Source organism: Stomoxys calcitrans, chromosome 1 (assembly GCF_963082655.1).
Source record: "Stomoxys calcitrans chromosome 1, idStoCalc2.1, whole genome shotgun sequence".
NCBI lineage: Eukaryota > Metazoa > Arthropoda > Insecta > Diptera > Muscidae > Stomoxys > Stomoxys calcitrans.
Genome location: NC_081552.1, coordinates 154,013,289 through 155,099,296, shown reverse-complemented (window position 1 = coordinate 155,099,296; position 1,086,008 = coordinate 154,013,289). Strand labels below are relative to the sequence as shown.

Sequence of the window (1,086,008 nt, the reverse complement as noted above, 5' to 3'; positions counted from 1 at the left end):
ATTTGCAATTTGCATTAGTTATGTCCAAGATTGTGTCGTTCGTGTTCAAAGAGACTCGAATCCTTAGCTGCAGGTAGCATATCAATGGCTCCCATTGTTGTTGAAGTTTGTTGATTTTCTGTCTTGACCACAATCGTTTGATTGGAAACCTTAAGGCCCTCGTTTCACTTACTACTGCTTATTCACACATTCTTGGTATCATCCTCCCTCAATCCTAATCCAGTGGACATAAACAGTTAGCACATCAAATATTTTTATTTACAACAAAGTTTTTCGAAAGCAGTGCAAATTTTTGAAATGTTTGGTAAAATACCATAGTTTTGGTCAAACTTTTTAAATGAACAACAATTATTTCTGATGTAATTGTTTTGCCAAATCAATTAATTTCCACCCGATGCGCATAACCCCGTTATGTATCCCCAAAAAAACCTATAGAATTATATGTATGTATTGGGAATATTTTAGTATTCCGAAGTATACTTTTAAAAACAAGCAGTCACCGGAACGTTGGAATTAATCTACTATTTACCATAACCGGATATAATAATAACAATTTTAAGTTAATCAAGTAAACAAACTACGTTCTCCAAAATATAAATTCAAACAAATGATATGCAGGTGTAAATTGCATACGCGAGTTCTTCTATGTGTCGTCTATTGATTGCATTCAACAATTGAACATCGTCATACAGTTTTAGATGTATTTTAATACCTATAATCAAACTGTGGACAATTTTTAATTATTTGCGATATGAGCGAAATGCGGTTATTAACGAATTGTCACTTGACTACGAGTTTAAGTATTGGAATGCAATCCTCCAAACAGGCCTTATCTGCTTGCCAGAATGTATTGGAAAAAGTGATACCAGAAGAACGAAATAATTTGGATACCTGGCACGGGGAGACTATGAGCACCTCACGGATTGGAACTTCGAGGTCCAATTTGTGTGGTGTCCATCGTCATCACGAGAAGCTCATATATATATATATATATATATATATATATATATATATATATATATATATATATATATATATATATATATATATATATATATATATATATATATATATATATATATATATATACATATATATATATATATATATATATATATATATATATATATACATATATATATATATATATATATATATATATATATATATATATATATATATATATATATATATATATATATAACAGCCTAAAGGCCTTGAGAAAAATTAAAACGGAAATCTTGTTTGTAAATTGTTCACCAAAAGTTTTTGCGTAGCCTTTTGCAACCAATTGTCGCCCATTTGCCTCCAATTGTTTTCTTACCACGGGGGTATTCATCAAAATTTTTCCTTTTTTTTTTTTTTCTTTTAACTCAAAAGCTTTTCTTTAACCAATCCATAAATTTCTTGCTGCATCTTCTCAGGCATTTGATGGTGCTTCTCGCTCATCTGTCACATTTTTGGCTAAACTCGTATGTTTATAAAAGCTAGTTTAAGAAGTTCGGATCGTCGAATACTTGCATTACTTTGGTCTACTGCTCCCATGATACCTTCATTTATATGATCTTCGACATCCTCTTCAGCTGATTCAAAATTCAAGCCTTCGTCCATATTAGTATTTTGATCCACGCTTGCAATTTCTCGTGGAATCAAACGTTCTTCACAACTTTGTTTTTTACCTTGGTTAAAAACATTTTCATCAAATCGTACGTCTTTGCTGATATTTAATTCATTACTTACACTTTTCAAAATTCCAGATCTTTTGGTATTTTTGGAATAACTAACCAATATTCCTTCGATTGCGACATTATCAAGCTTCTTTCGTTTACATTTCGGTACTTGCACAAGAGCTCTTGATGCATATAGTTTAATATAACTGAAGTAAGGGTTACTACCAAACCATTTCTCATATGGAGTTCTATCAATAGTTTTCGATGGTAACGTGTTGTTGAATTTTTGTTTGTTTCTCTTTCGAGACGAGCTCAATGATCGGAGATGTAAATGGAAAAGGAAAGCCAAAGATAGCAACACACGCCAACCACTATGGGCTCGTTTCGTCTTTGGTTAGAAGACTTTTCAACCATATTAGGTGTGATGACTTCAAGGGCAGTGCGTTGGTATGTTGTATTTGAATCGTATTAATAGCGAAAACGCATCTTTGATACAATTACCACATTAACCACGCTCGACAACCCTGTCTATTAGCTGTACTTTTCCCAATGCATGTATTGTTGTGTAATGACAGACATTCTTTCTGTGACAAATTACACTTCTTCCGTACTACACATGATTTTGTGCATCTGTTGGAAGTTGTATTGATGGCTTCCAACGCTAAGGCAATGGCTCTCGCCGTAGCTCCGTGTGCCCAGGTTCGAATCCTGGCCGGGCTCTGGCGAATTTTTAATTTTTCAAGTTTTTTGCCTGTTAGGGCGAAGATCATTAAATTTTACAATTTTTGTTTGTTTCTCTTTCGTTTTGTATATAATTGGCAGCCATAACGAATTATGCAAATAAATTCTTTAAAAGCTTGGCTCTTACCATTTCCACAAGAGTACAATTCTTGCGTTCCGCCACTCTGTTCTGTTCCGGACAATAAGGAGCCGTTTGCAAAATTATGCCGGCTTTCTTCAAAAATGGTTTTAGTTCACTAATTATAAAATGACCATCAATCCATATGGCAAGTAATTTTAATTTTTTTTAACTAAAGTGGTTTTCTACTCATTAGAAAATAATAAAAACAAATATCAAAGTATTCTGTGGTTTTTTTACTTGTTATTGGTCCCATTGGAAACAATGCGCTAAACCAATTAAAAATGTAATTTACGCATCAATAACTTTTTGACCTTAAAACGAATTTACAAACACCTCAACATCAGGGTATTACAATGTGTAGAATTAAAACTAGATCAAACCCTAAAAATAAACGAAATCTTATTTGAATCCAATCCTATATCCCTTTGAAGGCCAAGAGCTAAAATCTACAGAAGGAAGAGAAATAGACCCATTGACAAGTATACCGATTGACTCAGAATTACTTTTTGGTTCGGTTTAGCTATGTCCGTCTATCCATGTTCATTTGTGTACAATCTACAGGCCGCAATTTTCATGCGATCGTCTTCAAATTTGGCACATGCATTTTTTTGGCGTAGAGACAAAGCCTCTTGAAATTGGAAAAAATCGGTTAAGATTTGGATATAAGTCCCATAAATATATATGTTCGTCCGATTTGCAACAATATTGTAATAAAATGGTCATTTGTTGACCAATTCTCTCGACAGGAAGGATATCCTCTTGACTCTCGACGTTACTGGTGAATTTCATAGAAATCGATTCAGATTTAGAATAACTGCCATATACCGATACTACCGATTCCCTCGAAATTTAGCAGGAAGAATTTTCTTATCACTCTTAGTATGCTGGTGAATTTCATAGAAATCGGTTCAGATTTACATATATCGCCCGATTTTCAACTCTCGAGCCACTGCAACCAATCTTGCCAAAATTTTGTTCAACGCTTTCCTCGACGACTACCACAATATCTAAGAAGTTTCCTCGAAATCGGTTCAGATTTATATATAGCTACCATATATATGTTCGTCCGATTTTGAGAAATATTGCAACAAAGTGCTCATTTGTTAACCGATCCTCTCGAAATTTGGCAGGAAGGATTTTCTTATAACTCCTTATATTGCTGGTGAATTTCACAAAAAATATATATAGCTCCCACCTTGTACTTATAGGGTAGGTGTAGGATATTATAAAGTCGGCACTGCCCGACTTTTGCCTTTCTTTATTGGTTTCCCATAAAGTATTAAAACCAAGAAAAATTGTAAGTTTTTTTATTTATTTCTTAACATAGTATAATAAATACATGTCCGTCCAAGCAAAACATTAAAGAAAAAATTTTTAACATCATTTTAGTCATATGACACTGAACGCCTGGGTTCGAATACTGGTGAGACATCAGCCATGTAAAAAATCTCTACTAAGCGGTGTCGCTCGGCGTCCCTTCGTTCCAAATCGGCTACAAAAAAAGTTCCCTTACACAAAAAAAAAAACTTAAATCCCTTTCTGTTCCTGAGCTAGTTTGCATTTTAGCTACAACGTTTTTATCGTTTTTTATAAGTCGAATATCAAAAACATGGCATATTATTTGTTTTACATATAGAAATTAATCACAATGCAAGATAAAAAAACACATTGTGAAAGATTCTCAATTTGATTTTTATGCGACAAAATCTACATGATCGTATTTTGCTACGATCAAAAAAGTCTATAGCACACAAACTGTTTAATGTTTCTTTTCAATATAGACCAAAACAAGTTGTATGCCTTATAACTACAAACGTGGATAACAGCATTGGGAGCAACTTTTTTAGCCGCAATATTTTTTTATTCTCACTAATGAAAGTCAATAACACTTTGGCCTACAGAAATGAATGCCCAAAAAACGCTGCAATTAAAATTTGACAAGCCTGCAATTTACTTTATAAAACACAAAAGTCTTAAATAATAATGATTATTTGAAATGTTTGGTTAGCTTATACTTTTGAAGGTGAATATGTATGTGTGAACATTCGTATGTACACGTGTGTTCGTTTTAAATATAAGTGAAAGCAGTTATGCGATTCAGATCTACATGTATACATGTGTATGTCGTCGTGCATTTATCTCTTAACCAAGTGTACGTACAAAGTCATTGATTAGTGTGTTACCATTGTTCTATTTTGTCTTAATACGGAACTAACTCCCGCCAAAGCTGCGTATAATACTTGAGCTTAGATTAATGTTATTAGTCATATTTGTAATTTCCGTAATGTTATGTATTTCGTATGAATTTATTTTTCCCCAAAGTATTTTGAATGTCTCAAACCTAAATTAGAATTAAGTATGTTAACATGAGTGTTATTACATAGATGCTAATTGCATTAACATCCAGTTTAACATCTGTTGCAAGTTGTATCGACACTGATGATGAATGTTTCAAGTACGCGAGGGAAAAGTACGAATGCTCTTATACTTGGCCAGTATAGGATTTGATTATGTGGATATGATGGTGCTGTCATTTGAATATAGGCCTACTTGAATTATTGGCTTTCAAAGAAACTCGATAATTATTACCTTTTGCGAAGACACACAGCTGGCGAAACACATTATTGCTGTCGACATTATTGCGTGCAGTAAATGCATTGGTCGCATATGTATTCTCAAGTGAATTTATATAGGCAGATATATTTTTAAAGCATGTGAATGCATTAACTTCCTTAAAAACCCCACAATTCTCATAATTCAGTTTGCCGAAAGCTATACAACAAAGTAAGAGGTTATAAATATAAATATATTTTTTCATTTATAAAGTAATCCCTATGTCAGAGCCATGTTCCATGGTACTAAATCGTTTTTTATAAACAATCCCAAGTAAATGTGATTTTTAAAGAAATATATGCTGTATTTTTATTACTTCTACAAATCACTATGAATAGGTCATTACTATCTCTTATCGCATGATACCGATAACTTTCCAGGACAATTTTGCACTGCAATTCTATCCAGAACATCTAACTTGTACTGGATAGGATTAAAATAAATATTTAAATATTGCTATAAGAAGGAGGTATTTTAATGTTAGCAAACAAAAGCTGCTAAGTTCGAAGATGCAGTGGCTAAATAGAAAATTTGCACATTTTTCCCATGAACATTCCACTAAGAAACAGGGGCAAACTTCTCACATATCAATGAGTGCATTCCGATTCAAGTTTTCAGGCTTAATGATAAGGGGCCTCCTTTCTATAGCCGAGTCCGAACGGCGTGCCGCAGTGCGACACTTCTTTGGAGACAAGTTTTACATGGCAAAGTACCTCACAAATGATGCCAGCATTAGGAGGGAAAAACCACCGTTGAAAATTTTTTCTGATGGTCTCGTCATAGGCGTACCTGCTAACCTATGCGCTACGGTGGACTCGTTGCTAAAAAGCATTATTTATTATATCCTCCACCAAAGGATGCGAAGTATACTAATTTCGTCATTCCGTTTGTAACACATCGAAATATTGATCTGAGACTCAACAAAGTATATACGAGTATATCCTTGATCGCCTTCACATTCTAAGTCGATTAAACCTTGTCTGCCCGTCTGTCGAAAGCACGGTAATTTTCGAAGGAAAAGAGCTGGGCACTTTAAATTTTCCTTGAATACTTCCTATTTGTGTAGGTTGGCTGGGATTGTAAAAGGGCTATATCGGTTTATGTTTTGATATAGCTGCCATATAAACCGAACCTGGATCTTGATTTCTTGAGCCTCTATAAGGCGCAATTCTTATCCGATTTGGCACTAAGTCTTCTATTCGAACTTCAAATAACTGTGCCACGTATGGTCCAAATCGGTTCATAATATGATATAGCTTCCATATAAACCGATCACGGATGTTAGCTTCTTGAGCCGCTAGAGGTCGCATTTATTATCCGATTTGGCTGAAATTTTGCATGAAGTGTTTTGTTTTAACTTGCAACAACTTGCCATGTATGGCCTAAATCGTATCATAATCTGATATAGCTCCCATTTGAACCATTATATTGTACTTCCTGAGCCTCTAGACGGCTCAATTTTTATGCAAAGTGACTAAAATTTCAATCAACGACTTCTTCTATGGCCTTAAACATACGCGTTAAATATGGTCCGTATTCAGAGCGCACAACAAGCCGATTACAGGCTTGGGTATATGTTCATAGTGGCATGGGGCGGTTTAATATCTGCACCCTCTTTTCAACCTAACCCAAAGTACGAATCTAAACTTTAAAGTTGCGTCTAAGAGCCTTGGGCGCCATCCCATCGCCTCTACACCCCAAACGGTTCTGTATCCCTTTCATGGCAATATGGGTCGCCCGAAAGTTGGCAAGCGTGCTCAGATAACGAGTACGGTGGTCGTAAGTTCGATTCCCATCAGAGTCTTCGTTTGTCCAAGTTTGTCTGTTCAGAAGTAGACTACCACTCTTATCGAACAATGAGAAAATGGAGATTTACAGAAGGTATTGAAAAGTAGAGTATGAATCGATCATTTAGATTTGGTTCCTGCAATCTAGGGGACCGTCCCATCCTTCAACCCCAACAGACATTAAATTGTGACCCACAACCAAAAACATCAAAACTGATAAATATACCGATCATGACAATATGGATCTCATATGAAAGATGTTGAAGAGACGAATACGAATCCAACAATTATTTGTGGGTTTAAAAGTCTTGGGAGCTGGCCACCAACAAAAATTTTAAAAAATATATGTGTATTAAAGGTGTGCACGTTAAGCTATATGTTCTTGTTTTTTGACGTCTCTTTTTATGTATCCTGCCTCCCCCTGCCAGCCCTTGTGGCTACGTCCCTGGCCTACATGCCACCCCCTCGTGCCTCTCTCTCTTGTCACCCCCTCGTGCCTCCCCCTAATTATGTGTGTCAGAATTGTCAATTTACATACGACTCATCATTATTTCTATCACACTAGTATATGTTCTTTTTTGGCGTTGCTTTCATCCGATTGACAACAAAAACAGCTGTTTTCTTTAGGTTTTTGTCAGAAGAAATAGAGCATCGCTCTTATCGAAGAAATATCATGTGAAATGTGATTGTCTAATGTTAATTTAATTTGTATCTCACTATGTGTGCTACTTTAACAATAGCAAAATTTGACATGTTATAAGACAAGAACATATAGTGTGATAGAAACTTTTCGTGAGTGAGATTCAAATCCAATCACGTGGTGGTGGTTAGGCTAGGTTTAAGTGGCAGTCTGCCATTAGACTCACTTAGACGTCCATTGTGATACCACAGGAACAGAAGAAGGAAGATGCCTTCTAATTCCTACCGTTGAACCATCCAGATCACTTTAAAAAGCCCAATAACTTGCGAATGTTCACATCCGCTAAATCAGACAGGTTCTCAAAGAAATGAGAATCTAAAATGAAACTCCTTCTAACTGCTACAGCTGCAGCTTCTGCAAAAGTCATTGCTGGTAACCTTCAGTTTCAGCATTTTTTCCGATTAGACAGTGACCTGTCAATTCTAGGCAATGACAGCAAAGCAGTAGACCTCTTCAAGTCTAGATGAGGCCACATAGTTTTGAAATGCTCACAGCCCCCTCTTTGTGAACATCTATCATTCGTTGGCCTTCAGGCCTGGTCCTGAAAACTTCGCTTACATGTCGCTAGAGGCATACCCACAGAATTCAGTGTCCCTGGAGTGTGTAAGGTAGTTCCTAGTCACGCAAGCTCGTCTGCTTTAGAATTCCCTGGGATATCTCTGTGGCCCGGCACCCAGTAAGGTGAATTTTGAACTTTTCGTTGAGAAATCTGCGACAGTCGAGGGCGGTTTTTGTGTTCAGAAATACGTTCTCCATGGATTTAATGGCTGCCTTGCTGTCTGAGAAGATATTTATTCCAATCGTCGTTATGACATTATATCTTAGCCATTCCATAACTTCCTTAATAGCAAAGATCTCTGCTTCATAAACACTGCAGTGGTCGGGCAACCTCTTCGATATGACCAGTTCTGAATCTTTAGAGTACACCCCAAAGCCCACCTGGTCGTTTAGTTTGGAACCCTCCGTATAGAAGTCTATGTAACTTCTGTTACTAGGGATATCGTAGTTCTAATCGGTTCTTTCAGGAATAGTGGTACAGTAATTTTTATCAAAAATCATGGTCATGATTGAATTAAAATTCTTCGTGAGCGATACTAATCACAGCTCTCGAGACACTCGTAACTCACGAGACACGCACGACCCATAAGAAAATAAAGACTAAAATAGGGTATTAAAACAAAAGGTTTTGGCACTAGTTCAATGAAAGATATTAAAAAAAATAATTTACTCAGGAATATTACATATCTTGTTCTGCACAAAAGCTTTTTTCAGTGGGACATAATATGCAATGAAATGTAAAACTGAATTAACTGACATTTTGACGCTCGATTCGTCCGCCAATTCATCGGAACCGGCTGGTGTGATAAAGGGAAAAACTGATTTAGATAATAGGCGAACGATTCGAGTGACAAAATATTAATGATATAGGCAGTAAAACCCCGTATACACTACTCTTTAAATCCGGATTAAATGGCCGATTATGTTTTCCCTTTATAAAATCAGCTGACGAGAGCCTTAAATCCGGTTTTAATGGGCAGTGTAAACGGGGCTTAAGCCTAGTTGATTAATTAAATTAATCCTTCACAGATTTAGAAATTTTCCCATGAACATTCTATTAAGTAACAGGAGCAAACTTTTCACATATCAATGAGTGCTGTCCGATTCAAGTATAAGCTCAAAGATGTTCTCGCCAGGATTCGAACTCAGGCGTTCAGCGTTATTTCTGGACATGCACTGTATGCCACCCTTTGCAAATTTTGACTTCTATTTTTTTCAGCAAAATTTAATGAAGTGTAAAGAGTATTTTTGATACCCCAGTAGACGGGCCCGGTCCACTCCACTAAAATAGTATATACACATATAGTTGCATATGGAGCTTAGCTAAAAATAATGTACAATCATTATATTTACAAACATTCAAATAAAATTTAAAAACTGAAATTAAATATTGAATAATAGGCATTCAATAGGTTTGGATTTTATTTGAAAAACTCGCAGTTTAGTATTAGATATATGGAATTCATATAAAACTGGCTCTCATTTACCAGGCTTTGCCATTTAAAAAGTTAACTCTCTGCTTTACTTGACTTAACGTTGACTTAACCCGACATTGTTGGCAAATTGTCTAAAAAAGTTCTTGCTCATTTTATTTTTGAAAAGAAAAAGTTTATTTATTGTTGTTTATACAAAAATATTTCTCAATATTATCATAAAATGACTTTGAAGTTTTATTAAAATTTTATTTATTTCTAAAATTTTTTAAAGTATTCTCTTTTGGATATAATAAATCTTTGCCAGCGGCGCTTCCAATCCTTTAAGCAACTCTCCTCGCATAATGCCGTTTTGAATTGTGCCACAATCTTGAACATAACTTCAAGATAATACTCCCTCTAACTGCATGGCAATGTTCCAAACATTTATGATGCATTACATGTCGGGGTTATGTTCCTAATTTCGCAATTTTGCAACGAACTTCGTTGCCATACATTCTGTGGCCAAAATTTGTCCGTAACTTCGCTAAAAGTCATTCGTGGATTCTCCATATCAAATTTATTCACTTTTACAACGTGTTCATCAGTTTTTGCATTAGGTCGAGCATCGTATTCAAATCTTCTATACCTTCTTTGAGTATATTGTACTACTTTCCCGAAAGTACAATCATCGTATGCCACTGTACAACTTAAATGTTATGCTTCTCGTAAAAACAAACTCTAATCGAATGCTCGTACTTAGCAAATTGCACATTTTTTGTATACCTGTGTTATCGTACAACGTTTTGTGTGATTGAAATGTGTTTACTTTTGTTGAAGAATATTCAATATTGCAAATTATTTGTAAATACGAAAGTTTTGAAACATACTATTAGCTACGGGTTTCTAACAACAGCGCCAATCATTCCATTTCCTTCTGTCATTGAGCATTTCACCTGGTAGTGTTTTCCCATAAAACTTTGCACATCCTTCCTATATAGATTACATTTAGGTAAAAATCATTTAGTATTTGTTAACATGTAAACAAGTGGTTTTCACCTAGCTACACACATACACATATATATGCCAACAATATTTTTAATTCGCTCTTATCGTTGGAATGCCTACGCGGGGATTTCCCTGACTGCGATCTTGGACATTCTCGGTCGAGAACAACCATCACCTTGCTCGGACAGATTTTTTTTTTGTATTTTTTTTAACAACAATGAAGATTTTAGGGATGACTACCAAGAGATTGCCTCGAAAAAATCTAGTATTAAACAAAATATATTTCAAACATTTCTGATGATTAACAAACATTGCAGACCGCAAAGGCCGCACTTGTCAGATTTAGAAGAAAACCGAAGTTTGGCCAAAATTTTGGCTATATGTAGGTCAAACTATTAATAAAACTCATATATATATAATAGTACTACTATTATATATATATAAAAAATAGAGTTGAGTATTTTTAATATTAACTGTCGTGAATTTGTCGAGCATTTAGTTAAGGCGGAGGAGGAATATGCGTTCACAAAAAATGTAATAATTTAGTGTTCCGAGAAATAAGATAGTGATTAATAATGCAAGCCCTATTTGTTATCATCCAATAATAATGAAATTGGAATTTAGAATTGCATTTAATATATATTCATTAAAAAATAGCTACTATAACGAAAGCTGATAAAAATTTTATAACATTGGCCTTAAAGTCGTTTCTTCATTGGTATTAAATATTAAAAAAGCGTGCTAAGTTAGGCCGGGCCGAATCTTATATACCCTCCACCATGGATCGCATTTGTCGAGTTCTTTTCCCGGCATCTCTTCTTAGGCAAAACGGGATATAAGAAAAGATTTGCTCTGCTATTAGAGCGATATCAAGATATGGTCCGGTTTGGACCACAATTAAATTATATGTTGGAGACCTGTGTAAAATGTCAGCCAATTCGAATAAGAATTGCGCCCTTTGTGGGCTCAAGAAGTAAAATAGAGAGATCAATTTATATGGGAGCTGTATCGGCCTATAGACCAATTCAGACCATAATAAACACGTATGTTAATGGTCATGAGAGAATCCGTCGTACAAAATTTCAGCAAATCGGATAATAATTGCGACCTCTAGAGGCTCAAGAAGTCAAGATCCCAGATCGGTTTATATGGCAGCTATATCGGGTTATGAACCGACATGTACTTTATTTGACATAGTTGTTGAAAGTAACAATAAAAAACGTCTTGCGAAATTTCAGCCAAATCGGATAGAAATTGAGCCCTCTAGAAGCTCAAGAAGTCAAGTCCCCAGATCTGTTTATATGACAGCTATATCAGGTTATGAACCGATTTGAACCATATTTGGAACAGTTGTTGGATATCACAACAAAATACTACGTGCCAAAATTTATTCAAATTGGATAAGAATTGCGCCCTCTAGAGGGTCAAGAAGTCAAGACCCAAGATCGGTTTATATGACAGCTATATAAGGTTATGGACCTATTTGAACCATACTCGGCACAGTTGTTGGATATCATAACAAAACACGTCGTGCAAAATTTCATCCCAATCGGATAAGAATTGCGCACTCTAGAGGCTCAAGAAGTCAAGACCCCAGATCGGTTTATATGGCAGCTATATCAGGTTATGAACCGATTTGAACCATACTTGGCACAGTTGTTGGATATCATAACAAAGCACGTCGTGCAAAATTTCATTCGAATCGGATAAGAATTGCGCACTTTAGAGGCTCAAGAAGTCAATACCCAATATCGGTTTATATGGCAGCTATATCAAAACATGGACCGATATGGCCCATTTACAATACCAACCGACCTACACTAATAAGAAGTATTTGTGCAAAATTTCAAGCGGTTAGCTTTACTCCTTCGGAAGTTAGCGTGCTTTCGACAGACAGACGGACGGACGGACAGACGGACGGACGGACAGACGGACGGACGGACATGGCTAGATCGACATAAAATTTCACGACGATCAAGAATATATATACTTTATGGGGTCTCAGACGAATATTTCGAGTAGTTACAATCAGAATGACGAAATTAGTATACCCCCCATCTTATGGTGGAGGGTATAAAAATGCTTATATGTAGTCATTACGAATTTAACCAATCTTATATATGTATGTAAAAAATAAAAGCCCATTAAGCTCAAATCTAATATACTCCACCATGAATCGCATTGGCAAGTTTTTTGGACTATTTTTTCTATATATGTAGATCTGTTTTTATGGAATTATGCTAGATTATGGGCTAATTTGTACAATGTTTGGCATGGTTATCTGTTGTAAGTCATAACATAACACCACGTGCATAGTTTTAGCAAAATGGAATAATAATTGTACCGTCTTCGAGCTCAAGAAGTCAAAGTCAAATCCGGAGATAAGTTTGTACAGGAGCCATATCAGATTAAAACACATAAAAACACCATGTTCAAAATGTTATCCGAATAAAATAATAATTGCGGAACAAGAAGTTAAATCAAGAGATCAAGAGATGTTGGGTAATTCTGGAAGTGACTGGTGCAGATGGAATATGTAATTTTCGTTCTCCGAAACGACTTCACCGATTTGCAATCGGATTCATTCGTTTGAAATCCAATAATAATATCTACAATTCCATACATGTTTTGTCTAACTTACACTTACAGTTTCCGAGATATAGGATAATTTAATGTTGGGTCATTCTGGAAGTGACTGGTGCAAATGGAATATGTAATTTTCGTGTTTCTTGGTAACGATTCGGTTAATATGAAACCTATATAATATTAATGTACCGATAAATGAATAGATTTTGGAAGTCATAACAAAGCACCATATGCAAACTTTCATCCAAATCGGATGATAACTGTACTCTCTAAAGTCTCATGAAGTCATAGGGAAATCGCTTTATATGGGACGAATATCTTAACATGAACCGATTTGTCTACTTTAATATACAAAGCGATCTACATTTAACCTAATGTAAAGAAATTTTTTAGTAAAAGATGCCAAAAATGTTTGCTGTAACAACAGAAAATCTGCTGAAAATTAGTGTTTGCCGCTCCATAAGAAGATATTAGATCCGTTGTGTCCACCCCAGAAAAAAGTGAAAGAAGAATAAAAAGAAGAGAACTAAAGCAAATAAAGATACACCATAGTTAGGTGTAAAACAGAAGAAACGATATGTGCAAAAGTTTCTAGCACCCAGATTTACTCCTTCGAACGTTAGCGTGCTTTTGACAGACATATGGACCGGCAATCACTAGGCCGATTTGAAATGCTTTAATAATGAATAATATACAGTCGGACCTCGATTATACGGGAACCTCCATTATCCGGGATAGAAAAGATTTGTTTGCCTGTTTTTCATTGAAATGAAATTCACAAGCATAAGACTTAGGGTTGGTATTCTATTCTGCATTCGGAATAGTTACTGAAACAAAAGAAGCTTTTTATCTGCACTTAAGGTTTAATATATTTTTCGCAAATAAATAAAATAACAAAATGAAAACGAAACGAATCATTGAAACCAATAAAACAAACAAAAATGATGCCGACAATGGTTTCTAGCAGTGCCACTATTTTTTTTTTTTTTGAATTTTCCTTACTATAAGCAGAGTACTACTTTTACGCCTATTTTTCTCCTACGTTTCGACGGCATTTTTTATATGGAGTTGACAGCATTCCACTTGAAAAGCTGAACAGAATATCCTGCTTAAAGGAGAAAAATCCTCAGCAGACTATATAGCTGCCACAATGTTTGAGGAAAATTGATTAATATATTTCAAGGGAAAAACTAAGCAATGAGAGTGGACGTGCTTGCAATATAACAAGTGCAAATGCAAGACGTTAGTTATTGGAAAAAGTTTTCGATCAAGAACCTTAAAGAAATTAACAAACTTCCCGTTATTTATAAAGCCAAAAAAAGACTGGTAAATAACATTAGTCTTTTTCTTTCCAAGGACTAATACTTGTATAAAGGTATAACGTTCTGCCCCGTAATTTTATAAGGAAATAACCTCAGTTGAAAAATCCCTTAGGAGGTGTCTAAAAATCTAGTAGGCTGGCCTCGTATTTTGTGACTTGCAAAGACAATAGGTAAGGTTAGGTTGAAAAGAGGGTGTAGATTTAAACCGCCCCATGCCAATATGGACATACACCTAAGCCAGTAATAGGCTTGTTGTGCGCTCTAAAAACTATAAAGTAATCTCTAAAAAGAAAATGTTAAGTTAGGAATTACGTACCCCTAGGTTGATTCATATCTGATATTGTGTCTCCACCTAAGTGCCGGTATCTGTTCGACGCGAAAGCCGGGCAATGATAAAGGAAATGCTCCAACGTCTCATCATCTTCCCCGCATGCCCTACACATGATATCACTTGCCGCACCGATTTTACATAAGTGAGCTCGTAGTCCTATGTGTCCCGTTATGATACCAATTCCTTTCAGTAATAGCATCGTCTTCTCAAGCTCTGGATCCCCCATTGGATTTTCGACATCCTACCGACCGTTTCGCTGTTCCACAATGTTGCATGCGCATTCGTCGTCCACTCCCTTAACTCGGACTGCGTCGATCCTTTTTACACTGCAAGACTGTTCGTGACCTTACCGTCCTGGTTTTAATTGCCCTTATGGAAATTTAAAGATGTTCACACACGATGTCATTAGCACCACAACACTTCAAGCATTACGCCCGGGTCTCCAGGACCGTATTATGGTCAGACTGTCTTAAACAGATCTCAGTCCCTGGGTTCTCAATGTAGAACCCCAAGGCCCACTCTTACCCCTAGCTTTGATCCATCCGTGTAACATGATCTTCCAGATGGCAATACTAGGGTTCCATCAATCCAAGACTGTGCCGATTACAGCAGTGCCTCGCACTCGACTTCAAAGGTTCATCTCAGGTATCTGATTGGAAACCTCTTCCCTTCCTTCCAGGTTTCCTATCGTCGCCTCGATTATATTGCGATGGTATGAGCAGCTCACATCCTCAATCCATTCTCCCATCGCCTTAAAAACTATAAAGTCTCATAGCCGCAGTGGCTGCCTCACACTTGATATCTAGAATAGTCTCCGATAGTAAACCAATTTTTAACCTTTATACGGATTCGGATTGCTTAAGGTACGTTCAGATTTATCAAATATTTGACCCAGCTTGTTTTATCATTTTCGCCCAAAATATATCAAATTCGTACATTCTTGATTTTGTATTCACATTAGGCATATTTATTTGACACATTTTGTTTGTCCAACATCAAATCAAATAGCGTTAACCTTTAGATCAAAAAGGCTTTTTATTTGTCCTACATTCTATTGCATGTAAAATGTGTGTTTCCTTGTTTGATATTATGATTTTTTTGTTCAATCACACAAGGAAACACAAATTTTAAAAGCAATCTAATGTTGGGCAAATGAAAAGCCTTTTTTGATCTTATGGTTAACGCCTCCTATAAAAAGGAGGTCCCTTCTCAATGAGCTTAAACTTAAATCGGTCATTCAATGTGAGAAGTCTGCCCCTGTTCTTAACTGGAATGTCCATTGGCAATTTACAATTTTACAAACGGAATGAAAAAGTTAATATCAATAATCAATATGTCTGATTTGTTTGTGTGTTGAACCAATGATTCACCAATGTTCACAGATGGTTTGGAATAGTTTCATGGTAAAAAAATGGTTCTTCATTTCCTCTTCATCATCATCAACGATTAGTAAAGCGATATAGGCGAATTTTTGTTAAGGCCGTCACCCAAAACCTCGAATGGATATAAAAGCCGATCATGACAATATGGGACACAAATGAGAGGTATGTGTATGAGGAGAAGAGAAAGAAAGTTAGTTTCATATTGTTGTACTGTTGGCGTCACTCAATAGAATGGCGTCTTATTTTATTTCATCTTTTTCTTCTCTATTCACATTTAAGATGAAATTGAAAATCGTATACTTGGTTGTGTTATTCGACAGTGATGCTAACAAAACAATTCTACTACAGTTCGGCCAACCTTACGGCCGTGACCATCCCGGACACCAGATCACTACTTAAATACTAATATATACAATATGTTATAATGATGGCGAAAGCACTCCTACCGATTTCTAAAGCCTGATGTTGCAGGCTTCAATAACCCCGTTATATAGTTTTTGTGTAATTTGACTGTTCACAGTATCCGTCACTACAGAGCGGTCATTCGGTAGCATCTTCTTAACCACGACTGTAGTGTCCACGTCCGGATCTCACCACTACACTAAACTAGTTTACAGCACCCCTTTTGCCTCTTGCCCCTTGTTTACTGTATTCTTGCAACCACGCATTACAAATTTCAGCATTATCTTTTATTTCTTAAACGCCCCTTTTCGACATGGCCATTCGCCTGAGGAGAGTGCACTGCTACCTTCAAGTGGTCAATGTTTTTTTTTTTTTTTTTTTTGATAATAACTCTGAAAACTCCTTGGAAGTAAAACAACTCCCACGATTTGTTATACATCTTACTAGCCGATTGGAATAATGAAATATTTTAATGCCGCCTTAACTTTCTCAGTGCTCGTCGTAAGAACGGGGTATAATCTGACCAATTTCGTAAATGAATCTATAATTACCAAAATATGATTTCTTTAAGTCTGAAGTGTGGTAGTGATCCCAAATGAATTGTGTGAAATCGCCTAGGCTCCTTTGGAATGCCATGAAAATTCCTCTTTTTAGATCTGTGCGGGGCTGAATACATAACGGTTTCTCATATTAAGATAACAGTTATCCACCATTTATCCATCTAAATGCCCGGTTTTCTCGTGAATATTGTGTATCACCTCTGTCTCTATCCCTGTTGGAACATAAAACCGCAATTCGTCCTTCGCCCTCCAACACCATTCACCATTTCAAAATCCTCCACTCTCTCTCCGAATTCGCTTTCAAATCGCATATCTCCTTGTTCCGAAGTCGAATGCCCATTAAATAATCAGCGGTGGTTTCCCTTCATAATGCTGGCGACATTTGTGAGGTACTGTACCATTTGGTATGGCAGCCATGTAAAAACTTCTCCCCAAAGAGGTGTTGCACGTGGCTTTAAAAAAAAGCTTAAAGAACTTGAATCAGCACTCATTGATATGTGAGAATTTTGCCCTTTTCCTTAGTGGAATGTTCATGGGTAAATTTGCATATCTTAGCTATCACCGAGAATCCTTTTACAAAGCTTCTTCTGCAACTCTCTTACATTCCTTGGTTCAAGATATTTCGTTATCGCCTTCAAATTTTTCATCTGAGACACCTTACATCCTAAGTATTCTAGCTCTGATTATGCAAATTTGCATTTCTGAAACTTAGCCTCAAACTGTATTTAGTCAAACGCTCAAAATTCTTCCTTAAAGCAACTTATGCTCGTCCAAAGTGCTCGAGCTAATTACCAGATCATGCATATAGATAACTATCCCGTTATGATCCAAAATTCCTTAAATATGCCTGCAATAAAACGCTTGAATAAAGCCGGTCCATTCTTCAGTCCGAAATGTAGCCATTCGAAACCACGAACTAGTTTTATTTCACAGAGTCTTTTTCCAATCTGATCTGGTAAAACTTCCCTTCGAGATGTTCCAAGCAGTCCTCTATTAATGGGATTGGATATCACTATGATCTTATTCAAAGCACAATCATCTTAAACTTGGTTATTCAAAGCCCAATAGTCAATGCACATTCTAATCTCGCCACTATTTTTCCTTGTCGAGACTAGGTTATGCTAGGCTTGAAGAGAGGGTGCGGATATTAATCCGCCCCATGCCACTATAGACATACTCCTTAGCCAGTAATCGGCTTGTTGTGCGCTCTAAATACTAAAAAAGTAACCTCAAAAAAGAAAATCTATGTTAGGAATTTCGTGCTACTTACAAAATCCTTAATTGTTTTCCACGCCAACCCCCTAAGTTAGTTCATTTTTGGTATTGTGTCCCCACCTAAGTCCAGGTATCTGTTATCTCTGGACTTATCTATCTGTCTCTGCGAATGACAGTCTTCAATGTGTGTACTAAGTCGTATTCCCTGAGTTCGCTAAAATCTTCGGTCTAAAATCTGATGACTCAGGATTTTCTTGAAAAAAAATTGAAAATAATTCTCCCTAACAACTTTCCTTATCTGATCCCTTTCCTGAAGCTTGAGTTCACGATTAACGTCTTACTTCTTCACAGTCTCTTCTCCTTCACTTCCCCAGTGCTCTACGAGCAGAAATCTTACACAGGGTCACATGTTTCACTATTTGTTATTAACGACCCGGATTTAATTCCTGATTTCGCTCCGTTCAAACAAAATATACATAGAAAAATCATTGCCGTTAATCTTCAATTTACTGGGATCCGGGTTCCTTTTTTCAAACACAAGACAATTGAGAACAACAACATAAAATCTCTTCCAAGTACTAAGTCGAAAGCGCATTATCAACTATAATGTGTAAATTCAATTTTCTTCTTTTCTTATCAAATTCTCCAGACGTTTCCCATCTAATCCTCTAAATTCTGACAGACTCTACTTCTCTATTTCCAATCCTGGACACGCAGTACGGCGGTATGGTACATCATGTCTTCAGACGTTTCTCATTTATTCTTCTAAATTCGGACAGACTCTCCGCTATTTCCATTCCAGGACACAAAAGACCGGGCAACAGCTTTCCTCACGAAACTACATGGGCTACCGGTATCAAAAAGAAAATAAATAAATCGGAAGCTAGTCTCTAATATGCTGTAAGCTAGAGCTACTCTAACCTTTATATTAGAAAAAGGGTTTTGATTCAGAATTGTTGCTACAGTCTTGGTGGGCAATGGGATTTCAGATGCCCCATCTGTCCACATTTAAAACAAGATCCAATAGGTCTCTTCTCCTTTTGACAATTAGTAGCATAATAGCAAAACTAGGAACAGCTAAAGCAACGTATATCTGGGAATTGGACAACTGGCCGCAAAGCACTCTACTCGTTCCGCCCTTATTTTGGTATGTTCTATTTAAATTCTGCGAACCTAATATTATATAAAAGGTGATTTTGTAGCTTTTATCTTTTTGGCAACACTGGTTTAAACAGCTCATGCACGTTTCGTGTTTTGTTTCACCGTCAAACATCTTCAGTTTGGTCCATAATTTAACCATGAATCGTCTTACAAACGAACAACGCTTGCAAATTATTGAATTTTATTATCAAAATGCGTGCTCTGTTAAGAAAGTTCATCACGCGCTTATTCCATTGAGCGACGGAGTGAAGATCAGCCAGAAGCATTGCAAGAGCCAGAAAAGTCACAGTTTGGTGCGGTTTATGGGCTGGTGGCAACATTGAACCGTACTTCTTCAAATATGATGCGAATCGTAACGTAAATGCGATTTGTGAGCGCTTAGATGATATCCAACCCTTTTATCCCAAAATGCAAGAGCTTGACTTCCATGACATGTGGTTTCAACAAGACGGTGCTCCATGTCACACAGCACGCGTAAGAATGGACTTATTGAGAGGCGAGTTTGGTGGACATTTTTTTCTCGTTCGGGACCGGTCAATTGGCCGTCTTGATTGTGCGATGTAACGCCTTTAGACAATTTTTTTGTGAGGCTATGTTGAAGCTCATGTTTATACAGACAAGCCCGCAACATTGAAGCATTTATTCGTAAGATATCTGCTCTCAATGGCATGCAGTTTGCGTCGTTTGGATTTTCTAAATATGCATTATTTCCTTTCCCGAGAAGGAAATCTATGGCGTAATCCACGTATATAGGGTTTCCGCAGTTGTAGCTTTCAATACATGTATGTTTCTTTCTTATACTTCTTGCTTTGAAGAAAAATAAAATAATTGCCGACAGCTATCAGCTTGACATTTGCTGTAAAATTTTTGGGAGCACAAAAATGTCCCTGTTATTTCAATCCTCTTTGCTAACCTATACACCAATGTTGCCATATGCATAAAACCACAAAAGCAGAAACTAATTGTACGATTTCCTAATTCTTTTTCAATTCCGTCAAAACTAGTTTTTTGGCTAGGTTTTTGACGTATGTATTATATGTTGAAAATGTATGTCATATAAGTCGGAGTTTCCGACAAAACATCTCTGATTAACACAGACCCAAATATTGTAAACCAATAAAAATCAAATATTTGTACAATTGCATGAAATATATAACATTGCAGAAGAAAAACAATTTTACAATAATAAATCCTAAAAGTGAAAGGGAAATTTTGTTGTTGTTGTTGTTGTAGCAGTTTATTGAGTTCTATCTTTCGTCTGCTTGATTCTGTTGAGTGTCAAGACCCAGGATGTCCTCAAATAATTTGGCATGGCTGACCGTGTCGAATGTCTTCGATAGATCCAGTACCACGAGGACAATCCTATCACATGGCCTGGGCTGATTGAAGCCACGGCAAATGTGTGCGGTGATGGATGCAAAGTTGTTGTTGTGCTACACAGCCTTCGAAATCCATGTTGATGCTGATGCGAAATCCATGTTGAGGAGTAATGCCTTAAGCGTCTTTGCCACTGGTGAGAGAAGGGGATCGGTCTGTACGACTCCTCCTCCCAAACTCGGGGCTTTCCCAGGTTTCAGTAGCGGGATCACTCTGCCCATTTTTCAGACATCGGGAACTATAAGAGTGTTCAATGACAGGTTGAGGACAGTAGTAAGGTACTCAACTCCAGGTGAATCCAGATTCTTCAACATCAATGTAGAGATTCCGTCGTGGCCCAACGCCTTAGATGATTTGGCGCCACGGATGACATTCGTAACTTCGCCCACGGTAAATTGTGATGGCTGTTCGTCGGCTCGGAGACCACGAATACGGCGAATGGCTCTCCTGCTTGCCCTGTCACTCTCGGGATGCACAATAAATTGACGGTTGAACAACCTGGCGCATCTCTTCGGACCAGTCTCGGTTACTTCGCCAAAAGTGACTGAGGTCCTTGTCATCCCGTCTACCGGGAGAGCGACTTAACAGTAGACCACAGTTTGCCTACACCGGTACCTAAGTTACATTGCTCAAAGTGTTCCAGCCACAAATTCCGCTTATGTTCGTTGACTACCCTGTTTATTTCCAGATTCAGCTCGCCGATTCTGGGGTTAGTAGGGTCCATACCACGAATCCCATCACGCTCGTCTGAGCGCACCACTGATTGCGCGGGGAAATTGGGCCGCACTTGGGTATTTTACCGGCTGGCTGCGTTAATGATGTCTCGGAATTTCCTCTCGGCCACAAGCACATCCGAAGGTGATGGCAATTCACTGAAGCGGCGATTGGTATACTCTCTGAAGCCAGCCCAAACGGCCTTCTTATGATTGATAAACGTCCGGCGCTCAGAGGTTATGGTCGGTCGATGGTGAGAATTATGGGGAGGTGGTCTGGAGGGATCAGGGGATGCAATGGAGATGTCTGCTGCACCTCCTCGTAATAGTGGGGGCATCCTCATTTACCGTGCAAAACGTGGAGCTTTCAATCTGCTCTGCCACGCTGGTTAACTCGGGGAGAATGCAATGAAGTGTGATGCGCATTAAGATCCCCTAGAACCAGACGATTATGGCCAGATAGTAACCTATTTATGTCGGGGTCGTAAGCTTGGCCATTAATCGGGACACAGCTACCAACCGGCGGTATGTACATGTAGCTCTATTTCGGCAGTACCGGAACTGACTGCTATCCCCATGCACTCCATGTAGGGGTCACTAGCGCCATGCGCAGGCGAGATAGGTCTATATTCCACGGAATGGTGTATCACGAAGGCCAATCCCCCACCTCGATTCCTTGAGCGATCCGTACATAGCACATTGTATCAGTGACAACTGTACAAGCTACAGGTGTTGCTACAGCTTTACAGCTACAGCTTTGTATCCTGGATCGCTGTGAACAATATGCTCTTCCGACTCATGAAGTCCACAATCTCATCGATCTTGCCGCGGAGTCCGTTGCAGTATAACTGCAAAAACGATACACTTCCCGGCACTGTCCTGGCAATATTTGGGCTGGGAAGCAGCCGTCGCGTAAATTTCCGTACAGGAGAGGTCGGGGGGGTCACATAGTCCGACAAGGAGGACGCTTGTGACCCACTGCTGGCTATAATCGCACAGCCCCTTTCGACATAACCAGTATGACTATACTTCCGTAGTGAAGTGAGGCCAGAGCAAGATCGAAAATGTACCCACTCCATGCACCGGTTACACCTCACCGACACCGACCGATGATGGAGGCGGTTCTGGCAAACCGAACAGAACCAGGGTCCGGGATTCTTTTCAATCCCGTCACGGACCAGAAACGTGCGGAGAAGGCACTCCGGGTTGCGCCTCTCCAATGACGAAAAAAGACGAACACGCCTCAGTCTACGTGTTCGTCTTTTTTCGTCTTGCCGATGTGGGTTCCATCGGGTCAATCCGGTGCGTACAACCGGCTGCCAAGGGAAATTTTGTAAATTAATTTTGCAAACATCTCAACTACTTTAAATGGTTCAGATAAAATTTCAATAACGAAAAATATTCATACCCCTAAACGAACTTAAATACAGACAATACATCAAAATTTAACTCTAACATTTTTTTTTTACTTTATTAAAAAATTTATTTATTTTAGTATTCAACATAATTGACTTTAATTCCTCTTGATTAAATTTCAATTTGCCAATTGGATATCTAAATTGCAAACAGAAAAGTAAACTTGATGCGGAGCCTAAGGGGAGCCAATAATTCCAATCAGTAGATCGAGAAAAGAGACGGACTTAATTAAAAACTACTACATTCAAAAAGTGTAGCCGAAGGAAATACATAAATAGATATACAATTGTGAGATCAAATGGGATAACTTTTTTAATAAACTTTTTGTCTGTTAGCGCGAAGATCACATTTTCATGATTCATTTCTCTTTCGAGTTGTCTTTGATGATCGAACTAAGTTTTTTGGAATTGTGTTTGATTGACATTACAAAGAGAACAAATTTTTAGTAAATTTTACCATAGGACAAAGGTATGCATTATTATTGCGACTCGGCAAACAGCAAGGAAACTTTTCTCATATACATTACTATTTCATACATACATATTTATATCATAGATATGTATATGTTCCGTATACAATCAAAAACGGCTGGACTGACGCCAAATTTACATATGGACAAATTATGACAATATGGTACTCAAATGCAAGGTATATGAGAGTAGAAAACGTGGAGTCAAGTGTTTAGGGGTCGCTCCACCACCAACACACCCCCAAAATCAGACATATATACTGACCATGGCAGTATGGGCCTTAAATGAAAGCTATTTAGGAGTAGAACACGAAAGTGATACCCACTTTCGGGACCAAGTCTCAAACCGGACAAAAAAAATGGGGCCCATTTTTGGGAGTAGAGCTCGAATTTCATTTCCACATGTGGAGTGAAATGCCTGAATGCAATTCCACCCCAAAAATACACCCATGAAGGACTAATCTACCGACAATGACAATATAGTGCTCAAATAAAAGGTATTGCAGAAATGAAAGAAGGCGAAGCGGGCGGGCTCGGTTCAGTTAGTATAGCATAGTATACGTATAACATGGCATAAAGAACATCAGAATTCTGAACATAATCTATTAAGTAAAAAAGATTGGCTCAGTTCTTTAAACCCTACTACATTTAAAGAAATTAACCACCATTTGATCGTTTACCACTTTGTATATAAATTTTTAAAACCCATGACTAATGGCTTTGATTAATTGTTGTACACTGAATCGATTTTATTATTTGTCTCATGTGATTGATAAGAGAAAAAAATGGTGTCACACGTTTTTTTACGCTTAATAAATCTGATATTTATTACGTATTATATTACATAAGTCACACATTTTATATGTAATTCAGTTATATTTCAAAAGTACAGACCAAAATCGAATATACAAATCCTTTTTGAATATGCTTTAGACTCATATTTGAATATTTTCTTTTCATTTTTATTAATGTAATAAAGAAGACCAATTATTAAATATTTCAAACATTATGCAAAATGTAGTAACGGCAAAGTTACTCAATGTTATAGAAATAGCAAGTAAAAAAGCGTTACCCACCACCTCGGGTATATATGTAAACCACCTTTTGTCATAATCCGGTGAAAAATTCATAATTTATGCCCCCATATCTACTTTATCTAAATATGGTCCGATTTGGACCACATTCGACATGGATATTGCGATGTCTTTTTGGTAGCCATATCCAAATATAGACCGATCTGAACCATATACGATACGGATGTCGAAAAGCCTAACACAACTCACTGTCCCAAATTACGGTGAAATCGAATGGATATTTCGATGTGTTGCAAACGGAATCCATCGGTGGGTTTAAAAAAGGCCAATTTTAGTAGGTCTGTATTCCCACTTACCAATTCGTAGATTGAATGCATCAATTTCCCCGACTTGACTTTTTGAAGCGTTAAAAGGCATTTTACATGTGAATTACACTTGTGATCCCTAACACTCTGTAAATGCGGTCCCCAATGTTCCACAAGTAAATATAGCCACCATAAAACCGATGCGATTTGATTTATTGAGCCCTCAAAAAGCTGGATATTTAGACTTAGATTTATTTATTCAAACATGTACCTTCTTGTTGATATACGCAGTCTCGAAGGACCCCTAAAAAGATATAGTGCCTATACAAGCAGATTGAACGATTTGACTTATTGACCCCATAAAAACCTCACGGTTTCGCCAATTTGCTTTCTTCAAAACAATTCACATAAACATAAAGTTAATGCATGGGAACATTGTGCAATGGAATAAAAACATCAGTTACAGATTGTAGTTTTATTTTAAAACAAAAATTCAAAGTTTATGTTAAGAACTTTTCTTTTTGTGTAAATATCAACATCTGTCATTACCAACGGCCAATCCAATTTAGATAGCACATGTCAAATTAACTTAACCACTACGTCAAATAAATCACTATGATAAGGTCACCCACGTTTTTTATAATAAACAAATGATGGTTATCTACAAAATTATCAAATACGTGTATTGAAGAATGTACGAGTACAATCATTAATTAACGCACATACAAATAGTGAAACTTCAGTTTTCTTTTGCCAAACCGACCAAGAGAATATTAGAATTTTTTACTATTTACTATTTTGTTTTTTTTTTTTTTTTGCAAGAAAACTTCAACCAAATGTCCCACAAAGGTGAAATCAATCCCATGGCAACCAGTTTTATGTCGCGGATTGACCCAATGTACTTGTTTAGTCCTAGGATAGGTATATCTAGAAGTGTCTGTTCTGATGCTTTTGATGACAATTGCAATGGTATGCGAAACAACATTGATGCATTCATAGATTAATTACTCGGAAAGGGATTATACTTTAAATGGTCAGTATAGCTTCCGGTTTCATAATGGGGCACATAGGACTACGAGCTCACTTATGCAAAATCGGTGCGGCAAGTGATAGCATGTGGAGGGCATATGAGGAAGTTGATGAGACGAGCATTTCCCATGTCATTGCCTGCCTTTCGCGGCTAACAGACACCGGTACTTAACTGTTATAGAAAACAATTAAGGACTTTGAAAGTAGCACGGAATTTCTATCTTATATTACTTTATAGTATTTAGGGCGCACAACAAGCCGAATACAGGATTACCCTCTTTTTCAACCTTACTTAATTGGCTATGAGAGAACATTTGTTCTATTAGCAGGACGTAGAATAGCGTTCTAATCGCCTCGATCTTCTGCGCTCCTTCTAAAATCTCTGGCATCAAGTTTCGAGGTGTCTCTCACCACTTGAAAGTTCATTGTGCTTTTGGCCTTCCCGTGATCGCCTTCAAAAGTCTTCGCTGGAGCTTCGTCATTCATTTTGAAAACATGACCTAGCCAACACAACCGTTGTATTTTGATACGTTTAATTATGCTAACGTCGTCATACAGCTTATACAGTTCGTGGTTCATGCGACCCGTCACTCTCTACCAATGCAAACTGGTCCATAAATTTTACGAAGAATCTTTCTTTCTCACACATTAAAAGCATTGCCTCTTTCACAAGTACCCGTGCCTCGGAACCATATAACAACACGGGAAGCATCCACATGAAAATGTGGCTACAACAAAAACAACGGGAAGTATCAGTGTCGAGAGGTCCCTTGTTTCTCAACTGCTTGCTTAAACCAAAGAAGCATCTGTCTCCAGTAATATTCTTTGTTTAATTTCAAAACTGGTATCATTCGTTTCGGTTACAGCGGTGCCGAGATAAAAAGTTGCTGACTATCTCAAAGTTGTTGGTGGTTCCCAACTTTCTCCTTTTTCTTTATCTGCTCGGATGTACAAGGCGTTTTGGGAGTAGATACTTTCCACTTTTTCTTATCTCCATTTACTACGACACCCATTTTCACTTATTCACTTTCGATTCTATCAAGGGCTGCAGTTACTAATTCCAACGATCAAGTTGGTCACCGGAAGGCCTGCACAAGACCATTCAAAACCAGAGTATTTCTAGAACTGAACTCTTCGTTTAAAAATACAAAATTGTATGAGACCATTGAGAACTGAGTTAAACAGATAACTAGACACAAAGGCAACTAGATGAGTGGATGCAAAAAGAGCCCCTCAGCCCAATACGAAATTCGTACGAAGGCAACGTGGTTGATTTGACAAAAGCATGGTTTTATGAGAAAATAAAAAGTTTGCAAACGATTTGTGTGATAAGTTAATCTTTTAAATATGAGAGCGAGACGCTTTCATGTGACTCAGTGTGCAACGAGTAACTTATCATATCTCTCTGTAGCAGCGATGAATTCGAGATAAAAATACTCCCTAGCACTGAATGTTGTTTGTTTTTCAAAATTATCTCTACAATCTCAATTTGTTCGTTTTACTCTATCTTCAGTAGTTTTGAAATACAAACCCATGTGGGTTCAGCGTTCACGAGTTCAGCAAAAACCAATGAATGGTTTTGTGCAGGCCTTTGTGACCAACCCATGATATCGATGTCGTCCGCACAGGCAAGTACCATGTGTTCTCTTGTGAGTAGTGTGCCATATTTATTCACATTCACATCTCGTTTGATCCTCTCCGGCAGGATATTAAAGAGATCGCACGATAAGCTGTCTCCTTGTCGCAAACCTCGTTTGGTATTTAATGGTTCGGAGAGATTCTTTCCTATTCTTACTGAGAAACGTGTATCAGCAAGTGCCATCCTGCACAGTCTTATTAATTTGGAAAGAATACCAAACTCAGACATGATTTGAAATACCATTGAACCCTCCTTGGGTCCTTTCCACGATTTGGCGCAGTGTGAATTTCTAATCTGTGGTGGATTTACCATGTCTAAAGCCGCATTGATAGGGCCCAATTATCTCGTTGACTTTAGGTTTTAATCTTTCACACAGTACGCTCCAGAGTATCTTGTATGCGATGGGGAGGAGACTTATTCCTCTGTCTTGTCTCCTTTCTTGTGTACGGGACATAGTATGCTGAGGTTCCAATCATCGGGTATGCGTTCTTCTAACCAGATTGCGCAGACGAGCTGACGAGTACGCCTTATTAGCGTGTCGCCTCCGGTCTTAAATAGTTCAACTGTTAACCCATCGACTCTTGCTGCCTTGTTGTTTTTCAGTCGGCCCACAGCTATTTCGACCTCATTCCGACTGGGAGGTAAACATTCTATACCATCGTCAGGGATTGGTTCTGCGTTATCCTCTTCGCTGCCATCGTCAGACACTAGCAGCTGGGTATATTTCCATATCCTCAGCACACTATCTGTATCAGTTACCAGATTTTCTTCTTTGTCTCTGCAGGAGGATGTGCTTGTAACATCGGTTTGATGTTTGATTCTTAGGTAAAATCTCGGGATTTCAATTCTCACCTTCTGCCGCAGTTGAGAGTTGAACCAAAGACCTGCTATTTACCCCATCACTGTTGTTTGAATCTGATAGTATTTTCCCCTTTCAATATTTTCTAGCAACACAAAAGCAAAACCTTTTCGAACTCAATTTCATCAAAAATGTTCCTCTTTTTTGTTTGCGTGTGGCATGTTCTATTTTAAGACACAATGGCTCACCATTACAATTTAGTTTATTAAATTGTTCTTAGTTCGAGCATGTATTTGTGAACTCAAGAAATGGAAATTAAAATTAACGTTTTAGTTATATTGAACTAAAAATACGAGTATAAATTTGTTAAAGTAGTTTATTCAGTAATAAATTTCATCCAAGCTTTTATCCACGTTTAGTAAAGTTCCCGCTTATTTTAAAAATAATCGTTTAAGTAAAATTACTTAATCCAGCCGAGTTGTAAACTATTTCATCTATACTCATGGGAAGTTAGTTTTATTTGTACAAAGTTAATTTTCTAATTCTTTAAGAATTTTTAACTAATAGTGGATAAATATCATGAACTAACTTGTATTATGTTATTATCTCATAGTTACGATAAGAATTTTTCTGAGTGTGTATGTCGCATTCTTGGCTTCAGTAACATCTCGACACTCTTGATCGTACCATGGGTTTTTTGGGGAGGCTTCCGAAACCCAAGTACGGATTTCCGGAACTCAAGTACGGATTGCCACTGCGCCGTTATATCATCGGGACAAGGAGTGCATCAAGTGCATTAGTCGAGTGGAAATGGTCACTATAAACCTGGAAAAAAGCTGAACGACACGCGCAGGAAGAATGACACAGTTGTCATGGGTACAAAGTGTCACCTAAAGAACGCTCACGCAGTGCAGTTGGTGATAGATCACTTGAAGCATTGCAACTTCAGTTAATCAACTTAATCAAATTAATATGAAACCTTTCTAATTGTATTACAAAGTAATCTATTACATACAAATTAAAGTGTTACGCTTAGTTTTTTTGTTAGTTTGTTTGTATGTTACCAATAAACTCAAAATCGGCTGAACCAATTTTCAAGAAATTTTCTCAGATGGTAGAGTTTGACCCCCCGATGGATATAGGGTACCCCATTTTTTAATGTTCGAAGGGCGGTCCCTCTCCCTTACCCGAATTTTCAAAAACGCCAGATCTCGGAGATTTGTGGACCGATTTTAGCGAAATTTTGTTTACACGCTTATGGTAACCCGAAAGCACGAAATTGGTATACAATTTTAGGGTCAAATAATATGGGGGAAGGCCCCACCCCAACGGACATATTTACCGATTGGGACAATATGGGTATCAAATGAAAGGTATTTAAGGGTAGAGTACGAACTCGATATAAAAATGTGACCCCAAGTGTCGGGGGGACCCGCCCCAACCCCAAAACAGCCCAAATATGACATGTTTACCGAGTGGGGCAATATAGGTATCAAATGAATGGTAATTGGAAATAATGTACACAACTTGTATACATATTTGGGGTCAAGTCTCAAGGGAGCGGCACCAAACGAACATGTAAGCCGATCGCGTGGAATGGAGGATAGGTAGAGGATAAACAGTGCTGGAGATATCACCCCGCCTTGTTTCACTCTACAGTGTTTCGATTTTTATCCCTAAATTCTACAAATGCTCATGCTCTGCTCATCTTCCAAACATCGGGTACTATAAGAGTGTTCAAAGACAGGTTGAGGACATTTGTAAGGTACTCGACTCCAGGTAGATCCAGATTCTTCATCATCATTGTAGAGATTCCTTCGGGGCCCAACGCCACGGATGGCATTCGTAACTTCATCCACGATAAATTGTGATGGCTGTCCTTCTGCTCGGAGATCACGGATACGACGAATGACTCTCCTCCTAGCCTCAGTCACAGTTACGTCACCAAAAGTGACTGAGGTCTTGTCGTCTATCTACTGGGGTCGGAGAGCGACTTAAGTAGGCACAGCATGCCTAAACCGGCTCTTGTCGTCCCGTCTGCCGGCTTAGGCACAGCTTGCCTAAACCGGCTTGCTAGTTGCCAAGAGGAAACCCCGAGGATAGGTTTATGTGGCAGACTCACTTAGACGTTTTCGTCCATTGTGATAACACAGGAACAGAAAAATGTAGATGCCGTTGAACCATCCAGTTCGCTTAAAAAACACAAGAACTTGCGAATGTTCACTTCCGCTAAATCAAATTAGTTCTCAAAGAAATGAGAACCTAAAGGTGAACTCCTTTTGACTGCCAGCGCGGGACACACACGCAGCAGATGTTCTATAGTCTCTTCTTCCTCGACTGTCAGGACTGCAGAAGTGCTTACTTGCAACCTTCAATCTGTCAACATGTTTTCCGATTAGACAGTGACCTGCCATGACGGGCACAATGACTGAGACGTTTGTTCCAGCCAGCGTCAGCAAAGGGGTAGACCTCTTTAAGCTCTACCTCTAGGTAAGGCCACATAATTTTGGAGTGTTGTTGTTGTTGCAGCCACATTTGGATGTGAAGGTGGCGATCCTCGTCAAGCTCCTATAGGTGAGCAAGCTCGTTCTGGTCCAGAAGACCTTTCGCCGCGGGAACGTGATAGCCATTGGTTATTTAAAGGCGCCAATAACTCGCCTTTTGTTGTATCGGGCATCATTGGCACTTCACTGAGACTCCCCACTCGATATCGCTGATTGTTCGGGACAGCAATTGCTGTTACTCCGGATGGAGCATTCCACTATCCGGAACCTGTGGTAACTCCCAGCTAAACTGCTCGTGGTAACGTTGAACACCATACAGATCGGAGCTCAAAGATCCAGCCCGCTTGGCGCTCATGGTCATCCCGTGCCGGAGTGCACACCACTTTATGACCATCTGTCATTAGTTGCACTTCAGCCCTGAGTACTTAGTTTACGTGTCGCTTAGCTTACATGTCGCTAGTTTACATTCTCCTAGAATGTGTAAGTTTGTACCTAGTCTCCAAAGCTTATCTGTTTGAATTCAGAAATATATTCCCCAGAGATTTAAAGGTTGCCTGGCTACCTGAGAATATATGTATCCCAGTCGTCTTTATGACATACACACTAAAGTGGTCGGCTAACCTTCTCAATATGACCACTCTTAATTCTTCAGAGAACACCCTACTGGTCGTCTAGTTGGAACCATCCGTATTGAAGTCTATGTAACTTCTATTACCAGATATACGTATTTCCAATCGGCTCTTTTAGAAATAGTGGTACAGCACATTTTATCAAAAAGTTATCCACACTGCCTGGACCATCGGGCATAGTGTCAGGGATAATACAGTGTCCGTAGCCGCCGCATGACCAAAGAGAAGCTCCCTCAGCCTCACAGCAGTGGTCGCACCAATTTGTCTAGCCGTAATATCCAGAGGCATTAGGTGTAGAATTAAATTCAATGCATCAGATGGTGTAGTGCAGTGCGGCTGTGATGCACAAATAAGGCATCCTTGGATCCGGCTGAGTATTGAACAGTAGGGGAAATTTTTGAGGCGCTGTCCACCAGACTGCAACATTATTTGAAGTTCAATTTTCTATACTGTAAAACACTATTGTACTTTGCGCTTTCAGTAAGTGGGACATAAACAAATTTATTATTTTTCTTACATTGACATTCACTTTCCCAGTTGAATGTCAAGGTACGCCCACACATATATATAAACATATATTGCACCATATCTACAAACGAAGCGTGTTTTTATTTTTATTTTGTTCTCTCTGTGTATTTTTCAGATTATGCTGTAACCGCAAAAACCAAAATAATCTTTTACGATGAGCATTGGAGAGAGGTTACATCGTCCGCTCACCAATTTGATTATCTATCGGCCATTGCTTTCGATGAGACAGAAGAAATTGTTTATTTTGCGGATCGGCTTCACAACAATGGCAGTATATTTTCACTGAAACTACCTCGCGGTGGCTCAACAGACGACACTCACATCATTGAAACTATTGTCCACCGCACACAAAACGAAACAATATCTAGCATTGCCTATGATCCGTTGGATCGAAATGTTTACTGGGTGGATCAAAGAAGCAAAAAGATCTACATAGCATCAATTGGTAGAAAGGAAACGGAAAGTCCAAAAGTTTTCATGGATTTTGCAAAAGAAGAAACTTTGCCCGACGGCATTGGCATAGATTTTTGCCGTCGAAAGCTTTATTGGACAAATTCGAATTTTACTAATGCCACTATTGAACGCATTGATCTGAGTGGTCATAATCGCAAAGTGATAGTCAGTACTGATTTGTATTTACCACATGGCATTGTGGTAGATCAACTATCGGATCGCATATACTGGGTAGTCGACCAACAAGGTGCACATTTCACAGTGGAGAGTGCCAACCTGGATGGCACTGACCGTCGCATAGTGGTTAAAGGTATAAACAGTACACCATTTAATTTGGCTGTGACAAAGGACTTGATTTATTGGACTGATCAAAGGCACAACGCCGTCTTTACTCACACAAAAGTGGCCAGCGAAAAAAAAAATCAAACTGAAGAAGGCGCTAAGGAGGCAACAAACCCCCATATTATATTCAAGCTACAGGAGAAACCAAGCGGCATTATAGGCCGTTCTCGTTATATGACCACCTTAAAGCAGGACGACCATTGCAGTGGAGTAGTGAATAAGATTAAAAGGCGACTCTTGGACTCTAACATTGTTTCTAGCATAAATAACAATCCCTCAAATATGACCCTTTTGCATCGTGATTATTGTCTTAACGACGGTGAATATATTGCACAAAGCGGCATCTGCATTTGTAAAGTAGGATATGTGGGAGCTCGTTGTGAAACCAATGAATGCCACAATTATTGCATGCATGGCACTTGCACCATGTCTTCCACAGGACAGCAAAAATGTTCTTGTCAACATGGTTTCTATGGAAAACGATGTCAATCATCCAAATGTTCGGGATACTGTTTGAACGAGGGTGAATGCAAAATCGATAATAATGGCGATCCTATGTGTGAGTGTACTGACAATTTTAGTGGACAACGATGCGATCAAAATTCAACGGAGATTTGCTCCCTATTCTGCAGGATATTGAAGTATGACTCAGACACATATGTACCCTTTGGATGTCATGACATGTAAGTTGGTTTGTATTTTTATATTTATTTAGTTATTATTTGCAACTTATTATAAATATATGCTCGAATGAAGAAACAGATAAAGCAATAGCCATCAGCTATAACAATTGCAAAAAAATGTAATAACAGGAATTACAAATATAGATGTACAATTTGCCCTTTTATACCCATCACCGAAGGGTATAAAAGGGCAAATCATTTTGTCATTCCGTTTGCAACACATCGAAATATCCATTTCCGACCATATAAAGTATATATATTCTTGATCAGCGTAAAAATCTAAGACGATCTAGACATGTCTGTCCGTCTGTCTGTTGAAATCACGCTACAGTCTTTAAAAATAGAGATGTTGAGCTAAAACTTTGCACAGATTCTTTTTTTTATCCATAAGCAGGTTAAGTTCGAAGATGGACTATATCGGACTATATCTTTATAAAGCCCCCACATAGACCGATTTGCCGATTTAGGGTCTTAGGACCACAAAAGCCACATTTATTATCCGATTTCGCTGAAATTTGGGACAGTGAGTTGTGTTAGGCCCGTCAACATCCTTCATCAATATGGCTCAGATCGGTCCAGATTTGGATAACGCTGCCATATAGACCGATCCTCTGATTTAGGGTCTTAGGCCCATAAAAGCCACACTTATTATCAGATTTTGCTAAAATTTAGGATAGTGAGTTGTCTTGGGCCCTTCGACGTCTTTTTTCAATTTGGCCCTGATCGGATCAGATTTGAATATAGCTGCCATATACACCGGTCCCTCGATTTAAGGTTTTCGACCCATAAAAGACGCATTTATTGTCCGATATCGCCGAAATTTGGCAGAGAAAGTTAAGTTACGCCCCTTCACATACTTCTGCAATATGGCACAGATCGGTCCAGATTTGTATATAGCTGCCATATACACCGATCTCTCGGTTTAAGGTTTGGGCCCATAAAAGGCGCATTTATTGTCCAATGTTGCCGAAAACCATACTTGCTTCAGCTGACAGATTTTGACTTGCCTTAGATTTGAATGCGTCCAATGGTATTCTAATGAACTTTGCGAATTTGGACATGAACATTCCATAAGCCCATTTTAGACAGACTTTACATTTCCGCATCAGTGACTTGGCGAACATTTATATGTGTGTATTGGATGTATGTTACTAACTTATATTGAAGAAACAATTTTTACGGATTGCTCTGGCTCTACAGAATAGTATAGAAATAATATTTATTTCAAAAATTTGCCTGTGGTATTTTTATTACAACTTTTCATTAAAAAAGCCAAAAAAAAATTATTTTTGAAAAAATTTTAAAAATTTCACTTTTTTACAATCTATATATTTTGATGGAAAAAGAGAAATATGTCACATTATTAATTTAAGTACATTTCCAAGAAGAACTAGAAGATAGGAAAAGTGAACTGTATTACATAAAAACACAAAGACCCCGGCACGGGATAATTATGAGCATCGCACAGAATGGAAGCTCCAATCTTTGTGGTGTTCTTCGTTATCGCGAGAAGCTTAGCTGGGGCTACTGGACGCGCCCACAGTTTGCGGAATAGCTGCAACTGCAGTCGCGCAAAATCAGCGGTATCGAGTGGAGAGTCTTAGGGAGAGGCCGGGCGTCACCGGCTCTTGCTTAAATACTGAGTGCCTATGATGCCCGCTACGACAAGGCGAGATATTGGGGCCTTTAAATAACCAATGGTCATCATGTTCCCGCGGCTATCGTTCGTTTGGACAGGAACGAGCTTGCTCGCCTATAAGAGCTTCACAAGGATCGCCACCTTCACATGCAAATGTGGCTACAACAACAATAAAACACCGAGTGTACATTTATCTGTCAAGACACTGAAAGCTTCTTATATGTAATGTTTCAAAGCGATTGGACAACAAAAGAAAGGCAGAGGTCTTAAATGGGTTAGGGAACAGCGGAAAACTTCTCACATATCAATGAGTGCTGGTCCGATTCAAATTTTAGCTCAATGATAAGGGATCTCCGAACAGTGAATCTAGTTTGTCTTTTTTTGCGCCTTGAAGACTTAAAAAGTTCTTAAAGAGGATGTTGATATTGATCCGCTTCATGCCACCATAGTCATACAACTAATCCAGTGATCGGCTCGTTGTGCGCTCTAAATACTTAAAAGTAAATTCGAGAAAAATCTATCTATCAGTCTACTCACAGAATCCTAGATTGTACTCCATTTCATGCCCCTGACTACATAGGTTCAAATCTGATATTGTGTCCCCATCTAAGTGCCGGTGTCTGTTAACCGCAAAAGCCCGGCAATGATATAGAAAATGCTCCAACATCTCATCATCTTTCCCACATGCCCTACACCTACTATTATTAGCCGCACCCATTCTGCATAAGTGCGCTCATGGTCCTATGTCCGCCGGTTATGGTTGGAATCCGAAAGTTATACTGATTTTCTTCTTAGTCCCTTTCAGTAATACAATAGTAGTAATCTTTTCATGATCCCTATCTCCCCATAGAATTGTTACACAAGCCATGATAATCTGGATGCAAATTTTCACTTATAGCCTAGATGCGTTAACCAAAGTATTCTTTTCAGCTTTCGCGAAACAGCAAATAGCGAAAAAATTTAATAAAATATCATAATTTTTTTAATATAATTACATTAATGTTTTAACACCGGCAAAAATTTTACTCCCGCACGACTCACGACACACACGACTCAGGAGACAGTCGCGACTCACAAGATACTAACGAGACACTCACGAGATACTCAGAAGTCACGGGATACAACTCACGGCTGAAAATATGTTTTATGCTCCACCATAGGATGAGGGGTATACTAATTTCGTCATTTCGTTTGTAACACCTCGAAATATGCGTCTAAGACCCCATACATATAAAGGGTGATTTTTTTGAGGTTAGGATTTTCATGCATTAGTATTTGACAGATCACGTGGGATTTCAGACATGGTATCAAAGAGAAAGATGCTCAGTATGCTTTGACATTTCATAATGAATAGACTTACTAACGAGCAACGCTTGCAAATCATTGAATTTTATTACCAAAGTCAGTGTTCGGTTCGAAATGTGTTCATTCACCGTAACGTTGCGTCCAACAGCATCTTTTTCAAAGATCTTTCTCTTTGACACCATGTCTGAAATCCCACGTGATCTGTCAAATACTAATGCATGAAAATCCTAACCTCAAAAAAATCACCCTTTATATATATATATATTCTTGGTCGTCCTGACATTTAAAGTCGATCTAGTCATGTCCGTCCGTCCGTCTGCCGAAAGCACGCTAACTTTCGAAGGAGTTAAGCTAGGCGCTAGAAAATTTTCACAAAAACTTCTTATTAGTGTAGGTCGATTGGGATTGTAAATGGGCCAAATCGGTCCATGTTTTAATAAAGCTGTCATATAAACGGATCTTGGGTCTTGACTTCTTGAGCTTCTAGAGGGCGCAATTCTTATCCGATTTGGGCGAAATTTTCCATGAAGTGTTTTATTTTGATTTCCATCAACTGTGTCAAGTATGGTCTAAATCCGTCCATATCCTGATATAGCCACCATATAAACCGATCTCCCGATTAGACTCTTTGGACTTCTAGAGGGCGCAATTCTTACCCAACATGGTTGAAATTTTGCATGACGTTTTAGTATGACTTCCAACAACTGGTCCAAGTATGGTCTAAATTAGGATATAACTTGATATAGCTGTCATATAAACCGATCTCCCTGTTGTTTTTTTTCCCCGGTGGTGTTTTTCTATGACTGGTGTTTTTCTATTTGAAAATGTCATTCAAAGAACTTTACAAATGCGATCCATGGTGTAGGGTATATAAGATTCGGCCCGGCCGAAATTAGTAAGCTTTTACTTGTTGCGGTATTTAAACGTACGTATCGGTGTTGCCAGTTATGGAGGGATTTCTCCCCAAATTGGGGATTTATTTTCGAAAATGGGGACTACATTTTTGAATTTGATGGGGATTCAAAAAAAATTTGGGGATTTTTTGGGGAGACATTTTCTGTTCAAAAATTTGTTTTTACCTTTACTATTATTTATAAGTATTTAGATAACATAAATTTGTACGATTTACACTAGAGGTGCTATTACACGTCATGTAGATGTCTTATGAAATGTCACTTTTTGTATTCACATGTAATTGAAAATGTTTGTCAAAATTGTCAATACGATTCATTATTTTTACTATCGCACCTGCATGTTATGCAAAAGTTGATTTTTTTATGCGTAAAATTTGTGCAAACAATTTAATTTGGGTGGCTTTCATTCGACTGACAACAAAAACAGCCGATTTCTTTATGATTTTGTCAGAACGAATAGAGTACGCTCTAGTCGAAAAAAATTACATGTGTTATTTTGAAAAGTGATTTTCATATGTTAGTTTCGTTTGTATCACACGGCATGTACAACTCAACATGTACTTATTTTCAGATGTCATAAGACAACTACATGCCGTATAAAATAGAGCCTTAAGTTGTAATTGCTGTGTTTTATTTCAGCACTACATAGTGCAAATCACAATTACCTGGTTATTATTTAAGATAATAATCACATGGTAACTATCCAGGACATCTTTGCACTGAAATTCTACCCAGAACATATGACCTGCACTTGACAATAAAAAAATAAAAAAAACCAACTGGGCAATGGTTATCTTTATCTTTCCTCCTTGCCTTCACGTGACATACATCCTTAATTGTTTTGGCCGTCAGTAAAAAATATTTGTTGTCCAATAAATGAATTCTTAACCTTTTTGTTATAAAAACGCTTTTAAAATTATTTGGGAATATGCACTTGATACTCAATCCCATGGCAGCCGGTTGTATGTATCGGATTGACCCGATGGAGTCCTTCATCGGCAAGGGCTGCCGCCTCAGTGTACAACACACGGCTACAACAACAACCACTTGATATTTGTTTTTTTTTCTACTTCTTACATACTTTTCCAATAGCGACGCATGCAAACAATTGTGTTTTTCGATATTTTTTAACGGTTAGTCGTGAGTGTCTCTTGAGTCGTGATTTTCTCGTGAATCGTGATCAGGATTTCACTCACTCACGTACGAAGAATTTTAATTCAATCACGGTCACTCACGATTACGTGAGTTGATCTAGATCTCTCTCACTATAACGATAACTCACGTGCACACCTCTACCTGGAGTGTTTGAGAGACAGATTCTTCGTAAAATGTATGGACCAGTTTGCACCACCAACTATATGAGCTGTATAACGACAGAGAAGCGCAGAAGATCGAGACGCTTGTAGCGCTACTCTAAGTTCGGCTTATGGGACTGATGTATTGTAATAGGCAATTAAAGTAAAGTAAATAACGCGAATGATAATTCAAAACGTTTTAAGTCAGACTACTTGCCAGAAATTTGTTAATTTTTTGCCTGCCCCTTAGTTACAATTGACCTTTGCGTATACGTTTAAGTGGTTTAGACCGACTTTCATTGGCTCTTCATTGTAGAATTTATTACATACTGTCATCATTTCTAACTATATAGTTTTTGTGTATTACGGCTGGGGGCCCATTTTGCTACTTGTAAATTTTTTGTTTTAATTTTTTATTTTCTACTGTTTTCATGTTGTATAGATAATTATACTCAGGTAGCTTGCCTTGTAGCACAGCAATGTGGCCGTGAGGCTTTTTGTATTATATTGAAATAAATAATAAAAAAAAAATAAATAATCTATAATTTTAACTCTTTTTTTTACTATTTATTATAGATGCGAAGAACTGGCATCGGCCAATGAGGAAACAGCTCGTCTATACGCTATACCGACGTATAAACATCTGGAGGTGTGCAAGGATCAGGTGACATGGACAAATACAATCATAATTGCACTTGTAGCAGGTGTGGTGTCATGTCTGTGTTTGGTCCTTCTAATTGTCCATGGTGTACGACGTTTCTACAAGCCTGCAAGGCCAAGGATAAAGAAAACTTTTGTGGTACGCAGACAACCAGCTGCCTCTTCCGATACACCCTTAACAAATCGGCCAATTGCTACGGAGCAATGTGAAATTACAATTGAAAATTGTTGTAATATGAATTATTGTGATACGGTAAGAAGTTGTAAACTCGCTTTTTGGTTAAATGCATGAATTATAAATTCTTCATTTTTTTCTAATTCTAATAGCCTTGCTTTGATCCCAAAATGGTACAACAAACACTTTCCAGGGACAACAATGCCAAAGAAGACAAAAAGATTCTAATACACAACATGGAGGATGATCTTTACTAAGGTGGGTCACTAACCTATTTCCACGAAACGGGCGCTTTAAACTCACGTCGCCCCACAAAAGAGGCCTTATAACATAGAATCATTGCCATTTATCTTGAAAAAGAGTAGCTAAGATGTACTTAAACATTTGTCCATACAAGAAAATCTTCCAGAAAAGCATCTCAAAACTGGTTTGGTTATAATTAAATTTACAAAGAACACGAAAATATGTACACAGATGTGACTAGACTGGACCGAACATATTTTGTGTGTAATGATTGAAGATTATGAAAAGCTTTCCAAAGACACTTTAATTGTAAATAATAGTATTGGTTTATAAAGTAAATTTGCATCAGGCCGACTTCTTTGTGTTCTTAACTTTCTATAGGAAATTTGTTTTTATTTTTCAAAAACTATTTTTTGCTGACATTACACGCATCTATTTTTCCTTTTTACTGACAGACAATCAGTTTGTCCGTTATGCCACGGGTTTACTTAATTTAGTTCAATTATTATTCTTATGACTGATGTTAAAAAAAATATTTATAATAAATATCATATATTTGCATACATGTAGCATAAATGTATACTGAAAAAAGAAAAAAAAAATTTGCACAAATTTTTGCAAGTAAAACCAAAAACAAAAAAATGTCTGCTTAAAGCAATAAATCTACAAATTACATTAGAAAAGACATACATACATGGTGTTCTATGTACATTGGACATGCGTACACTGCACAATTACTTTCATCATTGAATTCAAAAGTCTTTCTTTTAATACAAGTAGCGCTAAACGGGATTGGAAAAACAGAGGTTTGTTTATTTTATTGGTTTTTAAAACGTTTTTCAATCGAAATAAAAGAACAATGAAAAAAAAAGACGAAAGTTCAGCTCAAACGAAACTAACCCATGTCAAGCAAAGAAAGGGAAATTTTCAAACGACCATTTCTTACATTACTGGCAGCTAACAGATCAATGAAACTCCCACTGCAACTAAACTAAACCTCTTCTATTTCCATTCTCTTAGTAATGCTCTATTTGTTTAAGTTATAATTTGTTTAAAATGTGATTTGAATTACTTAATGGAAATACATATGTACATAATTACTAAAAGGAATACACTGGATTGCAATAGAGAAGCAACAGACTTTGTTTATGAATTCAACAGTCACCATAAGCTGACTAAATGTAAATACATACTCTTTACTTTAAAAAAAAGTTCCTTTTCTTAATTATCGACACATCGACACTATGTCCCAATATCTGCAATTAGTATACATCTTGTTTATGTTCCCTATTAATTTTGTATCTGAAAATTGAATTTTTTATCCTGCAATTATGTTTTGTGATTTAATGAGTTGTTACTGCCGCAGCAATTTTGAAAAATAGTTTATTTTACCTGTCTATGGTCATACTTTTGCCATTAACTACATATAGACAACAGAATGATGTCACATACTAACTAGTATCATAGTCATTTATATTAAGGATGGAGTAGCTATAGATTAGTTTTACATTTAGTTACGTTTTAAGAACAATAAATTGAAGTTAAAAACAAATCATATGTGTAACTTATTTTTTTCTAGGCAAGATTTCATAAATTTTCATCGAAAGATTTCTTAAAAGCAAAAAAAGAAAAATCTTTTTACCGCTAGAAATTTGTTTTTCTTAACAATATTTATTTATTTTATTTTTTGTGATAAGGCAGCATCAAAAGCCATGTTGGTAGCGCTGGATGTAGAAACTCAAACTATATCGTAGATAAACGGCAACGAGCCACAGAAGTGGCTCCGTAGTAAAGCGACTGTGGCCCAAAGTAGAGAAAGCTTCTTCTTGGGCCTGGTGTGAGTGGTAGCGCCTTGAGTTTGTAGACATAGAATCTAGAGACGAAAAATAAAATGCAGACCGATCGGCGATCGGTCCTTTGGACCGCAACGAGCTTGCTCACCTACAGGAGCTTGACGAGAATCGCCACCTTCACATGAAAATGTGGTTACAACAACAAAACCAGAGTAGCTGGTTAAAAAAAAACAGTCATACATATATAGGCTGACTTCCAAAATGTTAGTTGCTTTGTGTTCAAACAATGTATAGCGTTTCCAAATGCTGCGGTACTAAATGTTTACATTGTATACCAGAGAACGGTTTGAATGCCATTTTCATTGCCTATGAATCCAATGAATTCGTGAAAATAATGCATATTGTCGTCACCCCACATCATTTCAAAACAACAGCATTCAACACTATTCATAGAAATAGAATATGACGAAAGCCGTGCATTGCAGTTCTGTTGTACCCACCACCATAGAATGGGGAAGGTATTGGGGTAGAGAATGCCAAAAGAATTTCGGGTCCAAGTGTCTGGGTGGGTACATATAGGCCAATGCTAGATTTAAATAAAAGGGATTTAGGAGCAGGTGTTTAAATTTGTTTCTTCAGTATGGACTCAAAAACGTCTAAACCCTCGAACCCTCCTCCTTACCCCAAAAGAAACACCCAAAAATAGAAGTGTGCCGATCGGGACAACCATTTAAAAACAGGCATACAGACCAGGCACACAATATGAGACCCAAATGAAAGGTATTTGAAAGTAGACCACGAAACTGATATCTATTTCTAGAATCAAGTGTCTGGGTCCGCTGCACTCCCAAAACATCTCACAAGCCGGTCATATTTATCGATCTTGGGCTCCCAGACTCTTGGCACCAGAGTTGGATACCAAATCCGTGTTCTTCCGTCTACTTCCAAATATCTTTCATTTGAGTCCCGTATTGGCATAATCTTCCAAAAGGCCTATTTGGGGCGGCTTTAGGTTTGGGGCAGTTTTGGGCTTGAACTCAATTTTTAATAGAATATTCGTACACTACTCTCAAATACCTCTCATTTGAGTTCCATATTGCCTCTATCGGTCCACTTTCGATTGTGGTTTTTGGTGCTGGTGGGGTAAGGGAGTTTTAATTTTTTCTAAAATTTCTAACTCCATGTTTTAGTGTGCCAGCTTTCATTTCGTTGCTTGTGGTGTAACGGCAATATAAAGAACTTAATAAAAAAAAAAACAATCAATAAATGAATGCATTTTAAAGCAACAGCATCACTTGCTATTGTTGAATGAAGGCGAGTAAAAAGCAACGAATATATCGTCCCCTAACCGACGATATTTAATAAATCAAATCATATCTTAAATTGAGATATGATTTTTACATATCTATCACATCGTTGGCTGATGCATATGGTGATAAACAATTGATCACTGTACTATAAAAAAACTTTAAATTTGAGTCCAATATTGTCCCGGTCGGCCAATATATATCCCTTTGGGGGTTTGCTCGAGGGTGGGGCGCCCCTCAGATACTTAGCCCTACTTTTAAACAGCGGATTCGTACTCTACTTCCAAATATAAAGCATTTCATTATGAAAACTTACATATTGAGCGTGTGTCGAATGTAGCAATCTCCTATGGTGAGATGTAAAGAATACGTAGGGGTTGTTTTTTACTCTGGTGAGAAAAAAAATCATTTTGCTATGCCAATCGGCAATTTCTTCATCCCATGGCAGCCGGTTGTACGCACCGGATTGACCCGAAGGAACTCTTCATCGTCAAGGGCCACCTCAGTTTACGTGTTCGTCTTTTTTCGTCAAGGGAGAGGCACATCCCGGAGTGCCTTCTCTGCACGCTTCTGGTCCGTGCCGGGATTGAAAAGGACCCTGGTTCTGTGTGGTTTGCCAGAACCGCCTCCATCATCGGTCGGTGTCGGTGAGGTGTAACCGGTGCAGGGAGTGACAAACGTCGTCGTCATCGCCTTCTGCGTCCTCGTCGTTGGACTATGTGACCACACCGACCTCTCCAGTACGGCAATATACGCAACAGCAGCATCCCAGCCCCAATATTGCCAGCTCAGTTCCGGAAAGAGTATCATTTTTGCAACTAAACTGCAATAGTCTCCGTGGTAAGATCGATGAGATTGTGGATTTTATGAGACAAAGCTGACAATCACCTGCAGCTTGCTGTGTAAGAATCGCTCAAGGAATCGAGGTGGGGGATTGACCTTCGTGATACACCATTCCGTGGAATATAAACCCTTCTCGCCTGCGCCTGGCGACCCCTACATGGAATGCATGGGGATAGCAGTAAGGTCTGGTACTGCCGAGATACAACCTGTACATACCGCCGGTTGGTAGCTGTGTCCCAATTAATGGCCAAGCTTACAACCCCGACATAAGTGGGTTACTATCTGGCAATAATCGTCTGGTTCTAGGGGACTTTAATGCGCATCACATTTCATGGCATTCTCCCCTAGGTAACGACCAGCGTGGCATGGCTTTGGCAGAGAAAATTGAAGGCTCCACGTTTTGCACGGTAAATGAGAATGCCCCCAGTAGGATTACGAGCAGGCGCAGCAGCTCGCCAGACATTTCCATTGCATCCCCTCATCTCCTGTATGACGTATCCTGGCAAGCCGTCATCTCTTTGGGGTCAGACCACCTCCCCATAATTCTCACCATCGACCGACTACCCGATTTCATAACCTCTGAGCGCCGGACGTTAATCAACAAGAAGAAGGCATATTGGGCTGGCTTCAGAGAGTATATCAATTGCCGCTAGGAAATTCCGAGATTTCACCAGCCGGTCGAATACCCCAAAGTGCGGCCCAATTTCCCGGCGCAGAGAATGGTACTCGCAGACGAGTGTGATGGGACCCCACTTACCCACACTTACTTGGAATCAGCGAGCTGAATCTGGAAATAAACAGGGTAGTCAACGAACATAGGCGGAATTTTTGGCTGGAACACTTGAAGCAATGTAACTAAGGCAAGCTGTGGTCTACTGTTAAGTCACTCTCTGACCCCGGTAGACGGGATGACAGGACCTCAGACACTTTTGGCGAAGTAACCGAGACTGGTCCGAAGAGATGCGCCAGGTTGTTCAACCGTCAATTTATAGTGCATCCCGAGAGTGACAGGGCACGGAGGAGATCCATTCACGGTATCCGTGGCCTCCGAGCCGATGAACAGCCTTCACAATTTATCGTGGGCGAAGTTACGAATGTCATCCGTGGCGCCAAAACATCTAAGGCGTTGGGCCCCGACGGAATCTCTACATTGATGTTGAACAATCTGGATTTACCTGGAGTTGAGTACCTTACCACTGTCCTTAACCTGTCATTGAACACTCTTATAGTACCCGATGTCTGGAAAATGGGCAGAGTGATCCCGCTACTGAAGCCTGGAAAGGACCCGAGTTTGGGGGAGTCGTACAGACCGATCTCCCTTCTCTCACCAGTAGCAAAGATGCTTGAGGCATTATTCCTCGCGAGCCTCGCAGTAGAATTTCCATTCGCCGAGCATCAACATGGATTTCGAAGACTGCATAGCAGAACAACTGCTTTGCATGCCATCACCGCACACATTTGCCGTGGCTTCAATCAGCCCAGGCCACGTTATAGGACGGTCCTCGTGGCATTGGACCTATCGAAGGCCTGGCTGGCCAGCACCGTAGAGTGAAACAGGGAGTTCCTCAAGGTGGGGTGATATCTCCGGCATTGTTTAACTTCTACCTATCCTCCATTCCACCCCCTCCAGACAGCATAGAGATCGTATCATATGCGGACGATTGTACGATCATGGCATCAGGCCCCCACCCATTTTTGACATCTGCGATAGGTTGAACGTTTACGACAACGAACTTGCCTCATATTTCATATTGCTGACTGTGATGATCAATGGAGAAATTATTCGGATCTTTACTGACAGCGAGGGCGACTCTGCGATAGTTTTTGATGACATCAACTGTACGGTGGGTAGCTATCGCCAGTGGGAATCTGAATTTGTGCAAATGGTCGGTGGGGTAAAATGTTCTTGGCTAGCAACTTTTATAGGTTTAGAGTCGACTTGGAGCCCTATCTTAGGTATAAGGATACGGTGCTACTACTTGCGAATAGTTATCCGCTCATCCTAGTTCTAGCCGCTATAAGAACCTCCCCGATGTGGTTCTCGATAATGACCTAGCATTCGCTTTGTCATGAAAATCGCCTTCGTGGGCAGTTGCTCAGCGAATGGCAGACTTTTAATGACGTCGGTGTGTTAAAGATGCCGAGCATTTACTGCTTACCAGTTTAGATGAGGGTTTGTGACTAATAGGGTTCAAGTGACCATAATCCATTTGAGATTATGGTCACTTCCGGGGATCGACAAACTCGGGCTACTACTGTACGGTCTATGTGCTGGAAAGATCGAAACGTGAACTGAGACCTTTATGTGGACAGTATTAGGGAGACTGCATCAGCACTGTCTTTAGATGACTTCAGGGCACTGACTATTGATGACCAAATTGCTAAGATAGACGAATGGATGAGCACGGTGGTGCTCGTTGGCAGACGTCGAAAGGCGAAACCAAGTAAAGTCAAGAGGCGGACCCATGAGCTTGAAATTAAGCGGCGGAACGTCAGGCGTCTGCGATTTCAAAGAGCCCACAAATTCCAATGCTGAGGATCTTGTCTCACGCCGAAACGACTACCTTAGCAATTTGAGAACGTACAAGAAACTGTTGATGAGGAGCAAGGAAGATCAAATTATACGTGTTTGAACCGTTGAGTGGAGCGGACGTTTTGTAATTTTACTCCGCAATTATTTTCCTGTATTTCGTAATAGGTCATTATTTTTGGAAGAAAAATTTAAGTCACTCAAGGATAGCTGCGATAGAGGTATCCAATAGGCGGTTGATGATCTGCGTCTGTTTCCAGTGGAGCGGCAGATCTAGAACCCGGGAGTAGGCTTAGAATGGACTCCAAAGACCCAACAGCTGCGGTGGTAGTATCAGGCCGTAGCATATTGTCTGCTACCCAAACCTCGACTGGTGAAGCGGCTACTCCAGGCTCCACTAACCAGCGGACGACTATTCAGCAGGGGCTTTTGACGAAGACACCTGGTTCTAGTTTTAAGGACAAGGCCGAACCTATTCTTTCTTCGCATGCCTATAATTTGCCTGGGCCATCGGCCTTCCCCGGCAAACCAACACGCTTTTTAAGAGGTTGGAATAATAGAAGACGCATTGCTCTCAGGTTTATTGAGAGGCTTGGTGCGAATTATCCTGAGACTCTCACTAATAGGGAGAGAGACTCCCTAAATGGGGCTCGGGAATTTGCTGCACAGGCTACGCCAAAAGACTACACGTCTAGATTCGGAAAATGGACCGCAGTCAGCCAAAAGGAAGATTGGTAGATTGGATGAGGCTGATGGTGCCCGGAGATTTGTAGTATTCGTACTAAACTCCGACTGTCTCGCAGACCTCAACGAGTCTGAAGGGGTTATATCCAACATATTCAACAAGTTGAAACTGAAGGTCTATAGAAGCGGTAGGGTTGGGGAATCAGAAGACGATACAGCAGTTGTTGCTGAACACTTGCCTGAGGAACTATCGACCACATCGCTAAAGTCTGGCGGATTGCAGGAGACAGAAAATCCCCTCCCACAATTGAGACAGGAGGGGATGGCATCGAAACGGAACCCGACAAGCCCTGTGTGGGTGGGTCACAAAATTGGACTGGGCTCAAGGTGTGCGCCTGCGGGAATGCACGGAACTCAAAATCTACTTCGACAGCAGCAATTAGTGAAGAATCTAAGGAGAAATCGTCCACGCCGCAAGTTCCCAGTGTCTTGAGGAAGAGAGATTCCACAGCTTTCTCACCTGCCCCTGGATGCGTACGGAAGCTCATCATGACAAGTTCTAACGAATCTTTTGAGGTTAAACTCCTGGTGGAATCAGAAGACGAGGCTAACACAACAGTAGTGGAAGTTTTGAACCCTGACTATGATCCGGTTTTTACTGAAAAATCTTCACCACCGTAAGGCCGCTTCGGCGGCACTAAAGGTCCTTCCGCGGTCCTAAAGGTCCTCAAGCGCTAAGTTGCTGGTTGAAGCCGCTTCTGCAGATATGGGGAAGTTCGAATGTCAACGAAAGGGATGAGCTGCTTATTGAATATATTATAAGTTGCAATCTGGCGATTTGTAATAAAGGGATATACCGACCTTTATTACCAGGAATATGCAGAAGGTACTAGTTACTACCTTTGTATCGGAAGACACAAGCGCAAGAATATGCAACTGGGTAGTGTTGGATGAATACAGCTTCTCTGATCATCGTTATTTTAGTTTCAGCCTTGGAGAAAATATGTAGAAGTGGTCCCTCGGCTAAACAGAAGAAAGGCGGATTGGGATAAATGTCGGCACAAATTCCGCACCTCTTTCCCTTCTAGACTAGAAAAGGAAGTGGCAACCGCGCTGCAGTAGACATAATGGTCAAGCGGATCACGAAGGCCCTAAATGACCCGCTTGTGTCAGCAAGTCCTAGTGCCAAGCCAAGGGGTAAACCGCGACCGCAATGGTGGACCCCAAAGCTGGTTAGTCTAAGGAAGGACTGCAGAAAACACTTCAGAGCGAAAGGCACAAGAGCATCACAAGGTTGGGACATCCGGTTGAATTACAAGCTGTGTCTGATAGACTGGTTCCCTGGCTTAGGTAGATATACCGCGCTTGTATCAAAATGTCATATATACCTGTGGAATGGAGGGACACGAAGGTAATTTTCATTCCGAAAGCAGGAAAACCCTACCACACGAAGGCGAAAGGTTTTCGTCCTATTAGTCTGTCATCCTTTATGCTAAAGACTCTTGAGCGGTGGATAGAAACATATCTTAGGCATTACGGGAGGCTTGGGATCTGTGGATCTAAAAAGGTGGGTCAGAAGAGGAACACCTCCTTGAGGTGTACTGTCTTCTCTACTTTGGAATATAGCCATTAACAATATTTAATTGTCCCTGGAAGAAAAAGGCGTATATCTCTAAGAGATATACTTCAGGAAAATCTACATGGGCTACCGAAAGTGGTCTATGTATAAATCCGTGCAATACAGAAGTAGTTCTTTTCAGCAGGAGATACAAGTTGCCTAAAGTGGAACCTGTCTCCTTGGGTGGAGAGAATGTTTCATTTACAGAAAGCGCAAAATACCTGGGTGTTTTGCTGGACAGGAAACTGAACTTCAAATCCAACATTTTGGTAAGAGCAAGAAAGGCCACTCTTGCCCTATACACCTGCAAGAGAGCCATTGGTAAAAGTTGGGACCGCGTGTCATGCATTGGATATATACTGCAGTTTTCAGACCTATTATGCTATATGGTGTTGTGGTCTGGTGGACGGCGCTTCAAAAATCCACCTACTGCTCAATACTTAACCGGATCCAAAGGATAGCTTGTTTGTGCATCACAGCCGCACTGAGGACGACACCATCTGATGCACTAAATTTAATGCTACACCATATGCCTCTGGACATTGTGGCTACCCAAATTGCAGCGCCCACTGCCGTGAGGTTAAGGGAGCATTCTCTTTGGTCATGTGGCGGCTACGGACACTGTTATCCTTCATACAATGTCCGTAATCCTTGATACAATATCCGATGTTCCAGGCAGTGTGGATTACACCCTACCTGAGCCGCTTTTTGATAAAAATTACTGTACCACTATTCCTGATAGAACCGATTGGAACTACGACATCCCTGGTAACAGAAGTTACATTGACTTCTACACGAATAGTTCCAAACTAAACGAGCAGGTGGGCTTTGGGGTGTACTCTAAAGATCTAGAACTGGTCATCCTGACCACTGCAGTGTGTATCAAGCGAAGATCCTTGCAAGGAACTGGTGGCTAAGATATAATGTCATTACGACGATTGGCATAAATATCTTCTCAGACAGCCAGGCAGCCATGAAATCCCTGGAGAACGTATTTCTGAACACAAAAACTGAAGTAGATCTCTCAACGAGATGACTGAATAGTTCAAAATTCACCTGTTCTGGGTGCCGGGCCACAGACATATCCCAGGGAACTGTAAAGCGGACGAGCTCGCGAGACTAGGAACTACCCTACACATTACACAGATACTGGAATCTGTGGGTATGCCTCTAGCGACATCTAAGCCAAGTTTTTAGGACCATGTCCGAAGGACAACGAATGAGAGATGGTCACAAAGAGGGTGCGGTGAGCATTCCAAAAGTATGTGACCTAATCTAGACTTGAAGAGGTCTACTTCTTTGCTGTCATTGGCTAGAACAGACGTCAAAGCCTTTGTGTTCGTCATGACAGGTCACTGTCTAATCGGAAAACATGCTGACAGATTGAAGGTTGCCAGCAATGACTTTTGCAGAAGCTGTTAAGACATCGAGGAAGAAGAGACTAAAGAGCATCTGTATGTCCCGCACTGACAGTCAGAAGGAGTTCCACTTTAGGTTCTCATTTCTTTGAGAACCTGTCTGATTTAGCGGATGTGAACATTCGCAAGTTATTGGGCTTTTTAAAGCGATCTGGATGGTTCGACGGTAGGAACTAGAAGGCATCTTCCTTCTTACAATGGACGAAAACGTCTAAGTGAGTCTGATAGCAGACTGCCACTTAAACCTAGCCTAAGATCAAATTAGGAGATTTATAAAGGACATCAGAGATGATCCATGGGGCAAGGTATACCGGGTGTGATAGCGCGGTGCGCAACAGGGTTCTAGTCAGGGTGACCAGGGCGGTTTTAGAGTGGGGGACAATGTATTGACTTCTTGGAAGGTCTATGCTAGGGTGTTAATGGGAACGTTCTTTTCTGATACGGATGAGCACGAATAGAATCCCAGTGTGGAGATGATCGTGCCTCCTCAAAGAAAGGGAAAGGGTCGAGATAGCGGACAGTGTCTACCGGCTTGGGAACGGTTAACTCGACAGATGTGTAAAAGCATTTGGAAGGCTATACCTGACCATGTCGAGTTGATGCTTCTACGATTTGTTGAAGTAGGATATTTCCCTCGTACGTGGAAATGTGCTCGGGTGGCAGTCCTTCTAAAATCGCCCGATCGATGGAGGAGCAATCCAAGATCATATCGGGGCACCAGTCTCCTCCCCGAGCTTGTAAAGGTATTGGAGAGGATAATGGTGACAAGATTTAGGGAGGGCTACGAAGAGGTTATTTCTCCGTACCAATTGGGCTTTCGGGAGGAAAACAGTGGATGTCTGGATCCATGTGCAGAACTGTGTGAGGCAGTCGAGCGCCAAATATGTCATTGGCATATTTGTCGATTTTAAAGTCTCGTTTGATTATCTTTCATGGTGTAGTGTACTCATGAGTTTAGGCGAAATAGGTAGACGGGAACCTTCTCTCTGGCTTAGTTACTTCTGTGATAGAAGAGCTTGCGTGGTTGGTGCTAGCGATACAGTTTGGAAGGATATTCAGCGTGGCTGCCCTCAGGGGTTCATTTGTCCTCCATATATATGGAACCTTATGTTGCATCCCCTGTTGGGTCGTCTCGCTGAGGCCTTCAAAATCAGTGTATATGCGGATGATCTCCTCAGTTGAAGAAGTTTCCAGACTTGTTTCGATAGATGCACTACAGGTATTACTTGGCACGCAGCTGCTTGATTTACTCGTGAGTTACATGGCTGTTTGTATAGTGTGAAAAAGAGAATTCCATTAATGCGTGAGGATTGGCTCAATGTTAATGAGCTGGCAGATGGGGATGTTAGGCGGCTCAAGGCACTTCGACCAGGTGACTTACGAATTTATTCGTGACGTGACGTTCATACGAGACCCCCCGTACTTTGGGTCGGCCTAAGTCTGGGGTTTATACTGATGGGACATGGCGTCTGTAATGCGTTTTTGCATTAGAGAAACTTGTCGGCGACTGATCTGTGCGACTGTGAGAGACCTGAGAACTGGAGGCATGTACTGACGGAATGCTCGTATTATGCACACATAAGAGATTTAGGCGCGATGGGGATTAGCGAGGCGGTGTGGGATTTCAGTAGGGTCCTTGAAGCCTAGACGACTATTGCAAAGCTGGCCACCCTTTCCCGGGAAATATTTATTAGGAGACGGACAAGACTAAGTGGAGGCATGAATACACGCTAGTTATTCATAACGAGGTATTGCTGTACTGGCGCGACAGATTGATTTGGTGCTGCGCATGATATGGCCTGGCACCTGCCTTGCCCATGTTGATGCTGCGGTTTTTGTCCATCGTTGTTTCCCGTTGCTTCTGTTGTTGTGATCGGTCATCTGTGAGCGTGGCAGCGTTGATTGAAGTCAGAAGTAGTTTCACCTTAGGTTCTCATTTCTTTGAGAACTTGTCTGATTCAGCGGATGTGGACATTCGTAAGTTGTTGGGCTTTTTTTCCTTCCTCTTCCCTAACTCATCATTATGTAGGAATTTATTCGAGGGGATGTAGTCTTCAAAGGTGAGTTTTTATAGGGTCACCCCTATAGCCATCACCTTTATCTTTGCAGGCTCATCACACTTTAAGTCTTTAATTTTGGCAATAAAATACAGACCACTTTTTATTTTCTTGTTATTAATATTATCCACCTCTGACGTATCAACAAGAATTATCATCCCTTTTCCTGGTAATTCTCACGGTGTTAACCGACTCAGCACTGTTTCTATCATCCACAGCCATAGAACTCTCACCACTATCCATAGACATGGGACTATTCACTCCATTGCCCATATTGTTATTAGAACACACACCGCCATCATTCATAAAACCACTCATGCCATTTGATCTCACATTATTTTCCATAAAGGAAAGGCGTGTTATGCGCATACCATGTATATTTGACACCCCTTTCATGTCCTTCATTTTGGATGCCTTCTATAACTTCTTCTTTAAGTCCAATTAATTAGTTTAATAAGTTGTTTTAATTCTTAATTTTATCAGCAGCCTAAAGAATAATTCTTAGCCGATACCGCTAGGTTAGGTTAGGTTGAAAAAAGTGTGCAGATATTAATCCGCCCCATGCCACTATGGACATACACCTAAGCCTCTAATCGGCTTGTTGTGCGCTCTAAAAACTATAAAGTAACCTCTAAAAAGAAAAATTTAAGTTAGGAATTCCGTACTACCTACAAAATCCTTAATTGTTTTCAATACCACTCCCCTATGTTGGTTCATGTCTGATATTGTGTCTCCACCTAAGTACTGGTATCTGTTGGACGCGAAAGCCGGGCAATGACAAAGGAAATGCTCCAAAGTCTCATCCTCTTCCCCGCATGCCCTACACATGCTATCACTTGCCGCACCGATTTTACATAAGTGAGCTCGTAGTCCTATGTGGCCCGTTATGATACCAATAGCTATACTGACCTCCTTCTTGCTTCCTTTCAGTAATAGCCTCGTCTTCTCACGATCTGGATCCCCCATAGGATTTTCGCTGTCTTACCGACCGTTTCGCTGTTCCACAATATTGCATGCGCATTCGTCGCCCACTCCCTCAACTCGGACTGCGTCGACCCGAAAGGCTTCGGGTTAACCAAGTTTTTGACTGCAGTCCTCTGGCCTTCACCGCCAAATCGTCTGCCCTTTCATTTTCCCTTACTCCGGTATGGGCCGGCACCCAAACGATGCGAATTTTGCCATCCTCAGAGAAGGCGACCTGGTTGTTATTGCCCTTATGGCATTTTTACTGTCGGTAAAGATGTTCAGACTCGACGTCCTCGCGTTAGCACCACACCACTTCACGCATTCCGTGATCGCCCAGGTCTCCATCGCAGGACCGTATTATGGTCAGGCAGTCTAAAACAGATCTTAGTCCCTATGTTCTCAATGTAAACCCCCTGGTCCACTCTGTCCTCTAGCTTTGATCCATCCGTATAACATGATCTTCCAGACGATAATACTAGGGTTTCGACAATACAAGACTGTGCCGATGGCAGCAGTGCCCCGCACTCGACTTCAAGGATCATCTCAGGTATCCGATCGGAAATCTCTTCCCTTCCTTCCAGGTTTCCTATCGTCGCCTCGATTATATCGCGATGGTATGAGCAGCTCCCATCCTCATTCCATTCTCCCATCGCCTTAAGTCTCATAGCCGCAGTGGCTGCCTCAAACTTAATCTGTATGTCAATGGGTCGGATATCTAGAATAGTCTCCAGTGCTCTAGTGGGCCTATGCCAAGACAACATGTTCTCTGAACCTGTTGTATGGTCCTTATGTTGCACTTTTTCTCCACAGCAGTCCGATACCGCCAACTTCAAGGGCCCTCCAATAGGCTTCGTATTCTAAAGACCCAATCACTGCATACAATCTGAGGGAACATTTCCCATGGCAACCGGTTGTACTTACGGGATTGACCCGTTGGAGTCATTTAGCAGCAATGGCTGCCGCCTCAGTGTACAAAACAATACTACAACAACAAAAACTTTTAGCTCTATCCTGACTTAGCTGGCTATCACAGAACGTTCGCTCCACTAGCCCAACTCAGAATTGATTTCCATGTGCATCGTTCCTTCTCCAATTTCTGACACCTAGTTTCGAGAGACCTCTTACCAAAAACGGAAAACACTACGCAGAGAACAAAAACTCTTACCGATGAGAGTATGGTCCAAAACGGGCCTCTATGGACCTTCAGAACGACAAGAGGACTAAATCCTGGATTCCATGCACGGAAAAAATTGATCCGGAATATCCATAACTGTTTTCAGATATAGGACTTACAATTTTTTTTTAAATTTTTGTCAAGACGATTCCTTGACTTAAATATTCAAATAGTAGCATTTCTTGTTAGTCGATTGCAATTTTGCATACTCACTGGAAAACACTCCAATAGTGACTATGTTAAATTTAGAATTATTTCCAAGATTTTACGTTTTGTAATAACCAGTCAGGACTCCAAAAATAAGCGACGCCGCCACCCTGCAGCCCACGCCCCATCTACGTGGTTATCGTATAAAGCGCCCACCTTACCAAGAAGCTCGCATAGGGGATAGATAGCTCACTAACTCCGTGCACGATCCATTTCTGGCTAGCTCGTCGGCCATGCGTTACCCGCGAGCTCTTGTTGGCCCGAGACTCAGCAGAGCCTGACAGCCTTCCGCATTGTTCGAAGAAACTCCTTACATCTTCTAACCAATCCCGACTTCATGTTGCCCTACGCTTAAGCTTTCATCGCCGCCATAAAAATCCATTGCACCGCCCCTGGCTTAAAACCCTAACTTCTTCTTATCATGTTGCGACAGGAAAAGAGCACATTTTGTCATACCAGCTTTTCTTAAGTATATTTTATTTGTTGTAAAAATAAGATTTACATTATTAATAATCGAAGGGTTCAATATAATTTTTTATTTTCCTTACCGACCGTTCTGCCGGTCTTATGCATAGATGTTTCCCAAATATCGTAAAGTTCATATTACCGAATTTCATACTAAAAACACATTCGCTTTTTGGGACTGTCCTCAGACGATTATCTTTCCCCAATATCTTCAACACATTCTTTGTATCCATGACTACGATACCAGAGATTCCCACTAAAGTCGAACATTTCGATTGCAGCACAGACATATTCGATCCGTGTAAATCGGTCTTTACTAGCATCTTACTAAAGGCATCATAACCTGCTTCATATACTTGTGGTATCCGATCGCCTTCGCTAAGGCCCAAATGTTCTTTCATATAACCCTTCCACAGCCGATGCAACGGGAGCACCTCTGTATATTTCATTTGTAGTGTAGGCAGAGTATGTAGACCAAGTTTCGAATATTCACGCCTTGTTAGCGAGGAGGATTTTGTAGACTTCTTTTTGCGGCTTAATTGCTTTTTGCTTTTGGTACCATGTAACATTGTAATGTGCTCGGAGTTGAGCTCAACGGAAGTCCGTTTATCAGGTACCACCATGTTAGTTAAGAATTCTTGTAATGGTTGTATGCTATTATCCATTATAAACGTAACTGAAAAAAAAACTAAATTCATTCATTTTTAATTTATTTGTTAATTTTCTAATTTATTAATTCGTCGACTGTAAGGTTTTGAAATTAAGAAATTTACCTTTTTTATATGGTGGAACAGCGATAATAAACAAAGAGAATAACATATGTTTTAAACTCGTGTGAAGGTTATAGCCCATTATCCACACACGCTTAACCAACAGCTAAAGCCTTGTACTGAGTTACGTATCACTCGCAGCACTAATGTGTACCTATGCGGTGAAAATTCAACTCTGCAAACAAATGTCAAAAAACAACTGGTAAAAGTTAAACAACATTTACTCATAAACACTACTTCACGTGTGGCAGCATAGAATGACGATCCCTTTGAATCGCCAAAGTTGAAATTTTTACATTTCCTGGTTGCTTTTGTGAGACTTGTATGCAGAGTTGCATTTCTGCAATGCGGCGCCCGAAAACAAAGCTCAACGCGCCCATTCTGTTTTCTTCTTAATAGTTGGTACTCCATTCGGCTTTTCACTTGAATAAAAGCCGGTACTGTATTTGGTTATCGCGTTGAAACTCCAAATAAAAAAAATAAACGAAAAAAATTGCCGAAATGTGTTCGTTTCGTCGTAACTTGTTTTTCGTCTAGGGAAAATTTACATTTCGGTACGCCCATTGAGAGTACAAACACAGTCGCTGTGCAACAAGTCATTTTCTTATGCAAAATAAACGCGGTCGTCAAACTTCTAATTGTAACTGGGTGTTTGTTTGTGTTAGTAATGTTGCTCACATGTACTTTGGTTGGAAAAAAATAAAGTGTTTGTGGATGCATAAATAAGAAAGTATATTTTAAATATAAATAAATAATACGAAAGTAAAAACAAATTAAGATTTGTGAAAGAATGTTTCGACAAAAGTGGAAGATGCTGACGTTTCGTCGTAACTTGTTTTTCGTCTAGGAAAAATTTACATTTCGGTACGCCCATTGAGAGTACAAACACAGTCGCTGTGCAACAAGTCATTTTCTTATGCAAAATAAACGCGGTCGTCAAACTTCTAATTGTAACTGGGTGTTTGTTTGTGTTAGTAATGTTGCTCACATGTACTTTGGTTGGAAAAAAATAAAGTGTTTGTGGATGCATAAATAAGAAAGTATATTTTAAATATAAATAAATAATACGAAAGTAAAAACAAAATAAGATTTGTGAAAGAATGTTTCGACAAAAAAAGACGGCTTCTAAAAAAAAGATGGGCTTATTTTACTTATAACAGTGAAAATACAATACTAGAAAATCTAATTATTTTTACAAATAAATGCTGCATTTGTCTCTTATTATATTGTTTTGTGTTTCATTATTTATTAATTACGAAGGGGTTGGTTTTGGTTGAAATTGCAACAACATAAATGCATTTTAGTACGACCCACACACTAACTTTTGTGTGTACACATGTACGTAAGCAGCTGATAAATTGCTTGATGCCACATTAATTTTTATTTGTAATGGCAACATTTTGGCCAAAGAAACCCAAAAAATCAACCTTGTCAAACCACCGAAAGAACGATTTTCGAAAATTGTTCCGTAAAAAAGAACGTAGTACCAGCCTTAACTGTCAAACTCCATATAAAAAAACGTATGAGCTAAAAACATGTACAATAAATTCCTATTTTAAGCTATTGGCTTAAAAGGAGGACTTACAAAAAAATATCCTAGTGTAATATGAATGTAAGATTGAGTTAGTACAAAAAATGTCATGGAATTATATTTGAAAAAATGTGATATTTTGTTAAATTTTTTCGCAATAATTCCGAAAGCTGAACAGAATATTCAGCTTATGATCTTAAAACTATGTTTTATTTAATCCAATATTACACACATAAGCAACTAAACAGTGTTATAATGATGAAAATACAACTTTAAAACACATTTGAAGAAGATGCATTTATAACAACCTCTTTGTGCACAGAGACTTTGACTTGGGTGTTTATCCTAAATCATAGCCTTTGTTAAGCGGATCCGGTACTTGGGTGTTGGTTGCGGCTCAGCTCGCCGGATGGGGAGGTTCTTTTTCGCTAACGGCTGTACATTTAAATTTGTACCGGTTTTTCAAAAATGAACGTTGAAAAAAATGGTCAAATACACTGATAAAAAAATCTGATTAGTGATAATTGCCTGTGGTCCGTTTGTTTAAATCTGATATGGTTTACATCTTTTGATGGGAGAGTTTAGATGTTATTTTCTCCCTGGCTGTCCACCCCATATGACTTATTGTCATCCATGGTATTTTCTGTGCGATTTTATGGCACATGGTATTTGAAAATACCCCAAAATTGACCAATCCATTTCTAACTCACATATCCGTTACTTTTCAGACTGTTTGAAATTTAGAACATAATTATTAAAATTTTTTTAACAAACAAAATTCACATTTTATAATTAGGATTTTAGCAAATTATAATATTTGAGCAAAATAGTAAAAATTAATAGAAAAATTTAACAATATGTAATAATAGAAATATTCAACAAATAATCAGTTAAATTTTAAAGAATTTCGGTCTTTATATATACAAAATTGTTTTTGTATCTTAGAACTAAAAATTATATAATAATTAATCGTTTCTTTTTTCATTTATAATTTTAAGAAAAAATTTTTTTCTTGTTGATATTTTTTGTTATGTTTTTTTTGCTTTCTTGTTTTTATTTCTTGCTTCTATTTCAAAACAAAACAACAAAAAACACTTTAAAGAGTCTCAACATTTGTGGTATGTTAAATGTATCAAGGGGCGGGCTGCAATGATCGCGATTTCGGCCTTTGCCAGGGGCCTCGTCAGACTGCTATGTATGCACCGTTATGATTCAGAAACTAAGAAATGTTGTATTGGGTTGCCCAAAAAGTAATTGCGGATTTTTTAAAAGAAAGTAAATGCATTTTTAATAAAACTTAGAATGAACTTTAATCAAATATACTTTTTTTACACTTTTTTTCTAAAGCAAGCTAAAAGTAACAGCTGATAACTGACAGAAGAAAGAATGCAATTACAGAGTCACAAGCTGTGAAAAAATTTGTCAACGCCGATATATGAAAAATCCGCAATTACTTTTTGGGCAACCCAATATATTTATATATTTTTATATTTTGGGTTGCCCAAAAAGTAATTGCGGATTTTTTTAAAAGAAAGTATTGGGTTGCCCAAAAAGTAATTGCGGATTTTTTAAAAGAAAGTAAATGCATTTTTAATAAAACTTAGAATGAACTTTAATCAAATATACTTTTTTACACTTTTTTTCTAACGCAAGCTAAAATTAACAGCTGATAACTGACAGACGAAAGAATGCAATTACAGAGTCACAAGCTGTGAAAAAATTTGTCAACGCCGACTATATGAAAAATCCGCAATAACTTTTTGGGCAACCCAATATATGTATGCATTATTATTTCTATTTTTCCTTTCCAAATCTTGTATGTAGTGCAATTTATAGCTGTGATAGTACTTTTTGTTTTCATTTTACTTTTAGTTTAGTTTTGTAAGTTAGGTTAAGGTTAAGTAGTTTTAATATACTTTGGTTTTAGCATGTTATATATCTGTTGGTGTTAGTGGATATTTTATAGGTTATTTAGTTGACACGCGTCGTTCCAGACTTACAAATTCAAGCCAATTCTTCAATTGGATTTTTTCTTTTAAATTTTCCAAAGTGCCTATATTCGACCGAACACCAAAGCAATACAAAAACAGGGGTGTTGCGTGGCACATGCAGCAATATCTGCAACGCAACCCTGAGGTCTCCTTCTTTCTGTGTTAAGTCCACTACGTGTGGGTAATCTCAAATAATGTGTTCGTGCACCCACAGATGGCTCCGTTGCACGGTGGTCCCTAATAAAAGTTCCAAAATTAAACGGATGTTGCACATTGTCGAAAATATCAATTCATTTTAAAATAGTGAACATTAAAACATGCTATGAGGTAGCTTGGAGTACACTATTTGTCACCCATTAAATTAAACTGATTGTACTTATTATTTTCCATTAGGTAAAAACACGTTTCTCATTTGTCTCATATAAAACTATTCGTAATTCCGCACAAATATAATTGAGGTAGAAAACTTAAAATGTTACATTTTTTACAACTGGGGATTTCCAATAAGAATCTTCAGCCAAAAAAATCAATCACAACTACAACTTTACTCTTCTGGCAGTAATTAAGCAATGATGACAGGTCGGTTTCAAGATTTAGAAAGAACGTTCATCGACAAAGTCTGTAAAAAGAATGTGCTTAAGTCCTACGCCGGTAAAGTTGTTACGTCGTTACGACTATACAACCCTGCGTCTGCGGTTGTACGTCCTACGTACTGCATCCTACGTATAGGCTGTGCCACTGAAAATCACCATTGTGAATGACCATAAAATAGAAAATGTCAAAAGAGAATAGAAAGGACACACGAAATGACAACATAACAGCCGCCAAATAAATAAAAATATACAAAGGTATTTATAGATATAGTGGTCGTTACAAATTGTAAAACAACGTTTATTTCTAAAACCACATTAAAATTTATTTGCGACATTTGTCAATCAAAGTAGTTTCCATGGCAAAACAATTAAAGTGGTCTCATTTGTACAACAAACACAAATCATATGGTGCAATCCGCCATATTTTCATCAAGCTGATTGACGTTTTGCCAACACGCACAAAGAATTTTGGTGCGTGAGTGTTACGTGTGAGTACATGAGCAGAGAATGTGAGAAAGAAGATAACAGCAAAGAGAATGCAAACAAAAATCTGCCATCTTAATACTGTCAAACCTGGCCGGCTGTTAACAGCTGTTCGCGTGAGACCACCTTATTAAATCCGGCTTGAATAGTTTCGTTGTGGGTAGCTCTTTGTTGTTGTGCTAATGACACTACCTCTTAATTGTACCATAAATGTAATTGTTAGGAAATGAATGAAATTACAGTGAATGAATTTTCAACTTTATATTAAATTTCAGCATTATTTTGAAATTTCCAACTTTATATTATGGTAAAAAATGGCAGATGAACCAAAAGACTATAAAGAATACAATTTGGAGGCTGATTCAGAGCTGCGTTTCGAAATCGAAGACAAAGATGCTAAAGTGCAAGTGATGGTAATATTTCTGTTAAAAATTAATAAATGTAAATGTGTTTCTACTATCTTTTCCTTAGTTATTTTCAGGATTTGCTGAAACGTTTGGCACTGAGTTGGTAAAAAAGAAAAAGTATATGTTTGGAGTGGGCGCCAAAGTAGCTATATTCACATACCAGGGCTGTGTGTTACATGTGACGGGCAAAACTGATGTTATTTACATTTCCAAAGAGACACCCATGGTACAGTATTTAAATTGTCATGCTGCATTGGAACAATTACGGGAGCAGGCAGAAGAAAAGGACGAACGTGGTCCAGTAGCGATGGTTGTTGGGCCGATGGATGTTGGAAAAAGTACATTGTGCAGAATTCTACTAAATTATGCAGTGCGTTTAGGAAGACGACCGTTGTATGCAGATACTGATGTGGGCCAAGGGGCTTTGTCGATACCTGGAACGATTGGAACAATTTTGGTTGAAAGGCCAGCTAGTATTGAAGAGGGTCTTTCAATGACGGCACCACTGGTTTATCATTTTGGTTATAAGACGCCTTCCGGAAACAATACCTTATATAGAGCTGTTGTCAGCAAAATGGCTGAAGTTACTTTGGAGTCGATGAACGTAAATAAGAAAAGTATGTATTGCTGTCATTTTAATGAGATGGATAATGTATCAGAAAACAGGTGGAATACTTAAAAATTGCGACTGTTTTGCTATTAAAATTTAAACTGTTTTAGCAAAACACTCGGGAATTATAATAAATACCTGTGGCTGGGTAAAAGGCGGTGGCTATGCTATATTAGCCCACACAGCTCAAGCATTTGAAGTAAATGCCGTGTTTGTCTTGGATCAGGAACGGCTGTATAATGAACTTCTACGTGATATGCCATCATTTGTGCGCGTTGTTTTGCTTCCAAAAAGCGGAGGTGTTGTTGAACGCAGCAAGGAACAGCGAGCAGAAGCAAGGGATCAACGAATTAAGGAATATTTTTATGGCTGCAAAACACCATTCTACCCATTTTCGTTCGAAGTCAAATTTTCGGATTTGAAGTTGTATAAAATAGGTGCCCCACCTCTTCCAGATTCGTGTATGCCAATAGGAATGAAGGTAAATTTAGAAAAATAAACGTATTATTCATTTTATTTATTTATTCATATGGATACTTCATTATCAAAAGCAATATGTATGTATATCGGCCAAAACCTAAGCACCCCCTCAGAAATTGTTCATGGGTGTGGCGGTCCCCAGGTACGTAATCCCAGTTTTTGTTTTTAGAATTCTATAAGGTTTCAATTTTCGCTGAATTTCGTTCTTATCATCACATATTAATGGAAGGAAGCACAACATGTGTTTGGTCATTTTAAGGGCCAGGAGTTTAAGCACATGTAGTGAGTACAATCCCATGGCAGCCTGTTGTAGTACCGGATTGACCCGATGAAGCCCTTCATCGGCTTGGGCTGTCGCCTCAGTGTACAATACACTGCTACAACAAAAACAGCAAGCAAGCCATAGGCGAGCAAGCTCGTTCCGGTTCAAAGCCCGATCGACGCGGGAAATTTATGGTCATTTCATTTATTTTATTTAGTGATACATAAGCCTCCTCGGCCAAAAAAACGTATTACAACGATATATACTCCTAAATAAAGATTAACAAATTAAATACTTCACAGTTACAAAAAGATGTAAGATTCATAGCTTAATTCAGTTTAATTGGCTCCCCAGCCATAAGATAATGCAAAAATTTAAACTGTTGCATTTTTTAACAAGTCCCATGTTAGCAATACAAAAAGATTCAAGCAACAACACTATGTTTGATCTGTAGAATAGAAGTTAAAAAGTTTTAAGCAAAAAACATTATTCAAGTGTGAAAATATTCTTAACATGGCGGGCAATACATTCCAACACCTGGTCACACCAATAAAGAATGATCTTTCGAAAACAGGCCTAAATATACGGGGCAAGTTTATCTGAGTAATCCTACTCGAGCGAGAAAAATTGAAGTGTTTACGCAGTATTACCGGTGTTCCACTTTTTATAACTATGTAAAAGAATAAAATATTTCGTAGATCAATAAAACGGTCAAAAGAAGTTCCCAAAAAGGTTTTGACATAGCCCGAAATGTGGCCACGAACGCGTACATTATATACAAACCTAGCTACTGCATTCATCACCCGTTTCAGTTTTAGAAGATTATAGTCAAACGTTCTTGACGTTATTTAAAAGCGCCAATATCTCGCTTGTCATATAGAGTATCGTAGGCAGTCAGTATTTAAGTAAGAGCCGGTGAAGGGCGGCCTATCGCTGAGACTCTCCACTCGATATCGCTGATTTTCAGCGGATGCAGCTGCAACTTCTCCGTATATGGAGCATCCCACTATCCAGCCACATGCCAGGTAGCTCCCAGCAGAGCTTCTCTTGATAAAGCTGAACACCACATAAATTGAAGCATGAAGTTCCTACACGTGTAGTGAGTGTAGTGTATTCCGAATAGTCATGTTCAATGTAGTGTGTATCGGTAGCGAAGGGTTTTTAGTTGTAAGCTGTCCTGTAAAATCAACGCAGTTGCTAACTAGTAATAATACCATTATTAATTAATTACAGCTAAATAAAATACTAAAACCACAATTTTGGGGCTCAAGAAGTCATATCGGTTAACCGGTATATGTGGGAGCGATATCCAAATATGACTTTATATGAGCCTACATTCAGAAGTATCTGTGCAAAATTTTAAGCCAATTGTTTGTAATATATTCATTGGTTGGTGTTGTTGTAGCAGTTTGTTTTGTTCTATCTTTCGTCGCCGTAATTCTGTTGAGTGTCAAGACCCAGGAACTCTGCGACTTAGTTGGGGTGCTTCCACAGGGATCTGGGAGAGTAGTTCTGGCCCAATTACATTCCGGCAGATGCAGCCTTCGAGTTACAATTGGGGCAATGTATGTCCCAATTGTAACCAGGGACCGCACGATACACCTCACCAGTTTAACTGCCCAGCCAGACCCACTCGACATCGCAGATGTCATCAATGGGTGGGGGGCCTGATGCCAAGATCGTACAGTCGTCCGCATATGATACGATCTCTATGCCGTCTGGAGGAGGTGGGATGGAGGATAGGTAGAGGTTAAACAGAGCCGGAGATATCACCCCGCCTTGGGGAACTCCCTGTTTCACTCTACGGTGTTTTGACTTCTTATCCCTAAATTCCACAAATGACTGGCGGCCACACAGATAATTCGCGACCCAACGTTTAAGGCCTGGCTGGAGGGACGTGTTGGCGATGTCCTCAAATAATTTGGCATGGCTGACCGTGTCGAATGCCTTCGATAGGTCCAATGCCACGAGGACCGTCCTATCACATGGCCTGGGTTGATTGAAGCCACGGCAAATGTGTGTGGTGATGGCATGCAAAGCTGTTGTTGTGCTGTGCAATTCTCCTACGAGGCTCGGGAGGAGTAATGCCTCAAGCGTCTTAGCCACTGGTGAGAGAAGGGAGATCGGTCTGTACGACTCCCCCAAACTCGGGTCTTTACCAGGCTTCAGTAGCGGGATCACTCTGCCCATTTTCCAGACATCGGGAACTATAAGAGTGTTCAATGACAGGTTAAGGACAGTGGTAAGGTACTCAACACCAGGTAAATCCAGATTCTTCAGCATCAATGTAGAGATTCCGTCGGGGCCCAACGCCTTGGAAGATTTGGCGCCACGGATGACATTCGTAACTTCGCCCACGGTAAATTGTGATGGCTGTTCATCGGCTCGGAGACCACGAATACGGCGAATGGCTCTCCTCCTTGCCCTGTCTCTCTCGGGATGCACGATAAATTGACGGTTGAACAACCTGGCGCATCTCTTCGGATCAGTCACGGTTAACTCGCCAAAAGTGACTGAGGTCCTGGGGTTCGAGAGAGACTTAACAGTGGCCCACAATTTGCCTGCACCGGTGCCTAAGTTACATTGCTCCAAGTGTTCCAGCCACAAATTCCGCTTATGTTCGTTGACTACCCTGTTTATTTCCAGATTCAGCTCGCTGATTCTGGGGTTAGCGGGGTCCATAGCACGAATCCCATCACGCTCGTCTGCGAGTACCACTGCTTGCGCCGGGAAATTGGGTCGCACTTGCGGTATTCGACCGGCTGGTATAAAGCGAGCGGCTGCTGCGTTGATGATGTCTCGGAATTTCCTCTCGGCCACAAGCACATCAGAGGGGGGTGGCAGTTCATTGAAGCGGCGATTGGTATACTCTCTGAAGCCAGTCCAATTGGCCTTCTTGTAGTTGATGAACGTTCGGCGCTCAGAGGTTATGAAGTCGGGTGGTCGGTCGATGGTGAGGATTATGGGGAGGTGGTCTGACCCCAAAGAGATGACGGCTTGCCAGGATACGTCACTCAGGAGATCAGGGGATGCGATTGAGATGTCTGGCGAGCTGCTGCACCTCCTCGTAATCCTAGTGGGGGCATCCTCATTCACCGTGCAAAACGTGGAGCTATCTATCTGCTCTGCCAAAGCTATGCCACGCTGGTCGTTGCCTAGGGGAAATGCCATGACGAGTGATGTGCATTGAAATCCCCCAGAACCAGACGACTATGGCCAGATAGCAACCCACTTATGTCGGGGCTGTAGGCCTGGCCATTAATCGGGACACAGCTGCCAACCGGCGGTATATACACGTTGTATATCTCTATATCGGCAGTACCAGACCTGACTGCTACCCCCATACATTCCATGTATGGGTCACTAGCGTCAAGCGCAGGCGAGATAGGTCTATACTGCACGGAATGGTGTATAACGAAGGCCAATCCCCCACCTCCATTCCTTGAGCGATCCTTACGTAGCACATTGTAGCCGTGACAACTGTGCAAGCTGCAGGTGTTAGTCAGCTTTGTCTCCTGGATCGCTGCGACCGATATGCTCTTCCGACTCATAAAATCTACAATCTCATCAATCTTGCCTCGCAGTCCATTGCAGTTTAACTGCAGGAACGATACATTTCCCGACACTGGCCTGGCAAAAGTAGGGCTAGGGTGCTGTCTTTGCATAAATTGCCGTACGGGAGAGGTCGGGGGGGTCACATAGTCCGACGACGAGGACGCCAAAGGCGACGACGGCGACGCTTGTGACCCACTGCTGGCTATGTTCGCACAGCACCTAGCGACATAGCCAGTATGACTATACTCCCGTAGCGAAGTTAGGCCAGAGCAAGAACGGAAATGTACCCACTCCAAGCACCTGTTACACCTCACCGACACTGACCGATGATGAAGGCGGTTCTGGCAAACGGAACAGAACCAGGGTCCGGGGTTCTTTTCAATCCCGGCACGGACCAAAAGCATACGGAGAAGGCACTCCGGGATGTGCCTCTCCCATGACGAAAAAAGACGAACACGTACACTGAGGCGGCAGCCCTTGCCGATGAAGATTCCATCGGGTCAATCCGGTGCGTACAACCGGCTGCCATGGGATTGGGATATAGTACTTTTTCGTTGCGTCGACTTCATTGATTACCAATGCCCTCTCAGGAGGATATTTTACTACAGACAAGTCAACTTACCTATATTCTCGAAACTAGTATATTTGTACTTCACAGATTTATAGAATAGAAATATAAGAAAACAAATTAATTTAATTATTTGGCTGGACTGAGTTTGTTACGTTATTTTGTGTTTTTTTTACAATCGAGATGCAAAAATGGTATACGTCTCTAACAGAACCAAAAAACTTCTATTTTCGAATGGAATTAAACTGACCCATAATCTTATGTTGTTGTTGTGGCGATCCTGTTCAAGCTCCTGTAGGTGAGCAAGCTCGTTTCGGTCCAAAGGATCGATCGCCGCGGGAACAGGTTGGCCATCGCCAATAACTCGCCTTGTCATATCGAGCATCATAGGCACTCAGTATTTGTGCAAGAGCCGGTGCCGCCCGGCCTCTCTCCGCTCGATAGCGCCGATTGTTCGCGACCGCCGTTGCAGCTACTCCTTATGGAGCATTCCACTATCCGCAACCTGCGAACGCGCCAGGTAGATCGCACGAAGCTTTCTGTGTTTCACTTTCACTTATCGCGTAATAATAATCGGTTTAACGAGGCCAAAAGAAAGGTATAACCTAGAGGATTCAAATTGTAAATGTAAGTGCTATTCCGTATCCAAATTTGTCGGTAACTACCGATTTTTACAAATCCGTTGTGGTTAACCTGGCCCTCAGAAATTAGAGAAATTAGAAATTAGAGCAAAACGCACTGCTCCCACACACACGTGGGATTCTCGTTCGTTGACATTTTTATTAACTTAAATCTCTTAAAAATACTTCTTGTGAACAGGCTGAAGACAACAAAACAAAGCTGGTTGCTGTGACACCATCTTCATCTCTTTTACATCATATTTTGGCAGTAAGTTTCGCTGAGACCAATGAAGATGATGTTATTGGAACTAATGTAGCTGGATTTGTCTGTGTGTAAGTAGTGCTTTAAATAATTCAAAACAAAATTATTTTATTTTTACCTTTTTTAGCACGGATGTTGATATGGAACGGCAGGCTATTATGATTTTATCACCACAACCCCGCCCTTTGCCAAATACCCTTTTGTTGCTCTCCGATTTACAATTCATGGATAGTCATGCATAATGATGATCAGTCTGTCTATTTATTAACATAGTATATAAAAATTATATCTTCTAAGCATTCGATGTTTTTTGTACTTTGGCCAATTCGGTTTTAAATTTGGCAATTGTTTCGCGGGCCAACTTTAATTTATCTTTGAGTGTGTTAATCTCATTTTTCACCTTTTGTTTGACATCAAGAATATTTTCCAATGTTCTTTGCTTCTTTGTTTCGACTGAAAATGAATAAATACTTTATTTGCATTAAAAGCAACAGATTCCTTTGCATCTAGAACTTACAATCAGTATCATGAGTATAAGGCCCGGCGGTCAGGGGTTGGACATTCATTAGAAAGTGTTGCATTAGCTGAGTGGGCTCTTGGAAAACTATTTCCTCGTAAGATTCAGAGACTAAACCTTTTTTTGGATCCATAGTAGCCGTGGAAAGTTCGCCGTCAACAATTGGTGATTGAAAAAGTTTTAAAATATGATAGCACGTAACTGGTCGTTCAGTGGGGTCATGGAAGTATATTTTGATAACAACCTCAAATTCACCCCATCCCGTTTCTGTGATTTCATAAGGCGGCTTCGTAACAATACGATTAGGATTAGCGTAACTCTCGTGGAGTTTAAAGTGAACTTTCTTTACATAAACCGACATGTCTTCATTATGGTAAGGCTTCACATACACCTTCCACTGATGAGTGTGTCCATCTTCCTCACGTTTCTTGCCAAATGAACGAGCTATATTGCCATAGACAATAGGCTTTAAAATGGTTAAACCCTTAACTCTGCCACCCGAATCTGGGCCAAAATCCGTGGGTATGTTTAAACTATTCATGGTGTGTAGTTATGTCGAAATTCCAATTCTGACAAGTTTTTTTTAACAATTGTAAAGTGCAATTTGTAAACAAAGTAGACACTATAAGCCAATTTTCGACTAATCGATTATTCGACTTTTTGCGCGTAGTTAAATCGAGTACTCGATTAAAACATCGGGCTGTCGACTATCTCTTTTGCGAAGTTAACATGACACATTGTGATCAAAGAGTGTAAGAAAGAATAAGAGATGGCGTTAGAGCGTAATACGGGATGACGAGTGACAAACTTTAAAGACACAACATGTTTGAATTGCTTACGATATTTCGTTTTTCCTTTATTCCAACTTTCGGTTGCAAAGAAACAAAGCAAAATACGAAAAAATGTTCGAAGGAAAGCCCGAATCAAAAAAGAATAACCCGAAAATGTTGCAACCCTCAATGGGAATCCAATTGGAATACAATAAAAATGTTGTGCCTTTAACGCGAGTTATTTTACGGTACGGGGAAGACAAAGCAGAAGCCCTCTCTTGTATTAGATATTATGCTCTTTGATAAGTGCATCCTGACTTGCCACGTTTACAATTAACTGAATCGAAATTTATACTGACGCAGTGGTTACCGTTACACCCATGACATAATTACCAGGTAGTGTACCGTTAACAGCTGCGTACAATTTTTTTTCGCGAAGTGCACTATCTGTCAACTAGATTTGGGTGGGTGTGTTTATTATAGTCAAGAACCATAACAGACAAACAACAACAAATGGCGCGAACTAGTTACATACTCAAAATCAGAGTTGCACTAACACCGATTTTGACAGATATTGCACTCAATATTTTGTTGTTGGGCAACTGCCACTACCTGTAAATGAATATATCTTGGCTACACACAAAGGCGGTCAGATGCAAAGAGAATAAGATCTATTCAAGAGAGGGTTTCTGCTTTGTCTTCCCCGTACCGTAAAATAACTCACGTTAAAGACACAACATTTTTATTGTATTCCAATTGGATTCACATTGAGGGTTGCAACATTGTCGGGTTATTCTGTTTTGATTCGGGCATTCGTTCGAACATTTTTTCGTATTTTGCTTTGTTTCTTTGCAACCGAAAGTTGGAATAAAGGAAAAACGAAATATCGTAAGCAATTCAAATATGTTGTGTCTTTAAGTTTTGTCACTCGTCATCCCGTATTGCCCTCTAACGGGCAGCTCTTGTTCTTTCTTACGCTCTTTGGTCAGATGTCTGATTTTTGTTTGCATTCTCTTTGTTGTCATCTTCTCGCATATTCTCTGCTCATGTATGCACACGTATACACACTCGAACACTAATTTCTTTTCGTGTGTTGATAAAACGTCGATCAGCTTGGTGCCGAAATGGCGGATTGCACGATATGATTTATGGTTGTTGTACAATGAGACCACCTTTAATTGTCTCGCCATGGCTACACAAAGATAAAAGTTGATACCCATGGCACAATTATAAGTGCATCCTGGTTTATAGCAAACGTTTCAGTACGATGCGGTGTTGTATGGTAACAAAGCAATACCACATGGTATCGGCTGGTGCTAGCCTTGTTACCGAACTACAATAGTATTAGTCTTACTCTGCGGCAACCCTGAACTTGATGACTTCTGAGAGTAAACAAGATGGCAACCCTTCAGCTGCCAGACGAAGACAAAAGCAATTGGTAGATGCTCATGAGTTGTTTAGTCTTCAGCTGTAGGCTTTCGTAAAATTTAATCGAATTGATTGTCGCACAATTTTATATTAAATAAAGATAGATTTAAATAGTTGTTAAGTTAATCTTGAGTCTTTTATTGCTAACAACTATACTACCAATCTGTTACTTGTTTTAGTACCAATCTGTCATTGGTTTTAGTATCACACCGACTGGTTTTCTAGATCCCGAATTCGTTTGGCACCACACCAAACTCATCGATAGGATCTACAATGCTATTATTATTTTAATAACCATGCATAATGATGTGCCATGTAAACTACGCATTAATGCTAACCGATTGCTAAATAGTCGATAGTTGTGTTTAACTACCGATAAATATATCAGGTCTCTGTCATCACTATTTTCCAGTTTCATTTTTATTCTTATTTTACGTTTCCTAGTAAGCAGGAGGAGGTTTCGGAAAAATTTCGTTTTCTCGCGTTTCCCCGTGGCCGCCTACCACCCCGTTAATTAATTAATTTCATTTTCTATAGCAAAAGAAAAAGGGAATATAGAAATCATATTGATTGATTGAACATTGCAAATAAAAGGATCTTCCACCAACTATTAACATTTCGACATAGGTCTCTACGCGGTGATTGTGTGTGTACGCATCATTTTGCTTGGAAGAAAAAATATAAAAAAAATTGTGTGAAATGTGTTATTTATAGCGCTTCAAAGCAACAATAAGAACGTTTTTAAACAAATGTATATTTAAAAAATAATAATAATCGTGTTTATGTGAACCACTGAAAGTGAGTGTAGCGATTTGATACATAATCTATTAGAAAAAAGGTGGAAAATAGTGTGTGCGTGTGGATACGGGGCACTATCAAATATGCGGAACTTTTTCCTAGCACTGCTGCTTTCCTTTGACCTCTATTTATTTTCTTCTTTGAAAAGTGTTGTTGCTGGTAAGTTAATTTTGTCTTAAAAAAGGAACATTGTTTTAAATGTGATGAAGTTTATTTCCAATTCTGGGCGTGTTCCCCATGACTGTTTATTCACTGCTACCAATTGTCAAAGTTGTGTTTGTTACTTTGACACTTGTTTTTATTGAGAGAATATAATAGAGAATTTAATTTAACTGATCTTGGGAAAGAGAGATTTTAGAGAGAGGGGGAGTCTAAGAGCAGTTCATATCATAGACGAATATTCAATATTCCAAGATATTCGTGTATGATTGAAACCACCTACAGTTTTGTTGTAGCTGATCTTATTTTGGAGCACAGAAAAAATTTGGAGCTTAGAAAATTTGCTATCTGTGGTTTGGTGTTTTCCAACCACTGAAAATGGGATGGGACATTTTATTAATACATAAATTAAACAAAGTAGAGTATAAGTTCAAACCTTTTTATTCCTTCTGGCGTTAACTTTCATATTATTGATAATAGCAAATAAATAAATTCTAAAAGAATTTCCGTTTGTTTTTATATTTTTGATAATAGCAAATAAATAAATTTTAAAAGAATTTCCGTTTGCTTTTAATCTCAAAATTCGAAATTTTATGAGAATTTGTTTTTCTAAGAGATGAAAACCTTTATTTTTATCTCTTCGTAGTGCCAAGCAGAGTTGTCAGATTAGAGGAAATTTCCCCAAATCGGGAATATTTTTTTGCGATTGGGGAAAAATTCATATTTGTCATGTTTATTTGTAAATAACGGTTATAATTTGTCTTTGACTCTTTCATATTGTATTTTTATTATTATTGTACTTTATTGTGTTAAGCTGTTATAGGTAATTATACCGTATAATCCGTATTTCTGGCCGAGTAGGTTTAGAATTACTGAGATTTATACGAATAATTGTTGTGAAAAAAAGTAAAAATTGGGTATTTTCTAGTGAAAATTCCATCAGCAAAGATAGCTTCGAAATAAATGTTCTTGGGAATTTTGCTTACGTCTAGTCTGGCCGAAACCATTGGATTGGGTGTGATTTAATAGAAAGCATTTTCACTACACTGTTGTTTACTGACGAAACGTATGCATAGGCTTTTTCGTACTAAAGCTGGAAATGTTTCCAACTTAAAATCGGCTAAGAATGCAAAACTAAAATAATCGGGTATGAGTCTGGTTCGTTTCGCAGGCTAATGTGAAATATTTGTGAAATGTGGTGACCCGTATGATAGATTTCACTAAAAAAAAAACTGAAACCATTTCACTAAAAATTTTATGGTGAAAGCAATGTGAATTCCTCCTTATACTGAAAATACACCTTAAACTCACAAAACAACTGTTGAATAACCACTTTTGGGTTGTTTTTTTATTTTTGTCATTAAAAAATCACTTCAGTGTGCGCTAAATTGAGAATTAAAAAAAAATCTACAATTTGGTCTCAACAAGAAAGCAGCAGGCATTTCGACATTTCCAAAATTTTTAAAACAAATTATAAGTCCAAGGTTTTGTTCCTCTTTCTATCCTTTGTTTCTGCAATAATTATTTCGTGTGAACTGGCAGTCACCTAAATATTTATTTGGTGAAACGAATGTGAAAAGGGAAAACCATTTTTGGCGAAACCAAGGTCACACCGGAATATTTTATACCAACCTCCATAGGTTGGGGTGTATACTAAAACAATCATTTCGTTCGTAACACTTCAAAATAATAGTGTGCTTCCCCATAAGGTGTATATGTGCATATTTTCTTAATGGTAATTACATTCTAGGTTGATCTATCCATTGCCGTCCGTCTGCCGAAATCACGATAGTGGTCGAATGAATGAAGCCATCTCTCTGAAATGTTAGGCTATTTGCAAATGAGCTCCCATATAAAGTGGTCTTTCGACTTGACAACTAACCCCCTAGAAACTGCAATATTTATCCGATTGGTCTGAATTGTACGAATTATTCTGTTACGACTTCTAACAATCGCGGTTTATTACCCGATGTATTAGATCCCATATAAAACGAATAAAACTGTCTTGTCGGCTGAAATTTTTATAACTTGCAATCCTTAATTTTTTATATATTAAAAAAACTTGAGTCAGTATATTTTTTCTTAAGCGGAATATCTTAGGCGAAATACATTTAAATCTGGCAACCGTGGTGTTAAGTTGATATTCCTCTAGCTCCCTTTTAAGATTTTCTCATGTTAAACAATATATGGGATACACGAAAATTTTTAACAAAACAAAATCCGAAAAACAACGCCTAAGATGAGTTCTTGGGTCGTGTTAAGCCATACAATTTGGTTGGCCAAACATAACATAACACGATAAATTAAAATGTAATGTAACAATCGTGTCTGTGTATAGGTATGGGTAAATGTAAATAACATATTGGTATTTCTGTATTTGACAATGCTATAATGATTCATTCTCAATTTTTGTTTTTGATTTACTCAAAAAGTTTTTTTGTAATTCTCTTTTTATTTCTCTTTTGAGGCGAACTTAAAGATCGAAAAATTTTTGTGAGCCGACTTTTACATAGACTCACTAAGAGTGAGTCTATGGATTTTCAAACTTTGCCATATCGATCTTTTGTTGATAAAAGTTTGGTAATGCTTCAAATTTACTGCAAACTAAATTGTCGGCAATAAAAATGTGCATCAGTGGTAAAGGCTCAATTACACCTCATGTATTTGTCTTATGACGTGTAAAATGTAGCACATGTTCAGTTGTACATGAAGATCACTTTTCAAAATAGCACATGCAATTTTTTTCGATTAGCGTGCTCTATTCCTTCTGGCAAAAACATAGAGAAATCAGCTGTTTTTCATGTTAGTCGAATGAAAGCAACCCCAAATCAAATTGTTTACAAAAATTTGTGATTTAACCAGCTTTCTCACAACTTTAACAATTTGTACGCATAAAAATATCAGATTTTGCAAACATTTTTAGGTTATGTCATACGAAAATAATATACAGGTGTGATAGCAAAAATAATGAAGAGTATGTAAATTGACAATTTTGACAAACATTATCAATTACATGTGAATACAAAAAGTGACATGTCATAAGACATCTATTGGGTTGCCCAAAAAGTAATTGCAGATTTTTCATATAGTCGGCGTTGACAAATTTTTTCACAGCTTGTGACTCTGTAATTGCATTCTTTCTTCTGTCAGTTATCAGCTGTTACTTTTAGCTTGCTTTAGAAAAAAAGTGTAAAAAAAGTATATTTGATTAAAGTTCATTCTAAGTTTTATTAAAAATGGATTTACTTTCTTTTAAAAAATCCGCAATTACTTTTTGGGCAACCCAATACATGCCGTGTTATAGCGCCAACCGGCTGCCATGGGATTGGTTGTTGTTATTGTAGCCCCACACTTAAATATGGAGGTAGCTATTATCAATCAATCAAACTCCGTAGTGGAGCAAGCTCGTTCCGGTCCATATAACCGATTTCCGCAGGAACGGTATGGTAATTTTTTATTTAAAGACGCTTAAAACTCGCCTTGTCAAATCGAGTATTACTTGACATACTTTTTACTTATTTGGCTATTACAAAACATTTGTTCCATTAGCCGAACTTAGAATACACTGTTCGTCCCGATTTGCATGTACCTTGCCTGCTTTCAGAAGTACCCACGTTTTAGATTTTTTTGAGGTTAGGATTTTCATGCATTAGTATTTGACAGATCACGTGGGATTTCAGACATGGTGTCAAAGAGAAAGATGCTCAGTATGCTTTGACATTTCATCATAAATAGACTTACTAACGAGCAACGCTTGCAAATCATTGAATTTTATTACCAAAATCGGTGTTCGGTTCGAAATGTGTTCATTCACCGTAACGTTGCGTCCGACAGCATCTTTGAAAAAATACGGTCCAATGATTCCACCAGCGTACAAACCACACCAAACAGTGCATTTTTCGGGATGCATGGGCAGTTCTTGAACGGCTTCTGGTTGCTCTTCACTCCAAATGCGGCAATTTTGCTTATTTACGTAGCCATTCAACCAGAAATGAGCCTCATCGCTGAACAAAATTTGTCAAAATTTGAACACATTTCGAACCGAACACTGATTTTGGTAATAAAATTCAATGATTTGCAAGCGTTGCTCGTTAGTAAGTCTATTCATGATGAAATGTCAAAGCATACTGAGCATCTTTCTCTTTGACACCATGTCTGAAATCCCACGTGATCTGTCAAATACTAATGCATGAAAATCCTAACCTCAAAAAAATCACCCTTTATAACAACACGGGTAGTTGTTGTTGTAGATGTTGTAACCACATTTTCATGTGGAGGTGGCTATCCTCGTCAAGCTCCTGCAGGTGAGCAAGCTGGCACAGCGAGTTGTGTTACCCCTCCCTCTACACCTTTATGTCGAACATCGTCCAGATCGGCAGCTATATCCAAATATGGTCCGATCTGTACGATATTCAACAAAAATGTTAAGAGGGGTACCAGAACTCGCTGTGCCAAATTTCATCGAAATAGGATGAAAAATGCTCCTCTTATAGGCTCATTACACTATATCGGAAGATCGGTCTATATGGTAGCTATATCCAAATATGGTCCGATCTGAACGATATTTAACAGAAAGATTTAGAGGGCAGCAGAATCGCTTTGCCAAATTTCATCGAAATAGGATAAAAATGATCCTTTCATAGGCTCATTGCACTACATCGGGAGATCGGTCTATATGGCTGCTTTATTCAAATATGGTACGATCTGGACCACATTTGATAGGATTGGGAAGAGGTCTACCAGACCACACTGTACCAAATTTCATCGAATTTGGTTAATAAATGGATCTTTTATGGCCTCACTACCCTATATCGGGAGATCGGGCGGTTGGTCTTTAGGGCAGCTATATCCAAATATAGTCCAATCTGAACCACACTTCTTGGAAATGGGTAGGGGTCAACCAGAACTCACTGTGCCAAATTTAATCGAAATCGGATGAAAAATTACCAATTTATTGCCTCAAGACTTTAAGTCTGGAGATCGGTCTAAATAGCGGCTCTATAAAACTAAAATCCGATTTTATGAGATCAGAAGGTAAGGTTTACATACCAAAATGCGAAATCATCAAAAAATGTTTTTATACCCAAGATATCTGCAAAATTATAAATACCCAACTTTTGGATATAAATGGGTAAATACCCGGGCATTTACCCATCGCCCATCTCTAGACATAAGCAAAACGAGTTTATGTAGGCATAGTATTAGTATTGCGCAGATATGAATAAATAAAATAAATGATAAAAATGTAAACTTTTTTAGTTATACGTGCTTTCAAAGTTACATGGCTTGGTCATGCTTTCTTGATGAGGCGTTCAGACCAAAGCTTTTAGAGCAAACGAATCGTTATCCCTTAATAATGCATTGAAAACTATTTTAGAAAGAATAAAGACCACAGAATAGCTGTGAGCACCACACAGGCTGGAACATTGAGGTCCGATCTGTGTGGTGTTCATTGTTGTCACGAGAAGCTTAGCTGCGAGCTACCGGGTGGAATGCCTTATACGGAGTAGCTGCAATTGCGGACATTCGGCGGTATCGAGCGGAGAGTCTAAGTGAGAGGTCGGGCGGCACCGGTTCTTTTACAAATATTGAGTGATCCTATGATGCTCGATATGACAAGGCGCGTTATTGACGTCTTTAAATAACCAATGGCCAACCTGTTCCCGGTCCTTTGGACCTTGCTCACCTACAGTGACTGGACGAGGATCGCCACCTCCACATGAAAATGTGGCCACAACAACAACAACATAAGGGCCAAACGACTTATTTTCCACAAAAACGTGCCATTCAAGGCATGTGAACTCAAATAAATGCCTAAATTGTGCTAAATAAACACAGCCCTAAAAAATGTCAAATAATAAGGTTAAAATAGTTTGCAAGAAAAAAAATAAAGGAAAATTTAGGGAATGTTGGCGGAGAAAATAAATCTCAACAATAATTGACATACAAAATTGTGTTGAGAATCCGGGATAGTCCGTGGTCAATTTGATTCATATTCAATATCATTAAAAGAAAAAAATCCTTGGATTATAAGGGAATTTGCAAGGCGTATTTCATAATGTGGCCGCATCTGCGAATTGCTACAAGAAAGCATCTTTTTTGGGAACTTGATATGTCAAAATTTGTAAACAGGGCGGAGAAAATTCAATTCGCCCTGACATTTAGAATTTTTGACAAATTTGTTTTAACCAATCAGAGCAAGAAGAAAAAATTTATTAATTTTTGGGTGTCAAGAAAACACTTTGAAAATGTTCAAAATACCAATTAGCCCCAGAGGCTTTACCCCACAAAAAAGGCTGGAACATTGAAGTCCAATCTGTGTGGTGCTCAGTGCGGCCACGACAAGCTGAGCTGCGAGTTACCGTACAGAGTAGCTGCTCCATACAGAGTAGCTTGGGAATTTGTTTATGTAGGTAGGAAAAAGATACTGACAATAAAGTTATATTAGTAATTATAAACGATTATATAATGGACAGATTTGATGTTCCGCCATCGCTGTATTTAGAAAAAAGTTGAGAGAAATAAATGCAAATATATACAATTGAAATTTCCTTAGTGTTCCTCAATCGTTAAGAAAATATTATGATTTGAGATTTGTTATATGTCTCATTTTCCCACACGAGATTGTAAGCTGAATTACAAGAATTGTCCTCCTTGACAAAATGTCTATCCTTCTGTTGTAGCCGTCTGACTGACCATATAATTTTTGAGCCAACATTTCCATAATGTTTCACCCAAGCATCGCGGTAACTATGTAGTAATTTTGTCGAACAGTGAAAAATAAAATTCACAGCTTCAGTCAAAGTATCTGTTACACAACACAAACCATTTTGACTTTATGTGCGATGCGGTTATGGAGATAAGGATACTTAAACAACCCTTTGAATATGCAATGGGGATATGGTGCTGGTGGTGACATAAAGTACAATATTTACATGCTGCATTCAGATGTTAGAAAACAAAGGGCAAAAGAGAACACGTGCTTTTAAAGCATACGTTTTTTGTTGCAAATATTGCGTGTTGGACGCATGCGCTGATAAAAAGATGCTGTTTAAAATACCCCGTAGCTGGACACATATATGGAGACATACATACATGCATTCAATTATGCCCCATTAAACAAATAGGCAATGATATAGAAACTACGCCATAAAATATTACTACCTAAACATACCCAACTACAAACCCCAATAGGAAATCTTCACCAATCGAACTCCAACATTTTTAATATGTTTATTTTTTTAACAGAGTCCATACTTCATGTCCCATGTCCCTTTCGTTTACAAAAATTTCACTGTTTTCATGACACTTGGTACGTCTTTGTCTTTCATTTTATTTTTGACCCAGGGATTTTGCCCCAAAAACGAACTTCGGATTCGTGTTCCTAGGATCAACCCACATCTACACACCAAATTTCAGCGAATTCAGAGGAGCCCTCTATAAAGGGCAGTTTTGCCCAAATTGTAGACTCGTTAGAACAAAAGCGTGGTCGGATATATTGGATTTCGTCCGGGTATAAAAGACCATAGAGCCTGGCACGTGATAACTGTGAGCACCACACAAGCTGGGACATTGAGGTCCAATCTGTGTGGTGTTCATTGTTGTCCCGAGAATCTTAGCTGCAATCTACCGGGCTCTTCTACAGGTTGCGGATAGTGGAATGCTCCATACATAGAGATGGGCGATGCAGATATCTTGGGTATCAAAACATTTTTTGAACAATATTTGATGATTTTGCATTCCTTGTATATGAACCTGACCTTGTGATCTCATAAAATGAGATTTTAGTTATGTATAGCCGCTATATAGATAGATCTCCAGACTTAAAGTCTTGAGACAATAAATTGGTAATTTTTCATCCGATTTCGATAAAATTTGGCACAGTAAGTTTTGTTATACCCCTACCCATTCTTTTCAAATGTGGTCCAGATCGGACCATATTTGGATATAGCTGCCATACAGACAGATCTCCCGATATTGTGTAATGAGCCTATAAAAGGAGATTTTTTTTCCTATTTCGATGAAATTTGGCACAGCTTATTCTGGTACCCCTCTAAACCTTTCTGTTGAATATCGTCCAGATTAGACCATGAAAAATGCTCCTTTTGAGGGCTCATTACAATATATAGGGCGATCGGTCTATACGTCAACTATATCCAAATATGGTTCGATCTGGACTATGTTCGACCCAAAGTGTAGAGGGGTACCAGAACTCGCTGTGCCGAATTTCATCGAAATAAGATGGAAAATGCGCCTTTTATAGGCTCATTACACAATATGGGGAGATCGGTCTATATGGTAGCTATATCCAAATATGGGCCGATCTGGACCACATTTGACAGAAATGGGTAGGGGTCTACCAGAACACACTGTGCCAAATTTCATCGAATTTGGGTAATAAATGGATCTTTTAAGGCCTGACAACCCAATATCGGATAATCGGGCGGTCGGTCAATATAGGGCAGCTATATCCAAATATAGTCCGATCTGAACCACACGTCACAGAATTGGGTAGGGGTCTACCAGAATTTAATCGAAATGGGATGAAAAATTACCACTTTATTGCTTCAAGATTTTAAGTCTGTAGATCGTTCTATATAGCGGCTATATAAAACTAAAATCCTATTTTATGAGGTCAGAAGGTCAGGCTTATATAAAAAGAATACCAAATCATCAAAAATTATTTGGAAAGTGTTTTTATATCCAAGATATCTGCCAAATTATAAATACCCAAAAAAATACCCGTTGGTATTTACCCGGTATAAACCCACCTCTACTTATGTCGTTTTGAAAAACATTTGAACCGTTCACACTAGTTGAGATGTTTATGTATCACACTACAACATAAATGTTATGGTGCACTATTGTTAAGATTTATTTTTTCTTGTTTCATCTGTAAAATTTTGTTGATTTTATTAATTATTTTTTTTTTGGAAAAAAATATTTTTTTTTACGTTATTCAATGCTGTGCTTATTTACTATAATTTGGGATCACATTATAAATTGTAAAGGAAAAACGAGTCGTTTTCAGAACATTATAAAGGGAAAACGAGTCGTTTGCTCAAAACAGCTTTGGTCTGAACATTGTATAATGCCATGTCTACATTGACTCGTTTTGCTTATGTCGTTTTGGAAACGTCTCAACCGTTCACACTACTTGAGATGTTTTGGAAATTGCATTTTTCATCACTTCAACACAAATGTTGTAATGCATTATTGTCTGTTGCTTCTGCTGCAAAATGTTGTTTCTTTTACAATTTTTTTTTATGAAAAATTGATGGGCATTATTAACACTGGCCGATACAGCTGCGATATTTTCTTCAGTTCGCACTTTACCTAAGTGTGTTGGCGGTTTAATGCCCAACAATGTAAATTTGATGCGAAATTTAGTCACAATAGCCCGAATAGCCGCTTCAGTGGGTCGATTAAAGGGACCATAAAATGGAAGAAGCGCGCAATGAACTTTCTTAACAGAGCACGCATTTTGATAATAAAAGTCAATAATTTGCAAACGCTGTTCGTTTGTAAGACGATTCATGCTTAAATTTTAGACCAAACTGAAGATGTTTGACAGTGAAAAAAAAAAAACACGTAACGTGCGTGAACTGTTCAAAGCAGTGTTGTCAAAAATGTAATGGCTTTTGAATACAAATCGAACAATGAATTGAATACAAATAGGATTGACCCGATGGAGTTCTTCATCAGTTCTTACTCCAGTACCTGACTGGAATGGATTAAAACTACTAGCAATTTATGCCACCGAGAAACATTAAAAGCCGCCTGCACAGATCGAGCTTGTAACCCGGTACTACAAAATAGTGTCAAAAAAGTCGACCTAAGATGAAAGTATACCAGACTATATATACATATATAGATATACATATATATATTTATATATTTATATATATATTTATATTGATACTGAAGGGGAAGCTTTGGCTACTAGAGTCATTAGCTGTATAATAATACTTTATGAAATGTTTAAGTTATTGTTTTTGAGTTTGTCATTAAATTTTAAAATGTCTATATTCTGTGCTGTAGTGATTTTGGAATATTTATTCCTTTACGGTTGAGAACTGTTGTTGCTGTTGTAACCACATTTTCATGTGGATGTGGCGATGCTCGTCAAGCTCCTGTAGGTGAGCAAGTTCGTTTCGGTTCAAAGAACCGATCGCTGTGGGAACAGTGTGCCCATTGGTTATTTAAAGGCGTTAATAACTCGCCTTGTCATATCGAGTATCGTAGGCACTCAGTATTTGTGCAAGAGCCGGTGCCACCTGATCTCTGAACTGAGACTCTCCACTTGATACCGCTGATTGTCCACGATTGCAGCTACAGCTACTCCGGATGGAGCATTCCACTTTCCGCAACCTGTGGACGCGCCCGGTAGCTCGCAGCTAAGCTTCTCGTGACAGCAATGAACACCACACAGATCGGACCCCAATGTTCCAGCTTGTGTGGTGCTCACAGCTATCCCGTGCCGGGGGTTGAAAACTGTCCTTTGTATCGGTGTAAGGATCCAATCTGAACTAAGTTCGGGCGTTAAACTTTCGAAAATTAAAACTTTTAGTGTCTTACGTAATTTTTGCGGGTTGTTAGGGTCAATATGTTTCAAAATGCAAATAAAGCAAGTTTATTTCATCCTTTTCTCGACGTTGCGTCGGCTTTTTTCCGACTTTTTCAAGAGTTTATTTAGTAAAATCTATTAAAAAGAGGCGAATTTTAAATATTTTGTTCTGTTTTGTTACGTTTCTAGTTTTTACTTACATATGTTTACATTTGCATTATTCTCTTAATTTATTAAAAAACTGGACATCACGACACATTTATAATAAATAAAAAAAAAAATAAATGAAATGTAAAATATTGCAGCGAAAAATTAAAAACTTATATCACAAAACTATGTTTACACTCTAAACTATTGCAACGGAATACTATAGCTTTGTATTATCTTTTTCCTCTTTCGTGTTCATCGGCGTCTCTATCCTCTGTTGTATACGTAAACTTGCAAGAGTATACCTCTTATTTTCATTCCTCTCCCTGTCAAGAATTCTGACAGCTTTTAAGTCAATGTTGTGTCCCGTCTCTTTAATGTGTTGTGTCTGCCTTTTCTGTCATTCGTATCTTCAGTTTTCGTCGAGTGCGGCCCACATAACACATATTGCATTGTTCCCCTTATTTGCCATTGCACGTCAATTCGTAAACTACATTGTCTAGTTGGAGTTTGTCTGCTTTGGTAGTTGTTGTTGTGAACAGCTTTTGTAGTGTGTGGTTTGATTTGTATGCGATTGTTGTTTTTTTCATTTTCTCTGTTTGGTGCCCAAGCATTGTTCTCTGTTAATTTGGGAATATGTGGTACACTGTGAATTTTCCGATGATTTTTCATATTTGTATTGTTTGGGGTGAATAACATTCACAATTAGAGTCTTTATAAGTGAAGGTGGAAAATTGTTGAATTCTAACATGTTTTCTATTTTTGCTATATTGCGTGTAATATATTGCTCGTCACTAAGGTCTATAACTTTTTTGATAAAGTTAGTTGCCATATTTGTCTTCATCCTTTTAGGTTGTGTTGAGTTCTAGTTCATCATTCGTCCAGATGCCGTTGCCTTAGTGTACCAGTCTGTAACTATTTTGTTCTCCTGTCTTATAATCTTCATATCGAAGAATGGTATTTCGCCATCTACTTCTCTTTCCAATGTAAATTGAATATTTGTGTGATATGTGTTAAGTAACCTTAGTATTTCCTGCTCGTCTAGTTTTTTGATTATTCTTAGTCCACGTAATTCGTTAAAAACTTTGGTTCTATATTTCGGCTCCTTAGTTCCGCCAACACTTCGTCCAAAAGTGTGTCTAACACAATGTTAGCTATAGTCGGTGAGAGGGGGTTGTCCATTGGCATACCATATGTTTGATGGTAAATCTGCTCCTTGCATTTAAAATAGTTGTTATCTATGAGACAGAATTGCAAGATATTTAAGAACATCTGTTAATGTAAAATTACTGAATAAAGAGAAAATATTGGAAAAGCTTTGAAACGCAAAGAGAATTCGAACTGGGGCCTTTTTTTTAATTTTCGAAAATGTATTAATGAGAATATTCCGACCTTGCTTTCTACAGTTCAATGTGCATCGTGCAAAGTTTTCCAAATAACAGTCATACAATTTTTTGAAACTTTTAGAAATAATTCAAATCGACTATCCATGTTGCCATTAGATACCTATCAATAGTTTCTGCAACATAAATAAATGTTTTTGGGGAATGAACGCTGCGGATGTTAGTCGTTCTTTGCTTTCTGGGCATTATTTGCTGAAAATTGACGGCAGACAGACATTTGTTGTTGTCTGCAATGGGTCGCATTGCAGGAGGAGAAATTTGGAGGACACACTCTTATACATATGTATGTAGGTAGGTAAGCGTATAGAAATGAAATCTAGAGGACTGTAAATGTACCCGCTGCTGCAGTACACATCAACCCTTATGTTGAGGGCTACAAGGAACATTGGAGTCTTTGGTATGTAGACGGAAACACTTGCATGCTTGATCTACTGAAAAAAGGTAATGAGAGTTTGTTGGCTAACTTACTTGGCTGAACAAACAAAACATGCATATGTATAAATCAACAATGCGGGTGAGATGACGGAAACCCCAGACCTACCACCCTTTTGTGTTTTTGTTGTTGTTTTTCCTGGAATCCTCCAAAGAAGGTTTTGCAAACACATTTTGTAATCATCCAACAAATTCCTTATTTTCCCTATAAAGCTTCCATGTCCATGCTGTCGATAAATCGAAATTGTTTATATGAACATTTGAACGAACTGTTGTCAGGAGTGATTTTTCTATTTGGCTATTTACAACAAAACCATTTCAGATCTAGAGCAAAAGTTCAAACATTCAAGGAAGTTTGCTCTTATCGTCCTGATTCCTATTTTGTGTATCAAATAGTATAAATGTACATCGGCACGTACATATGTTACAGTCTGGGGTGCTTGTCACGGAAGCATGTCATGTCTAGAGAGAAGCACGCACAACTCTTAGTGAATTTTATGTGGGACGCTATTCGTATAAAATATATAGAAAATTAGCTGTGTATGTGTGTGAGTTTGAATAAAATTCAAAATAGGAAAGTTCCACATTTACCTACATATATGCAATTAAGGATAAATTGACGCTGTTTTATTTTAACACAAAACCGTGCAAATTACTGGAAATCAAGCGATATCCGATAATACCTTTAATTTGTACTGCATAGTAAAAAAAAATAAAACGTTCAGTTTTCTTACATTGTTTCCAATATTTTTAATTTACATGTCCATTGGGGCGACAGTTGTTGTTGTTGTAGCAGTGTGTTATACACTGAGGCGGAAGCCCTTGCTGCCGATGGAGAACTCCATCGGGTCAATCCGGTACGTACAACCGGCTGTCATGGGATTGGGGCGACAGTTGTTGTTGTTGTTGTTGTAGCAGTTTATTGTGTACTATCTTTCGTCTACTTGATTCTGTTGAGTGTCAAGACCCAGGAACTCCGCGACTAAGATGGGGTGCGTCCACAGGGATCTGGGTCTGAGTCGAGTGGGTCTGGCCGGGCAGTTAAACAGGTGACGTGTATCGTGCGGTCCCTGGTTACAGTCGGGACATACATCTTGCACGTCGGCATCAATCCTAGCTCTGTGGGAATTGAGGCGGCTGCATCTGCCGGAACGTAATTGAGCCAGAATCACTCTGGTTTGCCGGGGGAGGTCGATTTCTTCGGGTGCAATGGGTGGCGGTCGTTCTCCAAGGACTACATTCACTCGGTAGCCAGTTAACGCGTCTGCTACCGTGTCTGCATGAATGTTGTTCAGACCCGCTTGATATGCCGCTTGATCTAGAGGTTCTCTCTTGTAGCGCTGGACCTCACGCTCTAGATCATGTAGATCTACCTTAAGGCTTCTGGGCGGTGGGTATCTATCCACAAGATGATGATTTGGATGATTTCTGCGATAACAGCCCAAAAGGTATTGCTTAGACAGCATGTAGTTATGTCTTCGCACTGGTAGGATCTTTGTCTCCTGGTGGAGGTGGTCCACATGAGAACTAAGGAGGCAGCCCGTCGCAGTTCGGAGGGCGGCATTCTGACAGATCTGAATATTATTCCACTGCGTGTCACAAAGCTGACGTGACCACACTGGCGCTGCATAACTTACCACAGACCGGCCAATTGCTTTGTACGTGGTCAACAAGGTTTCTTTGTCTGCACCCCAAGTGCTGCCAGCGAGTGACTTGAGGACCTTGTTTCTACTTTTGACTTTATTGCAGATTGCTGTGGCATGTGGGGAGAAAGTGTAGGAGCTGTCAAATGTGACGCCAAGTATTTTGGGACACTTGATGGTCGGAATCAATTCTCCATCGACCATCACAGTCAGCTCAGAATTCACCTCACGCGTATTTGTAGTGAACAGTGTGGCTGAAGATTTGGTGGCGGATATCTTCAGATTTCTTGCAGCGAAATATGAGGCAAGCTCGTTGAGGTAGACGTTCAACCTATCGCAGATGTCATCAATGGGTGGGGGGCCTGATGCCAAGATCGTACAGTCGTCCGCATATGATACGATCTCTATGCCGTCTGGAGGAGGTGGGATGGAGGATAGGTAGAGGTTAAACAGAGCCGGAGATATCACCCCGCCTTGGGGAACTCCCTGTTTCACTCTACGGTGTTTTGACTTCTTATCCCTAAATTCCACAAATGACTGGCGGCCACACAGATAATTCGCGACCCAACGTTTAAGGCCTGGCTGGAGGGACGTGTTGGCGATGTCCTCAAATAATTTGGCATGGCTGACCGTGTCGAATGCCTTCGATAGGTCCAATGCCACGAGGACCGTCCTATCACATGGCCTGGGTTGATTGAAGCCACGGCAAATGTGTGTGGTGATGGCATGCAAAGCTGTTGTTGTGCTGTGCAGTCTCCGAAATCCGTGTTGATGCTCGGCGAATGGAAATTCTCCTACGAGGCTCGGGAGGAGTAATGCCTCAAGCGTCTTAGCCACTGGTGAGAGAAGGGAGATCGGTCTGTACGACTCCCCCAAACTCGGGTCTTTACCAGGCTTCAGTAGCGGGATCACTCTGCCCATTTTCCAGACATCGGGAACTATAAGAGTGTTCAATGACAGGTTAAGGACAGTGGTAAGGTACTCAACTCCAGGTAAATCCAGATTCTTCAGCATCAATGTAGAGATTCCGTCGGGGCCCAACGCCTTGGAAGATTTGGCGCCACGGATGACATTCGTAACTTCGCCCACGGTAAATTGTGATGGCTGTTCATCGGCTCGGAGACCACGAATACGGCGAATGGCTCTCCTCCTTGCCCTGTCTCTCTCGGGATGCACGATAAATTGACGGTTGAACAACCTGGCGCATCTCTTCGGATCAGTCACGGTTAACTCGCCAAAAGTGACTGAGGTCCTGTCGTCCCGTCTACCGGGGTTCGAGAGAGACTTAACAGTGGCCCACAATTTGCCTGCACCGGTGCCTAAGTTACATTGCTCCAAGTGTTCCAGCCACAAATTCCGCTTATGTTCGTTGACTACCCTGTTTATTTCCAGATTCAGCTCGCTGATTCTGGGGTTAGCGGGGTCCATAGCACGAATCCCATCACGCTCGTCTGCGAGTACCACTGCTTGCGCCGGGAAATTGGGTCGCACTTGCGGTATTCGACCGGCTGGTATAAAGCGAGCGGCTGCTGCGTTGATGATGTCTCGGAATTTCCTCTCGGCCACAAGCACATCAGAGGGGGGTGGCAGTTCATTGAAGCGGCGATTGGTATACTCTCTGAAGCCAGTCCAATTGGCCTTCTTATAGTTGATGAACGTTCGGCGCTCAGAGGTTATGAAGTCGGGTGGTCGGTCGATGGTGAGGATTATGGGGAGGTGGTCTGACCCCAAAGAGATGACGGCTTGCCAGGATACGTCACTCAGGAGATCAGGGGATGCGATTGAGATGTCTGGCGAGCTGCTGCACCTCCTCGTAATCCTAGTGGGGGCATCCTCATTCACCGTGCAAAACGTGGAGCTATCTATCTGCTCTGCCAAAGCTATGCCACGCTGGTCGTTGCCTAGGGGAGAATGCCATGACGAGTGATGTGCATTGAAATCCCCCAGAACCAGACGACTATGGCCAGATAGCAACCCACTTATGTCGGGGCTGTAGGCCTGGCCATTAATCGGGACACAGCTGCCAACCGGCGGTATATACACGTTGTATATCTCTATCTCGGCAGTACCAGACTTGACTGCTACCCCCATACATTCCATGTATGGGTCACTAGCGTCAAGCGCAGGCGAGATAGGTCTATACTGCACGGAATGGTGTATAACGAAGGCCAATCCCCCACCTCCATTCCTTGAGCGATCCTTACGTAGCACATTGTAGCCGTGACAACTGTGCAAGCTGCAGGTGTTAGTCAGCTTTGTCTCCTGGATCGCTGCGACCGATATGCTCTTCCGACTCATAAAATCCACAATCTCATCAATCTTGCCTCGCAGTCCATTGCAGTTTAACTGCAGGAACGATACATTTCCCGACACTGGCCTGGCAATAGTAGGGCTAGGGTGCTGTCTTTGCATAAATTGCCGTACGGGAGAGGTCGGGGGGGTCACATAGTCCGACGACGAGGACGCCGAAGGCGACGACGGCGACGCTTGTGACCAACTGCTGGCTATGTTCGCACAGCACCTAGCGACATAGCCAGTATGACTATACTCCCGTAGCGAAGTTAGGCCAGAGCAAGAACGGAAATGTACCCACTCCAAGCACCTGTTACACCTCACCGACACTGACCGATGATGAAGGCGGTTCTGGCAAACGGAACAGAACCAGGGTCCGGGGTTCTTTTCAATCCCGGCACGGACCAAAAGCATACGGAGAAGGCACTCCGGGATGTGCCTCTCCCATGACGAAAAAAGACGAACACGTACACTGAGGCGGCAGCCCTTGCCGATGAAGATTCCATCGGGTCAATCCGGTACGTACAACCGGCTGCCATGGGATAGAAGTCATTGTGTAAAATTACAGCCAATTCGGATAAGAATTGCGCCCTCTAGGGGCTCAAGAAGTAAAATCGGCAGAGCGGTTTATATGGAAGCCGTATCATGCTATAGACCGATTCAGGCCATATGTGACGCGTGTCATGGGGAAAGCTATTGTACAAAATCTCAGCCAAATCGCAAAAGAATTGCGCCCTCTAGAGGCTTAAGAAGTATAATCGAGAGATCAGGTTATGAACCGATTTAGACCATACTTGGCATATTTGCGAGACAAAGCAATCCGCCCTCTAGTGGCTCAAAAAGTCAAGATCCAAGATTGGTTTATATGAATCAAGAATTTGTGTACTTTAAGGGGTCTTAGACGAATATTTCGTGGTGTTATAAACGGAATGACGAAATTATTATACCCCCATTCTATGGTGGAGGGTATAATAAAAATATGAATACATTTTCTTTGTGACTTTGTTAACTTTCTTTCTAATAATGTACGTACAATGCACTGGCGATAATATGAAACATTAAAAACCAAGCCAGTTCACTTTTGTAAGATTTTTCATATTTGTAAATCGCATCTAAAATCCCTAAAAATATAAGTTGCTCATGCTAGAATCAATCTAAAGGTGTCGTCATTAGCGTAGGCGATTAAATATTGAGGAACTTCAGAGTAGTATCGTCCCCAAGGTTGCTACAACAAAGCGTGTTTTTTTGGGAACTTGATATGTCAACATTTGTAAACCGGGCGAAGAAAATTCTGTTCGCCCTGACATTTACAATTTTCAGCAAATTTGCTTCGACCAATTAGAGAAAGAAGAAAGAAGTTTATTAATTTTTGAGTGTCACATTTTTAAAAATGTTCTTAATTCTAATTAGCTCCCGAGGCTTTACCCACCAAACTAGCTGGAACATTGAGGTACGTTCTGTGTGGTGTTCATTGCTGTCACGAAAAAATTACCGTCCACAGGTTGTGGATAGTGGAATACTTCATACGGAGTAGCTACAACGGCAGTCACGGACAATCAAGGTATCGACAGGAGAGTCTCAGTAAGTGGCCGGGCGGAACCGACTCGATATGATAAGGCGGGTTAGTGACGCCTTTTAATAACCAATGACTATCTTGTTCGTGCGGCGATCGTTCATTTGGACCGGAACGAGCTTGCTCACCTATAGGAGACTGACGAGGATCGCCACCTCCACATGAATATGTGGCTAAAACAACAACCCTGCCAAGATGGCAGGTTCAAATAGTTTTCATAAGGTTATTATAGCCGTAGATAGCTACCAAGTGAATGCTAACAAATGGCTCAAATAGGAAAATTGTGATTAAAGCTCAATCACCACAAGGAGGGGTGGTGTACCCCTTATTGCTTTTGAATATCTGTCGGATTTTCAGGTCATTTGAAAAGGACAGTTAAATTTTTTTTGGCTACGAGGATAAAATTGTCATCATGGTGTGTGCCCGTTCAGAGTGCATATAGTATGCTGCCAAAATACAAGGTGACTTGTTATTGGGTTGCCCAAAAAGTAATTGCGGATTTTTTAAAAAAAAATTAAATGCATTTTTAATAAAACTTAGAATGAACTTTAATCAAATATATAATTGCCATTTTGTTCGATAACCTTTTGCCATCTTCCTGGCAAATTTAGTATTCCACGCTCATAGAACTTCTGGCCTTTATCTGCAAAAAAATTGAACCAAGTGCGATTTTATAGCCTCATCATTGCCGAAAGTTTTACCATTTAGGGAGTTCTGCAACGATCGAAATAAATGGTAGTCTGATGGTGCAAGGTCAGGGCTATATGGTGGATGCATCAAAAGTTCCCAGCCAAGCTCACTCAGTTTTTGGCGAGTGACCAAAGATGTGTGCGGTCTAGCGTTGTCCTGGTGGAATATGACACCTTTCCGATTGACCAATTCTGGTCGCTTCTCCTTGATGGCTGTATTCAATTTGTCCAATTGTTGACAGTAAACATCCTAATTAATCGTTTGGTTCCTTGGAAGCAGCTCAAAATATACCACACCCTTCCAATCCCACCAAACAGACAGCATAACCTTCTTTTGGTGGATATCAGCCTTTGAAGTGGTTTGAGTTGGTTCACCATGCTTGGACCATGATCGTTTTCGACTAACGTTGTTGTAAACAATCCATTTTTCATCTCCAGTTATGATTCGTTTTAAAAACGGATCGAATTCATTGCGTTTAAGGTGCAAATCACAAGCGTTGATTCGGTTTGTTAAATAAATTTCTTTTAATACATGTGGGCTCCATATTAAAATTGACGCCAAACAAACAAATGTAAACAAAATTTCGCGCACTTTTTTTCTAAAGCAAGCTAAAAGTAACAGCTGATAACTGACAGAAGAAAGAATGCAATTACAGAGTTACAAGCCGTTGAAAAAATTTGTCAACGCCGACTATATTACTACTATATTACCGACAATTACTTTTTGGGCAACCCAATATTTTCAAGGGACCTCTTTTAGATGTGATGGAGCTGCTGCTCTCATTACTGAATGTCGTGAAAAGCCATTGCAATGTCAGGACTTTGACATTGCAATGGACACATGGCGGACTTAAGCTTGATTTGTGGGGATGAAGAGGAGTCATAGACGGTTGAGCACCTATTGTGAGACTCCTCTGAAATGGCGGGAATAGATGCAGGATTATGGCTACACAAAAACCTATTTTCCTGCCAAAATTATCTTCATGCAATAGTCCTTTCGCCATCTTGACTACTATAGCTTTAAATAGCATATTGGAGGGAGCCTCTCCAGACCGCCTTATTTTCATGTCTGGCATTGTGCTGACGTAATTTTTAGTTCTTCTGCGCTTTTTGAATATTTCGGGATCGACACAATAGACCTAAGTTCGCTGAGTGAAAAATATAGTGAATAAGGTTGCTAGAAGCCCGCCATTATATACCCTACGTTTAAAAACCATAATAGCAGCAAACATAATTTATAAAATATTTATTTTTAAGTTTATATTTTTGTACGGCGAATTAAAAAACGAGTTGACATATCAAATTCTCTCAGCTGGGTTGATGCGACCACCTGATAAATACGCCTTGATCGTCCCAAATAAATTACATATTAATGACAAATGGTAACTTCAAATTTATAATTTAAATTGAACACATTTGGAGAATTAAAAAAAAAGAACCAAAGTATTGTGGTTCAAATTGTTTTCATCTTAAAAAAAATGCAGACTGTCGAAAGGAGGATAAGCCGTTTTCCTCAATCTCCATAGTTGCCCCGATAGCGTTATCCATCGTTTTGTATGAAAACTCAGTCCCTATGGAATTTTCGTTGTCCCTCCGACAGTTTTTGCTGCTTCGCTGGGCTACATGCTTATAAGTCGCCTTCGATCTTAACTATAGCGTGTGAGGGAAAAGAGAAACATTTTCCGCTGGCTGTTTTTCTTCAAGGAATATTGTCACAACACATTTTGTATTCAATAACAGGAAATTTAACTAATTTTGAATTTACATAGAAACAGCAACTTTTCGATATTTCTATGTGTGTTAACATTTGCTTTGACAAGTTAGTGGTAGAGATTTGACCATGATAGAATCATATACAAGGTATGGTCAGATGCCCAACAACAAAAAATCTGGATACAACTCTGTTCCACTAACATGTCAAAGCAAATGTAGACACACATAGAAATGTTAAACAGTTGTCATTTCTAGGCAAATTCAAAATTAATTAGTAATTGTCGAATACAAAATGTGTTGTGTTGTGTGATAATAAGGCAAATAGTTCTAATAAAGACAACCAACGGCAAATTTAGCATTTGAAGTGTGTAACTTGATTATTTCAGCCATTCTTGTCTAAATTACACATGCTTTAAGCGACTTATCCTTAAGTTGTTTCATGTCTGGTATTGTGTCCCCACCTACAGCGGTCAAAAAAAGTATTCATCATTCAATGTTTTTTTTTTAATAAGTCTACAAAAGACAATTGGAATAAAAACATATTAAACTAATGATGCAGTAGTGCTTGTGTGATATATATGTACACAATTTCATTGTTTTTAAAGAAAAAAATAGTATTTATTGGAACAAAAAGGGCCATTTTACAGCTGAACACAAAAAATTAAACAAAAAAAGTATTCATCATTGCAAAAAAACAAAAAAATAAATAACATAATTTAAAAAAAATAATACTTTGTTATTCGACCACCGCGTCTTATAACTTCTTTTAAACGGTTTGACATCGATTGGACTAATTTAGCGGTTATATTTTGGTCTATATTAGTCCATTCCTCCATTATCACCTGTTGCATTTGACTCTTGCTCGAAAAATTGCGTGTTCTCAATTTGCGTTCGAGATGTTCCCAAAGATGTTCAATTGGGTTCAAGTCGGGACTTTGAGGAGGAGTTTTAATGACTTTGGGGCAGTTATACAGCATCCACATCTTGGTATTTAAAGCAGAATGTTTGGGGTCATTATCTTGATAATATTAAAAGTTATTACCAAGCCCAAGTTTTACAGCACTATCTTTTAAATTCCTCTTTAAAATGTCAATGTAATACTTATGATCCATTACTCCATTAATAATTTCAAGATTTCCCGCTCCTGAAGCCGCCATACACCCCCAAACCATTAAACCATCTCCACCATGTTTTACAGTAGCAACTGTGTTTCGTTCTTCAAGCTCTGTATTTGGTTTTCTGTACACTATGACCTTTCCATCGCACCCAAAAAGATTAAACTTGCTCTCGTCTGCAAAAATGACTGTTTTCCAAAATGATTCGGGCTGTTTTACATACATTTTTGCGAAGTTTAGCCTTTTCACTCGGTTTATTTTATTTATAAAGGGCTTCTTACGTGCAGTTCTTCCTCTGTAACTATGCCTTTTGAGTGTATTTCGAATTGTTTGTGTAGTAACTTCCTTCCCTAAATATTCCATAGTGTTTTTACGAAGAATGGTCGCATTTGTCTTCGGAGTTTTCTGAACTTGCCGCACTAGCCAACGCACATCTCCAACTGAAAGTGCTTTTGGTCGACCAGATCTTGGTTTATTGTCAGCAGTTTTCGTTTCTGTCCACTTTCTGATGATGGATTGTATAGTAGATCGTGGTCTATTTAATATTTCACTGATAGTTTTTTGAGTTAAACCATTCCTGTGGTGTTTTATTATCAAAACTTTTACCTCATCAGAAACCTCGTTTTGCTTACGACCCATTTTGACAAAAACTATATTTTCAATGAAATTAAATATTTGCTGTCAAGGGCAAAGCCTCCTTTACTAAATAAAACAGAAAAGGGGGATTCCCAAATAATATTTGAATTTGACTTTGATGATAGCACATCAATGATGAATACTTTTTTTGTTCTGTTTTTGGTGTTATTATATAAAATTGCATTTTTTGCGCTAATTAAATTTATTTTTTGAATTTATTTTAAAACATATTACGAAAAATAAACTATTGCATAAAACTGCATTATTTGTTTACTTTAAATTTTCTTCAATTACCCAAAATAAGTGAATTTATTATCAATTTTGCTAATGATGAATACTTTTTTTGACCGCTGTAAGTGCCGGCGTCTGTTAGCCTCGAAAGCCGGACAATGACATAGGAAACGTTGCAACTTCTCATCATTTTCCCCACATGCTTTCACTTGCTATACCGATTTTCCATTAATGAGCTCGTAGTCCTATGAGACCTTGCTAACCTACTTACTATTCGGATCTCCACATGGGATTTTTGACTTATCGGCCGTCTCGCTGTTCTCTAGTGCTACGAAAGGCTCCGGATTAACCAAGTTTACTGATGACAGTCCTCTGGCCTACATAGCCAAATCATCTGCTCTGTCATTTCCCCGTACTCCGCTATGGCTCGGCACCCAAACAATGCGGATCGTGGCATCCTCAGAGAAGGCGTTTATCTCTTTCTTACACGCCACGACTGTTCGTGACCTTACCTTCCTGGTTGTTATTGCCCTGATGTCCAGTTCACTCTCCGTAAAAATGTTCACACTCGCAGTCCTCCTTTGAAGTTAAATCGGAGGATATGTTTATATGACTGTTATATCCAACTAGAAGATGGCGCAAAAGTGAGCATGGCCGTATAAAACATTGGATGATTGGGTTGGCCTGGATTTGGCAAAGGTGGTGCCTTTCTTGAGCTAGAACTTGAATCAAAAAATAAGCTGCACTTATTGATATTTAATCAATTATTATATTTTATTTATATATTTCAATACTTAACTACAAGTTTGGATTTTATTACATATATAGAAAAAGGTATAATGCATGATGATGTCCACATATGACATCACGCACACGTTCACCGACAGTTGACGCCTTGCTTCGTCCTTGGGGATAGAAAAAAACGTCCCATCCTCCTTTCGGCAAATTCTGCATGTGCGCATTTCTTGTTTTTTTTTTTTTTGTTGGAAATTTTCCCTTTTTTTTAGATAAAAACCATTTTAACCACAAAAGGCCACCGTAGAGCAGAGGTTGGCATGTCCGCCTATGGTGCTGAACGCCTGGGTTCGAATCCTGGTCGAAAAATTTTCAGTGGTGGCTTTCGCCTCCTAATGCTGGCAACATTTGTGAGGTACTATGCCATGTAAAACTTCTTTCCAAAGAGGTGTCGTACTGCGGCACGCCGTTCGCACTCGGCTATAAAAAGGAGGTCCTTTGTCATTGGGTTTAAACTTGAATCGGGACTGCACTCATTGATATGAGAGAAGTTTGCCCCTGTTCCTTAGTGGAATGCTCACAAAACCTTTGTGTTTGAAATTTTTCAAATGGGTTTTTGAATTTGAGTTTTAAATTTGGAATTGCCATTTGTCATTTAGATGTCATTTGTTTGAAATGTGTACGATAATTCAGTGGGACGATACAACTCTGAAATTCCTCAATATTTAATCAGCTGGGCTAGTGACGCTACCTTTTATTTTGATTCTACCATGAATTTTATCTTAAGTTTATATGATTGCACCATTCAGTGAGTTTATCATGTTAAATTTTTGTTCCATTTCGTTATTGGATTTATTTAAAACCCTTTTTAAAAAAGTTTTATGCAAAATGTGGTTGCGCTAGCATGCTACAGAGATTGCGATTTTGAATCTAACTCCACCATCAGTCTGCTTTGCCCCGAAACGGTTACATGCTTCCACCACTCACAAATCAGTGTGATGTGCAATGGTAGAAGCATGCCTTCTTGGGATGAACATTGGATCATATCACGGCACCTTTCTTCAAGCGCAGTAAGAAAGGTAAACCACCAACCGCCAATATCTCCAACTCAAAAAAACATTAAGCAGCAGCAACACACACAATGCCAAAAACCTGTTACCCAGCAATCTTAGTCTGTCAAAAAGTAACTGTTTAATGTGTGTATACACATTTATCGGCGTACTTCCCGTTCATTCATCTCTTTTTGCTCTACTTTATCCTGGTTGTTTCATTTCGTTGTTGGATTTATTTGTCCAGCTGAAACCAATATAGCTATTTTTTTTTTTAGTTTATTGGATTTTAATAAATTTGAAAAAAAAGTTATTCACTTGCAACATTTTTTGAATGTTCTAAAATTTCTGATTTCTTTTTGGAATTTAAAAACGTATGTTTTTTGTATGCATATTTAAGAACTTTTCACTTTAAATTTGTATACTACAAAGTATTATGGCATTTTAGCTAATTGTGAGCACTGATTAAGGCTTGCATGTAAGAAATTTTGATTGAGAGGAGAAGACAAGAAGAAAGAAGAAACAAGGGCAACAACTACCCTGTATGTTTAGATTTCAACACTGTGTAGATAGATAAAATCCGTTAAAAAAAAACCAAAAAAGTAAGCTGTTCATACTTTCCAAATTTGCCATTGAACATTCCAAACTTCTCACAAATCAATGAGTGCTATCCGATTCAAGTTTAAGTTCAGTGATAAGGGTCCCGAACGGCGTGCCTCAGTGTGATACCTCTTTGAGGAGAATTTTTTACATGGCAATATACCTGGCAAATGTCGTCAGCATTAGGAGGGGGAAATCACCGTTGAAAAAATTTGGCCTCCTTCATACTGTAAAGCTTCATATTTTAAAGTATTCAATGGAAGAAAAAATTGTTCATATTTTGGGTTGCTCATCTAGTATGTATTGTAGTACATTTAGATAAAATAGTCAAAATGCGTGGAAATAATAAAAGCAACTCTAACCCACAGAAATACGTAATGATTTTGTAATATGGGAACTAATTTTTCAAGCACTGTTTTAGTTTTTTGTTAAAGTGGTCAGTGCCGGTTTTCGATAAAACTGTATGAACTGTACATATTACCGTGCATATTATTCATAAAAAAGTACCTACTTTGGTGTCGTGCCAAAATTATATCAATGTTTGTAATCATTACAACAAATTGAAAAATGACCTAATATTTCATGTTTTTGGCGCCTATTATTGGTAGCCATTCAAAATAACTCGAGAAAAATGACACGTCTGAAAAGGAATCTTTCTTAAGAATAATAAAAGCAAATAATGGTGATAGATTTCTGCTAAAATGAAAATAAGGAAACTTTCAACACACACATATTTTTGTATTTATTAGGGTAGTTCGATATAGGTTATGCTGTATTTTTTGTACAAAAGCCCGCATAACAAGACAAAAAATTTGGCATATACATTTTTTACATCCTATAGTTCCTAGGACTGATAAAATTGATGCTACCAGGTTGCAAGTTTGATAATAGATTGTCAAAGTACACACGCAAAAAAATAAAACGTTTGGGACAGTTTTACAACAAACAAAATATTTTTTTACGAAGTTTTTCTTTTTACTGTAACTGTGTAGCGTTTCGCTTCAAAATATCAAACATAAGCTATAAACGTAGCATTATTGAACGTAACTTATTTTGTTTACGTTAACCGGAAAAAATGACCTTCTTTTTAGTATAACCAAGAGCTTAGTGGCAAAAGTGTTTCGATAGCCGCAGACGATTATTAGTTTGCCGAACCAATAATTATTTTCTTGTGTCTCTTCTACTAGAAAGAAAGGGTGAGTATTTGAGCGTATAGACCATTGATGTGTACGAAAAAAAAATATCACGAACATTAATTGAATCAATCATTTTTAATTAAATCCGGATTTTTTTTCACCCGGAGGTGCTTTGTTTCTAAAGAGTGATCACGGACCCTAACATAAACCTCAAATTCGTGTACCATGTTGCATCGAAATCGAGGGAGCGCCACATACAGCGCGCTTTTCGCAAAAGTTTTCATATAACATTGAATATTTCAATTAAATTAAAAATTCAATCATTTTTTTAATTGGATTAATTAAAAAAAAATTAAAATTTTGAAAAAAATCAACGGTTAATTGGATCAGTTAAAAAAAATATTGGAAATTTCAATAATTTTTTAATTGAATATGCAAGTTTTTTAATTGAAAATGTGATTCTGTGATTCTCATTATCATTTTCGTGATTGAAGCAATTTAATTAATTGGATCAATTTATTTTGTGATTGAAACCGATTTTTATTTTTTTCTGTGTACAAAAGAATTTAATTCCAAGCATGTCCATGGTCTTGCTTATAATTGCAATTGTGTGCTCGCCAATGGTTTAGACACAATCTAATACATACAGTTTTTTCCGGTTTTTGGCTGAGCAAAGACCAGTCAGTATGTTAAGCAGCTCGGTCGAGTGCGGATGGTAAACTCGGAAAATGAAAATTTGTAAAGTTTCGTTTTAGATACAAAAATGCTGTTATGTCCTATGACAAAAATCATTAGAGGAACAATAATTTCTAAGGGACATACATACATTGTTTGGTAACATTTACACGATGTAGAAATATCCATCCCAAAGTAGGTCTGTATTTAAATGAGCGAAAACAACAACTCCCATAAACGAATTACCTTGTTTCATGTACTGGAATTATATTGGGTTGCCCAAAAAGTAATTGCGGATTTTTTAAAAGAAAGTAAATGCATTTTTAATAAAACTTAGAATGAACTTTAATCAAATATACTTTTTTTACACTTTTTTTCTAAAGCAAGCTAAAAGTAACAGCTGATTACTGACAGAAGAAAGAATGCAATTACAGAGTCACAAGCTGTGAAAAAATTTGTCGACGCCAACTATATGAAAAATCCGCAATTACTTTTTGGGCAACCCAATAATTTGTTAGCTCATCCCACATTTCCCTCCTGGCGCGGGACTCTAATTTTGCATGAATACATTTGAAATATATTTGAGAAAAAATATCGAGATGTCTTTCACCACTTTCATTCCATGTACGTTTTGGTCATCTCAGTTTGTGTGTACCACAAGATCGCTGTCAAAGACTTTTTCGCTGGAGCTTCTTCAATTATTCTGATCATAATTTTTGCTGTGTCCAGGTTGCTCTTTTGATAATTTTATGGATCTTAGATGTATCTATATTTCTGTATTGTAAAATTCAACCTATCCCAATATCACTTTTATTCAATACGTTTTTAAGCACTACTAGAAATACATCAGCGCTTCTGGAACAATTTTCTCACCTTGTACTTGTGCGGTCATATTCGGTTCGTGTTTTCAAGTAAAGAAACTCTTTGCCTCACTACCTCAAAAACTTCTCTGTAAACCCATGTATTTTGATCATTCAATTATTTCGCTTTGTTAAAGCAAGCTTAGATTTTCTTTTTCGGGGTTACTTTTTAGTATTTAGAGCGCACAACAAGCCGATTACTGGCTTAGGTGTATGTTCATAGTGACATGGGGCGGATAAATATCCGTAACCTCTTTTCAACCTAACCTAACCTAGAGCAAGCTCCTTAGGTTAGGTTAGGTTTAAGTGGCAGTCTGCCATCAGACTCAGACGTTTTCGTCCATTGTGATATCACAGGAGCAGAAGAAGGAAGATGCTTTTTAGTTCCTACCGTTGAACCATCCAAATCGCTTTAAAAAGCAAAATAACTTGCGAAGAAATGAGTACGTAATGTGGAACTCCTCTGTCTACTAGTGCGGGACACACACACAGAAGGTGTTCTATAGTCTCTTCTTCTTCTATGTCCTCACAGCTTCTGCAAAAGGCAACCTCTAGTCTGTCAGCATATTATATCTTGGCTATTCCACCACTTCCTTAATTGGTAGGATCTCCGCTTGATACGGACTGCAGTGGTCGGGTAACCTTTTCGATATGACCTGTTCTATATATTTAGAGTACATCCCAAAGCCCATCTGGTCGTTTAGTTTGGAACCGTCTGCTTTTTAACAAACTATAATTATATATTGCTGGAAATTTTTCCACCTTTAACTTATTTTTCATTTAAAATGTTTCCTTCCATTTTAAAGATTGTGCGTTGGGTTTTAAGTTCGAATTGTTTAAAATGTGATTTCTTTATTCTTTTTTTTAATTCTATCAACCTTTTGCACAGAAAGGCTTTGGTTGATTATTAAATGAAATAAATAAATAAACATTGTATTTTGATGAGATGAGTCGTCATTAAGCTCATGCAGTCCTGGTCATAAATCTCATCTTATTTAGGGGGTAATTAACGCATAGGATGACTTCTTAATTATTAATTTGTTGCATCCTATACCTACCGCGGTATTGTAACTTCAACCGATATGTAAAAGCACGTTTACATTGGCCATTAAAATATCTGTTTCAGGTTCCAAAAACATGTTGTCTTAGCATAGGCGGAGCAATGAGGACCACGCCCACTAGGACACACGAGACTATTCTAGATATCCGACCCATTGACATACAGATTAAGTGTGAGGCAACCACTACGGCTATGAGACTTAATGCGATGGGAGAATGGAGTGAGGATGGGAGCAGCTCATACCATCGCGGTATAATCGAGGCGACGATAAGAAACCTGGAAGGAAGGGAAGAGGTTTCCGATCGGATACCTGAGATGAACCTTGAAGTCGAGTGCGAGGGACTGCTGCCATCGGCACAGTCTTGGATTGACGGAACCCTAGTATTGCCATCTGGAAGATCATGTTACACGGATGGATCAAAGCTAGAGGACAGAGTGGGCAATGGAGAACCCACGGACTGAGATTTGTTTAAGACTGCCTGGCCATAATACGGTCCTGCAGGCGGAGATCCGGGCGATCACGGAATGCGTGAAGTGGTGTGGTGCTAATGCGAGGATGTCGAGTGTGAACATCTTTACCGAAAGTAAAATTGCCATAAGGGCAATAACAACCAGGACGGTAAGGTCACGAACAGTCCTGCTGTGTAAGAAGGAGATTAACGCTTTCTCTGAGGGTGGGAAAATCCGCATCGTTTGGGTGCCGGGCCATAACGGAGTAAGGGGAAAAAAGGGCAGACGATTTGGCGGTGAAGGCCAGAGGACTGCCGTCAATAAAGTCTTTCGGGTCGACGCAGTCTGAGTAAAGGGAGTGGGCGACGAATGCGCATGCGACATTGTGTAACAGGGAAACGGTCGGTAGGACGGCGAAAATCCTATGGGGGGATCCAGATCGTGAGAAGACGAGTCTATTACTGAAAGGAAGTAGAAGGAGGTAATAATAGCTATTAGTATCATAACGGGACACATAGGACTACGAGCTCACTTATGTTAAAAAGGTGCGGCAAGTGATAGCATGAATAGGACATGCGGGGAAGATGATGAGACGTTGGAGCATTTCCTTTGTCATTGCCCGGCTTTCGCGTCTAACAGATACCGGTACTTAGGTGTTGACACGATATCAGATATGAACCAACTCAGGGGAGTGGTATTGAAAACAGTTAAGGATTTTGTAAGTAGCATAGAATTCCTAACTTAAAATTTTCTTTTTAGAGGTTACTTTATAGTTTTTGGAGCGCACAACAAGCCGATTACTGGCTAAGGTGTATGTCCATAGTGGCATGGGGCGGATTAATATCTGCACCCTCTTTTCAACCTAACCTATAAAACTTCTTGAAAGCCTGCAAGAAAATTTTTATATCCTACTTCTATATTTAGTTTGCAGAAAGTGTTTTTTTCTAAAATAACCGTTTATAAAAGAATAATGAACTTCATTTACACCAAAACAGGTAATGGAAGGCAGTGTCGTTCACACAAAAAGAAAAATGCATTTTACTGCGAACGTTTTTTACAACTTTTGACATGGATTATCACGGCGAGTGTGCATTGATGACTTAAAACTTTTTATTTCGATGAAGTCTGGGCTACGCTTGCTAAAGTCAAATTCCGTGAAGTTCATCCAAAAACGGCGGTTATAACAGAGAATATTAATGCCGTGCCTGAACTTACCGTTATTTTAATTTTTTCACAAAATTATTTATTTATTCATCAATAACTAGCTTGTCCCCCTGAAAGTAATACCTTTCAAATTTTTTTTTTGTTTTTTCCAATTTTTTTTTTCGTTTTTTTTTCCAATCCTCGAAGCACTTTTGAAACGAAACCCATGGCCGGTTGTACGTATCGGATTGGCCCGATGGAGTCCTTCATCGACAAGGGCTGTCGCCTCAGTGTAAAACACACTGCTACAACAACGACAAAACTTAATACAGTTCCTATGATCTATTTTTTCGCTTTGTAAAAAAAATCGAAGAGCACACTAAAAAACGACTAACCTTTTAAGACTGACAATCCAAAATGGCTGATATTATCAACATACATACATACCAAACGGCTGATATTGTAACAGATATGTGAACCAACATTACAGAACAAATACGAAATCGTCATGTGCCATACCGTGAGGTAGAGGCAACGAAAGTTGTTCGTGGGAGAAGCACTTCGGAGCAAATGGTTGCCTGTTTCTTTGGCAAAACTGGTCATGTGGTGCCTGCTTCGCTTGAGGAACGTAGGACGGTCAATTCTCAGTAGTTCTTCTCAATTTGATCGCCTTAAGTCTTTGGAGAAATTCGAAATACGAACAAGTGCAAGAGGTGTCTCAATCGAAGTGGAAAAAGTGCTTCGACAATTGGTTTGAGCGCATGCTGGAGGATACTTTGAAACACAATAAAATCATTTTGGATGATTTATCTTTTAGGCCAGAAATTTATATAGCCGCCCTCGTATGCACTTGGCATAGTATTACATAAGAATTTTTTATTCGGTGATTTATTAAAACACATCCGCCCTAATGTCCATCCATCCACAAACCGTATATACATATGTACAGCGGTCAAAAAAAGTATTCATCATTAGCAAAATTGATAATAAATTCACTTATTTTGGGTAATTGAAGAAAATTTAAAGTAAACAAATAATGCAGTTTTATGCAATAGTTTATTTTTCGTAATATGTTTTAAAATAAATTCAAAAAATAAATTTAATTAGCGCAAAAAATGCAATTTTATATAATAACACCAAAAACAGAACAAAAAAAGTATTCATCATTGATGTGCTATCATCAAAGTCAAATTCAAATATTATTTGGGAATCCCCCTTTTCTGTTTTATTTAGTAAAGGAGGCTTTGCCCTTGACAGCAAATATTTAATTTCATTGAAAATATAGTTTTTGTCAAAATGGGTCGTAAGCAAAACGAGGTTTCTGATGAGGTAAAAGTTTTGATAATAAAACACCACAGGAATGGTTTAACTCAAAAAACTATCAGTGAAATATTAAATAGACCACGATCTACTATACAATCCATCATCAGAAAGTGGACAGAAACGAAAACTGTTGACAATAAACCAAGATCTGGTCGACCAAAAGCACTTTCAGTTGGAGATGTGCGTTGGCTAGTGCGGCAAGTTCAGAAAACTCCGAAGACAAATGCGACCATTCTTCGTAAAAACACTATGGAATATTTAGGGAAGGAAGTTACTACACAAACAATTCGAAATACACTCAAAAGGCATAGTTACAGAGGAAGAACTGCACGTAAGAAGCCCTTTATAAATAAAATAAACCGAGTGAAAAGGCTAAAGGCTTTCGCAAAAATGTATGTAAAACAGCCCGAATCATTTTGGAAAACAGTCATTTTTGCAGACGAGAGCAAGTTTAATCTTTTTGGGTGCGATGGAAAGGTCATAGTGTACAGAAAACCAAATACAGAGCTTGAAGAACGAAACACGGTTGCTACTGTAAAACATGGTGGAGGTGGTTTAATGGTTTGGGGGTGTATGGCGGCTTCAGGAGCGGGAAATCTTGAAATTATTAATGGAGTAATGGATCATAAGTATTACATTGACATTTTAAAGAGGAATTTAAAAGATAGTGCTGTAAAACTTGTGCTAGGTAATAACTTTCAATATTATCAAGATAATGACCCCAAACATTCTGCTTTAAATACCAAGATGTGGATGCTGTATAACTGCCCCAAAGCCATTAAAACTCCTCCTCAAAGTCCCAACTTGAACCCAATTGAACATCTTTGGGAACATCTCGAACGCAAATTGAGAACGCGCAATTTTTCGAGCAAGAGTCAAATGCAACAGGTGATAATGGAGGAATGGACTAATATAGACCAAAATATAACCGCTAAATTAGTCCAATCGATGTCAAACCGTTTAAAAGAAGTTATAAGACGCGGTGGTCGAATAACAAAGTATTAATTTTTTTAAATTATGTTATTTATTTTTTTGTTTTTTTGCAATGATGAATACTTTTTTTGTTTAATTTTTTGTGTTCAGCTGTAAAATGACCCTTTTTGTTCCAATAAATACTATTTTTTTCTTTAAAAACAATGAAATTGTGTACATATATATCACACAAGCACTACTGCATCATTAGTTTAATATGTTTTTATTCCAATTGGCTTTTGTAGACTTATTAAAAAAAAAAAACATTGAATGATGAATACTTTTTTTGACCGCTGTATATTGACAATAATTCTTTACTGGAGGATGTGCACAATGATTTACACGAATGAAGGCGGCGATGACGTCTGAACTATTGCTAAAAATGAGTCTGATGGGTATGACGACATACATATTGGTTTTGTGGAATCATGAAAACTTGCAAACATACGTATTTCTCAAATTATACAAAATGTGTTTTAAGACTCGACAATAAAAAAAATGACTTCACATTTTTTAAATTTATTTTCACCTAGATCTTGAGGGAACGATAAACGGTACTCATTTTTCTAAAAATTACTATTAAAAATATACATTCTTTTACTAAATTGAATAAATTCAAAAAAAAAAATAGAAAAGTCATAACTACAATAAAATTTCTTGTATTTCTTTTTCCCTCTCTTTTTGGCATGCAAATGAATGTCCTCAAATAAAGATTCATACAGCGACTACTTTTCCGATTATGAGTGCAATACACCGCTAATGGAAAAGGCCATTTTATCGGCCACTTCAGCATTGAATGACCGAGGACCGGAGAAGGCTCGACTAAATGGTAAGTCAATTATTTTTCTTCATTTTATTATAAACACATTAACGTACGATTAGATTGGCTTATTTTTTAGCGTTTGACATTGCATTACATTCTACTTTATTTTGCTTAAAAGCGTTCATGTACGACTGTATTCTCACTTCTGCCCTATTACAATTTATAATTTCTCAGATTTTTGTTTTAGTATTATTATATTTGTAGGAATATACTTACATGTATAATTGTTTAATAGAAAACTAAAAATATAGTATTTTGTCCACAAGGTATAAGCCAATAAATAATTTATAAAGGATATCTAAGATACTACTTCATTTGCCTGAGATGTCGCCTCCATGCCCTCAACAAACTGCTTCGTTTGGTATTCTTGTATAAACATAATCTTATATACTTACTTTAATTGGCTATGACAGAATATTTGTTCCACTAGCCGAACGTAGAATAGCGTTCCAAGCGCCTCGATCTTCTGCGCTCATTCTTAAATCTCTGACACCAAGTTTCGAGGTGTCTCCCACCACTTGATCTTTCCATCGGGCTTTTGGTCTTCCCGGTTTGCCTTCAAAAGACTTCTTTGCTGGAGCTTCTTCATCCATTGTGACAACATGACATAGCCAACGCAGCCGTTGTATTTTGATGCGTGTAACTATGCTATCGTCGTCATACAGCTCATTCAGCTCGTGGTTCATACGTCGCCTGGTCTGGTCAAACTGGTTCATATATTTTACGAAGAATCTTTCTCTCAAATACTCCAAGCACTGCCTCATCTGCTTTAACAAGTACCCATGCTTCAGAACCATATAACATCACGGGTAGTATTAGTGTCTTGTATAGTGTAAGCTTCGTCGGTCGAGCATTGGCCTTGTTTCTAAACTGCTTACTTAATCCAAAGTAGCATCTATTTGCCAGTATTATTCTTCGCTTAATCTCAAAACTGGTGTCATTCGTTTCGGTTATGGCGGTACCGAGGTAGATAAAGTTACTGACTATCTCAAAGTTGTGGTTCCCAACTTTCTCCATTTTCTTTATCTGCTCGATTGTGCAATGCTTTTTGGGCGTGGAAACCATCCATTTCGTCTTATCTCCATTTACTGCCAGACCCATTTGACTCTTTGACTCTCTTTCGATTCTTTCAAAGGCTGCAGTTACTACTTCCGGTGACCGACCTATGATATCGATATCGTCGGCATAGGCGAGTAGCATGTGCTCTCTTGTGATTAGTGTGTCATATCTATTCACATCTGCATCTCGTATAATCCTCTCCAGCAGGATATTAAAGAGATCACACGAGAGGCTGTCTCCTTGTCTGAAACCTCGTTTGGTATTAAATGGTTCGGAGAGATTCTTTCTTATTCTTATTAAGGAACGCGTATCAGCAAGTGTCATCCTGCAGAGTCTTATTAATTTTGCAGGGATACCAAACTCAGACATGGCTTGAAATACCTTTGAACGTAAAGGAGTATCGAAGGCGTCTTTGTAGTCAACAAAGAGATGGTAGGTTTTGATTTGTCCTTCTCGGGTCTTTTCCAGGATTTGGCATAGTGTGAAAATCTGGTCCAGGGTGGATTTACCAGGTCTAAAGCCGCATTGATAGGGCCCAATTATCTCATTGACTTTAGGTTTTAAACTTTCACACAGTACGCTCGAGAGTATCTTGTATGCGATGGGGAGGAGACTTATTCCTCTGTAGTTAGCACATTCCATTTTGTCTCGTTCTTCTAGCTAGATTGCGCAGATAAGCTGATGCATACGGCTTATCAGCGTGTCGCCTCCGGTCTTAAATAGTTCAGCGGGTAACCCATCTGTGTCAGTTACCAGATTTCCTTCTTTGTCTCTGCAGGAGGATGTGCCTGCACCAAAGCCATCGGTTGGATCGGTTTAATTCTTTGATAAAATTTTCGACTACATTCTGACTCCTGTACATCTCAATTCGCTCACACTCAGGTCTTTCCATTTCCTTTTTTTTCTGCGGAATAGACGTTTCTCCTTTTCTCCCGATACCTCTCCTTCATCTGGCGCGTTGCTACTGATTTCAGGGTTGCTCTATATGCCGCATTCTTGGCTTCAGTAGCATCTCGACACCCTTGGGTTTCTTGGAGGAGGCTTCCGGTACCCAAGCACTGATTTCGCGGCATTTTCCATAGAGTGGCCAATAGTTTGCCACTGCGCCATTATATAATCGGAACAAAGAGTGCTTTTATCGAGCAGTTGGGTCAGTCGAGTGGAGTATGCCGCTGCCATTTGTTGTGTTTGCAGCTTTTCAATGTCCAGCTTCCGTGCAGTGTCAGATCGTACTTTTCTCGCCATGTTCAAACGGGTGCGAACCTTTGCTGCAACAAGGTAATGATCCGAATCTATATTCCATGTTTATATATATACCATGTTTTTTGCCGCGGCGAAATCTATCAGCCTCAACCCATTACTGGACGTTATCTCGTGGAGGCTAAACTTTCTGACTGTTGGACCAAAAATGTCTTCCTTCCCTATCTTTGCATTAAAATCTCCCAAAACGATTTTAATATCACGGTCAGGGCAGCGGTCATATTCTCTCTCTAGGCGCTCCTAGAAAATATTTTTACTATTCCTTTGTTTCTCATAGTAGTTCTCATAGTTTTCTGGGGGCGGGTTTTCGCATGGGTTTCCGCATGGGTTTTGTGGGATTGCACATGTTTCCCTCGTTGTGGCGAGCCGCTTGCTCCAAGGTCCGACGCTCGCCTCCAGCCGCCCCTAACCAATAACTCGCCTTGTCATCTCGATTACCATTGGCACTCAGTATTTAATTAAGAGCCAGTGCCACCTGACTCCTCACTGAGACTCTCTTCTCGCAAATCGGTGACTGCCCGCGGACGCATTTGCAGCTACCCCGCATAAAAACGGAGCTATCCACCATCCGCAACCTGTGGACGCGCCCGGTAGCTTTCAGCTAAGCTTCCCGTGATAACAATGAACACCACACAAGTCGGAGCTCAAAGTTCCAGCCTGTGTGGTGCTCATAGTTATCCCGTATCGACCGGGCATAATCTTATATATAAAAATCAATTTGTGTTTATTTGTTTGTGTGTTCCGATTTTCTTGAAATTTTCACAGATGGTGCATAATGATCCCGTGGTGAAAATAAGGTACTACATTTTTTGATATCTGAAGTGGGGACGTACCCTCCCCCTTACCCTAATTTTCAGAATTTATGTGCTCTCATATAGTAACCTAAAAATAAAAATTTGATATCCCAATTTCGGATGGTGTACTTAGGGGGGCCGCCCAAGGGACCAAGGGACCAAGTGGGCCAAGGGGCCGTCATTCTCCAAAAACACCCCCAAAAGGGACAAATTTACGACCATAGCAATAAGCACGAATCTGCTATCAATATTCTGGAAAAGTGTCTATGGGGCCACCCCACCCAAATAGGAAGTATTTGCTGACTATTGCAATATGAGGCTCAAATAAGAGGGTTTTTAGAGTAGAACACGAATCCGATATATATTTTCAAGGCCAACTCACTGAGTGGCCTCCCATCCCCCAAAACACGCCTCCAACCGGACATGTTTGCCGACTATGAAAATGTGGGGCTCAAAAGAAGGGTATTTGGTAGTAGATCATGAATCAGATATCAACATTCGGGACCAACTGTCTAGAGGACGTTCCACCACCATAGCAACCCCCAATAGTACGGATTTGCTCACCAAGACAATTTGGGTATTAAAGAGAGTGGAACTAAATATTTATAGTTGTTAGGGCCAATACCCCAAACCGGAAATATTTACTGACTTTTGCAATAAGGAGTTTAAATGAGATTTTAAAACGAATTTGCTATCTAATTTTGATGCCAATGGCAATGTGGGGTTAAAATAAATGATATGTATGTATATGAGAATAGAGCACGTTGCTGATATATTTTTCCGGGTTTAGTGATTGGGGGACCATCCCAATCCCCAAAAAACCTCTAAATCGGGCATATTTACCGACCACGTCAATGTGGAGCTTAAATGAAAGATATTGGGGGGTAGAGCAAGAATTGATACCCACATTCGGGACCAATTTTCTAGGGGTCTACCCCATTCCCAAAATACCCTACAAACGGCCATCGCAATATTTACTGACCATCGCAATATTTGGCTCAAATAAAGATATTTGGGAGTTGAGTACGAATTTGATATCCAAATGTAGGACCATGTATTTAGGGCATCACCCCTTCCCCAAACTGACCCAAATGGTAAAAATTTTTCGACCATGCCAATATGTGGCTCATATGAAAGGTATTTAGATTAGAAAACGAATTTGATAACCAATTTTGGGACCATGTGTTAGGGGGACGCCTTATCCTGTAAACTCCCCTCAAATCCAATGGTAATATGGGGTTTAAATAAATGGTATTTGAGAGAAGAGCACGATGCTGATATTTTTTTAGGGCCAAGTGTCTGGGGGACCACCTCCCCCCGAAGACACCCCTAAATCAGATATGAGGATATCGGGCTGAAGTAAAGTATTTTAAGAATGGAGTACACCTTGCATCCAAACTTAAATTTGTAGACCAATAAAGATCATATGGGATTCAGATAAAAGCACTTATATTGTTAAACTGTTTGTCAAGCGAAATACTATTTTCGTAGCATGGTATTTCACTCAAAGCTCTTTAATTGTCGAAAATAAATATTTCAAGGAAACTTTTGTTCCATATAAAGTAAAAGAAGGTGCAGCGGAGCGGGCCCGGTCCAGCTAGTCTTATATATAAAATTCAATTTGTGTTTGTTTGTCGGTTTGTTTGTTTGTTTGTGTGTTTCTTATGGGCTCAAAAACGGCTAAACCGATTTTCTTGAAATTTTCACAGGTGGTGCATAATGATCGCGTGATGAAAAAAGGTTACTACATTTTTTGATATCTGAGGGTGGGGCGGACCCTCCCCCTTACCCTAATTTTCAGAAACGCCAGATCTCGGAAATGGGTGGTGCGATTTAAGCGAAATTTTGTGTGCTCTCTTAAAGTAACATAGAAATAAAAATTTTGTATCCAAATTTCGGATGGGGTACCTAGGGGGGCTGCCCCAATCCCAAAACTTACCAAATATTTATATAGACCAATCATGACAATATGGGACTCAAATGAAAGGTATTTAGGATAAGAAAACGTGTCTGCTATCCAATTGTCGGACTAAGTGTTTAGGCGACCACCCAAACCCCCTAAACACCTAAATCGGACATATTTACCGACCTTGGCAATATTAGACTCAAATGAGAGGTATATGCGAGTAGAATACGAATTTGGTATCCAAATGTGGGACGAAGTTTCTGGGGGTGCACTGCTTCCGCAAAACACCTCCCAAACAGAACTTATTTACTGATCATGGTAATATAGGGCTCAAATAAAAAATATTTAAGTGTAGAATATGAATCTGATATCCAAATGTTAGACCAAGTGTTTGGGGGGCCGCCCCCTCCAAAACGGACAAATTTACTACAATATCAATATGGGGTTCAAGTGAAAGGTCTTTGGGAGTAAAGCACGAATCTGATATCAATATTCGGGAAAAGTGTGTATGGGGTCACCCCACCCCCACAACACCACCCATATAGGACGTATTTGCTGACCATTCCAATATGGGGCTGTGATAAGAAGTATTTTAGAGTAGAACACGATTCTGATATATATTTTCAGGGCCAAGTCACTGAACGGCCGCCCAAAAGTCTAAGAAACCACCTCACGCCCGAAAACACCCCTAAACCGGACATCATGACAATATCGAGCTGAAATAAAGACTTTTAATAATGGAGCAAATCTAATTTGTGTTTGTTTGCTTGTCGGTTTGTTTGTTTGTTTCGTATAGACTCAAAAACGGTTGAACCGATTGCCTTGAAATTTTCACATATTGTGTAGGTTGGTCTGGAAGGAAACGTAGGCTATATAATTTTTTGATATCGGGAGGGGCGGAAACTCCCTGTTACCCAAAAGTACTACACAAACATAAAAGTGGACCGATCGGGACAATATGGAATTCAAATGAAAGGTATTAAAGAGGAGAATACAAATTTCATAACAAAAGTTGGGTCCAAGTACCGCCCAGCCCCAAAACCCCTTAAAATAGGTTTATTTGAATATCATGACAATATGACAACAAAGAACAAAAAAGAAATTCTAGAGAAAATTAGGAACAATGCGAACGATCCCATGGCAGCCGGTTGTACGTACCGGATTGACCCGATGGAATCTTCATCGGCAAGGGCTGCCGCCTCAGTGTACGTGTTCGTCTTTTTTCGTCATGGGAGAGGCACATCCCGGAGTGCCTTCTCCGTATGCTTTTGGTCCGTGCCGGGATTGAAAAGAACCCCGGACCCTGGTTCTGTTCCGTTTGCCAGAACCGCCTTCATCATCGGTCAGTGTCGGTGAGGTGTAACAGGTGCTTGGAGTGGGTACATTTCCGTTCTTGCTCTGGCCTAACTTCGCTACGGGAGTATAGTCATACTGGCTATGTCGCTAGGTGCTGTGCGAACTCAGCCAGCAGTGGGTCACAAGCGTCGCCGTCGTCGCCTTCGGCGTCCTCGTCGTCGGACTATGTGACCCCCCCGACCTCTCCCGTACGGCAATTTTTGCAAAGACAGCACCCTAGCCCTACTATTGCCAGGCCAGTGTCGGGAAATGTATCGTTCCTGCAGTTAAACTGCAATGGACTGCGAGGCAAGATTGATGAGATTGTGGATTTTATGAGTCGGAAGAGCATATCGGTCGCAGCGATCCAGGAGACAAAGCTGACTAACACCTGCAGCTTGCACAGTTGTCACGGCTACAATGTGCTACGTAAAGATCGCTCAAGGAATGGAGGTGGGGGATTGGCCTTCGTTATACACCATTCCGTGCAGTATAGACCTATCTCGCCTGCGCTTGACGCTAGTGACCCATACATGGAATGTATGGGGGTAGCAGTCAAGTCTGGTACTGCCGAGATAGAGATATACAACGTGTATATACCGCCGGTTGGCAGCTGTGTCCCGATTAATGGCCAGGCCTACAGCCCCGACATAAGTGGGTTGCTATCTGGCCATAGTCGTCTGGTTCTGGGGGATTTCAATGCACATCACTCGTCATGGCATTCTCCCCTAGGCAACGACCAGCGTGGCATAGCTTTGGCAGACCAGATAGATAGCTCCACGTTTTGCACGGTGAATGAGGATGCCCCCACTAGGATTACGAGGAGGTGCAGCAGCTCGCCAGACATCTCAATCGCATCCCCTGATCTCCTGAGTGACGTATCCTGGCAAGCCGTCATCTCTTTGGGGTCAGACCACCTCCCCATAATTCTCACCATCGACCGACCACCCGACTTCATAACCTCTGAGCGCCGAACGTTCATCAACTATAAGAAGGCCAATTGGACTGGCTTCAGAGAGTATACCAATCGCCGCTTCAATGAACTGCCACCCCCCTCTGATGTGCTTGTGGCCGAGAGGAAATTCCGAGACATCATCAACGCAGCAGCCGCTCGCTTTATACCAGCCGGTCGAATACCGCAAGTGCGACCCAATTTCCCGGCGCAAGCAGTGGTACTCGCAGACGAGCGTGATGGGATTCGTGCTATGGACCCCGCTAACCCCAGAATCAGCGAGCTGAATCTGGAAATAAACAGGGTAGTCAACGAACATAAGCGGAATTTGTGGCTGGAACACTTGGAGCAATGTAACTTAGGCACCGGTGCAGGCAAATTGTGGGCCACTGTTAAGTCTCTCTCGAACCCCGGTAGACGGGACGACAGGACCTCAGTCACTTTTGGCGAGTTAACCGTGACTGATCCGAAGAGATGCGCCAGGTTGTTCAACCGTCAATTTATCGTGCATCCCGAGAGAGACAGGGCAAGGAGGAGAGCCATTCGCCGTATTCGTGGTCTCCGAGCCGATGAACAGCCATCACAATTTACCGTGGGCGAAGTTACGAATGTCATCCGTGGCGCCAAATCTTCCAAGGCGTTGGGCCCCGACGGAATCTCTACATTGATGCTGAAGAATCTGGATTTACCTGGTGTTGAGTACCTTACCACTGTCCTTAACCTGTCATTGAACACTCTTATAGTTCCCGATGTCTGGAAAATGGGCAGAGTGATCCCGCTACTGAAGCCTGGTAAAGACCCGAGTTTGGGGGAGTCGTACAGACCGATCTCCCTTCTCTCACCAGTGGCTAAGACGCTTGAGGCATTACTCCTCCCGAGCCTCGTAGGAGAATTTCCATTCGCCGAGCATCAACACGGATTTCGGAGACTGCACAGCACAACAACAGCTTTGCATGCCATCACCACACACATTTGCCGTGGCTTCAATCAACCCAGGCCATGTGATAGGACGGTCCTCGTGGCATTGGACCTATCGAAGGCATTCGACACGGTCAGCCATGCCAAATTATTTGAGGACATCGCCAACACGTCCCTCCAGCCAGGCCTTAAACGTTGGGTCGCGAATTATCTGTGTGGCCGCCAGTCATTTGTGGAATTTAGGGATAAGAAGTCAAAACACCGTAGAGTGAAACAGGGAGTTCCCCAAGGCGGGGTGATATCTCCGGCTCTGTTTAACCTCTACCTATCCTCCATCCCACCTCCTCCAGACGGCATAGAGATCGTATCATATGCGGACGACTGTACGATCTTGGCATCAGGCCCCCCACCCATTGATGACATCTGCGATAGGTTGAACGTCTACCTCAACGAGCTTGCCTCATATTTCGCTGCAAGAAATCTGAAGATATCCGCCACCAAATCTTCAGCCACACTGTTCACTACAAATACGCGTGAGGTGAATTCTGAGCTGACTGTGATGGTCGATGGAGAATTGATTCCGACCATCAAGTGTCCCAAAATACTTGGCGTCACATTTGACAGCTCCTACACTTTCTCCCCACATGCCACAGCAATCTGCAATAAAGTCAAAAGTAGAAACAAGGTCCTCAAGTCACTCGCTGGCAGCACTTGGGGTGCAGACAAAGAAACCTTGTTGACCACGTACAAAGCAATTGGCCGGTCTGTGGTAAGTTATGCAGCGCCAGTGTGGTCACGTCAGCTTTGTGACACGCAGTGGAATAATATTCAGATCTGTCAGAATGCCGCCCTCCGAACTGCGACGGACTGCCTCCTTAGTTCTCATGTGGACCACCTCCACCAGGAGACAAAGATCCTACCAGTGCGAAGACATAACTACATGCTGTCTAAGCAATACCTTTTGGGCTGTTATCGCAGAAATCATCCAAATCATCATCTTGTGGATAGATACCCACCGCCCAGAAGCCTTAAGGTAGATCTACATGATCTAGAGCGTGAGGTCCAGCGCTACAAGAGAGAACCTCTAGATCAAGCGGCATATCAAGCGGGTCTGAACAACATTCATGCAGACACGGTAGCAGACGCGTTAACTGGCTACCGGGTGAATGTAGTCCTTGGAGTACGACCGCCACCTATTGCACCCGAAGAAATCGACCTCCCCCGGCAAACCAGAGTGATTCTGGCTCAATTACGTTCCGGCAGATGCAGCCGCCTCAATTCCCACAGAGCTAGGATTGATGCCGACGTGCAAGATGTATGTCCCGACTGTAACCAGGGACCGCACGATACACGTCACCTGTTTAACTGCCCGGCCAGACCCACTCGACTCAGACCCAGATCCCTGTGGACGCACCCCATCTTAGTCGCGGAGTTCCTGGGTCTTGACACTCAACAGAATCAAGCAGACGAAAGATAGTACACAATAAACTGCTACAACAACAACAACAATGCGTGATGACCATAGCGGTCGTTATAATTTGAATTTTACTAATAACGGAAATTAAACTAAAGGGACCTCAAACTTATAAAACCCAATTGTAACAGTTTTTAGGTTAGTTAGTTTAAAGTGGCAGTCTGCCATCAGATCCACTTAGAGGTTTTTGTACATTGCGATACCACAGGGTAAGTAGAAGGAAGATACCTTCTAGTTCCTAACGTTGACCCTTCCAGATCGCTTCAAAAGCACAACAACTTGTGAATGTTTACATCCAATAAATCAGATAAATCCTCAAAATAGTAATGTAAGAGTATGTAGCTCAACCCAAATAACGCATGTGGGCGCATAAGTGCTGTGCGTGACATGTTACTTCAGCTATGTATATTGCAGACTGTCACTTAAGCTAAACTTATCCTAACGTAAGGTGCACTTTTAATTAGTGTCAAATCTCCTCGCAGTGAAAACATAATTACGACAAATGAACTTTTTCACACATTTGTTTTACTATTTTTTTATATGGATCTGAATTTAGTATCCAATTGAAACCATTAACGCCTGAACCTCGATTCGCATGTCTGATTTGGTTGAAATTCCATATATTCATTATTTGTGAATTTTTCTTTAATTTTAGACAAAATTTTCAAAATTTTGGTAGAAAGATCATTTTGTCGTTGTTTTCTAAGCCAGTATGTAAGTTTATATCCATTACAAATGTATCTTCGTCGTGTTTCGTCAAATTAAAAATGTTGCGATACTTGTTTGCGCTTTGACTAACTAACCAAGCTTTTATATTTTGTTGAGATTTTCATGTTGGCACCACTGCCGCTGTCATTTCATATTCTATTTTTCTCTTTGTTTAATCTGACAACCGACAATCCATTGCTAACAATGAGATAAACACACAGCAAGCAAATTATTTTGTTAAATAGAAAAACATGTCTATTGAAGCCAGATATTAAATTTGCGACCGCCAGCAAGAAACTCATATTCGCAAAAGGCCTCTTAGATGAACATACAATGTCCACAAAACTACAAACAACCAGATGGGCCTTTGACTTGAGCACTTGGTCACCCAATGTGGCACAATTAGCTCAGGCCATTGCTGCTGTACAGACCGAGGAAAGACTCCGTCTAATAAAATTTTATTTTATTAATGATTTTCTTGCTTCATTGGTGGGACGATTGCTAATGCGTAAATATGTGAGTCAGTGTGGACAGTTGCCCTATCATGAAGTAAAGTTCTCCCGGGATGCCAGAGGGAAACCTTATTGGTTGACCCATCCCGACGGACAACAAACCTCTGAGCACCGCCAATTGAGTTTCAATGTTTCGCATCAAGGTAGTTTTGTTATTTTGGCGGGTGTACATGGTGTGGGCCATGAAGAAGACATTGGTATCGGTTGTGATGTCATGAAGTTGGAATACTCCGGCGGAAAGGACCTAAAAGAATTTTTTCGAATTATGCACCGAAAATTTGCCGATTCGGAATGGCGCTACATAACTAGGTCAAATTTCAATCATCAGCAACAGCTGAAAGCTTTTATGCGTCACTGGTGTCTAAAGGAAGCTTACGTGAAAGAATTGGGTGTTGGAATTACAGTTGATTTACAAAAAATAGCCTTCTCAGTGGACAATGATAACGAGCTGGATGTTGATTCGTCACCGTTGCAAGGCACCACATTGAAATGCAACGATGTTTCCATGAACAATTGGTATTTTGAAGAACACATGCTACATCCAAAGTATTGTGCTGCCATAGCATTTAGAAATTATAAACCAGAAATTGCGGAAAAATTTGTCTTTTTAAAAGTTGAAGATATACTGGAACCAAGTGAACTGGCGGATAACTCAGAAATTATAGAATATTGCCGAGAAGTGCTAAGGAAACAACGGAAATGATATGAAAACTTACGAATATTTAAACATAAATCGAAGCATTTCCTCGAAGGTGCAAATATAAATTTATTTTACTTAGTTTGTTATTTCTTTTTATTTGTCTCGGTCGTATACACCTGGTATGCATTTTTTAAAACCATTTATTTTGTAATATTAACAAATATAACTCCAAAGCGAGTTCGAGCTTGGCATACTACTCACAACTATCACTATAGCAATGGGATTTGTTTACTATGTAATTTATCGTCATTATGAACCACAGAGCAATAAAATTGTAATAAAAACTATGCAAATATAGTGGCAACCCCTTATGTTTCATTGATATTGGCATAAAAATAAGAATAGGTATAATGGAGCAAGTGCAATTTACGGGCCCCTCGCCAAATGCGGTAATTTTTTTCAGGTGATAGAGTTTAATGTGCTGAATGAAACTGTACAAAAATATAGTCTTTAAAGTTCAAAGTGCAAATGCTTATAATTTTTTTATATTTAAAAAGTATTTTAATTAAAACTCTCTTTGCCATCCAAAGCCGGACAAATTTTAAGATTTTCTCCTCCTCCATATGTCTAACAGTGGGAAAAAGACAAAAGTATTTTGTTATTCAATAGTTTTGACTGACACTTTCGCGGCCAATTTCTCAAGACCCAGGTCCGTCCCCTAGGAATTTTCGTTGGAATCAGCTCGCCAAGCTGTACAATATATGTCATTTTCAGAGGAATCGATGAGGGGCCAGTAAACTGCACTTGGGCCAAATGCAAATTTGTCCATGAACATTGCAGAACAGAGCCGAATTTCTCACATCAATGAGTGCTGTCCGATTCAAGTTTAAGCTCAATGATAAGGGGTAGATAGAGTTCCAAGCGCCTCGATCTTCTGCGCTCATTCTAAAATCTCTGACACCAAGTTTCGAGGTGTCTCCCACAACTTGATCTTTCCATCGGGCTTTTGTTCTTCCCGGTTTGCGTGTACCACCGTGTTTGCCTTCGAAAGACTTCTTTGCTGGAGCTTCTTCATCCATTTTGACAACATGACCTAGCCAACGCAGCCGTTGTATTTTGATGCGTGTAACTTTGGTATCGTCGTCATACAGCTCATACAGCTCGTGGTTCATACGTTGCCTATATTCTCCGTTAACGCAAACTGGTCCATATATTTTACGAAGAATCTTTCTCTCAAATACTCCAAGCACTCATCTGCTTTCATAAGTACCCATGCTTCAGAACCATATAACAGCACGGGTAGTATCAGTGTCTTGTAAAGTGTCGTCTGTCGAAAAGTAGCATCTGTTTGCCAGTATTATTTTTCGCTTTATCTCAAAACTGGTGTCATTCGTTTCGGTTACGGCGGTACCGAGGTAGATAAAGTTACTGACTATCTCAAAGTTGTGGTTCCCAACTTTCTTTATGTTCTTTATCTGCTCGGTTGTACAAGGCTTTTTGGGAGTGGAAACCATCCATTTCGTCTTATCTCCATTTACTGCCAGACCCATTTGACTCTCTTTCGATTCTTTCAAAGGCTGCAGTTACTACTTCCGGTGACCGACCTATGATATCGATATCGTCGGCATAGGCGAGTAGCATGTGCTCTCTTGTGATTAGTGTGCCATATCTATTCACATCTGTATCTCGTATAATCTTCTCCAGCAGGATATTAAAGAGATCACACGAGAGGCTGTCTCCTTGTCTGAAACCTCGTTTGGTATCGGAGAGATTCTTTCCTATTCTTACTAGGGAACGCGTATCAGGAAGTGTCATCCTGCAGAGTCTTATTAATTTTGCAGGGATACCAAACTCAGACATGGCTTGAAATACCTTTGAACGTAAAGGAGTATCGAAGGCGGCTTTGTAGTCAACAAAGAGGTGGTAGTTGTTGATTTGTCCTTCTCGGGTCTTTTCCAGGATTTGGCGCAGTGTGAATATCTGGTCTTGCTGCAACAAGGTAATGATCCGAATCTATATTCGTTCCACGGATCGATCGTACATCTAACACGCTGTATGAATGCCTTCCATCTATCACAACGTGACCGATTTGGTTTCTCGTGTTTTGATCGGGTGACAGCCATGTGGCTTTGTGGATATTTTTATGTTGAAATTTGGTGCTACTAACTACCATGTTTTTTGCTGCGGCGAAATCTATCAGCCTCAACCCATTACTGGATGTTATCTCGTGGAGGCTAAACTTTCCGACTGTTGGACCAAAAATGTCTTCCTTCCCTATTTTCGCATTAAAATTTCCCAGAACGATTTTAATATCGTGGGCGGGGCAGCGGTCATATTCTCTCTCTAGGCGCTTGTAGAAAATATCCTTGGTCTGCTCGTCTTTGTCTTCCGTCGGGGCATGGGCACAAATAAGACTGATGTTGAAGAATTTGGCTTTTATGCGGATTGTGGCTAGCCTCTCATCCACCTTCCACTAACCACAAATCCGCAGCCAAATTCATGCCTTGTGTTATGGCAGCTATAGTATAGTTCGTCACCGTTTGGTGTTGTAGTGACGCCATTCCCAGTCCATCACACTTCCTGTAAGGCGGTTATATCTGCCTTGCACTTCTCTAATACATCCGCCAGCGCGTATACTGCACCTTCTCTATAAAGAGTGCGGACATTCCAGGTGCAGATCCGCAAATCATGGTCCTTTTTTCGTTTGCGTGGATCGTCAACGTTGGGGGGGTCCGCTTTTACTATTCCTTTGTTTTTCATAGTAGTTCTATGTTTTCCGGGGCGGGTTACTGGCCCAGCGCCCCAACCGCATGGGTTTGTGGGATTGCATGTATCCCTCATTGTGGCGAGCCGCTTGCTCCAAGATCCGACGCTCGCCGCCAGCCGCCCCTAACCTGGGAACAGACGCTGATGCTGGCCATTGGTTATTTGAAGGCGCCAATAACTCGCCTTGTCATCTCGAGTATCAGTGGCACTCAGTATTTAATTAAGAGCCAGTGCCACCTGACTCCTCACTGAGATTCTCCTCTCGAAAATCGCTGACTGCCCGCGGCCGCATTTGAAGCTACTCCGCATAAAAACGGAGCTTTCCACCATCTGCAACCTGTGGACGCGCCCGGTAGCTTTCAGCTAAGCTTCCCGTGATAACGATGGGCACCACACAAGTCAAAGCTCAAAGTTCCAGCCTGTGTGGTGCTCATAGTCATCCCGTATCGGCCGGGACCCGTAATAAATACGACACGAATAAATCCACAGATAGAGTTAGCTGCCATATCAGCACATATTCCAATTCCCAATTGGCTGAAATTTTTTATTCAAGTAACGTTGATGCCTTCCAATACCCAAACCAAAAAAGGCTCTGATGGCTTTATAATTAAATATCGCTGCCATACGAGCGAATATCCGTCTTTGCTTTTAAAGACCATAAACTACTTTGAAAATTTATAAAATTCATATATAATTAAATATTAATTCGTAAATAGATCTAAGAGCATAAAATCTATTTAACGTTTAACGCGATTCTGTTAAAATAAATACAACTCTTTTTCATTTATAAGCTAGTGGGAAAAATGCAGCGTTCGTCACTCTAGGTTCACGGCTCTAGACAAAAAATTCTAAAAGTTTTGGGTTTTTTTCTTTTTCTTTAAATCATAGAATGTCATTTTTTTAACTACGCAAAATTCGCTTGAAATAACCAAAACTTTATGACCATTTTTTTCAATAATGAGATTTTTTCAAGTCCCTTAAGTAGATTGAAAAAAAATCATACATTTTAATCGAAAACTGCGTAAATATGTTGCGTTCGTCACGCAGGATTCACCCATATGTGTACGTATTGAGGCATAGTGGCAAAGTTTTGTTTTTGTCTACCTAATAGTTTGGCTATAACAGGACGTTTTCTATTCTATTCTCCAAGCACACTCTTTTTGGACTATTTTAGTCCATTGTGATTCCATAGTAGTGACAGATCAGGCCTTTGTTGAGAATTAAACCCGTTACATCCGCAGTTGTTGTTGTTGTTGCAGCAGTGTGCTGTGTTATATCTTTCGTCTGCTTGATTCTATCGAAGATGTAGGAACTCTGCGACTAAGGTGGGGTGTCCAACGGGATCTGGGTCAGAGACTAGTGGGTCTGGCTGGGCAGTTAAACAGTTGAGGTGTGTCGTGCGGTCCTAGGTCACAATCGGGACACACATCCAGCACGTTGGCATCAATTCTTGTTCCGTAGAAGTTGAGGGGGCTGCATCTGCCGGATCGTAACTGAGGCAGAAGTACTCTGGTTTGCAAGGGGTGGTCAGTTTCTTCAGGTGCAATGAGAGTCGGTCGTTCTCTTCTCTGAATGTGATTTCCCGGTAGCTGTTCACCGCATCTGCTATCATGTCTGCATAAATGTTATCTAGATCCGCTTGATATGCCGCTTGATCTAGAGGTTCTCTCTTGTAGCGCTAAAGCTCACGCTCTAGATCATGTAAAGAGTGATTTTTCAAGAGCTTTAGAAAAGTTTTTCAAAATCAAAAAACACACAAAGTTCAGAAAAATGCATGAAATCTTTATTGAATCGATAGTACGATTCAGATAATTTTATGTTTGAAGGTTATTTCACGCAAATGTTGACCGTGACTGCGTCTCAATCTGTCCATCCACTTAGTCCAATGTCGGCATACTCTTTCCAACATTTCGGCCGGTATGTCACGAATAAATGCTTCAATGTTGTATTCCAGTGCGTGCGGTACGATCTAGGCGGTCAATTGAGCTGTCCTGAACGTGAAATCAAATGTTCACCGAATTCGAATGTGGCACCGTCTTGTTGAAACCACATGTCATGCAAGTCAAGCTCTTGCATTTTGGGCAAAAAAAAGTTGGATATCACCACACCGCACCAAACTGTGACCATCAGTGTAAAACACTGCTACAACAACAACAACTTTTTCTGGATGCATTGATAGCTTTTGCTATGCTTCTGGCTGATTTTCACTCCAAAATCGACAATTCTGTTTATTTGCAAACTCATTGAGCCAAAAATGAGCTTCGTCGCTAAACACAAGAAGTGCGCGATGAACTTTCTTAACAGAGCACTCATTTTGATAATAAAATTCAATAATTTGCAAGTATTGTTCTCATGTAAGACGATTCATGGTTCAATTATAGACCAAACTGAAGATGTTTGACAGTGAAACAAAACACGAAAGGTGTGTGAGCTGTTTAAACCAGTGTTGCCAAAAAGATAATAGCTAAAAAATCACCCTATAGATCCACCTTGAGGCTTCTGGGCAGTAGATACCTACCCACAAGATGTTGATTTGGATGATCCCTGCGATAACAGCCCAGAAGGTATTGCTTAGACATAATGTAGTTATGTCTTCGCACGGGTAAGATATTTGTCTCCTGATGGAGGTGTTCCGCGTGAGAACTGAGGAGACAGTCCATCGCATTTTGTAGAGCGCCATTCTGACAGATCTGAATATTGTTCCACTGCGTGTCACATAGCAGACGAGACCACACCGGCCAATTGTTTGTACGTGGTCAACAAGGTTTCAGCACCCCAGGTACTTGAGGACCTTGTTTCTACTTTTGACTTTATCGCAAATTGCTGTGGCATGTGGAGAGAATGTGTAGGAGCTGTCAAATGTGACACCAAGTATTTTCAATCCCATGGCAGCCGGTTGTACGTACCGGATTGACCCGATGGAATCTTCATCGGCAAGGGCTGCCGCCTCAATGTACGTGTTCGTCTTTTTTCGTCATGGGAGAGGCACATCCCGGAGTGCCTTCTCCGTATGCTTTTGGTCCGTGCCGGGATTGAAAAGAACCCCGGACCCTGGTTCTGTTCCGTTTGCCAGAACCGCCTTCATCATCGGTCAGTGTCGGTGAGGTGTAACAGGTGCTTGGAGTGGGTACATTTCCGTTCTTGCTCTGGCCTAACTTCGCTACGGGAGTATAGTCATACTGGCTATGTCGCTAGGTGCTGTGCGAACATAGCCAGCAGTGGGTCACAAGCGTCGCCGTCGTCGCCTTCGGCGTCCTCGTCGTCGGACTATGTGACCCCCCCGACCTCTCCCGTACGGCAATTTATGCAAAGACAGCACCCTAGCCCTACTATTGCCAGGCCAGTGTCGGAAAATGTATCGTTCCTGCAGTTAAACTGCAATGGACTGCGAGGCAAGATTGATGAGATTGTAGATTTTATGAGTCGGAAGAGCATATCGGTCGCAGCGATCCAGGAGACAAAGCTGACTAACACCTGCAGCTTGCACAGTTGTCACGGCTACAATGTGCTACGTAAGGATCGCTCAAGGAATGGAGGTGGGGGATTGGCCTTCGTTATACACCATTCCGTGCAGTATAGACCTATCTCGCCTGCGCTTGACGCTAGTGACCCATACATGGAATGTATGGGGGTAGCAGTCAGGTCTGGTACTGCCGAGATAGAGATATACAACGTGTATATACCGCCGGTTGGCAGCTGTGCCCCGATTAATGGCCAGGCCTACAGCCCCGACATAAGTGGGTTGCTATCTGGCCATGGTCGTCTGGTTCTGGGGGATTTCAATGCACATCACTCGTCATGGCATTCTCCCCTAGGCAACGACCAGCGTGGCATAGCTTTGGCAGAGCAGATAGATAGCTCCACGTTTTGCACGGTGAATGAGGATGCCCCCACTAGGATTACGAGGAGGTGCAGCAGCTCGCCAGACATCTCAATCGCATCCCCTGATCTCCTGAGTGACGTATCCTGGCAAGCCGTCATCTCTTTGGGGTCAGACCACCTCCCCATAATCCTCACCATCGACCGACCACCCGACTTCATAACCTCTGAGCGCCGAACGTTCATCAACTACAAGAAGGCCAATTGGACTGGCTTCAGAGAGTATACCAATCGCCGCTTCAATGAACTGCCACCCCCCTCTGATGTGCTTGTGGCCGAGAGGAAATTCCGAGACATCATCAACGCAGCAGCCGCTCGCTTTATACCAGCCGGTCGAATACCGCAAGTGCGACCCAATTTCCCGGCGCAAGCAGTGGTACTCGCAGACGAGCGTGATGGGATTCGTGCTATGGACCCCGCTAACCCCAGAATCAGCGAGCTGAATCTGGAAATAAACAGGGTAGTCAACGAACATAAGCGGAATTTGTGGCTGGAACACTTGGAGCAATGTAACTTAGGCACCGGTGCAGGCAAATTGTGGGCCACTGTTAAGTCTCTCTCGAACCCCGGTACACGGGACGACAGGACCTCAGTCACTTTTGGTGAGTTAACCGTGACTGATCCGAAGAGATGCGCCAGGTTGTTCAACCGTCAATTTATCGTGCATCCCGAGAGAGACAGGGCAAGGAGGAGAGCCATTCGCCGTATTCGTGGTCTCCGAGCCGATGAACAGCCATCACAATTTACCGTGGGCGAAGTTACGAATGTCATCCGTGGCGCCAAATCTTCCAAGGCGTTGGGCCCCGACGGAATCTCTACATTGATGCTGAAGAATCTGGATTTACCTGGAGTTGAGTACCTTACCACTGTCCTTAACCTGTCATTGAACACTCTTATAGTTCCCGATGTCTGGAAAATGGGCAGAGTGATCCCGCTACTGAAGCCTGGTAAAGACCCGAGTTTGGGGGAGTCGTACAGACCGATCTCCCTTCTCTCACCAGTGGCTAAGACGCTTGAGGCATTACTCCTCCCGAGCCTCGTAGGAGAATTTCCATTCGCCGAGCATCAACACGGATTTCGGAGACTGCACAGCACAACAACAGCTTTGCATGCCATCACCACACACATTTGCCGTGGCTTCAATCAACCCAGGCCATGTGATAGGACGGTCCTCGTGGCATTGGACCTATCGAAGGCATTCGACACGGTCAGCCATGCCAAATTATTTGAGGACATCGCCAACACGTCCCTCCAGCCAGGCCTTAAACGTTGGGTCGCGAATTATCTGTGTGGCCGCCAGTCATTTGTGGAATTTAGGGATAAGAAGTCGAAACACCGTAGAGTGAAAGAGGGAGTTCCCCAAGGTGGGGTGATATCTCCGGCTCTGTTTAACCTCTACCTATCCTCCATCCCACCTCCTCCAGACGGCATAGAGATCGTATCATATGCGGACGACTGTACGATCTTGGCATCAGGCCCCCCACCCATTGATGACATCTGAGATAGGTTGAACGTCTACCTCAACGAGCTTGCCTCATATTTCGCTGCAAGAAATCTGAAGATATCCGCCACCAAATCTTCAGCCACACTGTTCACTACAAATACGCGTGAGGTGAATTCTGAGCTGACTGTGATGGTCGATGGAGAATTGATTCCGACCATCAAGTGTCCCAAAATACTTGGCGTCACATTTGACAGCTCCTACACTTTCTCCCCACATGCCACAGCAATCTGCAATAAAGTCAAAAGTAGAAACAAGGTCCTCAAGTCACTCGCTGGCAGCACTTGGGGTGCAGACAAAGAAACCTTGTTGACCACGTACAAAGCAATTGGCCGGTCTGTGGTAAGTTATGCAGCGCCAGTGTGGTCACGTCAGCTTTGTGACACGCAGTGGAATAATATTCAGATCTGTCAGAATGCCGCCCTCCGAACTGCGACGGGCTGCCTCCTTAGTTCTCATGTGGACCACCTCCACCAGGAGACAAAGATCCTACCAGTGCGAAGACATAACTACATGCTGTCTAAGCAATACCTTTTGGGCTGTTATCGCAGAAATCATCCAAATCATCATCTTGTGGATAGATACCCACCGCCCAGAAGCCTTAAGGTAGATCTACATGATCTAGAGCGTGAGGTCCAGCGCTACAAGAGAGAACCTCTAGATCAAGCGGGTCTGAACAACATTCATGCAGACACGGTAGCAGACGCGTTAACTGGCTACCGAGTGAATGTAGTCCTTGGAGAACGACCGCCACCCATTGCACCCGAAGAAATCGACCTCCCCCGGCAAACCAGAGTGATTCTGGCTCAATTACGTTCCGGCAGATGCAGCCGCCTCAATTCCCACAGAGCTAGGATTGAGGCCGACGTGCAAGATGTATGTCCCGACTGTAACCAGGGACCGCACGATACACGTCACCTGTTTAACTGCCCGGCCAGACCCACTCGACTCAGACCTAGATCCCTGTGGACGCACCCCATCTTAGTCGCGGAGTTCCTGGGTCTTGACACTCAACAGAATCAAGCAGACGAAAGATAGTACACAATAAACTGCTACAACAACACCAAGTATTTTGGAATACTTGATGGTCAGAACCGTTTTTCCATCGACTATCATATACATCTCAATATTCACCTCACGCGTATCTGTAGTGAATAATGTGGCTGAAGTGAACAATGTGGCGTATCTGTAGTGAACAATGTTGCCGCACTATTTGTTGTTGTTGTTGTTGTTGTAGCTATAATTTTAAGTGGAGGTGGCGATTCTCGTCAAGCTCCTGTAGGTGACCAAGCTTGTTCCGGTCCTAAGGACCGATCGTCGCAGAAAAAAGGTGGCCATTGGTTGTTTAAAGGCGCCTATAACCAGCCTTGCCATATCGAGCATCATAGACACTCAGTATTTGTTCAAGAGCCGGTGCCACCCGGCCTCTCACTGATACTCCGCTCGATACCGCTGATTGTCCGCGACTGCCGTTGCAGCTACTCCGTATGAAGCATGCCACTATCCGCAACCTGTGGCTTACAGATTGCTTCTCGTGACAGCAATGAACACCACACAGATCGGACCTCAATGTTCCAGTCTGTGTGGTGCTCACAACTATTCCGTGCCGGGTTGCCGCACTGGTAATAGGAGCACGCTACCAATTCGGCTACCGAGGTGACCATCCATTAACCTAACTCAAAATAGATTTTTATGCGCCTCGACCTTCTGCGTTTCCCCCGTTCTGCGTTTAGAGGCCTTTTTACTCTTATGCTCGAGCCACGGGATCATCAAAATGATAGGAAACTAGTTATTTCTAGGGCTTTAATCTCTAGGGCTTTAATCTGCAATGCAAAATAAACAAGTAAAAGGCCGTGCCGAACTTTGGATACCCACCACCACTACCATATTCATAGTTATACGAGGATCATATTATATTCAGGTCCCGAGAACTCTTATGCAAGTAACAGTTTCAGCCAAATCATGCAATAAATCCGCTTTTTGTGGGATTAAGACCCTAAATCGCAACATCGGTCTATATGGCAACTAAATCTATATAGTCTGATCTGGATCATATTTGGATCGGATGTCGATAGGCTTAAAACAACTCACTATTTCAAATTTCAACGAAATCGGGTGATAAATAAAGCTTTTATGGGCTTCAGACCCTCAACCGGCAGATTGGTCTATATGGCAGATATATCTAAATATAGTCAGATCTTAATCATATTTGGTTCAAATTGCGGGAGGCCTTAAAAAAACTCTCTGATTAGAATTTGAGCAAAGTCGGGTAATAAATAAAGCTTTTATGGGTTTCAGACCCTTAATCGGCAGATCGGTCTATATGATAGCTATATCCAAATGTAGCCCGATCTGAACCATATTTGAGTCGAATGTCAGGAGGCTTAAAACAACTCACTGTTTCAAATTTCCGCGAAATCGGGTAATAAATGCAGCTTTTGTGGGCTTCAGACCCTCAACCAGCAGATCGGTCTATATGGCAGCTATATCTAAATATGATCCGATCTGAACCATATTTGAGTTGGATGTCGGGAAGCGTAGAATCACTCGTTGTTTGAAATTTCAGCGAAATCGGCTAATAAATAATGCTTTTATAAGCTTCAGACCCTCAACCGGCAGATCGGTCTATATGGCAGCTATATCTTAATATATCTCAACAATATTTGAGCTGGGTGTTGGGAGGCGTAAAATAATTGACTGTTTTACATTTCAACGAAATCGGGTAATAAATGCAGCTTTTGTGCGCTATAGATCCTTTATCGGCAGATCGGTCTATATGGCAGCTATATCCAAATATGGTAGTATTTGGTCCGTTCAACTTACTTAACTGCATGCAGCAAAAAGACGTGCCTGTGCAAAATGTCAGCTCATATCTCAATTTAAGGCTGTAGAGTGAATACAGCAGACGGACGAACAGACCCACGGACGTCGTTAAATCGCCTTAGACGACGATCTGAAACATATATACATTGTAGGGTCAGAAATATATATTTCGATGTGTTGCAAATGGAATGACTAAATGAATATACCCCCCATGGAATTATCTAAGTGAATCTGTTTGACAGAATTCTTCTATAACACACCTAGCATCCAAAATATACATTTTCATTTAGCCACTCTTTGCATGCTGCAATATGGCGAGTAACTTATTGACAACTACTCGCACTGGTCAACACAGCCTCTCACCCTTTAGATTCAAATGTGTGTCCGATTTAGAAATACCACTTTTTGGACCGCGACATAAGTGAAAAATTCAAATGCATTAAAACTGCCAGAACACCAAACGCCACCAAGCTCCTTAGGTTAACACAACAGGCGCTTTGTTCTTAAAAGGCTTCAAGTAAAACATGTTCATGCTTCATTAGTTTCTACCTAGTGTGCATTGTTGTTTACCGCATATGCTTACCGATTTGTTTTGTTTCTTAGCAATGACATTTCAACCCGTTTACTTATAACATCAAATGGTTTTTGTATTGTGTTTGTTTGTTGAAATATGTACGCACGTCGTCAATATTACTCTGATATTGGAAATACAATACCACCTTTTATATATGCACTACTCGTCTATACTTGGTTGGGATTTTGAATACATTTAGCTGCTCAAACGTTTTGTGTACGAGTAAAAGTTCCCTTTTCGTTTGTGGCCACTTTTCTTTCACACCACCCCTTTAACAACAATTATAAGTGGATCACCCCAAATTGTTGGCAATAAAAAATGGTCATGTTTGCGAGGGTCTGATAAAAATGTAGGTATCAAATGGTATTGATTTAGAGAATTTCAACACTTGTCAGTGAGGGTTCCCTAAACTGGGCACCATACAGTAGACCATGCTGTCAAAATAACAAAATGATTGAAGCGTATTTAGACGTTAAAGAGTGTTTACCAATTACCTGGACTCCTTTTCCGACAGGACATTGGCACAAAACCTTGCAAAAGTCCACCTCTTCCCCGCATCAAGTGCGATGTTAGTGATCATAATATTACAATGGCCAATTATTTTATTTATTAATTTTGTTTGCTCCAACATCTTATTTGCCCAATGGACTACATTAAAGTTTGACATATTTTAAAGTTTTACGTAAAACGCAAAACGAACTAAAAAAACAGAAATTAGTTGATGAATGATTGACACACGATCAGTAGCCAAAGCTGTTTTAAGCAAGTGAATCATTTTCCTTTTGTAATGCAACAAAAACAACAAATCAAGAAAACCGAAATACGTGCCGACTATCCTCCAAATTGGACCACAGCCATACAGACCGAACTCACGGTTTGCGTTGATTATTTTTTTTATCCGATTTCGCTGATGTTAAAAAAAGTGTTGTATTGGACCTCGAAGTCCATGCTGAATATGGTTCAGACCAAATTGAGCAAGTTTTGAGTCACATTTTCCGAACAATACAGAACCATACATCAGTGTTGTAGTTAAGTTTGGTATAGAGTCCTAAGCATTCCAAATATTTTTCCTGTCGTTGCGATGACGTGATCCTACCATGTTAAAGTACTATTTATTATTATACCTAAATGTTTAGCTTTGTGGACTTGCTCAATTTGCTCAAAATTTGAAGACGCCAATCACCCGCCTTGTTAGGTCGAGCATCATAGGCACTCAGTATTTGTGCAAGAGCCGGTAACGCTCGGCCTCTCACTGAGGCTCTCCGCACTGATTGTCCGCGACTCCCGTTGCAGCTACTTCGTATGGAGCATTCCACTATCCGCAACGCGGTAGCTGGCAGCTAAGCTTCTCGTGACAGCAATAAACACCACACTGATCGGACCTCAATGTTATTGACCCCGGTTCTGACAGGCTAAATTTTCCAGGTTTATTAGGCAAGCTGATCGTTGTTGTTGTACACTAGGTTGGCCGCTCTTGCCGATGAAGGACTTCATCTTGTGGCCAATGGTTATTTAAAGGCGCCAATAACCCGCCTTGTCATTCCGAGCATCATAGGCACCCAGTATTTATGCAAGAATCAGTGCCGCCGGCCTCTCACTGAGACTCTCCGTTCGCTGATTGTCCGCGACTGCCATATTCCATACGGAGTAGCTGCAAGCTGTGAACGCGCCCGGTGGCTCGCAGCCAAGCTTCTCGTGACAGCAATGAACACTACACAGACACCAATCTATGTGGTGCTCGCAGCTATCGCATTAGGACGTCAAATAAAACATTTCATACAAAATTTTGTAAAGATCGGATTAAAACTGTGGCTTCTACAGCCTTAAAGACCGTTTCGGCCATATAAATATGGGAGATGTATCTTAATCTGAACCGATTTAAAGATATATATGGGAGCTATATCTGAATCTGAATCGATCTGAAATCAATAGCGATCGTTCAAAAAAATCACATGTGCAAAATTGTGTGACAATCGGACAATAAAATACATTGATCACAAGAATACATGGACAGACGGACGGACATAGACATATTGATGGGTCTCGTCTCTTCGCATTCTTAGCGTTGTAAATAAATGTACATAGTTATAATACCCTGTGCCACAGTGGTGGTGTAGGGTAGAATGATACCGTACTCATTATACGTCCCCTTGTCTAAACCAGAAATTACCTTAAGCCAAACAAACAGCTGTCCCATTCGCAAACGAGACGACGAACATGTTGACGAGTTTTATTCATTTGTAGTGCAGTTTGTTTCCTCAATTCACAATTACCACGAGCCTTTGTTTCAGATTTAAGTATTTGTTGAGTTTGGTGGTCTTTGGTCTTTGAGAGAACTAACATAATTGCCGTTCGATGTGCAATGTACAACAAGAGGGTTGTTTGGACGTCCTTTACAAGTTTGTATGCTTTCAGCAAGATTTTGCAGCCTGCGAGTTTTCACTGAGGCACTTATGTTACACCCCAGGGTGGCAATCCATCTACGACAGCATTACAGTACTTCTTTATATGGTTAAAAGGATGCTGTCATCCCAATAAATACATACAGAGTTGAAACCCAAGATAAGTGGATTGCAATATGTTGTAAATTTTATGGTTATAAAATTTAGAACTGTCTATTTTAATACGATGACAATAATACATTTTAAATTGGTCACTTTACCGTGTGTCTACAGATAAATGATGTCCTGCCTTCGCTGGCGAGTGTTTGTTGTTTAGTCACGTTTTATTACGGACTATAATCGTAGTATTGTATTGCCTATTAGCGACAACGTTTGTGGACACAGGCACCCACTGATAAATTTCAATTAGCAGGGCAGATTCTCTACTTGTAAGTTGTTATTTATGTCTTTGCATTGAATTGGCCAGGACTTGTTAGCTTAGGTGTGTTGTGTTAGCGTTACTCGCTCCCATCCCACTTATTTTGGATATGGGAAGGGGGGCACTACGATTGATTAACTGACATCATTTTAGAAATTAGGGATAGTATTGGTGGTTTTTGGCCCCAAAAAGGGGCAAATAAGTTAATTTCATCAGTTATGGATTATTGCGCATATTCATAACTCGATGCAGCTTTAAAGTAGGTTTATAGAACTGTCAAATAACCCTACTTTTAAGGCGCATTAAGTTTTGTGTATGCCGGTGTATAACTGCTAAACAGGTACATATGTGAATATTTAATTTCATTTGTTGTGATTTAAAATCTTACAATTATAGTATGTAATTAGTATAGTCATTATAACAAAGAGAACTAACTAACAAAGTAAATTAGGAAGAATAGGAAAAACAAAGGAAAACGATATAAACAAATCATTGATTGACTTTGAGAGCATTTTAAAAGATGTTTTTTAAACTTTTTTGCGTTGCCGATAAGCTGTGTAGATGATGGTAGGGAGTTCCATAGACGGACGGGTTGCACTGAAGAGAAATTCGCCACTCTGATACCAGCAATTAATGTCGCATTGGTACAATCAGTATTCTTCTATGGGTTTTAGCAGATTGGTACATATTTGTGTAAAAGTACCAGTGCTTTGATGTTTAAGACATTTGCAAAATCCACTTCATACAAAATTTTGCAGAAATGCAGAAATACTTTCGAATCGTCTCAGTCCATAGACCTATTGGGTTGCCCAAAAAGTAATTGTCGGTAATATAGTAGTAATATAGTCGGCGTTGACAAATTTTTTCAACGCCTCGTGACTTTGTAATTGCATTCTTTCTTCTGTCAGTTATCAGCTGTTACTTTTAGCTTGCTTTAGAAAAAAAGTGCGCGAAATTTTGTTTACATTTGTTTGTTTGGCGTCAATTTTAATATGGGTACCACATGTATTGAAAGAAATTCATTTAAAAAACCGAATCAACGCTTGTGATATGCACCTTAAACGCAATGAATTCGATCCGTTTTTAAAACGAATCATAACTGGAGATGAAAAATGGATTGTTTACAACAACGTTAGTCGAAAACGATCATGGTCCAAGCATGGTGAACCAGCTCAAACCACTTCAAAGGCTGATATCCACCAAAAGAAGATTATGCTGTCTGTTTGGTGGGATTGGAAGGGTGTGGTATATTTTGAGCTGCTTCCAAGGAACCAAACGATGAATTCGCATGTTTACTGTCAACAATTGGACAAATTGAATACAACCATCAAGGAGAAGCGACCAGAATTGGTCAATCGGAAAGGTGTCATATTCCACCAGGACAACGCTAGACCGCACACATCTTTGGTCACTCGCCAAAAACTGAGTGAGCTTGGCTGGGAACTTTTGATGCATCCACCATATAGCCCTGACCTTGCACCATCAGACTACCATTTATTTTGATCTTAGCAGAACTCCTTAAATGGTAAAACTTTCGGCAATGATGAGGCTATAAAATCGCACTTGGTTCAGTTTTTTGCAGATAAAGGCCAGAAGTTCTATGAGCGTGGAATACTAAATTTGCCAGGAAGATGGCAAAAGGTTATCGAACAAAATGGCAATTATATATTTGATTAAAGTTCATTTTAAGTTTTATTAAAAATGCATTTACTTTCTTTTAAAAAATCCGCAATTACTTTTTAGACAACCCAATATCTTAGGATAGATTTATACGCTACTTCGAGTCGATGCTTGCTTCTTGAATCACAGTTTGTAAACAATCCGCTTCCATAGATTAATACCGGCATAAAAAAGGATTTGACCAAAAGTGTGCCAATGTGAATGGGTGTAAACGTTCTCAGCATGCCAAAGACTTTACCCGTAGCAGCAATAACTTGGTCACTTCATGTTAGTGATCGATTAAACAAAACACCCAAAATTGCCTTAGAGACTTGGGAAATACTTTGATATACCATTCTTTGCCAATTTCTCGCACGTTATTGTATTGGTTCGGCTATTTATCGGTAAGAAGTTGGATTTTTTTAAGAGTTAATGCTAAGATGGTTTGCTGTGGCCCAGACTTGTAGATCCGTATTAAGCTTGTCTACATCATCCGATATATGAGATTTGGGGCAGCTGAAACATATATTTCCATCATCTGCGTATATATGAATTTTAGTGTGTTTCAGAATGCTCCGTAATGCATTAATATTCAAGCAAAATAAAAGCGGCCCTAAAATAGATCCTTGAGGTATGTCAGCTTTTACCCGCAACGGTTTGAAAGTAGCTCTTTTTATACCCTCCACCATAGGATGGGGGGTATACTAATTTCGTCATTCTATTTGTAACTCCTCGAAATATTCGTCTCAGACCCCATCAAGTATATATATTCTTGATCGTCATGACATTTTATTGTCATTGACTATTTTATTTGCTCGTGGAATCTGCTGCAGTATGTACAAGAACTTACTATCCCTACAAAAATCTACTCCGATCATATGCCTGTATGCTTAGGGATGAGGATTCCAAGTATTGGGGCAGTTGGGAATGCAATAAGCCCATGGCGTAGAATGTATTGGGATGATAGATATTGCGCTAAATACAATATTAATCTCCGAAATTCGGTTGAGAGGCAACATCCGGACAATTCAAGTCCGATAAATGAGGGAGTCTTGTCGTTGACGAATATGATAAGGTCTGCTCGTCCAGATGTGGAGAATAGGAGAGTTTTCGAACCTACGCAGAGGTGGTTTGATTGGGCGTGTTATCGGCAAAGGAAACTTGTGCGCAAGTACTTTAGGAGGTATAAAGAGAGTCACAACGAGGAGAATAGGAGAATTTATTACTCTTCAAGGGCGAAATTTCGAAGACTGTGCGCGAGAAAGAAACTAGAGTACCACAATGACAATCTTGGACGCCTGGATAACGTTTCGAACTCCAAGGAATGGTGGGACTTGTCTAATTCCTTGCGAAAGCGCAACCCTGCCCCGCGAGGAAACCTGACCGCGGACGAGTTCCTAGTCCACTTTAGTGCGGCGTTTCGGGCACACTGTGAAACGGAGGCAATAAGTTGGTGTATGCCATACTTTATTAACCCTTTACTTGATTCCCCGTTCGAATTCTGCGAGCTTAATGCTGTAGTCGCGAATTTGAAGGACAACAAGACTCCAGGATTTGATGGTGTACCCTACGAGTTTTATAAACATGCACCCTACTGTTTTCTAGATCGCATGCTTGGACTTTTCAATAAGATTTTTATAACGGAGAGTATTCCTACTGCCTTTAGAACGTCAATTTTGTTACCGATACATAAAAAGGGAGACCCGAATACACCAGCAAACTACCGAGGCTTGTCGCTGATAAACTCTATGAGTAAGATTTTTTGCAATATTCTACTGAATCGACTTTCCGACTGGCTTGACTACAACAGTATATTAAATGAATTCCAGGCAGGATTCAGAAGGAACTATTCCACGGTGGATAACATATTTAACCTCGCCAACATTGTCCATATAAACAGGTTGAATAAGAAAACCACTTACGCTTTTTTTGTGGATTTTTCGACTGCGTTCGACACTATCCCTAGAAATAGTTTATTTTATAAACTGTCCTGTATGGGGATATCATCCAAGATAGTAAGGATTCTACGACTGTTATACGAAGGTACCGACAGCAAGATATGGGACGGTACGTATATGTCTGAGAGTTTCGTTATGGAAACTGGAGTGAAACAGGGGTGCGTACTAAGTCCTGTCCTATTTTCGCTTTACCTGAACGATCTGCCAGAAGTCCTACCTGGGGGTGTGAGAGTAGCGGGAACTACCATCAGAATATTGTTATATGCCGATGACATCGTTTTGCTATCAGATTGCCCAGATGGATTGCAAGGGATGATTGATACTTTGGAAGGGTATTGTGCTACATGGGGTCTAAGTGTTAATTTGCTTAAATCCAAGGTATTAGTATTTCGTAAATGTGCGAGAATTGCATCAGGCCTGAAGTGGATTTACCGGGGACAGGATATTGAGATTGTTAATAGTTATACGTATCTTGGACTAGAGATGACGTATAATTTATCGTTTAGGAAACACCTGGGGAAAAGACTAGCATCATCTAAGATAGCAGTTGCTTCTACTTGGTCAACTTATATAAGCAACCCACGTATTACTAGAGAGAACAAACTGAAAATATTTGAGGCTTGTTGCAGGTCGATAATGTTTTACGCCGCCCAAGTCTGGGGCTTCGTCCGGTACGATGATGTTGAGAAATTATTGCGATTCTATGTCAAGAAACTGTTTTATTTGCCCAGCAACACACCCAATTATATGATCCATCTGGAGACTGGGATAAAGTCGATGTATGTTTCGACTCTGCAGATGCATCTCAAATACGTCGACAGGGTATTAAGACTAGGTCCCAATAGACTACCACGTATATTGGCGGAGGAGGTAATAAGATCAGGTACGTACTGGGCGGAGGAATGGACTACTTTATGTGATCACCTACGTTTCCATCCCTCAACGGTCAATGGACCTCTATGTAGGCACTGGCGGGAAATCACCAGACTTTTAGAGACATGTGAGAGATATGAATTTGAAAGTGGCGCGCATAGCTCTCAATTTCATGACCTGTACCCGAAATTAAATTACGATGGAAGTCTTTTGATGATGGGTGACCTTTCCACACGTGCAGTAGGCCTGATTATAAGGGCGAGAGGGGGCCTACTGGACCTAAATGCTAGGTGCTTCAAGAATCACACTGATGGAATTTGCACTATATGTAATTTGGATGCACCAGAAAACACCCTACATTTTATTGGGTGTTGTCCCATTTATAATGAATTTAGAACGATGTATTTTGGCAAAAGCTCACTAACAGAAATTGATGTATTACAAATATTAAACGGCACGAACTATTCTTTATTATATAACTTTTTAGAAACCTGTATTAAATATAGAAATATGTTACTGAATGAATTTAATTAGATATACACTCCACCAGCACAAAGTGTTGTATCGGAATGAATAATAGATGTATGTAAATATTAAGATTCAGAAATAACGGTTACAGCATTCACGCTAAACCAAATATAGATTAAAGTAGTATATACCGCATAAACATAATGTATAGACTATACTAAATAAAATCTATTAAAATAATAAAAAATAAATAAACATTTTATGTCGATCTAGCCATATCCGTCCGTCTGTCTGTCGAAAGCACGCTAACTTTGGAAAAAGTAAAGCTAGACGCTTGAAATTTTGCACAAATACTTTTTATGGGTGTAGGTCAGTTGGGATTGTAAATGGGCCATATCGGTCCATGTTTTGATATAGCTGCTATATAAGCCGATCTTGGATCTTGACTTCTTGAGCCACTAGAGGGCGCAATTTTATCCGATTTGGCTGAACTTTTGCATGATGTAATGCATTAAAATACAAGCAAAAGAAAAGTGGCCCAAAAGTCGATCATTGAGGGACGCCAGCTTTTACCCGCAACGGTTTGAAAGTAGCTCTTTTTATACCCTCCACCATAGGAAGGTGGTATACTAATTTCGTCATTCTGTTTGTAACTCCTCGAAATATTAGTCTCAGACCCCATAAAGAATATTTATTCTTGATCGTCATGACATTTTATGTCGATCTGGCAATGTCCGTCCCTCCGTCTGTCTGTCGAAAGCACGTTAACTTTCGAAGAAGTAAAGCTAGCCGCTTGAAATTTTGCTCAAATACTTTTTATGGGTGTAGGTCGGTTGGGATTGTAAATGGGCCATATCGGTCCATGTTTTGATATAGCTGCTATATAAACCGATCTTGGATCTTGATTTTTTGGCTTTCAACAACTGTTCCAAGTATGGTTCAATCGCATGACGTGTTTCGTTGTGACTTCCAACAACTGTGCAAAGTATGGTTCAAATCGGTCCATAACCTGATATAGCTGCCACATAAACCGATCTGGGATCTTGCGCCTCTATAGGGCGCAATTATTTATCTGATTTGGGTGAAATTTTGTACAACGGCTTCGCCAATGACCTTCAACATACGTGTCAAATATGGTCTGAATCGTCCTATAAAAGGATCTCACCATTTCACTTTTTGATCATTTTACTCTGTGACTTCTACTATGGTCGCCTTGACTAACTTGATATAGCTCCAATACCATAGCAATTCTTTTCTTTTATACTTTTCTTTACTTTGTTTGTCTAAAAAGAGACACCGGAAAAATAACTTGACAAACGCTGTTTGACTATGCAATACAATTTCCTTTGATGAATTGCCATTTGCTCTTCGAGTCCATCGCTGTACGGAATCTGTTCTCTTGGTATGCTTTTTTTTTTTTTTGTATTGCTTTGTTAACATCCATTCTAACGGTTCGGAAATCATGGTGTTTTAAACATTTTCCAACGTTTGTATATCATATCTCTTTTCCAGCAGCTTTCATCGGTCTTTCTGGTTATTGTTTTTTTTTTTTAAGCGGCACCGAACATTGTAGATTGCATTGCAGTCAATATTGGATAGTTCATCTGATAGTGTTAGTTAAAATTAGTTTTGGAAATATGTAATATCGTTGTTGCTCAACCTCTGGTTGTGAATACGAGTCATAGGTCATAAAGATTTGGTGATGTCTTGAAAAACATGGCACGCTTAACTGATCATAATGTAAGACTTTGCGAGGACTATCTACCAGCAAAATGTTTGAAGAGGTTGAAAAGTGTGTGGGAGTAGTGGTGTTACGGCATGAAGCCCAATTGATTTAAGGGAATCCGTCAATCTGGTATCGTTAAGTATGTTGCAGTTCAAATCGCTGGCTATGAATATGTCGATAAAATTTACAGTTATGTCCATTTCGTCAGTATTAAGCGAATTGTAGGGGATCAGACAATTCGCTCTATAGATACAGCCAATTAGTGTTTTTCGTTGGTGGTGTCTCTGATTCCATGAGAAGGTATTCTATTTTTATATCTTCTGCATACTTTCCAACAACTGCAGAAGATAACGCTACGCCTTTCATTTCTTATGGAATTGTACAATAGTTGAAAGCATCGATTTATTTGTCTATTACGGAGGTACATGTTTCAGGTAAGCAAATTACATCCACTACTCAAAAATATACCGGAATTCAACTTTGTGCGTTAATATGGCAAATGTTTAGATCCTTATTCTGCTTGCAGAATATATTTATTAAACTTCTTACACCGTCAATTGAACTTGATTTGCTACTTGTGACGGACATCTAATTGGATAAGTGGCAACGCAAGATAAGCTATGAATAATTTTTTATTCAGAATTAGTTTTGATTTTAACTCATTATCATATCATGTCATTGATAATCATTTGAGCTTTAAGCCCTTAACATATTGGGTTGCCCAAAAAGTAATTGCGGATTTTTTAAAAGAAAGTAAATGCATTTTTAATAAAACTTAGAATGAACTTTAATCAAATATACTTTTTTTACACTTTTTTTCTTAAGCAAGCTAAAAGTAACAGCTGATAACTGACAGAAGAAAGAATGCAATTACAGAGTCACAAGCTGTGAAAAAATTTGTCAACGCCGACTATATGAAAAATCCGCAATTACTTTTTGGGCAACCCAATAATTTTGGTTAATGTTAAATGTGATACTTAAGTCAAATGGCACTTTTCAATAGTATGCTTATACATATGTATGCTTTCATCAACCGGTTTAGATAAACATGTACGGTAGTACTCACAAAACGAAATGAAGCCTTAAAATAGGTTTATTTGACAGATCTACAAAAAGGATCTCTGTCAAATAAACCTATTTAAAATCTACCTTAAGTTTGTATGTGAATACCGGCGATATTTTCTGCAGCTGGCTACAATAAAAAATGCACCTTACATTTACTGATAGTGAATTTCATTATCAGAACATAGGTATCCATCATATTTTTTTCACTATATGGCTATTAAAACAAAACTTAAGGCCATTCGAGCTAAAAATTGTTTAGTAGGGATATCTTCCCACTAAGTCAATGTTTTTTTGTTTAATTTATTTTATGTTTAGCTTTATTTCTATTTACAATTTTATTTTTCTTTATTATTTAATTTTTTTTTGTTTTCATATAAACATTGATTTAGCTGGAACATCCTGGTCTGCGAAAAATTCGGATTTTGATCAACGTTTAATTATCGATTTGGGTTATGTCAAAAACGTTACGCACATTGCCCTGCAGGGACGTCCGCATAGCAATGAATTTGTAACTGAATATGCCATCAGTTATGGCATAACTGACTTAGAGTTTGCCGACTATAAAGAGCCTGGTGGCAACATTAAGGTAAGATGACAAAATAAAAAAAAAAACTGAAAATACATAAAAAGGTGAAGGATTCTGCACAGGCCAAAGGAACTGTGGGAAACACAATTTAAGCCGAAATGTAAAAGGGATGCACCAACTTTATATTGTTCTTTTTAAATACACTAATATTGGCTTTAGCTTTGAAGTAGCTATGTAATATTTAATTTCTTTTGATTTTTTCTGCTTTTCTTCGCTTATACCACCAACTATCATTTTTGCACTATAATCTAACGCTACGTAATTAACCAAATATAAAAATGGATCATTTTTCATAATTTTCCCTTTATTAACAATCTACCTAACATAAACATACTGTTAACATTTCTACCTCAAACCATCCACTCCCATTGAACACCAACACCATTCCATCAAACCCCTATCAACACAAAAGGTAATTCGGCATGGACTCCAGTTGAAAATACCTACAATCACTTCCTAACCATTGATTTGGGCTATAAAAGCACTGTTCGTAAAATCGCTTCTATGGGACGGCCATTTACTAATGAATTCGTTACCGAATATATTGTCCAATATTCTGATGATGGGGAATATTGGCGCTCGTACGTCAATCCATCTAGTGAACCACAGGTAATTGTAAAAATGCGATCATTTTGTATCTTTGTATTTGTCCTTATGTAACTAAGAACTGGAAAAATATTGGAGAGGTTAATTTTTGTTGATTTTCTTTTTTTGAAAAAGAGGGGCCAAAATTAAAATGTCCAAACACTGAAGTTTAGTTCCAACCAACTAAATGAAATATTAGGCTTATGGAATCGAAAAAATGAATGTATATAGGATTTTTGACTTAATTTTGTGTTTTTTTTTTTTGCTAAATCAGTAAAGAACTAAGTAAACAATTTGACGGTTATATGCGAACGTCGTGGCTTCTGGTCCGTGCCGGGATTGAAAAGAACCCCGGACCCTGGTTCTGTTCGGTTTGCCAGAACCGCCTTCATCGTCGGTCGGTGTAGGTGAGGTGTAACCGGTGCCTGGAGTGGGTACATTTCCGTTCTTGCTCTGGCCTAACTTCGCTACGGGAGTACAGTCATACTGGCTATGTCGCTAGGTGCTGTGCGAACATAGCCAGCAGTGGGTCACAAGCGTCGCCGTCGTCGCCTTTGGCGTCCTCGTCGTCGGACTATGTGACCCCACCGATCTCTCCCGTACGGCAATTTATGCAACGACAGCACCTTAGCCCTACTATTGCCAGGCCAGTGCCGGGAAGTGTATCGTTCTTGCAGTTAAACTGCAACGGACTGCGTGGCAAGATTGATGAGATCGTAGATTTTATGAGTCGGAAGAGCATATCGGTCGCTGCGATCTAGGAGACAAAGCTGACCAACACCTGCAGCTTGCACAGTTGTCACGGTTACAATGTGCTACCTAAGGATCGCTCAAGGAATGGAGGTGGGGGATTGGCCTTCGTTATACACCATTCTGTGCAGTATAGACCTATCTCGCCTGCGCTTGACGCTAGTGACCCATACATGGAATGTATGGGGGTAGCAGTCAGGGCTGGTACTGCCGAGATAGAGATATACAACGTGTATATACCGCCGGTTGGTAGCTGTGTCCCGATTAATGGCCAGGCTTACAACCCCGACATAAGTGGGTTGCTATCTGGCCATAGTCGTATGGTTCTGGGGGATTTTAATGCACATCACACGTCATGGCATTCTCCCCTAGGTAACGACCAGCGTGGCATAGCTTTGGCAGAGCAGATAGATAGCTCCACGTTTTGCACGGTGAATCAGGATGCCCCCACTAGGATTACGAGGAGGTGCAGCAGCTCGCCAGACATCTCAATTGCTTCCCCTGATCTCCTGAGTGACGTATCCTGGCAAGCCGTCATCTCTTTGGGGTCAGACCACCTCCCCATAATTCTCACCATCGACCGACCACCCGACTTCATAACCTCTGAGCGCCGGACGTTCATCAATTATAAGAAGGCCGATTGGACTGGCTTCAGAGAGTATACCAATCGCCGCTTCAATGAACTGCCACCCCCCTCTGATGTGCTTGTGGCCGAGAGGAAATTCCGAGACATCATCAACGCAGCAGCCGCTCGCTTTATACCAGCCGGTCGAATACCACAAGTGCGACCCAATTTCCCGGAGCAAGCAGTGGTACTCGCAGACGAGCGTGATGGGATTCGTGCTATGGACCCCGCTAACCCCAGAATCAGCGAGCTGAATCTGGAAATAAACAGGGTAGTCAACGAACATAAGCGGAATTTGTGGCTGGAACACTTGGAGCAATGTAACTTAGGCACCGGTGCAGGCAAACTGTGGGCCTCTGTTAAGTCTCTCTCGAACCCCGGTAGACGGGACGACAGGACCTCAGTCACTTTTGGCGAGATAACCGTGACTGATCCGAAGAGATGCGCCAGGTTGTTCAACCGTCAATTTATTGTGCATCCAGGGAGCGACAGGGCAAGGATGAACAGCCATCACAATTTACAGTGGGCGAAGTTACGAATGTCATCCGTGGCGCCAAATCTTCCAAGGCGTTGGGCCCCGACGGAATCTCTACATTGATGCTGAAGAATCTGGATTCACCTGGAGTTGAGTACCTTACCACTGTCCTTAACCTGTCATTCAACACTCTTATAGTTCCCGATGTCTGGAAAATGGGCAGAGTGATCCCGCTACTGAAGCCTGGTAAAGACCCGAGTTTGGGGGAGTCGTACAGACCGATCTCCCTTCTCTCACCAGTGGCAAAGACGCTTGAGGCATTACTCCTCCCGAGCCTCGTAGGAGAATTTCCATTCGCCGAGCATCAACATGGATTTCGGATACTGCACAGCACTACAACAGCTTTGCATGCCATCACCACACACATTTGCCGTGGCTTCAATCAACCCAGGCCATGTGATAGGACGGTCCTCGTGGCACTGGACCTATCGAAGGCATTCGACACGGTCAGCCATGCCAAATTATTTGAGGACATCGCCAACACGTCCCTCCAGCCAGGCCTAAAACGTTGGGTCGCGAATTATCTGTGTGGCCGCCAGTCATTTGTGGAATTTAGGGATAAGAAGTCGAAACACCGTAGAGTGAAAGAGGGAGTTCCCCAAGGTGGGGTGATATCTCCGGCTCTGTTTAACCTCTACCTATTCTCCATCCCACCCCCTCCAGACGGCATAGAGATCGTATCATATGCGGACGATTGTACGATCATGGCATCAGGCCCCCCACCCATTGATGACATCTGCGATAGGTTGAACGTCTACCTCAACGAGCTTGCCTCATATTTTGCTGCAAGAAATCTGAAGATATCCGCCACCAAATCTTCAGCCACACTGTTTACTACAAATACGCGTGAGGTGAATACTGAGCTGACTGTGATGGTCGATGGAGAAATGATTCCGACCATCAAGTGTCCCAAACTACTTGGCGTCACATTTGACAGCTCCTACACTTTCTCCCCACATGCCACAGCAATCTGCAATAAAGTCAAAAGTAGAAATAAGGTCCTCAAATCACTCGCTGGCAGCACTTGGGGTGCAGACAAAGAAACCTTGTTGACCACGTACAAAGCAATTGGCCGGTCTGTGGTAAGTTATGCAGCGCCAGTGTGGAATAATATTCGGATCTGTCAGAATGCCGCCCTCCGAACTGCGACGGGCTGTCTCCTCAGTTCTCATGTGGACCACCTCCATCAGGAGACAAAGATCCTACCAGTGCGAAGTAATAACTACATGCTGTCTAAGCAATACCTTTTGGGCTGTTATCGCAGAAATCATCCAAATCATCATCTTGTGGATAGTTACCCACCGCCCAGAAGCGCCTACACGATCTAGAGCGTGAGGTTCAGCGCTACAAGAGAGAACCTCTAGATCAAGCGGCATATCAAGCGGGTCTGAACAACATTTATGCAGACACGGTAGCAGACGCGTTAATTGGCTACCGGGTGAATGTAGTCCTTGGAGAACGACCGCCACCCATTGCACCCGAAGAAATCGACCTCCCCCGGCAAACCAGAGTAGTTCTGGCTCAATTACGTTCCGGCAGATGCAGCCGCCTCAATTCCCACAGAGCTAGGATTGATGTCGACGTGCAAGATGTATGTCCCGATTGTAACCAGGGACCGCACGATACACGTCACCTGTTTAACTGCCTGGCCAGACCCACTCGACTCAGACCCAGATCCCAGTGGACGCACCCCATCTTAGTCGCGGAGTTCCTGGGTCTTGACACTCAACAGAATCAAGCAGACGAAAGATAGAACACAATAAACTGCTACAACAATAACAATCAATCCCATGGCAGCCGGTTGTACTTATGAGATTGACCCGATGGAGTACTTCATCGGCAAGGGCTGCCGCCTCAATGTACGTGTTCGTCTTTTTTTATTCATGGGAGAGGCACATTCCGGAGTGCTTTCTTCGCACTCTTCTGGTCCGTGTCGGGATCGAAAAGAACCCCAGACTCTGGTTCTGTCTGGTTTGCCAGACCCGCCTCCATCATCGGTCGGTGTCGTGTAACCGGTACATAGAGTGGGTGCATTTTCGATCTTGCCCTGGCCTTTCGTCACTACGGTAGTATAGTCGCACTGCGTCGGAATAGATTTGGCCGAGCAGGTAGAAGGCTCCATGTTTTGCAAGGTGAATAAGGTTGCCTAACTAGGATGAGGAGGAGGTGCAGCAGCTCGCCAGACATTTCCATTACATCCCCTGATCTCCTGTGTGACATATCCAGGCAAGCCGCTATTTCTTTGGTATCAGACCACCTCCCCATAATACCTGTGAACGCCGGACGTTTATCGGCTCGACTTCAGAGAGTACACCAATCACCGCTTCAGTGATCTGACACCCACCCTCATATGCACAAGTTGCTGAGGGGAAATTCCGAGACATAATTTACGCAGCAGCCCCTCGCTTTATGCCAGCCGATCGAATACCCCTTATGCGGCCCAATTTCTCCGCACAGGTAGCGGTACTCGCAGACGAGCGTTGCATGGACCCCACTAACCTCAGAATCAACGATCTGAATCTGAAAATAAACAGGGTAGTCAACGAACCGGTGTAAGTATGCTGTGGTCTACCGTTAAGTCACTCTCGAATTCCGGATGACAGGACCTCAGTCACTTTTGGCGACGTAACTGTGACTGATCCAAAGAGATGGGCCGGGTTGTTCAACCGTCAATTTATCGTTGTATCCGTGATCTGGACTGCCATACCCGTGGATGAAGTTACAAATGTCATCCGTGGCGGCAAGTCATCCAAGGTGTGGGCCCCGACGGAAGACCCTGGATCTACCTGTAGTCAAGTTCCTTACAACTGTCCACAACCTATCTTTGAACACTCTTATAGTATCCGATGTCTGGAAGATGGGCAGAGTGATCCCGCTACTGAAGCCTGGTAAGGATTCGAGTAACGGAGAGTCGTACATACCGGTCTCCCTTCTCTCACCAGTAGCCAAAACGCTTGAGAGACTACTCCTCCCGAGCTTTGTTGGAGAATTTCCATTCGTCAAGCATCAACAAGTATTCGAAGACTGCACAGCACAACTACTGATTCGCATGGCATCGCCGCATACATTTGCGTGGTTTCAATCAGCTCAGGCCATGTGATAGGACGGTTCTCGTGGCATTAAACCTTTCGAAATCATCCGACATTCGACCCAGTCAAGCGCTTGGTCGCGAATTATCTGTATGGGCGCCATCCATTTGTGCAATTCAGGGATAAGATGTCGAAACACCGTTGAGTGAAACAGGGGGTCCCCAAGGCGGGCTGATATCTCCGTCACTGTTTAACCTCAAGTATCCTCCATTCCATTTGCTCCAGACGGCAAAGAGATCGTATCATATGCGGACGATTGTATGATCATGGAATCAGACCCCCAAATCATTGTTGACATGTGCGATAGGTTAAACTTCTACCTCAACGAACTTGCCGCTTATTTCGCTGCAAGAGATTTGAAGATATCTGCCACCAAATCTTCAGCCACATTGTTCACTACAAAGACGCCCGAAGTGAATAATGAGCTGAATGTAAAAGTCGATGGAGAAACGTTTAAGTGTCCCAATATACTTGGTCCCCCATTTGACAGTTCAATCACATTCTCCCCCCATGCCATAGGCGTTTTCGATAAGGTCAAAAGTAGGAATAAGGTCCTCAAGACACTTGCCGGCAGCACTCAGGGTGCTGACAAAGAAATCTCTGTTCTCACGTGGACCACCTCCATCAGGAGACAAAAATCCTACACATAACTATAATCAATAACTTCTGGGCTTTTATCGCAGGAACCATCCTGGAACTCTGGTTTGCCATGGGAGGTCAATTTCTTCAGGTGCAATGGAAGGCGGTCGTTTTCTAAGGACTACATTCACCCGCTAGCTATTTACTGCATCTGCTATCGTGTCTGACCACCTCCATCAGGAGACAAAGATCCTACCAGTGAAAAGACATAACTACATGCTATCTAAACAATACCTTTTGGGCTGTTATCGCAGAGACTATCCAAATCATCATCTTGTGGATAGATATCCACCGCCCATTAGCCTTAAGGTGGATCTACATGATCTAGAGCGAGAGATTCAGCGCTACAAGAAAGAACGTCTAGATCAAGCGGCATATCATGCGGGTCTAGACAACATTCATGCATATACGGTAACAGATACGGTGAAGAGAAACTGGGTGACTACATTCAGAGTAGAGAACGGCCGCCTCCCATTGCACCCGAAAGAAATTTACCTCCCCCGGCAAGTCAGAGTAGTTCTAGCTCAATAACAATCCAGCGGATGCAGCCGCCTCAACTCCTGCAGAGCAATTGCAATTGATGCCAACGTGCAGTCACTTTTTTAACTGCCCAACGGAACCAAGCAGACGAATGATAGAAGAAAGAACACAACACACTGGTACAACAACAACCACAAAACAACATAGCGATTTACCAACTATTGGGTTGCCCAAAAAGTAATTGCGCATTTTTTAAAAGAAAGTAAATGCATTTTTAATAAAACTTAGAATGAACTTTAATCAAATATACTTTTTTTACACTTTTTATCTAAAGCAAACTAAAAAGCAAACATCTGATAACTGACAGAAGAAAGAATGCAATTACAGAGTCACAAGCTGTGAAAAAATTTGTCAACGCCGACTATATGAAAAATCCGCAATTACTTTTTGGGCAACCCAATAAATGGCGAGTTGCCTTTTATTGTTTTCATAGTTTCATAATTACTTGCTCTAAAACAACTGCAAAGCAAATGCTGCGAGTATTAGGTGGGGTTAACCACTGCTGACATTTTTTTGAAGCTCTCGCCGGGATTCGAATCCAGGTGTTTAGCGTCATAGACGGACATGCTAACCTCTGTGCTGCGGTGGCCTTCTAAGACAACTATTTTTAGAAAATAGAAAATTCTTTAACAACATATTTCATATTTATGGAATTGTTAAGAAGACGCTGTAAAAAACGTCTAAAATCTTCAATGGAATTAGGGTATCGCGTACTGTCCGATTCAAGTCTTAAGGTCATTTCATTATACATAGAATCTTAGCTTAAAGTGAGGGGATGATAACCGCTGCTGACAAATTTGTGATATTTTATATTGCATAGGCCGCACATGCTAGCCTACCAGCGGCCCCCCATACGTATTGTTGATAGCTTTTAGTTTAGATGTTTACATCTTTGGTTTGGAATAGTAGTGTTCAATTATGTTTTTAGAGGACGAATTTATAACAGGAATATATTTTTTTTATTTATTTATTTATTAATTTCAAATTATGCGAACCAAAACGAGAAGGGGTGAAGGCAAAACTACTAAATGTATGCATTAATTCTATGTGATAGTGAATGTTATCGTTTGTTTTATTTGAATTATTCTCTTGAGATGATCAAAACATCCATTTTATTCTTTTCAAACCTTCGTGTAGATGTTCAAAGGCAACTCGGATGGCAATTCAATTCATTACAACGTTTTTGAAGTCCCCATTATTGCCCAATGGATACGGATAAATCCCACACGCTGGCATGATCGAATCTCGATGCGTGTTGAACTTTATGGTTGTGACTATGGTAGGCCTCCACTCCAAAATTTATTGGGTTATTGATAATGATGTTTTTTTTTTTCTTTACAGTGGCAGAGAATCTGTACTTTAACGGCACTGGGATGGTTCGTTATAACTTATTGCAGGAACCTATAGCTTCGACTCGAGAATCAATTCGTTTCCGTTTCAAGACGGCTAATGCCAATGGCATTATGATGTATTCCCGCGGCACACAAGGCGATTATTTCGCCCTGCAACTAATGGAGAATAAGATGATGTTGAATCTTGATTTGGGCGGAGGCATTATGACGTCTTTATCTGTGGGCAGTCTACTGGATGATAATGTTTGGCACGATGTAGTCATTTCCCGCAATCGTCGTGACATTATATTTTCGGTGGATCGTGTTATCGTCCGTGGTCGTATTAAGGGTGAATTTAGTCGTCTGAATTTGAATCGTGAATTGTATTTGGGCGGCGTACCTAACATACAGGAGGGCATATATGTTACACAAAATTACAGTGGTTGCATGGAGAATATTTTTTTCAATTCCACCAACTTCATACGAGAGATGAAAGACAGCTACGAGAGAGGAGAATCATATCGATTCAATAAATTCAACACAGTCTACGCTTGTCCATCACCACCCATTTATCCGGTGACATTTACAACGCGCGGATCATTTGTTCGTCTAAAGGGCTATGAGGGGCAAAAATCCTTGAATGTTTCCTTTTATTTCCGTACCTACGAGAACGATGGTATGATGCTGCACCATGATTTTGCCAATGGTGGTTACGTTCGAGTCTTTCTGGAAAAGGGAAAGGTTAAAGTTGACTTGAAACTATCCGACAAACCCCGCATTATTTTGGATAACTATGATGAGAGGTTTAACGATGGCAAATGGCATGCCTTCATCTTGGCCATACAACGCAATCGCCTTGTACTGGACATTGATCAACGTCCCATGGCCACCACAAAGAATATTCAAATTTCAACTGGTCGTATTTACTATATTGCGGGTGGCATGGAAAAGAATAATGGTTTTGTGGGCTGTATGCGTTTGATTTTGGTAGATGGCAATTATAAGCTTCCTAAGGATTGGGTTCAGGGCGAGGAGGTTTGTTGTGGTGATGAAGTAGTGGTGGATGCTTGCCAAATGATTGATCGCTGCAATCCAAATCCTTGTCAGCACAATGGTAATTGTCACCAGGATTCAACTGATTTCTTTTGTGATTGTGACCAAACCGGTTATGCTGGAGCTGTTTGCCACACCTGTAAGTATTACCAATATAATTGCAATTGTGGTCTTACAGCAACATGGATTTTGTTGCCTTTCCATTGCAGCTAATAATCCATTATCGTGTCAAGCCCTCAAGAATGTACAGCATGTACAATCTCGCGTTACTACAAAAATTGATGTTGATGGCAGCGGACCCTTAAAGCCATTCCCAGTAACCTGTGAATTTTACAGTAAGTCAAGAAAAAATGTGATTTATCAACATTTAGATTATTTATTGCACTAGATTATGGCGAGTCTTCTTGCAATCAGTGCAGGGCCAATTATAGACGGTAATTTAGAAGGACGATCCAATAAAACATTTTTTCCCTTTTTTTATTTTTAATATTACAAGAACGCATCTTCAGTGAGTTCTTTTCTTGGAAAAAGTTCAATTATTTAATAATTTGTTCTCTGTGTATCTGTTGGATACCATATACAACACAAATAAAAAACATTTGTTTATTCGGTCGGTTATTCGGTCAGTTATTCGGTCAGTTATTCGGTCGGTTATTCGGTTTTGAAATAAACCATACAATCGGATATTGTCCGACTGCAGACCATTTACATTATAATTAACTCTCTTTCTCTCTCCCTCTCTCTCCATTTCTCTTTGTTAGCTGATGGCCGTGTTATAACTACATTAAGTCACAGCCAGGAACATACGACGACAGTGGATGGTTTCCAAGAGCCAGGATCTTTTGAACAAAATATTCTCTATGATGCTGATATGCAGCAAATTGAAGCTTTGTTGAACCGTTCACATAGCTGTTGGCAACGACTAAGTTATTCTTGCAGATCGTCACGCCTTTTCAATTCTCCTTGTAAGTCTACTCCCAAAAGTTATATCCAGCTTTCTCGTTCTCCTTTACAAACCCACTTCTATTTTTTTTTAGCTGAAATAACTAATTTCAGACCCTTCTCTTGGTGGGTGTCTCGACACAATCAACCAATGGACTATTGGGCGGGAGCTCTGCCAGGTTCTCGTAAATGTGAATGCGGTATATTGGGCAAATGCCAGGACCCTACGAAATGGTGTAATTGTGATTCAAACAGCCTGGAGTGGGCCGAAGATGGTGGTGACATCCGCGAAAAGGAATACTTACCGGTAAAGGCTGTCAAGTTTGGAGACACTGGCACCCCATTAGATGAAAAGCAAGGTCGCTACACATTGGGGCCTTTACGTTGTGAAGGAGATGACTTGTTTAGTAATGTGGTAACATTCCGTATTGCTGATGCGACAATCAATTTGCCACCATTTGATATGGGGCATTCGGGTGACATCTATTTGGAATTTAAGACAACTGTTGAAAATGCCGTCATTTTCCATGCCACTGGGCCAACAGATTACATTAAATTGACCATAATTGGTGGCAACAAATTGCAATTCCAATATCAAGCCGGTAGTGGACCATTAGGTGTTAATATCGGTACCAGCTATCATTTGAATGACAATGAGTGGCACACGGTTAGTGTGGAACGTAATAGGTAAGTCTCATCACTGAAAAAGAAAATTCATTCCAACTAATTTGATATGCAATTTAATAGGAAAGAAGCCCGCCTAGTTGTAGATGGTTCAATAAAGGCCGAAGTGCGTGAACCACCTGGTCCAGTCCGTGCTTTACATTTGACATCGGATTTGGTGATTGGAGCCACAACCGAGTACCGTGATGGATATGTGGGCTGTATACGAGCTTTATTGTTAAATGGAAAAATGGTTGATCTGAAACAACATGCCGAACGTGGCATGTACGGTATTTCATCGGGATGTGTAGGTCGCTGTGAGTCTAGTCCATGCTTAAACAATGGTACTTGTATCGAACGGTATGATGGCTATGGCTGCGACTGTCGCTGGAGCGCCTTTAAGGGGCCCATATGTGCTGACGGTAAATAAAAATTGAAGTATTTTTCGTTTTAATGCTTTTCTATAAACTCCATGTTTTCTTCTTGTCAATCGTCTAGAAATTGGTGTTAATTTGCGCAGTAACTCTATTATACGCTACGAATTTGTTGAATCATTCCGTTCGACAATAGCTGAAAACATTCGTGTTGGTTTTACCACTACTATACCAAAAGGTTTCCTATTGGGATTCTCGTCGAACATTACTGGAGAATATTTAACCATACAAATTTCCAATTCAGGTACAACTTTGAAAAAAATTAAATTTATTCGATTTTTTTACTATTAATTCTTGAACCTAAATTTAAGGTCATTTGCGTTGCGTTTTCGATTTTGGTTTCGAGCGTCAAGAAATCATCTTTCCCAAAAAACATTTTGGTCTTGGACAGTATCACGATGTAAGATTTTCACGAAAGAATAGTGGATCCACAGTTGTTTTAAAGGTGGACAATTATGAACCTGTGGAATACAATTTCGATATTAAAGCGTCCGCTGACGCCCAGTTTAACAATATACAATACATGTATATTGGCAAAAATCTTTCAATGACCGATGGCTTTGTTGGGTGCGTGTCCCGAGTGCAATTCGATGATATTTATCCTCTGAAACTGTTGTTCCAACAAAATCCACCATCTAACGTTAAATCATTGGGATGTAAGTTTAAACGATTTCAAACCACGGCAGTGACATCCTCTAAAGAATTGCAATTTTATTTTTAGCTCAACTTACCGAAGATTTTTGTGGCGTTGAACCGGTTACCCACCCACCTACTGAAGTAGAAACTAGGCCACCACCTCTGGTCGATGAAGAGAAACTACGTAAGGCTTATAACGAAGTGGACACAGCACTTTTGGCAAGTAAGTATTGCATATGGTTTCATCCATAGAAAAAAAAAATAGATTTCAGTTACGAAAATAATTGATCCCATCAATTCATCAATTGTTTAATTGATTTAATGGGGAAATCAATCGAAAATAATAAAAAAATTGTATGTTAGTTTAATTTAATACAATAATAATACATTTTCTGAGATTAGTTAAGATTAATACGACTAAATGCTGGGCTAATATTGGAGTTATTATACCTGTACCACAGCAGTGGTGCAGCGTATTATAAATTAGTGAATTTGTTTGTAACCCATTGATAAGTACAATATATCGGTCGACTCAGAATCATTCTGAATCTGATTCGATTTAGCTATGTCCGTTTGTCTGTGCATGTTAATCTGTGAACAAAGTTCAGATTGCAATTTTCATCCAATTGTTTTCAAATTTGGCACAGGGATCTTTTTTGGCCAAGAGACGAAGCCTATTGAAATTGGAAGAACTCGGTTCAGATTTGGATATAGCTCCCATATATATGTTCGTCCGATTTGGACTAATACTGGAATAATATCGTCATTATCGTGAAATTTGGTGCAAAAGGATTCCATTATGACTGCCGACATTGCTGTTGAATTTTAGAAATAGGTTCATATACAGATATAACGCTCATATATATGTATCACCCAATTTTCACTTTTAGAGCCTTTACCGCCGTCTTTTTCGTTGATCCTCACAAAATTTGTCGCTAAGGTATCTCTTATGACATTTCTTATCACTGGTTAATTTCATAGAAAAGTGTTCAGATTTAGATATATTTAGCTCCCATATACATGTTTTCATCCGATTTTTCAGTTTTAAGGCCTTCGCTAACGCATTTATTAACATATCTTATCAAAAATTTGCACTACGATGTTTTCTATAACTCCCACAATATGTCCCGATTTTGGTCGTAATTCTATATTTCAAATTAGTTTTGATGACTTAACCTCCCTAGCCCATGTGGTGTAGGGTATCAAAATGTCGGCTTCTCCCGACTTTAGGCCTTCCTTACTTGTTTTTTTGTTTCATCTTGCATGCGGACTGTTTCAACGTTAAGTTATATATATTGTGGACAAATTTTATCACATTGAGAGATTGTCTGTTTTGTATATACAAGGACCCTTTTGAGCCGCATTTATTTATGACCAGCATCCCGGTGGTCCGCTTCGCTAGTCCCGTTTTTGATACCCCTTTCTAGTGTAGGACTTCCCAAAACCTAGGTAGTCGCTCAGTTTATAAGAGTATGAAGTTTTGTAATAATTGCGTATAAAATTTTAGAAATCTGTCCCCTTCTGTAAAGAAAGTACCAAATGGTACCTAGGATAACAATACATCGGAAAAATCCTTAAGTCGCCCGATATATATTGTCAAGGTATAAATGAATCCCAATTTTGAGCGTTTTAACTCGCGCATTCGTAAAGAAAGTACAAATTTGTATGGCTTAGTACGGAAATGTACGATGTTGAAAAAAATCTTCTGGTCGCCCAAAATGTATCTGTATGCCAAATTTCAGACCTCTAGCTCCACCTGTAAAGAATGTACTAAATAGAAACAATTTTAGTACCAAAATGTATGAATTTTCATTTAGTCACCTATCATATATTTCTTAGTTGTACCTACATGCCAAATTTCAGACCTCTAGCTCCATCTATGAAGAAAGTACCAATTTTGGTACCAAAGTGTGCGAATGGTGAATAGATCATTTAGACACCAAACATATATTTCTTAGTTGTACCAAATGCCAAATTTCAGACCTCTAGTTCCATCTGAACAGAAAGTACCAAATGGTACCAAAATGTACCAATTTATAAAGAAAATTTGGTCACCCATCATAAGATTCTTAGTTGTACCTTCATGCAGAACAAAATGCTATCAATTTTGGTACCAAAAAGTACGAAATTTGAATATATCATATATATATCCATCATTTATTTTTTTGTTATACGTGCATGCCAAATTTCGGACCTCTAGCTCCAACTATAAAAGAAAGTACCAAATAGTACCAATTTTGGTACCAAAATGTTCGATTTGTGAAATAATCATTTGTCATCCACCATATATTTTTAAGTTTTACCTACATGCCAAATTTTGGACATTTAGCTCCGTTTGCACAGAAAGTACCAAATTGTACCAATATTGGTACCATCATATTTTTCCTAGTGTTGTTGTTGTAGCAGTGTGTTGTACACTGAGAGAGCAGCCCTTGCCGATGAAGAACTCCATCGGGTCAATCCGGTACGTACAACCGACTGCCATGGGATTGCTATTTTGTTTCCTAGTTGTAACTGCATGCCATATTTCAGACCTCTAGCTTCATCTGTAAAGAAAGTACCAAATGGTACATATTTTGGTACCAAAATGTACGAATTTTGAATAGATTATTAAGTCATCCATCATATATTTTCTAGTAGTACCTACATGCAAAATTTCAGAACTCTAGATCCATCTGTAAAGAAAGTACCACATTGCGGTACTAAACGTACTTTTTCCCGTTACCAGTACTATTTTTCCATTTTTTCTTTTCACCCTCATCCTTTTACATCAGATGTCTTTTAAGTCCAATTTCAAAATTTTACCTCTATCCATCTGCCCTGTGCAAAGTTTATCCATTTCGTACCTTGTTGGTACTTTTTTTTAGTACCTAAATGCAAAAATTTCCAAAAACTCATAGTCACCCAATTAAGGTTGCCATAATGTACCTAAATTCCAAAGTTCTATTGCAATTTACAAAGAAAGTACCAAATAGTACCAATTGCGGTACTGAACAACTTTCCATTTTTTTTTAACCAAACCTTATTTTATTTTTAAGCCCAAGAACATAGTTCTACCCAAATATGTACCATTTCGTACTTTTTAGTGCTTAAACGTACGAATATCACCAAATCCAGCCTAATCCCGTGCTTATGACCCAAGACCAACATTCGTGCAAAATTTCATGATTCTTGCTCTAGCCGTTTGGGCTGGACAATGATCAGTCAGTCAGTCAATAAGCAATCAGTTAGTCACGCAACTCTTTCGTATATAGATATTTAATGGCATGTATGAACTTTAGATTACAAATCTAAAATTTGGTTGCCAATTGTTAAAAATTAAGCAATGCAAATTGCAAATTTGCCCATGAACATTCCATTGAGGAACAGGGGCACACACACAAGTATAAGCTCAATGATAAGGGCCTCCTTTTTATAGCCGAGTCCGAACGGCGTGCCGCAGTGCGTCACATCTTTGTGGAGAAGTTTTTACATGGCTCTTATACCAAACGGTACATTATCTAACAAATGTCGCCAGCATTATGAGGGGAAAACCACCGCTGAAAATGTTTTCGGATGTACTCACAGGATTTCAACCCAGGCGTTCAGCGTCATAGGCGGATATGCTAAAAATTAAGCACTTTTGGTCCCCACTTCTTTTAGAGTGTTTGTGCAATTTATTTGGCAGATTGACGGATATGGCCACCACCACCCAAATATTAAGAAGACACTCAAGAATGATAGATTGGATTTTGAGGTTTTGCAAAAGGATTTTTTAGGATTTGCAGTGGATTATTTGAGATTTTAATTGAATCGTTAAAAACTTGATTGAATAAATTAAAACATCTTAGAAAAAAAAACTTCGGGAGAAATTTGAGATCAAATTGTATTCAGTTGTCTCTAATTAGATCTAATTATATTCGATAACTGATTAAATTAGAGCTGGTCAGATTAAAGTTTTTGCTCGGGATGATGAAAATGTTAATCATATTTCAATTTTTAATAAAAGAAAATAATAATAATAATAATAATACGGTTGGTTCAAAGTTCCACCTTCAAAACTGTTGCCTAAAATAAAATGACCGACACCATAGAATTTGGTGGTTTGAATACTAATTATGTCACACAGTTTATATATTTTCTAGTTGAGATACAAAATTTAAGACGATTTAGCAATGTCCGTGTGCATGCCCGTCCGTCATTGAAAATAAAGCTATTGAGCTGAAAACTGATCTTCTTGTCTTAAGGCATGGTAAGTAAGACGGGTCCATTCAAATTGCTATATGACTTCTTGAGGGCACAGAATACACATACATACATATATAATCCGATAAAGACGAAATTTAGCATTTATACAATGGATATATTTATATAATGAATAATATATTAGAAAAATTTTCAAATTGTGCCCAAATACACTGCTTATAGTTCCAATTTTCGATATAGTCCAGTATAAAATGATCTGTCTATGATTCTTGGGGGAGCACAAAAGACGGATTTTTTATCTGATTTAAATGAAATTTGTAGCATTTTGTTTTATTGCTTTGCTGGCAACATTTCTGAGGTACTATGCCATGTAAAAACTTCTCTCCTAATAGGTGTCGCACTGCGGCACGTCATTTGGATTCGGCTATAATGAGGATGTCCATTATCATTGAGTTAAAACTTGAATCGGACTGCACTCATTGATTTGCGAGAAGTTTGCCTCTGCCCTCAATTGCCATAATTTGAAATTTGCTTTGGAATCTCCTGCCCATCTGATGTAGATAGATTAAATTAATTTTTACAACGCTTAAGAAAAATCAAAATATTTGTATGATTCTTTCGACACTTCGAATATAGACTAATTGCCCCAATCCCATGGTAGCCGGTTGTACGTACCGGATTGACCCGATCGAGCCTTTCATCGGCAAGGGCTGCCACCTCAGTGTACGAGGGTAGCCTTTTATATTTCGGGATTGGACAACTCTTGTGCTGCAATCTGCCAAATAACAGCTCTATTGTAAAGCTTGACATTTTTGCGGTTATACGTACACAGAACGTTTTGGCATACGAGGGCTATTGGTGTTGTATACAGTAACTTAAAAAATTCACCTCCCCCAAAAAATGGAATTAAATCGTGAACATTTTCGTGCAATTATTTTTACAACTTTCGACGTGGATTAACTCAACAACAGTGTATCGATGGTATGGTGAATTCAACCGAGGTCGTAGTGAAGGTCGTTAAAAATCAGTTGTTGTTCCAAAAACCATTGATGCTTTGCGCCAACTGATATGAGATGATGAGACAACCTTAGGCATTAGTGGGACCAGCATACATTCAATATTGCATGAACATTTGACCGTCGAAAGAATTTGTTCGCGTTGGATCCCACACAATTTGTCAATCGCTTAAAAAAGGCTCGTGTCGATTGGTCGAAAGAAATGCTGTGCTTCGAAATATGTCTATGACATCGCGACAGGTGATGGATCGTGGATTTACGCGTATGAGCCCGAAAGTAAACAGCAGTCGACTGTATGGGTGTTTCAACATGAGCAAAATCCAACAAAAGTTGCTCCCGCACGAAGCACTTCCAAGAAAACGATCGCCTGTTTTTTTTTTTTTTTTTTTGAGAAAAACTGGACATGTCGCAATCGTACCACTAGAACAACGCAGAACAGTCAATTTTGAGCGGCACACAACCATTTGTTTGCCAGTTGTCTTCCAAGAAATCAGGAAAGCCAACCGCCAAAGACGGATCACTCTTCACGACGACAATGCAAGCTCTGACATATCGGCTCAAACAAATGCATTTTTGATCACTCAAAACATCAATTTGATGAGTCATCCGCCGTATAGTCCTGACTTGGCAGCGAATGGCTTATTTTTATTCCCGTACGTAAAAAATAAAATGAGAGGTCAACGTTTTTCGACACCTGAAGAAGCGGTTGATGCGTTCAGAATGCATGTTTTGGCGATACCTCAATCAAAGAGTGGCAAAAGTGCTTCGACAATTAGTTCAAACGCATGCAAAAGTGTATAGATCTTAATGGGGAATATTTTGAAAAACGATAAAGCGATTTTCGATGGTTGATATTTGTTTTTGTGTTCTCAAATCTTGAAATATAAAAGGCAACCCTCAACACTGCTACAACAACGAATCGGATTGACCCGGAGTCCTTCATCGGCAAAGGCTGCGGCCTGAGTGTACAACACACTGCTACCACACCAACAACAGACAGGAAACACTGCTACAACAACGAATCGGATTGACCCGGAGTCCTTCATCGGCAAAGGCTGCGGCCAGAGTGTACAACACACTGCTACCACAACAACAACAGACAGGAAAATATCTTGCATATTCTTTATGCTGTTCAAGAGCAATTCCAATTGCCAAAAAGGAAGGGTACTGAATGGCGTGCCCCTTGGCTTGGCAATTGTAAGGAGATAAAAGAGGTTAGAGTGACAGTTGTTGTTGTAGCCACAATTTCATGTGGAGATGGCGATTTTCGTCAACCTCCTGTAGGCGACCGATCGCCGCGGGAACAGGGTGGACATTGGTTATTTAAAGGCGACAATAACTCGCCTTGTCTTATCGAACATCACAGGCACTCAGTATTTGTACAAGAGTCGGTGCCGCCTGGCCTCTCACTGAGACTCTCCGTTCGATACCGCTGATTGTCCGCGACTTCCGTTGCAGCTACTCCGCATTCAACTATCCGCAACCTTCTCGTGACAGCAATGAACACCACACAGATCGAACCTCAATGTTCCAGCTCACAGCTATCCCGTTGTAATACCACTGTAGCGACAGATCACAGAATCAAGCCCACAGCCTCCGCACTGGTTATCCAAGCACGCTACAAACTCGGCTACCGGTGCACTCAATTAAGGGGACAACCAGATATTCTGATATTCTCACCAAAAATTTGATACCAGACATCATTCATTCGTCTGAAATTTGGTGTATAGCCCAAATTCTCTACCACCCTCTCCATATACGATTAAGACAGGGACGCCAGGGATGCGTTATGACCATTGGTTATTCAAAGGCGCCAATAACTCGCCTTGTCATATCGATTATCATAGGAACTCAGTATTTAAGGAAGCCTAGGTCTGTATACTAAGCATTAAACTATCCGTGGAAGCTTTAGCTTCTCGTGATGACGATGAACATCACGCAAAAAGAAGTTAAGGGTTCCAACTCGGGTGGTGTTCATATTCATCCGGTTAAATTCTTGACTCCAACTTCCACTTTATTTGTAACAAATCTATCAAAACAATTTTAACAAGTTTAAATTTTAATTTCGTTTCAGTTCTTCTTATCATACTATTCCTACTGCTGATTTTAATGATCTTCCTTATCGGCCGTTACTTGCACAGACATAAAGGCGACTACTTAACTCATGAGGATCAAGGTGCGGATGGCGCCGATGACCCGGACGATGCTGTGGTCCATTCTACAACTGGCCATCAAGTGACCAAACGAAAAGAGTGGTTCATATAGTTCGAAATGCCACATGTGGATGAGTGGTCAACGTAGTAGTAGTAGTAGTAGAAGAAGCACTCTACTCAGATTTGACAAACAACGCAAACACCAATTTTTCGCATTCAAAAAGAAATTTAAAACTGAAAAACATTGAACACTTTTCAAATTACTGTTATTGAGCAAAGACTTTATAATGGGATAGATAGACAGACGCGACGCGACGCGACAAAGAAAACGATCATGCCCTCCCACTCCCCCCTATCTCTCTCTCTCTCTCTCTCTCTCTCTCTCTCTGTCTTTCTCACCATAACTAAACAACAAAGCTGGCCTTATAACAACGTTGAAATGAAAAACAAATTAAGTCTTCGACACTGCCAATTATTTTGCAGAAAACTATAAACTACGTATGCAGCTTACATGATTATTTTTTTTTTCATTCATTCATTTAGTTTTGGATTTGAAAGCATAATTAATTTTGTCACAAAAAACAAAAACGAATTCTCTCTAAAACTTAACTTTACTTTTTTCGAAAAACAAAATAGATTTTTAAGTTCTTTAATACCGTCCATTATTTGTATTTTAGTTTTTATGCATTATTTTTAAGTTCTCTTAGTTTGTTTTTTTTTTGTCTTTTCTTTTTTGTATTTTATGATCATCCAAACAGAAGATGTGCTCAGTGCTAATGCGGAATTTATGATACGCACCCGTACTTGCAGGTTCATTCATCGAATGAAAAGAAACTTAACATCGTTTCCATGTTTTGTAAATAAGAAGAGAACAAAATCGCCATTGCACAGCTTTAGACATTATGATGTAGAATTGTTCACAATAACATCCTACTGTGGTTGTTTCAAACCAACCTGTATACACACTCTCCAACATCTCGCCTTATTCGTAATGTGAATGACCGGCGTTTACGATTCTCTTTTGTACGAAAACAACGTGTGAAACTACATTCCATTAATTAATCGTATATATTGTATTGTGTTAAAAGCATAATTTTAAATATTTTTTATGTAGAAATTAGTTTTGTTACAATTAAAACGAAAATAAAACAAAAAACAATTGGATATTTGCATTGAAATTTTACAAAGTAATAACAATAAGTTAATAAAAAAGAAAACATTGATTGATTAAATGCTGAAATACCATAAGCAAGTGTAACGCAATTTGATACTTCGCATCCCGATTCATAAAAAAACAAAAACAAAAAAAAAAATGAGAATAGGTACATTTTTATTGTGTGCATATAAATACTATGGACAACATTTTGTTGTTGTTGGCGACAGAATAAAAATAGGTATTTTAATAATGGTAAACGAAGAAAAAAATCAAATTATATTAATATACAATAGAAATAAAGAGAACAATAAATTTCAATATGTACATCAGCAAATAAAGTTTTTAGTTTTTTTGTTTTTAATGGCCTTGAATATTGTATACACAACATATGTCAAAATTTGGCGATTTTAACAACGGTAATCCCACATAATAAAGAGCTATAGGAAGGTTTTGTCAAAAAAAAAAAAAAAAAACACATAAAATTCAGAAAATTGCAAGAAATCTTTATTTGAACCGATAGTACGTTTCATTTAATTTAATGTTTTGACCTCTAGCTGTCCTAGAGAGTGGACGTGTTCCTTAAAGCTCGCATCAAAAACGCAACTTTTCATAGTTTCAGTTGTGATTACTACGAATAACAATAAAAACACGATTTTGAATCGATCTGGTGACACATTTCCTGTGTTTAATATATTGGAAATACATAAAAAATCAAAAAACAAATGTGAAGATAAAGTATTTGCAAAGTTTGAAAAAGAAGACACAAACAAAACAATAACACCAATCTCATGGCAGCCGGTCGTACGCACCGGATTGACTGCCGCCTCGATGTACGTGTTCGTTTTTTTCGTCACGGAGTGCCTTCTCCGCACTATTCTGGTCCGGGATTGAAAAGAACCCCGGACCCTGGTTCTGTTCGGTTTGCCAGAACCGCCTCCATCGTCGGTCGGTGACGGTGAGGTGTAACCGGTGCATGGAGTGGGTACATTTCCGATCTTGCTCTGGTCTCACTTTACTGCAGCAGTATAATCATACTGGATATGTCGCAAGGTGCTGTGCGAACATAGCCAACAGTGGGTCACAAGCGTCGTCGCCGTCGGACTATGTGACCCCCTGACCTCTCCCGTACGGCAATATACGCAACGGCGGCATCCCAGCCCAAATATTGCCAGGTAAGTGCCGGGAAATGTATCGTTTTTGCAACTAAACTGCAACGGCAAGACCGATGAGATTGTGGGTTTCATGAGTCGGAAAGATATATTGGTCGCAGCGATCCAGGAGGCAAAGCTGACCAACACCTGCAGCTTGCACAGTTGTCACGGATGCAATGCGCTACGTAAGGATCGTTCATGGAATGGAGGTGGGGGATTGGCCTCCGAGGTACACCATTCCGTGCAACATAGACCCATCTCGCCTGCGCCTGGCGCTAGTGACCCATACATGGAGTGCATGGGGATAGCAGTCATCTCCAGTACTGCCGAGATAGAGCTGTACAACGTGTACATACCGCCGGTTGGTAGATGTGTCCCGATTAATGGCCAAGCTTACAACCCCGACATAAGTGGGTTACTATCTGGCCATAATCGTCTGGTTCTAGGGGATTTTAATGTGCATCCTGTTTCATGGCATTCTCCCCTAGGTAATGAACAGCGTGGCATGTCTTCAGAGCATGGCAGAGCAGATTGAAGGCTCCACGTTTTGCACGGAGAATGAGGATGCCCCCACTAGGATTACGAGGAGGTGTAGAAGTTCGCCAGACATTTCCAATGCATCCACTGATATCCTGAGTGACATATTCTGGTAAGTCGTCATCTCTTTGTGGTCAGACCACCTGCCCATAATTCTCACTATCGACCGACCACCCGACTTCATAACCTCTGAGCGTCGGACGTTTATCAATCAGAAAAAGGCCGATTGGGCTGGTTTCAGAGAGTATACCAATCGCCGCTTCAGTGAACTGCCACCCCCCTCGGATGTGCTGGTTGCCGAGAGGAAATTTGGAGACATCAATAACGCAGCAGCCGCTCGCTTCAAACCAGTCGGTCGAATACCCCAAGTGCGGCCCAATTTCCCCGCGCAGGCAGTGGTACTCGCAGACGAGCGTGATGGGATTCATGGTATGGGCCCCACAAACCTCAGAATCAGTAAGCTGAATCTGGAAATAAACAGGGTAGTCAACGAACATAAGCGGAATTTGTGGTTGGAACACTTGGAGGAATGTAACTTAGGCACCGGTTTAGGCAAGCTGTGGCCCACTGTTAAGTAGCTCTCCAACCCCGATAGACGGGATGACGGGACCTCAGTCACTTTTGGCAAAATAACCGTGACTGATACGAAGAGATGCGCTAGGTTGTTTAACAGTCAATTTATTGTGCACCCCGAGAGTGACAGGGCAATTCGCCGTATCTGTGCTCTCTGAGCCGATGAACAGCCATCACAATTTATCATGGGCGAAGTTATGAATGTCATCCGTGGCGCCAAATCATCTAAGGCGTCGGGCCCCGACGGAATCTCTATATTGATGTTGAAGAATCTGGATTCATCTGTAGTTGAGTACCTCACTACTGTCCTCAACATGTCTTTGAACACTCTTATAGTTCCCGATGTCTGGACAATGGGCAGTGTAATCCCGCTACTGAAGCCTGGAATGGACCCGAGTTTAGGGGAGTCGTACAGACCGATCTCCCTTCTCCCACCAGTGGCAAAGACGCTTGAGGCATTACTCCCCCCGAGCCTCGTAGGAGAATGTCGATTCGCCGAGCATCAACATGGATTTCGAAGACTGCATAGCACAACAACAACTTTGCATGCCATCACCGCACACATTTGCCGTGGCTTCAATCAGCCCAGGCCATGTGATAGAAAGGTTGTCATGGCACTGGACCTATCGAAGGCATTCGACACGGTCAGCAATGCCAAATTATTTGAGGACATCGCCAACACGTCCCTCCAGGCTGGCTTGAAACGCTGGGTCGTGAATTATCTGTGTGGTCGCCCCAGTCATTTGTGGAATTAAGGGATAAGAAGTCGAAGCACCGTAGAGTGAAACGGGGAGTTCCCCAAGGTGGGGTGATATCTCCGGCACTGTTTAACCTCTACCTATCCTCCATTCCGCCCCTTCAGACGGCATAGAGATCGTATCATATGCGGACGATTGTACGATCATGGCTCAGACCCCATCTATTGTTGACATCTGCGATAGGTTGAACGTCTACCTCAACGAACTTGCCTCATATTTCGCTGCAAGAAATCTGAAGATATCTGCCATCAAATCTTCAGCCACACTGTTCACTACAAATACGCGTGAGGTGAATACTGAACTGACAGTGATGGTCGATGGAGAAATTATTCCGACCATCAAGTGTTCCAAAATACTTGGCGTCACGTTTGACAGCTCTTACACATTTTCCCCACATGCCACAGCAATTTGCGATAAGGTCAAAAGTAGAAACAAGGTCCTCAAATCACTTGCTGGCAGCACTTGGGGTGCAGACAAAGAAACCTTGTTGACTACGTACAAAGCAATTGGCCGGTCTGTTGTAAGTTATGCAGCGCCAGTGTGGTCACGTCAACTTTGTGACACGCAGTGGAATAATATTCAGATCTGTCAGAATGCCGCCCTCCGAACTGTGACGGGCTGTCTCCTCAGTTCTCATGTGGACCACCTCCATCAGGAGACTAAGATCCTACCAGTGCGAAGACATAACTACATGCTGTCTAAGCAATACCTTTTGGGCTGTTATCGCTGAAATCATCCAAATCATCATCTTGTGGATAGATACTCACAGCCCAGAAGCCTTAAGGTAGATCTACATGATATAGAGCGTGAGGTTCAGCGCTACAAGAGACAACCTCTAGATCAAGCGGCATATCAAGCAGGTCTAGACAACATGCGTGCAGACACGGTAGCGGTAAATGGCTACCGGGTGAATGTAGTCCTTGGAAAATGACCGCCTCCCATTGCACCTGAAGAAATTTACCTCCCCCGGCAAACCAGAGTAGTTCTGGCTCAATTACGTTCCGGCAGATGCAGCCGCCTCAATTCCTACAGAGCACGGATTGATGCCGACGTGAAGATGTATGTCCCGATTGTAACCAGGGACCGCACGATACACGTCACCTGTTTAACTGCCAGGCCAGACCCACTCGACTCAGACCCAGATCCCTGTGGACGCATCCCATCTCAGTCGCAGAGTTTATGGGTCTTGACACTCAACATAATCAAGCAGACGAAAGATAGAACACAACAAGCTGCTAAAACAACAACAACAAACAAAAGAGTGTCTAGTGAAACTGCAGTAATTCTCTCACAAATAAATAGAGAGTTTCCTTGTTGTAATTTCAATCAGTAGAGCTTTTCAATAAACATTTATTGTGGCCCAAACCAATTGCGACCATCTATCCCTAAAACTATACTTCACTTTTTAACATTAATTGAAATTAAAGTGTATCCCAATAAGATCATTTGTCCACTATTTATCTTAACATGATCAGTGCGAAATCGAAATGTCCAATTAAAAAAAATCGAAAAACCTATGGTATCCAAAGAGCGTAAGAAAGAAAAAGAGCTGGCGTTAGAGCGTAATACGGGATGACGAGTGACAAATTTTAAAGACACAACATGTTTGAATTGCTAACGATATTTCGTTTTTCCTTTATTTCAACTTTCGTTTGCAAAGAAACAAAGCAAAATACGAAAAAAAGTTCGAAGGAATGCCCGAATCAAAACAGAATAACCCGAAAATGTTGCAACCCTCAATGTGAATCCAATTGGAATACAATTAAAAATGTTGCGTCTTTAACGCGAGTTATTTTACGGTACAGGGAAGACAAAGCAGAAACCCTCTCTTGTATTAGATCTTATGCTCTTTGGTAACTACGGCCATTTAAGTACAAATTGGGCGATACATATATATGGAAGCTATTTCTAAATCTGATCCGATTTTGATGAAATTTGCAAATCTGAACCGATTTTGATAAGATTTTGCAAATACGTTAAGATCAGCAAGAAAACAATCTCTGCCAAATCTTGTGCAGATCGGTTGAAAATTTTAGTAACTACGGTGATTTAGGTGCAAATCGGGCGATACTGCTTTGTCTTCCCCGTACCGTAAAATAACTCGTGTTAAAGACACAACATTTTTATTGTATTCCAATTGGATTCACATTGAGGGTTGCATCAGTTATGGGTTATTCTGTTTTGATTCGGGCATTCCTTCGGGCATTTCTTCGGGCATCCCTTCGAACATTTTTTCGTATTTTGCTTTGTTTCTTTGCAACCGAAAGTTGGAATAAAGGAAAAACGAAATATCGTAAGCAATTTAAACATATTGTGTCTTTAAAATTTGTCACTCGTCATCCCGTATTACCCTCTAACGCCAGCTCTGGCTGTTAATAAAAGAAGAAAAAAAGGAATCTCAGGCCGTCGGCCACCGCCCGTAGTTTTTGCGTATTCCCATTATAAGGGCGGTTGCAGATTTATTGCTAATTAACTTGAATACCAATCCAGTATCTTAAGTGTTGAAAAATATTGAATTTGGAGCAGCTTAAGAAAATCATTGAGAAGAGCAGCAATCGGCGAAATAAAATTTTCTTTTACACGTTAATAAATAAAAAGATAGTTCAATAGTGCTTTAAATTCAGAATAAAATGTGTATTCATTGTATTTCACAGCTTCTAGCATTTTTTGCGGTGGTTTAATTATTTGTTTACACATTTCTTGCTGCGGGATTGCCCAAACACTGTTACCGGCATTAATTGACAAAAGTTGCTATCCATAATCCAACTGAATGTTGCCATCCATAATCGCCCCATAAATGTTACGGAAACTATATCTAAATCTGATTTGTGCCAAATTTCAGCAATATCGGATAAAAAATTTTCCTTTTATGACTGTACATCGGGAGATCGCTCTATCTATAATCTGAATCAACATTCATCTCGATAGCTTCATATTTTAAAAATAGAAGGATTACAACCGTCAGGTATACGGACATCGCTAAATAGTCCATCAAGAATATTTGTGTTTTATAGGGCCGACGGAATTGTTGTTGTAGCCACATATTTGCCTGTGGAGGTAGCAATCCTCATCAAGCTTCTATAGGTGAGCAACCTCGTTCCAGTCCGTATGACTGATCGCCGAGGGAACATGAGGGCACAACACGCATATTAATAACAAACGAGAACCTTTAGTTCTAACTCTCAACATGTTTTTTGTTTTGATGGGTTCGAATTTTTTTAAATTTTCGGTTATAATGGTTGTTGTTGTAGCAGTGTGTTATATATATTTCTAGCTGGACCGGGCCCGCTCCGCTGCGCCTTCTTTTACTTTATATGGAACAAAATTTTCCTTGGAATATTTATTTTCGACAATGAAAGAGCTTTTAGTGTTTGGGTTGCCCAAAAAGTAATTGCGGATTTTTTAAAAGAAAGTAAATGCATTTTTAATAAAACTTAGAATGAACTTTAATCAAATATACTTTTTTACGCTTTTTTTCTAAAGCAAGCTAAAAGTAACAGCTGATAACTGACAGAAGAAAGAATGCAATAACAGAGTCACAAGCTGTGAAAAAATTTGTCAACGCCGACTATATGAAAAATCCGCGATTACTTTTTGGGCAACCCAATATATCGCTTGACAAACAGTTTAACAATATAATTATCTGAATCGCATATGATCTTTATAGGTCTACGAATCTAAGTTTGAATGTGAGGTGGGGAGGAGGGGGGGGGGGGGGGGGGGGAAGCAAATACCTTTCATTTGAGTCCCATTTTGCCATAGTCGGTAAATATGTTCGATTTTAGGGTGTTGGGGTGGTCCCTCTAACACTTGGTCCGACAATTGGATGTCATATACGATTCCCATATTGTCGTGATTGGTCTAAATATATGTTTGGTAGGTTTTAGGGTGGGGCGGCCCTCCTAGGTACCCCATCCGAAATTTGGATACCAAATTTTTATTTTTAGGGTACTATATGAGAGCACACAAAATTTCGCTTAAATTGCACCACCCATCTCCGAGATCTGGCGTTTCTGAAAATTAGGGTAAGGGGGAGGGTCCGCTCCCCTTCAGATATCAAAAAATTTAGTACCCTATTTTCACCACGGGATCATTATGCGAAAATCGGTTCAGCCGTTTTTGAGTCTATAAGGAACACACAAACAAACAAACACAAATTGAATTTTATATATAAGATATGTGTGTTATTATGGTTCTATTACTAATGTGTCGAAGGCAATTAGTTTACAAATACCACGAAATGTGAAAATCACCTTTGACCACGACTACTGTCTAATTTTCGCCTTCGGCAATAGGAAAACTTGGTGTCAGACATTTTAGAATGAGCGCAAAAGATCGAGGCGCTTGGAACGCTATTCTACGTTGGGCTAGTGGAACAAATGTTCTGTCATAGCCAATTAAAGTAAGTAAGTAATTGTGATTGCTTCCAATATGCTTATGATTGTAGTCAGAGGTCCCTCATCATGGAAACAGCAAAAGAGTTAGCTATTTTTGCTGAAAAATATGACTTTTATTTTAGCAAACTTTTCGATCTGCTGTTCGTTTGGGCCGAATCGTATATACCCTCCACCATAGATCGCATTTGTCGAGTTCTTTCCCGATATCCATTTTTAGGCAAACAAAGGATAAAAGAAAAGAATTGCTATAATTTTTAGCTATATCAAATTATGGTCCGATTCGGAACATAACTGAATTGAACATTGGAGACCATAGTAGAAGTCATTGTGTAAAATTTTAGAGAATATGAGTGAGAATTGCGCCCTTTAGCGGCTCAAGAAGTGAAATAGGGAGATCGGTTTATATGGGAGCTGTATCAGGCTATAGACCGATTCGGACCATATTTGACACGTATGTTGAAGGTCCTGGGAGAAGCCGTTGTACAAAATTTCAGCCTAATATGATAATAATTACGCCCTCTAGAGGCTCAAGAAGTCAAGATCCCAGTTCGGTTTATATGGTTATGGTTCGATTTGAACCAAATTTGCTATAGTTGTTAGAAGTCATAACAAATTACGTCATTCAGCCAAATCGGACCAGAGGCTCAAAAAGTCAAGATTCAGGATCGGCTTATATGGCGTTCATATCAGGTAATGGACCGATTTAAACCATACTAACCACAGATACTACCCGTGTTCTTTACAAGACACCGATACTACCCGTGCTGTTATATGGTTCTGAAGCATGGGTACTTGTAAAAGCTGATGAGGCAGTGCTTGGAGTATTTGAGAGAAAGATTCTTCGTAAAATATATGGACCAGTTTGCGTTAACGGAGAATATAGGCGACGTATGAACCACGAGCTGTATGAGCTGTATGACGACGATAGCATAGTTACACGCATCAAAATACAACGGCTGCGATGGCTAGGTCATGTTGTCAGAATGGATGAAGAAGCTCCAGCAAAGAAGTCTTTTGAAGGCAAACACGGTGGTACACGCAAACCGGGAAGACCAAAAGCCCGATGGAAAGATAAAGTTGTGGGAGACACCTCGAAACTTGGTGTCAGAGTGGAAGAAATATTCTGTCATAGCCAGTTAAAGTAATTAAAGTACGCACAGTTGTTGGTAATCATAACATATAACCATATAACTTCGGCCAAATCCGATCAGAAATGCGTCCTCTAGGCGCTCAAGAAGTCAAGACCTAGATAGGTTTGTATGACAGCTATATCAGGTTATGGACCGATTTCAACCATACTCAACACAGTTGTTGGTAGTGGTAATAAAACACCTCATGCAAAATTTCAGGCAAATCGGACAAGAATTGTGCCATCTAGTGGCTCAAAAACTCATATATATATATATATATATATATATATATATATATATATATATATATATATATATATATATATATATATTAAATTTCACCCAAATCGGACAAGAATTGGGCCATCTATATCAAAACATGGATCGATATAGCCCATTTTCAATCCCAACCGACCTACACTAATAGGAAGTGTCGAAAGTTAGCGTGCTTTCGACAGACAGACGGACGGACGGACGGACATGGCTAAGTCAACTTAAAATCTCATGACGATCAAGAATATATTTACTTTGTGGGGTCTTGGACGAATATTTCGAAGAGTTACAAACAGAATGACGAAATTAGTATACCCCCATCCTATGATGGAGGGTGTAGAAATGTTGAGTGGTGGTTTTCCCCTCCTAATATATATATATATATATACACCCTCCACCCTTCATCCTACATATATATATTCCCCCTTATTGCCGTTGACAAAGCCGAAAATCGACAGCAGTCGTAGTCGAAGGCAAATTTTATATTTCATGGTATTCTGTTACTTATTGGCCTTCGACAGTTTGATAATAGAACAAGTAAGAAGGCGTTAAGTTCGGCCGGGCCGAACTTTGGATACCCACCACCTCGGGTATATATGTGAACCACATTTCGTCAAAATCCAGTGAAAAATGCATACCTTAAGCCCCATAGCAGCTCTATAGATATCATCCGATTTAGACCAAATGCTTACAAGTACATGTCATTGTTCAACCGAGAGATCGGTCTATAAGGCAGCTATATCCAAATCTGGACCGATCTGAGCCAAATTGAAGACAAATATCGAAGGGCCCAACACAAGTCATTGTCGCAAATTTCGGCGACATCGGACAATAAATGCGCTTTTTATGAGCCCAAAACTTTAAATCGAGAGATCGGTCTATATGGCAGCTATATCCAAATCTGAACCGATCAGGGCCAAATAGAAGAAAGATATCGAAGGGCCTAAGGCAAATCACTGTCCCAAATTTCAGCAAAATCGGATAATAAATTTGGCTTTTATGGGCCTAAGACCATAAATCGGAGGATCGGTCTATATGGCAGCTATATCTAAATTTGGACCGATCTTGGCCAAATTGACGAAGAATGTCGAAGGGCTCAACGCAACTCACTGTCCCAAATTTCAGCAAAATCTGATAATAAATGTGGCTTTTATGGGCGTAAGACCATAAATCGGAGGATTGGTCTATATGGCAGCTATATCCAAATTTAGTCCGATCTGGGCCAAATTGACGAAGGATGTCGAAGGGCTCAACGCATCTCACTGTCCAAAATTTCAGCGAAATCGGATAATAAATGTGGCTTTTATGGGCGTAAGACCATAAATCGGAGGATCGGTCTATATGGCAGCTATGTCCAAATTTAGACCGATCTGGGCCAAATTGACGAAGGATGTCGAAGGGCTCAACTCAACTCACTGTCCTAAATTTCAGCAAAATCGGATAATAAATGTGGCTTTTATGAGCCTAGGACCCTAAATCGGAGGATCGGTCTATATGGCAGCTATATCCAAATCTGAAGCGATCTGGACCAAATTGACGAAGGATGTTGGAGGGCTCAATGCAACTCACTGTCCCAAATTTCAGCAAAATCGGATAATAAATGTGGCTTTTATGGGCCTAAGACCCTAAATCGGAGGATCGGTCTATATGGCAGCTATATCCAAATTTGGACCGATCTGAGCCAAATTGACGAAGGATGTCGAAGGGCCCAACGCAACTCACTGTCCCAAATTTCAGCAAAATCGGATAATAAATGTGGCTTTTATGGGCCTAAGACCCTAAATCGGCGGATCGGTCTATATGGGGGCTATATCAAGATATAGTCCGATATAGCCCATCTTCGAACTTAACCTGCTTATGGACAAAAAAAGAATCTGTGCAAAATTTCAGCTCAATATCTCTATTTTTAAAGACTGTAGCGTGATTTCAACAGACAGACGGACAGACGGACGGACATGGCTAGATCGTCTTAGATTTTTACGCTGATCAAGAATATATATACTTTATAGGGTCGGAAATGGATATTTCGATGTGTTGCAAACGGAATGACAAAAAAAAAATGAATATACCCCCATCCTTCGGTGGTGGGTATAAAAATATTGCGGTAAATAAAAAAAAAACAATATAAAGGTAGGTTGTATACTCTTTCAATGAACAGGTTCGGTGTAGTTTAGAATGAAATAAAATTATATATTGATCGTTTTCGTCAAATTTGACAGCCGAATTTGACTCATGTGATACCAAAAATGCTAACGAATTTTCGTCTTCGACGATCATAATACCATTTTGTAAAAATTTGGACATCGGCAACCGGAATAGGGGCGATTGTTTACACAATTTAATGATATTACAAAAGCTTTTCGACTTATGTTTTGATTTTACTACAATTCAGCACGGGAAGTAAGGAAGATGAAAGAAAGATTTTTAGTGAATATCAAAAAAATCTTCTCATATCTTGGATATATATATATATATATATATATATATATATATATACGAAATTTGTCTCAGATTTCAAGAAAATCGGTGGAGATTTGCATATGGTTCCGATATATATTGCTTTTGGTGATACAACATCAATATTTAACAGTATTTGATTGTTTCATTGATTTAATATTAATTGGAACCGACAAGAGCTACATTAGAGACTCTAAAATAATAAAAAGATTTACGAAAAAATTTCAATCAAAACGTCTAGTATTTTATAGGGTAGTGTTTAAAGATATCGCTGAATATGAATTTATACATATAGCAACAAAGATTAAGAAAATAGAACTGCATAAAATCTCAGATCACTTATTCAAGCTTTAATAATCTTTATTTGAAATATGTGCCCAAGAAGTTGGACACAAATTGGCATAAGAGCAATACAAACAGAATAATACACAAAATATGAGTTTTATTTTCAGTATGGTTTTATTTATTTAAAGCTGCACAAATCCAATCCAAATGGGACAAAAACGGGCAAAACTTTTTTGAACATATGTATATTCGAGGATGCCCTGAATTAGAAACACTAAAATTCGAAGCTTGATACATTTGATTGATCAACTTAATCTCCATACATTAAAATACAAATTTTCATAGTCGTCAGAAATTTATTATTTTACGATACGTTAGGTTAGGTTAGATTGAAAAGAGGGTGCAGAAATTAATCCGCCCCGTGCCACAATGGACATACACCTAAGCCAGTAATCGGCTTGTTGTGCGCTCTAAAAACTATAAAGTAACCCCTAAAAAGAAAATTTTATGTTACGAATTCCATGCTACTTACAAAATCCTAAATTGTTTTCAATACCACTCCCTTAAGTTGCTTCATGTCTGGTATTGTGTCTCCACCTAAGTGCAGGTATCTGTTAGACGCGAAAGCCGGGCAATGACAAAGGACATGCTTCAACGTCTCATCATCTTCCCCGCATGCCCTATTCATGCTATCACTTGCCGCATCGATTTTACATAAGTGAGCTCGTAGTCCTATGTGTCCCGTTATTATACCAATAGCTATACTGACCTCCTTCTTACTTCCTTTCAGTAATAGCCTCGTCTTCTCACGATCTGGATCCCCCCATAGGATTTTTGCCGTCTTACCGACCGTTTCGCTGTTCCACAATGTTGCATGCACATTCGTTGCCCACTCCCTTAACTCGGACTGCATTGACCCGAAAGGCTTCGGGTTAACCAAGTTTATTGACGGCAGTCCTCTGGCCTTCACCGCCAAATCGTCTGCTCTTTCATTTCCCCTTACTCCATTATGGCCTGGCACCCAAACGATGCGGATTTTGCCATCCTCGGAGAAGGCGTTAATCTCCTTCTTACACTGCAGGACTGTTCGTGACCTTACCGTCCTGGTTGTTATTGGCCTTATGGCAATTTTACTGTCGGTAAAGATGTTCACAATCGACGTCCTCGCGTTACCATCATACCACTTCACCCATTCCATGATCGCCCGGATCGCAGGACCGTATTATGGTCAGGCAGTCGAAAACAGATTTCAGTCCCTGGGTTCTCAATGTAAAACCGCAGACCCACTCTGTCCTCTAGCTTTGATACATCTGTGTAACATGATCTTCCAGATGGCAATACTAGGGTTCCGTCAATCCAAGACTGTGCCGATGGCAGCAGTGCCTCGCACTCGACTTCAAGGTTCATCTCAGGTATCCGATCGGAAACATCTTCCCTTCCTTTCAGGTTTCCTATCGTCGCCTCGATTATACCGCGATGGTAGCTCATACCATCGCGGTATAATAGAGGCGACGATAGGAAACCTGAAAGGAAGGGAAGATGTTTCCCTCCCATCTTCAATCCATTCTCACATCGCCTTAAGTCTCATAGCCACAGTGGCTGCCTCACACTTAATCTGTATGTCAATGGGTCGGATATCTAGAATAGTCTCCATAGCCCTAATGGGCGTGTTTCTCATCGCTCCGCCTATGCCAAGACAACATGTTCTCTGAACCTGTTGTATGGTCCTTATGTTCCACTTTTTCCTCATAGCAGTCCTCCAAACTACTGTGGCGTAAGTAAGTATTGGTCTAATCACGCTCCTGTAGAGCCAGTTTACTATCCTCGGGTGCAGGCCTCATATTGAGCCTACGGCCAGTCTACATAGTGTCCAGCATCTGTGAGCCTTACCGGTACGCTCCTGAATGTGACACTTCCAATTCAGTTTCATGTTCAAGATCACTTCTAAGTAGTTGACCTTGTCAGATATCGAAATCGTTTCGTTAAGGAAACGTGCTGCGTCAAATTCACCCTTCGTGATGTCAATGCATACCGCTAGTGTGTACGTTTTGGCATCGAAGGATTCTTCTATTTCTATTTAATGATAAGTAAATTTTTAATTTCTACTGGAGCAAAATTTGTAAAATAAGTTTAACGCCTATAACAAAGAGGTTTAAAGTTTCAAGGTCATATGACTTAGTTTTTCCGAAAAAACTCGTACAAAAATTATACGTAATCATGTTAAATGGAAAAACCAATAAAGCGCATGCTTATGAAAGTATTACAACTAGGTTATAAAGCCTAAGGCAGTATTTTTTCCGGAAAATTAAAGATTTAAAATATTTAATTACATCTTGAAATTTCAATTTTGATGTCAAATTCCCCATAGTGTGCCGTTCGGACTCGGATATAAAAAGGAGGCCTCCTATCATTGAGCTTAAATTTGAATCGGGCTGCACTCATTGGTATGTGAGAAGTTTGCCCCTGTTCCTTAATGGACTGCCATGATAGGGTACACTAGCGCTAAGATTTTATTTAAGTACTTCATCATGTTTGAGTCAGCATAATCGATCAACTATGTCCATAGTCGTGAGAATGAGGCACATATTTCAAATAACATCGTTATCTGATTTTTTTGAATAGTGTTCTTATAATACCAAAGTAAAACGAGCAGCAGCCATTACTAGTGAACTACAGAAGACATTAAATGTGTTCGCCTACTCAAAATTGTTACTGGAAGTCGTTCGCGTACTTTATTTACCAGCAGCGGAGAGCGGGAGAGTGCGTAAGAGCCCCCCTGCATGAAAAAACTTCCGATAATGCATCAAGGCTACTAGACTTCGCGGCAGTAAAGAACATGGTACTTAGCAGCATCAGATTACAACATCGAAGGATTCACATGGCCATATGGCTGTCACTCGATCAAAACACGAGAAACCAAATAGATCATGTTGTGATAGATAGATAGAAGGCATTCAAGCAGCGTGTTGGATGTACGATTAATCCGAGGTGCAAACATCGATTCGGCTAATTACCTTGTTCCAGCAAAGGTTCGCATGCGCCTTAGTGTGGCGAGAAACGTACGATTTGACACTGAACGGAATGCTGGATATCGGAAAGCTGCAAACACAACAGGTGGCAATGGCATACTCCACTCGTCTGACCCAATTGCTTGAAGAAAGCACTCCATGTCCCGTTAGTATAGCAGCGCAATGGCAAACCATCGTCTATTCCATGAAAAGAGCCGCAATATCCGTACTTGGGCACTTAAAAGCCGCCCTCAAGGAATCCATGGTACGACCAGGAGTGCCAAAAAGCCTTAACTGAACCAAGAATGCGGCATACAGGGCAACATTTGCAGTCAGTAGTAATGCGTCAGGCGAAGGAGAGTTTTCGGATGAAAAGGAGAGAGGAGAAACGTCTCTTCCACAGGAAGAACAAGGAAATAAAAAGACATGAGTGCGACCGAATCGAAATGTTCAAGAGCCAGAATGAAGTTCGGAATTTCTACCAAAAAATTAAACATCAAACCGATGGCTTGGAAAAGGCACATCCGACTGCAGAGACAAAGAAGGAAGGGTGAATAGTGCGCTGAGGATATGAAAATAATACTTTTCCCAGCTGATGATATCCAATGATGGTGGGCATGAGTATACCACATAACCAACACTAGATTATGGTATAAAATAGAACTAGGTCCACGCAGCAGTTACCCGGCTAAAAAAAAAATAAGGCAGCAGGAGCCGATGGCCGGCTGAACTGTTTAAGACCGGAGACGACACGCTGATAAGGCGTATGCATCAGCTGGTCTGCTCAATTTGGAATAGAAGAACGCATACCCAATGATTGGAACCTTGGCATACTATATCCCATACAAAAGAAAGGGGGCAAAACTGTATGTGCAACTACAGAGGAATAAGTCTCCCCCTTGTCGCATACAAGATGCTTTCGAGCGTACTGTGTGAAAGATTAAAATCTAAAGTAAGCCAAATAATTGGACGTTATCAGTGTGGCTACGACCAGTACGCTCGATAGTATCGTATACAAGATACTCTCGAGCGTACTATACTAAAGATTGAAGTCTAAAGTCATCGAAATAATTGTGCCCAATCAGTGTGGCTTTAGACCTGGAAAATCCACTGTGTCAAATCCTGGAAAAGGACCGAGAAAGACAAATCAAAACCTACCATCATTTCGTTGACTACAAAGCAGCCGTCGACAGCCCTATACGTTCAAAGGTATTTCAAGCCATGTCTGAGTTTGGTTTTCGTGCAAAACTCATACGACTTTGCGGGATGACGCTTGATGATACACGCTCGTCACTTAAAATAGGAAAGAACCTCTCCGAACAGTTTAATACCAAACGAAGGAGACAGCCTATCGTGCGTTCACTTTAATATCCTGCAGGAGAAGATTATTAGAGATGCAGGTGTGAATAGGCATGGCACACTACTTACAAGAGAACATTTGCTACTCGCCTATTCCAGCGACATCGATATTATGGTCGGTCACCGGAAGAAGCAATTGCAGCCTTTGAAAGAATCGACGAAAATGGGCTTGGCTGTAATTGGAGATAAGACAAAGTGGATGGTATCAACTCCCACAAAACTCTGTACATCTGAGCAGATAAAGCGAACTACAACTTTGAGATAGACAGCAAGTTTTTCGGCACCGCCGTGTTTCAATTCATCTTAGTCTTTTCATCAATCCCACATTTAAGGTATTTCTTCAGTTCATTCTTAATATTTTCCTTCATTTCACCCTAAGTATTATCATAAATTTCACACGAAAGGTCTTTCTTAATTTCATTCTTAGTCTTATCATCAATTTCACACATAGGGTCTTTCTTCAGTTTATTCATTATTTTTTCATTTATTTCATTCTTAGTCTTATCATCAATTGCATATTTAAACTGTTGAGGGGGTACTTGGAGTGTTTGAGAGAAAAATCCGTCGTAAAATATTTGGAACAGTTTGCGGTAATGGAGAATATAGGCGTCGTATGCACCACGAGCTGTATGACGACGATAGCATAGTTAACGTATCAAAATACAACGGTTGTATTGGGTAGGTCATGTTGTTAGAATGGATGAAGAAGCTCCAGCGAGGAAGTCTTTGGAAGGTGCCCATCATTGCACAGACAAAAGGGGAAGACCAAAACTCCAATGGAGTGACCAAGTGGAGGGAGATATTTCGAAATTGGATGACCGAAATAGGAGAAGAAGCGCAAAAGATCGAGGATGAAAGCTATTCTACGTTCGGCTAGAGGAATTAATTGTTTGTAATGGCCAACTGAAGTAAAGTAAATTTTGGTTCTCAGTTTTACTCACGATGCAATTTACAGCGCCTAGAAACAGGTCAGAGTCCAAATGACGAAGGATGACGTTGGTGTACACAAAAAGGATGACTTTCCAAGGTTTAGATATTTTTACGTCATTAGCACAAGCCATGTGTTACTCATAATGTATGCCAGAAATGCGTGGTATATCTACGGTTATGGACCATTGGGAAAAATAGGTGCCATTTGGCTCTCTTAGAGTACGGTCGTGTTCAAAATAGCTCCAAATAAATATTAATTAAACTGATTGTTTTATTATATAAATTCCACTTGTTTGTGGTTATTTATTAATAAAAATTACTGTTGTGCAGTGTATACTAGATATTGTTGGAATATTCATCTGGTTTGTGAACAAAACAAAAAACAAAAACGAAAGAAATTTTAACCAAGCAAAGTAAAACAGATAAAAGCTAAATACCATACAACAACAACAAGGTAATAGAAATATTGATCATGTCTGAAATGCCGCTCATAACCATTACAACTGAAAACAACAACAATGCATCTCCTCAAGAGATGTTGTTGATGGCGCCAAAAAGAATGAGAGAGGGAGTAAGCATAAATGAGGGTAACCTCAACAAAACTCCGCGACTCTCCCAATACGATTCCCTTCAGCGCATAATTCATCTGATTGACAAGAGATTTGAGAAACAAACAGAGCTTCTTAAATCTCTGTTAAAAGAAAGTGAATCTCGTCTCTTAAGTGTCATTGATAAGAGTATGGTTGACATAAAAGAAGAGATTGGTAAACTGAATGAAAAATATGTCAAACTGGATGACAGGGTTCAAAAGCTTGAGACACTGGCGGATAAAATTGAACATAAGCAAAGTGAAATTACTGATCTGCGTAATGAGATGTATGCAATGAAGGCTAATCAGCAAAAATTTGAGAATCAACAGGTAGCGTGCGACCTGCGGATAAATGGTATACCGTATGATAACGGTGAAAACCTTTATCAAATTTTTGCAAATATATGTGATACAATAAATATTTCTATTCCTACGATAAAGGCGATGTATCGTATGAATAATATTCGTAACCAAAATAGTGCGGCAGATCCTGTGATTATTGTGAATCTAACTACTCCGTCTGACAAAAATTTTGTCCTGAAAAACATTGCACGTTTTAGAAAATCGAATAATTCGAAACTGATTTTAACTCATGCCGGTTTTGATTCAAATAAACCATTTTATGTAAATGAAAATCTTACGAGTCACAACTACAAGATTTTTCAAAATGCATTGAAATTGAAACGACAGAAGCACTTGGAGTCCGTTTTTTCACTTCGTGGATTTGTTTATGTTAAACGTACTGGAACAGATCCTCCTACTCTAATAGAGAATAACGAGCAGTTAACACAACTTTTTCGAGAAACACCAGATCGCACCATCAACGATAACTGAAATGAATCTTGCAATATCTTATAATAAGTCCCAATTAGTTTTGTTAATTTTATGTTTCTTCTTGTTATTAAGAATTTTTTATTATACTCAAAAATTTTATATGTGTTGTACAACTATATTTATTAATGCTAACTTTAATAGAGCTCATAACTACGAAGAACAAATATATACATTACCAGCATTGCTTATCCAATTGACTTGTGATGCCAAGTAATACTGCTTATGGTTCCAGAGATAATCTAAACTGTATGATTAGAATTCTTAAAAACCAGAAATCAGGATTAACGATTGTCCACATCAATGCCCAAAGTCTAAATAATAAATTAGATGAACTTCGTGATATATTTGTTAACTCTGATATAGATATAATATGTATATCCGAAACCTGGTTCCATCCTGAAATATCTGACAATTTGTACTCTTTACCGGGATATAAAGTTTTGAGAGCTGATAGGCACTCCCATGCTGGTGGAGTTGCAATATATTTAAAAAACTGTATCCACGGTACTATAAAACTGAAGTCTGAGCAAGGCAACTGTATTGAATACCTCTTTGTTGAAATAACTGGCATTTCTAACTCGTCAATGCTTATTGGATGTGTATATAGGCCCAACAGCAGCACACCGTTTGACATGCTAATATCATGCCTTGAAAGAATATCATTACGATATAATGATATTGTTATTGCGGGAGATTTTAACAGCAATATTTTAATTGAAACGCAATTTTCTGATGCAATGGAACTTCTTGATCTGGTACCTACTAACCGCTCTGTTCCAACCCATTTTACTAATCATTCGTCTACTCTTTTGGACATTTTCTTTGTGAACTGTGAGTCAAAGGTTCTTTTATATGACCAAATTGCTGCACCGGCTTTTTCTAAACATGACTTGATATTTCTTGTGTATGACTATCACATAAATCAACAAGACGAGACAATTACATTCCGTGATTTTAAAAAACTGAACTATAATCTTCTTAATAGCCTTACTGATAATGTCGAATGGGATTCTATATATCAGTTAAATTCTGTAGATGACCAAACAGCATTTTTGCAGCATTATATTAGCTTAATATATAGTCAATGTGTTCCTGAAAAAACCATTACCATAAAAAAATCAGCAACCCCCATGGTTTAATGAACAGTTACGTGCACTAATCGATGAAAGAAATATTGCATACAAACGATGGAAACGATACAGAACAACACAACTGCATGAGCGCTTTAAGTGTGCCAGGCGAAATGTTGGGAAAAGCATAAACGAGGCCAAAACGCTATTCTTTCGGAAAAAATTTCTGAATGCTGTTAACAGCAGATCTAAATGGAAGGAAATTCGTAAAATTGGCATAGGAGCGAAAACCAACACCAACTTTCCGCCCAATCTAAACATCAATGAACTGAATGAGCATTTTGTATCTGTTTGCTCTATATGTCCCCATGAAAATATATATGAAAATATGAACACTGTACAAGTGGAAAATCCATTTTCCTTTTGCTGTGTAGACCAAACTGACGTTTTGAACAGCATACTCTCAATAAAATCTGATGCAACTGGAACTGACGGAATAAATCCAAGATTTATCAAAATTATCATGCCAAAATTGCTGCCATATGTAACATATATTTTCAATACTGTTCTGACCAAGTCCACCTTTCCGCATGAATGGAAGCTCGCTAAAATCATACCGACTAGAAAATCGAATAATGAATACCGCCCCATTGCAATCTTACCGTTCTTATCCAAAACGCTAGAATGCATAATGGCGAATCAAATCGAACAATTCCTGTGCACTCAAAATCTATTATCAGAATGGCAATCTGGTTTTAGAAAAAAGAGAAGTTGCACATCTGTCTTAATAGACGTTGTTGAAAATATTAGACAAAATATGGACAACAAGATGGTATCTTTTCTCCTTCTATTGGATCACAGTAAAGCATTTGATACTGTAAACCATCAAATTCTTGTAGTCAAGCTCTCAAAACTATTTAATTTTTCCCGAACTGCCTGTCAACTGATATCATCGTACCTGTCTCAAAGATCTCAGTCCGTATATTGTAATGATATCTGGTCAAATACGCTTCATGTTCCAAATGGTGTGCCCCAAGGCTCAATCTTGGGCCCATTGTTATTCACCATGTACATTAATGATCTGCCCGATGTACCTTTAACATGTAAGATACAAATGTATGCTGATGACGTTCAACTGTATACCTGCACGAAACTGAATGACTTTCAAACATGTATTTCTAATGTAAATAATGATTTGAATTTAATATATTGTTGGGCTGTTAATAATGCCTTACGTTTAAATCCTACCAAATCTAAGCTGATCATCATACACAAAAGAAGTGTAACAATCCCTGACCAAGTTGAAGTAAAGATTGAGAACACGATTGTAAACCGTGTTCAAGCAGCAACAAACTTGGGTTTAACATTCAACTCTACCTTAACTTGGACGAATCATATAAATGCAGCTGTGGGAAAAGTTCGTGGTATGCCGCGGAATATGTGGGCAGCTCGTCTGTCAACTCCTTTCGAAATTCGTATGCTTCTTGCTAAATCTTACTTAATCCCAACTCTTCTATATAATTGTGAATTATTTGCAAGTTGCAGTGCTGATGACAATAGGAAAATCAAAGTTGCCTACAATGATATTGCACGATATGTATACAACAGACCACGGTATGACCACATATCACAATTTGCTTATCAGATTTTTGATCTTTCAGTTGAAAATTTACTAAATGTTAAATGCTTGCAATTACTACATAAGGTTATTTATAACAAAGAACCTGAATATCTTTACAAACACCTACAATTTGCTAGATCAAATCGAGGGCGCAAACTGATTCAACCTAGATTTGAATCTCAAATCACTGAAAGGCAATTTATTGTAAACAGTATTCGTCTCTGGAACACCCTCCCATCATATATACAACTCATAAGCAATGCTATTGAATTCAAAAAGGAGCTACATGATTATTATAAGTAGAAATTGTATGTAGTCTAGTAGTATAAGTTATAATTAAATTATTTATTTATTTTTTTATAAGTTATAGTTTATAATGGAATTAATTGATGAAACTGCACTGTTGTGAACCAGCACAGTAAAATATAAGATATAATCTTGTTGTGCTTGGTGTTAAATAAATGAAATGAAATGTGAAAAAAGATTTGATTAGGCGAAAACCTCTGACGCAGCACAAACAATTTAAGGTCATTTCTATAAATTTAGGTTTTTTTGGGCATGAGTGTGTATGATTTTTGTCGGTGTCACATATACCACACATCATACGCCACCTTGGCCCATGTGAAAATACATGATACATTACATTATTGGTAAATCCAATCCCAAAATAATGGATGCTAAGACTTTAGAGCATCACATTTTTCACTGCACCATAACCACGCATTGCATATTGCAAATTAGCCCATTAACATTCCATCAAGGAACTGGGGCATGCCACTCGTTTCTGACAGATAATATGAGGAATACATGGTTTGTCCTTATGACGTAATTGTACTTTAAAGTATTGCTAATACGCCATTTTGACAAAGTTCGATATGGGGTTTTATATTTTTCAAATATCGGGTTCACCACATTAGATTGGTATCTTCATTCTTTCCATAAAATTTTGGTTATAATTCAAACTACAATTAAGTTTTACAATTCAGTTCAATTTTCGATTCCAATAAAATGAACATAATTTCAAAGATGATGCTATTTATGACAAAAACGTTTGTTTTGTCTGTTAAAACCACGCTAAATTTTCACTATTTATTCTGGTGCAAGTCTTTTCGATTTTCGTTTTAAAATTGTTCATCGATACTGCATTTTCTGTACTTCAAAACGAAATGAATATAATCATATAATCTGTTTCACCCATTTTTGAAATCCCCATTTAAATTTATTATTAATTTAGATTTTTCTAGATATAGTTTTCCTAAATGTCGGACCAGGGATTCAGAGGGGGGCGGAGTGAAGCAAACCTATTCGGATTCGAACCTGGGTTTGCAAAAAAGGAAGTAAAACTGAGATGTTTAATCACAAAACTAAAAGTAGTATTATCAATATTAATAAAAGTAAAGCAATTTTTTCTTAAAAATTAAATAATATATATAATCTTAACCATGTTTTGAAACAACAACACAAAAAAAAAAACAAGTAAAAGCGTGCCAAGTTCGGCCGGCCCGAATCTTATATACCCTCCACCATGGATTGCATTTGTCGAGTTCTTTTCCCGGCATCTCTTCTTAGGCAAAAAAGGATATAAGAAAAGATTTGCTCTGCCATTATCATGATAGGGCGATATCATGATAGGGTCCGGTTTGGACCACAATTAAATTGTTGTATGTTGAAGACTTGTGTAAAATGTCAGCCAATTCGAATAAGAATTGCGCCCTTTGGGGGCTCAAGAAGTAAAATAGAGAGATCGATTTATATGGGAGCTGTATCGGGCTATAGACCATAATAAACACGTATGTTGATGGTCAAGAGAGGATCAGTCGTACAAAATTTCAGGCAAATCGAACAATAATTGCGACCTCTAGAGGCTCAAGAAGTCAAGACCCCAGATCGGTTTATATGGCAGCTATATCAGGTTATGAACTGATTTAAACTTTATTTGACACAGTTGTTGAAAGAAAAAATAAAAAACGTCATGCAAAATTTCAGCCAAATCGGATTGAAATTGCCCCTTCTAGAAGCTCAAGAAGTCAAGTCCCCAGATCTGTTTATATATGACAGCTATATCAGGTTATGAACCGATTTGAACCATACTTGACGCAGTTGTTGGATATCATAACAAAATACTTCGTGCAAAAATTCATTCAAATCGGATAAGAATTGCGCCCTCTAGAGATCCAAGAAGTCAAGACCCAAGATCGGTTTATATGACAGCTATATCAGGTTATCAACCGATTTGAACCATACTTGGCACAGTGGTTGTATATCATAACAAAACATGTCGTGCAAAATTTTATTCCAATCGGATAGGAATTGCGCACTCTAGAGGCTCAAGAAGTCAAGACCCAAGATCGGTTTATATGGCAGCTATATCAAAACATGGACCGATATGGCCCATTTACAATACCAACCGACCTACGCTAATAAGAAGTATTTGTGCAAAATTTCAAGAGCCTTCCTTCGGAAGTTAGCGTGCTTTCGACAGACAGACGGACGGACGGAGAGACGGAAGGACATGGCTAGATCGACATAAAATGTCACGACGATCAAGAATATATATACTTTATGGGGTCTCAGACGAATATTTCGAGTAGTTACAAACAGAATGATGGAGGGTATAATAAATATGGCAAACGACGACTATATTTTTTGCTTAAATTTTTACTATTTTCTGAAATTTCGTTGTTGTTGTAGCAGTGTGTTGTACACTGAGGCGGTAGCACTTGCCGATGAAGGATTTCATCGGGTCAATCCGGTACGTACAACCGGCTGCCTTGGAATTTCGTGGGTTGTTGTTGTTTTAAATTGCAATAAATATTGTTACCACAACCATGGCTTTGTCGCGACAACAACAATAATCTACAAACTGAACATATGAAATCTTTTCTCTGCGTGCATAGCGTCATAGGCCATAGCAGTCGTAATTATTACCCGATTTATTATCCGAATTATTTGAAATTGGAAACAGTGAGTTGTACCTCCCGACATCCAAAACGAATATGGTCGCTGTCATTTAGACATGTCTGCAAATTTAGGGTTTTAAGTCTATAACAAGCGCTTTTGATACCCGATTTCGCTGAAGTTTGAAAATGGGACATGTATACAGCTTCTTCACATCTAAACCGAATATAATCCAAATCGGTCAATATTTGGATATAGCTGTGAGTCATAATAAAATAGGATAATACATTTTTCCATGGTGGCGGGCATCCAAATTAAGATTAATAAATGAACAATGAACGAAATAACTTTTATTAAATCGTTATCGAAAACGTATGAAAGAACCATTTTTTATTAAAGTCAATACAAGTACCATCCACCATTAATCGCTTTTGTCAAGTTCTTTGCACGGTTTCTCTTCATAGACAATAACTAAAAAGGATGAAGCAATAAACTTCAGTGATTTTTTTTTAATGGATTTGGTTACGCATTGCATCCGGTATATGCGTAAGTAGTAAAACCGCATGATCCGTTTTTATATGGGAGCAATATCAGGTTAGAGACGGATTCCGACCATACTTGGCACATACATTAGAGATTATAGGAGACAACATTAGGCAAAATTTCAGTCAAATCGAATAAGAATTGTGCCCTCTAGAGGCTTAGGATGTCAAATCAGGAGGCCGGATTATATGTATCTGTATCTGTATCAGGTTATAGACAGGCTCTGACCATACTTGGCAAAAATGTTGGCTGTCGTAGGAGAAATTATGCAAAATTTCAGCCTAATCGGATAATAATTGCCCCTCAAGGGGATCAAGAAGTACAATCGAGAGGTAGGTTTATATAGGAGCTATATACGCTTATGAACCGATTGAGACTATACTTGAGAAGAATGTTGGAGGTCAGAAAAGAAACAGATTTTCAAAGTTTTAGCCAATTCGGATGAGAATCGCACCCTCTAATCGGCTTAAGAAGTCAATTCGGAAGAAGCTGTTAAAAATAAATAGTCAGTTTAATTGTAAAGGAGCGGGAGCGAAGTGAAAACAAATTACCAGAGCGGAGCGGAAAATTATTGCCGAAGCTGTAAGAAGGTACCCGCTCCGGTCCCTTTGTCTAACCCTTAACTCTCTGAGGTTAGGTTGAAAAGAGGGTGCGGATATTAATTCGCCCCATGCCACTATGGGCATACAACTAAGCCAGTATTCGGCTTGTTTTGCGCTCTAAAAATTAAAAAGTAGCCTCGAAAAAGAAAATTTTAAGTTAGGAACTCCGTGCAACTTACAAAATTCTGAATTGTTTTCCATACCTCTCCCCTAAGTTGGTTCATGTCTGGTATTGTGTCCCCACCTAAATAGCGGTGTCTGTTAGCCGCGAAAGCCGGGCAATGACATAGGAAATGCTCCAAAGTCTCATCGTCTTCCCCACATGCCCTACACATGCTATCACTCGCCGCACCGATTTTACATAAGTAAGCTCGAATTCCAGTAATGATACCAAAAGCTATACTGACCTCCTTCTTACTTCCTTTCAGTAATACCCTCGTCCTTTCACAATCCGGATCAACCCAAAGAATTTTCGCCGTCGTACATACTGTTTCGCTGTTCCACAGCGTTACGTTCGTTCGTCGCCCACGCCCTTAACTCGGACTGCGTCGTCCCGAAAGGCTTCAGGTTAAGCAAGTTTATTGACGGCAGTCCTCTGGCTTTCATCGCCAAATCGTCTGCCTTTTCATTCCCCTTTACTTCGTTATGGCCCGGGACCTAAACGAGACCCAAATGAGACGACCTAAAATGTCGTCTAAGGTATCCGATCGGAAATCTCTCTCTTCTCCAGATTTCCTATCTTCCTTCCAGATTTCCTATCGTTGTCTCGATTATACCGCGATGGTATGAGCTGCTCCCATCCTTAGTCCATTCTCACATCGCCTTAACTCTCAAAGCCACAGTGGCTTCCTCACACTTAACTGGAATGGTCTCCTGTGCCATATCATCATCGCTCCGCTTATGCCAAGACAACATGTTCTCTGAACCTGTTGTGTGGTCCTTATGTTGCACTTTTTCTCCATAGCAGTCCACCAAACTACTGAGGCGTAAGTAAGCATTGGTCTTAACACGCTCCTGTAGAGCCAGTGGACAATCCCCGGATTCAGGCCTCATATTGATCCTACGGCTCATCTACATAGTGCCCAAAATCTGTGAGCCTTACCGGTACGCTCCTGAATGTGACACTTCCAATTCAGTTTCATGTTCAAGATCACTCCTAAGTAGTTGACCTTGTCAGATATCGAAATCGTTTCGTTGAGGAAACGTGGTGCGTCAAATTGTCCCTTCGTCTTCCCCGTTAATAGGCATATTTCAGTCTTCTCTGGGTTAACATTGAGACCCCTGGGTTTAACCCATTCCGATGCCATCTGCAACACCCTTTCGGCCCTTCTGCAAAGCTGGTTCGGATCCTTACCCCTAGGAAGTACTCTAATATCGTCTGCATAGCAGACGGGTTCAAATCCCTCCTTAGTCAGCATCCGTAATAGGTTATCTACAGTGGTCACCCAAAGGAGTGGCGATAAAATGCCCCCTGTTGCGTGCCCTATTCCACTTTCTCCCTTGTATTTATGCCATGGGACACACAATTTATCCACCTGTTGCTTCGCATATGGTTTATCCAGTCTCTAAGGACCGGGTCCGCCCGGTACTGGTCTGTGTCTCGGAGAGTCGAAAGACAGATAAAGTGATGCCAGGTATGCTCCGCCGTCTTCCTGTTGACAACTCTGGGGAAAATGTAAGAGCATCATTCGTTCCAAATTTCTGAAAAATGGCCACATTTTTGCCATATTAGTTCAAATGAGACGAACATACGTATATATGAAAGTTATATCCACATGTGGACGGATTATTTTTTAATTTCAATAGGTCTATGGCAAATTTATAGATGACCGGATGAAAATCTGGACTTGTACTTTGTACACAAATTAATATGGACAGACAGACGGGCAGAAGGTAATAGCTAAATTGAATCAGAGAGTGATTCTGTTTTAATCCGTACGTATACGTATCAATGCGGCCCTATCTTCCTTGTAGGTGTTCAAACAAAGGCACATTAGTGGAATAGGGTATAAAACCAAAAAATCAGAGGAAACAGGCAACATTTTTCATTTTGTTGACCAGTGTTATTAATCGCCTTGACAATTGTTTGAGGTTGATATGATAGTTTTCTCTTGACATAAAATATTGTATCATGTTTTTATACCCACCACCGAAGGATGGGGGTTTATTCTGTTGTCATTCCGTTTACAACACATCGAAATATCCATTTCCGACCCTATAAAGTATGCATATTCTTGATCGTCGTAAAAATCTAAGACGATCCAACCATGTCCGTCCGTCCGTATGTCTGTTGAAATCACGCTACAGTCTTTAAAAATAGAGACGTTGAGCTGAAACTTTGCACAGATTCTTTTTTTATCCCAAGGCAGGTTAAGTTCGAAGATGGGCTATATCTTGATATAGCCCCCATATAGGCCAAACTGTCGATTTAAGGTCTTAGGTCCATAAAACACACATTTTTTATCCAATTTTGCTAAAATTTGAGATAGTGAGTTGTGTTAGGCCAATCGCCATCCTTCTTCAGTTTGGCCCAGATCGGTACAGATTTGGATATACATAGCTGCCATATAGACCGATCTCTCGATTTAAGGTCTTGGGCCTACAAAAGCTGCATTTATTGTCCGATTTCGCTGAAATTCGGGACAGTGAGTTGTGTTAGGCCCTTTGACATTTTTTTTTTTATTTGGATATAGCTGCCATATAGTCCGATCTCTCGATTTAAAGCCTTGGGTCCATAAAAGTCGCATTTTTTTGTCCGATTACGCTGAAATTTAGATCAGTGAGTTGTGTTAGGCCTCTCGATACCCTTCTTGAAGATGGCCCAGATCGGTCTATATTTGGATATAGCTGCCATATAGTCCTATCTCTCGATTTAAAAGCTTGGTCCCACAAAAAGTGCATTTATTGTCCGATTTCGCTGGAATTTGAGACAGTGAGTTGTGTTAGGCCCTTTGACAAATATATAGCTGCCACATAGTCCGATCTCCCGATTTAAGGCCTTGGGCCCATAAAGGTCGCATTTTTGTCCGATTTCGCTGAAATTTAGGTCAGTGAGTTGTGTGAGGTCCCTCGATACCCTTCTTGAAGATGGCCCAGAACGGTCCAGATTAGGATATAGCTGCCATATAGATCGGTATCTCGATTTAAGGTCCTAGCCACATAAAAGTGGCATTTATTATCCGATTTCGCTGAAATTTGACACAGTGACTTATGTTAGACTATTCGACATCCGTGTCCTATATGGTTCTGATCGGTCGATATTTGCATATAGCTGACAAAAATACCAATATTGAAACAAAATTGAACAGTGACTTTTATTTATTGGAGCACTCAAGGCCCGCGCCGAATAAACAATGCATTTTTTAAAGCTTATGGTGATTTCGATTGTGAAAAAAAGTGCAGCATTTTTTCGATATGTTGCACTGAGATCGAAATTTTGTGTTCGATTCTCCAAAAAAGTGTAACCCCACCACCGGGTAAATGTTCGTTTGTAATGGTGTTGCGCACTGAAAGTGAAAAAATGCTGCATTTTCTACACCGTGGCCAGGCTAGGATGGAGAATGCCGCACTTTAAATCAGCTGCTATCATCTCATGTGCATGCCACCGTTCAAGCAAATTTTGGTTGAAAAGAAGAAGAAGAAAACAATTTGTAGAATGTTTGGCAAAATATTAAAAAGAAATACATAAAAAAAGGAAAAAGTAATCGCGTTTTATTTAGCTAACGGCATATTAGATGCATTGCTACATTTTACAGCATTATTTGGTTGAAATTACAATATACGGGCATATTAACATGTTCGATTGAAAATGTAAAAAGTGTAAAACTATGAGAGGGATAAGGCAGCATTCCCAAAATGTTGTCCCGTATAAGTGCAACATTAGTGTAACATTTTTTTTCAGAATCGAAATCACCATTAGACTTTAATCGGACTGCACTCATTGATATGAGAGAAGTATCCCCAGTTCCTTAAAAGAATGTTCATGGGAAATTTAGCAGTGGTAGTAGTTATGACGAAAGGTGATTCACATATATACCCGAGGTGGTGGGTATCCAAAGATCGGCCCGGCCGAACTTCTTGCCTTTTTACATGTTTTTATTTGTGTTTTGGCCATGCTTTCACTTAAATTTGCTTGAGCCCACTTTTTGAGGCTTCAACGGTAGAAAGTGGCGAAGAGAACAGTTTAAGGCAATAAATAATTTCACACTTTGTATCTATTACAACAATTTACTAAATATTTTTATTTGTTCTCCAAACAAAATGTATAATCGATTGAAAACAAAATAATTGCGATATAACAAATTTGTAATACTACAATATTATCCATGGAGTATTATTCTAAATGCTAAACGTTAATGATACTTTTGATATGCACTATTTGCACTAAGTGTCTCTAGATCTATCGTTGGATCGATTCATACAAATCTACATAAATGTAGTCAAAACACTAAGGACTAGACTAAAGTTAATTGTCTGATAGTACTTAGTAGATAAAAATGCACAATTATCGTGCACCTGTACATTGCAAATGCCGGGTAGGAGGACTTCGTTGAGGAGTACTCACTCGTAATCAAGTGTTGTTGCTGTCTGTGAGAGAGCGAGGACAATGGTCATCCTCCATGCAAAGTTAGTGATCTATTGTAAAATTTATTGACATCACACGCATTGTGAGCGATTTTATCATGTTTGTTTTTTTCTGTTTTGAAAGTTTCGACCTTGTTTGGGAAATACTCGATGACGAATACATACGACACCAAGAGAGCTATTGTGACTCGTCGATTATATATCTTCTGTTGACTTGTGTACGCTTCACTCAAGGTGATCGGCATTATCGTTGTCATCAATATCAGCATCGCGTTCAGCATTTGGTAGCAGTCTTACATCGTTGGGTCCTTTTATGGTCGCGTAACTTATGCCAAACCATTCGTAAAGCTCCTCTCACAAAATTGTGCAAATGGCGAAAAGTGCTATCACGAAGAACACCATGGCCACAATGTCCTTGTGCAGATTGCGGTCCCGATGGAATGGCCGTGTGCTATACGACTCCTTTCGAATGCGATTCAGAAGCCACAGTGGTATCACCAATTGCATTATGTCAGGCACCATGAAGCCAATATCACGCACAATTTGATGGGCATAACCTTCGCCGCGAACAACATTTAAGAAGAACTGATCAAAACTGCTGGCCACAATGTGCAGTATCGCTATGCCCACGATGCAAAATATTTTCTTGCTTGTGACCTGATTTGTGGTGTCCGCCAAATGCATAACCATGACTGATGCAAATATTTCAGTTATCTGAAAAAAAAAATTAAAAAAGTATTTTTCAGAAAATCCAGATACGTTGTAGTTTTTTAAATGTATTTTTGCCATAGCTATTTTTGTTTTGTTTTTAAGTACAATGCTAATTTTAGCTGTAATTCAGAAATTCCATTTGTAATTCAAATATTTCATTGGAAATTCAGAATATTTCCTAATATGACCTTAGTTTTTTCTAGGATTACAGAGGTTGTAACAATTATGCAATGAAATGACAAACAAATTGAGCAAAATTTTAACAATTAACAACGAGAAGTTAAATTTGCAATAAGATATTAAAAAGGAGAAACTGTCTAAGGTTCGAGAGTGAGATCCAAATCTAATCACTTGATCGTACGTGACCGTGCTTGAATTAAAATTCTGCGAGAAAATCACGACTCACAAGTCACTCACGATTCAGGATGCACTCACGAAACATTCACGACTCACGAAACAAAACGAAAAAAAAATTATTCGCAAGCTACGGTATTTAAACGTACGAATTTGTCTACAGATGCAAACCGTGACTCGTGAGTGCCTCGAGAGTCGTGATTGTTTCGTGAGTGTCTCGTGAGTAGTGATTTTCACGTGAGTCGTGCGTGAGTAAATGTTTTGTCTCGTGAGCGTGCGTGAACGTTAGTCGACATAAAGATACGCGTAATTGAGCGTGCGTGAGTAAATTTTTTTTCTCGTGTGCGTGAAATATCACGCGCACATCTCTAAACGAAATTATTAATTTTTTTTTTGAAAATTTATGACACTTCATATTATTTTGTTTATATTGTACTGATGTTTGTTTATATTGTACATGATTTTAGTAATCCTGTAAAAAAGTTGCAAAATTTTCGTTTTGTTGTACAGGAACTAATGAAATAAATTGAAATTTCAATACGGAGCAAGGTTGGCTATACACGATTGACATAACAATTAATCACAGTGTGCAGTCCGATTAAATAATTATTTTTAGCTCAATGATAAGGAGCCTTTTTTATGCCGAGTCCGAACGGTGTGCCACATAGCGACACCAATTCATTGAGATGGATACCTCACAAATGTGGACCACACTACGTCTATCCTTTCTAGACCAGAAAAGGAAATGGAAACTGTGGAGGGTATGGACATAGTGGTCAAGCTGATCACGAAGGCCCTGAATGTCTCGCTTGTGTTAGCATGTCCTAGTGCCAAGCCAAAGGACAAACAGAGAGGGACATGGTGAACCCCAGAGCTGGTTAGTCTGAGGAAGGACTGTAGAAAACTTTTGAACAAGGCGAAAGCCACAAGAGCACCATATGATTGGAACATCTATAAGGCTGGGCTAAGAAAGGCTCAGAACAAATCCTGGATGGAATTCGGCAGCTCCGTGGAGGATACACCTGAGGCCTCTATATTAAGGAAGATTCTGTCCTCGAGACCTATTACAGTGGGGTATACTTATTTCATTTCATGTAATGCGAAGCCATCAGGCCTTTAGACAATCACAGTATGCATAAGACGTACTTTTCTAACATAAGTTAAAAAACTACTCAAAAGTCGGAGAATGTATGGACAATGTCTTGTGAGGAAACACGCGTTGATACACATTTCCTAGGAAATTCTCCTACGGACCACGTGTCGAAAATCCTTTGGGCGAAAAGAAGTTTCGACTCCTTTAAGTTGCAAGGCCCTGATGATGTATCATCGGTTGAATTACAAGCTGTATCTGATAGACTGGTTCCTTGGCTTAGGTATATATACTCTGCTTGTATCAACATGCCATATATACCTGTGGGTTGGAGGGACACAAAGTTTATTTTCATTCGAAAGGCAGGAAAACCTTACCACACGAAGGCGAAAGATTTTCGTCCTATAAGTCTGTCATACTTTATGATGAAATTTCTTGAGAGATCGATAGAAACATATCTTAGGGCAAAGATCGCCACTCTCGGCAACAGCATGCATATAGTAAGGGTAAGTCCACTGAAATAGTCCTTCACGACCTTGTCGCCTACATAGGGGGTTCTCTCGCAGTCAAGGAATACGCCTTGATGATGATGCTTTCAATAATGTGTCTAGGCATCAACACCACCCTAAGAAAGTTTATTAATAACTTACTTACTAAAATATGCATTACGGCAGCCTTGGGATCTGTGGATCTACAAAGATGGGTCAGCAGAAGACCACCTCAAAGAGGTGTTCTGTCTCCTATACTTTGGAATATAGCCATTAACAAGGAACTTTTGTCAGTGGAAGAAAAAAAGTGTAAAAGTGGTCGGGTATGCTAATATCGTGGCAGTTAGGGGAAGATTCCCAACACTCTTAGAGATATACTTCAGCAAGCTATACGTGCGACAGCGAAATGGGCTATCAAAAGTGGTCTTTGCGTAAATCCATGCAAGACAGAAGTAGTTCTTTTCAGCAGAAGATACAAGTTTCCTACAGCGGAACCTGTCTCTTTGGGAGGAGAGAATATTCCATTTACTGAAAGCGCAAAATACTAGGGTGTTTTGCTGGACAGGAAATTGAACTTCAAATCCAACATTTGGGAGAAGTCAAGAAAGACAACTCTAGCAAAACTTGGGGAACTAGGCCGCGGGTCATGCACTGGGTATATACTGCAGTTGTCAGACCTATAATGCTTTATATTCACCTAATGTTCAATAATCACCCGAATACAAAGGATGGCTTGTGTATGCATCACACCCGCACTGAGGACGACACCATCTGATGTACTAAATTTAATGTTACATTAGCTTCTGGACATTCTGGCTAGACAAATTGCAGCGACCACTGCCGTGAAGTTCGACAGGTTTCTCTTTGGTCATGTGGCGGCTACGGACACTGTGTTATTCGTGATACAATATCCGATGTTCCAGGCAGTGTGGATTACACCCTACCTGAGCCGCTTTTTGATAAAAATTACTGTACCACTATTCCTGATAGAGCCGATTAGTACTACGATGTCCCTGGTAACAGAAGTTACATAGACATCTATACGGATGGTTGCAAACTAAACAACCAGGCGGGCTTTGGGTTTGTACTCTAAAGATCTAGAACTGGTCATATCGAAGAGGTTACCCGACCACTGCAGTGTGTATCAAGCAGAGATCCGTGCAATTAAGGAAGTGGTGGATTGGCTACGATATAATGTCATAACGACGATTGGCATCAATATCTTCTCAGACAGCCAGGCAGTCATTAAATCCCTGGAGAGTGTACTTCTGAACACAAAAACCGCCCTCGACTGCCGCAGATCTCTTAACGAGATGGCTGAACAGTTCAGAATTCACCTGCTCTGGGTGCAGGGCCACAGAGATATCCTAGGGAATTGTAAAGCGGACGAGCTTGCGAGACTAGGAACTACCCTACACATTCGTGGATACTGGAATTTGTGGGTATGCCTCTAGCGACCTGTAGGCTAAGTTTTCAGGATCAGGCCCGAAGGACAACGAATAGTGAATGGTCACAAAGAGGGGGCTGTGAGCATTCCAAAACTATGTGGCCTAATCTAGATTTGAAGTGGTCTACCGCTTTGCTGTCATTGGCTAGAACACACGTCTCAAATATTGTGTTCGTCATGACAGTTCACTGTCTAATCGGAAAACATGCTGACAGACTGAAGGCTGCCAGCAACGACTTTTGCAGAAGCCGTGAGGATATCGAAGAAGAAGAGTCTATAGAAGAGACTTCTGTGTGTGTGACCCGCACTAGCAGTCAGAAGGAGTTCCACTATAGGTTCCCATTTTTTGAGAACCTGTCTGATTTAGCAGATGTGAACATTCGCAAGTTATTGGGCTTTTAAAAGCGACCTGGATGGTTCAACGATAGGAACTAGACGTCATCTTCCTCCTTCTCTTCTGTTCTCTTCTGTGGTATCACAATGGACGAAAACGTCTAAGTGAGTCTGATTGCAGACTGCCACTTAAATCTTATCTAACCTAATGAGGCGATGAACAATTCTGATAAAATTGTCTGGTTTTCTCGACGGGATTTGAAGCCGGCATCATAGGCGGACATTCGAACCTCTGCGCCACGGTAGCCTCTATATTTACTATTCATGCTGTTATAGCTAATTTATTCACATTTTTAGAATAGCAAGCTGATTGCTGAATACTTTGTCGTTGGCTCAAAATGAATGCTGCTTTATTTGTTAAGAAACTATTAGAAGGCATGTTTAAATACTGTTTGCTAAATTTGATGCAACTCAGATATCGATGTTAGTTACATTTTTCGCACTATTTTACCGATTCTACGACTATGCTCTGTTATTTTAACTACTGAGAGTTCAAATTAAAATGCACAAAATATATTTTGATTTGAACTCTCGGTAGTTAAAATAACAGAGCAAAGAGTTTGCTAAAACAACATTAACACAGCAGGCATGTCTGTTTCTCATTTTTAGCATGTAAATGCCGCTATATTAGCAAACTTTTTTGCTATTTTGAATAACAGTTTTCGTTGTGTAAATTGTTGAGAATTTAAAAAAAATTTAGGCTGCAATTTTTAAGGTTTTTATGTTGCTCTTTTAATACACGCAGAGAAAAAAATATGGTTGACGTAACCATACTTGGGCAGCATAATATATTTATATTGTACGTATATAGTCACTTTTTATCATATAATATGAAATATTCTACAATATATTTGGGCAAACTGCAGCGCTAATTAATTAAATAATATTGTCAAATTTAAGCAGAGTATTTTAATTTTTTTTGACAATAAACTTGACCATGTTACTGTGGAAACTTAAACAAGGTGTGTTTTGTCAGTCACCATTTGTTCGTTATTTTTGTACCCAACACCACCGGAGGTATATAGAGATATTGGACTGAAACTTTGCACAGAATCCTTTTTGTCCATAAGCATATTAAGTTCGAAGATGGGCTATATCGGACTATATCTTCGTATAGCCCCCATATAAACCGATCCGCCGATTTAGTGTTTTAGGCCCATAAAATCCACATTTATTATCCGATTTTGCTGAAATTTGGGACAGTGAGTGGTGTTACGCTCTTCGACATTCTTCCTCAGTTTGGCTCTAATCGGTCCAAATTTGCATATAGCTGCCATATAGACCGATCTCTCGATATAAGGTTTTGGACCCATAAGAGGCGCATTTATTGTCTGATGTCGTCGAAATTTGGGAGTGAGTTGTGTTGGGCCCATCGACATTCTTCCTCAATTCTTTGTTATACACAATTGAACAATGACTTGTACTTATAAGTATTTGGTCCAAATCGGAACATATTTTGATATAGCTGCTATGGGCATAAGATATGCATTTTTCGCCGGATTTTGACGAAAGGTGGTTTACATATATACCCGAGGTGGTGGGTATCGAACGCCTTTGTACTTGCTTTTTGCTTGCTTTGCTGCCCTCCTAGAGAACTCTACTTGAATAACTTTATTAGTTTTATCTATCGGTGGTTGAGGAGATTTGAACTCATGATCACATGTTTGGGAGTCTTGCACGTAACATCTAGCCTATCGACATCAATTTCTTAATGACGAAATAACGCAATAAGCAATACTGCACACCAATAATTTTGTCGATTAAATTAAATTAAAAAAGTGCAGAAAACACTTAAAAAAAAGTTTTATAAGATAAAATTTCTAAAAATAATTTAAAGAAAAAAATTATAAAAATTGGCCCGTTGCGGGATTCGATACTGGGTTTGTAAAAAAATAAGTAAAAGTGAGATATATCATACATATATAATATCAATATCAATAATAGTTTAGTAATTTTTTCGTTTAAAATAATATTTTAAATCTTTACCATATTTTGAAACATAATAAAAAAAATAAATGTGGAAAACAATAACTGTATTATTTTTTAAATTTTTGCCATATTCTGAAATTTCGTTGGTTGTTGTTCTGTATGTTTAAAACTTGATTTATATTATACAAACTAGCCGAACCGGGCCCGCTTCGCTGCGCCTTCTTTAACTCTCTAATATCTTTTTAGGGTGGGGACACTTCGCCCTGAATGCGAATATCGAATTCGTGTCATTGTAGCTAATGACGCTGAACGCGTTCGAATCCTGGCGGGAACATCGGACAATGCAGTGTTTATCCCCTCTTAATTATGGCGAAATTTGCGAGGTACAATGCCATGCATGGTCATTTAAAAAATTTTCCCCAAAGAGGTGTCGCACTGCGGGACGCCGTTCGAACTCGGCTATAAAAAAGGTCCCTTATCATTGAGTTTAAACTTGAATTGGAAAGCACTCATTGAGTGTGAGAATTTGCCCCTTCTCGGTTCCTGATGGTAACGTTCATCCTTAGGGTAATGTGTTCATTAGGGGGGGATGGCACCTCAGACATTTCGACTCAAATATGGATATCAAATTCGTGCTGCACTTCCAAATCCCTTTCATTTGAACCCCATATTGCCATGGCCGGTAAATATGAACCGATTAGAGGATGTTTTGGGGCTGGGGTGGCCACCAGCACTTTGCACTGAAAATATATATCAAATTCGTTCTTTATTCCCAACGGAAATGAAGTTCAGTTTAGGGGGTGCTTTAGGGCGTACTCAAAACACTTGGCTCCAAAATTGGATATAAAATTCGTTTTCCACTCTCAAATATCTTTCATTTGGGTCAAATAACCCATTTGACGTATCGTCAGAGGGAAAAACGCCACCTAGACTTGAACGCAAATTTTAATGTCGTACTCGTTATCTACTCCCAAATACCTTTCATTTAAGTCCGATATAGCCACGGTCGGCTCAATATGCCCATTGGGCGACCTCCCATTACTTGGACCTAATGTTTTATGCCATGTTTGTAATCTACTGGCTAATACTTTTCATTTGAGTCCCATATTGACATGAACTTCGAATACATCTGTTTAGAGGAGTTTTGGGGTTGGGTGGCCCGCTGGGTAGTTGGACCCAAATTTTAATACCATATTCGTTTTCTGGTCTCCAATACCTTTCATTTGATACCCTTATTGTTCCCATCGGACTCCTTTCGGATATAGGTGGCGTTTTTGGGGTAAGGGGCAGGGTCCGCCTCCACCCGATATCTATAAATTATATAGCCTATGTTTCCTTCCAGACAAACGTACACAATCTATGAAAATTTTAAGAAAATCGGTTCAGCTATTTATCATATAGTCATAATGGATCTAATGGCGTTTTTGAGGGGTGGCGTGACCCCCAATACTTCGATTTGATTTTGTATGCCAGATCCGAAATCTACTCCAGAATACCTTTCATTTGAGTCCCATATTGAAATGAACGTCCAATATGTCTGTTTGGGGGAGTTTTGGGGTTGAGGCGACCCGACGGGTACTTAGACTCAAATTTTAATACCATATTCGTATTCTACTCTCCAATACCTTTCATTTGATATTGCAATATATATTGCTAACACAATCATGGCGTTGTCCCGACAACACTAATATGCTAAAAACTGACCATATAAAATCATATCTTTTCTCTGCGTGTATTTCACCATATGAGACATCAGAACATGTTTGCGGTTTTTGCAAAACATTACCGGTTTCCCATTTTCCGGAGTATATTTGTTGTAATGTTAAACATTTTTACAAACAAATTTCTTTGGATGAAGTTGAAGTTCAGCTGACATGTCAGAAAAAGGGAGACTTGTTGAATTATAGTTACTGATGTCAACTTTTTGGAGTACCGATCATTTTCAGCAAACAACAGATTTTAGAGTAGCGAGACTGCTGTTCTAAAAAATTCATACATTTTACTATAAAAGCAATAATACTGTTGTAATAACAGAAATATTAACATCAAACAATCGGCAGACATTGTAATTGTCGACCATATACACCAATAAGAAGTACCTTCGCAATATTTAAAGACAATAGCTTTACACCCAGAGAAATAAGTTAGCTGATTGTAAATTAAAATGGTTCAACTTTAAAAAAAGAAACCCCAATATCTAATTTTTTTAATTTCCAAATAATAATCGAAACATTTGCTATATAGAGGGTGATTTTTTAAGAGCTATAGGAAAGTTAAAAAAAAGCACACATAAAATTCAGAAATATGCATAAAATCTCTATTTGAATCAATAGTACGGTCCATATACTTTAATGTTTGAAGATTATTTCATGCAAATGTTGGCCGTGACTGCGCCTCAGATGGTCCATCCGCTTAGTCCAATTTTGGCATACTCATTCCAACATTTCGGCCAGTATCTCACGAATAAATGCTTCTATGTTGTCTTCCAATGCGTCAATTGAAGCGGGCTTGTCTGTATAGACATGAGCTTTAACATAGCCCCACAAAAATAGTCTAAAGGCGTTAAATCGCACGATCTAGAGGGCCAATTGACCGGTCCCAAACGTGAAATAAAATGTTCACCCAACTCGCCTCTTAATAAGTCTATTGTTACGCGTGCTGTGTGGCATGTGACACCGTCTTGTTAAAACCACATGACATGCTAGTCAAACTCTTGCATTTTGGGTAAAAAAAAGTTGGATATAATCTCACGGTAGCGCTCACCATTCACAGTTACGTTACGGTTCACATTATAATTGAAGAAGTACGGTCCAATGATGCCACCAGCCCATAAACCGCACCAAACTGTGATTTTTTCTGGATGCATTGGTTGCTCTTGCAATGCTTCTGGCTGATCTTCACTCCAAAATTGACAATTCTGCCTATTGACGTAGCTAATGAGGTTCGTCCATAAAATGGAAGAAGCGCGCAGAGCACACATTCAATAATTAGCAAGCGTTGTTCGTTTGTAAGACGATTCATGGTTAAATTATAGACCAAAGTGATCACGTGTGTGAGCTGTTTAAATCAGTGTTGCCAAAAAAATAATAGCTAAGAAATCACCCTTTATAAATAAAAATTTTTGGCAATTTAAGGCTTAAATTTTTTAATAGAAGCATGAATATGATGTTTGCAGTTATTTGTTTGCTGTTTATTTAAAATCGTTTAAAATATGATCAAATTATAGAAAATTTATGAAAATGGATCCGAACAGCCAATGAACATCACACATTTGCCAAACTTTTTATAAGTTGTTTGCTAGGCTTGCGAAAATCATAATCTGCATATGTCTAAAATAAAAGAGGCCGCCGTGGCGAATAGTTTAGCATGTCCGTCCATGAGGCCTGGATTCAAATTCCGGCGTAAACATGGGCATAAAAAAGTAGGCCCCGTATCATTGAACTTAAACTTTAAGAGGACTGCACTCATCGATATGAGAAAAGTATCGCTTGTTCCTTAATGGAGTGGATTGTTCATGGGAAATTTAGTAGTTGTTAAAATAAAAAACCATATACAAATTTTTTAAATTGTTTCAGTATTTTACCATCTCACGCCACAGGGGAGCATTTTATGGCCACTCCTATGGGTGACCACTATAAATGACCTATTACGGATGCTGACTAAGGAGGGATTTGAACCAATGTTATAATACTTCGAACGAGCTATGCAGAAGGGCCGAAAGGGTCTTGCATATGGCATATGACTGAGTTAGACCCAGAGGTTTCAATGTTAACCCAGAGAAGACTGAAGAATGGCTGTTCACGAGGAAGAAGAAAGTGGGCCAATTGAACGCACCGATTTCGATATCTGACAAGGTCAAATACTTAGGTGTGATCTTGGACAGGAAACTGAATTGGAAGTGTCACATTCATGAGCGTACTGAGAAGGCTCACAGATGATGGGCACTAGGCTCGAAATGGGGCCTGAATGCGAGGATAATCCACTGCCTCTATAGGAGCGTGATTAGACCAATACTTACTCACGTCTCAGTAGTTTGGTGGACTGCTACGGAAAAAAGTGTAACGCAAGGATAATACAACTGGTTCGGAGAACATGTTGTTTTAGTATAGGCGGAGCGATGAGGACCACGCCCACTAGAGCACTGGAGTCTATTCTAGATATCCGACCCATTGACATACAGATTAAGTGTGAGGCAGCCACTGCGGCTATAAGACTTAAGGCGATGGGAGAATGGATTGAAGATGGGATCAGCTCATACCATTGTGGTATAATCGAGGCGACGATAGGAAACCTGGAAGGAAGGGAAGAGGTTTCCGATCGGATACCTGAGATGAACCTTGAAGTCGAGTGCGAGGCACTGCTGCCATCGGCACAGTCTTGTACTTACGGAACCCTAGTATTGCCGCCTGGAAGATCATGTTACACGGATGGATCAAAGCTAGAGGACAGAGTGGGCCTGGGGTCTACACTGAGAACCCCTGGACTGAGATGTGTTTTAGACTGCCTGACCATAATATGGTCCTGCAGGTGGAGATCCGGGCCATCATGCAATGCGTGAAGTGGTGTGATGCTAACGCGAGGACGTCAAGTGTGAACATCTTTACCGACAGTAAAATTGCTATAAGGGCAATAACAACCAGGACAGTAAGGTCATGAACGTCAGTTTAAGAAAGAGATTAACGCCTTCTTTGAGGATGGCGAATTCCGCATCGTTTAGGTGCCGGGCCATAACGGAGTAAGGGGAAATGAAAGAGCAGACGATTTGGCGGTGAAGGCCAGAGGACTGCCGCCAATAAACTTGGTTAACCAAAAGACTTTCTGGTCGATGCAGTCCAAGTTAAGGGAGTGTGCGACGAATGCGCATGCAACATTGTGGATCAGCGAAACGGTCGGCAGAACGGCGAAAATCCTATGGGGGATCCAGATCGTGAGAAGACGAGGATTTTACTGAAAGGAAGTAAGAAGGAGGTCAGTTTAGCTATTGCTAGGTGCGGTAAGTGCTCGGCTTTCGTGGCGATCAGACACCGCTACTAAGGTGGGGACACAATACCAGACATGAACCAACTCAGGGGAGAGGCATGGAAAACAATTAAGGATTTTGTAAGTAGCACGAAGTTCCTAACTTAAAATTTTCTTTTTCAAGGCTACTTTTTAGTTTTTAGAGCGCACAACAAGCCGATTACTGGCTTAGGTGTATGTCCATAGTGGCATGGGGAGGATTAATATCTGCACCCTCTTTTGAACCTAACCTAACTTACCACCTCAAAAATCAACAGAAATTGTTAGCTGTTTAGGCAAAAAATTTCTACTGTCCCATTTTCAGCAGATTTTCTGTTGTTTAAGCAAACATGTTTGCTGTTTTTGGTAACTTATTTCTCTGGTTGTACTCGTTTTTACGCTACGCTTTAACTGATGATGAACAAGATCGGCTTTGAATGAAAATACGTTTCTACTGTTTTGGTATTAAAGAAAAATTTCCCAACGGATTGATAAAATGAATATACCACTGTTTTGAAAAAACCAATGAATTGATCAAATTTTTTTATACTTTTTAAGAATTTGGCTAAAGTGATATGGCGTCGCAGTATTTAACCATTAAACACTTAACAAATCGTCAAAATGTCTTCACTCACCGTAAAGAATAACTGATGATTCCATTGTTGGTAATAGTCGTCGTTGTAGTAGTTCATGTACGCCCACCACGCATAGTAGTGGGAAAATATGGATAGGCTGAACAGTACCAACATGGAGTAGCGTAAGCGTTGTTGCAGGATAAGCACTATCAGCCGCTTAATGCATTCGTACAACCCAATGACGGCGAACACCGTGAGGAGCCACATTTTAAATGTGTTCTGTGTGGCATTGAAGTACATGTGTTTGTAGGCAGCCACCCCAGACTCATATGGGCCCTTGAAGACTGTATCCCAACACGAGCAGGTACAAAAGTGTTTGTCCACGTAGCGGGCATAATTCTCCCAAAAGAACCAGAGAATGGCCATGTGAGCGGGGGGTATAAGGGCGGGAGCTAAACTACCACAAGCAGCGGGAAGCCATTTCGTATCAAACATATTTGGTAAGTGCATTTCGCTGTGACCAGGCTTTGTTTTGTAAATTCCTTTGGCTGCCTATATGTGTAAGAGTATGTATGGGAGCAGCGATGGCTTCAAATCCAGCTTTACCAACTCGACTAAAGTGTAAATCACAGCAAGTCCATAAACATTCTGCAATAAAGAAAATACCTCATTGAAAAACTTTAATGATAGTGAAGTAATAAGGGTTCAAAGGGAAGCGTTTTTTATATATTATGGGGAGATAACTTTACATATTAACTTGATAGAGTTAAATCATATAGAATAGAAAAACTTTGTTCAAATACTTTTCATTTTCAGTTACGTAGTTTCTCAATATCTGGAGACGATGTGTTTAAATTTGACTCTTCGATTATTGTGATAAACAGATCTCCTATGAACCGATCATTCGATTTGACATCTAGAGCACCTAGACGGCAGAATAATAATTCTATAATCCAGCCCGAGACACCTTAAGCTTGTGTTCAATGTATGAAATATTGGGTTGCCCAAAAAGGAATTGCGGATTTTTTAAAAGAAAGTAAATGCATTTTTAATAAAACTTAGAATGAACTTTAATCAAATAAATTTTTTTTTAAACTTTTTTTCTAAAGCAAGCTAAAAGTAACAGCTGATAACTGACAGAAGAAAGAATGCAATTACAGAGTCACAAGCTGTGAAAAAATTTGTCAACGCCGACTATATGAAAAATCCGCAATTACTTTTTGGGCAACCCAATAGTTCCTAACACTTAAACATGGTTCACTTATCGCCGAAGGAAATAAAGAAATTTGTAACATGTTTGCAAACTTTTTCGCCTCGACTTATTCTGATAAAATGTATAATATGAACTCGGAATATCTGTACGAGATTCTTCAATCCTCTTTAATAAGTATGCCTTGAATAACTAATTATACCGTTTCTAAAACCTTGAAATCTCTAAAATGCTCTTTTAAACCAGGCCCTGATGGGGTACGCGCTAGTGTATTTAACTTTTGCCCTGGTCACCTTAAATTTGCTTTAACCGTGATTTTCAATAGATCTATAAAATTAGGCCTTGAACCTAAATGGAAGAAATGCTATATTATAGAGGCATTGCAAAGTTAAGTTAAGATTATAACTGATAACATCTCCCATCAAGTTTCTTCAATTTATTCAGATGAGCAACATGGGTTTCGTAAAGCTCGATCAACTGTTACAAATGTTTTACAGTTAGTAGCTCTTGTCAATGATGGATTTAGGCAGAGGAAACAGACTGATGCTATATATATCGACTTTAGTAAGGCGTTCGATAAAGTCAATCAGGGCCTACTTTTGTTTAAGCTCAGTAAACTCGGGTCGGGTCCTCCTGTATTATAAAAGTGGGTTAGTTCTTATTTATCTGGACGTGTTCAGAATGTACAGTTCGGCGATTCTTATTCTAAGTCAATTATTGTGAAATCCGGTGTTCCACAGGGCAGTCATCTGGGTCCAATTCTTTTTAATCTGTTTATAAATGATTTACCTTCTGTTATTAAAAATTCTTCAATCTTGATGTATGCTGATGACGTCAAAATTTGCCAATCGCTCTGTGTCCCTTCTGAGCAGGATTTGTTACAACTCGATCTTGATAACTTTTGTTTGTGGTGTAATGTAAATTTAATGGAACTAATATCTCGAAATGTAAATCAATGTTTTTCTATAGAACGCAACACTTGCCAAAAAGTTATCATCTTAACGGTCGTTAAATTGACATAGAAGAAACGTTTCTAGATCTTGGCATCCTCTTAGATCGTAAATTAAATTTTAGACAACATATTTCTATAAGGGTGAATAAATCTTTTAGTTCTCTTGGATTTATGAAAATATCGAGTAAATAATTTAATGATCCTTCAGTTACTAAAACTTATATATTTCTCTTGTCCCAAGTACACTTGAATATGGAACCGTTATTTGGGATCTGGTTTACACTATTCACAGAAATAAAATTGAGTTAATACAGAAACAATTTCTGCTATTTACCTTCGTAATCGTGGTTGGAATTATCAAACACTTCCTTCCTATACGTTTAGATTAAATAAAGCTCCCTACTCTCAGTAGTCACAGGAAAATGTTAAACATCACTTTCATCTCAAATGTTTTACACGGGAATTTGAAGTCTGAATGTTTGTTGCGCCTGCTTAATATTAACGTTCCTTCAAGACCAACGAGAAAATTTCAACTTCTTAATATTCAATATCATAAAAACGATTTTGCAAATAATGATCATGTGGTATAACAATAGACTTAAAATTGTCTAAGTGAGTCTGTAAAGGACTGCCACTCTTACCTAAACCTATCATCTTTTTGATTTTACTGAGGATATATACTCATTAAAAAAAAATGTAATATACTTAAATCCTAGTTAAATATTAATGTTGTTTGTACATATGTATATTTAAATTAGTCTGTAAGGATATATGTAGCTATAGACTTAAGAATAAAAAAAAACAAGTAAAAAGGCGTTAAGTACGGCCGGGCCGAACTTTGGATACCCACCACCTCGGGTATATATGTAAACCACCTTTCATCAAAATCCAGCGAAAATTGCATACCTTATGTCCCATAGCAGTTACATCGAAATATGATCCTACTTGGACCAAATACTAATGAGTACAAGTCAATGTTCAATTATGTATAACAAAATATTGATCTTTTTAGTAGCTATATCTAAATTTAAACCGATCTGAAAAATATATGGATGTCGATGTGTCAAATTTCAGTTAAATCGGATTATAAATGCGCCTTTTTGGGGCCAAGACTTTAAATCGAGATATCGGTCTATATGGCAGTTATATGCAAATCTTGATCGATCTAGACCAAATTGCAGAAATATGTGGGGGGGCTTAACTTAACTCTCTGTCCCAAATTTCGGCATCATCGGACAATAAATGCGCCTTTTATGGGCCCAAAATATTAAATCGAGAGATCGGTCTATATGACAGCTATATCCAAATCTGGACCGACCTGAGTGAAATTGAAGAAGGATATCGAAGGGCCCAACACAACTCACTGTCCCAAATTGCCGCGACATCGGACAATAAATGCGCTTTTTCTGGCCCCAAAACCCAAAACCGAGAGATCGGTCTATATGGCAGATATATCTAAATCTTCACCGATCTGTGCCATAATGCAGAACTATGTCAAGGGGTTTAACTTAACTCAATGTCCCAAATTTCGGCGAAATCTGACAATAAATGCGCCTTTTATTGGCCTAAGACCCTTAATCGGAGGATCGGTCTATATGACAGCTGTATCCAAATCTGTACCGAAATGAGACAAATTGACGAAGGATGTCGAAGGGTCAAACACAACTCACTGTCCCAAGTTTCGGCAAAATCGGATAATAAATGTGGCTTTTATGGGCCTAAAACCCTAAATCGGAGGATCGGTCTATATGGCAGCTATATCCAAATCTGGACCGATCTAGGTCAAATTGACGAAGGCTGTCGAGGGGCATAACACAACTCACTGTCCCAAATTTCAGCAACGTCGGATAATAAATGTGGCTTTTATTCTCCTAAGACCCTAAATCGGCGGATCGGTCTATATGGGGGCTATATCAAGATATAGTCCGATATAGCCCATCTTAACCTGCTTATGGACAGAAAAAAAATCTGTGCAACATTTCAGCTCAATATTTCTATTTTTGAAGACTGTAGCGTGATTTCAACAAACAGACGGACAGACGGACGGACATTTCCACATCGTCTTAGATTTTTACGCTGATTTTTTTTTAACAAGAATATATGTACTTTATAGGGTCGGAAATGGATATTTCGATGTGTTGCAAACGGAATGACAAAATGAATATACCCCCATCCTTCGGTGGTGGGTATAAAAATAGGGAAGAATAAAACATAACAATTTTATTCGATTAGGCAGAAACTTCGCACGAATGGGGTCTTTGGTGTGAGTTTCATTATCCATCACAAGGCAAGGACAAATCCACAGATACAGACCTTCATGCCATAGTCGTCTACATAGAAGGCTCTGTCGCTGTCAAGAAATAATATATATTTTTTTTTTGAAATTATAGACGTACAATTTTTGTTTAAATGCGTATGTCGGTATTTTGTCTGCTGTCATTTGAAATCCTCTGAAAATTATAAAATTTTAAAAAATTAGAAAAAATTTAAGCTATTTACATTTAATATTAAGAGATAAGCTTAAATATAACGGCTTTTAAGCATTGCAGGATTTTTAGGTCATATTCCTTTTTTTGCCATCTGAAAACATTTTTGCTGTCCTATTTTCATTTAAAATTTATTGCTATTACAGTAAACACATAAGCTGTTCTAACTAACAAATTTCTTTGAGTTTAGGCTTTTTAAAGATATTTTGTTCTTATCCTCCTGTGATTTCCCAATGAACCGACATATCTAAGCAAGTCTGACTTCAAATTGTCTCTTTAAACTAACATAACCTATCCGAAAATTTATGCGAATATAAATCCACCTCAAGCTAGCGGACTGTTGTGTACTCCAAATACTAAAAAGTAACCTAAAAAAATCCAAGTCAGGAATTCCACCACCAAGACGGTTCATGCCCATCTAAGTGCCGGTGTCTGTCAGCCGGGAAATGGCATAATAAATGCTCCACCGCACATTGGGATAGAACCGAAAAAACTACTAAAAAATATGATGTGTGCGAACGGGTAAAGATATCTTTTTGAAATTTGGAACAGCTAGAGCTGAGGTGTTAACGAGATCGTGTGCAAAATATTAAGGCCCTTGGTTGTCCAAGCTGAAAATCGAACAACAAATGCCTTTGTAAATTGCAAAATACGAAGCAGATCTTGGTCAAAGTGCAAAAAAATTAAAAGTCGAATATCCCCGAAACAAGACGAGATATTGTAGAACTCAAGCGGACTTTGTAGGGATTTTTGACACTATCCAGCAAAACCAAAAATTCTGAAAATTGAACGTAAACAAAGATTTGACAACCCCAAAAATTTTTCGAAATACTGAGGCAACCAAATTTAGGAGCCTGCCAAAGCCTCCCGGGCAACTTAGAGCCGATTTCCCAAATACCATTCTAAATTTCAAAGAGATATCTCTACCGGTTCTCACACGGCATATTTTTTACTAGTTTTTTCGGTTCTGTCCCACTGTGAAACGTCTCATTATCTTTTCCACATGCCCTGCAAACGCTATTACTTGCTGCATGAACCCGTTATGATACCGAAAGCTTTGCTGATCTCCTTCTAACTTCCTTTTAGTAGTAACGATCCGGATCTTCCCATAGGATTTGCGTCGTCTTACTAGCTGTTTTGCTTTTTCACGGTGTTGTCGACCACGTACTTAACTCCGACTGCGTCGCCCCGAAAGACTTTGGATTAAGCAAGTTTATTTACGGCAGTCCTCTGGCCTTCACTGCCAAGTCTGTTCTTGCAGATCGTGACTTCCTCAGAGACGGCGTTCATAACCTTCTTACACTGCAAGACTGTTCATGACCTTACCGTCCTGGTTGTTATTGCCCTGATGCCAAGTTTCCATCCGTATAGCATGAATCCAAGAATTTGCCGCTGGCAGCAATGCCTCACACTCGACTTCGAGTGTCGTCTCAGGTATCTGATTGAAAATCTCTTTCATTCATTCCAGTTTTCCTATCGTCGCCTCGATTATACCGCGATGGTGTGACCTGCTTCCATCCTCTATCCATTCGCCCATAGTCTTAATCCTCATAGCCTCACACTTCATCTGTATATCTTTGGGTCCGATGTCTAGACTAGACTAGACAGCAACAGGAGAGGGAAGACGCCTTCTAGTTCCTACCATTGAACCATCCAGATCGCTTTAGAAAGCTCAACAACTTGCGAATGTTCATATCCACTAAATCAGACAGGTTCTCAAATAAATGTGAACCTAAAGTGGAACTCCTGTGTAGGACACACAATGACCGTCAGTGTGTGACAAACATACAGACAGCCCATTAGTCTCTTCTTCCTCGATGTCCTCACAGCTTCTGCAAAAGACGTTACTGGCAAACTTCAGTCTGTCAACATGTTTTCCGATCAGACAGTGACGTGTCATGATGGACACAATGATTGAGACGTCTGTTCTAGCCAGTGACAGCAAAGCGGTAGATCTTTTTAAGTCTAGATATCCTGACTTATAGTCGGCGTTGACAAATTTTTTTCACAGCTTGTGACTCTGTAATTGCATTCTTTCTTCCGTCAGTTATCAGCTGTTACTTTTAGCTTGCTTTAGAAAAAATGTGTAAAAAAAGTATATTTGATTAAAGTTCATTCTAAGTTTTATTAAAAATGCATTTACTTTCTTTTAAAAAATCCGCAATTACTTTTTGGGCAATATCTTCTTTTTAGTGTGGATCGTGGTTCTAGCAATATTCTGGAGATGAATATTAATGCTTCTATAGGTCGAATCTTGTTTTGGTCTAGTCTTAACTCGCTTTCTATCCACCCTTCAAAAACTAAGGCATTACCTTTTGGATCCCAGTCGCAAGCTGGGTTTGATATTTTTGTGGGGAATTCTAGAGTAAATTTTGTTAATAGGATTAAATGTTTGGGGATAGTGATTGATAAAGACCTTAATTTCGGTTGTCATATTGACTTTCTCTATTCTCGAGTTTATGGTATTTTGCGTCGGTTGTATTCGGCAGGTATTTATTTTCCTTCGTGGGTGAAAATCAGACTTGTTCACGCTCTGTTAATGCCTTGGAGATAACGTCAGGAACGTTTGACTATAATCTTCTACAACTGAAACGGGTGATGAATGCAGTAGCTAGGTTTGTATATAATCTACGTGTTTGTGACCACATTTCAGAGTATGTCAAAACCTTTTTGGGAACTTCTTTTGCCCGTTTTATTGATCTACGAAATATTTTATTCTTTTACAAAGTTATAAAAAGTGGAACACCAGTAACACTGCGTAGATACTTCAATTTTTCTCGCTCGAGTAGGAGTACTCAGATAAACTTGCCCCGTATATTTAGGTCTGTTTTCGATAGATCATTCTGTAATCGTGTGACCAGGTGTTGGAATGTATTGCCCGCCGAGTTAAGAATCTGTTCACACTCGAATAATGTTTTTCGCTTAAAACTTATTAACTTCTATTGTACAGATCAAACTTAGTGTTGTTGCTTGAATCTTTTTGTATTGCTAACATGGGACTTGTTCAAAAATCCAACAGTTTAAGTTGTCGCATAATCTTGTTATGGCTAAGGAGCCAATTAAAATGAATTAGCCTAAGAATCTTATATCTTTTCGTAACTGTGAAGTATTTAACTTTTTAGTGTTTATTTATGAGTATACATATATTGTTGTAATACGTTTTTTTTGATCGAGGAGACTTATGTATTACTATTAAGAAAAAAATAAATAACAAACAAATTTATAGTGCGAAGTGCCTGAGATATCGAGCATTGTATCAAGGATAACACAGTATCCGTAGGCACCGCATGACTAAAGAGAAAGCTCCCTTAGCCTAACAGCAGCGGTCACAGCAATTTGTCTAGCCACGATGTCGAGAGGCATTGGGTTAAATTAGGTTGGAAAGAGGGTGCAGATATTAATTCGCCCCATGCCACTATAGACATACACCTAAGCCAGTAATCGACTTGTTGCGCGCTCTAAAAACTTAAAGTAACCTCGAAAAAGAAAATTTCAAGTTAGGAATTCTGTGCTACTTACAAAATCCTTAATTGTTTTTCATACCGATCCCCTAAGTTGATTCATATCTGGCATCGTATGCCCACCTAAGTATCGGTGTCTGTTAGCCGCAAAAGTCGGGCAATGACATACGAAATGCTCCAACGTCTCATCATCTTCCCCACATTGGAGGCATTAGGTGTAGCATTAAATTCAGTGCATCAGATGGTGCCGTCCTCAATGCTGCTGTAATGCACAAACAACCCATCCCTTGGATCCGGCTGAAAATTGAACAGAAGGTGTAGTTTTGAAGCGCCGTCCACCAGACCACAACACCATATAGCATTATAGGTTTGACAAGCGCAGTAAATACCCAATGCATGACACGTATAGGGCAAGAGTTGCCTTTATTGCCCTTTCCAAAATGTTGGATTTGTAGTTCAATTTTCTGTCCAGCAAAACATTCAGGTATTTTGCACTTTCTGTAAATGGAACATTTTGTCCACCCAAGCAGACAGGTTCCACTGTAGGCAACTTGTATCTCCTGCTGAAAAGAACTACTTCTATCTTGCACGGATTTATACCTAGACCAATTTCGGTATCCCACTTTGCTGTTGCGCGTAGAGCTTCCTGAAGTATATCTCTTAGAGTGCTGGGAATCTTTTCCCTAACCACAATTGCCACGTCATCAGCATACGCGACCACTTTTACGCCTTTTTCTTCCAGAGACAATAATATATTGTTAATGGATATATTCCAAAGTAGAGGGGGTGTCTCCGTTCACCACCAGCTCCATCCAATCTACAAATCTTCCAGTTCAATCTACTAAGTCTTTCAAGTATCGATTCAGGATCTGAGGGAACCCTTGGTATCCAAGCATGTGCCATTGGTCGAGAAGGAACATCTTCCTTCTTGACTAAATCTAGTGCTGCACCTGGCCAGATCTCACCAATCTTTTTTACCGCACAACGATACATTTCAATTGAGCGTTGATCCCCGAAGGCAATTAGTATGTATGGGACACGATACCAGCCTGCATCGTCACAAACTGGAGGAGACCCAGGAAATTCCGCAAGGACATCGGAGTATACTGATGACAATCCATGGACTATCCCACTCCAATTATTCCTAGGTATGCAGCCCTGTTCTTCTCCCTTGTCGACAGCTGCCATCACTAAACTGTCCCTAGGGACATTAGCAAAGGTTCTTGGACCCATTTTACTGTTGTTCGCCCTGACTGTTTTAGGCATGGGATGCCCTCCAGGTGCAGTTTCCGAATCTAGACATGTAGTCTTTGGGGTAGCATTTGCAGCGAATTCCCGAGCCCAATTGTGAGAGTATTAGGATCATTCGCACCAAGCCTCTCAATAAACCTGAGAGCGATGCGTCTTCTATTATGACAACCTCTCAAAGAGCGTATTGGTTTGCCGGGGAAGGCCAATGGCCTAGGAAAATTATAGGCATGCGAAGAAAGAATAGCTTCGGCCTTGTTCCTAAGTCTCGAACCAGGTGTCTTCGTCAAAAGCCCCTGCTGACCAGTCGTCTGTCGGCTAGTGGAGCCGGGAGCAGACAACATGCTGCGGCCTGATACCACCACCGCAGCTGTTGGGTCTTTGGAGTCCATTCTAAGCCTACTCCCAGGCCCTAGATCTGCCGCTCCACTGGAAACAGACGCAGATCATCAACCGCCTAATGGATACCTCTATCGCAGCTATCCTTGAGTGACTTAAATTTTTCTTTCAAAAATAGTGACCTATTACGATTTACAGGAAAATTCTTGCGGAGTGAAATAATAATACGTCCACTCCACTTAAGGGTTCAAAATATTTTCTACTACTTTATTAATTAACACAAATTTTAATAAAAATTTTACAAAATTTTGCAAAAACGTCTACTGCAGATAATCGAAAGAATTTGAAACGGACGCGTATACATGTTTTGAAACATGTCCATGAAAGTCCCAAATAAACAAAAGCAAAAATAAACATTTTGTAATTGGTTGTTCGGTGTGAATCAGCTGATTGCAAATCTATTGGAACACATTGAATTCATTAAAAAAGCATTAAACGAGATAAAGGCGTTGTTCTAAAGTTACGCTGGCTATAATTCATTGCAATTTGAGATGTTCCGATGGCTATTTGTGCAAATTTTGTGATTTTGCTCAGTGATGCAAACTAAAAAAAATAAACTCAACACCCGACGCTGCACCGGTAAAAAAAAATTTTTTTTTAAGTGTTTTAAACTGGATGCTTTTATATCCCACTTGCTTGTGATAAGAAAAACTGCATATGTTCTTAGTGAACTGCAGCTTTTTTTTTAATTATTGTTAGACAAATAAGTATGATAATTTCTGGAACCGATTGTCACAAAACCGAAGCAATAACAATTTTCTTCTGCACTATCACCTAATTGGCATAGGGTTGCCAAAGTTAAATAAATAATCGAACTTTAGTTATTGGGCTGCAACTGAGATTTTTGAATATGAAATGTTAAAGTGGGTTTATTGTACAATAACCATTCATAAGTAAATGTTTGTGCCACACCATATAAAAGTTTTGTATATGGTGTAATATGTTTTCGTCTTTGCAGACCATAAACATATCTGACCACATTATTAAAAGCCACCATCAATTTGTCGTTATAATCTGTCTGCAACTAGAAAATATTTTGCAGGCATACAACAACGCAAAGCGGGAGAAAATTGAAAAAAAAAACTAGTAAAAAATACGCTGCGTGAGAACGGTGTTTTCTGGATAGTGCTCGAAAATTCCTACAAAAAGTCCGCTTGAGGTCTACAATATCGCCACTGGTTTCGGAGATATTCGACTTTAATTTTTTTGTGCAATTTTGACCGAGATCTGCTTTGTATTTTGCAATTTCCGAAGAATTGTGGTTCGATTTTTAAGCATGATTTGAATTCGTGACAAAATTTACAATGATTTTGCCCCGATAAGTGTCCACATATGATTATTCAGTTAATGTTATACAGTTTGGAAGTCAAAAAATGTGAAAAAGTGTATTTTTTACATTATTTTGCCGAACAAAGTATTTTCATTAATTAGTCATTATTGAAAAAACTTGCTTAAATACCTTCATTTTTTCTTTTTCGTTTGTGAAGAGATACATAAGATACATTGCGTCTATAGAGGACGCAATTTTCATCCGATTGGGCTTAAGTTATATACAATGATTTCTCTCATGACTTCCAACTGACTTTATTAAATTTGGTTTAATTCGGTCTGTGCATTTTTTTATACCCACCCCCGAAGAATGAGGGTACATTCATTTTGTCATTCCGTTTGCAACACATCCAAAATATCCATTTCCGACCCTATTAAGTATATATATTCTTGATCAGCTTACAAATCCAAGACGATCTAGCCATGTCAGTCCGCTTGTCTGTTGCTTCAGTCTTTAAAAATAGAGATATTGAGCTGAAACTTTGCACAGATTCTTTTTTGTCTATAAGCGGGTTAAGTTCGAAGATTGCCTATCTCGGACTATATCTTGATATAGCCCCCATATAGACCGATCCGCCGATTTAGGGTCTTAGGCCCATAAAAGCCACATTTGTTATCCGATTTTGCCGAAATTTGGGGCAGTGGGTTGTGTTAGGCCCTTTATCACCTTTCTTCAATTTGGCCCCGATCGGTCTAGATTTGGATATAGCTGTCATATAGACCGATCTCTCGATTAAAGGCTTTGGGCACATAAAAGGCCCATTTATTGTCGGATGTCGCCGAAATTTGGGACAGTGAGTTGTGTAAGGTCCTTCGACATCCTTCTTAAATTTGGCCCAGATCGGTTCAGATTTGGATATAGCTGCTATATGGACCGATCTCTAGATTAAAGGCTTTGGGCACATAAAAGGCCCATTTATTGTACGATGTCGCCGAAATTTGGGACAGTCAGTTTAATTAAGCCCCTCGATATACTTCTGCAATATGGCACAGATCGGTTGAGATTTGGATATAGCCGCCAAATAGACCGATTTATCGATTTAAGGTTTTGAGCCCATAAAAGGCGCATTTATTGTCCGATGTGACCGAAATTTGTGACAGTGAGTTATGTTAGGCCCCTCGATATCTTCCTGGAATATGGCCCAGATCGGTCCAGATTTGGATATAGTTGTCATATAGACCGATCTCTCGATTAAGATTTGGGGCAGTGAATTGTGCTAGTCTCTTCGACATTTTTCTGAAATTTGTCTTGGCCCCATAAAAGGCGCATTTATAATCCGATTTCACTGAAATTTGACACAGTGACTTATGTTAGGCTTTTCGACATCCGTGTCGTATATGGTTCAGATCAATTTATTTTTAGATATAGCAACTAAAAAGGTCAATATTTTGTTACACACAATTGAACAATGACTTCTACTTATTAGTATTTGGTCCGAATCGGAACATATTTCGATATAGCTCCTATACGGCATAAGGTATGAATTCCGACCGAACTTAACATCTTTTTACTTGTTACTTCTCATTTTCGTTTGAAAAATAGGTGATGGAAAATGAACGGTAGTATAAATATTTATTATTAGAAATATCAAAAATATCGAATGTCGATAGTTTTCCAGCTCTCCCCTGTACTGAGAGTAAGTATTGGACTTATTACGCTCCTGTAAAGGCAGACCATTTTCGAGCTTACGGCCCATTTACATGGCGCCCAACATCTGGTACGCTCACAAATGTGTAACTTCCAGTTACGTTACTTCCTAGAGAATTTGACCTTGTTAGATATCGAAATCGTTATGTTGATGACACGTGGAGCGTCAAATTGGTACCACCTTCCTCGTAATCAGGCAAGTAGGTCGTATGCCATATCCAATAGTCAGGTCGTATGCCATCTCCAATATACTTTCGTCCTTCCTACGAAGCTGATTCGAATCCCTACCCCTGAGAAGTATTATAACATCGTCTGCGTGGCAAACGAGTTCAAATCCCTCCTCTGTCAGGATCCGTATAGGAGTAGCTATCAACCATATGAGTTGCTATCAAATGTCCCCCTGTGGCGTACCCTATGTCACTTTCTTCTTTATTTTGATGTCATGCGACTCAAAACGTAACGGCCTCTTCCCTAGCATATGATTTATCCAGTCTCTAAAGAACCGGTCCACCCGGTACTGCTATAAAGATTCGACCAGTGTGGGTCCTCACATTGTTAAAAGTCCCCTCGATGTCAATACATACCGCCAATTTGTACTTCTTGGCATTAAGTTTCTTTTATTTTATGCACAACCTTGTGCAGGGCAGTCTCAACCGACCACCCTTGACTCCTGCCAGTCTTTCGGTGTATATGAAAGGCAATGGCATGCAAATCCTTTCAGAACTGATTGTTGAAACTACAAAAAAATATTTTTAATTGAAAAGATTTCTTAAATAATAATAAAGAAACTATTAGATGGTCGATTAGCAAATCACCATATTATAACAGTATTAGCCAAAATCGGACAAAGACATATATGGAAGCTATATCTAAAACAGAACCGATTCCGATGTAAATCCATACATATTGCGGTAGTAGTAGGAGAAAGCGTCGTGCAAAATTTTGAGAAGATCGTTGGATAAATGTGCTTGCAGAGACCCTAAAAGCGAAAATCGGCCGATAAATATATATGGAAGCTGTACCTAAATCTGAAGCGATTGCTAACAAATGACCACATAGTTGCATTATTAGACCAAATCGAACGAACGTGTATATGGGAGCTACATCCAAATATAAATCAATTTTTTCCAGATTTAATTCGCGTTTGCGGAGTCGAGTAAAAATTGCTCGACTCGACTCCGGGAAGATTGCTAGTCTTTGACTTCGGAGACGAATCCATCACTTAAATTTTTAAAATTTTTTTAAAAATTTTTTTTTAAATTTTTAAAATTAAAAAAAGAAACCTTTTTATTTGCTAAGCCAATAAGCTTTTATTACAAAGAAAATAGTTTGCTTAATATTTTATGGCCATTACATTGACATAAAACCGCACCTGCTTTCTAAAGTAGTAAGCTTAACGTCCTTTATTTATTTGTTTAATATATAGAAACCATCAAATACAACAAGGCTCTAAAATGATTTACAAAAATCTCACTGCTTAAAATTTAGAGAAAATTTTTTGTCTAAGTTCGTCCGGACCGAATCTGCTAAAAATTTATACGAAACAAATTTAGATGAAGGGCATAATTTTATTCTACATACCAAACTTCTGTCAAAGAAGAAAACATTTGAGAGACCGGTTTACATGGGGGCTATATCAGGTTTTAGACCGATTTGAACCGTACTTGGCATAGTTGTTGGAAGTCACAACAGAACACTATATGCAACATTTCAGCCAAATCGGACAAAAGTTGCGGCTTGTAAAGGCTCAAGAAGTCAAATCGTGAGATACGTTGATATAGGAGCTATATCAGGTTATAGACCGGTTCAAACCGTACTTGTCACAGTTGTTGGAAGTCACAACAGAACATTACGTGCAAACTTTCAGCCAAATCGGACGAAAATTGCGACTCCCAGTGGCTCAAGAAGTCAAATCGGGATATCGGTTTATATGGGAGCTATATTAGGTTATAGACCGAGTTGGACCGTACTTAGCACATTTGTTTGAAGTCAGAACAGAACACTACATACATGAGATCGGTTTCTAAATCTGAACCGATTTGGCCTATTTACACCACCTACATCAAAATTAAATATATGTGAAAAATTTCAAGCAGCTAGCTCTACGCGTTCGACATCTATCGTGATTTCGACAGACGGACGGACATAACTAGATCGATTCAGAACGTCGAGACGATCAAGAATATATATACTTTATGGGGTCTTAGACGAATATTTCGAGGTGTTACAAACGGAATGACTAGATTCCAACAAAACATGACCTAACATGACGAGAATTTTATTTTTCATTCGCCTACACATATTCAAATTTCATTAGATTACCTCTTTAATAACTCGAACTAGAATTTCTAAGACAGTTCTCTTCTTGGGTATTTTCTACCCATTCATCGTTAATATGTTAAATCAGAATAGCCACATTCGTGCATCCGTTCAACAGATAGCCGAAATCACGATAGCGTTCGAATGAATGAGGCCAGCCGCATGAAAAATTTCATAGCTACTTCTTATTGATGTGGGTCGTTGGCCATTGCAAATGGGTCATTGGGTCCAGATTGATTTTAGTTTATACTACTAAACACTTAAAAATTGTTTCGTACTACGTTACTGAGTATGGACTTTCAAACTGTTCGAAAACTGAGCTTGTTTGAAAATCGGGTGCAAGTTTTTAGTATTTTTATACCCTACACCACTACTGTGGTACAAGGAAGAGATAAACACCTCTTAACAATCATACCGATCGGCTCAGAATTTCTTTCAGATTCGATTTAGCTATGTCCGTCTGTCTGTCTTTCTGTCCATTTTAATTTGTGTACAAATTTATTACTGGCATCATTTTTGGCCTAGAGACGAAGCATATTGAAATTAGAAGAAATCGATTCGGGTTTGAATAAACGTAGCTCCCATATACGTAGTCTGACCAAAATATAATCGTTATATAAACTTTTTTTACAAAAAGTATTTATTTATTCACCTATAACTATCTTGTCTCCTTCAAAGTAATTCCCTTAGATATTTTTCCAATTTTTTACTTTTTTCCAATCCTTGAAACACTTTTGAAACGCGTTTTTGCAAATTTTTCCCATGCACTAAGGAACAGGGGCAAACTTCTCACACATCAATGAGTGCAGTCCTATTCAAGTTTAAGCTCAATAATAAGGGGGCTCCTTTTTATAGCCGAGTCCGAATAGCGTGCCACAATGCCACACCTCTTTGTAGAGAAGTTTTTACATGGCATAACACCTCACAAATATTGCCAGTATTAGGAGAGGAAAACCGCCGGTGAAATTTTTTTTCTGATGGTCTCTCCAGGATTCGAACCCAGGCATTCAGCGTCATAGGCGGACATGCTAACCTCTGCGCTACGGTAGCTTCCAAATACGCGCTTTTTGGTTACACAAAACTTATTACAGTTTCGCTGAAGCATTTTCTCGAATAGTCAAAAATCGAAGAGCACACCAAAACACGACTTACCTTTTTATACGTCAAAAAAAAAATCTCAATAGAAAATGGCTGATACTAACAACATATATAACAGACATGTATACAAACATCACAGAAAAACAAATGTGAAAATCGAACATACGTAACTCACGAAATTTGAAAATAACGTTTATTTTTGATCAGATCTCGTATACGTTCGTCCGATTTCGACTAATACTGCAATAATATCGTCATTTGGCAATTGAGAGTTTCAGAATTCGGTTCAGATTTCGATATAGCTCCCATGTATGTGTGTCGCCCGATTTTCACTCCCAAAGCTTTTGCAAGCGCATTTATCAACTGATCTTCTCAAAATTTTGCACAACTATTTCCTCTATGACTTTTAAAATATGTATGGATTTTGGTGGAAATTCTACATACATTCATTGAAATTTTGTCTGTAAAAATTGCATTGAAATTTTTTAAAGCATAACTTTTTAAAGATATTTTTTTCTAAAACATAAAATTTTTTTGAGTTTTTTTTTCAAACGCAGTGAAAAAAATTTTTGTGAATTGTTTTCTAAAGAATTTTTCAATTGAAATCCTTTTTAAAAACTAATTTTTGATGAACAATTTTCTAAACACAAAATTTCAAGAACATATTTTAAGATAATATTTCAGAGAAATTTTTAAAGACAATAGATAGTTTTAATGACGCGTGTTAAAGATAAAATCTAATGAAATTATTTCTTACGATAGAAATTAAAAAAAACAAGTAAAAGCGTGCTAAGTTCGGCCGGGCCGAATCTTACATACCCTCTACCATGGATCGCATTTGCCAAGTTCTTCTCCCGGCATCTCTTCTTAGGCAAAAAAGGATATAAGAAAAGATTTGCTCTGCTATTATTATATTATTACATGTTGGAGACCTGTGTAAAATGTCAGCCAATTCCAATGAGAATTGAGCCCTTTGGGGGCTCAAGAAGTAAAATAGAGAGATCGATTTATATGGGAGCTGTATCGGGCTATAGACCGAAACATAATTTCAAGCAAATCGGATAATAATTGCGACCTCTAGAGGCTCAAGAAGTCAAGATCCCAGATCGGTTTACATGTCAGCTATATCAGGTTATCAACCGATTTGAACCATACTTGGCACATTTATTGGATATCATAACAAAACACGTCGTGCAAAATTTCATTCCAATCGGATAAGAATTGCGACCTCTAGAGGCTCAAGAAGTCAAGACCCAAGATCGGTTTATATGGCAGCTATATCAAAACATGGACCGATTTGAACCATACTTGGCAAAGCTGTTGGATATCATAACAAAACACGTCGTGCAAAATTTCATTCCAATCGGATAAGAATTGCGCACTCTAGAGGCTCAAGAAGTCAAAACCCAAGATCGGTTTATATGGCAGCTATATCAAAACATGGACCGATATGGCCCATTTACAATACCAACCGACCTACACTAATAAGAAGTATTTGTGCAAAATTTCAAGCGGCTAGCTTTACTCCTTCGGAAGTAAGCGTGCTTTCGACCGACAGACGGACGGACGGACATGGCTAGATCGATATAAAATGTCGCGACGATCAAGAATATATACACTTTATGGGGTCTCAGACGAATATTTCGAGTAGTTACAAACAGAATGACGAAATTAGTATACCCCCCATCTTATGGTGGAGGGTATAAAAATCCTTAAGACAAAATATTAATGAAATTTTTTCTTAAGACAAAATTTTAATTAAATTTTTTATTTTTTTTTTTAATTTCAATGACATAAGTGTGAAAAAATTATTGAAAGTTTCTTTGAAGACACATCACACATCAAAAACATTTTCTCTAAAAACAATATTTCGATAAAAGTTTCTCTAAGAAAAATTTCCTTGCGATTTTATTTTGCGGTTTTTCAATTCAAGTTCGGGGTTTGGTGTTTTTATAACCTACAATACTACTGTAGTACAGGGTATAATAACTTAGTGCATTTGTTTGTTACGCCCAAAAGGAAGAAAGATAGACCCATTGATAAGTATACCGATCGACTCAGAATCACTTTCTGATTCGATTTAGCCGCCCGTCTGTCTGTATGTCCGTTTGCCTGTTCGTCTGTCTGTTCGTCTGTCCATGTTAATTTGTGTACAAACTACAGGTCGCGATTTTCATCCGATCGTCTTAAAATTTGGTATGGGAATGTTTTTCGGCCTTGATACAAAGCCTATTGAAATTGGAAAAAATCGTTTCAGATTTGGATATAGCTCCCATATATATGTTTGTCCGATTTGCAGTAATACTGCAATAAAATGGTCATTGTTATCTGATTCTCTCGAAATTTGGCACGAAAGATTTTCTCGTGACTCTCGACATTACTGGTGAATTTCATAGAAATCGGTCCAGATTTAGATATAGCTCTCATATATATCGCCCGATTTTCACTCTCAGACCCACTGCAAGCGCATTTATTTACCAATCTTCCCAAAATTTTGTACAACGCTTTCCTCGACGACTTCCACAATATCCATAATGTTTGGTCGACATCGTTTCAGATTTAGATATAGCTCCCATGTATATGTCCGATTTTGAGAAATATTGCAATAAAGTGCTAATTTGTTGACCGATTCTCTCGAAATTCCGCACGAAGGATTTTCTTATGGCTCTTAATATTACTGGTGAATTTCATAGAAATTGTATCAGCTTTAGATATATTAGCTGTCATATATGTATTTATATCGCCAATATTTGTATATGAGCAATCTTACCGAAATTGTGCACAACGCTTTCCTCAATGACTACCACAATATCTAAGAAGTTTGGTCAAAATCGATTTAGATTTTGATGTAGCTCCCATATATATGTTCGTCAGATTTTGGATAATTTGTTGCCATTTGTCAACCGTAGTTATTACATTTGGAACATATTTGCTTTGCTCGAAATTTGATACAGGAATGTTCATAACCCATTTGAAAACATCCGCCGAGGTCCATCAAAATTGGTTCAGTATTAGATATAGCCCCCCTTTTGTACTTATAGGGTAGGTGTAGGGTATTATAAAGTCGGCACCGCTCGACTTTTGCCTTTCCTTGCTGGTTTTATTTACTGTATTTAGAAATATTTCAATGGAATGGAACAAAACACGAACATCGATAAATAATTTAAATAAAAAACAAAAAGACCTCGAGCTTGAAAATAAAGACAACAAAATGCAATACAACTGTCTACTATAGAAATAACAATATTTTATTTTTTATTCGAAACAATTTTTTATTACTTTGTCCGGAGTCGAGAAAATTATCTCGATATCCAGTACAATTTTGCACGATAACACGAACTGTTTATATACGGTTTAGTGCAACATTCATTTCAATATGTTTTATAAATTTGTGGATTCATTACAATACAATATTTGGTTACTAGCTTCAAAACAACAGCTGGTTTCATCAAAAAAAAATACTACTTATTTTAATAATGATATAAATTAAAAAAAAAAGAAAAAAAAAGAAAACAAGCATAAATTGTTGGATGCAATGTGTGTGCAATGGGGGTTTCTTTATTTTTTGTTTTTTTTTAATAGAATTTTATCCGAATCACAAAATTTGTCTTTGAAAGTAGGTACATTTCAAATAAGTTTTGTCACAGCTGTGGCCTGGGTCTAGTAAAAATTTTACGTATATTGCTACAAATAAGCCTCCGTCTTTAAACGGAGTGTGGAAAGAATAACTGAACTGAACTTTATTTAAAGGCCATTATACCTATTCTAATTAAGCCTAACCAGCATGTTGGGTTGCTCCACTGAATATGCAACGACAAAAAAGCCGGATAATATGAAAAATCCAACTACACTCATTTCTTTTTTTACGCGGTAGATACGTTCCTCAGAAATCCGTGTAAAAAAAACCCGTGGGAAAGAAGAGGCGTTTCCTATAGTAAAATGGTGGATACGTTTCATGTTTTCTGACAATCGTGTAAGATGAAACAAAGAACTACAATATATTTACCTCTAAAAACCGTGTAAAAAATGTAGAACAATATAAAATTTCAGATATGGATACGTATTGTATGGCCATTAGGCATTTGATGGAGAATTAAAACTTAAAATATATAATTCATGCAGGTGGAAAAATGGTAGTGCAAGCAAAAAAAAAAAATAAGTTAATCCCGAATTAAGAAGAAAAAAATTGGAATAGAAATAAAGAAAAAATATTTACACAGCTACATTATTATTAGTCACTACTTGATAATGAGCTCAATTGTTTGCGACGAACTGGACTAAAGTCAGTATCATCACTGGAGATATCCATTTAATTATCCAATGATGGTAATAAAGTTTTGAACTGTCGGACTACTTTCGGAAAGGTCTTGCGCTGTCGATATTTTTGTTAAGAAATCTTTTATAGAAAGTTGAACTTTCGTCCTTTTAAGTTCTTTATACACCTCTTTTTAACCCAGCAATACATTTATTAATATCTCGTTCGAATTTCTGGGCACGTTCCATATTAGAATCATTTTTTAAGAAACGATTCACCATACTTTTACCAAATGTTAGACAGTCATCAATTAAACTAGCAGTTAGTTGACATATTTCGGTCTCCCCGTCGTTATCGCTATTATGGTCCTCAGTTTTGTCGTCATCTGTTATAAATTCGATCAGACAATCATCATCTAGAGGTTTATCTATCATTAATTCGTCGACATCTTAAATTTGTAGGTCGTCAAATCCGTCTCCTCCGATTTCGTGCGCCAAGGCTATAATTTCAGAAGTCTCCATAGATGCTTGGGGCACTGCGGTACCACACTTGACCCATTCTGGCCAAAGTACTTTCCAGCAGCAATTTAATGCTGATACCCATAACTTTTCTTTGGCCATTGAAGCATATGTAATGCAATCCAAAATAGAATAGAATAGTCACCAATAATAAAAATGTTACACGATCTTTTGCAGCTTTAAAAACACTATCATTTTTTTTCGAATTTTGCTATAAAAGTTCTGGAAGGCATTTTTTTCCAGAACCCGTTTCATCGGCACTGAAGATTTGATCGGGGACATAAGCCCCATCTTCAATTATTTTTGCATGGTACTGCTGAAAGGGTTTCGGCTGCTTTTTCATGTGCAGATGCGATTTATCCTTTAATTTATAAATTATGAAATGCGTTTCTTTTAAGAAACCCTGTAAGCCATCCTTCACTAGCCTTCACTATTCCTTTCTCTTATCTTGATGACTTGTTGATGGCTACCATATCTGCAGTTTCTTATAAATTCGTAATGACTTTTGCTTTATAATATTTCCATCTTCAGGTATTCTCTTTTGCCATAAATCCTCAATCCAAAACTCTAAACATTTTTTTCAATTTTTACTAACACTTCATCTCTAATATATGACGATGTGTTGGAACTATGTTTTGATGAACTGATGACAGATTTTCATATTTTATTGTCATTTTTTTAATGGTCCTGATAGAAGCTTCGTTTACGCCAAAATCCTTGCCCACAGAAATTGAACCTTCACCTCTTGTCAGAGAGTCCAAAATTTTTAATTTTACTTCCCAGTAAACGGCTTGCCTTTAACGAATCTTTGAAATTTTAGACATTTTGTTAACTAAAATGTCATAGATAAAATAAAAATGTTCAAATTTAATTGTTAACACGAATAATTGATAAAATACAGCGGGCTAATAAACTTAAAACGCCTGAAGTATGCAAAATTTTATGTAAATATAATGCGAACAAAATGTGTAGGCATACATAAGTTATCGAATAAGGGGATTTCCCAGTTATTACTATGTATGTTCATTTCAGCAATATTGCAAGTTTTTTGTGCTCAATCGCGTAACTTCAAATCCGGGTAAAAAAATAGTTGATTGTATTGGGTTGCCCAAAAAGTAATTGCGGATTTTTCATATAGTCGGCGTTGACAATTTTTTTCACAATTGCATTTTTTCTTCTGTCAGTTATCAGCTGTTACTTTTAGCTTGCTTTAGAAAAAAAGTGTAGAAAAGTAGATTTGATTAAAGTTCATTCTAAGTTGTATTAAAAATGCATTTACTTTCTTTTAAAAAATCCGCAATTACTTTTTGGGCAACCCAATATTTTAAATTTCACAAGTCTCCAAATGTCATCCACCATATATAATTGAGGCTAATATCTTGAACACTTTAAAATATTTCACTTTTTGTGATTGCTATAACTGCAATGCGATCTAAGTAGTACCAGATACAAATTGATACAACTTAATGCAGGAAAACCACGAGAAATTAAGATGATATAACCCGGCATATTCGTACATATTTCTCTTGAATTTGCATTCAATTATCCTATATAATATCTGTACACACGCTCACACACACACACACACACATTTCTGGAAAAATCAGTTGGCATTGTTCTCACCCAATCTCGGCAGCAACTTGTTGCGTATACGTACCCTCCGCCTGTGCATGTCAAGAACAATCATACGCCACTACTTCCCCCACAACTGTTGGCTCTTTTTAGTTTGCTGCATTTTTCTTTTTTATTTAAATTTCAGTTCGAGTATTAAGTTAAGAAAACAAAAGACTTTAGTTTTGATGCCAGTGTCGACTAGAATCCGTACAAATTACCAAAGCCATTGGCAAAGAGTGACGCGCACGCAGCACATTTGCACCGAGAGAGTTCCAGTTTTACTTCTGAATACCCGTTGCTTAGGTGCTGTTTTGAAAATAAACACTGAAACGAACAAGACGACATGTAAACACTTGCATTAGTGTCTGTAGACATTTGTACACACACTCATATGCATGTACATACAGTCAAACAAATAATTTTACATACACATCGTTTATTCAACAAAAAAAACCAGCTAAAAATGCTCATGGTGTGGAATTTCTTAATATGACTCTTTCTACTTTACCGAATCACATATTTCTCTAGCAAAAAAATATAGCTTAAGTTCAAATATCACTTTTATTTGAGCCCTCATATCTATGGAAAAGAAAAAGCCAGAACAATAAATGAAAATAGTTTACGTACACAACCCTCATCTCTATACGTTTTTGCTATTTTGCGGGACTTTTCAGGAATTATATAACACTCGACATTGGCCGTATATATTATAGTAGATGTTAGGACCATTCCAAACTTTGTTCCTCAAATTCGATTTATAGTACCGAGATTTAGCTCAAAAGAAATTTCTTTGTAAATGAGGAAATTAATAATAATATTCTATATTTATAAAATATATCCTTAAGTGATTAATTGAAAAAAAAAATCAAAAAACCACATCCATGCGTACAGAGAGTCATAAATAATTATATAAACAGTAACACTTTTGTCGTAAAGTCGAGACCAGGAAGACCTCATATGTTATCGTTCAGAGAAAGATGCTCCATTTTGTCCCAAAATGCACAAATTTCGGGAGTTAAGTTGACACTATATGTGTACGAATGTAGTAATAAAAAAACAAGTAAAAGCGTGCTAAGTTCGGCCGGGCCGAATCTTATATACCCTCCACCATGGAGGGGTATGGCATGGCATATCTTCTTAGGCAAAACAGGGTATAAAAAAAGATTTGCTCTGCTATTAGAGCGATATCAAGATATGGTCCGGTTTGGACCACAATTAAATTATATGTTGGAGACCTTTGTAAAATGTCAGCCAATTCGAATAAGAATTGCGCCCTTTGGGGGCTCAAGAAGTAAAATAGAGAGATCGATTTATATGGGAGCTGTATCGGGCTATAGACCGATTCAGACCAGAATAAACACGTTTGTTGATGATCATGAGAGAATCCGTCGTACAAAATTTCAGGCAAATCGGATAATAATTGCGACCTCTATAGGCTCATGAAGTCAAGAACCCAGATCGGTTTATATGACAGCTATATCAGGTTATGAACCGATTTGAACCATACTTGGCACAGTTGTTGGATATCATAACAAAACACGTCGTGCCAAAATTCATTTAAATCGGATAAGAATTGCGCCCTCTAGAGGCTCAAGAAGTCAAGACCCAAGATCGGTTTATATGGCAGCTATATCAGGTTATAGACCGATTAAAACCATACTTGGCACAGTTGTTGGATTTCATAACAAAACACGTCGTGCAAAATTTCATTCCAATCGGATAAGAATTGCGCACTCTAGAGGCTCAAGAAGTCAAGACCCAAGATCGGTTTATATGGCAGCTATATCAAAACATGGACCGATATGGCCCATTTACAATACCAACCGACCTACACTAATAAGAAGCATTTGTGCAAAATTTCAAGCAGCTAGCTTTACTCCTTCGGAAGTTAGCGTGCCGTCGACAGACAGACGGACGGACATGGCTAGATCGACATAAAATGTCACGACGATCAAGAATATATATACTTTATGGAATCTCAGACAAATATTTCGAGTAGTTACAAACAGAATGACGAAATTAGTAAACCCCCCATCCTATGGTGGAGGGTATAATAAATCCTCTTATTGTTCAAAAGCAATACTGAGAATTGGAGTTTGGGGTTGGGGTTGGACACACAACACTTAGGGCTGTCGACATTACATTACTTAAAATTGGCTATAACAGAACATTTGTTCCACTAGCCGAACGTAGAATAGCATTCCAAGCGCCACGATCTTCTGCGCTCGTTATACAATCTCTGACGCCAAGTTTCGAGGTGTCTCCCACCACTTTATCATTCCATCGGGCTTTTGGTCGTCCCGGTTTACGTGTACCACCGTGTTTGTCTTCAAAAGACTTCTTTGCTGGACCTTCTTCATCCATTCTGACAACATGACCTAGCCAACGCAGCCGTTGTATTTTGATACGTGTAACTATGCTATCGTCGTCATACAGCTTTACAGCTCGTGGTTCATACGACGCCTATGTTCTCCATTAACGCAAACTGGTCCATATATTTTACGAGCACTGTCTCACCTGCTTTCACAAGTACCCATGCCTCAGAACCATATAACAACACGGGTAGTATCAGTGTCTTGTATAGTGTAATCTTCGTCTGTCGAAAGGTGGCCTTGTTTCTAAACTGCTTACTTAGTCTAAAGTAGCATTTGTTTGCCAGTATTATTCTTCGCTTAATCTCAAAACTGGTGTCATTCGTTTCGGTTACGGCGGTGTCGAGCTAGATAAAGTTGCTGACTATCTCAAACTTGTGGCTCCTAACATTCTCCATTTTCTTTATCTGATCGGTTGTACAAAGTGTTTTGGGAGTTGAAACCATCCATTTCGTCTTATCTCCATTTACTGCCAGACCCATTTTCACTGACTCTCTTTCGATTCTTTCAAAGGCTGCAGTTACTACTTCCAGCGACCGACCTATGATGTCGACGTTGTCGGCATAGGCGAGTAGCATGTGTTCTCTTGTAATTAGTGTACCATATCTATTCACATCTGCATCTCGTATAATCTTCTCCAGCAGGATATTAAAGAAATCATACGATAGGCTGTCTCCTAGTCTGAAACCTCGTTTGGTATTAAATGGTTCGGAGAAATTCTTTCCAATTCTTACTGAGGAACGCGTATCAGCAAGTGTCATCCTGCAGAGTCTTATTATTTTGCAGGGATACCAAACTCAGACATGGCTTGAAATGCCTTTAAACATATAGGGGTATCGAATCGGCTTTGTAGTCAACAAAGAGATGGTAAGAGCTGACCTGTCGTTCTCTAATTTTTTTTCAGGATTTAGCGCAGTGCGAATATCTGATCTAGGGTGGATTTACCAGGTCTAAGGCCGCATTGATAGGGCCCATTTATCTCATTGACTTTAGGTTTTAATCTTGCACACAGTACGCTCGAGAGTATATTTTGTTCTATGGGCAAGAGACTTATACCTCTGTAGTTGGCACATTCCATCTTGTCTATTTTGTGTACGGGACATAGAATGCTGAGGTTCCAATCATCGAATATGCGTTCTTCTAACCAGATTGCGCAGATAAGCTGATGCATACGCCTTATCAGCCTCCGGCCTTAAATATTTCAGCGAGTAACCCGTCGGCTCTTGCTGCCATGTAGTTCTTCAGTCACTGCTACTTGTACCTCATTCTGACTAGGAGGTAAACATTCTATACCATCATCAGGGATTGGTTTTGCGGTATCCTCTTTGCCGCCAACGTCGCACACTAGCAGTTGGGTAAAATTTCTTTCAAAATCCTCAGCATGCTATCTGTGTCAGTTAACAGATTTCCTTCTTTGTCTCTGCAGGTGTGCTAAGTATGGTTCAAATCGATTCATAACCTGATATAGCTGCCATACAAACCGATCTTGGATCTTGACTTCTTGAGCCTCTAGAGGTCGCAATTGTTATCCGATTTGCCTGAAATTTTGTACGACGGATCGTCTCATCAACATACGTGTTTATTATGGTCTAAATCGGTCTATAGCCCGATACAGCTCCCATATAAATCGATCTCTCTATTTTACTTTTTGAGCCCCCAAAGGGCGCAATTCTTATTCGAATTGGCTGACATTTTACAAAGGTCTCCAACATATAATTTAATTGTGGTCCAAACCGGACCATATCTTCACATCGTTCTAATAGCAGAGCAAATCTTTTCTTATATCCTTTTTTGCCTAAGAAGAGATGCCGGGAAAAGAACTTGACAAATGCGATCCATGGTGGAGGGTATATAAGATTCGGCCCGGTCGAACTTTGCACGCTTTTACTTGTTCTTTCTGCGGAATAGACGTTTCTCCTTTTCTCCCGATACCTCTCCTTTATCTGGCGGGTTGCTACTGATTGCAGGGTTGCTCTGTAAGCCGCATTCTTGGAGTGAAACAAAACACGAAACGTGCGTGAGCTGTTTAAACCAGTGTTGCCAAAAAGATAAGGACTAAAAAATCAAGCTTTATAAAATTTTAACTGATCCACATTTTTAGAACTTCGCTTCAAGTGCAACAACACAACAATAAAATTTTTGGAGACATTTTAAGAGCTTCACTTCTAATCGATTAAACGTAATTCCACGATATTCCTATTATTTTTTTTTAAAATAATTCAATAAAACAATTCTGAGCGAAATGAATTATCAAAAGCCTGTTGAATAAAATCGAAACGTGTTGCTAACGACTGAACAAGCCTGCTCTAAATTTGCACACTTTTTAACAAATATGGGTGGGTACTCTATTCGGCTTTTCACGTGAACAACTGTCAAACTCCATATAAAAACAAGTAAAAGCGCGCTAAGTTCGGCCGGCCCTCCACCATGGATCGTATTTGTCCAGTTCTTTGAATGACATTTTCAAATAGAAAAAACACCAGTCACAGAAAAACACCACCTCCAAAATTTCAGGCAAATCGAGTAAAAATTGCGCCAAATCGAATAGGAATTGCGCCCTCTAGAGACTCAAGAAGTCTAATCGGGAGATCGGTTTATACGGCGGCTATATCATTTTATGGACTGATTAAGACTATACTCGGCGCAGTTGTTGGGAGTCACTTACACTTAATGCAAAGAATTGCGCCCTCTGGAAGCATTATCAACCGATCTAGACCATATCTGGCACAGTTATTGGAAGTGATGCCAAAACACCACGTGCAAAATTTCAGCCAAATCGGATAAGAATTGCGCCTTCTAGAAGCTCAAGAAGTCAAGACTCAACATTGGTTTATATGGCAGCTATATCAAAACATGGACCGATTTGGCCCATTTACAATCCCAACTGACCTACACTCATAAGAAGTATTTGTGCAAAATTTCAAGGGCCTAGCTTTACTCCTTCGAAAGTTAGCGTGCTTTCGACAGACGAACGGACAGACGGACGGGCATGGCTAGATCGAATTAAAATGTCATGGCGATCAGGAATATATATATACTTTATGGGGTCTTAGACGCATATATCATGGTGTCCTCTGGTGGAGGGTATAAAAACGTACAAGCTAAAAACACGCGAAATGCATTTTTTATGCTAATGGCTTAAACGGAACACTTAAAAACAATTAATCCGGGTGTAATATGAATGTAAGTTTGAGTTTGTACAAAAAATGTCACGTAATTATGTTAACAAAATTGTGATATTTTGTTAAGGTTTTCGCAAGAATTCCGAAAGCTGAATATATTACTCTGCTTATATCTTCATACCTAGACCTATTTCAAAGACCAGCAAGAAGAAAGACGTGGTATGGGTAGAAGGGAATCCTTTTGGATAAAAAAAGTCCCATGCATGAATGTATACCGTAATGAATCCTATTAGCTGAAAAAGAAGGAAACCAATGCTATCTGCATAAAATAAGATAAGTATTAATGGATAATTGAAACATAATTGTACGATGATTGAACATCCCAATTAAATTTATGTAAACAAATGAAAAAGATGTTTGCACTTTCAAGTCGTATGCCACTTGAAGAGATAGTTTGTCTCACCTTGACGAACTACTTCGCCAAATTGTTGTTGTTGTAGCCACATTTGCATGTGGAGGTGGTGATCCTCGCCAAAAAGACCCATCGCCACAAGAACGTGATAGCCATTGGTAATTTAAGCTCGTCCCAAAAGAGAAATAAACTACAATTATGAATGAAATCATCTTCGCCCTAACAGGCAAAAAAACTTGAAAATAAAAATCCGACAGAGCCGTGTCGGGATTCAAATCTGGTCACAAGGAGCACCAGCTAGAGCCGTTTTCGTTATCTAGAGTTCGAAGACATCAGTACAAGTTCCAAAAGATGTTTGCTGTTTTGGCAACAAATTACTGCTGTCCCATTTTCAGCAGACCTTTTGCCGTTACAGCAAACATTTTTAATCATTTTGCATTTTGTATTAATGTTTTATTTTTTACGTTTTATTTTTGTCGGTAATAAAAATGTATGCTTCAAATTAAAAATTAAAATGTAACATTCGAATTTTTAAAAAAATTGTGGCTTCTTTAGACTACGGTCACTCTTTTACCATCGAAAACAGCAGGTTATGCTTGCTGTTTGTGCAAAAAATTGCTGCTCAGGGGTAAGTTGTCTATTAAGATAGACAAATTGCTCAGGGGTTAGTTGTCTATTAAGATTGTAGCGTTTTTCATTGTTTAATAAAACTAAATTTTATTAAAGTGAATAATTTTTATTTTTTCTCTGTTTTATGTGCTTGTCTTAAACGTCAATTATTCATGAAAGTATTGGGTTGCCCAAAAAGTAATTGTCGGTAATATAGTAGTAATATAGTCGGTGTTGACAAATTTTTTCAACGGCTTGTGACTCTGTAATTGCATTCTCTCTTCTGTCAGTTATCAGCTGTTACTTTTAGCTTGCTTTAGAAAAAAAGTGCGAGAAATTTTGTTTACATTTGTTTGTTTGGCGTCAATTTTAATATGGGTACCACATGTATTGAAAGAAACTCATTTAACAAACCGAATCAACGCTTGTGATATGCACCTTAAACGCAATGAATTCGATCCGTTTTTAAAACGAATCATAACTGGAGATGAAAAATGGATTGTTTACAACAACGTTAGTCGAAAACGATCATGGTCCAAGCATGGTGAACCAGCTCAAACCACTTCAAAGGCTGATATCCACCAAAAGAAGATTATGCTGTCTGTTTGGTGGGATTGGAAGGGTGTGGTATATTTTGAGCTGCTTCCAAGGAACCAAACGATTAATTCGGATGTTTACTGTCAACAATTGGACAAATTGAATACAGCCATCAAGGAGAAGCGACCAGAATTGGTAAATCGTAAAGGTGTCATATTCCACCAGGACAACGCTAGACCGCACACATCTTTGGTCACTCGCCACAAAACTGAGTGAGCTTGGCTGGGAACTTTTGATGCCCTGACCTTGCACCATCAGACTACCATTTATTTCGATCTTTGCAGAACTCCTTAAATGGTAAAACTTTCGGCAATGATGAGGCTATAAAATCGCACTTGGTTCAGTTTTTTGCAGATAAAGGCCAGAAGTTCTATGAGCGTGGAATACTAAATTTGCCAGGAAGATGGCAAAAGGTTATCGAACAAAATGGCAATTATATATTTGATTAAAGTTCATTCTAAGTTTTATTAAAAATGCATTTACTTTCTTTTAAAAAAATCCGCAATTACTTTTTAGGCAACCCAATAGTGGTAATACTTTTTTTACGTCATATGCCACGTTGGCATAGAAAGGTATTAAGCATAACTCTGGGAGTGGTAAATGTGTCACCCCTAACATTTATCACACATTCATTTTCCTAACATTTTGTTGGCCAATATCCACTAATCTACCAATTGGCTGTGTACCTGAACATTGGGGCTTGTTCAATGAATGCACCATGGAGATGCCAACAAACGACTTTGGTTACCAAATTCACATCTGTATATAGGAACGCTCTCAAAGCTTTAAATAGGCTCCCCCATACAGGGCTCATGTACATACATATGTACAATGCGAGCAATTATATGAGTCTCTCCAGACGTCTTTTCCCAATGTTTGGTTAACACTAAACTAAATATCTTGCGAAAAATCGAAAATAGATTTTTAAGATAATAGTTGCTAAGGCTGAAAATAGTTGTTAACGGCTGGAAGATAAATGTCATATGCACCTTGCCACCAAATTTCAAGTGGTTACAATTGTAAATAACAGTTTTGTAGGTCAGGTTTAAGTGGCCGTCTGCCAACAAACTCACATAGACGTTTTCGTCCATTGTGATGCCACAGAAACTGGAAAAGGAAGATGCCTTCTAGTTCCTGCCGTTGAACCATCCAGATCGCTTTAAAAAGCCCATCAACTTGCGAATATTCACAACCGCTTAATTAGACAGGTTCTCAAAGAAACGAGAGCCTAAAGTGGAACTCCTTCAGACTGCCAATGCGGGACACACACAGCAGATGTTCCATAGTCTCTTCTTCCTCGCCGTCCTCACAGCTTCGGCAAAAGTCGTTATTGGCAACCTTCAGTCTGTCAGCATGTTTTCCGATCAGACTGTGACCTGTCAAGACGGACACAATGACTGAGACATTTGTTCTAGACAGCGACAGCAAAGCGGTAGACCTCTTGAAGTCTAGATTAGGCCACATAATTTTGGAATCCCACAACCACCCCTTTGTGACCATCTATCATTCGTTGTCCTTCGGGCCTGGTCCGGAAAACTCATGTCGCCAGAGGCATACCCGTAGATTCCAGTTTCCCTGGAATGTGTAAGGTAGTTCCTAGTCTCGCAAGCTCGCCCGCTCTACAATTCCCTGTGATATTTCTATGGCCCGGCACCCAGAATAGTTAAATTTTGAACTGTTCAGCCATCTCTTTGAGAGATCTGTGACAGTCGAGGACGTTTTTTGAATTCAGAAATACATTCTCCAGGGATGTAATGGCTGTCTGAGTAGATATTTATGCCAATCGTCATTGTGACAAAAAGTGGCTTATGGATGGCAGGTGGATTTTTGAAGCGCCGTCTGACAACTGCAGTATAAACCCAGTGCATGATGCGCCATTTAAACCCCCAACTTTGCCAATAGCTCTCTTGCAGGTTTATAGGGCAAGAGTTGCCTTCCTTGCTCTTTCCAAAATGTTGGATTTAAAGTTCAATTTCCTGTCCAGCAAAACACCCAGGTATTTTGCGCTTTCTGTAAATGGAACATTTTCTCCTTCCGAGGAGACAGGTTCCACTGTAAACAACTTGTATCTCCTGCTGAAAAGAACTACTTCTGTCTTGCACGAATTTATACCTAGACCACTTTCGGTTGCTGTTGCACGTAGAGCTTCCTGAAGTATATTTCTAAGATTGTTGGGAAATTTCCCGCAACCGTCATAGTCACGTCATCAGCATACGCGACCACTTTCACACCTTTTTCTTCCAGAGACAATAATATATTGTAAATGGCTGTATTCCAAAGTAAAGGAGGCAGTACACCCCATTGAGGCGTTCCTCTGCTGACCCATTTAGTTAGATCTACAGATCCCAGGCCTGCCTGCATCTTTTAGTTAGTAAGTTATTAATAAACTTTCTTACGCTTGTGTTGAAGCTTAGAACCTCATGATTGACGTCGGTTGTACATTATTGAAGGCATCTTCAATGTCAAGCAATGCTACCATTGTATATTACTTGATAGCGAGAGAACCCTCTATATAGGCGACAAGGTCATGAAGGGCTGCGTCAGTGGACTTGCCCTTACTATATGTATGCCGTTACCGAGACAGGCGATCTTCTCCCTAACATATGTTTCTATCAACCTCTCTAGAGTCTTCAGCATAATGGATGGTAAATTAATGGACGAAATCTTTCGTCTTCGTGTGGTAAGGTTTTTCTGTTTTTGGAATGAAAATGACCTTTGTGACCCTCCTTCCCATAGGTATATACGACAAGCAGAGTATATATCCCTAAGCCAGGGAACCAGCCTATCGGACACAGCTTGTAATTTAACCGGTGATACATCATCAGGACTTGGCGACTTAAAGGAGTTGAAGCTTTAAATCGTCCAAAGGATTTTCGACTCAGACACAATTTCCCCAAATAACCTCTAGTGTTTCCTTACTAGACATAGTCCATACATTCTTTAATTTTTTAATATATACCACCGTAATAGGTTTCGAGGATAGGATCTACCATTGCCTAGAGGCCTCAGATGTAATCTCCACGGAGCTGCAGAATTCCACCCAGGATCACAGCCTTTCTCAGCTAGTCCTTGTATTTGCTTAGCTCAGCCTTATAGGCGTCCCGATCATGTAGTGTCCTTGTGGCTTTCGCCCTGTTGAAGAGTTTTCTGCATTCTTTCCTTAGACCAACCAGTTCTGGGGTCCACTATGGGGTCGCTGTTTTCCCCTTGGCTTAGCACTAGGTCTGACTGACACAAGCGAGTCATTCGGGGACTTCGTGATCTGATAGACCATTATGTCTATCTGCTACGCAGTTCCCACTTCTTTTTCTGATCAAAAAGGGATAGTAGTGCAGAATATGTGCCTAAGTTTATCCCAATCCGCCTTTCTTCTGTTTAACCGAGGGATCACATCTCTAAATGGTGTGCCATGTATAGGGAAGCTGGCTAATATAGATTACTCATAGCAAGAATACAGGCTCTGTGTCTCCCATTCCCCACACTTTTGAGTAGCTTAAATCCAGGAATATTTAGTCTACGAAGCAGAAGTACCTTTTGAGTTACGTCTTCCCCCCTGTCGCACACCTTGAGCCCAATCCAACCGGAAGACCCACCCACGCAGGGTTTGTCGGGTCTCGTTGCGACGCCTTCCCCTCCTGTTTTGATCGGTAGATAGTTCGTACTCAGCAACAGCTGCTGAGTCGTCTCCTGATTCCCCAACCCCACCGCTTCTATACATCTTCAACAGTTTCAACTTGTTGAATCCATAGGATACAACTCCTAAAGCCTCCGAGACAGACCATCAACCTCATCTAATCTTCCAGTCGGTCTCCCAAGTATGGATTCGAGATCCGAGGGAATCCTTGGTACCCATGCGTGTGCCAATGGACGAGAAGAAATATCTTCCTCCTTGACGAAATCCAGTGCTGCGCCTGCCCAGATCTCACCAATTTTTTTTAGATTCAGCTGTATTCATTTTCATAAAATTTTTTCTCGCGAAGTGCACTATCTGTCAACTTGTTTTGGTTGTGTGTGTATTATAGTTTAGAACCATGCACACACAAACAAAGAAAAATGGCGCGAACTACAAACATACACAAAATTAGTTACACTAATCACTGATGTGGACATATAGTGCACTCAATATTTTGTTGTTGGGCAACTGCCATTACCTGTAAATGAATATACCTTGATCTTTATGTATTGCATGTCTGTGATATATACACAAATATTACAGAATTTCTGCTTATTTCTTCTCATAAGTGTTGGCAATATAAGACCTAAATTCCAGCACATCGGTTGCTAAATGTTGGTGTTATAGCACTCAGAAAATATTTCGCTTCATTGTTCATTCAATAAAATAAAGAATAAAATCAAACATCACACAAATTCAAAACTGGTGGCAAAAATTATATACAACCAAGCTAGCGTTTCCAAACTTAGTAAATTAGTGTGTCCTATCAAAAAAAAAAGGGTTACAAATGATTTTGGAAAACATCGGTTCAGATTTAGGTATAGCTCCCATATATATCTTTTACCCGATATTTACTATTATGGCTCTAGAAGCCATATTTCTGTTTAAAATTTCGCACGAGACATTCTATTTGATAAAGAAGCGCCTGTGCAAAATTTCATTCAAATTGGATCAGATTTAGCCATAGTTTCCATATATTTCTTGCCAGATTTGCCCTTTTTGGCTGTGATAGCCACAATTTTGGTCAGATTATAACAAAATTTGGTACGAGGATGATGTCTTAATACGTGTGTCAAATTTTAAAAAAATTGGTTCAGATTAAGATATAGCTCCCACATATATAGTTCCTCCAATATGCCCTTTTTGGCCGGCCATTAAATAACATTAAGTAATTTAAAAATGTGTAGGCAAATTTGACACCACGTAAAACTAGACACTCACACGAACAATTAACAATGTGAAATATCAGTAACAAATGTCAAGATTTCTTGTTATACTCCAAATAAAATGGACATCACAGTATAAACCCCAAACACAACTATCAAAACAAAAAAATATATTGAGAATGTATACCACATTTTTAAAGTACTCACCTCTACCACAGGATTCACTAATAGAAGGTTAGGTCACATGCAAAACACAAAGTGGATAGGCCCCATAAACATCATTAAGGATGTCAAATCTGACGATTGAAAATGTCATCATATAGGAGAAAACGTAAACAAAGAATGAATGTAAAAAGAGAACAAGTTGACATCCTCAATGCCAAGTACTGCCAAATATTAAAAAAAAAGTATATCGGCTGATCGCTTGGCTTAACCTTATTCAGTGAATCCTGCCTCTACCATTAGAATCCATACAAAAAATTATTGAAATTCAAACTCCTTAAAAGAATATATAACCAACGAAAAACTTGAAATTTCAGCTCTGCTTGTTGCTAATCGTTTGTTTAAATTTTGTAAACATTATCAGCTGTTTGCTAATAATCAGTGTTGCCAAATTTTATAATTACTTGTAATTCTTACTCTCCAGGGTGTTCTAAGCAAATTCAATTAGAACATTTAAAAAATCTCATCTTGAAAAATAGATTATTTGCCGCTGTTTTTCGATTTTAGCCCATAGTGCATCGTAGCGCAGAGGTTAGCATTTTCGTCAATGATGCTGAACGCCTGGGTTCAAATTCAGAAAAATATTTTCAGTGGTGGTTATCCCCTCCTCTTCTCAAAAAGGCGTCGCACTGCGGCACTCCGTTCGGACTAGGCTCTAAAAAGGAAGAACCTTATTATTGAGCTCAAACTTGATTTGGGCAACACTCATTAATATGTATGAAGCTTGCCCCTGTCCTTAATTGAATGTTCATGGGAAATTTGCATTTGCAAAATCTATCTATGGAAAATTGAACATCTTCTGATATTCAATACAAGATTGAAGGTTAAAGAGATTTTATTTAAATACAATAGTAGTTTAATTGATTTTTAACTATGGGTTTTATGATTAAAAACAAAAATATTTCATTTTTGCTATCACACTTGTATATTTTGTTTTCGTATACCATAAATTTAAAATGTAAACAAAAGCTGATTTTTTAATCCACTCAAATTGTTAAAGCTGTGAGAAATCTGGTTAAATCATAGAGTTGTAAAAAAAACAAGTTAATTTGGGGTTGCCTTCATTCGACTGACGAAAAAAACAGCTCATTCCGTTATGTTTTTTGAAAATTATTTTGAAATGTGATTGTTACGTGTTAGCTTAATTCGTATTACACTATGACCTTTTTCATTATTATTTTTAAGTCTTTAGATAAAAATCCTTACAGACTAATATACAATACAAATTTAAAAATTTGATTGATGGCTAATTATTAATTACAACATTTAAATGCAAAATAATCTTATGATTTAGCAAACTTTTATTTACAGATATATCAAAGATATGATAGTACTTATTGAAATCGCAACAAAGACGACGAACAGGATCATTTTAGAATAGCCTGAATAAAAAGCAACAAGCAACCTTGTTGATCTAATAGGAACGTTTAGATATATACGGCTCATAATAAACTCGGAAGAAATATTGCCATGTTAAACTTAATAATTAAGAAATGTGATGTTCAACATTTTTCTGCGACTACTCAGTGTCGGTAACTTAATGAAATTAAGACTATCTTTATAGGAAAGTAATGTGCGATAATTCCAGCCATTTCGTCGTTAACAGAAAAGAAATTGTTTCTGCACAAATTCAAATTCGGCAGAATATATATTGAAAACAGGGACCCATAGTACGGAACCGTATTCCAGTGTACTTCGTACTAAAGAAATATTTAAACTTTTTGTGACAGAGACATCATCAAGTTCCTTACTACATCTCTTCATAAACCCAAGTGAAAAATATTAAGCCATAAGCTTTATTAAGCATACTTGATATATGTCCCTTCAAATTCATTTTGTTAACCAAGAGAATGTCAAGTTCCAAGAATGTTTTTCTATCCGTTGAAGTCCACGTCCAAAAAGGAAATAATTTGTATCCGAATGTCTAGCTCGCTTAAAGACATTTGTAAAAATTTTCTCATACTGAACTGCATATGATTTACATCACACCAATTACTAAAATTATCAAGGTCAGCCTGTAAAAAGCGTTGGTTAAATGTATCGGTAATTGAACGAAATATTTTGACATCATCAGTGTACATTAGGACATGAGAATGGTTTATTACTTGGGGTAAGTCATTGATAAATAAAGTGAATAGAATTGGACCAAGATGATTGCCTTGTGGAACACCAGACGTTACAGATATTTGTTTAGAAAGCACTTCCCCGAATTCCCCTTTCTGGCTCCGATCTGACAACTATGGATTGATTCCATTTCAGTGACAGTGGACAAAATCCTATTTCCTTCTCAAAGGCTTTGCTGACATCGGTATATATCGAATATGTCTGTTTCCTTGTTCTAAAACCGTCATTAACCAGTGTAGTCGATCTAGACTTTCGAAACCCGTGCTGACAATCTGATAAGGTGGAAAAAATCTGATGCGATATCACATCAGTCAACATCTTTTCAAACAGTTTAGGAATAGCACACAACTTTGCAATCCCTCTATAATTGAAGACATCGTATCTATTGGCAGATTTAAATAACGGTATGATGTAAGACTGCTCCCATATTCTTGGCACGTATGTCTGAGAAATTGATTTGTTAAAAATTTTTGTCAATGGGAATCTGAAAGAGGTGGCACAATGCCTTAGTATGGTGGAAGGAATTCCGTCTGGCCCAGGACTACAACAATCTTTAAGTGATTTCAGAATATCAAAAACACTCTCAGTCGATAAAGGTGTGATATTTACAATTGATGTCTCATTGATTTTAAATTGATACTTTGTATTAAGATCGTAGTATTCATTCGAATAAGTTGAGGCAAGAAAATTTGCAAACATATTGCTGATTTCCTTTTGACTATAAGCGACGGTTGATCCTGACCTAAGGGAGTTAGGCAATGTGTTAGTACTCCGCTTAGAATTTACAAATTTATAAAAGATGCGTCTTCTTTCACTTTCTTATGTTATCTGAGACCCATACTGGCACAGTCAGGAAAGTCCTGTTTGGGGGTACTGGTACGGCCTTTCAGATATTTCGTCACAATGTGGATATCATATTGGTGCTCTATTCCCAAATGCCTTTCAGTTGGTTTGTTTTATTACTAGAGCTATTATAAGCAAACTAAATTTTAAATTGCCCCCACCCACCTCCGAGATCTGTAGCTTTTGAAAATAAGTTAATGGGGGAGTACGCCCATTATAGTTTGGATGTTAGATCTACTTCATTCTCTTGGTTTTGGGGTTGAATTGGAGTAGCCAAACGCTTTGCTCTGAAAGTGGATATCAGATTCATACTACATTCACATTTGAGATACATATTGCTAAAGTCGGTGTATATGTGTGGTTTAGGGGAAGTTTAGGTGAGGCGTCCCTGAAACACATAGCCATAAAACATTTATCAGATTTGAGCCCCTTATATCTTATACCTTATCTGCATTCAAAATCATATTTCAGAGCTTTCACTTGGGATAACACATTTTTAAAGATCCGTTGGCCCTCCTGTCTCTCTCCCAATTTGAGGGTAAAAAGTGTACTCTACCGATTATCTCTTGAGGGTACTCTACTACGAAAGACCTTTTATTGCTGTTAATTCCATTTTTTGGGTAGTTCGTCCTACATGACAGTTTGGTGTTATTCGCTATTCGATGGTCGCCCCCCTCGACCCAAGAGATAATTTATTTCAGTCCTTTATTGTCGCGATATAGATGTCCTGTTGAATGACAGGACGGCTGGACGTGACCCAGATTCTTGAATCTTTATATCAAGTGGTTGGGCCGGACCCAGGCTCTATCCCAAATATGTATGCCAGATTCGTAGACAACTTCCAAAGACCTTTCATTTGTGACTCATTTTATGACATTGGACATCCATGCCCAATAAAGGGGCTATTAGGGTTGGGGAGGCCCCGTAGATCACCAAAGAGTTCTGTTTGGGGGTTTTCGGGGGTGAGGGACCCCCTCGAACATTTTGGGCGAAATTTGTATATCAAGTTCGTACTCTACTCTTATATACCTTTCGTTTGATACCCATATTCTCCCAATCGATGAACATGTCCGTGCGGTCCAAATTCGTATTCTACTCTTAAATACCTTTCATTTGATACCCTTATTGTCCCAATCGTTAAACACGTCCGGGTGGGTTTTGGGATGGGGCGTCCCCCTTGGTTATCTGACCCAAAAATTTTATACCAATTTCGTGTTTTTGGGGTACCATAAGGTAGTATACAATATTTCGCTTAAATCGGTGCACGCATCTCCGAGATCTGGCGTTTTTAAAAATTGGGGTATGAGGAAAATGGGAAAATTGGTCAGGGTCCGCTTTTCAAAATATAAGTCATCTGTGAATTGGTCGGATATTGAAACAAAATGTCGTGACTGTTTGCGACATAAACTAAAGGCAGCACAAAATCGTTACCGAAATTGCTCGATCGACGCCGAAAACTTTTATTATTTGTATTTTTTTTTTTGTGTAAAAGAAAACTATCGGAAGAAAAAATATAAAATTTTCTTTGGACTCGAAAATTGCAACAGGACATCAAAGAACAGACCCATATATCGTTATTTGAGGAAGAGATTGCTCATATATGTACCAATATACACATTCACATTACCAACAAAAAAAGCATACATCTACGTATGAATTTTAATGCATTTTCCGAGTGTAAACAAAGAACGCCACCATGGCAACTCAATTTTTCTTCATTACTCATGTTCATGTAAGCATAAAATTTGTTTTTACAGCAAACTCCAATATATACATACAAGGCGTATTTATAAGGTGGACGCATCGGCGAATTGCTACAACAAAGCATCTTTTTTGGAAACTTGATTGAAAATTTGTAAAAAAAGCGAAGACAATTCAATTTGATTTGACATTTAAATCATTTTCGGCAAATTTGCTTCGACCAACCATAGCAAGAAGTTTGTTTATTTTTGAATGTCAAGTAAGAAAAAACTAATTTAAAATGCACAAAATTCCAATTAGCTCCAAAGGCTTAACACACAAAACGACCAAGATGACAGGATTATTGAACCAAGTGAATGCTGATATGATAGGCAGAATAATTAGCGTACCTCTAGCAAAGGGCTCAAATAGGAAAATTGTGAATAGGTCACCACAAGGAGGGGATTTTACGACTTTTTGAACCTCTGTTGGATTTTCAGGTCAACTGTCGAAAAGGAGGGTTCCAGTTTGTTGGCTACGAGAATGACGTTGTCATCATAGTGTTTGGCCGTGTGCCAACGGGCTTGACGTAAACCCCTGAACGGAAAATTTGGTACTATTCACCAATATGAGGTAATTTCGTGTGTTGGGGGGATCACTACTGAGAGTCCTGTCAAGCCATTGCAATGTCAGGACTTTGACGTCGTTTGATTTGTGACTTTGAGGTGGAATTATTGACGGTTGAGCAACTACTCTGGCATTGCCCTGACACTGCGGGGGTAGGTGCGGGATTGTGGCTGGACACTTTTTTCTGTTCTAAATTATCTTCACACACATGGTCCTTTCTCCATTCTTGACTACTATGGCTTTAAATTGCAGATTGGAGGAGACTCTCCAGCCCACCTGGCCGCCGTATTGTCACGGATGTTGGCTCCTTGTGCATTTGAAAGTCTAACGGGCCGTGCGTTGGTATGTTGTATTTGAATCGTATTAATAGCGAAAACGCATCTATGACAACCCTGTCTATTAGCTGTACTTTTCCCAATGCATTTATTTTTGTGTAATGACAGACATTCTTTCTGTGACAAATTACACTTCTTCCGTACTACACATGATTTTGTTCGAAATTGTTCTGATGGCTCTCGCTGCTGCACCGTGTGCCCAGCTTCGAATCCTGGCCGAGCTCTGCCGATATTTTCATTTTTCAAGTTTTTTGCCTGTTAGGGCGAATATCATTAAATTTTACACTTTTTTTTTGTTTGTTTCTCTTTTTAGACGAGCTCAATGATCGGAGATGCAAATGGAAAAGGAAAGCCAAAGATATCAAAGATGGCTTTAAGGGCCATGCGTTGGTAAAAAACTTGAAAAAAAAAATCGGCAGAGCCCGGCCAGGATTCGAAACTGGGCACGCGGAGCAACAACGAGAGCCATTTCCGTTGTCTTAGCGTTCGAAGCCATCAATACAACTTCCAACAGATGCACAAAATCATGTGTAGTACGGAGATGTGTAATTTGTCACAGAAAAAATGTCTGTCATTACACAAAAATAAATGCATTGGGAAAAGTACAGCTAATAGACAGGGTTGGCGAGTGTGGTTAATGTGGTAATTGTATCATAGACGCGTTTTTGCTATTAATACGATTCAAATATAACATACCAACGCTCGGCCGTTGAAGCCATCACACCTAATATGATTGAAAAGTCTTCTAACCAAAGACGAAACGGGTCCCATAGTGGTTGGTGTGTTTTGCTATCTTTGGCTTTCCTTTTCCATTTACATCTCCGATCATTGAGCTCGTCTCGAAAGAGAAACAAACAAAAAAATATTTAAAAATTATATATTTTAAAGTTTATATTATTGTAAGGCGAATTCAAGAGGCCAGAAGAGGTTGTCTGAGCCGAAAATCCTTTGGGCGATAAGAAGTTTCGACTCCTTTAAGTCGTCAGGCCCTGATGATGTATCACCGATTGAATTACAAGCTGTGTCTGAAAGACTGGTTCCCTGGCTTTGGAATATATACTCTGCTTGTATCAGAATGTAGGATTGAGAGACACGAAGGTCATTTTCATTCCGAAAACAGGAAAAGCCTACCACACGAAGGCGAAAGATTTTCGTCCTTTTATGCTGAAGACTCTTGAGAGGTTGATAGAAACATATCTTAGGGCTAAGATCCCTGGAGATCGCCTGTCGCGGCAGCACCATGCATATAGTAAAGGCAAATCCACTGAAACAGCCCTTCACGACCTAGTCGGCTACATAGAGCGTTCTCTCGCTGTCAAGGAATATGCAATGGTAGCATTTCTTGACATTGATGGTGGTTTCAATAATGTAAAACCGACGTCAATTATGAAGGAGTTGGAGTTTCTAGGCATCAACTCTACCGTAAGAAAGTTTATTAATAACTTACTTATTAAAAGATGCATTACGACAGGCTTGGGATCTGTGGATCTAGAAAGATGGGTCAGCAGAGGAACACCTCAACGAGGTGTACTGTCTCTTCTACTTTGGAATATAGCCATTAACAATATATTGTATTATTGTCTCTGGAAGAAAGAGGCGTAAAAGAGGCGTATGCTGATGACGTGGCAATTGCGGTTAGGGTAATGTTTTCCAGCACTCTAAGAGATATACTTCAGGAAGCTCTACGTGCAACAGCAAAGTGGACTACCGAAAGGGGTCTGGGTATAAAGTATATCTTTTCAGCAGGAGATACAAGTTACCTACAGTGGAATCTGTCTGCTTGGGTGGACAGAATGTTCCATTTTCAGAAAGCGCAAAATACCTGGGTGTTTTGCTGGACAGGAAATTTAACTTCAAATCCAACATTTTGGGAAGGGCAAGAAAGGCCCCTCTTACCTTATTCACCTGCAAGAGAGCCATTGGCAAAAGTTGGGGATTTAGACCGCGTGTCAAGCATTGCCACTGCAGTTGTCAGACCTATAATGCTATATGGTGTTGTGGTCTGGTGGATGGCGCTTCAAAAATCCACCAACTTCTCAATACTTAACCATATCCAAAGCATGGCTTGTATGTGCATCACAGCTGCACTGACGACTAGGCGGGCTTTGGGTTTGTACTCTAAAGATCTAGAACTGGTCATATCGAAGAGGTGACCCGACTACTGCAGCGTGTATCAAGCAGAAATCCTTGCAATTAAGGAAGTGGTGGAATGGCTACGATATAATGTCACGACGACGATTAGCATCAATATCTTCTCAGACAACCAGGCAGCCATTAAAACCCTGGAGAATGTATTTCTGAACACAAATACCGCCCTCAACAGTCGCAGATCTCTGAACGAGATGGCTGAACAGTTACACAGAGATATCTCAGGGAATTCTAAAGCAGACGAGCTTGCGAGACTAGAAACTACCCTACACACTCCAGGGACACTGGAATCTGTGGGTATGCCTCTAGCGACATGTAAGCTAAGTTTTCAGGACTAGGCCCGAAGGGCAACGAATGATAGATGATCACAAAGAGGGGGCTGTGAGAATTCCAAAACAATGCGGCCTACTCTAGACTTGAAAAGGTCTACTGCTCTGCTGTCATTGTGCCCGTCATGACAGGTCACTGTCTAGTCGGAAAACATGCTGACAGACTGAAGGTTGCCAGCAACGACTTTTGCAGAAGCTGTGAGGACATCGATTATTGGGCTTTTAAAAGCGATCTGGATATTTCAACGGTGGGCATCTTCCTTTTTCTGTTCTGTTCTGACGCAATTCCAATTGCGATGAGGGTTGTTGTTTGGTGGACATGAGGATTCCTCCCGAATTGAGTTCATACTATTTTAATGGGCAGGATAATTGGCGTACAACTAGCAAAGGCCTCGAATAGGAATATTGTGATTAGAGCTCGACAAGGACGGGATTTGTACTTTGGGGTTCAATTTTGTTGGCTACGAGGATGACGCTTCAATCTTGGTGTGTGGCCGTTCAGAGTGCATATAGTTTGCTGCCAAGATTGGCCAATGGGCTTGACATAAACCCCCAAAAGATATGCAAAGCACAAGTCTTTGCAGTGTCGGGACTTTGACGTCGCGCTGGACACATGGCGGAGTGACACATGATTTGTGGGGATGAGTAGGGATGAATTTGCGGGGGTAGGGGCAGCATTATGGCTAAACGACCACCTTTTTTCCTGCCTAAATTATTTCCAGGCACATAGTTCTTTCGCCATTCTTGACTACAGCCAGCCCTCCTGGCCCACATTATTGTCACGCATGTTGGCTCCTTATCTACTTCATTCTAATGTCTGGCATTGTAATGCCGTAAAATTTGTCTATCTCCTCCAGCGCTTTTTTGAATCTTTTTCGGGGGCAACACAATGAAACTAAGTTCCCTGAGTGAAGCTGATAGCGATTGAGGTTGTTATATAATGGTACATAACCTAAGTTTAAGAACCATAACAGCAGCAAACGCAAAAATCAATTTATAAAATATATCATTTGAAGTTTATATTTTCATAAGGCGATCTCGAAAATGAATTGACATTACCAAGTTCCACTTTCAACAAATTATTTAGTTAAGGTAATTGCAACAAGTAAAAGTGTGCTAAGTTCGGCCGGGCCGAATCTTATATACCCTCCACCATGGATCGCATTTGTCGAGTTCTTTTCCCGGCATCTCTTCTTAGGCAAAACAGCATATAAGAAAAGATTTGCTCTGCTATTAGAGTGATATCAAGATGTGGTCCGGTTTGGACCACAATTAAATTATATGTTGGAGACCTGTGTAATATGTCAGCCAATTCGAATAAGAATTGCGCCCTTTGGGGGCTCAAGAAATAAAATAGAGAGATCGATTTATATGGGAGCTGTATCGGGCTATAGACCGATTCAGACCATAATAAACACGTATGTTGATGGTCATGAGAGAATCCGTCGTACAAAATTTCAGGCAAATCGGATAATAATTGCGACCTCTTCAGGCTCAAGAAGTCAAGATCCCAGATCGGTTTATATGACAGCTATATCAGGTTATGAAACGATTTGAACATTATTTAACACAGTAATTGAAAGTAAGAATCAAACACGTCATGTAAAATTTCAGCCAAATCGGATAGGAATTGCGCCCTCTAGAAGCTCAAGAAGTCCCCATATCTGTTTATATGACAGCTATATTAGGTTATCAACCGATTTGAACCATACTTGGCACAGTTGTTGGATATCATAACAAAATACTACGTGCAAATTTGCAAATTCATTCAAATCGGATAAGAATTGCGCCCTCTAGAGGCTCAAGAAGTCAAAACCCAAGATCGGTTTATATAACAGATATATCAGGTTATGGACCGATTTGAGCCATACTTGGCACCGTTGTTAAGTATCATAACAAAACACGTCGTGCAAAATTTCATTCCAATCGGAAAAAAATGAGCACTCTAGAGGCTCAAGACGTCTAGACCCAAGGTCGGTTTATATGGCAGCTATATCAAAACATGGACCGATATGGCCCATTTACAATACCAACCGATCTACACTAATAAGAAGTATTTGTGCAAAATTTCAAGCGGCTAGCTTTATTCCTTCGGAAGTTAGCGTGCTTTCGACAGACAGACGGACGGACGGACATGGCTAGATCGACATAAAATGTCACGACGATCAAGAATATATATATTTTATGGGGTCTCAGACGAATATTTCGAGTAGTTACATAAAAATAGGCGTACTGCCATGTAGAGCCCAAAACTCCCATGCCATTCATGATTTGACCTGTTCGAGTCCCCCACTTATTACTGTGAAGCAGTACTTAGTGATGTGTTTCATCATCAACAAAATTATGTGGGCAGGCTAGAGTATGCGTGCAAGACTACCAAACATGAAATCATGAGTTCCAATACTCTGCGGCACCAAAATTATTAAAAATTGCTTTTAAGGGTAATAATAGAGAGTGAAAACCCGAGAGCAGCAGTAAAACTAACGAGACAAAGCAGCGCGAGCCGAACAAAGAAAACAAAAACACCACAACCCGAAGCAAAACACATGCTTTTGCAGAAGACAAAGGTGGGCAATTAGCCGCACCATCTAGTATGCCATCTGGAAGATCATGTTACACGGAGGGATCAAAGCTAGAGAACAAAGTGGGCCTGGGAGTCAACATTGAGAACCCAGGGACTGAGATCTGTTTTCGACTGCCTGATTATAATACGATCCTGCAGGTAGAGATCCAGGCGATCACGAAATGCGTGAGGTGGTGTGGTGTTCACGCGAAGTGTAAACATTTTTACGAACAGTAAACTGACCTTTAGAGTAACAACAACAAAAAGAGATTAACGCCTTCTCTGAAGATGGCACGATCCGCATCGTTTGGGTGCCGGGACATTGCGGAGTAAGGAGGAATGAAAGAGCAGACGATTTGGGAGTGAAGTCCTCTACTGCTGTCAATAAACTTGGTTAATCAGAAGCCTGTCGGGTCGACGCAGTCCGAGTTACCAGCGTGGGCGATGAACTGGCATGTAACACTGTGGTACAGGGAAATGGTCGGTAATATTACGAAAAACCTATGGGGAGATTCGGATCGTTAGAAGAAGAAGTTATTAAAGATGATGAGACAAAAAATTCAATGGATATTTTGTAGATGTTATGAGATTTTCTCGATGTGGTTGTTATTGCATAAGAAAAGTCGGGCTCAGTGATATAGTTATTTTTATGTGAAATGTCACAATATCCAATCCCAAAATTTGGATTTTGAAACATTCATTTGGGCTTTCCGATACTTAAAAAATCTGGCGCCCAAGCGATGACACCCTAGTTACTAAAGAGTAAGTCAGAAGAGTCTTGAAAGATCTTAGAATCGCTCAAGAATTGTGTGGACGAGTAACAACTAAGTGTTTCAAAAGAGTTATGAAATGCTCTTGGGAGAGTTGCGCACTACTCTCCTGGGAGAGTAACAAATAAGTGTTTTGGAATAAAGTGTTATTCGGTTGGAAGATCTAAAAATGTATATCAAGATGAGTTGTTCATCAAAAACGTAACAATTACGAAAAAAAATTAAATTTTTTTTTGTATTAGTCATCATATTAAGTACCAATCGTCATATAAACCAAGTGAGAATTCTGTTTTGTGGAAGATGTTCACTCAAAATAAAACATCGAATAACATAATTCAATACAAGTCCTAAATACACCAGACATCAAAATAAAAACAATCGCGAAAGGTTAACTCCGGCGATTTATAAACAAAACATTGCTAAAACATCCGCACACGCAATAGATTGTTCAATGACATCGTAAAATAGTGTTTCGCAACTCTTACGGAAGAACAGAAGATTGTTTTTTTTTTATCGCGGGAATGAAAGCTCTTCCACAATTATGAAAAATGTTTGTACGGCATGTACATATGAATGTTTGTATCTGTGTATGATAATTTGACATAGTATGCCATTTTGTCACCAGTCATGGCCAACAACTTGTATGCGTTCACATGAGTTTATTTGATGGCGGCTTATTGTGCCTAATTCGATTACATTAAGAGCAACAAGTTGCATGCAAATCAAAGAACAATTGTCCTGTACTCTCTTGGCTCTCTCGCACTCTATTCTCAGCAGACAGACGCTCTCAAACCGCATTCCTTTTCGAAGAAGGGTCGGATTTGATATATGCAATTTTACAGAATTTCTTATCTGACTGAAACGGGATTAAACGCGCAAATTGTCGATGTATTGGCATCTCTTAGTGTGCCGAGTACGAGTAAATGGAAGTAAACAAACAACATAACGGACGGTGTGAAAGTTTCAAACCATAAAAACAACAACACAACACACACAAAATGAGGTTAGCAACCGAGATGCCGGTGAGTATACACAGATGCGTGTGTATGTACATTTCTTCTCCTATTTTCACACAGAGCCAGCCATAAAGATTCGCAATTGTGGCAGATTTATTTTGGTTTTTACTTAAATTTATAATTATGAAATCATTTGCATAACACCAATACTTCATACATACATGAATAGTTTTGTACTTTTATTTCTGTTGTTGCTATTTTTGTGTATACCGAGAAATATGAATTATCGAAATGATTTCCTACGAAAATGGATTCAAAGTGTAAACTCTCGAAGTGAAAGACTTTGGTCGAACAGCAGCTCGCACAGCACCCAGCATCCCCATTGGCACAAACATACAAGCAAACGAATCAACTTCACTCGCAACATAAAAAAAATATACACACACGGTAGGTACACCAACACAAAAGAATTTTAGCTACTTGGAGCACACGTTCGGGTTAGTTAAACAGTTGTTTAAAAATTTCACATTTTATTTGTTGTAAATTGTATTGCTGTTAACCTTATGATTAATTATTTGCGTTATGCCGACAATTTTAAATTTTGAAAATTATTTGGCCGCAGACCAATTCGCGTATCGACCAAGCAAGAATGCAAGAACGACTGAATTTTGAGTATTTTGTATTGTATTGTGTCGTATACACTTTACTCTTCCGTCTAATTCTTCTTCATCACCCTTGCAGTGGTTGTGTGTGTGTATGTGAATTTTTCACCACTTATTGTGGGGCTATAACAATATCCATCAGTGACATAGTTTACCGTTACAATGAAACGTAAGTAACGGTCATTTCAACAATATGAAAACCAATTTAGGAAAAACGCCAACAGTCTGGTTACCAATTTAAGTCAAGACTCAAAAACTAAATTGATGGTGTTTTGGGGGTCAGATGGGGTCATGGTGGCAGCCTGGAATCTGACTCAAACATTTTAGAGCATCGTGAAGCCAGATGCCTCCCATTTACTTCCGTACGTTCCGATTTGAACTCATGACGTCATGTTTAATAGTCTTTCACGCATCCTCTAGCCTGCTGACATCATTTTCTTAGTGATGATACAGGTCAATAAACATTACTGTACAGTAATAAGTTTCTCAATTAAATTAAAATTAAATAAATAAAAAAAAATAGAAACCAATATTTAAAAAAAATGTGTAATAAGAAATACATACTTTTTAAGCCAAATTTTCTTAAAAAAGTTTAAAGAAAAAATAATAAAAAAAAAATTCTGCCGGTCGGGGGACTCGAACCACGGTTTCAGAATTCTTCAGTGGTATGTGAAGATTTTATATGTAGTAATAACTGCCGGAAGAATAGTTAGCACAACTACCGGAAAGGGATTAGTACAACTCCGGTAGGGTAACTAGTAAATCTACCGTAAGGGTGTTGTGCTAACTCATTGGTAGTACTGCAGAAAATAAAACGTTGATACAATTGGCAAAATCAAATTTATTTTTTATGGAAATGATTGATGGAACTGATATATAGGTAAGTAACATCTTCTTTTAATCCTATTTAATGTATCGTGGTTAAAATAGCAACTGAACTATGAAAATAACTAAACTGTGGTTCAAACAATTGAAATTGTTTTGACATTATTATCTTTTTGTTCTTATAATAGAAATCCAACCAATGATTTTTCTGGGTGTATCAATCATGTCGAATTTCTAACTAAAATTGACAGCACGAATATTTTTTACAGAATTTTTATGAAAAATTCTCAGGTTGGTGAAAAGAGCTTTCTACGTAGTCTATGTAGGACATTAATCGCATAGAGGATTGAGGCCTTGAGGGGCAAAAATAAAATGCAAAACTTTCCAGTGCAAGTCTGTTTGTTTGCCATGAGATGGTAACGCCATTTGCTAACCTTTTAAAACAATACGAAGAAGAAAGTGAAAATATTTGTAATATTTATAAATAAAATTTGCAAAACATGTGTGGGGATAGAAGTCAGATAATTTTGTAAATATGTAGTTGGTTTTAATTTTATTTTGCCATTGAGAATAGAGGTAATTCTGCAGGCCACACTTATTTGTGAAAAACACATCATGGCAATCCTGATGACAGATGTTCTTCATAAGCCTGCACTGGTGATTTATACAGAACTTTGTTGCGCTGGATAGTTGTCATTTTGCTAAAACAAATATAAAGCAATAAAGTCATCGAAAGTTAAATTCATTAACAGAACGAGTAGCGGTAGTTGAGTTTAACAGTTATCAGGAAGCAGATGATGTGTTCCGAAATGTCAGAAAGTTGATTGGCTCACACATATACGTAGAAAGCAATCTTATACCACCAAAACAAAAGATTGAGAAAGTTACACTGCTTCTAAAATATAAAATAGTGGAAATTGGCAAACAACATCGAATCATCGTACAGAAGGACAGACTTAATATTAAAGATAGTAGGTTTCATTACAATAGAGATACAAAATATTGACCGAAAAAAACGTTGCAAAACAGGAACCTGAAAACCCCTATGGAGATTGTGTTGCTAATCGAATTAAATTCGAGAAACTAATTAAACCAAAAAAAGTGTCAATCAATAAACGTTCAATTGTAGCATTTAAGTGCATGTATACATCTTTTTTAACTTTGTATGCAAACACGATGTCATTTTATTAACCGAAACACATTTAATGGAAAATAAATTTGATAATATAACAAAGTATGTTCCAGTGTTTGAGTTGCATTTTGTACATGACGCCAGAGTTTTAACTTAAGAACAAATATTTCAAATTATTCTTCAGTACTGGAGACTGGCGCAGTAGAAAAATGGGCTTATACAAATATCCTCAACTATTTGAAGAAATAGAACTTACAATACCGACTCTTATGGGAGTTATCTTAGGCTAGGCTGAAAAGTGGGTGCGGATTAATAGCCCATGCAATTAAGGACATACACCTAAGCCAGTAATCAGCTTGTTGTTCGGTCTTAATAATAAAAAGTAACCTCGAAAAAGAAATCTTAGACAGGAATTCCGTGTTACTTACAAAATCCCTAATTGTTTTCCATACCTCGCCTCTAAGACGGTTCCGTTGTCGGTGTCTGTTAGTAGCAAAAGCCGGGCAATGATATAGGAAATGCCCCACAGCTCATCATCTTCCCCACAAGCCCTACACTTGCTATCCCTTGTCGCACCGATGTTGCATAAGTGAGCCCGTAGTCCAGTGTGTCCCGTTACTATTACGAAAGCTATACTGACCTCCTTCTTACGTCCTTTTTGTAATAACCTCTTCTTCTCACGATCCGGATATCCCCATAGGATTTTCGTCATCGCCCCCGCCCTTAACTCGGACTGCATCGATTTGAAAGTCTTCGGATTAACAAAGTTTATTGACGGCATCCTCTGGCTTTTACAGTCAAATCGCCTCCTATTTCTATGTACACACTCCACGTCCTCGCGTTAACACCACACCACCTCACGCATTCCGTGATAGCCCTGATCACCGCCTGTAGAACCGTAATATGGTCAGACAGTCTAAAACAGATCTCAGTTCGTGAGTTCTCAATGTAGACTCCTAGGGCACCCAGTCCTCTAGCTTTGATATCATCCGTATAATATGACCTTCCAGATGGTTATACCAAAGTTCCGTCAATTCAAGACTGTGCCGCTGGTAACAGTGCCTCGCACTCCATCACAAGTGTCGCCTCAGGTATCCGATCGGAAACCACTTCTAATTCATCTGGGCTTCCTATCGTCGCCTCTATTGTACCGCGATGTAATGACCTGGTCCTGTCCTCTATCCATTCTCCCATCGCCGTAAGTCTCATACCCGCAGTAGCTGTCAAACACTTAGTCTGCATGTCTATGGGTCGGATATCTAGAATAGTCTCCAGTGCCCCAGTGGTCGTGGTCCTTATCGCTCCGCCTATGCCAAGACAACATGTTCTCTGAACCTGTTTTATTATTCTTGCAATTGCATATTTGCCCATGAATACTCCACTAAGGAACAGGGGAACAGTTGTATTAACCTTGCGTTAAATTTTTTCCATCTCAGTCCACCAAACTTCTGAAACGCAAGTAAGTATTGGTTTAATCACGCTCCTGTAGAGCTCCTCGTATTCTATCAATACGAGGAGCAACATCTATGAGCCTTCTCGGTACGCTCCTTCTTCCTCATGAACTGGCAGATTTCAGTCTTCTCTGGGTTAGCATTGAGACTCCTAGGTCTAGCCTATTCGTATGCCATCTGCAAGACTCTTTCGGCTCTTCTGAATAGCTGATTCGGATATTAGAACTATTATAACATCGTCTGCGTTGCAGACGGGTTCAAATCCCTCCTCAGCCAGCATCAGTAATAGGTTATTTATGGTTGTCACCCATAGGAATGACGATAAAATGCCTCCCTGTGGCGCTCCTGTGCCACTTTCTCCCTTATATTTATGTCATGGGACCCACAATTTATCCACCTGTTCCTTAGCAAATGGTTTATCTAGTCTCTAAGGACACGATCCATCTGGTACTGATTGATGTTGTGCTCTTTAAAAAGTCTGCGGACCTCTTTCTCAATGCTGCGAATCTCCCCGGTCATCCAGGATTTCACTTGGGCTGATTTCCTTTCTCGAAGAGGAAAACTATCTTCGAAAGACACCACTATTGCAGTCGTAATCCTGTAGACATTTTTGGTCAATGTCTTCTATGTTTGGACAATTCAAAGTATAGTGCCCAAGTCTTCCCCTGAGTAGAATTCCGAATTTGGTCCAGTTGGTTTTAACGGAAGCTGGTCGTGCTCGGCGTTGGCCGTGCTATTCTAAACCTAATGTAGCGATAGTCAGAGGAGGAATGCTCCTTGGAGACCCTCCAATTCTGAATCTCATGGATTAGATTTTTCGAACATATTGTCACAAAAGAAGAAGATCTAGTTTTGATCGAGAGCGCAATACCGAGCACTCTGAAATCTAGGAAACTTGATGCAAAGTATGGAGGCCCATATATGGTCGAGAAAGCTTTTGATTAGACAGATACGTCACTGAATACATCGAGGGAGCACCGCGAAATTAACATAAATTTACCATGAAGATGGTCATCAGGAAGAATGATGATGGCTACCCTTATGAATTACAAATAACGACAACTCTGGACAGCTGTCAAATGCGAAGAAGTTGAATGCAGCAGGCAGTCAAGATATATTCATTTACAGATTGTGGCAGTTGCCCAACAACAAAATATTGAGTGCATTATCTGTCAAAATCAGTGATTAATGCAACTCTGATTTTGTGTATGCTACTAGTTTGCGCCATTTTTCGTTGTTTGTGTGTGTTATGGGTCTTAACTATAATACACACACAACCAAAACTCGTGAACAGATAGTGCACTTCGTGAGAAAAAATTGTACTCAGCTGCAGGCAGTCTTGTTCACGACAGGATTTGAATTGAGGCGTTCGACGTCATACCAGATTCATAATTTTTGCTATCACATCTTTATGTTAATTTCGAATGACATAACCTAAAATTGTAAGCAAATCTGATTTTTTATGAGTAAAAATTGGTAAAGTTGTAAGAAAGGTGGGTAAATCATAAATTTGTTAAAAATACTGTCAGAACGCTTTATAAAAATGGCGACGGAGATAATGCGAACACATTCCGTAGAAGTGTACTGAGTTCTATGAGCAAAATAGTAGCGACTGTTGTGTGTGTGCATAATAGTTAAGAACCATGGTTGAATTAAAAAGGTTAACTCACTTGCCCATCTAATGGAATTCTTCAACTCCCGAGTTTTATCCAAATCCCCCTAGAACGTCAAATGCTTGGTTTGGATTTTAAAATTTTTTCGCATTTTCTTCCTTTTTTATTTAATTTATAATTTACACGTTTATAATCATAAATCGTTTGATCTTGTGACTTCTACACATGATAATCCAAATAAAAACTAGAATGTCAATTAGGGAGTGTCCAGAAATTTTAGTCTAGTGTGATTTGCGCCACCATCGCCACAGGTTTGTTTCGTTGATTTCGACAATGAAAAATGGCGCGAACTAGTAACATACCCACAAAATCTGAGCGGTACAAAACAACGATTTTGACAGATAGTATGCTCGCTCGGATTATTATTGTTGGACAACTGCTCCTACCTGTAAATAAATATGTCTTGGTCAGTACTAGGCTTAATGTGTTTTGTTTCGTATGATACAACGAAAAGGTAGCATATAGCAAACAACGGAATAAAATTTTTCTCGCATTGTGCACTATCTGTCAACGAGTTTTTATTACGTACATTCACCCGGTAGTAAAATTTTTTCCAAAATCTTTAAAAGATGTTCTATTTGATCCGATATTCCACACATAAGCAACAAAACAGTGTCATAATGATGAAAATACTAATAAAAAATACATTTGTAGAAGATAAGTTGTAAAATAAAGTTTAGAAGATAAGTTGTAAAACAAAGAAAACCACTTTGGCATTTAAATTTACGGCATTTCCCACTCAAGGTAGTTTCGTTGGGGGTTGATTTTTCTTGTTGTGCTAATGACCCTACCTCTTAATTGTACCATGCAATGTTGTCTAGACCCGCTTGGCATGCTGCTTGATCTAGAGGTTCTCTCTTTTAGAGCTGAATCTTACGCTCTAGATCATGTAGATCTACCTTAAGGCTTCTGGGCGGTGGATATCTATCCACAAGATGATGATGATGATTTGAATGGCCTCTGCGATAACAGCCCAAAAGGTATTGCTTTGACAGCATGGAGGTGGTCTACATGAGAACTGAGGAGACAGCCCGTCGCAGTTCGGAGGGCGGCATTCTGATAGATCTGAATATTCCACTGCGTGTCACAGAGCTGACGAGACCACACTGGAGCTGCATAACTTACCACAGGCCGGCCAATTGCTTTAAACGTGGTCAACAAGGTTTCTTTGTCTGCACCCCAAGTGCTGCTGGCAAGTGACTTGCTGTAGCATGTGGGAAGAATGTGTAAGAGCTGTCAAATGTAACGCCAAGTATTTTGGGATACTTGATGGTCGTGATAATTTCTTCATCGACTATCGCAGTTAGCTCGGCATTCACCTGACGCGTATTTGTAGTGAACAATGTGGCTGAAGATTTGGTGGCAGATATCTTAAGATTTCTTGCAGCGAAATATGAGGTAAGTTCGTTGAGGTAGACGTTCAACCTATCGCAGATGTCAACAATGGGTGGGGGCCTGTTACCAATTAAAGGTGGCCTCATTTGTACAACAACCACAAATTATGTGGCGCAATCTTCCATCTTGTCATCAAGCTGATCACACTTTTGCCAACACACACAAAGAAATTTGTGTGCGTGTGTCTATACGTGTGTATAGATGAGCGGAGAATATGCGAGAAAGAAGATGGCAACAAAGAGAATGCAAACAAAAATCTGACACTTGGCCGGCTGTTACCAGCTGTTCGCGTGAGACCACCTTTTTAAATCCGCCTTGAATATACACTCAAAAAGGTTGTGGAAAGCGACATACCATTTTTTAAACCTTTGGCAGTGATTGCCGTTGAGGATGTCAACTTGTCCCGAATGATATTTCATCTCATATATAATCGTTGTAATAACATTTTATACACCTGTAAAAATTCGTTCTTTTTTACGGAACAATTTCCGAAAATCGTTCATTCGGTGGTTTGACAAGGTTGATTTTTTTTTGGATTTCTTTGGCCAAAATGTTGCCTATTACAAATAAAAATTAATATGGCATCAAACAATTTATCAGCTGCTTACGTGCATGTGTACACACAAATTTGAGTGTGTGGCTCGAACTAAAATTCATATATGTTGTTGTAATTTCAACCAAAACCCACCCCTTCCTAATTAATAAATATTGAAACACAAAACAATTTAAAAAGAGACAAGTGCAGCATTTATTTGTAAAAATAATTAGATTTTGTAGAATTTTCACTGTTATAAGTAAAATAAGCACTTTCCAAAAGCCTTTGTCAGCATCTTCCACTTTTATCCAAATATTGTTGTTGTAATTGCAAGACCAAAAGCACAACACATTCTATTACAATCCCTATTATTTCGTACTGATTGATTGAGTTGCTTGTTGTGAAAGAAACATTTATTTTTCTTTCGAGTATATTTATTTATATTTAAAAAATACTTTCTTTTTTATGCATCCACAAACACTTTATTTTTTTCCATCCATGTGAACATTATCACTAACACTAACAAACACTCAGTTATAACTAGAAGATTGGCGTTTATTTTGCGTAAGAAAAAGACTTGTTGCACAGTGACTGTGGTTGTGCTCTCAATGGGCGTCCCGAAATGTAAATTTTCCCTAGATAAAAAAACAAGTTATGACGAAACAAACACATTTCGGCAAATTTTCAGTTTATTTTTTTTATATGGAGTTTCAACGCGAAAACCGAATATAGTACCGGCCTTATGGTCGGAAATTCTCTCCAATAAACAAAGTCTTCAGGTGTAGGGTTATTTGGCCCCTGTTCTTTCAATGGAAATTTTGGCTTATTTTTGGACTTTATAACTCTCTTATCCTTGGAGCGATGCCCCCAAAATAATAAATTAACTACGTGCTCAAACATTTGTGCAATTTATAATTTCGAGTAGATGTTTTATGGAAACAAATGGGTTAATCAAACAATTAACGAAAGCAAATAAGGACTCATGATGAAAGAATTAAAGGTGGTCTCATTTGTACAGCAACCACAAATCATGTGGAGTAATCCGCCATCTAGTCATCAAGCTGATCGAGGTTTTGCCAACACACACAAAAAAATTTGTGTGGGTGAATGTATACGTGTGCGTATATGAGCTGATCATACACGAGAAATAAGATAACAAAAAAAAATGCAAACAAAAATCTGACATCTTGATACCGTCATACCTGGTCGGCGGTTAACAGCTGTTCGCGTGAGACCACCTTTTTAAATCCGCCTCGATAAAGACTGTTCCTGCCTTTATTTAAATTTTTACATAAAAAGTACGCGAAATACATTACAGTCGAACAGCTGTGTACTGTATAAGAGATATTTATACTTGTTATTCTATAACAACTATTTATACAGTACGAAAGTACATTTTTAGCATTCTGGCAGAAGTGATAACAGATTCATATAAGTTATCATTTTATCTTACAAAACAAAACAAACCTGAAAGTCAGAAATCGGAACCTTATATTGATCGGCATAAGGAACGACCCATTAAGTTTTGCTCTGGGGTAGAGGTATTTCGAGAGGTAGGTAGAGGTGTCAACAACAAGAGGAGCCTAATCTCAGGTTTAAACCTTAGAGTGTTGGTGGTCCTTATTGCCGTGTCAACTGAAAAAATCCGAGCAGCAAGGAGCCCAAAACCTTAGGCTTCTGTCCTGTGTGGGTTGGTATGATTAAGTCTGGATTTTGAAAATTAAGTTTTTTTTGCGTTACAGGTTTAATCGTAGAACGTGAAATTTGAGATGGATGAAACCTTGGCTGATGTTGTATTCCTGGTAGAGGGCACATCCGCGAATGGAGCCTACATCAACGAACTGAAAACGAATTACATTGTGCCAACCTTAGAACACTTTAGCCAGGGTCCTATAGAAGATCGAGAATATTTGATATCGGACCAGCGATATTCAACACAATATTGTGTCGTCGTTTACCGTACAACAGCTAATTTATTGGAGCCGGTATGCACTACATATGGGCCATATGCGTCGCCACAAAAAGTGCTCGATTTATTTGAAAGATTGCCTTTGATTGGCGGAAGCATGGAGTCTTGCGCAAATTTAGCTGAGGGCTTTGCAACAGCACACGTTTGCTTCGAAGACATGAAGGAACATCGTACTGGTATGAGTATGGATCTTAATTTGAACTCCCAGAAGCACTGTATACTGATGTGTAACAGTCCTCCGTATTCCATGCCAGTTATGGATTGTTGGAAGTATTCGGGAAAAACAGGTCAGTCACTATCACTGGACTTTGGTAAAACTTTTTCTTAGTACGGACTCTGTTACCAATGATTTTATGAAAATACAACATTTAGATGAATTACAATTGGCAGATAGATATTTCCTCATTTAGCTTGTCTTCACCCGAAATTTATGATTATAAATTAATGCATTGATTCTTATTATCCGGCCACATTTTTTAATATATTTATATAGTAGATTCTCTGTGCCTAGTGATAGTAAGGCCTTATTTCACGCATGCATCTCCTACACCTATACACATATATATTTTATTAATCGTTTAGACATTCATAGTTATTGTAGCGATGTGCATCCATCCGTCCGTTTGTCAGAAATTCGAATGCGAACGAATTAAGCAATCAAAAGAACAATTTCTACACAAACTTATTGATATAGATTCACATACAAACTTCACTTCCGATTTCACTTCTTGCCTTAATTGTAACCCTATTTAGCTGAAAAAATTGCCATCCAACAAGCATAGCAATCAATTAAGAGATGAATCAGTTTGACATCTTGTGTTACCATAGCTATTACCTTTTATTCTACCGGCACGGGATATTCAAGAGCACCACACGGGCTGGATCTTTGAGCTCCAATATGTGTGGTTTTCGTCGTTAACACGAAAAGCTCAGTTGGAAGCTACCAGACGCGTCCACAGGTTGCGGATTGTGAAATGCTTTATTCGGCGTAACTCTAATTGCTGTCGCGGAAAATCAGCGGTATCGAGTGGAGAGTCTCAGAGAGAGATCGGGCGGCACCGGCTCTTGCCTTAATATTGAGTGCTTATGATACTCGATGTGACAAGGCGAGTTATTGGCGCCTTTGGGGAAGTCACAGGGGATTGGTAAATTTATTCATGAAGCTGCCTGGACCAAACTTTATAAAATAACTGCGAATGAGGCAATTCTATTAAAAGGCTTAAACAAGTCATATCGGAGATCATTTGAAAACTCCAACGACCTTTATTATTTCCAGGTATTTGTGAAAAATTACTTTTTCCATTCCAACGTTATAGTGCAACAACTAAATCCAGCAAAACCAATCTTTCAATATCCTATACCATGAATGTAACCAAGTAATAATGAAACTGATGTCATGTGTTGTTGTTGAGCCTCTAACTGAGACTCCACTCGATACAATCCCATGGCAGCCGGTTGTACGTACCGAATTGACCGATGGAGTCCTTCATCGGCAAGGACTGTCACCTCAGTGTACAACTCACTGCTACAACAACAAAACGATACCGCTGATTGTCCTCGACTGCTGTTGCAGCTACTCGGTATGGAGCAGTCCACTATCCGAAACCTGAGGACGCGCCCGGTAGCACGCAACTAAGCTTGTCGTGATAACTACATATGACCACCACAAAGATCGGAGCTCAAAGTTCCAGCCTGTGTGGTGTTCGCAGTTATCCCGTGCTGGGAGAAGGTTTTTTGTATTACTGGTTTGTGAGAGGTCGGGCGGCACCGGCTCTTGCACAAATACTGAGTGCCTATGATGCTCGATACGACAAGGGGTGTTATTGGCACCTTTAAATAACCAATGGCCGCCCTGTTCTTGCGGCGATCGGCCCTTTGGATCGGAACGAGGTTGCTCAACTACAGGAGCTTGACGAGGATCGCCACCTCCACATGAATATGTGGCTACAACAACAAAAAACACCCAGGGCCAAAATAATCATGTTGTTGTTGTAGCAGTTTATTGTGTTCTATCTTTCGTCTGCTTGATTCTGTTGAGTGTCAAGACCCACGAACTCTGCGACTAAGATGGGGTGCATCCACAGGGATCTGGGTCTGAGTCGAGTGGGTCTGGCTAGGCAGTTAAACAGGTTACGGGTATTGGGACATACATCTTGCACGTCGGCATCAATCCTAGCTCTGTAGGAATTGAGGCGGCTGCATCTGCCGGAACGTAATTGAGCCAGAACCACTCTGGTTTGCCGGGGAAGGTCGATTTCTTCGGGTGCAATGGGTGGCGGTCGTTCTCCAAGGACTACATTCACCCGGTAGCCAATTAGCCAAAATAATCATATTACCTAGGAATAAACCTGAGCATGAATCTTATGAATTACTTACGCTAAATGTAAAAGAAAATAGAAAAACAATAATCGGCGAGGTTCCTTTTAAATTTTTTTATTTGTAATTCAGATGTTCTATATTCGATATGACCGTGTTCGGTCCTATGGACCGGAACAAGAATGTTCGACTATTGGAACTTGGCGAGGATCGCTACCTCCACATGCAAACAGCTTTCATTATCGCTTTTAAATATTGCGTTGCACTTCACTTTGGGATTTCGTTGGTGACCGATTGGTGTGGAGTTCTCGTCGTTATTGCGTTCGTTTAGTGTTGTTACAATTACACATAACTGTATTTTCGTTTAACTGGATATTGTCTTGTATTTTTGTTTAGGCGCTACATGCATAGTTCCAAAAACAAAAAAATTACATTTAAATCTGTTCTTTTCAGTTGAGCAATTGGCTGGATTGTTTAATGAAAGAAAAATAAATCTTTCAATTGTCGCTCCACGAAAGATTCCTGTACTATTTAAAATTTTCATGAAAGCAGACGGCGACCAGCCGCTAGCTGCTAAAAACTATGCAAAGAATATAAGGCACCTGGTATTACTTAAAGGTTATCATCTTAAGGAAAGGCCACAAAGTCCAAATAGTGCAGCTATGGCAAATCAGACCAATCAAGTTGGTATGCCCAACCAAGTTGTGCAACAGCAACAGCAGCAACAACAACCTCAAACAAACGTTCAGCAGCAGCAAAATCAACAAAACGCGGGCATGCCTATGGATAATAGTTCTCATGCGCCGACGCAACAACAACAGCAGCAACAGCAGCAAAGTATGCAGCAACAGGTTGCTCAAATGGGTGGCCTTAATCCCAATCAACAGCCGGGCAATCCCCTTAATCAACAAATGTTGCAGCAGCAACAATTCAATCAAAACGCCAATTTCCAAGGCCAAGGTAATCGTTGGGTCTTTAATCCCAATCAACAACAGCAACAACAACAGCAGCAACCTCAGACACGACCTCAATTTATTGGTGGACCAAATGTTCCCGGAGGACCCATGGTTAGTCCCATGGGAGGAGTTAACCAAGGAATGCCTGGCCAGAATTCTGCTTTAATATCACAGCTCAGTGCACCGCCAAATCAGAATGTCAATCCGATGTTGCAACAGCAGCAACAGCAAATACGCATGCAATTGTTGAGTCAACAACAGCAACAAATGCAAATGCAACAACAACAGCAGCAGCAACAACAGCAGCAAAATGTAATGAACCCCAATATGAGTGTTGGTGGCCCAGGTCCCAATCCTCAACAGCAACAAATGTCTGTGCCCAACAATCAACCGAATACCTCCATGGGAAATCAACAAAATCAAGTGCAAAAGCCTCCCGATCAAGCGGTAATGCGAGACACCATTTGGTCCGGCACATTGGAATGGGTTGAGAAAAGTAAACCAGATCAACAGAAAATCACACGAACTCTGAAGTGCATAGTTACAGCAAACATTAAAGACGGGGAGCCCGAGATCAAAGCAGTCAACTGGCCATCAAAATTGCTCATGCAATTGATGCCCAAACATTTGGTCGGCAACATTGGGGGACAATTTCTCAAAGACTCGAAAATGGTCGTGTTCAAACCACAGCCCAGTGAAGCGCTGGACGCCTTGGCTAAAAATATGACTACTGTTTTTGCTGGTTGTGTGCATTTCACAACACCCGCAAACACCCCACCATGTGAAATAAAAGTTTTGATACTTTTGTATACAGCTGAGAAGAATGCCTACTTGGGCTTTATACCCAACAATCAATCCATGTTTGTTGAACGTTTACGCAAAGCGATTCAGCAGAAACAGTCAATGGGTATGCAGCAGACTGCTGCCGGTGGTGGTCCTCCAAATAACATGCAACAACAACAACAACAACAACAGCAGCAGCAGCAGCAACAACAACAGCAACAATCAAACCATGTAAGTGTATTCAAAATTTTATTTCTTTATTAGTTTTTGTATAGAGTTGTTAAAAAAAAATATATAAAATATGTAGGCTTAACTTTGTTTCCATTGACTGAATTAATATACAGTGCTGCTCAAGACATTCACCAATTTCTGTGATGAAATTGCAAGTCCTGTATAAGAGATATCGCCACACATAAAGAAATTCTTTTGCAGGATTTTGCAAGTCTAATCAAACAGGGAAACTGATTGAAAAACGAACCACAAATGTGTCTTTCACTGCCCCCACAAATTTTGTGGGAGTCAATTTGTTTTAGTTGCAAATCTTGGGACTTGTGATTTCTTGGTTGTGTTAAGTAAAATTAAAATAAAATATGTGCCATGAAATTGAAATAATTGATTTTTTTTAAGCACTGCCAAGTTTGTTTTTTACTTTTTTTAAATTACACAATAAATTAAACAAAATAAACTCATATTTATACCCTTCACCACTACCGTGGTACAGGGTATTATAACCTAGTGCATATGTTTGCAACACAAAAGGAAGAGAGATAGACCCATTGATAAGTATACCGATCGACTCAGAATCATTTTCTGATTCGATTTAGCTATGTCCGTCTGTCCATGTTAATTTGTGTACAAAGTTCAGGTCCCAATTTTCATCCGAATGTTTTAAAATTTGGTATAGAATTTTTTTGGCCTATTCGGCTACTGTCTAGTCTACTGAAATTGGAAAAAAATAGGTTCAGATTTGAAGATAGCTCCCATATATATTTTCCTCCGATTTTGACTAATATTGCAATAGTATCGTCATTTGTCGATTGTCACGAAATTTTGCATAAGGGATTTCCTTATAAGTGTTGTTGTTGTTGTTGTTCTAGCAGTGTGTTGTAGACTGAGGCGGAGACTCCATAGGGTTCAGATTTAGATATACCTGCCATATATATTTTTTTGCGCGATTTTCATTTATACAGGCTTTGCGAGCGCATATATCACCCTATCTTCTCAAAGCTTTGCACTACGCTTTCTTCTGTGACTACCACAAAACCCATGTACTTTCAGGCGCAATTTATTAAATTATTTCGCCCTATTAGAGTGAGCTGCTTAACGAACTTTAATTTGAAATTTAAGCTTTTAAGAAACTTAAAATTGTATGCTGCTGACAATTTTTACATTCTATAACTTATTATATCCAGCACCATAGCATAGTCATTCTATTTGCAACACATCGAAATATCCATTTCCGACCCTACAAAGTATATATTTCTGATCGTCGTAAAATTCTAAGACTATTTAACGATGTTCGTGTGTCTGTCCATCTGTCCCTCAGTTGTAATCACGCTACAGTCTTTAAAATTTAAGATATTAAGCAGATATATTGCACAGACTCGTATTTCTTCCATATGGAGATTACGTTCTTGAATGGGCCAAATCGGACTTTATTTGAATATAGCTCCCGTATAGACCGAGCGTTTTGGGTCTTAAGTAAAGCCGTAAAAGCCACAGCTTTTGTACGATTACGCTGAAATTTGAAAGTTGTACTAGGGGCCTCGATATACCAACCGAATATGACTCATATCGGACCATATTTACATATAGCTGCCTTATATACCGATATGCCGGTTTAGGGTCCTAAACCCGCAACAGGCGCATTTATAGTCCGATTACGCTGAAATTTGAAAGTTGTACTAGGGGCCTCGATATACCAACCGAATATGACTCATATCGGACCATATTTACATATAGCTGCCTTATATACCGATATGCCGGTTTAGGGTCCTAAACCCGCAACAGGCGCATTTATAGTCCGATTTTGCTGAAATTAGAAACAGTGAGTTGTTTTAAGTCTATATTTTGATATAGCTGCCATATAGACCGATCTGCCGACTTAGGGTCTTAAGCCCATAAGAGCCGCAATTATTACCCAATTTCGCTGAAATTTGAAATGGTGAGTTGTTATAAGCCTCCCGACATCCGATCCAAATATGGTTCAGATTAGACTATATTTAGTTATTGCTGCCACATAGACTGATCTGCAGATTTAGGGTCTTAAGCACACAAAAGCCGCAATTATTACCCAATTTCGCTGAAATGGTGATTTATTAAGCCTCCCGACATCTGACCCAAATATGGTTCAGATCGAACTATATTTAGACATAGCTGCCATATAGATCCACTTTCCAATTTAGGGTTTTTAGCCCATAAAAAGCGGATTTGTTGCCCGATTCCCTGGAACTGTGACTTGTATTAGAGCCCTCGGGACCTTAATCAAATTGCATATCACAATGGATATGGTAGTGGAGTTGTTATAAAAGAGGATGATTCATTTGTCCATGGTGGTGGATATCCAAAGTTCGGCGCGGACGAACTTAATACGTTTTTACTTTTTTCATTTAAATTGTTTCCTTCAGTTTTAAAGATTGTGCGTTAGGTTTTTAGTTGACAAGTATATTTGTATTGTTTAAAATTTGATTTATTATTATTATTTTTTTTTTAATTCTATCAATGTGTTACCCAGAAGGGCACTGGTTGATAAATAAATAAATTTGGCAAAAAAGATTCCTTTATGACTCTCGGAATTGCTGTTCATTGCCTTTCATAGAAATCGGTTCAGATTTATAAATATATAGCTCCCATATACAGTTGCGATCAAATTACTGGCAGTACAGCAAAATATAAATACGTATTGATTTTAACGCGGACTTTCTTGCAATTCGACTGCCTTATTTGTCTTTGTTGTACGTCAGTAAAAAACTATTGTATATAAGCTATAATATTGGTACATTTGTTGAACGTGTTAAAGTTATTATGACATAGTAATAGCAGTGAATAATAAAGTAAGGACAATCAATTTAAAATGAATTAAAACATTTAGAGAGTAACTCGCGGGTTTTTTTGATTAATAATATTCCCATAGTTTTTTCAAAACTTTGTAATGGGGCCACCCATCTGATGAATAAACAAACTTATAGAAAAAGTTAAAATTTTACTGAATTTAATGAAACGAAACACATTATTACAATAAACCAAGGTTAAAACAAGAGATGAGAGAGGCGGTCCCCCAAACACTTGGTCCCATATTTGTATGTTTGTGTGTTCCTTATAGACTAATGACGCCGTGGTGAAAATAGGGTACCACATTTTTTGATATCTGAAGGGGGCGGACCCTCCCCCTTACCCTAATTTTCAGAAACGCCAGATCTTGGAGATGTGTGGTGCGATTTAAGCGAAATTTTATGTACTCTCATATAGTACCCTAAAAATAAAAATTTGGTATCCAAATTTAGGATGGGGTACCTAGGGCGCTGCCCCACCCTAAAACCTACCAAACATATCATTAGACCAATCACGACAATATGGGACTCAAATGAAAGGTATTTAGGATAAGAAAACGTATCTGATATCCAAGTGCTAGGGGGACCACCCCAAGCCCCAAAACACCCCTAAATCGGACATATTTAACGACCATGGCAATATGGGACTCAAATGAAAGGTATTTGCAAGTAGAACACGAATCTGATATCCAAATGTGGGACCACGTTTCTGGGGGTCCACCCCTTCCCCAAGACACCCCCAAACTGGACTTATTTACTGACCATGGGAATATGGAGCTTAAATAAAAGGTATTTTAATGTAGAATACGAATCTGACCAAATATGGGACCAAGTGTTTGGGGGGCCGCCATTCACCAAAACCATCCCCCAAAGGGGACAAATTTACGACCATAGCAATATGGGGCTCAAATGAAATGTCTTTGGGAGTAAAGCACGAATTTGATATCAATATTCGGGAAAAGTGTCTATGGGGCCACCCCACCACCACAACAGAAATCATTGAAGTATTTTCTGACTATTGCAACATGGGGCTCAAGTAAGAGGTGTTTTAAAGTGGAATACGAATCCGATATATATTTTCAAGGCCAACGCACTGAGTGGCCGCCAATCCTACAAAACACCCCCCAAGCCGGTCATGCTTGCCGACTATGGAAATATGGGGCTCAAATTAAAGGTATGTGGGCGTAGACCACGTATCTGATTTCAGTATTAGGGGCCAACTGTCTAGCGGACGTCTACCATAACAACCCCCAAATAAGACGTATTTCCTCACCAAGACAATTTTGGTCTTAGTTCATAGTTTTTAGGGCCAATACCCCAAACCGGACATATTTGCTGACTTTTGCAATAAGGAGTTTAACTGAGGTTCGAAAACGAATTTGATATCCAATTTTGAGGCCAATGGCAATATGGGGTTCAAATAAATGATATATAGATATATGAGAATAGAGCACGTTGCTGATATATTTTCCGGGCTTAGTGTTTGGGGGACCAACCCAATCCCCAAAACACCCCTTAATCGGGCATATTTACCATTACCATTACCATTTTCGGGACCAATTTTCTGGAGGTCTACCCCTTTCCCAAAATATCCCACAAACAGCAATCTTTTAGTGACCATCGCAATATGGGGCTCAAATAAAGGTATTTGGGAATAGAATACGAATTTGATATCCAAATGTAGGACCATGTATTTAGGGTATCACCCCTTTCCCAAAACACCCCCAAAGGGAAAAAATTTTTCGACCATGCCAATATGTGGCTCAAATGAAAGGTATTTGATATTAGAAAACGAATTTGATAACCTATTTTGGGGCCATGTGTTTGGGGTACGCCTCATCCTGTAAACTTCTCTTAAGCCAATGGCAATATGGGGTTTCAATAAATGGTATTTGAGAGAAGAGCACGATGCTGATATTTTTCAGGGACAAGTATCTGGGGAACCACCTCTCCCCCGAAAATACTACTAAACCAGACATCTTGAGAATATCGGGCTGAAATGAAGTATTTTAAGAATGGAGTACACCTTACATCCAAACTTAAATTCGTAGACCAATAAAGATCATGTGGGATTCAGATAAAGGCACTTATATTGTTAAACTGTTAGTCAAGTTAGCATGGTATTTCACTAAAAGATCTTTAATTGTCGAAAATAAATATTCCAAGGAAACTTTTGTTCCATATAAAGTAAAAGAAGGCGCAGCGGAGCGGGCCCGGGTCAGCTAGTATATATATATATAAATAAATATATCAATATAAATATATGTTCGCTGACTACGTGATTTTTTCACAAATTGTACATTTTGGTACCAAAAAGTACTAAATACTACAATAGTACTTTTGCACTGAACGGAGACGGGAAAAATTAAATAATTTGATAAAATTGATCGTAGTCTTGACACAAATGCGATAAGATGTGTCAAATACGAAATGCTGAAATCGTACCAGGAGTGGAAGAAAACGTACTTAAGTACTGTTATTGGTAATATTTGGTCCATTTTTTTTACATTGAGCTACACAGCTCTGAAATATGGGATACAGGTACATCTTGATAGTATATATCGGGCGACTAGAAGATTTTTTGATATTCGAACATTTCGGTACTGTAAAGTACAAAATGGTACTTTCTCACCGGGTACCGGGTGACTAGAAAATTTTTCTTTTGAAATTTGTACATTTTGGTTTTGAAAAATACAAAATGGTACCTTCTTTATGAATTGAACTATAGCTCTGAAATTTGGAATACAGTTTCATCTGTCACTATGTACCGGGTGACTAAAAGATATTTTTGATATTGGTTCATTTTGGTACCAAAACATACAAAATGGCACCTTCTTTACAGACTGGCCTAGAGGTTTGAAATTAAGGTTACAGTTACACCTTGACAGTATATATAGAAGATTTGTTTGATGTTTGTACATTTTGGTACTAAAACGTACAAAATAGTACTTTCTTTACAGACTAAGCTACAGCTCCGAAATTTGGAATACAGGTAAATCTTGGCAGTAAATGAAAATTTTGCCCATGAACATTCCACTAAGGAACAGGGGCAGTATGTACCGGAATCTTGGCAGTATGTACCGGATATCTAGAAGATTTTTTGAAATTGTTACATTTAGGTATTAAAACGTACAAAATGGTACTTCATTTACGGATTGAGTTTATGACATCAAAATTGCGATATGAATAATTAAAACCAAGCCACTTCACTTTTGTAAGATTGTTCATACTTACGTTGCTCAAAATTTAGAGAAAATCTGTTGTAGAATACCATGAGAAAGGCCCTACAAGCGAAGATCGGGTGATACATATACAGTTGAGGTCAAAAAACAATAGCAGCGTAGTAATTGTAAAATCTTTTAACGGATAAAAAATTATATTTTTTTTGGAAGCGTATAATATTTTGTAGTTTTAAGCCTTTATTAAAAGTAAAAAGTTTAACGTGTTTTCAAAAAGGCCTTAAATGTCTTTATTTGAACCTTTTTTGTACGAATATCTAAAAAATACATTGCAAATGCAAATTTTGCCCATGAACATTCCGTTAAGGAACAGGGGCACTCACTTATCAATGGGTACTGTCTTATTCAAGTTTAAGCTCAATGATAAGGGACCTCCATTTTATATATATATATATATATATGTATATATATATATATATATATATATATATATATATATATATATATATATATATATATATATATATATATATATATATATATATATATATATATATATATATATATATACTATCATACCCCCGATGCTACACCCAATGTGTCACTGTATCCCAATGTCACTGTATCCCAATCTTAAGAGCTTTTGCCTAATCCGTCAAGAAGTACCATTTTGAACGTGTACCATTTCCAAAAACAAAAATTTTTGACCGGTATATACTGCCAAGGTGCAACTGTATCCCACTTTTGTGACCTTTAGCGCTATCTATAAAACAAGCAACGTTTTGTAAGTTTTAGTTCCTAAATGTACGGATTTTAAAAAACTCTTCCAGTCACCAAATATATAATCTCAAGATTTACCTGTATCCCACATTACGGAGCTTTAACTTAGTTTGTGAAGAAAATACAATTTTGTGCAATTTGTACCTAAATGTACTAATTTCTAAAAATCTTCTACACCACTACTGTGGTACAGGGTATTATACAGAGTGTTGGCGCCTTTAAATAACCAATGGCCACCCTGTTCCCACGGCGATCGGTCCTTTGGACCGGAACACGTTGCTCACCTACAAGAGCTTCACGAGAATCGCCACATCCACATGAAAATGTGGCTACAACAACAATAACAGGGTATTATAACTTAGTCCATTGGTTTGTAACACCTAGAAGGAACAGAGCTAGACTCAAGGATAAGTATACCGATCGACTCAGAATCTCTTTCTTATTAAATTTAGCCCGTCGGTCTGTCCATTTTAATTTGTGTACAAAGTACAGGTCTCAATTTTCGTCCGATCGTCTTCAAACCTGATACAGGCATGTTTTTCGCCCTAGAGACAAAGCCTATTGAAATTGAAAAAAATCGTTTCAGATTTGGATATAGCTCCCACATATATTTTAGGCCGATTTGACTAATATTGCATTAATTTGGTCATTTATTAACCGATTCTCGCGAAATTTGACAGGAAGGATTTTCTATAGACATTTATGGTGATTTGCATGGAAATCGGCTCATATTTAGATAAGAAATCATATATATATATATCCCCCGATTTTCACTCCTAGAGCCTCTGCAAGCGCATTTATTGACCAATCTTCCCAAAATTTAGCACAACGACTTTCCTGGACGACTACCACAATATCTAAGAAGTTTGCTTGAAATCGGTTCAGATTTAGATATAGCTCCCATATACATATATGTTCGTCCGATATATACATATATATATATATATATATATATATATATATATATATATATATATATATATATATATATATATATATATATATATATATATATATATGATTTTTTACCTAAATATATAAACGGATTTTCACTTCTAGAGCCAATGCAAGCGTATTTATTCACCAAATTTTTGTCCAACGCTTTCCTCGACGACTTCTAAAATATCTAGAATTTGGTTGCAATCGGTTCATATTTAGATATGCAAATTGCAAATTTTGCCCATGAACATTCCACTAAGGAACAGGGACAAACTACTCACATATCAATGAGTGCAGTCCGATTCAAGTTTAAGCTCAATGATAAGGGGCCTCCTTTTTATAGCCGAGTCCAAACGGCGTGCCGCAGTGCGACATCTCTTTGAAGAGAAGTTTTATATGGCATAGTACCTCACAAATGTTGCCAGCATTAGGAGGGGAAAACCACCGCTGAAATTTTTTCTGATTGTCTCGCCAGGATTCGAACCCAGGCGTTCAGCGTCATAAGCGGACATGCTAACCTCTGCGCTACGGTGACCTCCAATATAGCTATCATATTCGTCCGATTTTGGGTAATTTGCAATGTTGTTGCCATTTATCAACCGTAGTTATTACAGTTTGAACATATTTGCTCGAAATTTGATACAGATTGCTAAATAACCCATCCGAAAACATACCCCAAGCTCCATCAAAATTGGATTAGAATTAGATATAGCTCCCACTATGTACTTCTACGCCTATATGCCTTTCCTTACTAGTTATACCCACCACCATAGGATGGGGTATACTAATCTAGTCATTCCGTTTATAAAACCTCGAAATATTCGTCAAAGACCCCATAAAGTAAATATATTCTTGATCGTCTCGTCGATCTGAATCGATCCGATGTCCGTCTGTCGAAATTACGATAGAGGTTGAACGCGTAACGCTTGCCGCTTGAAACCTTGCACAGAAACTTAATATCGATATAGATCGTTGGGGATTGCAAATGGGTCATATCGGTTCAGATTTAGATATAGCTCCCATGTAAACCGATCTCCCGATTTGACTTCTTGAGCCCCTGGAAGCCGAAATTTTCATCCGATTTGGCTGAAATTTTGCATGTAGTGTTCCGTTATGACTTCCAACAACTGTAATAAGTACGGTCCAAATCGGTCTATAACCTAATATAGCTCCTATATAAAGCGATCTCCACATTTTACTTCTTGAGCCCCTGGAAGCCGCAATTTTTGTCCGATTTGGCTGAACTGTGTCAACTACGGTCCAAATCGGTCTATAACCTGATATAGCTTCCATATAAATCCATCTCATGATTTGACTTCTTGAGCCCCTAAAAGCCGCAATTTTCCGATCTGGCTGAAATTTTGCACTTGGTGTTCTTTTATGGCTTCCAACAACTGTGTCAAGTACGGTCGAAATCGGTCTATAACCTGGTATAGCTCCCATGCAAACCGTTGGCCCGATTTGACTCTTGAGCCCTTACAAGCCACAATTTTTGTCCGATTTGGCTGAATTTTTGCATGTACTGTGTAAGTAAACCGGTCTCGATTATCCTTGTTCGGTTCCTAGAAGCTTTAATTTTTGCTGGGTTGACAGAAGTTTGGCATGTAGAATAAAATTATGCCCTACAACTTATTTTATTTGGGGACAATTTTTGCAGCATCCATGCTGGTGGGTTCCCAAGATTTGGCCCGGCCGAATTTTGCACGCCCTTACTTGTTTTTATTTTCTTTTAATTTCTGTGGTGGTTGCAAATGTTTTGAGCAGCACAGTAAGTAAAATAAAAACAAGTAAAAGCGTGCTATGTTTGGCCGGGCCGAATCTTACATACCCTCCACCATAGATAGCATTTGATAAGTTTTTAGCCCGATATCTCTACAAAGGCAAACAAAGGATAATGGATAAGAATAGCTATGCTATTAGAGCTATACCAAGTTATAAATTGATTGGGCTTACACTTGGTTTGGCTGTTGGAGACCAAAGTGGAAGTCATTGTGCGAAATTTCGGCAAAATCGAATAAGAATTGCGCCCACTTTATAGGCTCAAGAAGTATAATCGGGAGACGATTATAAGGGTGATATAGCTCCCTTAGACCACACTTGGCAGTTGTTGGAAGTTAAAACAAATCTGGTAATAATTGCGCCCTTTTGCGGCTCAAGAAGTCAAGATGTGAGATTAGTTTATATGGGAGCTGTATCAGGTTATAAACAGATTTGAACCATACTTGGTACAGTTGTTGAAAGTTAAAACAAAACACATCTAGCAATATTTCAGCCAAATCGGATAAGAATTGCGCCCTCTAGCGGAAGTCAAGATCCAAGACCGATTTATATGGCAGCTATATCAAAACATGGACCGATATGGCCCATTTACAATCCTTACCAACCTATACTAATAAGAAGTATTCGTGCAAAATTTCAAGCGCTTTGCTCCTTCGAAAGTTAGTGTGCTTTCGATAGATAGACGAACGGACATGGCGAGATCGACTTAAAATGTCATGACGATCAAGAATATATATATATATATTTTATGGGGTCTTAGACGAATATTTCGAGATGGTACAAACGGAGTGACGAATTTAGTATACAAGGTGTGTTAACTTCTAACAACTGTGACAAGCATAGTCTAAATCGGTTCATAAATTACGATCGCTGCCATATGTACCGATCTTTAGATTTGACTTCTTGAGCCTGTAGAAGGCGTAACTACCACCCGATTTGGTTGACAATTTGCATATAAAGTGTAACTATGGCTAATATAGCTCTCATATAAACCGATCGCCCGACTTGACTTCTTGGGTGTCTAGGGTGAGCAATTATTTGCCTGAAATTTTAAACGTGTTATATTATTATGTGTCCATCTGTATCTCCTATATAATCGAAAAAGTCATTTAAAGAACTCTCTTAAATGCGACCCATGGTGGAGGGTATCTAAGATTTGACCAGGCCGAATTTTAGCGCGTTTTAACTTGTTAAATTTACGGTCTTCATTTATTAACAATAGTTTTTTTTTCGCCATCAATAAATCGTTGCTCTTTGCATGGAGGGGCGTAACAATTCGAGTTAGGCGGAGATTTCTTAAATAATTTCAATAATTACCTAGGTGTTGTGTGTTTCTTTTTCTTCTTTTAGGGTCTGCAGCAGCAACAACAACAGCAGCAACAACAAAACCAACAGCAAATGCAAATGGGAAATCCAATGAATGCCATGGGCCCAAACACAATGAATCCGCAACAGCAACAAGATCCTAGCCAACAACAACATCAATTTAACCAATACAATCCACAACAACAACAAATGAGCATGCAAATGGCCGGCGGTCCCATGAACCAACAAATGATGCCAGGCCCTCCGATGGCTGGAGGGCCAGACCAAATGGTTGGCAACAATCCCATGCAGCAGCAAATGTCAATGATGCAACATCAGCAACGTATGCCAATGATGCCCGGTGGTAATCCCAACAATCCACAACAGCAGCAAATGCGAATGGTGCGTCCAATGATGAGCAATAATTCTGGTTTGCGCCATTTACTCCAGCAACAAACCACTCCAGGTCAACAGTTTCGTCCACAAATGGGTGGTGGTGGTGGACCAGGTGTTGTACCGGGCATGGGTGGCGGAATGCCCAATCCCGGTCAAATGACAGGAGGTCCGGGTGGTCCCAACAGACCTTTTGATGACAACAATTTTGACTTTATGTAAAAACTCTAAAATATTTTTTTTTAACTTTTACAAACCACACATTCGTACTCTTACAAGAAAATAAAAATATAATAAAAAAGTTTAAGACTTGTTCAAACTACTTCTGTTTATTTTCAATTATTTTTTTATTTCTTTTTAAAACGTTTATATTTTACAGTCTATTATATGATCTTGTTCCGAGAAGACTCAAAAAGGGCTGAAGGCTGAGTTTGGCCCCCAGTGTGATATTTTCAAAAACTCTCAGATCTCGGCGATAAGTACATCGATTTCAGTAAAATTTTGTATGCCCCTTTTGGTAATCGAAGAGAGTTTAGTGCGCACAACAAGCCGATTACTGGCTTAGGTGTATGTTCATAATGGCATGGGGTGGATTAATATCCGCACCCTCTCTTCAACCTAACGTAACCCAAAACACACAACATTTATATAAAACTTTGGGTTCAAATAACCGGTGGGGGACGCCCTACCTCAAAACCCACCCACACAGATATGTTTATCAAAATATGACATTGTCGCGTGCACCTTATTGTCCCCAAAAGCGACACCTAGCGGGCAATTGCCGAACAAAATCAGTTGCTTAGGCATGAACCCCGACCCCTGCCTGATTGACAGTAGGACAGTTGGTGTTGTGTTGTCATTTGGCCCATCAGAGGAAGTTCGGTCTGGGAAGAGCGCCATGATGAACAAAATGACAACATAGGCCACTGTCCTAGGAAAGGAAATCTTTCTTTTTGATTTGGACTGTGCAGCAAGCCGGAGGTGAGCCGAGAAGACAACTGGAAGTGAGCTTAACGAGCAAGAAAAAAAAAAAGAATTAAAAAAAAAGTGCAGCCGCGGTCGTGTAGTGTTGGTGTTGTTGTGTTGCATTGCTACAAAGACTGCATAGCAAGTGGATGATGACACAAAACCGAACAATCCAAAGAGGGATGAAACCTCTAAAAGCCTAACATTGAAAAAGGCACTTTTATTTTAAATGATGAACAAGAAAATGATCTGAATTCTAAAAGGAAAAAAAAAAACAGACCAAAGCAAAATCATTCGATTCCTTTATTGCAAAAAAAAAAAGAAAAGAGAAAAAAAAACAAAAGCTTCTGATAGCTAAACAGGAAAAAAGAAACATCTTACAAACTGAATTAACAAACAACCTTAAAAATTACCTTAAAAACTATCCTTGAAACTACCTTAATACCTAGCTCTAAAGAGTGAAAAAAAAAAAGAAACTGAATTAAAACCACTTATTGAAAAATAAATTCCAACTAAAAAAAAGAAACTTAATTATAAACTTAATCAAAAAGAAAACAACTTAATCATTACGCTAAAGCTTAAACTAATTAAAAGTAAAACAAAAAAAAACGCTGCTCACCAACGGCTCATCTCTGCACCAGCGTGGGACTTCCTTCAAAAGCACTCGCAGACCGCAGTGCTCCAGGTGACGGCTTACAAAGACCCTTAACATAATACTTAAAACTAAACCTTCGGACGGACGGACGTACATATTACCTAAAAATAAAAGAAAAAAAAGGAAATTAGTTTTTTTTTGAAAAGGCAGGCATTTTTTTTCTAGGGTACTCATCTTTGATTATACCGTCAACCGTACTACATGGTATTTACCCTTCCCCAATAGATAGAGCTCTTTCTAGGCAGGTAGGAAGTCTCCATAGGAATCCTTGTTCCAAATTAGTACCTAGAAGAGGCCGTCCTTTCGGGCGTGGTAAAGGCCTAAAAAGAAGAAGAAAAGAAATCAGATATGAGATAAAAAAAATCTAATTCCAAATACCCCTTTTATTTTTATATAATACCCCTTTTACTTACCTTTAACCTTACACTATTCGGACGGACATAGACGGACAGACGGAGTAAGCTGCCATTGTGGGCACGGCCTAACTTGCTCAGCGGCAGAAGCCCCGAAGGAAGAGAAGAGATGCCATTAGATCTGTTCGAAGCTAGCATACCCACCTACATATGATTCTTTTATACTGTCTTTAAATTTATTTTTTTTTTTTGCTAAGCTAATGTAGAAAAGTTGAGATAAGAAGTTAAAGCCATAATGTTTCGAGTTTTTCCTTTTTTTATTATGAATTTTGGATGATGCCTCTTGTTTTTGTTCTGAATTTTTCATGTGGTCATCATAAATTAACCATCTTTTATAAATAAAGAGACTACCTGGAATGTTTGTAACGTTTACGAAGAGACAATGAATTTTATTGAGATCATGTAGATCTTAGGGAGGAGGAGATAGGAAGGGGGTGATAAGATGAAGAGGTAGGTACGGGGCAACTGACTTGAAAGTTGCTATGGTGGAGCTCCGACTCCAGAGGGAGGGCATTATCCTCGCCAGAACACCAGGCGAGAAGGCTTCCAACAGGTAGGTGTGGTGCTTGCCCTTTTTATTTAGCCATATTAGATTAGTACGTTTCTTTTTCGGGTCAAACATACCTTTTTCTTTTACCTTATCAGTCTGGCATGTAAATTTTCTTTTGTTCCTGATACGTTTGATTCGCTTGCGCAAAGAACCACCCCATCCGGCGAGCACTAGCCGCGCATACGCCATCATGCCAGCAGGCGACAAGCGGTCATCGAAAACATTAAAACGATTATTGAACCAGGACAGGACAAAATGGCGCCCAACGTGGGGCCCGAAAAAGAAACATAGGTTTAGTTTAGCAATACGATTTGGATTTTAGGTCACGTAGAGTTAATCTCGAGAGTCCTCTGCGTTTGCCAATACGCTAAATTGTGCCATTAGGGAGGCAAACGAATTCGCATTTAGTCTAGGACCCAATCGGAAGTCGTTAGACAGATTAAGATTGGTAGCCATAGGTTAGATTAGAGTTAGTGTTTGTTACAATTGCAATAGTTTGAATTAATTAGAAATAGTAAGTGTTTGCTAGGAGAATTCCAGGCGAAACATCAGGAATTTTCGGTCCCGGCAAAGGTTCCAAGGAATTGGTCCGCGTAGCCGTCAACTCTCTTGGTATTTGAGCGGGAGGCTCCTAGCTAACATGCCTTTTGTTAGTCTGCCCTAATTTATAGTCTTAGTTTAGTTGGTAGCACACTAGGTAACTAATAGCTTAAATTTAGGGTTAGTTAGCAAAACCATCCATATAGATTTGTTAGCAATAGACCAAGAATAGCTTACCTAGGTCCGACCGAGGGGGTTGTTTGTGATCCTAGTCACCTGTCCCAGACTCCGGCTAGTGTCCACCAGTCATCGCTTCGGTCATGGTCTGCGTGAGATATTCCTTTCCATTAGTTTAGATTTCATCCGAAGCACCCACAAACCTGTAAGGAATCAAGAAAGTTTTAGTAAGGCTGGCATTTGTCAGTTTTATTGGAATATATACCCTACTTTTCATCTTATCGTCCCCTGAAAACCCTATCTCTAAATAGTTACACATTTCAAGGACGTTTTTATATCACGCTTTATACGATACGATTGAGTTCGATTTTAGCGCAATTACTTCTAGGATTAGGTTAATAGTTTGGGACCTGAATTTTGAATTTAGTTTACCGTCTGAATCTCAGGGAGAGAGTTAGGCGACGGGTTTATTATAAATTGGGTTTGAATTTAGTCATTTACATACGCTTGAATTTATTTACCATTTTATTTAGATTTGTTTTTGGAATTTTTATTTTTATTATTTTTTTTTATATGGAATTCTATACGCTTTGAATATACCTTGTTTTCACATTGTGTGCGACATATTTTATGGTGAGGGGGGTGTGTGTTAATTTACGCTTTCGTTTAATTTGCTACTTATATAGGCAATGGTATTGACCAGGCAAGGAAGTAGGCAACAGTCGGAGATGGAGAACGACGTTCCAGTTTCCACATCGGGAGCAGACACTCGTCCGATGGCAGAAAACACCGCTGTGACCGCTTCGACCGCAATCCATAGCAGCGCCGCTCTAACCACCACGACAACATCGTCTATAGCACCACATGTATCAAGTGACGTGTCATTTAATTCTGATGTCCTAAACAATACAGTGATTTCACCCGCCTTCGCTAGCCAGACAGCGCAAGGCATACGCAGAGACTTCCGAAGAGAGAACATGGAGTTCCAGATGGAACCAGGATATGGTGATGGCATACACGAAATGATCGCATCCGTTGGCGTAGCTCAAGCGCAGTTGATGAGGAGCGTGGAGGAAATAATGCAATTGGGGAGTGCATTAAACCAGCGAATGGATAGTGTAAGGCACAGTATTCCGCCCATAGCGGCACTTCAGCCTCCTCCGAGTATGCCTAGACCAGATGTTCACGTCAGAGCAGAGCACCAAGGTATGCCGCCACCACCAAGATTTGACCAAGCTAGGGAGTCCGGCCAGTGGCCAGGTTTCCGCAATCCACCACCTTTGACGGGGCCAGGAACAGCAAATAGGCCAGCACCCAACAACAATGCTTATATACATGAGCGCTTCAATCGCGATGTAACGCAACCACCGGAAGCTTTTTACTGGCAGTCTTCACAAAATACGCCTTATTCATATATACCATCCCCAGGTCCAAGAATGGATTTGCAGAAATGGGGAATAAAGTTTGACGGCAGCGGCAAAACGATGGATGCCGAAGACTTCGTGTTCCGAGTAGAATCAATGAGGCAGGATTATGTATATCCTTTCGAAGCGTTGGTTAAGAATTTTCCACAACTGCTAGATGGAACCGCTTTAGATTGGTACTGGCAGCAGCGAAGAATTGCGCCTTTCCAAAGCTGGGATGATCTGAAAAATGCCTTTTTGTGCCAATTTAGACGATTCGAGAGCGAATTTCAGATTCAAAAAAGAATTATGGACCGCCGTCAACAACCACAAGAATCTTTTGAAGATTTCTTCAATGCTGTTGTGAAACTTAGGAATCAGCAGAGATTTCCGTATTCTGAACGTGACCTAGTGGAGATAATGAAAGGCAATTTGAAATCTGCCTTGGCAGCTCTGATTTTTCCCATAAAACTCCGTGGCTTGAACCACTTCAGACAGGAAGTAAAGCGTGCAGAAAGCATGTTAGCTAACCAGCGGCAAGCCTACCAACAAAGGTCTTTTCAAGCTCCAAGAGTGCATGAGCTCTACTACGAAGAAGCAAATATGGAGACGGTGCATGAAGCGGTGAACCTAGAGGTGGACGCCTTGAAAGACACTACCAAATACACCTGCTGGAATTGTCGGAAGTCGGGTCACAGCTACATAGAGTGTCCTGTACCCATGGGTCGAGTTTTCTGCTTTCGATGTGGTAAAGAGGGAGTTGTTACGCCAAAGTGTCCTAAGTGTCAGGGAAACTTGACACGGAGCGCGCCTCGTACTGCGGAAGCGCGTTCCACACAGACAGAGATCCCGCAGCAGTAAGAGAGGATTCTGAAGAAACACCTGACATTTCCAATACAACTCCAATTACAATTCTGGTTAATCCAGAAGCGAAAACCTTGAAGATAGAGAGCCAGGTTAGAGAGTTGAAACCCTTGCATGTGCGTGTGAAGGAATATGAAGAGGCTAGAGCAAGAATTTTTGGTCAGGTTTCTACAAAAGTTAAAAGAGCGCGAGAACGTTATAAGCGCAGGAAACAGATCCGTCACGCTATTGCTTCTGCGTCTTTGTATGAAGGTGACGATGCGAGGCTTTACACGAAAATTCGAATCCAGGGCGCTGATATAGAGGGTTTGCTTGATAGTGGTGCCACCGTTTGTTGCCTAGGTAAGGACTGCATTGAATTTACAAAGAGAGTTGGCATTGAAGTCCAGAATTTCTATTCTTTCATTAGCACTGCTGATGAGACCCCACACAGGATGGTTGGCAAATTTAGCGTTCCAATTACCTTCAATAACCGAACCCGGGAGATCACTTTCTACCTTGTACCCACTTTGAAGAAAGAACTATTCCTCGGAGTAGATTTCATGAAGGCCTTCGGCTTGTTCGCATCGGTGGAAAGCCTTACTACCAACAGTGTTAGCTTATGTGATGAAGCGGATGGTGGGGCTGATGATGACAAAAAGATGCATAGCCTATCTGATCTACAACGGCAACGTTTGGAGATGATAATGGCCAAATTCCCCTGCCATACCAAGAAGGGCTTGGGTAAAACAAAGTCTGAAGTCCACACCATCGATACCGGCGACGCAGTACCTGTGAAGAGTAAGCATTACCCAGTTTCACCGGCAGTGCAAAAGTTGATGTACGCGGAGCTGGATAGGATGTTGGCCATGGGAGTCATTGAGCCTAGTGAAAGCGCATGGAGTCACCCGGTAACTCTTGTCCGCAAGGGGGAGAAGAACCGGCTATGCTTGGACGCACGGAAGCTCAATGCCCTGACGACCAAAGACGCTTATCCGCTCCCGCACATTGAAGGGTTGCTGAGCCGGCTGGGTGATACATACTACATCTCGAGTGTCGACTTGAAGGACGCATTCTGGCAGATACCATTGGATCATTCAAGTAGAGAAAAGACAGCGTTCACCGTGCCGGGGAGACCACTTTACCATTTCACGGTAATGCCTTTTGGGTTGTGCAACGCAGCTCAAAGGTTGTGCCGTTTAATGGATAAAGTGATCCCTTCAGCAATACGTGATCGTGTATTTGTCTACTTGGATGATCTGCTGATTGTTTCGCCAGACTTCGACACCCACATGGTACTGCTCGAGCGCGTAGCAAAGTTATTAGACGAAGCCGGGTTGACAATTAACGTGGCTAAGTCTAAATTTTGCTTTAAGGAGCTTCGTTACCTAGGCTACATTGTTGGTGGAGGAGAGCTCAAACCGGATCCAAGCAAGGTGGATACCATAACTCGGTTCAGTTATCCGAAGACGGCCAAACAGGTCCGTAGCTTTATGGGCGCAACTGGTTGGTATAGACGATTTATACCCAATTATGCCACCATTGCGGCACCAATTTTCGACACTTTAAAGAAGTGCAAACATTTCGTTTTTACCGATGAGGCTAAGTCAGCGTTTGATAATTTGAAAAATGCCCTTGTCACAAGTCCTATTTTGACACATCCCAATTTTGAGAAACATTTCTTTGTACAGTGTGATGCCTCCGACCTTGGAATTGGAGCTGTCCTTTTTCAGAAGGACGAAGAAGGCGCAGAGCATCCAATAGCGTACTTCTCCCAGAAGTTGACGTCTGCTCAGCGGAATTATTCCGTAACGGAAAGAGAATGCTTGGCCGTGGTAATGGCGGTGAAGAAGTTTCGCCCCTATCTCGAATTAATGCCTTTCACCATTATCACGGACCATAGTAGTTTGAAGTGGCTAATGTCGCATAAGGACCTTAGCGGACGCTTAGCTAGGTGGAGTCTGCATCTCCAGTCGTTTTCTTTTAAGGTGGAGCACCGGCAGGGTTCCCAAAATGTAGTGCCAGATACCCTGTCCAGATATGGCATGGAGGAGTTGTCGACTGATCTCGAATCTCTGATAGATTTGTCCGCGGAGGTTTTTAAGTCGGATGATTATAGTGAACTCATTTCCACTGTGTTGAAGAATGCTGACAGTTTGCCAGATATTAAAGTTGTAGACGGGTATGTCTACAAAAGGACCCAGCACTACGATGGCGTGCCTATTCACGAAGATTTTTCGTGGAAGCTATGGGTTCCCCAGGAATTGACCGCCGGTATCATTGAGAAATCTCACTGTCCGCCGCAGGCTTCACATGGCGGCTTTCACAAAACTTTGAGAAGGATAAGGGGGTATTTCTATTGGCCCAACATGACCACACAGGTTAGGGAGTTTGTGCAAGGTTGCGAAATGTGTAAGTCTACAAAACCGGCAAATACTACTCTTCGTCCTCCTATGGGAAAAGAGGCCATAGTTGAGAGACCCTTTCAACGAATATATATAGATTTCTTAGGCCCATACCCTCGCTCGAAGAATGGGAACTCTTTTATTTTTATCGTGTTGGACCATCTAAGCAAATACGTTTTGTTGAAGGCAATGACAAAGGCGAGCTCTAAGAATGTGATAAAGTTCCTGGTTTCTGAGGTCTTCCATAAATTTGGTACGCCCGAGACAATTGTGTCCGATAACGGGCAGCAGTTCGTTAGTAAGGAATTTCAGGAGTTGATGAGGAATTTCGGAATTAACCACCTTAGAACGGCTACGCACTCTCCCCAAGCGAATGCTTCGGAGAGAGTTAATCAGTCCATCTTGGCGGCTATACGGTCGTATTTGAAAGAGAGCCATCAGGATTGGGATAAATATCTGTCCGAAATAGAATGCTCATTGCGTTCCTCTACACATTCGTCCATCGGGGTTACACCTTATTTCGCACTATTTGGAATGAATATGATCAGTCATGGTAGCGTCTACGCCCTAGCCAGGAAGTTGCAGCTCCTGAATGACCCTGAGAGTGAGATAATTCCAAAATCGACTAAACTGGAGATTATACGTAAAGGTATCAAGGAGAGCCTTCATAAAGCCTATTTGGGCAATGAAAAGAAATACAATATGCGCAGTAGAATTGTCAAGTTCATACCAGGACAGGAAGTATACCGTAGAAGCTTCCAACAAAGTGATTTCAAGAATCAGTTTAACGCGAAATTCGGTTTGAAGTTTCACAAATGCCGGATAGTAAGACCGGTTGGTAACTGTCTCTATGAGGTCGAAGATTTAAAAGGCAAGCCTCTGGGTGTTTATCACATGAAGGACTTGAAGCAATGAGATATCTGTGATAACTCCATTCAGTGTATGATATTTTCTTTATTTTTGTCTCTGGGATTGAACCAGGCGACTTCTAATGAGGAGTCAATTTTTTCGGCGGCGATTGAGGAGGAGATATAGTTTCGACTATTGTATCATTGATACGGTGTCGTTTTGGCAGCTAGAATATGGCTGGAAATTTTTATTCTTTCACAGTACGTGGAGTTTCTTTTGCAACAGTGGTTTGAATCGAAAGGCTTCAAACTCTGTTTTTTTTTCGGTGGCGTTTAGAGGGAAGTGGAAAGTACCAGCTCTTTGGTGAGGTCCATAGGATCTTTGCAGTTCGAGTGCAATTGGTTTTTTACTTTATGGGTCAGACGATTCCAGACCCAGATTTTTCGGTGGTGATAGAGAGGAGATACTATATACTCAGATAGTACAGGCAAGACGATCGGTTTATTTTCTTTACAAAGGCCTGAAGACCGTACCAGTTTTGGCTATAGGCCTCAGGGCACGACAAACTACTACGGCAACAACCACAACCTGAGCTGTGGTATTTCACTTAATAGTTGTTTCTTATTGGTTTTTGTTCGAACTCCCCCCAGGGTGGAAAGAAATATTGTCCTAGTTCCTACGCTATACCTACTGTATACAGGGATGAGACACTTACCGTTTTTGCTGTCTGGGTAGGCTATTCCTTTTTTGATGAGTAACAGAGGATGATGGCATTTGTTGGTGAATGGACTGTCCAAATGCTTTGGAGTTAGCCTGTAATTAGGAAGAGGAAATGCATTGATGGTTGCAAATAGAAGTAGGTGTGGATATATTTAATACCTTACTTTAGGTGAACTTACAGTCGTCTAAGGTCTGATGCTGAAAATATAAGAGACAATGCAAATAGGATATGGTTTGTTTGGTTAGTGGTGAGATATAGAGCTTTACACAGGCGTTTGAATTGCTTATACACAAATGCAAGAGATGTCGGTATGGCGGTTTTTAATGGTGTTATACTTCTATTGCATTACCACCAGATACAAAGGGCCCAGGCCAGCTGGGACGTCTTCCCTCCACATGTAGCTTACAGACCAAAAGGTCGGCGATGAACCATCTACACCAGGCATCGGAGATGAGCGCTAGAGTTCTCGTAACCAGAGTACCGCTAAAGCTTTCCTCAAGTGGGGATTCCAACGTGAGCTAACGTTTCCGGGCGGCCAACTTGTGACATGTCATAGCCCTCCGGAGCCTACCCCCTGTGCCCCACTGAAACTATGACATTAGGCTGCACATCGTAGTAAGGGAGAAAGACGGTGAGGACTATGAGCTGCCAGAGAACAATTACAGCGGTTGGAGTCCCAGTGTGAGGAAAGGCACGAGGCAAATTCACTCAGGTGAATGGACCGAAACCACAGTATCCGGTGACGGTGACTCTAGTACTCAGCCCCAGGCTAGTGGTCAGGAGCACCACGAATGTCTTTGGACGTGTGAACGGTCTGGAGAGGAAGATGGCCTACCTGGATCGATTGGCACGTGCATGCACATTGATGAGCCAGTGTCCCGTGGCTTTCTTGGTCGACATCCTTAGACACGATGGGACAATATGGTGTCATCAACACATTAGGGTTAGCACTCTATTCTGCTAGCGAACTAGCCGCTAACTTTCTAATTGTTCCGCGAGCGGAATTTGACTGTAATCAAATAGTTTTGTTTCCATACCAAAACACCTTTTTTTTTATTATCTGCACTTATTATTTTTCTATTTAATTTATTTTGCACAACTGAATAATGCAAAACGAGTCATTAAGACCGATGAGGCATAGAAGAATGATGCCGGCAAAGTTTTCAAGTGTTGCTGCTTTAGCTTTTTTTCGCCACTTTCCGCACCATAAACCGAGTACTACTTTTCGGCCAGTTTTCAGTTTACACTTGGTCGATGTTTTTTTATATGGAGCTTGACAGCTTTCCGCTCGAAAAGCTGAGCAGAATACTCAGCGGTACACGGTGCTGCTCGTGTGAGCTTTGCCCTTTATTACAGCTCTTTTTCTATTTCGCTTACATTTCTCAAGTACGCCACACAAACCAGAATCGGAAGAGGAAATGCACTTACCTTGTTGGTCATAAATGGCTGGCGGGAGATTTGTTGTTGGTACCTGGAAAGACAGGAGGTTATTTCTTTGGAGGACAATACCTTTTTTACCTACCTCACACACTCTCCATCCATGGAAGTTCCCCTCTTTTGGTGGCACCAGTTAGGTGTATCAATCCACTTGGATTTCGTCTCCCATGGAATCTGAAAAGATAGAAAACGAGATTGGGAAATTACATTGTTTGAAATGAAAGGTACGAAGATCAATAAATGTTATATCAGGGTGGATTTTCGAGCCGGTTGGGTTTTTTTATACGATTGTAGTTGATTATATACGCGAGAAGGAAAGAGGAAAAGAAAAGATTTTGTGAGATTTCCCACTTCATTTTAATTTTATTCTACAGTGGGATTCTACACGTAAATTTTTTCACTTGAACTTTGCAATTTTGAGTTTTTGTTTTTCTCTTTGATGTTATTCAATTTAGCGTTTTTCTATAGTTTGCGTTTCATAATTTTTCAGATTTTTGTTTTTATTTTTCTTGGAATTTTGCAATTTTTTTTAATCGACTTGCGTTCATTTAATTTTTAAAGTGTGAATTATTTTGATTTATTTTTGGGTTTTTATGTAGAGAGAGTGTTTTGGATTTTTATTTTTTCCGTTTTTAGTGTTTTGGTTATACTTTATTTTTGGGGTTTTTATTAGTTTTTTCTTGCCAATTTTCTTTTTAGAACTTCATAATTCTTTTATTTTTTTTTCTTTTGCACAATTCTCCAATAACTTTAATTTTTTACATTATTTTCACTTTAACTTTCTAACAACACTTTCACTTTTCAGTTCACTGAACTTTAAATTAATTCACAATAGCACACCTTTTCACATTTCGTTTTGTTTGGTTTGGTCTTTTGGATCACCAGGAAGAAGACGATTTTTTTTTTTTATTTTGTCAACTTCTTTTATATGCACTTGGTTCTTCATTTACCTTCAAACTCATGAACACGCAGATAATTGGGCAAATCAATTTTTTTTGCTTCTGTCTTCACATCACTTTTCATAAAGTACTGTTTTTCTTTGGACACAGAGTTTGGTTTGAGTACCCCCACCTCCATTCATAGCGTGAGTGGGTAGGAGTACCGCAATAACATACTATTACACTACGCACACTTGTTGACACATAGCTACAGCCGCCTACTCACGTGATAGTAACCGGTCTCCATCAAATGGTTTCTACATTTTGGAACTTTGATTTTTTTCACACACCATTACAGAACATATAAGTATGTATGTATATATATGGTGATACATATATGACACGTTTTTTTTGAACCATCATATCGTTGGTTAAATTTTAAGCTGTCTGCATGTACAGTGTTCGCAAGTCATGTTGCGGAATATATATATATTTTTTTTTATGGCTATCATTATCCCAAATGGGGTTCACACATACACACAATATGTTTTTTTAATTTTAATCACGCATGTGTTACATTTTTAGGCATTTATTCATATGCCAGAATAATTGAGTGGTCGAAGGCTGTGTTTTTGTGACCGGTTATATGGTACCGGCATTTATTTCAATCGCACGGGAAGACCTTTAATATATTTTTGTATTAATTCAACATGCGTGCTAACCAACAGATTCAATTTTTATCACATAAATATATTTTTTGTTTTTTTTTGCACGCTTTAGAATGGCGATGTTTTTTTTCATTCATTTAATGAATCTTCATTTATGCACACACACACACACACACACGCACGTAATTCTTTTGCGAATGGTTTTTTGTCACGGAATTTTCGCGAGATCACTTTAAAAATCACACGGATCGCGGGAACGACACATACACATAATTTTTAATAGATTTGTTTTTTTTATACTTACCAATTAATAAATTTTCAGCATCATGGCCGGTCCGCAATGCTGCTTCTTTTCTTTAATTAACTATGAATGACAGTGTCGGTTCGTTGATTTGAACGGCGTTAAAGCGCACATATGAGGTGCCGAACCTATTTCAGTGATGAAACATGTACGGCTGTCATTTATAATTACCATCCAATTTATCGTTCTTAAGGGACGTACACATTATGAGATGCGTTATTTTGGCAGGAAGGAAAAAAAAGGAGTATGATTAAATCCATTATTAATTTGGGTTTTACATCCCGTGGAAGTTAAGATAATAAATCGCAAGTCAGTTTGTACACCCTTCGCCAGATAGCGAGGGTCTTATATATAATTCAGATGAACGATATGTCGTGCAGATATGCTATTCTCAATGGTATAATAATGTTAGGTAGTGCTCGAATAATGTAGGGATTGCAGTGCAGATAAATTTTAGGAATTGCCGCTCGGATTTTTCCGATTATGGAACTAAAGATGTCCGAGGAATTTGCACCTTTTTCCCTCCCATCCTTTGACAGTGATGTTCGAAGGATGGTTGGGTTTGTCGCGTGCACCTTATTGTCCCCAAAAGCGACACCTAGCGGGCAATTGCCGAACAAAATCAGTTGCTTAGGCATGAACCCCGACCCCTGCCTGATTGACAGTAGGACAGTTGGTGTTGTGTTGTCATTTGGCCCATCAGAGGAAGTTCGGTCTGGGAAGAGCGCCATGATGAACAAAATGACAACATAGGCCACTGTCCTAGGAAAGGAAATCTTTCTTTTTGATTTGGACTGTGCAGCAAGCCGGAGGTGAGCCGAGAAGACAACTGGAAGTGAGCTTAACGAGCAAGAAAAAAAAAAAGAATTAAAAAAAAAGTGCAGCCGCGGTCGTGTAGTGTTGGTGTTGTTGTGTTGCATTGCTACAAAGACTGCATAGCAAGTGGATGATGACACAAAACCGAACAATCCAAAGAGGGATGAAACCTCTAAAAGCCTAACATTGAAAAAGGCACTTTTATTTTAAATGATGATCAAGAAAATGATCTGAATTCTAAAAGGAAAAAAAAAAACAGACCAAAGCAAAATCATTCGATTCCTTTATTGCAAAAAAAAAAGAAAAGAGAAAAAAAAACAAAAGCTTCTGATAGCTAAACAGGAAAAAAGAAACATCTTACAAACTGAATTAACAAACAACCTTAAAAATTACCTTAAAAACTATCCTTGAAACTACCTTAATACCTAGCTCTAAAGAGTGAAAAAAAAAAGAAACTGAATTAAAACCACTTATTGAAAAATAAATTCCAACTAAAAAAAAGAAACTTAATTATAAACTTAATCAAAAAGAAAACAACTTAATCATTACGCTAAAGCTTAAACTAATTAAAAGTAAAACAAAAAAACGCTGCTCACCAACGGCTCATCTCTGCACCAGCGTGGGACTTCCTTCAAAAGCACTCGCAGACCGCAGTGCTCCAGGTGACGGCTTACAAAGACCCTTAACATAATACTTAAAACTAAACCTTCGGACGGACGGACGTACATATTACCTAAAAATAAAAGAAAAAAAAGGAAATTAGTTTTTTTTTGAAAAGGCAGGCATTTTTTTTCTAGGGTACTCATCTTTGATTATACCGTCAACCGTACTACATGGTATTTACCCTTCCCCAATAGATAGAGCTCTTTCTAGGCAGGTAGGAAGTCTCCATAGGAATCCTTGTTCCAAATTAGTACCTAGAAGAGGCCGTCCTTTCGGGCGTGGTAAAGGCCTAAAAAGAAGAAGAAAAGAAATCAGATATGAGATAAAAAAAATCTAATTCCAAATACCCCTTTTATTTTTATATAATACCCCTTTTACTTACCTTTAACCTTACACTATTCGGACGGACATAGACGGACAGACGGAGTAAGCTGCCATTGTGGGCACGGCCTAACTTGCTCAGCGGCAGAAGCCCCGAAGGAAGAGAAGAGATGCCATTAGATCTGTTCGAAGCTAGCATACCCACCTACATATGATTCTTTTATACTGTCTTTAAATTTATTTTTTTTTTTTGCTAAGCTAATGTAGAAAAGTTGAGATAAGAAGTTAAAGCCATAATGTTTCGAGTTTTTCCTTTTTTTATTATGAATTTTGGATGATGCCTCTTGTTTTTGTTCTGAATTTTTCATGTGGTCATCATAAATTAACCATCTTTTATAAATAAAGAGACTACCTGGAATGTTTGTAACGTTTACGAAGAGACAATGAATTTTATTGAGATCATGTAGATCTTAGGGAGGAGGAGATAGGAAGGGGGTGATAAGATGAAGAGGTAGGTACGGGGCAACTGACTTGAAAGTTGCTATGGTGGAGCTCCGACTCCAGAGGGAGGGCATTATCCTCGCCAGAACACCAGGCGAGAAGGCTTCCAACAGGTAGGTGTGGTGCTTGCCCTTTTTATTTAGCCATATTAGATTAGTACGTTTCTTTTTCGGGTCAAACATACCTTTTTCTTTTACCTTATCAGTCTGGCATGTAAATTTTCTTTTGTTCCTGATACGTTTGATTCGCTTGCGCAAAGAACCACCCCATCCGGCGAGCACTAGCCGCGCATACGCCATCATGCCAGCAGGCGACAAGCGGTCATCGAAAACATTAAAACGATTATTGAACCAGGACAGGACAACATGTTGACCGATTTGGGCAATATTGGTATTAAATGAAAGATAATTGGAAGTAGAATAGGAAACCTATACAAAAATTTGGAGTCAAGTCCCATTGGGGCCACCCCACCCAAAATCTGCCGCTCAACGGATATGTAGTACAGCTGGCAAACCATCGATAATCCCAACATTCGATATTTCCAATCGATAGTAACGATACTATCGATACTATCGATAAAATAAAAATAAAATGAGAAGTAAAATCAGGAGATCGATTTATGAAGAAGCAATGTCAATACACAGACCGAATATAACCAATTTTAATAAAGTCAGTTGCAAGTTATCAGAAAAATCATTGTCAACTACTGCACTTTCTAACCGCGCAATGTCGGATCGCTTATTTTTGTTCAATTGTGCAAAAAATTCAACTCTGCCGATAGTACCGATAGGAAATATGTCAACCGATATTCACACAAAAAATAAAATATCGATAGTGCCATCGCTATTTTGCCAGCCCTAACATGTAGGCCGATAGGGACAAAATGGGATTCAAGCGAAAGGTACATACTTGAGAGTAGAATAGGAAACTTACATACAAATTTGGGGTCTTTCCCCAGGAAGATCGCCCCACCCCAAAATGATGCCCCAAATGGACATATACACCGAACTGAACAACCGAACTCAAAAACCTTTCAAACGAAAAGTATTTGAGTGTAGAGTTCGAAACTTATTTACAAATTTGGGTCAATTCCTGGAGGTCACTCCACTCCTTGATTATACCCCAAATGGACATGTATACCGAACGGGACAATATGGGATTTTAATGAATGATATTTGAGAGTTAAAGCTGGTATTTTCGCGATATCTTTCGTCGATTACTCTTTTGATATAATAGATTTTAAAGCAAACAAACTTGCTTATTTCATTCATAAATTTCTTATTCTACCACCTGTCATTTGTGTAGTGTTTCAAAAAAGCAAACGCAACAAACAAGGGTTTTCAACAGTGGAACAAGAACATAGTACCAGCCATTAAAACATGACTATAAATTTATTTTCAAAATTGAGCCTTATCAAAAGGTGCCACAAACACTTAAGGGTGGAGCGAAGCACACCGGGCCAGCTAGTACTACATTACCAGATATATAGTAACCTTTGAGTGGAGCGGGCGTGTTGTCATTTCGCTCCTTGAAGAAAAAATAAATCTGTATCTCCGAATAGGTATCTATTACGAAAAATGTTAAAGCCTTTCAGGAGTGGGCTCAAAATGGACCTCAAAGACCCAACAGACCGTAGCATGTTGTCCTACCCTCCTAAAGGTGTGGGTCCCTTAGCACCTGTAGTCGTCAGACTAATTAATGAGGAAGAGACGGATAAAACAGAGGGATGCACAGTTCGTCCCCAGTCTTTAAGTAAAGGTGGTGTTTCCGACTCGGATTCAGACACCGACGGTGTCAATGAAACAGTCATCTCAGCCGAATCGAGAGATGAGTCCAGCTGGATGACGGGAGAAGTGAGCGATGGCTTTGCTAAGCTCACAAGCAGACTCAGAAAGCGGTCCAGTGCACGACGAAGTAGACAGAGGAGTATGTACCGGCAGCGTAATCGGGTGAAAGTGCAAGATGCTGGAAGGGTTAGAACTGACATTGCAAGCACTTCTACGGAAGCTGGAAAAAAAAAACAGATCTCCCGAAGAGCATAACACTGCTAAAATACTGAAGAAGAAAAAGAGCTCCCCGCTTTCAAGTTCTCTGGGAAAACCAAACCAGCCATCCCGCAATGGAGACTCCAGACAGTATCCTGCCGAGGGAGACAATGTCGGAACACGAACGAAGGAAGCGTGCACGGCCCCTGAGCCTTCTCGAAAGACTGTGACTTGCAAAAGGATGCCACAGCCATCACAGAAGGCGAAGATGGCCGCTGAGAAAGGTAAGGAGCCGTCCTCTTATGCCGGAGTGGCAAGGAAGCACAACAGAGATGAGACGACTTATGCAGTCACTGTAGGATTCGGGTTTATCGAACATGTGTTGAACTCTCAATACTGGAAAGACTAGGATAAGCAAAGACCCTAATACTAAAATATCAGGCAGTGCAGGGACGGTAGACTCAATACAGCCTAACGAACAGGGACCCGACGATGGAACCATTACCGACTTTCTCAAGATTGGAAAGACTAGGATATGCAAAAATCCTAATATTAAAACATCAGGCAGTGCAGTGACGGGAAACTCAATGCAGCCTAAAGAACAGGGAGCAGACGATTAGGCTATCACCCACTCCCAAGAAGCGCATCTAATGGAGGACCAATGATTGAAGTCATCCAGGTAAATCTCCACCGGAGCGAGACCGCTACTCACGCTCTGATGGATGAAATCAGCAAGGGCAAGGGCATTTTATCTTAATTCAGGAGCCATGGAAGACCTGGAACAAATTTTATGGACTGAACCATATCAACTACCAATTATTTTATGCTAACACTGGTACTTGGCCGAGGACCTGCGTTATTTGTCATAAAAATGTATGTTACGTATTTTCCCGTCAACGTCGGATGCAACAGTGATGAGACAGGGAGACTGTGGAGCATACCTGGCATCAATTTATCTGCCTTTCGACACTCCGACACCGCCACCTACGTCGGAGCTACAACGGTTGGTGAGGAAAGCAAAGCTTACAGGAAATCAGGTTCTAATTGAGTGCGATGCGAACTCTCGCCACATTTCGTGGGTTAGTACCAAGCGGGGTCAAGCCCTGGCAGAATAATTGAATACTAAAGGTCTAATAACACTTAATATTGGTAAAATCGCTATCTTTGTTAATAGGATTAGAGAAGAGGTTTTAGATGTGACAATATGTTCGGAAAATCTAATCAATGAGGTTCAGGTTTGGAGGGTCTCCATGGGGCACTCCTTCTCAGACCATCGCTACATTAGGTTTAGAATAGCATGGCCAGCGCCAAATCCGATAAACTTCCGGAATAAGTTGAAAACCAACTCGCGAAAATTCGGAAGACTACTCAGAAGAAGACTTGGACAAGATAATTTTGATTGTCCAAGCATACAAGACATTGACGACAATGTCAACAAGATTACGACTGCAATAGTGGAGTCTTTCGAAGATTGTTGTCCTCCTCGAGAAAGGAAATCAGCGCATGAGGTTGATCGAAGGTTTATCATAACGGAATTTATGGTCAAGGAAGCCTTGGGATAATGGATTGAGGATGGGAGCAGCTCATACTATGGCGGTATAATCGAAGCGACGATAAGACACCTGGAAGGAAGGGAAGAGGTTTCCGATCGGATACCATCGGATACCTGAGACGACACTTGAGGTCGAGTGCGAGGCACTGCTGCAAGCGGCGCAGTCTTGGATTGACGGAACCTTGGTATTGCTATCTGGAAGTCATGTTACACAGATGGATCAAAGCTAAAGGACAGAGTGGGTCTGGGGTCTACATTGAGAACCTAGGGACTAAGATCTGTTTTAGACTGCCTGACCATAACACGGTCCCACAGGCGCAGATCCGGGCGATCACGAAATGCGTGAGGTTGTCTGGTACAAACGCGAGGACGTCGAGTGTGAACATCTTGACGGACAGTAAAATCATCATAAGGGCAATAACAACCAGGAAGGTAAGGTCGGTCAGTCTTGGAATGTAAGAAGGAGATTAACGCCTTCTCTGATGATGTCACAATCCGCATCGTTTGGTTGCCGGGCCATAATGGAGTAAGGGGGAATGAAAGGACAGACGATTTGGCAATAACAGCCAGAGAACCGCCGGCTCGACGCAGTCCGATTTAAGGGCGTGAGCGACGAACGCTAACGCTAACACTGTGGAACAGCGAAACAGTCGATAGGTGACCCGGATCGTGAGAGGACAAGGCTATTACTGAAAGGAAGTAAGAAGGAGGTCAGAATAGCTTTTGGTATCATAACGGGACACATAGGACAACGAGCTCACTCATACAAAATCGGTGCGGCGAGTGATAGCATGTGTAGGGCATGTGGGGAAGGTGATGAGACGTTGGAGCATTTCCTATGGCATTGCCTGGCTTTCGCGGCTAAAAGACACCGGTACTTAGGTGGGGACACAATACCCGACATGAACCAACTTAGTGGTATGGATAAGGATTTTGTAAGTAGCACGGAATTCCTAACTTAAGACTTTCTTTTTCGAGGTTACTTTTTAGTTTTTAGAACGCACATCAAGACGATTACTGGCTTAGGCGTATTTCCATAGTGGCATAGGGCGGATTCCACAGCTGAAAATAGAAAACACTGTCTGCTGACGGCTAGGGCTTAATTATGCTGCTATTACAGCAGTAGTTCTGCAATTTCAGCATGACAGTCTGACTGCTGAAAAGTCTGTTGTTTGCTGAAAATGACTGCTGCTTAAATTATGATGGGTTTTCTTTGTAAAATAGGCACCGATCACTCACTCACACTGCACACACTGATGTCATCATTTTGTTGTTTTATTGCACACGCTGTTTGTAAACGAGTTCCGAGCACAGGCGAATGTGCGCTAAGTTTTATGATATAGTAAAAAGATCATTATTAGGGGTGTTTTATTTACCCATTAGCATAGTTGTATGGAGAAAAATGCTAAGCGGATAGTCTTCTCGCTGCCTGCTATCGCCGTTTATTATAGCATATGGTATCATAATTCAATTTGAATGACAAAACTAAAAGAGGAAGAACGCAACATATGTAGAGATGGGTTTCTAGCGGGTAAATACCCAACGCTTGGGTATTTATTCCCAATGAATACCTTTTTTGGGTATTTATAATTTTGCCGAAATCTTGAACATAAAAATATTTTTCAAACAATTTTTGATGATTTCATATTCTTTGTAGATAAACCTGATCTTCTGATCTCATAAAATCGGATTTTAGTAATATATAGCCGCTATATAGACCGATCTCCAGACTTAAAGTCTTGAGGTAATAAATTGGTAATTTTTCATCCGATTTCGATAAAATTTGGTACAGTGAGTTCTGGTAGACCCCTTCCAATTTCTGTGAAGTGTGGTTTATATCGGACTATATTTGGATATAGTTGCCCTTAGACCGACCGCCCGATCTCCTGATATATGGTATTGAGGCCATAAAAGGTCCATTTTTTACCCCAGTCCGAGGAAATTTGGCATATTTGGATATAGTTGCCCTTAGACCGACCGCCCGATCTCCCGATATATGGTATTGAGGCCATAAAAGATCCATTTTTTACCCCAATCCGATATTGGCATAGTGTGTTCTGGTAAACCCCTTCCCATTCCTGTCAAATGTGGTCCAGATCGGACCATATTTGGATATAGCTGCCATATAGACCGATAACCCGATATAGTGTAATGAGACTATAAAAGGAGCTTTTTTCATCCGATTTCAACGATTTCAAGTTCTGATACCCCGCTAAACCTTTTTGTTGAATATCGTCAAGTTCAGACCATATTTGGTTATAGCTGTCATATCTACAAAGAATACGAAATCATCAAAAATTGTTTGGAAAATATTTTTATGCCCAAGATATCTGCAAAATTATAAATACCCATCTTTTGAGTATAAACGGGTATATACCCAGGTATTTACCCAATTTACCGGGTAAACACACATGGGTATTTACCCCAAAGAGCGTAAGAAAGAATAAGAGCTGGCGTTAGAGTGTAACACGGGATGACGAGTGACAAATTTTAAAGACACAACATGTTTGAATTGCTTACGATTGCTTCGTTTTTCCTTTATTCCAACTTACGGTTGCAAAAAAACAAAGCAAAATACGGAAAAATTTTCGAACGAATGCCCGAATCAAAACAGAATAACCCGAACATGTTGCAACCCTCAATGTGATTCCAATTGGAATACATGGAAAATGTGTCTTTAACGCGAGTTATTTTACGGTATGGGGAAGACAAAGCAGAAACCCTCTCTAGTATTAGATCTTATGCTCTTTGAATAAAACAACCCAATTCTAAACAATATACAGCATAGATGCGTCATAAGCATCAAATGAGTATGAAGCACTTATGCTACATTTCCCTATTTAAAACAGAATAAGTTACAGAATACCACGAATGTGAAATTCGCCTTCAGCTACGACTGCGGTTGATTTTCGCATTCGACAACGGGTAAAAGGGTGAATATCGATGTAAGTAGAAATGAGATTCAAAGCCAGTAGCCACGACAGTATGGGCATCAGCAGAGCAATAAAATTGTCGCGAAGTTTTTCGCCACCCTTCGAAATGAATACCAATGACCGCAATGTCTATGTGTACAAGGATCGGTTGATCAGGTTATTTCCAAAATGTTTGCTGAAACAGCAGTGCTATGTTTGCTGAAACAGCAGTCATGTTTGCTTTCCCTTTTTCGGCAAACAAAAACTATTGTGTTAGCAAACATTTTTGCTGTTTTGAATAACAAATTTCGTTGAGTGTAGACCAATTGTTAAGTATGCCGATCGACTTAGAATTACTTTCTGATTCGATTTGCATTTGTTGTCCCATTACCATCAAATTTTGCATATGCCATTTTTTTAGCCCAAGGACGAACGCTATTGATTTAGGAAGATTTCGTCCCAGGTTTTGGTAAAGCTCTCAAATATGGCCCCTTAATGCTGTTTAAATCACAATTTTGGTCGGATCATCACAAAATTTTGCATCAGAATTTGTATTTGACATCCCAATGCGTTTGCAAAATTTTATCGAAATCGGTCCAGGTTTAGATATAGCTCCCATATAAAACTTTCATCCGATATGGCCTTCTAAGACTGTAGGGGGCACAATTTTGGCCCGACCTTTACAAAATTTTACCTGACGTCTCAATATATGTGCAATATCGATAAATATATAGATATAGCTTCCATATATAAGATTCATTCGATATGGCGTTTGAAGGATATAGTGTCGTAATTTTAGTCGGATATCTTAAAAATTTTGCATGAGGTACTTTATTTGACAACCCAAGCGTATGTTCAACCAAATCGGTACAGATATACATTAAGCTCACATGTACATCTTTTAAACGATGCGCCATTTTATGACTGCAGAAGCCACAATTTAGGTTCGATAGTAAGAAATATTTCAAAATGTATTCAAAATAAGTCTGATATAGGTTCCATGTATTAAAATTAGTAGAAATGAGATTTTCGAGACGAGAGTCTCAGAAAGGAGTCAGGTGGCACTGGCTCTTAATTAAATGCTGAGTGCCAATGATACTCGAGATGAAAAGGCAAGTTATTGGCGCCTTCAAATAACCAATGGCCAATATCAGCGTCTATTCCCAGGTTAGGAGCGGCTAGAGGCGAACCGAGCGGGTGCGCTGGATCAGTAACCCGTAACTATGAGAAACAATGGAATAGTAAAAACGGACCCCCCCAACAAAAAGGACCTTGATTTGCGGATCTACACCTGGAATGTCCGCACTCTCTATAGAGAAGGTGCAGTATACATGCTGGCGGATGTATTTGAGATGTACAAGGCAGATATTACCGCCTTACAGGAAGTGCGTTGGACTGAGAATGGCGTCACTACAACACCAAACGGTGACGAACTATACTATAGCTGCCATAACACGAGGCATGACTTTGGCTGTGGATTTGTGGTTAGTCGGACACTGAAACACCTTGTCTCCAGCTTTACTCCGGTGGATGAGAGGCTAGCCACAATCCGCATAAAAGCCAAATTCTTCAACATCAGCCTTATTTGTGCCCATTCCCCGACGGAAGACAAGGACGACCAGACCAAGGATATTTTCTACGAGCGCCTAGAGAGAGATTATGATCGCTGCCCCGTCCATGATATTAAAATCGTTCTGGAAGATTTTAATGCCAAGATAGGGAAGGAAGACATCTTTCGTCCAACAGTCGGAAAGTTTAGCCTCCATGAGTTAACGTCCTGTAATGGATTAAGGCTGATAGATTTCACCGCGGCAAAAAACATATAAATATTCACAAAGCCACATGGCTGTCACCCTATTTAAACACGAAGAACCAAATTGATCACGTTGTGATAGATGGAAGGCATTCATCCAGCGTGTTGGATTAGATGTACGATCGATCCGTGGAGTGAATATAGATTCGGATCATTACCTTGTTGCAGCAAAGGTTCGCATCCGTTTGAACATGGCGAGGAAAGCACGTTCTGACACTGCACGGAAGCTGGACATTGAAAAGCTGCAAACACAACAGATGGCAGCGGCATACTCCACTCGACTGACCCAACTGCTTGATGAAAGCACTCCTTGTTCCGATGATATAATGGCGCAGTGGCAGGCTATTGCCCACTCCATGGAAAATTCATCGAAATCCGCATATGGGTACCGGAAGCCTCCCCAAGAAACCCATGGTACGACCAAGAGTGTCGAGATGCTACTGAATCCAAGAATGCGGCATACAGAACAACCCTGCAATCAGTAGCAACGGTAGAAAATGAGAGAAAGAAAGACAAAGGAAATGCAAAGACGAGAGTGTGAGCGAATTGAGATGTACAGGAGTCAGAATAAAGTCCGAAAATTCTACCAATGAATTAAACATCAAACCGACGACTTGGCACTTCCTCCTGCCGGAGACAAAAAAATAAATCTGGTAACTGACACAGATAGCATGTTGAGGATATGGAAAGAACATTTTAACCAACTGCTTGTGTCCGTCGTTCGCGGCGAAGGGGATACCGCAGAACCTATCCCTGATGATGGTATAGAATGTTTACTTCCTAGTCAGAATGAGGTACAAGTAGCAGCGACCCGACTGAAGAACAACAAGGCAGCGGGAGCCAACGGGTTACCCACTGAACTATTTAAGACCGGAGGCGACACGCTGATAAGGCGCATGCATCAGTTTATCTGTGCAATCGGGCTAGAATAACGCATATCCGATGATTGGAACCTCAACATACACAAGAAAGGAGACGAGACGGAATGTGCCAACTACAGAGGAATAAGTCCTCTCCTCTCGAGCGTACTGTGTGAAATATTAAAACCTTAAGACAATGAGATAATTGGGCCCTATCGATGCGGCTTTAGACCTAATAAATCCAGTGTGACCAGATATTCACACTACACCAAATCCTGGAAAAGACCCAAAAAGGACAAATCAACACCTACCACCTCTTTGTTGACTACAAAGCCGCCTTCGATACTCCTTTACGTTCAAAGGTATTTCAAGCCATGTCTGAGTTTGGTATCCCTGCAAAATTAATAAAACTCTGCAGGATGAAACTTGCTGATACGCGTTCCTCAGCAAGAATAGGAAAGAATCTCTCCGAATCATTTAATACCAAACGAGGTTTCAGACAAGGAGGCAGTCTATCGTGTGATCTCTTTAATATCCAGCTGGAGAAGATTATAAGAGATGCTGATTCGAATAGATATGGCACACTAATCACAAGAGAACACATGCTACTCGTCTATGCTGACGACATCGATATCATAGGTCGGTCACCGGAATTAGTAACTGCAGCCATTGAAAGAATCGAAAGAGAGTCAGTGAAAATGGGTCTAGCAGTAAATGGAGATAAGACGAAATGGATGGTTTCAACTCCCAAAAAGCCTTGCACAATCGAGCAGATAAAGAAAATGGAGAAAGTTGGGAACCACAACTTTGAGATAGTCAGTAACTTTATCTACCTCGGCACCGCCGTAACCGAAACGAATGACACTAGTTTTGAGATTAAGCGATGAATAATACTAGCAAACAGATGCTACTTTGGACTAAGTAAGCAGTTTAGAAACAAGGCCACCTCTCGACAGACAAAGTTTACACTATATAAGACACTGATACTACCTGTGTTGTTATATAGGTTTGAGTCATGGGTACTTGTGAAAGCAGACGCGTCGCCTGGTCCAATATTTGTACTACACAATTTAAAAAAGTTATAAATTAGTATAAATTTAGATAAATCGGCAAAGGAATATATAGGTCGACCGGCAAAATATTAGACTCAAATGAAAAGTCTTTGAAAGTAAAGCGGGAATATAATATTCAATTTCATAAATATATGGTGTTATTTGGTCGACTGGGACAATATGGGACTCAAAGTAAAGGACTTTGGAAGTAAAGTACGAAGTTTATATTCAAATTGGGGGACAGAAAAAAAATTCCCAAAATGGAATTATGGGCGATTGTGAAATATAGGACTTAAGTTAAACGTCTTTGAGAGAACAGTACGGATTTGATATATTTGGGGCAAAGGAAAGGAAGGTGTTAATTTCTCTTTCGAGATGAGCTTAATGATCAAAAATTTTTTACAATGGAAAAATGAAAGCCACAGGAGATATCAGTTAACCTCTTTGGGGTGCATATCGGGCCAGCTAGTACTTGATATTCATTTATTAGAACCAGGAGCTGCCCAGTTTTCGCTGGAGCAAGAGCAGAATTTTTACAATGCGGAGCGGAACGGGTTCGATATCAATCCCGCTCCGGCCACAACAGTCCGCTCCGAATCCACGATGACAAGTACTATTAACACAAACAAAATAACTATTTATGAACGCAAGAAGTTTATTCGAGAAAGCGCTATACAGCTTTATCATATTGAGTTCCGATCTAGACCACATCGTACAAGGGTCAAAAACAACACACAGTTTAAAATTTTGTTGATGTCGGATATTAAGAACGCAGACCGGTTCTTACAGCAGCTACATATATAAAAAAATCCTATCTGGACAATATTCCGAAAGTGTGTTGAAACCCCCAACAGAAATTTTTGCTTTAAATTTCAGCGATATCAGATATGAGCACAAGACCCTATATTGGGAGATCGGTCTATATGGCAGTTTTTTCCAAACCTGATTCGATGTGGGCCACATCAGTTTCGGATGTCAGAAGGCTTAATAAAACGCACCATGGTTGAATTATTTAAAGGTTATCTCATTTGTACAACAACATAAAAACCATATGGTAAAATCGCCGTCTTGTCATCAAGCTGATCGACGTTTTGTCAGTAAACACAACGAAATGTGTGTGCGTACAAGAGCAGAGAATATGCGAGAAAGAAGATAACAACAAAGAGAATGCAAACAAAAATCTGACATCTTAATACCGTCAAACCTGGACGGCTTTTAACAGATGTTCGCGTGAGACAACCTTTTTAAATCCGCCTTAACTACGCATTGTTCCAAAATACAGTGGAATCGGATAATAAATGCGGCTTTTATGAGCTTCAGACCCTAAATCTGCAGATCGGTCTATATTTCAGCTCTATCCAAATATGGTCGGATACGAACGAAACGTCACAAATTGAAGGTGTGTAATATGACTCCCTGCACTCAACCAAATTTGTTGTTCAAAACAGCAAAAATGTTTGCTAAAACAGCAATTTTTGTCTGCTGATTATGGGAAAGCAGACACTACTGCTGTTTCAGCAAACGTAGGGCTGCTGCTATTTCAAATACCAAAATCTGCTGTTTTGAGTACACAAATTTACTGAAAAAATTGTACTCTACTTTTCATGGTTGCCTTTTATTTGTTTAGGCATTTTTTAGACTTTTTTTTTTGAAATTTTGTTGGAAGAGATGATTTTAACTAGTGGAATATTACTGTAAAGAAGCTACACTATCCATCCATTTGTATACACTTCGAAATGTGGCTGAGCTAGCTCGCATTTTTTTGTTATTGCTCTACTAATGTGCACATGACTGGCATGGCCTTATATACCTATCTTATATACCCTCCACCATGGATCGCATTTGTCGAGTTCTATGCGCGGTATCTCTTTTTCGGCAAACAAAGAATATTGAATAAAAACTGTTATGCTATTAGAGCTATATTAAGTTATAGTCCGATTCGGACATAAATGAATGCAGAACATTGTAGAATTCATTATGTATATTCGGGTTTATATGGGAGCTGCATCATGCTATTGATCGATTCACACCATATTAGACACGTATGTTGAAAGTCATGAGAGAAGCTGTTGTACAAAATTTCTGCCAAATCGGATGCGAATTGCAACCTCTAGAGGCTCAAGAAGTCCAGACCCAAGATCGCAGCTATATCAAAACATTGACCGATTTGACCCATTTACAATCCCTACACTTATAAAAAGTATTTGTGCAAAATTTCAAGCGGCTAGCTTTACTCCTTCGAAAGTTAGCGTGCTTTCGACAGACAGACGGACGGACATGGCTAGATCGACTTAAAATGACATGACGATCACGAATGGGGTCTATGGGGTCTGAGAAGCATATTTCGAGGTGTTACAAACAGAATGACGAAATTAGTATAAACCCCATCCTATGGTGGTGGGTATAAAAAGGTTATGGAAAGTATACATTCAGAGATGATTATAAACATCCACTGAGACACACCATTACAGGGTATTATAACTTAGTGAATTTGTTTGTAACACTAGAAAGGAGGAGAGATAGACCCATTGATAAGTATACCGATCGACTCACAATTACTTTCTGAATCGATTTAGATCGTCTTCAAATTGGGTCCGGGCATGTTTTTCGACCTAGAGACGAAGCCTATTGTAATTGGAAAAAAAAACGGTTCAGATTTAGATATAGCTCCCATATACATGTTCGTTTGATTTGTAGTAATAATGCAATTTGTTAACCGATTCGCTCGAAATTTGGCAGGAAGGATTTTCTTATGACTCTCGACATTACTGGTGAATTTCATAGAAATTGGTGTAGATTTAGATATAGCTGTGATTAATAAATATCGCCCGATTTTCACTTCTATTGTCACTGCAAACGCATTTATTGACCAATCTGGGCAAAATTTTGTACAGCGCTTTCCCCGATAACCAGTTTGCTAGAAATCAGAGCAGATTTAGATATAGCTCCTATATATATGTTCGCCCGATTATGAAAAATATTGCAATAAAGTGCTCATTCGGTAACCGATTCTCTCAAAAGTTACTAGTTCGCGCCATTTTCGTTGTTTGTATGTGTTATAGTTTTTAACTATAATACTCACACACAACCAAAACTTATTGACAGATAGTGCATTCGCGAGAAAAAATTGTACTCAGCTGTTAACGGTACACTACTTGGTAATTATGCCATGGTAGTAGCCTTAGTTTTTCCCATGACATAATTACCAGGTAGTGTACCGTTCACAGCTAAGTACAATTTTTTCTCGCGACGTGCACTATCTGTCAACCAGATTTGGCTGTGTGTGTGTGTATTATAGTTAAGAACCATAACACACACAAACAACGAAAAATGGCACGAACTAGTAACATACAAATTTAGAGTTGCAATAATCACTAATTTTTAACAGATAGTGCACTCAATATTTTGTTGTTGGGCAACTGCCACTACCTGTAAATGAATATATCTTGGTTATGCCTTTATTATTCTTTTGGTTTTTGTCTTATTATTCAATTTTGAAAGCGAGCTAAGTAAAAGCGTAGAATTTGAGTCGACCAAATATTGTTTTTTTTCTTCTACAAACCACTGGTGGCAAAATGCTTATATTTGGTTGATAAGTTCAATTCTAAGTCTGTTTGTACATGCCACTGGAGGCAACATTAATAATATTTTATCAATAAAAGTGAGCACTAAACAAAATTGACGAAATGTATAAACGATTTGTTTTGTGATTTATAATTTTACATTGGCGCTAAAGATTGTCCCAGGGACAACCACAACAATTTGGAAAACAGCAGCCGCCTTTGGGCAGTAGCAGGTGTCGGTCTGTTGTAGCAACCATTTGGAGGCGATTCAGAAAAGTTGAGCACTGGCGGCAACATTGCATTTAAATCGGACATAAATTGAGACTTCTAGTTCACTTTCAAGCAATGCTAATAATTGCACTTACCTTTAAATTAATTAAACTAAGTCATTCATGTGACAGCGAAAAAGATGCAAGTGAACAACCTACCATTATCTTTATATAAATGCATATTTTTTTATCACTAAATGCATAAGCCGAAGAAATGATACGAGTAGATATGTAAGAATCACAATTCAATCTCGTTATGCTATGATTTCTTAAGTAAAAACCTTCTCCTGCAAAGTTTTGAATTTGGCACCTACATCTTTTTGGCTGTTAGGGAAAGATATACTATCTCATACAAATATGGCTATCTCCAAATTTCCTTTGCAGAAAGGTGTTGGCAGTATGAAATCAATGGAAAAACGAATATGTAAAAAAAGACAAATTGTATTCATTCTGACAAAGTTCACAAAACGACTAAACAAAAATATTAATATCTTAACAATAATCAGGTTATGACAAATGAAAAACTTAATGTTTTTCAAAGAAGATGCGATGAAAAAAACTAAAATTCTCCAGCAAGTCATTTTCATTATTTATTTTCAACACCATCCCTTAATGAAAATCCTCCAATACAAAATTTCTTTCGTAGGGTCAGTGTTGAAGTTGTTTTATAAGTAGCCTGAAATCTACTTTACTACGTTGTTATGTTGTGTTGTTATGTACGTTGTTATGTTGTGTTGTTATGTGTACTCGTATATGAAAAACACTTTTTTAGCCAATAAAATACCTTTGAACTCAATAGGTTATGGGCCCAGTCTCGTAAAAAAAAAAAAAAATATTTTTCACAAGAAAAGAAAAATTCTGGATTTTTTTTTCAAGAAAGAAAGATATGGAATTCACCAAGAATTTGAAGCCGCTATCAGGTCCTGCGGATTGGCCTATATGGAAAAGGAAAGTAAGGGATATTCTAGACTTCTATTAAGGCGCTTTAGATGTTATAGACAAGAAAGTTGAAGCACCACTTCCTTTGCAAGATGGAGCTACCGAGTCTCAAATTAAAGAACACAAGAAAATAGAGCAATTTTTCCGTAAAGCAAATTGTTATGCGAAGAGCATAATTACCAACACGATCACGGATGAAGTATATCAGAAGATTATGGATAAAGAGAATGCCTACGAAGCATGCAATGCGTTAAAGAACATTTATGAAGCTACATCAAAAGACCAATTGTTTAAAATATGTTCAGACATGTTTTCTTTTGGATGGCAAGATAATCAAGATGCTTCGACACATATTGCGAAACTAAGAGGTTTATGGGATGAATTAAATGCTGGATTGAGATCTAAAGGAGAAAATATATTGCCAGATATGCTCTTGGTATGCAAAATCCTTCATATTCTTCCACCGTCTTATGAAATGTTCCGCTCTAGCTGGATGATGATGACAAGAGATATAGACAAATCCATAGATGAGCTAATTTTACAAATTTGTCTCTATGAAAGAAATTTTAGGAAAGATTTCGAAGATTCAGGTAGCAATCAAGAAGCTTTAATGGTAAAAGCAAAGAAAAATTTAAAGCAAAAAAATGTTAAACATTCCTCAAAGAAGGAAGACGTTTGTCATTACTGCAAAAAGAAGGGGCATTGGCTAAAAGAATGCAGAAAATGGATTGAAGATGGTAAACCATCAAAGAAGTCGTTAGCGTCGTCGCCGTCTACAAATATTAATGTTGCATTAAATATTGAAAGTGATACAGATTGCACATTTAATTCCAGTGAAATTTGGTGGATTGACAATGGAGCTACGAAACACGTAACAAATTCATATGAGATGTTTTCAGACTTCAACAATTTCAATGAGCCCCAAATTATAAAAGCAGCTGGAAAGGAATCAATAAAGGCTTATGGTAAAGGAACTATCGAAATAATTTCATTTGTCAAAGGCATGAAATTAAAAATGAAACTCGAGGATGTTTGGTATGTACCAGATATTTCAAGAAATTTGTTTTCGGTACTTGCAGCACAAGATAGAAATCCAAAAAGCAGTTTTAATTCAACAGTGAAGGAGTGTTGGTTGTCAGTGAATAACCAAGTGGTACTGCATGGAAGTCGTTCAAGGAATGGAAGCCTTTATAAAGCATCAATACGACCAATAATTCCAAAAGTTAAGCAAAATATATGCATGGCAGTTTCAGATAATACTATGCTTCAACTTTATCATGAAAGATGGGGACATCAAGATATACGTCATATAAAAGAAAAGTTGGAACATGAATTTGGCATACAAGTTAAGATGAAACGAGAAATTTGTGAGCCATGTGCTTATGGAAAATCTACAAGAATACCGTTTGGAAATAGAGAAACAGCAACATCGTGTGGAGAACTTATTTCAGCCGATATTTGCGGTCCCTTCCAAAAATCTTTTCAAGGGTACAAGTATCTCATATTATATAAAGATGATTTTTCAAAATACAGGTATGGATACATAGCTAAAGAAAAATCCGACGTGGCTATTGCACTCAAGGAAATGCTAACCCACGCTAAAGCACAAGGTCATTCAGTGAAAACTTTTCTTAGCCACAATGGGAAGGAATTCAACAATAAATACGTAAACGGAATTTTAAAAAGTTTTGGTATAACTCACAAATTAACTGCACCCTATACCCCGGAGCAAAATGGTCGATGCGAACGTGACAACAGAACAATAGTTGAAATGGCAAGAACGTTCAAATATGCAAACTCAGAAGCAAATTTCCCAGAATCGATGTGGGCAGAACTAATAAAAACTGCAATATACGTTTTGAATAGGACATCGAAATCTTCCATATCCAGCATGAGTCCTCATGAAGTTTGGTTTGAAAAGAAACCCAGAATAAACCATTTACGCATAATTGGTTCGAAATGCTATATGCATATTCCAAAAGAAAAAAGATCAAAGATGGACAAGAAAGCCATGAAAGGGTACCTAGTCGGTTACGACGGTGATGAGAGGTACAGGGTTTATATACCAGAAAAGAGAAGTGTAGAAGTTTCAAGAGACATAAAATTTGATGAAAAAATTCAAAATTGTCAGAAAAATTTCATAGACGACAAAAACGAATCGAAGGATGTATCAATAGAGAAGAAGGATATGAACTTAAAGGATATGTCAAAGGATTTGAATTACAGTTCATCAAATGAATTAAGCCTTCCAGCGCCTCCTACAAAAGAACCAGGTTCAGAATATGACGAGGATATAAATGAAGAAAATGAAAATAGTTCAGACATACTTCAAATAGAAAGGAATCAAGCTGAAAGTAATAATCCTGTTGTACCAGCATTATCTGAAGAAGATCAATCATCGGCTATTTATCAAGACATCTGGAAAATCCAACTCAGGAGAACATTATCAAATTAAAAAGAGTGCTCAGATACATATCTGGAACACTAAGCTATGGCATCAAATACGAGAAGCAAAAAGAAAATGGCTTGAAGTGCTACAGTGATGCAGACTTTGGAGGCTGTATAGAGACAGGAAGATCTACGTCAGGAGTAGTGGCTGTCTATGCTGGTGGTGCCATATCTTGGTTAAGTCAAAGACAAATAATAGTGTCAACATCAACTACAGAAGTCGAAATAATAGCTGCAAATGAAGCTTGCAAAGAATTAATTTGGCTTAGGCGGTTGTACAATGAAATTTCAAATTTAAAGGAGACGCCAGTATTATATATAGATAATAATGCGGCATTACGATTGACACAAAATCCGGAATTTCACCGAAGAACCAAACACATTTCTATCAAACACTTTTTTATCAGGGAAAAAGTTTCTGAAGGCAAAATAGAAGTTGCGAAAATTTCGACAGAAAATCAATTAGCTGATATGATGACAAAACCACTGTCCAAGACACGTTTGGCAGCCTTATGTACCAAAATTAATTTATTTTAACTTATAAAACAAGGGGAAGTGTTGAAGTTGTTTTATAAGTAGCCTGAAATCTACTTTACTACGTTGTTATGTTGTGTTGTTATGTACGTTGTTATGTTGTGTTGTTATGTACGTTGTTATGTTGTGTTGTTATGTGTACTCGTATATGAAAAACACTTTTTTAGTCAATAAAATACCTTTGAACTCAATAGTCAGGTTAGATTCAAGTGTCATTCTGCCATCAGAATCACTTAGACGTTTTCGTCCATTGTGATAGCACAGGAACTAGTTCCTCCCATTGAACCATTCAGATCGCTTTAAAAAGCCCAACAACATGCGACTGTTCACATCCGCTAAATCGGACAGGTTCCCAAAAGTAATGAGAACCTAAAGTGGAACTCCTTCTGACTGCCAGTGAGGGACACACACAGAAGGTGTTCTATAGTCTCTTCCTCTTCGATGTCCTCACAGCTTCTGCCTAAGTCGTTACCGGCAACCTTCAGTCTGTCAGCATTCAAGTAGAGCTTAGGCCACATAGTTTTGGAATGCTCATAGCCCCCTCTTTGTGACCATCAATCATTTGTTGCATTTTGGGCCTGATCTGGAAACTTAGCTTATATGTCGCTAGAGGCATACCCACAGAATCCAGTTTCCCAGGAATGTGTAAGGTAGTTCCTAGTCTCGCAAGCTTGTCCGCTTTACAATTCCCTAGAATATCTCTGTGGCCCGGCACCCAGATCAGGTGAATTTTGAACTGTTCAGCCATCTCGTTGTGAGAACTGCGACAGTCGAGGGCGGCTTTGGTTTCAGAAATGCGTTCTCCGGGGATTTAATGGCTGCCTGGCTGTCTGAGAAGACATTGATGCCAATCGTCGTTATAATATTATATCCTAGCCATTCCACAACTTCTTTAATTGCAAGGATCTCTGCTTCATACACACTGCAGTGGTCGGGTAACCTTTTGGCCCCGCCTGGTCGTTTAGCTTGCAACCATCCGTATAGAAGTCTATGTAGCTTCTATTACCAGGAATAGTGATACACCAAAAAGATGCTCAGGTAGGGTGTAAATCACACTGCCTGTAACATCGGACATTGTATCAAAAATAACACAGTCTCCGTTGCCACCACATGTCCAAAAAGAAAGCTTCCTTAGCCTCACGGCAGTGGTCGCAGCAATTTGTCTAGCCACAATGTCCAGAGGCATTAGATGTAGCATTAAGTTCAGTGCATCAGATGGTGTCGTTCTCAGTGAGGCTGTGATGCACAAACAAGCCATCCTTTGTATTCGGGTGATTATTGAACAGTAGGTGAACTTTTGAAGCTCCGTCCACCAGACCACAGCACCAAATGGCATTATAGGTCTGACAACTGCGGTATATACCCAGTGCATGACTCGCGGTCTAGTCCCCCGACTTTTGCCAATGGCTCTCTTGCAGGAAAGAGTTGCCCTTTGAAGTTCAATTTCCTGTCCAGCAAAACACCAAGGTGTTTTGCGCTTTCTGTAAATGGAACAATCTCTCCTCCCAAGGAGACAGGTGTCACTGTAGGTAACTTGTATCTCCTGCTGAAAAGAACCACTTCGGTCTTACACGGATTTACGCCTAGATCACTTTCGGTAGGCCACTTCGCTGTTGCACGTAGAGCTTCCTGAAGTATATCACTTAGAGTGCTGGGAAACTTTCCCCCTAACCGCAATGACCACGTCATCAGCATACACGACCACTTTTACACATTTTTCTTCCAGAGACAAAAATATATTGTTAATGGTTGTGTTCCAAAGTAGAGGAGACAGTACACCTCCTTGCGGTGTTCCCCTGCTGATCCATATTTTTAGATGCACAGATCCCAAGCTTGCCGTAATGCATCTTTTGGTAAGTAAGTTATTAATAAACTTTCTTACAGTAGAGTCGATGCATAGAAACTCCTTCATGATTGATGTCGGTTAATTGAAAGCACCTCCAATGTTAAGAAATGCTACCATTGTATATTCCTCTATGTAGCCGACTAGGTCGTGAAGGGCGGTTTCAGTGGATTTGTCTTTACTATATGCATGCTGCTGCCGCGACAGGCGATCTCCGGGGATCTTTGCCCTAAGATATGTTTCTACTAACCTCTCAAGAGACTTCACCATAAAGGATGAGCGACTAATAGGGCGAAAATCTTTCGCCTTTGTGTGGTAAGGTTTTCCCGATTGCGGAACGAAAATTAACTTTGTGTCCCATCATCCCATAGGCATATATGACATGCTAATACAAGCAGAGTATATCTCCCTAAGCCAAGGAGCCAGTCTATCAGACACAGCTTGTAATTCAACCGGTGATACATCATCAGGGCCTGGCGACTTAAAGGAGTCGAAACTTCTTATCGCCCAAAGGATTTTCGGCTCAGACACAATTTCCCTCATAACTTGCGACGAATACATACCAGTGCAAACCAGTTCTGGCGCCGCGTTGTCCGTGCTAGACTTTGTATTTTCTTAGCTCAGCCTTATAGGCGTCCCAATCGTGTGGTGCTCTCGGGGCTTTCGCTCTGTTGAAGAGTTTTCCTTAGATCAACCAGTTCTGGGGTCCACCATGGCGGTCGCTGTTTGCCCCTTGGCTTAGCACTAGGACATGCTGGCACAAGCGAGTCATTCAGGGCCTTCATAATCCGCTTGACCATTATATCTTATCCTCCACAGTTTCCACTTCCGCCTTTCTTCTGTTTAGCCAAGGTACCACTTCTGCAGTATTTTCTCCAAGGCTGACACTTCCCAGTGGCATATTCTTGCGCTTATACCTTCCGATATAATGATAATATCTAGTACCTCCTGCCTGTTCCTGGTAATAAAGGTCGGTTTATCCCCTTTATTAAAAATCGCCAGTTTGTAGCGTATAATATATTCGATAAGCAGCTCACCCCTTTCGTTGACATCCGAACTTCCCCATATCTGGTGATGTGCATTAGCATCTCTTCCTATAATGAGGCTCTTCTTCTCTGCAGAAGCGGCTTCAACCAGCTACTTGAGGTTTGAAGGCGGCAACTCTGAATCGTATGCCATACATAGGGAAGCCAGCCAGTAATGAGACTTGTTTATTTCAAGGCTGGCTACTACTGAATCTTCCGTGCTTAGCGACGAAAGAAGGAAAACATTTAGACTACTTTTTGCAAGAATACAGACTCTGTGTCTCCTATTCCCCGTACCCATGAGTAGTTTAAATCTCGGAATTCTTAGTCCACGAACCATTCCTCCACACACCCATGGTTCCTGGATAAGATCCACGTCAAATCCCTCTGCAATCAGGAGGACCTTCAAATAGGTGAAGCAGATTTCACCAAGTCTCGAAATCCTAATTCAGTCAACAAATTTTTCAAGTATTTTGCCTCCTTTGTAGCCGCAGGTATTGCCATATACTCTGCTTCGGTACTTCTTAGAGCCACAGTTTGTTGTTATTTTAGACTTGTAAGAAATTCGTGTACGATTTTCTATCATCAGATTGGGCTAATAATCTGCATCTGCAAACATTTCAACAATTTTCCATCTGGCTAGTACAAAAGTTCGTAGTCACGGGTATTAGCCAAGTATCTTAGTATATGTTTTTTTCCCTTCCATGCACTCATAGAAAAAAGTTTGCTGAAAACAGCAAACACTATCTGCTGAATATTAGTAGTTAATTCAGCAGTAGTTCTGCTATTGCAGCAGAATTACTGCAATTTCAGAGTAGCAGGCATACTGCTGAAGAGTCTGTTGGTTTGCTGAAAATGACTGCTGCTGTGTCTCAGTGGATGTTTATAATCACTACTGAATGTATTAGCAGAGCAATAACAAAAAATGCGAGCTAGCTCAGTCACATTTCGAAATGTATACCAATGGATGGATCAGGTAGCGTCTTTACAGTAATATTCCACAAAATCAAATCAACAACAACAAAATTTCAAAAAAATGCCTAAAGTAATCAAAACAAATAGCAAGTAACCGTAAAAATTAGCATACAAATTTTTTCAGCAGACTTGGGTACTCAAAACCTCAGATTTTGTTATCTGAAATAGCAGTAAGAAATGTTTGCTAATATAGCAGCCTTATGTTTGCTGAAACAGCAGTAATTTCGGCTTTTCCATTTTCAGCAGACAAAAACTGCCGTTTTACCTGACATTTTTGTTGTTTTGAATAACAAATTGAGTGTGTGTTCTAAATGTGGATTTTTATTAAACTGCGTGTATTATATCTGGGCGTGTACATATACCAATATACACCAATGATCCAATAAGCGACTGATATTTGGTCACATCAACACCCCCAAAACCTACCAAATGTACATATAAACCAATCACGACAATATGGGACTCAAGGTATGAAAGGTATTTAAGATTAGAAAACGTATCTGATATCCAATTGTCGGACGAAGTGTTTGGGAGACCACCCCAAACACCCCTAAATCGGAAATATTTACCGACTATGGCAATATGGGACACAAATGAAAGGTAATTGTGAGTAGATTACGAATCTGATATAAAAATGTGCGACTAAGTGTTGGGGGGGCCACTCCTCCCCAAAAACACCCCCAAAGGGGAAAAATTTACGACCATAGCAATATGGGGCTTTAATGAAAGGTCTTTGGGAGTAAACCATGAATTTGATATCAATATTCGGAAAAAGTGTCTATGGGATCACCTCACACTCATAACACCACCCAAATATGACGTATTTGCTGATCATTGCAATATGGGGCTCAAATAAGAGCTATTTTAGAGTAGAACACGAATCTGATATATATTTTAAGGGCCACGTCACTTAGTGGCCTTTCTATCCCCCAAAACTCTCCCCAAACAGTACATGTATGCCTACTATAGAAATATGGGGCTCAAATGAAAGGTAATTGGGAGTAGCTACGAATCTGATATCAACTTTCGGGTCCAACTGTCTGGGGACGTTCCATCTCCATAACAACACCCAAATAAGAACGTATTTGCTCACCATGACACTTTGGGCCTTAATAAGAGTAGAGCTCGTTTGATAGTTTTTAAGGCCCATACCTCAAACCGGACATATTTGATGACTTTTCCAAAAAGGGATTTAAATGAGAGGTATTTAAGATTAAAAAACGAATTTGATATCTAATTGTGAGGCCAATGACAATATGGGGTTTAAATAAATGATATTTGAGAGCAGAACACGATGCTGACATATTTTCAGGTCTAAGTGTTTGGAGGAGCACCACACTCCCCAAAACATCCCTAACTTAGACACATTTACCGACCATGACAATGTGGGACTTGAATGAAAGATATTAGGGATTAGAACACGAAATTGATACCCATTTTCGAGACCAAATTTCTGGGGGTCTACCCCTTCGCCAAAACGGCAATTATTTACTGACTATCTGATATCCAAATGTGGGACCATGTATTTGGGGCACATCCCCTTCACCAAAACAACCCCCAAATTTACCGATCATGGCAATAAGTGGCTCAAAAGGTATTTCAGGTTAGAAAACGGATTTCATAACCAATTTTGGGGCACACATAAACTCCCCTTAAACCAATGGCAATATGGGGTTCAAATAAATGGTATTTGAGGCTAAAGCACGATGCTGATATTTTTTTTCAGGACTAAGTATCTGTATCAGACCTACGAAAACACCCCTAAATCGGACATACAAATTGGCCGGTCATGGCAATTTGAGGATTAAAGTAATGGTATTTGGGAGTAGAGCACGAAATTCAAACCCACATTCGGCACCACGGTTCTGAGAGTCCACACCACCCCCTATCCACCAACCACCAGCATGAGGGCCTTCCCACTCCCAAAATTCCCATGAGAATATCGGGCTCAAATAAAGTCTTTTAAGAATGGAGTACGTCTTACATCCAAACTTAAATAACCTGAATTCATTCAGATAAAGGTTATACAGATATTGTTATACTGTTAGTCAAGCGATATACATATATTATTTTCATAGCATGGTTTTTCATTAATAGCTCTTTAATTATCGAAAATAAATATTCAAAGGAAAATATTGTTCCATATAAAGTAAAAGAAAGCGCAGCGGAGCGGGCCCACTTCGACTAGTATATGTATTAACAAGTACAAGAGCATTAAGTTCGGCCGGGCCGAACTTTGGATACCCACCACCTCGGGTATATATGTAAACCACCTTTCATCAAAATCCGGTGAAAATTGCATACCATATGTCCCATAGCAGTTATATCGAAATATGTTCCAATTTGGACCAAATACTAATAAGTACAAGTCATTGTTCAATTGTGTAAAACAAAATATTGGTCTTTTTAGTAGCTATATTTAAAAATAAACCGATCTAAACCATAAACGACACGGATGTCGAAAGGCCTAACAGAAGTCGCTGTGTCAAATTTTAGTGAAATCGGATTATAAATGCGCCTTTTATGGGGCCAAGACTTTAAATCGAGATGTCGGCCTATATGGCAGCTATATGCCAATCTGGACCGATTTGGGCCAAATTGAAGAATAATGTCGAAGGGCCTAACACAACTCACTGTCCCAAATTTCGGCAACATCGGGCAATAAAAGCGCCTTTTATGGACCCAAAACCTTAAATCGAGAGATCGGTCTATATGGCAGCTATATCCAAATCTAGACCGATATGTGCCATATTGCAGTAGAATATCGAGGGGCTTAACTTAACTCCCTGTCCCAAATTTCGGCGACATCGGACAATAAATGCGTCTTTTATAGGCCCAAACATTATATCGAGAGATCGGTTTATATGGCAGCTATATCCAAATCTGGACCGATCTGAGCCAAATATCAGAAAGATGTAAAGGGGCCTGACGCAACTCACTGTCCCAAATTTTGCCAAAATCGGACAATAAATGCGCCTTTTATGGGCCCAAAACCTTAAATCGAGAGATCGGTCTATATGGCAGCTTTATCCAAATCTGGAGCGATCGGGGCAAAAGTAAAGAAGAATGTCGACTGGCCTAACACAACTCACTGTGCCAAATTTGGGCAAAATCGAATAATAAATGTGGCTTTAATGGGCCTAAGACCCTAATTCGGCAGATCGGTCTATATGGGGGCTATATCAAGATATAGTCCGATATAGCCCATCTTCGAACTTAACCTGCTTATGGACAAAAAAAGGACCTGTGCAAAGTTTTAGCTCAATATCTCTATTTTTAAAAACTGTAGCGTGATTTCAACAGACAGACGGACGGACATGGCTAGATGGTCTTAGATTTTTACGCTGATCAAGAATATATATACTTTATAGGGTCTGAAATGGATATTTCGATGTGTTGCAAACGGAATGACAAAATGAATATACCCCCATTCTTCGGTGGTGGGTATAAAAAAACATACGTACTAACCACCTTAAGATTTAAACAATTTCATTTACATTAATTATCGCCATATTTTATTTACTAGGTTTTTTTAAAAATGTCGGTTGTTTCTTCTTTAGCGGTCCAAGTGAGATAACTATTTATTACCTGAAAAAAAAAATAAAAAAGGTAAGTTGTGTTAGTATGAACTGTAAAAAATAGAAAAATATTACAACACATACACAAGAAACACATCATATAGCAGGTACTATGTTCGATGTTCGTGAAATTCTTTCGTGACTTCTTTTTTTAGTTAATAGATTTTAAAGCCAAAAAACCATGCTGCTTCATTCAGTAGGACATTCCCCCATAGGTTAGATTTGGTTTAAGTGGCAATCTACCATCAGACTCAGACATTTTCGCCCATAGTGATACCACAGGAACAGAAGAAGAAGGAAGATGCCTTCTAGTTCCTACCGTTGAACCATCCAGATCGATTTGAAAAGCCAAACAACTTGTGACTGTTCACATCCACTAAATCAGACAGGTTCCCAAAGAATTAAGAACCTAAAGTCGAACTCCTTCTGACTGCCAGTGCGGTACACACATACAGAAGGTTTTCTATAGTCTCTTCCTCTTCAATGTCCTCACAACAAAAGTCGTTACTGGCAACCTTCAGTCTGTCAGCATGTTTTCCGATTAGACAGTGACCTGTCATGACGGACACAATGACTGAGACGTCTGTTCTAGCCAATAACAGCAAAGCGACAGATCTCTTCAATTCTAGAGGAGGCTAAATAGTTTTGGAGTGCTTACAGCCCCCTTTTTGTGATAATCTATCATTTGTTGCTTTTCGGGCCTGATCCTGGAAACTTAGTTGGCATGTAAGCTAAGTTTCCAGGATCAGGCCCGACAGGCATATCCACAGATTCCCGTTTCCCTGGAATGTGTAGGGTAGTTCCTAATCTCGCAAGCTCATCCGCTTTACAATTCCCTGGGATATCTCTGTGGCCCGGCACCCAGAACAGTTCTGCGACAGTCGAGGGCGGTTTTTGTGTTCGGAAATGCGTTCTCCAGGGATTTAATGGCTGCCTATCTGTCTGAGAATATATTTATGCTAATCGTGGTTATGACATTGTATTTAAGCCACTCCGCCACTTCTTTAATTGCAAGGATCTCTGCTTCATATAAACTGCAGTGGTCGGGTAACCTTTTGGATATGACCAGTTCTAGATCTTTGGAGTACAACCCAAAGATCGTCTAGTTGGAACCACCTGTATAGATGTGTGTGTAACTTCTATTACCAGGGATAGCGTTGTTCCAATCGGTTCTATCAGGAATAGTGAAACAGTATTTTTTATCCAAAAGCTGCTCAGGTAAGGTTTAATTCACGCTGCCTGGAACATCGGACATTGTATCAAGGGTAACACAGTGTCCATAGCCGCCACAGGACCAAAGACAAAGCTTCCTTAGCTTCGCGGCAGTAGTCGCAGCAATTTATCTAGCCACAATGTCTGGAGGCATTAGATGTAGCATTAAGTTCAGTGCATCAGATGGTGTCGTCCTCAGTGCGGCTGTGATGCATAAACAAGCCATCCTTTGGATCCGGTTGACTATTGAACAGTAGATGGACTTTTGAAGCGCCGTCTACCAGACTACAACACTTTATATGTCTGAGAAGTGCATAACGAGCGAGTTACATATGCAAACACCTACCAACCTGATAAATTCCAAGAAATCTTAAATGAAATTAATAAAGCCAGACAGTAAATAACCCAAATACCATTTCCGGTATAAAACATTTCCAAAAATTTCCTACCAATTTAAATCAGCTCGTAGTATTTTCCAACTGACTTTAGCTAAATAATCAAAATTGTAAGTTAATTCTTTTTATTGGGTTGCCCAAAAAGTAATTGCGGATTTTTTATATAGTCGGCGTTGACAAATTTTTTCACAGCTTGTGACTCTGTAATTGCATTCTTTCTTCTGTCAGTTATCAGCTGTTACTTTTAGCTTGCTTTAGAAAAAAAAGTGTAAAAAAGTATATTTGGTTAAAGTTCATTCTAAGTTTTATTAAAAATGCATTTACTTTCTTTTAAAAAAATCCGCAATTACTTTTTGGGCAACCCAATATTAAGTAAGCATTATTATAAGAATGTAAAGCTGTGTTTTAAAATTAAATAAAGACAAAGAGCAGTCTTGTTTTGGCTCTGATTTCGATCAATACATTTGTTTAGTTCTTTTTTAAAACCCTTTGGCAACGGGGGCATATTTTAGTCGCGGTCTAAACCCCCAACTTTTGCCAATGGCTCTCTTGCAGGCACATAGGGCAAGAGTTGAATTTCTTGCCCTTTGCAAAATGTTGGAATTGAAGTTCAATTTCCTGTCCAGCAAAACATCCAGGTATTTTGCGCTTTCTGTAAATGGAACATTTTCTCCTCCCAAGGAGACAGGTGCCACTGTAGGCAACTTGTATCTTTTGCTGAAAAGAACTACCTCAGTCTTGCACGGATTTACACCTAGACCACTTTAGAACTGCTGATGACGTGGCAATTGCGGTTAGGGGAAAGTATCCCAGGACTCTAAGAGATATACTTCAGGAAGCTCTAGTTGCAACTGCAAAGTGGGTTACCGAATGTGGTCTGGGTACAAATCCGTGCAAGACCGAAGTAGTTCTTTTCAGCAGGAGATACAAGTTGCCTACAGTGCAACCTGTCTCCTTGGATGGAGAGAATGTTCCATTTACAGAAAGCGCAAAACACCTGGGTGTTTTGCTGAACAGGAAATTGAACTTCAAATGCAACATTTTGGAAACGGCAAGAAGGGCAACTCTTGTCCTATATATACTTGCAAGAGGCAAAATTAGTTGTTGTCAGATCTATAATGCTATATGGTGTTGTGGTCTGCTGGAAGGCGCTTCAAATGTCCACCTACTGCTCAATACTTAACCGGATCCAAAGGATGGCTTGTTTGTGCATCACAGCCGCACTGACGACGACATCATCTAATGCACTGGATTTAATACTACATCTTAGCAAATTCTCCATTCAAAAGAAAATCTTGAATAACTCGAATTCAACCCAAGCCCCACTCGCGCCATGCATTGAAGTGAGAACAATCGCAAACAGTTAACTCAGGCAATTTATAAACAAATCGTATGGACTATGAGGACGCAATGAGTTGTAGTAGAATTGCCGCGAAGAGTTGGAAAAACTTACGCAGACGCAATGAATTGTCGAAAGCGTTAATCATTAATCATACGGACGATTATAAGTCCACAACTGATTTGGGCAGTAAAAAATGTTTTGGAGCAGTGGTGGCCAAAATTAAAATTTTCTTTACACTAGATGTCATACTCAATCCACACGTACGCTTATGCTCTTTGTTTCAGTCGGTATTCAGACAGCAACGAGTGAACATGCGCTTTGGTGTACGTATAATTTTTGCAAAAACACTCAGCGACACAATCTTTTGCTATCAAACAATTACGAGTACTTTAGTCAGTTCTTGTCGTTGTCTCAAAAATGTTTGCAAATTTGCACAATTTTTTACTGGAAGTCGTTCCTTATTTGCCAGCAGACGAGAGCGCGAGAGAGATATGGTTGAAAAGTATTCTAACCAAAGACGAAACGCGTCCCATAGTGGTTGGTGTGTGTTGCTATCTCCTTTTCCATTCCAAAGAAAATCTCCGATTATTGAGATCGTCTCGAAAGGGAAACAGACAAAAATTGTGAAATCTAATGGGCAAAAAACTTGAAAAATGAAAAAAAAAAACGGCAGAGTCCGGGCGGGATTCGAAACTGGGCATACGGAGCAACTGCGAGAGCCGTCGCCGTTGTCTAGCGTTCGAAGCCATCAAAACAACTTCCAACAGATTCATAGAATCATGTGTACCATGGAAGTTGTGTAATCGTCGCAGAAAAAAAGGCTGTCGTTACACAAAAACACATGCATTGGAAAAAATACGTCTAATAGACAGGTTGGCTTCCAACCAAAGACGAAACGCGTCCCATAGTGGTTGGTGTGTGTTGGTATCTCTGGCTTTCCTTTTCCCTTTGCTTAATCATTGAGCTCGTCTCGAAAGAGAAACAGACAAAAATTGTGAAATTTGGTGATATTCGCCCTAACAGGCAAAAAATTTTAAAAATGAAATAATTTGTGTTTTTTTTTATTTAAAAAGGACAACAAAAACATAACTAAGAAATTAATTGAGTTTCTCCTTATTTATAATTTGTATACTAAATTTGTTTAAAAAGTCTTATTTTAAAGGAACTCCATTTTTTCACATGTTTTTTTTGCTGCACAATGAAAAATCAAAGCTTTTTAAACACAACAAAAATTTTAATGATAACATAATCATTTCAAACAAGTAAAAGCGTGCTAAGTTCGGCCGGGCCGAATCTTATATACCCTCCACCATGGATCGCATTTGTCGAGTTCTTTTCGCGGCATCTCTTCTTAGGCAAAACAGGATATAAGAAAAGATTTGCTCTGCTATTAGAGCGATATAAAGATATGGTCCGGTTTGGACCACAACTAAATTATATGTTGGCGACCTGTGTAAAATGTCAACTAATTCGAATAAAAATTGCGCCCTTTGGGGGCTCAGAAGCTCAAGAAGTCAAGTCCCCAGATCTGTTTACATGATAGCTATATCAGGTTATGAACCAATTTGAACCATACTTGGCACAGTTGTTGGATATCATAAAAAACACGTCGTGCAAAATTTCATTCCAATCGGATAGGAATTGCGCCTTCTAGAGGCTCAAGAATTCAAGACCTAAGATCGGTTTTTATGGCAGCTATATCAAGTTATGGTCCGACTTGAACCTTATTTGGCACAGTTGTTGGAAGTCATAATAAAATACGTCATACAAAATTTCATTCCAATCGGATTAGAATTGCGCCCTCTAGAGGCTCAAAGAGTCAAGACCCAAGATCGGTTTATATGGCAGCTATATGAAAACATGGACCGATATGGCCCATTTACAATCCCAAACGACCTACACTAATAAGAAGTATTTGTGCAAAATTTCAAGCGGCTATCCTTACTCCTTCGAAAGTTAGCGTGCTTACGACAGACAGACGGAGGGACATGGCTAGATCGATATAAAATGTCAGGACGATCAAGAATATATGTACTTTATGGGGTCTCAAGCTAGCCGCTTGAAATTTTGCACAAATACTTTTTATTAGTGTAGGTCGGTTGGTATTGTAAATGGGCTATATCGGTCCATGTTTTGATATAGCTGCCATATAAACCGATCTTGGGTCTTGACTTCTTGAGCCTCTAGAAGGCGGAATTCTTATCCGATTTAACTGAAATTTTGCACGATGTGTTTTGGTAGTACTTCCAACAACTACGCTAGGTATGGATTTAATCGGTCCATGTTTTAATATAGCTGCCATATAAACCGATCTTGGATCTTGACTTCTTGAGCCTCTCGTCCGATTTAAATTGGCCAGCGGACCACCCAATGCATTATAGAGAGAATCCTTATTTCGCCCGAACCGATCGTATGTGGAATCGACTTCCAGCTAATGTTTTTCCCATCCACTTTGATTTAAGACGAATGTCAATAAGCCAAATGAGATTCCTGTTCAAATATTATGACTATGTGAAACGTAGTTGCAAAATATACCAAATCTATATGGAACAAGTAAGAGCGTGCTAAGTTCGGCCGGGCCGAATCTTATATACCCTCCACCATTGATCGCATTTGTCGAGTTCTAAGCGCGGTATCTTTTTTTAGACAAACATAGAATATTGAATAAGAACTGTAATGCTATTGCAGCTATATCAAGTTATAGTCCGAGTCGGACCATAAATGAATGCTGTACATTGTAGAAGTCATTGTGTAATATTTCAGTTCATTCGAATAGGAATTGCGCCTTGTGGGGGCTCAAGAAGCATAATCGGGACATAGGTTTATATGGGAGCTGTATCAAGCTATTGATCGATTCAGACTATATTAGATACGTATGTTGAAGGTCATGAGAAAAGCCGTTGTACAAAATTTCAGCCAAATCGGATGAGAATTGCGCCCTCTGGAGGTTCAAGAAGTCAAGATCCCAGATCCGTTTATATGGCAGCTATTTCAGGTTCTATACCGACTTACGCCATTCTTAGCGAAGTTATTGGAAGTCATAACAAACCACCTCATGCTAAATGTCTGCCAAATCGGATGAGAATTGCGCGCTCTATTGGCTCAAGAAGTCAAGATCCAAGATCGGTTTATATGACAGCTTTACCAGATTATAAACCGATTTGAATCATACTTAGCACAGTTGTTGAAAATGATATCAAAACACTACGTGCAAAATTTCAGTTAAATCGGAAATTGCGCCCTCTAGAGTCTTAAGAAGTCAAGATCCAAGATCGGTTTATATGGCAGCTATATCAAAACATGGACCGATTAAAACCAAACTTAGCGTAGTTGTTGGAAGTACTGTCAAAACACTACGTGCAAAATTTCAATAACATCGGACAAGAATCCATCCCTCTAGAGGCTCAAGAATTCAAAACCCAAGATCGGTTTATATGGCAGCTATATCAAAACATGGACCGATGCAAACCATACTTAGCGTAGTTGTTGAAAGTGATACCAAAACACTTAATTTACTTTACTTACTACTTTAATTGGCTATGACAGAATATTTGTTCCACTAGCCGAACGTAGAATAGCGTTCCAAGCGCCTCGATCTTTTGCGCTCATTCTAAAATCTCTGACACCAAGTTTCGAGGTGTCTCCCACAACTTTATCTTTCCATCGGGCTTTTGGTCTTCCCGGTTTGAGTGTACCACCGTGTTTGCATTCAAAAGACTTCTTTGCTGGAGCCTCTTCATCCATTCTGACAACATGACCTAGCCAACGCAGCCGTTGTATTTTGATGCGTGTAACTATGCTATCGTCGCATACAGCTCATACAGCTCGTGGTTCATACGTCGCCTATATTCTCCGTTAACGCAAACTGGTCCATATATTTTATGAAGAATCTTTCTCTCAAATACTCCAAGCACTGCCTCATCTGCTTTCACAATTACCCATGCTTCTGAACCATATAACAGCACGGGTAGTATCAGTGTCTTGTAAAGTGTAGTCTTTGTCTGTCGAGAGGTGGCCTTGTTTCTAAACTGCTTGCTTAGTCCAAAGTAGAATCTGTTTGCCAGTATCATTCTTCGCTTTATCTCAAAACTGGTGTCATTCGTTTCGGTTACGGCGGTGCCGAGGTAGATAAAGTTACTAACTATCTCAAAGTTGTGGTTCCCAACTTTCTCCATTTTCTTTATCTGCTCGGTTGTGCAAGGCTTTTTGGGAGTTGAAACCATCCATTTCGTCTTATCTCCATTTACTGCCAGACCCATTTTCACTGACTCTCTTTCGATTCTTTCAAAGGCTGCAGTTACTGCGAATCGAATTTTCTTCGCCCTGTTTACAAATTTTGATATATCAAGTCTCCAAAAAAGTAGCGATTCGCCGATGCGGCCACCTTATTAAATACGCCGTGACTATTTCTTTCAATTCTCACAGAGTTGGCTCATTTCGATACCAATTAACCCCGTTATCTGAAGGCCAATATAGCCAAATTTTACTAAATTCCAAAAATTTCACACTGGCAAAAAAAGTTTCAAATTGATATTTTAACTTGGAATCAAAGCTTGAAAAGTTCCCAACAATTTAAGGTGTATCTTGTCACATAGAAGACATAAATGAGGTCGTGGCAGCCAAAATACTAAAAAAGTCAATTTTCAAGTATTGCTATTTTTACCGTTAAAAACCAAGTACTACGTCACATTTTATTGCACACATGTATGTGTAAGGAACTATTATTCTTATGGACATAGGTTATGTCCCTTTCCTGGGTTTTAGAATATGAAGTTAGGGTTGTCTCTTGGAAACCTTCGGATTGCGAGTGAGAAATGGGTTGGATTCAGTTTAGACATTTAAGTTATATGGAGAGAATATTATATTATATAGATATAAGGGCACTTACTCTATAAAACTGAAAAAAAAAAAATTATGAAAATATCTCGATTCAATAAAACGATGAAAAACGATAGCCTTATTCACGCAATATCCGATTATGCTTAAATTAGGAAAAAATTGTTATAATGTAATCATCATCGAGGTTTCATTTATTTAGTATTTAGAGCGCACAACAAGCCGATTACTGGCTTAGGATTATGGATTATGTCCATTAATACCCGCTCCCTCTTTTCAACCTAACCTAATCGTCCACTTTCAAGCCATACATAATGCATATCGGCTCATATATTGATGTAGCTGCCATGTAGACCAATCTCCAGATTAAACATCGTATGTACATATTCACAAAACTTAAGGTAGCATTAAAGTAGGCATATTTGACAGATCTGCTTTATAGAACTGTCAAATAAACCTACTATAAAAAGGTTTTAAGTTTTGTTAATACCGGTGTTAGCCTCGAAAATGTTAAATTTCTATCCGATTTGGATGAAATAAGGGACGGGGTGTTTTACAGGTTGCCTTTTATATTACGGGATTGGATAAACCTTGCGTTGCAATCTGCCAACTGACAGCTCTACCGTAAAGCTTGACATTTTTGAGCTTATACGTACTTAGGACGTTTTGATATACGAGCGCTATTTGTGTTATTTACAGTACCTTAAAAGATTCGTCTCGCCCCAAAAAATGAAATTAAATCTTGAACATTTTCGTGCGTTATTTTTTACAACAGCAGTACATCGATGAACCTAATTCAATTTTTGGCTATGAAGCTCCATCAAGGACTAGTTTTTTTTTGGATGGTATGATGAATTCAATCGAGGCCGTAGTTCACTCCAAGGCGAAAATGCGTTGTGACCTATCGTGAGATTAAGACAACCGTAGGCATTAGTGGGACCGTCAAAAAATTTGTTCGCGTTGGATCGCACACAATTCGTCAATCGCTCAAAAAGAGGCTCGTGTCGACTGGTCGACAGAAATGCTCCAAAATACCATGGCGGTGCTTCGAAACACGTCTATGACATCGTGACCAGTGTTGCCGTTTTTAGTAGGTTCCTACCAAAATTGGTAGGTTTTTTCTTTCTTGGTAGGCTGACCTCAATTTTTGGTAGGTTTTGCCAACATATAAATACCAAGTTAATTACTGTAAAAATCGTCGATGGTAACCTAAAATTCGATTCTGTAATCAGAACAAAACCATGGATGTCGAGGGGCCAAATACTGTTACAAAGGGTCTAACTGATTCATATTTCAGTAAAAACGCCATAAGTTCTGATATTGACTGTAACTGGTACAAATGCTATGGGATTTCTTCGAAACTTCGTAAATTCTGGGTAGGAAATGCAGCTTTTGTGCGTGTGTGAATGCCTTCAATCGGAAATCAGGGGTATAGGGCAGCTGCAGACAAATATGGTCAGATCTAATCGATACACAGATGTTGAGGGGTCCGTGCAATTCACTGTAAGAGCGAGGTAAAGCCAATTTCTGAGCTCAAACATTCAAATCGGAAGATCGCTTTAGCCAAACTCGGCGCGGTTGTTCATTGAAAACGGGGCAAAATTACGACTTTCTGAACTCAAGATTTCTTATCGGAAGATCGGTATAAAGGGTGCTATATCAAGATATATGTTAAATGTTTTATACATTGTTGGAATAAGGCGAAATATAATCGAAAACGCATTCTCGTCATTTTCTCGTCCTTAAAGACGACCTTCCATTTCGAAATAAAATAAAAACAAGTTCGGCCGGGCCGAATCTTATATACCCTCCACCATGGATCGCTTTTGTCGAGTTCTTTTCCCGGCATCTCTTCTTAGGCAAAAAAAGGATAAAAGAAAAGATTTGCTCTGCTATTAGAGCGATATCAAGATATGGTCCGGTTCGGACCACAATTAAATTATATGTTGGAGACCTATGTAATATGTCAGCCAATTCGAATAAGAATTGCGCCCTTTGGGGGCTCAAGAATTAAAATAGAGAGATCGATTTATATGGGAGCTATATCAGGGTACAGACCGATTCAGACCATAATAAACACGTATGTTGATGGTCATGAGAGGACCCGTCGTTCAAAATTTTAGGCAAATCGGATAATAATAGCGACCTCTAGAGGCTCAAGAAGTCAAGATCCCATATCGGTTTATATGGCAGCTATATCAGGTTATGAACCGATTCGAACCTTAAAGTCATAATAAAATACGTCATGCAAAATTTCATTCCAATCGGATATGAATTGCGCCCCCTAGAAGCTCAAAACGTCAAGACACAAGATCGGTTTATATGGCAACTATGTGAAAACATGGACCGATATGGACCATTTACAATCCCAAGCGACCTACACTAATAAGAAGTATTTGTGCAAAATTTCAAGCGGCTAGTTTTACTCCTTCGGAAGTTAGCGTGCTTTCGACAGACAGACAGACGGACGGACGGACATGGCTAGATCGACTTAAAATGTCATGACAATCAAGAATATATATACTTTAAGGGGTCTCAGACGAATATTTCGAGTAGTTACAAACAGAATGACGCAATTAGTACACCCCCATCCTATGGTGGAGGGTATAATAATGTTGTTTGCAGACAATAGTTGAGCGTAAAAATTGCACTGCAGAAAATTGTAACAACTATTGATTTTTAAACGGGTGTCGGGAAACTTCGTGTCGTAACCTGCTTCAATTGTTTCATACACGTCAAGAGTCGATTAGACAAGTTTTCATTGCTTTTAGTAGAAGTTTTTCGAAGTTTCGAAAAGTCCACACATAAGGTGCTGAATATCATTTTAACACAAATAAACAACATTAAGCAACAACATTTTGTTAAGAGTGGTATAAAGCACAAAGCGAAAAAAACAACATTAGTTTAACACATTTATTATTTAAATATATAAGACAGAAGTTTTAAGAGTAATGTAGAGCACTGCATATTATAAAGTAAAACAAAGTTTTTCTTTGTCAATTCAAGTACATGGAAAAGATGAAAGACGTGATTTCCATGCGATGGCAAAAAGACAAAATGTAATTAATTCTATCCATAGAGATAATAAAAATAAATTTTTCATGCCTCTTTGCTTTGAATTGTGTCAAGCTGTTCGCATCTTAAAAGCTACCTAAGCATATACGCTCTGTTTATAAAAATATGAAATATTTTAATAACGCGTCGTCACTAGTTCCTGAGTATATGTTAAAAAATAATAATAAAAATAAAAAAAAAAAATGGCAAATTAATTCAAAAACCATTCCGGTGTGTTCTAGGTGTTACTTTCCCTTCCACCCTCTGAGGGCATTTGTAATTATCACGCAAATGAAGTGTCAACATGTCATAGATGTGCATCACCAATGAAGTTTTGCGGCACAAGGCGTGATAATAACGAACTGTTTTAAAGGGTAAGGCGAAAGTGAATCCCAGGACACACCCGACTAACTAAAAGAATTCATGTATAAAAAGTGAATATGTATGTTCACACACCAAATAGTATAATAAATAATTAAATTACATCATTATTTACATAAACACAAGTTACCAATCATGTGGTGGGGAGCATAATGATGATGTTAAACATTCATAAGGATTTCATTTGGCTTTTAATTTACATAGGTAAATTTTAGGCACATCAGCATTGTTATTCAAATATAACGAGAAAAAAAACATATAAGACTGCAAGTGACACACGGGCGGTACCGCAGGAGATGGATACACTTATACATAAATACACATTGTACGATGGTATATTTAAGACAGCATTCCTATTCCGTCAGATTCTCTATTACCAGATTTCTCGAAGAACATGGCATCCTGCAATAAGAAAAATTAATGAAAAAAAATAATTTGGTTAGTATAGAAAACAAAGATCATCATTGTCATTAAAGTAGTGCAACTCTAAAGATGTGCATAATGGGAAGAGATGAATTATTTGGCATAATTCGATTTAAACAGGGTCTATTAATTAAGGAATTTAATCCTAATGTGTAAACGATATGCAAGAGAATAATGTGAACAATGTAAGCTACAGGTCTAACTTATTAGATTCTACAAGTTCTAGATACTGCCTTTATCATGGTGGCCGCATCAGCACAGCTGATGGAACTTGATACATATGTCAATTCCAAGGCATATTTAATAAGGTGGCCGCATCGGCGAATTGCTACAACAAAGCATGTCCTTTGGAAACTTGATATGTGAAAATTTGTAAACAGGGCGAAGAAAATTCGATTCGCCCTGACATTTAAAAAGTCAGGCAAATTTGCTTCGACCAATCAGAGCCAGAAGAAAGAAGTTTATTCATTTTTGAGTGTCAAGCAAGGAAAAACCATTAGCTCCTGAGGCTTTAACCACAAAACGGGCTGGAACATCGAGGTCCGGTCTGTGTGGTGTTCATTGATGTCACGAAAAGATTACCGTCCACAGGTTGCGGATAGTGGAATACTTCATACGGAGTAGCTGCAACGGCAGTCATAGACAATCAGCGGTATCGAGAGGAGAGTTTCAGTGAGAGGCCGGGCGGAACCAACTCTTGCACAAATACTGAGTGCCGGGTTATTGACGCCTTTTAATAACCAATGACTACCCTCTTCCCGCGGCGTTCGGTCCTTTGGACCGGAACGATCTTGCTCACCTATAGGAGTCTGACGAGGATCGCCACCTCCACATGAAAATGTGGCTAAAACAACAACCCTGCCAAAATGGCAGGTTTAAATAGTTTTCATAAGGTTATTGTAGCCCTAGATAGCTACCAAGTGAATGCTAACAAATGGCTCAAATAGGAAGATTGTGATTAAAGCTCAATCACCACAAGGAGGGGTTGTGTGCCCCTTTCTGCTCTTGGATATCTGTCGGATTTTCAGGGCATTTGAAAAGGACACTTTAAGTTTGTTGGCTACGAGGATAACGTTGTCATCATGGTGTGTGGCCGTATAGAGTGTATATAGTATGCTGCCAAAATATAAAGTAACTTGGTATGTTCAAGCACCTCTCTTAAATTTGATGGAACTGCCGCTCTCACTACTGAATGTCATGAAAAGCCATTGCGATGTCAGGACTTTGATCTTGTGTTGGTCACATGGCGGACTTAAGCATGATTTGTGGCAACACAAAAACCTATTTTCCTGTCTAAATTATCTTCATGCAACAGTCTTTTCGCCATTCTTGACTACTATAGCCTTCGATGGCATATTGGAGGTAGCTTCTCCAGACCGCCTTATTTTAATGTCTGGCATTGTACTGACGTAATTGTTTTCAGTGTTCTTCTGCGCTTTTTGAATATTTCGAGGGCGACACAATAGACCAAAGTTCCCTGAGTGAAACTGATGGTGAATGAGGTTGCCAGACGCCTGCCATTTTATTTTGAAGTTTATATTTTTATACGGCGAATTCAAAAATGAGTTGACATATCAAATTCTCTCAGCTGGGTTGATGCGGCCACCTGATAAATGCGCCTTTTTGAGTTTGCCTTATAAAAGTGTTAACTTCAAAATAAACATTTTATAAATTAATTTTTGTGTTTGCTGGTGTTATGGTTCCTAAACTTGGGGTATATAATCGTAGGCGTCTAACATCCTCAATCTCCATCAGCTTCACTCAGGCAACTAGGTTCATTGTGTTGATCCCAAAAAAGATTCAAAAAGCGCTGAAGAACACTGAAAAAATTTACGGCAGTATAAAGCCAGATATTAGAATGAAGACGATAAGTAGCCAACATGCATGACAATAATGGGAACCAGGTGGGCTGAAGAAGCTCCCTCCAATCTGCCATTTCAAGCCCCTATTGTAGTCAAGAATGGCGAAAGGACTATGTGCTTGGAAATAATTTAGACAGGAAAGTAGGTGTTCGTTAAGCCATAATCCTGCACCTACCCCCGCAATTTCAAGCAGTGCCACAAAACGTGTTCAACCGTCTCTTATGCGTAAGTTCGCTTTGTGTCCAGCGCGACGTCAAAGTCCTGAAATTGCAATTGCTTGCCAGAACTCAAATCGGTAGTGAGAGCGGTAGCTCCACCCCATCTCGGAGAGCTTCCTTGAACAAAAAATTACCGCATATTGGTAAATAGCACCAATTTTATCTTTTGGGGGTTGACGTCGGGCCCATTGGCCAAACTTGGCAGCATACTACAATATATGCACTCTGAGCGGCAACACACCAAAATGAAAACATCATCCTCTTAGCCAACAAACTTTAACCCTTTCTTTTCAAATAACCTGAAAATTCCGCTAATATCCAAGAGCATGACACATGTGATGCGTGGTCCCTGGTTATAATCGAGACACACGTCTATGAAGTTGCAACCAACTCCATCCCAATTGGAATTGAGCTAGAACTACATTGGTCTACCGTGGAAGTTCACAGGCATTCACTTGGTAGCTATTTTACCGCTACAATGGATATAGCTTCTGTAGCCAATGGGAAATTGGAAAATTTGTAAATATTTTTTTTTTCTAACTTGACACTCAAAAAATATTAAATTTCTTTCTCCTTCTTCTGATTGGTCGAAGCTAATTTTGCGAAAATTTTAAATGTCACGGTGAATCGAATTTTCTTCGCCCTGTTTGCAAATTTTGGCACATCAAGTTGCCAAAAAGATGCTTTGTTGTAGCAATTCGCCGATGCGGCCACCTTATATGAATATAATAGAGTCAGTCAGCCATAACTACGACAGAACTAAAAGTTCTAATACCAATTCAATTAAAATTTAATTTTTCACTATTTCCGCAGTTAAAAAGAGAACGGTTTAGGTTGCCGGCCATATATCTTGCATAACAAATTTCAGGCATATATGGAGGAGCGTTCGAACGAATACAGATATCCGCCTGAAAATTTTCACAGATACTTCTTGTTGACGTAGTCGTTGAGGATTGCAAATGGGCAATAACGATTTAGATTTGAATATAAAACGACCTTTACATTTGAGATCTTGAGCCCCTGGAAGCCGTAATTTTTATCCGAGCGGTTTAGACAATGTGCCATTGCTTTTTAACGATATGTTATTGTTTTTTTTTTTCAATAAGTTGTTGTTTTATATGAAAGAGGACTAAAAAATATGGCTTATGTCGCCTCCAGCACAGCCAGCGGTGCTTCTTCAATCTTTGCCTAATTTGGCTCAAGCCCAAAGTTAATTTTTGCACAATTATTGTATAATTTTATAAAATAAATACTTTGATGTTCTATTTTTGCTTAACTTCTTGCAAAAAAACGAAAATTGGTTATTTACGTAGGTGAATTGCTGCGGACAAAAAATCGCACATTAAATTGAAGTTTCAAATAGAATTAATCGATAACGGATGCCATACGGCCCCAAAATTTTTGGCTGAATTGGCATACATTTTGTACGTAAAGTACACATGTGCCCTTTAATTGAGTTCATTTGTTGTTGTTTTTATTGTAGCAGTGTGTTGTGTTACATCTTTCGTCTGCTTGATTCTGTTGAGTTTCAAGAATCAGGAACTCTGCGACTAAGATGGGGTGCATCCACAGGGATCTGGGTCTGAGTCGAGTGGATCTGGCTGGGCAATTCAACAGGTGACGTGTATCATGCGGTCCCTGGTTTCAATCGGGACATAGATCTTGCACGTTGGCATCAATCATTGCTCTGTAGGAATTGAGGCGGCTGCATCTGCCGGAACGTAATTGAGCCAGAACTACTCTGGTTAGCCGGGGCAGGTCAATTTCTTCAGGTGCAATGGAAGGCGGTCGTTCTCCAATCGTTCTCGCATCTGCTACCGTGTCTGCATGAATGTTGTCTAGACCTGGGGCCAAATTACTTCATACGTGAACGAGTAAAATTGTTCGAAAATTTTTGCTTTGGCATTACCACATACGTTAACGAATAAGCACTTTCGTCATTCGAGATTATGACATTCATTAGCGAGAGCACTCGTGAGCTCAGGAGTAATCGAATAGAAGTGTTACTTGATATAAATAGTTAAAATGTAAGTTTTTGAGTGTAATTCTGATATGAAATAAATAAATACATACTTTTTCGTATTTAGGAATAATTTATGCTAAATAAATGGCCTACAAAAGGTTGAAATGACTCAATTCATGGCCAAGGGAAGACAACAGCTGAAGAACAAATTATGCCAAATCTTGGAGAAGTGTAAGAAACGGCCAATTGCAGCTTTGGTGGTACCGTGGTGGACTTGAGCCCTTTGAAGTTTAGCTCAAATCACGTCAAATCAATGAAAGTAAAATAATTTAGTATCGTTAAAACATGTTGGCCGCTGTTTTGGAGCCGTGGGCAAGCATATATTTCAGTCGCAGACCATGGACGTACCAACAAGACATAGCGCCGGGTAGATGTTAATTGTCATCTGCGTATTTATGTTATTTGTTTTGCACAAACATATGTCCAAATCAACTCTGATACAAAAAATAATCGGTAGCCATTTGAAAAAATTCGATACATCTTTCGAGTGCGTTAAAACATCCATTCGATACGTGACGAAATCTCATTCGATACAAAAGCGCACTCGATCACGAATGCGGTAATTCGGCCCCTGCTCGATATGCCGCTTGATCTAGAGATTCTCTCTTGTAGCGCTGAACCTCACGCTCTAGACCATGTAGATCTACCTTAAGGCTTCTGGGCTGTGAATATCTATCCACAAGATGATGATTTGGATGGCCTCTGCGATAACAGCCCAAAAGGTATTGCTTAGACAGCATGTATTGGGTTGCCCAATGGGTTGCGGATTTTTCATATAGTCGGCGTTGACAAATTTTTTCACAGCTTGTGACTCTGTAATTGCATTCTTTCTTCTGTCAGTTATCAGCTGTTACTTTTAGCTTGCTTTAGAAAAAAAGTGTAAAAAAAGTAAATTTGATTAAAGTTCATTCTAAGTTTTATTAAAAATGCATTTACTTTCTTTTAAAAAATCCGCAATTACTTTTTGGGTGACCCAATAGTTATGTCTTCGCACTGGTAGGATCTCTTGATGGAGATGGTCCACATGAGAACTGAGGAGACAGCCCGTCGCAGTTCGGAGGGCGGCATTCTGAGAGATATGAATATTATTCCACTGCGTGTCACAAAGTTGACGAGACCGCACTGGCGCTGCATAACTTACCACAGACCGGCCAATTGCTTTGTATGTGGTCAACAAGGTTTCTTTGTCTGCACCCCAAGTGCTGCCAGCAAGTGACTTGAGTACCTTGTTTCTACTTTTGACTTTATCGCAAATTGCTGTGGCATGTGGGGAGAATGTGTAAGAGCTGTCAAATGTGACGCCAAGTATTTTGGGACACTTGATGGTCGGAATCATTTCACATCGACCATCACAGTCAGCTATGTATTCACCTCACGCGTATTTGTAGTGACCAATGTGGCTGAAGATTTGGTGGCAGATATCTTCAGATTTCTCGCAGCGAAATATGAGGCAAGTTCTTTGAGTTAGATATTCAACCAATCGCAGATGGATGGGGGGCCTGATGCCATGATCGTACAATCGTCCGCATATGATACGATCTCTATGCCGTCTGGAGGGGGTGGAATGAAGGATATGTAGAGGTTAAACAATGCCGTAACATTCGTAACTTCGCCCACGGTAAGTTGTGATGGCTGTCCATCGGCTCGGAGACCACGGATACGGTGAATGGCTCTCCTCCTTGCTCCGTCACTCTCATTGGCGCATCTCTTCGGATCAATCACGGTTACTTCGCCAAAAATGTCTAAGGTCATGTCATCCGGTCTACCGGGGTTCGAGAGTGACTTAACGGTAGACCACAGCTTGCCCAAACCGTTGCCTACGTTACATTGCTCCAAGTGTTCCAGCCACAAATTTCGCCTATGTTCGTTGACTACCCTGTTTATTTCCAGATTCAGCTCGGTGATTCTGGAGTTAGTGGGGTCTATACAACGAATCCCATCACGCTCGTCTGCGAGTACCACTGCCTGCGCCGGGAAATTGGACCGCACTTGGGATATTCGACCGGCTGGTATAAAGCGAGCGGCTGCTGCGTTAATGATGTCTCGAAATTTCCTCTCGGCAACCAGCACATCCGAGGGGGGTGGCAGTTCTCTGAAGCGGCGATTGGTATACTCTCTGAAGCCAGCCTAATCGGCCTTCTTCTGATTGACAAATGTCCGGCACTCAGAGGTTATGAAGTCGGGTGGTCGGTCGATGTTGAGAATTATGGGGAGGTGGTCTGGTCGTTACCTAGGGGAGAATGCCATGAAATGTGATGCGCATTAAAGTCCCCTAGAACCAGACGATTATGGCCAAATAGTAACCCACTTATGTCGGGGTTGTAAGCTTGGCCATTAATTGGGACACAGCTACCAACCACTGGTATGTACACGTTGTATAGCTCTATCACGGCAGTACCGGACCTGACTGTTCTCCCCATGCACTCGAAGGGGTCACTAGCGCCAGGCGCAGGCGAGATGGGTCTATATTGCACGAATGGTGTATCACGAAGGTCAATCCACCAAATAAAATCATTTTATTGAAATTTTGTCTTCAGAAAAAATTTTATTGAAATTTTGTCTTTAGAGAAAATTTGATCGACATTTTGTCTTTAGAAAAAATTTTTATTGGATATTACTCTTTAGAAAAAATCCCATAGAAATCGAATTTTGTCTTTAGAAATAATCCAAATAAAAGCTTTCCTTTAAGAATTTTTTGGGAAAATATCAATACAAATTTGTCTTTAATAACTTTCTTTGAAATATTGCCTTAAAAATGTCCTTGAAATTTTATGTTTAGATTTTTTTTTAATTTTGTCTTTAAAAACATTTGATTGAAAAATTCTTTATAAAAATTTATTTAAAAGATTTTCTTAAGAGAACAATTCATTGAAATTGTGTATGTATTTGGAAAAATTTTCATTAAAATTTTATGTTTGGAAAAAAGTTCATTGAGCATGTATCGCAGGACAAAAATTGTTTAATTATTTTTGCGAAATTTTCTCTTTTTACTTATTCCATATTTATCCTGCATATCCTGCAATGGATATTTAAAAATATTAAAAATTTGCACACGTTTTTGAATAAGCTCATTTTTCGAATAGTTTGAAAGTCCAGTTCAGGAAAAAGTTGGCACATTAATCACCTTATAAACGTACGTAGTACGAAACTATTTTTAAGTACATAGTTTAATTTGTTTTTTTTACACCCACGGTGTGATGTCTCATACTCATCATCATCATCCTCCTCTTCATCCTAAATTTTGAAAAAAAATTTAGTTTGCATAATCTACTCCTTAATACCTTTCATTTGGTACCCATATTGCCTAGCGTTAAAGGGGGTCCAATATCCTCAATATCCCGTAGGTACTTACCAGGTCCAATTTTTATTTCTTGTTTTTACACATTCCTAATCAACTCGCTAATACCTTTCATTTGATACTCAGTTTGCCTAGCTTGGGTATCACTCCCATTCTTTAGTGGTGGGAATAAAATGTACCATTCTTAAGAGCCCTGAGTCGACTTCGGAGTCGGAGTCGAGTCAAAATTGCCGACTCCGCAGCCCTGCTCAAAACATCTTTTTAGGCACAAAATTCGACATTTTTATAGCGTTTGGAAAAATATATGATTACACTTTGGATTACACTATCGAATACCGAATTACAATGACAGAAGTTTACCCTCCAAACGACATTATTAACTTTATTAGTGGGATAAAACGACTAAAAAATTCTCCAAGTAATAGATTTCACTTGGACGTTTATATATTTACTTTAATTGAAATCTTCACACATTCACCCTTATTATGTATGTCGTAGTCGAATTTCGAGAGCAGTCGTAGTCGAACTCGAATTTACATTTCGTTGGTATTATGTAAAAAAAATGACGTGAGTGTTTTTGTAATAGACGTATCCTACATATTTTAATAAATTCTGAACTACCCAGTGATAAAAACATCAGCTGATTGAAAATATTTGAGTTACAATTGCCGGCTTTTTAAACGTTTCGTAATAAAAAGTAAAAAAGTAAAATAAAAATGCTAAGTGTTGCAAATTTTTCATCTTCTGACGAAGAAGACGAAACCAATGCTTATAATCTTATTTGTTATCGCAGGCAGCTAAGAATTCAGTCAAACATATTTTCCCTTCCAAGTTCAAAGTAAGTATGTTTCCTTTCACGTTTCTCCCAAATTATCAATATTTTTTTGCAGATTTGTAAGCAATTTTAGACTGAACAAAGCGTCTTTTCGGTACGTTCTAAGGACAATTTCACAAAAACTTCGTGATCCCTCCAGATCAACATGTGTGCCTAAAACTTTGCGGCTGGCAGCAACACTAAGAATACTCGCGGAAGGTAGCTACCAAAAAGGAGCAGGAAACGATTTCAACGTGATTTCTTCTTGAACTTTATAATTTTTGCGACTATACCTCTCGATTTCCGACAAACTCTTTTTTACTTCTTCATATAAACTTGTCTGAATTTTAAGCTGTTGATCCAGAAGTACATTTTTGTCCACAGTTCGTTGCTTCCTTTTTCGAGTGGAAGTATTGGGTTGGATATCCACTTCTACATTGTCCTCGCTGACGTGTCCATCAACTTCGTCCTCCAAAATTTCTTGAATCAGGTTTACCGGCGAGCTTTGAACACCGATGGATGGGCATTCTGGACTTACAATAGAATTGATTTGCAGTAGTCCTGCTATTGCCTCCTCCAAAGGTGTCAACAACTTCTGGTTGAAAATGCCTCCACCAGTTGCACGGCTTTCCATCTTATTGTGCACGATTTTCTTCTTAACGCTGCTCTTCATATCTGCCCATACCTTCATCCAACCTTCAGCCTCACGTGTGGGAGGGCCTAAACTATTCAGCTTCCTTTGCAAATTATTCCACTGCTCTTTAATGGACAACTTGTCTGTGTTTTTATGGTATCCTTTAGCTATATTTGGGTTTTGACACATAAAATCCACAAGAGCTTCAAATTGTTTTGGTGTCGTTTTCTTTATCCTTTAAATATGTATAATTGAATAATTTTAGGTAAACAATGCACAAATGTTTGATACTAAGACTTACGTTTTGCTGTTATTCATTTTTCTAATTATTTTTATTCAGTTTTTGTAATTTTTAATCTTGTCACTTGAAAAATTCTCTACGACTGTTTCTGTCGAATTTCTCGTTAAAAAACGGCATACATAATACCAAAAAATGTAATAGATTTTAAACATAGTCGCATTTCAGGCGAAAAACGACATATGTAATACCATTCACAATAAACGACAGGAATTCGTTGTGACTTCGACATACATAATAGAGGTGATTATCTTAACAGCTTTATAACATCATGCACCAATAGAAAAAATACAACATAGAAATTCAAAGTAGGTCTATAAAAATTAAGACAAACAGTAAGAAAATTTTTTTAAAAGAAGAACATTCTTTTCAACAGAACTAAGTAAAAGAAAAAAAAAATCGATGTGAAAAGTAATGAAACGAGTTCAAACATTCATACTGATATTTTAAATGATTAAGGCGAAAAACAGAATTTCTATTGAATTGTTTATAACGATTTTCGACATTAAAGGATTAAAAAAATAAACAAATATTACATTTGCGAACTACGAAAAGGTCAATGGAAACTAAGAGAAAAACTTTACCACACATCACCTTGCACAATTCAAAATCCTGGGAGAGGCAGGAGAATATCGTATTAAGTTTAAGTAACAATATGAAGAGATGCTAAGCGATTTTCTCCCAAATGTGATATGAACCCTTGTTTTATACAGTTGCAATAACACTTCAAATTATACCATGACTCTGCTGACTGCTTTATTGATACCTTGACGTATACGAGTACGCGGAGGTTTCACAGACCTTCCATTGTAATAACGCTTAAGGTACAAGAAAAATATTACAAATGCAAATTGTTTGTTAATTAATATCTTAAATTTTACAGCCTCATGAAAATTATGCTACTAATGTATGTATATAATGAAATGCATTTATTTTAAATCGAAATATTATGGGTATACCGAAAATGGAAAACTAATTACAGTCGAACTTCTCAATAACAAACTTCCCTATAACGAATTGTTCTCTATAATGAATAAAAAACAAGTAAAACGGCGTTAAGTTCAGCCGGGCCGAACTTTGGCCGAACACCCACCACCTCGGGTATATGTGTAAACCACCTTTCATCATAATCCGGTGAAAAATGCATAATTTTTACCCCCATTGCAGCTATATCGAAATACCGTCCAAATTCTAACAAGTACAAGTCCAGTTCAATTTTGTAGAACAAAATATTGGTCTTTTTGGTAGCTATATCTAACTATAGACCGATAAGAACCCTATACGACACGGATGTCGAAAAGCCTAACATAAGTCACTGTGTCAACTTTCAACGAAATCGAATTATAAATGCGTCTTTTATGGGGCCTAGACTTTAAATCGAGAGATCGGTCTATATGGCAGCTATATCCAAATCTGAACCCATCTGGGACAAATTAAAGAGGAATGTCGAAGACCCTAATACAACTTACTCTCCCAAATTTCGGCGCAATCGAACAGTAAATGCGCCTTTTATGGGCCAAAAACCTTAAATCGAAAGATCGGTCTATATGACAGCTGTATGCAAATCTAGAACAAGAAAGATGCCGACGAGCCTAACACAACTCACAGTCCCAAATTTAAGCGAAATCGGGCAGTAAATGCGTCTTTTATGGGGCCTTAACCTTAAATCGAGGGATCGGTATATATAACAGGTATATCCAAATCTGGACCAAATTGCAGAAAGATGTCGAAGGGCCTAACACAATTCACTGTCCCAAGTTTCGGCGGAATCGGACAGTAAATGCACCTTTTATGGGGGGCGAGACCCACCGATATGGGCCAAACTGTAGAAAGATGTCGAAGGGCCTAATACAACTGACTTTCCCAGATTTCGGCGACATCGGACAATAAATGCCCTTTTTATGGGCCCAAAACCTGAAATCGGGAGATCGGTCTATATGGCAGCTATATCCAAATCTGGACCGATCAGGGTCAAATTAAATTAGGATGTCGAGTAGTCGTCCTAGCCAACTCACCGTCCCAAATTTCAGCAAAATCGGATAATAAATGTGGCTTTTATAGGTCTAAGACCTTAAATCGGCGGATCAGCCTATATGGGGCATATATGAAGATATAGTCCGATATAGCTTATCTTCGAACTTAGCCTGCCTATGGACAAAAAAAATCTGTGAAAATTTTCGGTTCAATACCTCTATTTTTAAGACAGTAACGTGATTTATACATATATTTATTGTTTTCATTTCAACAGACGGGCGGAAGGACATAGGTAGATCGTCTTAGATTTTTACGACGATCAAGAATATAAATACTTTATAGGGTCGGAAATTGATATTTCGATGTGTTGCAGACGGAATGACAAAATGAATATACGCCCATCCTTCGATGGTGGGTATAAAAACACAACTTTTATTTTACGGTATGGGAAAGACAAAGCAGAAACCTCTCTTCTTCTTTCTTACGCTCTTTAGTTTGCATTACATGTTTAAAAACAATCAAAACAGTGGTATGTAAAAAAGTATAAAGGACTGGTTCAAAGAGCGTAAGAAAGAAGAAGAGAGGGTTTCTGCTTTGTCTTTCCCATACCGTAAAATAACTCGCGTTAAAGTCACAACCTTTTCCATGTATTCCAATTGGATTCACATTGAGGGTTGCAACATTTTCGGGTTATTCTGTTTTAATTCGGGCATTCGTTCGAACATTTTTTCGTATTTTGCTTTGTTTCTTTGCAACCGAAAGTTGGAATAAAGGAAAAACGAAATATCGTAAGCAATTCAAACATGTTGTGTCTTTAAACTTTGTATCTCGTCATCCCGAATTGGGCTCTAATGCCAGCTCTTCTTCTTTCTTACGTTCTTTGGACTGGTTATGCTCTCGTAAACATACCGTAAATGTAGGAAAACGTTTCAGCTGTTTTGTTTTCCTTTATGAAAACGCATGCAAACGATTACCGAACGTCTGTCGACCGTAAACGGAATGTAGAATTCAGTAAAAACAAAATTTTACGTTCCGTTTTCGTGTCAGGAGATAAAATTTGAGGTTTGAAGAAATTTCAAAACCAAAAATGTATGTTTAGAAAACTTCTATTCTCCTATTCTATTTTTCTGAAGTTCTTCGACGTCAGACATAACCTCACCTTCACCTTATTTGTTAAAAAAAAATTATTGTTTGAAATATCAAATGCTACGTTTTGTAATAGGCATAATTGTCTCTTTACATTTACGATTCATTTGTCCTACATTTACGAGAGCATAACCAGGCCTTAGGTTTAAAATAATTTTTGGAGTGGCCTGCCGACTAATAGGAAAATTATGAACAAAAAAAAGGAAAAATATCAGTTAAAAATAAGTTACATATGTAGTGATGTTACAACATACAAACAAAAAGTCAAAACGAAAACGTTAATCTATTGAAGAAAAGTTCCATATTAAATCCAAAGTTGATGAAGGCTTTAAAAAAATAAGGAATATTGGCTGGAACACTCAAAAATGAAAAAAAAAAAAAAAACAGGAACGCCATCCGCAATTTGCTGTATCCAGTAAATTTCAGAACGTTAGGATGCCTGTGTATACAGTCTCTTTACAGCTGGTTGGAATGGAAAAAACTAGCTGCTGTTTGAGAACGGGTTTAGAAATAACGGGATTGTGTAAAAAAAGCCGTTATTGGTCAGCCGCCTCTCGGAATTTCGAAAAAATTTTAGGGCCGCAAATTTATGGTCCGATTTTCAAAATATTTGCTGGAAAGTGCCCAAAAATTCCGCTTGAGGTCTATAATATCTCTTTTGGTCTCGGAGATTTTCAACTTTGAATTTTATGCCGAGAAACGGCGTTTTGCACCAAACAAGATTTGTAGCCTTCTCCACATCCATTACTAAAGAATGATGATTTTGAAACTATATATGCGCGAAATGGGTATTTGAGTGAACAAATTCGGGTAGTTTTTATTTTTTAAGGACAGTTTTAGTTGTAAAATTCAACATTTTCGATTTCAAAAAATCGGACCACACATGATTTAGAGGCTTGCTGCAAGGTTAACACACCACCTAGGGCATTCAATTTTTGCGTATAATTTTAACACATCAGCTATAAGCATTCAAAATGTCAAAGAGTTATCTCTACCCTTTCTCAAACGGCAGTTTTTTTGCCAAACAGATAAACAAACACTGTGTGTTTGTTTATTTTTGCCCTTAGGTCAAATTAAACCTTATTTTGGTCAGTTTCTCTATAACGTGGTATTTCGTCGGTCCCCAACTGCTACGTTATAGAGAAGTTCAACTGCATTGACAAAATCAATGCATATTTTTATTCATTTAATGGATTTTAAAGTTTTCGTAGCCCGGATTTCTTAATCAAAAATAATGCTGAAATTATACTGATGTCGGATTGTGATGTCGTATTTTTATTCAAACCAACAAAAAAATTCAATGGGCCATTTAAAGGAAACTAAAAGTTATATCGGAGACAATTCTCAATGATATGTCCTGTAGTGCGATTCACTTAAGGCGCTATTACACGGCATGTATATGTCTTATGACATGACACTCTTTGTATTCACACGTAATTGAAAATGTTTGTAAAAATTGTCAATTTACATACGACTCATCATTTTTGCTATCACACCTAAAAATTTGAGCAAATCAGATTTTTTATGCGGAATAATTGTTAAGGCCTGATTATACTCTCTCTAAATGTAGAACAAAAGTATCGTAAATGTAAAGAGGAAACTATGCTTATAACAAAACGTAGCATTTGACATTTCAATCAAAACAATTTTTTTAACAAAAAAAAGACTTGAAGGAGAGAGAGGGTCTGACGTCGAAGAACTTCAGGTATAACTCAGGGACAGGTTGGAGAAGACGGCCCTCTACGCAGTGATGCGAGAAGTTGAGACGTCTCTCCAACTGAGGGCCGCCTTCTCGAATATTGAGAGGGAATTTAACAACGAGGAGATGCGTCGGCAGTCACCGCCCAGAGCCTCACGGGGAGACAGAATACGGCCAAGTTTCCCTTCTGGACACTATGGATGAGGTGGGCAGACTGAGGAGGGTTTCAGGAGACAGGGACTGGATTGGAGCTATACTATGAGATACATTATATTTCAGGGAGACGCAAAATAAATTCTGGAAAGGGATTTACAGATTTCGAAATCAGTTGTTGTTGCTGACGTTGTAGTCACATTTGTATGTGGATGTAGCGATTCTCGTCGAGCTCGTTTCGGTCACCGATCGCCGAAGGAGTTATGACCATTGGTTATTAAAAGACCCCAATAGATCTCATTGTCACATCGAGTATCACAGGCACTCAGTATTTAAGCAAGAGCCGTTGCCGCCCGGCCTCTCACGGAGACTCTACCTTCGATACCGCTGATTGTCCGCGACTGCAATTGCAGCTATTCCGTATACGAAGCATTTCACTAATCGCAACCTGTTGTCGTTATTGTAGCAGTGTGTTGTACACTGAGGCGGCAGACCTTTCCGATAAAGGTATCTATCGTGTCAATCCGGTGCGTACAGCCGGCTGCCATGGGATTGCATGGCAACCTGTGGAGTCGCCCGCTAGCACTCAGCTGAGCTTCTCGTAACTCCAACAATTTGGAGCTCAAAGTTGCAACTGATGTGGTGCTTACAACCATCCCGTGCCGCGTCAAAATCAGTATATATATATGGCGACCCTCAAGGCCTTGGGCTCTTGTACAGTATGTGAAGGTAGCGATTTTCGTCAAGCTCGTTCCGGTAACCGATCGCCGGGAAATGTTATGGTCATTGGTTATTAAAAGACTCCAATCACCTTGTCGAAATCAGTATGTGTATATGGCGGCCCTCAAGACCGTGGGCTCTGGTAAACATGGGCTAACATGGATTAGCGAATACGACAGCGCCGTATTGGCGCTTACCCCTCTTCTTGTAATTTCTTAATATTACATATGTCTCACTTTTTCATTTACTTTTCACAACAGATCAGACTGGCCACCTTTTCATGGTGGGCTACCCATTCAACCTTAATTATTAACAATAAATTCTACAGAGAAATATAATAGGAGAATAACAGTTTTCTAAACATACAGTTTTGGTTTTATAATTTCTTCAAACTTTAAATTTTATCAGCTGACACAGTGTAATTCGGGCATTCCTTCGAACATGTTTTCGTATTTTGCGTTGTTTCTTTGCAACCGAAAGTAGGAATAAAGGAAAAACGAAATATCGTAAGCAATTCAAACATGTTGTGTCTTTAAAATTTGTCACTCGTCATCCCGTAGCACGCTCTAACGCCAGCTTTTATTCTTTCTTACGCTCTTTGGTAAAAACAATTTAAATTTGGGTTGCTTTCATTCGATTGACAATATAAACAGCTGATTTCTTTATGTTTTTGTCAGAAGGAATAGAGCTCGTCAAATTTATTTATTTGTGCCCAGGATTCACCAGGAATACGGTTAACCCAAGCGATTAGCCGATATACAATTTTGTAACCTTATAACATTCATCCTATGTTTACGTTTTCTCCTATTTGATGACATTTTCAATCAGCAGATTTAACATCCTTAATGATGTTCTTGAATCCTGATTTGTGTCCAAATTTGCAGAAATACGCTTAAGAGAGATATCCGTAAATTTTTATAGGCAAACTCTTTTGGCGCCTTATTTTTATCATAGAATCCGTGGTTCTTATCATAGAATCCGTGGTTCTTATCACATTTTAGCATCTAAGGTTCTTAAATGCTAAAATGTGTATAATTTTATAATTTCACTTGGTTTTTGCTTTCCATTTTTGCTAAAAAATTCTCTCTCGAAAGCAAATTCTCAAGTCACTGGTTTTGACATTTGCTTCCCATTTTTGGCAACTGTTACCATATACATGAACCCAATTTTGTTCGACTTGTCATTCGATAAATTCTTCATTTAAAATGAGATACAAAAACCGAAATCAGGTTTTTTGGTTTGCAGGCTGAACGAACGCCTTCGTTCGACGTCGAAAAATAGGCAAGTAATTTATTTTCTTCAGTACTGCGATTCTCTTTCTTATGACAAAAAATCATTTACACTAACGATTATTTTATTCTCTAATTCCTAGTTAACAGAAATTGTTATCGTTTTCTTTTAATTGGTAGGTTTGGTTTAAGGGACAGCCCAGTGGGAAAACTAGTAAGGCCTTTTTAAATCAGTCCTGCTAACAATGCTTTAAAGTCTTCTAATAGATGGACCGTATGCCATCTAAAATGACGCTTCAAAGAGAGTCCTCTTTGCAACTTCTAAAAGTTTGATACCACAGGAACAGAAGGAAGATCCTTTTAGTTATTACCGTTGAACCATCCATAAAGTGGAAATCCTTCTAACTGCCAGTGCGGTAGTCTCTTCTTCCTCGACGTCCTTGCAGCTTCTGCAAAAATCGTTACTTGAAAGCTTCAGTCTGTCAGCATGTTTTCCGATCAGACAGTAACCTGTCATGACGTACACATTGACTGAGGCAGCTAAGCGGTAGACCTCTTCAAGTCTAGATTAGGCCACATAAATTTGGAATGTTCACAAATCCCTATTTGTGGCCATCTATAATTCGTTGCCCTTCGGGACTGATCCTGAATGTTTAGCTTATATGTTACTAGAGTCGTACCAACAGATTCCAGCCTCTCTGGAATGTGTAAGGTAGCTCCTAGTCTCACAAGCGCCACACTTTCCACAATATCTCTGTGACCCGCCACCCAGAAGAGGTGAATTTTGAACTGTTCAGCCATCTCATTGGGAGATGTGCCACAGTTGAGGGCGGTATTTGTGTTCAGAAATACGTTCTCCAGGGATTTAATGGCTGCCTGGCTGTCTGAGAAGATATTTGTGCCAATCGTTATTATGACATTATATCTTAGGCATTCCACCACTTCCTTAATTGAAAGGATCTCCGTTTGATACACACTGCAGTGGTCGGGTTACCTTTTTGACATGACCAATTCTAGAGCTTTAGAGTACAACCTAAAGCCCACCTGGACGTCTGGGTTGCAACCGTATATATGTCAATGCAACTTCTATTACCAGTGATATTTTAGTTCCAATCGGTTCTATCACAAATAGTGGTACAGTACTTTTCATCAAATAGCGGCTGTGTAATCCACGCTATCTGTAACATCGGTAATTTTGTCAACGATAACACAGTGTTCGTAGCCGCCGCACGACAAAAGAGAAGCCCCCTTAGTCTCACAGTAGTCGTTGCAGTAATTCGTCTAATCGCAATATCCAGAGGAATTCATTGAGCATTAAATTCTGTGCATCAGATTGTGTCGTCCTCAGTGTGGCTGTGATGCTCAAACAACAAACCATCCTTTGGATCCGGCTGAGTAGTGGACTTTTGAAGCGCCTTCCACCAGACCACAACCCGATAGAGCATGTATCATCAACCCCATGGCGGTTGAACGTATCGGATTGACCCGATGGAGTCTTTCATCGGCAGGGGCTGCCGCCACAGTGTACAACACACTGCTACAACAACAACTACAACCATATAGCATTATAGGTCTGGCAATTGCAATATATACCCAGTGCATGCCAGGCGGTTTAAAATTCCCAACTTTTGGCAATGGTTTTCTTCAGGTGTATAGAGCAAGAGTTGTCTTTCTTGCCCTTTCCAAAATGTTTGATTTAAAGTTCAAGTTGCTGTCCAGCAAAACACCCAGGTATTTTGCGATTTCAGTAAATGGAACATTCTCTTATCCCAAGCAGACAGGTGCTATTGTAAGTTACTTGTATCTCCTGCTGAAAAGGACAACTTCTGTCTTAGACGGACTCGTAGTCCCGGCACGGGATAGCTGTGAGCACCGCACAAGCTGGAACATTGAGGTCCGATCTGTGAGGTATTCATTGCTGTCACGAGAAGCTTAGTTGCGAGCTACCAGGCGCGTCCACAGGTTGCGGATAGTGGAATGCTCCATACGGAGTAGCTTCAATGGCAGTCGCGGACAATCAGTGGTATCGAGCAGAAAGTCTTGGTGAGAGGCCGAGCAGCACCGGCTCTTGCACAATTACTGAGTACCTATGATGTTCGATATGACAAGGCGAGTTATTGACGCCTTTAAATAACCAATAGCCACCTTGTTCCCGTGGCGATCGGTCCTTTGGGTCGGAACGAGCTTGCTCACATACAGGAGCTTGAAGAGGATCGCCACCTCCACATGAAAATGTGGCTACAATAACAACAACGGACGCGTAGAGGTTCTTGCACCATGACTCTCAGCGTGCCTGGAAACATACCACTAACCGCAATTCCCACGTCATCAGCATACATTACACCAGAGACAATAATGTATTTTTAATGGATATATTCCAGAGTAGAGAAGACAGTATACCTCGTCAAAGTCTTCCTCAGCTGACCCATCTTTTTAGATCTACAGTTCTCAAGCCTGTCACAATGCATCTTTTAGTAAAGAAGCTATTAATAAACTTTCTTAAGGTAGTGTTGATACCTAGAAACTCAAGCTTCTTCATGATTGACGTCGATTTTACCTTGTTGAAAGCACCTTCAATGTCAAAAAAATCCTACTATTGTATATTCCTTAACAGCGAGAGAACCCCCTAAGTAGGCAACTAGGTCGTGAAGGGCAATTTCAATAGACTTGACCTTACTATATACATGCCGTTGCCGAGACAGCGGATCTCCAGGAATCTTTGCCTTAAGATATATTTCTATCAAACTCTCTAAAGTATTATATATAAAATTTACGCTTTTTTTCATATTACGAAGTGTTTTAAGAACACTCAGAAAAATAAGTTTGCCGATAACAACAACACTGTGTGCAGATGTTACATTTAAAATTGGCTCTATATTCCAAAAACAAAAGCTGTTGGAGAATAATTGTTGCCTGATTTGGAAATAGCATCAATTTGAGGTAGGAACACATTGTAGGAAACAGCCAACTTTTTCATTTTGTTGACCAATGTAATTTTATTATAGATATACATATAATTATGTGGATTATATGTTTGTTACACTTTTATACGGTCGCCCCGGTGGCTGCGTTGGTAGCGTGCGGGGGTCGTGGGTTCGATTCCTACCAGAGGGCTGGTCTGTAGCTGCTGTGGTATCACAATAGACAAAAATAGTCTGAAGGCCGAAACAGAATGTGCACGTTGAGCGTTGTGTTGAACAAATGCAACTCTGCAAACAGATGTCAAAAAGACACGTGCTAAAGATAAACAATTTTTCTGTTTCGGCTTTAAGTGAGTCTGTTACCACTACCACTATAAGCTAACCTATACTTTCATACCGTCAACAGCCCACCCAGCTAACAATATGTTCCGACTTTGTCTGACGTCCGACATGTCTGCACATAGCCGGAGGAAACATACGACAATTCATACCAAATCCGGAAAGAAATCGGTTAGGACGAGTTTGAGGGAATTTATTTTTTCTCTTCCGACATTTAAGAAAGAAATCGTAACGAATTCTGAACGGCATGTCGGAAGAATGTTTTGTTTGGTTCACTTTTATTTTTGCATATTTCCCGGATTCGATAAGAATTTTTGTATGTTTCCTCCGACTATGTGCAGACATGTGGGTCGTCAGACAAAGCGGATCATATTGTTTGCTGGGAGTTTTCTTTACTACCAATTGACAATTGAAAACTACCAAACCGATTTGCGGTCGGTTTAAAAATAAAGATGTCGCTTAAAATAGCAACAAAAATGCCTTTTAACAGGCGTTTTGCTATTTTGACTAAATAAACAAACAAAAATGTTTGCAGTCATTAAACTTCAAATTAAAAATAAAGTTTCGAGGCAAAAAAAAATCGATGTGACTGTAATGTAAATATGATTACTTTGCTAGTTATTCTAGGTTTCACATTCCTATTTACGCCATAAAACAACTTTTTATAATCAAAATACAGTATGTTTTTTTTCGGAAGGCTTGCAGAACCGTGTTGGAAATAAATAATCATGCTTTTTTCGGAAATACACAATCCAACTCAAATCAAACGAATTATAAGATCAAGTCAAGGCTATTAACATTGCCATTCACATTTCGCAGACTAGCCCTGAGTGATTACTCATTTACTGAGCTTACTAGTTTATCCACAATATTATATAACGCTCGAATTTATATACATGTACTTACAATAAGGAATAATGCCCCCAAAAGCACTGCTTTCATACGAACATCCAAATCCAAGGGGAACGTAATACCAAAGAAATCAGCATCGGTAAATATTTCACGGGCAAAACCGGACCACTGTTTTGAAATTTTGCCAATATTTTCCCCAGTCAAAGATACAATCTGTAAGAAACATACAGAGAGAGAGAGAGAGAGAGAGAAAATTGTTATTTTCATAAAAAAAGCTACATAAACATTATGCAGAAGACCCATATTTTCATACAGTGTCATAGCCTGTTGCTTAAATACATAGAGCAATAAATTCAAGCTTCTTTTCGTTTTCATTTTTCGCTTCTTGTCCGTTTTTGATAGCTTCAAAGCTCCAGATGTTAATTTTAATTCACATTTTTATAAAGTCATTAAACCTACCTGGAATTCCACATCACCGCAAAACGAGAAGGTACAAAATGGACCCTCAATACGCAATACAGTATCACCCACATGATTCTTAAGACGGAAGGCTGGTGAACATATTGTCCATTCCTGTTCAATGGTGCCTATAACATTGCCGGGAGGAGCCGAAACTTCCATAGATTGCAGACAGCATGGGAAGCAACATGACGAACAAGCCAATGGACGATGTAAATGCATCACCTCATTGCGGAAATTATCAAAGATTTTCATATCAAAAGGACGTGCGGGACCGCACATTTGGCGAGTACAGCAATCGGTGTCTTCAATGGCATAGTAGACTTTTTGGCCGAGAGCATTTTTAATGGAGAATTTATTGTTTGTCTCAAAACCGGTGAATGCTTCCAAAAGTTCAACCTTTTGCTTAACCAAAAGTTGATCTATACTCGTAAGGTACTCCAAGCCGCGAGGACAATTCGGAATGCCGGCTGGTATACTCATCCACTCGCCTAAAAAAAAAACGAATAGTAAATTTGGGGTTATTATAAAATTTAATAAATGCTTTAAAATTTTTTTATCAAATGTGGTTGGACGGGGTGGGTACGAGGTGCTCCTACAGTAAGTTCACAAAGATTTGAAGATACACTTGTACGTATGCTGTATGCTATGATTATTGCTACGGTTGCGGTTACTAATGGAATGAATGCTATTGCCATTGTTGTTGTAAAGAGATTCAACTCAATTAGACTTAATTGAGCTACAAAAGGGCAACTATTTCAATGTCGGCCACCATGCCACACACAAATAAACGGGTCAGTGTGGACTAAAGTGGCACAGTTGTACAATTCTAATTGCATTTAAAACTTAATACATAAAAAAAGCATCGGTAAAACGGAGACCCTGAGTGTGTCACAATTGGCGAATAGCCATTTAGCATTTGCCAACGATCACAAATTTAAGCATAACTTTGACTTTAGATTCCATTAAATCTGATACCCTCAGATTTACACCATATACCATGAATGGTAACAGCTGCCGAGTTAGATCCGGGATGATTTGTTGAAATTTTAATTTCTAAATCTTAGCGTTGTGTCTTCGAGATATACACGTGTTCATTTTACATGCAAGTTTGTCCATGAACATTGGGCGAAGTTATATGGCAAAGTACCTCACATATGTCCCACCATAAGGGGAGGGCATAACCACCGCGCTACGGTAATCTCCGTTTTACATATAAAACATTCTCCCCAAAGAGGTGTCCAGTTGCGGTATGCCATTCAGAACCAGCTATGAAAAGGAGGTCCCTTAGAGGTTACTCGTCTGTAAAAAGGGCGTCCCCTATTCCTTAATGGAATGTTGGTGGGCAAATTTGTATTTGTAAAAAGCCAAGATGACTTATCTGTCGTTCGGTTTGTAGGTTTGCCTATCGTGATCGTGCTAAGCTCGGATGTTTTTGCTGTCATATTAATTTATGTATATGCCATCTATTGTACTATAGAGTGCAAATAAGCTAATTTGAAAGAATCTTAGTAATAAACAACTAAGGAAGGGTAAAAGTCGGGCGGTGCCGACTATATAATGTCCTACACCTACCCTACATGTGAAAATTGGGCGCTATATCTTATTCTGAACCGATCTTGATGGACTTCAGTGGAAGTTTTCAAATGGGTCATAAAATAATCCACCTCAAATTTCGAGCAAATCATTTCGAAATTGTAATAACTACAGCTCTATAAGTATAAATAGGGCCATGTACGGAAATATATCTCAGCTATGTATTAGTCTGAACCGAAAATCTGAAAATCACCTAAAATATCAACAGTCATCAGAGAATGATATTGACCAATAGTCGCAAAGATCGTTTGCAAAATAACCACATTATTGCAATATTACCCAAAATCGGACGAGCATCACACGTGCAACAGTACGCCCAGCTAGGGAATTTGGTTCCTAGAATGAAATTCGTAAACAATTACACATTTATATGGCAATTACCGTTAAAACATGAACGGTACACTGCACCACTACTGTGGCAGTGATGCGGATGGAAACAGAAAATGTTTCTGATTCGGTTGATGCTTATCCGTCTGGCCATGTTTCCACTTTTTTAACCCAATGACAAACGCTTTTAATTTTGATGAAAATCGGTTCGGATTTAGAATAAGCTATCGTATATATAACGCCGATTTACACTTATAAAGAAGTAGAAACTACAATTTCAAATGATTTGCAGGAAGTTTTTTATGTTTTATTACCCTTTTGAAAGCCCCTGCTAAAATCAAACCCGGGTCAGAATTAGATATGGCACCCATAAAATAAGTAAAAAAAAGGCAAAAGTCGTGTAAATTGAGCGACGTCAATATATGGACGTTATATCTAATTCTGACCCGACTTTGGCGTAGATGGGTACTAAAACAATCAGTAAGCGCATAGAAAAAGTCTGCTAAAAATAGAAAGCACTGTCTGCTGACTGTTAGTAGTTAATTTTGTTGCTACTACAGCAGTAGTTCTGCTATTACAGCAGTAGTTCTACAATTTCAGCAGGCCTACTGCTGAAAAGTCTATTATTTACTGAAAATGACTGCTGCTTAATTTATGAGGCTTTGTTAGAAGAAATGAATGAGAAGAGTTTTGGAAAAAAGGTTCCGGTCATACACCCACACTGCACACCCTGATATTATCCTCTTTGTATTCGTCATTTATTGCACACGCTGTTTATAAACGAGTTTTGAGCACATGTGCGCTGCGTTTTATGACATAGTAAGCAGGGTCATCGTTAATGTAAACAATACACAGCACACATGCGTCATAACCATCAAGTAGGTATAAAACACTCATGCGGTACTTCCCCGTTTAAATTACCATTGCACTGTTGTTGTTTTACTTTACTGATCATGAGGGATGTATTGTTGTTCAAATGAGCTACAAAGCCATTTCGAACAAATTTTTGAATTTTTTTATTTAAAAGCAAATGGCGATTTTATTAATAAATAAAATCACCCACAGTTGTCAACTAATAAATAAGTTGGACAACCATTTGTTTGGTAGTTACCCCTGCCAGCCAAAAATAACTGATCTTGAACGCATAGAACTATGATAAAATAAAAAAAAAAAAAAAACAATAAATTTATTTAATTCAGCATATTTGTTTTTTTTTTTCAATATATTTTCAATATTTCAGATTTTTGTATTTAAAACAGCAGATTTTGTTTGTTGAAATAGCAGTACAAACTGTTTACCAGTACAGCAGCACTTTGTTTGCTTAAACAACTGTAATGTCCACTTTCCCTTTTTCAGTAAACGAAAACTGTTGTTTAAGCAAGCAAACATTTTTGTGTTTAGAATAACAAATTTCGTTGAATGTACTAAATTTCCGGTAAATCCGCGCAAAACTCTATAGACTTCGGCTCTATTAGATCAAATCGAACGATGCGTATATGAGGCTATATCCAAACCTAACCCGATTTCTATGAGATTTACCAGTAACGATGTGTCAATAGAAAATCCTTCGTGCCAAATTTCGTGAGAATCGCTAGACAAATAACCCAGTTTTTGCCGTATTAGCGAACCTCCCACTTATCCTAATTTTTAGAAACGCCAGATCTCGGTGATGGGTGGTGCGATTTAAGCTCTCTTATAGAAACCAAAAAATAAAAATTTGGTATCCAAATTTCGCCCCACCCCAAAACCTACTAAATATATATATATATATATATATATACATAATATGGGACTCAAATGAAAGGTATTTAAGATTAGAAAACTTATCTGATATTCAATTGTTGGACCAAGTGTTTGGGGGCCCACCCCAACCCCCAATATATGGGACTCAATATGGGACTCAAATGAAAGGTATTTGCGAGTAAAATACGAATCTCATATCCAAATTTGGGACAAAGTTTCTTGGGATCCAGCCCTACACCAAAACACCCTTCAAACAGGACTTATTTACTGACCATGGCACTATGGGGTTAAATGAAAGGTATTTGAGAGTAGAATAGGAATCTGATATCCAGATGTGGGACCAAGAGTTTGGGGGGCCGCCCATCCCCGAGATCATCCCCCAAAGAAGACAAATTTACGACCATAGCAATATGGAAGGTTTTTGGAAGTAAATCACGAATCTGATATCAATGTTCGGGAAAAGAATCTATGGGGCCACCCCACCCCCATAGCACCACCCAAATAGGAAGTATATGCTGACCATTGCAATATGAGGCTCAAATAAGAGGTATTTTAGAGTAGAACACGAATCTGATATATATTTTCAAAGCCAAGTCACTAAGCCCCATACCCCAAAACACCTGCCGTTCATATTTGCCGACAATGGAAAAATGGAGTTCAAATGAAGGCTATTTGGGAGTAGACCATGAATCTGACATCAACCTTCGGGACCAACTGTCTAGGGGACGTCCCACCACCAAAACAACCCCCAAGTAGGACGTATTTGCTCACCAAGACAATTTGGGTCTTAAAGACAGTGGAGTTCATAATTTTTAGGGCCCATACCTCAAACCGGACATATTTGCTGGCTTTTTCAATAAGGGGTTTAAGTGAATGGTATTTGAGATCAGAAAACGAATTTGATATCCAATTTTAAGGCCAATGGCAATATGGGGTTCAAATATATGAGAAGAGTGCTCTCTTCTCTTATTTTGCTGATATATTTTTAGGGCTTAGTGTTTGGGGGACCACCTAACTCCCCAAAACACCCCTAAATCATTCACATTTACCGACCATGTCAATATGGGGCTTAAATGAAATGAATTGGGGGGTAGAGAAAGAATTGATACCCACTTTCGGGACCATTTTTCTGGAAGTCTACCCATTTTCCAAAATACCCCACAATTTTTTTCTGACCATCGCAATAAGGGGCTCAAATAAAAATATTTGGGTGTAGAATACGAATTTGATATCCTAATGTAGGACCATGAATTAAAGGCATCACCCTCTCTCCAAAACACCCCCCAAAGGGTGAAAAATTTTCGATTATGCCAATATATGGCTTAAATGAAAGGTATTTGAGATTAGAAAACGAATTTGATAACAAATTTTGGGGCTATGTGTTTGGGGGACGCCTCATCCTGTAAACTCCCCTCAAAACCAATGGCAATATGGGATTTAAATAAATGGTATTTGAGAGAAGAGCACGATGCTGATATTTTTTCAGGGCCAAGTGTCTGGGGTACCACCTCACCCCGCAGCGCAGCGGGCCCTGTCCAGCTAGCTAAATATAAAGACAACGACGATGCCAAATGCGAGATGGTACACATAGTACCAAGTACGAGAATAGCTGAACACAACAACGACATACAAAAGAGAAATCAAATAACAGATTTGGCGCAACATTGCCTAGAAAACAGTCACACAGCTGATTTGGATGATGTTCCTATACTTGACACGGAGGGCGTAGAGAACCGCTGTGTTCGGGAACTCAAAAATTTTTACTTAACTTTACCTTATTTGCCAGCAGAATAGAGGGCAAATTTTGACAGTTCCAAAATAGAAAACCTGCAAATTTCTACTGGAACTTTTTTGCCCGCAGAAATTTGCATCTTTGAACAGATGTTTTGTAAAGGTCAGCTGCTGTATGAAAAGCAGCTGTTACATGAAAATACAAAAGCTAACACCAAAATGAATCAAAAAAGGCTGAGATTCAAGGCAGCAGCCAGTCATTAGGTACAGAATACTCGCCAAATGAAGTTGTAATTTTACTTTAAGTCGGTTGTTCTACATTAGAAGGAAAGTGCAAAATTTGCAGAATTTTTTGAGAAAACCTGGAAAACTAAAACATTGTATCCTTTCGGACACCACGAAAAGAGCAATAATCGGTTTCTTAAGTGTTTTGTTGGAACCATCCTCATCGAAAAGCTACGATGAAAGCAACATCGTTCCTTTGAATTTGTTAAGGAGGGAAGATGCTGCCATGAGATTGAGTGGGTCTGGCTGGGCAGTTAAATAAGTGACGAACAGTGGGACGGTACGGTGATGGCATGTAAAGCAGTTGTAGTCCTATGCAGCCTTCAAAATGCATGCTGATGCTGTTAAATGGAAATTGTCCAACGGGAGGATCGGGAGTAGTCCCTCATGCGTCTTGGCTACTGATGAAAGAAGGGAGATCGACTCCCCCTTGATCGTTTATATATATATATATATATATATATATATATATATATATATATATATATATATATATATATATATATATATATATATATATATATATATATATATATATATATATATGAGAGCTGTATCTAAATCTAAGCCGATTTCTGTCGGTAGTCGACAGTCATAAGAAAATCCTTCCTGACAAATTTCGAGAGAATCGGTTAACAAATGACCATTTTACTGCATTATTACCGAAAATCGGACGAATATGTATATGGGAGCTGTATCAAAATCTGAATCGATATTTTTCAATTTCAATAGGCTTCGTCTCTAGGCCGAAAAACATGACTTACCAAATTTTAAGACGATCGGATGAAAACTGCGACCTGTACTTTGTACACAAATTAACATGGACAGACGGACAGGCAGACAGACCGACGGACATAGCAAAATCGAATCAGAGAGTGATTCTGAGTCGATTGGTATACTTATCAATGGGTCTATCTCTCTTCCTTCCGGGTGTTACAAACAAATGCGCTAAGTTATAATACCCTGTAGCACAGTAGTGGTGTAGGGTATAAAAATGACAAAATAACGAAAGATTGCTTGTAAGTAAACACAAGGAAAATATTTTTTTTTTTGTACTACGAAGATAGAACGTCAAAATATGAAAATTAATTATCTTTTATATGTATATTCTTTGTCGTTGCCTGATTAATAAAAAATTATCCCTGAAGAAGTTGTAAAATACCAACGGAACGTCGGAGTGTATTTTTCATTGGTTGCCGTGTTTTATTTTATTCATAACCAGTGCAAGTCGGATTTTTTGGATAAAATATCTATGCAACGTTGTCCTCGATACTTATCGATAACATGCGATAACAGATAATAATAACCTATTCATCGCGATTTGCACTATATAGTACTAAAATAAAAAAGTCTTAAACAAAAACATGGAGATTCAAAGGTCAAAAATCCAATATATTAAAATATCTGTGCTAAATTTGAAGACGATCGGGTGAAAATTATGTTCCGTACACTTGTGTGTTAAGATGAACAGACAGACAGACAGATACACATATCTAAATCGTATCAGAAAGTGATTCGATCTGTCTATTTATCAATGGATATAACTCTCTTCTGGGTGCTATAAACAAAGACATTACCCTGTACCACAGTTGTGGTGTAGGCAACAAAAATGTTTTTAATTTTGATTTATTATACTTAATAAAAATATGCCACCAGTGCCAGTTTTGAATACATAATATTCAATTGTGGTAGCAGAATTCTTGAGGGCTAAATTCTTGGATTTTTTAACCTGAAGACAGACCTGTAGTGCCCGTGCTTCCACTTTTCGTTATAGCTTTCATATAAACCGATTTCAGATTTTACATTTTGGTAGCGACCAAGGCTCATTTTCAGACAACTTTGATAACAATCGGAAAACAATTAGGTGATTTTTGCCCCTCCAAAAGCTACGGTAAGAATGATTCAAACATGTTCACCCTTCGATATAGATGTCATATTAACTGATCTCTCACATCAACTTCTTGAGGTAATATTTACAATTCAGAGCTAACATAATAACAATCGCTTCCGTCATAACTTTTAATTTAACCATAATATAGCATAATGGTGGTGCGTATACAAAAGTATGGCTCGGCCAAACTCAACGAAAACTTTACTTGCTTAAAACTATTTTTTATTTATATGAACCTATGGTCGTTTACTTGTGTTGTATATAACATTAACGTATAGTTAGTGCGGCAAGTTCAGAAAACTCCGAAGACAAATGCGACCATTCTTCGTAAAAACACTATGGAATATTTAGGGAAGGAAGTTACTACACAAACAATTCGAAATACACTCAAAAGGCATAGTTACAGAGGAAGAACTGCACGTAAGAAGCCCTTTATAAATAAAATAAACCGAGTGAAAAGGCTAAACTTCGCAAAAATGTATGTAAAACAGCCCGAATCATTTTGGAAAACAGTCATTTTTGCAGACGAGAGCAAGTTTAATCTTTTTGGGTGCGATGGAAAGGTCATAGTGTACAGAAAACCAAATACAGAGCTTGAAGAACGAAACACAGTTGCTACTGTAAAACATGGTGGAGGTGGTTTAATGGTTTGGGGGTGTATGGCGGCTTCAGGAGCGGGAAATCTTGAAATTATTAATGGAGTAATGGACCATAAGTATTACATTGACATTTTAAAGAGGAACTTAAAAGATAGTGCTGTAAAACTTGGGCTTGGTAATAACTTTCAATATTATCAAGATAATGACCCCAAACATTCTGCTTTAAATACCAAGATGTGGATGCTGTATAACTGCCCCAAAGTCATTAAAACTCCTCCTCAAAGTCCCGACTTGAACCCAATTGAACATCTTTGGGAACATCTCGAACGCAAATTGAGAACGCGCAATTTTTCGAGCAAGAGTCAAATGCAACAGGTGATAATGGAGGAATGGACTAATATAGACCAAAATATAACCGCTAAATTAGTCCAATCGATGTCAAACCGTTTAAAAGAAGTTATAAAACGCGGTGGTCGAATAACAAAGTATTAATTTTTTTAAATTATGTTATTTATTTTTTTGTTTTTTTGCAATGATGAATACTTTTTTTGTTTAATTTTTTGTGTTCAGCTGTAAAATGGCCGTTTTTGTTCCAATAAATACTATTTTTTTCTTTAAAAACAATGAAATTGTGTACATATATATCACACAAGCACTACTGCATCATTAGTTTAATATGTTTTTATTCCAATTGCCTTTTGTAGACTTATTAAAAAAAAACATTGAATGATGAATACTTTTTTTGACCGCTGTACATAAGCTCAAAACAAAACAAGTAAACCAGATGTTTAAATCTTATAACTTAAGATAAATAAATGCCCATATGCGTGCTTAATTCAAAAAAAGAATTCAAAGATGAAACTGACAGTTGTCTAAATACAGATTTTTTTGGCTAAAATTTACCACCGTTTTTCGAACCGTTTGTTTCTTTAGGATTGGAAAAAAACGTTTACATAAATGGTATAAAAGGCGCCCCAGTAGCCGAGTTGGTAGCCAGAGGGGTAGTCGTGGTTTCAATTCCGACCAAATGCAAGGCTTCCAAGGCCTTTTGTCTGTCGCTAATGTGGTATCACAATAGACTTACCTACCATGTTATAACATAACATAAGTATGTTATAACATGGTATGTTGCACAAGTCCAAACTAAACTAAGGCAGTTTAGTGCTTTGTTATTCGTGTTTTAACTCCAAGTTGGAGGCCACCGTAGCGCAGAAGTTAGCATATCCGCATTTGACGCTGAACGCCTAATTCGAATCCTGGTGAAAACTGCTAATGATGGCGACATTTGTGAGGTACTATACCATGTAAAAACTTTTCCCCAAAGAGAGAAACTTTTCCAAGACAATCCTTCTCTTGATCCTGTGGTATCTCAATGGACGAAAACATGTAGGAGAGTCAGATAGCAGACACCCACTTAAACCTAGCCTAACGCAAGACAAGCTACCATAAGCTATCAGACTCACACATTTTCGTCCATTGTTATACCACAGGAATAGGAGAGGCAGAAAAAAGAATGCATCTTCCTTATTTTTTCTGCCGTTGAACCATCGAGGGCGCTTTACAAAACCCAACAACCTGAGAATGTGATATACATGCTCAAAAAATTGCAATCTTAAGTGGAACTGCAGTGTCACATTCAGGTGTATACTGAGAAGGCTCACAGTTGTTGGGCAATAGGCAGACGGACCGTAGGCTCGAAATGGGGCTTGAATCCGAGGAGAGTAGTTTGGTTGTCCGCGATGGAGAAAAAGTGCATCGTGAGGATAATAAAACAGGTTCAGAGAACATGATGTCTTGGCATAGGCAGAGCGATTAAAATCACGCCCACTAGGGCACTGGATACTTTTCTAGATCTCCGACACATTGACATACAGACAAAGTGAGGGAGAATGGAGCGAGGATAAGAGCGGGCATACCATCGCAGTACAATCGAGGTGATGATAGGAAACCCGGATGAATTAGAGGTGGTTTCTTTACGGACAGTAAACAGGCCATCAGGGCAATAACAACCAGGTTACGAACAATCATGCAGTGCAAGGAGATTAAAGCCTTCTCTGAGGAGGGCACAATCCGCATCGTTTGGTGCAGGGGTATAACGGAGTAAGGGGAATGAAAGCTCAGACGATTCGGCAGTGAACTGCTGTCAATAAACTTGATTAACCCGAAGCCTTTCGGGCCGACGATGTGGTAACACTGTGGAACAGCAAAACGGTCGATAGAATGGCAAAAATTCTATGGATAGATCCGGATCGTGAGAAGACGAGGCTTTACTGAAAGGAAGTAAGAATGAGGTCAGTATAGCTTTGGGTATCATAAAGACGACAGATGGGACTACGACCTTGCTGCAAAATCTGTGCGGAAAGTGAAAACATGTGTAGGACATGTGGGAAAGATGACGAGACGTTGGAGCATTTCCTTTATTGCCCGGCCTGCGCTCCTAACAGCTACCGGTACTTAGGTGACAAAACAATACCAGACATGAGCCTACTTAGGGGTGTGGTATGGAAAACAATTAAGGATTCTGTAAGTAGCGCGGAATTCCTAAATTAGATTTTCTTTTTCGAGGTTACACACACGCAGAAGATTTTCTATAGCCGCGATGTCCAGCCCTTCACGATAGCCTCGATGGCCAGTCACACGTATTGTTATTATCTTTGTTTCAGTCATTGTTGAAACAACAACAAATGAACATGCGCAGGGGTTTACGCTTCGTTGTGAAGCGTAAACTGTAAGCAAAATAGTGATATTTATTGATTTATCGCTTGGAAGACATAATAAATTATTTAGATTTTCTTATTTTATCCGTATTTTTCTAAAACATCAATCTTTCAATCAAAAAAAAAAAAAAATTTTAAGCATTGAGAGAATAAAATATACCAAAAGAGAGTATCTTATACACCCAGTCACATTTTCATTTTGCACATCCCTGTTCTATAGTCTCCTCTTCCTCTTCTGCATATTTTACGATTTGACAGTGAAGACCGAAACAGAATGAGCGCGTTGAGCTTTGTTTTTGACCGTCTGCACACAAATCTCACAAAAGCAATGCGAAAAAGTTAGAAAAAACGTTCAACTTTGATGCTTGCAAGCGAGCTTCATTCTGTGCTGCCACGCATGAAGTGGTGTTTTTAGTCGACAAAGTCGTCAAAAAATTGCTTCAATTTTGCGAGTTTATTTGTTGACATTTGTTTGCAGAGTTGCATTTTTCATTCTGTTTAGGCATTGACCTGCCATGACGGTTGCAATGACTGACACTTCTGTTCTAGCCAACGACAGCAAAGCGGCAGACCTCTTTGAAACCAGTTTGTACCCACACTTCCTGACCATCCGTTTCTGACCTGCAATCCGTTGCCCTTCGGGCATCATTCTGAATAATTGGCTTACATATCGCTAGACGCATACCCAATTCGGCGCTATCCATCTGACATTATATTTTAATCACACTACATTCTTCAAAATTTAAACCATTGAGCTGAAACTCGCTACATATGCCCTTTTTGTCCGCAGGTCAACATGGAAGATGGGCTGAATCGTAATATATATTGGGTTGCCCAAAAAGTAATTGCGGATTTCGGCGTTGACAAATTTTTTCACAGCTTGTGACTCTGTAATTGCATTATTTCTTCTGTCAGTTATCAGCTGTTACTTTTAGCTTGCTTTAGAAAAAATGTGTAAAAAAGTATATTTGATTAAAGTTCATTCTAAGTTTTATTAAAAATGCATTTACTTTCTTTTAAAAAATCCGCAATTACTTTTTGGGCAACCCAATATTTAAATATAGACTCATCTTCCGATCAAAATATTGTTGACAACATCTTCGTCTGTTCTAGTTAAGAGTTTCATTTTAAATATCGATCATGACGGTACGTAATGGGTCAAGTGAACTTTAATACTAAAATAAATCAACAAATGACAGTTTCTCCGTCACATCTAAAAGGGATCAGAAGTTTTTCTCGTGGTTGTAATAACAAATTTCTATGAGAAATAACAGTGCAATCTACATGAAAATACTTGAGAGTATGTACATTAAACGACATGCATTAAACCAAATCTATGGACAACAGGTATCAGACTATATTCGATACGGCATGTCAAGATATTTCATATTTTGACACTCAAAGTGTGACGACAGCGAAAGTATGTATTGCTAAATAGGAGGTTAATCTTATCACAACAATGTTCCTGCGATAACACGTCTATTCCTAATATTTTCCTTCTTCTTTTCTACTGTCTTGAAAGTCAAAGTATAAATATTTGCTTGGGCTTATTTATGGTAATCTCCTCAAATCACAAGCTATATGTGTATGTTTGTGCAATAAGAATATCATAATAAAGAGATTGAGTGCATGTAATCTTATCAACAATACTTCCAGTCAAGACGATAAGATTCGTTGTAAATTTCCAATTTTTACAAAACAGCTTTCACTGTATTGAAATTAAACGTTCAAATTAAATTTAATTCAAATTAAAGAAAGGTCATATTGTGGGTCCCTATGTCTACATAACATTAGTTATCACACTCATAAGGGCACCCATATACAGCTGGTTTTCACTCTATCGCGATCTTAATATCAAAGCCTTTATGTTGTCTTCACCAACAATTTGAAACTTTGCCTTTTAAATACAAAGTAACACAATTTAAACACCCATCTCGGAACGTGGTCGTTCTGCGACGGCCGAAGGAAACAAAATGCTCAATTTGAAGCTATACTGTAAAGGGAATACAGAGGACAGAGACCATTAAGACACTATGCGACTTTTACATATGCTAGACAATGTTGGGTGAGAAGTTTGGATTCAGCTCTAGGCTGTTTAGTGGGATGTATTCAGCCTCCCATGAACAACTGGGCTCTAATCCAAGTGACTACATCAGAAAAAATTTTAGCGGTGTCTTTCTTCTCTACAGCAATGTAAAACTACTTCACGGGGCGTTGTTGCCTAGTAGAGCTATTAAAGTATGTCCCAAATTATTGAGCTAAAATTTTGAACAAAGACTGACTAACAGATTACTGTACCGCCTTTGTCGACAACACCAGGGCCCATTAAAACCCCCATTCAGAACCAGGAATCCTGAGCGGGTATATTTTTTCCGTTCCGCTCCCACTCCGACAATTTGTTTTCGCTCATCTCCGCTCCTGCTGCATTACATTTAAATTGATTATTTATTTTTAAATTTTATTCTTATACACATCCCGCACTATGAAGTGATACATTAATTTTGTCATTACGTTTACAGCATCAAGCAATATTCAATTCCGATTATACGTATTCTTGATTTCCGTCTATTTCGGACTATATACTTATAAAACCCCCATAGAAGCCCATCTCCTAAATTGATTTCTTGGGCCTCTAGAGGGCGCAATTCTTATCCGATTTGGCGAAATTTTGCAAACCGATTTCCTATATGACCTCCAACATTTTTGTAAAGTATAGTCTCAATCCGCCCATAACCCTTTATAGCCCCCATACAAACCGATCTCTTGATTGTACCTCTTGGGCCCTTAGAGGGCACAAATCTTATCCGATTTGAATGAAATTTTACATAATTTCTCCTACGACCTGCAACTCCCCTATAATATGGCCTCCCGATTTTAATTTCTTAGCGTTTAGAGGGCGCCATTATTATTGGATTGACTGAAGTTTTATATAATGGTTTCTCCTATAACCTCCAACATCCATGCCAAGTATGCAGATTATCCGACTTTGCTTCTTAAGTATATACCAGAAGCAATTCTAACCCAATTTAAAACAAGAAGTAAAAACGCATTAATTTCGGACGTACCGAACTTTGAATATCCACCACCATGGATACACTTATATCTATATCAACGTTCAAGTATTGGCTGATTTGGATCATATGCGGTTTAGATACCTTTATATAAGTCACAGTTTAAAACTTCAAGGAAACCAGGCTATAAATGAGGATTTTATGGCCTTAGATCCCAGATCTGCTGATCCGTCCATAAGGCAGCTTTAAGAACCTTAATTAGCAGATCGGTCGGCAGATATATCTAAATATATAGTTTGATATGTAACTGGATTATCTGTTCTAAATTTCAACCAAATTGGGTAATAAGCGAGACTTTAATCAGTAGACCGGTCTATATGGCAGCTAAATTTAATTATGGTTCGATATGAACCATTTTCGGTTCGGATATCGGGGGCCCTAGAACAACTCGCGATTTCCAACTTCAGTGAAATCGAAAAATAAAAGCGGCTTTTGTCGGTTTAAGGCCCTAGACCGGGAGATCGGTCTATGTGGCAGCTATATCTAAATATAGTCCGTACAGCTGGTTCAAGAACTTTACCTGCGTTGGTGGTGGGTATAAAAAACCATCGAGTTGTTGCTTGATTCTTTTTAGTTTTTGCCTATAAAGAGAAACCGAGCAAAGACCCTGCCGCACTTATCTCTTTTTCACTTGTTTGACTTTAATAGGAAACTTTTTAAAACTTGTACAAATCTGTTCTATAATATGTTTTTGATAACGACTTAACGAAGGTTAACTCTAAAATTATCCCATATTAATTTAAACAATTTTAATTTTTGTTTGAATTCGCCAAAAAAAAAAAACAAATTCGTAAACCAAACTACAGGGTGGCTGATGAAAGCCGCTACCAAAAAAAAATGTAATAACTTTTTTTCTATTTAATAATAATAATTTAATAATTAATTTAATTAATTAATTAATTAATTTAATTAATAATAATTTAATAATTAATTTAATAATTTAATTTAACATGAATAAAAGAAAAATGTATTCCATACACCGAAAAAAAAATGTAGCAATATTCATCATTGTAGCAATATTCATCAGCCACCCTGTAGTAAAAACCAGTTAGGAGAGGCAAAAGTCGGGCAGAACGGACTATAAAATACCCTACACCACAGAGTCTGCGTACTAATTTTAATGCGTGGAACCTATGATGAAATATAGTCAGATTTTAATTTTGCATACCTATTGATAAATTGAATAGAGCTTTGTAAGATTTTCTTACAATAGGACCTAAATTTTGGCTACTACAAACTAAAAGGCCATATCATATGAAATATATTTATGGAAGCTACATATATCTATATCTGAACGGACTTTGCTAAATTTTAGCAAACGTACTAAGACTCCAAAATTTTTCCCATGAACATTCCATTAAGGAACAGGTGCAAACTTTTAACATATCAATGAGTGCAGTCCGATTCAAGTTTAAGCTCAATGATAAGGGGCCTTCTTTTAATAGCCAAGTCCGAACGGCGCGTCGCAGTGCGACACCTCTTTTGAGAAGTTTTTACAGGTCATAGTACCTCACAAATGTCGCCAGCATTAGGAGGGGATAACCACTGCTGAAAATTTTATGATGGTCTCGCCAGGATTCGAACCCAGGCGTTCAGCGTCATAAGCGGATATGCTAACCTCTGTGCTATGGTAGCCTCAAATAGAACACCCTACGCTAAATTTTATAAAGATGAAACCAAAATTGTGGCTTCTATAGCCTTAAGAAGGCATATCGGATGGAAGATATATCGAAATTTGGACCGATTTTTACGAAATTTTCCACATGCATTGTCAAATAATATACCTCATGCAAAATTTTGTAAAGATTGGACCAAGATGGGAGCTACATCTAAATCTGAACCGATTTTTATGAAATTTTGTAAACATATTGAAATGTCAAATAAAACATTTCGTGCAAACTTCTGTAACGATCGGGATAAAATTGTGGCTTCTACAACCTTAATAGGTCATATCGGATGAAAGATATATATGGGAACTACATCGAAATCTGAACTGATTTTTATGTAATTCTGCACACGTATTGGGACATAAAAAAACATATCATGCAAAAATTTGTAAAGATCTGACCAAACTTGTGGCTTCTATAGCCTTAAAAGTCCATATCGGATGAAATACATATATGGGAGCTATATCTAAATCTGAACCAATTTTTAGGAAATTTTAAATCGTATTGGGACGTCAAAAAAAAACACATCATGCTAAATTTTGTTAAAATCGGACCAAAATTTTGGCTTCTACAGCCTTAATAGGCCATATCAGATGAATGATATATATTGTAGCTATATCTTAATCTGGACCGTTTTTTTTTTCAAAATCAATAGCGTTCGTCCTTGGACCGAAAAAGAGACTTGTGCAAAATTTTGTGACAGTCGGCCAACAAATGCAACCTGCATACATAAATACATGAACAGACAGACAAGAATACATGCACAGACAGATTTTTATTTTGTCGGAGCAGAGCAGATTTTAAACCGCTTCGCTCCCGCTCCGGGTACAAAAAATTACGCTCCACTCTCGCTCCGGCAAAAATAGGACTGCTCCGATCCGAATCACTGTTCAGAACTGTGTCGACGATATTTTCTTCTACACCACGCTACACTCAGAAATTTGTTAAACAGCAACCATTTTTGTAAAGACAGCTACCATTTTTGCTGTAACAGCAGAAAGTCTGCTAAAAATGGAACAGCAGTAATTTTTTGCTAAAACAGCAACCATTTTCTGCTGTTTTCAAATGGTAAAAAGTTAAAATGAAAAACTCAAAAATTTTATAAATGTTTCCAAATATTATAATATATTCCATCTTATCTTTCAAGTTTGCAAACATACAACGTAAAATTTTTTACAATTTGCTAACATTGAACGAATTTAAATAACGGCAGACATAATAACTACTTCTATTATTATTGTATATTTATGCTTTTAAACAAAAAATTAACACCTAAAATTGATAATGTTTTTATTAATACGTTTAGAAGTCAAAGACATTTTTATGGATTCATTCAAAAGTTTAAACCTTTTAATATATTGGGTTGCCCAAAAAGTAATTGCGGATTTTTCATATAGTCGGCGTTGACAAATTTTTTCACAGCTTGTGACTCTGTAATTGCATTCTTTCTTCTGTCAGTTATCAGCTGTTACTTTTAGCTTGCTTTAGAAAAAAGTGTAAAAAAAGTATATTTGATTAAAGTTCATTCTAAGTTTTATTAAAAATGAATTTACATTCTTTTAAAAAATCCGCAATTACTTATTGGGCAACCCAATAATATCAGAGCAAACAGTGTTTGCTGATATCAGCAGACTATTTTTTTCTTACTGTAAAGCAAGATATTGTAACTTAATGCAATTGTGTGTAATGCTACAAAAAAGCAAGGAAGTAAACACATCGATAACTATACCATTTGGATAGAATAACTCTTGGAGTCGATCACGTCAGTGAACAACATTCATATTGAACGTTTACTTAATTTTCAATGTATTCATCTGTAATGAATTTAATTTAAATTGTCGACCAATACTTAATCGGCACAGTGTAAGATATACACATAAACATATGTTTATTCGAAATGCACCTCTGCATGACAATATAAGGGGTGTGCCGATCTTCTCTATATTTTGAAGTTTGTTGCTGTTATAAACATTTAACCCATATTTAAAGGATTTGACGCCGTCATACACAATGCCTCTAAATCAGCGGCGGGCAAATACGTACCCACTATTGCACATTTTTGTGTACGAGCACAAGACCATTCCAGCACGTCTATCATGACTTTGTCTTCAAAGACTTCTTAAAGATAATTTGAATTTTGTCATCGATATGGCATTTTTGCTGACAAATTCACTAACCGTGTTCACACTCTCATAAAAAATTTAACCACTTTACTCTGTAGAGGACATCTTAGAAGACCGAGTCGCATAAACCGTCATCTGACAAAAAACTTTGTTTTGCACATTAATGAAATAGAAATCCAACTGTACTAAATACCAAAACTGAAGAATGTGATAGACGTGACCAAGTCATTTGAGTCTCAACGTCTGACGAGACCAGAACTTTTGTTATATTATTTTAAAAAAAACTCTAAACGAATAATAAAACAAAAAACTTAAAAACATATTTAAAAAAAATTAATTTGTCAATAACAATTTTTGGCATTGAAGACAAACTTGCAGAAATTTTGGAATATTGTCATTAACGCATATATGAGAGATTCTATCATAAATATATTCATAGACGGCCTGTTCGTTCACAATGTCGCTTAAAATGTAATGCATGATTTTCGCGACAACTATATGAAAATGTCATCAACGTTTTGTATGGGCTGCCGACTTTTTGTCTTCAACAGTTTAACAAGGTCATGCACCCTTCTTTTAAGACGTCTTGACGACGCGGCCTGCTAGGATAAGCCCATGGGCTTGGAAATATTTCGCACATTAGCACATGTGCCCAACGCTACTCTAAATGCACTCATATACTTCCGGGTGTAGGGTATCAAAACATATTTTTTCTGTATAAAGTTGATAGAATGTGTAAGACGAATAGTGTATCACTTAATTTTTGTATCTCTCACTTTTATGGACCAACATTGATATCATATACTAACTCTACAACATTTGTGTTTGCTTTAATTACCTTCTGTCTTCATCACTCATAAAAAACTCATAGCCCTTATTTTTGGCCGATTTATTCAAACGCATGGAACGTCGAAATTTCTTCATCAATGGCTTATTGTTTTCGCGGCCGACAAAGTTTTTAAAAATTTGTGTACGCCTGCGCAAATAGTCGTACTTCTCGTAGAAAGCATGCCAAACGATACGCAACACTTTGGCACCATGGCCTTCCTCCTCGGGTTCGTTGTTTTCTTGACGGTTAATTTTAGGGACATCAGCGTTCGTTGCACTTTCGCTGTTGTTATCATTGATTTGATGGTGATGGCTGGCGGAACCATTTGATTTGGTTAATTCCAAAGTCGATTTAAAATGTGATACCGATTCACAAATAACAGTCATAATTAATTTTATTTTGGGATCGTCAACCCGACTGGCAAGAATGTCTTTTGTCCCAATGTAATCACCAGGAAAACTCAGTTAACCGTACGTTGAGTTCGAAATTTTTCAACGCCCGTATTCGAGCGCTGCATGACCCGATACACTTTCAGTTATGAAGGAGAGTGAGTGAGTGAATGGTCAGGAAAAACAATTCGCATCGCTTTGACTTATGGCTTCTCTGCTGCAACCACTGCTGCTGCTGCAAAAGCGTTATGAATACTTTTTATTGCTTAAATTAAAGAACAAGTGATAAGACCAAAAAGCCGACCTCCCTATTGTACGAGTGTGTAAAGACGACCGACCGTCGTATATGTCGACTGGGTAAGATATGCCTGTATGATTAGTTATATGACGGTATTCATCGGTGGAAGTACATTTGTAATTACCTCCATGTATGAAAGACTTTAGGTATGAACATTAGGATGTGCTGAAAATTTCAGTTTAATTAATAAACGATTTATGCACAGACGAGCTTCCGCGTCCCTTAAGATATCGGAAATGGGTGAAACGAATAAAGCGAATCTAATCCTCACCACAAATCTGACATGGAAATCTGGGCCGTCCGTCCTATTCCCGAAAGTGTTTTGAGACGAAATGCATGATGGTTATGACGATCTGTTACTCTAATGATAGGTAATGAGGATAAATTACGCTTATGCAATGAATGTATATAAATGAGGATCGGAAGGGGGCTATTGATATATGCAATTATTAACCTCTACACTCAACGAAATTTGCCATTCAAAATAGCAAAACCAGTTTTTTCGTTCGTTCGTTGCCATAGAAAATGATACCGTAGATATTGAGCCTAGAAAGGTAAAACAAATTACTAATTAACTATTGGGTTGCCCAAAAAGTAATTGCGGATTTTTTAAAAGAAAGTAAATGCATTTTTAATAAAACTTAGAATGAACTTTAATCAAATATACTTTTCTTTACACATTTTTTCTAAAGCAAGCTAAAAGTAACAGCTGATAACTGACAGAAGAAAGAATGCAATTACAGAGTCACAAGCTGTGGAAAAATTTGTCAACGCCGACTATATGAAAAATCCGCAATTACTTTTTGGGCAACCCAATACAAGGTGATCAATAATTAGGATAATGGATCCCAATTATAAAGTAAACAAAAAGAACAAAATAAACAAGGATGTTATTTTGCACATTGCACATAAGGACCTTAATGGGTTACTAATCTCGTTATTAGTTCTCGCGAGCGACAACTTTACCAATAAGTACCCAAGCATTGGGTATTTACCGGGTAGAACACCCATAGGAAAAATCAATCACGGCGTTGACAAAACGACCACATTGGTTCATAAAAGTGAATCAACACACAGATGTTTATAAACCAAAAAACAGTTATGTTGAACAAAAAGTCCACATCCGTTCCCATTCTGACAACCTCTAGTACAACATTTTTTGAAAGATTGCAAAAAGTTGTTAACTCCTGAGTATAGAACCTGTGTTCCATCAATCCCATAGTGTGTTCATAAACACCTTACCACATTGCACCACGGCCGCCTATACACACACAATGTTTTAAAAATCATTTAAACTTATGGTTGGTATACATACATATTTCGTAGGGACGATGTTCACAACGGTCGGTGCATGAAACAACAACGCGTGTTCACAAAATCATCCACGCATGTTGACAATATTTCCAAGAATGTCCGTGTATGATAATGACACCATTTGTGCATGATTTTGCAACATATTTTCCTATCAGTGCTGTAATTTCAAGTGTCGGGAGATCAATCAACAGTAAACGACTTCTGCTAGGCGGTTACGGTTTTTACACTATAGATTGCAGTGAAAGAGGGTAATAAAAATAAGTGAATTACGTCGCCTCTAGCAGGCACAAGGAGAACAACAGCCATAGTGCAATTGGATGAAGTCAGAACGTTTCCCTGGAAAAAATATCCTGCTGCATAAAATTAAGTGGTTAAATGATACAACTTTTGATTTGGTCATGTTTGTAGATAATTTGCTTTGCCAAATTTGGCTTAAGCACAAGTTAATTTTTGTCCAATTTAAGGGACCAAAAATATTCATATATTATAATTATTGTTTTATTTTATGAAATAAATACTTCGATGTCCTATTTTTAGCCAAGTTCCTTGAAAATAATCGAAAATTTTTAATTAACGATAGGTAAATTGCTGCGGACAAAAACTCGCACATTTATGTTCGAAGTTTCGAATAGAATTATTCGATAACGTATACCATATTCCAACAAAATGCGAAACTCGATGGTAATAAGTCGATTGCGGATGTAAGAATTAGGCCCCGGTATGTAGAAGTCAATGAAGAAATCCGAAAGTATGGGCTGAGACCTAACAAAGACAATTTCTAACATTTGTACATATATATTAAGGGACATTCCATTTGCACTGCACCAACTGACAAGAGTGTTTTTTAACTACAAAATATTGAAGCATTATTACAGCTGAACCGACAAGCCACATTTTTTCCGGCAGCAAATAAATAAATTTTCTGTTAGTAGGACAGTCGGACTTCGATTATCGGGGAACCTCCATTATCCGGGATAGACAAGATATTTTTAAATCTCGTTCTTCTTCTGTTCCTGTGGTATTACAATGGACGAAAACGTCTAAGTGAGTCTGATGGCAGACTGCTACTTAAACCCAACCTAATGGAGATGATGAAACTGCCCTATTTTAGAAGTGTTTGCAATAAAGTTGCTTGATATGCCATGATGTGGCGGCCATAGATGAGCAGAGGAGAGACTAACTGCATTATTGTGTGATAATGCTCCTGGTACTCTCAAGTGAAAGACGTTAGTAATTGGAAAAAGTGCTCGGACAAGATCTTCAATGATTTTTCAAAACAAAGCCAATGCAATTTATAAAGTGATTAAAAAAGCTTGGGTAACTCAAAAACTTAGTGAATCCTTCTGCTAATAGACGACTGTTCGACACATCCAGACGTAAAATAAATTAAGTTCAGCCGATGGACCAAGGTGATAGATGAAGCTTTAAATGCCATTATCGAATATTGTATCAGATATAGAAATGAAAGATAAAATACATCCGATAAAGAAACAGAAATATTAAATGTAATGAAGGATCTTACCATAGAGGATAAAGAAAGATAGCTCAGGTGTAATAATGCTTCCAAATTTGCTGTTTTGTTCGATGGTGCAATTATAGATATGATATATGCCACAGATAAGACTCAGAAGGATAGTTCAGATGAAACTAATGGCGATGATAGTATTCGCCCAAAAATATCTTTAAAAGAAGCAATACATGGTTCTTCAATATTTTTTTGACTTCTTGGAGAGCCCTGGCTGCTCTTGCATTTTAGATCAAGACAAATTTTATTAAAAATATCTGTAAAAACTGAAAACAACATATTACTCCATAATCCGGGAAAATCGATTATCCGTAATGCATCCGGTCCCGAGCATCGAGGTCCGACTGTACATAGTTTGTTCTTGCAAATAAAAAGGTTTGTTTGCATTGAAAAGAGGGTGCGGATATTATTCCGCCCCATGCGACTATGGACATACAACTAAGCCAATAATCGGCTTGTTGCGCTGTCAAATTACTTAAAAAGTGACGACAAGAAAGAAAATCTAAGTTAGGAATTCCGTGCTACTTACAAAATCCTTAATTGTTTTCTATACCACGCCCCTATGTTGGTTCATGTCTGGTACTGTGTCCCCACCTAAGTTCCGGAGTCTATTAGACGCGAAAGCCGGCCAATGCACAGTGGGAGAAAATCGAAAAAAACTAATAAAAAATATGCCGTGTGAGAACTGGTAGAGAGAGATATCTTCTTGAAATTTGAAAAGGTTAGATCTGAGCGAAATTGTGTGCAAAATTTCAAGGCCTTAGTTTGTCCGGGCCCCTAAAGTTGGTCATCTCGGTATTTCGAAAATTTGTTGGGGCCGCCAAATTTTCATTTATAGTCCGATTTTCAAAATTCTTTTTCTAAATAGTGCTCGAAAATCCCTACAAAAAATTCCGCTTGAGGTTGTGCACAATACCTCCATTGGTTTCGTGGATATACGGGTTTTAATTTTTATTGATTGAAATTTTGGCCGAAATTCGCTTTGTATTTTTGTAATTTTTGCATTTCTTGGTAAAAAAAAATGTTTCCATTGATTAGTCTTTCTTGAAAAAACTTGATAAAATACCTTGATTTTTTCTTTTTTGTTTGTAAAGAGGACATATTGTAGATGCTTTTAAAGTGAAATTTGAAGAAGATATGTCAACTTATACGGGTGCTCTATGAACTTCAAAATAGTTCAAATTTTATATTAAAAAATTGGAAAACCCCTTGAGTTCAAAATTTCCAAAGCCCAGGAGCACTTTTTTTTACTCCACATGTCTGCTAAGGCCATGCAAAAAATGTTTTTTACCTAACAATATTTGTAGCTTCCACAGCAAATTTACTATTGTTGGGATATCGAGCACTATTAAGCAAAAAAAAAAAGAATTTTGAATTTGTTCGTCGCCCACGCACTTAAATCGGACTGCGTCGCACAGTGTGGTGAGTTCATAGTAATGTTGGCCAAAAATAGAGAGTTAACATAGGTGGATAAAACTTGGACCAAAAATGATCCACATTTTGGAATAGGTCCCATATGGACCGATCTTCCGATTTTACTTCCCGAGACCATAAAATGCTCATTTTTTATCCGATTTCCCTCAAGTTTGAAACAATTACTTATTTTGGGCCTCTCCAAAACAAGTGGCCGAGTAGGAAGTCTTTCTATATACCGATGTCTTATACACCGATTTCCCGATTGATAGTTGGCCTATCAAAGACCTATTTTTCATCCGATTGTGTTGAAATTTAAATAAGCGAGTTATTTTACACCTCTCAAATTGGACCATATTTGGGTATTGCTTCCATTTCTTCCGATCTATCGATTTTGAGTCTCGGGACCATAAGAAACATATTTGTCATATTTTCATTTCCCTTTTGGACAATACCTTTATGGATGTTGCAAGTCAAAATCCATTGCGTGCAAAATTTCAACCAAATCTGGAGATAAGTTTATATGGGAGGATTTTGGCCGTATTTGCCACGGTTATTGAAGGTCATAACAAAACACTCCATGCTACATTTGATAAACTAGGCATTTCGGGAATAACAGCACCTTTTGTCACAGAAAAAATTACACTATACAAGATACTTATACTACCCCTATGGTTATACGGTTCTGAAGTATGGTAGCAAAGGCAGACGAGGTAGTACTTGCCGTATTTGAGAGAAATATTCGTGGTAAAATTTATGGACCATTTTATGTTGAAGAAGAGAAGAAGTGTTCACTCATAATCCTGGGTACGGGGTATTCTCACCCGAAGCATTGAGATCGAAGGCGCTCTATCTGTTAAGCGCGGACCCTCTGAAATCGCTGGATTGCCTCCTAGGCGGTTTCCAACCCCCTTCCAGTGTCTCAAGAAGTCAAATCAAAGTACCACTTTATATGGGAGTTCTCCAATCCTATCCTATGGTGGTGGGCGTAAAAAGATCAATAACTTTTCTTGATGCAGGAAAATGCACCTGATACTTTTACAGGATTAAGAACATAATTTTTAGGACTTGAAAACAAAAACACTAAAGCGAATGATTTTTAAATACAGAGTTCATCTATAATGTCGAGACTTATAAGAGAATCACTCGTGCAAAACTTCGTGAGAATCGGTTTACCAATAACGATATAAATGCAATTTGATGAGATCTATACGTAGCTTAAAACTACAAGAAGGAGGTGATGCAGTTGCTCACATAAATGCAATGAACGACTTTTTTACAAAACTACGCGATGTTGGTGAAGAAAGTTTGTCTGATAAATGGAGTGCTGCCATGCTTTTGAGTAGCTTGCCCGAAGGATACGATACTCTTATTACATTTCCAGAATCCCGCAAGGAGGAAGAGGTACCATTCGCTTAGTGCAACAAAGAGAAATTGTAGAATACGAAAGACGGCAACACGTAAGCAGTGATGGAAGTTTTGAAAGCAGTGGCTGGTAATAGAAGTATACCCTATCTCTGTAAGAAGTCAGGAACCAAAAGAATAACTGCATCAAGTGTAAAAACTGGAAAAGTGAGCAAAATGCTAATAAAACGAATCCGGCTAAAGAAAAGGTAAACAGGCTATCCAAGAGTGTAGATTTTTTATTCAATTTTTGCAAGAATAAGAAGTTTTCTTGGCTTTTCAATTCTGGTGCCACACGACACACAGTAAGTGAAAGAATTTTAATGAAAGCTACAAAAGCTCGATTGAACTGGCAAATGGACAGGCTGTGGCTATTGAAGAAATTGGTTTAGCTGAGATTGTTGTGTGTGATGAATTTGGTAACCAACATACATTGAAGTTGAGTGAAGTATTGTAGTGTGTTTGGTTGGTAACATACTATCAGTGAGACAGCTTACAAAATCAGGATACAACGTATCATTTGAAGACAGCAATTGTTACATAAATTTTGGAAATAAAAATGTCGGAATGTCAGATATTGACTGTGGAATGTATATTTTATGGCAACCAGTTTTTGTCAATGCGGTATTGCAACATAATGAAAATTGCATTCACAAATGGCATCGGAAGCTAGAACATCGTGATCCGGAAGCGATTCGATGAATGTGTAAGGAAAACATGGTTGAAAATTAAAAAAAATTGTGGACTATGGATTAAAGGAAAGTGGCGAATCTTGTGCTAAGGGTAAAATGACACGAATGCCATTTCCTAAGCAATCGATGACGAAATCAACAGTTACTTTAAAATTAATCCATAGTGACGTATGCCTCCGTAGGAGGCCACCGTAGCGCAGAGGTTAGCATGTCCGCCTATGACACTGAACGCCTGGGTTCAAATCCTGGCGAGACCATCAGAAAAAATTTTCAGCGGTGGTTTTTCCCCCTAATGCTGGCAACATTTGTGAGGTACTATGCCATGTAAAACTTCTCTCCAAAGAGATGTCGCACTGCGGCACGCCGTTCGGACTCGGCTGTAAAATGGAGGCCCCTTATCATTGAGCTTAAAACTTGAATCGGACTGCACTCATTGATATGTGAGATGTTGCCCCTGTTCCTTAGTGGAATGTTCATGGACAAAATTAGTTTGTTGTTGTTTGTTGACGTATGTGGGCCAATGCAATCAACTACACCTTCTGGAAAAAGATTTTTGGTAACATTTATAGAAGATTTCTCTGGTTTTACCGTAATAAGGTTGTTATCGCAAAAATCTGAGGTGTTATAGACATTTAAGGATTTTGTTACATTGTGCAGCACTAAATTTGGACGCATTCCAAAGAAAATTCGATCCGACAGGGGAAGCTATTGAAAGCCAATTTACTGCTCCGTATTCCTCACAACAGAATGGAAAGGCGGAACGAAAACACAGAACTTTGATTGAAATGGCAAGGTGTATGTTAATAGAGGCAAATTTACCGCACATTTTTTGGGGAGGAGCAGTTTTAACCGCCAATTTGATACAGAATAGTTTTAGCCAGAACAACTAATGCTACTCCATACGAATTGCGGTACGGAATAAAACCAAGTCTAGAGAAGTTTCACGTTATTCAATTTTATTGAATCCAAGAGGTAAAAGATTATTAATTGAGGAGGAGATACTAGAAGAAAACGCTACAGAAGAAAATGTAATCAATATTCCAACTGAAAGCAGCTGCTCAGTAGAAGATTTAAATATTTCTGAGCAACAAAATGATATTAGAACATCAAACAGATCTACTAAATGCATTGCAGCAAGGAGACTTATTGATGAAATATGGACAGAAAATGAGATAAAGGAGCCAAAATCATCTGAAGAAGCAGTTAGCAGTGCAGAAAGTGTACAGTGGATGGAAGCTATGCAAGACGAATTAGAATCGCTTCAATCCAATCAGACCTGGAATCTCGTTTCACTTCCTGAAGAAAGAACAGCAATTAGAATTAAATGGATATTTGAAGTGAGAAGCGATGTTAATGGTCAAGTTAGTATATTCAAGGCACGACTATTCGCTCAAGGGTTTTCACAGAAATTCGGTGTCGATTGTGACGAAGTTTTTGCACATGTTGCGACACATACCTCGTTTCGAATCCTGCTGTCAATTGCTGGTAAGAAAAAAATGATTGTAAATCAATTTGATGTCATTTTTAAATGGAAAGCTCTCTGCAACCATTTATATGAAACAACCTCCAGGGTTTCAAGAGGACAATGAGCAGGTGTGTTTGCTAAAGAAAAGTATTTATGGACTGAAACAGGCAGCTTGGTCTTTTAATATGGTTTTACATGAAGCTCTTGAAAAATTGGGATTCGAAGAATGCATAAATGATGTATGTTTTACTTGGGAAATATATGTGAAACGTTGAGCTCTAAACTTGTTTATGTCGACGATATCATTGTAGTGTGTCCCATATCAGAACAATTAACTTATATCGCAAATGCTTTGTCAAAGAATTTCACGATCACAAACTTGGTGAAATTAAACATTATCTGTGAATTCAAATTTCATTTCCAAAGAAGGTAAAGAAAACTTTCAGCTATGTCAGTCATCGTACTTAGAAAGAATTGTACACAAATATGGTATGCTGAATTCAAAGCTTGTAAGAACGCCAATGGATGTTAGTTACGGGAAAGCAGAAGGGTCAAATACAAAGTATCGGAAACTCATTGGGCGCTTTTTATATATATCGACTAATACAAGACCGGATATTTCAGCTTCTGTAAATATCTTGGCTCAAATGGTTTCTTAACCAAAAATGGAAGATTGGTTTCTGTGTAAAAGAGTTTTGAAGCATCTTAATTCTACTTCGGAACAAAGCTAAAATTAAAATTAAGAAAATGAAGAGGGTATCTTTGGATATGCCGATGCAAATTGGGCGGAAGAAGGAAGTGAGAGAAAATCCAATAGTGATAGAATATTATTTTTATAATGGAGGTACAATTGGATGGTCTTGTCAGAAACAAACACTTGTTGCATCTTCAACATGCGAGGCTGAGAACATTTCTTTATCAAAGAAACAATTGGTTAGGGCAATTGTTGGTAGAAATACATCATCCTGCCAGTGAACCAACATTAATTTACAATGACAATCAAAGCTTATTGCGTTTCCGAACCAAACACATGGATACAAAATACAAATTAACAAACGATTTAGTAAATAAAGGAATAATAAAGTGCACATATTATCCAACGGAGGAGATGATAGCCGATATATTAACCAAACCACTAACAGCATGTAAACATATACATAGATCTCTACGAAAAGTGATTGAGGAGGAGTATTTTTATAAACTTTGTATTCAAATACTTGTTAAATTTCATCACTATCGTTTTTATTTTGTATTTTATGGAATAGAAAATATAAATTTGTTTTATGTCATTACGTTAATAAATTTTGAATCGAATAAAACGATTTGTCGGCCACTTGAATTATTCAATATAGAGACGGCCTAGAGGCGAAGCCCATTGTACACATACAAATACAAATTTTTCCCATGAACATTCCACTAAGGAACAGGGGCAAACTTCTCACATATCAATGAGTGCAGTCCGATTCAAGCTCAATGATAAGGGGCCTCCTTTTTATAGCCGAGTACGAACGGCGTGCGGCAGTGCGACACCTCTTTGGAGAGAAGTTTTACATGGCATAGTACCTCACGTGGTCATTTGTTAACCGATTTTGTCGAAATTTGGCAGGATTTGATTTTGTCTTGACTCTCAACCAGGATTCACTGAATAAGGTTAAGCCAAGCGATCAGCCGATATACTTTTTTTTTAATATTTGGCAGTACTTGGCATTGAGGATGTCAACTTGTTCTCTTTTTACATTCATTCTTTGTTTACGTTTTCTCCTATATGATGACATTTTCAATCGTCAGATTTGACATCCTTAATGATGTTTATGGGGCCTATCCACTTTGTGTTTTGCATGTGACCTAACCTTCTATTAGTGAATCCTGACTCTCAACATTACTGGTGAATTTCATAGAATTCGGTTCAGATTTAGATATAACTCTCATGTATATATATCGCCCGATGTTCACCCCTAGAGCCACTGCAAGCCCATTTATTGACCAATCCTGCCAAAATTTTGTGTAACGCTTTATTGACGACTTCCACAATATCTATAGAGTTTGGTAGAAATTGGTTCAGATTAAGATACAGTTCCGATATATATGTGCTCATTTCTTAACCGATTCTCTCAAAATTTGGCAGGAAGGATTTTCTTATGACTTTTGGTATTATTGGTGAATTTCATAGAAATCGGTTCATATTTAGATATAGCTGCCTTTTCATTTCTAGAGCCACGGCAAGAGCATTTATTGACCAATCTTGCGCAACGCTTTCCTCGACGATTGCCACAATATCCAAGATGTTTGGTCAAAATCGGTTCAGATTTAGATGTAGCTTCCATATATATGTTCGTCAGATTTTGGGTAATTTGCAATAATGTTATCATTTGTCAACCGTAGTTATTACAGTTTGAACATATTTGCTTCGCTCGAAATTTGATACGGGTTGTATGATAACCCATCTGAAAACATCCGCCGATGTTCATCAAAATTGGTTAGGAATTGATATAGCTCCCACTTTGTACTTATAGGGTAGGTGTAGGGTATATAAAGTCAGCACCGCCCGACTTTTGCCTTCCTTACTGGTTTTAATTAATATACACCTTTTTTCGTTTAGCTTTACTATACAATAAATAAATTATATTCCATTGCGAAATTTTGATTCCAAAAATGAACAAAAATTAAGAAAAATTCCTAAAAATATGCGGCCGATATAAATTTTTACGTTTTACTCACAAAGAGAAAGCAAAATTTCAAGATTGCGGCAATTGAGAAGCTGCAAAGCTTAAATTAGTGACTTTTTTGTCGAAAATTGGGACAACATTGATGGCGTGTACTTGGCGATATGATGTAGGCAACCCTTCCTTGACATAGGCTTGCTGTTTGTTTTTGAGCAGATCGCTGTATGTCCTACTCTTTGTAATGGTATCCACAATACGTTCCATGGTTTAGAGTAGAAAGGACGTAAGGCTTATAAGTCTGTAGGCCTTTGGTGTCGTATAACTTGCCTTGGCAGGCTTGGGTATAAATACCACCCTTGCCTCCTGTTAGGCTTTTGGAGTATATGCAAGACCTAGGCACGCTGTGAAAATAGTGGCCAAATAGGGCGCCAGAGAATCGGCCTCCTTCTGAAGTAACGCCGGAAATTTTCCATCAGATCCGGGTGGCTTAAATCTTCCGAATTTTGTGATTAATCTTCCGAATTTTGTCCAGTTTGCTTTTAACTTTTTACGGAAGCTTATCGGATTCAACGCTGGCCGTGTTATTCCTAACCTGATGTGGCGATGGTCAAAGAAGGAGTTCTCCATGGAGACCCTACAATCCTGAACCACATCGATCAGATTTCCGAACATATTGTCACATCTAAAAACTCCTCCTTAAAACTACTAACAAAGGTAATACCGCTACCAATATTTAGTGTTATTGGGTCGCTAGTATTCAAGAATTCTGCAAGGGCTTTGCCCTCTTATTAATGTTGGTTCTACTATGGTTCAGTCCAGAAACTTTGTTCCGGGTCGTCCATGGCTCCTGAATTAAGGCAATATGAATCTTGACCTTTCTGATTTTCTTTATCAGAGCGTGTGTGGCTGTCTCGCTCCGGTAGAGGTTTATCTGAAAGACCTCAATCCAATCCTCAAGCCAAACTTGTCACGAAGACTTGATCAATGCCCACCAAAAGGAGAGTTCCCTTACTCCCTCTCGTCCCTATGAAAGACCTCCAATTTCTCCGCGACCAAACCTTGGTTTTGCATGTCTAAGAATCTCAATATGCGAGCCGTCGCGAATTTACAGCTCTATCCCTTAATGAAGACTGTCGCTTTTGTGAGCTGGGGGATGTCCATCTTTCTCACCAGGTCAAGCTTTGCGCTCCAGGGAGTGTGGATACTTCCGACGATCTTTTTGACAGTACATCAGTACATTCTGCTGACGCAAAGCGCAGCGTTAAGATGCCCCCTCCATAATCGCAGCTCACTATTTGTATTGGTGGACCCTTCAACCATATCCTCCACTTGGGACCGATGATCTGGTGGAATCCTACCGGATGCACTGCCGATATTGATGACTGCCAAAGTCAGCTTATCTCTGCTGTGTTTCTCTGCCACTCTGGCGTAAGAGTGCGGCTCCTTACCTTTTTCAGCGATCATTTTGCCTTCCGTGATGACAGTGGCGTCCTTTTCAGGGAACGTGCGCGCTTCCTTCGTTCCTGTTCCGACTTTGACTCTCTCCGCAGGACACTGTCTGGATTCTCCATTGCGGGAGGGCAGGCTTAGTCTTCCCAGATTACTTGAAAGCGGGTAGCTCTTATTCAGCGTTTTAGAAGTGTTAAGCTCTTCGGTAGATCTGATTATCTTCCCAGCTTCCGTAGAAGTGCTTGGAATGTCAGTTCTATCCCTTCCAGTATCCTGCACTTTTGCCCGATTGCGCTGCCGGTGTATACCCCTTACTCTCCTTCGTCGTGCTTTCTCGGTCTTATTGTAAGCTTTGCAAAGCCCTCGCTCACTATTACCGTCATACCGCTGTCCTCATCTCTCGATTTGGCTGCGATGACTACTTCGTTGACACTGTCGCTGTCGGAATTTGAATCTGAAGCACCACATTCACTCAAAGGCTAAGGACGAACTGCGCATCCCTCTGGTTTATCCGTCTCTTCCTCATTTTTTAGTCTAACTAATGACTGGGCGCTTGAAGCGTTACTCTCGGATACAGGTGCCAACGCACCCAAACCTATAGGAGAGGCAGACAACATACAACGGGTCTTGGGATCCCATTTTGAGCCTACTCTTCAAAGGCTTTACATTTTTTGCGTAATAGGTAGTACCTATTCCGAAATACAGATGTTTTTCTTTGAGCATCGACATGAAAACACGTTCGCTCTGTTCAACGGTTACCAGATATACTTCAAATGGACTTTTTTGGTATGTAAAGTAAAAAAAAAAATTGTATCATCAGCTTAAACTTGAAACGAAACTCGATTGATATGTACGAAGTTTGGTCTTGTTCCTTAGTGGAATGTTCATGGGCAAATTTGCAAAGTACACATATGCCCGGCAACAACAGCACCCGAAATTTTTTAGTTTTATAAATAAATACAGCCACTTAATACCAAATCTTCAATTCGGGTTCTTGACGCCTCAATTTTTAGTTGATTTGGCTTAAAATTTCTTGAAATTACAAAATTACACTCACCCCCAACACTCAAATTAAATGCAACTCAGATAGGTCAATGAATAGATATTGCCCCCAACCGATCCTTTACTATGACTTTCTGAGCCTTTAGAAGTATCAGTCATTACTTTGATTTCCTCAATTAATTCAAATATTAAGTCAAAAATGTAGATTTTTAATGGTGGATACTAAATTTAATGCTACATCTAATGCCTCTGGACATTGTGGCTACCTAAATTGCAGCGAGCACTGCCGTGAGGTTAAAGGAGCTTTCTCATTGGTCATGTGGCGATTACAGACTCTGTGTTAACCTTGATACAATATCCGATGTTCCAGGCAGTGTGGATTGCACACTACCTGAGCCGCTTTTTAATAAAAATTACGGTACCACTATTCCTGGTAGAACCGATTGGAACTACGATATCCCTTGTAACAGAAGTTACATAGACATCTATACGGATGGTTCCACACTAAACGACCAGATGGGCTTTGGGGTGTACTCTAAAAATCTAGAACCGGTCATATCGAAGAGGTTGCCCGACCACTGCAGTGTGTATCAAGCGGAGATCCTTGCAATTAAGGAAGTGGTGGAATAGCTAAGATATAATGTCATTACGACGATTGGCATAAATATCTTCTCAAACAGCCAGGCACAAAAACAGCCAGCCACAAAACTGCCCTCGACAGTCGCAGATCTCTCAACGAGATGGCTGAACAGTTCAAAATTCACCTGTTCTAGGTGCCGGGCCACAGAGATATCTCTAAAGCAAACGAACTTGCGAGACTAGGAACTACCCTCCAGGGACACTGGAATTTGTATCTTATCTTATATCTTCTCAAACAGCCAGGCACAAAAACAGCCAGCCACAAAACTGCCCTCGACAGTCGCAGATCTCTCAACGAGATGGCTGAACAGTTCAAAATTCACCTGTTCTAGGTGCCGGGCCACAGAGATATCTCTAAAGCAAACGAACTTGCGAGACTAGGAACTACCCTCCAGGGACACTGGAATTTGTGGGTATGCCTCTAGCGACATGTAAGCTAAATTTTCAGGACCAGGCCCGAAGGGCAACGAATGATAGATGGTCACAAAGAGAGGGTGTGAGCATTCCAAAACTATGTGCTGTCATTGGCTAGAACAGACGTCTCAGTCATTGTGTCCGTCATGACATCTTAATAAGTGTGAAAATTTTAAAAATATGAGTCCTGCACCCAATAGCGACCACAATTAAAAAAATAATTGATGTAACTTTACCAATTTTACAGTAACAGAAGAATTTTGACAATTTTCGTTTTGAAAAAATGTGGGGTGGACCCCCCCAAAATAAAATCCTGGTTACGTCCTTGTCTCCCATATAAATATATCTTTCAACCAATATGGCCTGTAAAAGCCACAGTTTTGGTCCGATCTTTACACAATTTGCATGAGATGTTTTATTTAACGTCTCACAGTGGGCCAAATGGCAAAAAAATTGGAAATAAGTCTACAACTTTTTATCTGTTGATTTTAGCCATACAAAATGTTCTAGACATTTGTAGAGGAGGACATAGGCTTTCAGAAAAGTGCTGTTGTTGGTCCATATCTTTAATACAGGGTGAGCTACAGGGTGTCAAAGTTGACCACTTTTGACTTCTCCAAGCTTCGGGGGGCCATAACTTTTGATCTACTCAACCGATTTACATGATTTAGGACTCTAGAGAAAGAGCTTGACAAGATCTAAAAAACTTATGCATAAAGTACCATGCCATCGTGTACTGTTAAGGAGTTATGAATTGTTTAATTTTAAAATATGAAAATTTGGCCTTGGTTTTTTTCAGTGTTTTTTAAATAACTCCGTCAATTTTAAAGCTATAAACTTCATACTTCACACAAATTATGCCAGCATATGTGTGCATAAAATACAAAAGGAATCACGTGAATATCTTTGGCGGTTTAAAAATGGCATCGTTTTCAATATGAAAAATATTTTTTTTGTCAAAAAATTGCAAAATTTTTCAAAAAAGATACTCCCATTTCCTTTAAGTTTTCGCAAACTTTGGCCATCAAAGCATTATCATTTCTTTCCATTTTCACAAAGTCGAGGTATTAAGAAAAGTTTTAAGTGCTAATTTGGCTAATTTCGATATCAAACAACACCGTTATCTTAAGACCAAAATGGCCAATTTTTTTACTAAACTTCAAAAGTTTCTCACTGGAAAAAAAGTTCCACGGGGATTTTTTCGCTTTTTTTGAACTTAAATGAAAGCTTAAAATGTTCCCAACATTTTAAGGTATGTCTCGCCATATCCTAGCCATAAATGAGATCGTAGCGATCAAAATACTGAAAAAAGTCAATTTTCAAGTAGTGCTATATTCATTGCTAAAAAACAAGTATTACGTCACATTTTATTGCAAAGATGTTAAATAAACTTTTATTTGGTAACACTTCTTCTACAAAACACAAAAAGAATCATGGAAATATCTCTATTCTATTCCATTTTATGGAACCGGCAATAAAAAAGTCAATTTTTCAAAAAAGTCGAATTTCCCAAATTTTGTTTTTGTTGTCCTAATTGCACATGACACACTATAGCCATATTTACGCAACATACCTTATCGTAAAGGAAATTTTCATACCTTTCCAACAATGTATAAAACATTTCTCTACTCGGATTCTATCTACTCTAAAATTCATTTACACTTCATTAAACTCTATATAAAAATGTCTATTTGTGAAATGGAACCTTATATGGGGCCTACACTAAAACATTGATAGATTTGCCCAGGGTTTACAATACAAATGTGTTAGAATAAAAAAAGGTCTCCTGCCAAAGTTTAAAAAAATTGGAATAAAAATATGTGTTTTAGAGCGAAAACACTTCGCATCGGCGTGCGTTTGTATAGTACCTACATCTATTTTTAATGTAAGCTGATGATTTTTGAATAAAAAGTAACCTAGAAATATACCTGCATATATATATATATTTGTGTTAAGATTTGATGCAGACAAATGTTACCTGTTTCGCTATGTCGAATTCCCAGGAAATCCACCGTATCAATGAATGTGAAAAAACCTACCCATAAAAAATTCATTGTCATTTTTTTTAACCAAATTCGAGTCCAGGTAAATAATTATAGAAGAGTAAGTAAAAAGAGGCACTTTGGACCCCTTTTTACGATTGCGTCTGATACCTGAAATGGGTCATTAATTGTGAATATATTGCATAAATATTTGAACAAAATCCAAATTTTCTTCATTATATTTTGTAGAGGCGTAAAGGACATTTATAAGTTATGGAAGTCATACTGAAGTATTCCACTCTTTCGAAAATTGTATGGGACATCAAAAATGATTCCAAATCATACACGGAGTCATTTAAGGAACTTGTTTACACTTTGGACCACATATATGGAATAAGGCTAAATAAAGACGCTTTAGACAAACTTGAAAAATTCTACAAATCATTTGAGAGAAGGTTGCCAGAATGTTCATTCGCAAAAATCAAGTTTTTCAAAATGTATGAGAAGTGGCTGAAATCGGATCTACTTATTGAAATTAAACCGCTGATTCCCGGCCGGCCTAGCAAAGCATACGACGAAGTTACGGAGAAAACCAAAAAGAAAAAACAAGAGGAACTATTGGCGGCACATCCGCCAAATTTAATAAAAGATACGTTCAAAACAGCATTGTTAAAAACACAACCAAAAAATGTTGGACGAATTGTCGATGTTTTACCATTAGCATCTCCGAAAAGGGTAAAGAGAATGGTAGAAAGTATTCCAACTCCAAAATCGACTACAGAATTCACGGAGGAAGATGCACTGGCCCTGATTTTGAACCTAGGCCTCTCAAGAAACAAATACTCAACAATGAGGAAGGCTCTTCGTGAAAAAGGATGGGGTTGTTTACCCTCAAAACATAAATTGTACAACACCAGGACGAAAATGGTGCCATCAAATATATACGTGGACGAATTAAAAGCAAGAGTGAAACTTGCTGATCTTGTTGAAAATACAGCTGTTAGAATTATTTCTAATTTTACTGAAGAACAGTTGAACACATGTAATAATTCCGAAGTGGTTTTGATCAGCAAATGGGGTTGTGATGGATCATCTGGATTTTCCGAATATAAGCAACAAACAGAAATAGATACCAACTTCGCATCAATTTTCATGGCATCATTAGTACCATTGAGAATGAGATTGTACAAGGACCAATCTTCATCATCGAAAGAAAATGCATTTCAAGATATATGGATAAATAGAACACCTGGGTCAAAATATTTATGTCGCCCAATTCGGTTTGAGTATACAAAGGAAGACCGGAACACAACACGATCTTTGGTGAACGAAATAAAGGAAGAAATTGCTGCATTACCCATGATTGTTATAAACCAATTGGGAAGAAATATAAAAGTTTCGTTTCAACTACAACTCACTATGATCGATGGAAAGGTGGCAAACGCATTAACTGGCGTTATGTCCAATTGGAGATGCAATATTTGTGGCAAGAAGAATGGGCAATTCGAGGACAAGTCTGATGAAAATTTAGTAAACGAAAATGCGCTCAATTTCGGTATTTCGCCCCTGCACTGTAGAATTCGATTCATGGAGTATTGTTTGCATTTATCGTATGACCTTAAATATCGGACTAGCCCTGGAAACCGCGATGTCTCTGCTAGAAACAACCAAGATCTTCACAAAATGAGGCAGGAAGAGAAGAATCGAATCCAGTTGGAGTTTAAACAAAAGGGACTTATAATAGATAAACCTCTTTACGGATACGGAAGCACAAATGATGGCAACTCGGCAAGGCGGTTTTTTGAGGACCCCGTATCGACATCTAAAATAACCGGTCTTGATGAACACTTGCTAAGACGATTCAAAGTGATTTTGGCTGTAATCAATAGCAAAAAGATGATAAATTCAACCAAATTTGAAGCTTATAGTAATGACACAAAAAACATTTTATCTGATTTATATTCGTGGAAAGCTTTAACACCGACAGTACATAAAGTCTTACATCATGGCAAGGAAATTGTGGAATACAACATACTTCCGTTAGGAGAACTTACAGAAGAAGCTCAGGAATCCCGTAATAGAGATGTTAAACAGTTCCGGCTTTTCAATACCCGAAAGAGCACCAAATTTAACCAAAATTATGATTTACTTCAATATTTATTGTTATCGTCTGATCCGGTACTATACAGCATCAGAACTAAATGGCTACCAAAAATATGTGACGATATAGATAAGGACGATCCCGATGCCATTCAAATTAAAGAGCTTTTAAATTTTGATACCTTAGATTATTTGGTAGAGAATAAAATCAAATAATACAAAACTAAAATGCTTTTTTATTTTGGGAGTAGCTAATATACATATAAACGCACGCCGATGCGAAGTGTTTTCGCTCTAAAACACATATTTTTATTCCAATTTTTTTAAACTTTGGCAGGAGACCTTTTTTTATTCTAACACATTTGTATTGTAAACCCTGGGCAAATCTATCAATGTTTTAGTGTAGGCCCCATATAAGGTTCCATTTCACAAATAGACATTTTTATATAGAGTTTAATGAAGTGTAAATGAATTTTAGAGTAGATAGAATCCGAGTTGAGAAATGTTTTATACATCGTTGGAAAGGTATGAAAATTTCCTTTACGATAAGGTATGTTGCGTAAATATGGCTATAGTGTGTCATGTGCAATTAGGACAACAAAAACAAAATTTGGGAAATTCGACTTTTTTGAAAAATTGACTTTTTTATTGCCGGTTCCATAAAATGGAATAGAATAGAGATATTTCCATGATTCTTTTTGTGTTTTGTAGAAGAAGTGTTACCAAATAAAAGTTTATTTAACATCTTTGCAATAAAATGTGACGTAATACTTGTTTTTTAGCAATGAATATAGCACTACTTGAAAATTGACTTTTTTCAGTATTTTGATCGCTACGATCTCATTTATGGCTAGGATATGGCGAGACATACCTTAAAATGTTGGGAACATTTTAAGCTTTCATTTAAGTTCAAAAAAAGCGAAAAAATCCCCGTGGAACTTTTTTTCCAGTGAGAAACTTTTGAAGTTTAGTAAAAAAATTGGCCATTTTGGTCTTAAGATAACGGTGTTGTTTGATATCGAAATTAGCCAAATTAGCACTTAAAACTTTTCTTAATACCTCGACTTTGTGAAAATGGAAAGAAATGATAATGCTTTGATGGCCAAAGTTTGCGAAAACTTAAAGGAAATGGGAGTATCTTTTTTGAAAAATTTTGCAATTTTTTGACAAAAAAAATATTTTTCATATTGAAAACGATGCCATTTTTAAACCGCCAAAGATATTCACGTGATTCCTTTTGTATTTTATGCACACATATGCTGGCATAATTTGTGTGAAGTATGAAGTTTATAGCTTTAAAATTGACGGAGTTATTTAAAAAACACTGAAAAAAACCAAGGCCAAATTTTCATATTTTAAAATTAAACAATTCATAACTCCTTAACAGTACACGATGGCATGGTACTTTATGCATAAGTTTTTTAGATCTTGTCAAGCTCTTTCTCTAGAGTCCTAAATCATGTAAATCGGTTGAGTAGATCAAAAGTTATGGCCCCCCGAAGCTTGGAGAAGTCAAAAGTGGTCAACTTTGACACCCTGTAGCTCACCCTGTATTAAAGATATGGACCAACAACAGCACTTTTCTGAAAGCCTATGTCCTCCTCTACAAATGTCTAGAACATTTTGTATGGCTAAAATCAACAGATAAAAAGTTGTAGACTTATTTCCAATTTTTTTGCCATTTGGCCCACTGTGCGTCTTAATAAGTGTAAACAATTTTATAAAAATCGTTTAAGATTTGGATACAGGTTCCATCTATATCTTCCATCCCACATGGTCTCTTAAGGCTGTAGTTGCCACAATTTTGGTTCGATCTTTACACAATTGTGAGGTGTTTTATTTAACGTCCTAGCACGTGTGCTAAATTTCATTAAAGTCGGTCCAGATTTAGATATATCTCCGCTATATCTTTTATCCGATATGGCCCATAAAGTCTGTAGTAGCGACCCTTTCAGTTCTATCGAAAACATCTTATAAGGTTCTATTCAGTGTTTTAATAGGTATGCAAAATTAGGCTAGACTAAATTTTAACATAGGTTTCATATATTGAAAGTAGTATGTATGTTGACTCGGTGGTGTAGGATATTATATAGTCGGCCCTGCCCGACTTTTGCCTTTCCTCAATGGTTTATTTCCGATTTTTCCAGATCGGATCATTTTTAACTACATCTTCTATATAGATCGATCTCTCAATTAAATTTCTTGATTTCCGAAATGGTGTATTTTTTAACCGCTTTCCCTTAAGTTTAGAAAATTGGGTAGTATTGTCCTTTCTGAATGGGTCGGCATTGAATCCTACTTGAATATTGCTGTTACATAGACCGATCCTCAGATTAGAAACATGCTTACAGTGTATTGTGTTAAGTGAATGAATGACATTTTTTGTAGTTTAAAAGCGACATATCCTTAGTTGAATGGCGTGTCACTTTTTTACTATTCGCCATCCTCTGCAGAATTTTTGGTCGGTTTTCCTCCTATAGGTTCTATGGTCAATTGTCTTTTCTATGCCGACTTTACGTTGCGTTTTTCATGCTAGTTCCCTAGATCTCATTTAATTAGTGTTCAAAAAACGAAAACCTAGGTAACAATTCTAAATTAAGTTTTTAAGCTATATCTTAAAAACAAGAGCTGGAGAAAAACTGCTGCCTGATGTTGCCACATATTTGCGGATATTTTTTTGTACAAAAAACTATTAATTATACTATCGCAAATGCAGAAAACTCACAAATTAGGCTCCTGTGAGAACCACACAAATTCTTAAGCTGCAAATTACGATTACATTAGTGGTTAAAATTCAGGAAGAAAATGCCGGAGTTTTAGACGCTTTTTATGTACTTACCCGGTGGAGCCATTGGTTGACCTGGGCCCATTGGTTGACCAGGCATCATAGGTTGTCCGGGCTGTTGAACAATAGGGCCTTGTGGTGGTCCATATCCAGGTTGGAACCCTCCTCCACCATTATATTGGGGCGCAAAACCGGGAGCAGGTGCACCAGCGTAAGGAGGTTGCTGACCGCCATATGGAGGCTGGCCAGCGTATGGCGGTTGCCCTGCATACTGTGGTTGGCCACTGCCAAAAGGTGCTTCTCCGTAGGGCATTTGTTGTGGTACCGGCGCGTAACCCTTAGGATTCAATGATATAAAACACGCGTTAGATCAAAATAACACAACAAGTCTAATTAAAATTCAAAAGCGACTGATGGCGTTTGGCTCTCTCCGTAGTCTTTCGCACAACAGAAAATATTTCTAAATGTATTGACTCCAGTCGTTATATGTATGTACGTTATTCATATTAGATGCATACATAAGGCTATACTGAAAAAATATGGCATATTTAGAATTTACTAAAAAAAATTATTGACCACGTCAGTATCCAACTTTTAATATATTTATAATTCAAGTAATTTTTCTCTTAAGATTGGTTTAGCTCACACCTTTTCAAAATTTGTGTACAAAAATAATGCTGACACACACAATTAAAAATACGTATCTTTGTTTACTTAAAACCGCAAAATTAGTGTGCTTTAATGACAAATGCAGCCTAAGGGTGCGAACAAAGTGAGCGCTGACGCCGAGCGGAGCCAAGGCGGCCCTGCAGCAAGTTTTGGGGTAAATTAACCCCTATTAACACAAATTACCAATCATATCATCAGTCATTCTAGTCCATTGCGTGGCTGCTTTGGCTTATTTTTCTTTTCACAGAATAAACCGGTGAATACTCCCGCTTAAATGTGTCAATTAACACAAATCATCGGTCATATCACCAGTCATTTTAGTCCATTACTAGGCTACTTTTGCGTTTTCTGTTGTCACAGAATAAACCGGTGAATACACCGCCTTAAGTGTATCTATGTTGGGGACAGTTCGTGTTTTTCTTAGGTACGTTCGTTGCTCTTGGTGTTTTTTTTTTGTTGTACACATGAAAAAAACAACAAACAATCACGTTGTGCGCAATCACGTTGTGCGCAGAGAAGTTGAATATTTTTATTGTTTTGGCTTCAATTTAAGAAATTATTTCTGTCTGTTTTGATTTCGAACAGCAAAGAACAAACCGGAAAGAGTGCATATCATTTTTTTTATAATTATATACAAAAACTGGGTATTTTTTTCTCTTTTACAAGAGGGAAGGCCAGAGCAGCAATTTAGGAATGTAATACATTTGATGAAAAAAAGATACTTAAAAATAAAAAAAAACTTTAGATTATAAGTTTTAAAATATCAGATTTTTTAGTTCTGAATTGTTTTTCTTTTTTTATTAATTATAAGTTGTTTTGCTTTCTTTTGTAATGAATTACATAATTTTTAATTTAATTTAATCAAAAACCATGAAACTAATCAAAAATTTAAAATAGAAAAATATTTAAGGTTGTATGTTATAAAATATAAGATTTTTTTTAGCTCTGAATTACTTTTCTTTTTTAATTAATTATAAGTTATTTTGCCTTTTTTTGTTATGAATTACTAGATTTTTTTAAATTAATTAAAAAACAAATATCAAAAACTATAAGTTCAGGCGTTTTTAACTTTAAATTTATATTTAATCAGGTGATATGATGTGTTCGTCTAAACCGGAGAAATAATAGGGTTTTTTAACCCGGTGAAATTACTGATTTTTGAAACCGGTGAAGTGGTTGGTTTTTTTTAGCAGGGAAAATGACTGATTTTTCAAGCCAGTGAAATTACAGACCTTTTCAAACGGGTGAAGTGACCAATATTTCAAACCAGCCAAATGACCTTTTTTAAAACGGTAAAATTACCAATATTTCAAACCGGTAAAGGGACCAGTCCATGTTAAAATTGCCGGTCGTATGGATAGTCCGGGGAGCAGTCATTGGTCACAAAATAAAAAGGTAAATTCACCAGTTTAATACTGGTCCTATGTCCAGCAGGGGAGCTTATTGGCGCTTATTTTCATGTGAGAAGAAAATTTGTCTACAACACAGTGAATGCGAGAATCAGCGCTGAAATACTGTTTGTTCCATATGTTTCGCTTTTATGCCATGTTTATAAAATAGCTGCACACGGCAATGGATTCATCTGATGAAGAGGATGTTGGTTCTTCTAGTGTGATTAATGTAATTATAAACACCAAAGAAATTGGAAAAACGTCCAATTACACTAAAGAGTGATTTTGGTGAATTTCATTATAAATTAATGCCGGAAAAAATTTCACTTATCATTTAATCGACATGTATTTTTTTATTTTTTAAAATAATAAAAAAACATTACTGCAAGCTTAAAAATAAACCTCAACAATGCAAACAAGCGCGAAAAACTGTTTTCTCGCACTCAATCGGCTTTGCTCTCTGCTCTGCTCGGCGTTTCCAATTTTATGCACAAGCTTTTTTGTATTGACTTATATGTAATCAGTTTTCTCACACTCACAATCTTTATCGCATTGACAATCTCGGCTCGGCTTTCAGCGCGCGGAATAGAGCTCACTATTCGATATGTTCGTATGGTTTCGCATGTTTTTATGTTAAGTCTGATAAAAAAAAACACCCCCTCGAAACTGAAACATTTTTACTTTCAAGCGAAAACAATTATTCACAAGAATGCTAGGCAGGCAGACAAGGCTTATGACTTTGAACTCTGAATAAGGGAATTCAACCCCGACAAGAACATAAGAAAATCTCTCAGTGTCGCATATATATAGTAGTTTACACATTGTCAATTCAAGTTAAAACTTTGCACACGTAACGTGAACTTCATAAAACATCTCATACAAAATTTGATGAATATCGGAGGAAAAAATATATATGCACTCGATGAAATTTATTATTCAAAAAAATAAAAAAACAGAAGTTTTTTTTTAAAGTGAAAGCTGAAATAATACTGTGTTAGCAAATATTTGACAGTTGTTTTGGCAAACCATTTGTCTTGTTTTTTAACTAACAAAATCTGATGACTTAACTAAATCTCTGTTAAAATATTAAACAAATATTACAGCCACATTTGCTTCTAATGGAGCGTAAATTATTTGTTGTTTCAGCAAATAAAATCATGACTTTAAAAGAAGCGCTGTATTTTCATAAATTCTTCTTTGTTTCAGTACTTAACAAATTCAACCATGGAAAGAATAATTTTCTAAAATCGCAGACATTTTGCTATAATAGCAGAACCACTGCTACAATAGCAGCAAAATTAACTACTAATATTCAGCAGACAGTGTTTGCTATTTTCAGCAAACTTTTTCTATGAATGTGTGCCAAGTATGGTCTAAATCGGTTCATAACCTGATATAGCTGCCACATAAGCCGATCTTCCGATTCCTACCCGATTTGGCTGAAATGTAGTTCAAAATCTAAAACAGAACTATTTGTCTTGACTCGCTAAACAAACAGTTAAATATCAATCAATATGAACTTCTTAACTGTGAGTATTCAGTTATATTAAATTTTTCTAGCTTTAAACTTGCTCTTTTTTCGACTTGCATAGTCGAGCAAATACGTGTATTAATCATGTCCTGCGTCCATTTATTTCAAATAGTAGGATCTGGTTAATCTTAGGCGCCTACATCGAGAGGTCTTATGGGAGTCGCAAGTCAAAATTTCAGCATTCAAACAAGTAACAGGCAACCATAAAGAGTAGCATAATTTTTATTTAGCAGACTTGTGTACTCAAAACAGCAGATTTTGTTAGTTAAAATAGCAGTTAGAAATGTTTGCTAATACAGCAGGCCAATGTTTGCTGAAACAGCTATAATGTCTGCTTTCCCAATTTCAGCAGACAAAAACTGCTGCTTTAGCAAACATTTTTGCTGTTTTGAATAACAAATTTTGTTGAGTGTAGTTGTTGGAACTTATAACAAAAAACCTCGCGCAAAATTTCAACCGCATCGGATCAGAATTGCGCTCTGTAAAGGCTTAAGAAGTAATTTGAACCACTATTATTACAGTTGTTGGAAGTCATAACAAAACGTTACGTGCAAAATTTCAGCAAAATCTGATAAGAATTGCGCTCTCTACAGGCTCAAGAAGTTAAGATCCGATATCGGTTTATATGGCAGCTATACCAAAACATGGACCGATTTGGCCTTTTTACAATCCCAACTGACCTGCACTAATAAGAAGTATTTGGGAAAAATTTCAAGCGCCTAGCTTTACTCCTTCAAATGTTAGCTTTACGTCATTTCGAAAGACAGACAGACGGACGGACATGGCTAGATCGACTTAAAATGTCATAACGATAAAGAATATATACTTTGTTAGGTCTCAGATCAATATTTCGACGAGTTTCAAACGGAATGACGAAATTAGTATACCCCCATCCAATGGTGTTTACCCTCCACCATAAGATGGGGGTATAAATCAAAATTGGGAAAAACGAGCAAAACTTTTCTTGACATATATCCATAAAGTTGAGGATTCCCTTAGTCAGAAAAACCAAGATTCGAAGCTTAATTCGTTTTAATAGTCACAAAATTACGAGAGTCGTCAAAAATTTATTATTTTACGATATGTAAAATTTATGATTTCCACTACAGCAAAATTTGAAATCACCTGAAAAATTTTAAGATTTAAAGTTTCAAGATCATGTGACTTATACAGGGTGATTTTTTAGCTATTATCTTTTTGAAAACACTGGTTTAAACAAGGGTTGCGGAGTTGAGTTTTTGAGGCCGGAGTCTAAGTCGGAGTCGGACTATTGAGCCGGAGTCGGATTTTGGTTCGGAATTGAGCACGCTTGCTCCGAATCCGAACCGCTCTCCGACTCCGACTTAATACTCTGACTCCGACTCGAGTGCTAGACTTCGCAGCCCTGGTTTAAACAGCTCACAGCTCGTTTTGTGTTTTGTTTCACTGGCAAACATCTTCAGTTTGGTCTATAATTTAACCATGAATCGTCTTACAAACGAACAACGCTTGCAAATTATTGAATTTTATTATCAAAATGCGTGCTCTGTTAAGAAAGTTCATCGTGTTCAAACTGTGCTCAGCGACGAAGCTCATTTTTGGCTCAATAAGTACGTAAATAATCAGAATTGTCGATTTTGAGATGAAGATCAGCCAGATGTATTGCAAGAGCTACCAATCCCTTCAGAAAAAGTCGCAGTTTGGTGCGGTTTATGGGGTGGTGACATCATTGGACCGTACTTCTTCAAAGATGATGCGAATCGTAACGTAACCTTGAATGGTGAGCGCTATCGTGCGATGATATCCAACTTTTTTTTATCCAAAATGCAAGAGCTTGACTTGCATGATATGTGGTTTCAACAAGACGGTGCCACATCCCACACAGCACGCGTAACAATGGACTTATTGTGAGGCGAGTTCGGTGAACACTTTATTTCACGTTCGGAACCGGTTATTTGGCCGCCTAGATCGTGCGATTAAACGCCATTAGATGGACCATTTGAATCGCAGTCACAGTTAACATTTACATCAAATCATCGATTCATATAATGGTTTCATGCATTTTGCTGAGTTTTATGGTTTTTTTTTAAACTTTCCTTTAGCTCTTAAAAAATCACCCTTTATTATACAGGGAAACTAAGTTGTATAAAAGTCATCACCCTAATAAGTATTCAACAAGGATTCTTTGCCTATACTACGTTTCTACCCGCCAAGTCAATTTAGGATCTTATTGATTAGGTGACGAATTTTTTATTTTTATTTTTTAAATTATTTCGTGTTGCACGAATGAATGAATTTGAGCAAGCGGCTCGCCACAACGAGGGATACGTGTGCAATCCCACAAAACCCATGCGGTTGGGACGCTGGGCCAGTAGCCCGCCCCGGAAAACTGATAACTACTATGAGAAACAAAGGAATAGTAATAACGGACCAACGTACTTGGGTACCGGAAGCCTCCTCCAAGAAACCCATGGTACGACCAAGAGTGTCGAGATGCTACTGAAGCCAAGAGTGTGGCATATAGAGCAACCCTGCAATCAGTAGGAACGCGCCAGATGAAGGAGTGGTATCGGGAGAAAAGGAGAGAGGAGAAACGTCTATTCCGCAGAAAGAAAAAGGAATGTCATTATTGCAGGGGATCTAAATTCCAACATTCTTTTGGACTCAAGTCTCACAGCCCAGATGTCTTCATTGGGCTTATTACCTTTCAACACTTCCATGCCGACTCATTTTTCGTCCAGTTCCAGTACCCTCCTTGATTTGTTTTTTGTCAGTGAGATTTCTAAAGTTTCATTGTATGACCAACTGTCCGCATCGTGCTTCTCCAACCATGACTTGATTTTTCTGTCGTACAACTTTGAGATCCTTGGAAGGGAGGAGTCTTACTCATATAGAGATTTCAATAGTCTGGACCACGAAGCCTTACCTTCTTTGATTTCTGATATCGATTGGAGTCTGCTATACCGCATGGAATCGATAGACGATCAGGTGAACTTTTTATCTAGAAATGTGTGCGCTGTCCAAGATTTTGTGCTCCCGATCAAAATGAGACAAATTTGTTCGAAGACTAAACCTTGGTTTTCGGCAGATATTCGTGTTGCAATTGAGTCCCGAAACACTGCATACCGTAGATGGAAACGTTTTAGGACGTCGCACCTACGAGAGGAATATCGCTCCAACAGATCCCGTGTCAATAAGTTGATAAGAGCTGCCAAGATCAATTACTACCTCAGACGTTTTACCTCTGCGATCGGTTCGAGGAAGACTTGGAAGACCATTCACGACATTGGTATCGGTCGCAGATCCCCCGATAACATCACTGATGTGGATGTGGACCAGCTTAATGCTACTTTCACCAATATTCCAACAAACCCCATAGATCCTAGTTTCTATGACTTTGAGTTGACTCTTGGGGATCGTCACAGCGAAGGTTTTGAATTTTCGGGTATAGAACAGAACGATGTGGTACTTGGTTTCTCCATGGTGAAGTCAAATGCAGTTGGATTCGACGGCATTGAACCAAGATTTCTCAAGGTACTATTACCATTTATTTTGCCATACATTACCCACATTTTTAACAGCATTTTGACCAGAAGTTCATTTCCGGTGACATGGAAGTACGCTAAAGTTATACCCTTACCCAAGAATTGTAGGGAGTTTCGGCCCATCTCCATTTTGTGTTTTCTGTCCAAAGTCTTTGAGAAGATAATGTATAGACAGATATTTTCGTATATAAATGAGAACTCTCTTTTATATGAGAAGCAGTCAGGTTTCCGTCCCGGACGTAGTTGTATAAGTGCTCTAGCAGATGTGGTGGAGGATATCAGGAGTAACTTGGAGAATGACGAATTGAATTTGCTTGTTCTCCTCGACCATTCAAAGGCATTCGATACGGTCGATCACACTATGTTGGCAGCAAAATTAAAAAACCTGTTTCATTTCTCGTCTTCGTCTGTTCGTTTAATCATGTCATATCTCTCCAATCGTACCCAATCCGTGGTTTCGAAGTCATCAGTTTCTAGTCCCTTGCCTGTTATTCGAGGAGTGCCCCAGGGTTCAATCTTGGGTCCTATTCTATTTTCTTTATATAGCAACGACCTGCCAGACCAGCTCTCATTTTGTAAGACCCACATGTATGCTGATGATGTGCAGGTCTATATAAGTAGCACGAAGGAATGCTTAGACGACCATGTCAGGATGCTGAACCATGACCTGTCCAGAATTTATGAATGGGCAAATGCTAATGGCTTGTGCCTTAATCCTCTCAAGTCGAAGTGCATGGTTATTAAGAAAAGGGTTTCACGTTTCACTTGCGATCCTGTTGTTGTTGTTGCTAATGAGAGGTTAGAGATCGTGGCTCGTGCAAAGAACCTGGGGGTGACTTTCAACAGTACCTTGTCGTGGACAGACCATATTAATGCTGCTGTTGGTCAAGGGTATTCAAAGCTTCGCTCGCTTTGGTCCACTCAACAACTTACTCCTCTTTGGGTAAGAATACTTTTGGCAAAGTCATATATTATACCTAGCCTACTCTACGGTTGTGAGCTATTTGCAAACTGTGATTCTCGAAGCAGTCGTAAGATCGATACTTTCTTCAACAGTGTGGTACGCTATGTATATGGTCTTCGTCGACGAGACTCCACTTTCCGTTTCTCCAGATCCTTATATGGTGTATCATTTCGTGATGTTTTGCTCATGAGGTCATTGACCTTTTTACATAGGATAATATATACACAGGCACCATCTCATTTATTTGAGAGAATCAGATTTGCAAGGTCGAACCGAGGAAACAAATTGATTCCAATGATACACCGTAGCTTAGTCTCTCAATGGCATCTATTTATATTCGCCGTTCAGCTCTGGAACTCTCTCCCGCACGACCTTCAAACCATCAGTAACGTTGTAACATTTAAAGGTAAATTACTAGATCACTTTAGGGATTCTAGATAAGTCTTGTTAAAAATAAATATGTCAAGTGTTAATTTTGATTTGTGAGCGGTAAATAATTGTATACCAATATTTTTCTTATTTTTGATTTATTACTCAAATTAACATCCTATTTATATTTTGTTAGTTTCAAGCTTATTATATTTGATTTTTTTTTCTTTTTTTTACATTTATTTATTTATACTTTGTCTAACATTGTAACTTTAAAAGGATTAATTTCCCGTACTATAATCATAAGAACATGCGTTCTTGTTGTGCGGGTGTCAATAAATTACAAATTACAAATTACAAAAATTACAAAAAGGAAATGGAAAGACGTGAGTGTGAGCGAATTGAGATGTACAGGAGTCAGAATGAAGTCCGGAAATTCTACCAAAGAATTAAACATCAAACCGATGGCTTTGGTACAGGCACATCCTCCTGCAGAGACAAAGAAGGAAATCTGGTAACTGACACAGATAACATGCTGAGGATATGGAAAGAACAATATTACCCAACTGCTAGTGTCCGATGTTGGCGGCGAAGAGGATACCGCAGAACCAATCCCTGATGATGGTATAGAATGTTTACCTCTTAGTCAAAATGAGGTCCAAGTAGCAGTGACCCGACTAAAGAACAACAAGGCAGGAGGAGCCGACGGGTTAGCCACTGAACTATTTAATACCGGAGGCGACACGCTGATAAGGCGTATGCATCAGCTTATCTGGGAAATCTGGCCAGAAGAACGCATACCCTATTATTGGAACCTCAGCATACTATGTCCCGTACACAAGAAAGGAGACAAGACGGAATGTGCCAACTACAGAAGAATAAGTCTCCTTCCCATCGCATACAAGATAATCTCGAGCGTACTGTGTGAAAGATTAAACCCTAAAGTCAATGAGATAATTGGGCCCTATCAATGCGGCTTTAGACCTGGTAAATCCACCCTGGGCCAGATATTCACACTGCGCCAAATCCTGGAAAAGACCCGAAAAGGACAAATCAACACCTACCATCTCTTTGGTGACTACAAAGCCGCTTTCGATACCCCTTTACGTTGAAATGTATTTCAAGCCATGTCTAAGTTTGGTATCCCTGCAAAATTAATAAGACTCTGCAGGATGACACTTGCTGATACGCGTTCCTCAGTAAGAATAGGAAAGAATCTCTCCGAACCATTCAATACCAAACAAGGTTTCAGACAAGGAGACAGCCTATCGTGTGGTTTCTTTAATATCCTGCTGGAGAAGATTATACGAGATGCAGATGTGAATAGATATGGTACACTAATCACAAGAGAACACATGCTACTCGCTTATGCCGACGACATCGATATCATAGGTCGGTCACCGGAAGTAGTAACTGCAGCCTTTGAAAGAATCGAAAGAGAGTCAGTGAAAATGGGTCTGGTAGTCAATTGAGATAAGACGAAATGGATGGTTTCAACTCCCAAAAAGCCTTGCACAACCGAGCAGATAAAAAAATGGAGGAAGTTGGGAACCACAACTTTGAGACAGTCAGTAACTTTATCTACCTCGGCACCGCCGTAACCGAAACGAATGACACCAGTTTTGAGATTAAGCGATGAATAATACTGGCAAACAGATGCTACTTTGGACTAAGTAAGCAGTTTGGAAATAAGCCCACCTCTCGACAGACGAAGATTACACTATACAAGACACTACCCGTGCTGTTATATGGTTCTGAAGCATGGTTACTTGTGAAAGCAGATAAGGCAGTGCTTGGAGTATTTGAGAGAAAGATTCTTCGTAAAGTATATGGACCAGTTTGCGTTAACGGGAATGCCAAAAGCCCGATGAAAAGATCAAGTTGTGGGAGACACCTCGAAACTTGGTGTCAGAGATTTAAGAATGAGCGCAGAAGATCGAGGCGCTTGGAATGCTATTCTACGTTCGGCTGATGGAACAAATATTCTGTCATAGCCAATTAAAGTAAGTAAAGTAAACACTCAACACTTATTCCATTAAAATACTAAAAAAAATGTTACGCACAAACCACATTGAAATTAAATTTCTGTGAAATTTTTTTAGCTAGGTTTTTCATATCCCTGTATCAAAATATGATACAGGGCTATGAGGTTGTAAAAATATCATCACCCTGATGTGGAGCAATGTATGGGCATTGGCGAAGCAATAAATAGCCCACCCAAAACGAAATTTGTATACGAAGAAGTTTTTCTGCCAAATATCGAATGTTGCTAAAATTGTTCGCTTTCTACCTCACGTCTGTAGCCTCATTACGTAACCGTCAGTTTACGAAATTTCCGTAAGGCATGTAGACTTCTCTGTGCTACTGTATATCAATGGTTGTGATGCCTTTGTATACAAGGAATCTGTTCATCAGGTAATTTCCTTTCAGCAATATTCCACAAATTAAAGTCTTAAAATTTTCTCTTTCAAAATAATTTCAAATGGTCTTTAGCTCGACCCCTTTCGGAAAAAATGCGTAAACTAATCAAAACACATGACCGACCGTAAAAGGAAAATATAAACATAAAAACCAGTAAGGAAAGGCAAAATTCAGCAGGGCCGACAATATAATACCCTACTCCACCGCGTCTATGTACAATATTTCAATACATGGAATCTGTGTTAAAATCTAGTCAGACTTCAATTTTGCATACCTATTGAAATATTGAAAAGAACCTTGTAAGATTTTCTAACGATAGAACATATATTGTGGCTACTACAACCTTAAGAGGCCATATCGGATGAAATTTATATATCGGAGCTATTGGGTTGCCCAAAAAGTAATTGCGGAGTTTTTAAAAGAAAGTAAATGCATTTTTAATAAAACTTAGAATGAACTTTAATCAAATATACTTTTTTTACACTTTTTTTCTAAAGCAAGCTAAAAGTAACAGCTGATAACTGACAGAAGAGAGAATGCAATTACAGAGTCACAAGCTGTGAAAAAATTTGTCAACGCCGACTATATGAAAAATCCGCAATTACTTTTTGGGCAACCCAATTTAAATCTGAAACGATGAAAATTGCAGACGTATTGGGACGTCAAATAAAACATCTTGTGCTAAAGATAGGACCAAAATTGTGGCTGCTAGAGCCTTAAAGGCCATATCGGATGAAAGATATATGTGGGAGTTACATCTAAATCTGGATTTTTGTAAACTTTTGCATACGTATTGGGACGACAAATAAAACGTCTCGTGCTACATTTTGTAAACATCGGAAGAAAATTTTGGCTACTACAGCCTTAAAAAGCCATATCGGATGAAAGATATATATGGGAGCTATTTCTAAATAAAGATCGTCTTTGGATCAAATAAGAGACCTGTACAAAATTTCATGGACAGACAGACATACATCTAAAGTGACAGGAACTGATGATAAGCCGATCAAAAAACCAAAACTTTAAAATGAGGATGCTATCTTTAAATTAAATTTCCTTTTTACTAGCGGACACGACCATCCGTTTCAAACTTCGATCGCTGATTGATAATGATTTTACTTCACATATGACTGTCCAATTATTATTTTACTTAGCATCTTAACCTATATCAGCCGTTTTGCAAAATTTCAGCCAAATCAGAAAAAATCAGCGCCCTCTAGGGCGCCTGTAGAACGATAAAAGGATGAGTTGCGACGTCGGATGAGTAGCCCATCACCCAGAAAACTTGAAGTAATTACTATGAAAAAACGAAGCGTACATGTACCTGGAATGTCCCCACTCTTTATATAGAGGCTCCACAACAACAACGAGAGGCGACGCCCTTTATCGCCGCGGCAAAAAAACATGGTGGTTAGCAGCACCAGATTCCAATATCGAGGGATTCACACGACACATGGCTGTCTTCTGATCAAAACACAAGAAATTAATTAGATTATGTGGTGATAGATTCAAGGCATTCAACCAGCGTGTTAGATGTACGACCGATACGAGAGGCGAACATCGATTCGGGTCATTACCTTGTTGCAGCATAAGTTCGCACACGTCTTAGTCTGACGAGAAACGTACGCACTGACAATGCACGGAAGCTGCCATCGGAAAGCTGCACACAGCAACAGGCCGCGACGTCATACTCGACTCGGCTGACCCAATTGCTTGAAAAAAGCATTCCCTGGCCCGATAGTATAGCAGAGCAATGTAAAACATTGCCCACTCCATGAAAATAGCCGCAACATCCGTACTTGGGTACCTAAAGCCTCCCCCAAGGAACCCATGGTACGACCAGAAGTGCTAAAAAGTTACTGTAGCCAAGAATGCGGCATACAGGGCAACATTACAGTCAGTAGCAACCCGTCAGGCGAAGGAGAGGTATCGAGAGAGGAGCAACGTCTCTTCCACAGAAAGAAGAGGGAAATGGAAAGACGTGAGTTTATGCGAATCGTGATGTTCAGAAGCCAGAATCTACCAGGAGCCAGAATGAAATCTACATCCTGCAGAGACAAAGAAGAAAATCTGGTAATTGATACAGATAGAGGTCTGAAGATATGAAAAAACACTTTTCCCAGATGCTGGTGTATACCGCAGAACCAATCAAAACGAAGTCCACGTAGCTGTGACCTGACTGAAGAACAACAAGGCAGCAGAAGCCGACGGGTTACTATGTCCCGTGCACAAGAAAGAAGACAAGACGCAATGTACCAACTACAGAGGAATAAGTCATCTCCCCACCGCATACTCATAAAATACTCTCGAGCGTACTGTGTAAAAAATTAAAACTTAAAGTCAACGCATTGATAGGCCTAATATCAATGCGGCTTTAGACCTGATAAATCCTCCATAAACCATATCCGGGATAAGGCCCAAGAAGGACAAATCAACACTTACCATTTATTTGTTGACTACAAAGCCGCTTCGACAGCCCTATACGCTCAAAGGTATTGCAAGCCATGTCTGAGTTTGGTATGCTTGCAAAACTGAGACGACTTTGCAGACTTGATGAGTTAAAATAGGAAAGAACCTCTCCGAACCTTTCAGACAGCGAGACAGCCTATCGTGTGATCTTTTTAATATCCTGCTGGAGAAGAATATACGAGATGCAGGCGTTAATAGGCATGGCACACTACTCATAAGAGAATATATTCTTCTCGCCTATGCCGACGACATCGATATTATGGGTCGGTCACCGGAAGTAGCAGCAGCAGTCTTTGAAAGTAACGAAAGGGAATCAACGAAAATGGGGTTGGCAGTAAATGAAGATATGACAAAGTGGATGATATCAACTCCCACAATGCCCTGTAAACCCGAGCAGATAAATAAAATGAAAAAGGGTGACAACTACAACTTTGAGATCGTCAGCAACTTATTCTACCTCAGCACCGCCGTAAGCAAAACAAATGACATCAGTTTTCAAATAAAACGAAGGATAATACTGGCAAACAATTGCTCAATTGCGATTGAGCAAGCAGATGAGGAGCAAAGCCACCTCTCAACAGACGAAAATAACACTGTGTAAGACACTGATACTACCCGTGTTATGGTATGGCTCCGAAGCATGGGTACTTGCGAAAGCAGATGAGGTGGTACTTGGAGTGTTTCAGAGATGTTTGATGTTTGAGAGCGATGGATCAGTTTGCGTTAATGGAGAATATAGGATAGCATAGTTAAACGCATCGAAATACAACGGTTGCGTTGGCTAGGTCACGTTGTCAGATTGGGGACGACCAAGAACCCGATGGAAAGATCAATGGCGAAAGACACCTGACACTTGGTGTAAGAGATTTCATAAGGAGCGCAGAAGATCGAGGCTATTGGAACGCTATTCTACGTTCGGCTAATGGGACAAATGTTCTGCCATAGCCAATTTAAGTAAATAAGCCCACTAGAGCTCAAGAAGTATAATCGGGAGATAGGTTTATCTGGCAGCTATATCAGGTTTTAAGCCAATTCAAGCACTACTTAGCACGTATATTAGAGGTCATAGAAAAAGACAATGTGCAAAATTTCAGGTAAATCGGATAAGAATTCCGCTCTCTAGAGGCTCAAGAAATATATTCGGGAGGTCGGTTTATATGAGAGCTACATATAATATGGACCGAAATGGATCATTTACACTCCCAACCGACCTACACTAATAAAGGGTGATTTTTTTGAGGTTAGGATTTTCATGCATTAGTATTTGACAGATCACGTGGGATTTCAGACATGGTGTCAAAGAGAAAGATGCTCAGTATGCTTTGACATTTCATCATGAATAGACTTACTAACGAGCAACGCTTGCAAATCATTGAATTTTATTACCAAAACCAGTGTTCGGTTCGAAATGTGTTCATTCACCGTAACGTTGCGTCCAACAGCATCTTTGAAAAAATACGGTCCAATGATTCCACCAGCGTACAAACCACACCAAACAGTGCATTTTTCGGGATGCATGGGCAGTTCTTGAACGGCTTCTGGTTGCTCTTCACTCCAAATGCGTCAATTTTGCTTATTTACGTAGCCATTCAACCAGAAATGAGCCTCATCGCTGAACAAAATTTGTCAAAATTTCGAACCGAACACTGATTTTGGTAATAAAATTCAATGATTTGCAAGCGTTGCTCGTTAGTAAGTCTATTCATGATGAAATGTCAAAGCATACTGAGCATCTTTCTCTTTGACACCATGTCTGAAATCCCACGTGATCTGTCAAATACTAATGCATGAAAATCCTAACCTCAAAAAAATCACCCTTTAGTAGGATTAGATTTCATTTTTCGAGATTACACACTTACCAAGCCGATTACTGGCTTAGGTGTATATCCATAGTGGCATGGGGCGAATCAATATCCGCATCCTGTTTTCAACCTTACCTAATCTAATAGGAAGTATTTGTGCAAAACTTCAAGCGCCTAGTTTTACTCCTTCGAAAGTTTGCGTGTTTTCCACAGACAGACGGGCGGACATGGCTAGATCGAGTTGGAATGTCATGGCGATTAGGAATATTATGGGGTCTAAGACCAATATTTTGATGTGTTACAAACACAATGACGATATTAGTATACCGCCACCCTATGGTGGAGTGTATGAAAATTGCACATATAATGACGCTCCTTTTTTGTAAGGTTATTTTGCGCTTTTAACCACACGGTACACGGTTGTCTTGCCCCACAGTCAATTTCCTTACATTCAAACATATTATGACCTTCACTTTAAATTTTTTTTTTTTCAAAGTTAAAGATTTATTAACCTACCATTTAAAATAAAAAGGACAATACCTTACACCAAAGAAAATGTTTCCTATAGAAGTTGGAAAATGGATCATCCTTAAATTATGTTTGCTTATCTTTGGCTTAAATCTTTAAATTTATAAAAAAAAATGCATACATGGAGCTTCTTATTTAATTGTTATTACCGCGTTATTCTACCATTTTTTTTTCTTTTTCGATTTACCTCTTAAGCACCATACTGTTAGTTCTTTCTGATGCGACCTAATATACAAAATTCCCCTTAAAGTCAAATACGCATGAGTCATCGAACAATGTTATCTTAGATATACCCTACAAATGAAGGAAGTATTACCACACTTAATTCAAATAGGTGCATTAACTACATATTCAAGTATAACAATTAATGTTAAGTATTTGAACTGCATGCCTCATAAATTGACTATGGAGAACGCCTTAAAATCATTTTATATGTATGTGAAGAACTTCTAAGATAAGAAAGTATGAACAAATAATATTTGTTTTCTAATATTATTCTCAAAGCATATTCGGAGTAGTGGGGTTAAGTAGCAGAAATACGAGTATTCGGATATCATTTGGCTGTTAGAAAAAAGTAATTAATTAATGAATTGTGTTAACGGGTTTTAGCAAGAAATACGAAACAAAAAAGTCTAAAATGCAAAAGCTTTGTTTCATGTTCTATTATCAATAATAATAACAGTGCTTTATTCTCCCCTATCTTGTATAAGTTCGACTTATGGGACAAATGTTCTGTCAAAGCCAATTAAAGTAAAGCAAGTATCTTGTATTAACTCTATATGGCAAATACCTTTCTGAAACTTTTCCACGTATCCGGACGTTTCTGGCGGATCGCTTCACGCAAATTGGATATAACTTGCAGATAACAATATCTATTGGCCGAGTGACGCTTTGACAATTTTTCATTATGCAAGGCGCTCTACAATCCAGGAAAACTCTAAGCAAAACCTTAACATTCGACCGGACTTGGAGGGCTTTTTTCGGTCTTGGCTCTATCTATTGGCAAGCTTTCAATGACCCATCTTGGCATGCATAAGCTGTCCAACGAAATTTATTATTCCAAATAGCAAAAATGTTTGCTAAACACAAGTGAAAATGCCAAAGCAGACATAACTGCTGTACCAGCAAACAAAGGGCTGAAGTTTTAGCAAACATTTCCGTCTGCTGTTTCAACTACAAAATTTGACAACATATTGAACACGTATTATTGTTAAGAGGCTAACAATTTTTGCTACGATAGCAAATAAATTGAGCTGTATTAAAGCGAGTATTTATTTTCATGAAATTTCGCGTATAGGTTTTAAGTCTCCCATTTTATTTTATTTAGTTTTTTAATTTCCTCAATAGAACGATTTCGATATCCGACAATGTCAAATACTTAGGAGTGATCTTGGACAGGAAACTTAATTGGAAGTGTCGCACTCAGGAGCATACACAGATAAAAATAATTTTGAAAAACAACAACTTTGGTTGAAAAAACGACGACGGAAGTTGTTAATTTTCCTGCAACAATTTATTTTGAATCTCAACGACCCAAAGTAAAAATTTGTTTTTGAAAGGCACTCTTTGCAAGCCAACAACAACAACAATATATCCATCCCGCCGCATGTGCTTTGCTTCGGTTGGTGGTGTTTTTATTTTCTCTTTGTTCGGCTCGCGCTGCTTTGTCTAGTTCGTTTTACTGCTGCTCTCGGGGTTTTCTCCGTCACTCTATCTACTGTTACCCTTAAAAACAAATTTTAATAATTTTGATGCCGCAGAGGATTGAACTCACGATCTCATGTTTGGTAGTCTTGCACACATCCACTAGCCTACTAACATCAATTTCTTTATGATGACATAACTCAATAAGTCCTGATGCACAGTAATAACTGTCTAAATTCAATTTAAAAAATGATAAAAACTTTTAAAAAAAAAATTCGTATTTTTTTATGCCGAATTTTCCAAAAAAAGTTTTATAAGAAAAAAATTAAATTTGTTTTGACCGACCGGGGGACTCGAGCCTGTGTTTGCAAGTCATGAATGGCATGGTAGTTTTGTGCGCTACATGGTAGCGCCTATTTTAAAAACTACCTCAACCAAAGAATTTGTTGAAAGTTCACAAAACGTCAATAATTTTGTCTGTCAAGTCTCTTGTAGAGACTTACTTACGTACTTCAACAAATAATGTCTTCGATTCAATGCTAAAATTTGTTGAGAATTTAAAGTTTTGGTAGTTGGTTTTTTTGGTGGACTGCGATGAGAACCACGCCCACTAGGGCACTGGAAACAATTCTAAATAACCGGCCCATAGACATACAGATTAAGTGTGAGGCAGCCACTATGACTATGAGATGGAAGATGGAAAAGGAACAGGTCATACCATCGCGGTATAATCGAGGCGACGCACAATGGCGCGGCCAGAGGAGACAGCTGGCAAAAATCAAATTTTTCATGTACGTCCACGAAAATTGGAAAGACTCTATCTTATGTAAAACGATGATAATGAGCCTCCTTTTTTTAGCCGAGTCCGAACGGCGTGCCACAGTGCGACACCTCTTTGGAGGGAAGTTTTAAATGGTATAGGACCTCACAAATGTTGCCAGCATTAGGAGGGGAAAACCACCGCTGAAAATTTTTTCTGATGGTCGCGACAGGATTCGAACCCAGGCGTTCAGCGTCATAGGCGAACATGCTAACCTCTGCGCTACGGTGGCCTCCAAGTTGATCTATTTTGGTGTTCAAAATAACACAATTTTTATGTAATTTGGTCCGATTTCAAGTGTTATATCTCGAAAACAAGTTTAAGGATAGCAATTTTTTATTTTTTCTATTGATGGATATACTTAATAAGTGTAGAATTATCACTATTCTAAAAGTACTAATTTTTCCCTATTTTTCAAATTTGATAAAAATTAAAGGACAAAAATACATTTTTTTTCTCCACTTAGTTACCATTTTTCCACAAATGTTGACTTTGGTTAGCCATAACAGCACCTCCATGCCGTAGCACCCTCTACAAACAATTATCTATCATATGGCGTTTAAATCATTCAGTTATATTATTCGGTTGAGGTCGAGAGCGAGACACTGCTTCCAGAGGCACAGTCTTGGATTGGCAGAACTCTGGTGTTGCCATCTACTGTGTAGCATGATGCACTAGACACCCACCCCCACTGTAGACCCCCAGTGGGCCTAGAGGTCTACATTGTGAACCCAAGGATCTGTTTTCTGTTTTCGCAGTCGGAAATCCGGGCGATCACGGAATGCGTGAGGTGGTGTGGTGTTAACGCGAGGACGTCGAGTGTGAACATCTTTAAGGACAGTAAACTGGCCATCTGGGCAATAACAACCAAGACGGTAAGGTCAAGGACAGTCTTGGAGTGTATGAAGGAGATCAACGCCTCTTATGAGGATGGCACGATCTGCATCGTTTGGGTGCCGGACCATAGCGGAGTAAGGGGGAATGAAAAAGCAGTCGATTTGGCAGCGATGCCCAGAGAACTGCGTTAACCCGAAGCCTCTCGGTTCGACGCAATCCGACTTAAGGGCGTGGGCTACGAACGCGCATTTAACACTGCGGAACAGCGAAACGGTCGGTAGAATGACGAAAATCCTATGTAAGTAAGTAAAAGGAGAGGAGTATAGCTTTCGGTATCATAATAGGACACATACGACTTCGAGCTCACTTATGAAAAACCGGTGCGGCAAGCGATAGCATGTGTAGGGCATGCATGGAAGATGATGAGACGTTGCACAGTGGGATGGAGAAAAAAATAAGTGGAAATAAATCTGTAATTTTCGAACGGATAAAGACATCTTCGTGAAATTGTACATGGTGTTAACCTGCTTATATGCAAAATTTCAGGGCCCTAGAGCCCCCGAGGGCAATTGGTGGGGCTTCACCTCAGCCCTACAAAATTTTGTTTGGCCTGGCAAGAGCGCATTTATTGTCCGAAAAATTCGACTAACAAATTTTTTTTGAAATTTTCTTAGTAAACCGACCTTTATAACCAGGAACAAACCGGAGGTACTGATTATTACCTTTGTATCGGAAGATATAAGCGCAAGAATATGCGACTGGTAAGTGTTGGACGACCACAGCTTCTCTGAAAGGTATATTAGTTTCAGCCTTGGAGAAAATACTGCAGAAGTGGTCCTTCGGAGAATCCCGGCAAATTCTCCAACGGACAACGTGGCGCCAGAAGAGGTTGTCATTGGTATGCATTCGCCAGAGGTTATTAGGGTAATTGTGTCTGAGCCGAAAATCCTTTGGGTGATAAGAAGTTTCGACTCTTTTAAATCGGATCCAACAGCAGAGCAGAGGAACGCCTCAAGGAGGTATACTGTCTCCTCTACTTTGGAATATAGCCATTAACAATATATTATTGTACCTGGAAGAAAAAGGTGTAAAAGTGGTCGCGTAAAATACCTGGGTGTTTTGCTGGACAGGAAATTCTATAGTCAACCGGATCCAAAGGACGACTTGTTTCTGCATCACAGCCGCACTGAGGACGACGCCATCTGATGCACTCAATTTAATGCTACATCTAATGTCTCTGGACATTGTGGCTAGACAAATTGCTGCGACCACTGACGTGAGGCTAAGGTAGCTTTCTCTTTGATCATGCGGCGACTACGGACACTGTGTTATTTTTGATACAATGCCCGATGTTCCAGGCAGTGTGGATTACACATTGACAAAAAGTACTCTACTACCATTCCCGATAGGACCGATTTGAACTACAATATCCCTGGTAATAGAAATTACGTAGACTTCTAAACGGATGGATCCAAACTAGACGACCAAATGGGCTTTGGGTGTACCCCGAAGAACTAGGACTAGTCCTTTCGAGAAGATTGCCAGAACACTGTAGTCTGTATCAAGCGGAGATCCTTGCAATTAACTTCTCATTTTTTAAGAGCTTGTCTGATTGAACGAAAACGTCTAATTACCTTACCTTAAACGCAGGGGCGTGGTATGGAAAACATTTAAGGATTCTGTAAGTAGCATGGAATTCCTTACTGAGATTTTTCTTTTTCGAGGCAACATTTTAGTATTTAGAATACACAACAAGCCGATTGCTGGCTTAGGTGTACGTCCATAGGGGCATGGGGCGGATTAATATCCGCACCCTCTTTTCAACCTAAACTAACCTAAGGACCAAAAAGCTTCGAAAATTTCATTGTTCGATAAAAGGAGCAATTATTTTGAAATAGCCACTTAAACAAGTTGGGGCTATCGTAGCTCAGAGGTTATCTAATCGCCTGGGTTCAAATCCTGACCAGAACATTTTTCAGCGGTAGTTATTCTTGGCTAAGTGTTGTCACTCTGCGGCAAATCGTTCGGACTTGGCAATAAAAAGGAGGCCCCTCGATGAAATTGAACTTGCATCGGAAAACACTCATTAATTTGAGGGGGTATCTCAGCTGTTCCTTAATGGAATATTCATGGACAAATTTCCATTTTTTTCTTAAAAAACTATAGCTACATTGGCCATCAAAACAGGCAATTAGTTTTACTCAAATAGATTTCGAGCTTCGATGGAAAATTAGAATAAAAATTTTTGGTTAAAATAATTTTAGTCTTTTTTAACAATATTTTATAAATTTTTATTTAGTTTGTGGATGTAAACAAATTACAATATTAAATCTCTTCCATTGATTTAAACCTCCACAAAACACGCATCCCCTTCATAAAATAACACCTTAACGCAAATATCCTGTAGTAGGTTGGATTATTTAGTCGCATATGCTCTGATATGAGCTAAACAATTCTTTATTTACACTAATATCCCTTCATTATCAAAATTAGAAATAAACATCAAACAGAAACCAGAAATTGTGGATATAATATTTTGTCAACAAAAGCCTCAATAACTTGTCTAGAAAATAATTAAATCAACGTACACCCAATGAAAAAAGTTGGTGAATAATTATTTTTATGGATTGTTGCCCAAGTTATGTTCACTTGTTATGAATAAAATTATATTTCTTTGAATGGTTTAGTACAGAATAATTTGTAGGAAATTAGAATCCCACCCGGGTTGGATTTAGGCTACGACGCACAGTGGGAGAAATTCGAAAAAAACTAGTAAAAAATACGCCGTGCGAGAACGAGTAGAGAATCTCTTGGAAATTTGGAATGGTTAGAGCTGAGGTGTTAACGAGATTGTGTGCAAAATTTTAAGACCCGGGCGCCTTTTCGCAGGCCCTAAAGTTTGTCCCCTCGGCATTTCAAAAAATTGTTCGGGCTGCCAAATCTTCATTTATGGTCTGATTTTCAAATTTTTTTACTGGATAGTGCTTGAAAATCCTTACAAAAAAGTCCGCATGAGGTCTGCAATATCTCCACTGGTTTCGGAGATTTTCGACTTTATTTTTTTTGTGCAATTTTGACCGAGATCTGCTTCGTATTTCGCAATTTGCGAAGGCAAACTAAAAATAATTTCTACCTGAATGTTTTTTCAAAAATCCCCAAAATACCCCTTTCAAGCAAAGATGGTTCCAAAATCGACTTTTTTAGTAAATATGCTGTGCTGGCCACAAATATTGTTGGGTGCAAAAAATTGTATGCAAGGGTTTACGGTACATATGTATTAAAAAAAACATATACCTATTTGGCGGATCTGAGCTTTGGAAATTTTGAGCTCGAGGGGTTTTTCCGACTTTTTTAATAAAAGATTGGCTACTTTGAAGTACATATAGCACCCATTTAAGTTGACATATCTTGTTCATATTTCACTTACAACGCATCTTCAATATGTTCTCTTCACCAACAAAAAAGAAAAAATTAAGGTATTAATAAAAATACTTTTTTGAACCAAAAAATGAAAAAAAATCAGTTTATTCACATTTTTTGCCTTCCAAACTGTACAACTTTTAACTGAATAGACAGATGTGTCGCAAAGTCGTTGTTAATTTTGTCACGAATCCAAATCTATATACATATATAAAAGTGAATTTGTGTTTGTTTGTTTATTTGTGGTACGTACATTTGTTTGTTTCGTATAGACTCAAAAACGGCTGAACCAATGTCTTTCAAATTTTCACAGACTGTGGGGAGTGGACAGGAAGAAGCAATAGGCTATATAATTTTTTGATATATCAAGGGGGGTAAGGGGGAGGGTCCTCCCCCTTACCCCAAAAAAATACAAATTTTGCCCATGAACATTCCATTAAGTGCAGTCCGATTCAAGTTTAAGTTCAATGATAAAGGGCCTCCTTTTTAAAGCCGAGTCCAAACGGCGTGCCGCAGTGCGACACCTCTTTGGAAAGTAGTTTTACATGGCATAGTACCTGACAAATGTTGTCAGCATTAGGAGGGGAAAAGCAACGCTGAACATTTTTTGATGGTTCCGCCAGGATTCGAATTCAGGCGTTCAGCGTCATAGGCGGACATGCTAACCTCTACTAACCAAAAATAAAAGTGGACCGATCGGGGCAATATGGTACTCAAATGAAAGGTATTCGGGAGTATAATACATTTTTGATATCAAAATTTGGATCCAAGTACCTAGGGCGCTGACCCGACCCCAAAACTCCTTCAAATAGGCATATTGTACGATAATGACAATATGGAACTCGAATGAAAGGTATTTCGAAGTATATTACGAATATGGTCAGAAATGAGGAATAGGCTATATAATTTGTTGATATTAGAAGAGGGCGGACCCTCCCCGAAAAACACCACCCAAAATCAAGGTTGAACCATCGGGACAATATGGGTATCAAATGAAAGGTATTGGAGAGTAGAATACGAATATGGTATTAAAAGTTGGGTCCAAGGAACCCAGGGGCCACTCCAACCCCAAAAATTCCCCAAACATACATATTAGACGTACATATCAATATGGGACTGAAATGAAAGGTATTCGGAGGAGAAGATTACGAATATGACATAAAAAATTATGTCTAAGTATTTGCGGGTCGCTCACCCCCAAAAGGCCCCCAAATATGAATTTTACTCGATCAAAGCTATATGAGACTCAAATGTAAGCTATTCGGGAGTTGATTACAAATATGACATTAAAATTGGTGTCCACGAATCTAGATGGCGCTTTACCTCCAAAAATTGCCTACAATAGAATATTTGACCAACTAAAACAATGAGGAATCAAATGATAGATATTTTTGAGTAGAGTGCGTCATTCAAATATGTGCTCAAGTGGCAGATGAAGTGTGGCACACAACCTTCATATAGAAACCCTCCACCAAACGGCTGTATACCGCAATCATGACAATATGGGGTTAAATTAAAGGTATAAGGTTGTGGACTACGAATCTGATATCTTCATTCTGCTCATATATCTAGCGGACCACCTCATCCCAAAACAGTCGATCAATCATAATGACCTAACAGGACACTGTGTGATTTAATTAATGTGTGGGGACACAAAAAAATTTAGGCCGCCATACCCCAAAAATTATAACGATCGGCGTGATAGGAGGAGTTGCAAACCTTAACGTTAAGATTGCAATCATTTTTAGCTCATCGATAGACAAGACCAAACAGCGAGCTGCTGGGTAACACTTTTTTGTTCAAAAGTTTAATGGTTTAATAGTAAGAACTATCGCCACCGCACAAAATACAATATATAGACAGGCAAATTAGATCTTTACCACAGAAAATCGTTTAATATAGCAATTTGATTTGATTTAAAAAAAGACTAAATGATGACTATTTAATAGGTAATCATATAGTCATTTATAGACATCTACTGGCTGTTTTCAAAGGCTGTTTTCAAATAAATTTAGTTGGTCCACTTGAAAACAGTCAGTTAATGGCGTTAATTTGGTGAAGCCAACATGAACCGAAAGAGGGCAGAGTGGTCAAAATTGATCATACAGCATTTATCTTCGTTATGACTTCGTTGCGGTTGTTTGCGGTATTATTTTTTAACTTTCCCACTGTAAGACGGGCCTTAACAATAATTTTCAAAAACACCAGATCTTGAAGTTGGGAAAGCGATTTAAGCTAAATTTTGTTGGCACAGTTACATTAACCTAAAATCAAAAATTTGTTATTAGAATCTGAGGTGGGGTAGAGCACGAAATTGGCTTCCACTTTTGAGACCAAGTCTCTGGGAATCCTCCACACCCTTAAACAGGACTTTTACTTATTGGGGTTATCGGGCGCAGCAGAGCGGACCGGGCTCAGCTAGTCTATAATATAAAAATTAAATTGTTGCTCTTTGTTTGTTCGTTTATTTGTTTGTTTGTTTGTCTGTTCCGTATAGACTCAAAAACGGTTAAACCTATTTTCATGAAATTTTCACAGATGGTAGAGTTTGGGTGAAAATAGGGTACATCATTTTTTAATATCCGATGGGGGGCGGACCCTCCCCCATACACCAATTTTCAAAAACCCCAGATCTCGGAGATACGTGCAACGATGTAAGCCAAATTTTGTATGCCTCTTAAGGTATTTAAGAGTGGAGTACGAACTTGGAGTACAAATTTCGACCTGTATTCGGTTTTTTTCACCCACCCCCAAAAAACCTCCCAACAGGATTCTTTCAGCGCTTTGGGCAATATGGGTATCAAATGAAAGGTATTTAAAAGTAGAAACATCTCGCACGGACATGTTGAACGATTGGGACAATATGGGTATCAAACGAAATGTATTTAAAAGAATGGCAATGAATAATAGGTATTTAATAGTAGAAAACGAATTTGATATCCAATTGTGAGGCCAAGTGTTTTGGGGTCGTCTCACCTCATAAACTCCCTCTAAACCAATGGCAATTGGGACTCAAGTAAAATAAATTTGAGAGTAGAGCACGATGCTGATATTTTTTCAGGGCTAAGCGCGTGGGTGGCCGCCCCACCCTACATATCCCTCAAACTGGACATATTTGTGGATTGTGGTAAAATGAAAGGTATTTGAGACTAGATCACGAATCTGATATATGTGCGTCCATCTCACCACCGAAAATACCCCTATACCAGATATATTTACCGACCACAGCAATATAAGGCTCAAATGAAAGGTATTTGGGACTAGAGCATGAAATTTAATCCACAAAAGAGGACTTATCGCCTGACCGTGTCAGTATAGGGCTCAGATAAAAGAAGAGAGTGAAAGTAGGCGCAGCGGAGCGGGCCCTGTCCAGCTAGTCATGCATAAAAATGAAAATGAAATCGCAATCGGTTTATATGGAAGCTATATCAGGTTATAAACCGATTTGGATCGTACTTGGCAGGCCTGTTGGAAGACGCAACAGAACACTACGTGCAAAATTTCACCCAATTCGGATAACAATTGCTCAAGATGTCAAATCGGGAGATCGGTTTAAATGGGAGCTATATCCATATATGGACCAATATAGCCCACTAGCAAACCTCAACGACCTACATCAATCAGACAGCTATCGGGATTTCGACAGACATGGCTAAATCAACTTGGAATGTCAAGACGATCAAGAATACACATATATACTTTATTGTGTCGCAGATCTATGTTTTGATAGGAAAGGACTAGATTAGTATACCTCCCTTCTTATGGTGGTGGGCTTAAAAATTCCATGCAATTAATGCTAATGAATCTACAAAGGCCTCAAAATATATACCAGAATCACCAAATCGAAAAAAACTGCAGATAGTAGCAAACACTGTCTGCAGACTGTTAGGAATTAATTTTGCTGCTATTACAGCAGTAGATCTAATTTGTAACAAAATGTTTGCAGTTTCAAAACAGCAAGCTGACTGCTGAAAAGTTTTGTTTGGTTCTGAGTTACAATGAAGACACGGTTTAGGTCATCTTCGGAAATTGGGTGAAACAAAATACCTGCCTTTTGAAATAAAACACACACGTGTGTAGCAAATGAAGGATCATAAACATTTGCAAACAACACGAATGCATCGTGTAATGCAAAGAGTGGTGTCCAATACAAGTTTTGCTTAATGATAGAGGAGCTACTTTTACCAGCCAAGACTTTAAGTAAGAAAAACCGTCAAAATTTATTACAGACATGTTTGCTGAAAGAGCCAACAATGTATGCCCTCATAACAGACAAGTTTTTTAGCTATCATAGCAACTATTGTTTTCAGTTTAGCAGTAATAGGTGTCTTATGTTTTAACAGCTTTTGTAGTTAAAACAACAGATTTTGTGAGTTGAAATAGCAAAGACCTATGTTTGCAAAAAAACAGACGTGTTTGATTTTCCATTTTCAGCAGATTAAAACTCCTGCTATTGTGAATAACGAATTTCGTTGAGTGTAAAATAAACTCCTAAATTCATTTGTTGTTTGTTTGAACGCCTGGCGGTGGTTATCCCCCCTAATGCTGGTGACATTTGTGAGGTACTTTTGTCGTGTTATTAAAACTTCTCCCCAAAGAAGTGTCGCACTGCGGCACGCCGTTCGAAATCGGCTATAAAAAGAAGTCCCCTTATCAATGAGCTTAAACTTGAATCGGACAGCACTTATTGATCTGTGAGAAGTTTGCCCCTGTTCCTTAATGGAATGTTCATGGGCAATTTTGGATTTATTTAACAGTAAACATAAAACCATAAACATAGTATGGCACCATAGTTTTTAACGATTCCGATTGCCAAAACAAATCGAAATATCTGTCCATTTCCGGCCCTCCAAGTAAATAAACAAATAAAATAAAATAAATAAATTATGCACATATCCGTATGTTTGCCATACGTAGTTTAGGTTCTAGGTTCAAAGCCCTGCACAAAAACATTCACTTATCTCGTACTTGGTGTCTTGTTTATCAGTTCTCAATTACATACAATGTTGTATTTTTAAACGGTGAGTCCAGTTCTTGAAATACTCTATGATTATTTTGTATGTCTTGAAAGCAGAAATGAATTGCCTTGCTCATGCCTTTAGTGTAGATCTGACCATATAAAATTGCTATAAAGGACAATTCTTATCCGAATGGGGTCGTGGGTTGATGCTGTTGATTGCAGGATCAGGTCCCTATGATCGATTTATTTACGGAACAGGTGCCAAATCACGGCATTTGGGCTAGGGGCCAGGACGGCACTTACTCGTATCCTCGAGATTATTTAATTTGGATCATCGAAAAATTCTAAGGCGATTTAACCATGTCCGTGTGTCTGTCCGTCCGAGTGTCCGTCAGTTTTAATCACGCTACAGTCTTTAAAAATTGAGATATTGTGTTGAATTTTTGCCCAGACTCGTATTTCTTCTATACGCAGGTTATGCTCTTTAATGGGCCAAATCGGACAATATTTGGATATGGCTGCCATATAGACCGATCTGTCGATTTAGAGTCTTGAGTCCGTAAAAGCCTCATTTTTAGTCCGATTTCGCTGAAATTTCAAACTGAAAGTTGTACTAGGGGCCCCGATATTCAAACCGAACTATATCTACATATACCTGTCATATAGACCGATATGCGTTTTAGGGTCTTTAGCCCGTAACAGGCGCGTTATTATTATCTGATTTCGATGAAATTAGAAACAGTGAGTTGTTTTAGGGCTCCCGATATCCGACTCAAATATGGTTAAGATCGGACTAAGTTTAGATATATTGTAGTTGTCATATACACCGATCTGCTGATTTAAGGTCTTAAGCCTATAATAGCCACAATTATTATCCGATTTCGCTGAAATTTGAAACATTGACTTAAAACAAGTCAATGTTTCAACTTTCGTCCTAAATATGGTCCAGATCGGACAATATTTAGATATAGCTGCCATATAGACCGATCTGTCGATTGAGGGTTTTAAGCCGATAAAAGCCGCAATTATTATCCGATTTCGATAAAATTTTAATGATCGAGTTGTTTTAAGCCTCGCGACATCCGACTTAAATATGGTTCAGATCGGTCTTTATTCAGATATAGCTGCCATGTAGACCGATCTGCCGATTAAGGGTACTAAGCCCGTAAAAGCCGATTTCGCTGGAATTTGACACAGTGACTTGTATTAAGCCTCCCGTCATCCGACCAGCATATGGTCCAGATCAGACTATATTTAGACATAGCTGCCATATAGACCGATCTTCCAATTTAGGGTCGAACGATTTTGTTGCCCGATTTCGCTGAAACTGTGACTTGTATAAGAGTTATCGGGACCTGAATCAAATATTATCCAGACCAGCCCGATTTGCATATTACTATGGATGTGGTAGTAGAGTTGTTATATTGGGTTGCCCAAAAAGTAATTGCGGATTTTTCATATAGTCGGCGTTGACAAATTTTTTTACAGCTTGTTACTCTGTAATTGCATTCTTTCTTCCTTCAGTTATCAGCTGTTACTTTAAGCTTGCTTTGGAAAAAAGTGTAAAAAATGTATATTTGATTAAAGTTACTTCTAAGTTTTATTAAAAATGCATTTACTTTCTTTTAAAAAATCCGCAATTACTTTTTGGGCAACCCAATATAAAAGAGGATGGTTAATTTATCCACGGCACTGCCGTTTTTACTTGTTAGTTTATGTATTATAAAGAGCGATTTAATAGCAATCAAGGTAACATTTAGCATGAATTGAACAAAAAGCAATAATAGCACCCTAGTTTGGCAATTAATCTTAACAAACTAAGAAAACAAAGAGACTGAAGGGTCTTTATATAGTACAACATATGGTGGGCTCGGTAGTACTATTACAAGAAAAAAGATAATATATGAAATCTCCCCATGCTATTGTAGTTTCCAACGGACTCTGGACCTAGGTTTCTTCTTATGCTTCAATATTTACCTACTCACAACTAGAAATATTTCGCATGTTATTTTGGAAGCTTCTACAGTTCAAAAGATTATATTGTTGAAATTGCCGTTGACCAGAAAACTTTTTTTTAGACGTAAAATATCTTGTAAACTCCACACATTTCCAAAAACGCTGGCTGGAATTTTGTCGCAAAAAAATTATGTCCATATCATCGTCTGTGTCAGAAGTTGGGAGGAATATAAAAGGAGGAAATGATAAATTATTCTTGATGGAATGGATCCATCCTTGGATGGTTTACGAACTAAGTGTTAGATTTGATTTAGATTCCAATTCGATTTTTGATGCTGGCAACGCTGTACAAAATGGTAGCAAATTTCGATCGAATAGCAATGTAATGTCTTGGTATCGCACTGGGCATAAGGAGAGGAGTAACATACCAAAGATGGGCCATCAGAAACTTTTCCGACGCATAAAACATACTTCGAAAACGTTGTAAACCCAGCACAAAAACTAATTTTGATTGAGTTTAAGGCCACCTTAATCAATTTGACAAAGATACATGGCGTATGAGAAATCATGATCCACCAAGCCAGTCAAAGTGTTTTGAATAATAACACATACTTGCTCAACTTTTTTAAGTTCTTTGCTATGCTTTTCTTTGAATAGAAAGCATTGAATATGATCTCGAGCGAGAAGATGTTCGAGAAATCGCGATAAGAATTGTCGATTTCCTAATTATTGTTGAACTCTGTCAAAAACTATTTATTTGGTTTACTACGTTTATGCGTCGGAAATGTAAGTCATATGCGTCAGAATTTCCGACAGGCCGTCTTTGCTTGTCACATTTACGTTCGAAGTGATTGGTATTTTGACTATACAACTACATTCGTTTTCATGGTATATACATGTTTCTCTGCATTTTTTCGAAGTTATATCAATGTCTTCGAACGCAAATTTTCAAGGCATCGGACCGTACCATTTTGTACGCCCCTTCTATAGATGTGGGTGCCAAGGCACCTGTAGTCGAGTAATGCCTCAAGCACAACCAGTCTAACCAAAAACTAGACAAAGCGACAGTGTCAATGAAACTGTCATCGTTGCCGAATCGAGAGATGAGTACAGCGAGATGACGGCAGAAGGGTGCGAGGGCTTTGCTAAGCTCGCAAGAAGACCGAGAAAACAATCCGGGGCACGACGAAGGGAGCACAACAGAAGTTTAAAGCTGTCATTGAAAGTGAACGTGTTCTTTTAAAGCTCGCATTAAAAACGCAATTTTTCATAGTTCCAGTTGTGATCACTACGAATAAAAATAAAAACACTATTTTTAATCGATCTGGTGACACATTTCTTGCGTTGAATATATTGAAAAGTGCATTAGAAGACATAACAAATCAAAAACAAAAGTGCATATAAAGTTTTTGCAAAGTTGAAAAAGAAGACTACAAACAAAACAATAACACCAATAAAAGAGTGTCTAGTAAAACTGCTGTAATCCTCTCACAAATAAATAGAGAGTTTCCTTGTTGTAATTTTAATGAGTAGAGCTTTTCAGTAAACATTTATTGCGACCTAAAACAATTGCGACTAAATTTACCATGTATCCCTAAAACTATACTTTTTTAAAAAAATCGAAGAACCTATGGTATCTTGCTGGTTATGTTAGACGACTTATCACGCAAAGTGCGTATTCGATGTTGAGTTTTATGCATTTTTTAAGAATACTCGCAGTGAATTCGAAACAATAAATAATGAACTCGTCACCTTAATGGAAAAATTTGCAGGATACAAAACAGTTTTTGAAAATGCATCATGCCTGGAGAATTTTCTGCAATAACCCATCGATTCAATGCGTGAAAGAAAAAAACCATTGAATCCTAATATAAACGCAGTTCCATCTAATATTGAAATTCCAACGGATCAACAACCATCAACCAGTTTAGTCGCCGACTGCACGAGACTTAATACTCTGCCGCCTTCTGGCCTATTGACTCCATCGAGCACAGCTGCTTCATCAAGTGCTCCTAGTGCCTCTGCCTTACCGTCTGGAACAACAACATTTTAGACTCCACAGGCTACACCCAAACTACCAACTACGACTCCTAAGCCACTTAAAGTTGCCCCGAATAAGAAAGCGATTTTTGCAGCGAAATTCGCTGCTGAAACTTACACTGATGACATGTTATTTTATATAAAATCAAAGATTGACATTGATGGCGAATTGAGTGTTTACAAATTTAAGTACCATGAAAGGCGTAGCAAAGCTTCTTTCCGAATCATTGTTCCAGGAGACAGACCTAGCAGAAATTTTGACCTTTTGAAAATGTCTTATTATAAAACCAACTATGCCAATAATGATCCTTTTCGTCACCTATGTTATCAATTTAATCAACTAAAAGATATTATAGATCTATCTGAGAATCGAGAAAGTTTATAAAGGAAAATTATATTATTTTTAAATTGTTAGGTTAATACAGTTGTAAATATATTGTTATTAGTCTGTAAGGGTATTTATTATTTATAGACTTAAATTAAAAAAAATAAAATAAAAAAACAGTAATCAATATCGGCAGTACATCTAATAGGATTCCACCAGATAATCGGTCTTGAGTGGAGGATCTGATTAACGAGCGAATTTTCGAACATGTGTGGAACTCTGAAGAGGGTCCACACATACAAATGATGAGCTGCAAGTATAGAGGAGCCATCTTTACGCTGCGCGACACGTCAACAGATGGTATAGATACCGTGAAAAAGCTCGTCGGAAGTATCCACACTCCCTGGGGCGAAAAGTTCTACTTTATGACAAAAATGGAATTCCCCAAGCTCACAAAGGCAACGATCTTCATCAAGGGATAGCAGAGCAAAATCGCGCCGGAACGCATTTTGGGATTCTTAGGCAAGCAAACTCAGTGCCATTTTCTGGAAGACCAATGATTGGGGCAATCCAACTGAACGAAAGCCACAAGGGCATCACACGATTAGGACGTCTATAAGGCTGAGCTAAGAAAATATAAGGACGAACTGACGAAGGCTCAGAACAAATCCTTGGTGGAATTCAGCACATCCGTGGACGATACATCTGAGGCTTCTAGGCTAAGGAAGATCCTATACTCGAGACCTATTATGGTGGAATATATTCAGGAAATCTGTACAACTCGTTGATACACATTTCCCGAGAAACTCCCCAACGGACAACGTGGCGCCAGAAGAGGTTGTCACTGATATGCATTCGTCTGAGGTTATCGGAGAAATTGTGTCTGAGTCGAAAATCCTTTGGGCGATAAGAAGTTTCGACTCCTTTAAATCGCCAGGTCCTGATGATGTATCATCGGTTGAATTACAAACTGTGTCCGACAGACTGCCTCCTTGACTTAGGCAGATATACTCTGCATGTATCAGCATGTCGTATATACCTGTGGGAAGGAGGGACACAAAGACCATTTTCATTCCAAAAGCAGGTATGAAAGCATCGTCCTTCATGCTAAAGACTCTTGATATGTTGATAGAAACATATCTAAAGTCAAGGATCCTTGGAGATCGCCTGTCTCGGAAGCAACATGCATATAGTAAGGACAATTCCATGGCAGCCGATTGTACGTACCCGATTGACCCGTTAGGGTTCTCCATCGGCTAGGGCTGCCACACGGAGGCGGCAACACACTGCTACAACAACAACAACAATTCCACTGAAACAGTCCTTCACGACCTAGTCGCCTACATAGAAGGTTCTCCCACTCCCAAGGAATACACAATTTCTTGACATTGTAGGTGCTTTCAATAATGTAAAACCGACGTCAATCATGAAGGAGGTAGAGTTTCTAGGCATCAACACTATCGTAAGAAAGTTTATTAATAACTTACTTATTAAAAGATGCATTACGGAAGGCCTGGGATCTGTAGATCTCAAAAGATGGGTCAGTATAGGCACATCTCAAGGAGGTGTACTGTCTCCTCTAGAGATATTAGAGATATACTTCAGGACGCTCTACATTTGACAGCGAAATGCTGTCCTTGCAAGACAGAAGAGGTTCTTTTCAGCAGGAAATACAAGTTACCTACAGTGGAACCTGTCTCCATGGAAGGAGAGAATGTTCCATTTACTAAAAGCGAAAAATACCTGGGTTTTTTGCTGGACACGAAATTGAACTTTAAATCAAACATTTTGGAAAGGGCAAGAAAGGCAACTCTTGCCCTATACGTCTGCAAGGGAGCCATTGGCAAAAGTTGGGGTGTTCACCACGTGCATGCCTGGTTTACACCCAGTTGATAGATGGAGTTGTAATCTGGTGGACGGCGTACCAAAAATTCACCTGCTGTTCAATACTCAGCCAGATCCTTTACAGCCGCACTGAAGACGACACCATCTGATGCACTGAATTTAATGCTGCACCTACTGCCTCTGGACATTGTGGCTAGACTAATTGTTGCGACCACTGGTGTGAGGTTAAGGGAGCTTTCACTTTGGTCATGCGGCTCCTACGGACACTGTGTTGCAATTGTTGTGAACATTCTAAAATTATGTGGCCAAATCTAGTCTTGAAGAGGTCTACCGTTTTGCTGTCGCCGGCTAGAACAGTCGTCTCAGTCATTGTGCCCGTCATGACACGTCACATTTATTCGAAATTTCATACGGTTTGTTTAATAACCCATGTTTAATAACCATCGGCACCACCCGATTTTTGCCTTTCCTTACTGGTTTCTTCTAACATCCCCTTCATATTTAGCAGCATTCATTTTCCTCTTTAGCGGGTGTGAACATTCGCACGTTGTTGAGTTTTCTAATAACCATCGGCACCATCCGACTTTTGCCTTTCCTTACTGGTTTCTTCTAACATCCCCTTCATATTTAGCAGCATTCATTTTCAGCGATAGCCACACTACATGAACGTCACACACAACCAAAACCTATTGACAGATAGTGCATTCGCGAGAAAAAATTGTACTCAGCTGTTAACGGTACACTACCTGGTAATTATGTCATGGGCAAAACTAAGGCTACTACCATGGCATAATTACCAAGTAGTGTACCGTTAACAGCTGAGTACAATTTTTCTCGCGAATGCACTATCTGTCAATAAGTTTTGGTTGTGTGTGACGTTCATGTAGTGTGTGAAGGGGATGTTAGAAGAAACCAGTAAGGAAAGGCAAAAGTCGGGTGGTGCCGATGGTTATTAAACAAACCGTATTAAATTTCGAATAAATGTGTTCAAACTGTAATAAATACGGTTAATATATGACAACATTATTACAAATTTGCCAAAATCGGACGAACATGTATATGGGAGCTACATTACTAAGATATTGTGGTAGGCATCGAGAAAAGAGTTATGCACAATTTTGGCAAAATTGGTCAATAATGCGCTTGCGTGACCTTAGAAATGAAAATCGACCGAAATTCCTATATGGCAACTATAAACAAATCTGAACCGATTTCTATGAAATTCACCAGCAATATTAAAAAACATAAGAAAATCGTTTTTGTCAAATTTTGAGAGAATCGGTTACCGAATGAGCATTTTATTGCAATATTTTTCATAATCGGGCGAACATATATATGGGAGCTATATCTAAATCTGATTTCTAGCAAACTGGTTATCGGGGGAAGCGCTGTACAAAATTTTGCCCAGATTGGTCAATAAATGCGTTTGCAGTGACAATAGAAGTGAAAATCGGGCGATATTTATTAATCACAACTATATCTAAACCAAGACTAATTTCTATGAAACTCACCAGTAATTCCTGCCGAATTTCTAGAGAATCGGTTAACAAATAAGCACTTTATTGCAATATTTCTCAAAATTGTACGAACATATATCTAAAAATGAACCGATTTCTATGAAATTCGGCAGTAATGTCGTAAGAATCATAAGAAAATCCTTCCTGCCAATTTTCGAGCGAATCGGTTAACAAATGACAATTTTATTGCAATATTACTACAAATCGGAGGAACATATATACGGGAGCTATATCTAAATCTGAAACGTTTTTTCCAAATTTCAATAGGCTTCGTCTCTAGGTCGAAAAACATTTGAAGACGATCGGATGAAAATTGCGACCTGTAGTTTGTACACAAATTAACATGGACAGACAGACAGGCGGACATAGCTAAATCGATTCAGAAAGTGATTGTGAGTCGATCGGTATACTTATCAATGGGTCTATCTCTCCTCCTTTCTAGTGTTACAAACAAATTCACTATGTTATAATACCCTGTAATGGTGTGTCTCAGTGGATGTTTATAATCACCTCTGAATGTATACTTTCCATAACCTTTTTATACCCTCCACCATAGGATGGGGTTTATACTAATTTCGTCATTCTGTTTGTAACACCTCGAAATATGCTTCTCAGACCCCATAGACCCCATTCATGATCGTCATGTCATTTTAAGTCGATCTAGTCATGTCCGTCCGTCTGTCTGTCGAAAGCACGCTAACTTTCGAAGGAGTAAAGCTAGCCGCTTGAAATTTTGCACAAATACTTTTTATTATAATCGGTATATAAACTGATATAGCTGCCATATAAATCTATCTGGGATCTTGACTTCTTGAGCCTCTAGAGGTCGCAATTCGCATCCGATTTGGCAGAAATTTTGTACAACGGCTTCTCTCATGACTTTCAACATACGTGTCTAATATGATGTGAATCGATCAATAGCATGATGCAGCTCCCATATAAACCTATCTCCCGATTTTGCTTCTTGCACCCCTACAAGGCGCAATTCTTAACCGAATGAACTGAAATATTACATAATGAATTCTACAATGTTCTGCATTCATTTATGTCCGAATCGGAGTATAACTTGATATAGCTCTAATAGCATAACAGTTTTTATTCAATATTCTTTGTTTGCCGAAAAAGAGATACCGCGCATAGAACTCGAAAAATGCGATCCATGGTGGAGGGTATATAAGATAGGTATATAAGGCCATGCCAGTCATGTGCACATTAGTAGAGCAATAACAAAAAATGCGAGCTAGCTCTGCCACATTTCGAAGTGTATACAAATGGATGGATAGGGTAGCTTCTTTACAGTAATATTCCACAAGTTAAAATCATCTCTTCCAACAAAATTTCAAAAAAAGTCTAAAAAATGCCTAAACAAATAACAGGCAACCATGAAAAGTAGAATACAATTTTTTCAGCAAATTTGTGAACTCAAAACAGCAGATTTTGGTATTTGAAATAGCAGCAGCCCTACGTTTGCTGAAACAGCAGTAGTGTCTGCTTTCCCAAAATCAGCAGACAAAAACTGCTGTTTTAGCAAACATTTTTGCTGTTTTGAATAACAAATTTGGTTGAGTGCAGAGAGTCATATTACACACCTTCAATTTGTGACGTTTCGTTCGTATCCGACCATATTTGGATAGAGCTGAAATATAGACCGATCTGCAGATTTAGGGTCTGAAGCTCATAAAAGTCGCATTTATTATCCGATTCCACTGAATTTTGGAACAATGCGTTGTCAAGACGGATTTAAAAAGGTTGTCTCACGCGAACATTTGTTAACAGCCGCCCAGGTTTGACGGTATTAAGATGTCAGATTTTTGTTTGCATTCTCTTTGTTGTTATCTTCTTTCTCGCATATTCGCTGCTCATGTACGCACACACATTTCGTTGTGTATACTGACAAAACGTCGATCAGCTTGATGACAAGACGGCGATTTTACCATATGGTTTTTATGTTGTTGTACAAATGAGATAACCTTTAAATAATTCAACCATGGTGCGTTTTATTAAGCCTTCTGACATCCGAAACTAATGTGGCCCACATCGGATCATGTTTGGAAAAAACTGCCATATAGACCGATCTCCCAATATAGGGTCTTGTGCTCATATTTGATTTCGCTGAAATTTAAAGCAAAAATTTCTGTTGGGGGTTTCAACACACTTTCGGAATATTGTCCAGATAGGATTTTTTTATATAGCTGCTGTAAGAACCGGTCTGCGATTTAAAGTCGAAAGAATGCACCCAAATTGTACTTAATATCCGACATCAACAAAATTTTAAACTGTGTGTGTTGTTTTTGACCCTTGTACGATGTGGTCTAGATCGGAACTCAATATGATATAGCTGTATAGCGATTTCTCGAATAAACTTCTTGCGTTCAAAAATAGTTATTTTATTTGCTTTAATAGTACTTGTCATCGTGGATTCGGAGCGGACTGTTGTGGCCGGAGCGGGATTGATATCGAACCCGTTCCGCTCCGCATTGTAAAAATTCTGCTCTTGCTCCAGCGAAAACTGGGCATAGCTGGCAAATACAATTAGTGATTTTTTTTTGAGATTTTCATACCATGCGGTTGTCTCGTTAATTTGTTCATCGAATTTAGTTTCTACTTTCAAATACGAGGAAATGTATCCCCCCAAAAGCCCTTCCTTTGCCCCAATTATATCAAATCCGTACTTTTCTCTCAAAGACGTTTAACTTAAGTCCTATGTTTCACAATCGACCAATAATTCCATTTTGGGAATTTTTTTTCTGTCCTCAAATTTGAATATAAACTTCGTACTTTACTTCCAAAGTCCTTTACTTTGAGTCCTATATTGTCCCAGTCGACCAAATAACACTATATATTTATGAAATTTGAATATTATATTCCCGCTTTACTTTCAAAGACTTTTCATTTGAGTCTAATATTTTGACGGTCGACCTAAATTTATACTAATTTATGACATTTTTCAAATTGTGTAGCTTCAGTTCTGCGACAATTTATGCGAGTACGAATATTGGACCAGGCGACGACCCACAGAACCTGTCTGATTGAGCGGATGTGAACAGTTGCAAGTCTTTTGGTTTTTTAAAGCGATCTGGATGGTTCAACGGTAGGAACTAGAAGGCATCTTCCTTCTCCTGTTCCTGTGGTATCACAATGGATAACGATAACGCATAGGTGAGTCTGATGTCAGGCTGCCACTTATATCTAACCTAAGAATTGCTTTTTGTGTAATATCGTTCGATCACCAAATATATGGGAAGTTGAATAATTGCATTTTCAGAACTAACTTTGAGGGCTAATATGAAGATAAGATTATGTTGATACCAAAAATGACCTGTAATTAAAAACAGAGTACTCTTAAACCGAGTAAAACTTCTTAACGAAGGTGTGTTGTTCAGCGACTCGCTGGTTTCTGGAGCCTCAGGAATTTAAACCAAACAGAATATGTTCATATAGGGGGGTTATATTTATTCATGGGCGTATCTGGACCAGATATTATGTGAGGTGGCAGAAGAGATCGCTCTCAGGAGCCTAAATATTCTAATTTATTGAGAGACTATAGTCAAGAGTTTTTATGGTGGGATACAAATCACCTCTATTCAAAAGCAACTCTCTTCTTCTAGTCTTATCTAGCATTAGTAAGTGTCTTGCAAAAAGAAGTTCATAAAAATTTTATAAATTAACTTTATATGCGAACAACTCATGATGATACGAAACAATCCATCAAAGAAGATCCATCAGCAGAGATGGTCCGTAAGACGATTTTTTAGGTTTCCGACTGTCAAAAAGTTGTAAAAGTCGAAAACGTCGTATACTTGTATAAAACGTAGAAAAAGTCGCAAACGTCATAAACCTTAATAACTCAGTGTAAAAGTTTGATTTTTAACAAATATTATTGTCACTTATTTGTTGTATATAGAAGAGTTTATATGTAAAAAAATTTCGCAATAAAAGAAATATTAAGTTTTTTTTTTAATTTTTGCATTTACATTTTTCACACAATAAATTGGATATACGCAAATTTCAAGTCAATTTATAAAGTAACGTTTAAGGATTTTTTTGTGAAGCACAAAATCAATAAATTATTAGTTTTCATCAATTATATTTAGAAATTGCAATTATTTTGTATCCTTTTGCAAAATTATTTGCTTCTCCCGTTTTAATTTGCTTTTTGAAAGCTGTTGTAAACGACATATGTTAAAAATGCATGACATCTGAGGAAGTGTCAAGTGAAACGGTACATGGAGTGTTAATACTTATGCCAAAATTTTTAGTTAATCAGATCAAAAATTCGACAAATTTTCGTTCGAATTTTTTTTCTGTCAGAAACCTAGTTTTTTGGCTAGGTTTACGACGTTTTCGACGTATGTTATATACGTCGGAAATGTATGTCATATACGTCACTGTTTCTGACAGGCCATCTCTGTCCATCAGTCATGCAATAAGTCATCTATTGAAATCAAATGACTAATATAATACTTGTTTGTCATTTAAAAACTGTGTAAATAAATTATAAAGCTTAATACCGTAATAAATGAAAAATTTATAAAGACATTTTATATTATAATTTGTTAATAATTTTCCAAAATTCTACTAAAACGTTAATTAAAAGCGTTTAAAAGCAAAAACTTCTCACCAAAGAGGTGTCACACTTCGGGACGCCGTTCAGACTCGGCTATAAAATGGAGGTCCCTTATTATTGATTGGACAGCACTCATTGGTATGTGAGAAGTTTGCCACTGTTCCTTAATGGAATGATAATGGGCCGAATTTGCACTTGCATGGTGTGGGGACGTATTCTACTTCCTTTGGTAAGCACTGAAGAATCAGTAGTTGCCTGCCTATTATTATTAAGAAACTAGCTGCCTTCCTTCTTTATGGCTCAAAACCCGATACCGGCTTCAAACCTTAATCTACTGGTAGATATGGGGTTCGTTACTCGGTACAGTGATTTTCGACAGATAAACGGACATGGCTAGATCGTCAAATATGAATATAAATGTATGCTTTATAGGTTCGCCGATTGAAAGTATTTACAAAATATTGCCCAATTAATGGCCAAGCTTACAACTCCGACATTAGTGGGTTACTATCTGGCCATAATCGTCTGGTTCTAGGGGACTTTAATGCCCATCACATATCATGGCAATGTTCCCTAGGTAACGACCAGCGTTGCATGGCTTTGGCAGAGCAGATTGAAAACTCCACGTTTTGAACGGTGAATGAGCATGCCCCCACTAGGATTACGAGGAGGTGCGGCAGCTCGCCAGACATTTCCATTGCATCCCCTGATCTCCTGAATGACGTAATCTGACAAGTCGTCATCTCTTTGGGGTCAGATCACCTCCCCATAATTCTTATAACCTCTGTGCGCCGGACATTTATCAATCAGAAATTGGCCGATTGGGCTGGCTTCAGAGAGTATACAATCGCCGCTTCAGTGAACTGCCACCCCCCTCAAATGTGCTAGTTGCCGAGAGGAAATTTCGAGACATCATTAACGCAGCAGTCGCTCGCTTTATACCAGCCGGTCGAATATCCCAAGTGCGGTCCAATATCCCGGCGCAGGCAGTGGTACTCGCAGACGAGCGTGATGGGATTCGTTGTATAGACCACAACTCACCCAGCCCAGAATCAGCGAGCTGAATCTGCAAATAAACAGGGTAGTCAACGAACATAGGCGGAGTTTGTGGCTGGAACACTTGGAGCAATGTAACTTAGGCACCGGTTTGGGCAAGCTGTGGTCTACTGTTAAGTCACTCTGGAACCCCGGTAGACGGGATGACAGGACTTCCGAAGAGATGCGCCAGGTTGTTCAACCGTCAATTTATTGTGCATCCCGAGAGTGACGGAGCAAGGAGGAGAGCCATTCGCCGTATCCGTGGTCTCCGAGCCGATGTACAGCCATCACAATTTACCGTGGGCGAAGTTACGAATGTCATCCGTGGCTCCAAATCATCTAAGGCGTTGGGCCCCGACGGAATCTCTACATTGATGTTGAAGAATCTGGATTTACCTGGAGTTGAGTACCTTACTACTGTCATCAACCTGTCTTTGAACACTCTTATAGTTCCCGATATCTGGAAAATGGGCAGAGTGATCCCGCTACTGAAGCCTGGAAAGGACCAAAGTTTGGGTAGCAAAGACGCTTGAGGCATTACTCCTTCCGAGCTTCGTAGGAAAATTTCCATTCGCCGAGCATCATCATAGATTTCGAAGACTGTGTAGCACAACAACAGCTTTGTATGCCATCACCGCACACATTTGGCGTGGCCTAAATCAGCCCAGGCCAAGTGATAGGACGGTCCTCGTGGCACTGGACCTATCGAAGGCATTCGACACGGTCAGCCATGCCAAATTATTTGAGGACATCGCCAACATGTCCCTCCAGCTAGGGCTGAAACGCTGGGTCGCGAATTATCTGTGTGGCCGCCAGTCATTTGTGGAATTTAGGGATAAGAAGTCGAAACACCGTAGAGTGAAACAGGGCGATATCACCCCAAGGTAGAGTGATATATCCGGCACTGTTTAACCTCAACCTATCCTCCATTCCGCCCCCTTCCGACGGCATAGAGATCGTATCATATGCGGACGATTGTACGATCATGGCATCAGGCCCCCCACCCATTGTTACAATCTGCGATAGGTTGAACGTCTACCTCAACGAACTTGTCTCATATTTCGCTGCGAAAAATCACCAAATCTTCAGCCAAAGTATTCACTAAAAATACGCGTGGGGTGAATACTGAGCTGACTGTGATGGTCGATGGAGAAATGATTCCGACCACCAAGTGTCCCAAAGTACTTGGCGTCACATTTGACAGCTTTTACACATTCTGTCCACATGCCACAGCAATTTGCGATAAAGTCAAAAGTAGAAACAAGGTCCTCAAGTCACTCGCTGGCAGCAATTGGGGTGCAGACAAAGAACCATTGTTGACCACGCACAAAGCAATTGGCCAGTCTTTGGTAAGTTAGGCAGCGCCAGTGTAGTCTCGTCAACTTTGTGACACGCAGTGGAATAATATTCAGATCTGTCAGTATGCCGCCCTCCGAACTGCGACGGGCTGTCTCCTCAGTTCTCATGTGGACCACCTCCATCAGGAGACAAAGATCCTACCAGTGCGAAGACATGACTACATGCTGTCTAAGCAATACATTTTGGGCTGTTATCGCAGAGACCATCCAAATCATCATCTTGTGGATAGATATCCACCGCCCAGAAGCCTTAAGGTAGATCTACATGATCTAGATCGTGAGGTTCAGCGCTACAAGATAGAACCTCTAGATTAAGCGGCATATCGAGCAGGGGCCGAATTACCGCATACGTGATCGAGTACGCTTTTGTATCGAATGAGATTTCGTCACGTATCGAAAGATGTCGTATCGAAATTTTTCAAATGACTTTCGATTATTTTTTGCATCAGAGTTGATTTGGACATATGTTTGTGCAAAACAAACAACACAAATACACAGATGACAATTAACATCTACCCGGCGTTTGTAAAAAGTATGAATCTATTAAAATTTTTGGAAACAAACGTGAATTTATAAATAAAAAAAATGATGCTAACATTGCTTTTGTTGTGCTTGTCGTCCTCCGATTCTGAAGAGGACAATAACTTTGTGCGTATTCGCAGAGAAATGATAGATAAAAGTGATTCAATGTCACTGCCGAATAAAGCGTTAATAAATAATCTAAATAAAACATTTAGATTATTTATTTTTTTTAGTCCTTACCTTGCTCTCAAAAGTGGCCTTAATAAAAAAGTCTGTTGGATTGGCATGTGGCGAATTGGACAGCCACTCTGTGGACCAAGTGAAGTACGGAGCATGATTTTTTGCCCTTTTTGGTTTAGACGTGCTAAAGCACGGTGTCGAGTCTTGTTGTGATGGTGCTGAGTCTTATTGGTACGTCCATGGCCTGCGACCTAAATATATGCTTGCCCACGGTTCCAAAACAGCGGCCAACATGTTTTAACGATACTAAATTAATTTTACTTTGATTGATTTGAGCTTTTGTAGCCCATTTATTTAGCATAAATTATTCCTAATTACGAAAAAGTATGTAATTATTTATTTCATATCATAATAACACTCAAAAACTTACATTTTTACTTTTATTTTAACTATTTATATCAAGTAACACTTGATTAATCCTGAGCTCACGAGTGGATTTGGAACAGCTAATACTCGATTTTGCTCTCGCTAATGAATTTCATAATCTCGAATGTCGAAAGTGCTTATTCGTTAACGAATGCGGTAACGCCAAAGCAAAAATTTTCGAACAATTTTACTCGTTTACGTATGAGGTAATTCGGCCCCAGGTCTAGACAACGTTCATGCAGACACGGTAGCAGATGCGAGAACGATTGGAGAACGACCGCCTTCCATTGCACCTGAAGAAATTGACCTCCCCCGGCAAACCAGAGTTCTGGCTCAATTACGTTCCGACAGATGCAGACGCCTCAACTCCTACAGAGCAAGGATTGATACCGACGTGTAAGATGTATGTCCTGATTGTAACCAGGGGTCGCACGATACACGTCACCTATTTAACTGCCCAGCCAAACTCAGACCCAGATCCCTGTGGACGCACCTCATCTTAGTCGCAGGGTTCCTGGGTCTTGAACCCCAACAGTGTCAAGCAGCCAACATACCAATATAACTTTGTAATATGATTTCATAATTTAATGTTAATTAAGTTACTTTGTATCTTGTATGTATATCTTCTTTATCTCTAATCAATATCCCATATTTATGGGTCTACTGTGGATTGCAACCCAACTTCAGTTGAGTTGCCAACGGGCAAATTTATTATAAAAATTGACATTTTAGTTTTGAATTGAATAATTTTTTACAATTTACTTAATAGCTGAACGTTCAAAACGCTGATATTGAATGAAACTGACAAAAATATCCAACTTTATACGAACTTTTATTTCATGATTTTAACTTCTGGCAACTGGTTTCTGCTCTACTTCGCTTTTAAAAATGTGTTTAATTATAAATATTGTTTTCGTTTTGCGGTGGCAAAATGAATTCGTAAAGCTCTATGCTTTATTTGTGAGGACCAATTAAAGTACAGATACAGCACTATGCTAGAAAGTGCTGCATTGTGTATGTTGTGCTCAATTATTCAATACATTTCTGGGATTTTACAACTTATTTCGTCTGGAGAATTGACAGACTATTGAATTTGGTACGATTTAGTGGCCTTTATCAACTGATGTATAAACATGGTCAAATGGTCACACAACTAATATATATATATATATATATATATATATATATATATATATATATATATATATATATATATATATATATATATATATATATATATATATGTGTGTGTGTGTGTGTGTGTGTGTGTGTGTGTGTGTGTGTGTGTGTGTGTATTAAACATAGCCCATATAAGGTTGTGTATCTGAATATTTGGGGCGTATTCAAATCTTCATCGTTTTGGCGGAGCGTGTCGTTTTTGCTAATAATAAAAATTAAGAGATTAAGAGATACTTACATAATTTCCAGGCGGTCCTGGTGCAGATGGAGCATTTTGGTTGTAGCCAGGAGGCACATAACCGCCTTTTTCCAAATTACTCATTGGCATGGACATCTTTTTCCGTTTATCGGGCTAGTGTTTAAAAAGTGTAGATGATGGGCGTAACGTGTATCTATCTGTAAAGATTGATAGGTGTGCAAGCAAGGGAATTGAGTTTATTCTAAACACAGTGAATATTTAAATATTTAGGAATGCCATTGGAGCCACAAATACTCGTACATACTATAGCAGTCGAAAATATTCAAATCTATAGATATATAAGCGTATGTTCGCTTGCCGATGATGTACTTTGCGTTTGCACACACTAGTTTGAAGGTAGGCATGACGGCACCTACGTCATTATTATTTTCGCAACTTGATGGAGAAAACATCGATACATACCACTATATTCGAACACTGAACAATTGTCACAAACGCCTAGGTATTTCAACAGTTTTATTTCTGTATTTTAGTTGGTTATTTCGTTTCCGTCCTTTATTCCGACTTTTAATATTGGCCAAAATGTTAAGAAACTACAAACATAGCGAAGTGTTTATTTTAAAACATGTTGCAAACTAATGTATGAAAGCAATCAGCTGTTGGGCGCCTTCTAAAAGGGTTACCAATTATCCAATGTTGATGTCTTTTATTAGGTCTGTTCGCGTACTTTTCCAGTAAAAATAGAAGGGACAGCCTTTACTCTCTTTTGCTATTTTTTGAATTAAACAGCTGGTTTGAAAAGAGCAGCTGTTCGGTGCTGCAAATTTCTGGAAAATTTGCTGGAAAAAAACCTCCATTAAAAATTTTCGGGCTCTCAGTTACAAAACTCAAAATTTAGCTTGTTCTCTTCTGCTGGCGAAAAAGGTTCATGAATGACCATGGCGAAACAATTAAAAGTGGTCTCATTTGTACAATAACCACAAATCATATGGTGCAATATGCTATCTTGCCATCAAGCTGATCGACGTTTTGCCAACACACATAAAGAAATTTGTGTGCGTGTGTGTATACGTGTGCGTACATGAGCGTACATGAGCGGAGAATGAGAGCGCTATCTGACAACTAATTTTGGTTGTTTGTGTATTATAGTTAAGAACCATAACGCACACAAACAACGAAAAATGGCGCCTACTAGTTCCATACACAAAATCAGAACTGCACTAATAACTGATTTTTCCAGATAGTTTACAGGTAACGGCAGTTGCCCAACAACAAAATATTGAGTGCACTATCTGTTAAAATCGGTGAATAGTGTAACTCTGATTTTGTGTATGCAACTAATTCGTGCCATTTTTCGTTGCTTGTGTGTGGTATGGTTCTTAACTACAATATAATACACACATACAACCAAAGCTTATCGACAGACAATGCACTTCGCAAGAAAAAGTTCATCTGTTTACGGTACACTACCTGGTAATTATTTCAGGGATAATACCGTATGATGCGTGGAACCATCTTGTTGACACCACATGTCGTCCAAGTTCATATCTTCCAATTCAGGCCCAAAATAATCAATGAGCCTAGTGCGGTGGCGTTGTCCATTCATGTTTAGGTTACACCAGACGTTAGATGGCTTAGTATCCGGCGAAGGTCAATGCGGATCATTGTGATTCCTCAGTAGCCTTTCTCTCTTCGATTTGGGTAGATTAACTGCCGACTCATTGATTGACGACTTTGATGATAGAACAATAAATATCAAAATCGTCAATTTTTTTTGAAAAAATCATCATAAAAACGTTCGGTTAGAGACAAGGCCGATTAAAAAAGATGTTCTCACACGAACAGCTATTAACAGCCGGCCAGGGTTGACGGTATTAAGATGTAAGATTTTTGTTTCCATTCTCTTTGTTGTTATCTTCTTTCTCGCTTATTCTCTGCTCATGTGCGCACACGTATACACACACACACAAATTTCTTTGGGTGTGTTGGCAAAACGTCGTGAAACCACCTTTAATTATTTTGCAATATTTACATCCGCATGTTGTCTATAATCTTCCTAAATATCGCGACAAATTAATCGTATTGATTAGAATTTTTAAATAACTTTGATAATTAAAAAAAAAAAAATAAATAAAATTTTGCCGATGGCCTGAGTAGCCAACGCACTTTTTTCTCCCCGTCGTCAAACTTCTGCGAGTTGCTTTTTTAACAATTGTTTACAGAGGTGAATTTTGCATTAGGCCTTAAGTCTAGTACTGACTCCATTTTTGTTTAGGCCTTAAGTCTAGTACTGACTCCATTCACAGCGAAAATGCCTATTAAATTATTGCGAAACCCGATGCACTCTTTTGTTTGTCAAAACACAAATAAAAGTCAAACAACAACACACAACAAAGACAACAATATTGATGCAGAGTTGAATCGCCCCATTTCGTGAGCATTTTATTACATTTGCAAATAAAATTGTGCGAAATTTATCCTGATGCAGCGACATGTCGTTACTATTTTGCTCATAGAACTCAGTACCACTTGTACGGAAAGTGTTCGCATTATCTTCGTCACCATTTTTTTATAGTGCGTTTTGAAGTTGTTCGTGTAAAAGATCGAAGTCAGTACTAGGCTCTAATCAACACGTACACACGGTGAGTACGATCATGTTGTGCCGTATAAACTGCCCATAACTGTTTTTTTACTAAAAGTCGAATAATCGACTTATTATAAATCGAGCTTGTCCCTGCTCTAATTTAGCGGTATCATATCGATAATCATTTACTCATGTTATCGGAATAGAAAAAGGCTCAAATAAACATACACTAATCACTTGATTAAGCGGCTATTAACAATAGTTGACACAAAGTATTATAATTATTATTTTTAGCATGTAAGTAAAATTAAAATGCTATTCGTCTTGTATTGCATTATTAATGGCAACTGAAAGTGTTTTAAAACTTACACCTGTTTTATTGTCGGTTCGCCGGTCTTCTTTGCGGTCGTGAATGATAAGAAAGACAACAAAAGCTAAATTATTTGATAACAACAGATAGACTGATAGTCTGCTCTCTATTTGCCATATATGAAATAAAGTAAATGACTCTCGCATTGGAAAGCGCATTTGTGGAAACCCACGTAAAAGAGTTGTATTGCTTTCTACTAGCCCGCCTTCCCTTATCGAAGGGAAATTACGAACAAAAATTCAAATTGTACGCGTGGCTAAAAATTGTTCCCCTCATTGTTCTAGAGCACTCACATTGGCAGTGGGCGTTTTTATTTTTTTTAATTGCTTCAACCTTTGCTTTTTGTTTTGAAATTTAGAGTCAGAATGGCAAACTGGCATTGTTCCTTCCTAATACTGATGAGTGTGTATTTTATTTGCACCACATCATTGTCTACAGTGGATGAGGACTCTTGTTATTCGTTTGCTGGTGGCTCGGTATATCCTGCAGAAGGCCCTAAGGGCGATCATACATTACAAACCACAAAAGCCGTGAGTAAGTAAAACATTCGACAAATATTTATTGACCTGGTTAATTTTTGTATAACACATTTCAGTTTCGAAACCGGCTCCACATTTCGAAGGTACTGCTGTCGTTAACAAGGAAATAGTAAAATTGTCCTTATCCCAATACTCTGGAAAATATGTTGTGCTATTATTTTACCCATTGGATTTGTAAGTATTGCATATGCAAATGCAAATTTGCCCATGAACATTCCATTAAGGAACAGGTAGGGGCAAACTTCTCACATATCAATGAACGCTGTCCGATTCAAGTTTAAGCTGAATGATAAGGGGCCGAGTCCGAACGGCGTGCAGCAGAGCGACAACTCTTTGTGGAGAAGTTTTTACATGGCATAGTATTTCACAAATGTCGAAAGCATTGGGAGGTTAACCGCTGCTGAATTTTTTTCTGATGGTCTCGCCAGGATTCGAACCCAGGCGTTCAGCGTCATTGACGAACACGCTTACTTCTGCCGCTTAGAGGCCTCCTTTTATAGCCGAGTCCGAACGGCGTGCCGCAGTGCTACAACTCCTTCGGTAGAAGTTTTTTCATGGCATAGTATTTCACAATTGTCGACAGCATTGGGAGGTTAACCGCTGCTGAATTTTTTTCTGATGTTCTCGTCAGGATTCGAAACCAGCCGTTCAGCGTCATAGGCGAACACACTAACTTCTGCGCTACAGTGCCCTCCATATATCCTTTTCAAATCATTCAAGGACCTAAAGTGCAATAAAGGTTTGGTTTACAATGATAACAACTTTCAATGGTTAAGAAGCAATTTTCGAAACTCTGATTAAAGTGACTTCATTTCCCATTGGCAGCCGGTTGTACGTACCGGATTGACCCGATGGAGTTCTTCATCGGCAAGGGCTACCGCCTCAATGTATACCACACTGCTACAACATTTCCTTTCATTTATTCAAAACATGTAATGCATAGCCATCAGGCCCATTAAGTAATTACACTATGCGTTTATTGGATTAAACTCCGAGTAGAATCGGACTACTCACTAATGAAGATATGTGACTTAAAGTTAAAAATAAAAAAAAGCATGAGGCATAAAATAAACTAGAAAAATATTGAAACGAAAAAATGAGAACTGCATGGCAATCATTACTCCAAAAAAAACCATATGTCTTTAAATAACCTTAAAAAAAATAAATTTTCACCCGCAAAAATGTGATTGCTACCCTATAACTACTCAAAAAACAAAAAAAAATAAATTAGCAAAAGAAAACAAAAACTCAGTTCTTCGTAAAGTGCACAAAAACAAATGGAGGAAAAGAAAAATGTAATTGAATGTTGTAGGAGCTTAGACACGTAGACGATGTAATGCCAAACTTCCTCAAACCCAGGAATAAGTAATTAATTCACATGTAGTTGGAACTTAAAGTTTTAAGATGCCCGTGAAATACTGAAATTCTTTAACTCCATTGGCAAAGGATTATTTAGCCTGGCTGTCCTTACCACAAAAGATTTACCTATCTGTCGCGATAACCTAGGAATGACCAATTGATTTCTCCCAGCGGAGTGAGCAAACTCAAAAGTGGCAACAAGAAAAATTGGACAACGGTTCTTAAAGAGCTTAAAAAAATAGAAGCAACCGTGACTTGAAACATTTGCGGGAAAGGTACAACCAAGAAATTTAACAACATATGGTGTGACATGTGCCTAACGATTAAGGTTGAAGACAAAACTAGCAACAGTTGCCCGCTTACCGAAGTGCATTCACGCTAAATAACGTCGTCCAGATTTAACTTCAAGGCAATAAAGCACAATGGGCATAATAAGTGTCCTTGTGAGTTGGAGTCGGACATAGAGCGGCTAAAAAAATTAGTACTGTTTAAGTTTTTAAGTACATGTTAACCTTGGGAACAGCCAAGTCTACATGACGGTCAAAGGTCAGTTTATCATGCAACAACACAACCAGGCACTCAATCTCACTGACAAAATTCACTTCCACGTTGTTGTTGTAGCCACATTGTCATGTGGAGGTGGCGATCCTCGAAAAGCTCGTTCCGGTCCAAAGGACCGATCGGCGCGGGAACATGCTGGTGATTGGTTATTTAAAGGCGCCAATAACTCGCCTTGTCATATCGAGCATCATACTCATACACTCAGTATTTGTCAAAAGCCGTTGCGGCCCGGCCTCTTACTGAGACTCCGCTCGATACCGTTGATTGTCCGCGACTGCCGTTGCAGCTACTCCGCAACCTGTGGACGCGCCCGGTAGCTCGGAGCTAAGCTTCCTTTTAGTATCCAACTCATATTTTGCTACCAATGCATATTCATATACCATTTCTAGAATTTTCGTCTTTAATTGTTGGGTACATGACATAGTTAAACCGGGAGAACCTAGCAAAATGTTTACTAGTTTTTGACGAAAAAGTGGAAAATTGTTTCCGTACATAATAAATTGTTCGTAAATAGTAAGAAGCGGTATACTTTTTTATAAAAACAATTAAATTCATAACTTTTTATCCCAACTCCCTTTGATTTGTTTGGGGGAATTTTTCCGAAATTTTATCGTCTCATTCTAACTTTTATTTCGATTCAGAATTCCTACTTTTTCCCCGAGAGATGTATCCCTTTTTCGAAGTTTGTTTAGAATAAGGAAAAAGGGAGTAGGTAAAAAACCCCCACAAAATTATTTTTCAGAATAGGGGAAATGGGAGTAGGGAAAAATCCCAGGGAATTATTATTTAGAATAGGGCTGATTATATTGGTAAATACAGTTTCCCGCCACTCGCTGCTTATATTAGGGTAGTTTATTCCTGTCCATTGTTGGATAGTCTTCAGCCATGAAATCTATTCTACCTCTGGTGCAATTAGCCTCCATTCGTCCTTTACGGATTTGATGTAACAATTTATCTTTGTTGTTTCTCAACATGTGTCCCAAGAACAACGTTGTCCTCCTTTTAATTTTCGACAAGTTCTCTACTAGTGCTGATCCTTTGTAGCACTTCATCATTGGTAACTCGGTCCGTCAACGGTATTTTTTGCATTTTACGCCATATCCATATTTTAAATGCTTCCAACCTACGTTCATCGTTGGCCTTTATTGTCCAAACTTCTGTACGGACCTTACATAACATTTTATAAAGCGAGTTTTTGTTTTTGCTGTTATATCGTGGCTGGTGAGCACTTTGATGTTTTTGGGAAAGGGTTTGTTGCCATTTTTCGATTCGTTTGAAATGTCCCACTGATCTGTGATAACAGTTACCAAGTATTTAAAGTCTTTCACTCGCTCAATTTCAATATCAGATACTTTAAGTGAAATATTGGGTGGACATTCTTCGTACTGACAATTATAATATTTTTCTTTTTTTATATGAATTGTAAGTCCATATATGCTTAAGTGAAGCATATGAGTTTTGTCGTCAGTTTCTGCATACCAGCAGTGATACTAGTTTATAGTGTGGCATCATCAGCATATCGGATATTAGCTAATAAAATCCCATTTAATTTGATTCCCAATTTTTCAACTTTAATAGCTTCTTAAAATATTTTTCGGAGTATACATTGATAAGTAATGGAGATAGGATGCAGCCTTTTCTCACTCCTTTAGACAAAGGAATGGCATTTCTAATTAATGCATCAGCATATTGTTAAATTTTGGTCTTTTTCAAATTAATTACATAAACAATTCATTTTCTAAATTGTTCGATCTTGTTTTCGTTAATCAACCATCTGAGTTATGTTTAAGTTCTAATGATCCGGTTCTCAAATTACTTATATTCCACTCTTAAAGTTAAAAGAGATGTAGCAATTGAAAAAGTGTACAGTTTTGCTAAAACTGATTATATCAAACTGAACTCACTACTCTCATCTGTTCATTGGAATGACATTTTCAGATCTAAATATATCGATGAAATGATTTCAACTTTTTATACTCTGCTACTTGACTTTATTTCTCAATCTGTCCCTAAAACTGCTTTTTGCAAAGCATCTGGTCCTCCATGGAATACAACCAATCTTCCTAGGCTGAAGAACAAGAAGAATAAATTATATAAAAGGTTTAAACGCTCAGGGTCAACGTCTGACTTTCCGATGTATTCTTTAGCTAGATGCGATTATAATAAAGAAAACAAATGGTAGTTATTTGAATAAAATTAGAAATCAATTGAAATCAAATCCTAAATCCTTCTACAAATTTGTGAATTCAAAGCGCCGTTGTAATAGTTTACCGAACTTTCTTAGATATAAAGCTAAAGTAGCTGATAACGATTCAGGCATTGCCGACATCTTTGCTGACTTTTTTAGCACTACTTACTCAGATAATTATTATGATTTATGTGGAACATGTCCATACACAATCAACAATTCAGCTTTTATAGACGTGTCTGGGATTGGCGAAAACTCAACGATGGCTTTAGGGAACGCTACCAAACGGATACTATATATACCGATATTAGTAAAGCATTTGATAAAGTCAACCACAACCTTCTGTTAAGAAAAATATACCTTATTGGTTTCAGTTCATCTTTACTTCAGTCCATCTTTTTATTTGACTGGATGTACTCAAAGAGTTAAATTTGGTACTGCAGTTTCCAAATCAATTGTTGTCCCTTCAGGTGTTCCACAGGGTAGTCATCTTGGCCCTGTGCTGTTTTGTTTTTTTCATAAACGATCACCCTATTACTTTAAAGCACTCGAATATTTTGATGTATGCAGATGATGTAAAGATCTTCAGATCAACGAGAGACTCTGACGAACTGTGTTATCTTCAGTATGTCCTTGGTACTCTTTACGGATGGTGCAACCAGAACTTTATGGAACTTAATATTTCCAAATACAAACATATATCATTTTCGAGGACCACCCTCTCTTAAAACTAGCTACTTTTTGGGTTCCAATCTATTTGAAGTAGTCTATAGCTTCAAAGACCTTGGATTTCTTCTAGACCAACGCTTAAACTTCCGTCAACACATCTCAATGGTTGTAAACAAAGCACGTAGTGCTCTTGGCTTCATGAAACGCTGGAGTAAAGAACTTTACGATTTCTCTGTGACGAAAAACTTATATACGTCGCTAGTCAGAAGTAATCTCGAGTATGGTGCAGTGGTATGGGTTCCGTACTACAATATTCATTCTGATTTGATAGAATCGGTTCAAAAACACTTTCTATTATTTTGTCTCCGTCGAAATGGGTGGGACAGAAGTTCATTACCTTCGTTTAAAAAGGAAAAATATATTATTTTTAAATTCTTAGGTTAATACATTTGTAAATATATTGTTATTAGTCTGTAAGGGTATGTATTATCTATAGACTTAAATAAAAAAAAAAATAAATAATAACCCCATCGACATCAATTCTTGCTGTCTGATTCCAGTATACATTTTTTATGCAGCGAAGTTCCTTCCCATTGATTCCTATAGAGTATAATATGACCATTAGTTTGTCGTGTTGGGTCGAATCAAAGGCCTTTTCGTAATCCAAAAAGCAAAAAATTACCACTTGGACTTCCCGACACTTTTGTATTAATATTTGAATAGTGCTTCTCTTGTGCCCATAACTGTTTTCAAACCAAATGAAGCCGTGCCCATTCTTGCTTCACATTTCTTGTATATTCTTTTGTGCATTTTATGCTAAGGATGGCTCATGAGGCTAATAAGCCTATATTCATGGCATTTCTTAGCAATCGTCTTTTTGGGTATAGTGATAAAAGTCGATGTCAACCTTACTGTTGGATATTGACCAGTGTTAAATAGTTTAACCAAAATGTTTATGTTATTCTTATCTAAAAGATTAAGTAGTTCGGCGTCGGGAGACCCACTGCTTTTTTATCCTTCAATGAATTGATGGCATACGTAACTTCCCCTCTTGTTATATGTTCCCCACGCAGTTCCTAGATTTCATATGAGGATCTCCAATTATCCGCGAATAATGTTGTAACATAGTGTCTCCAGATGTTTTTTTTTTTTCTGTCGGTCAAGTCAGAACTGGCTAGAACTGAATGGTTCGGTTAAAGAAGCTGCTGCTGCTTCTTTCATTTTTTTATTGAGGTCAAAATCGTAGTTGTTCTATTTCCTCGCATTTTTGATGAATTAAATCATTCTTTGATACTGGGATCACAGTTCTAATATCTTTTTTTGTATTGTTAGCTCTTTCTTTATAGGGTATAAAAACGAAAAAAGAACTCTAAAAGAGATTAGAAAATATTAGTTGGGACTGGAACCACACAGATACAATTGCGCGGAAACAATCTTGATGCAGAAAGGAACGAGAGGAATCAGGATATTGAAAGTTCCAAGTACTCGATGTCCTACGGATTAGAGCGTAAAAACAAGGTCTGGCATGCAACGTCTTAGTTCCAATGATAGTAAATCAATTACAATTGGTACCTAAATACAAGACGAAAGATCATGCGAAGTCCCTACTCACTTCTCTAATGGGTGCCGTAGTCAAGTCTGACCTTGACTAAAGTGGAATTTTCTTACATTTATTCATATATGTATTTTACGTGAATGTAATGACATAGGAAATGCTCCAACGTCTCATCATCTTCCCCGCATGTATAAGTGCCCCGCAATAATACCGAAAGCTATACTGACCTCTTCTTACTAAATTACTGTCCATAATGATGTTCACACTCGACTGCCTCGCCTTAATACAGTGATGGGTACACTAACACTGTTGAATAGACCAAATTGTTTTTTGTGTGAGTATCATCAAACATTAACTAAATGAATAGGCTTTCAAATGGTTAGGTTGAAAAGAGGGTGCAGATATTAATCCGCCCCATGCCACTATGGACATACACCTAAGCCAGTAATCGGCTTGTTGTGCACTCTAAAAACTGTAAAGTAACATCTAAAAAGAAAATTTTAAGTTAGGAATTTCAAGTTACTTACAAAATTGTTTTCAATACCACTCCCCTAAGTTGGCTCATGTCTGATATAGTGTCTCCACCTAAGTACTGGTATCTGTTGGACGCGAAAGCCGGGCAATGACAAAGGAAATGCTCCAACGTCTCATCATCTTCCCCGTATGCCCTACACATGCTATCACTTGCCTCACCGATTTTACATAAGTGAGCTCGTAGTCCTATGTGTCCCGTAATGATATGAATAGCTATACTGAGCTCCTTCTTGCTTCCTTTCAGTAATAGCCTCGTCTTCTCACGATCTGCATCCCCCCATAGGATTTTCGGCGTCCTACCGACCGTTTCGCTGTTCCACAATGTTGCATGCGCATTCGACGTCCACTCCCTTAACTCGGACTGCGTCGACCCGACTTTCAAATACAGTCAGCCGAACGAAGCTACACACGATGTTGTTTACACTGTCCGTGTGCCTCTGTTCGCGGGCATAGAGATTTATGCGCGGATGTGTTTTCTGCCCATCTATGGTTTAATGCCATAGCAGTTTTCGAATTCGAAAGCAATAGGGAAGTGCTAAATAGATTTTTCGATTTTATATATATTTCTTATGTTTTGTTTTTTTTTTTTTTTTTAATTGAGTAGTTATTTTAACTTATGAAAAGTTTTACTCGTGCATTGTATGATTTTTTATATGCCCTAAGGTTTGGCATTGTATAAAATGAAGAATAAATGGTTCCGAGAGTGACCAATTGCCCTGAAAATTTTGAACATCCACACTTACCAGCTTTAAAACATGTTTAAAAACAGGTTCATTTTAAAAGCATTAAAAACTAGGAGATACTTGGAAATTAAAATGAGAAGAGCAACTGATCCCGATGTATTAAACCTTTTTAAACAAAACACTAGACTTATAACAACTACAATTAATAATCAAATCATTAAAGAGCGCAATGATAAATGGAATAACTTTCATAGAACCTACGACCAGGTGATACATTTTTCTGGAAATTTAGAGGTAGAAACAGAAAACCATTCCATGTTTACAGAGAGGTAGTTTGAAAATTCACGCTGATTCAGATAAAGCTCAGTTATGATTAGACATTTTTTTAAAGGCCACTGAGCTGACAATAAATTATAAACACTGTGGAAAAACTGGGAACTGTATAGTTAACAGATTTATACAGGAAATATTCAGTACAGAAGATGACAATCCCATGGCAGCCGGTTGTACATACCGGATTGACCCGATGGATTCCTTCATCGGCAAAGGCTGCCGCCTCAGTGTAAAACACACTGCTACGACAACAACAACAACAACAGAAGACGTATTTTTAACATCAGTCGAAGAGCTTAGAACAAAATTGCAAATTGCAAATTTTGCCCATGAAGATTCCACTAAGGAACAGGGGCAAACTTCTCACATATCAATGAGTGCAGTCCGATTCAAGTTTTAAGCTCAATGATAAGGGGCCTCCTTTTTATAGCCGAGTCCGAACGGCGTGCCGCAGTGCGACACCTCTTTGGAGAGAAGTTTTACTTGGCATAGTACCTCACAAATGTTGCCAGCATTAGGGGGGGAAAAACCAGCGCTGAAAGACCTTAGATCAGTTGTCAATAATTTTAAGACATCTAAGTCACCTGGTTTGGACAAGATCTCGAATTTGTTAATAAAAATATTGCCATTAAAAGCACTGATTGTGATGGTCAATTTGCATAACAGTTACATTCAACTTCATTACATTCCAAAGCACTTTGAAATTGCTAAAATAATAGCAATTCACAAGCCAAACAAACCTAAAACTAATACCACCAGCTATAGACCAAATTAGTCTCTTAATCAATTTTGGCAAAATATTTGCAAAAATTAGATACACCAGACTCAAAGATTTTACGACCGAGAACAATATCATTGCTCAAGAACAATTTGCATTTAAGAAAGACCATAGTTGTATCCAGCAGGTGAACAGAATCAAACATTTCATACTATTGGATAATAAACGCCGAAGACATTCAACCCTTCTTACTCTTTTAGATGTTGCAAAGGCATTCGACACGGTTTGGCAAAAAGGTCTTATATATAATTTGTTGAAAGTAAATTTCCTTTAATATTAGAGCAAATTCGTTTTGCAATTCTTTAATGCGAGAACATTTACTGTAAACGTAAAAGACACATATTCTTCGCCCAAAACTTCTTCCTTCTTCTTTAATTGGCTATGACAGAATATTTCTTTCACTAGCCGAACGTAGAATAGCGTTCCAAGCGCCTCGATCTTCTGCGCTCATTCTAAAATCTCTGACACCAAGTTTCGAGGTGTCTCCCACAACTTGATCTTTCCATCGGGCTTTTGGTCTTCCCGGTTTGCGTGTACCACCGTGTTTGCCTTCAAAAGACTTCTTTGCTGGAGCTTCTTCATCCATTCTGACAACATGACCTAGCCAACGCAGCCGTTGTATTTTGATGCGTGTAACTATGCTATCGTCGTCATACAGCTCATACAGCTCGTGGTTCATACGTCGCCTATATTCTCCGTTAACGCAAACTGGTCCATATATTTTACGAAGAATCTTTCTCTCAAATACTCCAAGCACTGCCTCATCTGCTTTCGCAAGTACCCATTCTTCAGAACCATATAACAGCACGGGTAGTATCAGTGTCTTGTAAAGTGTAGTCTTCGTCTGTCGAGAGATGGCCTTGTTTCTAAACTGCTTACTTAGTCCAAAGTAGCATCTGTTTGCCAGTATTATTCTTCGCTTTATCTCAAAACTGGTGTCATTCGTTTCGGTTACGGCGGTGCCGAGGTAGATAAAGTTACTGACTATCTCAAAGTTGTGATTCCCAACTTTCTCCATGTTCTTTATCTGCTCGGTTGTACAAGGCTTTTTGGGAGTGGAGACCATCCATTTCGTCTTATCTCCATTTACTGCCAGACCCATTTTCACTGACTCTCTTTCGATTCTTTCAAAGGCTGCAGTTACTACTTCCGGTGACCGACCTATGATATCGATGTCGTCGGCATAGGCAAGTAGCATGTGCTCTCTTGTGATTAGTGTGCCATATCTATTCACTTCTGCATCTCGTATAATCTTCTCCAGCAGGATATTAAAGAGATCACACGATAGGCTGTCTCCTTGTCTGAAACCTGGTTTGGTATTAAATGGTTCGGAGAGATTCTTTCCTATTCTTACTGAGGAACGCGTATCAGCAAGTGTCATCCTGCAGTCTTATTAATTTTGCAGGGATACCAAACTCAGACATGGCTTGAAATACCTTTGAACGTAAAGGAGTATCGAAGGCGGCTTTGTAGTCAACAAAGAGGTGGTAGGTGTTGATTTGTCCTTCTCGGGTCTTTTCCAGGATTTGGCGCAGTGTGAATATCTGGTCTAGGGTGGATTTACCAGGTCTAAAACCGCATTGATAGGGCCCAATTATCTCATTGACTTTAGGTTTTAATCTTTCACACAGTACGCTCGAGAGTATCTTGTATGCGATGGGGAGGAGGCTTATTCCTCTGTAGTTGGCACATTCCGTCTTGTCTCCTTTCTTGTGTACGGGACATAGTATGCTGAGGTTCCAATCATCGGGTATGTGTTCTTCTAGCCAGATTGCGCAGATAAGCTGATGCATACGCCTTATCCGGTCTTAAATAGTTCAGCGGCTAACCCGTCGGCTCCTGCTGCCTTGTTGTTCTTTAGTCGGGTTACTGCTACTTGGACCTCATTCTGACTAGGAGGTAAACATTCTATATCATCATCAGGGATTGGTTCTGCGGTATCCTCTTCGCCGCCAACATCGGACACTAGCAGTTGAGTAAAATGTTCTTTCCATACGCTCAGCATGTTGTCTGTGTCAGTTACCAGATTTCCTTCTTTGTCTCTACAGGAGGATGTGCCTGCACCAAAGCCATCGGTTTGGTGTTTAATTCTTTGGTAGATTTTCCGGACTTCATTCTGACTCCTGTACATCTCAATTCGCTCGCACTCACGTCTTTCCATTTCCTTTTTCTTTCTGCGGAATAGACGTTTCTCCTCTCTCCTTTTCTCCCGATACTTCTCCTTCATCTGGCGCGTTGCTACTGATTGCAGGGTTGCTCTATATGCCGCATTCTTGGCTTCAGTAGTATCTCGACACTCTTGGTCGTACCATGGGTTTTTTGGAGGAGGCTTTCGGTACACAAGTACGGATTTCGCGGCATTTTCTATGGAATGGGCAACAGTTTGCCACTGCGCCATTATATCATCGGAACAAGGAGTGCTTTCATCAAGCAGTTGGGGTCAGTCGAGTGGAGTATGCCGCTGCCATTTGTTGTGTCTGCAGCTTTTCAATGTCCAGCTTCCGTGCAGTGTCAGATCGTACTTTCCTCGCCATGTTCAAACGGGTGCGAACCTTTGCTGCAACAAAGTAATGATCCGAATCTATATTCGCTCCACGGATCGATCGTACATCTAACACGCTGGATGAATGCCTTCTATCTATCACAAAGTGATCAATTTGGTTTCTCGTGTTTTGATCGGGTGACAGCCATGTGGCTTTGTGGATATTTTTATGTTGAAATCTGGTGCTACTAACTACCATGTTTTTTGCCGCGGCGAAATCTATCAGCCTCAACCCATTACTGGACGTTATCTCGTGGAGGCTAAACTTTCCGACTGTTGGACCAAAAATTTCTTCCTTCCCTATTTTCGCATTAAAATCTCCCAGAACGATTTTAATATCATGGGCGGGGCAGCGGTCATATTCTCTCTCTAGGCGCTCGTAGAAAATATCCTTGGTCTGCTCGTCTTTGTCTTCCGTCGGGGCATGGGCACAAATAAGACTGATGTTGAAGAATTTGGCTTTTATGCGGATTGTGGCTAGCCTCTCATCCACGGGAGTAAAGCTGGAGACTAGGTGTTTCAGTCATCGACTAACCACAAATCCGCAGCCAAATTCATGCCTCGTGTTTTGGCAGCTATGGTATAGTTCGTCACCGTTTGGTGTTGTAGTGACGCCATTCCCAGTCCATCGCACTTCCTGTAAGGCGGTTATGTCTGCCTTGTACTTCTCTAATACATCCGCCAGCGCGTATACTGCACCTTCTCTATAAAGAGTGCGGACTTTCCAGGTGCAGATCCGCAAATCATGGTCCTTTTTTCGTTTGCGTGGGTCGTCAACGTTGGGGGGTCCGTTTTTCCTATTCCTTTGTTTTTCATGTGTTTTCCGGGGGCGGGTTACCGGCCCAGCGCCCCAACCGCATGGGTTTGTGGGATTGCATGTATCCCTCGTTGTGGCGAGCCGCTTGCTCCAAGATCCGACGGAACAGACGCTGATGTTGGCCATTGGTTATTTGAAGGCGCCAATAACTCGCCTTGTCATCTCGAGTATCATTGGCACTCAGTATTTAGTTAAGAGCCAGTGCCACCTGACTCCTCACTGAGACTCTCCTTTCGAAAATCGCTGACTGCCCGCGGCCGCATTTGCAGCTACTCCGCATAAAAACGGAGCTTTCCACCATCCGCAACCTGTGGACGCGCCCGGTAGCTTTCAGCTAAGCTTCCCGTGATAACGATGGGCACCACACAAGTCGGAGCTCAAAGTTCCAGCCTGTGTGGTGCTCATAGTCATCCCGTATCGACCGGGCTTCGCCCAAAACTATTGTGGCCGAATTACCTCAAGGCTCGATCCCCTCTCCGCTAATATATTATTTATACACTTCAGATTTTCGTCCTTCTACCAATGCAAAGCCAATCCCATGTCAGCCGGTTGTACGTACCGGATGGACCCGATGGAATTCTTCATCGGCAAGGGCTGCCGCCTCAGTATATAACACACTGCTACAACAACAACAAGCTTAATATGCGGACGATACAGCATTAAGTACGACCAGTAAACTTACCTCGGCATTATTTAAGAAAATGGTCTTGGTAGTGTGTCAACAAGTATTTCGGCAAAAGGAAAGTAAAAATAAATACCAAAATAACATATCGCCAAAACGACCTCACGAACGTAACTTCAAATTTGGAAGTGACAAAATCCCAATCAGTAAAGAAGTTAAATATCTTGGAATCATTGACGTAGCTAATCATTTTTGCTTGGGGGTACTACAGCCCAACAACAAAAAAACACAACAACAACAAATAAAAAGGCATTAAGCTCGGCCGGACTGAATATTGGATACCTACCACCTCAGGTATATACAAACAACATTTCGTTAAAATCTGGTACGGGTTGACTATGGCTTAAAGACTCAGTGACTGTTATACTTGATATGAGAAGGCGAGTTATCGGCGCCTTTAATTGACCAATAGCCATCATTTCTCGGCGGCGAACGGTCTTTTACGCCGGAACGGGCTTTTGAGCTTGACAAGGATCTCTACCTCCACATTCAATTCCATAAAATGCACCATTATGAACCTAGACCTAAATCGCCACAAATCACTCTTCAAAATATTTCAACAAAATTGGGTAATAAAGGCTTAAATGGGTTTAAGATCATACATCAGGTGATCGATAAGCATCATATTCGGAATGGATATTTAGGGGTTAAACATATGACACTGTACTTAATTTTAGGTAAAAACTCGTTATTTATGGATTAAAAGGCTTCATTCGGGAGATCGATTTTTATGGGGGCTATATCAAAAATGGTCCGACCTAAACCATACTCAGTATACTCAGCAAAATCGAGCCTGAGACTTTAAATCGGGAAATCGGCACGAATATCCGGGATCTTTACACAAATCAAATTTCAATATTATCAGGTAATAAATTCAGGGGCCAAATTACGTGACATAAGTGAGCGAGTGCGCTTTCGCATCAAATGAAATTTCATCTCGTTCTTAATGGATGTTATACCACTTGTATATACTTTCGTATGTCAAAGTTTTTATATATAATGCTTGATTCAAACACCGACTTTCTTAAATTTCAAAAATTCTCGTTCAATAAAAAAGAAAGATAATTCCCAATAGAGGGATTTCACGATTTTACTCGTTCACGTATGCGGGAATTCGGCCCCATATTTTAATTTTTTACCTTAAATCATAAGATCGGCCTATATGGGAGCTATGTTAAGATATAGTCCGATTTGGATCTCAACACAAATCAATGTGCCAAATTCCAACCAAATCGGATACTAAATACGAGCCTTCGGTCTTAAATCGGTAGATCGGTCTATATGAGGGCTATAACAGGATATAGTCCGATGTAGCCATACTTAACCTGCCTATGAACAAAGTTTCAGCTCAATATCTTAATTTTAAAAGACTGTAGCGTGCTTTATCGATAATCCTTTGACATGATGTCCAAATTGGACGTAGTGATTTTTAGGGAGTCCAATTGAGTATTTTCGGTCCTAGCTCAAAATTGGCAAGGAAACTTTCATATGGCATTTTTTATAAAAACACAAAGTGTATCCTACCATGCTACTGTGGCTGTAACAGTAAGCATAATCCGTCTGTCCGCGTATGCTTTCTATATTGTTTACCGTCGTTTTGTAATCAAGATGTGGATCGCATTTTTCATCCAATAAATTTCCACATACCACTTTTAAAGCTCAAAGACAAATGCCAAAAATGTTGGTAAAATTCAGTTCAGAAAAAGATAAAGCTCTCATGCATATACATACTATATTTTACTTATAATGATATTTATTACAATTTTCAAGCGATTTGCACGAAATTTGGTATGGCATTTTTTATTACATAATTCGTGTTTGGTTTATTGCCGTTTTAATCTATAATGCAAACGTTGTCTGTAAGTTTTTTTTTTTTTGAACTTTTTGGTCGGAAATTTTTTTATTAGCAAAATAATGTGGCATTTTGCCCCCACCCATAGCTACGCCAATGCTTGGAGATCAACTAGATAAAATAACTAAATTTCAGGAAACTTTATGGTACAAATCAGCGAAAACTCAATTCCAAATAATACAGAATAAATGCCTTTAAATTATCTTCAACTTTCCCTGGAGATTTCCTACTAATCTGCTGAAAATATTCCTGATTTTATTAATAGGCTTAGCCGAACATATTCTGGTGTATTCTGTGATTCACTTTCCCCAAATCAAATTGTTATTATCACGCAATCAAAAAGTCCAAATTAATTATTTGTTGTAATATCCGTTTTTGGTTTTATCTAAGAAATCTCATGATGAAAATCTGGCAAATTTTGAAACTTTATTAACGTGATAATAAAGAGTTAATTTTAGGGGGAAAAGTGAAACCCAGAACATAACATGCAATCCACTTATCCTCCAATAAGGGCTTGTTCCAACACATCATTAAAAATAAGAATTTATTTAGAAGTTACCATCAAAAACTATCGGGTATGACCTGGTTCCGTTTCGCAGGCTAATGTGAAATATTTGTGAAATGATTTGACCCGTATGATAGCCAACAAGAAAGCCGCAGGCGTTTCGACATTTTAAAACAAATTACACGTTCAAGGTTTTCTACTTCTTTCTATCTTTTGTTTCTGCAAATTGTATGAATTTGCACAAAAAAAATATGTTCTAATTTTTCGAACAATGACCTCGACAAAATTATTTCGTGTGAATTGGGGGTCACCTAAATATTTATTTGGGGAAACGAATGTGAAAAGGGAAAACTATTTTTGGCGAAAACAAGGTCACACCGGTATCTGTATTAGAAGCTTACATTTGGTTTTTCTAACTGTATTTGCATTCATAAAAAGGGGGTTTCCCTATTCTACCCTTTAAAAAATAATTGATCTCATTTGATGTGATATCTTAGATAATTTAGTTGTTTTATTAACCAGTCTAGCGAATTCGCTAGCATATGGATAAATAAAACGATCTTCCCACTAAATGCTTTGTGCTTCAACGTTGGCAGCACTGACACACATTCGAAATAATCGAATATCAACAAAACAAACGAAATAAGCCATTTTAATTTTAAATAAATGTTGCTCGGAGTTCATAAATGTCATTTTATTAAAATCCTTAGCATTGTTGCCATTCCAGAACGTTTAAAATCATTGAATAAATATGTTGGATTCTTCCTCTTTTAGTTCTGTCATTGAAATTAAATGATGACCCCATATATTTTAATGAATGGCGATAAGATAAGCCGCTTAGCTACTCAGGGATAGCATTTTTCTCCATGCAAACTTATGGCTGGTGGGGTGCTTTGAAGACAGTTGTTCTCTTCGGCAAAGTAAATCAGTCCAAGAAATACCCTGGATGACCGGGGAGATTCGCAATATTGGGAAAGAGGTCCGCAGACTTTTTAACAGAGCACGTCGTAAAAAGGCGGACGTTTATTGGGATGTGTATTACACACGGCTCAAGGAATACAATAAGATTACCAGAGCGGCAAAACGTGCCTCCTGGAAGCTTTTCTGCGAACAGGTCGATAGCGTTAATGACGTTGATGATATTTGATAAAAAAAAAGTTTCTCTCAAAAACCCATGTCCAAACTGAAACTTTAGTAGACGACATGGGAGTGAGAGCAGAGACAACGGAGGACATGTTGAGGCTTTTGATGAAAATCCATTTTCCACTGGATACGAAGGGACTCACGGCGACACCGGAATCTTGGAATAATGACGTTGATCGAAGGTTTATAATAACGGAATTTATGATGAAGGAATCCTTGAGGAGCTTCAAACGATTTAAGCCACCCGGACCTGATGGAATATTTCCGGCGTTACTACAGAAAGAGGCAGACTATGTGGCGCCTCGTCTGGACAAAATTTTCACAGCGTGCATAGGACTTTCATATACTTCGAAAACCTGGCACATTTTAACAATGTGCGGACCGACACACTGATCCAATCCTTAGAACAGTACCGTGTGGACCCGGTCCTTGGAGGAAGAGGTGGATTAATTGTGTTACCATGGCATACATATAAGGGAGAAAGTGGCACAGGGCACGCCACAGGGGGGCATTGTATCGCCACTCTTATGGGTGACCACCATAAATGACCTATTGAGGATGCTGACTGAGGATGGATTTGAACCCGTCTGCTACGCAGACGATGTTATAATACTTCTAAGGGGTAAGAATCCGAACGAGCTATGCAGAAGGGCCGAAAGGGTCTTGCATATGGCATATGACTGAGCTAGACCCAGAGGTCTCAATGTTAACCCAGAGAAGACTGAAATATGCCTGTTCACGAGGAAGACGAAGGTGGGCCAATTTAACACACCACGTTTCCTCAATAAGGCGATTTCGATATCTGACAAGGTCAAATACTTAAGTGTGATCTTGGACAGGAAACTTAATTGGAAGTGTCACACTCAGGTGCGTACTGAGAAGGCTGACAGATGTTTGGCGCTATGTAGACGGGCCGTAGGCTCGAAATGGGGCCCAAGTGCGAGGCACTGCTGCCATCGGCACAGTCTTGGATTGACGGAACCCTAGTATTGCCATCTGGAAGATCATGTTACACAGATGGATCAAAGCTAGAGGACAGGGTGGGCCTGGGGGTTTACATTGAGAACCCAGGGACTGAGATCTGTTTTAAACTGCCTGACCATAATACTGTCCTGCAGGCAGAGATCTGGGCATTCACGGAATGAGTGAAGTGGTGTGTTGCTAACGCGAGGACGTCGTGTGTGAACATCTTTACCGTCAGTAAAATTGCCATAAGGGCAATAACAACCAGGACGGTAAGGTCACGAACAGTCTTGCAGTGTAAGGAGATTAACGCCTTCTCTGAGGATGGCAAAATCGGCATCGTTTGGTTGCCGATGTTTGGGTGCAGACGATTTGGTGGTGAAGGCCAGAGGACTGCCGTCAATAAACTTGGTTAACCCAAAGCCTTTCGGGTCGACGCAGACCGAGTTAAGGGAGTGGGCGACGAATGCGCATGCAACATTGTGGAACAGCGAAACGGTCGGTAGGGCGGCGAAAATCCTATGGGGGGATCCAGATCGTGAAAAGACGAGGCTATTACTGAAAGGAAGCTAGAAAGAGGTCAGTATAGCTATTGGTATCATACCGGGACACATAGGACTACGAGCTCACTTATGTAAAATCGGTGCGGCAAGTGATAGCATGTGTAGGGCATGCGGAAAAGATGATGAGACGTTGGAGCATTTCCTTTGTCATAGCCCGGCTTTCGCGTCCAACAGATACTTAGGTGCAGACACAATATCAGACATGAGCCAACTTAGGGGAGTGGTATTGAAAACAATTAAGGATTTTGTAAGTAGCACGGAATTCCTAACTTAAAATTTTCTTTTTAGAGGTTACTTTATAGTGTTTAGAGCGCACAACAAGCCGATTACTGGCTTAGGTGTATGTCCATAGTGGCATGGGGCGGATTAATATCTGCACCTTCTTTTCAACCTAACCTAACCTATAGCTGCTATCAAGATATATTGCTTTACAGGTATTGACAGTTGTCCAACAACAAAATATTGAGTGCGTTATCTGTCAAAATCTGTGATAAGTGTAACCCTGATTTTGTGTATGTTACTAGTTCGCGCTATGTTTTTTTGTTTGTGTGTGTCAAGGTTCCTAATTATAGTACTCACACACAACCAAAACTTGTTGACAGATGGTGCACTCGCGAGAAAAAATTGTACTCAGCTCTTTACGGTATACAACCTGGTAATTATGTCATGGCTGGTACTATGTACGTTTTTCACGGTTACTTTTTTAAAACACTAAAAAATGGATTCACTTGCTCATGGTAAAACGCTCTTCCCGCTCAATGCTTAGTAACAGTCTTCAAAAGCGGCCACGACCCGGCACGGGATAGTTGTGAGCACCACAAAGGCTGGAAAATTGAAGTCCAATCTATGTGGTATTCATTGCCGATACGAGAAGCTTAGCTGCGAGCTACCGGGCGCGTCCACAGGTTGTGGATAGTGGAATGCTCCATACGGAGTAGCTGCAATGGCAGTCGCGGACAATAAGCGGTAATGAGCGGAGAGTCTCAGTGAGAGGCCGGGCGGCACCAACTCTTGCAAAAATACTGGGTGCCTATGATGCTCGATATGACAAGGTGAATTATTGGCGCCTTTAAATAACCAATGGCCACCCTGTCCCAACGGCGATCGATCCTTTGGACCGGAACGAGCTTGCTCACCTACAGGAGCTTGACGAGGATTGCCATCTTCACATGAAAATGTGGCTACAACAATAACAACCACAACAACACTCATTCGAAAAATCAAATATAAACAAAACAAAGTGATTTTAATCACAAATATTTTTCGGTGTTCAATTTTTTTTTTTTTAAATTTTGAAAATTTTTAGCTATTTTTGCATTCCAGAACGTTTAATCATTAAATAAATTTGTTGCGTTCGTCCTCTTTTAGTAATTGTCATTCAGATTGAATGACGCTTTACAACCAGGGATTCGGAGCGGCCCGAAGCGGAGCATGGCTGGAGCGTGATGGGGGCGGAGTTGACGGAGCGGGATTGAGATTGTAAGCCATTCCGCCCAGCATAGAAAAAATGTCACTCCCTCTTCAACAAAAACTAGGCCGCTCTGCTCCGAATCCCTGATTACAACAATGTCAATGGCGGACATACGGCAAGCCGCTCAGTAAGCATTTTTCTCCATACAAAATAAGCGAGAAAATCCGCTTAAAGGGTAAATAAAACAACAACTTGCAAATTTTGCCCATGAAAATGAGTGTAGTCCGATTCAAGTTTTAAGCTCAATGATAAGGGACCTCCATTTTATAGCCGAGTCCGAACGGCGTTCCGCAGTGCGAGAAGAGAGAAGTTTTTACGTGGCATAGTTCCTCACAAATGTTGCCAGCATCAGGAGGGGAAAACCACCGCTGATTTTTTTTTATGGTCTCGCCAAAGTTCGAACCCAGGCGTTCAGCGTCATAGGCGGACATGCGGACCTCTGCGCTACGATGGCCTCCAAAACAGCCCTATTATAAAACTTTTTGGTAGTTACTACAGCGTTGCTGGTCTTCAAGTTTAAGCTATATAGAAATCGACAGGAGTTTTTTTATGCACTAAAAATGTTACCTTCTAATTGCAGCACATTTGTGTGTCCCACCGAAATTATCGCCTTTTCGGATCGCATTCAAGAGTTTCGGGACATTAATACCGAAGTCATTGCATGTAGCGTTGATTCTCATTTCACGCATTTGGCTTGGATAAATACACCACGAAAAGAAGGCGGTTTAGGTAATGTCAAGATCCCCCTACTTTCGGATTTAACTCATAGGATAAGCAAGGATTATGGCGTTTATTTGGAGGATTTGGGTCATACACTACGTGGCCTATTCATAATTGATCAGCGTGGTGTATTGCGTCAGATTACAATGAATGATCTACCAGTTGGACGTTCCGTTGACGAAACAATAAGACTGGTACAGGCCTTCCAATACACCGATACCCATGGTGAAGTGTGTCCTGCTGGCTGGAAACCAGGAGCAGATACTGTAAGTACACTCATATTTTAAACGTGCCCTATATCCTATAAATAAAATGTGTATTTTTCAACACAGATTGTACCCAATCCCAAAGAAAAAACCAAGTATTTTGAGAAAAACAACTAGAAGTTACTTCTATCAACATATGTCCGGAGAAACAACAACTACAACAACTGTGGCATAATGCATTATGGCTTCCTTAATTAACTTTGTATTTAAACTACGAGTCGTCCCACACAGAAAAAAATAAATCCATAAATTTTTGTACTTAAGTTGTGTTATTTTAAAGACGTTTTTTATTCCTATTATCGGGGCGGCCACTGGTCTCTTTGCGCTTTCGTTTATTAAGAGGATTACGTGGATCATAAACATCGTACCAATCGTCACTTTTGGTGGAAGCATCTTTTGCCAAAACGGGAACATCTTCCTGGAATCTTAAAGTGTGACGCAGCCAATCATCGCCTTGTATCTCTTTCTCAATTAAATTATCATCGGTTTTGTTTGTGATCTGGTCTTCATCTTCGTTGTCCTCGCGCTGCTGTTTGAGGGCATCTAACTTGGAACGAAATTTTGATAGCAAACTTAAAGTGAAGTCTTCTCTGCTTGTTCCTTTTTTGGGTACTTTTGTCTTAAGGCTCTCGTATTTCTCTTTCTCTTCAATAAAATTCTTTATCAGCTCATTATTTTCGTGTTCCAGTTTTTTTGATTTTTCTTTAGCATCCTTTTCCATTTTCCTCTCTAGGACTTCGTCTTTTTGTTTCTTATCGGTTTGATATTGTTTTTTCAAGGATTGGATTTCTTGTCGAATTTGTTCCCTAAAAGAAATAGAAAAGAAAATATTAGAGCTCGACATGTTCTGTGTCCTTTAAGGTTTCGATTCAACAACACAATAGCACAAGATTTAAATGCAGAACAACACATATTCATTCCTTTTTACGGTTGTCAAAGGCAAAAATCGACAGCAGCGAATTTTACATTTCGTGGTTTTATGCAAAGTATTTGCCTTCGACAGATTAGGTTAGGTTAGTTCCAAGTGGCAGTCTGCCATCAGACTCACTTAGACGTTTGCGTCCATTGTGATACCACAGGAACAGAAGAAGGAAGATGCCTTTTAGTTCCTATCGTTGAACCATCTAGAACGCTTTAAAAAGCCCAAAAACTTGCGAATGTTCACATCCGCTAAATCAGACAGGTTCTCAAAGAAATGATAACCTAAAGTGGAACTTCTAGTGCGGGACACACATACGGGTGTTCTATAGTCTCATCTTCTTCGATGTCCCTGCAGCGTCTGCAAAAGTCGTTGCTGGCAACCTTCAGTCTGTCAGCATGTTTTCCGATTAGACACTGACCTGTTATGACGGACACAATGACTGAGACGTCTGTTCTAGCCAATGACAGCAAAGCAGTAGACCTCTTCAAGTCTAGATTAGGCCACCATAGTTTTGGAATGCTCACAGTCCCCTCTTTGTGACCATTTATCATTCGTTGTCCTTCGGGCCTGGTCCTAAATATCGTAGTTCCAATCGGTTCTATCAGGGAAAGAGGTACAGTAATTTGTATTAAAAAGCAGCTCAGGTAGGGTGTAATCCACACTGCCTGGAACATGGGATATTGTATCAAGGATGACACAGTGTCCGTAGCCGCCACTTGACCAATGAGAAAGCTCCCTTAACCTCACGGCAGTGGTCGCTGCAATTTGGGTAGCCACAATGTCCAGAGGTATAAGATGAAGCATTAAATTCAGTGCATCAGATGGTGTCGTCCTCAGTGCGGCTGTGATGCATAAAGAAGCCATCCTTTGGATCCGGTTAAGTATTGAGCAGTAGGTGGATTTTTGATGCTCCGTCCACTAAACAACAACACCATATAGCATTATAGGTCTGACAACTGCAGTATATGCCCAATGGATGACACGCGGTCATAACTGTGGACGCACCCCATCTTAGTCGCGGAGTTCCTGGGTCTTGACACTCAACGGAATCAAGCAGACGAAAGATAGAACACAATAAACTGCTACAACAACAACCCCAAACTGTTGCCAACGACTCTCTTGCAGGTGTATAGGGCAAGAGTGGCCTTTCCAAAATGTTGGATTTGAAGTTAAATTTCCTGTCCAGCAAAACATCCAGGTATTTTGCGCTTTCTGTAAATGGAACATTCTCTCCACCCAAGGAGACAGGTTCCACTGTAGGCAACTTGTATCTCGTGCTGAAAAGAACTACTTCTGTCTTGCACGGACAGTTTAGTGGTAAGAATATATTGTTGCAACTTACAAAATCGGTGTTAACAACAACACAAAATAGGTCTTCTTTGTCAAGGCTTACAGACATTTGTCATTGATTGCTAAAACGCAAATTCACAAAGTCGCGGTAGGCTCTTTTATAAAATGAAGACCACTCAATTCAGAGCTTAGAGTTTTTAGATAAAGTTTTTAATGCATAAACGCGAAAGGGCTGCACAAACCTAATTGAATGAACCCTTGCCAGCTGTGGCAGCATGCCATTGTCCTGTTAGGTCATGCCGTGCAAAGTAACTTACAGACCACAGGCCATCACAACTGCATACTACACATATCAAGCAGGTCTAAACAACATTCATGTAGACACGGTAGCAGATGCTGTAATTGGCTCCGGGTGAATGTAGTCCTTGGAGAACGACCGCCACCCATGGCACCCGAAGAAATCGACCTCCCCGCAAACCAGAGTAGTTCTGGCTCAATTACGTTCCGGCAGATGCAGCCGCCTCAATTCCTACAGAGCTAGGATTGATGCCGACGTGCAAGATGTATGTTCGGATTGTAACCAGGGACCGCACGATACACGTCACCTGTTTAAGAGCCCGGCCAGACCCACTCGACTCAGACCCAGACCCTGTGGACGCACGCCATCTTAGTCGCAGAGTTCCTGGGTCTTGACACTTAACAGAATCAAGCAGACAAAAGATAGAGCACAATAAACTGCTACGACAACACCAACAACAACAACAGCTGCATACTACCTGTCACGGGATAGCTGTAAGCACCATACAGGCTGCAACATTTAGGTTCAATCTATGTGGTGTTCATTGCTATCGCAAGAAGCTTAGCTGCAAGCTACCGGCTGCGTCCATAGATTGCGGATATTGGAATGCTCCATACGGAGTAGCTGCAACGCCAGTCGCGGACAATTATCGGTATGGAGCGGAGAGTCTCAGTGAGAGATCGGGCGGCACCGCCTCTTGCACAAATACTGAGTGTCCATGATGCTCGTTATGACAAAACGAGTTAATGGCGCCCTTAAATAACCAATGGCCAACCTGTTCCCGCGGCAATCGGTCCTTTGGACAGGAAGGAGCTTGCTCACCTACAGAAGCTTGACGTGGATCGCCACATCCACATGAAAATGTGGCTTCAACAACACGACACAATTTATCTTTTTATCTGTCCTCCACACCACTATGGAAGCATCTAATTGTTGGATGAAGACGGAAAGTTGTTATCACAACACAGAAATAAGGTGACAAGCTGTAGGCCATAATTGTGTACTATTAAAAACATAAATTAAAACAAACACAGGATGCGCTTATAAGTTGAGGTCATGCGAACAGCTGAGTAAATTTTTTCTAAATGTCAAAGGCTTGATAACACAGCTCTGAATTTTTTCTAAAATCATAAAAAGATGTTCTATGTAAAACAAAGTTTATATCTAAAACAACTACAAGGTAGTTTCATTGGGGGCAGAATTTTGTCGTTGTGCTAATGACGATACCTCTTAATTGTACCATGAAAATAACATTACAAAAGCAACACTAAACATGTTTGTAAACTTTTTTAGCAATCTCTATAAAGTCGTTTTGCTCACTTTTCCATTTTATGTTTATTTTGCCTAAAAATAATAGTCAAATGTTTAAAGAGGCCACCGCAGCGCAGAGGCTAGCATGTCCGCCTATGACGCTGAACACTTGGGTTCGAATCCTGGCGAGACCATCAGGAAAAATTTTCAATGATGGTTTTCCCCTCCTAATGCTGGCAACGGCAACATTTGTGAGGTACTATGCCATGTAAAACTTCTCTCCAAAGAGGTGTCGCAGTGCGACACGCCGTTCGGACTCGGGCTACAAAAAGGAGGCCCCTTATCATTGAGCTTAAAACTTGAATCGGACAGCACTCATTGATATGTGTGAAGTTTCCCCTGTTCCTTAGTGGAATGTTCATGGGCAAAATTTGCATTTGCAACAGTCAAATGTTAAGCCAAAATAAAACAGCTGAGACGAAACAGCTGTTTTCGACAATTCGAAATTCCCTCTTCTCATTTCATCAGATTAGGAGGATTTTATTCGAGGGAGAAATTTATTCCCTGGGAGTTTATTCCCAGAGAGTTTCAGAATTGGGCTGTAAATCTTTTGGCCATAAGTAGCTTTTAAAAGAATATAGTTAATAGCTACCAAGTTGGAAGTGACGAAATGAGAAAATAGGGAAAGCTTTTACCAAAAGGAGAAAAAAAAAGTTTCTTGTTTATTGACATGTTAAACCAAGAGGCTAGGAAGAAAATTTTATTTCAATTGAAGTTTTTCTACATGTAACCGGCCAGATTTTTGCATAGACAAAGGAAAGCTATAGACTTTGAAACTCAAAATTTTAATAAAATAACTCAAACGTTTTGCACGACTTAGAATTTTACATTTCTCCCGTCAGTTACAGGACTTTCGAACTTTCGAAAACAGCTGTTTTGCTTTTGTTTGAAAAAAAAAAAATTGCAAAAAGAAGTTATAAAGGTTGTTAACAATATTTACAAAACATATTTAGTGTTGATTTTGTAACGTTTGTTTTACTTTTTGTGTTTTAATAGTGCACAATTATGGCCCACAGCTTGTCACAATATTTCTGTGTTGTAATTATATGTTTTCGTCTTCATTTAACAGTATTTGGCTAAAATGAGAAGCTTCCAGAGTAGTCTGCAGGACAGATAAATAAATTGTGTCTTATTGCCCCTGCTTGCGTGCGGGGCACATATCCTACACATTGGCGTTTTCCCTTGCCAAAAGGATTTAAGATGGATGAATCTACCAGATCGTTCTTGAGTAGAACGACTTCAGTGAGTATTGTAGAGGTTTGCTTCTACTTCGTCGTTATGAATGCTGTAATGGTCTGCTTGATACGCTGCTTTATCTGAAGGACTACTTTTATGGAGCTAGAACTTAAGATCTAAGTGACATTTCCGGGCGGCAGTCGTTTTTCTAATGCAAACCTTCCATAGAGGGTACATGACATGTTTAAACAGACATGAAAAAGTGAAAAATAACTTCCGTACATAGTAAATTGTTCTTAAAAAGTAAGAAGTGTTAACATTTTTTTTTTTGTTTTATAAAAACTATTAAATTCTCAAATTTTATCGTCTCATTCTACCTTTTATTTCAATTCAGAATACCTACTTTATTCAATGGGAGATATTTTCCTTTTTCGACGTTTTTTAAATCCCAGGAATTTGTTTTTCCGAATAGGGGAAAAGGGATCAGCGGAAAAAACTCACAGGGAATTGTTATTCAGAATGGGGCTGTATAGATTTCCTTTGTCTATGATTTGGGAAGATCGAAAAGCTGTGACTCCGTAAGAAGACAAAGCATGGAGCAAGCATCAAGTGTCCCAAAATACTTGGCGTCACATTTGACATTTGCAATAAAGTCAAAAGTAGAAACAAGGTCCTCAAGTCACTCGCTGGCAGCACTTGGGGTGCAGACAAAGAAACCTTGTTGACCACGTACAAAGCAATTGGCCGGTCTGTGGTAAGTTATGCAGCGCCAGTGTGGTCACGTCAGCTTTGTGACACGCAGTGGAATAATATTCAGATCTGTCAGAATGCCGCCCTCCGAACTGCGACGGGCTGCCTCCTTAGTTCTCATGTGGACCACCTCCACCAGGAGACAAAGATCCTACCAGTGCGAAGACATAACTACATGCTGTCTAAGCAATACCTTTTGGGCTGTTATCGCAGAAATCATCCAAATCATCATCTTGTGGATAGATACCCACCGCCCAGAAGCCTTAAGGTAGATCTTCATGATCTAGAGCGTGAGGTCCAGCGCTACAAGAGAGAACCTCTAGATCAAGCGGCATATCAAGCGGGTCTGAACAACATTCATGCAGACACGGTAGCAGACGCGTTAACTGGCTACCGGTGAATGAAGTCCTTGGAGAACGACCGCCACCCATTGCACCCGAAGAAATCGACCTCCCCCGGCAAACCAGAGTGATTCTGGCTCAATTACGTTCCGGCAGATGCAGCCGCCTCAATTCCCACAGAGCTAGGATTGATGCCGACGTGCAAGATGTATGTCCCGACTGTAACCAGGGACCGCACGATACACGTCACCTGTTTAACTGCCCGGCCAGACCCACTCGACTCAGACCCAGATCCCTGTGGACGCACCCCATCTTAGTCGCGGAGTTCCTGGGTCTTGACACTCAACAGAATCAAGCAGACGAAAGATAGTACACAATAAACTGCTACAACAACAACAACAAAGCATGGAAAGTTGTTTAACTTGGAAAATTACTATCGGAAATTGCTTTCAGCGCCCTATTCATCAGTATTCCTTTTTCAATACAGTTTTGAATAGAATACTAGGCCCAGATACTTCACCTTCTTCGACAACTGTAATGTAATCCCGTCCAAAGACTGGAATCTAAAATCCGGTAGTCGAGTTGGTAGCGTGCTTGGATTACCAGTGCAGGGGTCCTGAGTTCGATTCCCGCCAGAAGCCTTGATCTGTCGCTACTGTGGTATCACAATAGACCTAAAATTGTCTAAGTGAGTCTGTAAAGGTCTGCCACTCTTACCTAACCTAAAATCCGATAACTCATATCTCGGAGGGAAGAGGACCAACTCTGTATTTCCTGGGGTCATCCTCAGCTCATTTCTCTTAGCCCTTCTCGACAGTTTTCCTAGTAACCTTTCCATAATCTCGCTGATAGTCGATCGATTTTTTTTTCGCAGCACGATGTTGTTGTTGTTGCAGTGCGTTGTACACTGACGCGGCAGCCCTTGCCGATGAAGGACTCCATCGGGTAAATCCGGTACGTATAACCGGCTGCCATGGGATTGCGCAGCACTACGTCTTCCGCATATGTGATCATTTTCACGCCATCTCTCTTGAGATCCAATAAAATTTGGTTTATCACTAGATTCCAGAGAATAAGCATAATTGTCTCTTTACATTTATTCTACATTTATGGTGTGTTAACGAGAGCATAACCATGCCTTTAAGATCTAAGTGACATAATTAAGCAATTGAAAACTATTAAAAGACCACCGGAGCTGTCTCGTTATAATACCGAATAATAAAATTTTTAAAAACATAGATTACCTGGCTGACCTGACCATTCTTTCAACGTTTAGTAAATTGGTGTTCAACTCGAACAAACAAATCTTATGTGACAATTACGTGTAAAGAAAACCAGCATAAAATGCTGCAAGATTGTAGATAAAACTGTTTGTTAATATGCATTTTGGCAATATTTTGGTCAAAATTGCACATTTTCGCTCTCTAATTAATTATAAAATAGCAATGTTCATGAGAGGGAAAAAAGAAATTCTACTTGATAATCAACAAAATTTTACTTACTTCTTTTTTTCATTTTCTAGTTTTTTTCCATCCTCATGGGTTAATAGTTCATCTATGTCTTCGTCGCTGTCGGATATCTCAACTTTGACCTTTTTGTGTATATTTTGTATATATTGATCGTCTAGTTTGGATACGGCTTTCATTTTCAGTTTGTCTGCAATACGTTGCCGTCTACTGCTCACTTCATCTTTGTCTTCTTGTTCTTTTTTGACAGGTATAATCCAGTCCTCTTCCGACTCCGAGTTACTAGCCTTTTCTGTTTTCACTTTAATCGGCTCTTTACTCAATTTTGGGTCATCGACAACGTCATGTAAAGATTTAGCTTTTCCGGCATTTTTCTGTACAAAGACAGTGGTTTCAACTTCATCCTCTTCGGCTTCTTCACCGAAAGAAAGTAACCCAAAATTCCTGCACATGAATAACAACTACAATACTTCTCCAGATTAGAAATATTTGTGCACAATTACCACTTACTTGACACCCTTTTCTTTTTTCTTCTTTTTATCCTTTTTCACTTCCTTTTTCAGCTCTCTCGGTACAATATCTTCAAATGGATTCTTTAGGATTTCCGTTTTCAGTATCCTATGAGGATACATAGGCCTTTCGTTGTGATCTACTTCTCCTTCCTCCAATTTGAGCATGTTAAACACGGTGTCGCCAGTTACTTTCCCAAACAAAGTATTCTTATTTTGCAGTTCTGGCGTCGCCGCCATCGTAAAAAAGAACTGTGATCCATTGTCGTCCTTGTCCGAGTTGGCCATACCAACAAGTCCACGTCGGGTATAACGTAGACGCGAATGAAATTCATCCTTAAACGGCTCACCATATATAGATTCACCTCCACTACCATCGCCACACGGGTCACCGCCTTGTACAATAAAATCTTTTACAACGCGATGGAATATTGTGTTGTTGTAGTAACCTTCCATACATAATTGTATGAAATTCCTGCACGCTTTTGGACATTCGCGGGACCATAATTCTACGTCGATATCGCCCACTGTTGTTCGAAGAAGAACCTGTGGAAGGTCCACAAAGATTGTAAATTAATACGCCGTTTGGAGTATATAATTACCTTCTCACCTTTCCCAATGTCGGTGGTTCCTGTATATATATATTACTCATTTTATTTAGCTTCAATTACCGTAAATAATTATAAAAAAAAATAAAACAATAGATGCTCCGTGCATCACCGTTCGTGTTCTTCTTCTTGTTCCAGTCTGTGGATGAGAGGGGAAAGCTTAGGGATGAAAAAAAGAAACAAATTCAACTCCTTCCACCCCACAACTTTCCCCTCATAAACAAACTGGAACAAGAAGAAAAAAAGAAGAACCCTATATGCAAGCAAGGTACAAATAGCCTTTTTAGGTCTATAAAAGAGGAAAATTCACCTTTAAGACGAACCAAAAAAGTCGAATAGTATAACACCGAAATACACACTAGGGATCCCAAAGTCGACTTTCAACTCATCGTCTTTCTGTTTAAAAGCGTACCTGCGTGGAGTTACCAACGTTGGTAACTTTCGATGACAATTTTGATAGCAGTAGTACAGGGTGACAAAAATTAAAGAAAATATTATTCTAAAAATAAAATCACAGTAAAGGATGGTCCGATATTCCGTTTTCACTGTGAAATTCCATGTAAAGAAAATAAGCTGAAAAGTTGAACACCAAGTTGGAAATATATAAGTTTTAGGTTAGGCTAGGTTTAAAAGAAGGTGCAGATATTAATCCATCCACTTTGTAACTAAGTGTTTTTTAGTGTTAGTGCTGCTGCTCACATGTACTTACTCGGGGTGGAAAATAATTTGTTATAAGCGAATGCTCTATGCATTAGAAAGAATTTGTATATTAATAGAAATAAATTTACTTCTTAAATAAACAAGTGGAAGATGCTGGCAAAAACTTTTGGAAAGTTGTGCTAATTTAACTTATAGCAATGAAAATACAACAAAATTTAATTATATTTACAAATAAAAGCTGCATTCGTTTCTTTTTAAATAGTTTTGTGTTTGGTTGAAATTACAACAACATATATGAATTTGAGAAACGTCCACACACTCACATTTATGCGTACACATGCACTTGCTGATAGATTGATTGGTGCCATATTAACTTTTATATGTAAATGGAAGCGTTTTGGCCAAAGAATCCCAAAAAAATCAAATGTGGTAACCTTGTCAAACCAATGAAAGAACGACTTGGGGAAATTTTTTCCCCCGAAAAACCTAGTATCAGTCTTAAGAAAAATAAATAAAACACACCATATTTGCAAACAACTGGTGTTCCAAAAATATGTATGTATATTGGCGTGCCACACTAAGTACTGCCCAAGTGGAGGACACGACAAATACAATAGTTTATATTGTAGTTTTGTTGGTACCGTTGTTGATAACTATACAGCGCGACAAAATATTGTAATAAAATTTCAAATACAATTGCTGGTGACTGTGCATGGTGAAACAATTAAGGTAGTCTCATTTGTACAACAGCCACAAATTATATAATGCAATCCGCCATCTTGTCATCAAGCTGACAGCTTTTTAAATCCGCCTTGAACCCCGCTTACACCGGTCCTTAAATCCGGATTTAAGGCTCTCGTCCGCTGATTTTATAAAGGGAAAACAGATGATCGAGCCAATAAATTCGGATTTAAAAAGCAGGTAAACGGCGTTTGGTGACTTTCTTGATAACTATACAGGGTGTCTGTTATCGATTTTCGAAGTATATTATAACTAGTGAATAGAAAATGTATAAAGGCTGGTACTATATTCGGGTTTTGCGAAATTTTTCGTGGATTAATTTTTTTACATAATAGATTTTAAAGCAAACAAACCTGTTGATTTCATTCAGTAGGACATACCCTCAATACTTAGGGTAAAATTTTAATAAAATTGTTATTTTATCATCATGACGAAACAATTAAAGGTGGTCTCATTTGTACAACAGCACAATTCATATGATGAAATCTGCCATTTTGCCATCAAGCTGATCGACGTTTGCCAACACACACAAACAAATTTTTCTATTCAAATGAAAGCAATCCCAAATAAAACTGTTTTAACAAATATATGATTAAACCAGCTTCCTCACAACTTTAACAATGTCACAAACCCCTGTTTACACGAGAGGAAATGACAAGATGTTCTCTGCTACGGCTTAGCTCGCCGGATGGGGATATTCTTTGTCCTCTAAGGGTTGACATTTTAAATTTATGTGATGTGCCATATTGTTATAACGGCCAAAAAAAATTAATTCTATTCAAAACAAAACCGAAACGAATATACAATGACACTGCCTTTGAACTTTGGTTCAACTAGGTTCGAATCCTAAAGAACATGGTGTTGTTGTTCCCCACGGCTACCCGCCCCATATGACTTACCAGTCATCCATGGAATTTTTTAGCCGGTTACGTTATGAAAATACCCCTAAATTGAAATTGCGATTTCAAATTTAATAACCGTTACATTTTCAGCCTATGGTAAATCATTCAACGCATATTCGTTGGTTTTACAAACTACAAAACATGAAATATTTTTAAAATTATAAGAAAAAAAATATTATATAAAAGTCGCCACTCCTATGGGTGACCACCATAAATGACCTATTAAGGATGCTGACTGAGGAGGGATTTGAACCCGTCTGCTTTGCAGACGATGTTTTAATACTTCTAAGAGGTAAGTTATAATACTTCTAAGAGCTATGCAGAAGGGCCGAAAGGGTCTTGCATATGGCATATGACTGGTCTAGACCCAGAGGTTTCAATGTTAACCCAAAAAAGACTGAAATATGCCTGTTCAAGAGGAAGACGAAGTTGGACCAATTTAGCGCACCACGTTTCCTCAATAAGACGATTTCGATATCTGACAAGGTCAAATACTTAGGTGTAATCTTGGACTGGAAACTAAATTGGAAGTGTCACATTTAGGAGCGTACTGAGAAGGCTCACAGATGTTAGACACTATGTAGACGGGCCATAGGCTCGAAATGGGGCCTGAATCCTAGAATAGTCCATTGGCTCTACAGGAGCGTGATTAGACCAATACTTACTTACGCTTCAGTAGTTTGGTGGGCTGCTATTGAGAAAAAGTGCATTATAAGGACCATACAACAGGTTCAGAGAATATGTTGTCTTGTCGTAGGCGGAGCGATGAGGACCACGATCACTAGGGCACTGGAGACTATTCTAGATATCCGACCCATTGACATACAAATTATGTGTGAGGCAGCCACTGCGTCTATGAGACTTAAGGCGATGGGAGAATGGATTGAGGATGGGAGCAGCTCATACCATCGCGGTATAATCGAGCCGGAAGGAAGGGAAGAGGTTTCCGATCGGATACCTGAGATGAACCTTGAAGTCGAGTGCGAGGCACTGCTGCCATCGGCACAGTCTTGGATTGACGGAATCCTAGGATTGCCCAGAAACTGAGATCTGTTTTAGACTGCCTGCCCATAATACGGTCCTGCAGGCGGAGATCCGGCCGATCACGCAATGTGTGAAGTGGTCGAGGACGAGGACGAGGACGTCGAGTGTGAACATCTTTGCCGACAGTAAAATTGCCATAAGGGCAATAACAACCACGACGGTAAGGACACGAACAGTGTTGCAGTGTAAGAAGGAGATTAACGCCTTCTCTGAGGATGGCAAAATTTGTATCGTTTGGGTGCCGGGCCACAACGGAGTAAGGGGAAAACTTGGTTAACCAGAAGCCTTTCGGGTCAACGCAAACCGAGTTAAGGGAGTGGGCGACGAAAGCGCATGTAACGGAATGGTCGGTAGGATGGTAGGAGATAGGAAAATCCTATGGGGGAATCCAGATCGTGAAAAGGCGCGGCTATTACTGAAAGGAAGCAAGGAGGAAGTCAGTATAGCTATTGGTATCATAACGGGACACATAGGACAACGAGCTCACTTATGTATATTGAGACAGAATATGTACGCAATGGAATTTAAATGTGTGTGCTTTATTTAAATTCAGTATACAGAGTGATATGGAAAATGAAAATTATTTTTTCAATACACAACAATTAATACTAAGGTAACTTAATCAAATTAATTATGTTGAACTAAAGTAGAATAACATAAAGTATTTTCAACATGCCTCCTCAACATTATTAATTTAACAATTAAGTTTAATGCCCATATTATTAGAACAATAAATGTGTTTTGGTTTCGGTACTGGTTTTGTTAGAACATCCGCCAACATATCTTGTGTAGGCAAGTACCGCAGCTCAACAACTCCATTTTGTATTGTGTCCTTAATATAATGATACTTGTAGTGGATATGTTTTGTTCGAGAATGATGAGAACCGAACTCTGCCATTTTTTGCGCACTTTGAGAATCAGTATGTATTTTTATTGGTTTGCCATTGAATAATCCAAGTTCTTCAAGTATGTAACTTAAATATGAGGCTTCTTTAGCTGATTCAGTCAAAGCTATATATTCCGCTTCTGCACTAGAATGTGCAACCACCTTTTGTTTTTTGGATTCCCAGGTGACCGCTCCACCTGCTAGGAGAAAACAGAACCCAGTTTGAGATTTCCTATCATTGATATCTTAAGCCCAATTGGCGTCACAGAATCCCATGAGAGGTGCCGAATTCTTTTTATATATTATTGCTGCATTCCTTGTTGTACTCAAGTACCTTATTACTTGCAAAGCAGCATTATAATGTTGTTTCCGGGGGTCTTTTGAAAATTGCGATAATATGTTAACTGCACATGCAATATCTGGTCTACTATGCAATGCTACGTACAATAAATAACCAATTAATTCTTGATAGACTTTTTCATCCACTTTTTCCCTTTCTTCTTCATTGTTTGGGTCCTTTTCTAGTTTTACATTTGCAGACATAGGAATTTTCACAGGTTTGCAGTTTTCTAGTATTTCTTTACTAACTGCTTTATATATCCTGACTGCGAAATCGATACTTCATTTGGCTTTACATTTACTTCAAGACCAATACAATGTTGTGGTACGCCTAAGTCTTGAATATCAAATTTAGATTGCAGTGCCTTCACTAATTTTTTGGTCATCATCTGGTTATTACTTGCGATTACTATATCGTCTACATATAGTGCAACAATCATAAGTGTATCTTCACTTTGGACATAATAAATGCACTGGTCATAGTTTGATCGATGTAATCCAAACTCTAAAATTATAGCATCAATGCATTTAAACCATTGTCGTCCTGATTGTTTGAGTCCATAGATGGCTTTTTGCAATTTACACACTTTATGTTTTGTTGCCTCCTGAACAAACATCTCTGGTTGTTCCATGTATATTTCTTCGTCCAGTGTGCCATTTAGAAAAGCAGTTGATACATCCAATTGTCTTAATTGAAGATTATGCTCCACTGACAAAGCATAAATCAATCGCAATGAAGTTTGCCTTACAACTGGGGCAAATGTATCAACGTAGTCTAAGCCCATGACTTGAGTATAGCCTTTTGCTACAAGTCTCGCTTTTCGTTTTTCAACTGTCCCGTCAGGTTTTATTTTCGACTTGAAAACCCATTTGCAACCGACAGCTTTTCTTCCTTCAGGCAAGTTTGTCAAAGTCCAGGTATTATTCTTCATCAATGACGCGTATTCTGATTCAATTGCTTTACGCCATTCATCTGCATGATTTGATGATAAAGCCTCATTTATTGATCTTGGGTCCATACATTTTTCATCAACCATATTAGACGACTCATCTTTTTTTCCAAACGTCCACGATCTAAGCCTCTGCTTTATGGATTCAAACTGGTCTTGGTTATTACTTCCAGCATCTCTGACATTCTTGTTTGGAATTTCATTGGAACTCTCACCACTTTGACAGTCTTCATTTGAAAATTCCGAGTTGTCACACTCAGAAAACTCGTCATCCGTCTCATGGTCAACATTATCGGATGACCGATCATCATCGAATCGTTGATCATCATTATCAATTTTTGGAGATTTGATTTCAAATTCATAAAACAATTCTTTGTTTGTTTTGTTCACATTCTTGTACAATTCATTCTCAATGAATCTTACGTCACGACTTTTTACAACTTGTTTAGTGCCTGGTCTCCATAATCGATATGCCTTTGATTCAACGGAATAGCCCACTAATATATGTTCATCACTCCTGGCTTCCCATTTGGATTTGGACTTCTTGTTTAAAACGAAAGCCTTAGATCCTATTTGGCGTAAATGTTTCACGCAAGGTTTCTTACCAGTCCATATTTCTTCAGGAGTTTTTTCATTGTTTAGATTTGTCGGACATCTGTTTCTTATATACACTGACGTGTTAATCAGTTCCGCCCACAAGGAAGTTGGTAAATCAGCATCTAACATACAGGAACGACCCATTTCCACCAAAGTACGATTCATACGTTCGGAAACGCCGTTCTGTTGAGGGGTGTACTCCACTGTTAGCTGACGTTTAATTCCATTTTTCTTCAAAAAATTCGAAAAATCTGCCCCAACCAACTCTTTTGCATTGTCACTTCGAAGTATTTTTATCCTTTTTCCAGTTTCATTTTCAACAGCCTGTTTAAATTCTTTAAATTTTTCTAAATATTCGTTCTTTTGTCTCAGAAAATAGACATACATTTTACGAGAGAAATCGTCAATGAAAGTTGCAAAATAAATACTTCGTCCTATAGACTCACACTTCATAGGACCACATAAGTCTGTGTGAATAAGTTGCAATATTTCCGTGGAAGATTTTTCATTTTTATGTGGGAAGGATAATCTAGTCTGCTTTCCACGAATACAAGCTTCGCAATCAATTTGCATCGCATTCAAATTTGGCAATCCATTTACCATAGAAAAAGACGAAAGTCGGCTTAAGTCCTTACAATTTAAGTGCCCATATCGCCGATGCCACAAATTAAAATTCTTTTCGTTGCTTTGATGCACTGTATTTGCAGCCTTTTTATCTTCAAACAAATTGACGAAATATACATTGTTTCTCTTGTGGCCTTCAATCAAAATTTCATTTTTTCTCAAAATTAAAGCCTTTTTGCCCTCCATTATTACTTTACAACCGGAGTCTGTAGCTTTACTGGTCGACACAAGATTACATTTCAAATGTGGTACATATAGTGCGTTATCAAAGTGTATGGTCTTCTTTTTTCCTTGTACATTTACAAAAATCGAAACTTTACCAATACCTTTGATACATACCTCTTTGTCGTCTGCCAGTTTTACTTTACCATTATAGCCTTTGTTGAGTTGGATAAATAGAGATTCCTCATTACACATATGGGAAGTCGCTCCACTATCTATTATCCATTCGCGATTAGATTTCACGATCATAGCAGTTTCTGTTGCACCCATGCAATTTGCTTTTTCCTCAACACCGCGAGAGTTTTCCTCAAATGACAATTTTGCTCTACATTCGCTGGCTTTATGTCCTTTCTTTTTACAACGAAAACATTTAAAAGTCTTTTTGAACATACCTTCAGCTTGAGTTTTGTTGTAATTTGAACCATATTGATGTTGCTTTCTTGCGTAATGTTTAGCTTTCATTGCAGAATCTTGATCAAACGCATTTTTATCACCAATTTCCAACAAACGCGCCTTCAACACCTCAACTTTCGGAAATTCGTTTGCAGTATCCACGGCAGCCTTAATAGCTGAAAATTTCTCTGGCAATGCATCTACAATTATAACCGCAAGAAGGTCTTCATCCAATTCAACACCCATTTCACGAATCGAAGCAGCGCAAACGTCGAATTCAATTAAAAATTCCGACACGCTCTGGTTTTCAGACATTTTGAAGTTTAGCAGCTTCCTGTAGCACTCTATCTTCTTTCTGATAGTCTTTCGATCAAAAGTATCTTCCAGATGCTTCCACATTTCACTTGATGACTTGATATGTCTCACCATACTCACTATGTTTGCTTCCAAGGATATCAAAATTTCGGCTCTTGCATCCATATCCTTTTCCTTGAATTTTTTCAGGGTCTCCATCTTGGTTTCAAATTGAGTTCTCTGCTCACTCGTTGCATTTTGAGGTAAAATTGGAACTTCCGGACATTTTTCTTCACCCATCACAATATTCAGCAATCTATTTTTATGCAAAATAGCCTCCATTTGCGTTTTCCATGTCAAAAAATTGTTGCCGTTGAACAACGGAATGCGTCCATTAAACGTAGACATTTTTCAACAGATCAGGATACACAGCTTACCAATTCCAAAAAATTTTTCTGACCTACAGAAAATTTCAGCCTTTGAATCGCTTTTCCAGGTATACACAGATTCCCAATTTAACAATTTTTCTGTCCAACAGAAAATTTCACCTTTTGAATTTCTGTTCCCGGTACACAAAGCTCACCAATTCAATATTTTTCTGACCAACAGAAACAACGGCCTTTGAATTGCTAGTCCAGATTATGTAGTTTGAATTATTCTTATTTGCTCAAAATTCGCGTTATGAGTTCTGGGCCCATAACCTATTGAGACAGAATATGTACGCAATGGAATTTAAATGTGTGTGCTTTATTTAAATTCAGTATACAGAGTGATATGGAAAATGAAAATTATTTTTTCAATACACAACAATTAATACTAAGGTAACTTAATCAAATTAATTATGTTGAACTAAAGTAGAATAACATAAAGTATTTTCAACAATGTAAAATCGGTGCGGCAAGTGATAGCATGTGTAGGGCATGCGGGGAAGATGATGAGACATTGGAGCATATCCCTTGTCATTGCCCGGCTTTCACGTTCAACAGATACTGGTACTTAGGTGGAGACACAATATCAGACATGAACCAACTTGGAGGAGTCGTATTGAAAACAATTAAGGATTTTGTAAGCAGCACGGAATTCCTACTTAAAATTTTATTTTTAAGGCTGGCACTACGGTTTTTTTTACGGAAAAATTTCCGAAAATCGTTCATTCGGTTGTTTGACAAGGTTTAATTTTTTGGGTTTCTTTGGCCAAAATGTTGCCATTTACATACAAAAAAAAAAAAATAATATGCCATCAAAAAAATTATCAGCTGCTTATGAGCATGTGTACACACAAATATGAGTGTATGGGTCGTACTGAAATTCAAGTATGTTTTTGTAATTTCAACCAAAATCCACCCCTTCGTAATTAATATATATTGAAACACAAAACAATTTAAAAAGAGACAAATACAGAATTTATTTGTTAAAATAATTAGATTTTGCAGTATTTTCACTGTTATATGTTAAATAAGCGCAACTTTCCAAAAGCCTTTGTCACCATTTTCCATTTTTATCCAAATATATTTGTTGTAATTGCAAGACCAAAAGCGCAACACATTCTTTCACAAACCTTATTAGATTGATTGATTTGCATGTTGTGAAAGAAATATTTATTTTTCTTTCGAGTATATCTACTTATATTAAAAAAAATACTTTCTTATTTATGCATACACAAACACTTTAATGAGCAACATCACTAACACTTACAAACACCCAATTAGAATTTTGACAAACGCGTTTATTTTGGGTAGAAAATGACTTGTTGTACAGCGACTGTGGTTGTGCTCTCAATGGGCGTCCCGAAATGTAAATTTTCCCTAGATGAAAAAACAAGTTATTACGAAACGAACATATTTCAGCCAATTTTTCCTTTTATTTTTTATATCGAGTTTCAACGCAAAAACCGAACATAGTAGCGGCCTTTAGAGGTTACTTTATAGTTTTTAGAGCGCACAACAAGCCGATTACTGGCTTAAGTGTATGTCCATAGTGACATGGGGCGGATTAATATCTGCACCCTCTTTTCAACCTAACCTAACACTTATATATTTCCAACTTGGTGTTCAACTCCTCCTATGTTAGAGCTTGTATAGTTGTCCAAACGAAAAAGAAAATGTGCACGCTTACGTTCCCTCAAATCAGTCACATTTCAGTAAAAATAAAATGAGTGGAAACTAAAGACTCTCTCATGGCAACCCCTCTCTCGTAAATGATAGTTTGCCAGACCCTGACCGTTCACATACAACCCTGTTTTACCCTCTTGATATGGCATTCCTACACCAACTGTCATCATATAAGAGCGACAATAAAAATATAAAATTAATAGTTGCAACTTGCCATTACAACAATTATTACTAATAAAAAATCAGTTTTTGCTCAAATGTTTAGGTTATGTTATACTAAAATAACATACAGGTATGATAGCAAAAATGATGAATCGTATGTAAATTGACAATTTTAACAGACATTTTTAATTACAGGTGAATACAAAAAGTGAGATGTCATAAGAATCAGCGCCTTTAATACCGTCAAACCTGGCCGGCTGTTAAATCTTTTTAAATCTGCATTGTTTTGATGTGCTTGATTATGATGATCAGTGATTAGTGCAACCCTGATTTTGTGTATTTTACCTGTTCGCGCCAATTTATTGTTGTTTGTGAGTGGTATCGTTCTTAACTATAATACACACACACACAACTAAAACTCGTTGACAGATAGTGCATTTCACGAGAAAAAATTGTTCTCAGCTGTTTTCGGTACACTACCTGGTAATTATGTCATGGTTATGTGCGTTGCATTCAAAATAGTAATCGCGAAAAACATGGGTTTCCAATGGTGAAAAACGAACGTAGTACCAGCCATAAAAATTGAATTACCAAAGTAACTTAAAATCTATGGTTGCAATCAAGGCGGATTTAAAAAGTTGGTCTAACTCGATCATCTGTTAACAGCCGGCCAGGTTTGAGGGTATTAAAATGTCAGATTTTTATTTGCATTATATTTGTTGTTGCCTTCTCTCTCGCATATTCTCTGCTTATTTACGCACACGTAGACACACACTCACACAAATTTCTGTGTGTGTGTGCGTTGGCAAAACGTAGATCAGCTTGATGACAAGATGACGGATTGAACCATATGATATGTGTTTGTTGTACAAATGAAACCACCTTTAATTGTTTCGCCATTGGCACAAGGTAAAGTCATTAGCCCAGCTGATGAAACATCCTTATTCCAGAGTTGTATGCAAATCCCACTAGAACATCAAATGCTTTGTTTGAATTTTAAAGGTTTTTTACATTGAAATTCCATTGCAGGATATTGCCCGGCTTTATACCATTGTTTAATGCATTCCATTCAAAGAATAGAATAGCAAAAAACATTAAAAGTCAGCAAATTGTTTGAATTTATGTCCTGTCCTGGTTCAATAATCGTTTTAATGTTTTCGATGACCGCTTGTCGCCTGCTGGCATGATGGCGTATGCGCGGCTAGTGCTCGCCGGATGGGGTGGTTCTTTGCGCAAGCGAATCAAACGTATCAGGAACAAAAGAAAATTTACATGCCAGACTGATAAGGTAAAAGAAAAAGGTATGTTTGACCCGAAAAAGAAACGTACTAATCTAATATGGCTAAATAAAAAGGGCAAGCACCACACCTACCTGTTGGAAGCCTTCTCGCCTGGTGTTCTGGCGAGGATAATGCCCTCCCTCTAGAGTCGGAGCTCCACCATAGCAACTTTCAAGTCAGTTGCCCCGTACCTACCTCTTCATCTTATCACCCCCTTCCTATCTCCTCCTCCCTAAGATCTACATGATCTCAATAAAATTCATTGTCTCTTCGTAAACGTTACAAACATTCCAGGTAGTCTCTTTATTTATAAAAGATGGTTAATTTATGATGACCACATGAAAAATTCAGAACAAAAACAAGAGGCATCATCCAAAATTCATAATAAAAAAAGGAAAAACTCGAAACATTATGGCTTTAACTTCTTATCTCAACTTTTCTACATTAGCTTAGCAAAAAAAAAAAAAATAAATTTAAAGACAGTATAAAAGAATCATATGTAGGTGGGTATGCTAGCTTCGAACAGATCTAATGGCATCTCTTCTCTTCCTTCGGGGCTTCTGCCGCTGAGCAAGTTAGGCTGTGCCCACAATGGCAGCTTACTCCGTCTGTCCGTCTATGTCCGTCCGAATAGTGTAAGGTTAAAGGTAAGTAAAAGGGGTATTATATAAAAATAAAAGGGGTATTTGGAATTAGATTTTTTTTATCTCATATCTGATTTCTTTTCTTCTTCTTTTTAGGCCTTTACCACGCCCGAAAGGACGGCCTCTTCTAGGTACTAATTTGGAACAAGGATCCCTATGGAGACTTCCTACCTGCCTAGAAAGAGCTCTATCTATTGGGGAAGGGTAAATACCATGTAGTACGGTTGACGGTATAATCAAAGATAAGTACCCTAGAAAAAAAATGCCTGCCTTTTCAAAAAAAACTAATTTCCTTTTTTTTTCTTTTATTTTTAGGTAATATGTACGTCCGTCCGTCCGAAGGTTTAGTTTTAAGTATTATGTTAAGGGTCTTTGTAAGCCGTCACCTGGAGCACTGCGGTCTGCGAGTGCTTTTGAAGGAAGTCCCACGCTGGTGCAGAGATGAGCCGTTGGTGAGCAGCGTTTTTTTGTTTTACTTTTAATTAGTTTAAGCTTTAGCGTAATGATTAAGTTGTTTTCTTTTTGATTAAGTTTATAATTAAGTTTCCTTTTTTTTTCACTCTTTAGAGCTAGGTATTAAGGTAGTTTCAAGGATAGTTTTTAAGGTAATTTTTAAGGTTGTTTGTTAATTCAGTTTGTAAGATGTTTCTTTTTTTCTGTTTAGCTATCAGAAGCGTTTGTTTTTTTTTTCTCTTTTCTTTTTTTTTTTGCAATAAAGGAATCGAATGATTTTGCTTTGGTCTGTTTTTTTTTTTTCTTTTAGAATTCAGATCATTTTCTTGTTCATCATTTAAAATAAAAGTGCCTTTTTCAATGTTAGGCTTTTAGAGGTTTCATCCCTCTTTGGATTGTTCGGTTTTGTGTCATCATCCACTTGCTATGCAGTCTTTGTAGCAATGCAACACAACAACACCAACACTACACGACCGCGGCTGCACTTTTTTTTTAATTCTTTTTTTTTTCTTGCTCGTTAAGCTCACTTCCAGTTGTCTTCTCGGCTCACCTCCGGCTTGCTGCCCAGTCCAAATCAAAAAGAAAGATTTCCTTTCCTAGGACAGTGGCCTATGTTGTCATTTTGTTCATCATGGCGCTCTTCCCAGACCGAACTTCCTCTGATGGGCCAAATGACAACACAACACCAACTGTCCTACTGTCAATCAGGCAGGGGTCGGGGTTCATGCCTAAGCAACTGATTTTGTTCGGCAATTGCCCGCTAGGTGTCGCTTTTGGGGACAATAAGGTGCACGCGACAAACCCAACCATCCTTCGAACATCACTGTCAAAGGATGGGAGGGAAAAAGGTGCAAATTCCTCGGACATCTTTAGTTCCATAATCGGAAAAATCCGAGCGGCAATTCCTAAAATTTATCTGCACTGCAATCCCTACATTATTCGAGCACTACCTAACATTATTATACCATTGAGAATAGCATATCTGCACGACATATCGTTCATCTGAATTATATATAAGACCCTCGCTATCTGGCGAAGGGTGTACAAACTGACTTGCGATTTATTATCTTAACTTCCACGGGATGTAAAACCCAAATTAATAATGGATTTAATCATACTCCTTTTTTTTCCTTCCTGCCAAAATAACGCATCTCATAATGTGTACGTCCCTTAAGAACGATAAATTGGATGGTAATTATAAATGACAGCCGTACATGTTTCATCACTGAAATAGGTTCGGCACCTCATATGTGCGCTTTAACGCCGTTCAAATCAACGAACCGACACTGTCATTCATAGTTAATTAAAGAAAAGAAGCAGCATTGCGGACCGGCCATGATGCTGAAAATTTATTAATTGGTAAGTATAAAAAAAACAAATCTATTAAAAATTATGTGTATGTGTCGTTCCCGCGATCCGTGTGATTTTTAAAGTGATCTCGCGAAAATTCCGTGACAAAAAAACCATTCGCAAAAGAATTACGTGTGTGTGTGTGTGTGTGTGTGTGCATAAATGAAGATTCATTAAATGAATGAAAAAAAAAAACATCGCCATTCTAAAGCGTGCAAAAAAAACAAAAAATATATTTATGTGATAAAAATTGAATCTGTTGGTTAGCACGCATGTTGAATTAATACAAAAATATATTAAAGGTCTTCCCGTGCGATTGAAATAAATGCCGGTACCATATAACCGGTCACAAAAACACAGCCTTCGACCACTCAATTATTCTGGCATATGAATAAATGCCTAAAAATGTAACACATGCGTGATTAAAATTAAAAAAACATATTGTGTGTATGTGTGAACCCCATTTGGGATAATGATAGCCATAAAAAAAAATATATATATATTCCGCAACATGACTTGCGAACACTGTACATGCAGACAGCTTAAAATTTAACCAACGATATGATGGTTCAAAAAAAACGTGTCATATATGTATCACCATATATATACATACATACTTATATGTTCTGTAATGGTGTGTGAAAAAAATCAAAGTTCCAAAATGTAGAAACCATTTGATGGAGACCGGTTACTATCACGTGAGTAGGCGGCTGTAGCTATGTGTCAACAAGTGTGCGTAGTGTAATAGTATGTTATTGCGGTACTCCTACCCACTCACGCTATGAATGGAGGTGGGGGTACTCAAACCAAACTCTGTGTCCAAAGAAAAACAGTACTTTATGAAAAGTGATGTGAAGACAGAAGCAAAAAAAATTGATTTGCCCAATTATCTGCGTGTTCATGAGTTTGAAGGTAAATGAAGAACCAAGTGCATATAAAAGAAGTTGACAAAATAAAAAAAAAAAAAAATCGTCTTCTTCCTGGTGATCCAAAAGACCAAACCAAACAAACGAAATGTGAAAAGGTGTGCTATTGTGAATTAATTTAAAGTTCAGTGAACTGAAAAGTGAAAGTGTTGTTAGAAAGTTAAAGTGAAAATAATGTAAAAAATTAAAGTTATTGGAGAATTGTGCAAAAGAAAAAAAATAAAAGAATTATGAAGTTCTAAAAAGAAAATTGGCAAGAAAAAACTAATAAAAACCCCAAAAATAAAGTATAACCAAAACACTAAAAACGGAAAAAATAAAAATCCAAAACACTCTCTCTACATAAAAACCCAAAAATAAATCAAAATAATTCACACTTTAAAAATTAAATGAACGCAAGTCGATTGAAAAAAAATTGCAAAATTCCAAGAAAAATAAAAACAAAAATCTGAAAAATTATGAAACGCAAACTATAGAAAAACGCTAAATTGAATAACATCAAAGAGAAAAACAAAAATTCAAAATTGCAAAGTTCAAGTGAAAAAATTTACGTGTAGAATCCCACTGTAGAATAAAATTAAAATGAAGTGGGAAATCTCACAAAATCTTTTCTTTTCCTCTTTCCTTCTCGCGTATATAATCAACTACAATCGTATAAAAAAAACCCAACCGGCTCGAAAATCCACCCTGATATAACATTTATTGATCTTCGTACCTTTCATTTCAAACAATGTAATTTCCCAATCTCGTTTTCTATCTTTTCAGATTCCATGGGAGACGAAATCCAAGTGGATTGATACACCTAACTGGTGCCACCAAAAGAGGGGAACTTCCATGGATGGAGAGTGTGTGAGGTAGGTAAAAAAAAGGTATTGTCCTCCAAAGAAATAACCTCCTGTCTTTCCAGGTACCAACAACAAATCTCCCGCCAGCCATTTATGACCAACAAGGTAAGTGCATTTCCTCTTCCGATTCTGGTTTGTGTGGCGTACTTGAGAAATGTAAGCGAAATAGAAAAAGAGCTGTAATAAAGGGCAAAGCTCACACGAGCAGCACCGTGTACCGCTGAGTATTCTGCTCAGCTTTTCGAGCGGAAAGCTGTCAAGCTCCATATAAAAAAACATCGACCAAGTGTAAACTGAAAACTGGCCGAAAAGTAGTACTCGGTTTATGGTGCGGAAAGTGGCGAAAAAAAAGCTAAAGCAGCAACACTTGAAAACTTTGCCGGCATCATTCTTCTATGCCTCATCGGTCTTAATGACTCGTTTTGCATTATTCAGTTGTGCAAAATAAATTAAATAGAAAAATAATAAGTGCAGATAATAAAAAAAAGGTGTTTTGGTATGGAAACAAAACTATTTGATTACAGTCAAATTCCGCTCGCGGAACAATTAGAAAGTTAGCGGCTAGTTCGCTAGCAGAATAGAGTGCTAACCCTAATGTGTTGATGACACCATATTGTCCCATCGTGTCTAAGGATGTCGACCAAGAAAGCCACGGGACACTGGCTCATCAATGTGCATGCACGTGCCAATCGATCCAGGTAGGCCATCTTCCTCTCCAGACCGTTCACACGTCCAAAGACATTCGTGGTGCTCCTGACCACTAGCCTGGGGCTGAGTACTAGAGTCACCGTCACCGGATACTGTGGTTTCGGTCCATTCACCTGAATGAATTTGCCTCGTGCTTTTCCTCACACTGGGACTCCAACCGCTGTAATTGTTCTCTGGCAGCTCATAGTCCTCACCGTCTTTCTCCCTTACTACGATGTGCAGCCTAATGTCATAGTTTCAGTGGGGCACAGGGGGTAGGCTCCGGAGGGCTATGACATGTCACAAGTTGGCCGCCCGGAAACGTTAGCTCACGTTGGAATCCCCACTTGAGGAAAGCTTTAGCGGTACTCTGGTTACGAGAACTCTAGCGCTCATCTCCGATGCCTGGTGTAGATGGTTCATCGCCGACCTTTTGGTCTGTAAGCTACATGTGGAGGGAAGACGTCCCAGCTGGCCTGGGCCCTTTGTATCTGGTGGTAATGCAATAGAAGTATAACACCATTAAAAACCGCCATACCGACATCTCTTGCATTTGTGTATAAGCAATTCAAACGCCTGTGTAAAGCTCTATATCTCACCACTAACCAAACAAACCATATCCTATTTGCATTGTCTCTTATATTTTCAGCATCAGACCTTAGACGACTGTAAGTTCACCTAAAGTAAGGTATTAAATATATCCACACCTACTTCTATTTGCAACCATTAATGCATTTCCTCTTCCTAATTACAGGCTAACTCCAAAGCATTTGGACAGTCCATTCACCAACACATGCCATCATCCTCTGTTACTCATCAAAAAAGGAATAGCCTACCCAGACAGCAAAAACGGTAAGTGTCTCATCCCTGTATACAGCAGGTATAGCGTAGGAACTAGGACAATATTTCTTTCCACCCTGGGGGGAGTTCGAACAAAAACCAATAAGAAACAACTATTAAGTGAAATACCACAGCTCAGGTTGTGGTTGTTGCCGTAGTAGTTTGTCGTGCCCTGAGGCCTATAGCCAAAACTGGTACGGTCTTCAGGCCTTTGTAAAGAAAATACACCGATCGTCTTGCCTGTACTATCTGAGTATATAGTATCTCCTCTCTATCACCACCGAAAAATCTGGGTCTGGAATCGTCTGACCCATAAAGTAAAAAACCAATTGCACTCGAACTGCAAATATCCTATGGACCTCACCAAAGAGCTGGTACTTTCCACTTCCCTCTAAACGCCACCGAAAAAAAAACAGAGTTTGAAGCCTTTCGATTCAAACCACTGTTGCAAAAGAAACTCCACGTACTGTGAAAGAATAAAAATTTCCAGCCATATTCTAGCTGCCAAAACGACACCGTATCAATGATACAATAGTCGAAACTATATCTCCTCCTCAATCGCCGCCGAAAAAATTGACTCCTCATTAGAAGTCGTCTGGTTCAATCCCAGAGACAAAAATAAAGAAAATATCATACACTGAATGGAGTTATCACAGATATCTCATTGCTTCAAGTCCTTCATGTGATAAACACCCAGAGGCTTGCCTTTTAAATCTTCGACCTCATAGAGACAGTTACCAACCGGTCTTACTATCCGGCATTTGTGAAACTTCAAACCGAATTTCGCGTTAAACTGATTCTTGAAATCACTTTGTTGGAAGCTTCTACGGTATACTTCCTGTCCTGGTATGAACTTGACAATTCTACTGCGCATATTGTATTTCTTTTCATTGCCCAAATAGGCTTTATGAAGGCTCTCCTTGATACCTTTACGTATAATCTCCAGTTTAGTCGATTTTGGAATTATCTCACTCTCAGGGTCATTCAGGAGCTGCAACTTCCTGGCTAGGGCGTAGACGCTACCATGACTGATCATATTCATTCCAAATAGTGCGAAATAAGGTGTAACCCCGATGGACGAATGTATAGAGGAACGCAATGAGCATTCTATTTCGGACAGATATTTATCCCAATCCTGATGGCTCTCTTTCAAATACGACCGTATAGCCGCCAAGATGGACTGATTAACTCTCTCCGAAGCATTCGCTTGGGGAGAGTGCGTAGCCGTTCTAAGGTGGTTAATTCCGAAATTCCTCATCAACTCCTGAAATTCCTTACTAACGAACTGCTGCCCGTTATCGGACACAATTGTCTCGGGCGTACCAAATTTATGGAAGACCTCAGAAACCAGGAACTTTATCACATTCTTAGAGCTCGCCTTTGTCATTGCCTTCAACAAAACGTATTTGCTTAGATGGTCCAACACGATAAAAATAAAAGAGTTCCCATTCTTCGAGCGAGGGTATGGGCCTAAGAAATCTATATATATTCGTTGAAAGGGTCTCTCAACTATGGCCTCTTTTCCCATAGGAGGACGAAGAGTAGTATTTGCCGGTTTTGTAGACTTACACATTTCGCAACCTTGCACAAACTCCCTAACCTGTGTGGTCATGTTGGGCCAATAGAAATACCCCCTTATCCTTCTCAAAGTTTTGTGAAAGCCGCCATGTGAAGCTTGCGGCGGACAGTGAGATTTCTCAATGATACCGGCGGTCAATTCCTGGGGAACCCATAGCTTCCACGAAAAATCTTCGTGAATAGGCACGCCATCGTAGTGCTGGGTCCTTTTGTAGACATACCCGTCTACAACTTTAATATCTGGCAAACTGTCAGCATTCTTCAACACAGTGGAAATGAGTTCACTATAATCATCCGACTTAAAAACCTCCGCGGACAAATCTATCAGAGATTCGAGATCAGTCGACAACTCCTCCATGCCATATCTGGACAGGGTATCTGGCACTACATTTTGGGAACCCTGCCGGTGCTCCACCTTAAAAGAAAACGACTGGAGATGCAGACTCCACCTAGCTAAGCGTCCGCTAAGGTCCTTATGCGACATTAGCCACTTCAAACTACTATGGTCCGTGATAATGGTGAAAGGCAATAATTCGAGATAGGGGCGAAACTTCTTCACCGCCATTACCACGGCCAAGCATTCTCTTTCCGTTACGGAATAATTCCGCTGAGCAGACGTCAACTTCTGGGAGAAGTACGCTATTGGATGCTCTGCGCCTTCTTCGTCCTTCTGAAAAAGGACAGCTCCAATTCCAAGGTCGGAGGCATCACACTGTACAAAGAAATGTTTCTCAAAATTGGGATGTGTCAAAATAGGACTTGTGACAAGGGCATTTTTCAAATTATCAAACGCTGACTTAGCCTCATCGGTAAAAACGAAATGTTTGCACTTCTTTAAAGTGTCGAAAATTGGTGCCGCAATGGTGGCATAATTGGGTATAAATCGTCTATACCAACCCGTTGCGCCCATAAAGCTACGGACCTGTTTGGCCGTCTTCGGATAACTGAACCGAGTTATGGTATCCACCTTGCTTGGATCCGGTTTGAGCTCTCCTCCACCAACAATGTAGCCTAGGTAACGAAGCTCCTTAAAGCAAAATTTAGACTTAGCCACGTTAATTGTCAACCCGGCTTCGTCTAATAACTTTGCTACGCGCTCGAGCAGTACCATGTGGGTGTCGAAGTCTGGCGAAACAATCAGCAGATCATCCAAGTAGACAAATACACGATCACGTATTGCTGAAGGGATCACTTTATCCATTAAACGGCACAACCTTTGAGCTGCGTTGCACAACCCAAAAGGCATTACCGTGAAATGGTAAAGTGGTCTCCCCGGCACGGTGAACGCTGTCTTTTCTCTACTTGAATGATCCAATGGTATCTGCCAGAATGCGTCCTTCAAGTCGACACTCGAGATGTAGTATGTATCACCCAGCCGGCTCAGCAACCCTTCAATGTGCGGGAGCGGATAAGCGTCTTTGGTCGTCAGGGCATTGAGCTTCCGTGCGTCCAAGCATAGCCGGTTCTTCTCCCCCTTGCGGACAAGAGTTACCGGGTGACTCCATGCGCTTTCACTAGGCTCAATGACTCCCATGGCCAACATCCTATCCAGCTCCGCGTACATCAACTTTTGCACTGCCGGTGAAACTGGGTAATGCTTACTCTTCACAGGTACTGCGTCGCCGGTATCGATGGTGTGGACTTCAGACTTTGTTTTACCCAAGCCCTTCTTGGTATAGCAGGGGAATTTGGCCATTATCATCTCCAAACGTTGCCGTTGTAGATCAGATAGGCTATGCATCTTTTTGTCATCATCAGCCCCACCATCCGCTTCATCACATAAGCTAACACTGTTGGTAGTAAGGCTTTCCACCGATGCGAACAAGCCGAAGGCCTTCATGAAATCTACTCCGAGGAATAGTTCTTTCTTCAAAGTGGGTACAAGGTAGAAAGTGATCTCCCGGGTTCGGTTATTGAAGGTAATTGGAACGCTAAATTTGCCAACCATCCTGTGTGGGGTCTCATCAGCAGTGCTAATGAAAGAATAGAAATTCTGGACTTCAATGCCAACTCTCTTTGTAAATTCAATGCAGTCCTTACCTAGGCAACAAACGGTGGCACCACTATCAAGCAAACCCTCTATATCAGCGCCCTGGATTCGAATTTTCGTGTAAAGCCTCGCATCGTCACCTTCATACAAAGACGCAGAAGCAATAGCGTGCCGGATCTGTTTCCTGCGCTTATAACGTTCTCGCGCTCTTTTAACTTTTGTAGAAACCTGACCAAAAATTCTTGCTCTAGCCTCTTCATATTCCTTCACACGCACATGCAAGGGTTTCAACTCTCTAACCTGGCTCTCTATCTTCAAGGTTTTCGCTTCTGGATTAACCAGAATTGTAATTGGAGTTGTATTGGAAATGTCAGGTGTTTCTTCAGAATCCTCTCTTACTGCTGCGGGATCTCTGTCTGTGTGGAACGCGCTTCCGCAGTACGAGGCGCGCTCCGTGTCAAGTTTCCCTGACACTTAGGACACTTTGGTGTAACAACTCCCTCTTTACCACATCGAAAGCAGAAAACTCGACCCATGGGTACAGGACACTCTATGTAGCTGTGACCCGACTTCCGACAATTCCAGCAGGTGTATTTGGTAGTGTCTTTCAAGGCGTCCACCTCTAGGTTCACCGCTTCATGCACCGTCTCCATATTTGCTTCTTCGTAGTAGAGCTCATGCACTCTTGGAGCTTGAAAAGACCTTTGTTGGTAGGCTTGCCGCTGGTTAGCTAACATGCTTTCTGCACGCTTTACTTCCTGTCTGAAGTGGTTCAAGCCACGGAGTTTTATGGGAAAAATCAGAGCTGCCAAGGCAGATTTCAAATTGCCTTTCATTATCTCCACTAGGTCACGTTCAGAATACGGAAATCTCTGCTGATTCCTAAGTTTCACAACAGCATTGAAGAAATCTTCAAAAGATTCTTGTGGTTGTTGACGGCGGTCCATAATTCTTTTTTGAATCTGAAATTCGCTCTCGAATCGTCTAAATTGGCACAAAAAGGCATTTTTCAGATCATCCCAGCTTTGGAAAGGCGCAATTCTTCGCTGCTGCCAGTACCAATCTAAAGCGGTTCCATCTAGCAGTTGTGGAAAATTCTTAACCAACGCTTCGAAAGGATATACATAATCCTGCCTCATTGATTCTACTCGGAACACGAAGTCTTCGGCATCCATCGTTTTGCCGCTGCCGTCAAACTTTATTCCCCATTTCTGCAAATCCATTCTTGGACCTGGGGATGGTATATATGAATAAGGCGTATTTTGTGAAGACTGCCAGTAAAAAGCTTCCGGTGGTTGCGTTACATCGCGATTGAAGCGCTCATGTATATAAGCATTGTTGTTGGGTGCTGGCCTATTTGCTGTTCCTGGCCCCGTCAAAGGTGGTGGATTGCGGAAACCTGGCCACTGGCCGGACTCCCTAGCTTGGTCAAATCTTGGTGGTGGCGGCATACCTTGGTGCTCTGCTCTGACGTGAACATCTGGTCTAGGCATACTCGGAGGAGGCTGAAGTGCCGCTATGGGCGGAATACTGTGCCTTACACTATCCATTCGCTGGTTTAATGCACTCCCCAATTGCATTATTTCCTCCACGCTCCTCATCAACTGCGCTTGAGCTACGCCAACGGATGCGATCATTTCGTGTATGCCATCACCATATCCTGGTTCCATCTGGAACTCCATGTTCTCTCTTCGGAAGTCTCTGCGTATGCCTTGCGCTGTCTGGCTAGCGAAGGCGGGTGAAATCACTGTATTGTTTAGGACATCAGAATTAAATGACACGTCACTTGATACATGTGGTGCTATAGACGATGTTGTCGTGGTGGTTAGAGCGGCGCTGCTATGGATTGCGGTCGAAGCGGTCACAGCGGTGTTTTCTGCCATCGGACGAGTGTCTGCTCCCGATGTGGAAACTGGAACGTCGTTCTCCATCTCCGACTGTTGCCTACTTCCTTGCCTGGTCAATACCATTGCCTATATAAGTAGCAAATTAAACGAAAGCGTAAATTAACACACACCCCCCTCACCATAAAATATGTCGCACACAATGTGAAAACAAGGTATATTCAAAGCGTATAGAATTCCATATAAAAAAAAAATAATAAAAATAAAAATTCCAAAAACAAATCTAAATAAAATGATAAATAAATTCAAGCGTATGTAAATGACTAAATTCAAACCCAATTTATAATAAACCCGTCGCCTAACTCTCTCCCTGAGATTCAGACGGTAAACTAAATTCAAAATTCAGGTCCCAAACTATTAACCTAATCCTAGAAGTAATTGCGCTAAAATCGAACTCAATCGTATCGTATAAAGCGTGATATAAAAACGTCCTTGAAATGTGTAACTATTTAGAGATAGGGTTTTCAGGGGACGATAAGATGAAAAGTAGGGTATATATTCCAATAAAACTGACAAATGCCAGCCTTACTAAAACTTTCTTGATTCCTTACAGGTTTGTGGGTGCTTCGGATGAAATCTAAACTAATGGAAAGGAATATCTCACGCAGACCATGACCGAAGCGATGACTGGTGGACACTAGCCGGAGTCTGGGACAGGTGACTAGGATCACAAACAACCCCCTCGGTCGGACCTAGGTAAGCTATTCTTGGTCTATTGCTAACAAATCTATATGGATGGTTTTGCTAACTAACCCTAAATTTAAGCTATTAGTTACCTAGTGTGCTACCAACTAAACTAAGACTATAAATTAGGGCAGACTAACAAAAGGCATGTTAGCTAGGAGCCTCCCGCTCAAATACCAAGAGAGTTGACGGCTACGCGGACCAATTCCTTGGAACCTTTGCCGGGACCGAAAATTCCTGATGTTTCGCCTGGAATTCTCCTAGCAAACACTTACTATTTCTAATTAATTCAAACTATTGCAATTGTAACAAACACTAACTCTAATCTAACCTATGGCTACCAATCTTAATCTGTCTAACGACTTCCGATTGGGTCCTAGACTAAATGCGAATTCGTTTGCCTCCCTAATGGCACAATTTAGCGTATTGGCAAACGCAGAGGACTCTCGAGATTAACTCTACGTGACCTAAAATCCAAATCGTATTGCTAAACTAAACCTATGTTTCTTTTTCGGGCCCCACGTTGGGCGCCATTTTGTCCTGTCCTGGTTCAATAATCGTTTTAATGTTTTCGATGACCGCTTGTCGCCTGCTGGCATGATGGCGTATGCGCGGCTAGTGCTCGCCGGATGGGGTGGTTCTTTGCGCAAGCGAATCAAACGTATCAGGAACAAAAGAAAATTTACATGCCAGACTGATAAGGTAAAAGAAAAAGGTATGTTTGACCCGAAAAAGAAACGTACTAATCTAATATGGCTAAATAAAAAGGGCAAGCACCACACCTACCTGTTGGAAGCCTTCTCGCCTGGTGTTCTGGCGAGGATAATGCCCTCCCTCTAGAGTCGGAGCTCCACCATAGCAACTTTCAAGTCAGTTGCCCCGTACCTACCTCTTCATCTTATCACCCCCTTCCTATCTCCTCCTCCCTAAGATCTACATGATCTCAATAAAATTCATTGTCTCTTCGTAAACGTTACAAACATTCCAGGTAGTCTCTTTATTTATAAAAGATGGTTAATTTATGATGACCACATGAAAAATTCAGAACAAAAACAAGAGGCATCATCCAAAATTCATAATAAAAAAAGGAAAAACTCGAAACATTATGGCTTTAACTTCTTATCTCAACTTTTCTACATTAGCTTAGCAAAAAAAAAAAAATAAATTTAAAGACAGTATAAAAGAATCATATGTAGGTGGGTATGCTAGCTTCGAACAGATCTAATGGCATCTCTTCTCTTCCTTCGGGGCTTCTGCCGCTGAGCAAGTTAGGCTGTGCCCACAATGGCAGCTTACTCCGTCTGTCCGTCTATGTCCGTCCGAATAGTGTAAGGTTAAAGGTAAGTAAAAGGGGTATTATATAAAAATAAAAGGGGTATTTGGAATTAGATTTTTTTTATCTCATATCTGATTTCTTTTCTTCTTCTTTTTAGGCCTTTACCACGCCCGAAAGGACGGCCTCTTCTAGGTACTAATTTGGAACAAGGATCCCTATGGAGACTTCCTACCTGCCTAGAAAGAGCTCTATCTATTGGGGAAGGGTAAATACCATGTAGTACGGTTGACGGTATAATCAAAGATAAGTACCCTAGAAAAAAAATGCCTGCCTTTTCAAAAAAAACTAATTTCCTTTTTTTTTCTTTTATTTTTAGGTAATATGTACGTCCGTCCGTCCGAAGGTTTAGTTTTAAGTATTATGTTAAGGGTCTTTGTAAGCCGTCACCTGGAGCACTGCGGTCTGCGAGTGCTTTTGAAGGAAGTCCCACGCTGGTGCAGAGATGAGCCGTTGGTGAGCAGCGTTTTTTTGTTTTACTTTTAATTAGTTTAAGCTTTAGCGTAATGATTAAGTTGTTTTCTTTTTGATTAAGTTTATAATTAAGTTTCCTTTTTTTTTCACTCTTTAGAGCTAGGTATTAAGGTAGTTTCAAGGATAGTTTTTAAGGTAATTTTTAAGGTTGTTTGTTAATTCAGTTTGTAAGATGTTTCTTTTTTTCTGTTTAGCTATCAGAAGCGTTTGTTTTTTTTTTCTCTTTTCTTTTTTTTTTTGCAATAAAGGAATCGAATGATTTTGCTTTGGTCTGTTTTTTTTTTTTTCTTTTAGAATTCAGATCATTTTCTTGTTCATCATTTAAAATAAAAGTGCCTTTTTCAATGTTAGGCTTTTAGAGGTTTCATCCCTCTTTGGATTGTTCGGTTTTGTGTCATCATCCACTTGCTATGCAGTCTTTGTAGCAATGCAACACAACAACACCAACACTACACGACCGCGGCTGCACTTTTTTTTAATTCTTTTTTTTTTCTTGCTCGTTAAGCTCACTTCCAGTTGTCTTCTCGGCTCACCTCCGGCTTGCTGCCCAGTCCAAATCAAAAAGAAAGATTTCCTTTCCTAGGACAGTGGCCTATGTTGTCATTTTGTTCATCATGGCGCTCTTCCCAGACCGAACTTCCTCTGATGGGCCAAATGACAACACAACACCAACTGTCCTACTGTCAATCAGGCAGGGGTCGGGGTTCATGCCTAAGCAACTGATTTTGTTCGGCAATTGCCCGCTAGGTGTCGCTTTTGGGGACAATAAGGTGCACGCGACATTTATAATTCGTACGTTTATAATCACAAATCTTTTGATATTGTGGCTGCTACATATGATAATGCAATTAAAAACAAGAATCAGGACAAATTTACCCAGGTAGTGTACAGCAAACATTTGAGTACAATTGTTTCTCGCGGAGTACACTATCGGTCAACGAGATTTCATAACGTTCGGTTGTGTGTGTGTTTTATACTTAAGAAACACAGCACACACACTTAAAATCAGAATTGCACTAATCACTAATTTTGACAGATATTGCACTCGATTTTTGTTGTTGGCCAACTGCTCCTACCTGTTAAATTTGTCTTGACTAGAATTTCAATTAGGAAGTGTCAAGAAATTTGACAGTCTAGTAGAAATTTGCGCCACCATCACCACAGGGTTGTATAGTTGTTGTTTGGCCAGTGACGTTACCTTGTATAAATTTGCCTTGAACAGGAATGAATAGTTGATGTCGTTGTAGTTGGACTAGTGGCTTTACCTTGTATAAATTTGCCTAGGTCCAGAGCTGCCACTGTGTATATTTCTGATGCGGATGACATATAAATGTCAAACTAATAAATAAGTTGAACAACGAAATTTCTCTCCTCGATTTATTGCTACCAAAAAGTTGGGAAATTGTTTGCAAAATAACGATAAATTTGATTTATGAAAAAGTCGCGTCACACTCCATGGCAAAAATGTGCAACCAAAAATGTTTTCTTAAAATTAATCTCAAAATGAAATAAGTTGAAGAAGCAAGAAAAACAGTGGAAAAAATTGGCAGTGACTACATTATTGTTAGAATTCCAGAAGAAACGAGAAATAAGAAAAATACAAAAAAAAAGAAATTGAAATATTGTTTGAATACCACAACTTTTTCCGTATGCAATTTTCGTCCCATTGCAAGAAAAAACAATAATTGACACATAAAATCAACTAAAAATATCGCACTTACGTCCGCACGCCCCCTCTCTGCCACCGCAAGGACAACAAAAGTGAGAGTAGCTCGCAGCAGCGTATAGGAAGGTAAGGTAATAACAGACGTATGCATAACAGCAGCAGCCTGTGTTGTGGCTGCTTTGGGACATATTTTTGTGGAGTTTGGAAAGTATAAAAATGGAGCAGTTCTGGTTGGCCCTGCATCCGCTTTGGAGTCAAAACAACCGCTACCAGATACCTGAATTCCAATAAACCCAGTGAACGATATGGGTTTTCTCCATCACGTTCTGTTGTTGATTGTCGTTGTCGAAGTAGAACTTTTTCTTTGTTGTTGGCCTTGCCTACTTAAACATGCATTTTGTTGTTACTTGCCTCGGTCGCTCCACCAATTACCGTTCGAATATAAACGTTGCCGTAAGCTTGGCGCTGTCGTCCGTCATTGTTGCTACAAATAAATGCAAGCTTTGAAGTTGACAATTTTGTGTTTATTATCGCATTTTTTTTTGTTAATAAACAAATTTTTTCTGTCCAGGCAGCTGGAAATTTTGTTGTTGTTTGGAGTGGCCGAGGAAATGTTTGACATATTTTCTTCTCTTCGAAGTAAATCATTTTTATTTCATCATTAGGCACATGCTGTTTGGTGACTAAATACATCAAGACTGACCAGTCTCATAATTTAAAATATCTATGCACATTCGTGCATGTGTATGTACAGTGAGACATACAGACAAACAAACGTATTTAAAGAACGTGTTAGAAATTTATGACTAGATCAAATTTTGTCAGGACAGCTGACTGTGAAGCATCATTCAATCAGTTTGAACTATATATTTACTCGTACAGTGCGGCCCAATTTTCCGGTGCAGACAGACGAGCGTAATGGGATTTGTTGCACGGACCCCACTAAGGTCAGAATTAGCTGCATAAATGTGGAGATAACCAGGGTAGTCAACGAACATAAGTGGAATTTAGGGCTGGAATACATTTTCATGTGGAGGTGGTGGTGATCCTCGTCATGCTCCTGTAGGTGAGCAAGCTCGTTCCGGTCCAAAGTACCGATCGCCGTGGGACAGGGTGGCAACCATTTAAAGGCGCCAATAACCCGCCTTGTCATATCGAGCATCATATTCAAGAGACGGTGCCGCCCGGCCTCTCACTGAGACTCTACGCTCGATACCGCTGATTGTCCGCGACTGCCGTTGCAACAACTCCGTATGGAGCATTCTACTATCGCAAGCTGAGGACGCGCCCGGTAGCTCGGAGCGTAGCTTCTGTTGACAGCAACGAACACCACACAGATCGGACCCCAATGTTCCAGCCTGTGCGGTGCTCACAGCTATTCCGTGCCGGATTTTGTAGCAGTGTGTTGTACACTGAGGCGGCAGCCTTTGCCGATGAAAGACTCCATCGGGCCAATCAGGTACGTACAACCAGTTGCCATGGCATTGGGTACCGGTGTAGGCAAGCAGTGGTCCACTGTTAACTCACTCTCGAACCCCGGTATAAGGGATGAAAGGCCCTCAGTCACTTTAGGCGACGTAACTGTGACTGATTCGAAGATATACGCCAGGTTGTTCAACCGTCAATTTATTGTGCATCCCGAGAGTGTCAGGGTTGAGAGGAGAGCCATTCGTCGAAGTTACGAATGTCGTCCGTGGCACCAAGTCATCCAAGAAGTTAGTCCCCATCGAAATCTCTGCACTGATGATGAAGAATCTGGATTTACCTAAAGTCGAGTACTTTACAACTGTCCTCAACCTGTCTTTGAGCACTCTTATAGTACCCGATGTCTGGAAGATGGGAAGATTGATCTTGCTCTCTCACCAGTAGCCAAGACTCTTAAGGGACTGCTACTCCGGAGCCTCGTCGGAAAATTTCCATTCGCCGAGCATCAACATGGATTTCGAAGACTGCATAGCACAACAAATGTTTGCATGTCATCATTGCACACATTTGCCGTGGCTTCAATCATCCTCGTAGCATGGGACTTATCGAAAAAATTCAATACGGTTTGCCTTGCCAAATTAATTGAAGACATCACCAACACTTCCCTCCAGGCAGGTCTGAAAATCTGGGTCGCCAGACCGTAGAGCGAAACACGAAGTTCCCCAAGTTAGGGTGATATGTTTAACCTTTACCTATGCTCCATTCCACTCCCACTAGATGGCAAACGGATCGTATCATAAGCGGATGAATGTACGAACATAGCATCAGGCCCCCACCCATTGTTGATATTTAAGATAGTTTAAACGTTAAAGATCTGAAAATATCTGCCACCGAAACTTCAGCCATATTACTCACTACGATAGTTTCGCAAATAGAGGCAAGGTCCTCAAGTCACTTGCCGGCAGATCTTAGCGTGCAGACAACGAAACCTTTTTGACCACCCACGTACAAAGCAATTGGTCGGTCTGTGACACGCAGTGGAATAATATTCAGATCTGTCAGAATGCCGTTCTTCGAAATGCGACGTGCTGTTTCCTTAGTTCTCACGTGGATCACCTACACCAGTATACATCCTACACGTTCGAAGTCAAAACTACATGCTGTCCAAGCAATACCTTCTGGGCTGTTATCGCAGGCATCTTGTGGATAGTTATCCACCGCCCAGAAGCCGTAAGGCCGTGAGGTTCAGCGGCGCAAGAGAGAACTGTAGGTCATGCGGCATATCAAGAGGGTCTAGACAACATTCATGAAGACACGGTAGCAGATGCGGTGAATAGCTAGCAGGTGAATGTGGTCTTTGGAGAACGATCTCCTTCCATTGCACCAGAAGAAATTTACCTCCCTCGGTTTGCCTCTCTGTTCGGTTTGCCAGAACCGCCTTCATCATCTGTCGGTGTCGGTGTGGTGTAATCGGTGCGTTGAGTGGGTACATTTCCAATCTTGCTCTGGTCTCACTTCACTACGAGAATATAGTCATACTGGATGTGTCGCAACATAGCCAGCAGTGGGTCACAAGCGTCATCGCCTTCTGCGTCCTCGTGGTCGAACTATGTGACCCCCCGACCACCACCCTCGGATGTGCTAGTTGCCAAGAGGAAATTCCGAGACATCATTAACGCAGCAGCCGCTCGCTTTATACCAGCCGGTCGAATACCCCAAGTGCGGCCCAAATTCCCGGAGCAGTCAGTGGTACTCGCAGATGAGCGTGATGGGATTCGTTGTATGGACCCCACTAACCCCAGAATTAGCGAGCTGAATCTGGAAATAAACAGAGTAGTCAACGAATATAGGCGGAATTTTTGGCTGGAAAACTTGGAGCAATGTTAAGGTAATTTGTGGTCTACTGTTAAATCACTCGAACCCCGGTAGACGGGATGACAGGACCTCAGTCACTTTTGGCGAAGTAACCGTGACTGATCCGAAGAGATGCGTTAGGTTGTTCAACCGTCGTATCCGTGGTCTCCGAGCCGATGAACTGCCATCATAATTTGGCGTGGGCGAAGTTACGAATGTCATCCGTGGCGCCAAATCATCCATGGACCCAAGTTTGGGAGAGTCGTTCAGACCGATCTCCCTTCTCTCACCAGTAGCAAAGACGCATAAAGCATTACTCCTCCTGAGCCTCGTAGGAGAATTTCCATTCGCCGAGCATCAACATGGATTTCGAAGACTGCATAGCACAAAAACAACTTTGCATGCCATCATTGCACACATTTGCCGTGGCTTCAATCAGCCCAGGCCATGTGATAGGACGGTCCTCGTGGCACCTCCAGCCAGGAATAAGAAGTCGAAGCACCGTAGAGTGAAACAGGGAGTTTCCCAAAGTCGGGTGATATCTCCGGCACTGTTTAACATCTACCTATCCAACATTCCACCCCCTCCATAGAGATCGTATCATATGCGGACGATTGTACGATCACATCTGCGATAGGTTGAACGTCTACCTCAAAGAACTTGCCTAATATTTCGCTGCGAGAATTCGGAAGATATCTGCCACCAAATCTTCAGCCACATTGTTCACTAGAATAACGCGTGAGGAGAATACTGAGCTGACTGTGATGGTCGATGGAAAAATGCACTTGGTGTGCAGACAAAGAAACGTTGTTGACCACATACAAAGCAATTGGCCGGTCTATGGTAAGTTATGCAGCGCCAGTGTGGTCTCGTCAACTTTGTGACACGCAGTTGAATAATATTCAGATCTGTCAGAATGCCGCCCTCCGAACTGCGACGGGCTGTCTTCTCAGTTCTCATGTGGACCAACTCCATCAGGAGACAAAGATCCTACCAGTGCGAAGACATAACTACATGCTGTCTAAGCAATACCTTTTGGGAACGCCCGCTTCCCATTGTATCTAAAGAAATTGACCTCCCCGGCAAACCAGAGTAGTTCTGGCTCAATTACGTTCCAGCAAATGCAGCCGCCTCAACTCCTACAAAGCAAGGATTGATGGCAACGTGCAAGATGTATGTCCCGATTGTAATTAGGAACCGCACGATACACGTCACCTGTTTAACTGTCCAGCCAGACCCAGATCCCTGTGGACGCACCCCATCTTAGTCGCAGAGTTGCTGGGTCTTGGCACCCAATAGAAACAAGCAGATGAAATATAGAACACAACAAACTGCTACAAAAACATCAACAACAACACGGGGTAGCTGTGAGCACCACACAGTTTGTAACCAGTGTAGCCGTTTTTGGTAGGTTCCTACCAAAATTGGTAGGTTTTTATTCTCTTGCTAGGCTGGCCCCAATTTTTGGTAGGTTTTTCCAACATATAAACACAAAGTTATTTACTGAAAAAATGGACGGGGATAACTCAACATTTATACACTTCGTGTGGTTTTCGTATATTCGTTAAGGGTGCAGAATAAAACCGTGGATGTCGACGGGAAATATACTGTTACTGTTCGGCCTTTCAGGAAAAAGGCCGAATTATGATATTGACTGTAACTGGTATGAGTGCTAAGGGATATCTTCCAAATTTCTTTTTTTTCTTGAATGCATACAATCGGAACACAGGGCTATGTTGCAGATGTTAATTGATCCAAGCAACTCACTGTAACGGCGAAATTTTCTCGCATTTCTTGGCTCAACACTTAAATCGGAAGATCGCTTTAACCAAACTCGGCACGGATGTTCATTGAAATCGGGGCAAAAATATGGCATTATGATTGATATTAAAGGTGATATAATAAGATATAGGCCATCTTTGAACTTTAGTCTGTGGAGTGATTTCAACAAACAGACGGAGGACATGCCTAGATCGTCTATCTAGTTACGACGATCTAGTACTTTGTAGCGTTGAAAATGTGTACTTGGATGTGTTGCGAGTGAAATGGGAAAATGGCAAACTCTTTGGTGATGGGTATGAAAACATATAAAGCATTTTTGGATAGAAGAACATTTGGTAGGTTTTGAACAGATTTGGTAGGATTTTTTTTTAAATGTTGGTAGGAAATAATTTTCTTGAGTGGCAAGACTGATTGTAACATTGAGGTCCGATCTGTGTAGTATTCATGTCTATCACGCGAAGCTTAGCTGCGAGATACCGGGCGCGTCTACAGATTGGGGATAGTGGAATGCTCCATATGGTGTATCTGCAATCGCAGTCGCAAACAATCAGCGGTATCGAGCGGAGTGTCTCAGTGAGAGGCCGGGCGGCACCGGCTCTTGCACAAATACTGAGTGCCTAAGATGCTCGATATGACAAGGCGAGTTATTGGCGCCTTCAAAAACCAATGGCCACTCTGTTTCCGCGGCGATCGATCCTTTGGACCGGAACGAGCTTGCTCATCTACTGAAGCTTGACGAGGAGGTGGCGATCTCCACATGAAAATGTGGCTACAACAACAGCACATTTTTCTCTCACTCTCACTTTTATAGCAAATGGACAGGCTATGTTATGAACTTTACACCGTAAAAAGTGGCTATTCCTAGTCTAGAGTCAAAAATAATCGTCAATTTTCTTCGACCGATGTCCATACCTTCAACAAGAACGTTAACATTTTAAATTATTCAAATGTGAGATATACAGCTCAATTCTGAAAACTTCCTGGAAATACATTTCTCTCTCGAATCAAATCCTGCTATTCTGATTTAATAGGGAGAGAAAAAATTTGGTAGTGGGATTTGCGAATTTTCGAAAACAGTTATACTGCTTCAGCTTTTTTATTTTGGACAAAAACATAAAATGAAAAAATTAGCAAAGATAAGTTATAAAGGTTGTTAAAAAAGTTTTCAAACAATTTTTGTTTGTTTTTGTAACAGTATGTTGTACACTGTGGCGGCAGCCCTTGTCGATGAAGGACTTCATCGGGTCAAGCTGGTACGTACAACCTGCTGCCATGGGATTGACCGGCTTTTGTATTTTAATGGCGCACAATTATGGGTAACAGCTTGTCACGATATTTCTGTTTTGTGATAACAACTTTCCGTCTTTATCCAACAATCGTAGGCGAAAATGAGATGCTTTCAGAGTGGTCTGGTGGACAGATAAATACATTAATTGTGTCGTGTTGTCCCCGGATGCATGCGGTGCACACATCCTGCACTTGGTGTTTTCTCTTGCCAGAAGAAGTTTAGGAGTCTGAATCTTGGGCAGAACTATTTCATTGAGCATTATAGAGGTGTGCTACTGCTTCGTCGCCATGAGTGCTGTGGTGGTGTCCCTGATACGCTGCTTTATCTAAACCACTACATTTACGGAGCTAGCACTAGAAGATCTAATCGATATTTCCAGGCGTCGGTCGTTTTTTTTTGTGGTTAGGGCGGCTGCTTAGTGCTGCTGAAAAGCGGCTTATGGATTTATTCCTACTTTTGTAGAGTAAATGCTGCCAAAGTTGCAAATTTGCCCATGAACCTACCATTACGGAAACGACAGAAGACTTCTTGCATATCAATGAATGCTGCCCGATTTTACTTTAAGTACAAATAAGGGACTTCCTTTTAGTATTCGACTTCAAACGGCGTGCCTTATAGCGGGCCACGGATAATTAAGAATATTAAAATATGAACCACATATTTTGATACCTATGTATATTCATATACCAATTCTAGAAAACCCGTCTTTTTTTTCAATAAAACTCAAAACGCCCTACGACAGATCTCGGAGATGGATGGTGCGATTTAGGCGAAATATTGTGTGATTTGGTATCCAAATTTCTGTTGGGGTAACCAGGTATTTATGATAAGAAAAACGAATCTGGTATCCAATTATCGGTCCAAGTGTTTTGGGGTCTACCCCAACCCCCAAAACATCCCTAAATCGGGACTTAAATGAAAGGTATTTGCAAGTAGAATATGAATCTGATATCCAAATGTGGGACCAATCTTTTCGGGGTTCACCACTTCCCCAAAACACCCGCCAAATAGAACTTATTTACTGACAATATGGCAATATGTGACTGAAATGAAAGGTCTTTTTGAGTAGAATACTTGGGAAAAAAGGTCTATGGGGCCACCCCACCCCATAACACCCTAAAGGGCTATTTGTCTGGGGAACCACTTCATCCCCCAAAATACGCCTACATCGGACATACATATTTACCGGTCATTGCAATATGGAGCTCAGAGGAAAGGTATTTGGGAGTAGAGTACAAATCCGATAACAACTTTTGGGAAAAGGTGTTTATAGGACCACCCCCATAATACCCTTAATGGGATATATTTGTTGACTTTTGGGCTAAAATAAAACGTATTTTAGCGTAGAACACGAATCTGAAATATATTTTCAAGTCACTAGATGAAATTGATACCCACTTTCCCACCAGGTTTCTGGGGCTACACACTACTCTCTAAATCCCCCAATCAACATCCTGGGGGCCTTCCCACTTCTAAAATCTGCATGAGAATATTGAGCTCAAATAAAGGCTTTTAAGAATGGAGTACATCTAACATCCAAACTTGAATAACCCTAAACCGACCGAGCGAATTTATAGACCGATAAAGATCTTACGGGATTCAAATATAGGCATTTATATTGTTATACTGTTAGTCAAGTGACATATATACCATTTTCGTAGCATAATATTTCACAAAAATCTCTTGAATTGCCGAAAATAAATATTCAAAGGATAGTTTTATTTCATACACTGTAAAAGAAGGCCCAGCGAACCGGGTTCAGCTAGTGCTTTACAAAACATTGTGCTTTTATACCTAACGCTATGAAGTAAGACTCATTGTTAAGCATGCCGAAAGAATCACTTTCTCATTCGTATTTGCCATATTCGCTAAACTGTCGTATGTACGCCAATGGATGATTTCATTTGTTTTGGGGGTGGTGCGAAAATATTTATTAGTTTCGTCTTCTACTCTTAAATACCTTTTATTTAAGCGCTATATTGCAATGGTCAGCAAATACATACTATTTGGGGTGTTATGGGGGTGGGGTGGCCTCATAGACACTTTTTGATATCAGATTCGTGCTCTACTCACAAAGACCTTTCATTTGAGCCACATATTGCCATGGTCAGTAAATAAGTTCTTATTTGGGGGGTGTTTTGGGGAAGTGGTGGACCCACAGTAGCTTGGTCCCACATTCGGAAGTTAGATTCATATTTTACTCGCAAATACCTTTCATTTGATTCCCATATTGCCACGGTCGGTAAATATGTCCGATTAAGGGGTGTTTTGGGGGTGGGGTGATCCCCCAAACACTTGGTCCGACAATTGGATATCAGATACGTTTTCTTCCTCAATTAACTTGTTGCTGTTTTAAATTTAATATAATTTCTATTTGTTATATGCTGTATAAAAAAAAAACTACAAATAACAGTAAAATTTGTTTGTATATACATTTTTCAATATGAACTCCTTTTAGTTTTTGTTTGACTCTTAAATATAACCCTTTTTGATGGTTAGATAAAAAGATTAAAAGCCTGTTTGTCGACGTCGTACGCAGGCGTTCGTTCGGCCTGCAAACGAAAAAAACTGCTTTCGTTTTGGGTATCTCATTTTAAACGAAGACTTTATCGAACGACAAGTTGAACAAAAACTAAAGCATTCCCATACAAAATCGGATATCCCAACAGTTGTCAAAAATGCAGCAAAAATGGAAAGCAAAAAACATGTGATAATATAAAATTATACATATTTTAGCATTTAAGAACCTTAATGATAAAAATAAGGGGCCAAAAAGGTTGTCTGTAACAATTTACTCATATCTATCTATTAAGTGTATTTCAGCAAATTTGGGCACAAATTAGAGCTTCTAGGAGCTCTAAAAGTGAAAAATTTTCCTTTGAGTCATGAGGTTGTTGTTGTTGCAGCCACATGTCTATATGTAGGTGGCGATCCTCGTCAAGCTCCATAGATGAGTAAGCACGTTCCGGGATCGCAGCGGGAACAAGATGGCCATTGGTTATTTAAAGGCGCCAATAAGCCTTGTCATATCGAGCATCAATGGCACTGTTTTTATACAAGAGCCGGCGCCGTCCGGCTTCTCACTGAGACTCTCCACTTGATACCGCAGATTGTCCTCCACTATAGTTGCAGCTGCTCCCTATCCGCAACAGGTGCGCCTCGGCTCGCAGCTAAGCTCGCACTACACAGTTTGGAGGTCAGCCTGTGAGGTGCTAATTGTCGGGGTGCCTCGAGGTAGTTATAGAATGTTGAGCTCCTCCTCACCCGTCAAAAAAGTAAACGCCAATGGATGATTTCATTTGTTCCTTATTAAACACATCGCAATTTTTTATGTTTATAATAATGTTTTGAATTTTTGTATGTGATTGAAATAAAGTAAATCACAGCATAGTTGCACAATTGTACATACAAATTGGTAGTAGATTTGAAAAAATTCAAAAAACGCCCATATGGCAATCGCAAAATCGTAAGCATATAAAAATGAAAACATTGACTTACGTATGTGCAGTAGAGCTGGCAAAATATCGATGGCACTACGATATTAAATTTTTCTACTGAATATCGATTGGTATTTTTACGATAAATACTATCGCAAAGTTAAATTTTTTTGGAAAACTGAAACAAAAATAAGCAAGCCGACTCTGAATTTGTCCTTTAAGATACATAGAGGGCGCATTTTTCATCCGATTAGGCTAACATTTTATATAATTTCTCTTTGTAAGGGACGAGTCCTCTTGGACAAGATAATGGTCCAACTAGAGGGCTTTACCTTAGTTTTTAATAAATTAAATTAAATTTTATTTTATTTTAATTTTATTCCTGGACTAGAATAAGGCAGTACTGCACTGTATTCGTCCTAGGATTTCGCTAGCTGCGGTAGTCTTAAAGTCTTCCCGAGTCTAAGCGAATATTTTGGTTTTATATTGTATGTTATTATATATTTTTGTTAGGCCTTTCGAGTAAAACAAGCGTGTTTTAAGTTTAATCAACTTTATTGTCCAACAGTCTGACAAGAATGATGATTTTTATCGACATGTACATAGCTTTTAAGACTTTCACAGAATCACTCTAACCATCTAGAGTGGAAACAAAATCTATGTTCGAAAGAATTACAAAAACAATTATTCTTAACTATCGAAATCTTGAGCAAAAGAGCGTTCATTAGATTACAATTATCTTGAGTCTTGACAAAAGAGAGTAATTATATGTTATGCAAAACAAGATAGAGTGAGACAGCAATAGTTACCGATTATCTAGAGCGTAACATTATCACATTGTAACATTGTAATTTTATAAGAGATTAACATAACACAAAAGAGTAGGTATCCTAATTGTTTATTTTTAACATTGAGATATTATGCAGTTAAGTTGTTGGTGACCTTAACATGTTTGTAAATGCTGGGCTGTTACAACCTCCCCCTCAGTTGCATCAATCGCCACGATGATGTAACTGAATATTATTAAATATTTTTGGCTAAACGCGCAGACCTCCTCGGTGCTGGTGATGGCTCTTTTCTACAATGGGTTTCTTGTTGGTTACCATGTTGTCCCTGCTGCTGCTGAAGTTTCTTTTCGGTTTGTTGTTGACTATTTTGGTCATGTTGTTGTTTATGTGGCTGACGATGCTGCTCGTGTTGTTGCTGTTTGTGATGATAACGATGCTGCTCGTGTTGTTGTTTATGTTGTACATGGCTTTCTTTGGAAGGGCGACCTCGTTTACGTTTTGGATAAACAGGATCCATATCTTCGCCTTCGTATGGTATTAAAGCAGACGAATGTACTGTTGCTACTGGTAGATTAGGTTCATTAATAGCCGCAATACTATAGCAATTGGAACCTTTCTTTGCAATAATTACATACGGCCCATCTCTTTTGGGAACGAACTTAGAGGTTATGCTATCTTTAGCTTTGCTTAATATATGAGTTTCTGCCAAAACTTTACATCCGACTTGAAAGTCTGGCTGACTTTTACGCTTGAGATCCACTACCCTCTTATTTTTGTCCTGCATTTTAATTTGAGTTTCATTGGCGATCTCCAAAGTATCGGCTAGTTTCAATAAATATGGTGTGATTTGTGGGACAAAGTTTTCAGCCTTTACGATGGCCCTAAAGTCATAATGCACTTCCGTTGGCGTTCGAAGCTCTCTTCCGAAAGTAAGATACGCTGCTGTTTGTCCCGTACTGTCGCACTTTGCAGTATTCATTGCAAATCTTATTGCTGGTAGCATTATACTCCATTTTTTATGGTCTGTACCTACGCATATGGAAAGTTGCGCTTTCAAATCGCGATTTTTCCTTTCCACGGGATTTGATTGCGGATGATAAATTGGGGTAAAAGTTTGTTTAATTCCCAAACAAAATGTTAGTTTCTGCATTAATGCCGATATAAATTGAGTGCCATTGTCTGTGTGTATTCTACGAGGGACCCCATATCTCAAAACCACTTCGTTTAACAAAGTTATAGCACAATTTTCTGCAGTGGCATCCTTAAGAGCAAATAACTCCACCCATCTACTGCATATGTCTTCTACGATTAATATCCACTGATAACCCTCTATTGTCCTTGGCAAGGGTCCAAAGAGGTCCACTGCAATTATCTCAAAACGCTTGTTAGTGGATATTGTTTGTAATAATCCGGACGGTTTCATGTTTGAAGGCTTATAACGCTTACATTCTTCGCATGATTTCACATAGTTCCCAATATCGTTTCTTATCCCTGGCCAATAAAATAGTGCTGTTATTCGGCTAGTAGTTTTATCTTTTCCGTAATGGCCAGATATAGCATCCTTATGGTATTTATATAAAATTTCATCACGAAGTGATTTTGGAAGGACCAACTGTCCGTTCTCTGAATCTTGTTCACAACAATATCTATACAGTACACCGTCAAGCATCATATATCCACGATTTGTATGTCTAAGTACATTCTCGTCATCCTTTTCGAATGATGTAATAATTTGCCTTAGATCATCATCTTCAAGCTGCGCTTGACGAAAGTCTTCAAGTCCTTTTCGCGGTAAGTCAATATCTATAGCATTACATTCACAGGATTCGATGCATACTTCGTGAGAACATGGTGGTCTGGATAACGTATCCGCTATGACATTCTGTCTTCCGGGAGTATAGTTAATTGTAAAATTGTAACTTTGTAATAGCAAGGACCATCTAGCTAAACGGCCCGTTGGGGATTTTAAGGAGAATAGCCACTTCAGCGGCTGATGATCTGTCAAGATAGAAACCTCAGATCCTTCTATATAACCGCGAAATTTCTGAACTGCCCACACGACAGCTAAAGCTTCGCGCTCTGTGGTGGAATAGTTTCGCTCCGCTGGTAAGAGAAGGCGGCTGGCATATTCAATTGGGTGTTGTTCGTCCTCTTTCTCCCCCTGAAGTAGAACAGCCCCGATCGCATAATTGCTTGCATCTGTCCTTAAGAAAAACGGCTGATTCTCTTTTACTTGTTGCAAAATTGGTGGTGATGAAAGCAGTCTTTTTAGCTTTTCGAACGATTTATTTTCCTCTTCGGACCATTTCCATACAGCAAGCTTCTTTGTTAAATTCGATAATGGCTTTGATATTTTGGCAAAATCAGGTATGAACCTTCTGAACCAGGAACATGTTTGCAAGAAAGACATAAGCTGTTTAACATTTTTAGGAATTGGTCTATTCAGGATTGCCGATGACTTTTCAGGATCTATTTTTATACCACCTTGTGTTAAAATGTGGCCCAAGTATTTGACTTCCGGCTTAGCGAAAAAACATTTATCCTTGTTAAGGTGAAATCCAATAAATTTGAGCTTTTTAAATACCATGTCCAGGTCTTTGATGTGGGAAGCAAAATTTTGCGAACATATTATAATGTCGTCCAAATAGGCCAGAATTAATATGCTTGGGAGACTAGAACGAAATTTATCGATTATCCTTTGAAAGGTTGCGGGCGCATTTTTAAGGCCGAAAGGCATTCTATTAAAAGCAAAAATGCCGAAAGGAGTAGTAAAAGCCGTTTTCAACTTATCGTCTTCTGACATTCGTATTTGCCAATAACCTGATTTTAAATCGAGGGTTGACATAAAGGGTGTTGTTTTTGCTGCGTGTAAAAGGTCCTCCATACGTGGCAAAGGATATGTATCTGTAACTGTAATTGCGTTTAGTTTTCGGTAATCGACGCAAAATCGAATGGAACCATCCTTTTTCGGTATAAGAACGACGGGAAAAGCCCAAGGTGATTCAACCTCTTCAATTATACCCTTTGTCAACATGGAATTTATTTCCATCTTCAACTTTTCCTTCATAGCCGGTGAAATTCTATATGGCGGATTTGATATGGGTGTATGACCACCCGTGTTGATTTTGTGCGTAATACCATTAATGGGCGAGCTAATATTTTCAAATATATCCTCATGGGATGTCAAGAAAGATAAAAGCTCCCGTTTCTGGGATTCTACCAAATACGAATTTTCGTCCTCACAAATATTAAAATCGAGGGAATTCAGTTCAAATGCCAATGGACTCCAAGACTCTGAATCTTTGCGAGTTTTCTTCAAAGGAGGAAATAAATCAGCTGATTGAGGCATTTCAAACCCGTTTGGCAGTGAGTCTTCAAAAATTTTAAATAAGCCCCCAGGTGAGTAATTTTCGGGCTTTGAGTACAACTCACCCAATGGTGGGTTTTCTTTACAATTCGACTCAAACCATGACATGAAATCTTGCAAATTTGAAGATGATTTTGGTTGTGCATCTTCTATGTGGGCTTGGCTAACTGCGATACCTTTGACATTGACCGTTTTCGTTTTAAATTTGAAAAATTCTTTTGGCTCGTCCTTAAAATACCAGACCCTTTGGGCTAAATCCATTACAATGCCAGCCTGCTCTAGAAAATCAATGCCCAAAAGTGTCCTATTGCACCTGGCATTTGGAAGACAGATAAACCTTATACGTTTTAGACGTTTTCCTATTATTATATCCACAATTGTAGAACAGACAACTTCTTTTCGAGCAGCTCCATCTGCCAAGGTTATTTCTGCGAATACTTTCTGGAATTTGACTTCTTTCTCGACAAGTTTTTGAAACAAGTAGTACCCTGCCACACTGGTTCTCGCTGCCGTGTCCAAATAAGCTTCGCCATTCAAGCCGTTTACATTAATTTCAACAGTGGGCACGTCGTGGCCTACGAGGGTTGTCTGTATGCTATTGAAATCAAGCGTTTTTGGACTTTCTAAGATGTTACGGTTATTACAAGTTGGACAATTGGATCTGTAATATCCCACAGCGCCGCATCCGTAACAGTTAATTTTATTTTCTTCGGGTTTCCCCCTTTTCTCTATTTCAATGCGTTTGTAACACACATCTGCTGTATGGTTTTTCTTTCTGCAGTAAGAGCAGCGTATTTGTGGTTTTTCTGAGGAACTAAACGTTTTGTTACCTTCAGTTTTATTTTCATTTATTGACAGTTCAATATCTCGAGCTTTGTATAGAAGTTCTTGGAAAGTCTTGACGCTTTCGCGAGGAATTTTCTCTCGGATTTGAATACTAATTTGTGAAAAAATCATGTTTATAATAGTGCTCTCTGGAAGTCTTTCTTTTAACTGAGCGAAAAGGCTTCTCTTTCTACACACGAAACTATCAGTCGACTCATAAGGTCTTTGTTTATCCTGAAATATTTCAGAGTAGATCCTCCAATCTGGTTTTGGCGGTGAAAAAGCATCGCGTAATAATGCTATGGCATCTGAAAAGGTTCCGGCTTCAAACTTGACGCCTTGCCACCAAGAGGATGCGTAACCTTCGAGTAGCAATGGAAGGCTAAGAAGAGCCATGGAATCTGACATATTTTCTGCCTCTTTGTACACCAAGATCGTAGCAATAAAATCTTCGACTTTTGCTGTGCTTCGACCACCATTGAAACGTGCGCTGCAAGAGCTAAAAGTAGATCGACTTTCTTGACGGACAGAATTTCCTAATAGATGGGAAAATTGGCTTTCTGAAAGGCTCACAGTAACGGGGACGGAATTTGAATTGGATCTAGATTGATTTGGAACAGGGTTACTTTGCATAGGAGCAGGATTTTGTTTTCTAGTAGATGGTGCATTAGAAGGGGTTTGAGGAGTATTTGGAACGGTCGAAGAAGTGCTTGTGCCTCCAGCAAGTGCTTGCTCTGGAATCGGGCCTACAGCATTTATTGAGTTCATTGTAGTTCTTGGCATACCTCAAGCGATGAAATTCGTTTTATTATTTTATCGTAATTAGAGCCACACGTTCTCTAGCAACTATTTGCTACCATAGGCAAACGTAGTACTAACAACAATTATAGGCAGATCACAGAGGTCCAATTTAACAACAACAACACCTATTGATCACTGATGGAGCAATTTCAAAACAACAACAACACATATGATTTACCGTTGCTTATGAGTCCAATATATGATGACCAATAAATCCACGTGAAGCAAAATTGAAGCCTCGATGGTTTAAATTTTCGATTTGATTTGAAAAGTTATTTTTTCCAAAATTTTCCGTTGGGCGCCAATTGTAAGGGACGAGTCCTCTTGGACAAGATAATGGTCCAACTAGAGGGCTTTACCTTAGTTTTTAATAAATTAAATTAAATTTTATTTTATTTTAATTTTATTCCTGGACTAGAATAAGGCAGTACTGCACTGTATTCGTCCTAGGATTTCGCTAGCTGCGGTAGTCTTAAAGTCTTCCCGAGTCTAAGCGAATATTTTGGTTTTATATTGTATGTTATTATATATTTTTGTTAGGCCTTTCGAGTAAAACAAGCGTGTTTTAAGTTTAATCAACTTTATTGTCCAACAGTCTGACAAGAATGATGATTTTTATCGACATGTACATAGCTTTTAAGACTTTCACAGAATCACTCTAACCATCTAGAGTGGAAACAAAATCTATGTTCGAAAGAATTACAAAAACAATTATTCTTAACTATCGAAATCTTGAGCAAAAGAGCGTTCATTAGATTACAATTATCTTGAGTCTTGACAAAAGAGAGTAATTATATGTTATGCAAAACAAGATAGAGTGAGACAGCAATAGTTACCGATTATCTAGAGCGTAACATTATCACATTGTAACATTGTAATTTTATAAGAGATTAACATAACACAAAAGAGTAGGTATCCTAATTGTTTATTTTTAACATTGAGATATTATGCAGTTAAGTTGTTGGTGACCTTAACATGTTTGTAAATGCTGGGCTGTTACATCTTATGACTTCGAAATGATTTTATTAACCTTGGTTTTATTGATATTGCTTCTATATAAATTGATCTCCTGATTTTTATACCCAATACCATAGGAATGGGGGTATATTTATTTAGTCATTCCGTTTGCAACACATCGAAATATCAATTTCCGACCCTACAAAGTATATATATTTCGGATCGTCGTAAAATTCTAAGACGATTTAACTGTGTCCGTGTGTCTGTCCGTCAAAAATTGAGATATTGAGCTGAAATTTGGCACAGATACGTCTTTTTGATGCACGCTGGTTAAATTCATGAACGGGCCAAATCGGACCATAATTGGATATAGCTGCCATATAGACCGATCTAACGATAAAGGGTCTAATGCCCGTAAATGCTTTGTTTTTTATCCGATTTCGCTGAGTCTGATGCCCATAAAAGCTTTATTTATTACCCGATTTCGCTGAAATTTGTTATGTGGGTTATTTTAAGCCCCCCGACATCTGACATAAATATGGTTCAGATCAGACTATATTTAGATATAGCTGCCATATAGACCTATCTCCCGATAAAGGGTCTGAAGCCCATAAAAGCTTTATTTGTTATCCGATTTCGCTGAAATTTGAAACAGTAAATTTTTTTAAGCCATTCGACATCGTGCATTTATTATCCGATTTCGTTGAAATTTGACGCTTTTCGACATTCGTGTCCTTTATGGTTCAGATCGCTTTATATTTGGGTATAGCTGCCAAAAAGACCAATATTTTGTTCTACAAAATTAAACAGTGACTTATATTTATTAGACCACTCAATTTCCGTGCCGATTTTGGGTGCATAAGTTATCCAATATTAACCTGATTGCGACGAAAGGGGGTTTATATATATACCCGAGGTGATGTGTATCCAAAGTTCGGCCCGGCCGAACTTAATGCCTTTTAACTTCTCATTTTCGTTTGAAATATAGATGATGGGAAATTAACGATAGTATTGATACTATCGATATTTATTATTAAAACCATCGAAAATATCGAATGTTGCGATTATCGATAGTTTGCCAGCTGTAATGTGCAGTCGAAAAATTGAATTCGACATTGTTTGTTCGTCTAGATTATTGCTCGACATCCACAAACAGACTATAAATCTATACAGAAAATTTCTGGAAAAAACATTGGGGAAATTTTCTTCTACTTTTCGCCTATATAATTGCACTTTTTTAAGTTTTAACAAAGCATATTTTATTAACTATTTTTTATTGTGCATATTCGGTGCTGTAGATCGAAAGTTATGTGCATTTATGTATTAAAGAAATCGGCAGTGGTCAACTATAACCCAGAAAGCACACCCTATATTATGAACAGTGTGGTCATTTCAAGCATTTTCTGTAATGTATATCCTCTAAATTTTTTGGTTGATAAAAAAATTAAGCCACAATAAAAATCAAAACTAAAAATGTTTAAGATTTTTTAAATTTTTGTGAGAGTTGTAACAATTTTTCATATTTTAAAGTTGTTTTTATACATACCACAAATGGATGGGGGTATTGTAATCTAGTCATTCTGTTTGCAACACCTCGAAATATCGTCTTGATATTCTAAGTCGATGTAGCCATGTCCTTCAGTTTGCCTGTCTGTCTGCCGCAATCACTATTGAGCTTAAGAGCGAATAAAGCTAGCCACTTGAAATTTTGTAAAGTTACTTATTATTGATGTAGGTAATTGGAGATTGCAAATGGACCACATCACAATGACTTTCCCCACAACCTCCAACAACTGTGCCAAGTATGGTGTGAATCGGTCCATAACTTCATAAAGCTCCCATGTAAACCAATCTCACGAGTGTATTTATTGAGCCTCTAGAGGGCGCAATTCTCATCCGATTAGGATAAGCACAACTACTTCTCGTACGACCTCCAATATGTGTGCCAAGTATGGTTTGAATAGGTCCATAACCTGATATAGCTCCCATATATATCTATTTCTTAAATTCGCCAGCACCATATTATATAAACTTCTAGTCTGGGTCCCAAAAAACAATACAGTATCTTGTAAAGTTGCAGGTAGGCGCAGATGTTTCATTTGTTTCAGCAAAATAATCACAAGACAACAGTAATTTATGAAAAAGAAACTAGAATGAATCCTCTGATAGGTCTAGGCGTAAAACGTCCAAGACGGAAGATGTCCTTTTCACGATTCAACATCGCAGACGCCGACTAAGGTTTTGTTCGAATGTGAGTTTAAGTAACCTGGTGAATTGGTAATGGGGTTTCAAACCAGATAGCCATGAAGGCTATAGAAAGAAAGGTTGGGACATTTCAATGAGCCATCGAATTAAAATGGCCAGGAACTGGACGAAGGAACGATATGACTGTGCGGCAAATACTGAAGGGACTTCCAAGAAGAGATTGTGTCCGAAATTGCAAACACATTGGGAAAGCCTTTAGAGTCATCAGCAGAATAAACGACGCAGTATATCCGAAGAACGAAAGTCCAAGATCAAAACAAAAGTGTGACATCTAGAGCGGATAGCCTCATACGGAACGGGAACTGTGCATATTCAGGACGAACAGGCTTAAGCGGGGCGTAGTGTTGCAATTGGGTTTTATTTTTTAGGTCCCTTTAGTTAAATTTCCGCTATTTTAAATTTTAAATTATAACGGTTTTCTTATAAAGTTATCACACATTGTTTCTAGTATTCCCTACAATTTCTTCATTGTTCTTTGTTGTTATTCTCTCATTCGTAATTATGTCCGCTGTGCTTTGTCATTTTTAAGCATTTACTTCACCCCTTGCTTCAATGTTCGATAGATGAAAGTGTATGTGTTTGTCTGTTATGTAAACTTGTATCATTTCCAGTGTTGCCGTTTCTGGTAGGTTCCTACCAAAATTGGCAGGTTTTTATTCTCTTATAACTCAAAATTATTTCACTTCTTGTCGTTTCTGAGTATTCGTTAAGAGTGCAGAATAAACCCATGGATGTCGAGGAGCCAAATACTGCTTCAAACTTTGGGAAAAAGGCGTAAGCTCAGATATTGACTGTAACTGGTACACGTGTTAAGGCATCTTTTTCAAATTTCGTAAATTCTGAGTAACAAATGAGGCTTTTGTGCGTTCAGTGCCTTCAATCGGAATACTGGGGTATTGACAGCTTCATACAAATATGCTTATATCTGGTCCATACTCAGACGTTGAGGGGTCCATACAACTCACTGGCACGGTGAAAATGGGCATTAAAAGCTTATTTCTGGGCTCAAACCCTTAAATCGCTTAGTTCAGATTAAACACGGTTGTTCACTGAAATCAAGGCAAAAATACGACTGAACTAAAAATTTCTTATCGGGAGATCTGTATAAATGGCGCTATATCATAGTTGTAGAGTGATGTCAACAAACAGACGGACGGACATGTTCAGATCGTCTATGAATATAATGTCGGTCTAGTATGCATACTTTGTAGAGTTGACAATGTACAATTTAATGAATTTCAAATGGAGTGGCAAAATGGCCAACTCTTCGGTGGTGGATATAAAAACATATATGGCATTTTTGGCCTGTAGGACATTTGGTAGGATTTTTCTTAAAGTTTGGTAGGAAATAATTTTCTCGAGTGGTAACACTGATCGTGTCATGTATGTGTTTGCCAACGCTGGTCACGCAGAGATCGATAAATGACGTATGCTATCGAGAGGATACTAGATATCGAAGTTACTATTGGGTTGCCCAAAAAGTAATTGCGGATTTTTCATATAGTCGGCGTTGACAAATTTTTCCCAGCTTGTGACTCTGTAATTGCATTCTTTCTTCTGTCAGTTATCAGTTGTTTCTTTTAGCTTGCTTTAGAAAAATGTGTAAAAAAGTATATTTGATTAAAGTTCATTCTAAGTTTTATTAAAAATGCATTTACTTTCTTTTAAAAAATCCGCAATTACTTTTTGGGCAACCCAATAGATTGGGTATTCTCGAAACATCGATGTAGCCAGCAAGAGGTATATGAAGCAGTAGCACAACGCAACACGAGTCAGTCTTTTCTTACTTACTTTAATTTAATTATCTACAACAGAACATTTGTCCCATTAGCCGAACGTAAAATAGCGTTCCAAGCGCCTTAATCTTCTGCGCTCATTCTAAAATCTCTTGCCACCAAATTTCGAGTTGCCTTCCACCACTTGATCTTTCCAACGGTCTTGACCTTGGTCGTCCCGGTTTGCGTGTACCACCGTGATTGCATTCCAAAGACTTCTTTGCCGGAGCTTCTTCATCCATTCTGACAACATGAGCTAGCCAATGCAACCGTTGTATTTTGGTTCGTGTAACTATGCTATCGTAGTCATACAGCTCATACAACTTGTGATTCATACGACGCCTATATTCTCCATTAGCGCGAACTGGTCCATATATTTTACAAATAATCTTTCTCTCAAACACTGTAGTTTTATGGCTGGTGCTATGTTCGTTTTTCTTATAATTTTTTCGTATTTACTTTTTTTCGATAATAAAAAAAAACATGCTGATTTCATTTAGTAGGACATTCCCTCATTACTTATGAAAAATTTTTCTTAAAAGTATTATGTTTTCATTGAGAAGTAACCGTGAAAAATATGTGTTTTCAACTGTAAAAAACGAATGTAGTGCCAGCCTTTATCTGAAAACGCGTATCAGCAAACAGCAGTTAGTGATTTGTAAGGGAAATAAGCAGATCAATAAATCATTGTTGAGTAAAATAATTCCTAATGAAGAGTTGAATAGTGCAAAATTCGCCTGTTTTGGGTGCTGGGCCACAGAGATACCAAAAAATTGTAGAGCAGACAAGTTTGCGAGACTGGGAACTACGTATGTTATGACAGTAGTAGAGCTGGGAAACTATCGATATTTTTATCCGATTAGGCTCAATTTTTATCCGATTAGGCTAAAATTTTGTACAATGATTTCTCTCACGACTTCCGACGACTTTATTTAACTTGGTTTTATTCGGTTTGTTCGGTTATTTGTACTTCTCATTTCGGAAGGGAGGAAAGCTTTCGAGTAAGGAAAAGTGGCTGTATAATGGAACAGAGATCTCAATTACATCGGAATATTCTTACCTGGGGTTGACATTTACACCTAAACTCTCACTCCGGAAACAAATACAGGAGAGAAATCAATTAGCCAAAAATAGCATCAACACCACTTGGAATTGTTTCTTATCAAAACCTAATGTGTCCATAAAAACAAAATGGAAACTCTTCTTGGCCATTAGTAGGTCTATACAATCATATGGATCACAAATATGGGGGTTTTCTCACTTTGATGAAGTTGACCAACTGACACTATATTTTTTAAAGAAGGTATTAAAAATGCCAAGTTTTACTCCAACGTACATAATGATGTTAGAGACTGGTGTCGAAAACGGGCATATATACACTTTGAACAACCATCTTAACTATATAACGAGAATTTTGTATGATTACAAAGATGATAGGCTACCTAAAATACTAGCCAAAAAAGTGATGAGACACGAAATATTTTGGAAAACGCATATAAATTCTTTAACTCTGCAAAATAGTACAGAAGCTTTCACGCCAAATCTGTCAAAACAATGTTGGTTACAAAACATTCAAAATCTCCTCCAAAACATACGTGCAACAAAAACAAATGATGCACTTTCAAACGCAAATAATACACACCGCTTCTACAGTAAGCTCCAACCTACTTTTGGGGGATTATACTTTGTCGAACCCTTGATGCAGGACGAACTGATGTGGATATTAAAAGCTCGAAGTGGGATGTTTTCATTAAATTCCAACAGGTTCCAAACAAATTCAAATCCAATATGTTCAATGTGTAATACAGTTGAAATAGAAAACATTCAACATTTCCTGGGTCGATGCCCAGCTCTCAAAGAATTCCGATTAATGTTCTTCCAAATGCCCATAATTAATGAATCTGATTTAATAAATATTCTCAATGGAAATGTTATACACTGGAAAAGTTTAGCCAGTTATCTAAAAACTTGTATGTTATATAGAAACCAGTTATTGTCTGAATTTAATATATAAAAGAAAGGAAAAACAAACTCGTAAATCTCTAGTATATACACTATATTTTAATAATGGACAGACGACCGAAGGTCAATGTCAAGAAAATATATACTCAATTTATTCTTTTAGAATGCTATGTTTATATTGCTATATTTATATGAAAACATTAATGAAATTAATAAAGAATACTACTACTACTACTACTACTACTACTACTTCTCATTTTCGTTTTTATACCAATCACCGTAGGATATAGTAGTCATTAGTCATTCCGTGTTCATTCTATTTCCGACGCTGCAAAGTATATATATTTCGGATCGTCGTAAAATTCTAAGATGATTTAACGATGTCCTTGAGGGCGCCCCGATAGTCGAGTTGGTAGCGTGCTTGGATTACCAGTGCAGGGGTCGTGAGTTCGATTCCCGACAGTCTGTCGCTACTGTGGTATCACAATGGACTTAAAATTGTCTAAGTGAGTCTGTAAAGGACTGCCACTCTTACCTTACCTAACCTAACGATGTCCTTGTGTGTTTCTCCGTCCGTGTGTCCGCCAGTTGTAATCATGCTACAGTCTTTAGAAATTGAGATATCGAGTTTAAAATTTTGCACAGACCCGTATTTCTTCTATATAGGTTAAGTTCTTGTATGGATATAGCTGCCTTATAGACCGATTTGGCCATTTAGGATCTTAAGCCCGTTAAAGCCGTATTTTTTGTCCGTTTTCCGTGAATTTTGAAGCAGGAAGTTGTACTAGGTACCCCGATATTCAAACCGAATATGGGCCCTATCGGACCATATTTACATATAGCTGCCATATAGACCGATATGCCGGTTTAGGGTCTTAAGCCGGTAACAGGCGAATTTGTTATCCGATTTCGATAAAATTAGAAACAGTGAGTTGTTTTAAGCCTCCCCACGTCCGACTCAAATTTGATTCAGATCCTATCATATTTAGATATAACTGATATAGACCGATCTGCTGATTTAGGGTCTTAAGCTCTTAAAGCCGCAATTATTATCCGATTTCGCTGCCATTTAAAATAGTGAGTTGTTCACATCGGCCTTTATTCAGAATTAGCTGCCATATAGACCGATCTGTCAAATAAGAGCCTTAAGCGTATAAATGCTGCATTTATTACCCGATTTCGATGGAATTTGACACAGTGACTTGTATTAAGCCTCCCGTCATCCGACCAGCATATGGTGCAGATCTATATTTAAATATAGCTGCCATATAGATCGATCTTCCAATTTATGGTCTTTATACCATAAAAAGCGGGTTTGTTGCCCGATTTCGCTGAAACTGTGACTTGTATTAGAGTTCTCGGAACCTGTATCAAATATAATCCAGATCAGCCACCATTTGCATATTACTTCGAATATGGTAGTGTTATGAAAAAGAACGTTATATTATTCATGGTGGTGGGCATCCAATTTTCGGCACCGACGAACTTAACACGTGTTTACGAGGTTTGCCTTTTATATTTCGGGATTAGAAAACACAAAAACAAATTTTATCGAAAATCGCTTTTTTGTTTTTCAAAATATTCCCCATTAAGATCTATACATTTTTGCATGCGTTTGAATCAAGTAGAAACACTTTTGCCACTCTGATTGAGGTATCTCCAAAACATGCATTCTGAACGCATCAATCGCTTCTTCAGGTGTCGAAAAACGTTGTCCTCTCATTTTATTTTTTACGCACGGGAATAAAAAGAAGTCATTCGGTGCCAATTCAGGCCTATACGGCGGATGACTCATCAAATCGATGAGTCATCCGTTGTACTTGTTTCCGTTTGAAATATAGATGAGGGGAATTCACGATAGTACCGATATGTCGTATGTTGGGATTTTCGATAGTTTGCCAGCTCTGGATGGTAGGCTGTCACTTAAACCTAAACTAAATCTAACCTTTCTCAGAATGAAATATTTAAATCTGGCTGCTCTATTTTTTGTATAAAACTTTGTCAATATCATACATCTCTCCCTGTATGTAAATATCGAATTGGTGCTCTACTCCCAAATTCATTTGAGCTACATATTGCCATGGCCGTCCTAAATGGGCATATTAACAAATCATGTATACATGGGGCTCTGGTGTTTGTTTGTTCCGTATAGACTCAAAAACGGCAGAACCGATTATCTCGAAATTTTCACAGATTGTGTAGGTTGGTCTGAAAGGAAACATAGGCTATATAATTTTCTGATTTCGGAAGGGGCGCATCCTCCCCCAAAAAATACCACCCAAAATCAAAAGTGGATCGATCGAAACAATATGAGTATTAAATGAAAGGAATTGGAGAGTAAAATATGAAAATAGGAAGTCACCCTAACCCCAAAACTCCTCCAAGCAGACTAATTGAACTTTCATTTCAATATGGGGCTCAAATGAAAGGTATTCTGGAGTAGATTACCAATATGCCGAAAAAATGAAGTCCATGTAGTATGCCTCAAAACACCCTCCAAACGGTACATATTTATCAAACATGGCAATATTAGGCGTCGATGAAAGGTATTTGGGAGTAGTGCACAAATTTGACATCCATATTTGGGCGAAATGTCGGAGGTACCATCCCACCCCCAAAAAGCATGTAGACCAATCGCGACAATATGGGGCTCAAATGAAACAGGACTTATTTACGGCTATGGTGTTGTTATTGTTGTTGTAGCCACATTTTCATGTGGAGGTGGTGATCCTCGTCAAGCTCCTGTAGGTGAGCAAGATCGTTCCGGTCCAAAGGACCGTTCGACGTGGGAACAGGGTGGCCCAGTACAAAGGACCGTTCGACCCATGAACATTTCATTAAAGAACAGGGGCAAACTTCTGACATGTTAATAAATGCTGTCACATTCAAGTTTAAGCTTAATTAAAGCAACGTCACGACGTACGACACCTCTATTGGGTAGAAGTTTTTACATGACTTCTATACATGGCATAGTTCCTCATAAATGTCGCCAACGATAGGAGAGCATAACCTCCTCTTAAAATTTTCCAACGTTCTTGCGAGGGTTTGAACCCACGCGTTTAGCATCATTGGCGGACTTGCTTACCTCTGTGCTTCAATGACACGAATCCACACTCGGAGCGAAATGTCCCCATCTTAAAACTCTACCAAAACAGGCCTTATATATCGACCATTGCAATAAAGGGCTCAAATAAAACGTAAAAGAGCTTTTAAGAAAGCGCTGCGGAGCGGGCTAGTATGGTATAAAAATCGTTCCAAATGGCCAAAAGAAAGTATAAACCTCGCTAAAATGAGCCTTTTTAGTAAACTAGCTGTTTCTCACAAGTTTTTGAATAGGATGTAGAAACCTTTCTTCTTAAAAGTGTTAAAAACTTGGGAACCTGTGCTTTGCAATTTGAGAATTTTTTTTGTTTAAAAAATGTACATTTTGAGATGGTCTTAACATATATATATACCTAACCTAACCTAACATATTAATAAGTAAATAACAACTACTGGGCAAAAAAAAGTTATGAAGGAAATAATGATTCTGATGCAAATAACTTTGATTCGGAAAGGACGATTTGCAGAATTTTTTTTTAATCATAAGAATTTTGTAATCTTTCCAACTATGTAAAATTTCAATCGGTTTACAAAAGTCCAAAAACTTAGGTGTATGTCCATAGTGGCATGGGGCGGATTGGATCTTTTCAACCTAACCTAACCTTCAGTAACTCCTCCAATAACTCATAAACTGTTAGCGATATGCTAGACATTTCATTGTTTTTTTGTATTAAGCCAATCGGCCCATAAATGACTGTTTGGCAACGAATTAAAAATTTTACATGCTCGAGGTGACCAACTTTCAAGCCCCATAGATCAGTCCCTGGACTCACTAGGGTCCCCCAAATTATGCATTCTTATTGGAAAACACCTGAACATTGACAATGAAAAATTTCGTGTCCATATCTCTATCGTTTCAAAAGTTCAGGGATTATTTCCAAGATTATTCGATTTGGTAACACTGTGCGCCGCCTGACTGTGCATGTTTATCGTGACGGTCAAAACGGATCGAAATCGTCTCCAGATTAGTTTTTGGTTAGGTAATACGTCCAGGTATTTAACCTCGGGCCAGGGCGACCGTTTTCGCCTTCTGGTGAAACCGTCTTTTTGGTGTTTATGAAAAAGCAGTTGGCCCATCTCTCTCTTTCTCAAAAGGCCTGAGGATCCTTGCGGTGTTCCACTAGTCTCAATCTTCCTGATCGAGCCCTTCCACGTCTGCGTTAATAATCCGGCTTTTCAGCAACGTATAAAGTATGGCAATGGAAATTTTACTAGGCTTATATTAAGAAAAAAATAAATATTGTAATTTGACTGTCATTTATGAAAGCCTATTACAGGCCGGTCATGTATATGATTACTTTAGTTGTTTTTTCTCCAAAGTGGAGAATGACCATGAGAATAATGTTAAGCGGAAAGATTTGATTACTGAAAAGTTAATGAAAACAAATTGCCTGATTAACAGATCCTTGGACAAAGACATAGCATCCATTGGCATACGTCCCGTTTCGAAAGGTGACTAGATTTTCTTCTCCGCTACCAACGCTTTGCTCATATCCTTATATCACTTTTAAGATACTTATTCAACATTCTATGCAATTTGTATATGTGATGCTGAAAGACCAATTGAAACAACATTCACCTGCAGGTCAATATCTCATTTATGAAACTTTATTTCTAAATCTATCTCCAACAACATTTTTATCTATTTAGTATTTAACATTTACAGCGATTGCCAAATCCCTTGTGTGCGGTTATATCTATCGCAGTAACAATGGCTTTATCTTGGTTCCCCATCCACTGATGTGGTGGACGTTTTTGTTGTTTTCATTTGAAACCGTTTGCTTTGTTTAGTATACCCTCCAACATAGGATGGCGGTATACTAATTTCGTTTGTAACCCATCAATATTTCGATGAGTTACAAACGTCTCTACGTGCTATGTCGATTAAGCCATGTCAGTCCGTCCGTCTGTCGGTCTGTCGAAAGCACGCTAGAGGGCGAAGTTATCCGATTTAGTTAAAATTTCGCATTAGTTGTTTTGGCTTGACCACCAACAATTGTGCCGAGTATGGCTCAAATCGGTTCATAACCTGACATAGCTCCCATATAAACCGATTTCGGATCTTGACTTCTTGAGCCACTAGAGGGCACAACTCTTATCTGATTTGGCTGAAATTTTGAATTGTTGAATTGTTTTGATTTGACCGCAAACAATTGTGCCGAGTATGGCTCAAACCGGTTCACAACCATTTATGGCTCCAATATAAACCGATCTCCCGATTATACTTCTTCAGTCTCTAGAGGGAGTAATTTTTATCCGATTTGGCTGAAATTTTTTACAACGACTTCTAGTATGACCTTAAGAAACGTGTTATATATGGCTACAATTGGTTTTTAAGCTGATATAGCTTCCAGACAAACAGATCTTCCAATTTCAGATCTCAAATTTTGGCCAATGAATTACACTTTGATTTCCAACAGCCAAACCAAGTATGGCCCCAATCGGCTCATAATTTGGTAGAATTTCAGCATAACAATTTTTATCTATTATCCTTTGTTTGTTTATAAAGAGATATCGAAAAAAGAACTTGACAAATGCGATCAATGGTGGAGGCTTTAAAATATTCCGTCCGGCCGAACTTAGTACGCTTCTACTTGTTACATATTTTCACTAAGTGTGGTAAACCTTTTACAACAAATCAACTTAAATTCAAGAACCCCGCAGGCAAAGTAACTTACTTGTTAGAAGTTCAAAGGTTTACTGTAAAAACTTGTCTTAAGATTCTATGGTATCATGCTGGCTTTGCCTTGACCCTTATCACGACAAATGCGTGGAATTTGCCGCTCGAACTGCTGACAATCTAAGAGAAAATAAAGGCCTACGTTTATGCTATAGTAAATGGTGACCGTAAGATGCCGAATTTTATATTTTTTTTTCAAAACTACACGTTTGGAATTTAAAAAAATATCCCTTGAACTTTATTCAGTCATGGAAATCTTCAACGAATATAAAGCAATGTTCGGTAGTACATTCTGTTTGGATCAGCTTCGTCAAGAAGCCGTCCGATATTTCTGTCCTTACTGCGGTAAATAACGAAATAAACGTCCCACCTGTTCCGAAAATCACTCTTCTGGATACTCCCTCTACAAGTACACACACCTTAAAAACTACCGATGTCAACAAATTAACCACTGAATTTCCATCAGTCATAAATCAATAGTTTTAGCCCTTAAACTCTCCGAAATCTCCAAATGTTCCAAGCACTCCAAGTCCAAATTTACGTGTTGTCGTACCGAAGAAAACGATATTTGGTGCCCGTTTTGCTGCTGAAATTTCCGAAGACGATAAAACTACACAAATCAATAGCAAGATTAGTGCTATTCATGAGATTAAATTTTAATATGGCAAAAAACGCAGTAAGACTTCATTTAGAACATATTGTTGCTTTGAAACGATTTTTGAAATGATTTTAATTCATCATTCTGGCCTCCTAAAACTTTAATTCACGAAAATGTTTGCAGTGATACTCAAAAATCTGATGTATTTAGTTTATTTGCCAAACACTCATTCAAAAAACTAACTGTAACACCTTCTGTTGAAGATATTTGCATTGTATATCAAAATGTTAGAGGTTTCAATTCTAAGTTGTGTCCTCTCTTTATTGATAGTTTTGATTTATATCAAAATGTTAAAGGCCTAAATTCTATGTTGTGCTCTCTATTTATTGATAGATTTGATTTAAATCACGATATAATTGCATTCACTGAGACCTGGCTCCAAATTCAAATTTGATTTGTTTTTTGATTGTTTCAAAAGTGGAAGAGGCGGGGTTCTTATAGCTGTGCCTTCTCGATTTGCGGCAGAAGAATTTTCTCTTCCCTTATCGGTTGATATTGAAATTGTCGCTGTTAGAGTTTTTCTTAAGAATTTAACACTTTACATCACATGCTCATATGTTCCACCTAGTTTGAGTGTTTTTATACATGTCAAGCATATGTCGCCCATTCTTTGTGTATTTGTATCAGCAAAGTCTAACGATATCTCAATTGCTCTCGGAAATATTAATTGGCCAAACATAAAATTGACTTGTATTTCAGACTCTAATGATATTTTACCTACTGCAACTAGTGAAGGTACTAACCAATGTATTGGTCCATTATTTAGTGCCGGCTTAACACAAATCAATAATATTTCTAACTTCTTTTTTAAAGTTCTCGACTTTATATTCGTAAGTCATTCTCACGATTTTTTTTGTTTTTCCGTGCGATCCTTTAGTCCCCCCTGAGGATAAATATCATCCCACAATAAAGGTACAATTTTCCTTAGTGTCCTCTTCTAAGGATTCTGCTAACTCTTATTTGGATGAAACTAGCTATTGTTTCTCTCTAAAACAAAACATTTTTAGGTTCGACCGATTGGACTATACTTTAATCTTTGGAGTCATTAGATGAGATGATCGAAATGTTTTATACTATTTTGAAAAACGGAATATCTACAGCTGTTCCGAAAAAATGATTTCTACGAAAACTGGCCCCCCAGTAGGAATTATGCTGCTTTATTAAGATTAAAGAATGGGAATAATAAGCTTTATAAAATATTAAAAAAAAAAATTGGTCTTCTTTGGACTTTGTAAATTACTCCGTCATAAGATCCTCCTGCAGAGACAAAGAAGGAAATCTGGGAACTGACACAGATAGTATGTTGAGGACATGGAAACATTTTACCCAACTGCTAGGTTTGACGATGGCGGCGAAGAGGATACCGCAGAACCTATCCCTGATGATGATATAGAATGTTTAACTGACCCGACTGAAGAACAAAAACTCAGCAGGAGCCGACGAGTTACCCGCTGAACTATTTAAGATCACAGGCGACATCCTAATACGCCGTATGCATCAGCTTGTCTGCGCAAAAGGTTAGAAGAACGCATAGCCGATGATTGGAACCTCAACATACTATGTCCCGTACATAAGAAAGGAGACAAGACGGAATGTGCCAACTACGAAGGTTAGGTCTCCTCCCCATCGCATACAAGATACTATCCAGCGTACTGTGTGAAAGATTAAAACCTAAAGTCAATGAGATAATTGGGCCCTATCAATGCGGCTTTAGACTTCGTAAATCCACCCTAGACCAGATATTCACACTGCGTCAAATCCTGGAAAAGACCCGAGAAGGACAAATCAACCCCTACAATCTCTTTGTTGACTACAAAGCCGCTTTCGATACCCCTTTACGACGTTCAAAGGTATTTCAAGCCATGTCTGAGTTTGGTATCCCTGCAAACTTAATAAGACACTGCAGGATGACACTTGCCGATACGCGTTCCACAGTAAGAATAGGAAAGAAACTCTCCAAACTCTTAATACCAAACGAGGTTTCGGACAAGGAGACAGCCTATCGTGTGATCTCTTTAATATCCTGCTGGAGAAGATTATACGAGATGCAGATGTGAATAGATATGGCACACTAATCACAAGAGAGCACATGCTACTCGCCTATGCCGACGATATCGATATCATAGGTCGGTCACCGGAGGTAGTAACTGCAGCCTTTGAAAGAATCGAAAGAGTCAGTGAAAATGGGTCTGGCAGTAAATTAAGATAAGACAAAATGGATGGTTTCAACACCCAAACGTCTTGTACAATCGATCAGATAAGGAAAATGGAGAAAGCTGGGAACCACAACATTGAGATAGTCAGTACATTTATCTACCTCGGCACCGTTGCAACCGAAACAAATGACACCAGTTTTGAAATAGTCGAAGAATAATACTGCTTACTTAATACTTTGTACTAAGTAAGCAGTTTAGGAACAAGGCCACCTCTCGACAGACGAAGATTACACTCTACAAGACATCCTTCGTAAAATATATGGATCAGTTTGCGTTAATGGATTACGACGATAGCATAGTTGCGTGTATCAAAATACAGAATGGGTGATGAAGCTCTAGCAAAGAAGTCTTTTGAAGAGAAAAACACGGTGGTACACGCAAAACGGGAAGACAAAAATCCCGATGGAAACATCAAGTGGTGGTGGACACCTCGAAACTTGGTGCCAAAGATTAAAAGATGAGCGCAGAAGATCGAGGGGTTGGAACGCTTTTCTATGCTCGGCTAATGATTCTCCAAAGTGGTTACATTTCGGATAAGATGTTGCAGATGGTGACACTGGAATTTCTAATATATTTGTCTCATTTTTTAAAACAACCTACTCAAAAAAGTATATAATTCTACACACCACCGTAATACTATTACTGTTTCATTATTGAATGTTACAACGGTGTTACGCAATCTGAAATTCCTTAAGGACACAACGGTCTCAGGCCCGGATGGAATCCCTTCGTGTATTCTTAAATACTGTGCAGAAAGTTTTGCACTTCCTCTATCTATAATGTTTAATATCTCTGAATACTGTCTATTTACCACAAATTTGGAAATAAGTTTTTATTCTTACTTTACTTTAATTGGCTATGACAGAACATTTGTTCCATTAGCCGAACGTAGAATAGCATTCCAAGCTTCTCGATCTTCTGCTCCCATTCTAAAATCTCTGACACCAAGTTTCGAGGTGTCTCCCACAACTTGAACTTTCCATCGGGCTTTTGGTCTTCTCGGTTTGCATGTACCACCGTGTTTGCCTTCAAAAGACTCCTTTGCTGGAGCTTCTTCATCCATTTTGACAACATGACCTAGCAAAGCAGCCGTTGTATTTTGATGCGTGTAACTATGCTATCGTCGTCATACAGCTCGTGGTTCATACGTCGCCTATATCTTCCATTAAAGCAAACTGAGGCATGGGTACTGCTTTCACAAGTACCCATGCCTCAGAACCATATAACAACACGGGTAGTATCAGTGTCTTGTATAGTGTAATCTTCATCTGTCGAGAGGTGGCCTTGTTTCTCAACTGTATATTTTACGAAGAATCTTTCTCTCAAATAATCCAAGCTCTGCCTCATCTGCTTTCACAAGTACCCATGCCTCAGAACCATATAACAACACGGGTAGTATCAGTGTCTTGTATAGTGTAATCTTCGTCTGTCGAGAGGTGGCCTTGTTTCTCAACTGCTTACTTAGTCCAAAGTAGCATCTGTTTGCCAGTATTATTCTTCGCTTTATCTCAAAACTGGTGTCATTCGTTTCAGTTACGGCGGTGCCGAGGTAGATAAAGTTACTGACTATCTCAAAGTTGTGATTCCCAACTTTCTCCATGTTCTTTATCTGCTCGGTTGTACAAGGCGTTTTGGGAGTTAAAACCGTCCATTTCGTCTTATCTCCATTTACTGCCAGACCCATTTTCACTGGCTCTCTTTCGATTCTTTTAAAGGCAGCAGTTACTACTTCCGGTGGCCGACCTATGATTTCGATGTCGTCGGCATAGGAAAGTAGCACGTGTTCTCTTGTGAGTAGTGTGCCATATCTATTCACATCTGCATATCGTACAATCTGCTCCAGCAGGATATTAAAGAGATCACACGATAGGTTGTCTCCTTGTCTGAAACCTCGTTTGGTATTAAATGGTTCGGAGAGTTTCTTTCCTATTCTTACTGTGGAACGCGTATCGGCAAGTGTCATCCTGCAGAGTCTTATTAAGTTTGCAGGGATACCAAACTCAGACATGGCTTGAAATACCTTTGAACGTCGTAAAGGGGTATCGAAAGCGGCTTTGTAGTCAACAAAGAGATTGTAGGTGTTGATTTGTCCTTCTCGGGTCTTTAGCTTTTATTGTTCCTTTATTTAAATAGGGTTGTAGAACAAATTATTCGAAAAGATGGTGGCTGAGGTATTCACCCTTATTCCCGTTGTCAAAGGCGGCAGTAGTAGTCAAAGGCGAATTTCACATTTCGTGGTATTCTGTATATTATTCGCCTTCGATAGTTTTATAATAAAAAAATATTGAGGTAAATGAAAAATAAAAGGAGTCAAGATTCCCGATCAATTTATATGCCAGCTATATCAGGTTATGGACCGGTTTGAACCATATTTGGAACAGTTATTGGCCACAGCCAAATCGGATGAGAATTGTGCTCTCTACAGGCTCAAGAAGTCAAGACCCGAGATCGGTTTATATGGCAGCTATATCAGGTTATGAACCGATTTCAACCATACTAAGCACAGTTGTTGGAAGTCATAACAAAACACGTAATGTGCCCTCTAGTGGCTCAAGGAGTCAAGACCTGAGATCGGTTTATATGGGAGCTATAGCAAAACATGGACCGATATAGCCCATTTACAATCCCAACCGACCTACACAAATAAGAAGTATTTGTGCAAAATTTCAAGCAGCTGGCTTTACTCCTTCGAAAGTTGGCGTGCTTTCGACAGACAGACGGACGGACATGGCTAAATCGACTTAAAATGTCACGACGAACAAGAATATATTTACTTTATGGGGTCTTAGTCGCATATTTCGAGAAGTTACAAACAGAATGACGAAATTAGTATACCCCCATCCTATGGTGAAGGGTAAAATAATATAATAGTAGGTTTCACACTCTTTTGTCAAACGGGCGCAATGTAGTTTAGACGAACAAGAATATATTTACTTTATGGGGTCTTAGTCGCATATTTCGAGAAGTTACAAACAGAATGACGAAATTAGTATACCCCCATCCTATGGTGAAGGGTAAAATAATATAATAGTAGGTTCCACACTCTTTTGTCAAACGGGCGCAATGTAGTTTAGATTTCAATTTACTTATATATGGATCGTTTTCGTCAAATTTGACTGTCGAATTCGACTTACGTAATACAAAAAATGTAAACGAATTTGCGTCTTCGACAACCATAATACCGTGTTGTAAAAATTTCGAAATTCGACTACGCCATTGCCATCCGGAATAGGGAGGATTATCTTTTCAAGGTTTATCTTTTTTTTTTTTTTTTGTAAATCTCAACATGGCTTCCGGCAACATCGGTCTGCTGTAAGAAATCTTTTGGAATTAACTACAATTGTGAATGAAGGGTTTTGAAGCCGATATCAGACGGATTGTATTGATACGGGCTTCAGCAAGGCTTTTGATAAGGTTTATCATGAATTATTGTTATTAAAGTTGTATCTTATGGAGTATTGCAACGCATTCTTCAGATAAAATAAAATCCCACCTAATGGGCAGAGCTCAAATGGTGAAAATAGGAATTGCTATTTCTTATAAAATTGATGTGACGTCTGGTGTCCCTCAAGGAAGCCATCTCGGACCAATTACATTTACATTGTTTAAAAAGGACCTGCCTAATACAATACTTCAGTGTAAGGGTCTAATGTATGCAGATGATGTAAAAATGTTCTATTCTTCTAATAAGGAGGCAAACCAATGCATATTGAAAACTGATCTCTACGAGTTTTATAAATAGTGCAATACTAACTTGTTGGAACTTAACACTTTGAAATGTAAACATATGTCTTTCTTTCGGCTCAAGAAGATAGATACAAGTTATTAATTAAATGATTGTGTAGTGAAGTATGTGGATTATATTCATGATTTGGGGATCCTGTTGGACCAAAGGTTAGATTTTAGGAAACATATTTCTCAAATTACGAATAAAGCCTATAGAAACGTGGGAGTTATCAAGCGTTGGAGTAAAGAATTTTTAGATCTCTTGATAACGAAACACTGATATATATTACATTTATGCGTAACTATCAGCTGCTTCAATTAAGTTACTTTACATTGAACTATGCAAGCAATGACCCTTTGCGCCGCCACTTTGTTGAATTTAATAATTATTATAATCTCTTGGATCTCTCTGAAAATCGTGATTCTGTTAAAGTAGTTAATACTACACCTCAATGCATAGTTTTTGTTAATTTCATTTAATCTAAAACTTTGTATATATGAGTATTGTATATATCCAAGATGTTGTGTTAAGTTCTATCAGCCCTATTCTGAATAACAATTCCCTGGGAGTTTATTCCCTACTCCCTTTTCCCCTATTCTGAATAACAATTTACAGGGAGTTTTTTCCCTAATCCCTTTTCCCTTATTCTAAACAAACTTCGAAAAAGGGGAATCTCTCCCAGGGAAAAAGTAGCTATTCTGAATTGATATAAAAGGGAGAATGAAGCGATAAAACTTGGGAAAAATTCTCCCAAACAAATAAAAGGGAGTTAGGATAAAAAAATATGAATTTTATTGTTGTTATAAAAAAATGGTACCACTTCTTATAACATACGAACAATTTAAAATGTATGGAGATTAATTTTCACTTTTTCATCAAAATCAAGTAAAAATTTTGTAAGGTTCTTCCGGTTTAAATATGTCATGTACCCACCATAGAAGTTTTTCTCAAGTTTTTCAATTTTATTGGCACTTGGTTCCGAGTCGGATACTAAAAGGAGGTCCCTTATCGTTGAGCTTAAAGTAGAATCGGACGGCACTCCATGATGTGTAAGAAGTCTTCTGCTTTTTTCTTAATGGGATGTTTGTGGGCAATTATTCAAAATACTTGGCGCCACATTTGGTAGCATTTACTCCACAGGAGTAGGAATAAATCCATAAGTCGCTTTTCGGCAGCATTATGTCCAGCAGTCGTCCCAACCACTATGAAAAGCGGTCGCCGCCCGGAAATGTCGATTAGATCTTCAAGTTCTAGCTCTATAAAAGTCGGCGCATCAAACAGACCACCACAGCATTTTTGGCGACGAAGGCAAAGCAAACCTCTATATTACGATTCAAACCCGTTAACTCCTTTTGGCAGGCTAAACGCCAACATGCAGGATGTGTGCCCCGCATGCAGCCAGGGACAACACCACACAATGTATTTATCTGTTGACCAGACCACTCAGGAAGCATCTAATTTAGCCAACGATTGTTTGGATGAAGACGGAAAGTTGTTATCACAACACAGAAATATTATGACAAGCTGTAGGCCGTAATTGTGCATTATTAAAATATAAAAATTCAAATAAACATTACAAAAGCAACACTAAACACGTTTGTAAAACTTTTTTAGCAGCCGTTATAACTTATTTTTCCATTTTATGTTCTTTTTTTCCAAAAAATAACAATCAAATGTTTAGCCAAAATAAAACAGCTGAAGCAAAACAGCTGTTTTCGAAAATCGAAATTCCCTCTACCATATTTTTCTCTCCATTCAATCAGAATAGGAGGATTTTATTCGAGGGAGAAATTTATTTATTTATATAGTTTTCAGAATTGGGTTGTATATTTTTATTTATAATGATCTTATCCTATAGTTATTTATAATGTAGTTATTTATGAGATCTGATTACATTACAGGGTGTCTCACATACAACATCTCCTTCATTACGACAATAATAAAAGAAATTATATAAGTCAATTAAAATCCATATGAAAAAAGTAATTCAATGTATTGGGTTGCCCAAAAAGTAATTGCGGATTTTTCATATAGTCGGCGTTTTCTCTACCTCTACCATATTTTTCTCTCCATTCAATCAGAATAGGAGGATTTTATTCGAGGGAGAAATTTATTTATTTATATAGTTTTCAGAATTGGGTTGTATATTTTTATTTATAAAGATCTTATCCTATAGTTATTTATAATGTAGTTGTTTATGAGATCTGATTACATTACAGGGTGTCTCACATACAACATCTCCCTCATTACGACAATAATAAAAGAAATTATATAAGTCAATTAAAATCCATATGAAAAAAGTAATTCAATGTATTGGGTTGCCCAAAAAGTAATTGCGGATTTTTCATATAGTCGGCGTTGACAAATTTTTTCACAGCTTGTGACTCTGTAATTGCATTCCTTCTTCTGTCAGTTATCAGCTGTTACTTTTAGCTTGCTTTAGAAAAAAAGTGTAAAAAAGTATATTTGATTAAAGTTCATTCTAAGTTTTATTAAAAATGCATTTACTTTCTTTTAAAAAATCCGCAATTACTTTTTGGGCAACCCAATAATAAAGTTAATCTTACTTAACAAAATTATTTCAATAAAGTAAATGCTGTGTATAAAGATTCATTGAAATGGAATACATTTACTGTAATTACATTAACGAAGTAAATTACAAATTGAGTCTTGCAGGCTGTCTAATAGTCCTGCCATTTCTAGTCATGTAACTATCTACCTCGTCCCTTGTACATGTACCTTCATCAACCTGTTCTCTGTCTTCATCCAAAACATCATTTCCATTGCTAATTGAATTCTCGGGTATTTTTTTATATGATCTTGATTCCTTCTGAAAAGAGAACCGTTGTTATCCAATATTACAAATGATCTAAGTTCTTTGCAAACGTCTATAATTTTTCCGGGATACTAACAACTACGCGGTGTCTTTTTAAACGCAATGCTTTCCCCCTCCACTATGGGTTTCAGGACTCTAGCCTTCTTATTGTAATATTCGGAACTTAACTTTAAATTAGTATCGTTATCATTCTTTTACTTATGCAAATCCACTAACTTCGGTCGAAAATTCTCGGGAATTGAGGGAACTTTAGTTCGAAGCGTTCTTGACATTAGCAACTCAGATGGTCTAGGCAAATTCCCCTTATGCGTAGTCCTATAGTGAAGTAATGCAATATATGGATCCGAAACGCTTTCAAAACACTTGATAAGTAATTTCGATCTCGGAAGATATGGATTCGATGTCCGATGCTCAATACCCCAACCATCGCAAAACTTATTAAATTCCATAGAATTGAAAGGAGGTTCATTATCGGAAACAAATGTATTCGGTATACCGTGCCTCGAAAAAATTGAATTAAGTTTAGCTATTACAAACTAACTACTAAATCCCTTACTAATTACTTCAATTTCAATGTACTCCGAAAAATAATCTACGATCAACAAATATTTCTTGCCATTCAAATCAAACAAGTCGCTACCCACCTCAAACCAGGATAAATCCACTGTCTCGTGCGACAACAACTCCGGGTGTGTATTGCAGTTCTGGTACCTAAGACACGATTCACTATTAGAAACAATATTCTCAATATCATTGTAGATATAAGGCCAATAAACAGACTGAATTTCTTCGCATCGACTAACAAAACAATATCCCTTCTCGGATCGAAGAAGGACAGAACCGGAGAAACCGTTATTTCCCTCTTGACATTCTTAAACCCCATCTCATGCGCAGGTGACCAATGCCACTGAACGTCATTCTTCAATAACTACCTCAACTTCTCGTTCTTCTTGGACAAATTCATCGCTTGAGTTATTCGGACGCGGCATTTCCAAAATCGATCTAATCTTCTCATCGTCCGGCCGAACCCCAGACTTATCAAAAATACGACCTAAAAATTTTATCTCCCTTTTCAAAAATTTACATATTGACTAGTTAATTTTCAATCCAAGCTGATCGCCTTCTTTAGAACCATCTCCAAAGTCGTTATATGCTCTTCCATACTCGAAGAGTAAATCAAAAAATCATCTTTGTAAATCAATACCCCTGGTATATCTCCAAATAGCTTGATTATTTCGGAATGAAAAATCTCAGGTGTTGCGTTTATGCCAAATGGCTATCTCAAAAATCGATATCTCCCAAAAGTCGTATTGAACGACATAATTTAGAAGATTCTTCATCCAAAGGTATCATCCAAAACCTACTACTAGCATCCAACGACGTGAAATATTCCAACCCATTGAGCCTCGCTTTACAATCCTCTATGTCCGGAAAAGGATAATGAGGTCTTAAAATCACCTTATTCAATGCCGCGGGTCCCAACAAAACCTAATGTCACCGTTCGGTTTAGTCACCATCACTATCGAATTCACCCACTGAGTTGGCTCACTGACAGGTAAAATCACTTTCTAATCTATCATTCGATTTAATTCTCTTTTTAACCCTTCATATAATTTAAACGGAATTTTGCGGGGCGGTTCTACAACTGGAATGGCATCCTCTTTAATTCTTAAATTGCACTCATTTTGCAATAAACCAAGACCACTAAATATATTTTAATATTTCTCAATCATGTTCTCAGCAGATATATTCTTGACTCTACTTATCAATCCCATCTCAATAGCACTTTCAATACCAATAATATTCTTGCAATTAAAATTAACAACAACAAATTTCATGACATAAAGCCTCTTTTTATAATAAACATTCAATTTTACTATTCCAAGAACAGGTATTCTCTCCTTACTAAAAGTAAATTCTGACCCTTATCGCCGTTGTTCTCATTGTATTGTCTGCCAACATAATTTTGCATTTGAGTCTGCTTTCTGACGTTCCGTTTCTGCACAACGTTTATAGCGTTCTCCTCCACACAGTCATGCTGCAACATCAACGCATTCTCCTTCGCCATTGCAATATTTTTTGTTCCGACAAAAGCCCCTCCTTGATGTTTGAATATTTAGATGAAAGACCACATATGAATATATCTCTCGCTAAGGACTCTCGCAGCAAGCCAAATTCACAATTCGTGCTGTAGTTTCGTAGCCGTGTCACATATTGATCAATTGTTTGACCTTCTTCTTGCTTGCAAGTAAAAAATTTGTGTCTCTCCATCACTATGTTGACTTGCGGTGCAAAGTACAACTCAAATTGTTTGACTAAATCTTCATACTTAATTTTGTCCTCGTTCACATCGAACGAATTAAATATGTCCAGTGCTAGGCACCCTAAATGATGAAGTAACCTTACCTAACCTAACCTAAATTGAGTCGACCACAGGTTACATTCTCTAGCCAAATTAGGTGCCTTTAAGTTTATTGGCCGCAACAAGTGGCAACAAATTGTACGTCAGCCTTTTTGTTTTCATCTGCCACCGACATCTTGACTCAAAGAGATTTATTTTTCTCTAATCAAACACGATAATATATATTTCACTTTCGTTTTTATTTAACTTTTGCTCCTGACACCATGTTGTGTTAAGTTCTATATCTTTATTTATTCTATAGTTACGATTTTTATCCTATAGTTACAGGTAGTAGCAGTTGCCCAACAACAAAATATTGAGTACACTATCTGTCAAAATCAGTGATTAGTGCAACTCTGATTTTGTGTATGTTACTAGTTCGCGCCATTTCTCGTTGTTTGTGTGCTATGGTTTTTAAATATAATATACACACACAACCAAAGCTCGTTGACAGATAGTGCACTTCGCGAAAAAAATTGTACTCAGCTGTTAACGGTACACTACCTGGTAATTATGTCATGGTTACAATGTAGTTGTTTATGAGATCTGATTGCATTACAGGGTGTCCCACATATACATGCATATAACACAAGACATAAGAGTGAATAAAAAATAAACATTCCACTTATAAACTAATGTTTAAAGAATTTTTGGAATTTTTTAAAAGTACATTATTAAAAAACAAACAAGACTTGGAACAATTTGTGTAATTTTAGTTCGAGTCGATGATGTAATATTTCAAGATACAATACGATTCACATTTTTAGAACTCTGGGGAATAACTTCTACGTTGAAACCTTCTGTGAGGAGACACACTATTCTGTCAAAAACACTGCCGGGACATCTATGCACTATGATAGCCCTCAATATATACAACATACAGTCCAATTCTAACTTTATTTTTTTGTCTTGTTTTTCTTGCAGGCGTACGGACCAAACTCCAAAAATTCAATCACCAATTGAGATGAGTGGTAAAGTGCGCTTAAAGTCAAATGGCATATTGGACGAAGATCCTTTAACTCTCCAGGATATCGTCTATCAATATATATGTAAACATCTACATATAGTCAGTTGTCCAGACGAGGATATCGATGAGGACGCCGAGAAAAGGTATCACCTGCGCGGAGGCATTGTTCTGCCTAACGACATCTGTGACCGTCTTATTGATACCTTTCAAAAACAATTCTATCAAAAATTCGGCGATAAATTTATAAGCTTATTTCGGGACACAAATCGGACTTCCTTGAATGTTGTGCATCTGCGTAATAGCAATTTAACAAATTATGGTAAGTTTTGACTGACATCTACTAATAGTTTCATATGAAGAGTTTTAATAACAAATTGGAGTAGTTGTTTGACTCAACTATTGAAATTGTTTTTTTGTCAGTGCAAGTGTGAGGAAAATACAGTATGAACGTATAAAGTGCGTGGACAAAAAATCTGTCACTACAATACGTAAACACGTGCATTGGAAAAAGCACCGCTAGTAGACAAGGTGGCGAGCTTGGTTAGTGTCGTGCCTTTATCATAAAGGCGTTTTGCAATGAATTCGATATAACTACAGCATACCTACATACGGGCCTTGAGGCCTTCACACCTAAAAATGTCCGATGACGACCTCGTTAACCAAGTGGTGGTTGGTGTTTGGTTGTCTTCCGGCTTTACTTCTCCATTGCAAAAAATTCTTCGATGATTAAGCTCGTCTCGAAAGAGAAGTAAAATGAGAATTATAAACAAGAAGAAAGGCGTAAGTTCGGCCGGGCCGAACTTTGGATACCCATCACCTCGGGTATATATATAAACCCCCTTTCGTCGCAATCAGGTTAATATTGGATAACTTATGCACCCAAAATCGGCACGGAAATTGAGTGGTCTAATAAATATAAGTCACTGTTTAATTTTGTAGAACAAAATATTGGTCTTTTTGGCAGCTATACCCAAATATAAACCGATCTGAACCATAAAGGACACGAATGTCGAAAAGCGTCAAATTTCAACGAAATCGGATAATAAATGCACGATGTCGAATGGCTTAAAAAAATTTACTGTTTCAAATTTCAGCGAAATCGGATAACAAATAAAGCTTTTATGGGCTTCAGACCCTTTATAGGGAGATAGGTCTATATGGCAGCTATATCTAAATATAGTCCGATCTGAACCATATTTATGTCAGATGTCGGGGGGCTTAAAATAACCCACATAACAAATTTCAGCGAAATCGGGTAATAAATAAAGCTTTTATGGGCATCAGACTCAGCGAAATCGGATAAAAGACAAAGCATTTACGGGCATTAGACCCTTTATCGTTAGATAGGTCTATATGGCAGCTATATCCAATTATGGTCCGATTTGGCCCGTTCATGAATTTAACCAGCGTGCATCAAAAAGACGTATCTGTGCCAAATTTCAGCTCAATATCTCAATTTTTGACGGACAGACACACGGACACAATAAATCGTCTTAGAATTTTACGACGATCCGAAATATATATACTTTGTAGGGTCGGAAATTGATATTTCGATGTGTTGCAAACGGAATGACTAAATAAATATACCCCCATTCCTATGCTATTGGGTATAAAAATCAGGAGATCGATTTATATAGAAGCAATATCAATAAAACCAAGGTTAATAAAATCATTTCGAAGTCATAAGAGAAATTATATAAAATGTTAGCCTAATCGGATGAAAAATGCGCCCTCTATGTATCTTAAAGGACAAATTCAGAGTCGGCTTGCTTATTTTTGTTTCAGTTTTCCAAAAAAATTTAACTTTGCGATAGTATTTATCGTAAAAATACCAATCGATATTCAGTAGAAAAATTTAATATCGTAGTGCCATCGATATTTTGCCAGCTCTACTGCACATACGTAAGTCAATGTTTTCATTTTTATATGCTTACGATTTTGCGATTTTTTGAATTTTTTGAAATCTACTACCAATTTGTATGTACAATTGTGCAACTATGCTGTGATTTTCTTTATTTCAATCACATACAAAAATTCAAAACATTATTATAAACATAAAAAATTGCGATGTGTTTAATAAGGAACAAATGAAATCATCCATTGGCGTTTACTTTTTTGACGGGTGAGGAGGAGCTCAACATTCTACAACTACCTCGAGGCACCCCGGCAATTAGCACCTCACAGGCTGACCTCCAAACTGTGTAGTGCGAGCTTAGCTGCGAGCCGGGGCGCACATGTTGCGGATAGGGAGCAGCTGCAACTATAGTGGAGGACAATCTGCGGTATCAAGTGGATGTCGAAAAGTCTAACATAAGTCACCGCGTCAAATTCCAACGAAATCGGATAATAAATGCCCTTTTTATAGGGTTAAGATTATGGCACCTATAACCAAATCTGGACCAAATTAAACAAGGATAGTATAGCCCCACTACTATATCCGTAGTTATATCATAATAGGAGCTTGTCTGGATCATATTTTTTTCAGGTTCCGAGAACTCGTATACAAGTAACATTTTCAGACAATAAATCTGCTTTTTATCGGATTAAGACCCTAAATTGGAAGATCGGTCTATATGACAGCTATATTTATATAGTATGATCTGACTCATATTTGGGTCGGATATCGAGAGGCTTAAAACAACTCACTATTTCAAATTTTAATGAAATCGGGTAATAAATAAAGCTTTTATGAGCTTCAGACCCTTAATCGGCATACCGGTCTATATGACAGCTATATCTAAATACAGTCCGACCTTTATCATATTTGGGTCAGATGGCGGGTGGCTTAAAACAACTCACTATTTCAATTATTAACGAAATCGGGTAATAATTGCAGCTTTTATGGGTTCCAGACACTTAAACGGCAGATCGGTCTATATGGCAGCTATATCCAAAAATAGTTCGATCTGAACCATATTTATATCGGCAGTCGAAAGGCTCAAAACAATTCACTGTTTCAAATTTCAGTGAAATCGGATAAAAAATAAAGCTTTTATGTGCTTGAGAGCGGTTTATATGACAGCTATATCTAAATATAGTCCGATCTGAACCATATTTGGGTCCGATATTGGGAGGCCTAAAACTCACTCTTTAAAATTTCAGCGAAATCGCTTAAAAAATGAAGCTTTTATGGGCAGCAGACCTTTTATCGATAGATCGGTTTATATGGCAGCTTTATCCAAATATAGTCCGATCTAAACCATATTTAGGTCGGATGTCGGCAGGCTTTCAAATTTCAGCTAAATCGGGCAATAAATAAAGCTTTTATGGGTTTAAGACCCTTTATCGGCAGATCGGTCTACATGGCAGGTATATCTAAATATGGTCCGATCTGAACCATATTCAGGTCGGATGTAGGGAAGCTTAAAATTACTTACAGTTTCAAATTTCAGCGAAATCGGATAATAAATGGAGCTTTAAGGACCGGCAGATCAGTCCATATAGCAGCTATATCGAAATATGGTCCGATTTGGCCCGTTCAAGAACTTAACCAGCGTGTATCAAAAAGATGCAAAGCTGTTGTTGTGCTATGTAGTCTTCGAAATTCATTCTGATGCTCGGCGAATGGAAATTTGGCAAAGAAGCTCAGGAGGAGTCGTCGTCGTAGTCGTTGCCACATTTGCATTTTGTGGTAGCGATCCTCGTCAAGCTCCTATAGGTGAGCAAGCTCGTTCCGATCCAAAGGATCGATCGCCGCAGGAATATGGTGGTCATTGATTATTTAAAGGCTCGCTTTGTCATATCGAGCATCATGGGCACTCCGTATTTGTGCAAGGGCCGGTGCCGCCCGGTATCTCACTGAGACTCTTCGCTCGATATCGCTGATTGTCCGCGAACGGAATTGCAGCTACTCCGTATGGAGCATTACACCATGCGCAACCTGTGGACGCGCACGGTAGCTCGCAGCTTAGCTTCTCGTGACAACGATGAACACCAAACCTATCTGAGCTCGAAGTTCCAGCCTGTGTGGCGAGCATAGTAGTCCCGTGCCGGGTCTGGAGAAGTAATTTGGACTAGTAATGCAATGATGTAGTTTTTCTCAAATTTTGCCACTATGACTTATGACTCGCTTTGGTGGTGGCATCGGACCGTAGTATGTTGTCCGCCCCTCCTATAGGTATGGATGCCTTGGCACCTGTAGTCGAGAGTAATGCTTCAAGCGCACAAACAGTCGTCAGTTGAGGTGGTGGTTGCGAATGAGACTCAGACAGCGACAATGTCAATGAAACTGTCGTCGCAGCCGAATCGAGAGATGAGGACAGGGGGATGACAGCAGAAGTGAGGGAGGGTTTAACTTTGCTCACATCAGGACCGAGAAAGCAATCCGGGGCACGACAAAGGACACTGAGGAGTATGCACCGACAGCGCAATCGGGCGAAAGTGCAAGATGATGGAAGGGATAGAACTGACATTCTAGGCACTCTACTCTGGGAAGACTCCAGGCAGTGTCCCGTGGAGGGAGATAAAGTCGGAAGAAACGAAGAATGCGGACACGGCCCCTGAGTCTTTACGGAGGACTATGACTTTCAAAAGAATGCCACAGCCATCACAAAAGGGGAAGATGGTCATTGAGAAAGGTAAGGAGTCGCCCTGTTACGCCAGAGTGGCAAGGAAGCACAATAGAGATGAGATGACGTATGTAGTCCTCGATATCAACAATGCATCCGGTACGATTCCAGGTCTGGCAGTGGCAGGTGACACAATGCCGCCCAAAAAACCGCCTTAACATGGACCCGACGATGGAACCATCAACGGCTTTCTCAGGGTTCGGAGGGTTAGAGTAGTCAAAGGTCATAATATAGAAACATCAGTCAGGGCAGGAATAGGAAACTCAATGCAATCTAAGGAACAGGGAGCAGACCATGAGACCCAATCCCCAGAACCCCATTTAATCAAAATTTGGAAGACTGGGATAGACAACGATCCTGAAAGTAACCCGACGATGGAACCATCACCGATTCCATTATGATTCGGAAGACTAGGCTATGCAAAGATCCTAATATTAAAACATCAGGCAATGCAGTGATGGGAAACTCAATGCAGGCTAAAGAACAGGGATCAGACGATGAGACCATCACACACTCCCAAGAAGCCCTTTTACTGGAGGATTGAGGAAGATTGAGGTCGTCCAGATAAACCTCCACCGAAGCGAGAGTGCTGCACTCGCTCTGATGGAGAAAATCAGCAAAGGCGAGATTCATATTGCCTTAATTCGGAAGCCATGGACGACCCGGAACAAAGTTTCTGGACTGCCAATTATTTTCTGCTAACACTGGTACTCGGCGAAAACCTGCGTTGTTTGTCATAAAAATTTAAATTTTATATTTTCCCCAGAGTTGTCAACGTCGGATGCAACAGTGATGAGACAGGGAGATGGTGGCGCATACCTGGCATCACTTTATCTGCATTTCGACTCTCCGACACCGCCACCCACGTCGGAGATGCAGGAAATTAGGATGCAACAGTGATGAGGCAGGGAGACGGTGGATTATACCTGGCATCACTTTATCTGCATTTCGACTCTCCGACACCGTCACCCACGTCATAGATGCAACAGACAGGAAATTAGGTACTAATAGGGTGCGATACGAACTCTCACTACGTGGGTAGTACCAACATTAATAAGCAAGGCCAAGCCCTAGCAGATTTCGTGAAAACTAACGACCTAATAACATTTAATATTGGTAACAACGCTCCTTTCGTTAATAGGATTAGGGAGGGTGTTGTGATGTGATTATAAGTTCGCAAAATCCTATCGATGAGGTTCAGGATTGGAGGGTTTCCATGGAGCACTCCTTTTCTACATCGCTACATTAGGTTTAGAGTAACACGACCAGCGCCGTTTCCGATAAGCTTTCGAAATAAGTTGAAAACCAACTGGACAAAATTCGAAAGTCTACTCAGAAGAAGCATTGACGACATTTACCATAATTTCAACACGACTACGACTGCAATAGTGGGGTCTTTCGAAGATAGTTGTCCTCTTCTAAAAAGGAAATCAGCCCAAGAAATAATTCGCAATATTGGGAAAGAGGTCCACAGACTTTATAACAGAGCAAGTCGTAAAAAAGCGGAGGATTATTGGGATGCGTATTACACACGGTTTAAGGAATACAATAAAATTACCAGAGCGGCAAAACGTGCCTCCCGGAAGCTTTTCTGCGAACATGTCGATAGCGTAAATGATGCCGACAAGATGAAAAAGTGTCTCAAAAACCCATGTTCAAACTGAAACTTTAGTAGACGACATGGGAGTGAGAGCAGAGACAACGGAGGACATGTTAAGGCTTTTGATGAAAACGCATTTTCCACAGTATACGACGGAACTCACGGAGACACCGGAATCTTGGAATAATGAGGTTAATCGAAGGCTTATCATTACAGAATTTATGATAAAGCAAGCCTTGAGGAGCTTCAAACCATTTAAGTCATCCGGACCTGATGTAGTATCACCGGTGTTACTGCATAAGGAGGCCGACTAAATGGCGCCCCATCTGGCCACTTCATTCACAGCTGCATATACTCCGAAAGCCTGGCAGGAGGCAAGGGTGGTATTATATTGTAAAGGCCTACAGACCTATAAGCCTTACATCCTTTCTACTCATAACCATGGAACGTATTGTGGATACCATGTTAAAGAGTAGGACATCCAGAAAACTGCTTAAATACAAACAGTATGCTTTTGTCAAGGGATAATCGGTGGAGACTGTCCTGCACGAAGTTGTGCATAAAATAGAAGAATCCTTCGATTCAAAGACGTACACATTGCGGACCGACACACTGATCCAATCCTTAGACCAGTACCGGGTGGACCGGGTCCTTAGAGACTGGATAAACCATTTGCCAAGGAACAGGTGGATAAATTATGGGTCCCATGACATAATTATAAGGGAGAAAGTGGCTCAGGGAACGCCACAGGGGGCATTTTATCGCCACTCCTATGGGTGACCACCATAAATATCCAATTACGGATGCTGACTGGAAGGCATGTGAACACGTCGATGTTAAAATATTTACTTCGAAAGGGTAAGTATCCGAGCCAACTATGCAGTAGGGCCGTAAGAGTCTTGCAAATAGCAAAGATTGGGCTAGACGTAGGGGTCTCAATGTTAACCCAGAAAAGACAGAAATCTGCTTGTTCACGAGGAACACAAAGGTGAGCCAATGTACAATGCACCACGTTTGCTCAATATAACGATTTCGATATCTTACAAGGTCAAATACTTAGGCGTGATCTTGGAATGGAAACTCAATTGGAGGTGTCACATGCGTACCGAGATGGCTCACAGATGTTGTAGGTGCCTGAATCCAAGGATAGTCCACTGGCTTAACAGGAGCGTGATCAGACCAATACTTACTTACGTCTCAGTAGTTTGGTGGACTGCGCTGGAGAAAAGTGCAACGTAAGGATAGTACAACAGGTTCAGAGAATATGTTGTCTTGGCATAGGCGGAGCTATGAGGACCACGCTCACTAGGGCACTGGAGACTATTCTAGATATCAGACCCATTGACATACAGATTAAGTGTGAAGCAGCCACTGCGTCTATGAGACTTAAGGCGATGGAAGAATGGATAGAGAATAGGAGCAGGTCATACCGTCGCGGTATAATCGAGGCGACGATAGGAAACCTGGACGGAATCGAAGAGGTTTACGATCGGATACCTGAGACGACACTTGAGGTCGAGTGCGAGGCACTGCTGTTAGCGGCACAGTCTAGGTTTGACGGATCTCTGCTATTGCCATATGGAAAATCATGCTACACAGATGGATCAAAACTAAAGGACAGAGTGGACTGAATTCCTGACTTAGATTTTCTTTTTCTAGGTTACTTTTTATTATTAAGAGCGAACAACAAGCCGATTACTGGCTTAGGTGTATGTCCGTAGTAATAGCATGGGCGGATTCATATCCGCACTCTCTTTTGAACCAAACCTGACCTAACCTAACAACAATAAAATTTTCTTATGACTATCGACATTTAATGAAAAATTGGGTGTTATATAGTTGGCACTGACCGACTATTGCTTTCCTCGCTAGTTTTTTTAATGCTTCTCCTTTCTTTGCAGGACTTGAAATACTCATGCGCCACAAACTATACTCGCTATCAATGTGGTATTGTGATAAAGTTACCGTTGAATCTCATGAGCTATTGGCTCTTCATGGAGCTAGTCTCCGTTCTTTGGAATTGGGTATAGGGTCGCACATGTTGCAAAATGCCGAGCCCAATGACAAGGAGCCGGTGGACTTTCAATTCAATTGCCCACATTTGCGACGCTTGGTATTGAATGGCGTCGTACTGCATCATCGCCTACAATTTGCACATCTAAGAGATTTAACACATTTGGACTTGACTTCATGTATTTTAGCAAATTTCAGTCTGCAGGCACTATCCTCCCTACCCAAACTGCACACACTCATTCTTTTCAATGTTTGGCCGATAGCAAATCAACTGCATGCAATCTGTTGCCTGAGACGACTTCGCACGTTAGACATATCGATTTCTAGTTCCGGCAATGGGCATGGTACGTACGATTTGCCCGACCAAACATTGGAAATGTTGATGGACAACCTGCGCGAATTGACACACCTGGACATCTCGGGCACTAATCTGGCGGGTAATGGTGTGGCCACAAAAGAGTCATGCCATAAACTCAACACAGACATACCCGGCTTGACGTCACGAACTCAAAGGCCCTTACAGTTTCTAGGTCTATATCACACAGCTCATTGGGCTTGTAAACGACATGACATACCAGCCATTGAGGTAGGAGATTTTGCTATTTATGGTAGTTCTAGATGAAATTTTACCATTGATTTTCCTTTCAGATTGCTGGCGATGCTAATGAACATCAAATTCTAACAGCTGCGCGGTATTACTATGATAGACCTGTACTCTTGACGAGGGTATGTAGAAGAGGTTTATTGTAATTGAATCCAAATAGTTTCAAATTTAAAACATTCCTTGCCAGGTGCTCAACGATCTGTATCACCTATTTCGTTTTGAAAACTGCAAAGACATCCATACAGCCCTGGATGTTGTCCTCACGGCTATGGATAGACATTTGAAGTTCAAACACATGCAAATATCTGGGAGGTAAGTTTTCACCGTCATGCTGTACTACTTTGTACTCTTCAAATCATGCCATGCCTATTGTCTTGCCTGCAGCGCGACGTTATTTTACATTGTCAAAGGGCGTGATCGTTCGAAGTTCGGTACAACCCTAAGGAATCACATAATTCGTACATTGCTCAACGGCATGGAGGTGCACCTTAACGATGACACAATGCTACGAAATGGATACCTAACACTGACGCAATTTCAAATGCCCAACGATGTGGTAAGTGGATGAAGACTCGTATGGTCGTCTGCTGTTACTGGAGTATTGTTTTCACCATTTCAGTTATTTGAATATGAACGTCTCATCAAAATATTGTTGCACGGAGTTTCAAAAACAGAACAGGAGGGGTTTGTACAAAGGATAGCTATATATTTATTGAACACATTAGCTTGCCAAGTTGATGGACGACAAAAGCTATTTTTGGGTGAACTTGGAGTTGTTAATGTAAGGCTTTTATGGCCCCCATCCCCAATTTGGGTTTTGCTAAAAAATGTTCTTCTTTTCTATTGTGGTTTTGCAGACTATGTTAAGTTTAATTAAAGATCGTTTAACCCGCTCGGTATTTGATGATGTCATGGAGGTGGCGTGGTCAACAATGTGGAATGTAACTGATGAGACTGCTATTAATTGTAAGAGATTTTTGGACGGCCGTGGCATGGAGTATTTTCTGCGATGTTTAAATGTAAGTAATTGTGTAAGTATTTGGCTCCATTTCAAAGTTGCAAAAAGATCTGTTGACAACAGAACTCATTTTGGATTATGTGCTTGTTTCCGTTGGCTCGCTTCTTTTTGCAGACATTTAGGGAACGGGACGAGCTACTGCGGAACATGATGGGCTTGTTGGGAAACGTTGCAGAAGTCAAATGGTTGAGGCCAAAATTGATGACACAAAAGTTTATTGAAGTTTTTGCAGAATTACTATCATCGGAAAGCGATGGTATAGAGGTAAGTGTTTGAGAAATAAAGTAACAATAAGAAAAAATAGAACACCAAAAGAACCAGGGATAAACAGCATCGAAGTCGCCACAAAAATAAAAAGTATGCTTATCGAGATCCAGGAACTCTGTGACCTGGTTGGTCGATCTGATAGTAAGTCGAATAGGATTGGTTGGGCAGATGGGCAAGTATGTTACAGTGAGTCGTGTGGCCCTTAGTACACGGGGGCCAGGACAGAAATGTTGGTCTTGTATTTTGTGATTTGCGAACGCATTTCATTTTCAATCATGGCTAATGGCGAGAGAAAAGAGTTCAGTCGGTATGATTCTCCCTTACTCCAAACCTTTCCTGCTTCAGTATGAGTGGGATTACTCTGCCTATTTCCCGGACATGGGGAGCCATGAGATATCTAGAGAAAAATTGGGGACCGTTGTCAGGTGGACGCCACCGTGGGGCAGAGGTTAGTAGCATGCCCGCCTACGGAGCCGAACGCCTGGTTTCAAATTAGTATCCCCTTACTAATGCTGGCTACACATGTAAAGTATCCTGACGTGTTAAACCTATCTACCAAATGGTGTTGCTATGCGGCGCGCGGCACGTTAGGACTCGGTACAAAAAAAAAGAAGAGCCCTTATCACAGCTTTAACTTGAATTGTGCTGCACTCATTGATATACAGCTGGCAAACTATCGATATTTGCAACAATCGATATTTTCGATATTTCTCATAATATCGATACGATACTATCGTTAATTTTCCATCACCTATATTTCAAACGAAAATGAGATGTATAGAGATCGATTTATAACGAAGCATTATCAAACAGACTGAATAAAATCAAATTTAATGAAAGAAATCATTGTACAAAATTTAATAGCGCCCTCTATAGGTGCAATATGCTTTATAGGATGCATTCAGTGTCGGATAGCTTACGTTTGTTCGATTTTGCAAAAAAACTGAACTTTGCCGATAGTCGAAAACATCGATACTTTGCCTCTACATTAATATGAGAGAAGTACAGTCTAGAGCTGGCAAACTATTGATATTGGCAACGTTCAATATTTTCGATATTTCTAATAATAAATATCGATAGTATCGATACTATGGTTTATTTCCTATCATCTATATTTAAAACGATATCGGTGTATATAGAAGCAATATGTGCATTGATATTAAAAACCAAATTTAATAAATTAAATTAATTTAATAAACTTATTCAATAATGTCAGTTGGAAATCATGACAGGAATCAAAATACAAGAATGAAAATTGGGCCCTCTTCAGGCTGAAGAAGTAAAAACTGAAGGAAGGAATAAAAAAGCTATATCAAGTTATGGGCCGATTCGAACGATACTCAATATACTCAACAAGAAGAACGATTGAAAAATATATAATGATTAGGATACATTCGCGATCGCATCGCTTATTTTTTTGTTCAATTTTACAAAAAGTGTAACTTTGCCGATCGATGGGAAAATATCAATTGATACTCAGCCAAAAACGAAAATATCGATAGTGCCGTCGATTTTTTGCCAGCTCTAGTACAGTCGGACCTCGATTATCCGGCAATTGATTATTCGGGAACCTCCATTATCCAGGATAGAAAAGATATTTTTGTCTTTTTTCGATTAACTTGATTATCCTTGATTCTCACGCACATTACATTAAGAAGGAGATTGAACTTCAAATCCAACATTTTGGAAAGGGAAAGAAAGGCCACTCTTGCCCTATACATCTGCAAGAAAGCCATTGGCAAAAGTTGGGAATTGAGACTGTGTGTCATGCATTGGATATATACTGCAGTTGTCAGACCTGTTATGTGGTTGTTGTTGTTGTTGTAGCAGTGTGTTTTACACCGAGACGGCAGCCCTTGCCGATGGAGGATTCCATCGGGTCAATCCGGTACGTACAACCGGCTGCCATGGGATTGTTCATGTTATGTGGTGTTGTGGTCTGGTGGACGGCGCTTCAAAAATCTACCTTCTGCTCAATACTTAACCGGATCCGAATCCTTGTTTGTGCATCACAGCCGCACTGAGGCCGACGCCGTTTGATGTAATGAATTTAATGCTACATCTTATGCCTCTGGACATTGTGGCTAACCAAATTGCAGCAACCACTGCAGTGAGGTTAAGGGAGCTTTCTCATTGGTCATGTGGCAGCTACGGGCACTGTGTTATCCTTGATACAATATCCGATGTTCCAGGCAGTGTGGATTACACTCTACCTGAGCCGCTTTTTGATAAAAATTACTGTGCCACTATTCCCGATAGAACCGATTGGAACTACGATATCCCTGGTAACAGAAATTACATAGACTTCTATACGGATGGTTCCAAACTAGACGACCAGGTGGGCTTTGGTGTGTACTCTAAATATCTAGAACTGGTCATATCGAAGAGGTTACCCGACCACTGCAGTTTGTACCAAGCGGAGATCCTTGCAGTGGTGGAATGGCTAAGATATAATGTCATTACGACGATTGGCATAAATATCTTCTCAGACAGCCAAGCAGCCATTAAATACCTGGACATCGGTATTTACACCTGTCAAAAAATTCCCTGTAGCATGGATTAAATGGTTCACATTATATATACCATACGGAATTGTATTGTTTAAAAAGCAGGGTTAGAGTGGCAGCCTATTTTCTAAACAGACTCATGTAGACTTTTTAAGTTTTTTGTGATACCACAGCAGTGTCAGACCAGCTCTCTGATGGAAATCGAACCCATGACCCACAGTGGGATGGGAAAAATAGGTGGAAATAAGTCTGCCATTTTGGAACGGATAGATATATCTTCATGATATTTTACATGGTTATAGCTATGGTGTTATTCAGTTTATACGCAATTTTCAGGGCCCTAGGTTGGTCACCTCGGCCTTTAAAAATTTAGTTCGGGCTGTCAGAAGAGTATTTATGGTCCGATTTTCAAAATTTTTTTCTTGCTGCAAAGTGCTTAAAAAGCCGTACAAAAGCCTAAATGTGCGGGATATCTTTCATTGTCTCCAAGAAATTTGACCAAAAAAAATTTGTTTTTAGAATTTTTTGTGAAAACATTTCTGAACGGATTTCACATTTTTAACTGATTTGGAAAGCTAATAAAAACTACTCCTATTTTTTGACGCGATATATGCTAAAAAGTTATGCGAGTTACAAATCAAAAATTTTGAAAAAAGTAACTTCTTGGCATTTTTTTTGGTAAAAAAAGGTAATTTCATTGTTTCGTCTGTATACAGAAAACTTGGCCCAGCACTATCAATTTTGCTTACTGTTCTGTAAAGAAGACTTAATGTAGATGCGTTTAAAGTGCAATTTTTATAACTATAAATTGTGTTAGCTCAAATAGGAGATCTGTGAAGCACAATATTGACATTTTTTAACAAAAACTAATTGAAAAACACTTCGAGTTCTAAAAATGCAAAGCTGAGACCCTATCTTTATAACATACTAGCTGACCCGGGCCCGCTCCGCTGCGCCTTCTTTTACTTTATATGGAACAAAAGTTTCCCTGGAATATTTATTTTCGACAATTAAAGAGCTTTTAGTGAAATACCATGCTACGAAAATAGTATATCGCTTGACTAGCGGTTTAACAATATAAGTACCTTCATCTGAATTTCATATGATCTTTATTGGTCTACGAATTTAAGTTTGGATGTAAGGTGTACTCCATTCTTAAAATACTTTATTTCAGCCCGATATTCTCATTTTTTCTCTGATTTAGGGGTGTTTTCGGGGTGAGGTGGTTCCCCAGACACTTGGCCCTGAATAAAATTTACCATAGTGCTCTTCTTTCAAATACCATTTAAACTCCCCTAAACCAATGGCAATATGGGGTTTAATATTGCCATTGGTTTAGGGGAGTTTACACGATGTGGCGTCCCCCAAACATATCGCCCCAAAATAGGTTATCAAATTCGTTTTTTAATCTCAAATAGCTTTCATATGAGCCACATATTGGCATGGTCGAAAATGTTTACCCTTAGAGGGGTGTTTTTGAGGAAGAGGTGAAGGGGTGCCTTAAATTCATGGTCCTACATTTGGATACCAAATTCGTATTCTACTTCCAAATACCTTTATTTGAGCCCCATATTGCGATGGTCAGTAAAAAATTCCTGTTTGTGGGGTATTTTGGAAAAGGGGTAGACCCATAGAAAATTGGTCCCGAAAGTGGGTATCAATTTCTGCTCTTCCCCACAATACCTATCATTTAAGCTCCACATTGACATGGTCGGTAACTATGCCCGATTGGATATAACATTCGTTTTATAATCTCATTTAAACTCCTTATTGCAAAAGTCAGCAAATATGTCCGGTTTGGGGTATTGGCCCTAAAAACTATAAATATTTAGTTCCACTCTTTTTAAGGCCCATATTGTCTTGGTGAGCAAATATGTCCTTTTTGGGGGTTGTTATAGTGGTGGGACGTCCCCTAGACAGTTGGTCCCTAATGTTGATATCAGATACGTGGTCTAATCCCAAATATCTTTAGTTTGAGCCCCATATTTCCATAGTCGGCAAACATGACCGGCTTAGGGGGTGTTTTGGGGGATGAGTTGGCCTTGAAAATATTTATCGGATTCGTGTTCTACTCTAAAAACCCTCTTATTTCACCCTCATATTGGGTGGAGTTGTGGGGGTGGGGTGGCCCCATAGACACTTTTCCCGAATATTGATATCAGATTCGTGCTTTACTCCCAAAGACCTTTCATTTCAGCCCAATATTGCTACGGTCGTAAATTTGTCCCCCTTGGGGGATGTTTTTGGGGAGTGGCGGCCCCCCAAACACTTGGTCCCATATTTGGATATCAGATTCTAATTCTACACTCAAATACCTGTTATTTAAGCCCCATATTCCCATGGCCAGTAAATAAGTCCTGTTTGGGGGGTTTTGGGAAAGGGGTGGACCCCTAGAAACGCGGTCCCACATTTGGATAGTTGATTCGTATTCTACTCGCAAATACCTTTCATTTGAGTCCCATATTGCCATGATCGGTAAATATGTCCGATTTAAGGGTATTTTGGGGGTTGGGGTGGTCCCCTAGCACCTGGTCCGACAATTGGATATCAGATACGTTTTCTTATCCTAAATACCTTTCATTTGAGTCCCATATTGTCGTGATTGGTCTAAATATATGTTTGGTAGGTTTAAGAATGGGGCGGCCCCCCTAGGTACCCCATTCGAAATTTGGATACCAAATTTTTATTTTTAGGGTACTATATGAGAGTACACAAAATTTCGCTTAAATCGCACAAACCATCTCCGAGATCTGGCGTTTCTGAAAATTAGGGTAAGGGGGAGGGTCCGCCCCCAAAAATAGTGATATTGAGCTGAAATTTTGCACAGATTCTTTTTTTTTGTCTATAAGCAGGTTAAGTTCGAAGATGGGCTATATGGGACTATATCTTGATATAGCATCCATACATACAGATCCGCCGATTTAGGGTCTTAGGCCCATAAAAGCCACATTTATTATCCGATTTCGCTGAAATTTGGGACAGTGAGTTGTGTTAGGCCCTTCGACATCTTTCTTCAATTTGGTCCAGATCGAAATAGGGACCGATCTGTGCCATAATGCAGAAGTATGTCAATGGGCTTAACTTAACTCACAGTCCCAAATTTCGGCGACATCGGACAATAAATGCGCCTTTTATGGACCTAAGACACTAAATCGTAGGATCGGTCTATATGGCAGCTATATCCAAATCTGAACCGATTTGAACCAAATTGACGAAGGGTGTCGAAGGGCCTAACACAACTCACTGTCCCAAATTTCAGCGAAATCGGATAATAAATGTGGCTTTTGTGGGCCTAAGACCCTAAATCGGAGGATTGGTCTATATGGTAGCTATATCCAAATCTGAACCGATTTGAGCCAAATTGACAAAGGGTGTCGAAGGGCCTAACAAAACTCAATGTCCCAAATTTTAGCAAAATCGGATAATAAATGTGACTTTTATGGGTCTAAGACCCTAAATCGAAGGATCGGTCTATATGGCAGCTATATCCAAATCTGAACCGATCTGAGCCAAATTTTCGAAGGATATCGAAGGGCCTAACACAACTCACTGTCCCAAATTTCAGCGAAATCGGATAATAAATGTGGCTTTTATGGGCCTAAGACCCTAAATCGGAGGATCGGTCTATATGGCAGCTATATCCAAATCTTAACCGATCTGGGACAAATTGACGAAGGATATCGAAGGGCCTAACGCAACTCACTGTCCCAAATTTCAGCGAAATCGGATAATAAATGTGGCTTTTATGGGCCTAAGACCCTAAATCGGAGGATCGGTCTATATGGCAGCTATATCCAAATCTGAACCAAATTGACGAAGGATGTCGAAGGGCCTAACACAACTCACTGTCCCAAATTTCAGCGAAATCGGATAATAAATGTGGCTTTTATGGGCTTAAGACCCTAAATCGGAGGATTGGTCTATATGGCAGCTATATCCAAATCTGAACCGATCTGAACCAAATTGACGAAGGATGTCGAAGGGCCTAACACAACTCATTGTCCCAAATTTCAGCGAAATCGGATAATAAATGTGGCTTTTATGGGCCTAAGACCCTAAATCGGAGGATCGGTCTATATGGCAGCTATATCCAAATCTGAACCGATCTGAACCAAATTGACGAAGGATGTCGAAGGGCCTAACACAACTCACTGTCCCAAATTTCAGCAAAATCACATAATAAATATGGCTTTTATGGGTCTGAGACCCTAAATCGAAGGATCGGTCGATATGGCAGCTATATCCAAATCTTAACCGATCTGGGCCAAATTGACGAAGGATGTCGAAGGGCCTAACACAACTCATTGTCCCAAATTTCAGCAAAATCGGATAATAAATGTGGCTTTTATGGTCCTAAGACCCTAAATCGGTCTATATGGGGGCTATATCAAGATATAGTCCGATGTAGCCCATCTTCGAACTTAACCTGCTTATGGACAAAAAAAGAATCTGTGCAAAATTTCAGCTCAATATCTCTATTTTTAAAGACTGTAGCGTGATTTCAACAAACAGACGGACAGACGGACGGACATATCTAGATGGTCTTAGATTTTTACGCTGATCAAGAAAATATATACTTTATAGGGTCGGAAATGGCTATTTCGATATGTTGCAAACGGAATGACAAAATGAATATACCTCCATCCTTCGGTGGTGGGTATAAAAATAAATATTCAAAGGATACTTTTGTTCCATATTAAGTAAAAAAAGGCGCAGTGGAGCGGGCCCGGTTCAGCTAGTTTTGTACAAATTTTTAGCAGAATCCATGGTGGTGGGTTCCCAAGGTTCGGCCCGGCTGAACTTAGCACGCTATTATTTGTTTTTATACCCTACACAACCACTGAGGTACGGGGTATTATAACTTTGTGCATAAGTTGATAAGTATACCGATCGGCTTAGAAGCACTTCCTGATTCGATTTAGCTATGTCCGTCTGTCTGTCCATGTATTCTTGTGCTCAAGGTACATGTCGCATTTATTATCCGATTATCATGAAATTTTGCACATGTCACTTCTTTGGCCCAAGAACGATCGCTATTGATTTTGATTTAGATATAGCTCCCATATATATCTTTCATCCGATATGGAATTTTAAGGCTGTAACAGCAAAATTTTGGTCCGATCATTACAAAATTTATCAAGAGGTGTTTTATTTGGCGTCCTAATATGTGTCCAAAATTTCAAGAAAATTGGTCTAGATTTAAATATAGCTTCTATACATATCTTTCATCTGATATGGAGTTTTTTGGTCCGATCTTTACAAAGTTAAGCACAAGGGGTTGTATTTGGCATCCTCATATCTTTACAGAATTTCGCAAAAATAGTGCCAGATTAAGATAAAGCTCCCATATATATCTTTTATTAAATTTGGAATTTTAAGACTGCAGCAGCCACAATTTTGGTCCGATCTTTACAAAATTTAGCAAGAGACGTTTTAGTTGGCATCCCAACACATGTGGAAAAATTCATTAAAATGGGTTTTGATTTAGATATTGCTCCCATATATATATTTCATCCGATATGGACTTTTAAGGCAACAGAAGCCACAAATTTGATCAGATCTCCTCAATATTGGGCGTGAGATATTATATTTGACGTCCCAGATTTAGATATTGCTCCCATCTATATCTTTTATCCGATGTAGCCTTCTAAGGCTGTAGAAATCCACAATTTTTGTTTTACGAGTATTGTAAGATCTTACAAGGTTCTATACGATATTTGAATAATATAATTTAATAAGTATGCAAAATTAAAGTCTGACTTGGATTTGAAGACAAGTTCTATATAGTAAAGTAGTACGTAGATTAGGTGATGTAGGGTATTATATAGTCGGCTCAGCCCGACTTTTGCATTTCCTTACTGGGTTTTAATGTATTTTATAATAATCAGCAATTCTGTTTAAAGAATTCAATACTTTTATTTAGTTACGTGAAGATGGGTCACTCTTGTGCTCAATAGGTTGGGCTGGCAGAGTTCGTCGTTCACCGACTGCTGTCTGGTGGTTTGATTCACTTGAGACACTTTTACGAAAGCGATATTTATAAGTAAGCAGGCGAAACGCTGACTATTATGGACTCACTCTCGTTGTGCACTGCCATACCGTGACGTATACGTTAACGGCCGTGTTAGATGCTCAGACAATAGCTCAGTGACACCTGTGTCAAAAATTATCCAAGCACTGGCCCATTAGCTTCCATGCCGCAAGATATTTGGTAAAACGCTGGCGACTGCGGGCTTAAGGATGTAGTAGGTTCACTCGTAATGTGAAGAGAGTTCGGCACACGGATAGTATGCTCAAGTACAAGCTTGGTGATGGAGGCTGTACTTGCCCCTGCTGGGAGTTAAACGGACATATAGTTTCCGGTGTGACGAAGGAACTAAGTGACCGTAACAAGAGGTAAGCCAGTGGAAAGAATGTGCGTGAAATTTTGTCTTCAATAATCCTCATAATAAGCTACAATATTTTCACAAGATGTGAAGTGGTCTCTATTGAATTTGAAGTGTGGATTTTTCTGCACAAGATATGGAGTTGTGTTCAACAGGTGTAAAGTCGTTATTATAAGATGTGGGCAGGTCTTCAAAATAATTAAGTCATCTTAATAGAATGTGGAGTGATCTCCACAAAAAGTAGTCAAAGAGTGGTCTTCACAAAATGGTAAGCCAGTGGAAAGAATGTGCGTGTAATTTTGTTTTCAATAATCCTGTGAAGTGGTCTCTACTGAATTTGAAGTGTGGATTTTTCTGCACAAGGTGTGGAGTTGTGTTCAACAAGTGTAATCACAAAAACCGCCCTTGACTGTCGCAGATCTCTCAACGAGATGACTGAACAGTTGAAAATTCACCTGTTCTGGGTGGCGGGCCACAGAGATATCGCAGGGTATTCTATAGCAGACGAGCTTGCGAAACTAGGAACTAACTTACACACTCCAAGGACACTGGATTCTGTGGGTATGACTCTAGCGACATGTAAGCTAAGTTTTCAGGACCAGGCCCGAACGGCAACGAATGATAGATGGTCACAAAGAGGGGGATGTGAGCTTTCTAAAGCTATGTGGCCTCATCTGGACTTGAAGAGGTCTACTGCTTTGCTGTTATTAGCTAGAAAAGACGTCTCAGTCATTGTGTCCGTCATGATAGGTCACTGTCTAATCGGAAAACATGCTGACAGATTGAAGGTTGCCAGCAACGACTTTTGTAGAAGCTGTAGGGACATCAAGGTAGAACAGACTATAGAACACCTTCTGTGTGTGTCCCGCACTAGCCGTTAGAAGGAATTCCACTTTAGGTTTTCATTTCTTTGAGAACCTGTCTGATTTTTCGGATGTGAACATTCGCAAGTTATTGGACTTTTTAAAACGATCTGGATGGGTCAACGGTAGGAACTAGAAGGCATCTTCCTTCTTCTGTTCCTGTGGTATCACAATGGACGAAAACGTCTAAGTGAGTCTGATGGCAGACTGCCACTAAAACCTAACCCAACCTACATTAAGAAACAGGGGAAAAACTTCTCAGATTTCAATGAGTGATGTCCGATTCAAGTTTAAGCTCAAATAAAAGGGACCCTTTATAGCCGAGTTCGAACTGGGTACCCTAGTGCGACACCTCTTTGGGGAAAAGTTTTTACATGGCTGTTATCTCACAAATGTCGCCTACATTAGGAAAGAATAACCACCGCCGAAATTTTGCTGATGTTCTCGCCAGAATTCGAACACGGACGTTCAGCGTCATAGGTGGACATGCTATCCTCTGAGCTACGGTGGCTCCAGTTTATCGATTGCGTTTGAAAACTGAAACAAAACGCAATTGGAAGTTTGCCTGAAAGCAGTTTGGCATGCCATGATGAAGCACTCACAGATGGTCATAAGGTGCCAAAGAGAGATCAACTGCTTTATTATGCGTACAAGTGCAAGGCGTTAGTAATTGCAAAAAGAGCTCGGCCAAGAGTTTTACAATCATTTTGTTCCCGAAACAAGAGATCATTGGATGAAAATTTGTCTAAAAGATGAAAGCAAAATCCTTTTGTCAATAGACAACTAACTGGCTCAACCAAACGTAAGTGATTTCAAATCTGAAAATGTTATTTGAAAAGTTTTTCCACCGAATTGCACTTCTTTAAATCATCCCATAGACCATGACTTAAAATGGAGCCTTCAATTGCACTTCGTTAAAATATTGTGCAAAGACTAGTCACGTCACCTAAAGAAAACACTTTGATAAATTGATGATGACTGGGAATTTGTTAGTTCGCAAGAAATTTCGCCATGGGTCAGGTGTGACGACAATGCATCCCAAATCGCAGTTTTGTCTCATAATGCAATTACAGATGTGATGACAAATGTCACAGATCAGATGAGTCTTATGATGTTATTTCGATCAAAAATTTGTTTAATGAAAGCTACATATACATACTTTACTTTAATTTAATTTAATTTAATTTAATTATTTTTTGTAAAAAATTAGGTTAGGTTAGTTTGAAAAGAGGGCGCAGATATAATTCTGCCCCATGCCACCATGGACATACACCTAAGCCAGTATTCAAGAAAATTTTAAGTTTGGAATTCCGTGCTACTTACAAAATCCTTAATTGTTTTCAATACCACTCCCCTAAGTTGGTTCATATCTGGTATTGTTTTTTCACCTAAGTGCCGGTATCTGTTAGACGCGAAAGCCGGGCAATGACAAAGGAAATGCTCCAACGTCTCATCATCTTCCCCGCATATCCTACACATGCCATCACTTGCCGCACCGATTTTACATAAGTGAGCTCGTAGTCCCATGTGTTTCGTTATGATACCAATAGCTATACTGACCTCCTTCTTGGTTCCTTTCAGTAATAGCCTCGTCTTCTCATGACCTGGATCCCCCCATAGGATTTTCGCCGTCCTGCTGACCGTTTCGCTGTTCCACAATGTTGCATACGCATTCGTCGCCCACTCCCTTAACTCGGACTGCGTCGACCCGAAAGGATTCGGGTTAACCAAGTTTATTGACGGCAGTCCTCTAGCCTTCACCGCCAAACCTTACTTCGTTATGCGAATTTCGCCATCCTCAGAGAATGGTTTAATCTCCTTCTTACACTGCAAGGCTGTTTGTGACCTTACCGTCATGGCTGTTATTGCCCCTATGGCAATTTTACTGTCGGTAAAGATGTTCATACTCGACGTCCTCGCGTTACCACCACACCACTTCACGCATTCCGTGATCGCCTGGATCTCCGCCTTCAGGACCGCATTATGTCAGGCAGTCTAAACCAGATCTCAGTCCCTGGGTTCTCTAGTTTTGATCCATCTCCTAAGTTGGTTCATGTTTAATATCGCGTCCTCACCTTATTATAATACACATTGAAAAAACATTACAGTTAACTACTTTTGCATAAAAGTCAAAACCAATATTTAATTTTTCTAAACGTGTAAACATTTTAGTATTTAGTTAGGTCAAGTATTCGACTCCCGGTAAATCAAAAATTTTCAGGATAAATCGACAAGATACTTACCATATGTTGTCGATTCAGAAAGCGCGGATATGCGAATGGATCTTCGTTCCGCTCTTTAACTTTTAGGGATGTTCAATGATTTTGCGCCGAATCTCTTTAAACCTGAAAAATCTCTTGACGGGTTACAAAGTCGGATGGTCGGTCAGTCGATAGAATTATGGGCACATGGCATGATTCAAAAGTAATGACGGGATAGCTATGAACACCACACAGTTTGAAATTTTGAGCTGAGAGCTACCGGTCGTCCACTGGTTGCGCTTTGTATACGGACTAGCTGCAACCGCAGTCGCGGCACGAAATAGCTGTGAGCACCACACAGGCTGGAACATTGAGGTCCGATCTATGGGGTTTTTACGGATGTCATTGTTTGTTTGTCTTAAGTTTCACATAGAACAAGATTTTGAATCTTATAATGATAGTATGTGAAATTTTGTTGGTAAAAATAAATTGATACAAAAGTTGATTTGATAAATAAAAGTGGCTTAGATAAATAGAATTGCGTTAATAGAAATCATAATAAGAAAATTCAGAAAATCTAAATAATTGACCAAGTAAATGAGTTTTTTGACATAAGTGGACATCTTTAACGTTAATGCAAAAATAGAAAAAAATATTAAAAATGATCTTATGATCTTTGAGTTTTGTTGTAGAGGTTTTCGGGATATCTGGGGTACACTAGCTTATGGATCATTCAGAGTGCTCTCTTATTCAGCAAATCACCAAAAGCAATAGCATGCAAATTTTGTGTGAACATAGGCATGTGTGCAATATCTAGACGATTTTTTGCTTTTCGAATCACATTAGCTAAACAATTCACAGCCATATAGGAGCACAAGTACAAGATACGATTTCGCCAAAAGAGCTCTCATGTGCTGTGGTGTATATGAGTGGGTTTTGTACAGCGCTCTTTACATTCCGAATATTTTGCCAGGCGCTGATATTATGTAGTCCTTCCACGTTAGTGTTTAATTGATAATTATACCTGGACTAGCTGGACATGGCCCGCTGCGCCTTCTTTTACTGTATATGGAACATATATATTTTTCCAAGGAATATTTATTTTCGATGATTATAGAACTTTTAGTGAAATACCATGCTACGAAAATAGTATATCGCTTGACTAACAGTTTAACAATTTAAGTGCCTTTATAGGAATCCCTTTTGATCTTTATTGGTCTACGAATTTAAGTTTGGATGTAAGGTGTACTCCATTTTTAAAGTACTTTATTTCAGCCCGATATTCTCATGAAGTCTGATTTAGGGGTGTTTTCGGGGTGAGGTGGTCCCTCAGACACTTGGCCCTGGAAAAATATCAGCATCGTGTTCTTCTCTCAAATAAAATTTTTACCCTTCGGAGGGTGTTTTGGGGAAGGGGTGATGCCCTAAAAACATGGTCCTGCATTTGGATATCAAATTCGTATTCTACTCCCACATACCTTTATTTGAGCCTCATATTGCGATGGTCAGTAAAAAATTGCTGTTTGTGGGGTATTTTGGGAAAATTGGTCCCGAATGTGGGTATCAGTTCTTGCTCTACCCCCAACTCTTTTCATTTAAGCCCGACATTGACATGGTCGGTAAATATGGCCGATTTAGGGGTGTTAAGCCCTAAAATTATATGAGCAACGTGCTCTACTCTCATATATTTGAACTCCATATTGCCATTGGCCTCAAAATTCGTTTTCTTATCTTAATTACCATTCAAATACACTCCTTATTGAAAAAGCCAGCAAATAAGTCCAGCTTGGGGTATGGGCCCTAAAAACTATGAATATCGCTCCACTGTCTTGAAGACCGTCGTGGTGAGCAAATACGTCCTACTTGGGGGTTGTTATGGTGGTGGGACGTCCCCTAGACAGTTGGTCCCGAATGTTGATGTCAGATTTATGATCTATTCCCAAATACCCTTCATTTGAGCTCCATTTTTCCATAGTCGGGAAACATAACCGGTTTGGGGGGTGCTTTGGGAGATGGGACGGCCACTCAGTGACTTGGCTTTGAAAATATATATCAGATTCGTGTTCTATCTAAAATACCTCTTTTTTGAGCCTCATATTGCAATGGTCAGCAAACACTTCCTATTTCGGTGGTTCTATAGGGGTGAGGTGGCCCATAAACACTTTTTCCCGAATATTGATATCAGATTCGTGCTTTACTCCCAAATGCTTTTAATTTGTGCCCATATTGCTATGGTCTTACATTTGTCCCCTTTGGGGTGTGTTTTTGGGGAGGGGTGGCCCCCCAACGACTGAGTCCAACATTTGAATCGTATTCTGCACTCAAATACCTTTTATGTGAGCCCCATATTGCCATGATCAGTATTTTACTCGCAAATATCTTTCATTTTAGTCCCATATTGCCATGGTTGGTATATATGTCCGATTTAGGGGTGTTTTGGGGGTTGGGATGGTCCCCCAAACACTTGGTCCGACAATTGGATATCCGATACTTTTTCTTATTTTAAATATATTTCACTTGATTCTCATATTGTTGTGATTGGTATATATATATATGGTAGGTTTTGGGGATGGGCGCCCACACTAGGAGGGGCGCCCACCCTAAGTACCCCATCCGAAATTTGGATGCCAAATTTTTGTTTGTAGGTTACTATAAGAGAGCACACAAAATTTCGCTTAAATCGCACCACTCATCTCTGAGATCTGGCATTTTTGAAAATAAGGGTAAGGGGGAGGGTCCGCTCCCCCTTCAGATATCAAAAAATCTAGTACTCTATTTTCACCACGGGATCATTATGCACCGTCAGTGAAAATTTCAAGAAAATCGGTTCAGCCGTTTCTGAGTCTATAAGGAACACACAAACAAACAAACCTACAAAAAAAAACAAAAATTGATTTTTATATATAAGATTTTTATACCCTTCACTACCACTGTGGTCTGTGAGTCCATGTATTCTTGTAATCAAAGTGCAGGTCATATTTGTCGTGGTAAAATCGGTTCAGATTTAGATATAGCTCCCATATATATGTATTGCCCGATTTGCTCTTAAATGGCTGTAGTAGCAACAATTTTCAACCGATCTGCACAAAATTTGGCACGGACTGCTTTGTTACTGTTTGCGTTCATCAAAATCGGTTCAAATTTGGACGTATTTATCGCCGGATTTGCACTTATATGGCCCTAGTAACAACAATTTTCAAACGATCTGTTTGAAAGTCGTTTCAGATTTAGATGTAGCTCTCATATACATATATATTTATATATATAATAGGGTATTATATAGTCGGCTCCGCCTGACTTTTGCCTTTCCTTACTGGTTTGCTTTATATACCTGTTTGATGGCGTTATTTTCAATTTGCACTGGGTATTCGCGCACGACTTTCTGGCAGCGGTTTGAGACTAGTATGAAATTTGATTTTTTGGATTTATGTGTAGTTTATTTTCCAAAGCCCATTTGTTGACATTACTTAAGCCCATTTGTTGACATTACTTAGCTTTTAATTCCGTGGCATAGTTCAGTCTTTGCGCAACTCAAATAAATTTGAACATCATCTGCATGAATATTTCACTTCGGTCGGTTGTTTATTTATGTACATACAAACAAGTAAAAAGGCGTTAAGTTCGGCCGGGCCGAACTTTGGATACCCACCACCTCGGGTATATATATAAACCACCTTTCATTCCGAATCTCGACCGATCTGGACCAAATTTACGAAGGAAGTCGAAGGGCTTGACACAACTCACTGTCCCAAATTTCAGCAAAATCGGAAACTAAATGTGGCTCTTTTGGGCCTAAGACCCTAAACCGGAGGATCGGTCTATATGGCAGCTATATCCAAATCTGTACCGATCTAGTCCAAATTAACGAAGAATGTCGTAGGGCCTAATACAACTCACCGTCCCAAATTTCAGCAAAATCGGATAATAAATGTGGCTTTTATGGGCTTAAGACCCTAAATCGGAGGATCGGTCTATATGGGAGGTATATCCAAATCTGAACCGATCTGAGCCAAATTGACGAAGGACGTCGAAGGGCCTAACACAACTCACTGTCCCAAATTTCAGCAAAATCGGATAATAAATGTGGCTTTTATTGGCCTAAGACCCTAAATCGGCGGATCAGTCTATATGGGGGCTATATCAAGATATAGTCCGATATAGCCCATCTTCGAACTTATGCTTATGGACAAAAAAAGAATCTGTGCAAAATTTCAGCTCAATATCTCTATTTTTGAAGACTGTAGCGTGATTTCAACAGACAGACGGACGGACATGTCTAGATCGTCTTAGATTTTTACGCTGATCAAGAATATATATACTTTATAGGGTCGGAAATGGATATTTCGATGTGTTGCAAACGGAATGACAAAATGAATATACCCCCATCCGTCGGTGGTGGGTATAAAAAGAATGGGTGCTAAAATGGATCCTTGAAGAACGCCCTGCCTTGTATGCAATGGCGTGGAGATACAATTGCCTATTACGACTGACTGGGCATGATGCCGCAAGTAGTTTGATATTAGCTTGGTTGCAGTGTTTCAAAAGTTGAACGAATATTTAAGCTTTTTGCATAATATGCTATAGTCAACACAATCAAATGCTTTGGTGTGATCTAGTTATACAAGCATTCCATCATCCAAACTTGATCTCACATCCTCGGTAACGTTATACAGCTGTGCTTTGGTCTAAAACCGGACTGTCTATTTGAAAGAAAACGGAAGTATTGAGATGGGTCGATATTCGTTTGTATGTTTTGGGATAACTTTGTCATATTTCCAGGTTCTTGGATATTAACTCGTTGTCAAAATTGTATTAACATTGTGTTACGCCTGGCAGTATGTATTTTAATATAATTTTGAAAAATTTTGGGTGTGATGTTATATTTAATACTACATCATTAGAGTTTACCGACAAGCAACATTTGGCTACATCACTGGTTACATGTACGCATGAAAATTCAAATGAAGAGAATAGTGGGCATACATTATAAACAGATAGCGCTGGGGTTTCCATTTTAGTGATGGTAGATGAACTTTGAGCATCCTGTAGCGTCTTAAAATTTGTTTGCGTAAAAGATTCGTTTACTTCACAGACCTTAACGATCGAAATTCTTCACGCAACTGAGGAGTCTTAAACGTTTTCCATTTTTCGTATGCAACGTCTGTTTTATTTATTAATTCTTTATTTGCGGGGTAAACCAAGAGTTATTTCTGTTTGTTTCTCTTTCGAGACGGGCTCAATGATCGGAGATTGCAAATGGAAAAGGATAGCTAAAGATAGCAACACATACCAACCACTATGGGACGCGTTTCGTCTTTGGTGAGAAGACTTTTCAACCATATTAGGTGTGATGGCTTCAAGGGCCGTGCGTTGGTATGTTGTATTTGAATCGTATTAATTGCGAAAATGAATCTATGATACAATTACCACATTAACCACCACAACCCTGTCTATTAGCTGTACTTTTTCCCAAAGCATGTATTTTTGTTTAATGACAGACTTTTTTCTGTGGCAATTACACTTCTTCCGTTCTACACGTGATTTGTGCATCTGTTGGAAGTTGTATTGATGGCTTCGAACGCTAGACAAAGGCTCTCGCTGTTGCTCCGTATGCCCAGGTTCGAATCCCGGCCGGGCTCTGCCGAGTTTCTTCATTTTTCTAGTTTTTGCCTGTTAGAGCGAAGATCATTAAATTTCTTGCACAAGACGTTTGCTGGGGAACTGTATAATTTTGTAAATATCGCACATTATCACTTAAAAATTCGAGTTGGCCATCTACTGACACCTTAGTAAAAATGTCGTTCCAATATATCTTGTTGTTGATTGTTGTAGCAGTGTGTTGTAGACTGATGCGGGAGCCCTTGCCGATGAAGAATCACAACGGGTCAATCCGGTACGTACAACCGGCTGCTCTCTTGAAAAGGTTTAATAACACATTTTCTTGAAATTATAATATTTTATTGTTACTTATTCTTGGGGTTCATGTTTATAGAAGCATTGTGCACAGAGCTGATGATAAAGCAAATATTTCTCGGTATTGGCAACAACAAAAATGTCCAGGTGACTAGGGGGGTGCTTGTATTCACAGAGTCTATAAGTGTAGTCTCTCGCTGTCACGAGAAGCTTAGCTGCGAGCTACCGGACGCGTCCACAGGTTGCGGATAGTGGGATGCTCCATACAGAGTAGCTGCAACGGCATTCGCGGACAATCAGCGATATCAAGCGGAAGGTCTCAGTGAGAGGCCGGGCGGCACAAGTTCTTGCACAAATACTGGGTGCCCTGATCCCGCGGCGATCGATCCTTTGGACCTTACTCACCTATGGAGCTGGAAGAGGATCGCCACCTCCTCATAAAAATGTGGCTACAACAACAAGTAGATAGTCTCAGTGAGAGACAGGGTGGTACGAATTCTTGCTTAAATGACTGTGATGATTATGTGACTGCTACAATAACATCAAACAGGCACTGTGGCGCAATGTTGATGTTTGACAAACTGCTGTCTTCACCCATACTCCACATCTTCATTCGCCGGGAAATCCCGTGTAAATAGGTATTAAATTCTACTTGTACCAAGGAGGGCTGCGGAGTCGAGCAATTTGATACGACTCAGGGAAAAGTTTTCGACTCCGACTTCGGAGTCGACTCTGAGCACTTAAAAATGCTATGTTTTTACCCACACCATATAATTGGGGTATGTAAATTTCGCCATTTCGTTTGTAATATCTCAAAATATTTATCTGTGATCTTCCAAATATAAATATATTCGCAACCGTCTGCATAGCCACAATCGTAAGTACATACAACAGATGGCCGAAATCACTATAGCGTTCGAACGAATTACGCTAACCGCATGACATTTTTCATAGATACTTTTTATTGATATTGGTCGTTGGCTGTTGCAAATGGGTCATTTGGTCCAGATTGATTTTAGTTTATAATAGTAAAAAATTTAAAATACTTAACAATTGCTTCGTACTACGTTTCGGAGTACGGACTTTCAAGTTGTTCGAAAACTGAGCATATTCAAAAAACGAGCGCAAATTTCTAATATTTTTGTTCCCTACCCCACTGCTGTGATACAGGGAAGGGAGATAGACCCATTAATAAGCATACCGTCAAATAACTATCTGATTCGATTAAACTATGTCCCTCTGGCTGTTTGTCCGTCCGTCTATCTATCTGTCCTTCAGTCTGTAGGAAGCACGCTAACTTTCGAAGGAGTAAAGTTAGGTATTTGCAATTTTTCACTTATATTTCCTATTAGTGTAGGTCGTTTGGGATTTTAATTGCTTCGATGTAAACAGATCTCGCGATTATTCTTTTGAATTTTTAAAGAGCGTAATTTATTTTATATTATTTATTTAGTAATACATAAGCCTCCTCGGCCCAAAAAAAATATTACAACGATATATATTCCTAAATAAACATTAAAAATTAAATACTTCACAGTTACATAAAGATGTACGATTCTTAGCCTAATTCATTTTAATTGGCTCCCCAGCCATAACAAGATTATGCAAAATTTTAAACTTTTGGATTTTTTAACAAGTCCCATGTTAGCAATACAAAAAGATTGAAGCAACAACACTAAGTTTGATCTGTAGAATAGAAGTTAACAAGTTTTAAGCGAAATACATTATTCGAGTGTGAAAAGATTCTTAACTCTGCGGGCAATACATTCCAACTCCTGGTCACACGAATACAGAATGATCTTTCGAAAACAGACCTAAATATACGGGGCAAGTTTATCTGAGTACTCCTACTCAAGCGAGAAAAATTGAAGTATCTACGCAGTGTTACCGGTGTTTCACTTTTTATAACTTTGTAAAAGAATAAAATATTTCGTAGATCAATAAAACGGTCAGAAGAAGTTCCCAAAAAGGTTTTGACATACCCTGAAATGTAGTCGCGAACATGTACATTATATACAAACCTAGCAACTGCATTCATTACCCGTTTCAGTTTAAGAAGATTATAGTCAAACGTTCCTGACGTTATCCCTATGCCATATAAAAGTTGAGGCATTAACAGAGCGTGAGCAAGTCTGACTTTCACCCATGAAGGGAAATAAATACCTGCCGAATACAACCGACATAAAATACCATTAACACGAGAATGGAGAGAGTCAATATGACAACCGAAATTAAGGTCTTTATCAATCACTATCCCCAAACATTTAATCCCATCAACAAAATTAACTCTAGAATTCCCCACAAAAATATCAAATCCAGGCTGCATCTGGGTTCCAAACTGTAATGCCTTAGTTTTGGAAGGGTTGATAAAAAGCGAGTTAAGACTAGACCATAACAAGATTCGTCCTATAAAAGCATTAACATTCATCTCCAAAATATTGCTAAAACCACGATCCACACTAAAAAGAAGATATATATCGTCTCTAAAAAGAAAGGTTTCACACAAGTTAGGTCCAAGGAATTCAGAAAAATCATTAATGTAGAGTATAAAAAAAGAGGTCCTAAGACTGTTCCCTGCGGCACACCAGAAGAGAGGGGAATAATGCTGGATCGAGCTCCATTAAAATCAACAAATTGTGATCATATACGACATAACAAGCCTGCAAGCAGATCTAGAAAAGTTAAAGTTATCCCTTAATTTCTCAACCATAGTACCAAAGCAAATAGAATTAAATGCCTTAGTCAAGTCAAGAGGCAGAAGGACACAACTTTTCCCATTATTCAAGCCATTCCATATTGACTCAGTAAGATGAAGCAGTGCTGTGACCTGATCGAAACGCGTATTGGGAATCAACAATTTTACGCCCAGCACCCAACATTATCTGGTCTTTAAGAATATGTTTGAAAACTTTAGAAAGTACTGGAAGAATTGAGAAAGGTCTTGGATCATCAGGACCACGAATAATAGAAGACTTAGGAATTGGTACTACACGCGAAATTTTCCAAACATCAGGAAACATAGAAGAAGTCAAAATAGAATTAAATAAATGCAAAATCAAATCAGAAGTGTAGGGAAATAAAAGTTTAAGAAACTTGATAGGAATACCATCAACACCAATGGACTTTGCCTTAATTTTTCCTAAAGCTACTGCAACATCATCAATATTTACGCAACGAAAGGAAACCGAATCTCCAATATCAGGAAATGATTCAAAATCAATATTAATAGGTCGGTTAGCTTGAACACTGGAACCAAAAAAATTGTTTACTGTATCAACATCACCATCATAGACTAGACTGTCATCGCCAAAGCAACCAGAACCCTTAAGAACACGCCAAAAGCCCTTGGAATCTAAACTACCAAATCGTTTAGAATAATAAATATTTCTTTTCTTCCGTATAACGGATTTGGCCTTGTTCCGATTTTTACAAAAAGTCTTTCAATTCTCAGGAGTACGATGCTCTTGATATGCACTATATGATAAATCTATAAGATTCTGAGCAGACAAAATCTTTCTTCACTTCATCCAATCACCGCCATCATTATGAATCCTTTTTCTTACCAAAGGCAGATAAGCACTGCATCAAACCGTCCCAGTCAATATTTCCATAGTCCCGGTACTCTATTATGTTCTCAAAAGCCGCCAAAATAATATTAAAAGATGAAAAAATAAGTGCGTGGTGAGAAATGGATGGACACTGAACTTGATTAGAGTAACAGGTCATTGAGCCATCACTTACGAGCTTTTATAATCTGTTAAATATGATGATTCATGAGCAACACTATAATGGGTCGGTCTAGAATTGTGTACAATAGATAAATTAAGCCTACTACAAACAGATCGCAATAAGGTAGATCTCGATACATTAAATAAATCGCTGTTAAAATCACCGACAATAATGACTTTTGAGTAGTTCAAAAGAATGTCATAGTGCAGTTCCTCAAAAGAAGATTCAGAGGTTAATTCCAGGAAAAGGGACTCACATTTCCTCAAAACAGAAGAACGAAACACAATTTGTGTTTCAAAGTATTTGACATATATACACCTACTCCACCACATCCAAACATCCAAAAACATCCAGCTTGGATTCGGACAAAATCGACCTGAGCTCGTCAAACTTGACAGAATTTTGAAAGGGTCAAATAATCAGACAATTTATATGTCCCGCATTAAATTTCCCAACCATTGCTAACCACAGGATCCATATTTAAATCAAAAGACATCAAAAGTGAAAATTACTACCATGGTGGGGAACCAAACTGTTGATATAGCAATAATTTGCTTCTTATCCGAGTTGGCTGAAATTTTGTACTATGACGTTTTCTATGACATTAAACAGAAGTGCCAAGTAATATGGCCTGAATCGGTCCAACATCTGATATGCCTAAATTGCGTCTAGAAATTTAAAAAGGTAGTCGAAAGACTGTTTTTTGCGTAATTTTATCTTCTATATATAGAAAGTATTTATCAAAGTGATGAGCGGCTAGACTGAAGTCATAACAGTGCTGTTGGGTCTAAAAATATTTCCGACTCAATTAGAAAATTATGGAAAGAACTTACTGCCTAGACCTTTAAAATGTTTTTCTTTTTGTCACTCGATTCGTTGGCCATTTCAATGACAACAGCCTCTTCCCCTTTATAAATTCAAATATTTTCAATGAATTGGTGGCTGAATCGAGTGACTTAAAACATGTTCCGATTTTGGTCGAAATTCTATATAGAGACAAGATTTTAATAAAATTTTCCCAAAACTAAATTTCAATGAAATTTTTTCTAAACCATAAAATGTTAATAAAATTTTTTCCAAACACAAAATTTTAATGACATTTTTCCAATCATAAAATTTTAATGAAGTTTTGTTAAACAAAATTTTAATGCAATTTTTTCTAAATTTTTTATTTAGAAAATTTTTAATAAAAAATGTGTGGCCTTAGTAGCCAATGCTTTTTCTGTTTTCTAGTGTTTATATTTAACTATATGCAAATTTGCCCATGAACATTTCATTAAGGAACTAGGGCTAACTTCTCACATATCAATGAGTGCTGTCCGATTAAATTTTAAGGTCAATGATAAGGAACCTCCTTTTTATAGCCGAGTCCGAACGGTGTGCCGCAGAGCGACACCTCTTTGGGAAGAAGGCGTTCTGCGTCATATGCGTTGTTGTTGTTGTAGCAGTTTATTGTGTTCTATCTTTCGTCTGCTTGGTTCTGTTGAGTGTCAAGACCCAGGAACTCTGCGACTAAGATGGGGTGCGTCCACAGGGATCTGGATCTGAGTCGAGTGGGTCTGGCCGGGCAGTTACAGGTGACGTGTATCGTGCGGTACCTGGTTACAATCGGGAGCTCAGTATTCACCTCACGCGTATTTGTAGTGAACAATGTGGCTGAAGATTTGGTGGCGAATATCTTCAGATTTCTTGAAGCGAAATAAGAGGCAAGTTCGTTGAGGTAGACGTTCAATGATGCCATGACTGTACAATCGTCCGCATATGATACGATCTTTATGTCGTCTGGAGGGGGTGGAATATAGGATCGGTAGATGTTAAACAGTGCCGGAGATATCACACCACCTTGGGAACTCCCTGTTTCACTCTACGGTGCTTCGACCTCTTATCTCTAAATTCCACAAATGACTGTCGACCACACAGATAATTCGCGATCAGGTCTGGCTGGCATGACTGACCGTGTCGAATGCCTTCGATAGGTCCAGTGCCACGAGGACCGTCCAATCACATGGCCCGGGGCTGATTGAAGCCACGGCAAATGTGTGCGGTGATGGCATGCAAAGCTGTTGTTGTGCTGTGTAGTCTTCGAAATCCATGTTGATGCTCGGAGAATGGAAATTCTGCTACGATGCTCGGGAGGAGTAATGCCTCAAGCGTCTTTGCCACTGGTGAGAGAAGGGAGTACGACTCCCCCAAACTCGGGTCTTTTCCGGGCTTCAGTAGCGGGATCACTCTGCCCATTTTCCAGATATCGGGAACTATAAGAGTGTTCAAAGACAGGTTGAGGACAGTGGTAAGGTACTAAACTCCAGGTGAATCCAGATTCTTCAACATCAATGTAGAGATTCCGTCGGGGCCCAAGGCCTTAGATGATTTGGCGCCACGGATGACATTCGTAACTTCGCCCACGGTAAATTGTGATGGCTCTTCATCGGCTCGGAGACCACGAATACGGCGAATGGCTCTTCTCCTTGCCCTGTCTCTCTCGGGATGCGCAATAAATTGACGGCTGAGGTTGTCCGATGTTCTCGACTGGATTCGAACGCGTTCAGCGTCATAGGCTACAATGGCACGAATGCGATATCCGCATTCAGGGCGAAGTGTCCCCAACCTAAAAATATATTAGAGAGTTAAATAAGGCGCAGCGGAGCGGGCTTGGTTCGGCTTGTTTACTATAAGCTTAATATAAAAATTTTCTAAACTCAAAATTTTAAGGCACTTTTTAAGTCAACTTTTAAGAAGAAATTGTTAAAGACAAATTTGCAACACATCGAAATATCCATTTCCGACTCTATAAAGTATTCATATTCTTGATCAACGTAAAAATCTGTTTGTAACTCCTCGAAATATTCGTCTAAGACCCCATAAAGTGTATATATTCTTGATCGTCATGACATGTTAAGTTTGTTGTTTGGTGTTTTGGGAAAGGGGCCCTAAATGCATGGTCCTACATTTGGATATCAAATTCGTATTCTACTCCCACATACCTTTATTTGAGCCTCATATTGCGATGGTCAGTAAAAAATTGCTGTTTGTGGGGTATTTTGGGAAATGCCCCCAGAAAATTGGTCCCGAAAGTGGGTATCAATTCTTGCGCTACCTCCCAATTCCTTTCATTTAAGCCCCACATTGACATGGTCGGTAAATATTCCCGACCTAGGGCTGTTTTGGGAATTGGGGTGGTTCCCCAAACACTAAGCCCGGAAAATATATTAGCAACGTGCTCTATTCTCATATATCTAGTTACCATTTATTTGAACCCCATATTGCCATTGGCCTTAAAATTGGATATAAAATTCGTTTTCTAATCTCATTTAAACTCCTTATTGCAAAAGACAGCAAATATGTCCGGTTTGGGGTATTGGCCCTAAAAACTATTTTCTTGGTGAGGTGGTGTCCTATTTGGGGGTTGTTAAGGTTGTGGGACATCCCCTAGAGAGTTGGTCCCTAATGTTGATTCAGAAACATGGTCTACTTCCAAATACCCAATCCCATGGCAGCCGGTTGTACGCACCGGATTGACCCGATGGAATCTTCATCGGCAAGGGCTGCCGCCTCAGTGTACGTGTTCGTCTTTTTTCGTCATGGGAGAGGCACATCCCGGAGTGCCTTCTCCGTACGCTTCTGGTCCGTGCCGGGATTGAAAAGAACCCCGGACCCTGGTTCTGTTCCGTTAGCCAGAACCGCCTTCATCATCGGTCAGTGTCGGTGAGGTGTAACCGGTGCTTGGAGTGGGTACACTTCCGTTCTTGCTCTGGCCTAACTTCGCTACGGGAGTATAGTCATACTGGCTATGTCGCTAGGTGCTGTGCGAACATAGCCAGCAGTGGGTCACAAGCGTCGCCGTCGTCGCCTTCGGCGTCCTCGTCGTCGGACTATGTGACCCCCCCGACCTCTCCCGTACGGCAATTTATGCAACGACAGCACCCTAGCCCTACTATTGCCAGGCCAGTGCCGGGAAGTGTATCGTTCTTGCAGTTAAACTACAATGGACTGCGAGGCAAGATTGATGAGATTGTAGATTTTATGAGTCGAAGAGCATATCGGTCGCAGCGATCCAGGAGACAAAGCTGACTAACACCTGCAGCTTGCACAGTTGTCACGGCTACAATGTGCTACGTAAGGATCGCTCAAGGAATGGAGGTGGGGGATTGGCCTTCGTTATACACCATTCCGTGCAGTATAGACCTATCTCGCCTGCGCTTGACGCTAGTGACCCATACATGGAATGTATGGGGGTAGCAGTCAGGTCTGGTACTGCCGAGATAGAGATATACAACGTGTATATACCGCCGGTTGGTAGCTGTGTCCCGATTAATGGCCAGGCCTACAGCCCCGACATAATTGGGTTGCTATCTGGCCATGGTCGTCTGGTTCTGAGGGATTTTAATGCACATCACTCGTCATGGCATTCTCCCCTAGGTAACGACCAGCGTGGCATAGCTTTGGCAGAGCAGATAGATAGCTCCACGTTTTGCACGGTGAATGAGGATGCCCCCACTAGGATTACGAGGAGGTGCAGCATCTCGTCAGACATCTCAATTGCATCCCCTGATCTCCTGAGTGACGTATCCTGGTAAGCCGTCATCTCTTTGGGGTCAGACCACCTCCCCATAATCCTCACCATCGACCGACCACCCGACTTCATAACTTCTGAGCGCCGGACGTTCATCAATTACAAGAAGGCCAATTGGACCGACTTCAGAGAGTATACCAATCGCCGCTTCAATGAACTGCTACCCCCCTCTGATGTGCTTGTGGCCGAGAGGAAATTCCGAGACATCATCAACGCAGCAGCCGCTCGCTTTATACCAGCCGGTCGAATACCGCAAGTGCGACCCAATTTCCCGGCGCAAGCAGTGGTACTCGCAGACGAGCGTGATGGGATTCGTGCTATGGACCCCGCTAACCCCAGAATCAGCGAGCTGAATCTGGAAATAAACAGGGTAGTCAACGAACATAAGCGGAATTTGTGGCTGGAACACTTGGAGCAATGTAACTTAGGCAAGGGTGCAGGCAAACTGTGGGCCACTGTTAAGTCTCTCTCGAACCCCGGTAGACGGGACGACAGGACCTCAGTCACTTTTGGCGAGATAACCGTGACTGATCCGAAGAGATGCGCCAGGTTGTTCAACCGTCAATTTATTGTGCATCCCGAGAGAGACAGGGCAAGGAGGAGAGCCATTCGCCGTATTCGTGGTCTCCGAGCCGATGAACAGCCATCACAATTTACCGTGGGCGAAGTTACGAATGTCATCCGTGGCGCCAAATCTTCCAAGGCGTTGGGCCCCGACGGAATCTCTACATTGATGCTGAAGAATCTGGATTTACCTGGAGTTGAGTACCTTACCACTGTCCTTAACCTGTCATTGAACACTCTTATAGTTCCCGATGTCTGGAAAATGGGCAGAGTGATCCCGCTACTGAAGCCTGGTAAAGACCCGAGTTTGGGGGAGTCGTACAGACCGATCTCCCTTCTCTCACCAGTGGCTAAGACGCTTGAGGCATTACTCCTCCCGAGCCTCGTAGGAGAGTTTCCATTCGCCGAGCATCAACACGGATTTCGGAGACTGCACAGCACAACAACAGCTTTGCATGCCATCACTACACACATTTGCCGTGGCTTCAATCAACCCAGGCCATGTGATAGGACGGTCCTCGTGGCACTGGACCTATCGAAGGCATTCGACACGGTCAGCCATGCCAAATTATTTGAGGACATCGCCAACACGTCCCTCCAGCCAGTCATTTGTGGAATTTAGGGATAAGAAGTCAAAACACCGTAGAGTGAAACAGGGAGTTCCCCAAGGTGGGGTGATATCTCCGGCTCTGTTTAACCTCTACCTATCCTCCATCCCACCTCCTCCAGACGGCATAGAGATCGTATCATATGCGGACGATTGTACGATCATGGCATCAGGCCCCCCACCCATTGATGACATCTGCGATAGGTTGAACGTCTACCTCAACGAGCTTGCCTCATATTTCGCTGCAAGAAATCTGAAGATATCCGCCACCAAATCTTCAGCCACACTGTTCACTACAAATACGCGTGAGGTGAATACTGAGCTGACTGTGATGGTCGATGGAGAAATGATTCCGACCATTAAGTGTCCCAAAATACTTGGCGTCACATTTGAGAGCTCCTACACTTTCTCCCCACATGCCACAGCAATCTGCAATAAAGTCAAAAGTAGAAACAAGGTCCTCAAGTCACTCGCTGGCAGCACTTGGGATGCAGACAAAGAAACCTTGTTGACCACGTACAAAGCAATTGGCCGGTCTGTGGTAAGTTATGCAGCGCCAGTGTGGTCACGTCAGCTTTGTGACACGCAGTGGAATAATATTCAGATCTGTCAGAATGCCGCCCTCCGAACTGCGACGGGCTGTCTCCTCAGTTCTCATGTGGACCACCTCCATCAGGAGACAAAGATCCTACCAGTGCGAAGACATAACTACATGCTGTCTAAGCAATGCCTTTTGGGCTGTTATCGCAGAAATCATCCAAATCATCATCTTGTGGATAGATACCCACCGCCCAGAAGCCTTAAGGTAGATCTACACGATCTAGAGCGTGAGGTCCAGCGCTACAAGAGAGAACCTCTAGATCAAGCGGCATATCAAGCGGGTCTGAACAACATTCATGCAGACACGGTAGCTGACGCGTTAATTGGCTACCGAGTGAATGTAGTCCTTGGAGAACGACCACCACCCATTGCACCCGAAGAAATCGACCTCCCCCGGCAAACCAGAGTGGTTCTGGCTCAATTACGTTCCGGCAGATGCAGCCGCCTCAATTCCCACAGAGCTAGGATTGATGCCGACGTGCAAGATGTATGTCCCGATTGTAACCAGGGACCGCACGATACACGTCACCTGTTTAACTGCCCGGCCAGACCCACTCGACTCAAACCCAGATCCCTGTGGACGCACCCCATCCTAGTCGCGGAGTTCCTGGGTCTTGACACTCAACAGAATCAAGCAGACGAAAGATAGTACACAATAAATTGCTACAACAACAACAACTTCCAAATACCATTAATTTCAGCCCCATATTTCCATAGTCGCAAACATGACCGGCGGGGGGTGTTTTGGGGGATGGGCGGTCACTCAATGAGTTGGCCTTGAAAATAAATATCGGATTCGTGTTATACTCTAAAAACCCTCTTATTTAAGCCTCATATTGCAAACGTCAGCAAATTCGTCCTATTTGGGTGGTGTTGTGGGGTTGGGGTGGTCTCATAGACACTTTTCCCGAATATTGATATCAGATTCATGCTTTACTCCCAAAGATATTTCATTTGAGCCCCACATTGCTATGGTCGTAAATTTGTGCCCCTTTGGGGGATGTTTTAGGGGATAGACGGCCCCCCAAACATTTGGTCCCATATTTGGATATCAGATTCGAATTCCACACTAAAATACCTTTTATTTAAGCCCCATATTCCCATGGCCAGTAAATAAGTCCTGTTTGGGGGGTGTTTTGGGGAAGGGATGGACCCCCAGTAACGTGGTCCCACATTTGGATAGTTGATTCGTATTCTACTCGCAAATACCTTTCATTTGAGTCCCTTATTGCCATGGTCGGTAAATATGTCCGATTTAGGGGTGGTTTTGGGGTTGGGGTGGTCCCCTTAACACTTTTCCGACAATTGGATATCAGTTAAGTTTTCTTATCTTAATTACCTTTCATTTGAGTCCCATATTGTCGTGATTGGTCTAAGTATATGTTTGGTATGTTTTAGGAGTGGGGCGGCCCCCCTAGGTACCCCATCCGAAATTTGGATACCAAATTTTTATTTTTAGGTTACTATATGAGAGCACACAAAATTTCGCTTAAATCGTAGCTTCCATCTCCGAGTTATGGCGTTTCTGAAAATTAGGGTAAGGGAGAGGGTCCGTTCCCCCTTCAGATATCAAAAAATGTAGTACCCTATTTTCATCACGGGATCATTATGCACCATCTGTGAAAATTTCAAGAAATCGGTTTAGCCGTTTCTGAGTCTATAAGGAACACACAAACATACAAACTGACAAACAAACACAAATTGATTTTTGTATATAAGAAGAATTATTGCAATTTGTGTTGTAACAACGTTTTTTAGAATTACATTAAGTTTTCTCCTTCTCCTGTAAAGAAATAAAAAATCAACTTAGATCCTTTTTATATTAAGCCATCGATATGTGACACAACAAGCTTTCTTTTCTTTACTTTCATATTTTCTGTAAAAGATCTATCCAAATTTCTAACCCTCTTTTGGTTTTGCTTTATTTTAGGTAAGTTACAATGCAGCTGGTGTGCTGGCACATATAGCTTCAGATGGTCCCGAGGCGTGGACTATTAAGGAACCATCACGCGGTGATGTTTTAGTTAGTATGGTCAATGCAATAATGCGATGGGATATTAAAAGTGATCGCAACATCAACTACCGTAGTTTTGAGCCCATCCTGGGTTTAGTTCGTTGTTATGAAACTCCGCAGTGTCAACATTGGGCTGTGTGGGCTTTGGCGAATCTCACGCAAGTAAGTTCAGACTATCTTTTGCTGCTTGTATGTAAACATGTTTCTATAATTCATGACCTTTGAATTTCAGGTGTATCCCGATAAATATTGCCAACTTGTTGAACAAGAGAATGGCATACAGATTCTCAAAGAACTTATTGATCATCCGAGCCCCTATGAGGACATCAAGAAAATAGCTCGTATGGTAATCGAGCAGTGTAACAAATGTCCTCGGCCTATGCTCGAAGGTTGAATTGTTTGACCCCCTCTCCCCAGTCCCAAGCCTTCCCCTCTGCCCATAGTATCTCTCTACATAATTTAAAAGCACTTCCAGTGAGCAAGCGTGCGTGCGAGCGAGCGTTGAGTGGGTGATTTCGATTGTAGAATATAATACAAGTGCGTTTCATAGAGCGTAGAAGAAAGAATAGAATTAAATTACAATAACTACCTACAAGTAAAAATATTTAAAGAGTCTTAAGCCTAATTCGTTCTCCTTTGTTAAGCGCTGCTATTGACTTTCAATAATAATTCATCTTCATTATCCTTGCATCCTGTGTTTGCATATGGAAATGAAGTAAACTTGTATAAATGCTGTTTCATACAATCCCCAAACTTATTATAACATAATAATAATAATGATGTTAATAATAAAAAAAAATTAAAAAAAAACATGCCCATGTTGAAACCTTTAAAAATACAGTGGCCGAAATTAATATAGGTTCATAAGACAAAACTACATTTTTAGTAAAATATATACTACATACGATACTTGTGTTTCGATTTCGCTTTAGTGTACGGAATAAAATGCGAAATATCTAAAAAAATATACAAAATTTCATTCATTTTGTTGAGGTTATTAAAGTTTTGACTTTCGTGTTGTTTTTCATGAATCGAAAAGGTTGGGTAAAAATTAAAAGAAAATATTTTTTAATATTGTGGTTTTTTGTTAAAGATCGTTTAGCGGACGTGTAGCATAATTTTCATTTCTCACCCATTATTTGTCCATAGGCTTCATACCAAGGGAAGTAAAAGCTACAACCATTAAAGAGAAACCATTTAGCAAATGGAGACTTCACTACAACTACATTTAAACTCAAGCATGGGAATTCTTTGTTTCGTCGAGAAAAAGCTTTCTTCAATACTTCTGATTGGTTTTGACTAGGCAAAATCCAGGCTAATCTTGGTCTCCCTTCATCTAAAATGTGGACACAAACCTCCCCGCGGTGTCACTTGGGTAGCTGCCTTTAACATCCGTTCAAGGATGGGTTGGAGCGTCGGGTTAGTAGCCCATCACCCGGAGAACGTAAAGATTGAAAAAACGAAGAAAATTAAAAACGGTTCCCCTCCCTCAGGTGAGTGTGAGCAAGATGTTCAGGAAACAGAATGAAGTCCGAAAATTCTACCAAAGAATTAAACATCAAACTAATGGCTTTTGTACAGGCACATCCTCCTGCAGAGACAAAAAGGGAAACCTGGTAACTGATGCAGATAGTGTGCTGAGGATATGGAAAGAACACTTTTCCCAGCTGCTACTATCCGATGATGGTGGCTATGAGTATACCCCATTACCAATCCAATCGATGATGGTATACAATGTGTACCACCTAATCAAGACGAGGTCCACGTAGAAGTAAACCGGCTAAAAGACAATAAAGCAGCAGCATCCGATGGGTTGCCGGCTGAATTGTTTAAGACTGGAGGCGACATGCTGATAAGGTGTATACATAAGCTCGTCTGCGCAATTTGGATGGAAGAACGCATACCCGATGATTGGAATCCATCGGCGAAAGGAAGCAAGATGATATGTGCCAACTACAGAGAAATAAGTCTCCTCCCCATCGCATACAAGATACTCTCGAGAGTACTGTGTGAAGGATAAATGTCTAAAGTCACGAAACGAAATAATTGGGCATTATCAGCAAGGCTTTAGACCTGGTAAAACCACCATAGACCAGATATTCACACTGCGCCAAATCCTGGAAGAGACGCGAGAAGAACAAATCAATACCTACCATCTTTTCGGTGACTACAAATCCGCTTTCACAGCCCAATTTTCAGAATCTCCAGATCTCGGAGATGGGTGGTGCGGTTTAAGCGAAATTTTGTGTGCTCTCTTTTAGTTACCTAAAAACAAAAATTTGTTATCAAAATTTTGGAGGGTACCTAGGGGGGCCGCCCCACTCCTAAAACCCCCCAAATATATTTGTAGACCAATCACGAAAATATGGGACTCAAATAAAATGTATTTGCGAGTAAAATACGAATCTGATACGCAAATGTGGCACCAAGTGTTTGGGGGACCACCCCAACCCTCAAAACACCTCGAAATCGAACATATTTACCGACCAATATGGCAATATGGGACTCAAATGAAAGGTATTTGCGAGTAGAATCCAAATCTGATATCCAAATGCGGGACTTAGTTTCTGGGGGTCCACCCCTTCCTCAAAACACCCCCCAAAGAGGACTTATTTACTGATCATGATTATATGTGGCTTAAATTAAAGTTTTTTGAGTGTAGAATACGACTATGATATCCAAATATGGGACCAGGTGTTTTGGGGCGAAACGAACTTTCAAACGAAAGGTGTTTGAGATTAGAAAACGAATTTGGTATTCAATTTTGAGGCCAGTGACAATATGGGGTTCAATTAAATGATGCTTGAGAGTAGAGCACAAAACTGATATTTTTTCAGGGATAAGTGTTTGGGGGACCACCCCACTGCCCAAAACACCCCTAAATCGGGCATATTTACAAACCAAGCCGATGTGAGGCTCAAATGAAAGGCATTGGGGAGTAGAGCACGAAATTGATATTCCACTTTCGGGACCAATTTTCTGCGGGTTACCCCTTCCTCCCAAAGAATGCAAATTGACCGACCATGGCAATATGCGGCTCACATGAAAGGTGTTAGAGATTAGAAAACGAATTGGGGCCTAGTGTTCGGGGAACGCCTCATCCCATAAACTCCTCTTAAACCAATGGCAATAAGGGCAATAAGTTGGAATAAATGTTATTTGAGAGAAGAGCTCGATGATGATATTTTTTTTGGGCCAGTGTCTGGGGGACAACTTTACCCCCGAAATCACCCTAAAGCGGACATCATGAGAATATTGGTCTACATTAAAAATGGAGTACATCTAACATCGAAACCTAAATGACCCTAAACCATCCGAGCGAATTCTTAGAGCAATAAAGATCATATATAATTCATATAAAGGCATTTATATTGTTATTCTGTTGGCCAAGCGATATACATTGACTATTTTGTAGCATAGTATTGACTTAAAACTCTTCAATTGTCGAAAATAAATATTCAAATGATAATTTTGTTTCATATAAAGTAAAAGAAGGCGCAACGGAGCGGGTCCTGGGTCAGGTAGTATTTAGTAATTCCCAATAATTTTTTTGGGTCATTTAATTAAAAATTATTAAAACAAAGAAGCCTACGATAATGGTGAAATTGATCATGAAAACGATAATAATCGTACACGCCTAAAAATCAATCGATATATGTATTCATAATTACCTGCTACTGCAGTTCACATGTCCATGATCTCTTTAGAAGCATACAAATTCCCACATCCACACACACATCCATATGTACATATATATTAAAATATATATAAAAGAAATGTAATTAAAACTAAAAGCATAATTTTTTTTTTCTTTATTTTTGCTGTCGCATCTTGAAGGTAAAGTACCTCCATTTAAGTGGTGTGGTGCAAACGCGAGGACGTCGAGTGTGAACATCTTTACCGACAGTAAAATTGCCATAAGGGCAATAACAACCAGGACGGTAAGGTCACGAGCAGTCTTGCAGTGTAAGAAGGAGACTAACGCCTTCTCTTAGGATGGGAAAATCCGCATCGTTTGGGTGTCGGGCCATAACGGAGTAAGGGGAAATGAAAGGGCAGGGTATTTGGCGGTGATGGCCAGAGGACTGCCGTCAATAGACTTGGTAAACCCGATGCCTTTCGGGTCGACACAGTCCGAGTTGAGGAAGTGGTCGGCGAATGCGCATGCAACATTGGGGAACAGCGAAACTGTCGGTAGGACGACGAAAATCCTATGGGGGCATCCAGATCCTGAGAAGACGGGGCAATTACTGAAAGAAAGCAAGAAGCAAGTATAGCTATTATCTATATCATAACGGGACATATAGGACTACGAGCTCACTTATGTAAAATCGGTCCGGCAAGTGATACCATGTGTAGGGCATGCGGGGAAGATGATGAGACGTTGGAGCATTTCCTTTGTCATTGCCCGGCTTTTGCGTCCAACAGATACCGGTACTTAGGTGGAAACACATTATCAGACATAAGCCAACTTAGGGGAGTGGTATTGAGAACAATTAAGGATTTTGTAAGTAGCACGGAATTCCTAACTTAAAATTTCCTTTTAGAGGTTACTTTATCGTTTTTAGAGTGGCATGGGGCGGATTAATATCTGCACCCTCTTTTCAACCTAACCAAACATAACCTCCATTTTAAATTATATTTTTATTCTAAAACAAGTACAAGCATGCTAAGTCCGGCCGGGCGGAATCTTATATACCCTCCACCTAGGATCGCATTTTTGGAGTTCTTTTCCCGGTATCTCTTTTCAGGCAAACAAAGGATAAAAGAAAAGAATTACTATGCTAATTGGAGATCATAGTTGAAGTCATTGTGTAAAATTACAGCCAAATCGAATAAGAATTGCGCTCTTTTGGGACTCAAAAAGTAAAATATGGAGATTGGTTTATATGGGAGCTGTATCAGGCTATAGACCGATTCAGACCGTATTTGTTGAAGGTCGTGGGAGAAGCCGTTGTTCAAAATTTCAAGCAAATCGGATAAGAATTGCGCCCTCTAGAGGCTCAAGAAGTCAAGATCCCAGATCGGTTTATATGACAGCTATATCAGGTTACAGACTGATTTCAACCATACATAGCACAGTTGTTGGAAATCATAATAAAACACCTCATGCAAAATTTCAGTCAAATTGGATAGGAATTGCTCCCTCTAGAGGCTCAAGAAGTCAAGACCCCAGATCGGTTTATATGACAGCTATATCAGGTTATTAACTGATTTCAACCATACATAGCACAGTTGTTGGAAATCATAACAAAACACCTCATCCTAAATTTCAGCCAAATCGGATTAGAATTGCGCCCTCTAGTAGCTCAAGAAGTCAAGATCCCAGATTGGTTTATATGGCAGCTATATCGAAACATGGACAGATTTGGCCCATTTATAATCCCAACCGACCTACCCTAATAAAAAGTATTTGTGCAAAATCTCAATGACCCAAAAACCAACATATTACAACAATATATCCATACATAGAAAAAAATAACTCTTAGAAAAAACCAACTACCAAATTTGTATGTGAAACTTTAAATTCTCAATGAATTTTGTTGAAGTACTTTAGTATGTCTCTACAAGAGACTTGACAGACAAAATTATTGAAATTTTGTTGATTTTCAACAAATTCTTAAATTGAGGTAGTTTTAAAAATAGGCGTACTACCATGTAGCGCATAAAACTCCCATGCCATTCATGACTTGAAACCCCAGGTTAGAGTCTGCCGGTCGGTCATAAGAAAAATTTTACTTGTTTTTATTAAACTTATTTTAGAAAATACGGAATAAAAATATATCAAATTCGTATTCAGAAAAAACTTTCTTAGAGTGGTTTTTACTTTTTTTATTTTAATTAATTGAAACACTTATTACTGTGCAGCAGTACTTATTGATTTATGTCATCATAAAGAAGATGATGTCGGCTAGAGGATGCAATTTGGCCAGAGCATGAAATTGGGCTAGGGGATGAAATTTGTCAAGTTCTTTGAATGACTAGCTAGAGTTACTCCCCTACGGAAAAAAGACACTACCGGTCAAAGTTGTTCTGATTATCGTCCAATCTCCATTCTTCCAGCATTATCGAAGGCATTTGAAATAATAATAAGGGATCAACTTGTGGATCATCTTAATCGTTTTTCATTGATTGACCCTTGTCAATCGGGTTTTAGAAAACACCACAGTACCACATCCCTTATGGTCACACTTACTGATGAGATCAGGCGTGCTGTTGATAAAGGCAATCCCTGTATTCTTGCCGCACTTGACCTCAGCAAAGCTTTCGATTCTGTTGACCATAACATTCTTTTTTTAAAACTCTTTAACAACTTCAATTTGTCGCACACCTCTTGTAGACTTCTTATGTCATTTTTGTCAAATCGCTCGCAGTATGTAGTTTGCAATGATCGTGTTTGTAATGTTAATTCTATTTCTACTGGTGTACCCCAAGGTTCTGTCTTGGGACCTGCTTTGTTTATGCTCTATGTTAATGACCAGGATTCACTAATAGAAGGTTAGGTCACATGCAAAACACAAAGTGGATAGGCCCCATAAACATCATTAAGGATGTCAAATCTGACGATTGAAAATGTCATCATATAGGAGAAAACGTAAACAAAGAATGAATGTAAAAAGAGAACAAGTTGACATCCTCAATGCCAAGTACTGCCAAATATTAAAAAAAAAGTATATCGGCTGATCGCTTGGCTTAACCTTATTCAGTGAATCCTGGTTAATGACGTTCGTTCTTGTGTTCAACATGTAGATTTAGCAATATATGCCGATGATTTTCAGTTGTTAAATACAGCTGACACCGGTACGTTAGAAAGTTGCATCTCGAACCTTGATGAAGATATTGGACGAGTTTGTCAATGGGCTCGGTCAAATAACTCAACAATTAACATTGGTAAAACAAAATGCGTGGTATTCAATAGCTCACGTCATCACTACTATCCTCAAAATATTATTGTTCAAAACAATGTTGTCACATGGACTGATACTATGACCGCATTGGGCTTTGTAATTGATTCGGATATTGTATTCTCCTTGCACATTGCACAAATCTGCTCCAAATTAAACTTTATACTTAAAAAGCTCTACAATTTGAATGTTATATGCTGGCTCATTCGTTGCTGATGCCTCATATATTGTATGGTGCTGAGGTATATTCCGGATCCAATAGGACTAATCTGCTTAGGCTTCAGAAGTGTTTCCACAGCATACTACGGTTTGTTTACGGTCGTCGTTGTAGACGAGACTATGAATACTTTGCGAAACAATTACTTGGATGTTCTTTTGAGCACTTTATCAATATTAGATGCCTCTGCTTTTTCTTCAATATCCGTAAGTACCGTGAACCCAGTTACCTTCTTCCTTACTTTCAATTCTTGCATTCGACCCGGAACTCTCAAATTCGTATTGAAAGTTTCAATCACGTTGTATTTGAAAGATCATTTGTAATTCGCTTGTCTAGGCTATGGAATACTCTTCCTTCTAGTCTTAAAAACATCTCAGTATGTCAACAAACTTTTAAGTCTAAGCTAATCCAACATTTCTTATAGGCAACTCAATTGAATTAATTTTCATCACTGATAATATCTCACATTTGCTGCTTTTTCTTGGTGTTTGAACGGATAATTGTGCATTAGACTATGTTACTAATTTTTTTTTTTTTTAACAATTTTTTTTACATTCAATAAATTTGTTAGCTATTTATTTTAGTGATAGTATTATATTAGATTTTAGTATTGATTTTTGTGTTATAAAAACCTGAAAGTGTTCCAATCTATCAATGTAAAGCCCGGGTGGGCGATGTTTGATTAATAAAAATGAATGAAATATAAAGGGTGATTTTTTTGAGGTTAGGATTTTCATGCATTAGTATTTGACAGATCACGTGGGATTTCAGACATGGTGTCAAATAGAAAGATGCACAGTATACTTTGACATTTCATCAAGAATAGACTTACTAACGAGCAACGCTTGCAAATCATTGAATTTTATTACCAAAATCAGTGTTCGGTTCGGAAGTCATATCGAAACGGATATAAATTGCGCCCTCTAGAAGTCAAGACACAAGATTGGTTTACATGGTAGCTATATCGAAAAATGGACCGATATGGCCCATTTTCAATCCCAAGCGACCTAAGCTAATAAAAGTTATTTGTGCAAAATTTCCAGCTCCTGGCTCATTGGGCTAGAACAGACGTCTCAGTCATTGTGTCCGTCATGACCGGTCACTGTCTAATCGGAAAACATGCTGACAGACTGAAGGTTGGTAGCAACGACTTTTGCAGAAATTGTGAGGACATCGAAGAAGAAGAGACTATAGAACACCTTCTGTGTGTGTGTCCCGCACTAGCAGTTAGAAGGAGTATCACTTTAGGTTCTCATTTCTTTGAGAACCTGTCTGATTTAGCGGATGTGAACATTCGCAAGTTATTGGACTTTTTAAAGCGATTTGTATGGTTCAACGGTAGAAACTAGAAGGCATCTTCGTTCTTCTGCTCCTGTGGTATCACAATGGACGAAAACATCTAAGTGAGCCTGACTTAAACCTAACCTAAACTTTTATGTCACCCTTTTACACAAAGAAAATTTTATTTGAGCTGCGTAGCTGAAGGCGATATTTGCGGTTACTGTAACGGTGACGAAAACTTCGTTAAAGATATGCCAATGTTTTCGTTATGGTAATGAAAATTTCGCCAGAGGTGCAAGCTGCCCTTAAAAGTAAACATTTTTTCCCCGAATACATAATATATACCTTTTACAATTACAAATTTACCCAAATCGTCAGTCCTATCAAGTGGCCTGCTATGCTGTTGTGGGAATTATGCACATAACTCCAGCCGCATGCATAGTGAGTAGAACCACAATGGAATGTGGACCGCCACATATCCGCTTGCGAAAATTGCAATACAATCTGCATAGTTTTGTAAGGGGTTAATGGTGTAAACATGGTAGCGCATACAAATGAACATACCATACGTACATATATACATATGTGGTTGGTATGCACATGTTACTGTCCGGGAGCGCATACTCCGTGAGAAGTTGTTTCCGGAGCAATGTGGAAAAGCACGTTGTTTGCAAACGTAAATAACAACCACCCACTCTCGCGTTGGAGCATGAGGTCGGCTGGCTGGCAAACAAGCACTGATAGCACACCATTCGTATATCCATCCCCTGTAATCGTTTGCCGTAGTTGGGACTCCCTTCATGGCCTCCAGAGACCATTGCATGAGGATGAAGTGATTAAATGCGGTACAACAACCCCATGACGACCAAGTTGGCAGGCATGTTTTCTGTTATTGTCTGTAATTGCCGGTTGGTTGTTTATGTTTTCGTTTCTGTGCTGCCGCTACTGCCGATGCGAACGTCTGACTGCCTCTCCAACAAAATGTGGCATGGTAGCAACAACCCCTAAAGTCTCGCCTCATTGTGGCACTTTCCTTGTGACACGTACATCTTCCTCTTCAGTTGTCATTTTGATTCTAATCGGTCCGGTGGGGGTGTGTGCGCGGGTATGTGTATGTTGTGTGATTTCATAGAAGGAATTTAAGAATTTCTCAAAGAATTTGATTTTCTTGCCGAGAAAAAAGATTAATTTGATTTAAAAGATTCCGCATTTCAATCGCATCGTTTGGCCAGAGTGCATTGCACTAAGGATCCATTGCTGGGGAGAATCGCGTGTGTTTAATCCCCGAACTTACGGTCAATGTACTTTTACAACCTCTCCAACAACTGTGATTAACGGAGGCGCCCACTTCCAATTACGGGGACCAAGGGAATATGTGCAAAATCAACCAATATTAGAAGAAGTGTTTTTGAAGAAGGTTATTCTAAATCGGCATTATTCGGGAATAATTTTTTGCAAAAAAAAAAAAAAAATCAAACGACATTTTAAACAATAGATTGTATGTTGTAAATTGATTCAATTGCAAATACCAGCAAAAAAGGAAATAAATGAAAAAAGGATACACGAGACCACTGCAGTTTGGATTCTGCGCATTGCTGCACATTATTTATGCTTCAGGATAACAATTGTCAAATATACCGGTAATTATTTCTCTCTGTGTGTTTTGATTTTGAGAATCGTAACAGAAGGATGGATGTAAACAAACAGCACAAGGTGCATTGGCAAACCGCAAGCACAAGATTATCAGTCTCTTGTCTTCCAATGTCTTGATTACCATCGCCCCTTCTAAATTGTATACTTCTACTCGCACCATTCCTATAAATTTCCTGTCCTGGCATTTGTGGAGCGCGAAAATTGCATAGGCCCACGATTGTGGTTTGATGGTTGAGTTGACTTTTCTTCGTCAAAGTGAAATTTGAGACAACTAATCTTTGTAATACATGTGAAGTTAAACAAGTAAAAGCGTGCTAAGTTCGGCCGGGCCGAATCTTATATACCCTCCACCGTGGATCGCGTGTGTCGAGTTATTTTCCCGGCATCTCTTCTTAGGCAAAAAAAGATATAAGAAAAGATTTGCTGTGCTATTAGAGCGATATCAAGATATGGTTCGGTTTGAACCACAATTAAATTCTATATAGGAGACCTGTGTAAAATGTCAGCCAATTCGAATATGAATTTGGGGACCCAAGAAGTAAAATAGAGAGATTGATTTATATGGTTGTCTTCCAATGCGTCAATTGAAGCGAACGTGTCTGTATAGACATGAGCTTTAACATAGGCCTACAAAAAATTTCTAGGCCGCCAATTTACCGGTCTCGAACGTCAAATAAAATGTTCAGCGAACTCGCCTCTCAAAAAGTCGATTGTTAGGTTAGGTATAAAAGGCAGTCTGCCATCAGACTCACTTAGACGTTTTCTTCCATTGTGATACCACAGGAACAGAAGAAGGAAGATGCCTTCAAGTTCCTACCGTTGAACCATCCAGATCGCTTTAAAAAGACCAACAACTTGCGAATGTTCACATTCACTAAATCAGACAGGTTCTCAAAGAAATGAGAACCTAAAGTGGCACTCCATCTGACTGCCAGTGCGTAAAGGGTGTTCTATCCGATTAGACAGTGACCTGTCATGGCGGACACAATGACTGAGACGTCTGTTCTATGACAGCAAAGCAGTAGACCACTTCAAGTCTAGATTAGGCTACATAGTTTTGGAATGCTCTTTGTGACTATCTATCATTCGTTATCCTGGTCCCGAAAACTTAGCTTGCATGTCGCTAGAGGCATACCCACAGATTTCAGTATCTCTGGAATATGTAGGGTAGTTTCTAGTGTCGCAAAATCGTCCGCTTTGGAACTCCCTGGGATATCTCTGTGGCCCGGCACCCAGAACAGGTGAATTTTAAACTGTTCAGCCATGTCGTTGAGAGATCTGCGGCAGTCGAGGGCGGTTTTTGTGTTCAGAAATACGTTCTTCAGGAATTTAATGACTACCTGGCTGTCTGAGAAGATATTTATGGCAATCGTCCTAATGACATTATATCTTTGCCATTCCACCACTTCCTTAACTGTAAGGATTTCCGCTTGATGCACACTGCAGTGGTCGGGTAACCTTTTCGATATGACCAGTTCTAGATCTTTAGAGTACACACCAAAGCCCACCTGGTCGTCTAGTTTGGAACCATCCGTATAGAAGTCTATGTAACTTCTGTTACGAGGGATATCGTAGTTCCAATCAGTTCTATCAGTGGAACAGTACTTTTTATCAAAAAGCTACTCAGGTAGGGTGTAACCCCCACTGCCTGGAACATCGGACATTGTATGAAAGATAACAGCGTCCGTAGCCGCCACATGACCAAAGAGAATGCTCCCTTACCTCACGCCAGTGGTCGCAGCAATTTGTCTAGCCACAACGTCCAGAGGCATTAGATGTAGCATTAAATTCAGTGCATCAGATGGTGTCGTCCTCAGTGCGGCTGTGATGCCCAAACAAGCTCTCCTTTGGATCCGGTTAAGTATTGAGCGGTAGGTAGATTTTTGAAGCGCCGTCCACCAGACCGCAACACCATATAGCATTATAGGTCTGACAACTGCAGTATATGCCCCAACTTTTGCCAATGGCTCTCTTGCAGGTGTATAGGGCAAGAGTTGTTTTTCTTACCCTTTCCAAAATGTTGGATTTGCAGTTCAATTTCCTGTCCAGCAAAACACCTCCTCCCAAGGAGACAGGTGCCACTGTAGGCAACTTGTATCTCCTGCTGAAAATAACTGCTTCTGTCTTGCACGGATTTAAACCTAGATCACTTTCGGTGCAAATCCGTTGTTACGTGTGCTGTGTGTCATGTGGTACCGTCTTGTTGAAACCACATGTCATGCAAGTCAAGCTCTTGCATTTTGGGTAAACAAATTAGATATCATCTTATGGTAACGCTCACCTTTTACAGTGTCGTTACGATTCACATCATTTATGAAGAAGTACAGGCCAATGATGTCATCAGCCCATAAACCGCATCAAACTGTTACTTTTTCTGAATGCAGTGGTAGCTCTTGCTATGCTTCTGGCTGATCTTCACTTCAAAATAGACAATTCTGCTCATTTACATACCCATTGAGCCAAAAATAAGCTTCGTCGTAAAATGGAAGAAGCGCGCGTGAACTTTCTCAACAGAGCACGCATTTTGATAATAAAATTTACTAATTTGTCAGAGTTGTTCATTTGTATAGACCAACCTGAAGATGTTTGACAGCTCACGCATGTTCCGTGTTTCGTTTATTTGTTGAACTATCTAAGCGATATTTGGCGAACAAAAGGACATTTGAAGGGCAAAAATCTACTTTTCACTCACTACTGGCAAAAATTGAAGCTTCTAGGGAGTCAAGAAGCTACATATGTGCAAATCCGAACTTATCTCGTGGTTTTGACAGACATAGCTACACTCCAGTTAACAGATATGTTGGGTAAGTGTATCAGTAGTCGGCAGTTTAAGGATTTTGCCTTTTTCAATCCAGCCTCCTTCGGGGTAAAATGTTGTAAAAAAATGTAAATGTCCCAACACTTCATCATGAGATTTCTCAGATAAAACCAAAAAGGGATCCCACAACAAATAATTAATTTGGACTTTTAATTTAAGACAACACACCAGAATATATAATTTGTAAAGAAAATTACTGATGCACTTATGCAGGTTTTACTTTTTTATTTCACATACATAAATAATAAGGAAAAACAAAAAAGTATCATAAGTTCGACCGAGAAAAAAATTGGTTATCCGCAACCATAGATAGGTATATGTTGTTTGGCTAAAAATCTGCTTACTTAGTTGACTATGTACCATGTATTAAAAAAAATGTGTTTGTTTTCCGGGCATGAAATAGGCTACGGCATTGAAAATCCGAGAGCCTATGATTAAACGGAATTTTTTCTCTTGCCCTTCTTTTGTCATGAAGAAGATTCACAAACGAAAACAACTTCAGAAAGAGAACAATTTTAGGGCGGATTTAGTTTCACTTCAAACCCAAAACAAACTTCTTCAAGTTCCTTAAATTTATTATACTACAACAAACACACCATCATCCTAATTTATAAATACTACAATACAACACTACCCATCATCTTTCATTCAAACACTTGTATATGACGACGACGCTGAGTTTTGAACTCGCACAAACACTACTGGGCGCAACGACTATTCACCATCAATATTGAAGGTAGTTCTTTACACATTCAGCCAAACCCCGTCAAACAAAATTCGTTGCAAAACAAACACATGGTATGACAAAGTGTTGTTGCCATTACTCACCACTCTCTTGTGTTCTATTTATATCTACTTGAGCACAAGTGTAGTGATGCCATCTAGTTTATATAAGCTTCTATGTTCTGGGATTTTTATATGACTGGCAATGCTATGGAATGAATCAATTAATTGATTGAATGTGGAAAACACATTAATAAATTCCTCAAAACATAAGTATTCTATTGTTTATATTAACCAAAATTCATTAATTAGGTGTGGTTTGTAAGGGAGAATGTGGAGGCGGACACAGTCGAATATGCTATCTATCAAATTATTTCAATATTTGCTGTGTTTTATGTAGTCCTATCCAGTGCAAGTGTGATTTTCTGAATATAATAACAGTGCAAAGTTGTACTGGTAAGTTATCGATATCATGCAATAACAGATAATAAGAATCGTTTAATCGCGATTTGCACTTCATAGTACTAAAGTAAAACACATCGATTATTTATTAAATACTGCGCACAGTGGATCCAAATCAAAAACCATGCACTCAGAGAAATTCGATAGTGAAAACATCAAAAATGTTTGCTGTGACAGCAGAAACTCTGCTGAAAATGGGAAAGCATTGATTTTTTGCTGAAACTGCAAATATTTTCTCCTGTTTCAAATGGTAAAAATTAAAAAAAAAAACCCAAAATGTCATTAATGTTTATAATACATCTTATCTTTAAATTTTACAAGCATATAACATAAAATTGTTTCAAATTTTTACTCAATTTTATAATTTTTGAACGAATTGAAATAGCAGCAGACAAAATAACTATTAATATTATATTAATGATGTTAAACAAAGTTTAATACATAGCAAATTCATCAATTGTTGTTAAAAAACCACAATCAATCAAAAGTTTAAAATGTTTAATTTAATATTAGCAGACAGTGCTTGCTGATATCAGCAGACTAAATTCTCTGGGTGTAAACATTGGGTTGCCCAAAAAGTAATTGCGGATTTTTTAAAAGAAAGTAAATGCATTTTTAATAAAACTTAGAATGAACTTTAATCAAATATACTTTTTTTACACTTTTTTTCTAAAGCAAGCTAAAAGTAACAGCTGATAACTGACAGAAGAAAGAATGCAATTACAGAGTCACAAGCTGTGAAAAAATTTGTCAACGCCGACTATATGAAAAATCCGCAATTACTTTTTGGGCAACCCAATATAAATCTGTAACATACAAACGACTAACGTTATTCTTTTAATCCCTTTGTAATTGCTTAGGTGTTTTCCTTTAAGCGCAAAATTATAAATCTGTATTGGTTCTAGTCTCTAACCCAAGGGCGATGTAAGCTGGTCATCTCTGCACCACAGATATTTGTTAGTAGAAACAGCAAAAATTTTTGCTGTAGCAACAGAAAATCGGTAATTATACTAACCACCATAGGATGGGGATATAGTAATCTAGTCATTCCGTTTGTAACACCTCGAAATATTCGTCCAAGACCTCATAAAGTATATATATTTTTGATCGTTTTGACGTTCTGAGTCGATCTATCCATGTCCGTCCATCCGTCTGTCGAAATCACGATAGCAGTTGAATGCGTAAAGCTAGCCGTTTGAAATTTTGCACAGATATTATATATTGAGGTCTTTGAGGATTGCAAAAGGCCATATTGGTTCAGATTTAGATATAGCTCCCATATAAACCGATCTCACGATTTGACTTCTTGAGCCCTTACAAGCCGCAATTTATGTCCGATTTGGCTGAAACTTTGCGTGTAGTGTTCTATTACGATTTTCAACAGCTGTGTCAAGTACGGTCCAAATCGGTCTATAACCTGTAATAGCTCTCATATAAACCGATCTCCCGATTTGACTTCCTAGCCCCCTACCAGCCACAATTTTTGTCCGATCTGGCTGAAAATTTCCACGTAGTAATCTGTTATGACTTTAAACAACGGTACGGTCGAAATAGGTCTATAACCCGATGTATTGTAGCTCCCATATATACCGATCTTAAGCCCCTGGTAGCCCCATCTGATTTGGCTGAAGTTTTGCAGATAGTGTTCTGTTATGACTTCCAACAACTGAGCCTAGTACGGTCCAAATAGGTCTATAACCTGATATAGCTTCCATACAAACCAATCTCCCGGTTTGACTTCTTGAGCCCTTACAAGCCCCAATTTTTGTTCGATTTGCATGCGGTATTCCGTTATGACTTCCAACAACTATGTCAAGTAGGGTCCTAATCAGTCTATAACCTGATATTGCTCCCGTGTAAACCGGTCTCTCGATCATCCTTATTCGGTTCCTAGAAGCTTAAGTTTTTGCTGGTTTGACAAAAGCTTGGTATGCAGAATAAAATTATGCCCTTCAACTAAATTTATTTTGTATACATTTTTAGCAGAATCTATGGTGGTTGGTTCCCCAGATTCGGCCCGGGCGAACTTATCACGCTCGTACTTGTTATTACTTAATCTGAAATCATTTTTTCTGTGTTCAGATGGCAAAAAAGTAGCCTCAAAATTGCATTAATACCTACTTAAAAAATGTATATGTCATCTTAGCTATTATCTTTTTGGCAACAATGAACTGCTGTGCAAGCAGGCAAGATCTTCGTGTGCCAATGTGCTCAGGCGCGAAAAATTTTTTTAGGAACAGCGTCTGCGTACTAAGGTTCTTGCTTCTATACGAGGAAGTAAGAACTTTTGGTCGTTCGTAAAAAGAGTAAAGAGTAGTTCTTCATCTAGTCCAACTCTTGTTAAGAACGATCAAACGTTCACTGACAATTGTCAATAAGCACTAAATCCTTTCCTAGGTCGTGCTATTTAACGCCTTTAGCCTATTTTTGTTTGGCTGTTTTAAAGCTCATTTTAGGGCATGACATAATTATCAGGTAGTGTAACGAAACAGCTGAGTAAAATTTTTCTCGCGAAATGCACTATCTGTCAACGAGTTTTTGTTGTATGTTTGTATTATAGTTAAGAACTATAACACACAAACAACGAAAAATGGCAACGGAAAAGGGCAACTGCCACAACTTGTAAATGAATATATCTTGTGTTAGGGCATGATATAATTACCAGGTAGTGTATCATAGTTGCACTAATCACTGATTTTGACAGATAGTGCACTCAATATTTTGTTGTTGGGCAACTGCCATTACCTGTAAATGAATATATATTGTGTTAGGGATCCTAAGTTGGGACGAAACGTCGACTTTTAGACTATTCGACTTTTATCAAAACAGTAAAAGTCGACTTTTCGACTTATTGTTCCAAAAAGGTGACGTTATCAAAGTCGACTTTTGCAAAAAGTAGACATTCGACTCTTTGTCAAAAATTTCCAAAAATGTTTAATAATTTTCTATTTTTTATGAGTCTTCGTAGACTTTTGCCATGCAGATATAATCATTTCTTTGCATTTTCATAAAGGGGAGCTAAAAGGAGGCATTTAAAATGCAAAATTGGCGCATTTTTATATCTAAACCACCCCGCTATCTTAAAGCCAATATGGCTTATAACAAAGGTTTCCACATTCCCGTTTACTTTCCGCTTATTTGTAGTTGAATTAAAGCTTGAAGTGGTCTTATTACCTAGACAACTTTCAACTAGTGTTACTCTGAATGTTAATACCCAAGTAGAACATCTCATTTTAATTTTAATATAAGTAAAGAACTTTTATTTTTTATCACTTCCTCTATAAAAACCCAAAAGAAAAAAAATTATCTCTTTTCTCTCCGATTTTATGTATCAGGCATAAAAAAAGACAATTTTTCAAAAATTAAATTAAACAAGAAAACAAGCCGCCTTCACCAAATCGCAGTCTATCTATTCTAAATTCCATCTAGATTTCGCTAAATTCGGCGCAAAAATCCCTATTTGTGAAATGTACTCTTATATGGGAGCTACTATAAAATATTGCCTCTACTCCTTAGTAGAATGTTCATGGGCAAAATTTGCAATTTGCAATTTTACTATAAAATATTGCTCGATTCGTCCATGGATTGGAATATACTTTTACCTTCCGAGAAAATGTCGCTTGCTAAATTTTAGACAAATATCTCTGTACAGCTTTCATTTCGACTATTCGACTTTAAAATCGATTATTCGACTTTTTAATCATTGAAAGTCGACTTCGCCTTTTTTACACAAAAAGTCGATTAATCAATTAGTCGAAAGTCGACTTTGGAATCCCGACCTCATATCTATACAGACAAGCTCGCTCCAATTGATCCATTCGAAGACATGGCTGATAAATGTGGTTGTCAAATAATATTAAGAACAAATTAAATAGGTACTTTTTGTAGCCAAAAGGTACCAATTATTCACTCCACTCGGTCATAATTCATCTCATAACTTAAACAAATGCAGTTCAAATCTCATGTCAATGGGTGCAGTCTGATTCAAGTTTTTAGTTCAACGATTTCAATATAGTTATAAGTTGAATTAGTTCCTCCTACCAATGTATAGGTATTTTTTATAAAGGCTTACATTTTAACCGATTCCTTAATGTGCGTTATGTGTTTACGAAGGGTCATTCATTCGATTTCGATGGATATGTTGAGTATGGTTCACAGAGGTTCAAAACTAACTCCCTAATTTTGTGTCAGTAAAAGGTTCATAATATCGAGGCATAAGGTTTCTATACAAAAGGTTGATCCGGCTAAACTTAATGCCATTTGACGCGTTATAAGGAATGGCAAATGCCGTTTCTGGAAGTTTTAATTTCATCACTGGAGCTGAATCTAATGCAGATTATAGAATTAGAACTCTTTCTTTTCTTCAGTCTTTGAATATATATAATGAAAAATGGCTATTCTTGAGGAAGTACCAATTGTCTTACGGGGATACCGTGGTACTTTTGAAAAAGTGCCAAAGTATCAAAATTATCATCCCTGTTGGAAGACAACATTTAAGCATTTATTCGTGAGATTCCGTCCGAAATGTTGGAAAGTGTATACCAAAATTTGATTAAGTGAATGGAGCATTTGAGGCGCAGTCACGGTCAACAATTGAAATAAATAAACTGCAAACATTAAATTATATGAACCGTACTATCGTTTTAAACCCCCTTAGGAACCCCCTTTTTTTTGAAAAACTTTCCTATAGCTCTTAAGAAATCACCCTTTATAACTTTGAAATGGATAAAAACACTCCCCATTTTTTTATGGAAAATTGTAATCGCTATTTTGTCCAAGACATTTTGCGGGACATCTTCAACATCCTTACCCTAATTTTCAGAAACACCAGTTCTCGGAGATGGGTAGTGCGATTTAAGCGAAATTTTGTGTGCTCTCATATAGTACCCTAAAAATAAAAATTTGGTATCCAAATTTCGGATGGGGTACCTAGGGGGGCCGCCCCACCCTAAAATCTACCAAACATATACTTAGACCAATCACGACAATATGGGACTCAAATGAAAGGTAATTATGATAAGAAAACTTATCTGATATCCAATTATCGGCCAAATGTTAGGGGGACCACCCCAATCCCCAAAACACCCTAAATCGGACATATTTACCGACCATGGCAATATGGGACTCAAATGAAAGGTATTTGCGAGTTGAATACGAATCAACTATCCAAATGTGGGACCACGTTTCTGGGGGTCCACCCCCTCCCCAAAACACCCTCCAAACAGGACTTATTTACTGACCATGGGAATATGGGACTTAAATAAAAGGTATTTTAGTGTAGAATTCGAATCTGATATCCAAATATGTGACCAAGTGTTTGGGGGCCGCCTCTCCCCAAAAACATCGCCTATGGGGGACAAATTTACGACCATACCAATATGGGGTACAAATGAGAGGTCTTTGGGAGTAAAGCACGAATCTGATTTCAATATTCGGGAAAAGTGTCTATGGGGCCACCCCACCCCCAAAACACCACCCAAATAGTAAGTATTTGCTGACGTTTGCAATATGAGACTCAAATAAGAGGGTTTTTAGAGTAGAACACGGCCACTCAGTGAGTTGGCCTATGAATTTCAAGGCCAACTCACTGAGTGGCCGCCCATCCCCCAAAACACCAAATTAAAGGTGTTTGGAAATTGACCACATATCTGATATCAACTTATATCAACAATTAGGGACCAATTGTCTAGGGGACGTCCCACCACCATAACAACCCCCAATAAGACGTATTTGCTCACTAAGACAATTTGGGTCTTAAAGAGAGTGGAACTAAATATTTGTAGTTTTTAACATATTTGCTGACTTTTGCAATAAGGATTTTAAATGAGATTAGAAAAGGAATTGTATATCCAATTTTAAGGCCAATGGCAATATGGGGTTCAAATAAATGGTATATAGATATATGGGAATAGAGCACGTTGCTGATATATTTTCCGGGATATTTCCCAAATCCCCAAAACACCCCTAGATCGGGCATATTTACCGACCATATCAATGTGGGGCTTAAATGAAAGGAATTGGGGCGTAGAGCAAGAATTGATACCCTCTTTCGGGACCAATTTTCTGGGGGTCTACCCTGACGTGGTTAAGGGTGCAAAACGAAATAAAACGCAAACAATTGACAAATTTATGAATATTTTAAATTTTGCTTCCTGACACGTCACTTATATTTTTACGAATGAATCAATTTTTTTCTGTACAATGAAAAGAAAATGACAAACACATGCCTACTCAATCTAACATATTTTTTTAAAACTCAAAAGTGTTATATAAACTAACAAAGAAAATGAAATCTTAACCTACTTTGTTAAAAAATAAATAATTTAAACGATTGAGAATAACAAATGTGGATACACCTCCCTAGTGAAAACAAAATTTATACTCCAGGAGCAAATGATACTTTCTTTCCGGATCGTAATTTCATTGTTGACGTGCCTTGTGAATTGCTTGAAGTATCCGGAACTTGAATTGGCTCTGATTCATTTAAGAGATAGGCGGGTTTGAGCCGGTCGATGGATATAACCTTTTCATCCTGGCCTCGTCTAATTTTGAATATCTTACTATTCCGCGAAATTACTTGAAATGGGCCTTCGTAGGGAGGTTGTAGAGGTTTTCGAACTGCATCATTTCTTACAAAAACATGTGAGCATTTCAGTAGATCCATGGGTACAAAAATTGTATGCTTCCCATGTCTTATTCCAGGAGTTGGTCTTATATTTTGCATATTATTATGAAATTCATTGATCCAATTGTCTGAATATTTGGAGTTGACGTCGATGCTGATGTTTTAAAACGTTCCGTTGGTAACTCAAAATTACCAAGAGGACTCTTGACGTGGCGATTAACCTTTGCCTTTTGACAGGATGTACAACATTTGGTCCAAACATGCAGGTCCTTAGATATTGATGGCCAAATAAAACGAGTTTTGATCATGCTTGTTGTTGCTCGGATGCCTGGATGAGATATTCCATGTAGTGATTCAAAAAGAGGCTTGCGAAAGTGTTTGGTTATATATGGTCGTATTGCTTTTGTTGACACATCATAATAAACTTCAACATTTGAGCCAGGGACAACCATTTTTTTCAAGACAAGAGATGTGTTAACTTTTAGTAATTTTTGTAATTCTGTCGGACTCTTGCGAACGAGCCAATTCGTTGTAATCCAAAGGTGATGGTAATGATACTGCATCCAATCGAGATAATGCGTCTGCAACTGTGTTATCTTTTCTGGAAATATGTCTTATGTCGACAGTATGCTGCCCTATGTAATCAAGGTGTCGCAGTTGCCGTGGGGATGCCTTCTCCGGTTTCTGTTTAAATGCATATATTAGGGATTTGTGGTCTGTACAAATAAAGAACTCTCTTCCTTCCAAAAAATATTGGAAAGGTTTCAGTGCTGAGTATGCTGCGAGAAGTTCTCTGTCATATGCACTATATTTCATTTGAGACGAGCTCAATTTCTTTGAGAAAAATGCTATGGGTTTCCACTCACAGCTAATAAATTGTTGTAAAACTCCACCCATTCCTGTATCCGATGCATCAATCTACAAAGATGTCGGAGCATTAAGTTTTGGATGAACAAGTAGAGCTGCATTAGCTAACGAGTTCTTGCATTCCTTGAAAGCTTCAAGTAAGTCCTCTGTCCATTGGATCTTTGCGTTCGTTCCCTTTTTATTTGCAGAACAGATTGCATGAAATTTTGACTGTTGATGTGCTGCATTAGAAATAAATCGTCTATAAAAATTTATCATTCCTAAAAACCTTCGCAGCTCTTTTTCAGTTTCTGGCAACTTGTAGCCTTTGATTGCTTCTACGCGGGATGGCAGAATTGACTACATATCCTAAAAATTCGACTTCTGCAACTCCGAGCACCGACTTGGAATAATTAATAGTAACACCAAACTCTCGAAATCTTGAAAATAATTTCCTGAGATGTTCCAAGTGCTCCTCTTTGTTGTTTGACGCAATGAGGATATCATCTATATAGGCGTAACAGAAATCCAAACCTTGTATGACCTCGGTTATGAAGCGCTGAAAAGACTGAGCTGCATTACAAAGTCCAAAGCTCATTCGAGGAAACTCAAATAACCCAAATGGAGTTATAATTGCAGTCTTAGCAATGTCAGATTCTTCAACTGGTATTTGATGATATGCTTTAACAAGGTCCACTTTACTAAATATTTGCTTGCCGCTCAACATGTGTCCAAAATCGTGTATGTGAGGAACAGGATAACGGTCGGGAGTGGTAACAGCATTTAAACGGCGGTAGTCGCCACATGGACGCCACTTTCCATTTGACTTCGGGACTAAATGCAACGGACTTGCCCAGGAACTTTTCGAAGGACGACATATACCTTGTTGCAGCATCAAATCAAACTCACGCTTTATAATTTTGAGCTTCTCAGGGGACAATCTTCGAGCTTTTGCATGAACCGGTGGACCTTTTGTGTGGATCACATGCTTCACAGAATGCTTTGCTGGTGAAATACGATTGTAACTTTGCGTCAGTTCAGGAAATTGTAGAAAAAGCCTACAAAATTCTGAGTTTTTTGAAATTGATTTTACAGAATTTAAAGATCCAGAAAATAACGTTGCTTTACTTTCTGACCTGGGCGTATTATCTATCAGACGATTGTTCTTTACATCAACCAATAACGCAAAATGGCTAAGAAAATCAGGGCCAATTATTGGTCTGTTAACACTGGCAACTATAAAATTCCAGGTAAATTTTCGGTTGAGGCCAAGAGTTAAGGTAAGAGTTTTTATACCAAATGTTTTAATAGGGGACTCATTAGCTGCTATTAATTCAAGACTTGATGGGTTTTGGCATTTTTCAGTTGAGGTAGCCGGGAACACAGATACATCAGCACCAGTATCGATGAGAAACTCATATTTTAGGTTTGTATCACGAACAAAAAGGCGACATATCTGTTGGCAGTCCCCATTCGTCACCGATGATGAGGAGCCTTTTAGTTTTCCGGAGAAAAATTTGGCACAAATGAGCAGGGCTGGACACATTTGTTAGCACGATCACCAATCTTATAATGATACCAACAAAAAGGTTTATCACGTGACTTATTCTGTGACCTGCCTCTTGATTTTGAACGGCTTCTTGATTGATTTGCGAGTGCCTCGATTTTCTCTATTATTTCTTCAATTTTGGCTTTTAAATCCTGAATTTGTGTCGACTCTGTCGGTTTTCTTGAGGATATAGCACTAACATCCCATGATTTCGCAGTTTCAGAAATCTTATCGGCCATAGCCGCCAAATTGCTTAAAGATTCATTGCTTACCGATAAAATTGCTTGAGTTTGCTTCGGAAGTCGTTGCATCCAGAGAGTTTTTAAAAGTTTATCCGAAACCTCACCAGATGCTAAACAGATCATCTCACGGAGTAATGTTGATAGCTTTTATCACCAAGTTCCACTTCACGCAACAAACGCTTCAACCGCTTCTCTTCCGAATCCATGAAACGCTCTTGAAGACTCTTTAGCGTTTCATACATATTTGTTTCTGGTGGATTGAGAATAAGGTCGCTTACCTCCGAAAGAACGCCTGCGTCTATGGATCCAACAATTGCATGGAATTTGGTTGAATCGGATGTTATTCCAGATGTTATAAATTGACTTTCGACCTGTTTGAACCATAATGCTGGATTGTTGCGCCAGAATGGTGGAATTTTCACTGAAACTCTTGAAACCTCCACTGGGCCTGTTGGTAGCGGATCATCCATTATAGAGTTTGATGTAATATTACCATGAGCCAACGGTGAATTCATTCGAGGAATGATTTCTTCAAATTGATTATCTATGGCTATGCTGGCGTTTCCGGTTGGCGAATAAAACATTGTCTTATGTGCTTTAACGTGTAGTCGGGGTCACCAATTGACGTGGTTAAGGGTGCAAAACGAAATAAAACGCAAGCAATTAACAAATTTATGAATATTTTAAATTTTGCTTCCTGACACGTCACTTATATTTTTTCGAATGAATCAATTTTTTTCTGTACAATGAAAAGAAAATGACAATCACATGCCTACTCAATCTAACATATTTTTTTTAAACTCAAAAGTGTTATATAAACTAACAAAGAAAATGAAAACTTAACCTACTTTGTTAAAAAATAAATAATTTAAACGATTGAGACTAACAAATGTGGATACACCACAACCCCTTTCCCAAAATACCCCACAAACAGCAATATTTTACTGACCATCGCAATACGGGGCTCAAATAAAGGTATGTGGGAGTAGAATACGAATTTGATATCCAAATGTGTGACCATGTATTTAGGGCAACATCCCCAAAGGGTAACAATTTTTCGACAATGGGAATATGTGGCTCAAATGAAAGGCATTTGAGATTAGACAACGAATTTGATAACCTATTTTGGGGCCATGTGTTTGGGAGACGCCTCATCGTGTAAACTCCCCTTAGACAATGGCAATATGGGGTTTAAATAAATGGTATTTGAAAGAAGAGCACGATGGTGATATTTTTTCAGGGCCAAGTGTCTGGGGGATCACCTCACCCCCGAAAACACCCCTAAATCAGATATCATGAGAATATCGGGCTGAAATGAAGTATTTTAAGAATGGAGTACACCTTACATACAAACTGAGATTCGAAGACCAATAAAGATCATATATGTCATAAACCGAAAATAGGCAAAATGTGCTTTTTTGTATTCACAATCATATAATAGCCTATTTATACCCTACATCAATACTGTGGTACAGGGCATTATAACTTAGTGCATTTGTTTGTAACACCCAGAAGAAAGAGAGATAGACTCATTGATAAGTATACCGATCGACTCAGAATCACTTTCTGATTCGATTTAACTATGTCCGTCTATCCGCCTGCCTGTCTGTCCATGTTAATTTGTGAACAAAGTACAGGTCGCAATTTTAACACAGGCATTTTTGCCTGTTTAAATTGGAAAAAATCGGTTCAGATTTGGATATAGTTCTCTTCTAGAGCCACTGCAAGCACATTTAAGTATCCATCCTCCCAAAATTTTGCACAACGCTTTCCTCAACAACTACAACTATATCTGAGTAGTTTGGTCGGAATCGGTTCAGGTTTAGGTTAGGTTGGGTTGAAAAAAGGGTGTAGATATTAATCCGCCCCATGCCACAATGGACATACAGCTAAGCCAGTAATCGGCTTATTGTGCGCTCTAAAAACAATAAAGTAAAAAGAAAATTTTAAGTTAGGAATTCTGTGCTATTTACAAAATCCTTAATTGTTTTCAATACCACTCCCCTATGTTGATTCATGTCTGGTGATGTGTCTCCAACGTCTCACGATCTTTCCCGCATGCCCTACACATGCTATCACTTGCCGCATCGATTTTACATAAGTGAGCTTGTAGTCCTATGTGTCCCGTTATGACACCAATAGCTATACTGAGCTCATTCTTGCTTCCTTTCAGAAGTAGCCTCGTCTTCTCACGATCTGGATCCCCCCATAGGATTTTCGCCGTCCTACCAACCGTTTCGCTGTTCCACAATGTTGCATGCGCATTCGTTGCCCACTCCCTTAACTCGGACTGCGTCGACCCGAAAGGCTTCGGGTTAACCAAGTTTATTGACGGCAGTCCTCTGGCCTTAACCACCAAATAGTCTGCCCTTTCATTTCCCCTTACTTCGTTATGGCCCAGCCCCTAAACGATGCGAATTTTGCCATCCTAAGAGAAGGCGTTAGTTTTCTTCTGTTTGCAAGACTGTTTGTGACCTTACCGTCCTGGTTGTTATTGCCCTTATGGCAATTTTACTGTCGGTAAAGATGTTCACACTCGACATCCTCGCGTTAGCACAACACCACTTCACGCATTCCGTGATTGCCCGGATCTCCGCCTGCAAGACCGTATTATGGTCAGGCAGTCTAAAACAGATCTCAGCCCCTGGGTTCTCAATGTAAACCCCCAGGCCCACTCTGTCCTCTAGCTTTGATCCATCCGTGTAACATGATCTTCCAGATGGCAATACTAGGGTTTCGTCAATCCAAGACTGTGCCGATGGCAGCAGTGCCTCGCACTCGACTTCAAGGTTCATCTGTGGTATCCGATCGGAAACCCCTTCCCTTCCTTCCAGGTTTCCTATCGTCGCCTCGATTATGCCGTGATGGTATGAGCTGCTCCCATCCTCAATCCATTCTCCCATCGCCTTAAGTCTCATAGCCGCAGTGGCTGCTTCACACTTAATCTGTATGTCAATGGGTCGGATCGGTCAGTCTAGAATAGTCTCCAGTGCCCTAGTGAGCGTCGTCCTCATAGCTCCGCCTATGCCAAGACAACATCTTCTCTGAACCTATTGTATGGTCCTTATGCTGCACTTTTTCTCAATAGCAGTCCACCAAACTACTGAAGCGTAAGTAAGTATTGGTCTAATCATGCTCCTGTAGAGCCAGTGGACTATCCTCGGATTCAGGCCCCATTTTTAGTCTACGGCTCGTCTACATATTGCCCAACATCTGTGAGCCTTCTCAGTACGCTTCTGAATGCGACACTTCCAATTCAATTTCCTGTCCAAGATCACACCTAAGTATTTGACCTTTTCAGATATCGAAATCGTCTTATTGAGGAAACGTGATGCGTTAAATTGGCCAACCTTCGTTTTCCTCGTGAACAGGCATAGTTCAGTCTTCTCTGGGTTAAGATTAAGACCTCTGGGTCTAGCCCAGTCATATGCCATATGCAAGACCCTTTCGGCCCTTCTGCATAGCTCGTTCGGATCCTTACACCTTAGAAGCATTATAACATCATCTGCGTAGCAGACGGTTTCAAATCCCTCCTCAGTCAGTATCCGTAATAGATCATTAATGGTGGTCACCCATAGAAGTGGCGATAAAATATTGAGTGTTATTAGGTCATTAGTATTCAAGAACTCTGTCAGGGCTTGGCCCCGTTTATTAGTGTTGGTACTGCCCCACGAAATGTAGTGAGAATTCGCATCGCATCCTATTAGTACCTTGTTTCCTATCTGTTTTACTTTCCTCACCAGCCGTTGTAGCTCCGACGTTGTTGGCGGTGTCGTAGAGTCGAATGGCAGATAAAGTGATGTCAGGTATGTTCTACCGTCTCCCTGTCTCACCACTGTTGGATCCGACGTTGACAACTCTGAGGAAAATATATAATTCAATTTTTTATGACAAATAACGCAGGTTCTCGGCCGAGTACCTGTGTTAGCATGGAATAATTGGTAGTTGATATAGTTCAGTCCAGAAATTTTGTTCCGGGTCGTCCATGACTCCATGATTCTTGCCTTTGCTGATTTTCTCCATCAGAGCGTGTGCAGCAGTCTCGCTCCGGGTGAGGTTTATCTGGATTACCTCAATCATTGGCCCTCCAGTAAATGGGTATCTTGGGAGTAGGCGATGATCTTATCGTCTGCTCCCTGTTCTTTAGACTGCATTGACTTTCCTGTCACTGCACTGCCTGATGTCATCGTTTTAGGTTCTTTGCCTAGTCTAGTCTTCCGACTCTTTATAAAGTCGGTAATAGTTCCATCGTCGGGCCCTGTTCGTTAAGCTGTATTGGGTTTCCATTCCCTGTACTGCCTGATGTTTTAATACTAGGATTTTGGCTATCTTAGCCTTCCAAATCTTTCCAAATCGTGATGGTACCATTATCGGCTCCCTGTTCGCATTGAGTCTCCTGTCGCTGCGCTGCCTAATGTCTCAATATTAGGACCTTTACCTATCCCAGTATTCCGAATCTTTAAGTCGGTGATGGTCCGTCGTCGGTTTCCTGTTTGTTAGGCTGTGTTGGGTCTCTCGCCACTGCACTGCCTGATATTTTAGTATTAGGATCATTGCTTCTCCTAGTCTTTCCAATTGAGGGAAAAAGACAGCTTTGCTCTCGTAGTGCGCCATGCCTTTAGTATTAGCCAAACTTGTGACGGAGACTTGATCAATGCCAACCACAAAGAGAGTTCCTTCCTCCTTCTCCTCCCTGTGAAAGACCTCCCACTTCTCTGCGACCAAACCTTGGTTTTGCTTGCCCAAGAATCCTAACATGCGTTCCGTCGCAAATTTGCTGCCCCATCCCTTGATAAAGACCGTAGCCTTTGTGAGCTGGGGGATATCCCTCTTTCTCACCAGGTCGAGCTTTGCGACCTCCCAGGGAGCGTAAATGACTCCGACGAGCTGTTTGAAGGTATCAATACATTCCGCCGACGCAAAACGCAGCGTAAACATGTCCCCTCTAAACTCGCAGCTCATCATTTGTATGGGTGGACCCTCTACAGTGTTCCACACATATTCAAAAATCCGATCGTTAACCAGATCCTCCACTTGGGACCGACGATCTGGTGGAATCCTACCGGATGCACAGCCGATATTGATGACTGCATAAGTCAGCTTATCTCTGTTGTGCTTCCTTGCCAGTCTGGCGTAAGAGGGCGGCCCCTTACCATTCTCAGCGAAAGCGATCCGGTGCACGACGAATGAGACTGAGGAGTATGTACCGGCAGCGTAATCGGGCGAAAGTGCAGGATGCTGGAAGGGATAGAACTGACATTCCACACTTCTTTTGGAAGCTGGAAAAGGAATCAGATCTCCCGAAGAGCATAACACTGCTAAAATACTGAAGAAGAAAAAGAGCTCCCCGTTTTCAAGTAATCTGGGAAAACCAAGCCAACCATACCGCAATAGAGACTCCAGACAGTGTCCGACTTTTGCCTTTCCTTTCTTGTTTTCCTTTTATGAATTAATTCTAAATTTCAAAAAGTTATTATTATTAGCTTTACCCTTGATCAATTCTACGAGCAATTCTACGAGGTACTAGATGTTACCTTTGTATCCTAAGATAAAAGCGGAAGGATAAGCTACTGGAAAGTGTTGGATGTCCACAGCTTTTCTCATTATCTATCTCATTATATTAGTTTCACCTTGGGCGAAAATACTGCAGAAGTGGTTCCTCGGCTAAACAGAAGAAAGGCGGATTGGGATAAATTTCGGTACATATTCTTCACAACTATCCCTTATAGACCAGAAATGGAAGTGGAAACTGCGGAGGACATAGACATAATGGTCAAGCAGATCACGAAGACCTTGAATGACTCGCTTGTGTGCGCATGTGCTAATGCCAAGCCAAGGGGCAAACAGCGATCGCCATGATGGACACCAGAGCTGGTTCGTCTAAGGAAGGACTGCAGCAAACTCTTCAACAGAGCAAAGCCACGAGAACACCACACGATTGGGACATCTATAAGGCTGAGTTAAGGAAATACAAGGGCGAGCTGAGGAAGGCTGAGAACAAATTCTGGGTGGAATTCTGCAGCTCGTGGAGGATACATCTGGGGCTTCTAGGCTAGGGAAGATCCTATTCTCGAGACCTTTTACGGTGGGATACATTCAGAAGTCAGAGAATGGACAATGCCTAGCGAGGAGATACAAGAAACACACTTCCCGGGGAACACACTTCCCGGGAAACTCTCTTCCGGGGAAACACACTTCCCGTGAAACTCTCTAACAAAAATCGTGGCTCTGGAAGAGATTGTCACTGGTATGCATTAGTCGGAGGTTATTGGGGAAATTGTGTCCGAGTCGAAAATCCTTTGGCCAATTAAAAGTTTCGACTCCTTTAAGTCGCCAGACCCTGATGATGTAGTGTTAGGATAGTTAAGAGTGGCAGTCTATTTCCAAAAAGACTCACATAGACAATTTTAGTTCATTGTGATACCACAATAGCGACAGACCCGACCCGCACTGGTAATCCGAGCACGCTACCAACTCGGATACCGGAGCGACAACTGATGAAGTATCACCTGTTGAATTACAAGCTGTGTCTGACAGACTGGCTCCTTGGCGTAGGGAGATATACTCTGCTTGTATCAGAATGTCATATATACCTGTGGGATAGGGGGACACGAAGATCATTATTATTCTGAAAGCAGGAAATCCTTACCACACGAAGGCGAATGATTTTGGTTATATTAGTCTGTCATCCTTTATGCAGAAGACTCTTGAGAGGTTGACACATATCTTAGGGCAAAGATCCCAGAAGCATGCATATAATAAAGGCAAATCCACTGAAGCAGCCCTTCACGACCTAGTCGGCTACATAGTAGGTTCACCAGATGTCAAGGAATATACAATGGTAGCATTTCTTGACTTTGAAGTTGCTTTCAATAATGTAAAACCGACGTCAATCACGAAGGAGTTGGAATTTCTAGGCATCGGTAGAGTTGATGCCTAGAAACTCCAAGTTTCTAGTAAGTAAGAAAGTTTATTAATAACTTACATACTAAAAGATGCATTACGGCAGGCTTGGGATCTAAAAAGATGGGTCAGCAGAGGAACTCATCAAGGAGGTGTACTGTCTCCTCTATTTTGGGGATATAGCCATTAACAATACATTATTGTCTCTGGAAGAAAATGGCGTAAAAGTAATAGCAAATGCTGATGACGTGGCAATTGCGGTAAGGGGAAAGTTTCCCAGCACTCTAAGAGATATACATCAGGAAGCTCTACGTGCAACAGCGAAGTGGGCTACCGAAAGTGGTCTAGGTATAAATCCGTGCTAGACAGAAGTAGTTCAGCAGGATATACAAGTTGCCTACAGTGGAACCTAACTCCTTGGGAGGAGAGAATGTTCCATTTACAGCAAGCTGGGTGCTTTGCTGGACAGAAAATTGAACTTCAAATCCAAAATTTTGAAAAGGGCAAGAAAGGCAACTCTTGTCCTATTCACCTGCAAGAGAATCATTGGCAAAAGTTGGGGGTTTAAACCGCGTGTTATGCACTGGGTATATACTACAGTTATCAGACTGGTAATGAAGTTACACAGACTTCTATACGGATACACATTCCAGCGGAATTGGAATCTGTAGGTATGCCTCTAGCGACATGTAAGCTAAGTCTTTAGGATCAGGTACGAGGGGCAACGGATGATGGATGGTCACAAAGGTGGTTATGGACATTCCAAAATTATGTGGCCTGGTCTAGACTTGAAGCGGTCTACCGTGTTACTGTTGTTGGCTAGAACGGACGTCTCTCGCACATCCTGCATAAGAGTGCCTCTCCCTGCGTTCCGCACGACGCAACCTGCCGTTGCACGACCAATCTAGGACTTCTACCAGCAATCCGAAGTCACAGTTCCTCAACTCCAGGGTAGGGGACATCCTGTTTCGCGAAATATTTAAACATAGGACATTTGCCACTGTGCAGCCCACAGCAATAGCCCACGGCTCACTCGTGAGACCATCTTATAAGGCGTCACCTCTACCTAGAAACTCGCACAGGAGCAGTGTCATTGATTCCGCAACACGTTCTGTGGCTATCAACGATCCGACCGGCCCATAAAAATTCTCTTGTCTCTTTTCAATTACTTCTTTTGCTCTTTTTGCATAATTGTTCATTTTCACGTCTTTATTTTTTATTTTTCTCCGGTTTGTACAATGAGTTATATAAGACCCTTGACATCAGCGAGAATATGGTCCTACTCTAATTTTGAGCCCACTGTTTATGTAAATATACCGATGGCGATGGAGACCACCGTGGTGCAGGGTATAGCCAATGACGCTGAACGCATAGATTCGAACTCTTGCGGCAACATCACACAAATTATTAGCGGTGATTATCCTCTCCTAGGTTAGGTTAGGTTGAAGTGGCAGTCTGCCATCAGACTCACATAGACGTTTTCGTCCATTGTGATACCACAGGAAGAGAAGAAGGAAGATGCCTTCTAGTTCCTACCGTTGAACCACCCAGATCGCTTTAAAAAGCCCAATGACTTGCGAATGTTCACATCCGCTAAATCAGACAGGTTCTCAAAGAAATAAGAACCTAAAGTGGAACTCCTTCTGACTGCTAGTGCGGGACACACACACAGAAGGTGTTCTATAGTCTTTTCTTCCTCGATGTCCCTTCAGTCTGTTAGCACGAATAGACAGTGACTTGTCATGACGGAGCGAATGACTGAGACGTCTGTTCTAGCCAATGACAGCAAAGCAGTAGACCTCTCCAAGTCCAGATGAGGCCACATAGTTTTGGAATGCTCACAGCCCGCTCTTTGTGACCATCTATCATTCGTTGCCCTTCGGGCCTGCTCCTGAAAACTTAGCTTACATGTCGCTAGAGGCATAGCCATAGATTCCAGTGTCCCTGGAGTGTGTAAGGTAATTCCTAGTCTCGCAAGCTCGTCCGCTTTAGAATTCCCTGGGATATCTCTTTGGCCCGGCACCCAGAACAGGTAAATTTTGAACTGTTCAGTCATCTCGTTGAGAGATCTGCGACAATCGAGGGCGGTTTTTGTGTTCAGGGATTTTGTGGCTGCCTGGCTGTCTGAGAAGAAATTTATGACAATCGTCGTAATGACATTATATCTTAGCCATTCCACCACTTCCTTAATTGCAAGGATCTCTGCTTGATACATACTGCATGTTCGGGTAACCTCTTTGATATGACCAGTTCTAGATCTTTTGGATCCGGTTTAAGTATTGAGTAGGTGGATTTATGAAGCGCCGTTCACCAGACCACAACACCATATAGCATAATAGGTCTGACAACTGCAGTATATGCCCAATGCATAAAACGCGGTCAAAACCACCAACTTTTGCCAATGGCTCTTTTGCAGGTGTATAGGGCAAGAGTGGCCTTTCTTGCCCTTTCCAAAATGTTGGATTTGAAGTTCAATTTACTGTCCAGCAAAACACCCAGGTATTTTGCACTTTCTGTAAATGGGACATTCTCTCCACCCAAAGAGACAGGTTCCTCTGTAGGCAACTTGTATCTCCTGCTGAAAAGGACTACTTCTGTCTTGCACGGATTTATACCCAGACCACTTTCGGTACCCCACTCTGCTTTTGCACGTATAGTTTCCTGAAGTATATCTCTTAGAGTGCTGGGAAACTTGCCCAGCATACGCGACCACTTCCAGCATACGCGACCACTTTCAGAATACGCGACTACTTTCAGCATACGCGACCACTTTCAGCATACGCGACCACTTTCACGCCTTTTTCTTCCAGGACAATAATATATTGTTAATGGCTATATTCCAAAGTAGAGGAGACAGTACACCTCCTTGAGGAGTTCCTCTGCTGACCTATCTTTTTAGATGTCTGCCGTAATGCACCTTTTAATAAGTAAGTTATTAATAAACTTTCTTACAATATAGTTGATGCCTAGAAACTCCAACTCCTTCATGATTGACGTCAGTTTTACATTATTGAAAGCACCTTCAATGTCAAGAAATGCTACCATTGTACAATCCTTGACAGCGAAAGAACCCTCTATGTAGCCGACTAGGTCATGAAGGGCTGTTTCAGTGGATTTGCCTTTACTATATGAATGCTGCTGCCGCGACAGGCGATCTCCAGGGATCTTTGCCCTAAGATATGTTTCTATCAACTTCTCAAGAGTCCTCAGCATAAAGGATAACAGACTAATAGGACGAAAATCTTTCGACATCGTGTGGTAAGGTTTTCGTGCTTTCGGAATGAAAATGACCACAGGTATATATGACATTCTGATACAAGCAGAGTATATCTCCCTAAGCCAAGGAGCCAGTCTGTCAGACACAGCTTGTGATTCAACCGGTGATACATCATCAGGGTCTGGCGACTCAAAGGAGTCGAAACTTCTTATCGCCCAAAGGATTTTCGGCTCAGACACAATTTCCCTAATGGCCTCCGACGAGTGCATCAGTGACAACCTCTTCTGGCGCCACCTTGTCCGTTGGAGAATTTCGCGGGAAATGTGTATCAACAAGTAGTTCTAGTGTTTCCTCACTAGACATTGTCCATACATTCTCTGACTTCTGGATATACCCCACCGTAATAGGTCTCGAGGACTGAATCTTCCTTAGCCTAGAGGCCTCAGATATATCCTCCATGGAGCTGCAGAATTCTACCCAGGATTTGTTCTGATCCTTTCTAAACACGCCCTTTTATTTTCTTAGCTCAGCCTTATAGATGTCCCAATCGTGTGGTGCTCTTGTGGCTTTTGCTCTTTTGAAGAGTTTTTAGCAGTCCTTCCTTAGAGTAACCGGCTCTGGGGTTCACCATGGCGGTCGCTGTTTGCGCCTTGGCTTGGCATTAGGGCATGCTGACACAACCGATTCATTCAGGGCCTTCGTAATCCGCTTGATCACTGATTCTGTTTAGCCGAGGGATCACTACTCCAGTATTTTCTTCTAGGCTAAAACTAATACAAAGATGATCAGAGAAGCTGTGGTCATCCAACACTTCCCAGTCGCATATTTTTCTCCTTATATCTTCCGATACAAAGGTAATATCTAGTAACGTCTGCCTGTTCCTGGTAATAAAGGTCGGTTTATCCCCTTTATTACAAAGCGCTAGATTGCAAATTACAATACATTCAATAAGCAGCTCACCCCTTTCGTTAACATACGAACTTCCCCATATCTGGTGATGTGCATTAGCATCACTTCCTACAATGAGGATTTCCTCCCTTCAGTAGCAGCTTCAACCAGCGACTTAAGGTTTGAAGGCGTCATCTCTGAATCGTGTGCCATATATAGGGAAGCCAGCCTGTAATGAGAGTTGTTTATTTCAAGGCTGGCTACTACTAAATCTTCACGTTAGCGACGGAAGAAGAAAAATATTTAGACTACCCTTTGCAAGAATACAGGCTCTGTGTCTCCCATTCCCTGTGCCCTTGGGAACTTTAAATCTCGGAATTCTTAGTCCACGTACCATTCCTCCACACACCCGTGGTTCCTGCATAAGAACCACGTCAAATCCCCCAGCCATCAGGAGGACCTTAAGTGCCGCCGAATAGGCCTTACAATGGTAGAGATTTATCTGTAGAAACCGGACCATAGTCAGGACTCAGAACTTCCACCACTGTTGTGTTAGCCTCGTCTTCTGACTCCACCAGGAGTTTATCCTCACAAGATCCGTTAGAACTTTTCATGATGAGCTTCCGTACGCATCCAGGGGTAGGTGAGAAAGCTGTGGAGCCACTCTTTCTCAGGACACTGGGCACTTGCGATGTGGACGATTTCTCCTCAGATTCTTCACTAACTGCTGCTGTTGAAGTACTTTTTGAGTTCTGTGCTTCCCCGCTGGCGCGCACTTTGAGCTTGTCGGGTCCCGTTTCGATGCCATCCACTCCTGTCTGGATTGTGGTAGGGGGATTTTCAGTCTCCTGCAATCCGCCAGACTTTAGCGATGTGGTCGATAGTTCCTCAGGCAAGTGTTCAGCAACAGCTGCTGAGTCGTCTCCTGAATTTCCAACTCCACCACTTCTATAGACCTTCAGTTTCAACTTGTTGAATCCGTAGGAAACAACGCCTGAAGACTTGTTGAGGTCTGCGAGACAGCCGGAGTTTAGTACGAATACTGCATGTCTCCGGTCACCATCTGCCTCATCCAATCTACCAATTTTCCAGTCGGTGGTTGAAAAATTGGGATTACATTCCCTTAGTCTTCCTAGTATCGCTTCAGGATCTGGGGGAATCCTTGGTATCCAAGCATGCGCCATTGGTCGAGAAGGAATATCTGTCTTCTTGACCAAATCTAGTGCTGCACCTGGCCAGATCTCACCATTTTTTTAGCGCACAACGATACATTTCAATTGAGCGTTGATCGCCGAAGGCAATAAGTCTGTATCGGCCTCGATACCAGCCTGCATCGTCACAAACTGGAGGAGACCCAGGAAATTCCGCAAGGACATCGGAGTATACTGATGACAGTCCATTGACTATCCCACTCCAATTATTCCTAGGTATGCAGCCTTGTTCTTCTCCCTTGTCAACAACTGCCATCACCAAACTGACCCTAGCGACATTAGCAAAGGTTCTTGGACCCATCTTACTGTTGTTCGCCCTAGTTCTATTAGGCATGGGATGCCCTCCAGGTGACCGCAGCCTTTTGGCTGGCTGCGGTGCAGTTTCCGAATCTAGACGTGTATTCTTTGGGGTAGCCTGTGCAGCGAATTCCTGAGCCCAATTTAGGGAATCTCTCTCCCTGTGAGAGTCTTAGCATCATTCGCACCAAGCCTCTCAATAAACCTGAGAGCTATGCGTCTTCTATTATTCCAACCTCCTAAAGAGCGTGTTGGTTTGCCGGGAAAGGCCAATGGCCTAGGCAAATTAAAGGCATGCGAAGAAGGAATAGATTCGTCCTTGTCCTTTAGACTCGAACCAGGTGTCTTCGTCAAAAGCCGCTGCTGACCAGTCGTCTGTCGGCTAGTGGAGCCTGGAGCAGCCGCTCCACCAGTCGAGGTTTCAGTAGCAGACAACATGCTACGGCCTGATGCCACCACCGCAGCTGTTGGGTCTTTGGAGTCCATTCTAAGCCTACTCCCGGGCGCTAGATCGGCCGCTCCACTGGAAACAGACGCAGATCATCAACCGCCTAATGGATACCTCTATCGCAGCTATCCTTGAGTGACTTAAATTTTTCTTCCGAAAATAATGACCTATTACGAGTTACAGGAAATATTCTTGCGGAGTTAAATATCAAAACGTCCGCTCCACTCAACGGTTCAAACAAGAGTCTATCCCCTCCTAATGGTGGTGGTATTTGTGAGGTACCATGCCAGTAGCAATATACAAGATTCGGCCCGGCCTAACTTAAAACGCATTAACTTGTTTCTCTTTAAAATTTACATTTTTAAAATGTTCAAGTATTGTCGGTTGGATTCAATGACTACTACGTATTTCGCTGCAAAAATCTCAAGATATCTGCCACCAACTCTTCAGTTACATTGTTCACTACATACACATATGAGGTGGGTAATGAGCTGCATGTGATAGTCGATGGAGTAACGATTGTTTAACTTTTGCGTGTTGTGGAATTTTGTGCAGAGTTGAATTTCTGCACCGCGACGCTAAAAACCAAAGCTCAACGCGCTCATTCTGTTTTGTCCTTTATTCACGTAAGGCAACACAAAAGGACGCTCGATTTCAGTGGACCAAGTTGAAAATTCTTTAACTTTTGCGTGTTTTGCAGAGCTGAATTTTTCAACGCAACGCTCAAAACCAAAGCTCAACAGCTATTCGACGAATCTCCCAACATTGTCCTTTTTTCGTAAGATTTTAATTTTTAGTGTGATGGATATTTCAGAATGAACACGTAAATTTGACGATTACAACATCATCCTGTGAAATTTTTCGTTATTGTGTTTTTTTTGCTCTGCAGACGGGAAGTGATTTATGCATGTTTCGGTATTGCATTGGGCAACTCTTGCCCAATGCAATATTGTAGCATATTTTTAAGCGGTTATTTTTACAGTGTGTTTAATACATACATTTCTGCGTACATCACCGCTTATATATATCTGCATAACATCGTGCAGCACAAAATCTGATTTGTATATCTATATTGATGCTTCCGAAATGTGACTGTAAATTATACACAAAAAAATGTCACTAAAGTCTGACAGAAGTTTTATTAATATTTGCATACTTTCAGGCACTAGAACGAATTGAGCGTCACTGACCAGTACACATCTGAGGTGAGGGACCCAACTTAAACATCGAATTTGCAGCTAGCATGTGTTGTTCAACAAACGCATGAATGGAACTAATATTTGGTGCAGCCATTCGTTTACACATACGTTATTGGCTTAGATAGCACTTGACATTTTGCCAGCAAAGGGGAGCCCATCAGCAATGTGGACAGCTCATGCGACTATTGAATCGACGACCATAATCGATAGTCGTGGTAGTCAGCAAGAAACATTGGCTGAAACCAATGAACCTGCCATTTCAACGATTGCTGGTTCATTGGTTTCGATTGGTTCAATATCGCAAACCCAGCCACGATATGTGAGTGCCAAATCTTAAAATCAAAACTTTTGTTTGCCACTATTAGTAGTATTTTCTCTCACTATTGTTACCATTTTTGTTACCATTTTTAGGGTACAAATGACGCTGGGTACGACACAGAGCATACATCATTGAACTCCGATTTCGATGAAGCTGAATTACGAAGGGAGCTGCTTCGAGACGTAAGTATAAGAACTTTTAGTTTCTTCATTCACACATGCGTTATCTCATGATGATTTCGATTGTGTAAAAAAGTGTAAAATTTTTTCGATATGTTGCACTGAAATCGAAATTTTGTGTCCGTATGTTCAAAAAAATGTTAACCCCACCACCGGGTGTAGTGTTCGTTTGTAACAGTGTTGCCTACAGAGAGTGGAAAAATGTTGCATTTCTTACACCGTGACAAGTCTACGGTGGAGAATGTCGCGCCTAAAATCAGCGGCTATCATTGAAGCAAATTTTGTTTGAACAGAAGAAGAAGATGACAAAATTTGTTGAATGTTTGGAAAGAAAGCAGAAAAAGTTAACGCGATTTATTTAGCTAACGGCACATTAGATGCATTGCTAGAAAGTTCTTCATCCGAAGACAAGGATGCGATTTTTACGGTATTGTTTGGTCGAAATAACTGAATATGGACATATGAACACGTTCGATTGGAAATGCAACAAGTAAAAGCGTGCTAAGTTCGGCCGGGCCGAATCTTATATACCCTCCACCATGGATCGCATTTGTCGAGTTCTTTTCCCGTCATCTCTTCTAAGGCAAAAATGGATATAAGAAAAGATTTGCTCTGCTATTAGAGCAATATCAAGATATGGTCCGGCTTGGACCACAATTAAATTACATGTTGGAGACCTGTGTAAAATGTCAGCCAATTCGAATAATAATTGCGCCCTTAGGGGGCTCAAGAAGTAAACTGGAGATCGATTTATATGGGAGCTGTATCGGGCTATAGACCGATTAAGATCATAATAAACACGTATGTTAATGGTCATGAGAGAATCCGTCGTACAAAATTTCAGGCAAATCGGATAATAATTGCGACCTCTAGAGGCTCAAGAAGTCAAGATCCCAGATCGGTTTATATGACAGCTATATCAGGTTATGAACCGACTTGTACTTTATTTGACATAGTTGTTGAAAGTAACAATAAAAAACGTCTTGCGAAATTTCAGCCAAATCGGATAGAAATTGAGCCCTCTAGAAGCTCAAGAAGTCAAGTCCCCAGATCTGTTTATATGACAGCTATATCAGGTTATGAACCGATTTGAACCATATTTGGCACAGTTGTTGGATATCATAACAAAATACTACGTGCCAAAATTCATTCAAATTGGATAAGAATTGCGCCCTCTAGAGGCTCAAGAAATCAAGACCCAAGATCGGTTTATATGACAGCTATATAAGGTTATGCACCGATTTGAACCATACTTTGCACAGTTGTTTGATATCATAACAAAACACGTCGTGCAAAATTTCATCCCAATCGGATAAGAATTGCGCACTCTAGAGGCTCAAGAAGTCAAGACCCAAGATCGGTTTATACGGCAGTTATATCAGGTTATGAACCGATTTGAACCATACTTGGCACAGTTGTTGGATATCATAACAAAACACGTCGTGCAAAATTTCATTTCAATCGCATAAGAATTGCGCACTCCAGAGGCTCAAGAAGTCAAGACCCAAGATCGGTTTATATGGCAGCTATATCAAAACATGGACCGATATGGCCCATTTACAATACCAACCGACCTACACAAAAAAGAAGTATTTGTGCAAAATTTCAAGCGGCTAGCTTTACTCCTTCGGAAGTTAGCGTGCTTTCGACAGACAGACGGACGGACGGACGGACGGACGGACGGACGGACGGACGGACGGACGGACGGACGGACAGACGGACGGACATGGCTAGATCGACATAAAATTTCACGACGATCAAGAATATATATACTTTACGGGGTCTCAGACGAATATTTCGAGTAGTTACAATCAGAATGACGAAATTAGTATACCCCCCATCTTATGGTGGAGGGTATAAAAAGTGTAACACTACACACAACCAAATTTGTCATTCACAACAGCAAAAATGTTTGCTAAAACAGCAGTTTTTGTCTGTTGAAAATGGGAAAGTAGACATTACTGCTGTATTAGCAAACATTTCGGTCAGCAAAATCAGTAACCAAAATCTGCTGTTTTATGTTAAAAAATTTGCTGAAAAGAAAAGTTCATGCTATCTTTATACCCTCCACAATAGGATGGCGATATACTTATTTCGACATTCTGTTTGTAACTTTTTGAAATATTCGTCTAAGATCCCATAAAGTAAATATATTCTTGAGTCTTCTTCTTCTTTTAAGTCGATCTATCCATGTCAGTCCGTCTGTCTGTCGAAAGCAGGCTAACTTTCGAAGGAGTAAAGCTAGCTGCTTGAAAATTCGGACAAATATTCTTAAAAGTGTAGGTCGGTTGGGATTGTAAATGGGCCATATCGGTTCATGTTTTGATATAGCTGTTATATAAACTGATCTAGGGTCTTGACTTCTTGAGCCTCTAGAGGGTGATATTCCTATCCGATTTGGCTGAAATTTAGCATGAGGTGTTTTGTTATGACTTTCAACAACTATGCTAAGTATGGTTCAAATCGGTCCATAACCTGATATAGCTGTCATATAAACCGATCTGGTATCTTGACTTCTTGAGCCTCTAGAGGGCGTTATTATTATCCAATTTGGCTAAAATTTTGAACAACTGCTTTTGCCATAACCTTCAACATACGTGTCAAATATGGTCCGAATCGATCTTTAGCCTGATACAGCTCCCATATAAACCGATTCCCCTTATTTACTTCTTGAGCCTCGAGAGGGTGCAATTCTTATCCGATTTGGCTGAAATGTGGCATGACGTTTTTTGTTATGACTTCCAATAACTGTACTAAGTATGGTTCAAATCGGTCCATAACTTGATATAGCTGTCATATAAACCGATTTGGGATATTGACTTCTTGAGCCTCCAGAGGGCGCAATTATTATCCGATTTGGCTGAAATTTTGTACAACAGTTTCTCCCACGACCTTCAACATAAGTGTTAAATATGGTTTGAATCGGTTTATAGCCTGAAACAGCGCCCATATAAAACGATCTCCCTATTTTACTTCTTGAGCCCCTAAGGGGCGCAATTTTTATTCGAATTGGCTGAAATTTTACACAATGACTTCTACTGTGGTCTCCAACATTCAGTTCAATTATGGTCCGAATCGGGCCATAACTTGTTTATGTTTGCCTGTTATTTGTTCTGATTATTTTAGGCATTTCTTTATAGAAATTTTGTTGGAAAGAAGCTACCTGATCCATTCATTGGTATACATTTCGAAATTTGACTGAGCTCGCTCGTATTTATGTTATTGCTCTACTAATGTGTACAGGACTGGCATGGCCTGTTGTATCTAAATTTAAAGAAAAAAAATTGTGGAAAGTATACATTCAGTAATGAATATAAACATCCACTGAGACACACATTTAGGTTAGGTTGAAAAAAGGGTGCGGATATTAATCCGCCCCATGCCATTTCATACACCTAAGCCAGTAATTGGCTTGTTGTGCGCTCTAAGTACTCGAAAAAAACCTATATTAGGAGTTTCATGCTACTTACAAAATCCTTAATAAGTTGGTTCATGCCTGATATTGTGTCCCCACTAAAGTGCCGGTATCTGTTAGCCGCGATATACGCTCATTGATGTAGGAAATGCTCCAACGTCTAATCATCCTCCCCACATGCCCTACACATGTTATCAATGGCCGCACCGATTATCCATAAGTGAGCTCGAAGTTCAATGTGTCGCGGTATGATACCAAAAGCTATTTCAGTAATAGCCTCGTCCTCTCAGGACCCGGGTCACTCCATAGGATTTTCGTCGTCCTACCGACTGTTTCGCTGTTCCACAAGGTTACATGGTCATTCGTTGTCCCCGCTTTTAACTCGGCCTGCGTCGACCCGAAAGGCTTCGGGTTAAAGAAGTTTATTGACCGCAGTTCTCTCGTCTTCACTGCCAAATCATCTGCTTTCTCATTCCCAGTTACTCCCCTATGGCCCTGCACCAAAACGATGCGGATCGTGCTATCCTCAGAGAAAGCGGTAATCTCCTTCTTACAAGACTGTTGGTGAGCTTTCCGTCCTGGTTGTTATTGCATTTATGGCCTGTTTACTGTCCGTAAAGATGTTCACACTCGACGTCCTCGCGTTAACACCTCATGTATCACGAGATCGCCCGGATCTCCGCCTACTGGACCGTATTATTGTCAGGCAATCTAAAACAGATCTCAGTCCCTGGGTTCTCAATGTAGACCCCCAGATCCACTTTGTCCTCTAGCTTTGATCCATCCGTGTAACATGATCTTCCAGATGGCAATACTAGGTCGGAAACTTCTGCCATTCCTTCCAGATTTCCTATCGTTTCCTCGATTATACCGCGATGGTATGACCTGCTTCTATTCTCAATCCAATCTCCCATCGCCTTAAGTCTCATAGCCGCAGTGGCTGCCTCGCACTTAATCTGTATGTGAATGGGTCGGACATCTAGAATAGTCTTCAGGGCCCTAGTGGGCGTGGTCCTCATCGCTCCGCCTATGTAAAGAGAACATGTTATCTCGACCTGTTGTATTATCCATACGCTCCTGAATGTCACACTTCCAATTCAGTTTCATGTCCAAGATCACATCTACGTATTTGACCTTATCAGATATCGAAATCATTCTATTGAGAAAACGTGGTGTGTCAAATTGGCCCACCTTCGTCTTCCTCGTAAACAGGCAGATTTCAGTCTTCTCTGGGTTAACATTGAGACCCCTTGGTCTATCCCAGTGTGCCATCTGCAAGAATCTTTCGGCCCTTCTGCATAGCTGGTTCGAATCCTTACCCCTTGGAAGTATTAAAACATCGTCTGCGTATGGGACACATCTTATATATAAAAATTAATTTGTGTTTGTTTGTAGGTTTGTTTGTTTGTGTGTTCCTTATAGACTCAAAAACGGCTGAACCGATTTTCTTGAAATTTTCACAGATGGTGTATAATAACCCCGTGGTGAAAATAGGGTACTACATTTTATGAAGGAGGGCGGACCCTCCCCCTTACCCTAATTTTCAGAAACGCCAGATCTCGGAGATGGGTGGTGCGATTTAAGCGAAATTTTGTGTGCTCTCATATAGTAACCTAAAAATAAAAATTTGGTATCCAAATTTCGGGTAGGGTACCTAGGGGGGCTGCCCCACCCTTAAACCTACCAAACATATATTTAGACCAATCACGACAATATGGGACTCAAATGAAAGGTATTTAGGATAAGAAAACGTATCTGATATCCCCACCCCAACCCCCAAAACACCCCTAGATCGGACATATTTACCGACCAATATGACAATATGGGACTCAAATGAACGGTATTTGCGAGTAGAATACGAATCTGATATCCAAATGTGGGACCACGTTTCTGGGGGTCCACCCCTTCCCCAAAACATTCCCCAAACAGGACTTTTTTACTGACCATGGGAATATGGGGCTTAAATAAGAGGTATTTGAGTGTAGAATACGAATCAGATATCCAAATATGGGACCAAGTGTTTGGGGGCCGCCTCTCACCAAAACATCCCCCAAAGGGCAAAGGGGACAAATTTACGACCATAGCAATATGGGGCTCAAATAAAAGGTCTTTGGGAATGAAGCACGAATTTGATATCAATATTCGGGAAAAGTGTCTATGGGGCCACATCACCCAAATAGTAAGTATCTTCTGACAATTGCAATATGAGGCTCAAATATGAGGGTTTTTAAAGTGGAACACGAATCCGATATATATTTTCAAGGCCAACTCACTGAGTGGCCGCCCATCTCCCAAAACACCTCCCAAGCCGGTCATGTTTGCCGACTATGGAAATATGTAGCTTAAATTAAAGGTATGTGGGAGTAGCCCACGTATCTGATATCAACATTAAGGGCCAACTGTCTAGCGGACGTCCCACCACCATAAAAACCCCCAAATAGGACGTATTTGCTCACCAAGACGATTTGGGTCTTAAAGAGAGTGGAACTAAATATTCATTGTTTTTAGGGACAATACCTCAATCCGGACATATTTGCTGACTTTTGCAATAAGGAGTTTATATAAGATTAGAAAACGAATTTGATATCCAATTTTGAGGCCAATGGCAATATGGGGTTCAAATAAATGATATATAGATATATGAGAATAGAGCACGTTGCTGATATATTTTCCGGGCTTAGTGTTTGGGGAACCATCCCTATCCCCAAAACACCCCTAAATTGGGCATATTTACCGACCATGTCAATGTGGAGCTTAAATTAAAGGTTTTGGGGGGTAGAGCAAGAATTGCCATTCATTTTCGGCACCAATTTTCTGTGGGTCAACCCTTTCCCAAAATACCCCACAAACAGCAGTTTTTTAGTGACCATCGCAATATGATACTCAAATAAAGGTATTTGGGAGTAGAATACGATATTCAAATGTAGGACCATGTATTTGGGCATCACCATGTATTTCAGGGCCAAGTATATGGGGGACCAAGTCTCCCCCGAAAACACCACTAAATCAGACATCATGAGAATATCGGGTTGAAATAAAGTATTTTAAGAAAGGAGTACACCTTACATCCAAACTTAAATTCGTAGACCAATAAAGATACTATGGGATTCAGATAAAGGCACTTATATTGTTAATCTGTTAATCAAGTTAGCATGGTATTTCACTAAAAGACTTTAATTGTCGAAAATAAACATTCCAAGGAAACTTTAGTTCCATATAAAGTTAAAGAAGGCGCAGCAGAGCGGGCCCGGGTAAGCTAGTAATTTATATACCTGTTCCTTAGCATGTGGTTTATCCAGTCTCAAGAGACCGGATCCACCCGATACTGGTCTAAGGATTGGACTTGTGTGTCTGTCCGCACATTGTTAAAAGCGCCCTCGATGTCAATGCATACCGCCAGCGTGTACGTTTTGGCATCGAAGGATTCTTCTATTTTATGGACAACTTCGTGCAGGGCAGTCTCCACCGACCTTCCCTTGACGTAGGCATACCATCTCTTTGATGAGCAGTTCGCTGGATGTCCTACTCTTTATAATGGTGTTCACAATACATTCCATGGTTTTGAGTAGAAAGTACGTAAGGCTTATAGGGCTGTAGGCCTTTGTTGTCGTATAACTTGCTTTGGTGGACTTGGGTATTAATACACTGTTGTCTCCTGCCCGGCTTTCGGAGTATATGCAAGTTTCAGGCATGCTGTAAGAATATTGGACAGATGAGGCGCCAGATAGTCTGCCTCTTTCTGTAGTAATGCTGGAAGTATTGCATCAGGCTCCTCAGGGAGCTTCAAACCATTAAAGTCGCCAAAAATTTCTTCACCATAAATTCTGTAATGATAAGCCTTCGATCAACAACATTATTCCAAGATTCCGGTGTTTCCGTGAGTCCCGTCGTATCCTGTGGAAAATGGGTTTTCATCAAAAGCCTTAACATGTCCTCCGTTATCTCTGCTCTCACGTCCATGTCGTCTACTAACATTTCAGTTTGGACATAGGTGTTTGAGAGATTTTTTTTTATCTTGGCGGCGTCATTAAAGCTATCGACGTGTTGGCAGAAAAGCTTCCAGAAGGCACGTTTTGCAGCTCTGGTAATCTTATTGTATTCCTGTTGGTTTTCAAATTATTCCGGAAGCTTATCGGATTCGGTGCTGGCCGTTCGATTCTAAAGCTAATGTAGCGATGGTCAAAGAAAGAGTGTTCCATGGAGACCCTCAAATCCTGAACCTCATCGATTAGATTTTCCGACCATACCAATATTAAGTGTTATGAGGTCGTTAGTATTCAAGAACTCTGTCAGGGCTTGGCCCCGCTTATTAATGTTGATACTACTCCACGAAATTTGGTGCGAGTTCGCATCGCACCCTATTAGTTCCTCGTTTCCTGCCTGTTTTGCTTTCCTCACCAGCCGTTGCAGCTCCGACGAGGGTGGCGGTGTCGGAGAGTCGAAAGGCAGATAAAGTGATGCCAGATATGGTCCACCGTCTCCCTGTCTCATCACTGTTGCATCCGACGTTGACAACTCTGGGGAAAATACAGAAAATAAATGTTTATCACAAAGAATGCCCGAGTACCAGTGTTAGCTTAGAATAATTGGTAGTTGATATGGTTCAGTCCAGAAACTTTGTTTCGGTTGACCATGGCTCCTGAATTAATGCAATATGAATCTAGCCTTTGCTGATATTCTCCATCCAAGCGTGTGTGGAAGTTTATTTGGATGACCTCAATCATTGGTTCTCCATTTAATGGGCATCTTGGGAGTGGGTCATGGTCTCATCGTCCGCTCCCTGTTCTTTAGGCTGCATTGACTTTCTTGTCACTGCACTGCCTGAAGCTTCAGTATTAAATTCTTTGGCTACACTAGTCTACCGAATCTTGATAATGTCGGAAATGATTCCATCGTCGGGACCCTGCCCGTTGGGCTTTATTGAGTTTCCCGTTCCTGCATTGCCTTATGTTCCAATATTAGGGTCTTTGCCTACCCTAGTCTTCCAAATCTTGAGTAAATGGTCTTCTTGGGAGAAGGTGATGGTCTCATCGTCCGCTCCATGTTTGCAGCCACAATTTTCCTCCGATCTTTACAAAATGGGGTGTTTTATTCGACATCTACATATGTGTACAAAATTTCATAAAAATCGATCCAGATTTAGATATAGCCCCCATATATATCTTTCCTCCGATATGGAATTTTCAGGCTGTAAAAGCTACAATTTTGGTCCGATCTTAAAAAAATTTAGTACGAGGTGCTGTGTTCGAAGTTGTCGTATGTGCACAAAATTTCCTCAAAATTGGTCCAGATTTAGACATATTGTAGCTCCCATATATATATTTCATCCGATATGGAATTTTCAGGCTGTAGAAGCCACAATTTTAGTCCGATATTTACAAAATTTATCATGGGGTGTTTAACTTGACGTCTCAATACGTGTGCAAAAATTTCATAAAATTCGGTTTCGATTTAAATTTTTTACTCCCATATATATTTTTTTATCAATATTTCAATAGGCATGCAAAATAAAATTTTGATTAGATTTGGAGATAAGTTTTATATATTAAAAGAAACACGTACACTAGTTTGTATTGCTCTACTAATTTGTTCATGACTAGCATGACCTCTTGTTTCAAAATTAAGAAAAAAAAACATGGAAAGTATATATTCAGTGGTGATCATAAACATCCACTGAGACACACATTTACATTTGTGTTTTAATTTTTCTTCTTCTATCATCACCCTCATAACTAAGCAGCAGTAATTTTCAGCAAACAACAGACGTTTCAGCAGTCAGCCTGTTGCTCTAAAATTGCAGAACTACTGCTGTTTGGCAGAACTACAGCAGACAATGTTTGCTAATTTCAGCATACTTTTTGCTATGAGTGCACATATGAATCTTAATGTCCCATTTGTAATTCTCAACGATCTACATCAGTACAAAAGTATCCATGCAAAATTTTAGTCGGATGATTTTATTCATTCATGCAAAGAGACTCTTCTAATTCAGTGTGCTTAAATATTAAAATTAAAGTAATATTCCTGCAAAAATTATTTTCCATTTATTCCAGACTCGTCGATAGGAAAATTAACTTAAATTCCTTGCGAAAATACTTCCATACATGCAAACGGTTGACAGCTGTTAGGGTGGATTGCTATGGATGAAAAAAAGTTATATTGAATGATTTTAGTAACAAGTATCTTGGAAACCCGCCACCATGGATATTGCTAAAAATTTACACAAAATTTACTTAGTTGAAGGACATACTTTTACACTACGTATAAAATTCCTGCCAAACCAGGAAAAATTTAAACTCCAGGTGCCGTATATGGCTTGTCAGGAGATCCGTTAACATGGAAGCTATATCAGGTTATAGTCCGATTTGGACCGTACTTAACACAGTTGCTGGAAGGCACAACAGAACACTAAGTGTAAAGTTTCAGTCAAATCAGATCACCACTGCGGCTTCCAAGGACTCAAGAAATCAAATCGAGAGATAGGTTTAGAGTGGAACTTTTTAAGGCCCATAGACCGACTTTGACCAACTGACCATACTTTGCACGAGTGTAAGGAGTCATAACAGATCACTAAGTGTAAAGTTTCAGAATAATCGGATAACAATTGCGGCATCGAGGGGCTCAATAAATCTACACGAAGGATCACTTTATATGGTAGTCCATTTGCTGTCCTCAACAACCTACATCAACAAGAAATACCTGTAGAAAATTTCAAGCTGCAAACTTTACGTGTTCGACCGCTATCCCGATTTCGGCAGATGGAGGGACGAACGACCGGATAGGGCTAGACCAACTCAAACGTCGAGACTTTCAAGAACATATATATTGGGTTGCCCAAAAAGTAATTGCGGATTTTTCATATAGTCGGCGTTGACAAATTTTTTCACAGCTTGTGACTCTGTATTTGCATTCTTTCTTCTGTCAGTTATCAGCTGTTACTTTTAGCTTGCTTTAGAAAAAAAGTGTAAAAAAGTATATTTGATTAAAGTTCATTCTAAGTTTTATTAAAAATGCATTTACTTTCTTTTAAAAAATCCGCAATTACTTTTTGGGCAACCCAATAATTTATGAGTTTGATACAGATCTGCTCAGATTTAAATACAATCCTTGTGTTGCAATCTGCCAACTGGCAGCTCTATCGTAAAGCTTGACATTTTTGAGGTTGTACGTACTAAGAACGTTTTGACATACGAGCGCTATTTGTGTTGTTTACAGTAACTTAAAAGATTCATCTCGCCCAAAAAATGGAATGATCGTGCCGTTATTATTTACAACTTTCGGCATGGATTATGAATTCATAGATATGGTGAATTCAACCTAGGTCGTTGTTCACTCCAAGACGAATTTGGTGAAGGTCGCCCAAATCAATTGTTGTTCCAAAAACCATTGATGCTGTGCGCCAACTGATATTTCAAGATTTTGATCCACCGTGATTTTGGACAACCTTAGACATTAGTGGAACCATCATACATTCATTTGACCGTCAAAATATTTGCTCACGTTGGAGCCCACAGAATTTATCACTAAAAAAGGCTCGTATCGATTGGTCGAAAGAAATGCTCCGAAACTACTACACAACAAGTTAAAGCGTGCTAAGTTCGTCCGGGCCGAATCTTATATACTCTCCACCATGGATCGCATTTTTCGAGTACTTTTCTCGATATCACTTTTTAGACAAACAAAGGATAATAGAAAAGAATTGCTATGCTATTGGAGATATATCAAGTTGTGGTCTGATTCGGACCATAATTGAACTAAATGTTGGCGACCATAGTAGAAGTCGTTGTGTAAAATTTCACCCATTTTGAATAAGAAATGCGCCCTTTAGGAGCTCAAGAAGTCAAGATCCTACATCGGTTTATATGGAAGCTGCATCAGGCTATAGACCGTATCAGACCATATTTGACACGTATGTTGAAAATCATGATAGCAGCCGTTGCATAAAATTTTAGCCAAATTGAATAATAATTGCGGGCTCTAGAGGCTCAAGAAGTCATGATCCCAGATCGGTTTATATGGCAGCTATATCAAACCATGGACCGATATAGCCCATTTACAATCCCAATCGACCTACACTAATAAGAAGTATTCGTGCAAGCGGCTAGCTTTACTCCTTTGAAAGTTAGCGTGCTTTCGACAGACAGACGGACGGACGGATAGAAGGACGGACATCTGTCTGTCGGACATCTGTCCGTCCGCCAACATTTAGTTCAATTATGGTCCGAATCAGACCACAACTTGATATATCTCCAATAGCATAGCAATTCTTTTCTATTATCCTTTGTTTGTCTAAAAAGTGATATCGAGAAAAGTACTCGACAAATGCGATCCATGGTGGAGAGTATATAAGATTCGGCCCGGACGAACTTAGCACGCTTTAACTTGTTATGTAGTAGTTTCGGAGCATTTCTTTCGACCAATCGATACGAGCCTTTTTTTAGTGATAAATTCTGTGGGCTCCAACGTGAGCAAATATTTTGACGGTCAAATGAATGTATGCTGGTTCCACTAATGTCTAAGGTTGTCCAAAATCACGGTGCATCAAAATCTTGAAATATCAGTTGGCGCACAGCATCAAAGGTTTTTGGAACAACAATTGATTTGGGCGACTTTCACCAAATTCGTCTTGGAGTGAACAACGACCTAGGTTGAATTCACCATATCTATGAATTCATAATCCATGCCGAAAGTTGTAAATAATAACGGCACGATCATTCCATTTTTTGGGCGAGATGAATCTTTTAAGTTACTGTAAACAACACAAATAGCGCTCGTATGTCAAAACGTTCTTAGTACGTACAACCTCAAAAATGTCAAGCTTTACGATAGAGCTGCCAGTTGGCAGATTGCAACACAAGGATTGTATTTAAATCTGAGCAGATCTGTATCAAACTCATAAATTATTGGGTTGCCCAAAAAGTAATTGCGGATTTTTTAAAAGAAAGTAAATGCATTTTTAATAAAACTTAGAATGAACTTTAATCAAATATACTTTTTTACACTTTTTTTCTAAAGCAAGCTAAAAGTAACAGCTGATAACTGACAGAAGAAAGAATGCAAATACAGAGTCACAAGCTGTGAAAAAATTTGTCAACGCCGACTATATGAAAAATCCGCAATTACTTTTTGGGCAACCCAATATATATGTTCTTGAAAGTCTCGACGTTTGAGTTGGTCTAGCCCTATCCGGTCGTTCGTCCCTCCATCTGCCGAAATCGGGATAGCGGTCGAACACGTAAAGTTTGCAGCTTGAAATTTTCTACAGGTATTTCTTGTTGATGTAGGTTGTTGAGGACAGCAAATGGACTACCATATAAAGTGATCCTTCGTGTAGATTTATTGAGCCCCTCGATGCCGCAATTGTTATCCGATTATTCTGAAACTTTACACTTAGTGATCTGTTATGACTCCTTACACTCGTGCAAAGTATGGTCAGTTGGTCAAAGTCGGTCTATGGGCCTTAAAAAGTTCCACTCTAAACCTATCTCTCGATTTGATTTCTTGAGTCCTTGGAAGCCGCAGTGGTGATCTGATTTGACTGATACTTTACACTTAGTGTTCTGTTGTGCCTTCCAGCAACTGTGTTAAGTACGGTCCAAATCGGACTATAACCTGATATAGCTTCCATGTTAACGGATCTCCTGACAAGCCATCTACGGCACCTGGAGTTTAAATTTTTCCTGGTTTGGCAGAAATTTTATACGTAGTGTAAAAGTATGTCCTTCAACTAAGTAAATTTTGTGTAAATTTTTAGCAATATCCATGGTGGCGGGTTTCCAAGATACTTGTTACTAAAATCATTCAATATAACTTTTTTTCATCCATAGCAATCCACCCTAACAGCTGTCAACCGTTTGCATGTATGGAAGTATTTTCGCAAGGAATTTAAGTTAATTTTCCTATCGACGAGTCTGGAATAAATGGAAAATAATTTTTGCAGGAATATTACTTTAATTTTAATATTTAAGCACACTGAATTAGAAGAGTCTCTTTGCATGAATGAATAAAATCATCCGACTAAAATTTTGCATGGATACTTTTGTACTGATGTAGATCGTTGAGAATTACAAATGGGACATTAAGATTCATATGTGCACTCATAGCAAAAAGTATGCTGAAATTAGCAAACATTGTCTGCTGTAGTTCTGCCAAACAGCAGTAGTTCTGCAATTTTAGAGCAACAGGCTGACTGCTGAAACGTCTGTTGTTTGCTGAAAATTACTGCTGCTTAGTTATGAGGGTGATGATAGAAGAAGAAAAATTAAAACACAAATGTAAATGTGTGTCTCAGTGGATGTTTATGATCACCACTGAATATATACTTTCCATGTTTTTTTTTCTTAATTTTGAAACAAGAGGTCATGCTAGTCATGAACAAATTAGTAGAGCAATACAAACTAGTGTACGTGTTTCTTTTAATATATAAAACTTATCTCCAAATCTAATCAAAATTTTATTTTGCATGCCTATTGAAATATTGATAAAAAATATATATGGGAGTAAAAAATTTAAATCGAAACCGAATTTTATGAAATTTTTGCACACGTATTGGGACGTCAAGTTAAACACCCCATGATAAATTTTGTAAATATCAGACTAAAATTGTGGCTTCTACAGCCTGAAAATTCCATATCGGATGAAATATATATATGGGAGCTACAATATGTCTAAATCTGGACCAATTTTGAGGAAATTTTGTGCACATTCGACAACATCGAACACAGCACCTCGTACTAAATTTTTTTAAGATCGGACCAAAATTGTAGCTTTTACAGCCTGAAAATTCCATATCGGAGGAAAGATATATATGGGGGCTATATCTAAATCTGGATCGATTTTTATGAAATTTTGTACACATATGTAGATGTCGAATAAAACACCCCATTTTGTAAAGATCGGAGGAAAATTGTGGCTGCAAACATGGAGCGGACGATGAGACCATCACCTTCTCCCAAGAAGACCATTTACTCAAGATTTGGAAGACTAGGGGGTATAAAAACTAGAATGAATTCTATTGCCAGGGTAAAAAAAAAACTTTATATTTGTCTCAAATTCTTGATTGACGTCAATCATGAAGGAGTTTATTGGCATCGACACTGCAGCAAGAAAGTTTATTAATAACTTGCTTATTAAAAGATGCAGACTTGAGATCTGTAGGTCAGGAGGTGTACTGTGTCTGGAAGGAAAAGGCACAATAATTTGCTGATGACGTGGCTATTGCGGTTAGGAGAAAGTTTCTCAGCACTCTTAACGATATACTTCAGAAAGCTCTAAGTGCGACAGTGAAAGTTAGCTATGGCATAAATCTGTCTAAGACAGAAGTAGTTCCTTTCAGCAGGAGAGACAAGTTATCCACAGTGGCACCTGCCTCGTTGGGAGGAGAAAATGTCCCATTTACTGAAAGGACAAAATACCTGGGTGTATTGCTAGACAGGAAATTTAACTTTAAATCAATCTTTTTGAAAGGGATAGAATGGCAACTCTTGCCTTATACACCTGTACACCTGCAAGAGTGCCATTGGCAAAAAATTGGGGTGTAAGCCGTGCGTCATGCACTGGTTATGTACTGCAGTTGTCAGATCAGATCAGAATAGATTTACTAACGAGCAACGCTTGCAAATCATTTTCAGTGAATGGGCCCTAGAAAAGTTGGTAGAAAATCCGCTTTTTTATCGACAAATTTTGTTCAGCGATGAGGCTCATTTCTGGTTGAATGGCTACGTAAATAAGCAAAATTGCCGCATTTGGAGTGAAGAGCAACCAGAAGCCGTTCAAGAACTGCCCATGCATCCCGAAAAATGCACTGTTTGGTGTGGTTTGTACGCTGGTGGAATCATTGGACCGTATTTTTTCAAAGATGCTGTTGGACGCAACGTTACGGTGAATGAACACATTTCGAACCGAACACTGATTTTGGTAATAAAATTCAATGATTTGCAAGCGTTGCTCGTTAGTAAGTCTATTCATGATGAAATGTCAAAGCATACTGAGCATCTTTCTCTTTGACACCATGTCTGAAATCCCACGTGATCTGTCAAATACTAATGCATAAAAATCCTAACCTCAAAAAAATCACCCTTTATAATGCTGTATGGTGATGTTGTCTTGTGGACGGCGCTTCAAAAGTTCACCTACAGTTCAGTGCTCAACCGTATCCTCAGCGGCACTGAGGACGACACTATCTGATGCACTGACTTTAATGCTACACCTAATGCCTCGAACATTATGGTTAGACAAATTGCTGCACCCACTGCTGTGAGGATAAGGGAGCTTTCTCCTTGGCCATGTGGCGGCTACGGACACCTTGACACAATGTCCGATGTTCCAGGCAGGGTGGATAACACATTGCCTGAGCCGCTTTTTGAATAAAAGTACTGTACCACGTTTCCTGATAGAACATATTGGAACTATGATATCGCTGGTAATATATGTAACATAGCCATCAATATGGATGGTTGAAAACTAGTCGACCAGGTGAGCTTGTACTCTGAAGAACTAGCACTGGTCATATCGATTTCCTGATCAATGCAGTGTATATCAAGTGGAGATCCACGCAATTAAAAAAGTGATGGGATGACTAGGATACAATGCCAGATTTAGCGGAAGCGAACATTCGCAAGCTGTTGGGATTTTTAAAGCGATCTGGATGGTTCATTGGTAGGAACAAGAAGGCAAATTACCACATAATCCTAACCTAACCTTATTCCGTCGGCATTTGTAGCCGTCGCATTGGCGGAGGCACTTTGTTCATTTTTGATATTGGCAAATTGAAGTGACTACAAAGATTTTTAAAGTATGCAATTGCTATAAAAATCTTTTTATACCCTACACCACTGCTGTGGTACAGGGTATTATAACTTTGTGAATTAGTTTGTAACACCCAAAAGGAAGAGAGATAGACCCAGTGATAAGTATACCGATCGACTCAGAATCACTTTCTGGTTCGATTTAGCTATGTCCGTCTGCCTGTCTGTCTGTCCGTCCGTCTGTCTGTCCATGTTAATTTGTGTACAAAGTACAGGTCGCAGTTTTCATCCGATCGTCTTCAAATTTGGTACAGGCATGTTTTTCGGCCTAGAGACGAAGCCTATTGAAATTTGGAAAAAATCGGTTCAGATCTGGATAAAGCTCCCATATATATGTTCGTCCGATTTTCAGTAATAATGCAATAAAATTATCATTTGTTTTTACGATTGTCGACATTACTGGTAAATTTTTTCATGGAAATCGGTTCAGATTTAGATATAGCTCTCATATATATATATCGCCTGATTTTCACTCCTAGAGCCCCTGCAAGCACATTTATTGACCAATCTTGCCAAAATATTGCACAACGCTTTCCTCGATGACTACCACAATATACGTAGAGTTTGGTCAAAATCGGTTCAGATTTAGATATAGCTCCCATATATATATGTTCGCCCGATTTACAGTATATTGCAATAAAATGGTCTTTTGTTAACAGATTTTCTCGAAATTCGGCAGGAGGGATTTTCTCTTGACTCTCAATATTACTGGTGAATATCATGGAAATCGGTTCAAATTTCGATATAGCTCTCATATATAGTTATCGCCTGATTTTAACTTCTAGAGTCACAGCAAGCGCATTTATTGATCCATCTTGCTAAAATTTAGCAAAACGCTTTCCTCGACAACTGCCACAGTATCGGAGGAGTTTGGTCGAAATTGGTTCAGATTTAGATATAGCTCTCATATATAAGTTCGTCTGATTTTGAGAAATATTGCAATAAAGTGATTATTTGTTGTCCGATTCTGTCGAAATTTTGCAGGAATGATTTTCTTATGACTCTCAATATTACTGGTGAATTTCATAGAAATCGGCCTAGATTTAGATATAGATATATATCGCCCGATTTTCACTTCAAGAGCCACTGCAATCGCATTTATAGACCAATCAAGCCAAAATTTTGCACAATGCTTTCCTCGACGACTACCACATTATCTGAGAAGTTTGCTCGGAATCGGTTCAGAATAATATATATACGTTCGTCAAATTTTGGGTTATTTGCCATAATGTTGTCATTTTTCAACCGTAGTTTTTACAGTTTAAACATATTTGGATATCGGTCCCACATTGTACTTATAAGGTAGGTGTAGGGTATTATACAGTCGGCACCGCCCGACTTTTGCCCTTCCTTACTGGTTAATCACTTCATTTTACCAATATCAAAAATGCACAAAGTGCCTCCGCCAATGCGACGTCTCTCATTTCTTCGCAGAGAAGTTTTACATGGTCTAACAGTTGTCTTACCAATACAGACTTATAAAATAGAATTGAAACAATAAAGAGTTTCCCCTAATCTTATCTGCAAAAAAATTTATTTTAAGGAATTAAATCTAGTTAAGTTATCTAATATTTGTATTTACTAATACTCTATTTTAACAAATATTTTGCAAACTATAAAAACCAATGATTTTTTATTTCATTATGTTAATTATGTATTTTTTTTTATTTACAGAAATGGAAACTCTTGTTTGACATGGTAAGTTTATAATTCTAAAAAAATTTACGGTTTAGCTTCAATGTTTGCTCTTAAACCATGTTTACACTTGGAGCAAATCTAGATTTGCGACGAGATTTCGGATATCACATGTTTTGCAACGAGATTTCCCTTACATTTTCAGTGTGAGGAAATCTACTTATTAGAAGAGATTTCCAGCACATCTCTTTCGAAATTCAAATGCAACACTGCGTTTGTATTGAATACCGGTTATTTTCGGTAATTTTGGGCAGAACTTTTGTTCAACATGTGACAATTTCTATTGAAATTATAAAATTTAAAAGTTAAGTTTAAAGGAAATCGTTTCACGAATATAATTGGTGACCACAATATATATGCTGGACACAATAAAAATGCAGATCACATCAGAAACATTGTCAAAAACTCCCCTGTTGACAAATGCAAATCACTTTAATGTTAATGTAAACGGGTTTAGGAGATTATCTCAAAACAATTGGATTTGAGCTCTATTGTAAACATTGTTTTATTGGCCTAGGCTTAAAGGTGCTTTCACACTACATGTGCTTGTGTTATGACATGTCACTCTTGCAATTCATCATGTACGTCAAAGTTGTCAATTTACATGCTATTCATCATTTTTGCTATCATACTTGGATTTGTTATTTACGTGTGACATAACCAAAATATGTCAGCAAAAGCTGTGTTTTTGTGCATAAAAATTCTTAAAGTTGTGGGACTGGTTAAATCATAAAGTTGTGAAAACTGGTGTATAAATTGTACGAAGAATCTTTCTCTCAAACACTCCAAGCACTGGTCTGCTTTCACTAGTACCATATAACAACACGAGCAGTGACAGCGTCTTGTATAGTATAATCTTCGTCTGTCGAGGGGTGGATCGGTTTCTAAATTGCTTGCATAATTCAAAGAAGCATCTGCTTGGCAGTATTATTCTTCGCTTATTTCAAAACTGGTGTCATTCGTTTCGGTTATGGCGGTGTCGAGATAGATAAAGATGCTGACTATCTCAAAGTTATGGTTCCCAACATTTTTCATTTTTATACCCTACACCACTACTGTGGAACAGGGTATTATAACTTTGTGCATTTGTTTGTAACACCCAGTAGGAAGAGAGATAGACCCATTGATAAGTATACCGATTGACTCAGAATCACTTTCTGATTCGATTTAGCTATGTCCGCCTGTCTGTCTTCCGTCCGTCTGTCCATGCCATCCAATTGATATTGAAAAAATCCTATTGAAATTGGAAAAATATCAGATTTGGATATAGCTCCAATATATATGTTCATCCGATTTTCAGTAATGCAATAAAATGGTCATTTGTTAACCTATTCTCCCGAAATTTGGCAGGAATTATTTTTTTATGACTCTAGACATTACTGGTGACTTTAATAGAAATCGGTTCAGATTTAGATATAGCTCTCATTTATATATATATATATAAATATATATATTTCGACCAAACTTAAAGATATTGTGAAAGTCGTCGAGGACAGCGTTGTATAAAATTTTGGGAAGATAAGTCAATAAATGCGCTTGCAGTGGCTCTAGAAGAGAAAATCGGGCGATATATATATATAAATATATATATATATATATATATATATATATATATATATATATATATATATATATATATATATATATATATATATATATATATATATATATATATATATATATATATATATATATATATATATATATATATATATATATATATATATATATATATTATCGCCCGATGGCTCTAGAAGAGAAAATCGGGCGATATATATATATATATCGCCCGATTTTCTCTTCTAGAGCCACTGCAAGCGCATTTATTGACTTATCTTCCCAAAATTTTATACAACGCTGTCCTCGACGACTTTCACAATATCTTTAAGTTTGGTCGAAATCGGGTCAGATTTAGGTATATTTATATGTTCGTCCGATTTTGAGAAAAAATGCAATAAGGTGCTCATTTGTTAACCGATTCTCTCGAAATTTGGCAGGAAGGATTTTCTTTGACTCTTAATATTACAGCTGAATTCTATAGAAATTGGTCCAGATTGCCAAAATTGTGCACAATGCTTTCCTCGATGACTACCACAATATCTAAGAAGTTTGGTTAAAATTGATTTAGATGTAGCTCCCCTATATATGTATGTTCGTCAGATTTTGGGTAATTTGTTGTCGTTTGCAACCGTAGTTATTACATCTTGAACATTTTCGCTTTGCTCGAAATTTGATACGGGGATTTTAATAACGCATTGGAAAACATCCGTCGAGGTCCATCAAAATTGGTTCAAAATTATATATATTTCCCACATTGTATTTATAAGGTAGATGTAGGGTATTATATAGGCGACACCGCCCAACTTTTGCCTTTCCTTACTGGTTTTATCTGCGCGGGTGTTTAAGGCGTTGTGGAAATTGATATCATCCATTTTATCTTATCTCCATTTACTGGCAGACCCACTTTCCTTCATTCTCTTTCGATTTTTTTTAAAGGTTGCAATTACTACTTCCGGTGACCGTCCCATGATATCGAGTAGCATGTGTTTTTGTTGTTGTGAGTAGTGCGCTAATTTTCCCCGGCAGGATATTCAAGAGATCGAAAGATAAGCTGCCTCCTTGTCTGAAACCTCGTTTGGCATTGAATGATTCAGACCGATTCTTTCCTGAGGAACGTGTATCAGCAAGTGTCGTCCTGCAGAGTCTTATTAACTTTGCAGGGAAACCAAACTCAGACATGGCTTGAAATACCATTGAACGTATAGGGTTGTCGAAAGCGGCTTTGAAGTCAACCAAGAGATGGTAAAATTTAACCTGTCCTTCTCGGGTTCTTTCCCGGATTTGGAGTAGTGTGAATATCTGGTCTATGGAGGATGTACCAGGTCCAAAGTAGATGTGGCAAACTATCGATATTCTATATTTTTGGTATTTCTAATAATAAACGAGTAAGAGCGTGCCGGGCCGAATCTTATATACCCTTCACCATGGATAGCATTTGTCGAGTTCTTTGCGCGGTATCTCTTTTTAGGCAAACAAAGAATAATGAAAGAGAACTGTTATGCTATTGGAGCTATATCATGTCCGATTCGGACCATAAATGAATTGAATGTTTAACATTGTAGAAGTCATTGTGTAATATTTCAGTCCATTCGGATTGCGCCTTGTAGGGACTCAAGAAGCAAAATCGGGAGATCGGTTTATATGAGAGCTGTATCAAGCTATAGATCGATTCAGACGTTGAAGGTTATGGGAGAAGCCGTTGTACAAAATTTATGCCAAATCGGTGTAGAATTGCGCCCTCTAGAGGCTCAAGTAGTCAAGATCCCAGATCGGTTTATATGGCAGCTTTATGAGGTTATGTACCGATTTGCGCCATACTAAGCACAGTTGTTGAAAGTCATAACAAAACACTTCATGCAAAATTTCAGCCAAATCGGATGAGAATTGCGCCCTCGAGCGGCTCAAGAAGTCAAGATCCCAGATCGGTTTATATGACAGCTTTGTGAGGTTATGTACCGATTTGCGTCATACTAAACACAGTAGTTGGAAGTCATAACAACACCTCATGCAAAATTTCAGCCAAATCGGATAAGAATTGCGCCCTCGAAAAGCTGAAGAAGTCAAGACCCAAGATCGGTTTATATGGCAGCTATATCAGGTTATGAACCGATTTGAACCATACTTAGCACAGTTGTTGGAAGTGATACCAAAACACCACGTGTAAAAGATCGGTTAATATGGCAGCTATATCAATACATGGACCAATCCCAACCGAACTACACTATTTAAAAGCATTCGTGCGGACGGACGGACATAGCTAGATCGAATTAAAATGTCTTGACGATCAAGAATATATTTGGTTGCCCAAAAAGTAATTGCGGATTTTTTTAAAGAAAGTAAATGCATTTTTAATAAAATTTAGAATGAACTTTCATCAAATATACTTTTTTACACTTTTTTCTAAAGCAAGCTAAAAGTAACAGCTGATAACTGACAGAAGAAAGAATGCAATTACAGAGTCACAATCTGTGAAAAAATTTGTCAACGCCGACTATATGAAAAATCCGCAATTACTTTTTGCGCAACCCAATATATGGGGTCTTAGACGCATATTTCGAGGTATTACAAACAGAATAACGAAATTAGTATACCCCCATCCAATGGTGGAGTGTGTAATAACGATAGTATCGATACTATCGTTAATTTCGGATCACCTATATTTAAAACGAAAATGAGCATTAAAAATCACGAGATCGGTTTATATAGAATCAATATCAATGAATAAACTGATTAAAACCAAATTTAATAAAGTCAGTTGAGAAATCCATGAGAGAAATCATGAGAAAACCATGAGAGAAATCATTGTATACAATTTTAGCCCACTCGAATGAAATTTGCGCCCTCTGGGCCTATAGAGGGCACAAAGAAATAAAATCGGGAGAATTAATAAGATAGCTATATCAGGTTATGGACCGATTCAAAAGATATTTGAAATACTCAAAGAGAAAAACGTTAGAAAATGTATGATTGGGATATTTAGGGATCCGGTCGCCAATTTTTGGTTTTTTCTCAATTTTGCAAATAGTGGAACTTTGCGGAAAATACTGATAGGGAAAATATCAGTCGATATTCAGCCAACAACTAAAATCGAGAGTGCTATCGATATTTTGCCAGCTCAAGTTTAAAGCCGCATTGATAGCGCCATTGACTTTAGGTTTAAATTTTTCACACAGTATGCTAAATAGTATCTTGTATGCGATGAGCATAAGCAAGGAAATGCATCGAGGGGTGGGCTAAGCACTCCCCAGAAAAGTTTAAACCCCCAGAATTTTAAAAATGTTATTGTTTTCGATAAAATTTGCTAATTTTATTGCTATTTAAAGGGTTTTAATCCCCTCAGAAAGCTGGACTGGCTTCGCTAATGGCGATGGGGCGGAGACTTATTCCTCTTGTTTCTTTCTCTTGTGTTGCCCTGTTATTCTTCGGTCGGGTCACAGCTACTTCGACCTCATATTGTTGTTGTAGCCACATTTTCATGTGGAGGTGTCGATCCTCGTCAAGCTCCTGTAAGGGAGCAAGCTCGATCCGTTCCTAAGGAACGAATGCCGCGGAAGCATTGTGGCCATTGGTTATTTAATCGCGCACTCAATATTTATCCATGAGCCGGTGCCGCCCGGAGTCTCACTGAGGCTCTCCACTTAATATCGCTGATTGTCCATGACTGTTGTTGCAGACACTTTATAGGTAGCATTCCACTATTCGCTATCTGTGGATGTGGTAGGTCAGATTAGGTTGAAAAGAGGGGAGGATATTAATCTACCCTATACCACTATGGCTATGGCTTCTAGGAACCGAAAAAGTATAATTGAGAAACCGGTTAACATGGGTTATTGACCGATTTAAACCGTGCTAGGCACAGTTGGAACTCATAACGTAAAAATTACATTCAAAATTTCAGCCAAATCGGACAAAAATTGCGGCTTGTAAGTACTCAAGAAGTCAAATCGGGAGATCGGTTTACACGGGAGCGGCTTGTAAGGGCTCAAGAAGCCAAATCGGGAAATCGTTTATATGGGAGCTATGTCAGGTTATAGACCGCTTTGAACCGTACTTGGCAAAGTTGTTGGAAATCATAACAGAACACTGCATCCAAAATTTCAGCTTAAAATTTGGGGCTTCCCGGGGATCAAAAGTCAAATCGGGAGATCGGTTTATATGGGAGCAACATCTAAATCTGAACCGATATGGTCCATTTGCAATCCCTTTGACCTACACCAATATTAAGTATCTGTGGAAAATTTCAAGCGGGTAGCCTTACGCGTTCGAACACTATCGTGATTTCGACAGACGGACGGACTCTACTCAGAACGTCGAAACGATCAAGAATATATGTACTTTATGGAGTCTAAGACGAATATTTCGAGGTGTTACAAACGGAATGACTAGATTAGTTCAAAATCAGCAAGGGCAGGATTCATATTGCCTTAATGCAGGAGCCATGGACGACCCGGAACAAAGTTTCTGGATTGAACCATATCAACTTCCAATTATTATATGCTAGCACTGGTACTCGACCGAGGACCTGCGTTATTTGTCATAAAAATTTAAATTATGTATCTTCCCCAGATTTGTCAACGTCGGATGCAACACTAATGAGACGGAGAGGGTGAAGCATATCTGTCATCACTTTATCTGCCTTTCGACTCTCCGACACCGCCACCCACGTCGGGGCTGCAATGGCTGGTGAGGAAAGCAAAACATACAGGAAACGAGGTTCTAATAGGGTGCGATGCGAACTCTCACCACATTTTGTGGGATAGAACATTAATAAGCGGGTCCAAGCTCTGGCAGAATTCTTGCATACCAACGACCGACCAATATTAAGTGTTATTAATATTGGTAACACCGCTACCTTTGTTTATAGGATTAGGGAGGATTAGATGTGACAATATGTTCGGAAAATCTAATCGATGAGGTTCAGGATTGGAGGGTCTCCACGGAGCTTTACTTCTCAAACCATCGCTCTATTAGGTTTACAATCGCACGGCCAGCGACGAATCCGATAAGCTTCCGTAGTAAGTTGAAAACCAACTGGCCAAATTCGGAAGACTACTCAGAAGAAGACTTGGACAAAATAATTTAGATTCTCCAAGCATAGAAGACATTGACGACAATGTCAACAGGATCTCGACTGCACCAGTGGATTCTTTTGAAGATAGTTTCCTTTTCGAGAAAGGAAATCAGCCCAGGAAAATCCCTGGATGACCGGTGAGATCAGCAACATTGTCAAATAGGTCCGCAGACTTTATAACAGAGCATGTCGTAAAAAAGCGATGTATATTACACACGGCTCGAGGAATACAATAAGATTACCAGAGCGGCAAAACCTGCCTCCTGGAAGCTATTCAGGAACCAGGTCGATAGCGTTAATGACGCCGCCAAGAAGAAATGTTTCTCCCCATACCCATGTCCAAACTGAAACGTTAGTAGATGACAAGGGATTGAGAGCAGATACAACGAAGGACATGTTGAGGCTTTTGATGAAAACGCATTTTCCACAGGATAAGACGGAGCTCACGATTACACCGGAATCTTGGAATCGAAGGCTTATTATTACGGCAACTGTGATTAAGGAAGCCTTGAGGAGCTTCCAAACATTTAAGACACCCGGACCTGATGGTATATTTCCGGCGTTACTACAGAAGTAGGTCGACAATCTAGCGTCCATCTGGTCTGTATTTTCACAGCGTGCGGTGGACTTTTACATATATAAGTCCCCACAGCTTGCCTGGGACTACACATTGGAAGGGGCTTATAACATGGAGGGGGCTTTTAACAATGTGCGGTCCGTACACGCTCATCCAACCCTTAAACAGTTCCGGGTCCTTAAAGATTCGATAAACCATATGCTAAGGAACAGGTGGATAAATTGTGGGTCCCATGACATAAATATAAGGGAGGAAGTGTCACAGGAGGGCATTTTATCGCCACTCCTATGGGTGACCACTAGGGTGGGGCGACTTGAACATAATAAGGGGCTTATCGCGTTTTAATGTGTTTTGCTTTTTGGGATTGTACTGAGAACAAAAGTCGACTAGACCATACATCTACGGTGAAAATCAAACTTCCAGATTATGATTTATCACATTTTTTTGTCATTTTTTTTTGATATTTTGGCCTGTAATAGCCAAAGATTTTCCATCCAATACTAAGACAAAAATTGTGGTCAAGGAGCGTTCCATCGTAAATTGCTTTTTTTCTCCACCGCAGCCCACCAAACTAATGCGGCATAAGTAAGTATAATTCAAATCAGGCTCCTGTAAAGCCAGTGGACTTTCGTCGAATACTGGCGCCATTTCAAGCTTACTGCCTGTCAACATAGTGCCAAACATCTGTGAGCCTTTTCAGTACGCTCCTGAATGTGTCACTTCCAATTACGTGTGCTGTCCAAGTATTTGTCCTACTTAGATATCGAAATCGTTTTTTTTGAGGAAACGTTGTGCGTCAAATTGGCACACCTTCGTCTTACTCGTGAAAAGGCAGATTTCAGTCTTCTTTGGGTTAACATTGAGACCTCTGGGTGTAGCCCAATCATATGCCATGCCATATGCATGACCCTTTCGGCCCTTCTGCATTCGGATCCTTACCCGTTAGAAGTAATAAACATCGATCAAGACGGGTTCAAATCCCCGCCTCAATCAGCATCCGAAATAGGTTATTTAGGGTGATCACTATAGGAGTGGCGAGTAGAGTAAACTCGTTGAAATTTTTTGAAATGGTAACAAGATCATATGCAATATTTCAAAGCCCTGAGTGGTCCCTTAATAGGTATTTTAACTTCCCCACCTTGGCATTTCGAAATTTTGTTTGAACTGCCAAATCTTCATTTGTGTACTTTTAATACGATTTAAAAAAAAAAGCATATATAAATTAGTTTGTCTTGCATTGTGTAGGATGTAAGACTTTCTAGTAAAAAATGTATTAACCAGTTAAAAAGTATACCCACAACATCGGGAATATTTATAAACCACCTTTGGACATAATCCGGTGAAATCCGGCACGGACATTAAGTGGTCTAATAAATACAAGTCAATATTCAGTTTTGTAGATCAAAACATTGGTTTTTTTGGCAGATATATCCAAATATAGACCGATCTGAACCATATAGGACATGGATGTCGAAAAGTCTAACATAACCTTTTACAGGGCCAAGTCTTTTAATCGAGAGATCGGTCGCCCATGGGTCCATGAAATATTGGGGATTGCAAATGGGCCACATCGGTTAAGATTTGGATATAGCTCCCATATAAACCCATCTCCCGATTTGACTTCTTGATCCCCTGGAAGCCGCATTTTTAGTCCAATTTAGCTAAGATTTTGCAGGTAATGTTCTGTTGGGACTTCCAACCATATAAACCAATCTCCCAATTCAACTTCTTGAGTACTTACAAGTCGTAAATTTGACCGATTTGACTGAAATTGGGCATGCGATGTCCTGTAATGACTTCCAACAGCTGTGTCAAGTACGGTCCAAATTAGTTTATAGCCTGATATAGCTCCTATATAAACCGATCTCCCGATTTAACTTCTTGAGCCCCTATTATGACTTTTAACAACTGTACTGAGTAAAGTCCAAATCAGTCTGTAACCTGATATAACTCCAATATAAACCGATCTCTCGATTATCCTTGTTTGGTTCCTTGAAGCTTAAATTTTTGCTGGTTCGGCAGAAGTTTGGTATGTAGAATAAAATTATGCCTTTCAATTAATTTAGTTTGTATAAATTTTTAGCAGAATCCAAGATTCGGCCCGGATAAACTTAGCACGCTTTTACTTGTTTACACCCACCACCATAGGATAGGGGTATACTAATATGCCTTTGTATAGGTGTTATATGGGTCATGTTCTAATTTTGCTGAAATTTTTAGCAGTGATTTGTATAAGACCTATCACAATCAGGGATCCGGAGCGGGTACTTTTTTCCGTTCCGCTCCTGTAAACACTTTGCACTCCGGCAATTTTTGTTTCACTCTGCTCCGCTCCCGCCACTTTACAATTAAATTGAGTATTTTTCACAGCTTCATAGGGCAAGAGATATAGATATTATTTTTGCCCTTAAGATAACAACATCAAGCAGTATTCAACTCCAGATATATATATATTCTTGATCGCCTTCTTTATCGGACTATATCTTTATAAAGCCCCAATTAAAACCGACCGCCCGAATTGATTTCTTCTGCCTCTAGAGGGCACGATTCTCATCCGTTTTGTCTAAAATTTTGCAAATCAGTTTTTTTCTGACCTCCAAAATTCTTGTCAAGTATAGTCCCAATCGATCCCTAACCATATTTAGCACCCATATAAACCGATCTCCCAATTGTATATCTTGAGCCTATTGAGGGCACAATTCTTATACCATTTGGCTGAAATTATGCATAATTTATTTTACAATCTCCAACATTTTTGCAAAGTATGGTCTGAACCAGTCTATTAACTAATAAAACTCACATATTTATAATCCGACCTCCCTATTTTACTTCCTTAGCCTCTGATTTGACTAAAATTAAGCATAATGATTTCTCCTAAAACATTCTACATTCACGTCAAGCATGGTCTGAATCTGTCTCTATCCCGGTTTTACTTCTTAAGCATATGCTGAAAGCAATGCCAAACCAAATTAAACAAAAAAAAAAAAAAAACGCTGTTCCTTGATCCTTTTTAGTTTCTACCCATAAAGAGAAACCGTGTAAAGAACTTTATAATTTATATTTACTTGTTTAGATGCAACCTTTTAAAATTTGTAGAAATCGGATCCGAAATGTAATCCGTTTTAATTAAAATTAACTTAGAATTTATCTCGTGTTAACATATTAATCTTAATGCCCGCCACCGTGGATAAATTTATTATCCTATTTTATTACAAGCCCACTATATATATATATAGGCCATGTTTTTATAGAACTTTTGGACTATTGTGGAAACTTGGGCCAGGGTAGGAATGTTAAACAAATAATACCGAAAACAGCCAAAGGTTAGTTCCTTTATTTTATTTATTCGAAGGACAGACAACTTGTCAAAACAGTAGTGAAAACCGTATGATCAACTTTGAACACACTCTCCTGTAACTCTCGCGCTCTTTTTTTGTTCGGGTTAGCTTGGCTATCCAAATAATTTATATCTCCCAATAGATGGCGCTGAATTTGTCGTTGGTGATGCTCGCTGTTGATTCCCATCACATTTTCATCATTTTGTCTATTTTTGAATTCAATCGAATTTCTAGTTTTGTCGGCCTATCTAATGTCACCGTTACGCATGGGTAAGCATCTTCGGCTTACCTATGCCAAAAATATTAGAAAAAATTTTCTGCACTGGATATTCCTTCAATAATAGTTGCGACAATAATCATTATCCATTTAAGACTTCACTACAAAAACTTACGGCCTAGACCACCAAATTTATTTATTCTTTTTATAACCTGTATCATAATCTAATTTCGTCAGTCCGTTTGTAAAGCATCGAAATATTCATCTGAGACTCAACAAAGTATATATGTTTATTTTTGATCGTCTTGACATTCTAAGTCGATTTAGCCATGTCGGTCCATCCATCTGTCGAAAGCGTGCTAACTTTCGAAGGGATAAAGCTAGGTGCATGAAATTTTGCACAAATACTTCCTATTAGTGTAGGTCAGTTGGGATTTTAAATGGGTGATATTGGTCTATGCTTTATATAGCTGCAATATAAACCGATTTTGGATCTTGAGCCCCTAAACGCTGCAATTCTTATCCGATTTGTCTCAAATTTTGTATAAAATATTTTGTTATGACTTTCAACATCTGTGCTAAGTATGGTTCAAACCGGTTTAAAACTTAATGTGGCTCCCACATAAACCGATCTCTTAATTTGACTCTCTGAGCCTCTAGAGGGCGCAATTCTTATGCGATTTGGCTAAATATTATTTTAACGACTTCTCCTATGACCTTCCACATACGTGCCAAATATGGTCTGAATGGGTCTATAACCTGATATAGCTCCCATATGAACCGATCTCCCGATTTTAATTCTTAAGCCACTATATGACTCAATTCTTATCCAATTTTGGCTGGCATTTTGCACAATGACATCAACAATGGTCTCCAGCAGCCAAACCCAAGCATGGTTCGAATTGGTTGATAACCTGAAATAATCCCAATAGCTTTGCAATTTTTATCCATTATCCTTTGTTTGCCTATAAAGAGATATCGGGCAAAAAAATCACAAATGAGATCCATGGTAGAGGGTATGTAAGATTTGGCCTCGATTTGTTCGCCAAGTCATTGACAACAGCTATTTTCCCTTTCAGCTGTGTTCAATGACTTGGCGAACGAATCGAGTGACAAAACGACAAAAAAATGTGTGCTTATCGGCATGCCACTTTGGCTCGACTATAAAAGGAGGCTTCTTATCTTTCAGCTAAATTTTCAATCAAACCCGCTCCACTGAGCTTTCGCTTTCAAAACGTAGAAAAATTTCACCTCTGTAACGTAACCTACTCTCCAATAGCACTAATTCTGTGTACGTTGGTTGAGCCTTCCCCTCTAACAGTTTAACACAAACTTGGATATTCGCACTCTACTAAATAATATTTTATCTATGGCAAAGATAGCCACATAAACTACCCGAATTATCTATCTTAGGGTGGGAAATTTGCAAAACAAATAGTACAGCAAACAACCGCAACGAAATTCCTAGACTTTATTTTTATACCCTCCACCATAAGATGGGGGGTATAGTAATTTCGTCATTCTGTTTGTAACTACTCGAAATATTCGTCTGAGACCCCATAAAGCATATATATTTTTGATCGTCGCGACATTTTATGTCGATCTAGCCATGTCCGTCCGTCTGTCTGTCGAAAGCACGCTAACTTCCGAAGGAGTAAAGCTAGCCGCTTGAAATTTTGCACAAATACTTCTTATTAGTGTAGGTCGGTTGGTATTGTAAATGGGCCATATCGATTCATGTTTTGATAAAGCTGCCATAAAAACCGATCTTGGGTCTTGACTTCTTGAGCCTCTAGAGTGCGCAATTCTTATCCGATTGAAATGAAATTTTGAACGACGTGTTTTGTTATTATATCCAACAACTGTGCCAAGTATGGTTCAATTCGGTTCATAACCTAATATAGCTGCCATTTAACCGATCTTGGGTCTTGACTTCTTGAGCCTCTAGAGGGCGCAATTCTTATCCGATTGGAATGGAATTTTTTGTACGACGCGTTTTGTTATGATACCCAACAACTGTGACAAGTATGGTTGAAATCGGTCCATAACATGATATAGCTGTCATATAAACAGATCTGGGGATTTGACTTCTTGAGCTACTAGAGGGCGCAATTCCTATCCGATTTGGCTGAAATTTTGCATGACGTATTTTATTTTTACTTGTAACAACTGTGTCAAATAAGGTTCAAATCGGTTCATAACCTGATATAGCTGCTATATAAACCGATCTGGGATCTTGACTTCTTGACCCCTAGAGGTCGCAATTATTATCCGATATGCCTGAAATTTTGTACGATGGATCCTCTCATGACCATCAACAAACGTTTTTATTATGGTCTGAATCGGTCTATAGCCCGATACAGCTCCCATATAAATCGTTCTCTCTATTTTACTTCGTGAGCCCCAATGGGCGCAATTCTTATACGAATCAGCGGAAATTTTACACAGGTCTCCAACATATAATTTAATTGTGGTCCTAACCGGACCATATCTTGATATCGTTTTAATAGCAGAGCAACTTTTTTCTTATATCCTTTTTTGCCTAAGAAAAGATGCCGGGAAAATAACTCGACAAATGCGATCCATGGTGAAGGGTATATAAGATTCGGCGCGGCCGAACTTAGCATGCTTTTACTTGTTCTTTATTTCACGGACCGATAGGTTGCCATAACAAAGATAAATGCTGCATGATCAATTTTTACCACTCTGCGCTCTCTCTGGGCGTGGTGGCGTCACCATTCAGTTGATCCATTTGCAAACAGAATAGATGGCGCTTTTTTAAATGCTAGTGCTGCCATCGATAAGGGAAAGGTTTAGACTTTGATACCCAAAATGTTAACAAAATAACTTAAAAGTTCTCCGTTCTATGTCGCCCCGTATGCGACATAGAACGGTATGCGACATAGAAATGGTGGCCTCCTTGACTTAAGTTTTGCAACTTCTCCTATCACACTGAACGTCATAACTTTGGGGGTACGGCGGCAGTGTCCTGTTAGTTCATTATAATTGATCAACCGTTTCGACATGAGGTGGTCCGCTAGATATATGAGCAGAATAAAGATATCATATTCGCAGTCCACAACCTTATACTTTGAATTTGACCCCATATTGTCATAATTGGTGTATACAGCCACTTGAGCACAAATTTGAATGACGAATTCCACTTAAAAATATCTATCACTTGATCCTCAATTGTTTTAATGGGAAGGTGAAGCACCACCTAGATTCTTGGACACAAAGTTTAATGTCATATTTGTAATCTGCTACCAAATGATTTTAATTTGAGGCTCATCTAGCTAGGATCGAATTATATTCCCATTTGAGGGTGGGGCGACCCCCAATTACGTGGACCTCATTTTTTATGTCATATTCGTAGTCTAGCCCCAAATACCTTTTATTTGAGTCCCATATTGATATTTATGTACAATATGTTTGTTTGGGGAAGTTTTTGGGGTTGGATGACCCCTCGCATACTTCATCCCAATTTTTAATACAATATTCCTATTCTACTCCCCAATACCTTTCATTTAATACCCATATTGTCCCTATCCACTTTTGATATTAAGTAGTGTGTTTGGGGTAAGGGGGGAGGGTCCGCCCCTTCCAATATTAACAAACTACAAAGCCTTTTCCTCCTTCCTGACCATATTGTCATTATCGTCCAATCAATCAATTTTAGTGGGGTTTTGGGGTCGGCGCGGCCCCCAGTTACTTGGATCCAATTTTTAATATGAAATTCATAGTCTACTCTTTAATACCTTTCATTTGAATCCCACATCTTATTTTCGGATCGTACTTTTAGGGTAAGGGGGAGGGTCCGCCCTCCTGCCAATATCAATAAATTATATATCCTATTGCTCCTTCCGGACCACTCCCCACATTCTGTGAAAATTTGAAAGAAATCGGTTCAGCCGTTTTTGAATCTATACGGAACAAAAAAAAAAAATTTACAAACCCACAAACCCACAAACAAACAAACATACAAACAAAACAAACAAACACAAATTCATTTTTATATATATTGATAAGTAATATATCTTGATCTTGTATTCCATAAAAGGACTGTTTTTTTTTAACAAAATCGTATGATCGACAAGATCAAACGCCTTAGAAAAATCGAAAAAAATTCCAGCTACACCATGAAACTTCTCGTCCAAGCCGTTACATATATAATTAACCACATTCAAAACGGCTTCCGGGGAATGATTCTAAGAAAAGATGGCTAGGGAAGCCAAGAAGTAAGGAAGTTACTATTAGTGACGGTCAAGGTAGAAGGATTTTTAATATATAATTCAGGCGAATTATATAAATAATTACTTTTTGAATTCAGTAAAGGACTTGAAACGTGATATAGCAATACTTCCTGATGATGACGTCAACTTCTTCGGCACTCTTAGGCAAAGTGAGTACATTTTCATTAGGTTTTGTAGATGAGAGTCGAATACAGGAAACTGTAATGGCAATAAAAGTGAATAAATGTCCTGGCGATGACAGTATTCCAGCATCATTTTTTCGGAAGTGTATTAGTGAAATATCTTGTACGCTAGTGAATATTTTTAACGATATGGTGAATGAATCTGTATGTCTAGATGTCTTAAAGGTTCATAAGGTAGTGCCAATACCGAAGATTTCTAGCACAACTGAAGTAAGCGACTTTAGGCCAATAGCGCTTCTTTCTACTATTAACAAGATTTTTGAGAGAATCATTTAAGACCAGTTGTTTGGGTATTTCTCAGATACCAATTTGTTATATGACAATCAATATAGGGTTAGAAAGGGATGTGGTACGGAGAAAGCCGTTTTGAATGTGATTAATTATATATGTAACGGCTTGAACGAGAAGTTTCATGGAGTAGCTGGAATTTTTTTCGATTTTTCTAAGGCGTTTGACCTTGTCGATCATACGATTTTGTTAAAAAAAAACTGTCGTTTTATGGAATACAAGATCGAAATATATTACCTATCAATATATATAAAAATGAATTTGTGTTTGCTTGTTTGTGGGTTTGTAAATTTTTCAAATGAAAGGTATTAAAGAGTAGACTATGAATTTCATATTAAAAATTGGATCCAAGTAACTGGGGGCCGCGTCGACCCCAAAACCCCGCTAAAATAGGTTTATTGGACGATTATGACAATATGGTCAAGAAGGAGGAAAAGGCTTTTTAGTTTGTTAATATTGGAGAGGGCGGACCTTCCCCCCTTACCCCAAACACACTACTTAAAATCAAAAGTGGACTCGATAGGGACTATATGGGTATTAAATGAAAGGTATTGGGGAGTAGAATACGAATATGGTATTAAAAATTGGGATGAAGTATGCGAGGGGTCATCCAACCCCAAAAACTCCCCCAAACAAACATATTGGACATTAATATCAAGATTCGACTCAAATAAATGGTATTTGGGACTAGACTACGAATATGACATAAAAAATGAGGTCCACGTAATTGGGGGTCGCCCCACCCTCAAATGGGAATATAATTCGATCCTAGCTAAATGAGCCTCAAATTAAAAGCATTTGGTAGCAGATTACGAATATGACATTAAACTTTGTGTCCAAGAATCTAGGTGGTACTTCACCTCCCCATTACAACAATGGGGGATCAAGTGATAGATATTTTAAGTGGAGTTCGTCATTCAAATTTGTGCTCAAGTGTCTGTATACACCAATTATGACAATATGGGGTTAAATTCAAAATATAAGGTTGTGGACTGCGAATATGATATCTTTATTCTGCTCATATATCTAGCGGACCACCTCACGTCAAAACAGTTGATCAATTATAATGAACTAACAGGACAATGCCGCCGTACCCCCAAAGTTATGACGTTCTGTGTGATAGGAGAAGTTGCAAAACTTAAGTCAAGGTGGCCGCCATTTTTAGCTCATCGACAAGGAGCTTTCTTTTCCTAGACAAGTCCAAACAACGTGCTGCTGGGCAACACTTTTAACATGGTTAAATTACTTAGAACTGTCGCCACTTCACTAATATAAAGACGGGCAAATTAGTTCTTCACCACCGGGAATCGTTTAATTTGATTTGATTTAAAAAAGACTAAATCATGAATAGTCATGCTCTTACAGATGGGAGGAATGTAAAATTTTCAGTCGTTTATAGGTGATTGCGCAAACGTACGGGGCGACATAGAACGGAGAACTTTTAAGTTATTTTGTTAACATTTTGGGTATTAAAGTCTAAACCTTTCCCTATCGATGGCAGCACTAGCATTTAAATAAGCGCCATCTATTCTGTTTGCAAATGGATCAACTGAATGGTGACGCCACCACGCACAGAGAGAGCGCAGAGTGGTAAAAATTGATCATGCAGCATTTATCTTTGTTATGGCAACCTATCGGTCCGTAAAATAAAGAAAAATAAAGTCTAGGAATTTCGTTGCGGTTGTTTGCTGTACTATTTTTTGCAAATTTCCCATCCTAAGATAGATAATTCAGGTAGTTTATGTGGCTATCTTTGCCATAGAAAAAAATTATTAAGAAGAGTGCGAATATCCAAGTTTGTGTTAAACTGTTAGAGGGGAAGGCTCAACGAACGTACACAAAATTTGAAAGCGAAAGCTCAGTGGATCGGGTTTGATTGAGAATTTAGCTGAAAGATAAGAAGCCTCCTTTTTATAGTTGAGCCAAAGTGGCATGCCGATAAGCACACATTTTTTTGTCGTTTTGTCACTCGATTCGTTCGCCAAGTCATTGAACACAGCTGAAAGGGAAAATAGCTGTTGTCAATGACTTGGCGAACAAATCGAGGCCAAATCATTTGTAATTTTTTTTGCCCGATATCTCCTTATAGGCAAACAAAGGATAATGGATAAAAATTGCATAGCTATTGGAATTATTTCAGGTTATCAACCAATTCGGACCATGCTTGGGTTTGGCTGTTGGAGACCATAGTAGATGTCATTGTGCAAAATGCCAGCCAAAATTGGATAAGAATTGAGCCATATAGTGGCTTAAGCATTAAAATCGGGAGATCGGTTCATATGGGAGCTATATCAGGTTATAGACCCATTCAGACCATATTTGGCACGTATGTGGAAGGTCATAGGAGAAGTCGTTAAAATAATATTTAGCCAAATCGCATAAGAATTGCGCCCTCTAGAGGCTCAGAGAGTCAAATTAAGAGATCGGTTTGAACCATACTTAGCACAGATGTTGAAAGTCATAACAAAATATTTTATACAAAATTTGAGACAAATCGGATAAGAATTGCAGCGTTTAGGGGCTCAAGAGCTCAAGATTCAAAATCGGTTTATATGGCAGCTATATAAAAGCATAGACCAATATCACCCATTTAAAATCCCAACTGACCAACACTAATAGGAAGTATTTGTGCAAAATTTCATGCGCCTAGCTTTATCCCTTCGAAAGTTAGCATGCTTTCGACAGATGGACGGACTGACATGGCTAAATCGACTTATAATGTCAAGACGATCAAAAATAAATATATATACTTTGTTGAGTCTCAGATGAATATTTCGATGCTTTACAAACGGACTGACGAAATTAGATTATGATATAGGGTATAAAAAGAATTAACAAATTTGGTGGTCTAGGCCGTAAGTTTTTGTAGTGAAGTCTTAAATGGACAATGATTATTGTCGCAACTATTATTGAAGGAATATCCAGTGCAGAAAATTTTTTCTAATATTTTTGGCATAGGTAAGCCGAAGATGCTTACCCATGCGAAACGGTGACATTAGATAGGCCGATAAAACTAGAAATTCGATTGAATACAAAAAAAGACAAAATGATGACAATGTGATGGGAATCAACAGCGAGCATCACCAACAACAAATTCAGCGCCATCTATTGGGAAATAGAAATTATTTGAATAGGCAAGCAAACCCGAAAAAAGATCGCAAGAGGTACAAGAGAGTGTGTTTAAAGTTGATCATATGCTTTTCACTAATATTTTGACAAGTTGTCTGTCTGTACTTCGAAAAATTAAATAAAGGAAATAACCTTTGACTGTTTTCGGTATTATTTGTTTAACATTCCTACCCTGGGATAAGCTTCCACAATAGTCCAAAAGTTCTATAAAAACATGGCCGCAAAATATACACGTAACTCAGTGAATGCAAAGAAGAATAATTGAAAAGAAAGTAATAATTCATATGGTGTGAAAGGAAGCGCTGCGAAGCGGGCCGGGTTGAGCTAGTCTTGTTTACAAAATTGAAATGTTGTTTGTTTGTCGGTTTGTTTGTATAGACTTAAAAACGGTTGAACCGTTTAACTTGAAATTTTCACAGATTGTGTAGGTTGGTCTGGAAGGAAACATAGGCTGTATAATTTTTTGATATCGGAAGCGGGGCAGGCGGACCCTCCTCCTTACCCCAAAAGTACTACCCAAAAATAAAAGTAGACCGATCGGGACAATATGGGGCTCAAATGAAAGGTGTTGAGGAGTGGAGTAGAGAAATTGGGTCCAAGTAACTGGGGGGCCGCACCAACCCCAAAACCCCCTAAAATAGGTTTTTTGGACCATCATGACAATATGGGATCAAATGAAAGGTGTTCGGGAGTAGATTGCGAATATGGACAGGAAGAAGAAAAAGGCTTTATAATTTTTCGATTTCGAAAGGAGCGGACCCTCCTCCGATACCCAAAACACCACCCAAAATCAAAAGTGGATCGATCGGGATCGGGGTATCAAATGAAAGGTATTGGAAAATAGAATACGAATATGGTCTTAAAATTTGAGTCTAGGTACCCATCAGTTGGGGCGGCCAACCCCGAAATTCCCCCAAACAGACATATTGGACGTACGTGTCAATATGGGCCTCAAATGAAAGGTATTCGGGAGTAGATTACGAATCTGGCATACAATCAGTTCGAAGAATAGGGGGTCACCCTACCTCCGAAAAATGCCTTAAATGGGCATATGACCCATGAAGACTATATGGGCTGAACCGATTTTCTTAAAATTTTCACAGATTGTGTAAGTTTGTCTGGAAGGAAACATAGGCTTTATAATTTTTAGATATCGGATGGGGGCGGTCCCTCCCCCTTACTCCAAAAACGACACCCAAAACCTAAAGTGGACTGATGGGCACAATATGGTTATCAAATGAAAGGTATTGGAGGCTAGAAAACGAATAACGTATTATAATTTTGGTTCAAGTACCCACCGGGCCGCTCAAACACCAAAACTCCTCTAAACAGATATATTCGGCGTTCCTATCAATATGGATGTCTATAGTGGCATGGGGCAGATTAATATCTCCACCTCTTTTCAGACTGACCTAACGTAACCGTCACGAAAAACAAAACATGGTTTCTATTGTTGTAGTCTGGTGCCTCAGGGGCCGCCCAAAATCCACCAAATGGATATATGGAGCAATCACGACAATTCAGCGTCATAGGCGGACATATGCTACAATGGCACGAATTCGATATTCACATTTAGGGCGAAGTGTCCCCACCCTTAAAATATATTAGAGAGTTAAAGAAGGCACAGCGAAACGGGCCCGGTTCGGCTAGTCTTATATATAAAAATCAATTTGTGTTTGCTTGTAGGCTTGTTTGTTTGTGTGTTCCTTATAGACTCAGAAACGGCTGAACCGATTTTTTTTTGAAATTTTCACTGATGGTGTATAATCCCGTGGTGAAAATAGGGTACTACATTTTTTGTTATCTGAATGGGGGGTGGTACCTAGGGCGGGCAGGGGGCGCCCCACCCCAAAACTTACCAAATATATATAAACACCAATCACGACAATATGGAACTCAAATGAAAGGTATTTAAGAAAGCGTATCTGGTATTCGATTGTCGGACCAAGTGATAGGGGAACCACCCCAACCCCCAAAACATCCCTAAATCAGACATATTTACCGACCATGGCAATATGGGACTTAAATGAAAGGTATTTGCGAGTAAAATACGAATGTGATATCCAAATCCGGGACAGAGTTTCTGGGGGTCCACCCCTTCCCCAAAACACCCCTCAAACAGGACTTATTTACTGACCATGACAATATGGGGCTTAAATAAAAGGTATTTGGGTGTATAATACGAATCTGATATCCAGATGTGGGACCAAGTGTTTGCAGGGGCCCCCCATCCCCGAGATCATCCCCAAAAGAAGACAAATTTACGACCATAGCATTATGGGGCTCAAATGAAAGGTCTTTGGAAGTAAAGCACGAATCTGATATCAATGTTCGGGTAAAGTGTCTATGGAGCCACCCCACCCCCATAACATCACCCAAATAGGAAGTATTTGCTGACCATTGCAATATGAAGTTCAAATAAGAGGCATTTTGGAGTAGACGAATCTGAAAGCCAAGTCACTGAGTGGCCCCCCAAACTGGTCATATTTGTGACTATGGAAAAATGGAAAAATTGAGCTCAAATGAAGGGTATTTGGGAGTAGACTATGAATCTGGTATCAACACTCGGGACAAGCTGTCTAGGGGACGTCCCACCACCATAACAACCCCCAAGTAGGATGTATTTGCTCACCACGACAATTTGGGTCTTCAAGACAGTGGAGCTCGATATTCATAGTTTTTAGGGCCCATACCCCAAACCGGACATATTTGCTGGATTTTTCAATAAGGGGTTTAAGTGAATGGTATTTGAGATTAGAAAACGAATTTGATATCCAATTTTAAGGCCATTGGCAATATGGGGCTCAAATATATGAGAAGAGAGCACGTTGCTGATATATTTTCAGGGCTTAGTGTTTGGGGGACCACCCAACTCCCGAAAACACAACTAAATCAAACACATTTACCGACAATGTCAATATGGGGCTTAAATGAAAGGAATTGGGGGGTAGAGAAAGAATTGAAACCCTCTTTCGGGACCTATTTTTTCAAAATACCCCACTGACCTTCGAAACATGGGGCTCAAATAAAGGTATTTGGGAGTACAATACGAATTTGATATCCAAATGTAGGACCATGTGTTTAAGGCATAACCCCTTCCCAAAAACACCCCCCAAAGGGTGAACATTTTTCGACCATGCCAATATGTGGCTCAAATGAAAGTTATTTGACATTAGAAAACGAATTTGATAACCAATTTTGGGGCCATGTGTTTGGGGGACGCCTCATCCTGTAAACTCCCCAAAAAACCAATGGGAATATTGGGTTTAAATAAATGGTATTTGAGAGAAGAGCACGATGCTGATATATTTTCAAGGCCAAGTGTCTGGGGGACCACCTCACCCCGAAAACATCCCTAAATCAGACGTCATGAGAATATCGGGCCGAAATAAAGTATTTTTGGAATGGAGTGCACCTTACATCCAAACTTAAATTCGTAGACCAATAAAGATCATATAGGATGCAGATAAAGGCACTTACACTGTTAAACTGTTTGTCAAGCGATATACTATTTTCGCAGCATGGTATATCACTAAAAGCTCTTTAATTGTCGAAAAAAAATATTCCAAGGAAAATTTTGTTCCATATAAAGTAAAAGAAGGCTCATCTGAGCGGGCCCAGTCCAGCTGACTTATAAAAAGCAATATGTTGCTACAGATGGGTCTCGAAGTTCATTAGGTTCTATTGATTATGGTATCCCCCAAGGAAGTTACCTTGGCCCGTTATTGTTTTCAATATTTCTAAACGATATCGAGAACCTCCAGTTAAGTGGAAAATTATTCATGTTTGTTGATAATATATGTCTTTTATACCCTTATATGAGTGACATGGCTGTAAAAGTTTTGTACACAGTAGGATAAATCGATTTGTGTTATATCTTGGGAAGTCTAAACTAGTGCGATTTAGACCGTTTCCCACAAATGTCAATTTCAGTGTATTTATTGAAGGCGAACTGAAGCAAGTACCTTGGTGTGATCTTGCAGAATAATTTGTCTTGGGATATACATATCAACTCAATTAAAATGGAAATTGGGAAACGTTTTCAAGTTTAAAAATAAGTTAAATGTAACTTCAAAATTTATGATATACCATTGTTTATTGCAATCACATATCAATTACTTAATAACAGTGTATGCTTACAATAGAAATTATGTAAGCTTAAAATCCGTTACAAAGGTTACAAAAAAATGTGCTAAAATTAGTATGTAGCTTTTTAGGAATGTGTGTACAGGCATTCTGCCAATTAATGGTTTATATAAATATGGCACATTAAAAAAAAAAATATTTTCAAGTGTTTATTAAATATTGGGTATCACACAATATCATTTTGTCAAATTCAATCACATTTTAGTACCAGGAACATGATTAATCTAAAAGTACCGAGATGTAGATTAGAGTTCTACATCTCGGTACTTTTGGGGGCATGGCTTGTAATCATCTCCCCATGAATTTATAAGTAATGTAACCAAATTCGACTTTCAAAGGGTCTTGCAAGAATCACATCAAAGAAGATCTTGAATCGCTTCAGCTATTAACAAGAATATCTATTAACATCATATTTGTAGTATTAAACCACTTACATATGTATATTTATAAATATAAATATATATATATATATATATATATATATATATATATATATATATATATATATATATATATATATATATATATATATATATATATATTTTTTTTTTTTTTAATTTAAGAGAATGTATACTTGAATTATAATTTGCCAGCTCGTCCCACTTATGCCTCCTGGCGCGGGACTCTATTTTTGTATTAAATTAAATAAATTTTCAAATACGTTAAATAAAACAAGTAAAAAGGCGTTAAGTTCGGCCGGGCCGAAAATTTGCATACCTTATGTCCCATAGCAGTTATATCGCAATATGTTCCGATTTGGAACAAATACTAATAAGTACAAGTCATTGTTCAATTGTGTATAAGAAAATATTGGTCTTTTTAGCAGCTATATCTAAAAATAAACCGATCTGAACCATATACAACATGGATGTCGAAAAGCCTAACCAAACTCACTGTCTCAAATTTCAGCGACATCGGACAATAAATGCGTCTTTTATGGCCCCAAATCCTTCAACCTAGATATCGGTCTATATGGCAGCTATATCCAAATCTGGACCGATCTGTGCGATATTGCAGAAGTATATCAAGGGGCTTAACTTAACTCACTGTCCCAAATTTCATCGGACAATAAATGAGCATTTTATGGGCCCAAAACCATAAATCAAGAAATCGGTTTATATGGCAGCTATATCCAAATCTGGACCAAATTGAAGAAAGATGTCGAAGGGCCTAACACAACACACTGTCCCAAATTTCAGCAAAATCGGACAATAAATGTGACTTTTATGGGCCTAACACCATAAATCGGAGGATCGGTCGATATGGCAGCTATATCCAAATCAGGACCGATCTGAGCCAAATCAACGAAGGATGTTGATGGGCCTTACACAATTTACTCCCGAATTTCATCAAAATCGGATAATAAATGTGGCTTTTGTGGGCCTAAGACCTTAAATCGGCGGATTGGTCTATATGGGGGCTATATCAAGATATAGTCCGATATAGCCCATCTTCGAACTTAACCTGCTTATGGACAAAAAAAAAATCTGTGCAAAATTTCAGCTCAATATCTCTATTTTTAAAGACTATAGTGTGATTTCAACAGACAGACGGACAGACGGACGGACATGTCTAGATCGTCTTAGATTTTTACGCTGATCAAGAATATATATACTTTGTAGGGTCGGAAATGGATATTTCGATGTATTACAAACGGAAGGACAAGATTAATATACCCCCATCCTTCGGTGGTGGGTATAAAAAATAATCTGTGCAAAGTTTCAGCTCAATATCTCTATTTTTAAAGACTGTAGCGTAATTTCAACAGACAGACGGATGGACATGTCTAGATCGTCTTAGATTTTTACTATTTAAAAAAAAAAAACATGCCTGCAATGGCTATAAGACCCAATATCGAGATCATATTTGGCATGGATGTCAAAGACCTCTCTGTTTCAAGTTTCAGGGAAATCGGTTAATGAGTGCGCTTTTTATGAGTTTCAGACCCTAAATCGGCGGATCAGCCTATATGACAGCTGTATCTAACTGGGTTAGGTTAGGTTGAAAAGAAGATGCAGTATTAATCCGCCCCATGCCGCTATGGACATACACGTAAGCCAGTTATCGGCTTGTTGTGCGCTCGAAATACAAAAAAGTATCCTCAAAGAAAAAAATCTAAGTTAGGAATTCCGTGCTACTTACAAAACCCTTAATTGTTGCCCATACAACTCCCCTAAGTTGGTTCATGTCTGGTATAGTGTTTCCACCTAAGTACCGGTATCTGTTTGACCTGAAAACCGGGCAATGACAAAGGAAATGCTCCAACGTCATGTTCCCCGCATGCCCTACGCATGCTATCACTTACCGCACCGACTTTACATAAGTGAGCTTGTAGTCCTCTGTGTCCCGTTATGATACCAATAGCTATACTGACCCCCTCTTACTGTCTTTCAGTAATAGCCTCGTCTTATAACTGTATCTAACTAAAGTCGTATGTGGATCATACTCGGTCCGTATATCGTCAGATCTGGTGCAGCTCAATTTTTCACATTTCAGCGAAATCGGATAATAAATGTGACTGATACGGCCTATGACCCTATACCTGGAAATCGGTCAATATTGCAGTTATCTTCTTAAAAAGTGTTATTTTTTATGAGCTATAGGAATGTTTAAAAAAATATATATAAAATTCAGAAAAATGCATAAAATCATGCATTTTTCTGATTTTTGGCAAGCTCTTTCCAACATTTCGGTCAGCATCTCACAAATCAATGTTTCAATGTTGCCTTCCAATGCGTCAATTGAAGCGGCCTTGTCTATTGTTACGCATGCTGTGTGGCATGTGGCATCGTCTTGTTGAAACCAAATGTCTTGCAAGTCAAACTCTTGATTTTTGGGCAAAAAAAATGGGTTATCATCTCACGATATCGCTCACCATTCACAGTTATGTTACGATTCGCATCATCTTTGAAGAAGTACAGTCCAATAATACCACCAGCCCATAAACCGCACCAAACTGCGACTTTTTTTGGATGCAGTGGTAGCTCTTGCAATGCTTCTGGCTGATCTTCACTTCAAAATCGACAATTCTGCTTATTTACATACCCACTGAGCCAAAAATGAGCTTCGTCGTAAAATGGAAGCACTCATTTTGATAATAAAATTCAATAACTTGTGAGCGTTGTTCGTTTGCAAGACGATTCATGGTAAAATTATAGACCAATCTGAAGATGTTTGACAGTGAAACAAAACACGAAACGTGCGTGAGCTGTTTAAACCAGTGTTTCCAAAAAGATTATAGCTAAAAACCATCCTTTATCATTGATACATTTTCCCCCTGGGTTGCTACTTTATTTTCTTTTGCGCTTATTTGCAGTTTGATCCCGAGGGATTTGGAGAGATAACGGTCGATGAGTTTTTGAATGCTTTAAAATCACCAGAATTTATATCACAAGTGCCTATGAATAAACGAGAGCTATTAACGGAGAGAGCAAAAAAGGCTAAATCACCCGTGGGACCAGGTTATGTCACCTTTCAGGATTTCGTCAATGTGGTAAGTACAAAAATCGCTAAATATTTAAATGCCTTGAGAATTTGGGATTTAGATTTTGGATTAGGGAGTTAATTTTCATTCTAAAAGTTCTAAGTTTAGATTTAAATATGCATTTTCATAGAAATTGTCCTGTGTTGCTTATGTTACAAAAAAATTTAAAAAACAAATAAAAAGGCGTTAAGTTCGGCCGGGCCGAACTTTGGATACTCACCACCTCAGGTATATACGTAAACCACCTTTCATCAAAATCCGGTGAAAATTGCATACCATATGTCCCCGAAATATGTTCCCATTTGGACCAAATACTAATAAGTACAAGTCGTTCAAGCCGATCTGCACCATATACGACACGGATGTCGAAAAGCCTAACATAAGTCACTGCGTCAAATTTCAGTGAAATCTAATTATAAATGCGCTTTTTATGGGGCCAAGACTTTAAATCGAGATGTCGGTTTACATGGCAGCTATATCCAAATCTAGACCGATTTGGGCTAAGTTGCAGAAAAATGTCGAAGAGCCTAACACAACTCACTGTCGCAAATTTGGGCGAAATTGGACAATAAATGTGCCTTTTATGGGCCCAAAACCTAAAATCGAGAGATCGGTCTATATGGCATCTATATCCAAATCTGAACCGATCAGGGCCAAATTGCAGATGTATGTGGAATGACCTAAGGCAACTCAATTTCCCAAATTTCAGCAAAATCGCATAATAAATGTGGCTTTTATGGGCCTAAGACCCTAAATCGGAGGATCGTTCTATATGGGAGCTATATCCAAATCTGGACCGATCTGAGCCAAATTGACAAAGGACGTCGAAAGGCCTAAGGCGACTCACTTTCCCAAATTTCAGAAAAATCGGATAATAAATGTGGCTTTTATTGGCCTAAGACCCTAAATCGGAGGATCGGTCTATATGGCAGCTACATCCAAATCTGAACCTATCAGAGCTAATTTAAAGAAAGATGCGGAAGGGCCTTAGACAACTCACTGTCCAAAATTTCATCAAAAGCGGATAATAAATGTGGCTTTTATTGGCCTAAGACCAGAAATCGAAGGATCGGTCTATATGGCAGCCATATCCAAATCTAGACCAATCTGAGCCAAATTGACGAAGGATGTCGAGGGGCCTAACATAACTCACTGTCTGAAATTTAAGCAAAATCGGATACTAAATTTGTCTTATATGGGCCTAAGACCCCAAATCGGCCGATCGGTCTATATGGAGGCTATATCAAGATATAGGCCGATATAGCCCATCTTTGAACTATACCTGCTTATGGACAAAAAAAAAAGAATCTGTGCAAAGTTTCAGCTCAATATCTCTATTTTTATCGACTGTAGCGTGATTTCAACAGACAGACGGACAGACATTTCTAGATCGTCTTAGATTTTTACGCTGATCAAGAATATATATACTTTTTAAGGTCGGAAATGGATATTTCGATGTGTTTCGGTGGTGAGTATAAAAAATGGCATTCAATTTACTGAGATAAACTAGCCAAAGCTTTTTCTTGCATGCATTATCTATGTATTTTATTTCGATACGCTGCGAAGCATAGCAGCGAAGCGAAACATTCTTGTTTTATAGCAAACACTTTTTTCGTTTATTGAAATGCAGGTGGGGCTAGTGTAATTTAGAAAACGAACAATTTCGTGCTTGGTTTGAGTCTTTGCTGATCTTCCCATAATTTATTTAGTGTAAATTTATAGAATGGAAACATTTTTTTATAGAATGTTTCCATAATCCCCTATTTCCACCAACTGTACGTGCTGGGCTTAATTTTTGATTTGGTTTTCGGTTTTGTAGCGTCTTCCTTTTAGTAATTATTGAACATTTGAAGGGAAAAGATATAAAGTATGCACATTATGGACGGTCACTTAGTTTTGAAAAAAAAAGTAAAAAGGCGTTAAGTTCGGCCGGGCCGCCATCGGGCAGCACCCATAGCCACCCATATCACATTCGGCACGGACATTGAGTGGTCTAATAAGTACAAGTCATTGTTTAATTTTGTAGAACAAAATATTGGTATTTCTGGCAGCTATATCCATATACCGATCGATCTGAACCATATACGACACGGTTGTCGAAAAGCCTAACACAAGTCACTGTGTCAAATTTCGTCGTAATCGGATAATAAATGCGCCTTTCAGGGGCCCAAAACCTTAAATCGAGAGATCGGTGTATGTGACAGCTATATCCAAATCTGATCCGATCTGGACCAAATTGCAGAAAGGTGTCGAAATTGCCCAACTATAGGCGAAATCAGACATAAATGCGCCTTTTATGGGCGCAATACCTTAAATCGAGAGATCGGTCTATTTGGCAGCTATATCTAAATCTGCACCGATCTGGGCCAAACTGTCGATTGGGATAATACAACTCATTGTCCCAAATTTCAGCAAAATCGGATAACAAACGTGGCTTTGATGGACCTAAGACTTTAAATCGGCGGATCGGTCTATATGGGGGCTATATCAAGATGTAGTCCGACATATCCCACCTTCGAACTCAACCTGCCTATGTACAAAAAAAGAATCTGTGCAAAGTCTCAGCTCAATATCTCTATTTTTAAAGATTGTAGCATGATTTCAGCAGACTGACGGACGGACATGATCAAGAATATATATACTTTATAGGGTCGGAAATTTATATTTCAGCGTATTGCAAACGGAATGACAAAATGAATATACCCCCATCCTTCGGTGGTGGATATAGAAAACTCACCAAACGGTTGTCAAAATCTTAATCGACGACGACGAATTATTTCCAAATCAAACCGAATGCGCTGAAGGTAAGATCCTTGGATATAAGATGACAGTCATTGTTTTTGTAAAGGTTCAAAATAGGGGGGAAATTATGCAAAGGATTTTGTATAAAGAAAAAATTAAATTAAGCTTTTTTTAAACATCAAATTTTAGTCACATTTTTCAAAATGATAAAATTTCATATTTTTAACGTTGTACAAAGACAACATTTTGCTGAGGCCAGGGCCGCCATAAAATTATTTTTCTTAAGGACAAAATTGTAATGAAATTCTTAGTAAAAAGAAAACCTAAACAAATTATTATGAGATTTTTCTTAAGACAAAATTTCAAAGTAACATTCTCTAATGACAAAACTTCAGCATGGGCCGAATCCACCTCGAAATTATTTTTTATATCAAAATTTCTTTAAATTTTTTTTAAAGACAACATTTTAACTAACATTTTTCTAAAGACAAAACTTCTATAAAAAATTTGCAATACAATTTTTTCTTAAGACTGAATTTTGCTGTCACTGGCTAGAGCAGACGTCTCAGTCATTGTGTCCGTCATAACAGGTCACTGTCTAATCGGAAAACATGCTGACAATCTGAAGGTTGCCAGTAACGACTTTTGCAGAAGCTGTGAGGACATCGAAAAAGAAGAGACTATAGGACACCTTCTATGTGTGTGTCCACTTCAGTTTCTCATTTCCTTGAAAACCTGTCTGATTTAGCGGATGTGAACATTCGCAAGTTGTTGGGCTTTTAAAGCGATCTGGATGGTTCAAGGGTAGGAACTCCTCTGGTATCACAATGGACGAAAACGTCCAATAGATATTGGCCAACGGAGGGACTCGTAATTGGGATTTCTGTATACCCTACATTAAATAAAGTCATTCACAATATATTATTGTCTCTGGAAAAAAAGGTGGCGTACGAACAGCGAAGTGGGCTACCTAAAGTGATTTAGGCGTTAATCGGTGCATGTTCTTTTTAGCGGTAGGTAGAAAGTATCTACTTTACTGAAAGTATCTACTTTACTGACAGCGTCAATATTTTGAAAACGGCGAAAAAAGCAACAAACGTGAGAGACTTTGCGGCTATGTGGTCACATATGATTTATATAAGAGTTTTTTTTTGTAAGACTGATTTCGATTGGATTGGGAAGTAGGAAGTTGAAGTGGATCTTTAGCTCGTACTTCTTATACCAAAGTTGGGTCAGCGTTGTATATCTACTGTGCTAAAACGTCTGGTCGTGGTGTATATCTACTGTGCTAAAACGTCTGGTCGTGTGGGCAGAACGTTAAAGATCACGTCAACATCGTGCAGACGTAGGGTTGATACCCGCCTTACTCTTGTCGCTAAAGAGATGGCGGCGTCATCGTGCAGACGTAGATTTGATTTTCATCTCACTCTTCTCACCAAAGCGATCGCGTTGTCATCGTGCAGATGGAGAGTTGATATTCGCCTCACTCTTCTCGCTTAAGCGATCGCGTCGTCATCGTGCAGACGTAGAGTTGATACTTCGTCTCACTCTTTTCGCTTGTCAGCGCCACATTGTCCTTTGGAAAATTTCCTGGGAAATGTGTATCAACGAGTAGTTCTAGTTTTTCCTCAATATACATTGTCCATACATTCTCTGACTTCTGAATATACCTAACCGAAATGGGTCTCGAGGACAGAATCTTCCTTAGCCTACAGACCTCAGATGTATCCTCCACGGAGCTGCAGAATTCTACCCAGAATTTGTTCTGAACCTTTCTCAGCTCGCCATTATATTTTCTTAGCTCAGCCTTATAAATGTCCCAAATCGTGTGGTGTTCTTGTGGCTTTTACACTGTAGAAAAGTTTTCTGCAGTCCTTCCTAAGATCAACCAGCTCTAGGGTCCACCATGGCGGTCGCTGTTTGCCCCTTGGGTTGGCACTAGGGCATGATGACGCAAGCGAGTCATTCAGGGCCTTCGTGATCCGCTTGACCATTATGTCTATATCCTCCGTAGTTTCCACTTCCATTTCTAGTCTAGAAGGGATAGTGGTGCTGAATTTGTGCCGAAATTTATACCAACCCGCCTTTCTTTGTTTAACCGAGGGACCACTACTCCAGTATTTTCTTCTCGGTTAAAACTAATACAACGATGATCAGAGAAACTGTGGTCACCCAACACATCCCAGTCGCATATTCTTCCACTTATATCTTCCGATACAAAGGTAATATCTAGTACATCCTGTATTCTACTTTTAAATACCTTTCATTTGATACCCATATTACCAAAGCGATAAAAGAGTCCTGTTGGGGGGTTTTTTGGGGTGGGAAAGTTATTGGATCTAAACATTTTATACCAATGTTTTCGGTGTTCCTTCCAAATTGGTGGCATACAAAATTTCGCTTAAATCGGTGCACGTATTTCCGAAATCTGCCGTTGTTGAATATTGGGGGAGGCTCCGCCTCCATTCGGATATCAAAAAATTTAGTACCCTATTTTCACCGGGGCCCAAACGGTTCAGCCATTTTTGAGTCTATATGGAACAGACAAACTAATAAACAAACAAAGCGCAACAATTTAATTTTTATATGTATAATAGATTCAATCACTCCTTTCGTTGACATCCGAATTCCCCATTTCTGGTGATGTGCATTAGCATCACTTCCTACAATAAGGAATTTCTTCCCTACCTGTTCTTCTCCCTTGTCGACAACTGCCATCACCAAATTGTCCCTAGCGACATTAGCAAAGGTTCGTGGACCCATCTTACTGTTGTTCGCCCTTGTTCTTTTAGGCATGGGATGCCCCCCAGGTGACCGCAGTCTTTGGCTGACTGTGGTGCAGTTACCGAATCTAGACGTGTAGTCTTTGGGGTAGCCTGTGCAGCGAATTCCCGATCCCAATTTAGGGTGTCTCTCTCCCTATTAGTGAGAGTCTTAGGATCATTCGCACCAAGCCTCTCAATAAACTTAAGAGAGAGATGCGTCTTCTATTATTCCAACCTCCTAAAGAGCGTGTTGGTTTGCCGGGGAGGGTCGATGGCCTAGGCAAATTATAGGCATGCGAATAAGGAATAGGTTCGGCCTTGTCCTTTATACTCGAACCAGGTGACTTCGTCAAAAACCGCTGCTGACCAGTCGTCTGTTGGCTAGTGGAGCCTGGAGCAGCCGCTCCACCAGTCGAGGTTTCAGTAGCAGACAACATGCTACGGCCTGATGCAACCACCGCAGCTGTTGGGTCTTTGGAGTCCATTCTAAGCCTACTCCCGGGCTCTAGATCTGCCGCTCCACTGGAAACAAACACAGATCATCAACCACCTACTGGATACCTTTATCGCAGCTATGCTTGAGCGACTTTAATTTTTCTTCCAAAAATAATGACCTATTACGAGTTGCAGGAAAATTCTTGTAGAGTGAAGTAACAAAACGTCCGCTTCACTTAACGGTTCAAACCACATGTTAGTGGTGCTGCTAACTACCTTGTTCTTTGCCACGGTGAAATCGATTAGCCTCAATCCTTTATGGGAAGTTTCTTGGTGTAAGCTAAATTTGTATCGAATTATAAAGCTGTTGTATCAAAGATAGTTTCCTTCCCTATCCTTGCGTTAAAATCTCCCAGAACGATTTTAATATCATGAGCGGGGAACTAATCGTATTCTCTGTTTAGGCGCTCACAGAAAATATCCTTGGTCTGCTCGTCCTTGTCTTTCGTCGGGGCATAGCCACAAATAAGGTTGATGTTGAAGAATTTTGCTTTTATGTCGATTGTGGCGAGCCTCTCATCCACCGTAGCAAAGCCGGAGACAAGGTGTTTCAGTCTCCGACTAACCACAAATCCACATCCAAAATATGTGTCGTGAGATAAAACTAAATAAATATAACGTTATATGAGCACAAAGACTCTCCGCGCCGTCTTTTTAATAAACGTCTACACAAAAATTAATAGTGTGGTAACGACCCTGGAGAACAGCCGAGCTTTACCCCAGCAATTGTGGACATGGAACATGTCATTACAGGCTAAAGGAGCTTTCTCTTTGTTCATCCGGCATCTAAGGGCACTGTGTTGTCATTGATAAAGGTAAGGACGGGCGAAAGTCGGGCAAAGTGATCTTGTGGCAAAATTTGTGAGAATCGGTTGACAATGACCACATTATTGCAATATTAGTCAGAATCCGACGAATATATATGTTTATGGAAGCTATATCCAAATCTGAACCTTTTTTTTTCAATCGCCAAATTTGAATACGATCGGATGAAAATTGCAAACCTTACTCTATACATAAATTAATATGGACAGACAGGCGGACATTTCAGTTAATCTATCTTTTCAGTGCATCAAGTGGAAATCCTTGCAATAAAATAAGTGGTGGAATTTCTAAGATCTAATGGAATAAGGTTACTTAAAGTTTTAGTGGAAGTCCGAAATTAGAATCACTAAGGCATTTAAGTAACATAGACAATTTATCCATGTGTCATATGAGGGCAGGATTGAGTTGTTGCAAATTTATTCCGTGAGTTGATACCCACCACCTCGGGTATATATGTAAACCACCTTTCGTCAAAATCAGCTACATCGAAATATGTTCCGATTTGGACCAAATACTAATAAGTACAAGTCCTTGTTCAATTGTGTATAACAAAATATTGGACTTTTTAGTAGCTATTGCGTTGCCTAAAAAGTAATTGCGGATTTTTTAAAAGAAAGTAAATGCATTTTTAATAAAACTTAGAATGAACTTTAATCAAATATATAATTGCCATTTTGTTCGATAACCTTTTGCCATCTTCCTGGCAAATTTAGTATTCCACGCTCATAAAACTTCTGGCCTTTATCTGCAAAAAACTGAACCAAGTGCGATTTTATAGCCTCATCATTGCCGAAAGTTTTACCATTCAAGGAGTTCTGCAAAGATCGAAATAAATGGTAGTCTGATGGTGCAAGGTCAGGGCATCAAAAGTTCCCAGCCAAGCTCACTCAGTATTTGGCGATTGACCAAAGATATGTGCGGTCTAGCGTTGTCCTGGTGGAATATGACACCTTTACGATTTACCAATTCTGGTCGCTTCTCCTTGATGGCTGTATTCAATTTGTCCAATTGTTGACAGTAAACATCCGAATTAATCGTTTGGTTCCTTGGAAGCAGCTCAAAATATACCACAACCTTCCAATCACTTCTTTTGGTGGATATCAGCCTTTGAAGTGATTTGAGCTGGTTCACCATGCTTGGACCATGATCGTTTTCGACTAACGTTGTTGTAAACAATCCATTTTTCATCTCCAGTTATGATTCGTTTTAAAAACGGATCGAATTCATTGCGTTTAAAGTGCATATCACAAGCGTTGATTCGGTTTGTTAAATGAATTTCTTTCAATAGATGTGGTACCCATATTAAAATTGACGCCAAACAAACAAATGTAAACAAAATTTCGCGCACTTTTTTTCTAAAGCAAGCTAAAAGTAACAGCTGATAACTGACAGAAGAGAGAATGCAATTACAGAGTCACAAGCCGTTGAAAAAATTTGTCAACGCCGACTATATTACTACTATATTACCGACAAATACATTTTGGGCAACCCAATATATCAAAAACAAGTAAAATGGCGTTAAGTTCGGCCGGGCCGAACTTTGGATACCCACCACCTCGGGTATATATGTAAACCACCTTTCATCAAAATCCGGTGAAAGTTGCATACCTTATGTCCATTGCAGTTATATTGAAATATGTTCCGATTTGGACCAAATACTAATGAGTACAAGTCATTGTTCTATTGAGTATAAGAAAATGTTGGTCTTCTTAGTAGCTATATCTAAAAATAAACCGATCTGAACCATATACGACACGGATGCCGAAAAGCCTAACACAACTCACTGTCCCAAATTTCGGCGAAATCGGACAATAAATGCGCCTTTTATGAGGCCAAAACCTTAAATCGAGAGATCGGTCTATATGGCAGCCATATCCAAATCTGGACCGATTTGTCGGGAGGCCTAACACAACTCACTGTCCCAAATTTCAGCAAAATCGGAAAAGAGATCGGTCTATATGGCAGCTATATCCAAATCTGGACCGATCTGTGCCATATTGCAGAAGTATGTCGAGGGACTAAACCTTAGTGACTGTCCTAAATTTTGGCGACATCGGACAATAAATGCGCCTTTTATAGGCCTAAAACCTTAAATCGAGAGATCGGTTTATATGGCAGCTATATCCAAATCTGAACCAATCAGGGTCAAATTGAAGGAAGATGTTGATAGGCCTAAGACAACTCACTTTCCTAAATTTCAGCAAAATTTGGATAATAAATGTGGCTTTTATGGGCCTAAGACAATAAATCGGAGGATCGGTCTATATGGCAGCTATATCCAAATCTGGTCCGATCTGAGCCAAATTGACGAAGGATCTCAAAGAACCTAACACAACTTACTGTCCCAAATTTTAGCAAAATGTGATAATAAATGTGGCTTTTATGGGCCTAAGACCCTAAATCGGCGGATCGGTTTATATGGGGGCTATATCAAGATATAGTCCGATATAGCCCATCTTCGAACTTAACCTGCTTATGGACAAAAAAAGAATCTGTGCAAAGTTCCAGTTCAATATCTCTATTTCTAAAGACTGTAGCGTGATTTCAACTGATAGACGGACTGACGGACTGACATGTCTAGATCGTCTTAGATTTTTACGCTGATCAAGAATATATATACTTTATAGGGTCGGAAATGGATATTTCGATATATTACAAACGGAAGGACAAGATTAATATACCCCCATCTTTCGGTGGTGGGTATAAAAAAACCGATCTGAACCATGTACGACACGGATGTCGAAAAGCCTAACATAAGTCACTGTGTCAAATTTTAGTGAAATCGGATTATGAAATGTCTCAAATTTCGGCGAAATCGAACAATAAATGCGCCTTCTATGGGCCTAAAACTTTAGGTCGAGAGATCGGTCTATATGGCAGATATATCTAAATCTGGACCGATCTAGGCCAAATTGTAGAAAGATGTCGAAGGGCCTAAGACAACTCACTGTCCCAAAAAATCGGCATGTTAAATATCAGCAAAATCAGATGTTAAATATGGCTTTTATGGGCCTAAGACCCTCAATCGGCGGATCGGTCTATATGGGGGCTATATCAAGATATAGTCCGATATAACCCATCTTCGAACTAAACCTGCTTACGGACAAAAAAAAAACAATCTGTGCAAGGTTTCAGCTCAATATCTCTATTTTTAAAGACCTGACCTAAAATGCTGATCAAGAATAAATATCCTTTATAGGGTCGGAAATGGATATTTCGATGTGTTGCAAACGGAATGACAAAATAAATATACCCCCATCCTTTGGTGGTGGGTATTAAAAGAGTACCATCCCTTATCCCATACAGTTATCGTTACCTTACATGCAAGTCTACGTAACTCACGAAGCATACATTTTTCGGAAACTGAAAACAATTTGTCTAAACTCAATGTTTAGACTTAACTATTTTGAATTTGAATATAACTGACTCTTAGTTCTATGGCTCACCTATCTAAACTCTAGTTTTAAAATCAATGGAAATAAAGAATTAATCTTTTGTAGCTTTGAACTAACCCTATTGTGAATTATTTGTATTTATGAATTTTATCTAAATATCTGTCATAGATTTCTTGGTGAGCCATAGAACCAAAACTACTTCACTTTTTACTTGTATCCCCAACGGTGAGCATCCAATTATTTCCCATAAAAGACATTTGAACTCCAACGAAATTCCCCACTTTGTTCTTTTCTTTGGCGCCAACTTCTACTTTCTCATATACTGAGAAATTATAATATCCACATACATTCCATACCTGCAACGTAAGTTGGGTGTTCTGTCATCTATACAAAACAACAAAATACAGTCCACAAATTCCCTCCGGGTATTGGTGACAATTGTGCACTCCACCATCTCTCTTGGACTCCACCAAATCCAGCTGCTGTCACCAACGACCCCCAGCCCCCTTGTTACATGGTCCATCGATCCTCCAACATGGTAAGCTCGAGAAGAGAGCATGCAGAACAGCGAAAATCATCACCAAACAAAAATGGAGAAAACAGAAGGTAATCGAAACAAGATCTAACTAACCTAAACCAGTTATTGTGTAATGCCGGTCATAAAAATACTAAAAGCGCATGTTTTTCGTTCGACAAAAAAGGAAACCCGAAAGCCGCATAAATTTAACATACAATTTTTCATTATCACAGTTTTATAAAAGTTCGGAAAAAACTTGTAGACTGGAAATTTCTCAAAGTCCACATTTTGTTTGTAAAATTCGTTCGCAAGTTCAAAGAAGGCCAAATTTTTAAACGTGAGAAGGAAAATTCTATTGTTAGCTTAACAAAAAAAAGGCCAAAAACTACAAAGTAAAGCCAGAAGACGTAAAAAAAAAATATATGAACCAAATATTGTAAAAAATTCGTGTCTCTCTTGAAAAAGGGGTTAAAATAAATTAGAAATTGGCTAAAAATTTTCAACAAACCAAGCAAAAAAAAATTTTTTTAAATTGCACTAAAAAATCGCTTAAAAGAATAGCAACAACCCCATAAAAAAGGTGACAAATTGCATTAGAGAACGGCTTAGAAAATTGAAGCAAATTGTAAAAAAAAAAAAAAGTTAAAAATTCAGTGGAAAAATTTTAAAATCGAAAAAAGTTGCAACAAAATCATAAAAACCGTAATATTTTCAACCAAAACGTGTATAAATTATGATTACATAAAAATCCGTTATAATATGTATATCTATATGTATATTAAAATGTACATTGTAAATCAAGGCCATGAGTTTGGTTACATATTTACATATATACATATAAAAATATATGGATGAGTTTTGCGCCATCTTCAAAATTTCATATTCCATTCCCATTTCGTTTCACCTTTCGGCTTCTTTCATTACATTTTGCCATCTCACCATTTCCCATCTCATCAGTTGCCATCATATCATTTGCCATCTCAATATTTATTATCTCATCGTTTGTCATCACACCATTTCATTACGTCATATGCCATTACCCTATTTTCTATTCCAGTTGTCATTACATTATTCTTATGATCAATTTCTTTCTCTTCAAAGTCATATGTGATAAAATGAAACAATTAAGCAGAATACAAAACTAAAGGAGAAGGTAAAAAGCAAAGCAAATCCCATTGCAATTAATAAAGAAAGTGAAGCAGGTTTAAGGCGATTAAATCAAAACAAAAAATCAGATATTTCGGTTATAAAAAAAAAAAAAAAAAAAATCCGGTTCGAAGGACCATGTAACAAGGGGGCTGGGGGTCGTTGGTGACAGCAGCTGGATTTGGTGGAGTCCAAGAGAGATGGTGGAGTGCACAATTGTCACCAATACCCGGAGGGAATTTGTGGACTGTATTTTGTTGTTTTGTATAGATGACAGAACACCCAACTTACGTTGCAGGTATGGAATGTATGTGGATATTATAATTTCTCAGTATATGAGAAAGTAGAAGTTGGCGCCAAAGAAAAGAACAAAGTGGGGAATTTCGTTGGAGTTCAAATGTCTTTTATGGGAAATAATTGGATGCTCACCGTTGGGGATACAAGTAAAAAGTGAAGTAGTTTTGGTTCTATGGCTCACCAAGAAATCTATGACAGATATTTAGATAAAATTCATAAATACAAATAATTCACAATAGGGTTAGTTCAAAGCTACAAAAGATTAATTCTTTATTTCCATTGATTTTAAAACTAGAGTTTAGATAGGTGAGCCATAGAACTAAGAGTCAGTTATATTCAAATTCAAAATAGTTAAGTCTAAACATTGAGTTTAGACACAATTTTTTCCACAAAATATGTTAACCGTATTAAAGCAGGAATTTAATTTAAGCAAAAGTCGATTTCAAAATTTTTGATATGACGTTATCCAGCATTAAAGGTGACGATATATTTTTAACATTTCCCTTTTAAATTGGCGACAAGAAAATAATTGCGACGGAAATAATGTTTTGTGATGAACGAACGAATTTTATTGAGATTCCATCATGCAGTTGTAGCTATCTTGCACGATACTCATCATACCGTGGCGAATCGAAAGGGAACTGAGCAAATAAACTGGCGTGATTGTGATTACTGACGACGAAGGTAAGAGCAAATATACCAATGGTAAATACGACTATTCTAACATGAATTGTGCTTGAGTTATACTCACGGAAGAGTGCAAGGAAGCCCATTGTTCCTTCAGTGATTGGTTCGGCGAGGTAAATATCAACTCACATCACGCAGTAGCTGGGACACGAAAATTAAGCAAATAAATACAGAAGAGGTGCAAACACAATCAGGGCACTTTGATGGAATGACAATTGAGGGAGTAAAAAGTTATCGAATTCCCGTTATAATCGATGTAGCTAATGTGAATGGCGTGTGGTGCCATATGTGTGAACCCAGCAAATACTTTTCCTCGGGTTTCGCGCACCTGGAGAAATTTATTAATAAAACTAGTGAGGAAAGACAAAAGTCGGGAGGAGCCGACTATATAATACCCTACACCTACCCTATAATTATAAATTCGGGTAATAGATATATGTATATGAGAGCTATATCTAAATCTGAACCGACTTTTTTGGAATAGACCGTTCGAAAATTGTTGTTACTACGGCCACATAAGTGCAAATCCGGCGATAAATATGTATGGGTGCTACATTCAAATTTAAACCGATTTTGATGAAATCTAGCAAATGTGTTAAGATCAGTAACAAAACAATCCGTGCCAAATTTTGTGCAGATCGGTCGATATTTGTTGTTACTACGGCCATATAAGTGCAAATCAGGCGATACATATATATGGGAGCTATATCTAAATCTGAACCGATTTTAATGATATTTTGCAGATATATTAAAATCAGTAACAAAACAATCCATGCCTAATTTTGTGCAGATCGGTTGAAAATTTTTGCTACTACGGCCATTTAAGTGCAAATCGGGCGATACATATATATGGGTGCTATATCTCCCCTATATTTAAACTGATCCATGCCAAATTTTGCTAAAATTGTAGCTACTACGGCCATTTAAGTGCAAATCGGGCATTACATATATATATGGGAGCTATATCTAAATCTGGACCGGTTTAAATGAAGTTTTGTAAATATGTTGAAATCAGTAACGAAACAATCCATGCCAAATTTTGTACAGATCGGTTGAAAATTTTAGCTATAACGGCCATTACATATATATGGGAGCTATATCTAAATCTGATCCGATTTAGATGAAAATTTGCAGATATGTTGAAATCAGTAACAAAACAATTCATGCCAAATTTTGTTAAAATTGTAGCTACTACTGCCATTTAAGTGCAAATCGGGCGATACATATATAGGGGAGCTATATCTAAATCTGAACCGATTTTTATCGAAATCAATAGCGTTCGTCCTTGGGCCTTAAAAGTGATATGTGCAAAAATTTCGTGATGATTGGACAACAAATACGACCTGCACTTAGATTACAAGAAAACATGGAATACAACTCTCTGTCCGAAATTTCGGAGAAATCGTACAATAAATGCGCCTTTTATGGCCCCAAAAGCATAAATCGAGAGATCGGTCTATATGGCAGCTGTATCTAAATCTGAACCGATCTTGGCTAAATTGAAGAAGGATGTCGAAGGGCTTAACACAATTCACTGTCCCAAATTTTGGCAAAATCGGACAATAAATGCGGGCCCAAGACCTTTAATCGGCGGATACGGTCTGGGCCGAATTGAAGAAGGATGTCGCAGGCCCTAACACAACTAACCAAATTTTGGCAAAATCGAATAATAAATGTGGCCTTTATGGGCTTATATGGGGGCTATATCAAGATATAGTCCGATATAGTTAGATTAGCGATATAGATATGCTTATGTACAAAAAAAGATTATGGGCAAAGTTTCAGCTCAATATCTCTATTTTTAAAGATTAAAGTGTGATTTCAAAAGACAGACGGACGGACATGGCTAGATGGTCTTAGACTATTACGACGATCAAGAATATATATACTTTATGGGGTCGGAAGTGGATATTTTGCAAACGAAATGACAAAACGAATATACCCCCATCCTCCTGTGGGGGTTATAAAAAAAGCAAACATTTTCTGTTTTTTTCAGATGGTAAAATGTTAAAATTAGCCTAAAAAGGTTATAAAAACTTATAAAAATTTTATATTGCACCATATCTGGTAATTTTAGGATTATATTTGTAATTTTTTTCCTAACTTATTTTTCTGGGCTTGATTGCTGGAATCCTTAATAAGTTTTTGAATGAGTGCTTTTAAATATTCAATTCAGTTCCGTTTATCGGGTAGAAATTATTGTGTAGGTAATTTTTACAAATTTGAAGATACTATTCTAAGAACTTTAAACTTTAAATTGTTCTACTTAAATATCACAATTTTTGAGTACACCCAGATAAGTTAGGTTAGGTTAGGTTTAAGTAGCAGTCTACCACCAGACTCACTTAGACGTTTTCGTCCATTGTGATACCACAGGAACAGAAGAAGGAAGATACCTTCTAGTTCCTACCGTTGAATCATCCAGATCGCTTTAAAAAGCCCAGTAACTTGCAAATGTTCACATCCGCTAAATCAGACAGGTTCTCATTTCTTTGAGAAGTGGAACTCCTTCTAACTTCCAGTGCGGGACACACACACAGAAGGTGTTCTATAGTCTCTTCTTCTTCGATGTCCCTACAGCTTCTGCAAAAGTTGTTGCTGGCAACCTTCAGTCTGTCAGCATGTTTTCCGATTAGACAGTGACCGGTCATGACAGACACAATGACTGAGACGTCTATTCTAGCCAATGACAGCAAAGCAGTAGACCTCTACAAGTCTATATTAGGCCACATAGTTTTGGAATGCTCACAGCCCCCTTTTTGTGACCATCTATCATTCGTTGTCCTTCGGGACAGGTCCTGAAAACTTAGCTTACAAGTCGCTAGAGGCATACCCACAGATTCCAGTGTCCCTGGAGTGTGTAAGGTACTTCCTAGTCTCGCAAGCTTGTCTGCTTTAGAATTCCTTGGGATATGTCTGTGGCCCGGCACCCAGAATAGGTGAATTTTGAACTGTTCTGCCATCTCGTTGAGAGATCTGCGACAGTCGAGGGTGGTTTTTGTTTTAAGAAATACGTTCCTAGGGATTTTAATGGCTGCCTGAGAAGATATTTATGCCAATTGTCGTATTGACATTATGTCTTATCCATTCCACCACTTCCTTAATTGCAAGGATCTCTGCTTGATACACACTGCAGTGTTCGGGTAACCTCTTCGAAATGACCAGTTCTAGATCTTTAGAGTACACCCAAAGCCCACCTGGTCGTTTAGTTTGGAACCATCCGTATAGAAGTCTATAAAACTTCTGTCACCAGGGATATCGTAGTTCCAATCGGTTCTATCAGGAATAGTGGTACATTAATTTTTATCAAAAAGCGGCTCAGGTTGGGTGTAATCCACACTGCCTGGAACATCGGATATTGTATCAAGTATAACACAGTGTCCGCAGCCGCCACATGATCAAAGAGAATGCTCCCTTAACCTCACGGCAGTGGTCGCTGCAATTTGGGTAGCCACAATGACCAGAGGCACAAACAAGCCATCCTTTGGATTCGGTTAAGTATTGAGCAGTAGGTGGATTTTTGGAGCACCGTCCACCAGACCACAACACCATATAGCATTATAGGTCTGGCAACTGCAGTATATTCCCAATGCATGACACGCGGTCCCAAACTTTTGCCAATGGGTCTTTTGCAGGTGTATAGGGCAAGAGTGGACTTTCTTGCCCTTTCCAAAATGTTGGGTTTGAAGTTCAATTTCCTGTCCAGCAAAACACCCAGGTATTTTGCGCTTTCTGCAAATGGAACATTCTCTCCACCCAAGGAGACAGGTTCCACTGTAGGCAACTTGTATCTGCTGAAAAGAACTACTTCTGTCTAGCACGGATTTATACCCAGACCACTTTCGGTAGCCGACTTTGCTGTTGCACGTAGAGATTTCTGAAGTATATCTCCTAGAGCGCTGGGAAACTTTCCCCTAGCCGCAATTGTCACGTCATCAGCATACGCGACCACTTTCACGCCTTTTTCTTCTAGAGACAATAATATATTGTTCATGGCTATATTCCATTTTTGACCATCTCTGACCCATATTTGTAGATCCACAGATCCTAAGCCTGCCGTAATGCATCTTTTAGTAAGTACATTATTAATAAACTTTCTTATGGTAGAGTTGATGCCTAGAAACTTCAACTCCTTCATGATTGACGTCGGTTTCACATTATTGAAAGCACTTTCAATGTCAAGAAATGCTACCATTGTATTCTTGACACCGAGAGAACCCTCTATGTAGGCGACTAGGTCGTGAAGGGCTGTTTCAGTGGATTTGCCTTTACTATATGCATGCTGCTGCCGCGACATGCGATCTCCAGGAATCTTTGCCCTAAGATTTTTTTCTATCAACCTCTCAAGAGTCTTCAGCATAAAGGATGACAGACTAATAGTACGAAAATCTTTCGCCTTCGTGCGGTAGGGTTTTCCTGCTTTTGGAATGAAAATGACCTTCCTGTCCCTCCATTCCACAGGTATATATGCCATTCTGATACGAGCAGAGTATATCTTCCTAAGCCAGGGAACCAGTCTATCAGACACAGCTTGTAATTCAACCGGTAATACATCATCACGGCGACTTACTCGAAACTTTTTATCGCCCAAAGGATTTTCGACTCAGACACAATTTCCTTAATGGCCTCCGACGAATGCATATCAGTGACGACCTCTTCTGGCGCCACCTTGTCCGTTGGAGAATTTCCCTGGAAATGTGTATCAACTAGTAGTTCTAGTGTTTTCTCATTAGACATTGTCCATACATTCTCAGACTTCTGAATATACCCCACCATAATAGGTCTCGAGGCCTCAGATGTATCCTCCACGGAGATGCAGAATTCTAACCAGGATTTGTACTCAGCCTTTCTAAGCTTACCCTTATATTTTCTTAGCCCAGCCTTGTAGATGTCCTAATCGTGTGGTGCTCTTGTGGCTTTTGCTCTGTTGAAGAGTTTTCTCCAGTCCTTCCTTAGACCAACCAGCTCTGGGGCCACCATGGCGGTCGCTGTTTGCCTCTTGACTTGACACAAGGGCATGCTGACACAAGCGAGTCATTCAGGGCCTTCGTGATCCGCTTGACCACTATGTCCATATCCTCCTTAGTTTTCACTTCCTTTTCTAGTCTAGAAGGGATAGTGGTGCTGAATTTGTGCCGAAATTTATCCCAATCCGCATTTCTTCTGTTTAGCCGAGGGACCACTACTGCAGTACTTTCTTCTAGGCTAAAACTAATACAACGATGATCAGAGAAACTGTGGTCATCCAACACATCCCAGTCGCATATTCTTCCACTTATATCTTACAAAGGTAATATCTAGTACCTCCTGCCTGTTCCTGGTAATAAAGTTCGGTTTATCCACTTTATAACAAATCGCCAGATTCCAAGTTAAAATGTATTCAATATGCAGTTCACCCCATTCGTTGACATCCGAACTTCCCCATATCTGGTGATGTGCATTACCATCACTTCCTACAATGAGGCTTTTCTTCCCTACAGAAGCAGCTTCAACCACCGCCGAAGAAGCCTTGCAATTGTGGAGATTAATCTGTAGAAACCGGACCATAGTCAGGATTCAAAACTTCCACCACTGTTATGTTAGCCTCGTCTTCTGACTCCACCAGGAGTTCATCCTCACAAGATTCGTTAGAACTTGCTATGATGAGCTTCCGTACGTGAGAAAGCTGTGGAACCGCTCTTCCTCAGGACGCTGGGCACTTGCGGTGTAGACGATTTCTTCTTAGATTCTTCACTAACTGCTGCTGTCGAAGTACTTTCTGAGTTCCGTGCACTTTGAGTCCAGTCCAACTTTGTGACCCACCCACACAGGGCTTGTCGAGTCCCGTTCCGATGCCATCCCCACCTGTCACGATAGTGGCAGGGGGATTTTCAGTCTCCTGCAATCCGCCAGACTTTAGCGATGTGGTCGATAGTTCCTCAGGCAAGTGTTCAGCAACAACTGCTGAGTCGTCTCCTGTTAAGATAAGTTTGTCTGCTGATATTAAATTAAAAATTTTAAACTTTTGAATGAATCCGTACAAAATTTTTGAACTTTTAAACAACAATTGAGACATTTTCTATACATAAAATATGTAAAAGCCTGCAAAGTTCGACCGGGCCGAATCTTATATACCCTCCACCATGGATTGAATTTTTCAAGTTCTTTGGCCGATATCTATCGATAGACAAACAAAGGATAATGGATAGAATTGCTATGCTATTTCAGCTATACCAAATTATGAACCGATTGGGGATATACTTGGTTTGGCTGTTGGATGTGAAATGCATTGTGCAAAATTTTAGCCAAATCGGATGAGAATTGCTCCCTCTAAAGGCTCAAGAAGAATAATAGGGAGATCGGTTTATATATTGGAGCTAAATCAAGTTGTGGACCAATTTAAACCATATATGGGGCAGTTGTTGATGGTCAAACCAAAACACTTCATTCAAAATTCAACCAAATCGGATAATAATAGTGCCCTCTAGATGCTCATGAAGTCAAGATCCCAGATCCGATTATATGGTAGCAATATCAGGTTATGAACCGATTTGGACCATACTTGGCAGAGTTGTTAGAAGTTGGAATAAAACACTTCACATAAAATTTTAGCCAAATCGGAGAATAATTGCACCCTCTACCGGCTCAAGAAGTCAAGATCCGAGATCGGTTTATGTAGGACATGTATCAGGTTATGAACTGATTTGGACCATACTTGGTTGTAAGAATTGCGCCCTCTAGAGGCTCAAGAAGTCAAGATTCGATATGGGTTTATACGGCAGATATACCAAAACATGGACCGATTTATCCCATTTACAATCCCAACTGACCTGCACTAATAAGAAGTATTTATGCAAAATTTCAAACACCTAGCTTTACTTCTTCGAAAGTTAGCGTCTTTTCGACGGAGAGACGGACGGAGAGACAGACGGACATGGCGAAATCGTCTAAGAATGTCAAGCCGATCAAGAATATATACAATGTTTTGGGTCTCAGATCAATATACTGATGTGTTACAAACGGAATGCCGAAATTAGTATATCCCCATCTTATGGTGGAGGGAATAAAAAGCCTTATTCAATACATTTCAATTACCAATTAAATTCAGTTATGACTATCAAAGGATTTCGTGGTGAACTCAAAAGGCCGACCATTTGTAAAATTTGTAAGCACCAAAAGATACTTTGTTAACGAAACTGTGGCAATGTTATACGAAGGATTGGGATTATACAAAGATTCAAAGTGGAGGATAAATATGGTGGGATCATTTACAGGATAAAAGAAAAATTAAATCCACCCAAACAACAAGTAATGCGAAAACTTACGAATTTTTTACCAAATTTAAAGTGGACAATATTCGCTATTCATCAAATATTTTCTTAGATTTTGTTGAAATTCATTAAAAATAGTTTGGTGTGATCATATCTAAGATTTGTGCAAAAAGCATGTATGTCCTTTGATTCGCAAAGGACTTCGAGTTAAAATGGAATTTCTGTCACATGCTGAAGAAAATGTTCACACAGCGACACCGGAGTTGTCACGGATGTCTACATATATTGTTGATTTACTCTATTTGACATTTACCGACTAGACATGTTGGAAATAAAAGCAGCACCTTTACAAAATAATAGGTTTATCATTGAATTTTTTCATTCCGTTTGCAACACATCGAAATATCCATTTCCGACCCTATAAAGTATATATATTCATGATCGTCTTAAAAATCTAAGGAGATCTTGCCATGTCCGTCCGTCTGTCCGTTTGTCTGTTGAAATAACGCTACAGTCTTTAAAAATAGAGATGTCAAACTGAAACTTTGCACGGATTAGGTTATCGCCACTCCTATGGGTGACCACCATATGTGACCTATTACGGATGCTGACTGAGGAGGGATTTGAACCCGTCTTCTATGCAGACGATGTTATAATAATTTTAAGAGGTAAGGATCCGAACGAGCTATGCAGAAGGGCCGAAAGGGTCTTGAATATGGCATATGACCGGGCTAGGCCCAGAGGTCTTAATGTTAACCCAGAGAAGACTGAAATATGCCTGTTCACGTGGAAGACGAAGGTGGGCGAATTTAGCGCACCACGTTTCCTCAATAAGACAATTTCGATGTCTGACAAGGTCAAATACTTAGGTGTGATCTTGGACAGGAAACTGAATTGGAAGTGTCACATTCAGGAGCGTATGGAGAAGGCTCACAGACGTTGGGCACCATGTAGACGGGCCGTAGGCTCCAAATGGGGCCTGAATCCTAAGATAGTCCACTGGCTCTACAGGAGCGTGATTAGACCAATACTTACTTACGCCTCAGTAGTTTGGTGGACTGCTATGGAGAAAAAGTGCAACATAAAGACCATACAACAGGTTCAGAAAATATGTTGTCTTGGCATAGGCGGAGCTATGAGGACCACGCCCACTAGGGCACTGGAGACTATTCTAGATATCCGACTCATTGGCATACAGATTAAGTGTGAGGGAGCCATTAGGCCGGGTGTAAGGGGAAATGAAAGGGCAGACGATTTGGTGGTGAAGGCCAGAGGACTGCCGTCAATAAACTTGGTTAACCCGAAGCCTTTCGGGTTGACGCAGTCCGAGTTAAGGGAGGGAGCAACATTGTGGAACAGCGAAACGGTCGGTAGGACGGCGAAAATCCTATGGGGAGATCCAGATCGTGAGAAGACGAGGCTATTACTTAAAGGAAGCAAGAAGGAGGTCAGTATAGGTTTTGATGTCATAACGGGATACATAGGACTACGAGCTCACTTATGTAAAATCGGTGCGGCAAGTGATAGCATGTGTAGGGCATGCGGGGAAGATGATGAGACGTTGGAGCATTTCCTTTGTCATTGCCCGGCTTTTGTGTCCAACAGATACCGGTACTTAGGTGGAAACACACTATCAGACATGAACCAACTTAGGGAGTGGTATTGAGAACAATTAAGGATTTTGTAAGTAGCACGGAATTCCTAACTTAAAATTTTCTTTTTCGATTACTGGCTTAGGTGTATGTCCATTATGGCACGGGGCGGATTAATATCTGCGCCCTTTATTCAACCTAACCTAGGTTAAGTTCAAAGATGGGCTATATCAGACTATATCTTGACATAGCTGCCATATAGACCGATCCGCCGATTTAAGGTCTTAGGCCAATAAAAGCCACATTTATTATCCGATTTTGCTGAAATTTTGGACAGTGAGTTGTGTTAGGCCCTTCGATATCCCTCTTCAATTTGGCCACGATCGATCCAGATTTGGATATGGCTGCCATATAGACCGGTCCGCCGATTTAAGGTCTTGGGTCTATAAAAGGCGCATTTATTGTCCGACTTTGCCAAAATTTGGGACAGTGAGTTGTGTTAGGCCCCTCGACTTCTTTCTTCAATTTGGCTCAGATCGGTTCAGATTTGGATATGGCTGCCATATAGACCGATCTCTCAATTTATAGTCTTGGTCCCATAAAAGGTGCATTTATAATCCGATTTGATACAGTGACTTTTGTTAGGCTTTTCGACATCCATGTCGTATATGCTTAAGATCGGTCTATATTTGGATATAGCTACCAAAAAGACTACCCACCGAGGTGGTGGGTATCCAAAGACCGGCCCGGCCGAACTTAACGCCTTTTAACTTGTTCGACATATTTCTTTATAGAAGTGTCAAATAAACCTATTTTAAGGCTTCACAACGTTTTGTGAATTAGGCCGTATGACTTTGGTTGTGTAATCAAAACAAGCGTGCTAAGTTCGGCCTAGCCGAATCTTGTATACCCTCCACCATGGATCGCATTTGTCAAGTTCTGTGCCCGGTATCTCTTTATAGGCAAACAAAAGATAATGGCTATAAACCTATTCGGGCCGTACTAAGTTTGGATGTTAAAGACAATAGTAAATCCCATTTTGTAAAACTTCAACCAAATCAGAAAAGAATTGAGCCCTAGACGGACTTAAGAAGTAATATCAAGAAGAATATATCAGGTTATGGATCGATTCAGACCGTATTTGACACGTATATTAGAGGGCATAAAAGAAGTCACTGTGCAAAATTTCAGCTAAATTGGATACGAATTACGGCCTCTAGAGGTTCGTGTTTATATGGAAGCTATATCAGGTTATGGACCGATTCAGACCATATTTGACGTATGACCTTTAGTCATGGATGTATACAGTGACTGTGCCAAATTTTAGCAAAATCGGATAAGAATTGCGTCCTCTAGGGGCTCAAGAACTAAAATCGGAAGATCGGTTTATATGGGAGCTATATCAGTTTGAGAACGATTCATACTTGGTACATCCATTACATGTCATAAAAGACGTCATAGTACAAAATTTTAGCCGAATTCGATAAGAAAAGCGCTCTCTAGAAGCTCACGAATTCAAATCGGGATGACGGTTTATATGGGAGCTATATCAGATTTTGGGAGGTCATGTTATTGTGGGATTTTTCAGCAAAATTGGATAAGAATTACACCCTATGAAGGCTCAAGAAGTAAAATCTGGAGATTGGGTTATATGAGAACTATATCTAAATATGGACCGACATGGCCCATTTGCAATACCAATCGACGTACACTAATAGGAAGTATTTGTGCAAAATTTCAAGGGCCTAGTTTTACTCATTCCACAGTCAGACGGACGGACATGGCTAGATCAACTTAAAATGCCAAGACCATCAAGAATATATATACTTTATGGGGTCGAAGATCAATATTTTGAGGTGTTACAAACGGAATAGCGAAGTAAGTGTACCTTAGGTGGAGGGTATAAAAATATCTTCGAATTATATACCTATTTAGACTTGAGGGATAAGATAAGCCTATATTTTAGGTATTTAGTAGAAAAAGGTGTCGTAAATAAAGTCGTAAGGATTTGCAGTCTGCCTAGATTTTAGCGAGCATCAAACGCCTTCTTACCATATATGTCGAGGTGCTTTCTTTAATGTTTAAAGAAAGCACCTACTTGGGCTCAAGTATTTAAATACTAGTGCTATATAAGAGAACACGTCTATGCTCAAAACTCAAATAAAAATTCTTCTTTTATGTGCAGTTGAGGAGGAGAGCACAAGTGTTTCGAGATTTGGAGCAATGTTACTTGTCAGTCAGCCGGCAAACAACGGAAAAGCACTCTAGTGTATACGCTATCAAAAACCAATCCTATTGTGAATAAAATAATGCGTGTCGTTGTGCGAACGCCTGGCACTCCTGCACACAGCTCTGGGCACATATATATTGATTGTTGGCCTAATCGATGTTTAACGGTAAAAGCATGCACACAGCAAAAGTAAGAAGTATAATTCTTTGCTGTCGCATAAAAAAAAAACAAGTCAAAAGGCGTTAAGTTCGGCCGGGCCGAACTTTGGATACCCACCACCTTGGGAATATACGTAAACCACCTTTCATCAAAATCCGGTGAAAATTGGATACCTTTTGTCCCATAGCAGTTATATCAAAATATGTTCCGATTTGGACCAAATACTTATAAGAACAAGTCATTGTTCAATTGTGTATAACAAAATATTGGTCTTTTGAGCTACATACGACACGGATTTCGAAAAGCATAACATAAGTCACTGTGTCAAATTTCTGGCTTAACTGGCTTAACCTAACTCACTGTCCTGAATTTCGGCGACATCGGACAATAAATGCACCTTTTATGGGCCCAAAACCTTAAATAGAGAGATCGGTCTATATGACAGCTATATCCAAATCTTAACCGATCTGTGCAATATTACAGGATTATGTCGATGGGCTTAACTTAACTCACTGTTCCAAATTTCGACGACTTCGGACAATAAATGAGCATTTTATGGGCCCAAAACTTGAAATCGAGAGATCTGTCTATATGGCAGCTATATCCAAAATTGGTCCGATCTGCACCAAATTGATGAGGGATATCAAAGGGCCTTACACAATTTACTGTCCCAAATTTCAGCAAAATCGGATAATAAATGTGGCTTTTATGGGCCTAAGACTCTAAATCGGAGGATCGGTCTATATGACAGCTATATCCAAATCTGGATCGATCGGAGCCAAATTGACGAGGAATATCGAAGGGCCTAACACAACTCACTGTCCCAAATGTCAGCAAAATCAGATAATAAATGGGGTTTTTATGGGCTTAAAACCCAAATTCGGCAGATTGGACTATAAAACAGCTATAGGTAAATATGGTCCGCAAACTCCTTATTGCAAAAGTCAGCAAATATGTCCGGTTTGGGATATTGACCCTAAAAACTATAAATATTTAGTTCCACTCTCTTTAAGACCCAAATTGTCTTGGTGACCAAATACGTCCTATTTGGGGGTTGTAATGGTGGTGGGACGTCCCCTAGACAGTTGGGCCCTAATGTTGATGTCAGATACGTGGTCTACTCCCACATACCTTTAATTTGAGCCCCATATTTCCATAGTCGGCGAACATTATCGGCTTAGGGGGTGTTTTGGGGGATGGGCGGCCTCTCAGTGAGAAGGCCTTGAAAATATGTATCGGATTCGTGTTCCACTTTAAAAACCCTCTTATTTGAGCCTCATATTGCAACAGTCAGTAAATACTTACTATTTGGGTGGTGTTGTGGGGGTGGGTGGCCCCATAGACACTTCTCCCGAATATTGATATCAAATTCGTGCTTTACTCCCAAAGACCTTTCATTTGAGCCCCATACGGCTATGGTCGTAAATTTGTCCCATTTGGGGGATGTTTTTGATGAGAGGCGGCTTCCCAAACACTTGGTCCCGTATTTGGATATCAGATTCGTATTCTACATTCAAATACCTTTTGTTTAAGCCCCATATTCCCATGGTCAGTAAATAAGTTCTGTTTGGGGGGTGTTTTGGGGAAGGGGTGGACCCCCATAAACGTGGTCCCACATTTGGATATCAGATTCGTATTCTACTCGCAAATACCTTTCATTTGAGTCCCATATTGCCATGGTCGGCAAATATGTCCGATTTAGGGGTGGTTTGGGGCTTGGGGTGGGCGCCCTAGCACTTGGTCCGACAATTGGATATCAGATACGTTTTCTTATCCTAAATACCTTTCATTTGAGTCCCATATTGTCGTGATTGGTCTAAATATATGATTGGTAGGTTTTAGGGTGGGGCAGCCCCCCCCAATTTCGCTTAAATCCCACCACCCATCTCTGACATCTGGTGTTTCTGAAAATTAGGGTAAGGGGGAGGGTCCGCCCCCCTTCAGATATCAAAAAATTTAGTACCCTATTTTCACCACTGGGTCATAATGCACCATCTGTGAAAATTTGAAAAAAATCGGTTCAGCCGTTTCTGAGTCTATAAGGAACACACAAACATAGAAACAAACAAACACAAATTGATTTTTATATATAAGATAAATGTACAAACCATCTACATTCCAAACTTCTCTAAAACCAGCATTAAGCAAAGCTTCTAGGAACCGAACAAGGATATCAGGTTATAACTGATTTGGACAGTTGTTGGGAGTCTGCATGCAAAATTTCAACCAAATCGGAAAAATTGCGTCTTGTAAGGACTCAAGATGTCAAATTGGGAGATCGGTTTATATGGGAGCTCAATTAGGTTAAAGACCGATTTGGACCGTACTTGGTACAGTTATTGGAAGTCTTAACAGAACACCACATGCCAAATTTCAGCCAAATCGGACAAAAATTTCGGCTTCTAAGGACTCAAGAAATCAAATCGGGAGATCGGTGTATATAAGAGCTCTATCAGGTTATAGACCGAGTTGAACCGTACTTGGCACAATTATTGGAAGTCTTAATAGAGTACCACATGTAAGATTTCAGCCAAATCGGACAGAAGTTGCGGCTTCCAGGGACTCAAGAATTCAATCGAGAGATCGGTTATATGGGAGTTATGTCTAAATCTGAACCGATATGGTCCATTTGCAATCTCCAACGACCTACATTAATACAAATTATCTGTGAAAAATTTTAAGCAGCTAGCTTTACGCGTTCGACTGCTCTCATGATTTCGGAAAACGGACGGACGGTTGGACGGACATGGCTAGATCGGGGTCTTAGACGAATATTTCGAGGTGTTACAAACGGTGGGTATAAAAATGAGTGTGTAGATATTATTTCAAATCTAGCAAACCATTTCTCTCAATCTTTGGTTAAGCTGGGGGTTTGAAGCTTTAAATATAATGCATAGTGCATAAGTAAATGTAAGCCGCCCTTACCAACATTTCCTTGAAGTGGTGGTGTGCCAAGTATGGCAGTTCAGGCAGACGTTAAGTCATGACCTCTGAAATCAAAGATTAAACAAAGAGTCAATGGACCAAGTATATGAAAAGATAATAGCCATGCGCAGGTGCTTCATCGCAGTTTTTCGATGATTGATCACCTTCCTGGGCAGCTGTACCATAGAGCATTTGTTCAATGTTTTGTTCAAGAACAAAGCACAAAAAAAAACAGACCAAAATCCCGCTGTCAATCGAATGATTATTCGATCCTATGCACGCGCGTACACTACATGATCATTAAAATCACTTGGACGACATGAGCCAAGGAGGTCTGCAAAAAGCTCCAATGAATTCCAATAAACTGCCAAATAAGGATTTGTCACGTGCGATTTGTAACTTTAAATTCAGTAATCATACAATTGGCGGCATGGAATCTCAGATGGGCTAGAAGAATCATCATTCGACGCTGCAACGAGCAGCGATGCACTGACAGACTACGATGAATAGAAGGCGTTAAATGCCGTTGCATCCATGGACCATGGCAACAATAACAACAACCACATGGCTGTTGGCCAATTCCACGTCCACGTCCACACACAAGCAACTACCCACCCCGGCTCTTGCGGCATTCTTACTTTAAATCATTTATCCTATTATGGATTTGTGCGTCTGCAGCGCTAGATAATTTTTGCTGCTTGCAGTAGACTTGTGTTAAGATTTTTTTCTTTGCCGTGGTCATGTTGCTGGCGGCAGGCGCCTGTTTCTAACCATATTAAAACGGACTCTGCAGCCGATCATGCTGATCGATTGGTATGGCCATATGGACACTGCGGCTTCTTGTTTGACATTGTCAGTGTCTCCATATGAGCGATCGCATATGACATTCACATTAACACTGTTTTGAATGAAAGATGTTTCAAACGACGAGGTTTAGTATTACGAGGCAAACATTTAGAAGCTTTTATGAGATGATATTTAGCAAAAAAGGGATTTAGTAAGAATTTTGTTCGATATGCCCATCGTATTACAAAAGAATTCAGGTTATTTGGTTGTATATCTCATTTTGAGTGTCAAATACAGTATCGGTTAAGACGTTATGTTATGGCCCTGGTATTATTGCCTTGTAAAATGTCCCTCGTATTGTGTTCCAACCATGCTAGTGGACTGAATGATCTAAAGGAGCCTTAATTCTACTTTTAGCACATTTCCCACAAAAAAATATCAAGTCAACAGAAGCCAAGATGTTTAAAATCAAAAAGTGAATCTTTTAATAAACATGCGATATTTTTCTGTTCATTTTAATGGAATTCGTTATCATCTTAAAACAAAATTAAGTGATCCTTTTTCAAAATGAAGAATAACTTGCTTTGTTTATTGGATGTCCTATAAATGATCGTTGGATAGGTTGCCGCAGGAAATATTACACAGATGTAATGATTAACTCGCCGCATTGCGCCCTCTAGAGGCTGAATAAGTTATTGAAAGTCGGAACGCAACATCACGTGCTATCATCCGATTGGGCTGAGCCCTACTAGAGGCTCAAGAAGTAACATCGGAAGATTGGTTTTAATGGCAGCTATATTAGGTTAAGGACCGTAATGAACCATACTTGGCACAGTGGTTGAAATTCGTGCTGCGTGCCAAATATCAGGAAAATCGAATAACAATTGCGCTCAAGAGAGGTACATTAAGTAAAAGCGGGAGATTGTCTACCGACTTAGCATTACGTTAGTTAGAAACAAGCAAAAGCGTGCTAAGTTCTTCTGGGCCGAATCTTCTATATCCTCTCTTATATCCTCTGCCATGGAACGGATTTATCAAGTTCTTTGTCAGATATCTCTTTAAAGGCAAACAAAAGATAATGGATAACAATTGCTATGCTATTGGAGCTATACCAAGTTATGAACCGATTGGCGCCATACTTGATTTGGCTGTGGCAGACCAAAGTGTAAGTCATTGCGCAAAATTTCAGCCAAATCGGATTAAAATTGCGCCCTCTTGAGGCTCAAGAAGTATAATCGGTTTATATGGGAGCTATATCAAGTTATGAACCATTTGGCGCCATACTTGATTTAGCTGTTGGAGACCAAAGTGGATGTCATTGCATACAATTTCAGCCAAATCGGATAAGAACCGCGCCCTCTAGAGGTTCAAGAAGTATAATCGGTTTAAATGGGAGCTGTATCAGGTTATGAACCGATTTAGACCATACTTGGCACAGTTGCTGAAAATTAAAACAAAACACTTCATGCTAAATATCAACGAAATCGGGTAGTAATTGCGCTCTTGGCAGTTCAAGAATTCAAGATACAGGATCTGTTTATATGGCAGCTATATCAAAACTACATAGTGCCCAACATTTGTGAGTCTTCTCGGTGCAATCCCGAATGTGACACTTCCATTTCAGTTTCCTTTCCAAGATCACAACTATGTATTTGACCTTGTCACATAGCAAAACCGCCCTACCGCAGAGGTTAGTATGTCCGTCTATGACGGTGAACGCCATGGTTCAAATCAGAAAAAAATTTTCACTGGTAATTATCTCCTCCTAATGTTGGAAAATATAAAAACTTCTCCCCAAATAGGTGTCGCACTGCGGCACGCCGTTCGGACTCGGCCCCTTATCATTGAGTTTAAACTTCGACAGCACTCATTGAATGTTCAAATTCGCAGATAGCGACATCGTTCGGTTGAAAGAACGTGGTGCATCAATTTGGACTACCTACGTCTCCATCGTGAACGGACCGATTTCAGTCTTCTGTAGATTAACATTAAGACCCCTAGGTCTAGCCCAGTCGTATGCTACCTGCAAGACCCTTTCGGTCTTTCGACATAGCTGGTTCGGGTCCTTACCCGGTAGAAGTATTGTAAAATCGTCCTCCTCAGTCAGCAACGCAATAGGTTATCTATGGTGGTCACCCATAGGAGTGGCGAAAAAATGTCTCTCTGGATTAACATTAAGTCCCCTAGGTCTAGCCCAGTCGTATGCCACCTGCAATACCCTTTCGGTCTTTCGGCATAGCTGGTTCGCGTCCTTACCCGTTAGAAGTGTTGTAACATCGCCCTCCTCAGTCAGCATCCACAATAGGTTATCTTTGGTGGTCACCCATAGGAGCGGCGATAAAATTTTTCCCTGTGGCGTGCCCTGTGCCCTTTTCTCTCTTATGTTTATGTCATGGGACCGATAATTAATCCATATTTTACCTAGCATATGGTTAATCCAGTCTCTTAGGACCCGGCCCACCCGGTACTGGTCTTAGGATTGGATCAGTGTCTTGTCCGCATTTTGTTAAAAGCCCCCCCGATGTCTATGCATACCGCTAGTGTGTACGTTGTGGCATCAAATTCTTCTATTTTATGCACAACCTCGTACTTGGCAGTCTTCATCGACCTTCTCTTTCTCTATTCTCTATTTGAGCAGTTTTCTGGATGTCATACTCTTAATCATGGTATCCACAATGCGTTCCATGGTTTCGGCCTCCTTTTGTAGTAATGCCGGATATATTCCATCAGGTCCGGGTGACTTTAATGGTTTAAAGCTCCTCAAGGCTTCCTTGACCATAATTTCCGTTATGATGAACCTTCGATCAAACTCATTATCCCTGGATTTCGGTGTCTCCGGACCTGATCCACCCGGTACTGGTCTAATGATTGGATCAGTGTGTCTATCCGCACGTTGTTGAAAGCCCCTTCGATGTCAATATACATCTTACCTTCGAAGGATTCTTGTGCAGGGCAGTCTCCAACTCTTTGTCATGGTATCCACAATACGTTCCATGGTTTTGAGAAGAATGGACTTAAAGCTTTTAGGTTCCATGGTTTATTATTCGTAGAATCCGGTGTCCCGTCGTATTCTGTGGAAAATGGGTTTTCATCAAAAGTCTTAACATGTTCTGCATTGTCTTTGCTCTCACGCCCATGACGTCTACTAACGTTTTAGTTTAGACATGGGTTTTTGAAAGAATCTCTTTCTTCTTGGCGGCGTCATTATGCTATCGACCTGTTCGCAGAAAAGCTTCCAGGAAGCACGTTTTTTCGTTCTTATAATCTTATTGTATTCCTTGAGCCATATGTAGCCATATGTATTGCAATTAACTGCCGCTCTTTTACGACGTGCTCTGTTATAGTTGTTATTACTATGTCTGCCCAAAATCTGTTCAGATATAGCCCCCATATATAGAATGTAACGCCTAACTTTTTCTTATAAGAGCATAGTGGCCACAATTGATATTTTTCACTGCTGGTAAGGCAGTAATATCGGTCCGCCAGAGTATAAACTGAATATTTTCTAGGGAGAGTCTGGATTTTTCATTTTTCTTGGCATTAATCTCAAAGGGTGAAGTGTTAATGGGTTGCTCCTCTGTCAATCGATATTGGAAAAATATAAACTTCTCTTGGTCATTTTTAAGATATAGAAAATCAAAATCCAAACTTATCTAAAGAAGTATTCTCTATAAAGTAAAGTAAAACTCTATTAAAATGCATGAATGTGGCCAGGCATGGAGGCACTCAGAAAACATCATCGACATCATTATGAACAACAACATCGAAAGAGAATAGGCTGAACTCTGCATCACGCCAATGATAACAAAAAAGAATGAATGCATTCCGATTATTGCTGTTACAGCATTTAATGCCCGCCAAGTGCAACTGGAGGCAAGCAACAGCTCTTCATACTGGACGTAATCGACTGCTGCAATACATCATGGTCAGCGCGAATGGCACATCAGGCGTCCAATGACGGCGTGTGTATGCACTGCCTCCCAAGTCCTTGTTCATCTTTGGCGAGTAACATGTGCCAAACACGCACCAACAAACATTCCACAGTCTTGTTCTTCAATGAAAAATGCAAGAAATGCCAAAGAATGCAACTGTTCCGTGGTGCAGCAGCCGCCACTGCAACCAATTTTGCCGTGCCGGCCATTCGTGTAAGCTCATAAGCACGGTGGCACGGAAGCAAAAAACTACGAAAAAAAAAACGACGGACTACTATGTCCGCTGCGCAGAATGCTGAGCAGCTGGGGCTATCTAAAAGGATGCGGCGGGTTTATTGAATAAACATTACAAGATACTTTAAGTGCAACACGCGGTAAAAAAACAGCAACGACAGCAATACGCACCACAACGGCCCATACGCACCGCAATGGACGCTGGAAGAAAGGCAATGATGGGGAAAAAACACCAAAGAACAGTGCATCCCAAACTTAGCAATGCAGCACACATCTGTGCATCTTCAAGATGGGAATGTTGGTTGCTTGGCAAGATGCGGCGCATGCGCATATAATTGCAAATGATGTGCCAGGCCATAGACCATTGGGTAGCCCAGCAGGCAGAATGATAATGCGTATAGCACGCGCTGCAGAATATTTCCTAGATTTTTCTCATCTCTCCTGGCCATAGCGGCCGCGTGTGCCTGCTATGCTCGTCAAGTTGGTGGACTTATTATTCATGTATGTATGTTTTGTGGCCTATCATATTTTTTATTGTCTCCTCCTGGAATGACTGGATACGGGTGTATCTTCAGCCATCTCCAGATAGACATCATCAACACATCATTACCACAAACAGCTAACTGAGTTAGTTGTAAGCAATGATTTGTTAAGTGACCCAGCGACATTAAAAATGTCGGCAGAAACGCGCAAATATTTTACAGTGGTTTGTAAGATTTTAATCCCATTAATAACCTAGTACGAATCAATCTGGAGGAGGGAGGGAAAATTCCAGGTTAGGGTAAAAGTACTAGGTCAGTAGACCAAAATCACGAGGTGTTTTATCAATTTCATGAAAGTCTAGTAACTACGTCCTTCGAAGTGTAAACCGGGTAATATATATATAGACGTTAGGACGGGTTGGTTTGTATGGATGAAAAAAAAAGAAAAAATCGTATAGCAAAAACGTAAACTACATACAATTCTAAGATGTTTCTCTCGACTTTAAAATTGTTATACAATCCACCATAGGAATATATACTACTAGCTGGACAGGGCCCGCCCCGCTGCGCCTTCTTTTACTCTCTTATTTTATTTAAACCCTATATTGGGACGGTCAGAAAAAAAGTCCTGTTTACTGCCTTTCAGATATTTCGCCCCAATGTGGATATTATATTGGTGCTCTTCACCCAAAAACCTTTCATTTGAGCCTTATATTGCTATGGTCGGTGAATATCTCTGGTATGGTGGTGTTTTTGGGTGTGAAGTAGACCCCCCTGTATCAGATTCGTGCTCTAGTCTCAAATTCCTTTAATTTGAGCCTAATATTGTCATTATTGGTCTATATTTCTATTTGGCGGTCTTTGGAGCCACACCCATCTTCGAGATCTGGCCTTTTTGAAAATATTAAGTAGGGTAAGGGGAGGGTAAGCTCTACTTCATTCTTTTGGGTTTGGGTGTGGATTGGAGTAGCCAAACCATTTGCCCCGAAAGTGGATATCAGATTCATACTCTACTCCCAAAAACTACATTTGAGCTACATATTGCTGTAGTCGGTACATGTGTGGTTCATGGGGAGTTTCTGAGATGGGTCGTCCCTGAAACACTTGGCAATAAAACGGATGCCAGATTTCAACCCTTTTTTGCCATAATCCACAAATATGTCCAGTTTGAGGAGTATGTAGGGTGGGACGGCCGCCCACGTACTTAGCGCTGAAAAAATATCAGCATCGTGCTCTACTGTTAAATTCCTTTTACTTGAGGCACAATTGCAATTAGTTTAGGGGGAGTTTATGGGGTGACAATACCCCCAAACTCTTGGCCTCAAAATTGGATATCAAATTCATTTTCTTCTGTTAAATACCTATCATTTGAGACCGTTATTGGCATAGTAGGCAAATATGGCCGGTTTGAAGGGAGTTAAGGAGGCGGACACTGAAATAATATAAGCATCGGGCTAGAGCATGATTTTGTTTGAGCCCCATAATGTCAAGCATTTTAAAGGTGGCGATAAAGATATTCAGGGCTACGGGTCTCGCTTAGATCCACACTAATTAATTTTTATACCCACCACCTGATAAATCTCCGGATCTGACTTCGCCCTTACAAGCTGCAATTTTTATGTTATGACTTCCAACAACTGTTCCAAGTACGGTCTGAAGCGGTCTATAATCTGATATAGCTCCAATATAAACCGATCTCCGGATTTGACTTCGCCCTTACAAGCCTAAATTTTTGTCAAATTTTTTGTCAAATTTTGCACGTAGTATTCTGTTATGACTTTCAACAACTGTGCGAAGTACAGTCCAAATCGGTCTATAACATTAACCCATTTTTAATGATCCGTAGGTCCTAATGTGTCTATTGCAATTTGAGGGTAAAAAGTGTACTCTACCACCAAAGACCTTTTATTGCTGTCCTATTTGTTCCTGGTCGGCCTTTTTATATTATTTTTAATTCGTTTTTTTTGGGTAAGATGGGTGGAGGGCGATTGTCCCCTAATACGTCCTTTCATTTAAATACAATATATTCTCGGTTATGATAGCTTGGTGTTGTTGTTATTTGTTTTTTATTGTTTTTATTGGGAGGAGAAGTTCGGTTCCCCCGACACCTCTCCTCAACATGTCCGAGACCTACATGTCTGGCTGAACGGCATTTCGGCAGGACGTGATCCAGATACTTGAATCCTTATATCAACATAAGATTCGCACTCTACTGTGACAGACCTTTCGTTAAATTCCCATATTATCACATCCTTGTGAAGGGTATTTAGTGGGTGGGCCGGTCCCAGACCCTGTCCCAAATGTGCATATCAGATTCGTAGTCAAATCTCAAAGAACGGGCATGGACATTCCTGCCCGTTTTGGGGGTTTTTGCACCAAATTCTTACAACAGATATGTACTCAACTTTCAAACACCTTTCATTTGATACCCATATTGTCCCAACCGGTAAATATGTCCGGTTGAAAGGTTTTTGGGGGGTGGGTGCGCCTCAGATACCAAGCAATAAATTTGTATATCAGCTTTTTAATATACTTTTATATACTTTCCATTTGATATACATATTGTCCCAATCGGTTCAGATGTCCTACTGGGGTGTTTTGGGGGGTTGAGAGGCCCCTCAGACACCAAGGAGTACATTTTTATGTCAAATTTGTACTCTACTTTTAAATACCTTTCATTTGATACCCATGTTGCTGTAAGCGGTAAAAGTGTCCTGTTGGGTGGTGTTTCTGAGGGTGGGGAACCCCCCCGATACTTAAGGTGAAATTTTTATGCCAAGTACGTACTCTAGTGTCCTGTTGGGTAGTGGTTTCGGGGGTGGGTAATGTCCGTCCGTCCGTCGAAAGCACGCTAACTTTCGAAGGAGTAAAGCTAGCCGCTTGCAATTTTGCACAAATACTTCTTATCAGCGTAGATCAGGTTGAGATTGTAAATGGGCCATATCGGTCCCTGTTTTGATATAGCTGCCATATAAACCGATCTGGGATCTTGACTTCTTGAGCCACTAGATGGCGCAATTCTTATTGGATTTGGCTGAAATTTTGCATGAAATGTTTTGTTATGGCTTCCAAAAACGATGTTGACTATGGTTCAAATCGGTTCTTAACCTGATATAGCTCCCATATAAACCGATCTTGTGCTAAGTATGGTTCAAATCGGTACATAATCTGATATAGCAGCCATATAAACCGATCTCGGATCTTGACTTCTTATGCCTCTGGAGGGCGCAATTCCTATCCGATTTGGCTGAATTTGTGCATGATGTGTTTTGGTATGACTTTCGAAAACTGTGCTAAGTATGATTCAAATCGGTACATAACCTGATGTAACTGCCATATATACCGATCTGGAATGTGGACTTCTCAAGCCCCTAGAGGGCGCAATGCTTATCCGGTTTTGCTGAAATTTTGTACAACGGCTTCTCCCGTGACCTTCAACATACGTGTCCAATATGGTCTGAATCGATCTATAGCCTGATAAAGCTCCCCGATAAACCGATCTACCGATTATGTTTCTAGAGCCCCTATAAGGCGCAATTCTTATGTGAATATTACCCAATAACTTTCCAATTCTTATCCATTATTCTTTGTTTGTTTAAAAAGAGATACCGCGCAAAGAACTCGACAAATGTGATCCATGGTAGAGGGTATATAAGATTCGGCCCTGCCGACCTTAGCACACTCTTACTTGTTTCCATGTCCATTCGATATTCCATATTCTTGTAGCCAAGGTACAGGTCGTATTTGTTGTCCGATTATAGCAAAATTTTGCAAGTCACTTAATTGGTTCAGGGACGCTATTGATTGATAAGTCGAAAAGTACGGACACATGGTTTCTTCGGAGAAGTTTCTTAGAATTTCATGTAGATAATGTTTTTGTTATAAATTTTTATATCCTCCACCATAAGATGGGGGGTATACTAATTTCGTCATTCTGTTTGTAACTACTCGAAATATTCTTCTGAGACCCCATAAAGTATATATATTCTTGATCGTCGCGACATTTTATGTCGATCTAGCCATGTCCGTCCGTCCGTCCGTCCGTCTGTCTGTCGAAAGCACGCTAACTTCCGAAGGAGTAAAGCTAGCCGCTTGAAATTTTGCACAAATACTTCTTATTAGCGTAGGTCGGTTGGTATTGTAAATGGGCCATATCGGTCCATGTTTTGATATAGCTGCCATATAAACCGATCTAGGGTCTTGAATTCTTGAGCCTCTAGAGTGCGCAATTCTTATCCGATTGGAATGAAATTTTGCACGACGTGTTTTCTTATGATATCCAACAACTGTGCCAAGTATGGTTCAAATCGGTCCATAACCTGATATAGCTGCCATATAAACCGATCTTGGGTCTTGACTTCTTGAGCCTCTAGCGTGCGCAATTCTTATCCGATCAGAATGAAATTTTGCACGACGTGTTTTGTTATGATATCCAACAACTGTGCCAAGTATGGTTCAAATCGGTCCATAACCTGATATATCTGCCATATAAACCGATCTTGAGTCTTGACTTCTTGAGCCTCTAGAGTGCGCAATTCTTATCCGATTGAAATGAAATTTTGCACGACGTGTTTTTTTATTATATCCAACAACTGTGCCAAGTATGGTTCAAATCGGTCCATAACCTGATATATCTGCCATAAAAACCGATCTTGGGTCTTGACTTCTTGAGCCTCTAGAGGGCGCAATTCTTATCCGATTGGAATGGAATTTCGCACGATGTGTTTTGTTATGATACCCAACAACTGTGCCAAGTATGGTTTAAATCGGTTTAACCTGATATAGCTGCCATATAAACCGATCTTTGGTCTTGACTTCTTGAGCATCTAGAGGGCACAATTCTTATCTGATTTGAATGAGTTTTTGCACGAAGTATTTCGTCATGATATCCAACAACTGTGCGAAGTATGGTTGAAATCGGTCCATAACCTGATATAGCTGTCATATAAACAGATCTGGGGATTTGATTTCTTGAGCTTCTAGAGGGCGCAATTCCTATCCGATTTGGCTGAAATTTTGCATGACGTATTTTATTATACCCTCCACCATAAGATGGGGGGTATACTAATTTCGTCATTCTGTTTGTAACTACTCGAAATATTCGTCTGAGACCCCATAAAGTATTTATATTCTTGATCGTCGTGACATTTTATGTCGATCTAGCCATGTCCGTCCGTCTGTCCGCCCGTCCGTCCGTCCGTCCGTCTGTCTGTCGAAAGCACGCTAACTTCCGAAGGAGTAAAGCTAGGCGCTTGAAATTTTGCATAAATACTTCTTATTAGTGTAGGTCGGTTGGTATTGTAAATGGGCCATATCGGTCCATGTTTTGATATAGCTGCCATATAAACCGATCTTGGGTCTTGACTTCTTGAGCCTCTAGAGTGCGCAATTCTTATCCGATTGGGATGAAACTTTGCACGACGTGTTTTGTTATGACATCCAACAACTGTGATAGGCATGGTTCAAATCGGTCCATAACCTGATATAGCTGCCATATAAACCGATCTTGGATCTTGACTTCTTGAGCCTCTAGAGGGCGAAATTCTTATCCGATTGGGATGAAATTTTGCACCAAGTGTTTTGTTATGACATCCAACAACTGTGCCAAATATGGTTCAAATCGGTCCATAACCTGATATAGCTGCCATATAAACCGATCTTGGGTCTTGACTTCTTGAGCCTCTAGAGTGCGCAATTCTCATCCGATTGTGATGAAATTTTGCACGACGTCCCGACAGCCCGATACAGCTCCCATATATCGATCTCTCTATTTTACTTCTTGAGCCCACAAAGGGCGCAATTCTTATTCGAATTGGCTGACATTTTACACAGGTCTCCAACATATAATTTAATTGTGGTCCAAACCGGACCATATCTTGATATCACTCTAATAGCAGAGCAAATCTTTTCTTATATCCTTTTTTTGCCTAAGAAGAGATGCCGGGAAAAGAACTCGACATATGCGATCCATGGTGGAGGGTATATAAGATTCGGCCCGGCCGAACTTAGCACGCTTTTACTTGTTTTTACTTTCAACAACTGTGTCAAATAAGGTTCAAATCGGTTCCTAACCTGATATAGCTGATATATAAACCGATCTGGGATCTTGACCCCTCGAGGTCGCAATTATTATCCGATATGCCTGAAATTTTGTACGACGTATCCTCTCATGACCATCAACAAACGTGTTTATTATGTTATGAATCGGTCTATAGCCCGATACAGATCCCATATAAATCGTTCTCTCTATTTAACTTCGTGAGCCCCAATGGGCGCAATTCTTATACGAATTGGCTGAAATTTTACACAGGTCTCCAACATATAATTTAATTGTGGTCCGAACTGGACCATATCTTGATATCGTTTTAATAGCAGAGCAACTCTTTTCTTATATCCTTTTTAGCCTAAGAAGAGATGCCGGGAAAACAAATCGACAAATGCGACCCATGGTGGAGGGTATATAAGATTCGGCCCGGCCGAACTTAGCACGCTTTTACTTGTTTAACTTCAAGTAAAATACAAATCAACATGTATAACCAATACCGAAGATAGAGGATTCACAATATATAACGCTAGACTTCTCAATCTTTAGAAAATAATTGTGAAATTTGGTTGATATATTTAGAATATTTGTTATTGAAAATAGACCAGATAGTTTCATGTTAAAGTATTAATCCTGCATAAGAGTACCACCCGATTGAACGTATTTTGAATATTTTAGCCACATGTTCCATCTGATTTGGCTGACGGTATTGAGAATCTTTTAGTATGTTACGTACACGTTTTGTTAGAAATCCTTAAATCCTCGCATTATTTCACGCATCAACCCACCCTACTGAACTCAATATTACAGGTGAATTTCATAGAAATCGGTTCAGATTTAGATATAGCTGTTATATATGTATATCCCAAGATTTTCCACAATGCTTTCCTCGACGACTACCACAATATCCATAGAGTTTGGTCGAAATCGGTTCAGATGTAGCTCCCATATATCTGTTCGTCAGATTTTGGGTAATTTGCAATAATGTTGTCATTTGTCAACCGTAGTTATAACAGTTTGAACATATTTGCTGAAAATTTGATACGGGTTGTTTATTAACCCATCTGAAAACAGCCGCCGAGGTCCAATTTAGTTCAGAAGCTCCCACTTTGTACTTATAAGGTAGGTGTTGGATATCATACAGTTGGCACCGCCCGACTTTATGTAATTGTTTAACCTGTACAATTTTTGCTTAACGAAAAAAGTCAACTTTGAATAATATTATTAATTTTTAAGTTTCAGTCAATCTAAAATACAGAATTTGATTGCTTAGCAACACTTGCCCTTCACTTTTCATTCGCATTTATAAATAAATTATCTAAAATATTTGCTTATTATACCCTACACCACTACTGTGGTAGAGGGTATTATAACTTGTGAATTTTTTGTAATACCCAAAAGGAAGAGAGATAGACCGATTGATAAGTATACCGATCGACTCAAAAGCACTTTCTGATTCGATTTAGCTATGTCCGTCTGTCCATGTTAATTTGTGTACAAAATACAGGTCGCAATTTTCATCCGATCGTCTTAAAATTTGACACAGGCATGTTTTTCAGCTTTGTTCGTCCGATTTGCAGTAATAATGCAATTAAATGGTCATTTGTTAACCAATTCTCGCAAAATTTGGCAGGAAGAATTTTCTTATGGCTCTCGACATTATGGTGAATTTCATAGAAATCGGTTTAGATTTAGATATAGCTGCCATATATATAAATATATATATATCGCCCGATTTTCACTTCTATGGTCACTGCAAGCGCATTTATTGACCAATCTTCCCAAAACTTTGTACAATGCTTTCCTTGACGACTTCCACAATATCTCTTAAGTTAAGTCGAAATCGGTTCAGATTTGGATATAGCCCCATATATATGTTCGTCCGATTTGCAGTAACAATGCAGTAAAATGGTCATTTGTTAACCGATTCTCTTGAAATTTGGAAGGAGGGGTTTTCTCTTGACTTTCGACGTTTTTGGTGATATTCATAGAAATCGGTTCAGATTTAGATATACCACGCATATATATATCGCCCGATTTTTACTCCTAGAGCCACTGCAAGCGAAATTATTCTATTTTGCTCGAAATCGGTTCAAATTTCGATATAGCTCCCATACATATGTCATTTGTCAACCGTAGTTATTGAACATATTTGCTCCAAATTTGATAAGGATTGTTTAATAATCCATCTGAAAACATCCGCCGAGGTCCATCTAAATTGTTTCAGAATCGGATATAGATCCCACATTGTACTTATGGAATACTTCCTTACTGGTTTTTAAGATGACTTATTATCCGTATCCTTTGACTTGTTTTTGCCATTCTTCAAGCCTCTCCGGATATATATTTGCTGCAAAAAGCCATGGTTACTTGTAGCTTTGATATTCGTTGAGAATGTCTAAAATTAAAACAACAGAAAAATAAAAAGTAGTTGATGTAAATATAGCAAAATCAAAATAATTTATGTAAATACAACTTACCAAAAATGGATGTTTATCTGCTGCAATGGATATTCATTTGCTGCAAAAAGCCATGGTTGCTCTTGGTTTTAATTATTTCAACCAGAGTTTTGATTTGCACAACGAATGCCTAAAATTAAAGCCAAAAGATAATAACTTATTGAAGTAACTATAAAATAATAAAACTTATTTAAATAGAATTTCATCTTAAAGTTGCTTTCGATGCATCAGAAATGAAATAAAAAAAATTTATATACATATATACTGGTTAAACCCGTCCCGATCCGCTGCGTCTTCATCTACTCCCAAACACTATGTTTATCTTCTCCCAAACACTATACCCTTTATTTGTACCCCACACAGCCATGATTGGCAAATATTCCCATTTGGGGAGGGGTTTTGGAGTCCTATATTCTCATAACTTCCCCCTTCCGATATCAACAAATTGTAGCCTATTGCTCTTTGGAGACCATATTCGTAATATACTCCCTAATACCTTTCATTTGACCGATCGGTCAACTTTTAATTTTGCGTAGTGCTTTTGAGGTAATTCTATTGCCTACTGCTCCTTCCCGACCATATTCGCAATCTACTCCCTCATACTTTTCATTTGAGTTCCATAACGACATTATCGTTCAATATGCCTATTTGAAAACGTTTTGGATTCGGCCCGGCCCCCTCGATACCTGGACCCAACTTTTAATATCAAGTTAGTAATCTACTCTCGAATAACTTTCATTTGAACCCGATAGTGTCCGAATCAGTCCACTTTTAATTGTGGGTGGTGCTTTTGGGGTTAAGGGGAGGGTCCGTCCCCCTTCCAGACCAACCTAGATAATCTGTGAAACTTTCAAGAGACCCGGTTCAGTCGTTTATGTGTCAGCTATATCCAAATTTGGTCCGATCTGGACTATGTTCAGTTTGGACAATGAGGCCTCTCACTGTTTCAAAATTCAGTGAAATCAGGTAACAAATGGGGATTTTATGGGCTTCTGAGAGTATTTTCGAACGACAATTTAAGTTGTTTAAGCTGGTTATAAGAAGCATGTTTAGGACATTTCCATACCCACTGTATATGTTACGGAATATGTTCCCGTAGTTTAGGAAACTTTCATAACAGAGGAGGAATTTTCATAAAGCGTAATAAAGTTTTTATACCAATTTTGGGTACATTCTTTACTACATTGCACGTTACCCTTATTTATGCATATGCAATTATTTCCGAATAAAGTTAAACATAATCGCGCAAGTTTTTTTTTTGAGCTAAGCAATTCGTTAGTACAATTTATTACATTGGGTTGCCTAAAAAGTAATTGCGGATTTTTTAAAAGAAAGTAAATGCATTTTTAATAAAACTTAGAATGAACTTTAATCAAATATATAATTGCCATTTTGTTCGACAACCTTTTGCCATCTTCCTGGCAAATTTAGTATTTCACGCTCATAGAACTTCTGGCCTTTATCTGCAAAAAACTGAACCAAGTGCGATTTTATAGCCTCATAATTGCCGAAAGTTTTACCATTTAAGGAGTTCTGCAAAGATCGAAATAAATGGTAGTCTGATGGTGCAAGGTCAGGGCATCAAAAGTTCCCAGCCAAGCTCACTCAGTTTTTGGCGAGTGACCAAAGATGTGTGCGGTCTAGTGCTGTCCTGGTGGAATATGACACCTTTACGATTGACCAATTCTGGTCGCTTCTCCTTGATGGCTGTATTCAATTTGTCCAATTGTTGACAGTAAACATCCGAATTAATCGTTTGGTTCCTTGGAAGCTGCTCAAAATATACCACACCCTTCCAATCCCTTCTTTTGGTGGATATCAGCCTTTGAAGTGGTTTGAGCTGGTTCACCATGCTTGGACCATGATCGTTTTCGACTAACGTTGTTGTAAACAATCCATTTTTCATCTCCAGTTATGATTTGTTTTAAAAACGGATCGAATTCATTGCGTTTAAGGTGCATATCACAAGCGTTGATTCGGTTTGTTAAATGAATTTCTTTCAATAGATGTGGTACCCATATTAAAATTGACGCCAAACAAACAAATGTAAACAAAATTTCGCGCACTTTTTTTCTAAAGCAAGCTAAAATTAACAGCTGATAACTGACAGAAGAAAGAATGCAATTACAGAGTCACAAGCAGTTGAAAAAATTTTTCAACGCCGACTATATTACTACTATATTACCGACAATCACTTTTTGGGCAACCCAATAGTTGGTAATAAGCTGTGGGGCATTTAATCGAATGATGTAACTTTAAACCACTGTGCTTCTGTTGCTTTCTAAATCGTTTTATAAACAGAATCAGATCAGTCTCCACTGGCAAGCGGTTACAGTTTTTATGGACATCCATAGTTATTGGCAGGCATGTGCGAATGGTGAATGTGGCATGCTTTGATCCATGTCCAATTGCAACAGCGCCATCACAAAGGTGCAAAATGAATCGCGCTTCCAGCTCTTGGGACGTAAGTCACCGATAGGTAGCAGGTAACCGAACTTAAATCCCATGGGAGTCTGTGTAGTCTATGTGCCGGTGTATTCTATTGAGGCACAATGGGAGCACTAAGTATTACAAAAACAAAACATAAAAAATACTAACAACTTTTGATAACAACAGTAAGTTTGAAGGCCACCATGGAGTAGGACTCTGGGCTTCCGCCCAGGGAAGTCGATAATGGGAGCCCCAGAGGATGTAGTTAGGGTTGTGGAAACAGGCTAACGGCTGAGTTTTCGTAGCAGACCCATCATGCTATTGGCAATGCTGGACGTAAAGAACGCCTTTAACAGCCTCAAGTGGGTGGATGTATTGCGGGCCATGAAGATGGACTTTAAAGTGCGGAGTTCTGATGTGGATCATGTGAAGCTGTCTGAGAGACCGAGTGCTCTTCTACACATTCACCGACGGTATGAAGTTAGGTCGGGCTAGTTACGTCCCAACCCCTTCACTTAATATAAGAATTTAAATTATGTAGTATTCTCTTATTTGTATTGCCAACGCAAAAGTTACAGATTAAATTTGACGCTTTTGTTTTCGTCAAATATGGGGGAACTCTTTTAGCGGTTATTAAATGCAGCATAAGATTAAATCTTTCGCTACATTGAATACCTGGCAGACAAAGCATATTTTAAGCAAAAGTGAAATATTCTGTCTTTAGACCATATTGCATTAATAAAAACAAATATCAGAAGATAAAGTGCTTAAAATTATTTCAATTATTACTGACGACATTGCCGCTGGCATTACAGCTAGAAATACGAGCAAGGCGCAACGAAGACTAAAGCAGGTCATGATCAGAACTGGAATCCCACGGGCTACAGCTGGAAATGCAGACGGCTGAGCTACTCTTGCTCACGAAGAAACACATCCCCACAGAGATAAATATGCGGATTGAGGACATCGTCTTAGCCACTAGAAGGCACGTGAAATGCCTAGGGGTACGACTCAACACCAAACAGCTCAGACGCAGTACGCGGCAACATAAACGGCGAAGATAATGACTCAATTAGGTCGATTAATGGTGAACATCCTCTAGGAAGACCTCTACCAGGCATGTGCAAGCAAATGGGAGAGGCCTGAAATAGTATTATTTTATATGGAAGCGAGATTTGGTGTAAATCCCAGCAGACAAGATGCAAAGCGACGGCGCTATTTTCGATACCGAGGACGGTCGATATAAGAGTTTCGTCATCTTACCGCAATGTGTCTGAACTCGCAGTTCTCGACATTGCCGGTATGGTGCCAATAGACCTACAGGTCATAGAGCGGATGAAAATATAGGAGTCCGTATTGCAAGATATTCGCCAAGACACGCCGAGCATGTGGCACTCAAAATGGAATAATGACACTCGAGATGGACCTGTAAGCTCATCCCCGATAGACGACAAACTTCTATGTGACGCAGGCAATATCTGGACTCGGATACTTCCGCAAGTACCTACCCAAAATGGGAAATGTAGCTCACCATTCTGCATCTACGACGGAAAGAGGTGGTGGATAATGCAGAGCACACGGTATTCTGATGGAGCGACTATAGGAGCAGATCGGTCAATAAGAGCGTAAAACCGAACAAGGAAGATGTGCAGCAGAGAGGGGAGCTGGCGAATTGTGACAATTTTTGTCGAAGAGACAATAAGCTCAAAGAAAAGGGACCTTGACGCGGCATCAATGGTATAGCAACTGCTATATGACGCAGGAACACTGAGACGTATGGCATAAGTGCCACAAAGGGATCCACCTCGAAATAATGCGAGGGCGGTGCCGATGTGGTTTACATATTTCGAGGGATAAGGTGGGTTTTTAGCCGATAGAGACTGAGCCCAGCATACGGCGAGAGGTGCCGACCATTGTTAGATGCGTAGTGTGTTTTTCCACCTTATGCTCGAAACAAGCTGAAATAAAGAATAATGTTCAGCATTTCATATCGTGTCACTAATGCTGCCGACATTTGAGAGGTTGATGTCGATCAACGGCACTACGTTCGGACTCAGCTATGGCACTCATTCATCATATTTGCATGCACTGAAGGATATAATCAGCCAACCCAAATGAAATTTGAGCAATTTGTACACCCACAAGTAAACGTGAAACATCGATGGAGGCTATATGAGGTGGGTAGGATTAAGGTTCTGACTTATCTCGAACGAATCTGTTTGTTTGTGGCTCCAAACCCACCCCACCACCATAACATAAGGGTGTCCTATTTGGCTTAAATTTTGCATATAGTGTTCTGTTACGACTTTCAACAACTGTGCAAAGTACCGTCCAAATCGGTCAAGAACCTGATATAGCTCCCATATAAACCAATCTCCCGACTTGACTTCTTGAGCCCCTGGAAGCCTCAATTTTCATCCGATTTGGCTGAAATTTTGCACATAGTGTTATATTATGACTTCCACCAACTATGCCATGTAAACCGACCTCCCGATTTGACTTCTTGAGTCCTGGAAGCTGCAATTTTTGTCCCATTTGGCTTAAATTTTGCACATAGTGTTGCGTTTTGACTTCCAACATCTGTGCCGAGTACGGTTTAAATCAGTCTATAACCTTATATAGCTCCCATATAAACCGATCTCCCGAATTTACTTCTTGAGCCCCTGGAAGCCTCAATTTTCAACCAATTTGGCTTAAATTTTTGTGTTCTCTTATGACTCTCAACAACTGTGCGAAGTTTGGTCCAAATCGATCTATAACCAGATATAGGTCCCATATTTTAGCCCATATTTGGTGGTGGGTTCCCAAGATTAGGCCCGACCGAACTTATCACGCTTTTACTTGTTATACCCACCACCGTAGGATAGGGGGTATATTCATTTTTTTAAATCATTTTCATAGTATACACCACTACTGTGGTACAGGATATTATAACTTAGTGCATTTCTTTCTAAAATCCAGAAGGAAGAGAGAGAGAGAGAGAGAGATTCATCACTAACCGTATCGACTGAGAATCAATTTCTGAATAGATTTAACTATGTCTCTCTGTCTGTCTGTCTTTTCATGTTCATTTGTGTACAAAGTACATATCGCAGAATTATGTGGCCTAATCTTGAATTGAAAAGTTGTTGGACTTTTTAAAGTGATCTGGATGGTTCAGAGGTAGAAACTAGAAAACATCTTCCTTCTTCTGTTCCTATGAAATACCATGGACAAAAATGTCTAAGTGAGTCTGATGGCAGACTGCCACTTAAACCTAACCTAAGCTAGTGGATGTGAACATTTGGCAAGTTGTTGGATGGTTCAATGTAGAAGCTAGAAGGCATCTTCCTATACTGTTCCTGGAGTATCACAATGGACGAAAACATCTAAGTAAGTCTAATGACAGACTGCCACTTAAATCTAACCTAACCATGTTAAGTATGCTAGAGTCTAAAATTTAGCTAAATTGTAAATTTTAATTGTAATTTATGAAAAAAATTGTATGGTCTTTGAAATGAATAAAGATACAAATCTAATCTAGAGGTGGAATTTAGTAGTGGAGACGATGATTGTTTTGCATGTCGTTCAGTCGTCCTATTAGCCCTCTCATACCCGAATTGAAATGAGCGTGACTAAAATTTTTTTAGAGGACAAATTAAATAGAGCTATAAACCCAAAAACATTTCAATGTCCTAGATGTCCTAAATACATACACCCAGAAAATTTAGTCTGCTGATATCAGCAAACACTGTCTGCTGACATTAAATTAACAATTTTAAGCTTTTGAATAAATCCACTCAAAATTTTAAACAACCATTGAGGTATTATCTATTTAAAAAATGTTATTTTAGGCGTTAATTTTTTTTTATATCATCAATTATAATGGTAGTACTTATTTTGTCTGCTGTTATTTAAATTCGCTAAAAATTAGCTTATTTTAGAAAAATTAAAATTAATGCTTTGTAAAATTCAAAGATAAGACGGAACATAAAAATTTTTGAAATATTTATTACACTTTTAAGCTTTTTTCTACTTTACAAAAAAATTATTGTTGTTTTATTTTCAGCAGATTTTTTGCACAGCCAATATTTTTGCTGTTTTTACTAACAAATTTCTATGAGTGTACGGGTACTTAGACGCCCATAAACACAATGTTGCATACTCGTATACGCAACATCGGGCATGAGAGGGTTAGGTATAGACAGCCATTTGTAGTAGTTAGTTCTTACTACGCGCTCAAAAATATCCTTCTAAAGTGGGTGCCGTTCTGGTATTGAAGAATACCCAAAAACTACGTACACTACAATAACGAAATCCCGATTTGGTATTATATTATTCAATTCCTGACGATATTATCCACTTTGTATCATTCAAAACATACCGTATTGTTTTCGTAAACAATAGTAATAATAGTGACATTACCGTTTGGTAGTGATGTGTGCACATTTGATATTAAATCTTTCTTTCAGTATATAGGTAACACTCCATATTCTATTTTTCTCCCACTGTGGGTCATATATCTCTATGAGTTCGCTTGAAACCAGAGAGAGAGTTGGTTCTATCGTACAGTTGTGGAATGGTTTGCAGGTATAAGAATGCCTTCAAAGCATGTTCCTTCAAAGTGGATAGCACAACAATCTGTAACATATTCGTACTTCATCTCCACTCCAGTTCTGTAACTACAAATTTATGAATGTATTCGCAGATATCCCCCACTCCTTCATTGATGGTATGAAAGTATGACCATAAATGGGAAATATGCACAAGTAATGTTCATAAACGATTCAATTTTTAATGCGATGAACGTGTTGGGTCATATTCCTCTTAGCAAAAAGGGGAACCCCAAAAGCACTTTCCGTTTTTTAATTCTACAACATAGGGTGAAGTGACATTCTAATTTGGGTGTACCGTTTGAACAGCATCAAACGAGGGTTGCCTTTTAGATTTCGGGATTAGAGAACACAAAACAAATATTTATCATCGAAAATCGCTTTATTGTTTTTCAAAATATTCCCCTTTTGGATCTATACACGTTTGCATGCGTTTGAACCAATTGTCGAAGTACTTCTGCCACTCTGATTGAGCCATCTCCAAAACATGCTATCTGAACGCATCAACCGCTTCTTCAGGAATCGAAAAACGTTGACCTCTCATTTTATTTTTTACGTATGGGAATAAAAAGAAGTCATTCGGTGCCAAGTAAGGACTATATGGCGGATGACTCACCAAATCCATGTTTTGAGTACACAAAAATGCAGTTGTTTCGTATTTTTGGAGCAATTCTTTCGACCAATCGACACGGGCTTTTTTTGAGCGATTGGCAGGACTATATGGCGGATGACTCACCAAATCGACGTTTTGAGTACACAAAAATGCAGTTGTTTCGTATTTTTGGAGCAATTCTTTCGACCAATCGACACGGGCTTTTTTTGAGCGATTGGCAAATTGTGATCCAACGTGAACAAATGTTGCTGGTGGCCAAATGTTCATGCAATATTGAATGTATGCTGGTCTCACTAATATCTAAGGTTGTCTCAATCTCACGATAGGTCACATGACGATCTTGCAATATCTGTTGGCGCTCAGCATCTATGGTTTTTGGACCAAAAACTGATTTTGGACAACCTTCACGAAATTCGTCTTGGAGTGAACTACGACCTCGGTTGAATTCACCATACCATCGATTAACACTGGTCCTTGATGGTGCTTCATCACCAAATATTGAATTAAGTTTATCGATGCACTGTTGTTGAGTTAATCCACGTCGAAAGTTGTAAAAAATAATAGCACAAAAATGTTCACGATTAAATTCCATTTTTTGGGTGAGATGAATCTTTTAAGTTACTGTAAACAACACAAATAGCGCTCATATGCCAAAAAGTAATGAGTGCTTATTACCTCAAAAGGTCAAGCTTTACGATAGAGCTGTTAGTTGACAGATTGCAACACAAGGGTTGTCCAATCCCGAAATATTAAAGGCAACCTTCGTATGTGTTTATGTTGCCTAAGCTGCACTGAATAATGTGCGTGGCTTGTTTGATTCTGCATACGTTAAGAGAGCTTGCACTCTCCAAAACAGCATAAGCAGCAGAGAGAAAAAACACGGTACACTCTCTTTGCCCATCTATGTTCTATAGTGCCTTCTTCTCGACGTCCTCACAGCCTCTGCAGATGTCGTTACTTGCAACCTTCAGTCTGTCAGCTGTTTTCCGATAATACAGTGACCTGTCATGAGGGACACAATGAGTGGGACATCTGTTCTAGCCAGCGACAACCTAGCAGTAGATCTCTTCAAATCTGGGTTGGGCTACATCATTTTGGAGTGTTCACAACCGGTGTTACCGTTATTGGTAGGTTCCTACCAAAATTGGTAGGTTCTCATTTTCTTGGTAGGTTGGTAGGTTCACCTTCATATTTTAACTAATAAAAAATCGGCAGGAATAATTTAAAATTATTTCACTTCTTGTCCTTTTTTTGTATTCGTTGGCAACAACTGGTGCGAGTGTTAAGCGATCTTTTCCAAATTTACAAAATTTTGGGTGAGAAACGAGGCTTTTGTGTATTCAACGCCTTCAATCGGAAAACAGGGCTATATGGCAGTTGCAATATGGTCAGATCTGGTCAATACTCACTCCAATGGCGAAAATGAGTAGCAAAAACGCATTTCTGGGCTCAAACTCTTAAATCGCGAGATCGCTTTATCCAAACTCGGCGCGGTCGCTCATTGAAATCCGGACATAAATACAAATTTAATGAATTTCTTATCGAGAGATCGGTATAAAAGGAGCTATATTAAGATGTATGCCACCTTTGAAATTTAGGATGTAGAGTGATTTCAACAAACAGACAGACGGATATGTCTACATCGTCTATGAATACAACGAGCTCTGGTATGTAACATTGTAGGAATTGTCACATTCAGGAGCGTATTGAAAAGGCACACAGATGTTGGGCACTATGTAGACGGGTCGTACGCTCTAAATGGGATCCGGGCGATCACGGAATGCGCGAAGTGGTGTGGTGCTAACGCGATGACGTCGATTGTGAACAGTTTTACCGACAGTAAAATTGACATAAGGGCAATAACAACTGGGACGGCAAGGTCACGAACAGTCTTGCAGTGTAAGAAGGAGATTAACGCCTTCTCTGAGGAGGGCAAAATTTGCATCGTTTGGGTGCCGGGCCATAACGGTGTAAGGGGAAGTGAAGGACAGACGATTAGGCGGTGAAGGCCTTAGGACTGCCGTCAATAAACTTGGTTAACCCGAAGCCTATCGGGTCGAAGCAGTCCGAGTTAAGGGAGTGGGCGACGAATGCGCATGTAACATTGTGGAACTGCGAAACGGTCGGTAGGTCGGCGAAAATCCTTTGTGGGGATCCAGATCGTGAGAAGACGAGTCTATTACTGAAAGGAAGCAAGAAGGAGGTCAGTATAGCTATTGGTATTATGACGGGACACATAGGACTACGAACTCACTTATGTAAAATCGGTGCGGCAAGTGATAGCATGTGTAGGGCATGCGGGGAAGATGATGAGACGTTGGAGCATTTCCTTTGTCATTGCCCGGCTTTTGCGTCTAACAGATATCGGCTCTTAGGTGGATACACAATACCAGACATGAACCAACTTAGGGGAGTGGTATTGAGAACAATTAAGGATTTTGTAAGTAGCATGGAATTCCTAACTTTAAATTTTCTTTTTATACCCTCCACCATAAGATGGGGGATATACTAATTTCGTCATTCTGATTGTAACTACTCGAAATATTCGTCTGAGACCCCATAAAGTATATATATTCTTGATCGTCGTTCTAGCCATGTCCGTCCGTCTGTCTGTCGAAAGCACGCTAACTTCCGAAGGAGTAAAGCTAGCCGCTTGAAATTTTGCACAAATACTTCTTATTAGTGTAGGTCGGTTGGTATTGTAAATGGGCCATATCAGTCTATGTTTTGATATAGCTGCCATATAAACCGATCTTGGGTCTTGACTTCTTGAGCCTCTAGAGTGCGCAATTCTTATCCGATTGGAATGAAATTTTGCACGACGTGTTTTGTTATTATATCCAACAACTGTGCCAAGTATGGTTCAAATCGGTCCATAACCTGATATAGCTGCCATATACACCGATCTGGGGTTTTGACTTCTTGATCCTCTAGAGTGCGCAATTCTTATCCGATTGGAATGAAATTTTGCACGACGTGTTTTGTTACGATATCCAATAACTGTGCCAAGTATGGCTCAAATCGGTCTATAACCTTATATAGCTGTTATATAAACCGATCTTGGGTCTTGACTTCTTGAGCCTCTAGAGGGCGCAATACTTATCCAATTTGAATGAATTTTGTCACGTAGTATTTTGTTATAATATCCAACAGCTGTGCCAAATATGGTTCAAATCGGTTCATAACCTGATATAGCTGCCATATAAACCGATCTGGGATCTTGACTTCTTGAGCCTCTAGAGGTCGCAATTATTATCCGATTTGCCTGAAATTTTGTACGACGGATTTTCTCATGACCATTAACATACGTGTTTATTATGGTCTGAATCGATCTCTCTATTTTACTTCTTGAGCCCACAAAGGGCGCAATTCTTATTCGAATTGGCTGACATTTTACACAGGTCTCCAACATATAATTTAATTGTGGTCCAAACCGGACCATATCTTGATATCGCTCTAATAGCAGAGAAAATCTTTTCTTATATCCTTTTTTTGCCTAAGAAGCACGCTTTTACTTGTTCGAGGTTACTTTATAGTTTTTAGAGCGCACAACAAGCCGATTACTTGCTTAGGCGTATGTCCATAGTGGCATGGGGCGGATTAATATCTACACCCTCTTTTCAACCTATCCTAACTTTGTAGGATTAAAAATGTGTAAATTGATGTGTTGCAAATGGAATGGAAAAATTGAGAGACAGTCAAGGGCGGTCTTTGAACACAGAAATACGTTCTCCAAAGATTTAATGGATACATGATTGTCTGAGAAGATATTTATCCAAATCGCCGTTATGACATAACATCTTCGCCATTCCACCAATTCTTTAATTCCAAGAATCTCCGCTTAATACACACTGCAGTGGTCGGTTAACCTTATCGATATGACCCGTCCTATCTCTTCAGAGTACGCCACAAGACTCACTTGGGCGTCTATTTTGACCCATTCGTATAGAAGCCTATGTAACTTCTATTACCAGAGATATTGTTGTTTCAATTGGCTCTTTCTGGAATAGTGATGCACTACATTTTATCAAAAAGCAGCACAGACTATGTTGTATTTTACCAAGAATAACACAGTGCCGGTAGCCGCTGCATGACCAAAGAGAAAGCGCCCTTAGCCATACAGCAGTGGTCGTAGCAATTTGTCGAGCCACAATGTCCAGGCATTAGGTGTAACATAAGCTCTTTTCGCGTACTTTTTCAGTAAAAATTTGCAGGAAAGTAACTACAAGCTTTACTCTTTTTGGCTATTAATTTGAATTTAACTGCTGGTTTTCATATAACAGCTGTTCGATGCTGCACATTTCTGCTGAGAAAAAAAACTTCCAGTAGAAATGTGCAAGCTCTCAATTACCAAACTCTCAAAATTTTCTTGCTCTCACGCACTCTCCCGCTCTCTTCGACTTTCAGTAACAATTTGTGCAAATTTGCACACATTTTTTAGTACTATGTTTGTGTACTCAAAAATGTGTACAGTTCATTAGATGGCGTAGTCCTCAGTACGGCTGTGATGCACAAATAAGCCATCCTCTGGGTCCGGTTGAGTATTGAACTTCAGGTGGATCTTTGAAGCGCCAAATAACCTCCAAATTGTGTCAATAGCTCTATTGCATGTGTATAGAGCAAGAGTTGCGTTGCTTGCCCTTTCGAAAATGCTTGATTTGAAGTTATATTTCCTGTCCAGCATAACACCCACACCCAGAGAAATTAGTCTGCTGATATCAGCAAACACTGTCTGCTGATTGCTGATATTATATTTAAAAAATTGAAAACTTTTGAATGAAACCATAAAGAAATTCTTAACAACAATTGAGGCATTTGCTATACCTCAATAAAAAATTGTCAATTTTAAGCGTTAATTTTTTGTTTAAAAGCATAAATATAATAATAGTTGTTATTTTGTTTGCTGTTATTTAAATTCGTTCCAAAATTATCCCATTGTAGAAAATTGGAAAAAATTGTACGTTTTAAGCTTCTTAAATTGAAATTTTTAACTTTTCACCATTTGAAAGCAGCAGAAAATGTTTGCTGTTTCAACAACAAATTGCTGCTGTCCCATTTTCAGCAGACTTTCTGCTATTACAAAAGCAAAAATTTTTTGCTCTTTTTACTAACAAAATTTCTCTGAGTGCACATATATTGCATTTTCATAAAATCCTCTCCTCCTCATCCTCTTCTACCAAGGAGACAGGAGTCACTGTACTTGTATATCATGCTGAAAAGAACTACTTCTGTCTTATACGGATTTACGACCAGACCCCTTTCGGCAGCCCACTTAAAGCTTCCCAAAGTTTATCTCCAAGAGTGCTGGGAAACTTCCCCTAACCACAATAGCCACGTCATCAGCATTCGCGACCACTTTTATACCTTTTCTTTCAGAGACAATAATATATTGCGAATGGCCGTATTCCAAAGTAGAGGAGACAGTACACCTCCTTGAGGTTTTCCTCTGCTGACCTATCTTTTTAGATCCACAGATCCAAAACCTGCCGTAATGCATCTTACTAAAAAACTTTCTTGCGGAAGAGTTGATGCCTAGAAACACCAGTTCCTTCATGATTGACATTGGTTTTTCATTATTGAACGCACATTCAATGTCCAGAAATGCTACCATTCTACATTCCTTGGCAGCGAGAGAACCCTATATGCATGCAGTTGCCGAGACAGGCGATCTCCAGGGATTTTTGCCCCAAGATATATATCTATCTACCTATCTACAGTCTTCAGCATAAGGGATGCCAGTGTAATAGGAGAAAATCATTTGTCTACGTGTGGGAAGATTTTCCTGCTTTTTTTACGAAAATGATCTTCGTGTCTCTAAATTCTACAGGTATATAGGACATGTTGATACAAACAGAGAATAACTCCCTTAGCCAAAGAACCAGTATATCGGACACAGTTTGTAATTCAGCAGGTGATACATCATCAGGGCCGGTCGACTTAAAGTAGTCGAAACTTTTTATCGCCCAAATGATTTTCGGCTCAGACACAATTTCCCCAATAACATCCAACGTACGCATATCAGTGGCAACCTATTCTGGCGCCACGTTGTTCGTGGTAGAGTTTTCGGGAAATGTGTATCAGCGAGAAGATCTTTGTTTCCTCACAAGACAATGGCCATACATTCTCTGACTTTTGAAAATTCTTCTTTCTTACCCTAGAGTCCTCAGATGTGTACTTCGCTGAGGTGCAGAATACCACCCAGAGTTTGTTCTGAGCCTATCTCAATTCGCCCTTGTATTTTCTTAGCTCAGCCTTATAGATGTCCCAATCGTGTGGTGCTCTTGTGTCTTTCGCAGTCCTTTCTTTTTGCCGAAATTTATCCCAATCCACCTTTCTTCTGTTTAGCCGAGGGACCACTGTGGTCATTCAACACTTCACAGTAGCTTATCCTTCCGCTTAGATCTTCAGATTCAAAAGTAACATCTAGTACCTCCTGCCTGTTCCTGGTAATAAAGGTCGGTTTATCCCCTTCATTACAAATCGCCAGATTGCAACTTATAATATATATGCGATAAGCAGCTCACCCCTTTTGTTTATATTGGAACTTCCCCATATCTGGTGATGTGCAATAGCGTCACTTCCTACAATTAGGTTTTTTTTCTTTGCAGAAGCGTCTTCAATAAGCAACTTAAGGCTTGAAGGCGGCATCTCCGAATCGTGTGACATATATAGGGAAGCCAGCCAGTAATGAGACATATTTACTTCAAGGCCGAAGCGGCCTTGCAATGGTGGAGATTTAGCTGCAGAAACCTGATCGTACTCAGGATTCAGAATTGCCAACACTGTTGCGTAAGCCTAGTCTTCTGAGTCCGCCAGAGGTTGATCGTCACAAGATTCGTTCGATCTAGTCAAGATGAGTTTCCTTACGTACCCAGGGCAGTTCAGAAAGCATTGGAACCACTCTTCCTCAGGACAGTGGACACTTGCGGTGTGCTAGATTCCTCCTTTGATGTTTCGTTAGCTGCTGCTGTCGAAGTACCTTTTGAGTTCCATCCTTCCCCGCTGGCTCACACACACGCTCAATCCAACCGGATGTCTTTCCCTCCTGTTTTAATCGTGGAATTTTCAGTCTCCTGCAATCCGCTAGACTTTAGAGATGTAGTCGATAGGTTCTCAGGCAAGTGTTCAGCAACAACTACTGATTCGGCCCCTATTTACCCAACCCTGCGACTTTTATAGATCTTCAGTCTCAACTTGTTGAATCCGTAGGATACAACTTCTTTTGACTTGTTGATGTCTGCGACAGCCGGAGTTTATTATGAATACTGCATGCCTCCGAAAGATTGGTATTTCAGTGTCTAAGTATCCTAAGTATGGAAACAAGATCTGAGGAAATCCTAGGTATCCAAACGTGTGCCATTGGTCGCAAAGGAATATCTTCTTTCTTTACTAAATTCAATGCTGCGTCTCGCCAGATCTCGCCAATCTCTTTTAGGGTACAACGATACAATAAGCTAATTAATTTTTTGTCGTCCGTCTGAAGGGGGCCCAAGCAATTCCGCAAGGACATCGAAGTATACAGATGACAACCCTTTGACTGTCGCACTCCAATCGTTCCTAGGTACGCAGCCCGGTTTTCTACCTTGTCGACAATTACCATCATCAAGCTCTCCTTAGCGACATTAGCCAAAGTTTCCGAACCTAAACGTGCAGCCTTTTGGGGAAGCCTGTGCAGCGAGTCTCCCAGTCCAATCATGGGAGCCTCTCTCCTTATCGATGAGTGTCTTAGGATCATTCGCAAGCCTCTCAACAAAACTTAGAGTGATGCATATTTTACTATTTTAACCTTTAAGACCTTTAAAAGCGTATTATGGGCATGCGAAGATAAAATAGGTTCGGCCCTGTGTTTAACACTCGAACCAAGTGTCTTCGTCCAAATCCCTTGCTGACCAGTCGTTTGTCGGTTACTGGAGGCTGGCGCAGCCGCTCCAGCAGTCGAGGTCTCACTAGCGGACAACATGCTACGGCCTATTGGAGTCCATTTTAAGGGTACTCCCGGAGTATAGGTTTGCCTATGGTTTGCTCTATTAGAAACAGATGCAGATCATTAACCACCTAATGGATAGCTATCCTTTAGTGACTTATAATTTTTTCCGAAAATAACTACCTATTACGAGTTAGAGAATATTCCTGCGAAGCGAAATAACAAAACGAACTCTCCACTTTACGGTTCAAACAAGAAATGTTCCTAAATCGGGCGAATTTTGTATACGGGTGTTATAACAAAATGTGAACAGATTTTTTGGAGGCTACCGTATCGCAGAGGTTAGTTTGTCCGCCTATGATGCTGAACGCCCGGGTTCCAATCCTGGCGAGAACGATTTGACTGAAATTTTGCACATATCGTTTTGATATGACTTCCGACAACTGTGCTAAGTATGTTCTAAATCCATCTATAACCTGATTTAGCCGCCATATAAACCGATTTCTCGATTAGAATTCTTGAGCTTCAAGAGGGTGCAATTCTTATCTGAATTGGCTGAATTCAAAGAACTTGACAAATGTGATCCATTATGGAGGGTAGATAAAATTCGGCCCGGCTGAACATAGCATGCTTTTACTTGTTTTACCCATCACCATAGGTTGGGGGTATACTAATCTAGTCATTCCGTTTGTAACACCTCGAAATATTCGTCTTTGACACCATAAAGTATATATATTCTTGATCGTCCTGACGTTCGATCTAGCCATGTCCGTTCGTCCGTCTGTCGAAATCGAAATAGAAGTCGAACGCGTAAAGCTAGCCGCTTGAAATTTTGCTTTTAATATTGTGGTAGGTCTTTGGGATTGCAAATGGGCCATATCAGATTTAGGTGTAGCTCCCATATAAACCGATCTTCCGATTAGACTTCTTAAGCCCCTGGTAGCCGCAGTTTTCCGATTTAACTGAAATTTTGCATGAAGTGCTCTGCTATGACTTCCAACAACCGTGCCAATGGGTCTGTAACCTGATATAGCTCCCATATAAACCGATCTCCCGATTTGACTTCTTGAGTCCTTACAAGCTGCAATTTTTGTCCGTTTTGGGTGACATTTTCCATGCGGTGTACTGGTACGACTTTCAATAACTGTGCCAAATACGATCCAATTCGGTCTATAACGTGATATAGATCCCATGTAAACCGGCCTCTCGATCCGTGTTCGGATCCTAGAAGTTTTAAATGTAGTTTGTATACATTTTTAGCAGAATATATGGTGGTGGGTTCCCAAGATTCGAACTTAGCACGGTTTTTTTAGCAGATGTTTTTTTTTTCAACAAATTTCTTCTTAACTTCATAGCGGTTGTATTTGGGCTTAAAACGTGATTTGTGATGATTGGATGACATATGCGGTCTCTACCTTGATTACAAACAAGTAAAAAGGCTTTAAGTTCGGCCGTGCCGAACGTTGGATACCCACCACCTCGGGTATATATGTAAACCACCTTTCATCAAAATCCGGTGAAAATTGCATACCATATGCCCCATAGCAGTTATATCGAAATGTGATCCGATTTGGGCCAAATACTAATAAGTACAAGTCATTGTTCAATTGTGTATAACAAAATATTGGTCTTTTTAGTAGCTATATCTAAAAATAAACCGATCTGAGCAATATGCAACATGGATGTCGAAAAGCCTAACATAAGTCACTGTGTCAAATTTCAGTGAAATCTGATGAAAAATGCGCCTTTTATGGGGCTGGGACTTTAAATCGAGATATGGGTTAATATGGCAGCTATATCCAAATCTTCTTCGATCTAGACCAAATTGCCGAAATATGTGGAGGGGCTTAACTTAACTCTCTGTCCCAAATTTCGACAACATCGGACAATAAATGCACCTTTTATGGGCCCAAAACCTTAAATCGAGGGATCAGTCTTTATGGCAGCTATATCCAAATCTGATCCGATTATCGACAGTAGCATGATTTCAACAGACAGACGGACGGACATGCCTAGATCGTCTTAGATTTTTACGCTGATCAAGAATATATATGCTTTATAGCGTCGGAAATGGATATTTCGATGTGTTGCAAACGGAATGACAAATGAATATACCCCCATCCTTCGGTGGTGGGTATAAAAAGGGATAGACGAATTTATGGCACGGAAACGATACGCAGACAGACGTACAGAATTTCTGAATTTCCAAATCGGGAAGAATTTCTGAGTCGAACCGTACTCTGCGTCACAGTTACAATTGTGGTGCATTGTAGAGATCATGAGTTTACTTTAAATGTCATATAAATGTGTACTTTGTTTACGAATTTCGTTCCAGGAACTTCAATCCTGAACTGGATCCTACATTCAACTTGAGATGTCATGTCGGCATGGGCTATAGTTAACCGATCGTTAGAGATTTCTTGCCGTGCCAAAAGCGCTGAAATACCGCCGATATAAAACCTGAGTATTCAGAACGATAGATGCTTTAGCAGTTTTCTGCCTTAAAGACCGTCCATTCGTCAGGCAGTATCAATGACATTTCAATCTGTAGGGCATCGGAGTAGACCCCCAATCCTATTCTCGCCTACAGCTTAAAGCTATCCATGAAGATAAAGAGTGGCCAAACAGCTTCTCAAACGCTGTTTATCCGCCGAATATCTTATTATACCCACCACCGAAGGATGGGGGTATATTCATTTTGTCATTCCGTTTGCAACACATCGAAATATCCATTTCCGACCCTATAAAGTATATATATTCTTGATCAGCGTAAAAATCTAAGACGATCTAGACATGTCCGTCCGTCTGTTCGTCTGTCTGTTGAAATCACGCTACAGTCTTTAAAAATAGAGATATTGAGCTGAAATTTTGCACAGATTCTATTTTTGTCCATAAGCAAGTTAAGTTCGAAGATGGGCTATATCGGACTATATCTTGATATAGCCCCCATATAGACCGACCCGCCTATTTAGGGTCTTAGACCCATAAAAGCATCATTTATTATCCGATTTTGTTGAAATTTGGGGTAGTGAGTTGTGTTAGGCTCTTCGACATCCTTCGTCAATGTGGCTCAGATCGGTCCAGATTTGGATATAGCCGCCATATAGACCGATACTCAGATTTAGGGTCTTAGCCCCATAAAAGCCACATTCATTATCCGATTTCGCTGAAATTTAGGACAGTATGTTGTCTTAGGCTTCTCGACGTCCTCTGTCAATTTGGTCCAGATCGGTTCAGATTTAGATATAGCTGCCATATAGACCGATTTTTTGATTTATGGTTTTGGGCCCATAAAATGCTCATTTATTGTCTGATGTCGCCGAAATTTGGAACAGTGAGTTAAGTTAAGCCCCTTGACTTACTTCTGCAATATCGCACAGATCGGTCCAGATTTGGTTATAGCTGCCATATAGACCGATATCTAGGTTTTAGGTTTTGGGGCGATAAAAGACGCATTTATTGTCCGATGTCGCTGAAATTTAACACAGTGAGTTTGGTTAGGATCTTCGACGTCCTTCTTCAATTTTGCCCAGATCGGTCCAGATTTGCATATAGCTCCCATATAGACCGATCTCTCGATTTAGGGCCCATAAAAGAGGCATTTATTGTCCGATTTCGCCGAAATTTGGGACAGTGCTTTGTGTTAGGCTTTTCGACATGTTTGTGCAACTTGGCCCAAATCGGTCCAGATTTGGATATAGCTGCCATGTAGACCGATATCTCGATTTAAAGTCTTGACCCCATAAAAGGCGCATTTATAATCCGATTTCACTGAAATTTGACACAGTGACTTATGTTCGGCTTTTCGACATCGTGTCGTATATAGTTCAGATCGGTATGAGGTATATGAGTATAAGGTATGAAATTTTCACCGAATTTTGATGAAAGGTGGTTTACATATATAGCCGAGGTGGTGGGTATCCAAAGTTCGGCCCGGCCGAACTTAACGTCTTTTTACTTGTTTTGAATTGGTCTTGGGGCAAGGTAGTCTAAGACAGGTTTCACTGAGCATATGTCCTATCCAAAACAGAACTGTGACCATGGAAATTGAGGTTTGACTTTATATATTTTATTTATCTTTTTAGACAGACTCTTAAATTGTTAACTAAATTGTGTTCATGCGTTTTCCTACATATTTTTTGGCACAGCCTGTTTCGACAAACATTCCTTTGGATATACAAAGGACATGGCGGACCCAGTATGAATGTATGAGTGTGTTTCCAGAATAAGTTGCATTATATTGAATAGTTTAACAATGAATTACTACGTGCAAATATAATTGAATAATTGGAAGTTTAGCATTGACAACAGCAACAGTGCAATGTGCATTTACTTGCATAGTTTAGTCACAAAGGACTCGAGATAAAAGATTTCACAATAAATAATTGTTCCGATATTATTTATCGACTTTTTTAAGTCATGGAATTTAAATGTCTGCAAAAAATAAAGAGTTATCCTTCGAAAGATTCACAGTTTCTTGTAAAGTTCAGTATTTTCTTTTCAAAACTATTCAAACTAATGGCAGGCACCTTTTAAAACCTCTTCCACGGAATGCGTTCGCTAAGCTCTCCAAAACCAAAATTCAGTTGCGAAGAACTTACTCCGCATAAAAAGTTACTGTTCATTTTTTAGCCGTATTGTTTCAAAGTAACGATAATGAGATAAGAGACATTGGCGATATTGATTAAAATATTAATTTTGAATAAATAGCAAACACATAAAATTCGAAATAATTAGAAATAATTAAAAACAAATAAGAGCGTGCTAAGTTCGGCAGGACCGAATCTTATATACCCTCCACCATGGATCGCATTTGTCGAGTTCTTTGCGCGGTATCTCTGTTTAGGCAAACAAAGAATATTGAATATGAACTGTTATGCTATTGCTGAACATTGTAGAAGCCATTGTGTTTTATGTAATTCAGCCCATTCGGATAAAAATTGCGCCTTGTAGGGGTTCAAAAAGCAAAATCGGGAGATCGGTTTATAGGGGAGCTGCATCAAGCTATCTATCGATTCAGATCATATTAGACACGAATGTTGAAGGAGAGAAGCCGTTGTACAAAATGTGTGCCAAATCGGATGAGAATTGCGCCCTCTAGAGGCTCAAGAAGTCAAGATCCCAGATCGGTTTGAATGACAGCTATATCAGGTTAAGTACTGATTTGCGCCATACGTAGGACAGTTATTGGAAGTCATAACAAAATACCTCATGCAAAATTTCAGCCAAATCGGATGAGAATTGCGCCATCTAGTGGCTCAAGAAGTCAAGATCAAAGATCGGTTTATATGGCAGCTATACCAAATTATGAACCGATTTGAATCGTACTTAGCACAGTTATTGGAGGAAGTGATACTGAAACACCACGTGCAAAATTTCAGTCAATTTGGAAGAGAATTGCCCCCTCTAGAGGCTCAAGAAGTTAAGACCCAAGATCGGTTTATATGGCAGCTATATCAAAACATGGACCAATTTGGCCCATTTACAATCCCAACCGAGCTACATGAATAAAAAGTATTTGTGCAAAGCGCCTAGCTTTACTCCTTCGAAAGTTACCATGCTTTCGACGGACAGACGGCCGGACATGGCGAGATCGACCTAAAATGACAAGACGATAAGAATATATATACTTTATGGGGTCTCAGACGCATATTTCGAGGTGTTACAAACAGAACGACGAAATTAGTATAACAAATTATTTTTGCGAGACAAACATAGATTTATTAATATGAAGCTTGTGTGCTGCTTTTTAATCATAGTTAGCATGCAACATTTTATATTTGAATGATTTTTTGACATGAAACAATTTATGAATTTAATGGTAATAGTGATTTGTGTAACTATCCTCTTCGAATGGTTAACTTTTTCAATGTGCAAGAATGGCCACAAATATCACATCCAAGCAAACATTTTCGATCTTCGGGAAGAGTGTTCCGCGAAACTTCCATATAGGTTGCGAACGAGAATGTCAGAAGAGATTACTCAATTTTATAATAAAGCAAATAAAAACGTGCTAAGTTCGGCCGGGCCGAATGTTGGAAAGCCACCACCATAGATTCTGCTAAGAATTTATACAAAATAAATTTAGTTGAAAGGCGTAAATTTATTCTACATACCAAACTTCTACGAAACCATCAAAAATTAAAGCTTCTACGAACCGAACAGGGGTAATCGAGAGCGTTTTATAGCGAGCTATACCAGGTTATAGACTGATTTAGACCGCACTTGGTACAGTTGTTAGAAGTCATAACAGAACATCACATGCAAGATTTCAGCCAAATCCGACAACAATTGCGGCTTGCAATGGCTCAAGAAGTCAAATCGGGACAAAAGCTGCTGTTTCCAGGGACTCAAGAAGTCAAATCGGTAGATCGGTTTATTTGGGAGCTATATCTAAATCTGAACCGATATGGCTCATTTGCAATACCCAAAGACCTACATCAATATTAAATATCTGTGCAAAATTTCGAGCGGCTAGCTGAACTCCGCTATAGTGATTTCGACAGACGAATGGACGGACGGACATGGCTAGATCGACTCAGAACGTCGAGAATATAAGAGAGATATACAATCATGAATATATACACCTTATGGGTTTTAGACGAATATTTTGAGGTGTTACACGCGGAATGACTAGATTAGTATACCCACTTCCTATGGTGGTGGGTACAACAAATAAAATAACCGCCTATGCCCATGAAAAGGGAAGGTCAATGGAGACTGCCTTGCACGAAGTTTTGTATAAAACAGAAATATGCATTGATGCCAAAACGTTCACATCGGCGGTATGCATTGACATGGAGGGGGCTTTTAGCAATTTGAGTACCAACACACTGATCCAATTCTTAAACCAGTACCGGGTGGATCGGGTCCTTTTGCTAAGGAAAAGGGGATATATTGTGGGTCCAATGATAAAAATATAAGAGAAAAAGTGACGCCACTCCTATGGGTGACCACCATATATACCCTTTTTACGGATGCTGACTGAGGAGAGATTTGAACCCGTTTGCTACGAAGACGATGTTATAATACTTCTAAAGGGTACGAAAACGAATCAGCTATTCAGAAGGGCCGAAAGGGTCTTGCATATGACATATGACTGGGCTAGACCCAGAGGTCTCAATGTTAACCCAGGGAAGACTGAAATATGCCTGTTCACGAGGAAGATGAAGGTGGATCAATTTAACGCTCCACGTTTCCTCAATAAGACGATTTCGATTTCTGACAAGCACTTAGGTCAGATCTTGGACATGAAGCTGCATTGGAAGTGTCACATTCAGGAGTGTACCGAGAAGGCTCACAGATGTTGGACACTATGTAGACTTGCCGTAGGCTCGAAAAGGGGCCTGAATTCGAGGATAGTCCACTAGCTCTACAGGAGCGTAATAAGACCAATACTTACCTACGCCTCAATAGTTTGATGGACTGCTATGGAGAAAAAGTGTAAAAATGATGACCATACAATGAGTTCAGAGAATATGTTGTCTTGGCATAGGCGGAGCGATGAGGACCACGCCTACTAGGGCACTGGGGACTATTCCAGATATCCGACCCATTGACATATAGATTAAGTATGAGGCAGCCACTGCGGCTATAAGACTTAAGGCGATGGTATGAGCTGCACCCATCTTCAATCCATTCAACATTGATGGCAGCTCATGCCATCGCGGTATAATGGAGGCGATATACGGAAACCTGGAAGAAATGGAAGAGATTTCCGATCGGTTACCTGAGACGACACTTGAGGTCGAGTGCGAAGTACTGTTGCCAGCGGCACAGTCTTTGATTGACGGAGCTCTAGTATTGCCATCTAAAAATGCTGCATAGATGAATCAAAGCTAGGCGAAGATCCGGGCGATCACGGAATGCGGGAGGTGGTGTGGTGTTAACTATAGGACATCGTGTGTTAACATCTTTACGGACAGTAAGCTGGCCATCGGGGCAATAACAACCAGGTCTTGCAGTGTAAGAAGGAGATTAACGCCTTTTCTGAGGATGGCAAAATCCGCATCATTTGGGTGTCGGACATTAAGGGGTGAGAAAAATTTTGCAAATTTGTCCATAACCATTTCATTAAGGAACAGTGGCAAACTTCTTACACATCAATGAGTGCTGCCCGATTCAAGTTTAAGCTCAATGATAAGGGGCCTCCTCTTTATAGGGGCCTCCTCCTAACGGCGTGGCTCAGTGCGACCACTCTTTTACATGGCTGCCACACAATTTTTTCAAATGGTATAGGTCCTCACAAATGTCGCCGGCATTAGGAGGGGATAACCATCGCGAAATTTTTTTCTGATGTACTCGCCAGCAGTCCGAGTTAAGGGCATGGGCGTCGAACACTGTGGAACAGCTAAACTGTTGGGAGGATGGCGAAAATCCTATACGGAGATACGGATCATGAAAAGACGAGGCTATTACTGAAATGTAGTAAGGAGCATTGGAGCATTTCCTATGTCATTGCCCGGCTTATGCTGCTAGCAGACACTGGCACTTAGTTGGGGACACAATACCAGATATGAACCAACTTTGGGGCTTGGTATGAAAACAATTAGGGATTTTATAAGTTGCTCGGAATCCCGGACTAAGTTTTTCTTTTTATTTTTTATACCCTCCACTAAAAGATGGGGGATTCTAATTTCGACATACCGATTGTAACATTTCCAAACATTTGAGACCCCATAAAGTATACATTTTCTTGATCGCCTTGACGTTCCATTTCGTTTTAGCCACGTCCATCCGCTTGTCTGTCGAAAGCACGCTTACCTTCGAACGAGCAAAGCTGGGTGCTTGAAATTGCGCACAAGTACTTCTTGTTAGTGCAGGTTGGTTGGGGTTGTAAATGGGCAAAATCGCTCCATGTCTTGGTATAGCTGCCATGTAAACCGATCTCGGATTTTTACTTTTTGAGCCTCTTGAGTGCGCAATTCACATTCAATGTGGCAAACATTTTGCATGAAGTGTATTGTTGTCACTGCCAACAACAATGTCGTGGTTTGGTCTACATCGGTTCACAACCTGATATAAACCGATCTTTAGATTTGATTTCATGAGTCTTTAGAGGGCGCAATTCTTATACGATTTGGCTGAAATTTGGGACAGTAGGTTATGATAAGCCCCCCTCATTCTTGTTCAGTTCGGCCCAGATCGTCCCGGATTTGGATATAGCTGCCACATCAACCGATTTCTCGATTTAAGATCTTGCGCTGATAATAGACGCGATTTAGCTGAAATTTGGGAAGTTAGTTATGTTAGGTGTTTTAACATTCTTGTTTAATTTGGCCCAAATTGGTCCAGATTTAGATATAGCTGCCATAAAGACCGATCTCTCTATTTAAGTTATAATTCCCATAATAGGCGCATTTATTGGCCAATTTCGCTGAAATTTGGTATAGTGTGAGACTCCTCGACATCCCTGTTCAATACGGCCCAGATTTGGATGTCGCTGCCAAATATACCGATTTCCCGAGTTAAGATTTTAGACCCTTAAAATCTGAATTTATTTTGCTTTTTTTTACCAATGACAAGCACTATGAATATTGTCCGTCCATTTTAGATTTAGATATAGCTTCCATGTAGCTCAGGTATATATAGATATATAAAAGTGTAGCTCAGACAAAATTTGAAGGTTTAAGACGGGCAGCAATCATGTGGACGAGCAACAAATGAGCATTTTGGAAGATTTGTTTACTACTCTTTTTTATGAGTTCCGTATTATTCGCTAAGAAGATCTAAAACTGACCATCAAGATTAGTCCGTTAATCGCAAAACGATTAAAATCATACTAAATACCAACCGCCATATAAGCCAAGTAAGAACTTTGTTTGATGTAATGGAACTTGTCCATTAAAAACAAAACCTTGAATAGCTTAATTCAATCCAAGTTCTTCTTGGTCTTAAAATAGTAGCAATCGCGAACAGCCATGGTTAAGGCGATTTATAAACAAATTGTATGGACGATTATAACGTAATGAATTGTAGCGAAGAATTGCAAAAATTTATTGTCCAATGATATCCCCCCACGGGGGACCATAAGGTGTAAAAAGTATGTAATAGCTCTTCATCACGGTCTGATGTGGAAAATTAATGCTACCCAGGTATGGCGTTGTTTTGGGATTTCCTTAACAATTGATCTCCTAGGTACGACAGTGCTTTATGATGGATGAAAGAAAGTGCTGGTTAATTGATGAACCAGTTGTAGGGTAGATGGTAGCATGAATGGTAGGAAGCTGATGGATCGGTAGGTGGTGATGGACGGTGGATGGGTGAGTGGTTAATAGATTGCATTGAAAAGGTCGGTCAGTTGAAGGCTGCTGTACCCTTGAAGTCTTCGGTGCTGGTCGAGTGGGTGTGAGTGTAGAAGTTCTGATGGTTTGAATGTTTCCCACACGGTGTCGATGCTATTCCTTACGAATTGCAGAATATATGCCGTGTTGTGTGAAAGCTTCAGTGGCATTTCTGTTTTGGCTCAGTCTTGTGCTGAGTCATTTTGATTTCTGATGGGTTCTGGATGACAAGTTGCTACTGAATGGTGCTTGCATCATCTCACTGGGTGACCAGTCCGGAACTGTTTGGAGTTCAACTGGAAGTAGTTGGACTACGTGGTCGGACCAGAGTTCTAAATCTGGTTCCACGGCAGTCAGGAGCCCCTGGAGGTTCGGTTCCAGCCTGGCTACGATGAGGCCCCAGTTAGGAGCAACGTAGTGCCCGTAGTTTAGACTTAAACTCGCAGGAAGGGCATTTCGATACTTGGTGTGGCGCTGCATGTAATCAACCGGGAGCAGTGACCCATAGATCGGGAGGATTTTTCGATGGTGCTCCGCTCCTAACCACTGGGCATATCACGTCCAAACAACGTGGAATCAAATTGGTACTAATGCTGGCTTCGGTCATATATGGTAGACGCATTATATTCACCCGTGGTTGAGAGCCCTTTATGACTAAGCCAACACGGCAGGTGCCTGCACAAAACACCACTAAAACTTGTCCATTTATGTGTTAGAAGAATATTTCACAACGTATAGCGAAAAACATGCGTGAAAATCTTCAAGAAGATGGTTTTATTCATCACTCTTCTAATGCATTTACTTGTATACATACTATCAAAGAAGCCATTCAGCAACAAAAAAGAAATAGTTTATAAAAATTTTACTAAACACTGCTGATGAATGAATTGCTTATTTATCCGTGCTTCATGTGAATCAATTCAGCCATTTCATGGAACTTTTAGCGCTTTTGAGTTGTTCACTTACAAAAATTCAAAATACATCTTCTTTTTATACCTACCACCATAGGATGGGGGTATATTAATCTCTAAGGTATACATATATATTCTTGATCGTCTCGACGTTCTGAGTCGAGCCATGTCTGTCCGTCCATCTGACGAAATCACGATAGCGGTCGAACGCGTAGAGCTAGCCGCTTGAAATCTTGCACAGATACTTAATATTGCTGTATGTCGTTGGGGATTGCAAATAGGCCGTATCGCTTCAAATTTAGATATAGCTCCCATAAAAACCGATCTCTCCATTTAATTTCATAAGCCTCTTGAAGCAGCAATTTTTGTCCGATTTGGCTGAAATTTTGCATGTGGTGTTCCGTTACGACTTCCAAAAACTGTGCCAATAATTCTATAACCTGATATGGCTCCCATATAAACCGGTTTCCGGATCATCCTTATTCGGTTCCTTGAAGCTTTAATTTTTGCTGGTTTGACAGAAGTTTGGCGTGTAGAATAAAATAACACACTTCAAATAGATTTATTTTGTGTACATTTTTATTAGAATCCATGGTGGTGGGTTCCCAAGATTCGGCCTGGCCGAATTAGCTTCTACTTAGTTTGATAATAATTATACCTACCTCATAGAGTGCATATATTCTTGATAGGTTCAGATTTGGATATAGCTCCCATATAAACCGATCTCCCGATTTGACTTCTTGTGACAAGCCGCAATTGTTGTGCGATTCTGCTGAAATTTTACATGTAGGACATTCAACAACCGAATGAAATCGGTCTATCGCCTAATATAGCTTCCATATAACCTGATCTCCTGATTGGAAATCTTGAGCCCTCAAATTTTACTTCTTGAGGACATACAAGCCGCAATTGCTACCCGAGTGGCCTGAAATTTGGCATGTAGTGTTCTATACGTTTTTCAACAACCATGCCTAGCCGTGCGGTTGAAATCGGTCTATCAATTTAATCTGATCTCCCCAATATTGATCTGATCTCCCTATTGGATCTCTTGAGCTCTTAAAAGCCGCAATTTTTGTCCAATTTGACTACAATTTTGCATGTAGTCTTCTGAAACGATTCCCAACAACTGCGGTTGAAATCGGCCTATACCTTGATATAGCTCCCAAATAAACCGGTCTCCCGATTTTGCGTTTTGAACTCATGGAAGTCGCAACTTTCGACCGATTTCGCTTAAATTTTGCACGTATTCTTTCTTTAAATTGAGTTTGCTTATTTTTGACTCGAAGCTATGAAAAAATTACAAAAATGTGCTCAGTGTAAATAACTGTTCTTGACAGAGTACACAAATCTGGGTAGCAAGTTAAATTTCATGCGAATTTAATATCACAAGATGACAGCGATTTTTCCAATGAAATGTAGCAATTGTAGCAAAGAAAATTTACTACCTACTGCGAAACATGGCGGAGGCGGAGTTATGATGTATGGTAGCTTGAGGAGTGGGTAATTTTGAGTTCACTGAATCGACAATAGATAAATTGGATTATTTGGAAATCCTTAAGAGAAACTTGAAGCAGAGTTTCTAAAATTTGGAATTATTTTATGAATACTGTTTTCAAAAAGACAACGACTTCAACCACACTGCGTAATTGTTAAGCATTGTTTACTACATAATGTTCCGAATAAGCCTCTTACTCACCTCCCTATACACCATACATAAACTCTACAGGAAAAAATCGACAATATGTTAAGTAAAATATTGTTAAAGAAAATTATAAGAAGTAAGAGCGTGCTAAGTTCGGCCGGACCAAATTTTATATAAACTCCACCATGGATCGCATTTGTCGAGTTCTTTGGAGCTATATCAAGTTATAGTCCGATTCGGACCGTAAATGAATTGAATGTTGAAGACCATAATAGAAGTCATTGTGTAATATTTCAGAACATTCAGTTAAGAATTGCGCCTTGCAGGGGCTCAAGAACCATAATCAAGATATCGGTTTATATGGCAGCTTTATGAGGCTAAAGATCGATTCAGACCATATCGGACACGCATCTTGAAGGTCATGGGAGAAGCTGTCGTACAAAATTTCAGCCAAATCGGATGAGAATTTAGAGGCTTATAAAGTCAAAATCAAAACATGGATCGATATGGCCCATTTACAATCCCAACCGGCCTACACTAATAAGAAGTACTTGTGCAAAATTTCAAGCGCTTAGCTTTATTCCTTCAAGTTAGCGTGCTTTCGACAGACGGACGGACAGATGGACGGAGATGGCGAAATCGACTATAAATGTCAAGACAATCAAGAATATATATTGGGTTGCCCAAAAAGTAATTGCGGATTTTTTAAAAGAAAGTAAATGCATTTTTAATAAAACTTAGAATGAACTTTAATCAAATATACTTTTTTTACACTTTTTTTCTAAAGCAAGCTAAAAGTAACAGCTGATAACTGACAGAAGAAAGAATGCAATTACAAAGTCACAAGCTGTGAAAAAATTTGTCAACGCCGACTATATGAAAAATCCGCAATTACTTTTTGGGCAACCCAATATAATGTGTTGGGTCTCAGATCAATATATCGATGTGATACAAACGGAATGACGGAATTAGTATACTCCCCTATGGTGGAGTGTATAAAATGGATTGGAATAAATTTAAGTTTCAAAGATAATGTGTCTAATTTAATTTTTGCACAATAGACGAAGAAATGCTCTAAAACAACGAGAATAACAAACACGACTGAATTATTTATTATACCCACCAGACTGAATTATTTATTATACCCACCACCGAAGGATGGGGATGTATTCATTTAGTCATTCCGTTTGCAACACATCGAACACTATACATTAAAAATCTAAGACGATCTAGCCATGTCGTTCAGTCCGTCTGTCTGTCTGAACATTATTAGCTGATACTTTGCACAGATTCTGTTTTTGTCCTAGGCAGGTTAAGTTCGAAGATGGAGTATATCGGACTACATCTTGATATAGCCCCCAAATAGACCGATCTTCCGCTGAAATTTCGTACAATATTTTACTTTAAGCTCCTCGACAGTCGTACTGAGTATGATCAAGAACGGGCTATATTTGGTTATAGCTGCCATATAGACTGATCTCCCGATTAAGGGCCTTGGACTCATGACAGGCGCATTTATTACCGGATTTCGCGGAAATTTAACACAGTGAGCTGTGTTAGGCCCTACGACATTCACATTCAATATGCCTCCCATAGCACAGTAGCCAAACGGCCAAAAAAATTGGAAATAAGTCTACAACCTTTTATCTGTTGACCTTAGAGTTTCAAAATGTTCTTGACATTTGACGAGGAAGACATATGCTTTCAGGGTGGGTCCATATCTTTAATACAGGGTGAGATACAGGGTGTCAAAGTTGACCACTTTTGGTTTCTCCAACCTTCTGGGAGCCATAACTTATGATCTACTGAATCTATTTGCATGATTTTTCTACTTGAACCTCTAGTAATAATAGTAAATAATTAATTAAAATGATTATAAATCAAAGATTTGAACTGTCGTTCATTACTTATAATTTGAATACTATTGGAAAGATTATTCCAGAGAAGTATAGCATTAACAAAGAACTGTTGTTCAGATACACGATATTGATGGCGTATTTGTATTACTTGTTTACCTCTTGTAGAGTTGGCAAAACGCAATACAGAAGCCAGATATGACGGTTCATTGATATAAATTATCTTGTGGATCATTTGCAACGAGCGTATCTTAAGGAGCGAGTTAAATGAGACACCATATACTTGTCTCGCGAAGTCGGATACCCGGTCTCTTCTACGTAAACCAAAAATTTATCGTACGACATTGTTGAAGGCCACGTGCAATTTATTCCTATGAGTTTCATCACAACCGTAAAAAACCTCTCAATAGTATAATAGTTTCGGCAGAATATATGTCCTTGTCACAAGAATTCTTATTGACAAGGAGGGTATACTGTCGACTCATATATAAGTTTCGTAAAACGCCATAGGTCGTGCCCACTGTCATACTGACATGATTCTTCCATGAAAGTCTATAATCAAGATTTCTTGCAGATGAAACAATCTCAATTGAGGCTCCAGCAATTGCCACATCAAGATTGGGCGGCATTGTCACCCGATTCCTACCAATTACAGGGCACTTTGACTTTGTTGGATTTAAAAGTAGTCCGTTGGCGTTTGCCCATGTGTTTATCCTATCCAAGTCACTATAAAGGCGAAAAACGCCATTGATCAGCCTCTCCGGCAATGAATACCATAGTTGCACAAAAAAGGAGTGGGCCCAAAACAGACCCCTGTGGAACACCTCTTGAGACTGGAAGATAACTACAATAGAACACCGATTATCAACACATACCGATTGGCTTCTATTCGAAAGATAGGAAAATATAAGATCAGTTGTTCTCTCAGAAAAAATGCCTTCGAATGATCTAAAAGAACAAGAAAGGTAACTTTATCGATGTCAATATCACTCCTTACATCTTCAATTACTTTCAAAAGTGCAGTAGTAAACTGCGCTTTGGCCGGAAACCAGATTGAATTGATTGTTACTACTATGGTTTACGTTACTAAATTCACTGTCTTAAAAATGTACGTCTGGCTCAGGAAAAGATATGTTCAAGAAACTCCTATTAACCTCATCTAAATCAACATGTCTATCAATTGATGCATTATCACTTCCTTTTCCAATTGCCTTAACATGTTTCCAAGTATCGTTCGTGTTCAATGCCTTGAAATTTACGACTAAAATAAGCAATTTTCTTCGTCTTTATACAAGACTAGCTGACCCGGGCCCACTCCGCTGCGCCTTCTTTTACTTTATATGGAACAAAATTTTTCCTTGGAATATTTAATTTCGACAAAGAGCTTTTAGTGAAATACCATGCTACGCAAATAGTATATCGCTTGACTAACAGTTTAACAATATAAGTGCCTTTATCTGAATCCCATATGATCTTTATTAGTCAACGAATTTCAGTTTGGATTAAAGGTGTACTCCATTCCTAAAATACTTTATTTCAGCCCGATATTCTCATGATATCTGATTTAGGGGTGTTTTCGGGGGTGAGGCGATCCCCCAGACACTTGGCCCTGAAAAAATATCAGCATCGTGCTCATCTTTCAAATACCATTTATTAAAACCCCATATTGCCATTAGGGGAGTTTACACGATGAGGAGTCCCCCAAACATATGGCCCCAAAATAGGTTATCAAATTCGTTTCCTAATCTCAAATGCCTTTTTATGTTTTCTAAACGTAATTACCTTTCATTTGAGTCCCATATTGTCGTGATTGGTCTAAGTAAATGTTTGGTAGGTTTTAGGGTGGAGCGGTCCCCCTAGGTTCTCCATCCGAAATTTGGACTCCAAATTTTTATTTTTAGGGTACTATAAGAGAGCACACAAAATTTCGCTTAAATCGCACCACCCATCTCCGAGATCTGGTGTTTCTGAAAATTAGGGTAAAGGGGAGGGCCCGCCCCCTTCAGATATCAAGAAATGTAGTACCCTATTTTCACTACGGGATCATTATGCACCATCTGTGAAAATTTCAAGAAAATCGGTTCAGTCGTTTCTGAGTCTATAAGGAACACACAAACATACAAACAAACAAACTGACAAACAAACACCAATTTATGTTTACATATAAGAAGTTGTCTGATTCCTCGCACGCTTGTAATCATTTAAATCATTTTTAATTAATTAATATGACCTCCTCTGCAAGGGTCAAGAACATTTTGAAATGCATCGGCCTATATTTCGACATAGCTGCCATATAGAGCGATCTCCCGTTTTAAGGTTTTGGGCCCATAAAAGGCGCACTTATCCGATTTCATAACAAGCGTTTTTTTTTACCCACCATCAGAGGATAGGTGGTATATTCATTTTGTCATTCCGTTTACAACACATCGAAATATCCATTCCGAGATGTTTGGCTGAAACTTTGCAAAGATTTTTGTTTTGTCCATAGGTAGGTTCAAAGATGGGTTATATTGGATTTTATCTTGATATGGCCCCCATATAGACCGATCTGCCGGTTTAAGGTTTTGGGCCCTAAAATACCACATTTATAATTCGATGTTGCTGAAATTTGAGACAGTGTTAGCCTCTTCGACATTCTTCTTCAATTTGGCCCAGATCGGTCCACATTGATTTAGGGTCGTAGCCCCATAAGAACCGCATTTATTATCCGATTTCGCTGAAATTGACACAGTGACTTATGTTCGGCTTTTCGACATCTCTGTCCTGTATGGTTCAGATCGGTCTTTATTTGGATATGGCTGTCAAACAGACCAATATTGAACCAAATTTGAACAGGGACTTCTATTTATTAGACCACTCAATGTTAGTGCCGAATTTGGTCCAAATAGGATACAGCTGCTATGGGTGCATAAATAATGCATTGTCATCAGATAATGACGAAATTTGGCTTACATATATGCCCGAGGTGGTGGGTATCCAAAGTTCGGCCTGGCCGAACTTAATGCCTTTTGACTTGTTTTTAATTAATTAATATTTCTTTTGCTTTTTTGCATATCTTTGAATCCAGTAAACAATAAATAACAAATTTAACGTAAGAAACTCTTATTGTCTTCCCATGCGTCAATTGAAAAGGGCTTGTCTGTATAGACATGAGCTTTAACATAGCCCTCAAAAAAAATTTAAAGGCATTAAATTCCACTATATAGGCGGCCAAATGACCGGTCCCGAACGTGAAATAAAATGTTCCCCGAACTCGGGTCTCAATAAGTCCATTGTTACGAGTGCTGTGGCATGTGGTACCGTCTTGTTGAAACCGCAAGTCATGCAAGTCAAGCTCTTGCATTTTGGGCAGAAAAAAAGGTGAATATCACCTCACGGCAGCACTCACCATTCACAGTTACGATTCGCATCATCTTTGAAGAAGTACGGTCCAATGATGCCACCTACCCACAAACCGCACCAAACAGTGACTTTTTCTGGATGCATTGTTAACTCTTGCAATGCTTCTGGCTGATCTTCACTCCAAAATCGACAATTCCGATTGTTAATGTACCCATTGAGCCAAAAATTAAAAAGAGAAAGAGAAGCTCATGATGATCTTTTTTAACACAGCACGCATTTTGATAATAAAATTCAACAATTTGCAAGCGTTGTTTGTTTGTAATACGATTCATGGTTAAATAATAGAGCAAACTGAAGATGTTTGACAGTGAAACAAAACAAGAAACGTGCGGGAACTGTTTAAACCAATGTGGCCAAAAAGATTACGGCCAAAAAATTACGCATTGATTGGTTGATTGTCGTATTTTGAAACCCTACTTACGAAATTTAAAATATAGTCTCAGAGAAAGTTTAACTAATAGTACAAAATTTTAATTTATTCAAAACAAGTACAAAGGCGTTAAGTTCGGCCGGGCCGAACTTTGGATACCCACCACCTCGGGTATATATGTAAACCACCTCTCATCAAATATCAGTTATATCAAAATATGTTCCGATTTGGACCAAATACTAATAAGTACACAAGCTATATCTAAAAATTAATCGATCTGAACTATATACGACACGGATGTCGAAAAGCCTAACATAAGTCACTGTGTCAAATTTCAGTGTAATCGGATTATAAATGATCCTTTTATGGGGCTAAGACTTTAAATCGAGATATAGGTCAACATGGCAGCTATATCCAAATCTACAGGGATTTAGGCCAAGTTGCATAAAAATGTCGAAGAGCCTAACACAAAGCGCTGTCCCAAATTTCGCCGAAATCGGACAATAAATGCCTCTTTTATGGGCCCAAAACCTTAAATCGAGAGATCGGTCTATATGACAGCTATATTCAAATCTGGACCGATCTGGGCAAAATTGAAGAAGGACGTCGAAGAGCCTTACCACACTCACTGTATCAAATTGCAGCGACATCGGACACTAAATGCGTCTTTTATGGCCCCAAAACCTTCAACCTAGATATCGGTCTATATGGCAGCTATATCCAAATCTGGACCGATCTGTGTGATATTGCAGAAGTATGTCAAGGGGCTTAACTTAACTCACTGTCCTAAATTTCGGCGACATCGGACAATAAATGAGCATTTTATGGGCCCAAAACCATAAATCAAGAAATCGGTCTATATGGCAGCTATATCCAAATCAGAACCGGTCTGGATCAAATTGAAGAAAGATGTCGAAGGGCCTAACACAACTCACTGTCCCAAAGTTCAGCAAAATCGGACAATAAATGTGGTTTTTAAGGGCCTAACACCATAAATCGGAGGATCGGTCTATATGGCAGCTATATCCAAATCTGAACCGATCTGAGCCAAATTAACGAAGGATGTCGATGAGACTTACACAATTCACTGTCCCGAATTTCATCAAAGTCAGATAATAAATGTGGCTTTTGTGGGCCTAAGACCCTAAACCATAGGATCGGTCTATATGGCAGCTATATCCAAATCTGAACTGATCTGGGCCAAATTAACAAAGGAAGTCGAAGGGCCTAACACGACTCACTGTCCCAAATTTCAGCGAAATCGGATAATAAATGTGGCTTTTATGTGCCTTAGACCCTAAATCGGAGGATCGGTCTATATCGCAGCTATATCCAAATCTGGACCGATCTGAGCCAAATTGACAAAGGATGTCGAAATGCCTAACAAAACCCACTGCCAAATTTCAGCAAAATTGGATAATAAATGTGGCTTTTATGGGCCTAAGATCGGTCTATATGGGGGTTATATCAAAATATAGTCCGATATAGCCCATCTTCGAACTTATGGACAAAAAAGAATCTGTGCAAAATTTCAGCTCAATATCTCTATTTTCAAAGACTGTAGCGTGATTTCAACAGACAGACGGACGGACATGTCTAGATCGTCTTAGATTTTTACGCTGATCAGGAATATATATACTTTATGGGGTCGGAAATGTATATTTCGATGTGTTGCAAACGGAATGACAAAATGAATATACACCCATCCTTCGGTGGTGGGTATAAAAATTAAAAGAGTGCCAACGGGAGTGAAGTCTTTTGGCAACTGGTTGACGTTGTCTGGAGATTACAATAAATAGCGGCCTGACCATCTTCAAAGATTTTTATTCGCATCTTCATCAAGGTGTTCCGTCTTCAATAATTTTTATAAATTTTAGTTTTTATACTCTCCACCATAGGATAAGGGTATACTCATTTCGTCATTCTGTTTGTAACACCTCGAAATATGCGTCTAAGACCCCACAGAGTATATATATTCTTGATCGTCATAACATTTTAGGTCGATCTAGCCATGTCCGTCCGTCTGTCTGTCGAAAGCACGCTAACTTTCGAAGGAGTAAAGCTAGGTGCATGAAATTCTACTAATACTTTTTATAAGTGTAGGTCAGTTGTCCATGTTTTGATATGGCTGCCATATAAAACAATCTTGGGTTTGACTTCTTGAGCCACTAGAGGGCGTAATTCTTGTCCGATCTGTGCTAAGTATAGTCAAAATCGGTGCAAACCCTGATATAGCTGCCTTAAAAACCGATCATGGGTCTTGACTTCTTCGGCTTTTAGAGGTCGCAGTTCTTATCCGATTTGCCTGATTTTTGGCACGTGGGGTTTTGGTATCACTTCCAACAACTGTGCTAAGTATGGTTTAAAACGGTTCATAACCTGGTATAGCTGCCATATTAACCGATCTGGGGTATTGACTTCTTGAGCCTCTAGAGGGCGCAATTCTCATCTGATTTGGCAGAAACTTAGTCTAATATGATCTGAATCGATCTGTAGCTTGATACAGCTCCCATATAAATCAATCTTCTGGTTTTGCTTCTTGGGCCCCTACAAGGCGCTATTCTTATCTGAATGGACTGAAATATTACACAATGACTTCTACAATGTTCAGCATTCAATTCATTTATGGTCCGAATTGGACTATGTTTGAGAAATTCTTTGTTTGAGAAAAAAAGAGATACCGCGCAAAGAACTCGACAAATTCTATCTATCTCCATTTAAAAATCAAAATTGATACGACTTTGTGTTACCATGTTGAAGTGGATATTTGAATGGGTTTCCTCTAGACACGCAACACAATATAGCATTTAATCCCAAGGTAGCCGGTTGTACGTACCGGATTGACCCGATGGAGCCCTTTATGTGCGGCCCAAAGGGCCGATCGTCGCGAGAATTGGGTGGCCATTAGTTGTTTAAAAGCGCCATTAACTCGCCTTGTCATATCGAGCATCATGGGCACTCAGTATTCGTGCAATAGCCGGTGCCGCCCGACCTCTCGACTCTTCGCTCGATACCGCCGATTGTCGGCGACTACCGTTGCAGTAACTCCGCATTTCACTACCCTGTGGACGCTTAGCTTCTCGTGACAGCACTGAATACCACACAGATCGGACCTCAATGTTCCAGCCTGTGTGGTGCTCATACCTGTCCGGTGCCGGGAAGGGTTTATCTGACCTGCAGATGTTTATTATTGCATATAGGACCTCAAAGTGTCGATATTAGATCTGTGTTGTATGCTATTTACAAAGTCAATGACATTGTTATTTAATCACTACATTACAACTCTTCTAGCATGCCTACTCGCATGATACACGTATGTACTCTCCGTCTGTACATGTTGTGCAATTCACTGGAATGCATTTGGACAATTAGCATGTGCTCATCATTACTTTGAAGGGACGCTTTTAATAATTTAACGTTAATAGATTAGTAACCTAAAAGAGAATGTAATTATGTATATCGAGGTTTGCATGTTGCATAATTGGAGCTAACTCCATTCTATTTCCACATCGTCAAACACGTGTCAATAGTAGTAGTGGCCACAACCATCCACCTGCCAAGAACACCTTAGCAATTATTATGGTCTAAAATCCATCTATCTGGCTATCTGTGAGCCTGCCTACCTGCATTTATTTTGTATAAGTCGCTGATACAATCATCGTTTTGTGGCGATATGCACTTGTATAAATGGCTGCATGCATGAATGGGTGGTTGATGATGATGAGTGGTGGTGGTGCTGTTGCTGATATGCTACACTGGAGGGCATTCATTCAGTACTGCATTTCATAAAACCATGATTGGCTACATGCAAATCAATGTGGCTTAGATTGTGTTACACATCATGGCTCTTTCGAGGGTTCATTCATTATCAAACCCTGTAATTATTACGGAGAAGGAATTTAATTTACACTAACACATACATACATAGCACCAGATCCATTGAATCGTAGGCATTCCAAATTAGAGATTTTTTCATGCTTTCAATTGGATTTGTTGTACACATGACAAAATCTATGAAAACACTTGAAGAATACCTGATGAACATGTGTCAATTTCGACAACATCAAAAGTTGACAAACCTTATTTCCGTTTCCGGCTGTTTTTTTTTCAAATCATAAAAAAACTAAATAGTTGAAATGTATTAAAGTATATAATTATACAATAATTGGCCCTTCGCCGCATATAGTCACCGTCAATGAGGACAGTTTATCCAAGTGTTCGTCGGTTTAGTCTATATATTTACAAACACTCGGAGAAAACAGAACGGCCGTAATGTTCTGCTAAGGGGGCAAACATTTTCGCCTGTTTTTAGATGGATAAAATGTGTATGAAGCCTAAAATTCTCACAAATCTTATATAAAAATCAATTTGTGTTTGTTTGTTTGTATGTTTGTGTGTTCCTTATAGACTCAGAAACGGCTGAACCGATTTTCTTGAAATTTTCACAGATGGTGCATAATGATCCCGTGGTGAAAATAGGGTTCTACATTTTTTGATATCTGAAGGGGTGGCGGACCCTCCCCATTACCCTAATTTTCAGAAACACCATATCTCGGAGATGGGTGGTGAGATTTAAGCGAAAATTTGTGTGCTCTCATATAGTACCCTAAAAATAAAAATTTGGTATCCAAATTTCGGATGGGGTACCTAGGGGGGCCGCCCCACCCTAAAACCTACCAAACATATACTTAGACCAATCACGACAATATGGGACTCAAATGAAATGCATTTAAGATTAGAAAACTTATCTGATATCTAATTGTCGGACCATGTGTTAGGGGGACCACCCCAACCCCCCAAAACACCCCTAAATCGGACATGTTTACCGATCATGGCAATATGGGACTCAAATGAAAGGTATTTGCGAGTAGAATACGAATCTGATATCCAAATGTGGGACCACGTTTCTGGGGGGCCCACCCCTTCCTCAAAACACCCCTCAAACAGGACTTATTTACTGACCATGGGAATATGGGGCTAAAATAAAAGGTGTTTTAGTGTAGAATTCGAATCTGATATCCAAATATGTGACCAAGTGTTTGGGGGCCGCCTCTCCCAAAAAACATCCCCCAAAGGGGACAAATTTACGACCATTGCAATATGGGGCTCAAATGAAAGGTCTTTGGGAGTAAAGCACGAATCTGATATCAATATTCGGGAAAAGTGTCTATGGGGCCACCCCACCACTTCAACACCACCCAAATAGGAAGTATGTGGTAACTATCGCAATATGAGGCTCAAATAAGAGGGTTTTTAGAGCAGAACACGAATCCGATATATATTTTCAAGGCAAACTCACTGAGTGGCCGCCCATCCCCCAAAACACCCCCCAAGCCGGTCACGTTTGCCGACTATGGAAATATGGGGCTCATATTAAAGGTATTTGGGGGTAGACCACGTATCTGATATCAACATTAGGGACCAACTGTCTAGGGGACGTCCCACCACCATAACAACCCCCAAATAGGACGTATTTGCTCCCCAAGACAATTTGTGTCGTAAAGAGAGTGGAACTAAATATTTATAGTTTTTAGGGCCAATACTCCAAACCGAATATATTTGCTGACTCTTGCAATAATTATTTTAAATGAGATTAGAAAACGAATTTTATATCCAATTTTAAGGCCAATGGCAATATGGGGTTCAAATAAATGGTGTATAGATATATGAGAATAGAGCGTTGCTGATATATTTTCCGGGCTTAGTGTTTGGGGGACCATCCCAGTCCTCAAAACACCACTAAATCGGGCATATTTACCGACCAAGTCAATGTGGAGCTTAAATGAAACGTATTGGGGGGTAGAGCAAGAATTGATACCCACTTTCGGGACCAATTTTCTGGGGGTCTACCCCTTTTCTAAAATACCCCACAAACAGCAATTTTTTAGTGACCATCGCAATATGGGGCTCAAATAAAGGTATGTGGGAGTAGAATACGAATTTGTATCCAAATGTAGGACCATGTATTTAGGACAACACCCCCCAAAGGGTAACAATTTTTGGGCAATGGGCATATGTGGCTCAAATGAATGGCATTTGAGATTAGAAAACGAATTTGATAACCTATTTTGGGGCCATGTGTTTGGGAGACGCCTCATCGTGTAAACTCCCCTAAGACAATGGCAATATGGGGTTTAAATAAATGGTATTTGAAAGAAGAGCACAATGCTGATATTTTTTCAGGGCCAAGTGTCTGGGGGATCGCCTCACCCCCGAAAACTCCCCTAAATCAGATATCATGAGAATATCGGGCTGAAATAAAGTAATTTAGGAATGGAGTACACCTTACATCCAAAATGAAATTCGTAGACCAATAAAGATCATATGGGTAGTAACGGTATGTTAAACCGTTAGTCAAGCGATATACTATTTGCGTAGCATGGTAATTCACTTTGTCGGAATTAAATATTCCAAGGAAGATTTTGTTCCATATAAAGTAACAGAAGGATCGGGCCCGGGTCAGCTAGTTCTTTATAAACTTGTATGCTTAGAGCCCCTTTTCAGGCCTGTCTAGACATTGCAAAAGCCTGCTTACCACATTGTAGCTTCCTTTCCATTTTAACATAGGGTGAGCTATAAATTCAGGTCTTCTCGTTGATTTAAAAAAATAAAAGGGTCTTCACCAGTCCTTCATATAAAGATAATATACAGGCTTGTAAATAGGAACCACTTTATAGTTATTGGAAAATTAATCCTTCTAAAACTCGTATCAAGTTCGAATTAAGGGCATTTAAATACAAACAAAAACGTATGTAAAATTAATTAATTAAAATAGAAACACTTTGTGGGTGAATGTTTTTTTAGTCCCCCATGTTCTTCAAATATATTTTTATAGACGAAAGTTCTTCAGCGATGACATATTATTGCAATGTTCAATTCTATTGCTTCGTTCGTTAAATCTGAAATTAGTTTCAATATAACAATGAACATAACGAGCCCTTCCCACGGAAATGATGTAAGCATTAAGCTATTGTCGTTTTTAATGGATATCGACAGAGGATATCGAATTACGACTGCTCTCCAACTGTACCATGTGCCGTTTGAAACAACAGCGAAAATGACTTTGGTGTAAGCTTAGTTTGTTTACATTTTTGCGTGACCGCGATTTTTCGCTTTCATCAAAATTGCACATTAACATAGTATGAAACAAGTAAAAACGTGCTAAGTTCGGCCGGGCCGAATCTTATTACGCTCCACCATGTATTGCATTTGTCGAGTTCTTTTCCCGGTATTTCGTTTTGGGCAAACAAGGAATAATGGAAAAGAATTGCTATGGCCCGATTCAGACCATAATTGAATTGAATGCTGGTGACCATAGTAGAAGTCATTGTGTAAAATTTCATCCAATTCGACGGACATGGCTAGATCGACTTAAAATGTCATGACGATCTGGAATATATATGTTTTATGGGGTTTTAGACAAATATTTCAAGGAGTTACAAACAGAAGGACGAAATTAGTATACCCCCTTCCTATGATAGAGGGAGGGTATAATAATTTGTTTATTTTAACCCATAAGAGAACTGTCGGCAAAAAAAAAAATCCCACCACCTTAGGATTGGGGTGTAGTAATCTAGTCAATCCGTTGTAACACCTCGAAATATTTGTCTAAGACCACATAAAGTATATATATTCTGGATCGTCTCGACGTTCTGAGTCGATCTAGTCATGTCCTTCCGTCCGTCTGTCAAAATCACGATAGCGGTCGAATGCGTAGAGGTAGCCGCTTGAAATTTGCACGGATACTTAATATTGATGTAGGTCGTTGGGGATTGCAAATGGGCCATATCAGTTCAGATTCAGATATAGCTGCCATATAACCCGATCTCATGATTTGACTTCTTGAGTCCCTGATATATCAGTCTATAACCTGATATATCAGTGTACAACTTGATATAGCTGCCATATTAACCGGTCTTTCGTTTATCCTTGTTCGGTTCCTACAAGCTTTAATTTTTGCTAATTTGACGGAAGTTCGATATGTAGAATAAAATTATGCCCTTCAATTAAATTTATTTTGTTTGCAACTCATCGAAATATCAATTTCCGACACTACAAGTACATATATTTCGGATTGTCCTAAATTCTAAGACGATTTAACGATGTCCGTGTGTCTGTACGTCTGTTGTAATCACTCTACAGCCTTTAAAAATTAAGATATTGAGCTGAAATTTGTAATTTTGCTGCACGCAGGTTAAGTTCGTGAACCATATTTGGATATAGCTGCTATATGGACCGATCTCCCGATAAAGGGTCTGAAACCCATAAAAGCTTTATTTATTACTCGATGTCCCATTCCAATTCCCGATTTCCCGACATCCGACAAAAATATGGTTCAGATCGGACTATATTTGGATATAGCTGCCATATAGAACGATCTGCCGATAAAGGGTCTGAAGCGCATTTAAGCTTTATTTTTTATCCGATTTCACTTAAATTTGAAACAGAGCGTTTTATTAAGTCTTTCGACATCCGACCCAAATATGGTTCTGATCGGACTATAATTGGATATAGCTGTCATATAGACCGATCTGCCGATAAAGGGTCTGAAGCCCATAAAAGCTTTATTTAATACCCGATTTCGCTGAAATTTGAAACAGTGTTTTGTTTTAAGCTTCCCGACATCCGACCCAAATGCGAATCAGATCAGACTATATTGATAAAGCTGTCATATAGACCGATCTCCCAATTTAGGGTCTAAATCCAATTAAAAGCGGATTTATGGCCTGATTTCGCTGAAACTGTTACTTGTATATAAATTGTCGGGACTTGAATAAAATATGATCGAGACCGCCACCTATTTAGATACAACTTTGGATATGGTAGTGGAGTTAAATAGGATGATTATTATATCATTAGTGGTGGGTATTTAGAGTTAGGCAAGTCCGAACTTAACACGTTTCAACTTGTTGTACATAATTTACATCTTCATCATTAATACAATTAATTATTTAATTGAAACTGCTTCAACAACGAAAATAAAAATATCAATCACAGTTTTTGAAAAAGGTGATTGAACAAAATTTCGATTAAGAAAATTGTATTTTCAATTAAAAATATGATTGCAAATTTTTGAAATTTTCAATTAATTTTTGGAAATTTAAAGAGCTTGCAGAAAGACTGTTTTTATGGGAGTTTTATCTTCTACATATAGAAAGTCTTCATCAAAATCTTGAGTGGCTCGACTTTTTCAAAAACAGACAGTCATTACAGTGCTGTTGAGTCTAAAAGTTTTCCGATTCAATTAAAAAATGATAACAAGTAAAAAGGCGTTAAGTTCGGCCGGGCCGAACTTTGGATACCCACCACCTCGGACATATATGTGAACCACCTTTCCTCAAAATCCGGTGCAAAATTCATACCTTATGCCCCATAGCAGCTATGTTCCGATTTGGACCAGATACTAATAAGTAAAAGTTATTGTTCAATTGTAAAGGGTGATTTTTTTGAGGTTAGGATTTTCATGCATTAGTATTTGACAGATCACGTGGGATTTCAGACATGGTGTCAAAGAGAAAGATGCTCAGTATGCTTTGACATTTCATCATGAATAGACTTACTAACGAGCAACGCTTGCAAATCATTGAATTTTATTACCAAAATCAGTGTTCGGTTCGAAATGTGTTCATTCACCGTAACGTTGCGTCCAACAGCATCTTTGAAAAAATACGGTCCAATGATTCCACCAGCGTACAAACCACACCAAACAGTGCATTTTTCGGGATGCATGGGCAGTTCTTGAACGGCTTCTGGTTGCTCTTCACTCCAAATGCGGCAATTTTGCTTATTTACGTAGCCATTCAACCAGAAATGAGCCTCATCGCTGAACAAAATTTGTCAAAATTTGAACACATTTCGAACCGAACACTGATTTTGGTAATAAAATTCAATGATTTGCAAGCGTTGCTCGTTAGTAAGTCTATTCATGATGAAATGTCAAAGCATACTGAGCATCTTTCTCTTTGACACCATGTCTGAAATCCCACGTGATCTGTCAAATACTAATGCATGAAAATCCTAACCTCAAAAAAATCACCCTTTATATGCAAACAACCTTTCGTCATAATCCGGTGGAAAGTGCAGAATTTATGCCCCCATAGCAGCTATATCGAATATGATCCGATTTGGACTAAATTCGGCACCGACATTCAGTGGTCTAATAAGTACAAGAACTTGTTCAATTTTGTAGAACAAAATGTTGGTGATTTTGGTAGCTATATTAAAATATAGACCGATCTGAACTATATACAACATGAATGTCGAAAAGCCCAACATAAGTCACTGTATCAAATTTCAGCGAAATCGAATTATAAATGCGCCTTTTAGAGGCCAAGACCTTAAATCGAGAGACCGGTCTATAAGGCAGCTATATCCAAATCTGGACCGATCTGGGCCAAATTGAAGAGAGATGTCGAAATCCCTAACACAACTCACTTTCCCAAATTTCGGCGACATCGGACAATAAATGCGCCTTTTATGGGTCCAAAATTATAAATTGAGAGATCGGTCTATATGGCAGCTATATCCAAATCAGAACCGATCTTGGCCAAAGGCTATCGAAGGCCCCAACACAACTCACTGTTTCAAATTTTGGCAAAATCGGATAAGAAATTTGGCTTTTATGGGCCTTAGACCTGAGTCCTGAGTTGATCTGAGCCAAATCGCAGAAATATGGCGAAGAGCCTAAAACAATATACTGTCCCAAATTTTGGAGAAATCGGACAATAAATGTGCCTTTTATGGCCACAAAACCCTAAATCGAGAGATCGGTCTATATGGCAGCTATATCCAAATCAGAACTAATCTTGGCCAAATTAAAGAACGATATCGAAGGCCCTAACGCAACTCACTGTCTCAAATTTTGGCTAAATCGTATAAGAAATTCGGCTCTTATGGGCTTAAGTTCCTGATTCGGCGGATCGGTCTATATGGGGGCTATATCAAGATATAGTCCGATATAGCCCATCTTCAAACTTAACCTGCTTATGGACAAAAAAAGTTTCTGTGCAAAGTTTCAGCTCCATATCTCTATTTTCAAAGACTGTAGCGTGATTTCAACAGACAGACGGTCAAACGGATGGACATGGCTAGATCGTCTTAGATTTTTACGACGACCAAGAATATATGTACTTTATAGGGTCGGAAATGGATATTTCGATGTGTTGCAAACGGAATGACAAATGAAAATGTTTGATTCAATTAATTTTTCTATACAAAACGCTTTTATTTCCAATTAAATTTTTAACCGAAACAACTAAAAGCGTGCTAAGTTCGGCCGGACCGAATCTTATATACCCTCCACCATGGATCGCATTTGTCTAGTTCTTTTCCCGGCATCTCTTCTTAGGCAAAACAGGATATAAGAAAAGATTTGTTCTGCTATTAGAGCGATATCAAGATATGGTCCGGTTTGGACCTCAATAAAATTATAAGTTGGACACCTGTGTAAAATGTCAGCCAATTCGAATAAGAATAGCGCCCTTTGGGGGCTCAAGAAGTAAAATAGAGAGATCGATTTATATGGGAGCTGTATCAGGCTATAGACCGTTTCAGACCATAAGATACACGTATGTTGATGGTCATGAGAGGATCCGTCGTACAAAATTTCAGGCAAATCGGATAATTATTGCGACCTCTAGAGACTCAAGAAGTAAAGATCTCAGATCGGTTTATATGGCAGCTACATCAGGTTATGAACCGATTTGAATCATACTTGGCACAGTTTATGGATATCATAAAAAAAATAAAAATTCATTCAAATCCGATAAGAATTGCGCACTCTAGAGGCTCAAGAAGTCAAGACCCAAGATCGGTTTATATGGCAGCTATATCAAAATATGGACCGATATGGCCCATTTACAATACCAACCGACCTACACATAAAAAAATATATTTGTGCAAAATTTCAAGCTGCTAGCTTTACTCTTTCGGAAGTTAGCGTGCTGTCGACAGACAGACGGACGGACATGGTTAGATCGACATAAAATGCCTCAACGATCAAGAATATATATACTTTATGGGGTCTTAGACGAATATTTCGAGTAGTTACAAACAGAATGACGAAATTAGTATACCCCCCATCCTATGGTGGAGGATATAAAAATGTTCGTGATATTTTTTCTGTATGGTTGTAATCGACGAAAAGTCTTCGTATTTGAAAGTTCACCTTTTCCCTTCGATTCTTACATCATCGTTTCACTTTTTCTTGTAGATTTATATGATCAAAATGTGTTGCCATCGTTACAACACTGTTATATTTCCAACATACTATTGCGATTTCATTATCTTTGTCAAATCCATAATCATATTCTGCTCTCAGAATTTTTTTCTTCACATCTTTGACATACGTCTACTCATACCCATGAGTGGACATATTTTTGTTCGTATTGTACCAGTGGCTCTATGTACCAAATGTCTCAATTCACACAACAAAATGGTAGTTTATAAAGAAGTTGTCGAAATATACGATGTGCTTCTTTGGAACTATAGGCAAAGCTTAGATTTAACAACTCGTTCGCCTAAATGACCAGTGGTTACTTCCATAGTCTTGTCACAATAAACATCAAAAGCGTAGCAGCATCTATCTGAACTTGTTGCTGCCCAGTTCTTATAACCAAACCGCACTGGCTTTCCCATAATAAACTGCTTCGCAGAATGGTGCCCAAAATATTTTATCATAGATTCATCCACTGACAAGTTTCCATTGAAATGAATTTCTTTCAATTAGATTTGCGTTATGAACATTTTATCAGTCGAACTTATGATTGTGCTGATAGAGGCGAAGTGCAAGTTTTTTCTAACAAGTAAAAGCGTGCTAAGTTCGGCCGGGCCGAATCTTATATACCCTCCATCATGGATCGCATTTTTCGAGCTCTTGCCACGGTATCTCTTTTTAAGCAAACTAAGGATAAAAGAAAAGAATTGTTTTGTTGGAACAATATCAAATTGTGGTTCATTTCGAACCAAAATTGAACTGAATAATGGAGACCATAGTAATAATGGAGTCATTGTGTAAAATTTCGCCCAATCTAGTAGGAATTGCGCACTTTAGGGGCTGAAGAAGTAAAATAGGGAGATCGGCTTATAGGGGAGCTGTATTCGGCTATAAACCTATTCATGCCATATTCGACACGCATGTTAAAGGTCATGAGAAAAGCCGTTGTACAAAATTTCAGCCAAATCGGATAATAATTGCGCCCTTTAGAGGCTCAAGAAGTCAAGATCCCATATCGGTTTATATGGCAGCTATATAAGGTTATAGACCGATTTGAACTATTCTTAGCACAGTTGTTGAAAGTTATAACAAAACACCTCATGGAAAATTTCAGCTAAATCGGATAATAATTGCGCCCTCTAGTGGCTCAAGAAGTCAAGACCCCAGATCGGTTAATATGGCAGCTATATCAGGTTATGGACTGATTTAAACCATTCTTAATACAGTTGTTGGAAGTCATAACAAAACACGTCATGCAATATTTCAGCCAAATCGGATAGGAATTGCTCCCCGTAGAGGCACAAGAAATCCAGACCCCAGATCGGTTTATATGGCAGCTATATCAGGTTATGGACCGATTTGAACTATTCTTAGCACAAATTAAGTGTGAGGCAGCCACTGCGGCTATGAGACTTAAGGTGATGGGAGAATGAATTCAGGATGGAAGCAGCTCATACCATCGCGGTATAATCGAGGCGACGATAGGAATCCTGGGAGGAAGGGAAGAGGTTTTCGATCGGATACCTGAGATGAACCTTGAGGTCGAGTGCGAGGCACTGCTGTCATCGGCACAGTCTTGGATTGGCGGAACCCTAGTATGGCCATCTGGAAGATCATGCTATCCGGATGGATCAAAGCTAGAGGACAGGGTGGGCCTGGGGGTTTACATTGAGAACCCAGGGACTGAGATCTGTTTTAGACTGCCTGACCATAATACGGTCCAGCAGCGGAGATCCGGGCGATCACGGAGTGCGTGAAGTGGTGTGGTGCTAACGCGAGGACGTCGAGTCTTTACCGAGAGTAAAATTGCCATAAGGACAATAACAACCAGGACGGTAAGGTCACGAACAGTCTTGCAGTGTAAGAAGGAGATTATCGCCTTCTCTGACGATGGGAAAATCCGCATCGTTTGGGTGCCGGGCCATAACGGAGTAAGGGGAAATGAAAGGGCAGACGATTTGGCGGTGAAGGCCAGAGGACTGCCGTCAATAAACTTGGTTAACCCGAAGCCTTTCGGGTCGAAGCAGTCCGAGTTAAGGGAGTGGGCGACGAATGCGCATGCAACATTGTGGAACAGCGAAACGGTCGGTAGGACGGTGAAAATCCTATGGGATCCAGATCGTGAGAAGACGAGGCTATTACTGAAAGGAAACAGGAAGGAGGTCAGTATAGCTATTGGTATCATAACGGGATACATAGCACTACGAGCTCACTTATGTAAAATCGGTGCGGCAAGTGATAGCATGTGTAGGGCATGTGGGGAAGATGATAAGACGTCGGAGCATTTCCTTTGTCATTGCCCGGCTTTCGCGTCCAACAGGTACGGAAACTTAGGTGGAAACACAATATCAGAATGAACCAACTTAGGGGAGTGGTATTGAAAGCAATTAAGGATTTTGTAAGTAGCACGGAATTCCTAATTTAAAATTTTCTTTTTAGAGGTTACTTTATGGTCTTTAGAGCACGCAACAAGCCGATTGCTGTCTTTGGTGTATTTCCATAGTGGCATGGGCGAATTGAAATCTGCACCTTTTTTCAACCTAACCTAACCTAACACAGTTGTTGAAGGTCATAACAAAACACCTCATGCAAAATATCAGCCAAATCGGATAGGTTTATATGACAGCTATATCAGGTTATGGACCGATTTCAACCATACTCAGCACAGTTATTGTTAGTCATAATGAAATATCTCATGCAAAATTTCAGCCAAATCGGATAAGAATTGTGCCTTCTAGCAGCTCAAGAAATCAAGATCTTAGATCGGTTTATATGGCAGCTATATCAAAACTTAGATTGATCTAGCCTATTTACAATCCCAAACGACCTGCACTGATAAGAGGTATTTGTGCAAAATTTCCAGCGGCTAGCTTTACTACTTGGAAAGTTAGCGAGCTTTCGACAGACAGACGGACGGGCATGGCTAGTTCGACGATCAAGAATATATATAGCTTATGGGGTCTTCGATGAATATTTCGAGGGGTTATAAACAGAATAACGAAATTAGTATACCCCCATCCTATGGTGGAGGGTATACAAATTAGTATACCCCCATCCTATGGTGGAAGGTATAAAAATGTATTTCGCCTCATAGTACTTGCGACCAAAGGAACCCCAAGGTCTTCATCCAAACTCCAATATGCTCACTCTGTAGGTAGATGGTTATAACTACTGAACAATAAAATTCCCGGAAAACGTTTTAACTCTTCCCGGTCAAGATTGAATTTATGTCTGTTGTTTTGATTGGCGTATAAGACATTGTTTTTGATTATCAAATCAAGAATATCGTTATCAATAATCTTTCAAAAAAAAAAAAAAAACCACAGGTGTATGCACATTCACCTGTATACTCCTAACTGCACCATTGGTGTTATAAGTTGGCTATAGGTTGGAAAAGTGTATCTCCATTTAGGATCTCCAAAATCACTTTGATTGACTTTTTTTTATATCTAGACAGTGGCTCATCGTCACTATCATCCCAATCCGAGTTGCAATTACTCTCATCATGTGGTATTGGAACATGTTTAATAGTTCCCGGCACATCCTCGTTTCACGTATCATATCATCTTCTTTTCCTCCATCCTCGTCACTTAAAGCAAAAAGCTGTATGGGTACGACTTACATATCATAGTTAACAACAACGTTATCGTTTCCGTTATGCAATCATTTGGACCCGATTTTCTTTCATTTGGCCCCGATCCGTCCAGATTTAGATATAGCTGCCATCAGCGACGTAGCAAGGATTTCATTTTTGGGGGGGCCCACCCCACATTTTTTGAAAACCGAAAATTGTCAAAATTCTTCTGTGAAATTTGACGGTGAAATTTGACGGTGAAATTTGGCCATCAAGTCGGAGATGAACTTTGTACTGATTGCCAACACACTATTTATAGGCCGATCTTAATATTTCAAGGCCTTCAAAGTTTGGTTGTCTATGCGAATATCGTAGTTTTATAGTGAGTTTCGGCGAATCATCTTCAGTATTTTGATGAAATGTTTTCGTTTACATTCATTTTTATACCCACCACCGAAAGATGGGGGTATATTCATTTTGTCATTCCGTTTGCAACACATCGAAATATCCATTTCCGACCCTATAAAGTATATATATTCTTGATCAGCGTAAAACTCTAAGACGATCTAGACATGTCCGTCCGTCTGTCCGTCTGTCTGTTGAAATCACGCTACAGTCTTGAAAAATAGAGATATTGAGCTGAAATAGCTCAATATCTCTATTTAGACCGGTCCGCCGTTTTAGGGTTTAGGCACATAAAAGCCACATTTATTATCCGATTTCGCTGGGACGGTAAGTCGTGTTAGGCCTTTCGACTTCCTTCGTTAATTTGGCCCAGATCGGTTCTGATTTGGATATAGCTGCCATATAGACCGATCCTCCGGTTTTGGGTCTAAGGCCCACAAAAACTACATTTATTATCCGATTTTGATGAAATGCGATACAGTGAATTGTGTAAGGCCCATCGACATCCTTCGTTAATTTGGATAATTTTATTGTCCGATTTTGCTGAAATTTGGGGCAGTGAGTTGTGTTAGGCCCTTGGACATCTTTCTTTAATTTAGTCCAGATCAGTTCAAATTTGGATATAGCTGCCATATAGACCGATTTCTTGATTTATGATTTTGGGCCCATAAAATGCTCATTAATTGAGCATGGGACAGTGAGTTAGGTTAAGCCCCTTGACATACTTCTGCAATATCGCACAGATCGGTCCAGATTTGGATATAGCTGCCATATAGACCGATATCTAGGTTTTAGGTTTTGGGGCCTTAAAAGACGCATTTATTGTCCGATGTCGCTGAAATTTGAGACAGTGAGTTGTGTTAGGTTCTTCGACGTCCTTCTTCAATTTTGCCCAGATCGGTCCAGATTTGAATATAGCTGCCATATAGACCGATCTCTCGATTTAAGGTTTTGGGCCCATAAACAGCCATTTATTGTCCGATTTCGCCGAAATTTGGGACAGTGCTTTGTGTTAGGCTCTTCGAAACTTTTATGCAACTTTGTCTAGATTTGGATATAGCTGCCATGTAGACCGATATCTCGATTTAAGGTCTTGGCCCCATAAAAGGCGCACTTATAATCCGATTTCACTGAAATTTGACACAGTGACTTATGTTAGGCTTTTCGACATCAGAGTCGTATAAGTTCAGATCGGTTTATTTTTAGATATAGCTAATGTACTGATTAGTATTTGGTCCAAATCGACACATATTTTGATATAATTGATATGGGACATAAGGTATGAAATTTTCACCAAATTTTGATGAAAGGTGGTTTACATATATAACCGAGGTTGTGACTATCCAAAGTTCGGCCCGGCCGAACTTAACGCCTTTTACTTGTTGCTCTCAAACTACTTTTTTTATGCCCTCCACCATAGGATGGGGGGTATACTAATTTCGTCATTCTGTTTGTAACTACTCGAAATATTCGTCTGAGACCCCATAAAGTATAAATATTCTTGATCGTCGAGACATTTTATGTCGATCTGGCTATATCCGTCCGTCCGTCTGTCTATCGAAAGCACGCTAACTTCCGAAGGAGTATAGCTAGACGCTTGAAATTTTGCACAAATACTTTTTATTAGTGTAGGTCGGTTGGTATTGTAAATGGGCCATATCGGTCCATATTTTGATATAGCTGCCATATAAACCGATCTTGGGTCTTGACTTCTTGAGCCTCTAGCGTGCGCAATTCTTATCCGATAAGAATGAAATTTTGCACGACGTGTTTCGCTATGACTTCCAACAACTGTGCTAAATGAGGTTCAAATCGGTCAATAACCTGATAAAGCTGCAATATAAACCGATCTTATATCTTGACTTCTTGAGCCTCTAGACGGCGCAATTCTTATCTAATTTGAATGAAATTTTGCACGAAGTATTTTGTTATGATATCCAACAACTCTGCCAAGTATGGTTCAAATCGGTCAATATCCTGACATAGTTGTCATATAAACCGATCTAGGGACTTAACTTCTTGAGCTTCTTGAATGCGCAATTCCTATCCGATTTGGCTGCAATTTTGCATAACATATTTTATTATAACTTTAAACAACTGTGCCAAATAAGATTCAAATCGGTTCATAACCTGATATAGCTGCCATATAAACCGATCTGGGATCTTGATTTCTTGAGGATCCTCACATGACCATCAACATACGTATTTATTATGGTCTGAATCGGTCTATAGCCTGATACAGCTCCCATATAAATCGATCTCTCTATTTTACTTCTTGAGCCCCCAAAGGGCGCAATTATTGGTCGAATTGGCTAACATTTTACAAATGTCTCCAACCAACCAACAAATGTTTCCAACCAACCAACAAATGTCTCCAACCAACCGAACCATATCTTGATAACGCTCTAATAGCAGAGCAATTCTTTTCTTTAATCCTTCTTTTTTGCCTAAGAAGAGATGCCGAGAAAATAACTCGACAAATGTGATCCATGGTGGAGGGTATATAAGATTCGGCCTTGCCGAACTTAGCACGTTTTTACTTGTTTTTTATTGTTGTCTTTCCACATGCAAATACGTCATATGAAAATAGAAAACGAATACATATTTATTTTAACATTCGTGTATAAATTTTAGTTATGCTTATTTGAAGGACATATGAGAAAAAGACATCGTCTGTAAGAACTTTATAAACACATATTTATGGAGGTGTTATGATTTTTTGTTACCTGTGTGTTATCTTCCTTTTCCAGGATAGAAGTCGAAGTGACAATTTGGTTGCCTTTATCTCGGTAAGCTTTTTTCCCTCCATCGCGAAGCTTACCTTAGTATCAGCATATGTATTAGTTCTTACTTAGTCAAAGATGGCCTGGGCTTTATCACAGCTCTAATAGTGGAGTAGCGGCACAGACTACCTAAGATTGCATCCAGACAGACAATTAGCTTAAAATCAGGGCGCTACGGTCTGCCACCTATTAGAGCATACACTCTCCTTTTTATACAAGGATCCTTTTCTTCTCGACAAAGGATCTAAGATTAAACTTTTGTGCATGTACTTCTAAATCTCTTATTAACATATCTTCAGTTTCTTTTCGCTTTGGCAGTTTATTTTTAAACCTGTTTCCTCCACTTCGTCAGTTACTTTGGGAGTTCCAATAAATTGCTTTCGGGATAGGGCTTGCGAATCGTTGGTCCAATCTATTACCACTTATGCATTCCAATTGGTTTTGCGTGTTGTACAGCCTCCCAGACAATTGAGCCCAAAGTTGATTGTCAGATTCTTACACTACTTCCGAAGACATTTCATTTGAGATCCCTATTGCCTAATATGCGCTTGGGGACTTTTTGGAGGTGGGTGACGCCGAGACACCTGATCCAAAATGCTTTTTTTGTGTTTTCAGTGGTCATAAGGGAGTCAACAAAATTTCGCATAATTGGTGCACTCATTTCGGATGTGGCGCTTTTGAATAGAAAGGAAAAGGGATACCTTCCGCATTCTACAATACTTTCTGTTCTATACGAAGCGGAACAACACTGACTTTTATTTGAGATTTTAATTTGCCATTTTATGCTTTGATCAAAATAAAATGATTGATCTAGTAATGTTCTCATTACAATTTTATAAAAAAAAAAAATATCCTTCGTGTTATGGCTTTTTGATTTTTTTATTAAAGCGTCGATGTTTATTGACAATAATCTCTCAACGAGCGTGAATTGTATTGATAGATGAAAACTTTTACAATTTTGGCTCCATTAAAATATCAAATTACATTTCTTTTAATAATGCTTGTCAGAGTTAATGCTTCGAAATTGTATGGATTTTAAAGCACATGTCGTTTTAGCAAACAAAATTGAACGTTGAAAAAACGCGGCCGTTCTTCGGTTTCCAAAAAATAAAAAACAAAACAAAAGGCTCTGCCAAATCTACGCATTTTCTGTTCCTTTTCTCTGACAGAAATCTCGCCACTCGACAAACATTTGCTCAAAATCGCATCCTTATAAATGACCTTATTGGCATGGCATGACCTTATTGTTCCCTTCGTTTGCTTTTCTGTTCTATTTGTTTATATGGGGAACTGGCAGGCATTGTTAGTGTGCGGAAGCACACTCGTGTCATTCGATTTCCGGTTCAGCATTCTTTTTGAGTTCTTTTCTTTCGATGTGTGTTAACATTTCACAAAAATCAACACTGAAGTACGTCCTTAACGCTTGCTTCAGATAAACTGAAGAAGAAGTCGACTATCCGAGTATTAACATGAAAAAAAAAAAACTTGCAAAAACATCTGCAGCTGTGCGCGATTGTTGTTTTTGCGGACAATTATCAGTAATTAGTATTTCGTCTTGCAATCCTTAAATTTTGATTTCTTATTTCATGGTTTTCACTGGCCAATCCAACGCACAATATTTTAAGATAAAAAATAAATTGGACTGATATTAAAGGGTAGTATTTTAAAAGCTATAGAAAAGTTAAAAAACACATCAAATTCAAAAAAAAAAAAAAAAAAATGCATGAAATCTTTATTTGAATCGATAGTACGGTCCATATAATTTAATGTTTGAAGATTATTGCATTCAATTGTTGAACGTGACTGCGTCTCAAATGTTCCATTCACTTAGTCAAATTTGACATACCATTTTTCAACATTTCGGCCGGTATCTCACGAACAAATGCTTTAATATTGTCTTACAATGCGTCAATTGAAGCGAGATTGTCTGTATAGACATGAGCTTTAACATAGCCTCACAAAGTATAGTCTAAAGGCGTTAAATCGCATGATCTAATAAACACGCCTCTCAAGAAGTCCATTGTTACGCGTGCTGTGTGGCATGTGGCACCGTCTTGAAACCACAAAAAAAGTTGGATATCTTCTCACGGTAGGGCTCACCATTCACAGTTACATTACGATTCGCATCATCTTTGAAGAAGTACGGTCCAATGATGCCACCAGCCCATAAACCGCAACAAACTGTGACTTTTTATGAATGCAGTGGTAGCTCTTGCAATGCTTCTGGCTGATTTTCACTCCAAAATCTGCAATGTTGCTTATTTACACACCCATTGAACCAAAAATGAGCTTCGTAGCTCAATGGAAGAAGCGCGAGGTAAACTTTCTTAACAGAGCCCGCATTTTGATAATAAAATTAAATAATTTGCAAGCGTTTTTTGTTTGTAAGACGATTCATGGTTAAATTATAGACCAAACTGAAGATGATTGAGAGTGAAAAAATCCACGAAACATGCGCGAGCTGTTTCAACCTGTAATGATAAAAAGGTAATAGCTAAAAATCACCCTTTACAAACGAAAAAAAGCTGTTTGTTTGCTAAAATAAATCTTTCAGATTTTATAATTATAATTCTAGTTAAGAAATTTACAAACAAGTAAAAGCGTGCTAAGTTCGACCGGGCCGAATCTTATATACCCTCCACCATGGATCGCATTTGAAGAGTTCTTTTCCCGGCATCTCTTACTAGGCAAAAAAAAGGATACAAGAAAAGATTTGCTCTGCTATTAGAGCGATATTAAGATATGGTCCGGTTTGGACCACAATTAAATTATATTTATTTTGGAGACCTGTGTAAAATGTCAGCCAATTCGAATAAGAATTGCGCTCTTTGTGGGCTCAAGAAGTAAAATAGAGAGATCGATTTATATGGGAGCTGTATCGGGCTATAGACCGATTCAGACCATAATAAACACGTATGTTAATGGTCATGAGAGAATCCGTCGTACAAAATTTCAGGCAAATCGGATAATAATTGCGACCTTTACAGGCTCAAGAAGTCAAGATCCCAGATCGGTTTATATGGCAGCTATATCAGGTTATGAACCGACTTGTACTTTATTTGACATAGTTGTTGAAAGTAACAATAAAAAAACGTCTTGCGAAATTTCAGCCAAATCGAATAGGAATTGCGCCCTTTAGAAGCTCAAGAAGTCAAGCCCCAGATCTGTTTATATGACAGCTATATCAGGTTATGGACCGATTTGAACCATACTTTGCACAGTAGTTGGATATTATAACAAAACACGTCGTGCAAAATTTCATTCCAATCGGATAGGAATTGCGCACTCTAGAGGCTCAAGAAGTCAAGACCCCAGATCGGTTTATATGACAGCTATATCAGGTTATAGACCGATTTGAACCATACTTTGCACAGTTGTTGGATATTATAACAAAACACGTCGTGCAAAATTTCATTCCAATCGGATAGGAATTGCGCACTCTAGAGGCTCAAGAAGTCAAGACCCCAGATCGGTTTATATGACAGCTATATCAGGTTATAGACCGATTTGAACCATACTTGGCACAGTTGTTGGATATCGTAACAAAGCACGTCGTGCAAAATTTCATTCCAATCGGATAAGAATTGCGCACTATAGAGGCTCAAGAAGTCAAAACCCCAGATCGGTGTATATGGCAGCTATATCAGGTTATGGACCGATTTGAACCATACTTGCCACAGTTGTTGGATATCACAACAAAACACGTCGTACAAAATTTCATTCCAATCGGATAAGAATTGCGCCCTCTAGAGGCTCAAGAAGTCAAGACCCAAGATCGGTTTATATGGGAGCTATATCAGGTTATAAACCGATTTGAACCATACTTGGCACAGTTGTTGGATGTCATAACAAAACACGTCGTGCAAAATTTCATCCCAATCGGATAAGAATTGCGCACTCTAGAGGCTCAAGAAGTCAAGACCCAAGATCGGTTTATATGGCAGCTATATCAAAACATGGACCGATATGGCCCATTTACAATACCAACCGACCTACACTAATAAGAAGTATTTGTGCAAAATTTCAAGAGGCTAGCTTTACTCCTTCGGAAGTTAGCGTGCTTTCGACAGACAGACGGACGGACGGACGGACGGACGGACGGACGGACGGACGGACGGACGGACGGACAGACGGACGGACATGGATAGATCGACATAAAATTTCACGACGATCAAGAATATATATACTTTATGGGGTCTCAGACGAATATTTCGAGTAGTTACAATCAGAATGACGAAATTAGTATACCCCCCATCTTATGGTGGAGGGTATAAAAAAGCATTTTTGAAGCGTATCTAGGCTCATAATCCGCACCCACTTGTTCAACTTTAACTTACATATCTTACGTATTGCCTGCCATAATGTTTTCTGCAATAAAACTAAGCTTCAGCTGTTTTTCATAGGATGGTTGTTTAAAAATAAAATTAAATTTTTGCTAATCGTTCCATGTGCTTATATCGGCTTCATAAAACATTCACAAGCAACAAGTAAAAACGCATTAAATTTGGGCGGGCCGAACATGGTATAGCTACCACCTCGGATATATATCAACCACTTTTTGTAAAAATCCGGTAAAAAATTTACCTTTTACGAACTTACAGCAACAGCATTGAAATATAGTCTGATCTGGACCACACTCAGTAATGACGTCGTATTTTAGACCCACAAAACAAATGCAAAATTTTTCCTTTAACATTCCATAAAGGAGCAGGGGCAAACTTCTTACACATCAATGATTGCCGCCCGTTTCAAGTTTAAGCCCAATTATAAGAGGCCTTGTTTTTATTGCCGTGTCTGAACGGCTTGCCGCAATGTGATAGATGATGTAGTATCTCGCAAATATCGCCAGCCTTGGGAGGAGATTTTTTTTATGTTCTCGCCAAGATTTGAACCCAAACGCTCAGTGCCATAGGCGGACATGCTTACTTTTGTGCTGCGGTGGCCTCCTAACACAAATAACTGTGTCAAAAATAGTCCCATATTGACTATACTTGCTACAGTGAAAAAAGGTTGGCCCAAAATTTAAGAATTTTTCTTATTTGCTGGGTTTGAGCCAAAGAATCAAAACTTTGAAATAAAGATGCTATTCATTTAATTTTTTTTTTTTGCCTTTTTGGGCGAAGTTTATCAGATTTCACAATTTTCGTTTGTTTCTCTTTCGAGACGGGCTCAATTATCGGAGATTCTTTATGCAAATGGAAAAGGAAAGTCAGACACAGCAATACACACCAACCACTATGGGACACGTTTCGTCTTTGCTTTGAAGACTTTTCAACCATATTAGGTGTGATGGCTTCAAGGGCCGTGCGTTGGAATTTTGTATTTGAATCGTATTAATTCCGAAAACGCCTCTATGATACAATTACCACCTTAACCACACTCGACAACCATGTCTATTAGCTGTACTTTTTCCCAATGCATGTGTTTTCGTGTAATGATAGACTTTTTTCTGCGACAATTACACTGCTTCCATTGTGCAAATGATTCTGTTCATCTGTTGGAAGTTGTATTGATGACTTCGAACGCTAGACAATGGCAACGGCTCTCGCTGCAACCCCGGTAGCCGAGTTGGTAGCGTGCTTTGATTACCGGTGCAGGGGTCGTGGGTTCTATTCCCGTCAGAAGCCCTGGTCTGTTGCTACTGTGGTAACACAATGGACTTAAAATTGTCTATGTGAGTCTGTAATGGTTTGCCACTCTTACCTATATCTTATATTGCTTCATAGATGACTTTAAATTATTATTTTGTTTTAAACGTAGCATCACTCCAATTTATAAGTCTATTTTGCGTCTTTAACTACGGTTCACTGTTGTCTTGTCCCAAGATAAATTTCCTAACTTTCAACGATATTTTGACCTTTCTTTAAGATTTTTTAAAGTTAAAGATTTATTAACCTACCATTAAAAATGAAAGATCCTTAATATGAAGAAAAGTTGTTCACCAAAGGGAAAGGGAAAATTGATCATTTTTAAATTAAGTTTGCCAAACTTTGGCTTGGATCTTTAAAATTAGGACACAATTTTTGTCAGTGTGCCGGGACTAATACAATGTGTTCAATTTCAGCAAAATCGGGTAGGAAATACGCCTTTATGGGTCCATGATCGTAAATCGGGAGACCGGATATGTGACAAGATTACCGCGAAATCAGGTAATAAATCCGCTTTTATGGGCATAATACCATACATCGGAATATTGGTCTATATGGGGGCTATGTCAATCTATATTCCCATATATCTCATCATTGAACTAAATCGGCCTATGGACAAGAGAATAAGTGTGCAAAGTGCAAAGTTTCCGCTCATTATGTTTATATTTAGTGTTAAAGCATTGTTAAGGTCTATGTACCACCTTAAGTATGCCATAACGCCCCGGTAGCTGAGCGTCCTCAGATTGCCAGTGCGGTGGTCGTGGGTTCGATTTACAACAGAGGCCTTGGTCTGTTGCCATTGTGGTATCACAATTGACATAAATTGTCTAAGTGTGTCTCTAAAGGACTGCCACTGTTACCTAACCTAACCTAAGGTGGTATTAGACGGCATACATTGGGATGGGAAAAAAGATTTTTTTGTGGAAATAAGTCTGCTATTTGTGAACGAAAGCGATAACGGATAAAGATATCTTCACGAAATTTCATATGTTTATAGTTAAGGCGTTATCCATAACCCTAGAGTCTCGTGGTTCCTTGGTGGCCCTTCAAAGTTGGTCACGTTGGCCCTAAAAAATTTCGTTCAGATTTCCAAAAGCTCATTTATGGTCTGATTTTAAAAATTTTGTATTTGCTGGAATGTCCTTTAAAACCCCTGCAAAAAAATGCTTTTGTCCGCGGGATATCTTAAAAGTATGAAAGAAATTCGAATAACAATTTCTTTTTTTGAAATTTTCCCGGAGACTTGTGAAGACATTTCTTACACGATTTTCATCCATTTTTAGCTGATTTGGAAAAAATGTGAAAAATTTCAATTTTGGGTATTTTTTGGTCAAATAAAAGAATCAGTGAATCAGAAACGTATTATCTCAAAAATGGTTCAGTGGTTGGCCGCTGTTAGACTATTTCTTTTGGGGCTACCTCAAGTCTATGGTCTTTGCAATGACATAATTAGCAGGTAGTGTACCGTAAACAGCTAAGTACAATTATTTCTCGCAAAATGCACTATCTGTCAACGAGTTTTGGTTGTGTGTGTGTCTATTATAGCAAATAGTCATTACACACATAAACAACGAAAATATTGCGCGAATCCCTGCAAACATTTTCTATCGTCCGAGTCGCTAAATCTGCACTCAAGCAAGTTGAAAACAATCTCAGGCGATATAATTTTTATACCCACCACCGAAGGATGGGGGTGTTTTACATTTTGTCATTCCGTTTGCAACACATCGAAATATCCATTTCCGACCCTATAAAGTATATATATACTTGATCAGCGTAAAAATCTAAGACGATCTAGCCATGTCCGTCCGTCTGTCTGTTGAAATCACGCTACAGTCTTTAAAAATAGAGATATTGAGTTAAAATTTAAAAACACAAATTCGTTTTTTGTCCATAGGCATTGAATATAGCTGCCATATGTATTATCCGATTTTGATGAAATTTGGTACAGGGAGTTGTGTTAGGCCCTTCGACATTCTTCATCAATTTGGCCCAGATCGGTCCAGATTTGGATATAGCTGACATATAGACCGATCTGCCGATTTGGGGTCTTAGGCCCATAAAAGCCACATTTATTATCCGATTTTGCTGAAATTTGGAACAGTGAGTTGCACTGCTGCCATATAGACCGATCTCTCGATTTTCTACATCCGTTTCGTATATGGTTCAGATCGGTTTATTTTTAGATATAGCTACTAAAAAGATCAAAATTATGTTTTACACAATTGAACATTGACTTGTACTTATTAGTATTTGGTCCAAATCGAAACATATTCCGATATAGCTGCTATGGGGCATAAGGTATGCATTTTTCACCAGATTTTGACGAAAGATGGTTTACGTATATACCCGAGGTGGTGGGTATCCAAAGTTCGGCCCGGCCGAACTTGTTGGTTGGTAGTTGTTACGTTTTCGATGATCAACTAATCTTGACACGCATTTTAAGATCTTCCAACCGAATAAGGCGCAACTCTTATTTGTTACTCGTCCAGGCGAGTAATGAGCAACTCTTCCAGACGGGTATCAGGAGAGGTTCAAGAATTCTCAAAAGGTCAAATCGGCTCAAGAAGTCAAATCGGGAGATCTACGAAGAAGCTATACCAAGTTATAAAACAAATTGTATTATAAAGGGTGATTTTTTTGAGGTTAGGATTTTCATGCATTAGTATTTGACAGATCTCGTGGGATTTCAGACATGGTGTCAAAGAGAAAGATGCTCAGTATGCTTTGACATTTCATCATGAATAGACTTACTAACGAGCAACGCTTGCAAATCATTGAATTTTATTACCAAAATCAGTGTTCGGCATGGGCAGTTCTTGAACGGCTTCTGGTTGCTCTTCACTCCAAATGCGGCAATTTTGCTTATTTACGTAGCCATTCAACCAGAAATGAGCCTCATCGCTGAACAAAATTTGTCAAAATTTGAACACATTTCGAACCGAACACTGATTTTGGTAATAAAATTCAATGATTTGCAAGCGTTGCTCGTTAGTAAGTCTATTCATGATGAAATGTCAAAGCATACTGAGCATCTTTCTCTTTGACACCATGTCTGAAATCCCACGTGATCTGTCAAATACTAATGCATGAAAATCCTAACCTCAAAAAAATCACCCTTTACTTAGCATGAATGTTGGCAGTAATATAAAACCAGTAAGGAAAGGCAAAAGTCGGTCGGAGCCGACTTTATAACCGTACTGTACACCTACCCTACAATTATAAATTCGCACAGTAAATATATGTATATGGGAGCTATATCCAAATCTGAAATCTGATAGTGATGAAATCATGCAGATATGTTAAGACCAGTAACAAAACAATCCGTGCAGATCAGTTGAAAATTGTAGTTTCTACGGCCAATCAAGTGCAAATTGGGCGATACATATATATGGAAGCTATATCAAAATCTGAACGGATTTTGATGAAATCTTTCAGAAAGGTTAAGACAAGTAACAAAACAATCCGAGCCAAATTTTGTGCAGATTGGTTGAAAATTGAAGTTGCTAAGGTCATTAAATTGAAAATCGGGCGATACATGTATATGGTTGCTATATCTAAATCTGAAACAATTTTACCAAAATCAATAGCATTTGTCCTTGAGCCAAAAAAAAATGGCATGCGCAAAATTTCGTGACGTGATTGGACAACAAACACGACCTGTACCTCAATTACAAGAATACATGGACTCACAGATGGACATGGCTAAATCGAGTCAGAAAGTGATTCTGAGTTGATCGGTATACTAATCAAGGGGTCTAGCTCTTCTCCTTCTTAGCGTTGCAAACAAATGCACAAACTTTTAATTCCCTGTACAACAGTGGTGGTGTAGGGTATAAACACCGCGTGAAGTCAAATCAGGAGATCTGTTCATAGGCGAGCTATGAACCGATTTGGAGTTAAGAACCATATTCGAAGCCCACTTACTATTCTTCTCCTTCTTTACTTACTCAACCGATTTTGATATAAGTGATCACACAATTTACTGAATATAAAAATGTTAGATATAGTGCATGTATATATTGAATTGAAATAGTTAGCGGCATAAGGGGAGTGCTTTCATTGATACAGCCCGTCCAATTCTGGATATTTTCAGCCATGATTTCTCTCTTCTGCCTCTACCACGTCTTCCACCAAAATTTTTCGAAGAGAATTCCTTGCAAAATAAGGTATTTGTTATTATACCCACCAGCAAAGAATGGGGGTATACTATTCTAGTCATTCCGTTTGTAACGCCTCGAAATATTTGTCTAAGACCCCATAAAGTATATATATTCTTAAAAGTCTCAACGTTCTGAGTCGGTCTAGCCATGACTGCCCGTCTGTCGAAATCACGATAGCGATCGAACGCGTAAAGATAGCCACATAAAATTTTGCATAAATACTTTATATTGATCTGGGTCAATGGGGTTTGCGAATGAGCCACATCGTTACAGATTTAGATATAGCTTCCATATAAACCGTTTTGGCTGAAATTTTGCATATAGCGTTCCGTTAAGACTTTCAAAAATTGTACCGTAAGTACGGTCCAAATCGGAATTTAACCTTATATAGCTCCCATATAAACAGATGGCTGAAATTTTGCACGTTGTGTTCTATTTGGATGCCACCGTAGCGCAGAGGTAAGCATGTCCGTCTATGAAGCTGAACGCCTGGGTTCGCATCCTGGCGAGACCATCAGAAACAATTTTCAGCTGTGGTTTTCCCCTCCTATTCCTGGCAACATTTGTGAGGTACTATGCCATGTTAAACTTCTCTCCAAAGAGATGTCGCACTACGGCTCGCCGTTCGGACTCGGCTATAAAAAGAAGGCCCCCTATATTGAGCTAAAACTTGAATCGGACTGCACTCATTGATATGTGAGAAGTATGCCCCTGTTCCTTAGTGGAATGATTATTAGCAAAATTTGCAATTTTGTTCTATTATTATTATTATTATTTGTTTTTTATTTGTAAGCCTTCCATATAAACCGATCTCCTGATTTGATTTCTTGAGCCCTTAAAACCCGCAATTTTTCTCCGATTTTGATATGACTTTCAATGACTAGTGTTTTGATATGACTTTCAACAACTGTGCCAAGTACGGTATAAATTGGTCTTTAACCTCATATAGCTCCCACATAAACCGACCTTCCGATTGACTTCTTGAGGCCCAGGAAGCCGCAAATTTTGTCCGATTTGGATGAAATTGAGCATGTGGTGTTCTGTTAAGACTTCCAACAACCTCGAAACATTCGTCTAAGACCACATAAACTGTATATATTCTTGATCGTCTCGACGTCCGGAGTCGATCCAGCCATGTCCGTCCGCCTGTCGAAACTTAACGCGCCTTTTTATATCCTCCACCATAGGATGGTGGTGGTTGAAGTTACCGATTTTGGAAACATCTTTCCCAAATATGGACATTTTAGATATTTTCGTTAAAAATTTGGCCAAAATTTACGCTAATTTGTTTTGAGAAGATATTCGTCTACAAAATACTGAAAAATTGAAAATCTCGATTTCAGCTTCGACATTTTATTTTAAAGTCCTGACCTTTCAAAAATATATATTTTATAAATGAAATATTTTCAAATTTTCCTACACATTCTCTACAAATCACGCATTCGGAAGACTTAAAAGAACTGAAAATCAATCTACTATTTTTGAATAAATAGCGATATCTTCATGAAATTTGAAATGTATAGAGCGGAGGTGTTTGTTGGACGTTAAGTCTGTACCCTTTTCGTGGTACTTTGATTAAGTTATCCAATTTTTGTTTGCTCTGCGAAATGTTCATTGGTGGTTCAATAGCCAAGATTACTTTATTCGTTGAAAGGTGCTTCACAAGCCCAATAAAATAAAGGTTTTTTTCACCAAATATTTTTGTATTGCAGATATTAAACTATCAATCATTTTTTTTTAATATTTTGCCGAAGCTAACTTCGTATTTGTGAACGGATTTTTAATTTACAAAATTTTGCTGTGTTATATTAAAATATCCATCTCTTCAGTCAAGTCAGCTAAAAGTAGATGAAAATCGGTTAAGAAATGTCTCCACAAACATCCAATAAAAGAGCAACCTCTGCGAAAATTTCAAAAAGAAACAAGTAACAAGGTGTTAAGTTCGTCCGGCCCGAACTTTGGATACCCACCACTTCGTGTATATATGTAAACCACCTTTCGTCATAATTCGGTGAAATATGCATAATTTATGCCCCCATTGCAGCTATATCGAAATATGGTTTGATTTGGATAAAATTGAATGGTCTAATAAGTACAAGTCATTGTTAAATTTTGTAGAACAAAATATTGTATTGTTTGGTAGCCATATCCAAATATTGAGCGATATGAACCATATGCGACACGGATGTTGAAAAGCCTAACATAAGCGACTGTGTCAAACTTTAGCGAAATCGGATTATAAATGTGCTTTTTATGGGGCCAAGATTTTAAATCGAGAGATCGGTCTATATAGCAGCTATATCCAAATCTGAACTGATGTGGGCCAAATTGAAGAGGGCTGTCGAAGGGGCTAATATAACCTACTGTCCCAAATTTCGGCGAAATCGGACAACAAATACGCCTTTTATGGGCCAAAAATGTTAAATCGAGAGATCGGTCTATATGACAGCTATATCTAAATAGAGACCGATCTGAACCAAACTGCAGAAAGCTGTCGAAGAACCTAACGCAACTCACTGTCTCGGCGACATCGGACAATAGATGCGCTTTTTATAGGTAGAAAACCTTAAATCGAGATATCGGTCTATATGGCAGCTATATCCAAATCTGGACCGATCTGAGCCAAATTGAAGAAAAATGTTGAAGGAGTTTACACAACTCACTGTTCCATATTTCGGAGAAATTGGACAATAAATGCACCTTTTATGGGCCCAAGACCTTAAATCGATAAATCGATCTATATGGCAGTTATATTCAAATCTGGACCGCTCTGGGCCAAATTGATGAAGGATGTCGAGGCAAAACTCACTGCCCCAAATTTCATCAAAATCGGATAATGAATGTGGCTTTTATGGGCCTAAGACCCTAAATCAGCAGATCGGTCTATATGGGGACTATATCAAGATATAGTCCTATATAGCCTATATTCAAACTTAACCTGCTTAGGGGCAAAAACAGAATCTGTGCAAATTTTCAGCTCAATATCTCTATTTTTAAAGACAGACGGACGGGCGGACATGGCTTACGCTTACGGTGATCAAGAATATATATACTTTATAGGGTCGGAAATGGACATTTCGATGTGTTGCAAATGGAATGACAAAATGAGTATACGCCCATCCTTCGGTGGTGGGTATAAAAAATATAAAAGATATCCCGTACACAAAAGCATGTTATTTGTAGCGGTAACATGCTTCTATGCCGTAGCCAATTAAAGTAAAGTTAAAGAAGAATCTTTATTCTTAAAGACCGTAGAGTGGTATCAACAGATGGAGGGGCAAAGCTATATCGTCTTAGAATTTTGCTAGTATTAAGAATATATATACTTTATAGGCTCGAAAATCGATATTTCGATGTGGTGCAAAGGGAATGACAAAAAGAATATACCACATCCTTCAGTAATGGGTATAGAAATACTGAGGATTTTCATGGGACTAAAAATTCCTATCCGAAATAAAGTTGCAAGATAATTATAAATATTCAGAGACCACTATGGTGAACTTTGTAGGAGGCCAACGGAACCAAACAATTTTTTCAGCCATATAAAAACTTCTCCTCAAAGAGTTGTCTCACTGCGGCACGTCTTTAAAAAGGAGGCCCCTTATCATTGAGCTTAAACTTGAATCGGACTACACTCATTGAGAAGTTTGCCTCTGTTCCTTTATAGAATGTTCAGTTGCATTTGCATGGTGTACTTTGTAGAAGAGAATTTCTTCCAAAGAAGATCTGCAATGGCCACGAACAAAACAAATGTTGCGAACACAAGTAAACGAATTATCACAGATCAAAAATATCCTATAATTTGTGAGCAAGTCTCAACATTGGAACATCAGGCAGAACAGGGACGGGAGACTAAATGCAGCTTAACGAACACGGAGGCGACGATGAAACCATCACCCACTCCCAATAAGCTTATCTAATGGAGGACCAATGATTGAGGTTACCCAGATAAACCTCCACCGGATCGAGAGAGCTACTCACGCTCTGATGGAGAAAATCAGCAAGGGCAAGATTCATATTACCTTAATTCGGGAGCCAGGGCGACCCGGAACAAAGTTTCTGGACTGAACCATATCAACTACCAATTATTCTTTGCTAACACTGGTACTCGGCCGAGGACCTGCGTTATTTGTCATAGAAATTTGAATTATATATTTTCCCAAGACTTGTCAACGTCGGACGTAACAGTGGTAAGACAAGGAGACGGTGGAGCATACCTGGCATCACTTTATCTGTCTTTCGGATCTTCGACACCGCCACCCACGTCGGAGCTCCAACGGCTGGTGAGGAAGGCAAAACTGACAGGAAAGGAGGTACTAATAGGGTGTGATGCGAACTCTCACCACATTTCGTGGGGTAGTACCAACACTAATAAGAGGGGCCAAGCCCTGGCAAAATTCTTGAATACTAACGACCTAATAACACTTAATATTGGTAACACCGCTACCTTTGTTAATAGGAGGAGGTTAATATGTGATATTATGTTCGAAAAATCCTTCTCAGACCATAGCTACAATAAATTAGGTTTAGAATAGCCCGGCCACCGCTGAATCCGATAAGCTTCCGTAATCATTGAAAACCAACTGGCCAAAATTCGGAAGACTACTCAGAAGAAGACTTGGGCAAGCTAATTTAGATTGTCTAAGCATAGAAGACATTGACGACTATGTCGACAGCATTATGACTGCACTAGTGGGATTTTTGAAGATAGTTGTCTTCATCGAGAAAGCAAATTAGCCCAAAGACGCCCTAGATGACCGGGGAGATTCGCAATATTGGGAAAGAAGTCCGCAGATTTTACGTATAACAGTATAAAAGAGCACGCCGTAAAAGAACGGATGTTTATTGGGATGTGTATTACACACGGCTCAAGGAATACAATAAGATTTCCAGAGCGGCAAAACGTGCCTCCTGGAAGCTTTTCTGCGAATAGGTCGATAGCGTTAATGACTTCGCTATGATGAAAAAGTTTATCTCAAAAAACCCATGTCCAAACTGAAACGTTAGTAGACGAGATGGGAGGCAACGGAGGACGTGTTGAGGCTTTTGATGAAAACCCATTTTCAACAGGATACGACGGGACTCACTCAAACACCGGACTCTTGGTATAATGAGGTTGATCGAAGACTTATCATTACAGAATTTATGGTGAAGGAATCCTTGAGTAGCTTCAAACCACATAAGTCACCCGGACCTGATGGAATATTTCCGGTGTTGCTACAGAAGGAGGGGAACTATCTGGCGCCCCATCGTGATTGTACTTTCACAGCGTGCCCAAGACTTGCATATACTCCAAAAGTCTGGCAGGAGGCAATGGTGGTGTTTATACCCTTCGACCTAAAAGCCTTACGTCCTATCTACTCAAAACCATGGAACCATTATAAAGAGTTGGACATCCAGCGATCTGCTCAAATTCAAACAGCATGCTTACGTCAAGGGTAGTTGGGTGGAGACTGCCCTACACGAGGTTTTGCATAAAACAGGGGTACACATTGGCGATATGCATTGACATCGAGGGGACTTTTAACAATATGCGGACAGACAATGATCCAATCCTTAGACTAGTACCGAGTGGGCTTTTAAAAATATGCGGGCCGACACTGATCCAATCCTTAGAATAGTACCGAGTGGATTGGGTCCTTAGAGATTGGATGAACCATATGCTAAGGAACAGATGGAAAAATTGTGGATCCCATGACATAAGGGGGGCATTTAATCGCCATTCCTATGGGTGACCATCATAAATAACCTATTACGGATGCTGACTGAGGGGGGATATGAACTCGTCTGCTACGCAGACGATGTTATAATACTTCTAAGGGGTAAGGATTCGAACCAGCTTTGCAGAAGGGCCCAAAGGGATCTTGCAGATGACGTACGACTGGGCTAGACCTAGGGATCTTAATGTTAACCCAGAGACGACTGAAATCTACCTGTTCACGAGGAATACGAAGTTGGGCCAATTTTACATACCACGTGTGCTCAATTTATTGCTTAGGAGTGGTCTTGGAAAGGAAACTGAATTGGCAGTGTCACATTCAGGAGAATACGATCCTGTAGGCCGAGATCCGGTCGAACAGGGAATACGTGACTTGGTTTGGTTTTTACGCGAGGACGTCGAGTAAGAACATCTATATGGATATTGAACAGGCCATAAGGGCAATAACAACCAGGACGGTAAGATCACGAACAGTCTTGGGATGGCACGATTTGCATCGTTTGGGTACAGGCCGATAGAGGAGTAACTGGGAATGAGAAAGCAGACGATTTGATAGTGAAGGCCAGAGAACTGCCGTCAATATACTAAGTTAACCCGCAACCTTTCGGGTCGATGCACTCCGAGTTAAGGGCGTGGGCTACGAACGATGTTGGGCACTATAACACTGTGGAACAGCAAAACGGTCGGTAGGACGACGAAAATCCTATGGGGAAATCCAGATTGTGAGAAGAGGAGTCTAATGCTGAAAGGAAGTAAGCAGGAGTTCAGTATAGTGTTCGGTATCGTAACAGGACACATAGGACTTCGAGCTCACTTATGCAAAATCGGTCCTGCAAGACGTTGGAGCGTTTCCTATGTCATTGCCCGGTGGGGACACAGTACCAGACATGAACCAACTAAGGGCGTGGTATGGAAAATAATTAGGAATTCCTGACTTAGATTTTCTTTTTTGAGGTGACTTTTTAGAATTTGGAGCGCCCATAGTGGCATGGGGAGGATTAATATCCAAAATATTGTTTCAACTAACCTAACCTTTTCAGCATGAGTCACGAGATTCGTGAGCAAGATCCAAACCAAATCTTGTGATCGTCCTTGACCGTGATTATATAGCATTTTTCGTGCATGAGTGAATAGTTCTCGTTAATCTAATTCTTCTTTTTCCCTTGAGCCGTAAGTTTCTCGTGAGTCGTGATTTTCTCTTGAGCCATGATTGTCTCGGCAATCATGATTTCTCTTGAGTCTTGATTTTATGTCATGCATTGGCTATATACTGTAGTTGTCTGACCTATAATGTATATGATATTGGGGATTGGTGGAGGGTGCTTCAAAAATCTACCTACTGTTTAATACTCAGGGCTAGACAAATTACAGCGACATTGTCGTGACGATAAGGGAGATTTCACTTTGGCCTGATACCAGCAACGGACAATGTGTCATCCTTGACACAATGCCCGATGTCTCTGGCAGTGTGGACGATACATACGTCTGAGGCGCTATTTGATAAAAAAAAAACAAGTAAAAGCGTGCTAAGTTCGGCCGGGCCGAATCTTATATACCCTCCACTATGGATCGCATTTGTCGAGTTCTTTCCCGGCACCTCTTCTTAGGCAAAACAGGATATAAGAAAATCTGATAAAAATTGCGACCTCTAGAGGCTCAAGAAGTCAAGTTCCCAGATCGGTTTATATGGCAACTATATCAGGTTATGGACCGTCTTGAACCATACTTGGCACAGTTGTTGGATATCATAACAAAACACGTCGTGCAAAAGTCTAATCGGATGAAAATTGCGCCCTATAGAGGCTCAAGAAGTCAGGACCCAAGATCTGTTTATATGGCAGCTATATCAAAACATGGACCGATATGGCCCATTTACAATACCAACCGACCTACTTCTGCTTTCGACAGATAGACGGACGGACGGACATGGCTAGATCGACATAAAATGTCTCGACGATCAAGAATATATATACTTTATGGGGTCTCAGACGAATATTTCGAGTAGTTACAAACAGAATGGCGAAATTAGTACACCCCCATCCTATGGTGGAGGGTATAAAAATACCGTACCACTTAACGTGATTGCAGCTACAAAATCCCTGATAACAGGATGTATGTAGACATCTCTACGCATGATTTCAATCTGGATTTGAATGAAATTTTGCACGAAGTATTTTGTTATGATTTCCAACAACTGTGCCAGGTATGGTTCAAATCGGTCCATAACCTGATATAGCTGACATATAAACCGATCTGGGAACTTCACTTCTTGAGATTCTAGAGGGCGCAAATCCCATCCGATTTGGATGAAGTTTTGCATGACGTATTTTATTATGACTTTCAACAACTTTGCCAAATAAGATTCAAATTGGTTCATAACCTGATATAGCTGCCATATAAACCGATCTGCGATCTTGACTGCTAGACCTCTAGAGGTCGCAATTGTTATCCGATTTGCCTGAAATTTTGTACGAAGTATCCTCTCATGACCATCAACATACGTGTTTATTATGGTTTGATTCGGTCTATAGCCTGATACAGCTCCCATATAAATCGATCTCTCTATTTTACTTCTTGAGCCCCCAAAGGGCGCAATTCTTATTCGAATGGGGTGACATTTTACACAGGTCGCCAACATATAATTTAATTGAGGTCCGAACCGGACCATATCTTGATATCGCTCTAATAGCAGAGCAAATCTTTTCTTTAATCCTTTTTTTTTTTGCCTAAGAAGAGATGCCGGGATCCATGGTGGTGGGTATAAAGATTCGGCCCGCCGAACTTAGCACGCTTTTACTTGTTAAAGACTGTAGCGTGATTTCAACAGGCAGACGGACGGACGGACATGGCTAGATCGTCTTAAAAATGGATATGGAAATGGATATTTCGATGTGTTGCAAACTGAATGACAAAATGAATGTACCCCCATACTTCGGTGGTGGGTATAAAAAAAGAAACATGTAAGCCCATTTTGCATTGTAACATAAACTTTTAGTAATCTGGGCTCCCCAACCTCAACGGAAGTCTTCTAAAGGTGCAAACGAACTTCCGTTGAAAATCAATGAGCGCGTCTCCTTGCACGACATGTCCTTAATATTCGCCATATGTATTGGAGTACGTGTGTGTATGTGTCTTGACACGCTTTGTCATCGCATTTGAATACAGCTGCCTTCCATATGGGAGGTCTTACTTGTCTCGTGCAAACATTTTGCACTATTGATTCAATGTCTTTCCTCCTTATGTGATGCCTTTGCATGGTTGCAAGGATAATGAATAAATATCAAGGCTGACATTGGATAGATTTTCTTTTGTGGCATTCGAATTTAAGTCAGGATGTGATTTTAATTGAAAACTTCAAAGAAATCTGGCACCCAATTACCTACGCATAGCAAAAATTGAGAACCTGAGCAAACAAAATCGTTTTTTTTTTATATCCTCCAACATTGGATGGGGGTATACTAATTTCGTCATTCCGTTTGTAACACCTCGAAATATGCGTCGAAGACCCTATAAAATGTATATATTTTTGATTGTCATGCGATTTTAGGTTAATCTAGCCATGTCCGTCTGTCTATCGAAAGCGCGCAAACTTTCAAACGAGTAAGGCTAGGAGCTTGAAATTTTGCACAAATACTTCTTATTAGTGTAGGTCGATTGGGATTGAAACCCAATGGCGGAAAGAGGTGTGTAGTAGGCTTTTTATAATGCCTGCAAAGCTGCATTTCTCCACTATAAGCATGTATAAAAGCCCTGTTGAAAAAGTGCGTTAATAATGCCTTCTAAAATACCGCTGAAAATAGGCCTCTTTTTCTTTATTTTGAAATTAAAAAAAAAGAAAAAAAAAATACTTTTATTTTGTTTTTTCTTGATTTATTTTATTTTACATTTAATTGTTGCGTGTTTTTTTATTAAACTCTTAGTTTTTAAACATTTTTCCATATTACCTTACATTTATCTTTTGCCACTAGTGGGGTTTCAACATAAGTCCCCTCGTTTGCTAGTCAGTTGCGCTACCAACTCAGCCAACCACTTGTGCGGAGAAGGGAAAGAAAAAACAATTGTCTATTTTTAGAACAAACAGCATCGTCTTTCGCTTCCATTGACACTGCTTATTTTTAGCCTACTCTTGGAAATTAAAGGGTGATTTTTTTGAGGTTAGGATTTTCATGCATTAGTATTTGACAGATCACGTGGGATTTCAGACATGGTGTCAAAGAGAAAGATGCTCAGTATGCTTTGACATTTCATCATGAATAGACTTACTAACGAGCAACGCTTGCATCATTGAATTTTATTACCAAAATCAGTGTTCGGTTCGAAATGTGTTCATTCACCGTTACGTTGCGTCCAACAGCATCTTTGAAAAAATACGGTCCAATGATTCCACCAGCGTACAAACCACACCAAACAGTGCATTTTTCGGGATGCATGGGCAGTTCTTGAACGGCTTCTGTTTGCTCTTCACTCCAAATGCGGCAATTTTGCTTATTTACGTAGCCATTCAACCAGAAATGAGCCTCATCGCTGAACAAAATTTGTCAAAATTTGAACACATTTCGAACCGAACACTGATTTTGGTAATAAAATTCAATGATTTGCAAGCGTTGCTCGTTAGTAAGTCTATTCATGATGAAATGTCAAAGCATACTGAGCATCTTTCTCTTTGACACCATGTCTGAAATCCCACGTGATCTGTCAAATACTAATGCATGAAAATCCTAACCTCAAAAAATCACCCTTTAGTTATGAATTCAAGTTTACTCTTTGTACTTGGGTTGTACATAACATTCATGTGCATGAATCACGCTACAGCCTTGAAAAATTTAAATATTGAGCTGAAATTGTGCACAGATTCGAATTTTGTCCATAGGCATGTTAAGTTCGAACATGGGCCAAATCGGATGATGTTTCGATATAGCTGCCACATAGACCGATCTTCGATTTTGCTGAAATTTGAAGTCAGTTTTTTTAAGCCTACTGTGATCCCACCCGTATATATATAGACCGATCTGCCGATTTAGAGTCTTGAGGCCATAAAAGCTGCATTTATTATCCGATTTCGATGAAAATTGAATCTGTGAGTTTTTTAATCTTCCCAAAATCTGAAAATCAAACTTAACCATATTATTAATCTGAACCGATTTTGATGAAATTGTTCGCACGTATTAAAACGTCAAAAAGAGCACTCATGTCAAATTTTGTAAAGATCGGATTAAAATTGTGGTTTCCACAGCTATAAAAGGGTATATCGGATTAAAGATATATATGGGAGCTATATCAACATCTGGGCCTATTTTATCCAAAACCAATAGCGATTGTCCTTAGACCACCAAAAAAATTACTTGTGCAAAATTTTATGAAAATCAGGCAACAAAGGAGACCTGTACCTTGATCACAAAAATACATGGATAGATAGACAGACAGACAGCTGGACAATAAAATAAGGAAGTGATTCTTAACCGATCTGTATACTTATCAGGGGGTTAGGTCTTCTCCTCTTACCGTTACAAACAAATACACAAAGTTATAATACCCTGTGCCACCATGGTGGTGTAGGGTATAAAATGCAAACTATAGAGTCAAATGTACTACAGCTCATTCATTTAGTTATATTCTGAGAAGTTGTCATGGAATGACCAGTAGCACTTTAATGGGCTGCAAATTGCTCTCTTTTGGGACTTCTATAGGGTGATTTTTTTGAGGTTAGGATTTTCATGCATTAGTATTTGACAGATCACGTGGGATTTCAGACATGGTGTCAAAGAGAAAGATGCTCAGTATGCTTTGACATTTCATCATGAATAGACTTACTAACGAGCAACGCTTGCAAATCATTGAATTTTATTACCAAAATCAGTGTTCGGTTCGAAATGTGTTCAAATTGGAAATTTTGGAGTTGGTGTTTTTCTATGACTTCTAACAGCCATGACGGCAGTACGGTCGATCCATGGTGGAGGATGTATAAAATTCGGCCCGGCCGAACTTAGCACGCTTTTATTTACTTTTTGTTTTCTCACATACAAAGATAAATAGTTTTCAGCTTAAGAATCTTAAGAATAATTTGAATATATCTGACTCCTGTAAAGATTATCACAGGTTGAGTAAACAAGTATTGTAGAAAGCATTATCCTTAGTTTAATAACTTATTTTGCTTGTGGCTGCAACGAGTTTTCAATTGTTTGCAAGGCACATCTTTACCAAAACATTTGGACTTTTCCCCGTTCCCTCAACTGCCGTACTGGAGTCATTGGTCGATTAGTACTTCTACTAATTACGTTAATCAACACATTTTTCATCAAGGATAACCTCCGTTTTGCGGCATTTGCGGTGCACATCCTTTTGATCATAAATAATTGCAATTTTACAAATAATGACCACTCCATACCTTTCGTTAGCTCAGCAATGAGCTTCTTTGGGGACTGATTGTAATTAACCTGCGGTTTAATGATGAGTTTTGAAAGATTAATTTACCAAACCTGCAGTGACTACAAAACTCTTTCATTTCACTGACAGTTTCAGTTACCGGCTACCGGTCTTTAACTACTTTTTCGAAGGAAACAAGGATACGTGTGCTGCCAGAAACCAAACGACAAATTACATTTTAAATGCCAACAAGTAGTTCTCATAATTATTTTCTACTTTTCTGCCAGGTAGCAAACAAAAGCAGACGGACCTTTTTACGGACTATTTTTGTGTTCATGCTGGAAATAAAATGTTATGTGCATAGCTTTTGAGCAGCAGCAAGGCAAAGTGAAATTCTAAGCGGTATGGGTATTCGAATGCTAAATCTGAGAATATTCTGTATACAAGAACGTTCCCAACAGTAACCGACCTGATATATAGAAGGCGGAAGTAGTATTAAACAAGTAAAAAGGCGTTAAGTTCGGCCGGGCCGAACTTTGGATACCCACCACCTCGGGTATATATATAAACCACCTTTCATCAAAAATTCGGTGAAAATTTCATACCTTATACTCATGGGGCCAAGACTTTAAATCGAGATATCGGTCTACATGGCAGCTATATCCAAATCTAGACCGATTTGGGCCAAGTTGCTTAATCATGTCGAAAAGCCTAAAACAAAGCACTGTCCCAAATTTCGGCGAAATCGGACAATAAATGCCTCTTTTATGGGCCCTAAACCTTAAATCGAGAGATCGGTCTATATGGCAGCTATATGCAAATCTGGACCGATCTGGGCAAAATTGAAGAAGGACGTCGAAGAGCCTAACCAAACTCACTGTGTCAAATTTCAGCGACATCGGACAATAAATGCGTCTTTTATCGCCCCAAAACCTAAAACCTAGATATCGGTCTATATGGCAGCTATATGCAAATCTGGACCGATCTGTGCGATATTGCAGAAGTATGTCAAGGGGCTTAACTTAACTCACTGTTCTAAATTTCGGCGACATCAGACAATAAATGAGCATTTTATGGGCCCAAAACCATAAATCAAGAAAACGGTCTATATGGCAGCTAAAGGGTGATTTTTTTGAGGTTAGGATTTTCATGCATTAGTATTTGACAGATCACGTGGGATTTCAGACATGGTGTCAAAGAGAAAGATGCTCAGTATGCTTTGACATTTCATCATGAATAGACTTACTAACGAGCAACGCTTGCAAATCATTGAATTTTATTACCAAAATCAGTGTTCGGTTCGAAATGTGTTCAAATTTTGACAAATTTTGTTCAGCGATGAGGCTCATTTCTGGTTGAATGGCTACGTAAATAAGCAAAATTGCCGCATTTGGAGTGAAGAGCAACCAGAAGCCGTTCAAGAACTGCCCATGCATCCCGAAAAATGCACTGTTTGGTGTGGTTTGTACGCTGGTGGAATCATTGGACCGTATTTTTTCAAAGATGCTGTTGGACGCAACGTTACGGTGAATGAACACATTTCGAACCGAACACTGATTTTGGTAATAAAATTCAATGATTTGCAAGCGTTGCTCGTTAGTAAGTCTATTCATGATGAAATGTCAAAGCATACTGAGCATCTTTCTCTTTGACACCATGTCTGAAATCCCACGTGATCTGTCAAATACTAATGCATGAAAATCCTAACCTCAAAAAAATCACCCTTTATATCTAAATCTGAACCGATCTGGACCAAATTAAAGAAATATGTCAAAGGGCCTAACACAACTCACTGTCCCAAATTTCAGCAAAATCGGATAATGAATGTGGCTTTTATGGGCCTTACACCATAAATCGGAGGATCGATCTTTATGGCATAATCATGTCGAAAAGTGTAACCAATTATGACAATATGGGGTTAAATTCAAAGTATAAGGTTGTGGACTGCGAATATGATATCTCTATTCTGCTCATATATCTAGCGGACCACCTCACCTCGAAACAGTTGATCAATTATAATGACCTAACAGGACACTGCCGCCGTACCCCCAAAGTTATGACGTTCAGTGTGATAGGAGCAGTTGCAAAACTTAAGTTAAGGTGATCGCCATTTTTAGCTCATCGACAAGGAGCCTTCTTTTCCTAGGCAAGTCCAAACAACGTGCTGCTGGGCAACACTTTCACGTTCAAAAGTTTTACATGGTTTAAATACTAAGAACTGTCGCCACCGCACCTAATATAAAGACCGGCATTATTAGTTCTCCACCACTGAGAATCGTTTAAAAAAGACTAAATTATGACTATTCAACAGGTAGCCATATAGTCAGCTATAGACAACTAACACATGATGATCAATGTTATAGGCGCTAAGCTGCTCCAGGCGAGTAGCAGCATGACAAAGGAAATTTATAGATTCATAACATATGTTCAAAAAAGCTCTAACAGATGGGAGAAATGTAAAATTCTCAGTCGTTTATATGTGATTGCGCAAGCATCCAGGGCGACATGGAACGGAGAACTTTTTAGTTATTTTTTGAACATTTTGGGTATTAAAGTCTAAACCTTTCCCTTATCGATGGCAGCACTAACAATTGAGTAAGCGCCATCTATTCTGTTTGCAATTGGATCAACTGAATGGAGACGCCACCACGAACAGAGAGAGGGTAGAGTGGTAAAAATTGATCATGTGGCATTTATCTTTGTTATGGCAACCTATCGGTCCGTAAAATAAAGAAAAATTAAGTCTAGGAATTTCGTTGCGGTTGTTTGCTGTACCATTTTTAATAATTCAGGTAGTTTATGTGGCTATCTTTGCCATAGATAATAATTTATTTAGTAGAGTGTGAATATCCAAGTTTGTGTTAAACTATTAGAGGGGAAGGCTGAACGAACGTACACATAATCAGAGCAGTTGGAGAGTAGGTTACGTTACAGAGGTGACATTTTTCTACATCGTGAAAGTGAAAACTCAGTGGAGCGGGTTTGATTGAAAATTTAGCTGAAAGTTGTCATGCCGATGAGTACACATTTTTTTTTCGTTTTGTCACTCGATTCGTTCGCAATGTCATTGAAAACAGCTGATTTTATAAAGGGAAAATAGCTGTTTTCAATGATTTGGCGAACGAATCGAGTGAAAACAGTAAAAGCGGGAAAAGTTCGGCTGGGCCAAATCATACATACCCTCTACCATGGATCTCATTTGTCATTTTTTTACCGATATCTCTTTATAGGCAAACAAAGGATAAAGGATATTTATTGCAAAGCTATTTCAGGTTATCACGTAATTCGGAACAAGTTTGGTTTGGCTGTTGGATACCATAGTAGATGTCATTCCGCAAAATGTCAGCAAAAATTGGATTAGAATTGAGCCCTATAGTGGCTTAAGAATTTGAATCGGAAGATCAGTTCATATGGGAGCTATATCAGGTAATGGACCCATTCAGTCCATATTTGGTACGTATGTGGAAGGTCATAGGAGAAGTCGTTAAAATAATGTTTAGCCAAATCGCATAAAAATTGCGCCCTCTAGAGGCAGAGAGAGTCATATTAGGAGATCGGTTTATGTGGGAGCTACATCAAGTTTTAAACCGATTTGAAGCATACTTAGCATAGATGTTGAAAGTCATAACAAAATATCGTATACAAAATTTGAGACAAATCTGATAAGAATTGCTTCGTTTAGGGGCTCAAAAACTCAAGATCCAAAATCGGTTTATATGATAGCTATATCAAAACATAGACCAATATGACCCAATCCTAACTGAACTACACTTAAAGGAAGTATTTGTGCAAAATTTTAATGCGCCTAGCTTTATCCCTTTGAAAGTTAGCATGCTTTCGACAGATGGACGGACCTAAATCGACTTAGAATATCAAGACGATCAAAAATATACATATATACTTTGTTGGTTCTCAGATGAATATTTCGATGCTTTGCAAACGGAATGACGAAATTAGATCATGATGGAGGGTACAAAAAGAAAAAAAACAAATTTAGTGCTCTAGGACGTAAGTTTTTGTACTGAAGTCATAAATGGATAATGATTATTGTCGCAACTATTATTGAAGGAATATCCAGTGCTGAAAATTTTTGCTGATATTTATGCCTTGGGTAAGCCGAAGATACTTACCCATGCGCAACGGTGACATAAGATAGGGCGAAAAAAGTGAAAATTCGTTTGAAATTAAAAATAGACAAAATGATGACAATGTGATTGTAAACAACAGCGAGCACCACCATCAAAAAATTCAGCGCCATCTATTGGGAGATAGAAATTGTGCTTCCGGTATTTTTTGTTTAACCCTCCTACCCTAGGACAAACTACCACAATAGTCCAAAAGTTCTATAAAAACATGGCCGCAAAACCACCAGATTTCAACATAAAAATATTCACAAAGCCACATGGCTGTCACCCGATCAAAACACGAGAAACCAAATTGATCACATTGCGATAGAAGTAAGGCATTCATCCAGCGTGTTAGATGTACCAACGATCCGTAGAGCGAATATAGATTCGGATCATTACCTTGTTGCAGCAAAGGTTCTCACCCATTTGAACATGGCGAGGAAAGTACGATCTGACACTGCACGGAAACTGGACATTTGAATGCTGCAAATACAACAAATGGCAGCGGTATACTCCACTCGACTGACCCAACTGCTGGATGAAAGCACTCCTTGTCCCGATGATGTAATGGCGCAGTGTCAAACTATTGCCCACTCCATCGAAAATACCGCGAAATCCGTACTTGGATACCGGAAGCCTCCTCCAAGAAACCTATGGTACGACCAAGAGCGTCGAGATGCTACTGAAGCCAAGAATGCGGCATATAGAGCAACCCTGCAATCGGTAGCAACGAAAAGGAGAGAGAAGAAACGTCTATTCCGCAGAAAGAAAAAGGAAATTAAAAGACGTGAGTGTGAGCGAATTGAGAAGTGCAGGAGTCAGAACGAAGTCCGGAATTTCTAAGAAAGAATTAAACATCAAACCCATGGCTTTGGTGCAGGCACATCCTCCTGTAGAGACAAAGAAGGAAATCTGGTAACTGACTCAGATAACATGCTGAGGATATGGAAAGAACACTTTACCCAACTGCTAGTGTCCGACGTTGGCGGCGAAGAGGATACCGCAGAACCAATTACGGATGATGGTATAGAATGTTTACCCCCTTGTCAGAATGAAGTCCAAGTAGCAGTGACCCGACTAAAGAAAAACGAGGCAGCAGGAGCCGACGAGTTACCCGCTGAACTATTTAAGACTGGATGCGACACATTGATAAGGCGTATGCATCAGCTTATCTGCGCAATTTAGCTAGAAAAACGCATACCCGATGATTGGAACCTCAGCATACTATGTCCCGTACACAAGAAAGGAGACAAGACGGAGTGTGCCAACTACAGGGGAATAAGTCTCCTCCACATCGCATACAAGATACTCTCGAGCGTACTGTGTGAAAGATTAAAACCTAAAGTCTATGAGATAATTGGGCCCCATCAACGCGGCTTTAGACCTGGGAAATCCACCCTAGACCAGATATTCACACTGCGCCAAATCCTGGAAAAGACGCGAGAAGGACAAATCAACACCTACAATCCCTTTGTTGACTACAGAGCCGCCTTCGATACTCCTTTACGTTCAAAGATATTTCAAGCCATGTCTGAGTTTGGTATCCCTGGAAAATTAATAAGACTCTGCAGGATGACACCTCCCAAAGGGTGAACATTTTTCGACCATGCCAATATGTGGCTCAAATGAAAGGTATTTGAGATTAGAAAATGAATTTGATAACCAATTTTGGGGCCATGTTTATGGGGGACGACTGATCCTGTAAACACCCCACAAAACAAATGGCAATATGGGGTTTAAATAAATGGTATTTGAGAGAAGAGCACGATGCTGATATTTTTTCAGGGCCAAGTGTCTGGGGGACCACCTCACCCCGAAAACACCCCTAAATCAGACATCATGAGAGTATTGGGCTCAAATAAAGTATTTTTAGAAGGGAGTACACCTTACATCCAATTCGTAGACCCATAGAGATAAAATGGGATTCAGATAAAGGCACTTATATTGTTAAACTGTTTGTCAAGCGATATACTATTTTCGTAGCATGGTATTTCACTAAGAGCTCTTTAATTGTCGAAAATAAATATTCCAAGGAAAATTTTGTTCCATATAAAGTAAGAGAGGGCGCAGCGCAGCAGGCCCGGTCAAGCTAGTAAACTAAATATATTTTTGATCAGCGTAAAAATTAAAGACCATCTAGACATGTCCGTTCGTCTGTCTGTTGAAATCACGCTACAGTCTTTCAAAATAGAGATATTAAGCTGAAACTAGCACAGATTATTTTTTTTGGCCATAAGCAGGTTAAGTTCGAAGACAAGCTATATCGGACTTTATCTTGATATAGCCCCCATATAAACCGTTCCGCCGATTTAGGGTCTTAAGCCCATAAAAGCCGCATTTATTATCATACTTTGCTAAAATTTGGGACAGTGAGTTGTGTTAGGCCCTTCGACATTCTTCGTCAATTTGGCCCTGATCGGTCCAGATTTGGATATAGCTGCCATATAGACCGATCTCTCGATTTAATGTTTTGGGCCTTTAAAAGGCGCATTTATTGTCCAATATTGCCGAAATTTGGGACAGAGAGTTAAGATAAACCCCTCCACATATTTCGGCAATTTGGTCTAGATCGATCAAGATTTGCATGTAGCTGCCATATAGACGGACATCTCGATTTAAAGTCTTGGCCCCAAAAAAGGCGCATTTATGATCCGATTTAACTGAAATTTGTCACAGTGACTTATGTTAGGCTTTTCTACATCCATGTTGTATATGGTTCAGATTGGTTTATATTTAGATATACAATAGCTACTAAAAAACCAATATATTGTTATACACAATTGGACAATGACTTGTACTTATTAGTATTTGGTCCAAATCGGATCATATTTCGATATAACCGCTATGGGACATAAGGTACGCAATTTTCACCGGATTTTGATGGAAGGTGGTTTACATGTATACTCGAGGTGGTGGGTATCCAAAGTTCGGCCCCGCCTTTTTACTTGTTTTGTACATTCTATGTTAGGTCGGCGTCTTCGGAGAATTCTTAAATGCATTCATATACAACTGTGTAAATGGTGATTTTTGAGAGCTATAGGAATGTTTTTCAAAAACACATAAAATTTTGAAAAATTCATGAAATCTTTATTTGAATCGATAGTACGGTCCATATAATTCAATGTTTGAAGATTATTTGATGCAATTGGTGACCGTGACTGCGCCTCAAATCGTCCATCAGCTTAGTCCAATTTTGGCATACTCTTATCAACACTTCGGCGACGTTGTACGCATTATTTGCAAAATATCGACTCCAGAAGGCCCTCTATTTTAATTTTTCCTAATGGAACCGATAGGAAATGCACTATCGCTGGCAATAGGAGGTATGTAGACTTTTGTACGGTTGGTTTCAGACAGGACGGCAAAGTGGGTTCAGGGCTGCGGAGTCGATCAATTTTAAATCGACTCCAACTCAGGTTCCAGAGTCGACTCAGGGCTCTTTAAAATGCTTCATTTTATATCCACCACTAAAGACTGGGGGTGATATCCAATCTTGACAATATGGGTATTTAATTAGAGGTATTGCGAGTAGATTATGAATATGTAAAAACAAAAAAAAAAGTGGACCTGGGAAGGACCTACGTTATCTTGAGAGTTTTGGACCACCTTAAACCCTAGGCAATATGGGTATCAAAGGAAATGTATTAAGGAGCAGATTACGGCGCTTTTTTCTAATTTTTATTTTATCCAAAATTTAGGATGAAGAGGAGGAGGATGGTGATGAGTATAAAGACAAGGCATCGCTCAGCGGAAGAAAATCGAAAAAAAACTATTAAAAACAAGTAAGGACGGGCTAAAATCGGGCGGAGCCGACTGTTTGATACCCTACACCACATTGGATATGCACGCTGAGTCGTCGAATTTAAAATTTATTTAAATTAAATTTTTTGAGAAGATCGATAGATAAATTGGTTAGCAAAGGCCTTAAAAGTGAAAATCGAGAGATGCATATATATGGAAGCTATATCTAAAACTGTACAAATGGCTATGAAATTCACCAGTCATCAGAAGAGTTATAAGAGAGACCTTCGTACCAAATTTTGTGAAGTTCTGTTGACAAGTTACTAAATTATTGAGTGCTATTGACAATCTATTAAATTCCATAGCAATACCGGGAGTCATAGGGGATTTTTTTGTACCAATTTTCGTGTGAATCGATTAACAAATGACCAAATTATTGCAATAGTAGTCCAAATCGGACGAACATTTATATGGGAGCTATATCTAAATATGAACCAATTTCTATGAAATTCACCAATAATGGCGAGACTTTATCGGTTTACATCTGTTTACAAATGACGATATTATTGCAATTATAGTCCAAATCGAACGAATATATATATATATATATATATATATATATTCGAGCTATATCCAAATTTGAACCGATTTTTTTCAATTTATATAGGGTTCGTGTCTAGGCCCAAGAAAATGCTTGTGCCAAATTTGAAGACGATCGGATGGAAATTGCGACCTGTACTTTGTACAGAAATGAACATGGACAGGCAGACGGACATAGCTAAATCGAATCAGAAAGTGATTCTGAGTCGATCGGTAAACTTATCAATGGGTCTATCTCTCTTCCTTTTGGGTGTTACAAACAGACTCATTAAGTTGTAATACCCTGTTCCACAGTAGTGGTGTAGGGTATAAATATGCCATGCGAGAACGGGTAGTCATGTGTCTTTGAAATTTGGAATGATTAGAGCTGAATTGAAATTTTTCTAAAGAAAAACTTCCAAAAGTATTATTTCTGAAGACAAAATTCGATGAAATTATTTTTAAAGACAAAATTTCTATGGGAAAATGTCGATCAAGTTTCTCTAAAGACAAAAGTTCAATGAAATTTTTTTTTTTTGAATAAAATGTTAGCTTTACTAAACTTTCTAAAAACAAAATGTAAAAGAAATTGTTTTCAGTGCCCTTTTTTCTTATGACAATATTTTAATGAAATTTTTCTAGAGCTAAAATTTCAAACAAAATTTAAAGACAAAATCTTAATAACATTTTTTCTAAAGACAAATTTTTAATTTTTTTTTTATATTATAACACTTTTTTATTGAAATATTTTTTTCTATTTGGTCCGGAGTCGGAGTCGAGGTAATTTTTTCGACTCCGATTCCAGGGAAAATTGCTCGACTCCGCGGTCCTGCTCTGAACTGGGCATATCGAGTAGTTTACTTATTCTCATCTCTGGAAAAAATTTTTCTAACTTCAAATACCGGCCTTAACCGTTGTAAATATCTCAACTAGATGTGACAGATCTGTCAACGAAATGTTAAAAATTTACTACTGTGTATATCGGACCACAGAGATACTCAGCGAATGGCCGAGCAAACATGCACTGTGCATACAAGGATTCTAGCATACCAAACATTATGAGAAAGTCAAGGAAGAGGAAACTATGGAACATCTGCTCTGTGCATTTCCCACACTAGTCAGAAGGAGTTCAACTTTGGTACTTATTTTTCAAGGCTTGTCAGAATTAGCGTAACATTTGTAAGTTAGTTTAAAGGTACACTCAGAAAAAAGTGGTTCATAAAAAAAATTAAAAAACTTTTTCTAGTTAAGTTAGTCAATTTAAATATAATTTGGTTAAATTTTGCTTAAACATGGACAAATTCGAAATGTTAAATAAATTTTACACATCTTTAGTTAAATGCAAATAGTTCTCAAACTTGAGTTTGGTAAGTAATTTTACTAAACCAAAATTCTATTAAACAAGTAAAATATTCCTTAGCTAGACAACGCTTTTATTAACTCATGATAAAAGTTTCGTTGTTTTCAGTTCAACGATCCGTAAAATAGATTTTTCTTTAAGTTGAATATAAATAAATTATTTACATAAAATATTGAAAACGATGCTTAATTTGTTTTTTCAATGCGTCATTTAGTATTTTTCACATACGTATGTACGTTTTTATAGCAATCACGCAATCATCTCTTGGTTTAAATCTCAAAAATTAAGAAAACTCGAATGTTTGGTTTATGATTTAGATTTGTAGAGGAAAATTAATATCTATATACTCTCTCTAATTTCCCATTTACAAAGCAAAATCGGCGTTTTTATTGTGTTTACTTGTCGACAAATTTTCAGAATGTCGTATATGTACGGTGGTTGCCTTTTATATTTTGGGATAAGAGAACAAAAACAAATATTAATCGTCGAAAATAGCTTTGTTGTTTTTCAAAATATTCGCCATTAAAATCTATACACTTTTGCAGGAGTTTGAACCAATTGTCGAAGCACTTTTGCCACTCCGATGGAGGTATCTCCAAAACATGCATTCTGAACGCATCATCCGCTTTTTCAGGTTTCGAAAAACGTTGACTTCTAATTTTATTTTTTACTTACGTGCATAAAAGGCGCTCAAGAAGTCAAATCCGGAAGTCAGTTTGTATGGGAGCTATATCAGGTTATAGAATCGTACATGGTACAGTTGTTGGAAGTCCTAACAGAGCACTATGTGCAAAATTTCGGCCAAATCGGACAAAAAATGCGGCTTGTAAGGGCTCAAGAAATCAAATCGAGAGATCGGTTTATATAGGGGCTATATCAAGTTGTAGACCGACTTGGACCGTACTTGGCACAGCTGTTTGTCCTAACAGTGTACTATGTGCAAAATTTCAGCCAAATCGGATGATAATTGAGGCTTTCAGGGGCTCAAGAAGTCAAATCGGGAGATCGGTTTATATGGGAAGTATACCAAAATCTGAACCGATATTGCCCCTTTGCAACCCCCAATGACCCAAATCAAAATTAGGTACCTGTGCAAAGCTGTGCTAGCTTTACGCGTTCGACCGCTATCGCGATTTCGACAGACGGACTGACATGGCTAGATCGACTCAGAATGCCGAGACGACCAAGAATACTACTTTTATGGGGTTCTGCATCAATATTTCGAAGTGGTACAAACGGGATGACTAGATTAGTATACTCCCATCCTATGGCGGTTGATATAAGAAATATGGCAGATTGGCCCAACAAATGCATAAGTTTTTGGCACCATAGTGCGGGATTTATTTGTAGAATAGCATTTTTCAACTCAATGCTCAAAAACAAAGATCAAGGCGTTCATTCTGTTTTGGCTAAGAGTCAACGTTAAGTAATTTCGCAAGCATTTCATATCGTACTCTTATGCCGTTGGCTAGCGTCAGCGGTTTTTTGTTTCCCGTATAAAATGTGTGTAAACAAATTGACGCTGACTCTTTGACTGGGTTAAGGCTCTTACGCCCGAGTCATGTGACTTGTGAGCAAAATCCAACAACGCAATGCTGCATGACCGTTACTTGAAAAGCTCATCGTGCGTTAAGCCTAGTAAACACTTCATTCGCAGCAAAATGTCTACTAAATTATTGCGCAATCCGACAGACTCTATTCTTCGGCAGAACACGAACAAAAATCCAACAACAATACACAACAAAGACTACAGCATTGAAGCAGAGTTGATTGGTGTCCATTTCGTGAGCTTTTAATTACATTTGTATTGAATTGATGCGAAATTTATTCTGACGCAGCGACATGTCACTACTATTTTGCATATAAAACTCAGTACCACTTCTACGGAATGTGTTCTCATTTTCTTAGTCGGAGCGGAGCGAAGCAGGCCTATTTTTGCAGGAGCAGAATTTTTAAACCCGGAGCGGAGCGGTTTCCAATCTTAAAATCCGCTCCGCTCCAACAAAATAAAAAAGTTTTAAATACACTTTTTTTTTGGCTCGCAAACTTCTTGTTTTGGTAAATTAACATAAAAATTTTTGGCTTATGAAGTTAGCACGTTATCGAGAACATATTAGAGAACCCATTTCTACTAATTTTAAAAGGTTTCGTCCTTTGTCAGGCAGACTCCTTTATACTGTCCACCGTTGATCGTATTTGTCAAGATCTTTTCACGGTCTCTCTTTATAGGCAGAAACTATAACACAGGCGCTTTAAGTTCGTCCCGGTCGAGTCCTAAATACCCTCCACCGTGGATCGTGTTTGATACGTGTTTTGAATAACTTTTCAAATATAAGGGATATAAGTCAAGTTATGAACTGATATGAACCGTACTTGTCATGACGTGTAGAAGTCATAAAAAATAGCACGTTTAAAATTTCAGCCAAATAGGATGATGATTCCGCCGCCTAGAAGTCGAATGGGGCGATCGTTTTATATAAGAGCCATATCTTTTTTATACCCACCACCGAAGGACGGGGGTATATTGATTTTGTCACTCCGTTTGCAACACAACAAAATATCCATTTCCGACCCTATAAAGTATATATATTCTTGATCAGCGCAAAAATCTAAGACGATCTAGCCATGTCCGTCTGTCTGTCTGTTGAAATCTTTAAAAATAGCGATATTGGGCTAAAATTTTGCACAGATTCTTTTTTTTGTCCATAAGCAGGTTAAGTTCGAAGATGGGCTATATCGGACTATATCTTCATATAGCCCCCATATAGACCGATCCGACGATTTAGGGTCTTAGGCCCATAAAAGCCACATTTGTTATCCGATTTTGCTGAAATTTGGGACAGTGAGTTGTGTTACGCCCTTCGACATCCTTCTACAATTTGGACCCAGATCGGTCCAGATTTGGATATAGCTGTCATATAGACCGATCAGCATTTAGGGTCTTAGACCATTAAAGCCACATTTATTATCCGATCTTGCTGGTATAGGACAGTGAGTTGTGTTAGGCCACTCGATATCTTTCTTCAATCCAGATTGGTCCAGATTGGCCAGATTAGCTGCCATATAGACCGATCTTTCGATTTAAGTTCTTACGTCCATAAAAGGCGCTTTTATTGTCCGATCTTTTTGCAATTTGGTCCAGATCGGTCCAGATTTGGATATAGCCGCCATATAGACCGAACTCTCGATTTAAGGTTTTGAGCCCATAAAAGGCGCATTAATTATCCGTTCTCGCCAAAACTTGGGACAGTGAGTTGTGTCAGGACGTTCGACACCATTCTTCAATTTGGCTCAGATCGGTATAGATTTGAATATAGCTGCCATATAGACCGATCTCTCAATTTAAGGTTTTGGGGCCATAAAGGCGCATTTATTTTCCGATTTCGCCGAAATTTGGGACAGTGAGTTATGTTGAGCCCCTCGACATATTTCTGCAATTTGGCCTAGATCGATCACGATTTGGATATAGCTGCCATATAGACCGATCTCTCGATTTAAGGTTTTGGGGCCATAAAAGGCGCATTTATTTTCCGATTTCGCCGAAATTTGGAAGCGAGCTGTATAAGGCTCTTCGACATTTTTCTGCAACTTGACCCAAATCGGTCCAGATTTGGATATAGCTGCCATATAGACCGATATCACGATTTAAATTCAATTTCGCTCAAATTTGACACAATGACTTATGTTAGGCTTTTCGACATCCGTGTCATATATAGTTCAGATCGGTTTATTCTTAGATATAGCTACTAAAAAGATCAATACTTTGTTATACGCAATTGAACAATTACTTGTACTTTTTAGTACTTGGTCCAAATCGGACCAGTTTTCGATATAGCTGCTATGGGGGGCATAAGGTATACCTTTGCACCAGATTTTGACGAAAGGTGGTTTACATATATACCCGAGGTGGTGGGTGTCCAAAGTTCGGCCCGGCCGAGCATAACGCCTTTTTACTTGTTTTGATTTCAACAGATAGATGGACGGATGGACTGACATGGCTCTATCGTCTTAGATTTCTACGACGATCAAGAATATTTCAATGGCCGTTAGGTGTTATAAGACATGATTTTGTCGCGATGATGAGTTTCCCATTGAGACAACCCTGGCTCGTAAATCCGTGGTAGACAAAAGTAGTTCTTTTCAGCATGAGATACAAGTCTCCTACAGTGGCTTCGGTCTCCTTGGAAAAGTTGTTCCGTTTACTGAAAGCGCATAACACCTAGGGCAGAAAATTGAACTTCAAATCAAACATTTTGGAAAGGGCAACTCCTGCCCAATACACCTGCAAGAGAGCCATTAGCAAAAGTATGGAATTTCAACCGCACATCATGCACTGGGTATATACTGCGCTTTTCAGACTTATAATGCTATATAATGTGTTGTGATCTGGTGGACGGCGCTCCCGGATCCAAAGTTAATGCTACACCTAATGCCTCTCGACATTGTGGCTAGAGTGCATGAGCCGCTTTTTCATAAAAAAAGTGCTGTACCACAATGCTGAAAGAATCGACAGGAACTACAATTTCCCGTGTAATATAAGTTACACAGAAGTCTACGGATGGTTCCAAATAAGACGATCAAATGGGATTTTGGGTGAACTCTGAAGAACATGAATTAGTAATATCGAGAAGGTTTCCCGACAACTGCAGTGTGTATCAGGCTGAGTTCCTTGCAATTAAATGACTAAGATGTAATGTCATAATGACGATTGGCATAAATATATTCTCAGACAGCTATTAGATCCACGAAGAATATATTTATGAATACAAAAACTGTCTTCGACTGTCGCAGATGTTCTTCACATGTTCTGGGTGCCGGGCCACAAATACTACTAAATATTTTAGTAGAACGGACGAGCTTGCAAGACTAGGAACTACCTTACACATTCCTGGGGAACTTGAGCCTGTGGATAGATCTCTAGTGACATGTAAGCTAAGTCTTCAGGATTAGGCCCAAAGGGCAACGGATTATGTGGCCTAATCTAGACCACTGTCTGATCGGAAAACATGCTGACAGGCTATAGGTTGCCAGTCACGACTTTTGCCGAAGCTGTGAGGACGCCGAGGAAGAAGTGACTATAGAACACCTTCTACTGTGTGTATCCCGCACTGACGCAGAATTAAGCATCTATGACTCTGAATGCCTGGTTTCGAAACCTGTTTATAGATTTGTTTGGGTGTACTTATATAAACCACTGGTGGCCGAATCCAAGTTTCTACAAATAATTCCGAATTTGGCTTATCGAATTGCCAATTTTTCCTTACAAACTTCAACCATGGTAAAATCAATAGAAATGCCATAATATTTTGTATTAAAACGTTTCGCGAAATCGATGAATAATATCTATTGTCGAATAATTATTAAACAAAAAATCATTAGCACAAGATGTATTTTTGTAACTGCTACATCCATTTGTTTGGAAAAAACGATGCATTACCCTATGGAGAAAATATTTTCTTGCGAAATGGATGAATATTTTACAGCTTTTATGAATAAATGATTGAAACGGGAATTTTCCGCCTAATTTATTTTGTAAAGGCCATGGTATTCATGGTCTGTTACTATTTGAAATGACGTCATGTCTGTTTTGGGTATGTGTCCTCAGTGACCCAAAACACCTCATCGTGTGCTACAACTCACCTCTCGTCGAGGCATATGAACAGACATTGCACCTTAATGGAATGTGTTGGTTGTCTGAATGGCAAATGACAGAAGGATAATATTAGCACTTAGTGGGACTTAAATGGCAACAAGCGGTGACATTATAGCCAGAAAGCAGGACGAATGTTTGTATGGATATTTCAGCTTTAAGGTAATTGTGCGTGACACAAATAAATGATGAACAAACAAACGCCCAAAACAGGGCGAGTAGCCCAGAATGTGATAAAACATTTGATTTGTCCCAATTTCAATCTTTGACCGCCGCTGTGGCATTAGCAGAGATGTCTCCGTTTAATTTGTGGGACCGACCTGTGACACAAGAAATTCTTTCAAAACTCATGTTTGTTTTAGTTTTTATTTTGCAAAAAAAAAATCTAACAAAACAATGGCCCCTAAGATAATGGCATGGTCGTCGTAGGAGTCCTTTATCGCAGTTAACGACCTACCAACGAAGCCTCGGATTGGATGAATGTGTGCGGTAAATTTGGCTGTTTTGCTCTTGCTGGGTTTTTGGTCATAACACCGACGATGATGTTAATTGTCGTGGTGATAGTAATTGGAAATGCGGTATGGGTATTTGATCCCCGACCCTAATTGTCTTTAGAGCGCCCTTTAAAATGGTGTTTTTCAAGTTGCCGCAACGTTTTCATTGATAAAATTCTCAAAAGCCAAAAATAATCAGAAAATACATTTTCTGTTTTGGTCTGTGTTTTGTACGAATCCTGCCTTTTTTCTTAGCTGGCCGATCATTAACAATTTAATTCCCCAGAATTGTCCATATGAGGAAGTAAATGCCATAATAACAACAAGTAAAAGCGTGCTAAGTTCGGCCGGGCCGAATCTTATATACCCTCCACCATGGATCGCATTTGTCGAGTTCTTTTCCCGGCATCTCTTCTTAGGCAAAAAAGGATATAAGAAAAGAGTTGCTCTGCTATTAAAACGATATCAAGATATCGTCCGGTTCGGCCCACAATTAAATCATATGTTGGAGACCTGTGTAAAATTTCCGCCAATTCGTATAAGAATTGCGCTCATTGGAGCTCACAAAGTAAAATAGAGAGAAAGATTTATATGGGATCTGTATCGGGCTATAGACCGATTCAGACCATAATAAACACGTATGTTGCTGGTCATGAGAGGATCCGTCATACAAAATTTCAGGCATATCGAATAATAATTGCGACCTCTAGGGGTCAAGAAGTCAAGATCCCAGATCGGTTTATATGGCAGCTATATCAGGTTATGAACCGATTTGAACCTTATTTGACACAGTTGTTGAAAGTAAAAATAAAATACGTCATGCAAAATTTCAGCCAAATCGGATAGGATAGGATGCGCACTCTAGAAGCTCAAGAAATCAAATCCCCAGATCTGTTTATATGACAGCTATATCAGGTTATAGACCGATTTGAACCATACTTGGCACAGTTGTTGGATATCATAACAAAACACGTCGTACAAAATTTCATTCCAATCGGATAAGAATTGCGCACTCTAGAGGCTCAAGAAGTCAAGACCCAAGATCGGTTTATATGGCAGCTATATCAGGTTATGGACCGATTTGAACCATACTTGGCAAAGTTGTTGGGTATCATAACAAAACACGTCGTGCAAATTTTCATTCTGATCGGATAAGAATTGCGCACGCTAGAGGCTCAAGAAGTCAAGACTCAAGATCGGTTTATATTGCAGCTATATCAGGTTATGGACTGATTTGAACTATACTTGGCACAGTTGTTGGATATTATAACAAAACACGTCGTACAAAATTTCATTTCAATCGGATAAGAATTGCGCACTCTAGAGGCTCAAGAAGTCAAGACCCAAGATCGGTTGATATGGCAGCTATATCAGGTTATGGACCGATTTGAACTATACTTGGCACAGATGTTGGATATCATAACAAAACACGTCGTACAAAATTTCATTCCAATCGGATAAGAATTGCGCACTCTAGAGGCTCAAGAAGTCAAGACCCAAGATCGGTTTATATGGCAGCTATATCAAAACATGGACCGATATGGCCCATTTACAATACCAACCGACCTACACTAATAAGAAGTATTTGTGCAAAATTTCAAGCGGCTAGCTTTACTCCTTCGGAAGTTAGTGTGCTTTCGACAGACAGACGGACGGACGGACGGACGGACGGACGGACAGACGGACGGACATGGCTAGATCGACATAAAATGTCACGACGATCAAGAATATATATACTTTATGGGGTCTCAGACGAATATTTCGAGTAGTTACAAACAGAATGACGAAATTAGTATACCCCCCATCTTATGGTGGAGGGTATAAAAACAGAAATTGATTGTTAACGTTTCTAAATCGAATCAATAGAATTGCAATTTTTTGTTGTTGGGACGGGGCAATGCAATCTATTTTATTGGGTCGGAAATCGATAATTCGAATTACAAAATTATTTTAACCCGCGCTTCTTTAGTGGTGGATACAAAAATATTAGATTTGGTTAGGTTAAAAGAGGGTGCAGAATTAATCCGCCCCATGCCACTATGGACATACACCTAAGCCAGTAATCGGCTAGTTGTGCGCTCTAAATACAAAAAAAAGTAACCTCGCAAAAGAAAATCTAAGTTAGGAATTCCGTGCTATTTACAAAATCCTTAATTGTTTTCCATGCCACTCCCCTAAATTGGTTCATGTCGTGCTCTACTTTCAAATACATTTTATATGAGCCCTATAATGGCATGATCGGTAAATAAAATCTGTTTGAGGGTGGGATGGACAACAGGGACTTTGTCCCGAAAATGAGTATCAATTTCACGAAAACACAATCAATCAATCAATTTCAATAGCTTTTATATAATAGGAAATTCAGATATCAAATTCGTTTTTTTCTCTCAAGTACCTTTCGTTTGAGCTCTATAATGTCGTGATTGGTCTATATACCCATTTAACGGCCAACGTGACACCCGACCCCAACAATAGAAACCATGTTTTGTCCCTAATTTTAATACGATATTCATTTGACACCCATATTGTGCCTATAGGGGGGGGGGGGGAGGGACCGCCCCATCCGATATCTATAAATTATATAGCCTACGTTTCCTTCCAGACAAACTTAGACAATCTGTGAAAATTTTAAGAAAATCGGTTCAGTGTGACGCTGTCGGTTTTGCACTTTCTTGAAATAGATTTCAATAATGGTTGTTGTTATTGTTGTAGCAGTTTGTTGTGTTTTATCTTTAGTCTGCTTGATTCTGTTGAGTGTCAAGATCCAGGAACTCTGCGACTAAGATAGGCTGAGTCCAGAGGGGTCTGGGAGTTGAGGCGGTTGCATCTGCCGAAACGTAATTGAGCCAGAACTACTCTAGTTTGCCGGGAGAGGTCCATTTTTTCAGGTGCAATGGGAGGCGGTTGTTCTCCAAGGACTACATTTACCCGGTAGCTATTTACCGCATTTGCTACCATGTCTGCATGAATTTTGTCTAGACCCGCTTGATCTAGAGGTTCTCTCTTGTAGCGCTGAACCTCACGCTCTAGGTCATGTAGATCTACCTTAAGGCTTCTAAGCGGTGGATATCTATCCACAAGATGATGATTTGGATGATCTCTGCGATAACAGCCCAAAAGGTATTGCTTAGACAGCATGTTATGTCTTTGCACTGGTAGGATCTTTGTCCCCTAATGGAGGTGGTCCACATGAGAACTGAGGAGACAGCCCGTCGCAGTTCGGAGGGCGGCATTCTGACAGATCTGAATATTATTCCACTGAGTGTCAAAGAGCTGACGAAACTGGCGCTGCATAACTTACCACAGACACGCCAACTGCTGTGTACGTGATCAACAAAGTTTCTTTATCTGCACCCCAAGTGCTGCCGGCAAGTGGCTTGAGGACCTTGTTTCAACTTTTGACTTTATCGCAAATTGCTGTGGCATGTGGCGCCAAGTATTTTGGTACACTCATTTCTCCATCGAACATCCCAGTCAGCGAAATATGAGGCAAGTTTGTTGGGGTAGACGTTCAACCTATCGCAGATGTCATCAATGGGTGGGGTCCTAATGACATGATCGTACAAACATCCGTAAATGATACGATCTTTATGCCGTCTGGAGGGGTGGAATGGAGGGTAGGTAGAGGTTAAACAGTACCGAAGATATCACCCCGCCTTGGGGAACTCCCTGTTTCATTCTACGGTGCTTCGACTTCTTATGCCTAAATTTCACAAATGACTGGCGATCACACATATAATTCGCAACCCAGCGTTTCAGGCATGGCTGAAGGGATGTGTTGGCGAATCGTTTTGGCATGGCTGACCGTGTCGAATGCCTTCGATAGGTCAAATGCCACGAGGATCATCCTAATGTGTGCGCTAACGGCATGCAAATCATTTGTGTGCTATGCAGTTTTCGAAATCCATGTTGATGCTCGGCGAATGGAAATTCTCCTACGTGGCTCGGTAGGAGTAATGCCTCAAGCGTCTTTGCTACTGGTGAGAGAAGGGAGATCGGTCTGTACGACTTCCCTAAACTCGGGTCCTTTCCAGGCTTCAGTAGCGGGATCACTCTGCCCATTTTCCAGACATCGGGAACTATAAGAGTGTTCAAAGACAGGTTGAGGACAGTAGTAAGGTACTCAACTCCAGGTAAATCCATATTCTTCAGCATCAGTGTAGATTCCGTCGAGGCCCAACGCCTTATATGATTTGGCGCCACGGATGAAATTCGTAACTTCGCCCACGGTAAGTTGTGATGGCTGTCCATCGGCTCAGAGACCAGGGATACTGCGAATGGTTCTTCTCCTTGCCATGTCACTCTAGGGATGCATAATGAATTGACCGTTGAACAACCTGACGCATCTCTTCGGATCAGTCACGGTTATATCACCAAAAGTGACTGAGGTCCTGTTATACCCTCTACTGGGGTTCGAGAGTGACTTAACATAGACCACTGCTTGCCTAAACCGGTGTCTAAGTTATATTGCTCCAAGTGTTCCAGCCACAAATTCTGCCTATGTTCGTTGACTACCCTGTTTATTCAGCTCGCTGATTCTGGGTTTAGTGGGTTCCATACAACGAATCACATCATGATCGTGTGCGACTACCACTGCCTGCATCGGGAAATTAGGCCGCACTTGGGGTATTCGACCGGCTGGTATAAAGCATGCGTCTGCTACGTTAATGATGTCTCGAAATTTCCTCTCGTCAACTGGCACATCCGAGGAGGGTCTAAGTTCACTCAAGCGGCGATTGGTGTACTCTCTGAAGCCAGCCCAATCGGCCTTCTTCTTATTGATAAACGTTCGGCGTTTAGAGGCTATGAAGTCGTGTGGTCGGTCGATGGTATGAATTTTGGGGAGGTGGTCTGATCCCAAAGAAATTACGGCTTGTCAAGATACGTCACTGAAGAGATCAGGTGATGCAATGAAAATGTCTGGCGAGTTGCTACAACTCCTCGTAATCCTAGTTGGGGCATCTCTGCCAAAGCTATGCCCCGCAGCTGCCAACCGGCGGTATGTACACGATGTATTGCTCTATCTCGGCAGTATCGGCACCGACTGCTATCCCCATGCACTCCATGTAGGGGACACTAGCCCCAGGCGCAGGCGTGATGGGTTTATATTGCACAGAATGGTGAATCACGAATGCCAAACCCCCACCTCCATTCCTTGAGCGATCCTTACATGGCACATTGTTTCCGTGACAACTGTGCAATCTGCATTGGGGCTGGGTACGCAGCAGCATCCCACGCCGCACTGGAGAGGTCGGCGGGGCCATATAGTCCGACGACGAGGACGCAGAAGGAAGATCGGAAATGTACCCACTCCATGCACCGGTTACACCTCACCGACACCGACCGATGATGGAGGCGATACTGGCAAACCGAACATAATCAGGGTCCGGGGTCTTTTCAATCCCGGCAAGGACCAGAAGCGTGCGTAGAAGGCACTCCGGGATGTGCCTCTCCCATGACGAAAAAAGGACGAACGAGTACACTGAGGCGGCAGCCCTTGCCGATGAAGGATTCCATCGGGTCAATCCGGTGCGTACAACCGGCTGTCATGGGATTTCAATAATGGTGGTGATCTATTGCTAATATATAAACAATAATTTTTTCTGGAAAGAATCAGTGTTGCTTAGTAGCATACATACAAAACAAGTGAAAGCGTGGTAAGTTCGGTCGTGTCGTATTTTGTATACCCTCCACCATGGGTTGTATTTATCGAGTTCTTAGCCCGGTAACTCGTTTGAGGCAAAGTATAATGGAAAGGAATAGCTATGCTATTGGAGCCAGAGCTGCGGAGTCGAGCAAATTTGATTCGACTCTGACTCTGACTCCGAGCACTTAATTTTTTTTTATATATTTTTTTTTTGAATCCATTTAGCGAAGAAAGTGGATGTTAATGACTTTGACATAAAATCGCACCTGCTTTCAAAAGTAGTAGGCATATCGCCATTAATTTATTTTTTGATGTTCATCACCGAAGGATGGGGTATATATATTCTCTCATTCCGTTTGCAACATATCGAAATATTTATTTCGTAAATATCTTAGACGATCTAGCCATGTCCGACCGTCCACCTCTCTGTTTAAATCACGCTATAGGCTTTAAAAATGGAGATAATTAGCTGAAACTTTGCACTGATTCTTTGTTTTCAAAGGCAGGTTAAGTTCGAAGATGCCCTATATCGGACTAAGTCTTGATATAGCTCCCATATAGACCGATTTGCTGATTTAAGTTCTTAGGCCCATTAAAGTCACATTTACTCCCTGAAATTTGGCACAATGTGTTGGGTTAGGCTCCTCGACGTTCATACTGAGTATGGTCAAGATCGGGCTATGCTTGGATATTGCTACCATATAGACCGATCTCCCGATTTAAGGTCTTGGGCACATTAAATTAGCATTTATTACTTTAAAATGGTTCCCAGAATCTTACTCCAAAGAATTTTGAGAAAATTTTTAATTAGATTTTTTGAGGTATATAATATTGCCGACTTTCGAAAGGCCAGTTTTCCCCCGAAACACGATCTTATGTGACGGACAATTTTTTATACCCACCATCGAAGGATGGGGGTATATTAATTTTCTCATTCCGTTTGCAACACATCGAAATATCCATTTCCGACCCTATCTTCTTATATATAAAAATCAATTTGTGTTTGTTTGTGTGTTCCTTATAGACTCAGAAACGGCTGAACCGATTTTCTTGAAATTTTCACGGATGGTGCATAATGACCCAGTGGTGAAAATAGGGTACTACATTTTTTGATACCTGGAGGGGGGGCGGACCCTCCCCCTTACCCTAATTTTCAGAAACGCCAGATCTCGGAGATTGGTGGTGTGATTTTAGCGAAATTTTGTGTGCGCTCACATAGTACCCTAAAAGTAAAAATTTGGTATCCAAATATCGGATGGGGTACCTAGGTGGACCGCCCCACCCTAAAACCTACCAAACATATATTTAGACCAACCTCGACAATTTGGGACTCAAATGAAAAGTATTTAGGATAAGAAAACGCATCTGATATCCAATTGTCGAACCAAGTTCTAGGGAGACCACCCCAACTCCCAAAACACCCCTAAATCGGACATATTTACCGACCATGGCAATATGGGACTCAAATGAAAGGTATTTGCGAGTAGAATACGAATCTGATATCCAAATGTGGGACCAAGTGTTCTTGGAGCCGCCTCTCCCCAAAAACCTCCCCCAAAATGGACACATTTATGACCATAGCCACATGGGGTTCAAATGGAAGGTCTTTGGGAGTAAAGCACGAATCTGATATCGTGCAATACCCACCCGATGTGGTGGGTATCCAAAATTCGGCCCGGCCGAACTTAACGCATTTTTACTTGTTTTAGCTGGTTTCATTAGTCCTCTTTACGCCAATCCAAATTTCATTGGATTACTTCTTTCCTAACTCAACCTGGAATTTTTTCTAAGACAGTTCTATTCTTGGGTATTTTTCTACCCATTAATCGGTTCAGTCAGTCTACCCATATTCGTCCATTCGTTCAACAGATAGCCGAAATCACGAACTTATTGATATGTGTCGCTGGCTGTTGCAAATAGGTCATTTAGTTCAAATTGATTTTAGTTTATACTTGCAATACTAAAAATACTTAAAAATTGTTTCGTACTACCATTCTGAGAACGGATTTTCCGTCTGTCCGGTTCAGTTTTAGATATAGCTCCCATGTATATCACTTCTAGAGCCATGCAAGCGCATTTATCAACCGATCTTCTCAAAATTTTGCACAACCATTTCATCTATGATTCCTAAAGTAATGCAAATTTTGCCCATGAACATTCCACTAAGGAACAGAGGCAAGTTTCTCACATATCAATGAGTGCAGTCCGATCCAAGTTTAAGCTCAATGATAAAACGCTTTCTTTTTATAGCCCAGTCCGAATGTCGTGCCGCAGTGCGACACCTCTTTGGAGAGAAGTTTTACATGGCATAGTACCTCACAAATGTTGCCAGCATTAGGAGGGGAAAACCACCACTGAAAATTTTTCTGATAGACTCGCCAGGCAGACATGCTAACCTCTGCGCTACGGTGGCCTCCATGATTGATGATTCTTAAAATATGTACGGATTTTGGTTGAAATTCTACATAGCGAAAAGATTTTAATTAAATTTTTCAAAAAACAAACTTTCAATGCAATTTTTAAGACACATTTTCAATGAAAATTTTTCAAAGCTTTAAACTTTAATGATGTTTTTCCAAACATAAAAATTTAATAACATTTTCTCCAAATACAAAATTTTAAAGATTTTTTTTAAACAAAATTTTAATGCAATTTTTTCTAAAGAATTTTTTAGTTAAATCTTTTTTTTAAAGATAAAGGACATTTTTAACATAATATTTCAAAGAATTTTCAAATAAAAAATTTTATTGATGTTGTTCTTGAATTTTTCTAAAGACAAAATGTCAAAGCAATTTTTCCTAAATACAAAATTACTAGGAGATTTTTTCTGATGCCAAGATTTTAATGACATGCGTTAGTGAACTTTTTTCTTAAGACTTGACTTCTTGAGCTTCAAGAGGGCGAAATTCTTATCCGAAATTTTTCACATATCGTTTTGGTATGACTTTCGACAACTGTGCCATGTATGGCCTAAATCAGACCATAACCTGATGTAGCCGCCATATAAACCGATCTTCCGATTAGACTTCATGAACTTCTAGAGGGCGCAATTCTTATCTAAAATTTTAAATTTTACATATGTCGTTTTAGTATGACTTCTAACACCAGTGGTCTGAATCCGATGATATCATGATATAGCCGCCATATAAACCAATCTCCCAATTTGACACTCTGAGCCCCTGGAGGGCGCAATTTTTACTAGATTTGCTCAAATGTTGGAGGTAGTATTTTTCTATGATTTCTTACAGCCATGACAAGTACGGTTCATATCGGTCAATAACTAGAAGTCATTGTGTAAAATTTCAGCCAATTCGGATAAGAATTGCGTATTTTAGGGGCTTAAGAAGTAAAATCAGGAGATCGGTTAATAAGGGAGCTGTATCAGACTATAAACCGATTCAGACCATATTTGACATGTAAGTTGAAGGTCATGTGAGAACTTGTTGTATAAAATTTCAGATAAATCTGGTAAGAATTGCGCCCTCCAGAGGCTAAATCAGACAGGTTTTTAAAGAAATGAGAACCTAAAGTGGAACTCCTTCTGAATGCTAGTGTGGGACACACACACAGAAATTGTTCTATTGTCTCTTCTTCTTCTGTCTGTCAGCATGTTTTCCGATTAGACAATGACCTGTCATAACGGACACAACGACTGAGACGTCTGTGCTAACCAATGGTTGACAGCAAAGCGGTAGACCTCTTCAAGTCTAGATTAGGTCACATAGTTTTGGAATGCTCACAGCCCTTTTTTTTTGACCATCTATCATTCGTTATCCTTTGGGCCTGGGCCTGGTCCTGAAAACTTAGCTTAGAGGCATACCTACAGATTCCAGTATCCCTCGAATGTGTAGGGTAGTTCTTAGTCTCGCAAGTTCGTCCGCTTTACAATATCCCTGTGATATCTCTGTTACCCGGCACCAAAAACAGGTGAATTTTAAACTGTTCAGCCATCTCGTTGAGAGATCTGAGACAGTCGAGGGCGATTTTTGTGTTCAGAAATACGTTCTCTAGGGATTTAATGGTTGCCTGGCTGTCTGAGAAGATATTTATGCCAATCGTCGTAATGACGTTACATCTTAGCCACTCCATCACTTGCTTAATTGCAAGGATCTCCGCTTGATGCACACTACAGTGGTCGGGTAACCTTTTCGATATGTACAGTTCTAGATCTTTAGAGTACATCCCAAATCCCACCTGGTCGTTTAGTTTGGAACCATCATTATAAAAGTCTATGTAACTTTTGTTACCAGGTATATCGTAGTTCCAATCGGTTCTACCAGGAATAGTGGTACAGTACTTTTTACAAAGTAGCGGCTCACGTAGGGTGTAATCCACAGCAGCCACATGACCAAAGATAAAGCTCCCTTAACCTCACGTCAGTGGTCGCTGCAATTTGTCTAGCCACAATGTCCAGAGGCATTAAATGTAGCATTAAATTCAGTGCATCAGATAGTGTCGTCTTCAGTGCGGCTGTGATGCACAAATAAGCCATCCTTTGGATCCGGTTAAATATTGAGCAGTAGGTGGACTTTTGAAGTGCCGTCCGCCAGACCACACCAATGCATGGCACACGGTCTCAACCCCCTCTTTTCCAGGTGTATAAGGCAAGAGTTGCCTTTCTTGCCCTTTCCAAAATGTTAATATAATTGTTAATGGCTATATGCCAAAGTAGAGGAGACAGTATACCACAATTGTTGGAAGTCATAACAAAACTTCTCATGCAAAATTTCAGCTAAATCGGATAAGATATATATGGGAGCTATATCCAAGTATGAGCCGATATGGCCCATTTTCAGTCCCCAACGAACTACGTCAAAAAAAGTATCTGTTCAAAATTTTAAGCCAATAGCTTAATTCTCTCAAAATTCATTCATGGGTACTTTTTGGTTGGATTGGACTCCATTGACTACCAATGTCCTCTCAGGAGGCCATTTGGCTACAGATAAGCCATATAAGATTTATTCTCGAAAAAAAGCCTCTCAGTGCTTCTTAGCACTCCAATTAACAAGTTGCGAAAAGAAAATAATTTTATCATTGGTTCTTTGGATTCGGCAGTCTAAGGGTTAAGCATATGAAGCAACGATTTTATTTTTAAAATTTCAGCCACTGTTTTCAACGGAATCTCCCTTAGTTTCCACATTGATGGCCCTGCTTAAGCACATAAACATTGAGCTTATTCTCTTACAAATTTGTGTATTAAAATACGATCCAATTGTACCATCCATCATAAACGTCCATCACTGACACGGCTCGATTAGTAGTTCATGCTTTTTCAATGCAAGCGGTAGTGTGTGCTCTCGTTAAGTTCGTTTGATATGAGATTCGCGATTTGCTGATTGAAACCAACAGTGGCGGAGTTTCGCGAATCGCTCACAATCCTTTAAATTTTGGAATTGGAAAACGTTCTCGGCTCGTTTTTCTCCGCGCAGATTGTCTAGAATAGACAGAGACATCGTGTAGCCCCGATTTATCGCAGGCTGTGTGTAAGTACGAATGTTTGATTGTGTACGCTTGAGTATAGTTGTTGGGGTAGGCTCGTTTCGTTTTTTTTTTGTTTTCATATTTACGTGACGGTTGATTTATTGAATGAAGTCCAAGCTGTTGTGGCCGTTAGAATTGTTTTTGTTGTACTCTTTACGTGCATATTTTTGTGCTCTGGCAAAGAGTGCCAGCGGGAAAAATTTTAGTTTGTTGTTGCTTTTTGCTTTAAAGAGAATGCTTGTGGGACCTATTTCATTGATCATTTTCTTTTGGTCATTGCCATTAAAGGGTTGCCAATTCATGAAGTCATTGCAGTTCAGGTGCTGGGATTGGGCAACTAGTTTAGGAATCCAACCCGATGAAACTAAATTAGAGTTTGAAATTGTTTCACCTGGGACCGAATTGCCGCATACGTGAACGAGTAAAATCGACCGAAGTCTCTCTATTGTGCATTATGTATCTCTTATTTGAACGGGAATTTTTAAAATTTAAGAAGCGACATAAAAATTTAAATTCAAAATTTATATCCATTAATTGCGAGATGAAATTTCATTCGATACGAAAGCACGCTCGATCACGTTTGAGGTAATTCGGCCCCTGGTTTACTGTTTCAAGGCGAAAATCGTACTTACTCATCACAGACAAAAGTGGAGATATCTTTGAAAAAATTTAGTTAAAACTCCTGGTTAATAAAAGGCCAGGATAAAGTTGGTTTGTTAAAAGTCAGCAATTTTATACAGCTCATAATTTAAATGAAAACAAGTAAAAGCGTGCTAAGTTCTGCCGGGCCGAATCTTGGGAACCCACCACCATGTATTCTGCTAAAAATTATGCAAAATAAATTTAGATGAAGGGCATAATTTTATTCTACACGCCAAACTTCTGCCAAATCAGCAAACACTAAAACTTCTAGGAACCGAACATAGATGATCGGAAGACCGGTTTGCGTGGGAGCTACATCAGGTTATAGACTGATTAAGACCGTATTTGGCCCAGTTGTTGGAAGTCGTAATAGAACACCGCAGTTCTAGACCGATTGAACCGTACTTGGCACAGTTGTTGAAAGTCATAACCAAACAATACATGCTCAATTTCAGAAAAATCGGAGAACAATTGCGGCTTGTAAAGGCTCAAGAAGTCAAATCGGGAGATCGGTTTATATGGGAGCTATATCAGGTTATAGACCGATTTGGACGGTACTTGGCACAGTTGTTGGAAGTCATAACAGAACGCTATGTGCAAAATTACAGTACATGCTCAATTTCAGCCATATCGGAGAAAAATTGGGCTTGTAAGGACTCAAGAAATCAAATCGAGAGATCGGTTTAAATGGAATCTATATCAGGTTATAGACCGATTTGAACAGTACTTGGCACAGTTGTTCAAAGTCATAACCAACACCACATGCCAAATTTCAACCAAATCGGACAAAAATTGCTGTTTGTAAGTGCTCAAAAAGTAAATTCGAGAGGTCGGTTTATATGGGAACTATATCAGGTTATAGACCGATTTAAACCATATTTGGCACAGTTGTTGGAACACACCATGCCAAATTTCAACCAAATCGGACAAAAATTGTGGTTTGTAAGTGCTCAAAAAGTAAATTCGAGAGGTCGGTTTATACGGGAGCTATATCAGGTTACAGACCGATTTGGACGGTACTTGGCGCAGTTGTTGGAAGTCATAACAGAACACTACGTGTAAAATTTCTGCTAAAGGCTTATAAGGGCTAAAGAAGTAGGATTGACAGATCGGTTTATATGGGAGCTATATCTAAATCTGAACCGATTTGCAATCCCTAAAGACTTACATCAATATTAAGTATCTGTGCAAATTTTCTAGTGGCTAGCTTTACGCGTTCGACAGCTATCGTGATTTCGACAGACGGACGGACGGACAAGGCTAGATCGTCCTAGAACGTCGAGACGATCAAGAATATATATGCTTTATGGGGTCTAAGATGAATATTTCGAGGTGTACAAACGGAATGACTAGATAAGTGTATCCGCATCCTATGGTGGTGGGATGGGAAAAATGCTTATCGTAAATGTGAGTATTACAAAACACACGATAACATTACATTATACACGATAGTTCATGATATTTATAAGTTTTATATTTAAAATTCTTAAAGAGTTGGAAAATTAACTTTGTACAAATGAAACTAAGTTTTCATGAGTATATAAGAAATAGCTTACAAGTCAGATAAAGTTTGTAATTTTACTTAAACGAATTTCTTTGGAATAAGCAATAACTATACAAAATATGTGCATAAGCATATCATCGTTGACGATACCTTTTCTGAAATTTATTACTGGATGAACTACTCAAAGAAATTTGGTTGTTTTATTCAGGGATATTTTTACCGAAGCGGGAGCGAAATTTTTTGAACCTGGATGGGAACGGGAGCGTTCATTTCCCTTGCAACATATCAAAATACCCATTTGCGACACTACAAAGTATATATTTTGGATCGTTGTAAAATTCTAAGATAATTTAACGATATCTTTGTGTCAGTCTGTTGAAACGACGCGGGTTAAGTTCTTAAACGATCGAAATCGGATCATATTAAGATATAGCTGCCATATTAAACGATCTGCCGGTTTAGGGTCTTAAGCCCATAAAAGCCTCATTTATTATCCGATTTCGTTGAAATTATAAACCGCGAGTTGTACTAAGGTCCCCGATATCCGAACCGAAAATGGTCCATATCGGGCCATAATTAGATATAGCTGCCATATAGACCGACCTACCGATTTAGTGTAGTCGGTCTACAACAGGAGTAATCACTATGCAAAATTGCGGTCAACTCAAATAATATACCCCCTCAAAACGATTAGGGAGTAAAATCTGTAGGTCGGATTATACGGGAGTTGGAGGACAGATCGGTTTATATGAGATTGAGATTTTACTATACAAAAATGTTAAAGCTCATAAAACCCTGGTTTGTAAAATTTCTGCCGAACCAGATACTAATGCTCTCTTTAGAGCCTCAAGAAATCAATTCAGGAGATCGGTTTTTACGGGGGCTTTTTAAGGATATTGCCCGATATAGACGGTGTTCAAGAATACATATAATCCGAGTTGAATATTGCTTGATGTTGTAAACGTAATGACGAAATCAATATGTCACTTCATAGGGCACAGTGTGTATAAGAAGACAATTTAAAAATAAATAATCAATTTAAAAGCAAAGGAGCGGAGCGGAAAAATTTTTGCCGGAGCGGGAGTGGAGCGGAGTGGAAAAAAAATACCCGCTCCATCCGTCCCGTCCAGTCCCGGTTTTATTCAATTTAACTAAAATCTTCATTCCATATCCATTTTTTGAGTTCACAATAAAAAAAGACTTTCTTTTGTTGTAAAAAACCATATTCAGAAGCCAAATAATGTATGGACAATGTCTAGTGAGGAAACACTAGAACTACTCGTTGATACACATTTCCCGGGGAATTCTCCAACATGGCGCTAGAAGAGGTTGACACTGGTATGCGTTCGTCGGAGGTTATTAGGAAAATCCTTTGGGCAATAAGAAGTTTCGACTCCTTTATGTCACCAAGCCCTGATGATGTATTACCGGTTGAATTACAAGCTGTGTCTGATAAACAGGTTCCCTGGCTTAGGGAGATATACTCTGCTTGTATCAGAATGTCATATATACCTGTGGGATGGAGCGACACGTAGGTCAATTTCATTGCGAAAGGAGGAAACCCCTACCGCTTGTAGGCGAAAGATTTTTGTCCAATTAATCTGTCATCCTTTATGCTGAAGACTCTTGAGAGGTTGATAGAAACATATTTTAGGGCAAAGATCCCTGGAGATCGCTTGTCGCGGCAGCAACATGCATATAGTAAGGGCAAATCCACTGAAACAGCCCTTCACGACCTAGTCGGCTACATAGAGGGTTCTCACCCTGTCAAGGAATATACAATGGTAGCATTTCTTAACATTGAAGGTGCTTTCAACAATATAAAACCGACGTCAATCATAAAGGAGTTGAAGTTTCTAGGCATCAACTTTACCTTAAGAAAGTTTATCAATAATTTACTTACTAAAAGATGCATTACGGCAGGCTTGGGATCTGTGGATATAAAAAGATGGGTCAGTAGAGGAACACCTCCAGGAGGTGTACTGTCTCCTCTACTTTGGAATATAGCCATGAACAATATATTATTGTCTCTGGAAGAAAAAGGTGTAAAAGTGGTCGCGTATGCTGATGACGTCACAATTGCGGTTAGGGGAAAGTTTCCCTGCACTCTAGAGATATACTTCACGAAGTTCTAATCGTAAACAAAATATGACATCTTTCAGAAAAGAACAAAAAACAAAAGTGCATGCCCATCATTCAAAAAGAATTAGCAAAAGTGTTTCTTTCGTTCTCGGCACCGACAAAAGGTAAAATTTTATTTAATTTATAATAGCAATGTGTCATATTGAGATCATGGGGATGGGAGACAGGCGGAACTAAATGTGTTTTGTAATATAGAGGTGTCCGCCAATCTCTAATTGGACCCCTCCGAAGAGTTCGGAAAAGGGTATTTTTCAATAATTGTTCTTTTCAGTTTCAATGCTTGTAAGTTCATATTTTACTTGCGGGTAGTTCAAAATGAACTAATGATATGTTAAATGCAGGGCACCGTAGCGCAGAGGTTAGCAAGAAAGCCTATGACGCTGAACAAATCGAGAACATAAGCATAAATTTTCAGCGGTGGTTATCCCCTCCTAATGCTGGTGACATTTGTGAGGAACTATGCCATTTGAAAAAATGGTATGGCAGCCATGTAAAAACTTATCCCCAAACAGGTGGCGGCACGCCGTTCGGACTCGACTATAAAAAGGAGGCCCCTTATTATTGATATTAAAACTTGAATCGAGACGCACTCATTGATATGTGAGAAGTTCGTCCCTGTTCCCTATTCTTTCTTAGCTGGTAACAAATTTTTGAACTCATAATGAGCAAATAATTCTTTAGTGCTATATGGAATTTAATATAACCCAAATTTAGCTTATTTTAAGAAGTGTCAACAAAAATTCAAATTTTTTTGAGTGTGGAATTATTAATATATCCATGGTCTAGGGTATCCACAGGACGGCATTGTCGAACTTTTTTATACCCTCCACCATAGGATGGGGGGTGTACTAATTCCGTTTGTAACACCTCGAAATATGAGTCTAAGACCCCATAAAGTATATATATTCTTGATCGTCATGACATTTTAATTTGATTTAGCCATGTCCGTCCGTCCGTCCCACTGTCCGCCCGTCCGTCCCACTGTCCGTCCGTCCGTCTGTCGAAGTACGCTAACTTTCGAAGGAGTAAAGCTAGGCGCTTGAAATTTTTCACAAATACTTTTTATTAGTGTAGGTCGGTTGGGATTGTAAATGGGCCAAATCGATCCATTTTTTGATATAAATGCCATATAAACCAATCTTGGGTCTTAACTTCTTGAGCTTCTGGAAGGCGCAATTCTTATCCGATTTGCTCAAAGTGTTTTGGTATCACTTCCGACAACTGTGGTCTAAATCGGTTGATAATCTGATATTGGTGCCATATAAACTGACCTTGGGTCTTGACTTCTTGAGCCGCTAGAGGGCGCAATTCTTATCCAATTTGCCTGAAATTTTGCATGAAGTATTCTGGGATGACTTTCAACAACTAAGTATAGTCTAGTCTAAATCAGTTCATAACCTGATATAGCCGCCATATAAACCGATCTCTTGACTAGACTTCTTGAGCCTTTAGAGGGTGCAATCCCTACCCGATGGGGCTGAAATTTTGCATAACGTGTTTCGTTATGACTTCCAACAACTGTGTTAAGTATGGTTTAAATCGATCCAAAACCTGATATACCTGCCATATAAACCGATCTTGGGTCTTGACTTCTTGATCTTCTAGAGGGCGCAATTCATATCCGCTTTGGCCGAAATTTTGCATGAAGTGTTTGGTTTTGACTTTCAACTACTGTGGCAAGTATGTTCTAAATCAGTCCATATCCTGATATAGCTGCCATAGAGGGCGATTTGCCTGAAATTTTGTAGGTTTTGTTTTTCTATTTGAATATATCATTCAAAGAACTTGACAAATGCCCTACACCACTACTATGGTACAGGGTATTATAACTTAGTGAATTAGTTTGCAACACCCAAAAGGAAGATAGATTAACCCATTGATAAGTATACCGATCGACTCAGAATCACTTTCTGATTCGATTTAGCTATGTCCGTCTGTCTGTATGTCTGTCCATGTTAATTTGTGTACAAACTACAGGTCGCAATTTCCATCCGATCGTCTTCAAACTTGGTATGGGCGTGTTTTTCGGCTTAGCGACGAAGCCTATTGAAATTGGAAAAAATCGATTCAGATTTGGATATAGCTCCCATATATGTGTTCGTCCGATTTGCAGTAATACTGCAATAAAATGGTCATTAGCTAACCGATTTTCTTGAAGTTTGGCAGAAATGATATATAACTTCCGACATTACAGGTGAATTTCACAGAAATCGCTTCAGATTTGGATATAGCTCCCATATATATGTTCTTCCGATTTGCAGTAATACTGCAATAAAATGGTCATTTGTTAACCGATTTTCTCGAAATTTGCCAGGAAGGATTTTCTTATGACTCTCGATATTACTGCTGAATTTCATAGAAATAGGCCCAGATTTAGATATAGCTATCATATATGTATATCGCCAGATTTTCACCCCAAGAGCCACTGCAAGCGCATTGTTTGACCTATCTTGCCAAAATTTTCCACAACGCTTTCCTCGACGATTTGCAATGATGTTGTCATTTGTCAACCTAGTTATTACAGTTTGAACATATTTGCTCGCCGAAGTCCAGCAAAATTGGCTCAGAATTAGATATAGCTCCCACATTGTACTTATAGGGTAGTTGTAGCGTATTATACAGTCGTCACCGCCCGACTTTTACCCTTTCCTTCCTGGTTTTTATTGAATTTTGTATATTTATTATATTTTGTATAAAAGAATTTTATGCGATTTTTTTGATTTTCGCAATTAAACGGATTTGCATCCTATTTTCTTAATTACCGATTGTCGAGTTTCATACCAAAGTCTGGTAATTCTTATGTCAAATATGGTCATCACTTCTTGTGTTTTTATAATATCAACTTTAGTTTAGACTTCATCACACAAAAACTCAATTCATTACATGGTTGATAAGAAATTATTAATAAAATCCAAATTCGAAATATTTCTCACTTTAAAATTAATTGTCGTTTTTGCAGCACACGAACTTCAATTACCAGGGTATGGATTGCAATGGCAAAAGGAAGTACGAATAAATAGAGTTCTCATTGAATCACGCATAGCTGATTTAGTCATGCGAAAAGTAAGAGTCCACAAAAATACATCTGAAAGAGACATATTTAATTACTCAGAGAAGTCAGTAGCAAACAAACAGGAAATTCATGAAATTTATCTTGGTCGGCTAGATTTCACAATTAGAAATTCGTTCATCCATCTCTAGAGCAACAGCTGGACGTCCGGGCGATTCGTTAAGTAGATACATACGTATTACATGCCAACAATGAGCTCCATCCACTTCGGTGTCATCTTTGCACAAATGTAATGGCCTGGTGTCACACCATCTTCATTTCTTGGGTTTCCATTTTTGTTTCTTCGTTTTGGGGCTTAATTAAGAATAATTCTCATTTTCCTGTGTTTAGTTTTTGTTGTTTAATATTCTGCTTTGCGTTTCCCCATTTGATTTGAAAGCTGGACATTTTTAATTGCTTAAAACAGCGTAGGTAGTCTTGCTCAACTCATTGCGAACCGACTCTATGTTTTGATTTGAAATTTATGAACGCAAGTGCCTATGGTCGTCACTGTGTCATAAAGCCATAAATTATCAGAAAATTAAAACACAATTAATAACTCATTGATAGCCAAAGGAATGAAGGCAGACCAATCGTGCAAAAATGTTGCGAAGATTTATGGGTTATGCTGATTTAAAAATTGTAACGCTTAAATGGATGCCCCTTACTTTGAAGGTGACAATTCTTCCGATATAAACCACACCAAATTGGAGTAGGTTTGGTTTTTGTTCTAAAATAATTTATTGATTGATAAGATATTTTATATATTTGACGAAATAGTGCGACCAGGTTTGATTGGTAAAATTAAGTTCCAAACTGGTTTTTTATTCCTCGTTGGAAATATACAAGTTTTGAGCCATTTTCAAATTCCAAATAAAACTTAAAAAGGCAATGGAAATTAACAAATTTTGTCCTTGAACATTCCATTAAGGAACTGGGGCAAACTTTTCACAAATCAATGAGTGCTGTCCGATTTAATTTTAAGAAGTTTTCACATGGCAAAGTACCTCACAAATGATGCCAACATTAGTAACCACCGCTGAAAATTTTTCTGATGTTCCTGCCAGGATTCGAACCCAGGCGTTCAGCGCCATAGGCGGACATGCTGACCTCTGCGCTGCGGTGGCCTCCAAATGCAAATTCAAATTCAAATGGCGAGTTAATGTTGCATATTTAAATAACCAATGGCCACACCGTTCCCGTGGCGATCGGTCCTTTGGACCAGAACGAGCTTGCTTGACGAGGATCACATGAAAATGTGGCTACAACAACATGAACATTCCATTAAGTAACAGGGGCAAACTTCTCACATATCAGTGAGTGCAGTCCGATTCAAGTTTAGGCTTAATGATAGGGGGCCTCCTTTTTATAGCCGAGTCCGAACGGCGTGCTGCAGTGCGACACCTCTAACGAGAGAAGTTTTTACATGACATTCGAATAAAAATTGCGCCCTTTAAGGGCTCAAGAATTAAAATAGGGAGATCTGTTTATATGGGAGCTATATCAGGCTATGACCGATTCAGACTATAATTGGCACGTATGTTGAAGGTCATGAGAGAAGTCGTTTCAGCCAAATCGTAAAATAATTGCGACCTCTAGCGGCTCAGGAAGTCACGATCCCAGGTCGGTTTATATGGCAGCAATATCAGGTTATGGACCAACAAAAACCATATTTGACACAGTTGTTGGAACTCAAAACAAACCTCTTCTTGCAAAATTTCAGCCAAATCGGATAAGATTTGCGCTCTCTAGTGGGTCAAGAAGTCAAGATTTAAGATCGGTTTATGTGGCAGCTATATCAGGTTATTGACCGATTTGAACCATACTTCCCATAGTTGTTGGAAGTCATAACAAAACACCTCATGCTAAATTTCAGCCAAATCGGATAGAAATTGCGCCCTCTAGAGGCTGAAGAAGTCAAGACCCCAGATCGGTTCATATGGCAGTTATATAAGGTTATGAACCGATTTGAACAATGATCAAGACACTTGTTGTAAATCATAACAAAAAACCTAATGCTAAATTTTGGCCAAATCGGATAAAAATTGCGCCCTCTAGAGACTCAAGAAGTCAAGATTCCAGATCGGTTCATATGGCAGCTATATCAAAACATGGACCTATATAGCCCATTTACAATCCCAGCCGTCCTACACTAATAGGAAGTATTCGTGAAAAATTTTAAGCGGCTAGCTTTACTCCTTCGAAAGTTAGCGTGCTTTCGACAGACAGATGGACGGACATAATTAATTGACCTTGGGATAAGACGACAGTGAACCGTAGTTAAAGACGCAAAATAGCCTTACAAATAGGAGCGCCTATAAATGTTTAATTTTTATATCTTCCACCATAGAATGGAGGTTTACTAATTTCGTTATTTTGTGACCATCTGTCTGTGGCCCGTTGAGAGATATGCAACATTAGACGGGGTTTCTTGAATTCAAAAATATGTTCCCCAGAGATTTAATGACTGTCTAGCTTTCTGAGAAGATCATCATGGTACTCGTCTTTATTACATTACTAGCTGGACCGGGCCCGCTCCGCTGCGCCTTCTTTTACTTTATATGGAACAAAAGTTTCCTTGGAATATTTATTTTCGACAATTAAAGATCTTTACGTGAAATTCCATGCTAACTTGACTAACAGTTTAACAATATAAGTGCCTTTATCTGAATCCCACATGATCTTTATTGGTCTACGAATTTAAGTTTGGATGTAAGCCCGATATTATCATGGTGTCTGATATAGTGGTTTTTTCGGGGGAGAGGCCCCCAGATACTTGGCCCTGAAAAAATATCAGCATCGTGCTCTTCTCTCAAATACCATTTATTTAAACCCCATATTGCTATTGGCTTAAGAGGAGTTTTCAGGATGAGGCGTCCAAACACATGGCCCCAAAATAGGTTATCAAATTCGTTTTCTAATCTCAAATACCTTTCATTTGAGCCACATATTGGCATGGTCGAAAAATTTTTTTTCCCTTTGGGGGTATTTTGGAAAATTGGTTCTGAAAATTGCTATCAATTCTTGCTCTACCCCCCAATTAATTTCATTTAAGCTCCACATTGACATGGTCGGTAAATAAGGGGTTGTTGTTATGGTGGTGGGACGTCCCCTAGACAGTTTAACCCTAATGTTGATATCAGATACGTGGTCAACTCCCACTTGCCTTTAATTTGAGCCCCATATTTCCATAGTCGGCAAACATGACCGGCTTGGGGGTGTTTTGGGGGATGGGCGGCCACTCAGTGAGTTGGCCTAGAAAATATATATCAGATTCGTGTTCCACTTTAGAAACCCTCTTATTTCAGCCTCATATTGAAATAGTCAGAAAATACTTACTATTTGGGTGGTGTTGTGGGGGTGGGAAGGCCCCATAGACGCTTTTCCCGAATATTGATACCAAATTCGTGTCCTACTCCTAAAGACCTTTCTTTTGAGCACCATATTGCTAAGGTCGTAAATTTGTCCCCTTTGGGGATATTTTTGGTCCCGTTTGGGGGGTGTTTTGAGAAAGGGATGGACCCTCAGAAACGTGGTCCAACATTTGGATATTAGATTCATACTCTAGTCGCAAATACCTTTCATTTGAGTCCCATATTGCCATGGTCGGTATATATGTCCGATTTAGGGGTGTTTTGGGGCTTGGGGTGGTCCCCCTAGCACTTGGTCCGACAATTGGATATCAGATACGTTTTTCTTATCCTAAATACCTTTCATTTGAGTCCCATATTGTCGTGATTGGTCTAAATATGTGTTTGGTAGGTTTTAGGGTGGGGCAGCCCCCCTAGGTACCCCGTCCGAAATTTGTATACCAAATTTTTATTTTTAGGGTACTATGAGAGCACACAAAATTTCGCTTAAATCGCACCACCATCTCCGAGATCTGGTGTTTATGCAAATTAGGGTAAGAGGGAGGGTCCGCCCCCTTCAGATATCAAAAAATTTAGTACCCTATTTTTACCACGGGGTCAATCTGTACCATCTTTGAAAATTTGAAGAAAATCGGTTCAGCCGTTTCTGAGTCTATAAGGAACACACAAACATACAAACAAATAAACCTACAAACAAACACAAATTGATTTTTATATATCAGATATCTAAGCCATTCCACCATTTTTTAATTGCAAGAATCTCCGCCTAGTACACACTACAGTGGTCTGGTAACCTTCTTGATATTACCAGTCCTAATTCTTCGGAGTACACCCCAAGGCCCACCTAGTTTGGAACCATCCGTACAGAAGTTTATATAACATCTATTACCAGGGATATCCTAGTTCCAATCGGTTAACCCAGAGAAAAGTTGATACCCAACGTGCTCATTTCAGTATCATACGGTATTGATAGTAACGCAATGCAGTATGGGGATAAAGCTATATCGTATTTGGACAAAGCAATACCGCATGGTATGGATGAAATACAAAACGATTAATACCGTTTGGTTACCAAATTGGTATTGGTTTTAATACCACTCTGTTACTACTTATTGCCTCCAACATAGAATGAGGGTATACTAACTTCGTTATTTCGTTTGTAACACCTCGAAATATGCCTCTTAGACCCCATAAAGTATATATATATTCTTGATCGTCATGATATTTTAGGTCAATCTATCCATGTCAGTCCGTCTGTCCCTCCGTCCGTCTAAAGTACGCAAACTTTCGAAAGAGTACAGCTAGATGCTTGAAATTTTGCACATATAGTTCTTATCAGTGTATATCGGTTGGGATTGTAAATGGGCCATATCGGTCAATGTTTTGATATAGATGCCATATAAACCAACCTTGTATCTTGACTTCTTGAGCCACTAGAGGGCGCAATTCTCATCCGATTTGGCTGAAATTGTGCATGAAGTAGTTTTCCATGACTTCCAACAACTGTGCTAAGTAAGGTTCAAAACGTTCCATAACCTGATAAAGCTGCCATATGAACCGATCGTGGATCTTGACTTCTTAGACCTTTATAGGGCGCAATTCTTACCCGATTTGGCTGACATTTTGTGCAACGACTTCTCCCATGACCTTCAACATACGTGTTCAATATGGTCTGAATCGATCTATAGCCAGAAACAGCTCCCATATAAACCGATCTCCCGATTATGCTTTTTGAGCCCCCTCATGACACAATTCCTGTCCGAATGGACTAAAATATTATTCAACGACATCTACTATTGTCTAAAATATTCTATTCATATATGGTCCGAATCGGACTTTAACTTGATATAACTCCAATAGCATAACAATTCTTATCCAATATTCTTTGCTTGTCTAATAAGAGATTTATCTTATTTTATTTCGTTTATTTATGCTAATAAAGGGTGATTATTTTTGAGGTTAGGATTTTCATGCATTAGTATTTGACAGATCACGTGGGATTTCAGACATGGTGTCAAAGAGAAAGATGCTCAGTATGCTTTGACATTTCATCATGAATAGACTTACTAACGAGCAACGCTTGCAAATCATTGAATTTTATTACCAAAATCAGTGTTCGGTTCGAAATGTGTTCATTCACCGTAACGTTGCGTCCAACAGCATCTTTGAAAAAATACGGTCCAATGATTCCACCAGCGTACAAACCACACCAAACAGTGCATTTTTCGGGATGCATGGGCAGTTCTTGAACGGCTTCTGGTTGCTCTTCACTCCAAATGCGGCAATTTTGCTTATTTACGTAGCCATTCAACCAGAAATGAGCCTCACCGCTGAACAAAATTTGTCAAAATTTGAACACATTTCGAACCGAACACTGATTTTGGTAATAAAATTCAATGATTTGCAAGCGTTGCTCGTTAGTAAGTCTATTCATGATGAAATGTCAAAGCATACTGAGCATCTTTCTCTTTGACACCATGTCTGAAATCCCACGTGATCTGTCAAATACTAATGCATGGAAATCCTAACCTCAAAAAAATCACCCTTTATATTAAATTCAATTTGTGTTTGTTTGTTTGTCGGTTTGTTTGTTTGTTCCGTATAGACTCAAAAACGGCTGAACCGATTACCTTGACATTTTCACAGATTGTAAAACGGCTGGAAGGAAACATAGGCAATATATTTTTTTGATATCGGAAGGACCCTCCCCGTTACTCCAAAAATACCATCCAAAACCACAAGTGGACCGATAAAGACAATATGGATATCAAATGAAATGTATTGAAGAATAGAATACGAATATGGTTTTAGAATTGGGTCCAAGTACCCAGGAAGTCGTCTTAACCCCAAAATGTCTAAAAACAGAAAAATTGGTCGTCCATATCAATATGGGGCTTAAATGAAAGGTATTCGGGAGTAGATTACGAATCTGGTATACAAAATCAGATCGGAGTGTAGGGGGTCATCCCACCCCCTAAAGACTCCCCAAATGGGCATATGACCCATCATGACCATATGAGACTCGGTTTGTTTGTTTGTTCCGTAGAATTAAAAAAAGGAAACATAGGTTATATAATTTTTAGATATCGGATTACAAATATTTCATAAAAAATTAGGTCTAAGTAATGGGAGGTCGCCTCACCCCGAAATACCCCAAATGGGCATATCAGCCGGCCATGGCTATATAGGATTCAAATGAAAGAAATTTGGGAGTAGATTAAAAATATGACATTAAAATTTGCGTTCAAGTCAAGGTGGCTCTTTTCCTCCTAAAAATACGTCGAATAGATTATTGACCTATTATGGCAATATGGGACTCAAATGAAAGGTATTTGAGAGTAAAAAACGAATTTGATATCCAATTTTGGGGGTACGCCCTTAATCACCCCTTAAACTGAATTTCATTTCCGACCATAGCAATATAAAGCTCAATTCAATGGTATTTGGGAGTAAAGAACGAATTTGATATTTATTTGCAGGTGCCGGTGGCCTTTCCAGACCCAAAACACCCTCCAAACGGTTCATACTTACCCTCCATGACAAAATGGGGTTCAAAGTAAAGGGATTTGGGAGTGGACATGAATTTGATATCCATATTTGAGTCGAAATGTCTCCACTAAAAAGCAGTTCTCAGTACCCTAATTTCAAAAACACCCGATCTCGGAGATTGGTAATGCGGTTAGTTCGAAATTTTTTTGCACTCTAACAATCACCAAAAGAAATACGTGGTTTCTATTGTTGGGGACGGGTGCCACGGAGATAGCACAAAACCGGTCAAATGGATATATAGACCAACCACGACAATAAAGAGCCTTGTGTTTGGGAAGCCGATCTGCCGATTTAGGGTCTTAGGCCCATAAAAGCCATTTTGCTGAAATTTGGGACAGTGGGTTGTGTTAGGCCCCTTGACATCTTTCTGCAATTTGGCCCAGATCGGTGCAGACCGATCTCTCGATTTAAGGTTTTGGGCCCATAAAAGGCGCATTTATTGTCCCATTTTGCCAAAATTTTGCACAACGAGTTGTGTTAGGTCCTTCGACATCCTTCATCAATTTGGCCCAGATCGGATATAGCTGTCATATGGACCGATCTCTCGATTCAAGGTTATGGGCCTACAAAAGGCGTATTTATTGACCAATGTCGCCGAAATTTGGGACAGTGAGTTGTGTTAGGCCTTTCGACATCCTTCTTCTATTTGGTCTAGTTCGGTCCAGATTTAAACATAGCTGCCATAAAGACCGATCTCTCGATTTAAGGTTTTGGAGCCATGAAAGGCTCATTTATTGTCCGATGTCGCCGAAATTTGGGACAGTGAGTTGTGTTAGGCCCTTCGACATCCTTCCTGAATTTGGCTTGGATCGGTCCAGATTTGAATATAACTGCCATATAAACCGATCTCTCAATTTAAAGTTTTGGGCCCATGTTCCATTGTCCGATGTCGGCAAAATTTGGGACAGTGAGTTAAGTTAAGCCCATGGACATATTTCTGCACTTTGGTCTAGATCGACTAAGATTTGCATATAGCATATAGACCGATATCTCGATTTAAAGTCTTGGCCCCATAAAGGGCACATTTATAATCCGATTCCACTGAAATTTGACACAGTGACCTATGTTCGGCTTTTCGAGATCCGTGTTGTATATGGTTCAGATCGGTTTATTTTTAGATATAGCGAAAGGTGGTTTACGTATATACCCTAGGTGGTGGGTATCCAAAGTTCGGCCCGGCCGAACTAAACGCCTTTTTCTTCTTTTTCTTTGAGGAGCGAAAAAAAACACGTCCTCTCCACTCAACGGCTACAACAAAACATTTTATTAAATTGAAGCAAATATTTTAAAATGGCATCAATATTTGAAGTACAGAGCTAAACTACATTCTCGCCGCGGTGTCAAGAATACAAATGTGACGCCGTCAGTTCTTTAAAGCCTCCGTTGGCTGGTATTAAATTAATACGAAATGATATTGAAAATATTTTCCAATAACGCGAACAAAATAATATCAACCGGTATTGGAAAAGTTCCGTTCTTTTCTATCAGTGCCGGTATGCAGCCCTGTTTGCTCCTCCTACACAATGGCGTAGTATGAGTTTATCGCTACTTCTACCGGATGACAACAGTTGTAGAGATAGTTCTTTACCATTCTCAGCACATCCTGCACAATAGATGTCAACAGTATACTTTTTCCTTCCATGTGGTTTCTACAAGACGGTTGTAGCACTAATACAAACTCGCTTCTAAATCCACTTGATATGCATTTAAATGTGATAAACCCATTTTAATTTATTTTAAAATAACTATTTTAATTAAATTGTGTGTCTGATTTAGTTCAACCTTTTCTTAATTATCCTCAATACGGGTTTTGGTTGAAAATAAAATGATAGCTCCTAGGCATTCTCTCAATTTATTTACTCTTAAAATTTACTCTTTCACACATTTTATAAGAAAATTATCAGATGAGATACAAGTTGGTTAGGTTAAAGCCATACAAAATAGTTAACAGCCCAACATCATGTAAAATTCTGCATTTTCATTAAAATGCCAAGTTCTTGACATGACATCCCCGGGAACCTAGGAAAAGCACTAGAGTCATGAGGCTTCATTTTTTGAGCCCTCTTGTAGCATCGAATGGGAACCCTTGTGAAAGTTGCAACAATTAAATGGGGAAAAAGTTAAACAAGAAAAAAAGCAAATACACGCACACACACATAAATTAAACAATTTAATTGTTGACCTCTTAAAAGTTGCAAAAAGGGGAGGATGGAAAAGTATGATGGCATATATGGGAATTTTATGTTTACTGAACTGGGGTTTCCTTGTGGAAAACATCAGGGACGTAGGTAGGTTTGAGGAGACCCAAAAGCATAAGAGTAATATCCATTGCTTTTAGCGTTTGTCAACTTTTTATTAAGCATTTTACAGATGTTCAACATTTTGGATATTGACTAAACTTGCTAATGTTATAAAATTTTTATATTCCTTTTTATTTAAAACAACAACAAATTGACCATATACTATGAGCATCAAAAGTGAGTCAACACCCATTAAAATAGAATGTTGAAGATATATATATATATATATATATATATTTACCTTTTTTACATAAGAAAATCTCCATTTTCAATATTCTTTCAAATTTATAATATCTTTAAAACTTGCTTAAATTCTTCCATTAAAATATTAAAAGAGGTCACGCAAAAACCACATTGAAGTTAAATGTTTTTGAAATTTTTTAAATCATTTTGTGCGCGAGGTTCGTTTTTACCTTATATGTTAGATTTGATCTAATCTTAAATAAAAACTCATCAGAATATGATACAGGGATATGAGGTTGTAAAAAAAAGTCATGACCCTAATGTTCATTAGGGTCACAATAATCTTACAAAAGGCAAAAATTTCACGAGTGCTGATACACTTTCAACGCCAATTGTATGTGGTAAAATCATACCAAATCAATCAATGAATTTATGCCACTATTTTACAGTGTAAATAAATCGCAAAATCCACAACAATGGCTCAATTGTTTAATTCTTATGCTGAGTCGCAATATTGTCTAAATTAAATATTGAAGCGAACACCTCATTTTAGTAATCTAGTGATTAAAATATAAATGAAGATTGGGGTTTTGTTTCTTTGGTTAAGGGTCAAGATATCTCAGAAGAGGTTTTTTTTTTTTATTTTTTAAATGTAAAATATATGCACTTATTTTGTATCAATCAGTGAGCAATTTTATCTAAGTAAAACGCCCCTGTTCTACAATTGAAACAAATGCAAATATTTACTCTTTTTTTTTTTGTACGGGCCTTCCCATGAGGAAAATTTTTTGTTTTTTGTGTAGTTACCATGCAGAGGAAATAAAACACAAATTTATATCATAGTGGGATTAAAAAGTTTTAGAGCCGTCTCATTCTCCGGTTAAAATTCATCGTATCGATATTCTTCTTGTTAAGGGAATTCGTTTTTCTGAATAATTGTAGTATCTTCCTTATTAATAGCTTCATATAAATACCGATCTCTCTATTTAACTTCTTGAGCCCTTAAGGGGCGCAATTCTTACTCGAATTACCTGACATTTTACACAATGACTTTCACTATGGACTTTTCAATTCAATTGATATAGCTCAATTGATATAGCTCCAATATTATAGCAATTCTTTTCTTTTGTCCTTTGTTTGCTTAAAAAGAGATATCGGGAAAAGAACTCGCCAAGTGCGATCTATGGTGGAGGTTATGTAAGATTCGGCCCGGCCGGAGAAATGTTTGTGCTCTCAAAATTAGACAGTTAACGTCAAGCTCAAAGCGTATTTATAAGGTGGCCGCATCGGCGAATTGCTTTAACTAATCATCCTTTTTTAGGAACTTGATATGTCAACATGTGTAAACAGGGCGAAGAAAATTCAACTCGCCGTGACATTTAAAATTTTCGACAAATTTGCTTCGACCAATCAGAGCAAGAAAAAAGAATTTTATTAATTTTTGAGAGTCAAGCAATAAAAAAACAAGTAAGAGTGTGCTAAGTTCGGCCCGGCCGAATCTTGTATACCGTCTACCATGGATCGCATTTGTCGTGTTCTTTGTTCGGTATTTCTTTTAAGGCAAACAAGGAATAATGGATAAGTATTGTTATGCTATTGGAGATATATCGAGTTAAAGACCAATTCGGACCGTAAGTGAATTGATTGTTGAAGACCATAGCAGAAGTCATTGGGTAATATTTCAGTGCATTCGGATAAGAATTGCGCCTTGTATGGGGTCAAGAAGTAAAATCGGGAGATCGGTTTATAAGGGAGCTGTATCAGACTATAGATCGATTAACACTAGATTGGACATGTATATTGAAGGTCATGGGAGAAGCCGTTGTACAAAATTTCAGCATAATCGACTAAGAATTGCGGCCTTTAGAGGCTTAAGAGGTCAAGATCCCAGATGGGTTTATATGGCAGCTATATCAAGTTATCGACCGATTTGAATCAAACTTAATACAGTAGTTGGATATCATAACAAACAACTTCGTGCAAAATTTCAGCCGAATCGGATGACAATTCCGCCCTCTAGATGCTCAAGAAGTCAAGACCCAAGATCTGCTTATATGGCAGCTATATCAAAACATGGACCGATTTGGCCCATTTACAGTCTCAACCGACCTACACTCTTTCGAAAGTTAGCGTGCTTCGACAGACGGACAGACATGGCTAGATCGACTTAAAATGTTATGACCATCAAGAATATATATACTTTATGCGGTCTTAGACGCATATTTCGAATGACTAAATTAGAATACCCCCATCCTATGGTGGAGGGTATAAAAACATAAATGTATTACCTATTTCCTGTTATTTACGTGAGTGAAATCTCTAATTTGCCAATAAACTTAGGTATCAAATGTTACAATATAAAATGATTTCCTACAATTACGGCTGTTCCTGTGGTGAAGGATTACCTATTTTTATATCCTCCACCATAGGATGGGGGTATACTAATTTCGTCATTCTGTTTGTAACTACTCGAAATATTCGTCTGAGACCCCATAAAGTATATATATTCTTGATCGTCGTGACATTCTATGTCCATCTTGCCATGTCCGTCCGTCTGTCGAAAGCACGCTAACTTTCGAAAGAGTAAAGCTAGCCGCTTGAAATTTTGCACAAATACTTCTATTAGTGTAAATCGGTTGGGATTGTAAATGGGCTATAGTTTTGATATAGCTGCCATATAAGCTGATCTTGGGTCTTGACTTCTTCAGCTTCTAAAGGACGCAGTTCTTATCCGATTGAAATGAAATTTTTTACGACGTGTTTTGTTGTGATATCCAACAACTGTGCCAAGTACGGTTCAAATCGGTCTCTAACCTGATATAGCTGTCATATAAACCGATCTGGGGACTTCTTGAGCTTCTAGAGGGCGCAACACCTATCCGATTTGGCTGATCTGAGATATTGACTTCTTGAGCCTCTAGAGGTCGCAATTATTATTCGATTTGCCTGAAATTTTGTACGACTGATCCTCTCATGACCGTCAACATACGTGTTTATTATGGTCTGAATCGGTCTATAGCCCGATACAGCCCCATACAAATCGATCTCTCTATTTTACTTCTTGCGCCGCAAAGGGCGCAATTCTTATTCGAATTGACTGACATTTTACACAGGTCTCCAACATATAATTTAATTGTGGTCCAAACCGGACCATATCTTGATATTGCTCTGACAGCAGAGCAAATCTTTTCTTCGGTCCTTTTTTTGCCTAAAAAGAGATGCCGGGAAAAGAACTCGACAAATGCGCTCCATGGTGGAGGGTATATAAGGTTCGGCCCGGCTGAACTTAGCACGCTTTTACTTGTTATTAGTTTTTTTCGATTCTCTCCCACTGTGCTACGCCTATTTTCTCCATTAATGCAAACTGGTCCATATATTTTACAAAATTAGCTTTTTCTCAAACACTCCAAGCATTGCCTCGTCTGCTTTCACAAGTACCTATGCCTTAGAGCCATATAACAGCACGGGTAATATCAGCGTCTTTTATAGTGTGATCTTCGTCTGTCGATATGTGACTTGTTACTAAACTGCCTACTTAGTCCAAAGTAGCATCTTTTTGCCAGTATTATTCTTCGCTTTATCTCAAAACTGGTGTCATTCGTTTCGGTTATGGCGGTGCCGAGGTACATAAAGTTACTGACTATCTCAAAGTTGTGGTTTCCAACTTTCTCCATTTTCTTTATCTGTCTCGTTGTACAAAGAGCTTTGGGAGTTGAAACCATCCATTTTGTCTTATCTCCATTTATTTATTTTCACTGACTCTCTTTAGATGCTTTCAAAGGCCGCTGTTACTACTTCCGCTGACCGACCTATGATATCGATGTCGTCGGCATAGGCGAGTAGCATGTGTTGTCTTGTGATTAGTGTGCCATATCCATTAACATCTGCATCTCGTATAATCTTCTCCAGCAGGATTTTAAAGATATCACACGATAAGTTTTCTCCTTGTCTGAAACCTCGTTTGGTATTAAATGGTTCGGAGAGATGCTTTCCTATTATTTCATCCTGCAGAGTCTTATTAATTTTGCAGGGATACCAAACTCAGGCAAGGCTTGAAATACCTTTGAACGTATAGAGCTATCGGAAGCGGCTTTGTAATCAACAAAGAGATGGTAGGTGTTGATTTGTCCTTTTCGGGTCTTTTCCAGGATTTGGAGCAGTTTGAATATCTGGTCTAGGGTAGATTTACCAGGTCTGAAGCCAGGTCACACAGTACGCTCGAGAGTATTTGTATGCGATGGGGAGCAGACTTATTTCTCTGTAGTTGGGGCATTCCGTCTTGTCTCTTTTCTATGGTCAGGTTCCAATCATCTGGTATGCGTTCTTCTAGCCAGATTGCGCAGACAAGCTGATGCATACGCCTTATCAGCGTGTCGCCGCCGGCCTTAAATACTTCAGCGTGTAATACATCGGTTCCTGCTGTCTTGTTGTTCTGAAGTCGGGTCACTGCCACTTGGACCTCATTCTGACTAGGAGGTAAACATTCTATACCATCGTCAAGTATTGGTTCTGCGGTATCCCCTTCGCCGCCATCATCGAACACTAGCTTTTGGGTAATACGTTTTTTCCATATCCTCAGCACATCAGATACCAGATTTCCTTCTTTGTCTCTGCAGGAGGATGTCCCTGTACCAAGGCCATCGGTTTGCTCTGTATGCCGCATTCCTGGCTTCAGTAGCATCTCGACAATCTTGGTCTTACCATTGGTTTTTTGGGGGAGGCTTCCGGTATCCAAGTATGGCATATTGCACGGAGTGGACATTATATAATTTCATTTCCTAAAGCAGTTGGGTCAGTCGAGTGGAGTATACCGCTGCCATCTGTTGTATTTGCAGCTTTTCAATGTCCAGCTTCCGTGCAGTGTCAGATCATACTTTCCTCGCCATGGTAAGGTAATGATTCGAATCTATATTCGCTCCACGGATCGATCGTACATCTAATACGCTAGGTGAATGCCTTCCATCTATCACAACGTGATCAATTTGGTTTCTCGTGTTTTGATCGAGTGACAGCCATGTGGCTTTGAGGATATTTTTATGTTGAAATCGGGTGCTGCTTGGTCGTCCTCTATGGGCTCAAGAAGTATAATCGGGAGATCATTATATATGGGAGCTATATCAGGTAATGAATCATAGTTGTTGAAAGTTGAAACAGAAGACTTCATGCAAAATTTTAGCCAAATCGGATAATAATTGCAATCTCTAGAGGCTAAAGAAGTCAAGAACCCAGATCGGTTTTTATGACAGCTAAATTATTTTGTGAACCGATTTTGACTAAATTGGGCATAGTTGTTGAAAGTCATAACAAAATCCATGTACAAAATTTCAGCCAGTTCCGGTTATGAATTGCGCCGTCTGGAGGCTCAAGAAGTCAAGATCCAAGATCGGTTTATATGGTAGCTATATAAAAAGATTAATCGATAAGGCGCATTTACAATAGCAACCGACCTAAATGATAACAAGTATGTGTACAAAATTTCAAGCGCCTAACTTTTGTCTTTCGGAAATGCTTTCTACAGACAGACAGACGGACATGGCTAGATCGACTAAAGTGTCATGGCGATAAAGAATATATGTACTTTATGGGGTCTTAGACCAATATTTCAATTTGTTACAAACGGAATGGCGAAGTTAGTATACCCCCATCCTGTGGTGAAGGGTATAAAAAACATACATTTGGCAAAAAAAAAATCGCTAAAACAAGTAAAAAACAGAAAATTATACTTCACTAATCAGAGGAATTGACACAATATATCAAAAAAAAAAAAAAAAACGAATAAAAGCTAATGCCTTAAACTTGTAGGTTTAAAATTTATAACAAATGTTTAATAAACTTTTCACAAATGTTTCACAAAAAATTTTTCATATGCTACTTATTTTGGCCCAAAGATGTACATTATTATTATTATTATTATTATTACATATATTGGTAATTAAATAAGCTTTCATCAATATTTGTTTCAAATTTCATCAAAATATTTTCAGACTTTCTTATTTCTTTAGCTCACGAAAGCCAAAATGGAAGTGAGCGTATTTGACACCTGTCTTACTATTTATAATTGACGCCATTACACCCATTGTGACACTTGCCGAATACAGTTCGAATCGGATCATAGCCTGATAGAGCTCGCATATATTATTCCTGATGTAAATAAATCCCCGGGCCATGTGGCAAAGCGTCATTTATTTGATGAAGGTATTCTTCGACTCTCGCTCGTCCTTTACACAATCTTTTCGACCTTGCTTACTGTGCGGGTCTTTTGCCGGCGCGTTGGAAGACTGCGAACGTGTAGCCTCTCCCCAAGAAGGGTGAGGCAAACAACCCTGCGAATTACCGGTCAAAGGCGTAAGCGTACGCGCTTTCCAAGGTTATGGAGGGCATGGTCAATTACCATCTTGTGAGTTACTTAGAGTCCAATGGTCCTCTTAGCGACCGATAATATGGATTCCGCAGAAATCGCTGCACGGGTGACCTGATGGCATTCCTGTCTGAACGTTGGATTCGCTCCATTCACCAATTCGATGAGAGTATGGTCTTGGCTCAGGATACTTCCAGGGAATTTGATAGGGTCTGGCACGGTGCACTGCTTTCAAAGCTTGTCGCTTTTGGTGTCGTTAATAACTTCGCTCGAATAATATCGAGCTTTCTTTGAGATCGCACTTTAAGAGTTGTTGTAGATGGGTTCTCATCGGACGAAATAGGAGTAGCACAAAGGTCTGTCCTTTCTCTCTCTCTCTCTCTCTTTTTCTTATTTTCATTGACGATCTACTGGGCCGAACTTCGAATCCGATCTGGATGACAGCAACCTCTGTCATTCATTTTCATTCGACCATAGGCCGAGTCTTCGAGAGATTGAAAACAGTTGAGTCGGATTATGGACATAATACTCTGCCAGCATTTGCTGGCCATTTCTGAGTGGTGTCGAATGAACAGAGTGGCTTTTAATGCACGCAAGACGCAGTGCTCTTTGGTATCCCACAAACGATTCACTGACACTTTACAATCGTCAATATCTATCGACGGTGTCGATATCAAACAGTCAGAGGCTCTTGATGTTCTGGGCATAAAGATTCGATGTGATGTCCGTTGGTCGAAACATGTATTCGAAGTGTCGAAGGAAGCATTCAAGTGCTTGGGCTTTCTTAAGCGGTGCAAGAAATATTTCACTCCCTCTTATCTTCTTAATATCTAGACTACGTATATCGGGCTGAAGATGGAATATAACTCGCATATATATGCCGGAGCTCCAAAATCATCCCTGGAGCTGCTTGACCGTATCCGGAGGCGGGCGTTGGTGTTGATTGGCGGTGTTTGGGTATTCAACTCTATTGTTTCCCTTGAACATCGTCGAAATGTGGGTTGTGTGGCGCTGTTCTATCAATTCCTCCACGGTGTGTGTTTTTCAGAAATCAGTCTTCTGATTCCTGACTTGGTTGTTTGTCAGAAATACAAGATTTTCGGGAAGATCCGACTTGATTAAATTTTCACACGATGAATACTGCTATGACGGCCAACATCCAGTCGATGAACTTGACGAATCAACAATAAAATAGTGCCCTTAGTCGCCGCATGACTGGAGAAATCTCTCGTATGCTCATGGCAACAGTTGTAGCTTTTTGTCTAGCCACAATGTCCGTAGACATTAAGGAACAGGTGAAGTATTAAATTCAGTGCATCATATGGTGTGGTGCTTAGCGCGGTTGTAATGCACAAACATGCGGCTGGGTATTGAGCAGTAGCTGGATTATTGGAGTGTCGTCCACCAGACCACAATACCATATAGCATTAAAGGTCTAACAACTTAGGCATACATCCAGGGCATGATGCGTTGTTTAAATTCCTAAATGCCAATACCATGCAGGTGAAAGAGTTAGTATTTGCCTTTTACGCCCTTTCCAGAATGTTGAATTTGTAGGTTAAGTTTCCGTCCAGAAGAACACCCATTTATTTTGTGGTTTCATTAAATAAACATATTCTCCTCTCAAGAAGATAGGTGTCCTCGTAGGTACATAGCATATCCTGCATAAGAGAACAATTACCGTCTTAGACAAATTACCGCCTAGAAGACTTTCGGCCACCCACTCCGCCTACACACTTAAAGCTTCCTGAAGGTAACAACGGGCTGTTTCAGGAAATTTCGCATTGACGTCAGAGCATACCGATGACAGTCCAACAATGACTTTAACACTCTACGTACATGTTCCTAAGTATGTAGCCCTCGTCCTCTCTCGTTAGATTAGGTTTAAGTGGCAGTCTGACATCAGACTCACTTGGGCGTTTTCGTCCATTGTGATACCACAGGAACAGAAGAAGGAAGATGCCTTCAAGTTCCTACCGTTGAACCATCTAGATCGCTTTAAAAAGCCAAATAACCTGCGAATGTTCACATCCTCTTAATCAGACTGGTTCTCAAAGAAATGAGAACCTAAAGTGGAACTCCTTCTGAATGCTAGTGCGGGACACACACTCAGAAGGTGTTCTATAGTCTCTTCTTCTTCGATGTTCTCACAGCTTTTGCAAAAGTCGTTGATGTGACAGACAGTGACCTGTCATGACTGAGACGTCTGTTGTAGCTAATGACGGCAAAGCGGTAGACCTCTTCAAGTCTAGAGGTCTAGACCAGTGTCCCTAGGATGTGTAAGGTAGTTCCTAGTCTCACAAGCCCATCCGCTTTACAATTCCCTGTGATATCTCTGTGTACCGGCACCCAGAACAGGTGAATTTTGAACTGTTCAGCCATCTCGTTGAGAAATCTGCGACAGTCGAGGGCGGTTTTTTTGTTCAGAAATACGATCTGCAGGGATTTAATAGCTGCATGGCTGCCTGAGAAGATATTCATGCCAATCATCGTAATGACATTATATCTTAGCCATTTCACCACTTTCTTAATTGCAAGGATCTCCGCTTGACACACACTGCAGTGGTCAGGTGACCTTTTCAATATGACCAGTTCTAAATCTTTAGAGTACACCCCAAAGCCCACCTGGTCGTAAAGTTTGGAACCATCCGTATAGATGTCTATGTTACTTCTGTTATCAGGGATATATCAGGAATAGTGGTACAATATATTTTATTAAAAAGCGGCTCAGGTAGAGTGTAATCAACACTGCCTGGAACATCGGATATTATATCAAGGTTAACACAGTGTCCGTGGCCGCCACATGGCCAATGAGAAAGCTTCCTTAACCTCACGCCACAATGTCCAGAGGCATAAGATGTAGCATTAAATTCAGTGCATCAGATGGTGTCGTCCTCAGTGCGGCTGTAATGCTCAAATAAGCCATTCTTTAGATCCGGTTAAGTATTGAGCAGTAGGTGCACTTCTGAAGCGCCGTCCACCAGACCACAACACCATATAGCATTATAGGTCTGACAACTGCAGTATATACCCAATGCATGACACTCGGTCTGATCCCCCAACTTTTGACAATAGCTCTCTTGCAGGTGTATAGGGCAAGAGTTGCCTTTCTTGCCCTTTCCAAAATGTTGGATTTCATGTTCAATTTCCTGTCCAGCAATACACCTAGGTATTTTGCGCTTTCTGTAAATCGAACATTCTCTCCTGCCAAGGAGACAGGTATCACTGTAGGTAACTTATATCTCCTGCTGAAAAGAACAACTCCTGTCTTGCACGGATTTATACCTAGACCACTTTCGGTAGTCTATTTTGCTGTTGCACGTAGAGCCTCCTGAAATATATCTCTTAGAGTGCTTTGAAACTATCCCCTAACCGCAATTGCCTCGTCACCAGCATACTTCTTTTCCTTCCAAAGACAATATAAATCACTAATGACTATATTCCAAAGTAGAGGAGACAGTACATCTCCTTGAGGTGCTTCTCTGCTTACCCGTCTTTTTAGATCCACCGATCCCAAGCCTGCCGTCATGCATCTTTTAGTAAGTAAGTAGCCGACTAGGTCGTGAAGGGCTGTTTCGGTGGATTTGCCTTTACTATATGCATGCCTCTCAATAGTCTTCAGCATAAAAGATGACAGACTAATAGGACGAAAATCTTTAGCATTCGTGTGGTAGGGTTTTCCTGCTTTCGGAATGAAAATGGCCTCCGTGTCCCTCCCTCCCACAGGGATATTTGACATTCTGATACAAGCAGGGTATGTCTACGTAAGCCGCGGAACCTTATAATTCAACCGGTGATACATCATCAGTTCTCTCTTGTTTATAACGGCCATTGCCAAGCTGTCCTTAGCGATGACAATGGTTTGTGGACCCAAAATATTATTACATGCCTTAGTTCTCTTGGGGATGTTCACCAGCTGACCCCGACTTTTGGATTATTGCTCTACTGTTGCCGAATGGCCTGTCTGACAAACACTTCAATGTAAATATACAAAAAATTATCCGGAAACCTTTTGTCCACTGTGCCAGTCCGGTTGGTTCTAAGCCGTATCTATGTATAATTGTTTCTTTGTTTTTTCTTTTTTTTTTGTGAGCAGCATATAAAATATATCGTGTAATCCAAAGTCAGAGATCCAATGAATTTCCAGTATATGTGCATTCCAGTGACCGGTGTTATGCATTTGCAGATGTACGTAGCACAATGTTCATTTGTTAAATGCGAGTGTAAATTTATTATGGAAAAAAGTCACTTGCAGTTGGGGTTAAAAACCCATGTCTGAAATAGTTGCGTGCTTTTGCTTTTTTTCATATTCGTGGACTAAACCTTTCTAATTGCCCACTCAGCGCTGTGAAGTGTTATGAAACAATGATGCATGTGGGAATTTTCGGCAGATTTTCCTCGTTTCTATGGAAAATGTGGCGGTGAGTGAGTGCAGGGAATGCTAGTTAAGCAGCAAACAACCATTAAACCCCACGCCAGCATTTGCAACATAATTGGCGTTTTGATTGTAACATAGCATTCTCAATTGTTTCGTTTGTTCTTCGATGTTTTGTGCAAATTAAATGCATATTTTAATCTTGGCAACTGATGAAATTTACCTCTGTTCCTTGTTTTTTGTTCTTTGCAGATGAGTGGTAAGCGCACTCGTAGCTTCAAGTGTGCCGTTCATCATCGCGACCGTGAAGTCTGTTCTGAGAATGATTTCCAGCTGGTGCTAGAGGAGCCGCCGTTCTTCAAGAGGATGGTTCATGTCATTGCCATGGAAGTACTGCCGGAGGAGCGCGATCGCAAGTATTATGCCGATCGTTATTCTTGCTGTCCGCCGCCTTGGTTCATTGTATGCATAACCATTATTGAGGTGAGTAAATCAATTGGGGACCTGCTTGGAGAAGCCTGGGAAAATGAAATCCTCCAGCATTGACGTGATTAGGTGTCTAAGATGAGATTGGCGTTGATTGGCAATCGGACAAAAGGTGTGGTTGAGTTATGATTTGATCAGTGTTGCCACTGAAGTAAAATTTGTGCTTTAAAAATTTTCCATAAGACCAACCAAATTCCCAAATAGCCGACCAAAATTTTATATTTCATAGAAATCGGTACAGAAATGTATACGCGCTTTAAATCGAGTATACACTGAAAGACAAGTTATATCAAATATGCTATTATCACTATCATGCGGTAGTGAAAGTAAATGAAATTAAAGACAAGTAAAAAGGCGTTAAGTTCGGCCGGCCCAAACTTTGGATACGCACCACCTCGGGTATACATGTAAACCATCTTTCGTCATAATACGATGAAAAATGCATGTATTATGCCCCCATAGCAGCTATATGGAAATATGGTCTGATTTGGACCAAATTCGGCACAAAAATTGAGTGCTCTAATAAGTACAAGTCATTCTTCAATTTTGTAGAACAAAATATTGGTGTTTTTGGTAGCTATATCCAATTAAAGATCGATCTGAACCATATACGATACGGATGTCGAAGAGCCTAACATAAGGCACTTTGTCAAATTTCAGCGAAATCGCATTATAAATGCGCCTTTTTCTGCCCAAGACCTTAAATCGAGAGATCGGTCTATATGGAAGCTATACTCAAATCTGGACCGATCTGGGTCAAATTAAAGGAAGATATCGAAGGCCCCAACACAACTCACCGTCCTAAATTTGGGCGATATCGGACAATAAATGAGCTTTTTATGGGCCCAAAGCCTTAAATCGAGAGATCAGTCTATATGGCAAATCAAAAATCAAAATCTGGACAGATCGGGCCAAAATTGCATAAAGATGTCGAAGAGCCTAACACAACTCACTGTCCCAAATTTCGGCGACATCAGACAATAAATACGCTTTTTAAATCGAGAAATCGGTCAATATGGAAGCTATACTCAAATCTGGACCGATCTGAGCCAAATTGAAGGAAGGTATCGAAGGCCCCAACACAACTCACCGTCCTAAATTTGGGCGACATCGGACAATAAATGAGCCTTTTATGGGCCCAAAGCCTTAAATCGAGAGATCAGTCTATATGGCAAATCAAAAATCCAAATCTGGACCGATCGGGCCAGAATTGCATAAAGATGTCGAAGAGCCTAACACAACTCACTGTCCCAAATTTCGGCGACATCAGACAATAAATGCGCCTTTTAAATCGAGAAATCGGTCAATATGGAAGCTATACTCAAATCTGGACCGATCTGGGCCAAATTGAAGGAAGGTATCGAAGGCCCCAACACAACTCACCGTCCCAAATTTCGGCGACGTCGGGCCCAAAACCTTAAATCGGCGGATCGGTCTGTATGGGGGCTATAACAAGATATAGTCCGATATAGTCCATCATCGAACTCAACTTGCCTATGAACAAAAAAGGATCTGTGCAAAATTTCAGCTCAATATCTAAATTTTTAAAGACTGTAGCGTGATTTTAACAGACAGACGGTCAGACGGACGGACATGGCTAGATCGTCTTAGATATATATAGAATATATATACTTTATAGGGTCGGAAATGGATGTTTCGATGTGTTGCATACGGAATAACAAAATTGAATACCCCCATCCTTCGGTGGTGGGTATAACAGAACCAAATGGCTTTACAGCTTTCAGTACCGTTTGGCATTGAATAAAGTAATACCAAGAGGTATTGATGGCGTACCGACTTTTTTTTATCAGTGTATATACGGAAGCTTAATCAAAACATGGAGGTCACCGTAGCGCAGAGGTTACCATGCCCGCCTATGATGCTGAACGCCTGGGTTCGAATCTTGGCGAGAACATCAAAAGAAATTGTCAGTGGTGGTTTTTCCCTCTTAATACTGGCGACATTTGTGAGGAACTATGCCATATACAAATTGTTCAGAAGGACGGACTGAATCGGCTTAGAATGTCATAGAGGATATTTTCGAGGAGTTATACACTGAATGACAAAATTAAATACACCCATCCTATGGAGGGGCTAAAAAGAGATAGACACACTATTCTGATGTGAGTGAAAATCGGGTACACATGTAAGTAGTAGATATATCTTTTAAGGAAATTGCTTAATTTACGAAGAAATTGATTTTGATTCGATTCGCGTACTTAACATTGGGTTATAATTCCCTGTATCAGAAGGTTGTTCTAATTCAAACATGGAATGTTATTGACCATTGCTTTCTTGAAGGAAGAATCGTTTAAAATAAAGCAATTTCATTTATAATTCGGTATGTTTATTACAATTCGTTTAAAATCCTATAATTTTTCAATCCATCCGACCAAAATTTGGTAGAAAAAGCTCAAAACGACAACACTGGTTTTAATACAGCCTTCGTTTGCAAACAAAATGATCGGATTGAAATATGGATTTCATTTAATGGCATTCCAATGTGGAAAGACTTTGATGAGTCAGTATGATAAATATGTCAAATAAATTCATGAGTCTGATCTTTATTCCTAATTGGTTAAGCTTTGAACTTCAATATAAGAATCACATTTCAAAAGGCTCAAATACATGACTATGGAAGTGTCGCTATCGAGCAAATATTGTGTGGAAAAGATTGCAGTTTTAAAAGTTACGGAAATAAATAGCCATTATTTTTACGGGAGAAGTACTATGTATGTTCATGAGTCCCAGAATAATACCCTATTTGAGATGTAATAGAGCAATGTCCTACTAAATGATCATTTTTTTACTTCAAAATATGTTAACTAAAAAAGTAGTCGCAAAAAAAAAAAATTAATTTTTATCGCTAACAGCGAACATAGTACCATCCTTAAGAGAAGAATTATTAGTGAGGTATTGGGACTAGCCCGCATTATGAAGGTATACCCGCCCTAATTATTACCCACACTACTCTAGAACATGGTAATTAACATCATGTCATGTGTTTGCAACACTCAGAAGGAGAAAAGATAGATCCAATTTATATAGTTTAGTATTGATATAGTCTGGTCCGTTAGACCAATTGTACATCCACGTATCTTAGCGATTATGGTACAGGTCGCTCCTATATTCCAATTGTCATCTAATTTTGCAGATGTCACATTTTGAGTTAAAGAAAAAATGCCAAAAATCGACTAAGAATTTAATCTAGCTCTCATATAACCGAATTTGATGACTGTAGCTGACTCAAATTTAGTTGTTTTTGTTGTAGCCACATTTTCATGTGGAGGTGGCGATCCTCATCAAGTTACTGGTGCCGGTGCCGCCCGACCTTTCACTGAGACTCTCCGCTCGATACCGCTGATTGTCCGCGACTTCTGTTGCAGCTACTTCGCTTGGAGCATTCCACTATCCGCAACTTCTGGTGACAACAATGAATATCACACCGATTGGACCTCAATGTTCTATCCAGTGAATGTCAGAAGGGCAAGGGTAGTATTTTTAGACCAAACATTGGTAGGGCGTTTTTAATATAACTTTGGATGAAGGCGGGTCAATCTCCCAAATATAGCACGTGTATACCTGATTGACTGTTTTAAAGGTATCCAAGTATGTATTGAATATTCAAAGCTCGGTCTGGTCGAATTTACGCGTTTTAACGTGTTTTGTATTATATATTTAACTAATTTGTCGATAATATCGATAGTTAAGAAGAAAAATACCGAAACTTTCGAATGGAGCAAATATCGATAGTTCGCCAGCTTTATTCGAGTCCTAACGAAAACATCAGAAAGAATTTTCAGCAGTAGTTATCGCCTCCTGATGCTGGCGACATTTGCCATGTAAAAACTTCTCTCCGAAGTGGTGTCGCAGTGCGATACACCGTTCGGACTCAGCCTAATCATTGAGCTTTAACTTGAATCGGACAGCACTCATTCATATGTGAAAAGTTTGTCCCTGTACCTTAATGGGATGTTCATGGGCAAATTTGCAATTTTCACATACGCGTTCGTCTCTCACGCTCCAAAGGAACGTGTTATTGTCAGGCAGTCGGAAAAATATCTCAGTCCCTGGATTGCCAATGTAAGCCCCCAGAACCCCTCAGATCAGCTTAAATCTATCCGATTAGCATGAACTATCAGATAAAAATATCAGAGTACCGTATCATTGTCGCAATCAGCCTCGCACACGACTTCAAGCGTCGTCTCCTCTTCCAATCCTATCGTCACATTGAGTATACCGCGATGGTAAAATCTGCTTTTACCGCCTATTCATTCTCCCATCAGCTCAAGTCCCATAGCCGCAGTGGCTGTCTCAAACGTAATCTGTATGTTTATGTGCCGGATATCTAGAATAGTGTCATAGTGGTCGTGGTTCTCATCGTTCCGCTTATACCAAGACATGTTTTCCAAACCTGTTGTGTTCACTTTATGTTACACTCCATCGCAGTCCATTTAACTATAGTGGCAGAAGAAAGGGGGTTGTGAACTTGTTAAATTATGTGGCTTTATCTAGACTTGAAGATGTCTACCGCATTTCTGTCGTTGGGTAGAACAGACGTCTCAGTCATTGTGTCCGTCATGACAGGTCGCTGTCTGATCGGAAAATATGCTGACTGACAGAGTTGCAAATAACGACGTTTGCAAAAACTGTGAGGAACTCGAAGAAGAAGAGACTATAGAACATCTGTTGTGTGTGTCTCCCGCACTGCGAGTTAGAAGGAGTTCGATTTTAGGTTCTCATTTCTTTCAGAACTTGTCTGATTTAGCGGAAGTGAACATTGGCAAGATGTTGGGATTTTTAATGCGATCTGGAGGTTTCAACGGTAATAACTAGAAGGCATATTTCTTCTTCAGTTTCTTTGGTATCACAATGGACGAATACGTCTAAGTGAGTCTGATAGCAGACTACCACTTAAACCTAACCTAATCAAAATAAGTATTGGTTTAATAACGCTCCTATAGAGCCAGTGGGAATCAGGCCCCATTTCGAGCCTACGGACCTTCTACATTGTGTCCAACATCTGTGAGCGTTCTCTGTGTGCTCCCGATTGTAACACTTACACTTCAGTTTCCTATCTAAGATTACTCCTATATATTTGATTTTGATGGATAACGAAATCGTTCCGTTAAGGAAAAGTGTCGCTTCTAATTGGCCCTCCTTTTTTCCTCATAAACAGGCAGAGCTCAGTCTTCTATAGTCTTACGTTCAGAGCCTTAGGCCTAGCACAGTCGTTTAGCATCTCCAAGACTTTTTCGCCCTTTCTAAATAGCAGATTCAGATCAGATACCAATTCGACATATTACAACATCGTCTGCGGATTTAAATACCTCCTTAGTCAGGATCCGAGTGGCGATAAGATGCACGCCTGTCGTGTACCCTATGCCACTTTGTCCATTATACTTATGCTATATGTCCCACAATTTATCCACCAGGCTCCATCCGGTATTGGTGTAAATGTGTCGTTCCTCTCATGGTTGAAAGACCCTTCAATGTCAATATATATCGCCAAAATGTACATCTTGTTGTAGGAGGATTTTTCTATTTCATGCACAACCTCGTGTAGGGCGCTAACTAGCACTAACCTTGCAATGACAAAAGCATTCTGCTTGTATGCAGGGGTTTCGCCAGATGTTGTACTTTTTATATGGTGGTTTTATCTCCATAGTTTTGATACATATATGTGTATCAGAGACCTGCAGCGGTGTACCGCATTTGCGATGGTGCTGCCATGTATGTGTAGCGCTATGAAGAAAACGAGCGACGTCTGAATTAAAACTACCACCGCAAATACTTATTCTTATGAGTCTCATGTAAATGCGGTGGTATAATGAGTGTTTGCCTAAAACAACGCAAACATCGCAATTTTTTCATACTCTCCACCATAGGATGCGGGTATACTAATTTCGTCATTCTGTTTGTAACACCTCGAAATATGCGTCTGAGAACCATAAAGTATATATATTCTTGATCGTCATGTCATTTTAAGTCGATCTAGCCATGTCCGTCCGTCCGTCTGTCTGTCGAAAGCACGCGAACTTTCGAAGGAGTAAAGCTGGCCCCTTGAAATTTTTGGTTTGGTTGGGATTGTAAAAGGGCCAAATCGGTCCATGTTTTGATATAGCTGCCATGTAAGCCGATCTTGGGTCTTGACTTCTTGAGCGTCTAGAGGGCGAAATTCTAGTACAATTTGACTGAAATTTTGTACGTAGTGTTTTGGTATCACTTCCAATAACTATGTTAAGTATGATTCAAATCGGTTAATAATCTGGAAAAGCTGCCATATAAACCGATCTTGGATCTTGACTTCTTGAGCCCATAGAGCGCGCAGTTCCCATCCGATTTGGCCGCATGAGGTGTTGTGTTATGACTTTCAACAACTGTACTAAGTATGGCGCAAATCGATACGTAACCTGATATAACTGCCATAAAAACCGAGCTGGGATCTTGACTTCTAGAGCCTTTAGATTTGGAAGAAATTTTGTACAACTGTCTCTCATGACCTTCTACATACGTGTCTAATATGGCCTGAATCGATCAACAGCTTGATGCAGCTCCCATATAAACCTATTTCCCGATTTTGCTTCTTAAACCCCTACAAGGCGCAAGTCTTATCCGAATGAACTAAAATGTTACATGGTCCGAATCGGACTATAACTTGATATAGCTCCAATAGCATAACAGTTCTTATTCAATATTCTTTGTTTGCCTAAATAGAGATACCGCGCATAGCACTCGACAAATGCGATCCAATGGTGAAGGCTCTTACTTGTTTTAATATAATAAAGTTGAAAAAAAACATGGGCTTTATTATTTTTGCAAAAGCAACACCACTATTATGATTGGAGTCAATGTGTTGTGTTGGTACGGTGTTAACATTCTCGTCTTACATTTACTCATTATACCGCCATAGACAAACACAATGTTAAAAGCCTGCACGGTATAGCTGAAGCCCTTGGTCCTAATCCTGCTATAAACATAAAAAAGTCAGGCATACTAAACACTTCTCCCCAAAAGAGGTGTCACACTGTGGGACGCCGTTCGGGCTTGGCTAAAAACAGAAGGTCCCTTATCAGTGAGCTTGAACTTGAATTGAAAAGCACTCATCTATATGTGAGAGGTTATCCGCTATCCCTTAAGGTAATGTTTATGCAGATTCAGCGCTGGTCGTGCTTTTCTAAACCTAATGTGGCGATGATACATGAAGGGTTGGTCATCGATTAGATTTTTCCAACTTATTGTCACATCCAAAACCTCCATCTTAATCCTATTAACAAAGGTAGCAGTGTAACCAATATTAAGTGTTTTTAGGCTGTTAGTATTGAAAAATTCTGCCAGGACTTGGCTCGTTTGTTAATGCTTTGTAGCTCCTGTTTATTTTGCCTTGTAGCTCCGAATCAGGTGGCGGGGTCGCAGAGTCGAAAGGCAGATAATGTGATGCCAGGTATGCTCCACCGTCTCCCTGTCTCATCACTGTTGGATCCATACTACGTTGACAACTCTGGGGACGAGTATTGGGATAGAAAAGTTGATAGTTGACATAGTTTAGTCCAATAATCCTGTTACGGATCATCCATGGTTTCAGAATTGAGATATTGTGTATTCTGCCCTTACTGACTATGCCCGTCAGAGCTAGTGTTGCCATTAGTCCTTCAGTAAATAAGCTTCTTGGGAGTTCGTGATAGTTTCCCTCTCCATTTGACTGCATTGAGTCTCCTCCTATTGCATTATTTGATATACCTGGATAAAATTGTTGCCGGTTCTGGTCTCCTCTCTCTCCACCTTGGTTCGAATTTCTCAAATACTTTGAAGTTCTTTTCAAATATATATGAGCTATATCAAGTTATGTGCCAATATAAACCGTACTTGTCAACCAATGTGAACCGTACAAGTGATAGAAAAATATCACCTCCCAAATTTCAGGCTAATTGAATAATAATTGCGCCCTCTAAAGGGTTAGAAAGTCAAATTGGGAGATCGGGTTATGTGACAGCTATATCACGTTATGGACCGATTTAGACCATACTTGACACAGTTGTTGGAAGTCATGCAAAATTTCAGCCAAATTAGATAAGAATTGCCCCGTCAAGGATTCAAGAAGTCAAATCAATAGATCGGTTTATATGGCAACTATCAGAATATGGACTGATTTAGACCATACTTAACACAGCTGTTGGAAGTCATAACAAAACGATATGTGCAAAATACAAGCCAAATCAGACAAGAAACGCGCCGTCTAGAATCCCAAGAAGTATAATCAGGAGATCGGTGGCTATATCAGGTTATGGACTGATTTAGACCATGCTTGGCACAGTTATTGGAACAACAAAACACCTCAGCCAAATCGGATAAAAATTGCACCCTCTAAAAGCTTAACAAGTTAACACCCAAGATCGGTTTATATGGCTGCTATATCAAAACATGAACCGATTTGGCCCATTTACAATCCCAACCGACCTAAATTATTAAGAAATATTTGTGCAAAATTGCAAGCGCCTAGCTGGCAAATGCAAATTTGCCCATGAACATTCCATTTAAGGAACAGGTGCAAACTTCTCGGATATCAATGAGTGCTGTCTGATTCAAGTTTAAGCCCAATGCCTCCTTTTTATAGCCGAGTCCCAACAGCGCGCAGTGCGCCACCTCTTTGGGGAGAGGTTTTTACATCTTTGTTGAGAGGTTTTTACATACAAATGTTGCCAGCAATAGGAGGTTGATGTTCCCGCCAGAATTCGAACGCGAATTGCGAGCCTTTGCGCTACGATGGCCTCCTAGCTTTACTCCTTCGGAAATTAGCGAGCTTACGACAGACAGACGAATGGACATGGTTAGATCGACTTTAAATGTCATGAAGATTAAGAATATATATACTTTATGGGGTCTAAGAATATTTCGAAATAAGTATACCCTTATCCTATGGTGTAGGGTATAAAAAGTTAGCCTTGAACACGTAGAACGCCGTGCCTTTAGTCTTAACAAAATTTGTTATGCAGCCTTGGTGAAGTTCGACCACGAGAAGCGTTCCTTCTTGGAAGATCTTCCATTTCTCTGCGACCAAGCCTTTGTTTAGCTCGCTTAAAATTTCCCGTCCTCCCATCTCAAGCTTGATACCCCATCCTTTGTAAGCTAGGGGATATCCCTCTTCCTTATCAAGTCAAGCCTTGTGCCTTCCCGGGGAGTGGTTATGCCACTCCCTGGCATAACCTGACAGAGAACCTGGCAGAAGTTGAGAGAGACCCTACCAGAACCAGAACATTGGTATAATGCCACGTTGCATCTTTACTGCAGTGTGCAATGTTCGATGTACGCCAAGTGATGTGAATATTTGCAAGTTATTAAGTTTATCAAAGCTAACCCAATTGCAATAATGCCACAAAGATTATGGGGAATGCAAACCGATATTTGTGCCGCATTGTACTTTGAATGAAATGAATTTATTATTATTATTTTTAATGATTTTAACTTATATAATTGTGGTTGATATTTATATTCCACATAGTTAGTTTTTATACCCTCCACCATAAGATGGGGGGTATACTAATTTCGTCATTCTGTTTGTAACTACTCGAAATATTCGTCTGAGACCCCATAAAGTATATATATTCTTGATCGTCGTGACATTTTATGTCGATCTAGCCATGTCCGTCCGTCCGTCCGTCCGTCCGTCCGTCCGTCCGTCCGTCTGTCTGTCGAAAACACGCTAACTTCCGAAGGAGTAAAGCTAGCCGCTTGAAATTTTGCACAAATACTTCTTATTAGTGTAGGTCGGTTGGTATTGTAAATGGGCCATATCGGTCCATGTTTTGATATAGCTGCCATATAAACCGATCTTGGGTCTTGACTTCTTGATCCTCTAGAGTGCGCAATTCTTATCCAATTGAAATGAAATTTTGCACGACGTGTTTTGTTATGATATCCAACAACTGCGCCAAGTATAGTTCAAATCGGTTCTTAACCTGATATAGCTGCCATATAAACCGATCTTGGGTCTTGACTTCTTGAGCCTCTAGCGTGCGCAATTCTTATCCGATCAGAATGAAATTTTGCACGACGTGTTTTGTTATTATATCCACCAATTGTGCCAAGTATAGTTCAAATCGGTCCATAACCTGATATAGCTGCCATATAAACCGATCTTGGGTCTTGACTTCTTGAGCCTCTAGAGTGCGCAATTCTTATCCGATTGGAATGAAATTTTGCAAGACGTGTTTTGTTATGATATCCAACAACTGCGCCAAGTATAGTTCAAATCGGTCCATAACCTGATATAGCTGCCATATAAACCGATCTTGGGTCTTGACTTCTTGAGCCTCTAGCGTGCGCAATTCTTATCCGATCAGAATGAAATTTTGCACGACGTGTTTTGTTATTATATCCACCAATTGTGCCAAGTATAGTTCAAATCGGTCCATAACCTGATATAGCTGCCATATAAACCGATCTTGGGTCTTGACTTCTTGAGCCTCTAGAGTGCGCAATTCTTATCCGATTGGAATGAAATTTTGCAAGACGTGTTTTGTTATGATATCCAACAACTGCGCCAAGTATAGTTCAAATCGGTCCATAACCTGATATAGCTGCCATATAAACCGATCTTGGGTCTTGACTTCTTGAGCCTCTAGCGTGCGCAATTCTTATCCGATCAGAATGAAATTTTGCACGACGTGTTTTGTTGTGATACCCAACAACTGTGCCAAGTATGGTTCAAATCGGTTCATAACCTGATATAGCTGCCATATAAACCGATCTTGGGTCTTGACTTCTTGAGCCTCTAGAGGGCACAATTCTTATCCGATTTGAATGAGTTTTTGCACGAATTATTTCGTTATGATATCCAACAACTGTGCCAAGTATGGTTGAAATCGGTCCACAACCTGATATAGCTGTCATATAAACAGATCTGGGGATTTGACTTCTTGAGCTTTTAGAGGGCGCAATTCCTATCCGATTTGGCTGAAATTTTGCATGACGTATTTTATTTTTACTTTCAACAACTGTGTCAAATAAAGTACAAGTCGGTTCATAACCTGATATGGCTGCCATATAAACCGATCTGGGATCTTGACTTCTTGACCCCTAGAGGTCGCAATTATTATCCGATATGCCTGAAATTTTGTACGACGGATCCTCTCATGACCATCAACAAACGTGTTTATTATGGTCTGAATCGGTCTATAGCTCTCTATTTTACTTCGTGAGCCCCAATGGGCGCAATTCTTATACGAATTGGCTGAAATTTTACACAGGTCTCCAACATATAATTTAATTGTGGTCCGAACCGGACCATATCTTGATATCGTTTTAATAGTAGAGCAACTCTTTTCTTATATCCTTTTTTGCCTAAGAAGAGATGCCGGGAAAAGAACTCGACAAATGCGATCCACGGTGGAGGGTATATAAGATTCGGCCCGGCCGAACTTAGCACGCTTTTACTTGTTTACAATATTTATTATATTTTCATATATGACGGCATTTATGAATAATAATTGCTTTAATGGATACATTACATATTTATATCACTTCATAAACGCAAACATTTACTAAACGATTGCCACAACTATTTTATTTATGAGTTTTTGTGGCCTCCCCAAATAAATAAATCATCAATAAATGCAGTGCAGTCCAAAGGCTCCGTTAGCAAATAAAATTGAGATTTTTTACTTTCCGACCGGTAATAAAACACTCCAGCAAACAAGTCATTGCTATCAAGGTTAATTAATAGTTTATTAAACAAACTCCAAATAATAATTTGTTTAATCAGGAACAAAAACAAATAAAGCAATTCCCAAGGGACTACCAAAACAAATTCTAACCAAAAAAAAAAAAAAAAAAAATATACTCACACCTTCACAGATGGAATGTTTAAAAGCATTTGTGTGCATTTGCTGTTCGTTATAGTATTCATGTTTCGAATGTTAATTTCCGGTATGTATTTGAACTGTTTGGTTTTTTCATTACTTTCCTTGCCCTACGATTTATGCATAAACAATTTAGTTAATTGAGTTTTTAATTTTGTTGTGTAAATAGAATAAAAATATTCAATAATATACACCCTTCATAGCAATTTTTGGCCAAAGAATTTATCTTAGCCATATGTACTAGACAAACAGTTTGTATGCGCTTCCGACAAAAACATTAAGAAATCGGCTGTTTTTGTATGAAAGCAACCACAAATTAAATTGTTTTCACATTATGATTTAACCATTTTTCTCACAGCTTTAACTATGTTTACGCATAAAAAACAGTTTGCTCACATTTTCAGGTTATGTCATACGAAAATAACATGCAGCAAAAATGATATAAATTGACAATTTTGACAAAAATTTTAATTTGGCTCTGCCAAACTTTGGATACCCACCAGCTCGGATATATATGCAAACCACCTTTCGTCAAAATCCGGTGAAAAGCCCATAATTTATGCCCCCATAGTAGCTTAATCGAAATATGGTCTGATTTGGATCAAATTCGACACGGATATTGAGTGGTCCAATAAGTACAAGTCATTGTTCAATTTTTGTAACAAAATATTTTTTTTTGGTAGCTATATCCAAATATAGACCGATCTGAATGTCGAAAAGCCTAACATAAGTCACTGTGTTAAATTTCAGCGAAATCGGATTATAAATTTGCCTTTTATGGGGCCAAGTCTTTAAATCAAAAGGTCGGTCCATATGGCAGCTATATCCAAATCTGGACCGTTTTGAGCCAAATTGCAGAAATATGTCGAAGAGCCCAACACAAGTTACTGTGTCAAATTTTGGATTAATCGAACGATAAATTCGGAAATTATGGCCCAAAACCACCTTAAATCGAGAGATCGGTCTATATGGCAGCTACATTTCAAATCTGGACCGATCTTGGCCAAATTGAAGAAGGATGTCGAAGGCTTTTAACCAACACACTGTTCCAAATTTAGGCAAAAGCGGGCAATAAATGTGCCTTTTATAGGCCCAATACCTTAAATCGGCGGATCGGTCTATATGGCAGCTATATCCAAATCTGGACCGATCTGGGCCAAATTGAAGAAGGATGTCGAGGGCTTTAAGACAACTAACTGTCCCAAATTTTGGCAAAATCGGATAATAAATGTGGCTTTAAAGGGCCTAAGACCTTAAATCGGCGGATCGGTCTGTATGGGGGCTATATCAAGAAATGGTCCGATATAGCCCATCTTCGGACTTAACCTGCTTATGGACAAAAAAACAATCTGCACGAAGTTTCTGCTCAATATCTCTAGTTTTAAAGACGGTAGCGTTTATTTAACAGACACATGGACGGACATGGCTAGATCGTCTGAGATTTTTGCGACGATCAAGAATATATTGGGTTGCCCAAAAAGTAATTGCGGATTTTTCATATAGTCAGCGTTAACAAATTTTTTCACAGCTTGTGACTCTGTAATTGCATTCTTTCTTCTGTCAGCTATCAGCTGTGACTTTTATGTACTTTATAGGGTCGGAAATAAATTTTTCGAGTGTTGCAAACCCACCATTCTTCGGTAGTGGGTATAAAAAGTGATATGTCATAAGACAACTAAATGCCGTGTAATGGCGGCTTTAGGAGGAAAATGTTCTTGTGCTGCAAAAGTAAAAATATGCACTTAAAGCACGTATCTAAAGCTCGTCACTTGATTTCACTCGAAATTTTGATAAACTTTTCAATCTTCTTTTTGAATTCTATACTAGCTATTCTAAACCATATCAAGTAAAAGCGTGCTAAGTTCGGCCGGAGCGAATGTTATATACCCTACACCATGGATCGCATTTTTCAAGTTCTTTGAATGACTTTTTCATGTAGAACAATTTAGAGCGTGCTAAGTCCGCCCGGGCCGAATCTTATATACCCTCCACCATAGATCGCATTTGTCGAGTTCTATGCGCGGTATCTCTTTTTAGACAAACATAGAATATTGCATAATTGCTATATCAAATTATAGTCCGATTCGGACCATAAATGAATGCTTAACGTTGTAGAAGTCATTGTGAAATATTTCAGTTCATTCGGATAAGAATTGCGCCTTGTAGGGACTCAAGAAGCAAAATCGGGAGATAGGTTTATATGGGAGCTGTATCAAGCTATTGATCGATTCAGACTATATTAGACACGTATGTTGAAGGTCATGAGAGAAGCCGTTGTACAAAATTTCAGAGAATTGCGCCCTCTAGAGGTTCAAGAAATCAACATCCCAGATCGGTTTATATGGCAGCTATATCAGGTTCTATACTGATACTTAGCACATTTATTGAAAGTCATAACAAAACACCTCATGCAAAATTTCAGCCAAATCGGATGAGAATTGCGCGCTCTATTGGTTCAAGAAGTCAAGATCCAAGATCGGCTTATATGGCAGCTATATCAAAACATGGACCAATTAAAACCATACTTAGTGTAGTTGTTGGAAGTGCTGCCAAAACACTACGTGCAAAATTTCAGTAAAATCGGACGAGAATTGCGCCCTCTAGGGGCTCAAGAAGTCAAGACCCAAGATCGGTTTATATGGCAGCTATATCAAAACATGAACCGATTTAGCCCATTTACAATACCAACCGACCTACAATAATAAAAAGTATTTGTGCAAAATTTGAAGCGGTTAGCTGTACTCCTTCGAAAGTTAGCGTGCTTTCGACAGACAGACGGACGGACAGGCTAGATCGACTTAAAATGACATGACGATCAAGAATATATATACTTTATGGAGTCTTAGACGCATATTTCGAGGTGTTACAAACAGAATGACGAAATTAATATACCCCCATCCTATGGTGGAGGGTATAAAAATCCCTGTCCTAGGAAAACGCAACCTCCCAAATTTCAGGCAAATCGAGTAATAATTCCGTCTTCCAGAGACTCAAAAAATCAAACTGAGCGATCGGTTTATATGGGACCTATATCAGGTTTTATACCGATTTAGACCATACCTGGAACAGGTGTTGCAAGTCATACCAAAACGACATATACAAAATTTCAAACCATACTAATAAGAAGTATTTGTGCAAAATTTCAAGCGTCTAGCTTAAATCCTTCGAATGTTAGTGTGCTTTCAACAGACGGACGGACAGACGGAAGGGCATGGCTAGATCGACTTAAAATGTCATGACGATCAAGAATATATATACTTTATGGGGTCTTAGACGCATATTTTAGATGGCTTATAGTATCCGGGCTAATATGTTCTAAGTGTATGTTCATAAAATTTAATAAACATATCAACAGTTATTACAGAAATAAATATGCCGTGACAATCGGTTGACAAATGACAACATTATTGCCAATTACTCAAAATCGGACGAACGTATATATGGGAGCTATTTCTAAATCTAAACCGATTTCGACCCAACTCTTTAGATATTGTGGTAGTTGTATAAAAAAGCGTTGTGCAAAAAATTTTTGGGAAGATTGGTCAATAAATTGGTCGAAATCGAGCGATATGTATATACAATCATTTGAGTAAACTAAACGGGAGAAAAAAGTCTTCAGCGCCAAATAATTAATTAATTAGGCCATATGGTCGTTTCCAGTCAACATTTAAAATAAATGTTGGAAGGAAAGAGATATCGGAAGTAAAGTTATGGCTATGTTAAAGTGGCAGTCTGCCATCAGACTTGACGTTTTCGTCCATTGTGATACCCCAGAAACAGGAGAAGGAAGATTCCTTCTTGTTCCTACCGTTAAACCATTCAAATCGACAACTTGCTAGTGTCCACATCCGCTAAAGTGGAACTTCTTCTCTTCTTCCGCGACGTCCTCAAAGCTTCTGCAGAAGTCGTTACTTGTAACCTTCAGTCTGTCAGCAGGTTTTCCCGTCATGACGGACAAAACGACTTATACATCTGTTCTATCCATCGACAGCAAAGCAGTAGGCCTCTTCAAGTCTAGATTGGGCCACATACTTTTGGAGTGTTCACAACCCCCACTTTGTAACCATTCGATATTTGTTGAAAATTTTGCTTACATGTCGCTAGAGGCGTACTCACAGATACCCTGGAATGTGAAAGGTAGTCCCTAGTCCCGCAAGTTCGTCCGCTCTACAATTCCCTGGGATATCTCTGTGGCTCGGCATCCAGAACATGTGAATTTTGAACTGTTCATCCATCTCGTCGTGAGATCTGCGTCAGTCGAAGGTGTTTTTATACCCTCCACCATAAGATGGGGGGTATACTAATTTCGTCATTCTGTTTGTAACTACTCGAAATATTCGTCTGAGACCCCATTGAGTATATATATTCTTGATCGTCGCGACATTCTATGTCGATCTAGCCATGTCCGTCGGACGGACGGACGGATTGTAAATGGGCCATATCGGTCTATGGTTTGATATAGCTGCCATATAAACCGATCTTGGGTCTTGACTTCTTGAGCCTCTAGAGGGCGCAATTCTTATCCGATTGGAATGGAATTTTTTGTACGACGTGTTTTGTTATGATATCCAACAACTGTGCCAAATATGGTTAAAATCGGTCCATAACCTGATATAGCTGCCATATAAACAGATCTGGGGACTTGACTTCTTGAGCTTCTAGAGGCCGCAATTCCTATCCGATTTGGCAGAAATTTTTCATGAAGTATTTTATTCTTACTTTCAACAATTGTGTCAAATAAGGTTCAAATCGGTTTATAACCTGATATAGCTGCCATAAAAACCGATCTGGGATCTTGACTTTTTGACTTCTTGAGCCTCTAGAGGTCGCAATTATTATCCGAATTGCCTGAAATTTTGTACTACGGATCCTCTCATGACCATCAACATACGTGTTTATTATGATTTGAATCGGTCTATAGCCCAATACAGCTCCCATATAAATCGATCTCTCTATTTTCTTGAGCCCCCAAAGGGTGCAATTGTTATTCGAATTGGCTGACATTTTACACAGTTCTCCAACATGTAATTTAATTGTTGGACCACAATACCATATCTTGATATCGCTCTAATAGCAGAGGAAATCTTTTCTCATATCCTTTTTTGCCTAAGAAGAGATGCCGGGAAAAGAACTCGACAAATGCGATCCATGGTGGAGAGTATATAAGATTCGGCCCGGCCAACTTTGCACGTTTTTACTTGTTTGATTATTGATATAGGCTATCTAAGCGGATATTTATGCTGGTCGTCTTTATGATATTACATCTTTGCCATTCCACCACTTCTTCATTTGCAAGTATCTCCGCTTGACACTGCAGTGGTCGGGTAATCTTCTCGATATGACCAGTCTTAGTTCTTCAGAGGAAACACGCCAATGCCCAGCTGGTCGTCTAGTTTGCTTCCATCCGTTTAGAAGTCTAAACAACTTCTATCACCAGGAATATTGTAGTTCCAATCGGTTCTATCAGGTACAGTACTTTTTATCAAAAAGCGGCCAACAGAAGTTTATTCAGGTATATACTTGTGTCTGCGCTTACTACTTGGCGGTAGCATATGCATATAAGAAAATCTTGGAACTTAAATCGCAGCAGCGGCTTCAAAATAGGTACATAAAAGCACTGACAATTTGCCCATTGCATTTTCTACAAATAGTTTGTATTGTGATCATTTACCAAATGTCTTGCCTATACATGTTCTAGATAAGCTACAACTTCTTCTACAATTTGGGTCATCATACAGTTGGATTCATGCTAAATCAATTTTTTTTAACAATCAGCAACTTAGAGTAGCATTGTGCTGCACTAAAACTTTGAAGCAACACATTGAGTGTTGTGGGAGTCGAGAATTCAACAACTTGCCATAGAATCTTAAATAATTTACTAATTTCTTAAGTTTCAAAAATGCTTTCAAATATCATACAAGAAAACAAAACGATGCAATTCTGTCCTGAGTTTATTAAGCTTTGACCTCTGAATATTAATACCCTACAGCACTACTGTGGTACAGAGTATTATAACTTAGTGCATTTGTTTGTAACACCCAGAAGGAAGAGAGATAGACCCATTGATAAGTATACCGATCTTTGCTATGTCCGTCTCTCCATGTTAATTTGTGAACAAAGTACAGTACGCAATTTTTATCCAATAATTTTCAAATTTGGCACAGGCATTTTTTTATCCAGGAGACGAAGCCTATTGAATTTAGAAAAAAATCGGTTCAGATTTGGTTATAGCTTCCATAAATATGTTCGTTCGATTTGGACTAATATTGCAATAATGCGGTTATTTGTTAGACAATTCTATCGAAATTTGAGAGTCATAAGGCTTTTCTTATGACTTCTGGCGAATTTCATATAAATCGGTTCAGATTAGGATATAGCTCCCGTTTATATTCATCGCCCGATTTTCACTTCTGGAGCCAATGCAAGCGTGTTTTTTTACCAATCTCCTTAAAATTGTACACAACACTTTTCTCGACAACTACCACAATATCCAAGAAGTTTGTTCTAAATCGGTTCAGTTTTAGATATCGCTCCCATATATATGATCGCCCGATTTTGAACAATATTGCAATAATGTGGTGATTTATTAACCGATTCTATCAAAATTTCACATGAGTGGTTTTCTTTTGACTCTCGACATTCCTGTTGAGTTTCATAGTAATTTTACACAACACTTTGCTAGACAACTACCATAATATTTGAGGAGTTCGGTCGAAATTGGTTTAGATTTAGATAAGCAAATTGCAAATTTTGTCCATGAACATTCCACTAAGGAACAGGGGCTAACTTCTCACATATCAATGAGTGCAGTCCGATTCAAGTTTAAGCTCAACGATATGGGGCCTCCTGTTTATAGCCGAGTCTGAACGGCGTGGCGCAATGGGACACCTTTTTATACCCACCACCGAAGGATGGGGGTATATTCATTTTGTCATTCCGTTTGCAACACATCGAAATATCCATTTCCGACCCTATAAAGTATATATATTCTTGATCAGCGTAAAAATCTAAGACGATCTAGACATGTCCGTCCGTCTGTCGGTTGAAATCACGCTACAGTCTTTAAAAATAGAGATATTGAGCTGAAATTTTGCACAGGTCTTTGTTTGTCCATAACCAGGTTGGATATATCTTGATATAGCCCCCATATAGACCGATCCTCCGATTTAGGGTCTTAGGCCCAGAAAAGCCACATTTATTATCCGATTTTGCTGAAATTTGAGACAATGAGTTGTGTGATGCCATTCGACATCCCTCGTCAATTTGGCCTAGATCGGTTCAGATTTGGATATAGCTGCCATGCATACCGATCCTCTGATTTAGGGTCTTAGGCCAATAAAAGCCGCATTTATTATCCGGTTTTGCTGAAATTTAGGACAATGAGTTGTCTACTTGAACATTTTTCTTCAATTTGACCCTGATCTAATCAGATTTGGATATAGCTGCCATATAGACCGAACTCTCGATTTAAAGTTTTGGGTCAATGAAAGGCGCATTTATTGTCCGATGTCGCCGAAATTTGGGACAGTGAATTAAGTTATGCCCCTTGACATACTGCTGCAATATGGTCCAGATTTGGATATAGCTGTAATATAGACCGATCTCTCGGTTTTAGGTTTTGAGGCCACAAAAGGCGCTGAAATTCCGCTGAAATTTGAGACAGTGCGTTGTGTTACACTCTTTGACATTTTCCTACAACTGGGCCCAAATCGGTGCAGACTTGGATATAGCTGCCATGTAGACCGATCTCTCCCCATAATAGGCGCATTTATATATATAATATGATATAATATATATATATATATAATATATGATATAACTGCTATGGGACATAAGTTATGCAATTTTCACCAGATTTTGATGGAAGGTGGTTTACATATACACCCGAGGTGGTGGGTATCCAAAGTTCGGCCCGGCCGAACTTAACGCCTTTTTACTTGTTGGAGAGAAGTTTTACATGGCATAGTACCTCACAAATGTTGCCAGCATTAGAAGGGGAAAACCACCGCTGAAAATTTTTTTCTGATGGTCCCGCCAGTATTCGAACCCAGGCGTTTAGCGTCAGAGGCGGACATGCTAACCTTTGCGCTACGGTGGCCTCCACGCTATATTTAGATATAGCTGCTTTATATACGTACGTAGTTAAATTTTATTAAAAATTGGCTCAGATTGATTTTTAAGTTCCATCTACTTATGTACATGGCCCAATTTCCACTTGTAGAGTCGTAGTTATAACATTTTGAACATATTAACTCGAAATTTGATGCGGATACTATTGTATAACCCATTTGAAAACCTCCCCTGAGGTCCATCAAATTGTTTCAGAATTAGATATACATCAAAACTAGGTGTAGGGTATTATATAGTCGACACCGCTCGACTTTTGTCTTTCCTTACTGGTTTAACAATCATTTGGCGCAAATCGGTTGAAAATTACATTAACGATGCCCTAATAAGTGTAAATCGTCCGATTTTATATATATGGGGCCATATCTGTATGTGAACAATTTCGTGATGATTGGATAACAAATGCGATCTTCACCTAAATTACTAAAAAAGGCGGCAGAAGGACAAACAATACAGAAAGGATACGCGGACCGACGGACATGGTTAAACCAAATCGGTACGAATTTCTCAGTCGAACTATACATTTTATTACAGCCACAGTAGCGGTACAGGTACGATAAATTATTGTGTTTTTACGATAAATTTACTTGGTTTACATGCCTAGACATAAAATACTCAGCTGAATTTCTAAGAAAGCACTACATCCAACTTAAGACGTCCCGTCGGCATGCGTTATTCTCAACCAATCGTCATTATATATCGTACTAGCTGACCCGGGCCCGCTCCGCTGCGCCTTCTTTTACTTTATATGGAACAAAAGTTTCCTTGGAATATTTATTTTCGACAATTAAAGAGCTTTTAGTGAAATACCATGCTACGAAAATAGTATATCGCTTAACTAACAGTTTAACAATATAAGTGCCTTTATCTGAACCCCATATGATCTATATTGGTCTACAAATTTAAGTTTGGATGTAAGGTGTACTCCATTCTTAAAATACTTTATTTCAGCCCGATATTCTCATGAGGTCTGATTAAGGTGTGTTTTCGGGGGTTAGGTGGTCCCCCAGATAATTGGCCCTGACAAACTATCAGCATCGTGCTCTTCTTTCAAATACCATTTATTTAAACCCCATATTGCCATTGGTTTGGGGGAGTTTACACGAAGAGGCGTCCCCCAAACTCATGACCCCAAGATAGGTTATCAAATTCGTTTTCTAATCTCAAATACCTTTCATTTGAGCAACATATTGGCATGGTCGAAAATTTTTTACCCTTTTGGGGGGTGTTTTTGGAAAGGGGTGATGCCCTAAATACATGGTCCTACATTTGGATATCAAATTCGTATTGTACTCCCAAATACCTTTATTTGAGCCCCATATTGCGATGGTCAGTAAAAAATTGGTGTTTGTGGGGTATTTTGGGAAACGTTTCTTTCAATTCTTGCTCTACCACTCAATACCTTTCATTTAAGCTCCACATTGACATGGTCGGTAAATATGCCCGATCTAAGCTCGGAAAATATATCAGCTCGGAAAATATATATCATATATATATACATCATTAATTTGAACCCCATATTGCCATTGGCCACAAAATTGGATATCAAATTCATTTCTAATCTCATTTAAACTTCTTATTGCAAAAGGCAGGAAATATGTCCGGTTTGGGGTATTGGCCCTAAAAACTATAAATATTTAGTTCCACTCTCTTTAATACCCAAATTGTTTTGGTGAGCAAATATGTCCTATTTGGGGGCTGTTATGGTGGTGGGACGTCCGCTAGAAAGTTGGCCCCCAATGTTGATACCAGATACTTGGTCTACTTCCAGATACCATTAATTTGAGCCCCATATTCCCATAGTCGGCAAACATGACCATGACATGGATATCAGATTCGAATTCTACACTCAAATACCTTTTATTTGATCCCCATATTCCCATGGTCAGTAAAAAAGTCCTGTTTGGGAGGTGATTTGGGGAAGGGGTTTACCCCCAGAAACGTGGTCCAACATTTGGTTTTTAGATTCGTATTCTACTCGCAAATACCTTTTATTTGAGTCCCATATTGCCATGGTCGGTAAATATGTCCGATTTAGGGGTGTTTTGGGAGTTGGGGTGGTCCCCCAAACACTTGGCCCGACAATTGGATATCAGATACGTTTTCTTATCCTACATACCTTTTCTTTGAGTCTCATATTGTCGTGATTGGTGTAAATACATGTTTGGCAGGTTTAAGGGTAGGGCGGCCCCCTAGGTACCCTATCCGAAATTTGGATACCAAAATTTTATTTTTAGGGTACAATATGAGAGTACACAAAATTTCGCTTAAATCGCACCTCCCATCTTCGAGATCTGGCATTTCTGAAAATTAGGGTAAGGGGGAGGGTCCACCTCCCCTTCAGATATCAAAACATGTAGTACCCTATTTTCGCCACGGGATCATTATGCACCATCTGTGAAAATTTCAAGAAAATCGATTTAGCCGTTTCTGAGTCTATAAGGAACACACAAACAAACAAACACAAATTGATTTTCATATATATAAGGCTAGCTGAACCCGGCCCGCTTCGCTGCGCTTCCTTTTACACCATATGAATTATAACATTATTTTCAATTACTCTTCTTTGCTTTTATAGAACTCTTAGACTATTGTAAAAGCTTGTCACAGGGTAGGAGGGTTAAAAAATGAAACCGAAAACAGTCGGGGGTTAGTTCCTTTTTTATTTATTCGATGGACAGACAACTTGCCAAAACATTAGTGGAAAGCAAATGATCAACTTTGAACACACTCTCCTGTACCTCTCGCGCTCTTTTTCTTTGTTCGGATTGGCTTTGCTCTTCAAATAATTTCTACCCCCTAATAGATGGAGGTGAATTTGTTGTTGGTGATGCTCGCTGTTGATTTCTATCACATTATGATCATTTTGTCTATTTTTGAAGTCAGTCGAATTCCCACTTATGTCGGCCTATATAATGTCACCCTTGCGCAGGGGTAAGTATCTTCGTCTTACCCATCAGAAACAATTTTCAGCACTGGATATTCCTTCAATAATAGTTGCGACAATAATCATTATCCATTTAAGACTTAAGTACTAAAACTTACGGCCTAGACCACTAAATTTGTTTTTTTATACCCTCCATCATAAACTAATTTCGTCATTCCGTTTGTAAAGCATCGAAGAATTCATCTGAGACCCAACAAAGTATATATGTGTATTTTTGATCGTCTGGACATTCTAAGTCGATTTAGCCATTAACACCCTAAATTTCGAAGGGATAAAGCTAGGCGCATGAAATTTTGCACAAATACTTCCTATTAGTGTAGGTCAGTTGGGTTTTAAAATGAGTCATATTGGTCTATGTTTTGATATAGATCCCATATAAACTGATTTGGATCTTGTTCAAACCGGTTTAAAACTTGATATAGCTCCCGTATAAACCGGCCTCCAAATTTGACTCTTTGAGCAATTCTTATGCGATTTGGCTAAACATACGTGCCAAATATGGACTGAATGGGTCCATAACCTGATATAGCTCCCATATGAACCGATCTGCCGATTTATTTTAATTCTTAAGCCACTATAGGGCTCAATTCTTACTCAATTTTGGCTGACATTTTGCACAATGACATCTACTATGGTCTCCAACAGCCAAACCAAGCATGGTCCGAATTGGTTGATAACCTGAAATAGCTCCAATAGCTTTGAAATTTTTATCTATTATCCTTTGTTTGCCTATAAAAAGATATCGGACAAAAGATGGTAAATTAGATCAATGGTAGCGGGTATGTAAGATTCGGCTCGGCCGAACTTTTCACGCTTTTGCTTATTGTCGCTCGATTCGTTCGCTAAGTCATTGAAAACAGCTATTTCCCCTTTATAAAATCAGCTGTTTTCAATTACTTGGCGAACGAATCGAGTGACAAAACGAAAAAAAAATGTGTGCTTATGGGCACGCTACTTGGGCTCGGCTATGAAAAGGAGCTAAGTTTTCAATCAAACCCGCTCCACTAAGCTTTCGCATTCAAGAAATTGAAAAATGTCACCTCTGTAACGTAACATACTCTCCAATAGCTCTGATTCTGTGTCCGTTCGTTGAGCCTTCACCTCTTATAGTTTAACACAAACTTGGATATTTGCACTCTACTAAATAAATTTTTATCTATGGCAAAGATAGCCACTTAAACTACCTAAAACACCTATTGTTAAGGCCCGTCTTAGAGTGGGAAATTTAAAAAATAATACAGCAAACAACCGCAACGAAATTCCTGTACATTACTTTTCTTCATTTTACGGGCCGATAGCTTGCCATAATACAGATAACTGCTGCATGATCAATTTTAACCACTCTGACCAAACAGAATAGATGGCGCTTATTTAAATGTTAGTCCTGCCATCGATAAGGAAAAGGTTTAGACTTTAATACCCAAAATGACTTAAAAGTTCTCCGTTCCATGTCGCCCCGGATCCTTGCGCAATCGCATGTAAAATACGGAGAATTTAACATTTCTCCCATCTGTTAAAGCTTTTTTGAACATTGTTGTCTATAACTGACTTTATGGCTACCTGTTGAATGGTCATGAATTTAGTCTTTTTTAAATCAGTTCTTAGCAATTAAAACAAGTTATACTTTTGAACATGAACGTGTTTGGACTTGTCTAGCAAAAGAATGCTCCTTGTCGATGAGCTAAAAATGGCCGTCACTTGACGTTAAGGTTTGCAACTACTCCTATCGCACTGAACGTCATAACTTTGGGGGTATGTCGGCAGTCTCCTGTTAGGTTAATATAATTGATCAACTGTTTCGAGGTGAGGTGGTATATGAGCTAGGTATATGAGCAGAACAAAGATATCATATTCGCAGTCCACAACCTTATACTTTGAAATTAACCCCATATTGTCATAATTGGTGTATACAGCCATTTAGTGGGGGGTGCCTAACTCCAAAAAAACTATTGGAGGCGACTTAAGGTTACCTCCTAGCACCACCTAGATTCTTAAACACAAAGTTTAATGTCATATTAGTAATTTTTTACCAAATACCTTCTATTTGAGGCTCATCTAGCTAGGATCGAATTATATTCCCTTTTGAGGGTGGGGAGACCCCCAATTACTTGGACCTCATTTTTTATATCATATTCATAGTCTAGTCCCGAATGCCTATGAATATGACATTTGAGTCCCATATTGATATTTACGTCCAATATATTTGTGTGGGGTAGTTTTTGAGATTGAGACCCCTCGCATACTTGATCCCAATTTTTAATACTATTTTCGTATTCTACTCCCCAATACCTTTCATTTGGTACTCATATTGTCCCTATCGGTTCACTTTTGATTTTAAGTGGTGTTTTTGGGGTGACGGGGAAGGGTCCGCCCCTTCCATTTTCAACAAACTAAAAAGCCTTTTCCTACATCCCGACCATTTTCGTAATCTACTCCCGAATACCTTTCATTCGAGTCCCATATTGTGATTATCGTCCAATATACCTATTTTAAGAGGTCTTGGGGTCGGGGCGGCTCCCCAGTTACTTGGATCTAATTTTTAATATGAAATTCGTAGTTTACTCCTAATTACCTTTCATTTGAGTCCCATATTGTCCCGATGGGTTCACTTTTATTTTGGGGTCATATTTTAGGGTAAATTATATAGCCTACTAGCTGAACCGGGCTCGCTCCGCTGCGCCTTCTTTTACTTTATATGGAACAAAATTTTCCTTGGAATATTTATTTTCGACAATTAAAGATCTTTTAGTGAAATTCCATGCTACGAAAATAGTATATCTATATAAGCACCTTTATCTGAATCCCATATGATCTTTCTTGGTCTACGAATTTAAGTTTGGATGTAAGGTGTACTCCATTCTGAAAATAACTTATTTCAGCCCGATATTCTCATGATGTCTGATTAAGGTGTGTTTTCGGGGGCGAGGTGGTCCCCCAAACACTTGGCACGGAAAAAATATCAGCATCGTTCTCATCTCTCAAATACCATTTTTAAACCCCATTTTGCAATTGGTTTTGACGGAAGTTTACAGGATGAGGATGATATAAAATTCGTTTTCTAATCTCAAATACCATACACTTAAACCCCTTATTGAAAAAGTCAGCAATTATGCCCGGTTTGGGGTATGGGCACTAAAAACTATGAATATCGAGCTCCACTGTCTTGAAGACGCAAATTGTCTTGGTGAGCAAATACGTCCTACTTGGGGGTAGTTTTGGTGTTGGGACGCACAGTGGGCCAAATGGCAAAAAAATTGGAAATAAGTCTACAACTTTTTATCTGTTGATTTTAGCCATACAAAATGTTCTAGACATTTGTAGAGGAGGACATAGGCTTTCAGAAAAGTGCTGTTGTTGGTCCATATCTTTAATACAGGGTGAGCTACAGGGTGTCAAAGTTGACCACTTTTGACTTCTCCAAGCTTCTGGGGGCCATAACTTTTGATCTACTCAACCGATTTACATGATTTAGGACTCTAGAGAAAGAGCTTGACAAGATCTAAAAAACTTATGCATAAAGTACCATGCCATCGTGTACTGTTAAGGAGTTATGAATTGTTTAATTTTAAAATATGAAAATTTGGCCTTGGTTTTTTTCAGTGTTTTTTTAATAACTCCGTCAATTTTAAAGCTATAAACTTCATACTTCACAGAAATTATGCCAGCATATGTGTGCATAAAATACAAAAGGAATCACGTGAATATCTTTGGCGGTTTAAAAATGGCATCGTTTTCAATATGAAAAATATTTTTTTTGTCAAAAAATTGCAAAATTTTTCAAAAAAGATACTCCCATTTCCTTTAAGTTTTCGCAAACTTTGGCCGTCAAAGCATTATCATTTCTTTCCATTTTCACAAAGTCGAGGTATTAAGAAAAGTTTTAAGTGCTAATTTGGCTAATTTCGATATCAAACAACACCGTTATCTTAAGACCAAAATGGCCAATTTTTTTACTAAACTTCAAAAGTTTCTCACTGGAAAAAAAGTTCCACGGGGATTTTTTCGCTTTTTTTGAACTTAAATGAAAGCTTAAAATGTTCCCAACATTTTAAGGTATGTCTCGCCATATCCTAGCCATAAATGAGATCGTAGCGATCAAAATACTGAAAAAAGTCAATTTTCAAGTAGTGCTATATTCATTGCTAAAAAACAAGTATTACGTCACATTTTATTGCAAAGATGTTAAATAAACTTTTATTTGGTAACACTTCTTCTACAAAACACAAAAAGAATCATGGAAATATCTCTATTCTATTCCATTTTATGGAACCGGCAATAAAAAAGTCAATTTTTCAAAAAAGTCGAATTTCCCAAATTTTGTTTTTGTTGTCCTAATTGCACATGACACACTATAGCCATATTTACGCAACATACCTTATCGTAAAGGAAATTTTCATACCTTTCCAACGATGTATAAAACATTTCTCAACTCGGATTCTATCTACTCTAAAATTCATTTACACTTCATTAAACTCTATATAAAAATGTCTATTTGTGAAATGGAACCTTATATGGGGCCTACACTAAAACATTGATAGATTTGCCCAGGGTTTACAATACAAATGTGTTAGAATAAAAAAAGGTCTCCTGCCAAAGTTTAAAAAAATTGGAATAAAAATATGTGTTTTAGAGCGAAAACACTTCGCATCGGCGTGCGTTTATATGTATATTAGCTACTCCCAAAATAAAAAAGCATTTTAGTTTTGTATTATTTGATTTTATTCTCTACCAAATAATCTAAGGTATCAAAATTTAAAAGCTCTTTAATTTGAATGGCATCGGGATCGTCCTTATCTATATCGTCACATATTTTTGGTAGCCATTTAGTTCTGATGCTGTATAGTACCGGATCAGACGATAACAATAAATATTGAAGTAAATCATAATTTTGGTTAAATTTGGTGCTCTTTCGGGTATTGAAAAGCCGGAACTGTTTAACATCTCTATTACGGGATTCCTGAGCTTCTTCTGTAAGTTCTCCTAACGGAAGTATGTTGTATTCCACAATTTCCTTGCCATGATGTAAGACTTTATGTACTGTCGGTGTTAAAGCTTTCCACGAATATAAATCAGATAAAATGTTTTTTGTGTCATTACTATAAGCTTCAAATTTGGTTGAATTTATCATCTTTTTGCTATTGATTACAGCCAAAATCACTTTGAATCGTCTTAGCAAGTGTTCATCAAGACCGGTTATTTTAGATGTCGATACGGGGTCCTCAAAAAACCGCCTTGCCGAGTTGCCATCATTTGTGCTTCCGTATCCGTAAAGAGGTTTATCTATTATAAGTCCCTTTTGTTTAAACTCCAACTGGATTCGATTCTTCTCTTCCTGCCTCATTTTGTGAAGATCTTGGTTGTTTCTAGCAGAGACATCGCGGTTTCCAGGGCTAGTCCGATATTTAAGGTCATACGATAAATGCAAACAATACTCCATGAATCGAATTCTACAGTGCAGGGGCGAAATACCGAAATTGAGCGCATTTTCGTTTACTAAATTTTCATCAGACTTGTCCTCGAATTGCCCATTCTTCTTGCCACAAATATTGCATCTCCAATTGGACATAACGCCAGTTAATGCGTTTGCCACCTTTCCATCGATCATAGTGAGTTGTAGTTGAAACGAAACTTTTATATTTCTTCCCAATTGGTTTATAACAATCATGGGTAATGCAGCAATTTCTTCCTTTATTTCGTTCACCAAAGATCGTGTTGTGTTCCGGTCTTCCTTTGTATACTCAAACCGAATTGGGCGACATAAATATTTTGACCCAGGTGTTCTATTTATCCATATATCTTGAAATGCATTTTCTTTCGATGATGAAGATTGGTCCTTGTACAATCTCATTCTCAATGGTACTAATGATGCCATGAAAATTGATGCGAAGTTGGTATCTATTTCTGTTTGTTGCTTATATTCGGAAAATCCAGATGATCCATCACAACCCCATTTGCTGATCAAAACCACTTCGGAATTATTACATGTGTTCAACTGTTCTTCAGTAAAATTAGAAATAATTCTAACAGCTGTATTTTCAACAAGATCAGCAAGTTTCACTCTTGCTTTTAATTCGTCCACGTATATATTTGATGGCACCATTTTCGTCCTGGTGTTGTACAATTTATGTTTTGAGGGTAAACAACCCCATCCTTTTTCACGAAGAGCCTTCCTCATTGTTGAGTATTTGTTTCTTGAGAGGCCTAGGTTCAAAATCAGGGCCAGTGCATCTTCCTCCGTGAATTCTGTAGTCGATTTTGGAGTTGGAATACTTTCTACCATTCTCTTTACCCTTTTCGGAGATGCTAATGGTAAAACATCGACAATTCGTCCAACATTTTTTGGTTGTGTTTTTAACAATGCTGTTTTGAACGTATCTTTTATTAAATTTGGCGGATGTGCCGCCAATAGTTCCTCTTGTTTTTTCTTTTTGGTTTTCTCCGTAACTTCGTCGTATGCTTTGCTAGGCCGGCCGGGAATCAGCGGTTTAATTTCAATAAGTAGATCCGATTTCAGCCACTTCTCATACATTTTGAAAAACTTGATTTTTGCGAATGAACATTCTGGCAACCTTCTCTCAAATGATTTGTAGAATTTTTCAAGTTTGTCTAAAGCGTCTTTATTTAGCCTTATTCCATATATGTGGTCCAAAGTGTAAACAAGTTCCTTAAATGACTCCGTGTATGATTTGGAATCATTTTTGATGTCCCATACAATTTTCGAAAGAGTGGAATACTTCAGTATGACTTCCATAACTTATAAATGTCCTTTACGCCTCTACAAAATATAATGAAGAAAATTTGGATTTTGTTCAAATATTTATGCAATATATTCACAATTAATGACCCATTTCAGGTATCAGACGCAATCGTAAAAAGGGGTCCAAAGTGCCTCTTTTTACTTACTCTTCTATAATTATTTACCTGGACTCGAATTTGGTTAAAAAAAATGACAATGAATTTTTTATGGGTAGGTTTTTTCACATTCATTGATACGGTGGATTTCCTGGGAATTCGACATAGCGAAACAGGTAACATTTGTCTGCATCAAATCTTAACACAAATATATATATATATGCAGGTATATTTCTAGGTTACTTTTTATTCAAAAATCATCAGCTTACATTAAAAATAGATGTAGGTACTATACAAACGCACGCCGATGCGAAGTGTTTTCGCTCTAAAACACATATTTTTATTCCAATTTTTTTAAACTTTGGCAGGAGACCTTTTTTTATTCTAACACATTTGTATTGTAAACCCTGGGCAAATCTATCAATGTTTTAGTGTAGGCCCCATATAAGGTTCCATTTCACAAATAGACATTTTTATATAGAGTTTAATGAAGTGTAAATGAATTTTAGAGTAGATAGAATCCGAGTTGAGAAATGTTTTATACATCGTTGGAAAGGTATGAAAATTTCCTTTACGATAAGGTATGTTGCGTAAATATGGCTATAGTGTGTCATGTGCAATTAGGACAACAAAAACAAAATTTGGGAAATTCGACTTTTTTGAAAAATTGACTTTTTTATTGCCGGTTCCATAAAATGGAATAGAATAGAGATATTTCCATGATTCTTTTTGTGTTTTGTAGAAGAAGTGTTACCAAATAAAAGTTTATTTAACATCTTTGCAATAAAATGTGACGTAATACTTGTTTTTTAGCAATGAATATAGCACTACTTGAAAATTGACTTTTTTCAGTATTTTGATCGCTACGATCTCATTTATGGCTAGGATATGGCGAGACATACCTTAAAATGTTGGGAACATTTTAAGCTTTCATTTAAGTTCAAAAAAAGCGAAAAAATCCCCGTGGAACTTTTTTTCCAGTGAGAAACTTTTGAAGTTTAGTAAAAAAATTGGCCATTTTGGTCTTAAGATAACGGTGTTGTTTGATATCGAAATTAGCCAAATTAGCACTTAAAACTTTTCTTAATACCTCGACTTTGTGAAAATGGAAAGAAATGATAATGCTTTGACGGCCAAAGTTTGCGAAAACTTAAAGGAAATGGGAGTATCTTTTTTGAAAAATTTTGCAATTTTTTGACAAAAAAAATATTTTTCATATTGAAAACGATGCCATTTTTAAACCGCCAAAGATATTCACGTGATTCCTTTTGTATTTTATGCACACATATGCTGGCATAATTTGTGTGAAGTATGAAGTTCATAGCTTTAAAATTGACGGAGTTATTAAAAAAACACTGAAAAAAACCAAGGCCAAATTTTCATATTTTAAAATTAAACAATTCATAACTCCTTAACAGTACACGATGGCATGGTACTTTATGCATAAGTTTTTTAGATCTTGTCAAGCTCTTTCTCTAGAGTCCTAAATCATGTAAATCGGTTGAGTAGATCAAAAGTTATGGCCCCCAGAAGCTTGGAGAAGTCAAAAGTGGTCAACTTTGACACCCTGTAGCTCACCCTGTATTAAAGATATGGACCAACAACAGCACTTTTCTGAAAGCCTATGTCCTCCTCTACAAATGTCTAGAACATTTTGTATGGCTAAAATCAACAGATAAAAAGTTGTAGACTTATTTCCAATTTTTTTGCCATTTGGCCCACTGTGGGACGTCCCCTAGACAGTTGGTCCCTAATGTTGATGTCAGATTCATGGTTTACTCCTAAATACCCTTTATTTGAGCTCAATTTTTCCGTAGTCGGGAAACATGACCGGTTTGGGGGTTTTTTTGGGGATGGACTTGGCTTTGAAAATGTTTATCAGATTCGTGTTCGTCACTAAAATACCTCTTATTTGAGCCTCATACTGCAACAGTCAGCAAATACTTCCTATTTGAGTGGTGTTGTGGGGGTAGGGTGGCCCATAGACACTTTTCCACCCTCAGATTCGTGCTTTACTCCCAAAGACCTTTCATTTGAGCCCCATATTGCTATGATCATAAATTTGTCCGCTTTGGGGGATGTTTTTGGAGAGAGGCGGCCCCCTTAACACTTGGATCCATATTTGGACATCAGATTCGAATTCTACACTAAAATACCTTTTATTTAAGCCCCATATTCCCATGGTCAGTAAATACGTCCTGTTTGGGGAAGGGGTGGACCCCCAGAAACGTGGTCCCACATTTGGATGTTAGATTCGTATTCTACTCGCAAATACCTTTCATTTGAGTCCCATTCTGCCAAGATCGGTAAATATGTTCGATTTAGGGGTGTTTTGGGGGTTGGTGTGGTCCCCCTAAACTTGGTCCGACAATTGGATATCAGATAAGTTTTCTAATCTTAATTACTTTTCAATTGAGTTCCATATTGTCTCGATTGGTCTAAGTATATGTTTGGCTGGTTTTAGGATGGGGCGGCCCCCCTAGATAACCCATCCGAAATTTGGATACTAAATTTTTATACCCACCACCGAAGGATGCGGTTATATTCATTGTGACATTCCGTTTGCAACACATCCAAATGTCCATTTCCGACCCTATACAGTATATATATTCTTTATCAGCGTAAAAATCTAAGACGATCTAGACATGTCCGTCCGTCTGTCTGTTAAAATCACAAATTTAACAAGTAAAAGCGTGCTAAGTTCGGCCGGGCCGAATCTTATATACCCTACACCATGGATCGCATTTGTCGAGTTCTTTTCCCGGCATCTCTTCTTAGGCAAAAAAAGGATATGAGAAAAGATTTCCTTTGCTATTAGAGCGATATCAAGATATGGTATTGTGGTCCAACAATTAAATTACATGTTGGAGACCTGTGTAAAATGTCAGCCAATTCGAATAAGAATTGCGCCCTTTGTGGGCTCAAGAAGTAAAATAGAGAGATCGATTTATATGGGAGCTGCATCGGTCTATAGACCGATTCAGACCATAATAAATACGTATGTTAAAAGTCATGAGAGAATCCGTCGTACAAAAAATTTCAGGCAAATCGCATAATAATTGCGACCTCTAGAGGCTCAAGATGTCAAGATCCCAGATCGGTTTATATGGCAGCTATATCAGGTTATGAACCGACTTGTACCTTATTTGACATAGTTGTTAAAAGTAACAATAAAAACGTCTTGCCAAATTACAGCCAAATCGAATAGAAATTGAGCCCTCTAGAAGCTCAAGAAGTCAAGTCCCCAGATCTGTTTATATGACAGCTATATCAGGTTATGAACCGATTTGAACCATATTTGGCACAGTTGTTGGATAGCATAACAAAATACTACGTGCCAAAATTCATTAAAATTGGATAAGAATTGCGCCCTCTAGAGGCTCAAGAAGTCAAGACCCAAGATCGGTTTATATGACAGCTATATAAGGTTATGGACCGATTTGAACCATACTTGGCGCAGTTGTTGGATATCGTAACAAAACACGTCGTGCAAAATTTCATTCCAATCGGATAAGAATTGCGCACTCTAGGGGCTCAAGAAGTCAAGACCCCAGATCGGTTTATATGGCAGCTATATCAGGTTATGGACCGATTTGAACCATACTTGGCACAGTTGTTGGATATAATAACAAACCACGTCGTGCAAAATTTCATTCCAATCGGATAAGAATTGCGCACTCTAAAGGCTCAAGAAGTCAAGACCCAAGATCACGCTAACTTCCGAAGAAAACAAGCTAGCCGCTTGAAATTTTGCACAAATACTTCTTATTGGTGTAGGTCGGTTGGTATTGTAAATGGGCCATATCGGTCCATGTTTTGGTGTAGCTGGCATATAAACCGATCTTGGGTCTTGACTTCTTGAGCCTATAGAGGGTGCAATTCTTATCCGATTGGAATGAAATTTTGCGCGATGTGTTTTTTGTTACGATTCCAACAATTGTGCCATGAATGGTTCAAAATGGTCCATAACCTGATATAGCTGCCATATAAACCATCTTGGGTCTTGACTTTTTGAGCCTCTAGAGTGCGCAATTCTTATCCGATGAATTTTTGCACGAAGTATTTTGTTATGATACCCAATAACTGTGCCAAGTATGTTTAAAATCGGTTCATAACCTGATATAGCTGCCATATAAACCGATCTGGGATTTTGACTTCTTGAGCCTCTAGAGGTCGCAATTATTATCCGATTTGCCTGAAATTTTATACGACGGATTCTCTCATGACCATCAACATACGTGTTTATTATGGTCTGAATGGGTCTATAGCCCGATACAGCTCCCATATAAATCGATCTCTCTATTTTACTTCTTGAGCCCCCAAAGGGCGCAATTCTTATTCGAATTAGGTGACATTTTACACAGGTCGCCAACATATAATTTAATTGTGGTCCAAAGCGGACCATATCTTGATATCGCTCTAATAGCAGAGCAAATCTTTTCTTATATCCTTTTTTGCCTAAGAAGAGATGCCGGGAAAAGAACTCGACAAATGCGATCCATGGTGGAGGGTATATAAGATTCGGCCCAGCCGAACCTAGCACGCTTTTACTTGTTATATATAAGATAAGCAACTTTTCAGTTCATCCAAGCGGATTCGGCTGTACACAATTTTCTGCAGTTTATACAACAAAACTTTGACATTCCATATTTTAGTATTATGCTGATGTATTTCTCTAAGCGAATTAAATCTTTATGTTAAATGTGCCATAATTTTACTTTTGTTCGCTCAGAGGATGGTGTTGGTCGATATGGTTGTATTAAAGTTTCTTTTCCGAGGGGTGCAGGCATTAACAAGCAGACTTTGACCTGCTTCTGATTGCTGCATAGAATATAATTGGAATGTTCATATATTTTTCTTAATGGGCACGAGGTTGCTAAAGCCTTTCTGGTTCTTGTATTTCCACGCATGTAGCTTTTTTTTAAAAAATCCTTCGATACGTTTGCAAGTTTTCTACTTATGGTGGAAATAGACCAAAACCTACCCCCATTAAAGAGAGGCATTGGTCTTGTTTTTGCATAGAATGAGGAGTGAAGCTTTCCTTTGGTATATAATAAAATATATTTTATGCTCGATGTTCATTTAAGTTACCTATTGTGGCCTTGACTTTAACTTTGTTTCATATTATTCGGATACTGCAGAAAGTAACCTAATAACGACGATATTCGAACTTTCAAATAAAATGTTTGCAATTTATTTGATTAACAGTATTATATCTTTTAAAAGTGAATTAAAAGTGACTAGGAGAGGAGACCATGATCGCCTCTGTTTGGAAAGTGTCGAGAACATCATGTTTGTTTGAAACTCCAAAATTTTTTATGTCGTCAAAAAAATGTATCCTCTCGTCCGTAAAGAAATTGGATGCCATTGCAGTCCTCTTTGCCATATTGAAAAGAGCTTCCCGATAATTTTAATACCCAACATACCATAGGATATGGCTATACTTACCTAGCCATTCCGTTTGTAACACCTCTAAAGATCTGCGACCCCATAAAGTATATATATTCTGGATCCCCTCGATATTCTGATTCCATCTAGCCATGTCCGTCCGTCCATCTATCGAAATCACGAACGCGTAAAGCTGGCAGCTTGAATTTTTGCACAGATTCTTCATATTGACGTGATTGCAAATGGGCCATATCGGTTCAGATTTAAATATAGCTGCCATATAAACTGATCTCCCGGTTTGACTTCTTCAGCCCTTACAAGTCGCAATTTTTATCCGATTTGGCTGAAATTTTGCACATAGTGTTATCTTATGACTTCCAACAACTGTATCAAGTACGGTATAAATCGGTCTATATCCCTTTATAGCTCCCATATAAACCGATCTCTCGGTCTATAACCAGATACAGCCACTATGGTATGGTATGTAAAATAAAATAATGCCGTTCAACTAAATTAAGTTTGTATACATTTTTGGCGCAGAAGTTAGCATGTCCGCCTATAACGCTGAACAACTGGGTTCAAATCCTGGCGAGACCATCAGAAACAAGTAAGAGTGTGCTAAGTTCAGCCGGGCCAAATATTATATACCCTCCACCATGGATCGTATTTGTCGAGTTCTTAGCGCAGTATCTCTTTTTAGGTAAACAATGCTTTAGACAAACAATTGAATGATGCACATTGTAGAAATCATTTTGTTATATTTCAGTCCATTCAGATAAGAATTGCACCTTGTAGGGGCTCAAGAAGCAATCGGGAGATCGGTTTATATGGGAGCTGTATCAAGCTATAGATCGATTCAGACCATGTTGGACACGTATGTTGAAGGTCATGGGAGAAGCCGTTGTACAAAATTTCAGCCAAATCGGATGAGAATTGCGCCCTTTAGAGGTTCAAGAAGTCAAGATCCCAGATCCGTTTATATGGCAGCTATATCAGGTTATGCACCTATTTGCACCATACTTAACACAGTTGTTGGAAGTCATAATACATCTCATACAAAATTTCAGCCAAATCGGATGAAATTTGCGCTCTCTAGCTCTAGAAGTCAAAGAAATCAAGACCCAAGGTCGGTTTATATGACAGCTTTAACAGGTTTTAGACCTATTTGAACCATACTAAGCACAGTTATTGGAAGTGATACCAAAACACCACGTGCAAAATAACAGCCAAATCGGATAAGAAATGCGCCCTCAAAAAGCTGAAGAAGTCAGGAGCCAAAATCGGTTTATATCGCAGCTATATCAGCCATATGATTAATATGAACCATATTAAGCAAAGTTATTAGAAGTGATACCGAAACACCACGTGCAAAATTTCAGTCAAATCGGATGAAAATTGCGCCATCTAGAGGCTCAAGAAGTCAAGATCCAAGATCGGTATATAGTAAAAGCTTTATCAGCTATATCAAAACATGGACCGATTTGGCCCATTTACAATCCCAACCGACCTACGCTAATAAAAAAGTATTTGTGCAAAATTTCAAGCGCTTAGCTTTTCTCCTTCGAAAGTTAGCGTGCTTTCGACAGATAGACGGACGGACATGGCTAGATTGACTTAAAATGTCATGACGATCAAGAATATATATATACCTTACGGGTCTTAGATGCATATATCGAAGTGTTACAAACAGAATGACGAAATCAGTATAGCCCCATCCTATGGTGGAGGGTATACAAATTTTCGGCGGTGCCTTTCCCCTCCTATTGCTGGCAACATTTGTGAGCTACTATGCAATGTAAAACTTCTCTCCAAAGAGATGTCGCACTGCGGCACGCCGTTCGGACTCAGCCCCATATCATTGAGCTTCAACTTGAATCGAATTGCACTCATTGATATGTGAGAAGTTTGCCCCTGCTCCTTAGTGGAATGTTCATTGGCAAAATTTGCATTTTTGCATAAATTTTTAGCAGAAACCATGGTTGTGGGTTCCAAAGATTCGGCCCGGCCAAACTTAGCACGCTTTGTCGCACAGTGAGATGCAAAAAAATTAGTGGAAATAAGTCTGCCATTTTTGAAAGAAGAAAAAAATCGTAAGGAAATTTTATATGGTTATCACTAAGATGTTAAACCGATTATAGAAGGTCTGATTTCTAACCCACATTACTTTTAATCGTATGATGCAGCAATTTTACTGTAAGTTTTGTAGGCTATCTAAATAAGTATTTAGACTGATCTAGACCCCAAATATCTTTTTCAAAGCCGCAATTATTGCCCGATTTGGCTGAAATTTTCACGTGGTATTCTGTTATAACTGTGCCAAGTACGCTCCGAGTTGGTCTGTAACCTGATATAGCTCTCACATAAACCGATCACCCGATTTGACTTCTTGAGCACTAACGAGCCGCAATTTTGTTCCGATCGCATGAAATTTTGCATCCGGTGTTTTGTTATAACTTCCAACAACTGTGCTTAGTACGGTCCAAATCGATGTATAATCTGATATAGCTCCCATATAAACCCATCTCCCCATTTGACTTCTTGAGCCCTTAAAAGCCGCAATGTTTGTCCGACTTGGCTGAAATTGAGCATGTTTTGTTTTGTTATTACCTTAACAATTGTGTCAAGTACGGTCCAAATCAGTCTATAACCTTATATTTCTCCCATGTAAACCGGTCTGTCGATCATACTTGTTCCGTTCTTAGAAGCTTTAATCATTGCTGGTTGACAGAAGTTTGGTATTTAGAACAAAATTATGCCCTTCAACTACATTTGTTTTTTATAAATTTTTACCAGAATCCATGGTGGTGGGTTCCCAAGATTCGGCCCGGCCTAATATAGCGCGCTTTTACTTGTTTAAATTTAAAGGGGGTTTTTAAAATGTTTTTCCTTTAGTAACGATCAACGATCAAAGTGTGATTTTTAAAAACTATAGGAAAGTTTTTTCAAAAAAAAAACATAAAATTCAGTCTGTACAGACATGAGCTTCGACATAGCCCCCAAAAAATAGTCCAAAGGCGTTAAATCGCACGATCTAGGCGGCCAATTTACCGGTCCCGAACGTGCAATAAAATGTTCACCGAACTCGCCTCTCAATAAGTCATTGTTACGTGTGCTGTGTGTCATGTGATACTGTCTTGTTGAAACCACGTGTCATGCAAGTGAAGTTCTTGCATTTTGGGTAAAAAAAGTTGGATATCGTGAGATGATATCCAACTTTCACCATTCACAGTTACGTTACGATTCGCATCATCTTTGAAGAAGTACGGCCCATTGATGCCACCAGACCATAAACCGCACCAAACTGTGACTTTTTCTGGATGCATTGGTAGCACCCATAGTGCTGCTTTTTTACGTACCCATTGAGCCACGAATGAGCTTCGTCGCTCAATGGAAGAAGCGCGCGATAAACTATCTTCACAGAGCACGGATTTTGATAATAAAATTCAATAATTTGCAAGCGTTGTTTGTTTGTAAGACTTCAGATTCATTGTTAAATTATTGACCAAACTGAAGATGTTAAACAAGTGTTGCCAAAACGATATTCGTTAAAAAATCACCCTTGAATAACTGTCCCAAGAATGGTTCATATTGGTTCACAACCTGATATTGTTGTCATATAAACCGATCTTGAATCTTGACTTCTTGAGCCTTTAGAGCGCGCAATTCTTGTCCGATTTTGCGGAATGTGTTTTGTTTTGATTTCCAACAACTGCGCCCAGTATGGTCCAAATCGGTTCATAACCTGATATAACCGTCATGAAAACCGATTTTAAGAGATAAGTGCTAGAGCCTCTAGATGGAGCAATTACCACCCGATTCAGCTATAATTTTGCACTTGAAGTTTTGCTATAACTTCCAACAGTCGTGAAAAGTATGTTTTAAATTGGTCCATAGCCTGTTATAGCTCCCATAAAAACCTATCGGCCGATTTTACTTCTTGAGCATTTTAGAAGGGCAATTATTATCCAATGACTTCTCCTATGAGTTCCAACATACGTGCCAAGTATGGCCTGAATCGGCCTATAACCTGGTATAGCTCCCATATACACCTATCTCCCGTTTGCACTTCTTGAGCCCCCAAATGGCGCAATTCTTCAGACCACAAGAAAAATAGTACTTTATCTGAAGCAAAATGTACCCGAATAAATGCATTGTACAACGCGCAATCACTGAAATCCGAATCAATCTTTCTTTTTGCTGAAGCGCTAAGTTTTTGCATTCACTCATATCGTTACTTGGTGTCTTGTTTATCAGTTTTACTCAGTTCTCAATTGTCTCATACAATGTTGTATTTTTGAACGATGAGTTCAGTTCTTGAAATACTCTGTAATTGTTATTGTGTCTCGAAAGCAGAAATGAATGGTCTTGCGCAGGCCTCTGGTATATAAAAATCGGCACGGCCAAACTCAGCAAGCTTTTATTTGTTTTACTGAAAAAGAAAGTTAGTTGTGATGGAGTTCAAGCGTAATAGTATAGTTATCTTATATATATCTGGGAAATCACAACCGGCTATTGTTGGCGAACTCAAACACATGAAAGTGAACAAAGTGTTTGCGTATAGCACCATAAATCGTTGCAATGATACTGGTAGCGTTACCAAACTCCACGATGGTGGTTCAAAAAGACTGATACAATGCCTAAATGATTTGACGAGTGAAGGCCTAAATTCAAGGAAGTCCACGCCATAGTGGCAATCAAATGGCTAAAAATCTGAAAATATCCCATTAAATAATCGATATTATGATAAACGAGCTCAATGTAAAGCCTTATGGTTCCAAAAAGCATACGGTCGTACTTCAAAGCAAAAAAAAGTTTGCAAGAACTAATTTCCGAATAATTGAATTTCCCAATTGACCAATTCGTAAACTCCCAAAATGATTGTGCCTACTTAAACGAGCGATCGTGCGAGAATTTTAGCCTACTATCGACCACCCGAAGTAATTTTTCATCCCATGGTCGCTCTCTAACCACTTTCATCAAGCCCAACAGCTAAAGTCATAATGAATGGCTGAAACATAATTTTCCGTACCTCATTTCGCCCACACAGTGGCTGTCCAATTCGCTAGATGCCTATCCGATGGCTCTTCCAGTAGACTCATTTAGAAAGCAAGCTTTAATCCATCCGTGTAACATGATCTTCCAGATGGCAATATTAGGGTTCCGTCAATCTAAAACTGTGCCGATGGCAGCAGTGCCTTGCACTCGACCTCAAGTGTCATCTCAGGTATCCGATCGTAAACCTCTCCCCTTCCTTCCAGGCTTCCTATCGCCGTTTCGATTATATCGCGATGGTATGAGCTGTTTCCATCGCCTTAAGTCTCATATCCGCAGAGGCTGCCTCACGCGTAATCTGTGTGTAAATGGGTCGGATATCTAGAAAAGTCTCCAGTGCCCTAGTGGACGTGGTCTTCATCGCTCTGCATGGGCCAAATTCTCTGAACCCGTTGTATTATCATAATATTGCACTTTCTCTCCATAACAGTCCACCAAACTACTGAGGCGTATGTAAGTATTAGTCTAATCACGCTCTTGTAAAGCCAGTGGACTATCCTCGGGTTCAGGCCCCATTGCGAGCCTATAGCCCTTCTATATAGTGCCCAACATCTGTGAGCCTTCACAGTACGCTCGTGAAGGTGACATTCCCAATTAAGTTTCCTATTCAAGATTAATCCTAAGTATTTGACTTTGTCAGATATCGAAATCGTTTTATTGAGGAAACGTGGTGCGTCAAATTGACCCATCTTCGTCTTCCTCGTGAACAGAACAGGCAGATCTCAGTCTTCTCGGGTTAACATTGAGACCTCTGGGTCTAGCAGTTACAGGGCCACCCACGCTGTCCGCAGAATTTTAATTCATTATGACTATGGATTTTTGCAGCATTAGCAAAAATCCATGATCAACGAAATTGTCGCAAATGGATTTTGTATATACAAAATCCATTTACCCCAACCAGCCACAGAGAAACAGAGATCAATGCAAATATCATTTGACCACCCATAGCGAGCCATAATGAAAACATATACTATGAAGAATTCATCAGCTAATTGTAAACATTTATTTATTAAGCTAGCGTTAAGGAAAATTTGAAATAAAGATTCAGATAGACTTGAAACTTACACAAGAGAAGTTTGTATCTAAAACTGGCGCAGTCGGTAGGATCCTACAAGGTATCCACGACTCAACACCATCCAGGAAAAGGATGAAAACATAAATCCTCGAAAAGGATTTACTTTCGGAATCCAGGAAAAGGTTTTGTCCGGGCAACAGGAAAAACCATACGACGGATAAAGGAAGAAAAAGGATGAAAACATAAATCCTCGAAAAGGATTTACTTTCGGAATCCAGGAAAAGGTTTTGTCCGGGCAGCAGGAAAAACCATACGACGGATAAAGGAAGAAAGAGGGAGAAACATACCAGCTCTAATTTATGGTAACTAATAAGAAAATAATATTGAATATTAAGAAATTGTGAAAAAAAATTGTGAAAAATTTACGCTAAAAAAAAAAAATTGTTTCTGATAACTCTAATTTATGGTAACTAATAAGAAAATAATAGTGAATATTAAGAAATTGTGAAAAAAAAATTGTGAAAATTTTACGCTAAAAAAAAAAATTGTTTCTGATAAAAAAAAATCAGCAAAGAAAAAAGTTTTAATTTAGACAAAAAAAAAATTTAAATAATAGTAAAATGGCACTTAACGCAGTCACGGTTGACCCTATAAAGTATTTATCAAAATTACCGGTTTATAACGGTAGTTTTAGCGAACTCTACACCTTTATTGACTTAGTTGACAGAATTACGCAAATTTTAGAAACCTATGATGACTTGTCGAAGGGAATATTTTTAGACATAATTAAGTCAAAACTAAGTGGACCGGCTAAGGACATTTCCGAAATAAACAATCACCTTACAAGATGGACAGAGCTAAAAGAAACCCTTATTAACAACTTTGGCGATAGATTAACAGATGAACAGTTATATGATAAATTAAGATCAGTTAAATTTAAAACTAATGCAAAGAATTTTTATGACGAGATAATAACTTATCTCAGAAGACTTAACATGAAAACTCGATCATTACATCAAAACGAAGCGGGCTACAATGCTCTCATTGCAGCTAATAAAAGGGTAGCATTGGACGTATTTAAAAACAAATTAATTGAACCAATGCGTTCCATTATAATTTGTAGAAATCCAAATAATATCGAGAATGCGATGAAAATACTTTACGATACGAATTATGCTTTCTATAATCCTAATCCAATTCCAAATAAAAACGAAACAAATTCTACTCATGACAATAGAAATAAAAGCGTGAATCAAAATACGAACTTTAATAAAAATCAAAACTATAAATATCAAAATCAAAGACACAGACAAAATCAACATCAGAATCAAAATTATACCAGATATCAGGATCAATATCAAAATTATATTCCGAGACAGAATGATAGTAATAATCGAAACAACCCGTTTCAAAATAACACCGTTAGCAGTGATTCAACTGATCAGCCAATAAATGATAGTGATAGACCAACACCAATGGATATTGGAAATTTTTGTCAGACAGCTCCAATGAACTCACCTACATAGTAATTAACAAGTGCAAATTTTTGATTGACACAGGAGCCACAAACTCCTTAGTGAATCCAAATGTTTTTCATCAAAGTAAAATAGTACAATTAAAAGGACCAAAGGAAATGTTAGCTTTAAAAAATTCACATATAGTTACACATAAAGCCGTGGTGAAGGCTTTCAGGGAATTTAATTTGCCAAATCAAATGTTTGAATTTTATGTTTACAATTTTAATAATAATTTTGAAGGATTAATAGGCAACGACATTTTATTGAAAAATAAAGCGATTATAAATTACGAAGGGATGTATTTACTTCTAAATGGTTCAAAACTGCCATTACTTTCTGAGAAAATAACGACGAAAGTAAAGATAACTATTCCACCGGGAGAGCAAGATTGTAAAATATGTCTTCCTTTAGAAAATGGAGACGTATTAATTAATAATATTATGCAGGGTAATGGAATAATTCTCAATGAAGGTCTTTATAAATGTGAAAATGGAGAAGTGTGTGTAAAGATTAATAATAAATCAAATAAACCTATTGTTCTAGATACAGGAGTGATTTTGACGTATGAAGAAATTTCGGAAATTCATAATATTAATGATATTAGTGGAAAAATCAATAGCGAAATTATAGATGTTGATTCAGTTCTAAAGAAAATTAGAACCGAACACCTTAATTCTAAGGAGAGATTAGAATTGGAGAAACTAATTAGGGATTTTAAGGTTTTACTTTCTGATAATGGAAAATTGACTTTTACCCACGAAATTAAGCATACTATAGATACCACTGATGAAATACCAATAAGAAGTAAAATTTATCGGTACCCTTATATATACAAAGATGAAATCCAAAAACAGATTTTGGAAATGTTAAGTAATGGAATTATTGCACCGAGCAGTAGTCCATACAACAGTCCTGTTTGGGTTGTACCAAAGAAATCAGATGCATCGGGCATGAAGAAATTTAGATTAGTCATTGACTATCGAAAATTAAATGATAAAACCATTGAGGATAATTATCCGATTCCAAATATAACAGATATATTAGACAAGTTAGGAAAATCAAATTATTTTTCTATTCTTGACCTCAAAAGCGGTTTTCACCAAATCGAAGTCCATGAAAAGGACAGACAAAAAACTGCATTTTCAGTAGATAACGGCCATTATGAATTTAATAGAATGCCATTCGGGTTGAAAAATGCACCGAGCACTTTTCAACGATTGGTAGATAATATTTTAAGGGAAAATGTTTCGAAAAGGGAGTGTATGGTTTATATGGATGATATTATTGTATTTTCCAATGGACTAGAAGAACATGTAAAAAATTTGAAATCAGTGCTTAACAAATTAAGAAATGCAAGGCTCAAAATTCAATTAGATAAATGTGAATTTTTCAGGAAAGAAGTCGAATTTTTGGGTCATACAGTAAATGAAGAAGGCGTGTCCCCGAACCAAGCTAAAATTGAAGTTATAAGAAAATTACAAATTCCTAGAACTGAAAAGGAAATAAAAAGATTCTTGGGAATGACGGGCTATTATAGAAGATTCATAAAAAATTATGCACACATTACTAAACCCATGACTAAATACTTGAAAAAGGACTCGATTTTAGATATAAAAGATATAAATTACATCGATGCATTTAACATTTTGAAGGAAAAGTTGGTTCATGCTCCAATATTAGTTTATCCCGACTTCAGTTTACCTTTTGAAATTACTACGGATGCGAGCAATGTTGCTATTGGAGGAGTTCTATCGCAGAACGATAAACCGATTGCATACGTATCTCGAACTTTGAATGAACACGAAATAAACTATTCCACCATTGAGAAAGAATGTCTTGGAATTGTATGGTGTTTAAAACAATTTAGGCCATATGTCTATGGCAGGAAAATTAAACTTTTTACTGACCACAAACCACTAATATGGTTAAATAACTTAAAAGAGCCAAATTCGAAATTAATGCGGTGGAGACTTCAAATAGGAGAGTATGATTATGAAATAAACTATAAAGAAGGACACCTAAATAAGGTGGCAGACTGTCTTAGTAGAATTGAAATTAATAATACCATATCATCAAATCAAAATTTTAACAATAATGAAAATCTAAATTCAATTAAGGAATTGCAAAAACCAATAAATATTTATGACAATCAAGTTATATTTCAAAAAATAATATCAGGCGCTGTATCAATTAGAAACTCAGTCATACATAACCACAAAAGAAAAGTAATAAAGGCAAAGGAATTTGACGATGATTTCCTGAAAACAATTATAGAAAATCATTTTGATCACGAAAAAACAAACGCACTATTTGTAGATGATGACATATTTAATAAATTAAAATCAATCTTATTTAAAGATTATAGTAATCTAAAAATTGTCAGATGTCTCAAGAAATTAATTGATATCCTCGACGAGGAGTATTTAGAAGAGATAATCTCTAATGAACATTTGAAAAATAACCATAGAGGATGCAATGAAAACTACAAAGAAATTAAAGATAAATATTATTACCCATATTTGTATAAGAAAGTATCGGAATTTATAAACAATTGTGAAGTTTGTATGCTGTCAAAATACGAAAGGAATCCAGATCTAGTTCCTTATAAAATATCTGAAACCCCTAGAAGACCACATGAAATTATCCATATGGATGTATTTTATTCCATAAATAAAAGTATATTTGTTACCATGATAGACAAATTTAGTAAAGTAGCACTTATAACTCGTGTTACCAATAGATCAGACCCCGAATTTAGGAAATGCATCTTAAGATATTTAAGCTCTTATGGAAATATTGAAAAAATTGTAACAGATAACGAACTCGGAATGAAATCACATGGAATGATGGAGTTCTTAAAAGAAAAGAATATTGAAATTAACTTTACATCAAGTTTAAATCATAATAGCAATAGCGATATTGAAAGGCTACATAATACTATCAATGAACATTTAAGAATTCTCAAGCAAAGCAAAATTGACATTTCTATAGAAGAACAGATGATTCAAATAAATGGTTTCTACAACCATACTATACATAGTACAACAAATATAAAACCAATTGATTTTATTCAAGGGAAGATTAATGAATCTCAATACCCGGATATATATGATAGGATGCTAAAGAAAAAGGAACAAGTAATTAATAAACTGAATGAATCAAGGATAGGAGAAAAAATTCTAGAAGACGGCATCAATTATATCAAAGAGACTAAAGGAGGCAAAAATTATCAGAAATTCAGGAAAATAAAAGGAAGGAAAATTGACGACTCTCATTTAAAAGACCAAAATTCAAAACAAATTTATTATAAAACACATGTTAAAAAGAAAAAGAAATTCCAAAACGCACAGAACGTAAGATTCCCAGTGCAACAAACCACTAGAAGGGGTAATGCTGTTAAACGAAAGAATTAGTAGCAACAATACAGGAGCATAAAATCGAATTTTAAAGATTACTGCATTAATTTTATACATATATATATATATATATCTAAATAACAAATAATTATTATAATTGTCTAAATTGGTCTTCCTTGATCTTATATTCTATTAGATCACAATGACAACTTTGTTGGTACTAATAATTTTGATATATGGAATTCATGCGGAGAATATCGAAATAATCGATTTGGACAACAACAATGGTTATTTACCAATCAAAGTGGATGAAGTGCGGCTTATTGAGTATAATATGAAAGTATTACACATAATTAATATAACAGAACTAGAAGTTGCTAGAAACCAAATAGAAGTTAATATTAAGATGTTAAATGATACGCTACCAAGTGACACAAAAAATGACTATATACATAGGACGTTGCTTAGGAATTTTAGGGAACTGGATACAAAACTTAAAGCTTTAACACCAAAAATAAGAAATAAAAGAGGATTAATTGACTTATTAGGGAAAACATTAAAAGTTATTGCAGGAACCATGGACAGTGAGGATGAAAAAGCAATCTATAATGCATTACATAATTTAGATACAGAAAATACCGAACTTATTAATGAAAATAACAAACAAATTAAAATAAACAAGGAATTACAGGAACAGATAGAAATTCTAAACAAAAATATTTTGAATATTGAAAGATATATTTCCAGCCAAATAAAAAGTCTTGTATTAAATACTCAGATTAGGGAACATTATTACTATTTGAAAGTATGTTTTCAAATACACAATGACATTAATTCTTTACTTCATTTTATCGACACAATAGAGGACGTTATTTTGACCAGCCGATTAGGTATCCTCACAAGAAATATTTTGACAGACCAAGAAACAAAACTGATAGAATCTGACGAAGAATTTAAAAATATTGATTTAGTGTCATTACTATATAAGCATAATATTATTATATTTACTCTATTAATTCCTAAATACGGAAAAGAAAAATATGAAAAATATCGTCTTTTTGAAATTTTGGATGATAAAAATGAAACAATTAGTTTTAAGCACAAAGAAATATTGTTAAAAGACGGTATTGTTTACGAATTTAATGAGAAATCGGAAAAAGCAAGCAATCTTGTAAAATTAAATGATGAATGTATTATCGATATTTTTACAAAATCCATAATAAAAAATTGCATTAGAATTAAGAAAAAAGCAGAAGAAACAATAAAAATTATAACGCCAGGCTCTATTGTAATACAGAAATTTCATAAAACCAAAATGAAAACTACTTGTGGTCATAATATTTTTGTAGAAGGAACAAAATGGATTAAATACAAAAATTGTACTTTATACCTTAAAAATCAATCTTTTACAAATGTCGAAAACACTATTAAACACCATTATTTAAACCCTGAGTTTATTAAAGTTATACCATTTACAAATACAACCAAAGAAGAACTTACTATGGAAATATTGGACACAAAAAATGTCCAAAATAGAAACAAAATTGAAAAACATCAAAAAGTGTCAAATTACCATTATACATGTCTGTATTTGTTAATATCAATTATAATTATACTTATTTCATATCAAAGTGTAAAAAGATTTAAGTTAAATCTATCATCGACTCCGAGGACGGAGCCCGAAACAAGCGTTGGGGGAGTTACAGGGCCACCCACGCTGTCCGCAGAATTTTAATTCATTATGACTATGGATTTTTGCAGCATTAGCAAAAATCCATGATCAACGAAATTGTCGCAAATGGATTTTGTATATACAAAATCCATTTACCCCAACCAGCCACAGAGAAACAGAGATCAATGCAAATATCATTTGACCACCCATAGCGAGCCATAATGAAAACATATACTATGAAGAATTCATCAGCTAATTGTAAACATTTATTTATTAAGCTAGCGTTAAGGAAAATTTGAAATAAAGATTCAGATAGACTTGAAACTTACACAAGAGAAGTTTGTATCTAAAACTTCTAGCCCAGTCATATGCCATATGCAAGACCCTTTCGGCCCCTCTGCAAAGGTGGTTCGGATCCTTACACCTAAGAACTATAATAACATCGCCTACGTAGGAGACGGGTTCAAATCCCTCCTCAGTCAGCATCCGTAAAAGGTTATGTATGGTGGTTACCCATAGGAGTGGGGATAAAATGTCTCCCTGTGACGTGCCTTGTGCCACTTTCTCCCTTATATTAAGAGGACCCACCATTTATCCACCTCTTCCTTAGCATATTGTTTATCCAGTCTCTAAGAGCCCGATCAATATGTCGGTCCGCACATTATTAAACGCCCCCTCGATGTCAATGCAAACCGCCAATGTGTACGTCTTGGCATCGAAGGATTCCTCCATTTTATGCACAACTTCGTGCAGGGCAGTCTCCACCGACCTTCCCTTGACATAGGCATGCTGTTTGTATTTGAGCAATTCACTGGATATCCTACTCTTTACTCTTTGTAGATACCATTATCTGCAATACGTTCCATGGTTTCGAGTAGAAAGGAGGTAAGGCTTATAAGTGTGTCTATGGTGTCGCACAACTTGCCTTGTTGGGATTGTGTATAAATACCTACCTTGCCTCCTGCCAGGCTTTCAGAGTATATGCAAGTCCTAGACACGCTGTGAAAATAGGCGCCAGATAGTCGGCCTCCATTTGTAGTAACGCCGGAAATATTTTATCAGGTCCAGGTGACTTAAATGGTTTGAAGCTCCCCAAGGCTTTTCTTGGCCATAAATTCCGTAGGGATACATCTTCAATCAAACTCATTATTCCAAGATTCCGGTGTCCTCGTGAGTCCCGTTCTGGTAATCTTATTGTACTGCTTGGGCCTTGTGTAATACACATTCCAATGTACTTCCGTTTTTTTTACGACGTGCTCTGTTATAAAATATGCGGACCTCTTTCGCAATGTTACGAATCTCCTCGGTCATCCAGGGTTTTTCTTGGGCCGATTTCCTTTCTTGAAGAGGACAACTATCTTCGATAGAATCCACTAGTGCAGTCGTAATCCTGTTGACATTGTCTTTAATGTCTTCTATGCTTGGACAATCTAAAATATCCTGCCCAAGTCTTCTTCTAAGTAGTCTTCCGAATTTTGGCCGGTTGGTTTTCAATTTATTACTGAAGCTCACGGGATTCGGTGCTGGTCGTACTATCTTAACCTAAAGGAGCGATTGTCTGAAAATTAATGCTGCATGGAGACCCTCCAAGACTGAACCTCATCGATTAGATTTTCCGTACATATTATCACATCTAAAACCTTTTCCCTAATCCTATAAACAAAGGTAGCGGTGTTACCAATATTAAGTGTTATTAGGTCGTTAGTATTGACGAGTTTTTCCAGGGCTTAGCCCCGCTTATTAATGTTGGTACTACCCCACGAAATGTGGCGAGAGTTCGCATCGCACCCTATTAGTACCTAAATTCCTATCTGCTTTGGTTTCCTCACCAGGCGTTGCAACATCGACGTAGGTGTCGGTGTCGCAGAGTCGAAAGGCAGATAAAGTGATGCTCCACCGTCTCCCTGCCTCATCACTGTCGCATCCGACGTTGACAACTCTAGGGAAAATATATAATTCAAATTTATATGACAAATAACGCAGGTCCTCGGCCGAGTACCAGTGTTCGCATAGAATAATTGGTAGTTAATATGGTTCAGCCCAGAAACTTTGTTCCGGGTCGTCCATGGCTCCTGAATTACTGCAATATGAATCTGGCTCTTGCTGATTTTCTCCATCAGAGCGTGAGAAGCTGTCTCTCTCCGATGTAGGTTTATCTGGATTACTTCAATTATTGGTCCTCCATTAAATGGACTTCTTGGCAGTGGGTAATGGTCTCAACGTCTGCTCCCTGTTCTTTAGGCTGTATTGAATTCCCGTCACTACACTGCCTTATTTTTATACCCTCCACCATAGGGTGGGGGTATACTAATTTCGTCATTCTGTTTGTAACACTTCGAAATATGCCTCTGAGACCCCATAAAGTATATATATTCTTGATCGTCGCGACATTTTATGTCGAACTAGCCATGTCCGTCCGTCTGTCCGTCCGTCGGTCCGTCTGTCCGTCCGTCTGTCTGTCGAAAGCACGCTAACCTCCGAAGGAGTAAAGCTAGCCGCTTGAAATTTTGCACAAATACTTCTTATTAGTGTAGGTCGGTTGGTATTGTAAATGGGCCATATCGGTCCATGTTTTGATATAGCTGCCATATAAACCGATCTTGGGTCTTGACTTCTTGAGCCTCTAGAGTGCGCAATTCTTATCCGATTGGAATGAAATTTTGCAGGACGTGTTTTGTTATGACATCCAACCACTGTGCCAAGTACGGTTTGAATCGGTCCATAACCTGATGTAGCTGCCATATAAACCGATCTTGGGTCTTGACTTCTTGAGCCTCTAGAGTGCGCAATTCTTATCCGATTGGAATGAAACTTTGCAGGACGTGTTTTGTTATGATATCCAACCACTGTGCCAAGTATGGTTCAAATCGGTCCATAACCTGATCTAGCTGCCATATAAACCGATCTTGGGTCTTGACTTCTTGAGCCTCTAGAGTGTGCAATTCTTGTCCGATTGGAATGAAATTTTGCACGACGTGTTTTGTTATAATATCCAACAACTGTGCTAAGTATGGTTTAAATCGGTCTATAAGCTGATATAGCTGTCATATAAACCGATTTTGGGTCTTGACTTCTTAAGCCTCTAGAGGGCGCAATTCTTATCCGATTTGAATGAATTTTGGCACGACGTGTTTTGTTATGATATCCAATAACTGTGCCAAGTATGGTTCAAATCGGTTCATAACCTAATATAGCTGTCATATAAACCGATCTGGGATCTTGACTTCTTGAGCCTGTAGAGGTCGCAATGCGATCCATGGTGGAGGGTATATAAGATTCGGCCCGGCCGAACTTAGCACGCTTTTACTTGTTTTGGGGTCAAGACTTTAAATCAAAACATCGGTCTATATGGCAGCTATATGCAAATCTTGATCGATCTAGACCAAATTGCAGAAAAATGTCCCAAATTTCGGCAACACCGGACTATAAACGCGCCTTTTATGGTCCCAAAACTTTAAATCGAGAGATCGGTCTATATGGCAGCTATATCGAAATCTGGACCGATCTGGGCCAAATTAAAGAAGCATGTCGAGTGGCTAAATACAACTCACTCTCCCAAATTTCAGCAAAATTGGATAATAATGTGTCTTTTATGGGCCTAAGACCCTAAATCGGTGGATCGGTCTATATGGGGGCTATATCTAGATATAGTCCGATATAGCCCATCCTCGAACTTAGCCTGTTTATGGACAAAAAAAGAATCTGTACAAAGTGTCAGCACAATATCTCTGTTTTTAAAGGCTGTAGCGTGATTTCAACAGACAGACGGACAGACGGACGGACATGTCTAGATCGTCTTAGATTTTTACGCTGATCATAGGGTCGGAAATGGATATTTCGATGTGTTGCAAACGGAATGACAAAATGAATATACCCCCATCCATCGGTGGTGGGTATAAAAATATAGAGACCATTTGAAATGGTGACATTGACACTTTTTGACATCTTTCTGCAATTTATCCCAGATCGGTCCAGATTTGAATATAGCTGCTATATAGACCGATCTCTTGATTTAAGGTTTTGGGGCCACATAAGGCACATTAATTGTCCGATGTCGCCGAAATTTGGGACAATGAGCTGTGTTATGTCCTTTGATTTAGCCCGATCGGTTCAGATGTCGATATAGCTGTTATATAGACCGATCTCTCGATTAAAGCCTTGGCCCCATAAGAGGTGCATTTATAATCCAATTTCGCTGAAATTTGACACAGTGACTTATGTTACGCTTTTCGGCATCCGTGCCGAATATGGTCACATCGGTCTATATTTGGATATAACTACCAAAAAAACCAATATTTTGTTCTACGAAATTGAGCAATGACTTGTACTTATTGGACCAATCTAAGTCCGTGCAGAAATTAATTATAAATTAAGGGGCATAAATTATGCAATTTTTACCGGATTGTGACGAGAGGTGCTTTACATGTATACCCGAGGTGGTGGGTATCCAAAGTTCGACCCGGCCGAAATTAACGCCTTTTTACTTGTTAAATCAGCAATTTTATATGAATCGTTTGACAATCCATTTTAAATGAATTATCACTCTATTATACGCTTTGCAAATATTAATAAATGCAAATTATGATTTATACATGTCACCGACTTGTCTTTTGTTTGATAACTGTTTAGCAATATGGGGACGCGTCACAAAGTCTCGCCTGTGACAGCAGTGTCGGCAGGAGACATTAAAAAAAAAGACCAAAAACGAATTTGGAACCAACTGCCAAGAAACTTTTGAGACGTGACAAAAAGTTTTAGCTTTAGTGTTGGCATTTTTATCTTTAAGATTCTTTTAGAGCGACAAATGTCTGGGTGTGCATGAAAATTTCCCAATGTGTGATGTTAATTTTTAAATTTTGTCTCTTTGCAGTTGACACTGTTCACATACCATACCGTGAATGCTGGAGGAGAAGCTGATCCTGTGGGTCCTGTTCCCACCGATTCGCTCTTCATTTACCGTCCCGATAAGCGCCATGAGTTATGGCGCTTCATGTCGTATATGTTCCTGCATGCAGGCTGGTTTCATCTGGGCTTTAATTTATTAATACAACTGGTGTTTGGGCTACCATTGGAAATGGTACATGGCTCCGGTCGTATGGCTTGTATATACTTCTCTGGTGTTTTGGCAGGTTCATTAGGTAAGTCACACATTTCTGCACATGAGTTTCTGCTGCAGATATCTTTATTATCTGTTTTTCATGATTTTTTTTTTTTTTTTTGGGGGGCTAACCAACGCAGCATTTATGCAATTGGTTGCAAACACATATACGCGTATGTGTGTACTGGAGAATGCGAGTAAAGTATCCACGTGCCTACTTTTTATGTTAAATTTTAAAATTAAATTTGGGAAACCCTTTCATTATTGGTGAATCTAATTTTAATTGAAGCAAGTAAAAAGGCATTAAGTACGGCCGGGCCGAACGAATACAGTTCGTGCCGAAATCGTGCCAATGTCTGTGCCGAATTTGTCCGAATCATATTTGGACCATATTTGGATATAGCAGCTATGGGTGCATAAAGAATTCATTTTCACCGGATTATGAGGAAAGGTGGTTTATATATATACCCGGGATGGAGGGTATACAAAGTTATTAATGGCTTTTTACTTGTTAAAGACTGTATCATGATTTTAACAGACAGACGTACGGACATGACTAGATCGTCTTAGATTTTTAGGACGATCAAGAATATATATACTTGATAGAGTCGGAAATGGATATTTCGATGTGTTGCAAACGGAATGACAAAATGAATATTCGGTGGTGGGTATAATAAACTATAAATGGAATTAAAAACAAGTAAGAAGGCGTTAAGTTCGGCCGGGCCGAACTTTGGATATCCACCACATCGGGTATATATGTGAACCACATTTCGTCAAAATCCAGTGAAAAATGCATACCTTATGCCCCATAGCAGCTCTATAGATATCATCCGATTTAGACCAAATGCTTATAAGTACATGTCATTGTTCAACCGAGAGATCGGTCTATATGGCAGCTATATCCAAATCTGGACCGATCTGAGCTAAATTGAAGACAAATATCGAAGGGCCCAACACATGTCATTGTCCTAAATTTCGTCGACATCGGATAATAAATGTGGCTTTTATGGGCCTAAGACCCTAAATCGGAGGATCGGTCTATATGGCAGCTATGTCCAAATTTGGACCGATCTAAGCCAAATTGACGAAGGATGTCGAAGGGCATAACGCAACTCACTGTCCCAAATTTCGGCAAAATCGGATAATAAATGTGGCTTTTATGGGCCTAAGACCATAAATCGGAGGATCGGTCTATATGGCAGTTATATCCAAATCTGGACCAAATTGACGAAGAATGTTGAAGGGCCTAACACAACTCACTGTGCCAAATTTCATCCAAATCGGATATAAAATGTGGCTTTTATGGGCCTAAGACCCTAAATCTGAGGATCGGTCTATATGGCAGCTATATCCAAATTTGGACCGATCTGAGCCAAATTGACGAAGGATATCGAAAGGCCCATCGCAAATCACTGTCCCAAATTTCAGCAAAATCGGATAATAAATGTGGCTTTTGTGGGCCTAAGACCCTAAATCGGCCGATCGGTCTATATGGGGGCTATATCAAGATATAGTCCGATATAGCCCATCTTCGAACTTAACCTGCTTATGGACAAAAAAAGAATCTGTGCAAAATTTCAGCTCAATATCTCTATTTTTAAAGACTGTAGCGTGATTTCAACAGACAGACGGACAGACGGACGGACATGTCTAGATCGTCTTAGATTTTTACGCTGATCAAGAATATATATACTTTATAGGGTCGGAAATGGATATTTCGATGTGTTGCAAACGGAATGACAAAATGAATATACCCCCATCCTTCGGTGGTGGGTATAAAAATCCTAAAAATATTGTTCTGCGTAGGGAGTAACTGCGACTGCAGTCGGGGACTATCCGCGGTATCGAGTGGAGAGTTTCAGAAAAAGACAAGGAGATACCTACCCTCACTTACGCTCCCTGGATGTGGTTCTTCTAGTTCAATATTCTACCCAAAATCACTCACCTCGTCGGATTTGGAAATTGAAAGTTAAAACGATTTTTATACCCTCCACCATAAGATGGGGGGTATACTAATTTCGTCATTCAGTTTGTAACTACTCGAAATATTCGCCTGAGACCCCATAAAGTATATATATTCTTGACCGTCGTGACATTTTATGTCGATCTAGCCATGTCCGTCCGTCTGTCCGTCCGTCCGTCCGTCCGTCCGTCTGTCTGTCGAAAGCACGCTAACTTCCGAAGGAGTAAAGCTAGCCGCTTGAAATTTTGCACAAATACTTCTTATTAGTGTAGGTCGGTTGGTATTGTAAATGGGCCATATCGGTCCATGTTTTGATATAGCTGCCATATAAACCGATCTTGGGTCTTGACTTCTTGAGCCTCTAGAGGGCGCAATTCTTATCCGATCAGAATGAAATTTTGCACAACGTGTTTTGTTATGATATCCAACAACTGTGCCAAGTATGGTTCAAATCGGTCCATAACCTGATATAGCTGCCATATAAACCGATCTTGGGTCTTGACTTCTTGACCCTCTAGAGGGCACAATTCTTATCCGATTTGAATGAATTTTTGCACGAAGTATTTCGTTATGATATCAAACAACTGTGCCAAGTATGGTTCAAATCGATTCATAAACTGATATAGCTGTCATATAAACAGATCTGGGGATTTGATTTCTTGAGCTTCTAGAGGGCACAATTCCTATCCGATTTGGCTGAAATTTTGCATGACGTATTTTATTTTTACTTTCAACAACTGGGTCTAATAAGGTTCAAATCGGTTCATAACCTGATATAGCTTCCATATAAACCGATCTGGGATCTTGACTTCTTGACCCCTAGAGGTCGCAATTATTATCCGATATGCCTGAAATTTTGTACGATGGATCCTCTCATGACCATCAACAAACGTGTTTATTATGGTCTGAATCGGTCTATAGCCCGATACAGATCCCATATAAATCGTTCTCTCTATTTTACTTCGTGAGCCCCAATGGGCGCAATTCTTAAACGAATTGGCTGAAATTTTACACAGGCCTCCAATAATAATTTAATTGTGGTCCGAACCGGACCATATCTTGATATCGTTTTAATAGCAGAGTAACTCTTTTCTTATATACTTTTTTGCCTAAGAAGAGATGCCGGGAAAAGAACTTGACAAATGCGATCCATGGTGGAGGGTATATAAGATTCGGCCCGGCCGAACTTAGCACGCTTTTACTTGTTTTTTGGCAATTTTAGGCAAACATTTTTATTTTAAAAGATTAGATGTGAATTACGGTTATGTTACGTTAGGCTTAAGTGGCAGTCTGCCATCCGACTCACTCAGACGTTTTCGTCCACTCAGATCGCTTTAGAATGCCCAATAACTTGCGAAAGTTCACATCCGCTAAATCAAACAAGTTTTCAAAGAAATGAGACCCTAAAGTGGAAAGGACTGCCAGTAAGGAACACACACACACTGGATGTTCTATAGCCCCTTCTTCCTCGACGCCCTTACAACTTCTGCAAAAGTCTTTACATGAAACCTTCAGAGTATCAGCACGTTTACTGTTCAAACAGTGACTTGTCATGACGGGCATAATGACTGGGACGTCTGTTCTAGCCAAAATTATCATAGCGGTAGACCTCCAAGTCCAGATTAGGCCACATAATTTTGAAATGTTCCCAATCAGAGACAATATTATATTGTTAATGGTTAAATTCCAAAGTAGAAGAGACGGTATACCTCCTTGAGTTGTTCCTCTGCTGACTCTTTTTAGATCTACAGATCCCAGACCTGCCGTAATGCATCTTTTAAGTAAGTAAGTTATTAATAAACTATCTGGCGGTAGTGTTGATGCCTAGAAACTGCAGTTCTTTCATGATTGACGTCGGTTTCACATTATTAAAAGCACCTTAAATGTCAAGAAATGCTAACATCGTATATTCCTTGACAGCGAGAGAACCCCCTATGTAACAGACTAGGTCATGAAGGACTGTTTCGGTGGACTTGCCCTTACTATATGCATGTTGTTGCCAATACAGGCGGCCTCCAGGGATCTTTGCTCAGAGGTATGTTTCTATAAACCTCCCTAGAGTCTTCAGCACAAAGGATGACAGACTAATGCAAATACAAATGTACATGCACATTTGCCCATGAACATTCCGTTAAGGAACAGGGGCAAACTTCACACATATTAATGAATGCTGTCCGATTTAAATTTAAGCTCAGCGATAAGGGACCACCTTTTAATAGCCGAGTCGCAGTGCGACATCTCTTTGTGGAGAAGATTTTTTACATGGCTGACATACCAAATGGTACAGTACCTCACAAATGTTGCTAGCATTAGGAGTGGATAACCACCTCTAAAAATATTTTCAGATTTTCTCGCCAGGATTCGAACCCAAGTGTTCAGCGTCCTAAGGGGATACGCTAACCTTTACGCTACGGGGGGCCTCTTATAAGACGAACTTATATCGTCTTCGTGTGGTAAGGTATGCCTGCTTCTGGAATGAAAATAAACTCTGTGTTCCTCTATTCCATAGGAAACTTTCTTTTGACCGCAGTAGCCTTGTCATTATAATATACTAGCTGACCCGGGCCCGCTCCGCTGCGCCTTCTTTTCCTTTATATGGAACAAAATGTTCGTTGTTATGTTTATTTTCGTCAATTAAAGAGCTTTTAGTGAAATACCAGGCTAAGAAAATAGTATATCGCTTGACTAACAGTTTAACAATATAAGTGTCTTTATCTGAACCCCATATGATCTTTATTGGTCTACGAATTTAAGTTTGGATGTAAGGTGTACTCCATTCTTAAAATACCTTATTTCAGCCCGACATTCTCATGATGTCTCATTTAGTGGTGTTTTCGGGGGTGAAAACAAAAATATCAGCACAGTGCTCTTCTTTCAAATACCATTTATTTAAACCCCACATTGCCATTGGTTTAGAGGAGTTTATGGGATGAGGCGTCCCCCAAACACATGGCCCCAAATCAGGTTATCAAATTCGTTTTCTAATCTCAAATACCTTTCATTTGAGCAACATATTGGCATGGTCGAAAAATGTTTACCCTTTGGGGGGTGTTTTGGGAAAGTGGTGATGCCCTAAATACTTGGTCCTACATTTGGATATCAAATTCGTATTCTACTCCCAAGTACCTTTATTTGAGCCCCATATTGGGATGGTCAGTAAAAAATTACTGTTTGTGGGGTATATTGGGAAAAGGGTAGACCCCCAAAAAATTGGTCCCGAAAATGGGTATCAATTCTTGCTCTACCCCCAATACCTTTCATTTAAGCTCCACATTGACACGGTTGCTAAATATGCCCGATTAAGGAGTGTTTTGCGGATTGGGGTGGTCCCCCAAACACTGAGCCCTGAAAATATATCAGCAACGTGCTCTATTCTCATATATCTATATATCATTTATTTGAACCCCATATTGCCATTGCCCTCAAAATTCGATATATAAACTCCTTATTGGAAAAGTCAGCAAATATGTCCAGTTTGGGGTATTGGCCCTTAAAACTATGAATATTTAGTTCCACTCTTTGTCTTGGTGAGCAAATACGTCCTATTTGGGGGTTGTTGTGGTGGTGGGACGTCCGCTAGCCAGTTGGCCCCTAATGTTGATATCAGATACGTGGTCTACTTCCACATACTTTAATTCGATCCCCATATTTCCGTAGTCGGCAAACATGGCCGGCTTGGGGGTGTTTTGGGGGATGGGCGGCCACTCAGTGAGTTGGCCTTGAAATATTAAAAAGCCTCTTATTTGAGCCTCATATTGCAATAGTCAGAAAATACTTACTATTCAGGTGGTGTTGTGGGGGTGGCGTGGCTCCATAGACACTTTTCCCGAATATTGATATCAAATTCATGCTTTACTCCCAAAAACCTTTCATTTGAGCCCCATATTGCTATGGTCGTAAATTTGTCCCCTTTGAGGGATATTTTTGGTGAGAGGCGGCCCCCCAAACACTTGGCCCCATATTTGGATATCAGATTCGTATTCTACATTCGAATACCTTTTATTTAAGCCCTATATTCCCATGGTCAGTAAATAAGTCCTGTTTGGGGGGTGTTTTGGGGAATGGGTTGACCCCCATAAACGTGGCCCCACATTTGGATATCAGATTCGTATTCTACTCGCAAATACCTTTCATTTGGGTCCCATATTGCCATGGTCGGTAAATATGTCCGATTTAGGGGTGTTTTGGGGCTTGGGGTGGTCCCCCTAGCACTTGGTCCGACAATTGGACTATAAAAAATTTAAAAAAATTTAGTGGACTATTTTCACCACGGGGTCATTATGCACCATCTGTGAAAATTTCAAGAAAATCGTTTCCGCCGTTTCTGAGTCTATAATGAACACACAAACATACAAACAAACATTCAAACAAACAAACACAAATCGATTTTGATATATAAGATTGTTAATGGCTATATTCCAAAGTAGAGGTAGATATTTCTTAAGGTGTTTCTCCGCTGACTCATCTTTTCAGATCTACAGATCCCAAGCCTGTCGTAATGCATCCTTTAGTAAGTAAGTTATTAATAAACTTTCTTACAGTAGCTATTGATGCCTAGAAGTGCCAGCTCATTCATGATTGACGACGACTTTCCATTATTAAAAGCAACCTCAATGTCAAGATATGCTATCATTGACAGCGAGAAAACTCTCTAAGTAGGCAACTAGGTCGTTAGGACTGTTTCAGTGGTCTTGTCTTTACTATATGCATGCTGCTGCTAAGACAGGCGATCTCTGCCTAAAGATATGTTTCTATCTACCTCTTTAAAGTCTTCAGCATAAGGGATGACAGATTAATTATATGAAATCTTTCGTCTTCATATGGTAAGGATTTCCTTTTTGAAATAAAATTGTGCTTTGGGTCCCTTCATCCCACATGATACATCATCAGGGCCTGGCGACTTAAAGCAGTTGAAACTCTATCGCCCAGAGGATTTTCGACTCCGACACAATTTCCCCATTAACATCTTCTGGCGCCACGTTGTCCGTTGGAGAGTTTCCCGGGAAATGTGTGTCAATGAGTAGTTCTAGTGTTTCCTCACTAGACATTGCCCATACATTCTCTGTCTTCTGAATGTATCCTACCGAAATAGGTTTTGAGAATAGAATCTTCCCTAACCTAGAGGCCTCAGATGTATCATCAACCGATGTACAGAATTCCACCCAGGATTTGTCCTGAAGCTTTCTCAGCTCGTCTTTCAGTTTTCTTAGCTCAGCTTTATAGATGTCCCAATCGTGTGGTGTCCTTGTAGCTTTCGCCCTGTGGAAGAGTTTTCTGCAGCCCTTCCTTAGACCACCCACTACTACGGTCCACCATGGCGGTCCCTGTTTCTCCCTTGGCTTGGCACTTGGCAACATGTAGACATAAGTGAGTTATTCAAAGTCTTCGTGATCCCTTGACAATTATGTCTATGTCCTCCGCAGCTTCCACTTCCTTTTCTAATTCTAGTCGTGCAGAATGTTTGCCGAAATTTAACCCAATCCGCCTATTTCTGTTTTTTCCACTTCTGCAGTATTTTCGCTAAGGCTGAAACTAATATAATCAGAGAGGCTGCAGTCAGCCAAAACTTCCCAGTCACAAATCCTTCCGCTCGATACATCAAGTACCTCCTGCCTGTTCTAAGTAATAATGGTAGGTTTATCTCCTTTCTTACAAATCGCCAGGTCGCAACTTATAATATATTCGACAAGGAGCTCAACCCTTTCGTTTATATTCGAACTTCCCCATATCTGATGATGTGCATTAGCACCACTTCCTACAAGGAGGTTCTTTTTCTCTACAGAAGCGGCTTCGTCCCGCAACTTACGGCTTGAAGGCGGCATCTCCGAATCGTGTGCCATATATAGGGAAGCCATCCAGTAATGCGACTTATTAATTTCAAGGCTGGCTACTACTGAGTTTTCAGTGCTTAGCGACGGAAGAAGAAAAACATTTACATGATCTGTGTCTCCCATTCCCCGTACCCTTGAGTAGTTTAAATCCAGAAATTCTAAGTCCACGAACCAATCCGTCAGACATTTGAGATGTGGACGATAGTTTGTTCCGCAACAACTGCTGAGTCGCCTCTTGATTCCCCAACTGCACCGCTTGTATAATACATCAGTTTCAACATGTTGAATCCGAAGGATTCAACAGATTTAGGTTAATTGTTGAGAATTTGGAGAAAAGACTGTCCCTAAAATTCAAAGATAATCAAACCTGTTCCGATAACCGGTAATAGTAAGTAAGTTGCGAATTCAACTTTAATCTTTGTTCCGGTAGTCGGAAATTTTTATACCCTCCACCATAAGATGGGGGGTATACTAATTTCGTCATTCTGTTTGTAACTACTGGAAATATTCGTCTGAGAACCCATAAAGTATATATATTCTTGATCGTTGTGACATTTAATGTCGATCTAGCCATGTCCGTCCGTCCGTCTGTCTGTCGAAAGCACGCTAACTTCCGAAGGAGTAAAGCTAGCCTCTTGAAATTTTGCACAAATACTTTGGGGTGTACTCTAAAGATCTAGAACTGGTCATATCGAAAAGGTTACCCGACCACTGCAGTGTGTATCCAGCAGATATCCTTGCAATTAAGGAAGTGGTGGAATGGCTAAGACATAATGGCATTACGACATTTGGCATAAATATCTTCTCAGGTAGCCAGGCAGCCATTAAATCCCTGGAGAACGTATTTCTGATTACAAAAACCACCCTCGACTGTCGCAGATCTCTCAACGAGATGACAGAACAGTTCAAACTTCACCTGTTCTGGGTCCCGGGCCACAGAGATATCCCAGTGAATTCTACAGCAGACGAGCTTGCGAGGCTAGGAACTACCTTACACACTCCAGGAACACTGGAATCTGTGGGTATACCTCTAGTCGCCTCTTGATTCAGGACCAGGCCCGAAGGGCAACGAATGATAGATGGTCACAAAGAGGGGGCTGCGAGCATTCCAAAACTATGTGGCCTCATCTAGACTTGAGGAGGGCTACTGCTTTGCTGTCATTGGCTAGAACAGACGTCTCAATAATTGTGTCCGTCATGACAGGTTACTGTCTAATCGGAAAACATGATGACAGACTGAAGGTTGCCAGCATCGACTTTTGCAGAAGCTGTGAGGACGTCGAAGAAGAAGAGACCATAGAACACCTTCTGTGTGTGTGCCCCGTACTAGCAGTTAGAAGGAGTTCCACTTTAGGTTCTAATTTCTTTGAGAACCTGTCTGATTTAGCGGATGTGAACATACGCAAGTAATTGGGCTTTTTTAATCGAACTGGATGGTTCAACGGTAGGAACGAACTAGAAGGCATCTTCCTTCTTCTGTTTCTGTGGTATCACAATGGACGAAAACGTCTTAGTGAGTCTGATGGCAGACTGCCACATAAACCTAACCTAACCTATTGATCTGAAACCCAACAAAGTCCGGCTTTTTGTTCAAAATCGAAATTTTGCCATCAATTATTTGGGATATGCCGCCGTATTTATGCATACATTCATGCCGAATCGAAGTTCTGAAGTCATTATATGTTTAATAAATTAAATTTTAATACAAAATACCACTAAATTTGGAAAGTAATGGATGTCAAAATTTTCTATTTGCAAAAAAATACGGACTATAGTATGAGGTGATTTGTTATGATTTCCAACAACTGTGTTTAGTGCGGTCCAAATCGGTTCATAAACTGATATAGCTTTCATATAAACTGATCTCAGTTCTTAACTCCTAAAGCCGCTAGAGGGCGCCATAATTACCCGATTTGGCTGAAATTTTGTATGAAGTGTTTTGTTGTGACTTCCAACAACTGTGCTAAGTATGGTCTAAAACGGTTCCTTGCCTAATTTAGCTCCCGTATAAACAGAACTCCCGATTTTATTTCTTGAGCCGCTATAGGGCTCAATTTTTATTCGATTTGGCTGAAATTTTACACAATCATTTCCACTTTGGTCTCCAACAGCCAAACCAAGTATAGCCGCAATCGGTACATATATTGGTTTGGCTCCAATAACAATCCTTATCTATTATCCTTTGTTTGCTTATAAAGAGCTATCGGGCAAATAACTTGACAAATGCGATCCATGGTGGAGGGTATATAAGATTCGGCCCGGCCGAACTTAGCACTCGCTTACTTGTTTTCTATTCAAATAAATGTTTTTGTGCCTTTGCAAGATGTTTTCTATTGAATTTACGAAATATTTAAAAACGCGCGTGCACCGTAGTATGTCTGTCAGAATAACAAACGGTGCTGTGGTAAAATTGGTGTCTCACTTTCCATTTTATCATCATACAATTCCGAAACCAAATCTTATATATAACAAGTAAAAGCGTGCTAAGTTCGGCCGGGCCGAATCTTATATACCCTCCACCATGGATCGCATTTGTCGAGTTCTTTTCCCGGCATCTCTTCTTAGGCAAAAAAGGATATAAGAAAAGAGTTGCTCTGCTATTAAAACGATATCAAGATATGGTCCGGTTTGGACCACAATTAAATTATATGTTGGAGACCTGTGTAAAATTTCAGCCAATTCGTATAAGAATTGCGCCCATTGGGGCTCACGAAGTAAAATAGAGAGAACGATTTATATAGGATCTGTATCGGGCTATAGACCGATTCAGACCATAATAAACACGTTTGTTGATGGTCATGAGAGGATCCGTCGTACAAAATTTCAGGCATATCGGATAATAATTGCGACCTCTAGGGGTCAAGAAGTCAACATTCCAGATCGGTTTATATGACAGCTATATCAGGTTATGAACCGATTTGAGGCTTATTTGACACAGTTGTTGAAAGTAAAAATAAAATACGTCATGCAAAATTTCAGCCAAATCGGATAGGAATTGCGCCCTCTAGAAGCTCAAGAAGTCAAATCCCCAGATCTGTTTATATGACAGCTATATCAGCTTATGGACCGATTTCAACCATACTTGGCACAGTTGTTGGATATCATAACGAAATACTTCGTGCATTCAATTCATTCAAATCGAATAAGAATTGTGCCCTCTAGAGGCTCAAGAAGTCAAGACCCAAGACCGGTTTATATGGCAGCTATATCAGGTTATGGACCGATTTAAACCATACTTGGCACAGTTGTTGGGTATCATAACAAAACACGTCGTGCAAAATTTCATTCTGATCGGATAAGAATTGCGCACGCTAGAGGCTCAAGAAATCAAGACCCAAGATCGGTTTATATGGCAGCTATATTAAAACATGAACCGATTTGAACAATACTTGGCACAGTTGTTGGATATCATAGCAAAACACGTCGTGCAAAATTTCATTCCAATCGGATAAGAATTGCGCACTCTAGAGGCTTAATATGGCAGCTATATCAAAACATGGACCGATATGGCCCATTTACAATACCAACCGACCTACACTAATAAGAAGTATTTGTGCAAAATTTCAAGCGGCTAGCTTTACTCCTTCGGAAGTTAGCGTGCTTTCGACAGACAGACGGACGGACGGAAGGACCGACAGACGGACGGACATGGCTAGATCGACATAAAATGTCGCGACAATCAAGAATATATATACTTTATGGGGTCTCAGACGAATATTTCGAGTAGTTACAAAAAGAATGACGAAATTAGTATACCCCCCATCTTATGGTGGAGGGTATAAAAATCAATTTGTGTTTGTTCGTTTGTTTGTATGTTTGTGTGTTCCTTATAGACTCGGAAACGGCTGAACCGATTTTCTTGAAATTTTCACAGATGCTGCATAATGACACCGTGGTGAAAATAGGGTACTACATTTTTTGATATCTGAAGGTTGGCGGACCCTCCCCCTTACCCTAATTTTCAGAAATGCCAGATCTCGGAGATGGGAGGTGCGATTTAAGCGAAATTTTGTGTACTCTCATTTAGTACCCAAAAAATAAAAATTTGGTATCCAAATTTCGGATGGGGTACCTAGGGGGACTGCCCCACCCTAAAACCTATCAAAAATATATTGAGACAAATCACGACAATTTGGGACTCAAATGAAAGGCATTTAGGAAAACGTATCTGATATCCAATTGTCGGACCAAATGCTAGGGGACCACCCCAACCCCCAAAACACTCCCAAATCGGACATATTTAACGACCGTGACAATATGGAACTCAAATGAAAGGTATTTGCGAGTAGAATACGAATCTGATATCCAAATGTGGGTCCACGTTTATGGGGATCCACCCCTTCCCCAAAACTCCCCCCAAACAGGACTTATTTACTGACTCTAGGAATATGGGGCTTAAATAAAAGGTATTTGAGTATAGAATTAGAATCTGATATCCAGATATGGGAGCAAGTGTTTGGGGGGCCGCCTCTCCCCAAAAACATCCCCCAATGGGGACAGATTTACGACCATAGCAATATGGGGCTCAAATAAAAGGTCTTTGGGAGTAAAGCACGAATCTGATATCAATATTTCAAAAGAAAATAGTAGGTATTTGCTGACCATTGCAATATGAGGCTGAAATAAGAGGATTTTTAGAGTGGAACACGAATCCGATATATATTTTCAAGGCTAACTCACTGAGTGGCCGCCCATCCCCCAAAACACCCCCCCAAGCCGGTCATGTTTGCCGACTGTGGAAATATGGGCTCAAATTAAAGGTATGTGGTAATAGACCACGTATCTGATATCAACATTAGGGGCCATCTGTCTAGGGGACGTCCCACCACCATAACAACCCCCAAAAAGGATGTATTTGCTCACCAAGACAATTTGCATCTAAAAGAGAGTGGGACTAAATATTTATAGCTTTTAGGGCCAATACCCCAAACCGGACATATTTGATGACTTTTGCAATAAGGAGTTTAAATTAGATTAGAAGTCGAATTTTATATTCAATTTTGAGGCCAATGGCAATATGGGGTTCAAATAAATGATATATAGATATATGAGAAAAGAGCACGTTGCTGATATATTTTCCGGGCTTAGTGTTTGGGGGACCACCCCAATCCCCAAAACAACCCTAAATCGGGCATATTTAGCAACCGTGTCAATATGGAGCTTAAATGGAAGGTATTGGGGGGTAGAGCAAGAATTGATACCCACTTTCGGGACCAATTTTCTGGGGGTCTACCCCTTTCCCAAAATACCCCACAAACAGAAATTTTTTAGTGACCATCGCTAAGTGTCTGGAGAACCACCTCACCCCCGAAAACTCCCTTTAAGAATTTTGAGAATGGAGTACACCTTACATCCAAAATGAAATTCGAAGACCAATAACGATCATATGGGATTCAGATAAAGGTACTTATATTGTTAAACTATTAGTCAAGCGATATACTATTTTCGTAGCATGATATTTTACTAAAAGCTCTTTAATTGTCGAAAATAAATATTCCAAGGAAACTTTTGTTCCATATAAGGTAAAAGGAGGCGCAGCGGAGCGGGCCTAGGTCGGCTAGTGTTGTATAAAAATTGTGTAATTTCAAACGTTTCTTCTAAAGCAGATGAAAAGTAGTTGACACACATGTACGTTTGGCGTATGCAATATAGGCAAAACAGTTGACCCATTTCTGTTACAGCTGTTTAAGTGTTGCCAACGAAGAGCAATGTAAATGAAATGAAAATCGCACGACAGCCGCAGTATCAACCTAAGCATCGCACGATTCTATAGCAATTTGTATTTGCAAAATTCCGTGGAAGTCGGAACAAATCTGAACATTCAATCTGAAAGTTTGTGAAGAATTTATGACGTTTTTGGTCTATCTGAAAGCAGCAAAATTTCCAGGTATCGATTAACCAAGAATCATTCAAAGTAACATCCAAATGTGTGCAATTACTGATACAGAGAGCTCCCTCGTAAATGCAAATTCTACCTATTTAAACTATACTTTTCCAATATTCTGCCTTTTGAATGCCATTTTGCGAAGAACTTGGCAAATGCGATTGAGTTATATCTTTTTCAACTATTATTTAAACTCGGAATATTGTATCCCAAAAGTAACCGTGCTGGTTTGAAAATACAACTTTTGTTCTTTTCTTTTTTCTTCTAGGCACCAGCATTATTGATCCGGATGTCTATTTGGTAGGCGCCAGCGGCGGTGTTTATGCTTTACTGGCTGCTCATTTGGCCAATGTTATGATAAACTACCATCAAATGCGTTATGGCATTTTACGTTTGGCAGCCATTCTATTTTTTGGTAAGAATTATAACCTCTCCTGCCTCTTACTGCAAGGCAAAATGTTAAGTTGCCTTTGTGTGCGGCAAAGTATGTATGCGTTTCGTTTTATTTGTTCTTTCAGCTTCTTGTGATGTGGGGTTTGCTGTGTACGCCCGTTTTGTGGACGATTATCCCTCGGTATCGTTTATAGCCCACTTAACGGGGGCATTGGCCGGTCTCACCATCGGTGTACTGGTTCTCAAGAATTTCGAACAGAAACTGCACGAACAACTCCTTTGGTGGATAGTCCTGGGAATTTATGCAGCATGCATTATTTTCGCCATTATTTTCAACATCCTCAACAGCGCTGTGATGCAGAGTCTGAAGGGACCACCGCCACCGATCTATGCCACCGAGACGATATATAATCACTTTCAAGTCTGATATTTGCCTGCGACAGTGTGTCCTTCGCCCAACCCAGCAAACATTCCTATTTATTTATTTATGCTATAGTCGTGTATTTTCTTCCCTTTATTTTTGACTTTTTTTTTGTTTTGTTGACGTTCGTTTACTATTCCATTTATTTTGAACATGCACAAATGAATTCAATTCATTGGTTTAATTTAATTTATTTATTTTGGTTTTCATGTCATACACTGCAAGTTTAGCTTTTTTTTTGGTTTTAGTTTCATTAAAATTCGTTGACAAATTATATAAATGACCACTCACACACATACACACATATGTAGTATATGAACATGAGTGAGTATGTGTTCATGTACATAAATAAGAAATGCAGATGACTGCCAGCTGCACAAAAGTACACCATTTCCACATAGAATTACAAAATAAACATGCTGAAATGTATATTAAACGTTAACAACCAATTTGAAAAAAAAAACAAATTTTTCCTTATCGTTTTCCATAGAATACGAGAAAAACTTTTGTTTGTATATTCATGTAAGTTAAGATTGACAAATAAAATGTAAATCATATTGTATAAGTAAAGTATTGCCACCATTCGTTGCATTAACGAAACCTTTAAGTGAAAATAGACCAATAAAAGATTTGCACTGAAAACTTGTATGATGCGCTTGTTCGAATTTGCAACCCAGCGTTGCCAGCGGATCTTCGAAATGGGAAAAAGTTACTGCAATTTCGAATTCCTCCGGATTTTCCGAACTTTGGTACAAAATGTTATGATTTTGGGCTTGTTTTTTGAAGAAAACCCTTGGGGATTGCGTTAAATATTGTACTATAGTACAATAGTATTGGCTTGCCCAAAAAGTAATTGCGGATTTTTCATATAGTCGGCGTTGACAAATTTTTTCACAGCTTGTGACTCTGTAATTGCATTCTTTCTTCTGTCAGTTATCAGCTGTTACTTTTAGCTTGCTTTAGAGAAAAAGTGTGAAAAAAGTATATTTGATTAAAGTTCATTCTAAATTTTTTTAAAAATGCATTTACTTTCTTTTAAAAAATCCGCAATTACTTTTTGGGCAACCCAATACTTGTTATCCATTAACTTCACTTCTATGTCCTTACTCGAACAATTTTGGGGCTTCGAAAATTGAAAATGTACTTGCTCAAAAATGCAAAGTCAAAAATTTTGATAATCGTTTTTATCAAATGACTCTTCTTCGAATTTGCTTACAGGGTTGCCATGGGATTTTTGAAGTTCGAAGATTTGAAGAAGTTACAGCAAATTCAAATATACTCGGATTTGGAACTTTGGCGCAAAATATTGCGATTTTGGGCTTGTTATTTCAGGAAAACTCTTAAGGATTGCGTCAAATAACATATATGAAGACCAAGGATATATTTTATGAGCGAATAGAGAGAACGAATGAGTGCTGTCCCGCTCATGAAAATGGAGCTTCCTCGAGAGGACATATGGTAATGGCAAGCACACGTTTCCCCGTCAAAAAAAAAAAAAAAACAAAGAAAAAAGCAAAAGCGTGCTAAGTTCTTGGGAACCCACCACCATGGATTCTGCAAAAAATGTATACAAAATAATTTTAGTTAAAGGGCATAACAAAAGTTAAAGCTTCTAGGAACCGAACAAGGATGATCGACACTGCTTTACATGGGAGCTATATCAGGTTATAGACTGATTTGGATCGTATTTGACACAGTTTATTGAAAGTCGTAACAGAACACCGCATGCAAAATTATAGCCAAATCCGATAAAAATTGCGGCTTATAAAGACTCTAGAAGTCAAATCGGGAGATCGGTTTATATGAGAGCTATATTGGGTTATAGACCAATTTAGACCGTACTAGGCAGAGTTTTTTGAAGTCATAACAGAACATCACGTGCAAAATTTCCGCTAAATCGGACAAAAATTGCGGCTTGTAATAGCTCAAGAAGAGAAATCGGGAGATCGGTTTATATGGGAGAGTTATATCTAAATCTGATTCGATATTGTGCATTTGCAATTCTCAAAGACCTACATCGATGTTAAGTATCTGTGCAAAATTTCAACCGGCTGTCTTTACGCGTTCGACTGCTATCGTGATTTCTATAGACGGACGGACGGACTCAGATCGACTCAGAACGCCGAGACGGTCAAGAATATATATTCTTTGTGGAGTCCTAGACGAATATTTCGATGTGTTACAAATGGAATGATTAGACTAGTAGATCCCCATCCTATGGTGGTGGGTATAAAAACAAGTAAAAGTGCTCTAAGTTCGGCTGTGCCGAATCTTATATACACTCCACCATGGATCGCATTCGTCAAATTCTTTGCATTCAAAGAGGAGAGAGCTGTATTAAGGAGGCCAACGTAGCGCAGAGGTTAGCATGTCCGCCTATGACGATGAACGCCTGGTCTCGAATCCTAGAGAGCACATCATGAAAATTTCAGCGGTGGTTACCTACCACCTCGGGTATATATGTAAACCATCAAAATCCGGTGAAAGTTGCATACCTTATGTCCCATAGCAGTTACATCGAAATATGTTCCGATTTGGATCAAATACTAATAACTAACTTACTGTCAGTAAAATCGGTTAATAAATGTGACTTTTATGGGCCTAAGACCCTAAATCGGCGGATCGGACTATATGGGGGCTATATCAAGTTGTAGTCCGATAAAGCCCATCTTCAATCTTAACCTGCTTATGGACAAAAAAAGAATCTGTGCAAAGTTTCAGCTCAATATCTCTATTTTTAAAGACTGTAGCGTGATTTCACCCACGGACGGACAGACAGACGGACGGACATGTCTAGATCGTCTTAGATTTTTTCGCTGATCAAGAATATATATACTATTTATAGGGTCGGAAATGGATATTTCGATGTGTTGCAAACGGATTGACAAAATGAATATACCCCCATCCTTCGGTGGTGGGTATAAAAACTTGAATCGTACAGCACTCATTGATATGTGAGAAGTTTGCCGCTGAATGGAATGTTCTTGGACAAAATTGCATTTGAATATAAAGTTATTGGCCGATATGTACCGTAATTTTCATGGCTGTTAGAAGTCATAGAAAAATACCACCTACAAAATTTCAGGCAAATTTAAGATTTTAGGCCCATTAATGACCGATTTATTATAAGTAATATTTGCACCCTCCAGAGGCTCAGAAAGTCATTTAAACCATACATAAGACAATTTGTGTAAGTGATGCCAAAACACCACGTGCAATATTTCAGCTAAATTGAATAAGAGTTGCGCCCCCCAGAAGCTCAAGAAGTGAAGACACAAGATCGGTTTATATGGCAGCTATATCAAAACATGAACCGATTTGGCCCATTTCCAATCTGAACCAACCTACACTAATAGGAAGTATTTGTGCAAAATTACAAGCGCCTAGCCTTACTCCTTCGAAAATAGCGTGCGTTCGACAGACAGACGGGCGGACTTAAAATGTCATGACGATCAATAATTTATATATTGGAGTGCCCAAAAAGTAATTGCGGATTTTTCATATAGTCGGCGTTGACAAATTTTTATACCCACCACCGAAGGATGGGGGTATATTCATTTTGTCATTCCGTTTGCAACACATCGAAATATCCATTTCCGACCCTATAAAGTATATATATTCTTGATCAGCGTAAAAATCTAAGACGATCTAGCCATGTCCGTCCGTCTGTCCGTCTGTCTGTTGAAATCACGCTACAGTCTTTAAAAATAGAGATATTGGGCTGAAATTTTGCACAGATTCTTCTTTTGTCCATAAGCAGGTTAAGTTCGAAGATGGGCTATATCGCACTATATCTTGATATAGCCCCCATATAGACCGATCCGCCGATTTAGGGTCTTAGGCCCATAAAAGCGACATTTATTATCCGATTTTGTTGAAATTTCGGACAGTGAGTTGTGTTAGGCCCTTCGACATCCTTTGTCAATTTGGCTCAGATCGGTCTAGATTTGGATATAGCTGCCATATAGACCGATCCTCCAATTTAGGGTCTAAGGCCCATAAAAGCCACATTTATCGTCCGATATCGCTGAAATTTGGGACAGTGAGTTGTCTTAGGCCCTTTGACATGTTTCTTCAATTTGGTCCAGATCGGTTCAGATTTGGATATAGCTGCCATATAGACCGATCCTCCGGTTTAGGGTCTTAGGCCCACAAACGCCACATTTATTATCCGATTTTGATGAAATTCGGGGCAGTGAATTGTGTAAGGCCCATCGACATCCTTCGTTAATTTGGCTCAGATCGGTCCAGATTTGGATATAGCTGCCATATAGATCGATCCTCCGATTTATGGTGTAAGGCCCATAATAGCCACATTCATCATCCGATTTTGCTGAAATTTGGGACAGTGAGATGTGTTAGGCCCTTTGACATATTTCTTCAATTTGGTCCAGATCGGTTGGGATTTGGATATAGCTGCCATATAGACCGATATCTACGTTTTAGGTTTTGGGGCCATAAAAGACACATTTATTGTCCGATGTCGCTGAAATTTGAGACAGTGAGTTTGGTTAGGCTCTTCGACGTCCTTCTTCAATTTTGCCCAGATCGGTCCAGATTTGAATATAGCTGCCAAATAGACAGATCTCTGGATTTAAGGTTTAGGGCCCATAAAAGTGGCATCTATTGTCCGATTTCGCCAAAATTCGCCATGTTTATGCAACTTGGCCCAAATCGGTCCAGATTTGGATATAGCTGCCATGTAGACCGATATCTCGATTTAAAGTCTTGGCCCCATAAAAGGCGCATTTATAATCCGATTTCACTGAAATTTGACACAGTGACTTATGTTCGGCTTTTCGACATCCGTGTCGTATATAGTTCAGATCGGTATGAGGTATATGAGTATAAGGTATGAAATTTTCACCGAATTTTGATGAAAGGTGGTTTACGTATATACTCGAGGTGGTGGGTATCCAAAGTTCGGCCCGGCCGAACTTAACGCCTTTTTAGTTGTTTCACAGCTTGTGACTCTGTAATTGCATTCGTTCTTTTGTCAGTTATCAGCTGTTACATTTAGCTTGCTTCGGAAAAAAGTTTATTTGATTAAAGTTCATTCTAAGTTTTATTAAAAATGCATTTACTTTCTTTTAAAAAATCCGCAATTACTTTTTGGGCAACCCAATAGTTTATGGGATCTTAGACGCATATTTCGAGTTGCTGCAAATGGAATGACGCAGTTAGTGTATCCCCATCCTATGGTGGCATTAAGTCCGGCCGGACCGGACTATGGATACCCACAACCTCGGCTATATAAGTTAATTTTTCGTCATACTCCGGAGAACATGCATCATTTATGAAACATCGCAGCTATATTAATATATGGACCGATTTTGACCAAACTTGGCACGGACGTCGAGTGGCCTAATAATCACAATTCCCTGTTCAAGTAATTAAAACAGAATATTGATCAATATGGCAGCTATATCAATATATAGACCGATCCGAACCATATAGGGCACGGATATCGAAAAACCTAAAATAGATCACTATGGCAAATTTCAGCGAAATCGGATAATAATAATATGGGTCCAAGACCTTAAAACGGGAGATCGTTCCATAAGGCACCTGTATCTAAATATAGACCAATGGGGAGCACAATGAAAGCGGATGTTGTAGGGCCTAACACAGCTCACTGTGTCACATTTCAGCGAAATCTGGCAACAAACGCAGCATTTATGAGACCAAAGACTTAAGTCGGGAGACCGGTATATATGGCAGCTATATCCAACTAAAGGCCGATCTGAACCATACAGGGCACGGATTTCGAAAACACTAACATAGGTCACTACCCCAAATTTCAGCGAAATCGGATAAAAAATGCGCTTTTTATGGGCCCAAGACCGTAAATCAGGAGATAATTTTATATTACAGCTATGTCATAAAATAGGGCGATGGAGGCCATATTGAATACGAATCTTGAAAGGGTCTAATACAGCCTACTGCTCAAAATTTCATCGAAATCGAGTAATAAATGCTCTTTTTATGGGCCCAAGACCCTATTTGGACCGTACTTGGAACAGTTGTTGGAAGTCCTAAGAGATTACTTCATGCAAAGTTTTAGCCAAATCCGACAAAAATTGCGGCTTCCGTGGGCTTAAGGTGTCAAATCGGGAGATCGGTTTATATGGGAGCTATCTCCAAATCTGAATCGATATAACCCATTTGCTACCACCAACGACCTAGCGGATAATCTCAGTGAGAGGTCGGTCGGCACCGGCTCTTATACAAATACTGAGTGCCTATGATGCTCGATAGGACAAGGCGAGTTAATGGCGCCTTTAAATAGCCAATGGCCACCCTGTTCCCGAGACGAACGGTCCTTTGGACCGGAACGAGCTTGCTCACCTACAGGAACTTGACGAAGACCGCCACCGCCATATGAGAATGTGGCTACAGCAACAACAACAACGACCTACATCAATAAGATGTATCTGTGCAAAATGTCCAGCGACTAGCATTATGCGTTCGACCGCTATCATGATTTCGACAGACGGACGGACGGAAGGACGGATATATGGACATTGCTAGATCAACTCAAAATGTCCAGACGATCTGTATTCTTGATAGACGATCAATATTTTGAGATGTTAGAAACAGAATGACTAGGTTTGTATACTCCCCCCCATGGTGGTGGTATAAAACATGATATTTAACAACAACAACATCGTGATATTAACAAAGCTACGTGGGTATCCCATAACAAGAAATTGCTCGCGTAGAAAAAATTAAAGGTATTCATTGAGCGTGTTGGACATACGAACGTTGAATATAGCTGTCATGTAGACCGATTATCCGATTTAGGGCTTAGGCCCATAAAAGCCACATTTATTATCCGATTTTGATGAAATTAGGGACAATAAGTTGTGTTAGTCCCATCGATATCCCTCGTCACTTTGGCTCAGATCGGTCCAGATTTGGATATAGCTGCCATATAGACCGATCCTCCGATTTGGGTTCTTAGGCCCATAAAAGCCACATTTATTATCCGATTTTGCTGAAATTTGGGACAGTGAGTTGTGTTAGGCCATTCAATATCCTTCGTCAAATTTGACCAGATCGGTTCAGATTTGGATATAGCTGCCATGTAGACCGATCCTCCGTTTTGGGTTCTTAGGCCCATAAAATCCACAATTATTATCCGATTTTGCTGAAATTTGGGACAATGAGTTGTGTTAGGCCCATCGACATCCCTCGTCAATTTGGTCTAGATCGGTTCAGATTTGGATATAGCTGCCATATAGACCGATCCTCCGATTTAGGATCATAGGTCCATAAAAGGTGCATCTATTGTCCGATGTTGCCGAAATTTGGGACAGTGAGTTAGGTTAAATCCCTTGACACACTTCTGCATTATGGCACGGATCGGTCCATATTTGGATATAGCTGCCATTTAGACCGATATCTCGATTTAATGTTTTGGGCCCATAAAAGGCGCATTTATTGTCCGATGTCGCCGAAATTTGGGACAGAGAGTTACGTCAAGCCCCTCAACATATTTCTGGAATTTGGTCTAGATTGATCAAGATTTGCATATAGCTGCCATTCAGACCTATATCTCAATTTAAAGTCTTGGCCCCAAAAAAGGCGCATTTATAATCCGATTTCACTGAATTTTGACACATTGACTTACGTTCTGCATTTCGACATCCATGTTGTTTATGGTTCAGATCGGTTTATTTTTGATATATGTAGGTACTAACAGGACCAATATTTTGTTATACATAATTAAACAATGACTTGTACTTATTAGCATTTGGTCCAAATCGGATCATATTTCAATATAACTGCTATGGGATATAAGGTATGCAATTTTCACTGCATTTTAATTCAAGTTGGTTTACATATATACCCGAGATGTGGGTGTCTAAAGTTTGGCCGGGCCGCCTTTTTACTTGTTTGCTTCAAAATCAATTACCAAAGTAAAGTAATCCCAAAAAGCGAACATAGTACCAGCCTTTATATGGTAAAGCGTGTTGAATCTTGGCACTCGTTACTGTCGGAAATGGTGAACTAAAAATATTAATAATGTATTCACTTTTTGGCAAAAAACTAACAACCTACAAACGTCTACTACACTTATTCATATATTTTTAACGATAGTTCAACGGAAACAAGAAACCATTAAATAAACAAAAAAACAAGGTTATCCTTTGAGCAATACAAATAAAACCAGTAAGGAAAGGCATACGTCGGGCGGAGCTGATTACATAATACCCTATACCATCGAGTCTACGTACTTCTCTCAATACATACAACCAACGTCGAAATATTCAGATTTTAATTTTGCATACCTATTGAAATATCGAATAGAACCTTGTAAGTGTTTCTTAAGATAGGAGCAAAATTGTAGCTACTACAGCCTCAAAAGGCCATATCGATTGAATAATATATTGTATAAAGGGTGATTTTTTTAGGAGCTATAGGAAAGTTAAAAAAAAAACATAAAAAATGCATGAAATCTTAATTTGAATCGATAGTACGGTAGTAACTGCGCTTCTAATGGTCCATCCGCTTAGTCTAATTTTGACATACTCTTTCCACCATGTCGGCCGGTATCTCACGAATAAATGCTTCAATGTAGTCTTTCAATGCGTCAATTGAAGCGTGTAGACATGAACTTTAACATAGCCCCACAAAAAATAGTCTAAAGTCTCACGATCTACGCGGCCGCTTGACCGGTCCCGAACGTGAAATAAAATGTTCACCGAACTCGCCTCTCAATAAGTCCATTGTTACGCGTGCTGTGTGGAATGTGGCACCGTTTTGTTGAAACCTCATGTCATGAAAGTCAAGCTCTTGCATATTGGTCAAAAATGTTGGATATCATCCAATGGTAGCGCTCACCATTCACAGTTATGTTACGATTCGCATCATCTTTGAAGAAGTATGGTCCAATGAAAGCACCATCCCATAAACTGCACGAAACTGTGACTTTTTCTGGATTGATTGGTAGCTCTTGCAATGCTTCTGGCTGATCTTCACTCCAAAGTCGACAATTCTACTTATTTACGTAACCATTGAGCCAAAAATGAACTTCGTCGTAAAATGGAAGAAGGGCGCGAAGAATTTTCTTAGCAGAGCAAGCATTCTGATAATCAAATTCAATAAATTGCAAGCGTTGTTCGTTTGTAAGACAATTCATCGTTAAATTATAGACCAAACTGCAGAGTTTGATAGTGAAACAAAACATGGAACATGCGTGAGCTGTTTAAACCAGTGTTGCAAAAAAAAGATAATAGTTAAAAAAGCACTCTTTATTTAAATTGAAGGTTTTATACCCACCACCGAAGCATGGGGGACACTGAAAGGAAACCCTTAGTAACCGAAATGAAATCTTATATTAATACAATAAAATTTTTGATTGTTTTGGAACCAGCGTAGAGCTACATTGCATTAATGAAACAAGTTTCATTCAATCAATAGAAAATATTTTTTTATACCCTCCACCATAAGATGGGGGGTATACTAATTTCGTCATTCTGTTTGTAACTACTCGAAATATTCGTCTGAGACCCCATAAAGTATATATATTCTTGATCGTCGTGAAATTTTATGTCGATCTAGCCATGTCCGTCCGTCTGTCCGTCCGTCCGTCCGTCCGTCCGTCCGTCCGTCCGTCCGTCCGTCTGTCTGTCGAAAGCACGCTAACTTCCGAAGGAGTAAAGCTAGCCGCTTGAAATTTTGCACAAATACTTCTTATTAGTGTAGGTCGGTTGGTATTGTAAATGGGCCATATCGGTCCATGTTTTGATATAGCTGCCATATAAACCGATCTTGGGTCTTGACTTCTTGAGCCTCTAGAGTGCGCAATTCTTATCCGATTGGGATGAAATTTTGCACGACGTGTTTTGTTATGACATCCAACAACTGTGCCAAATATGGTTCAAATCGGTCCATAACCTGATATAGCTGCCATATAAACCGATCTTGGGTCTTGACTTCTTGAGCCTCTAGAGTGCGCAATTCTTATCCGATTGGAATGAAATTTCGCACGACGTGTTTTGTTATGATATCCAACAACTGTGCCAAGTATGGTTCAAATCGGTCCATAACCTGATACAGCTGCCATATAAACCGATCTTGGGTCTTGACTTCTTGAGCGTCTAGAGTGCGCAATTCTTATCCGATTGGAATGAAATTTTGCACGATGTGTTTTGTTATGACATCCATCAACTGTGCCAAGTATGGTTCAAATCGGTCCATGTTTTGATATAGCTGCCATATAAACCGATCTTGGGTCTTGACTTCTTGAGCCTCTAGAGTGCGCAATTCTTATCCGATTGGAATGAAATTTTGCACGACGTGTTTTGTTATGACATCCAACAACTGTGCCAAATATGGTTCAAATCGGTTCATAACCTGATATTGCTGCCATATAAACCGATCTGGGATCTTGACTTCTTGAGCCTCTAGAGGTCGCTATTATTATCCGATTTGCCTGAAATTTTGTACGACGGATTCTCTCATGACCATTAACATACGTGTTTATTATGGTCTGAATCGGTTTATAGCCTGATATAGCTCCCATATAAATCGATCTCTCTATTTAACTTCTTGAGCCCACAAAGGGCGCAATTCTTATTCGAATTGGCTGACATTTTACACAGGTCTCCAACATATAATTTAATTGTGGTCCAAACCGGACCATATCTTGATATCGCTCTAATAGCAGAGCAAATCTTTTCTTATATCCTCTTTTTGCCTAAGAAGAGATGCCGGGAAAAGAACTCGACATATGCGATCCATGGTGGAGGGTATATAAGATTCGGCCAGGCCGAACTTAGCACGCTTTTACTTGTTTCTTCTAATATTTCTTTCTAATAATAATTTATTTTTCTTGCTCGGCTCGCGCTGCTTGTTCTCATTTGTTTACTAATTGTTCTCGGGTTTTTTTCTGTCACTCTCTCTACTTATAACATAGAAACTATTTTACCACCACCATGATTTGAACTCAGATCTCATGCTTGATAGTCTTGCACGCATCCTCTAGCCTACCGATATCTTCTTTTCACTTAAGATGAAATAACTCAATAAGTTTGACTGCGCAGTAATAAGTATCTCAATTAATTAAATTTAAAACAAGTAAAAAGGCGTTAAGTTCGGCCGTGCCGAACTTTGGATACCCACAACCTCGGGTATAAATGTAAACCACTTTTATGAAAATCCGGTGAAAATTGCATACCTTATGTCCCATAGCAGTTTTATCGAAATATGTTCCGATTTGGACCAAATACTAATAAGTATAAGTCATTGTTATACCCTCCACCATAATTTCGTCATTCTGTTTGTAACTACTCGAAATATTCGTATATTCGTATATATATTCTTGATCGTCGTGACATTTTATGTCGATTTAGCCATGTCCGTCCGTCTGTCCGTCCGTCCGTCTGTCTGTCGAAAGCACGCTAACTTCCGAAGGAGTAAAGCTAGCCGCTTGAAATTTTGCACAAATACTTCTTATCAGTGTAGGTCGGTTGGTATTGTAAATGGGCCATATCGGTCCATGTTTTGATATAGCTGCCATATAAACCGATCTTGGGTCTTGACTTCTTGAGCCTCTAGAGTGCGTAATTCTTATCCGATTGGAATGAAATTTTGCACGTCGTGTTTTGTTATGATATCCAACAACTGCGCCAAGTATAGTTTAAATCGGTCCATAACCTGATATAGCTGCCATATAAACCGATCTTGGGTCTTGACTTCTTGAGCCTCTAGAGTGCGCAATTCTTATCCGATTGGAATGAATTTTTGCACGAAGTATTTCGTTATGATATCCAACAACTGTGCCAAGTATGGTTGAAATCGGTTCATAACCTAATATAGCTGCCATATAAACCGATCTTGGGTCTTGACTTCTTGAGCCTCTAGAGGGCGCAATTCTTATCCGAATGGAATGGAATTTCGCACGACGTGTTTTGTTATGATACCCAACAACTGTGCCAAGTATGGTTTAAATCGGTTCATAACCTGATATAGCTGCCATATAAACCGATCTTGGGTCTTGACTTCTTGAGCCTCTAGAGGGCACAATTCTTATCCGATTTGAATGAATTTTTGCACGAAGTATTTCGTTATGATATCCAACAACTGTGCCAAGTATGGTTGAAATCGGTTCATAACCTGATATAGCTGTCATATAAACAAATCTGGGGATTTGACTTCTTGAGCTTTTAGAGGGCGCAATTCCTATCCGATTTGGCTGAAATTTTGCATGACGTATTTTATTTTTACTTTCAACAACTGTGTCAAATAAGGTTCAAATCGGTTCATAACCTGATATAGCTGCCATATAAACCGATCTGGGATCTTGACCCCTAGAGGTCGCAATTATTATCCGATATGCCTGAAATTTTACACAGGTCTCCAACATATAATTTAATAGTGGTCCGAACCGGACCATATATTGATATCGTTTTAATAGCAGAGCAACTCTTTTCTTATATCCTTTTTTGCCTAAGAAGAGATGCCGGGAAAAGAACTCGACAAATGCGATCCATGGTGGAGGGTATATAAGATTCGGCCCGGCCGAACTTAGCACGCTTTTACTTGTTTAATTTTTTATAACAAACTATTGGTCTTTTTAGTAGCTATATCTGAAAATAAACCGATCTGTACCATATACAACATGGATGTCGAAAAGCCTAACATAAGAACATAAGTCACTGTGTCAAACTTCGGTTAAATCGGATTATAAATGCTCCTATTTTGGGGCCAAGACTTCAAATCGAGATATCGTTCTATATGGCAGCTACATGCAAATCTTGATCGATCTAGACCAAATTGCAGAAATATGTGGAAATATGTGTCCTTATCCCAAATTTCGGCAACGTCAGACAATAAATGCACCTTTTATGGGCCCAAAACATTATATCGAGAGATCGGTCTATTTATCAGCTATATCCAGTTCTGGACCGATCTGAGCCAAATGGAAGGAAGATGTCATAGGTCCTAACACATCTTAGTGTCCCAAATTTCGGCGATTTAAAGTCTTGGCCCCATGAAAGGCACATTTATAATCCGATTTTGCTGGAATTTGACATAGTGACTTATGGTAGGCTTTTGACATCCGTGTCGTATATGGTTCAATATTTTGTTCTACAAAATTGAACAATGACTTGTACTTATTAGACCACTCAATATCCGTGTCGATAAAACTGCTATCGGGGCATATATTATGCATTTTTCACCGGATTATGGTGAAAGGGGGTTGACATATATACCCGAGGTGGTGGGTATCCAAAGTTCGGCCCGGCCGAACTTAACGCCTTTTTACTTGATTTTTGTTAATTTATTTTATACTGATTTAGGATGCATAGTTGTATATATCATTGCAATATTCACATAATTTACTTTTATTTTAAAACATTATATTCATTCATTTAATGAAACCATGAAATTAACTAAATTTACTGGAATGAAGCTCCCATATAAAACGATCTCCCGATTTGACTTCTTGAGCCCCTGGAAGCCTCAATTTTCATCCGACTTGGCTAAAATTTGTTCTGTTATGACTTTCAACATCTGTGTTACGTACAATCAAGAACGTGATATAGTTCCCATATAACCTGATCTCCCAAAATCCATGGTGGTGGGTTCCCAAGATTCGGCCCGGCCGATTTTAGCACGGTTTTACTTGTAAGAAATTGTTTTGGCATTAGTCAAACATTAGCATGTACCCCATTGTCCATTTCAATCACTTATGCTGGTTTATTTTTAGGACACCTTTATTGACAAGTCAGAAAAAATCAAAGAACTTCCCCAACTCTTCCATTAACCTTTTATTGGGGTGGTGGCCAAATCCATTAGAACTAAATTTCGATTAAATGGCCATTCGATGGCTCACCCTCATATCATCGTTTCATTTTGCTAATACATATTTGCAACAAATCCTTTTGACATGTGATGGCTGAAACTGTGTTGTCTGTTATTTCTGCGAAAAGGTGATGGAGGCTTGGCGAAATAGTAGAAAAATCAGAGTTTGCGTGAAAGTAAAACATATTTCACGAGTTCCACCGACTTTGAAAGATTTCGACGAGAGTGGGTGTCAGGAAATCAGGATGAGTATCGTAGCATAGTACAGCAAAACACGAATCAACTTTGGTTTACTGAGGAAACAACCATCAAAGTGAAAGCATAACGTGCGTCCTTCAATGTCTCATTGGAAAAATCGCTTTAATGGTTTGAAAACAAAAAACAATCCTCATTCAATGGCATTGATTAATGCACTCTCCTGAGCAAGGCTGGAGTCGAGAAAATTGCCACGACTCCGAATCCGGACAAAATACACTGAAAAAGTTTTTGTCCTAATTTTGATTTAAAATGTAATTGAAACTTTATCTCTAGAAAAAATTTCATTCAAATATTCTCTTAGGAAAAAAATTCATTGAAATATTGTCTTAAGAAAAAATTTCATTGAAATAACATCATAGGAAGATAATTGAATTTTTTTTTTCAGAAACAATTCGTTTGAAGTTTTGCCTTTAGTAATACTTTATTAAAATTTTGTCTTTAGAAAAAATTGCATTGAAATATTTGTCTTTAGGGAAAATTTAATCAACATTTTGTCTTAAGAAAAATTTCATTTAATTTTGTCTTTTGGAAAAATCTCTTTGAAATTTTGTTGTTGGAGGAAATTTTATTGAAATTTTTTTTTAGAAAAAATATACTGCAATGGAATCTCAATTTAGAAGAAATTTTATTGAAAGCTTTCCTTTAGAAAAATATCAAACAATGGCCTGGGACCAGAACCCAAAGTACAAAGTTCCCAAACAGGTTGGAGTATCTAGCTGTGATAGATTCAGATGATATGGAACCGCCTCCACTTGTCGTCGATGCCTCAAATGGCTTCTTAACTGTCCATAAAATGATTGGAACAAGTTACAAATTTCAACGAATGTCAATTGGTACGAACATTTTAAGTGATACAATGGAAAAACATCGAAAATGAAAATATTAAATTCCTCACGCAACAATATAAAGATGTGAGAATAGTTAAAAAATAATGTTGTTCGGTCTACCAAAGTTGCATGTCAAAACGATTATTGCGGAGTTTAAGGCAAAGTTTAGTAAAGGGTGATTTTTTTGAGGTTAGGATTTTCATGCATTAGTATTTGACAGATCACGTGGGATTTCAGACATGGTGTCAAAGAGAAAGATGCTCAGTATGCTTTGACATTTCATCATGAATAGACTTACTAACGAGCAACGCTTGCAAATCATTGAATTTTATTACCAAAATCAGTGTTCGGTTCGAAATGTGTTCATTCACCGTAACGTTGCGTCCAACAGCATCTTTGAAAAAATACGGTCCAATGATTCAACCAGCGTACAAACCACACCAAACAGTGCATTTTTCGGGATGCATGGGCAGTTCTTGAACGGCTTCTGGTTGCTCTTCACTCCAAATGCGGCAATTTTGCTTATTTACGTAGCCATTCAACCAGAAATGAGCCTCATCGCTGAACAAAATTTGTCAAAATTTGAACACATTTCGAACCGAACACTGATTTTGGTAATAAAATTCAATGATTTGCAAGCGTTGCTCGTTAGTAAGTCTATTCATGATGAAATGTCAAAGCATACTGAGCATTTTTCTCTTTGACACCATGTCTGAAATCCCACGTGATCTGTCAAATACTAATGCATGAAAATCCTAACCTCAAAAAAATCACCCTTTATTACTCCAATTAGTGTTAAAGAAGTAATGACAAGTAAATCATCTACTGATGATGCTCTATTCATGTTGGAGTTCGATAATATGCCAGCAGCTAAGCTAAGTGAGATTAACAAAATTCGTTACTTTTATGGAATAAGGGTATATTGGAAGAACCCTCTCAAAGGGAACAAGGGATTAACACAATTTACAAAGTGTGCTATGTTGGGACATGGTGCATCTAATTGCTACAGAACTGTCATATGTACCGCATGCTCTGGTTCTCATGATTATTCATAGTGCCCAGTTAGTAAATCGATCGAAAAAAGTCCAAACATTTATAGATGTTTTAATTGCACGATGAAAGAATTTAAGAATATAAATCCTAGGGCTGATGATCCTAAGTGCCCTTGTCGAATGGAATACCTAGAAGTTCATGCTCGCATTTCGAATAGATCGAGTGTCCAAAAACACAATAGAAACTATCCATGGACTTACACCCAAAATGATGACTCATCTGAAGGTGACCGTGATAAGCTACCGACTTGTTCTTAATTTAGTCGTAACGTACCTATTAGAAATCCTAAAGTCAAGTAATTCGAGAAGAATACGAGAATGATGATGGAAGTGATATATCTAACGAAAAGCTCCTTGAAGCACTTGATAAACTTCAAATATGTTTAACATACAATTTTTGTGGCACTCTACTTAAACGACAGACGAACTTTTTTTATATCAGCCTATTTTCCTCGGTATACGCCGTCTTTTTCAAAGGATATTGATACTCTGACTAATAATACCTCTATCCGCATGAAATTTTGCAAAGATACTTTTTTTCAATGAGGCCCATTTGCTGTCCTATGTTAGGTTAGATTATTATACCCTCCACCATAGGATGGGCGGTATACTAATTTCGTCATTCTGTTTGCAACTACTCGAAATATTCGTCTGAGACCCCATACAGTATATATATTCTTGATCGTCGCGACATTTTATGTCGATCTAGCCATGTCCGTCCGTCTGTCTGTCGAAAGCACGCTAACTTCCGAAGGAGTAAAGCTAGCCGCTTGAAATTGCACATATACTTCTTATTAGTGTAGGTCGATTGATATTGCAAATGGGCCATATCGGTCCATGTTTTGATATAGCTGCCATATAAGCCGATCTTGGGTCTTGACTTCTAGAGCCTATACAATGCGCAATTCTTATCCGATTGGAATGAAATTTTGCACGACGTGTTTTGTTCAAATCGGTCCAAAACCTGATATAGCTGCCATATAAACCGATCTTGGGTCTTGACTTCTTGAGCCTCTAGAGGGCGCAATTCTTATCAGATTTGGTTGAAATTTTCTTTCAACAACTGTATCAAATAAGGTTCAAACGGTTCATAACCTGATATAGCTGCCATATAAAACGATCTGAGATCTTGACTTCTTGAGCCTCTAGAGGTCGCAATTATTATCCGATTTGCCTGAAATTTTGTGCGACGGATTCTCTCATGACCATCAGCATACGTATTTAGTATGGTCTGAAACGGTCTATAGCCCGATGCAGCTCCCATGTAAATCGATCTCTCTATTTTACTTCTTGAGCCCCCAAAGGGAGCAATTCTTATTCGAATTAGTTTACATTTTACACAGGTCTCCAACATATAATTTAATTGTGATCCAAGCCGGACCATATCTTGATATCGCTCTAATAGCAGAGGAAATCTTTTCTTATATCCTTTTTTGCCTAAGAAGAGATGCCGGGAAAAGAACTCGACAAATGCGATCCATGGTGGAGGGTATATAAGATTCGGCCCGGCCGAACTTTGCACGCTTTTACTTGTTTTTATTCGTTTTCATAATCTACTCTTTAACACTTTTCATTTGGTACCCATATTATCAGACTTCAGGAGGGTTCAAATACCTCAAGACCCCGGAGGTCCTTTCTTGATCCAATTTTGAGACTTGTTTTTACATATTCGTAATCTACTCGCTAATACCTTTCATTACCCATATTGCCTTGGTTGGACCACCTCATCCCCATTATATAGTGGTGGGTAAAAAACATAGCATTTTCAAGTGCCCGGAGTCGAGCAATTTTGTCCGGAGTCGGAGTCACAGTCGAGTCAAAATTGCTCGACTCAGCAGCCCTGCTCCTAAGTAAGGTCCAGTATAGCAAACACATTTCGACAAGAAAATGCAATCATTTGGCTAATCTGCCACACCTTATCAGATTTAAGCGATATTGTGTAGAAATAAATCGTGTAGCAAAAAATTATCAAATCAATATTTTCTTGCAATGAAACCAAACAAGTAAAAGCGTACTAAGTTCGGTCGGGTCGAATCTTATATACCCTCCACCATGGATCGCATTTGTCAAGTTCTTTGAATTACTTTTTCAAATATATATGAGCTATATCAAGTTATTGGCCGATAGGTACCTTGTCATGCCGTACATATCATAGAAAAATATCACCTCGAAAATTACAGGCAAATTGAGGAATAATTGCGCCCTCAAGAGGCTCAGAAAGTCAAATTGGGAGATTGGCAGCTATATCAGGTTATGAACCGATTTATATCATACTTGGCACAGTTGGAAATCATACCAAAACAACATATGCAAAATTTCAGCCAAATTGTATAAGAATTGTGCTATCAAGGACTCAAGAAGTCAAATCAGGAGATCAGTTTATATGGCAGCTATATCTGGGCTGATTTAGACCATACTTACCACAGTTGTTGAAAGTCATGTCAAACGATATGTGTAAATTTCAGTCAAATCGGATAAGAATTGCGCCCCTCTAGAAGCGCAAGAAGTCTAATCGGGAGATTGGTTTATATGGCAGCTGCATCAGGTTATGGACTGATTTAGACCATACTTAGCACAAAGCAGCTCACGCACAATTTCAGTCAAATCGGATAAGAATTGTGCCCTCTAGAAGTTTAAGTAGTGTAATCGGCCTGATATAGCCGTCATATATCAGGCTATAGACAGATTTAGAACTTATGTGGCATAGTTTTTGGAAGACATTCCAAAACAATATGTGCAAAATTTCAGCCAAATCGGATAAGAATTGCGCCCTCTAGAAGCTCAAGAAATGAAAACCCAAGATCGGTTTATATGGCAGCTATACCAGGTTATGAACCGATTTGAACCATTTGTTGGAAGTGATACCAAAACACCACATGCAAATTACAGCCAAATCGGATAAAAATTGCGCCCTCTAACAGCTGACGAAGTCAAGAAACGAGATCGGTTTATATGGCAGCTATATCAGGTTATGAAACGATTTCAACCATACTTTGTACAGTTGTTGGAAGTGATACAAACGTGCAAAATTTCAGTCAAATCGGACGAGATTTGCGCACTCTAGTGGTTCAAGATGTCAAGACCCCAGGTCGTTTTATATGGCAGCTTTATCAAAACATTGACCGATTTGGCCCATTTACAATCTCAACCCCAATGAAAAGTAATTGTGCAAAATTTCATGCGGCTAGCTTTACTCCTTCGAAAGTTAGCGTGCTTTCGACAGACAGACGGACGGACGGACATGGCTAGATCGAGTTAAAATGTCATGACGATCAAGAATATATATACTGTATAGGGTCTTAGACGCCTATTTCGAGGTTTAACAAACGGAATGACGAAATTAGTATACCCCCATCCTATGGTGGAAGGTATAATAACCAGTAAGGGAAGACAAAAGTCGGGCGGTAGCGACTGTATAATACCCTACACCTACCCTATAAGTACAAAGAGGGAGCTATATCTAATTCTGAACATATTTTTCACAATTTCCATAGGCTCCGTCTGTAAGTCAAAAAAAAGTATGTGCCAAATTTGAAGACGATCTGATGAAAATTGCGACAGTGATTCCCAGTCGATCGGTAAATCTATCAATGGGTCTATCTCTCTTCCTTCTGGGTGTTACAAATAAATGCACTAAGTTATAATACTCTGTACCACAATGGTGGTGTAGGCTATAATAGTTAAGATCTTTATATAACGGTTTTTGGGGATAAGTATGGTTATAAATCTCTCATAACATTAGCCTAATGCGAGTCTGTTACTTTGGAAATGACTGCATTCGTAGCATGCCGAAAGCTTGTAATCGTCTTTGTAATCAGTAACAAATGCTTCTCACTGAACAATGAATTCCCAACTAGGATCGTGGTCAGCGAGTGTTTGCTGACTAGGAGCAATGAATGGAGCAGTTAACATAACATGCAAGCGGAAAGAAATGAAGCCAACAAACAGGGACTAACTACCACATTGTCGCTTGCGCCTCTGAAACTACTACTAGTAGCTAACAGCAATGGCATTTATTTCCAAAGGACCCAAATCATGTGCCGCAAAAAAAAAAAAAAAAAAAAAAAAAATGAAAAAAAAACCAAAAATGCAATTCCACACTAACATCCTAACACTTTTTGCAGAGCTAAAGCAAAGTTGTGCGGTTGGTGAAAGACGAGATAAATTTCAATTTATGATTTTTGCTTGGCAAAAAAGTGCAAAAGCTTTGCTCCAGTTCATGAATCTACATTAAGCTGTCTGCCTTACTTTATTATTTTTATACCCACCACCAAAGAAAGGGGGTATATTAATTTTATCATTCCGTTTGCAACACACCGAAATATCCATTTGCGTCCCAACTAACTACTAAATTTTTCCATGAAATTTTGATTAAGGAACATGGGATATTACTCTCATAACATTGGGTGCAGTCCGATTTAAGTTTTAACCTTATTGACAAGGGGCCTCCTTTTTAATGAGAGTCCGTACGGCGTACTGCATAGCGACACCACTTGGAAAAGAAGTTTTGTCATGGCAGGATACCTCACAAATGTCGCCAGCATCCGCCAGAGGCGGACATTCTAACCACTGCGGCCTCCAATTTGTGATCCTATAGAGTATATATATTCTTGAACGTCATATAATCGTCACGCTACAGTCTTTAACAAATGTGCTTATTTCGGCCGGCCGAATCTTATATACCCTCCACCACGGATAGCATTTGTCAAGGTCTTTGGCCGATATCTCCTTACAGAGTAATAAATGATATGGATAAGAATTGCTATGCTATTTCACCTATACCAAGTTATGAACCGATAGGGGTCATACTTGGTTTGGCTGTTGGAGACGAAAGTGGAATTCATTGTGAAAATTTCAGCACAATTGGATAAGAATTGCGCCCTATAGTGGCTCAAGCCTTGTACAACCGAGCAGATAAAGAACATGGAGAAAGTTGGGAACCACAACTTTGAGATAGTCAGTAACTTTATCTACCTCGGCACCGCCGTAACCGAAACGAATGACACCAGTTTTGAGATAAAGCGAAGAATAATACTGTCGAACAGATGCTACTTTGGACTAAGTAAGCAGTTTAGAAACAAGGCCACCTCTCGACGGACGAAGACTACACTTTACAAGACACTGATACTGATTGATGGAGAATACAGGCGACTAATGAACCACGAGCTGTATGACGACGATAGCATAGTTACACGCATCAAAATACATCGGCTGCGTTGGCTAGGTCATGTTGTCAAATGGATGCAGAAGCTCCAGCAAAGAAGTCTTTTGAAGGCAAACACAGTGGTACACGCAAACCGGGAAGACCAAAAGCCCGATGGAAAGATCAAGTTGTGGGAGACACCTCGAAACTTGGTGTCAGAGATTTTTAGAATGAGCGCAGAAGATCGAGGCGCTTGGAACGCTTGGAAAGTAGTACGATGCAGGTTGGAAACCACAAAGCAGAGAATTAACTATATGGGAAGTTATATGTATAATAACTTACCAAGTACTATAAAAAACTCAGGCTCATTGCCGATATTCAAGAGAAACTTGAAAGCATATTTGCAATCTAAACTACAGATGCTTCTAAGCTAATGTATCTTATTGTAAAATTATTTATTTATTAGTATTTAATTTAATCCTTTAAATTATTACACATTTGTGAATTATTTTGTGAATAGTTATTATTCTGCCAGCATGTCTCAACTATGCCTTTATGGCGCTGAGACAACATTATAATTGTTATAGATTATCACAGTTTAAAAGAAAGAAACGCTATTCTACGTTCGGCTAGTGGAACAAATATTCTGTCATAGCCAATTAAAGTAAAGTAAGTGGCTCAAGAAATAAAATTGGCAGATCTGTGGGATCTATTGGGTTGCCCAAAAAGTAATTGCGGATTTTTTAAAAGAAAGTAAATGCCTTTTTAATAAAACTTAGAATGAACTTTAATCAAATATACTTTTTTTCACTTTTTTTCTAAAGCAAGCTAAAAGTAACAGCTGATAACTGATAGAAGAAAGAATGCAATTACAGAGTCACAAGCTGTGAAAATATTTGTCAACGCCGACTATATGCAAAATCCGCAATTACTTTTTGGGCAACCCAATATATCAGGTTATGGACCTATTCAGGCCATATGTATGATAAATTTCAGCCAAATCTGATTAGAAAATCTCCCTCTAGAGGCTAGAGAAGTATTATCGGGCGATCGGTTTATATTGGAGCTATATTTGGTTGTAAACCGATTGGGGCCATACTTGGCACAATTGTTGACGGTCACACCAAAACACTTCATGTTGATGGTCAAATTAAAACAATTCATGCAAAATTTCAGTCAAAGCGGTTAATAATTGTGCCCTCTAGCGGTTCAAGAAATCAAGATCCTAATCTATTTCTATGGGAGCTACATCAGGCTATGAAGCGATTGGGACCATACTTAACAGAGTTGTTGGAAGTCTAAATAAAACACTTGGTGCAAAATTTCAGCCAAATCGAATAAAAATTGAGCCCTCTAAAGGCTGAAAGATTCAGCATTCGATAACGGTTTATATGGCAGCTATACCAAAACATAGACCGATTTCGCCCATTTACAATTCCAACAGACCCAACAGATCAAGAAGTATTTATGCAAAATTTCAAGCACCTACCCTACGGTAAATCTGTAGTTATTTGCCCACAATATACCGGTCCTAAACTGGAGAATTATTGTAGTTACCTGTCACAGGTAACTAATTCCTACAGTCAATTAAATGTTTGAATTGTCATAACTTATGATTCTTAATTATTTTTTAACAACTCTCTTAATTATTGTTAAAAATTGCTTTTCCGTTAAATATATTTTCTAACTAATGTTATATCCCTTAAAAATATTTGCAAAGCATACTCATCCTTTTCGAACTGTCCCAAGACTAATCATACGGTGTTAGAATGGTGGCAATTCGTCACCTCGAGCGACAAACCCTTATAAAAGTGATAGATTTTTTTCCATGTAAGGAGACGAGAACTGGGACCAGTCCCTATCACCAGAGGACCTATCCCGTGGCAGGTTTGGGACCTGTTCCATTTCCCGTAGGGTAGCATTACTCCATTGAAAGTCAGCGTACTTTCGACGGGCAGACTGCCAGACGGACGGACGGACGGACTGGGCTAAATCGTCTATGAATGTCAAGACGATCAAGCATATAAATACCCAGTTAGGTCTCAAATGTTATGCCCCTCGACATTCTTGTTGAATTTGACCCGGATCGGTACAGATTTCGATATAACTGCCATATAGACCAATCTCTCAATTTGAGGTCTTGGGCCCATAATCTTCGAATTTAATGTCCGATTTTGCTGTAATTTGGTACAGCAAGTTGTGTTAGGCCACGCGTCATGCCAGTTAAATACGGCTCTGACCGATCCACATGTGGATGTAGCTGCCATATATGCTGATCACCCGAATTAAGTTTTTCGGACCATAGAAGAACATTCATTATTGGATTTCGCTGAAATTTGACACATTAGGCTGCGTTAGGTTCTACGACACTCGTGTTCAATATGGCGCAGCTCGGTGTATATTTAGATATAGCTGCCATATATGCCGATCTCCCGATTTAAGGTTTTGGACCTATAAAAAGGCGCAATTATTGCCCAATTTCGCTAAAATTTGGCACAGTGAGCCATGTCAAGCTTTACGATATCCGTGCCTTTTATGGTTCAGATCCGTCTGTACTTGGATACAGCTGCCACATACCTTTACCGATCTTCCAATTTAAGCTCTTAGGCTCATAAAAGGTACAGTTTTTCATGGATGAATTTCATACAAAGGGTCTTGTTGGACCCTTTTATAGTCTTCCTGAATAATGTGGAGATCGGAATATATTTACATATAGCTGCTATGGGTTCACAAATGATACATTTTCCATCGTATTATGACGAATATATTTATTCGAGGTGGTGGGTATTCAAAGTTCGGACCGGCCACACTAAATGCCTTTTGAATTGTTTTTTCCTTCGAATGGACAACTGCATTATGCGGCAAAAAGGGGACCCATAGCCTCTACTTATCCAAAATGAAAACACGGATATGACATAATTAATTGACCAAAAAAGAATTGTGGTGCAAAATGCCTCGCTTATTCTCTATCATTAAAACATATGAGACAAAATTATCCGCTTTATTATGGAAATGTGCTGGCGGAAAGAACATATTATTCGCAATGTTCTGCCAGTGCCATTTAATGGGAATGCCGCTGAAGAAAGTTGCATGACTAAATCTTGTACAAATTACGCTTTTCAAAGGCCGCCATGAGAGTATAGTATGCCCTCGAAATGACAATATACAGTCACGGGCAAAAGTATTTGGACAAACTAATTTTCATACAAATAACTTCTTATACCCTCCACCATATAACGGGGTTATACTAGTTTCAACATTCCATTTGTTACACATTGAAATATTGATCTGAGACCCAACAAATTTAAATACCGAAATATCATTTTGAATGAATTAAACTGTAAGTAAGGTAAGTAAGTAATTAACAAGTAAAAAGGCGTCAAGATCGTCCGGGCCGAACATTGGATACCCACCACCTCGGGTATATACGTTAACCACCTTTCCTCAAAATCCGGTGAAAAATGCATACCCTAGCCCCATAGCAGCTATAACGAAATATGTTCCGATTTGGAACAAATACTAATAAGTACAAGTCATTGTTCAATTGCATGTAACAAAATAATGATCTTTTTAGTAGCTACAGCGGCCAAAAAAAGTATTCATCATTCAATTTTTTTTTTTAATAAGTCTACAAAAGACAATTGGAATAAAAACATATTAAACTAATGATGCAGTAGTGCTTGTGTGATATATATGTACACAATTTCATTGTTTTTAAAGAAAAAAATAGTATTTATTGGAACAAAAAGGGCCATTTTACAGCTGAACACAAAAAATTAAACAAAAAAAGTATTCATCATTGCAAAAAAACAAAAAAATAAATAACATAATTTAAAAAAATTAATACTTTGTTATTCGACCACCGCGTCTTATAACTTCTTTTAAACGGTTTGACATCGATTGGACTAATTTAGCGGTTATATTTTGGTCTATATTAGTCCATTCCTCCATTATCACCTGTTGCATTTGACTCTTGCTCGAAAAATTGCGCGTTCTCAATTTGCGTTCGAGATGTTCCCAACGATGTTCAATTGGGTTCAAGTCGGGACTTTGAGGAGGAGTTTTAATGACTTTGGGGTAGTTATACAGCATCCACATCTTGGTATTTAAAGCAGAATGTTTGGGGTCATTATCTTGATAATATTGAAAGTTATTACCAAGCCCAAGTTTTACAGCACTATCTTTTAAATTCCTCTTTAAAATGTTTTACAGTAGCAACTGTGTTTCGTTCTTCAAGCTCTGTATTTGGTTTTCTGTACACTATGACCTTTCCATCGCACCCAAAAAGATTAAACTTGCTCTCGTCTGCAAAAATGACTGTTTTCCAAAATGATTCGGGCTGTTTTACATACATTTTTGCGAAGTTTAGCCTTTACACTCGGTTTATTTTATTTATAAAGGGCTTCTTACGTGCAGTTCTTCCTCTGTAACTATGCCTTTTGAGTGTATTTCGAATTGTTTGTGTAGTAACTTCCTTCCCTAAATATTCCATAGTGTTTTTACGAAGAATGGTCGCATTTGTCTTCGGAGTTTTCTGAACTTGCCGCACTAGCCAACGCACATCTCCAACTGAAAGTGCTTTTGGTCGACCAGATCTTGGTTTATTGTCAACAGTTTTCGTTTCTGTCCACTTTCTGATGATGGATTGTATAGTAGATCGTGGTCTATTTAATATTTCACTGATAGTTTTTTGAGTTAAACCATTCCTGTGGTGTTTTATTATCAAAACTTTTACCTCATCAGAAACCTCGTTTTGCTTACGACCCATTTTGACAAAAACTATATTTTCAATGAAATTAAATATTTGCTGTCAAGGGCAAAGCCTCCTTTACTAAATAAAACAGAAAAGGGGGATTCCCAAATAATATTTGAATTTGACTTTGATGATAGCACATCAATGATGAATACTTTTTTTGTTCTGTTTTTGGTGTTATTATATAAAAATTGCATTTTTTGCGCTAATTAAATTTATTTTTTGAATTTATTTTAAAACATATTACGAAAAATAAACTATTGCATAAAACTGCATTATTTGTTTACTTTAAATTTTCTTCAATTACCCAAAATAAGTGAATTTATTATCAATTTTGCTAATGATGAATACTTTTTTTGACCGCTGTATATCTAAAAATAAACCGATCTAAAGCATATACGATACGGATGTCGAAAAGCCTAACATAAGTCACAATGCAAAATTTTAGTGAAATCGGATTATAAATGCGCCTTTTATAGGGCCAAGGCTTTAAATCGTGAAATCTGTCTATATGGCAGCTATATCCAAATCAGGATCGATTTGGGCCAAGTTGCAGGAAAATGTCTAAGAGCATAACACAACTCATGGTTCCAAATTTCTGCGTAATCGGAGAATAAATGTGGCCTTTATGGGCCTAAGACCTTAAATCGGCGGATCGATCTATATGGCAGCTATTTCCAAATCTGGACCGATCAGAGCCATACTGAGGAAGAATGTCGAAGGGCCTAACATAACTCACGGTCCCAAATTTCACCAAAATCGGATAATAAATGTATTCAGATTTAGATATAGCTGTCATATATGTTTATCGCCCGAATTTCACTCCAAGAGCCACTGCAAGCGCATTAATTTACCAATCTTGCGAAAATTTTGCACAACGCTTTTTTTCGACGACTACTACAATATCTAAGAAGTTTGTTCGAAATCGGTTCAGATTTAGATATAGCTCCCATTTATATGTTCGTCATAATTTGCAATAATGTTGTCATTTGTACATATTTGCTAGAAATGTGATACGGATTGTTTAATAACCCATCTGAAAACATCCGCCGAAGTCCATAAAAATTGGTTCAGGATTGGATATAGCTCCCACATTGTACTTAAAAAGAAGGTGTAGGGTATTATACAGTCGGCCCTGGGTGTAGGGTATTATACAGGCCTTCATATCCATATTGTCCGAAATGGTCCATTTTTGATTTTGTTGGGTGTTTTGGGTTAAGCCTATGACGCTTAACGCTTGGGTTGAAATCTTGGCGAAAACATCATAAAAAATTTTCAGCGGTGGTTATCCCCTGCAAATGCTGGAGACATTTGTAAGGAATTATGCCATGTAAAAACTTCTCCCCAAAGAGGTGTCGCACTGCGGCACGCCGTTCGGCACAGCACTCATTGATATGAGAGAAGTTTGCCCCTGTTCCTTAATGAAATGTTCATGGGCAAATTTGCAGATTTGCAGTAGTAGGTTAGTGCCTCAGAGCATGTGATTCAAATTATTTCGTTACTTTAAAATTCCGCGGATTTGTAGGAAGAAAATTCTAGGGACGGTATCGTCAATGTTGATGTGCTTTTACCCATGTTTAGTAAAATTCCTGCTTATTCCCAAGAAATTCGTTTAAGGAAATTCTCCCTGCTGATTTTTTAAGAGCTATGGGAAAGTTTTTCAAAAAAAAAAAAAAAAACCCAAAACATAAACATCAGAAAATACGGCCCATATAAATTAAAATTTGAAGATTATTTCATGTTAACCGTGACTGCGCCTCAAATGGTCCATCCGCTTAGTCCAATTTTGCCATTCTTTTTCCATCATTTCGGCCGGAATCTCACGAATAAATGCTTCAATGTTGTCTTCCAATGCATCAATGAAGCGGGCTTGTTTGTACAGACATGAGCTTTGACATGGCCGCACAAAACAGTCTAAAGGCGTTAAATCGCACGATCTAGGCGGCCAATCGACTGGTCCCGAATGGAAATAAAATGTTCACCGAATTCGCCGCTCAATAAATCCATTGTTACGCGTGCTGTGTGGAATGTGGCACCGTTTTGTTGAAACCACATGTCGTGCGAGTCAAGCTCTTGCATATTGGTCAAAAAAGTTGGATATCATCTAATGGTAGCGCTCACCATTCACAGTTATGTTACGATTCGCATCATTTTTGAAGAAGTACGGTCTAATGATGCCACCAGCCCATAAACCGCTCCAAACTGTTAATTTTTTCTGGATGCATTGATAGCTCTTGCAATGCTTCAGGCTGATCTACACTCCAATACCGACAATTCTGCTCATTTATGTACCCACAGTCTAACTACTACTAAGATAATTTTCTAACGGCTGTATTCACAAAACTTAATGTAGATTTGAAATAGCTTATATAACAATTCTATAAAGGAGAACTGTCAAATAAGTCTATTTTAAATCGACATTGAATTTTGTGAATACCGGTTTAAATCTTTAAGAATTTTTATCTTAACGTGGATAAATATCATGAATCATAATGTATTATTTAATAAACTCATAATTATGACAAGTAAACCTACTACAAAACCTATTTTAAAGCTTCATTAAGTTTTGTGAATAAGGCCACTATAATGTAGAAGTATGGATTCTAAGTTTAAAAATAGGATTTTTTTCAAAAAAATGAAATTGCGAGTTGTCCATAAAGTAAAATGGGAATCATACAGCAATCGAAACGAGTTATGGTGTCCATTAGAACATAACGGCTGAAATGCTATCATTCATTACCAAAATCCGTTACTACTTAATTTCCCATAAACATTCCATTAAGGAACGGGGGATACTTCTCTCACATTAGTGAGGGCAGTCCAATTTAGGTTTACGCTCAATGATGGGGGGCCTCCTTTTTATGCCGAGTCCTAACGGCGCGCCGTTTAGCGACACCACTTGGTGGAGAAGTTTTAACATGGCAGGATACCTTACAAGTGTAGCCAGCATTAGTAAGGGGATAACCACCGGTGAACATTTTTTAAAACCCACCACCACAGAATTGGGGTATGCTAATATAGTCATTTCATAGGAAGGGGGTATACTAATCTAGTCATTCCACGTATTTCGAGGTGTTTCCCTCGAAATATTTGTCTAAGACCCCATGAAGTATATATATTCTTGATCGTCTCGACTTTTTGAGTCGTCCTTCTGTCGAAATCTCGATAGCGGTCGCTAGTTGCTAGCGGCTTGAACTTTTTCACAGATACTTACTATCGATGTAGGTCGTTAATGATTGCAATGGACCATTTTGTCGGTTCAGATTCAAATAAAGATTCATTTTTACCGATCTCCCTTCCTTGAGCCCTTACAAGCCGCAATTTTTGTCCAGTTTAGCTAAAATTTTGCAGATAGTTCTGTTATGAGTTACAACAACTGTGCCAAGTACGGTCCAAACCAGTCTATAACCTGATATAACTACCATATAAACCGGTCTCTCGGTTATCCTTGTTCTGTTCGTAGATGCTGTTACTTTTGCTGGTTTGACAGAAGTTGGGCATGTACAGTAAAATTATGCCCTTCAACTAAATTTATGTTGTATAAATTTTGTGCAGGATCCATGATTCGGCCCAGCCCGTCCGAACTTTGCACGCTTTTACTTGTTTGGTGTTTACACCGGGGCTTGAACCCAGGCTTTCGGCATGGTAAGCAGCCATTCTAAATTCTGCCCCAGGGTGTCCCCCAAAAATCCTTTGATCAAGGAAAAAAAATCTTCAACTTTGAGTATTTTTGTTTTGTGTGCGTAGAATTCAACGGAAGCCACCGCATGTGTAGCCACCACCCATCATACATGATCTGGGAGCAATAGTGTAACTATAGAACATAGAAATAATTAATTGCTGCTGTCACTTTGACGCAATATTTGTCAATAAATAATAATAACTTCTTGACTGACAAAGTTATTACTTATGGTGAAAGTACATTCCCTACAGAGTACCTAGTGTGTAAATGGCATATAATGCCAAGAAATAACTTGTATTTTTCTTACCTCTTGGCAACAATTCTCAAACCAGATGTTGAGACGATATGTTATTTCCAATCAAAACTTATTGCCATGAAATAAGCAGACCTCAGATATGAATATTATTTTCCTACTAGGCATTTTCGTGTAATCGACAACATTGACCACATTAAACACATACTGGGTGGCTCACAAAATTATTCATAAAGTTTGTCAGCCCATTCTATTGATTATTTTATTTCAGGGACTGTCAGTCATGCAAAGTGACAACATCACCTCAATAAACAGATAGAACTAGTCCCTGGGAAATGACACAAACCCGTTTAATTCATTCGTGAATGCCTGTCACACACGCATCTTCATGTCTGTGACTCTCGCATGTCCTTAACTTATAATAAGGGCAATATACGTGCGCTTCTTTGCTAATTTTATTCAAATTCCCTTTCCCACCGCGAAAGGGAAATGGCATAAAGGATTATATCCTGGTTTTCGTTGGTGTCATTGAACTTTGGAATTATTTTATGGGCCCTCGAACCATTATAGCAATTAATTGGAAGAACAAGTGAGATTGGACTAAAGTCAGGCAAAGCGAACCTTTTGATACACCAGCAAACATTCGATATTCTCTGAACACCTTGCCGTTTGTTAAAGTAAGATTGCGCACAAAAGGCTCGTGGCGATTAGTGCGAAGATATGTTGGAACAATTAAAAGCGCGCTAAGTTCGGCAGGGCCGAATCCTGGGAACCCACCACCATGGATTCTGCTAAAAATGTATACAAAACCAGTAAAGAAGAGCAAAAGCCGTCCTTGTGACGGCTGTATAATATCCAACACCTACACTGTAAGTACAATGTGGGGGCTATAACCAATTCTGAACCAATTTTGATGGACCTCGGTGGATGTTTTCAGATGGGTTATTAAACAATCCGTATCACATTTCTAGCAAATATGTTCAATCTGTAATAACTACGGTTGACAAATGACAACATTATGGCAAATTACCCAAAATATGACGAATATATATATGGGAGCTATATCTAATTCTGAACCGATTTCGAACAAACTTCTCAGATAATGTGGTAGTCGTCGAAGAAAGCATTGTGCAAAATTTTGGCAAGTTTGGTCAAACAATGCGCTTGCAATGGCTCTTAGGGTGAAAATCTGGCGATATACATATACGACAGCTATATGTAAATCTGGGCCGATTTCTATGAAATTCACCAGCAATATTAAGAGTCATAAGTCCTTCCTGCAAAATTTCGACAGAATCGGTTAACAAATGAGCACTTTTTTGCAATATTTCTCAAGATCGAACGAATATATACATGGGAGCTATATTTAAATCTGAACCGATTTCGAGCAAACCTCTCAGATACTGTGGCAGTCGTTAAGGAAAGCATTTTGTAAAATTTTGGCAAGATGGGTCAATAAATGTGCTTGCTGTGACTCTAGAAGTTAAAGTCGGGCTATATATATATATATATATATATATATGAGAGCTAAATCTAAATCTGAACGAATTTCCATGAAATTCACCAGTAACGTCGAGATATAAGAAAATCCTTCCTGCCAAATTTCGAGAGAGTCGGGTACCAAATGACAATTTTATTGCAATATTACTGCAAATCGAACGAACATATATATGGGAGCTAAATCTAAATCTGAATCGATGTTGACCAAACACTCTGTATATTGTGGTAGTCGTCGAGAAAAGCGTTTTGGAATATTTTAGGGAGATTGGTCAATAAATGCACTTGCAGTGGCTCTAGGAGGGAAAATCGGGCGATATATATGTATGAGAGCTTTATCTAAATGCGAACCGATTTCCATGAAATTCAGCAGTAATATCGAGATTCATAAAAAAAAATCGTTCCTGTCAAAATTCGAGAGAATCGGTTAACAAAGTACCATTTTATTGCATTATTACTGAAAATCGGACGAACATATGTATGGGAACTACAACCAGATCTGAACCGATTTTTTCCAATTTCAATAGGCTTCGCCTCTAGGCCGAAAAATATGCCTGTTAACAAATTTGAAGACGATTGGATGAAAACTGAGACCTGTACTATGTACACAAGTCAACATGGACAGACAGACAGACGGACATAGCTAAATCTTAATCAATGGGTCTATCTCTCTTCCTCTTGGGTGTTACAAACAAACTCAATAAGTTATAATACCCTGTACCACAGTAGTGGTGTTGAATTTAGTTGAATGGCATAATTCTATTCGACATACCAAACTTCTGTCAAACCAACAAAAATTAAAGGTCTAGGAACCGAGAAAGGATGACCGAGAGACAGGTTTACATGGGAGCTATATTAGGTTCTTAAGTGCTTTGGACCGTATTGGGCACAATTGTATGAAGATAACAGCACACTATGTGCAAAATCGGATTCAGCCCAATCGGATGAATATTTCGGCTTTTAAGGGCTCAAGAAGAGAAATCAGAAGATCGTAAGATCCTCTTGAGAAGTCAAATCGGGAGATCGGCTTATATGGGAGCCATATTAAGTTATGGACCGATTCAAACGGTACTTGGCACAGTTGTTGGAGGCCATAATAGAATACCAAAATGTCCAAAATTTCAGCCAAATCGGACAAAAATTGAGGCATCCAGGGGCTCATGAAGTCAAATCGGGAAGTCGGTTTATATGGGAGCTATATCCAAATCTGAACTGATATGGTCCATTTGCAATCGCCAATGACCTACATCAATGTTCAAGCGGCTAGCTTTACGCGTTCGACCGGTATTGTGATTTCAACAGACGGACGGACATCCAGGGGCTCATGAAGTCAAATCGGGAAAACGGTTTATATGGGAGCTATATCGAAATCTGAACCGATATGGTCCATTTGCAATCCCCGATGGCCTACATCAATATTCAAGCGGCTAGCTTTACGCATTCCACCGGTGTCGTGATTTCGACAGACGGGCGGACGGACGGATCGACTCAGAATGTCTAGACGATCCAGAATATATATACCTTATGGGGTCCTAGATCAATATTTCGAGGTGTTACAACTAGGTTAGTATACCCCCATCCTATGGTGGTGAGTATAAAAATACGATTGCAGTGCTTCAAAATACTGAATCTATGCGTATGAGCCCGAAACAAAACAAGAATCGACTGTAAGCGTGTTCGAAGTCTAGCCAAATCCAACGAAAGTTGTTCATAGCAAATGGTCGCTTGTTTCTTTGGCAAAACTGGCCATATGATGACTCTTCCGCTTGTGCAACATAGGATTGAGTCAATTCTGAGAAATACATCACAATTTGATTGCGTGAAGTCTTGGGAGTTATTCGAAAAACGAACAAGAGAAGTCGAATCATTGTTCACCATGACAATGCGAGCTCTGACACATGGGGACTAACCAGCTCCTTGTTGACCGGCCAAAATCTCTAATTGATGGGTCATCAACTACACAGCACTTACTTGGCACCCAATGGCTTGTTTTTATTCCAGCACATTAGGATAAAAATGCGTGGTTAATAAATTTCGGCGCCAGAACACTGTTGAAGTGTTCAATCACCATGTTTTGGAGGTGTCTCAATCGGAGTGGAAAAAGTCTGTCCACAACTTGCTTAAGTCCATGCAAAAGTGTATAAATCATATTTAGAAACAAGAAATAAGGGAGTTAAATTCGGCCGGTCCGAACCTTGGATACCCGCCACCTCGGGTATATATGTAAACCACCTTTCGTCATAATCCAGAGAAAAATGCATAATTCATGAACCCATAGCAGCTATATTTAAATATGGTCCGATTTGGACCAAACTCAGCGTCGAGTGGTCTAATAAATATAATTCACTATTCAACAGAATATTGGTCAATATGGCAACTATATCAAAATATGGACCGATCTGAACTGTATAGGGCACGAATGTCGAAAAACTTTACATAGGTCACCATGCTAAGTTTCAGCGAAATTGGATAATAAGTGCGCCTTCTATGGGCCCAAGGCCTTGAGACAGGAGATCGCTCTATATGGCAGCTATATTCAAGGACTGAAATGGGTAGATCGGGTGGGGACCATATTAAACACTGATGTGGTACGGCCTAACACAGATCACTGTGTCACATTTCAGCGAAATCGGGCAATAAACGCTCTTTTTATGGGTCCAAGAACTAAAATCGGGAGATCGGTATATATGGCAGCTATGTCAAAATATAGCCTGATCATGACCATACTCATGTACGAATGTCGAAGAGCCTAACGCAAAACATTGTGCTAAATTGGCCTAGAACCTTAAATCGGAAGATCGGTGTTCATTACGGCTATATCAAGCTATAGACCGATATAACCCATCTTCGAACTTAACATGCCTATGGACAACAAAAGTGTCTGTGCAAAGTTTTAGGTAATTATCTTCATTTTTAAGCCTGTGACGTTATTTCAAAAGACAGACGGACGGACATGGTTTGACCGTCTTAGATTTTTGAAGGATTGGAATGACAAAATGAATGTAGCCCCATCCTCGGTGGTGTGTGTAAAAACAATAAAAGCTAATTTTGATAGGCCATCAAGTTATTTAGCAGCCCTATTACCATAAACATTCCATTAAGGAACAGGGGCAAACTTCTCACATTCCAATGACAGCTGCCCGATTCAAGATTGGGCTTAATGATAAAAGTCCTCCTATCTATGGCCGAGTCCGAACAGCGTGCCGCAGTGCTACAACGAAAAGTTGACTTTGTTGGGACAGAGCATTTTGCGAAGTTATTTCATTTTCGATTTTGGGAGGTTATTTCATAGAGACTTATTTCTTAGAGCCTTATAGCACCTACCTTCATTTACAGCAATTCCAAATCAAACATATACCGGAAATATAAGAATTGAAAACAGGCATTAAATATGTTTAAGGGATACAAGCCTATGCTTAATATTGCCGTGGCAAATTAAACGCATAACAAGCTGGTGCCAACCTAATTAAACAAAAAAATGCGCCAAAAAATAAAATTCATAACTCCAGAAAACCAAGGAGAAACTAAGTCAAGTAAGAGACATACGAGTATATGCTCATATTCATAGGTTACTGCCAATGACCTCATGCTTAGTTATTCGCTTTGAATAAAGTTTGGACATCTACAGTAATGTGGGTAAGAATTCGGTATAACAAAAATTAATTTGATGACATAAGAAAACACAGTGTTCCGATTTTCTCTAGCGTTATTTAACATATATTCAGAAAAAATACTTAGAAATTTTGGAAGAAGAATATATAGGAAATAAAATTAATAGAAAATGTTGGTAACAATACAAGTTACGCAGATGATACCAATTTGTTTGCTGGTAGCACATCTGGCTTACAAAGGCCAATAGAAAAACTTTCACGGTTTAGTGAAAGGTATGGATTAAAAATCAATATAAAGAAAACGAAATTTATGGTAATTAGTAAAAACAAGTAAAAACGTGCTATGTTCGGATGTGCCGAATCTTAGGAACCCACCACCATGGATTCTGCTACAAAATAAATTTTGTTGTGGGATACAATTTTATTCTACATACCAAACTTCTGTCAAACCAACAAAAATTAAAGAGCCATATCAAAATCTGAACCGATATGGCCCAGTTGCAATCCCCAACGACACACCAATATTAAGTATCTGTGTGTAATTTCAAGCGGCTATCTGTACGCGTTCGACCGCTATCGTGATTTCGACAGACGGACGGACATGGCTGGATCGACTCCGGACGTCGAGACGATCAAGAATATATACACTTTATGGGGTCTTAGACGAAAGTTTCGAGGTTGTTGGAAGTCTTAACAGAACACCACATGCTCAATTTCATCCAAATCGGACAAAATTTGCGGCTTCCTGGAGCTCAAAAAGTCAATCGGAAGATCGGTTTATATGGGACCTATATGAGGTTATAGACAAATTTATACCGTACTTGGCACAGTTGTTGAAAGTCATATCAAAACACTAGTCATTGAAAGTCATATTAAAATCGGACAAAAATTACGGTTTTTAAGGGCTCAAGAAATCAAATCAGGAGATCGGTTTATATGGAAGCTATATAAATAAAAAACAAATAATAATAATAATAATAATAATAATAAAACAAAATTGCAAATTTTGCTAATGAACATTCCACTAAGGAACAGGGGCAAACTTCTCACATATCAATGAGTGCAGTCCGATTCAAGTTTTAGCTCAACTATAGAGGTCTTTCTTTTTATAGCCGAGTCCGAACGACGAACCGCAGTGCGACACCTCTTTGGAGAGAAGTTTAACATGGCATAGTACCTCACAATTATTGCCAGCAACAGGAGGGGAAAACCACCGCTGAAAATTTTTTCTGATGGTCTCGCCAGGATTCGAACCCAGGCGTTCAGCGTCATAGGCGGACATGCTTACCTCTGCGATACGGTGGCCTCCAAATAGAACACAACGTGCAAAATTTCAGCCAAATCGGACAAAAATTGCGGCTTGTAAGGGCTCAAGAATTTAAATCGGGAGATTGGTTTATATGAGAGCTATATCAGGTTATGTACTGATTCGGACTGTATTTGGCACAGTTGTTGAAAGTTGTAACAAAACACTGCATGCAAAATTTCAGCCAAATCGGACAAACTTTGCGGCTTTTAAGAGCTCAAGAAGTCAAATAGGGAGATCTGTTTATATGGCAGCTATATAAGGTTAAATCCTGATTTGGACCGTACTTGGTACAATTTTTGAAAGTCTTAACAGAACGCTATATGCAAAATTTCAGCCAAATTGGTTCATATGGGAGCTATACCTAAATCTGTACCGATGTGGCTCATTCGCAAACCCCATTGACCTATATCAATATAAAGTATCTATGCAAAATTTTATGTGGCTATCTTTACGCGTTTGATCGCTATCGTGATTTCGACAGACGGACAGACATGGTCTTAGACGAATATTTCGAGGCATTACAAACGGAATGACTAGATTAGTATACCCCCATTCTTTGCTGGTGGGTATAATAACAAATACCTCATTTGCAAGGAATTCTCTTTGAGAAAATTTGGTGGAAGACGTGGTAGAGGCAGAAGAGAGAAATCATGGCTGAAATATATCCAGAATTGGACGGGCTGTACCAATGAAAGCACTCTCCTTTATGTCGCCAACTATCGCCTTACTAACTATTTCAATTCAATATATACATGAACTATCTCCCATATTTTTATATACAGTAAATTGTATGATCAAATCGGTTGAGTAAATAAAGAAGAAGAAGAATAGAAAGTGGGCTTCAAATCGGTTCATAGCTCCCCTATTAACAGATCTCCTGATTTGACTTCACGCGGTGTTTATACCCTAAACGACCACTGTGGTAAGGGAATTATAAGTTTGTGCATTTGTTTGCAACGCTAAGAAGGAGAAGAGCTAGACCCCTTGATTAGCATACCGATCGACTCAAAATCACTTTCTGACTCGATTTAGCCATGTCCGTCTGTGAGTCCATGTATACTTGTAATTAAGGTACAGGTCGTGTTTGTTGTCCAATCACGTCACGAAATTTTGCGCATGCCATTTTTTTGGCTCAAGGACAAATGCTATTGATTTTGGTAAAATTGTTTCAGATTTAGATATAGCAACCATATATATGTATCGCCCGATTTTCACTTTAATGACCTTAGCAACTACAATTTTCAACCGATCTGCACAAAATTTGGCTCGGATTGTTTTGTTGCTTATCTTAGCCTATCTGAAAGATTTCATCAAAATCCGTTCAGATTTTGATATAGCCCCCATATATATGTATCGCCCAATTTTCACTTGAATGGCCAAAGTAACTACAATTTTCAACTGATCTGCACGGATTGTTTTGTTACTGATCTTAACATATCTGCATGATTTCATCACTATAGGTTCAGATTTGGATATAGCTCCCATATACATATATTTATTGTGCGAATTTATAATTGTAGGGTAGGTGTACGGTACGGTGTACGGTTATAAAGTCGGCTCCGACCGACTTTTGCCTTTCCTTACTGGTTTTATATTACTGCCAACATTCATGTTAAATATAATACAAATTGTTTTATAACTTGGTATAGCTTCTTCGTAGATCTCCCGATATGACTTCTTGAGCCGATTAGACCTTTTGAGAATTCTTGAACCTCTCCTGATACCCGTCTGGAAGAGTTGCTCATTACTCGCCTGGACGAGTACAAATAAGAGCTTTGGAATATTTATTACATATTGTTCTAAAAGAGTTGCGCCTTATTCGGTTGGAAGATCTTAAAATGCATGTCAAGACTAGTTGATAATCGAAAACGTAACAACTACCAACAAACAAGTAAAAAGGTGTTAAGTTCGCCCGGCCGAACTTTGGATACACACCACCTCGGGTATATATGTAAACCACCTTTCGTCAAAATCCGATGAAAAATGCATACCTTATGTCCCATAGCAGGTATATCAAAATATGTTCCGATTTGGACCAAGTACTAATAAGTACAAGTCATTGTTCAATTGTGTAAAATAAAAATATTGGTCTTCGAGAAGCTATATCTAAAAATAAACCGATCTAAAGCATATACGACGAAAGATGTCGAGTAGCCTAATATAACTCACTGTCCCAAATTTCAGCAAAATCGGATAATAAATGTGGCTTTTATGGGCCTAAGACCCTAAATCGGAGGATCGGTCTATATGGCAGCTATATCCAAATCTGGACCGATCTGGGTCCAAATTGAAGAAGGATCTCGAAGGGCCTAATGCAACTCACTGTTCCAAATTTCAGCGACATCGGACTGTAATGCGCCTTTTATGGGCCTATGACCATTAATCGGCGGATCGGTCTATATGGGGGCTATATAAGATATGGTCCGATATAGCCCATCTTCGAACTTAACCTCCTTATGGACAAAGAAAGAGTCTGTGGAAGGTTTTAGCTCAATATCTCTACTTTTAAAGACTATAGCGTGATTTCAACAGACAGACGGACGGATATGGCTAGTTCGTCTTAGATTTTTACAACGATCAAGAATATATATACTTTATAGGGTCGAAAATGGATATTTCGATGTGTTGCAAACGGAATGACAAAATGAATATACCCCCACCCTTCGTTGGTGGTATTAAAATATATATATTACTCATCATATTCGTCATTCTGCGTACCAATCGTCATATCAAACAAGTGAGAATTCTGTTTGGTGTTGTGGAAGTTCTCCACCAAATATCGAATAGCATAATTCAGTACAAGTCCTCAACTCACTAGGCATTAACATAAAAACAATCGCTAAAGTTAAACCTTCCAAAACACTCATTTGTTACCCGTCCACACGATTCTTTCAAGACTCTTTCGCCTTACTCTTTGGTAACTCATGTGGAAGATTCGCGGAACACTTTTCCAGAAGATTCGTCTTGAGGACACAACTTTTCACCAATGGGGAATCGTCTACGACTCTTAGACGAGCTCCTTCGCGATCGTAACCTTCATCAAGAAGATTCGCAGAATAGTGGTTTATACGACGCCTATTCTCTTCATTAACATAAACTGGTCCATATATTTGACGAAGGATTTTTCTCTCAAACACTCTAAGTACTACTACCACCTCTGCTTTCGCAAGTATCCATGCATCGGAGCCATACAGCAGCACGGGTAGTATCAGTTTCTGCACAGTGTCGTTTTCGTCTGTCGAGAGATGGGTTTTCCCCTCATCTGCTTGCTCAATCAAAAGTAGCATTTGCTAGCCAGTATTACCCTTCGTTTTATTTCAAAACTGGGGTCATTTGGTTTGGTTACGGTGTTGCCGGGGTAGATAAAGTTTCTAAATGTCTCAAAGTTGTAGTGCATCTCGTATAATCTTCTCCAGAAGGATATTAAAGTGATGACACGATAAGCTGTTATCGTCTAGAACTTCGTTTCGTATTGATCGGTTCGGAGAGATTCTTTCCTGTGTGTGTGAACCTTTGCTGCAACAAGGCAATGATCCGAATCAATGTTCGCCCCTCAGATCGATCTTACTGGCATGTAAGATGCTGGTTAAATGCCTACCACCTATCACAAAATGATCTATTTGGTTTCTAGGGTTTTGAACGGGTGACAGCCGTGAGGTCGTGCGAATCCTTCGATGTTGGAATCTCTTGCAGCTAACCACTATGTTCTTTGCTGCGGCGAAGTCTATAAGCCTCAATCCATTATCGGAAGTTTCTTCCTTTAGGCTAAATTTTTTGATTGTTGGGCCAAGGATGTATTCCCTCCCTATTTCCGCAATAAAATCACCCAGAACGATTTTAATATCATGGGCGGGACAGCAGTGATATTCTCTTTCTAGGCGCTCGTAGAATATGTCCTTGGTAGTTGAAGAATTTGGCCCTTATGCGGATTGTGGTGTTTCAGTCTCCGAATAACAGTTATGGAATGAATGTCGTATGCCGTAGTAGGTGTGCGGTATGCGCCTATACTATACCATACCATAACTACCAACCACAAATCCACAGCCAAATTCCCGCCACGTTTCATGGCAGCTACAACATAGAACATCACCTCTCGGTATTTGAAATGGATACTTTGATTCGTTCAAAGTTTAAATAATGAAGTTAGTATATCTCAACCCACCATAGCGCATAGGATAGCATGTCCGCCAATCACGCTGAACGCTTGGGTTCGAATCCTGGCGAGAACATCAGAAAAAAATGTTCTGCGGTGGTTATCCCCTCCTAATGATGGCGACATTTGTGAGGTGTCGCACTGCGGCACGCCTTTCGGACTCGGCTATAAAAAGAAGGTCCCTTATCATTGAGATTAAAATTTGAATCGGACAGCACTCAGTGATATGTGAGAAGTTTGCCCCAGTTCCTTAGCGGCATGTTCATGGGCAAATTTGCATTTGCATATCTCCACCCAATGCTATACGGTAGGAAACGGCAAAATTTTCGAAAATAATTTGAAAGACATTTGCTTCTCGTTGAGCTCTCAATATAAGAATTCAGTGAAAAGCTCAAACTTGTCAATAATTGTTATTCGTCCATAATGCGGCCTACATTTCTTTTATTTCTGCTTAGTAAGCCATATTTCAGGCATTTCAGCTGGTATCGGCAATTAAGCATTGAAATGAAAATTGTTTTCCATTTAACCATTAAACAGAGTATTCTGATCAGCTTTCGGATTTGTCTGCGAAAAACTTTAACAAAATATTAAACTTTTTTTAAATATAATCACATGAAATTTTTATACCTTCCAAAGGATGGGGGTATACTAATTTCGTCATTCTGTTTGTAACACCACGAAATATTCGTCTTAGACCCCATAAAGTATATATATTCTTGATCGTCATGACATTTTAAGTCGATCAATCCATGTCCGTCCGTCCGCCTATCTCTCGAAAGCACGCTGACTTTCGAAGGAGTAAAGCTATCCGCTTAAAATTTTCCACAAATATTTCTAATTAACGTAGGTCGGTTGGGATTGTTAATGGGCTATATCGGTCCATGTTTTGATATAGCTGTCGTATAAACCGATCTGGGATCTTGACTCCTTGAGCCTTTAGAGGGCGCAATTCCTATCCGATGTGGCTGAAGTTTAGCTTGACGTGTTTCGCTATGACTTCAAACAACTGTGCCAAGTATGGTCTGAATCGGTACATAATCTGATATAGCTGCCATATAAACAGATTTTGAATCTGGACTTCTTTACCCACTAGAGGGCGCAATTCCTATCCAATTTGGCTAAAATTTTGCGTGAGTTGTTTTGTTATGACTTCCAACTACTGTGCCAAATATGGTTCAAATCGGTCTATAACCTTATATAGCTGCCATATAAACCGATTTGGCTGAAATTGTGTACAACGGCTTCTTCCATGACCTCCAAATGGGTGTCAAATATGGTCTGAATCGGTCTTTAGCCTGATACAGCTCCCCTATTAACTCTTAAGAGACTTTATTTGAGCCCGATATTCTCATGGGGATTTTTGGAGTCAGAAGGCTCCCAGGGTGGCGTTTGGTGGGTTTAGGGGGTGGTTTGGACCCCAGAAACGTGGTTCCGAAAATGGGCTTGAATTTCGTGATCTACTCCCAAATACTTTTCATTTGAGCCCCATATTGTCCCGACCCGTAAATATGTGACCGATTTATGGGTGTTTTCGGGGTGAATTGGTCCCCAGACCCTTGGCCGTGAAAATAATATCCGCATTGTGCTCTTCTCTCAAATACCATTTATTTTAACCCCATATTATCATTAGTTATGGGATGTGGCGAACCCCAAACACTTGGCCCCAAAATTGGTTATCATATTCGTTTTCTAATCTCAAATTCCTTTCATTTGGTATGTTAATTTGTATTCTTGGGGAAGGGGCGGTGCCCCAAATACATGGCCCCACATTTGGATATCAGATTAATATTCTATTCCCAAATACCTTTACTTGAGCCCCAAGGGGTCAATAAATAATTGCTGTTTGTAGGGTGTTTTTGGAATAGGTTAAACATCTAGGAAATTGGTCCCGAAAATGGGTATCAATTTCGTGCTTTACTCACCAACATTAACCTGGTCGGTAAATGTGTCCGATTTAGTTGTATTTTGGGGAGTGGGGTTGTTCCCCAAACACTTAGCCCAGAAAATAAATCGGCATCGTGCTCTTCTCTCAAATATCATTTATTTGAACCCCATATTTCCATTGAACTCAAAGTTGGATATCAAATTCGTTTCCTATCTCATATACCTTTCATTTAAATCCCTTATTGCAAAAGTCAGCAAATAGGTCCGTTTTGTGGAGAGCTCCACTCTTTACCATGGTGAGCTAATACGTCCTATTTGGGGTGGGACGACCCCTAGACAGTTGGTCTCGAATGTTGATATCAGATTCGTGGTCTACTCTACAATTGCGCCCCATATTTGCATAGTCGGCAAACAAACGTTTTGGGGGATGGGGCGGCCATTCAGTGACTTTCTCTGAAAATATATATCAGCTTCGTATTCTACTCAAAATACCTCTTATTTGAGCCCCATATTGCAATGGTCAACAAATTTCTTTCTACTTGGGTGGTGTTATTGGGTGGATTGGCCCCATAGAAACTTTTTTCCGAATATTGATATTAGATTGGTGCGGTACTTCCAAAGACCTTTCATTTGAGCCACATATTGCTATGCTCGAAAATTTGTGCTCTTTGGGGGAATATTTTGGGGAGGGGCGGCCCCCAAAACAATTGGTTCCACATTTGGATATCATATTCGTATTCTATATTCAAATACCTTCTATTTGAGCCCCATATTGCAATGGTCAGTAAATAAGTCCTGTTTGGGGGTGTTTTTAGGGAGGGGCGGCCCCCAAAACACTTGATCCACCTTCTGATAAAAGATTCATATTCTACTCGTAAATATCTTTCAGTTGAGTCCTTTATTGCCATGGTCGGTAAATTTGTCCTATTTAGAGGAGTTTTGGGGGTTGGGGTGGCGCCCCAAACACTTGGTCCCAAATAAGGGTATCAGATTCGTATTCTCCTCTTAAATACCTTTACTTCGAGTCCCATATTGTCGTGATTGGTCTATATATATATTTGGTAGGTTTTGGGGTGGAGCGTCTCCCCTAGGTACCATATCCGAAATTTGGATACCAAATTATTGTTTTTAAGTTACTATAAAAGAGCGCACCAAATTTTCCTTAAATTGCACCACCCATCTCCGGGACCTGGAGTTTCTGAAAATCAGGGTAAGGGGGAGGGTCCGCCCCCCCCCCCCCCTTCAGATATCAAAAAATCAAAAACAAAAAAAATTCACCACGGGATCATTATGCACCAGCTGTGAAAATTTCAAGAAAATCGGTTCAGCCGTTTTTGAGTCTATACGGTACGGACAAACAAACAAACTACAAGTAAAAGCGTGCTAAGTTCGGCAGGGCTGAATCTTATATACCCTCCACCATGGATCGTATTTGTCGTGTTCTTTTCCCGGCATCTCTTCTTAGGTAAAAAAGGATATAAGAAAAGATTTGCTTTGCTATTAGAGGGATATCAAGATATACTCCGGTTTGGACCACAATTAAATTATATGTTGTAGACCTGTGTAAAATGTCATCCAACTTGAATAAGAATTGAGCCCTTTGGGGCTCAAGAAGTAAAATAGAGAGATCGATTTATATGGGAGCTGTATCAGTCTATAGACCGATTCAGACCGTAATAAGCACGTATGTTGATGGTCATGAGAGGATCCGTCGTACAAAATTTCAGGCAAATCAGATAAAAATTGCGACCTCTAGAGGCTCAAGAAGTCAACATTCCAGATCAGTTTATATGGCAGCTATAACAGGCTATGAACCGATTTGCACCTTACTTGACACAGTTGTTGGAAGTAAGAATAAAGTACGTCATGCAATATTTTAGCCAAATCGGATAGGAATTGCGCCCTCTAGAAGCTCAAGAAGTCAAGTCCCCAGATCTGCTTATATCAGGTTATGAACCGATTTGAACCATACTTGGTTCAGTTGTTGGATATCATAATAAAATACTTCGTGCAAAAATTCATTCACATTCACTCAAGAAGTCAAGACCCAAGATCGGTTCATATAGCAGCTATATCAAGTTATAGCATGAGGTGTTTTGTTATGACTTTCTGCAACTGTGCTAAGAATAGTTCAAATCGGTCCATAACCTGATATAGCTGCCATATAAACTAATATGGGATCTTGACTTCTTGAGCCTATAAAGGGCGCAAGTATTACCCGATTTGGCTGAAATTTTGTACAAGAACTTTTCTCATGACCTTTACATACGTGTCGAATATGGCATGAATCAGTCTATAGCCTAATACAGTTCCCCTATAATCCGATCTCCCTATTTTTCTTCTTCAGCCTCTAAACTACGCAATTCTTACTAGATTTGGCTGAAATTTTACACAATTACTTCTGCTATGGTCTCCAATATTCAGTTCAATTATGGTCTGAAATGAACCATAACTTGATGCTGCTCCAATAACATAGCAAATCTCTTTTTATTATCCTTTGTTTGCCTAAAAAGAGATACAGTGGCATGAGCTCGACAAATGCGATCCATGGTAGAGGGTATATAAGATTCGCCCCGGCCGAACTTAGCACGCTCTTACTTGTTATATAATAGATATAATAGAAGATTTATATAATAGATTTTACCCACATTAGTGTTTATTAATAGCATTATGTGAGTACAACAAACTTTAAAAAGTTTTAAATTTTATTGCGCATGGCGACTTATGCGAATATGGGTGTCTAAATTTGTTTGTTACTTTAATTACGCGCATACATACAATTATATATGAATGTATATGGGTAATTATTAGGGTAATTATTTCAGCACTGGTGGACCTTCCGGTAATGAGGTGTCAGTCAGACATTACTTCACAATTTTAGTAAAACTTTAACTTATGGCTAGATGGCGAGTTTTAGGAAAATTTCGTCTTAGACAATGTATTTGAAGTTTTCTCATCTTAACTGTGGCCAACACCTACCCGTGCTACATGCCATCACGCAACATCAGCTAATACAATAATAATTGTAATTATGTACATCCATCTAATTACATAAAGTTGCTGTGATACCTTAAGACACTTTTAACTTATTTTATTCACGAATTATGCAATTTTTCAAATGCCGATAACTCTGCCAGTAGATTTATTTTTAGTGCGATATTAAATAACAATTCTCTACCTCATAAGGATCAACTATTGAACGTTTTAGACAATACAGTAGCTCATCGAAATGCCTTAGGCGGTTATTAATTAGAATACTTAATATTATGTAATATTTAATGAGTAAACCATTTTCTTATTCTTCATGGTCATTTCACATTCTTCTTTCTGTCATTCCACCCTAAACCGCAACTGTGGTACAGGGCATTATAACTTTGTGCCATGGTTTGCAACGCTAAGAACTAGACCCATTAATAAGTATTGTATGCCGATCGCCTTAGAATCACTTCCTGATTCGATTTAGCTATGTCCGTCTGTGTCTGTCTGTATGCATGTATTCTTGTAATCATGGCACAGGTCGCATTTGTCGTCCAATGCTCATGAAATTTTGCACAAGTCACTTTTTTGGTCCCAGGACGAACGATATTGGTTTTGAACAAAAACGGATTTGGATATAGCTCCCATATATAACTTTTACCCGATATGGCCTTTTCGGGTCGTAATAGCCACAATTTTGGTCTTATCTTTACCGAATTTGGAAGGAGATGTTTTATTTGACGTCGCAATAAGTGTGCAAAATTTCTTAAAAGGGGATATGAGGATATCGGACAAAAATTGCGGCTTGTAAGGCTCAAGAAATCGAATCGGGTAGTTATAGGCATAGATGTTAGAAGTCATAACAGAACATTACATGCAAAATTTCAGCCAAATCGGACAAAAAATTGCGGCTTGTAAGGTCTCAGGAAGTCGAATCGGGAGATTGGTTTATATGGGAGCTATATCTAAATCCGAACCGATAGACCCATTTGCAATCCCCAATGACCTACATCAATACTAAGTAATTTGTAATTTATTAAAATGTAATTAATAATTATTTATTAATAAAATTCTTATAATTAAAGCGCGGGTAATATCTCCAACAATTGTATATAGTAAACACTTAAAACTAAGAATCTTTAGCTATACAATACATCACAGATTTTGAATGAATAACTTGCTAACGGAAAAAAGCTAATATTTGTGGCTTTGTAGATTTGAATTTAAAAGGAAAAAAAAAACAAAAATGAATTTATCAATTAAAGAGTAATTAATAGACTTAGTTGATCCGAAAAAAAGAAATTAAGGTAAGTATAAAAGAATAAAAATAAATAAAGAAATGAGTCTTAAAATTCATCAACTTAGTGCAGTAAAATGTTTCCAAAGTCTGGTTTTAAATGTTGCCGAGTTACTGAGTAATTGCAGATCGTTAGGAAGTGAGTTCCAGAGACCTACAGCGAATATGAACATATGTCATTCAGAAACAAGCCTCCTATAAATTTTGGGAATGATTTTTATACTCTCCACCATAAGATGGGGGGTATACTAATTTCGTCATTCTGTTTGTAACTACTCGAAATATTCGTCTGAGACCCCATAAAGTATATATATTCTTGATCGTGGCGACATTTTATGTCGATCTAGCCATGTCCGTCCGTCTGTCTGTCGAAAGCTCGCTAACTTCCGAAGGAGTAAAGCTAGCCGCTCGAAATTTTGCACAAATACTTCTTATTAGTGTAGGTCGGTTGGTATTGTAAATGGGCCATATCGGTCCATGTTTTGATATAGCTGCAATAAACCGATCTTGGGTCTTGACTTCTTGAGCCTCTAGAGTGCGCAATTCTTTTCCGATTGGAATAAAATTTTGCGTGAGTTGTTTTGTTATGATATCCAATAACTGTGCCAAGTATGGTTCAAATCGGTCCATAACCTGATATAGCTGCCATATAAACCGATCTTGGGTCTTGACTTCTTGAGCCTCTAGAGTGCGTAATTCTTATCCGATTGGAATGAAATTTTGCACGACGTGTTTTGTTATGATATCCAACAACTGTGCCAAGTATGGTTCAAATCGGCCCATAACCTGATATAGCTGACATATAAACCGATCTGGGATTTGACTTCTTGAGCCTCTAGAGGTCGCAATTATTATACAATTTGCCTGAAATTATATACTACGGATCCTCTCATGACCATCAACATACGTGTTTATTATGATCTGAATCGGTCTATAGCCCGATACAGCTCCCATATAAATCGATCTCTCTATTTTACTTCTTGAGCCCCCAAAGGGCGCAATTCTTATTCGAATTGGCTGACATTTTACACAGGTCTCCAACATGTGATAATATAATAATAGCAGAGCAAATCTTTTCTTATATCCTTTTTTGCCTGAGAGAGATGCCGGGAGAAGAACTCGGCAAATGCGATCCATGGTGGAGGGTATGTAAGATTCGGCCCGGCCGAACTTAGCACGCTCTTACTTGTTTTACCTCTAATAGATCTGGCGAAATCAATAAATCCATACGGATGTTGTGGTGACTGCGTGTAGATCAGTTTTTGCAGGAAAGTAAGCGATCTCAGGTACAACAAGTGCTGTAAGGAGACGCCATACAGGGATAAAGAGTATTCATAGATGGAATCGCGCCGTCTCAAGTCAAATACATAACGAGTAACGCTATTTAAAATGGTGTTTAGCTTACGTCTACTTACCGAGTCGCAATTAGCAAACAACTCACAGCCGTAGAGAATGCCAGGAACAAGATAAGTCTTTGCCAAGAGAGACCTAACCCGCAGCGGAGTAACCGACTGAGTGGCCCAGAGAGCACACAATTTTGAATATCCCTGACCAACGACAGAGTCGATATGATTACTCCAAGTCAGAGTGCTGTTAATAACCACGCCCAAGTTCTTTGCATGAGGAACGATTTCCAATCTAGAGTCGTTAATGAATATACCGACATCACATGAAAAACGAGACAGCCTGTTTCTGATAACAACACACTTGGACTTTACAGGGTTGAGACACAGGCCATTGGCTTTCGCCCACGTGCTGACTCTTGACAGATCATGATTAAGCATACGTATGTTTTCAGCAATCTCATCCCTCCGACTGCCGATATATATTTGTACATCGTCCGCATACATATGTACCTCACAATAAGGCAATTGATTCGCCAAGTCGTTACTGTACAATGAAAAGAGAAGAGGACCCAGAATTGATCCCTGAGGAACACCTTTAAAAAGAAGCAGAGGTGCTGATAGAGAAGACTTATAATTGACGGGCTGAGTGCGGTGTGACAGGTACGACAAAATAAGAACGTAGAAGAAAAATTGTAAAGATGTCTCATCTTATCACATAACAAGGAATGATCCACAGTGTCAAATGCCTTAGAATGGTCAAGAAGAACAAGGAAATTTATCTTGTCATTCTCCAAATTGACCCTGATCCTCTCAGTGACCCCTGCCAAGGCAGTTACGCAGCTGTGGTTAGGTCGAAACCCGGACTGTCTCACATATAACAAAGAGTTCTCGTTGACAAACGACGACATTTGCAAATACAACAATTTCTCAAAGACCTTTAACAAGTAACAAGGAATCACAATTGGTTTATATTCCTTGGAATTTTTAGGCAGTGGGATGACTTTTATATGTTTCCACGCTATTGGAAAGTAACTCGTGGTCAAAGTCCTTTTGAAAACATAGGTTACATGAGGAATAATAAGGAGGAGCAAGAGTCTTACAAATCTAGAATCAATGCCATCAGATCCGACAAAGTATCTGTGTTTCAAGCGATAAGCTCTTAGCCATATCGGTACAGATTTTGATATAGCTCCCATATAAACTGATCCCCCGATTTGACTTCTTGAGCCCCTGGAAGCTGCAATCCGATTTTGATGAAATTTTGCACATAGTGGTCTATTATGCCTTCCAACAACTGTGCATATTACGGTCCGAATCAGTATATAACCTGATATAGCTCCTTTATAAATAGATCTCCCGATTTGGCTTCTAGAGCCCCTGGAAGCCGCTATTTTTTCTGAGTTGGCTGAAATTTTGCATGCAGTGTTCAGTTATGACTTCCAAGAACTGCGCCAAGTAGGGTGCAAATCGGTCTATAACCTGATATAGCTCCCATATAAACCGATCTCACGATTTGACTTCTTGAGCCCCTGGAAGCCGCAATTTTTGTTCGATTTAGCTGAAATTGAGCATCTAGGGTTTTGTTATGACTTCCAACAACTGTGCCAAGTACGGTCGAAATCAGTTTTTAACCTGATATAGCTCTCATATAAACCGATTTCCAGATTAGACTTCTTGAGTCCTTGCAAGCCACAATTTTTGTCCGATTAGGCTGAAATTTTACATACGATGTTCTGTTGCGACTTCCAAAATCGGTCTATAACCTAAAATAGCTTCCATGTAAACCGGTCTTTGTCATTTTTGCTGGTTTGACAGATATTTGGAATGTATAATAAAATTATGCCCTACAACAAAACTTATTTTGTATAAATTTTTAGCAGAATCCATGGTGGTGTCGGTTCCCAAGATTGGACCCAGCCGAACTTAGAACGCTTTTACTTGCTTTTGTATAATACTAGCTGAACCGGGCCCAGTTCAATGTGTCTTGTTTTCAATACAAGGAATAATTTAAGAGCTGTTAGTGAAATAACTTATGGCAAAGTTATACATTTACATAAAAATATCCCAAAAAAATAAGAACTGTTTTTGTTAAGGCATTCACATAATTTTTTTTTGTTTTGATCCCAATACGTGAAATACACAAAACAAAATATAGGTTCAAACGTTTTTATTGGGGGAATACTAATTTCGACATTTCATTTATAAGCCTCGTCTAAGACCCTTTAATGACATTTTCAGTCATGACATTTTTAGTCATGACATTTTCAGTCGCTCTAGCCATGTCCGCCCGTCCATCCGTCCGTTTGTCTGTCGAAAGAGCACTAACTTTTGAAGCAGCAAGGCTAGGCACTTGAAAATTTTCACAAATACTTCTTATTGGTGTAGGTCGGTTGGGTTTGTAAATGGGCCAAGTCGGTCTATGTTTTGATATAGTTGCCATATAAACCGATCTAACGTTTTGACTTATTGAGCTTCCGCTTTACAATTCTCTGGGATATCCCTGTGGCCCGGCACCCAGAACAGGTGAATATTGAACTGTTCAGGCATTCCGTTGAGGGATCTACGATGGTCGAGGGCGGTTTTTGAATTCAGAAATACATTTTCCAGGGATTCAATGTATGCCTGGCTGTCTGTTATTATCGCCAATTATCGTTATGACATTATATCTTAGCCATTCCACCACTTCTTGAATTGCAAGGATCTCCGCTTTATATACATTGCAGATATTTATAGTACACCGCAAAGCCCACCTGGTCATCTAATTTGGAACCATCTGTATGGAAGTCTACATTACTTATATTACCAGGGATTAAGTAGTTCCTATCGGTTCTATCAGGAATGTAATAAAGCGGCTGAGGCAAATTTGTCAAAATTTGAACACATTTCGAACCGAACACTGATTTTGGTAATAAAATTCAATGATTTGCAAGCGTTGCTCGTTAGTAAGTCTATTCATGATGAAATGTCAAAGCATACTGAGCATCTTTCTCTTTGACACCATGTCTGAAATCCCACGTGATCTGTCAAATACTAATGCATGAAAATCCTAACCTCAAAAAAATCACCCTTTATTTAAAATTGAAAAAAAAAATATATAGGCGCTATAGCAACAACAGCAAATATAAAGAAATGCTATGATGTTGAACAAGTAGCGGGGCATTTCCGAGGATTATGACGTTTACTACTTTTTATACGTTTTATACAAATATTTGACGTTTTCAACATCTACAACTTTTTGGCAGTCGAAACCCCCAAACCAACATACCGACCATTTCTAATCAAGGATAATACAGTGTCCGTAGCCGCATCATGACCAAAGAGAAAGCTCCCTTAGCCTCACGGCAGTGGTCGCAGCAATTTGTCTAGCCACAATGTCAAGAGGCATTCGATTTATTATTAAATTCAGTGCATAAGATGGTGTCGTCCTCAGTGCGGCTGTGATGTACAAACAATCCATCCTTTGGATCCGGTTGACTATTGAACAGTATGTGGACTTTTGAAAAGCAGTCCATCAGACCACAACACCATATAGCATTATAAGTCTGACAACTGCAGTGTAAAGTACATGACGCGCGTTCTAAACCCCCAACTTTTGCCGATGACACCTTGCAGGTGTGTGGGGCAAGAGTTACCTTTTTCTTGCCCTTTCCAAAATATTGGATTTGAAGTTAAATTTTCTGTCCGGCAAAACGCCCAGTTATTTTGCGCTTTCTGTAATTGGAACATTCTCCCCTCCCAAGAAGAGAGATGCCACTGTAGGTAACTGTATCTCCTTCTGAAAAGAACTACTGCTGTCTTGCACAGATTTACGCCTAGACCATTTTCCGTAGCCCACATCGCTGTTGCACGTAGAACTTCCTGAAGTATATCTCTAAGAGTTCCCACGAGAGAATTCTCACGTCATCAACATACGCGACAACTTTTATACCTTATTCGTCCACATACAATAATATATTGTTATAGAGGGAACAGTACACCTCTATGAGGTGTTTCTCTGTAAGTAAGATGTTAACATCTCAAAGTAGCCGTTGAGTGGAGTGGACATGTTTTCATTTCGCTCTTCATAGAAACATATCCGTATGTCAGAATACCTATTGCAAAAAAATTTGTCAATCCCATGGCAGCCGGTTGTACATACCGGATTGACACAATGAAGTCCTTCATCGGCAAGAGCTGCCGCCTCAGTGTACAACACACTGCTACAACAACAACGAACAAATTTTGAAGTCTTTTTGGAGAAGGCTCAAAATGATCTCCACCGCCCAACAGCTGCGGCCTCAGACAGCAGCATGCTGTTCTCCTCTCCAACAGGTGTGGGTGCCTTGGCACCTGTAGTCGAGAGTAATGCTTTAAGCGCACAACTAGTCGTCAGACTTATTAACGAGGAAGAGACGGATAAACCGGAAGTATGCACAGTTCGTCCCCAGTCTTTAAGTAAAGGTGGTGTTTCCGACTCGGATTCAGACAGCGACGGTGTCAATGAAACAGCCATCTCAGCCAAATCGAGTGATGAGGGCATCGGGATGACGGGAGAAGTGATGGCTTTGCTAAGCTCACAAGCAGACCGAGAAAGCGATCCGGTGCACGACGAAGGAGACAGAGGAGTATGTACCGGCAGCGTAATCAGGTGAAAGTGCAAGATGCTGGATGGGCTAGAACTGACATTCCAAGCATTTATACGGAAGCTGAAAAAAGAATCAGATCTCCCGAACAGCATAACACTGCTGAAGTGCTGAAGAAGAAAAAGGGCTCCCCGTTTTTAAGTACTCTGGGAAAACCAAGCCAGCCATCCCGCAATGGAGACTCCAAAGTGAGTTCTGAGGAGGTAGACAAAGTCGGATCAGGAACGAAGGAAGAGCGCACGGCCCCTGAGTCTTCATGGAGGACTGTGACTTCCAAAAGGAAGCTGATTTTCGAACATGTGTGGAACTCTGTAGAGGGTCAACCTATACAAATGATGAACTGCGAGTATAGAGGGGACATCTTTACGCTGCGTTTTGCGTCGGAGCAATGTATTGACACCGTCAAACAGCTCGCCAGAGGTATACACCCTCCCTGGGAGGGCGCAAAGCTCAACCTGGTGAGAAAGATGGATATCCCCCAGCTCACAAAGGCGACGGTCTTCATCAAGGAAGAAGAAACCAAGATTTGGTCGCGGAGAAGTGGGAGGTCTTCCCCAGAGGGAAGAAGGAGGAAGGAAATCTCCTTGTGGTTTTCATTGATCAAGTCTCCGTGACGAGTTATGATAAGTCTAAAGACATGGCGCACTACGGGAGCAAAGCTGCCTTTTTCAAAATTAGGAAGACTAGGATAGGCAGAAATTCTCATTTTGAGACATCAGGCCGTGTTGTGGCAGGTGACTCAACACCGCCCAACGAACAGGGTGCTGACGATGAAACAATCACGGCCTCTCAATATTAGAAAGACTAGGATAAGAAAAGATTCAAATACTAAAATATCAGGCAGTGCAGTGGCGAGAGACCCAACACAGCCTAACAAACAGGGACGCGATGACGGACCCATCACCGACTTCAGGATTCGGAATACTGGGATAGGTAAAGATCCTAATATTGAAACATAAGGCAGCGCAGCGACAGGAGTCTCAATGCAACCCAACGAACAAGGAGCCGATGATGGTACTATCACCCATTTACTGGAGGACCAATGATTGAGGTAATCCAGATAAATCTCCACCGGAGCGAGACTGCCGTACACGCTCTGATGGAGAAAATCAGCAGGGCCAAGATTCATATTGCCTTATATCAGGAGCCACGGACGACCCGGAACAAAGTTTTTGGACTGAACCTTATCAACTACCAATTATTCTATACTAACACTGGTACTGGGCCGACGACCTGTGTTACGAGTCATAAAAATTTGAATTATATATTTTTCCCAGAGTTTTCAACGTCGGATTGTACCGATCTACCATATAATGGCCCTATTCCCCTTGGAACTGGCTACCTACTAGCCCCAGCCGTGCTCAGTCTTGGGGGCGTTCTTCCTCCAACAGAAATAGGCATGGATGCGATTACATAAAGGAAATTTTAGGTAGCTCTTGAAAACTAATAGACAGATGGAAAGGAAAAGCATAGATAGTAAAAGAAGGAGAATGACGTTATTATGAAGGCATGACACCAGATGTCAATTGGTCACATTGTATCTTACACCCACCCTGCTGCACAGAAAAGTATCTAAATACCTAACTGCCCTCCAGAGTGTCCTTTAGCGTGAGTACCGAACCTTTCGTGAATAAAAACTTTCGTTTACAAAAACATTGTGATATATATTCGAGAAATTATTAATAATACATAAGATTGATTGAGTGCGAGAGATTAATTAGAATGCAGTAATTCAATGACAATAAATGGAAAATAAAATGTGTATTAGGGTGTAATGAAAAATTAAAAGCAGTATAAATTATTAATGTAAATGTCTGAAAGTATTTCTAATTGAAATGTTATGAATTTTAATTAGTAAATCTTATTAAAATGCTATATAGATAAAATTATTGTTTTGTTTTAACAGTTTGAGCATTCCAACCCGTTAACAAATGAAAGTGATAATAAACAATGACTTACCACAATTGTCCCACGTTGTCATCTGGCCAGTTGACGATCGTTGTTGACATGGTAGTTTAGTATGGCAAAAGAGGGCTTAAAATTTTGAGAATATATTTGAAAACTTCCTTGAAGCGGAAAAAGAACCTTTGAACCAAAATGCTGGACTAAAAATGTGCACCCAAATATGCTTTTAATGGGGCTGTCCGCCCTTGTGAGATGGATTGCGATACTAAAACTCTCCAAAACAGATATCCAAATGAGCCAATTCCTTGCTCATTCTGCTAAACTCCCTTAGCAATCGATAATGGGGCTGTCCGTCCTTATGAAACGGATTGCGATACTAAAACTCGCCAAAACAGATATCCAAATGAGGCAATTCCTTGCTCTTTCTGCTAAACTTCCTTAGCAATCGATATATTAATTCCTATTAGGAGAAATAATTCTGGAATGTTTCCTCCTTTAAATTTTATCTTTCAGAAAATCTTTCTTATTATCACGACTGAACAGTTTGAATTTTGAATTCAAAAATGAAAAATTATATCCACCAAAAATGAAATTCAATTCAGTCTGACATTTCTTTCCAAGAAAAAGTTTTAAAATAAAACATTAGGCCTACTACAATTTTCTGTCATTTGGACATAAAAAGTTCCAAAACAATAAACCATATGTACACTACAGGATGCAACAGTGGTGAGACAGGAAGACGGTGGAGCATGCCTGGCATCACTTTATCTGCCTTTCGACTCTCCGACCCTGCCACCCACGTCGGAGCTACAACGGCTGGTGAGGAAAGCAAAACAGACAGGAAACGAGGTACTAACCGGGTCCGATGCGAACTCTCACCACATTTCGTGGGGTAGCACCAACAGTAATAAGCGGGGCCAAGCCCTGGCAGAGTTCTTGAATACTAACGACCTAATAACACTTAATATTGGTAACACCGCTACCTTTGTTAATACGATTAGGGAGGAAGTATTAGATGTGACGATATGTTCGGAAAATCTAAGCGATGAGGTTCTCTCAAAACCCATGTCCAAACTGAAACTTTAGTACACGACATGGGAGCGAGAGCAGAGACAACGGAGAACATGTTGATGCTTTTGATGAAAACCCATTTTTCACAGGATACGGCGGGACTCGCGGAGACATCAGAATTTTGGAAAAATTACGTTGATGGAAGAATAATAATTACGGAATTTATGGTGAAAGAATCCGTGAGGAGCTTCAAACCATTTAATTCACCCGGACCTGATAGAATATTTCCGCCGTTACTACAATAGGAGGCCAACTATCTGGCTCTTCATCTGGCCACTATTTTCACAGCATGCCGAGGACGTGCATATACTGCGAAAGTCGGCAGGAGTCAAGAGTGGTATTTTTACCCAAACCCGGCAAGACAAGTTATGCGACACCAAAGGCCTACAGACCTATCAGCCTTACGTCCTTTCTACTCAAAACCATGGAACGTATTGTGATACCATGATAAAGAGTAGTACATCCAGCGAACTGCTCAAATCCAAACAGCATACCTATGTCAAGGGAAGGTCGTTGAAGACTGCCCTGCACGAGGTCGTGTGAGAAGAATCCTTCGATGTCAAAACGTGCACCCTGGCGGTATACATTGGCATCGAGGGGGCGTTTAACAATGTGCGGAGCTATGCATTGATCCAATCCTTAGACCAGTAGCGGGTGGACCCGGCCCTTAGAGACTGGAGAAACCATATGCTTAGGAAAAGGTGAATAAATTGCGGATCCCATGACATAAATAAAAGGGGGAAATGCCCACAGGGGGCATTTTATCGCCACTTCTTTGGGTGACAACCATAAGTAACTTATTATGGATGCTGACTGGGGAGGGATTTCAACCCGTCTGCTATGTCGAACTGGCTATGCAGAACGGCCGAAAAGGTCTTGCATATGGCATATGACTGGGCTAGACCCAGAGGTCTAAATGTTTAACCAAGGAAGAGTGATCTTCGAGGAAGACGAAGATGGGCCAATTTGACGCACCTCGTTTTCTCAATAGTACGATTTCGATATCTGACAAGGTCAAATACTTAGGTGTGATCTTGGATAGGAAACTAAATGGAAGTATCACATTCAGAAGCGTACTGAGAAGGCTTTCAGATGTTGGCGGGCCGTATGTTCGTTATGAGACCTGAATCCGAAGATAAGACCAATACTTACTTACGCCTCAGTAGTTTGGTGGACTGCGATGGAGAATAAGTGCAACATAAGGACCATACAACAGGTTTAGGTCTTGGCATAGGTGGAGCGATGAGAACCATACCCACTAGAGACTATTTTAGACATCCGACCCATTGACATACAGATTGCGTGAGGAGGTGTGGTACTAACACGAGAACGTCGAGGGCAATAACAACGAGGACGTTAAAATCCTGAACAGTTTTGAAACGTAAGGAGATTAACGCCTTCTCTGAGGATGGCAAAATTCGCATCGTTTGGGTGGCGGGCCGTAACGGCGTAAGGGGAATGAAAGGGCAGACAATTTGGTTGTGAAGACCCTAGAACTGCCGTCGCTAAACTTGGTTAACCCGTTTCGGGTCGACGCATTCCGATTTAAGGACGTGGGCGACGAACGCGTGTAACACTGTGGAACTGCGAAGTAGGACAGCGAAAATCCTATGGGGTGTTGCGGATCGTGAGAGGACGAGGCTATTACTGAAAGGAAGTAAGAAGGAGTTCAGTATAGCTTTTGGTATCAAAGCGGGACACATAGGACGATGAGCTCTCTTTTGCAAAATCGGGGAAGATGATGAGACGTTGCCCGGCTTTCTCGGCTAAAAGACACTGTTACTTAGTTGGGGACACAATACCAGACATGAACCAACTTAGGGGTGTGGCATGGAAAAAAATTAAGGATTTTGTAAGTAGCACCGAATTCTTAGCTTAGATTTTCTTTTTCGAGGTTACGTTTTAGTTTTTAGAGTGCACGGCAAGCCGATTACTGGCTTAGGTGTATGTCCAGAGAGCCATGGGGCGGATTAAAGTTCACACCATCTTTTCGACCTAACCTAACTGGATAAACATTGTCTCTTATTTGCATTGTCATATATCCAAATTTCACATTTCTTTATTGAAGCAAAATATTATTTTTTCTTTGTAGTATGACAACGGAGTGTAAAAGCGTAACACTCTTTTATCAGAATTAAGATCAGAGTGATGTAGAAAAAATAAAAATTAAATGTAACCACAAAAAAAATAAATGGCCATATATAAAACACCTTGGCGCATTTAAGGCAGTATGACATGTAGCAAAGCCACAGCCAAGGTGTTGAATTAACACGAAGACCTGCTCTGTATGAAAACTTTAAATAGACCATGGATTTTTGATAAACAGCATATAATGACTGATGTATAGCGCTGTGTATATTTCTATTGTGAAGTGACCAACAGTTTAAATTTTCTATTGCGCTAGGTCTACGGCATTCGCTCTCTGTTTTCGATTGCCTTCAAAAATTATATATGAAAAGGAATTTGCGCTAACAACTTAGCGCGCCTATGTCACTAACCCATGTATGCGTGAACTGCTCCCTTTCGTGTCAATGGGGCCATAAAACGTTTATGGAATTTGGGAAACCTCACGCATATCTTGCGTTTATGCAAAGTAATTAACCTAAAAGGCTCATCAACTTCCATGTGCCAATTTGTACCAACATACCTCTTGTATTCCAATTCCAATTTCAAACTACAACACAGTTATGTATGGGAATAGGATAGGTTTTGCAAATTTGTTCTTCCAAATAAGACAATGGAAAATGAGTCAAGTTTGGAACGAATAGATTTTGTTCTATGGAGTACAGAGCTGGAGCTAGAGGTTATAGAACTCATGCAATTTTGTAGTACTCTCCACAATAGGATGGACATTGTAAGTCGATCTATGTATGCTTTCCAGTCTGTCTGTCCGTATGTGGAAAGCAATCTATGGTCCAGGTCCTGTATTTAAGATTCCGCGCAGCTGAACTATTAATTTTACTTTACTTACACCACTACTGTGGTATGGGGTATTATAGATTAGTGTAAATGTTTGTAACAGCCATAAGAAGGAGAGATAGACCCACTGATAACTATACCGATCAGAATTCCTTTATAAATCGATCTATGTAACTCTGTCCATGTTAAATTGCAGTCAAGAACACTACGAAATTTCCATTAGATCATTTCGAAAATTTGCACAGACTTATTTTTTGGACTAGAGACGAAGCCTATTGACATTGAACGAAATCGGTTCAGATATTGATAAAGCTCTCATACATATGTTTGCCCGATTTGGAAGAACTTTGCTTTGTTGCGGTCATTTATCAACCAATGCTCACGAAATTTTGCAGAAATAATGTTTTTTAGCACTCTCAAAGATTGTAGCGATTTTTCCAGCTTCAATAGACTTCGACTCTAGACCAAAACAAGTAAAAACGTGCTAAATTTAACCGGGCCGAATCTTGGCAACCCACCACCATGGTTTCTGGACCAACCACCATATCTGGTTATAGACCGATCTGGACCGTACTTGGCACAGTTGTTGAGAGTCATAACAGAACATTACATGCAAAATTTCAGAGAAATCGGACAAAAATTGCGGCTTCCAGTGGCTCAAGGATTCAAATCGGGTGATCGGTTTATATGGAAGTTATATCCAAATCTGAACCGATAAGGCCTGTTTGCAACCCCAACGACCTACGTCAATATTAAGTATCTGCGCAAAATTTCAAACGGCTAGCTCTACGCGTTCGACCGCTATCGTGATTTTGACAGATGGACGGACGGACGCACATGGACCAGATCGACCAAGAATATATTGGGTTGCCCAAAAAGTAATTGCGGATTTTTTAAAAGAAAGTAAATGCATTTTTATTAAAACTTAGAATGAACTTTAATCAAATATACTTTTTTTACACTTTTTTTCTAAAGCAGGTTAAAAGTAACAGCTGATAACTGATAGAAGAAAGAATGCAATTACAGAGTCACAAGCTGTGAAAAAATTTGTCAACGCCGATTATATGAAAAATCCGCAATTACTTTTTGGGCAACCCAATATATACTTTAGGGGGTCCTAGATCAATATTTCGAGGTGTTAAAAACGGAGTGACTAGATTAGACTAGATATTAGTGATCAGATGAAAAAGCGAACTGTACTTTGTACACAAACTACCATAAATAGGGAGACAGACATATCCAAATTGAATCGGAAACCAATTCTGGGTCGATCTGTATACTTCTCAAATGGTCTTTCTCTGTTCGATCTGCGAGTTACAAAATAACTAAAAATGTGCTAAACTCGGTCGGTTCGATTGTTGGGAACCACCACCGTGGATTCTACTCGAAATTAACAAAAATTAGTTATCTATATATATATAAGAGTAATGTTACTTACTAATACTCGCTCAGACGAATTGGCTGAACCTACAAACTCGAATTTTTCCATCAAGGTCACTCTTGGTACAAAGGTGCAAAAAGTGGATAGATTTTTAAAAATTCGAACTAGAACATACTAAAATTAGTAAATTAATTATTACACCATCGTTGTTGCCTTTCACTTAAGACTAATTTGTTTATGCTAATGCAAAGCCACGTTACCTGACTACTGTTGTTGTAATGTGGCTTTGCATTAGCATAAACAAATTAGTCTTAAGTGAAAGGAGAAGAGAACAAGAAAAACCCGTTAGGTGCAAGATGAGGGCGTGAGAGATAACAGTTGGATGTCTGAAAGATAGATATCACTGTTGCAGTGGGTGGGGTATTGTAGAGGCGGGTGATGGGCTTGGTTTGTTCATACGGAGGTCGACCAATTGGATATGTTTCTTTTTTATGCAGACTATGCATTTTGAATTTATTGTTTGATTTGTTGTTGTAGCAGTTTGTTGTACACTGAGGCTGCAGCCCTTGTCGACGGAGGATTCCATCCTCCCGTCAGATTGTCTGTCGAAAGCACGTTAACTTTCAAAGGAGTAGAGCTAAGCGTTTGAAATAATGCACAAATACTTCTTATTAGTGTAGGCCAGTTGGGGTTGTAAATGGTCCATATCCGTCCATATTTTGATATAGCTGCCATATAAACGGTCTGTCGAAAGCACGTTAACTTTCAAAGGAGTAGAGCTAAGCGTTTGAAATAATGCACATATACTTCTTATAAGTGTAGGCAAGTTGGGGTTGTAAATGGTCCATATCCGTCCTTATTTTGATATAGCTGCCATATAAACCAATCTTGGATTTTGACTTCTTCATTTGGGCTGAAATTTTGTACAACGATTTCTCGCATATACGTGTTAAATATGGTCTGAATCGGTATATAGCCTGATACAGATCCCCTATAAACCAATCTCCCTATTTTACTTCTAGAGCCCCTAAAGGGCGCAATTTTTATTCGATTTGATCTCCAACATTCAATTCAATTATGGTCCGAATCGGATCATGCCTTGATATATCTCAAATAGCATAGAAATTCTTTTCTTTTATTCTTTGTCATCGAAACATGCTTACAGATTAGGACAATAGGGGAAGAATAATATAAATGTGATACGAACATTTTTGCCTGATATCTGAGTGCGGTTCCACTCCAAAAACGAACAACTATGTATCTATATTGAACGATATCAAAAGGATCTCAAATAAAAGGGCTTTAGAGTAAACTACGAATGTCGTACAAATAATTATGGAAAAGTATGTGGTTGACCGCCCACTCCCAAAATGGGACTCAAAAAATGGTATTTTGGAGGAGAATTCGAAAAATGTATCAATGATAGAGGATGGCCCCCCGATGGATATAGGGAACTCCTTTTTATGATATCTGCGTGGAGGGCGGACCCTCCTCCTAAACCTTATTTTCAAAAACACCAGATATCGGGGAAAGGTGCAACGATTTAGGCAAAATTTTGCGTGCGCCGCTATGGTAACTCAGAAACAAAAAATTGGTACAAAACTTTGGGGTCATATAACCTTGGGGGATGCCAAAACCCACCAAAACGAACATGTTTACTTATTGGGACAATGTGGGTATCTAATGAAAGGTATTTAAGATTAGAGTAGGAACTAGATATAACCATTTGACCCCAAGCGTTTGAGGGCCCGTCCAAAAATTACACGTTTACACGTTTACCCATTGAGGCATATGTGTAAAGGTAAATTGATGCATAATACGAAACTTATATAAATATTTGGGGCGCCGCCTCACCCCAAGAGCACCCGCTAACGGACATGAAGGCCGATCGGGACAATGTAGGATTCAAATTAAAGTAACTTGAGAGGGCGCCCTAGTAGCCGAGTTGGTAGCGTGCTTGAATTGCCAGTGTAAGGGTCGTGGGGCTCATACGAAAATTATTCCGGTCCAAAATTATGTCTGAAATTGACATATATACCAAACGGGACAATATGGGATTCTAAAAAAGCTATTTGAGAGTTATATACGAATTAAACTTAAGGGTGTAGCAAAGCACACCGGCCCAGCTAATTCATTACATAGAAAAGAAAACAATTCAGTGTTAATTCAAAACGAACACAAGAAACTAATTTAAAACTAAAAACAAGTAAGAAATGCCCAAGTCGGGTGGTGTCAATTATTTTGTGGAAATTGGGAGATATATCTAATTCTAAACTGAATTTGATAGAATTCAGTTAAAGTTTTCAAGTGGGTTACAAAATAATACGTAATCTAAAAAAAGTGCAAGTTTTGCCCATGAACATTCCACTAAAGAACAGAGGCAAACTTCTCATATATCAATGAGTGCAGTCCGATTCAAGTTTAAGCTCAAGCAACAGTTAAATATAAATCTGATCCGATTTTATTAAAAACCAGATCGGTTTATATGGCAGCTATATTAGGTTATGTACCGATTTGCGCCATACTTAACACAGTTCTTGGAGGTCATAACAAAACACCTCATGCAAAATTTCAGCCAAATCGGTCGATTTGCACCATACTAAACACAGTTGTTGGAAGTGATTCCAAAACACCCCATGCAAAATTTCAGCCAAATCGAATGAGAACTGCGCCCTTTAGCGGCTCAAGAACACAAGAACACAAGATCCAAGATCGGTTTATATGGCAGCTTAACCAGGTTATGTACCGATTTGAACCATACTTAGCACAGTTGTTGGAAGTGGTACCAAAATACTACGTGCAAAATTTCACTTAAATCTGACGAGATTTTCGCCCTCTTGAGGCTCAAGAAGTCAAGACCCAAGATCGGTTTATATGACAGTTATATCAAAACATGGATCGTTTTAGCCCATTTACAATCCCAACCAACCTTCACTAATAAAAAGTATTTGTGAAAAATTTCAAGCGGCTAGCTTTACTCCTTCGAAAGTTAACGTGCTATCGACAGACAGACGGACGGACGGACATACTTTATGGGGTCTTAGACGGCTATTTCGAGGTGTTACAAACAGAATGACGAAATTAGTATACCCCCATCCTATGGTGGAGGGTATAAAAATTAGCAAAAATGTCAACAGTCATAAGACAATTGCCACTTTTCGTGACCACGTTATTGCAAATTATTCAAAATCGGATGAACATATATATGGGTGTAATATCCAAATCTTAGCCGATTTCAACCAAACTCTTTAGATAATGTGGTAGCCGTCGATAAAAGCGTTGTGCAAAATTTTGGGAAGATTAATGAATAAATGTGCTATTATATTCAAATCTGAACCGATTTTTTGCTACCTCCAAAAGCTTCTCCTCTAAGCCGAAAAACATGCCAATACTAAATTTGAAGACGATCGGACGACAAATACAACCTGTACTTTGAACACAAATTAGTATGGACAGACAGACATACATAGCTAAATCGAATCAGAAAGTGATTCTATTCTGAGTCGATCGGCTTACGTATTAATGGGTCTTTCTCTCTTTCTTCAGGGTGTTACAAACAAATGCACTAAGTTATAATACCCTATACCACAGTACTGGAGGCCACCGTAGCGCAGAGATTAGCATGCCCGCCTATGATGCTGATCGCCTGGGTTCGAATTCTGGCAAGATCATTAGAAAAAATGTTCAGCGGTGGTTTTCCCTCCTAATGCTGGAAACATTTGTGAGGTACTATGCCATGAAAAACTTCCCTCCAAAAGCTGTCGCACTGCGGCACGCCAGACTCGGCTATAAAAAGGAAGCACCTTATCACTGAGCTTAAACTTGAATCGGACTGCACTCATTAATATGTGAGAAGTTTGCCCCTGTTCCTTAGTGGAATGTTCATGGACAAAATATTAAATACCACAGTATTGGTGTGGAGTATAATTAATTCCAAATTTTTCGATTTTTATACCGTCCACCCCTGGCGATTTTTTCAGTAACATTACATTAAATTCAGTCCATCTGAAAGTGTCGTCCTCAGTACGGCTGTGATGCACATACAAGCCATTCTCCGCCTGAGTATTGAACGGTAGCAGACCACAACAATATTTATAGGTCTGACAACGGCAGTATATACCCATTGTATGACTCGGTGTTTAAACCCTAAATGAGCCAACGGCTCATTTGCAGGAATTTCCTTTCTTGCCCTTTCCAAAATGTTTGATATTGTCAGTTTTCTGTCCAGCAAAACACACAGGTATTTTGCGCTTTCAGTAGGTGGAACATTCTCTCCTCTCAGGGAGACAGATGCCACAGTGAGTAACTTGTATCTCCTGCTGAAAAGAACAGCTTCAGTTTTAGACGGATTAACATGTAGATCACTTTCGCCCTCCCACCTATCATACACCATCATACGTAGAGCTTCCTGAAGTATGTCTCAAATTTCCCGACAGTCTTTGTAGGGTACTACATTTTTGATATCTGAAAGGGGGCGGACCCTCCCCCTTACCCTAATTTTCAGCAACGCCAGATCTCGGAGATGGGTGGTGCGATTTAAGCGAAATTTTGTGTGCTCTCATATAGTAACCTAAAAATAAAAATTTGCTATCCAAATTTCGGATGGGGTACCTAGGGGGGCCGCCCCACCCTAAAACCTACCAAACATGTATTTACACCAATCACGACAATATGGGACTCAAATGAAAGGTATTTAGGATAAGAAAACGTATCTGATATCCATTTGTCGAACCAAGTGCTAGCGGGACCACCCCAAGCCCCAAAACACCCCTAAATCGGACATATTTACCAACTATCTCAATATGGGGCTCAAATGAAAGGTATTTGCGAGTAGAATACGAATCTGATATCCAAATGTGAGACCACGTTTCTGGGGGTCCACCCCTTCCCCAAAACACTCCCCGCACCGAACTTATTTACTGACCATGGGAATATAGGGCTTAAATTAAAGGTATTTGAGTGTAGAATACGAATCAGATAACCAAATATGGGACCAAGTGATTGGGGGGCCACCTCTCACCAAAAACCTCCACCAAAGGGGACAAATTTACGACCATAGCCATATGGCGCTCAAATGAAAGGTCTTTGTAAGTAAAGCACGAATCTGATATTAACATTTGGGTAAAGTGTCTATGGGGCCACACCACCCACACAACACCACCCAAATAGGAAGTATTTGCTGACTTTTGCAATATGAGGCTAAAATATTAGGGTTTTTAAAGTGGAACACGAATCCGATATATATTTTCAAGGTCAACTCACTGAGTGGCCACCCATCTCCTAAAACATTTTAAATTAAAGGTAAGTGGAAGTAGACCACGTATCTGATATCAACATTAAGGGCTAACTGTCTAGCGGACGTCCCACCACTACAAAAACACCCAAATAGGACGTATTTGCTCACCTAGACGATTTGGGTCTTAAAGAGAGTGGAACTAAATATTCATAGTTTTTAGGGCCAATACCCCAAAACGGACATATTTGCTGATTTTTGCAATAAGGAGTTTAAATGAGATTAGAAAACGAATTTGATATCCAATTTTGAGGCCAATGGCAATATGGGGTTCAAATAAATGATACATAGATATATGAGAATAGAGCACGTTGCTGATATATTTTCCAGGCTTAGTGTTTGGGGGACCACCCCAATCCCCAAAACACCCCTAAATCGGGCATATTTACCGACCATGTCAATGTGGAGCTTAAATGAAAGGATTTGGGGGGTAAAGCAAGAATTGCTATTCATTTTCGGCACCAATTTTCTGTGGGTCAACCCTCTCCCAAAATACCCCACAAACAGCAATTTTTTAGTGACCATCGCAATATGGGGCTCAAATAAAAGTATTTGGGAGTAGAATACAAATTTGATATCCAAATGTAGGACTTTCCCAAAACACCCCGAAGGGAAAAAATTTTTCGACCATGCCAATACGTGGCTCAAATGAAATGTATTTGAGATTAGAAAATGAATCTGATAACCTATTTTGCGGCCATGTGTTTCGTGGACGCCTCATCGTGTAAACTCCCCTTAAACTAATGGCAATATGGGGTTTAAATAAATGGTATTTGAGAGAAGAGCACGATGCTGATATTTTTTCAGCGCCAAGAGTCTGGGGGACCACTTCGCCCCCAATAACACCCCTAAATCAGATATCATGAGAATATCGGGCTGAAATAAAGTATTTTATTAAATTCGTAAACCAATAAAGATCATATGGGATTCAGATAAAGGCACTTATATTGTTAAACTGTTAGTCAAGCGATATACTATTTGTGTAGCATGGTATTTCACTAAAAGCTCTTTGTCGAAATTAAATATTCCAAGAAAAATTTTGTTCCATATAAAGTAAAAGAAGGCGCAGCGGAGCGGGCCCGGGTCAGCTAGTTTTATACATTTTTGATCATCTTGACATTTTAAGTCGATTTGGCCATGTCCGTCCGTCTGTTCAACTGTCCCTATTTGGCTGAAAATTTGCACGTAATGTTTTACTATGATTTCTAACAGCTGTGCCAAGTATAATCTAAATCGGTCCATAACCTGATATAGCTGCCGTATAAACCGATCGACCGATTTGACTTCTTGAGCTTTTAAAGGGAGCAATTATAATCCGATTTGGCTGAAGTGTTTTGACTTTGAACGACTATACCAAGTATAGTCTAAATCGGTTCATCACCTGATATAGCTTCCATATAAACCGATCTCCCGATTTTACTTCTTGAGCACCTACAAGACGCAATTCTTATCCGATTTGGCTAAAATTTTACACAATGACTTCTCCAACAGCCAAACCAGGTATAGTCCGAGTCGGTCCGTAACTTGACATAGCTCCAATAGAATGGCAATTTTTATCCATTATCCTTTGTTTGCCTATAAAGAGATACGGCGGAAGTAACTCGACAAATGCAATTCATGGTGGAGAGTATATAAGATTCGGCCCTGCCGAACCAAGCACGTTTTTACTTGTTGTGATATAAAATATATCAATCAAATTAATATAAAAGAAATATGGCGCATCATTAAACATTTTTCTAGTGTATTTAAAAAATAGTCTAGACAAAAACCGCTGAAAACTAATAAAAAAATTATGATTTTCAGCGGCGGAGCTTAGCATTACAAACCAAAAATTTGGTCTCGGAACACCAAAACCTAAACTTTAGTTTCCTTGCAACACATGTTTCATGTCAATCAAACCTCATCTGCAATGAATTTGTATAAGAATCGGGATTGTTTAGATACAGGATTCATGTATGGCATTTTTCTATCATTAGTCATGACCAACAGGGATCATTGCTGTTTAAACATCGACAATCGCAGTGGAGAACACTCAATTAGAGAAGATCTTTATTACAGACGTTAATTGAGGTCTATGTTGCTGACACTGAAAAACACCCACGCTTTTTCCTCTACTATCCCTCGTTGAGGGTGTCCTCAATTTCATTTCGAAATTTATTGCACTCCACAAATAAGGCAATAAAATGGATACGAAAAGGCATCCAATTAGGTCTCCCTTGGCTGATAGGCAGACATCTTTTAGCATACTGCCGAGATTCTCTAGAATAAATCGCAGCCAATTGACCATGGTATAATTATCAATTACTGCCGGCAATGGACATTCGATTGCTACTTCTTGGGTAGTCTGGGATCCATACTCGTTAATAGAATGAAAAAAAGAGCCGGACGATAAGACCAAAAAGGACGCAAAGGGATGAAAGAGATGATTTCATCATTCTTGCCCAAGGTTATTTTCATTTGAATAATTAGGCAAGACAACTTGGAAATTTAACAAAATCACTTGATGAGATGTTGTGATTTGCTGCTGTAGCTGTAGTTGCTTCTGACCATTGGGAGTAGATTTTTCGGTGTTGTTGTGTCCGGATTGACATTGTGTTTGTTAGCCACATATCTGTGAAGGTTGCTTAATGACACTGGCAACCAGTGTCCTTGCCCATAGTGCCACCCGCAGAGTTGTTCAAAGTTGATGTCTTTTGAGGGACATTGAAATTAGTACACACATACAAGTGAAGCTACCGAATAGTAAAGACCTAAGCACTTTTTGCGGTTTAAACCTGGGGGTAAATAAATCGAGGTCAATGACCGTTCAATTGGATTTAAGTGTATCGGCTGTTAATGGAAGTTTAGTTCAGCATCAGCTACATGGCAATAAACGTCTAAGAGCAGAAAACGATTGCAATGGCATACTCCACTCAAAGGAATTATATATTGTCGCAACGGTAAACCATTGCTCACTCTTTGAAAATGCCGTGAAATCCGTATTTGGCTACCAAAGGCCTCCTTAAATAAAAAATGCTACTAGGCTAGGTTAGGTTGAAAAGAGGGTTCAGATTTTAATCCGCCCCATGCTACTATGGGCATACTCCTAAGCATGTAATCGGCTTGTTTTGCGCTCTAAAAACTATAAAGTAACCTCTAAAAAGAAAATTTGAAGTTAGGAATTCCGTGCTACTTACAAAATCCTTAATTGTTTTCAATAGCACTCCACTAAGTTGGTTCACGTCTGGTATTGTGCCTCCACCTAAGTGCCGCCATCTGTTAGAAGCGAAACCGGGCAATGAAACAAGGAAATGCTCCAACGTCTCATCATCTTCCCCACATGCCCTACAAAGGTGATAGCCTTTGTAGGGCACATGCCCTACAAAGGTGATAGCCTTTGCCGCACCGATTTAGATTAGTGCGCCCGTAGTCCTCTCACGATCTGGATCCCCCATAGGATTTTCGCCGTCCTACCGACCGTTTCACTGTTCCACAACGTTGCATGCGCATTCGTCGCCCACTCCCTTAACTCGGACTGCGTCGACTCGAAAGCATTCGGGTTTACCAAGTTTATTGACGGCAGTCATCTGGCCTTCACCGCCAAATCGTTTGCCCTTTCATTTCCCCTTACTCCGTTATGACCTGCCACCCAAACAATGCGGATTTTGCCATCCCCAGAGAAGGCGCTAATCTCCTTCTTACACTGCAAGACTGTTCGTGATCTTACCGTCCTTGTTGTTATTGGCCTTATGGCAATTTGACTGTCGGTAAAAATGTTCACACTCGACGTCCTCGCGTTAGCACCACACCACTTCCCGCATTCCGTGATCGCCCGGATCACCGCCTGCAGGATCGTTGTTGTTGTTGTAGTAGCAGTGTGTGGTACACTGAGGCGGCAGCCCTTGCCGATGAAGGAATTCATCGGGTCAATCCGGTACGTACAACCGGCTGCCATGGGATTGAGCAGGATCGTATTATGGTCAGGAAGCTTAAAACAGATCTCAGTCCCTGGGTCCTCAATGTAGACCTCCAGGCCCACTCTGTCCTCTAGCTTTGATCCATCCGTGTAACATGATCTTCCAGATGGCAATACTAGGGTTCCGTCAATCCAAGACTGTGCCGATGGCAGCAGTGCCTCGCACTCGACTTTAAGGTTCATCTCAGGTATCCGATCGGAAATCTCCTCCACCCTTCCAGGTTTCCTATCGTCGCCTCGATTTTACCGCGATGGTATGAGCTGCTCCCATCCTCAATCCATTCTCCCATCGCCTTAAGTCTCATAGCCGCAGTGGCTGCCTCACATTTAATCTGTATGGCACTGGGTCGGATATCTACAATAGAATAGTCTCCAGTGCCCTAGTGAGCGTGTCCTCATCGCTCCGCCTAAGCCAAGACAACATGTTCTCTGAACCTGTTGTATGGTCCTTATGTTGCACTTTTTCTCCATAGCAGTCCACCAAACTACTGAGGCGTAGGTAAGTATTGGTCTAATCACGCTCCTCGGATTCAGGCCCCATTTCGAGCCTACGGCCCGTCTACATGGTGCCCAACATATGTGAACCTTATCAGTACGTTCCTGAATGTGACGCTTCCAATTCCGTTTCCTATCCAAGATCACACCTAAGTATTTCACCTTGTCAGATATCGAAATCGTCTTATTGAGGAAACGCGGTGCGTTAAATCGTCTTACCTTCCTCTTCCTCGTAAACAGTCATATTTCAGTCTTCTCTGGGTTAACATTGAGACCTCTGGGACTAGCCCAGTCATATGACATATTCAAAACCCTTTCGCCCCTCATTTATGGTGGTCACCCATAGGAGTGGCGATAAAATGCCCCCTGTGGCGTGCCTTGTGCCAATTTCTCTTTTATATTTTTATCATGGGACACACAATTTATCCACCTTTTCCTTAGCTTAAGGTTTATTCAATCTCTAAGGACCGGATACACCCTGTACTGGTCTAAGAATTGGATTGGAGTGTGTCTGTCCGTACATTGTCAAAAGCCCCCTCGATGTCAATGCATACCGCCAGGGTGTAGGTTTTGGCATCGAAGGATTCTTATATTTTATGTACAACCTCGTACAAGGCAGTCTCCACGGACCTTCCCTTGACATAGGCATGCTGTTTGTATTTGAGCAGTTCGCTGGATGTCATATTCTTTATCATGGTGTCCACAATACGTTACATGGTTTTGAGTAGAAAGAACGTAAGGCTTATGGGTCTGTAGGCCTTTGGCGGGCTTAGGTATAAACAGCATAACTTGCCTTGGCGGGCTTAGGTATAAACAGCACCCTTGCCTCCTGCCAGGCTTTCAGTGTATATGCAAGTCCTAGGCACGCTGTGCAATTATGGCCAGATGAGGCGCCAGATAGTCTGCCTCTTTTTGTAGTATCGCTGGAAATATAACATCAGGTTCGGGTGACTTAAATGGTTTGAAGCTCCTCAAGGATCCCTCACCATAAATTCCGTAATTATAATTCTTCGATCAACGTCATTATTCTAAGATTCCGGTGTCTCCGTGAGTCCTGTCGTACCCTATGGAAAATAGGTTTTCATCAAAAGCCTAAACATTTCCTCCGTTGTCTCTGCTCTCACTCCCATGTCGTGTACTAAAGTTTCAGTTTGGACATGGGTTTTTGAGAGAAACTTTTTTATCTTGGCGGCGTCATTAACGCTATCGACATGTTCGCAGAAAAGCTTCTAGGAGGCACGCTTTGCCGCTTTGGTAATCTTATTGTATTCCTTGAGCCCTGAGTAATATACATCCCAATAAATTTCCGCTTTTTTACGACGTGCTCTGCTAAAAAGTCTGCGGACCTCTTCCCCAATATTGCAAATCTCCCCGGTCATCCAGCGCCTTTTTCCTTTCTTGAAGAGGACAACTATCTTCGCAGGACCCCACCAGTGCAGTCGTAATCCTGTTAACATTTTCGTCAATGTCTACTATGCTTAGACAATTCTCTTCCTAAAACAGAGAAAGAGTGTTCCATGGAGACCCTCCAATCCTGAACCTCACCGATTAGATTTTCCGAACATATTGTCACATCTAATACCTCCTTCCTAATCCTATTAACAAAGGTAGCGGTGTTACCAATATTAAGTGTTATTAGGTCGTTAGTATTCAAGGCAGGGTTGCCAGGGCTTGGCCTCGCTTATTAGTGTTGGTACTACCCCACGAAACATGGTGAATGTGTGTGGATGACCTCAATCATTGGCCCTCCAGTAAATGGGCATCTTGGTAATTGGTGATGATCTCATCGTCTGCTCCCTGTTCTTTAGACTGCATTGACTTTCCTGTCACTGCACTGCCTGATGTCATCGTTTTAGGTTCTTTGCCTAGTCTAGTCTTCCGACTCTTTATAAAGTCGGTAATTGTTCCATTGTCGGGTCTCTTTTCGTTAAGCTGTATTCGGTTTCCATTCTCTGTACTGCCTGATGTTTCAATATTAGGATCTGTGCCTATCTTAGCCTTCCAAATCTTAAATAAATGGGCTTCTTGGGAGTAGGTGATGGTACCATCATCGGCCCCTTGTTCGTTGGGTTGCATTGAGACTCCTGTCGCTGCGCTGTCTAATGTTTCAATATTAGGATCTTTACCTATCCCAGTATTCAGAATCTTGCAGTCGGTGATGGGTTCGTCATCTGTTCCCTGTTTGTTAGGTTGTGTTGGGTCTCTCGCCAATGCACTGTCTGATATTTTAGTATCAGGATCTTGATTTTAGTATCAGGATTGAGAGGCCGTGATTGTCTCATCGTCAGCACCCTGTTCGTTGGGCGGTGTTTGAGTCACCTACCACTGCACGGCCTGATGTCTCAAAATGAGAATTTCTGCCTATCCTAGTCTTCCCAATCTTGAAAAAGACAGCTTTGCTCCCGTAGTGCGCCATATATATAGACTTATCCAAACATGTCACCGAGACTTGATCAATGTCAACCACAAGGAGAGTTCCTTCCTTCTTCTTCCCTCTGGGGAAGACCTACCACTTCTCTGCTACCAAACCTTGGTTTTGCTTGCCCAAGAATCCCAACAACAAATTTACTGACCCATTCCTTGATGAAGACCGTCGCCTTTGTGAGCTGGGGGATATCCATCTTTCTCACCAGGTCGAGCTTTGCGCCCTCCCAAGGAGCGTAAATACCTCTGACGAGCTGTTTGACGGTATCAATACATTCCGCCGACGCAAAACGCAGCGTAAAGATGTCCCCTCTATACTCGCAGCTCATCATTTGTATGAGTGGACCCTACAGAGTTCCACACATGTTCGAAAATCCGATCGCTAACCAGATCCTCTACTTGGGGCCGATGATCTGGTGGAATCCTTCCGGATGCACAGCCGATATTGATGACTGCATAAGTCAGCTCATCTCTGTTGTGCTTCCTTGCCACTCTGGCATAATAGGGCGGCTCCTAACCATTCTTAGCGACCATCTTCCTCTTCCGTGATGGCTGTGGCCTCAGTTTGGAAGTCACAGTCCTCCATGAAGACTCAGGTTCCGTGCGCTCTTCCTTCGTTCCTGTTCCGACTTTGTCTACTTCCGCAGAACACACTCTGGAGTCTGCATTGCAGGATGGCTGGCTTGGTTTTCCCAGAGTACTTGAAAGCGGGGAGCTCTTTTTCTTCTTAAAATTCTGCTTAAAATTTATGCAAAATAAATTTAGTTGAAGAGCATTATTTTATTCTACATACCAAACTTCTGTCAAAGCTGTAAAAATTAGAGCTTCAAGGAACCGAACAAGAATGATCGAGAAACCGGTTTACATGGGAGTAATATCATGTTATAGACCGATTTGGACCGTACTTTGCCGTACACAGCTATTGGAAGTCATAACCGAATACTGTGTGCAAAATTTCACCCAAGTCGGACAAAAACTGCGTCTGCCATAGGCTCAAGAAATCAAATCGGTAGATCGGTTTATATGGGAGCTTTATCAGGTTGTACACCGATTCGGACTGTACTTTGCACAGTTGTTGGAAGCCTTAACAGAACACTACATGCAAAATTTCAGTCAAATCGAACAAAACTTGCGGCTTCCAGGGGCTAAAGAAATCGAATCGGGAGATCGTACTTGGCATTGCTGTTGAAAGTGTTAACAGAACACTACGTGCAAAATTTCTGCCAAATCGGACAAAAATCGCGGCTTGTTACAGGTGGAATGACTAGATTTATAAACCTCAATCCAATGGTGGTGGATATAAAAAGATATACTTCATCGGGTCGCAAATGAATATTTTGAGGTATTGGAAACGGAATGACTTGAATAGTATCCCCCTATTCTTTGATGCTGGCCATAACAATGACTAAAGAAGACCTTCCAGCATCTATTCCCAGAGGAAATAATAAGTTTGGAATCTTTTACAAGCTGCCATGTACTTCCTCTATCGTTTCATATTTAACACTTAATAAAGAAACTCGTTGTGGATCTTCTACCAAGCTTTTTAAAAAGCCCTGTTTTGCGAATGCTTCCCTATTTTTCCGCTGGATTCGTCATACCCTACACCACCACTGTGGTACAGGGGATTATAACTTTGTGCATTTTTTTGCAACGCTAATAAGGAGACGAGGAAGACCCAGTGATAAGTATACCGATCGGCTTAGAATCACATCCTGATTCGTTTTAGTTATGTCCATGTATTCTGCTTGTCCATGTATTCTTGTAAACAAGGTACAGGTCGCATTTGTTGTTCGATTGTCATGAAAATTTTAAAAAGGAACTTTTATGACTCCAGGACGAACACTATTAAAATCGGATCAGATTTAGATATAGCTCCCATATATATCGTTCATCCGGTTTGGACTTTGAAGGCCGTAGTCGCCACAATCATGGTCCTATCTTTACAGATTTTTGCGCGAGATGTTTTATTTGACGTCCAAGTATGTGGGCAAAATTTCATTAAAATCTGATCAAAATTAGATATAGCCCCCCATATATATCTTTCCTCCGATATGGCCTTTGAAGGCCACAATTTTATTCCGATCTTTACCAAACTTTGCATGAGATGTTTCATTTGACGTTCCAATAGGCATATACAATTTCTTTAAAATCGGATCAGATTTAGATATAGCTCCCATACATATCTTTCTTCCAATATGGACGGTCTTCAATCGTAGTCGCCACAATCTTGGTTCGATCTTTACAAAATTCAGCACGAGATGTTTTATTTGACGTGCCACAACGGATCAGATTTAGATATGGTTCCCATATATACGGAGCAATACGTGTGCAAAATTTCATAAATATCGGTTCAGATTTAGATATAGCTCCCATATATATCTTTCATGTGATATGGCCCTTCAGGATGTATTAGGCGCAATTTAGGTCAATACATCAATAGGCATGCAAAATTAGAGTCTGACTATATTTCAACATAGGTTCCATGCATTAAAAGTGGTGTAGGGTATTATGTAGTCGGCTTCGCCCGACGTTTGCCATACCTTACTGGGTTTGCTTATAAATTCTGGTAAAGAGGAAAAGAGTAAATGAAACAAATTTAATTTAATTTTTTTTTTTCAATATGATAACATTTTGTTTTTATTATTATGTTTTTGTTTTTTCTTTTTCTCGTTTTGTTTAATTCTCTTCTTTGTTTTTTCGTCGTATTGTTTTTTTTTTTTTTTGCTATATTGGATTGGAAAGAGCGTGGACACATACATTCACTTAAATGTTACAGAGTATTTTGTTGTTGTTGTTGAATTTGAATAAAGTTTTAGTTTAGTTGCTAGTGTGGCTTAATATTCTCTTGACAATTGGGTGGTTTTCTATACTCGTGGGTGTTGGTTTGGGTGTAACTATGTGGGATGGGATGGTTGCTTGGTTATGTTTGCATATGGTGGAGGGGGGGGTGGGAGGGTCGTTTAACTTTAATACATCATATTGATGTTTAGTTTTCATTGTGTGTGTGAGTGTTGTTCTTTTTTCTTTCATTTCTACTTTTCTTACATAATTTTTGGCATTTGGTTTAACATTTTGATTTTGTTTTGTCATAACATTGGAAAACTATTGAAGGACTAAAGGGTGTGAGAGCATTTGGTGGAGGAATTGTTTGCAGGGGGGTCTATTGGGGACTATGGTTATGCTTGGTTTAAGTTTTCATTTTATTTTTTTTGCTTGGATTTCTCTTATTATTAGTGATTATAGGTTTTATTGATTCTTCTTACAAAATATTGAACACGAAGACTTGTTTTGAAGTTTACTTTGCTATTTCTTTTTTCTTGTGAGGGCCTTTTACACTTCTAGCGTTGTTAAAGTTTGCAAGGATTTTGATGGTCATGTGTGTGTGTGTGTGTGTGTGTGTGTGTGTGTGATGGTGTGCATGTATGTGTTACTCTCTTTTTGTGTGGTTGAGTGTATGCAAGAGATTTCTTTGGTTTAATTTGTTGTTGTTTATTTAGTTTTAGTGTTCCTTTTTGTCGATTTTAGATTTTGTTTGTTTTCTTCTTTTGTCTGAGTGATAATAAATTAAAAATTAAATAATAATAATAATAATAAAAACAATAATAATAATTAAATAAAATAAAATGTAAATAACATGTTTTGGATTTTAAATACAACTTCGTTTCGAATACAACTTTTTGTTGTTGTGTTTTTGTTAGTTTTCCTTTGTATGCCTGTGTATGATTTTTTTTTGTTTTAGTTTAATTATAATAATAATAATAATACTTTGTGTGAACATGAGTGTTAAATTTTATGTATTTTCTCCTAGTTGAGTTTCTTTAGTAGTTTGGTTTTGTGAGAGATTTCTTTTGTTTCGTTTTTCTTTTTGTTTTTTGATTATTTGTAATAATTCATAAAATGTTTAACAAATTTTCAAAAAATAAAGGATGACTAGTGCGTGCATTAGTTTTTTATGTTTTTTTTCTATATTCAAAATTTCTTTGCTTTCTTTAGATTGGGTTTATTAATGCAAGGCTTGAGAGTTTGTTGTCGTTGTGTTAGGTTAATTAAATAAATAAATTATAAAACATATATGATTAACAAAACAAAATGATGCATTGATGTTTGTGGTCTTCTTGTTTTTTTTTTTTGTTTAATGTACAAATGTATAAATTACAATAAATTATTTTCATACTTTGTGAGTTTGCTTTTGTTTTTAGTTTTAATTAATAATTAGAGTTTGTTTTTTGTTTCTTTTTATGAAGTAAATTCAGTCTTTGGTATTATCACAACATTTGTTTACACAATTCTTTCATAATTATTTTTCCTTTTTCTTCTTGAGGGGCTAAAGGGAAAGAGGGGGCCATTTTTCGCTTGCATTTTTAAAAGGCAAAACGAAAATTTATAAATACTTGTAAATTGAATGAGGGGCAGGGCAGGGCAGGGAGGAGAAGGGGCAATGCAATGCGAGTACATACAAAAATAAATGAAAGAATCTATCGAACGGGATAAATGATAGGACTTTTTCCTTAGAGCGCTTAAATAGATGAATTTAGTTTAGTGTTGTTGTTGTCGTTGTATGTGTGAGTATTTATGAAACGCCCAAATCGTGTAGCAAATGCTGTGTAATAACTTCACTTTGTTCTTCCATGAGTTGAGCGGTCACCGTGTTGATCAGATTGAAGACTATAGCGAACACGGTGAATGCACAGTAGATTCCGAGTGCTAGCCACCAAATGAGATTTTCATAGGAGCGATGCTCGAAATTCTTAAGCACCAAGAGACCAATGGTCAGACCAGCCAGAGCACCGGTCAAATGGGCAATATACGAGACGGGAGGCGCCTCATTGCTGTTGCTGCTGCTGCTCTCGCCGATGGCCAGATATTGTGTATAGAATGCATATCCCAGATCGCAAAATACTAAAAATAAAATAAAATTAAAAGGAAACAATTAGCAAAAATTTTCTATTTTTTATTTTTTTTTTAAGAAAGTTGTCTTCTTTTCAATTTTCCTTTTTTGTTTTCAAAACACTTACCAAATATCACCACCGACACCAATTGGGCTACGGCATATTTCATTTGACCATAGTTCAGAGTAATATTGGCCAAATGTGCTGCCAATAGGGCATATACACCACCGCTGGCGCCCACCAAATACACCTCAGAGTCCACTACACTGGTCCCCAGAGAGCCGGCAAATACACCGGCAAAATAGATGATGGCCACCCGTATGGAGCCATGCATCACTTCCAGGGGTATGCCATAGAATAGCTGGATAACCACATTGAAGCCCAAATGGAACCAGTTGGCATGCAAAAACATATAGGAGATGAAACGCCACACCTGAAGGCGGCGATCTGGTCGATAGATGAACACCGAATCTGTGGGTATGGCCAAGGGCAAATCTAGGGATTTGACCGTTGCGTCTTTGCGCACTGTCATAATGTCGTAAACAAAGACGGCGATCTAAAAGTTAAAAGAGAACAAAATATCCAAAATTAGTTTTATGAAAAAAAAAAACAAAAACAAAAATAAAAGATTTTTTTCTTAAATAACTGCTTTCAAGTCTCGCATATACTTACTTCTAGAAGTGAAATCATTAAAATGAATATGGGCCAACTTTTGCGATGATGATCGGCTTTGAAATAAACCGCTTCCATGTCTGAGGCTGCTGATGCGGCGGCCAATTCAAGGGCCAGTTTGTGCTGGTGCTGTGGCGCCTTCTGCATGTAAATGTGTTCCGAGTGCTTGGTGCAGCAGGTGGCACTGTTTACACTGCTATCAGTATCATACGAGGACGATGATGCCGATGAGAATGTTATAGATTGTGGAATGTCTATGATAATCGATTCAAAGGTGGAATCCAATGAGTTTGATTGCTGGCTTTGTTCAACGGCATTGGACGCCATGTTTTCTCTTTTCAATTAATGCAAGTCTTTTTTTTCTGTAAAGAAACAACAACAAATAAATAAAAGGAAACTTAATTTATTTTCTTCAACTATGAGTATGTGTGATATCTAAAAGAAATAAACAATCAATGGTGGGAGCTTTACTACAAGCGGCAAAGAGGGGAGCTTATGTAGTTGTTGTTTGTGTAAAAGCAAAAACTTTTTGGTTGCTGCTTTTGCTGCAAAGTGGTGTGAAATAAATGCAAGTTCATAAATTTTCCTCAAAATGCACTTTTCCTTTCTGTTCTTTGGGTTAGTTTATTTCATTTTTTTTTGGTATACCCCAATGATCGATATAGCAAGTTGTAATCGTGTGGTTTGTTCAAATAGACTTTTATTTACATGAATGCCATAAATCCTCTACACAATGTTTGTTTACAAACACAAGTAACCTAGTTTCCGTTTTTGATACTGTTGTTGTAGTTTTTTGGTATTTTGGGGAATTCACCTCCTACATCCTGTGAGTGGGAGATGGGCAATGGCCGGGGGGAGGGGGGTGCCTTTATGAGTTTTTAATTTTTAATTGAATTCGAAATTCACACAGACAAATTGTTTTGCTTGCATTGCTGACTAAGTGTGTCATATACACAAGAAATGTTGAGAAAAACTAACAATACAAAGCGAAGCAACCAAATGGTAACAACAATAACCAGATTACTTATCTTCAAACGTAAAGTGCGATGGGGGGAGGGGGGTAGAAGAAAAAAACAAACGTTATCAAGGTCTTCTCTACACATCAAACAACAATACTTCCATAGAAAATCATGGCTTAAGAAAATTGCCATCATCATCAGAGTCACAGTCATTGTCAACAGCGCAAAACATCACAAAATTATGTTTAATCGCATTCGTTTCAATTACAGTGACAAGCCACAAAACAAATCATTAAATTGCTATTATATTCTCTACATGGAACCAAGCATCACAGACCATAGACTTGCTGGCTGGAATATGGACAAAGGCATCAGCAAAGAAAAAAAAAAGCGAAAAAAAAGCGAACAAAAAAGACAAAAAAAAACGCCAGCAAATGGAAAAATAATAAAAAGGTTGGCAAAAAAATTTTTTAAGGTGTCTTTTTTGCTTGTCACATAAAACTCTTAGGAATTTTCTAAAGCATCCAAACTATGTTGGCTGTAGTACCTTGGGTCAAGACATGTGAAAATTCCCGAAACAAAACAAAATTAAGTTTGTAATAGATTGTGTCACATTTTATGCTTAAATTGGTTTTAATGACCAAGCACTAAATACAGAGTCAGCCAGCCGCAAGCTTCTTGGGACCCCAACAGCCATCTGTGCCATGGGAAAATTTCCAATCAGCCTCAAGGGTGTTCAAACTGCGGCAATGGCTACTGCTGTTACCAGGGGCCTTTGTTTACTTCTAATTTTCAATGTTTTGGCCTTTGGGCCAGTGTGGCTTATTTGTGTTGCCCTACGATTATGACAATAAAGAAGTTGTTAACAAGTTGTTAGACCAAAAAAGCTGACGACAACAACAAAATAATAATTAACACTTTGTCAAAGGCCGACGGTAAGCCATAGACCAGTAGACTCTAGTAGCCACTTGACCACTGTGGTATTGCATTTTTTTTTTGTTTTTAAATATTTTCCTCCATGCACATTAAGGACATTTTCTAAGGTTTTTACTTGGCCCAAAACGGCAACACTGACCATAGTAGAGACACCAAGTAAACTTGAGAAAATTTTTAAGAGTTACAATTTAATAATAACAACAAATCAAAAGCCTTTGTGTGACATATCATGCCACATTTGGATGAGTTTGAATGAGAGTAGGTTTAAAGATCTCAAGCATTGTGGGTGGAAGGTTTTAGATTTATTACATGAAATAAGTGAAGTTTCAATTGTTGTAACAAATAAAAAGGAATGTGAGTGCTAAGCCTTTTCAGTGGGTGGAGTAGAGATGAGAAGCCATAGGCAAGACTCAGGAAGCCTGCTTTACAGTTTGGGGATTATAATTGGCACTCGAACTTCGAGTACTGGGATCTACTAGTTGTTTTGGTAAAACGTAGTGTTTTTATCATTTATTCACTTAATTTTTTATACACAAAATTATTGGAATAAAATTTAAACATTTTCAACTTTTAAATGTTTTTTATTTGACTATTTGCCGCCTTTCGACTACTAGGTATGGCCTATGTAGATGTATTGCTTTTGAAATTTCAATTAAAAGAAGCACTCTAATTACTTTATATATTAATTGCAAAAACCATTTCATATATGATAGAGGAAGATGATGAAAAAGCGTTAGATTTAACTAAAGTCCAAGGCATTTCGTGTTTGCAGCGCACAAAAAAAAAAAAAACCAAAATAATATACAAACAAATTCAACAGCCATAAAACTATAGCTACTAGGCAACAGTTTTATAAGTAAATACATATTGCATGTTATAGTTAGCTACATGGCACTGTCTATCCATAGAAACGAAACAATACGAAACCAACATCAAAAAAAAAAAAAATGGAATGTAAAAATAATAACAAATTTTCTTTAATAAAAATGTTATTATTATTGGTAATGTTATCACGGACTGCACTTTGGGTATGTGCATAAATAATTGCTGTGTTGTTCAAGCGGAGAAATCTTCATTTTAGAAAATCTGAAACAGTTTCTGTGATGGTTGTTGCGTTGGTTTTTTCGCTTCACATTGTTTTTTTTTTGCTGTTTTATGGCAAATTGCTTAATTATATTATCGTTGTACTACATATATACTCCGTTGTTGCATGTTTATGGTTGGCTAAGCAATTCTAACTTCAAACTTGCTTTAATCTTTGGCTATGGGGTAAAAATAACTGATTTTCATGTTAACCTAAGCAACATGCGTAGCTGCAAAAACGAATTTAAATCAAAGAAAATTATTAACACGTATGCTAAATTCCATTATGGCGCAAAAGAATGGGAAAGATATGCAGAGGCAGATTAGAAAAGAACAACTAATAATTTTTAAACTTTTTTCATTTGGAGGTATGTAGAACGAGAACTAAATAAATAGAATTAAATAATACAATATGTTTAAACTTTCTTCATTTGCATGATTTCTAAAGCATTGGATTATATTGCTATAATATTTGTGCGATTTTTTTTATAAGGAACATTTATTGACTTTAACAAAAAAAAAAACGTATTGTATCATAGGGAAGTTAAAAATATTGTGAGTTCACAGCAACAAACCGGATCATCAGTCCAAATGGTTTAATATGCTCGCTAACTGAAGTATTGAAGAACCATAGATGGTTTTAACAACAATTGCAGAATTGTGATGCCATTTAACATATCTCAAACAATATCAAGCTGTAATCAGGCATAGAATGCGATTGTTATTTTAACAAGATCCTAATAATACTCCCTACGGGAGAACATTAGGAATTTTGTTTGTTTTTAAGTGTGCAGTCCCATTTCATGTTTAGGTCAGTCGAAAAGGACTATTGATATAGGCCATGCAAAGGAATAGGAATAAATGTCGTAAATGTTTTCGAAATTTTAGGCAAGTTATTGATTCAGTTAAATGGGCAAAACTATGGTCGTGCAATTATTTATTTAAAATATAAAGTTGGAGGCCACCGTGGCGCAAAGGTACGCATGTCCCCCTATGGCGCCGAACGCCTGGATTCAAATCCCGGCGTTTACATCAGAAAACATTTTAGCTGTGGTTATACCCCTACTAGTGTTGGCTACCCTGCCTCGTTAAAACTTCTCTACCAAGTGGTGTCGCTATGCGGCACGCTGTTCGGACTCCGCACAAAAAGGAAACCCTTAGCATTGTTTCTAAATGGAATTTTCATGGGAAATTTAGTAGTATTTCTTATATGAAAACTTCTCTCCAAAGAGGTGTCGCACTGCGGCATGCCGTTCGGAATCGGCTATAAAAATTGGCCCCCCTATTATTGAGCTTAAACTTGAATCGGACTGCACCCATTGATATGTGAGAAGTTTGAGTCTGTTGCTTAGTAGAATGTTCATGGGCAAAAACACATAGAGGCAATATAGGCCCTGAATTTTTGCTGTTTTGTAATTTGCTTGTTGGAAAATGTATAAGCAACTATTCGATACAAAATAATTAATTAATAGTTAAGTAAAAATCAAAATTTGATATATCTGTAGAAATATGGGCAAACTCTATAACTTGAAATGAAAAATTTTAAAACATCTCGAAAAAACACACAAAATGGCCTACAAAACTTTTTGTTTATATAGGAAAGATAGTATTACCATCCTTCCTTTAAAATTTGCTTAAATTTATATACAACAAGTTTTGAATGCTATTTTCAGTGCTTTTGTGGCAATATGACAAAACCCCATAACTCGAGTTGGGGTTTTTGTCATATTTCCACAGATACTAAATTAATGCTTACAATAGCAAATACACATGGGAACCTCTCAATTAATGTAAGATATAACAAAAGATCTCAAGACATTTTTATTAAAATATTTTTGTTTATGACTACTCGCACCCCCTTTTCCTAAATTCCAAATAATCATACCGTTTGCCTCATAAATGAAATTACTCACCAAAAATTGAAATGATTCACTATCACGATATCCCAACTTAAAAATGTTGAATGGCACAATATGTTTCTGAGTATGATATTTAGTATGGTCAAGGTAATCCCCCTTTCCATCTCTTAAAAATTTCATACAACTTAAAGCACTACACAAAAGGTCTAGCAGAAAGTATGTAAAAATTAAAGTATGTAAATTCAAAAACAAACTAAATAGAATGGAAACGGTGGTGACAATTTTATTAAAGGTTTAAAAATCTAAATACTAATGCTCGGAAATGTTTGAAATTTTATATTCATAAAGTATGTTTTTTTTTTTGAAAATTTTCCCTGATTCCTTTTTGAATAACACAGACAAAAAATCATAAATTTTTTATGTAATTTAAATATATATTATTTCTGTAGTTCGATTGAAAAAAAAAAAAATAGAAAATCTGCTTTACTAAAATAAACAAAAATGTGTACACAATTTTTTTTGGCAGATTACAATTCAATGTGCAAAAAATAAGCAAGCGTTTTTTCTGTTCGTTTTGCGCTTAGTTTGGTCTACAATGATTTTTTGGGATATCAGAAGTGTATTCTTCAGCTTTAGTGAATTGCTTTCAATCAAAGAATAGCGTAGCAAAAACTCTTAGAATACTTTGCTATCAAAAGTATTTATAAAAAACATAACAAAAGTTATAATAAATTTTGATGAACATTTTTTAAAAAAACTTAAAAAAAAGGAAAATTGTGTTGCAAATAATAATATTAATTTTAGCCCTAAAATACCCATAGCAATAGTCAGCACGGCGGAGTCCATAAGGACCTAATGAATAAAAAATTTCAAATGCAGCATAAAAGTTGCTTCCAGCAGCTTTTTTTGTAACATTTTATAAAAAGAAAATTATATTGCAAATCATAATTTTGAGCTTAGCCCTAAAATACCCATAGCAATAGTCAACATGAGGAAAAAAGTAAAAGTTGCCCCCAGCGACTACACTTCATTGGGTATTTAATTTTGAAAGCAAATCTTCGAAACAAATGCTTTCTATCATTATACAAAGTTAAGAAAAAGTTTTAATTCACATTTTGGTTTTAGAAACACAATTATGTTTAAGCCAATCATTTCTTGAGCCCCATTTAACTCAAACTTTTATAAGCATGCCTAATTGTCACATAATTGTAAAACCTTGAAACTTTTGGGTTTACTCTTTCAAAGTTGCATTACTTGTCAACTTACCTTATATTTTAGTATTTAAAACAAAGTCAGTTGTTTTAAGGAGTTGTAGTCCACTTGTTTCCTTGTCTCTGTCTCTCTCTCTTACTCTCTGAGTAGCTTCAAAGCGAAATATATTGAAACAGCTGCTGTTCGAAGTTGTGCGTGGTGGTGGTGGGTAATCCAGACTTGTTGTGACCAACTTCACAAAGCTGGCTGACTGGCCGGCTGCTGCTGTTGCTGACCGAGGCGAAAACGGCTGTAAGCCCAAATTATATGTTCTGTGGTGGGGTTTGTTTTGTTTTATTTTTATGTTTTCTTGTTTTTGTTTTTCTTTCCCTCTCAATGGGGGTAAACTTTAGTTTTAACACTTTTTGTGTGAAGTTGTGTGTGTGTGTGTATGTTTATGTTGAGCTTATTCACTTGTTCTCTCTTACGTTTGTTTGTTCGTTCACTTTGTTGGCCTGGTTATTTGGCGAGATATTTGGCTTTTCGATTTTTTTGCCTTTGAGTGTTGTTGCACTTGCACTGTTGTTGTTCTTATTGTTGTTGGGGCGCCGCCGCTAATGATGATTTGATTGAAGATGAGGAAATTGTTTAGTTTGTTGTTGCTGTTGCTTTCTGCTGCTGGGGGTTCGTTTCGTTTGTTCTTCTTTATAAATTCTTAAGAAATTTTTCTTTTTCACTTCTTGTTGTTGTGGTCGCTGAATTCTTTTTATGCCAACAAACTTATAATTCATTTTGAGCATAACAGGCAAATGTTAAATAATTTTCACTTTTTTCGCTTAAGCAATTTTTCTTAAATTCTAGCAGAGATTTTCTTTGTTTTTTTTTTGTCTACTGCTCAACTTTTTCACTTTTGTTTCTTTGCCGATTCAACAACAATCAATCAAATCAAAAAGTTGTGCGTGTTCGCTTTGTTCCACAAAACAGTAAACAACAAAATAAACGAAAAACATTAAACTTCCAACCGTTGCTTAGCGATGAATGTGTTGTGTGTGTGCTGGTGTTTCTGATTTCGTATCTTTTGAGTTGTAATAGTAATCCACATTAATGTTGTTTTTGCTTTTGGGGGTTGTTGGAGCATTACTATGGGACGAGGGGTTGTAGCATTGGTTTATAGTTTATTCTTTCTATCTCTTTTTTTGCGAGTGTGCTAACGTTTTAAACGACTTTTATGTTGGTTTGTAGTAATCCGTGTCTGCCGTATCTTTCTTTTCACCACTCCGATTATATTTCACAAAAACATCCTTCTACGTTCGCGTTCAACACGCAACTAACCCAGAATGCTAAATTGACGGGTCTACAAATAGTTGTTTGATAAGAGTAACAAAAAGTATCCCAAACATCGGCGACTTGCTCGCAGCCAACAATCGCAACCTACAAAATTCATTGCACACATAAACAAGCACAGTTGATGTTGTGTGCACAACACAATGGATGGATGGGGATGGTTATCTTATGGATACAACAGCGGGCCCAGTAACAAAGCATAAACTGCCAACAGCTGTTTAAGACCAACGCACCATCATACCAAACGAAAAACAAAAGGTCTAGACTAGGCACACTCCTCGAACAGAACCAGCTGGCAACATGTTATGCATCTTCTGCAGGATTGATTGATTCATTGAGAAAACAGTCATTGCATCGAACCTCAAACACCAAGCAGCTGCCAGATGGTATATGCCATCTTAGATATATCCAGCAACGAACATGTTTGGCACGAATTCATGTTGAAGATGCATGCATTCACCAACATAAGTTAGTTATTAGTCACCTATAGTATGCGTGTGTGTGTGCGTGTATGTTTGTCCGAAATTAAATGGAGGGTTTGAGGGCATAGCATGCTGCATTATGGTAGTACTTGCACCCAGCCTCATACATATTTTATATCTTTCATTCTTCTGCTTACCTTTAGAGCTAACTGTCTCTGCTTTAGGGAACGGAAGCGGAGTTCAGTTGGCTGAGTTCCATGGCTTGTTTTAAGGCACGAGATGTACTCTCTCTCTCTCTCTCTCTCTCTCTCTGAATCGGACATTTAGGCATAAACTGAGAGCCAACATTGAGTGTCTTAAACAAGTCTGCAATGACTATCGTTTTTATGGCTTTGTTGAGACTGTTTGTTATGACTTCTTCCCTGTTTATGACAGACAACAATAGCTGTAGAGCAACAACTACAACAGCGGCAGCAATAGGAACCCAAAAGGCAAATACACTGAGGGAACGTTGGTTTTACCTGCAGCTGTGTGTCATACAGGAAATACACACTAAGAAACACCACTCAGCCCTACTCGATGGTGCATTCAACAATGTTGAATGAACTGAGGCAGCACATTATCGATCGCGTAGTATAGCTGGCTGTCTGGTTGTTGGTACGTGCCACACGATGATTTTGTGCAGCCAACAAGTTGGAATATGAATTAATAAAGAAACAACAACCACACCATTCGATTGAACTTCTAAAAATAGAAAATCTACAAAAATGACGATGGATAGGATTGATAGTTGGTTAATAAAGTGCTTGGATAGGTTTGTTAAAAATTAAAAATAGCATTAGCCATAGTTGAATCACCTTTGTTTTGATTGATAAGAGAATTGATAATCGATTCATTTAATTTTTATTTATTTCATAATCTGTAATCAATAACAGTGAGGTTGGCAAAAGGGTATGAAAAACAAATTAAAATAGTGGGTACTTTTTGAAACCAAAATGTGTAATTTTTACTCATACTGCCATATAAAAATGCAAAAAATGGTGTAAACAGTTTTGGGTGATTTGCTCAAATCAAGTGGATTAAAGTGGTTGTGTGAATACATTTTTCCAAATTATTTTGAATATTTATTTAAATTTTAATTTTTGAATAAAAGTAAAAAACAAATTTTAAGCCACTATCTTTCTTACTACCATTTACTACCATTAGCGATGAAAAGTAGATTTTAATGACTTTGATATAAAATCGCACCTGTTGTCAAACATAGTAGGCTAACCTCCATGAATGTATTTGTTAGCATAGAAACCATCAAATGCATCAAGGTGCTAAAACGGTTTCTTGAAATATTACTATTTTCGTGGCAATAAAAATGGCAGACTTTTTATAAACTACTTTTCCCCCAAAACATGATCTGAAATGACGGGAACACATCTATTTAACTAGTTTCATTCGTCCACTTTTTGCCAATCCAAACTGCATTGGGATACCTGTTACCTAAATCGAACTAAAATATTTCTAAGACAGCTATATTCTTGGACATTTTCTCACTACTCGGCGTTTAAGGATTTAACTACGACGGCGATACTTCTTTCCAGATTTCACCTCATTGATAAGGGTTTTTTTGTTACAGCCGAGTCTGAACTCTGATAGATCCCGTGGAGCGTATTTTGTATAATATTGCTTTAAAACTAGAAATAATATCAACCCTATTGTGAATAAAAAAAAATGGTACCACTTCTTACTATTTATGAAAAATTTTAAATAAACAGAAATTATTTTTCACTTTTTCGTCAAAATCAAGTACAAATTTTGTTAGGTTCTCCCGGTTTATACATGTCATGTACCCACCATAGAAGAATTGCATAAGTTTTTCAATTTTATTGACAAAAGGCGAGCATTCTAGAATTGGTATGCAAATGTGTGGTTCAAATGTGTGGTTCATATTTTTATATTCTTAGACCCCTATGTATAAAGAGTTGCCCGCTATGAGGTACGCCGTTTGGAATCGGATACTAAAAGGAAGTCCCTTATATTAGCTTAAAGTAGAATCGGGCAGCACTCACTGATATGCAAGACGTCTTCTGCCTGTTCCTAATGAAATGTTCGTGGGCAATTACTCAAAAATACTTGCCGCCATATTTGGCAGCATTTACTCCACAGGAGTAGGAATAAATCCAAAAGTCGCCTTTCGGCAGCACTACGTCCAGCAGCCGTCCCAACCATCAAGAAAAGCGGCCGCCGACCGGAAATTTCGATTAGGTCTTCAAGTTCATAAAAGTAGGCCTAAAGTAGTTTTGCCCAAGAATGATCCGGTAGATTCAGCCACCGTAACTCCTTTTAGCAAGGAAAAACGCCAACATGCAGAATGTGTGCCCCGCATGGAACCAGGGACAACGCGACACAATTAATCTGTTTATCTGTTCACCAGAACACTCTGGAAGCACCAATTTAGCCATCGATTGTTGGATGAAGACGGAAAATTGTAATCACAACACAGAAATATTGTGACAAGCTGTAGACCATTATTGTGCACTATTAAAATACAAAAATTAAAACAAAAGCAACAATGAACATATTTGTAAACTTTTTCAGCAACCTTAATAACTTCTTTTTGATTATTTTTCTATTGTATGTTTTTTTTCCAAAAAATAACAGGCAAAACAGCTGTTTTCGAATATTCGAAATTCCCTCTCCACATGGGGAGAGGGATCTTCCCATTCAATCAGAATAGGAAGATTTTATTCGAGGGATAAATTAATTTCCAGGTAGTTTTCACAACTGGGCTGCATATCTCTTACCACATTTCGACGACAATACTAATATTAAGGAAATACTTTAGAAATGAGAAGTTATTTTTCCAAATGCCCATAGCTTATGCTAGGCCAATTAGAGAATTCTAAATCTTTCGAGTCTTCCATATATGTATGACCATACAGCTGCGGTCAAAATAATAGCACCAATATTAGTTTTTCAAGTCAATTGACGCGTTTATTCCATATAAGATTGAGAAGATTTGCAGCAAATCTTTTTCCAAATTCAAATGCAACACTGCGTTTGCATTGAATACCGGTTATTATTGGAATTTTTGGGCAGCACTTATTCTTAACATTCGACAATTTCTTATTGAAATTATAAAATTTAGTAGTAATTTAATAAAATCGTTTCACAAATTTAATTGCTGAACACAATAAAAATGCTAATTTCAATAAAAACGCTGTCAAAAACGTCACTGTTGACAAACAAAAGTATAAATCGTAGTGGCAACGGGTTTTGGAGACTTTCTCAAATCAAGAGGATTTGGGCTCTAGTGGAAACATGGTTTAAGGTTAGTAAATTGGTGGATTTGATGGGGGTTTGAAGCATAAAATAATGATTGTTATTTCCTTTTTGGAAATCAAGCAGTCAAAATAATAGCACCTCATATAACGAACTGGCCAAAAATTATATTGATACATTAGAAATAGGAACAACTTGGGAACAATGAAAAATTGTCGATATTTGATTACGTGTCCCTTGTGAGTAATGACAGCATAGCAACACTTTCCAACAGTATGATAAGGTTTTGGCATCCTTCTTAGGAAAAAATAGCAAATTGCATTTCATAGCAGGCATATGTTTGCATAATTTCCTCATGAATGATGACATGTTGGGTTGCATCCATGATATTTCCAATCCAATGTATTGGTCCAATATCTTGGTATGAAAACTAACCCCATCGCACTACGCTGAAACCCCCATGCTTTTCAGGTTTTGTTATGAAATGAGTTTAATTAGTTTTGTTTTGGATGTCTTTTCAACAAGCCTTTTTCACCAGATAACATAAATTTGAACTCATCCGTGAAAATAACTTTCCGCAATTTTTCATGGAGCCACTCTACATGAGTTTTAGCAAAAGTCAATCTACTAGCTATGTGTTTAGCGGAAAGAAGGGGCAATTGTTGCTCCGGCCTATACTCTGCTTGTATCAACATGTCATTTATACCTGTGCGATGGAGGAACACGAGGGTCATTTTCATTCCGAAAGCAACAAAACTCGACCACACGAAGACGAAAAATTTCCGTCCTATTAGTCTGTCATCCTGCACATTCTTGAGAGGTTGACAAACAAATATCTTAGGGCAAAGATCTCTGGAGATCGCCTATCTCGGCAAAAGCTTGCATATTTTAAGCGCAATTCCACTGAAACAGTCCTTCAAGACCTGTTTTGCTGGACAGGAAATTGAACTTGAAATTCAACATTTTGGAAAAGGCAAGAAATGCAACTCTTGCCCTGTACATCTGCAAGAGAGCCATTGTACAAAGTTAGGGGTGTAGACCGCGTGTCATGCAATGGGTATATATTGCAGTTGTCAGACCTATAATGCTTTATGATGTTGTGGTCTGGTGGACGGGGCTTCAAAAGTCTACCTACTACTCAATACTTAACCGGATTCAAAGGATTGCTGTTTGTGCATTACAGCCGCACTTAGGACGACACCATCTGATGCACTGAACTTAATGCTACATCTTACACTACACTATTCCTGATAGAACCGATTGGAACTACGATATCCCTGGTAACAGAAGTTACATAGACTTCTATACGGATGATTCCAAACTAGTGGTGGAATGGCCACGATATAATGTCACTACGACGATTGGCATAAATATCTTCTCAGACAGCCAGGCAGCCATTAAATCCCTGAAGAATGTATTTCTGAACACAAAAACCGCCCTCGACTGTCACAGATCTCTCAATGAGATGGCTGAGCAGTTCACAATTCACCTGCTCTGGGTGTCGGGCCACAGAGATATCCTAGGGTGTAATATGTGGGTATGCCTCTAGCGACATGTAACCCAAGTTTTTAGGACCCGGCCCGAAGGACAGTTGATAGATGGTCACAAAGAGGGGGCTGTGAGCATTCTAAAACTATGTGGCCTAATCTAGAGGTCTACCGGTTTGTTGTCACTGGCTAGAACAGACGTCTCAGTCATTGTGTCCGTCATGACAGGTCACTGTCTGATCGGACACATGCTGACAGACAGACAGGGTTGCCAATAACGACGTTTTGCAGAAGCTGTGAGGACATCGAAGAAGAAGAGACTATAGAATACCTTCTGTGTGTGTGTCCAACACTTGCAACATTTTCTTTTGTTTTCAGATTGCAAAAAGTTGGAAGTAGATTAAAAATATCATGAATACACCAAAAACATCTACAAAACACTTTATCTTTTCATTTTGGAGCTATATAGCGTATAATTTTGTCCAACTTTCAATAGATCTATAATTTGTAACAATTCTAAATAACACATTTTACTGTTAATTTTCTATGATAATTTGTGTTGTTTACTTGTTCTTTATTATAACGGCTCAATAAAGCCTTAAAATAAATTTACTTGACAATTCAATAAAGGAAACCTGTCTAATAAACATATTTCAAAGCTACATTGAGTTTTATGAATGCCGGTGTTAGTATATAAAGCTTAATGTAATTAATATTAATAATAAATAAGAAAGAAGAAATTTACATGTATATATATATATAAATATGTATAGTGAATAAAGTTTGAAAATACTTACTATAATGTCAAATAAAAAAGTTTTTCCTTTGTTAAAAAAATGTTTTTACTTTGCAAAAATTCAAAGTGTGCTAACCTTATTCGATCCGAATCTTAAGAACCCACCACCATGGATTATGATAAAAACTTAGCCAAATGAACTTAGTTGCAGAGTGAAGTTGATTTACTCCAAACCAGGCAAGAATCGAAGTATCTAGGAGCCGTTAGAGGCTAATCAGTAAATCGGTTTATATGGGAGATATATATCGAGGTTAAATACCGTTTTCGACAATACTAATCGTGGATATTGGAAGTCATAACGTGCAATATTTTAGCCAAAATCGGAAAACAATTGCAGCTTCCACGTGCTCAAGGCGTCAAATCTGGAATTCGGCTTGTGTAAAAGCTATGATTAAGACAGATTGACGGAGCCTTTCAGCGTCATAGGCGGACTTTTGAATAAGTACCCGGATATTTTTGCGTACAGAAAAATCATCCGTGCAAAATTTTTCAAAGATAATGACTATAGCAGAGTTCAGCAGATTAATATTGCCAAAAATTATTCAGTAATAATAACGAACTGCATATAATTAAATATAAACAAACATGGACATTGTCGATGCATTAGATATGCAGTTCAATAAATGAAATATCTGAACGAATTACCGTGATTGCTATTAAAACATGCCTTGTTAATTAATACCTTAGAGTGTTGCTATTTGTAATAATGCTGTTATTCTATATCTTAACAACCAACGAATTTCATTCATTCGTTTTTATCAAACCTTCAACAGATACGCTCTAACATGTTTGACAGTATTCATAGCAATGTCGATATCTTCAGTTAATATCGTTGCTTCAAACATGTTGCGTGTTTGGTGTATAAGAGTCTGTCCCAAACGTTTGCAACTTCCAACTGTGATTCTGTGGATACCGCTGTGGTTCCATTGAATTAAGTTGTGAAATTTGGTTTAGATGTTCAGATGACATGACCGCCAGCAGTCGTTTGTAGATGAAAACGGGTTATTGGGTGACTCAACATCGCAATCGATTTGCGAAATTCGATTCGTAACGACATGTCCCTCCAAACATTTTCTATCGTGCGAGTCACTAAATCAGCACTCACGGAAGTTGAAAACAATCTCAGGCGATATCATTTTTTACTCTAATAAGTGTCTCGGTACGGGAGAAAACGTTCCACTTGGCGATATATACCCATGAGTGACTAAATAGGGACTAAAAAAAGTGCAAAATTCGATTATCAACGTCATTAATAAAAATAAATTTTTATTTGCTAATGTTTTTTTTACCTTCTAGAGTGAGGCTTATTTTTATTTCTCTTTCTAATTTATTTCTTTTCCAAATCAGGATTAATAATCGAAGATTTTATTTGCAATGATTTTCCCTGACTGGGATTTGAACAGCCAACCTTACGATTGTGAGGCGTATGCTATCCCTCTGTGCTACCGACCTTTCTTCATTACAGAAGGCTAAGTTAACATATATTCTATTGTTTGGGGTTTTTTGAGTTAGCGTTCAAAACAACAACAAAAAATCTATTTTTAAATTTGTAGCAATAACAGTTGATTATGAGAAACTAATTAGCGAAACATAAATGATAGAATTCCGACAGTAATGTATTTTGTTGTTGTAAATCATGAAATCTCTACAAACTATCATACAAAAGGATCTAAAAAGTGACAATTCTGGGAGGGAGTGAGAAAGTCACTTCCAAATGTTTGGAGGGGTACTATAAGTAAAACAACACACAAATACAATTAACTGTAATCAAATTGTATTCAATAAATGCGTAAAAAGTGAATTAAATATTGCAACATGGTGAAATTAAACTCCAAACTGGGAAGGAAATGTTATCTCAAATTTTATAAGTGCACATAATATGTACTACACTCTACATATTAAGTACATATAGTTGTGTTTAAAATAGTAGGAGTGTGCTCATGTACAAAACGAAATTTAATTTTTATTTAAATAAAAATTATTAGAATATAATATTTTATTGAAAATTTATTTTTCCTAAAATTAACTGTTCAAAACAATAGGAGTATTGATACTTAACCCTATACTTTTAAAGGAAACGACACTAAAGTTTAAAACTAATTTATAAAAACTGAAATTATTTCAGTGCTTGGATTAATAACCTGTTTTTGATGTCTTCGGGACATCTATCACGCATGAAGGCTCAATATGATCCTGACATCTCTTTACAGGGTGATCCTGGGATAGCTTTGAAAGGATTTTGTGTCTGGCATTACACACTGCGTTCCATAGCTCTTCTACATTTGGCATTCTATTATCTGCAACCAAGTTTCAAAGTCTCCCCTTAAATGTTCAAAGGAATTGGCGACAGGAGACTGTGTAGGTCACACCTTAATCACACCTAATTGACACGTTGCCAATTTACTAGTATGTTTCCAGTCATTATCTTGTTAGACTTCCAACTTCAAAAGCACATTTTAGTCTGCATACTGTAACATTACATGCTCCAAGGTTGTAACATATCCATGATCTCTTATATTTCGTTATTGAACCTATACCGTTGTGCAAAAAACTCTTACGAAACAATATTTTTTTTTTGTAAATCATCCGATTTTGAAACAAGTCTTGAGTTACGTCTTTCAACATTCATGTCAAGTATGATCCAAATCAGTCTATAAACAGATATAACTCCCATCCGGGGTGATCCCAAATAATTTAGTCTATAGAAAACAAATTAAATATTTTCTAAATAAAAAATTTTAATAAATTTTTTAAAAATGACAAAATTTCTTATCTTTAATATTTTACAGAGACATTATTTTTTATAGACAAAATTTCATTAAAATTTTTCATAAAGACAATATTTCAATAAAAAAATTTTGTGCCCGATCAATGCATTTTGCGACACTACATTTTGCCTAAACATTTTTAAGGTTTTTTGTTATACTATTCTGTCCTAAATAGAAACAAAAACAAAAGGAACAAGTAAGGAAAGGTAAAAGTCGGGCGGAGCTGACTATATAATACCCTACACCCCCGAGTATACGTAATGATTTTAATAGATAGCACTTATATCCAAATTTAGTCAGACTTTAATTTTGCATGCCTATTGAAATATCGAATAGAAGCTCATACGATTTTCTCGTGATGGTACGAAAATTGTGGCTTCTACAGCCTTAAAAGTAGAAACGCATAAAAGATATATAGGGGTTCTATCTATCTAAAAAGATATTGATGAAATTTTGCACATGTATTGGGATGTCAATTAAACCGTCTCATGAAAAATTTTGTAGAGATCGGACCAAAATTGTGGCTTCTACGGCCTTAAAAAGCCATATCGGATGGAAAATATATATGGGAGCTATATCAAAATCTGTACCGATTTCAATAAAATTTTGCAAGCAATTTGGGTCGATAAAAAAAAACACTTCGTACCAAATTTTGTAAGGATCGGGCCAAAATTGTGGCTTATACATCTTTAAAAGGGCACATCGGGAGCTTTATCTAAATCTGGACCGAAATTTTTAAAACTCAATAGCGTTTGTCCTTGGACCAAAAAAGACACTTATGCACTTGATTACAAGAATACATGGACATACAGACAGACGGATATAGCTAAATCGAATCAGGAAGTGATTCTAAGCCGATCCGATTTTCGTCAAGCCAATTTCTCCCAAAACATGATCTCCCAAGACATGATGGGGAAAGTTGTTTTTAACTAATTTTAGTCGTCCACTTTACGCTAATCAAAATTTTATTGGGATACCTCTTTCCTATCTGGAGCTGGAATTTTTCTAAAATAGCACCATTCTTGGGTATTTTTTTACCCCCTTTGTATTTAATGGGTGAATGACATTATCTTTAAGGACCGAATCACCCAGATTAATTAAGATTTTCGAATAATTGTTTCAAATGAAAACATTTCGTTTTTTCCTTGGAAATTCATAATTTACAATACAGTATTTAAGGCAATTGATACGGAGCTCATAGTGAATTAGAATCAAAATCTATTGATCATTAGCAAGCAGCGTTGATTCTACTAGAAATTTGTAAATTCTGTAGGCTTGGACAGTAGAGTTAGACACAATGAAATATTTTTTAAAAAATTTAAAAATTTCCTTTTTAATTTTTGATTTTCCTCCAAAAATTTTTTTTTGCAATGAAAAGATTTTTATGGCCACCTAAAGTAAGACAAGTATAAAGGCTTTAAGTTCGGATGGGCCGAACTTTGGATATCCACCACCTCAGGTATATATTTAAAACACCTTTCATCAAAATCCGGTGAAAATAGCATACCTTATGTCCCATAGCAGTTATATCGAAATATGTAAAAGTCATTGTTCAATTGTGTATAAAAACATATTGGTCTTTTTAGTAGCTATAAAAAGCCATGACTTTAAATCGAGATATCGGTCTACATGGCAGCTATATCCAAATCTTGACCGATTTGGGCCAAGTCGCATAAAAATGTCGAAGAGCCTAACACAAATCACTATCCCAAATTTGTTCGAAATCGGACAATAAATGCGCCTTTAATGGACCCAAAACCTTAAATCGAGAGATCTGTTTATATAGCGGCTATATTCAAATCTGGACCGATCTGAGCCAAATTGAAGAATGACGTCGAAGGGCCTAACACAACTCACTGTCTCAAATTTCAGCGACATCGGACAATAAATGCGCCTTTTATGGCCCAAAAACCTAAAACCGAGGGATCGGTCTATATGGCAGCTATATCCAAATCTGAACCGATCAGTGCCAAATTGAAGAAATATATGGAAGGGCCTAAGACAACTCACTGTCTCAAAATCGGACAATAAATGTGGCTGTTATGGGCCTAAGACCCTAAATCGCTAAATCGGAGGATCGGTCTATATGGCAGCAATATCCAAATCTGGACCAATCTAGGCCAAATTAACGAAGGAAGTCGATGCGCCTAATACAACTCACTGTCCCAAATTTAGGCAAAATCGGACAATAAATGCGCCTTTTATAGGCGAAAGACCCGAAATAGGCAGATCGGTCTATATGGCAGCTATATCCAAATTTGGACCGATCTGAGCCAAATTGACGGGGGATGTCGAAGGGCTTGACACAACTCACTGTCCCAAATTTCAGCAAAATCGGATAATAAATGTGGCTTTTTTGAGCCTAAGACCCTAAATCGGCGGATCGGTCTATATGGGGGCTATATCAAGATATAGTCCGATATAGCCCATCTTTGAAGTTAACCTGGTTATGGACAAACAAAGGAAACTGTGCATAGTTTCAGCTCAATATCTCTATTTTTAAAGACTGTCGCGTGATTTCAACAGACAGCCGGACAGACATGTCTAGATCGTCTTAGATTTTTACGCTGATCAAGAAAATATATAGGGACGGAAATGGATATTTCGATGTGTTGCAAATGGAATGACAAAATAAATATACCCCCATCCTTCGGTTTATATGGTAGCTATGTCAGGTTATGTAGCGATTTGCGCCATACCGAGCACATTTGTTGAAAGTGACACCAAAACAACTCATACAAAATTTCATCCAAAACGGATAAGAATTGCGACCTCTAGTGGCTCAAGAAGTCAAGACCTAAGATCGGCTTATATGGCAGCTATATCAAAACATGGACCGATTTGGCCCATTTACAATCCCAACTGACCTACACCAATTAAAAGTATTTGTGCAAAATTTCAAGCGGCTAGCTCTACTCCTTCGAAAGTTAGCGTGCTTTCGACAGACAGACGGACGGACGGACAGACGGACAGACATGGCTAGATCGACTTAAAATGACATGACACTCAAGAATATATATACTTTATGGGGTTTCAGACGCATATTTCGAGGTGTTACAAACAGATCGACAAAGTTAGTTATAGAACACATATATATGTGTGTGTCTCAGTGGATGTTTATAATCCCCACTGAATGTAAACTTTCCATAACGTTCTTTAAATTTAGATACAAAAGGCCATTTCAGTCATATGCACATTAGCGGAGCAATAACGAGACATGTGAGGATGGATCATCTCTTCCAACAAAATTTCTAAAAAAATTCAAACAAGTAAAAGCGTGCTAAGTTCGGCCAGGCGGAATCTTGGGAACCCACCATCATGGATTCAGCGAAGAATTCATACAAAATAAATAAAGTTGAAGGGCATAATTTTATTCTACATACCAAACTTCTGTCAAATCAGCAATAATTAAAGCTTCTACGAACCGATCAAGAATGATCAACAGATCGGTTTACACGGGAGCAATATCAGGTTATAGACTGATTTTGACCACATTTATTGCGGCTTGTAAGGACTCATGAAGTCGAATCGGGAGATGGGTTTATATGGGAGCTATATCAAGTTATATACATATTTAGACTGTACTGAGCACAGTAATTGAAAGTCATAACAATACACTGCATGCTCACTTTCAGCTAAATCGGACAAAAATTGCGGCTTGCAAGAGCTCGAGAAATTAAATATGGGAGTTATATCAGGTTATAGACGGATTCGGACCGTACTTAACACAGTAGTCGGAAGACATAACAGAACAAATTTTAAACAAATCGGACTAAAATTGCGGATTGTAAGGGCTCAAGAAGTCAAATCGTGATATTGGCTTATATTGGAGCTATACCAGATTAGCCACCGATTCGGACCGTACTTGGAACAGTTATGGGAACTCATAATAGAACACCACATTCAAAATTTCAGCCAAGTGAGGGCTCAAGAAGTCAAATCGAGGGATCGGTTTATATAGGAGCTATATCTAGATCTGAATCCATATGACCCATTTGCAATCCCCTACGACCAACATCAGTTTTAAGTTTCTGTGCAAAATTTAAAGCGGCTATCTTTATGCATTGGACCGCTATCGGGATTTCCAACAGACGGACGGACGGACATGGCTAGACCGACTCAGAACGTCGAGACGATCAAGAATATATACACCTTATGGGGTCTTAGACGAATATTTCGAGGTGTTACAAACAGAATGACTAGATTGCTAAGATTTGCTAATACAGCAGCCCTGTGTTTGGTAAAACAGCAGTAATGTCGGCTTTCCCATTTTAGCAGACAAAAAAACTGCTGTTTTGGCAAACATTTTTGCTGTTTTGAATAACAGTTTTGGTTGAGTGTAGCCTTTCTGAATGAAGTGGAGATCGCACTTTATTTAGATATTGCTGCTTTGGGTTCATTAATGATGAATTTTTCTCTATGTAATGACTAAAGGTTATTAATACAAGGTTTGCCTTTTATATTTCGGGATTGGACAACCCTTGTGTTGCAATCAGCCAACTGATAGTTATATCGTAAAGCTTGACATTTTTGAGGTTATGCGTACTCAGAACGTTTTGACATTAGAGCGCTATTTGTGTTGCTTACAGTTACTTAAAACATTCATCTCGCCCAAAAAATGAAATTAAATCGTGAATATTTTTGAGCAATTAATTTTTACAACTTTCGATGTGGTTAGCTCAACAACAGTGCATCGATGTATTTAATTACATTTTTGGCGATGAAGCTCCATCAAGGTCCAGTTTTTTTCGATTGTATGGTGAATTTCACCAAGTTCGTAGTTCACTCCAAGACAAACTTTGTGAAGTTCGTCCAAAATCAGTTGTTGTTCCAAAAACCATTGATGCTGTGAGCATCAACTGATATTGCGAGATCGACATGTGGCCTATCGTTATATTGACACAACCTTGGGCATTAGTGGGACCAGCGTACTCAATATAGCATGAATAATTGACCGTCAATTCCACACAATTTTTCTATCGCTTAAAAAAGGCTCGTGTCGATTGGTCGAAAGAAATGCTGCAAAAATACGATCGCGGTGCTTCGAAACACGTCTATGACATCGTGACAGGTGATGAATCGTGGAGTTACGCGTAAATATTTTACCCAAAAGTAAATATTTGGGTGTTTAAAGATGAGCCAAATCCAACAAAAGTTGCTCGGGCACGAAGCACTTCCAAGCAAATGATCGCCTGTTTTTCCGCAAAAACTGGACATGTCGCAATCGTACCACTAGAACAACGCAGAACAGTTAATTCTGAGTGGTAAACAACCATTTGTATGCCAGTTGTCTTCCAGGAAATCAGGAAAACCAACCGCCGAAGATATATCACCACGACAATGCGAGCTCTCACACTTCGCATTTTCGAGCACTCAAAACATAGATTTGATGAGTCATTTGTCGTATAGTCCTTGACTTACGTACGTAAAAAATAAAATAAGAGTGGCAAAAGTGCTTCGACAATTGAATCAAACGTATGCAAAAATGTATAGATCTTAATGGCGAATAATTTCGAAAAAAAAACAAGTAAAAGGCGATAAGTTCGGCCGGGCCTGATACCCACCACCTCGGCTATATATTTAAACAATCTTTCGTCAAAATCCGGTGAAAAATGCATAATTTATGCCCCCATAGCTCCTTAATAGAAATATGCTCCGTTTTGAACCAAATTCGACACGCATATTGTGAGGTCTAATAAGTACAAGTCATTGTTCAATTTTATAGAACAAAATATTGATCTTTTTGGTAGACATATCCAAATATAGACCGATCTGAACCATATACGAAACGGATGTCGAACGCCTAAAATGAGCCACTGTCTCACATTTCGAAAAAAACGGACAATAAATGCGCCTTTTATGGGCCCAAAAGAATATGTGCAAAATTTCAGCTCAATATCTCTATTTTTAAAGGCTGTAGCGTGATTTCAACAGATAGACGGGCAGACGGACGGACATGGCTAGATCGTCTTAGATTTTTACGCTGATGAATAATAATTATATACTTTACTAGCTGGGCAGGGCCCGATCTACTGCGCCTTTAACTCTCTAATATCTATTTAGGGTGGGGACACTTTGCCCTGAATGCGGATATCGTGCTACTGTGATTGACGCTGAACGCCTGCGTTCGAATCCAAAATTTAAAGCGATGGTTATACCCTCTTAATGCTGGCGAAAAAATTATCCCCAAAAAGGTGTCGCACTGCGGCACACCGTACGCACTCGGCTATAAAAATGGCCCCTTATCGTTGATAAACTCAACTTGAATCGGAAAGCACCGATTCAAGTTGAGTTTATCAGTTTGATCCTGCTCGGTTCCTGGCCAAATTTTTACTCTACTCCCAAATGCCTTGGTAAATATTTCGGTTTAGGAGGTATTTCGGGGTTGGTCACTTGGCCATCAAAGTAAATATAAGATTCGTGCTCTAATTTCAGAAACATTTCGTATGAGTCCCTTAATGGCATGATCGATAAATAAGTTGTGTTTGAAGGTGGGGTGGACCCCAGGGTCTTTGTCCCGAAAATGAATATAAATTTCCCGAAAATCAATAAATTTCCACCCCAAATAGCTTTTATATAATAGGGAGGTATTTTAAGGTGGGACGGCTCCCCAAACACATTGGTCTATATTGTCGTGAATGGTCTATATATCCAATTGGCGGGTTTTGGGCTGTCCCCGTGGCACCCGTCCCCAACAATAGAAACCATGCTTTTCTTTTGGTGATTGTTAGAGTGCAAATTTCGAACTAATCGTTTTTGAAATTAGGGTAATGAGAACTGCTTTTTAGGGGAGATATTTCGACTCAAATATGGATATCAAATTCATGTCCACTCCCAAATCCCTTTACTTTGAGCCCAATTTTGTCATGCCGGGTAAGTATGAACCGTTTGGAGGGTGTTTTTGGGCTGGGGAGGCCACCGGCACCTGAAAATAAATATAAAGTTCGTTCTTTACTCCCAAATACCGTTGATTTGAGCTCCATATTGCTATAGTCGGAAATGAAGTTCAGTTTAAGGTGTGATTTAGGGCGTACGCCCAAAATTGGATATCAATTTCGTTTTTTTTACTCTCAAATACCTTTCATTTGAGTCCCATATTGCCATAATGGGTCAATTTATCTATTCGACGTATTTTTAGGAGGAAGAGAGCCACCTTGATCTTTCATTTGAATCCTATATAGCCATGATCGGCTGATATGCCCATTTGGGGATATTTGGGGATGAGGCGACCTCCCATTGCTTGGACCTACTTTTTTATGCCATATTTGAAATCTACTGCCGGATACTTTTCTTTGAGTCCTACATTGATAGGAACGTCGAATATTTCTGATAAGAGGAGTTTTTGGGCTGGGGCGGCCCGCTGGGTACTTGGACTCAAAATTTAATATGATATTCTAGTCTCCAATACCTTTCATTTGATACCCGTATTGTGCCCATCAGTTTTCTTTTGGGTTTGGGTGGCGTTTTTGGTGTAAGGGGGAGGGTCAGTAACCATTCGATATCTAAAAACTATATAACCTTTATTTCCTTTCTTTGATTCTACGGAACAAACAAACAAACCGAGTCTCATATAGTCATGATGGGTCATATGCCCATTTGGGGAGTTTTTAAGGGGTGGGGTGATCCCCTACAATTCGATCTGATTTTGTATGCCAGATTCGTAATCGACTCCCGAATACCTTTCATTTAAGCCCCATATTGATATGGACGACCAATTTTTCTGTTTTTAGACATTTTGGGGTTAGGGCGACTTCCTGGGTACTTGGACCCAATTTTTGATACCATATTCGTATTCTACTCCTCAATAAATTTCATTTGGTATCCATATTGTCTTTATCGGTCCACTTGTGATTTTGGGTGGTATTTTTGGGATAACGGGGAGGGTCTGTCTACACCCTTCCGATATCAACAAATTATAAAGCATATTTCTTCTTCCTGGCCATATTCGTAATCTACTCCCGAATACCTTTCACTTGAGTCCCATATTGTCATGATCGTCAAATAAACCTATTTTAAGGGAAGTTGGGGCTGGGCGGCCCCCCAGGTACTTGGACTTGGAAACTTTTATTATGAATTCGTACTCTACTCTTGAATACCTTTAATTTAAGTCCCATATTGTCCCAACCGGTCCACTTTTATTTTTGGCTGGTACTTTTGGGGTGAGGGGGAGGGTCCGTTCCCCTACCGATATCAATAAATTATATAGCCTATTGCTCCTTTCGGAGCAGTCCCCACAAGCTGTGAAAATGTGGAAGAAATCGGTTCAGCCGTTTTTGAACAAACAAACCTACGAACAAGCACAAATTGATTTTTATATATAAGAAGAAGATAGATAGGGTCGGAAATGGATATTTCGATGTGTTGCAAATGGGATGACAAAATGAATATACCCCATCCTTTGGTGGTGGGTATAATAAAGCGATTTTCGATGTATTCCTGGGGTCTTGTTCTCCTCTGTTTTCCTCTTTATTAAGCCCATAGTCAGTTTGATAGAAAGCAGCGTACAGAACATCAATCGCAAATTGTGGCTGACATAAGAGCTTGTCAAAATATGTTTTAATTTCCGATCCGATACATTAGCCTCAATCTCCATACTGTGGCCCCTTACCTGGTTTGCGAATTTCCACCACTGTTTTTACATCCTCAGTATTTGAAAGTTGCCATTCTACGTAGTTCTAATTGCCTCGCGTTTCCCTTATTCTGTGCTTACCGATTCTAAATAATTTCTTTTATCGCTTGGAGTGTTGGTGTTATTTTAAACGCATCTTTAGGGACTTTTTCACACTTTGAGTTAAACCAATTTGACATATCTTTTTGAGATTTGTTATTTGTGTTCGATTTTATTGCTGATTTATCATCATGTTTGTTGAATCCTTTCAACTGTTAGTTTGACCATAATGTTTTTTTTTTTTCCAAAGATTTCGATTCAAAGTTTGCTCATATATTTCGTTCTGGTTTCTCCAATACAATTTTGGTAACAGATTTAGGGGATTATGCAGTACCTGTTGTGTGTTTGGGTGGATTCCATTTCCTTTTTTTTATTAGTAAAATCCGACCATATTTTCTCCTCCACTTCGAAGCTTTGTATCATTTGTGCCCTTTATTGATTTATTTTTGACGAGTAAGTTTCTCATATCGAATAATTATTGTGTGCAATTGAATAAGTGGGTGTGGATCATATATCATATTCATTACTGAATATATGCATGTGTTCAATTATTCAACCTACAAATGCACATTTTCACCCATATGCAAATGCTAATGGAGATTCATGTGCTGGTTAGATTTTAATTAATAGAACTTTGTCATCAACAGTGCCTGCGGCGACCAGCAAGGATATGAACATTCGTGAAAACAAAAACTGGACAACTAATTGTCAATATGCTGCGAATAGGGAAAAACCAACTGTGGTCGCAGCTCCTCTTTCGTTAGTCCAGCCGAACGGCTCCCTGTGGCGATTAGTCGACCGAGGAAAATATGAAATGGAAAATAGTTGCAAGGATGGTGGCATAGTGTATGCTAGTTGGCGAACTAAAATACATACGGTCGCACGAACCCAGTGAGAGGAAGCAACAGAAAAATGAAAACTTTTACAATTTCCGGCGATGACTTCATTTTGACATAGTTTAACTAAAATGGCCAGTGAGAACATTCAATTTTGACAAGTCTTTCCTTTCACACTCTCCCTTATTTTGTCATGCTTCGAGCTGAATGAAGCATTGCTTGGTGGAGAGAAGCTCTTTTTATACCCTTCACATAAGGATGGGGGTAAGTTGGTTCATGTCTGATATTGTGTCCCCACCTGAGTGCCGGTGTCTGTTAGCCGCGAAAGACGGGCAATGCTCCTACGTCTCAGCATTTCGCCACATGCCCTACACATGGTATTACTTACCGCACCGATTTTGCATAAGTGAGCTCGTAGATCTATGTGTCCCGTTATGATACCGAAAGATATACTGACCTCATTCTTACTTCCATTCCGTAATAGGCTCGTCTTCTCACGATCCGGATGTTCCCATAGGATTTTCACCGTCCTGTTACATGCGCGTTTATACAAACGCTCTTAACTCGCACTGCCAAACTCAGAGAGAGCGTTAATCTCCTTTTTACACTCCAAGACTGTTCGTGACCTCACCGTCCTGGTTGTTATTGCCCTGATCGCCCGTTTACTGTCCGTAAGGATATTCACACTCGACGTTATCGCGTGAACAACACACCACCTCACGCATTCCGTGATCGCCCGGATCTCTGCCTGCAAGATGGTCCTAGCATTAGATCGGTCCAGATTTGGAAATAGCTGCCATAAAGACCGAATTCTCGATTTAAGGTTTTGGGCCCATAAAAGGTGCACTCATTTTCCGATTTCGCCGAACTTTAGGACAGTGAGTTGTGTTATGCTCCTCGATATCTTTCTGCAGTTTTGCCCAGATCGGTTCAGATTTGAATGTAGTTGTCATATAGACCGATCCCTTGATTTAAGGTGTTGGGCCCATAAGAGTTGCATTTATTGTCCGATTTCACAGAAATTTGTTATCACGAGTTGTGTTGGGCTCCTTGAAATCCCTGTTCAATACGGCCCAGATCAGTCCAAATTTATATCGTTTGGTATAAAGGAAATTTTCGCCAAATAATATTATTTTCTGGAAAACGTTGCGCTTTGTTTACCATAAAAGTACATATTTTTTCCGATAAATCCTTGCAAGTATTTGTGACATATATAAAGATTTTTTACCCTGACAATATCTTTCATTATTAATATATAGAACATTATATTCGGAGTTTCAACTAGTTTTTCTTTATTTATAAATTAATTTAACGTCAAACGTTTAAAATGGATTGCGCATATGGGAAAGGATTCCAAGTTCAATTTAATGTTGTAACATAATTCGAACTCAAAGTTTTACGAGTTAATAGCAGATATCAGATGATAATTTAAACTCTTTCAGTGCTAAGTTCGGCCGGGCCAAATCTTGGAATCCCACCGCCATGGATTCTGCTACAAATGTATACAAACTAAATTTAGTTAAAGGGCATAATTATACCCTCCACCATAAGATGGGGGGTATACTAATTTCGTCATTCTGTTTGTAACTACTCGAAATATTCGTCTGAGACCCCATAAAGTATATATATTCTTGATCGTCGCGACATTTTATGTCAATCTAGCCATGTCCGTCCGTCTGTCCGTCTGTCCGTCCGTCCGTCCGTCCGTCCGTCTGTCTGTCGAAAGCACGCTAACTTCCGAAGGAGTAAAGCTAGCCACTTGAAATTTTTCACAAATACTTCTTATTAGTGTATGTCGGTTGGTATTGTAAATGGGCCATATCGGTCCATGTTTTGATATAGCTGCCATATAAACCGATCTTGGGTCTTGACTTCTTGAGCCTCTAGAGTGCGCAATTCTTATCCGATTGGAATGAAATTTTGCACGACGTGTTTTGCTATGATATCCAACAACTGTGCCAAGTATAGTTCAAATCGGTCCATAACCAGATATAGCTGCTATATAAACCGATCTTGGGTCTTGACTTCTTGAGCCTCTAGCGTGCGCAATTCTTATCCGATCACAATGAAATTTTTCACGACGGGTTTTGTTATGATATCCAACAACTGTGCTAAGTATGGTTCAAATCGGTCCATAACCGGATATAGCTGCCATATAAACCGATTTTGGGTCTTGACTTCTTGAGCCTCTAGAGTGCGCAATTCTTATCCGATTGAAATGAAATTTTGTACCACGTGTTTTGTTATTATATCCAACAACTGTGCCAAGTATGGTTCAAATTGGTTCATAACCTGATATAGCTGCCATATAAACCCATCTGGGATCTTGACTTCTTGACCCCTAGAGGTCGCAATTATTATCCGATGTGCCTGAAATTTTGGATCCTCTCATGACCATCAACAAACGTGTTTATTATGGTCTGAATCGGTCTATAGCCCGATACAGCTCCCATATAAATCGATCTCTTTACTTCACTTCTTGAGCCCCCAAACGGCGCAATTCTTATTCGAATTGGCTTACATTTTACACAGGTCTCCAACATATAATTTAATTGTGGTCCAAACCGGACCATATCTTGATATCCCTCTAATAGCAGAGTAAATATTTTCTTATATCCTTTTTAGCCTAAGAAGAGATGTCGGGAAAAGAACTCGACATTGCGATCCATGGTTGAGGGTATATAAGATTCGGCCCGGCCGAACTTAGCACGCTTTTACTTGTTTTTTTCTAAAACCTGCAAATGTTTAAGATTCTAGGAGCCGAACAACGATGATTGAGGACCGGTTTACATAGGAGTTTTATCAGGTTATACACTGATTTGAACTGTACAGTTGTTGGAAGTCGTAACAGAACACCGCATGCAAAATTTCGGCTAAGTCGGACAAAAATTGTGGTTGTAAAGACTCAAGAAGTCAAATCTGGAGATCGGTTTAAATGGGAGCTAAATCAGATAATAGACTGATTGGATATGGCAGCTATATCAGGTTATAGACCAATTTGAACCGTACTAATCACAGTTGTTGGAAGTCATAACAAAACACCATATGCTCAATTTCAGCTAAATCGGAAAGAATGCCGTTTGTAAAGGCTGAAGAAGTCAAGTCGGGAGTTCGGTTAATATGGGAGCTATATCAGGTTATAGACCGATTTTGATCGTACTTGGCACAGTCGTTGGAAGTTGTGAAGGAACACTAAATGCCCAATTTTAGCCAAATCGGACAAAAATTGCGGTATGTATGGGCTTAAGAAGTCAACTCGGGAGATCGGTTTATATGTCAGCTATATCGGGTTATAGATCGATTTAGACTGCACTAGGCATACCTATTAAAAGTTATAGCGCAACACAACATGCTAAATTTCAGCCATATCGGAAAAAAACTGCGGCTTGTAAGGGCTGATGGGAAGCTATAACAGGTCGTAAACCGTACTTGACACACTTGTTGGAAGTCAAATTAAGTAAAAAGACGTTATGTTCGGCAGGACGTAAATTTGGATACCCATCACCTCGGATATAAATGTAAACCACATTTCATCATAATCCGGTGAAAATGCATAATTTATGCCCGAATAGCAGCTTTATCGATATATGGGCCGATTTGGACCAAATTCGACACGAACATTAAATAAGTGCAATAATAATAAGTACAGTAATAAGTACAAGTCATCGTTCAATTGTGGGAAAAATATTGGTCTTTTTGATAACCATATCCAAATATAGACCGATCTCAACCATATACGACACGGATGTCGATAAGACTAACATAAGTCACTGTATCAAATTTCAGCTAAATCGGATTTTTAATGTGCCTTTTTTGGGGCCAAGACTTTAAATCGGCAGCTATATGTAAGTCTGGACCGATCGGAGCCAAATTGAAGAAGAATGTCGAGTAGCCTAGCAAAACTCACTGTCCCAAATTTCATCAAAATACTTTATGGGGTCGGAATTAGTTATTTCGATGTGTTGCAAATGGAATGACAAAATGAATTTACCCCCATCCTTCGGTGGTGCGTATAACAAAACACTATATGCTAATTTTCAACCAAATCGGACAAAAATTTCGGCTTGTAAGGACTCAAGAAGTCAAATCAGGTGAGCTATATCAGGTTATAGACCGATTTAAACTATATTCAGCACAGCTGATGGAAATCATAACGGAACACCACATGCAAAATTTCAGCCAAATCGGACAAAAATTGCACCTTCGAAGGGCTCAAGAAATCAAATCGGGAGATCGGTTCATATGGTTATAGACCGATTCGAACCGTACTTGTTACAGTTGTTGGAAGTCATAAGGGAACATCACATGCAAAATTCAGTATTTTTTGTGCCGAAACTTTACCAACCGCATTTGTCCGAGTTGCTTAATATTCTGACTGCTCTTTGCTCAGTCGAAACAAAAAATAAACAAGTAAAAGCGTGCTAAGTTCGGCCGGGCCGAATCTTATATACCCTCCACCATGGATCGCATTTGTCGAGTTCTTTTCCCGGCATCTCTTCTTAGGCAAAAAAAACAAGAAGTAAAATAGAGAGAACGATTTATATGGGATCTGTATCGGGCTATAGACCGATTCAGAACATAATAAACACGTTTGTTGATGGTCATGAGAGGATACGTCGTACAAAATTTCAGGCATATCGGATAATAATTGCGACCTAATTGAAAGTAACAATAAAAAACGTATGGCGAAATTTCAGCCAAATCGGATAGAAATTGCGCCCTCTAGAAGCTCAAGAAGTCAAGTCCCCAGATCTGTTTATAGGACAGCTATATCAGGTTATGAACCGATTTGGACCATACTTGGCACAGTTGTTGGATATCACAACAAAACACGTCGTGTGAAATTTCATTCCAATCGGATAAGAATTGCGCACTCTAGAGGCTCAGGAAGTCAAGACCCAAGATCGGTTTATATGGCAGCTATATCAGGTTATGGACCGATTTAAACCATACTTGGCACAATTGTTGGATATCATAACAAAACACGTCGTGCAAAATTTCTTTCCAATCGGATAGGAATTGCACACTCTAGAGGCTCAAGAAGTCAAGACCCAAGATCGGTTTATATGGCAGCTATATCAAAACATGGACCGATATGGCCCATTTACAATACCAACCGACCTACACTAATAAGAAGTATTTGTGCAAACTTTCAAGCGGCTAGCATTACTCCTTCGGAAGTTAGCGTGCTTTCGACAGACAGACGGACGGACGGACGGACGGACGGACATGGCCAGATCGACATAAAATTTCACGACGATCAAGAATATATATACTTTATGGGGTCTCAGACGAATATTTCGAGTAGTTACAATCAGAATGACGAAATTAGTATAGTATAACAAGTAAAAGCGTGCTAAGTTCGGCCGGGCCGAATCTTATATACCCTCCACCATGGATCGCATTTGTCGAGTTCTTTTCCCGGCATCTCTTCTTAGGCAAAAACGGATATAAGAAAAGAGTTGCTCTGCTACTAAAACGATATCAAGATATGGTCCGGTTCGGACCACAATTAAATTATATGTTGGAGACCAGTGTAAAATTTCAGCCAATTCGTATAAGAATTTCGCCCATTGGGGCTCACGAAGTAAAATAGAGAGAACGATTTATATGGGATCTGTATCGGGCTATAGACCGATTCAGACCATAATAAACACGTTTGTTGATGGTCATGAGAGGATCCATCGTACAAAATTTCAGGCATATCGGATAATAATTGCGACCTTCAGGGGTCAGATCCCAGATCGGTTTATAAGGCAGCTATATCAGGTTATGAACCGATTTAAACCTTATTTGACACAGTTGTTGAAAGTAAAAATAAAATACGTCTTGCAAAATTTTAGCCTAATCGGAAAGGAATTGCGCCCTCTAGAAGCTCAAGAAGTCAAATCCCCAGATCTGTTTATATGACAGCTATATCAGGTTATAGGCCGATTTCAACCATACTTGGCATAGTTGTTGGATATCATAACGAAATACTTCGTGCAAAAATTCATTCAAATCGGATAAGAATTGTGCCCTCTAGAGGCTCAAGAAGTCAAGACCCAAGATCGGTTTATATGGCAGCAATATCAGGTTGAGGACCGATTTGAACCATACTTGGCACAGTTGTTGGGTATCATAACAAAACACGTCGTGCGAAATTCCATTCTAATCGGATAAGAATTGCGCCCTCTAGAGGCTCAAGAAGTCAAGACCCATGATCGGATTATATGGCAGCTATATCGGGTTATGGACCGATTTAAACCATACTTGGCACAGTTGTTGGATATAACAACAAAACACGTCGTGCAAAATTTCATTCCAATCGGATAAGAATTGCGCACTCTAGAGGCTCAAGAAGTCAAGACCCAAGATCGGTTTATATGGCAGCTATATCAGGTTATAAACCGATTTGAACCATATTTAACACAGTAGTTGGATATCATAACAAAACACGTCGTGCAAAATTTCATTCTGATCGGACAAGAATTGGGCACGCTAGAGGCTCAAGAAGTCAAGACCCAAGATCGGTTTATATGGCAGCTATATCAGGTTATGGACCGATTTGAACTTTACTTGGCACAGTTGTTGGATATCATAGCAAAACACGTCGTGTAAAATTTCATTCCAATCGAATAAGAATTGCGCACTCTAGAGGCTCAAGAAGTCAAGACCCAAGATCGGTTTATATGGCAGCTATATCAAAACATGGACCGATATGGCCCATTTACAATACCAACCGACCTACACTAATAAGAAGTATTTGTGCAAAATTTCAAGCGGCTAGCTTTACTCCTTCGGAAGTTAGCGTGCTTTCGACAGACAGACGGACGGACGGACGGACGGACGGACGGACGGACAGACGGACGGACATGGCTAGATCGACATAAAATGTCGCGACGATCAAGAATATATATACTTTATGGGGTCTCAGACGAATATTTCGAGTAGTTACAAACAGAAGGACGAAATTAGTATACCCCCCATCTTATGGTGGAGGGTATAAAAATTGTTTGTGCGAATGTGTCTTTACAGTGACGAGTACACAATAGCAATCAATTGCTAGCTTACGGGTCTGCTTGGGATTATATTCTTGTGTACATATTGTACAAAGTAATGTGCAAGAGATGGTATATTTTTGCCAACCAGTGGTCTATACGCTCAAATACTCACCCTTTCTCTCTAGTAGAAGAGACACAAGAGAATAATTTTTGGTCCAGTACATGAATAATCGTTTGCGGCTATCGATGCACTTTTGCAATTAAAGAGTTTTTGATTTTACAGCAAAAGGATGGTCTTTTTACCGTAGACGAATCTGCTTAAGTTAGTTACATTCAATGATAGTACGTTTGTGGCTAATGTTTTATATGTTGAAGCGAAATGTTACACGGTTACAGTAAAAATAACAATTCGTGACAAACGGATTTTGTTTGTCGTAAAAATTTCCCAAACGATTTTTTTTTTTGTGTATACATACCAATCTCCCGATTTAAATTATTAGACCCATAAAAGTCGAATTTTTGACCAATGAATTGGCAACAAAGAGTTGTGTTAGACACTCACATAGCCTTCCTGACTATAATGGACATCGGACTATTTTTAGATATTGCTGCTATGGGTTCATAAATGATGCATTTTTCACCCTATTATGGCGAAATGTGGTTAATACATGTATTCGAGGAGGTGGGTGTCCAAAATTCGTCCGGCCGAACTTAATATCTTTTTACTTGTTTGATTTATTTTTATACCCAACACCACCACCACCATCTAAGATGATCTAGCCATGTCAGTCCGTCCGTCTGTTGAAATCACGCTACAGTCTTTAAAAATAGAGATATTGAGCTTGAATTTTGCACAGATTCTTTTTTTTTTGTCCATAAACATGTTAAGTTCGAAAATGGGTTATATCGGACTATATCTTGATATAGCACCCGTATAGACCGATTTAGGGTCTTAGGCCCATAAAAGCCACATTTATTATCCGATTTTGCTGAAATTTGGGAAAGTGAGTTGTGTTAGGCAACTCGACATTCTTCTTCAATTTGGGTCAGATCCGTCCAGATTTGGATATAGCTGCCGTATAGACCTATCTTTCGATTTAAGGTCTTGCGTCCATAAAAGGCGAATTTATTGTCCGATTTGCCAAAATTTGGGAAAGTGAGTTGTGTTACGCCCATCGAATCCTTGTTCAATTTGGCCCAGATCGGTCCAGATTTGGATATAGCTGAAGTATAGACCTATCTCTCGATTTAAGTCTTTGGGCCCATAAAAGGCGCATTTATTGCCCGATGTCGCCAAAATTTGGGACAGTGAGTTGTATTAGGCCCTTCGACATCCTTCGTTAATTGGGCCCAGATCGGTCCAGATTCGAATATAGCGGCCATATAGACCGATCTCTCGATTTACGATTTTGGGCCCATAAAAAGCGCATTTATTGTCTGATGTCGCCGAAATTTAGGACATTGGCTTGTGTTGGGCCCTTCAAAATTCTTCTTCAATTTGGCTCAGATCGGTCCAGATTTGAATATAGCTGCAATATAGATGGATCTCTCGATTTAAAAGGCGCATTTATTGTCCGATTTCGCCGAAATTTTGGACAGTGAGTTGTGTTAGGCTTTTCGACATTTTTCTGCAACTTGGACCAAATCGGTCCAGATTTGGATGTCGATGCCATATAGACCAATATCTTGATTAAAAGTCTCGGTCCCATTAAAGGCGCATTTATAGTCCGATTTCACTGAAATTTGACACAGTGACGTATGTTAGATCGAATTATTTTTAGGCATACCTACTTAAAAAACCAATATTTCGTTATACACGCTACAGTCTTTATAAATAGAGATATAGAGCTGAAATTTTGCACAGATTCTTTTTCTGTCCATAAGCAGGTTAAGTTCGAAGATGGGCTATATCGGACTATATCTTGATATACCCCCATATAGACCGATCCTCCGGTTTAGGGTCTTAGGCCCACAAAAGCCACATTTATTATCCGATTTTGATGAAATTCGGGACAGTGAATTGTGTAAGGCCCATCGACATCCTTCGTTAAATTGGCCCAGATCGGTTCAGATTTGGTTATAGCTGCCATATACAAAAGCCACATTTATTATCCGATTTTGATGTAATTTGGGACAGTGAATTGTGTAAGGCTCATCAACATCCTTCGTTAATTTGGCTCAGATCAGTCCAGATTTGGATATAGCTGCCATATAGATCGATCCTCCGATTTATGGTGTAAGGCCCATAATAGCCACATTCATTATCCGATTTTGCTGAAATTTGGAACAGTGAGTTGTGTAAGGCCCTTCGACATCCTTTGTCAATTTGTCTCAGATCGGTCCAGATTTGGATATAGCTGCCATATATACCCATCCTCCGATTTAGGGTCTTAGGCCCACAAAAGCCACATTTATTATCCGATTTTGATGAAATTCGGGACAGTGAATTGTGTAAGGCCCATCGATATCCTTCGTTAAATTGGCCCAGATCGGTTCAGATTTGGATATAGCTGCCATATAGACCGATCCTCCGGTTTATGGTGTAAGGCCCATAATAGCCACATTCAATATCCGATTTTGCTGAAATTTGGGACAGTGAGTTGTGTTAGGCCCTTTGACATATTTCTTCAATTTGGTCCAGATTGGTTCAAATTTGGATATAGCTGCCGTATAGACCGATTTCTTGATTTATGGTTTTGGGCCCATAAAATGGTCATTTATTGCCCGACGTCGCCGAAATTTGGAACAGTGAGTTAAGTTAAGCCCCTTGACATACTTCTGCAATATCGCACAGATCGGTCCAGATTTGGATATAGCTGCCATATAGACCGATATCTTGGTTTTAGGTTTTGGGGCCATAAAAGACGCATTTATTGTCCGATGTCGCTAAAATTCGATACGGTGAGTTTGGTTAGGCTCTTCGACGTCCTTCTTCAATTTTGCCCAGATCAGTCCAGATTTGAAAATAACTGGCATATAGACCGATCTCTGGATTTAAGGTTTAGGGCCCATAAAAGGCACATTTAGTGTCCGATTTCGCCGAAATTTGGGACAGTGCTTAGTGTTAGGCTCTTCGACATGTTTATGCAACTTGGCCCAAATCGGTCCAGATTTGGATATAGCTGCCATGTAGACCGATATCTCGATTTAAAGTCTTGGCCCCATAAAAGGCGCATTTATAATCCGATTTCACTGAAATTTGACACAGTGACTTATGTTCGGCTTTTCGACCTCCGTGTCGTATATAGTTCAGATCGGTATGAGGTATATAAGTATAAGGTATGAAATTTTTACCGAATTTTGATGAAAGGTGGTTTACATATATAACCGAGGTGGTGGGTATCCAAAGTTCGGCCCGGCCGAACTTAAGGCCTTTTTACTTGTTAGATATAGCTTGTGTACTTATTAGTATTTGGTTCAAATGGGAACATAATTTGATATAACTGATATGGGACATAAGGTATGAAATTTGATGAAAGGTGGTTTACATATATACTTGAGGTGGTGGGTATCCAAAGTTCGGCCCGGTCGAACTTAACGCCTTTTTATACCATCCACCATAAGATGGGGGGTATACTAATTTCGTCATTCTGTTCGTAACTACTCGAAATATTCGTCTGAGTCCCCATAAAGTATATATTTTCTTGATCGTCTTGACATTTTATGTCGATCTAGCCATGTCCGTCCGTCCGTCTGTCTGTCGAAAGCACGCTAACTTCCGAAGGAGTAAAGCTAGCCGCTTGAAATTTTGCACAAATACTTCATATTAGTGTAGGTCGGTTGGTATTGTAAATGGGCCATATCGGTACATGTTTTGATATAGCTGCCATATAAACCGATCTTGGGTCTTGACTTCTTGAGACTCTAGAGTGCGCAATTCTTATCCGATTGGGATGAAATTTTGCACGACGTATTTTGCTATCATATCCAACAACTTTGCCAAGTATGGTTCAAATCGGTTCATGACCTGATATAGCTGCCATATAAACCGATCTTGGGTCTTGACTTCTTGAGCCTCTAGCGTGCGCAATTCTTATCCGATCAGCATGAAATTTTGCACGACGTGTTTTGTTATTATATCCAACAACTGTGCCAAGTATGGTTCAAATCGGTCCATAACCTGATATAGCTGCAATATAAACCGATCTTGGGTCTTGACTTCTTGAGCCTCTAGAGGGCGCAATTCTTATCCGATTGGAATGGAATTTCGCACGACTTGTTTTGTTATGATACCCAACAACTGTGCCAAGTATGGTTTAAATCGGTTAATAATCTGATATAGCTGCCATATAAACCGATCTTGGGTCTTGACTTCTTGAGCCTCTAGAGGGCACAATTCTTATCCGATTTGAATGAATTTTTGCACGAAGTATTTTGTAATGATATCCAACAACTGTGCCAAGTATGGTTGGTAACCTGATATAGCTGTATGGTCCATAACCTGATATAGCTGTCATATAAACAGATCTGGGGATTTGATTTATTGAGATTCTAGAGGGCGCAATTCCTATCGGATTTGGCTGAAATTTTGCATGACGTATTTTATTTTCAACAACTGTGTCAAATAAGGTTCAAATCGGTTCATAACCTGATATAACTGCCATATAAACCGATCTGGGATCTTGACTTCTTGACCCCTAGAGATCGCAATTATTATTCGATATGCCTGAAATTTTGTACGACGGATCCTCTCATGACCATCAACAAACGTGTTTATTATGGTCTGAATCGGTCTATAGCCCGATGCAGATCCCATATAAGTCATTCTCTCTATTTTACTTCGTGAGCCCCAATGGGCGCAATTCTTATACGAATTGGCGGAAATTTTACACAGGTCTCCAACATATAATTTAATTGTGGTCCGAACCATATCATATCTTGATATCGTTTTAATAGCAGAGCAACTCTTTTCTTATATCCTTTTTTGCCTAAGAAGAGATGCCGAGAAAAGAACTCGACAAATGCGATCCATGGTGGAGGGTATATAAGATTCGGCCCGGCCGAACTTAGCACGCTTTTACTTGTTACTTGTTATTTGTTCTAATTGTTCTCACCAATACGTGTAACTAAAATTCAGATGTAGAAAAGAAGTATTATTTTAATTTTAGTTACACTTATTGGTTAGATGAGTATCTGATTGGGCAATGTGGAAAGAATAATATTAAGAAATTTTACATAATGAGCATTTTTATACCCTCCGCCATGGAATGGGGGGTTTACTGATTTTGGCATTCCGTTTGTAACACATCGAAATATTCACCTGAGACCCAATAAAGTATATATATTGTTGATCGTCTTGACATTCTAAGCCGATTTAGCCATGTCCGTCTGTCCGCATGCTAATTTTCCAAGAAATAAAGCTGGATGCTTTAACTTTGCATAAGTGTTTCCTATTAGTGTAGGTCGATTGAGATTGTAAATGGGCCATATCGGTCTATGTTTTTTTGCTATATAAACCAATCTTGGATCTTGACTTCTTGAGCCGCTAGAAGGCGCAATTACTTCCCGATTTGTCTAAAATTTTATGTGGTACATATAAACCAATCTCGAATCTTGACATCTTAAGCCTCTGGAGTGCGCAACTATAATTCGTATTGGCTGAAATTTTTCATAAAGTCTTATGTTTCCATTTTCAACAATTATGTCAAGAATAGTTCAAATCGGTTTATGACCTGATATTACTCCCATAGAAACCGATCTCCCGATATAAACCCTTGAGCCGCTATACGGGCAATTCTTATCCGATTTGGCTTAAACTGTGTACAGTGGGTTCCACTTTGGTTTTCGACATCCGAACCAAATGTAGTCCGAATCGGTCTATAGCCTGATATGGCTCCAATAGCTGGGCAATATTTATACCCACCACCTTAGGATGGTAGTATACTAATCTAGTCATTCCATTTGTAACACTTCGAAATATTGATCTAGAACCTCATAAAGTATATTTATTTGTGATCGTCTCGACATCCTGAGTTGATCTTGCCAGGTCCATCCGTCCGTCTGTCAAAATCACGATTGCGGTCGATTGGGGATTTGCAAATGGGCTACATCGGTTCAGATTTGGATATAGCTCCCATATAAACCGATCTCCCAATTTGACTTCTTGCGCCCTTACAAGACGCGATTTTTATCTGATTTGGCTGAAATTTTGCATATAGTGTTCTATTATGACTCTCAACAACTGCGCCAAGTACTGTCCAATTCGGTCTATAACTAGACACAGCTCCCATATTTTAGCAGAATCCATGGTGGTGAGTTCCTAAGATTCGGCCCGGCCGCTTTTACTTGTTTCCATTATCCTTTGTTTGCCTATAAAGAGATACCGGGTAAAAAAACCTGACAAATGCAATCCATGGTGGAGAGTATATAAGATTCCGCCCGGCTGAACTTAGCACACTTTTATTTGTTAGTTGTTTTTTTTTTTTGTTGAATAAACAAGGTGTACGTAAATTCATTTGACTGACTGTATATTCGTACGTTATTTGACTGACTGTATATTCGGGTATAGTTTTTCTTGGGTCTCAATCAGTACTGCGCACCAGGTTCGAAACATAAAAGAAGGTTTGTCTATAAATCCTTCCACGAAGTAAGTTTTTCTTCAAGTACGAGAGTGACGTTTAGCCTAATATGTTTATCGTGCTTGTCCCCTTGTCTAAAATAATGTGTGTTTTTTCCAAGAAGTTATGAAAAAATCGATGGAAAGAGATTCTTTGCTCCAGTTTAACCTACAATACAGAATTTGACTTAATCGATTTCAATTAGATGGCATGGGAATGTGTGTAGGTGTGCTCTACTCAGCCCTCTTTCTTGGCCCCTGTATTGCGCGAGTGCTTTTGTTGGCCATAAAGTCTACAATAATATGCGTATAATAAAAATGTCCACCAATACAATGCAATAGACATTTAAAATAATTCAAATAATGCGATTTGGTTCGATACAAAACACTGCCCAAGGACACTGTAATAAATTACAAAATGTTCCGATAAGAAAATCCTATAGGAAGAAAAAAAAAAAAAAAAAACAAAAACCTCATACGACATTTCCTTGTAATGGCAATTCCAACTAATGCTAAGTTTTCTTTTCCCATAGGGGTCACCCAAACTTAATTACTTTCCCCTGCAATTGGTCAATTTAGTTTTGTGCTCCTTATTTGTCAATATTTTCTGAACGAAACCCAAATACGTGTATATATCTTATCACAAGAATTCATGCATGGTCGTTCGGATGGTCGGTTGGTCCTATATGGGGCGAGTAATGCTGGTGTATGTGTACCCGCTTAGTTGGTTGGAAGGTTGCTATGAAGGACCATTTCGGGCTCTTGTCCACAATAGAAATGTCCACTTAATTGAACATAAACAATGCATTCTAATTGAATTTGGATATGTTTATTTTTATTTCTTCTTTGCTTTTGTTTTTTTTTTCTATTTAGGTCCTACTTCTATTCTTTTACAGCTATTGGTCCGAGTTCATTCGAAACCAACCGAAATAATGTTCACAAAAACAAACAGTCCATCTACGGCTTTCTTGGACAATTTAATGCACTCACACATATTTCAAATATCCCCATACACCTATTTAGGGTCAATGAAAATGTCTATAAATTGTGTCTTCAATTGAGCGTCAGCAGCCAGCCTTTGATGAAGCATACCAGTAAGATGTGGTCAAGATGATCAGTCAGAGAACTGAATTGCAACTCGGAGAACATAAAACACATTCCAATGGAATGCCTTTGAATTACTGACCGTAATCCATTTTTTGCCTTTTTGTCTGTACACTGCGAACATACATATTTGTGTGTAGTATGTGCGAATGTGTGGGTGAACGGATGTTCGACCAAGGGAGACACATGGGTGAAAGCCATTCATTGCAATGCGCATTGTGTGGAACAGTAAAAGACCATTTCCTTACATCCTTCCTTTCCGCATATATGAAGCGTACATGTGTGGTTGATGTGAAAGAAACACTTCTACATTGGCACCAAGGATCCATGTTGTTCGGATGTACGTTGGCATGTATGCAATGGCGTTGAATTGGCACTGCGGTTCTGTAGCCTGAATACTCAGGATGCAACACAGTCATATTTAAATTTGGCTAAAGGAGAACTGCCATAGGGAGGATTCTAGATATAAGTAACTATAACAAGTCAGTTTTATTCAGATCGAATTTAATTTGACTGATGATGATGGGGTGGCTGAACGAAGCCTTTTTGAAGACATTTCCCGAAAGAGTACCGCCACGTTAAACCAGCCAGTCATGGTAGTCGACGGAGCTGAAGGTGCTCAGAAGCGAGAGTAGAAGGCTTTTTAATAAGGCCAAGAGAGAGAACACGACAGAGGGCTGGCACGAGAATCGTCAAGAATGAGACGAGGAAGGCGAAGAGGAGTTCCTGGGCGAAATTCTGTGGCGAATTGGAAAGCACTAGTGAGGCATTTAGGTTGCGCAAAGTGCTCTCGAAGAATCCCATTACGCCTAGCTCCTTGAGGAGGGAGGACGGGACTTACACCGAAAGTGGGCAGGAGATGGTGGAACTTTTGATGGATGCTCATTACCCCGGTGGCCAGGAGAAGGTCGGTTATCAAATATCGCAATTCCCACATATATGTGGTCTTAACGAATGATCTCATCAGGAACATCGTTAATGAGTTGAAGATAGTTTGGGCAGTTCGCACTTTAAGTCGGCCAGACCTGACGGAATTAACCTGGCACTGCTGCAGGAGTCCCTTGGAGTCGCCCTACCCTGGCTTGAGCGGATTTTCCAAGCGAGCCTGGCATTGTCCTACATACCAAAGGCATGAAGGGAGGTCAGGGTGGTCTTCATCACCAAGGCGGGAAGAATAAACCACAGTACAACGAAGTATTATAGGCCAATTAGTCTGTCATCGTTTTTGCTAAAAGCACCGGAAGACTGATTGACCTGACTTTGGCGGTCTTCTTGGATATTGAGGGGGGCCTTCAATAATGTGGAGAAAGGATCGATAGTCGCCGCATTGGACCGCATGTGGATTCAGCCCATAATCTTCCAGTGTACCAATAATATGCTTTATGGCACGATTATTAATGCGAACCTGGGAGAAAGGGTGGTCAGAGGGCGGGTGACCAGAGGAACGAACCAAGGAGCGTGAACCTCGTGATTAATGAAATCCTGATGGATCTAGTTAGGGACGGCAGGAGGATTATCGTTTATGCGGACGACGTCGTGCTGCTGGTCCGAGGCAGGTTTCTGTCGACCATCAGCGAGAGGCTTCCAGAAATGGGTTGAGGATCAACCCAGGGAAGACTGAGCTGGTGCTTTTCACGCGTAGATATAAGACGCCGGAGTTCAGACTCCCGTCCTTAGACGGGGTCACCCTGCGGCTGTCGACGAAGGCAAAGTACCTAGGCATAGTACTCGATTCGAAACTGTCCTGGAAGAGGACAACGAGGAACGAAGACGTAAGGGATTATGCGCTTTTTACTCCTGTGGGAGGATGTTCGGTAGGAATTAGGGGGTAATCCCCAAGATGATTAATGGGATGTATACGGCCATCGTGAGACCAGTACTGATCTATAAAGCACTGGTATGGTGGAAGGCCGTAGGGAAGATGACACGTGTGATCGAGAAGGTCCAGAGACCGGCCTGCGTCGGGTTTACAGGGACACTGAGATCCGCACCGCAGATAGGCCTGGAGGCGATGCTGGATATGCAGCCCATTGAGGCCTATATTCTGTCGCGCTTAGGCTGAGTGAGCTCGACATGCTGAAGGAGGATGGTTGCGGTCACAGTTCGATTCTGAATCTTATGGATGCGGAGGGTAGACTGAGGAGGATCTCCGGCTACCTGGTACAAGTCCCGACTAGAGTGAGGGCATTCGAGATTCGTTTTCCTGGGAGGGATGAATGGAGAGCGAATGCTCTCAAGATGCGTGATTGTTTGGAGTCCCTGGATAGGGTCCGGATCCACGATGTGACGCTGACAAGAAATGATAGAGCGGACGAGTGGGCCGGAGGGATACGTCTGCGCCAGGCGGACAAGCCACCGGTCTTGCCTAAGTGTCATTTGTCCAGCTACTGAACAGATTAGAGGAAATGGGCAGGGCGGCGTCGCTGAAGAGATGGGACTCGTTGGATGGTTGCCGGACCGCAAAGGCGCTCTGGCCTGTCATCGACCGGAGGAGGACGAGGGAGTTGCTGGCGTTCAATAAGAGGTCAATGACTAACTTAACAGGGGTCATAACCGGACACTGTGGCATAGGCCGCATAGCGGTGCGCATGGAAATACGGCATAATGACTTCTGTAAGAGTTACCTCGATGTGGATGAAGAGGAAACAATTGAGCACTTGCTGTGTTCATGTCTGGGTCTACAGGGACGTCCGTGCTTGCTTGGTGATGGGCATTTCTTCACCCCCTTGGGTCTTCCCTTTTTATCTAGTATACCACAGTGGGTCAGACTGGCCTCCGAGTGAACTCAAACTTGGTGGGCAACAAAATCTCAAAACTGTTTTAAGGGCCCCCTTTAATCTTAACTAAAAAATAAGCGAAGGGATTCAATATTTTGGAATATATATTAGGGTGATGACTTTTTAAAAACCGCTCATCCATGTTTCATATTTTGATGAGTTTTTACTTAAGATTAGATAAAATCTAACATCTAAGGTGATTCGACAAAAAAAAAAACATCTCAATTTGTGCAATTTTTTAAAGTCACTGTAAGCAGCACATATATGTAACATCATCAAACACTCAAGGAAGTTTATTATTCACTTTGTCATTGGGGAGGATGCATTTTAGTAGGAGCTTGTCCTTGTTGCGGCAGGAGTTCTATAGATCTTGTATAACTTTGTTCGCACACTCACAGCACTGGTTGCTCCGGGCAATGTTGATTGGGGATTCCTCTTTTTTAGAGCGTGTCTTCAAGCATTTGAGAGCATTTGGGTAGTCATTCAAAGAGAAAGAAATGAATGAACAGATTTTTCGCAACCTGTTCCGGTATTCAGGCATCATAATAAACGCAAGATGAGCTAGAATGGCACGAGAATTCCAGCGTACGTTGCAGATGTTTGTGATCTTGTTAAACTTTGAAGTGACGGATGACACGAGTAAGGTGGAAAAGAAACACCATTGATAAGTATACTGATTTGATTTAGCTATGTCCGTCTGTCTGTTAATTTGTGTCGCAATTTTCATCCAGGTCGCAATTTTCATCCGATCGTCTTCAAATTTGGTACAGGCATGTTTTTCGGCCTAGAGACGAAGCGTATTGAAATTGAAAAAACTCGGTTCAGATTTGGATATAACTCCGATATGCAATAATTTGCAATAATGTTGTCATTCGTAAACCGTGGTTTGAAGTTTGAACATATTTACTCGAAATTTGATACGGATTGTTTATTATCGGTTCTGCCAGTTTTAAGGTGGAATAGAAAAAAAACACTTTCAGCCGGGCCGAATTCTTTTTTTGCGAGAAGGCCCACAGATGATGGGCCGTATGCTCGAAATGGGAAATGAATCCACGGGAAGTTCACGGGCTCTACAGGAGCGTGATAAGGCCAATACTATCTTACGCCTAAGTAGTTTGGTGGGCTGCGATGGAGAAAAAGCGCAACGTATGGATAATACAACATGTTCAGAGATCATGAAGGTAAATAATTAACAGTCTTGGAGTGTAAGAAGGAGATTAACGCCTTCTCTAAGAATGGCATGATACGCATCGTTTGGGTACCGGGCCATAGCAGAATAAGAGGGAAGGAAAAGCAGACGATTTGGAGGTAAAGGACTGCCGTCAATAAACTTGGATAACAAGAAGCCTTTCGGATCGAAGCAGTCTGAGTTAAGAGCGGGGTCGACGAAGGCGCATGTAACACTGTGGAACAGCAAAACGGTCGGTAGTACGAAAAAATTCTTTCCTATTGAATGCATGATGGTTCCACTAATGTCACGATTTTGGCGCACAGGATCATTGGTTTTGGAACAACAACTGATTTGGACGACCCTCACGAAATTCGTCTTGGAGTGCACAACGACCTAGGTTGAATTCACCATATCCATGAATTCATAATCCACGTCGAAAGTTGTAAATAATAACCGCACGATTATTCCATTTTTTGGGAGAGATGAATCTTTTAAGTTACTGTAAACAACACAAATAGCGCTCGTATGTCACAACGTTCTGAGTACGTTTAACTTCAAAAATGTCAAGCTGTACGATAGAGCTGTCAATTGGCAGATTGCAACACAAGGGTTGTATTTAAATCTGAGCAGATTTGTATCAAACTCATAAATTATATATGTTCTTAAAAGTCTCGACAATTGAGTTGGTCTAGCCCTATCCGTTCGTTCGTCCCTCCATCTGTCGAAATTAGGATAGCGGTCGAACACGTAAAGTTTGCAGCTTGAAATTTTCTACAGGTATTTCTTATTGATGTAGGTCGTTGGGGACACCAAATGGACTACCATACAAAGTGGTCCTTCGTGTAGATTTATTTAGACCCTAGATGCCGCAATTGTTATCCGATCAATCTGAAACTTTGCACTTAGTGAATTGTTATGACGTCTTACTTCTTCTCATGCAAAGTATGGTCATTTGGTTAGTTGCTCAAGGTCGGTCTATGAGCCTCAAAAAGTTCCACTTTAAACCTATTTCTCGATTTGATTTCTTGAGTCCTTGGAAGGTCTATAATAGGTCTATAAGCTGATATGACTTCCATGTTAATTGATCTCCTGATAAGCCTTCTACCGTTCCTGGAGTTCAAATTTTAGCCTGCTTTCGCAGAAATTTTATACGTAGTGTAAAATTATGTCCTTCAGCTAAGTAAATATTGTGTGAATTTTTTGCAATATCCATGGTGGCGGGTTTCAAAGAAACTTGTTACTAAAATCATTCAATTTAACTTTTTTCTATCCATAGCAATCCACCCTAACGTTTAGAACCGTTTACATGTATGTAAGTATTTTCGCAATGAATTTAAGTTCATTTTTCTATCGACGAGTCTTCATTACTTGCCGAATAAGAATGCCAGCCCGTACAAAAATATTTTTCTGAAGAAAATTGAATCAAAATATTTGCATAAAATGTGAAATTTGGAATAAATGGAAAATAATTTTTCCAGGAATATTATTTTAATTTTAATATTTAAGCATACTGAATAAAAAGAGTTTCTTTGCGAATGAATAAAACCATCCGATTAAAATTTTGCATAGATAATTTTGTACTGAAGTAGATCGTTGAGAATTACAAATGGGACAGATGTGCACTCATAGCAAAAAGTATGCTGAAAATAGCAAACACTATCTGCTGTAGTTCTAATATTATAGCAGTAGTTCTGCAATTTCAAAGCAACAGGCTGAATGCTGTTATTTGCTGAAAATGACTGCTGCTTAGTTATGAGGGGGTTGTTAGAAGAAGAAAAATTAAAACACAAATGTAAATGTGTGTCTCAGAGAATGTTTATAATCACAACTGAATGTATACTTTCCACATTTTGTTATTCATTTTGAAACAAGAGGTCATGCCAGTCATGTACAAATTAGTACAGCAATAACAAACAAGTAAAAGCGTGCTAAGTTCGGCCGGGCCGAATCTTATATACCCTCAACCATGGGTCGCAATTGTCGAATTCTTTTTCCGGCATTTCTTCTTAGGCAAAAAAGGATATAAGAAAAGATTTGCTCTTCTATTAGAGCGATATCAAGATATGGTCCGGTTTGGACCACAACTAAATTATATGTGTAAAATGTCAGCCAATTCGAATAAGAATTGAGCCCTTTGGGGTCTCAAGAAGAAAAATATAGAGATCGATTTATATGGGAGCTGTATCAGGCTATAGACCGATTCAGACCATAATAAACACGTATGTTGATGGTCATGAGAGGCTCAAGAAGTCCAGATCCCAGATCGGTTTACTTGGCAGCTATATCAGGTTATGAACCGATTTGAAACTTATTTGACACAGTTGTTGGAAGTAAGAATAAAATACGTCATGCATAATTTCAGCCATATCGGAAAGGAATTGCGCCCTCTAGAAGCTCAAGAAGTCAAGACCCAAGATCTGTTTATATGACAGGTATATCAGGTTATGAACCGATTTGAACCACACTTGGCACAGTTGTTGGATATCATAACAAAACACTTCGTGCAAAAATGCATTCATTACTAGTTCGGCCGGGCCGAATCTTATGTACCCTCCACCATGTACCGCATTTGTCGAGCTCTTTTCCCGATATCTCTTTTCAGGCAAACAAAGGATAAAAGAAAAGAATTGCTATTCTATTAGAGCTAGATCACGTTATGTTCCGATTCGGACTATAATTGAATTGAATGTTGGAGACCATGTAAAATATCAGTCAAATCGGATAATAATTGCACCTTCTAAAGGTTCAAGAAATCAAAATCCAAGATCGATTTATGTGGCACATATATCAGGTCATGGAGCGATTAATATCATATTTGGCATAGTTTTTGGAAGTTTTTGCAAAACACGTCATGTCAAAATTCAAATTAATCGGATAAGAATTGCTCCCTCTAGAGGCTCAAGAATTCCAGATTCTAGATCGGTTTATATGGCAGCTATATCAGATTATGAACCGATTTGAACCATATGAGGCTCAATTGTTGGAAATCATAACAAAAAAAGATGGGTTTGTATGGGAGCTATATCAAAACATGGACCGATATTGCCAATTAACAATCCCAAACGACCTACACAAATAAGAAGTATTTGTGCAAAATTTCAAGTAGCTAGCTTTACTCCTTCAAAAGTTATCGTGCTTGTGACAGACAGACGGACGGACATTGCTAGATCGACTTAAAATATCATGACGATCAACAATTATTTACATTATGGGGTCTTAGACGAATATTTCGAGGAATTATAGTATACCCCCGAAAATAATATACCCCAATCCTGTACTTATATTAGCAGATTTTGTTTGCTGATATAGCTGACCGAAATGTTTTAGCAAACATAAGGCTGGTATATGCCTTATGTTTGCTAAAACAGCAGTTATGTTTGCTTTTTAATTTTCAGCAGACAAAATCTGCAGTTTTAGAAAAATATTTTTGCTGTTTTGAATAACAAATTTGGTATAATTTCTCCATAAATCAATCGTCCGGATTGCATGTGGGGTATATTTATGATCCAACCTGCAAAACAAATACGGACCATAGATATATATAGCCCACGTTTAAACCCATCCACAGAGTTACCAAAACGAAAAATCTGAAGGTTGATCACCTTGAGCATGCCAAATTTTTAATTGCTTGCCAAATAGTCATTTATGGGCCGTTCGGCTTGATTAAACTACTAAAAATATGTTTAAAAGTCAAGAATATCCCTAATAGGATATTGTTTTTATACCCACCACCATAGGATGGGGGTATACTAATCTAGTCATTCCGTTTGTAAAACTTCTAAATATTCGTCTATGACCCCATGAAGTACATATATATTTGATCGTTTCGACGTTCTGAGTCGATCTATCCATGTCCGTCCGTCTGTCGAAATCGCGATAGCAGTCGAATGTGTAAAGCTAGCCGTTTGAAATATTGCACAGATACTATATATTGAGGTCGTTGAGGATTGCAAATGGCCATATTGGTTCAGATTTAGATATATACCGATCTCACGATTTGACTTCTTGAGCCCTTAAAAGTCGCAATTTTTGTCCAATTTGGCTGAAACTTTGCACGTAGCGTTCAGTCACGACTTTTAACAGCTGCCACAAGTGCGCTCAAAAGCGGTCTTTAACTTGATATAGCTCCTATATAAACCTAACTCACGATTTGAATTCTTGAGCCCCTACAAGCCGCAATTTCGGTACGATTTGGCTGAAACTGTGCATGTTGTGTTTTGTTAAGACTTTCAACAACTGTGCAAATTATGGTCCGAATCGGTATATAGCCTAATATAGCTCCCATATAAACCGATCTTATGATTTGACTTCTTGAGCCCTTAAAAGCCGCAATTTTTGTCCGATTTAGCTACAATTTTGTGCGTAGTGTTTTGTTATTACTTCCAACAACTGTGCAAAGTACGGTTGAAATCGGTCTATATATTGATATAGGTCCCATATAAACCCACCTCCCGATTTGGCTTTTTGAGCCATGCGGTGTTCTGTTACGACTTCCAACAAGTGTGTCCAAATCAGTCTATAACCCGATATGTAAACCAGTCTCTCGGTTATCATTGTTCGGTTTCTAGAACTTTTAATTTTTGCTGTTTTGACAGAAGTTTGGTAGGTAGAATAAAATTATGCCCTTCTACAAAATTTATTTTGTATAAATTTTTAGCAGAATTCATGGTTGTGAGTTCCCAAGATTCGGACCGGGTTTGGTTCGTATTTTTGAAATTGTGGGACTATTTGTATACCAAATTTTAATACACCGTTGGATAGTTTATAGAATTCTTCCGGAATTGGTGCAGATTGTCTCCTCCTTAAAAAAATTTCACTTTTTACCATGTTTTTTATTGACTTTTACGAGCTCTGGCATACATTGACTATGTTAATTTTCGTGCTTATATCTCTATCCGTGCAAAAGTCCAATTTTTAGCCAATTTAGTTTAAATTTGGTACATAAATATCACTAAGGATCTCTAACACAAAGATCCGTTATATTCCCCGAATGAGCTGGTTCCCTGTTTGATTTCTTGATCATTTAAAGGTCTGATTCATTCGCCGATTTATACAGTAAACGGTTTAACTTTGAATAACATGCCAAAATTTAAGTTAAAATCTTCACTATCTTCAATTAACGATTTAAGAAAGTCCTTTTTTATACCCTCCACCATAAGATGGGATGGTGTTTGTAACTACTCGAAATATTCGTCTGAGACCCCATAAAGTATATATATTCTTGATCGTCGTGAAATTTTATGTCGATCTAGCCATGTCCGTCCGTCTGTCCGTCCGTCCGTCCGTCCGTCCGTCTGTCTGTCGAAAGCACGCTAACTTCCGAAGGAGTAAAGCTAGCCGCTTGAAATTTTGCACAAATACTTCTTATTAGTGTAGGTCGGTTGGTATTGTAAATGGGCCATATCGGTCCATGTTTTGATATAGCTGCCATATAAACCGATCTTGGGTCTTGACTTCTTGAGCCTCTAGAGTGCGCAATTCTTATCCGATTGGGATGAAATTTTGCACGACGTGTTTTGTTATGACATCCAACAACTGTGTCAAGTATGGTTCAAATCGGTCCATAACCTGATATAGCTGCCATATAAACCGATCTTGGGTCTTGACTTCTTGAGCCTCTAGAGGTCGCTATTATTATCCGATTTGCCTGACATTTTGTACGACGGATTCTCTCATGACCATTAACATACGTGTTTATTATGGTCTGAATCGGTTTATAGCCTGATATAGCTCCCATATAAATCGATCTCTCTATTTAACTTCTTGAGCCCACAAAGGGCGCAATTCTTATTCGAATTGGCTGACATTTTACACAGGTCTCCAACATATAATTTAATTGTGGTCCAAACCGGACCATATCTTGATATCGCTCTAATAGCAGAGCAAATCTTTTCTTATATCCTCTTTTTGCCTAAGAAGAGATGCCGGGAAAAGAACTCGACATATGCGATCCATGGTGGAGGGTATATAAGATTCGGCCCGGCCGAACTTAGCACGCTTTTACTTGTTAATTAATTTATATATTTAATATTTGATTGAATATTGTATATCTCAAGTATCTACTTGCTCAAAAATATACCTCTTGCAACGCTGTAAATCGAATATCTTACACATTACTCCTCTTATGTATGAACTTTTTTAGATGAAATTGGTGCATACTTTTTCAATTTTCCAAAAATACACAGATTACGTCACAAATCCTTTACTTTCTCACCAGCAGCTAGATGTCAAACAGAAAATCGGTACCAATATATGCACAAGTAGCAAAGGATTAATCTAATAACCAAGAAAAATATGAAATATCACACCTTCAACCAAAATAAAAGGCCACAAGACGTCAGCCAATACAAATATATAAAGACCAAGTTCGTGGCACTGGGGTTAGGAATACTTAAGCCATGGTAAAAAAGATCTATGTAAGCAAAAAAGATTGATTTAAAAAGATGCCATGGCTGTAGGGGAGGAGATTTGAAAAATGCAAAATAACCAAACTAGGGTTAATACAACATATTACCACAAACTATAATAGATAATTCCCCGGCTCAGACAGATGCACGCTTTCTTCCTTACACAGATCCAACACTATTGCAGTTTGTTGAACAGGCAAAGTATTATATACGTGATTTTCATGATAAAATCGGAATTTACTTCTGCAATAGGCTCCAAGAGAACGTGGAAGGTTATTCGAGACATAGGAATTGGGAAAGATACTAATATATGTTCAACAAACTTGGACATCAATGGGCTTAACGATGCCTTTGTTAATGTCCCACACATCCCAGTTGATCCTAATTTCTATGGCTTCAATATCTCCCCCTCCCTCGATGACGACTCTGGTTTTAGCTTCAGCTGTATTGGTCCCACCGATGCCCTTGAGTGCGTCGCGACTGTAAAGTCTAACGCTGTCGGATCTGATGGCATTGATCCTAGATTTGTAAGACTCTTGCTCCCCCTTATTATTCCTCATGTAACCTATGTTTTCAATAGGATTTTGACCACGAGTTACTTTCCATTAGCGTGGAAACATGCCAAATTCATCCCACTGCCCAAAAAAATTCCAAGGAATATAGACCAATTGCGATTCTTTGTTACTTGTCAAAGGTCTTTGAGAAATTGTTGTATTTGCAAATATCGTCTTTTGTCAACGAGAACTCTTTGTTATATGTGAGACAGTCCGGGTTTCGACCTAACCACAGCTGCGTAACTGCCTTGGCAGAGGTCACCGAGAGGATTAGGACCAATTTGGGGAGTGACGAGATAAATTTCCTTGTTCTTCTTGACCATTCTAAGGCATTTGGCACTGTGGATCATTCCTTGTTATGTGATAAGATGAGACATCTTATTTTGTCGTACCTGTCACACCGCACTCAGTCCGTCAGTTATAAGTCTTCTCTATCGGCACCTCTGCTTGTTTTAAAAGGTGTTCCTCAGGGATCAATTCTGGGTCCTCTTCTCTTTTCATTGTACAGTAACGACTTGGCGGGTCAATTGTCTTATTGTGAGGTACATATGTACGCTGACGATGTACAAATATATATCGGCAGTCCGAGGGAGGAGATTGCTGAAAACATACGTATGCTTAACCATGATCTGTCAAGGGTCAGCACGTGGGCGAAAGCCGATGGCCTGTGTCTCAACCCTGTAAAGTCCAAGTGTGTGTGTGGCAGAAACAGGCTATCTCGTTTTTCATGTGATGTCGGTATATTCATTAACGACTCTAGATTGGAAATCGTTCCTCATGCAAAGAACTTGGGCGTTGTTATTAACAGCACTCTGACTTGGAGTAATCATATCGACTCTGTCGTTGGTCAGGGATATTCAAAATTGTGTGCTCTCTGGGCCACTCAGTCGGTTACTCCGCTGCGGGTTAGGTCTCTCTTGACAAATACTTATCTTGTTCCTGGCATTCTCTACGGCTGTGAGTTGTTTGCTAATTGCGACTCGGTAAGTAGACGTAAGCTAACCACCTTTTTTAATGGCTCAAGAAGTCAAGATCCCAGATCTGTTTATATGACAGCTATATCAGGTTATGGGCCGATTTGAACCATACTTGGCACAGTTGTTGGATATCATAACAAAACACGTCGTGCAAAATGTCATTCCAATCGGATAAGAATTGCGCACTCTAGAGGCTCAAGAAGTCAAGACCCAAGATCGGTTTATATGGCAGCTATATCAAAACATGGACCAATATGGCCCATTTACAATACCAACCGACCTACACTAATAAGATGTATTTGTGCAAAATTTCAAGCGGCTAGCTTTACTCCTTCGGAATTTAGCGTTCTTTCGACAGACAGACGGACGGACAGACGGACGGACATGGCTAGATCGACATAAAATGTCGCGACGATCAAGAATATATATACTTTATGGGGTCTCAGACGAATATTTCGTGTAGTTACAAACAGAATGACGAAATTAGTATACCCCCCATCTTATGGTGGAGGGTATAAAAATCATTCCCAAAATGTATCGGAGGCTTGTTTCTGAATGGCATATGTTCATATTCGTTGTAGGTCTCTGGAACTCACTTCCTAACGATCTGCAATTACGCAGTAACTCGGCAACATTTAAAACCAGACTTTTGAAACATTTTACTGCATTAAGTTGATGAATGTTAAGACTCATTTATATATTTATTTTTATACTTTTATACTTACCTAAATTTGTTTTTTTTTTCGAATCCTCTTTAATTGATAAATTCACTTTTGTTTTTTTTTTTTCTTTTAAATTCAAATCTACAAAGCCACAAATGTTAGGTTTTTCCGTTAGTAAGTTATTCATTCAAAATCTGTGATGTATTGTATAGCTATAGATTCTTAGTTTTAAGTGTTTACTATGTACAGTTGTTGGAGATATTACCCGCACTTTAATTATAAGAATTTTATATTCTTGTTGTGCGGGTGTAAATAAATAAATTACAAATTACAAAATTTCCCAAAAGATTATTTATGAAATCACAAAAAATGGCTATTAGTGTCTCATGTATTCATAGTGCGGTAGAATAAGCAGTAAAATGATGGATATTCGTCCAAAGATTGCAAAAGTTTGACTGTCTGAAGGGTGTGATGACTGTTGCACAATGTTGCCAAATCGAAAAATCTTGGAAATAATTCTGGAACTTTTGAGCGGATAGAGATATGTACACGAAACTTTACATAGTCAATGTAGAGGTGTTTTCCAATAAGTATGCATTTTGGGGAACATAGTGGGGACAGAGGCTGATCAATACGGCTTGAAAGTTGATCACTTCAAGTGTGACAAATTTTGTATTGCTTGCCGAACACTCATTTGCATATTAATTGGAAAACACCTCTACGTTAACTATATAAAGTTTCGTGAACATGTGGCTATCCGTTCAAAAGTTGCAAATTATTTTCAAGATATTTCGATTTGGCAACACTATGTGCTGAAATGCGATACGCGCACACACTCATATACAAACAAGTAAAAGCGTGCTATGTTCGGCCGGGCCGAATCTTATATACCCTCCACCATGGATCGCATTTGTCGAGTTCTTTTCCTGGCATCTCTTCTTAGGAAAAAAATGATATAAGAAAAGAGTTGCTCTGCTATTAAAACGATATTAAGATATGGTCCGGTTCGGACCACAATTAAATTATATGTAGGAGACCTGTGTAAAATTTCAGCCAATTCGTATAAGAATTGCGCCCATTGGGGCTCACGAAGTAAAATAGAGAGAACGATTTTTATGGGATCTGTATCGGATCCGATTCAGACCATAATAAACACGTTTGTTGATGGTCATGAGAGGATCCGTCGTACAAAATTTTAGGCATATCGGATAATAATTGCGACCTCTAGGGGTCAAGAAGTCAAGATCCCAGATCGGTTTATATGGCAGCTATATCAGGTTATGAACCGATTAAAACCTTATTTGACACAGTTGTTGAAAGTAAAAATAAAATACGTCATGCAAAATTTCAGCCAAATCGGATAGGAATTGCGCCCTCTAGAAGCTCAAGAAGTCAAATCCCCAGATCTGTTTATATGACAGCTATATCAGGTTATGGACTGATTTCAACCATACTTGGCACAGTTGTTGGATATCATAACGAAATATTTCGTGCAAAAATTCATTCAAATCGGATAAGAATTGTGCCCTCTAGAGGCTCAAGAAGTCAAGACCCAATATCGGTTTATATGGCAGCAATATCAGGTTGAGGACCGATTTGAACCATACTTGGCACAGTTGTTGGGTATCATAACAAAACACGTCGTGCAAAATTTCATTTCAATTGGATAAGAATTGCGCACTCTAGAGGCTCAAGAAGTCAAGACCCAAGATCGGTTTATATGGCAGCCATATCACGTTATGGACCGATTTGAAGCATACTTAGCACATTTGTTGGATATCAAAACGAAACACGTCGTGCAAAATTTCATTCTGATCGGATAAGAATTGCGCACGCTAGAGGCTCAAGAAGTCAAGACCCAAGATCGGTTTATATGGCAGCTATATCAGGTTATGAACCGATTTGAACCATACTTGGCACGGTTGTTGGATATCATAACAAAACACGTCGTGCCAAAATTCATTCAAATCGGATTAGAATTGCGCCCTCTAGAGGCTCAAGAAGTCAAGACCCAAGATCGGTTTATATGGCAGCTATATCAAAACATGGACCGATATGGCCCATTTACAATACCAACCGACCTACGCTAATAAGAAGTACTTATGCAAAATTTCAAGCGGCTAGCTTTACTCCTTCGGAAGTTAGCGTGCTTTCGACAGACAGACGGACGGACGGACATGGCTAGATCGACATAAAATGTCACGACGATCAAGAATATATATACTTTATGGGGTCTCAGACGAATATTTCGAGTAGTTACAAACAGAATGACGAAATTAGTATACCCCCCATCTTATGGTGGAGGGTATAAAAATATACATACCCGCAGTCAAGTCCGACTTCATAATCTCTGAGCGCCGGACGTTTATTAATCAGAAGAAGGCCAATTGGGCTGGCTTCAGAGAGTATACCAATTGCCGCTTCAGTGAACTGCCACCCCCCTCGGATGCGCTAGTGACCGAGAGGAAATTCCGAGACATCATTAACGCAGCAGCCGCACGTTTTATACCAGCCGGTCGAATACCCCAAGTGCGGCCTAATTTCCCGGCGCAGACAGTGGTACTCACAGACGAGCGTGATGGGATTCGTTGTATGGTCCCCACTAACCCCAGAATCAGCGAGCTGAATCTGGAAATAAACAGGGTAGTCAACGAACATAAGCGGAATTTGTGGCTGGAACACTTGGAGCAATGTAGCTAAGGTACCGGTGTAGGCAAACTATGGTCTACTGTTAAGTCACTCTCGAACCTCTGTAGACGGAATGACAGGACCTCAGTCTTTTTTGGGGAAAAAACAGTGACTGGTCCGAAGAGATGCACCAATCCGTGGCGCCAAATCATGCAAGCCCCGACGGAATTCCTACATGGATGTTGAAGAATCTGGATTTACCTGGAGTTGAATACCTTAATACTGTCCTCAACTTGTCTTCCAACACTCTTATGGTTCCCATTGTTTGGAAAGTGGGCTGAGTGATCCCGCTACTGAAAGCTGGAAAAGACCCGAGTTTGGGGGAGTCGTACAGACCGATCTCCCTTCTCTCACCAGTAGCAAAGACGCTTGAGGATTTTCCATTCGCCGAGCATCAACATGGATTTCTTAGACTGCATAGCACAACAACAGCTTTGCATGCCATCACCGCACACATTTGCGTGGCTTCAATCAGCCTAGGTCATGTGATAGGACGGTCCTCGTGGCACTGGACCTATCGAAGGCATTCGACACGGCATACAGATCGTATCATATGCGGGCGATTGTACGATCATGGTATCAGGCCCCACACCCATTTTTGACATCTGCGATAGGTTGAACGTCTACCTCAACGAACTTGCCTCATATTTCGCTGCAAGAAATCTGAATATATCTGCCACCAAATCTTCAACCACATTATTCGCGTGAGGTGAAAACTGAGCTGACTGTGATGGTCGATGGAGAAATGATTCTGACCATCAAGTGTCCCAAATTACTTGGTGTCACATTTGACAGCTCTTACACATTCTCCTCACGTGTTCAGAATCTCTCAATTGGCCAAAAGTATCCAAATTTAGTTTTAGAAGTTTTGAAAACTTAACAAAATACTTGTTTACCATGGATCGCATTTGCCGAGTTCTTCTCCCGGCATCTCTCTTAGGCAAAAAAGGATATAAGAAAAGATTTGCTCTGCTATTATTATATTATCACATGTTGGAGACCTGTGTAAAATCAGCCAATTCGAATAAGAATTGCGCCCTTTGAGGGCTCAAGAAGTAAAATAGAGAGATCGATTTATATGGGAGCTGTATCGGGCTATAGACCGATTCAGATCATAATAAACACGTATGTTGATGGTCATGAGAGGATCCGTAGTACATAATTTCAGGCAAATCGGATAATAATTGCGACCTCTAGCGGCTCAAGAAGTCAAGATCCCAGATCGGTTTATATGTCAGCTATATCAGGTTATGGGCCGATTTGAACCATACTTGGCACAGTTGTTGGATATCATAACAAAACACGTCGTGCAAAATTTCATTCCAATCGGATAAGAATTGCGCACTCTAGAGGCTCAAGAAATCAAGACCCAAGATCTATTGATATGGCAGCTATATCAGGTTATGAACCGATTTGAACCATACTTATCAAAGTTGTTGGATATCATAACAAAACACGTCGCGCAAAATTTCATTCCAATCGGATAAGAATTGCGCACTCTAGAGGCTCAAGAAGTCAAGACCCAAGATCGGTTTATATGGCAGCTATATCAAAACATGGACCAATATGGCCCATTTACAATACCAACCGACCTACACTAATAAGAAGTATTTGTGCAAAATTTCAAGCGGCTAGCTTTACTCCTTCGGAAGTTAGCGTGCTTTCGACAGACAGACGGACGGACGGACAGACGGACGAACATGGCTAGATCGACATAAAATGTCGCGACGATCAAGAATATATGTACTTCATGAGGTCTCAGACGAATATTTCGAGTAGTTACAAACAGAATGACGAAATTAGTATACCCCCCATCTTATGGTGGAGGGTATAAAAAAGTGTGGAGTTTCTTACAAAACTGATGGTTTGCAGTGAAATGGAGGTATGTTATGGAAAACTTTTGCTTATTACATCTCACAATAAACAGACTTTGTTCAGCTATAATTTTAATAATAACAAGTAGAAAGGCGTTAAGTTCGGCCGGGCTGAACTTTGGATACCAACCACCTCGGGCATATATGTAAACTACCTTTCGTCATTTATCGAAATATGGTCCGATTTCAATAAAATTCGACATGGATATTGAGTAGTCTATCAAGTACAAGTCAATGTTCAATTGTGTAGAACAAAATATTGGTCTTTTTGGTAGCCAAATCCAAATATAGACCGATCTGAACCATATACGACAGGGATGTCGAAAAGCCTAACATAAGGAACTGAGTCAAATTTCAGCGAAATCAGATTATAAATGCGCCTTTTTCGGCCCAAGATCTTAAATCGAGAGATCGGTCTATATGGAAGCTATATTCAAATCTAGGCCAAACTGAAGAGGGCCGACAAAGGGCCCAACACAGCTCACTGTCCCAAATTTCGGCGAAATCGGACAATAAATGTGCCTTTCACGGGCCCAAAACTTTATATCGAGAGATCGCGCTATATGGCAGCTATATCCAAATATGGAACGCTCTGGGCCAGATTGCAGAAAGTTATCGCACGGGCCTAACGCATTTCACTGTCCCAAATTTCGGCGAAAACGGATAATAAATGCGCATTTAATGGGCGCAAAACATTATATAGATAGATCGATCTATATGGCAGCTATATCCAAATCTGGACCGATTTGAGTCAATTTGACGAAAAATATTCAAGAGCTCCCCACAACTCACTGTCCAACATTTCGGCGAAATCAGACAATAAATGCGCCTTTTATGGGCCCAAGACCTTAAGTCGAGAGATCGGTCTATATGGCAGCTACGCATATAGACCGCATTTCAAAACTTGTTTGTTTTGATGTATATATTGTATATTACCGGTTTACGAAATTTACGAAATGCCCTCTTTACTATACAAAAAGAAACAAGTAAAAAGGCGTTAAGTTCGGCCGGGCCGAACTTTGGATACCCACCACCTCGGGTATATATGTAAACCACCTTTCATCAAAATTCGGTGAAAATTTCATACCTTATACTCATATACCTCTTACCGATCTGAACTATATACGACACGGATGTCGAAAAGCCGAGCATAAGTCACTGTGTCAAATTTCAGTGAAATCGGATTATAAATGCGCCTTTTATGGGGCCAAGACTTTAAATCGAGATATCGGTCTACATGGCAGCTATATCCAAATCTGGACCGCTTTGGGCCAAGTTGCATAAACATGTCGAAGAGCCTAACACTAAGCACTGTCCCAAATTTCGGCGAAATCGGACAATAAATGCCTCTTTTATGGGCCCAAAACCTTAAATCCAGAGATCGGTCTATATGGCAGTTATTTTCAAATCTGGACTGATCTGGGCAAAATTGAAGAAGGACGTCGAAGAGCCTAACCAAACTCACTGTCTGAAATTTCAGCGACTTCGGACAATAAATGCGTCTTTTATGGCCCCAAAACCTAAAACCTAGATATCGGTCTATATGGCAGCTATATCCAAATCTGGACCGATATGTGCGATATTGCAGAAGTATGTCAAGGGGCTTATCTTAACTCACTGTTCCAAATTTCGGGGACATCGGGCAATAAATGAGCATTTTATGGGCCCAAAACCATAAATCAAGAAATCGGTCTATATGGCAGCTATATCCAAATTTGAACCGATATGGACCAAATTGAAGAAATATGTCAAAGGGCCTAACACATCTCACTGTCCCAAATTTTAGCGAAATCGGACCATAAATGTGGCTTTTATGGGCCTTAGACCCTAAATCGGAGGATCGGTCTATATGGCAGCTATATCCAAATCTAGACCGATCTGAGCCAAATTAACAAAGGATGTCGAAGGGCCTAACACAACTCACTATCCCAAATTTCAACAAAATCGGATAATAAATGTGGCTTTTATGGGCCTAAGACCCTAAATCGGCGGATCGGTCTATATGGGGGCTATATGAAGATATAGTCCCATATAGCCCATCTTCGAACTTAACCTGCTTATGGACAAAAAAAGAATCTGTGCAAAATTTCAGCTCAATATCTGTATTTTTAAAGACGGTAGCGTGATTTCAACAGACAGACGGACAGACGGACGGACATGGCTAGATCGTCTTAGATTTTTACGCTGATCAAGAATATATATACTTTATAGGGTCGGAAATAGATATTTCGATGTGTTGCAAACGGAATGACAAAATGAATATACCCCCATCCTTCGGTGGTGGGTATAAAAATTCAAAAGGTATTAAAGCAAGTTTTTCCAACAAAAACCAATGAATGAAATGAAATAAAGAATCAAGTAAATGCTATCGATATCTTTAATATCAAACCAGCTGTCAACACAGCTGAAAGAGATGAGTACAACCGGTAGAACGAAACTGAAAATGAAATTAAAAGAGACAAGGAACTATGGAACGATAATAGTGAAAGAAGTGGAACTAATGCTGGTCGTTCCATTTAGGGAGTAGTTTTGAGATTCTTGTTTGAAACGTTGAGTGGAGCGGACATATTGTTATTTCACTCCGCAAGAATTTTCCTGTAAGTCGTAATAGGTCATTATTTTTTATACGCGTCACTGAAGGATGGGGGCATTTTCATTTTGTCATTCCATTCGCAACACAACGAAATATCTATTTCCGACCCTATAAAGTAAAGGGTGATTTTTTTGAGGTTAGGATTTTCATGCATTAGTATTTGACAGATCACGTGGGATTTCAGACATGGTGTCAAAGAGAAAGATGCTCAGTATGCTTTGACATTTCATCATGAATAGACTTGCTAACGAGCAACGCTTGCAAATCATTGAATTTTATTACCAAAATCAGTGTTCGGTTCGAAATGTGTTCATATTTTGACAAATTTTGTTCAGCGATGAGGCTCATTTCTGGTTGAATGGCTACGTAAATAAGCAAAATTGCCGCATTTGGAGTGAAGAGCAACCAGAAGCCGTTCAAGAACTGCCCATGCATCCCGAAAAATGCACTGTTTGGTGTGGTTTGTACGCTGGTGGAATCATTGGACCGTATTTTTTCAAAGATGCTGTTGGACGCAACGTTACGGTGAATGAACACATTTCGAACCGAACACTGATTTTGGTAATAAAATTCAATGATTTGCAAGCGTTGCTCGTTAGTAAGTCTATTCATGATGAAATGTCAAAGCATACTGAGCATCTTTCTCTTTGACACCATGTCTGAAATCCCACGTGATCTGTCAAATACTAATGCATGAAAATCCTAACCTCAAAAAAATCACCCTTTATATGTATTCTCGATCAGCGTAAAAATCTAAGACGATCAAGCCGTGTCCGACGGACAGTCCGTCTGTCTGTTGAAATTAAGGCACAGATTTTTTTTGTCCATAAGCAGGTTAAGTTCGAAGATGGGCGATATCGGACTATATCTTGGTATAGACCCCATATAGACCGATTCGCCGACTTCGAGTCTTAGACCCATAAAAGGCTCATTTATTGTCCGATTTTGCCAAAACTTGGGACAGTGAGTTATATTAAGCCCCTTCGGCCCGGCCGAACTTAACGCCTTTTTACTTGTTTTGGAAGAACAATTTTAGGTCACTCAAGGATAGCTTGATAGCCTAGAGGTATTCATTAGGCAGTTGATGATCTGCATCTGTTTCCAGTGGAGCGGCAGATCTACGGCCCGGAGGTAGGAAAGGACTCCGAAGACCAAACGGCTGCGGTGGTGGTATAAGGCTTTATAATGATGTCTACAACTGAAACCTCGACTGGTGGAGCGGTTGCTCCAGGCTCCACTAAACGACAGACGACTGGTCAGCAGTGGCTTTTGACGAAGACACCTGGTTCGAGTTTTAAGGACAAGGCCAAACCTATTCTTTCTTAACATGCCTATAATTTGCCTAGGCCGTCGGCCTTCCCCGGCAATCCAACATGCTCTTTAAGAGGTTGGAATAATAGAAGCGCATCGCTCTCAGGTTTGTTGAGAGGCTTGGACCGTATGATCCTAACACTCTCACCAATAGGGAGAGAGACTCCCTAAATTGGACTTGGGAATTCACTCCACAGGCTACCCCAAAGACTACAAGTCTAGATTCGGAAACTGCACAGTTACCCAAAAGGCTGCGGTCACCTGGAGGGTATCCCATGCCTAAAAGAACTAGGGCGAACAATAGTAAGATGGGTCCAAGAACCTTGGCTAATGTCGCTAGGGACAGTTTGGTGATGTTAGTTGTCGACAAGGGAGAAGAACAGGGTTGCATACCTAAGAATAATTAGAGTGGAATAGTCAATGGAATGTCTTCAGTATACTTCGAGCTCCCTGCGGAATTTCCTAGGTCTTCTCCAGTTTTTGACGATCCAGGTTGGTATTGATCCAGGTTGGACTGACACAGACTAATTGCCTTCGGGGATCAATGCTCAATTGAAATGTATCGTTGTGCGCAAAAAAAGATTGGTGAGATCTGGCCTATATTTAGTCAAGAAGGAAGATATTCCTTCTCGACCAATGGCGCTTGCTTGGATACTAAGGAATCCCTCAGATTCTGTATCGATACTTGGAAGACTAAGGGAATGTAATCCCAATTGGTAGATTGGATGAGGCTGGTGGTGACCGGAGACATGCAGTATTCGTACTAAACTCCAGCTGTCTCGCAGACCTCAGCAAGTCTGAAGGGGTTGAATCCTACGGAATCAACAAGTTGAAACTGAAAGTCTATAGAAGCGGTGGGGTTGGGAAATCAGGAGACGATTCATCAGTTGTTGCTGAATTCTTGTCTGAGGAACTATCGCTCACATCGCTAAAGTCTGGCGGATTGCAGGAGACTGAAAATCCCCCTGCCACAATCGAGACGGGAGGGGATGACATCGGAACGGGACTCGACAAGCCCTGTGTGGGTGGGTCACAAATTTGGACTGGGCTCAAAATGTGCGCCATCGGGGAAGCACGGAACACAAAAAGTACTTCGACAGCAGCCGTTAGTGAGGCATCTAAGGAGAAATTGTCCACACCGCAAGTGCCCAGTGTCCTAAGGAATAGTGGTTCCACAGGTTTCTCAACTGCCCCTGGATGCGTACGGAAGCTCACCATGACAAGTTCTAACAAATCTTGTGTGGATGGACTCCTGGTGGAATCAGAAGACGAGCCTAACACAACAGTGGTGGAAGTTCTGACACTAAAGGTCCTCCTGATGGCAGGGGATTTGACGTGGTCCTTATCCAGGAACCATGTGTGTGTGGAGGAATGGTTCGAGGACTAAGAATTCCGGGTTTTCAACTTCTCAATGGTACGGGGAATGGGTTACACAGAACCTGTATTTTTTCAAAGAGTAGACTAAATGTATTTCTTCTTCTGTCGCCAAGCACTGAAGACTTAGTAGTAGCCAGCCTTGAAATAAACAAGTCTCATTACTGGCTGGCTTCTCCATATATGGCACACGATTCAGAGATGCCGCCATCAAACCTTAAGCCGCTGGTTGAAGAAGCTTCTGTAGGGAAGAAAGGGGTGAGCTGCTTTTTGAATCTTATATATAAAAATCAATTCGTGTTTGTTTGTAGGTTTGTTTGTTTGTGTGTTCCTTATAGACTCAGAAACGGCTGAACCGATTTTCTTGAAATTTTCATAATGATCCCGAGGTGAAAATAGGGTACTACATTTTTTGATATCTGAAGGGGGCGGACCCTCCCCCCTTGCCTTAATTTTAGAAACGCCAGATCTCGGTGATGTGTGGTACGATTAAAGCAAAATTTTGTGTGCTCTCTTGAAGTAACCTAAAAATAACCAGTAAGGAAAGGCAAAAGTCGGACGGTGCCGACTTTATAATAACCTACACCTACCCTTTAAATACAAAAGTGGGACTATATGTAATTCTAAACCAATTTTGATGGACCTCGGCGGATGTATTCAGATAGGTTATTAAAATTACTGTATCAAATTTCGAGAAAGCAAATATGTTCAAAATGTAATAACTACGGTTGACAAATGGCGGGAGACGGGAGCTATATCTAAATCTTAACCGATTTCGATGAAACTTCACGGATAGTGTGGAATTCGTCGAGGAAAGCGTTGTACAAAACTTTGAGAACATTGGTCAATAAATGCGCTTGCAGTGGGTCTAGGATTGAAAATCGGGCGATATATATTTATGTGAGCTGTACCTAAATCTGAACAGATTTCTATGAAATTCACCAGTAATATCGAGAGTCATAAGAAAATCCTTCTTGCAAAATTTCGAGAGAATCGGTTAACTAATTACCACTTTATTGCTGTATTACTGCAAATCGGACGAACATATATATGGGAGCTATATCCAAATCTGAACCGATTTCTATAAAATTCACAAGTAAAATTGAAGGTCATAGGAAAATCATTCCTAACAAATTTCAAGAGAATCGGTCTACAAATGAACATTTTATTGCTGTGTTAAATAAAATATGGGAGATATATCCAAATATGAATCGATTTCTATAATATTCACTTTTAATATCGAAAGTCATAAGAAAATCCTTTCTGCCAAATTTCGAGAGAATCGGTTAACAAATGACCATTTTATTGCAGTATTACTGCAAATCGGACGAACATATTTATGTGAGCTATACCTAAATCTGAACAGATTTATGTGAAATTCACCAGTAATATCGAGAGTCATAAGAAAATTTCGAGAGAATCGGTTAACTAATGACCATTTTATTGCTGTATTACTGCAAATCGGACGAACATATAGATGGGAGCTATATTCAAATCTGAACCGATTTCTGTAATATTCACTTTTATTATCGAGAGTCATAAGAAAATCCTTCCTGCCAAACTTCGAGAGAATCGGTTGTCAAATGACCATTTTGTTGCATTATTACTGCAAATCGGACGAACATATATATGGAAGCTATATCCAAATCTGAACCGATTTTTTCCAATTTCACTAAGCTTCGTCTCTAGGGCGAAAAACATGCCCATACAAAATTTAATATGCAACTGTGGGACCACGTTTTTGGGGGTCCACCCCGTCCCCAAAACACCCCCCAAAGGGCAAAAATTTTTCGACCATGCCAATATGTAGCTCAAATGAAAGGTATTTAAGATTGGAAAACGAATTTGATAACCTATTTTGGGGCCATATGTGTGGGGGAATCCTCATAGTGTAAATGGCAATATGGGGTTTAAATAAATGGTATTTGAGAGAAGAGCACGATGCTGTGTGTCGAGGCCAAGTATCTGGGGGACCACCTCACCCCGAAAACACCCTAAATCACACATCATGAGAGTATTGGGCTCAAATAAAGTATTTTTAGAATGGAGTACACCTTACATCCAAACTTCAATTCGTAGACCAATAGAGATAAAATGGGATTCAGATAAGGGCACTTATATTGTTAAACTGTTAGTCAAGCGATATACTATTTTCGTAGCATGGTATTTCACAAAAAGTTCTTTAATTGTCGAAAATAAATATTCCAAGGAAAATTTTGTTCCATATAAAGTAAAAGAAGGCACAGAGACGCGGGCTCGGATCAGCTAGTATATTATAAGTTTCAATTAAGCGATTATTAATAAAGTTGTTAAGCCGACCTTTATTACCAGGAGCAGGAAAGAGGTACTAGATATTACCTTTGTATCGGAAGATATAAGTGGAAGAATATGCGACTGGGAAGTGTTGGATGAACACAGCTTCTCTGATCATCGCTATATTAGTTTCAGCCTTGGAGAAAATACTTCAGAAGTGGTCCCTCGGCTAAACAGAAGAAATGCGGATTGGGATAAATTTCGGCACAAATCCTTCACGTCTATCCCATCTATACCAGAAAAGGAAGTGGAAACTACGGAGGATATAGACATAGTGGTCAAGCGGATCACGAAGGTCTGAATCACTCGCTTGTGTTATCATGTCCTAGTGCCAAGCTAAGGGGCAAACAGCGTCCGCCATGGTGGACCCCATAGCTGGTTGGTCTAAGGAAGGACTGCAGAAAACTCTTCAACAGAGCAAAAGCCACAAAAGCACCACACGATTGGGACATCTATAAGTCTGAGCTAAGAAAATGAAAGAGTGAGCTTAGAAAGGCTCAGAACAAATCCTGAGTAGAATTCTGCATCTCCGTGGAGGATACATCTGAGGCCTCTAGGCTAAGGAGATTCTGTCCACGAGACCTATTACGGTGGGGTATATTCAGAAGTGAGAATTCAAAGTTGTATGGACAATGTCTAGTGGGGAAATACTAGAACTACTCTTTTATAGACATTTTCCGGGAAATTCTGCAACGCATAATGTGAAGCCAGAAGAGATTGTCACTGGTATGCATTAGTCGAAGGCTATTAGGGAAATTGCAGCAGTTTGTATCAAGCGGAGATCCTTGCAATTAGGGAAGTGGTGGAATGGCTAAGATATAATGTCATTACGACGATTCGCATAAATATCTTCTCAGACAGCCAGGCAGCAATTAAATCCCCGGAGAACGTATTTCTGAACACAAAAACCGCCCTCGACTGCCGCAGATCTCTCAATGAGATGGCTGAACAGTTCAAATGTTCCGGGAGCCGGGCCACAGAATTATCCCCGGGGAAATGTAAAGCGGACGAGCTTGCGAGACTAGGAACTACCCTACACATTCCTGAGATACTGGTATCTTTGGGTATGGCTTTAGCGACATGTAAGCTAAGTTTTCAGGACTAGGCCCGAATGACAACGTATGATAGATGGTCACTGATGATGGTGCTGTGAGCATTTCAAAACAATGAGGCCTAATCTAGACTTCAAGAGGTTTACTGCTTTGCTGTCATTGGCTAGAACAGATGTCTCAGTCATTGTGTCCGTCATTACAGGTCACTGTCTAATCGGAAAACATGTTGACAGACTGAAGGTTACCAGCAACAACTCTTGCAGAAGCTGTGAGGACATCGAAGAAGACAACTTCTATGTGTGTGTCCTGCGCTAGCAGTCAGAAGAAGTTCCACTTTAGGTTCTCATTTCTGTGACATTCGCATGTTATTGGGTTTTTTAATGCGATCTGGGTGGTTCAACGGTAGGAACTAGAAGACATCTTCCTTCTTCTGTAACTTTGGTATCACAATGGACGAAAACGTCTAAGTGAGTCTGATAGCAGACTGCCACTTGAACCTAACCAAACCTAGGGAGTAGTTCATTGGTACTAGTTCGGTCCGGAACGTTACAAGACTAATGCAAAGCAGTTGTTGTGCTATGCGGTCGTCATAATCCATGCTGATGCTCGGCGAATGTAAATTCTCCTACGAGGCTCGGGAGAAGAAGCGCTTCAAGCGTCTTGGCAACTGGTGGGAGAAGGGAGACCGATCTGTTAGACTCCCCCAAACTTGGGGGAGTCAAGGCTTCAGTAGCGAGATCACTCTGCCCATATTCCAAACATCTGGAACTAAGGGGTGATTTTTTAAAAGCTATAGGAAAGTTTTTCAAAAAAAAAACCCCACCAAATTCAGAAAAATGTATGACATTTTTATTTGAATCGAGAGTACGGTCCATATTTGGTCATTAATATGTTAACCGTGACTGCGCCTCAAATGGTCCATCCGCTTAGTCCAGAGTATGTTAACTCTTTCCAACCTTTCTGCCGGTATCTCACTAACAAATGCTTCCATGTTATCTTCCAATGCATAAATAGCCCCATAAAAATAAGCTAAAGGGGTTAATCGCGCGATCTAGGCGGCCAATTGACCGGTCCCGAAGGTGAAGTAATGTTTTCAACGAACTCGCCTCTCAATAAGTCCATTGTTACGAGTGCTGTGTGGCACGTGGCACCATCTTGTTGAAACCACATGTCATGCAAGTGAAGCTTTTGCATTTTGGGCAAAAAAAGTTGGATATCATCTCATGATAGCGTTCACCATTCACAGTTACGTTACGATTCGCATCATGTTTGAAGAAGTACGGTTCAATGATGCCACCCATAAACCGCACCAAACTATGTCTTTTTCTGGATGCAATGGTAGCTCTTGCAATGCTTCTGGCTTATCTTCAAAATCGACAATTCTGCTTATTTTCATACTCATTGAGCCAAAAATGAGTAGGAAGAAGCGCCCGATGAACTTTCTTAACAGAGCACGCATTTTGATAATAAAATTCAATAATTGTTCGTTTGTAAGGCGATTCATGGTCAAATAATAGACCAAACTCACCAAAACACGAAACATGCATGAGCTGTTTAAATCAGTGTTACCAAAAATATAATGGCTAAAAAATCACCCTTCATAAGAGTGTTCCAATACAGGTTGAGGACAGTAGTAAGTTACTCAACTCCAAATAGATCCAGATTATTAGCATAAGTGTTGAGGTTCCTTCGGGGCCCAACGCCTTGGATGATTTGGCATCACGGATGACATTCGTAACTTCGGTTATGGTAAATTGTGTTGGCTGTCCATTGGCTTGGAGACCACGGATTCGATGAATGACTCTCCTCCTTGCCCTGTCATTCTCGGGATGCACAATAACTTGACGGGTTAACAATCTGGCGCGTCTCTTAGGATCAGTCACGGTTATTTCGTCAAAAGTGACTGAGGTCCTGTCATCCCGTCTACCGGGGTTCGAGAGTGACTTTACAGAAGACCACATCTCATGAGTTCCGTACAACGAATCCCATCACGCCCATCTGCGAATACCACTGCCTGCACCGGGAAATTGGGCCGCTGTGGCTACTGCATTAATGATGTCTCGGAACTGCCTGAATTTTTGTTCGATGTGGCTGAAATTTAGCATATAGTGTTTTGTTATGACTTCCAACAACTGTGCCAAGTACAGTGTAATCGGTCTGTAATCGGTCTGTAATCGGCCTTATATAGCTCCCATATAAACGGATCTCCCAAGTTGACTTTTTGAATCCTTACAAGCCGAAATTTTTGTTTGATTTGGCTGACATTTTGCATGCGGTGTTCTGTTACGACTTCCAACAACTGTACTAAATACGGCCAGTCGATAGCCTGATATATCTCCCATATAAACCAGTCTCTCGATCATCCTTGTTCGGTTCCTAGGAGCTTTAATTTTTGATGGTTTGTCAGAAGTTTGGTATGTAGAATAAAATTATGCCCGTCAGCTAAATTTATTTCGTACAAATTTTTGAAGAATCCTTGGTGGTGGGTTCCCATAATTCGGCCCGGTCGAACTTTTTACTTGTTTTGTACTATTGCATCGATGTGATGGATCGAATATAAAACTTACAACACCCTCATGAAATGCCCGCTATTGTCATTAGTTTTTCTGATTATGTTCCATTGAATATCCAAACGTGTCAGTGGAGGAGAGCCAAATGTTGGCTTCCTGAATTCATGGAAATGCTTGAAAATTCATTCATTAATTTTCTATAAGAAATCTCTAACCAACTTTCATATCACGTACATAATATTCCCAGAATTTGCCGTGTCCGGCGTCAATTTCAAATTAAAAATTCTGCATCAGTTATTAAGTGAATAATGAAAGGCCGCAAGGTCCCGACCTATACTATCTATACTAATGTGTGAAAAATGCTGAAACAATCACGTATTCTAGCCCTCGGTCTAAAATCACTACCAACAATGGTTAGGCCAAGGCAGCACCTAAAGATATTTAGCAAAATATTTCTCCGCAACAAGTCCTGTGGAATAATGCCGTTGGGAAATTGTGGAGTTGTGTGTGAGAAAAAAACAATTGATGGAATAATAAAAATTATCATTGAAGGACCTTTAGAGCACTTGCACAGACAGGCGAAGAGAATGTCTGACAAAGAGTTCAGAGGAAAATATTCTAAACGGCGTGTAGAGTGCACATCAAGAAGAAATTTGGTAATTGACATATGACTGAAGAGACGACTTTACCAAAATATTGCCTGTTCAAGCGGGAAAATGAAGCATTCGACTTGCGGAAATTCCTATCAACATGTGGCAAACACATGTGCTGTCTATTTGGCTCAAGGAAAACCCCATGCACTTCTTACTTCCTATGGAAGGAAGTTCTCGCTCTCCTTCTCTCTATGCCAACGTGGGTGTGGGAACGAAGTGTCTGAATCTGCTGAAGGCTACAGGTGTGTGCATTGGTAAGGCGCGACACTATTTGCGCTATTCAGGCGAACTTGTAGAAGTCATTGACGTTAACACATCCACATTCGCTTGAGGATAACGGTGGGAGGATCATCATAAAATTATATGACGCTCACATGTTAATAAAGTCGATGTCCGAATAAATGCTGGGAAAATTGGAAAATCTCGAAGCAATTGCACGCCTTAATGCATAACATGTGTGCGGCGACCAAGCCATTGTGGAAAACACAGAAAAATCACGTTTAGTGTATTCACCCTTCGTACCTGTTCTGTTATAGGCCACGAATCCTACATGGCAACCACAGATGTGTTTGTGTGGGTTTCCTACGCACCATTTCTTAAACGAGTGCAAGAGTGGTGCTTTTGAATGGCTGAAATCAGTGATTACTATGCTGGGAATGCTCTATGCAAAAGGACTAAATGCCATCACAACAAACCAAGAGCGTGAGCTAAACAAAGAAATTACAATTCGGAAATATTCCCATTATGGCCAACCATTTGAGCTGACTTTGGGCGGTATTGTCGCCACTTTGTTGATTGCTGCAACACTGGGATATTGTCTTGTCAAATCTGATGGAAGAAAACAAGAAAATATTCTACTCGCTCTTACCTGATATAACGTGGGAAAAAAGGATTTACGACCTCTAATCTTTGCTGAGTGTTTCTTGATGTTGGATGTTTTTGACCTGCCACATAAATGCTTTGTCATTTTTTAAGAATACCCCTACGGAATTATTTCTTAAACGAACGTGGATGTTGTACAAAGTTAACGATTAATGTCTTAGTTTAAGAAAAAGTCCCCGGCATATTAAGAAATCACGGCAAAGACATCAAAAACACATTCGGTTATCAAGCCACTAATGCTAGAGAAATTTATGATATTGGCGGGGATTTTTTTGTTGCCTCTCGAAAAGCCGGATTGGGGTCCCAAAATTAAAATTCCTCGGCCAAAGGTCAAAGCTAAGGTTACTATGTTTTTATTCTGTAATGGTGTATATAATTCGCCATTCCGGTTTTAACGCATCGAAATATTTATCTGAGACCCAACAAAGTATGTATGTATATTCTTGATCGTCGTGACATTCTAAGTCGATTTAGACATGTCCGTTCGTCTGTCGAAAGCACGCCAACTTGTAAAGGAATAAAGCTAGGCGCTTTAAACTTTGCACGAATACTTCCTATTGATGTAGGTCGGTTGGGATTGTAAACGGACCATATAGGTCCATGTTTTGATAGAACTGCCATATAAACAGATCCTGGATCTTGACTTCTTGAGCCTCTAGAGGGCGCCATTCTTGCCCGATTTGGCTAAAATTTAGCATGACGTGATTTGTTTTAACTTCCAACAACAGTGTCAAGTTTGGTCTAAATCGGTTCATAACAATGTAAAACGATCTACCGAATCTAATTCTTGAGCCTCTAGTGGACTCAATTATCATCCGAAATTTTGCACAACGTTAAATATGTCCCGAATCGGTCCGTAACCTGAATAGCTCCTATATAAATATATCTCCCGATTTTATTTCTTGAGCCACAATATATAGAGATTTCGCTGATATTGTGAACATTGACTTCCACATTGGTTTCCAACAGATAAAACAAGTAAAAAGGCGTTAAGTTCGGCCGGGCCGAACTTTGGATACCCACCACTTTGGATATATATGTGAACCACCTTTCCTCAAAATCCGGTGCAAAATTCATACCTTATGCCCCATAGCAGCTATATCAATATATGTTCCGATTTGGACCAGATACTAATAAGTAAAAGTTATTGTTCAATTGTATATAACAAAATATTGGTCTTTTTAGTAGTTATATCTAAAAATAAACCCATCTGAACTATATACGACACGGATGTCGAAAAGCATAACATAAGTCAGTGTATCAAATTTCAGTGCAATCGGATTAAAAATGCGCCTTTTATGGGGCCAAGATTTTAAATCGAGAGATCGGTTTTTATGGCAGCTATATGCAAATCTTCATCGATCTAGACCAAATTGCAGAAATATGTGGAGGGGCTTAACTTACCTCTTTGTCCCAAATTTCGGCAACATCGGACAATAAATGCGCTTTTTATGGCCCCAAAACCTAAACCGAGATATCGGTCTATATGGCAGCTATATCCAAATCTGGACCGATCTGAGCCAAATTGACGGATGATGTTGAAGGGCCCAATACAACTCACTGTCCCAAAATTTCGCAAAATCGGATAATAAATGTGCTTTTATGGGCCTAAGACCCTAAATCGGAGGATCGGTCTATATGGCAGCTATATCCAAATCTAAACCGATCTGAGCCATAATGACGGAGGATGTCGAAGGTCCTAGGACAACTCACTGCCCCGAATTTCAGCAAAATCGGATAATAAATGTGGCTTTTATGGGACTAAGACCCTAAATCGGAAGATCGGTCTATATGGCAGCTATAATCAAATCTGGACCGATCTGAGCCAAATTGACGGAGGATGTCGAAGGGCCTAACTCACTGTCCTAAATTTTAGCAAAATCGGATAATAAATATGGCTTTTATTAGCCTAAGACCCTAAATCGGCGGATCGGTCTATATGGGGGCTATATCAAGATATAGTCCGATATAGCCCATCTTCGAACTTAACCTGCTTATGGACAAAGAAAGAATCTGTGCAAAGTTTCAGCTAAATATCTCTATTTTTGAAGACTGTAGCGTGATTTCAACAGACAGACGGACTGACATGTCTAGATGGTCTTAGATTTTTACGCTGATCAAGAATATATATACTTTATAGGGTTGGAAATGGATATTTCGATGTGTTGCAAACGGAATGACAAAATGAATATACTCCCATCCGTCGGTGGTGGGTATAAAAAAGTATGGCCACAATCGGTTCATAACTTGGTATAGCTCCAATAGCATAGCAATTCTTATCCATTATCCTTTGTTTGCCTATAAATAGATAACGGGCAAATGCGATCCATGGTGGAAGGTATATAAGATTCGGCCGGCCGAAATTATAACTCTTTTGCTTGTTTATAGTTAGTTATATTAAAAATAAGAAGAAACCGTAAAAATATATATGTATATCTCGGAATAGGTACTACCTGTTATGCAAAAATGTTAAAGCCTTTCAGGAGTAGGCTCAAAATGGGGTCCGCAGACCCAATAGCTGCGATGGTGGCATCAGTTCGTAACATGTTGTCCACCACTCCTGTATACTTGTGACTGACTTCACATCTGTAGTCGAGAGAAATGCTTCAAGCACACAACCAGTCGTCAGACTGTTGAATAAGCACGGAAGAGACGGATAGCGCAGAGGGGTGCGAGGCTCGTCCCCCTCGCCTTTAAGTAAAGGTAGTATTTCCTGTTCAGATTATGATAGCGACAGTCTCAATGACACAGTCATCGCAGCCGAATCGAGAGATGAGGTCAGCCTGATAACGACAGTAGTGAACGAGAAGTTCACAAGAAGACCGAGAGACCGGCAGCGCAATCAGGCAAAATTGCGGATAGAACTAACATTCCAGCCACTTCCAACCATCGCTGAGAAAGGGCTTCTCGCTTTTAAGTAATCTAGGATGACCTCAAAAGAAACTCCGGACTGTATCCTAGGGAGGGAGACAAAGTTGGAACAGAAGTGAAGGAAGGCTCACTGCCCCTGTGACTTCCAAAAGAACGCCACTGACATTTCGGAATGGAAGTTGGTTGTTGAAAAAGGTAGTGAGCCGCACTCTTACGCCAAAGTCGCCAGGAAGCACAATCGAGACGAGTTGACGTATGCAGTCATCGATATCAGCAGTGCTACCCAGGGCTGCGGAGTCTAGCACTCGACTCCGACCCCGGGTCGGAGAGCGTTTCAGAATCGGGGCTAACGTGCTCAACTCCGAACCAAACTCCCACTCCGGCCTTAAAAACTCGACTCCGGAGCCCTGGTGCTACCGATAGGTTTCCACCAGATCACCGTTCCCAAGTGAAGGATCTGGTTAATGAGCGGATTCTAAAACATGTGTAGAATTCTAATGAGGGTCGACCCATACAAACTATGAGCTGCGATTATATAGATGATATCTTGATGCTGTGCTTTGCGTCGACAAAATGTAGTGAATCCGTCGAAAAGCACGTTGGATTTCTTCCACAGGGAGAAGAAGGAGGAAGGAGCTATCATTGTGGTGGGCCTTTTTCAAGTCTCCGTGACAAGTTTTTGCTAAGACTAAAGCATTGGCACTTTACGGAACCAAGACTGTCTTTTTCCAGATTGGGAAGACTAGAATATGCAAAGATCCTAATATTAAAACAGCGGGCAGTGAATCACTGACTTTCTCATGATTCGAAAGACTCATTTACTGGAGGACCAGTGATTTTGAACATCTAGATAAACTTCAACTGAAGCTAGGCGGCTACGATCGCTGTGTTGGGGAACATCAGCAAAATTCATATTGCCTTAATTCATGAGCTATGGACGACCCGGAACAAGGTTTCAAGACTGAACCACATCAACTACCAATTGTTCTATGCAAACACTGGTACTCCTCCAAGGACCTGGAATTGTCCAATCATAAAAGACATTCACGATAATAACAGGATTACAAGATTACGACAATAATGGGGTCTTTCGAAGACAGTTTTTCGAAATTAGCTCAAGAGATTCGAAACATTGGGAAAGAGGTCCGCAGATTTTTAACAGAGTACGTCGTAAAAAAGCGGAAGCATATTGGGATGGATGTTTAACACACGGCTCAAGTAATAAAATAAAATTAATAGAGCGGCAAAACGTGCATCCTAGAAGCTTTACTGCGAACAGAGCGATGGCGTTAATGACGCCGCCAAGATGAACAAGTTTCTTTCGCAAACCCATATCCAAATTGAAATGTTAATAGACGATATTGGAGTGAGAGCAGAGACCACGGAGGTCATGTTGAAACTTTTGATGAAAACGCATTATCCAACGGGTCTCACGGAGACACAGGAATCTTGGAATAATGAGGTTGATCGAAGGCTCATCAATACAGAGTTTATGGTAAATGAAGCCTTACTTAACTTCCAACTATTTAAGACACCCGGACCTGATGAAAAATTTCCCTTTTTATTGAAGAAGGCGACCCACAAATATTTGGCGACCCATCTGGCCGTTTTTTGTCACAGCGTTCTTAGGACTTGCTTGTACTCCAAAAACCTGGCAGGAGGCAAGGGTGATATTTATACCCAAGCCCGGCAAGGCAAGTTATGCGACACCAAAAGTCTATAGACCTGCAAGCCGTATGTTCTTTCTACTCAAAATTATGGAATATATTGTGGATACCATGATAAAGAGTAGGACATCCAGCGAACTGGTCAAATTCAAACATAATGCCTGTGTCAAGGGTGGTGGTCGTGCATAAAATAGATGAATACTTCGATGCCAAGACGTGCACACTGGCGGTATGCATTTCCATCGAGATATTCATTAGACCAGTAACGGATGCACCGGGTTCTTAGAGGCTCGATAAACCATATGCTAAGGAACGGGTGGATAAAATGTGGGTCACATGACATATAAAAAAGGGAGAAGGTTGCACAGGGCACGCTTCAAGAGGGCATGTTATCGCCACTCTTATGACTGGGTGACTATCATAAATAACCTTTAAACCCGTCTGTCGCAGGCGATGTTATAATACTTCTAAGGGTTAAGGATCCGAATCAGCTATGTAGAAGTGCTGAAAGGGCCTTGCAGATGGCATACAACTGGGCTAGGCCTATGGGTCTCAATGCTAACCCAGAGAAACTGAAATCTGCCTGTTCACGAGAAAGACGAAGGTGGGACAATTTGACGCACCACGTTCTGCATTGTTTGGATGCCGGGCCATAGCGGAAGGGCAGAGGACTGCCGTCAATAATTTGGTTAACATGAAGCCTTTCCTGTCGATGCTTTCCGAGTTAAGGGCGTGGGCGACGAATGCGCATGCAACCCTATGGAACAGCGAAACGGTCGGTAGGATGGCGAAATTTCTATGGGATGGTCCAGATCGTGAGAAGGCGAGGCTATTTCTGAAAGGAAGTAAGAAGAAGTCAATACAGCTTTCGGTATCATAACGGCACAAACAGCACTACGAGCTCACTTAAGTAAAATCGGTGCGGCATGTGATAGCATGTGTATGAAGATGATTGCATGCGTGGGAAGATGATTGGACATTGGAGCATTTCTTTTGTCATTGCTCGGCTGTCGCGTCTAACATATACCGACACTTAGGTGGGGACACAATTCCAGATATGAACCAACTTAGGGGCGTGGCATGGAAAAAAATTTAGGATTTTAACTTAGATTTTCTTTTTCGATGTTTTGAGCGCACAACAAGTCTATTACTGGCTTAGGTGTATGTCCATGGTGGCATGTGGCGGATTTATATCCGCACCCTCTTTTCAACCTAACCTAACCTAAGGATAATGCAACATGTTTAGAGAAAATATTGTCTTGGCATAGGCGGATCGATGAGGACCACGCACACTATGGCACTAGATATTCGTCACATAGACATACAGATTAGTTGTGAAGCAGCCATTGCGGTTGAGTCTTAAGGCGATGGGAGAAAGGATAGGAGCAGGTCATACCATTGCGGTATAATCGAGGCGACGATAGAAAAACTGGAAGAATTGAAAAGGTTTTCGATCGGATATTTGAGGCGACACTTGAAGTGCGAGGCACTGCTCTGAAAAACTGTTTGTCCTAATTCTAAAGATTTGCGCCGTAGGATAGCGAGATTAATTTAAAGATAATCAGTTTTACAACCTTTTAAGGAAACATTCCCTTTTGGTGAAAAAATATTTCCTTCAAAAGATTTTTTAGATAAAGATAGTTTAATAAATCTTTAACTTTGGGTCTTGTTATTAAGGACAACAACGTAAGGTCAAAACATCGTTGAAAGTTTGAAAATTGACCTTGGAACACGACAACAGTGAACCGAAAAAAATATGTTCATAAATAAGAGCGTTTTTAAATAATCAATTTGTATAACCTCCACCATAGGATGGGGGTACACTAACCTAGTCATTCCGTTTGTAACACCTTGAAATATTCGTCTAAGACGTCATAAAGTATATACATTCTTGAACGTCTCGACTTTCTCAGTCGATCTAGCCATTCCGTCCGTCCGTCTGTCAAAATCACGATAGCGGTCGAATGCGTAGAGCTAGCCGCTTGAAATTTTGCCGATTAGCGATTTGTTCGATTTGGCTGAAATTTTGCATGTGGTGTCCGGCCTCTCGATTATCCCTGTTCGGTTCGTAGAAGCTTTAATTTTTGATCGTTTAGCAGAAGTTTTGTTTGTGTATTATAAATGTATGCCTTTCAACCTAAGTTATTTTGTATAAATTCTTAGAAGAATTCATGGTGGTAGGTATCCAAGATACGGCCCGGCGAACTTAGCACGCTTTAACTTGTTTAAGGTTTAGAAAAAGAATCTTTCAAAAAATAATAATTGGACAGTCATCCATGAAGCAAAATAGGAATCAAACAGCGATCAAAACTTGAAGCGGGTGGTCATGTTCGTTAGCACATAGGAAATAAAATTTGAAGATAACATCTTAACTTTTTTATACCCTCCACCATAAGATGGGGGGTATACTAATTTCGTCATTCTGATTGTAACTACTCGAAATATTCGTCCGAGACCCCATAAAGTATATATATTCTTGATCGCCGTGAAATTTTATGTCGATCTAGCCATGTCCGTCCGTCTGTCCGTCCGTCCGACCGTCCGTCTGTCCGTCCGTCCGACCGTCCGTCTGTCTGTCGAAAGCACGCTAACTTCCGAAGGAGTAAAGCTAGCCGCTTGAAATTTTGCACAAATACTTCTTATTAGTGTAGATCGGTTGGTATTGTTAATGGGCCATATCGGTACATGTTTTGATATAGCTGCCATATAAACCGATCTTGGGTCTTGACTTCTTGAGCCTCTAGAGTGCGCAATTCTTATCCAATTGGAATGAAATTTTGCACGACGTGTTTTGTTACTATATCCAACAACTGCGGCAAGTATGGTTCAAATCGGTTTATAACCTGATATAGCTGCCATATAAACCGATCTTGGGTCTTGACTTCTTGAGCCTCTAGAGTGCGCAATTCTTATCCGATTTAGATGAAATTTTGCACAACGTGTTTTGTTATGATATCCAACTACTGTGCCAAGTATGGTTCAAATCGGTTTATAACCTGATATAGCTGCCATATAAACCGATCTTGGGTCTTGACTTCTTGAGCCTCTAGAGAGCGAAATTCTTATCCGATTGGGATGAAATTTTGCACGACGTGTTTTGTTATGATATCCAATAACTGTGCCAAGTACGGTTAAAATCGGTCCATAACCTGATATAGCTGCCATATAAACCGATCTTGGGTCTTGATTTCTTGAGCCTCTAGAGTGCGCAATTCTTATCCAATTGGAATGACATTTTGCACGACGTGTTTTGTTATGATATCCAACAACTGCGGCAAGTATGGTTCAAATCGGTTTATAACCTGATATAGCTGCCATATAAACCGATCTTGGGTCTTGACTTCTTGAGCCTCTAGAGTGCGCAATTCTTATCCGATTTAGATGAAATTTTGCACAACGTGTTTTGTTATGATATCCAACAACTGTGCCAAGTATGGTTCAAATCGGTTTATAACCTGATATAGCTGCCATATAAACCGATCTTGGGTCTTGACTTCTTGAGCCTCTAGAGTGCGCAATTCTTATCCGATTGGGATGAAATTTTGCACGACGTGTTTTGTTATGATATCCAACAACTGTGCCAAGTATGGTTCAAATCGGTTTATAACCTGATATAGCTGCCATATAAACCGATCTTGGGTCTTGACTTCTTGAGCCTCTAGAGAGAGAAATTCTTATCCGATTGGGATGAAATTTTGCACGACGTGTTTTGTTATGATATCCAACAACTGTGCCAAGTATGGTTCAAATCGGTTTATAACCTGATATAGCTGCCATATAAACCGATCTTGGGTCTTGACTTCTTGAGCCTCTAGAGTGCGCAATTCTTATCCGATTGGGATGAAATTTTGCACGACGTGTTTTGTTATGATATCCAACAACTGTGCCAAGTATGGTTCAAATCGGTCCATAACCTTATATAGCTATCATAAAAACCGATCTTGGGTCTTGACTTCTTGAGCCTCTAGAGGGCGCAATTCCTATCCGATTTGAATGAATTTTGATACGTAGTATTTTGTTATGATATCCAACAACTGTGCAAAGTATAGTTCAAATCGGTTCATAACCTGATATAGCTGTCATATGAACAGATCTGGGGACTTGACTTCTTGAGCTTCTAGAGGGCGCAATTCCCATCCCATTTGGCTGAAATTTCGCAAGACGTTTTTTATTGTGACTTTCAACCACTATGTCAAATAAAATACAAGTCGGTTCATAACCTGATGCAGCTGCCATATAAACCGATCTGGGATCTTGACTTCTTGAGCCTCTAGAGGTCGCAATTATTATCCGATTTGCCTGAAATTTTGTACGACGGATTCTTTCATGACCATCAACATACGTGTTTATTATGGTCTGAATCGGTCCATAGCCCGATACAGCTCCCATATAAATCGATCTCTCTATTTTGCTTTTTGAGCTCACAAAGAGTGCAATTCTTATTCGAATCGGCTGACATTTTACACAGGTCTCCAACATATAATTTAATTGTGGTCCAAACCGGAGCATATCTTGATATCGCTCTAAAAGCAAATCTTTTCTTATATCCTGTTTTGCCTAAGAAGAGATGCCGGGAAAAGAACTCGACAAATGCGATCCATGGTGGAGGGTATATAAGATTCGGCCCGGCCGAACTTAGCACGCTTTTACTTGTTTTCTTTTTGGTTCTTTGCCTCGTTTTCATTGGTAAAATTCTACCAATAAAATAAGGAAAAATTTTAAATGTTGGGCCAACTTTTTTTCAGTCTGCTGTCAGCTACACAGTCTTGAATTGACGGGACTTTGGAATTGGCATTGGGAAGATCATGCTACACAGACAGATCAAGGCTAGAGGAGTGGGCTCAGGGTATACGTTGAGAACTCAGGGGCTGAAATCTGTTTTCGACTGCCAGACCATAATATGGTCATGTAGGCGGCTATCCGGACGATCACGGAATGCATGAGGTGGTTGGTTTAAATGTGCGAACATCTTTACGGGCGGTAAACTGGTCATCAGGGCAATAACAGCCAGGATGGTAAGATCACGTACAGTTACAGTTACGCACGTTTCAAATAAATTGCTATTGTTTTGATCGATATGTTACTTTATTATACCCACCACCGAAGGATGGAGGTATATTCATTTTGTCGTTCCGTTTGCAATACATCGAAATATAGAAAAGGCTGCCATATAGACCGATCTCTCGATTTAAGGTCTTAGGCATATAAATGGCGCATTTAATGTCCCATTTCGTCGAAATTTGGGACAGTCGGTTGTGTTAGGCTCTTCGACATCCCTCTTTAATTTGGCCTAGATCGGCCCAGATTTGGATATAGCTGCCATATAGACTCATCTCTCGATTTTTGGTCTTGGGCATATAAATGGCGCATTTATTGTCCCATTTCGACGAAATTTGGGACAGTCGGATGTGTTAGGCTCTTCGACATCCATCTTTAATTTGGTCTAGATCGGCCCAGCTGTCATATGGAACGATCTCTCGATTTAAGGTTTTGGGGCCCTAAAAGACACATTTATTGTCCGATTTCGCCAACAATTTCGGACAGTGAGTTGTGTTAGGCACCCCGATATCCCTCTTCAATTTGGCCGAGATCGGTTCAGATCTGTATATAGCTGCCATATAGACCGATCTCTCGACTTAAAGTCTTGGCCCCATAAAAGGCGCAATTATAATCCGATTTCGCTGAAATTTGACAGAGTGACTTATGTTAGGCTTTTCGACATCCACGTCGTTTATGCTTCAGAGCGGTCTATATTTGCATATAGCTACCAAAAAGACCAATATTTTGTTCTACAAAATTGAACAATGAATTTGGTTCAAATCGGACCATATTTCTATAAAGCTGCTATGGGGGCATAATTTATGCATTTTTTACGGGTTTATGACGAAAGGTGGTTTACGTATATACCCGAGGTGGTGGGTATCCAAGGTTCGGCCCGGCCAAAGTTAATGCCTTTCTACTTGTTGCACCATAAATTATTGTTGTATGTGAAAGAGGATTAGAAATATGTGGCTTTCGATGCCTCTATCACAACAAATGTTGTTTCTTCAATGTTGGTTGGTTAATGTACGAAGCCTTTTCTTCCAAAAATATCCTGCCGCATTAAATTTTGTTATTAAATGACACCATTTTTTGCTAGGCGATGTTTGTAGACAATTATTAAACAAAAATGTATTCACTATTGCAACACGAAAAATGAAATCGACACAAATGAATAGAAACACAGTTTAGTAGAAAATCGTCGTCGTTTTGACGAGTGTCCATGGTTAAAACACCATATTGTATGGCTAGTAGCTAGCAGCCATTGCCTACCATAAGAAAGTAACCCAGATTTGTTGATAACTCAAATTTACCGAGTTGAGCTATGCATATTAAAATTAAGCAACCTACTATCCCATTCAATTTTAAGGAAAAAAAAAAAAACAATTTCAATACCAGCTGCATTTTTCTCTATAGAGTGTTACTGTTTTATCATCTTCACGTGATGCCATCGTAACTGCCACCGCCGCTCATCTTTTATCACCTGACCACATGAACGCCGTTGAATGACGCTCGTTCACAAAAATGTTCAATTAAGAATCTTAATCGAAGTGCTGCACAATACGGAATGCCACTGTAAACGCCATTGGCTTGAGGCTTACAGGTGGCACGCGCTTCATTATCGGCAGGTGGAAATTTGTTGGCTTCCAAACTTATTAAGTTGTATTTACTTTTGCCCAGGCCATTCAAAACGAAGCGAGGTGTAATGCTTTCAAAACTTTTGTCTTCCACACCACAAGTGCGGCGAAAGAAGACCGAGTTTCCCACCAAGCAGGTGTAAAATTGTTTTGGAAGCGTTGACCATGGCTGCAAATTCGATGACTGCATGACTGTTACACTATTGTCTTCTTGCTTCAAGTGCCAAACGCGAATAAAATGTAGCGAGCTACAACAAAGACAACAAGTAAAAAGGCGTTAATTTCGGCCGGGCCGAACTTTGGATACCTACCACCTCGGGTATATATGTAAACCACCTATCGTCAAAATCCGGCGAAAAATGCATACCATAGCAGCTATATCTAAATATGTTCCGATTTGGACCAAATACTAATAAGTAAAAGTCATTGTTCAATTGTGTATAACAAAATATTGACGATTTTAGTGGCTATATCTAAAAATAAACCGTTCTAAACCATAAACGACACGGATGTCGAAAAGCCTAACATAAGACACTGTCCCAAATTCATGCGACATCGGACAATAAATGCGCTTTTTATGGGCCCAAAACCTTAAATCGAGAGATTAAGGTTTTGGGCAAACCTTGCTCCATCTAAGTCAAATTGCAGAAATATGTGGAAGGTCCTAACACAACTCTCTGTCCCAAATTTCGGCGACATCGAACAATAAATAAACCGTTCTAAACCATAAACGACACGGATGTCGAAAAGCCTAACATAAGTCACTGTCCCAAATTCCTGCGACATGGGACAATAAATGCGCTTTTTATGGGCCCAAAACCTTAAATCGAGAGATTAAGGTTTTGGGCAAACCTTGCTCCATCTAAGTCAAATTGCAGAAATATGTGGAAGGTCCTAACACAACTCTCTGTCCCAAATTTCGGCGACATCGAACAATAAATGCGCCTTTTGTGGACCCAAAACCTTAAATAGAGAGATCGGTCAGTATGGCAGCTATATCCAAATGTGGACCGATCTAGGCCAAATTGAAGAAGGATGTCGAAGTACCTAACACAACTCATTGTCCCAAATTTTGCCAAAATCAGACAATGAATGCGCCTTTTGTGGACCCAAAACCTTAAATAGAGAGATCGGTCAGTATGGCAGCTATATCCAAATCTGAACCGATCTGATCCAAATTAAAGAAGGATGTCGTGTGGCCTAACACAACTAATTGCCCCAAATTTCAGCAACATCGGCTAGAAAATGTGGCTTTTATGGGCCCTAAATCTCAAATTTCACGAAAAGCGGATAATAAATGTGGCTTTCATGGCCTAAAACCCCAAATCGGGAGAACGTTCTATATGGGGGCTACATGAAGATATAGTCCGACATAGCCCATCTTCGAACTTAACCTGCTTATGGACAAAAAAAAAAAAAACTGTGCAAAATTTTAGCTCAATATCTCTATTTTTAAAAACTGTATTGTGATTTCAACTCACAGACGGACAAACGGACGGACATGGTTAGATCGTCTTAGATCTTTACGCTGATCAAGAATATATATACTTTATAGGGTCGGAAATGGAAATTTCGATGTGTTGCAAACGGAATGACAAAATGTAAAATACCCCCATTCTTCGGTGGTGGGTATAAAAATGAATATACCCCATTCTTCGGTGGTGGGTATACAAATATGCATTACGATTTAACATTTCATCGAAAAGAGTCAAAAGTCAAGACAATTTCTATCTCTTTTCGTAATGTGAATCAAAAATCCAAATGTCTCAATCTGAGCTACCCTAATTAACGGTGGATGGGAGTTTATTTCCTAATCTTTCAATTGGTTGGAGTTAATGGTCCGACTTTAGCACTTAATTAGTTCAAACAAATATTGCAACCTTCTTAAGAACGCCCCGCTTCGCTCGTGGTTCATTGACTGGACCCACCTTAGTACCACCTATGATCCACCTCCAGGTATGGTACGGCATTTCTCTCTCTTTGTGGAGGTTCCCACCACACAAAAGGTTTTGTCCATCTGCCAGTGCCTTAACTACGGCACGATGTGCTGCTGATAACGGCCTCTATGCTGGTGCTGATGATGATTAGCAAGGCAGAGCTTTTGACTCCTCTGAATGACTAATTAATACTGAAATTAAAAGTTCGTGAGTGGTTGGTTGGTTGGTTGCAGTGGAGTTTCAACACAAATTAAATTAAAAACGAAATCTATGAAGAATCCAGCCGTCAATTGAAAGTTTCTCATGGAATAAATGTATGAAATTTCAAAGAGATTTCAATTTCAATTCATTGTGTGCAGATGTGTGAATATCACCAGAAGTGTTGATTAGTTTTAGTTTCTCAGCCTAATTCAAGGTACATATGAGGTGCAACGAAGAACCAATCAACAGTTTTATAACAAATTCAATGCGCTGCCATAGAAATATTTATTTGTATCATAAATTAGCTGACCCGGGCCCGCTTCGCTGCGCCTTCTTTTACTTTATATGGAACAAAAATTTCCTTGGAATATTTATTTTCGACAATTAAAGAGCATTTAGTGAAATACAATGCTACGAAAATGGTATATCGCTTGACTAACAGTTTAACAATATAAGTGCCTTTATCTGAATTCCATATGATCACTATTGGCCTACGAATTTAAGTTTGGATGTAAGGTGTACTCCATTCTTAAAATACTTTATTTCAGCCCGATATTCCCATGATATCTAACTTCGGAGTGTTTCGGGGGTTTCAGGGCCAGACAAAATATCAGCATCGTGCTCTTCTTTCAAATAACATTTATTTCAACCCCATATTGCCATTGGCTTAAAAGGAGTTTACAGGAAGAGGCGTCTCCCAAACACATGGCCCCAAAATAGGTTATCAAATTCGTTTTCTAATCTCAAATACCTTTCATTTGAACCACATATTGGCATGGTCGAAAATTTTTAACCCTATGGGGGTGTTTTGGGGAAGAAGTGATGCCCTAAATACATGGTCCTACATTTGAATATCAAATTTGTGTTCTAGTCCCAAATACCTTTATTTGAGCCCCATATTGCGAAGGTCGGTAAAAAAGAGCTATTTGTGGGGTATTTTGGAAAAGGGGTAGGCTCCAGAAAATTGGCCCCGAAAGTGGGTATCAATTTCTGTTCTCCCTCCCAATACCTAGCTAGCCGCTTGAAAATTTGCACAAATACTTCTTATTAGTGTAGGTCGGTTGGTATTGTAAATGGGCCATATCGGTCCATGTTTTGATATAGCTGCCATATAAACCGATCTTGGGTCTTGAATTCTTGAGCCTCTAGAGTGCGTAATTCTTATCCGATTGGAATGAAATTTTGCACGACGTGTTTTGTTATGATATCCAACAACTGTGCCAAGTATAGTTCGAATCGGTATATAACCTGATATAGCTGCCATATAAACCGATCTTGGGTCTTGACTTCTTGCGCATCTAAAGGGCGCAATTCTTATCCGATTTGAATGAATTTTTGCACGAAGTATTTTGTTACGATAGTCAACAACTGTGCTGAGTATGGTTCAAATCGGTTCATAACCTGATATAGCTGTCATATAAACAGATCTGGGGACTTGAGTTCTTGAGTTTCTAGAGTGCGCAATTCCTATCCGATTTCGCTGAAATTTTGCATGACGTATTTTATTCTTACTTTCCACAACTGTGTCATATAAGGTTCAACTCGGTTCATAACCTGATATAGCTGCCATATAAACCGATCTGGGATCTTGACTTCTTGAGCCTCTAGAGTTCGCAATTATTATCCGATTTGCCTGAAATTGTGTACGACAGATCCTCTCATGACTGTCAACATACGTTTTTATTATGGTCTGAATCGGTCTATAGCCCGATACAGCTCCCCGATATTGCGCCCCCCAAGGGCGCAATTCTTATTTGAATTGGCGGACATTTTGCACAGGTCTCCAACATATAATTGAATTGTGGTCCAAACCGGACCATATCTTGATATCGCTCTAATAGCATAGCAAGTCTTTTCTTATATCCTTTTTTGCCTAAGAAGCGATGCCGGGAAAAGAACTCGATAATTGCGATACATGGTGGAGGGTATATAAGATTCGGCCCGGCCGAACTTAGGACGCTTTTACTTGTTATATATATGAAGATATTGATAAACAGCTATAAAAAGATACTACGCCATCTGCACCATAAGGTCTAATAGAACTCTAACTAGCAGCTAATTTTCAAAAGGTTTTCTTTAACCTTAACTATAAACCAATTTGGAAGCATGGTATGGAAAACAATTAAGGATTTTGTAAATAGTATGGAATTCCTTGCATAGATTTTCTTTTTGTACCCACCACCGAAGGATGGAATATATTCATTTTGTCATTCCGTTTGCGTCACATCGAAATATCCATTTCCGACGATATAAAGGATATATATTCTTGATCAACGTAAAAATCTAAGACGATCTAGACAAGTCCGTCCGTCTGTCTGTTGAAAAAGAGATATTGAGCTTGAACTTTGCACAGATTTTTTTGTTTGTCCATAAGCAGGTTAAGTTCGAAGATGAGCTATATCGGACTATATCTTCATATAGCCCCCATATAGACCGATTCGCCGATTTAAGGTCTTAGGCCCATAAAAGCCACATTTATTATCTGATTTTGCTGAAATTTGGGACAGTAAGTTGTGTTAGGCTCTTCGACAACCTTCGTCAATTTGGCTCAGATCGAATCAAATTTGGATATATCTGGCATGTAGACCTATCCTTCGATTTAGGGTCTTAGGCCCATAAAAGCCACATTCATTATACGATATTGCTGAAATTTGGGACAGTGAGTTGTCTTAGGCCTATCAACATCTTCCTTAAATTTGGCCCTGATCGGTTCAGATTTGGATATAGCTGCCATATATAGACTGATCTCTCGATTTAAGAGTTTGGGCCTATAAAAGGCGCATTTATTGTCCGATGTCGCCAAAATTTAGGACAGTGAGTTAAGTTAAGCCCCTCGACATACTTCTGCAATGTGGCACAGATCGGTCCAGATTTGGATATAGCTGCCATATAGACCGATCTCTCGGTTTTAGGTTTTGGGGCCATAAATGCCACTTTTATTTTTCGATTTTGCTGAAATTTGGGACAGTAAGTTGTGTTAGGCCTCCCGACATCCTTCTTCTATTTTGCCCAGATCGGTCCAGATTTGGATATAGCTGCCATATAGACCGATCTCTCGATTTATGGTTTTGGCGCCATAAAAGGCGCATTTATTGTCCGATTTCTCCGAAACTTGGGACAGTGACTTGTGTTAGGCTTTTCGGCATCCGTGTCGTATATGGTTCAGATCGGTTTATTTTTAGATATAGCTACTAAAAAGACCAACATGTTGTTATACTCAATAGAACAATGACTTGTACTCATTAGTATTTGGTCCAAATCGGAACATATTTCGATATAACTGCTATTGGACATAAAGTATGCATTTTTCACCGGATTTTGATGAAAGGTGGTTTACATATATACCCGATGTAGTGGGTATCCAAAGTTCGGCCCGGCCGAACTTAACGCCTTTTTACTTGTTGAGGTTTTTTTTATACAGAATGTTACCAACATTCATTCTGTTGGTAACAACTCGAAATATTCGTCTAAGACCCCATAAAGTATATAAATTCTTTATAGTCTCGACGTTCTGAGTCCATCTAGCCATGTCCGTCCGTCTATCGAAATCACGATAGCTGTCGAACGCGTAAAGCTAGCCATTTGAAATTTTGAACAGATACTTTATATTGATGTAGGTCGTTAATGATTGCAAATAGTCAATTTCGGTTCAGATTTAGACTTTGACTTCTTGAGCCCCAAAACGCCGCAATTTTTGTCAGTTTTGGCTGTAATTTTGTAGTATTTTCTTATGACATCCAACAACTGTACGAAGTGCAGTCCGAATCGGTCAAGAACCTTATACCTCTTCCATATAAACCGATCTCCCGATCGCCTCAATTTCTGTCCGATTCGGCTGAAACTTTGCAGGTTATGACTTATAATAACTGTGCCTAGTGCCGTCCGAATTGGTCTAAAACCTGACATAGCTCTCATTGAAACCGCTCTCATCTCCCGATATGACTTCTTGAGCCTTTACAAGCCGCAATATTAGTCCAATTTGGCTGAAATTGAGCATGTAGTGTTCTGTTACGACTTGCAACAACTGTGCCAAATATAGTCCGAATCGGTCCATAACCTGATATAGCTCTTGATTGCCTTCTTGAGCCCTTACAATCAGAACTTTTTTGCGATTTGGCAGAAATTTTGCATGCGGTGTTCCGTACGACTTTTATAACCTGATTTTGCCCCCTTATCAAGCGGTCTCTCGATCATCCTTTTTCGGTTCCTAGAAGCTTTCATTTTTGCTGGTTTGATTAAAAATTTGGTATGTAGAATAAAATAATGCCCTTCAACTTAATTTATTTTGTATACATTTTTAGCAGAATCCATGGTGGTGGTTTCTCAAGATTCGGCTTGGCTGAATTTAGCACGCTTGTACTTGTTAGTTTGTGGAGCGCGCAAAAAGCCGATTACTGGGTTAGGTGCAAGTCCATAGTGCCTTGGGACGGAGTAACCTCTAAAAAGAAAATTTTAAGTTAGGAATTCAGTGCTTAATTCTTAATTGTTTTCAATGCCACTCCCCTAAGTTGGTTCATGTCTGATATGACATGTTGACACTGTGAATCGGTCAAATGAGAGTTTTATTCAAATATCATCCAATCTAGAATATGTTCGGCAAGGATATACAAAGGTGCAATGCAACTCACTCTTCCAAATTTGAACGAATTTGGATGCAAATACGTAATTTTTACTTAAGGAATTTTACTTGGCAGCCGATCCAGTCTAGACCATATTCGACATAGCAATCAAGGTCACACTGGCCCAAATTTCAGTGAAATCGAATAAAGAATACGCATTTTGTGCCTTAAATGAATATCACATATGAGTCATTCTCTGAAAAAGAGCCACTTAACAATGGTGCTAATTTTTTCTGACAACTATATATGCTTAAGTACATGTAAGAACTAACAAAATGTATGATTTAGGTCCGTGCAATGGACAGTTCCCACACTGTCAAAATTAAAACTTTTTAACAAATTAATCTTCGTATTCCTACAACTTAAACAAGTAATAAACAAGTTAAAAGGCGTTAAGTTCGGCCGGGCCGAACTTAGGATACATTGTTCAATTGCGTATAACAAAATATAGGTCTTTTTAGTAGCTATATCTAAAAATAAACCGATCTCAACCATATACGACACAGATGTCAAAAAGCCTAACATATGTTACTGTGTCATATTTCAGTGAAATCGGATTATAAATGCGCCTTTTATGGGGCCAAGGCAGCTATATCCAAATCTGCCCCGATATGGGTTAAGTTGCAGAAAAATGTTGAAGAGTCTAACACAACGAACTGTCCCAAATATCAGCGAAATCGGACAATAAATGCGCCTTTTATGGCCCCAAAACCTAAACCAGAGAGATCGGTCTATATAGCAGCTATATCCAAACCTGAACCGATCTGGGCCAAATTTACGAAGGATGTCGAGGGGCCTAACACAACTCACTGTCCCAAATTTCAGCAAAATCGTATAATGAGTGTGGCTTTTATGGGCCTAAGACCCTAAATCGGAGGATCGGTCTATATGGCAGCTATATCCAAATCTGGACCGATCTGTGCCATATTGACGAAGGATGTCGAAGGGAAATGAATATTTCGATGTGTTGCAAACGGAATGACAAAATGAATATACCCCCATCCTTCGGTGGTGGGTATAAAAAGAAAACGAATGGGTTTAAAAATGCCCTAGTGTTTTTAATGCAGAATTTCCTAAACTCAGAACTATGTAACACAAAATTAAACAAGTAAAAGCAAAGAAAAGTTCGGCCGGGCCGAATCTTATATACCCTCCACCATGGATCGCATTTGTCGAGTTCTTTTCCCGGCATCTCTTCTTAGGCAAAAAAGGATATAAGAAAAGATTTGATCTGCTATTAGAGCGATATCAAGATATGGTCCGGTTTGGACCACAACTAAATTATATGTTGGAGACCTGTGTAAAATGTCAGCCAATTCAAATAAGAATTGCGCCGTTTGGGGGCTCTAAAAGTAAAAAAGAGAGATCAATTTATATGGGAGCTGTATCGGGCTATAGACCGATTCAGACCATAATAAACACGTATATTGACAGTCATGAGAGGATCAGTCGTACAAAATTTCAGGCAAATCGGATAATAATTGCGCACTCTAGGGGCTCAAGAAGTCAAGACCCAAGATCGGTTTATATGGCATCTATATCAGGTTATGTACCGATCTGAACCGTACTTGGCACAGTTGTTGGATATCATAACAAAACACGTCATGCAAAACTTCATTCAAATCGGATGAGAATTACGCACTCTAGAGGCTCAGGAAGTCAAGACCCAAGATCGGTTTATATGACAGCTATATCAGGTAATGGACCAATTTAAACTATACTTGGCACAGTTGTTGAATATCATAACAAAACACGTCGTGCAAATTTTCATTCCAATCGGATAAGAATTGCAGCTATATCAAAACATAGACCGATACGATACATTTACAATACCAACCGACCTACACTAATAAGAAGTATTGGTGCAAAATTTCAAGCGGCTAGCTTTACTCATCGGAAGTTAGCGTGCTTTCGACAGACAGACGGACGGACAGACATGGCTAGATCGACATAAAATGTCACGAAGATCAAATATATATATACTTTATGGGGTCTCAGACGAATATTTCGAGTAGTTACAAACAGAATGACGAAATTAGAATACCCCCCATCCTATGGTGGAGGGTATAAAAACCAGTAAGGAAAGGCAAAAGTTTGATTGACCTCGGCGGATGTTTTCATATAGGTTTTTAAACAATCTTAATCAAATTTCGAGCAAATATATTCAAACTGTAATAAATATTGCAAATAAGCCAAAATCGGACGAAAATATGCAATATATGGGAGCTACATCTAAATCTTAACCGAGTTTGACCAAACTTCTGGTAGACAGGGAGGAAAGAATTGTTCACAATTTTGGCATAATTGGTCAATAATGCGCTTGCAGTGATCCTAGAAGATAAAATCGGGTGAAATGCATATATGGAAGCTGTATATAAATCTGAACCGATTGCTGTGAAATTCACCAGCAATATTAAAAGACATAAGAAAATTCTTCTTTCTAAATTTAGAGAGTCGGTTAGTGCAAACTGGACGAATATATATATGGAAGCTATATCTAAATCTGAACCGATTTCGCACAAGCTTCCTAGTTATTGTGGTAGTCGTCGAAAGAAGAAAGCGTTGTTCAAAATTTTGGCTTGATTGGTCAATAAATGCGCTTGCTGTGACTCTAGATGTAAACATCGGCCGATATATATATGTGAGAGCTATATCTAAATCTGAACCGATTTCCATGAAATTCACTAAAAATGCTGAGAGTCAAAAAAAATCCTTCCTGCCAAATTTCGAGAGAATCGGTTAACAAATTGCCATTTTATTGTATTATTACTACAAATCGGACGAACATATAAATGGGAGGCGCAGAGGTTAGCATGTCCGCCTATGACGCTGAACGCCTGGGTTCGAATCCTGGCGAGACCATCAGAAACAACTTTCAGCTGTGGTGTTCCCCTCCTAATGCTGGCAACATTTGCGAGGTACTATGCCATTTAAAACTTCTCTCCAAAGAGGTGTCGCACTGCGGCACGCCGTTCGGACACGGCTATAAAACGGAGGCCTATTGTCATTGAGCTTAAACTAGAATCGGACTGCACTCATTGATATGTGAGAAGTTTGCCCCTGTTCCTTAGTGGAATGTTCATGGGACAAATTAGCATTTTCCATTTGCATGTCCAAATCTGAACCGATTTTTTCCCAATTTCAATAGGCTTCTAGGCTGAGTATCATGTCTGTACCAAATTTTAAGACGATCGGATGAAAAGTGAGACCTGTATTTTCTACACAAATTAACATGGATGGACAGGGCGCCAAAACGCTCTACTATACCTATTTCGTTTATATTTATAGCGCACTAGCTGAACCGGGCCCGCTTCGCTGCGCCTTCTTTTACTTTATATGGAACAAAAATTTCCTTGGAATATTTATTTTCGACAATTAAAGAGCTTTTAGTGAAATACCATGCTACGAAAATAGTATATCGCTTGACTAATAGTTTAACAATATAAGTGCCTTTATCTGAACCCCATTAAATCTTTATTGGTCTACGAATTTAAGTTTGGATGTAAGGTGTACTCCGTTCTTAAAATACTTTATTTCAGCCCGATATTCTCATGATATCTGATTTAGGAGTGTTTCGGGGGTTTCAGGGCCAGACACTTGGCCCTATCAGTATCGTGCTCTTCTTTCAAATAACATTTACTTTAATCCCATAGTGCCATTGGTTTAGGGGAGTTTACACGATGAGGCGTCCCCAAACACATGGGCCCAAAATAGGTTATCAAATTCGTTTTCCAATCTCAAATACTTTTCATTTGACACATATTGGCATGGTAGAAAAATTTTTACCCTTCGGGGGATGTTTTGGGGGATGGGCGATGCTCTAAATACATGGCCCTACATTTGGATATCAGATTCGTATTCTACTCCCAAAATCCTTTATTTGAGCCCCATATTGCTGATGGGTATCAATTCTTGCTCTAACCCACAATACGCCAAGATCTCGGAGTGCTCTCATATAGTACCCTAAAAATAAAAATTTGGTGTCCAAATTTCGGATGTGGTACCTAGGGGGGCCGCCCCACCTTAAAACCTACCAAACATATATTTACACCAATCACGGCAATAGGGGACTCAAATGAAAGGTATTTAGGATAAGAAAACGTATCTGATATCCATTTGTCGAACCAAGTGCTAGGGGGACCACCCCAACCCCCAAAACACCCCTAAGTCGGACATATTGTATTTACCGACCATGGTAATATGGGACTCAAACGAAAGGTATTTGCGAGTAGAATACGAATCTGATATCCAAATGTGGGACCACGTTTCTGGGGGTCCACCCCTTCCCCAAAACACCCCCCAAACAGGACTTATTTACTGACCATGGGAATATGGGTATTAAATAAAAGGTATTTGAGTATAGAATTCGAATCTGATATCCAAATATGGGACCAAGTGTTTGGGGGGGCCGCCTCTCCCCTAAAACCTCCTCCAAAGGGGACATATTTACGACCATAGCAATATGGGGCTCAAATGAAAGGTCTTTGGGAGTAAAGCACGAATTTGATATCAATATTCGGGAAAAGTGTCTATGGGGCCACGCCACCCCCACAACACCACCCAAATGGTAAATATTTTCTGACTATTGCAATATGAGGCTCAAATAAGAGGGTTTTTAAAGTGGAGCACGAATCCGATATATATTTTCAAGGCCAACTCAATGAGTGTGTTTGGGGGAGGATGATCGAGAGACCGGTTTACATGGAAACTATTGGAGCAGTGTTTGGAAGTCATAACATAACACGACATGCAAAATTTCAGCCAAATCAGACACAAATTGCGGATTGTAACGGCTCAAAAAGTCAAACCGGGAGATCGGTTTATATGGGAGCTATATTTTAATCTGAACCGATGTAGCCCATTTGCAATCCCCAACGACCTACATCAATATGAAGTATCTGTTCAAAATTTCAAGCGACAGACGGACGGATGGATGGACATGGCTAGATCGAATCTGAATGTCGAGACGATCCAGAATATATATACCTTATGGGGTCCCAGGCCCGTATTTCGATCCATATTGGTGGGTATAAAAATAGTAAGGAAATACAAAAGCCGGGCAGTGCCGATTTTATAATACCCTACACCACCGAGTATGCATACTACTTTTAATATATAGAACTTATCTCCACATCTAGTCAGACTTTAGTTTTGCACACCATTGAAACATGGAAATACAGACAGACAGATGGACAGGCATAGGTATATAGTCTATGTAACGTCTGCTACCAGGGATATCGTAGTTCCAATCGGTTCTATCAGGAATAGTGGTACGGTAATTTTTATTAAAAAGCGGCTCAGGTAGGGTGTAATCCACTCTGCCTGGAACATCGGATATTGAATCAAGGTTAACACAGGTCCGTAGCCGCTACATGACCAATGATAAAGCTCCCATTACCTCACGGCAGTTGTCGCTGCAATTTAGGTAGCCACAATGTCCAGAGGCTTAAGATGTAGCATTAAATTCAGTGTATCAGATGGTGTCATCGGGTTAGGTATAGAACAGTAGGTAGACTTTTGATGCGCTGTTCACCAGACCACAGCACCATATAGCATTATAGGTCTGACAACTGCAGTATATACATAATGCATGCCGCGCAATCTAAACCCCCCAACTTTTGCCAAAGGATCTCTTGCAGGTGTATAGGGCAAGAGTTGCCTTTTTCCAAAATGTTGAATTTGAAGTTCAATTTCCTGTCCAGCCAAACTCCTGGGTTTTTCGCGCTTTCTGTAAATGAACTTTGCTGTTGCATGTGAAGTTTCCTGAAGTACATCTCTTAGAGTGTTGGGAAACTTTCCCTAAACGTAATTGCCACGTCATCAGCATATGCGTCCACTTTTACACCTTTTTCTTCCAGAGACAATAATATATTGTTAATGGCTATATTTCAAAGTAGAGGAGAAAGTACGTCTCCTTGAGGTGATCCTCTGCCGGCCTATCTTTTTAGATCCACAAATCGTAAGCCTGCCGTAATGCATCGTTTAGTAAGTACGTTATTAATAAACTTTTTTACGGTAGAGTTGATGCTAAGAAACTCCAACTCCTTGACGTCGGTTTTACATTATTAAAAGCACCTTCAATGTCAAGAAGTGCTACCATTGCATATTCCCTGACAGCGAGAAAACCCTCTATGAAGCCGACTAGGTCTTGAAGGGCTGTTTCAGTGGATTTGCCTTTACTATATGCATGCTGCTGCCGCGACAGGCGATCTCCAGGGATCTTTGTCCTAAGTTATGTTTCTATGAACCCCTCAAGAGTCTTCAGCATAAAGGATGACAGATTAATAGGACGAAAATCTTTCGCCTTCGTGTGTTAGGGTTTTCCTGCCTTTGGAATGAAAATGACATTCGTGTTCCTCCATCTCATAGGTATGACATTCTGATACAAGCAGAGTATATCTCTCTAAGCCAGAGAACCAGTCTATCAGACACAGCTTGTAATTCAACCGGCGATACATCATCAGGGCCTGGCGACTTAAAGGAGTCGAACTTCTTATCGCCCAAGGGATTTTCGGCTCAATTTTCCTAATAGCCTCCGACGAATGTAATGATGTTACATTAAAAAAAAAGTTTTGATTTTTATGGAAACGTTGGGTTATGAAGCGAATAACTTTTGGTACGAATGGATAAAGCTGCTGATATTTTAAGTCGGTTTCCAAATAGCCCCCAAAATTTCAAAAATTATGATACCTAAAACTACAAAATATGTTATACGACCAATAACTTGTATGCAAATGCAAACTTGCCCATGAACATTCCATTAAGAAACTGGGGCAAACTTCTCACAAATCAATGAGTGTTGTCCGATTCAATTTTAAGATCAATGATGGGGGACCTCCTTTTTATAGCCAAGTCCGAACAAATGTCGTTAGCATTAGAAGGGGACAACCACCGCTGAAAATTTTTCTGATGTGCCTGTTAAGATTCGAACCCAGGCGTTCAGCGTCATTGGCGGACATGCTAACCTCTGCTCTACGGTGGCCTATAATAACTTGTATACTGTTAAGATTATTCCAGACGTTTTAGATTGTCTTTTGTAGGATTTTAAGAGCTCTATCTTGACAAGTTAGAGCGTGCTAAGTTCGGCCGGGCCAAATCTTATATTCCCTCCACCATGGATTTACTTTACTTTAATTGGCTATGACAGAATATTTCTTCCACTAGCCGAACGTAGAATAGCGTTCCAAGCACCTCGATCTTTGCGCTCATTCTAAAATCTCTGACACCAAGTTTCGAGGTGTCTCCCACAACTTGATCTTTCCAACGGGCTTTTGGTCTTCCCTGTTTGCGTGTACCACCGTGTTTGCCTTCAAAAGACTTCTTTGCTGGAGCTTCTTCATCCAATCTGACAACATGACCTAGCCAACGCAGCCGTTGTATTTTGATGCGTGTAACTATGCTATCGTCGTCATACAGCTCATACAGCTCGTGGTTCATACGTCGCCTATATTCTCCGTTAACGCAAACTGGTCCATATATTTTACGAAGAATCTTTCTCTCAAATAATCCAAGCACTGCCTCATCTGCTTTCACAAGTACCCATGCTTCAGAACCATATAACAGCACGGGTAGTATCAGTGTCTTGTAAAGTGTAGTCTTCGTCTGTCGAGAGATGGCCTTGTTTCTAAACTGCTTACTTAGTCCAAAGTAGCATCTGCTTGCCAGTATTATTCTTCGCTTTATCTCAAAACTGGTGTCATTCGTTTCGGTTACGGCGGTGCCTAGGTAGATAAAGTAACTGACTATCTCAAATTTGTGGTTCCCAACTTTCTCCATGTTCTTTATCTGCTCGGTTGTACAAGGCTTTTTGGGAGTGGAGACCCAATGATACTCGAGATGACAAGGCGAGTTATTGACGCCTTCAAATAACCAATGGTCAACATCAGCGTCTGTTCCCAGGTTAGGGGCGGCTGGCGGCGAGCGTCGGATCTTGGAGCAAGCGGCTCGCCACAACGAGGGATACATGCAATCCCACAAACCCATGCGGTTGGGGCGCTGGGCCAGTAACCCGCCCCCGGAAAACATAGAACTACTTTGAAAAACAAAGGAATAGTAAAAACGGCCCCCCAACGTTGACGACCCACGCAAACGAAAAAAGGACCATGATTTGCGGATCTGCACCTGGAATGTCCGCACCCTTTATAGAGAAGGTGCAGCGCTGGCGGATGTATTAGAGAAGTACAAGGCAGACATAACCGCCTTACAGGACTGGCGATGGACTGGGAATGGCGTCACTACAACACCAAACGGTGACGAACTATACTATAAGTGCCATAACACGAGGCATGAATTTGGCTGCGGATTTGTGGTTAGTCGAAGACTGAAACACCTAGTCTCCAGCTTTACTCCGGTGGATGAGAGGCTAGCCACAATCCGAATAAAAGCCAAATTCTTCAACATCAGTCTTATTTGTGCCCATGCCCCCGACGGAAGACAAAGACGAGCAGACCAAGGATATTTTCTACGAGCGCCTAGAGAGAGGTCATATTCTCTCTGCCCCGCCCCGCCCATGATATTAAAATCGTTCTGGGAGATTTTAATGCGAAAATAGGGAAGGAAGAAATTTTTGGTCCAACAGTCAGAAAGTTTAGCCTCCACGAGATAACGTCCAGTAATGGGTTGAGGCTGATAGATTTCGCCGCGGCAAAAAACATGGTAGTTAGTAGCACCAGATTTCAACATAAAAATATCCACAAAGCCACATGGCTGTCACCCGATCAAAACACGAGAAACCAAATTGATCACGTTGTGATAGATGGAAGGCATTCATCCAGCGTGTTAGATGTACGATCGATCCGTGGAGCGAATATAGATTCGGATCATTATCTTGTTGCAGTAAAGGTTCGCACCCGTTTGAACATGGCGAGGAAAGTACGATCTGACACTGCACGGAAGCTGGACATTGAAAAGCTGCAGACACAACAAATGGCAGCGGCATACTCCACTCGACGGACCCAACTGCTTGATGAAAGCACTCCTTGTTCCGATGATATAATGGCACAGTGGCAAACTATTGCCCACTCCATGGAAAATGCCGCGAAATCCGTACTTGGGTACCGAAAGCCTCCTCCAAAAAACCCATGGTACGACCAAGAGTGTCGAGATGCTACTGAAGCCAAGAATGCGGCATATAGAGCAACCCTGCAATCAGTAGCAACGCGCCAGATGAAGGAGAGGTATCAGGAGAAAAGGAGAGAGAGGAGAAACGTCTATTCCGCAGAAAGAAAAAGGAAATGGAAAGACGTGAGTGTGAGCGAATTGAGATGTACAGGAGTCAGAATGAAGTCCGGAAATTCTACCAAAGAATTAAACACCAAACCGATGGCTTTGGTGCAGGCACATCCTCCTGCAGAGACAAAGAAGGAAATCTGGTAACTGACAACATGCTGAGGATATGGAAAGAACATTTTACCCAACTGCTAGTGTCCGATGTTGGCGGCGAAGAGGATACCGCAGAACCAATCCCTGATGATGGTATAGAATGTTTACCTCCTAGTCAAAATGAGGTCCAAGTAGAAGTAACCCGACTAGAGAACAACAAGGCAGCAGGAGCGTATGCATCAGCTTATCTGCGCAATCTGGCTAAAAGAACGCATACCCGATGATTGGAACCTCAGCATACTATGTCCCGTACACAAGAAAGGGGACAAGACGGAATGTGCCAACTACAGAGGAATAAGTCTCCTCCCCATCGCATACAAGATACTCTCGAGCGTACTGTGTGAAAGATTAAAACCTAAAGTCAATGAGATAATTGGGCCCTATCAATGCGGTTTTAGACCTGGTAAATCCACCCTAGACCAGATATTCACACTGCGCCAAATCCTGGAAAAGACCCGAGAAGGACAAATCAACACCTACCACCTCTTTGTTGACTACAAAGCCGCCTTCGATACTCCTTTACGTTCAAAGGTATTTCAAGCCATGTCTGAGTTTGGTATCGCTGCAAAATTTATAAGACTCTGCAGGATGACACTTGCTGATACGCGTTCCTCAGTAAGAATAGGAAAGAATCTCTCCGAACCATTTAACACCAAACGAGGTTTCAGACAAGGAGACAGCCTATCGTGTGATTAATATTTAATATCCTGCTGGAGAAGATTATACGAGATGCAGAAGTGAATACATATGGCACACTAATCACAAGAGAGCACATGCTACTTGCCTATGCCGACGATATCGATATCATAGGTCGGTCACCGGAAGTAATAACTGCAGCCTTTGAAAGAATCCAAAGAGAGTCAGTGAAAATGGGTCTGGCAGTAAATGGAGATAAGACGAAATGGATGGTCCACCATGGATCGCATTTGTCAATTCTATGCGCGGTACCTCTTTTTAGGCAAACAAAGAATATTGAATAAGAACTGTTATGCTATTGGAGCTATATCAAGTTATGGTCCGATTCGGACCATAGATGAATGCAGAACATTGGAAATTCATTTTGTAATATTTCAGTTCATTCGGATAAGATTTTCGCCTTGTAGGGTCTCAAGAAGCAAAATCGGGAGAAAAGTTTATATGGGAGCTGTATCAAGCTATTGATCGATTCAGACCATATTAGACACATATGTTGAAAGTCATGAGAGAAGCCGTTCTGCCAAAATGGATGATAATTAGTAAAATCGGACGAGAATTGCTCCCTCTACTCTAGAGGCTCAAGAAATCAAGACCCAAGATCGGTTTATATGGCAGCTATATCAAAACATGGACTGATTTGGCTCATTTACAATCCCAACTGACCTACTATAATAAAAAGTATTTGTTCAAAATTTCAAGCGGCTATCTCTACTCCTTCGAAAGTTAGCATGACGGACGGATGGACATGACATGACGATGAAGAATATATATACTTTATGGGGTCTCAGACGCATATTTTGAGGTGTTACAAACAGAATGACGAAATTAATACTGTTTGGCAAGCAATTCAAAATTTGACTTGCTTGAGGTGACCAATTTTCGAGCCCCATTGGTCAGCCTCTAGACCTATGAGGGTCCTAAAATTTTTCACACTTTTTGGAAAACACCTAAGCATTGGCTATGTAAAGTTTTGTGTATGTATCTCTATCCATTCAAAACTTCCAGAACTATTTCCTAGATTTTTCGATTTGGCAAAACTTTGCGCCGAAGCGTCTAAATATGGAAGCTCATCGTATATCATTTGGAAAATTCAGATTTGATCGCATATCCAAGGCATCACTTTCAAAACTGTAGTTTATCCACACGCGGCCAAAATTCATTCTGGTGCGAAGATTATTTCAATGTATGCCACAACATTTTTGCAGAGATTATTAATTACAGAGTAGCTTTGGATTCTACATCACCATGTATCATGGTTGTGAATTGATAAAAACATCAAACGACCAAAACCATTAAAAATCACTTTCAGCCCAACCAACAAAAGGTAAAATGGCAACAAGGCCTTTTCGCTACAATTTATTTGTGAAAATTGTGGATGAAGTTGATCCTTTACTCGCTTTAAATTTAATGTTTGCTCTTTGGCAGTACTATCAAACCGATGTTCACTTCCAGAGATCCTTCAAAATTTGATTTAAAATAGGGTCTTTTATAAGGCTTCCACGAACACTTTCCCTTTGCCATTGTCGTTGGTAGCCTTTGTGTTTGCCACTGTGGGAATTACTTTGGGATGCGTCGGGGCACTTGTTTCGAATGAGTGCACAGACTGACATAAATGTTCACGAGTTCCAAGAATTCATTTAAATTCGAATTTGTTACGTTATTATAACATAAATGTAGCTTAGTTGTCCGTCCGACTGGTTGAATAGCACGATCAGAGGTTTACAAATGTTATGCGATGATATGTACATGTGAAAATCATCAAACCAACTATTCTTCCAGCGAAAATGGTTCAAAAGTCATATAACAAGTAAAAAGGCGTTAAGTTCGGCCGGGCCGAACTTTGGATACCCACCACCTCGGGTATATATGTAAACCACCTTTCATCAAAATTCGGTGAAAAATTCATACCTTATGTCCCATATCAGTTTCATCAAAATATGTTCCGATTTGGACCAAATACTAATAAGTACACTAGCTATATCTAACAAGTAAAAGCGTGCTAAGTTCGGCCGGGCCGAATCTTATATACCCTCCACCATGGATCGCATATGTCGAGTTCTTTTCCCGGCATCTCTTCTTAGGCAAAAAGAGGATATAAGAAAAGATTTGCTCTGCTATTAGAGCGATATCAAGATATGGCCCGGTTTGGACCACAATTAAATTATATGTTGGAGACCTGTGTAAAATGTCAGCCAATTCGAATAAGAATTGCGCCCTTTGTGGGCTCAAGAAGTTAAATAGAGAGATCGATTTATATGGGAGCTATATCAGGCTATAAACCGATTCAGACCATAATAAACACGTATGTTAATGGTCATGAGAGAATCCGTCGTACAAAATTTCAGGCAAATCGGATAATAATAGCGACCTCTAGAGGCTCAAGAAGTCAAGATCCCAGATCGGTTTATATGGCAGCTATATCAGGTTATGAACCGATTTGAACCATATTTGGCACAGTTGTTGGATGTCATAACAAAACACGTCGTGCAAAATTTCATTCCAATCGGATGAGAATTGCGCACTCTAGAGGCTCAAGAAGTCAAGACCCAAGATCGGTTTATATGGCAGCTATATCAAAACATGGACCGATTTGAACCATACTTGGCACAGTTGATGGATGTCATAACAAAACACATCGTGCAAAATTTCATTCCAATCGGATAAGAATTGCGCACTCTAGACGCTCAAGAAGTCAAGACCCAAGATCGGTTTATATGGCAGCTGTATCAGGTTATGGACCGATTTGAACCATACTTGGCACAGTTGTTGGATATCATAACAAAACACGTCGTGCGAAATTTCATTCCAATCGGATAAGAATTGCGCACTCTAGAGGCTCAAGAAGTCAAGACCCAAGATCGGTTTATATGGCAGCTATATCAGGTTATGGACCGATTTGAACCATACTTGACACAGTTGTTGGATGTCATAACAAAACACGTCGTGCAAAATTTCATCCCAATCGGATAAGAATTGCGCACTCTAGAGTCTCAAGAAGTCAAGACCCAAGATCGGTTTATATGGCAGCTATATCAAAACATGTACCGATATGGCCCATTTACAATACCAACCGACCTACACTAATAAGAAGTATTTCTGCAAAATTTCAAGCGGCTAGCTTTACTCCTTCGGAAGTTAGCGTGCTTTCGACAGACAGACGGACGGACGGACGGACGGACGGACGGACGGACGGACGGACGGACGGACAGACGGACGGACATGGCTAGATCGACATAAAATTTCACGACGATCAAGAATATATATACTTTATGGGGTCTCAGACGAATATTTCGAGTAGTTACAAACAGAATGACGAAATTAGTATACCCCCCATCTTATGGTGGAGGGTATAAAAATAAACCGATCTGAACTATATACGACACGGATGCCGAAAAGCCTAACATAAGTCACTGTGTCAAATTTCAGTGAAATCGGATTATAAATACGCCTTTTTTGGGGCCATGACTTTAAATCGAGTTATCGGTCTACATGGCAGCTATATCCAAATCTGGACCGATTTGGGCCAAGTTGCATAAAAATGTCGAAGAGCCTAACACAAAGCACTGTCCTAAAGTTTGGCGAAATCGGACAATAAATGCCTCTTTTATGGGCCCAAAACCTTAAATCGAGAGATCGGTCTATATGGCAGCTATATTCAAATCTGGACCGATCTGGGCAAAATTGAAAAAGAGCGTCGAAGAGCCTAACCAAACTCACTGTCTCAAATTTCAGCGACATCGGACAATAAATGCGTCTTTTATGGCCCCAAAACCTAAAACCTAGATATCGGTCTATATGGCAGCTATATCCAAATCTGGACCGATCTGTGCGATATTGCAGAAGTATAACAAGGGGCTTAACTTAACACACTGTCCCAAATTTTGGCGACATCGGATAATAAATGAGCATTTTATGGGCCCAAAACCATAAATCAAGAAATCGGTCTATATGGCAGCTATATCCAAATCTGAACCGATCTGGGCCAAATTGAAGAAATATGTCAAAGGGCCTAACACAACTCACTGTCACAAATGTCAGCAAAATCAGACAATAAGTATGGCTTTTATGGGCCTAACACCATAAATCGGAGGATCGGTCTATATGGCAGCTATATCCAAATCTGGACCGATCTGGGCCAATTTAACGAAGGATGTCTAAAGGCCTAATACAACTCACTGTCCCAAATTTCAACAAAATCGGATAATAAATGTGGCTTTTATGGGCCTTAGACCCCAAATCGGCGGATCGGTCTATATGGGGGCTATATCAAGATATACTCCGATATAGCCCATCTTCGAACTTAACCTGCTTATGGACAAAAAAGAATCCGTGCAAAATTTCAGCTCAATATCTCTATTTTTAAAGGCTGTAGCGTGATTTCAACAGACAGGCGGACAGACGGACGGACATGTCTAGATCGTCTTAGATTTTTACGCTGATCAAGAATATATATACTTTATAGAGTCGGAAATGGATATTTCGATGTGTTGCAAACGGAATGACAAAATGAATATACCCCCATCCGTCGGTGGTGGGTATAAAAAAGTTCAATAAAAATGGTATTCTTTAAGCACACAATTTATTGCTAGTTCATAGCGAGCTCATATTACCAGTTCGGGGGGGTGGAATCATAATGGACAAAAACTGTTTTAGTGGCGGCTGACGCCCTGACCTACCAGTGGGTACCACAAGTGTCAAACGTGTTCTGCTTTAAATCTAGCATCCCCCGTCCTTGATCTTGCATTCCAAAGGGGCAGCATTCGAGCTCATATTACCAGTTCGGGGGGGTGGAATCATAATGGACAAAAACTGTTTTAGTGGCGGCTGACGCCCTGACCTACCAGTGGGTACCACAAGTGTCAAACGTGTTCTGCTTTAAATCTAGCATCCCCCGTCCTTGATCTTGCATTCCAAAGGGGCAGCATTCGTTAATTTATGACAAGTCTTCCCTCTCCACCGTAATGGGATGTTCATGCCAAACTGTCCAATCAGTTACATAAAATTCTTCAAAAGATATTTTTATACCCTCCACCATAAGATGGGGGGTATACTAATTTCGTCGTTCTGTTTGTAACTACTCGAAATATTCGTCTGAGACACCATAAAGTATATATATTCTTGATCGTCGTGACATTTTATATCGATCTAGCCATGTCCGTCCGTCTGTCCGTCCGTCCGTCCGTCTGTCTGTCGAAAGCACGCTAACTTCCGAAGGAGTAATGCTAGCCGCTTGAAATTGTGCACAAATACTTCTTATTAGTGTAGGTCGGTTGGTATTGTAAATGGGCCATATCGGTCCATGTTTTGATATAGCTGCCATATAAACCGATCTTGGGTCTTGACTTCTTGAGCCTCTAGAGTGCGCAATTCTCATCCGATTGGAATAAAATTTTGCACGTCGTGTTTTGTTATGATATCCAATAACTGTGCCAAGTATGGTTTAAATCGGTCCATAACCTGATATAGCTGCCATATAAACCGATCTTGGGTGTTGACTTCTTGAGCCTCTAGCTTAGGCAATTCTTATCCGATCAGAATGAAATTTTGCACGACCTGTTTTGTTATTATATCCAACAACTGTGCCAAGTATGGTTCAAATTGGTTCTTAACCTGATATAGCTGCCATATAAACCGATCTTGGGTCTTGACTTCTTGAGCCTCTAGAGTGCGCAATTCTTATCCGATTGAATAGAAATTTTGCACGAAGTGTTTTGTTATTATATCCAACAACTGTGCCAAGTATGGTTCAAATCGGCCCATAACCTGATATAGCTGCCATATAAACCGATCTTGGGTCTTGACTTCTTGAGCCTCTAGAGGGCGGAATTCTTATCCGATTGGAATGGAATTTTGCACGACGTGTTTAGTTATTATATCCAACAAATATGCCAAGCATGGTTCAAATCGGCCCATAACCTCATATAGCTGCCATATAAACCGATCTTGGGTCTTGACTTCTTGAGCCTCTAGAGGGCACAATTCTTATCCGATTTGAATGAATTTTTGCACGAAGTATTTCGATATGATATCCAACAACTGTGCCAAGTATGGTTGAAATCGGTCCATAACCTGATATAGCTGTCATATAAACAGATCTGGGGATTTGACTTCTTGAGCTTTTAGAGGGTGCAATTCCTATCCGATTTGGCTGAAATTTTGCATGACGTATTTTATTTTTACTTTCAACAACTGTGTCAAATAAGTTTCAAATCGGTTCATAACCTGATATAGCTGCCATATAAACCGATCTGGGATCTTGACCCCTAGAGGTCGCAATTATTATCCGATATGCCTGTACGACGGATCCTCTCATGACCATCAACATACGTGTTTATTATGATCGGAATCGGTCTATAGCCCAATACAGCTCCCATATAAATCGATCTCTCTATTTTTTTGAGCCCCAAAAGGGTGCAATTCTTATACGAATTGGCTGAAATTTTACACAGGTCTCCAACACATAATTTAATTGTGGTCCGAACCGGACCATATCTTGATATCGTTTTAATAGCAGAGCAACTCTTTTCTTATATCCTTTTTTGCCTAAGAAGAGATGCCGGGAAAAGAACTCGACAAATGCTATCCATGGTGGAGGGTATATAAGATTCGGCCCGGCCGAACTTAGCACGCTTTTACTTGTTTTGCATTTATTTATTAATGCCTTTTATCCCAATTAGATATTTACATTATCTATGACTAAAATTTTAAATTTCTAGTGGAGTTTACCCTGTGGTCCACTCACGAACATAATGCTGTTGTCAATTAGACATATATTCGTATTGAATTGTTGGTTGCTTTAATTTTATTTGTGGTGAGTTACAATTATAACAAGTAAAAGCGTGCCGGGTTCGGCCGGGCCGAAGCTTAGGAATCCACCACCATGGATTTCAAGCTATGGTGATTTCGACTGACGGACGGGCGGACATGGCTAGAACGACTCAGAATGTCGAGATGATCTAGAATACTTTATGCGGCCCTAGATCAATATCTCGAGTTGTTACAAACGGAATGACTAGATTAGTATACCTGCATATATGGTCGTGGGTGTAAAATGTCATTAAAAAAGAGGGTGCAGATATTGAATCGCCTCATGCCACTATGGAAATGCACCTAAGCCAGTAATCGGCTTGTTGTGCGCTCTAAGTGCTAAAAAAGTAACCCTAAAAAGAAAATCTAAGTTAGAAATTCCGTGCTACTTAAAAAATCCTTAATTGTTTTCCATGCCATTCGCCTAAGTTGGTTCATGTCTGGTTTAGTGTTCCCACCTCAGTGCCGGTATCTGTTAGACGCGAAAGCCGGGCAATGTCAAAGGAAATGCTCCAACGTCTAATCATCTTCCCCGCATGCCCTACACATGCTATCACTTGCCGCACTGATTTTACATAAAAACTAGGAACCGATTAAGTATAATCGAGTGACCGGTTATATATGGGAGCTATATCAAGTTATAGACCGATTTCGACCGTTCTTGGCACAGTTGTTGGAAGTCGTCACAGAACACCGCGTGCAAATCGGACAAAAATTGCGGCTAGTAAGGGCTCAAGAGGTTATCGACCGGATTGAACCGTACTTGACACAGTTGTTGGAAGTCAAAAGAGAACACTATGTGCAAAATGTTAGCCAAATAGGAAAAAATTTGTGATTTCCAGGGGCTCAAGAATTCAAATCGGGAGATCGGTTTATGTGGGAGCTATATCAGACTTTAGACCGATTTGGGCCCAGATGCTGGAAGTCATAAGAGAACAACATGTGCAAAATTTTAGCCAAATCGAACGAAATTTGTGGCTTTCAGGGGCTCAAGAATTCAAATCGGGAGATTAGTTTATATGGGAGCTATTACAGTTTATAGACCGATTCAGACCGTACTTTGAAGTCATAACAGAACACCACATGCAAAATTTCAGCCAAAGTGGATGAAAATTTCGGCTTCCAGGGGCTCAAAAATTAAAATCGGGAGATCGGTTTATATGGGAGCTATATCTAAACCTGACCCGATATGGCCCATTTGTAATCTTCAACGACCTATATCAATATTAAGTATCTGTGCAAAATTTCAAGCGGGTAGCTTTTCGACAGACGGACATAGCTAGATCGAATCAGAATGTCGAGACGATCCAGAATATATATACTTTATGGGGTAGCGGATCAATATATTGAGATGTTACACACGGAATGAAATCCTATGGTGGCGGGTATAATAAATCCTGAGGAGGTTTTCTTTTCAATCTTATTAAGATTCAGACTTGCCAGAATGCTGTTCTGCGAACTGCTATGACCTGTCTGGCAATTTCTCATGTCGATCACCTCCTTTAGAAGACAAAGATCATACCCCTGTGAAGACACAATTATTACAGGCTGTTACCGCAGCAGCCATCTTGATCATCGTGTTGTTGATAGGTATCCAGCGTCCAGACACATCAGATAGAACTTCATGATCTAGTGCAAAAGGTTTAGCTCTGAAGAGAGAAAATCTTTAAATAAAGCAGTGTATCGAGCAGGTCTATGGCGTGAATGCCGTTCTTGGAGACCAACCACCACGCATAGCACCTGAAGTAATTAAATTTCCTCGGTAAACCAGAGTATTTCTAGATTAACTACATTCCGACGGATGCAGCCGCCTAAATTCTTTTTGGGCTAGGATTGATGCAAATGTGTTGGATGCATGTCCCGCTGGGAACACATGACACCCGTCACATATCACCTTTTCATTTACCCAACTACCCAAGCACATAGCCCTTAAAAATATCCGCATGCTTTACTCTCAAATTTCTTTTATTTGAGCCTCAATTGCCATTGGCTAATGGAGAGTTTATGGGGTGACACGACCCCCAAACACTTGGCCTCAAATTTGGATATCAAATTCGGTTTCTACTTTAAAATTCCTAAGCTCCAACCCTCTGACACGTCCGTTTGTTTGAGTACTATATATTCTAAATCAACCTACATGTTTTTATTTGGAGGAGGGGGTCGGTCCCCTCAACGCTAAGATCCAAAAGACAATTTATTTGAGTCCTTTATTGTCGCTATCAACATGTCCTGCAGAACGGTAGGACGTGACCCAGATGCTTAAATCCTTATATCAATATTAGATTCGAACTCTACTGTCATAGACCTTTCTAGACATATTATCCAGATCGAACTACACGTCCTATTGAAGGGTATTTAGTCCCAGACTCTGTCCCAAATGTGAATACCTGATTCGTAGTCAACTCCCAAAGACCTTTCATTCGATACCCATTATATGACTTTGGATATTCATGTCATTTTGGGGTTTTTGGGATTGGGGAATCCCGGTGGACACCTTGGACCAAATTCTTATAGCAGATGTGTACTCAACTTACAGACTCCTTTCATGTGATACAATTACCACATTAACCAAGCTCGACATCAGTTCATACTCTACTCTTAAATACCTCTTATTTGAAACCCATATAGTCCCAGTCGGTAAACATGTCTGTTCGGGTGGGTTTTGGTATGGGGCGTCCCCCAGGTTATTTGACCCCAAAATGTTATGCCCATTTCGTGTTTTTGGGGTACCATAAGGTGGCATGCAAAATTTCGCTTCAATCAGTGCACCCATCTCCGGGATCTGGAGAAAATCTTGTGAAAATCGGTTCAGGCATTTTTGAGTCTATACGGAACAAACTAACAAACATACAAAGCGCAACAATTTCATTTATATACCCACCACCGAAGGATGGGGGTATATTCATTTTGTCATTCCGTTTGCAACACATCGAAATATCCATTTCCGACCCTATAAAGTATATATATTCTTGATCAGCGTAAAAATCTAAGACGATCTAGCCATCCGTCCGTCTGTCCGTCTGTCGGTTGAAATCACGCTACAGTCTTTAAAAATAGAGATATTGAGCTGAAATTTTGCACAGATTCTTTTTTTGTCCATAAGCAGGTTAAGTTCGAAGATGGGCTATATCGGACTATATCTTAATATAGCCCCCATATAGACCGATCCGCCGATTTAGGGTCTTAGGCCCATAAAAGCCACATTTATTATCCGATTTTGTTGAAATTTGGGACAGTGAGTTGTGTTGGGCCCTTCGACATCCTTTGTCAATTTGTCTCAGATCGGTCCAGATTTGGATATAGCTGCCATATATACCCATCCTCCGATTTAGGGTCTTAGGCCCACAAAAGCCACATTTATTATCCGATTTTGATGAAATTCGGGACAGTGAATTGTGTAAGGCCCATCGATATCCTTCGTTGAATTGGCCCATATCGGTTCAGATTTGGATATAGCTGCCATATAGACCGATCCTCCGGTTTATGGTGTAAGGCCCATAATAGCCACATTCAATATCCGATTTTGCTGAAATTTGGGACAGTGAGTTGTGTTAGGCCCTTTGACATATTTCTTCTATTTGGTCCAGATCGGTTCAAATTTGGATATAGCTGCCATATAGACCGATTTCTTGATTTATGGTTTTGGGCCCATAAAATGCTCATTTATTGCCCGATGTCGCCGAAATTTGGGACAGTGCTTAGTGTTAGGCTCTTCAACATGTTTATGCAACTTGGCCCAAATCGGTCCAGATTTGGATATAGCTGCCATGTAGACCGATATCTCGATTTAAAGTCTTGGCCCCATAAAAGGCGCATTTATAACCCGATTTCATTGAAATTTGACACAGTGACTTATGTTCGGCTTTACGACATGCGTGTCGTATATAGTTCAGATCGGTATGAGGTATATGAGTATAAGGTATGAAATTTTTACCGAATTTTGATGAAAGGTGGTTCAGTGGCCCGGCCGAAATTAACGCCTTTTTACTTGTTATATAATAGAAGGTTATTTCTAAAGTTATGTTTTACAATCCAGTTGAAGTATTTTAACATTTAACAAGTAAGAGCGTGCTAAGTTCGGCCGAGTCGAATCTTATATACCCTCCACCATGCATCGCATTTGTCGAGTTCTATGCGCAATATCTCTTTTTAGGCAAACAAAGAATATTGAATAAGAATATGCTATTGTGTAATATTTCAGTTCATTTGGATTTGAATTGCGCCTTGTAGGGGCTCAAGATGCAAAACCGGGAATTCAGTTTATATGGGAGCTGTATCAAGCTATTGATCGATTCAGACCATATTAGACACGTATGACCTTCAAGGTCATGAGAAAAGCCGTTCTACAAAATTTCTTCCAAATCGTATGAGAATTGCGCCCTCTAAAGGCTCAAGAAGTCAAGATTCCAGGTCGATTTATATGGCAGCTATACCAGAGAACGAACCGATTTGAATCATGCTTAACATAGTCATTGGAAAAGATACCAAAACACTACGTGCTTAATCTCAGTCAAATAGGACAAAAATTGCGCCCTCTAGAGGATCAAGAAATCAAGACATAAGATCGTTTAATGGCAGCTATATTAAAACATGGACCGATTTGGCCCATTTACAATTGACCCATTTACTAAAAAGTATTTGTGCAAAAGTTTAAGTGGTTAGCTTTCAACCTCCGAAAGTTAGCGTGCTTTCGACAAATAGACGGACGGACGGACGGGCATGGCTAGATCGACTTAAAATTACATGACGATCAAGAATATATATACTTTAAGAGGTCTCAGACGCATATTTCGAGGGTGTTGCAAACAGAATGATGAAATTAGTATACCCCATCCTATGGTGGAGAGGAATAAAAATTCAAAATATCCTTTTTCATAACTATTTCATTTGTTAGAAAAAAAATTAAACCACAGTTGTGTTCAAATAGATTTCTTCTCGTTCTAGGCGTGCTTCTCTTCTTCGTTTATTCTCTCGCTATCATCTTTACGATGCGATATTTCGTTCAGTCATTATAAATCTAACAGCAGCCAAACAGAAGGACCTCAAATGGATCTGCACTGCCACTACCTCTGACGATCGGTAGTAAGCACGCGTAGTGCGAGATTATTTTGCTGATGGCATGGTACACCGTACCTGCACCAATAATCACCACCTTGGTGACTCCAGCAAAAAAAAAAAGTAAAAGAAAAATACAAGCTTTCCTCTTTATATAATGGTTACGAACGGTGTGTACATTGTTCTTTTGGCCACAGCATTTTAGTTTGCCCAAATAAATGGCTAAATACCAAATCAAACAAGAGGCCAAATAATTTTGTTGTCTCGCCTGAGGCCAAAAGTGCCAACGATCTGTGGCAATGGACCCATCTGTAGTTGGCCCTCATCCCTGCTGAAGAATGCGGCGACACACATGGCAACGGACGAAAACGAGACTTATGTCTTGCCAGAGCGCGCCAGCAACTGATAAACTGTGGTCAGTAGATCACTTATTATTAATTTTAGTGGCTTTAAAACACCAGCTCTCGAAAAGCCGCCACAGCGACAGGAGTTGTGAAGACCAACCTCAACACCAACTGCGGCCATGCACAACTTGTCTGAATGGCCTACGGCTAAATTATTACAAATGTGCTCTATGTCTGTTATAGTCGCATGGAAAGGCTTCAAGCCTTACGAGGTCTGGTTTTAAAGTGCTTAGGTAAGGTTAGATTTAAGTGGCAGTCTGCCATCAGACCTATTTAGCCGTTTTCGTCCATTGTGATACCACAGAGACAGGGGAACGAAGATGCCTTCTAATTCTTACAGTTGAACCAGCCAGATCGCCCATGTTCTTGCGAACCTCTAAATCAGAAAAGTTCTCATAGATATGAGAACCTAAAGTGGAACTCCTTCTGACTGCTAGTGCGGGACACACAGCGGATGTTCTATAGTCTCTTCTTCCTCGACGTCCTCACAGCTTCTATTGAACTTAAATGGATTGTGTTTTAAATTCGTATTTTTTGCTTGGCATATCCCGGAGACAGTTCTGGATGTTCAACGTATAAACATTCAGGTTAGGTAAGAGTAATCCACTTTGTTTACGGGACTTAGGGTGGTTAATGGCATTGGAGCAGGTCGTATCATATATGATAGGAAATAAGAAGAGGTTTCGGATCGCATAACTGAGACAACACTTTTTTTGCATAAGGTGGGAAAATGCATTACGCATCTAATGATGGCCGTCGCTTCTCGGCGTTTGCGGGCTCGGTCTCTACCGGCTAAAAACCCTCTTCATCTCTCGTGATATGTAAACCACCTCGGCACCGCCCTCGCATTACATCGAGGTGAATCCCCTTGTGGCACTTACACCATACGTCTCAGTGATCCTGAGTCCAAGTGCTTTATCGTTGACGTCGCGTCATGGTCTTTTTCATTTGAACTGAGATCTCTTCGACAAAAGTTGTCATAGCTCTCTCTCTGCGCATCTTCGTTGTTAAATTTTCCGCTCATGTTTCACCGATGTGCTCTTCTAGTCGCGCCCGGCTATCGAGCCATCGCACAATGGAATAGAACCGAAAAAAAGAACCAGTAAAAAATATGACGTGCGAGAACGGGTAGAGATATCTCTTTGAAATGTATAATGGTTGGAACTGAGCTATTTGCGAGATCGTTTGCGAAATTTCAAGGCACTAGGTTGGCTGGCCTCTTCTTGGCAGGCCCCTAAAGTTGGTCATCTCGGCATTTCGAAAAATTGTTCGGTCTGCCAAATCTTCATCTGCGGTTCGATTTTCAAAATTGTTTGCTACATAATGCCCAGTTTGGAGGCCACCGTAGCGCAGAGGTTAGCATGTCTGCATATGACGTTGAACGCCTGGATTCAAATCCTGGCGAGAATATCATGAAATTTTTCAGCGGTGGTTATCCCCTCCTAATGCTGGCAACTGTACTTTAGGTACTGTACCATTTGGTATGGCAGCCATGTTAAAACTTCTCCACAAAGAAATGTCGCACTGCAGCACGCCGCTTGGACTCGGCTATAAAAAGGAGGCCCCTTTACATTGTGCTTAAACTTGAATCGGACAGCTTTCATTGATATGTAAGAAGTTTGCCCCTGTTCCTTAATGGAATGTTCATGGGTAAATTTGCATTTGCAATGCTCAAACTTAAAAAAAAATCCGCTTCACGTTTACAAGTCGGAGTTATTCGACTTTTTATTTTTTTTTGCAAATTTGACCGAGACCTGCTTCTTATTTTGCAATTTATTAAGGCATTTGTGGTTCGATTTTCATTTTTATACCCACCACCCAGGGATGGGGGTGTATTCATTTCGTCATTCCGTTTGCAACACATCGGACCCTATAAAGAAAGTTCTAAAATTGTGTTCAGGGACAAAGTTCATTGTTGGCTCAATGGAAACTTTAATAAGCAGAATTGTCGATTTTGGTGTGAAGATTAGCTAGAAGCATTGCAAGAGTTACCAATGCATCCAGAAAAAGTCACAGTTTGGTGCGGTTTATGGGCTGGTGGCATCATTGGGCCAGACTTCTTCAAAGATGATGCGAAGCTGTACGTAACTGTGAATGGTGAGCGCTACCGTGAGATAGTATCCAACTTATTTTTTCCCAAAGTGCAAGAGATTGATTTGCATGACATGTGGTTTTTACAAGACGGTGCCACATGGCACACAGCAAGCGTAACAATTGACTTATTGTGAGGCGAGTTCGGTGAACATTTTATTTCATGTTCGGGACCGGTCAATTGGCTGCTTAGATCGTACGATTAAACGCCTTTAGACGATTTTTTGTGGGGCTATATTAAAGTTCATGTCTATACAGACAAACCCTCTTCAATTGACACGTTAAAAGACAACATTGATGGACAATTTGAGGCGCAGTGGTCAACTTATCTTGATATAGCCCCCATATAAAACGTTCTTCCGATTTTAAGTTTTATGTTCATTAAAGCCAAATTTATTATCTGATTTCGCTAAAATTTGTCACACAATTTTGCGTTAAGCTCCTCATTTGCACTGAATATGGTCAAGATCGGGCTATATTTGGATATACCTGCCATATAGACTGATCTTCCAATTATAAATATTGGAGCATTTATTGTCCGATTTTGCTGGAATTTGGCACAAGGATCTATGTAGGGCTTTCCACATCTATTCCCTATATGGTTCAGATCAGTCTATATTTGAATATAGCTCCCATATATACCGATCTCGCGATTTGAGGTCTTGGGGCTATAAAAGGAGCATTTATTACCCGATTTCGCTGAAATGTTGCACAGTGCGCTGTGTAAAATCTTCGACATCCGTGTTAAATATGGCCCCCTGTCGGCATAAATACGACATAGTTGCAATATAGGGTGATCTCTCGATCCGATCGGTCTTGAGCTCATAGAATGCGCACACTTATTATCCGATTTCGCTGAAATTTGGCGTAGTGACCTATATTAGGCTTTTCGACATCCGCGCCCTATATGGTTCAGATCGGTCTTTATTTTGATAAAGCTGCCAAAACGGGACATATTTAAATATAGATGCAATGGGTTCATAAGAGATGCATTTTTTTCCGGATTGTGACGACAGGTTGTTAACATATACACCCGAGATGGTGGTTCGGCCCGTTCGAACTAAATGACTTTTTACTTTTTACATGATTTTGAAATCGAAAGGCAAACAAAGATGTGATAGCCCCCGCAAATTTTCGAAATACGAAGTTGGCTAATTTTAGAGGTCTCCCAAAAGGCGACCGGACAACCTAGGACTTGGAAATTTTACACACGAGCATCTCAGCTCTAACTATTCCACATTTTAAAGAGATGTCTCTACCCGTGCTCACACGTCCCATTTTTTGATGATATGTTTTCGGTTATATTTTACTGTGCATCGGAAGACCGTGTGCTCTGCATCATCCGCCATTTTTTTCTTCGCAGATGCAGAATGGTGAGCTGCCTTTTCTCATTCTGGGTAGGTAATTGCGAAAGTATCGGTGTCCAGATATGGCCTGCATCACATAGAAGTTTACGTCGCCTTTCTTTCTACCGATCCATTGTCGTATAACGGGAATGTGGGTAAAGGTACATCTGCCTCGCGTGTCAATATTCCATCTTGACTGCCAAATGCTCATAATGTCTTTTCGAATATCTTCCAATACGGACTCCTGTTGGAGGTTCAGTTTGGCGTCATATTTTTTCATGCGCTCTACGGCCTGTAGGTCTATTGCCACCACACCGGCAATGACGTGGTTTGTGGGTTCTGACGCTGTTCGGTAAGAAGATGTAACTCATAGATTGGCCGTACTCTGTACCGAAAGCAATACCTTAGCCCTGTATCTGGTCTGCAGGGATTTACCCCATATCTCTCTTCCCTATAAAAGAATAATATTGTAGGCCTCAATCAATAATTTGCGCCTGCCTCGTAGAGGTCCTTCGATGTTTGCCATTAATCGCCCTATTGGGCTGTTATCTTTTCCCCTTTTGTATCACACATGCCTTCTATTGGGTAAGACGACGTCCTCGGTCCGCATTTTCATATCTGTGGGGATGTGTTCTGATCACTACCTGCTTTAGTCTCATGCGCCTCGTCCGTATTTCTTGCTGTGAATACAGCGGGAATGTTGTCTGCGTATCCGACCAGAAATGCATTTGCTGGCATCTCAGTATTCCGTCGTAGCTGACGTCCAAGAGGTCGGGCGTAAATATGGAACTTTGTGCAGCGTTCAACGAAACTTAATTCAGCCACATGCCATTGGTGGATTTGCAGAAAAGCACCGGGTTTCTTAGATAGCTTCTAAAATTCTCATAAGATAAACCTGTACTTTAAAGTCCGTATCCTTGGCCTTACGCCCACTTACCTCAGGCTGTTAAAGGCGTTCTCGACCGCCAGCGTTGCCAATAGGATGATGGATCCGTTACAAGATTTCAGCCGTTAGCCTGCTTCCATAACCTCAAATTCATCGTTTAGAGCCCCATTTGTCGACTTTCCTAAGCGGAAGCCATATTATCATCTCGAGAGTCCTCCTCCTGCGGCGATTGCCTCCGCAAGTCCAGGTTTATTAAATAGTTTGGCCGCGATTCGATAGCGATTTTATATCACCTTTCCCCTTGCTGATCAAAACCAGCCATTGTTGTTTCCATGCATCTGAGTATATTGCTTATAACAGGTATCTGTTTTAGATGTAAAGAAGCATCTCCGGTCCTTTCTCGGCGACTATCTTCATGACTTTCCGTGTTAAAGGCTACGTGCAGCGATTTGGAGTTCTTCAAGTGTGAATAGGCCTTTATTTTAGCCCAATATTGCTATGGTCGTAAATTTTACCCCTTTGGAGGATGATTTGGTGAGAGGCAGCCCCCCAAACACTTGGTCCCATATTTGGATATGGATTAAGCCCCATATTCCCATGGTCAGTAAATAAGTCCTGTATGGGGGGTGTTTTGGGAAAGGGTTGGACCCCCAGAAACGTGGTCCCACATTTGGATATCAGATTCGTATTCTACTCGCAAATACCTTTCATTTGAGTCCCATATTGCCATGGTCGGTATATATGTCCGATTTAGGGGTGTTCTGGGGCTTAGTTGTCCGCCTAGCACTTGGTCCGACAATTGGATATTAGATACGTTTTCTTATCCTAAATACCTTTCATTTGAGTCCCATATTGTCGTGATTGGTCTAAATATATGTTTGGTAGGTTTGAGGGTTGGGCAGCCCCCCTAGGTAGCCCATCCGAAATTTGGATACCAATTTTTTATTTTAGGGTACTATATGAGAGCACACAAAATTTCGCTTAAATCGCAACACCTATCTCCGAGATCTGGCGTTTCTGAAAATTAGGGTAAGGGGGAGGGTCCGCCCCCCTTCAGATATCAAAAAATGTAGTACACTGTTTTCACCACGGGGTCATTATACACCATCTGTGATTTTAAGAAAATCGGTTCAGCCGTTTCTGAGTCTATAAGGAACACACAAACATACAAACAAATAAACAAACCTACAAACAAACATAAATTGATTTTTATATATAAGACAAGCTGACCCGGGCCCGCTCCGCTGCGCCTTCCTTTACTTTATACGGAACAAAAGTTTCCTTGGAATATTTATTTTCGACAATTAAAGATCTTTTAGTGAAATGCCATGTATAAGTGCCTTTATGTGAATCCCATATGATCTTTTTTGGTCTACGAATTTAAGTTTAGATGTAAGGTGATGTCTGATTTAGTGGTGTTTTCGTAGGAGAGGTGGTCCCCCAGATTCTTGGCCCTGAAAAAATATCAGCATCGTGCTCTTGTCTCAAATACCACTTATTTAAACCCCATATTGCCATTGGCTGAAGAGGAGTTTACAGGATGAGGTGTCCCTCAACTACATGGCCCCAAAATAGGTTATCAAATTCGTTTTCTAATCTCAATTACTTTTCATTTGAGCCACATATTGGCATGGTCGAAAAAATTTTTCCCTTTGGGGGGTGTTTTGGGAAAGGGGTGATGCCCTAAATACATGGTCCTACATTTGGATATCAAATTCGTATTCTACTTCCAAATACCTTTATTTGAGCCCCATTTTGCGATGGTCACTAAAAAATTGTTGATTGTGGGCTATTTTGGGAAAGGGGTAGACACCCAGACAATTGGTCCGGAAAGTGGGTATCAATTCTTGATCTACCCCCCAATACCTTTTATTTAAGACCGACATTGTCATGGTGTGTAAATATGCCCGATTTAGCGATGTTTTGGGGAGTGGGGTGGTCCTCCAAACACCAAGCCCGAAAAATATATCAGCAACGTGCTCTATTCTCATATATCTATATATCATTTATTTGAACCCCATATTGCCATTGCCCTCAAAATTGGATATCAAATTCGGTTTCTAATCTCATTTAAACTCTTAATTGCAAAAGTCAGCAAATATGTCCGGTTTGGGGTATTGGCCCTAAAAACTATGAATATTTAGTTCCACTCTCTTTAAGACCCAGATTATCTTAGTGAGCAAATACGTCCTATTTGGGGGTGTTTATGGTGGTGGGACGTCCGCTAGACAGTTGACCGCCAATGTTGATATATTTAGACCAATCGGTTCAGCCGTTTCTGAGTCTATAAGGAACACACAAACATACAAACAAACAAACAAATCTACAAACAAACACAAATTGATTTTTATAAATAAGATACGTGCTTAACAATAAAAGCGTACAACAAACCGATTCTTTGCTAAGGTGCCTAGCCTAACTATACTGGGTCGATATGAGGCGCAACTGCAGGGGGAAGACTCCAAGTTAGCTTCACTCTCTAGTCAGTTGCCATCATGCTTTGGTCTAGAGAGCAACGTACCTTCTCCGTCGAGGGCTTCTTTGCTAATGGTCTCTTACTTGTTGCTGTGCAACGTGCCTTCCGCATTCACTTTGAAATTCCTCCTCACAGACTCATCCCTGGCCATAATTCAATTCTGTCGTGGGTTAACTCATTTCGGTAATGTGGAAGTATTGGTTAACCTAGCAATGGACTGCAGCGGACCATTAGATCTCCAGAAAATATGGAAATAGTCAGTTCTGCGTTCTCCCCGGAGTTCGGCTGGGAATTTTCGACACCACTGTATGGCGAATTCGCCATCAAGACCTTCGAATTCATCCTTTTAATTTAGCAGTTGTGCAAGAATTAATTGGACGCGATTTTGTTGCCCTTCAAAATGAATATGAAATGCTGATTGATAACCTCCCTGAAGACGCGGTAGATTTTGCCAGTGACTAGGCTCACTTTCTCATCAAGAACTACATCTGCACGCCCTAGATAAAATACCGATTGATTTAGTTAAAATAATAACTGAAGTACTTTTATTTTCATTGACCTTTGAAATAAGTAAGTTTCATCGTCAAAATCCGATGAACAATGCATAATTTATGTCCCCATAGGAGCTACATGGAAATACGGTCCGTTTTGGACCAAATTCGGCACGAAAATTAAGTGGTCTAATAGGTACAACTCAGTGTTCAATTTTGTAGAACAAAATATTGGTTTTTTGGTAGCTAAATCCAAATAAAGACCGATCTGAACCTTATACGACACGGATGTCAAAGAGCCTAACAAAAGGCACTGTATCAAATTTCGGCGAAATCGCATTATAACTGCGCCTTTTATCGGTCCAAGATCTTAAATCGAGAGATCGGTTTATATGGAAGCTATATTCAAATCTGGACCGATCTGGGCCAAATTGAAGGAATATATCGAAGGCCTTAACAGAACTCACTGTCCCAAAATTCAGCGATATCGGACAATAAATGCGCCTTTTATGGGCTCAAAACCTTAAATCGAGAGATCGGTCTATATGACAGCTATATCCAAATATGGACCGATCTGTGCCAAATTGCAATAACATGTCGAAACCGGGCAATAAATGCGTCTTTTATGGGACCAAAACCTTAAATCCAGAGATCGGTCTATATGGCAGCCATATCCAAATCTGGACCGATCTAAGCCAAATTAAAGGTGGATGTTGTGGTGTGGCCTAACACAACTCACAGTTCCAAATTTCAGCTAAATCGGATAATAAATGTGGCTTTTATGGGCCTAAGACCTT

The 1,086,008-nt window shown here is 39.2% G+C and overlaps 17 protein-coding genes and 3 long non-coding RNA genes across 40 annotated transcripts in view; 12 read left to right on the top strand and 8 right to left on the bottom strand.

Annotated features, from left to right (window-relative positions):
* LOC106089415 (protein cueball) overlaps positions 1-41,272 on the top strand; it is a 62,035-nt gene extending 20,763 nt beyond the window's left edge. Inside the window, exons 2-4 of the mRNA XM_013255255.2 lie at positions 32,127-33,489; positions 39,219-39,555; positions 39,630-41,272. Coding sequence (XP_013110709.2) covers positions 32,127-33,489; positions 39,219-39,555; positions 39,630-39,734 — 1,805 coding nt within the window. The 3' untranslated portion in view covers positions 39,735-41,272. The remainder of the gene's footprint in view (positions 1-32,126; positions 33,490-39,218; positions 39,556-39,629) is intronic.
* Positions 41,273-54,770: 13,498 nt separating this feature from the next.
* On the bottom strand, positions 54,771-55,578 carry LOC106089409 (ribonuclease P protein subunit p29). Its single transcript, XM_059360281.1, has 2 exons — positions 55,556-55,578; positions 54,771-55,470 (listed from the first exon to the last, which is right to left on the bottom strand). The coding sequence occupies exon 2, from the start codon at positions 55,445-55,447 to the stop codon at positions 54,824-54,826; it is 624 nt and encodes a 207-aa protein (XP_059216264.1). The 5' UTR covers positions 55,448-55,470; positions 55,556-55,578; the 3' UTR covers positions 54,771-54,823.
* A 4,270-nt stretch (positions 55,579-59,848) lies between these two features.
* LOC106089418 (protein CLP1 homolog) lies at positions 59,849-67,401 on the top strand. 2 transcript variants are annotated; one of them, XM_013255260.2, is made up of 6 exons: positions 59,849-59,922; positions 60,426-60,563; positions 60,622-61,174; positions 61,278-61,648; positions 66,852-66,985; positions 67,042-67,401. In XM_013255260.2, exons 2-6 carry the CDS (start codon positions 60,465-60,467, stop codon positions 67,154-67,156), a joined length of 1,272 nt encoding a protein of 423 aa, XP_013110714.2. In that variant the 5' UTR covers positions 59,849-59,922; positions 60,426-60,464; the 3' UTR covers positions 67,157-67,401. The 2 variants fall into 2 exon arrangements, with proteins under 2 accessions (XP_013110714.2, XP_013110712.2); XM_013255258.2 differs by lacking the exon at positions 59,849-59,922 and adding an exon at positions 60,186-60,362.
* Positions 67,154-68,100, bottom strand: LOC106089419 (YEATS domain-containing protein 4). The gene is made up of 2 exons (XM_013255261.2): positions 67,432-68,100; positions 67,154-67,367 (listed from the first exon to the last, which is right to left on the bottom strand). The coding sequence occupies exons 1-2, from the start codon at positions 67,970-67,972 to the stop codon at positions 67,207-67,209; spliced, it is 702 nt and encodes a 233-aa protein (XP_013110715.1). The 5' UTR covers positions 67,973-68,100; the 3' UTR covers positions 67,154-67,206.
* Positions 68,101-70,057: 1,957 nt separating this feature from the next.
* Positions 70,058-158,779, top strand: LOC106089413 (neurexin-4). 4 transcript variants are annotated; one of them, XM_059361104.1, is made up of 13 exons: positions 70,058-70,586; positions 103,743-103,859; positions 138,522-138,718; positions 146,010-146,151; positions 146,214-147,395; positions 147,466-147,591; positions 148,018-148,221; positions 148,294-148,885; positions 148,946-149,283; positions 149,360-149,539; positions 149,607-149,951; positions 150,017-150,154; positions 157,207-158,779. In XM_059361104.1, exons 1-13 carry the CDS (start codon positions 70,511-70,513, stop codon positions 157,395-157,397), a joined length of 3,828 nt encoding a protein of 1,275 aa, XP_059217087.1. In that variant the 5' UTR covers positions 70,058-70,510; the 3' UTR covers positions 157,398-158,779. The 4 variants fall into 4 exon arrangements, with proteins under 4 accessions (XP_059217087.1, XP_059217086.1, XP_059217089.1 ...); XM_059361103.1 differs by lacking the exon at positions 138,522-138,718 and adding an exon at positions 137,913-138,109; XM_059361105.1 differs by lacking the exons at positions 70,058-70,586; positions 103,743-103,859 and adding an exon at positions 138,029-138,109.
* Positions 114,425-115,775, top strand: LOC106089414 (L-aminoadipate-semialdehyde dehydrogenase-phosphopantetheinyl transferase). The gene has a single exon (XM_013255254.2). It carries the CDS (start codon positions 114,593-114,595, stop codon positions 115,472-115,474), a length of 882 nt encoding a protein of 293 aa, XP_013110708.2. The 5' UTR covers positions 114,425-114,592; the 3' UTR covers positions 115,475-115,775.
* Positions 158,780-187,708: 28,929 nt separating the features above from the next.
* On the bottom strand, positions 187,709-247,780 carry LOC106089408 (uncharacterized). 4 transcript variants are annotated; one of them, XM_013255246.2, is made up of 3 exons: positions 247,332-247,780; positions 200,086-200,673; positions 187,709-188,754 (listed from the first exon to the last, which is right to left on the bottom strand). In XM_013255246.2, the coding sequence occupies exons 2-3, from the start codon at positions 200,533-200,535 to the stop codon at positions 188,395-188,397; spliced, it is 810 nt and encodes a 269-aa protein (XP_013110700.1). In that variant the 5' UTR covers positions 200,536-200,673; positions 247,332-247,780; the 3' UTR covers positions 187,709-188,394. The 4 variants fall into 4 exon arrangements, with proteins under 4 accessions (XP_013110700.1, XP_059216991.1, XP_013110703.1 ...); XM_059361008.1 differs by having other exon boundaries at positions 247,555-247,780; XM_013255249.2 differs by having other exon boundaries at positions 247,671-247,768.
* An 8,444-nt stretch (positions 247,781-256,224) lies between these two features.
* On the top strand, positions 256,225-272,554 carry LOC106089420 (mediator of RNA polymerase II transcription subunit 25). 2 transcript variants are annotated; one of them, XM_013255262.2, is made up of 4 exons: positions 256,225-256,336; positions 256,526-257,039; positions 259,522-261,038; positions 271,885-272,554. In XM_013255262.2, exons 2-4 carry the CDS (start codon positions 256,553-256,555, stop codon positions 272,452-272,454), a joined length of 2,574 nt encoding a protein of 857 aa, XP_013110716.2. In that variant the 5' UTR covers positions 256,225-256,336; positions 256,526-256,552; the 3' UTR covers positions 272,455-272,554. The 2 variants fall into 2 exon arrangements, with proteins under 2 accessions (XP_013110716.2, XP_013110717.2); XM_013255263.2 differs by lacking the exon at positions 256,225-256,336 and adding an exon at positions 256,388-256,469.
* A 415-nt stretch (positions 272,555-272,969) lies between these two features.
* Positions 272,970-278,442, top strand: LOC131994047 (uncharacterized). 2 transcript variants are annotated; one of them, XR_009396397.1, is made up of 3 exons: positions 272,970-273,883; positions 276,220-278,142; positions 278,210-278,442. XR_009396397.1 is itself a non-coding variant. In XM_059360181.1 (2 exons), the coding sequence occupies exon 2, from the start codon at positions 276,223-276,225 to the stop codon at positions 277,795-277,797; it is 1,575 nt and encodes a 524-aa protein (XP_059216164.1). In that variant the 5' UTR covers positions 272,970-273,883; positions 276,220-276,222; the 3' UTR covers positions 277,798-278,442. The 2 variants fall into 2 exon arrangements, 1 of the variants encoding a protein (XP_059216164.1); XM_059360181.1 differs by having other exon boundaries at positions 276,220-278,442.
* Positions 273,476-276,220, bottom strand: LOC131994049 (uncharacterized). Its single transcript, XR_009396398.1, has 2 exons — positions 275,594-276,220; positions 273,476-274,173 (listed from the first exon to the last, which is right to left on the bottom strand). It is a non-coding gene; the product is annotated as an uncharacterized LOC131994049 (long non-coding RNA).
* Positions 278,443-302,554: 24,112 nt separating the features above from the next.
* Positions 302,555-303,493, top strand: LOC131994190 (uncharacterized). Its single transcript, XM_059360680.1, has 2 exons — positions 302,555-303,319; positions 303,403-303,493. The coding sequence occupies exons 1-2, from the start codon at positions 302,592-302,594 to the stop codon at positions 303,428-303,430; spliced, it is 756 nt and encodes a 251-aa protein (XP_059216663.1). The 5' UTR covers positions 302,555-302,591; the 3' UTR covers positions 303,431-303,493.
* Positions 303,494-312,596: 9,103 nt separating this feature from the next.
* LOC106092417 (phospholipid scramblase 2) lies at positions 312,597-430,226 on the bottom strand. Of its 7 annotated transcripts, XR_009397000.1 has the most exons (8): positions 430,046-430,226; positions 429,623-429,780; positions 385,137-385,419; positions 344,970-345,460; positions 344,565-344,723; positions 334,072-334,295; positions 324,038-324,309; positions 312,597-312,697 (listed from the first exon to the last, which is right to left on the bottom strand). XR_009397000.1 is itself a non-coding variant. In XM_059362238.1 (7 exons), exons 2-7 carry the CDS (start codon positions 429,716-429,718, stop codon positions 312,687-312,689), a joined length of 1,065 nt encoding a protein of 354 aa, XP_059218221.1. In that variant the 5' UTR covers positions 429,719-429,780; positions 430,046-430,225; the 3' UTR covers positions 312,597-312,686. The 7 variants fall into 7 exon arrangements, 2 of the variants coding, with proteins under 2 accessions (XP_059218221.1, XP_013114734.1); XM_059362238.1 differs by lacking the exon at positions 334,072-334,295 and having other exon boundaries at positions 324,285-324,309; positions 430,046-430,225; XR_009396999.1 differs by lacking the exon at positions 312,597-312,697 and having other exon boundaries at positions 323,372-324,309; positions 334,062-334,295.
* On the top strand, positions 429,247-453,523 carry LOC106092418 (peroxiredoxin-2). Of its 3 annotated transcripts, none has more exons than XM_013259286.2 (5): positions 429,247-429,301; positions 432,896-433,071; positions 433,133-433,250; positions 452,855-453,260; positions 453,327-453,523. In XM_013259286.2, the coding sequence occupies exons 2-5, from the start codon at positions 432,903-432,905 to the stop codon at positions 453,375-453,377; spliced, it is 744 nt and encodes a 247-aa protein (XP_013114740.1). In that variant the 5' UTR covers positions 429,247-429,301; positions 432,896-432,902; the 3' UTR covers positions 453,378-453,523. The 3 variants fall into 3 exon arrangements, with proteins under 3 accessions (XP_013114740.1, XP_013114739.1, XP_013114738.1); XM_013259285.2 differs by lacking the exon at positions 429,247-429,301 and adding an exon at positions 432,357-432,464; XM_013259284.2 differs by lacking the exon at positions 429,247-429,301 and adding an exon at positions 432,645-432,783.
* LOC106092416 (spliceosome-associated protein CWC27 homolog) lies at positions 453,426-462,276 on the bottom strand. Its single transcript, XM_013259278.2, has 5 exons — positions 462,242-462,276; positions 461,934-461,984; positions 461,325-461,869; positions 460,851-461,258; positions 453,426-454,066 (listed from the first exon to the last, which is right to left on the bottom strand). The coding sequence occupies exons 2-5, from the start codon at positions 461,973-461,975 to the stop codon at positions 453,535-453,537; spliced, it is 1,527 nt and encodes a 508-aa protein (XP_013114732.1). The 5' UTR covers positions 461,976-461,984; positions 462,242-462,276; the 3' UTR covers positions 453,426-453,534.
* A 13,233-nt stretch (positions 462,277-475,509) lies between these two features.
* LOC131994961 (uncharacterized) lies at positions 475,510-478,789 on the top strand. The gene is made up of 4 exons (XR_009397007.1): positions 475,510-475,592; positions 477,275-477,363; positions 477,417-477,459; positions 478,691-478,789. It is a non-coding gene; the product is annotated as an uncharacterized LOC131994961 (long non-coding RNA).
* A 3,860-nt stretch (positions 478,790-482,649) lies between these two features.
* LOC131994955 (uncharacterized) lies at positions 482,650-487,620 on the bottom strand. Its single transcript, XM_059362225.1, has 2 exons — positions 486,761-487,620; positions 482,650-484,422 (listed from the first exon to the last, which is right to left on the bottom strand). The coding sequence occupies exon 2, from the start codon at positions 484,417-484,419 to the stop codon at positions 482,845-482,847; it is 1,575 nt and encodes a 524-aa protein (XP_059218208.1). The 5' UTR covers positions 484,420-484,422; positions 486,761-487,620; the 3' UTR covers positions 482,650-482,844.
* Positions 484,302-486,889, top strand: LOC131994963 (uncharacterized). Its single transcript, XR_009397011.1, has 2 exons — positions 484,302-485,049; positions 486,471-486,889. It is a non-coding gene; the product is annotated as an uncharacterized LOC131994963 (long non-coding RNA).
* Positions 487,621-488,173: 553 nt separating the features above from the next.
* On the top strand, positions 488,174-570,380 carry LOC106092419 (protein zer-1 homolog). Of its 2 annotated transcripts, none has more exons than XM_059362224.1 (11): positions 488,174-488,636; positions 529,581-529,942; positions 537,693-538,390; positions 538,453-538,530; positions 538,596-538,720; positions 538,793-538,964; positions 539,028-539,189; positions 539,266-539,427; positions 539,541-539,690; positions 569,567-569,812; positions 569,883-570,380. In XM_059362224.1, the coding sequence occupies exons 2-11, from the start codon at positions 529,621-529,623 to the stop codon at positions 570,042-570,044; spliced, it is 2,277 nt and encodes a 758-aa protein (XP_059218207.1). In that variant the 5' UTR covers positions 488,174-488,636; positions 529,581-529,620; the 3' UTR covers positions 570,045-570,380. The 2 variants fall into 2 exon arrangements, with proteins under 2 accessions (XP_059218207.1, XP_059218203.1); XM_059362220.1 differs by having other exon boundaries at positions 539,266-539,439.
* An 8,773-nt stretch (positions 570,381-579,153) lies between these two features.
* LOC106093074 (protein rhomboid) lies at positions 579,154-890,709 on the top strand. 3 transcript variants are annotated; one of them, XM_059360099.1, is made up of 9 exons: positions 579,154-579,693; positions 607,098-607,453; positions 607,546-607,635; positions 625,528-625,551; positions 651,626-651,802; positions 822,451-822,681; positions 875,339-875,606; positions 889,516-889,662; positions 889,766-890,709. In XM_059360099.1, the coding sequence occupies exons 2-9, from the start codon at positions 607,298-607,300 to the stop codon at positions 890,065-890,067; spliced, it is 1,395 nt and encodes a 464-aa protein (XP_059216082.1). In that variant the 5' UTR covers positions 579,154-579,693; positions 607,098-607,297; the 3' UTR covers positions 890,068-890,709. The 3 variants fall into 3 exon arrangements, with proteins under 3 accessions (XP_059216082.1, XP_059216084.1, XP_059216083.1); XM_059360101.1 differs by lacking the exons at positions 579,154-579,693; positions 607,098-607,453; positions 607,546-607,635; positions 625,528-625,551; positions 651,626-651,802 and adding an exon at positions 653,230-653,261; XM_059360100.1 differs by lacking the exons at positions 579,154-579,693; positions 607,098-607,453; positions 607,546-607,635; positions 625,528-625,551; positions 651,626-651,802 and adding an exon at positions 794,574-794,727.
* Positions 890,710-965,950: 75,241 nt separating this feature from the next.
* On the bottom strand, positions 965,951-974,951 carry LOC106093075 (protein rhomboid). Its single transcript, XM_013260055.2, has 4 exons — positions 973,647-974,951; positions 967,544-967,905; positions 966,998-967,427; positions 965,951-966,881 (listed from the first exon to the last, which is right to left on the bottom strand). The coding sequence occupies exons 2-4, from the start codon at positions 967,868-967,870 to the stop codon at positions 966,553-966,555; spliced, it is 1,086 nt and encodes a 361-aa protein (XP_013115509.1). The 5' UTR covers positions 967,871-967,905; positions 973,647-974,951; the 3' UTR covers positions 965,951-966,552.
* Between the last annotated feature and the right edge of the window lie 111,057 nt (positions 974,952-1,086,008).

Excerpts from the sequence above, each read along its gene's own strand:
- LOC106089409 (XM_059360281.1), bottom strand. The coding sequence starts at position 55,447 with ATGGATAATAGCATACAACCATTACAAGAATTCTTAACTAACATGGTG.
- LOC106089418 (XM_013255260.2), top strand. The coding sequence starts at position 60,465 with ATGGCAGATGAACCAAAAGACTATAAAGAATACAATTTGGAGGCTGAT. Across the intron at positions 61,175-61,277 it reads GATGAACGTAAATAAGAAAA|CAAAACACTCGGGAATTATA; the intron begins GTATGTATTGCT and ends AAACTGTTTTAG. Across the intron at positions 61,649-66,851 it reads GTATGCCAATAGGAATGAAG|GCTGAAGACAACAAAACAAA; the intron begins GTAAATTTAGAA and ends TCTTGTGAACAG.
- LOC106089419 (XM_013255261.2), bottom strand. The coding sequence starts at position 67,972 with ATGAATAGTTTAAACATACCCACGGATTTTGGCCCAGATTCGGGTGGC. Across the intron at positions 67,368-67,431 it reads TTATACTCATGATACTGATT|TCGAAACAAAGAAGCAAAGA; the intron begins GTAAGTTCTAGA and ends ATTCATTTTCAG.
- LOC106089413 (XM_059361104.1), top strand. The coding sequence starts at position 70,511 with ATGCGGAACTTTTTCCTAGCACTGCTGCTTTCCTTTGACCTCTATTTA. Across the intron at positions 147,592-148,017 it reads AGTAACCTGTGAATTTTACA|CTGATGGCCGTGTTATAACT; the intron begins GTAAGTCAAGAA and ends TCTCTTTGTTAG. Across the intron at positions 149,952-150,016 it reads TAACGTTAAATCATTGGGAT|CTCAACTTACCGAAGATTTT; the intron begins GTAAGTTTAAAC and ends TTTTATTTTTAG.
- LOC106089414 (XM_013255254.2), top strand. The coding sequence starts at position 114,593 with ATGTCCACAAAACTACAAACAACCAGATGGGCCTTTGACTTGAGCACT.
- LOC106089408 (XM_013255246.2), bottom strand. The coding sequence starts at position 200,535 with ATGCACTTACCAAATATGTTTGATACGAAATGGCTTCCCGCTGCTTGT. Across the intron at positions 188,755-200,085 it reads ATCATCAGTTATTCTTTACG|ATAACTGAAATATTTGCATC; the intron begins GTGAGTGAAGAC and ends TTTTTTTTTCAG.
- LOC106089420 (XM_013255262.2), top strand. The coding sequence starts at position 256,553 with ATGGATGAAACCTTGGCTGATGTTGTATTCCTGGTAGAGGGCACATCC. Across the intron at positions 257,040-259,521 it reads GAAGTATTCGGGAAAAACAG|TTGAGCAATTGGCTGGATTG; the intron begins GTCAGTCACTAT and ends TGTTCTTTTCAG. Across the intron at positions 261,039-271,884 it reads AACAGCAACAATCAAACCAT|GGTCTGCAGCAGCAACAACA; the intron begins GTAAGTGTATTC and ends TTCTTCTTTTAG.
- LOC131994047 (XM_059360181.1), top strand. The coding sequence starts at position 276,223 with ATGGTATTGACCAGGCAAGGAAGTAGGCAACAGTCGGAGATGGAGAAC.
- LOC131994190 (XM_059360680.1), top strand. The coding sequence starts at position 302,592 with ATGTTTTCTTTTGGATGGCAAGATAATCAAGATGCTTCGACACATATT. Across the intron at positions 303,320-303,402 it reads ATGAAACTCGAGGATGTTTG|TGAAGGAGTGTTGGTTGTCA; the intron begins GTATGTACCAGA and ends TTAATTCAACAG.
- LOC106092417 (XM_013259280.2), bottom strand. The coding sequence starts at position 429,718 with ATGTCCATGCCAATGAGTAATTTGGAAAAAGGCGGTTATGTGCCTCCT. Across the intron at positions 385,420-429,622 it reads CAGGACCGCCTGGAAATTAT|GGTTACGCGCCGGTACCACA; the intron begins GTAAGTATCTCT and ends TTGAATCCTAAG. Across the intron at positions 344,724-344,969 it reads GCGGTGATGTGGAATTCCAG|ATTGTATCTTTGACTGGGGA; the intron begins GTAGGTTTAATG and ends TGTTTCTTACAG.
- LOC106092418 (XM_013259284.2), top strand. The coding sequence starts at position 432,671 with ATGACTCTCGCATTGGAAAGCGCATTTGTGGAAACCCACGTAAAAGAG. Across the intron at positions 433,072-433,132 it reads ACAAACCACAAAAGCCGTGA|TTTCGAAACCGGCTCCACAT; the intron begins GTAAGTAAAACA and ends AACACATTTCAG. Across the intron at positions 433,251-452,854 it reads TTATTTTACCCATTGGATTT|CACATTTGTGTGTCCCACCG; the intron begins GTAAGTATTGCA and ends TTCTAATTGCAG.
- LOC106092416 (XM_013259278.2), bottom strand. The coding sequence starts at position 461,975 with ATGAGTAATATATATATACAGGAACCACCGACATTGGGAAAG. Across the intron at positions 461,870-461,933 it reads AACCACCGACATTGGGAAAG|GTTCTTCTTCGAACAACAGT; the intron begins GTGAGAAGGTAA and ends GACCTTCCACAG. Across the intron at positions 461,259-461,324 it reads AAAAAAGAAAAGGGTGTCAA|GAATTTTGGGTTACTTTCTT; the intron begins GTAAGTGGTAAT and ends ATTCATGTGCAG.
- LOC131994955 (XM_059362225.1), bottom strand. The coding sequence starts at position 484,419 with ATGGTATTGACCAGGCAAGGAAGTAGGCAACAGTCGGAGATGGAGAAC.
- LOC106092419 (XM_059362220.1), top strand. The coding sequence starts at position 529,621 with ATGAGTGGTAAAGTGCGCTTAAAGTCAAATGGCATATTGGACGAAGAT. Across the intron at positions 538,965-539,027 it reads TTCAAATGCCCAACGATGTG|TTATTTGAATATGAACGTCT; the intron begins GTAAGTGGATGA and ends TCACCATTTCAG. Across the intron at positions 539,440-539,540 it reads GTTTAAATGTAAGTAATTGT|ACATTTAGGGAACGGGACGA; the intron begins GTAAGTATTTGG and ends TTCTTTTTGCAG.
- LOC106093074 (XM_059360099.1), top strand. The coding sequence starts at position 607,298 with ATGTGGACAGCTCATGCGACTATTGAATCGACGACCATAATCGATAGT. Across the intron at positions 607,454-607,545 it reads CGCAAACCCAGCCACGATAT|GGTACAAATGACGCTGGGTA; the intron begins GTGAGTGCCAAA and ends TACCATTTTTAG. Across the intron at positions 822,682-875,338 it reads TATGCATAACCATTATTGAG|TTGACACTGTTCACATACCA; the intron begins GTGAGTAAATCA and ends GTCTCTTTGCAG.
- LOC106093075 (XM_013260055.2), bottom strand. The coding sequence starts at position 967,870 with ATGGCGTCCAATGCCGTTGAACAAAGCCAGCAATCAAACTCATTGGAT. Across the intron at positions 967,428-967,543 it reads TAATGATTTCACTTCTAGAA|ATCGCCGTCTTTGTTTACGA; the intron begins GTAAGTATATGC and ends TTTAACTTTTAG. Across the intron at positions 966,882-966,997 it reads GGTGTCGGTGGTGATATTTG|TATTTTGCGATCTGGGATAT; the intron begins GTAAGTGTTTTG and ends TTTTATTTTTAG.